The following is a 1,153,433-nucleotide window of genomic DNA, read 5'->3' on the forward strand; positions in this document are numbered from 1 at the left end:
ACGTAAGACTCAAGAGAATCCAGAACACTGCAAAGAGCTCTCGGGGAGCAGGAGGCAGCTCTGTGATCCTCTATGTGCTGCTCTGAAGGGTTTTCTCTTGGCCACAGGTGATGCTGCTCTTTCAGAGAATCTCACTGGATCATTTGTGCAAATGTCCACGTTTGGGAAACTGTGGTTTACCAAAACTACCATGATCAGTGGACCATGGGGGTGAGCTTCTCCTGAGAAGTAGACACAGTCTCCTCTCTCTGAAACATACATGTTTTTCCTACCATGTTTCACAGAGGAAATCACTGAAGAAACCATCTTAGCCTGGATGAGTGTGAACAGACACTCATATGGGCAAAAACAGAACAACCAAAAAAAAAAAAAAGAGAGACAGAGAAAGAGGAAAAAAATCAACAAAAACAAGGCAACCATAGCTAAAGAAGAGCAGCCATGTCCTTCTCTGTTGGTTGGATTTTTAAATACTAGTCTGCAGGACATCTTGAGTTCTTTGTGCTTCTTTCACAAATATGTGCTAAAGAGCTCCTACTGGGATGGCAGTACTAATACCTTGACAGAATTGTGGTGCCTGAGAAGACTCTTGAGAGTCTCCTGGACTGCAAGGAGATCAAACCAGTCAATCCTAAAGGAAATCAACTCTGAATATTCATTGGAATGACTGATGCTGAAGCTGAAGCTCCAATCCTTTGGCCACCTGATGCGAAGAGCCAACTCATTGGAAAAGACTCTGATGCTGGGAAAGGTTGAGGGCAGGAGGAGAAGAAGGTGACAGAGGATGAGATGGGTGGATGGCATCACTGACTCAATGAACATGAGTTTGAGTAAAATCCAAGGGAAGCCTGGTGTGCTACAATCCATGGGATGGCAGAGTTGGATACAACTTGGCAACAAAACCACAACAACAGCAAGCACCATAATGTGTCTCCTGCCCTGCACTTACAGCCTTATCTACCACCTGCCCCTTGGTCAGCCTTCTGACTGCATTTGCTGCTCATCCTTTAATGCCTACATTCTGATGACCCACATAAATATTAAAAAGTCCTACCTACCAATCTTCATTCTGATTGCTGGATAGGGTGCTCAGAAAATTCCCTGGAACACACCATGCCATCACCAGGGACGCAGAAACTGCAAACCAGGAAATTCATCAAATTGCCACTGCCTGTCCTTGCTCTACCATCAAGGATGCTTCAAGTCCAGTATCTGGAAATCTTTTTGACCCAACTGCCCTCTGGACTCAAAAATTGGGTTTAGAGTTTGTTCTAACCATTAATCTTTGTTTTCTCGTTTCCAATGAAATGCCCCTTATTAAGTGGAGCATTTATCACACCGTATAGAGGCCTAATTCAGGGGGTCACCTTACTCCCACCTACTCTACCACCTCCTGAAATAAGACACAACTGTTTAACTGAACTGACCTGTTTCAGGACTGAGAGAATGACTCAGTGAACCAGGGAAATGCTTTAAATCTGTCCTTTTCTTCTTTCTCATAGATTGTTCCAATCTGTGTTGTTATTTTTGTTTTCTCTCTCCCTTTGTGCATCTCTAATCTCACAAACCCTAAGCAAAATCTCCTACAGCTACCAGCTCAATTTTTATATATAAAACCTCTTCAGAAAAAAGAAAGGAAGTGTTAAAGGGCAGAATGAGGGGTACCAGAATATGCTACTGCAAAATATACCTCTTTGGCATATGGATTATTTTGAGTTAAATACTACTGAATAAAAATAAATAAATAAATACCACTGAGCACCAGCAGATGCAGGAAAACTCTGAAACCAATGCACATGTTTTCCTTTTATAAGGAAATTTACATTTATAAAAGAAATTTCTATTTGAAAAAGGTGTTTCCTTCTCTCACACACTAGAGAGGACTCAAAAAAATTTTTTTTCAATATTCATTTGATTAGTTGTAACAAATGTACCATAGTGATGTAAGTAATCTAAGATGTTACTAATATGGGAAACTGAGTGGGGCCTATGGGAACTCTCTGTATTACCTTTATAATTTTTCTGTAAATCTCAAATTGTTTCCAAATAAAAAGTTTATTTTTAAAACAATGCTCCAGTTAAATCATCCCTAAGGCCATTACTGTCTGCAGTTGTTATTTAGTCGTGCCTGACTCTCTGCAACCCTATGGACTGTAACCTGCCAGACTCCACTGTCCATGGAACTTCCCAGGCAAGAATACTGGAATGGGTTGCCATTTCCTTCTCCAGAGAACTCAACTATTATCAATGGAGAAATAATAGACTGAAATCTGCATAACCTAATTAAACAACCCTTGTTTACCATAACTTTTCCAGGTTACTTTCTCATAACTTGCCTCACTCACCCAGAAGCCCCAAATTCCTTTTCCTTTCACTTAAAATGATCATAAGCCCAGGTTCTAACTGCCCCTTGGGGTAACTCATGTCTGAGTCTTCCCACATGTAAGCTCCACACACATCCTAATAAACCTTCTGTTTGTTTTTCTCTTGTCAAAAAAAAAAAAAAAAAAAATCTATCTCCCTCCAAAACATTACCCCCAATAATCTGTGACTCAGAAGACCAAGGTAAAATGCATTTAATTGGAAAGATGTTGGTCCTCAACAATGATTTGACAGTTTAGAAAGGAGAAACAGATACAGCCCTAATAAGACGGAACACAATACAGGTCAGTTTCAATTAAGGTAAGGATACAGATGAATTGGTTTAAAAAAACAAAAACAAAAAACCTCGCCAATAGCCTGCTTTCTGCAGAGGTGAATTACAGAGGACATTTCAGGAAAGCAGAGTTGAAGTGGCCTAAAGGAAGACCAACTCTCTGGCCTACCCTAGCCTCATACAAAACTATGGTATTAGGTGTTCAAAATCTAAAAAATATAAAATAAAGTTTGTTCAGGGACTCATTATACAGCTAGCCAGAGAACTTGAGACACCTAAGTGGGAGGGAATAGTCCATTTCCCAGAGGCTTGCTTTCATATGTTGACAAGGTAAGGAAGTTCTCAGCCTCCTTTCCATCTTTCCACTCTAGTAGTTATATTACAGGGCATACAGACGACTGCTTCGTTAGCACTTCTACACAGACACTAAACACAGGGGTGTTTCAATTCCCTGCCATGGCCAGCCTGTTGGTGCAAGCTCATATTTGCTCTGTAAGGATACAATTCCCATGGTTTAGCATCTTTACAAGATCAAGCAAATCAGATTAATGGCTATAACTTCAACAACCCACAGGCTGGGACCTGCTGAGAACAAAGGTGATTTTTAACACAGTGCGTCTAAAAATAATGCTCCTGTTAAACAAAGTCCCAGCAAGAAATTATGAGTAATCCCCAAACATGATCTATCAACAGTAGAATCACTGTATAGTATTAAATATCTCTGATAAATTTTCACAATTATACACATCAGGTTTTAATAAGAAAACCATTAAGGGCAAGATCATCTAAAATGCCACTGCCTGGGATGACAGGCATGAGTCCAAAGCTTTAACATAAAATGATTTTGAATCGGCACACGGGAGGCAGGAGAGGAGTGTTTCTGAATCCTCTATCAAGGATGTTTACCTTCATCACATCAAGCTCTAGTCTGTTCCCATCCTGTCCAACCCTCCTATTTTGGGGACAGCTCTACAAATTTCTACAAATGTCTAGAGAGTAAAGAAGCCGATACACCCCCAGCCAATCATAGGTAGGACCCAAAGGACCCCATCCTCTTAGCCAAGACCTTCATTCTAAACAGTTAAGTCCGTTACCAAGGACTGATGAATAACAGTTCTTCCGTGTGGATTCACTATGGAAATAAGGAGAAGGGATTATCCTCAGGTTACACAGCGAGATGGATGTGAATGTAGACATTATGAAGGCACTGAGAAGACAAGGCCTCTGATAGGAAGGAATAAAGCCAAGACAGAAATAAGGGCAGAAATAAAAGAATTCAAAGGTATAAAGAAACAGAAAGCAAACTAGCAACCAGAAAAGCATTCGAATCTCAGAAGCTGGGGGTAGACCAACTTCCTCACCACAACATTAGAATCTGGTCATGGCTCAGTTATATTAGCCACAGTGTTCATTTTTGCTTACAATTCTTTCTAGCTGGGTTTCCATCCTATACAACAGAAAATACCCTAATGAATATTGATAATATACTCTAAATTTCAAAGTATCCCCAAGAGCAGTTAAAACTGTTAACTTCTCCTTCTACATAAGAAAACTAAACCACAAAGATGTTCATGTTTCCTACATGAACAAAGAAAAACACATTAGAGAATAAAAGTACTGTAAAATACAAATTCTTCCATGCTGGCAAGTTAGAATTTCTTCTATTCCCAGGGGCATTTTTGAAGTAGTTTTGCTTCTTCTGGGCAGAAGCCAATATACTCACTAGTGATTCTGTGAAAACACAATTTACCAAGTCAGTGCACTGAACACCCTGGGGAGAATGAGCAACCTAGGATAGGCCCAGAGGTCCAAAAACCTTCTCTAAAGTTACATCTCTAATGTGTCTTAACAGAGCTTGCCAAGCATCTGCTCAGGTGGTGAGAGAAATATCTGTCCAAACACATGCCACTTCTCTAAGAGTCTTATGAGGAGCCTGAAGAGTGCCATCCCCCACTGGGATCATCTCTGAGACCAAAAAAGGATGGAGAAAGACAATGGGGTAAAAATGTACTTTTTAGGGACAGAACACTGGCCTTTATTATCCTTGTTGGTAAGTATTATTGATAAAAGTTACATTCATTCTTCACTCAAAATGTTTCAGGAACTACTGAGCATTTTAACAACAGCCCCTATGAGGCAGGTAATATTATCCTCATTTTATAGACAAGAAGCTAAAATTCAAAAGGATAGTGACTTGCCAAAACCCACTCAACTAGCAAGTGGTTGAATCAGGACATGAACCCATGTGACAGGTCTCTAAGTTTAACCATTGTGATGTACTGCCTTCCGACTTTTATCCATTGTTTTCCTCCAGTGATGACCCTCCGCTCCTTTGTTCCTGCAGATATCTAAAGGAGCTTAATTCATGGGTCCTACTGCACTATAAACACAGGTGAGAAAAACAAGACTAATGATTATATATGGCTGACCAAGACGATCTAGGGCTTTCATAATACTTTTAAGGCGCTGTCTTCCATAATGAGTTAATCTGATATGCAACCCTTAGCTTTGCTGTCTTTCCTCCTAATGGTTAAGAAGCATGAGAGCCAAGTGATCTTGGGGTTAGCCCTAAGAACAGCTGAGCAATGATTGTTGAAAACCAAAGGTGTGCCCATAACATAAATCTCTCCCCAGGAGTTTCAATGCCCAAGAAGACACAGCACATGATGGCACATACCCATACAGAGCCACTGCAGAAGAAAGTCAGATGCTAAGCTACTTGACCTGGTCCTCCTAAGGGATCTGAGCATTCACCTCTCCATGACCGAAGCCCCCATACTGCACAGGCCTGTATCACTGGCCTACAGTGATTCAGCCCATCAAGAATGTATGAATGCCAGTGCCAATGTCAAATTCTCCAGGAGCCAGCAAGCAGTAGTGTGAATGATTAAAACAAAGGGTTTTCAACAACCCAAAGTGGGGATAAAGAAACTCCTCCCATTCAACCCCGTTCCCAGCTACTTGTCCTTGAGTTAAAGGAGTACTTGGCTCTGGCCTCAGGTGGGGCAAGCTCATTGCTTATTATTTGGGGGTCAACACTTACATGCCTGAACAGAGTCTGCTTTTGCAGAACTTGAAGAGCTCTGATGGAGGAAGAGAAATGTTGATGGCGGTGGTCGTGGTGCTGTTGATGATGATGATGATGATAATGAAAGAAGAAAATACTGATAGTGAATGCCACCTATAAATATAAGCACAAAGCAGCAACAGATAGCCTTCTAGTCACTCCCAGTCAAAACCAGGAAGCAACTTCCATCCCCAAACCAGCCCCATTTAAGTACTCCCCCTCAGAACTAAACACACCCAGCTTCAAAATACAGCGCTGCATCGCTCCCTCCCCCACCCGCCCTTCCACCCTTCCTGTGCCAAGGTGAGAATGAGACTGCGCTGGCAGGTCGAGAGGGCTTGGAGTTAACAGTTCTGTAATGAGGAGCGTTAGGAAGACCCGGGTGGAGGACCCAACAACGCACTTTGGAACCTCTTAGTTGCGGAGCTGGAAGAATGGACGCAGTAGGGAAGAAAGATAAGGTAACCAGGCAAAACAGATTTGACGCCTCTTTCCTAGAGCCCTACGGAACAGGCAACCTTTGGTCGGGAAGGAGAAGAGGCGAGGCAGACCGCCAGCAGGACGGACAAGGCTCTCTTTACCTGACCAGGTGCAGCAGCCGTAGCCGCAGCGAGGATGCTGCGCTTGAGTCCGAGAGCTAGAGCCTGAAGCTGCCGCTGCGCTGGCCTCCGTCGAGGCCCCGCCCCAGCCCCACCCCAAACGTGAGGCCCCGCCTCCCTAGCACGCGCTCGCCCGACGGGCTGTTTGGGGGAGGTAAGCTACGGACTGATCGGCAGGGCTGATGACCAATGGAAACGCTTAGCGGCTCCTGGGAGGGCGGATAGGAAGGCGGGGTGGAAGGCGACGGCGCCCAATCAGGAGCAGAGCGGCAAGATTATTGGGCAACGCATATCCAAGCTGCTGGGTAGGAGGTGATGGTCTCAAGGCGAGATCTAAGGTAGACCGCAAGGGCAACAGCCAATCCCTGACCCCGTGCCCCCAGCTTGCCTGCTCTGGGTTGCCTCTCAGATGCACGCCCTAGACTGATTCGAAGCAATGGGGGAAGGGAGCGGGTCCATGGCAACCACGGTTTCTGAGATTCCCACGCCTCGGAGACCCCACAAGGCTCTGCTGCTCAGGTCAATGGCCACTGCCCTTGCAACCCTAGCAACCCCAGATCATTAGTAGTGCTGCTGCTGCTGCTGCTGGTAAGCCGCTTCAGTCGTGTCCGACTCTGTGCGACACCAGAGACGGAAGCCCACCAGGCTCCACCGTCCCTGGGATTCTCCAGGCAAGAACACTGGAGTGCGTTGCCATTTCCTTCTCCAATACATGAAAGTAAAAGTGAAAGTGAAGTTGCTCAGTCGTGTCCGACTCTTAGCGACCCCATGGACTGCAGCCTACCAGGCTCCTCCGTCCATGGATTTTCCAGGCAAGAGTACCTGGAGTGGGGTGCCATTGCCTTCTCTGAAGAGCTAACCAGGTTTGGGCAAAAATCTGAACAAGGGGACTCGGCAATTCGGGAAAGGAATGCTGAGTCCGGATGTCAAGAGGCCTCACAATGGGGGGTACCTGCTTGCTGGCATTGTGTGCTGGAGAATCAGTGTACTTGATGCCAAGATAAATTATTTTTCCCCTAAATAAATGTAATTATTACTGGAATGAATTACTCTAAAACGTTTCATAAGAGGATTTGAAGCCTGAATGATACAGTGATTCTGTCTGTGATTTGGATGGCCTATCTGTTCCAAGTGGGTGGGCAAGAAGGGGCATTGCCTTTAATCTGCTTCCTGATAAATGCAAAATGTATCATCCTTCTGGGACTTAAGAGCATTCAATCCCGAACAAATTCTGTGCAGATAATATTCTGTTCAAATCATAAATAAATGTGAAAAAAATTGGAAAGATATTTTAAAGTGATTTTTATTCCTCAAATTTTTTTTCTAGATAATAGTTTATGGATGTTCTGATGTATTCTTACTTATATTAGTCAAATACTGATAGGCACTTTTTAGTTATCTCCTTCAATCCGTACATCTATCTTGTGTAAATTCCACCTTTTAGATAAGAACACCAAGGCCAAGATCAAGTAACCGTCCCAGGATCTTATAACGAATTAGGAATTGAGTCAATACTTCTTTTTAAAGCCCATGATTATCATTTAGAAGAACAGAAAACGTTAACACCACTCATTACTTTAAAACTTTTTTTAAAAACCTGAAAAACTATCTTAGAGGGACCCAATTCTCACACTTTTTGAAACTGCGTTCAGAAGCACTTCCAAGAGTGAAGCATCACCTCTGAAATGTGTTAGGAGCAATTGCAAATTAGCTTTGCTCATAGAACACACATGGATTTGATATTGATGCTGCTAAGTTGCTTCAGTCGTGTCCGACTCTGTGCGACCCCGTAGACGGCAGCCCGCCAGGCTCTCCCATCCCTGGGATTCTCCAGGCAAGAACACTGGAGTGGGTTGCCATTTCCTTCTCCAATGCATGAAAGTGGAAAGTGAAAGTGAAGTCACTCAGTCGTGTCCGACTCTTAGCGACCCCATGGACTGCAGCCTACCAGGCTCCCCCATCCATGGGATTTTCCAGGCAAGAGTTCTGGAGTGGGGTGCCATTGCCTTCTCTGTGATATTGATGGGGAGGGAGTAAATTTTTCCAGGGCTTGAACCTAACTAGATTTTAACTGAAGTAGGAAGTAAGGATGGTGACTGCAGCCATGAAATTAAAAGATGCTTACTCCTTGGAAGGAAGGTTATGACCAACCTAGATAGCATATTGAAAAGCAGAGACATTACTTTGCCAACAAAGGTCCGTCTAGCCAAGGCTATGGTTTTTCCTGTGGTCATGTATGGATGTGAGAGTTGGACTGTGAAAAAGCTGAGCACCAAAGAACTGATGCCTTTGAACTGTGGTGTTGGAGAAGACTCTTGAGAGTCCCTTGGATTGCAAGGAGATCCAACCAGTCCATTCTGAAGGAGATCAACCCTGGGATTTCTTTGGAAGGAATGATGCTAAAGCTGAAACTCCAATACTTAGGCCACTTTATGCGAAGAGTTGACTCATTGGAAAAGACTCTGATGCTGGGAGGGATTGGGGGCAGGAGGAGAAGGGGACGACAGAGGATGAGATTGCTGGATGGCATCACTGACTCGATGGATGTGAGTCTGAGTGAACTCTGGGAGTTGGTGATGGACAGGGAGGCCTGGCGTGCTGCGATTCACAGGGTCGCAAAGAGTCAGACACGACTGAGCAACTGAACTGAACTGAACTGAACACGGCATTGTAAATCAACTATTAAAGTGAAAGTGTTAATCGCTCAGTCATGTGATCCCAAGGACTGTAGCCTGTCAGGTTCCACTGTCCATGGAATTCTCCAGGGAAGAATATTGGAGTGGATTGTCTTTCCCTTCTCCAGGTGATCTTCTCAACCCAGGGATTGAACCTGGGTCTCCTGCATTGCAGGCAGATTCTTTACTGTCTGAGCCACCAAATCAACTAGACTTCAATTAAAAAAAAAATGAGTTGATAACACACAAAGAATTGTATTTTTGTTAATGGCCACATTTAGCAAAACAGCTGGCATACCAGTATCACAGTAACAAACACATTTTTCTTTTGCTGTCAGTTCAGTCACTCAGTCATGTCCGACTTTTTATGACCCCATGGACTGCAGCACGCAAGACCTCCCTGTCCATCACCAACTCCCAGAGGCTACTCAAACTCACATCCGTTGAGTCAGTGATGCCATCCAACCATCTCATCCTCTGTCATCCCCTTCTCCTCCTGCCTTCAGTCTTTCCCAGCATCAGGGTCTTTTCAAATGAGTCAGTTCTTCATATCAGGTGGCCAAAGTATTGGAGTTTCAGCTTCATCATTAGTCCTTCCAATGAATATTCAGGACTGATTTCCTTTAGGATGGACTGGTTGGATCTTCTTGCTGTCCAAGGGACTCTCAAGACTCTTTTCCAACACAACAGTTCAAAAGCATCAATTCTTCAGCACTCAGCTTTCTTCATAGTCCCACTCTCACATCCATACATGACTACTGGAAAAACCATAGCTTTAACTAGACAGACCTTTGTTGGCAAAGTAATGTCTCTGCTTTTGAATATGCTATCTAGGTTGGTCATAACTTTTCTTCCAAGGAGCAAGTGTCTTTTAATTTGATGGTTACAGTCACCATCTGCAGTGATTTTGGAGTAAAAAAATAAAGTCTCTAACTGTTTCCACTGTTTCCCCATATATTTGCCATGAAGTGATAGGACCAGATGCCATGATCTTAGTTTTCTGAATGTTGAGTTTTAAGCCAGCTTTTTCACTCTCCTCTTTCACTTTCATCAAGAGGCTCTTTAGTTCTTCTTCACTTTCTGCCATAAGGGTGGTGTCATCTGCATATCTGAGGTTATTGATATTTCTCCTGGCAATCTTAATTCCAGTTTGTGCTTTATCCAGTTCAGCATTTCTCATGATGTACTCTGTATATAAGTTAAATAAGCAGGGTGACAATATACAGCCTTGAAGTACTCCTTTCCTGATTTGGAACCTGTCTGTTGTTCCATGATCAGTTCTAACTGTTGCTTCTTGACCTGCATAGTTTTTGCTGTAGTAGAAAGCTGAACCACCTGCTGGTTTAGAGGTGGCAGGCCTTTGTAGGAAGTGTGGATAGAAGAAAACATCAGATCCTCATTAGGTGGTCCTTGCTCTTATTTGTCTTTTCCCTTTTCCACAGGGAATCTAAGTTCCAGCTCAATCACTAGCTTTATCTTCTTCCTGGCTGGGAGCATCCTCACATCTCATGTGACTCCAGTGTCCAGGCATTAGATGCTCCTGTGTTAAATGAGAAAAAATTTATCTGAACAGCTTATCTGAAAGAAGGTCCATTGTGAAATCCAGCCAAAAATCCCAAATAAGTAGGAATGATATCTGTCAGTGAACGAATTATGTTATCCGAGATGAGGCAAATCCAGAAGAGAGGGATCTGGAAGGTTGTGAATGTGCATTCTGGTTCCTAAAAAGCTACATTACTGTGGGTAGAACCAAAGCTGGGTGGTGTTACACAAGAATTGTCATGTAACACAGGTGTAACACAGGGATTGGGGTGAGGTGGATGATGCTGGGGAGTAACTTGGGGGCTCAAAATCCATTTTTTGCCTAGATTCAAATCTGGGAGTTAGACTTTCAGCCTAAAGCAGAGAATAAAAACAACCCTGTCACGGGCACAAAAAGAATGCAAAATGCCAAATGCGGAAAAAACCCAGCAACAACTTGCTTAGGTAACAAGGTGGGCAGAGCACTGAGGCAGATGGGGATGGAGAGAGGAAATACACACCATCAGATAAGCTGTTGCTTTGGCAATTAGGGGCAAATACTTTGCTAACCATATTGGAAGGAAGCAAAGTCTTCTTATAATAGCAAAATAGATACACAAAGTTAAAGTTAATTGTGATAATTCTGATATTCACACATTGTGCTGAGCAGAGTACTAAATGCTTTGTCACATTTTAATTAAAAAAAAACAACAACAGAAAAGTCATATTATGAGGAAAGCACAGATAAGAAAACTGAGGTTTACCAAGGTCTTGTATCTCCAAAATTACCGTTCAGATCAGATCAGATCAGTCGCTCAGTTGTGTCTGACTCTTTGCGACCCCATGAATTGCAGCACGCCAGGCCTCCCTGTCCATCACCAGCTCCCGGAGTTCACCCAGACTCACGTCCATCGAGTCAGTGATGCCATCCAGCCATCTCATCCTCTGTCGTCCCCTTCTCCTCCTGCCCCCAATCCCTCCCAGCATCAGAGTCTTTTCCAATGAGTCAACTCTTCGCATGAGGTGGCCAAAGTACTGGAGTTTCAGCTTTAGCATCCTTCCTTCCAAAGAAATCCCAGGGCTGATTTCCTTCAGAATGGACTGGTTGGGTCTCCTTGCAGTCCAAGGGACTCTCAAGAGTCTTCTCCAACACCACAGTTCAAAAGCATCAATTCTTCGGCGCTCAGCCTTTTTCACAGTCCAGCTCTCACATCCGTACATGACCACAGGAAAAACCATAGCCAAAACTAAGACATAAACCCTGGTCTCTCATTGCAAACACGTCCTCTAACCACACAATTAAACTGAATCCACTGAAGTGTGTTCGCTTTGGTCACTGCTGTGCACCTGAAACTATCACCACATTGTTAGTCCACTGTGAAAGCCAAAGCGTTAGTCTGTCAGTCCTGTCCGACTATCTGTGACCTCTATGGCCTGTAGCCCACCAGGCTTCTCTGTCCACGGAATTCTCCAGGCAAGAATACTGGAGTGTGTTGCCATGCCCTCCTTCAGGGGATCTTCCCTACCCAGGGATCCAAACCGGCCTCCTGCATTGCAGGCAGATTCTTTCCCATCTGAGCCACCAGTGAGGCCCAAATCAACCATACTCCGATATAAAATAAAAAGTTAAAGAATAAATAAAATGTGTCAGTTTTGGAAACAAGAGCCTTGGGAACAGGATATGACTAGGATCAGCTACAACATTTATGGGACTCTGTGCAAAGTGAAAATGCAAGGTCCCTTTTCTAAAAATTACCAGAAATAGTGAGAGAGGCAGCAGAGCGCTATACAAAGTGTGAGCCTTCCTCGCTGGGGCCCTGTATGACTATGCAGGTCACACGCCCATGAAGCTGTACTTGGATTTGCCATTAGAAAATGGAACTGAGACCCAAGAACACGAACTAGACAAGAGAAGAGGAATCCAGTGCATCCATAAGAGAGAACAGTAGCCTGCCCTTTCCCAGCCTCTTTCATCAGCTGAAAGTGGAAACGTATATAGGAAGTACTTTTCATTGTATTTGTAGTTTGTGACATATAGATTACACAGTAAAATAAATGTAGAATTCAATTTCTCTCCTTGTTTCATAAAGTTCTCAGGTTATACAACTATTCCAGTGTTGTTCTCTGGACTAAGTCCTTCCTGACCATGGCTGTCAAGATTTTGGTGACCCAGGTGTGTGACTCTAGGTAAGCCGTCCTGCCCCACCCCCACACCTCGCTAGTCCTCTCCCACAGGTGTGGCTTTTGTCAGCCATGTGGTGTGATTTCAGTCCCAGAAGATGCCACATATACTACATACAATTCATGGGTAAGCCCCTGCAGCCCTCACACACCCTCAGTTTGTGCAGAAGGGACTGAAGGACAGAAGGGAGGCAGTCTCGTACCTAATGCACTTTCATGAACGCAGTGCTCCCTGGGCAGAACCATGACACTGTCGAACTTGGGTACAAATCGCTTCTCTCTGCAGCTCCTCTCACCTACCAGCCATCCATTTCTCCTTAGTGTGCAGCCTCCTCAGGGGGCCCTTTGTTCCCACTATTCCTTTACCTCCTTCAGATTCGCTCATTTCCCCATCAAGCCCAGACCTGCCTCTTTCCTTCTCTCAACAGGTCGCAGCTGACTTCCCTTTTACTCTCAGGGCTGTCCTATGTGATTGGCCAGGAGGAAATTAATCTCCTGCCCTCATTTGTGCTAAGACTAATGGTTAACACTAATTTGATGGATTGCTTTCACCTTTCAATTCCTTAGCTCAAGGATGAGTGATGAGGGCCCGTTAGGTACCCAGGCTGAAGCTTTGCAAGCAATATCTTCAACAGAGGGGCTATTCCTGCTGCCTTTGACTGACATTGACAATAGCGTACTTATTTCACGGACAGGAAAGTCTTGCTCTATGAGTGGCAAATGAAAAATACAACAGGCAATAAACATTTGTTCACTGTTAAAGGAAAACCTCAATGATACATGGTTTGCTTGCCAAATGTTGAAGGTAAAAAGAAAGATAATTAATGTTGAAGAAGAAGTGAAACTTACACATATACACTGCAAGAGAATAAACTGGTACACATGTTCTGGAAAGAAGTTTGGCAGTTTGGTGGTCATGATTAAACTATACAAATACATATATGTACACACATTATATAAACAAATGTTGTATATATGTATGCGTGTGAGCATGCTCAGGCACTTCAGTTGGATCCAACTCTTTGTGACCCTTTGGACTGTAGCCTGCTAAGTTCCTCTGTTCATGGGATTCTCCAGGCAAGAATACTGGAGTGGGTTGCCATACCCTCCTTCAAGGGAACTTCCGGACCCAGGGATCGAATTTGTGTCTCTTGAGTCTCCTGCATTGCAGGCAGATTCTTTACCCACTGGCCACCTAGGAAGTCCATGTGTATATATATGTATATATGTATGTATGTATGTATATATATATAATGTCTACACACATACATGTGTATATATATGTATACACACATGTATATATACATACGTAAAAATACTTGAAGGACTTAGATGCCAGCCAACAATGCCCTGTGGAGTCTGACCCTGTCTGCCTCTCCAGGCTCATGTCCCCTCTCTCCTTCCAGCTCTGAGTCTATCCACACTGGCTTCTCTCAGCTCCACAACACACCTCATGTTTCCTGCTGCATGTTATTCTTTCTGCCTAGGTGGTTCTTCATCCATGTTTTCACCAATCATTTCTTGCTCATCCTACAGACCTCAGTTTAATAAGAGTCACCTCCCCAGGAAGCCTTCTCAGACCACCACTCCTCTCCCTAGACCCTCTAAGACTGGGCAGACTCCCTTATACTCTACTTTTAGGGACTAGATTCCTTTCCTTGTGCTACTTAGCCTAGTAAGTCTTGATCCTCTCCTTTTCGTGGTTATATTGTTCATGTCTCCCCTGGTCAACTGTAAGCTCAAAGAGAGCAGGTTTGCGTTCACCTTTCCATTCTTGGTGCTTAGAAAAGGACCTGGTATTTAGGAGGGGCTCAAGAAATACTTGTGGAGTAAATAAATGAGATTAAAATCCACTTTAATATTCTCCTTTGTGCTTTCTTGAATTTTTCAAATTTCAACAATCATGGGATACTTTTATAATAAAAAGACAATCATTTTTAAAAAGCTTTTCCTTTCCTTTGAGGCTGCAGCTGTTCTCTGCAGAGCCTGCTGCCTTTGGCACTGATTCCTCTGACTACTACTGTTCTAGGCTAGCCTGAGCCATGGAACAGGATTATGCTGCATTGTCTGAAATTCTTCCCTAGCTGGAGACAGTCTTCCCTGCCCATCGCCTCTGAGTTATTGGCCACAAAGCAGAGGCTTGCTCCCATGACTCAGCAGATGACTCTTGGATAAAACTGTGTGCGAAGCGTGTCTTGCCAGCTAACAATGAGGCAGCGGGGTTTGACTGAGTGCAAGCTCTACTCTAGTGTCTGAGGATATATCTCTTGGCATGAAACCATCACACATCACTCCACTCCATTCCCCTTCATTAAAACAAAACAAAACAAAACTACAGTTATTATGACTTTTCCTGTTGAGTCAAACCTTATCTTTTCCAGGGAATTAATATGAGAGAGTTAATGGTTTCAGTTTGAGACTCAAGTTCCTACTTTCTTCCTACAAGCTGACAGCATAAATGCAATAATTGTTGTAGCTTAGTGAGAGTAATTTCTCCATATGGCACTTCAGGTGGCATTTGAGATATTTTTAATACTTCTGGCAGGCAAGTTAAAAAAAAAATCTTTCCAGCCTGTTAATATTTTACCAGCCTCCACACATGCTCACCTATACATGGCAACATTCCAAGGATTATTTGTCATTTCAAATCCTTTTTGGAACGAGTTGGAGAATAAATAAATACGGATGATGCATCAGAAGGGATGGAGCCCCCTCAGTCTAAACAGCCATGATTCTAGTGGTCTGAATGGGAGTATAAATATAATATCACTGTTATTTAAGTTCTGGCTTTTCCATGGCTGACTGATGTTTGCTCAGACTGTGAATCCACATCAAGAGACAAAGTTGCAGCACAAAGCCTTGTTTTTCTGTGTCTGAGATCCCTGGGTGTGCTACAGAGATTGGCATCTTAGCACCATGGAGTATTTTCAGGAAATTTGGGGGTGATGAGCAGTTATCAATTGACAGAATAGCATCTATATTAGGATGAATGTGGCAGCAGGCACGATGCATTTATCCGGTGTTGAGATGAAAAGCTGATTACACAGCCGAGGGCAAATGAGGTGGAAACATCTTGGAGATTAGGTTTGCTCCCTGTGTCCTACATTTCAGAGGGATGCGATCATTGGTTTAATGTTTCCCATGGACAGCTTTTCTCGGGGTTGAAATAAACAGAAAATCTATCCTGGAGAATGTGGCATGTAGAAATTCAGCTCAGTCAGGACAAAGAGCGACATTAAAATCAATGGTCCTATGGTTGGCATTCTCGGATAATTGTGTCACCCCCTGTCTGGGACGGGGGAGAACACTGAGATTCAGACTGATTAGGGTGGTTTGGGCCACATTGTGTACTGAAAGTGTAAACCCTTTCTAGAATGATGTGATGCTGCTGTATCCTGTCAGAGCACAGTCCTTCTGTTGAAGGGCAAATACATTCCCCTGGGAATGCTCACTGGGGGGCTCTTCCTGTCTGTGTTCCCGTGACATTTTCCAGAATGCACTTGCAGTGTCTAGTCCCCAAGTTCACTCCAGCTGGTTTCCCCTTGGCATCCACACAGGAGATCTACAGATGCCTGTTCGCTGACATCAGTTCTTCAGTACAAGACACTCCTTGCTTCTGCCTGGACACATAATGGGAAGGTGGGATGTGGGACTCGAGCCACAGATGATGCCACCTGCCACATCTTATCTCTTTGTTCCCTGTCTGGAGTGGCATCCCTCCAAAGGGAGCAACCAAAATGTCCGTGTCCTTTCCTCTGCACCTGGCTTCTCTGCTTCTTTTTCAAATACTTCTGATTTTTCTTTGACACTGAAGTCACCTACCTCAGGGAAAGAGAGAGATGCAATTAAACATAGCAAATCACTTATTTTATGCAAGGCATTATGGTGATAAAGGATTTCCCTGGTGGCTCAGGCAGTAGAGAGCCTGCCTGCAATGCAGGAGGCTTGGGTTTGATCCCTGGGTCAGGAAGATCTCCTGGAGAAGGAATGGCTACCCACTCCAGTATTCTTGCCTGGAAAATTCCATGGACAGAGAAGTCTGGCAGGCTACAGTTCATGGGGTCACAAAGAGTTGGAAATGACTGAGTGACTAACACATGGGGATAAAGAGGTAAACCACTGCCAATCCTCTCCCTCAAGTTGCTTTGAACCCAAAGGAGGGAACAAATATGTCTGAAGCCCTTTATGAGGGACAAGGAGATAAGAGAAGGGCAAACAACGTGCTACAAAAGCATAGAGCTGGACATGAACTCTGACAGGGAAGGAAGGAAGGCTTCAGGGAGGAAGTGGCTTGTAAGCTGAAGCATAATGGAGGAAGGAATTGCTTATTTCATTCTCTGAATGGAAGCACTTAGTGGTTGACCTGACATTCATGGTTTTCATTGACATAGCAGGTCACAGTTAGACTGAGAAGCATCAGGTATATGGAGGATCCATCTGAAGATCCATTCATCTTTCTTGTAAGAAAGGGATGGTTTAATCTTTTGAGAGAAGTTAATGATCAGTGAGCACTAGTAATGTTTCTTGCTGTTACAGGTTATAGTGGAAGCATAACTGAACAGGTACATTGCAGATGTTCCCTTCCCCAGTCCAAGGTCAGGAGTAGTCATCTTTGGGCATTAAGCTGCTTGAGTTGTTAAATACATTTTACACAAACAGTACTTGAGTGCATAGGAATCACCTGGGATATTTTATGACACTGCAGCTTCCAATTCAGTAGGTCTGGGGTGGCTCTGAGATTCTGCATTTCCAATAAACTTCGAGGTGAGGCTGACCTGATTTCACTAGAAGTGAACTAGGAGGTAATAAAGAGAGTTTTGGAACAGATGGGGAGTTAGATGAAAACCTTCTACCTACTACTAAGGGCTTAAAAAAAAGACATGTAAACATTACATGAAGCCCAAATAGACAGGAACCATCTTTCGTATTTTCTTGCTTCCCTTTAGAAAGTGGAGTACTTTGATAAATTGACCAAATTCAGTATTTTAAAATACATACCACATATTTCAGAGAGGGGTGCATTTCTATGGGGCTTATTAGAGATAGCTTCTTCCCTTAGGGAGGCAGAATGGTGTATTGTAAAAATGTGGACCCCTGGGTCTGAAGGATTTGGAATGAAGACTTTCTGAACTGTGTAACCTCAAGTGAGTTATCATTCTCTCTGATCTCACTTTCTTATCTTTGGAATGAGGATAATACTCACCTTGCTAGGTGGCTGTGAAGACTGGCAATGATGTTTACAAAGTGATCTCTTCAAGCCTGATCCAGACTGTGTCCTCAACTCAGTTGTGCTTCATCGAGGTCATGAAATTGGTTTTACTGAAATGGACATTTTCAGAGTCTAGTACAGCCACTAACATTTATTCAGTTCAGTTCAGTCACTCAGTCGTGTCCGACTCTTTGGGACCCCATGAACTGCAGCACACCAGGCCTCCCTGTCCATCACCAACACCCGCAGTCCACCCAAACCCATGTCCATTGAGTCGGTGATGCCATCCAACCATCTCAACCTCTGTTGTCCCCTTCTCCTCTTGCCCTCAACCCTTCCCAGCATCAAGGTCTTTTCAAATGAGTCAGCTCTTCGCATCAGGTGGCCAAAGTATTGGAGTTTCAGCTTCAATATCAGTTCTTCCAATGAACACCCAGGACTGATCTCCTTAGGATGGACTGGTTGGATCTGCTAGTAATTGCTTATTAAATGAGGAGCACATTTCAGTTCAGTTCAGTCGCTCAGTCGTGTCTGACTCTTTGCGACCCTGTGAATCGCAGCACGCCAGGCCTCCCTGTCCATCACCTGCTCCCAGAGTTCACCCAGACTCACGTCCATCGAGTCAGTGATGCCATCCAACAATCTCATCCTCTGTCGTCCCCTTCTCCTCCTGCCCCCAATCCCTCCCAGCATCAGAGTCTTTTCCAATGAGTCAACTCTTCGCGTGAGATGGCCAAAGTACTGGAGTTTCAGCTTTAGCATCATTTCTTCCAAAGAAATCCCAGGGCTGATCTCCTTCAGAATGGACTGGTTGGATCTCCTTGCAATCCAAGGGACTCTCAAGAGTCTTCTCCAACACCACAGTTCAAAGGCATCAGTTCTTTGGCGCTCAGCTTTTTCACAGTCCAACTCTCACATCCATACATGACCACAGGAAAAACCATAGCCTTGGCTAGACGGACCTTTGTTGGCAAAGTAATGTCTCTGCTTTTCAATATGCTATCTAGGTTGGTCATAACTTTCCTTCCAAGGAGTAAGCGTCTTTTAATTTCATGGCTGCAGTCACCATCTGCAGTGATTTTGGAGCCCCCAAAAATAACATCTTTCACTGTTTCCACTGTTTCCCCATCTATTTCCCATGAAGTGATGGGACCAGATGCCATGATCTTCGTTTTCTGAATGTTGCATTTTAAGCCAACTTTTTCACTCTCCTCTTTTACCTTAATCAAGAGGCTTTTTAGTTCCTCTTCATTTTCTGCCATAAGAGTGGTGTTATCTGCATATCTGAGGTTATTGATATTTCTCCCTGCAATCTTGATTCCAGCTTGTGCTTCTTCCAGCCCAGCGTTTCTCATGATGTACTCTGCATATAAGTTAAATAAGCAGGGTGACAATATACAGCCTTGACGAACTCCGTTTCCTATTTGGAACCAGTCTGTTGTTCCATGTCCAGTTCTAACTGTTGCTTCCTGACCTGCATACAGATTTCTCAAGAGGCAGGTAAGGTGGTCTGGTATTCCCATCTCTCAGAATTTTCCACAGTTTATTGTGATCCACACAGTCAAAGGCTTTGGCATAGTCAATAAAGCAGAAATAGATGTTTTTCTGGAACTCTCTTGCTTTTTCCATGATCCAGTGGATTTTGACAATTTGGTCTCTGGTTCCTCTGCCTTTTCTAAAACCAGCTTGAACATCTGGAATTTCACAGTGCATGTATTGCTGAAGCCTGGCTTGGAGAATTTTGAGCATTACTTTACTAGCGTGTGAGATGAGTGCAATTGTGTGGTAGTTTGAGCATTATTTGGCATTGCCTTTCTTTGGGATTGGAATGAAAACTAACCTTTTCCAGTCCTGTGGTCACTGCTGAGTTTTCCAAATTTGCTGGCGTATTGAGTGCAGCACTTTCACAGCATAATCTTTCAGGATTTGAAATAGCTCAACTGGAATTCCATCACCTCCACTAGCTTTGTTCGTAGTGATGCTTTCTAAGGCCCACTTGACTTCACGTTCCAGGATGTCTGGCTCTAGGTCAGTGATCACACCATCGTGATTATCTGGGTCGTGAAGATCTTTTTTTCAGGTATACAGCAAGTGATTCAGTTATATATATTTCAGATTATTTTCCATTATAGGTTACTGTAAGACGTTGAATATAGATCCCTGTTATACAATAAATCCTTGTGAAATGAAAGTTGCTTAGTTGTGTCCGAGTCTTTGTGACCCCGGGGACTGTATACAGTCCATGGAATTCTCCAGGCCAGAATACTGGAGTGGGTAGCCTTTCTCTTCTCCAGGGGATCTTCCCAACCCAGGGATTGAACTCAGGTCTCCTGCATTGCAGGTGGATTCTTTACCAACTGAGCTATCAGCCTATATATTTTATGTATAATAATCTGTTAATACTATCCTCTGAATTTATCCTCCTCTCGTTCTTTATCCTCCCCACCTTCCCCCTTTGGTACCCATAAGTTTGTTTCAAACTGTTTTCAACAATCTGTGAGTCTGTTTCTTTTTTGTAGGTTAATTTATTTGTATAATTTTTTTGATTCCATATATATGTGATATTATGTAATGTTTGTCTCTCTGTCTGCCTTACTTCACTTAGCATGATATTCTCTAACTCCATCAATGTTGCTACAAATGACAATATTATATTGTTTTATGGCTAATATTTTATTGTATGTATATATTATATATACAATTTTTTTTTTACTTTAAGGATACTAAATTCATAAATCTATTCCACGTTTGAAGTGATAGCCAAAAATCCACCTGATCGATGGCACATGCTTCACAATTCTGGCCACTAAGCTACACCGAGTTAGGATGAAAATAATGCAGCTTTCAGGCTTTAAAATGCCTACATTTAAATTGCCAAAAGCGTCATGAGGTTGTCCGTGCAGGACAGCATTCTCCATCACTTACAGAGTTATATTTGGCATGTCAAGAAGAGAGAACATAATCCCACAGCAGCAGCCATTTAAAATAGAAGAAGACAGTCACCAGGATTCATGCAGAATACTTTAAATATTCCCATTGAGCAAAATGATTTAACTGATTTTTGTGCAAGGGCAATGCTCCTATATGCATCCTCTGAAAAATGAAAGATCCTAGAGTAATGTCTTCCATGTGGGACATCTTGAAAGATAATATTTTGGTTTCAGTGAGTTACACACCAGTTATTGATAATTTAGCAGGTCTGTTTAGTGACAGATTTTATTTTCTTGGGCTCCAAAATCACTGTGAATGGGGACTGCCGCCATGAAATTAAGACACTTGCTCCTTAGAAAGCTATGAAAAGTCTGGATAGCTAGCATATTACAAAGCAGAAACATCACTTTGACAACAAAGGTCTGTACAGTGAAAGCTATAGTTTTTCCAGTAGTCACGTACAAATGTGAGAGTTGGACCATAAAGAGGGCTGAGCACTGAAGAACTGATGCTTTTGAATTTTTATATATATCACATTTGCTTGAACCAATCAACTCTGGAGTTCATGTCTCAAAGGATTTTTAAAAAAGCAAGTTCACACCTGGAATGGTGGGGTGGGTGTAGGACTAAGGTGACCAGGTGTCTCTGCTAATCATCAGATTTATTATCTTCCCTAGTACACTTATCTGGCTCCATGCTGGAGCAGAGATTCATTCGCTCCTTGCAGAGCTCAGCATGACTTGAAATATCCATGTCTTACACAATTTTAGAATATGAAAGAGAGAGATGAGATTAATTGATTGGAAGATAGTCTTCACTCTTAGAATTTCCTTTCTCATCAACTTTTATTTTAGAGATCTGTGTATCATTGATTTAGGGCTGCAATCCAGAATTAGTTCATCCTGATCTGTTAAGCTCTAAGACAAGACTCTTTGTGACCCTGTGCACTGTAGCCTACCAGGCTCTTCTGTCCATGGGATTTTCCAGGCAAGAGTACTGCAGTGGGTTGCCATTTCCTCCTCCAGGGCGTCTTCCCAACCTAGGCGTCAAATCCAGGCCTCCCGTGTTGTAGGCAGATGCTTTACCATCTGAGCCACCAGGGGAGCCCAAGACAAGACATAGACTGAAGATACTTTATCTTCACTATATGAAGTATACATTAAAAAAAAAAAACCAGGAGGGCTGGGAGGAACCTCCTCCTTTTGTTTCATTTTCAGTAATTTTCCTAAATGAGCTAATGGGTTTATTTTAACTTAATGTTAAAAGTGTTCTTGCAATCTGGGTCCTTGGAGGAAATGACTGGGGAGGTTTACAGATTTTAAAAAGCCTCACATAAACAAATGACATTTACATAAAGTTAGTAGTAGGCAGAAACTTCCTAAAAATAAACCTCTTTTATAGTATGTATGTGAAAGATTAGAAAGTCATACCATTGCACCAGGTGGAAGCTTTTATGTTCATATAGTTGGGATCACTCACTCTTCTTTACCCTTCAGCTTCATGATAATGTATAAGGGGAGATGCTGCAATTGATCTTTGAACTCCTGGGAACCTGGAATCTGCCTAAAGATGAACCTGGTAAAACTGTACATGTAGCCCTAAGGCTTACGATATTCAATCACACCAACAATCAGTGCTCCAGCTGAGCTAGCAAATCCATTTGAAGTTTAAATCAGCTATCCCAAATCCTTCACAAACCAGATTCAGAAGGTGGCTTCAACTGGCTAATTTGAAATAGAGACACTTGGGCAAAGACCCGTGAACCAGAACGATGCACCTTGGAGAACCGTTGTGCACAATTTGCCTTGTTTGGGGGAAGCGAGGCTCGATTCTGTGTCGTCTTTGTGCTTAGTTTTGTTTTATATAAAGATTTTACAGTTGTAGTTGGAAATAAAAACCTGAGTAACTCTAGATTAGGGACTATGGATTGTACAAGGATGTAGAGAGTGAATATTTGCTTGGGATGAGAGAGGCTTGGGGAGGGGCAATCTTATGGTGTTAACAAAAGCAGTTCCCAGGATCCTCCAGAACCTATGTTCTCATCCAGAGAGCCTAAGAAAATAGCCCCTCAATTAAGATTAATATCAGAGCACATGAAGGATAATGGTTTCATTGAACATTCAGTTATAAGGACACTCCTTCTTTCTGAGTGGGAACGCCTTGTCAATCTCATTAAGAATTTGACATCAGAGAATAAGGGAACAAGTGCAGGCTAGAATAATTCCTAAGAACAGAGTGGAGAGGATCCCTATTCTAGTTTAGCTGGAGAGGGAATCCAAGGAAAATGAGCTGATGGTTGGGTTTAGAAGTGTGTGTTTTTTATATAACGTTCAAATTAGGTCATAGATCATTTAAAAAAAAAATCTTAGCTGTCTAGGGAGGTCATTGAGTCCATTCCCTTGACTTTGGAACAATTCTGGGAAATTATTTTCATGTTTTGTAATCTAGTTGTCTCCTTTTGAATTTTTAAGTAAATGGTATATGAAGATTAACTTAGCCATATTTTGTGCAGAGTTCTTTCTCTGCACCTCACACTTATCCACTGTGTTTTCAAAAATGTGATTACATTATGATTTACTTTAGCCATTTCATCATGATGTTCTTTCATATTTCATACTCACATAATATTAAGGATTTTCTATAACAGATTTATTCACAAACTTGTAGTTCTTATTTTCTTTGCATTTCACCTGCAAATAAGTCAAACACACCAGAGTTTTCATTCTGCTGGAGTTTAATATCAAGTCCCTGTGAGTGAACTACATATACCCAAGACTGTGGCTCTTTGGCTCCTCCATTTATCTCCCTGGAATTTTAAATAGGATTCAACTTAATCATGAATAACAACATGGTCATCCATTATGGCTAATATTGTTAAACACCTGCTATCATCCAGTGAAAGGGTCAGTTGCTCAGCTGTGTCCAACTTTTTGCAACCTCATGGCCTGTAGCCCACCAGTATCCCCTGTCCTTGGCATTCTCAGGGTAAGAATAGTGGAGTAAGTAGTCATTCCCTTTCCAGGGGACCTTCCTGACCCAGGGTTTGAACCTAGGTCTCCTGCATTGCAGGCAGATTCTTTACCATCTGAGCCACCGGCCAGACACTATACTTAATGGAAGAAGCAATCTGCCATGTATTCTGAGCATCCCTGCATGTTTGCTGAGTGTGCGGAGAATACAAAGCTCTGACCAGTCATTGGCCAAGCCATTTCTCAGAGTTGTGTTTGTAGCACATAACCTTGAGTTCTGAGGTAGTTACTCCCCCTGGACCAAGAGCAAGTTTGCTTCTGCTTATAAGAAAGTGGTAAATCCCCAAACTTAACTTAGTGGTAAATCCTGCAACTTAAGCTGTTGTGTGTGCAAGTGTCTCTCACAGGCCTCCTGTTGCCCCCATGGGACTTGGAGAACACAGAGAACCAATCCAAATGAACGGGAAGTTCTGGCTACAGGGAGTAATAAAGGTCTCTGCTTTTGACTTAAGTCTTGTCCCTCACTTCTGCCAGCACCCTATAGCAGGCTAACTGGGCAGCTTTTAAGTAGGGTAAAATTACAGACCCAGCCTGCACAGTGTCCACCAAAGTTTTGTATGTTATCACATGTAAGGCTCATGAAGCCCCTATGAGACTTTTCCCCCATGACTTTTCTGAAGTTATTCTTGACAAAAAGTTAATCAATGGTCATTCTAAGAAAGAATGGAAAATTTTATTTGTACCAACCTGACGATTATAACCTGGGAGACAGTCTCGGAAAGCTGCGAGGACTGTTCTAAAGAAGGTGAGGGGATAGCACAGACATGATTTTGGCAAAGGGGTACGTGCAATCAAGCACACACCTTGGCAGAATGGTACTTCTATTTTCAAGAAACAAATATCTTAGTTAATGGTTTTAGTGCTTTTCTACTTAGGGGAAGATGCAAGAAACCGGGCTCATAAAATTTTCTCCTGAAAATAGCTAACCATCTGAGGGCCTGTCCTGCCAGTTTTCCCAGATCACAAAGTGTCTGCGTCATCCTGATCTTCGCCTTGAATTCCTTTCAGAGAGTATTTATTGTAGGTCAATGACGTCAAGCCCTGGAGAGAACTGGACGGTGGGCAACATTCTTTATTTCACAATCCCTTCCCTTTCGGTCTTGACTTCAACCTGGGTGTGGGAGACATTTCGTGACCAGTTTGTCCCATGATGCCAGAGTATTTAAGCTAAGAACTTTCACTAGATTCAGCCCAGCACCTCCCCAGGTGGTCTGACCCAGTCAGTTCCACACCATTTTCTATCTTTAAAGGAAATTATTTATCAGCATTGTACTTATGGTTCACCAAAGACATTTGCACATACAGAGCTAGTGGTTTATCATCATGACCTCAAACAGGATTGAGAAAGGAATGGTATCTTCTAAGCCATTACATTGCGGGAGCCAGAAAAGCAGGCCTGTCTGCTCTTGGAGAGGTCTGGTTAATGCATAATGCAGATGCCCAGTGCATGCCAGAAGAAAGGGAAAAAGTCCAAAGGACAGAAAAAAAAAAAAAAAAAGAAAGAAAGAAAAAAAAAACCTCTGCTATTTCTTGTCTGGCCTTAAAATATGAATTTTATTTCACACTGTGAACATTCTACTGATCACATTTTCCTTCATCACTAAGTCAAGAATCCACTGTCATTCATTTGTCAGCACCCTCAACTTCATATGCTTCCCCTCCAGACACCAGGTACAACCCACGAAGCTGGACAATCCCAGGTAAACTTCTCCACACCTGTGCTGTTAAGAGCAGTGCTTTCATCTGCAGACAGGGAGAGTCACCTCACATAGCCTCGCTGAGACATCTCTGACTGCTCTTTGCTTGTCTAAGGAGTGTCTCCACCTCTGATCCACCTCAGGTCCTAAACTTCACTCTTTCCAGCAATCTCTTCCTCTAATTCCTGGACTTCAGTGTCCTAATTCACAGAAAGCATAGATATTCTTGGGAAATGATTTTATCAATTCCCATACACACAGACCATTAAAGGTGTGTTTGTGAACATGGTCCCCACAGCTTCCATTCTTAAAACCCCAAGCTTTTCAAGTCAAATGTTTCCCCCCAACTCATGCCTTTGATCTAGTCTCTCTGCCCACCTATTGAAACAGCACATAAAACATTGACAAGCTTAAACTGGTTTTGCCTCCTTAAATAGGTTGTTGATTAATCAAACTTTGAGTTATTTTACAGAGACAATACTGTGCATGTGTAAGATGACCTCAGAACCAAGAATTTCCATCTATGGAACTCAAAGAAAAGAAATATTAAGACCACAGACCTTTATAAATCAAGAAGCCCTCCATTAAGGAAAATCTAGCTTCCAGCAGTGTGGTATCTTAAATGGACTGATTCAAGACTAGCCAATCAGCTTCTCAGTTTGACATTTCCCTAACCCTTTAAATTGTCATCCAGATCCCGAACCCAAGAGACAGATCTGAGAGACTTCCTTCTTTTCTCCTTGGTGGTAGACTTCACAATAAAGCTTTTTCTTTTCTTAAAAGCCAGTGCCATAGTATTGGCTTCTGTTGCCCTTGGGCAATTCTCTCTGGCCCACCAGTCCAATTATGCTTGAACAGCCACAGTCTATAAACATTCTCCAATCCCTAGCCTTTACACAAAAACCTTTTCTCTAGACTTCTCCTCTAGGATCTCTTCCTCCTTTTCTTTTCTATTCCAGCAAAGATTACTCTTCCCTGTCTTTGCTCCTCTTCCAGGCTTCCATCCATTGCACCTCATAAGTACTCTGGAAAATTTTAACTAAGATCTTCTGACTGCCCAGTCTGGTGGATCTCTCTCTTCTCTATACATCTAAGCAACAAAACAAAGGTTACCAGAACCAGGGAGATACAGGGTTCGGTTGTTCTGCCCTGGTTAAGGGACATAGCCAGAGGGAGGTAACCTCTCAGGGAGTCGCCGTGAGAATTAATACCCTTGTCTCACTTTCCTCTCTCCCTCTTATCTGTCTTGGGTACTAGACCCAATGGAAAGTAGGGAGCCCTCATGGATGCAGGCTGAACAAGCCAGCCTCTAGGACCAGAGAGCAAGTGGAAAAGGATGAGAGTTGACCAGAAGGGCAGATGGAGGGCATGTAGTACAACCCAGCACAGCACACTATGTGAGAGGGCTTAGAAATATTTTTTCAAATTTTTAATAACCTAAATTCTTGTCTTGGAGACAAAAGGGCAGAAGGCATATATATAGCAATCAAAACAGGGCACAGAACCTAAAATTACAGATGAAATAAATGACTTTAGATTTTCTCCGTTTACACAGGCAAAAGCACCACTTAAATTTCTATGATGGGCTCAAACCATGAGACTGAAATGTTATTCTTAAATGATTGTAAGATGCCAAGTATTAACTATAGTAGGAGTTGACGTTTGAAGAGGCTGGGGGAAACTGATAGGTAATTTAGAATAAATGACCTTCAAATAGGTTTTGTTGGATCATTTGTTACATAGGGAAGGCAAGAGCTAAATTTTTTTTTTTCCAGTTTCAGGTTATTTGCATCATTTTTGGATAATATTTTTATTGTGTGCTCATATGTGCTGGGGGAGTATGTGGCATAGCCACCATTGCTGTTTAATTTCTTTAGAAACTTAAATGTTTAGCTTAAAGTGCAAAAATTAGATATTTCATGGCCCCATGACATCCTTTGGCTGAGCTCTCTATTTAATCAGTTGGCAACACCGTCTCCTGTGATGTCTGCCAAGGACAGACATCAAATGTAAGAGCAGTAAGGACCTTGAAGATTACTGCATCTGACACCAAAATTTTACTGCTGAAACTAAGATTCAAGGATGCTGCAGGAATTATCCAAGGCCAAGCAGCAGTTTTTGTGAGAGATTAAACCAGAATTCAGTTACTCATAATACTTAATAGTAAGTCTGCTCTTATTTCTACTTTCCTGGTGTTGCATGGGGCCACTCAAAATGTGGAGCAAATGTTCTCTTAATGCTGTTCTGTTGCCTAGAGTCTCCTTTACCTGGAAGCAGTGGGGAGAGATACTCAGTGCCCAGTCCTGCGCATTTGGGCACCCATGTCAGAACCCAAATTTGACCTAGAAGCATACATGCCCTTTTTCTCCTACTGGGCCTAAATTTCTCCTTCTGAAAAAAGGCAAGGGAGGGGAGTTAGGACAATATTCCTACGGTTTCATTCAGATCTATTTCTGCACAAATGCAAAAAGGAAAGCTTGAGTTACTGCTGTGAAATTTTGTTTTATGGAAATAAAGATGTGGGTGTACTATATCTGCAGGGCACTTTAAATCTCTCTACAGATATTCAAGGAGATTTCTAAGAATTATGATTTATCTTTTAAGTGGATTATTTTCTTATTTCTAAAATAAGGACACTTACTGAACTTTAATAACATCAGATTAGAATCACAAAAATTGCTATATATCCACTTTTGAAACTGGCACACTTTCACCCAAACATTTTAGCGAGCATGATGGGAAAGGATGTATCGTCATATTCACCCTTCTATCTATCCCTCCTGAAGGTTGGAGCCTCTTACTTAGATCTGTACTCATGCCATAGCCTTCCTGCTCTGGGATAGATCTGCCTTGTACTGGAGACCTTATTGCTAATTGCAGGAAATGTGTATGCTCGCAGGCTAGTAGTCATAGTTCAAATCATAGGTTCAAAAGTCATAGGTTTTAGTCAAAGTATATAGGTATAGTTCAAAGTCATAGGTTTTAAATCTAGATTCTCATCTGTAGTTAGAGTAAAGTGCTTTCCTCCAATTTCCATCCTTTAAATGCCCACTGCCAGATTTTTGTCACTTGGGAATGGGTTGCAAATAGATACAGGCAAAATTGGTCAAACAATCTCTCTTAGGTCCTTTTTAACAAAACAACAACCAAAAAGGTAGTCTCTAAATAGTTAGAGATGACCAAGGATTAGCAATCCTCAGGCTGTAAACAACCAATTTGGAATCAAGCCTTGAGTCCACACACAAGGTATAGACTATATGCCTCCCTGGATGCTTACACTCTCTGTTCATGCATGGATCAGTTCAGTTCAGTTCAGTCGCTCAGTCATGTCTGACTCTTTGCGACCCCATGAATCGCAGCTCGCCAGGCCTCCCTGTCCATCACCAACTCCCGGAGTTCACTCAGACTCATGTCCATCGAGTCAGTGATACCATCCAGCCATCTCATCCTCTGTCATCCCCTTCTCCCCGTCCCCAATCCCTCCCAGCATCAGGGTCTTTTCCAATGAGTCAACTCTTTACATGAGGTGGCCAAAGTATGGGAGTTTCAGCCTCAGCATCAGTCCTTCCAATGAGGTGGATCAAAAATGTCTTGGCCAGATTTACTTTCATAAAAAAAGAGGGGATAATGAAGGGATAGAATAGAGAAAATGCTTTTTCATTTAATAATTTTTAATATTTCCAGATCATGTTTCATCTTGCTTTGCATGTCCCACTTTTATAAATGCATTGTACATAATAGGTATGCTTTTAATCTCCTTTATAAAATATAATTAAGACATATTGCCCTTTGGCCTGTAGAAATCATTTGGAAATCTTAAAAAATGTGGCCAGTCACAAAACAAAATACACTTCATTAACAGTAAAAGCCAAATTTCTAATATTCAAACCATTTGACTAACCATTAATTTTATAGATAAGCTCATTTTTGAAATTTATTTCATTACCCAAGTTTCTGGTGTTGGTTGGTGATGGATAATAGAAGTGCATGGAGTTATTGCCTTCAGAACATGGGCTCCCTTTTTTAAAAATTTTATTGGAGTATAGCTGATTTACAGTGTTATGTTAGTTTCAGGTGTACAGCAAATTGAATTAGTTATATATATATATACATATATCCACTCCTTCTTAGATTCTTTTACTATACAGGCCACTGCAGAGTAGTGAGTAGAAGAACATTGACTTTCTGATTAGATGCTAGCTGACCCTCAAGGCCAGCTGCATTCATGAGTGCAGCACCAGCTGAAGCTGGGCTGCAGCTTAACCCGATCTGATACAGACACATAATAATATCATGCCATCCATGCTGAAGTAATGAGGTAATTTCTTCCTCTCTGAGGAACCCTGGGGCTCTTCTTTCTATCATGCCTCTGTCTGCTACAGTGATGTGAGCTGGCCTTAATGAATTTCCACTGTTGACAAGAAATGCCTCCCTCCCTTCCCACACTTCCTCCTATCTCCCCACATCTCTTCCTCCCTCCCAGCTTCACTCTGAGTAAAGCCAGCTGTTTCCTGCCTCAAGGCTTTGTCCTTGGTCTTCTCTCTTCTTGGAGTACTTTCCCCTTGGCCCTTAGTTGCCTGGCTCTTGCTCGTGCCTTCATTCTCAAGGTGAATGTCACGTCCATAGAGGACCTCTCCAGTGTACCCACCAAATTCATCTGACCTTTTTCCCCAGCTACACTGTATAACATCAGAGTTGTTCCTGCATATATCACTTTCCACACGTTTTAATTTTCTTGTTATTTGTTGTCTTGTTAATAGTCCGTTGCTTTAACTGTTTCTTATTCATTGTCTTGTTTTCAGAGCCACGAGGTCAGGTACCATGCCTACTTTGTTTACTCCTGTCTCCTTCATTACTAGAGTAGCACTTGCACCTAGTAGGTCTTCAATATTTGCTGAAAGAACCTACATGGTCTCCCCCACTGAGCAGGAGAGGGGGACCTCTAAACACTTTAGCTTACAGCAGTCAGGGTTTTCCTGTTTATTCATGTCAGGTTACCAAGGACATTTTGAGGGTCTTGAAAAAATAAATATTCTTTTACTTATCACTAGAGCTTTTATCCTTCATGCTCAACAAACTCCCTTCACTCCCTGTCTATGGAAATAGGATTGCTCAGTTTATCACACATGGCTTGTATAGGTCTTGTATTTGCCTTCTCTGTGAAAATGGATCTTAGCCCAAGCACTGTTTCTTTGCCAACTGGCCAACTGTAAACTTTGCCAGTAAAGGACACAGGAGAGCCACTGCAGGAGGAAAAGATTTTGGTTCCTGGCTCCTGGTTTACTGTGCACAGATTCAGCAGAGCCTATTAACCTTGTAGAATGTCTATTTATCCATGGCTGGAGACACAAGGCCCTGAATAAACATTATAGTGGAATAACACTGGGTTGCTAGTCTTAAATTCTAGCATGAGAATTCAACATCTCAAGAGAACTGTCTGGTCTCTATGGACTGTTGCCAAATCATTTGTTAACAAAGTTTCTTCTGACTTACCAAAATCTACTGACAATGTGGCAGGGAATGTGAACTCCTGGTTCCTCCAAAAATTGCCCAATTTTTTAATAGCTCTGAAAAGCCTAATTCATCAAAAGAATTTATTAAGAGGCCCTATGCCATAGATGTCCAATAGACACTACAAAAGAATATGAGATGAATCAAAGCTAAAACCGTTCATTAAACTAGAACAACTATAAGGAGCACAGCAAGTACAAAGGGACATATTGGATCCATGAAGAGATGAATGGATAAACAAAGTGTGGCATATATGTAAGTGGGATATTATTCATCTCTTAGAAAGGAGTGAATGAGCCTTAAGGACATTATACTAAGTGAGATAAGCCAGACACAAAGTACGTAATTGAATAATTCCAATTAGTGGGGTATAAAATCAAATTCATAAAGACAAAAAGTAGAATGATGATTTCCAGAGGCTGAGAGGAAGAGAGAAAGGAGAGTTATTGCTTAATGGGTGCAGAGTTTCAGTTCAGGAAGATGAAAAAGTGCTCAAGATGGAGCATGCTGATAGTAGCAGAATATTGTGAATAGACTCAGTGCCACCAAATTTTACACTTACAAATGGTTAAAACAGTAAATCTTATGTTGTGTACATCTTACTGCAATAAAAATAAAGTGACATTCCAAAATGAAAGCCTAAAAGTGTATCTTGCCCTGATCCCTTCTACTTCCACACTCACTTCATCCTGATTTTGTGAATATCATACTTTTTCCTCAGGAAAACGGCAAGAAATAGCTCCATAACTACAAAATTGTGCTATTTTACTCAATAGGCAAATCACTCACATGTTTTAAGTCAGTGGTATCCAACAGCAATAGCAGGTGAGGTATGTGTGAAATTTTTAATTTTTCAGAGGCCACATTAAAAGGTAAAGACAGGGCTTCTTTGGTGGTCTAATGGTTACAAATCTGCCTGCCAAGGCAGGGGACTTGAGTTCAATCCTTGGTCCCATGCACCACAACCACTGAGCTTGTGCTCTACAGCCTGTGAGCCGAAACTTCTGAAGCCTGCATGCCCTAAACCCCATGCTCCAGAACAAGAGGAACCACCACAATGAGAAACCCATGCACTGCAATGAATAGCCCCGTCTCTGCAAGCAGAGAAAGCCCATGTACAGCAATGAAGACCTAGCAACAAAGACAGTCAGATAAATAAATCTTAAAAAAAAAAAAAGTAAAAGCAAACAGGTAAAATTAATTTTAGTGTTATAGTTATCTAATCCAAAAAAATCCAAAGCATTAAATCATTTAGTTACAAACCAGATTTCAAAGGCTTCAGTTCAGTTCAGTCTGTCATATCCGACTCTTTGCGACCCCATGAATCACAGCACGCCAGGCCTCCCTGTCCATCACCATCTCCCGGAGTTCACTCAAACTCACGTCCATCGAGTCAGTGATGCCATCTGGCCATCTCATCCTCTGTCGTCCCCTTCTCCTCCCGCCCCCAATCCCTCCCAGCATCAGAGTCTTTTCCAATGAGTCAACTCTTCGCATGAGGTGGCCAAAGTACTGGAGTTTCAGCTTGAGCATCATTCCTTCCAAAGAACACCCAGGGCTGATCTCCTTGCAGTCCAAGGGACTCTCAAGAGTCTTCTCCAACACCACAGTTCAAAAGCATCAATTCTTTGGCTTAGAATGATTAATATCTCTAGTAGTAATTTTCTGTATTGCTTATACACTGAAGTGATATCCATATAGATATGTGGATATTTAGTCTGCCTCCCACATTTGGAAAGACAGAAGTTTCTGCTTTACCCTGATCTCTATGGAATAGAAAAAAAATAAACAGGCTGAAGAAACTATTAAAGAAGGTTGAGTGCCAAAGAACTGATGCTTCTGAACTGTGGTGTTGGAGAAGACTCTTGAGAGTCTCTTGGACTGCAAGGAGATCAAACCAGTCAATCCTAAAGGAAATCAGTCCTGAATATTCATTGGAAGGACTGAAGCTGAAGCTCCAATACTTTGGCCTCCTGATACGAAGAGCCAACTCATTAGAAAAGACCCTGATGCTGGGAAAGATTGAAGGCAGGAGGAGAAGGGGATGACAGAGGATGAGATGGTTGGATGGCATCACAGACTTAATGGACATGAGTTTGAGCAAGCTCCAGGAGATGGTAAAGGACAGGGAAGCCTGGCATGCTGCAGTCCATGGGGTCACAAATTGTCGGACGTGACTAAGTGACTGAACAACAACAACAAAAAAGTATTCTTATCAGTTCAAGGTAGAAGGCAGCAAACGTAGACCCAGGTGGAATACACCAAAGCAGTTATAAATAGGAAAGGAGAATGATCAGATAGGTGGCTTCATATTGAGGTGAAGCCTCTGTTTTCCCACATAGAGATGTCCCTGCTGCTTCTTACTTTCCCAATTTGGAAATAGATGCCCACACCTTTCACTTTGCATAAAGAATCTGGTGGTTACTCTAAATGCTTTTAGAACAGTGGTTCTCAGCCTTGGCTATATATTGGAATCATTTGGAATGAGGGTGGGGGCTTTTCAAAACTATCAGTGACTTTAAATAAAATCAAGATAGCTAAGGACCCTCTTCAGAGCTTCTAACATCTGCAGGGCTAACATCTTGATTTTAGACTTCTGGCCTCCAGAACAGCCCATGTCTTATGTTGCTGCTGAGGAATTTTTTTCTTATTAAATATATGTATATATCTCCAGGTGATTCTAATGTATTATTCTCTAGTGGGAGTCTCTGGTGTAAAGAAGTAACTGAATTTCTCTTCTGCAGACTCACAAAATGTCCTTTTCCTTTTCTTTACTAAATAATGTTTTGTTTTGTTCTGAGTATCTCTGAAAATCACTGGTTTTAAAGATTTAAGAATTTTTAAAGTTCGACCAAGGAGGGTGTTGGAGAAGGTCATCAAGAGGACATGACTACTAATTGACCGACTAGCTGGACTTGGACAATCAGGGCTCCTTACCCCTCCCCTGTCCTTGAAATGTGTGTTTCACCTGTTCCCCCACCCACTCCACCCCACCCCCACACTAGAAGATGCCTCAAGAATGCTGCCTTAAGAGAGTAATGTTTTGTTGAAACCATCTGGGTGGTACACGTGACTAAGGCCCATTTAAGGCCTCTACAGAAACTTTGAGATCTGTTGGTTGGTGTGGAGGTCTCCTCATTTTTTTTTTGCCTAAGGCAAACCTCCTCAGCTTCTTGCTTATTAAACTGCTGCCCACCAACCAGGAGTGGTTTGCTTCTTCTGTCTTTCCTAGCCCCTGGTGTATGGGGGCTAGTTTGTGAACCAACAGGGGATGCTCAGGGTTACCTGCAAAATTTGCCCTCCAATCGTGTCAATATTTAATCCATTGAAGACAGACGTTGCCTGAATCCGCTTTGGAACTCTTTCTTGAGTACCAAATATAAGTGAATAATTAATAACGTCTCTTGAACAATTAGTAATCAAGTGAACTGCTGTTAAGATTTTCTCTCTTGAGAGAATTTTCTTTCTAAGTTGAAAGGATTAGTGGAGCTCAACTCTTTCCCTGGGCCTTTTAGATTAGTTTATTTACAAGACCAGGGAGTATCTGAATCACCATTTCTCATCTTCCTTTAGTTGGAAAGCCCTTCCTTTGTCTCTGAGAGTTGAAATCTGTCTCTCTGTCAAAGCCTATTTCAAATGATACCTCCTCATCCGCTCCTTCCTGCTCTAGATATAATCTATTTCCTTTGAGCCTCCTTGACACTCTGTATCCTTTTTTTTTTTTTAATTTATTTTGAATTGGAAGATAATTGCTTTACAATATTGTGTTGGCTTCTGCCATACAACATCAATCAGCCATAAGTATACATAGATCCCCTCCCTCTTGAACCTCTCCCCCAAACCCTACCCATCCCACCCCTCTAGGTTGTCAGAGAGCACTGGGTTGAGCTCCCTATATTATACAGCAACTTCCCACTAACTATTTTACAAATGGTAATGTGTATGTTTTAAGGCGACTCTTTCAATTTGTCCCACCCTCTCCTTTTCACCCCACCCTTCTCCATGTCCCAAAGTCTGTTCTCTATGTCTGAGTCTGTATTTCTACCCTGCAGATAGGCCCTTAATGGCGCTCACCTCACTTTGCTTTACCTTACAGTTACTTAGTACTTTCTTCCCCTTGCTAGTAGATTATAAACTCTTTCAAGGTAGAAGTTAGGTAATCAATACACAATTCTGCTATGTGCTAGGTAGGTACGAGAGACATGAAAAATTGTTGAACTGACTCTTTTTCATGCAAGGTTGGTCAGTGGTGATCTTCCCAGTTGGACAATACCTCAGGGAGAGGATATGTTTCTCATGACATAGGAAGTCACTGGTACGCTTGGCTCCCTGCTTTTGTTGACTCTGATCTAGTTTCCTAGACCAGAGATGCTCAGACTGTGCCTCGAGAGGCAGATGGATCTTTCAACACCTTGTCTCAACTTTACCTCTGATTTCCAGACTGCAGCACTGACTGTGAATTGTACAGGGTTTACACGCTCATGTGGTTTTGTTTAAACTTGACTGAAAATGTAGTTCTAGGCCCAAGAGTCCTGGAAGGTATAGAATCTCCTAACCACCTACATTTGGAGCAGGAGAATTCTAGCAAAAGGAGGGATCCAAAGGCAGGAAATCTATTCCCCTTTTCATTAAACCTTCTTGACATTCCCCTCTGCCAAGCTGCCCTAGCCTTCACCTCCATCCCGTCTTACTGCCCCCTGAATTGTGACTCTTTTAATGCCTGCTTAAAATCACTTCCCTCGTTCCCTTCACTCTTCTGTGAAATAGCTCTGTGGAGCTGAGAAAAGCCTCAGGCTAGATCCAGGCTTAGCTAATCTTCCAACAAACCTCCCAGAAGAAAACTAAATGCTGAGCTCCAAACAGGGATCAGTCTCCTACAGACTGTCGGCAAAGGGTGGACAGTCACACGCTAGGGCAACTTTGCCAGCTGAGCAGGAAAACCTTCTTCCTGCCGGAGCAAGTGGAGGGAGCAAAACCCGCTCATTCGTCGTCCCTACCACAGGGCTGGCAGCTCTTGAACTCAGGGACCATAGAGTCCACTGAACTCCCAGAGGGAGCCACTAATGTTGTTCTTTCAAGCCGGCACCCACACGCAGGGGGTGAATGACATAAAGGCATAAAGACAAGGATTTAAAAAGATCTGATGAAGTTCTAACTGGTGTGTATATATGGTGTGTGGGAGAATGATCCACCAGGAACGATTCAACTGGGCTTTGCAAGAGAGCGATCTGCAGGGGACACTGGCACCCCTGGACAGGGTCTGGTTCCTTCCAGGTCCAATTATTTTGTACTAAAAGATGTAACATGAGAGTGGCATGGTTATATGTAAGAACTAAAGCTTGCAAGTGGACTCCCCAAGGGCTGTCTCAGGCAAAGTTGCTCTAGACAAGTTACTATTCTAATGCTTACTTCAGTGTCCCTGTTACTACCTTGATTCAATACCCTCACCCACCTTCAGGTGACAACGGCCTTAATATTTCTTTCAGCTCCTCCCTTCCCCCTGTAAAATCCAGTTCTTCCACTTTGTATTTGTACTAAGATACAAATGGCCCTCAATGCCTTGATAAAACATTTATCCAAGTTATCTTTTATTTTAATGGGAATCTTTAAACTAGAGGAATAATTCAGCTCCAAAGGAAAATTTAAGACAGTGAAAGGAATTATACTGGATCTCAAGAATATAAGTAATGGAAAAGTAACTAATTTATGAGTACTGATTCAATAGTTCTAATACTCAGCAGATTAATTTTATATTAGAAGATGACTTCAGGGGTCTAGATTATGTCTTTCTAACTTGCCCTGCATGTGTCCTAGAGGAGCCCAGAGGTGGCCTGTGAGCTCTGGCTCTGCCATTTACCATCTGGATAATATCAGGCATTTCAGCAAACTAGGAGATAGAGATCATAGGCCCAGAGAGGGTATGTGACTATTTGGCTTGTAGAAAATCAGCTACATAACAGAAAGACTGGGACTAGTGTCCAAGGCTTACTTCCTTATTTGATGCTTTTTCCTAGACAACACTGGTGTTTACGAAAAGATATTATAAAGTGCATTTTTTAAAGGTACTTTTAGTGCTATGTTTGGAATAGGAAAGATGAAGGGTGGGCCACGTCTTAGGGTATGCTATATAATGTTAAAAGATAAGAGTCTATTCCACTTCAGCCTTCTTTATCAAAGAAATTGATCTTTAGCATGGATAAGAAATTTATCTTTCGCATGGATAAGAAAAATAGCCAAAATAGTTAACTGGTTCAAGTTTTATGATAGGTTAAAAGATACAAGGAAAGTGCTTAATCCATTTAACTGAAGTCTTCAGCCCAAAAGACTTTCCATTTCAGAATACTGGAGAAAAAAACTTGGCAACTGCTGCAACAATTTCCTGAGGGAGAGTATAATTAGCTACTTTAAAGCCAGGGTTAACTAGCTGCCTGGGGTCAACAGTTATTACAAAACTGAAGACCTCTCTCCATCCAAAGTTCAGCAATGTCTACTCTACCAGGTGTCTCAGGTCATTCAATGGGCCAGTAACTCCTTCATATAGTCTGGGTTTTGATTGCAACAAACTGAAACAAAGCATCCAAACCAACAAATGAAATTTAATAGAGCAAGCAGTAAGTTCTCCATGGTTTTTAGTATCGTTTTGTTTGTATGATTTTTTTTTTTTAAATCTGTACAAATAAAAAAGAAGGGATGTAGGATAAAAATAATTCATGTCTAAAAAGGTTAAGAATCTCGGTTGACTCCAAGCTCATATTTTTGAGAGATATAGCAGGCAAAATGACTAATGAAATTTTAGGCAGTATTAATAAAGTCATAGTTGTTTAAACTAAAGGGATAATAGGGCTACAGTATTCTTGCCTGGAGAGCTCCATGGACAGAGGAGCCTGGTAAGATACAGTCCATGAGGTTTAAAGAGCTGACCATGCCTGAGTGACTTTCACACACACACACACACACACACACACTCGGTGCCAAACAGACCTCATCTGTAGGATATTCTGTTCATCTCGGTAGATGCCAGGGAAGGGTAAATCAGATAATACAAGATCTAGAAGCCATGTCATGTGACAGCTCAGAGGACTTGCAAATGTTCATTTGGAGAACAGAAGGCTGTTCATTTTAGTGACTAAAATATACAAGAGGCAGTCACTTTGCTGTGTTGCTATATGCGGTTAACTGCTAGATGAAGGCAAACTCTCATATAAAAGAAAGGAAACTCTTGTAGTTGAATGCCCACCATGTGCCCTTTGCTGTGTTAGGCGTGTTATATCATTTTGTTACAATCTTTCAGAAACCGATGGGTATGTGAGGGTTGGATATGAAAAGCTCCCATTTGCTGGAAGTCCAATGTCCAGCTCAGCACTGTTCATTTAAAGAAGCAGTAACCACTCTTGTTCTTCCCAGAACTTTGAATGTTTTCCAGGCCCTTCAGGACTCAGCATCCTTCTTGGAGCCAGGCTCTCCTGGCGGCAGAAAAGGTCACTGTGCTTCTGCAATGTGAATTTCCAATACAACTTGAGGGTTTCAGTCCCCAGTGGATTGCTGACTACAAATAAGGAGGTACCTAGCCACAGTTTTCCTAACCCGGTATTTCCTAGCCAGTCTTGATTGGGACGGGCCCACATCTATCTAGGATGTGATATGGGAAGGGCTGGGTATTGGAGGGGCACCTAGGCATTTCATGCACTTATGAGGGACTGTGTGACCAGAGATGGGAATGACTCAGGAAGTAATGTTCTGTGGATACATCTCTTGGCCAGTTGCAGGTGTTTTCCTCACATACACCTGTAGTTTAGAATCAGCCCAGTCCTGAAATCCTCCAGCCTACGGCATGTGTCTGGCCAGTGAACAGAGGATCAGCCAGGATCTTGGTACTAACCAGTAGGCTATCCTACTCCTACTCAGCTCAGAGGATTCCAATGAAGAGAGTTTAACGAAGGGATTATTAGAGAGGTGTGAGCAGGAAATCAGCAAAGGAAACTCAAAAGCAACAAGAGGCACACTCCACTTTCTAGGCCAGGTACTTTCCGTCTCCTAATTGGCTCAGCCACCCACCTTGGTACCCGCATGCCTTCATTTCCTTCAGGTCTTGGTTATAATGCTACCTTCTCAAGGGAACATTGTAACTGCTGCTCATCATCCTTTCTTTCCTCCTCCCCCATATCTTAATGCATCTGATATTTTTATATTTCAATAATTTATTATCTGACTCTACTCACTACAGCTTCCCAGGTGGCTCAGTGGTAAAGAATCTGTTGTAACACAGGAGATGGAGGTTTGATCCCTCAGTCAGGAAGATCCCCTGGAGGAGGAAATGGCAATCCACTCCAGTATTCTTGCCTGGGAAATCCCATGGACAGAGGAACCTGGTGGGCTACAGTCCATGGGTTTGCAAAGAGTTGGACATGATTTAGTGACTGAGCATGTACACACCCACCACAATGAGAGCAGAGATTCTTTTGCTGTTTCATTCATTGCTTTAATCCCAGAGCCTGGACCAAGAAAAAGGTTCAATGAATATTTGTTGAATGAATGAATGAACGAATACTAATTGGACTTCTTAGAGCTCAGACAATTGTCCAAGACCCACCTTTCTGCTTCAACTTGTTAATCACACGCCTGCCTTTTGGACGGAAGCCCGCTGAAATGCAATAGAGCTTGTATTTGACCACAAGAGGGTGGTGTTGATCAGTTTTTCTTTTTTTTTTAGGAGTCTTGAGACCACTCATTCACCCTCTCCTCCTTAGACCCCCAAAAGAAAATGTGAGATAGGGTCATGTCTGCAGCCAAAGCGAACACACAATGTGTCTCTTCAACCTCGACATTGCTATGCAAGTGAAATTCAGTTAAAACCTTTGCAAGAGAATGGTCTTGGAAGGAGAAAAGTCACCAGAAAGCAAGGGCCTCAGAAATGCATAGGAGGAAGGAGCTGCCAAAGGAAGATGCCTCCACTACTCAGCTTCAGTATCCAGGAGACGCTGCTCTCCAAGGAGTCTTTGTAAAAACGTTATGCTTGGGGCCATGTGTGCTAATACAGAATCTAGGTATCAGAAGCCCCACCCTCAAGACAGTAATGATACTGCAAGGCAGAAGTGGGCAGGCCAGTAAGGGAAGCCTGGAGAAGGTGGCAGCAGCATTTGGATGATCAGAGGAGGCATTATGGGAGGGAAGGCATTTGAATTATGATTTGATTTTATTATAGCACTTGAATTTTAGGGTAATTTTCTTCTCAATTGAGAATGAGTAACCATCTGTGTACATGTAAAAGGTCAGCTTTTCAGGCAATCCCACTCCTATAAGACATAGAACAATATAAAATAAGAGAACTTTAGGGAAGATAATGTATGGTTATCTTCCCTAAAGGACCCATGGACCAAATTCTCAGACTAACACAGTGAACTCTGATCAAACATATGTTTTATTTGAAAGAGAGACACTCTGGAGAAAAAGCATGGGAAGAGAATGAAATGAAGAGGTCAGATGTCAAAGCAGCAGCTCTGAGTCAGAGCTCCTACTTCTTTCCTGGCCCATTCCCCACTTGGGGGCTAGAGCCATGCCCTCCTCTCCACTTGGGTGCAGTGTGAAGCCTCCGGATCACTCCAGACTAATGTGGTAGAACTTCTTCCACCTCTAGAGTGAGGAAGGGAAATAAGGCATCCCTCAGCCTCGTCAAAGTTTCTCTGCTCATGACCATGGGCAGGGCGTCCACAAGGAGGTCTGGGTTTATGTACTGCAGGTAGAAAAGCACGTAACCCAGCAGCCTAAAGAAGATCATGACCACGAAGATAAAGTACCTGAAATGCCTGCAGAGAGACATTCATCGTTAGCGTAGGGGAAAGAGACAGCCTGGGAAGCAGCAGCGGGAGGTGAACCTCACCTTCGTAAATGACCGTGAATCACTTTGGTTGGGCTGGCCTGATAAGGACGTGGGGCATGCAGACATAAAGGGTGAGGGCAGGGGGTAGGTGATAATAGAAAAAGACTGATGTGGTCGTGAGGACTGGGATACAGCCCTCCTGACTTCTAAGCCCTCCAACAGAATAGATGTCCACACAGAAGAGCTGGAGATGCAGAAGGATAAGACCTTCCAGGTACTATATATGCAGGCCTTTGTGGGGGTTGTCACAAGAGATCCAGAACTGCACTCTTGAGAGTCTCTCATCAGTGGTCCTCCCCACTCTACTAGAGCAAGAACTTTTAGACTGTGAAATATGTCTGGGCCATCTCTGACATTAACATCCACAGAAAATGATTGGGTTGTGGGTTTCTTTTTTTTTTTTTTTTTTGCTAAACATCAAGTGCCAAAAGAAACCAACTTGGGAATTCCCTGGCAGTCCAGTGGATAGAACTCCATGTGGGCTTTCACGGTTGAGCGTGCAGTTTCAATCCCTGGTCGGGGAACTAAGATCCTACAGGTCACATGGTGTGGCCAAAAAAGAAAGGAAGGAAGAAAAAAAGAAAATAAGGAAGAAAAATAAACTGAAACAATAATAGGTTGTGTGCATGTGTTTTCTTGTGTGCACCCAAGAAAATTCCACCCTAAAAACTGGCCCAAGGCTTTCCATCTTTAACTATACTAAAATGTCACAAATTGGAGCTTTTCATTAAAGTGCCACATGGAGCATCTTAGTCTCCTTGTTTCAAAAATTAAAAAAGAAAAGGCACGGAGTTCAAGTGATTTTTTTTTTCTCTAAAATTTTACAGCCTGCAGTAAAAGAACTAAGAAAATTAATGCATCTTAAACTCTCTTTCCAGTAAAGAGGAGAGCAGATTATCAGGTTCAGGATCTGAAAAATAGAAAGGAGCCCTACTATGAATCTTAAGAGTGGAAATTGAAATTAAAATGCAAGCTTCACCTTAAAGGTCTCCAAAACAGCCATTTTCTCCAGCCACCAAGTCCTACATAACTCTGGTTTTCAGAAAAGAAGAAAGGGAGAGATGGCAGAAATCTGGGGCTGCCTGATATTTTCTGGTTGGTGGATGTGTTTATCCTTATTCTACATGCTCTTATCAAATCCTTATTGCTACAGACTGAACGTGACCTAGACTAGGAAAACAGGAGATTCCACCACTTACCTGTACCAAAAGATTCTCTTCTGTTTCTTGACGATGGTCTTCTCCTGTGGGAAGCAATAAAAGCCACAGGTGTGCCTGTCCATGTGCTCATAAAAAGGCAGTGTAGTAGGGTGGCTAAGAGCTTGACCCAGGAGTCACTGCTCTGCCACTTCCTAGCTGCTGTGGTGTGAAGCAAGGTACTGAGCCTTGTTAATTTCCTACCTCTAAGGTTATTGAAAAGAAGGGATGGGACCAGGGGGCAGGAAGGGGGAAGCCAGGGTATGAAAGGACAGAGGAAAACTCCAATTTGGGACAAGGAAAACTTACCATATTGCTTTGGATGGTCTCCACCAGAGTTGACCCCGGTTTCACTATTTGGGTGGCGTTGTTCTGGGCTTTGCATCTGGGTGACAAAGATCAGATCCAAGAATTAAGTAACATAATCTGTGAGACTGATGAAAGATGCTTTTCTAAGTCATGCAATGTATGTGATTTATTTCCTAGATTCTTGATAACATTCACAAGGCTCAATATTCAAAATGCATAATTGGTCAATATTCAAAGAAACAGGAAAAGGTGGTCCAGTCTCAAGAGAAAAGACAACCAATGAAGAGTAACCATGACACAACCCTGATACTGGATTCACACTGCAAAAATGTGAATTCTGTCTCCTGCTGGCAGTTCAAACTTCAGTTCAGGTCTGATGTCCTCAGCTGGCCACAGAATGCCTTGGGAGTGCATGGTTTTGGAGGTCAGCTTGTGATTTGGTCAGAGTTTAGATAAAACTCGAGACTCTCCATCTCTAGCTCTCTGTTTTTTAATCCAGCAGTTTGACTATACTGAGCTCTGTCCTCTAGTTTCTATCTCAGAAAGACTGTACAGTTCCCTCAAGACTTTTAAATTGACCTTCACATCAAGTTTAGCTTACCCTCAGACTCAGTTCAGTTCAATTCAGCCACTCAGTCATGTCGGACTCTTTGCAACCCCATGGACTGCAGCATACCAGGCTTCCCACTCCATCACCAACTCCCAGAGCCTACTCAAACTCATGCCCATCAGGTCAGTGATGCCATCCAACCATCACATCCTCTGTCATACCCTTCTCCTGCCTTCAATCTTTCCCAGCATCAGGGTCTCTTCAAATGACTCAGTTCTTCGCATCAGGTGGCCAAAGTATTGGAGTCTCACCTTCAGCATCAGTCCTTCCAATTAATATTCAGGACTGATTTCCTTTAGGATTGAGTGATTAGATCTCCTTGCAGTCCAAGGAACTATCAAGAATCTTCTCCAACACAACAGTTCAAAAGCATCAATACTTCAGCACTCACCTTTCTTTATAGTCCAACTCTCACATCCATACATGACTACTGGAAAAACCATAGCTTTGACTAGATGCACCTTTGTTGGTAAAGTAATGTCTCTGCTTTTTAATATGCTGTCTAGGTTGGTCATAACTTTTCTTCCAAGGAGCAACCATCTTTTAATTTCATGACTGCAGTCACCATCTGCAGTGATTTTAGAGCCCAAAAAAAGTCTCTGACTGTTTCCATTGTTTCCCCATCTATTTGCCGTGATGGGACCAGATGCCATGATCTTAGTTTTCTGAATGTTGTTTTAAGCCAACTTTTTAACTCTCCTCTTTCACTTTCATCAAGAGGCTCTTTAGTTCCTCTTCACTTTCCACCATAAGGGTGGTGTCATCTGCATATCTGAGGTTAGTTATTGATATTTCTCCCGGCAACCTTGATTCCAGCTTGTGCTTCATCTAGCCCGGCATTTTGCATGATGTGCTCTGCATATAAGCTAAATAAGTAGGGTGGCAGTATACAGCCTTGACGTACTCCTTTCCCAATTTGGAACCAGTCTGTTGTTCCATATCCAGTTCTAACTATTGCTTCTTGATCTGTATACAGATTTCTCAGAAGGCAGGTCCAAGGTGGTCTGGTATTCCCATTTCCTTAAGAATTTTCCACAGTTTGTTGTGATCCACAAAGTCAAAGGCTTTGGCATAGTCAATCAAGCAAAAGTAGATGTTTTTCTGGAATTCTCTTGCTTTCTTGATGATCCAGTGGATGTTGGCAATATGATCTCTGGTTCCTCTGCCTTTCTAAGTTCAGCTTGAACATCTGAAAGTTCACGGTTCACATACTGTTGAAGCCTGGCTTGGGGAATTTTGAGCATTACTTTACTAGCATGTGAGATGAATGCAATTGTGTGGTAGTTTGAGCATTCTTTGGCATTGCCTTTCTTTGATATTGGAATGAAAACTGACCTTCCAGTCCTGTGACCACTGCTGAGTTTTCCAAATTTGCCAGCATATTGAGTGCAGCACTTTCACAGCATCATCTTTCAGGATTTGAAATAGCTCAACTGGAATTCCATCACCTCCACTAGCTTTGTTCATAGTGATGCTTCCTAAGGCCCAGGACTTCACATTCCAGGATGTCTGGCTCTAGGTGAGTGATCACACCATCGTGATTATCTGGGTCATGAAGATCTTTTTTGTATAGTTCTGTGTATTCTTGCCACCTCTTAATGTCTTCTGCTTCTTTTAGGTCCATACCATTTCTGTCTTTTATTGAGCTCATCTTTGCATGAAATGTTCCCTTGGTATCTCTAATTTTCTTGAAGATATCTCTAGTCTTTCCCATTCTATTGTTTTCCTCTGTTTCTTTGCATTGATCACTGAGGAAGGCTTTCTTATCTCTCCTTGCTATTCTTTGGAACTCTTCATTCAGATGGGTATATCTTTCCTTTTCTCTTTTGCCTTTAACTTCTCTTGTTTTCTCAGCTAATTGTAAGGCCTCCTCAGACAACCATTTTTCCTTTTTTAATTTCCTTTCCTTGGGGATGGTCTTGATCCCTGCCTCCTGTACAATGTCACGGACCTCCATCCATTGTTCTTCAGGCACTCTGTCTATCAGATCTAATTCCTTGAATCTATGTGTCACTTCCTCTGTATAATTGTAAGGGATTTGATTTAGGTCATACCTGAATGGTCTAGTGGTTTTCCCTACTTTCTTCAAATTAAGTCTGAATTTGGCAATAAGGAGTTCATGATCTGAGCCACAGTCAGCTCCCAGTCTTGTTTTTGCTGACTGTATAGAGCTTCTCCATCTTTGGCTGCAAAGAATATAATCAATCTGATTTTGGTATTGACCATCTGGTGATGACCTTCAGACTAAAAGTGATCAGATGAGAAAATCGCCTCTTGCCTTTCCCTTCTTCCAATTGTCAGCCCCCCCTCCAGAATTTGCTTGGTTTTATTCACTCTCCAGGGCCTTCTGATTGTTCAGTCATTTGTTTTATTCTGTTGCTCAGAGTTTAGAACTGTGTCCTGCCAGAGGGTCAGATCCAGTAAAAACTTTTAGACTTTTCATGGGAATCTTTTTGTAATCATCAAATATAGAAGAAAGGAGAGAAGCAGCCCAGATTTCAGGATCTGGCCTTGATGGAATAGTTTGCATCAGGCTAGTCCATCTCTACAACCAACTATAAAAACTGGACAAAGTACATAAACAGCCATTTGAATGAATTAAAGAATGCAGTCAGAAGATGAGGGGATACATATCCTGAGCAAAGTAAAGCATACTGAGATAATACCTTCATTCATCCCAGGCCTTTCCCCAAGGGCACTTGTCAATTTGCGGTACAGTGAATAGAGTCCAAGCAGCAAGTGGAAGCATCAGTTGGCTGAGACAGAGATTGGAGTTTAATTCCCTAGGGGGGAAAGTCCAAGGAAAGAAGGAACCATAGAGAAATGAGTTCAAATATCTGCATGAATTTCCCTTAAAGTGATAGCTGGCTCTTAAGCTGTATATGAGTAGCTCAGGATTCCAAGAAAGCCCAGAAAGCAGAAGATGCCTCAAGAGCTGAGAAAAGATTATAGTAGTCATGCTGTTCTGGGAAGTAGAATTTGGAGTTTGAGACCTGTTACACTCAGACCCTAATGCTGGGAAAGATTACAGGCAAAAGGAGAAGGGGTGATAGAGGATGAGATGATAGGAGAGGATCACTGACTCAGTGGATGTGAATTTGAGCAAACTCTGGGGGATAGTGGAGGACAGAGGAGCCTGGCATGCTGTAGTCCATGGGGTCACAAAGAGTCGGGCATGACTTAACAAATGAACAACAACAAACATGGAGACAGAGACTGGAGTTTAAGATTGTGAGAGGGAAAACCCAAGGAAGGGTTTCAGTCCTGAATCTATCTGAACTATTCCAGCTTCCTGCCCTTCACTGCTGCTGTTCACCCTCTCAGTCATGTCCGACTCTTTGCAACCTCATGAACTGCTGTGTGCTAGTTTTCCCTTTCCTTCAATATCTCCTGCTGCTGCTGCTGCTGCTAAGTTGCTTCAGTCGTGTCCGACTCTATGTGACCCCATAGACGGCAACCCACCAGGCTCCCCCGTCCCTGGGATTCTCCAGGCAAGAACACTGGAGTGGGTTGCCGTTTCCTTCTCCAATGCATGAAAGTGAAAAGTGAAAGTGAAGTCGCTCAGTCATGCCCAACTCTTAGCAACCCCATGGACTGCAGCCTACCAAGCTCCTCCATCCATGGGATTTTCCAGGCAAAAGTACTAGAGTGGGGTGCCATTGCCTTCTCTGAATATCTCCTGAAGTTTGCTCAAATTCATGTCCATTGAATCGATGATGCCATCCAACCAGTTCATCCTCTGCCTCCTCCTTCTCATCCTGCCCACAAGCTTTCCCAGCATCAGAGTCTCTTCCAGTGAGTTGGCTCTTCACATCAGGCGGCCAAAGTAATAGAGCTTCAGCTTCAGCATCAGTTCTTTCAGTGAATATTAAGGGTTGGTTTTCATTAGGATTGTCTGGTTTGATCTTCTTGTAGTCCAATTAACTCTCAAGTGTCCTCTACAGCACTACACAGATCGAAAGCATCAATTCTTCGGTGCTCAGACTTCTTTATGGTCCAATTCTCACATACATACATGACTACTGGAAAAACCATAGCTTTGACTATACAAACTTTCATTGGCAAAGTGATGTCTCTGTTTTTTAATTTGCTATCTAGGTTTGTCATAGCTTTTCATTTAAGGAGCACGTATCTTAATTTCATGGCTGAAGTCACCATCTGTAGTGATTTTGGAGCCCAAGAAAACAGAATCTGTTTATACTTTTCTCCCACCTATTTGCCCACTACTATGAGGTGATGGGATTGGATGCCATGATCTTCGTTTTTTGAATGCTGAGTTTTAAGCCAGCTTTTTTACTCTCTTCTTTCACCCTCATCAGGAGGCTCTTTAGTTCCTCTTCACTTTCTGCCATTAGAGTGGTATCTGCATATCTGAGGTTGTTGATATTTCTCCCAGCAATCTGTCCTTGGGTGAGTCATTTATTAATTCCTTTGCTTTGGAGGGATAGCAGTACATGAATTTTCAACTGTGCAGACGACTTGTGCCCCTAACCCCCACATTGTTCAATCTATAAATGAATTTTATTTTTATATACCATTAGTAATGAATTAGAAAATCAAATTAACAATTTTTTTATTTACAATAGCATCAAAAATATCAAACCTAGGAATAAATCTGATGAAAGATGCACAAAACACTATAGAAAACTACAAAACATGTTTAAGAAAAATTAAATAAGATCTAAATACATGTAGGGATAAAAATGTTCATGACTTGGAAAACTCAATGTTGTTTAGATATTGTTAATCTCCATATTTATCTATGAAGTGAAGTGAAGTGAAGTCGCTCAGTTGTGTCCGACTCTTAGCGACCCCATGAACTGTAGCCTACAGTCTCCTCCGTCCATGGGATTTTCCAGGCAAGAATATTGGAGTGGGGTGCCATTTCCTTCTCCAAAATAGATTCCATATAATTATAATCAAAATCTCAGCAATTTTTTTGGTAGAAATTTAGAAGCCAATTTTAAAATTTATATGGAAATTCGAAGAGCCAAAAATAGCTCAGATAGTCTTGAATAGTCTTGAAGAAAAGCAAAAAGTTGCAGAACTTAAGACATGCTAAATCAAAACTAATTAGAAAACTAAATTGTAATTGTAATCCCTGTCAGTCAGTCAGTTCGGTTGCTCAATCATGTCCTACTCTTTGCGACCCCATGGACTGCAGCACACCAGGCTTCCCTGTCCTTCACCAACTCCCGGAGCTTGCTCAGACTCTCATCCATCGAGTCCGTGATGCTATCCAACCATCTCATCCTCTGTCGTCCCCTTCTCCTCCTGCCTTCAATCTTTCCCAGCATCAGGGTCTTTTCCATTGAACCAGTTCTTCACATCAGGTGGCCAAAGTATTGGAGTCTCAGCTTCATCATCAGTCCTTCCAATGAATATTCAGGGCTGATCTCCTTTAGGATTGACTGGTTTGACCTCTTTGCAGTCCAAGGGACTCTCAAGTGTCTTCTCCAACACCACAGTTCAAAAGCATCAATTTTTGGTCCAATTTTTTATGATCCAACTCTCACATCCATACATGACTACTGAAAAACCATAGCTTTTATTATACAGACCTTTGTCGGCAAAGTAATGTCTCTGCTTTTTAATATGTTGTCTAGGTTGGTCATAACTTTTCTTCCAAGGAGCAAGCATCTTTGAATTTCATGGCTGTAGTCACCATCTGCAGTGATTTTGGAGCCCAAGAAAAGAAAGTCTGTGACTGTTTCCATTGTCTCCCCGTCTATTTGCCATGAAGTGATGGAACTGGATGCCATAACCTTTGTTTTTTGAATGTTGCATTTTAAACCAGATTTTTCACTCTTGTGTTTCATTTTCATCAAGAGGCTTTTTAGTTATTCTTTGCTTTCTGCCATAAGGGTGGTGTCATCTGCATATCTGAGATTATTGATATTTCTCCCAGCAATCTTGATTCCAGCTTGTGCTTCATCCAGCCTGGCATCTCGCATGATGTACTCTGCATATAAGCTAAATAAACAGGGTGACAATATACAACTTTGACGTACTCCTCTTCCAATTTGGAACCAGTATATTGTTCCATGTCCAGTTCTAACTGTTGCTTCTTGACCTGCATACAGATTTGTCAGGAGGCCGGTAAGGTGGTCTGGTATTCCCATCTCTTTCAGAATTCCGGTAGTCTATGCTTGTAGTCTACACCTCTATCCTTGTGTAGTACTGGTGCAGGATAGAGGCACAAACCAATGGCACAGAATAAAATATCCAGAGACAGACTCACACATATATTAATATGTCACCTTACTTATAAAACAAGGCACCACTGAAAATGCATGCTCTTTTAAATAAATGATGCTGGGCCAACTGGCTACCCACACATGGAAAAAACACATCTTGATCTCTACCTCACACCACACACACAAAAACAAATTTTACATGAATGTTTACATTCATTTGAATGTAAGAGGCAAAACAAACAGAAAATTCTTTGGCAAAGCATTAAAGAATAGTTTTATTACCAAGAAAAAGTACTGAGCAAAAAAAGGAAAGAAAAAACTTTCATGGATTGGATTTCCTTAAAATTAAGAAATTTTTTTATCAAAAGATTCCATTAAAAGAGTAAAACAGAAAAGCCATAGAAATGACTGTAACGTGTGTTTGTGTGTCCATCCATAACTGATGATGGACCTCATTAAAAAATATAAGGAAATCCTATAAACCAATAAGAAAAAGATGGATAATCTCCCAAATAAAGGCAAAAGACTTATTATAAAAGGAGATAACCAAATTTCAAGTAAGCATTTTAAGGTATATATATATATTAATAATCAATAGTGAAATGCATTATTAAAATAAAAATTAGATATCACTATACTCCTGCCAGAGTGGTTAAAATTAAAAAGACTGTAAATATGAAGTGGAAATGAGGAACAGAATAACTGGAACTAGTATAGATTCTCATTGGAGGAGATTCTGGTAATCCGCTTTGGAAAATCATTTGACTTTGTTTAGTAAAGCCACAGATATGTATACTCAATGACTTGGGAATTCTACTCCTTGGTATATAACTTACAGAAATGAAATATGTATGTCAACCAAAATACATGCACAAAAATGTTTATAACAACTTTAGTTGAATAACCCCAAACTGGAAATGACCAAAATGTTCATCAATGGTAAAATAGATAAATTGTGCCATATTCCTACAATAGAATACTATATACACAGCTAGGAAAAGGATGAACCACAGAGCCATGCAGCAATGTGGATAAATATCAGTGAAAGCCAGAGACAAGAGAGAACATACTGAGTTCACATGAAGTTCAAGATCAGACAAAACCAAGAAGAAATGATGGAAGTTAGAATCACGGTTACTTTTGCAAGAAATGAGGACTGAGAAGAGAGCACAGGGAGCCTTTTGGTGTACTCAGAATGTTCTGTATCTTGATCTGAGTCATGTTAACACACCACTTGAGATTTGTGCACTCTATGTATATTGCGTAATACAATATAATACATAACATAGTTAAAGAGTATAAGCAAACAATGGAAAGTGTGGCAAGTCCTAAACCACACAAGTCTACAAATACAGAACGTATGTAAATGGCTCTCACTGGGGCCCCCAGTGGGGGTTCACCATGTCCTGGGAAAGGGGTCAGCACAATCAGTTTTTTCAAGAACAACATTCAACTGAGGATGCATGAAAAGAACGTAAAAAAAAAGAGACCTTTTAGGGAACCCTCTTACACTGTTGGTGGGAATGCAAACTAGTACAGCCACTATGGAGAACAGTGTGGAGATTCCTTAAAAAACTGGAAATAGAACTGCCTTATGATCCAGCAATCCCACTGCTGGGCATACACACTGAGGAAACCAGAAGGGAAAGAGACACATGTACCCCAATGTTCATCGCAGCACTGTTTATAATAGCCAGGACATGGAAGCAACCTAGATGTCCATCAGCAGATGAATGGATAAGAAAGCTGTGGTACATATACACAATGGAGTATTACTCAGCCATTAAAAAGAATACATTTGAATCAGTTCTAATGAGGTGGGTGAAACTGGAGCCTATTATACAGAGTGCAGTAAGCCAGAAGGAAAAACACCAATACAGTATACTAACGCATATATATGGAATTTAGAAAGATGGTAACAATAACCCGGTGTACGAGACAGCAAAAGTGACGCTGATGTATGGAACAGTCTTATGGAATCTGTGGGAGAGGGAGAGGGTGGGAAGATTTGGGACAATGGCATTGAAACATGTAAAATATCATGTATGAAACGAGTTGCCAGTCCAGGTTCAATGCACGATACTGGATGCTTGGGGCTAGTGCACTGGGACGACCCAGAGGGATGGTATGGGGAGGGAGGAGGGTTCAGGATGGGGAGCACATGTATACCTGTGATGGATTCATTTTGATATTTGGCAAAACTAATACAATTATGTAAATTTTAAAAATAAAAAAAAATTAAAAAAAAGAGACCTTTTAAACACCAACTGCTGAGAACGGCAAGAGAGAAGCCTGAATGCTGATGATTTTTCAGTACAGAACATGGAGCAGAAGTTGACAGGGATAACTTGTTGGGGGCTATTTATAGTGACACAAACTGGTCTGAGAAGTACTCTGCCCTTCAAGGACCACTGGGGACTATAGCTTCATCCCACCAATGAGGTCATTTTCCCAAACTTACACTTCTTTTTCAAGAAGAAGCATCTCCTTTTCCTTTTCCATCTGTCTCAGAATTTCCTGGTATTTCTTCCCATGGAAATAAAAAAAATATTTATCATAATCAAGAATTTCTGTATTCTGAATTTCTGTATCAATGACATTGATAAAAGATTCTCTTAAGACTAACTCCTAATTTTCCAAATGGTGCATGCAAGAATGTACACACACAAGTATGAAGACATTCTAATAAAAATTAGGACATTAGTGACTGGATGGATGAATATGGAAAAAAAAAGGAAAAGCATTCTCTCTTCGGATCCTGCTTGTAGGAAAATCCCAGCTCTCACACTTACTAGCTATGTTTTCAGAGCGCATTACCAAACTTCTTTGAACCTGTGTCCTCTTGATCATAACAACATGATCCTCAAAGGGTTACTGGACAAACTAATTGAGGAAAATACTGTATGTAGATTGCTTAAAAATACTATATGGGCCAGTATAAATAAATCCTTAACATACATCTGGTTCTTGTTGCTGCTGTTGTATAAACGGTATTTCCCCTAGTGGCAGATTTTAGCCTAAATGAGAAACCAAGGGATCCATGGCATTGGAACAATTCTGCCTCTACTATGACTTGTCCCCAGAGGCAGTGTACCTTTATGTAGTGGGCCTGATCCTCACAGAGCTGATACACAGATTGATAGTCACTCTCTATCTAGAAAGAAAAGAGAATTAACAAATTTCATGGATTAAATCACAATGAAGCCTGGGCTGCTCCCAACTGGTGCATTGGCTATTTGGCTGGTTACCTAGCAACTTCTTACCAGGGAAAGCAACCACATCATGAAACCTTTGATCTCATCATTCATGAGCAGGGTCTAATTTTGAGCAAAGAAAGTTGTTTTCCCAGGTTCTCATATGCTTTTACATGAGACATCAGGAGATGTTTCAGGGCACTTAGATATGGGCTTCAACAACAGTGTTTGAGTATTTGAGGTAGAGGGGTATTTAAGGAATGACAAGACCAGTACTTTTAACATAAGTTTTCTTTTCCTTTACCTGCAGGTGAGTCAGAAATTCACTTGCCAGATATTCTTGCTCCTCCCCCTCCCCTGCCTCCAACTGTTCTTTCTAAAACCTTTGGGGTTCTCTCTCGTTTGTATCCTGAACAGACCCTCAGTGGAGACTCCACCTCTACCTTGACCAATTCCTTCTCTTGACTGGCACAGGATTCTGTTGACTTCTGTAGTTTCACCTGTTAAAGACAGCGTGTGACAGCAGAAGGTTGAGAGCATTCTTCTGTGAAAGCAAATGGGTAATATTCATCTTCCCCAGACAGACAATGAGCATGACGATGGTGGTGGTGGTGGTGGTTTAGTCTCTAAGTTGAGTCCTTCTCCAGGGGATCTTCCTGATCGAGGGATCTAACCCATGTCTCCTGCATTGCAAGCCGTGTCCTGCATTGCAGGTGAACCTTTACTGCTGAACCACCAGAGAAGCCCAGGGCATGATGATAATGTATCATATAGTGAGGACTGCTGCTGCTGCTGCCACCAAGTCATTCAGTCGTGTCCGACTGTTTGCGACCCCATAGACGGCAGCCCACCAGGCTCCCCTGTCCCTGGGATTCTCCAGGCAAGAATACTGGAGTGGGTTGCCATTTCCCTCTCCAAATAGTGAGGACAGACCATAACAATCTGGAGTGGGCAATATTATTGGCCCATTTACAGGTGCTGCTGCTGCTGCTAAGTCGCTTCAGTCATGTCCGACTCTGTGCGACCCCATAGATGGCAGCCCCCTAGGCTCTTCTGTCCCTGGGATTCTCCAGGCAAGAATACTGGAGTGGGTTGCCATTTCCTTCTCCAATGCAGGAAAATGAAAAGTGAAAGTGAAGTCGCTCAGTCGTGTCCGGCTCCTAGCGACCCCATGGACTGCAGCCTACCAGGCTCCTCTGTCCATGGGATTTTCCAGGCAAGAGTACTGGAGTGGGTTGCCATTGCCTTCTCCGATTTACAGGTGAGGAGGAGACAAAAGCAAGGAGAGGTTTAGTGCATGACTTATTTAAAATCACACAGCGGCAGAGTCAACGTTTAAGCCTTGGTTTTTTGACTGCCCAGTCTTTGGACCTAATCACCCTTCTTCCTCCAGTCCTACTGACTAAAGTGCCAACCTGTTCCTCCATCTTATACTCCACTGGGTGCACTCACATGCAGTCTGAATCATGGAGCACAAGAGAAACCTTCTGCCTCTTTTTCAGAGAAAAACAGAACAGCAGTGCTCTGGCATGCTGGACTCAGCCAAATGGTCATATTTGCCACACAAAGCTGCAGAGAGCACCTCAATAGGATTTCTGCCCTCTACTGGGCATCCAGTTCATCTTTTCATTCAACAAATATTTAGCGAGCTACTACCATGTGCCAGACATTATTCTAGAATCACACAGACAAAACTTCATGCCCTCATTGGGTTTGCCACCTAGTAAAACATTCAATTCAATTAAAAAACAAACAAACAAAAAACTCCCTTAAGTTACAAACAATGGGTTAGAAAATCAAATACAATTGTTGACCTATCCTTCTGCAATTGTGGAAGTTAGTATTTTCTTCTTCCTTGACTACCTGCATTTGTGTGTCATTTAGATAATAAATTTTTAGAGGGCAGGTCCCGATGGGCATTCAGAATGTATGTCCTATTGACTGATGGATGAAGAGGTTTCTGGAGCAATTCCCTTCTCTTTGGGGCATTGTAGTCATCTCTGCCACCAGTGTGACTAAAACTAAAGTTACGAATGCTGCAAAATAATTTATGAATGCCGCCCAGGTCAGGGGATAAAGCAGAGGGAGCAAAGGACACTGGCTCACCTCTGTGAGCACACAGACAGACTTAGCCTGGTGGGTTCTTGGAAGCTGTTCCTCCCCAAAGTTAGAATGACACCACATCTCCCAGAAAATCGGTAGATTTGCTTTTCTACTCACCTTCAATTCTGCCAACATCTGCTTTAGGGCTTCTTTATCCAGGCCAACATTCTTAAATTTCCTTGAAATCTGAAATACCATCCCCCAAATTGTAAACTGAGTAAGGCATCCGGACATGAAAACGTGGCATAGAGTCAGACTTGAAGGTCTCAAAGTAGCAGAACAGTGGTTAATTGATTCAGATCCCAGATGGACGCTTAATAGAAAAGTGTCTCTTCCTTCCTCTGGAATCTGCCTGACTCCATGCCAGCTGAACAGACCCTTTTGTTCCCAGAGCCCATGAAAAGTACGCACAAGGGAGGCAAGGCAGGTGGGGAGACAGGGAAGAGAAACTGGTGCAGAGCAGCTGTGGGAGGGAGGGGCAATTCTCTCCTCTCACATTCCTGTAACCTTCCCATCCCAGAGCTGTAATTCCCAGAGGACAAAGGATGGTATCAATTAGCCAGTTTGTTCTAAGAGATTTGGAAGGCAGATTGGGAGGGAGCACACACATTTTGCCAGTTCCTCTTCCTCCTGTCTTTCTGACTGGGGAGTTCAGGAAGATGATGGATCCTATTGGGATTCCTAAGAAATGAGCCTCCTTTCAAGGGTGGGCTTATTATCCTGGGACCACCCTCCCTCCCCCCAAAAAAGCTGGTCCCACTTTACCTCCTTCTGCACCTCCACCACACTCCTGCTAAGAATTTCCTTATTTTTTTCCTGGGGAAAGAAAGAGGTAAAGGATACAAACCACACGCTGCTCTCAAACCCTCTTCCTTGCTGGGCCACTGAAATCCCATCCAGGGACGAGGGCCCCACACAGAGGATCTGGGAACAGAGCCCCGGTCTCGCCCCCATGCCAAGCACATCATGCCCAAAACACTTTGTTAGACAGCTGTGATTTCCACAGACACAGCAGTGACCAGCAATGATGGTCCCCTGGGAAAGAGAGACTGGTGGATTGCAGCAAAATGCATCACACTGTCCTTTTCTAGACACCTCCTTACCAGCTTGGCCGTCTCTAATTCCAGGTCCCGCAGGGCTGCCTCCTTCTCAGCTGTGCAGTGGTCCAGCTCCTCCCTCTCTCTGGCTTGTCTGACAGACAGCGTGATATCTCTTTCCAGACTGAAACACAGTCACCCAGGGGTGGCTCAGTCCAAAGGAAGCTGCCAGGGCCCCAGCTTGAGAAGCTACGCCAAGGTCTCAGGGAGCCAAAGTGATCACCCATTGCAGTGGCAATAAAATAATGGCTTAATGTGGAAGCGTAGTGAAAAATCTGTACATAAAACCTTTTGAGGACGCCACTGTTTATAGTTTAGAATTTAAACAACTTGCCTCAATTCATGGACAAAGAGGTAAACTTTCCTCCCACCCACCTCTTGATCCCAAGGGACCTTCAGATGAGGAGACCTTTCCCATCCAACTACAAAGCCTGACCTTTGAATAGTTTCTTCTTTCTCTTGAATTTTTTTGAGAAGAACCTGATTTGCCTCATCCATTCTCTGCAGGTCCTTTTCAAGGTCTGAGTTCAGGGAGTCCAGGTTCTGCTTTGTGATCTCTAGTTTCGGTATTTCCATCACATCCCTCCTGCAGGAAAATCATCCCATTACCAAACTCAGGACAGGAAAACAGATGAGCTGTCGTCTCATTTATCGCCCTGTCTTATGTTGTCACTATGCCTCACCAGCCTTGCATTATCATTGTCCACGATAAATTGATGTCTATGATGTTTTGCATAAACCAAATTCTTGGAGTCAAATCACATTTTAATTTAAAATATTATAGATGGAACCCATTACAACACAAATCTTTTATGAAGCAAAAGAAATATTTTTTTCATTTGAATAATTATATTCTAACTTACTTGTTTTCAAAAAATTTATACAGAGTATGTGGACTCCACACCACACATATAAAGAATTCAAGGAAGAGGCACGTTTTCAGTTTTCCTTTGTTACAGTCTACTAAGGAGTTTATTATATTGAAAACCTTCTGCACTAGTCATGTAGGAACATGGACTGGGTAGGGGGCAGGGACGAGGGTCTTTTCCCTAAATAAGACTGATTTGCTTTTGGAGACATTGGCTGTCTCTACAAACCCCACTTCTAGTCTGATGAAGTCCAAAGAACTGAAACCGCCTTTCCTCCCTAGGAAGGCTTCCGGGCTTGAGGACACTGTCTTGCACAGTCAAGGTTTCCTTCCTTACTGAATTGCAGTAGATGCGTCCCATACCAGTTCCTCCTCCTTGTTACTTACACATCATCCAACGGGTCCTGTCCAGCTTCTCCCATTGTAGGTCTCCTATGTTGTGAACATAAACATGTGTTATGGAAACAAAGCTTCTACTGTTCAACATAGTCATTAGCCCAGGAAGGAGCAGAGAAAAGGTTTGACCAGGCAAGACAGAACCAAGACAAAACTTATGCCTCCTAGACCCTTTCGTATTTCAGGATCAGTTGCAATATTTTGCTAGATTTCAGTAAGCCAGATCATATCTCTTAAATGAATCTCATAAACGAATCCCATTGGAGTACAGAAATCTTTTTGTTTTCACAAAAGTGTTTTTACACTTTGGCTACCTTGCCCCTTTCTTGCCTGCACATTAGCAGGTAAAATGCTAGGAGAACTCAAGTTTGTGTCTATTGGCAAACACACTGAGAGTTTATTTCTAACCCTGACCTTCAGGGAGACTTAGGAAAAAAGAATGATAGAAAAATTGGAGGATATAAAAGAATTGGTTGGCTGATTTCTTTCGGTCTATAGCCATCCTACTTTTTTACAAACTCTAGATATTATGGCTGGGTTGACGCTGAAATGGGAACAGATAAAGCAGTGTGGGCAATAGGATATAATGACTGAAAGGAGTCATATGAAAATGTCAGGTTCTCAGGGATGGTATCTGCTCCACTGCATCAAAATTAAAGTTCACGACTGAACCCAATCTAACAAAAGGAGAACACCAAATTTCCTTTCACATTCCATCTTCTCTTCCTTCTCTCTTTCTTTGAAGCTTTTTTGGTTTTAATTCCCCTTTTAATTCCTTTCTGTACCTTCTTCTCTTTTCATAGCCCTCCCTGAATTTCCCTTTTCTTTCTACTCTCTTTACACATTAGGAAGCCCAGCTTGTGATGATGCCCTTGAGCTCACCCTTCTCATCCCAATAGAGATTTCTTCTGCTCCCACTGAGATTTCCAACTGAATGTCACAAGTTTCAGAAAAGGTATCTCCTTGATGATGGCATGCTCCACATACAGCTGGACCTGTCGTCTCTAGCCGGGTGGGGCAGCATGTCATAGTGGATAGGGGTGGGTGGGGTGAAAGCAACTCCTTGTCATCTCTGTAGGCAGAATGAGAGCAGAGTTCAGAACTTTAGGACAGTTTAATTCTCTCCCTAAAGAGCGATAAGACCCATGGAACAAATTTCTGGACACAGTTTAAACTGCTCTGAAACAGCACTCATCTCTATGGGACACATTCCTTCATTTCCCCAAACCCATTGACCCAGCAGTAGTTGATATCATGCTCATTTCCTTCACAACCTCTGTGTGGTATGTGAGCAAATTACTGTACCCAAATCCAAACCAAGCACCTCTAGTCAATGCAGTTAAGAGGTGAGAGGCAGGAACATCTGAGAGCAGGGTAGGAAGAATATGAAAGATGTCTTATCTATGAGCCAAGCAAATCCTCATTCTTTATCAAGTTGGATTTTTGGAGCAGCAAAACAAATTTCTTTATTTTTCCTAAGGAGGCACAGCCAAGTCATTGGGAAGGAAAGCCTGGTGTTTCAAAGGTAGTTCAGTATGTGGAGGTCAAGCTGGAAGGAGGAAAGAGGAGGGTTAGGTCCAGAGACCCTACTCAACTGCTCACTTATAAATAATTCTATCCTCATTTTTTTGAGATCTTAAATTACTGGAATAGTAGATGGGATTTTACATTATCAATGTCACTCTACTAACCAGTTCTAGATTCCTCTCTGTATTGATGGAGGAAATGAGGCGAGATACAGAATTGGCGAGATATCTATAAAGGGGTGTGCTTGGACTTCATATCTTTCATTTCTATCCTTCTTACTTGGTTCACTTCTCCAAGATTTAAGTCTAACCTTTTCCAGCTAAATTATACTAACCTTAAGTCCTTGGAAAGGCCTTACAGAACATACCACTCTCTCTCCAGGAAAATCTCTCTCCCACACAATTATCTGTCGTGAGCTTACCCCTCTTTCCCAGCTCAGCTCAAATGGTGCTTCTACACTCTTTCAGATACCACACCCTCAAATCCTAACAGAATTAATCCCTCCAACCTCTATTATCTTTTCTTATTTTATGTTGTTTTTAGAAATGTGCTCACAATGGTCTTCACAGTTAATCTATAAACTTCTGGAAATAGCGTATTTTAATCAAAGCCATTTTGATTTCCCCCCTGATTTGTGCTCCAGGGGTACCATTTGCAGAATTCAATAGGAATGGTGCCCCCTGGAGTTGTTCAAGAAAAGGATGACCCTGAAAACAGAGAGTGGGTTAGATACAGAAAGCACACAAATCAAAACCGAATTTCATTGGATTTCACTCTATCCTGGCACTTGGAAGCTGTGGTACCCGGGACATTACTTAATCTCACTGAGGTCAGGTTTCCTGATCTGTAAGATGTGCATTACTCCTGCTTCACAAAGTTATGTGTGCTCAGTTGATTAGTTGTGTGCAACTCTGTTCCCCATGGACTGTAGCCCACCACGCTCCTCTGTCCATGGAATTTTCCAGGCAAGACTACTGGTGTGGTTGCCACTTTCTACACCAGAGGGTCTTCCCAACCCAGGGATCGAACCTACATGTCTTGCATCTCCTGCACTGGAAGGTGCATTTTTTACTGCTAGTGTTACCTGGGAGATTAAATGAACTAACATATGTAAAACTCCTAACCTTATGTGTGCCATGCGTAAGTACTTAATTCTCATCATTAGCCAACACAAAATATGTTTCATTCTTTAATCTTATATTACTTTTGCACATGGCATACGCTGAATGTTTTTAGAATGAAAGAATGAACAATTCATTCCACTCCCTTTATCTAGAACAGTAGATACATCCTCCCTGTCCTCTCCACCCTCCTGGGAGATGCTTACCTGTACACTCCCATTAGTACACTCTCGTTGGCAGTACAGCACCCCATAGCGGAATTCTCAACAAAGGGCCACATCCCCCAGGAGGCCAATCTGTAATCACTGGGGATGCAGTTTGAAAGCCTCTGTTAAACTCCTTAGAGCAGTAGGCACCTCTGATTGAGAATCAGTGATGAAGAACATATTCTCTCCACTAACGGCACCCTCCTTTCCTTAAAGACACTACACAAGGACTTCCCTGGTGGTTTAGTGGTTTAGACTCCACACTTCAACTGCAGGGCACATGGGTTGTCCCCTGTATTGGGTTGTAATTATCTTTATTTTAGCTATTCTAACTGATTTGCAGTAATAGCTCATCATGTTCTTGATCTGCGTTTACCTAATGATTAACGATGGTGAACACTGCTTAATTTACCATTTGTATATTCTCCTTGGTGAGATGTCTCTTCATGTTTTTTGACTATTTTCTTCTTGGATTATTTTTTCTTGATGAGTTTGGGAAATTATTTATATATTTTAAATACAATCCTTTGTCAAGTATGTGATTTGCAAACATTTTCTTCCATCCTATCAACAGTTTTCACACAGCAAAATTTTAAAATTTTAATGTCAGTTTATGGATATTTTTTATTTTATGGATCATGCCTTTGTTTGATCCAAGCCCTAAGTCCTTAAGTTATTTTATTATGTTTTCTTCTAATTTTATTTTTAGTTTTCTGTTTTACATTTAAGTCTATGATCCATTTTCAGTTAACTTTTTGTATGAGGGTTTATATTGAGGTTCATTTCCTTGTCTATGAATGTTCAATTCCTCCAGCACTGTTTGTTGAAAAGACTAACATTCTTCCAATGAATTGTTTTTGCACCTTTGTCAAAAATCTATTGGCCAAATCATGGTCTTTCAACAGGTTCAGCTAGTTAAATCCAGTTGTGGTAATACAACATTTAGCTCCTAGGTAAATGCTGTTGTAAGTGAAAATTTTTTTCCTTTTCATTGGAAAAGTAGAACTGTAGAGGTAAGTCTATTTTTATTCTGGGCTTCTCAAGTAACTCTATTAGTATTTGGGCTTCCCTTTTGGCTCAGATGGTAAAGAAACTGCCTGCAATGCGGGAGACATGGGTTTGATCCCTGGGTCGGGAAAGATCCCCTGTGGAGAAGGAAATGGCAACCCACTCCACTTAGTATTCTTGTTGGATATGACTGAGCAACTAACACTAACAAACAAGTAACTCTTAGCATTTAGCAAGGGTATTTGGATCTTTCTATGGAATAAAACATAGTTTGAAGTCCTGGGCCCCTATATATATAAATTTTTAAGAGTATGGCCCATATGTTCCTTCTCCTGGTACAGTGTGTAATCCATGAATGTGAACCACTTGCTGTGAATACAAACCCAAATATATGCCTTCTTGATGTAGTTCTGTTCATGTGACCCTGCCAAATAGAAAGAATGATATATGTATCAAGAATATGAAGACCTATTTAACACATCAGTTTTTTTTTTTAATGAATCTAAAAACAATTAACTCTTTAGATTCCCTATGGCACTCCCTACACCTAGCTGTCCTCTTGTAATGAGGCACCAGAGAACTCTAAGCTTCAGCAGCTTAGGGAAACAAAGAATTGATGGTTTCCATTTACTGTTTTGGACTTCCCTGGTGGCTCAGACGGTAAAGCGTCTGTCTATCAATGTGGGAGACCTGGGTTTGATCCCTGGGTCGGGAAGATTTCTGGACAAGGAAATGGCAACCCACTCCAGTACTCTTGCCTAGAAAATTCCATGGATGGAGGAGCCTGGTGCAGGGAGTTGCAGAGTCGGACACGACTGAGCAATTTCACTTGTTTACTATTTTGAGTTCTGACTCTTTATCTCAACAGCTTAGTTTTACTGAGAACTGCTCCTGTTTTGTTCCAGTACCTAAGGCTATAGAGGAGGTCTAGACTAATTAGCATGACTGCAGAATGCAATTTTAACCATTTTCTTAGAAATCCCACAAGTCAGAAGGATTTGTGCTGTCATGCTATTTTAGCTCCCTACAAATATCACAACGTAGCAAGACAAATTGTTGCAGCGTCAAGAATTAACTTTGTTTTCTGATTAAGGAGAATTTGTTTTCAGTCATTGGGTTGCATAATGGAGGAAGATCAGAAATGTAGCCTTAATACAGTTTAAAAATCTTGCATTACTCTCTTAACATGCAGATATGTGAAAAACGAAATCTTTTGAGATTTAAAAGAATTCACTTATTTTTCATTTTTATAACTTTTCATAACATTAAGACTAACTTGTCAATCAAAACTAATAGAATAAAATAAAATTTCCTGTATCATTATTAGAGCTGTTCACAAGGTAACAGTGAATTTGCACACTTTGTGATCAAAGTTTATGACATCAGGATGGTAGAGGCCTTGGGAATGCCACTGGAGGCTGGAGGCTGTGTGATGTGGTCTCTGACATAGAACAATGAATGTCCCTGCATAGGTCTGGCATCAGGGGATGAGGTTGAGTGGATGGCTGCCCCTTAGTCCTCACAGCAGTTGGATGAGGAGAATGTCAGTAGGGTCAGTAGGGACCATGATGTATGGCTAACTCTTCTCTCCCATTTTCCTGAAAGAACAAAAGCTGAAGATCCTGGTTATAATACAAGGAAGGGTGGGTGGCAAGGGGAGGAAGCAATACAAACACATTGATATCAGGCATCCCATTGATCTTGAAAAGGTGGGCTGAGGAACAGATTTGACTTGATGAAAAAAAAAAAGATCTTTTTTTGTACCGTGATTTCTATGGGAACATTCATTCATTCCATTTATGCAGTGTTTTACAATGACCTATTTTGTTGGGAGTTTTGGGCTTCCCTGTGGCTCAGGCAATAAAGAATCTGCCTGCAATGCAGAAGACCCAGGTTCAATTCCTGGGTCGGGAAGATCCCCTGGAGAAGGGAATGGCAACCCACTCAAGTATTCTTGCCTGGAGAATTCCATGGACAGAGGAGCCTGGCGGACTACAGTCCTTGGGATCAAAAAGAGTTGGACACAACTGAGCAACTGACACTTTCACACTTAAAATAACATCTAAATGTTTCCAGTCCCTGTCTTTCCTCCCATTCAGAAAAAAGAATCTTGTGTTTGCTAGCATCTTCTTACTCTCTTGATCTCTGCTGATTGATCCCAGAGCAGTTGCTATACTTGAACTGCCAGAGTAGAATCAGAAATGGGTGAGAAAAAGTGAGGAGAGGGGGGAAGTGAAGGAAGGTAGCTAAATTGAGCTTCATCACATCAATAAATAGTGGGAGAGAGAGGAAGGGGAGAAAATGGATTGGGTAGAAAGGGGTGGGGAGCGTCTTGACAGGTGAATCAGCCTGAGGGCCAAGTGGTGGGAAAGAAATTGGTAGAGGACAGAAAGGTAAAGACCAGGGTGCTTCAGTCATGAAATAAGACCTCCCCTTAATATTTAAAATTTATTTAGTAGTTTGACAGACACCATATAAAGAATTGGAATTGCTCTTTGGCAGTAGGTGGGAGAATGAAGTCTCATTTGGACCTGATGCTGATACTTACAGAAGCAAGGCGATGAGAATCCAGGACTCATAAGCGTTACCCCACAGCATGGAATCCAACAGATCCAGACTCTGTAGAGGGGACTTTCACTTAAGAGGAGGGATGTGTCCAACTTTAGAACTGGGCAGGCAGAGGAGCAGATTCCAGTAAATCAGACAAGACATTGGTAAAGTCCCGAATCCAAAGGGAGTTGGTAAGGATGGTGCAAATGCAAATGTGATCAACCAGAGCTACAGCAGAAGTTGAGCACTGTCTCCATTTCTCTACTACCTACAGGGGTGGGAGGCTCTCATGTTTTGGAAGGAGGTCAGATGAAGTCAAGGAAACCCTGAGCTGAATTACTGCTGGAGTCACTAAAAGATCCTAAAAGGGAAAATATTCAGTAAATGTTTTTATACTTATTTTCCTCACCTGACCATGCCAAACTGTTGGTTGGTGGGTGTTTATTTAGAATATAAACAAACGATTTTTATGATTGCTGTCACATACCATTCTAAGTATTGGAATTCAAATTAAACTCATTGAAATTCAATGCATATTTGCATAATGCCTATTGTTTATATAGTATTGAATTTTGCTGATTGTGCCAATAGTAGTGCCAATAGTGCCAATTCTGACAGCAATTTTTCTATATCAAGGATGCACATTGCATTTAGTTGTCCATGTCTTTTTCTTATTATTATTGAAGTACAGTTGATTTGCAAATTTGCGTTAGTTTCCAGTATGCAGCAAAGTGAATCAGTCATACATATATCCACTGTTTTTTTAGATTCTTTCCCCATATAGGTCATTACAGAGTATTGAGTAGACTGCCCTGTGCTATACAATAGGTCCTTATTGATTTTGTGTATAGCAGTGCATACGTCAATCCCAAGCTCCCAATTTATCCACTTCCTCTCTGGTAACCCTAAGTTTGTTTTTTATATCTGTGACTCTATTTCAGTTTTGTAAATAAGTTCATTTGTACTGTTTTTTAAAATTCCACATATAAGGAATATCCTATGGTATTTGTCTTTCTCTGACTTCACTCAGTATGATAATCTCTAGGTCCTTCCATGTTGCTGCAAATGGCAGTATTTCGTTCTTTTTTATGGCTGAGCAATATTCCACTGTATATAGGTACTACATTTTCTTTATCCATTCCTCTGCTGAGGGACACTTAAGTTGTTTCCATGTCTTGGCTATTGTAAATAGTGCTGCAATGAATATCATGGTGCATGTATATTTTCAAATTATTATTTTCTCTGAATATATGCCCAGGAGTAGGATTGCTGGATCATATGGTTGTTCTATATTTAGGGATTTTTTTAAAATTTATGTTTGTTTTTTGCCAGGCCACCTAGCTTGTGGTATCTTACATACCCACCAGGGATGAACCTGAGCCCCCGGCAGCAAAAGTGCAGACTTCTAACCACTGGACTGCCAGGGAATTCTCTATATTTAGTTTTTTAAGGAACCTCCATACTGTTCTTCATAGTGGTAGCACCATTTACATTCTCACCAACAGTGTTGGAGAGTTCACTTTTCTCCACACTCCGTCCAGCATTTATTGTTGGCAGATTTTTTGATGATGGCCATTCTGACCAGTGTGAGGTGATATCTCACTATAGTTTTGATTTGCATTTCTCTAATAATTAGTGATGTTGAGAATTTTTTCATATGCTTTTTGACTATCTGTATGTCTTCTTTGGAGAAAAGTCTATTTAGATATTCTGCCCATTTTTTGATTGGGTTGTTTGATTTTTTGATATTGAGCTGCGTGAGCTGTTTGTATATTTTGGAGACTAATCCCTTGTTGGTTGCTTGGCTTGCAAATATTTTCTGCCATTCTGGGGGTTGTCTTTTGGTTTTGTTTATGGTTTCCTTTGCTGTGCAAAAACTTTTAATTAGGCCTCATTTGTTTATTTTTACTTTTATTTTTATTACTCTAGGAGGTGGGTCAAAAACTATCTCTGTTTGCAGTTGTCGTGTTTTTCTAGCCTTCTTTTATATGAAACAGTTCTGCCTTCTTTTGTTTTCATGACCCTGATACTTTGAAGACTGTAACCCAGTTGTTGCATGAAGTATTCCTCATAGTACATAATCTTCTTAATATTAAAAAAGATACAGATAGAGAATATTCTTGTTCAAGGGACCTGAGAAATTATCCCACATTGCTTAATTTTACAGATGCGAAATCTAGTCTGTAAGCTAATTTAAAGTTAATTTTATATGAGTACTCCAAACATTACAATTTCATTAGGCAGCTGATGCATATAAAGGGTTTAGTGGGGTTGCAGTACATTCAGACGGTCCCATGGAGGCATCAGGAGGCTGAAGACTCATGAGACCTGGAGAGACAGAACACAGAGCATCAGGCCCCCCGTGAACAGGACCCCTCAGCGGAAGGGACCACTTTGTCACATTTTCTGAAGATGGCCATATGTCTTTCTAGGACTTGGCCACTCCCTTATCAAGTGAGGAGTCCAAGTCCCTTCCTCCTCTAATCTGGCCAAACTTGTGACTGTTTTCATAAATAGAATGCAGTGGTGGCGACACTGAGTGGCTTCCAAGTGTAGGTTAGAAAAGCCCCTGCAACCTTTGCCTGGTTCCCCTGGAATTTAGCCACCATACTTTGAAGAAGCCTGAGCAGCCCATGAAAAGGCTCAAAGTACTAGGCTCACAGGTCTGGTTGAGGTACTTGGAAACAGCCGGTACCAGTTTTCCAGCCACATGAGTGAGAAATCTTGAAGGCAGGTCCTCCATCCTCCAATCAAACAGCCCCAGCTAACACCTTGGAAAAGAGACTAGCTGTTCCCATGAGAACCTGCCCAAGTTGTAGATTTGTATAAAAAAAAAGGAAATATCTTAACTGTCTTCAGCATCTAAGTTGTATGTGTGGTTTTTTTTCCAGAGATGTAGATAACCAGAACACTAACTTTCAGATCCTGTGAGCAGGAGGCAAGAAAGCAAGAGCAAGGTGCTTAGAGTCCTTCAGACACAAAACCAAGAACAGGGTCCCAGTTTAAGCATACTGCAACTGCAGGTACCCAACCAGAAGAAGTTAAACAGAGGGCTCTTTCCATCTACTGGACCTCATGAGCAAGACTCACTAGTCACTCCTGAAAGACTGCAGCCGAGAAATCCTGAGGGTCATCCCCGGTTCCCTGCGTGGCTCCAAGAAGCTTTGCTGGATTAACCTTCACCTTCCTGCACTCCATCCTTGGCCTTCACACTAAATACCACATCTCATCTTTGTCCTGCTTCTCCAGTTTGTAGTGAGTCTCTTCCATACCTCAGTGAGTCTCTGCCTCACCCTCAGTGCTTAACTCCAGGTTTTTGAAACTGGGACACTTGAAGTTGAATTGTAAGCAGTTGCCTCTATAGTATTGACCCAAAGTGTGCAAAGGCAATCAGAGCCATTGTGCCTAAGACCAACCCACTTCCATAAGAGCCACTGCACCAATTACCCAAGTCCTGAGACTGTCTCAGGAAGATAAAAGCTAATCTATGGCGATCACTTCCCAAATGCGGGGTGAGGTTTTCTCCCACAGGTTGATAGCGGGCCCTTTACAGTCATCGAAAGAGCTTTCAATCTTTCCTCAAATTTATTAGCCACTCATTTTCCTTTTCTCAAGTACATCTAGGGAGTAGTTGAAAGGCTTAATTGCAATTGATAAACTCTAATTAGGGACTCACGGTTTCTCTAGAGTTTAGGACCAATAGCTACAGACTCTTATTAGAAAATGTAATTAATGTATTCCCATTACATTTTCACTTACTAGTGGAGAAACCAGAACTGTGGTGGAAAGCTTTTCACAAAAATGAAAAAAGTTAGGTAAATTACCATTTTTAAATCTCATTACAGAAGGAAAACCCTCTTTTAACACAAGCTCGTTCAGCTAAATGAATAAAAATGTTTCTCCACACTTTTTTTTTTAATTCCCATTTTTCTTCCTTGTTTTAAAATAAATTAAGGCTTAAAAAGATATTCCAGTTTCCAGTGAAATCAGTTCCTCATGGATTGGGAAAAATGTAATCATGGTCATAAAGAGCAAATGAAACAAAGATTCCCATGGCTAAGACACAAAGTTAACATCTGATGATTCAAGGGAAGGATGGTATTTCACAGTTCTGTCCATGCTGTGAGAGAAGACATTAAAGCTACTGTACTAAGACATATCCCCACCAATCTACCAAAATGACAAAAATTCCACAAATAAAGATTCACTGCTACTGCTGCTGCTGCTAAGTCGCTTCAGTCACGTCCAACTCTGTGCGGCTCCACAGACAGAGGCCCACCAGGCTCCCCTGTCTCTGGGATTCTCCAGGCAAGAACACTGGAGTGAGTTGCCATTTCCTTCTCCAATGCATGAAAGTGAAAAGTGAAAGTGAAGTCGCTCAGTTATGTCCAACTCGCTTAGTGACCCCATGGACTGCAGCCTACCAGGCTCCTCCATCCATGGGATTTTCCAGGCAAGAGTACTGGAATGGGTTGCCATTGCCTTCTCCGAAAGATTCACTACTTTTTACTAAATCTTTTTGCATTTGGAATCAACCTGTTAAAATACTATTATTCCTGGAAAGAGTACTATATCAATTATGACCAGTTATTGAGGTTTTATCTCGAACATTTTGCAATAAAGAATTGCTGCCTTAAAATGAGAAAACAAATGTCCTGAGTGAATGAGGGTACAGGACAGATGCTTTGGATATGAAAAGGAATTTCACAGCGTTTCAGGAAAGCTGGTCTTCGTGGGATACAGAAAGTTGAAGTTGAAGAACTAGTCTTCTCATCTTCCAGGGTTGGCCTTCATCTTTGTTAGCAGACCCAGAGTAAACTATATTCTAATTGTGTCTTGTGTGTGTTAGTTGCTAGTCATGTCCAACTCCATGGACTATAGCCAGCCAGGCTCCTCTGTCCATGGAATTCTCCAGGCAAGAATACTGGAGTGGGTTATCATGCCCTTCTCTAGGGAATCTTCCCAATCCAGGGATTGAACCCTGGTCTCCCACATTGCAGGCAGATTCTTTGTCATCTGAGCCACCAGGGAAATCCAAGATTCTAATTACATAAAAATAATGACAGAATTAAGCATAATGAAAATTGATTCATGCTATGTTTTTCCTCTTTAGCTGAAAGTCTTCTGCACTTTTTTCCCTTGGAAATGCCTAGTCTCTTCTCAAGATGTAGCTCCTTTGTGAAACTTTCCAGGAATCTCAAACTCCTAGAGCAATTAATTACTCTGTCTTATTTATTCTTACAGAATTTGGTATATACCTCCATTATAAATGTATAGCCCCTGTTAGAACATGAGCTCCTAATTTTTTTTTTTTTTTTTTTGACCACACCCTGCAGCATTAAGGATCTTAGTTCCTCTGCCAGGAACGTAGCCACTAAACAACTAAGGATCAAACTCCCATCGCACACAGTGGAACAGTGTGGAAGGTCAGAGCTTTAACCACTGGATGGCCAGGGAAGTCCCAACTCCTAATACTTTGATGGTGCCTATAGGTGAAAAATACGCCTGCCAATACAGGAGAGATGTGGGTTCAATCCCTGGATTGGGAAGATACCCTGGAGGATGGCATGGTAACCCACTCAAGTATTCTTGCTTGGAGAATCCCATGGACAGAGAAGCCTGGCAGACTACAGTCCATAGAGTTGCAAAAAGTCAGACACAACTGAAGCAGCTTAACATGCACACAGGCGAACAGAAGAGTGTCTAAAGGTTAAGAGATGTGAGAAGCATTGTGACACCTGCAATTTCTGTGCTATAGAATTCTTTTCCAATTCAAATGCAACTCATATGTTATTTTTCCTTCAGGAACATTCAGAATAGAGACAAATAGAAATCATCAGCAATATGCAAATCAAGAAACTATTCCCAGTTAATGAGTATATATTGGCAGGCATTTTACCAAGCTTACTTAACAAAGCAAATCTCCTAAGAAATAAACTCGATGAGACCCTATTATATAACATCTGAACGTGTACATTTGCAAATCAGAAAAACAGAACTCTGAAATTAGCAACAAGTGCCTTGATACAAGGGAAACAGCCATTTAAGGCCAGGCCAATAACAGCACTCAGTAGAATCCGAACAAGCAGGAAAGGGTGCAGAGTCAGAAAGAAATAATTCACTAATTTTCTATAAGGATAGATTGGAAGTTAATCCTTAAATACCATGATATAGCATTTTTATTTATTCTCTATTGATCTATCATTTAGACACTGAGTTAACTGAATAGTAAACTATTGTTCTTGTTCATCAATGTGAGTTCAGGCATTCTCAATCCTTTGATGAAATTTTCAAAAATTAGAAATAATTTCTCAAGTATTATCGTAGAGAGTTATCTCAGTCGATTCTACTGATTCAAAAATTGCAAAGGTAATTTGTAAAGGTAACCTTGGTATTCAGAATGAATCCAACAGATAAGCTTTTTTCCTTATAGAATTTTCCCCTAAGAGGCACATTTCTGTCTGATGTGCTATACAGCCTCCAAGCATACATTCTCTCTAATTTTATATTCCTAAGTACTAGTACAGTGACTAACATATGTGGGCACTCAATAAGCATCTGTTTATGAGTGAATCAAAAGGCTGCCATAGTTCCTTTCAGCTAAACACCAAAGGTGAGGCAGTTGAGTGTTTTACTGATGGGTACATAGTCTATCTTGCTGTTGATGATAAATATCATACAATAAACCTATTGGTACAACAGTGACTTTCATTAAATCAAACTGTGTGTGTGTGTGTGTGTGTCTTGATTCTTTACCAGCTGAGCCACAAGGGAAGCCCAAGAATACTGGAGTGGGTAGCCTATCCCTTCTCCAGTGGATCTTCCAGACCCAGGAATTCAACCAGAGTTTCCTGAATTGCACGCAGATTCTTTACCAACTGAGCTATCAGGGAAGCCCTTATATTAAACAGCTCATGTAAATAATGTCCTTTTTTTTTTTTTAAATAGTGAGGTCTCTATAATTTTTTAAAAAGCGTGTTCTTGCAGAGAAGATGGATCTAAATGGGGTCAATGAGAACTTTGAGATAATACTTTCTCACTTCTGGTTTAGTTTGTAATCCAGAAAATAGTGGTAATGAAGATCAAAGATATGGGGTTTCATGCAAAAGAGCATTTTTATCCAAAGGTACATCAGCTCAAGTTTGTACACACTATTTATGAAACTTTCGATTCTTCATCTCTAAACCAAAGTGAGCCCCAAAAAGCTTTGCTGAATCAAATTTAGATTGATTTGGGTCAGTATCTCAAAACTAGAATCTGAATGAGGATTCTTCATGTCAAATTTTAGTTAGGCTTTCTTAAAGCCATAAAGAATCCTCTTTACTCATGTGTTCCTCCAAAACTAGAAAAGTAGATATTTCTTTTTCTGATAAAGACATATGCCAAAGTCATAACTGCTACTTAAAATGGGGAAGATGGTAGGAAAAAATTAGTCTAATTAACACTTGGCAGAAATGCATCACTACACATATTTTTAATTAAAGTTTCTGAAACTAGACTCAACGTCAACACAATCAGTAGTAGTCACCATTTGTATTGACACATCAAGGTAAAACTGTAACTCTGGGATCAAAGAAGAGTAATGAGTTGTGACAGTAAAGAAGTCTTTTATTAGTTTGTAGGTTGAGTTATGCACAGAAAACTCTTCTCAGATTAGAGTCAAGAGATGGTGCACACAAACACGATCAACTTGAAGGACTGAAATGCTAAATAGTTCAACTCTCATTAGTTTGATTAAAACAGCATCTTTTATTCCTTAGAAAATATCCAGTCTTTGAGAGACCACATTTATTGTTCTCAGGCAACGCTTTTGTACAGTGGCTCTAAGTAATAAAATAGTTCTTAAGTTGGAACCAGAAGTATGCTAGCTTGTGGGAAGTCTAACCCAGTTCAAACCGAGAGGCAGGAGGGCTCAGAAATGACCTGATAGCTGTAAATAGAACCCCTATCTATTATCATACAGTCTGACCAGCAGAGAGAAAGGGTTGGCCAACTTTCCTATTTTATATCACTATGCTAATTCAACCCTTTTATTACATGGAATGGAGACACAGTCATTGAGGTAAAAAATAAATAAATAAATAAGACAGATCATATGGATACACAAGAACCAACCCTTGCAGGTCTCGGGTTCTGAGGTAATTCCATTAACCACGTTGTTGTTCAGTGATTAAGTCATGTCTGGCTCTTTGCAACCCCATGAACTACAGCACACTAGGCTTCCCTGCCCTTCACTATCTCCTGGAGTTTGTTCAAACTCACATCCATTGAGTCAGTGATGCCATCCAACCATCTCATCTTCTGCCACCCCCTTCTCTTCCTGTCTTCAGTCTTTCCCAGAATCAGGGTCTGTTCCAATGAGTTGGCCCTTCACAACAGGTGGCCAAAGTATTGGAGCTTCAGCCCTTCCAATGAATATTCAGGGTTGATTTCCTTTCAGAATGACTTGTTTGATCTCCTTACTGTCCAAGGGACTCTCAAGAGTCTTCTCCAGCACCTCTGTTCAAAAGCATCAATTCTTTGGCACTCAGCCTTCTTTATGGTCCAAATCTCATATCCTTACATGACTACTGGAAAAACCATAGCTTTAACTAGACAGACTTTCATTGGAAAAGTGATGTCTCTGCTTTTTAGTACACTGTATAGGTTTGTCACAGTGATTCTTCTAAGGAGCAAGCGTCTTTTAATTTCATGCCTGTAGTCACCATCCACATTGATTTTGGAGCCCAAGAAAATGAAATCTGACACTGTTTCCATATTTCTCCCATCTATTTACCATGAAGTGATAGGACCAGATGTCATAATCTTTGTTTTATGAATGTTGAGTTTTAAATCAGCTTTGGCATTCTCCTGTTTCATCTTCATCAAGAGGCTCTTTAGTTTCTCTTCACTTTCTGCCATTAAAATGGTATCATCTGCATATCTGAGGTTGTTGATATTTCTCCTGGCAATCTTGATTCCAGCTTGTGCTTCATCCAGCCTGGCATTTCACATGCTGTACTCTGCATATAAGTTAAATAAGCAGGGTGACAATATACAGCCTTGACACACTCCTTTCCCAATTTTGAACCAGAGAATTTTTCCATGTTCAGTTCTAACTGATGCTTCTTGTCCTGCATACAGGTTTCTCAGGAGGCAGATAATGTGGTCTGGTATTCTCATCTCATTAAGAATATTTTATAGTTTGTTGTGGTCCACACAGTCAAAGGCTTTCAGTTCAGTTTAGTTCAGTTCAGTTCTGTTGCTCAGTCATGTCCAACTCTTTGCAACCCCATGAATAGCAGCACGCCAGGCCTCCCTGTCCATCACCAACTCCTGGAGTTCACTCAGACTCACATCCATGGAGTAAGTGATGCCATCCAGCCATCTCATCTTCTGTCGTCCCCTTATCCTCCTGCCCCCAATCCCTCCCAGCATCAGAGTCTTTTCCAATGAGTCAACTCTTTGCATGAGGTGCCCAAAGTACTGGAGTTTCAGCTTTAGCATCATTCCTTCCAAAGAAATCCCAGGGCTGATCTCCTTTAGAATGGACTGCTTGGATCTCCTTGCAATCCAGGGGACTCTCAAGAGTCTTCTCCAACACCACAGTTCAAAAGCATTAATTCTTTGGCGCTCAGCTTTCTTCACAGTCCAACTCTCACATCCATATATGACCACTGGAAAAACCATAGCCTTGACTAGACGAACCTTTGTGGCCAAGTAATGTCTCTGCTTTTCAATATGCTATCTAGGTTGGTCATAAATTTTCTTCCAAGGAGTAAGCGTCTTTTAATTTCATGGCTGCAGTCACCATCTGCAGTGATTTTGGAGCCCCCAAAAATAAAGTCTGACACTGTTTCCACTGTTTCTCTGTCTATTTGCCATGAAGTGATGAGACCAGATGCCATGATCTTCGTTTTCTGAAAGTTGAGCTTTAAGCCAACTTTTTCACTCTCCTCTTTCTCTTTCCTCAAGAGGCTTTTTAGTTCCTCTTCACTTTCTGCCATAAGGGTGGTGTCATCTGCATATCTGAGGTTATTGATATTTCTCCCTGCAATCTTGATTCCAGCTTGTGCTTCTTCCAGCCCAGGGTTTCTCATGATGTACTCTGCATAGTAGTTAAATAAGCAGGGTGACAATATACAGCCTTGACGTACTCCTTTTCCTATTTGGAACCAGTCTGTTGTTCCATGTCCAGTTCTAACTGTTGCTTCCTGACCTGCATGCAAATTTCTCAAGAGGCAGGTCAGGTGGTCTGGTATTCCCATCTCTTTCAGAATTTTCCACAGTTTATTGTGATCCACACAGTCAAAGGCTTTGGCTAGTCAATAAAGCAGAAATAGATGTTTTTCTGGAACTCTCTTGCAGAAGTCAATTTTTTAAAATTCCCTTGCTTTTTCTATGATCCAACATATGTTGGCAATTTGACCTCTGATTCCTCTGCCTGGTCTAAATCCAGCTTGTACATCTGGAAGCTCTTGGTTCACGTACTGCTGAAGCCTAGCTTGAAGGATTTCAAGTTAACCTTGTACTCCTTGTTCTCACTCTTGGCTGGTGAAACCAGCCTCTCACAAGGTCTTGCTTTACTGGGGCTATCTGTTTTATCATTCTATGTCCTTATTTTTAGATGAGGAGACTACTTCCTACTACATGGGACTATTGCAAAGATTAATGCGCAAATTACTAAAAAGTACTTAGAGCAAGTGTACATTTTTAAAATCCATTCAGAGACTTCTCTTTCTTTCAATCTTCCAAACTTCCTGCCCCAATCTCATTCTCAGCTGATGACCTGCTTTATATTTCTGCAAATCCAAAACAATGAGAAGAGAATATCCATAAACTCCCACTACCACCTCACCTTGCTAACAAGCATCTGTACCAAGCTATTCTGCCTCCCATCCTAGAATCACAGAGCAGGTCTGTCTGTGCACCCCTCTGCTCATGCATCAAGCCCTTACCCTCTTTTCTACACAAGGTCACCACACCTGCAGTGTTCCTCTCTCTTCCCTGTATTATCATTTTCTCCTCTCTAGTGCATCATGCCCACCAGCATACAAACAAACTGTAATTTACCCTACCTTGAAAAAATAAAAATCAAAGACCTTCTCTTGACTCTCACATCTGACTCTGGCTACCACCCCCTCTACCTTTTTCCCTTTAGGGCAGAACTTGCAGAAAGAATTGTTTATTCTTTTCCCAATTCCTCATGTCATATATTGTTTTGAAACCACTCCCACTGAGCTTTCATTCCCCCATGGCTCCACCAAAACCATTGCTCCTGAAGACATTAATAATTCCCACACCTCCAAATCCAGCTGTCTCCGTTGGCCATCTGCAGCATCTGCCTCTTCTCCTCCTTCATTCTTCCTTCCTACTCCTTGTTTCCCCCATCTCCCTGGGTCTCAAGCTCAATTTCATATCCTTGTGTTTCTTCACCTCCCAGATCTCTAAATAGTGATGAGATCTAGGGGCAGTTATTAAACCTTTTTTCTTCTCTACCTACTTTTCCCTAGTTAGTCTTCTTCTGTGTCATATGCTGGCATTCTCAAATATATGCCTGAAGGACAGTTCTCTCCACATTTATGCCTGCATTGCAGGAGACCTGGGTTCGATCTTTGGGTTAGGAAAATCTCCTGGAGAAGGGAATGGCTACACACTCCAGTATTCTTGCGTGGAGAATCCCATGGACAGAGGAGCCTGGTGGGCTACAGTCTGTGGGTCGCAAAGAGCTGGACAAAATTGAGCAACTTTCACGTTCACTGTCACTTTATGCCTAGTAAGCACCACAAACCTATACCCGAATGAACATCTGATCATCACCCACCCCCATGGTTTTCCTTGTCACAGGAAAAGGCAATTTTATCCTTCCAGTTGTTCTGTCAGTCTTGATTCCCCTCTTCCTTTGAACTCCACATATAAATGGTCAGCAAATCCTGTCAGATCCATCTTTAAAATATGTCCAAAGCTTAACACCATGACTCCGACCTCCATCCCAGCCTCCATTGTCTGCCCCCTGGGGTGTTACAGTAGCTTCCCAGCCACCTGAGCCCCAGTAGTCTGCTCTTGGCATGTCAGCCAGAAGGAGCTTTTAATAAAAAAATCAGAATATGTCACTCTTCTACCTCCCACATCCAGGGACTCTCATTTGACTTGATGGTAGAGGCTGAAGTCACTACAGTGGCCTCTAAATAATGCCCAACACAAACCAGCCCTTCCCTCCACTCATCAGCCTCTGTCCTTATCTCCTCTATTCTCCTTATTCTGCAACCCAGCCTTTCTGGTTGCTCAGGGCCTTGGCACTGGCTGTTCCTTGGGCCTAGAACGCTTTTCCATGTGACTTATTACCTGACCTCTCCTTGGATGCTAATTCAAATATCACGTTCTCCTGATAGATGTCAGGGGTTCTCCTGACCACTGCTTTCAAAATCCAACTCTCAGACTTCCCTGGTGATCCAGTGGTTAAGAATCCATCTTTCAATTCAGGGGACACAGTTTTGGATTCCTGGTAGGGGAGGATCCCACATGCCACAGGGCAACTACGCCCATACACCAGAGTCTGTGCTCCACAGCAGGAGAAGCCGCCACAAGGAGAAGCTCACACCGCAACAGAGAAAGCCCGCGTACAGCAGTGAAGACCCAGTGTGGTCAAAAATAAATTAATCATTTAAAAAAATCATGCTATCATCCTGTCCACCCCCCTTTCCTGATTTATTATCCTTCATAGCATTCATCACCATTTAGTATACTTCTTATCTCACTTGTTAAAAAAAATTGCCTCATGTGAGAATGGAAGTTTCATGAGAGCAGGGTTTCATTATGTTTTGTTTCTGCATTTTCAGCATGTGGAAAAATGCTTGGAACAAAGTAGGCCCTCCAGAAATATTCAAATAGTGACTGGTTCATGGTAAATGTGTCATAAACATCAGCAATAATTGTCATCTGCTCTCAACTGACCAATTTTACTTCTCTGAGCAGAGGACAGTTCATGGGGAAATTTCAGTTTCAAGAGAATGTGCTATAAAGAAGAATGAAACTGAGTCATTTGTAGAGGTGTGGATGGACATAGAGGCTGTCATATGGAGTGAAGCCAGTCAGAAAGAGAAAAATAAGGGTTGTATATTAATGTACATATGTGGAGTCAGGAAAAATGCTACAGACGAACCTATTTGCAGGGTGGGAATAGAGACACAGCTGTAGAGAGCGGACATGTGGACACAGGAAGGAAAGGGGAGGGTGAGACAAACTGAGAGAGTATCATTGACAATATAAACTGCTGCTGCTAAGTCACTTCAGTCGTTTCTGACTCTGTGCGACCCCAGAGATGGCAGCCCACCAGGTTCCCCCGTCCCTGGGATTCTCCAGGCAAGAACACTGGAGTGGGTTGCCATTTCCTTCTCCGATGCGTGAAAGTGAAAAGTGAAAGTGAAGCCACTCAGTCGTGTCTGACCCTCAGTGATCCCATGGACTGCAGCCTTCCAGGTTCCTCCGTCCATGGTATTTTCCAGGCAAGAGTACTGGAGTGGGGTGCCATTAAGTGTGTAAAATAGCTAGCCAGTGGGGAGCTGCAGCATGGCACTAGGAGCTCAGCTCAGTGATCTGTGATGACCTAGAGGGGTGGAATGTGGGGGGTGGAGGGGAGGCTCAAGGAGGGGACATATATATACTTATAGCTGATTCACTTTGTTGTACAGCAGAAACTAATACAATATTGCAAAACGATTATACTCCAGTTAGAGAGAGAGAGAACAAGGGCTAAGCAAACTCCCAGAGTGTCTGTTTCTATGTTTTTGCAGAGCAAACAGCAGTCTGCTCATACTGCAGCCAGGGCATTCCACCCTGGCCTTCCACCTGAATTCCACCCTAAGAAGCTGGTGAACTGTGCACGCTGCTGGCCCCCTCTGCCCTGTCCCCCATTTGTCACCCCTGGGGACAGAAGGGAGGGATCAAGGGCAACTGCGACAGAAAAGATCAGAACAACAATGGATGGAACCCAAAGCATCTAGAAGAATCAGTAGGCTGTTAATGGCAGTTCTCTCTGGGAGGGTTTTGTTTTTTTTAATATTCTGTGATAAACAAATAGAAGGAAAAGGGTTGAAAACTTCGTTTTATAAAAATGAGAAAGAAAAGTTACATTCAGAGATTCTTCTGCCAGCAGCGTATCTCCAGAAAGTCCAAAATAGCAAGTGCCGTGAGACTGGAACCTGCTGCCCTGGGGGCGCCTGTGTCCTGAGAGAGGGCTGGAAATGCATCCATTCCAACATCCGTGGGCCAGAGTTTCACCCTACTTGTTTCGCTTGCTGTGATGTTGTGAGCACCAAGCAATATTCTGATAATTTAGTATCCCAGGAAAATTGCCTACAGGGAGAGGCACGCAAGCATTCATCTTGCTGAGAGTTACATTTTCTTCATTAAAAATTAATATATTAGCTTTCTGGATTTGGCTTTTAAGATGATGAAATTTTTTTTTTGCAGATCCTAGCTGAGAACAAACTCAAAGCCATTTTATTCAGAAATCCTATTTCCTTCTGGCTAACATGTTTGCCCTGGTATGTCCCTGGCTGAATGTGAGCCCTGCATCTTACCTGGTAGTAAAAAGTGGCCCTGAATTTCAAGTAACAGCTGCAACCAATGACCGAGCCCCTGGCAAAAGATCAAGTATTTTGTTGATACTATGATGAGCAAGAGAAGGGAGACTCCACTGAAAGAAGCAAATGTGTTTATGATGACAGAGAAGTAACTAAACCTCACTTTGGTGCATGGCTGCACGTTAAAAATTTATATCATGCCTGTAGCTAAAAATTGTAATCTCCTTCTTGGCGAGTGAATGATACAATTTATGCCTAGCAATATCTCTATAATTTTATTTGCATAAAAATCTCCAGGGGAGCTCATTTTAATTGGAATCCTAGAACCCACTCTCAAACTCTGCTTTTGGTCAGCACAAGAGAGTGGACCTTGTTTGGCAACTTGGTTCTGCGCCTTGAAATCCAGCAAGGCTCGGCCCCTCTTCTTGTTCTGTCTCCTCAGTCTGTGTCTGCTCCTCTTGTCTCCTGCGTGCACGCCTGCTCAGTCACTCAGTTGTGTCCGACTCATTGCGACCCTATGAACTATAGTCCACCAGGCTCCTCTGTCCATGGGATTCTCCAGGCAAGAATACTGGAGTGTGTTCCCCTGCCCTTCTCCAGGGGATCTTTCTGACCCAGGGATCAAACCCAGCTCTCATGGGTCTCCTGCAATGCAAGTGGGTTCTTTACCCCCTACCACCTGAGAAGCCCCTTGCCTCTCTGATCTATTTGTCCTGTAGCTCCTCCCCTACCCCTCAGGTCTGATGTCTGTTAAGCCTCCTTCAGACCTCAGCTCAGCTTCTATCTTTGGTCCATTCTTTCTCCTCAAATCTGTGGTTTGCGATCATCCCAACCCTGATTTTAGGCCCATGATGGAATGAGAATAGAGGCTGGGAGCCATTGCCATAGGAAAAGTATGTATTCAAGTTTAGAGTCCACGAAAGATATAAAGGACTCTGCATTTAAAAATAACTCCAAGAGATTCTGATATACTGTGTGTATTGTGGGAGGTCTTTGGATCACATTTTGAGAAACACTTTAAAAGGCAATATACATTTTTCAAATTACAGATCTTAATCCACTAGGGGTCATGACATCAATTTAATGGGTCACTACCAGTATTAAAAAATAATGACTAGACTAGGACAAAACAGGATAGACCAGAGTGTTACTGAGTCCAAGTTCATACTGCTCAGTGCACAACAGGCCAGTAAATCAAGAGATGAGTTGTCAGGGCAGGAATAGCGACTTTATCCAGAAAGCCGGCAGACAAAGTATATGGTGGACACATTTCCCAAAGAATCATCTTCCCTGAGCTAGAAATTTAAGCTTCATTTCTACTAAAGAGGGAGGAGTGGAGATAAAGTCCTGGTTCCCCAGAATCTGGAGGGTATATGTTAATTTCTTTCTTCCTGCATTTATTCACAGGTGGGAAATAGCAACCCACTCCAGTGTTCTTGCCTGGAGAATCCCAAGGACGGGGGAGCCTGGTGGGCTGCCATCTCTGGGGTCGCACAGAGTCAGAAACGACTGAAGCGACTTAGCAGCAGTAGCAGCAGCATGGTTCAGGGTGTTTCCTGTGAGCTAAACAAAGGTAGCTCATTCCCTGGGAGGCAGGGTTCCCAGAGATGAGCCATTACAAATAATTTAAGCTTATAGGCAACATCCCTTTAGTGATTAACTTATAATGAAATAGAAAGGCTCTTCCCTATTATAAAAGTACATCATGGAAAATAAAATGTATTTCTTATTATGTGTGTGTGCTAAGTCACTTCAGTTGTGTCCGACTCTTTTTGACCCTATGGACTGTAGCCAGCCCTTCAGGACCCTCCAAGTGCCTCCAGACTTCTCTGTCCATGGGATTCTCCAGGCAAGAATACTGGAGTGGGTTGCCATGCCCTCCTCCAGGAGATCCTCCCAACCCAGGGATTGAATGCGTGTCTCTTACATCTCCTGCATTGGCAGGCAGGTTCTCTACCACTAGCACCACCCTGGAAGCCCATTTCTTATTATAGGTTACAGTTAAACAAACCAAAAAGGAAAAGCTCTGGCTTAAAGGATAGACTTAGGAATCACAAACATGAAAAAAGTTCTTCATAAAATGCTGATTTTGCTTTCCATACTGGAAAAGTAGGTGATTTGTCCCTATCTTGTTTTTTTCATTTATTTATTTTATTTTTGGCTGTGCTGGGTCTTCATTGCTGCATGCACTTTCTCTAGTTGCGGAGAAGGGGGCTGCTCTCTAGTGATCAGCAGGCTTCTGCTTGCAGTGGCTTCTCTTGTTGCTGAGCACGGCTGCAGTCATGCAGGCTTCAGAAGCTGTGGTGCGTGGGCACAGTGGTTTTGGCTCCTGGGCTCTCGAGTGCAGGTTAGTGGTTGTGGTGCTTAGGCTTAGTTGCTCTGCAGCATGTGGGACCTTCCCAGACCAGGGATCGATCCAACTGGTGTCCTTTTCATTGTAAGGTGGATCGCCTTAACCACTGGACCGCCAGGGATGCCCTGTCCCAGTCTTTTTTATGCTCATACACTCTTCTGGGCCAGTGGTATCTCAAGTTCTGATAGTGTGTGGTTCACCGTTGCTATGGCAATTTTGATTTTAGTTCTATCCAATGGCAATTCCTTAACAAACATGGCCCTCCTCAGTCTCTAAGCTTAATTTGAGATTTAATTAGACAGAGTTACAAACCCCTCTTAATTTAGACAGCACTTATTCAAAGGTTATTTTATAGCATTTTCTATTTAATTCCTTAAAGTAACAGTGGAGAGGAATAGCAACCTGTAAGACTGATTTTAACTGTTTATCAAATCATTCAGAAAGTATTCATAGGTGATCAAAAAGCTTCACATCCCAGGTGATGATAGAGTGATGGAAAGGAGTGAGATGACTGGGCTGGCAAGCCTGGAGCCCTGTTCCTGGCTCCCTGCTGGCCTCATCTTGCCTGGGAATATGCCCATGTATCCTGCAGAAAGGATGGGAAGTGCTGGGGGAGCCAGGGCAACAGCAGGATAAAGAGATTAATATGAGGGGGATCTTCATGTAGGAGCAGATGGCTGGGATTGAAGATTTCAAGAATGGGTACCATGACATGATCTAAGAGGTCTGTTTGGGACCAGCCACCCTGTAGTGATCACCAGTTAAAGATGCAGATCAGATAAGCCATACTATTGTAAAGACCAGCAAGCCCCGGGGGATACCTACCGTAGGAACCCAATAAGATGCATCATAGATCTCTTAGGAGGAAGAGACAGCACTCTGGAACCTGAGAATTTACCCAGAGAGACCAAGTCATCCGAAATATATGCTTTATACTAGCCCCCCTGGGAAACTGGACTGTGAATAATCTGATTCAGGAGATTGTTTAAACCCTAAGAGACAGAAACTTTAATTAGCAAGTTAATTAGTAAGTTTTTCTAGTACCTAGGGAGGGCTGAGGCTTATGGAAAATTAACTACATTTTTTTTTTTTTGTCCATTTGAATATAGAGTCTGAGTTATTTGTAACCTTGCTATGTTGACTGAGAAAAACACACATGAAACTCCAAGGAAAGTTCTTTCCTTCACTTTTGCTTTATTGCAAACTAAGCTTAGTCGGGGAGGCAAAGGGCTGGGTGGACCCAATCTACCTAAATCACCCAATTCCCCGTCTATGAGCTCAAGTGTCACTGTCCATCCTTTAAAGTTATGCTCTGTGGGTATTTATCTCACCCACAGTGAATCACTCCTCAAACCTCTTCCTCTTCCTCTTCCCTAACTCCTAGTGACTGAATGGTAAGGCACGTATGACCTTCTATAACTAGAAGTCCAGAGAGTTCAGGCCTGTTTGATTCAGTGGCCCAGCCATGCTACTAAGTCTCTGGTATGTTTTCATTAATGTTGTCTTAACTCTCAGGCAAAAGTGGAAACAGTGAAAGATTTTATTTTCTTGGGCTCCAAAGTCACTGCAGACAGTGACTGCAGCCATGAAATTAAAAGACATTTGCTCTTTGGAAGAAAAGCAATAATAAACCTAGACAGAATATTAAAAAACAGATACATTACTTTGTGACAAAGGTCCATATAGTCAAAGCTTTGGTTTTCCAGTAGTCATGTACAGATGTGAGAGTTGGATCAGAAAGAAGGCTGAGAGCTAAAGAATTGATGCTTTCAAATTGTAGTGCTGGGGACTTCTGGAGAGTCCCTTGGACAGCAAGGAGATCAAACCAGTCAATCCTAAAAGAAATCAACTCTGACTATTCACTGGAAGGACTGATGCTGAAGCTCCAAAACTTTGGACACCTAATGCAAAGAGCTGGCTTATTGGAAAAGACCCTGATGCTGGGAAAGATTGAGGGTAAGAGGAAGAGGGGATGCCAGATGGTGAGATGGTAGGATGGCATCACCAAATCAATGGACGTGAATTTGAGTCAGCTCTGGAAGATAGTGAAGGACAGGAAAGCCTGACATGCTGCAGTTTGTGGGGCTGCAAACAGTCAGACATGACTTAGCTACTGAACAACAACTCTCAGGCTAGGAGAAGATGACTGAGGAGGCAGACATAATGGTGTCCTTAGGAAGCAAGACCATTTCTTCCTGTACTTCCCAGCAGCTCTCAGCAGATTACTGTAGAATCTCATTGGCAGAATTTTGTCACCAGCCTATTCCTAGCCAAATGCTGGCAAGGGTGATGGAATTACAAGATGACTTAATCTATCTTCAATAAAACTAGTATTGTGGGATCAATAGCTACCCATTCCCCTTTCCCATTTTTCCTGCTCCAGTAAAGTATGATTCATTTCTCCCCAGCCCTTGAAATCTTGAGTACTTTCTTGGAGGGAGTGTCCTCTAATCTCTTCTGAAAACTTCAGGCTGGTAGCATCATACCGTTCACTGTGTGGAAGCTTCTGATACAGAGAGGAAGAGACTTCAGGTCCTGAGGGTGGAGCAGGCTGGGAACTCCACTGAGGAGTTCTGACTCCAGCCAAGAGCTCACTCTATTTATTTCTCTTTTCCTCCCAATATTATAATCATTTAAAAAGAAAGAAAAAGGAATCTCTCAGTGTGGGAGCTAATCTTCCACCTCATGTTCGAAGCCTGTTGTGTCAAGAGAGTGAGCCTCTGCCTCCCGGTCTGGGTTCGTCCCCTACAGCTTTCTCCTCTTAACTTCCAACTGATTTGCCACAATTAGCCACACGTGATGTGTGCTTACTAGCTTGACCTAAGCTAGCCGGCCGTGGGATCAAACCATCACACTAATTGTTAACTATTTATTGGAGTAGAAAATGGGAAGACTCAAACAATAGTCAGGGAAGAAGCTGGATCCGTACACAGCCAAGGCCTGCAGAGATGAGCTCAGAAGGAGGAAGAGAGGAACTTGGTGCTATGTCTGAAGTCTGTGAAACTCTAAGTTCCAGGCCATGAGACTTGCCTCAGTTCTCATTGCTACTTGAACTCTAATAATGTGAAGCTGAAAAGGAAATGACTTGCACATTATCTGTACAGAGTATAGCTTACTTTATAGCTACAGAGCTCTACTATAGTCATTAATGGTCAACTATTATTGTAATTCCAATTACATAGTTACAAAATATTACCTCCATTAGAAAGTACACATATTAACTTAATGAACAGAAGAAAACATTCATAAAAACTTATTTTTTTCCAGCTGATAATGTAAAACTTGTACCTTACTGAAAAATTATAAAATGCAAAAACATGGCAAGAATAAAATAGCTGTAATTCCAGTGCTGTCACCGGTTATAATCTTCTTTGTCTCACTCAAATAATTTTCCTATGCATATACCCACACATACACACACACATGCATGCTTATACTCATTGAGAATACAATACATTTTATAAATACATTTATTTATCGCTCAATCGTGTCCAATTCTTTGTGACCCCATGGACTACAGCACGCCAGGCTTCCCTGTCCATCACCACGTCCCAGAGTTTGCTCAAATTCATGTCCATTGAGTCAGTGATGCCATCCAACCACTTCATCCTCTGTCCTCCCCTTCTCCTCCTACCTTCAATCTTTCCCAGCATCAAGGTCTTTTCCAATGAGTCAGTTCTTTGAATCAGCTGGCCAAAGTATTGGAGCTTCAGCTTCAGTCCTTCCAATGAATATTCAGGGTTGATTTCCTATAGGAATGACTGGTTCAATCTCCTTGCTATCTAAGTGTCTTCTCCAGCACCATAGTTTAAAAGCATCAGTTCTTTGGTGCTCAGCCTTTTTTATTGTCCAGCTCTCACATCCATACATGACTACTGGAAAAACCATCAGTCAGTTCAGTTCAGTCGCTCAGTCATGTCCAACTCTTTGAGACCCCATGAATCGCAGCACGCCAGGCCTCCCTGTCCATCACCAGCTCCCAGAGTTCACTCAGACTCACATCCATCGAGTCAGCGATGACATCCAGCCATCTCATCCTCTGTCGTCCCCTTCTCCGCCTGCCCCCAATCCCTCCCAGCATCAGAGTATTTTCCAATGAGTCAACTCTTCGCATGAGGTGCCCAAAGTACTGGAGTTTCAGCTTTAGCATCATTCCTTCCAAAGAAATCCCAGGGCTGATCTCCTTCAGAATGGACTGGTTGCATCTCCTTGTAGTCCAAGGGATTCTCAAGAGTCTTCTCCAACTCCAACACAGTTCAAAAGCATCAATTCTTCGGCGCTCAGCTTTCTTCACAGTCCAACTCTCACATCAATACATGACCACTGGAAAAACCATAGCCTTAACTAGACGAACCTTTGTTGGCAAAGTAATGTCTCTGCTTTTCAATATGCTATCTAGGTTGGGCATAACTTTCCTTCCAAGGAGTAAGCGTCTTTTAATTTCATGGCTGCAGTCACCATCTGCAGTGATTTTGGAGCCCAAAAATTAAGTCTGACACTGTTTTCACTGTTTCCCCATCTATTTCCCATGAGGTGATGGGACCAAATGCCATGATCTTCGTTTTCTGAATGTTGAGCTTTAAGCCAACTTTTTCACTCTCTACTTTGACTTTCATCAAGAGGCTTTTGAGTTCCTCTTCACTTTCTGCCATAAGGGTGGTGTCATCTGCATATCTGAGGTTATTGATATTTCTCCCGGCAATCTTGATTCCAGCTTGTGTCTATGTTTATCATTGCTTTTCTTTCAAGGAGCAAATGTCTTTTAATTTCATGGCTGCAGTCACCATCCATAGTGATTTTGGAGCCCAAGAAAAGAAAGTCTGTCACTGTTTCCATTGTTTCCCCATCTATTTGCAATGAAATGATGGGACTGGATGCCATGATCTTCATTTTTTGAATGTTGAGTTTTTTCATTCTCCTCATTCACCCTCATCAAGAGGCTCTTTAATTCCTCTTTGCTTTCTGCCATAAGGGTGGTATCATCTGCATATCTGAAGTTATTGACATTTCTCTTGGCAATCTTGATTCCAGCTTGTGTTTCATCCAGTCCAGCATTTCACATGATGTACTCTGCCGATAAATTAAATAAGCAGAGTGACAATATACAGCCTTGATGTACTTACTCCCTTTCCCAATTTTGAACATACTATCTTATAAGTTGCTTTTTTTTTCACTTTAAAGTATATCATGAACACTTTCCCATTTCATTAATTCTCTTGAAATGTATTTTGGTTTTTCCTTAATAATTATTAATCATCATGATGAACCTGCTATGTTTGGGGGAACTTGAAAAAAAAATGGACTAGAGCCATTTTTTAGCTTACATTTTAGATTTTTAGCTTACATTCTAACAAACCATTCTACCTGATGCCTTTCATTTTATCAAGTTTTCTGACCTTTTACATAATAATAGGACCACTCACTTGCCATCAGCAGTGGTTGTAAACCCTGTTTTTTAAATTGCCATCAGCACGTTAGTCTCATAATCTGAAGTTATTTTGATTGTCCAGATAAATGTCCTTTGATTGTGGTCTGAGAGAGGATTCCTTTTCACAAGGCTTTCTTTGGGGAAACATCTTGCCTCAGTATGTTTTCCTAGTCCCTGAGGGCACATTGTTAATTCTGAGTACACACTGGCCCCTTTCTGCCAAACGGGAACACTTTCATCCCTCTTCCTGCCTAGCTGGGTCCTGCTGCCCCCAGCACTGGCTGGGAAGTACCACCGTATATGCAAATAATGCCACAGGGACCAGGGATATGAATGGGAAAGATGTGTTTAGAGAGTCCAAGGTGGAGTTAATATATGCATAGTTCTATATACTGGAATTTGGTGTAAAATCTTGACTTCAGCATTGAGAACTGCCAACCATTTGACATAATGTTGCTCAGTGTCCTTCCTGTCAAAATGATCCATGATGAGTGTCTTCATTTCGTTATTATGGTCGTAGTGCAGATTCCCTGATGTTGGGTAGCCACCTGTGTGGGAGCGTTACTCATTTAATGAATATATACTAGGAGTCTGCTGGTGGCCACTCATGAAGGAAGATGCATCAGGGAGACACAGAGCCTACCTGCAAGGAGTTAGAGTCTGGTGAGGATGCCCACGTCTAAACGGGTGAGTCCAGCATGGTGTCATAAAGGCCAGGCATGCATGAAGGGAGGGGCTGAGGGGGCTGTGACAGCACCAAGGGGACACTTAACCCAACACTTAACCGCCTCCTGGGGAGGGGGTGGCAGACAGGGAAAGCATCCCAGAGGATGCCGTCTAGGCTGAGAATGGAAGGACAGCAGGGGTGGCCAGAGAAGACAGCAAGGGTGGGAGGAGTTGGGGGAGATACGACAGTAGGAGGGTGACACCTGAAAACTCACAAAAGTCGCAAGCCATACAGATTCTTAAGGAGGCTGTGGAGGGCTGCTCTTGTGCTTCAGACATTCAACACACCCTACTCCAGGCCCCAGCTGTTCAAACCCTGAAAGAAAACATATAGTGCTTGTCACTTAAAGGCATTCGGCAGGACAGAATTTCATTTATGGTATGTTTTATGAAGAGCATTCCTAGCAAGCTTAGTGGTACGCTGATACTTGTTGTCCAGTTCTTTGCGACCCCATGGACTGCAGCATGCCAGGCTTCCCTGTTCTTCACTATCTCCCTGAGTTTGCTCAAACTCATGTCCATTGAGTCGATGATGCCATCCAACCATCTCATCCCCGGTCATCCCCTTCTCCTCTTGCCCTCAATCTTCCCAGCATCAGGGTCTTTTCCAATGAGTCGGTTCTTCACATTAACATTTAGACACCACTAACTTGAGAGCTTTTTATTGCCCCCATGAAACAATTATATTCAGATAGCTAAATGCTGGGATAAAAGAAAATCCCAATTGTACATCAACTAAACTTCAACAAAAATAAATAATAATAAAAGAAGAAAATCCCAGCAAATACTTTGATCCACTATACAACAGAAATGTCCTGTGGTGCATAGGGATACTTATCACTGGGCTTTTTGCTTTTATTAATGTCCCATTTTAACAGGTTTTTATCTTCCCTCTGTCCATGAGAATATCAGATGTTTCTCCTCCCGAATGTCAGTATCCCTTCATACAGGCTTTCTCTCCTCCTCCAGTCAGATGTGGCCTTGAAACATAGGACCATATTTGCTATAAGTACATGCAATATAAAAACATATAGTCTGTAAGTGAGGAATTCTCCTCTGAAAAATAAATTTCTGCCATTGGGCCTGAATATTGGGAGAATTTATGGTTTTCACTATTTCTAATCATTTTTCATTCCTTTTCAGCTGTGTTCTAAAGAGGAAAGCTTTCTAAGTAACTGAATTTATTTAGAAAGGTGAGGACCTCTTTGTTCTGAATACTGCCCATCTCATGTCTATTTCCTGATCTGTGGGCCTGTAAACATTCAGTGGGGTTGCAAGGACAGGGAATTGCCATGATGGGTCAGAGTTGTAAGGTGGGGACCAGAAACCTTATAATCCATGGATTAAGGGTGGTTTGTAGAGGGAAGCCAGAGAGGCCAGAAAAAAGCAGGAGTTCAGTTCCAAAGAAAACATCTAAAGTATCAAATCCAAGAGGTGAGTTAAAAGCTGCAAACCAAATAGACAAGAGACTGGTAGTTACTCATCACTTTTTATTGTGATTATGCTGTGTGATAAACAACCCCAAACTCAACAGTTGCAACAATAAACTTTCATTTCTTCGTCTGTCTGTTAGGTGATTTGTGGCTCTGCTTGGCTTGGTTGGACTTGGTTGGGCTTGTCTAAGACTTGGGTATAAGGATTTGGGTCCACATGGAGCAAGCAAATTGAGCAGTCATTAGCCAGAGTTTGTGGTCCTGGCCGAGCAGAGGAGGACAAAAGAGGAAACAGAAACAGATGATGCTTCTGTTCAGAATTTGCATCTGTCAAGAGAGGAAACAGAAACATATAATGCTACTCAGAATTTGTACCTGTCATTTCCTCCAGATGGCCCAATCCAGAGTCAATGGGTGGGGAAGACCACAGGGTGAACAGGAAGGGAAGGAAGAATTGTGAGCAAGAGTTCCAGAAAACATCTATTTCTGCTTTATTGACTATGCCAAAGCCTTTGATTGTGTGGATCACAATAAACTGTGGAAAATTCTGAAACAGATGGGAATACCAGACCACCTGATCTGCCTCTTGAGAAATCTGTATGCAGGTCAGGAAGCAACAGTTAGAACTGGACATGGAACAACAGACTGGTTCCAAATAGGAAAAGGAGTTCATCAAGGCTGTATATTGTCACCCTGTTTATTTAACTTATATGCAGAGTACATCATGAGAAACGCTGGACTGGAAGAAACACAAACTGGAATCAAGATTGCCAAGAGAAATGTCAATAACCTCAGATATGCAGATGACACCATCCTTATGGCAGAAAGTGAAGAGGAACTCAAAAGCCTCTTGATGAAAGTGAAAGTGGAGAGTGAAAAAGTTGGCTTAAAGCTCAACATTCAGAAAACGAAGATCATGGCATCCGGTCCCACCGCTTCATGGGAAATAGATGGGGAAACAGTGAAAACAGTGTCAGACATTATTTTTCTGGGCTCCAAAATCACTGCAGATGGTGACTGCAGCCATGAAATTAAAAGATGCTTCCTCCTTGGAAGGAAAGTTATGACCAACCTAGATAGCATATTGAAAAGCAGAGACATTACTTTGCCAACAAAGGTTCGTCTAGTCAAGGCTATGGTTTTTCCAGTGGTCGTGTATGGATGTGAGAGTTGGACTGTGAAGAAGGCTGAGCGCCGAAGAATTGATGCTTTTGAACTGTGGTATTGGAGAAGACTCTTGAGAGTCCCTTGGACTGCGAGGAGATCCAACCAGTCCATTCTGAAGGAAATCAGCCCTGGGATTTCTTTGGAAGGAATGATGCTAAAGCTGAAACTCCAGTACTTTGGGCACCTCATGCGAAGAGTTGACTCATTGGAAAAGACTCTGATGCTGGGAGGGATTGGGGGCAGGCGGAGAAGGGGACGACAGAGGATGAGATGGCTGGATGTCATCGCTGACTCGATGGACGTGAGTCTCAGTGAACTCCGGGAGTTGGTGATGGACAGGGAGGCCTGGCGTGCTGCGATTCATGGGGTCGCAAAGAGTTGGACACGACCGAGTGATTGATCTGATCTGATCTGATCTGAACACGTTCCACCACGATAGTTGGTAAGAAGAAATTTATTGGGAAATGCAAAGAGAGTGGAGGCTTAACATTTCAGGATATTGAAATGCAGATGAGAGAGCACCAGCAAGCTCTGGTTGACAGAGGCCTTTCTTATTGGGCCCAGTCACCTGAGAGGCCTGTTAAGGCCACAGAGTTGAGTGGGACAGCAGGTTCTATGAAAAGGCTGTGAGTTCAATAGGGATGACCAGCCCAGCTAAGCAAGGCACCTGTGCTCTTCTGAAAGTTTATCTCACAAGTAGGGGCTTGCTCTTGTTACCTTTCAGCATTCAGGACTCTTCGTCTTCATTGGGGATAAAAGCAGTCCTTTTCTGGCTGGGTGCACAAATACAAATTTACCAACTGGACCACAGTTAAATTTAATTGGATACTTTAACAACAACAAAAACTGATCGACTCACCTAATAAGTATTCAGGGATTCTAGTCGCAGTCCATATTATTCCCCTTCATGTCTCTTTCCTAGAATTACAGTTTTTATTTTGCAATATCATCAGTAACTCTCTACCATGATGATCATCATGTAAACTGTGAAGGTGATACCATTCTCTCTGGCACCTTGACTTGAACATGTACCCCAGTGTTCCTCGCAGCACTGTTTATAATAGCCAGGACATGGAAGCAACCTAGATGTCCATCAGCAGACGAATGAATAAGAAAGCTGTGGTACATATACACAATGGAGTATTACTCAGCCATTAAAAAGAATACATTTGAATTAGTTCTAATGAGGTGGATGAAACTGGAGCCTATTATACAGAGTGAAGTAAGCCAGAAAGAAAAACACCAATACAGTATACTAATGCATATATATGGAATTTAGAAAGATAGTAACGATAACCCTGTATACGAGACAGCAAAAGAGACACAGATGTATAGAACAGTCTTTTGGACTCTGCGGAGAGGGAGAGGGCAGGATGTTATGGGAGAATGGCATTGAAACATGTAAATTATCACATGTGAAACAAATCGCCAGTCCAGGTTCGATGCATGATACAGGGTGCTTGGGGCTGGTGCACTGGGATGACCCAGAGGGATGGGATGGGGAGATAGGTGGGAGGGGGGTTCAGGATGGGGAACACGTGTACACCTGTGGCAGATTCATGTCAATGTATGGCAAAACCAATACAATATTGTAAAGTAAAAAAAAAGAAAGAAAGAGAATCCCAAGTCATCTGAGTTATCTATTGTGTTGTCAATACGGGCACCTTCACCTGTATAATGTTTCTTGCTTCCTTCTCCCGTCTATTCCCCGCCTACACCTGGCACTTATCACCTCTCACCTGAACCGTTGCAAGCCCCCTAATCAGTCACTGCACTCCACTCTGGCATTACATTATGGAATTTTTTTTCCCTTAAACTTTAATTTTGACATATTTTTGGTTCTACAGAAAAGTTTTAAGAAAAGTGCCAAGAATTCAGGACTATCTTTCAGCCAGATCCTTCAAATATTAATATTTTATCACATTTTATATTTTTTTCTCTCTGGGTAGATAGATAGATACACATACACCCCACATATGTGTAGTTGATACATATATTACATACACATACATATGCATGCATCTATATTTCTGAACTATTTGTCAGCTGCAGAAATATGTCCTTTTACCCCTAAATACTGAAGAGGACATTTCCAAATATCCTCCCTAACACTCTGCCTCGCTTGCCTTTTAGATAAACCCATTATATTATGTAATCCTTATTCTCTGCCTGCCTTCCCACTTGACTACTTGCTTATTGTCTGTTACCATGATTTCCAGAAACTGCCTGTTGGACTGAGTTCCCTCCAACACTAACATGCGGATCTGTCTTCTGATGTCCTAACTCCCCTTCAACAGGTGAACTTTTACAGCTGGATTCTTTCCAAGTTATCCTAACTTGCCTTTCCTGGCCCTAGATAGCCATACTATCTCTCATCCCTGCAGAGTGTTAGCTAATTAAACAACCATATGTGTAGTCTGTTGATTGCTGGCTCAATGCCAGTTTGACAGGAGCTCTCTAGAGAATACTGAAGGGCTCTAGACTTAGTGCTGTACTGCTCAACTTTTTTATTTTTATATTTTAATCAAGGACTAAAGGAAACTAGAAAAAGAATACTCATCAAATTTTCAGATGATCTGCAGCCTTGGGAAATAGTAACTATGAATGACTGAAAGTCGCTCAGGTGTGTCTGGCTCTTTGCAACCCCACAGATTATACAGTTCATGGAATTCTCCAGGCCAGAATGCTGGAGTGGGTAGCCGTTCCCTTCTCCAGGGGATCTTCCCAACCCAGGGATTCGGACCCAGGTCTCCCGCATTGCAGGTGGACTCTTAACCAGCTGAGCCACCAAGAGGAGTCAGACTTTTGATATTTTGAGAATATTTTAAGACTACTATGAAAGGGCAAAACAAATAATATGAGTATTAAAGTTAACAAGTATAATGACCTTTATTTAGGTTCTAAAATGTAACTTCTCAAGTACAGGAAAGGAAAAATCTGGTTGTCGGTGATTTACACTTGACAATCCAGCAATATAGAACCACCTTTTTACACCATATATATATATATGGTGTAAAATATAGCTCCTTTTTACACCACACTCTCTCTCATTCTGTGGGCCTTCCCTTGATATTTTTCTTCCACCTAGAAAGTCTTTCCCAGTTCTTTCATCTACTCAAGTCTTTCTCATATTGTAAAACTCAGACAGCCACCTCCTTCAGAGGTCTTGTTGCTCTTCTATGGCTCCATCATTGTACTGATCACATTATGCAACAGGTAGATGGCCTTTGACCATTGCCCAAAAGGAGGCTGTGAGAACTCCGAGATCTGAATTAGTTCTTCTTCATATTTTCTACCTAATGCTTAGCCCAGGCCATAGCAAATAGGAAATATTAAGCGAAAATGCTGGAACAGTCTTGGTCTTCTTTTTTTTTTTTTCCAGTCTTGGTCTTCTTAATAGCTTTCTCTTGTTCTCTGGGCTCATTCCTGGAAGACTTAAAATTGCTCCAAGTTTTCATTCTGGATACCACCTCTTTAACCTGTGTTGCAACCTTGCCTGTTTCTGCTTGAAACCATTTCACTATGGATCTTGGTTTTTATCTTGACTTGCTCCTTAGCTGTTAAATTTCTATTTTTCCCTTGCTTTATGGCCTGCCCTCATTCAGGACTCCTTTTTCCATTTCTCCTTAGCCTGGGCCCCCAAACTTAGGACAAGGGCCAGCCTGATTGACTCCTCTGTCCACATGCCCAGATTCTGTTCCAGAGACCCAGCAAATGTAAGAGACATTTCCTTAACTAGCCCTCCCTTCCCACTGCACAGTATAGTTCCCTTGGCCAGGATGGTGGCTGGAACAGCAATTTCTAGGGCTTTAGTTGATCCTGGATACCAAATATTCTTGGCTTCCCAGGTGGCACTAGTGGTAAAGAACCTTCCTGCCAGTGCAGGAGACATAAACAATGTGAGTTTGATCCCTGGGTCAGGAAAGATCCCCTGGAGGAGGGCATGGCAACCCACTCTAGTATTCTTGCTTGGACAGTCCCATGGACAGAGGAGCTTGGTGGGCTACCATCCACATGATTGCAAAGAGTTGGACACAACTGAAGCGACTTAGCATGCACACACACCAAATATTCTATAGAGTGTATACCCTATGAGAGAAGTCAGGCTACATAATTTCTAAGGTCTCTTTAGCTTCTGCAATTCTGATTCCACGAACTTATAAAGCACCCATTTCAGCCTATTTTCTAGTTGCCTGATTAGTCCTACTATATTCCAGACTCCTTGCATATATGGATATTTTATCTTATTCACATTTTCTACACTTAGGATACACATATTACAAACAGATTTATTCAATAGGTATCTGTTGGGAAATGAATGGATGAATTGATGAAAGGATCAAACAAGAACCCGTGAACTTCTCTAGGAGTTTTTCTGTGATCTTGAGGAGGCCCTCATTTTTTTTCTCTAATTAATGAAGTGGACATTAACTAATAATCCTTCTGCCTGCAGTGTTAGAGGAAATAGCTAGTGTATGAATCTAAAAACACTGGAAACATAAAAATGTTAGACAAAAATCATACTAAAAGAGTACTTCACCAATGGTCTTTGCTCCTGTCTCAAATCCTTCTATTAAAATTTGACTTTTTTTTTTTCAAATTATGGAATTTTATAGCAGACATTTAGGGCTTCCGTGGTGGCTTAACTGGTAAAGAATCTGCCTGCAATGCAGGAGACCTGGGTTTGATTCCTGGGTTGGGAAGATCCCCTGGAGAAGGGAATGGCTACCCACTCCAGTATTCTTGCCTGGAGAATTCCATGGACTGTATAGTGCATGGGGTTGCAAAGAGTCGAACACGACTGAATGACTTCCACTTTTCACAGCAGACATTAAGGCTCAGATGCATTTTTATCTAAGAGATTAGTTTTTTTTTTTTTTTTACTATTATATTCCTTGTAAGAAATCTTAACAGAGACATAAAACTTTTTTGTAGCATGAGGTAGAATATATTGTGAATAATATAACTTTAGTTCTACTACCTAAAGTCAATGAGATAAAAAAAAATCCACTTCCTTGTTAATTATCAACAACAGTAGCAGCAGCGTAAACATGTACTTATTGGGGTCAAATCTAGAGATCATTCACTTATTTTAGACGATATGAATTTTGTCCTTGCAGTGGACATCTGCTGAGTTACCTGCCCCAACCCCCAACCCTATCCTACTCACCCTGCTTGCAGTCATGGTTATGTGGACCTGGATGAACCCTTGCCCAAAGCTCATTTATAGACTCTTCCTTTAAAATTTGAATTTGAAATTAAATATCAGGCCCTCTCCCTGCAGTTGTGTCCATAAAATGTCCACTTTGATGTTCATTTCTGCCATATTTTCCACTGCCTTTTAAATAATCAGAGGAAACCTTCTTAATGTATTCATTGTTTTTAATTATCTCCCTAATGTGTGTGCATATATTATTGGTCAATGCTGATTGCAGCTTTCTGGAGAATATTGAGTTAATGTTACTTTGGTTAATATTTAGGTTGCAAGTAATACTGGAAACACTTAAAGAAAAAAGAAGAAATTAAAAAAAAATTATTTCTTTATTTATGGCTGTGCTGGGTCTTCATTGCTACACAGGCTCTTCTCTAGTTGCAGGCCATGGGCTTCTCACTGCAGTGGCTTTTCCTATTTATTGCAGAGCATGGGCTGTAGGTTGCAGGGCTTCAGTAGTTGCGGCTCATGGGCTTAATAGGTATTGTTCCCAGGCTCTAGAGCACAGGTGCAATGGTTGTGGTGCACTGGCTTAGGTACTTTATGGCAAGTGGAATCTTCCTGGATCAGGGATGGAACCTGAGTCTCCTGTATTGGAAAGTGGATTCTCTACCACTGAGCCACCAAGGAAGCCCGAGAAAATTTATTTGAATATCATCAGAGTATCTAGTGAAATCCAAGAACACAGAACCAGACAGTGACAGTATCAGGGCAAGAATCCTGTCTGTTTATTAATTATTAATCCTATCTGCTTAGACGATGGTTGAAATTCAATTATTACCTTTTTTCCCCCTTATCACCTAGTTATTTTCAGTAATTGTTGGCCTTCAGGTTCATTTCAAGTAGGTTTGTGAAGGCTGTTTTGGCTGAAAACATCTACTTATAAATCAGAGTGTTTTATTTGCCATCAACAGTGAAAGCTTATTTTCCAGGCTTCCTATCAATCTCAGTAACAAAGAATCCCTATTAATGATACCCCTCCCCTTTTTATAAAATAGTCGAATAATTATTACTCAGGTTCTTCAATATCCCAAATTGCTTCCTGAATTATTTACAAGAAATTTAAAAGAAACTATAAGTAGTTTATATTTTATGGTTTCTTTATTCTGTAAAAATTGTGAGTTTGTATTTTCTTCATATGAAAACGCTGTTTACCAAAATGTTGAACTCATCAGAGGGAAGGCAGAGGATAAGATTAGCTCCTTGCCACCAGAGGGCGATCTAACCTAATTATGGGGATGCTCAGATCTCAGGAAGGGTGATGGATGGATCAGAATTGGTTGTTGCTGTTTATTCGCTGTCAGTGTCCAACTCTTTGCGACCCCGTAAACTGCAGCATGCCAGGCTTCTCTGTCTTTTACTATTTCTCAGAACTTGCTCAAATTCATATCCAGTGATTCAATGATGCGATCTATCTCATCCTCCTACTTCCCCTCCTCCTCCTGCCCTCAATTTTCCCCAGCATCAGGGTCTTTTCCAGTGAATTGGCTCTTTGCATCAAGCGGCCAAAGTATTGGAGCTTCAGCTTCAGTGGATAGATATTGGAGATGAATGAGCTGGATCTGGAGGGAGCCTCCAATCGTTGAGGGAGAATATCCTCAACAAGAACACACGTTTGGAAAATTAAGCATACACATGCTTGCAGTCTTCCATCTCCTCCTCTTCATACTTCCTTGTTTCTAAAAACCTGTTCATTTATTAAGGACACACTTACTATTTGCTACTTGATATTTTAATGTCTTGTCTTGGTTATTTTTAAACCCTGCCACTGCCTCATTGTTATTGCAATAACAAAAGTTTCTTTAGGTCAAAGTTCATGTGGAGGTCTTCCCTGGTGGTCCAGTGCAGGGTGTGTGGGTTCAATCCCTGAGTGGGGAGCTAAGATCCCCCATGCCATGTGACCAAAAAAAAAAAGAAGAAGAAAAGATTAGATAGAAAATAACGCACTATAGTATTTGCAACTCACTGCCTAAAATTGATGGAGAAGGCAATGGCAACCCACTCCAGTACTCTTGCCTGGAAAATCCCATGGACGGAGGAGCCTGGTGGGCTGCAGTCCATGGGGTCGTGAAGAGTCTGGCACAACTGAGCGACTTCACTTTCACTTTTCACTTTCCTACATTGGAGAAGGAAATGGCAACCCACTCCAGTGTTCTTGCCTTGAGAATCCCAGGGACAGGGGAGCCTGGTGGGCTGCTGTCTATGGGGTCTCACAGAGTCGGACACGACTGAAGCGACTTGACAGCAGCAGCAGCCTAAAATTGAAAGATGGTTTCGAGCCACTCCTAACATGTAGGGACCCCTCCTGCTTTAATGATGCACTGAAGCATTTGTTCTATTTTCTCCCCTGTTACTACAGCAACAAAGTTCTGGTGACTTAACACTAATTCTAATCCACATTTTCCTCCTTTGTCCAGTAGTGATGGAAACAGCTTGTTAAACACAGAAAGTTTTATTTTATCTTTCCTCAGTTTTTCGCTCTTCCTATTAAACAATATGCATTCTTTTTAGCTTCTTTTCAGACATTACTTGGCGTTACAACTCTCTAGCTTCGTTGTTATTTAAGTGCCCTTTTCTGAAACAAGCGAGTCAGTTGATTTCACGTTCAGCACTCTTTCATTCCAACCCTCTGCATTAACTTGCCTCTTTGGGTGCCTTGGTGAAGTGGTGGGTGTTCGTTGTTTTCTTCAGTTTTACTTTAAACTCACACCAGAACCAGCCGTTCGGTGTGAAATCATTCTGCTTGCCATTCCTTCAGCAGAACAGGAGAGCAGTCCCCAAACCTGTCTCCAGACAAACAGCAGATCATTACCTGAAATTGGCCCTTTGATTCTCAAATGCAGATACCAGGCGAGTCACAGTCCCCTTGCTGCTGAAAGATCTTTTTTGGGGCAGGCTGATGACAGGGCTCAGCCTAGAGGGGCCTGGGGAGGAGAGAAGACTTTGAAGTTAGGTGGCTGCCGCCCTGTCCTTGGTGCACATCGCTCATAGCGTTCATCTCTAATAATATCTCATGAAGACAGTCTTTCCTAGGAAACAAATCAGGTGACTGCTGCAATCTGTGTGATGGGCTTCCAAGACGTGTGTCACACTGCAAATATGTGGGCATTAAGGAATATGTTTTCCTGGCTCCAGACATGAAAACCAACTCTGTGCTGACAGTTAACCAGCAGCCCAAAGATCCTTGGCAAACAAACATGCTGCCCGGTCAGCACTGTGCCCTTTCCCTCCAGCAAGAGAAGCTCCTGTTCCAACTCAAACAGGATCTTGTTGGATTGAAGGGGATTGTCCCAAACTCACACACAGCAGAAGGTCAAAGTGGAAGCACTGTGTCCTTAATGCCCCAGTGGTTGTCCTGCATTTCCGGGCTTTTGATGAGAATGAAGAAAGAAGCAAGACAAATCTGTGTTTTCCTTCCTCATCCATAGCAAGCACTGTGGGAAACAATGGGTCTCTCTAGTGCTTCGAATATTAAACGTTAACGATCAAGTAGGAGCAGAAACTTTATTTTCTGGCCCCTCTATTCTGCCTAACACAAAAAAGTGTCAGGCGTATAAGAGCAATAGTATTTCACATTTTTTTCCAGGTGTTTCGTGGCGCCAGGCCCCTTTGCTGAACATTTGGCATACATTATATCATTTAATATTCACCACAACCTTTTCAACTTGTATTACTAGTATTCCTATTTTACAGATAGGGACACTGAGGTTGGTAGAGTGTAAGAAATTTGCTTAAGACCTCACAGCGAGTAGGATGAGCTTTGATTCAGCACTTGTAACTGTACTTTAGTCTGGACTTAAAAACTGTACAAGATAGACATGTACACAGTCAGTATACCCTGGGTTATATATCACCAGTCTCTAATCTGTAGTTGATCTAAGATCCAGGCTGTAAATATTGGTGTCCTGGCCTGCTAGTTTCTTGAAACAAAGGAAAACTTCAAAATCTCCTGGACCTAGTGACTCCATCCATGTACTGAGAAAAGGCTTCAGGCTCTAGGCTGTATGTGTGTGTGTGTGTGTGTGTGTGGTGGGGTGAGGGGCAGAGATTCCCACAAGGTCATTCAAGGTTCCACCGGAGAAATAGAATCAATGAGTTCTGCATTTATCTATACATCTATACACATATATGGATGCTGATGGCCCCCAACTTATGATGACTTGGCTTATGATTTTTCGACTTTACAATGGTACAAAACTGTTCATGTTGTAGCTTTTGAGACTGATATTAAGTTTCTTGAGCTGCATGACAGAGACCTCCTTACTTCAGACTAATACATTCTGCACAATTGAAGATCAACAGACATCAGTCAATGCATTTTATACAGTGTATATTGTGTACTCATGGTCCTTCTAGGCTCTGTAGAAGACAAAGAAGGAATATAAAACACAGCCTCTGATGTGGATTTGACCATTAAGGAGAGGAACAGGCTTGAGGCTCCTTGTCACTCTAAATTGCTTCCAATTCCTGAGGCTGGCCAGTCAACCCCCACACCCACACCCCCACCCCCGGGGTACACTGTGCTTCTCAGTCCAACAGAAACATAATCAGTGATGTATAACCACAGTTTCTCAAGCATTTGGTTTTAGAATTCTTTACTCTCTTCAAAATTACTGAGAACACAAAGAGCTTTTGTTTATATGGGTTATAGCTAATGATATTTCTCATATTAGAAATTAAAACAGATCAAATTTCTAAAAATAGGCATGTATTAACTCATTTAAAATAATAATAAACTCATTGTGTGTAACATTTTATGTAAAATATTTTTTCCTGAAAAAACTAGTGAGAAAAAGACCACAATGATACATTTTTTCAAATCTCTTTCATGGATGACAGTAAAAGAGAACATGACTCTTAAATCTGCCTTTTCATTTCTAATATGTTCTAATATGCTGGTTTGGTTGAAGTGGATGAAGAATATATAGTATCGCACAGAAATACAGGTGGACATGGACGACCTAGCAGACCCCTTGAGAGTATGTTGGGGACCTGTTGGGATCTTGAGACCACACTTTGAGATGACTGGTCTTTATGTGGATCTTTAACCATTTTGCATGGTTTAATATCAGTCTGTGACCATGTATGGGAAAGGGCACAGGAATGTGTATGAATACGGGTAGTTGATTAGGTGGCTGAGTAATAGGATTTGAGGAGCGTGAGGAGGAGCTCCTGCCCCAAGGTATTCTCTTTCACTGCCCCTCATGGTACATGAACCTGACCATTTGTCTTATCACTGGGTTAAGACACTGGATGCTCTTATTTAAATCTAAACTTACCAATCGGTCTTCAGGTAAACCTGTACAAAATGGCATAAATTGCAATGCTCAGAGCTAGGAATGTAAATGTGAATAAAACAGAATAATAGAACGATGTATTGGCAATGAGGTCCCTGAGAGAATAGAAAACATGACAAGTAAAGCTTTCATGGGATAGGGAAGAGTGACTGAAAAAAGTCTGAAGATGATGTTACCAGGGACTAATTCAGACCAGAGGGGAGATGGCCAGCATGCATAACTTGAGGGACATCCAGAATTTTCATTGCAAAATAAAAGTATCACTAACAATTCATTTCTTTACATTAATCAACTCCTGTTTTAAGATGAATGTGAGCCTGCCTCTCCCAACCACTATAGAGACTGCTTTCAGAACTCTTGGACATTCCCACCTGTGTCATTCTGGGTGCTACCACAGAAGTAGAATCAGCAAGCTGTGTGTTTATCTATATATCTATAATTCCATGGACAGAGGAGCCTGGTGGGCTACAGTCATGGGGTCATAAACATGCATGCCTGCATATTCATATATGGATACAGACAGTCCCCAACTTATGAGTTTGACTATGATTTTTGACTTTACAGTGGTGCAGTAGAAATCATACTTCATATTTTGATCTTTTCCCAGGCTAGTACGATACTCTCTTGTGATGCTGGGCAAGGGCAGCTCTCGGTCAGCCACACGATCAGTAGGATAAGCAGCTGATGCACTTACAACCGTTCTGTACCCTTCAGCCACTCTGTTTTCCACTTTCAGTACAATATTCAATAAATCACATGAGATATTCAACATTTTATTATGAGAGAGGCTTTTTGTTCGATGATTTTGCCCAACTGGAAGCTAATGTAAGTATTTTGAGCATGTTTAAAGCAGGCTTAGGCTAAGCTATGATGTTTGGTAGGTTGGGTGTAGTAAATGCATTTTTGACTTAAGATATTTTCAATTTACATTGTATTTATTGTTTTGCTGTTGTTTAGTCACTAAGTCCTGTCTGACTCCTTTGTGACCCCATGGGCTATAGCCTGCCAGGCTCCTCTGTCCATGGGATTTCCCAGGCAACAATACTGGAGTGGGTTGCCACTTCCTCCTCCAGGGGATATGTATATGAAAAGAAATTGACTTAGGTGATTGTGGGAACTAGGCAAGTTCTAAATCTGCAGGGCAAGCTATCAGGACAAGAAATCTGGAAACTCTCAGGCAGGAGCTGACGTTGCAATCTACAGGCAAAATTTCTTCTTCCAGGAAACTTCAGTTTCAACAGTTTAGATCAGTTCCACTCATATTATTCAAGATAATTTCCTTTACATAAAATCAATGGACTATAGATCTTAATCACACCACAAAGTATCTTCACAGCACCAACACATGGGTGTTTGAATGAACAACTGGGTCCCATGGTCTAGCCACACTGACATAAAAATGACCACCCTACCACCTTCTGGTGAATTTGTTTGATCTTGACTTCTTCCTTCCTAAAACCTTTTTATAAAATAAAACTTAAAAACAACCTAGGGAGAAAAAAGGATAAAAGATTAATATGTACATAAATAGACGGGGAAACAGTGGAAACAGTGTCAAACTTTATTTTTGGGGGCTCCAAAATCACTGCAGATGGTGACTGCAGCTATGAAATTAAAAGATGCTTACTCCTTGGAAGGAAAGTCGTGACCAACCTAGATAGCATATTCAAAAGCAGAGACATTACTTTGCCAACAAAGGTCCGTCTAGTCAAGGGTATGGTTTTTCCTGTGGTCATGTATGGATATGAGAGTTGGACTGTGAAGAAGGCTGAGCACCGAAGAATTGATGCTTTTGAACTGTGGTGTTGGAGAAGACTCTTGAGAGTCCCTTGGACTGCAAGGAGATCCAACCTGTCCATTCTGAAAGAGATCAGCCCTGAGATTTCTTTGGAAGGAATGATGCTAAAGCTGAAACTCCAGTACTTTGGGCACCTCATGCGAAGATTTGACTCATTGGAAAAGACTCTGATGCTGGGAGGGATTGGGGGCAGGTGGAAAAGGGGACGACAGAGGATGAGATGGCTGGATGGCATCACTGACTTGATGGATGTGAGTGTGAGTGAACTCTGGGAGTTGGTGATGGACAGGGAGGCCTGGCGTGCTGCGATTCATGGGGTCACAAAGAGTCGGACACGACTGAGTGACTGAACTGAACTGAACTGATACCTCAGGAGAGACTAGGAAGAGAAAGCTGGTCAGGTGGGAGGGGAATGGATGAGAGACAGAGAAATTGCCAGAGAGACCCAAAATCAGAGCGGGAAAGACAAAGGACAGGAAGACAAAAAGAGGGAAGAGGGATTGTTCCTCAGGTTAATTTCTCTTATCACTAACTTTACAGTTGGAATTAGAGAAATAATTATCCCCAGCTTTTCCTTTTCCTTGTCCTTGGAGCTAAATGGCAAAGTTTGCAAGGTAGGGAAACATAATTCCCAAAGCGTAAGTGATCTGAAAATTATTAACTTTAGCTGGTCTCAGGCTAAGACATTCCATCTCTATGCCCTTTGTTGACACAGGTTTGGTTCTTCTGAATTTGACCATAAAGAAAACTTGTTCTTTTCCTCTCTTGATCAGTGCCTTAGGCTCTCAACTCAGACCGTGTGGAATGCATCATGCCCTCAATGATCCTGCTCCCTGGTATTGACAACTTTTGTATTAAAATTATACACTCTGAGAGTGGGTAGGACTATGTAAAGTATGAGATAATACATACTGTTTTAAGTCACTAAGTTTTGGAGTCATTTGTAATACAGCAATAGATAACGATACAAGCTGCCTGTATTTAAATCTCACCACTGATTTACTATGTGACCTTGGGCAAGTAACTTTAATTCTGTGCCTTAGCTAACTCAGTTGTAAAATGTGGACAATAATAATAATACTGACTATATAAGACTATTGTAGGACTAAATGATTTAATACATATAGAAACCAAATAGTGCCTGGCACACAGTCAAAAGTAACACAGAGCTTACTACCTCTACAGTGGCTATTACGATTATTATCAGCAGCACCGTTAAAAGTTTAGGGAAGGATCATTGTGTATATCCTTCCAGAGAAACACACAGTCACCTCCAGATAATTAAGACTAACCGCTGCTCCTTAGGGAGTTAGACTTACATTTTCAACATTAACTTCCCAAGCTCGTGCTAGCTTCATGTGATTCTAAATTTGGAATGGCATGTCCACATACACAGGTGGTCCCAGAGAGCCTAGTGCCTCAAGGAGCCCAGAATATCCTAAAACCATTCTGAAGTATTTGGAAAATGACCTCTAAAGTGATCCTTTTGTATCTGTTCCCTTTCATCCTGGTATGATTTTACCCAAGGATTTCCAGCACCCAGTTATGGATTTATCTGATTAAAAAAATTGGAGAAGACCTCTGGCCTCAGGGATTGGCAAGCCATCACTTAACCGGAACTCTGTGAAGAGCCTGCATCTGCCTTTCCTGTGATCTACTCCAGACGCTTGCAGAGTATTTTCTCTGGGGATGCTAAAATGGGAGGAGGCGGGTGGGGGTGTGGGGGGGTGGGCAGGGGAGTGTCTGCAAGGGGGAAAGGCCAAATTAAAGGATCGTTATTGGCCATCTCTCCTTACCTGTAAATAAAGAATAATATTTTACTCTCTTTACTTTCCTAAGCTGTCATCAGAAATGAATGAATGAATGAATATCTGAATGATGATATCTTTAACACATCTGTTACAGTGAAAGGAGGCTTCAGGTAATGAATACCTTTGATAAAAAAAAAAAAAAAAAAAAAAACTGCCAAAAGGTAACAGATGGAATGTTAAGTACTAGCTGAATGAGCCCTGCAATTTTTGCAGAAATGGGGCTGAACTCAGATCTCAAGGAATTCTTCTTCTCCTAGAGATCCAAGAATGCCATAAATGCACCATCTGTTGACCAAGGCAAGGAAGCTGTCACTCAAATGGATCTCAATCTATTCTCTTTTGTCCCTTTCCAATTTGTTTTCTCTAAGCTTGCAGCAGCTGCTGGGATAGAAGGAGCCTTAGAAGCAGTCCCCATAACAGTGCTGATACTCAGAAGAAAAAAACTATCAATATAAGTGCTTTAAATCAGTCTGCAGGATCTAATGTGACTATTCCAAATTTCAAGTAATTAAAAGAGTTCTTTGTCTCCTCTTTGCTTGAAATGAAGGCATCAAGTATAGTGATTGGTATGGGTTTGAAATGAGATAGACTATGGTGCAAATTCAAATTTAACTTTAGAGATATTCCTTAACCTCCACTCTTAATCTCCTCATCTGTAAAGTGGTAATAAAAATGCCTACCTCAAAGAGTTGTTGATAGTTATTATGATATGAAAGGTAATGTTTAAGATGGAAAATCTGTGCAGGGGTGGAGAGAGAGACTGAAAGCTGGATCTGCCTTTAGGAGTGCTGGTTTAGGGAGAATGGCAACACAGCTAGCATAAATCACATTGCATATTCCAGGGTAACTGACAGACCTTCCAAAGCAGCAAGTCCCAGCCCCTAGGCTTTCGGCATTGATACCTAGCATCTAGGACACTCTTGGGCGATAACTAGCATCTAGAAAACACTTGGGCCCAATCAGTGTATTGCTACCTCTTGTAAACTCTACTCTGCCTTTGTTCTTGTAACTGACAACTAATCGTCATGTTGTTGTTCAGTCACTAAGTCATGTCTGACTCTTTGCGACCCCATGGGCTGTAGCCTGCCAGCCTTCTCAGCCTATGGAATTTTCCAGGCAAGAATACTGAAGTGGGTTGCCATTTCCTCCTCCAGGGGATCTCCTCGACCCAGGGATCGAAAATGTGTCTCCTGCACTGGCAGGTGGATTCTTTACCACTGCACCACCTTGGGAAGACAGTCGGCATAGAGGGCTGAGTTTCATCCTATTTACTCCCTAGCGTCCATTCTGATAGCCCCAGTTCATGACAATCTCAGCCTTTCAAACAACTTCTACTCCACTTGCTGGACACTGAGCAAGTCCTAATTTCCATTGCTGCTTACCTTACAATACTATGTTTATAGTTTGTCTCAGGAACTAAGCTGCATTTCCTTAAGGATGGAAAGGATCCCAGGAGCAGCCACCATGAACTGTGCTTCTCATGTAGATCATGTAGATCTCTAAGATTCTGTGCAGAGAACTGGGTTCCCCATGCAAACCTTGGGCTCATCACCCCCATTCTCTCCTCTCAGCCAGGAGAGCCTGGCTTTCATCTGTTTGCCTTTGGACTTCCACAGTGATGATGAAGATGTGTGTTTATTGAGCATACTGGTAGACAATGTCCCCATGAATCTCCTTGGGCCCTACTATTGTAGGGGACTTGCCAGCCCAGTTTCCAACTGCCTGAGGGCTTTCTCTGGCAGCCAGAGCTGGTGAAAGTGCCAGAGAATTCACTTCCCTGGGAGCAGGCTTCAGCACTGACTGACCGGAGTTAGTATATAAATACCTCAGCCTCCTTGTCCTTCTGGGGGTGACTCTGAGGTGGGTGTTCCTTACTGACCCCTAGAGTTCCCCAGTGAGATTAAGTGTCCACTTTCTCACAGGGAAACTGACTTGATAACTTACCCCTTACTGGCTTTCTTCCCTTGCCTGCTTCTTCCCTTCCCTTCCCTTCATCACTTACAGGTATTTCCTGGGATCAACTCCTAAATCCATGTCTCAGGTCCACTTCTGGGAAACCAGACTTGAACACAGTGTCTGTTCATTACCAGTCACTGTTCTAAAAGCTTTACAGATAGTGACCACTTTTAATTTTTCAACCATCCTATTAACAATTTTTAATTTTGAAATTGTAGCAAGGAAGAGCCGGGTGTCTTACCCAAATTCACAAAGTTAATATATGTTGATACCAGGATTCAAAGCATAGGGTTCCAGAGTGAAGAGACCTTGAAATTTGCTGATCCAGGTAGATACCACACCTATTCAAGAAGAATCACAGTTTTCTCCAGAAGTCTTTTGGCCAAGCTCATTTTCTCTCATTAACTTCTGAATCTTTGTCTTTGCTTTTAAATATTTTAAGTCTAGATGACCTTGGTCTCTAGTTTGATGATGATTCTTTGGGGGGCATTATATTTTTAAAAATTGAAGTTTTTTTTTTAAAAAAATACTTAAAAATCCTTTCTTAAATTTTTTTAAAAAATGAAGACTTCAAAAATTGCAGATTTACAATGTTGTGTTAGTTTCAGGTGTACATCAAAGTGATTCCGATATACATATATCTATTTGTTTTCAGATTCTTTTCTTTTATAGGTTATTACAGAATATTGAGTATAGTTCCCTGTGTATATACTAGGTCCTTGTTGGTTATCTATTTTTTATATATTAGTGTGTATCTGTTAGTCCTAAATTCCTAATTTATCCCTCCCCGTACTTTTTATTTCTTACAGACAGTAAGGGCAGGGCAGTACAACAGGGAGAAGCAGAGTGTATTGATATCTTGACTGAGTGGTATTTATTATTTCTGCTGGTTCCCTTGTCCATGTCACTGGAGGAATAAGGGCTTGATTCTAGAAATTGTTCTTTCAAGGATGGTGGTACCAATAACAGAGATGTAGACACTGGGAGGAAAAAGAAGACAGCTGGTGTGGAAAAGGAGAGTTCATGGGGAGGGCTCTTACTTATGAGATGAATTCTGCTTTAGTCACGTTGTGTTTGAAGAAACGGTGATACACACAGTTGGAAACGTTCAGCATGAGGTTAAACAAAATGAGTTTGGGACTTGGAAGAACTGGTAATAAAGATTTGGGCCTAGAAGTGGTGGTAGCTAAAGTTATAAGAAAGGATAGGCTTGGATTTTATAGAGGATGAAGGAGGGTCAAAGATGGAATATTGGGGAATGCCCATTCCTGATGAGGAAGAGAAGTCATCAAAGAAGGTGGAGACATAGGAGTGCCAGGGTAGTGCTCCTCAAGGATGGACCCTAAGGGTAAGGAAGGAATAGCGTTAGTTCCAAGAAATAGTAACTCATTGACAGGGCTAAATAATTCAATGGTCAAAGAGGAGAACAAGAACTAAAATTAAAATGCCATGCTTGGGATGTCGCTCTCAACCTTGGACGTCAGAGACTAAAATATTGAGGTAGACACTAACAGGAGGAAGGTCATGGAAAATGACTTTCACACAATCAATTTGGTCATGTAATTTAGTAAATCAATCCTCCACTTTTATGAAGGCTGTTCTGGAACCACCCTATCCCCAAGCCACTTCAACATACTGTTTTAATGTATAAGTGTTAATAATCTTTAAGACTGACCTCAATCTTAACTTTCTGGGTTTGTTTTGTTGTTACTGGTTTTAAAGACTAGGAAATCATTCCTTTGGGAACAAGGACTCCAGTTAGCCACTAGAGAATTCCCAAACAGGTATTTTTTATTTCTAAAGAACTAGACCATAGTCAATTCACTTAATATTACAACTTAAGAGAAGGCAAAATAATTGTATTTGATGATTAGGAAGACACTCCAGGATCAGGCTGTACCTCTGGGACATTACCCTGAATTTCATTACAAAGAAAACTGGAAAATAAATACCAGACAAGGAGCCAGAAGGTCTGGGTGCAGCTCCAGCTTTCATCAGTTCAATTAAACCTCAGAGAGGCTCCGTTTTCCCAATCAGAGAATAAGGAGGTTGATTCTCAGACCAGAATTTGTCTCTAATGATGTTTGCATCTCCTTTGCAGCAAAGGAGGGTAGATGGGGGAGGGGAGAGAGAGGGAGGAAGATAGAAAGATAGGAAGAAAGAAATTATGTAGTGAGTTGTTTATAAAGTAAAATTTATTTTTAATTCTAAGATTTGTCATTTCTACTGTTATGCTAAAATGTTCTTTATTTTATAAAACAATGGTCTAGGCATTCAGTTCAGTTCAATTCAGTCACTCAGTCATGTCTGACTCTGCAACCCCATGGACTGCAGCACGCCAGGCTTCCCTGTCCATCATCAACTCCTGGAGATTACTCAAACTCATGTCCATTGAGTCAGTGATGCCATCCAGCCATCTCATCCTCTGTGGCCCCCTTCTCCTCCCACCTTCAATCTTTCCCAGCATCAGGGTCTTTTCAAATGAGTCAGCTCTTCGCATCAGGTGGCCAAAGTATTGCAGCTTCAGCTCTAGCATCAGTCCTTCCAGTGAATATTCAGGACTGATTTTCTTTAGGATGGACTAGTTGGATCTCTTTGCTGTCCAAGGGACTCTCAAGAGTCTTCAACACCACAATTCAAAAGCATCAATTCTTCGGTGTTCAGCTTTCTTTATAGTCCAATTCTTATATCCATACGTGACTACTGGAAAAACCCTAGCTTTGACTAGATGGACCTTTGTTGGCAAATTAATGTCTCTGCTTTTTAATAAGCTGGCATTAGCAACTGGATTTTTTAATGTGTTTACAAAGCAACAGGAAAAGCTGGCAACTTCATGGTACTGCTGACAATTTCCTCTAGATTTTTATTGGTCTATGGACTCAATGGGCTAGAACGCTTATCTCCTCTTCAACTCTAGGTTGAATGAGGCAGGTAGAGTTTAAAACCTCTGACTTTTATTTTGATCTCAGATGAGAGCAACAGGAGGCAACCAGGAGCCCTGCCAGTCTCCGAACTCTTATCAGAGTCTTGGAGCGATCTGCCACACTTGTCAGCAGCAGTGACATATTGAGAAGAAATTTCAAAAGCCGAGCTCGTGTCCCAGGACACCGCAGCTCTGAATGCCAATGGAAAATTGTGCATCCTTGTAAAGAGCAAGAAGATTTGCTTTGATAAATTCCTTAATCATTGTAAAGGAAATTTCACCAGCTCAAAGACACTGGAAATGAGATCTGCTCAGCACAGGCTGAAAAGACAAATTAACCCAGAAGTTGGTTATGGAAACATTACTTTAGAACCAGAATAAAAGTTGTTTACTTCCATTATTACCTCCTGAAATGTGGGTCTTACCCTGGCACCTGAAATAAATGACACGAAACTCCATTTATCTCCTTCTCACTGTGTACCTGCCTATTTCAGCAGCAACTCTTAAAACCGTAGCGGGTCAGAGCAAATTGTTGCTGGCAACAGTTTCAATAAATCTGTGCCACTGAACTGCAGGCAGGAAAAATTAAAATGCAGAAATTAGAAATCAAAGGCATTGAGTTGAGTGTAACTGAGACTTATCTGATTAAGTGTAGTTTCAGAGATCTCAGTCTCATAAAGCCCTAGGCAAAACCTGACGATGGAGGTGGGCAGGGAAGATTCCACCTACCAGAGGAAGCCATGAATTTCAATAAGCCATGGCAACAGAATACATTTCTCATTAAAGATGTGGACATAATACAGCTAGGAACAAAACTCTGTGGGAAACAAGCACCGAAAAGCAGTGTCGGCCTTCACCATGAACTCACAACACATGAGATCGGCCCAGAACGTTTTGCTTATTGGGGCATGAAATTGGGTCCTGAAATTAGAGGCATTGTGTCTTTCTTGGTGGGGAGAGGCCTCATGACAAATCAGAAGAGAAAGGAACTTTGACAGAGGCAGACCTATATACATTGTTTTTAAGATATCCTTTTCCATTATGGTTTATTACAGGATGTAGAATACAGTTCCCTATATTGGCACAGTATTGTAAATCAACTATACTTCAATTTTTAAAGAGGCACACAAATAGATATGAAGGGCAGGCATTGGAAACCAATACAAAGGAAGAGGAAGGGGATGGATCTGCAAGAGAGATCTCAGGATTTCCTACTGAGCACTTTTACTCTGCTAAGCATTTTCTAATCACTAGGTCATTTAATCCTTAAAGGAACCTTGAGAAGTAGGTCTTTTCATTCCCATTTTCCAGATGAAATAGGTTCTGAGAGCTTAAATCACCTGCTCAGGGTCATAGAACTCAAACTCTCATCTGTTTAGTGTAAACTTTGTCCCGTGTACTAGCCAGAGTACAAGTTTAAGGTTAAATCGTGGTTTTCCTGGAGGCAAATGTAAATGAGCAATGGTCCCATTGTTAATCTATTGCTTTAACAACTGTTCCAGCTGGAGATGCCCTGAAGCTCAGCTGCAAGGAGACAGGGGGTGCGAGGATCCACCCTTCAGGCTTCTGCTGGTGTGCTCAGCTCGCCTCCAAATCTGTATTTGTTTTGCTGATGTTTAGTTGCTAACTAGTAGCCTCCAGTGTTCTTGCCTGGAGAATCCCAGGGACAGGGGAGCCTCGTGGGCTGCCATCTATGGGGTCGCACAGAGTCAGACATGACTGAAGCGACTTAGAAGCAGCAGCAGCAGCAGCCCACCAGGCTCTTCTGCCCATGGGATTTTCCAGGCTCTTCTGCCCATGGAGCAGGTTGCCGTTTCCTTTTCCAGGGGATCTTCCCAACTGAGGGATCGAACCCGTGTCTCTTTTATTGGCAGGCTTTTTTTTTTTTTTTAAAGGCTACCTGGGAAGCCTTTTCATATCTGCTGAAATTCAGTTAACCCCCTCTCCTTTGTCCCCTCTTTGAGTGGTTCACTAAAGTGGCGATTTAACCTTATTATATAATCTTCCAATCTTAAGGTGTCAGAAAAAGAATAAAGACATTTTTCATGTGTTAACTGCAGGAAGGTCTCTTAACTATGACATCTTGTTTATGTTAGGCATTTGTGATGTCTGTGACTTTTATAAAGGAGATAAAACAGATATCAGTAGAAGAAGATAAATATTTCTCTGCATCTGTCCCCTTGCTAATGAAAAAAAGGAATTCAAGTCAAGGCTTTTTGGTATGACTTCCAATTCTTTGGCGGAGACGGCAATGGCACTCCACTCCAGTACTCTTGCCTGGAAAATCCCATGGACGGAGGAGTCTGGTGGGCTACAGTCCATGGGGTCTCGAAGAGTCAGACACGACTGAGCAACTTCACTTTCACTTTTCACTTTCATGCATTGGAGAAGGAAATGGCAACCCACTCCAGTGTTCTTGCCTGGAGAATCCCAGGGACGGGGGAGTCTGGTGGGCTGCCGTCTATGGGGTCGCACACAGTCGGACAGGATTGATGTGACTTAGCAGCAGCAGCAGCCAATTCTTTGGACCAAAGGAAGCTATCAACTGAGTAACTTATTGCAAAACATTTTGGAAACTAATGATAATCACTGCTTAACATTAAATTAAAAAAAAAGACATCTGTAAGTTTATACGCCATCATTCCAATCAGGGCCAAATCAAAAGCAGGTGTCCTTTTTAGGAATTATTTCTGTTCATGGGCTTAAATGGGGACAATCCTTTCTTGCCCTCCCATCAGTAAAAGAGCTTCACAATTTAAATACTTAGAGAAAAAGCACAGAAATGTGTTTTTTTCTATTTGTTAATGAAAAATTAAATAAATCTTCAGTCAATTTATAAATAGTACTTACATGTGTAGTGTTGGATCAAAAAAGGTGGCAGCTAGCAGAGGTCAGCCCCTCCTCTACAGTTTTTCCATCATTGCCTTTGATACTTTCCCCAGGTGGAATCTGAGTCAACTCAGGCCAAAGTCATGAGCACAATTAACTGGAGAAATGTATTTTCAGTAGATGGATGACTCCTGTAGTTGGGAAGTGAGGTTGAAATGGATATTGAAGACGGATTCAATGTTGTGTTGAGTTTAATATATCTCTAGTACGATGGGGACGGCTATCTCTATCAAGTGTGGCCTCTTAGCTTCTGTCTCTCCAAGCATGGTAGGTCTTAGTTAGTCACAAGGCTTGGACCTGCCTTTCCTATGGATAAACCAGCAAAGATTTATGAGGCTCTTGGCCAGAGTAAAGGGACCAAGGTCTTTGACCAGCAAATAGAGTGAGACTAACTGGCCCTCCTGGAATTGAATCCACAGCCCTGGCCTTATTAATACCACTTAAGCAATTGACCACCATGAGTAATAAAGCATAGCAAATAAGATACTGAATTATATGACTACAGCAATTTTTCATTAATATTTTAAAGCTATATCAATCTTTCTGGTAAAACACATATAAAAGGCCCTGTAATGTGAGAAAATCCTCAGGACCAATACTTCATTTGAGAATTTGCCAGAGGAAAAATAAATACATGAATTTTATTTCAATAATCAGGCTTTAGATTTTTTTCAGGGCTTTAAAATATGTATGTAAAAGGAACATATATAAATGTACATATATAAATGCAAGGATAAAAATGTCCAGTTTGGCCCCATAGGCCTCAGAGTTGTTACAGTGTGCTTTCCAGCTGTTGGTGATATTGGCTGCTCAGCGCCCTACCTCCAAAGTTGCTAGCTTCCAGGGCTGTCTTTGAACAACTTGAGCATCCCAATGGTATTTTATTGCTCTGTGGACACCTTCCTGAAAATTTAATAATGACAGACAACTTTCAAGGATTTAGAAACCTGAGAGGCTTGGCTTTTTCCAATGAGACTATAGTAGATGCTAAGTCCTCTAAGAACTGAGGTCCAAGTCCTCTAGCTTTCTATGAAGAGTAACTAATTTTCCGAGAGACAGTTTGAAATACAGGGTGTAGGAGAACAAGCCTGATATGTGATGGTGTTGGGTGGTGGGGAAGGGGTATATCACTTTAACCATCACAGTAAAGATGGTTTCCACTTTACTGCCCTAGAAGCAAGGTGGCACAGGACAAAAAGTACCAAAAAGTATTAGGCTTGGAGTCAGACAATCCATGTCTGAATGACAGCTCTGCCACTTACCAGATGTATAACTTAAGACAAGTAACAATCTTAGTTTATTCTATCCCAGGCTTCATGGAAGGACTAACAAAGCCCAATATCTGAAATCTGTCATCTATCTATCTTATCCATCCCAGTTTCCTTTCTTTCAAGTGTCTCTGAGAACAAGGGATTCAGCTGTCGTATTCAGTGTTATATCTGCAGACCTGGATTAAATAAATCCTAAAGTAATGAGATAATGTTTTCACCTGTTTAGAGCATCACTATTGGTGAATTTGGGGGACATTTTAAAGATTGGAAGAGGATTTCACATAGGGACAAATGTTCTACGTTCTCCCAAATGTATGCTGAGCCCCAGAATCAATCCTAGACTGGATACTTAAACAGCTCACTTTTAAACACACTAGAGGAATGTAAGGATCACCCAAAATCCAATTGGATACATTCACAGTGTTAGATCACTCATTACCACTTCCTTTTTCTCAGAGGTTATTTGACCAATAAAGCAAGTAGTGTTCTATCTCACATATCTTGATTTCAGTAAAGTGTGTGAAAATGTACTTGTAGTCTCATGAACAAGAAAAAATTAGGGATGCAAAATACTATATTTATGTAGGTTCTTTATCTGTCAAATAGTCTTAGATGAAAGTATGCAACATCACCCAAGAAGGTATGGCAAAGGTAGGCCATACTATAGATTAGTGATAATCAGCACTTTGAAATGGTATAATCTAGATTTTAAAAATGTCTTAAGGGACCATAGATAGAAATAAAATAAATTATAAATATTTTTTAAAGCTGGTACTTATCAATATTTGGACATGAACAAAATGTTAAAGTTTTGATGTTAGTGGCTCATGTGGGAAAGAAAAAAAAAAACACTACAGAAATTCTAGTTAAATGTACACATAAAGTGTCATTGGTGCTGCTCCAAAGCCAATCCAATTAGGCTTTGTGTACAGACTGTCCAAAGGAGGAGAGCACTCTGATTCAGGAGGAAGAAGACAAACTGGAATGCTTATAACAAGGCCATCAGAGATGATGGAGGCTTTGGAAACTATGCTAGAGGACGGCGAGGGAAAGAGGAATCTTTAGTCAGGAGGTGGGAAAAGTGGATGAGGGTGAGCATGACAGGTGCCCTCCAATATGTAAAGGGCCGAGATGTGCAGATGGCTTGGTTTATTCTAGGCAGGCTTCAGAAGAGGAACAAGGGTCAAGGTGCAACCTCTGGAAGGAAGCAGCTTTGGTAAAATATAAAACAACAACACCACATTCTTCTTAGCATCTCTGATGTCCAGTAGACAAAGCAGAACTGGAGCCCAGGAAAGAGGTCTTAAGGCAGAATCAAGAGAGAGGCTGTCCACAAGGAAGCTGCGGAATTGGTTGAGGTTTCCAGTGTTCTGTGCCACCAGTAGCCCAGAATTGTCACCCATACCTCTTTCCGGTTTCTTTTCAACCTAGGTGTGCAGCTCTTCCTAGCGTGCCTTCTCTTGAAAGCTTCTCTGGCCCTGGAATTTCTTGGCCAGCAGACAGAAGGGGACATCCTGAAACCTCAGCTTTAGCAATGAACAATCTGACAGCCTCCCAGCTCCAGAAAGTGACCTAAGGCTGAGTGAGATGTCAGCAGTCCGAAGACAGAAGAGGTCTCACTGTTTCTCTTTTACAGAGTTCCCAGGGCTGGTACGCTAAAATGCAGAAGAAATTTAGGAGAGGAGGGTAGGCAGAGAGAACCAGTTCATGCCACCTAACCTCTGAACTGTGGATGGAATGGGGGAATCCCTGGAAGGTTTCTGAGGTGCAGAGAGATGGTACTCTGTCCACCAACAATGGATAATTAAGCAGTTTGGTAAAACATACTGACTGGGTTTTGCAGAGGAGAAGGGGTTCTCAGAAAGGGCCATGCAAGCAAAGACAAAGGCAAACTTTGTTATGAATGGACAGACATCCTCATTGCACCGTTTGCTCTCTGCTGATCAGAAGATCACAGGCACGCCTCTCTCAGCCTTCCGCGGCTGGGGGTCCGAACGAGGCACTCAGGTTGGAGCAAAGCATTGGAGCCCAATACACACACATACACACACACACATGCACGAGGGCAGAGTGGGCAAAGAGAGAGGGTAGATGCCTAGTCTGGGCACGCTGGAGCTAAGCAACTGGCCTTTGTTTGCGAATCCGAGCAGGGTAGGGGCACTCTCTCGTCGCCGCGGGGCGCACGTCTCCGCTGAGCTGGCAGAGCGGCGCGGTGCGTTGCGGGGGAGGCCCCACTGCCCCCGCCCGGGTCGCAGCGCCGCCCCCGCCCGCTCTGTGCGCCAGGCGCTGCGCTGTCCGCGGGCTCGGTGGCCGCCGCGCACTTGGCTGGGGCGAGAGGCGAGAGGGTAGGCGGGCTGCTTGGTTGGCGTTGGCGCTCTGCAGTGCAGTGGAGTGTTGCCCAGCTCCCTATATGGTCGGGGATTAGCTCGGTGCTGCTGAGGCAGAGCCAGGAGCCGGAGGAGGAGGAGGAGAAGGAGGAGAAGGAGGAGGAGAAAGAGCGCAGCAGCTGCGGGCGCACGCCGAGCGGCTGCCGGTGGAAGCAGAGGCGCCGGAGGTTGGGGCACCGCCGACGCCTCGGGAGCCATGGCCGAAGGGGGGAGAAGGAGGCGAGGACGAGATCCAGTTTCTGCGGACTGTGAGTCTTCGCGGCGGGGGCGAGGCGGCGGGCAGGTGGGGAGGAGCGCGGAACCGGGCGAGGAGGGGCTGCGCTGCGCCCAGGTGCCCGATGCGCGGTGCCCGATGCGCGGTGCCCGATGCCCGGCGCGTTCTCCGCACCCGCGGGCTGCAGAGACGGACCGGCCACCCACCCGCGGGGCCGCAGGGGGGCTGCGTGGGAAGGGGCATCTCTTCCTGCCTGTCCCTTTTTCCCCTATCGCCACCCCCACCCCAGACCCCCATCTTCCCCCGCCTCTACTGCTCTCCCGGCAACTTGCTAGTTGATCTGAAACCTTTGATGCCCAAACTTCCAGGCAGGGTTTGCTCATGGTTCTGACCCGGAGGATCAGAAGTGGAAACTGTTGCCCCAGAGTCGACCCGCTCTTTCACCCCAATATTCCACCCCAGGCTCCTGTCGCCTCCTCAACGCACTGGAGAACCGCCAGAAGGAACCAGTGGGGCAGGGGCGAGCTTGGGATACGGAGAAGCCGGCGCCCGGGCTGGGTCCCGGACCTAAGATCGCTTGGAAGGGAATTCGCCCAGCACTGCCCCTCGCACTTTAAGCCCCGAACCAGCAGCTGCTGCTGGAGCGTTACTTGACTGCTCCGAGTGTAAGAACCGTGGTTTCTGCTGTTCGCTCTTCAGAGCCCGGCAGGACAGGGAAACCCCGGGCTGTGGCTCCGCGTCACTCGGGTCCCCTCCCTGGCACCGGGGGGCGCTGCTCCGCCCCAGATTTTAGGGCAAGTGGCGGGGATAGTGGTGGGGGTGGAGTTCCTTGTAATCACATCAACCTTGCCCCTTAGGAGTTAACATAAAGGTTTTCCAAGTGGATAACAATCAGGAGGGGTGGGAGCATTGGGATGCAGTCCCAGCTCTGACTTTCACCAAGTGACCTTGAGCAAGTCGCATAATCCACCCTTCCTAGCCTCAGTTTCCTCATGGGTCAAATAAAGAAAATTACACCAGCTTTTCAGGGTGATAAGGATTAAATGAGATAGTGAATGTCCTAATGTTTTGTAAGCTGTAAGTTGCTCTGTAAGTGTTAGAGCATTTTATTTGTTGCCTGGATCTCAGGAATTGGAATCCTTTCCAATTCTCTCCCTCTTTTTCTAAGTGCCACCTTCAAACCTGGTTTCTGAAGATCCCAACTGAGCTCTTGTCCTTCTTTTGCACCATTCCCCTCTCCTTGGAGTGTTCCCTACAAATCCCTTTAGTTTTACTTCCAAATATGGTTTCTCTTTTGGGGCTGGGACTTGGGTCTTGTTTGGGACCTACTACCCTTTGGTACTACCCTTTGGTCCTGGAGAAGGAAATGGCAACCCACTCCAGTACCCTTGCCTGGAAAATCCCACAGACCAAGGAGCCTGGTAAGCTACAGTCCATGGGGTCGCAAAGAGTCGGACATGACTGAGTGACTTCACTTTTTTTCTTTCTTACCCTTTGATACTGCCTTTTGATACTATAGAATTATCCATCTCTTCATCCTGACTCTGATCCACAGACCCAGACCTCAGTCTCAGCTCTCACACTTTGAACAAGACAGCCTCATGTTTACCACTCTTTACAGCCTTTTTGCTGTGAATCTGCCTGTTCCTTCACACCAACAAAGCCCTGTGAAATCCTTAGGCTTTCCTTCCAACAGGTGTTCTTGGTATTGAATGGTTGGCAGCTCCTCCAGGTGCTTCCTGCCTTTTGCCTTCCTCAGTCAGTCATTTCTTCTGCTTATTATTAATGATCCTGTAGCTATTGCTGCGGAGAAGGCAATGGCACCCCAGTCCAGTACTCTAGCCATGGACGGAGGAGCCTGGTGGGCTGCAGTCCATGGGGTCGCTAAGAGTCGGGCACGACTGAGCGACTTCACTTTCACTTTTCACTTTCATGCATTGGAGAAGGAAATGGCAACCCACTCGTGTTCTTGCCTGGAGAATCCCAGGGACAGAGGAGCCTGGTGGGCTGCCATCTATGGGGCTGCACAGAGTCGGACACGACTGAAGCAACTTAGCAGCAGCAGCAGCAGCAGGTATTGCTGATTGGAGAAATTCCATTCTGACAGATAGGCTCAGTTCGAATGGATAGATGACCCAGAAGGTCAAGGTGAAGTCCTGATGGTTTTCTCGAGATCTGATGCTGTGTATTTCCTTTGGCTTCTGTGACCATCCTCCTAGACTGTTCCTCTCCATCAGGCAGTGTCGCTGGATTTTTTTTTTTTTTTTTGGTACACCTGTAACCAAGGCTTACTGTAGGACAATGCTTCTTAAACTGTTTGTGTCAGTGGGTGTCCTGCCCCTAGATCAGAGCAGGTGGGTTCATTTTAAAGCCCATTTATGGCCTCCCATGGGGTTCAAGGTCCCAAGGTAAGAACCTCGGAAGAAGTACTGCGTATCAGTTATGGCTTTGATCCAGACCTGCAAGTGACCATGAGGCTAGTGACTCCAAATGTGGTATTGATCCCTTTACTTCAAATAATGACCTTTAGATGTGTTCCTCAGTAAACCTGAGAAACAGCTTAACTTCCTCATCTTTAGCTTATTGGGGGCAGAATAGGTGATGAAATGGAAGCATAGGAAATTCAGTGCGTTGGCCATGGTTGCCCAGCAAGTTACTAATAATTGTCATTCCATAATGTTAAATTCCCACTAGAGCCTGGCCTTGAGCAGTACTCCAGAGGTTATTTATAATCTTAAGAATATACTGAGATGAGAACTGCCATTTTCTGAACCCTGACACTGTCTCCATATCCATGGATTAGGCAAAGTTATTTCTTCAAATCTAATCAACATGAGTTTTTGATACAAGATTTTGACTTTAACTTGCTGCTTTTAGGGCTATCAGGAATCATGGGGCTGTGCTGTCTGTGGAAATTTTTCACCTTTGACCAAGACTGGGCTAAAGAACATATTTCAAAGTTCCCCACCTATCTTTACCTTAGAGTTTCTTTCTTTTCCCAAAACAATATCTTTGAAAGCATTTGGACTGTGTGTTAGTCATGTTATGTCTTTTCACCTTAACATTGTTTTTAACCAGAAAGTCCTGAACCAGAAGTTGATGAAATAGAATTCTATCTTTGCAACCATGAACTTCAGGGGTTGCTGCTCCAAGAACAGATGCCTTTAAACCTACTTAAAAAAACATAGATCATAGAATAGCGCTGTGTCAAGGACCCTTGGTGATCACTGTGCCCTGTTTATCATAACGACAAAAATGAAAGCAGCTAGAACTATGGGTGACCTGAAATGGGCCAGAATTACTGCAGTAATCACTGGAGGCGTGTGGACGGGGGCTTCAGGCACTTGCTGGGTGGTGGTGTTCACTTTGACTCCATCCTCTGATTGAAGCCCACCCTCTCCTAAGTTGGAGGCAGGTCCTACACAAGGGGTTTGAAACTGTAAGCCTTTACTAACTAAAACCTCCTGCACCCCCAACTCGAAAATGGCCGTGTAAAGCTACCTATTTCCTTCTGGCTTTCTGAAATCAGTGGCAGTCATCTAAGTCAATGTGAGCGAGTCAGCCACACGAACAGACCTAAGAATTTTCTTGAAGGCTACAATCTTCCCTCCCACCTCTGCTGGCAGTGGCATCATGCTCCCTTCCGATTGCTGTTGCTGACGTAGCCAGTGTCACTGACGCGGCTCCGAAGCTGCTCAGAAGCAGATAAACCTGCCAGCCACTGATCTGAAAGCAAGAAGTTACGGTGAGAAGAGTGACAGTTACCTTTTCTCCAGACAGTTGGTGGAGCGGCTGGCACCGCGTCAGGCTTTGAGAGTGCCAGGGAGAAGACGGTTTCTCCGCCTCCCCGCTCCCATTGTTTTTCCCCTTGGACTGCAGCATCCTTGGAAAAAGAGAGAAAGAAAAACCTCCAGGCCTCAGCTAGTTGTTTTTAAAATGTCATAGCCTTCTCTTTGCCAGCCCCCTCTCCACAATAAAGTTAACTGAAACAGAACTCAGCATGAGAGAGACACTCATTTCTATTAGTTTCCATTAAAAATTGGTCAAGTAGATGTCTCATTTAGCCCTCCTCGTAGAAAGTTGTCCTCCTTCATCTAAATTTGCAGCTCTCAAGTGACAGAAGGCACTTGGGCTGAGAATTGAGACTGCTCCTGTGGTCTTGGGTTCCAGCCTCGAGGAAGGCTAGGACAAATCCCTGAATTTGAGCTGCAGCAACAATGTGAGCTCATGTCGGTCCAGAAAACGGAGTAGTCCCGGGTTGGGATGACAGTGAACTTTGCCTCCACGGTATATAGATTCCTGCTTGGTTCTGCCCTCAGCTGAGTCTGATTACATAACAGCGGCATGTTGCCAATGCCGTGCCTTTGATCACTTTTCTCACGGAGGCAGGGGGGAGGAGGAGGACACCAGTGACTTCTTCAAGCACAGCGGCTTGGAACAACAGTGTGTGGTGATGGAGGCAGTGCCAGAATGCAGACCCAGTACCAGGCATATGTGGCTGGAAAGCAGGGCTGGGCTGTCCTGTAGAATCAGGTTTGACGGTTAAAATGGCAAAATGCAGAATGTCCCCCTACTCTGGATCTCCCAACATCACTTCCCACCTTCTTGGTCTCTCTTCCTTTGACTTTGGGAAGCTGATCTTATTAAGGAGCTGTAGCAGAATAGCTGGACATCCAATATCCCCTCCTTTCCAGGGAAATGGCCCAGGTGGACATAAAAGAAAGCCAGGTCCTTCTCACAGAAATTGACTTGTGTTAGAAAGGTCACATCTGCACTGGGGGTGGCGGGGTGGTGGTAGCTTCTACCTTGAGGCACTGATTGTCCTGACCAGGGTTGTCCTGAGGGATTGTGAGCCATCGAGTTCCAGAGAATGAGGTGGTGATAACTGTGAAATTGGAAATATTGGAATGCATTTTAGCCCAGTGTAGGAAGAGTGAGACCAGAGCAGGTGGGCAGTTGACTGAGGTGTGTCTGATGTTGGCATAATTTTTTTTATGTGAATATGATTGTCAAGCAGGACGAGGACACATCAGTGAAATGCATTTTTTAAAACAGTTCTTTGTTTCCTTTCCAATACTGAATTAGAGGAAATACAAATATATTGCTGAGTTCCTTTGGGTCGATCTGAGGGGGAAAATGTTGAAAAAGAAAGGGTGAGAGGAATTTATCTGGAGAGTGAAATACCCTAGTAATTATTTTTTAAGGATTTGTATTATTAAATAGATTTTATTATGAGTATCTGTTTATTTGCCTCTGTTGCTTTTTTTGTGATCACCTGTTTTCACTGCTTCCTGGGAAGGATTATTCATTTCATCATTTGACTCTACCTTACAGATTAAAGAATGTTGAGTTTAGAAACAACTGGCTCCATCATTTTCTAATTGACCTGCATCCTCCTGCTTGATTCTCCCTCATCTCTTGTGTGGGCCCAGGAATGTCTTCAGAAACCAGCATTCTGGTTCATTTCCTACAATCCCACATCCATATAAACCCTTCTTTATTAGCTCTGTCTTTAAGCTACCCTTCTTACGAAATTTATCCAGTAGAGGTGGAATGATGTAATAAAAAGAATTAAACTGGAGGCAGGAATTCTTGTTTCTGTCCCTAGCTCAGTGTGACCTTGAATGAGTCCCTTAAGAAAATGAAGGTTTTCCTCTCTGTCTGGAGGTAGAACCTGCTTTAATTGCTTCACAGAAGAGTCACGAGTGGCAGTGGTCTTTCAACAGTACTTCAAAGGAGCGAAGAGGGTGTATTTCGTCGGGTGTTATTGCTGTGTTTCTCTTGCACGAGAAAAATCAACCCTACGTGTGACTGGGTCTTGTTGAAAAGCACATTTCCCTTCATCTGACGTGCTCTCTGCCACAGGGCTTCCCCTTCATCCCAGAGTTGTTAAGTGGGCTCCAGTGTTGGTTCACCTGCAGCATATCTGGGAAATTACTTGACTAAAACCAACACCAGCTTCTCTCAAGCTATTTGACCGAAAGACTTGATTGAGAAGGCAGGTTACTTGGTGCTAGAACCTTCAAAAGGTACCCCCCCACCCCCCACCCAGGATTCCAGCCACCAAACAGAACATTCAGAGTTATTTTTTGTCTTCCCAGAAAATTACCAAAGCTATGATTTCTTGTTGGACCACCTTTCCTTATTGAATCCCTTTCTCACTGAATATCTTCCTTTCAAAGCTGTCCCTCTCATTGCTTTTATGAGCCCCTTCCCCAGAGCACTGGGACCAGCTTTTCTCTAAAGCCAACCCTGCTTTTCCTCCTAGAGATTTTGCTGCTTCAGTCACGTCTGTTTGGAGAGTCAGGACCTTTGAAGAGTTCCTTTTTGGCCGCACCTGGAGGAAGCAGATGCTTTTATGGCAGGATCCCAGCCAATGCTGAGGCTGCAGGGCACCAAATCTCCCCAGGGAGCCACGTCGGGTCCTTGGGCTGGCATCCTCTCAGTCCTCTCCCTGTTTAAAAGCCAGTGGGGTATTTTAGGGACAAAGACATTTCCAGTCACTGCATCTTCCTTTGCTTCAGTGAGTTTTGCCATTATAGCACCTCTTCAACTCAGGGAATGAAAAGTGCTGGCGCCTTGGTCCTGATCCTGCCATGGGGATAGGCCTTGGGAGGTGCCAAGCTTGTTTTTTTCCTCCTCTGTCATTTATGATTCCTGATTATTAGAAAACAAAGTTCAGATCAGCTCTGAGACCAATGATGCAGTGTTCAAAAATACAAGAGCTGTGCTTCCTCTCCTCACATGCACTGCTCCCCTTGGCTAGCTCAGAGCACTTGCTGACTCCACAGGAATGCTCAGGGCTACTGCCCTTTTAGGCTGGACACGGTCATACAAGTAGGAGACACTGAGGCATGAGGCCCTGATTTTCTCTTTGTTGGCTCTTTCTTCATTTTCACCTTCCATCTCCTTAGGCAGCGAACTCCTCTCATTGGTTACAGGTCTTGCAGCCCCATTCACAATTTTATTTATTTATGGTTATGCTCGATCTTAGTTGCTGCGGGGGCTAATCTCTAGTTGCAGTGGGCAGCTTCTCATTGCGGTAGCTTCTCTTGTTGCAGAGAACAGGCTCTAGGGCATGTGGGCTTCAGTAGTTGTGGCTCATGGGCTCTCAAGTGCGGGCTCAATAATTGTGGCGCACAGGCCTAGTTTCTCCATGGCACATGGGATCTTCCCGGAACAGGGATCCAACCTGTGTCTCCTGCATTGGCAGGCAGTTTCTGTACCACTGAGCCACCAGGAAAGCTCCCAGCCCCCGTTCAGGCTTGACTATTTGAAGAGGTCTTACTTTACTGGGCCCAGTGCCCAAGAAGGACAACAAACATTATATCCTAAAATCAGATCCCAAAGAGATTCAGAAATTTCACTCAACAGGAGCCATCCCCTCAAGGGTGGCAGCTGCTTGCTGCTGCTTACTGTTCAGAGAGCAGAGGAGGCAGGAGAGAACTCCGGAGACGGAGCGGCTGCCCCTGTGCAGAACCTTAAACACCATCAACAGTTTTCTACTGAGTTTATGTGTGATTTTATGCCATAGGAACAAACCCATGTGATGAGCAAGGCAGCATAGCTTTCAGGGAAGTGTAGGAATGGAAATCTGAGTTGGTGTCAGTGTTACCCAGAGGGCTGTAGTTCTCCTTGGTCTGCCTTTGGGATAAGGCAATGACTCAAGAAATTCCCTCTATCAAAAGATAGAAATGCGAAATTGTTAGCTCAGTGGGTACCATCAGTGATTAGCATCATTAACAGCTGAGCAGAGCCAGTTTCTGAAGCACTAGGAATTGGATTGCTGTCACCTGAGAACACCCGGGAGAACTCCTAAGTGGGGCAAGCCTAGGTGAAGCACTTCACTGGTTCTTGGGGAACCCTGAGTAGGCAGAAGAAGCATCAGGGCATAGAAGTCTGGCCTGTGGGAGTGGTGGCACAGAGACCCCCATCTTTATTTGCATGTGACTTTTGATCAGAGGTGAGGAATCCTTGAGCTACATAGAAGAAAGTAACCAACCTCATTTCAGGCATTAGTAGGATCACTGTTTACAGCCAGGATTGGTGCTACTTAATACTTTGTTTTAGATAATTCCGAATGAGAGACAACAGTTAGAAAAAGACGGACTCTGATTGTTATACTATAAGGTGACTCTACGGCAAATTGAGCACTAAGGCAGTGCTTTCTTGAAGAAGGAAAGAGTTCAAGCCACAAAACTCCATTGTCATTTATCATGTTTGGTGATGTGTTGCTCATCGTTATCCCAAACAAATGCTCCAGAGTCCCTGAGACCAATCCAGAGACAATTAGAACAATCCTGCAGCAAAAAAGAATGCCAAGGAAAGCCACCTATCCTCCAGTGGAGCAAATAGGGAAGGCTCTTACTGGAAGGTACACACCAGTGATAAGGCCTGGCATTTACTCCCTGATAATTTCACAGCTGAGTTCTCTAATGGGCCTGAGCAGAGAGAGCTAGTCAGTGGGACTACAGGAAGAAATGGAAAGTTCTCCATCAATGGCACGTAAATGTCTACAGTGTAAGAAGTATTGATTGACACTGCTGTACTCCACACCATGGACCAGATCCAGACTGTAAATAACACTGAGGCGGTAAGAGAGATCTGGTTGGCCGCAGCTTCACATTGACTCAAAAGCTGAATCCAAGAGGTCATATCGAAAGAGAGCAAGCAGTCCTGGAGGACTGTGAGCCCCTCCTAAGCCCCATCATCTCTCTCATACAGGACATGTGGCTGTTATTCTCTACTACTGCAGTGGTCCACCTCCAAGTCAGCCTCTCTTCTCTCCAGGGTGTCTGGCAAAGAGGAGTCCAAGAATAAACCATGGTGATGTCTTGAATAAATCTCATTTCTTCACAAGAGGGGTTTTAAGATGAAAAATGTAACAGAGAACATTCCAGTCTAGTGGGTAAACTCGGAGTGAAAGCATTTGCTTTATTCTGGGACATTCCATCACTGGATACCTGTAGGATTGTCTGTCCTTCCCTGGGTTGTAGTTTATCCATTTCTGAAGATGTGGCCATAACGAGTGTATCTCAGGGATGCCTTGAAAATAGGAGTGAGGTGATCCTGAGTCTCTTCTAGGAGAATTAGATATGTGTATATGGAAGGAGTCATTTGAAATAAAGGATATTTAGTGGCCTCATTGCATGAAAAGTTTTCTATCCACCTGAAGTGCTGACTATAGATTATAAATTTTAGGAGCACAGAGGTCTCTATTCAGTCTACTCCAAATCCCTGGGTACCAGTAGATTGGAGGACTCACTTTTAAACACTTTTGGGTCCAGGCAGGTAATGAAAATGGTAACCCACTCCAGTATTCTTGCCTGGAGGATTCAATGGCCAGAGGAGCCTGGCAGGCTGCAGTACATGGGATTACAAAGAGTCGGGCACGACTGAGCTACTAACCCTTTCACTTTCAGGTAACAAAATGTGTGAACCTAGCTTTATTTGCAAAGAGAGGCAGGCCTGATCTACACATTCAAATAAAAATTTTAAACACTGCCAGCCAAGCAAAACACATCTGCAGCAGGATCCTGAGCTGTCTGCCAGTTAGTTTGCAGCCGTGGACGCACCTTTAGATTCTGAGCGAATGTGCTCCCTGGAATGCATGAATATTTTTATGAGTAGGATCAGGTTCACAATGCACGTCAAGGTCCTTGGATGAAAATGTCAACATAAAAGACAATGTATCATCTGTCACAGTGTATAGGAGAGATTGGCAGGCAGACAGATTAGTAGGCTTAATAAATGATAGACTTGATCCTCAAAATGAATGCAGATTGTTCTAGCCTTTAAATACCCTTTAAAGTTGTCATATAGATATAGATATTGTGAAATATAAGGTAAGCAGGGTATTCATTCAACATTTATTGACCAGCCTGGCCCTGACAAGTGACCGGGAGTTGCATAGATGAGTAAGACATCTTAATGTACCACACCTCTAACAGCTGAAGGTCAAGAGGGGGCTCAGTTTGCTTTTGAGGTAACAAAGATATCAGTCACTTCAGATGTATTTATAACAATTTAACTTTCCCCTACTTCAGTGGTCCAGAAATTTTCTTATTAAAATCTATGACCTTAAGGGCGTTGCTTAACATCTGTACCTATTTCCACATGGGTTAAATGAGAGTAGTAATAGTGTGTGTCTCCAAGGGTTGATGTGAGGATTAAATGAGTTAATCCATGTAAGGTACTTGGAAGAGTGCCCGGCATATACTAAGTCCCCAATAAATATTAGCTATTAATATTGTCTCAACAATCAGTGTAAAACATTGACCTTAGTCACATTAGCTACTCCAAATGTCATTGCACATCCATTTTAGAGTTGGAAAGTACAAAGGGACCGTACCTTGGGATTATTCCATGGTCTGGATTGCTGACATTCTGCTTAAGTATAATATGACCAGGCCTTGTGAATGGAAATGAGCTGGGGATGTACATGGCCCCAAGTGCACAGACTGAAAGGTCAGTTCTCAGAGTATCTGCTTCACACAACCTCTTGATGCAAATGCTAACTGATTCATCCTCCGGCAATTTTTGATTATCTGTAAGAGTGGATGGACAAAGTGGTTTGCAAAATCCTAAACACAAGCAACTCATTGTCCTTGGTTTGGGGAGACTTTTCTCAACCTATGTCTTAAATATAGGAATTTGCTTTTCAGGGAATTTTCTGTATTTTCAGCAATGCAGTCATCCTACTATAAAGATCAGCTATGCACCTTACGTGATCCCCTCTCATGTCTGCGGCTGCAAAGTCTGAACCTAACGTAAACCTTGATACTTGCTTTAGAGCTCTCTATCCTGAGGGGTCCTGATGCAGGCAGTGGCCCAAGCTTCTGATTTTTACCTCCCTCCTTCCCTACCAAACATTATTGCCATTATTTCTTCTTTGCTTTCTGTGGAATTAAGTTGGATAATGTTGGTTATTTAATCTTTATTAGAAATTTTCCCTTCCCTGGATGAGGGTAGATGTTTACCTAGTTAAATCTCTATGGTCCTTGAGGTGTGGCAGGTATAATGGGAGTCTAATCCCAGGGACGGGGGAGCCTGGTGGGCTGCCATCTATGGGGGGTGTCGCACAGAGTCGGACACGACTGAAGTGACCAAGCAGCAGCAGCAGGCACGTGGGCTAGCTGATGGTTTCTTGTTTTTGATTAGGTTTTAACCCCCAGTGGGCTCTTTATTTTCATTCATAAAGCTGGTTCCAACAACCAAAATGATTGGGCTCAGTAGATGAGAAATTATGCTTTAAACAATTAAAGTGAGATTTCCTCCAACTAATAGAGAATGGGTGGGCTTTTGATTTCTTTGAAGAAAAGAGATTTTTTGGGGGTGGGGTTACTGAATCTGGGTGTTTCACTAGCAATAAATTTCACTTTTTTAGTTGTGAATAGAAAACTAAAGTCTATGGATGAGCTATTTCAATGAATCTAGCCTCAGTTTCCTAATCTATAGAATTATGACTATCATAATTCATGGCAGAGGTCAGGATGAAATGAGCACACCCTGAGATTCTCCAGAGCCATACTCTATTTTGTTATTATTAGTTGCCTGTTTCCTCCCAATACTTGATAATGTCTGGTGCTTGAGAATGTCCTCAGACAGCATCTTTTGCAGAATATAAAATATAAAGATGTCACACGTGCATGTTAGAACCTGGGCAACAGTGAAGTCTGATTACATATATAGAGAGGTGACTATTATAATCAAATACATTTTAGATCAAAGTTATTCTGACATATTTATTTTTGTACATAAATATTATTGTGGTGACTTATAATTAGGCATAATTGTACACAATTCACATAAATGACTATAATTAGTATAAATGTTGCCTAGCAAGACCATTTTTAAAAATTGCATGTCTTAGCTCTCCTGTTATTAACAGTTCTTCTGTTGATGGTTTTTCTAGCACTACTACCGTTTTCAGATCACCATTACCTTCATTAACATCAGTGTCAACACCATTGTCATATATCGTCCTTGATAAGAGAGTTTAAGAGCTGCAGGTAAAACAAACCTGAGTGTGAATTTTGGATTGATCGTTTGCACAATATAAGATCCTGATAGTTTCCTCATCTCTCAAATGCGCATATTGATAACTTTTCATGTAATTGTTGAGATCATTGAGGGTGGTAACGTTTGTATAGCTGTAATGAGCACAGAAGATCATGGCATGTGGTCCCATCACTTCATGGGAAATAGATGGGGAAACAGTGGAAACAGTGTCAGACTTTATTTTTGGGGGCTCCAAAATCACTGCAGATGGTGACTGCAGCTATGAAATTAAAAGATGCTTACTCCTTGGAAGGAAAGTTATGACCAACCTAGATAGCATATTGAAAAGCAGAGACATTACTTTGCCAACAAAGGTTCATCTAGTCAAGGCTATGGTTTTTCCAGTGGTCATGTATGGATGTGAGAGTTGGACTGTGAAGAAGGCTGAGCACCAAAGAATTGATGCTTTTGAACTGTGGTGTTAGAGAAGACTCTTGAGTCCCTTGGACTACAAGGAGATCCAACCAGTCTATTCTAAAGGAGATCAGCCCTGGGATTTCTTTGGAAGGAATGATGCCAAAACTGAAACTCCAGCACTTTGGCCACCTCATGCGAAGAGTTGCCTCATTGGAAAAGACTCTGATGCTGGGAAGGATTGGGGGCAGGTGGAAAAGGGGACGACAGAGGATGAGATGGCTGGATGGCATCACTGACTCGATGGATGTGAGTTTGAGTGAACTCCGGGAGTTGGTGATGGACAGGGAGGCCTGGCGTGCTGCAATTCATGGGGTCACAAGAGTTGGACACGACTGAGGGACTGAACTGAACTGAACTGAGTGAGCACAGTATCTCATGCTGTGCCTATGTCCTCCTCTGCTACAATATATATGATGTGATAGGATACAGATTCTCATGGTAGGTCCTCCCCCACAGTGGCTGGGGATTCCCTTTGCCAGGTCCCCAGCTCCCATGCCCAGCCTGTGCTTCTATGAGCCACCTGGGATCCTGAAGCAGCTGCTCTTCAATGATATGGGAACTGTTTAGAGGGTAGAAAATGTACTTAAAATTGTTTATTTACTACAATTTCTAACTCAATTAATTGGAAAAAAATCTAAATAGCTCTCCCACCTGCTCCCTAGAAGCCTCCGCCAACTGAAATCCTGTGGGCGTGCACATGTTCCTCCTTGGTTTTCTGCACTCATGAAGGTTGCAGTCCCAAATCGTGCTTTTAACGAAGAACAGGAACCTGGGCCTGACTCCTGGATGCTTATTGCTGCTGCTAAGTCGCTTCAGTTGTGTCCGACTCTGTATGACCCCATAGACGGCAGCCCACCAGACTCTCCCATCCCTGGGATTCTCCAGGCAAGAACACTGGAGTGGATTGCCATTTCCTTCTCCAGTGCATGAAAGTGAAAAGTGAAAGTGAAGTCGTGTCTGACTTTTCATGACCCCATAGACTGCAGCCTACCAGGCTCCTCTGTCCGTGGGATCTTCCAGGCAAGAGTACTGGAGTGGGGTGCCATTACCTTCTCCGGATGCTTATTAGGTGATGACAGATGCAGGTACTGATCCCCAGGCTCTGCTCTGGTCCCTGGTTGTGCTCAGTGCATGTCACTCATGTTCACGTCCTGGCAGGGCCCCCAGAATACAAATTGGAAGGCAAATGTCTCACAGAGTACATTTAAACTCTTGAAATCAAATAAAAATTAAAAGTAGGTTTATTGGGGTTTTAGGGTTAAAAAGATTTAGGGTTAACCTCTCTTTAGCCCATAGGTTAAGTATGTCATTGGGGAAGAGAGGCCCCTTTGCCCGAGACTTCTCTCTCACTGTGTGACAAGGTGCATGAAATTCCTGATGTTCAAGAAACTCCTTTAGCTTAAGGCATTGTGTCTATAGTTTGGGCTTACCTGGTGGCTTAGTGGTAAAGAATCTCCATACCGATGCAGATGATGTGGGTTCTATCCCTGGGTCAGGAAGATCCCCTGGGGAAGGAAATGGCAATCTGCTCCAGTATTCTTGAATGGGAAATCCCATGGACAGAGGAGCCTAGTAGGCTACTTTCCATAGGGTCACAAAAGAGTTGGACACAACTTAGCAACTAAACAACAACAAACATATTGTCTGAGGATAGGGGAGTGGCTTTAGATGTTGCTATGCTTCCTCTTGGATTATCAGATTATCTAGAAATAAAATACTGATCTTGTAATATAGCATGTGGGGCTGAAAGAAAAAGAATGGTCACCAGGACACTGGCAGTTTCAATTCCACAGTTGGTTACCCTGAATCTCCTAGGGGAATAAAGAGAAGGTATGTTTAAAAAAAGTAAATAGCACCTAAAGGATAAGGATAAGGAGCAGAGAGGCCAAGCATCATTAACTTCATAATTTTCATCCCAATTTATTTTGTAAATGTCAGTATCTTAGATGGAACTCAGTGTTTGCAATTGAGTGACTTTTATGTTAACTGTCTTTTCTTACTGCTGATTTTTTTTCACCTTTCACACTTACCAGCATCTAGCATACTACTTATTTTATTTATTTAATCTCCTACTACTCGAGGGTCAGAATTTTATCTTTTTTTCTTTGTTATATTTTCAGTACTAAGGATGGTGCTTGGCACATAGTAGGTCTCCAAGAACAGTTGTTAAGCTAGTGAACACATTCTCACATGCTGGTCTTCCAGCCCATGTCCCTACCTTACTGTGTTCTCACGGCCTGATTTCCCTGTTCTCTTCCCCTCTATGTGCCCTTATAGTTGGTGACATTGAAGCAAGTGAAATGTGGTTTACCATGAAGATAAAAATCCCAATCATATAATGGAATAATCCAGGCTTGGGGATATGAGGACTAATGTCTCACTTTCTGACCTTAATACTTACACGAATCAGCTTATAAAAAATTGGGAAATGAGAATGGCTCTGGATCACATATATGTTTGCCTGCCTCTCAGAATTAAACATGCATGGGACATTTCTAGGTCCTTATGGGAAGAGAAAATGAATATGGGGCAATTCCATATGTATGGAACATATGTCTGTGCTACATATCATTGATATCAGTTTGATGACTACTGACATTTTTATACTATTTGTGTTTCTAGATGTTTGCAAACTGATGCTTATTTGAGTAGCTGAAGGCTGTTCTGATGTCAGTCTACTTTGGGAAAGATTTTTATGTGCTTTCACAGTCTTTAATCTGTACAAGATAGAAACCATTAACCCTTCTGTATGGGCCCTTTATTTCCATGAGATTCTCGAGCACTAGCAACAACATATAGCAGCATCCTCCACTGGAAGAGGCATGTTCACTGCACATGCAGATTTGAAGTAAAACTTAGCCACCATTCATATCTACAGATGAAAGGAAGTGTTTTACTAGTAGTTTAAGGTGTTGCTAATTCAAGATTTATTTTTGTTTGGCTTTGAAATGTCCTTTCCTACATTGCTTTTTGCTCAGCTTGTTTCTACTTTTATGCTACCACTATTTCTATTTCCTCCAAGTACTAGCCCTCCTTTAGAACCTAGAGGTTCTTCTAGACCCTTTTCTGAGATTTCTTCCTGTAGGATCCTGAGTAAGACTCTGGTGAGGCTCCTGTTTCTTTCTTGTGTGAGTCTAATGAGATGTTTTTTACCCCCGCTCAGTGTCTACTGAGCTAAATGAGAACTAATAGCTTTCTAAAAGAATCCTAAGACATTTATAGCTAGTTAATGTCCCTTGGAAATCATCTATTAATTTTTATGTTAGGAAACTGAGATGCTATGTGTTATTCATTCATCATCCATCTATCCATCTGTCCAAAAAGCATTTTTTGAGTACTTACTGTGTGAAAGAGACATGCTAGGAACTAAAGAAGACTTCAGTTCAGTTTCTCAGTTGTGTCTGACTCTTTGTGACCCCATGGACTGCAGTGCGCCAGGCTTCCCTGTCCATCACCAACTCCTGGAGCCTGCTCAAACTCATGTCCATTGAGTCAGTGATGCCATCCAACCATCTTATCCTTTGTCATCCCCTTCTCCTCCTGCCTTCAATCTTTCCCAGCATCAGGGTCTTTTCCAGTGAGTCAGTTCTTTGCATCAGGTGGCCAAACTATTGGAGCTTCAGCATCAGTCCTTTCAATAAATATTCAGGACTGATTTCTTTTAGGATTGACTGGTTTGATCTCCTTGCAGTCCAAGGGGCTCTCAAGAGTCTTCTCCAACACCACAGTTCAAAAGCATCAATTCTTCTGCGCTCAGTTTTCTTTATAGTCCAACTCTCACATCCATACATGACCACTGGAAAAACCATAGCTTTGACTAGATAGACTTTTGTTGGTAATGTCTCTGCTTTTTAATATGCTATCTAGGTTTGTCATAGCTTTTCTTCCAAGGAGCAAGTGTCTTTTAATTTCATGGCTGCAGTCACCATCTGCAGTGATTTTGGAGCCCAAGAAAATAAAGTCTGTCACTGTTTCTATTGTTACGCCATCTGTTTGCCATGAAGTGATGGGACTGGATGCCACAATCTCAGTCTTTTTGAATGTTGAGTTTTAAGCCAGCTTTTTCACTCTGTCAAAGCATGGTCCACTGGAGAAGGAAATTGCAAACCACTTCAGTATTCTTGCCTTGAGAACCCTATGAACAGTTTGAAGAAGACGTAAAGGGGAACAAAATACATAATCCTATCCTCAGGCAACTTAAAGTTTTTAACAGTAGATTAAGACAAGGATAAAAGTTATACAGCTTAAATGGTTAATTTTGACTAGAGAGTCAGGAAAAATTTGAAGAGAGGGAGTATTTGAACCAGGTGGATTCTATAAAGTGTTGATAAACGGAAAATGGGGTTAAAAGTGCATTTCAGACAGAAGTATCACCATCAAGTAACACCCAGAGGTGTGAAAATACACATTCACGGAACACTAAAGAGTAGAGTTGGAGAAGGCAATGGCACCCCACTCCAGTACTCTTGCCTGGAAAATCCCATGGATGGAGGAGCCTGGTAGGCTGCAGTCCATGGGGTTGCTAAGAGTCGGGCACGACTGAGCGTCTTCACTTTCACTTTTCACTTTCATGCACTGGAGAAGGAAATGGCAACCCACTCCAGTGTTCTTGCCTGGAAAATCCCAGGGACAGGGGAGCCTGGTGGGCTGCCGTCTATGGGGTCGCACAGAGTCAGACACGACTGAAGCGACTTACCAGCAAAGAGTAGAGTAGAGGGGGTACATGAAAGATTACCGACATACTGAATGTATGTCGGAGTTGGACCAAAAAGAAGGCTGAGTGCTGAAGAATTGATGTCTTTGAATTGTGGTGCTGGAGAAGACTTTTGAGAGTCCCTTGGACTGCAAGGAGATCAAACCAGTCAATCCTAAAGGAAATCAACCCTGACTATTCATTGGAAGGACTGATGCTGAAGCTGAAGCTCCAATACTTTGGCCATCTGATGTGAAAAGCTGGCTCATTGGAAAAGACCCTGATGTTAGGAAAGATTGAAGGCAAAAGGAGAAGAGGGCGGCAAAGGATGGGATGGTTAGATAGCATCACTGACTCAAAGAACATGAATCTGAGCAAACTCCTGCAGATAGTGGAGGACAGGGAAACCTGACGTTCATGGGGTCACAAAGAGTTGGACACAACATAGTGACCAAAAACAACAATGATAGTGGAAAACTATTTTGAGAGCAAATCAAGATGATCTGACCTTAATTCTTTGGGTAATGGAGAACAACCTATTATAAATACAATTGGTTCTGAAGATCTGAAGATATATGCTTATGGTAATTCACTATTACATAGCTTTGGTAGAGTAGAACATACAGATCCAGCTTATGTAAGGGTACTCTTTTCTACTGGTTTCTTCAGTTCACAGTTGTATATCTGATACTTTGAGAATCCAGTTGTCCCTTTCTGGACTGCTGCTGCTTCTAAGTCGCTTCAGTTGTGTCCGACTCTGTGCGACCCCGTAGACGGCAGCCCAGCAGGCTCCCTTGTCCCTGGGATTCTCCAGGCAAGAACACTGGAGTGGGTTGCCATTTCCTTCTCCAGTGCATGAAAGTGAAAAGTCAAAGTGAAGTCGCTCAGTCGTGTCCGACTCTTCGTGACCCCATGGACTGCAGCCCACCAGGCTCCTCCGTCCATGGGATTTTCCAGGCAAGAGTACTGGAGTGGGGTGCCATCGCCTTCTCCCCTTTATGGACAGATACAGATAACTCAAGCCTCATCATCTGTAAAGACAGGACTTGACAGGACTTAGGCTATTACCAGCGAGAACCTTCACTAACAGGGTCCTGGCCTTGGCCATGGAATGGAAATGAAAGAAGAGTCTCATGTTGTACCTAAACTTTCCCTCATGGAATGAGATCTACTCTATAGCTATAGAAGATGTTTCATCTTGGCTCAGGACAAGGCTTTAAGGTAACAGAAAAAGCAGTGGGCACTTCAGGAACATCTAGAAAATAGAAACTGGCTAGCGCTGAAGGGCTGTAGCTCTATTATAGGTGTTACTGAGGGAAGACTCTGGCTGTTAACAGTTTAGTATCATCAGTGTCCCTCATACCTCAGACAGTTTAACTTTGGCTCCTGTGCTTCTTCCAGAGGCCATTTCTTGACCACGGGGCACCTGAGCCCTAAAGCCACTGTAGTAGTGGAATGTGACCCTTTCTTGAATAGACTTTATAGGCTTTTCTACCCTGGTTCTTGCCTTTGCTGCCCTATCATATGGTTATATATAATAGTGAGGAAAAATAGGAGATCAGAATTCAAATCAGCACATTCAGATGGTTTGTTTAAAATTTTGCTAAAAGATTAGTGTGGACTATTACTGGAAAGTGCTCGCTGATTATTGTTGTCTGAACTAAGTAATCTGGCACTTGATCATATTGTGCAAACTTGGTTTCATGAGTCATAAATCTCCTTTTCTCTGCAAAACTGAATTGCTCTCTAGGGGCAAGGTCTTCTTTAGTTAGTTTAATTTCTAACAATTCCTATCAGTACTCATATTCATGTACACAGTGGCTCAGTGATTTCTTGCATGATTTTTCATTGTGTTTCTGCAAGACCTCGTTGCTTAGATTAGGTATTCAGCACACCCAAATGGTGTGTTTTTACCTGCTGCTACTGCTAAGTCACTTCAGTCGTGTCTGACTCTGTGCGACCACAGAGACAGCAGCCCACCAGGCTCCCCCGTCCCTGGGATTCTCCAGGCAAGAACACTGGAGTGGGTTGCCATTTCCTTCTCCAATGCATGAAAGTGAAAAGTGAAAGTGAAGTCGTTCAGTTGTGTCTGACTCCTAGCGACCCCATGGACTGCAGTCTACCAGGCTCCTCCGTCCATGGGATTCTCCAGGTAAGAGTACTGGAGTGGGTTGCCATTGCCTTCTCTGGTGTTTTTACCTAGTTACTTACAAATTGCAGATTCCATTCTGAATTAGACAGTTTGCACTTCTAATAGGACTGACTCGTTTCCCATAAAGGTTAAAAAGTATGTGTGCGTGTGTGTGTGTGTGTGTGTGTGTGTGTGTGTGTGTGTATGTCTGTGTGTGTGTCTGTGTCTGTTGGTGGTTGTATGTCCATGATTAAGGCATTTTAGATTTTTGCTGTTGTTTCTAATGTACCTCCAATGGCAAACAGAGCACTATAGCCTACGGCATGTACTGAGTAAATACTTACAGAACAACCTAATAAAACAAAGTGGAGAAAATAGGAGGAAACTTAAATTTATTTGAAATCTGATACGTCATGTTCTAACTAAACTCAGTCCAGGAAATGGAGCTGAAAGTTGGGAGTTAAACATAGCGGTGTAAATGGGCAAAAAAGAAATGATCCTGGATCTAAATACAAAGACCTCAAGGGTCTTTTAGGGCAGCCTGGTTACACAGGCTTGAGACATTGTGGGCCTAAGTCAGGCTGGTCAGTTCTTACTTGTGCTAGATTCTATGGAGGCACCATTCTGACCAATCCATCTCAAGAGTAACTAATCTCAAGGTGCTGGTTCTTTAATTTTGGGTAACATTTTCTTCATCCCCAAATTATTGGGGTACACCCTTTCATGGGCTCCCTTGTCTTCCATTCATCAGCCAAACCTACTTGTACTCCCTCCCCATGCCCCCTGTTTACTTCCAGAATGTACACTAAATAAAGCTCAAGGAAGAATGTCCTTGCCTTTGTTTTTATTTTCTTTGCCCTGGTATCGCCCTTTCTGAAGAAGTCTCACGGGAACAGTTGCCCGCATGGCTTTTTTGCTCCCCAGCTTTCCTCCCACAACTGGTGGTGCCTTCCTGCACACACGTACTTGGGAGTGCTGCTTGTAAGCTAGCTCATCCAGGAGGCTATGCTGTGCTCAAATTGTCTTCTTTTTCCTCCCCTCCAAAGTCTGCCTTCCCAGGGTTCCTTTACATCATGATTCTATTCAATATCTTGTTCCTATTGCTATGAATTAGTTTGAGCTAAGATATTAAAGAATTACCAATACTGTACCTAGATAGTTTTATTTTAAAATCAGTCTTCAATGCTTTGATTCATATAAGTGAATAATAACTGGGATTTTAGGTATACTACCAGCAGGATGGCATAGACTGTGGCTACAATAAGAATAGTCACTCACAGGCACTCTAGTCCTATGGCCATCACGTCCCTTCATCAGTCTTATGGATATTGTTGCACAGAATTAAAATGAACTAAAGAGCAGTGAAATATTTGTTTTCACAGGATTATCTCTTGAAAGTACACACTCATTTAGCAACTGGGTTGTAGTCTTAACTATGTCACTAATTCTGCAAATTTGAACTACTGCGCATTCATTTCTAAAATGAACGTGGCTAGATAATTTGGTCTAACATTCCCTAATAATAACAGTAACTGACATTTTATTTATGAACTATCTGTCTGAGTAAGCATTTCATTATTCTAGTATTCAGCAAATGTTTTTTGAGTGCCTACCGTGTACCAGGCACTGCAGTAGGTACTAAGGATGTGATAGTAAACCTGACATAGGAAACTCCTGCCCTCACGAAGCTTACGTTCCAGTGAGGGAGACAAAGAGCATACAATAGGGAGTAAATGTAACTTCATAGAAGACTGAAAGCTATGAGGAAAAGTAACATATGATCTGAGTATAGAGAGCGAGGGTCTGCGAAGGTCTAGGTGGTTATTTAAGGTGAAATGATTGTAATGTTGGGCTCCGCCAGTGATGCAAGTGGTAAAGAACTTGCCTGCCAATGCAGGAGACTCAGGTTCGATCTCTGGGTCGGGAAGATCCCCCAGAGGAGGACATGGCAACCCACTTCACTGTTCTTGCCTGAAGAATCCCATGGACAGGGGAGCCTGATGGGCTACAGCCCATAGGGTCACAAAGAGTCAGACACGACTGAAGCGATTTAGCATGATTGTAAGGTTATATTTGAGTTGAGCTCTGAATGGTATGAGAGAGAAGCCACAGCGAACATAAGAGAAAAAAGAAAGAAGACAAGTCAGAGCCCTAAGCCTGGTGAGGCTGATGTGGAACGGACAGGAGGAAGATTGCAGGATGTGAAGTTGGAGGGAGTCAGCAGTGGGATCTCATAAGCCTTGTTAATCGCATCATGTGGGAATCATGTCAACCCTATGTTATAGGTAGGCGTTGTTATTATCTCCATTGTACTTATAATAAAACTGAGGCTCAGAGAGGATAAGCAATTTCTTCAGGTTCACACACAGTCTGCCCAAGCCTGAGCCAGGTGGTCTGTCTCCAGAGAATCCACCTCTGACCTTTGTGCTCTGTTTTTAAATAGGAAGTTGAGATTGAGTTGAGATGGTGTTTTGATAAGAAGTGGTTGGGGGGTTTTAAGAAGAGAATGACATGGTTGAAAGCTCTCGTAGAGGAGGAGTAGGACCAGGGAAACGTGTTGGAAGGTGACTGAAGTGGTCCTGGTGAGGAGGTAGTGGCTTAGATAGAATACGGTTTGCTTGGTCTTAGACCAAGATAGATTAAGGAACACTGAGCCGTGTCAAAGACTGATGTATGTGATTATGCACTTGTGCATCTTCGTGCTTATTTTTATTTTCAAAATTATTTAGGCTTAAAAGTCCAAAAAACAAAAAAACAACCCACCCATTTCTTCTACCCACCACCCCATGCCTCTGGTAACCATCAGTTTGTTCTTGGTATCTATGAGCACACACACACACATATGTATATACATATACATATATACACACTAAATATTTAAAATTCCACATATAAGAAAGATCATCTGTGTTTTTCTTTCTCTAATTTATTTCACTTTAGTATAATGCTCTTGAGTTTGTCACAAAAGGCAATATTTCATTATTTTTATAGCTGAATAATATATATATATAATTGTGATAATATAATAGTATTTCTTTATCCATCCATTGATGGACGTTAAGTTATTTCCATGTCTTGAGTATTGTGAATAATACTGCAGTGAACACAGGAATGCATATGTCTTTTTGAATTACTGTTTTGTCTTCTTCGGATTAAAAACCCCAGAAATAGAATTGCTGGATGATATATGATAGTTCTACTCTTAATTTTTTGAGGAACCTCCATACTGTTTTCCATACTGGCTCCACCAATTAACATTTCTACCAGTACCACATAAAATTTCCCTTTTCTCTACATCCTCACCAGCCCTTTTTTTTTTTTTTTTTCCAATTTGTTTTTAATAGTCATTCTAACAGGGGTGATATCTCACTGTGGTTTTGGTTTGCATTTCCCTGATGACTAATCATGTAGAGCATTGTTTCATGTAATACCTCTCTTTGGGAAAATGTCTACTCATGTCTTCTGCCCATTTTTAAATTGAAATATTTCCTTTTTTTGCTATTGAGATATATGAGTTCTTTACATGTTTTGGATGTTAGCTCCTTATCAAATATGTGATTTGTAAATATTTTATCGTATTCAGTAGGTTGCCCTTTTCATTTGATTGTGGTTTCTTTTGCTGTACAGAGGTTTTCTAGTTTGCTGTAGTCCCACTTGTTAATTTTTGCTTTTGTTGCTCTTGCTTTTGGTGTCAGATTCAGAGAATCATTTCCAGACCTATCTCAAGGAGTCTACTGCCTATGTTTTCTTCTAGGAGGTCATGGTTTCAGATCTATGTCCAAGTCTTTAATCTATTTTATAGTGTCAGAAAGTGGTCCACTTTCATTTTCCTGCATGTAACTGTCCACTTTTCCTAACACCATTTATTGAAGAAGCTGCCCTTTCCTCATTGTATATTCTTAATGCTTTTGTTGTAAATTATCTCACCATAGATGTATGGGTTTATTTCTGGGCTCTCTATTCTCTTCCATTGATCTATGTATTTGTTTTTATGCTGGTACCATACGATTTGAATTACTATAGCTTGGTAATAGAGCTTGAAATCAGAGAGCGTGATACCCTCAGCATAATTCTTTCTCAAGATTGCTTTGACTTTCCAGAATTATTTATCTCTGTGCTCTTATCTTTCCCTCCTGTATCTTTGTGCTCAGTATGTCTGTTTTAGTTTGGGCTTCATTTGGGATGGAAGAGGGTACATTTGATGATTTAATGTATTCAGATTTATCAACCTCCTATAAATACAGAGGACTTCACCTCTCCCAAGAGCAGAGCACTCAAGTGGCAGTGCCTTTTTTGCAGTTTTATGAGCTGAGTTGAGAGAATCTATTTGAAAGGTTGGTGTTTGAGGTTTTCAGCCTCTTCACTCTGTTGTATATATTTTTTAATACATTAGAGTTAACATCATTTTTATGGACAAATATTTTTTGTGTCTTTTGAAAAAATAATCTTTTAAAATTGATTCATTCTCTTTTAAATATATATTAATTTAGTATTCTTGATGTCAAGCACCTTGGGGTACATTCACATAGTTAAGGCAAAATAAACTATCCTTAAGTTCATTCTCTCTATTATGTTATAGCTGTTTAATTTGTTGATGTTCTTATAAAGTAGATCACTAGCTAATTCCACATTTAGGAAGATGTACTGAAGCATAGTCTGGTTTAATTAACTAATTTTTGGTAGCAAATTGGAAATAGTCTCTTCACTAGCAAATAAAATAAACTCTTAATAGTTTAACTAGAAATAGCCTTTTAGTTTACTTGATTCACCTAGAGCTAATGCTTCTAACTATTCAGTGACAAAAATATATACATACAACACATTTATATAGTACATATAGTAATTTTATAATTACTTTAATAAATATGTAATTAATTCCAGGGTGACAAAAACATATACATAAATATATTTTGCATATTAAGGGAGGAGATATCCAGTGAAATTATCTTTCAAGTATAAAAACTAAATATGAATATTTATAGACAAAACAAAGCCAAGGAGGCTTGCCACCAACAGGACTTAACTAAAAAATATATTTTATGTGAAATAAAAATGATCTCAGGAAGAGGGTCTGGGAAGAAAGAGGAAATGGTAAAAACAAAGCAAAACAAAAATAGTGAACAAGTTGATGTGAAACAGTAACAGTGAGTTTGGGGGTTAAAAGAATCTATATATATCTACAATTCTGGAAAATAATAGCATATAAATTGGGAAGGAGGTGATTGCTTCTTTTATTGTTGTAGGAAGGTAAAGACATTAATTTGAGACTTTAGGATAAATATATGTTAAAATTTCTAAGTTAACCTTTAAAACAAGAAAGAAAAATTATGTAACTTTAAAGCAAGTAAAGAAGAAAATACAGTGAAGGAAATGTCTAAAGGCAGACAAAATGAGAAATAAATCAGATGATCAAAGTAATCCAGATATATCAAATAATTATGATCAACTAAATGGACTTAACATCTAATTAAAGTTAAAGATTCTGAGTGGATACATAAAAAAATTCAACTATATTCTATTTATAAGAGACACACTTATGACATATGATTAGAAATGAATATCATTAGAAATGAATAGATACAATGCTTATCTTCATAAGAGAATCAGTTCACCTGGAAATTATAGAAGGTTTAATTGTTATATATCTGAAAAAGTGTGTATGGTCAGTGCTATAAGTGAAACTGATAAATCCACCCTTTAGTGGGGAATTTTAATACTTTTTTTCAGTAATTAATTGTTTGAGCAGACAATCAGTAAGGATACAAAAGATTTTAAAGATATGATTAATAAGACACTACACATACATATGTATAGAGAATACATATTATTTTCAAACATACATTCATTTCAGTTCAGTTCAGTCGCTCAGTTGTGTCTCTTTGCGACCCCATGAATCGCAAAAAATTACAAAAGTGATCATATACTAGGCCAGGAATAAAATTTCTAAAATTTTTAGAAAATTAATGTCACACAAATCTACCTTCTCATCATAGAACAAGTTAGTGTTCAGTTACTAAAAGCCTTGGGAGAAAAAAAAACATGTTTGGAGAAAGATGGTAACGATAACCCTGTATACGAGACAGCAAAAGAGACACTGATGTATAGAACAGGCTTATGGACTCTGTGGGAGAGGGAGAGGGTGGGAAGATTTGGGAGAATGGCATTGAAACATGTGAAATGTCATGTATGAAACGAGATGCCAGTCCAGGTTCAATGCACGATGCTGGATGCTTGGGGCTGGTGCACTGGGACGACCCAGAGGGATGGTATGGGGAGGGAGGAGGGAGGAGGGTTCAGGATGGGGAACACATGAGAAATAAAATTAAAAAAAAAAATACTTGCTAAATGACATATGAATCAAAGAAATCATACTAGATATGAGAAAACACAGAGTTCAGAAGAGTTATGCAAATATTATGTAGCAGAATTTGTGATGTCACTCAAGGAATACTTAGAGAAAAATCTATATCCTTAGAGCAAACTTTTTCTGTAAAGAAATAGCTACTAAAATATTACTAGTTACAGACACAGTGTTGTCATAACTACTCTACTTTGCTGTTGTAACACAGAAGTAGCCACAGACAATATGAAAACAAATGGGTGTGGTTGTGTCCCAGTAGAAGTTTATTTACAAAAACAAGTCTGTGGGCTATTGGTTTGCTGACCTCTGCCTTAAAGATGGATGTTAGAAAAAGTGAGTGGTTGAATTAATGACTAATCATTGAACTTAAAAACTTTTGAAACAAAACAGAAAATAGACCCAGAGAAAAGAAGAGGAAGGAAATGGTAGACTCTCTAAACCAAAGCCAAAATCTGATTATTTAAAAAGATTACTTTGGACTTCATTGGTGGAACAGTGGATAAGAATCCACCTGTCAATGCAGGGGATGTGGGTTTGACCCCTGGTCCGGGAAGATCCCCCATGGCATGGAACAGCTATCCGGTGTGCCACACTGGAGCCCATGTGTTCTAGGGCCTGTGAGCCACACAACTCATGAGTCCACGCACTGCGAATACTGAAGCCTGTGTGCCTAGAGCCTGTCTCTGCCGTAAGAGAAGCATCTACATTAAGAAGCCTGCACACCACAATGAAGCGTGACTCCCACTCACTGCAGCCCCCATTCATTGCAGACCCCGCTCACCGCAACTGGAGAAAGCCTATGCACAGCAATGAAGACGCAACCGAAAATAAATAAATAATTTTTGAAAAAAAGACTGCTTTAGCCTCACTGCTCCAGAAGGCAGATCCTTACTTAGGTCAAGACTGAAGTTATGAACACTTTTTCACTTGAGAGATACAAGCCCAGGGCTGTGGGAGTAAGGTTAAAAAAAAGAAAAAGAAAAAAGAGAAAGCCCAAAGAACTATCAAAGGGCATAGTCCATCAGCACATTCATTCAGCAGTGTGACCTAGCATCCAGGTGACAGTGGAGGGGTGAGCCAGTGTGAGAGGGCCCCGTGCAAGTGAGAGAAAGTAGAATGTGGTCAAGAAAATCCAAGAATGCACATTATGTTACAATACAAAGACTAATAATATCTTTCAAAGTCTGATAAGATTGATATAAAAAGGAAGAGAAGGCATGAGTAAACAGTATTAGGAACAATATTGTTAAATCTCTAATGTAGCAGACACTGAAATGATAAGAGAATATCATGAACCACTTTTATGCCAATGATTTTGAACACTTGGGTGTTAGGTCAAATTCCTAAAAGAGTATAAATTAGTAAAACTGATTTGAAATGAAAAAGAAAATTGGAATGCTCCTAAACACTATTAAATGAATCACTGTATTTATAAGTTTCCTTCAAAAACTGGGGCCTAGGTAATTTATTAGACAAATTCTACAACGGCAAAAAAAAAAAGAAAAAATCAAGCAACTGGTATTTCCAATCTTGCAAAACTTTTTGAAGGAGTGTAAAGAGAAGGAATACTTCCAAATTAATGTGTGAGGTCAGTATAACCTTTATATTAAAATCAGTTAAATATTATTTAAGAAAGGAAAGTTACCAAATTTACTTTTAAACACAGATGCAAAATCTTAAACAGAATATCACTGACTGATTTTTATCAACAGATGAAAAAGTTATGAGTGTCAATTGGTATAGCCGCTTTGGAATACAATCTAGTATTGCCAGATCACATGCGATACCCAGGGCCCAGCAGTCCTAGAAGCAGTCTCTAAACTTACACACATGTACATGTGTTCAAACATGTTCATAATATTGTACAAACACCCACATACCAGTCAGCAACAGAATGGAAAAGGGTATGCATACTGTACATATATATTTATGTAGATTTGTAGAGAACAGTGAAATGAATTAGCTACGTGCAACAACGTGGGCAAATCTTATGAATCCAGTGGTAAGAAACAAGTCCTTGAAAGCTACAAACAGGTGGTCTCTCTTAAAAACAAGCAAAAGTAATAACATTATTCATGGGTACATAAAAATCACTGCAGATGGTGACTGCAGCCATGAAATTAAAAGACGCTCACTCCTTGGAAAGAAAGTTTTGACCAACCTAGATAGCATATTCAAAAGCAGAGACATTACTTTGCCAACAAAGGTCCGTCTAGTCAAGGCTATGGTTTTTCCAGTGGTCATGTATGGATGTGAGAGTTGGACTGTGAAGAGCTGCTGAGCGCCAAGAACTGATGCTTTTGAACTGTGGTGTTGGAGAAGACTCTTGAGAATCCCTTGGACTGCAAGGAGATCCAACCAGTCCATTCTAAAGGAGATCAGCCCTGGGTGTTCTTTGGAAGGAATGATGCTAAAGCTGAAACTCCAGTACTTTGTCCACCTCATGTGAAGAGTTGACTCATTGGAAAAGACTTTGATGCTGGGAGGGATTAGGGGCAGGAGGAGAAGGGGACGACAGAGGATGAGATGGCTGGATGGCATCACTGACTCGATGGACGTGAGTCTGAGTGAACTCCGGGAGTTGGTGATGGACAGGGAGGCCTGGCGTGCTGTGATTCATGGGGTCGCAAAGAGTTGGACACAACTGAATGACTGAACTGAACTGACACAAGTGGTAAAGCTACTAAGGAAATCAGGAGACTGAAAAGCCTGCATATCAAGGAGACCTCTGGCAGATGGAAAGAAGGAGAAGAGGGCTGTGTAAGATGGGTAATAGGTGACATTCTGTTTCTTATATTGGTGGTGGGGATATGAGGGTTGTTGTTGTTATAGATGACATTTCACACACACACATGCTCAGAGGAAAAAAATAATAAGCATTTCCCCAAAAGAGTTAAGACTACCAGATAATTCAATCCCGTAGAGGGAAGGGTCATGCTGGGTTTGGGGACTGGAGAAGTGTGGGGCTGCTGTGCCTGTGGAGGGATGGGCATGTGGCCGAAGGGTGGACTGGAAGGGCCGATAGGATTATGAAGAGCCTTGTCTGAGATCTGTCTTTCGGAAGGCAGACTTCTGACCATCTTTTGGAGAGAATATGAGAGGGTAAGTCAGTGATCAGGAGACAACTTATAAAACTTTAAAAGTTTAGCTCTGGCAAGAGGTGACGAAAGGATTATCAAAAACAGTGGCAGCCAGGACAGAGAAGAGAGGAAAGATTTGAAAGGTATTTCAGAGACAGAATGGACAGGACTGGGTGCTGCCTGGTGGATATGGAAGAGGAAAATCAAAAACATTAAGATGATTCTAGCTGGCATCATCAGAGGGATGAAAATGCTGTTACCTAGGCTATGGAAGCAAGAGGAGGCATTTGTGTGTGTGTAGTCCAACAGGGAAGGAGAGAGGAAGATGACAGAGCTTGAGGGATATCCAGGGTTGGCCTGTCCAAAGGACATTTGGTCACTGCCCTCCTAGAACCTGTCCGTCTACTACTGCCTGCTTCTGCGGGAAGACAGGAACCTCATACCTTATGTTATTCGTTCTTTCTTAACTCTTCCTGATTTAGTGGCCCCGTTAAGCCCTCTTATAGGGCTTCCCTGGTGGTGCTAGTGGTAAAAAACCTGCCTGCCAATGCAGGAGACATAAGAGATGCTGGTTTGATTCCTGGGTCAGGAAGATCCCCTGGAGGAGGGTATGGCAACCCACTCCAATCTTCTTGCCTGGAAAATCCCATGGACAAAGGAGCCTGGCAGGCTACAGTCCATTGGGTTGCAAAGAGTTAGACACGATGGAAGCGACTTAGCACACACGCACACACACATAACCCCTCTTATGAGGACCACTACTCTCATATGACTGTGTCAAAATCTTTGCATAAGATGCAGGTTTGGAGAACTTACCCTCTGAGCAGTGCCTGGGATGTGTGCATGGTCAGGGCTCTAGGAAGCCCTCTTCTTACCATCTGTCCAGCTGAAGAACAGCCATTCTTGGGATTCATTTGTTTCTTTACATCTCAGAAAAACTTGTTAGAATTCTAAAGTCATTTTAATTGACATAATAGATTCATGTCCAGAGAATCAGAGGACCTGGAGTATTCATTTGCTAGAACTGTCATAATAAAATGCCACAGCCTGAGTGACTTAACAGAAATTTATTTCTCACAGTTCTAGAAGCTAGAACTCCAAGTTCAAGGTGTTGGTCAGTTTGATTTCTCTTGAGGTCTGTCTCCTTGGCTTGCAGATGGCTACCTTCTCTCTGAGTCCCCACATGGCTTTTTCATTGTGTGTACACATTCTGGCCACTTCTCCCTGTTGATATAAGGATGACATTTCATTTTAGAGGCCCACTCTCTGACCTCATTAACCTTAATTACCTCTTTAAGGCCCTGTCTTCAAATTCAGCCACACTGGGGAATTAAGGCTTCAACATATGAGTTTGTATGGAGGACGTAATTCTGTCCGTAACATTTGATTCTAATCAAGGCCTAACCATACGTTAGAGGTGCCAGCTTGGGCAAGTGACTTTTCTTGCACTCCTGCCCTCTTCATCTGTAAAGGAAGGTCCAAGGACTAGAACAGTGGATCCCAAACGTTGGCATGCATTAGAATCACCTGTATGGCTTGTTGAAACCCAGATTACTGGGTCCCATCCCCACAGTTTTTGATTCAGTGGACTAAGGTGAGCGAGACTTTGCATTTGAAAAAGTTTTCAGGTGCTGCTGGCTGCTGCTGGCTCAGGGACCACACTTTGAGAACCAGTAGGATAGAATGGTTTAGCTTTGGCATTCTATGATGATCCTATGGGAAAGTCATAACTTGCAGCCTTTCTCAGTTGGAGTTGCTCATCTGAATCACATAACCTGAAAGTTGATCTGAGAGGCTGTTTCTCAGTTCTCCAAAGGATGGTGCATAACGTGTACCAATCTAGATGCATAAAAGGGAGGTTCTTTCATCACAGAGAGGGGATATCTTAGAATATGAAATCTTCACCCCTCATGGAAACTCTGTTGAAAAGGACTGATAATTAGCGGTCCAAGCATACTCAGAGAACTCCAGTAATGAACTTTTACTTTTCTCAAGGTGGTGTCCACAGCCTGTAAGAGAGCAGAAACTCTATCTCACCTGTCATTCCTTTCTGTCCAAAAAGAATTTTTAAAAAAATCAAAAGACAGTGGAGTTCAAAGAGATTGTAAGTTATTTCTAGACCAGAAAGCTATTTTTTTTAGAAGAGGAAACCGAGATTCAAGGATGACCTACTCAAAGCCACACGACAAATTGGTGGCAGGGCCAGAACTAGAATTGAGGTCTGATGATTTATCTGGCCAGTCCAGGTGCTCCATACCTACTTAGCATGATAAACAAATGATTCAGCAGGACAAGTAAGAGGGACAATAAGGGAGTGGATGGGCAGGGCTTCTGCTTTCCAGTGGAGCAGCAGGTCCTGGCCCTGCAGCTGCGGTGGGGTGGATTACATCAGCATTTAGGAAGGGCTGCATATGTTCCATAAACGCTCCTGCGGGGAGCCTTCACTGACTTCTGGCCCCTGCCATCTGCAAATTTCCATAGTGTGGGGTTTAGAAAACTGACAATTAGTTGTGTTGCCTCAATCTCAGTTTTCACAAATCAGGAATAAAATACAAGATAATGAAAGTTATGCTCCTAAAAAGAACTTTGTACCCGATCAAAGTTGAGAGATGGTCTTTCTTCTCAGCTGAGCTGGGATGTAGTGTTCATTTCTTATACTGACATCAAGCTCTGATGCCCATTTTCTGCTTGATGCATTGATATCTGTTGACTAAGGATTGGAATGTTTTAATAAGGGAAATTTCCATGACCTGCAATAGTTTAAAAAATCATTTCAAGGTACATCTCTCATTGATGTACCTGATTTTATCCAGTGGTCTTGATGAGGGTAGTTAGAGCCAGTTCGTGTCAGTCAGTTTCCTTTTTATATTCCTTTTTCCATCCCCCAAGTCCAGAATTAGAAACAAGATGCTTCCCTTCAGAACTGCAGGGTTTTTATTAAAGAAATTTTTTTTTCCAGCTACCAGAATTTTTGCCTCAGATTTTAGCTCTTATTACAATTTTAATCAAACTATGAATTTCCCAGCCGCACTCTGAGACTAAACCTCAAAACCATTTCCAAAAGACAAAGACATTTCTTATTGATGTTAACTCACAGCTCAGAGGTTCTGTTCAAATTCTAGCCCCTAGGTCCCTTGTCCTAGGTAATGTTGGAGAACAAATAGTGATCTGTTAAGAGATATTTAGATATAATATCTCAAGGGATTCTAAAGGTGCAGAAGTATAAAACAGAGTTGGTTGTTGTAAATGTTCTGTCTTGCTCCAGCTAATTAAGACAGAAAAAACATCATAGCAAAGCTCTTTCTGATAATGGAAATGAGAAATTGGAGTCAGGGAACATCATGATATATATGTGTGTGTGTGTGTGTATATATATATATATACACACATATATATAAGAGCAGTCGTTAAGGTAATGCATGTTGCTGCTACTGCTGCTAAGTCGCTTCAGTCGTGTCCGACTCTGCGACTCCATAGACGGCAGCCCACCAGACTCCCCCGTCCCTGGGATTCTCCAGGCAAGAACACTGGAGTGGGTTGCCATTTCCTTCTCCAATGCATGAAAGTGAAAAGTGAAAGTGAAGTCGCTCAGTCGTGTCTGACTCTTAGCAACCCCATGGACTGCAGCCTACCAGGCTCCTCCGTCCATGGGATTTTCCAGGCAAGAGTACTGGAGTGGGGTGCCCTTGCCTTCTCCCAAGGTAATGCATGGAGCTGTCTTTACTGGGAGTGCAGTATTTTATAGCATCATCATGGTATAAGTAAAGTCTACTTCCACAGGTCCTCTGAAAGTTCTGAGTTCTTTAAAAACAAGGGGATAGCTCTTTGCTTCCCCACAAGCTCCCAGTTTCCCTCACCTGCCCTTTGTTGTCAAATGAAAAATAAAAAATGGCCTTCATCTTTTATTCCCTTTCTCCTTTGAAGCCTAACAAACACCTCCTTTTGTGTTTTTCTCTGTACTGCCTTCTCTGTGGTACCTCCTGCTGAATCACACAAGAGAATTTATTTTGGGCTATTTTGTCACTATTTTTTGCTCTCCCTCACTCCCCTAGTTTGACTTCCCAGAAACTCACACTTTACTGTCTTTTGAATTTTTCTGCCCTTTGCATCTTCAGGATGATTTGTGATCATCCTTGCCTTTTTTTTTTTTTTTTTTACTGTTTGAGGAAAAGAGATTGCTCCTTTAAGTGAAAAAACATTTTTTTTTCCTTTTAGTGTTTTATTTCCTGTCCACACATTTTGAGATTTTCAAAATAGTTGGATGTTTATTATTATCTTCTATCCCCATTGTTTTGATTTCATTTTTCAGATGAAGTAGCCAGGAGTCATGCCATCCCAAGAATAGAAGCAAGCTTTTGCTTCAGTTTCTGATTATCTGGCCCAGTTGTAAACAGCTTGACTACTTAATCAAAAAGATGTCTTGGGTGTTTGCATTTTTCCTGTACAGTAGTAATTTGTGGTAAGCTCTGGCTTTGGAGCATGATTAGTGAAATGGAGAAAGGCTAAGGAGATTGCCAAAGGTGGCAGCTTCTAGCAATCTTACTTTAGGATTCAGAAAGCTCTCTGAGGAAAAAGTCCTGAATTGTTATTGCACGCTTATATTCAAAAATACTTATTCACCTGCAAGAATTTTTATTGCTGCTTTTTACAAAGCAGTATTACTGCCCAGTAATGAGAAGTACCAAAGACAGAAAACTCTTTGCCTTTATTGAAGGTGAAGTTTCCATCCATCCTTGTAAACACCTACAACTCCACTGACTTAGTTTAACGTTGTATCTAGTACCAAAATCTGCCAAATGGCTGAACAGATGTTATGGAAGTACTGAGTTGAGTAATGAAAAGTTATTGCTTCCTAGAATGTATTTCCCAGTACTGACCATGTTCCAAATGAAGGCTGGAATTAGGACAGTTAGCCCCCACGGTGGCTGTATCCACACTGGTAAGTGTTTCCTAACAAAGCTCTCAGTTCTCCATTTGCTTATTTTTAAGATATTCATTCTTAGCGGACACAACTTTTTTCCAAAAGAAGTTTTAGAATCAGCCAGTTCATATAGAAAAAAAAAATGTTTATTTTCCCAGGCAAAATATTTTTTCTGGGTGGCACTTAAAACCACTGGTTTCAAAACATTTCTCAAATGTTTCCACTCAACTCTGAAGACTGGTTCTGCATTAAAGACTTTTGCTGAGTACATTTAATACAAGCATTTTGAAGATGGTTTCTTTAGACAACGTGATCTGTTTTCTATTCATTCTACTTTCAGTTGAGTTATTAAATCTATGGCCACTAGAAAGCTGGAGTGGGCAAGGAGGGTTACGAGATGTGACTTAATATACAGAATAAAAGAGCAAGACATAAAGGTTATATTTAATAAGTGTAAAAGCCCTGGGCTTAGACATAACTACTCTCACATAGGATGACAAAAGTCTGGATGCTGTAGCTTATTTTCAGAGTTTTTGTTGAAATCCACCTTCCCAATCCTCCCCACATTTTATAGATATGAAAGAAGAGTTCAGAGATGTGAAATGACTTCCCTAAATTTGCACAGTTGATAAATAGCACAACCAGAAACAGAACTCCTGTTTCTTGGTTTCTAATTCATTTCTTTTTTTTTTTTTTTCAGTTGTTGCTTTTTTCAGTATGAAGTAACTGTGTGATATAGTGTCTAAAATATATGATGCAGTCAGGTAAGAGAAGAATAGAGCAGAGTGTAAACCTATCTATTCTCAACAGTCAGCTTATGTATTCAATAAATATTTATTGAGTAACCACTGTAAGTCATGAATTATGCTAGACGTAGCATTAAAAATGGCTATTCAGGATGTCATTGAATAACTATTCTGTAATTTTGAATCATGTTTACAATTCTGGGGGTGCTGTGCTTAGTCACTCAGTTGTGTCCGACTCTTTGTGACCCCATGGACTGCAGCCTGCCAGGCTCCTCTATCCATGGGATTCTCCGGGCAGGAATACTGGAGTGTGTTGTCATTCCCTTCTCCAGGGGATCTTCCCAACCCTGGGATCAAACCAGGTCTCTTGCATTTCAGGTGGATTCTTTACCATCTGAGCCACCAAAATTCCAGCAGAATTTTTTGGGGAAATACCTCTGAACTCCTAGGAATGAAATAGCTGTCTCATGAGGTGGTGTGGTCCCCATGTCCAGCCAGGAGCTGAGTAACCACCAGGTGGAGATTCAATAGAGCATTTCTGCCATGAATGACATCATAGCTTAAAGTCCTGCTTGAGCAGAGGAGAAGGTAATAGGACAGAAGAGTGCCTCAGACTTCATTCTCTGTCAAGTGTGGGCTCAACCTGGGTCCTGGTAGAACAATCTGTGTCCTGGTGCACAGATATCTCCTGAATTGCCAGCACCTCCTTTCATCAAGCCACATGATATTCAAGAGAAAATACACTTTTTAGCATTGAAAAAGTTTCAAATTATAAAATTAATATTCTCTGCTTATAGAAGTTCAAACAGGACATAAATCCATACATACAAGTTTTTATCACATCATCCTCCTATAGAGGAGTTTGGAGTGCATTTCTCCAAAAGTTTCTTCTGAATATACTAACATATATTATTATATATAACTAATATATTAGTTAGTATATTAATTACTATATTATTAGTAATATAATAACACATATATAATTAATGTATATTATACCATATTAATGTATTCCTTTCTGAATAAAAATCAAATTACATTATGCTGAGTTTGCAACTTTTTAAATTTAATCATCCTAGATGTTTTTCCATGTTAGTATATTTATTTTAAGAGGCTATTTAGCATTCTATTGAATGGGAGTATCATAATATAAAACTATCTTTTATATTTTTTTCTATTTCTAAAATAATAATACTATAACAACTTCTAAAGGATGTTGAGTTTTCTTTGTTAAAAGATAAAGATGACAGGTGACTTTTGGAATATGGAAGAGAGAACAAAACTTTCTTGTTCTGTGTGTGTGTTGGGGTGAGAGACACATAACTGATGGAGAATTGATCATAAAAATTTACTGAAAAAAAGAGATTGTAATTTCTAGACGGACAGTGACATTCTGTTGTTCTTACTGACCTAAAGTGGTTTCAGTGCGGTGCTAGTGAAATGAATGGAGTAGACCTTCTTCTCATTATTTACCTTCATTCTTAAATAAAATATGCACCAAAGTATGGCAGTGCCCTAGGGAGCCACAAGACCAGGAACCCCAGAATCATCTGGGAGAGGCATACAGTGACTTTCAAGGATTTACTTCCTAATTGGAATAATTGTATCCAGGGAAATGTTTCAACTGTTGATATCCAAGTGTAAGAATTGACATGGGTTTTACTGTATAAGGTCAGAATCCTTCAAAATATGCTATTTTGGGGGTATATCCTGTCATAATTAGAAATCCTATTAACATCAGAAAAAATGGTATGCAAGGTTCTCCTGTAACTCCCTCTTTATAAAATACCAGAAAAAGTGAGAGGCAACCAGCATACTCATATTGCTTTGCTGGTAAATGCCCTAAGAAAATAGTGTGCCAGAAGACAAATTAATGTTGTGGGTTTTTTTTCCATAAGCTTTATTTTTCAGAACAGTTTTATATTTACAGATAAAAATGAGTAGATAGTACAGAGTTCCCATATTACTCCCCTTCGCCCTCATGCAGCTGCTGCTGCTGTTAAGTTGCTTCAGTCGTGTCCGACTCTGTGAGACTCCTTGGAGGGCAGCCCACCAGGCTCCCGCATCCCTGGGATTCTCCAGGCAGGAACACTGGAGTGGGTTGCCATTTCCTTCTCCAATGCACGAAAGTGAAAAGTGAAAGTGAAGTCGCTCAGTTGTGTCCAACTCTTTGCGACCCCATGGACTGCAGCTTAGGGCTCCTCCGCCCATGGGACTTTCCAGGCAAGAGTACTGGAGTGGGGTGCCATTGCCTTCTCCTCCCCCTCATAGTCTCTTCTATTATTAGCATCTTACATTAGGATGGTCCATTTGTTACTATTAATCAACTGATATTGATACCTTATTATTAACTAACATCCATAGTTATTCAGACATCCTTAGTTTTTACCTAATGTTCTTTTTCTGTTCCAGGATCTCATCCAGGATTCTACATTACATTTAGGTGTCATGCCTCCTTTAGATTTCTCATGACAGTTTCTCAGACTTGGTTGTTGATGACCTTGGCGATTTTGAGGCGTACTCATCAGAGAAGGCGATGGCACCCCACTACAGTATCAGGGATACTGTAGAAGGCACCTCTGTTGGAATTTGTCTGGTTATGTTTTTCTTATGTTTAGGCTGTGGTTCTGAGTTTTTGAGAGGAAGATCACAGGGGTGGAGTGTCGAGTTCATCACATCATATCAAGCGTACATGTTATCAAGATGGTTTATGATTCGTGGTGCTGACCTTGATCAGCCGGCTGACTCAATGTTTGCAGGTTTCTCCGCAGACAAGGTGCTTTTTACCTGCCTATCCACATTGTCATCTTTGGAGGGAGGTCACTATGCATGGCCCACATTCAAAGAGTGGGGAGTTACGCCCCACTTCCTTGAGGGTGGAGCATACATACATTATTTGGAAGTCTCCTGCATAGATTTGTCTCATCTCCCCCTTTATTAATGCATTCACTCATTTACTTTAGTGTGAAACAATGCAATGGTCCCCAGTCTTTTTGGCACCAGGGGCTGGTTTTGTGGGAGACAGTTTTTCCACGGACTGGGATTGGGGGGATGGTTTTGGGATGAGTCAAACTAATTAAATTTATTGTGCTAAGGATAATCTGTATTTGCAGACACTCCCCAGTGCTAGCATCACTTTCTCAGCTCTACCTTGAATCATCAGACAGTCCATTTTCACAAGGAGCATGAAACCTAGATCCCTCACGTACACAGTTCACAATAGGGATTGTGTGCGTATGAGAATTTAATGCCACCAGTGATCTGACAGGCGGTGTAACTCAGGTGGTAATGTAAATGATGGGGAAAGGACCCCTGAAATAATGGATATTTGTTTTATACTTTGAGTTATAATCCGGTATCACTTTGTTTTGTGACTCCTATTATTTGAGCTCTTGGGAGCTCTTTCAGTTGGCTTCTGTGCTCTTTTGACATACCCTTGTCATTTTATTTTTCCAGTAGTCATGTATGGACATGAGAATTGGACTAAAAAGAAAGCTGAACCCCAAAGAATTGATGCTTTTGATCTTTAGTGTTGGAGAAGACTCTTGAGAGTTCCCTGGACTCAGAGGGGATTAAACCAGTCAATCCTAAAGGAAATCAGTCCTGAATATTCATTGGAAGGACTCATGCTGAAGCTGAAACTCCAGTACTTTGGCCACCTGATGCAAAGGGCTAACTCATTGGAAAAGACCCTGATGCTGGGAAAGATTGAGGGCAGGAGGAGAAGCGGACGACAGAGAATGAGATGGCTGGATGGCATCGCCAGCTCAATGGACATGAGTTTGAGCAAACTGCGGGAGTTAGTGATGGACAGGGAGGCCTGGTGTGCTGCAGTGCATGGGGTCACAAACAGTCAGACACTACTGAGCAATTGAATTGAACTGAGTGAAAAATTTGTTTCCATCCATCCACCATCCCTTTACTTAATGGCTCACTTCTGGTCTACACGTGTAACAATATCAGAACTGTTGACCCTTTGTTTCCCTGTGGGAGACAACTATGTCTACTAGAGTACAGGGCCATGTGCAGTTCATTTTGCCTGTAGTCTTATAGACTTCATTCATTTCCAAAGTTACATGGAGTAGCGTCTTCTCTGCACTCCTCAATACGTTTATTTCATACATTTGCAATTAAAATTAGATTCTCGTTGTCATCATAGTCATTCTTTTTCGATGTTTTCTCATCTTCTAAATGATTTTTCTAAATGTGCATGCGTTAAGATTCACTTTTTACGCTATACAGTTCAGTAAGTGTTGACAGATGTTTAGTATCATATCTACATTATAGTATCGTATGGAATAGTTTCATCGCCTAAAAATCCCCTGTGCCTAATTTCACCCTTCCTCCCCTGGACCCCTGGCAATCACTGATCTTTTCACTGTATCTATAGTTTTGGCTTTTCCAGAAGATCATATATGTAGTTAGAATTATATAGTAGGTGATCTTTTCATACTGGTTTCTCTCAGTTAGCAATGTGCACTTAAGATTCTGCCATGTCTTTTTGTGGCTTGATAGCTCTTTTCATTTTTTTAGTGAATAATATTCCATTGGACGGAGAAGGCAATGGCACCCCACTCCAGTACTCTTGCCTGGAAAATCCCACGGGCAGAGGAGCCTGGTAGGCTGCGGTCCATGGGGTCGCTAAGAGTCGGACACGACTGAGCGACTTCACTTTCACTCTTCACTTTCATGCATTGGAGAAGGAAATGGCAACCCACTCCAGTGTTCTTGCCTGGAGAATCCCAGGGACGGGGGAGCCTGGTGGACTGCTGTCTATGGGGTCGCACAGAGTTGGACACGACTGAAGTGACTTAGCATTCCATTGGATGGATATATTCTAGTTTGTTTATCCATTCACCTATTGAAGGACATCTTGATTGCTTCCAGTTTTGGCAACTGTGACTAAAGCTGCTATTAATAATATTCATGTGCAGGGTTTTGTGTGGACATAAAGTTTCAAATCAATTCAGTAAATACATAAGAGCATGAATGCCGGACTGGATAGTAAGACTATGTTTACTTTGTAAGAGGCTGCCAAACTGTCTTATAGAGTGGCTGTACCATTTTGCGTTCCCAGCAGCAACGGGCGAGACTTCCTGTTGCTTGGCAACCTTGCCAGCATTTGTTATGTCAGTTTTCTGGGTTTAGCTGTTCTAATAGGTGTGTGGTGGCATCTCATTATTATTTTAATTTCCAGTTCCTAATGACAAATGATGATAAGCAATTATTCATAGTGCTTTTGACCATCTGCTTATCTTCTTTAGGTGTCTATTCAGATATTTTATCTGTATTTAATTGGATTGTTTGTTTCTTATTGTTGAGGGCTTTTTTTTTTAGCCATGCAGAATCTTAGTTCCCTGGCCAGGAATCAAACCTGTGCCCCCTGCATTGTGAGCACAGTCTTCACCACTGGACTGCCAGGAAAGTACCTATTGTTGAGTTTTAAAAGTTCTTATTATACATCTTTAGATACAGATCCTTTTATCAGATATGTGTTTTGCAAATATTTTCTCCCATTCTATGCTTGTCTTTTCATCCTCTTAACAATATCTCTCATGTGTTGTTAAATTTTTTAGTCTCAAAGAACAGCTTTAGGTTTGAAGCCTTCTGGTGGTAAACAAGATCAGTTGTTCTGATACAGCCAATACTTTCTCCCTCCCCTTCCTGTCTTGATATCCACTGTTCCAGATTCTTCCTGCCAGACGAAGCCCACCACACTTTGGAGTCTCTTGCATTGACTTAACTGGGCTAAAGCAGTAGGGAAATAGGTACAAAAAACTCAAGGGATTTGATGCTTAGTTCTGGCTCTGCTTATTGCTAGCTATGTGGCTTTAAAAAGATAGTGGTATTTCTTTGCATCTCAGTTACTTTGGCTCTGGTACTCTGTGTGTGTGTGTGTGTGTGTGTATGCTTCCTCTGATACTCTTTTAGCTAATAGTGTATAAGATATTATTCACAGGCAAAAGCTTTAGTGTCAAAGCTTTTGATTAGTCTCACTGAGGCTTAAGGTTGGCTACTACAATTAGTCTTTTTTAAAAATTGAAGCATAGTTGGACTTCCCTGGTGGTCAAGTGATTAAGACTCCAAGTTTCCACTGCACGTGTGTGATCCCTGGTTGGAGAACTAAGAACATGCATGCCATGCGATGTGGCCAAAAAAAAAAAAAAAAAAAAAAAAGAAAGAATTGAAGTAGAACTGATTTATATTTCAGGTGTACACCAAAGTGATTAAGTTATGTATACACACACACGCACACATATATATGTATATATTATTTTTCAGATTCTTTTTCATTATAGGTTATTACAAGATACTGGATATAGTTCTCTGTGCTATACAGTAGGTTCTTGTTGTTTAGTATATATATATATAGTAGTATGTTTCTGTTAATCCCAGATACACAATTCCTAATTTCTCCCTCCCCCTTTTCTGCTCTGGTAACCATAAGTTTGTTTTCTAAGTCTGTGAGTCTGTTTTGTGAATAAGTTCACTTGTATCATTTTAGATTCTACTTATAAGTGATATTATATGAGAGTTGTCTTTATCTGAGTTACTTCACTTAGTAATCTCTACATCCAGCCACGTTTCTGCAAATGTCAGTATTTCATTATTTTTTAAGGCTGAGTAGTATTCCATTGTACTTATGTACCAAATCTTCTTTATCCAGTCGTCTGTTGATGGGCATTTAGATGACTTCATGTCTTGGTTATACAATTAGCTTTTAAATCGGAACCCTGTCCTACTTCTATTCATGCAGGGTGGTGATTTAAAGAGTCAGTGTCAAAACTATCACTGGATCATTTCTAAAAAATATATAAAAGCAACTCTAAATGTCTCACTTAACACATCAGGACTTTGTGGACCCATTTGCTTTTCTCTTAGAGTATTATGTTTACCATGGGCTGTAAACATCCCCTAGACCTAAATGAGCTTTGCTTTGGAAAATGCTTCTCAAAATGTAGAACCTACGCTGCAGGGTCTTCTTCTAACATTGTTATACCAAATAGAAAGGTTTAGAACTGCAAACCCAGTATTATTTCATCATCTTCACTCTTCTGAGATATATAAATGTATTTTTTATTTAATTTGAATTTCAGTAAGAACAACCTTATTTGGAAGGTAGCAATGTACAGGCAAGTCTGTTTTTTTGCCTTGATAAGATATTTCTGTTATTCCATTTGCCAAAGGAAGCAGCTGAAAGAGTTTAAGGAGGATATTGATGGTTTGATCTCTTTTTAAAAGAGCTTACTCTTAATGGTTCAAAAGATGTATTATGGGGACAAGAGTGGAAACAGGGAAACACATTAGAGAGTGATTATGATGGGCAAGACTAGAAATGGCTTGGATCAGTGGGGGTAGAGAGGCAGCATCAGAGTTGGTGCCTATTTGGGAGATTGGGCTAAGTAGACTTGCTGAGAGATTGAATGTGATTGGTGGTTGGTGGGGTAAGACAACCAACCACACTGATTCACCCAATACTGTCCCAGTTTTATCACAGGTCATGTTAGTAGGGAATTATCCATTCTTTAAAATCAGACATTGGATTAACATATCACGAAGGTTCTTCTTGGCTCTAAATTGTGTGTTACTGTGATTCTGTGAAATACTCCTTTTAAAGCAGTTTTCCCCCCAATTAATAGAAGGTCTAACAGCAATCTTGGTTTGTTTTTACCCCAGGGCAGACACTTCAGGAGAAGTCTCCTCTATAAGAATAACATATCCCCCCTCATCCCATAACATCTATGTGAGAGTTCTCTCCCAGTAAGGGAGCTTTAGCTTCTATAAAAGAGATAGCTTTCTAACTGTATAGCCCTGGGAAATGGAAAGCTGTGACTCCCCGCTTTTGAGAGATCTTTGAAGAGCTGTTTGGACATCCATTCATCTGAAGGCTGCTCAGAATCAAAGAAAAGGTTGACATGACCTTCTGAGATCAGTTTGTGATTCTGGCAAATGATTTGAGATCTATAGCAAAAGAAGATGGCAAATGCAATTTAATGAGTGTTTATTGTCATTACCCAAGATAAATGTTTAACATTCCACTTTCTCAGATACAGGTGACGTCCATAAGAATCCTTAGAGATGCATTTGACCTTGAAGCTATTCAATTCAACCTCTCTGCAGCACCTGCCAAGAAATCATTTGTGAAAGAACCATGTAGTAAGATGCCCATTTGTTAATGTTTTGTCCACTCAGTTTTAATCCTCTCTTTGGAATCTGGTCTGCCCCCACCTTTTCTGATATAGCATTGCTTTCTATTTGCTTTTCTTTCTGCAAACTGTACACATTAAATGCAAACATTTTGACTAATGCCATGTGTGAAGCCCTGAAACTACCCATGGGGAAATATCTGGAGTCTTTTCAAATTCTGTAAATGAGAGCATCTTTACAAAAAAGAAGAACTGCTAGGTGTCAAGTAGCACTTCATAATGCAGCTCTTGACTCATTATTTGAAAATGCGAGGCCTTTCATCTGCTTTGCAAACCTGCTCTGGTTGATTTAATCAGCTTTCTGAGCATGGCAGGAAATTGTGGTACAGGAATGGGGGTAGGGAGTAGTTTCTCACTAACTCTTACATATGAAGCTTCAATACTTTGGGCACCTTATGTGAAGAGCTGACACATTTGAAAAGACCCCGATGCTGGGCAAGATTGAGGGCAAAAGGATAAGGGGACAAAAGAAGAAGAGAAGGTTGGATGGCATCATTGACTCAATGGACATGAATTTGTGCAACCTTGGGGAGATAGTGAAGGATCGGGAAACCTGGCGTTCTACAGTCCATGGGATTGGCGAAGAGTCGAACCTGACTGAGTGACTGAACAGCGAAGGACAATAACTCTTACATATGCTCTCTATAAAATAAGGAGATCTTCCTTTCTGGGAAGAGTTTCTCCAGGCTGAGCTGGAAGTGTACCCTGTCCTGTGACCTTTGATTTCCCTAGAAATTCACAGGTAAAGGAGCTGGACTTCATTGGCTAGTCTGTGACAGAACCACCTATGAGCACATTCACCACGTACCCTGACAGCCAAGAGCATGGCATCAGCAGGCAGGCTTATTATCCTTATATCTTCTAAAAGAAGCATGGGATTTGGAAAATTGTGTTTTCAATATTTAATCATGAAGGTTTCTAACTTGTGGTCATTTAATGGCAAGGAGAATAAAACATGCTTTCCTGATGTTCAAGCTGTTTTTAGAAAAGGGAGAGGAACCAGAGATCAAATTGCCAACATCCGCTGGATCATAGAAAAAGCAAGAGAGTTCCAGAAAAACATCTATTTCTGCTTTATTGACTATGCCAAAGCCTTTGACTGTGTGGATCACAATAAACTGTGGAAAATTCTTCAAGAGATGGGAATACCAGACCACCTGATCTGCCTCTTGAGAAATTTGTATGCAGGTCAGGAAGCAACAGTTAGAACTGGACATGGAACAACAGACTGGTTCCAAATAGGAAAAGGAGTTCGTCAAGGCTGTATACTGTCACCCTGTTTATTTAACTTATATGCAGAGTATATCATGAGAAACGCTGGACTGGAAGAAACACAAGCTGGAATCAAGATTGCCGGGAGAAATATCAATAACCTCAGATATGCAGATGACACCACCCTTATGGCAGAAAGTGAAGAGGAACTCAAAAGCCTCATGATGAAAGTGAAAGTGGAGAGTGAAAAAGTTGGCTTAAAGCTCAACATTCAGAAAAGGAAGATCATGGCATCTGGTCCCATCACTTCATGGGAAATAGATGGGGAAACAGTGGAAACAGTGTCAGACTTTATTTTTCTGGGCTCCAAAATCACTGCAGATGGTGACTGCAGCCATGAAATTAAAAGACGCTTACTCCTTGGAAGGAAAGTTACTACCAACCTAGACAGCAAATTCAAAAGCAGAGACGTTACTTTGCCAACAAAGGTTCGTCTAGTCAAGGCTATGGTTTTTCCTGTGGTCATGTATGGATGTGAGAGCTGGACTGTGAAGAAGGCTAAGCACCGAAGAATTGATGCTTTTGAACTGTGGTGTTGGAGAAGACTCTTGAGAGTCCCTTGGACTGCAAGGAGATCCAACCAGTCCATTCTGAAGGAGATCAGCCCTGGGATTTCTTTGGAAGGAATGATGCTAAAGCTGAAACTCCAGTACTTTGGCCACCTCATGTGAAGAGTTGACTCATTGGAAAAGACTCTGATGCTGGGAGGGATTGAGGGCAGGAGGAGAAGGGGACGACAGAGGATGAGATGGCTGGATGGCATCACTGACTCGATGGACGTGAGTCTTAGTGAACTCCGGGAGTTGGTTAGGGACAGGGAGGCCTGGCGTGCTGCGATTCATGGGGTCACAAAGAGTCGGACACTACTGAGCGACTGATCTGATCTGATCTGATAATAATAGCTAATATTTATTTTGCATCATGCAATACCTCATTTATTACCCTCCTATTATCACTGAGAACTATGTTATTAGCTTCATCAAATAGATGAGGAAATTGAGGTTTGCAAACTTTAGGAAGTTTGTCCAGGCTCTTTCTGCTAATGAACATTAGAGATGGGTTTGCTGCTACTCTGGCTACCCCATAAGACAATCAAAGCCATGATTATCTTTTCTTCTGCCATATTTGCTCCTGGGATATTACAGAACCAATCTTAATCCAGTCATGAGACATCTAAAGGGTCTGGACCTCTCAGGCTGGTGTTTCTCCTACTGCAGCTACATTTGTGGAGACCCTTTGTCAATTGAACTGCCAGAAGGAAATGGCTGCCTCTCACCCTGTTCTGGTCTGGGCAGCACTGATGCCAGTGGTACTCAATGGTGCTGAGATGCAGAGGATGAGAGCTTGGTATCTCCTGGTTCCTATGCTGACCAGGTTCCCACCACCTCACCTAGCTCAGTTATGGGACTTTCTCTCCTTTTTCCTTTGAAATTATTTATTTATTTATTTATTCAGTAGTTACTATTAAGTACCCACTTTTTTTAAATTTTATTTTTTAACTTTACAATATTGTATTGGTTTTGCCATATATCAAAATGAATCCACCAAAGGTATACATGTGTTCCCCATCCTGAACCCTCCTCCCTCCTCCCTCCCCATACCATCCCTCTGGGTCGTCCCAGTGCACCAGCTCCAAGCATCCAGTATCGTGCATCAAACCTGGACTGGTGACTCGTTTCATATATGATATTATACATGTTTCAATGCCATTCTCCCAAATCATCTCACCCTCTCCCTCTTCCACAGAGTCCAAAAGACTGTTCTACACATCAGTGTCTCTTTTGCTGTCTCGTACACAGGGTTATTGTTACCATCTTTCTAAATTCCATATATATGCGTTAGTATACTGTATTGGTGTTTTTCTTTCTGGCTTACTTCACTCTGTATAATAGGCTCCAGTTTCATCCACCTCATTAAAACTGATTCAAATTATTCTTTTTAATGGCTGAGTAATACTCCATTGTGTATATGTACCACAGCTTTCTTATCCATTCATCTGCTAATGAACATCTAGGTTGCTTCCATGTCCTGGCTATTATAAACAGCGCTGTGATGAACATTGGGGTACACGTGTCTCTTTCAATTCTGGTTTCCTCAGTGTATACACCCAGCAGTGGGATTGCTGGATCATAAGGCAGTTCTATTTCCAGTTTTTTAAGGAATCTCCACACTGTTCTCCATAGTGGCTGTACTAGTTTGCATTCCCACCAACAGTGTAAGAGGGTTCCCTTTTCTCCACACCCTCTCCAGCATTTATTGCTTGTAGACTTTTGGATCGCAGCCATTCTGACTGGCGTGAGATGGTACCTCATTGTGGTTTTGGTTTGCATTTCTCTAATAATGAGTGATGTTGAGCATCGTTTCATGTGTTTGTTAGCCATCTGTATGTCTTCTTTGCAGAATTGTCTATTTAGTTCTTTGGCCCATGTTTTGATTGGGTCATTTATTTTTCTGGAATTGAGCTGTAGGAGTTGCTTGTATATTTTTGAGATTAGTTGTTGTCAGTTGCTTCATTTGCTATTATTTCCTCCCATTCTGAAGGCTGTATTTTCACCTTGCTTATAGTTTCTTTTGTTGTGCAGAAGCTTTTAAGTTTTATATGTCCCATTTGTTTATTTTTGCTTTTATTTCTAATGTTTTGGGAGGTGGGTCATAGAGGATCCTGCTGTGATGTATGTCGGAGAGTGTTTTGCCTATGTTATCCTCTAGGAGTTTTATAGTTTCTGGTCTTATGTTTAGATCTTTAATCCATTTTGATTTTATTTTTGTGTATGGTGTTAAAAAGTGTTCTAGTTTCATTCTTTTACAAGTGGTTGACCAGTTTTCCCAGCACCACTTGTTAAAGAGATTGTCTTTAATCCATTGTATATTCTTGCCTCCTTTGTCAAAGATAAGGTGTCCATATGTGTGTGGACTTATCTCTGGGCTTTCTATTTTGTTCCATTGATCTATATTTCTGTCTTTGTGCCAGTACCATACTGTCTTGATGACTGTGGCTTTGTAGTAGAGCCTGAAGTCAGGCAGGTTGATTCCTCCAGTTCCATTTTTCTTTCTCAAGATTGCTTTGGCCATTCGAGGTTTTTTGTATTTCCATACAAATTGTGAAATTATTTGTTCTAGCTCTGTGAAGAATACCGTTCTTCATTGAATCTTCAATGAATACCGACTGCATTGAATCTATAAATTGCTTTGGGTAGTATACTCATTTTCACTATATTGATTCTTCCAATCCATGAACATGGTGTATTTCTCCATCTATTAGTGTCCTCTTTGATTTCTTTCACCAGTGTTTTATAGTTTTCTATATATAGGTCTTTAGTTTCTTTAGGTAGATATATTCCTGAGTATTTTATTCTTTTCGTTGCAATGGTGAATGGAATTGTTTCCTTAATTTCTCTTTCTATTTTCTTATTATTAGTGTATAGGAATGCAAGGGGTTTCTGTATGTTGATTTTATATCCTGCAACTTTACTATATTCATTGATTAGTTCTAGTAATTTTCTGGTGGAGTCTTTAGGATTTTCTATGTAGAGGATCATGTCAATATGTAAGACAAATGCTAACATGTATGAAAGGAGAAATTAACAATAACACAATAATAGTGGGAGACTTTAATACCCCACTCACACCTATGGATAGATCAACTAAACAGAAAATTAACAAGGAAACACAAACTTTAAATGATACAATAGACCAGTTAGACCTAATTGATATCTATAGGTCATTTCATCCCAAAACAATGAATTTCACCTTTTTCTCAAGTGCACACGGAACCTTCTCCAGGATAGATCACATCCTGGGCCATAAGTCTAGCCTTGTAAATTCAGAAAAATTGAAATCATTCCAAGCATCTTTTCTGACCACAATGCAGTAAGATTAGATCTGAATTACAGGAGAAATACTGTTAAAAATTCCAACATATGGAGGCTGAATAACACGCTGCTGAATAACCAACAAATCATAGAAGAAATCAAAAAAGAAATCAAAATTTGCATAGAAACAAATGAAAATGAAAACACAACAACCCAAAACCTGTGGGACACTGTAAAAGCAGTCCTAAGGGGAAAGTTCATAGCAATACAGTCATACCTTAAGCAACAAGAAAAAGGTCAAATAAATAACCTAACTCTACACCTAAAGTAATTAGAAAAGGAATAAATGAAGAACCCCAGGGTTAGTAGAAGGAAGGAAATCTTAAAAATTAGGGCAGAAATAAATGCAAAAGAAACAAAAGAGACCATAGCAAAAATCAACAAAGCCAAAAGCTGGTTCTTTGAAAGGATAAATAAAATTGACAAACCATTAGCCAGACTCATCAAGAAACAAAGGGAGAAAAATCAAATCAGTAAAATTAGAAATGAAAATGGAGAGATCACAACAGACAACAGAGAAATACAAAGGATCATAAGAGACTGCTATCAGCAATTATATGCCAATAAAAGGAACAACAGAGAAGAAATGGACGAATTCTTAGAAAAGTACAACTTTCCAAAACTGGACCAGGAAGAAATAGAAAATCTTAACAGACCCATCACAAGCACTGAAATTGAAACTGTAATCAGAAATTGTCCAGCAAACAAAAGCCCAGGTCCAGACGGCTTCACGGCTGAATTCTACCAAAAATTTAGAGAAGAGCAAACACCTATCCTACTCAAACTCTTCCAGCAAATTGCAGAGGAAGGTAAACTTCCAAACTCATTCTATGAGGCCACCATCACCCTAATACCAAAACCTGACAAAGATGCCACAAAAAAAGAAAACTACAGGCCAATATCACTGATGAACATAGATGCAAAAATCCCTAACAAAATTCTAGCAAACAGAATCCAACAACACATTAAAAAGATCATACACCATGACCAAGTGGGCTTTATCCCAGGGATGCAAGGATTCTTCAATATCTGCAAATCAATCAGTGTAATAACCACATTAACAAATTGAAGAATAAAAACCATATGATTATCTCAATAGATGCAGAGAAAGCGTTTGACAAAATTCAACATCCATTTATGATAAAACTCTCCAGAAAGCAGGAATAGAAGGAACATACCTCAACATAATAAAAGCTATATATGACAAACCCACAGCAAACATTATCCTCAATGGTGAAAAATTGAAAGCATTTCCTCTAAAGTCAGGAATAAGACAAGGGTGCCCACTTTCACCATTACTATTCAACATAGTTTTGGAAGTTTTGGCCACAGCAATCAGAGCAGAAAAAGTACCCACTTTATTCAGGAGCCTGTTGTAGATACTGTGAGGGGAACAAGCATAAGACCTACAGCTAGGACATTTGGATGGAGATGCCTAGCAGATGGATATTAGAGCTGTACTTGAATTTGGGAGACAGATGAGGACTGTAGCAAAGATTTGTAAGTCATATATATGATGAGGTTCAATGAATCTAAGTGAAGCAACGTGACTTACTGGAAACAGCTCAGAATTTGAAGTAAGAAGTTCTATGTTAGAGTCTCATTTCTCTCTATTCCTGAATGGTTGACCTCTGGCAATCTATATAATCTCAACTAAACTCAAGATTCCTTATCTCTTAAAACAGAATAATTATCATTTCTACTTCACAGCTTTGTCACAAGGAAAGCAATAAAGTATTCTGACATGCTGTTAATGTTCTATCATGATTTATGTCATTGTTACTATTATTACTATAGTTACTGTCATTAACAAGTGAGAAAGACAAAAGTAGGTGAGGGTGGATCTTCATGGAATCAACTCCCTGGCTACTGGCTGTCATTTTTGAGGTGGGCTTAGAAGTCTGAATTTGAATTGCTAGACCTTCCTCTATGGACAGATGCAATGGTACAGTCAGAAGAAACAATGATAGTTAAGAATACATCAAAATAAAATGTATAGAAAATATTGTCACATAGTCTCTCTGAATTTTGGTCTCTTCCTTAGTAAAATGGAAATGATTCTATATTCAACACATATATGTTTGTTTTGAGAATAAATGAAATTAAAAATGTGTATACAAAGCCTCTTAACATAATCATTGCCCATAATAACAATGCAAGGCATTGGCCTAATGACTACTTAGAACAGTCTGGTGTTATGATGGTTGGTTAGTGCTGCCACCTGCTTTGACCACTTACTCAAGTGTTAGTCCCTCAGCTCTCCCATCTGTATATAGATGGTTTATTGTGACAGTGCTTGCCACATACTAAGCATCCAATCAGGGTATATATTATTAACATAAGTTTGTATATTGAGTTAGTATGAGAGTTGAGATCCATGGAAGCTAAATACTTAGACAGATGGGAACAAATGGGAATTTCCCACCTGTTTTTTCCATTAGTCAGCATCAGTTGTCTAGACTGGTAGGAAGTTAGGACCTGCTTCCGACTATTCCTATATTCAACAGAGCCTGAGACAAAGGACCTAGAAAAGACAGGTGGACCTGGAATTGCCGCAGGTGAGCTATTTATAGGTAAAGATGAGAAACAGAAGTAAAAGTAGAATTTATTGCCCAAAATTGTGTAGGGAAAAGGAAAGATTGGCTCATTTCACTCACTTGCAAGACTATAACCAAATAAAATATTAAATTTATGGGCTTATGGATTCATTAACTTCAGTCAGCATCATAGTCAGGCTGTCAAACAACCAAAGATTTGAACTGCAAAACAATAATTAGAGTGATGGATTGTTATGGTAAGTCACAGTTTGTCAAAAGTAATTTATAAAAGCTATTGTTATAAGTTTATGTAAGAAGTCTTTAGTTGTATTCATTATATCAGAAGCACTAGAATCTTTCTGGAGGGGCTTACTCTTAGCAAATTTGAGAATGTTTTTGTTAAAGTCTGGTGATTTGGTGATTTCTCAAATCGAAGTATGTACAATAGACCACTAGAATTGAAGTGAATGAATGATAAAAATATCATCAATCTGTAAAGCTAGTCTGTTTTTAAAAGGTGTTATCTTGGATTAGATTATCAGCTTTTAGCCTTGACTGAAGGAAGATTTACTTTAGAAATGAATTTAATAATAGCAGCTTATACTTCCTTAGTAATGCTACTGACTTCTGTGATTCGGTTTCTTAAGCCTGGCAAAGCTTCCTCCCTGGACAAGCAGGGTGGGGGGCTCTGGGCCCAGCCTTGGCTCCTGAGGTTCTGAACTGAGGGTGGGGTCAGGCAGAGCTGATCACAATACATCAATCAAGGTAATCTGAGAGGATCTTGCGGGTGTGTTGGAAATCAAAATCTAGGGAGCCCCTCTGAAGAGGCTCCTGAGAGGGGACCAAGACACAGAGTGGAGGCAGGGACACAAGTTCAGATCAGGTGGTCCAGTGGTTAAGAATCCATCTGCCAATGTGGGTCCAGTCCCTAATCTGGGAAGACCCCACATGCCACAGAGCAACTAAGCCCATGTGCTACAACTACTGAGCCCATGAGCCACAACTGCTGAAGCTCATGATCTTTAGAGCCTGTGCTCTGCAACAGGCAAAACCTCTGCAGTGAGAAGCCTGCACATTGCAACTAGGGAGTAGCCCCTGCTCGCTGTACCTAGAGATAGCCTGTACACAGCATGAAGACCCAGTGCAGCCAAACAAAAGGCACTATTGTTGCAAGGTGGGGTATACTATTGTTGCATTTGGAGAAAACAAACAACAAAAAAAGAGCATGTGAAGCTGGGTAAGGAATGAAGGGGAGAGAGTCTGCTGAGTCACTGGGATGGAGTCTCAGACTCATAGGACACTTGCAAGCCTTCACGAACTCTGACATCTGGAAAGAAAACCTTTATTCCAAGTCTTAAGAAATTGTTCAGTAGATAAGATTGAGGTTTACTCTCCAGGCACCAAGGCAACATTTAACTTCCCTCTTACTTGGCATAAGATAAGCATCCAATCCAATCCAACCAGTCCATTCTGAAGGAGATCAGCCCTGGGATTTCTTTGGAAGGAATGATGCTAAAGCTGAGACTCCAGTACTTTGGCCACCTCATGCGAAGAGTTGACTCATTGGAAAAGACTCTGATGCTGGGAGGGATTTGAGGGCAGGAGGAGAAGGGGACAACAGAGGATGAGATGGCTGGATGGCATCACTGACTCGATGGACGTGAGTCTGGGTGAACTCCGGGAGTTGGTGATGGACAGGGAGGCCTGGCGTGCTGCGATTCATGGGGTCGCAAAGAGTTGGACATGACTGAGCGACTGAACTGAACTGAACTGAACTGAAGCATCCAATAAATGGTAGATAGTAACAGTTATAATATGGAAATACAGGATTTCAGGGGCCAGAGTTTAGCAGAGTCATTGATTATCAGGTGGTCTAGTCCAGATGCTTCTTTAGAAAGGACTGAGTGCCATGCCTCATGACTTTGTCTGATTCTCTTGGATGGGTCTTTAGGAAGTGGAGGATACGTTCCGGCCTTCTTTCTGTCCTGCCTGCCTTTGCTTGTCTGTTTGCTGCCACTGTCTTTGTTTTCTCACCATGTGGTCTGGTATGTGACACGCGTGGTGTTTGCAGCAATGCTATGCTATGCTAAGTCAGCATAAGTCACTTCAGTAGTGTCCGACTCTGTGCAACCCCATAGACGGCAACCCACCAGGCTCCCCCGTCCCTAGGATTCTCCAGGCAAGAACACTGGAGTGGGCTGCCATTTCCTTCTCCAATGCATGGAAGTGAAAAATCAAAGTGAAGTCACTCAGTCGTGTCAGACTCTTCACGACCCCATAGACTGCAGCCCACCAGGCTCCTCCGTCCATGGGATTTTCCAGGCCAGAGTACTGGAAGAGGGCCTAGCCCTCCTTTTCTGATACTTAATCAGGTCTGTATTATTTAGGTACTACCTACTGTACTTCTTTAAGATGACATCGGCTCTGTTCTTGAAAGATCTGAGAAAGAGCAAACAAACAAGACCCCCTGCTCTTGTAGGGACTTACTTATTTGGGGAAACTTATTTGCCACATTGCTCTTGCTTACTTGACAAGAGAAATGTAAGGCTGTGTAGATCAGAGAGTGATCTGGGACATCACTGTCATCCCCGAGGGACCTGCATGGCACCCCATATTACCCTAATCTATCATGGATTCTCCTAGGCTTTAGAATTTTTCTAATGTGCAAACACCTTCAAGTTTTAAAATTTGAATCTAATTCTACAGACTAAGCCATCCAGATTTCCCAACTTGCTGTGTTTTTGTATTTAAAGTTATTTTATAATGCCTATGTAAAATGAGCAAGGGTCAAGCTTTCCTGGTGTCTGTGGTAGAGAGTCTGCCTGCCAATGCAGGAGACATGGGTTTGATCCCTGATCTGGGAGGTTCCCATATGGCAAGGAGCAACTGAGCCCTTGTACCACAACTATTGACCCTCTGGTCTATAGCCAGTGAGCCACGACTACTGAAGCCTATGAACCCTGGAGCCTTTGCTGTGCAACAAGAGAAGCCATTGCAGTGAGAAGGCCATGCACCGCAACTAGAAAATAGCCCCTGCTCGCTACAACTTAGAGAAAAGCCTACTCAGCAGCCAAGACCCAGCACAGACAAAAATAATAAATAAATAAATAATGAGCAATGATCTTTATACATAAGCTAGAAATTTTAGAATTTATAAATATTTTAATACATAGCTTCTCCTTTCACTAACTTTTAATTACCATTTAAACACAAACATACAGAGTACTTTCTCCCTTCTGCCATCACTGTTGAACCTGATCATGTTTGGGGTCTTTTAGAAGAGAAGTATTTTACATAAATGGCAAACTTATATTGGATCAGATTGGAAACTTCACTGGAAGAAGGGCTGCATCGAAGACCTCTTTTACAAAGCAGTATAGCATCACTGCCTTTCACCTTAACAAACTGTGAAGGGACTTGCTTCACCTCTGATTACTTTCTTTTGTGCTGGCAGAGGAGAATGGAGTCAAGTTGGTTCAAATCCTGGCTGAGTGACCATTAACAACTCACGTATTTGCACTGTGCTTTGCTTTTTACTGTGATAAAATGAAGATAATTATGCTCACTTCATGGACTTGGTCAGGGAAACCACACCGGATCAAGCGGGCAGGGGCACAGGTGTGGCTGTGTCCTGCGCACTCCTGCCTATCTGTGAGCTCAGACTCGAGCAGCCATCCGGGAAAAGTGTCAGGGTTTCTCCTCTGGAAAACTCTCTCAGCCTCTGTATTACTCAGAGTTTGTTTGACAGTGTCTCTTGCCGACTCATACAGAAAGGGGTTCAGGCAAGACTGAAATGCATCAGATTCAGTTCTGTATCCAGGAGTAAAATTGTCTGTTGTGCTAATATGAAAAAGAGGCTGCAGAAACATAGCAACCTGACATGATTCAGCCTGGGACCCGGATGGAGCTCAGGTCCTTAATTCCTGCCCTAGAGTCTAATGTTCAGAAGAGTTTTGACTTCGTATCCTTGTAATGGCTGTTATTGAAACAGGGGTAACAGTAGTGTGGGAAAAGTAGGAATAATTTTGCCTTAATTTTAACACTATTAAAGTTTGCTTCAGTCACAGTCCCCAGCACCTCAGCAGCAGTTAAACTTGTGAAGATGAGGCCCCCTCACAACCCTTTGACCAAGAACACAAAGGGCTGCCTTCCCCATAGGGATGATGGCTTTCTTTTACCAAGAAGAGTGATAATCGTAGCTCACAGTGAGTCCTTAACTATATGCCAGGTGCTCTTATAAGCACTTTTCAGGGGTTTAGCATATTCTAAGCACATTTCTATTCCATTTTTCTTACAATATTCTAAGTACTATTCTAAAGAGTATTTCAAGTGCTTAGAGTATTCTGAGCATGTTTTAAGTACTTAGGTACTTAGAGTACATGGACTTCTTTTGTTTTTCTTCAGAGCCTCTTGATGAGGTAGGTACTCTTTACTAGTTTAACTTGACCCACCTTCTGCCTCCTCCATTCTTACAGACGAGCCCTGGTCACTGCCACTTCTTGCCTGGGTCCTGCAATAGTCTCCTAACTACTGCTTCCATCTTTCCTTCCTTCCACCTCTGTTATGCAAAGCAACCAGCATGAGACTTTAAAAGTATAAATCAGATCATATAAAATCATTTGTTTCTTATACTAAAAAGAAGATACAGCAGTAACAATAATAATAACAAACAAAAGTTTACACTCATTTTCCAACATCAGTTCAGTTCATCGCTCAGTCATGTACAACTCTTTGGGACCCCATGCACAGCAGCACGCCAGGCTTCCCTGTCCATCACCAACTCCCGGAGCTTACTCAGACTCTTGTTCATTGAGTTGGTGATGTCATCCAACCATGTCATCCTCTGTCATCCCCTTCCCCTCCTGCCTTCAATCTTTCCCAGCATCAGGGTCTTTTCCAATGAATCAGTTCTTCGCATCAGGTGGCCAAAGTATTGAAGCTTCAGCATCAGTCCTTCCAATGAATATTCAGGACTGATTTCCTTTAGCATGGACTGGTTGGATGTCCTTGCAGTCCAAGGGTCTCTCAAGAGTCTTCTCCAACACTACAGTTCAAAAGTATCAATTCTTTGATGCTCAGCTTTCTTTATAGTCCAACTCTCACATCCATACATGACTACTGGAAAAACCATAACTTTGATTAGACGGACCTTTGTTGACAAAGTATTGTCTCTGCTTTTTATTATGCTTTCTAGATTGGTCAGTTTTTCTTTCAAGAAGCAAGTGTCTTTTAATTTCATGGCTGCAGTCACCATCTGCAGTGATTTTGGAGCCCAAGAAAATGAAGTCTCTTACTGTTTCCATTGTTTCCCCATCTATCTGCCATGAAATGGTGGGACTGGATGCCATGATCTTAGTTTTCTGAATGTTGAGTTTTAAGCCAGCTTTTTCACTCTCCTCTTTCATTTTTCATCAAGAGGCTCTTTAGTTCTTTGCTTTCTGCCATAAGGGTTGTGTCATCTGCATATCTGAGGTTATTGATATTTCTCCCAGCAATCTTGATTCCAGCTTGTGCTTCACCCAGCCTGGCATTTTGCATAATATACTCTGTGTAAGTATTAAATAAGTGGGGTGACAATATACAGCTTTGATGTACTCCTTTCCCAATTTGGAACCAGTCTGTTGTTCCATGTCTGGTTCTAACTGTTGCTTCTTGACCTGCATACAGTCTGGTGGTGTTGGAGAAGACTCTTGAGAGTCCCTTGGACTGCAAGCAGATCCAACCAGTCTATTCTAAAGGAGATCAGTCCTGGGTGTTCTTTGGAAGGAATGATGCTAAAGCTGAAACTCCAGTACTTTGGCCACCTCATGCGAAGAGTTGACTCATTGGAAGAGACTCTGATGCTGGGAGGGATTCGGGGCAGGAGAAGGGGATGACAGAGGATGAGATGGCTAGATAGAATCACAAACTTGAGGGACGTGAGATTGAAATTCTTCAGTCTCTTGAAGAATTTTCCAGTTTGTTGTGATCCACACAGTCAAAGGCTTTGGCATATCAATAAAGCAGAAGTAGATGTTTTTCTGGAACTCTCTTGCTTTTTTGATGATCCAGTGGATGTTGGCAATTTGATCTCTGGTTCCTCTGCCTTTTCTAAATCCAGCTTGAACATCTGGAGTTTCATTGTTCACATACTGTTGAAGCATGGCTTGGAGAATTTTGAGCATTACTTTGCTTGTGTGTGAGATGGGTGCAATTGTGCAGTAGTTTGAACATGCTTTGGCATTATCTTTCTTTGGGATTGGAATGAAAACTGACCTTTTCCAGTCCTGTGGCCACTGCTGAGTTTTCCAAATTTGCTGGCATATTGAGTGCAGCACTTTCACAGCATCATCATTCAGGATTTGAAATAGCTCAACTGGAATTCCATCACCTCCACTAGCTTTGTTTGTAGTGATGCTTTCTAAGGCCTGCTTGACTTCACATTCCAGGATGTCTGGCTCTAGGTCAGTGATCACACCTTCGTGATTATCTTGGTCATGAAGATCTCTTTTGTACAGTTCTTCTGTGTATTTTTGCCACCTCTTCTTAATATCTTCTGCTTCTGTTAGGTCCCTACCATTTCTGTCCTTTATTGAGCCCATCTTTGCATGAAATGTTCCCTTGGTATCTCTAATTTTCTTGAAGAGATCTCTAGTCTTTCCCATTTTGTTGTTTTCCTCTATTTCTTTGCATTGATTGCTGAGGAAGGCTTTCTTATCTCTTCTTGCTATTCTTTGGAACTCTGCATTCAGATGCTTATATCTTTCCTTTTCTCCTTTGCTTTTCACTTCTTTTCTTTTCACAGCTATTTGTAAGGCCTCCCCAGACAGCCATTTCACTTTTTTGCATTTCTTTTCCATGGGGATGGTCTTGATCCCTGTCTCCTGTATAATGCATGAACCTCCATCCATAGTTCATCAGGCACTCTATCTATCAGATCTAGTCCTTTAAATCTATTTCTCACTTACACTGTATCATCATAAGGGATTTGATTTAGGTCATACCTGAATGGTCTAGTGGTTTTCCCTACTGTCTTCAATTTCAGTCTGAATTTGGCAATAAGGAATTCATGATCTGAGCCATAGTCAGCTCCTGGTCTTGTTTTTGCTGACTGTATAGAGCTTCTCCATCTTTGGCTGCAAATAATATAATCAGTCTGATTTTGGTGTTGACCATCTGGTGATGTCCATGTATAGAGTCTTCTCTTGTGTTCTTGGAAGAGGGTGTTTGCTATGACCAGTGCGTTCTCTTGGAAAAACTCTATTAGTTTTTGCCCTGCTTCATTCATTCCGTATTCCAAGACCAAATTTGCCTGTTACTCCAGGTATTTCTTGACTTCCTACTTTTGCATTCCAGTCTCCTATGATGAAAAGGACATCTATTTTGGGTGTTAGTTCTAAAAGGTCTTGTAGGTCTTCACACCATTCAACTTCAGCTTCTTCAGTGTTACTGGTTGGGGCATAGACTTGGATTACTGTGATATTGAATGGTTTGCCTTAGAAACGAACAGAGATCATTCTGTCGTTTTTGAGATTGCCTCCAAGTACTGCATTTCAAACTCTTTTATTGATCATAATGGCTACTCCATTTCTTCTAAGGGATTCCTGCCCACAGTAGTAGATATAATGGTCATCTGAGTTAAATTCACCCATTCCAGTCCATTTTAGTTCGCTGATTCCTAGAATGTTGACATTCACTCTTGCCATCTCCTGTTTGACCACTTCCAATTTGCCTTGATTCATGGACCTGACATTCCAGGTTCCTATGCAATATTGCTCTTTATAGCATTGGCCCTTGCTTCTATCACCAGTCACATCCACAACTGGGTATTGGTTTTTCTTTGGCTCCATCCCTTCATTCTTTCTGGAGTTATTTCTCCACTGATCTCCAGTAGCATATTGGGCACCTACCGACCTGGGGAGTTCCTTTTTCAGTATCCTATCATTTTGCCTTTTCATACTGTTCATGGGGTTCTCAAGGCAAGAATACTGAAGTGGTTTGCCATTCCTTTCTCCAGTGGACCACATTGAGTCAGACCTCTCCACCATGACCCGCCCATCTTGAGTGGCCCCACAGGGCATGGCTTAGTTTCATTGAGTTAGATAAGGCTGTGGTCCGTGTGATTAGATTGACTAGTTTTCTGTGATTATGGTTTCAGTGTGTCTGCCCTCTGATGCCCTCTCACAACAACTACCGTCTTACTTGGGTTTCTCTAACCTTGGACGAAGGGTATCTCCTCACCGCCACCCCTCCTGACCTTGAAAGTGGAGTAGCTCCTCTTGGCCCTCCTGCGCCCATGCATCCACTGCTCCTTGGACATGTATTCCCTTCAGTTCAGTTCAGTTCAGTCGCTCAGTCGTGTCCGACTCTTTGCGACCCCATGAATCGCAGCACACCAGGCCTCCCTGTCCATCACCAACTCCCAGAGTTCACTCAGACTCACGTCCATCAAGTCAGTGATGCCATCCAGCCATCTCCTCCTCTGTTGTCCCCTTCTCCTCCTGCCCCCAATCCCTCCCAGCATCAGAGTCTTTTCCAGTGAATCAACTCTTCACATGAAGTGGCCAAAGTACTGGAGTTTCAGCTTTAGCATCATTCCTTCCAAAGAAATCCCAGGGCTGTTAAGTACAATAAAATATACCCACTTAAATAAACTTAAATATGATGAGTTTTGACAAATATATAAACCTGCATAACCACTACTACAATCATTGATGGAGCAGTGTCCCAAAAGATTTTCTCCTGTCCCTTTATAGTCAGTCCCTGCCCAATGCCCAGCTCCTAGGCTCAGGCAAACACTGTTCTGCCCTCAATCCCTATAGGTTAGGTTTGTCTTTTCTAGAATTTCATGTGAATGGAGTCTTGTAGTGTGTACTCTTTTGTGTCTGGCTTCTTTTGTTCAACTTATTGTTATAGATAGGATGTATATCTATCTATTCTAGGTTGATCTATCTGTCTGTGTATCTCTCCACTGATGTTATTTCATGTACCAGTGGTTTGCTTTTTTTTTAATTTGCTGAGTAGTGTTGCATTAACCCACTCCGGTACTCTTGCCTGGAAAATCCCATGGGCGGAGGAGCCTGGCAGGCTGCAGTCCATGGGGTTGCACAGAGTCAGATATGAATGAGCGACTTTCACTCATTTTTGCTGAGGTGACAATATTTTGGATGTATTGGGTTAAAAAAAAAGTTCTGAATAGTTATTTCACCTTTTTCTACATGTTTACAGTGAGGCTCCTAGAATGTTTGTATTACATGTGTGTCTCACATGATACATCTGTTGGACAGTGCAGCACAAAACCGTGCATCTCAGTGATTAGCTCATTGTTCACAGCACAGATCTATTCTTTCTCCATATTCTCAGTGTTTTATGTGGGCCAAAGAGGTTCTATGATTACCTTAAAACAAGTGATTAAGCAAAATTGCTGCCTTCTATGCATACTCATGAACACTCCTTTGTAGGATCCCCATCTTTACCTTTCCTCTAGATTCTCATTTTAGCCAGATCATGATTTTTGTTAGCAGCTTGTAAAACCATGGGCACAATACTGGGAGAAATGCAAGATACAGTTACAGTGAGAGACTTCAAATATTTGGACCTGTGCAGACAAACACATTCAGCTGAAAAGCAGAGGGTGAGACAATGCACTGACATGCTTTACAATAAAGGTCCTCTTCTATGATGGGGAAGAAGTGACAAGATAGACAGAATTTTGCCCAACAAAGAAGCCCCAGATTGATGACCTGGAGAAGAATGCACTCCAAAAGAAAGCAATTCTCTCCTTAGAGTTTATTAGAAAAAAAAATTTAAAGAAGACTAGACAGAGAAATTCTAGACTTGAACAAGGCAGACTGTAGGAATGTCAGAAAAAGCAGGAGATATGATTCCATGGTATCTAATTCTAACAGAAAAGAGACATCAATAGTGTTGGGGTTTTCTCAAAAAGTAACTCAACAACTCACAAATGATCTCCACAAGGAAGAAAAGAAGATATTTAAGAACATATATTTAAGAACTTACCTTCTTTCCTTCATTGCTGAGATTACTTTGCAGTTCCCTTAGGAATGCTTAGGGAGCTTCTTCAAGAGCTCAGAGGAAGAGAGCACGTATTCTAAAGATGGAGAGAAGGACAAAAAGGAGTATGACAAAGCAGCAACATGTAAAGACAGTACTCAGAAGGCTGAAGCTTCAGGTCTGCTGATGCTGGTGAAAACTAATGGCAATGTTAGGAGCCATTTTAGTTCAGTTGGTGAAGAAAGGATAACAAGAAAGGACAGTCTGGATAGACTTCCTCCTTGGGGCCATGATGCTTATCCTTGTCTTAAGATGGGGAGAACAAACATTAATTAGTTGTGGGAATTGAGAGCTCGTGGCTTGTAGCCTGGATGAATTACATCTGAGGGGACCAAGGAACAGTAAGATCACTGAATTTTCTACAGAATTTCTAAGAGATTGAAAGGAGAAGAAAAGTGCTCAGAGCTAGGAGAAAGAGGGATATAAAGTTTCTAGATTTAACAAAAAAGGAAGGAAATTATAAAGACCAGTAGATTGTAAAGAATGAATTTGACATCAGTTCCATCCAATACTCAAGAATAGGTTATGAAAAGGGTAGTTTGTGAAAATTAGAAAAAGCTATCAGTGGTCAATAGAAGCAAATTTAGGTTCACCAAGTATAAGTAATCTTAGAGAAGTTGATTTTCCTTAATTTGTTAAGATTGAGATAATTTTTAACATATACACCCACACTTTATACAGTACTAATAGGGTCTCTTGTGAAAGTGTAAAGAAAAAAGAGGAATGTAAACTGAATGATACCAGAATTGTATTTGGTTACTAATGCTCATACTTAAAGGACACATCATATATTACTAGAATGCAAACAATTTTATCAATGAATTAGGTAAAGTTTAAAAAGACATGCTTTTCAATTTGTAGATGTCATGAAGTTTTCAAGAGTAGTTAATATACTGGATGGCAGAATTTTTAAAAATTGTAATAGGAATGACAGGCCTCATTCAAGGTAAATTTTTTAAAATTAATTTTTATTGGAGCATGGAGACTCTTGAGAGTCCCTTGGACTGCAAGGAGATCAAACCAGTCCATCCTAAAGGAAATCAGTCCTGAATATTCATTGGAAGGACTGATGCTGAAGCTGAAACTCCAACACTTTGGCCATCTGATGTGAAGAGCCGACTCATTGGAAAAAACCCTGATGCTGGGAAAGATTGAGGGCAGGAGGGGAAGGGAATGACAGAGGATGAGATGGTTGGATGGCATCACCAACTCAGTGGACATGAGTTTAAGCAAGCTCTGGGAATTGGTGATGGTCAAGGAAGCTTGGCGTGCTGCAGTCCATGGGGTCGCAAAGGGTTGGACACTACTGAGCTGAACTGAATGGATATTTTACAATGTTATGTTAGTTTCTACTGCACAGCAAAATAGATCAGCCATACATATATCCCTCCCTTTTGAAGTTCCATCCCATTCAGGTCACCACAGTGCATTAAGTAGAGTTCCCTATACTATGTATACAGTATGTTCTCATTAGTTACCAATTAACATATAAATGTGGAATCTAGAAAAATGATATAGGTGATCCTATTAAATATTTGCAAAGCAGAAATAGAGACACAGATGTAGAGAACAAATATATAGATACCAAGGGGCTAAGGTGGAGGAGGAGGGGTGGGAGGAATTGGGAGATTGGAATTAACACATATACACTAGGATGAAATTTTGTAGGAATTAATGTTGGGCTTTGTGTTAATACTTAGTTTCAAAAAACTAAGAGAACCAGCCGCAGTGGTACATGTGAACAAGACTTAGGAGTTTTGAATTGATAGTAAACTCAATATGAATTTACTGTGTGGTGTGCTTGTTAAAGAACTAATGTGAATTTGGGTAACACTGAGATAGACAAAGATAAATTGGAGCATGGGTTTGCTAGGAAAATGACTAGATGTTGACTAGTTTAAGCATTGTGAGCTAGAAGGAACTATTGGACCCATGGAATCATAGAGCTTGGAGACACACAATCGATGGCTTTACTCAAAAAATAAGAGAATTTTGCTATATTCGAGAGATTTGCTATACATAGGCCAAATGCAGAACAATAGGACCAGTTGGTAGAAAATGGGGGAGATGGATTTTAGCCCAACAACAAGGAGCATTTTCTAATAGTGAAGATGGAATAGAATATCATAGGAGGAAACAAGCCACCCCATCTCTAGACGGGGGCAAGGATACCTGGATGACACTGGGTATGTCTCATATCAGAGAGGTCATTCTGTTTAGTACTGGGAGTAAACATTTTATTTATTCATTTAAGTGCTACTGAAGACATGCAGATGATTTACAAGCTATGAAAAATAAATAACAAAACATTATTTTTATTTTTTTAAGTGCATTATTTTCAGCAGCCAGAGGCTGTGATCCCACCAGTGGTTAATGTCATCAAATCAGAAAACATGCAGTTTACTACCAGATGTTAAATTCTGTCACATTGCATTTCTGAAAAGAACTTCAGAAACTATAAAGAAAAGAAATAGAAAAGAAGTAACTACAGAGACCTTATCTTTATTTCCTCTGAATTCTTAGTCTCCTCATTTTTTTCATCTCTACCTCCTTATTTCTGCCCTTTTCCTTGACTGTCTTGTTATTTTCAGATAATTGATTTATTTTAAAAATATTTATTTTGACCTCAAAGTTTTAAAAACCTTTTTTTGTGTTGTTTAACATGTACAACATGACTATATAATCCACATGTGTATTGCAAATTGATGGCCATAAGTGGGTTAGTTAACACCTCCACTTCCTCACATAATTATCATTTGTATATGTCTGGTGATACCATTTAAGATCTACTCTCTTCACAATTTTCAAGTATACAAGGCAGTATTACCAACTATAGTCATCATGCTATATACACATTATACCTCCAGAACTTGTTCATCTTATACCTGGAAGCTTGTCCCTTTAACCAACAAGTCCCCATTATTCCCACTCCCTAGTTCTCCCTTGGTAACCAGCATTCTACTTTCTATTTGTGAGAATATATAGTGTTTGCCTTTCTCTAGCTGACTTCTTTCACTTAGTACAGTGTCCTCAGGGACCATCCATGTTGTTACAAAAGGTAGAGTTTTCTTCTTTCCTGTGGCTGACTAATATTATTCTTTTATGAATCCATCCATCTGCTGATGGACACTTAGGTTGTCTCTGTGTCTTTGCTGGAGTGAATAGGGCAACAGTGAACAAGGGGGGCACAGTTATCTCTTTGAGATAGTGATTTTGTTTCTTCTGGATATATACTCAGATATGGGATTCCTGGGTCACACAGTAGCCCTGGTTTTAAGTTTTTGATGAATGTCCATACTGTTTCTTATAGTGGCTGCACCAATTTATACTCCCACCAATAGTACACAAAGGTTCTCTTTTCTCCACATCCTTACCAATACTTATTTCTAGTCTTTTTGATAATAGCCATTCTAACAAGGGTGAGGTGATATCTCATTGTGGTTTTGACTTACATTTTCTTAGTGATTAGTGATATTGAGCACCTTTTAATATATCTGTTGGTCATTTCTGTGTCTTCTTTGGAAAAATGACTATCCAGATCCTCTGTCCATTTTAAAAGCAGATTTTTGTTGTTGTTGTTATTGAATTGTATGAATTTCTCATAGACTTTGGGTATTAACCCCCTTTATCAGATGGGTGGTTTGTAAGTATTTTCTTCTATCCCATAGGTTGCCTTTTCATTTTGTGATTGCTTCTTTTGCTCTGCAGAAGCTTTTCAGTTTGATGTAGTACCACTTCTTGATTTTTGCTCTTCTTGCTTGTGCTTTGGGTGTCATAGCCACAAAATTGTCTCTAAGATCCATGTCAAAGAGCTTTTTCCTACCTTTTCTTCTAGTAATTGTATAGTTTCAGGTCCTACATCTTCAATCCATTTCAAGTAAATTTCTGTGAGTGGTGTAATCCAAGGGTCAAATTTAATTCTTTTCCATGTGAATATCCAGTTTTCTTAACTATTTATTGAAGAGACTGTCCTTTCCACACTGGATGACCTTGGCTACCTTGCCAAATACTGCTACTGCTGCTAAGTCACTTCAGTCATGTCCGACTCTGTGCGACCCCATAGGTGGCAGCCCACCAGGCTCCCCCATCCCTGGGATTCTCCAGGCAAGAACACTGGAGTGGGTTGCCATTTCCTTCTCCAATGCATGAAAGTGAAAAGTGAAAGTGAAGTCGCTCAGTCGTGTCCAACCCTCAGTGACCCCATGGACTGCAGCCCACCAGGCTCCTCCATCCATGGGATTTTCCAGGCATGAGTACTGGAGTGGGGTGCCATTGCCTTCTCCATGCCAAATACTAGCTGGTCATGTATACATGGGATTTTTTTTGGCTCCTGATTCCATTTCATTGGCCTATGTATTTGTTCTGTGCCAGTACCATACTGTTTTGATACCTGTAGCTTTATAGTCATTTGAAATCAGGACTTGTGATCCTTCTATTTTGTTCTTCTTTCTCAGAATTCCTTTGTCTAATTTGGTCTTTTGTGGTTCCATATGAATTTTAAGATTGTTTTTCTTCCTCTGTGAAAAATACCATTGGAATTTTGATTAGGATTGCATTGACTCTATGTATGGTTTTTGTCTATCAACATTTTAACAATATTAAATCTTCTGATCCTTGAAAACAGATACCTTTTCACTTATTTGTGTCTTCTTCAATTTATTTCATCAGTGTCTCTCAATTTTCAGCGTGCTGCTAAGTCGCTTCAGTCATGTCCGACTCTGTGCGACCCCACAGACGGAAGCCCAGCAGGCTCCCCATCCTGGGATTCTCCAGGCAAGAACCCTGGAGTGGGTTGCCATTTCCTTCTCCAATGCATGAAAGTGAAGAGTGAAAGTGAAGTCACTCAGTCGTGTCTGACTCTTAGCGACCCCATGGACTGCAGCCCACCAGGCCCCTCCATCCATGGGATTTTCCAGGCAAGAGTACTGGAGTGGGGTGCCATTGCCTTCTCCAAATTTCAGTGTACGGATTTTTTACCTTCTTGGTTAAATTTATTCCTAAGTATTTTATGACTTTTGATGCTATTGTAAATGGGATTGTTTCTTTATTTCTTTTTCAAATAGTTTATTGTTAGTATGTAGTAATGCAATTTAGCTTTGTGTACTGTGTTTATATCCTGCAGATTTACTGAATTTGTTGATTAATTCTAAGAGTTATTTTCGTGGAGTTTTTAGGATTTTCTCTGTATAAGATCATGTCATCTGCAAATAGTTTTACTTCTTCCTTTCTGATTTGGATGCCTTGCATTTCTTTTCTTTGTCTAGTTGCTTTGGCTCAGACCTCCAGTACTATGTTGAATAGGAATGGTTAGTGTGGGCACCCTTGTCTTTTTCCTGATCTTAGTAGGAAAGCTTTCAAACTTTCACTGTTGAGGATTATGTTGGCTATGGGTTTATGATATATGGCCTTTATTATGTTGAGGTACTTTCTTTTTATACCATTTTGTTCAGGTTTTTTTAATTATGAAAGGTTGTTGAATTTTGTCAAATGCTTTTTCTGAATCTATTGAGATGATCATATCATTTTTATCTTTCATTCCATGAATGTGATATATCATATTTATTGATTTTTATGAAAACCATCCTTGCATCTCAGGGATAAATTCATGCTCACGATGTATGACCTTTTTAATATACTATTGAATTTGGTTTGATAGTATTTTTTGAGATTTTTTGCATCTATATTTATCAGAGATATTGGCCCATAGTTTCCTTTTCTTGTGTTCTTATCTGGCTTTTGTATCAGGGTAATGCTAGCCTTGTAAAATGAGTTTGGGGGTATTGTGTTCGAGTACCTGGGTAGGCAGGTCTTGCATCTGGACTAGAGAGTGGGGAGGCTTGATGTTTCGGTATATGGGGACAAGTCTGGAGCCTGCTGTCACTAGTGTGGGCCTGGTGTTTGCGTCCATGGCGGGGGACCTGGCACCTGGGTCTGCATGGGCAGGCTTGCATGGTGGATCAACAGGTATCAGAGACCATAAGTGTGGGCTCAGCACCTGGGACCCTGGGAAGTAGTCTGATCCTGGGACAGGCTAGGAGCTTGGTTTCCTGGGAGCTGGCCTGGTGGTTGAGTCTGTGGGGCCCTCTGGTGGTGGGGCAGATCAGGAGTCTGGGTCCATGGGGGTTGGCTTGGCTGGGCCTGTGGCTTTAGTGGTGAGCCTGGCAGTGGGTCCATCTGGAAGGTTGGGTTTGTGGGTACCCACCTGGAGTCTGGGTTTGCAGGAGCTCATTGGAAACCTGGGGCCATAGGAACTGCCTGGGCCATGAGTGCTGGCCAGTGCTGGGATGTGCTGGGGGCCTGGGTTTGATGGAGAACCCCGGGAGCCTTTTTGGATCACAGGAATTGGCTTGGTGCTGGGTTGGGCTATGCTGAGGTCTTGAGTGAAATGAGTACCCACTTCACTCTCCTCTCCTAAAGGAAGGCTATTTCTCTCTGAGCTGGGGTGCCTGACTTGGGGGAAAGAGAGATGGGGGTGATTTGAATCTATTTTTTTACCCTCCTCAATTCATCTTCTCTTATTTCTTCACTTCATCTAAGTGCTATAATTCCTCACCTGAAATCCTTAGATCCTGTGAAGGTATTTTTGTGTGAAGATAATGGTTCCAGTTGATATTTCTGGGAGGGGACAGGTATTAGAAATTCCTGTACCAACATTTTGTTGATGTTCCCTCAGTTGATTTAATTTAAATGGTGGGGAAATCCAATTGCATTAATGAGAAAATCTGAACAAGAAAAGAAAACTACAGACCAGTATCCCTGATAAATATATAGCTGTTCCAGTCATGAGAACATGTACACAGAAACTTTGAAACAAGAAGAAAGAGAAAACGAAGCCCTCGAATGCTTCTGAGACTTAGGCTGGATGAAGACCATTTCAAATGAGCACGATTATTGGTTTGATACTAAGGCTGCCAGTAAAGGGATTTGTTCTTAACAAGTTAAACAATGCCTGTGCATGTTGTTGTTTAGTTGCTAAGTCGTGTCCAACTCTTTGCAACTCCATGAACTGCAGCATGTCAGGCTTCTGTATCCTTCACTATCTCCAGGAGTTTGCTCAGACTCACATCAGTTGACTTGATGATGCCATCCAACCATTTCATCCTCTGCTGTCCCCTTCTCTTCCTGCCTGAAGTCTTTCCCAGCATCAGGGTCTTTTCCAATGAGTCAGCTCTTCACATCAGGTGGCCAAAGTATTGGAGCTTCAACTTCAGCATCAGTCCTTCCAATAAATATTCAGAGTTGATTTCCTTTAGGATTGACTGGTTTGATCTCCTTGCAGTCCAAGGGACTCTGAAGAGTCTTCTCCAGCACCACAGTTTGAAAGCATCAGTTCTTCAACACTCAGCCTTCTTTATGGTCCAAGTCTCACATCCATTCATGGCTACTGGAGAGACCATTGTTTTGACTATATGGACCTTTGTCAGCAAAGTGATATCTCTGCTTTTTAATGCCTGTGTATCCATGATGGGGAACACATATATACCTGTGGCGGATTCATTTCGATATTTGGCAAAACCAATACACTATTGTAAAGTTTAAAAATAAAATAAAATTTTTTAAAAAAGGGAAAAAAAATAAAAACAAAGCAAAATTCACCCCCCTCTTGATGCAGAAGTACAATATTATAAATTTCTGAGCTGCCCCCATATTCCTGAAGCTGACCCAGTAGCCCTTCTGGCTGATCTGATGACAACATATTCCTTTAAGTGCCCAGATTTTGTATGTTGCAAAGAGCTCAGGAGATCTCCCCATTCAGCCTCAACATTTTGCAGATGTGAAAATTGAAGCCCGCAGAGATAATTGACTCATGTAAAGTTGTGTGGCTTCTCTGCAACCAGTGATCTCTTAGATTGGCTGTAAAGTTTTCCTTTGCTGTGCTTATGGGACGCATAGTCTAATGAATGTATGTATATAGATATTATTACTAATGTAGACAGGAAGGGGGAATACAGGCTTGAACTGAACTCTAGTTTTATTGCAATTTTGTTATTCTGCCAGTAAATTGCAAAAACCCATTCACTTTGCTCAGGCTGCCTAGTCAATCCCCTTTGGAAAATCCAGCCCAGCTACCAGCTCTTCAAGGTAAATCACAAAAAGACATTAGGACTCAGCCTAAGGAACAAACAGACCCCTACAGAGTTTGAATTGCCTCAGCTCTTCTGAATATATCCTTTAGACTAGATTCTGGGTCATAGCCTGGTTTTGCAGCTTGAGGAGGGGAATCTCTCTCCCTGTAGTAACAGTTTCTCCCTCTTTCCCATGCTGGCTTCTTATCCTGAGCCCTGGTGAACCACTTTGCTTCTCTCCTTTCAGCATCAGCCAGGCTTATAAGTAAGCTTGGGTGGGGGATGCAGGGTTCGGCTTCAGCAGCCCCCATGTTGGTCTGTGCAGCCCGTTATCTGTTGCAGGCTTTGCCTTTGAGACCCTTCTGAGGTCGGACACGACTGAGCAACTGAACTGAACTGAGGCTGTTTAAGCTGAGATTATAGGTTGTGGTGAGATTTACAGATGTGCCTCCTGGCCCCATTTTAGTGGTGGTCAGTTCAGTATAAAAAGGGCGCAAAATGCAGTGAGGCGCCCCCTGTTGGTCTACCCCGTCAGAACAGGGTCTCTTCGCTCACGGGGTCCACAGCATGGCGCCCTCAGCAGGGAGAGCAGTGAGAGGGGTCTCTATCTGACGGTGGATCCTAGCGCCTCGAGATCCAAGAAACAAGCCTGAAGGGCCAATCTCACAGCAAAGTCCAGAAGAGAAGATATCAGTCAGAGGGAAGGCAGTGTCCCCAAAGCTTTACCTTCCTCAGTGCACCTCAAAACGATGGGTCATTATCAGGGACATTTAGACATCACCAGGAACATCTCCCAGGTTGGGGGAGGGCCTGAGTGATCCCTGGCTTTGTGCCAGCACGCTTACATGGCAGCAACCACTGTCTCCTTCGTTGTAACTCATGTTACCATGTGCCTGATTCTACTTTATGCATTTGAATGATATAAAAATCATTTAATCCCTAAAACAACACAATAATCCCTGGTTTGCAAAGAATGAGACTGAATCACCAAAAGGTAAAGTTCACTCACCTAGGAAGTGGCCACACCAGGCAAGCTGGCTCCGAAGCTAAGTCCTAGCTGCTCTGCTCTGCTGTCCCACGATGGACCTTGTTAGCTTCCTCCTTCCACCTTCTAGCATTCTCCTTACATTCTAGCCATTCCACTGTCACAAGAACGGCTGGCACTCTTCTACCTCTGTGCCTTTGTTCAGCTTCTTGACCTTGGATACTCCTGGCCTTCTCCCTGTTTGTTAAAACCTACAAATCACCCATGGCCAGGCCCCTATGCTGTCTCTTCCATGAAGCCTACCCTTCTCCGTCTAGCTGTAACAATTTCTTCACCTCTGTGCTTAAGGAACACTTTTATTATACAGTCTTGTCCTGTTACCTTCATGGCAACCATCACTTTGTAACCCCTCATCTGTCTATCTTTCTATCTATCATCCATGTATCCACCCATCGTCTATCTATTCATTGATCATCTATCAATCTTCTCTCTATTATCCATCTATCTATCTTTTGCTGTTTAGTTGCGCAGTTGTGTCCAACTCTTTGTGACCCCATGGACTGCAGCACACCAGGCTTCCCTGTCCTCCACTTCCCTGTCCTTCACTTCTATCTATCTTTATCATTCAGCACTAATTTATCATCTGTTGCTCAGGTGTCTCCCTGCCCTAGTTGGAAAAGGAAAGACATCCTGCTTATTTTTCTTCTCTTTTTTTCTAAAAAATTCTTTTCCACTATGGCTTATTACAGAATATTGAATATATCTCCTTGTGCTATACAGTAGGATCTTGTTGTTTATCTGTTCTATATATATTTTGCTTATTTTTTCTAATCACTGGATACCCAACATCTATAAGAGATCTTGGACTCAAATATTCATTTAATGAATGAGTTAGTAAGTAAACAGACATTTGTACCATTCCTTTAGCTGCTATCACATTCTGCCTTATGTTTTAGTTCTCTTTATGAAGTATTTCTCTGCCAAACTTGGTCATAAACCTCTAAGGCTTAGAGCATGGACAGCATCTGATTCATCCCAGCCTCTATCCCACACCTAATCCAGTGTGCCTAGCACATAGGAAGCACTCCTCCATGGATATTTGTTACTTGAATTGCAGGGGCCTCCTGACACTTTCAGCCATCATACTGCCATTTATTTGAATATTTCAAACAAGTGTTTGAAAATGCATCTTTTTTCTCCCTTGTAGGAGCCTTGGTACCATGGCAACGAAATTGGTTTGACTTGGAAGTATGTCTTAAGAGCTGAAGGCTTTTTCTTCTACCTGCTGCTATAAAAACCATGCAGTGAGACACTTTCCAAAAAGAGCTTTTGTTTCCATCTGAACAGATTTGAGTAGGTAGAGCCCTTCGCACTGCACCCTCTGACATGGTTTCCACCTGGTCTTCCCCATCTCCACTTCTCACCCCATTACTGATGAGTTATTTTGAGGCCTGTAATCATGATGTCAGAAAATCAACAGTGATCATTCCCTTGGTGCTCTCATTGGCTTGGAACACTGAAGTCCAGACCTCCCATGCCAGATGTGCTGAGAAAGGCAGCTGGCAAGCAGTGCTGCTTGCAGAATGGACACAGCTGTCCGTAAAGAGTGCTGACTCTCAGTTCTTGGCCAGGTTTCTCATCTTTCATGTAGGTAATCACTGTTGTGGCCCCAATGTAAAATAAACTTTTTGAAGTGGTGATATGTACCCAGTTTTCCATTTTCCAGCTGGGCATTTTATGGGAATTGTTGTGCCAGGATGCTGGCATCTTTGGTGCAAGACAAGCAAGGCTGGGAGCCAGGATGGAGCAAGTCAAGTAAAGTGAGTCAGGTAAAGCATCAAGAGGAACCAGAGGCAAAACAGGAACCAAGGCAAAGTCAAGTTTAAGGCCACTTTAGACAGGCAGGGAAGACAGAAGAATGCATCTGAAATGAAGATAACTGAAGAAGCAGCTGTTAAGAGATAGGTGCTACTTCACACTGTCTACCACCTGCATTCCAGGGAGATTCAGGCCCTAGAATATAAACACCAGGAGACAAGAGTTTGGGTCTAGTTTATATCCTATTTGATCCTCACCTCCAAGTATAGTTCCTGGCAAGAAAGGGTGCTCGGTATATATTTGGTTAATGAATAAATGAACCGAAGACAGATTTTTAAAATTTAATATTTATAGCATATTTAGCAAAAGCATTCACCCACCACATCCCATGTGATCCTGTAGCAACTCTTTGAGGGAATATATTATCCTGTTTTATGAATGAGGGAGTAGGCAGTGGATAAAGGGACTAAGCAATGGGGTCACTCAGCTGGAAAGTGGCATCTCAGGGCCTCAACCCCGAGCTCCTTCTGCATTTGGAGTCAATCACCCCTCAGCAGACAAGCCCACAGGGATGGGGAGCTGGGAGCCAGGAACAGACTGACATCTGACAAGAGACCTCATGTCCGTTTTCTGAGAGTCAGGGGCTGGTTCTTCAAGTGGGCAGTGCAACACTGGAGATGCAGCAGCTCTTGATGCTTTGTGGGCTGTGGTGAGCGTGGCCAGGTTCTAAAAACAGTGCGTTCAGGGCCGGCTGTGAGGTGGGGGTTGGCAGAGGGCCAGTGGCCTGAGCCAGCAGTGCTGCTGCTCTGCTGAGCCCTCCTGAGCATCAGCCAGTTTATTTATGGGGTGTTTCTGCCAAGATGCTGAGGCCTGGAGGGCTTTGATACTCACCCTGGCTAACGAGCCTTTTGCCTTCCTGATGCCGCTGCGTGGATGAGAGCTGATACCTGTTGATGCTTGGTTTGCCAGGCCCTGTGCTAACTGCTCCACATGGGGCCCTTACGGCAATGCCATGGAGGAGGCACACGTGCTATTCTCAGTCTGTAGACTAGGAGACTCGGGCTTTGATGGTATCCTTGCCTGGCTCATGAAGCTTTGCCATCTCTTTACTGTATGAATCTGCCTGCAGTGCAGGAGACCTGGGTTCAATCCCTGGGTTGGAAAGATCCCCTGGAAAAGGGAATGGCAACCTGCTCCAGTATTCTTGCCTGAAGAATCCCATGGACAGAGGAGCCTGGCAGGCTATAGTCCATAGGGTTGCAGAGTCAGACATGACTGAGTGACCACGCTTTTATATTTTGATCACTATACAGTGTCTAAACAGCTTGCAGGTCCTCTCCTCTTGTGAAGAACCTGGCCTTTCACCGTGTGTCTCCTGCTTCACCTGGACCACTGGCTGACCCTTGTTCTGTCCTCTTCCTTCATCTGCCTTTGCTGGCCTCCCACCTGCAAGACCCTCTGGTTTTTGTCTCTCCTTGTGATTTAAAACTCCACTCAAGTTTCGGCTCCTCATTGGCCTTCCTGACTATTCCAATCTAGGTTAAACTATGCCATCTTCAAAATCATGAGTCCTTTAACTTAGTACACGGCAATAGATATCCTTGTATTGCTCATGTTTCCATGTCTATGTTATACCTGATCTGGGTTACATTCCCTTTGTAGGCAAGGGCACTGTCCTAGCCTGCTCTGGCTGCCATAACAAAATACCATAGACTGGTGGTTTAAAAAAAAAGACTTTTTGTTTTTTCTCACAGTTCTGGAGGCCAGAAGATCAGGGTGCCAGCCTGGTTGGGGTCTGGTGAGAGCTTTTTTCTTGATTTGCCATCCAATGGCATTTATGGAGTGTTCTCATGTGATGGGCAGGGGACAAAGTGAAAGGGGAGGGACAGAGACAGGAAGAAAGAAAGGAGAGAGGATGAAGGATAACTTACTCTCTCCTGTCTTTCCCTATAAGGGCACTAATCTCATCGTGAGAGCCCCACCCTCATTATCTCATCTAAATCTAATTACTTCCCCCAAAGCCCTACATCCTAAAACCTTCTCTTTGGGAGTCAGGGCTTCAACAAGAATTTGATGTCATTTCCAATAGAAAACACTGTCTCATACTTCTCAGGTGTGTCTCTGCCTTTGCTCCAATCAATGAGTTTACTGACCTGCTCTATTTTCAGCTAGTTTTCTAGGAATGGTGGATTTTTGGTGTTTGAGTCCTCTCTTTCCTAGTCTCTTTTGGATCCACATCTGCAAATGGCTGATGAGAAGAGTCCTAGTTCATCACCTTCTGTCTTAAGAGTGCATCTCTGTTTTAGACTCCCTACTTGTTTCTGCCTTCTTTATCATCTCTATATAAACACCAGGGAAGATCTAGATCATCTGAGGTATTTATTCCTAGTTCATCTACCAGATGAGAGATTTTCAATAAATTAAACTTCTTTGAACTTTGTTTCTGTGTCCATAAAATGGACCGAGTAGTATCTATTTTCTAAGTTTGCCACAGGATCTAACCAAATTAATGAGGCAAAGGGTCTGGTATAGTAAATGATCCACCTATTTTTAGGGGAAATAGTGTTGGGGATACACCACTGAGTGGAATGAATATATATTTCTGGACATGTGTCAGATATTGACTTAACAACAGCTCTGTGTTTTGCTTTTTATTGTCCAGGATAAGTTTTCAGGAGATGACTTGCTTTTTGTATTCTGATGTGTTTTAAATTGCATATAATCCTAGAAAAAGGCATCATAATGCTTAGTTCTGCTGCAGATCCTCAACAATGAAATTGGATTCTCTTGAATAGGTTCGAGACGATTAAACTGAGGGCTGTTGGAAGTAGTAAATGTGGAAGAGGAAAGGCAGTACATGATCTAATTTGTGTCTCAGTCATCGTGGCTACATGAAGATGCAGTCAGTCCTTGGGGTTTGCGTGAAGAGGGTGAGAGGGAACTGTGCTCTTCAGAGTAGTACAACCCCCTACTTTTCCCCCACCCACCTCCCGTGAGCTTTGGGGGCTACATCATCTCAGAGCACAGTCCTTCCTCAAGTACCCTAATGGCTTAATTTATAAGCAGCTTACATGGTATGTGGAACTGAAAACATAACGTTTCCTTTTAAAATAGCTAAGAGTTCTGACCTTACAACCTTTAAAATACAATATACATCTCAGGGAGATTGAGCAAACAGCCATTTCATGGCACAGGATTTGGTCCCTACACAGTATCTATTTCTGACTCCCGATACAAGTGTCTAAGGCTTTTCCTCCCAAGAGCTGCCAATATTTCTGGTATTTTATAAAAGTGCAAGACAGATGAAATGGAAGTTGAAATCATTTTAAAATATGTTTCAGTAGGAATAGAGAATAAGAGGACAGAAACTATCAAAGATAATTAAAATTCACAGATGATTAAAGAAAATAAATCTAATTTTACATGATGGTATAAACCACCTTCCTCATAAGACCTTAAATCAGGGATTCTGGTAGAAAACAGAGTTTCAGTTGGTATCTTTTTATTTTCTCTGTCAAATCTCCAATGGAGCAACTAATCAGTAGTGAAATGTTGAAAAGATAGGTAACTAGAGGGAAGAAGATGAGTAACAACAACAGCAACAAAGAAATTAGAAAAGAAAAGCAAAAAGCTCATTTCAGACCCTGGATCCTCAGCATTAGAATAATTGAGTGTTGACTGTGGCTGCCTTCCTAACTGACTGATGTGGGACTAATTCTAGACTCATCCCTCATTTAGTCAGTGGCTAAACATCACTCACACATATACACCCCACCCCCCACCCCCCACACACCCCCAACCCCCCAATCCCATTCTTTCTCTGTCTTGCTCAGTGCCATCTCTGCCTTTTTTGCTTCGAGCAGCCCAAGCAGAGGGAAGTGAAAAATATCCACGCTCAGTGGCATTGAGAAATATGCCAGTTTCTCAACATATCAGATAAAATGTATTTCTTTGGGACAGTTTGAAGTCATAAATGGTGGCCTGAAATGAATCTCACTGGAGTTTAAAAAAACCAACAGCAAATCTGTGTTTTGAATGGTAATGAAGTAATGTTATAATTGAAAGCAGGTGTGAAGTATATTGCACTGAACATTCAACAAGCAGAAATGTAATTGTGGTAGCATGTGTTTGGGGCATTTTGGATGCCCCCCAAAGCCCCCCAGGACATTCAGCAGCTGCAGTCTGCTGCTGGACAGCCTTGGCCTTCCGTGGGTTATCAGATCAGTCGCTCAGTCATGTCCGACTCTTTGTGACCCCATGAATCGCAGCACGCCAGGCTTCCCTGTCCATCACCAACTCCTGGAGTTCACTCAGACTCACGTCCATCGAGTCAGTGATGGCATCCAGCCATCTCATCCTCTGTCGTCCCCTTCTCCTCTTGCCCTCAATCCCTCCCAGCATCTGTGGGTTATAGCCAGCCTAAATCAGAGCTTCAAGTTCATGCCTCTTGACTCTAAACCAAAGAAGTGCTATTATTTATTTTTAAAAGCTTTCTTGAGTACTTGTTATAATCATCACATTATTAAAAGCATAGCTATCATTTTTTATTCAAGTAAGATATTTTATTAAATCTGTCAAAAGAAAATATTGTCTAGTGGAGAGGATCCAGCCTTTGGAGTCAGTCAGTTCAGTTCAGTTCAGTCGCTCAGTCGTGTCCGACTCTTTGCAACCCCATGAATTGCAGCATGCCAGGCCTCCCTGTCCATCACCATCTCCCGGAGTTCACTCAAACTCACATCCATCGAGTTGGTGATGCCATCCAGCCATCTCATCCTCTTCCCCTCGTCCCCTCTTCCTCCTGCCCCCAATCCCTCCCAGCATCAGAGTCTTTTCCAATGAGTCAACTCTTCGCATGAGGTGGCCAAAGTACTGGAGTTTCGGCTTTAGTATCATTCCTTCCAAAGAACATCCAGGGCTGATCTCTTTAGAATGGACTGGTTGGATCTCCTTGCAGTCCAAGGGACTCTCAAGAGTCTTCTCCAACACCACAGTTCAAAAGCATCAATTCTTCAGTGCTCAGCCTTCTTCACAGTCCAACTCTCACATCCATACATGACCACTGGAAAAACCATAGCCTTGACTAGATGAACCTCTGTTGGCAAAGTAATGTCTCTGCTTTTGAATATGCTATCTAGGTTGGTCATAACTTTCCTTCCAAGGAGTAAGTGTCTTTTAATTTCATGGCTGCAGTCACCATCTGCAGTGATTTTGGAGCCCCCCAAAATAAAGTCTGACACTGTTTCCACTGTTTCCCCATCTATTTCCCATGAAGTGGTGGGACCAAATGCCATGATCTTCATTTTCTGAATGTTGAGCTTTAAGCCAACTTTTTCACTCTCTTCTTTCACTTTCATCAAGAGGCTTTTGAGTTCCTCTTCACTTTCTGCCATAAGGGTGGTGTCATCTGTATATCTGAGGTTGTTGATATTTCTCCTCGTATTCTTGATTCCAACTTGTGCCTCTTCCAGCCCAGCGTTTCTCATAATGTACTCTGCATATAAGTTAAATAAGCAGGGTGACAATATACAGCCTTGATGTACTCCTTTTCCTATTTGGAACCAGAGTTGGGTTTTAATCCTGGGCTCTATGAATATGGGTAAGTTGAAAATTTTCTTTGAGTCTTTGTTTTCTTAACTATAAAATGGGGATAATAATACCTACTTTAAGGGGTTGACCTATTTTTAAGTGAGATAAGGTATAGATTGAATGTTTGTCTTCCTCAAGAATTCATATATTGAAAACTCACCCCATGGTGATAGCATTAGAAGGTGGGGGTCTTTGGGAGGTAATTAGATCATGCAGGTGGGGCCATCACAAATGGAGTTAGTGCCCTTATAAAGGTGGTCCTAGAACACTTCCTTGCTCCTTCCACCATGTGAGGTTCTGTGTATGAATCAGGAAGTAAGCTCTCACCAGATACCAAATCTGCCAGTGCCTTGATCTTGAGCTTTCCAACCTCCAGAACTGTGAGAAGTAAATTTTCTTTGTTTATAAGCCACCCAGTCCATGGTATTCTATTACAGCAGTCCAAGTGGACCAAGACAGTAAACAAAGCATTTAGAACACCACTCGACCCACGGTAAATACTCAAGAAAGGGCAGTGACTGTTACTGGTGTTGCTATTGCTATTGTCCTCCCTGGTCTGGGGATGGAAGAGAGATTGATTCTTTAGCTGGTAATATAGTCTAGCCACCTGGACTAAGAGATGGAGAGTAGAGATAAGGAAAGAAGTCGTCATAGTCCTCAAAGAACCTTAAAACTCCTAAAAGGAGGGAAATCCAGCTCCATTAAATTCAGGAGAGATTGAAGGGAGAAAGGCGGAGTTCTGAATGAGGCTAGCTAGGGAAGTTTCAAGGCTCCAAACTTGAACATGGGAGTCGTGTTGTGAACCACTCTTTAAATCCAACACAGTGGGATCAACAGTGGTAGAAAACTTCCACACATGGGGGTAAGAGAGGGAGCCCAGATTTGAGGCAAACATTTTTTATTGAAATAAAATCTTCATGCCACAGTAAAATGGAAGGAGCTTGCATGTAAAGTTTGAATTTTGGAAATTCTATAACCCCCGTTCTGATTAGGACATAGAACTTTTCTGTCAACACAGAAAGATCGTTTTTTCTACTTTTCAAGGAACTTCCTCCTCATTTCAGAGACAACCACTTTCTAATTTCTAGTACTGTAGTTTTACCTGATTTGGCATTTTATCCGAGTGGAATCACACTATATGTACTTTTTCCTTTTTGGCTGCACCGCACAGCATGTGGAATCTTAGTTCCCCAGGTTGAATCTGAGCGTCCAGCTTTAGAAGCCCAGAGTCTTAACCACTGGACCACCAGGGAAGTCCCCCATATGTACTTTTTGTGTAGCACAACCTAATGGTTTTAAGATCTTCCATGACACTGGATATATCAGCAGTTGGTTGTGTTTAATTGCCAGTGGTATTCATTTGTATGACTATCTCACAACTTGTTCATTCTCTTCTGATGGATATTTGGGTTTCCGTTTGGGGGCCATCATGAATAAGGCTATGGCAGACTAAATCTTTTGTGAGTATGTTTCATTTCTCACAGGAGAGCCCTTCAAAGTTGTCCCAAATTACAACAAAGGGACAGGTCTGTTTTGTTCCCAGTCATTGGATAAGAGCTGTCTCTGGGGACAGAATCTAACTCTAGCGAGGTAGATCCCTTTTGCAGAAGGAGGCATCTGGGAAGAAACTCAGCTGTGAACCACAAAAGCCAAACACTTGCAGCTAGGGGAATGAGGGTTTTGGTCTAAGAGGGGGCGCCTAGGTAGCTCACCACAGCATCCACTACACCGATCTAAGAAATTCTCTCCTACTGCAACGTCATGCTTTCTTTTATGTTTTCCTCTGAAAGTTTCATAGTTCTTTTACATTGTCTATGACTCATCTCAAATTTATTTTTGTGCATGGCGTGAGTTAGGAATTGAAGTTTTTTTTCTTTTCTTTTTTTTTAAATACAGATATCCAGTTGTTCCAGCACCATTTGTTGAAAAGACTTCCCTTTCCCTATTGAATTTCATGACGCCTTTGTTGAAAATCAATTGACCACATATGTGTGGGTCTATTTTTGGACTCTCTATTCTGTTTCATTGATCTATTTATCCTTATATGAGGCAGTGTTTGAAAGAAATCTGGCAGAAACAGCATAACCCTTTTTGATCAGGAAGGTAATTTAGTAGCTTAGGGAAGCAAGGAAAACAGTATGGTTTATGCAGACTTACTAAGGCAGATTATACAATAATGGGCCCCCATAATTAAAACCTGAAGTAAATTGCATGGTATGTGCTCAGAATTGATGAGGCCATGCCATAGTTATAAACCAATCTTGAAATCTTAGTGGCTGGCTCTTACAGAAGTTTCTTTCCTGCTCACATCACACCTGGTGTGAGCTGAGTGACTCTCCTGGGTACCTCTTCTCCAAGCGATGACTGGGGACACTGCAGCTGCCTCCATCTTAGAACTATGCCATTTGAAACTTAAGCTTTCCACAGTGCCATGGACAGGGACGAGAGAGCTGAAGGTCCACATGGGACACTTTTAATTGTGCGCCCGAGGTGTGCTCACACCACTTCTGTTGGTATTTAACTGCTCCATACCCAGTCACATGACATTTAACTGCTCCTTACCCAGTCACATGACACAAGGAAGACTGGGAAACGTAGTCTTCAGTAAACACAAGAATTGTCTCTGCCACAGCTGCCACGGGCCTTTCCTCGTGGGAAGCTTTTTAGTAGAGCTGTTAAATTCCTGAGATCTACGGCTAGATTTTTCCAGGTTCAATCCTGTTTCTTCCCTCTTACTACGTGGGTGACCTTGAGCATGTCACATATATTTTCTGATACCCCAGATTCTTTGTCTGTAGAATGCAATGGATAATAATACTAAAGTAGTTGTGGTGAGAATTTAAAGAATTAGTGTACATATAACCCTTCAGAGAAGGCAATGGCACCCCACTCCAGTACTCTTGCCTGGAAAATCCCATGGACAGAGGAGCCTGGTAGGCTGCGGTCCATGTGGTCACTAAGAGTCGGACACGACTGAGCGTCTTCACTTTCACTTTTCACTTTCATGCATTGGAGAAGGAAATGGCAACCCACTCCAGTGTTCTTGCCTGGAGAATCCCAGGGATGGGGAAGCCTGGTGGGCTGCCGTCTATGGGGTCTCACAGAGTCAGACACGACTGAAGCGACTTAGCCACAGCGGTACGTACAACCCTTAGCATAAGCTTGGCATACAGTAAGTATTAATATTTAATAACATTGTGGTTATTATTATGTGCATTCATAGAGACCTGCAGGCATTACTTGAAAGGGTTCAGATCCCTAGGAGCCAGTCAGCCTAGCTTCCACCCGTCTTTTCAGTGTTTTGTTCCACAAATCCTAGGAACTCTTGAAGGGACCGCAAGAACTGAAACAGCTCTGTGCTCCACTGCCTGTTTTCTGAGCCTCACGCTGCTTTCTGTTTTCAATTAAAGACATTTTTTTAAAATTAAAGTACAGCTGGCTTACAATATTGTGTTTCAAGTGTATAGCAAAGTGATTCAGATATATGTGTGTATAGTATATATATATAATTATAATTTTTTTGATTATTTTTCATTACATGTTATTATAAGATATTGAATACAGTTCCCTGTGTTATGCAGTAAATCCTTGTCTTTTATCTGTTTTATGTATATCAAGCTTTACACTGCTTTAAACTTACAGGTGTTGTTTCCTGGGATAATGTTAAGGGCTCAAAGGCCATACGTAGCAGAATTTTAAAAGAATTTTTAGTTCCAAGCATCTTGGATTGTAAAAATTTTGAAGCTTTCTCGTCATCTTTGATAGAGGCTAATGTGGTCAGTGATAAGCTGATTTGTGATGACAGCCAGTGAAACCCAAGTTGTTTAAATGAAAAGCAGATTAGGAGAGAGGACCTAGAGTCTTTTTATGGAGCAAGCTAGAAATGTGTACTCAGTATTTGTTTGGCTTGTCACAAGTTAGTTTTAGGACAGAGGGTAGATTGAAAATATGTTTTATTATTTTGATTAATCAGAGTTAAAGTCTTGTCTGTGTTACTGCAAAGGTTCCCTTTTCTTCCTTCTAAATAACAGTGGATAAACTACTTTACCCTTCTGAGTGTCAATCTCTCCACATCTAAATGGGAAAAAATTGTAGACAGTGTTGATAAAAGACAACAGATTCTGATAATCTTCTGATCAGGAAAAAAAATGATAATCTTCTGATCAGTAGCAGTCTGGCTACTGCTTGATAATCACATACAACTGGAGAAATGTTGGTGACATTGTGAAACACTATGGTTTTCAAGAATTTGAAATGCTGTTGATGTAATATTCTGAAATAAAGATAAAAATGACCCTTGGTTATTGATGACTAGTCATGCAGCTGTTCCTTATTATAGTCTGCTGCTAAGTCACTTCAGTCATGTCCGACTTTGTGCGACCTCATAGATGGCAGCCCACCACGCTCCCCGGTCCCTGGGATTCTCCAGGCAAGAACACTGGAGTGGGTTGCCATTTCCTTATCCAATGCATGAAAGCAAAAAGTGAAAGTGAAGTTGCTCAGTCGTGTCTGACTCTTAGCGACTCCATGGACTGCAGCCTACTAGGCTCCTCCATCCATGGGATTTTCCAGGCAAGAGTACTGGAGTGGGGTGCCATTGCCTTCTCCTATTATAGTCTAGAAGGACTAAAATTGAAGTGTCACGCTATGGGGGAAGCAGTTGGGGAAGATTGGACACTAAGGTCTGGTTTGACTTTTTTGTTTATTTGCTTTCAAAGAAGTCTTTTGTTATTATTCTGTTAACAAAGTGCACTTGACTTTGACTTGGACTATCCTGCCACCTAGATTTTATCATTGTTTGCTTATTTGTTTTTCACTTAATTGGAAGCAAACAATGGAATTAAGTCAACAAGAATAGAACTGAGACTGAGCCATCAAGTTCTGCTTCAGTTTCTAAATTGGTGACTTCTCTCTCTGCCGATCTTATCTAAAGAGGCTTCTGGTGCCCCAGCCTCAGCAAAGGGACTGACTGGAGTCTGCTCTTGGAGGCAGGAGATAGAACTCTGTATGGGAGGTTCTTAAGCAAGTGCCTATTGCTTGCTCCAGGGAAATCTTTCCAACATTTTATTTTAAGGTATTTTCTGGCAGGGAACATTTGTCTTTGAGTGACTTCTAAAGTTCCGTTAGCCATGGGAAGGCTGAACTAGAAATGGCTTTGTGATTAACTACCAGGGTGATAAGTACTCTAGTATTCTCTAGCGAAAGGGCTAAAGATAGCAAATTCCACATGCTGTACTTATTATCAGAATGCCAGGAAGACAACTCACATTACTTGGGCTTCATTCATCTTACATGGTGTAGCCAGGTGTGTATTTACACGTTGTCAAGCCGAACCCCTTGGAGTGTTCTGCATCTGGTACAGGCTGTATGGTATTCCTCTGGCATGCAGGACATTCCTTTGTAGCCTGTGAAGCAACACATGTACCCTTAAGCCTAGTCTTATGGAGATCCAAAATTGTTTTTAGCCTGCAGATCTATCTCTAGTTCTGTTGTTCTCAGCTAACATCATGGCAGTGAAGCCTTGATAGCCAGCTATTTAATAGAGATGGTATTTTTAGGAAGCAATGGCTTATTCATGGTTTATCAAATCTATGCTATTCACCCATGAATTTAAATCTTAGGATGTAGGTCTGGGTCTTCATCACCTTATAAAGATCAGTTATCTCTTAAATTGTTTCCAACTTCCTTTTTTTTTTCCTGCCTTCAGTTGATCAGACCAAACTCCTTAAGCCTCTTAAACCTTGAAAGTGTCCCCCATACACAGAAAACACAAAGGCTTTCTGCTGCCCAAATGAAGAAGTCCCACTTCCGTAGCTCTGTCATCTGGCTCCACCAAATTTCTAACCTTTTCCTATTAATCTTAGAATGTTGGAGAGAAAAAAGATTCCAATCTTAGAAATGCCCAGCACCCATACAGTGGGGAAGCTTTGCTCAAGGTTACACTGGGAATTAGCAGCAGAACCCCTGGAATAGATGCTCTGTGAGGTCACAGCAGTATTTTGCTTCTTGCTGACACTGGTGTCCAGAACAGCCAAAGATTCAATAAATGTTTATTGAATTAATTCATGAAGGAGCCAGCCCTACACTGCCAGTCATCAAAATCTGAGCTCAGCTCTCTTCCTGTCTCCCTCTCTTCTCTGCAAACCCTACCCCATTACTCCTCCGGGTGTTTGCTCAGGGCATACTCCCTACTGTGATGGCTCCTAGTCATCACAGAATTAGACTCTCAGTCTAATTCTTCCTTCAAGACTCAGTTCAGTCCTGAAATAAAAGTGAAAGTGAAAGTCGCTCAGTCAAGTCCAACTCCTTGGAACCCCATGGACTGCAACCCAGTAGGCTTCTCTGTCCATGGAATTCTCTAGGCGGAAATACAGGAGTGGATAGCTGTTCCCTTCTCCAGGGGATCTTCCCAACCCAGGGATCAAACTCAGGTCTTCTGCATTGCAGGCAGATTCTTTACTCTCTGAGCCACCAGGGCAATTCAGTCCTACCACCCCTCAAAATCATTCTTGATGGCTCCAGATCTCGCCTTCTCTCACTCAGTTGGCCTTCTATGGTATAATGCATGGAGCAGAGTATAGCACAGGAATCCATGGAGTTCAGATAAAGAAGGAAGGACACCAAAATTAAAATTTGAGTACTTTAGAAGAGGAGTGAAAGTTGGCCAGGCAGAGAAGGGCAGAGAGGACATTACAGGCAGATGTAACCCAGAAGCACAGAGTCTGGGGAACTGCACGTAGTGTGGTGTGGCCAGGGAAAGACTGTGCATGGGGAAGTGGGGGAGATGAAACAAAGGGTGTCGGCAGCAGCCAGATGCCAAAGAACTTGTCCGCAGAAGAGTTTCAACTTGACTCCGCACATGTTGTCATTTTGTTTCTGAGAGTACAAGACTGGAAAAATGACATAAATCCTCACAGAGAGGTGCTAATTAAATATTATGGTTTATACTTGGAAATGAATACCATTCAGGAGAATAAAGTACATCTGTATGTGTTCATATGAGAGAATCTACAACTTAAAATGGGTAAAAAACATTTATGTAAAATTACAAATATTCATGCATATATCACAGAAAAAATTGTGATACCTGAGAAACTACTAATAGTAGACTTTCTCAGGGTCTGAGATGAGTGAAACGTTGACATTTCATTGTCTATCCTTTAGTAATATCCAATACTTTGTCCACCTGATGCAAAGAGCCGACTCATTGGAAAAGACTCTAATGCTGGGAAAGATTGAGGGCAGGAGGAGAAGGGCATGACAGAGGATGAGATGGTTGGATGGCAACTCTGACTCAATGGACACGAGTTTGGGCAGACTCTGGGAGATAGTGGAGGCTAGGGAAGCCTGGTGTGCTGCAGTCCATGGGGATTGCAAAGAGTCAGATATGTCTGAGTGGCTGAACAACATTAAAAAACTCAAAACTGTATCTGTATCACTTTGACTAAAAGAAAATCCTTACTTAAAACATGAGCAGTTACCTAGGGTCACTTGGCATCCTGAGAGATTTTAAATAAGGAAGTGATGTGATAAGACTTCCGAAAGATGGTAGGCCAGCACTGGAGAAGGCAATGGAGAATGCTGCTGAAGGCTGGAGACCAAGTGGTGGGCTGAGACTCCTGCAGGAATCCCAAGCAGTGATGAGAGGCAGCAGCGGAAGTCAAGATCAAGTGTGATGGAAGAGCAAAAGATGAGCATGTGAGAGCTCCAGGACAGGCATATGAGGAGCAGGGAGGAAGGTGGCGTGACTACCAGGTTTGTATTGTTGAGCAACTGGCTACCTAGTGTTGCTGCCACTGGAGAGGGAACATGGGAAAAAGATTTTTTATTTTAATGCATACAGTTTTTAGATATGTCACATTTGAGGTGCTTCTGTTAGGCAGTTAGTATTCTTTAACTAAGAGGACTGGTTGTCCTTGTTGGTGTCTTCCAAGAATTGCCTTATAGATTTCACACTCAACATGAATAGACACCCACCATTTTCATGGCATCCACAGCACCTGAGTCTTGCCTTTCAAACCACAAGGGTCCAATTAGTCTTTAGTTAGTAGGACCAAGAAAGCAGAAAAACCAAAGCAGCTTCGGCCCTGTGTCCTGTGCCCCTGTTTGATAGGAAGGGAAGTTCTGTCTCCTTGATCTTGAATATAAGACCCATCCTCCCCACCTCCCAAGAATCTTGCTATTTGTGATACAGTGTGATACCAGTGTTTGAACCCACACTAAAGAAAGATGGTTTGACTGCTTACGCTCTTTTTTAAATTTTCAGAGCCCAGCAGTCTAGTTTGTCTGCTTCTCTAGGTACTTGAAAAGGTAAAATGAAGGAACGCAAGTTTAGTTTACCAACCTATTTATTAAGTTAATTTCATTTACTAAATAATACATCCCAAGGGCAGCAGGGTGGGGGCGTGTTTCTCCAGAATTATCTGGATACTTCCTTTGAGCCTCTGATTGTAATTCAGTTTCCTGGACATAAATTAAGTACTTTGCACTTGTTGTTTTGACTAATGATTTTCCAAAGGTTGATTGGGGTGGTATGGGATTTCTAGGGCTATCTCATAAGCATTTAAAGCTAAAGGGTAACTATGGAAGGAAAAGGAAAATCAGACTGTAATACAGTAGCCTTGATATTTTCCCCTCCAAACCTAGGTGGTCCTCAGAATAGAAAGAAGGCTAAACCCCTTCCTAGGAAATTTGACATAAACCAGTTCCTCAGCCTTTTCTTTATTCTCCTACTTTTTTTGTCTATATTAAGGATTGTTTAATTTCAGCATGTGTACAGCACTTGCCATTTCACTCATGGAAGCGAGATGCTGTGTGATTAGTTAATAAGTGTTTATTGATTACTTCTGGGCCTCTTGGCAGAATTGAATTACAGCCAGGTGCTACCTCTTTGTACTCATTGGTAATTTTTTTTTTTTTAGTTTCCTTGTAGAAGATGAAGAAATATATTCTCTTTGCTAACAACAGTGACAATGGAAATTTTCTTTCTTACCTCTGTAAATGCCAAGATACTTAAGTGTGGCTTCCTATTTTTAGCTGCATGATGAGCAGTATGATTCAAGTCATTTTTTTCTGTAGCTACCTCCAGTACAGTTTTTATATATAAAGGGAGGAGACCTGAAGTTAAAAAGTGGCTGCTTCTTCCTACAATAAAAAAACAAAAGCAAAACCTGAGAGTTTAAAATCTGAATGACAAAGCCAAATATTTATCCTCTGTCACTGATTTAGGGCAGGAATGCCTTGTCTCGTTAAAAATTTTCATGAAATGTATTGATGCCACTACCCTCCTTTCTTTTCTCCAAAAGTGCCTACTTTTGTAAAACAGAAACAACACTTTTTCAAGAAGAATGTATGGATTTAAAAGTCTGAAATGTTTATAATTTTTTTTAATTTCTAGCCGATTTATACAAGTTGGTGGCAATTCATTTTATTCATAGGCCCTGAAATTCTTTCCCTTCCAGCATCACTCCCTTGTTTGCTTTATATATTCTTAGAAGAAGGTATAATTAAGGATAGAATGCCTAAGTTCTTCTACTCACTGGCCTTTCATTCCTTGATACCTTCATCTTAGTATAGCCATGACTTATTTCCAAATAATGCAACAACTTTTAAGGTATCAGAGAGTCCATTCTCTTGGAGAAAAAAATGTTTATATGAATGTGTAATATTAATATTGATCATTGTTGTTCAGTCACTAAGTCGTGTCTGACTCTTTGCAACCCCATGGACTGCAGCACACCAGGCTTACCTGTCCTCCACTATCTCCCAGAGTTTGCTCAAGTTCATGTCTATTGAGTTGGTGATGCTAGCTAACCATCTCATCCTTTACCACCCTCTTCTCCTTTTGCCTTCAGTCTTTCCCAGCATCAGGGTCAGAGTCTTTTCTAAAAAGCAGGGTCTTTGCATCAGATGGCCAAAGTATTGGAGCTTCAGCATCAGTTCTTCCAATGAATATTCAAGGTTGATTTCCTTTAGGATTGACTGGTTGGTGATCATTGCCATATCCAAAATTCATAAAATTGACATGAACTGGTACACTCAAATCTATTTGAAACCATGCCAGCATGGGCTGAAATGATAATTACCGAGAAATAATGGGCAGGATCACAGTGCTTCTGCTATAGCTTCCTGTAAGTTGTTGCGTTTAAATGCACAGAACAGTATTAAGTATATTCACACATTCACATGATTGTGCAACCGTGTCCATAACTTTTTCATCTAGCAGAACTGAAATTCTATACCTTTTAAACAACAATTTCCATTTCCCCCTCCCGTAGCCTCTAGTAACCATGATTCTTTATAATTTGGTTGCTCTAGAAACCTTACATAAGTGGAATCATACACTATTTGTGTTTTTGTGACTGGCTTATTTCACTCAAGATTCATGCATGTTGTAGTGTGTGTCAGGCCTTCTTTCCTATTTTAAGGTTGAATAATAGTCCATTTTATGTATATACCACATTTTGTTTATCCACTGATGAACAACAGTGTTGCTTTTACTTTCTGGCTATTCAGACAGTTGTTCTAGACTCTGCTCTTGATTCTTTTGCATGTAATCACAGGAGTGGGATTGCTGGATCATATGGCAGTACTGTGTAAAATTTTTTTTGAGGAACCAAATACTATTTTCCATTGCAGATGTATCATTATATAGTCCCACTAACAGTGCACAAGGGTTCCAATTTCTCTACCTCTTCACCCACACTTGTTTTCTGTTTTGTTAGTAGTCATTCTGATGGGTATGAAGTACCTGTTTGCTTTTTGTTACTTGATTCTTAATTATGAATAATTAAGGACCACCAGATAGTTGAAGAGAGTTTGATAAATGAAAAAGAAAGAAAAATGAACAGAAAAAAATGACCTCACAGAAAATAGAAATAAGTCAAATGGTAAGAGAGCTTTTTTAATGATTTTTCAAGAAATTGTAAGTAGATATTGTACCCATAAAACAAGATGCTCTAAAATGAACAAATGCTCCAACAGTTAAAACATGACTTGATAAATAACAAGGTTCTACTGTATAGCACAAGGGACTAAATTCAATATCTTATAATAATGTATAATGGAAAAGAATATATATATGAATCAATTTGCTATATACCAGAAACTGACAAGTTACAGACCAACTATACTTGAAATTTTTATTTTATTTTTTTATAAATCCATAAAATGTTGAGTTTTATTTTTTTATTTTATTTTATTTTTAAACTTTACATAATTACATAATTGTATTAGTTTTTTGCCAAATATCAAAATGAATCCGCCACAGGTATACATGTGTTCCCCAATGTGACTTTTGAAATTTTAAAAATACTGAAAGCATAAAAGGTAACTTTGATACAGTCTCTTACAAAGTAAAATAAAGAGATAGAGTAATGGAAAAAAGTAAGTCATGGAGAATAAATATGGAAGGATGAGACAGAGAGAACAAACAAAAGAGAAAGAAGAAACTTACCAAGCATATGTTTAAGATAATTTCTTTAAACTGAAAGACAAGAATGAAAAATTTGCTCAATGTCCAAAACAAATGAATAAAGCATGGTCTACAGAGAAAACACAGTTTCAGAAAGTTCTGAATGCTTGGAATAAATGGAAGTTTTTATGAACTTCTTGAGAAAGAAAATAACAAAATAAACATAAAAACAGGCAAACCACAAGGGAACAAGAATCACAACAAAAAGGGATATAATTTGTTCATGAGGTAAAACTTCAGGTTTTTGAGTGAAAATTTTCAATTTAGACTTGCCTATCCAGCAAAATTATCAGGCAAATGTGAGAGTAGAGTACAGATATTTTCAGACACTCCTTGAGAGGGAGAAAGAACAAAAGAGGAAGGTGAAGTTCTGAAAATAATTTCAGCCCAGGAGTATGAAGAAGGAGAGTACCAGGATAACAGCTAGGTTGTACTGACTGGTAGCAATTAGTCTTGATTAGAACAGGAGAAAAGATTGATTTAGGAAGAAGTTATCAGAGTAGGTGTAGGTGACAGAAAGACATTCCCATATAATATATCACTCCCTTTAATTCTCTAGATAATATAAGAAGGTGATACAGATAAACATTATAAGAAGGAAAACAAAAGCAACTAGAAACTCAAGGAAAAGTAAAGAACCATCAGTTCAGTTCAGTTGCTCAGTAGTATCCAACTCTTTGTGACCCCATGGACTGCAGCATGCCAGGTTTCCCTGTCCATCACCAACTCCTGGAGCTTGCTTAAACTCATGTCCATCGAGTCAGTGATGCCATCCAAACATCTCATCCTCTGTTGTTCCCTTCTCCTCCTGCCTTCATTCTTGCCCAGCATTAGAGTCTTTTCCAGTGAGTCAGTTCTTTGCATCAGGTAGCCAAAGTATTGGAGCTTCAGCTTCAGCATCAGTCCTCCCAATGAATATTCAGGACTGATTTCCTTTAGGATTGACTGGTTTGATCTCCTTGCTGTCCAAGGGACTCTCAAGAGTCTTCTCTAACACCACAGTTCAAAAGCATCAATTCTTTGAAACTCAGCTTTTTTTATGGTCCAACTCTCACAGCCATACATGACTACTGGAAAAACCATAGCTTTGACTAGACAGACCTTTGTCTGTAAATGTCTCTGCAAAGTAATGTCTCTGCTTTTTAATATGCTATCTAGGTTGGTCATAGCTTTTCTTCCAAGGAGCAAGCATCTTTTAATTTCATGGCTGCAGTCACCATCTGCAGTGATTTTGGAACCCAAGAAAGTAAAGTCTCTCACTGTTTCCATTGTTTCCCCATCTATTTGCCATTAAGTAATGGGACTGGATGCCATGATCTTCATTTTTTGAATGCTGAGTTTACACCAGCTTAATATAACCATACTGTACCATTTAGCTGTCAGAGTGAACAATATTTATGGAGTCATCATCATATAGATACTGTTTAGCCTAATTCTAAAAGTTGAAATCAATATGGACAAAGTGTGGAAGTGACTACAAAACAGCATGTAAACGATATCAATCTTACACTATAAAAATGTAAATATGAGGAACAGAAGTTCAAAATTGAAATTGGATGGAGAAATGAAGGGTATTCATAACCCTTCATTCCCAGAGTGGGAAATCAAGAAAATCATTACTTATAGCAGATGGAAGAAGAAATGAAGAGATAATTTGTTGTTGCTTATTCACTAAGTTGTATCCGACTCTTTCATGACCTCATGGACTGTAGCCCATCAGGCAAGAATACTGGAGTGGGTTACCATTTTCTTTTCTAGGGGACCTTCCCAATCCAGGGGTCAAACCTGCATCTGCTGCATTGCAGGCGGATTCTTTACCACTGAGCCATGAGGGAAGCCAAAGAGATAAGTATAGTATCTGGGTTTCCCAGGTGGTGCTAGTGGTAAAGAATTCGCCTGCCAATGCAGGAGACACAAGTGATGTGGGTTTGATCCCTGGGTTAGGAATATCCCCTAGAGGAGGAAATGGCAATGCACACCAAGAGAATCTCAAGGACAGAGGGGAATGACAGCAGATGAGATGTAGTAAGGCTGTTGTGATATTTTATTTTAACTCATTTTTTGACCACTTGATTTTAAACAATATGTATAGGTTACATTGATTAAATGAGAATTTTTAATAACATATTAAAAGTAAACCTATAGCAAATAATGGAATGTAATAATAGCACATGACATTTATAGAGAAACACAGAAAATATTTGTTGTACCTTGAACAATCTGAAAGTAGAAATGCAATGTGATCATAACTTCATCAAATATATATGCATGTGAGCAGAAATTAAAATGTAATATTCTGATAAAATAGGTATTTATGAAATTGTGAATGATTCTTTCTTTGCAAGATTTAATGTTTTTATATTACTTTTTCAAGGATGCAGTTTAGTATTTATTATTATTATTATATGCAGCTGTTTTACCTTTCAGAAATATTTACGAAAATGTAATGTGACAGTGAATTACATGAGAAAATAGCATCCTATAAATATGCTGCTTTGGCACTAAGAAAGGTCACTTTGGCTATAAAAGAGTTACAATGAAGAGGACCATTTATAAGGCTATGCTGATCAGTTTCCAATTTCTCTCATTTCAAACATAAATTATTGCTGAAAACATGGTTTATGTTTGTCATAAATGGATTTTATGTCACTAGATGAGTTGGCTTCATTGCTGGAAATCTATGCTTTTATTCCAAGCAGTGTCTTATTGTTGGGAGACAGGAGAAGAGATGGGCTTAGTTTCTAATGTGCTTTGCAAATGAAAGCAATCATCAAGCATAGCCCATTTGTGTTGTCAATTGGAGATTTACAAAATCTGGGGTTGGTATATTCTTTGGGCTGGGCCAAGACTGGCTTCAATACCTGTATACTTGGAGGCATCAGGCACTATGCCTGAGCCACTTAATACTGATGTTTTCCAAACTACTCAGGACTATAGAACTTCCTACTAATTTACTTTTCTTTCTCTATTGATCTTAGGATGTTGAAAACAGGGGGAAATGTGTTCTATTGGTTTTCACAAATTCTTATTTACAGGAATGGTAGATGTGCAGAAAAGAGTTAATATAACAGGCTTGAGGCCTTTTTTTTAAGGCTCTGCTTACAAGGCTGGCCCTTGGCTAGCATTTGGGAAAATTTGGCACTTGACTCCTTCCCTTTAGAGATAAGGGCAGTCCACTGTGCCTAGACTGTTCACACAATGTGATCATGCCAAACACCTGTTCGCTTCTGGGAAGCTAGCGTGGTGGTATGCGGTAGGCAGAGGGTGCCTGTGTGACCATACCCCAGTACCAACTTTGCATGCTGACCCTCTGATGGGATCCCTAGACATAAACATTGCACATCATTGCATTTTTAGTTGCTAGAGAAAGGAGAATACACAAATGTACACTTCCACGGAAGGAGAGGGCAAAAGGAAGCCTGACGTTGATTTTTCTGCCTGTCTTTTTCTATTATGATCCAGTTGTATATTTTTACTATGTGGCTGTGACATATCTTAGCTAAGAATACAGTTATATGCTGAGTTCCATGAAACCTAGTAAATTTCTGAATAAGGAGGTGACTTTTTTGGGACCCATAAAATAGTAAGAAATAGATTAATCATGACCCCTTTCTCTCATTTCTCCAAACCACCCCTTATCATCACCAAGTCAAAGATTTAAGAGTGATTTTCAAACACTTTTTCTAACAAAGGACTTGAAGTCCAACCAGTCTGAACCAGTATGTCTCCACTGGGGTTATGCTTTCCACTTTACTTTTGAATAACTTCAAGATTTCATGTTTTTAAATGGAATTGTTGTTGAGCTGCTAAGTGGTATTTGACTCTGACTCTGCGATTCCATGGACTGTAGCCTGCCAGGCTCCTCTGTCCATGGAAATTCAAACAATTGACTGGTTTGATCTCCTTGCAGTCCAAGGGATTCTCAAGAGTCTTTTGCAACTCCATAGTTCAAAAGTATCAAGTCTTCGGCGCTCAGCTTTCTTTATGGTCCAACTCTCATATCCATACATGACTACTGGAAAAATCATAGCTTTGACTAGACAGACCTTTTTCAGCAAAGTAATGTCTCTGCTTTTTAATATCCTGTCTAGGTTGGTCATAACTTTTCTTCCAAGGAGTAAGCGTCTTTGAATTTCATGGCTGCAGTCACCATCTGCTGTGATTTTGGAGCCCAAGAAAGTAAAGTCTGTTACTGTTTCCATTGTTTCCCCATCTATTGTGCCATGAAGTGATGGGACCAGAAGCCATGATCTTTGTATTTTGAATGTTGAGTTTTAAGCCAGCTTTTTCACTCTCCTCTTTCACTTTCATTAAGAGGCTCTTTTGTTCCTCTTCACTTTCTGCCATAAGGGTGGTGTCATCTGCATATCTGAGGTTGTTGATATTTCTCCCCATATTCTTGATTCCAGCTTGTGCTTCATCTGGCCAGACATTTCACATGATGTACTCTGCACATAAGTTAAATAAGCAGGGTGACAATATATAGCCTTGACATACTCCTTTCACAATTTGGAGCCAATCCATTGTTCCATGTCTGGTTCTAACTGCATACAGATTTCTCAGGAGGCAGGTCAGGTGGTCTGCTATTTGATCTCTTTAAGAATTTTAAGGGATTAAAAGAGGGTATAGGTTTTTCTAGGTGCTCCAGCCACATTTGCCTTCACTCTGAAACACTGTCTCCTTAAGCCTCAAGGCTTTTATAAGTGTTGTTTCTCTGCCTGGGGCACTATTCCACCTACTGTTTACAATGCTCACTCCATACCCTTAGATTAGTCTTTGGCTAAAAGCTGCTTCTTAAGGGAACTCTTATCCCCACATGTAGATAGGTGTTTTTTGTTTTTTAATACTCTGGTTGTGTTCTGTACTTTGTCTTCATAGCATCCGTCAATTAAACCTTTTTTTAATGTCTTTCTCTTCTGCTAGGGGCTGCCTTGGTGGCTCAGATGGTAAAGAATCTGCCTGCAATGTGGGAGACCTGGGTTTGATCCCTGGGTTGGGAAGATCCCCTTGAGAAGGGAATGGCTACCTGCTCCAGTGTTCTTGCCTGCAGAATTCCATGGACAGATGAGCCTGGTAGGCTACAGTCCTATAAATTTAATAAGAAAAAGATGGTGTCTGTCTTGTTAACTGTTGCAGCCCTAAAACCCAGGACAGTGCCTAGCAAACCCTCAAAAAAATTTATGTTGAATAAAGGCATGAAGAAACTCTGTTTGGTTGCAGTACTAAAGGTTTTGGTCTCATTGCACGTGTCTGTTTCTTAGGTTGGACTGAGCCACAAGCATATCTTAAGATAAGGTTGGAGTACCAGTAGTTTATTTAGAAAGTGATTTCAAGAAGCATTGTTAGGGGAGCTGGGAAGCAAGGCAGGGAAGGGAAGCCAACCCAGGGTGAGTAGCAGGTTATCTCTGTGGGCGCAGTGACTCAGTCCTGCTCAGAGCCTCCAAGACTGTGCAGAACATGCCTCAGAGTTATTCTGAGGGGTGAGAAATTGGGTATCTAGTCACTAATTCCCTTTTCTATCTTGTCTGAAGGCTGCTTCCAGCCTATTCCATTTGAGGGCCTAGCAGGCTCCTGCAGTGAGGGATGCCTCCTAGGCAAAGAGGAGAAAATGCTTATAATAGCAGAACCTCAGCCTTTAGTGGAATGCTGTTGGGGGGATACCATGGTGGGTCACCAACAGCTTCTGGGACAGGCAGAAATGCAACTGGATGAAACTGAAGCAAAGAGTATCTATAATTGTGTCCCATGGCAAAAATTAAAGGAAAAATAAAAACTTTGCATGTGCTCAGTTACTCAGTTGTGTCTGATTCTTTGCGACCCTTTGGACTATAGCCCACCAGGCTCTTCTGTCCATGGAATTCCCCAGGTGGGAATACTGGAATGGGTTGCCATTTCCTTCTCCAAGGGATCTTCCCAACCCAGGGATCAAACCAACATCTTCTGCACTGGGAGTTGGATTCTTTACCGCTAGTGCCATCCGCAAAGTCCCCAAAGTTTGTATATGCAGTTGTTATTGTTGCTCAAGTATATTTGGGAAGTGTGTGGGCCAATGAATTTGCACAAGAAGCTGCACATGATGTATGTATAGCTGTAATCACAGGAAAGCTCATATTGGCTTAAAGTTGGAGATGTTGAAAAAGGTTCTTTCAAAGTCCCTGAATGAGGGGCTGAGACCGTCTCACCTCTGTCCCATGGAGTCATCTCTGCCAAGAGGGATGTGGTCAACAGTGTTTAAGTGTGTTTTGCAATTGCTCAAACATTTTTAGGAAACAGTCCTCCTAGCTAGAATCTAATAACTGACCTGACTTTAACAAGGAACTGAAAGATCCCAGGACTGAGTATTGGACCATAATCATTGCTTGCTTTCAAAACATCAGCAAAAATGTCAACTTTCTATGTACCTACTGACTTTCCTCTCTGTGGAGTGGTTTTGTTGCTAGAGCCCAGCTATTGTAAAGACCACAAGAATCATGCTGAGAACCTATGTAGCATGTGTGAAAATGCAACATTTTCTATGTCATTTCTGGGACTCAGGGGAGAAAGAACCACATATTACAAAATAAGGGGTGGAAAAGGAATCAAAATAGTAAAAGTTGATTATTTGTTGGGAAGGAAGCAATTACTTGTTTTAGATTGAAATTGATCATGAGCCCACTCTAACCCATTATACTTGAGAAGCAAGATGGGAAAAATTCAACAACATGAGGTGATTATTGGGTTGGACTGCAAATTAGGAACTCTCTGTTCTGTTTTAGGCCTGGCATATTGCCAGTTTGGTGGCTCTCGGAACCTTTGATGGATGCTGGTGGTGCCTAATGATAAACTTGAATTCCAATCTTGAATCCTTGCATCACCACATGGCATCTTCTGTTGGCTTTCCTGATTGATCCCAGGGAAAGAGAACAAGCACCACTGAGCAAAGAACATGTGCCTGACCCAGCAGTAGGTGTTCTATCGTATAGTACCTCATTTAACGCTTCTAGCAGCCACATAAGCTAGATGTTGCAATCTCCTTTTCAGATGAGGAACCTGAAACACAAAGAAATTAAGCATTTTTTCCCAAGGCCAGACATCTAGTAAGTGGTAGGGCCAGACTCACATGTGTCTGGCTCCAAAGTTTGTGCCACCTTGTGGCACAGGTGACCTCTCCATTTTCCCATGACCTTGGGAAATCAGTTGAAGTGTTATTACCCTTGTTTCCCCATGTTGGGGAATGTAAGGCCATACATTTAACACTGCTCAGCAGTGTCTCCTTCCCAGAGCAAAATAGCCCTTTATATTAGTGTGGTGGCCACCCTATAATGGGCTGAGATGGTGGGCAAGGAAGCAAGGCATTACAGGATAACAAAGCTCTCACTAGGGTTCAACAGTGTTTCAAATATTTTCTGCAGAACCAAAAAGTGAGTTGGGAGAATCAGAATATCAGACCATGTGGTAATCTGAATCCGGTGGTCAGAAAGAAAGAATTTATGTTTCATGATCTAACTTTCCGTGTGGTTTTAATTGGCCCAGATTTCAGATCTTTTGTTTTTTAGACCTCAGGGCACAAAGGTGGGTGGGTGTGAGACACCTTAGTTTTTTCCATCACTTTGAGTCACAAGTTGTCACTTTGTCTGCTGAACTGATTTTATCTCTTTGGGGTGTTATCCTGTGAAGAGAACTGTAATATCAGTGAAAGACTTCTTTCCTTCATTGCATAAGATTCTTGGCTGAGGCCACAAACTAATTTGATTCTGAAATGATGCTATATAGAAAACCTCATCTTTGAATCTCTGGGGCTTCCTCCAACTGAAATGTGCCAACTCTGTTTTTCACAAGTCATGCTAATTTCCACATAATGTAGCGATGGCTCAGGCAATAACAAGGGGGAGGGAAATTGATTTTGAAAGCCAATTCTGAGAAATGAATGGAGGAAAAATTGGAATTTGAAAGGTAGGGAGAACTGGTATATGGTACACCATGAGTCATGACGAGTTTTAAAAATGCTGATGCCTGGGTCCCAGAGGTTCCGGTTTCATTTGAATGATATGGAGTGAAACTTTGGCACTGGGATTTTACAAAGCCAAAATTTGAGAACCACCAGGTTAGAAAGTAATGTGTGTTCTTCCCCGAGTTGTGATGTCAAGGTAAGTTTTAGAAAAAAAACAAAATTTACTGAGATGAACCAGAAGGCTTCCCTGGTGGCTTAGTCGGTAAAGAATCTGCCTGCCATGCAGGAGACCTGGGTCAGGAAGATCCCCTGGAGAAGTGAAGGGCTACCCACTCCAGTATTCTTGCCTGGAGAATTCCATGGACAGAGGAGCCTGGCAGCCTACAGTCTACAGGGTCACAAAGAGTCAGACACAACTGAGCAGCTGACACTAGACGAAGAAGGTGGTTGTAAGGTCTGATTGAGAGAAACTAGTCCCTGCCCTCTTAGTGTGCACACATCGAAGTGTCACTTTCCATATTAGTCACAAACCCAGGGGGCTAGCTGGAGCTGGTACCTCAAGCAATGGACTAATGGGAAAGCATTTCTTTGGAGATGATGTTTTTAGGTTTCATATTTCTTTACCCAGAGCTCCGGGAGCACTGTTGTGCTTGTAATAGTTTGAAATTTAAAAGTGGAAGCCATCCAGGGCCCTTTTATCTCTACCATGGGCTACATAATGCACTGCGCAGAAGTAGTTTGGCACCAGGCATTTCTAAATGTCAGACTAGGCTCTCGGATGACTGACAGGCAAACCAGAGAGACAGGCAGAACATAAAATTTGAGCTGGTGATAGAATCCGTGCCGGACCCACTGACTGACAGGCTGCCAGGGAACCAGGCAGGAGCTCTACTGAGTCTTTCCTCTGGAGCTGGAGCCCCACATTTGTCAGACATCCTAGAAATCATATCTGGCTGCTCTCTGCAGTGACGAACGTGGACTTGCTTCAGTCTGGGGCTCCTGCCTGTTAAGTCTCCTCTGGTTAGCGGAGTGATTTATTTTGGGGACCGCTGGCCTCAGAATTGAGTGTTTTGGTCTGCTCTGCCTGTCCCTGGGGACATCTGGCTCGCGTGAGTGGGTGTCAGACTCCATCCACCTGTGTTGTCATTCAGGGACACAGATGTTTTGAAGTCATGACTTTTCCTTGGATTCTGAAGAAATGTGGGTGTTTTCTGAAGTGATCTTGTATTCAGTTGTTGGCCCACTTGGGTAATTCTGAAAAGTTGGGTGTATTCTAACCCAAAGTGGCTCACTGAAAGAGCCCAGCACAGGCTTTGTTGGGACTGCCCTCATTTAGATTAGAAATTGGAAAATATACTCAGCCTGTGTGGATGGGAGTGGAGCACCCCCCATCATACCCTTGTGGTTAATGCCGTGGGTGGCACAGCTGACCCCTGCCCCATGGGGACAGTCATGGCTTTCACCTCAGTGGTCTTCTCCTGGCCTCTGCCCACTGAGAGCTGTATCGCCTGCTCTTTGAAATAATGGGACTTTATCACAAGCTCTCCAACTCCTGTCTCCTTGACTCTACTCTCTAGATCAGAGATCTCATGCCCTTATGAGCACATGGCCAGACAGATGACGCAGGGGTGTGGCAGGTCAGGGTAAAGGACACTGGGGGTTCTAGGGACTGTGGCGAACTGGAGAACAGGGGAGCCATCTGCTGAGAACACCTGCTACTGAACTTCAGCCAGTTGTTGCCGAGAAGGGACTCGAGCCCCCAGAGTCTCAAGACAAACGGTAAATACAGAATAATGTGAAATCTCTTGATTGTATATGTTGACAGCAAGTTAATATTTTAAAGAGAACGAGACAGACAAAAACTTCTATGTGTCAGATATGGTCTGTGGCTGCCACTTTGGTCACTCTCAGAAGCAACCTCTTTCAGCAGTAAAAAGAATGAATTGTTCTGTGGTATGATTTACAAACAGTTCATCTGTTCCCTTGTTGATGAAAATTTGGATTGTTCTCAGCTTGGAGCTATTATGAATAAAGATGTTATAAAGACTCTTGGTTAAAAAAAAAAAGGAAAAGAAGCAAGCTCTTTCTACGCCTCTGGATCTCTCTATCCCTCTACTGCCGCCCCTGCCTCTTGCTGCCTCTCAAAACTATACATGAGCATGTAGGAGGGGCCAGTCCAATATCAGGGCTCACTGTTACCAGTGAGAGAACAGATGACGTGGTTGTGGAGCCCTTTCACCCACAGAAACCTCATCCCACAGGATGGAAGACTTGGGCACCTTCCTCCTTCAACACCCTTTATAATCTTTGAAACCCAACCAACTTCTTTATTTCCTTGGTCAAGAAACTAAGCCAGATGTATTTTGTTAATACTGCTAACATAAAGCAAAGAATAATGTTTGCAGAAGAATTGGAGCTTGTATATTCCCTGAGAAGGAAACAATACATTTGATTTTTGTGATCTGTCAAAAACCTAGTATTGCCATGCCCTTCTCCAGGGATCTTCCCAATACAGGGATCAAACCCAGATCTCCTGCATTGCATGTGGATTCTTTACTGTCTGAGCCACCAGAGAAGCTATCTGATTTAATATTTATAATAGTAATATAATTTATTTAAACTCTTTCTCTAGTTTCCCATTCAACTCAGGATTCCTTAAAGAATGATCCTTTATAAATTTAAGGTACCCTTAAATAAAATGTGTGACAAACACACAATGTTTCCAGAAACTATTCAGGAGCTTTCTTTGTTTCTAAGTTTTGTTTTATTTTTTCAGAGTGTATGGATCATGAAATGTCAGTGGTCAAAGCAAAGCTGATAGGTTTTGTTATTAGAAACTGTCAAGGTGGCTGTTCATCCATAGCCTTTGTGGATATCAGGTGTGCTAGACTTTGGTGTAGCAGCAGTAAGAGGAATTTGTGGCTTTGTAATATCTTTACTGTCAAGAACATAAGTAGCAGACTCAGGGAATAGAGTCTGGCAACCTCAGAGTCAGAAAACTGGGGATCTGAGTCAAAATTAGGTCACTGAAGAATTGTGTTGTACTGAAATGTACTGTGGGGTCTTCCCTGGTGGCTCAGATGGTAAAGAATCTGCCTGCAGTGTGGGAGACCCGGGTTCAATTCCTGGGTCAGAAAGATCCCTTGGAGGAGGGCATGGCAGTCTACTCCAGTATTCTTGCCTGGAGTATTCTGTAGACAGAGGAGCCTGGCAGGCTACATACAGTCCATGGGGTCACAAAGAGTTGGACACGACTGAACAACTTTAACTCACTCAAAATGTACTATGCTTGATAAAATGCTGTCCAATGGCAAATAAATCTGTACTGGTTTCACTATGTGTAAACCAAGTGTATGGGGTTTCAGGGGGAGAGACTGTCCCATGCTTTCCTTGCCCAGGCAGGGCAGGCTTTGGTTTCCTCCTGAGGGAATGAGATTGTGTGGGGGGCACCGTGAAGTGCAAAGGTGGGCAGGGACCTTATGTGAGGGGTGATATGTGGTGCAGGCCCCTGGGGTAGAGCTGAGCCATGCATCTGGCTCAGAGGATAGTGAGGCCCCAACCTGGAGGGGTTCCCTCACCCTGGAGGATGTGGGCATCTCCAGTGGTCAAGGTACCTGGGTGCCGATGGGCACTATAAGCTGTTACCTGCCCACAGCATGCTAAGAATGGACCCTTCAGATTGTGCTGATATTTCTTGATTTTCTGCCTTGACTGTTAGGTTTCTCCAAATTGTAGCATTAGACATAAATCCAGAATCCTGCACTGGGGTTGGGATTTAGTTGAGTAGTAACTGAGTCCTGAAATCAGAGACCTCATGGTAAAGAACACAGGCTTAGCATCTATGACACCTGGAGCCAGATCCTGGTATCACGTTTGACAGGGGACCTCCTCTAAGTCTCTGTTTCTTTACCTGTGAAATAGAGTTGTGTTGTGGCGAGACTTTGATGACGTAATTTGTATTTGCCTGTTACCAGTTTAAGGACAACATTTATAGTACTTGTTAAGGTCTGCATTGTTACAATATAATAAATCAATTGACCCAGAACTGAGCTCTCTTTCCCTATATTTAAAAAATATAACCTTGAATTGTTCATGGGTCACAGCTCTTTCAGAGAAGGCAATGGCACCCCACTCCAGTACTCTTGCCTGGAAAATCCCATGGACGGAGGAGCCTGGTGGGCTCCAGTCCATGGGGTCGCGAAGAGTCAGACACGACTGAGCTACTTCACTTTCACTTTTCACTTTCTTTCCTGCATTGGAGAAGGAACTGTCAACCCACTCCAGTGTTCTTGCCTGGAGAATCCCAGGGACGGGGGAGCCTGGTGGGCTGCCGTCTATGGGGTCCCACAGACACGACTGAAGCAACTTAGCAGCAGAAGCAGCAGCAGCACAACTCTTTACCTGTACCCTCCCACCCACAGGCAGACAAAAAGTGATATGGCAGCTGATACTAACGTAAACCCAAAAGAAAGGTACATTTTTAGTTACAGCTGTAGCTATAAAGATATCCATATAAATATATATGCATACATATAAAGATATATGTGTACATATGTGTGTACATATGTGCAAACAATCAAATCCTAAAGCTATATTTTTAGTAAACTTCTAAAATTGAAGTATTTTTACCTGGGAAATTCTATGGGGTCACAAGGAGTTGGGCATGACTTAGCGACTAAACCACCACCAAACTTGAAGTAGAACAAATAGAGAAGTCCCTATATCATTACAATGCAGCTCAATGAATTATTACAAAATCTATATAACCCTAGATCAGGAAATAGAATGGATTATTAGAAGAATCCCCAAAGCCCCTCCCATGCCCCACCCCTCTCCTTCCCCCTTCCCCCAAGGAGCACTCTGACCTGACCGGCTTTGTAACCCTGTGGCTACCTTTTGCTTGTTTTTGAACTTCAGATGGAATTGTGAATGTATTCTTCTGTGTCTGAATAATTCCACTTAAGAGTTACACTTGTGAAACTCAAACATATTAATGTAAAAGACAAAAAAAAGTATGTCCTAACACTAGGTAAATATAAGTTAACTGGGACCATCCTGGTTTATATTGTCTTATAATTATCGATGGCATATTTTTTCACTCTTGAAAGTGTCCTGATCTGGATAACAAATTGGATGACCAACCCTGCCTACCACCAAGGTAAAGCGTTGAAATCCTTCCTCACACACACCCTACAGGCTCCCCCTTTGTCACTCCTCTTTCTTTAAAAGCCAGTCGCTCAATGATGAAGATAATTGATTGAACCTATTGCTCGTTGCGTTCACGGGGTGGGAACGCGCACGTGACACCCTGGGCCGTTTCCCGGCTTAGAACTTGGTGAAGCTGCAGAGGGCTGAGCTCCATCGTTAACCTGAACTTCCTTTACCAAGACCGTCTTCCTTCATGGGAGCTGTGAGAACAAGGTAAGAAAAAGGGGTGCTTTCCTGAGGTGTGGAAGGAAGGGGTAAGGTGTCTTGATTCTTTTGGAGTTGGAAAGAAAAAAAGTAGCTCCCATGGTGAGGTGCCTCAGTTGGTGTCCATCGGGGAGCAGTATTGCTAAAATTATCACTGATTTCTTTCTTGCCCCAAATTCAAAGTTTAACACTCTGAAGCTATAACCTGAATGAAAAACAGCAGCCCATGAATCCACTTTTACAAGGGTTTTGTGTGTGTGTGTGTGTGTGTGTGTATTTTTCTTGCCTTTTACCTCTGAGTGACTGTTTGGGTCAGTTATACTCACTTAGAAGCCAGGCAACATGGCCGGGTTCATCTTAGAGAAACAACTTGCCAGGCCAGCTGCCTGCCTTTACCACCCACAGTGACCTGGTCACCCTGAAATAGCTTTAGTTACCATAAGAAATATGTCCTAGTAACCAGGACACATTAAAGGCATTACCAACCCTGGGCCAGATGTGAAGCAGTACTCTCTTTTAAAAAATTATTTACTTGGCTGGGTCACATAGGTCTTGGTTGTGGCATGATACGTCATGCAGGTTTGTAGCACAGACTTCCTAGTTGTGGCTCACGGGCTCAATAGTTGTGCTGCCCGGGCTTAGTTAGTTTCCCAAAAAGGGATCGAATCCCTGTGTCTTGCATTGCAAGGCAGATTATTCACCACTGGTCCATCAGGGAAGTCCCAGAACTAGGGCTGTTATTCGCACCAGGTGAAGTGTGTCCCTTGAGCATCTCATTTAGTGTTATCTTCTGCTCAGCTATTATGAGATCTTAAACATACCACGGCCTTGTTGGGACAACCATCCTGAAGGAGAATAGAGTCAAGAAACCCCTGGATGCTTTCCTTTAGATGATGGAAGTTCTGCCTTACGTTTCTAGAGCACTTTTAACTTTTCAAAGCTCATTCAAAAAGTTAATATTTTTATTCTTAAAGTAATAGCCTTGGTCAGCATAGATGTAACTTTCTTGTTGATTTCACAAGCACTCTGTATTGTATGAATTTAAGCCACCTGGTAAAACCCTGTAAACACCATCCAATGATTACATTCAGCTGTCCCCCTCCCCAGCTGAATACTATGTAGCCATTAAAATGATGCTGTAAAGACAGAAATATAGATCAATGGAACAAAATAGAAAGCCCAGAGATAAATCCACACACCTATGGACACCTTATCTTTGACAAAGGAGGCAAGAATGTACAATGGAGAAAAGATAATCTCTTTAACAAGTGGTGCTGGGAAAACTGGTCAACCACTTGTAAAAGAATGAAACTAGAACACTTTAACACCATATGCAAAAATAAACTGAAAATGGATTAAAGATCTAAACGTAAGACCAGAAACTATAAAACTCCTAGAGGAAAACATAGGCAAAACATTCTCCAACATAAATCATAGCAGGATCCTCTATGACCCACCTCTCAGAGTAATGGAAATAAAAGCAAAAATAAACATATGGGACCTAATTAAAATGAAAAGCTTTTGCACAATGAAGGAAACTATAAGCAAAGTGAAAAGGCAGCCTTCAGAATGGGAGAAAATAATAGCAAACGAAACAACTGACAGAATTAATCTCAAAAATACACAAGCAGCTCCTGCAGCTCAATTCCAGAAAAATAAGTGACCCAATCAAAAAATGGGCCAAAGAACTAAACAGACAATTCTCCAAAGAAGACATACAGATGGCTAACAAACACATGAAAAGATGCTCAACATCACTCATTATCAGAGAAATGCAAATCAAAACCACAATGAGGTACCATCTCACACCGGTCAGAATGGCTGCTATCAAAAAGTCTACAAACAATAAATGCTGGAGAGGGTGCAGAGAAAAAGGAACCCTCTTACACTATTGGTGGGAATGCAAACTAGTACAGCCACTATGGAGAACAGTATGGAGATTCCTTAAAAAACTGGAAATAGAACTGCCTTATGATCCAGCAATCCCACTGCTGGGCATACACACCAAGGAAACCAGAAGGGAAAGAGACACATGTACCCCACTGTTCACTGCAGCACTGTTTACAATAGCCAGGACATGGAAGCAACCTAGATGTCCATCAGCAGATGAATGGATAAGAAAGCTGTGGTACATATACACAATGGAGTATTACTCAGCCATTAAAAAGAATGCATTTGAATCAGTTTTAATGAGGTGGATGAAACTGGAACCTATTATACAGAGTGAAGTAAGCCAGAAAGAAAAACACCCATACAGTATACTAATGCGTATATATGGAATTTAGAAAGATGGTAATGATGACCCTAAATGTGAGACAGCAAAAGAGAGACAGATGTAAAGAACAGTCTTTTGGACTCTGTGGGAGAAGGTGAGGTGGGATGATTTGAGAGAATAGCATTGAAACATGTGTATTATCATATCTGAAAGAGATCACCAGTCCAGGTTCAATGCATGAGACAGGATGCTCAGGGTTGGTGCACTGGGATGACCCAGAGGGATGGGATGGGGAGGGACGTGGGAGGGGGTTCAGGATGGGGGACACATGTACATCCGTGGCAGATTCATGTCAATGTATGGCAAAACCACTACAATATTGTAATTAGCCTCCAATTAAAATAAATTAATTTTTTTAAATGGTGCTGTAGAAATTCTAGAATTTCTGATATGTAGAATACTTTTTATAGGGACAAATGTTCACGATATTTTGTTGGAAAAATTAGGTGATGAACAGTATGTTCCATGTGAGGCCATGTGGAAAAATATATTTAAGACTAGGACAAATCGTTTTCTGTTTAACATTTTTGAATTAAGGATACATTTTACAATGTATGTGTCCCACTCTTATAGGGTTCTTATTAAAAGAAGGGTAAGTCTTCTATTTGATAGCATTTGGAATCAATTATGATCTCTCCCCCTCTGTCTAATCCATATCCATATAAATAATTGAGCAAGGATATCTACCAAGATGTTAACAGTGATTTTCTCTGGGAAAAGACTGTGGGTGACTTAATTTTCCTTTTTCTTTCTTTTGTGTTTTACAAATCTTCTGAGTGAATATTTATTCATTTCAACAATGACTTTTGTTGAACTATTGACAATGTGTTAGTTTCATGTATATAGCACATTCAGTTACACATATTTAATATATATTCTTTTAAAGATTATTTTCCCTTATAGTTGATTACAAAATATTGTGTATAGTTCCCTGTGCTATATAGTAGGTAATTGTTGGTTATCTATTTTGTATATAGCAGCTATACTCCTAGTTTATCTGTCCCCCAGCCCTTTCCACTTTGCTAACCAGAAGTTTGTTTTTAAAGAGTCTGCAGATGCTTAAGGCGCCAAGATCCTTTAATCCATGGTAGTAGTCCCTAACAGAGAAAGATGAGATTCTTTCCCCATTATTATTATGAAGTAGCAGATAGAGAAGCAAAACATCTACAAATATGTCCTGCAGAAGTTATGAAAAGTATTTAGAGAGAGGTTGCTTTGGGGGAAAGGGGATAGAAATCAGTCTAAATGTTGTGTTTTAAGAGTGCTTTCTTGGTCATAGATATTTCTGTACAATGTAAGAATATCATATGGGAATGACATTATAAGACACTAATACCTTCAGAGTTACTTTTGTGGTTGATTCATTTGCAAATGCCTTCCTCATAGACCAGAGAGAATTTCCAAGAATGGTAAATCTTATATTTGATAGCATTTTGGAATCAATTATGATCTCTCCCCCTCTCTCAAATCTGCATCCATATGAATAATTGAGCAAGGATATCAACCAAGATGTTAACAGTGATTATCTCTGGGGTAGGACTGTGGGTCGGAGAAGGCAATGGCACCCCACTCCAGTACTCTTGCCTGGAAAATCCCATGGACGGAGGAGCCTGGTAGGCTGCAGTCCATGGGGTCGCTAAGAGTCGGACACGACTGAGCGACTTCACTTTCACTTTTCACTTTCATGCATTGGAGAAGGAAATGGCAACCCACTCCAGAGTTCTTGCCTGGAGAATCCCAGGACGGGGGAGCCTGGTGAGCTGCCGTCTATGGGGTTGCACAGAGTCGGACACGACTGAAGCGACTTAGCAGCAGCAGGACTGTAAGTGACTTAATTTTCCATTTTAGTGGTCAGTGAGTTTTCCACACCTGTTTCCATTTTATAGATGAAGAGGGGCAATGAATAGCACTGCTGAAGTGGTATGATCAGTAAATACCAGTGGAATTTAGATTTTCTGATTTGATTTTCACTCCCCAAATACTGAAGGTGCAGAGGAGGCTTGCATACACCTGTTGCATCTGATATGTGAAAAGGTATTCACCAGGTGCTGGGTGTTAACTGTCATACTTGTGCCAATTCCCTATCTACCTTGGATAAATATCTTTTATTCATTGTCTTAACCCAGACCTCTACTTGAGAACCTGATATATGAAATACAGACAGTTAGGCTAGTGTTGTTTTTGTTAATACTAGGCTGAACTTCACATATTAAACAGCTTTGCTAGACTTAGGCCACCAGCTCTGGAGATGATCCATTCGGCATAAATCCTGCACAGACTAAGAGCATGTCTCTCAGGACTTGTCCAAAGCTTGAGAACTACTACTCAAGGACTCAGAAGATTTGCTGCTGTGGGATATCAAGTTTGTGTTTTTAGACTTGGTGCTATTTGTTGTTATGAAATCCTATGCCCAGTAGGGCCGAGACTAATGAGGCTGACCATGGTGTCAGCTGCAGAGATGTTAGTGGCCAGTGAGTTTCCCACAGATGGACAGCGGGCAGTGCCAGCCCCTTGGGCTCAGCCACGACCCTATTGTGTGTGACTACATCTACCATCACATGAATAGAGACAGGGTTATTTAAATGAGCAATTATTGGCATTTCACTCTGGTACTTTGTGTCTTGTTTATGGGATGGCAAAGACATGAATGAATGGCTGGGACAGCTGATTGGGACATCGAGAATTGTAAAGACTTCGCTTCTGAACCAGGACTCTATAAAGAGGTTTGAAATCCAGTAACTGATGAAAGATCCCATTAGCCAGCTAACTATATTGGTATTTGCTTTTTAACCGTGTATGGCAGCAAATTAAACCTGTGAGAATGCTTTTTCTTTTTTAAAAATTCTGAACCAATATCTTTATAAGATACTTGAGTTTGTGAAGATAAGCAAATATAAACTCTAAGATATACACTTATAGCCATAAATCTAATACTGAAGACTATGCTGAGAAATGCTGAGATTCGTCTTGATTTTTACTGTTAGTGGGTATTAGATGCTTTTAGTAATCAGAGATGAAATACTTTATATGTCAATGGTGAGTGACTGAACTGGACAATATATGCCTGATATATTTTAAATATAAACATTCTTAGTACATAAATATATATATATACATACACAAGAAATGAAGATGTCTTTCAATATTGATAGGTTTGATGAAGTCTCTGAATATTCTTCCAGGTCAAATTTCACTATAGAATAATAATTCTGTAAGAAAACTTTTAGTAAACATGTATGATACATTGATATAAATATAATTTTAGAAAACATAAATGAATCATTTTTCTTTTTTCATTGAAGTAAATAACCATTATATTGTCTCCCATCAGCTTCTTGGCCAATAATTATATTCAAGTATTTCTGTGTATGCTTGATATCCAGTGCTGAACTTAAACAGTTAAAAGGAATCTGTTCATAATCAAGTCCATTGTTTTCTCCAGTTTCTTCAAAACATCATCACTCTTAGTTAGATTTGGCTGAGTTCTTTAAATAAATCCTGGATGGTTTCCAAATTAAAGCCAGAAGAGAGATTCTTAGCCAGCCATAATTTTAGATGAGTTGTAAAAAAATAAATGGCATTGCCAAAAAGCATATGGAATATCTTGTCAACCTAGAGATAAACAGTTGTTTTGCATGGGTATTTCTCACTTGTAATAGCAGGCCACATGTTCCTGTTCTGTCAGAAGTGTTTTGCCTCTCCCTTTCAAGGGTGATGTGGTAGTAAAAAAACAGTTAGCTTGCATCTGGGATGGTGCCTTTTATTAGAAGAAATGATGACAGTATATAAAATCAAAATATTGCTTGTGCTGTTGTTTTTTAGCTTATACTGGTGACTATAAATGACAGACATATTGGTGATCTTTAAAGGGAAGAAATTCTTTTACTGAACTTTTATGTGTCTGTTTCAAGGCATCTGGTCCAATCACTTCATGGGAAATAGATGGGGAAACAGTGGAAACAGTGTCAGACTTTATTTTTTGGGGCTCCAAAATCACTGCAGATGGTGATTGCAGCCATAAAATTAGAAGACACTTACTCGTTGGAAGGAAAGTTATGACCAACCTAGATAGCATATTGAAAAGCAGAGACATTACTTTGCCAACAAAGGTTCGTCTAGTCAAGGCTATGGTTTTTCCAGTGGTCATGTATGGATGTGAGAGTTGGACTGTGAAGAAAGCTGAGTGCCAAAGAATTGATGCTTTTGAACTGTGGTGTTGGAGAAGACTCTTGAGAGTCCCTTGGACTGCAAGGAGATCCAATCAGTCCATTCTAAAGGATATCAGTCCTGGGTGTTCTTTGGAAGGACTGATGCTAAAGCTGAAACTCCACTACTTTGGCCACCTCATGCGAGGTGTTGACTCATTGGAAAAGACTCTGCTGCTGGGAGGGATTGGGGGCAGGAGGAGAAGGGGACGACAGAGGATGAGATGGCTGGATGGCATCACCGACTTGATGGACATGAGTTTGGGTGAACTCCAGGAGTTGGTGATGGACAGGGAGGCCTGGCATGCTGCAATTCATGGGGTCGCAAAGAGTCGGACACGACTGAGCAACTGAACTGAACTGACTATGTGTCTGTTTGCTCATTTAATCCTCAAAATGATTCTAAATGGTAAACAATCATCCCTTCTTAACCAATTTGAAAATTGGGCTTCAGAGCTGCTGACTAATTTGGCCAGAGTCACGTAGATAGGGGTGGCTGTGATCTGAATCAAAGTTTATGTGATACCAAAGATCAAATTTGTTGGGCTAGACCATCCTCATTAGCCTGCTGGTTTGTCCACACACAGTGACTCTCATTGAAATGGATAATTCAATTAGCACAATGACTTAGCACAATAAACATAATACAAAATAGGGACCACTTTTAAATGAAGAATATCTGCTTACTACTGCTGTTACTTTCAACTGTCAAATTTGGAAAATACTAAGCTTGAGTCATTGTGAAAAGCATATAAACCAAGCAAATTATTTAAAAACCAAAAAATGTTACTCGTATAACAAAGTCTTAACGCAAATGGAAAATAGTTGAGTTCATAATACATTCATAATAAAAGTACAAATAGGACTGACGCTAACCAGATTTTTGAAAGCTACAGACTAGTTTTTGTTTTTTTCTTTCTAGACAGTTATAGATTAGTTGCCAAGTCATATCTGACTCTCTTGTGACCCCATGGATCCTACGTAGCCTGCCAGGCTCCTCTGTCTATGGGATTTCCCAGGCAAGAATACTGGAGTGAGTTGCCATTTCCTTCTATTCTTTCTAGACAGAATATGTGCTTTTAACCTATACATATAATCTTTGCTTAAAGTCCTCCCCCACCCTCCACACCCATTATCAGATATCAAGTGTCCTAGAGGCCATCTCTTGGGGAAACTTGGAAGCAGAATTAAAATAGCATGAGTCAAATGGTCCAAATTTAAGTCCTAGTTGTGGCACTGACTAGTTTGGTGACCTTGGACACGTGGAAAACCTTGGTTGTCACATTTGGAAAGTAGAACCATAGTACTTCCTAGGTTGCTGTGAAAGCTCCAGCGAGATAATGTTTATGGAAATACTGTAAAGACATAGAGTTCTCTGAGTCAAGAATGATGATATTTTCTATCAAACATAAAAAGAAAGCTTCAGTCTTCTTGGGTGGGTATTTTTAGTGTGAGCTGTGGCTTAGCGATCTGAGCGAGCAGCCATGGCTGGTTTTCATTTTCTACAGCCATAGTCCTGGTGCCAGGGACAGGCTGTAAACCACATTCTTGATACACTAGGTTAAGTATGTGAGTTGGAGTTTAACTGGGTAAGATGTGCTCTTTAAACTGTCTTCTGTCCACTCTCTAAGGATATTCCCAGGGACTTTTCACTGAGTTATTTGGCCAAGATTCTAGGCCAAAAGACAAGATTCTGGGACCATGGGAGGTTTATCTTGCCTTCCATAGTGAAAAGAAATATGGTTGAACAAATCTGGAGAACCATGAAACCTCTCTCTGGTGTGCTGATATAGTCTTTTAGCCCATACATATTATGTGTTCAATAAATAGTTTCTCCAGTAGAAAACAGCAGTCAACTCTGGATAGATCCTTCTCTGATACAAACAGGTAGTGCCTGTAGGTAGTAACGAAGTGTATTAAAGATATTTCAAGTACAAAAATCCAACTCAAATGAGCTTGCAAAAATGTGAAAGTTATTTGCTAATGTAATTGGATAGTGATGGTGTTGGCTTCAGACTCAGCTGAACTGAGGATTTAGGTGATGTCATCAGGATTCTACTCTGTGTCTTCTGGGCTCTGCTTTATTTTCAGGCAAGTTCTCTCTATGGGGACAAAGAGGCCCACAGTGACTTCAGGTTCTTAGCATCCTCACAACTGTAGATCCTGGAGAAGAGAGTACGTTCCTTTCTTCTCTGCCATCTCTATTCTAAAAAGGACTTTCAGTGGCCATGCTTAGGTCATGTGCCTACCCTTGAACTAAGCAGTGTACCTCGGAGGATGTGTTGCTCTGGTCATCAGCCTGAGTTACCTGCTCATCCCAGTGGCTAGGAAGGGTATTCAGTTGTAGTCCGGGGTTAGGATGGGAAGAGCATCGTGGTGGTTCATTAACACTGTGTGTGCTTTGAGGGGCATACGTGGACACAGCAGTGTGCCTGTCTGTGCCTTTGTGTGCTCAGTCCTGTCCGACTCTTTGCGACCCCATGGACTGCAGCCTGCCAGGCTTCTCTGTCCATGGAATTTTTCAGGCAGGAATACTGGAATGGGTTGCCATTTCCTTCTCCAGGGGATCTTCCTGACCTAGAGATTGAACCCACATCTCTTGTGTCTCCTGTACTGGCAGGCTGATTCTTACCACTCGCCACATGGGAAGCCCAGCAATGTGAATGGATGCCAAAGAAATGCTTTCTTCCCTTACGATCTTCTCTGATTAGAGAGGTGATTATGGAGGAGGGAGTCTCAAGCAGTAGATAACTGATGACAGATAACTAACGCCCTTTGGCCAGATGGCTGGACCTCTGAGTATTTTAGCGCCCCTCGCAGGAATCCTCCAACGGTTTTCCCCTCACCCACGGCCTCACCCCACCTCCATAAAACATCTATCTGTGATCTATTCCCATCAATCTCTGACAGTAAAAGGGTTGACCAAATGAGATTTAATTACCTCTCAAGAACACTTACACTGGAGCTTTTCATTTTAAGGATAAGCTTTTAAGAGTCAAGGAATCAAATAGTGGACAGAAGGTCTCTAAATGGGGGTCAGACAGCCCTGCCCTTCAAATGGTCAAGTACATGCTATGCAGGCAGGCTCTCAGTCTGCTGTGGGCTGCAGTTTCTGGCCCTGTGTTCTGAAGAATCAGTTTGGACGTGGCTGAAATTTAGCCAGACGATGAGGACCCTCCTGCTGAAGAGAGGAGAAAGGTATCAGGCCAGACTATGAATTCCTTCCATGGATGTTTATTGAATTCCTGATACCTGCCAGGTTTGAGTCTGGGTTTTAAGGATATATCAAGGAACAAAAGCAAAGCTCCTGTCCTCATGGAGTGTTCATTCTGGAACAGAGAGAACAACAATAAATAAATAAAGCAAATAAATATGTATGTCAGCAGAGAAGTAAAACGGAGCAGTGGGAGTAGGCTGTGTATGGTGGAGGGGAGGAGCCTCACTGGACAAAGGCCTGATGGCCGAGTGAGAGCGAGACTTAGGGGGACCTGTGGAGAGAGTTCCAGGAAGAAGGGACAGCAGGTACCTGTGCCTGAAATAGGCCTTGCTTGACATGACAGAGGAGCAGCAGGTGAGGTAGCTGGAGCCAGAGGGCTGGGGGCTTCGGAGGCCACTGTGAGGACATTGACTTGTGCTGTGAGAGAGATGGGAAGGTCCTGGAGAGGTGACATGCCCCTGTAACCCAGCAAAGACCTGAGAGCTGGGTTACTCATTTTGTGTCATTGGATGGAGTAGGATGGTGTTCATGTAACTTCATACCAGCCAAGCGGAACCCTTGCTCCTTGGCAGTGGGAGAGAGTGAGTAAAGAGAAAATGGCGGTGTCTGCAGAAAACCAGAGTGTATAAAGAAAGGCATTTACTCCTAATATGGCTTTTGGCTTCCAGATTAACCGTGAGTTGTATAGTTACCATCTGAGTGGTTCCTGCAGCACGTGTATTCTTTCCTTCCCTTTTTCCCTCACTCGAGAGTCAAATCTAGTAGGGTTCTCCTATACACCGTTGCTTGGGAGTAAAGTTCCCAGATTTAGAAAAGAAAAAGAGCACCCTACTAAACATGAATTTCAGATGAACAAGTAACTTTTCTATATGTCCTAAATGCTATATGCCATCTAGTATTTTTATCTGGCAGCCCTCCTGAGCAGAACAACAGTATTTTTAGTCTGAACCTCAACTGCTGCCCTCGTTGAATAGAAAAATGAATCTTCAAGATTTATAGCCATTAACTTAAAGTGATTGATACGTGGAAAATATTCTTCACAAATTTGACAGAAATATACGCTCATGCTTATGTATCTAGAGGGGAGTTTAAAAAACCCGTACTTGTTTTCCATAATGCAGCAGGGGTTCCACTTTTAAAGTGCTAACCTGTGGCCTTTCTGTCTGCAAGTACAGACAGGAGAATTTCCAGTTATCCAGTTGGTTTGGCCAAAATCCTAGGTGACTCCATTCTCCTTAGAAATACAGGACATGGTCTGGGGCCTTCCTCTCTGTGTCAGCTCTCACCTCTCTGGTCCTCTGTTCTGTGCACACTGGCTATTGCAGTCTCTCCAGATTCTCAGCTTCATCTCTTTCACTCAGGCTCCCCCTGGGGGGCCCCTCCCCATGCCATAGCTTGAAACCCTCAGAGGCAGAAAGCAGGGCCAGCTGTAGGGCTTACCACCCTGCTTTGCCTGCTGGCCACTGTCTTCAAAACTGTTGTTTCATATGGATTATCTTGTCCTAGATTTTTTTCTTCTTTTTTTGTTGGCATTTCAAGTGGGAGGGTAAATCTGGTCCTTTTGTCTCATCTTGGCTAGAAGTGGGTATACAAGAGACAGTATCTTAGGAGTTTCTCACTCCTGGAGTTCTAGCTATGCTTGCAAAATAGCTAAGTTAAAACCCACCTCTTAGAGGGAATCAATTTATTTTACAGTCTAAAAAGTTACAAGGGAATCAGGCAGTGCTTGTTCCCATTGCCTTTTTCCTTTGGACCTGGAATGGAGGAGCATTTCAACCCAAGAGACTCCGAAAAGTACCAGGGTCTGGTGGTCCTAGGATTCAAATCATGTTTATAGCTTGAAGCAGTCCAAAGCTGGGATAAATCCCAGAGATGTAGAAGTCAAGTTCAAATAGATTCTGTTTCCTTTCTTTCATTGTTTGGTTTTGAACTTGGGAAAATTGTGCATCTTCACTGCATAAACGGATCTGGGGCTCTGCGTATAGTGGTAAATGAGAGTGAGAGGAACTATGTAACTGGCCCATAAAATGCAGCTGCTTGGGGGAGACATGTCACAGCACCGATAAAGCAGATATTTGGGCCCAAGCTGTTAGCCCATCAGACTCAGGGGCGCTGTTGCTCCTTATGTATTTTTAAATAGCCGAGCATGACACTTTACTTCTTCAGAGCACTTGACAAGCCCAAGGCTCCCTATATTGGAATCATCTGAGAAGAACTGAACAGGCAGGTAGCCGCTACAGTGGAAATTAATTATTCACCACATGTCAAGATGTTGGGAATGATTTGTTACAAGTTTAGACAAACTTTTTGTCACTCAAGTTCATCCTCATTATTCAAACACAGGACCAGCCATCCATAATGGATTCAAGAAGAAAAGCTTGTCAGGCAAAGAAAGTCGACTGCTCAGAGGCACTGAGCAGTCTGTGTGTGCTTCATTGCCTTATTTTCATCTAATTGTCAGAGAGACTTGGAATTGAGTTGTAAACATCTCTTGGAGATGTTGCTCTCCACTGTAAATTGTTTCATCTCCAGAGTGATGGGAGGGGTAGGGGCCTTCAGACAGCACAGCAGTGGGTGGAGAGTCCATCTGGGTATGCTTGCCACATCCATCCCTGGCTTAGAAGCTCACTGCTGGTACCCTGCTTCTTAGGCCCCTCTGCCTGGATTTCTCTTGCTCTTACTATTTAAAAGTTGCTTCCCCACTGCTGAAATTGTCTTGCTGAACCCCTGGGAAAAGTTATGAGATATCTAGACTCAGTGTAAACAATAGATCGTTGTCTCTACACAACGCTCAGCCATCATCTTGACATCTTTGAGGTATTAAGTGACACAGGTAAATGTGCTTCCTGCCTTAAGAAGTATGGGGCAGACATTTGTCATCAACGCGAACAAATCTGGCACATGCTATTCAAATGCACATCATAAGAGGAGTCTGTGTGGCCACATATAGACATGAGAAGGAATAAGGTATAAGACTGGGTAGGTAGGATACTTGTGGGGTGATTAGGCAGCATCACCTGTGCCTTGGTCATGTTCTTTTTAAAAAAAAAACTATTTTTTTAAAATTTACAGATTGAATGAAGCTGCCAAAATCTGAATCACAGAACTTACCACAGCATCAAATTTACCTTAAGTTAATTTCCCTGACTGCTCATATACGATAGATCATGAGGGCTACAGAAGTTTCTCACTTTCTGAGAGGTTTCTGTGCGGGTCTCTGTCCTTTAACTCTATCATTGATGGCTTCTCATGGACCTCGCTGGTGGCCATCACCTCGGCAGTAAGCCCCAAGACATAGGGAGAAAACTATCAGACCTCTTGCAAACGTCTGGTCTGTCTCTCCTGTCTTGTGGAGGTTTTCAGTAGTCATCAGCTCCATGAAGATGTTTTCGGGCCAAATTAACCTCCAAGAAAGAATTTGTCACAGTTGTCCGCCAAGGGATCTCCTGTTACCGTGAGTGTAGTATCAAATGTATGTTTCTTGTGTGTCAGTTACACCTGTTGATGCCACTCACTAGGCTCCTTAGTGAAGAGTTTCTAAGTTATTGAGGATATTTACTTAGGCAAATAGATATAAATACAGCCACTGAAATGAACTAGACATCCCCCTCTTGGACACAGTTTTGGGCTCACAGAGGGAGTAGTTTCTGGCAAAAGAATGCATCTAATGACCCCTTTGGCCCCCAGTTGGGAAGGGCAGCTGGCACTGGTCCCTGACTTGCCGCTGACCTCTTCCATGTGCCAGAGGTATGTTCCCAAGCTGGATCTGGGTTTGGATGCCACTCCACCCGGGGGGCAAGCTGACAGTGGAAACTCCAACGCTTTTAAGCCCTTAGGAGAATCAGCAGCTGGTAGTGTGTGGGTTTCCATCAAGTAAGTCAACTGTCACCATAAGGATCACTTTGCAGCCATCCCCACCAACAGACCATGTGTGTTGGCAGAGGTCTCCTGCCCTCTCGGGAAAGAAGAGGAAAGCCCCACAGCTTCCCCTCAGGGCCTAGCCTTTGTCACCAAGGCTCCAGAGGATGGGACTCAGGCCTTTTCCTGCCCCACTGGGGATGGACAGGGTCTGGTTGTAACTCCGAAGCTGAGCAGAGTGGCTAAATTGAGCTCCTGCTCTGCTGGTGCATTTTCAGAACTGTCCTCCGGTTTGTCTGTTTCACACCCTCCCACTTCGGCAGCTTCCTGTTTGCAAACAGACTGGCTTGTTAAATGGAGAAAACCAAGTTTGTATGCATTTGTGTCAGGGGAAGGAGGAGGAAAGCCAGTCTTCCTGGAGGAAGGCGGCTGGGGTTGAGTCTTGATAGGAAAAAATATTCTGTTCAAGAAAATAAGGTTCCATAGGATGGTTTCTTATCTTTTCTGTTGTTTTCTTTTTGAGGATGGGAATGGAGTGCCCATCTCTGAGCCTGAAAGCAAATATACCATCTTGATAGTCATGATTTTTTAATACCAAGGTTTTTTCATGTATAAAATGACGACTTCTGGAGAAGAAAAATGAGGTGTTCTTGCAACCTCTTGAATTCTGGCATTTGTGCTTCTAGAAGGGGCCTGGCTCTGCTTTTTAATAGAGGAAAGTAACTAGTATTTTCAAGGAAACATGGTAAAAGCACACTTGTATTGTCAAAACACTTTTTTTTTTTTGCTGATTTAGAGGATTCTCAAAAGATTTATGTCTTGGATAAGAATTCATCCTACTTTAGCAAACTTCTGAAAACATGAACATTAGAGATTGTATAACAAGCGTGATTTCCAGAAGGCTTAAAAGAACTCTGAATCTTCTTTTAAAAGCAGTCATTACAGTGCAGTATGTTAAGTGCTATGACAGAAAAATGTCCCAGTGCCATAGGGGCCCTGAGGACAGCGAGACAAGGGAGTGATCACTGCCAGCTAGGGAGTGGGGAGCTTCGGAGAAGAGTTGACACTTGAACTAGACTTTAAAGGAAAATTAGAAATAGATGGAGAAAAAAGAACAGACGCTAGCCAGAAAGAAAAGCATAAATGAAGACAGCAGGATATGAAAGGGCTGGACAAAGTGGGTTGTAACAAGAGTTCAATTTGGCCAGAAAAGGAATCATGCAGAGGAAAGTGATGCAGAGAAGGCAATGGCAACCCACTCCAGTGTTCTTGCCTGGAGAATCCCAGGGACAGAGGAGCTGGTGGGCTGCTGTCTATGGGGTCGCACAGAGTCGGACATGACTAGAGCGACTTAGCAGCAGAAGAAAGTGATGCAGGGCTGATAGCTGGGGAAACTGGACTTTAGCCTATAGAAAACATCCTATAGAATAAGCTACCCTGTAAGAGATGTGTAACTCAAAGTTTTTGAATAGGAAATGACTTCAGGTTTGTATTTAAGACAACTAGCTCTGGAGGTAGTGTGATTGAATAACTAGGAAAGGCAAAGATAGAAGCCCCGCCAAGACTAAGCATAAACTTGTTGTCCAGAGATATGAGGGCCTTGACTTCAGACACTGGGAACAAGAATGAGACAAGGTGACGCATTCATAAGATATTTAGATGGTGTAGAGAACAGGATCTGTAAAGTTGAGTTGCTTTAGGGAGTCAAGGCAGTCTGCTGACTGGAGGGCAGAAGCCAAAATATAGTTCTGAGTTTTAATGGAATGAATGGAGATAAAGAACAGGCAGCTGTGAGGACAGATGACTATTTCCAGAAGCTTGGAAGTGTAGGAAAAGCAGAAAGTTGATCAGACTTTGGTGGGAGGGCATGGAGGCGGTACACAGCCATCCTGCTCTGTGTTTCAAGATGAGGGAAGTTTAAGCTCTTGGTGGCAGTGAGTCCGGGATAGGACCAAGTAGAAAGAGAACAAGCAGAATTATAAGAGCAAGGGGATAGTCAGTGGGCAAAAGTTTCTGAGGAGACGTGGGCAGGGGCTGGGAATCAAGAACTAAGTAAAGGAGAGAAGTCAAATTTGAAAAAGCCACCATGACAAATTGAGGTTCCTGAAACCCTCAATTCTCTCAGTAACAGTGGCATCGTAGACTTGAAATTCTTCAACTTGCAACAAGAATCTTAGAGGTATCCATCCTGTTTATGCCTGCTGTTGACCTCTCTAGAAGGGGTGGGGAGTCCTTTTCAAGTCAGGAGGTTGGGACAGGCTATTGGAGGTGGCCTGTGCCAGGAAGCAATCAGTCTGATGTTGGACTCTAATCACAAACATTGAGTTCCTGCTCTCTTCACCTTTTTGTTCCCTTTTTAAAAATCTATATGCTTTTCTTTGGACTTTAGTTTGAAAAGACATAAGAAAATAGTGTCTTGTAAAGTGTTCTTTGACACTTAATGGTGATAGTACCTTTGCCTGATAATGTGACCAAATAAAGTACATTTTTTGTGCTTCATTTTCTTTATCTCAGTAACGGGCATTAGGTTTGATTACTGCTAAGAATCCTGTTTGTAGCTCTAAAATTCTGTGGTGGTGGCTCTAAGTTGAATTGGTGCCCATTTATAAGACGTGAAACAGAAGGAAAAAGTGATACAGTGTGTGCTCATCAGTGAGGGAGCCAGTGTCGATGGGCCACATATGTCTAAAGTCCCCGTGTCGCCTTTCCAGGCATCTGCAGTGCAAGGACATTCTGCCTGAGTAAGCAGCATATGCTTCAGCTCAGAATATATGCCAAGCACACTTGAGAACTTTCATATTTTGCAGCTGAAGTACAACACAGCTGGCCTCCTAAATGATGTAAAGTCTTCCTCTCCACCAGCAGAATTAAAACTAAGAGACTGTTATGGTGCCTCTAAGAGAGCAGAGATGCAACCTATAATTATGAATTTATCAGACAATAGGTGACTTCCCACAAGCAATCCTTAACGTGTTACCCTAATCACACTTTTTCCTTTGGAGAATCCAGCCTTGTTTTCACAAAATTGAGTTGCGTGGAAGGAAAAGACGATGGAATAGGGGAAATGGATGTGTTGCTCATCCATCAAGGGTACAAAAGAAAATTGATGGGTTTTCTCCTTAAGGAGAAGGTGGCGACAGAGGATGACTTGGTTAGACGGCATCATCGACTCAATGGACATGAATTTGAGCAAACTCCAGGAAACAGTGGAGGACAGAGGAGCCTGACGCGCTACAGTCCATGGGGGTCACAAAGAGTCAGACTTGACTTAGCAGCAAACAACGTCCTTACCTGCCTCTGAGCAAACCGAAAGATAGAGGAATCAGTGTCAGGGAGATGGGTGTTCAGTAGGTGGCCTGGGTGTCTCAAGCCTAGGGTTCTCTCTATGTCTCTCCACAGAGCTTAATCCAGGCCTGTGTGTCATGTTACTTGTGTTGGTATTTAAGTTTAGCCACTGTTTGGTGAAATTCGTTGCCTTTCTTGCTATGAGAGAACCAGAAGGCTTGCACCATGTAAGGGAAGGAGAAAGAGAGAAGTGTGCACAGAGGAGACTGCAGAGGAGCATCAGGAGCGGTCACAAAAGGACAAATAGTGTATGATGCCTGCCACTTACATGAAATGGCCAGGATAGGAAAATCCATAGAGACAGAAGACAGACAAGTGATTGCCGGGGCTGGGGAGAAGGTTAAATGAGGAGTGACTACCAGTGGGTACAGCATTTCTTTTTGAGGTAATGAAAATGTTTGAACAGTAGGTGCTAGGGAAAGCTGTGAATTATATCTTAATAAAACTGTCCTGTATAAAGGCATCTTCAGTAAACCAAGCACCTTAATTGCGGAAGAGGTAGGGCTAGTGCAGGGTTGGGGGGCAGAGGAATGTTGTAAATTGGTGCCAACTTTCACCTACTTTTCTCCAAATCCTTCAGTAATTAGGCTGAGCCCAGCCAAGTCAGGGAATTGCAGGTGCCTAGAAGTTTATGCTTACAATTCAATACATTAAAAGCAAGAGACCAACGTGAGAGGGACAGCTCATTTCAAAATCACAAGACTGTGAAAAACGTTTTCCTTGGTGTGATAAGCACAAAGCAGCCACAGTGTAAAAGGACTTGGAGGCATCCAAGGCTTTGAATTACCATCATTTTTCACATCACTCCTGACAGTGTTTTCTTTTTTCTTTTTATTTAACCCCAGAATAAACAGAACCTATTCTTGCAAAAATGGCAATTTAAAATCTTTTGACTTGAGTATGTTTTCCATTATTCTGTGGGCTTACCCTCAGCCTTCCATCTGCTTGGGATCCTGCTGAGTTGCTGTTGCTTTAATTCTCCAGAGATACCCAGGGAGTTAAAATGGACAAGTTAAAATGAAAGGGATGTGAGGAGATCCAACCCAGCCACTAGTCAGAGCAGGCACATGGGCAGCAGATCTGGGAGGGCCAGGTTCACGAATCAGTCTTAGGAATTAGTCAAATTCCAGTTTCTAGCTCTTAGGTTTGTAATGATCAGTTCTTAGTAGAACAGTTTGGGGGGACCAACTTCTTAAATATAAAGGATGTATACACATGCATTAAAACTGGAAATTCAGAGGCTCAGAGGAGTGACTGATAATCCCAGCTTCACATGTGGGATGAAGTCAGGAAGCCAGAGTTGAAACCTAGGGCTTCCACCCTCTTCTGCTCATCATCTTTTCTTCCTGCAGCATCAGCTGCCACATGGGTCCATCTGAGTGAGGACTTCTGAACTGGACGTGCTAAAGGGCATATGTGAACCTTCTCTGGGCTTGGACACTCATGACTAAGCCAAGCCACATCCTTTTGAATTGAGCCTGTTGAAAGCCTCTATGAGGTTCTGATGAAATGTGGCATGACCTTCAGGTAAATTTCTCAGCTAGGCCCTTTAGGACTCAATCACACAGCATCCAGCTTGTTTCTTTTGGAATTCCCCCTAAGACCAGCATGATGCCTGACATGGTGTCAGATGAGGGCTCCAGGAGAGAAGACTCAGACACACAGGTCATTTATTTCCAAGTGGTGGTCGGGGGCCCAGGCTGCCCTAGGGGAGCACTGGCTCTGGCTTACTGATGATAAAACAACTCTGGAGAAGCAAGATTTTGATATTCCATTCTAATTCTGTTCTTTAGTGGATGCAACATTCTGGTAAAAATAGGATCTTATTAGCATGACCAGAGTGGCACAGGGGAGGTGGAAATTTAGTGGTGATTCCTATCGAGTCAGGCCAGGGGTGCTAAATAGACTCCAGCTGAAAAGTAGTAAAAAGTTTACTTTAAAGTTAAATGTGAAGGATATGGAATAAGTTTTCCTAATGAAATAGTGGTGTAAATGTGGGTTGTAGGTAATAAAAATTGAGCAGAACTGGAATTAGCTAACTGAGAAAAGGGGGGAAATCTAGGGAGTGTAATAACCAGGTAACCTCTTGAAAGAGAGGAAGAAAGGAGGTGATCAGGGAAAGATCTTTCTTAATATAACCCAGCGCCATTTCAGTCATAAAGAAGTTCTGTAAACCCCAGATGACATCATTCCTACCTAATGTTGGAATTCTCAGTCCTAAAGAACTAAATTTTCATTTTAAATTATGCTCGTGTAGGGCTGATTAGACCTTAATCATGCTGACCAAACTCATGGGAATTTATCAATTAGAACATCAGTTTGTTAATTCTTATCTAGAAACCTATCTTTCTGATGACTGGAAAACCACCTGTTTATATCAACTGCATCTGCTAGGTAGTGCTTTGGAACAATAGCCCAATTATCATATGTATTTAGAAGCAGAACAACAACAAAAATGGTTGGATTTTAAAGGAGGTTTATTTAGTCAAATAAAATGTGGAGGGTCTTCTACTGAGGGACAGACATATTTAGTGGCAAAAATAATAAAGTTACCAGTTTGGTAGTATTGGATGATGATTAACATTTTTATTTTTCACCTTCAGATTTGATTTCTTTGCAGTGCAACTCAGTGCATCTTTATAGTTGACCAATTATACTTCACTGGGAGCACACTTTCAATAAACTGCTTCCCATTTGCCTTCTTAGGGAACTTCTAAGTTTCAAAGTGTGTGGATTTCTTAGTAGTCCCATGAAAGTGAAAGTGAACTCGCTCAGTCGTGTCCAACTCTTTGCGACCCTGTGGACTGTAGCCCACCAGGCTCCTCCGTCCATGGGATTCTCCAAGCAGGAATACTGGAGTGGGTTGCCATTCCCTTCTCCAGGGGATCTTCCCAACCCAGGGATCGAACCCAGGGCTCCCCCATTGCAGGCAGAGGCTTTAACCTCTGAGCCACGAGGGAAGCCGTAGGTACGGGTGATTCTTTGCAGCTTTTCTAACTTGGAGGTGTTTTACTTCTTACCTTGTATTCATGCTGAAATTTAGTATCCATTGAGGAAGGGCATTGAGGTGCATTGAGGAAGTACCAATGTATTGGTAGAAGTACCAAGTCTGGTAGACTACAGACATACAAATAATCAATTGCTATATTACAATTGCTATTATAAAGGGATCAGTAAATAAAGGCAATGGGCCATGGGTAAGGAGGCTCAGAAGTCCAGGCAAGGCTTCATGAAACTGAAATTGGATGATAGATAAGGCGTTTGCTAGATCATAAAGGGATGGGTACATAGAGAGCCCTTCCTAAGCACATGGAACAGAATGGGCAAACCATGATATGAGGGAGCCCCATGTTTCATGGGGCATGTCAGTATCCCTGAAGCATAGAATTAGCAGAAATGATGTGGCAGATGAGCCTAGACTTGGACAGGTAAGTAGGAACCAGATCAGGAAAGGCCTTGCATCTCCTGTAAAATAGTTTCCATTGTAGCCTGTAGGTTGTAGGAAGCCACTGAATTCTTTTGAATAGCATATTTTGAAGGTTCCAGGCTTGTTTGCATATATTGTAATTCTTATCCAGCATGGGGGCCAAGTTCGACACAGTTCTATAAAGAAAGGTTGCATTTATTTTCTCTGGCAATGGTTGAGGCAACTGCACATTAGCTTTTTGTTTTCTTTGAGGAAATTTTTTTATTGTGTTTATATATATATATACACACACATATATATGTATACACACACACATTCATACATACATACATACATACATATTTAGAGCTTCCCTGGTGGCTCAGTGGTAGAGAATTGACCTGCCAACTCAGGAGATGTTGATTCAACCCCTTGGTTGGGAAGATCCCCTGGAGAAGGAAATGGCAACTTACTACAGTTTTATTGCCTGGGAAATCCCATAGACGGAGGAGCCTGGCAGGCGGTCACAAAGAGTTGGACATGACTTAGCAACTAAGTAAAAACAACAACATACATTTAAGTACAATCTAGTGGCATTTAGTATTTTCAAAATATTTGTAATCATCTCTACTGTCTATTTCTAAAACTTTTCCATCACCCAAAATAGAGACTCTAACCAAGAAGCAAAAGCTCCCTGTACCCCTCCCTCAGTCCCCTGGTAACCTCTAGTCTTTGAGTATCTGTGAATTTGCCTATTCTAGACAATTGAATTGTTTCTGCCTTTCGGCCATTGTGAATAACGGTGCAATGAACATTGGCCTACATATATCTATTTCAGTCTCTGTTTTTAGTTCTTTTGGGTATAAACCTTGAATTGGAATTGCTAGGTCATATGATAATCCTATGTTTAACTTTTTAAGAACTGCCGAAATGTTTTCCACAACAGCTGCACCATTTCACATTCCCACTGGCCATGTAGGAGGGCTCTAATTTCCTTACATCCTTGCCAACACTTATTTTTCCTTTTTGATGTTGTTTTATTTTATTATTATGGCCATCCTAGTGGGTGTGAAGCGCAACCTCATTGTGGGTTCATGCCCACTATGTGGGTTCTGAGGTATGCAAAGACATTTTCTAGTAAGTAATATCAAGCTCTGAAGTCATTTTTGTCCCTGAGGCTTCGTGTTTCTGTTTTTTGCCATGAAAAATGTTTGACTGTAGATTTTTATTTCCAAATGAATGGTTGTAGTTGGAGCATTCTTTCAAAAAAAAAAAAAAATTGTTTTATAAAGTAAGACAACTCTATGCTCTGAAATGCCCTCTATTGTATTTGGGATCAATTTGCTAAAACAGCAGCTACTGGCTATAGCAATGTGCTAGCGGTACAAGTCCTACTTTCTTTGCCCTGGTTCGGATGCTCCACAGCTCTGGGATGGACTAGGGCACTGGCCGGCTTTCTGCCCTTCTTGCCTGTGATCTCCCTCTCTTCTAGTTCTAAGAGCATAAGCATTGGAATCAGCCCCTCATCAGAGATCCTCAGAGCTGTCACTAGCTGTGACACCTTGGGCAAATCACTTAATCTCACTAAGCCCTGTGTCCTCACCTATAGAACGGGGAAGCAGCAGTGTCTATTTGACTTGTCTGCTGGGAGGACAGTACCTGCGGAGCCCTTGGTATCTGGCTTAGTATGTTGGGCACACTCAATAATTGTTAATTTGGGGCCCATTTTGCAGCCAGCAGACTTACCTTTCTCATAATCTGATTATAGACCTCTTCTATTTGAACTACGTTGGATTTCTACTTTCTCAAAACAAACTTCAAACCATTTGGCAGTGCACACAGGGCCCTTCACGCCCTGGGTGGCTAGCCTTGTGGACTGTCTCACCCCCTTTCCTCAGCCTCGTAAGCCCCCGTCTAGTATAGCCCAGACACATTCGTGTCACCAGAGCTTAGTGTTTGCTCTTCCCTCTGCCTGACTGAGCCTCGCATAAGGAATTTATCCTTGACTCTGGAAGTCCGTAAGACGCCCTTCTGTGTGAAGCCCCGTCTGGCGTGCTGAGCTGGGTCTTGGCTCACTTCTCTATATTATAGTGATTGTCTGTTATCACATTAGTGTTTTTGCGTTGAACTCCTCTTACTCATCTCATTTATTTTACACATCCAGTAGGGGTTTCATCAAGATGTGAATATGGTAATTAATTACCTCCGTAAGTCCTTTACAGAAAGCAGCTCTACACCCTTATTCTCTAGCTTGACATGGTTTGGGCAGGATTATGGGTAGAATTTCCTTATCTTAAAGCTCACCTGTCTTTCCTGGTAGCCGTATAATCATCAAAACAGACTCCTTAACAGTGAATCTTATTTGCTTCTGTTGATCTTGACCACAGTTTTTTGTGTAGTTTTTTTTTCTTTTTTGTATGTGGGTTTTTTTTTCTGTACATTATTTTCCTCTTTTTTTAAACTTTTAATTTTATATTGAATAACAACATTGTGATAGTTTCAGGTGGACAGCAAATGTACTCAGCTCTATGTGTGCAGGTATCCATTCTCCCCCAAACTTCCCTCCCATCCAGACTGCCATATAACACTGAGCAGAGTTCCCAGTGATACACAGTAGGTCCTTGCTGGTTATCCATTTTAAATACAGCAGTATGTACATGTTGATCCCAAACTCCGTAATTATCTCTCCCCCAGTCCTTCTTCCCCACAGCCATAAGTTCATTCTGTAAGTCTCGTGAACAACCATGTTTTATTTATTCAGCAACTTTATTGAACACGCAGTTTGTATAAGTCACTAAGGTAGACAAAGAATTGCATAAGAAGTTTCTGTTAATGAGGCTTCTCAAAATAAATGGTCTTGCTTACCTGTGGCTTTGAAAAATGTAAAATCTAGCAGGAGAACTTGTAGTCTTTATCATTTCCTTCAGAGGCCTTGGGAATTCTGAGTCCTCGTGGCATCACTGTATTTCCAAAACAGCTAATCCTTCTTGGTCGGCAGATGGGGCCACTTGTAGTCCTGACTCAGCTCCTGAATTTCTGGTGAAATCTGAAACTAGAGAGATGAGAGGAATCCTGCTGTTTGCAAAGAAGTCAAGAGGAAGCTCACAATAGGTAGCAAGCAATTCAGCAGTAAACACTCAACAAAATAATCCTGTGTCATCTAGAGTCTACAGTGAGTTTTCTTATGCCGGCTGTTTAGTCTGAAACTATACTAGGTTGAGACTCACAATTTTGTCAATTTTTGTCCTTTAAAAAATGTTCCTTCATTGTTTATAACCTGACTCCCTCATCTTAACAAAAACTACAAATTTAGTAGCATTCTTTTGAAAAGACATTAATGAAAGTGGGAGGAGGTGAGTCAGGAGAAAAGTGCTAGCAAAAAGCACAGTTTTGAAAACTAGACATAAAACTGAGTTCTAAGCTTCTTGACAGTTAAGGCAAAAGAGAATAAAAGAAAGAAAGAATAAAATAAATAAATAAAGACCAAGCACTGAATTAACACTTTGAAATATTATGATTTCAAAAACTTTGAAATTGCTTAGCTGAAAGTTTTTCTTAGTTTTTAAGAAAATATGATTATAGGTTTCCTCTCTGGTACTTCACATCTTGAGATGATGTTGGATCCGCACTTGGAGTGAGAATGGGCTTTTGTTCCTAAGTTTGAAAGACAGCCAGCTACGGGCACTCACTATTATTCCATGTTTTTCAGCTGGTCATTAAAAATGTCACCCCTAGAAGTGGTACCTTGCCATCCTTTTAGTGGTCAAAGTGTAGTATTTTTGTACTAAAGGCAGTTTAGTAGGTACAAAATAACACAAGAGTTACATAGTTTATTAACTGCATCTAATTGGATTCAGCCATCCAATAACTCTCTCATTGTTCATCATCATCCACATTTAACATGGGTAAACTGAAACTCATAACGGTTGAGTAAATTAACTGCTGATCTGTGGCAGAACCAGGATGGAAATCAGGTCTGGGGATTCTCTGGCCTCCTTTTCTCCGTTCCACCACACTCAACAAGTATTTGCTGGGTCCCAGAGTTACTAGCTAATTAGTGCTTCTGATAGATGCAAGGGTTCACGGGAGAAGGTGCAGCGAAGCACTGACTGTGTATGGATAGGTGAGTCAGTGGGTGTTCATTAAAAAGATACAGTGGTATCAAAATTTAATGTTCTACTCTTGAATTTAGCCCCAATCTCATTAAGAGAGCTGGTGTCAGAACATATTTCAGACTAAGGATCAAAAAAAAGATTCAAACTGTGATGATTGGTAATTAGTAATAGAGAAGTCTACTCATAGCTATAATTTTGTGTGTTTATGAGTGTTCTCTTCAATAAATGTTTATAACTAGTATTCTTTCTTCCTTGAAAAATACATTTTGGGATGATGACTTAAAAAAGAAATAAACTTTCATTTTCTGAAACTGGCTATTGTATGGTAGCCCATCCGTGGAAGTTTATTCATGACTGTCTTGGAAATGAATTTTTATGCATCTGTGCAAAGCTTGCCTCACGTTTCCAAGTGGGACCAGTCACCAATCAGTGGCATCACAGTGAAAGCCAGAGATGGAAAGGGAGCAAGTCCAGATCCACTAATGTAACATATGATACTGGAGTCAGACATTAAAGAAGTGTTATGGCTGCATATCCTTTCCCCTATTCCTGTTTGGAAGTCTTTCTCTAGATAGGAGCTCTGATTCAAAGAAAATAGCAAAGGTCAGGTCTTGAGTAACCTAGAAATGTTGGTTCAGGAAATATTGTCTTGATGAATTCTCTTTTCTCTCCTTCCCTCCTAAGGCATCTCCTTGACCTCACCTCTTCCCCTTCATCTATCTCAACCATTGTGTATAATAATCTACCGTGTATGTCCAATATGTGTGTATAGTAAGCTCCCTGAAGAAAAGGTTGACATCTTTGTCTTGTTGTAGAAGGCCTCCTCTTGCCTGGAGAATCCCAGGGATGGCAGAGCCTGGTGGGCTGCCATCTATGGGGTCGCACAGAATTGGACACAACTGAAGCGACTTAGCAGCAGCAGCAACAGCAGCAGAAGGCCTCCTGATATTCTTCAACAACAAGGAATTCCTAGATAAGCCTCATGTTTGTCATACAGGGAGAACGATGGTACATTTCTTTCTTTCTCCACATCTCTCTCCATCTCTTGTATTACAATGTGCTACTTCTGTGTCAATGACACAGTGATGCTTGACAAATGAGCACTTAGTCATTAATAGCAATGGGCACTATCTCAGGTTTAACAAACTCTGCTCCATGAAGGATATCACGTTCTCTCCCTTTATTTCCTTTATGAAAATTATCTGTATGGGTACAGATATTAAGATCTATACTTTGAAGATTTTAATAATTCTTACCCAAATATTTTGATAAAATCCTCTATATTGTTGAACAAACAACAAAAACAGAATACCTCAGTCCCTTGTTTCTGGGTCTTCCCATATCTACTTAAGGGAAAATAAATCGCCCATGTGGAAGTATAACCAACTTTAATCTAATTTTATTCAGGATTTTTTTTTTCCTCCTGTCTTTGAAAAGGAAGATGTGTGACAAAAATTCTCAGATTCATTCCAATTCTAAGATTACTTGATTCCTTAGTCTTTTCCAGCATTCATATAGTCAGGGCCAATTCAAATGTTTTTTTTTTTCTGCAACTTTTAAGAGTGAATAATACAATGAAATTTTATTTTAGAGGAAATATTTTAATGAAAAAAAAAGAGTTGTTAACATGACTCTTTAGGGTACTATATTCAGCTTTTCATTGAAGTGGTTTTTGAGAGATAATAGACATATTAGTTTCAGGCATACAACATGATGATTATATGTATGCATATGTTGTGAAATGATTCCACGATAAGTTAACATCTATCACCACACAAAGTTACAAATTTTTCCTCTTGTGATGAGAACTTTTAATATCTACTCCCTTTCAGTTCAGTTCAGTTGCTCAGTTGTGTCCGACTCTTTGTGACCCCATGGACTGCAGTGCACCAGGCTTCCCTGTCCATCACCAACTCCTGGAGCTTGCTCAAACTCATGACCATTGAGTCGATGATGCCATCCAACCATCTCATCCTCTGTTGTCCCCTTCTCCTCCTGCCTTCAATCTCTTCCAGTATCAGGGTCTTTTCAAATGAGTCATCAGGTGGCCAAAGTATTGGAATTTCCGTTTCAGCATCAGTTCTTCCAATGAATATTCAGGACTGATTTCCTTTAGGATGGACTGGTTTGATCTCCATGCAGTCCAAGGGACTCTCAAGAGTCTTCGGCAACACCACAGTTCAAAAGCATCAATTCTTTGGCACTCAGCTTTCTTTATAGTCCAACTCTCACAGTCATACATGACTACTGGAAAAACCATATCTTTGACTAGACAGACCTTTGTTGGCAAAGTGATGTCTCTGCTGATGTCATTAAAAATATGCTGTCAAGGTTGGTCATAGTTTTTCTTCCAAGGAGCAAGCGTCTTTGAATTTCATGGCCTCAGTCACCATCTGCAGTGATTTTGGAGCCCAAGAAAAGAAAGTCTGTCTCTGTTTCCATTGTTTCCCCATCTATTTGCCATGAAGTTATGGGACCAGATGCCATAATCTTTATTTTTCGAATGTTTAGTTTTAAGCCAACTTTTTCATTCTCCTCTTTTACTTTCATCAAGAGGCTCTTCAGTTCTTCTTTGCTTTCTGCCATAAGGTTGATGTCATCCGGGTATCTGAGGTTATTGATATTTCTCCCAGCAATCTTGATTCCAGCTTATGCTTCATCCAGCCTGGCATTTGCATGATGTACTTTGCATATAAGTTAAATAAGCAGGGTGGCAATATACAGCCTTGATGTACTCCTTTCCCAATTTGGAACCAGTCTGTTGTTCCATGTCCAGTTCTAACTATTGCTTCCTGACCTGCATATAGATTTCTCAGGAGGCAGATAAGGTGGTCTGGTATTCCCATCTCTTTAAGAATTTTTCACAGTTTGTTGTGAGCTACACGGTCAAAGTCTTTGGTATAATCAATAAAGCAGAAATAGATGTTTTTTCTGGAATTCTCTTGTTTTCTCTGTGGCCCAACGGATGTTAGCAATTTAATCTCTGGTTCCTTTGCCTTTTCTAAATCCTGCGTGAACATCTGGAAGTTCATGGTTCACGTACTGTTGAATCCTGGTTTAGAGAATTTTGAGCATTACTTTGCTAGCATGTGAGATGAATGCAATTGTGTAGTAGTTTGAACATTCTTTGCAATTGCCCTTCTTTGAGACTAGAATGAAAACTGACCTTTTCCAGTCCTGTGGCCACTGCTGAGTTGTCCAAATTTGCTGGCATATTGAGTGCAGCACTTCCACAGCATCATCTTTTAGGATTTGAAATAGCTCAACTGGAATTCCATCACCTCCACTAGCTTTGTTCATAGTGGCCCACTTGACTTCACATTCCAGGATGTCTGGCTCTAGGTAAGTGATCACACCATTGTGGTTATCTTGGTCATGAAGATCTTTTTTGTATAGTTCTTCTGTGTATTCTTGCTACCTCTTAATATCTTCTGCTTCTGATACGTCCATATCATTTCTGTCCTTTATTGTGCCCATCTTTGCATTAAATGTTCCCTTGGTATCTCTAATTTTCTTGAAGAGATCTCTAGACTTTCCCATTCTATTGTTTTCTTCTATTTCTTTGCATTGATCACTGAGGAAGGCTTTCTTATCTCTCCTTGCTATTCTTTGGAACTCTGCATTCAAACGATTATATCTTTACTTTTCTCCTTTGCCTTTAGCTTCTCTTCTCTTCTCAACTATTTGTAAGGCTCCTCAGCCATTTTGCCTTTTTGCATTCCTTTTTCTTGGGGATGGTGTTGCTCCCTGTCTCCTGTACAGTGTCACCAACCTCCGTCCACAGTTCTTCAGGCACTCTATCACTTCTAATCCTTTGAATCTATTTGTCATTTCCTCTGTGTAATCATAAGGGATTCCAATTAGTCATACCTGAATGGTCTAGTGATTTTCCCTACTTTCTTCAATTTCAGTCTGAATTTGGCAATAAGGAGTTCATGATCTGAGCCACAGTCAGCTCCTGGTCTTGTTTTTGCTGAATGTATAGAGCTCCTTAATCTTTGGCTACAAAGAATATAATCAATCTGATTTCAGTGTTGACCATCTGGTGATGTCCAGTGTAGAGTCTTCTGTTGTGTTGTTGGATGAGAGTTTGCTATGACCAGTGTGTTCTCTTGGCAAAACTCTGTTAGTCTTTGCCCTGCTTCATTTTGCATTCCAAGGCCAAATTTTCCTGTTACTCCAGGTATCTCTTGACTCCCTACTTTTGCATTCCAGTCTCCTATGATGAAAAGAACGTCTTTTTTAGGTGTTGGTTCTAGAAGGTCTTGTAGGTCTTCATAGAACTATTCAGCTTCAGCTTCTTCACCATTACTGGTTGGGGTATAGACTTGGTTTACTCTGATATTGAATGGTTTGCCTTGGAAACAAACAGAGATTAGTCATTTTTGAGATTGCACCCAAGTACTGCATTTTGGACTCTTCTGTTGACTATGATGGCTACTCCATTTCTTCTAAGGAATTCTTGCCCACAGTGGTAGAAATAATGGTCATCTGAATTAAATTCACCCCTTCCAGCCCATTTTAGTTCAGTGATTCCTAAAATGTCAATGTTCACTCTTGCCGTCTCTTGTTTGACCACTTCTAATTTACCTTGATTCATGGACCTAACATTCCAGGCTCCTATGCAGTATTGCTCTTTACAGCATTGGACTTTACTTCTATCACCAGTCACATCCACAATGGGGCATTGATTTTTCTTTGGCTCTGTCTCTTCATTCTTTCTGGGGTTATTTCTCTACTCTTTTCCAGTAGCGTATTGGGCACATACTGACTTGGAGAGTTTATATTTCAATGTCATATCTTTTTGCCTTTTCATACTGTTTATGTGGTTCTCAAGGCAAGAATACTGAATCTACTTCCTTAGCAACTTCCAAATATAGAATACAATATTATTAATTGTAGTCACCATGCTTTCATTATATCCCCTTGACTTACTCATTTTATAATTGGAAATTTATACCCATGACCATCTTTACACATTCCACCTACCAGCTACTTCTCACCTCTGGCAACCACCGGTCTGTTCTCTCTATCTGAATTTGGCTTATTTTTAGACTCCGTATATAAGTGAAATCATACAGTTTTTGTCTTTCTCTGACTCATTTCACTTAACATAATGCCCTCAAAGTCCATCCATGTTGTCACAAATGGCAAGTTTATTCTTTTTTATGGATGAATAATAGTCCATTGTGTCAACATTCAGAAAACGAAGATCATGGCATCCGGTCCCATCACTTCATGGGAAATAGATGGGGAAACAGTGGAAACAGTGTCAGACTTTATTTTGGGGGGCTCCAAAATCACTACAGATGGTGACTGCAGCCATGAAATTAAAAGACGCTTACTCCTTGGAAGGAAAGTTATGACCAACCTAGATAGCATATTGAAAAGCAGAGACATTACTTTGCCAACAAAGGTCTGTCTAGTCAAGGCTATGGTTTTCCCTGTGGTCATGTATGGATGTGAGAGTTGGACTGTGAAGAAGGCTGAGCACCGAAGAATTGATGCTTTTGAACTGTGGTGTTGGAGAAGACTCTTGAGATCCCTTGGACTGCAAGGAGATCCAACCAGTCCATTCTGAAGGAGATCAGCCCTGGGATTTCTTTGGAAGGAATGATGCTAAAGCTGAAACTCCAGTACTTTGGGCACCTCATGCGAAGAGTTGACTCATTGGAAAAGACTCTGATGCTGGGAGGGATTGGGGGCAAGAGGAGAAGGGGACGACAGAGGATGAAATGGCTGGATGGCATCACTGACTCAATGGACGTTAGTCTGAGTGAACTCCAGGAGTTGGTGATGGACAGGGAGGCCTGGCGTGCTGCAATTCATGGGGTCGCAAAGAGTCGGACACGACTGAGCAACTGATCTGATCTGATCTGTGTGTGTATGTGTGTGTATCTCACAATTTCTTTATCCATTCATCCACTGATCAACACTTAGATTGTTTCTTTGTCTTGGCTATTATAATACTGCAGTGAATATAGGGGTGCAGATATTGTTTCAAATTAATGTTTTCATTTCTTTTGGGTAAATATGCAAAACTGTAATTGATGGATCATATTTTTATTTATAGTTCTAATTTAATTTTTTTGAGGAACCTCCATACTGTTTTCCATGATGGCAGAACCAATTTACATTCCTACCAACAGTACACAAGAGTTCCCTTTTTCCCTCCATCCTTGCACTTCTTACCCTCCATCCTTGCACTTCTTATCCTCTTCTTTTTTTTTTTTTTTTTAAATAATAACCATTCTGACAAGTGTGAGGTGATATCTCATTGTGAGTTTGATTTGCTTTTCCCTCTGATTACTGAGGTTGGGCATCTTGTCATGTAGTTGTTGGTCATCTATCTGTGTTCACTGGCAAAATGTCTGTACAGATCCTCTGCCCATTTTTAAATCAAACTGGTTTTTGTGTTTTTGCTATTATATGAGTTCTTTACGTATTTTGGATATTTACACTTTATTAGATATATGATTTGCAAATGCTTTCTCACATTATGTAGGCTGCCATTTCATTTTGTTGATGGTTTCTTTTGCTGTTTAGAAACTTGAATTTGACGTAGTTCTCACCTGATTATTTTGGTTTAGTTGCCTTTGCTTTTAGTGTCAAGTCTAAAAACTTGTCAAGACCCAAGTCAGAGTTTACTTCCTATGATTTCTTCTAGGAATTTTATAGTTTCTGTTTGTTATTTTAATCCAGTTAGACTATGTTTTTTATGATGTAGCATAGTGATCCAGTTTCCTCCTTTTTTATGAGGTTGTCCATTTTTATTGATTTCCTAGGTGGCTCAGTGGTAAAGAATCCACCTACCAATGCAGGAAACACAGATCAATCCCTGGGCTAGGAAAATCCACTGGAGAAGGAAATGGCAACCCACTCCAGTATTCTTGTCTGGAAAATCCCATGGACAGAGGAGCCTTGTGGTCTACAGTCCATGGGGTTCCAAAGAGTCCAACAGGACTTAGTAACTAAAGAACAACTGCTTTTCTCAGTACCATTTACTGAAGAGACTGCCCTTTATCATTGTATATTCTTGACTTGTCATAAATTAATTGACAATATATGCTTAGGTTTTTTCTGGGCCCTCTATTCTGTTCCACTGATGTGTCTGTTTTTATGACAGTATCATTCTGATTTTGATTATATTTTGATTCTATATTTATGATAGAGTTTGAAATCAGATAATGTGATTCATCTAGCTTTATTCTTTCTCAAGTTTGCTTTGGTTATTCAGAATCCTTGTGGTTCCATACAAATTTCAGGATTGTCTTTAAGCTCTGTGAAAAATACCATTGGAATTTTGGTATTGCACTAAATCTTTAGATAACTTTGAGTAGTATGGACATTTTAACAATATTAATTTTTTCTAATCCATGACCACAGAATACCTCTCTATTTGTGTCACCCACAATTTCTTTCATCAATATCTAGTCATCAATGTCCAGGTATTTTATCTCCTTGGTGAAATTTATGTCTGCGTATTTTTATTATTCTTTGTAATTTGCAAATGGGATTGTTTTATAATTTCTCTTTCTGATATTTCATTATTAGTATATAGATATACTAAAGATTTTGGTATATTGATTTTGTATCCTATAGCTTTCTGAATTTATTAGTTGTAGTTTTTTGGTCATGTCTTTGGATTTTCTATATGGGTCATAGTATCTACAAACAAAGCAATTTTACTTCTTACTTTCTGATTTTATGTCTTTTCTTTTTCTTGCCTCATTCCTCTAAGACTTCTAATACTATGTTGAATAAAAGTGGTGAGAGTGAGAATTCTTGTCTTGATCCTGAAGTTAGCAGAAAAGTTTTTCAGTTTTTTCACCATCGAGTGTGATGTTAGCTGTGGGCTTTTCATATATGGCCTTCATTATGTTGACGTGCGTTCTCTTGGTGCTCACTTTATTGAGAGGTTTTTTGTTTTTTTTGTTTTTTTCTGATTACCTCCTATTGTTTCTGATATTACTTCTTTTTTAAAAAATTTATTTATTTTAATTGGAGGCTAATTACTTTACAATATTGTATTGGTTTTGCCATACATCAACATGAATCCGCCATGGGTGTACACATGTTCCCATAAATGGATGTTGAATTTTGTCAAATGCTCTTTCTGAATCTATTGAGATAGCCATGATTTTCATCCTTCATTTTGGTTAATGTTGTATATTACATTGATTGAAATGCAGATATTGAACCATTCTTGCACCCTTGGAATAAATCCCACTTGATCATGGTGTACAATCCTTTTTAATGTATTTTTGAATTCAGTTTGTTGTTACTTTGCTGAAAATTTTTGCATTGATGCTCATCAGGGATATCGGCCTGTAATTTTATTTTCTTGTAGTATCCTTGTTTAGTTTTGATATCAGAGTGATGCTGGCCTCACAAAATGAGTTTGAAGTGTTCCCTTCTCTTCTATTTTTTGGAAGAGTTTGAGAAGGATTAGTATTAATTCTCTCTGAATGTTTGGTAGACTCCATTAGTGAAGCCATCTAGTACTGGGCTAAAGGTTGTTGTTGTTGTTATTGTTTTATTTTGGCTACACGAGTCTTCACTGTGGGCACAGGCTTTCTCTAGCTTCAGCACACATGGACTTCTCTTGTGGTGCGCAGGCTCTGGAGTATGCGTGCTCTATGGCTGCGTCTCTTGCTGTGGTGCGCAGGCTCTGGAGCATGCGTGCTCCATAGCTGTGGCACGCAGCCTCAGTAGCTGCAGCCTGTGGGCTCAGTCATTGCGATGTGCAGACTCTCTAATTTGCGACATGAGAGCTTAGTTGCCCCGTGACATGTGAGATCTGATCTCCCCAACTAGAGATTGAACCCACATCCTCTGCACTGCAAGGTGGATTCTTAACCACCGGACCACCAGGGAAGTCCCTCGATTAACGTTTTACAAATACCTGTCATTTGAGACAAAGTATGATTTGAGTGTCTGGTGACTTCTGTTCCTTTATGCTATTGAAATTCTCTGCCATTGAAACTTGAGAATTTTAAGAATAGCATCTACACAGGAACCTTGTTTCCCAGCCGTCAAAATGGCCAGTCAGTCCAGAATCTGGGGAAAGAAACAGTACTTTATGTTTAAGGATGGGACACTGCAGGAATTTATTTCTCTTTTTTTTCTACCCTGATCCTTTGTATTTTCAAATATTCCTTTAGAATAGTTGTTGAAATAGATGATGCAGGAGGCCAATGAAGCTAGTTTTTCAATGTATCTAAGTGTTTTTAAGAGTCAAACCACCAGGGACCCCAGAGAATTTATCATTTTATTTCCTATCAGTTATTATGGGTTGATGTGGAGATTTGTGAGAAAGCAAGGAAACATTTTTTAGCCCAATTAGTACCCTACAGTAGTGAAGTATAGGAGTCACTAAGGGTTGTCATGTAGCTCAAAGAGGTTTAATGTTTTTCTTATAAACTACCTTCCTTGCAACAATAAAAGCAGCTCCTTCTGAGAAAGGTTAAAAAAAATCTGAGATGATAAATTATAAGTATGTAGTACTGTAGGAGTCCTCTCTTTTTCTTCCACTTAGCTTCTGGGAGGCTAAGCTTTTAATGGTGATTATCAGATTTGAGCTAATAATGGTGTTCTAATTTACTGGTTAAAAAGTGCCATTGATGACACTCATGTTTTTATTGTGCTTTTAATAAAGCTATTTGAAGAGAAGAAATGCTCCTCAGAATTCTGAATACTTCCCTAACACTCCTCTACATCCCCCTTTGAAACACTATTTTGAGGAACTTCTTCCTTTGTACATTTTGCTTAAATAGATTTATTGAGAACCTTTTGAACATGTATAGGAAAATCACAAAAATCCAATGAATAAGAATCTTTTTAAAGTGACTGGGTACCTCTGACAGTTGGTTTTTGGAAAGGCCAAAATATCATTTTAATATTATGTTTATATTATATGACACAAATAAAAGTTATTTGCATAAGATAGGTTATTATTAGTGTTTCTTTAGGAAATGGAAATAGCAATGGGATATGGGCTTCCCTGGTGGCTCAGTGGTAAAGCATCTGCCTGTAGTGCAGGAGACACGGGAGATGCGAGTTTGATCCCTGGGTCAAGAAGATCTGCCGGAGAAGGAAATGGCAACCCACTCCAGTATTCTTGCCTGGAGAATCAATCCCATGGACAGCACAGCCTGGCAGGCCACAATCCACAGGGTCGCAAAGAGTAGGACACGACCGAAGCAACTTAGTACTAGCACACAGACAGCGATGGGATTAAGACATTTCTTTGGTTTTCTACAATTCCTTTAGCCAGAAGTTCTCCAGAATACATAGGGCCCTCTGGCTGGGTATGCCTGGGATTGATCTAATACAAAAGGGGCGTTCATTTGACTAAAAGAATGCATGAGATTTCCGGCCAACATCAGAAAAAACTAGGAAAGAGGAAGTGTGTATTGTTTGAGAGAGGTGATTCCTAGGAAGCTCATCAAATATCAGCAGCCTCAGAAAAGTTTAAATTTCTTTCTTACTGCTCTATTTTATTTTTACCCACCTTCTCTATCCCTGGTCAGAAAATGAACTCAGGGGTCCAAAAAAGAGTGGATCAAAGTGAACTGCCCCAGATAAAAATGGTGACAGTATCAAAACTAGCTGAGAATGCAGGGTACCTGGAACTCTCCCTCATTACTAATGGCACTATAGATTGGTACCACTACCTTAGAAGGTGAATTGCAAGTTTCTAACTCAGTGTCGCTGCTTCAGTGTATCTAGCAGGAGATAAGCATAAGAGTATCCTTTACTGAATAACAGCGTATTTACATACCACGGTAAACTATGACGCAGTGAAAGGGAATAAGCTAGATCTGTTCTAGCTCAGCACAGAGGAATTTCCAATATGCACTGAGTGGTGGGAATAAAAGTTAAGAGATTACACACACACACACACACACACACACACACACACACACATATACCTGGAGGAAGAAGAGCATTGTCTTTTTTTTGTGAGGGCTAGGGGTGAATTGGGGAAATTTATGGGGGTAGAGGAAGTTTTTGCATCATCAGTGATCTGCTGACATATTTTAGAGAGCAAACAACTGGACTGATTGGAGATAAGAATTGTTTCTACTGCTGAGTCAATGGGTTACCCCCATGCCTAGTGCTTTCCCTTGTCTTACTTCTGATTTGACTACTGGTGGCTCAGACAGTAAAGAATCTGCCCGCAATGCAGGAGACCTAGGTTCAATCCCCAGGTCAGGAAGATACCCTGGAGCAGGGAATGGCTATTTTTTGCCTCCAGTATTTTTTGCCTAGAGAATTCTAGGAACAGAGGAGCCTGGTGGGCTACAGTCCATGGGGTTGAAAAGAGTTGGACACGACTGAGTGACTAACACTTTCACTTTCAAAATGTGAATGTAAGAGCTGGCTCTCATTTATCCTGAAATTGCCTCACAGATATTAATTATTCAGTTTCACATGAGAGTAAGTTGATGTTCTCTTCATGGCTGAATGAGTTTTTTAGAGAAAGCCAAGATGAATGTTACGGTAGGCGCTTGTGAGGATTATAAAAATCGTTGGTACCAACGCACAAAGTTGACTAGGACAGCAAGAAAAGAGCCACATCTGCTTTAAGCTAAAAGGAAGAACAGCTTGGTCTCTAGGGAGAAGAGGGGATGTTATTGAACTGCATAGATGTTGTCTTGAAAACAACACACCTACATTTAACCTGCCAGCACTCGTCCCATAGCTGTATCATCTGTTTGAGAAAAATCACTGTTTCAAGATTTTTCCTCCCCTCTGGACTGTGAAACATCCTATCACTTGAAGAGTCCTGCTCCAAAGATTTGGGACAAGACTTCACTTAAGTAAGGTTTTCAAACAACTGTGGAACTAGTCCTGAGATAGAGTCAAATGTTTTACCCATCAACTTTTGACCGTGGGAAGCACTTACATTCCACTAGACGCAAAGCTATTATTTCTAGTTCCACTAATTCCACACTGAATTAGTTTGTGTGGAACTATGAAGTCAGGATAGAAAAATCAATAGACTCCAACTCTTTGGCCTAATTTAATCTTACAACCTAGGAAATAATGCCCATCGTATTGGCTGCATTAAATTAGTTTATTGATTAACCCTTTCACTTGATTTGTCCATTGTCCTAAACTGTATTTGGAGAAGGAAAGGGCAACCCACTCCAGTGTTCTTGCTTGGAGAATTCCACGGACAGAGGAGCCTGTTGGGCTATAGTCCATGATGTCGCAAAGAATCGGCCACGACTGAGTGGCTGAACACACTAAACTGTGTTAACCTTTACTTTTATCAGGTTTTGACTCAGGCTAACATTCTGGAGGAAGATGAAATGGGATCTTCCAGTTCATTGCTCTCTCCTGTATAGAGATGCATTTTAAGTTGTATATAGTCAGATATGTGTTTTCTGTTAGTGTGTATGAAGCATAAAACTGCCACCTGGGCTTGGACCCAGGCGTCCCCACACTGCTCAGCTTACTGTCTCCCAAGGAAATCCATTGTTACAGAAGAGCATCCTGGTGTGATTTTTTTTTACAGCATTAGTATCAGAGGTTAGGCCCTCAAGCCCTTTATTCCATTATTAGACCCTGAGTGTACCTTTGAATTCATCTAAAGCTATTTTGGTCATTCATCATTTCATTTAGTAAGTATGTACTAAGTGTTCAAAACTTGTTGTGTATGCTAGACATCAAAGATGAAAAACAAGTAAGGATGTATTCTCAAAGAATTTAAAGGATATTTGGAAAAATTAATGTGTAAATAAATGCAGTGTTCAGTTAAGTTCAGTCGCTCAGTCGTGTCCAACTCTTTGCGACCCCATGAATTGCAGCATTCCAGGCCTCCCTGTCCATCACCAACTCCCAGAGTTCACCCAGACTCACGTCCATCGAGTCAGTGATGCCATCCAGCCATCTCATCTTCTGTCATCCCCTTCTCCTCCTGCCCCCAATCCCTCCCAGCAGCAGAGTGTTTTCCAATGAGTCAACTCTTCGCATGAAGTGGCCAAAGTACTGGAGTTTCAGCTTTAGCATCATTCCTTCCAAAGAAATCCCAGGGCTGATCTCCTTCAGAATGGACTGGTTGGATCTCCTTGCAGTCCAAGGGACTCTCAAGAGTCTTCTCCAACACCACAGTTTAAAAGCATCAATTCTTCAGCGCTCAGCCTTCTTCACAGTCCAACTCTCACATCCATACATGACCACAGGAAAAACCATAGCCTTGACTAGACGGACCTTTGTTGGCAAAGTAATGTCTCTGCTTTTCAGTATGCTATCTAGGTTGGTCATAACTTTCCTTCCAAGGAGTAAGCGTCTTTTAATTTCATGGCTGCAGTCACCATCTGCAGTGATTTTGGAGCCCAGAAAAATAAAGTCTGACACTGTTTTCACTGTTTCCCCATCTATTTCCCATGAAGTGATGGGACCGGATGCCATGATCTTCGTTTTCTGAATGTTGAGCTTTAAGCCAATTTTTTCACTCTCCACTTTCACTTTCATCAGGAGGCTTTTGAGTTCCTCTTCACTTTCTGCCATAAGGGTGGTGTCATCTGCATATCTGAGGTGATTGATATTTCTCCCGGCAATCTTGATTCCACCTTGTGTTTCTTCCAGTCCAGCGTTTCTCATGATGTACTCTGCATACAAGTTAAATAAGCAGGGTGTCAATATACAGCCTTGACGTACTCCTTTTCCTATTTGGTACCAGTCTGTTGTTCCATGTCCAGTTCTAACTGTTGCTTCCTGACCTGCATACAAATTTCTCAAGAGGAGTATGAATAAGAGTAAGAAAACGTAAAACATGAGAAGTAGCCCATTTATTTCTTGATTATGTAGCATCTTTTGGAGTAATGAATTTCACATAATTCTATATAAAAATTACTTTTAGTGTTTTTAAAATAAAGCGAATATGTGTGAGAAAGCACCTAACTTAGTAGCTAGTACATTTCAGATTTTCAGTATATGTTGATTTCTCCTTCCTTTTCTCAAGCTTTGAGACACCTAGTCTATAAATTGATACATTCCAGTTACATCCCTTTTCAAATCTCATCTTCTAGATTGGCAAACTCTTGTATTTTAGTGTGACTTCATTGGGTATAACTTCATCCCCTTGATCATTATACTTAATTTTTTTGAATCTTCTCCAGATCCATTACATTTTTCTTTAAGAATAACAATTTGAACGGCACACAATGTACCAAATACATAAGCACCCTTGTTCTCCAGAATTATAGGATAATATTTTGTACCTTTTCTAATGATAGTTGACATTTTGTTGGCCATTTTTCTGGGCAATAACACACTGGATCAGTGTCATTAAAAATAGTCTGTGATGTCATCAAGGCTTCTTTTTTAAGTTGTGCCAGGGAGAAAGCTCTTTAGGCAGCTGGGAAAATATGAGTTAATTTTTTTTTAGTAAAAATACTGTCTTCTGGTCACCTGGGATGAATTTTTTTAATTAATTATCTTTTAATTTATTCTTTTATTGAAGGAAAATTGCTTTACAGAATTTTATTGTTTTATGTCAAACTTCACCCATGGTGAAATTTACTAGTTGTTTGTTGGCTGTTTGCCAGTCACAGCTTCACAAACTTGCTCTGCACATCACCTCCAGTGCCATGGTGGCTGTGGTACTTACTGTTTGTATTGCTGCAGAAGCTCTGTGTCATCTGCACATTTAAAGATTTCAAAGTATATTAGCTCCAGGAGGTGTTAGAACTCAGTTGAATCTATTCATTCCTTCCCATATTTCCAGTGTGTCTAAAACTATCTCCTCTCCATTATACAGAACAGCACTGACCAATTTCATGGCGATGTTTTTGAAAATAGAGTTTGGTATGGAACCTTGTCAGTTTTATGACATGTTTCATACATATAAAAATACATAGTACCTCTATGTAAGGTACAAAGAATAAAATGAACATACGTACTTATTATTCAGCTTAGCCAACATTATCAATAACCGTATGTGTCTCTAACTGTATTCCTTTCCCTCCTCCCCAGAGGTAACTCCTGGCCAAAATTTTGTATTTGTTATTCTCTTGCTTTTCTTTAAGATTGGCTACATTTCTCTAAGCACTAATAAACAATGTTTGTATTTTTTTTTAATTTTTATATACATGGTGTCATATTCTTCTGGAACTTGTTACTTAATAATGTGAGCTTCGTTTATGTTGACATATATAGTTCTCATCAGTTAATCTTCAATTGTCCTATGGTATTCCAATGCATACATTTATCACAGCGTATTTATCCTGTTAGTGGAGAGTTTAGGATTTTTTATGTGTGTGTTTGTGTGTTCTATGCCATGAACATTCTTGTACTTGTGTGAGAACTTCTGCAGGATATAGACCTATAAGGGAAATTGATGAGCTATGTGCATCTTCATTCATATTGTATCATGTCAAACTGTATTCCAGAGTGGTGCTAGTTTACATTCCCACCATCATTGTCTGAATCTGCTTTGTTCTGTGTTCTTGCTGTACTGGTTTTTGTTGAACTTGTATATTTTTTGCAGATCTGACAGAGTGAAATGGTGTTATGTGGTGTTTAATTCTTATTACTGTTGCAATTGGGTGTCTTTTTCATGTACTTACCAGATTTCTGTGTTTTTTTCCTTAATCCCTGCTTGTGACTTTTTCCCATTTTTTATACTGAGTTACTTTTTTTTCTAAATAATTTGTAAGAGTTCTTAGATCTTATAATGTACATTATACAGTAAATTTTAGCTGTTAAGCTGTGGGCTATAGGTTACAGATATCTCCCAATTTTTGGCCTATACTTTTATATTGTTTTTTAATAAAGCTGTATTTTTAGTTTTAATGCAGTCAGGTGTATTAGATTTGCAAGATATGTAATATTGTTTGTTTCATGTTAAGTGATCTTTATTTATCACAATGCCCAAAGTATTCTTATCTTCTAAAATTTTAAAAGTTTTTCGTTTTACACTGAAATACTTAATCCACTGGAATTGATGTTATATGTGTGGTGAAGTGAGGATCTACTTTTATTTTTCAGGTAGCTAACCAGTTGTCTAGATGTCACTTACTGTAATGATTTATACTTTTACCTCTATCAATATCAAGATTGTGTACATGTCTACATGCAAGTTAATACTCTCTTTGATTATCAGCAATAGAAAATATCACTAAAGTGGCCTGTTAAGCTAATATGAAACTTATGTATCTCATGCAATAACTACCTGGGGAAAGGCAGTTCAGGCAGACAAAGCAGTTCAAAAGCATCATCAAGAGCTTGAACTTATTTTACATTACATCTCTGCCATCCTTCTCATCAACATTTTCTTCATGGTTACAAGGTAGCTGCTGTACCTCCAGGGATCATATCTATGTTCATGTCTGGAAGAAGAGGGAGAATTGTAAAGGGCAAAGATCCAGTCTTTGTGATGCTTTTCCTTGTATTTTTTAGGAAGAGAAATTTTTCCTTAGGAAATCTTATTGTATACAACTGTTTAAAAAAAAATGCTAGCCTTAGCTTAACAGAGATTAGGAATTTCAATAGACTGTTTAATTGGACAGCCTCTGATGCAGAAGAAAGCAAGATGGAATGAGGTAGAAATAAGTGTTGAGTGAGCCAGCTTAACAGTATCTGCTACAGTGGCCTGTTTCTGAGTTTTCCATTGGTTATACTTACACTTTTCCATTGGTATATGCTTATGTTGAACGCAACACCACATTATCTTACTATAACTTTAAAAGAGTGTTGTGGTAGGGCACGTTCTCCTTTCTTATTCCCTATTGTTCTTCTTTCAAGCATCTTAGCTATTCTTTTTTTTTAAAGAACTTTTTATTTTGGACTGGGGTATAGCTGATTAACGATGTGGTGATAGCTTCAGGTGAACAGCCAAGGGACTCAGCCATACATATACATGCATCCATTCTCCTCCAAACCCCTCTTCCATCCAGGCTGGCACATAACATTGAGCAGAGTTCCATGTGCTATAGCATAGGTCCTTGTTGGTTATAAATATAGCACTGTGTACATGACCTTCCCAAAGTCCCTAACTATCCCATCTTAGCTAGTCTTACTTCTTTTATACTCCATGTAATTTTTAGAATTATCAAGTTAAGCACATGTGCGCACACACACACTGGTTATTTTGTGTGTGTGTGTGTTATACTGAATTGATATATTAATTTAAAGATAATTGACATCTTTATATCTTTGTTCTCTTTGATCATGGTCCATTTATTCAGGTCTTCTTTAATCTCTTTCAGTAATGGTTATGAGTTTCTGCTGAAGTTGATAGATTTGAAAACATAATGATAACTGAAAGAAAAGTGTGGAATCAATGGCACATTACCTTGTATGTCAGGTAAATATACAGGCACATAAAACAGTAATCAGCACTTTACAAGGACTTGTACAAACAAGGATACAAATCAAACACATTAGGATGTTTTTCTATGGGTGCTCTGGAACTGAAGTAGAAATCAAAGTGAATGGGCCAGTGTTGATTTTCCGGGCCAAGAGGTAAAGAGTGTTATCAGCTCAATGTTAAAAAAGTTAAAAAATTCTAAGTCCTATAATCCTTTGTTAATACATTTTTTCCTGGTTTATTTGTTGTTATTTAAATCTTGTTATTTTTTTAAATTTTGTTTTGTTGGTTTTCATGCTTTTGGTTTTTTGGATGTTGATCTTAGAACCAGCCATTTTTAAAATTTCTTAATATTTCTGTTTGGATTCTTTGGGCTTTCTGTACATGAAAGTATATACATTGCACACAGTGACGGGGTTTTTCTTTTGTGATATTGCATAGTACAATGTTAAATAGGACTAGTAATAGTGGATATACTTGTTTTAATTTTTAAAGGGACTGTTGCCAGTGTTTTAATCACTGAAGATGACTTAGCAAGCTCCCTCCACTTCTTGGTTTGCTGGAGCAGGGAAAAGAGGGTGGGGGTATTGGCTGTTTTTTAAAATTCTTTGTGAATTAATATTCCAGTGCTTTTTCTTTAGTAAGATCATCATGCCATTTTTCTACCTTATTCCATTAATGTGACTGGTGCAACATCAGAAAGTATATTTATGTACTCAATCTTAGTATCCCTGGATTGTGCTCAATTAGATTATGACATATCTTCTTACTCTGTTGGATTCAGTTTGCCATTATTTTGTTTTTGTTGTTGTTTTAATTTATACTCATGAATGAAGCAGTCTTTGTCTTTTCTGCTATTCTCCTTAAGTGGTTTTAATTTCATAAAGTAGGGAATATTTCCTATGTCTTACCTCTAATGAAGTGTTTTAAGACTAAATTAACTACGGCCATAAAATGGTTGTATGACTGTGGACCAGTTACTCAAATCTCATTAAGTTTCACTCTCCACATGAATAAATGGGGATGATAATAGTACCAGTGCAATGAGATTATTGAGAGGATTCATTGAAATAACCTTATGAAGCTTTTAGCTCATCGACTGACATTTCAGGAAGCAAGTTTACAAAAAAATGATACATAGAGTTGTATTATCCTTCATTAGTCCCTTTTCAACCGTAAACATATGGACGTGCTCTTTTCTTATGGAAAACAGGTTGCCTTTTATGTGCTGTAATTACACAAGCATGGATATTTGAAACCACTGAACGCACCAGGATTGATTCCCCTGGAGCACAGTTAGAATAACCAAACATCAGAGGGCAGGTCAGTGGGGGCAGAAGTTTGTTCCTTGGCTTAAAACTCACTCCTAATTTGACATCTGCAACTAGCAATGGCTAGTGCAAAACAAATTCCCTTCAATTTCTTGAATTATAACTTGTCTTTTAACAAATTAAGTTCAACCTTGTGCAAGCTGTTATGGGAAATATGAACAGAATTGAGACTGGGATGCAGAGTACTGACTTGAACCGAAGTAAACAAGGAAGACCCTAGGTGAACGCTTGAGCCCCACAGCTTCACTGAGGCAGTCTGCTGATCCTTGATCCCATATGACTTTAAAGACAAAATAGCTCAGTTTTTCAACCAGGGGTGATTTTGTCTAGTAGTGGGTGTTTAGTGGTGTCCAGAGATGTTTTTGATTGTTATCCACTGGAGTGTTGGTAGCACTCCTGGCATCAGGTGGGTAGAAGTAGGAGATGCAACTGAACATCATACCATGCACAGGGTAGCCCTGATAACAGAGATCCAAAATAGCAATAATGCTAACTCTAAAACCTATTATGTATTTAAGGGACTGTGAGTCATAGCATCTCTAGGTATCTTTTGGGTTTCTTGTTCAAAATTGTAAAAATTGTAGGCTCCATCCCTAGAGATTCCTTTTTTCCCCTTGTTTTATTTGTTGTGTGTTTTTTTAACTTTTTATTTTGTATTGGAGCATAGCCAATTAACAATGTTGTGATAGTTTCAAATGGACAGCAAAGGGAGTCTGCAGTACATATAGGTGTATCCATTCTCTCCTCAAACTCTCCTTCCATTCAGGCTGCCACATAACATTGAGCAGAGTTCCTGGTGCTGTACAGTAGGTCTTTTTGATACAGTAATGTGTCCACGTCCCTCCCAACTCCCTAGCAATCCTTTTCCCTGGCAATCATAAGTTCATTTTCTAGGTCTGTGAGTCTGTTTCTGTTCTGTCCATAAGTTCGTTTGGATCACTTCTAGTTAGATTCTGCATAGAGGGGACTATCCCTAGAGATTCTGTTTCAACTTCTCAGAACCTTAAAACATGGATCTTTAAACATGCAGATGAATCTGATGTAGGTGATGCAGGAAGTTCACCTTAGGAAGTACTGAAACAGATCCAGTGTGAGCATTTTAATCAATGCATTGACCAAGTACCCAGTACAAGAAGTACACAAGTACAAGAAGAGTAGAACAGAAGCAAGAATAATAGTGATTCATCGTCAGGAGCCAGGAGCAGCCAGGCTCTCATTGGCTTGTTCTCAAGGCACTTGCCTTTGTGAGGTGGTGGCTTCTTAGCCCAGTGACAGGCAGAGCATAGCTGAACGATTTCTGTCATTATCGAGCACTTTGTGCTCAGCCAGCCACATCTTCAGGGTCACTTCAGTGGTGAGGATCTGCCATCATTCTAGGCAGGCTACAAACAAGGCTGAGTGCTATGGATTAAATTTATAGTACTCTTCACAGAAATGTATTTATTGCAATCCTGGTTGCCATTAGGGACAAGAATATCTAGAGGAAATTGCACATCAGGCTTTATTCTCTGTTTGCCAGATTGTTCATTCTGGCTTTTGAATCATCTGTTTCTGCAGCAGTGTTAACTAATGTCACTTTGACCAAAAGTCCCTTTGTAGGATTCATCTTTGTATAATAGGTGCTTCTTTAGCTAATACTTAAATAGCACTTAAATTTTCCAGGAGTTTTTCTAAGTAGTTGACACTGATGTTTTAATTTTTGAAACAGCCTTGATGAGTAGGTGCTATTATTATTCTCATTTTTAAGATAAGAAAATTGAGGAAGATAAGTGATTTCCCCCATAGTCACACAGAGAGTGCAAAAGGAGACTGAAGTCATTGCTTTGTTCCAGAGCCCATGCTCTCAGCCACTTGACCAAACCAACTCTCTCATTTTCTGTGATTATCGAATTAAATTTACAAAATGCTCATGCCCTAAAAGTTCATTGTTTAAAGATCTCTGCTTTTAAGTGGATGCTCTGCTTTATACATTTGGCTCTTTAATCCATGTTATTTCTCCAGATGTCCTAAATACCTTACTGCTGTTGACTGTGAAATACCTGTTGCAGGTCCTTAAACATGGTCACCATGACGGATTCCATGGGGAACCTCTTGCCGGAGACTGAATCACTTCCTTGAGAATAGGAGAGAGAAGAGAAAAGGTATTACTTGTACAGAAAGGAAGTGGTTTTCAGGCATATCACTGGAATGAAGTGAAATGAAAGTTGCTCGGTCATGCACCACTCTTTGTGACCCCATGGACTGTAACCTGCCAGGCTCCTCTGTCCATGGAATTCTCCGGCCAAGAATACTAGAGTGGATTGACATTCCCTTCTCCAGGGGATCTTCCCCTACCCAGGAATCGAACCCAGGTCTCCTGCATTGCAGGCAGATTCTTCACCATCTGAGCCACTAGGGAAGCCCCATCACTGGAATATCAATTAGCAAATTAATTCTCAGTTACCACTTGGGGATTATTCATAGGTATTTCCAAATTTCATTTTCTCTACCACTCAGGTGAGCCATAGCAATTGACTAGAATGAAACCAGAGAGAAGGCAAAGCTAGAAACTGACGTTAGTGTTAGGAAGTCATTTTTGAGTGAAACAAAAAATATTTTTTAACTTCTCAACTTGGTATTTGTCCCCAGTATTTAAAAGTTGACTATAATGATAAAGTAATATAATAAATTACCCTTTTTTCCATCCAAGAGTGGAAATGTAGCCAGAGCATGGTTGTGAAAACAGTATTCAGCCAGGCGGTTGGCATTTACGTCATGAATTAGTTATATAATTTCATTCCATTTCATTTTTATATTCTCCCAGAACCAAGTTAGCTGTTGAATACAACTTACCTTTGAACATTTGTGTTCAATTTTTTTATTTTCTTAATATTAGGTAGTTAAAAAACTTAAATATATTTAATGCCCTCATATTTTGCTCCTAAAATTCTTTTCACAGTTTCAAAGAAGAATTCGATTTAAGGATTTCAGTGTGAAATGGTTTTCTGTGATGCTTCTGGCCAAACTAAATGGAAAAGGAGTTTGCAAAGAAGTGACATTCAAAACTGGCAATGCTGATAACAAAGACAATTAGCACTACAGGTTATAACTACCTGACTGTATCAGCAGATTGCACATGGCTTGGAAATGTCACCTTTTATTTCCTTTCCTCAAGCCAATAAGTTTTAGACAGAAATTTCCATAAAGACAGTACTTCCTTTATCTGGAGGTCACTTATCCAGTATTTGAACATGTAAAATATAACTGGCGATCTAATAAGCAGAGGCCTCCAAACAACCAAAATGAATGTCACAAAGCCAAGACACTAAGTGCATGTATTCACTCACCCCAAAGGGCCATAACCAAAGGGCATTTCTTCTTAAGTTAGGTAGTTCTAATTGTTTTGCTCATTAGGATTTCCAGACCACTGCACAGTAGAAGATGGGAGAAAGGAAGGAATGACAAAAACTGCATAGGCAACAGCACAACATTTCTAGTTGATACTAGAAAAGGAACGAAACCCTGGAAGTCAAAAACAAGCAAAGAGAAGTGCCCTGGGGCTGTTCAGATGGGCCGCCTAGCACAGTAAGGCCACAGAATCATTGTCTAACTTGATTAAATGAGTGTATTACGTTCAGTAGAGGCAGTTTAATAAAGCAAAAGTTTATAATCATTTTAAAAGAGATTAATCCATTAGTTTGCCCTGAGAAATTAGTAAACAGTCCCTAATAACAGGACAATATCATATCAGAAGTGCCACTACAGGGAGCCCAGTCTGGCCTCTGCAATGGCCTGGAGGGGTAGAATGGGGAGAGGGGTGGCTTGGGAGGGAGAGGATGTATGTGTCATTGTGGCTGATTCACGTTCTTGTGCCGCGGAAACCAACACAGCGTTGTAAAAATTTTTAAAAACACTAGGGAAAAAAAAAAAGTGCTGCTAACTTCAGATGGTAGAAACAAGTTGTGATGTTGTCCAGAGTAGTAATTGTCAGGTTGTGGAGCCCCTTTTTGTTTTACATGACACGGGGACCCCAGAGTCTGGAAGTGATGGAGCGGACACACAGTTAACGTGCCCATCTTGCGAGTGCATTTGGGAATTCATGGGCTGTGTCGCAGCCACCTGCACACAGTGGCGGGCGCTCTTTGTCACATTCTCCCTTGTAATTCCCTCTTGTGTTCTGCCTTCATCGAGCTCCTGCTATCTTTGGTGACTTCAGCCTACGTGTTGACAGTTCATCTGGGGTTTCATGTAAGACAGCCTGAAAATCTGTTCCATCCCCACACAGCACAGTTCCTGGGGGAGGCAGCCTAAGTCTGAAGTCGACTTCTCTCACACCATGCAGGTTACGTTGGGGTGATCGTTGCAGGGTGCCTCATGTGCCTGAAATGAATTTGAGGGCTTTGTGGCTAGCCGTTTTTGTTTTTTTCTTTTTGTATTAAAAAGTTTTTTTTTAGTCTGGAAAACCAAGTTGGGACCCATAGTAATACAAGTTGGGTGGTGGTGGGTAGGGGCAGATTTTTTTCTATGTCATGGCCTATGAAGAGTCCATACTCAAAGCTATGACCAGGAGACTATCACAGACTTGGTCAAGATAGGTAAGTGACACTAATTATTTAGCTCCATGAACGGAAGCTTGTTAGAGCCTGGTTTTCCTAGCAGCAGCTTCTCTAATTAAGCCGATTTGCATTTTAATTTCCTTTCTGAAGAAGAGAAGGTTTAAAAGTATTTCATATTTTGCTAATTTCAACCACAGAGCAATAAGGAAAAAGTGCCTCCTGATGCTGGGTTCAGCGTTAGATAGCCAGAATCCTACTTAGAAATCACCTTTGTTTGGTGGCTGTTTATTAGGACTTTCTGCTGCTGCTGCTGCTGCTGCTGCTAAGTCGCTTCAGTTGTGTCCAACTCTGTGTGACCCCATAGACGGCAGCCCGCCAGGCTTCTCCATCCCTGGGACTCTCCAGGCAAGAACACTGGAGTGGGTTGCCATTTCCTTCTCCAATGCATGAAAGTGAAAGGTGAAAGTGAAGTCGCTCAGTCATGTCTGACTCTTAGCGACCTTCTAATAAGTCCTAGTTAGGTGTCTCAGACGGTAAAGTAATGTGGGAGACCTGGGTTCGATCCCTAGTTCGGGAAGATCGCCTGGATTAAGGAAATGACAACCCACTCCACTACTCTTGCTTGGTGAATCCCATGGATGGAGGAGCCTGATGGGCTATAGTCCATGGGGTTGCAAAGAGTTGGACACGACTGAGTGACTTCACTTTCACTTTTCAGCCAGTCATGGGACACAATGTTAGAGGCCCTCCCTGCCCTCAAGGTGCTTACATTCTGGTGGGCAAGAGACAAAGAGAAAGCATATGAATAAATACAGATTGTGACAGGACCCTGATATATTAACAGTGGTGTGTGAGAGAGGGTAGGGGTTGGGGAGCTCAGCATCGGGTTCCAGACTTAGACCTGAGTGGAGTGGTGAAAGGGAAAGTCACTCAGTCATGTCTGACTCTTTGCAACCCCATGGACTATACAGTCCATTGAATTCTCCAGACCAGAATACTGGAGTGGGTAGCCTTTCCCTTCTCCAGGAGATCTTCCCAACCCAGGGATCAAACCCAGGTCTGCTTCATTGCAGGCGGATTCTTTACCAGCTGAGCCGCAGGGAAGCTCAAGAATACCGGAGTGGGTAGCCTATCCCTCCTCCAGGGGATCTCCCGACCCAGGGATTGAACCAGGGTCTCCTGCATTGCAGGCGGATTCTTTACCAACTGAGCTATCAGGGAAGTGAGTGAGCCACCATACACGGAAACTAGCAGAACAGCATGGCAGGCAGAGAGAACGGCAAGGTCAGAAGCCCTGAAAGGGAAAGGGCTTTACACATTCAGGGACTGAAATGAGACTGGAGTGGGTGGGTCCCAGTGACCCGGAGGGACACTGATGACAGTCAAGGTAGAGTTGGAGGGCACAGTAAGGCATTTGGATTTGTCCTGAGAAAAATTAGATACCACCGAAGGTTTGTAGCCAAGGAGTGCTTTGATCGCTTAAGTTCTATAAAGATTGCGTTTGACTGCTAAGATGGCCAAGGAAAATGAAGCAGGAAGTTTGAGTTCAGCACTGGCCAGAGCAGAGGTGGTTTGAGCTTGGGCTGAAGAGTCAGCCGTGAGGATGCTGTGAAGTGGCAAGATCGAATGTGGTTTGGAAGTGGTGCTGGTGGGAGCTGCCAAGGAACTTGGAGGAAGATAAGGGGGAGGATGGGATTGAAAGTGAAGATTTGAGCTTTGGACAACTGGATGAATGGTGGCATATTTGCAGTATTGAGGATGACACAAGAGGAGATTAAAAGATCGATCTGGGGCATAGTCACACTGAAATGCCTATTAGCCATCTAAGTGAAGAAGTACATCTTACTTTTCTTGATTTGAGGTCCCCCTCTGGGGAATGTGGCAGACACATGGTAGGCCTTACATCTGGTAAATATCGTTAAATTGCAGAGAAGCTGCCTCTCAGATTTTCAGTCTCAGATGTGAATGTCAGTTCCCATCTCTCCTTATTTCATTTTGCCACAAGAATAAGTACATACACACGAAACAAACATGAAAACCCTTTTGAGACTAAAAGAAGAGATTCAAGGGAAGAATTGATTTTGATTGAAAAGTTTAAAAATCATATTGACAAAGTGATATATTTTTTTTTTTTGGAGGTTAAAAAGTCAACATCAGATCAGATCTGATCAGTTGCTCAGTTGTGTCCGACTCTTTGCAACCCCATGAATCGCAGCACGCCAGGCCTCCCTGTCCATCACCAACTCCCGGAGTTCACCCAGACTCACGTCCATCGAGTCAGTGATATCCAGCCATCTCATCTCTGTCGTCCCCTTCTCCTCCTGCCCCCAATCCCTCCCAGCATCAGAGTCTTTTCCAATGAGTCAACACTTCGCATGAGGTGGCCAAAGTACTGGAGTTTCAGCTTTAGCATCATTCCTTCCAAAGAAATCCCAGGGCTGATCTCCTTCAGAATGGACTGGTTGGATCTCCTTGCAGTCCAAGGGACTCTCAAGAGTCTTCTCCAACACCATAGTTCAAAAGCATCAATTCTTCGGTGCTCAGCCTTCTTCACAGTCCAACTCTCACATCCATACATGACCACAGGAAAAACCATAGCCTTGACTAGACGAACCTTTGTTGGCCAAGTAATGTCTCTGCTTTTGAATATGCTATCTAGGTTGGTCATAACTTTCCTTCCAAGGAGTAAGCGTCTTTTAATTTCATGGCTGCAGTCACCATCTGCAGTGATTTGGGAGCCTCCCAAAATAAAGTCTGACACTGTTTCCACTGTTTCCCCATCTATTTCCCATGAAGTGATGGGACCGGATGCCATGATCTTCATTTTCTGAATGTTGAGCTTTAAGCCAACTTTTTCACTCTCCTTTTCACTTTCATCAAGAGGCTTTTTATTTCCTCTTCACTTTCTGCCATTAAGGGTGGTGTCATCTGCATATCTGAGGTGATTGATATTTCTCCCGGCAATCTTGATTCCAGCTTGTGTTTCTTCCAGTCCAGCGTTTCTCATGATGTACTCTCCATATAAGTTAAATAAACAGGGTGACAATATACAGCCTTGACATAATTGATCCTTATTTTGTACTGGGATACTGGATTATACATTTTATAACCAAAGAGGAAGATTGGTGTAAGTTTTCGTACCATCATAAATAACAGTAGAAGTGCTTTAAGTCAGACAATTAAGACTCTGAAGGTTCTGAGACGCTGAAGCACTTTAGTAGGAGACTTGCTTCCCTTAAGCCTGTACATAAACTCTCAGGAGTGACTTCAGTGTCTATAGTCCTGAGGACAGTGGAGGCAATTTCTTAAGAATATTCCCACCCCCACCCCTGTATTTATTTTTTGCATGAAAAAGTTTTAGAACGGGAACTAAAAACATATCTTTTTCCCGTATCTGGAGAAAATGCCTTTTATTACTGTTGGTCTAATTTCCCTTTTCCTCTTCTCTTGCTCAAATTAGTGTTCTCATGAGAACCAGGCAAAAGAGATTAAGGTAAAAGGTATAAATTGAAGACATAGGAAAACTGAGCTTTTCCCTCCCAGGTATAGAAACTTTAGAATAAACACCAACATCTGTTTATGTGGGTGGAAATTGTTATAGAAAGAGACTGAATATACTTGTATTAGTTTTCTAGGTCAGCTTTAACAAAATGCCATATACAAAGCTATGGTTTAAAGAAATAAATATATTTGCTCACAATTCTGGAGTTGAAGTTGGAGATCAAGGTGTCAGCAGGGCTAGGTTCTTCTGAGGCCTCTCCCTTTGGCTCATGGATGGCTCTCTCCCTATCCAGTATCTTCATGGCCTTCCCTCTGTGCCTGTGTCTGAATCTCCTCTCCTGTTCAGGAGACCATTCATATTGGATTGGGGACCAGCCTAATGACTGAGTTTAACCTTAATCACTCCTTAAAAGTTAAGGATTTATTAAGATGGTTATTAAGCTTATTAGTTGACTTCTGAGGTGCTGGGGTTAGGAGGTCAACATGTGAATTTGGAGGAACACAATTATGCCTGTAACAGTATTTCCATCTTGTAAAGCTCCTCCTCTCCACCCCCCACCCCCATAAAACTCACTCTGGTGTGGAAGCTTCCAGCCTTCTCTTTTATAAAAAGACCAATTGTTAACTGTCATGGATTCCCACGTCTACTCTGTCTCCTTGCACACCCTCCCCTTTGTCCTGCTCAAGTCCAGTTTTTTTCTGTTGTTCAGTTGCCCAGTCGTGTATGAGTCTTTGTGGCCCCATGGACTGTAGCACGCAGGCTTCCCTGTCCTTCACTGTCTCTTAGAGCTTGCTCAAACTCATGTCCATTGAGTCAGTGGTGCCATCCAAACCATCTCATCCTCTGTCACCCCCTTCTCCTCCTTTTCTCAGTCTTTCCCAGCATCAGGGTCTTTTCCAGTGAGTCAGCTCTTCCCATCAGGTGGCCAGAGCTTTGGAGCTTTATCATCAGTCCTTCCAATGAATTTTCAGGGTTAATTTCCTTTAGGATTGACTGGTTTGATCTCCTTACTGTGGAAGGGACTCTTAAGGGTCTTCTCCAGCACCACAGTTTGAAAGCGTCAGTTCTTCAATACTCAGTCTTCTTTATGATCCAACATTCACATCTGTACAAGTGCAGTTAGAATCTAACTGATCCCCATGCCCTCCCTCCAGTTTGTTTCCCACACAATGTTCAGAGTGATCTGATACACAAATCCTGTTACTACCCTGTTTGATATCCTTCAGTGGTTTCCCATTTTCTAACAGAAAATCTAAATTCCTTAGTATAGCTTCTCATAGCCTATCCCCACTTACTTTCCTATATTCCTCCAAGAGTTGCCCCTTCAGTGTTGATCATGAGCTGCTGATGCTTGTCAAAGGTGCTGGGCTTTGCCCATGCTTCTTCTCTGCCAGGAGCATCCTCCCTTCCCTTACACATTTTGATGAAGGCAAGTTCTGTGATGCCTTCACAGCCTCGATCAGCTGCCTCCTGCTCTTTTCCCAACATCTGCAGTTGATTACAGACTCTTTATGATGCCATATTGTACTTCTCATCCTACACCACAGTTCTTTACTTGCTTCTCTAATTTTGTAGAGAGAAATGAAGTCAAGATCTGTGTTCAATGTTGTATTCTAGTGTTTTGCCTGACATTTAAGTGCTTAATCAATAAGAAGGTAAAATATGTACAAATGTTAGATTAGCTTGAAGGTGGCGTGTCAACCCCCTCCATTATTCTTGCATGGAGAATCCCACGGACAGAGGAGCCTGGCAGCCTGCAGCCCATAGGGTTGCACAGAGTCAGACATGACTGAAGCAACTTAGCATGTACAGGCATAGCTTATATTTCACGTAGTGTGAATGAAGGTGACTTATTGTTCATTGCTTAAGACCTGGTATAAATTATTTTAAATTCTCATACTCTCATTAACCTCACACAGAGAACCCCCTGACTTCAGCCAGCCAGTAGTCATTAAGGTGACTAGATAATAATGATGATAATTCAGTGCAAAGTGACAAGTATCCTTCAGAACAAGTAGAACTGAATATCCCGTTAGAAGTAGGTCAGATGCACTCTCTTTGCCTGAAAGGGCTTCCTCTCCATCCCATACCCATTCACAAAGTGCTTCCCTCTGAACAGTACTGCACCCTTGGACTCCTTAGGAGATCAAGGTGATATTGTGCAGTGGTCTTTGGCCAGTGCAGGCAATCTACTTGTGCTCCCTGTGGGAAGGATGTGAGAATGGCAGCCTGCTTTGGAAATGTGATAAGATATACATCTAAAGCTGCAATGTCCAATATGGTAGCCACTAGCCATATGGCCATTTATTCATATTTAAATTTTAAAAAACTAAAATAAAATAAAAAATGTAACTCCTCAATTATGCTAACCATATTTCAAGTATTCAATAGCCACCTGTGGCTAGTGGTTACCATATTGAATAGCACAGATTGTAGAACATTTCCATCATCACAGAAAGTTCTGTTGTTCAACGTGGCTCTGAACCTTAGATCATAACTTTTTGCTGGCCATCTACTTCAGTATGTGACAATGGTGGTCCCATTTAGTGTGCCCTCATCATGTGTTAGACTCCATAAAATCTCAAGCTGAGCATGTGGAAGTGGAGGCTCAGTGAATCAAATAAACTGCCCAAGATCCCTAAATTAGAAAGTAAAGATTGAAGGCAGGAGGAGAAGAGGACAACCAGAGGACGGATGGTCGGATGGCATCACCAACTCAATGAACACAAGTTTGAGCAAGCTCTGAGAGATGGTGAAGGACAGGGAATCCTGGTGTGCTGCAGTCCATGGGGTTGCAATGAGTTGGACACGACTGAGAGACTGAACAAGTGCTAGAATAATAATAATAAATTAGTCTTAAGAATTACTTATTTAATAAGTATAAAATGGTCTTTCGCAATAACTTCAACTTGCATTCAGCCACAGTGAAATTAAATAGTTCAAAGATGATCCTGGAGAGACAGTCTTATGCTCAGCTGGTCTCAGGTTGCCACTACTCACCTTATCTGGGTCCCCAGTGCCTTGAGGCAGCTGAGTCTTCCACTGAGGGGCTCCCAACCATGAGCAGCTCTTCTTAGAGAAGCAGAAGTCTGTCCAGCTGCCAGACTCAAGAGAATGTGAAGGCAATCCCCATCCCCATTTAGAAGGAAAGTTTTGAGCTTTTTGTTTCTCCTCCTTTTCTAGATCCAAATCACGTTTAGTTGGGGCTAAGAGTAGGTAGGACTCTGAGAGAGCATAGTCTACCAAAGAAAAGATGCTCTGGTTGAACAAGAAAAAAACCTTGAATGTCTTAATGATGTCAATTCTTCATTCATTTTTCTATGTGACTTACAGAACTCCCGGATCCGGGAGATTATTGTAGCCCTCTTAGAGAAATGGACAAATATTTCTAAAGAAGAGAACAAAGAAAATGCCTTGACATTGAGATTTGAAGGTGACTGAACACTAATGAAATAAGGAAATGTACATAAAATACCAATCATAAAACAGCAGTTTTCACAGAGGGTGTCAAAATAATGAGGGGCCTTTAGCTGATAAAGCAAAGGTGAGATTTATCTGAAAATCAATTCTGTTTCCACATAGTTGGGCTCCTAAAGAAAATCAAAGACAGACTGAGGAAACGGAGGCTGTGGGAAGTGGATTCTGGGCCTCATAGGTGACAGAGGGTGACAGGTGATGGCATTCTTCTCACACTGTCAGATCCTGAGGAAAAATGGCTTTGTCTAGGTGGTCCATTCCGATTGATTGAAAGGGACTGCCCAGAGAGTGGGGAGAGAATGTGGTGTCCACAGATTCCAAAAGGGAAGCAGAGTACACATGTCAGATACAGAGTAGTTAGTTATCTGCTGCTGTGTAACAAGTTACCCCCAAACTTAGCAGCTTCAAGCAACAAATATTTATGATCTCTGTTACTGTGGATCAAGAATCTGGATGTGGCTTAGCTGGGTCCTCTGTCTCAAGGTGTCTCACAGGTCACAGTCATCTCAAAGTTCTAATAGGGGGGAGATACTTCCAAGGTGACTCACCTTGCTGTCAGTAGCTTCTGATCCTTGCTGGCTTTTGGCCAGCGAGGACCACCCTACCCTCACCGTGGGGCTGCGGGCATCCACCAAAGAGAGCAAGAGAGAACATGAAACAGGAAAGCCTCGGTCTCTTTCTAACCTAGTCTTGGAAGTGACATCACACCATTTTGCCATATTCTTTTCATCAGAAGTATGTCCCCTGGTCTAGCCACACTCCAGGGCCATGGAATCCACAGGAGTGGGGGATCCCTGGAGCCCATCTGAGAGCCTGTCTGAGGCATATTGTGGTGTGGGAGGGCAGGATATTGAGCACGTTACAGAAATACATTTGTGTTCCTGGTAATAAATTTTAAAATGTAACAGTGCCATGTGTAGTCCCATACTGCCTATAAAAATAACACAAATGCCATAATGAAACTCGGAAAAACCCCGACAGTTCCCTAAGGTTTAATCAGATTGCTTTTTGTGATGACATCATGAGCCTAGAAGTTTTGACAAAGTGTGTAGGAGGTCAGTAACTTTGATGCATGGATCTCTTTGCTCCAAAGAACGAGAGCCCGTGCTGGCATGAAAGGAAGGTATTCAGCCAGAGGGAAGCATTGAATACACTGACATTTTGGAAGGGAGGAGACAAAGAGCAGTCAGGGAAAGGGGATAAAGTCTAAATGAGGTGGGAGAGTACACCAAAGACAATGGAACCTGTTTTGAATTTTCACTTAGGGTCGGTCCTATCCTTCCCTATTAGAAAAGATGCAGGTGTTCTTTCTCCTCTCTCGGCCCCTTTTCCCTGCCTCCTTGTTGCTGAAGCACTGAAACCTAGAGAGGAGATAGGGCAGCAGCACGGGGCTAGTTCTGTTGACACCTTCACAGGAACACCCCTTTAATGGAAGAATGATCGAGTATCACTCACCTGTGTGGCCTCACCCAACAAGCATGAACAAGAATCTGAGATTCTCCAGTGCCCTTCTATACACACACATACACACACACACACACACACCCATCCACCCACCCTGCCAACTAATTAGCTGTTGAGTCTGTTGGCTACACTTGATTTGGAAAAGCAAGAGCCTGATGGAGAGTTTCTAACACAATAATTGATTCCTCAGGCTGGGAGGAGGGGGGGAGGGACTGGGTGCTGCCAAGCCCCAAGTCACGTGCCATAGCTTAGTGCGCTGCAAAGCCACATCTCCTGCCTTCGTCTCAGGCCTCCCCAAGTCAGATGTTTCTGCACCACCATTTACAGAGCCCTGAGTGCTGAGGTAAAACCCTTTGGATCAGAGTGACATTGTCTGTTACCAGAGAGAGCTCTAGCACTCCCTGGTCATTTTTGTTCACTTGTTTAAACACAGTGTCAGCCTATGGACAATATACACAGCCTTTGTTTAGACTACAGAGTCTGCAGGATCCTTATCTTTGCAAAAGTGTCAGCCCTAGCTCCCTGATCTTCACTTCCAGTCAACAGATTTTGGTCATGTCCCATCTGCATGCACCTGTAGGGGGCCAGGACAGAAAAGCCTTCCAGAACACGTGCTCTGGACCACAGGAAATAGAGCAATGTGTCTCCTACCCCGGGTGCTCCTCACCACCCTGCTCTGAGGTGGGAGGTATACTCAGTGGCTTTCAGCTCACATGTTCCAGTACGTATTTCCAGCTTTGCCATGATCTCTGAAAGAAGCAGAGATGAGATGTGCTTTGGCCCTTAGAGGCTTGTTGAGGGGGCTGGAGAAACCCATTGCTGGCAGAGGCAATGTAAAGATGAGGTGACTTTTCCCCTGATCCCCCTCCAGCAGACCTGGATTCTTTTTTTCTTAATTCTCCATACTGTACATTTCATATACATGACTTACTTTGCAACTGGAAGTTTGTATCTCCTAATCTCCTTCACCTATTTCTCTCCTTCCCCTAACCCCCTGGATTCTCATTTCATCTCTTACACTGTGTGGCTTTGGGTAAATGACATGCACTCGGAACCTTATTATTTTTCTGTGAAATGTGTACGAGGTTATCGTCAGTGTTGATGAAGGACTGTTTACAAAGTGCCCTGCACAGAACCGGAGCTTCTCAGTTAACAGTTGCCTTCTTCCTCTCTTCCCCAGCAGATAGCAAGACTCTCAATTATTTGTGGATTCAATCCTGTATCCTAATCTTTTTTCTCTCTCTTTTCCACCATTATGCACCTTTCAGGATAGTAACAGTTCCCATTTGCCTGGAAGAGATCATGTATATTGTCGTTGTTGTTTAGTTACTAAGTACTGTCCAAGTCTTTGTGACCCCGTGAACTGTAACATGCCAGGCTTTTCTGCCCTTCACTATCTTCCAGAGCTGGCTCAAACTCATGTCCATTGAGTCAGTGATGCCATCCAACCATCCCATCCTCTGTCACTCCCTTCTCCTCCTGCCCTCAATTTTTCCCAGCATCAGGGTCTTTTCCAATAAGTTGGCTTTTCGCCTCAGGTGGTCAAAGTATTGGATCTTCAGCATCACTCCTTTCAGTGAATATTCAGGGTTGATTCAGGATTGAATATTTAGGATTGATATAAACTGGATGAAGAAAAGTGCCCACTGGCTGTGTAACTCTGTTAGAAGTTGTCAGGACTGTCAAGAAAGAGGAGCTCAAGTTTAAAAAACCAAACATCAGAAAGGATTGTACCATCATATTAGGGAGGCAAACAAGGAGGTTCCATTAACTCCTGGGTTATTGATGGCAGTGGCCTCCCAGAATTTAACTGAATGGAAGAGAACCCAGAAGATCAAGAGGCCAGAGATCAAGTCCAGAGAGGAGCTTGGGGATTCCCTAGCAAGGATGGTAGAGCCCCAGGCAAAATGGGAGACTAAAAATAAAGCTGAAGACTAAAAGAATCTTGGTCACTAAACTTTGTTATGATCAGATTGTTGCCCTGCCTGCATGGTTATGTTACTTCTTACAGTTGTCTTTGACTTGGGCATTGTTAATTTCATTTTGTAAATAAGGCTCATAGAAGTGAGGACTTATCCAGAGCCATGCAGCCAGTGACTCAACCTGGGAACTTGGAAATTTTGTTTTGGTGCTTCTGCTGTTAAATCCACTGTCATAAACTTAATCAGACTGTCTAGGACACTGTAAATCTGGTTGAAAGACTGAGAAATGCCTCCATACTCTAGCAACCAACTAGAACTAGAGAGTGGGGTAATACTTTGTGGTCCAGGGTATGTTTATTTGTCTCTTTCCCAGAATTATAACTGGTTGCAAAGAATGGGAAGGATCCAAGCTATATTGGGAATGAAGAGGCAACCTTGGTCTTGGGGTCTAGAGCAGGTGGTTACTTGCTGTCTGGTCAGTGCTGGTGATACCAAGAGTGTCCATTGCAGAACAGAAGCAGGATGTTTATCGTTTAACTGACAACATCCCAAAGCAGGACTGATACTGTAGGTGAGGGATTTTAAGTTGTTTAGGTTTAAAGTAGCATCTCAGTTGTTATAAAATCAACCAGAAAATCAAAATCAGCCAAATTTCTCTTTCTAAAACATGTTTGTAACTCTGAAGATCAGTCTTTTCTATTGTTATAGGGAGACATAGGCCATTAAATGTTGCTTATTCTTAGAGGCTTCTTAAATTAAGTATGGTTGTAATAGTAACAAAGTACCATTATCTATTGAATGCTTTTTATGTGGAAGAACAGTTCCAGGGTTTTATATTCACTAATTTATTCTCAAATGATGCCTGAAGAAATTATTTCACCACCGAAAAATATTGAGAACAAAAAGTGATACACTTTGCCAAAGGCCACATGGCTAGATTCAGAGATAAGATCCCAACCTAGCCAGTCTGATTTCAGAGCCTGGTGCTCTTCACCACTCTGCTGTAATGGATTTTATATGAAAATTGAAGCAGCAAAATCAATCAATGTGCAAGACAGACTTGAAAAACATCTTAATGCTTTAACCATAATTACATGAAAACCTACAGCAATATGTTACTGCCAGTGAGGGTTTTCTCTCTCTGAATGTGTAACTTGTCAGATAAAATTTCCAGAGCAGCAAGGCCCCCAGCATTCTGGCTCTATCTGTTTCTGTCTCTTCAAAAACTCCAGGGAGGTTTGCTGCTATTGAAACTAGGATTTTCTTCTTAGGGGCTGCAACTGGAATTGTAGCTTGGAGCTTCAGAAAGGAGTCTAGTGAAGCAACAAGTTGTATCTCTAAGCTCTAAATAAACTAAGACCTTTATTAAAACATCCATTTGTCCAGTGAAATAGAATAAAGTTGAGAAGGCTAAGTACCATCTTAAAGCAAGATTCATGGACAAATAAACCTTAACCACTACTATTTAGAAGGCTTTTCAGCACTTTGTATCCATTTTGCTCTCATCCTGGCTCAGATGCAATGAATTCCACCAGCTTTTTCCAACTCTGTTAGTGGTTACATTTAACTGTTTGGGAATTTTGAATATATTCCTCCTCTAGAGCCATCTCCCCATAAAAGTCTGGCATTACATGTGTAGAAAGCAAGAACATCTGTTTCCATGATTGCCTGGGTGAGAAAATCCTGTATATCGATTATTTGTCCATGAAAAAGCAGAAATCTAAAGACGGACATATGACAATTCTGTAGGTTTAATGCAAAAGTTTGTAGCTTTAATGGTACTGTATTGAGTGACAATTTAGCTTCCCTAAGAGTGTACATCTGTATGCAAATGTTGATGATGCCATTATACTGCAAATTTGTTATATCCATACTTGGAAAATGAGCAGGTGACATTGCATTATCTTTGTGTTTCTGCAATAGTCAACACACAGATTTCAGTTTGGCTTTTTTTTTTTTAATCAAAAGACAAAGCAACAAGGATTTTAAAAAATATAATATTTCTGTACTTGGCTGCACCAGGTCTTATTTGTGGCACGTGAACTCTTAGCTGTGGCACGTGGGATCTATTTCCCTGACCAGGGATTGAACACAGGCCCCCTGCTTTGGGAGTGCGGAGTCTTAGCCACTGGATCACCAGGAAAATCCCAAGGATGTTGTTTTTAAGGGAAGTATTGGCTTCAGAGGGGCAAACATGAAATTAATGCTCACACACACAAAGCAGCTGAGATGCACAGCACTGAGCAACCCTTGGACTCAGCTGAAGAGGCACAACACGTTAGGCGTGGGCTTTCTTTTGCCATGGGTTCTTTCTGAGGCTCCATAGGCAGACATGGACTCGTGTTGAACTAGGAGTTGCTGAGTTCCTGTCAGGCTTGGGGGATGAAACTGCCCTTGAAAATTGGCAGCTGCTCAAAACCTGAACAGGCATAGTGGGAGTTCAAGTAAGGCTGGAGGACATCCCGCTGGTCTGTCCCTTTAGTTCTTTCTAAGGTGGGGGCTCACTTGGCAAAGTCCTGTGATGAGAATGGAGGAGAGAAAACCATGGCTCCTGACATCAATGAGATACCAGTGAAGAGAAGACTTGAAGGCTAAGAAACAAGGAGCAACACAGTTGTTGAGCACTTTTAAACCAGAGTAACCAGACATCTTTCCTGTCTCATTCTGACCTCAGTGGATAACAGATGGTCACCATCTTCCATATATCAATCCTTCCCATACTTGCAGATGGATAATAAATTTCCTTTCTGTTTGGAATTCCCAAGGCTAAATAACTCTAATAAAAACCTGAAGAATAGAATGCCAAGAGAATTAACTAGTTAACAGGCCCTGGCGGTGGGTAGACAGAGCAGGCTAGCACATAACGGAGGAGGTTTTTAATTTGTAAAGAGATGGCAGTTGAGGCGCCCGCTCCTAAGAATGTTGAAACCAGCCTGCTGCTCCATTGCATGTCACACTGGCCTTTTCTTTCCACTGACTTTCCCATCCAGTGGCCTGGCTGAACAAATAAAAAACTAGAAATTAGACAATGAACTCTATTGTATAACAGGCTAAGTTGAAGACCCTGGGCCAACAAGCTCATCATTCATTCATGAGGCATTTCCAGGGTACCTTCTCTGTGCACAGTCTTGTTCTCAGCATACAGATGAATCAGAGAATCAGACATAGTCCACATCTTTAGGGATCTTATAGCCAGCAGAGGGAGGCAGACAAAGCTGCAGTTAGGGTACAAGGTAATAAATATGCAACGAGTACTATGGAAACAGAATGGTGGTCCTTTCCAGATTGGAAGATGTGTCTCCCAAGTCTTAGAAAATGGGCAGTGTCTTGGGGATAGGTGTTCTAGACTGAAAGAACAGTGCGTGCAGAGACTCAGAGGTAAGAGGAGAGCATGGCACTTCAGTAGTACCTCCAGAGGACTGAAGTTTAGCATTGAGGGAGGAACAGAGGGGGCAAGGATAGGAACTGAAGCTGTAGAGAAGAGGGAGGAGCCAGATGAGGAGGAGTGAAGCTGTAGAGAAGAGGGAGGAGCCAGAGGAGGAGTCTGAAAGTTACAGGGAAACCACTGGAGAGATGTAACTAATGGAGTGAACTCCTCAGATAGGCTTTCTGGGGATGTTGCTCTGTCAGGAGCACGGAGGGTTGGGGGAGGGCAGTGAAACAGAAGGCCAGGCTTGGTAAGGAAGCTATTGTGATCCTCAGGACCTAAAACAAGGTAGGAACAGTGGGAATGGAGAAGAGAGGAGGAAGAAAGGGTATGTGAGAAGGAGAAGCTATGGATGACTTCCAGTTTCCTGCCATGGGCATGTGGATGCATGCATGGTCCCTGCACGCCCATACAGGGAGTGCAGAAGAAGCAAAGTTGGGGAAGGAAGGGTAATGAGAGGCTTTGGATGAATTGACTTGTTCATCAGGGACATCCAAATGGAGATGATCATTTTACTGATTCTAACATAGGGGCCTGGGCACAGATAGGAGAGATTGAGGAGTTGTAAGTGAAGGAGTTGTGAGTTGAAACCAGTGACTTGAATGGAATCACTTGGTAAATAGCATGAGCAGACAGAAGCCTGAGGAGCCCCCACCTCTCTAGGCACGAGTGAGGCTGAATGAGAGGTGAGATGAAGGGAATGCACTGGGAGGTCATGTGCTGCCTTAGAAGCCAAAAGAGAAAACATTTCAAGAAAAATGTAGAGATTTGCAGTGCCCATGGCCTCATCAGTCAGTCAGTTCAGTCGCTCAGTTGTGCCGACTCTTTGCGATCCTATGAATCGCAGCATGCCAGGCCTTCCTGTCCATCACCAACTCCTTGAGTTCACCCAAACTCATGTCCATCGAGTCGGTGATGCCATCCAGCTATCTCATCCTCTGTCGTCCCCTTCTCCTCCTGCCCCCAATCCCTCCCAGCATCAGGGTCTTTTCCAATGAGACAACTCTTCGCATGAGGTGGCCAAAGGATTGGAGTTTCAGCCTCAGCATCAGTCCTTCAATGAACACCCAGGACTGATCTCCTTTAGGATGGACTTGTTGGATCTCCTTGCAGTCCAATAGCCTCATAGGTAAAAAAAAAAAAAAAAAAAAAGTCAGAAAAGATCCCGCATATATGACAAACTGGAGCTTACTGGAGACCTACAGTGAAAGCAGCTGGCCATAGGAGCAGAGAGAATATCACACATCATGAAGTAAATGGATGAAGCTTTGTCACATTGTCACATTTGTCACAAGGGACAGACCCCCGGAATCCTGGTCTTTTGATGCTGGCTCTAGACAAAAGTATTAGGCACAACTGTCTACCTTGTTAAAGAGCAGCAAAAATACTTTATTGCCTATTTATTTGCACATAATGCCATGTTAAACAGAGGAAAGGGAGAATTAAACACAGTTTATGCTTTCATGGAGCTCACATCCTCTAATGCATGAGTATCAAGATGCTAAAATTGGGTAAATCGACCAAAAATAATCTTCTTTTAATGGCTATTTCTGCAATTGTGTTTCTACTGAATTTCCAATCACAAGATACTTTAAACACTGCCAGAGGAGACAGTTCTGTATTCTATTTGTAAATAACTGTAATCCAATCTTGATAATTTATGGTCGTGTTTAACCCTCACTTTCAGTAAGACCTTCCTCATATCTCATTTTAGTCTTTTCTTCCATATCTTCAGAGCTTTCCTGTCTCATTCTGACCTCAGTGGATAACAGATGGTCACCATCTTCCATATATCAGTCCTTCCCATACTTGCAGATGGATAATAAATTTCCTTTCTGTTCGGAATTCCCAAGGCTAAATAACTCTAATAAAACCTGAAGAAATGATCTCACAGAATGCCAAGAGAATTAACTAGTTAACAGGCCCTGGCTGTGGGTAGACAGAGCAGGCTAGCACATAACAGAGGAGGTTTTTAATTTGGAAAGAGAAGTGTGAAAATTAGTATTACATCTTTCAGTGGGTTTTTATCTTCTCTTTTGATGCTGCGCCTGTGATTTTTCTCCCTCATTTGTGTGAATGAGCTCCCGAGAAATTTAGATTCAATGACTGATGAGATGCTACTCCTTCAAACATGCTATGGTTCCACGTAGATGGTTTTTACTCCCTGTATCTTGGTTTGGAGGGATATTTGCACAGAGAACCTGACCTTCCTTGTGGGGAAGAGGGAGGTCATGAGCACTCTCTTAGTATTTTGCTGGTAGAGATGGATACTGCTTTGGGCTGTTGCTGGGATGGTCTGCTCTGTACCATTTGAGTCAGTCAAATCATCAGAGCTACAGTTAATTGTAACCATGGCGTAGTAGGTAAATCCTGCAGTACAAGAGATGCAAGAGACACGAGTTCAGTCTCTGGGTGGGGAAGATCCCCTGGAGAAGGAAATGATGGCCCACTCCAGTATTCTTGCTGGGATAATCTCATGGACAGAGGAGCCTGGCAGGCTATAGTCCATGAGGTTGCAGAGTTGGACACAACTGAGCATGAGATTGTCTTGACTTGTAGGATAAAATAGGGGCCTTTCTGTATCATTGATCTGCTTAATAAAAAAAGAAAGCTAAACAATAATTATATATATAACACTGTAAATCACCTATATTTCTATTTTTCTTCAGAAGTATACTTAATCCCTTCTAATATCTTTTACTCATTCATTCATTTGTTTTTAATTGACATATAGTTGATTTATAATGTCATGTTAATTTCAGATGGACAGCACAGTTACGTATATGCACATTCCTCTTCTGATTCTTTTCCCATATAGTTCATTGCAAAATATTGAGTAGCGCTCTCTTTGCTATACAGGAAGTCCTTATTGGTTAACTGTTCAATGTGTGGCAGTGTGTATATATTGATTCCAATTTCCTAATTTCCCAACCATCTTATTTCCCAACCACCTATACTTCAATTTTTAAAAAGTTAAAAACAAATAAATGAATAAAAGCAATGAATAGTACTACTTAACTCTAAGTCAACTCAGGGATATACAATCTAAAATTATTAAAGGAAAGGTTCTTATCCCTAGGACCATAGATATTACAGTGACTAGAATTCTGCTTATGTTCAACACATGCATGGCCACCTATAGATGAGCTGTGATTTCAGAAGTTTGTTTGAAATATATTTACTTCTAAGTCACTCAAATTATGCAACATTGTGTGATCCCAAACATAAACATACCCCACCTCTAGGAAAGAAGAGTAACATTGCTTTCTCTATTTCCAGGTAGAAAATACAAGGCAAAGAAGCAGATGGATACCTGTTAGCTTTGGGACATCATTTAGCTATTCTGCCTCTCTTCCCAAATCAGCCACTGGGCAACTCTGAATAGTTCCCTTATCCATTTTGAGGCTTGTTTGTCCCTAGCTACAAAACTCTTCAGTTTCTTTAGGGAATGTAAAGAGCGTTATTAATTCAGAGTGGTTTTACTTACTCTTCTCTGAAGTTATCAGAAATTCATTCCTACTTGTCCAGGATGGGTTTGGGAGTGCATTGGGGAAAAAAGAGGAAGGATCCACAGGTTTCATGCATAGATAATTTCAGGTTCACTGAAAATAGTCAATAAATAGTCGCTGGCTGGTTGGCTAGCTTTCTGTTTTAAACTTCTCAGCCCATTGTTACTTTATGATTCACTGGTTTTGGATGTGTCTGCAAGATGTTAGTTTCTCCTGGTGACTCACTTATAGCTGACAGATCATCTTCCTATCCCCTGTACTTAGGAAAAGGAGTCTCATGAGGCAGTATTATAAATACCTAGCAAAAAAAGAGAAAAAGGGCATCAGGCTGTGTTCTAGAGAAACATACCTGATGAGGTATGCTCTTGAGAGTCCCTTTGACTGCAAGGAGATCAAACCAGTCAATCCTAAAGGAAATCAGTCCTGAATATTCATTGGAAGGACTGATGCTGAAACGGAAACTCCAGTGCTTTGGCCACTCAATGTGAAGAACTGACTCATTGGAAAAGACCCTGATGCTGGGAAATATTGAAGGCAGGAGGAAAAGGGAACGACAGAGGATGAGATGGTTGGATGGCATCATGGACTCAATGGACATGGATTTGAGCAAGCTCCGGGTGTTGGTGATGGACAGAGAGGCCTGGGGTGCTGCAGTCCATGGGGTCACAAAGAGTCGGACATGACTGAGCAACTGAACTGAACCTGATGAGGGGCCTGCATCATGACAAATGACTGGAGGGCCTCAGAATAACTGTGGCCTAGCTTTTGTATCCTTGATTAAAAGGAAATGAGGATACTTGCTTTCCCCCAGAATTTTCCTTTTATTGCATCCAGAGGTCACTCGTTTTCCCCTGAGATTCTGTATCTGTATCAGGGTATCTGCCAGTCTTCTCTGACTTCCCCAGTTGTCACCTCTGACCTGAGCCTGGAAAGGAGTTCTCCACTCTGACTGTGGTGGGTCACCTGGTGAGACCGCACCCAGCATCGCTCCCCAGAGATTGCCATTATTTGGCTCAGGATGGGGCCCTGGTGTCAGCATAGTTTAAAAGTGCTCCAGGTGATTCTCATGTCTCCATGGTTGAGCACCCCTGCTTTGCAGCAGAGACAGGTTTGGTCATTTCCTGTTGACTCATCGAAATGACAGAAATTGGAGAAAAAATAATATAGAATAAAAATGAGTTACTTCTTTTCATTCTCATCCAGACAGGCTAGGCTTTGAGTCCTGGATACCTGGGACTTCCTTTTGTCCTGAGGACTTTTATTTTCCAGAGTCTCTTCGAGGTGAAAATTGGAGTGGTCCTGATAGGGGATGGGTCCTGAGGCTTGGACGGGGGAGGCAAAGTTGCCAGACCTGGCAAAGCCTTGCTTTTGGAGGCGGGGGGAAAGAGCATGGCAGGGGCTTCATAGGAGCACCTCCAGCCCCGCCCATGTACTAGCCAGGAGATGGTAAGATGATGGGACTCAAGATGCTGATCCTGAAGCACCAAGACTTGGGGACCACAGTCTCTAAGAAGGGCGAAGAACTACTGGATTCCTGCCAGCAAATGGACCACACAGGCTTGGAAAATGGGTATCTTGACAGCAATTTGATGGACCAAGGACCAGCTGCTTTGCTCCAAATTTTATGGACTGTATAAATCTCCTGAGATTGTTATATAGCTCTGGGGAAGGGAAAGTTTCCCTGTACATGACTGAGATTGAAATCATTGCAAGTTAAAATCTGGAGCCAGATGTTACTATATTTAGAAAAAAAGGCAATATGGCATTATTTTTCACCTGAGATATGGAGTAAATTCTAATCTGTATAACAAAAAGAATCAAGCAATCAAATAACCCTATTTCATATGCTTTTAATTTTATTGGGTTTTCATTAGATTTTGGCTTGGCTAAGATTTCTGAGGACTTTTGCTAATTCTGATGTCACTTGCATTTTCTAAGCCTGTTCATAGAATGTAGTACACTCTGAAACTTAAAAAAAAAAATTCTTAGGTTCAGGCAGGATTTACGGACAAGCAGTGTGATCGTGATCTAGTAAACAGAGTGCCTGAAGAACCATGGACAGAGGTTCATAACGTCGTACAGGAGGCAGCAAACAGAACCATCCCAGGGAAAAGTAAATGCAAAAAGGCAAAGTAGTTGTCTGAGTAGGCTTTACAAATAGCTGAGGAAAGAAGAGGAGCAAAAAGCAAGGGTGAAAGGGAAAGGTACACTCAACTAAATGCAAAGTTTCAGAGAATAGCGAGGAGGAGCAAGAAGGCCTTCTTCAATGAACAATGTAAAGAAACAGAGGAAAACAGCAGAAGGGGAAAGACTAGAGATCTCAAGAAAATTGGAAATATCAAAGGAACATTTCATCCAAAGATGGGTACAAAAAAGGACAGAAATGGTAAAGACCCAATAGAAACAGAAGAGATCAAGAAGAGATGGCAAGCATACACAGAAGAACTGTGCAAAAAACGTCTTAATGACCCAGATAATCACAGTGATGTGGTCACTCACCCAGAGCCAAACATTCTGAAGTGTGAAATCAAGTGGGTCTTAGGAAACACTGCTGCCAATAAAGCTAGTGGAGGTGATGGAATTCCAGCAGAGCTATTTAAAATCCTAAAAGGTGATGCTATTAAAGTGCTGCACTCCATAGATCAGTGAATTTGGAAAACCGAGCAGTGGCCACAAGACTGGAAAAGGTCAATCTTCATCCCAGTTCCCAAGAAGGACAGTACTAAAGAATGCTCAACCTACCAACAGTTGAATTCATCTCCCATACTAGTAAGGTTATGCTCAAAATTATGCATGCCAGGCTTCAGCAGTACATGAACTGCCAGATATGTAAGCTGGGTTTAGAAAAGACAAAGGAACCAGAGATCAAATTGCCAACATTTGCTGGATCATAGAGAAAGCAAGGGAATTTCAGAAAATCGTCTACCTCTGTTTCATTGACTACACTAAAACCTTTGACTATGTGGATCATAACAAACTGTGGAAAACTCTTAGAGATGGGAATAGCAGACCACCTTACCTGTCTCCTGAGAAACCTGTATGCAAGAAGCAACAGTTAGAACCTTGTGTGGAAAAACTGACTGGCTCAAAATTGAGAAAGGAGTATGACAACACCTTTTATTGTCACCCTATTTAACTTATAAGCAGAGCACATCATGCAAAATGCTGGGCTGGATGAGTTACAAGCTAGAATCAAGATTGCTGGGAGAAATATCAACAACTTCAGATATGCAGATGATATCACTTTAATGGCAGAAAGTTAAGAGGAGGTAAAGAGCCTCTTGATGAGGGTCAATGAGGAGAGTGAAAAAGCCAGCTTAAATCTCAACATTCAAAAAACTAAGAACCTGGCTTCTGGTCTTATCTGTGGTAGATAGAAGGGGAATAGAAGGAAGAGGTGCCAGATTTCCTCTTCTTGGGCTCTAAAGTCACTGAGGATGATGGCTGCAGCCATGAAATTAGAAGACAGCTGCTTCTTGGCAGGAAAGCTAGGACAAAACTAGACAGTGAATTAAAAAGTGTATTAAAAAGCAAAGACATCACTTTGCCGACAAAGATCCATATAGTCAAGGCTATGGTTTTTCCAGTAGTCATGTACAGATGTGAGAGCTGGACCATAAAGAAGGTGGACCACCAAAGAATTGATGCTTTCAAACTGTGGTGCTGGAGAAGACTTGAAAGTCCCTTGGACTGCACGGAGATCAAACCAGTCAATTTTAAAAGAAATCAACCTGAATATTCACTGGAAGGACTGGTGCTTAAGCTCCAGAACTTTTGGCCATCTGATGCAAAGAACCAACTCATTGGAAAAGACCCTGATTCTTAGAAAGCTTGAGGGCAGGAGGAGAAGCGGGTGACAGAGGAGCAGATGGTTGGATGGCATAGCCAACTCAATGGACATGAATTTGAGCAAACTCTGGGAGTGAAAGGCAGGGAAGCCTGGCGTGCTGCAGTCCATGGGGTCGCAAAGAGTCTGACACAACTTGGCTATTGATCAACAGTATGGTAGTGAATGGCAGGGATGGGTTGTAGCCAAAAAGAATGACCCTGGGGCTTGAAGTTCTATTTGCATTTGACTAAGATAAAGAAACAATTGGGTGTTTATATCTTATTTAGGAAAGAGGAAACTACCCCTTGAATTAAAGTCTTCCAGCTATACCTCCACCTGCCCTAGTAAGGTGAGAAATTGAACAACAGCATGACAAGGTGGGAGTGGTGTCAGTTATTAAATTACTGAACTGCTTTCTTCACCAAAAGGCCTTGGTACAGTAGGAACGATGTGGGTTTGGAATCACACTGAACAAGATTTAAATCCCTACTCACTCACTCAGATGCATTTTTGTCTTCTCAGGACCTAGTAGTGCATGGCGTATAATAGGCATTAATGAATACTTCATAAATTAATGAATAATGGATGAACAAAAGCAATGACGTCTGACTCTAGGCTGTTACTTACCACTTCTGAGCCTATGCCCAAGTGGCTCTGCCTGTACGATGTGCATACTGATGACTAACGCGATGAGGTTCTTGAAATGTTACAAAATATGAAGTTTTTAAACCTGCACCTGGTGGGTTCTCCTCGTATTTAATTTGCCTACTAGCACATACCTTTCCTCAGTGCTGTGTATTCACTGATTGGTGATAGCAAGTTCCTCACTGAATTGAAAGCATCAAGTATGAGAAATTTTTGCACACAGTAGTCACCTTTTAACCCCAGATTAGACTCTGAGAATGAAACGCTGAGTTCTGCTCCAGGAGGATGTGTCCAGGTGAATCCCTGTTAATAGAAACAGGCTTGTCTTGGCTCCCATGAGTCCTCTGCTTTTTCGTGAGGTGTGTCTTATGATCCCGGACAGTGTCTGGTTTTGGCGCTCTAGGTCCACAGCTGTTTACTCAGCTCTGACCCACCATTCTGACCCACCCTTTCTCCCCACCTTCATGATTTTCATTTAACAAGCATATATGGCATGTTGGCCATATGGTTATTAATGTGGAATGTGAAAGTGTTAGCTGCTCAGTCATGTCTGACTCTACGACCCCATGAACTGTAGCTCACCAGGCTCCTCTGTCTATGAAATTCTCCGGGCAAGAATACTGGAGTGGTTAGCCATGCCCTTCTCCGAGGGATCTTCCCAACCCAAGGATCGAACCCAGGTTCCCCACTTTGCAGGCAGATTCTTTACCATCTGAGCCACCAGGGAATACCATACAAACAAGATGGAGATGAGCAGGATATTATCCTTGCCTGCCAAGCAGAAAAAGATCTGGTAAGGGAGATTTTAATAAGAAATCCAAGAGTTACAATATGGAGGAGTCAGTTCTCCCATAGAAACACATACAGGAGTTCAGTCAGGAGAGAGAAAATGTCAGAAAGGAGAGAGAAGTATCTCAACCATTCCTGTGTTCTTCTGTCTTACTCAGATTCATCTGATTCTGAATTATATCATCTTATATCATCGTCTCTGCAAACCACTGCCACCTAAAGCCTATTTGAGCTGATCTGTATGACCACATTGTCATCTACTTGGATTAGGGGCTCCAGGAGGGCAGACGCCTCACCTTTGTATATACCACTTCACCCCAGGCCATGAAACAGAATCTGGTGCAGCAGTAGGCACACAAGTATTTCTTGCATGACTGAATGTAAGCTGGATGAAATGGATATATTTTTTTTAAAGAAACTACCCCTGGACAGTTGATAGGGTTTTATGCACCATTAAATGATGAGAACACTTCTTTTGCCTTTAAGTGACCTATTTTCAAAGACTTTCCTTCTCAATGTCAGTCCATAAATTTCATTATAGTCTACTAACTTCATCAAGCATCTTTTTTGAGAGAGGAACAGTGTTCCCTAGCTATTAGATTGTGTATGGAAATTGCTAGATGCTTTGTTCTTGCTTTCAGATGCAACCTCTGTCAGTAAGTTGGTATGCACACAGAGTATAAGCTACATGTAGGGTATTTTAGTTCAGTTTGCTTTTTCTACAAATCTTAAAGGGGAAAATTCCAGAAAGTTCACCATCTGAGGCACTACCTTATGCCAGTAGAGAGAAACTCGATGCTTAGTTTATGTCTAAGAAACAGAAGCAGATGGTACTGTGGCCTACTCCCCCAAGCACAGGGATTGTTAGAAGATCTGATTTAAAATGGGTGAACTGCCACAGGTGAATTACATAGCCCAGGGAGGTGTTATACCTCAAGTCAGAGAGGTATAACAAAGATCCCAGAATCAATGGCAAAATTAAAGGAAACTGACTTAAAGACTAGATCTAATGTAAAAATGTAGGTATCACTGCACAGTTCATCAGGGTCTCCCAGTAGTGTCGTTGGTAAAGTCAGAATTGGATACTCTTTGTCTCTTTCTAGGGTTTCAAGGCTCATGGTTTCTCAAGATGAAGGTGGCTTGCAAATGCATCAGCAGTTATGATACAAACATGGGAAATTAAAAAGTGTGCTGTTCACACTCCCTATTTATTTTTTTAAAGCTTAACAATTTTTTTTAATTTTATATTGTAGTATAATTGATTTACAATATTGTGATGGTTTCAGGTGTACAAGAAAGTGATTTAGCTACACCTGTACATATATTTATTCTTTTTCAGATTCTTTTTCATTATAGGTTATTACAGGATATTGAGTGCTACACAGTAGGTCCTTATTGATTATCTATTTTGCCTAGAAAATCCCATCGACGGAGGAGCCTGGTAGGTTGCAGTCCATGGGGTCGCGAAGAGTCGGACATGACTGAGCGAATTCACTTTCACTTTTCACTTTCATGCATTGGAGAAGGAAATGGCAACCCACTCCAGTGTTCTTGCCTTGAGAATCCCAGGGACGGGGGAGCCTGGTGGGCTGCCGTCTATGGGGTCGCACAGAGTCAGACACGACTGAAGTGACTTAGCAGCAGCAGCAACTCTAATCTTAGTTCTTTGTAGGTTTTTTTTTTAGCTTTATTATGGAAAATTTTAAACATACAGAAGTAGAGAAAATAGTATAAGAAATCTCATGAACCCATTGCCTATCTTCCAGCTATTTTTAACTCATGGCCAATATTGTTTGTGCTTCCTTTCCATGTCTCCTTGCCACTTATTATTAGGATATACTCAGGCATTATATCAGAGAAGGAAATGGCAACCAACTCCAGTACTCTTGCCTAGAGAATTCCGTGGACAGAGCAGCCTGGTGGGCTGCTGTACATGGGATCGCCCAGAGTCAGACACGATTGAAGCGACTTAGCATGCATGCATGCATGCATCGGAGAAGGAAATGGCAACCCACTCCAGTATTCTTGCCTGGAGAATCCTAGGGACAGGGGAGCCTGGTGGGCTGCCGTCTATGGGGTCGCACAGAGTCGGACACAACTGAAGCAACTTGGCGGCAGCAGCAGGAGCAGTGGGTGTATGTTAATCCCAATCTCCTAATTTTCCCTTCCCCTCTTTCCTCTTTGGTAACTGTAAGTTTGTTTTCTAAGTTTGTGAGTCTGTTTCTGCTTTGTAAATAAGTTCATTTGTATCATTTAGGGAGGGATTCCACATATAAGTGGTAGCATGTGATGTTTATTTTTTTCTGTCTGACTTCACCTAATAAGATAATTTCTAGGTCCATCCATATTGCTGCAAATGGCAAGATTTCATTCTTTTATGGCTAATATTCCATTCTGTGTGTATATATACACACACACAGACACCCACAAATATCTATATCTATGTATGTATACACATGCCATATCTTCTATATCCATTCCTCTGTCGGTGGACATTTAAGTTGCTTCCATGTCTTGGCTATTGTAACAGTGCCGTAGTGAACTAGGGGTGCATGTATAGTTTCAAATATAGTTTTCTCTGGACACCTCATGTGAACAGCTGCCTCATTGGAAAAGACTCTGATGCTGGGAGGGATTGGGGGCAGGAGGAGAAGGGGACTACAGAGGATGAGATGGCTGGATGGCATCACTGACTCGATGGATGTGAGTCTCAGTGAACTCTGGGAGTTGGTGATGGACAGGGAGGCCTGGCATGCTGTGATGCATGGGGTCGCAAAGAGTTGGACACGACTGAGCGACTGAACTGAACTAAACTGGATATATGCTCAGGAGTGGGATTGCAGAGTCATATGATAATTCTATTTTTAGTTTTTTAAGGACCCTTCCTACTGTTCTGTATGGTGGCTGCACCAATTTACATCCCCACCTTTTCCAAATTAGGTTCAGAGCAATGTTAGATCCACAGACTTACCTTTCCCTGTCGTGACTATTATCAACCCTTGCTCCCTCTTATACATCAAACATCATGATTGCTATAGTAGTCTAGCTTTTTGTGCTCACTCTTTACCCCGGCTGATGTGTCTGAAGAAGAAAGAAACCAAAGGGGTATGTGTATGCTCCTGGGTATGGTCACTCACTTGCTTTGGGGGAGAATATTCAAAATATCAAGTTATGTACAATTTTATTGGGAAAAAAAAAGCAAACCTTCCTGTGGGGCCTGAAATTGCCTGGTACCAACTCGATCATTATTTTTCTACCCTGTGAGGATCGGAAATTTAAATAAATTGACCATTATTTCTTGGAGACGATGTTACAGGTCACTGCATTCTTCCATGTTGGCTAGCTGCCTAGTCTACCTGACGGAGTGAACTGCACCTGGGAACCCTAGGGCCTGCAGATCTCCCTAATCAGCTCAGGGAAGGCTTTCCCCGTTTGCCTTCTTCTCTGCAAGTTCCAAAAGGACCAAGCCATGGGGGAGGCTGTGGCAACTGTATCACCAGACTTCAAATTCAGTCTTCTTGGCAGTGGGAAAAGTTATCAAGAGAAAACAGGACACTTTTTCCAGGTCCCTGCCTGCAGGCTGTGGGTTGCTTCTTTTGTTTGTCAGCCTTTAACATAAGCCCTTAATCCCAGACGAGTCTGAGGAATGATTGCACAATTCCTGCAAAGGAACAAACCTCTAGTCTTTTTCTCGGGGCTGAGTACCTACCTTGTGGGGCTTCCCAGATGGCTGAGTGGTAAAAAGAACCCACCTGCCAACACAGAAGACTCAGGAGATGCAGGTTTAATCCCTGGGTCAGAAAGATCCCCTGGAGAAGGAAATGGCAACCCACTCCAGTATTCCTGCCTGGATAATCCCATGGACAGAGGAGCCTGACAGGCTACAGTCTGTGGGGTCGCAGAGAGTCAGACAAGACAGAGCGGCTGAGCACATACTCATGTACTTTGTATCAGGCTCTGTTGTACACACTGGAGATTTAGTGGTGCCAAAACAGTATCCATGGAGGTTACGTTCTAATGAGGAGGGAATAGATAAGAAACAAACAAGTACATGTTCTTAGGTGGTAAGTGCTAGTGGGGAAGGAAGGCAGATGAAGCAAGATGGAAAGTGCGGAGTGGGAATGGGGGTGTAATTTCATAGAGGGAGGGCCTCTCTGATAAACTGACACTGAGCAGACACCTAAGGGAAGTGAGGAAGGAGCCCTGTGGAGAACTGGAGAGGAGCATCCTTGGCAAAGAAAGAGCCAGGGCAAAGGGTGGGAGGGCGGAGTGTGCTTCAAAAATCTAAGCTCCTAGAACCAGGCCAGTACAGCTGAGACTAAGCAAGCAAAAGAAGAGAGATCAAAGGCAAGTGGGGCTGGTTTTAGGACCACAGTAAGAATCCTGCCATTTTCCTGAGTAAGACAGAAGGCCACTGAAGAGTTTTGAGTAGTGGGGAGATAGGATCTCAGTAAAAACCTTCCTCTAGCTAGTGTGTAGGGAAGAGAGATGAGGGGGAAATAAGTTCAGAGGTGCTTGCAGTAATCATGTCAAGAGGTGATGGTGTGACCAGGTGGTGTGGTGAGGAGGATGCAAGCTGGTCCAGTCACATAGATTTTGAAGATAGATTTGGTAGGATTTGTTGCTGGTGTGGAAGTGAGTTGAGAAAAAAATGAATTAATTCAAGATTTTTCTTTTGCCTGAGTACCTGAAGAATGGAGTTGCCATGTCCTGAGATAGACCATCAGGAGGAACACACAAGGGACATGATTATGAGTTGAACCTGTTAAGCAATTGGAGATAAAAGAAGTTTAAGCACGTTATACAAATTTGAGAGTCATTAGTATTAATGACTGGAGCTTCCTTGGCAGCTTCAGTGATAAAGAACCTGCCTGCCAATGCAATAGACCAGGGTTTGATCCCTGGGTCAGGAGGATCCCCTGGAGAAGGAAATGGCAACCCACTCTAGTATTTCTTGCCTGGAAAATCCCATGGACAGAGGAGCCTGGCAGGCTACATACAGTCTATAGGCTTGCATAGTGTTTAGACACAACTTAGTGACTAAACAAGAACAATATTAATGACTACACATGATTTTTAAAGCCATGAAACCAAATGATATCACCAGGGAGGAGAGTTCAGGTAAGGAAAAGAACTCTGAAGAATAATGTGGGGGCACAGCTCCCGCATTACAGAGGAGAAGATGAGGCGTGGCCAGCCAAGGAACCTGAGAAGGAGATGCTCTCGAATAGGAGCAACATGCAAGAGAAAGTCTACCCTATGAGCCGAATGATGACTGTATTTTACAAAGGAAGGAATTATCAACTCTATCAATTTTGTCTCTTGGATCCTGGCATTTCCATTTTATTGCATTGTGCAACAAGCAATGAGTAGTAAGGAATCAGAGATAGTAGCTTAATAATTTTTAAAATGGGATTAAGAATATCTGTAGGTCTCATTGAGCCATTGTAGAAGTGAACAGGATATTGCAGAGCCTTATATAACATTCCAACTGTTTCCATGTTGACATTCTAGACTCTACAAGGAAGGAAATGCAGAAATATCTTCATGATGCAATTTTTATATGTCAGTATTTTGTTAATATTACTAATTTTCAATATATATGGTTCTTTCATTAAATTCACAAGTATGTGCTTTTCTACTCAGTGCCAGCCACTATGCCAGACACTGAGGATTCACAGGGAAATGAGAGGTTCCTGCCCCTGAGGAGCTTAGAATCTGAGGAAGCAAATAGTTAAAATGATTGATACCTAGGGCACAGTAGACTGCCAGTACTGTTAATCCTTCTGAAACAGTCTGTAGATGGTCCTGTCATCCCAATAACCCACTTATTTTTCATTTAAGAGATGCTTTTGGGTAAAGCCTTGGAATAAGCTCTCTCACCCATGTCTGTATATATATTTAGCAGATAGCTCTAACTGTATCAGTTCCCAAAATAGTGCCTGCTGTTCAAGAAGAGTGGCGAGGCCACATATTCCTTTTTAAAGCAATAAATGGTTATGGATTGTCCTCTGCAGTCCTGTCTGCACTTAAAGGTAGGCCATGAAATCTGATGGACTGCGCTCTGTCCCACATGCCCCTGCTCACGAGCTGCTCAGCACCGGTGATGTGCACAGCTAACTATAGGGCTGTCGTCAACTGCCTAATGCCCGACCTTAAATAGGGCTCTCAGCCATTTTGTTTTGTCCCAAAGAGTCCTCTACAAATGACCCAGAGAGAAGAGAGGGAGCCAGGGTGCCCCCATCCATCAACTCCAAGATGGCAAACACAGACCTTCTCTGGCCCTGGTGCTGGGAGTCGGGGTATAAGAAAGAAGCAGCAGGAATAGAACAGGCAAGCTCCATTCATTTTCAAGTTCAAAGTTCTCTAGCGGGGTATGGGAAGAACGTTGTCAGAGGCAACCTGTGATAATAGGACATCTCAGCCAAGAGAGCCAAAGGCTGTATATTCTTGTTCGGGGACAATCACTCAGCACCACCCAGGCTGGAGCTATGACAGGAATAGCCAGCGCTTGTGAACCACATGGCTTGGGGGGATGCTGATATACGATATACCTTGGATTTTAATCATCCCCCCACCCACCCTGCACTGCTACAAGTTTAGGGATGATGTTCACTCCTTCCATCGTTATAGTCATGGGACACTGAGAAATTTGATTTTATTTGATTTTAAGGTCTCTGGCTGTTTTCTCTGGCATCATGCTCTCTGATTTGGTTACTTTTTGAAGTTGGATCACCATGTGAGAGGGCCAGGATATATTTATTTTTATCAACACCATCACCATGGGCCTTAGAATCAGGAAGACGTATTTCAAATCTATTGCTAAGGTCACTCTCTTGGAGTCAAGAGCTGTTTTGGCATCATGATCAGGAGGACAGGCTCCTGATTCATGTAATCCCAGGTTCAAGGTTGGAAACTGTTACTTACATGTGGTGTGATGCTAGGCAAGTTAATTATGCTCTCTATGCTTCAGCCTCTTTATCTATGAATAGAGAGAATATTAGGGAAGTTGTAAGGACTAAACTGAGGTGCTGGAACATGGTGTCACATGGTGACTGTTCATTAAATGTTTATTCATTAAAATTAGCTAAATCCTCAGAGCTTTGGTTTCCTCATTCTTAGAATGGTTGTGTTGTTATGAGTGTTATATCATCTAGGAGGGGAGGCTAGATTTCAGCAGAGTGTCTGGTATAGAATGAATGGTTATTATTATCAGCAATAATAATTAAGCAACAGAAACTAAGAAATTTTGAAATGGGCTCCAAAGCCTCATTATGGCTTCTTCCCCATTCCTTCTTTATGTCAATATCTATTCTCTTTTTATAACTTTACTCAGTTCTGACTCATCAGTGAAGCAGTGACCCCTTCTACAAAAACTATTGTTCCATGAGAGTAATCTCTTCTTTTAATCAGATTTTGTATTCCAATCAGCCAACATGATTTTACCAAACACATTACATTCCCAGCTTGGATGGGGAAGCTGTTTTCTGCTCTAACAGAGTTTGTAATTAACTGGGGTTGCAAGGTGGAAACACGCCCACTTAATAAGTTATAATTGGGTGAATGATGTGTTTAAGGCACCATGCTTGTGAGTATCCCAATAGGTGTAAAGGTGAACCAGATGGGGACCCTGCCTTCAAGGGGTAAATGGCCAACTGAGAGAAGTTGGGAAAGAGAATGTGGATACAGTCTGTCCAGACTGGATACCAGGCTCCACCCCTTGCCACCCGGAGACCTTAGGCAAGTTACTTAACTGCTCTGCACAGGGGCTTCTCATCTGTCACATGGAGATTACAATAGTACCTACATCACAGCATTGACATGAAGTTTAAATGGGTTATTGTCCATAAAACACAGTGCCTGTTACACAGTCAGAGATCAGCAAATGTGAGCCATTTCCAAATACATAACTGGGGATACGGCATATTGTGAATAATCATTATGCAAGAGGACAGTAATAATTGCTATGGAAGTTTGGCAGGAGAGGCATAGTGACCTGGACTTCATAAAGAATATGATATTTAAGCTGAGCTTGGGAGGCCAGCGAATCTGTGATCACAGAAAAATGGCAAATCAAGGCACAGAGGTAGAGATGGCAAAGACGTCTGTAGGGAAGAAGTTGGAACGTGGAGGTCCTTATATACTGGTTTAAGAAATTTATATTTGTTTTGTGGACAGTGTAGAGTCATTGTGGATTTTCAGCAGGAAAATGATGAAGTCAGGGCTGTGCCTCCAGTAAAAGACCAAAGGAAGACTGCTTTGGGTATTGTTATAGCCTTGTTCTGAGCTCTAGAGCTCCAGTGTTTGCTTCCTCTGGTCCATATGTTGCAGAAGAGGGGAGAGAGAAGACTCAGATAGAAGGTGATGGTGTTTGAGCCTGGGCTGAAGAGGGGTTGGATATGTCATTGACAAATACAGGAATCATAATAAAAAGATGAATATTCATGTATCATGAATACATGATACAATGGAACACATTGGTTTGAGGTGTTGAGAAGTCCATGGATCAATAGGTGGAGATTTGGAACTATAGAATGCCATCAGGTTGGAGGTGTGTGTGAGTGTGTGTGTGCTAAGTTGCTTCAATCGTGTCTGACTCTTTACAACCCTATGGACTGTAGCCCACCAGGCTCCACTGTCCACGGGATTCTTCAGGCAAAGATACTGGAGTGGGTTGCTATGCCCTTGTCCAGGGGATCTTCCCAACCCAGGGATCATCTCTTATGTCTCCTGCATTGGCAAGCAGGTTCTTTACCACTAGCCCTACTGGAAGTACAGATGGCATAATGACTCTCAGAATAAACCTGGAAGCCTGAAGAATGAGTGAGATTTCTAAGGGAAAATGACAAAGACCCATCCTTGAGTGATCCCTATATTTAGGGGTGGCAGGAGAAAGAGAACATGGGAAGGATCCATCGGAAAGGGAGGAGAACTAGGAGAATATGGAGTTGAATGAAGGAAGGAAGGATTTCAAGAGTTGAACAAAGGAAGGAGGGATTTCAAGGAGGAGCATTCCATGAACTCTGAGCAAGACTTATTTGGGAGATGGTAGGCAATAGGAATGAAGGAAGATAAGACGAGAGGTGGAGGGGAGAACTCAGTGGTGGAGACATTTTCAAAGCCAGGCCGAGACCTTTTGACTTATTTGGTAAAAGAAGGAAAACCTTCTGCGGTCTTATGCAGATAATTTCTTGGGGCCCCAGGAGATTCATAACGCCCACCCAAGGACAGAGGCTGGGTCTGAAAGGTCTTACTGTTTCTGATTATTATGCCCTCCAGACTAGTGCTTTCTTCCCTTTAGTTTGCCTCTCTTTCTATTATAGATGGAAGCTATTATTATTTGATATTGACTGAGTTAAGTCTGCTATAAGTCCTATGAAAAAGGAAAAAATTTATGATTGTGTTTCAGTGAAGCAAGGTTCAAACAAGTTGAGAATGTTACCAAAAATAACCCTCATAAATTTATTTATTGTTTGTTTTGATTTTTATTGGAGTATGGTTGCTTTATACTGCTGTGTCAGTTTCTGCAATACAGCAACATGAATCAGCTGTACTGATTCATACATATTCATGTACACATATATCCCCTCTGAACGGAATTTCCTTCCCATTTAGGTCACTGCAGAGCATCGAGTAGAGTTCTCTATGCCATATAGTTAGGTTCTCATTAGGTGTCTATTTTGTACATAGTATCAACAGTATGTATATATGTCAATCCTGATCTCCTAATTCATCCCACTCCCCTTTTCCCCCTTGGTATCCACATGTTTGTTCCCTGTGTCTTGATTTCTACTTTGTAAATCATCTATACCATTTTTCTAGATTCTACTTATATGATTTAGTACACAATATTTTTAAAACTCCCCAAACTTCAAAGTTGTGATGTTTTATCTTTCCAAAAAATCAATCATTTTCCTTGCTCAGGTGGAGAAAATAATGACGATGGCAGTGTGCTCTCTTGGAACCGGCCAATTTGCTGAAGGGGAAAGCAAGAATAGTGCAATGAGAAAGCAAGCAAGAGAGAAGAGTGCATCTGTATAGTAAAAGTCCAGTTTTGGATTTTAGAACTGGATTCATTCTAGGTCATGACAAGGAAGTTTCATTAGAGTGTGTTACCAAAGCAGAGGGGCAATCATTAGGTCAAGGTATTCATTTCGAATTTGGAAAACTCAGCAGTGGCCACAGGACTGGAAAAGGTCAGTTTTCATTCCAATCCCTAAGAAAGGCAATGCCAAAGAATGCTCAAACTACTGCACAATTGCACTCATCTCACACGCTAGTAAAGTAATGCTCAAAATTCTCCAAGCCAGGCTTCAGCAATATGTGAACCATGAACTTCCAGATGTTCAAGCTGGTTTTAGAAAAGGCAGAGGAACCAGAGATCAAATTGCCAACATCCACTGGATCATCAAAAAATGCAAGAGAGTTCCAGAAAAACATCTATTTCTGCTTTATTGACTATGCCAAAGCCTTTGACTGTGTGGATCACAATCAACTGGAAAATTCTGAAAGAGATGGGAATATCAGACCACCTGACCTGCCTCTTGAGAAACCTATATGCAGGTCAGGAAGCAACAGTTAGAACTGGACATGGAACAACAGACTGGTACCAAATAGGAAAAGGAGTTCGTCAAGGCTGTATATTGCCACCCTGCTTATTTAACTTCCATGCAGAGTACATCCTGAGAAACGCTGGGCTGGAAGAAGCACGAGCTGGAATTAATATTGCTGGGAAAATATCAATAACCTCAGATATGCAGATGACACCACCCTTATGGCAGAAAGTGAAGAGGAACTAAAAAGCCTCTTGATGAAAGTAAAAGAGGAGAGTGAAAAAGTTGGCTTAAAGCTCAACTTTCAGAAAACAAAGATCATGGCATCTGGTCCCATCACTTCACGGCAAATAGAAGGGGAAACAGTGGAAACAGTGGCAGGCTTTATTTTTTGGGACTCCAAAATCACTGCAGATGGTGACTGCAGCCATGAAATTAAAAGACTCTTACTCCTTGGAAGAAGTTATGACCATCCTAGACAGCATATTCGGAGAAGGCAATGGCACGCCACTCCAGTACTCTTGCCTGGAAAATCCCGTGGACGGAGGACCCTGGAAGGCTGCAGTCCATGGGGTCACTGAGGGTCGGACACCACTGAGTGACTTCACTTTCACTTTTCACTTTCATGCATTGGAGAAGGAAATGGCAAACCACTCCAGTGTTCTTGCCTGGAGAATCCCAGGGACGGGGGAGCCTGGTGGGCTGCCGTCTATGGGGTTGCACAGAGTCGGACATGACTGAAGCGACTTAGTAGTAGTAGTAGTAGACAGCATATTAAAAGGCAGAGATATTACTTTGCCAACAAAGGTCTGTCTAGTCAAGGCTATGGTTTTCCCAGTAGTCATGCATGGATGTGAGAGTTGGACTATAAAGAAAGCTGAGCATCAAAGAATTGATGCTCTTGAGCTATGGTGTTGGAGAAGACTCTTAAAAGTCCCTTGGACTGCAAGGAGATCCAACCATTCCATGTTAAAGGAGATCAGTCCTGAATGTTCACTGGAAGGACCAATGTTGAAGCTGAAACTCCAATCCTTTGGCCACCTGATGCGACCTGACTCATTTGAAAAGACCCTATGCTGGGAAAGATTGAAGGCAGGAGGAGAAGGGGACGACAGAGGGTGAGATGGTTCGATGGCATCACCAACTCAATGGACATGAGTTTGAGTAAACTCCGGGAGTTGGTGATGGATATGGAGGCCTGGGATGCTGCAGTCCATGGGGTTGCAAGGAGTTGGACACGACTGAGCAACTGAACTGAACTGATTCATTTTGAATAGATTGTCCACAAGAACCTTGAAATTACTTGAGATGATGATTAAAGCAGAGTGGAGAAAGGCTGTGGGCTGGCCTGTCAGATGTCAGCTCCGTTATTACAATATTAACATATCACCTCTTACAAAACCTGGTGTACTTCATGATACCCTGGAAGAATTCTTTGCCCTTGGAAGGCACTCAATAAATGTGAGTTGAATTCACACAAAAATGTTTATCAAATTCCCCAATTGTCATTAAGAGTCAGATAAAGGATGGGAGAAGTAACTAGTCTGTTGATAGATTGCCAAAGAAGATGTGGAGATTGGCTATCATGTGTCTCAAAATAGAAGATTTTGGGCACCTGAGTTGAAGAGTAATCATCTGAGTTGGCAGTGAGGATTGTGAGGGGAGCTAGAGTTTCTGGAAGAAAAGATAGCAAAAGTGGGAGAATTTGCAGCCTTCAGTTAACGGGGCTTCCTCGGAAATAGCATTATCTGGAAATTCCCAGATTTGCTTTAAAGCAAAGGGATAAAGGAAGAGAGATAACAAGAGGGGAGAAAGCATACATCAGTATAGGGATGAGTAAACTAAATAGAGTTGGTAATGGCCTAGAAGGGGTTGTGTTCTGTGTTCCACTAGGGAGTGAGAGAATTAATGAAATGAGTTAAATTAACTCATCTCATGATTCCAAATGGTGCAAAGATTTCCGCGTCAAGCACTCTTTGGCTCCAGATGTCTGTCTGTTGAAGGTTTGTGGTGCTAATAGCTGCTGTCTGGAGGGAAGGCAGGTACAGGCTGCTATGCCAGGTGGTGTCTACAGCCAGGTCAGTCCAAGCTGTACAGTTCCAGACAGCAGGTGGAAAAAAGTGAACATGTTTGGAGAAGGGTAAGTTGGTCCAGAGCCTCACAGTCACGTGTATCCCCCAGAGTGCTGACTTGGACAGTGCCTGCATGTGAATGCTCTTCAGGAAGTGGTTACTGAGCCAGGGCAATTCCTTTATTTCGTGAGTTGATTGGTAGCCTAGGTTATGAGGATGTGAATTACAGCACAGGTCAATTTCAGAAGACAAATAGATCCCTGAGGCAGCTAGTGCAAGATGGTTTGGGCACTTTAGGGTGGAAAGAACATGGGAAAGGTGATTCTCTAAGACACATATTATAAAGAAAACTTTGTTGACTTTCCCTTTGTGAGAAATCTGGTCCATAGATCCAGTTCTGTGATTTCCAAATGCGTGTTTCCATTGGTGAATGGTACGTGGGTAGGAGATACTTAAAGTATTTCTCAACAGGTCTTCTTGACATTTTGGATGGAAAAATTATGTGTTTTGAGGACTGCCTCTTGCAGTACAGACCATTGAACTGCCACGCCCATTTCGTGGCACCTTTCTGAAGTTTTGACAACTCAGAATCCTCCCCCATTCCCTGTGCCCCCCAGGGGGATGGTATTGGGTCTGGGATCTGGAGCATACTCTGCCTGGGGAAAAACTTCATTTTTTTCAGAGATCCCCCTGAGCCCACATTTCGAGAGAAGTGATATTCTGGAGTTTTCTTCTGTCTCAACTCAAATGAAGACTGAATTCTGAAGCAGAGGCCTGAATTTATTACTGACTCAATTTAGTGATGAACAGTGACATTTCAGGGCTAGTGAAAGGATGGAGCCCTTTTTATCCCCTCAATGTTCACCTCATATGTCTGTGATTTGTGACGTCTCAAATTTCCCTGTCGCCGCTGGCCAATCCCTGGGCATTGCAGACCTCTTTGTGGGGGTTGGTCCTACTGAATCTCTTCATGCTCCCACCACATAGAGGATTTCATTTTTCCATGTGACTAGATGTGTTGTAGGCACCGTGGAGGAAAAAGCATGTCTATTTAGTGTGCCTTTCCAGTACTGTAGGATAGGATTAACACTAAGACAAGGGGATCTGGAACTGAGACGAGAAACAGGAGAGCAAGTGCTGAGAAGAAGCACTTACACCTGGGGTGCCTCTGGTTCCCCCTTTAATTCAACTATGCCTGGAAGTCTTCTTTGATGTTTGAAACCCGAGGTCAGGTGGCGGTGGAGAGAGAGCATGTGGACTGACAGGTTGGAGGAGCAAGGATGGAGGGATGGGTAAGGAAGAGGTTTGCCGCTCCTGGTCAGGCAGGGTTGTGCAGGGGGTGATCATGTTCCTGTAAATGGAGGTCAGCCTCATTTCTGGACCATCAAGCAGAGGAATGCCACTCAAACAAGGTGTCTGCAATTGGAGGAGGGCTGCTTTTGAGGCTGCCGCCTAGGAGGAAAGTCCTCTCCTTGGCTTTTCTTTTTGACCACTCGTCCTTCCAGCCTGGATCCTCAAGGCTTCTCTCAGTCTTCCTTTCCTTTTAATCTTCCTTAGATGCATATCTAAAATGCATCTCCTTTCCCATGTAGATTATTACAGAGTATTGAGTAGAGTTCCCTGTGTTATATATGCTTGTGTTTATCTGAGTCACTTTGCTGTACACCTGAAACTAACACCACATTCTCAGTCAGCTATAACTCAATATAAAAGAGAATTTAAAATTAAAGGCATCTGCTGGTATCCTCCACAGCCTCCTCTGTCATCTCCGAATGCGTTTCACTGCATACACCCCTCTCCTCCAACAAAGTATGTCTCTCCAGCCTGTCATAGAATGGACCTTCCCTCCACAGATCCTGCCTCCCTCTGATCTCTGCTGCCATCTCAGTTTCCCTCATTGTTTAATTGTTTATTTGGAGAAATTGCTTAGGTTTAGTTTAAGGTTCCCTCAAGGGTTGAAATCCTCTGCTTACCTGGATGGTGTGCAGTTTGTACGTTTCAGAAGGGAGGCTCACGCTGTGAACTTAAGTAGTACCTCTCTTCCAAGTCCTTGCTACCCCACTCCCCAGAGATGAGTAGAATCCTGACTCAGGGGAGGAGCTCAGGTATGCCATGAGAAGAACAAACTCTCCTTTATCTAATATTCAAAGGCATGTGCCCTCAGCAGACCTGATGAAGATGCAGCAGGGTGCCTTAGGGGCTTGGCTCTGTGTTGGGAGGTAGTCCCTTGCTCCTCACATGGGTCTCTGTTCCCCTGGCAGGAAGATGAAGTGGTCCTCCAGTGCATCGCCAACGTTCACAAGGAGCAGAGGAAGTTCTGCCTGGCAGCCGAGGGACTCGGGAATCGCCTGTGCTTCTTGGAACCCACTTCAGAAGCCAAGGTGAGATTAACCGTCTGCTCTGCACCTTCCCTCTTGGCCTCCCAAGCAGTCGTCTGGGAATGGGACTGCTGGGAAGTGATGATGAGGGTGAGGAGGGTGGTGAGGAAGAAATTCGAAAGACATACTTATTTTTGAAATGGGAAGCAGATCCCATAACTCTCCCCAGCCTAGAAAGTTATACAGTGGAAGCCCAGAGGAATGCGAAGAATTAATAGTACCTATCTTTAAGTGTTCAGCAGCACATGGGGGAGACGCCTTGAGGTCACTGTCAGTCTTCAGGGAGAAGATGCTTTTATTATGCCCCAAACACCTTCCTTGTTGTTAATTCCTAGAAATCTAAGTGTGTTTTCTTTACTCCCAGCTATCATTTTATTGCCTCAGCGATTCGTGGGTCCTTGGGCCTGTGTCTCACAACAAGCTCATCACTTTCAGTTGCGACTGTGCTGAGGTGGTTGTAACTGCCTGCTGTGACCCAGGGGCAGAAAGGAATGTTTGCCCTGGTCCCCGCCTGTGTGGGGGCATGTAGTGTTCTCTCTCCTCAGTGAAACTTTGCTTCCTCCATTTTCATTTGCTTTCTACTTTTCACAAACTGTATGTCAGGTGGATCTGTGTGCCCGTATTCTCACAGTACTTTGCAGTCCTGGAAAAACCTTTGTATCAGTCAGGGTTTTCTAGAGAAACAGAAGCAATAGGATCTCTTCCTTTTTCTGGACAGGTGGATGGATGGATACAGATTTATTTTAAGGAATTGACTTATGCAGTTTTGAGGGCTGGGAAATCTGAAATCCATAGGTCAGATCAACTAGAAACTCAAGAGTTGAATCTGTCTTAAGGCAGACATTTTTTTCCTCCAAGAAACCTCAGGTTTTATTCATAAGGCCTTTGAATGATTGGAGAAAGCCCACCCACATTATCAAGGGTAATAATCCCTTTTAAAGCCAACTGATTGTAGATGTTAATTATATGTACAAAGTATCTTCACATCAAAATCTTGATTGGTGTTTGATTAAATAACTGAATGCTATAGTCTAACCAAGTTGGCATACAATTATCCATCACCACACCCCCATACTCAGTTTTTCCTATAGAATGTTTTAAATCAGAAAATGGTTATACTTTCCAGCAAAGCCGCCTGATTAGTATGTCATTTCTCCATGTTAACATATACAGCACAGACACATGCAGTTTGGCCAAATCCTAGAACATCAAGCGTGCCCCATGGTGGCCACGCCTCCCTGAAGCCCCTCTGCTCTTCATCACTTGCCTCTCTCCCATGTAGGGAGGTCCCTGGTCCACGAGCACAGGCATCTGTCAGTAGCACCAAGGACAGAGTCACATTCAAATAAATGGCAGAGCAAAGAGACAAAGAAGATTTTTATCTTTTAGAGGTCTTAGGTTTTATTTCCCTAAGGTCTTTCCTCATTTACTTTTGCTCTTAGTTAGGTATTTTTCTCTTCATTCCCAGCAGTCTGGGATAATAGGAAAATCATTAGATTATAAGTAAAGAAGTTGATTCTCAGCCATTAGCTCATCATGTGACCATGAGCAAGGCACTCAGTCTTGTTTCCAGCTTCTTCATCTTCCAGATAAGATTCAGTCTGGTGTAATGAAAAGAATATTGGTCTGAATTAGAAACCCATGGTACCATTTGCTAGTCATCCATTGAGTAAGGTATAGGACATTGGTTTAGGGCATTGCTCTGGAGCCAGACTCTGAGTCTGAATCCTGTGTTCACCACTCACCAGCTAAGCTAGGGCCTTGAGCAAGATACCTCACCATTCTGAACTTAGTTTTCTTCATCTGCTTAATGGAAATTTAGTAGTAACAACTTAAGAATGTTGTTATTAAGATTTAAATTAGTTAATATTTGTTTAGCAGTCCATGGGGTCGCACAGAGTCGGACATGATGGAAGCGACTTAGCAGCAGCAGCAGCAGCAGCAAACTCTATTTCAGTTCAATTCAGTCTCTCAGTCGTGTCCGACTCTTTGCGACCCCATGAATCACAGCATGCCAGGCCACCCTGTCCATCACCAGCTCCCAGAGTTCACTCAAAATCATGTCCATCGTGTCAGTGATGCCATCCAGCCATCTCATCCTCTGTCATCCCCTTTTCCTCCTGCCCCCAATCCCTCCCAGCATCAGAGTCTTTTCCAATGAGCCAACCCTTTGCATGAGGTGGCCAAAGTACTGGAGTTTCAGCTTTAGCATCAGTCCTTCCAATGAACACCCAGGACTGATTTCTTTTAGAATGGACTGGTTGGATCTCCTTGCAGTCCAAGGGATTCTCAAAAGTTTTCTCCAGCCCCACAGTTCAAAAGCATCAATTCTTTGGCACTCAGCTTTCTTCACAGTCCAACTCTCACATCCATACATGACCACTGGAAAAACCATAGCCTTGACTAGAAGGACCTTTGTTGGCAAAGTAATGTCTCTGCTTTTCAACATGCTATCTAGGTTGGTCATAACTTTCCTTCCAAGGAGTAAGCAGTCTTTCAATTTCATGGCTGCAATCACCATCTGCAGTGATTTGGGAACCCCCCAAAATAAAGTCTGACACTGTTTCCACTGTTTCCCCATCTATTTCCCATGAAGTGATGGGGCCAGATGCCATGATCTTAGTTTTCTGATTGTTGAGCTTTATGCCAACTTTTTCACTCTCCTTTTTCACTTTCATCAAGAGGCTTTTTAGTTGCTCTTCACTTTCTGCCATAAGGGTGGTGTCATCTGCATATCTGAGGTTATTGATATTTCTCCCGGCAGTCTTGATTCCAGCTTGTGCTTCTTCCAGCCTAGCGTTTCTCATGATGTACTCTGCATATAAGTTAAATAAGCAGGGTGACAATATACAGCCTTGACGTACTCCTTTTCCTATTTGGAACCAGTCTGTTGTTCCATGTCCAGTTCTAACTGTTGTTTCCTGACCTGCATACAAATTTCTCAAGAGGCAGGTCAGGTGGTCTGGTATTCCCATCTCTTTCAGAATTTTCCAGAGTTTATTGTGATCCACACAGTCAAAGGCTTTGGCATAGTCAACAAAGCAGAAATAGATGTTTTTCTGGAACTCTCTTGCTTTTCCATGATCCAGCGGATGTTTAACCATTGGCTATTGTGATTTACTAGTACCTAGGCCAGATTACCTAAAACAAATTAAAGAGAACTATGTATCATAACCTAAGAATTCTTTGCATCCCTCAGGTGTAAAATAATAACCCATACCACTCAGAAGTGCATCAGGGATGAGAAAAACCCTTGCTAACACCCACTTGACTGATCGTTCTTATTTTGGTTTTTCATTTTAAATTTAAAACAAGATAACACAACTGAAGAAGTTTTGTAAGACATGTGTCATCTATGACTGTATTCCCTGTCCCAACTATTTTCATTTTTGTTTTTCACTCTGGCCTTTGTCCACATGTACCCATATATTTTCAAAGTCACACTCATCATGGATATTCAGACCTTCTGCCTTTTTTCTTTCACATTTCATCCAGTTCCATATTGCTATGTAATCTTCATGGTTATTAAAGAAAAATTCATGTACGTGGTTTTTGTTGGTTTACTCTTGCTTCCTGAATTATTTTCCAGGAGAAGAATTAATGGCAACAGAGTATAAACAACATTAAATTGGTTTTCCAAAAGGATAAACCAGTTGTTAGAGTTGGCACCCATGCTATCATTGCATGAGTGTGTGTCTCTTCTGTATGTAGTATGAAGAAAGTGCACCATGAGGGCTTCTCACAGAAAAACAGGATAAGTTCGTGGAAAGGATAGATAGGTCTTCAGAATTTCCTGTCACCACTCCTGGGAGCAGCCTGCTAGATTAACCCATTTTATGTGGCTCCAGGCTTTCCTATAGTCGGCTCCAGCTGTGCACACCCCTCTTCTGTCCTGTTCCCTCCCTTTTCACTAGCTATTTCTCCTAACTCTCTACCATCAGATTTCACAACCAATGGTGCCATTCTTACGCTCTTGGAAACTAATGTTAACCATGCAATAAAATGAGAAGGTGTGTTTTTTTCCTGAGCCTGGCAAACTGGGTATAAGGCGCAGACCTCAAACGTCACTCTTATCAACTGGCTACAGAGCCAGCTGGTGACCTTGGGCCATCCCAGTCAAGGGTATTTCAACTTAGTCGAGACTCAGAGAGGTAAAATTGAGATGAACTCTAGGGAGAAGACAGACCTCAGAGAAAGAAGACATGAGATAAGGTACTTAAAAGATATTCTCTGTGTACAAGTCCTGAGAAAAAAGAGGTCATATTGAAGCGGGGAGCAAGAGGGTAGAAATACAGGAAGCAAAAGTTTTAGAATATCAACACCTGCTGTAGACCAGGAACTGCTGAGCACGTGGGAGAGTTCTTGTGACTTTGAGTCTTGTTTGTCATGGCCTTTTCTGAAGGCCCCTGAAATTGCAGATATTAATTCACAGAAGCACCCTTATTCAGCTTTTCATTCAAATGAGCACAGTGTGAGGAGTTAAAAGGTATTTTGTTTTGTAGGGAAGATTCAGTGTTGAAACCAGGGAGCAGGCAACATTGAAGGGAAATGTTGCTTCTCTGTTTTTATTAATAGCAGCAAATGCTTATGGATGGTCATTTTGTAAAATTATTTATTTTTAATTGGAGGGTAATTGCCTTAGAAAATTATGTTGGTTTCTGCCAAGCATCAACATGAGTGAACCATAGGTATATGTCCCCTCCATCTTGAACATCTCTCACACCTCCCTCCCCATTCCACCCCTCTAGGTTGTTACAGAGTCCTGGTTTGAGATCCCTGAGTCATACAGCAGATTCCCAGTGGCAATTTATTTTATATATTGACAGTCATTTTTAAGTGGAAAATGTATTTCCAGGAATCAGAAATCGTCTGTTTTTCCTCTAGTTCTTAATATTGTGTCTCATCTATGTTGTATCTGCAGTGTCCACCAAGAGGTTGCCTTTGGTTCAAATTAACATCCAGACTCATAAGATGCTGGTAGACCCCAATCTGCTTAGTAGGACAAGAGCCACAGCTTGCCTGCGGGGAAGTGTCAGGCACTTCTGCAGAAATCCTTGCAGCCTCCAGGGTCTGCCTTCTGAATCCCCACCTCAAATGACAGCTCAGGCTCAAAGAGACAAGGTCCATATCAGGCAAGTGTAGAGTCACCATGGCTTAAAAGGCTCTGTACCACAGGAGCTGATGTATCTTGTAGCAACTCCACATGCATAGCTTTTGAAGGACCACCCCTGATACAAGGGTCATCACACTTGGGGAATCACAAATAGAGGGCTTTCTATGAAGTACTGGTGATCTTTCCAATCCAGATGCAGGCTACAAATTAGGGATCATTTTCACCCTAAGCAATGTTCTCTCGTAACATAATTAGCATATCAGTTTTATCAGGTTGTCCCAAGAACAAAACTGGACAATTAACTGAAGGTCAAATTCTCAGGCAAAAAGAGGAGAGTTTCATACGCCTTACCCCACAGGAATCTTCACTGATGGTAGTTATTTACGATGATAAGCCAACACCTTTCCAAATCCTGACTTCTACCTTCCTTAATTGTAGAGCACCAAAAAAGAAGAAAAATATGGGAACTTTTTGTTGAAAATCAGTTGCAACAGACCAAGGTTTGTTTGTTTCACCAATTTTAGTAATGAAACTGATGTTGATGAAGTGAAACAGTTTACCCTGGTGCCCTTTAAGTCAGTGTCACATCTGAACTCTTTGGGCTCTCACAGAAAAATGTTCTGCCTTTCTGTCAGGGAGCACTGTGTCTTGCTGACCATGGTTTACTCAAAATGGAAAATCCAGTTTCAAATCTAATTTTCAAATTGAACATTTTCCAGGAAAATTTTATTCCTATTGTTTTCACCTCCTCTTTTGAAAACTGAAAAAAAAAAAAATAGTCTCCTGTGGTTTCTGAAAACTTGTATAGGTGCTGAACACCCAGAATTAAACATCTGTGTTTGTGCAAACATCATTATGTCAATGACATAAATTAGAACAGAATTCTTGGCTAAAAAAAAAAACAACCCTTATTTTCTGTTGCTTTTATTATCTTCAGCTCAGAAAGATTTACTGTTTACTCCTAAAGAACTAAGTCTGTGCAAATTTATGGAAACAGAGGCTCAGCCTGAAATTGTATACCTTTTTTTGAACTTCTCAATATAATTTTAGTGTGTAGTCTTCTCTATGGCCTTGAGATCTTATAAAATCCAAACTATGATAAAACTGTAAAAATCCCATGTCTTTTAATATAGAGATTTAAGCATTGAAATTCTGATCTTTTTTTTTTAACATTTATCAAGCATTATAGTCTGTGTGTTGTGTACTGTTGTGGGTGCTTACACACTCTCATTTAGTCTTTACAACCTATGAAGCAAAAATTGTTCTCATTGATTAAAAAAAAAAAAAAAAAGATAAAACAATTTAGACAAAGTTAAGTGACTTCCTGAAGATGGTTCATTCCAAACTCAAATCACTGTCTAATTTCTATAATACTCAGGAATAGAGAGCATTATGATTCTTATTTAATGATAAAGAAGCCATATTTCTTCAAGTGGCTAGATTTTTAAGAATACCCAGGGAGATCTCCATACGCCCTCCCACAACCTTGTCGCATCTGTCCTCTGAACGCCTGACACTCCAAAGTTAGAAATATGTATTTGCTTAAATCAAACAGAATCCATTAAAATGCAAATGCTCTCAGTACATGAAGCAATATTGAAATTTTTATAGCTAACTTTTTTTTATAGATATAAAGATTATCATATTTTTTTCTAGAAAGTACGTTTTTAAAAGAGTGATAAGGCAGATGTATTGTGCCTCTGTATTGGGATATAAGACACAGAAGCACTGTAAATGGGAGGGGTGTGTCAAAACATCCATTGCATTGATATGATGGTTTACCTGTCTTTTCTCCTGCACTCCACCACTCTATGTTAAAGTTGAGGATATGGGTATCATCAACTTTAAAGTTAAAGATTATATGGGTATACCTTAGAGATATTGCACGCTTGGATGCAGACCACCACAATAAAGCAAATATCCCAATAACGTGAGTCACACAATTTTTTTTTGGTTTTCCAGTGCATATAAAAGTTACATTTACATTGTAATATTGTCTATTAAGTGTACAATAGCATTATGTCCAAAAATGTACATACCTTAATTTAAAAGTACTTTATTGCTAAAAAATGTTAACCATCATTTGAGCCATCACTCAGCTGTAGTAGTAACATCAATGATCACAGCTCACTGTTACAAATATAATAATTTTAAAGAAGTTTGAAATATTGTGGGAAGTATCAAAACATGACACAGAAACACAAAGTGAGCGAATGTGGTTGATAAATGATGCCAAGAGACTTGCTTGACATAGGGTGGCCACAAGCCTTCAATTTGCAAAAAAAGGAGGTGTAATATCTGCCCAATTTGGAACATACTGAATTCAAATGCCTGGAAAACATTCAAGAGGAAATTTTGATAGGCATCTGGATATACGAAGCAGAGAGGTTGAAATGGAGATAATATTTAAGAGATTGGCTTAAGGTTAGAGAATTATGCTTGGAGAGAGTGAGTGGAAAAATTATGGATTAAGAAGGGAAGAGAAGAGGGCTTGAAAGTATAGATATTTAAAGATGAGTAGAAGAAGAGAAACAGAGAATGAGGAGGAGAATCCTAAGAAATCAGAGGTAAAGTAGGCATTTGCAATGTCATAGAAGCCACAGAAACCAAGGGAAGACTATCAAGGAGTATGGTCCACGTGGTAGAATATCACTTGGAGGCAAAGTAATGTGAGGTTGGGATGTCCATTAGATGTAGTAACACGGAGGCCAATGGCAGTCTTGGTGAGACCTTAACCTCAACAGGCTGACAAGCACAGAGCCAATTTGCCAATTTAGCAGAGGTGGAGTCCAAGTGGAAAATGAGAAAGACAGCCAGTGCAGAAGTCTCTGAAAGAGAGAGTGATAGCTGGAGAGGGTCAGAGGATAGAAGGATTTTTATAATAGAAGAGACTTAAATGTGCTTAAGACTTAAGCATATTCCCATGCTGATGGAAAGGTACAAGTCGAGAAAGAGAAAAAAAAGTGATGCAAAAGAGGGAATGGATGATTTAGTGTGCAAATTGCTGATATAGTGGGGAAAGCTGGTGTTAAGAACATAGGTGAGGAACTAGCCTTCAAACAAAAGAAGAGCTCTTATATCATTGAAGAGGAAGAAGGCAAGGATAGGACTAACCCTGTAGGTTTTGTGCAGAAAGTTTTGGAGAGTGAGATAAAACACTTGGCAGGGGTCTCTAACCCCATGCCATGGACTGGAACCAGGCCACACTGTAGGAGGTGAGCAGCTGGCAAGCAAGGGGAGGTTCATCTGTGTTTACAACTGCTCCCCATTGCTCACATTACCATATAATCACAATGTACAATGTAATAATAATAGAAATAAAGTACACAATAAATGTAATACACTTGAATCATCCTGAAACCATTCCCCCATCCCTGTCCTTGGAATAATTGTCTTCCACGAAACCAGTCCCTGGTACCAAAAAGGTTGGGGACCACTGGCCTAGAGGAGACTGGTGCAATTGCTGAGCAGTGTGAGGGCCCAGCTGGAAGAGCCACTTGAGGTTGGTAACCATAACTTTTCAGTGCTACCAGTTTTCCAAATTGTGTCATCTTGTGCAGCAGCCCACCAGAAGCATGAAGAAAATGGATAGTTTAATTCTGCCAGGGTCAAAGTGTTGCTGGGTAAGTGTGATAAATGTCAAAAGGACAAGAGAGTTTAGGAGACTAGACCATGGTATCTTGGAATTTAAGCTGAATTGGGAAAGAACTGGGAGTGAAAAAAATTAAGGGATATCAGTAGTGATAAGAGTAATTGCGTGAGCAAGCCAACTGGAAGGTGGCTGCATGGTTAGACAGTGGGGTGTGTCCCTGAGAGGCTTCAGAGGAGACCAGTTTGGCTGAAACTAGGGCCCAGGTGTATGACCATGATAGACGGTGGCTGAACTGCAATGTAGAATATCATTGATGAAGAGGAAGAAAAATAGCTGAGAAACTGTAATATATAATAGATTATTCATATAGTCCATTAGTTGCCTAGGGCTACTGTGACAAATTAGCATAAATTTAAGTGACTTCAAATAGAAATTTATTCCCTTACAGTTATGGAGGCTAGAAGTCTGAAATCAAGGTGTTAACAGAGCTACTGTCCCTCCGAAGCCTCTGTGGGAGGATCCTTCTTGCCTACTCTGGTTTCTGGTAGTCCCGAGTATTTCTTGGCTTGTGACAGCATAACCCCAGTCTCGGTCTCCGTCTTCATATGGCCCTTCTCTCTGTGTGTCTATGACTTCACATGGTGTTTTCTCCTCCTTATGAGGACATCAGTCTTGTTGGATAAGGCCTCACCCTAATGACTTCCTCTTTTTTTTAATTTAAATTTATTTATTTTGATTGGAGGCTAATTACTTTACAATATTGTATTGGTTTTGCCATACATCAACATGAATCTGGCACGGGTGTACACGTGTTCCCCATCCTGAACCCCCCCTCCCACCTCCCTCCTAGTACCACCCTCTGGGTCATCCCAGTGCACCAGCTCCAAGCATCCTGTATCCTGCATCGAACCTGGACTGGCGATTTGTTTCTTATATGATATTATACATGTTTCAATGCCATTCTCCCAAATCATCCCACCCTCTCCCTCTCCCAGAGTCCAAAAGACTGTTCTATATACATTTGTGTCTCTTTTGCTCTCTCACATACAGGGTTATTGTTACCATCTTTCTAAATTCCATATATATGCGTTAGTATACTGTATTGGTGTTTTTCTTTCTGGCTTACTTCACTCTGTATAATAGGCTCCAGTTTCATCTACCTCATTAGAACTGATTCAAATGTATTCTTTTTAATGGCTGAGTAATACTCTATTGTGTATATATACCACAGCTTTCTTATCCATTCATCTGCTGATGGATGCTTCTATGTCCTGGCTATTATAAACAGTGCTGTGATGAACATTGGGGTACGTGTGTCTCTATCAGTTCTGGTTTCCTCGGTGTGTATGCCCAGCAGTGGGATTGCTGGGTCGTATGGCAGTTCTATTTCCAGTTTTTTAAGGAATCTCCACAGTGTTCTCCATAGTGGCTGTACTAGATTTCATTCCCACCAACAGTGTAGGAGGTTCCTTTTCTCCACACCCTTTCCAGCATTTATTGCTTGTAGACTTTTGGATAGCAGCCATTCTGACTGGCATGAAATGGTACCTCATTGTGGTTTTGATTTGAATTTCTTTGATAATGAGTGATGTTGAGCATCTTTTCATGTGTTTGTTAGCCATCTGTATGTCTTCTTTGGAGAAATGTCTGTTTAGTTCTTTGCCCCATTTTTTGACTGGGTCATTTATTTTTCTGGAATTGAGCTGCAGGAGTTGCTTGTATATTTTTGAGATTAGTTGTTTGTCAGTTGCTTCATTTGCTATTATTTTCTCCCATTCTGAAGGCTGTCTTTTCACCTTGCTTATAGTTTCCTTTGTTGTGCAGAAGCTTTTAATTTTAATTAGGTCCCGTTTGTTTATTTTTGCTGTTATTTCCAGCATTCTGGGAGGTGGGTCATAGAGGATTCTGCTGTGGTTTATGTTGGAGAATGTTTTGCCTATGTTCTCCTCTAGGAGTTTTCTGGTCTTACATTTAGATCTTTAATCCATTTTATTTTTGTGTATGGTGTTAGAAAGTGTTCTAGTTTCATTCTTTTACAAGTGGTTGACCAGTTTTCCAAGCACCACTTGTTAAAGAGATTGTCTTTTCTCCATTGTATATTCTTGCCTCCTTTGTCAAAGATAAGGTGTCCATAGGTGCATGGATTTATCTCTGGGCTTTCTACTTTGTTCCATTGATCTATATTTTTCTACTTTGTTCCATTGATCTATATTTCTGTCTTTGTGCCAGTACCATACTGTCTTGATGACTGTGGCTTTGTAGTAGAGCCTGAAGTCAGGCAGGTTGATTCCTTCAGTTCCATTCTTCTTCCTCAAGATTGCTTTAGCTATTCGAGGTTTTTTGTATTTCCATACAAATTGTGAAATTATTTGGTCTAGTTCTGTGAAAAATACTGTTGGTAGCTTGATAGGGATTGCATTGAATCTATAGATTGCTTTGTGTAGTATACTCATTTTCACTATATTGATTCTTCCAATCCATGAACATGGTATATTTCTCCATCTATTAGTCCCTTCTTTGATTTATTTCACCAGTTTTTTATAGTTTTCTATATATAGGTCTTTCGGAGAAGGCAATGGCACCCCACTCCAGTACTCTTGCCTGGAAAATCCCATGGATGGAGGAGCCTGGAAGGCTGCAGTCCATGGGGTCGCTGAGGGTCGGACACGACAGGACGACTTCACTTTCACTTTTCACTTTCCTGCATTGGAGAAGGAAATGGCAACCCACTCCAGTGTTCTTGCCTGGAGAACCCCAGGGATGGGGGAGCCTGGTGGGCTGCCATCTATGGGGTCGCACAGAGTCGGGCAAAACTGAAGTGACTTAGCAGCATATATAGGTCTTTAGTTCCTTTAGGTAGACATATTCCTAAGTATTTTATTTTTTTCGTTGCAATGGTGAATGGAATTTTTCCTTAATTTCTATTTCTATTTTCTCATTATTAGTGTATAGGAATGCAAGGGATTTCTGTGTGTGGATTTTATATCCTGCAACTTTACTATATTCATTGATTAGCTCTAGTAATTTTCTGGTGGAGTCTTTAGGGTTTTCTATGTAGAGGATCGTGTCATCTGCAAACAGTGAGAGTTTTATTTCTTCTTTTCCAATTTGGATTCCTTTTATTTCTTTTTCTTCTCTGATTGATGTGGCCAAAACTTCCAAAACTATGTTGAATAGTAATGGTGAAAGTGGGCACCCTTGTCTTGTTCCTGACTTTAGGGGAAATGCTTTCAGTTTTTCACCATTAAGGATAATGTTTGCTGTGGATTTGTCATATATAGCTTTTATTATGTTGAGGTATGTTCCTTCTGTTCCTGCTTTCTGGAGAGTTTTTATCATAAATGGATGTTGAATCTTTCCAAAGGCTTTCTCTGCATTTATTGAGATAATCATATGGTTTTTATTTTTCAATTTGTTAATGTGGTTATTACACTGATTGATTTGCAGATATTGAAGAATCCTTGCATCCCTGGGATAAAGCCCACTTGGTCATGGTGTATGATCTTTTTAATCTTTAATGTGTTGTTGGATTCTGATTGCTAGAATTTTGTTGGGGATTTTTGCATCTATGTTCATCAGTGATATTGGCCTGTAGTTTTCTTTTTTTGTGGCATCTCTGTCAAGTTTTGGTATTAGGGTGATGGTGGCCTCATAGAATGAGTTTGGAAGTTTACCTTCCTCTGCAATTTTCTTAGAAAAGTACAACTTTCCAAAACTGAACCACGAAGAAATAGAAAATCTTAACAGACCCATCACAAGCATGGAAATTGAAACTGTAATCAGAAATCTTCCAGCAAACTAAAGCGCAGGTCTAGACGGCTTCACAGCTGAATTCTACCAAAAATTTAGAGAAGAGCTAACACCTATCCTACTCAAACTCTTCCAGAAAATGACTTCCTCTTAACTTAGTTACATCTATAAAGACCCTGTGTCCAAATTAGGTCATATTACTAGTTGCCAGGGGTCAATTGCAGGGGGTCATACATTTGAAGGGAGCACACAGTCCAACAAATACTGATGTGAGTGTTCTAATCACCAGGAATGGGAACGAAAAGGGGCCTGAGATTTCAGTGGAGATGGGGAAGGTGAAAGAAATACACAAATTGCAAAAAGGGAGGGAGCAAGGGGTGATGTCACCAGGCATAGGAAGATAGGAAGCTTAAAGGAGGAGTTAACTTGTGGAAGAGCAACAGTCTAGAAACACTCCTGGGAAGGAGGAGGATGCAGACCCTACTTCCTAACCCTGAGTTATCTGAAGAATAAGAGAAAGAACATCTGGAATTGAGAGAACCCCAAGGGAAGATTGTTCACATTGGGCCAGGGACTTTTGTTGTTTTGCGTAGGCGGGACAAAGGACTCATTTCCTATTGGTCTATATGTAATTCATCAAGTTGAAGGACTGGAGTCCAATCCTAGGGATGCTCAGATTCTGCAAATCATGGCCGCATGGGGCAATTCTTCCCATTCAGCAGCTAACTGGTTTCCTGTCCAGAAATTTTCTTTCCATTTCTACATCCATGTTGAGTCTCATGCCCTGCTGTTTCTAACAGTTAAGAGATAAGGGAAACAGACATTCAAACGAATAGCATAAAAGTTAAGAGCAATGCATATCAAGTTTATTAATGCATTTGTCGTTTGCCGGATATCTTCTCTAGTGAAAAAAAAGGAGGAGGGGGATGTTAACCCTGAGAATTTGTCTCATCTATATTGTTCTCCTTCCTATTTGAGTTAATAATACTGTCTTGATAACATACCTGCTTGAGGCATTACCGTCCCTTCTTTTTATTTAAAGACAGTCTGTACCTTTAGAGGTGGGAATCTTCACAGAGAATTTATTCAGTGTAAAGTGGCACCATAGCTCGGCTGCTCATTTGTCATTCACTTGTTCACAGCAGGCAAATGGCCCCAGGTGAATTATGAGTAGGTATTATTCATACCCGGGCTCCTCTGCAGCTCTTAGTGCTTTGCTCTTCAGACCTAATAGCTGCTATTTTGGTCTCGATTAACAGTATTTTTTCTTCTTCCACCAACTCCTCAACTTATTAATTGGATTACAAAGACTTGCCTTTTTTCCCCCTGTGATTAGAAGAACATCTCTTTTCCAGTTGTTACTTTTACATGGAATTAAAATGATGCATTGCATTTATGTTAGAATTTGTCAAGAACCCCAGGCATGTGACACCCACCATTTTTATTCCTCATGGGTGTTTTAAAACCTGGGGATAAAACCTAAATCATGCTGATGACCTTTTATGTGAGCTTTTGAAATGATGTGCATATTCAGAGTTCACAGTTGAAATAATTGTTTACAAAGAACATTGGATAGTGATTCAAGAGATTTAGTTTTGCTCTCATTCCAACATGCTTTAAAATGTTACACAAAATAACCTCTCAAATCTGATTTGCCTGGCCATCACAGGAGAAGAGTCTTGTAAAGGAAATGTTTAAATTGTTTTAGAAGTTAAGATTTTCAGTTTAGTTGACAACTTTATTTCTCCTTTTCAGTAGTTTTCAGTGGTTTCATTGGTTTGTAAATAGTGACCTGAAACAACTACATGAACTGAAATATTTTTGAGTCATTTGGAAACAGTATCTTGTTGGTTCTTAAATTCCTGTTGTTGTTTAGTCACTAACTCATGTTCAACTCTTTGCAACCTCATGAACTGAAGCATGCCAGGCTCCTCTGCCCTCCACTATCTTCCAGAGTTTGCTCAAACTCATGTCCATTGAGTCTATGATGCCATCCAATCATCTCATCCTCTGCCACCCCCTTCTCCTCCTCTGCCACCCGCTTCTCCTCCTGCCCCCAATCTTTCCCAGTGTCAGGGTCTTTTCCAACGAGTCGGCTTTGCATCAAGTGGCCAAAGTATTGGAGCTTCAGCATCAATCCTTCCAATGAATATTCAGGGTTGATTTCATTTAGGATCAACTGGTTTGATTTCCTTGCAGTCCAAGGAACTCTCAAGAGTATTCTCCAGCACCACAATTTGAAAGCATCTCAAATTCCCGATGTATAGCAAGCAGTTGATTTTAAATAATTAAAAATGCTATGGAGAATGAGTTTTTCTTCATCCAAATTATTTCAGGCGATGATTACAAATTGTTCTTAAGACAGTCATTTAAGAATTTAGCTGCTTTCTCTGTTAGGATGTTTTCCAATCATTTTTCTTTTTTAAAAAAATTTTATTTTATTTTATTTTTTAACTTTACAATATTGTATTGGTTTTGCCATATATCAACATGAATCCGCCACAGGTATACACGTGTTCCCCATCCTGAACCCTCCTCCCTCCCCATACCATCCCTCTGGGTCGTCCCAGTGCACCAGCCCCAAGCATCCAGTATCGTGCATCGAACCTGGACTGGCTAACAAACACATGAAAAGATGCTCAACATCACTCATTATCAGAAAAATGCAAATCAAAAGCACTATGAGGTACCATTTCACGCCAGTCAGAATGGCTGCGATCCAAAAGTCTACAAGCAATAAATGCTGGAGAGGGTGTGGAGAAAAGGGAACCCTTTTACACTGTTGGTAGGAATGCAAACTAGTACAGCCACTATGGAGAACAATGTGGAGATTCCTTAAAAAAACTGGAAATAGAACTGCCTTATGATCCAGCAATCCCACTGCTGGGCATACACACTGAGGAAACCAGAATTGAAAGAGACACGTGTACCCCAATGTTCATCGCAGCACTGATTATAATAGCCAATCATTTTTCTTCCATTCCACATAAACTCAGTTGAGCTTTATGCAAAGCCTTTAGATGAGAGCAACTGGTACAAGAAAGCTTTTTGTAAGCCTCTGTCAGATAGCTGTTTTTGAGCTATTGAGTGGTTGACAGAATTTAAAAACCCTTTACCCTAATGATCTATTTCTTATTAGAGCACTTTCATCAAAGACTTTAGCCATAAGCCCCACTTGAGCAGTTCACTATACATCCCAACATATTTCTGCTTCAAAACAGATGAAATTATCTTCTCTTTGGGCTGATTCAGGTACAGTACTGCCTCAGAATACCAAGGGTGGAATAATTGATTGCCACCCCACCTCTCCCATACCAAGAGCAGTCACCTGAGACTTGAAATTTGAATTATTATCCTGATAATAATCAAACAGTTCCTTTGCCTAAAGACGAGAGGTTTTAGAATGTAATGCCAGCTCCGAGACTGAATGAACACAAGAAGGCTTACTGTTATCATTCAGCAAAGCATAGTGGATCACGGCTAAAGAGAATTACTTTTTTTGGTGAAGAATTTAACCAAGAAAAACGAGGACTTTATGATGTCCATGAAGAAGTTTCCACAACCTACTCTGATCACTTTTCAAGTTGAAAAATGAGCACTGTGGTTTTGCTCACTCCCTGGTTTCCCAGATAAATTATGTCATGAATGCTTTGTCTTTAAAGATGGTGATCTTAGCCAGCATCTGCAGGGTTTGGCACCAAGCTCACCCAGAAGGGCTGTGGTTCTCAAACTTGAATGAGCACATCCTTATCTTGGGCGGGGCCAAAAATCTGCTTTTATTTTTTTAAACAAACTTCTGCCTGGCTCTTAGGCAGTTGGTCTGCAGACCTCACTTTTGGAAATTGTGGCAGGTCTGAATTTGCAGTCATCAGCCTTATACATCTGTTTCCCTGTTTGATTAAGTAATGACAAAGTAGCTAGATGGCATCACAAAATGAGGCAAACTACCACCAACCTTGACTTCATTAGCATCATGTTCACACTTAACTGCAGCCTGCCATGGAAAGTTTCCAATTGCTTTAGTGATGAATGAACTTGCTTCTTTCCCAAATGTGCAAGTTTACTAGAAAGCCAGACATGGCACTCAGCTTCATCTTGTTCACAGAGAACTTTAGGACAGATGGTGCTGGAGGGCAGCTGATTTGAGACATTTATCTTCATGCGGTCTGACAAACATCTTGGGTCACCATGAGCAAAGACTTTACATTTTGAGGTGTGGCATTGGTCTGTTGGTTTCTATCAATGTGTTGATTCTCATGGTACCGAGCTGATACAACCATTGTGTACTGGAGGTATGAGTCCTGATGATGGCTTTTCCTTTCTCCTTCCCTCCCTGATAATCTTCTCTCTCCTCATTGTTGATGGGAAACCTCAGTCACCTGGGTTAGCTACCTAGCAGAGCTAAGGAAGGAAACTCAAGTTAAGGCTCTGTCATATGAACTTGGATGGGTGGACAGGAGCAGTATTCGACATGGTTATTTCCTGGGCACCTTCATCAGGTGCTGAGTGATGGGTTGGGTTCAAGTTAGAAGAGACTGAGTCTCCTAATGATTTTCCTGTGATTATCAAATCTGGCACATGAGCTGAGTGAAAGGTATCGGTGACTTCAGCAAAAGGAGGTTTGGAGAGAATGGCATCCAACAGATCTCCATAGTTCAATGATCTTGTTGATGTTTGTTTGTCCTTCATACTTGGAATGCTTCTGGTTAAGGAAGGCACTAGTGAAATAGACACAGACCACTCCACTGTGAGAGTGCTTATTATTAAGTGAGCATTTTTATTTTATTTTATTTTTTTCTTTATTTTTTGTATACATGTGCTCCCCATCCTGAACCCTCCTCCCTCCTCCCTCCCCATACCATCCCTCTGGGTCGTCCCAGTGCACCAGCCCCAAGCATCCAGTATCATGCATTGAACCTGGACTGGCATCTCGTTTCATACATGATATTTTACATGTTTCAATGCCATTCTCCCAAATCTTCCCACCCTCTCCCTCTCCCACAGAGTCCATAAGACTGGAGAGGGTGTGGAGAAAAGGGAACCCTCTTACACTGTTGGTGGGAATGCAAACTAGTACAGCCACTATGGAGAACAGTGTGGAGATTCCTTAAAAAACTGGAAATAGAACTGCCTTATGATCCAGCAATCCCACTGCTGGGCATACACACTGAGGAAACCAGAAGGGAAAGAGACACGTGTACCCCAATGTTCATCGCAGCACTGTTTATAATAGCCAGGACATGGAAGCAACCTAGATGTCCATCAGCAGATGAATGGATAAGAAAGCTGTGGTACATATACACAATGGAGTATTACTCAGCCATTAAAAAGAATACATTTGAATCAGTTCTAATGAGGTGGATGAAACTGGAGCCTATTATACAGAGTGAAGTAAGCCAGAAGGAAAAACACCAATACAGTATACTAATGCATATATATGGAATTTAGAAAGATGGTAACGATAACCCTGTATACGAGACAGCAAAAGAGACACTGATGTATAAGTGAGCATTTTTAACTCATGCCGCTACTTCCCGAGGAGCAGTGCTAAATCTCTCTCCAGTGTACATGTTTTAAAATATCTGTGTTGAGTACTATATTCTCCCTTGCAAATGGGGCCTGTGGTGCTAATCCTTGCAAATATGAACATCTCCTGGTAGTAGTTTAGATCAGATACTATGAGGCAGTTGAAGGGGATGGAATACTGGAGGATTTGTACGTATTGGAGAAAAGTTTTATAAAACTTTAAACTATTAACATTTATAACTATTATTTATTTCCACAAAGGTTTTTAAAATTGCAACTTTTATGAACACATACCCATATACCCCTACCGAAAAAAATATTTTCGAATCCGGAAATGACATTTTAGGGATATTTACCAAAATGAAAATTCCACAGAGGGGACAAAAAATAAAAACTGTGTTTCCATTAGGAATTTGGACTCAGTTTGAGAGTAGGAAGGAGGTGTTGGAAGAAAAATTCAAACCATTTGGAAACCAGGCTGTTGTCCTTGGCCTTTGGTGCCCTGAGCTTTGTGTTCACTTCAGACCCTGAGTCCAAGAGCCTCGTGAAGCTGATGCTGCAGTCAAGCAGGACTCCGTACACAGAAGGTTCTCCCTGTTAATAATTGTGGTGATCATTGCCCCTAAGGGGGACAGCACTGCTGTTGGGTACCCAGTGTCTCGTTCCATCAGCCTTTAGTTGAGCTTGGCATTTTCTCTGCTCTGTGGGCGCCTCAGAATGCTTCCCCCAATCTTCTCCTTCCTGTTATGCAATGAGAGGCCAAGAGAAACACATTGTCCTCTCCTGCAGCTGCTGGATACCACTTCTGGGTAATGGAGAAAAGCTTCACCATGGTTTCTAAATTCTCTAACAACCATGTCATTTCACAAAAGGGATGCAAGAGCAAGTGAAATTGCCAAGGAATATGGGGGCGGTGCCCTGCTGGTCAGTGTTCCTCCTACCAAAGCTAAAGGAAACCAAGCTCGAGACTAAAACACAAACATTAGGTTGAGACTAGGCTTTCCTGCCAGCCTGCCCCCCTCAGCTTTGATCTCATCACTTGACATTTCTGTCAGTCGTGCTTCATTCTTGCTCTTCCATCCTATGCCCTCTGCTGCTTTGCTTGCTGATGCTGACACCCCTAATTTATTCACAGCACATGGAAAACACATGCTGGTTTCATCTCCTTGCTGACACGCTGCCTTTCCTCTTTCCTGAGCTCTGCTGTTTTTCTAGCATGTAAGCTCTTTGGAATAATAACTTCAGTTTCTCGTAGTAGATCCCACTGAAAACTAGGAATTTAGGGTCCCATTTCTTACTATAGAGCTTGTTGTATTGCCTGTGCTACTCATTAAGTTAGAGTTTTACTTATGGCCATATTTTTTAGGACCATATAAAGAGTCATTGTTTCCACTCTGTCTATAAACAGTAGGTATTGTTTGCTGCTCCTCCGCACAGCTTGTTTTTGCCAGGTGCAAGTGTTCCGCATTTCCACCTTTAGGCACCTTTGTTATTTAACACGTCAGCCATGCCAGGCAGGAAAAACTTGGCTCAATCAAGAACCAAATCAACCATCCAGCCTGTCAGTTATGCATTTTCCCAGCAGGCAGCTTTACAAGCCAGCTGCCCAGCATTTTGACTCTCATTCTTTGGCTGCCCCTTCTTCCTCATTTTAAAGAACACAAGCTTCACAGCACTGATTTTTGCCAGGCTCTTGGTGGACATTCTTCCTAACTGTGCCAGAAGCCACTGATGCTTGGCAGAATATTGGTGTCCAGGGTACCTCAGTGTTACTTTTGGTTGGGGCCATAAGGCAAGATCATAAAAACAACAATTATGTGTATTTCAAATTAGTGGGTTATTCGTTTGAAAGAAATTCTTACATTTTGATGAATTGAGCTCTTTAACAAAAGATCTAGAGTAAAAAATCAGTTACTGTCCAGGGACCTGAATTTACTTGTTTGGTTCAGTTTCTCTGTGGTGTCTTTCAAATTAAGGTTAGAGGCATCCTGCTTCAGAGTCATCTGGGATATTCTTTTAAAGTACCACCTGAAGAGTCTCAGGAATCGTAAGTGTCAGCAGTCTTGCCCTGAAGATTCTTGGGCCAACTGTGTTTCTACATTCACAATTCCAGAACAAGCTTATTTGTGCTGCCTCTTGTGAGAAATTTCTGGGCATCATCAAAAGGATAGGTGATGTTGCCAGTGTGGCTTATATTTGAATTAATAAATATTCTCCCTGTGAGAGGCTAGACTGTAAAAGATCTGTTGATCAGTGTCAATTAAACAGCCAATATCTGGGCATTTGAGGGATGAAGGAAGGAAACAGTGACTGAATGTTTTTAGTTCTTTATCTTTTTAGTATCTTTATCTATATTCGGCTGGTATTTCTGGGCAGGACTTCTCTCGAAGGATATTTGGCCTGCAATTTGGATTTCCTGCTTCTAAGTGACAGTGGCTCCTTGCTCGCATAGGAAGTGTTTCAGCGAATGTTTTACTCAAGTAAATTTTTAACTCCCTAGTAGAAGCTTTCTATTTGATTTTTTAAATATGAACACCTTTCTGTAACCTGATAATATTCTTCCTTTCTCTTGTGAGTGATCAACCTACTCCATCCCTTTCCTTCTGAATAATCTTTCTTTCTTGAAGTAAACCTCAGGCCAGCATGGCATCAGACGCTGAAGTCACTCTGCTCCGGACCATGATTTTGCCTAGTAAGTCTCCTTGCGCTGCGGTAGTGATTTTCCACAGCTGTCAGTCCTCCCACGGATGCTCACTGTTCCTTAGAATAAACAGCCACCAGGAGACTGGTGGACGCTGAGAGCATTGCCTTCCTGTGGTTGATTCCTTGGGCATCAAAAGGCACTTTCTTTACTCCATTCCTTTAAAACATAGTAACATCTTTGTCTTCTCCTCCCCAAGAGAATGTTTTCCATCTCTGAGTTTAAATTGTGTGCCTTGCTATTCACATACATGATTTTTGTTAGCAAAGTCCAGGCAAAAGTTGAACTCAAATGTTGTGAACAGTTTCTGAGTATAATATTTTCAGAAAGACCATCTATCCTTTTCCATAGCAAAATAAATTTTTTTAAAACGTATACAAGGTTTTATACATTTTAAACTTGTTTCACACTGACTCTTAACACAGGCAAAGTCTCTTCCCTCAACATGTGTAAAATCTGGATGTATACATGTTTAAAATCTACATATGTATTGTGTCCTTAGTGGAAACTTGTCTCTTCATGCCCAGAGTTGAATTGCTTTTTGGAAGAGAGCACTTACCTGGTAATAAGTCAGTGTCAGATTTCAGAACTGTGTAATGATGGAAATAAGCTTGCCTGCCAGGAGTCTCAACTTGAGAAAGTTCTTGAGCCCAGATAGTCCCACCAACTGCAGTCATAATCTTTGCATTCCCAGTGGCCATTCCAGACCCACCCTTCCTGAGATAGTCAAGAACCTAATATGAAGTCCTTAAATTATTAAAGTATAAGAATTGGGAGGGGACTTCCAGCCCAGTGGTTAAAATTCTGTGCTTCTACTGTATAGGGCTGATACCTGCTGGGGGAACTAGGATCCCCACGTGCCACATGGTGTGGCCAAAAAATAAAAATTGGGAGGGGGTAGCCTTGTAGAGTTAGAGTCCCACAACATTGGTGTAGAGATGAGAACCTTCTCTTCAGGAATATTGACACAGTATCAGAAAGAGTTGAGTTTGGAATTCCCGACTTGAATGCTATTCTCAGATGTGGTAATGGGAAAGCCTTTCAGCCTTTCTGACTTACAAACGATCTATAATTTTTTTGTTAAAGAGTTGATGTTAGAGTTAAATGAGATAAAATTTAGTACAATACCTGCTATGATTATATATATAGGTAAATAGATACATTGTAAATGTATATATGAATTCTGTTCTTATTTCTCCACTTGCCCATATTAAGTTTTACCTAATTCTTGTGTATCTCAGTTGAGCCAACTCTAAAATAGTTGTAACTGTTGGTCTTAGTTGCTCAGTCGTGTCTGACTCTTTGTGACCCCATGGAGTGTAGCCTTCCAGGCTCCTCTCTCCATGGGATTCTCCAGGCAAGAATACAGGAGTGGGTTACTGTTTCCTCCTCCAGGGGGTCTGCCTAACCCAGGGATTGAACCCAAAGCCACCAACTATTTTTGTAGAAACACAGTGACTGAGCAACAACCTTAGATTTAAATATTCACTGTTAAAAATAAATAAATAAATATTCACTGTTATAACTTTCCTCATTATATTCTATCAAATATTTTGCAGAAGTAACAAAGGTAAATGTAAAAGGCACTTAACTGCATAAATACTTAAACCTGGCTGGGACAAGATATAGGTGCTAGTCTGGTTAATGATTGGCTCTGCCTTTAAAGTATAAATACAATGCAAATAATTATGTATTATCAATGATAGAGAAGCAGTCCACAAATGAGCTCATGTCTGCTGTAGATGGATGAGATCATGTCTATGAAGTGTTTAAAACTCCTGAAATACAAGCTGTATGTCCCGTCTCTAGCCATCCTGATGTTCTCCCATGGAAAGTTGGTCTTATCCAAAGATTTCTGTACCCAGTGGGGCCAGATTGACCTGGAACATTTTCTGGAGGAGAGAATAATTTTCTGCCCTCAAGGGCTTGGGAAATCTTCTCATCCACAGTCTTTGAGTAGGACTCCATTGAGCCTCATGGAATGAACCCAGGTTGCCTGCATTGCAAGCAGATTCTTTACTGTCTGAGCCGCCAGGGAAGATTCCTTGGAGCAGGGAATGGCTACTTACTCTGGTATTCTTGCCTGGAAAATTCCATGGACAGAGGAGCCTGGCAGGCTACAGTCCATGGAGTCACAATGAGTCGGACATGACTGAACAACTAATACTTTCATTCTTTTCACACTGAGCCTCATAGGGAGATTTTATCAATCCCGTTTGAGGCACTGTGGTGAAATGGAACAAACGAGTCATGTAGAAGCCAGACCACTGGGGACAGAGTCCAGCTCTGTCCGTCACTAGCAGACATGGTGCCCACAGAGATGAGTTGGAGGTGTGGCTGAATTAGGTGAAAAAGCAAAGGGAAGTAAGGACAGAGGTCCTGCAAAGCCTATAACTTAAATATTCAGCTTCAACTAGTGGAATTTTAAACAGAAAGAAAGAATCCACACAAGAAAATGGAAAAAGAACTCTCCCATCTTGTTCATTCACTAAATACAAATTCAGGTTCTGGCTCCGTGCCAGGAACTGCTTGCTCTTGTAACCCCTCTTCAGGCTGCACTCCAGCCTGGGCTGACCTTTTCCATCACAACATCATTTCTGGGTCCAGCAAACATAAAACTCAAACTGCTCAATTTAGCATTGAATATCAACTTTTATATCGTTTCATAAAGTCTCATGTATGGTAGATCTGTCTCTTCAAATAGCTTAAAAATTCTTTAAGGTTAGAAACCATGTCTTTCTCTTTTTATTCCCCACAGCAGGTGACACAGTTGTTGTTCAGTCACTAAGTCATGTCCAACTCTTTGCGACCCCATGGACTACAGCACGCCAGGCTTCCCTGTCCTTCACTATCTCCCGGAGTTTGCTCAAACTCATGTCCATTGAGTTGGAGCTGTCATCCAACCATTTCATCCTCTGTTGCCCTCTTCTCCTCTTGCCCTCAATCTTTCCCAGCATCAGGGTCTTTTCCTGTGAGTTGGCTCTTCACATCAGGTGGCCAAAGCATTGGTGCTTCAGTATCAGTCCTTCCAATGAATATTCTGGGTTGATTTCCTTTGGGATTGACAGGTTTGATCTCCTTGCCATCCAAAGGACTCTCAAGAGTTTCTCCAGCACCACAATTTGAAAGCATCACTTCTTTGGTGCTCAGCCTTCTTTATGGTCCAACTCTCACATCCATACATGACTATTGGAAAAACCATAGCTTTGACTAAATGGATCTTTGTCAGCAAAGTGATGTCTCTTGTTTTTAATATGCTGTCTAGGTTGGTCATAGCTTTTCTTCCAAGGAGCAAGCGTCTTTGAATTTCATGGCTGCAGTCATCATCTGCAGTGGTTTTGAGATATTTTTTTATTAAGAAAATAAAGTCTGTAACTGTTTCCATTTTTTCCCCATCTATTTGTCATGAACTGATGGGACCAGGTGCCATGATCTTAGATTTTTGAATGTTGAGTTTTAAGCCAGTTACTCACTCTCCTCTTTCACCTTCATTAAGAGGCTCTTTATTCCTCTTTACTTTTTGCCATTAGCATGGTGTCATCTGCATATCTGAGGTCGTTATTTCTCCTGGCAATCTTGATTCCAACTTGTGAGTCTTCCAGCCCAGCATTTTGCCTGATGTACTCTGCATATAAGTTAAATAAGCAGCCTGATAGTATACAGCCTTAAGGTACTCCTTTCCCAATTTTGAACCAGTCTGTTATTCCATGTCTGGTTCTAACTGTTGCTTCTTGACCTGCATACAGGTTTCTCAGGAGACAGGTAAGGTGGTCTGATATTCACATCTCTGTAAGAATTTCCCACAATTTGTTGTCATCCACACAAAGTCTTTAGCTTAGTCAATGTAACCAAAGTAGTTGTTTATTTTTTAATTCCCTTGCTTTTTTCTGATCCAATGGGCTTTTTCAATTTGATCTTTGGTTCCCTCTGCCTTTTATAAATCCAGCTTGTACATCTGGTAGGTTCACATACTGTTGAAGCCTAGCTTGAAGGATTTTGAGCATTACCTTGCTAGCTTGGCACAGTACTTCATGCACATTGTTCAGTTCAGTTCAGTTGCTCAGTTGTGTCCGACTATTTGTGACCCCATGAACTACAGCATGCCAGGCCTCCCTGTCCATCACCAACTCCCAGAGTTTACCCAAACTCATGTCCATTGAATCTGTGATGCCATCCAATCATCTCATCCTCTGTCGTCCCCTTCTCCTCCAGCCCTCAATCTTCCCCAGTATCAGGGTCTTTTCAAATGAGTCAGCTCTTCGCATCAGGTGGCCAAAGGATTGGAGTTTCAGCTTTAACATCAGTCCTTCCAATGAACACCCAGGACTGATCTCCTTTAGATGGATCCTTTAGGATGGACTGGTTGGATCTCCTTGCAGTCCAAGGGACTCTCAAGAGTCTTCTCCAACACCACAGTTCAGAAGCATCAATTCTTCGGTGCTCACCTTTCTTTATAGTCCAACTTTCACATCTATACATGACTACTGGGAAAACCATAGCCTTGACTAGACAGACCTTTGTTGGCAAAGTAATGTCTCTGCCTTTTAATATGCTGTCTAGGTTGGTCATAACTTTCCTTCCAATGAGTAAGCGTCTTTTAATTTCATTGCTACGATTACCATATGCAGTGATTTTGGAGCCCAGAAAAATAAAATCAGCCACTGTTTCCACTGTTTCCCCATCTATTTCCCATGAATTGATGGGACCAGATGCCATGATCTTAGTTTTCTGAATGTTGAGCTTTACGCCAATTTTTTCACTCTCCTCTTTCACTTTCATCAAGAGGCTCTTTTGTTCCTCTTCACTTTCTGCCATAAGGGTGGTGTCATCTGCATATCTGAGGTTATTGATATTTCTCCCGGCAATCTTGATTCCAGCTTGTGCTTCCTCCAGCCCAGTGTTTCTCATGATGTACTTTAAATATAAGTTAAATAAGCAGGGTGACAGTATATAGCCTTGACGTACTCCTTGTCCTATTTGGAACCAGTCTTGTTCCATGTCCAGTTCTAACTGTTGCTGCCGACCTGAATATAGGTTTCTCAAAAGGCAGGTCAGGTGGTCTGGTATTCCCATCTCTTTCAGAATTTTCCACAGTTTATTGTGATCCACACAGTCAAAGCATATTGTTAGGTTCTCTAAATACTGGCTGACCACCTGATGGGGATGGAAAAGGAAACGGAGGATACTTGGGCTGATTTTGGCTGCTGGGCCTCCAGGAATTCTCCTTTTGTGGAGAACAGGTGTCATTCTGTCCAATTCCTTATGTTTTCCCAGATGAGCCTCCCTCTGCTGACACCCTCAGGGCTACCGCTATATCACCTTAGAGTCTTTATTCTCCCATCATCATTCTGTTGCCCAAATGGAGATCCAGGGAAAATTTGCTAAATGTAATTGCTATGTGTGTGGTTCTTCTAACCCTTGGGGTGGCTTGTTCTTCCTGAATTTTTTTTTTTTTTGCCCTCTTTTGCCATCCGATAGAAACACTGACCATCTTCCCCTCCTCTCCTACATCCAATTCGTCACCAGATCTTCTCTCTCAACTTCTGCAGATTTTTCTAATTCACTACTTTATCTTCATGTCTACCACCATTACTTTACTTCATGTCATTGTTATCTTGTAAGCAGTTTATTGCAACAACCTCCTAACTTGTTTCTCTGCCTTGGTTCTAGCCCCTTCACACTGGAACTGCAGTGACTTTTCAGAGATGCACATTTGATCCTATCACTTCCTTTGATGTCACCTATTGCCCTGAAGATGAAGTTCAAAATCCTTGGCAAGGGACTCATGACCCTCAGTCTAATGCCTGCTTCTTCCCCAACCTCACTTCTCACCTTCTTTCCTTGTTCCTCTCCCCTACTTCAGCCCCACTCAGCTCCGTGTGCTTCCTCACACACTTCCTTCTCCCTCTGTGGGCCTTTTGAATCATACTTTAAAAACTGTCCATTTGTTTTCCCCATACACCACGAGACCACACAGCCTTAAAGGGCAGGGATTATCCTTACACAAAATAAGAACTTGAAAAATTATATACATGAACATTTAAGAGAGTTATGGATGTTTGGACTTCACTGCCCTCTGTGGATAACATTTGACATTTATTTAGTACTTACTATGTGCCAGACTCTACATATAAGACTCTGTTTAAGTTCTTTAAACAAAAAAACTGAGTTTATTCTGAGGAGTAGGTACCATTAGATCTCTACTTTACAGACAAGGAAACTAAGGCACAAAGACACAAAGCTACCCACCTAATATCATTCAGCTAATAAGTGGTTGAACATAGATGGGACCTCAGGAAGTCCTGTATTACAACGTTCGCTCTTAACCAATAACCCATTAATGTGTTCACAGAGTGTATCATTGAGTCTTGGCTGTGTGAGGGCCAGATGGATCAACAGTAAATGGGAGCAGACCCATGACAATGAGAGAAGAAAAGTCCCTTGAATCTTAAGCTGGAGACTTGGGGAAGGGGCTCAGCCGGGCAGGTGTGTGCTCAGTGCAATATGTCTGCAACCACAGGCACCATCAGTCACGTGCTCTCAGATAGTCTAGGACACAGAGTCCATTTAAGAAGGTTTGAGTTGAGTTCTTGATGTTCTGTGTACTTTAAGAAACCAAAAGTAGAATCAGACACATATTTTACAAGATACCCACAATTTAGTGAAACAGATTGCACCATGTGAAGAACTATGTAAGCCACAGAAGACTGTAGTTAACAGTGTAATGGAGAGAGGACAGCCCCACTTCTGTTAACTAATTCTTCTCTTCATTTCCCTGAAGGTTTGCCTCATACCAACTAGTACCCTTGTGAGTGTACAATGTGGGGTTGCTAGGTAGAAAAATGCTATGTGAAGCCAATAATAGAAATGTTAAATTCCCACCATCTTGGACTTAGTAAGCCCCAGAAAAATACTTGGAGTACCTAGATTAAGGGAACATGGAGGGTCCATAGGCCTTTTCTTTTGTTCTTTTCTATGTATTAGGGCTAAATGAATACCTAGTTCCTGGCTTAAACAGAGCCCTGGCATCTCAAGGTTTTCTGTAGGACATTTGGAAATGGTGCTTCTCTAGGCTGAGGACTGGGCTGCGGAGAGTGATGAGGAGCTATTTCAGAACAGATGTCAACAGAGCCCTTCTCTCCATGCTGAGAATCATCAAACACATGCCCCACGCCTGCCAGGCAGTGACTGAGGCTCAGCCTCCAGAGCACAGAGACAATGAGCCGGCCTCCTGGGGGCTCTTCTGCTGCAAACAAATTAGCTCTGATGGACCAGTAGCCTCTGCTCATTCTTGGGAAATGTGGAGGTGGGATCTCTGGCCGGTGTGGAGTTTAATTAAGGATGGCAGCTGGCGGAGCAGGTCAGATGGCTCTGTGCTCTGCACTTCATGTCACGAGTTGTTAGCTGCTTTTTGTTTTTCTCCACATATTCCCGTTGCCCTCTTCCTTCCCTTGCTACTGCCCACATGTCATTCTCTGTGCTCTTGGAGTGGTGTGTGACCTTATCCCTGAGTATGGAGAGTCCAGGCAGGACCACACTCTAGAGGTGGAAAAAATAAACTTTGAGGAAATGATGTAAACCTATGGGAGACACAGTGCTCCCACAGGAGATGCTTCCTCTCCATGCTCACTGTCTCTCTGTAAATGTACCCATTGGTACCAGTAATTAAATCACAACCATCTTGGGACTTTTACCTATTTTTAAACTTTAAACTTTTTATTTTGTATTGGGGTATATATAGCCAATCCACCTTGGGACTTTTAATATCTGGGGGGAAAAGAAAAGTTTAACTGGAGCCTGCCTAGTGTCTGGTATCAGGTTGTAGGATGGTGGTGCCCGAGGAGAATTCCTATCTTTGTCCAAGTAAGCCAGACCAGGAGGGAAGAGAGCTGAGTCAGAATCACACAATCTTGTATAAGGACAGAATCTCTAGCACTTGGAGCTGTGAAAGTTTGTGTCTTAAAGAGACTGGACTACACGGGGTTCTTGTCAAAGTGAGCATGAATATCGGGGTTATTCATTGATTAGCCCAAAATGCACCCCTTAAAGTACATTACACCCCTTTAAGTACAACTACACCTGCTGATGTTCCTGAATAGAAAAAAATTCCAAATCACATGTTCTAGTGAAGTGAAGGAGAAAGGAAAAACCCTCAAACCCTGGCTTTTTTGGCCTCCTATTCTGGGGACTTGAGATCCAGATAGACCAAGAAGTGGTAGGAGGAAAAACCTCTGTAAAATCTTGTGAGATGGCATCCTCTTTGGGAAGACTGAGTCAGACAATATACGTTTATGGCATATGATCTTTATGGAAATGCTTTATCATATTATTGTCTGCCACTTATAATGATGTGATATGTGCTCTAAAAACACTCTCTGAATATGAAGCCTTGCCCTGCATCACCAGCTGTCTGCTTCCTCAAGTCCCATACAAATGAGTTAATTACCTGCAGCAGGAACAAACCTTGAAAACAAAGCAAGAAGTGTGTAAAATAAAGGCTGTTGTCTCCTGGTGGTACAATTTCTCCTTGGTTATATCATGTTCATAAAGAGAACTGGGTAGTTTCCTGTAATACCAGAATTCTAGGAAGTCTGGGTTTTTAGGATTTCTGACTGCAGAAACCCTGAATAGAAAAGCATTGAAGCGGCAAGTACTCAAAAGGTGAAGTTGCCCATGGGCCAGTAGCCTTTGGGATAGGATCGCAGATACTTGGATCAACCTATACTTGGTTGTTGTTTAGTTGCTCAGTTGTTTCTGACTCTTCATGACTCATGGCCAGTACCTCTCCAGGCTCCTCTGTCCGTGGGATGTTCCGGGCAAGATTACTGGAGGGAGTTGCCATTTCCTTCTCCAGGGGATCTTCCCGATCCAGAGATTGAACCCAATTCTCCACATGCTCTGCAGCACAAGCAGATTCTTTACTGCTGAGCCACTGGGGAAGCCCACTCTTGGCTTCTGTTCAGTTCAGTTCAGTCGCTCAGTCATGTCCGACTCTTTGCAACCCCGTGAATCGCAGCACGCCAGGCCTCCCTGTCCATTACCAACTCCTGGAGTTCACTCAGACTCACGTCCATCGAGTCAGTGATGCCATCCAGCTGTCTCATCCTCTGCCGTCCCCTTCTCCTCCTGCCTTAAATCCCTCCCAGCATCAGAGTCTTTTCCAATGAGTCAACTCTTCGCATGAGGTGCCCAAAGTACTAGAGTTTCAGCTTTAGCATCATTCCTTCCAAAGAAATCCCAGGGCTGATCTCCTTCAGAATGGACTGGTTGGATCTCCTTGCAGTCCAAGGGACTCTCAAGAGTCTTCTCCAACACCACAGTTCAAAAGCATCAATTCTTTGGCGCTCAGCCTTCTTTACAGTCCAACTCTCACATCCATACATGACCACTGGAAAAACCATAGCCTTGACTAGATGGACCTTTGTTGGCAAAATAATATCTCTGCTTTTGAATATGCTATCTAGGTTGGTCATAACTTTCCTTCCAAGGAGTAAGCGTCTTTTAATTTCATGGCTGCAGTCACCATCTGCAGTGATTTTGGAGCCCCAAAAAATAAAGTCTGACACTGTTTCCACTGTTTCCCCATCAGTTTCCCATGAAGTGATGGGACGGGATGCCATGATCTTCGTTTTCTGAATGTTGAGCTTTAAGCCAACTTTTTCACTCTCCACTTTCACTTTCATCAAGAGGCTTTTTAGTTGCTCTTCACTTTCTGCCATAAGGGTGGTGTCATCTGCATATCTGAGGTTATTGATATTTCTCCGGCAATCTTGATTCCAGCTTGTGTTTCTTCCAGCCCAGCGTTTCTGCACAGAAGTTAGATAAGCAGAGTGACAATATACAGCCTTAATGTATTCCTTTTCCTATTTGGAACCAGTCTGTTCTTCCATGTCCAGTTCTAACTGTTGCTTCCTGACCTGCATACAGGTTTCTCAAGAGGCAGGTCATGTGGTCTGGTATTCCCATCTCTTTCAGAATTTTCCACAGTTGATTGTGATCCACACAGTCAAAGGCTTTGGCATAGTCAATAAAGCAGAAATAGATGTTTTTCTGGAACTCTCTTGCTTTTTCCATGATCCAGCAGATGTTAGCAATTTGATCTCTGGTTCCTCTACCTTTTCTAAAACCAGCTTGAACATCTGGAAGTTCACGGTTCACATATTGCTGAAGCCTGGCTTGGAGAATTTTGAGCATTACTTTACTAGCATGTGAGATGAGTGCAATTGTGCGGTAGTTTGAGCATTCTTTGGCATTGCCTTTCCTTGGGATTGGAATAAAAACTCACCTTTTCCAGTCCTGTGGCCACTGCTGAGTTTTCCAAATTTGCTGGCATATTGAGTGCAGCACTTTCACAGCATCATCTTTCAGGATTTGAAATAGCTCAACTGGAATTCCATCAGCTCCACTAGCTTTGTTCGTAGTGATGCTTTCTAAGGCCCACTTGACTTCACATTCAAGGATGTCTGGCTCTAGGTCAGTGATCACACCATCGTGATTATCTGGGTCATGAAGATCTTTTTTGTACAGTTCTTCTGTGTATTCTTGCCACCTCTTCTTAATATCTTCTGCTTCTGTTAGGTCCATACCATTTCTGTCCTTTATCGAGCCCATCTTTGCATGAAATGTTCCCTTGGTATCTCTCATTTTCTTGAAGAGATCTCTACTCTTTCCCATTCTGTTGTTTTCCTCTATTTCTTGGCTTGCTGCTGCTGCTGCTGCTAAGTTGCTTCAGTCATGTCCAATTCTGTGTGACCCCAGAGACAGCAGCCCACCAGGCTCTCCTGTCCCTGGGATTCTCCAGGCAAGAATACTGGAGTGAGTTGCCATTTCCTTCTCCAATGCATGAAAGTGAAAAGTGAAAGTAAAGTTGCTCAGTTGTGTCTGACTCTTAGCAACCTCATGGACTGCAGCCTACCAGGCTCCTCTGCCCATGGAATTCTCCAGGCAAGAGTACTGGAGTGGGATGCCATTGCCTTCTCTGATTTCTTGGCTTAGGGGATGTTAAAACTTTACTAAAGGGAAAGAGTGAGCGAGTCCAACAAGAGGGACGTCATTTTTTTTTTTTTTTTTTTTTTTTTTTGAAGGCATTGAGGCTGAGGAGGAGGAAGAAGGTACAAACACTTGGAAAGTGAGGAGAACTTAAAGATTGCTGATTTCATAATATTTATTTAATAAATGAAAATGTTGTGAAGCAGAGGGCTTGTCTCTGCTTTAGCAACAGGTTTGCTTTAGCTTTTTAGTTGAAGGTTCATGAAAGCAATGTTATCTGTCTCTGAGTGTTAGACATAGTTGTGGGTGACTTCTGGCCCTCATTCCTGGTATTCTCATGGTGCCAATATTACAGGGGCGACAAAGGCTTGATGTGAAAGGTGAATGTAAGCGGTATTCCCAAGGGAAATGGTGCGTCGTGGAACCCGGTTGTAAACTCCTAAAGAGTAGTTATTTTTGTTTGCATGTCTTTGTGTCTTTCTGAATACCAAGCGCTGTGTCTTACAGAAATATAATACTTAAATATTTGCTGATTGAAAATATTCTAATTGTGGAAAAAATCTGCAGTGTTGTCAGCAGCAGGAATAGAGTTAGATGTATGGATTTGAATCCAACTCATCCAAGTGTAAGCCATCACCTTGGACAGATGACCTACCTTCTCTGTGTCTTACTTTCCTTTGCTGTAAGCTGAAATACTAATAATATCTATACATGAAATAGTTGTGTGGGTTAAAGGAAATCGCTTAAAGCAAAGCACTTAAAACAATATCTGGCCTAGAAAAGTACTCAATGAGCATTAACTGTTACTACAGTCTACAGAGAAGGCTATCTTTGTTTTTGAAAAATGTTTGAGAATATCATGGTATTACCTGAGTAATGATGTAGAATGATTGCTGTAGGGATCATCAATTCTTATAGTTCTGGACATTTCTTTGTTCAGAAGTAAATGTATGTAGCTCCTTTTACACTGTGGTATCCAGATCTTCTGAACAAGTAAATGGATTCCCTATTTTGGTCACTGTTGTTGAAAGCCAGTTTGCTCTTGTCTGCTTACAAATTATTATGGATAAGTGATTTTCTCCCTTTGCTCCCACCCAGACATCAGTGTCAATCAGCCTTCCCTGCTTCAATAAGGCTGTATGTGTAGTGTTCTCCCATGGGTGCCCCCAGCCCTCACTCAAGTTGATCCTGACATCTTGGTCACTGTTCCCTTGAGACTTTGCGATTTTCTTCTCTTCCTACTTTAGAATCCAGCTTGAAACTCATCTTAGCGTGAACAAGAAAAAATCTGCCTTTTGTACTCATCCATCCATCCATCCATCAAATGTTACTTTGATTCATAGGCTCTTTGCCCTTGAGATGTTACTGCGTGACTGATCCCCAACCGACATGAGTAGGCATCCTCATTCTGGTTTTATTTCCACAGTATGTTCCTCCAGATCTCTGCGTCTGCAACTTTGTGCTGGAACAGTCCCTCTCTGTCAGAGCCCTGCAGGAAATGCTTGCCAACACAGGTGAAAATGGCGGCGAAGGGGTGAGTACCTGAATTATGTCCTGGGAAGGGAGGGATTGGGACACACCATAGCCCAAGAGTACACACTTCATTTCATTCCTCCAGTTTTGAACTAGAAAACCTTGATTTTCCAGTTTCCTTGAATCCATCCTCATATTCCTCTTATTCAGCAGCCCTACTTCCTTTGGGTTAACCAGCTTCCACCAGAAAATAGACTAGACCAACTTAATGCTGCCTGAGCGGGGCATAGGTCATTGAACCCACAATCCACCAGGATATATGGAGAGGCTGAAAGAGCCTTGGGAAGGGGAGAGGGAGTTGTCTGTTAGGCTGATTCTTTTTTCTTGGAAAAGTCTCATCAGAGATTTATGACTATGCCAATGAAGCACAGCCAGGTTACAGCCATTTGGAGAGGATTTCCTATAGAATTCAGAGTCATTGACATGTACCCAGATCTTCATGGTTTCACTAAAGATGAGCAAATACAGAGCTGTATTAAGTTTCTATTGTCAGTAAAATTGTTTCCAAGTCTTTAACTAAGGGATAATGGCCTCCCAAAGGTCTCCCAGGCAAGACATTGACTAGAGACTTCAGAATAATTTTTGACCCTTTCCCTAATGACTCACCTAGTTATATTCATTTATCATTTCAAATATTCTAACTCTATGGACTGAATATCTCACATGCAGACACCACTCTCCTACGCCCCTTAGATACTGTGTTAGAGGACTATCCTTTATCTTCTGGGTTATTACATCAGACTCACCACTCTGATTCCTTCTGTGCTTACCTCACCTACTATTTTATTTTCCCTAAGCTGACATAATGCTCTTCACAAAATATAGACCTAATCATCACACTTTACCATTTAAAAATTGTCTTTCTGCCCATTACCATGAATGAAATCCCATATTCCTTAACTGGGCATAAAGAACTTCAGGATTTGAATCCTGCTCACCTTGCCTGTCCTGTTTCTCACCACATCTTCCCAAACACCCAGTGATCCAACCACATGGATATTTTCAGTTCCTCAAACATAACCATTCTCTTTGCCTCAGATCATATGTGTCAGTTCTTTCCTCCATTTAGAACAGCTTTCTCCTTCTCTCTCTCTCCCCTTATATGATCTTTACTTCTCTTTCAAGGAACAAGTCTAAATATTAGGTCAACGGAGAAGCCTATAAGTTGACCCTGAAATTCTAGGATGGGTACCCTTTCTTGAGCAACGGCCAGTGAAAAGTTCTTACTACTGTGTGCTATAATTACAAGTCTATAGTCTATAATTACAAGACTCTGTAGTGTGTGTAGGTAGGAATATTTATAGGACCTGGCACAGTTTATTATTTGACTTGAATGAACTCATATATAATGAAGTGTCTCATTGGTGGTAGAAGAGACAATATCTGTAGCCCCAAGGGAACCAATATTTACATTTAGGTCATCTTTCAGCTCTTAATGTGATCTTACATAAATCTTTTAATCTCTTGGGACCATAGTGTTCTTATCTATAAAATTAGGAAGTATAATTAATTTGCTAGGGTCCTTAACACCAACATTTGTGATTCTTCACTCTTTTGGCTTAGAATAATATGCTTTCATCAACCACCTGAAAATAGCTTTGCTTTGTTCCTTAGAGCATAAACACAGGTGAGATTTTGTTCTTTTCAAGTTTATCTCTCCCTGACATTGACCTCAGTACCCCCAACCTTTCGTCCTTGGGCACACACCCTCAAACATTTCCAACTCAGTGAAATAAATTAGTTTTTAATTGCTCACTTTTCCTCCAAGATAATTAACTCATGATTTATAGACATCTTTGGTGAGGAAGACCTGGCTGATTTGGAATATCACCACTTTCAGTGTCAACCAAGATCAGTTAGACCCTGCCAACATATGGCCCCAGGATAGAAATTGGGAAGATAGAAGCTATGCTCACTGGATAATTATCTCATGGGCATTCTCTTGTCTTCTTTGTTCACAAATTGCATTTCTAAGGACTTCTTTTTCTTTACCATCTAATTTGTGTAGTTCAGGGAATCCTGCAGGTGTCAAAGTCAACTAAAAAGTTCTGGTTATAATCCATGCTCTTCTTTGTTGCCAGGAACTTAAATAATAGTCTTATCCTGGTTTGTCTTTTGAAAAAGAATAACTAATTCATTTTCCATATAGAATAGAACGCCAGTCTAATAAGATTGAATGCATAGTTTTGGAATGTATGTCTAATACATACCTATAATTACCATCCATATTCTAGCAGAAGTTTACTCCATGTAGTTATATATTTCAAGGGCCATCTTTAATTTACAATATTTAAAGACCAATAGGTTAAGTCTTATTGGAGGATCCAGTCTCTTTGAAAACTCCAGTCTAAAATAAACAATCCATGACATTTTTATGGTTAAATAGTCATTGGATAACAATCACCATATCGAGTCAGACTCTCAAATTTCCCATGTACTGTATTGCCATTTTGTGCTATTTTACCAAAGAAAAGACTGAGCTAATAGTGATTTCCCATCCTGATATATTACTTCTATTGTAATTAATAACTGGAGATCTTAGAGCTAGAAAGAAGAGACTTGAAAAGAGAGCTGGGGCACAGATAGGAGAGGGTGCTGTCTTTAAATGATTTAGATTTTATTATTTGTTGGTGGCTCCACTAGTTACCCAAACAGCAGCTTCAGTTGCTAGAACCCTCTTGGAACTCTCTCACAATTCCATCTGGGCTCTCAATCTTTATTATGAGGAATAATATTTTTCATACAACCTCTTGAGTCTGAATGTTTTGCTTTTCTGAAGTGATTGCTGTATGCACTTACTATTAGTACTTAATTTGATTTGAAATGATAATATTCAGCAGGGGAGAAAAAGAAAAAAAGAAGAAAAATCAAGAAGGAAGTAAGTTAACACAACAGACCATAATGATTCTCTGGGGAGCCAAGGGATGTTTGAGTGGGTTGACACCTCCTCTGCACGCCAGTCCATTCTGTTTGGGAAGAGACATTTACTGCTTTTAAATGGATATTACTTACACTAATGATCATCACTACCACCAGACGGGATGCTTTGAAGAGTATCATTTTTCCTCCTGGGAATAAATTGGTCTTTGTGTGTCTGTTCACTGCTGCACAGCAGTTGGACTTTTTAAAAATGATATTTGTTTATTCATATGATGAGCATACAGAAGTCTTTCTGCAGGGATTGGTGGTTCTGCAGCAATTCCTTTCAGTAACAAAGAAAACAGAGGTGTCCACCTTGGTTTAACAACAGAGGGTTTATTATTGAAACATCCTTAGCTATAGCCAGTAGCAACTGAGAGTCAGCTTTATGTTGAAAAGGAAACTGAATGATGAGAAGGCCCCAGGGGGGCAGAGGATGTCAGTGCCCCTCAGAGCCCACCCTCACTAAGCTCATCCTTGGGTCACTTTACCTCTGGTTAAGTCCTATCTGATGTTATTTTGGGGAATATTACCAAGAGATGGATGCTTGGCACTGTAGCCAATTAAATAGCTGGACTTTGATGTAAAATCCCTGCATACAAATATAATATATTTTTACATTAATGGAGCCTACAGTGTATGAGGTCCCCAGCCACCTTCAGCAGGACAGGGAACTAGAAAGGATGTCACATCTCCCTCTGAGTCCTCAGTCTTCATCATCCTATAACAATGACTGAACACAAAACTAGCAACATGTGCAGTGAGAGAAGCTCCGTTTTTGGAGTCAGGTTAATATGTTTTCAGTCCAGGCTATACAGGAGCAAGTGACTTCTAGGACAAATTGCTTCCCCTTTCCGTACCTGACTTTCCACACCTTCAAAATGCAACCTCCCTCCTAAGATCAGGTGAGAATTACATAAGTGTTGACAAGTGCCTATGGGTGTGGAAATGAATATTGGTTCCTCTTTTCATCTCTGGTCTGCTTTCTCCTGTCACAGATCCTTCAGACATACTCAAATGCCTCAAAGGAAGGAGATTCCCATGCTATATGACCATACCGTATAACTACAAATGAATTTTGACATGAATGAATATAATGCTTCTAAAAATGAAAGACCTTGGTTAACACAGTTACCAGCTGCACTCCTGATAAGGGCTCAGGTTTTCTCTAAAAGTTGACTTAATCACTGTCAGACTTTTACTACTTAAAAAAGGGAGATGCAATATATGTAAAAAGAATGAATGTTACGGTTGTGTAAGATCATGCTTGACTTCAGATTCTAAAATCTCTAGAATGCAAATACACAATCAGCCTTTTAAACTTGATTGGGAGATGTGACCTGGAGAGATACTGTTTCTGTAAGAACCTCTCTCACAGATAAACTCACTGTGAAGGGGTCTTTTAATTCCCCGTATTACTTATGAGGGAAATCAACACTGAATATTCATTGGAAGGACTGAGGCTGAAGCTGAAGCTCCAATTCTTTGGCCACGTGATGCAAAGAGCTGACTCATTGGAAAAGACCCTGATGCTGGGAAAGACTGAGGGATGGAGGAGAGGGGCTAACAAGGGTGAGATGATTGGATGGCATCCTTGACTGAATGGATGCAAGTCTGAGCAAACTCCAGGAGTTAGTGAAGGACAAGGAAGCTGGTGTGCTGCAGTTCATGGGATCACAAAGAGTAGGATACGACTTAGCAACTGAACAACACTTAATTATGAGATGGTCCCTCTAACACGAAGAGGAGCTTCAGACTCCTTTCACTTGCCCCTGTCTTTGAGCAGGGAGTACTATACACAGCACAGTTGCTCAAGAAATGCACACATGTGGTGGCACGTTTGTCATGCTCAAGAATGACATGTTCATGCTTTCTGAGAAGCTAGAGGTTGCCTCCTGGCATTGTGTGACCTTCTAAACAGCCAAGGAGGCATAATCTTACATATTGCTGTATTCACGTAGATTTTATTTAAAGTATGTGTCGTGAGATACATTGTAGCCAAGTTCAAAGCATTCATCCTTCTTATAAAGTCACAGAAAATCTAGTCACAGAAAGGTGACAGCATCATTAAAAAAAGAATCTGCCAAAGATGCACCTCCCCTGATGTGGTTAGGTAATGAACAAATCAAAACAGATGCTGAGGAGGGCAATTAGAAGCCTGTTGTCTAAAGTTTGAATTTTGGCTGTGCCCAGATTTAAGACATCTTGTGGGAACTTCCAGAATGAAGAAGGCCAATCAGAGCCTTACCTCTTTATTCCTGGGGCCCTGAGATCCCCCCATCATCTGTATATTACAGAAGAGAAGGGACAACCCCCATCAACCAGAGGTCACTTCTCAGTTTTCTGAGGTTTTAGTCTTCCCTCCATAATTGTCAGAAAACAGCTGGAGTGAGAACTTACTTTGGTATGTGTGTGGGGAAGGGAACAAGACTGAGGGAGGAACTATATACACAATTCTAAATAAACTTCATCCCCATTGCCGTTGTTTAAAAGAAAGAAATCATTTGATGAGTCAAATCTAACAGGGGGTGTTAGTTGCACCTTTAAAATAGGACACATCAGATTTTCTTTGGAGAAAAAATACAAAGACACCTCTGCCTGTTTTGGGATGTCAGTCCCAGGACTTGCCCATATATGCCTTACAGAAGGGGTAGTCAGAATATGCCAGAATCACCACATTAGGTTTCCAAGTCTGGACTTCCTTTGTACTGGGTGGTGAGAAGCCACTGCGCCAAGCTCTGCAAGTGCCTCCTCGATGCTCCCACTCAGGACCTCCCCTCGCCAGTGCCAGCACCTGTCAGGTTGTTCATCCTGGGGATGTTACCCAAGCCTGCCTGCTGCCTAACTGGGAAGATCCAGATACCACAGTGTTAAATTCTTGTTTAATTTCATCCTGCTTTTTGTTTTGAAAGGAGAAAAATAACATGCTGATTTCAGATGCTTCCACTTCTTTTTTTAACCTATGGCTGGTCATCCACACCCACTATTAAAAAAAAAAAAAGTACTACTTTTGTATTAACAGAATCACCAAACCTGTTTGGTGAAATCCCTCTTATATGCAAAAGCTTGAGTTTATATATCAAAACCTCCTCTTGACAGTCTGCTCCACGTTAGAGTCTGCTCACATTTGCGAATGGCAGCCTGTTTTGGTGACAAAGCTGTGTCAGGTGGTTTAGCCCTAGAACTGCCACCTACTGGAGTTTTGCATGTTAAGTTGCTTCAGTCTTGTCCGACTCTGCGACCTATGGACTGTAACCTGCCAGGCCACTCTGTCCATGCGATTCTCCAGGCAAGAATACTGAAGTGGGTTGTCATGGCCTCCTTCAGGGATCTCCCCTACCCAGGGATCAAACCTGTGTCTCTTATGCCTCTTGCATTGGCAGGCAGATGCTTTACCACTAGCGCCACCAGGGAAGCCTTCCAGTGACAATAGCCCATCACTAATTGTGGAAACATTAACTTGTTTGTATTAGTCGTTATTCTAGAGACCCTGGCTCCCGTAATATTCGGTAGATGGATACATGGTTTTATTCTCTTTCTTTCCTGGTGTGAACAGAGAGAATTTTTCAAATTCCATCCATAACAGCAACCCTAAAGCTCTAAGTGATGACAACATGGTTTTAATTTTTTTGGAGACATGAATAGCCTATAAATCTTCTTATGGAAGAATATGAGAGGTATTTTATAGTTTTGACAGAATTTCTTTCTTCAAGAGCCAGATATCATTTTCAGAAATTATACAATAATGAAACATCTCCAAACTAAGGTTTTTAATGTATTTTTTTCACAGACCAAATTGTCATCAAACTATGCCCGTTCTCTTCTTTCTTTCCCCTTTTTACTGTTCTCTCATTATGCTATTTTATAATTTCACGCTGATATAATGGATTTAAATGTTTCTCTGATAAGCTAATACTAATGAAAATGTGTACAAGTAACTCATATTGTTGAGCTGGCCTTTCAATAACATGATATCATTAAAATTTGCCACCTGGGAGACTTTACTTCATGGTAAGAAAACTCCTCTTTGGTAAAAGAAAAAGTCTAATTGGTTGCTTGCAATATTTCTAAGAAAAAGAAATTCCAAATCTTCTGATGTAGGTACTGACCATTGTCCTTGGGTGGATTTTCTTGCATAAATATAATTACCAAAAAAAAAAAAAAGTGCTACAGACAAATTTAGGCTACAGTGTGTGGCTTGTTTGCCAGTTTCTTGATGACATCAGCATGGTACTGGAAAAGTAAAAACAAACTTTTACATCTAGTGCTGCTGCTTAGTCCTAGCTAAAATCACAAAATATTCACTAGGTAGGAATTTTATTCCCACTGGGGTTTTTGCTCTTCTAAGTATCAGCAGATTCCTCAGATGACTTGAACGCTTTCAGCAGGACTGATCCACACTCAAATATACATTGACTGTTTTGTGTTTGATTTGCTAGCTCAGTGGCCTCTTGGAATGGGTATGTTATTCACTCCTTTACTGTATGTGTCTTTGCATGGACAGCTGACTCTAGCTGCATTCGTAATGAGCTAGGCTTTTCACTTGTGAGTGTTCAAGGCCGTTTCCATCCTCTGTGCCTCTACAATTTAAAAAAGCACCACCGCACCACACACCTCAATCTGGTGGAATTAGAGGTGCCTGCACACTTAGAAATTTGTTGCTAAGAAACTTGTTAAACTGCTGCTCTGAAATTACAAGGATGGCTTGCCTGTGGACTCATTTTTTCCTTTTCCTTCAACATATTGAAGTTCAGTTCAGTCGCTCAGTCGTGTCCGACTCTTTGCGACCCCATGAATTGTAGCACGCCAGGCCCTCCCTGTCCATCACCAACTCCCGAAAATTGTTTCTAAAGTCTTTTTCCCTCTGACTATGGTCTAGACGGCCTGTGGCCATACGGTTCAAGTTTGTAAGGTGACAGAAGTGTGCAGCCTTGCCTTACTCCAAGCTTCTCGGTGCTTCAGACTCACCTAGTCTATTATGCAAGTCCAACTCTGCTCCTCTGGAAAGCTGAAATTCATAATAAAAATGGAAAAAGCTAGTTGGATACTTCCCATTTTTCATGCAGCATCCCCAAAGTGAACCAGCAGAAGAATCAAATGTTAATTTCAACATTTAAGAATAACCATTAAAGTTAACTAGCTTTTTACATTTATTCATATCCTGAGTAGAAGCATTTTAAAGTGAAGAGGCCACAGAATTAATTTTTAAAGCTCCAGACTCTATCAAATCTACTTCTTTCTGAATATAATGTTTCAGCTTTATTGGAATAGCCTTTTCTTCAGTGGATTTTTTTTTTTTTCATTCTGAAGTCAGTACCTCCTGCTTAGAGTAAATATGCCTGTGTCATCCTGGGGTTATTTTGCTAATGTTACATCAGCTTGGCTGATGTTACATAAACCCTGAAATTCCTCTTATTGTTGCTGTGGACATTCAAATGCTCTGGGAGTATAGTCATGTCATAATGACCTAAGTTATCTTAGAAAGCTTGAGCTTCTTTCCCAGGGCTAGAATAGATGTAGTTTTCAGTGATTATGTATGTTTGTGTGTGTGTGTGCTCTTAACATATTAATTGCAAAAAATTAAACATCTTCATTAAAATTTCTTAGAGGAGTGAGGAAGGATTGGCATACTTAAACTTTCTCTGGAACATACTGAGAGGTAAATAGTTGTATTCTTACATGCGATATTTTGAAGATAAATTTGCTGAACTTAAAAAAAAAAAAACTAGTTGAAGAGTCAGAGATGAATTTCAGCTACATTTTTAGGAATTTGATTTAATCCTAAATTGTGGAATAGTTGAATTAGGGGAAATCTTTCAAGAGACTTGCTTACCTTTTAAAAATGAAGCACATTTGGAAATTCAAGAAATCCTGGGAGAATCGGAACCTTTCAGGTGATTTATTAGACTTCCCTTTGATTGTGAAATTTACTTTAATAACTAGCAGGGTTTAAATTATATTTTTGTAGGGAAAATTGAATGAACTAGAAGAAAAGACCTCTTATTTATTTTCATTTCATGAAAGCTTAATGTAAGCACCTATTTGGAAATTCTAGTAAAGAAAAATTTACTTGATCTTAACTGGTGCTTTAATCCTCACTGGAGTAAAAACCATGTAGCCAGTGTCCCAATGCTATGATTACTAATATTTGGTTTTCAAATGGAAGGATCTGGAATGACTAAATGGAATCAATGGAAAGAAAGCAAGAATAAGAACAAGGTTTCGGGAGTTTGTGTGATAAAAGTATTCCCGCTCTGTAGAAGAACAGGAGGAAAGCTAAAGGAAGGATGTATCTTTTTATCTGGCATCTCTGGTAGCTGAGACTTAGGCTGGTACTGAGAGGGAGAAGGGAGTGGCTGAGCCTTGTTCCTCAGTCTGGAGATACTGCTCTGGTGGGAGGGAGTAAATGCAGGACTAGAAGGGGCTGGGCATTCTGGCCCGGGCATTGCTCCTCTCTGGGCCTTGTTCTGCCCCTTTGCAAAATGGGGCTTCTGAACTACACTATTGACTCCTGAGCATCTTTAGACTCTCTTCCAAGACAAATGTCTATCCATGAGGAAGAATTTGCAAGTCATCAGGGAAATTTGGAAATAAAGACAATGTATGAATTGTTTCCTTAATCAAAGTTTATAAATGGAAAGGTCTGCCTTTCTTATTTTCTGTGATTGTGGCATTTTTAAAAAATGTTTTACTTTTTATACCATTTTAACTGTTATACTGCATTTACAGCTACAATAGAAAACATTGGCTATATTCCCCATACTGTACCACACATCCTACACCCAGCGGTTTGTACCTCCCACCCAACTGGTGACCACTAGTTTGTTCTCTGTTTTTGTGAGTCTGCCTCTTTTTTGTTATATTCACCAGTTAGTTGTGTGCTTTAGATTCTAGGTATAAGCAATATCATACAGTATTTGTCTTTATCTGACATATTTCATTTAGCATAATGATTATGTCCTTCTTAGTATTTTATAACATAATTGTAATAAAGCTAGTGTATTTTCTTTTTGAAAATTGTAGTGATAATAGGGGACAGCTTTCTTTTTTAAAATGCAAAATGTATTGGGCCAAATATAAGATGGGCAACCACGGATGATCCGTTTTGGTCCTATTATTGAAATTGCACCAGTTCTTGAACTTGTGAACCTCTCAGGACTGTCTTCATGTACAGCTTGTGGACTTTATATTCTAAGTAATTCCAGCCAAACACCAGACATGTGTTTTGACTTCCAAAAACTGTTTTGATGAAACCCAGAGGGTCAATGCCCTTGTTGGTAGTAGGCACTCACATCTTCCTTGGTGGATTACTCTGGACCTTAGCTCCATGATGGAAGGAAGGGGGCTCTGAGTTCCTGGGCACCAGTTGCCTGTGTTTTTGGTATGGAGAGACAAGTGAAGACAGCACATTATTAAGAATCACCTGCTGCCATTAGTGATATGGAGCTAGAGGCTGGGTTCCCTGCCTGCATTTCTCTGCTGTTCATCAGCTTTTATAATGTGGAGGGCAGTGGGCAGGAGAACCAGGATGCTGCTCCTGAGAATGAGTTCAAAACTGTGTCTGGGTCAATGTGGCCAGCCCTATGCAGGCTTCTGTGAAGAAGAGCCTTTGGGAATTTGCTTGAGGAAGTGTTTCCTCTTCCTGAGCCCCCTGAGTCCTGCTCTCTGGGTGGGCCTGGGCAGTGATGAAAACTTATGGCTTGATCACTACCGAAAAATGCCTGTTTTCATGTCTCTGGTGAAATATTAGAAAGGTAAGATGAATGCATGGCTTTTTTTTCTTTAAACTATGTGTTTATCTTTAAATAGTTGTCCCTTTTCTGAAGCTTATGACTTGGTATCAGAAGTTTTCAAAATTACAGCTGGAGTACAAAAATCTCTAGATTTTATCTTATTAGTGGATACAGGTGACTGAATTATCATTCTTGAGGCACCTTTAGTCAGTCAAGCAGGTGGAGCTATCCGTGGTGCTGATTCTGTAGGTTAACGCAGCTCACCTCGTGTTCATTCAGTTCAGGACACAGCTCCAGGGGCGAGAGGACCAGGCCTTTTGCTCCAATAATTTGTAGGACTGTTTCTCCATGTTACAACCCCAGCAACTTTACCTTATACCCTACCCTTGTGGGGATATTTCCATGTCAGCTTGCTAAAGGGACTCTTGGGAAACCCTGATCCAATTTAGGATTTACACAAATTTTGGAAAAAAATAACCTCATGTATTACAGTATCTCAAATTCACCATTCTTTCTCTCAGCCTTTAACAGGGTCCAGTAACATGTTTCTATACCAATTTCATCCATTTTCAATAATGGGAAAAATGGAGGGTGTGTATTTAACAAGATGCTAGCATTTTCAAACCTCTTCCTCCCCTCAGGGTTGTAAATTTTGTGGTGAATTCAACTCCTTATTCTACTCCTGCATTGTACCCAAGCAGGCCTCAGCCCTAGGTGATGCTAAGGGCCAGGGGGTGGTCTGAGCAGCAGGAGTCACAATTCTCTGACCCAAAGTGATTGGCCTGCATCACCAGAAGAATGAGCAACTGCTGTTTCCAGTTCATTGTTCCCTCTGGGCAGCCGCTTCAGTGTGTAGGGAACAGGGATACACAAATCCATGATTTATTGGCTACACTCATTTCAGTCAGTGTTGGTGGAAGAAACAATAGGACTGTGGTACTCCCAGGCTCTCTCAAGGATGCAGTCTCTTACAGACATAGAAAACAAACTTATGGTTACTGGAAAGGGGAGGGGGAGGAAAGAGAAGTTAGGAGTTTTGGATTAACAGATACACACTACTATATATGAAATAGACAAAGAACAAGGATCTACTATACAGCACTAGGGAACACTACTCAATATTTTGTGTTAATAATAACTTAAGGGGAAAGAATCTGAAAAAGAATGGATACACACATACACACACACACACACACACAAAACCAAATCACTTTGCAATACACCTGAAACCAACCACAACATTGTAAATCAACTATATTTCATTTTTTAAAACATCAATGTTCTAATCATAAGGAAAGAAAACTGAAAAATAGAATGGACTGTCAAGTTAACCTGTTTATATAAAACTCCAATTCCTTGTCTCAAAACCTCAGTCTTTTCCTAGAGCACAAATCCCTCTTAAAATTTTAACTGTATCTCCTACAAATGGAGCTACCCAGGCCATAGTTGCTTCACCTCTAATGCTATTGACTTAGCTGGTAATTTTTTATTAGATTTTATTAGATTGAGCTGTTCCCAGGGCAACCAGGAATAAGCTCACTTGCTGAATCCCAGAGCTAACAGGTCAATTGGCAACTGATTTCTTGTTTCACTTAGTTTTGTGTGTGTGTGTGTGTGTGCTTGCAGGAATATAAAATGCTCCTGGGTTCTGCCAGTCCTTTTCCCCCATTTTTCTGCCTGTCCATAAGGACTCACTGACTTGTATACTTTTTTCAAAAATGCATTCACTTCATTTTAATCCTGTTAATGAATCTTGAGATTTTTCTTTCTTGTGAATAATAAAATATCAATCAACATTCACAACATTCCTTCAAATTTACATTTGTCTTTCCAAACGTATCCTCCTATATAAAAGGAATCTATTTGTGTCTGTCCTTTTTATTTCATTTATTTATCCACTGTAATACTCTGCTACTAAACTATAGTTTAATAGAAGAAAAAAGGCTCCATTTAGTTTCTTGCATTAAATTATGGTGAAAACTTGCTTAAATCTCTCCTCTAAAAGGTCATATCCTGATTGTCGTTTATTGTGAAACATCCCAAATGAATTAAGAGATTTCCACACTAGACATTCACTCTTGTTTCATCCAGTAAGGGCTACTTTAACTGATACTCAGGTCTAGCACAAAACATAGGTACAGCCATCCCCAGATGATCTTGTTTTTAGCGTATATACCTATGTGTATTCCTCCAAAACAAAAGACATCCAAATCTGTAAGATCTATTTTAAATATACTCACTTGATCTAGGACAGGAGTCTCAGGTTGAAGCCAGTTTTTTCCTTCAAGTCCCAGGGTCCTCAAGACCAGGGAAGGCTCAGACTCTACCTCCTACACATGGTCCCCAACCTCCTTGAAGCTGGGACCTCCTGACTCCAGAAGGTCCTGTTTGTGGTTCATGAGGCCTTGTGCACCATTCTGTCCCAGATAGAGTACCTAAAATTCTTCATAACAGATTTTTTTTTTTTGAAAAGTGATCCCTGTGGTAGTTCACCAATAAGGGACAACTTGGGTCACCATGTTATTATAATCAGTGCAAGAACCAAACACACAACTCCAGTGTTCTCCCACTTTCTAAACAGACTTTCTACTTTCTACTTTTGTTTAATAATCTAGTGAATGAAAAATAACATCGATATAGGGCTATCATAATTTGAGCTTAGAATCCCTGCTGTAAGGCTGGTAGGAGCTCATGTGTATGTTATGGTGACACTTTCATATACTGTGTCATCGCATTCCTGCTTTAGTATCATCTTAGACTCACATCTCTCTTCAGGTACCTGGCATGTCCCAAGATGCAGCCTTCATGTTCTCTGTGATGCCCAGACCCCATCTGTGTGGCCCAAGGCGGTGCTCGTGAGCCCTTTTAGCTCCCGCTGAGGTCTTTGACAGCAGCCTTGTTTCCTTGCAGGTGTACGGTAGCCCAGGCCCATGTTAAATTTTTTTCTTTTTGATCACAGACATGAAATTGCATGACTCTTTAAATTCATAGTGAATAATATTAGAGATTAGATTCTGTGGTGAGAGCTGTGTGTTAGATTGACCGCATCATGACTGGTAGGAAGGAAGCGTTCATATGATACCGAAAGGAAATATTACTTATAGCACATGGTGATCAAGACTTCATTTTTATGAAGAACATGAATTTAAAGTTCACAATGATAACTCTAGTGTAATTTCAGCCTTACTTAATTTTTCTGCCTTATTAAAACATGAGCACTTGTGAAATTATTTTTGCTCTTTGAGGTGACAGGTTTCCTGTGACACTGTATTGGGCTGTCCTTTCTCCGTTTATTTAAAAAGCACTTAGGGGATCCTTTTGGTATATCCTTTCCCTCCTCTGGTTTCATGGCACGATTTTCTAGTGTATTAAGGAAGATCTTGAAAGTGCATAAACAGGTATATATAGAAGCATATTGATTATTAGACAGTGATAAATTACCACGAATTTCTTAACTGCTTTCAATCGAGACTCTCTGTTCCTCTGCGTTTCCCTCTCACTGCAGACTCTGTAGATAACAGAGTTACTTCTTCAGGTTTCTGAGGATCTTTCATAGACAAGCAGTGATCCCTCCCAGTGTAAAGAGGAGAAATCCACTGCAGTATTCTTTTTGTTGCTGTTGTTGCTTAATTGGGATAGAATTGATATACAACACTGGTATTCACTGAGACAACTCGGCATACTCGTATTGGAAAACAATTACCATAGTAAGTTTTGTTGATATCCATCACCTCTTATCCACATTATTATAATTTTTTTCCTTGTGACAAGAACTTTTAGGATTTACTCTCTCAGCAACTGTCAAACATACCATACAGTAGCGTTACCTATAGTCATCATGTTATACACTGTATCCCCAATGCTTATTTATCCTAAAACCAGAAGTTTATACCTTTTAACCAACTTCACCCAATTCCACCACTCCCAATCCCTTGTCTTGGTAACCACAAATCTGATATCATTTGCTATGAGTTTGAGTTTTAGATTCCAAATGTAAGTGAGATTATACAGTATTTGTCTTATTTCATTTAGCATAATGCCCTCAAGGTCCATCCAGGTTGTTGCAAATGGCAGGATTTCCTTCGTTTATGGCTGAGCGGTAGTCCATTCCACCACGTTTTCTTTATCCATTCACTTCTGTTGATGGACTTAGGTTGTCTCCATGTCTTGGAAACTGTAAATTGCTGCACTGGACATGGAGAGTGTGGATATCTCTTTGACATAGTCTTTTCATTTCCTTCAGATAAATACTCAGAAGTGGACTGCTGAATCATATGTTAGTTCTATTTTAATTTTTTTTTTATTTAAAATACTGTTTTCCACAGGAGCTGCACTTCTTTACATTTCCATCAACTGTACACAAGGGTTCTCTTTTCTCTGTGTCTTTGCTAGCATTTATTATCTCTTGTCTTTTTGATAATAGCCATTCTAACAGCATAAAGTGATATCATAACATTTCCCTAATGAAGAAGTGCTTGTACCTCTTCATGTACTTGGCCATTGGTATGTCTTTTTGGGGGGAAAAAATGTCACTTCAAGTCCTTTGCCCATTTCTTAATGAAGTATTTGGAGTTTTGGAGGTTGTTTTTTTTTTTTTTCTCTTGCTATTGAGTTGTCTGAGTGTTTTATATGTTTTGGAGAGTAACCTCTTATCTGATTCTTAATTTCAAATTTTCCTCCATTTCCATTTTGTTGATTATTTGCTTTGCTGTGAAGACATTTTTATGTTTGATATAGTCCCACTTGTTTATTTTTTAATTTTGTTGCATTTGCTTTGGGTGTCATATCCAAAAACAAATCAAAACATTGCCAAGACTTGTGGCAGGAGGCTTTTCTCTAGGTTTCCGTCCAGGGCTTTTGTGGTTTCAGGTCATACATTCAAGTTTTTAATCCATTTTGAGTTAATTTTTGAATGGTGTAAGATCATTCTTTTGCATGTGAATATCCAGTTTTCCCAGCACTGTACTGAAGAGGCTGTATTTTCTCCACTGAGTATTCTTGGCTCTCTTGTCATGTATTGGTTGGTCATATATGCATGAGTTTACTTCTGGGCTCTTAATTCTGTTCCATTCGTCTATCTGTCTGTTTTTTTGTCAATACTATACTGTTTTGATAAAAGTTGTAATATAGTTTGGTTTCATACAAATTTCAATATTATTTTTTTCTATTTCTATGAAAAATGCTATTGCAGTCTTGGTTAGGAATGCACTGAGTCCATGGATGACCTTGAGTAGTATACATATTTTATCATCTAATCCATGAACACAGGACATCTTTCTATTTATCTGTGTCTTTTTCACTTTCTTGCATTATTGGTCTTGTATTTTTTCAGTGTTAAATTTTTTTACTGCCTTGGCTACATTTTTTCCTAAGGATGTTGTTGTTTGATGTTATCATAAATGGGATCATTTTATTTCTTTTTCAGCTAAATCATTGTTTGCAGTGTTCTTTTCTGTACCAAATCATCACATCACACTCCCATTGGGAAATGATTGATTGATGTTTCTCCAACCATTAAAGGAGTCAAATATTAGCACAAGTGTGATTTAGTTTTGCCTATTTTGGTATAAGTTGTTTCAAATTGTAAACCATGCTTGACATTTCTGAGCCATTCACTGTCTTCCTCCTCCTCTTCTCACAGGTTCAGTTCAGTTCAGTTCAGTTCAGTCGCTCAGTCGTGTCTTGACTCTGCAACCCCACAAACTGCAGCACGCCAGACCTCCCTGTCCATCACCAGTTCCCAGAGCCTACCAAAACTCATGTCCATTGAGTCCATTGAGTGATGCCATCCAACCATCTCATCCTCTGTCATCCCCTTCTCCTCCTGCCTTCAGTCTTTGGTTGGTCATAACTATCCTTCCAAGGAGTAAGCGTCTTTTAATTTCATGGCTGCAATCACCATCTGCAGTGATTTTGGAGCCCAGACAAATAAAGTCAGCCACTGTTTCCACTGTTTCCTCATCTGTTTGCCATGAAGTGATGGGATCGGATGCCATGATCTTCGTTTTCTGAATGTTGAGCTTTAAGCCAACTTTTTCACTCTCTTCTTTCACTTTCATCATGAGGCTCTTTAGTTCTTCTTCACTTTCTGCCATAAGGGTGGTGTCATCTGCATATCTGAGGTTATTGGTATTTCTCCTGGCAATCTTGATTCCAGCCTGTGGTTCCTCCAGCCCAGTGTTTCTCATGATGTACTCTGCGTATAAGTTAAATAAGCAGGGTGACAATATACAGCCTTGATGTACTCCTTTTCCTATTTGGAACCAGTCTGTTGTTCAATGTCCAGTTGCTTCCTGACCTGCATACAGGTTTCTCAAGAGGCAGGTCATGTGGTTTGGTATTCCCATCTCTTTCAGAATTTTCCACAGTTGATTGCGATCCACACAGTCAAAGGCTTTGGCATAGTCAATAAAGCAGAAATAGATTTTTTCCTGAAACTCTCTTGCTTTTTGATGATCCAGTGGATGTTGGCAATTTGATCTCTGGTTCCTCTGCCTTTCCTAAAACCAGCTTGAACATCTGGAAGTTCACGGTTCACATATTGCTGAAGCCTGGCTTGGGGAATTTTGAGCATTACTTTACTAGCGTGTGAGATGAGTGCAATTGTGTGGTAGTTTGAGCATTCTTTGGCATTGCCTTTCTTTGGGATTGGAGTGAAAACTGACCTTTTCCAGTCTTGTGGCCACTGCTGAGTTTCCCAAATTTGCTGGCATATTGAGTGCAGCACTTTCACAGCATCGTCTTTCAGGATTTGAAATAGCTCAACTGGGATTCCTTCACCTCCACTAGCTTTGTTCGAAGTAATGCTTTCTAAGGCCCACTTGACTTCACATTCCAGGACTTCTGGCTCTAGGTAGGTGATCACACCATCGTGATTATCTGGGTCATGAAGATTTTTTTCATACACTTTTCTGTGTATTCTTGCCACCTCTAATCTCTTCTGCTTCTGTCAGGTCCATACCATTTCTGTCCTTTATAGAGCCCATCTTTGCATGAAATGTTCCCTTGGTATCTCTTATTTTCTTGGCAACATCTCTAGTCTTTTCCACTTCTCACAGGTAGAAGGTACTAATTTTAATGTGCCTTTATCCTCTTGCCTGGAAAGCTTTGCTGTGGTTTCTTGCAGCTCTAGTTGGTTTTACTGTCAGTCCCAATCGGTTATCCTATCAATGTCCATGTGATGAATTTACTCTCTGTACAAAGGGGAGAAAATAGTTCAGGTAGTGCTTCCTCTATCCAGGGCCTGGCTTCTATTCACAGGCCAGAAGAAGAGACTTTTTCCCTCAAAAAATTTTTTTATTTTTCTTTTTGACAGAAGAATTAGTTGGTAGCAAGAACACTTAGAATTAAGCTAGGCTTTTGAAAGCAGCCATGTGAATCACACTGCCCAAGTGTTAGATGATTCAGAACAACTCTAAGAGACATTATAGATGTATGGAGGAAAGTGGAGTGTTATCAGTGAGAATGCAGAAGGGCCAGGAACACAGAAACCAGAGTGAGAATAGAAGATTGGAAGTGACTGAGTAGGGATGGGGTGACCAAGTAGTGAGAGAAGAAAAGTAAAAGTCGCTCCCCCTCATCTGTTCTGTTTTTTTGCCCTTAACTTCATCTCTTCCCAGGCCTTATAAAATCCAGACTGGTGGGAGAGGGAAGGCCAGATTGCAGGTAACACAGCTCAGGAAGGGTGTAGCTGGTCTTAGATCCATGACGATGGGTGTAGAGACCTAGAAGTCATGGGCCTGGACTCTTTTTAAACCAAGTCTAAATTGTCTAGAGCCCTCTCCACACAGGTTTTGCAGCAGTTATCTGTGTCTTTCTACCTGTCACAAACATGGCAGCAGAGCTAAGAGACTGAGAGTTTTAGCTGAACATGAGTCCTCGAGCTTTCAGGGACCACGGGCAGCAGCCATGTTTGTTCTTTGCTTTGGTAGGATTCTGGAGAAATGCTAAAAGAAAAATCAGCTGCTGGTCCAGAATGAGGCTTCTGAGAACAGGGAGGTACTTGCTGACTGTAAGCATCATATAGAGTACTTATATGAAGGGCCCACTGTGGCTGGGAAGGTCTCAGAAGGTGGTGGCTCTTAACTGGCTATGTCTTAGAATTATCTAGGATTCCTAGGACTCATCAAAGATCTATCAAATAAGAGTCTTAGGAAAATAGCCCTGCCTTTGGGGTGTTTTTTTTTTTCTTTATTTTCATTTTGAAAGCCCTACTAATGATTCTGATGGATATCTGGGATAGAGGTGCAATTCTGTATGATCAACCCATGAGAGGTTCTGAAGACCCATTGCCTCTGAACAGTGTGTGGTCCACAGACACATAGGAAGTACTAGGAGCACCTGTTCTATCCATCCACTGGCTTGAACATACACACAGAACTCTGAGAATCAGCTCCTCTACCTAAGGCCACTTCATATCCTTCAAGGAAAGATCAGGCTTTTGTGTGTTGTTTTTCTTGGAAGTGTAAAGTTGGCCCTAGGCTTATTTTGTGGATGTAGAAAGAACAGGATGGAGAAGGCAATGGCACCCCATTCCAGTACTCTTGCCTGGAAAATCCCATGAATGGAGGAGCCTGGTGGGCTGCCGTCCATGGGGTCACTAAGAGTTGGATACCACTGAGCAACTTCACTTTCACTTTTCACTTTCATGCATTGGAGAAGGAAATGGCAACCCACTCCAGTGTTCTTGCCTGGAGAATCCCAGGGACAGGGGAGCCTGGTGGACTGCCGTCTGTGGGGTCGCAGCGACTTAGCAGCAGCAGCAGCAGCAGAGAGAGCAGGATACATTTATCTCTATGCAGCAGGAACGTAATTGGGAATAGTGCAAGGGAGTTGGAGGGATAAAGGAAAAAGAAGTGGTGTTGATAAAGAGAGAGAGAGAGAAATAGGTTAAAGAGTGCAGGGGAGAAGGAGGACCAAATAACAGAATATACTAAAGTTCATTTTCTTCCTCATAGCCCATATGAATAGAGGTATTTGCACACAGTAGGACTCAATAGTGGTTTTGTAATAAAAACTGACCCCTATTATGTTAATTCCCAGGGTGAATGGTGATTTTTCTTTCCCCTAGAGACATAGTAGATTAAAGATAGTATTTGATTTTTCATGTCAAGGTAATCTGACCTTTTAGATTTTTGTTGGAAATATTTGTTATTCATTAGCTTGGGTGAAAGGAAATGGTTGAGCACAGTTTTTGGTGCCACTGGTCTATCATTTCATCAGAGGCCTGATGGATGATGAGGATGTGTGGTTCATATAAAAACTAGAGCAGTGACTGGAAAACAGATCTGGCTGACAGGGGCCTTTCATGTAAAGAATGGACTTGGCAATGTCAGGTTCTTACAAATCTGTTAGTGAGCTATAGGAGAAAGGGGGAAAATTAATTCAGAGAAGAAAATAATTGCTTCACCTCTTTCAAGGTATCCTTGTCATCAGCCTAAATGTCATTAATACCCTGACAAATATCTCCTGTCAATTTGCTTCTTTATAAGATACCATAATAGAAAATAAGTTCAAGCTGCCACCCTGGCTGTCACGTGTCTGCCTTCTAAGAAAAGCACAGATGCATCTAGAATGACCCCATGCTCAGTTTGGAGGCAATCCCATGGCCACCTTTGTTCCCCCTCAATGAAGAATGCTTATCCTCCTGTTTCACAATCAGCATTTGTAAAATCGCAGCCCAAGTGGGAATCTCCAGAAGTCATTTAATTATTTCCTCACATGTCATGGGTCGGGAAAGAGAGGAGAGAACACGATTGCATGTGTCCACCAGTCTCAAAGAGCCAGGACCCTTATTTTTAAAGACTTGAAAGGCAGAAGATTCCTCAGTTGCCTTTAGTCATGAGTACAGGGCCCACATCTGCACCATCCACAGGTTCTTCCTTCTCATGACTTGAAGTACTCACAGGAAATTGTGAACTCGGGGTCATCACAGCAGCTCCTCTGCGATCCCTAAGTTATCTGAGCCATGCCTCAGATTTTCCTTACCCCTTCAGCCAGATCTGTGCAAAAGAGAAGCCCTGTAAGCACTTGCCTGAAAGAAAACATCTTCTTGCTGTGCAGCTTCTTGTTACTGATGATGCTTAAGACCCAGAACTTACACTTCCGCACATCAGGTTCTGGCCTTTCATCCTTTTGTCCTGAACTGTTCCCATGTGGCAATGAAATTAATGACTTGAACAAAAATGAGTGTCAAAATCCTCCTCACTGAGGAAGAATAATTCCAGGTGCATCCATGAGGGAAGGTTGGCTGAATTCAGTGAATTGTAAAATATCATTTGGCATTTTTGGTACAAACTATGGTATATTTGGCATTCAGTGCTCAGTCGGGGGATGGATTATTGAGGTTTTGCTTGTGTTTTCTCTATTTAAGAAGTGAAAGAAATTAATGATGCTGACCTGTCTTTGTGCACAGCTTTTGGAGCATCCTTTCCTTGGGCTCTGGGATATGCAGTGGTGGAGAGGAGGCAGCCCTGAGCGGGTGGGAGGTGGGGCTCCTTGGAGCCACAGTCCCCCTGCTGACCTTGCAGGGAGAACACGGCCACAGACAGAGCAAAGGCTGCCATAGGCCCTCTGCAAACCAGTTTCAGCCTTTTCTCTTTGGAATCTTGTTGTGCCTGCAGCCTGTGAACCGTGGGCCTGTCTTGTCATTAAGGCAACTGGGGAGATGATCATGATCACTGAACTTGGGAAAGAGGGAGATGCTTCACGTCCTCCTCTTTTCTGAACTTAATCAAAATTCTGTTTCATGATTTCAGTTTTTAACAATATCCCTAGAGGCCCACAAAGGATGCCAAGAATGTGGCCTCCTTTCATGTGTTTTTATCTTAGGGGCCTGCACTTTCCTGGTTGAGTTGGCCCAGACTCGCTTAGAAGGTTTCTTACAGGGGAAACCTCATTAGGGGACTCTGTCCTGATGCTGTTGCTTTCTCAATGGCCAATGTCTCAGAAATCTTTGACTAAGAGTTTTAGATCCAGGTTAATTATCTTTTTACAAGTGGAAAATCAAGGTGTCAAATTAAGAGAATGATACCTTAGACTTTTTAGAATGTCTTTGTATCGTGAAATAGGGACCCAAAAGCTGGACTTGGCAATTACCTAGCTGAAGAATAGAGTATCGGATCCAGAAAAAGTGGTGAAGAAAAGGATTTAGTGTCCTGCATTGGGTTTTTCAGGATTTCACATATAGTGAGGGAATGAGGATGACTAGGATGTGCTTATAGAATTGCTCTTGGCATATTCCCTGGCTCTGACTCCAAATCACAAGTCAAACTAATCTGACCTTCTGACCTCGGCTCTTTCTAAAGTCCAGTATACTACTTTGCTGCTGCTGCTGCTGCTAAGTCACTTCAGTCATGTCCGACTCTGTGCGACCCCATAGACAGCAGCCCACCAGGCTCCCTAACTGTCATTAAAAATGGAAAACTGTCTCTGTTACCAGCAGTTTCCAGTCTAAGACCTGTTTGGAAAATGCCCCATTAGTTCCTTTGGTGCCATTTGAGCTGGCAGTTCCCATCCGTCCCTGATTATGCAGTTCTGTCAACCTCTCCTAGAAAAGTAGGGTGCTTAAGTGGAGTCTTGGGAATTTAGCCAGAGGGGCATGATGGCTTGTAGCAGTTGGGGAAGGTGGTCCTAGAATCTGATGGCTGGTTGAGGCAGCGTTGGAAGCATAGAATAGTGTAGAAACCAAAGTCTCTGGGAGCAAGGATGGAGAAAGAAATGGCAACCCGCTCCAGCATTCTTGCCTGGGAAATCCAGTGGACAGAGGCACCTACAGTCCGTGGTGAGCTATAGTTCATGGGGTCGAAGAGTTGAACACAACTTAGCAACTAAAGAGCAAAAGGAACAAGGATGGAATCCAAGGTGAAGGGTCCACTAAGGGCTATCAGAAGAGCCAGTGTGTTTGAGATCCAAGCAAGAGTGACTCCCTGGGCAAGAAATGTCCCCTGTGGAGTCTGGGCTAAGCCTGAGGGAACTCAGAGGAGAACAGAGGTGTCTGGGATAAAGCCTGCCTTTCTGATCTTTCCATCCAACATCAGGGTAGGGCTAGACCATGGAATCAGTGCCTAATTGCTAGCATGCTAAGTATGCTTTGCCAGCCACCATTCAGGCAGGTAATTTACAGAGAATTTACAGAGAATTTACATTTACAGAGAATCCTGGCAAATTAATCAGACCTCAAGGAACTGAAGTTTTAAGAAAGACAGAACACTTTCGTAGCCCTCTTTTCCTTAAAAACACATGCAATACAGTGCTGCCCCCCATGCACACACACTCATTACTGAAATGACCTTTTAGTAGTGGTGCTAAAGAAGAATTTGGAAAAGCAAAGTCCAGTGGTTCTGCACCCAGTCAGATGGCTGTTTCATTTTTATAGGTTTCCTTATCATTCTTGCATATATACTAATAGTGGAAAGCATTTTGCGCTCTGCCTTTTCCACAGTGGTCTATCAGAACCATCTTCTGTGTTTCTAGGCACCTCTGTAAATTGTCTTCTTTAATGGTTGCAGGATAGAACAGCCTGAAGAAGCCCCGTGTTTTACTCGACAGTATTTTTCTCCTGGATATTCAGGTCCTTTCCAGGTTTTTTGCTTGTCCCACGATGACGCTTTTTTCACAACAGTACCCATACTGTGTGGCTTTTTTAAAAAATTACTCCCAGAAGTAGGATTACTACAGCAAAGGTTTTTCATTTCTTTATACCTCTTTTTTTATATCACCAGATTGCTTTTCAAAAGAGTTGTACGCGGTGCCACCTTGTACGGAGTAGCACCAGCTAAATTATAGCTCTGATGGCATTCACACTTTTGCTCCATTTTTGACAATATAGTTGATAAAACATGATACATCAAAGTTGCTTTAATTGTCTTTCGTTTCATTACTAGGAGGAAGAAAATCTCTGCCATATGTTTTAATTTTATGCCTGATATGAATCATTTATTCATATCCTTTGCCCGCTTCTTTATTTGATGCTTTTCCCCCTACATTTCAATGAGATGTTCATCCTTTTGTCAACGTGATAACAAAGAGTTTCTCTACTGTATTAAATGTCGATACTTCCATTGTTCTGAAGTTTAGTAATCTTGGTAAAATCCTGTCTTTTATTTCCTGTGAGTTTATCTGTTGCTTCAGAGCATGGAGAAGTATTAGGTCTATAAAAGAATGTGGACTGTCTATTACATGCTAGTTGTCATAGAATTTAATTTTAAAATGAATTATTTAACTGTTACCCACCCAGAATCTATCTTTTACATTTCCTGTGGATCTTACTGAACACTTTTCTGTTTTGCTATCCATATATCAAAGGGACATTTACTTAATAATCGTGTCTTCCCCTCATTGTACTAAAAAATCTGCTTTATCATGTGCAGCAGTTCAGATTTGTTTATGGACTATCTGTATTGTATTACATTCTCCTTTTGAACCATTACCAGAATCAATGAATTAATTTTGCTTCTTGACATTTCCTAAAACGTGGTTCCTTTTTAGAATAAAACTTTCTTACTGTTTATGTTTGCAGATTAATTTTATAGTGATTTTGTTGAATTCCAAAATACCCTACCTGAATTTTCATTAAAACTACATTGAATCTGTAAGTTCAGTTTAGGAGACTGAGCATTAGCAAACACTAGTATTCTCATTCTATGGGCACCCCACTGCAGTACTCTTGCCTGGAAAATCCCATGGATGGAGGAGCCTGGCTGCAGTCCATGGGGTCGCTAAGAGTCAGGCACAACTGAGCGACTTCACTTTCCCTTTTCACTTTCATGCATTGGAGAAGGAAATGGCAACCCACTCCAGTGTTCTTGCCTGGAGAATCCCAGGGACAGGGGAGCCTGGTGGGCTGCTGTCTATGGGGTTGCACAGAGTCAGACACGACTGAAGCAACTTGGCAGCAGCAACAGCAATGAAGTACACCTTTGCATTTCACCAAATCAATTTTTATTTTATAGAGCAAAAGTTTGTGGTTTCATTTTGAGTGTTTAACTCAACATTTAGGTAAATTCCTTAAAATTTTAATGTCTTGTACCAATGGTGAATATAAACTTTCGCTGTGTTTTCTAACTGAACATATTAGGTTCCTTTTGCTTCTGCTGCTAGGTGGTTACTAGTTTTTTGGGTTTTGGTTTTTTTGTTTTTTTGTTTTTTTCACTTGTATGGCATCATGGTTACTTAGCTGTCACCTGTGTCAAAGGAAACCTCCTGGGTGATGTAAAAGGCCCCCATGTGTTCAGGAAATGTTGCTCTGTGACCTTCTAGCAAGGCCTCTTTCTTTCTTTGATGGCCTAAAAGAATGGGGGTGGGTAGGGAGAGGAAGGAAGATGGAAGTACATACATCCCTACCCAGGAAGTAATGTCATGCCTTACCAGCCCTCCAGGAAGTATGCCCCAAAGCTTTCACAGCTTATGTTGGATCAAGGAGTCTCTCCAAATCCTGGGACCCCCTAAAGTGGAGTCTGGGGTTCCAGATTATAAAAGAAGGTGGTTTAGAGATCTTATAGTCTTGAAACATGTATGGCTGGAGAGAAACAGAGTTACCCTCCCCTTTATTGCCATATCAGATTTATCTTACTGGGTGACAGGGTCCTCTGGGAACCACCAAAAGAAATGTCAGTGACAGATTCACTTTTGCAATTACAGATGAGATGACTGAATTAATGATCTAATGGAACATTTTACCGTAGGACATGGCATCAGGGCACTTTTGCTGGCTTCTCCCCTTGCTCCACTCCAGTCAAATGAGATGGTACCACTTATTCTCATTCTCCCAATGATGACAGCCAAGGTCACTCCGAACCTAGACAGAACTGCCATCCCAATAAAGTCTCACTAACTTGAGGTCTGGATCCCCCTTATGAATAGACCTAAGAAGTATTCTGTGTGACACATCATTGCTTTCCTGGGATGTTATCCAGAATTAGTGTCAAATAATGAAAAGAGTTGGTAGAATTTGTAGTTAGACTCAAGTTCAAATCCAAATTCATTGCTCACAAGCTGACCATAAGAGAGTTTCTCTTTTCCCATCTGTGTAAAGGAGGCAAAAGGACCACTTCATCCAGTTATTATTCATTCATTCAGGAAATATGAATATGAAAATGACATTAAGTGCTTGTTTGCTAGGCACTTATAAGTCATATAGATGTGACAGAGAACATACCAAAGACTCATGGAGCTTATGTCCTCGGGGGAGAGAGGGAAGAGAGATACATATCAAAAATAATATATAAGCTAATAAATGCCATGAGAAATAATAAAAAAAAAATGTTATCCAGTAAGGGGGATTGTCTTTTAGGAAGGATGAACAGAGAAGGCTTCACTAATGAGATATCTGAGCACAGAGATGGATCAGAATGGGAATGAGCCCTGAGAATGTTGAAGGAAGAGCACAGAGGGAAGCGCATGTGCAAAGGCCCTGCAGGAGGCATTTGCCAGTCTGAAGAATAGAGTAAGGGCCACGTGGCTGGAGCAGAGTGGGTGGTGGAGACCCTCCTCCTGGCAGGTGATGAGGTCAGATAGGTGGAGGGGACCACATCAAGTAGGGCAGGGATCACAACAGCAGGTCAGGTCTAGCCTATGCTTGTTTATATACAGCCCTCTAGGTAAGAAGAGCTTTTAATTCATGAAAAAGTTGTTTCAAAAAGAAGACTATATTACATGTGTCCTGCAACGCTCCAGTTACTTACTGTCTCATCTTTTATAGAGAATATTTTGACAGTTCCTGATGCGCAGCCTTAGAAGCCACAGTGTGAAAGGAAATCATGAGGGGAGGGTTGAGTAAGAAAGTAATGTGAGGTGATTGACAGTCTTAAAAAGACAGCTGTGACTGCTGTGTTAGCTCAGACTGTAACCAGAGAGGGTGCAGCGGGGAACGCAGTTAAGAGGCCATCGTTATAGCCGGGGTGAGATAGAGCAGTAGGAGGGACCAGACTGAAAGCACAGGGGCGCTGGGTAGTAGGTGGATGGAGAATATATTTTGAACGCGGCACCAAATGTGCTTTGGATGGACTGTGGCATGTGAGAGAAAGGGAGAAGTAAGGGATGATTCTAAGATTTTTCAGCCTATATCCTCTCTTTAGGTTGTCTTGGAAACTGAACGAGAGAGTCATCTTTTCTGTCCTTAGGGTTTGATGCCTCCAGTTCTTTTACCATTTTGCAGTCAGGGTTACCTTCCTAAGGTACAGTTTTTATTGTTCTCCATTCCAAAGTCTCCCCCAGTGTCCCATGAGCTGTTGAACCATCAGATGTGGCTCTCCATAGTCTAACAGCCCCAAGTCATTGCCAGCTATTCCCTTTCTTCCAACCCTAACCAGTGAATTGTCTACCAGTCCCCCCATGAACTTCATAGTCTCAACCTCCAACCCTTTGCCTGTATGGGGTCCTTATTTTTTTTGTTTGTTTGTTACATTGTTAGATGTCATGGATCCTACCAGAATATTATGGCCTACGTTTTTGATAAAGCAGCTCCTTAACACCCTCATCACCTTCCTGGTCTATTCCTATCCCAATGATGTTTGGCTTCCCCTCTTTTAACAGGGATGTCTCTCTGTAACATGGGTTTTTATGCACAAGCCTTGTCTCCTGCCAGAATACAGACAAGAAAATATTGTCATAGAGCACATGGTTAAATCCTCCCCTTTATTAAATCCCAGCTCTGCCCTTGGAACCTATATGACTGAGCAAGTTACTTTACTTCTCAAAGCCTCGGTTTGTGCCTCTGTAAAATGGAGGTAATTCCATTGTCACTTTGCAACACTAAGTAAGAAGTAAAATGAGGTGACTCGCTTACTATAGTTCTGTGCCTGCCATATGATCAGAGCTCATTTAATTGACACAGTTGTGTCCGTTCTCCTTCATGAAGCTGAGGAGCTGAGACAGTATCTTTCTATTCTTCCTGGTGCTGTGTTCCCTGATTTTGTACACTGTAGGCAAATGAATATATTATTTAAAAAATTGGGTGAAATGAGTCAGGTTTTAGACTTAACTCTGAGTTCAGTTCCCCCCACCACCACATCAAGCTGTGTGACATCTAGGTAAGGCAAGAGCCTTACCTCTGAGTTTCAAATTCTTCACATTCCGAGAGTATGAAATCACCCCTACCTTGAAAAGTTAGGAGAATAAGCTATGATGATTGTAAAGCACCCAATGTTTCTAAAGTGTGGTTTGTGCCAAGGATAGTGTTCTCTGGAATGATGATTACCAGAGCTTCTGCAGAAAAAGCTCCTTTGCTGTACTGCCACTGAAACTTGATCATTCCTTAAAGCAGTGGTCCTCAAAATGTGGCTTCTGGACCAGCAGCATCAGTCAATGCCATTTTCCCCAGAACCCTTTAGAAACGCATGTTCTCAGGCTCACCCCAGGCCTAATAAAGCAGATGCTGTGGAGTGGAGTCCAGCAGTCTGTGTATTAACAAGCTGATATTCTCAGGCACCTAAGACCCACTGCCTTAGCAGAGGGAGGAGGTGGCTTGTGATGTCCCATACAAGCCCAGAGGGGTAGTTAAGTCACTCTGCTTTTTGTTTGCATCAAAATAGAGGACATGAGGGCCAAGAATGTTGCCAGCATTGGCAGAGAAGGGGAGCACAAGCCCCTTAGTGCCACTCTGGGGGGCCAGCAACTCCTGATTCTTTACTTAACGAGTCCTCGAATTGGAGGAAAGTGTAACCCATGATAAACAATAGGAAGTATAGTTCAGTTTGAGACACAAGACTAATCTGAGAGCATAAACCCACACCATAAACCATCACAGGCTATCAATTCACTTGCAGTAGTACAACTATACAGGAAGAATACCAGTGAGACTGACGAGGTATGAAAACTCTTTTAGTACGACTAATTCTAAAGTGAGCTGTTGACACATTTGTAAATACAGCAACTAAAGTTAGTTCAGATAGTTTCAAGAAATCCTAAAACATTGCAAAGAACATTTAATCTTTTCATAGTATTAAAGTCTAGAGAGCATTTAAATATCTCTACAGCTATGGAAAAAGCACAGCCACATTTATATATAGTTGCTGGCTTTTTAACAAGATACCACATTTATTTTTTTCCTTTTCTTTAGGCTCATGATATGACATGAAAAATCATGTCTTTGACAGGGTGATTCTGTTAATCCAAATTTAATCTGAATAGAGTTGAAATAAAAGTACTCTGCCTTCTTTCCCCCTTATTGTCTGTGGCCCTGAAGGAGGGTCAACACAGGAGAGGAGCAGACCCTGAAACCAGCCCTTGGGCTGCTGCTCTGAAGCACTGGCTAAAATACCATGCGTAAGGGGTGCCCTTGGCTTATGGAAAGAAAACATTAGAATTTCTCTGTATGATTACTTTTTTTATTCTACCTTGGCTGGCCAACATTTTTTTTTCTTTTTTTGCCACTTTAGTTTTTTAATTGAAGGATAATTGCTTTACAGAATTTTGTGATTTTCTTTCAATCATCAACAAGAATCAGCCATAGGTACACCCATGTCCCCTCCCTCCCAAACCTCCCTTCCATCTCCCTTTCCATGCCACCCTTCTAGATTATCACAGAGCCTCTGTTTAAGTTCCCTGAATCATACAGCAAATTCCCATTGGCTATCTATTTTATATATGGTATTGTAGGTTTCCATGTTACTCTCTGCATATTAATTTTTAATCTCAGGCTTTGAACTTTCTTTTTATGTATATTTGGGGATGGGAGCCTACATTCACATATTTTTTCCTAAAAGGAGTGTGTGATCAAAAAAGTGTGACTGCCTCTGAGGGTAAGTTCACATGACAGGGAGAGACTTGGGTAAAAGGTTGAAAATGATGGGGAAACAAATCTAGAATCTTCTATAGATTTCAGTTTTCCATGTTACCTGGTCACCTGTCACTGGAATACATAATGGTTTTGTCTCCTATCATGTCAATACTTTTCAGATCATGGTTGTGCAAATCAAATAAAAGGAAAAGCAAGAGGCAGACACCACGGCTTTATGTGGGGCTGTCTCTTCTTCTTGAGCCTGTCCCATTGCTCAGACTGCCACTGAGTGGACAGCCAGAGTGGTGCTGCCTGGTGGGGCAGAGAGAGGGCACCTAAACGGCCCCTTAAGTAGAGGAGATATCTATTCCCCATCACTGGTTACCCTTTTAAAGACCCAGATATCGGAGCCATCACTCACTGGTGAAATGAGGGTAAATTAGACCTGTTTAAGTGAGCGAGTAGGAGGCACAGGTGCCTTAAAAAGTCCACAAGGCACAGACTGAGTATATGATATGCCTTGTCCCTCCCACCCCGTACGCTGCCTTTCTGTCACTAGGCTGTAGTTACATCACATTTGTTTCTCTCTCTCACTGAACGCTTCTGAGAAGTTTCAAAGGAAGGTAAGCAGTACCTATCTCATCCACGTGCTTTTCTGATAGAACAGCTCTGGGTTTCTGCTGATCCCGGGCAGGGGCCATTCTGGAGAAGAGGTTTGGCCCCACTCGCCCTCTCCCAAGGATGTTGCATGGCTGCGGTCAACCAGTCGCACCCCCCCGCCTGTAGGCTGGCCACTTGCTTCTAGAATGAATTCCTTGGGAGCTTCGCCATGGGTCTTTCCTCTGTAGTGTGTCCTCCAAGAATGCTTTGCCCTCAGAGTAGCCACGCCTGGCCTGTGCTGACACTTCTTGCCCTCTTTCCCCACAGGCAGCACAAGGGGGTGGCCACAGGACCCTGCTGTATGGCCACGCAATTCTCCTGCGGCACTCCTTCAGTGGCATGGTAAGCTCACCTGGATCGCTGTCACCACTCAAGGAGGCTGAGGAGGAGGGAAAGGGTGGGAAGCCAGCGAGTGTCTCAGTCAGGTTAAGAAATCAGCAGGAGCCACTCAGAATGGAAATTATAGTACATTACTGTCTTAGTAACTTACCTCACTTAGCAGTTGTACATCTGTGTTTGCTTAACGTCTGACCACCTTCCTTCCCACTCCATAAGGAAAAGGATTATGTCTTTTTTTTTAAATTTATGTAACTAAACCTAACTTGACCAAGTGTGGTGCTCTGATATACTAAATGCTTAGAAAATATTTGTTGAATGGATAATCAGATAAACCTGGAATAACTGATGACTCGCATGTATAAGGATAACCAGCATAGGTGGAAAATCAATCAAACGGGATTTTTGTGAAATTTCTCTTTTACTAGCTAAAGGAAATAGGATGCTATCTGGTCCTTCATTCCTGAATTTGAAGGTATTATGTTAATCCAGAGGCAGGAGGCAGATAAAGAGAAGAGCAGTCACAGAAAGCAGATCAAGCTATAACTATTCAGGGATCTAGAACTAGAATTAACCGAAATGAGATAACTCAGTATAACTTGAATTTTTTTTCAAGTTTTAATAAATGTAATTTTTAAAATTCAAATATTCCAGTTCTTTTGCAGGGAGTGTTAAGAGGAATATCATGACCTCAGTCAAGTATAATATGAGGCAATTCTAAGGATATTTACCCCCAGTTCCTACATGTATCATTCTCCCTTACTATCAGTGTAAGGAACATTTCTTTCTCTAATCCCAGTGGAAAACTGTTACGTTAACTCAGGACTTTATTTTCATACGTTTTACACCTGCAGCGGACACTGCAAAATTCATCTCAAAGCTTGAACTGTCAAATTGGCAGGGAGAACAGCAGCTGCTTCTTAAATAATTTATTTATTGCAGCATTCTTTTTTTCCTGAACACTGGTAAGAAGTTGACCTTTTCAGCCTGAACATTCATCTGTGATAGTCCCTTGTGGCAAAGGACAAACAAAAATGACCAAATGGAAGGTTATCTGAGCAGGAGATGGGGACCATTTGAGAGTAGGGAAATTTTGCACCCTGGCAATCTCTAGAACTGAGAGGTGATCATTTATCTTTAGGAATCTGGTGCTTATCCATAGGGTAAATAAAACCCTAGCACCTCTCTTTTTCTCCCTAAATAGAATAAATAAAAGCTCAAACAGTATACTTCTCTTGGCTTTAAAAACTCAGGCTAGCATTGTGCTACAAAGAGGAAGGTTTACATTATTCATCATTAGGTTGGTTGCCCTCTACTCCCAAGAAATCCCACTCACAGTTAACATGAACTCTATACTAGCCAGTTCCTTTTAGGAGTAGCTCTGAGAATAAAGCCAGTGAGAGATGTCTATACCATACAATGATTCTGTGTTTTCCTGTTGCAGAGAATTAGAATTATAACTCAGAAAGTTTGTGCCAAATGCGTATCTGCCTCTCAGTCCAATTCTAAGACCACTTGCTGTGGCTGTCAATAAAGGAGGCAGGGAATAGGCTGTGGACTTTTTTCCTTTATTAAGTTACCTTTGAAAATAATTTTTAAATTTTACATGCACGTGTATTTTTATAATTAGAAAAAATCAGATATTACTTGAGAAGTTTTAAAGCTAATAAAAAAACTGAAAAACAGAAAATAAAAGAAATGAGGATATTATCATGGATGTTCCCACTGTCCAAAGACAACCTGCTATCAGTTTGGTGTAATTCCCTTTAGCCTGGTTGCTGGCATTTGAACTTTGCATACGTAGCAACCATACAAGTACACTGTTTTGTTTATATTCCATACTGTTCTACACTCTTGATAAATATTCTCCATGGTAACATAATATTCCATAAAATGAAGTACCAGAGTTTATCAACCTTTCCATTATTGTTGGTCATTTATGTTCTATTCATATTCTCAGTTTAAAAGTTTCAGAGTATCTTTGAACTAAAACATATTTCATATTTCAAACTTTTTCTATTTAAACTTATTTCTCATAGTCCTTTGAGTCAAATCACTGGGTCATCAGATAAGAACATCTTTGAGGTTTTAAATACATTATGAAAATATATCCCAGAAGCACTGTAGCCATGAACAATAAAGAAGCCCTTTTCATAGTAGCTCAGTGTTGAAACTGAGAAGCCAGCTAATGGTGAGATGCCAAGATCCGAGAGAAGAGTATGACTTCACTAGCATCTGCTCTTATTCCACAGTATCTAACATGTTTGACCACATCAAGATCCCAGACGGATAAACTTGCCTTTGATGTAGGTCTACGGGAACATGCCACAGGTAAGTCAACACACCCTAGATCTGTTGATCAGTGGGATCTTGGGCTAGGGGGTCTTGAGAAGGAGGCTGGATGCAAATCATTTGGGATTCCACACCAACCTGGTCAAGAAATAGGTCTGATAGAACTCTGCAGAAGAATAATAATAAAGAATATTATTGGAATGCAGAATGAAAACATAGGAATGCAAAATGAAGGTGAGCACGAGGCTTTAACCACAGTCTGCCAGAGTCTCAAAGAAAAACAATTTTTAGGGTTAGATACTGAAAATAGTAGAGAAGTTATTCCACATAAAAACCAATGGTAATGAATAACCGCTTTAAAAAACAAAGCATAATGAAGGTTTACATAATAAAGTATAGTCTAGATTTTAAAAAAGTAGTCCCATTTTGTTCTGCAGCGAATCAGCTATTTTTAAAGCAGTGTTTCCCAGATGTTAGTCAATGATATCCACCTTCATAGATTTGCCATTCCTGTGCATCAACTTTATTATTAATTTATATTTTTCCTTAAATTTACTTTTGTGTTTAAAATTTTATAGACAAAACTAACATCATTGCTGTAAGTAGAAAACTGGTATTGTTTGCTGTAAAAAGAGAATATAATGTAAAGAAAACCGTGTCACTCAATAATTGAAGAATGTTGGCAAATATTAGAAAAGTGTTCATGGTATACAAGCTCCAAACTGAAAACTTTCTGTTAGAACCAAAAGGTTTGAAAGTAGTAAAGGAAATTTCTCACTATATGACTCAGTGTTGTTTAATCGCCCTCCACTACTAGCACTATACATCATATACTACGGGAAACACTGGCTATTTTTTTTATTTTAGTTCGATCAAAAATGACAGTCAAGTGGTGGATCCTAAAAAAGATGGTAACCAGGACGATGCAGGTTTAAATGAACAACAGAAGACTAAGATAACTATCAACAAATGTTTCTAGTTAATCAAACAAGGGGCTGGTTTGCTGTAGGTTATTCCAAAGACCAGTGGAACAATGGATAGAAGTAGAAAACAGGCCCGTTTCATCTCAGTGAAGGAAATCACTTTGTAATATCTGCAGTATCCAGCAAAGGAACAGCTGGCCTCGAGATGGAAGGTGTTTCCTGTGGCTGGAAATATTCATGAGCAATCTGTCTGCCAAGGGCATTACGTATGTAATTTCTGCTCCGTTTAGAGGTTGGGCTTAAGGACCAATCAGGATTCTTGGTTGCAGACAGCAGAAACTGACTCCGTTAACTCAAGCAGAAAGAGAGTTTACTGGAAGGATGTTACATAGACTTCCTCTGAAGCTGAGCCCCAGGCTTAGAAATTGGGCAGGAAGAAAGGCCAGGGAAGAGCAAACAGCCTAGGTCACACGGCAGGAAGAGTCTCACTGGAGACAGTCTTTAATATGACATTTTCCCCCAAATAGGAGGGGAGTTCCATTGTTGGGGTCAAAGAAGGACAGTTCAGTTCAGTTCAGTCGTGTCCGTGTAATTATTCTAAAACTACAGCAGTTCATAAGGAGATGGTCCAAGATTATCTGATTTTACATATGATTTAGAAAAAAAAAAACTTATAGTTTAACCTGTTTTAAAATTAGCCTCCAATTAAATAAATAAATTTATAATAAAATAAATTAAAAAATCTAGAGATTAACCTAGATTTAATCTGGCGGGAAGGAATCTAGAGTTTACCTGGATCTGTTATTTCTGGATCATACATAGTCATGTCCAAGAACACCTGATGTAAGCCCCCTACCTCTCCTCCTCTTCCCCTTTTTATACAGAGCAGAAGAGTGGGCCTGCCTCAGCCCACTAGGTTTGGTTTTTTGTTTGTTTGTTTGTTTTACTAAAGTCAGATTATAGTTGAATATGATCTGAGGTTGCTTTGTTTCCAGCTAAAGCGTGTTATTCTTAAAATATAATCTCCTCTAAGGTGTTGTCAACCTTTGCTGAAAATTACAAAATGAGTGACGTGACACATTCTGAGTGTAAGCTGACTGACCTCTAAATATAAACTGTCTGTCTGTCTTGGAGCACATAATCAGAAAAGTCATATATGGTCACACTATTTATACCAGTAAAATGACTTTAGACTTTTTGAGACTTGGGAAGAAATTTGAGAAATAACCACTTTCTAGTCATGTGTTCAGGAAACCTGTTTTTTGTTTTTAGTTACTAGAGGCTTCAATAAAAATATAGGGAAATAGCAGAGAATATTACTCATTCTACCACTTTTTTTACCCCAAATTCCTAAAATCAAACTGGGTATGAATTCTGCTAACAGATGAGGGAAACACATGCATCAGCCCAGGTTCAAGCTGGCTTTTCAGAAGCTGACGTTGGCAGAAAGACGGGGGGACAGGGTTGACCAGGTGTTCGTGAAAACCTAGAGCCTAAAATAATTTATTTTACCTCCCTCATCCCCAACCCATTTCATATTCTCCTTGAAGAGAGTCAGCTTGGTATATGTGGGAGAGGGGAAGAACTTCCCGGCCGGTCAGATACAGTTCAGTAAGGCCTGGGGTGAGTCTCCTCTCTTTAAGAGGAGGGTTGCTCAGGAACCGACAGAATAGCATTGCTTCATTTACCCAGGTCATCCTGGGAATGCACTTTTCACTCAGAAGCCGCTTTTGAATTGAAAACAAATAGTTGAGTTGAATCTCTAGGAGAATGTGAGGAGAAGTTTGGAAGCAGTTTCTTGAATATTTCTGGAAGTGTTTCCCCTACACAGTGAAATGATTTGACTGACTTAACAGAACTGATGACCATTTTGCCCTTGGTTTTGCTTAAGGAGTTCTTTCTTTATTCCCTTTGAAAAGTTTTTGTTGTTTTCTAGACATAGATTTAGGATTTGTTTAGAATTGGGGGAAAAAAACACCGAAAGGTATTTTGGTAGGAAAAAAACACCAAAAGGTGTTAGGTATTTTAGGACCCTCAACTGGCCCTCACATACCCTGCTGACGTGGGGACTGGCCCATTCCTGGGCTCCAGACCACTGCCCTGTCCCCAGGAGAGGGAGAGAGAGCAACGGTGCTCTTCTCCTATGCATCTCTTTAGGACCCCTTCATCCTGACCCCCCTCAGTGGTCCAGTGCACATGATGGATACACGCCTGTCATTTTCCTCTTCGAATGTAGAGACCAGCCTCCTCTGTTACAAAATTTTAAGTCTAATTAAAGTGTAATCAGTGTCATCATATGTATTTATCCAAAGTGAATCAAAGTAATACCTGTACATAAAGAGAGACATAGTGCTCTTTTGCGTACCGAAAGCATCTACCTCTTGCCCCGCGCCTCCCTGCTCTGGACCCCACCTCTCTCAGGCATCCACGTCCAGCTCCTTTAGTACACTTCCCACTGTGCATAGTCATATGGCTTACTGATCTTTAGTTATTCTTTCCAGATTGGGCATGATATATTGATGTCCTAAATGAATAATAAAAACGCACCTCTTGTGGTCCTCTCTTCTCTATTTTCTCCTTCCACCTGCCTAGTATATTTGCACCTAACTTTTATATAACTATCAAGTCAATATTAACTACTTACATTGGCATAACTGTAACTTTTATTTGCAAATGAGACTCATGATATACTATGGTCAGTTCACTTTGTGGTATTACTTTTGTGCTTTCCACTACTTAATAATTGTCTTGTTTGTTGCTTTACTTTCCGTGACCTAGTCATTTATTTCCAAACTGCCCCACAGAACAGTAACTGTCCCTGATTAGATCCAGTCACAATAGCTGTTCTGTTGGTTACATCTTCTTAGAAACATACACCGTCATGAGGGAAATTCCTGTTTCCTCTCTCCAAGATTCTGTATTTTCCAGATCTCATGTTTTCCTGCCTTATTGGTTGATCACACCATTTTGGGGGAGCCCGTTTCCCGTAACTTTTACAGAAAATATCCATGGGAGACAAACTGTTGTCTGAAAGTTTCTTAATTTCAGCTTCACAAGTAATTCATAGAAGCATTCTACATGGGAAATATTCTTTTCTCAGCATCCTGAAGGTTTTTTGTTTTCTTCTAGCTTTTGGTCTGGCTGTTGAGATGTCTGTCCACATTATGCTTCCTGATCCTTGGTGTGTGACCTGTTTATATTTTCTGAGATATCTGGATCTTCTCTTTGGCCCTGATGTGTACAGTTCCACAGTGCTGTCTTGTCCTGGATCTTTATTGTTCTTTTTTCTTTCTTTCTTGTTCTTAGTCTCACAGGAGTGGACCCTGGTGTGTGTGTGTGTGTGTGTGTGTGTGTTTGTGTGTGTCCATTCTCCACTGTGCTAGGGACTCTGCGGGCCCCTTCACTATAAAAATGTTTGTCTTTCAGCCTTGGGAAAAGTCAAATATCTTTTAGTTAATGTTCTCCCTTTATGTTCTCTTACTGCTTTCTGAAACTCCTCTAGGTCGGTTTTCTAATTTTCTTTGCAGTCTTGTTTCTAATCTGCTTTTCTTCATTCTTCATTGTGGGAAAAATTTTCAACTTTATCCTATAACCTTCCTGTTTCTTTCTCTCTTTTTCAGGATCAAAGAGATTTCTTTTTCTTTGAAGGGACCCTTCATGGATACTCTCCTAGCTGCTTCATGAATGTTACTTTTTCTTATGCCTCTGAGATGATTAATTCTAAGAATTGTTTGAAGTTATCTTTAGCTCTCTGTAATCTTCATTTTTCCCCTTTCCTCACTTTTTGGTTTGTTCCTGTTGTTCATGTTAGAGACTTTCCTTACATGTCAGCTTATCCCTGGTCCCAGTTGATGTTTAGATCGAGGCAGTAAAAACCGACAGGAAGCCCCAACTGTGTGAGTGGCTTGCCGTGTCTTAAGTTTCACTTTGGGATAATCTAGCAGGGACCTGGACATTGCACTGGATATGCCCAAACAGCAGTATGGTTTTTGTTGGGTAGTTTTGCTTCCAGACTAAACAGTAATCTTCATTTGGATCGGGGATGGTTCAGCATCACGGCTGGCATTCTGGAAGCTGAGGAACGGAGGTAGAGGAAAGGGAGCTGAGATTTTACTAACCAGAGCATCGAATTTTAATTACTCTCCTTTTTCAGCGATACTCTTTAGTTCCACGTCTGACAGTGCCTGATACCTGGAGTGGTTTGTCATTCCACGGATATCACTTCTATTCTTCTGTAGACTGGAGGAGGAAGAGTTGCCTGGCATGCAGGATAGAGAAAAAGATCAAATGTTCCCTTAAAGCTTTCAGCCACTCCTCCTGTTTTCAACCCCATCTTCTATGGTTGCCTTCATAAGGAACTGTTATCTCCAATTCCACAGAATTTCTGGAGAATATGTAGCAGGAATGGCCTTACTTCTTAAGATCAACTTCTCAATCCATTTTCTTACCCAGAGACTGCAGTTGTAGCTTTGTCTTGGCTAAAAGCATCTTTCAACATTCCTTTTCCCAAAATATCAATTTTTCTCCTTTGCTATGTATTTCTCACCTGCTGTCTTAGACCTTATAGATTTAGACCTTTTGAAAACTTCTGATTTTTTTTCTAGTGAAATTACTGATGATTTAGTAGAATTTCATGGGGAAGGGGTGAGGCAAAGATAACGGTCTATAAGTGGTCAGTAGACCAATGAAGTTATTTCTGAAATATTTGTAGGTGCATATGAAAAAAATATCGTTTTTCTGTATGTATTAAAAATACTCAAAGGCTTCTATAGCTTTTGGGCTCCAGTGTTCTTCTCCAAACACTGTCTTTCTGTTTGTAAAGAAAATGAAAATGATAAACATACTCAAGAGCAGACGTGGGGGTAACTGGAATGCTTATAGATAAATAGAAATTGAGGTCTGGAGGGTGTGTGCATGTGTGTGTGTGTGTGTGTGTGTTTCAGGGATTCTGAACAGGAGGAAGGAGGATGAGGGGCAGAGTTAGGGACACTGACTTCTGTGATGCAGTCACTAACTCAAGGAGCCTTTGTGCAGGAGAAGCCTGTTGGTGGACCATTCATCCCGCTTCCAAGCAGAGGTCTGAGGGAGAAAAGGTTCGAATTGGTGATGACCTCATCCTCGTCAGTGTGTCCTCTGAGAGATACCTTGTAAGTACCTCCTAACACAAGCCTCTTTCATTTCCAGAATTGCTTCTTTTAGGAATGGATGGCCAGGGAAAACAGAACCACATCCGATTGGGTAGGATAAGATTACCTTTACCCAGTATACTTGAGACATGGTTAAATTGTCTCTCCTGCCATATTGTCATGGGGCCTGGAATGTTTTTTTTTTTTTTTTTTTTAGATTAAAGCACTGTTCCCAGCTTAAATGCCCCCAGGCACTTCCTAAAAAGCCAACAATTGACACATTAGTTTCCTTTAATAGTAGTGTTAGTTGTTCAGTCTTCCAACTCTTTGTGACCCCATGGAATGTAAGCCTGCCAGGCTCCTCTGTGCATGGAATTTTCCAGGCAAGCATACTGGCATGGATAGCCACTCCCTTCTCCAGGGGATCTTCCTGACCCAGGGATCAAACCTGGATCTCCTGCATTGCAGGCAGATTCTTTACCATCTGAGCCACCAGGGACTCAGTTTATCACTTTGGTTAGCTCTTGTCTAATTAGGAACAAGCCAGAAAGTGTTGGATATAAAAACATAATTGGAGGGAGAAAGAGAATTGGACATGTTTCAGAGTGTGGGATGTCACAGTGGTTGGAAAAGGCAGGTGAAATTTTGCCCCTGGTAGTGGTATTTGCATACCATATAAGATGTCAAGCAGCATTGACATCAGGCCCTTAAGGGATGGGGGCAATTCCTTACAGATCAGAGAAATGTCAGAGGTAAGTTTTTAAGTTTCTCAGCACCAGTTCTGCCAGCAGATTTTACTTTGTCTAGACCAAAGGCTGGATTAATTTTTCCCAATTGTAAGTCCCCTTCTCCTGCCAACGATAGATGTTTTGTAACTTCCTGTTGAATTTGAGATCCAGCTGAGGGGATGAAGTCAGCATGTCTGCCACCTCTGTAGCTGCATACTTCCTCTTCCCTGAATAAAGTGTCCCACTTGGAAGCTGCTTCGAGATGGGGTGGAGCACTCTCCCACAGTCTAGGTAGAAAAAGCCCGATGAGAGTAATCCTTGAAGTTCTAGGTGAGCTGCTTCTGTCAGGACTGGCCTGGCGATTTAAAGGGTGTCTCATTTCTGTTTCTGCTGCAGCATCTCTCAATATCAAACGGTAACATACAAGTGGACGCCTCCTTTATGCAGACACTCTGGAATGTACATCCTACGTGCTCAGGAAGTAGCATCGAAGAAGGTGTGCTTCTTTCTGTGCGTCCAGCTCTCAGCCCGCCTGTTTGTCTTGTGCTACGTATATTGACGTATTTTGCGACTTTCCAGTTCTGGCACGGGTGTCTCGGTACCCACTTAGTGTGATTTTTGGTTCACCTGAATTCCTTTCTCTCATGTTAATATGGATTATTTCCTGTCCTGATTTCTGATTTCATGAGCACTTCTGACATGATTTTTCAATTCTTTCAATGTACCATTGTTTTGGCACTGTGTGCGTTCAGGACCTTGGAGACAAACCTTTCTTCTCCCACTGACTTTTCAGTTTTATTTATGGTTATAAGTATACAGACCTTAGCAGGTTCAATTTTAGAAGACATTATTTGCCAAGAAGGTGATATTTTTTATATTTCTCCCCAATGCATCTCTCTCTACAGGTGGGAGGAGGACTTTCTGTATAATAAAAGGATGTTTGGCCATTTGTTTTTACTTATATTTATGGAAGTCCATTTAAAAATAACAAATGGCATTTTCTCCATATTTTATTTCTCCCTTAGAAGTAAGATCATCAAAGTTTGTTCAGCATATTCTATTTTTTGGAGCTAGGCAAAGTCAATAACACCTTTCAAGTTATATAATAAATACACTGGCCTTATTTTACTCATGGGTAATATCACTGCTGAGCAGGATAATCAGATGCCAGTGACCTAAGGGTTATCACATCACATTCTAGGACTTTATAGCAAGATCAGAATTTTTAAAAAATACTCATATCACAGGTTCTAACCCTATTTTAAATCTTGAGTCTGTGAAACCTCTTTCTATTAGATGATGTTGGAAAATGGAAAATTGAGAGTTGTCAAGGTGATACCCCAGTTTCAGGAGGCATCACAGCTAACTTGAAAAATGAGTAAGCAGCAAATTTTTAACTCCTTTGGCAACTGAAGGAAGGCTTTTCAAAGGCAGGATGTGTTCAGCTCTCTTCTTTCACACCAGAATTCACCCACTGCTCTAAATGTTTTGTCAGTCATTCCCTTTCTCTCAGGAACCAAGGAATCCCAGGTTAAAATATTCCCTGAGGAAGTTTTGACCGAATCTTCTCTGCGTTAATTTTGTTCATTTCCACTATAGGGATAATATTAATGCCCAGTCCCACAAGAGGGTTTGTGGAGATTAATTGCAAATCATTTCACAACAATGCTTTTAAAAGTTTTGAGTGCCCTTGTGGTAGAGCTTGGGCAGCTGATCACTTGCGTTATCTGACTCTGCAAAATGTTCTCTCAGCATCTGCTGGTGAGAAACCCACTTCAGCCCTTGAGAAAAGGAGTGCTCCTCCTCGTGACCCTTCTCTCCTGATTATTGCCCTGGTATATTTCAATTAAGAAATGTTGTAATGCGCCAGCATTTGGCAGCTTCCTCCGTGCCATAGAATATTGATTGGAGAAGCCTAGGGACTGTAAATGATGGGCTGCAAATGGAGCATGGCTGTGCCGTCGTAAGATGATAGATCATTTAATCAAGAACGTGATCATGGAAGGGGTTAACTTTCTAAATAAGTTGGCTGTTAACAGTGCCCCTACAGTATATCATGAATTATTTTAATGCAAAAAAATATACAATTGTAAATATTTGTACAGTAAAAGAGAGGAAGATGAGAAAATGACTTGTAAACATTTGAGGAAAGCTTAAGAGGAACTTGCCTTACCTGGACAGATGGAGAAAATGAACTAGGGAATATCAAGACTATCCCTGTATAAGATGTATTGATAACACCCTTTTCTCCCCTGGCATGACTTTTCCTTCTTACTATTATAATCCAACACTCAAAATAGTTTCACAGGCCCTGAAGTGATCTAATTATGTGATTTTCTCAAAATCCTGATACAGACATTGAACATATTAAGTCCATATGTCTCCTGAGAACAGACTAGTTGGGAGAAATTTTTATTTCAAAGGGATGACAAATTCCACTTCTTCATGTAAAGTAAAGTTCATACTGGGACCCTTCCCCTGCTACCATGTTTTTTAAATGGAGACTTGCCGTTTATTTGAAGACTATTTGGTCATCATGTCCTTGAAGTTCATTATTTCCTATCCATCTCTGAACTCCATGGCTATTGAGATTCCTTTCCTTATTGTGAAAGCTAAGGGCTAGGTGACAGCTGCCTCTCTGCTTGGCCACTCAGGGATTCTGGAATGTCATTCTGCCTTCTCTTGGTGTTGGAATAGCATTCAGGTTTGATCTGTGTTTATTTAACATGTTCGAAAACTAGCTACTCCTAAGAAAGCTCAGAATAAGTTTGCTTCTCCTTTCCCAGTATCATCTTACTTTCTCATGACTGCAATTTTATTTGAAACTTACCACAAAATGTACACATCCACATTGTAAGAGCTTATCCAGGAACTTGGTGTTGGGTCTATTTATGTCCTCAACAATTGGAAAATCCTTATCTTCCTAAGAGCAGCAAGTCAAATTTCCTTTTGGTTGTGTGTGTATGTGTATTTTTTTTAATGTATTATTTTATTGAGGCATAGTTGATATACATTGTATTAGTTACAGGTAACCTTTTGGCTTTTAATGACATGAATTGACATTGTTTTCACCTTCCCTTTTGATACTGGGCTTGTTCATCTCTGAAACCCTATTTAACTTTCAGTGTTAGAATTGGCTTTTTTCTACCTGAGGCCTGAACTCGTGGAATCTGTCATTTCCCAAATGCTTCTCTCTTTGTGTTTTCTAAAATAACTGACTCAAATATGTTCTCATTATTCAGCTTCCTGTCAGCTCATAGTAGGACATAATTCTGTTACAGGATACCTACTTGGTGGGCATGTAGTACGTCTTTTCCATGGTCACGATGAGTGTTTGACGATACCATCTACAGACCAGAATGATTCCCAGCACAGGTAAGCCAATAGCTTCCTCCTCCTTCTCTTGTCTCCTGTCTCCAGTGACTCAGACTAAAAATTTTGCATTTGGATATGTCCGCCAATGAATTCTGTAAGTGTTGGTTAACTGACAGACTTCTGTCCAGTCGTGAGTTGCAGTTGTGAAACAGGAAAGGCAGTATGCTCAAGTTTGCTCACAGGAATAGCATGCACATGCTGCTTCTTAGGCAAGAAATTCCATCATGCTTTTCAATCCCATTGTTTTCTTTGGTTACTCTGGAATCTAAGGAGTTTCTGGTAGCTTTAATTGCAGACTGAAGCCCCCATTTTGGTGATGGAAATCAGGGTAATCATTCTAGTGAGTCTGTGCACTTATATACATTATTCACCAGGTTCTTCAAAGGCAGATCATCTCTGTTACTCCCCCTTTTATGTGCTATGAAGGTGGAGTTCAGTGGTTTCATTCTGCTTATCACCAAATAGGATTGGAGAAACCAAATGTCAGTATCCAGACAGAGCTGGATTTAGCAGAGGACAGTGCCGAAGGGACTGTGTAGAGGGAGCTGCTGAGGATGGCGCTTTCTCTGGTCCTCTAGTTATCCTCTCGGTGGATGCGTTTCCAGAATTCAAAGTCAGGAGATGGAAGATGTTAATCTAGATCTTAACTTCATGCTGAAGCATCCTTTTGTATTCTGTTTATATACAGAGGAACAGAGTATACAAACTTGGCCCCTGTAATTGTGAAACCCTGATATATTTTAAAAACTCAAGTCTTAGATCCAAATTAAACTGAACTTGATATAGCAAAGAATCCGCCTGCAATGCTGGAGACCCCAGTTCAATTCCTGGGTTGAGAAAATGCGCTAAAGAAGCGATAGGCCACCCACTCCAATATTCTTGGCCTTCCCTTGTAACTCAGCTGGTAAAGAATCCACCTGCAATGTGGGAGACCTGGGTTCGATCCCTGGGTTGGGAAGGTCCCCTGGAGAATGGAGAGGCTACCCACTCCAGTGTTCTGGCTTGGAGAATTCCATGGACTGTATAGTCAATGGGGTCACAAAGAGTCAGACACAACTGAGCAACTTTCACTTTCACTTTTTCACTTGAGACAACAGTGAGTCTGATCTCCCTGTTGTCTAATACGTCCTTTGTTTTTGCATGACACCTGTGGGAACCTCATTAACTGCATTTCTTTACTTTGTTAGAAACACAGGTTCACATCTACACATGTTAGAAACCGTCTAACTCAGGCTCCTGCCAAAGGTCACACACTGGATGATTTCAGTTGGGACCCTGAAAACCAGAGATGCTAACTCTCTAGCCAGGGCTCCTTCCTTATTTCATGTCCTAAATGACACTCAGGAGCACTGTGCTTGAGTGTGTTATTGTACTCTTAGAAACTATCCCTTGGCAATGCTGTGCTGTGCTTAGTTGCTTAGTCATGTCTGACTATTTGCCAACCCCAGGCTCCTCTGTCCGTATGGATTCTCCAGGCAAGAATACTGGAATGGGTTGCCAGGCCCTCCTCAGGATCGAACCCTGGTCTCCTGCATTGCAGGCGAATACTTTACCGTCTGAGCTACCAGGGAAGCCCATCCATCAGCAATGTCTGTTGTTCTGAGCCTCTCCCTACTCACTCTGTCCTCTGTGTGTCCCTTTGTGGGAACCAGATGTGACCCAGATGGTGTCTAGGACACATAAAGCACAGACCTCTGGCAAGTGTCTGATTAATTCTCGTCCCGTGGCTCACGGTTATCTCTGAGTAGAAAAGAGGCTGAGTTGATGTCCATTGGAATTAAAGATTCCCTATGCTAAATGACGTTATATGATCCTATTCAGGTGCGATTTTCTTTTCCTTATTTTTAAACTGTAAGGTTGTGCAGTAGCCCAAGTGCTGTCTCTACAATATCTTATTCTGCTGCATTAAGGGGAAGGCTTGCAGAACTGAAATTTTGTGAGTAGTTGTGCAGAGTTGTCTACATCTAAGATGGAACACGTTGGAACTCACTAGTTCTTTCCATTCCTATTCTTTTTTTTCATTCTTATTCTTTTTTAAGGAAAGAAATTTGGAAAAAATTAAAATAACCTGTACATGGCCCTTTATCCCACTCCTTCACCTCCACATGCACACATGCGTGCGTGCGTGCACGTGTGCGCGCACACACACACACACACACACTCTCACATGTCATTACATTTAGAATGAAATTAGAAGCAGCCTAGGCAGAAACTGTGCTGCTTGGAGAAGCTTATCATTTTCTGGGCATTCCTGTTGAGTGGTTCAACAAGATCCTGACCCAAAAGAAAGTTTGGACAAGAATTTGAAAGAAGATGCTGGGGAGAGGAATTCCCAGAATGGGCCCCCGAGCCAGGCTTGCATGCCATCATTGAGTTAAGAGTAAAGGTAGCTTTCCTTTGACTGAGGATTTCATGTGAGCTAATTTGTATTTTGTAATAAAAGAAATAGATTAAAAATATAGATAAAAAAAGAAATAGATAAAAAAAATAAAAAATTTGTAAGGAAGCATGAAAGGGTTGAGACTGGGTTGTCAGCAGTGGCTCCTTGTACTGGAACTTGGATCTTTGTAGTCACTGGTCTCTCATTCAACACAAGATGCTTTAGCATTATTTGATGTCTTCGTGAGGTGAGTGATAAGCCTCATCATTGTCATGAGTCATCAGATAAACCCCCAGAATGGGCCAGAATGGCCAGGAGTACCAAAATGTGGGAGAGCGCAAAGAAATAGGAAGTTGAGAATATTCTAGGAGGTCCCCACAGCCAAGAAATCATGCAAGTGATTCCACTGTAATGGGGCTGGCTTTCCAGAGGAAATCGTTTGTATTCCTTGTAAAACCTGAGAGCAGCCAGGCCCATGAGAGGCTGACCCTCCCAGGGTGCAAAGCCAAAAGGATAATCTAGCGTTCTGAGCTCTGATCCTTGGCTCTGCCTCGGGCTTGTCAAGCACCCTGGGGTAAGTCACTTACTGAAGCCAAGGCTGAGCTGTCAGCCACGCTTTCAGAACGCCTCAGTTCCCCACCCACTCACCTCCTCTCCTGGGGTTATTGTTTTAGAGAATGGGAACAGGTTGTTTCAACCCCTGTAACCTTGCAAGATTCACTGGAGCAAGCCGCCTCCTTTTCCTAGATGGGAAGAACTAACCTTCTAGAATTCTTTACATGTCAGAGGAAGAGTCCTCAAATCATGTGACCTAAGGTGACCTGCTCCACCTTCGCTACCTGAGAGACACTTTTGCTCTCACTGAGGATGGAGACGCATCCGTGAAAATCTCAACTAATTTTCCTGTGGAGCTAGGTCAGAGCAGCCTCATTACTACTCTGGGCCTGGCACAGAGACACCTGGGATGCTAGACCTCTCTTTTAAATACTTACTACATATTTCCTGATAGTATGTACATTTGCAAAAAGTTTAGAATGTCTTCTATAATCCTACGAACCAAAGTTAACTATGGTTGATGTAGTGTTTTATTATATTTTTGTGCCATGTAATGTAGCTTTCCATGCATGTTCATAAGTGTCTATAAACAAAATTTGGATAAATCAACAGTACACAATATTTTGTACATCCATGAACATCTTTGTACATGTTCCTTACTTTAAAGAAACCACATTAAATGCTCACAACCATGCCTTGACGTAAATACCCTATTAGGTTCATTTTACAGACAAGGAAGCTGATGCACAGAGATTTGAAAGAACTTGGCAAAGTCATGAAGCTAATAGCTTCAAATTCAGGTCTACCTGACACCCAAAATTAATATTTGTAAGCAACTCATAATTATATTACTTCCTGGGAGAAACAAATAATTACTGCACTTTTCCTCTTTCCCCTCTGTTAATTAACTGTTGTCTCAAGACATAGGTCAAGATTCTCCTGGGGTTTGAGTAATTCAGTAGTGATACATCCAAACCTTCTACAGTAGAGATATCTTTTTAAATTAGTGAAATTAAATGAAGTTAAATGATCAGTCTTGAGCTAAAATCACAGTATTCTCAGAAAGTATCTGGATTCAGTATGCCCGGTAATCAGGGACCACTATTCATGAGACATACCTTTAAACGAGGATAGTTCATTTAATTTATCATAATATGATAGAGATAAGTTGTTCCCTATTGTGCAGATTTTAAAAAATAGACTTTGCTAATCATCAGATAGACATTAGACAAACCCATTTTTACAAAAAGCCTGACCTGTACTCTTCAAACCTGGCAAAGGCATGAAAAATAAGAAAATACTAAGAAACTCCAACAGACCAAAATAAACAGGGAAAACATAACAACTAAATGAAATGTGACATCCAGGATAGGACTCTGGAACAGGAAACAAAATTTATAGAAAAACTGGAAAAATCGAAATAAAGTCTTGAGTTTAATTAGCAGTGATGAGCCAATGTTGGTTTCTTAGTTCTGACAACTCTACTTCATATTGTAAGATGATAACTATAAAGGAACCTAAGTGAGACTTTACAGAAGCTCTCTGGACTATCTTTGCAACATTTTTATAAATCTACAGTTAGTCCAAAATAAAACTTTTAGTTAAAAACACTTTAAAAGATGATTATTAATGCAGGAAAGGGGAGAAAGTGTAGTAATAAAACCCTGAACACCACAGTAGCTAAGCATAGAGCTTTGTCCCCAGCTTCCTAGAACAATGGAAATGAGTTCACCCTGTACTGCATATGTTTTACAAGTACAAATACATTTTCTAAAGATGTGAAAGTGCATCAGGGAGCTGAATGTGAAAGAAACGGAGCATTCAGTACTTAATCTGATGATATGTGTCTGGACTGTTTTGACTCCTGATGTAGAGATGGAGACAGTCCTTTCACTGTACGCCTGACAGTCCATGAGTGTCCACGACGTGTATGTGGTGAGCATTGCCCTCGCCTTTAGCACCTTTTTTCCCTTTTAAGAGAGAATAGGAAATTGTGTCTTTCTTTGAGGTTTGTTTCTCATTTTGCTTACTATGAGTCCTGAGAAATACAGCGTGTTCTGAGCAGCCTCTGCAGGGAACTGTCCCCTGCCCAGTGCTGATCAACATCACGTGCAGAAGATCTAATCTCCACCTGTGTTCACAGGAGGATATACTATGAAGCTGGGGGAGCTGGCACGAGAGCCAGATCGCTATGGAGAGTGGAACCCCTTCGGATAAGGTAATGGAGCTTCAGGGTTGCATTCTTTTCAAGATTGGTTTTTTGTTTGTTTGTTTGTTTTCCCGGACAACCTATTGTCTTAAATGTTACATTTGTTCTACATTAGCTGGCAAACTCTCAGAAGTTACTTGGCAGAGGTAAATTCTGAAATGTCTGTGACTTTTGCTTTTGTTTTTAAAGCACAACGCACACACATGTGTGTGTGTGCGCGCACACACACACACACGATTTCCAAGACTTCTGCTTTGACTCTGAAGTTAGCAGGCTCTATTGCTTGATCCAAGCCCCCAGCTCCTGCCACCCTTGCAGTGGCTATGTTATAAAAGGCAAGCATAGACATGTCCACTGAAAGCCATCAAAGCTCTTCTCCCATTTATTTTCTTAAATAGATTCTCTGGTACCCAGGTGAGTCTTCCTCCTCCCGGTAGCCTTGTTGGCTCCAAAGCAAAGTTAGCTTTAATTGACAGAGTGGCGGCTGTGATGGCATGAGGTAGGGAAGACTAAAATATCCCTGGACGTGTAGCTCTGAAGGAAACCACATTTACCGGAACTTGTCAGAAACAATTGGCTGGACGGAACAGGACACCAAGACTTTGGAGACAGGGACTTGAGTAAAGGCATGGCATCTCTACTGCAGAGGAGTTCAGTTAAGCTCTGGACTTTTCTTTTGCTGAGCGGGATCACAAGTTAGGCTCAAGCTAAACTGCTCAGGGTAAGAGCAGAGGGTCAGTGTGGCCATTTTTTGTTTTCTTTCTCTGCCTTCCCCTCTAGCTCTCTGTTCCATCTCTGCCTGAACACATGTTCAAAATAAAATCTCTAGTGGGTGGGGGTGTATGTGCCTCCAGGGAGTTCTCAAGATAATCCATTGGTGATCAGGAGAAAATATTAGAATTTCTCTTACACACACATACAGGTACATTCAATTTTTTTTTTATTGAGGAACTCTAGAAGAGGCTGACTGAAAGGGTATGGTGTCCTAAGGAGTACCCACTTGTTAGCTGGCTTGTGGCATTTATATTCTCTTTCAAGCCTGTTGAAGTTTTTATAGCAACATACTCTGTTTTTTTCAGGATATTAGGGCTTGGTTCTTGTTTAATGAACTTTTTAAAAAATAAAAATAAGTATGTATATATAGTTCCAGTTATGGTTCTTTATTTCCCCAGAGTCTTAAACATGAAGAATTTAAGGCTTCTATTAATGTAATTAGATTCTTTGGTACTCCAAAGAATTAGATCAAGGGGAGAGTCATTTTAAAAATTGATACATGTATTTCTGAAACATTTTGTTCTAACTGAAAAGATAATTAGATACAGATTATTCAATGAATAATTTCTGCCCTAGCACTTACCATGACTTTTATTGAATGCCAGCCTTTTGATGTAGGACCATATGGTTCTACAACCCATTCAGCATGGACTCTCACTTATCGCAATCATCTTATTCTGCTTTACTTTTTCCCATGGAATTTAATATCTTGTAACATTCCACAATATTTACTTATTTATGTTTGTTTATTATTTGTCTCTCCCTGGTGAGTGTAAACTGCATAAATATTTCTCTTAAAGAGAGGATTCTTTTCATTATTAAAGTAGGATTGACATACAGTATTATATTAGTTTTATGCGTACAGTATAATGATTTGACATTTGTTTACATTGCAAAATGATTACTGAAGTAAGTTTAGTTATTATATGTCACCATTATGGAATTGCAATTTTTCTAGCAATAAGAGCTCTTAAGACTTACTTTCTTAGCAACTTTCAAATTGTGATGATAGTCAATAATATATATATATTACTATTACTGTATATAATATATATATTACTACCATGCTGCACTTTACATACATCCCCATGACTTATTTGTTTTATAACTAGAAGTTTGTATCTCTTGATCCCCTTTAACCATTTCTCCCACCTCCCCAACCTCCCTTCTCTCTGACAACCACCAATCTATTCTGTCTCTGTGAATTTTGTGTTGTTTTGTTTGCTCATTTGTTTTGTTTTTCAGATGCCACATATGAGTGAAATTATATGGCATTTGCCTTACTCTGTCTGATTTATTTTACTTAGATAGTACCCTCAATATCCATCCATGTTATCACAAATGGAACAATTTCATTCTTTTTTATGACTGAATACTATTCCATTGTGTATGCATATATGCCACATTTTTTTATTGATGAACACTTAGGTTGCTCCCGTATCTTGGCTATTATAATTAATACTGCAATGAACGTAGGGGTGCGTATGTCTTTTCAAATTAGTGGTGGTAGTAAAATACTTGAGTGGAGACCGTGCATTTGGAAATGCCTCACTTTCCCAGAAACAAGTTTCTCTTCAAAAGCGGGCTTCTCATTTTTGTGTGTAATTTTGGCATCAAGACATTTCAGTGAAATGAAGGAAAACTTGGAAGCTTGGAACTTCCAGTTACATTAAACCATGGACCTGCCCAGAGGGCGATGTTCCTTGTTGGTGATCTTAAATGTTAGAAGAGAGCTCACAAGAGAATGCCATGCTGAGTTGTAGACAGACACTTGATCTTAGCCAGAAGACTGAGAAGTGATGAGTTGGAGGCAGAAACACAGTCCTAGAGCAAGCCAGGAGTCAGGGGATGTACCGTAGAAGGGTACTGAGTCAGAACATATGTAAAAATGCACAGGGTAAATATTGAAAAAGACCTATTTTTTTGTGTAAATGCAATTTCTTCTCTCTTCCATCTTCCAGCTGGAGTGGCAGTAACATCAGATGGGGACAGGCTTTCCGACTCCGGCATCTCACCACAGGCCACTACCTGGCCTTGACAGAAGACCAAGGCCTTATACTGCAAGACCGGGGAAAGTCAGACACCAAGTCCACGGCCTTCTCTTTTCGAGCATCCAAGGTGAGGTGGATTTTGACTTTATTCTCAAAGTGAAAGCTCTGAAACTTCCAGGTAGAACTATGACTGCAAAGAAAATAGGCTGGAACAAAACGGAGTTGGAAATTAGACCAATGATAAATACTTAGTTCTTTTATCTTTTAAACTGAATTCATAGAGGAATGTGTACCCTGGATGAAGACTGAAGTCTTAAGAGAGAAAGGCTTGAATGGAAAGTGGAAAGCCCTAAAAAACAAAAAGGATCACAAGAATGGACAGTGTTGCTCTGAGGCTACTGGAAAATGTTATTGTTGCTTAATACGTTCTGAATTGTTTTTACTACTTTTAAGTCTTATTAGGGCTTCCCTGGTGGCTCAGATGGTAAAGCGTCTGCCTGCAATGCAAGAGACCCAGGTTCAATCCCTGGGTCAGGAAGATCCCCTGGAGAAGGAAATGGCAACCCATTCCAGTACTCTTTCCTGGAAAATCCCATGGACAGAGGAGCCTGGTAGGCTACAGTCCATGGAGTTGCAAAGAGTCAGACATGACTGAGCCAACTAACACTTTCACTTAAGTCTTATTGCTTCACTCCCATTCAGCAAAGATAACGTGGAGGCATGAGTTTCAGTGTTATGTTTATTTAAATCAAAGAAGTAATTTCTCTCAGGTGCAGAGAAGGCTTAATTCTGGACATGGCATCGTCTTGCAGTTATTCGTATTATACAGAATTACTAGTTCCTTTTCCTTGTCATGTGTTTTCTGCAGATCTCTTAGCTCCACTGTGCCTCACCTGCCTCCACGAAGAGCACATTCTGTGGTAGCTAGGTTCACCTCAAACATGTAGATTTGCCATTTGATGTGTAGAGAGAAAAATATTTTTTTAAACTTCTGTCTTTAACGGTCAGCCAAGTTTTGACTCTGTGTCACTCAGAGTCTGATCTAGCTGGATGGTCAGAATCACACGCTGAGCTAGCTCCTGATGTACAGTTTGGTGCTCTGCCACTTTATGATTGTTCTGGAAAGAGCACCCAAGCATGAGACAGGCTCGCACAGTGTATCCATAGTTATAGCAGCCCACACTTTCTAAGAGGCTCAGCATCTCCGTCGGGAGCTTCATCTCTAGCTTCACTCTTCTTTGCTCCTTTCCAGACACAGATCTTGATTTGTGTTCTCAACACGATTTCCATAAAGGGTTATTGATGATTCTGTTCGTGTAGGACTTGGTGTCAGGCTTACAGCTGAATTTCCATGGGGACATCTCTGTTTCATAATGAATCAGAAGAAGCCAGTTTTTCAGCACCACCTTCATTGAAGCAGGGGGTCAGACTCCTTTTCCCCTCTCTTACAGTCCTAAAGTTTTTGAAGCAGTGAATCTCTTTGGCTTAGAGGTTTTTCTCCCCTAGTTACCCTGTATCAGATTTAGGCTTTCCTGCACCCATCGTTCAAAGATTAAGAAATGAGAGCTTCCTGGGACTTCCCTGATAGTGCAGTGGTTAAGACTCCAAGCTTCCAGCACAAAGGCAAGGGGTTGATGCCTGATCAGGGGAAAAGATCCCATATGCTGTGTAGTGTGGCCAAAAAAAAAAGAAGAAAAGAGAGCTTTCTGCCCTAAATTTCCTTCAAGCATCTCCTTCTCTTTGCTTCTCTCTAATGGCGCGTTAGCTCCTTGACTCCATTCAGGTTCTCAGAACACATCTCCATATGTTACTGTCACTTTTATTTTTTTAAGATTCCCCACACAAGGATTTTAAATTCAATTTTATGACCATGGAGTAAAAGATTTTTACCTCCAGGAAATGAGTTAGGGCATTGCAATTGGCTAAAAGGAGCAGCGAAAGAAAACAACAGGAAAGTTCTAAGAGCAGAGAGGAGTCTTCCCATTCTTCCCTGAGAGACACCTCGGATGTGGGATGTGGAGGCAGGACAGGCAGGGGAAGCCAGGGAGGGGCGGAAGATAAGAGGTGACTCATCATGGCCTATGACCAAGGAAATGCCTTTCTAAGAATGCCAACTTGGCTTGTCCCCTCTTCGAGCATTCCCTCCTGGTCTTCTCAGCCCTGGACAAACCCCGACTTGGAGACCTTTACCACTGCAGAAAGAGGCTTCTCTTGTGACAGCAGAAAAGTCAGATGGCCTTCCAGGCAGCTGGCAGGATCCTGTTCCAAGGGGACTCTTCCCTTCCATTCCTTTCTTGGCTCAACCTCACAGAGCATGGCTCGGCGCTGTGCTGCGGCCTCTGTGGGAAGCCAGAAAGGCTCAGAGCACCACAGAGAGTCTCCATAACACTCCTTTCACTTGGCACCACTTCCGGCCTATAAGCACAGTTTACCCTCAAAAGGCTCGTTGCATATCTCCCCCCGATTCCCACGCACAGGGAGGCCAGCAGCGGATGGCTGAAAGCCGTCGTGGTACCAGGGGCCTGCCCACATGGCAGGGCTGGACAGAAAGCCGCCCGTGAGTCACAATGTCCTGCACACTTGGCGATGCACTTGCATTTCATTGGCGTCACGATGTTAGAGGTTTAGATAACTCTCAGTGCAGTGGTATTCAGCCCAGTTACCTTTATTTTAATTTGAAAGAAACTGAAATTAAAATGTCCTAGTCTCCATGCCTGATCAAGATAAGGCTGCTTCCCCCAGGAGATCTGGGATTCCTTGGGATATTGTGTGGGCAGGGCATGGGGCATCTTAGCCACGAAGCTGCACAGGAAGGAAGAACATGCAGGAGCCCATAGCTCTGACACCAGTAATCTGAAGAGCTCCTGGGGAAGAACTCTAGAGATGCCTTGATTTCTCTGGGCCTGCAGACTCCTCCTCAGTAAATGTCTTTTTTTAACTTCTTTTATTTTTGGCTGCAGTGGGTCATCACAGCTATGTGCTGGCTTTCTCTAGTTGCCATGAGCAGAGGGCTACTCTCTAGTTGCCTTGCGGGAGCTTCTCTTGTTGAGGAGCGTGGGCTCGAGGGCTTCGGTAGTTGCAGTGCACTGCTTAGTTGGCCCATGACATGTGAAATCTTCCCGGACCAGGAATCGAACCATGTCCCCTACGTTGGCAGGTGGATTCTTATCTACCGGACCACCAGGGAAGTCCTAGCAAATGTCTTTTTACCATTCTTGGCACAGGGCCTCTGCCTTAAATACACTCTCCACTGTGCTTCCGCTCACTTGGGAATAGTGATGTTCCCCAACAGAGGGATTAGTTGGCTCTGGCTTTCAACAGCAGGAAGGTGTTGCACTGTCTTTCTCGCTCTCAGCTGTACCAGGTGTTAGGTGATGGAGCAGACAGCAGAACGTTGTCTGAAATAGTGGCCCAGGTTCTGACAGGTGGCACAGGGGTTGGGGAGACTCACTGGGAAGGCTGAAAGGAAGAGATAGTGTGTTCTTTGTGCCTCTGTGAACGAGATTGAGTGGGGGATTATCTGATTATCTGATCTTCTCTGTATGCTGGAGAATCTGAAAAACAAGAGAAGAGACTCCTGGAAGGAGCGCCGTTTAGGCTCCTACATTTCTAGGAGGACATTGGGGAAGCTGGGCTGTGAGTCATTGGCAGTGACGGGCTTCTTACCCCACGTTTCCTGTCAAGTTGCATTAACCCATGACAGCTATGACTACATGATCAGGGGCCTGGGGACAGCTGCAGGTGCATGTTCACATCCTCAGCAAGATGCCCTTACAAGGAGGATGGCAGGTATCCATGTGAATCTTGTACCCACAGAACAGGACAGGGATATGACTGAGCCTTACTGGGAGGGGTCGAGGTCAAGCATCGGCTGCAGTGTTGCTTGGTTCAAATGGAATCAAACTGTGGGCTCTGAGAAAACTGTGTGACTGAGCAGAAAGGGATCTTGGTCAGAGCTCGCATTCCTCTCCTTCACCAGGAGATCCAAATCAAAGTGGAGGTCTGGGAGCTGTTGAGGGCTCTGAATTACAGCCTTACACCTGTCCCCTCAGTCTGGAAGGAGTAGGGTGTCAGATAGAGCATGGCTTCCAAGTCACCTAGATCTGGCTTTGACTCCCATCTACCCTCTGTGGGACCTTGAATACAATTCTTATTCTAGCTGCACCTCATCTGAAGTCTGTCGTGAAAGATGCTCTGAGAGCCGACCCCTGGGGACTTCCCTGGCAGTCCCGTGGTCAAGACTTCACTTTCCAGTGCGGAGGGTACGGGGTCGATCTCTAGGCAGGGAGCTAAGATCTCACATGCCTCCAAGCCAAAAACCCAAAAACATTAAACAGAAACAATATTGTAACAAATTCAATGAAGACTTTGAAGAGCCAACCCCTGCCTACCCTTCCATAATATCTCTGGCCACCAGCTCATGTTTGCCTTGAGCTCTAACATACTAAGTACATACTGTGTTTGAACATGGTATCTTTTCTCACAGCTAAACGTGTAGCTAGAATACCTTTTAACCCTCCATGTACCATAATCAGCAAACTCCTCCTCATTCTTCAGACAAGTGTCAAGTGCCCCTCATGGGAAGAGGGCCTTTCCCCGTAGGGCCTTTTTCGTGACTCCATTCTAGCCATCACTCACTTGACCAGGAGCCCCTAAATGACAAAGAGCACACATCCCTCCGCCCGCCTTTTCTGCACCTCTGCACCCCACGCAGTGAGGAGCATGTAGTAACTTTGAATATTACTCACCAAAAGGTTATGTAAGTGTGGTCGTACAGCAAAATCCTTTCCATTTTAACCTCCATCCTCTTCACAGAATTTTATAGTCATTGTGTAATCATTTTCAATCACAACACAACCCCGCAAACATTCAAGGAGAGAGATTCATTAATTTGAACATCAAAGTCAAATTTCTGTGAACTTGATTTCGCATCATTTTCCCATGGTCTTGACATTGCAAGGCCATTCCCCAAGGATCGTCCGGTAATGTGATTTAATATTTACTCTGGCGCAGCAATGCTGTCTATTTAGATGTCACGTCTCCGAGTCAGTTTATAATACTCACTTCCTTTCAGGGAAGGATGAATTAATAATGTTAAAGCAAGCCTTATTATATGAAGCCATTCACTTTTTAGCTATTTTTTTAATGACTCTACCATAAGTCCAGAATGATTGAGATAGAATCTCAGATTTTGCCTCCTTTATTACAGAAAGCCAGAGAGCTATCACTGTTCTCAATTAGAGGAAATTTTTTTTCAGTGTGTAAAAACAATTCAAATCAGTCAACATTTGTCAAATGTTGCCTGCTATATCCTGAGATCTGTGTTCTTGGCCAAAAATGATGTTTCCTTTAAAAACTGCCCACCGCTCTCTCTACTGTGTGCAGAAAGCATGCTTGTAGACCGGATCCTCTTATACTCTTTAACCTCAGCGGTCCTGCCGGAAACAAGAGGGCAGCTGGGTTCACAGCATATCCCTCTGTGAAATCATGGGCACTGATGTAGTGCTGTTTGCGCATGTCCCCTTGCTTGCTCTGCAAGTTCTCAGTTGGGGAAAGAGAGGGTATGGAGGGAAGGGGAAAGAGCAAAACATGGACCTTGAGATTCAGTCGTCGCCAGACCACACCACTTCCTGCAGTTTCAGTTTTTTTTTTTTTAAGTATTTATTTTTGGTTGTGCTGGGTCTTCATTGCCGCGCATGGGCTTCCCATTGTGGTGGCTTCTCTTCTTGCAGAGTACAGGCTCTAGGCACACGGGCTTGAGTAGTTGCAGCACTTGGGCTCAGTGGTTGCGGTGCCCGGGCTCTAGAGCACAGACTCAGTAGTTGTGGCACATGGGCTTAGTTGGTCCATGGCATGTGGGATCTTCCCAGATCAGGGATCAAACTCATGTTCCCTGCATTGGCAGGCGGATTCTTAACCACTGGACTGCCAGGGAAGTCCCTGCAGTTCAATTTTAAATAAAATCTACAAAGCATTTAAAAAATTTAAACTGACAATTTCCCAAGTCTTAATTGTTTCAAGTGGGCCAGACAGAGAGGTAGTCAAGAAGAACCTTGAGCTTTGGAGTAGAAGAAACCTGGGTTTGAATCCTGGCTCTGCCTTTGCTGTTTGGCCTTCCTGTCCCTGATTGTAAAAGCAAAACAAACAAACAAAAAACAGGAGTGAAGAAGTGTGTCTTGAAGGACTCTTGTGAGACCAGGAAGATCACTAAGAGACTGTTTCCTTATCCATGAAATGGCAGGAGTGCTGCTTACCTGAAGGTGATTGTGTAGAGAGGGACTGACGAGAAAGATGGAGGAAAGAGCCCAGCACAGTGACCTGCTCAGGACATGCACCTTCCCTGATGAGACAGACAAGCCCGCTCCCCTAGCATGCTGGAAACAGCGGAGGGCTGCCCTTGGCCTCCCACCAGCAGAGGCTCTGCAGCCAGCCTTGGGGCCAGTCAGGCTCCTAGCAGTGTCCTGCAGTGTGCGATTTTTTTAAGGCCATTCTAAGACATCCCACTCGAAATCATAAGTTCAAAGGGGGACTGTATTCATGGCAAAGTGACTCTAAAGGTAATTTCTGAAAGTTAGTCCTGGGAGTTTTAGGAAGCAGTGATCTAACCAGCACTGTATTGGTAGCTGACCCCAGCATCCATGAATGAGGTCCATCTTCTCATGTTTCCTTTTTCTCTGAATCTTTTTTGGTTGCTTCCTGTCTGTGGAAAGCTACTTTCTTGTCCTCTGTGGACATAGGTGGCTTAAATATGTCAAGTTCAACAAATTCCTGTCTAAGTAATAAGCATGAATTAGAACCTGCTGCTGCTAAGTCACTTCAGTCGTGTCCAACTCTGTGCGACTCCATAGACGGCAGCCCACCAGACTCCCCCGTCCCTGGGATTCTCCAGGCAAGAACACTGGAGTGAGTTGCCATTTCCTTCTCCAATGCATGAAAGTGAAAAGTGAAAGTGAAGTCGCTCAGTCGTGTCCAACTCTCTGCGACCCCATGGACTGCAGCCTACCAGGCTCCTCCGTCCATGGGATTTTCCAGGCAAGAGTACTGGAGTGGGGTGCCATCACCTTCTCCGGAATTAGGACCTACTCTGTTCCAAATATCATGCTCGATTTCTATTACCATGGCAAAAACTGGTCTGTCTCTGTGTCTTCATTTCTTTTCAACCCATCATTCACCTTGTGGCTGGAACAATTGTTCTAAGATACAACCCTTGTGTTTTCTCCGCTTAAAATTCTCGGTGGATTCCCATTACCTGCAATAGCTTTTCCCTAGAGGTGTTCCAAACAATGATTTATGAAAAAGATTTAAAATGCTTATGTTAAACAGTTGAATAGGTTGTTTTGGTTCCTTTTGTTCTTCTTTGTTTTTTACTGTAAGACTCATAACAATCTAGTTTATACTATCCTAACATTCCCTTTACCTCCTGAAAGAAAATACGGTACTGTCGAAGTCCTCTTTTCCCACAGAAAGTCTGCAAACAGCGTGAGTTTGGGAAACATGCACCTGTAGGAGAAAGTCAGTCCTTGTTGTTCAGGTCTTTTCTGGACTTCGTCACTCTTCCTGCCACACTACTCCTACCTTCCTACAGTGTTGTCCCCTTCCATATTCCTCACCTCTCCTCTTTCCCCTAGCCATGCTCACATCAAGCAGAAATTGGTATAGAAGCATCCTGAAGTCCCCAGGCATGGTGAATTTTCCTCTCTTCCAAATTCCAGTTGCACCTTCAGTATGAACTCCATCACTTTGTTGTCATTAGTGGTTGGTGTGTGGGATTCCTAAAGCTTATACGTTAGAACCCAGAGTTATTTTTCATAAAATAATAACATATTTTCAACTTCTTTGTAACAGCATCCTAATACCTAAAACATTAATATAACCAATGCTTAACTGTGCTGATGGTTACCATTCCAAAAATTATGTTCACATGACCAACAGGCTTTGGATTTACACTTGGTTTTGCATTCCCTTTCATTACTTACAAGCTACAGGGCTTTGAACAAATTGCTCCAACTCTACAAGCCTCAGTTTTGTCATCTATAAAGTAGGAGAAATAAAAACAGCAGGTCCAGTGAAAGGTTTAGAGAAAATGTTTTTCAAATGTCATGTATAACACATATCACTATGTAGGCCCTTGGTAAATTCATGATGGTGTTGTCATTATAAAGTACTTGGCAAAAATGCTTTGCTCAAAGTAGGCATTAAATAAATACTCATTCCAGTTACCTTTCTTGTCTCAGAAATTTTAAATCAATCTGGAGAGCAGCAACTTACCATCTAAACTAAATACATGTTTATGTGACAATTATGTGGTCACAACCATTTCCTTATAAACTCTCAGTGGAGACAAGGGATAATGATGATTATTCCTCTTCAAAACTTTGTTAGGGCCAAGTAACTTGTTCCTACTCAGAATCCACTCATCATCTAAGATATGAAAGGTTGGTGCAGATACACAGATAAATTGATGCCCACTGACCAATAAAACAAAAACAAATTATTTGCAGCCTAGCAGAGCTTAGTGTGAAATGTAAAGACCAACAAACCTCAGTCTTGCCCTTGGAGAATTTCCAACCAGGCAAAGGACAGGAAGTCTACCAGCAAAAGATTCCTATCACAGAAGATGGTAAAGAGCCTTGAGAGAGAGTAAGGGAGGTGCCGTGAAATCAGAGGACATGCACAGTTGGATCTGGGAAAGGCTGATGGATAAGATGTAAAAATTCAGAGATAAAGTAGAGGCCTTCCAAGCAAGGAGTGTAATGTCAGTAGAAGCCCTGAGGGAGGGAATACTTGGTATAGCACACAAACATAATCCAGTTTGGTTAAAGCATGTGGCATATAAGAACTTTAGAGGTGAGAATTATATTCTGTAGGAATCAGGGAGTTACTGAAGGGAGTGATCAAAAGACCCCTATCATATGGGAAGGTTCCCATAGGAAGATTCAGTAGAGGAAGGTTCCAGCCATAGAGTAAATACATCTGGGCCACATTCAAATGAAGACAGAGGGTAGAGCATTAGTTCATGACTTGAGTCGGAAGCTCACCCACCTGTGACCAGCCAAGTCCAGCTTCTCTGCCTCAGGACACTCTCATTTCTTTAAGCTGTGTCATTGTTGTGTAGTTTTGGGTAGAGTTGGCTTTAGTGTTGGGTTGTTTCTATGTTTTGGTTTTCATTTTTGTTGCTCTTGTTTTTCTTTAAATTAGAAGCAGTCCCAACAATGCTGGCCATAGAACTTTGGGAGTTGATGCTGTTTTGCAAAAGCAAAGACACAGAGAGACAGTCCATTCTATTATCAATAATGATCCATTTATTTTAGAGACTCTAAAAAAACAAATCTTAGTATTTATTTTATTTTGGCAAAGTCATATTTAAATTAATGACAAGTGATAAAACAAGTGAAATTATAGTCATTCGTCATTGGGGAATATGTGCTATTTTAACTATGACCTCTTGGTAATCACCATAATTATTCATATTTAACAGTTGTAGTGTATAATATGTTTACTTTGCTGCATTGTCTTTGGTTAGGAAATAAGCTAGAGATGAAACCTTTGGCATATTTTAATTACATCTATTGGTTTGAGTGTCTGTACCGCTATGGACATTTTTGAAATGAAAATGAAGTATCCAGTATTTTATAGAATAAATGCATTCTTGACCACTTGCCTGTGGATAAATCCTTAAATATCAAATTCTGTTTTCCCATTGACTATGTTATAAAATCAGAAATATTTTCCTTTGGAAATGTTCATTTTGAGAAATGTCATTTTGAACAATCCAACCAGTGCTTCAACATATGCTTAAAATAAGAATGTTCTTGTAGTGTATTAATATTGCTCAAAATGACCCTATAAATGTGTGCAGAATAACTAATTTTGCTTTCTTGAGGGTTTGAAGGAAAGAAATAAGAGCCGAAATGAAAAAAATATACATTTGAAAGAAAAATGACTCAGTTGTATACATTTGTTCCTTCAACATATGTTTGTTAAATAATTGATAGGTGCTGGATTCTCTGCATTGTTGTTCCATCGCTAAGTCGTGTCTGACTCTTTGTGACCCCATGGACTGCAGCTCTGCATTGGGAATCCAAAACTAACAATCATCTGGCCCAAACCCTTCATTCTCATAGCCTGGCAAAAGGAAACATCATATAAACAAGCATATTTACATTATAGTCTGTTAAGTCCTCAATAGAGGGATGAGACTCTGCTGGAGAAATACAGCAGGAGAAACTAACTCTGCCTTCACAAAGAAGGTGACACCTGAGCAGGGTATTGAGGATGAGTAGGAGCTGGGGCCATGGGACGGGCATGGTCTCTGGAATCAGACTTCCTGGTTTAACTCTTCCTCTTTCACTGCTTCTTGAGTGACTGTGGACAAGCTGTTTCTTTGTTCCTTCATTTGCTCCTCTGTAAAACTGGAATATTTGTAGCTACATCTGAGGCCATTATGAAGAGCTGGCATACGTAACAGACTTAGAACACTGCCTTGCACATGCAAAGAGCTCAATGCCTATGTTCCTGTTGTTCCATCATTAAGAATGAGAGTAAGGTTGGCACAAGCAGAGGAAACAGCATGCTGCATTTTTATTCCATGAAAAATTTAAAATATGCCCAGCAATTTAACACAAGATATAGAGAAGAAATGGAAATAGGATAGGGCCATTCAGAGGCCCTGATTAATGAGGAGGGGGACAGAGTTACCAGACTACTTCTTGACTCACTTTGACAGGCACCTTAGGTGTGCCTAGATTTCTCCATAGGGAAATGGTCAACGAGCATTTATTCTATGAAACAATGGATACTTGATGCACAAAGGGAGGATGCATACCTGGTACACAGAAATTCCCTCTTCTGTACTAGCAATGAGTTTTGTGAAACAGTGGCAATTGAAGAATGAAATCCACTGACTGCAACATACAACTGAGGCCATAGGAACTAATATTGGGCTTCCCTGGTGGGTCAGTGGCTAAGACTCCATGCTCCCAATGCAGGAGGCCCCGGGTTCAATCCCTAGTCAGGAAACTAGATCCCATATGCCCCAATGAAGATCAAAGGTCCCACATGTGGAACTAAGACCCAGCACAGCCAAATAAATATTAAAAAAAAAAACTAAAAAATATAAAATAAACTAATACAACAATTACTGCATTAGACGTAAGGCACAGTAGCCCCCTACCTTCTGCAAGAGTCTGTTTCCTCTGCTGATTTCTATAAAAGATATTTATATGATTTTAACAGATATATTTAAAGCCCCAAATGAAGGCTTTTATATAACTATTAAAATTATCGAAGGTACAACTTGCTGAAAATAAGTTATTTGGCTATTAAGGGTGAGTTATTATCTAAGTCAGGATGAGGAAAAGTAAAAAAAACATAATGGGGAATTATATAAAACCAGAACCAAAGAGAGACACTATAGGCTGCCTCCATTTCCCATGGATATAAATAATCACTAAAGTAGCCAAAACATGAAATCCATTGATTTTACAATTAGCAGCAGATAAGGGAAGCAAGCCTTTCTAAAATCCTGGCATGGACAGGCGTATCATGATTTTTGTGGTAATCGGTTCCTTGGCTTACAAATTCTGCACCAGTGACCTGTTTTATACATTGCATTTCTATTTAATCAGACATGCCTACGTTTGTTTCATTTTCTGTGAAATAGGAAATCAAGGAGAAATTGGATTCCAGTCACAAGCGAGATATAGAAGGCATGGGAGTCCCAGAAATCAAGTATGGAGACTCTGTCTGCTTTGTCCAACATATAGCCAGTGGTCTGTGGGTGACCTACAAAGCACAAGATGCCAAGACATCCCGCCTGGGACCTCTGAAAAGAAAGGTGAGGGATCAGAAAGGCTGGAAGCAACTAGGCATGAGAAGTGATTGTGGAAATAAGGTGGGCATGATGGATTTTTACTACTCAGCTTCCCAGATGGCTCAGTGGCAAAGAATCAGCCTGCCAGTGCAGGTGTGGGTTGGATCCCTAAGTCAGGAAGATCCCCTGGAGAAGGAAATGACAACCCACTCCAGTATTTTTGCCTCTAGAATTCCATGGACAGAAGAGACTGGCAGGCTACAAGTCCAAGGGGTCACAAAAGAGTTGGACACAGCAACTAAGCAAAAATTCTTACTATTCTGAAGAATTATTTCTGTAACAGAGTGTGTAGCCTAGTGTGGTTACTTTGACTTCATATTCAGTGTGAAAAAGAAAAAGTTAAATAGATGACAAATCTGTGAAGAGGGGATACAATACGATCCTTGTGCTCTAGAACCTGTACTAAATGACTTTTGGTAGAATGCTATTTGGGGATTATCCACATCATTTCTCCTTTCATTTAAGTGGATAATTGAGTTACTATGCAGTTTTCATAATATACAGACTAAACAGAATCCCTACAGAGAGATGCAGATTGCATGATAACAAGCACACAGGAACCAACACGCAGAAAGATGAGATACTGTTGAATGATACCGTATCCACAGAGAATGGATCCAGGTCTCAGAGATCTGTTACAGCCTGTGACAGTGGGAAATCCAGCTTGAATACACAGAACATCTTTTTTTTTTTCCAGAAAGTCAACTGCCATAGTAGGGTTTCTTTTGATAGGAATCAGGAAACAGATGCTCAAGTCATGCTTTAAAAAAAAAGCCCTTACAAAGCACAGGTTTGGATAGGCAAGGAGGCCCATGATAAGGTTCTAGGAAACATTGTACAATGTAGTTTGTGTAGGTCAGCCTAATATGGAGATGATGAAAATTTTCCCAGAATGCTGGTTATTGTAAGAAAGGAGGTTGGGGGGAACCCATAAGGTAATAGCTTATTTTTGTGCAAAGTAAAATTTACGAGGAAAGGGGAAAATTATGAAAAGGAGATAGAAAATAGAACACGAGGCCACAGAGACTCGCTTGTAGAAAACAGAATACGAGGCCACAAAGACTGCTTGTAGGAGCCCAGAGCTTCCTCTGCCAACAATTGTAAAGGCTGGACTAAACATGGAAACATTGGAAGACTTCAACAGCAAGACACCCAGGATGTGAGTGCTGAAGATCCCACTAGAATGGAAGTGCACTAAAGTGAGTTCCTCCTGTATCACCACTTTGCCCTCAGTGTCTTGCTGAGATACCGCACAAGAAATGGGATCGCCTGTTAGTTCTGTGGGTTGGAGAGCCATAATTGTGGTAAGGTCAGCCGAGGTTTCTGAGACTTAAGGGACCATATTCCAGAGTGGAGGAAGCCACAGAAGCATGAACTTGAAATTCCAAATGCGGTTTCTCCTAGTATCTTAAGCAGACCAGGAATAGGGTATAAAGCTAAGATGGCAAACAGAAAATGATATTTCTCTATGGTGGAGAAGAGCAAAGCAGAGATGTGAACAGTGTGACGGTGCTAGGGAGACAGAGGCTGGAGTACAAAGTCCCTCGGGCTGGAATGGCCTTGAAAATACAGTGGACTTTCAATTGAATTCCAAATAAGGGCTATACCCCAGGAGTAAGGGCAAATGGAAAATAGATGCCAAAACCTGATCATCTACCCTAACAGCCTATCAGAAGAAAATGCAATCCTCTGAAGAGTATGATAATATCATCCAGAGTTTCCACAATTTTTCACACCTACTAAGATAAAGATGATATTGAAAGAGAGTAGAATTTGTGGATCTGGGCTCTAACTCTGGGTAGGTGGGGACGCACTTGAAGGACCCTGTCAACTAGGGGAGACCCCAGTTTATGATGTTGGTTTATTGTGCCTCTCCCTGCCTTTTTCTCCTGGGACCATAGTCCGTAGGTCCATCTAACTGCTGGAATGTGGATTTGGGAGATGCTTTCAGAAACTCTCTCTAATGATGCCCTAATGCTAAGCCTTTGTCAGGGCTTCCCAGCTCCATTTCCTGAAGAACAAGTTAAGTTCTCCTCTAAAAATACAAAGGATGTCCAATCTTGTTAATTGGTTTATGAAACAAAATAGGAATTTAGAAAACCCAGTGGGAAATAGACATAGTGAGAAACCTGATGAATGGTAGCTCACCTTTAAGGAAGCACCCTCTTTCCATTGCCATCTTGGGCTTCTGCTTTCTGCTGTCAGTTATGGAATTCCTCCAGGAAAGAAAAAAGGACCTTAGGACGTGAGCTGCAGCAATCAATAGGACACATCATAACAACGTTCTAACAGCTGCATTTCCCCCATTTCTCATTACATTCTTGTTTGACTGGCCGGTTTGAATGTGTTATCTGAACAAGCAAAACATAAGGAGGTGGGTCTTTAGGGACCCAAAAGCTGGGACTAAGGCCAGAGTAAACCTAGTGAGATGTATTGCCAAATCTAAATGCAACACTGATAAGCAGTTGCTGGGAATCTCAAAGTAATGTTTTGAAAGAGTTGGTGAATCCAATAGTAAGGGCATCCTTTGCTAATGCTTAAGCTACGGTATATAGATGAGATGCAGGTCTCTTCAAAAATGAACATAAATTTATGCAAGCCAGCGTGCTTCTTCCTGGGTGAATTCATTCAATGAGGGTGCATTTTCAGAAGAATACAAATGAGAGGTTTGCACCTGGAAATGAGGAAATAGGTTGTTTATTTGTGCTAAAAATGAGAGATACCAAAAACCCTTATTCTAAAGATATTTTTTGGAGCCACATGTTTTGTTTAATTGACATATAAACTGACTGATTCCTACCCCACTTCCCTAGGACCTACAGATGGTCTCACTTCACTTACTCACATCAAGAGGAAACCATGCCAGGAAGTTGAATCAGAATTTGACCCTGACCTGAATCAGGGTCAAACCATCCCGGTTAATAACCACACATATTTGGTTGGCCCTTTCAAGAGAAAAATAAAAGCACTGACCTCCACACCAAAAGCTGCTAGCCCCACCTTAAAAAAAAAAAAAAATGTATCATGATGTCATTTGTGAGCAATAAGTATACTTAACTTCCTAACAATTGATTTGAGATCAGTAATATGCTGTCCCTTAAAACAAATATTCATTGAATACCTTTTATATTGTAGGTAACACGCTAAATGACTGACATGTAAATCGTCTAGTCTTCCAAACAAACCACTAAAATAAGTCCTCCTGCAGATGGTGAAGTCAGAGCAGAGAGAGGTTAAATAATTTGCTGAAAGTCACACTGCTGAGAAGTGACCTAGAGGGATTAGAAGTCAGATTGGCTGGTACCTAAGCCCATGCTTTCAAACCCCCTCTCTAGCTCCATGAGAAGCAAACCACTGTCTCAAGCTGCTTCCCTGGTTCCAGTCAACTAACCCAGTGTGGCCATCATCCTTTAGGAGAGAAAGCCACACCTCATCCCAGTAGAAAGTTTTAGAGGATTTTACTTTAATTTGTCTTTCCACTTCCTTGGTTTATCTCTGGAGAAAAAGGCTCTGAATATAGTGATTTTTCTCATTTCCAGAGATAAGTTTTTGTGTTCATTTAAAGAGAAAAATCTATCATAAAACTTGTTTTCACCCATTCAAATTGGCCATACCAGCCCAAGGAATTTATTGTAACTCAAACCATAGTGGCACATAAAATTTCATTTTCATCAAAGCACTGTGTCTCAGGAATGAATCATATATCAGTAATAGGGTATATGGACAAAATAACTTTGTTAATGTCCCACTTTCAAAATGAACACAGGGGAACTTGGTCCATTGAAGGAATACAAGGGATGAGGAAAATACTGCAAAAAACATTGACTGTCCAATGTAACCTGGCCCTGGTGTCCTTGACCCCGGGATAGGTCATACTCCATCAGGAAGGCCACATGGATGATGGATTAACCCTGCAGAGATGCCAGCGTGAGGAGTCCCAGGCTGCTCGGATCATCCGGAACACGACCGCCTTATTCAGCCAGTTTGTAAGGTACGTGAGCTCCTTCCTTTTCTCTACTTGTTGGTTTCTATTTTGCAGCCATCCGATCCCAGAGACCACCCCCTTTTAATACTATGGATTTTCAGGAAATAATTATGTACCAGCGAAGAGTTCTACCAGAAAGAGCTTGGGATTGAAACTTATTTCCCACTAGGCGAGCTCCTACCAGCTTCACTCTTGGCCCAACAAATGCCCAAGACTCTTCAGTTGGTGTCATTAGTTGGCATTCAGGTTGGCGCCATAAACAGCCAAGGTCTTCTTATGAAAATTAAATGGAAAGAGATGGAGTGCTGTAAGTCCCCTTTGTATTAGCGCATGAACAGGAGAGGAGAGAGAAAAAAAATGGATCTACAACCTCTGTGCTATTTAGAAAGGTTTTCTACATCTTTCAAAATTGTTGCTATGGTTTGGACACGAGAAGATTTGCATGGAATGCTTGGGTCACCCACCTACGACTGGGACTTAAATGGGGAAAGTAACTTAACTACCTACTTGGATCATAATCCTTCCAGCCTCAACAGTGCTGCTAAAATAGAATTCTGGATTGTATTCACCAATTACCACACACACACACACACACACACAAAAACAGATTCTGTTGTAAACAGTGCAGTGTTACAAGCCATCCTTCTCTCATAGGAAAATCTCTCTAAAGCCTAAAGGATTTCAATTGCATTTGTGGATCTGCATGAAATGAGAAAAACCTTTGTTAAGGTCCCACTATACCTTTATTTTCCTTCCTGTTGAGTCACTGTGATCCAAGGGATATGTATTAGTTAGGATACAGGCTAAGCTGCTATTGTGGTTCAGAATAAACTTATTTCTTTTTCAAGTAATAGTATAGGGGAGGCAAGTGGTTTAGGGAAAACAGACCATCCTGCTACTGGGACAGTTTCCTTCTGTCTTGCTGCTTTGAAATCTCTGTAGGTTCTTAAAGTATGTCCAGTCCAGCAGCATCACCTGGGAACTTGTCAAAAATACATATTCTTGGGATTTATCCCAGATAGACCTAATCAGACACCTAAGAGTGGTGCCTCAGAAAAGTTGAGTTTTGATGGGTCCTCCAGTTGATGCCGATGCATGCTAAAGTTTACAAACTACTGCCCTGGAATAAAGGTACCTGCCCTTGGCCAGGTATTAGATTCATCTGGGAAGCTTTTAACATCCTGATGCCAAAGTAGCATCTTCAATCAATTACATCAGAATCTCTGGAAAGTGAAAGTGAAGTCACTCAGTTGTATCCGACTCTTTGCGACCCCTGGACTGTAGCCTTCCAGGCTCCTCCGTCCATGGAATTTTCCAGGCAAGAATACTGGAGTGGGTTGCCATTTCCTTCTCCAGGAGATCTTCCTGACCCAGGGGTTGAACCCAGGTCTCCTGCCTTGTAGGCAAACGCTTTATTGTCTGAGCCTCAGAATCTCTGAGGTGGGGTCCAAACACAAGAGCCCCCTGGATAATTCTAATACTCAGTCACAGTTGAGAACCAACTGTCCTGGTATGTATTCTTCAACCGTGTGATTAAAAATAGTGTACTAGCACCATGTCTGAGGTCTGATCTGAAAAGATGAGAGAGGAAATAGAGGGCAAGCCATTTATTTTTTTAAAAAATATAACCCAGAAGTAGATCGCCTTATCTTATACTCTGTTAGCTAACACTAGTCACATGGCCACACCTAGCTAAAGAAGGCTGAGAAATCTCTCTGGTGGGTTACAACCAGAGGGTCTTGATACTAATTGAAGGAAGAAAAGCAGATGGTAGGGGTATTCTTGCCACAAGGTGGGACTGAGGCCTGAAAATCAATTATCTTTGCCTGATTTTGACTCTGCCACTGGTTTCCCATGATTCTTGAGCAAAATATATCCTCCTTTCCATTCTGCATTACATCCGAATTGCTCCCCTTCTTCACAGAAAGAGTGTAAGATTGAATGGCTTGGTATAGGTAGAAAAAATTAGCTACATGCATACATGAATTTTGCATGTAGTCTCTACTAGACCACAACCATTACTATAGGGAGTGGATAGTTTTATCTAATTCTCAATTCTCTCAACTTCTGCCCTTATATCTTTCTTAAGTCAAGGCCCCTAATTCACACATTTACAAAAATTAATTCAAAATGGATTAAAGACATTATTGTAAAACTTAAAATTATAAAACCTGTATGAGAAAACATAGGCTCAAATCATCATGACCTTGAGTTCAGCAATCTTTTATTCAATATCATACCAAAAACAAAACCTACAGAAGAAAAATTAGGTAAATTGGACTTCATCAAAATCAAAATCTTTTTTACTGTGAAGGGCACCATGGAGAAAGTGAAAAAACAATTCATGAATATTTGCAAATCATAGATCTGATAAGGGAATTGTATCTAGAATAAAGAAATCTCACATCCCAACATTAAAAAGACAAATAGACCAACTTAAAAATGGATGAAGGATCTAAACAGACATTTCTCCAAAGATGATATACAAATGGCCATAAGCATATGAAAAGATGTTCAATACTATCAGCCATCAGAAAAAATTAAATCAGAACCACAATGAGATAATGCTTCGTTCTCACTAGGATGGCTATAATAAAAAAGGCTATCAATTAGAAATGTGGGGCAGGATGTGGAGAAACTGAACCTACACTGCTGGGGGAATGTAAAATGTTGTAGTCACTATGGAATACAGTCTGGGAATTCCTCAAAATTTTAAGCATAGAGTTACCAGATGACTCAGCAATTTCATTCCTCAGTATGTGCCCAAGAGATGTTAAATATTGATCAGTTGCTCAATCATGTCCAGCGTCATGCCAGGTTTCCCTGTCCTTCACCATCTCCCAGAGCTTGCTCAAACCCATGTCCATCGAGTTGGTGGTGCCATCCAATGACTTCATCCACTGTCATTCCCTTCTCCTCCTGCCTTCGATCCTTCCCAGGATCAGGGTCTTTTCCTGCCGGGGACCAGCCCCGGCTGATCCAGGGTACTCGAAGGAGAGACGGCGTCGGCGAGGGTCAGGATACGATAGTTTCAATTAGATATTAATTAGAGATATAAAGAGTAATAGAATAAGGATAGCTCAGTAGGAAAATTCAGTGGAGAAAAGAGGCTGAGTAGCTTGGTTTATGCGGGGGACCAATAAAACTTCAAGACAAGAAGCTTGCACCACTTACGTAGGCCGCAGGCGTCCTTCCGTTCTCCCGAAGGAGAGGAGACACTGAGGCCTCCCCGGTCGGATCTTAGAAGCCCAGGCAAAATTAGTAAGCTTGGTGGGTTCCGCGCTCCAGATGGAGACTCAGCCAGAGGGAGAGAGAGACATGGGGAGACCAGTATTTTGAGAAACTTATCCCAATTCTTTATTTTCCAGAGTCTGTTTTTATACACTAAGATGTTATACAAAAGTCACGTGGGGACAGCAGTCCTGACTTTTATTAAAGTCAGGTGCTTCACACAAATGTATACAGAGGTCTTAGGGGTGTTACATCATCTTCTGGCCAGGGGGGCCTGCTGACAATTTACGACCCTCTCCTTGTGACAGCGGTCAGTCCATCAGGACACTTATTTCTCCAGGGCTGATTATTCTCAAAACAGACGCCACCCAAGTAAAGTTACACTCCTACAGGGTGAGGGTGTAGTGGGTTTTAGTTAAGGAAAGAATTTACTTAGCCTAAGGTCTAACGTGATTAATATCAAAGGTCAATTCTATATATTCATTAATGTGTGTAAGGGCAGGGGATATGGAGACTTAGCAACAAACATTGGCTCAACAAATGAAAAACCCTTCGCCAATACAATTTCTAATCAGCCCATTATACTTATACTAATAGTTTTCTAACTTTTCTAAGGAACCTGTTTTTAGAAGGTTTAAAGCATCTTGTGCCTCTCACGGTTGGGAGGCTGTGAGCGATCACATGTGGCCGGACAAGCCTGTCAGGCAGGCCAGAGAACCTTCAGAGGAGTTTGTAGGTTAAAACACTCTTATCACGCCCAGGAATTATTATAAACTGGAGCTCTAAGTTAACTCCTTCTCCAAAAGAGGTGGTGGGGGACAGCCCCCCGTAAAGTCAGAGGTGTAGGTAAGAGCACAAAGTAGTAAAGTAGGCAGGCTCTGGTTATGGGGGTAGACGCTCGAGGATTTCCAGGGGGACTCCTGAGGCTCGATCCCGCCTTTGCGTATGTCGAGCCTCCTTCCTCATGACTTTGCCATGGGCGGAGTACCTCACTCTGGCCCCCAACACCAGTGAGTCTGTTCTTCACATCAAGTGGCCAAAGTATTGGAACTTCAGTTTTAGCATTAGTCCTTCCAATGAATATTTAGAACTGATTTCCTTTAGGATTGACTGGTTTGAACTCCTTGCAGTCCAAGGGACTCAAGAATCTTCTCCAGCACCACAGTTCAAAAGCATCAGTTCTCTAGTGCTCAGCCTTCTTTATGGTCCAACTCTCACATCTATACATGACTACTGGAAAACCATAGCTTTGACTAGACGGACCTTTGTCAGCAAAGTAATATCTGTGCATTTTAATATACTGACTAGGTTTGTCATAGCTTTTCTTCCAAGGAGCACGTGTCTTTTAATTTTATGGCTGCAGTCACCATCTGCAGTGGTTTTGGAGCCCAAGGAAATAAAGTCTCTTACTGTTTCCATTGTTTGCCCATCTATTTGCCATGAAGTGATCAGACCAGATGCCATGATCTTTGTTTTCTGAATGTTGAGTTTTAAGCCAGCTTTTTCACCTTCCTGTTTCAGCTTCATCAAGAGGCTATTTAGTTCTCTTCATTTTCTGCCATAAGGGTGGTGTCATCTGCATATCCGAGGTTATTGATATTTCTCCCCATAATCTTCATTCCAGCTTGTGCTTCATCCAGCCTGGCATTTCTCATGATGGACTGTGCATATAAGTTAAATAAGCAGGGGGACAATATACAGCCTCGATATACTCATTTCCCAATTTTGAACCAGTGCATTGTTCCATGTCCAGTTCTAACTGTTGCTTCTTGACCTGCATACAGGTTTCTCAGAAGGCAGGTAAGGTAGTCTGGTATTCCCATCTCCTTAAGAATTTTCCATGGTTTATTGTGATCCACACAGTCAAAGGCTTTAACATAGTCAATGAAGCAGAAGTAGATGATTTTCTGAAATTCTCTTGCTTTTTTGATTATCCAATGGATGTTGGCAATTTGATCTCTGGTTCCTCTGCCTTTTCTAAATCCAGCTTGAACATCTGGAACCTCTTGGTTCATGTACTGTTGAAGCCTGACTTGGAGAATTTTAAGCATTACTTTGCATGTGCGATGAGTGCAGTTGTGCAGTAGTTTGAACATTCTTTGACATTGCCTTTCTTTGGGATTGGAGTGAAAACCGACCTTTTCCCGTCCTGTGGCCACTGCTGAGTTTTCCAAATTTGCTGGCATATTGAGTGCAAGAGTTTAACAGCATCGTCTTTTAGGACTTGAAATAGCTCAGCTGGAATTCTATCACTTCCACTAGCTTTGTTCATAGTGATGCTTCGGAAGGCCCACTTGACTTCAAACTCCAGGATGTCTGGCTCTAGGTGAGTGATCACACCATCATGGTTATCTTTAAGATCTTTTTTGTTTAGTCCTTCTGTGTATTCTTGCCACCTCTTCTTAATATCTTCTGCTTCTGTTAGGTCCGTACCATTTCTGCCCTTTATTATGCCCATCTTTGTATGAAATATTCCCTTGGTATCTCTATCTTTCTTGAAGAGCTCTCTAGTCTTTCTCATTCTATTGTTTTCCTCTATTTCCTAGTATTGATCACTTAGAAAGGCTTTCTTATCTCTCCTTGCTGTCCTTTGGAATTCTGCATTCAGATGTGTATATTTTTCCTTTTCTCCTTTGCCTTTCGCTTCTCTTCTTTTCTCAGCTATTTGTAAGGCCTCCTCAGATAACCAAACAAAAACTTGTACACAAATGTTCGAAGCAGCATTACTCATAATAGACAAAAAGCGATAGCAATGTAAATGTCTATCAACTGACGAATGAATAAATAAAAGGTGCTGTATCCATATACCAGAATATTATATGTCTGTAAAAAGGTATGAAGTTCTAACATACACTACAACATAAATGAACCTTGTAAACATGCTCAGTGAAAAAAAGCCAGTCGCAAAAGACTACATATTGTATTACTGCATTTATATGAAATATCTGAAATAGACAAATCTGTAGAAACAAAGTACATCTGGGAATGGTATGATAGCAGGTGATAAGGGGGATGGGATTTGAGGAAAAGCTGATGAAAAATTCTAAAATTGACTTAGGTCATGGTTGCACAACTCTGTAAATATACTAAAAACAATTGTACCGTTTGAATAGATTATGGTATAATACATGAACTATATTTCAATAAAGCTGTTATTTTTAAAAATTCAGTGGGAGTTACATGCCTAACAATGGGAAAATTATTTTTAAACAGCTTTATTGAGTTATAATTTGCATATCATAAAATCCATCCCTTTAAGTGTACAACTCAGTGAATTTTAATAAATGTATACAGCTGTACAGCCATTGTTACTATTCAGTTTTAGAACACTTTCATCACCCCAAAAGGATTCCTTATGCCTATTGCAGTTTATACTAGTTACCACTCCCGGCCCCAGGCAACCAATCATCTGCTTCTCTCACATTTTAATGCATTAAATTGATAAACCATACAATATGTGGTCTGTTGAATCTGGCCTTTACATTTAGCATTACATTTTTGAGGTTCATCCCTATTGCAATATGTAATGGTGTCCTGTCCCTTCTTATTGCTAAAAAGTATCTCTGTGAGTATGTTTTAAATACATATTACATATATAAATTGTACACACATACATACACAAAAAGGTGTGCTGCTGCTGCTGCTAAGTCGCTTCAGTCGTGTCCGACTCTGTGCGACCCCATAGACGACAGCCCACCAGGCTCCCCTGTCCCTGGGATTCTCCAGGCAAGAACACTGGAGCGGATTGCCATTTCCTTCTCCAATGCATGAAAGTGAGAAGTGAAAGTGAAGTCGCTCAGTCATGTCTGACCCTCAGTGACCCCATGGACTGCAGCCTTCCAGGCTCCTCCATCCATGGGACTTTCCAGGCAAGCGTACTGGAGTTGGTGCCATCGCCTTCTCTGACAAAAACATATACATGTATGTATATATATATATGATTGTGTGTGTGTGTGTATATATATATATATGGAGAGAGAGAGATACACAAGTATACTCATCTCACATACTAAAACATGTTTATAGTAAAATAGCACTATCTTGATTAATATACCTTTATAATAAGTATTAAAATCAGATAGAGTCCTCCTACAATGTTGTACTTTTTTTGATATTATTTTAATCCTTTGCATTCCCATATAAATTTAAGGGTGAATTTATCAATTTTTGTAAGAAAGCCTGCAGGGATTTTGATAGATATTGCAAAGGATCTACACATCAATTTTGGGAAACTTTTATCTTAATAAATCTTTCAGTCCATAAACACAGAATGTCTGTCCATTCATTTATTCTTCTTGGATTCCTTTCAACACGATATTAGAATTTCCAGTATGTAAATCTTATACTTTTTTTTATGAAATGTATACAGTATTTATTTTTGATGCAACTACAAATGGAGGTGTTTTCTTAATTTCATTTCAGATTGTTCACTGCTGGTGTCTATAAATACTGACATGGAGAAACTGAGTTTTTAACATGTCAGCCATGTATCCTATGACCTAGATGAAATTTTTTATTATAGCGAGGGTATTTTTTGGTGTGGATTCTTTAGAATTTTCTACATACAGGATCGTGTCATCTGTGAATAAAAGGAGTGGTTTTTTCCTTTCCAATAAGAATGAATGTCCTTCATTTCTATTTTATTTTGCATGATTGCCCTGGATAGAACATCTACTACAATATGAAATAAAGTAGAGAGAACAGACATCCTTGTCTTGTTCTTGATCTTAGTGGGAAAACATTTGGTCTTTGACTATTAAGTTTGGTACTTACTTGCAGAATTTTCGTAGATGTCTTTTGTCAAGTTGAGGAAGTTCTCTTCTACTTCTAGCTTGATGAGAGCTTTTTATATTGAATGAATGTTAGTTAGATTTTGTCAAATTCTTTCTGTCTATTGAGTTGATGGTGTGGTTTTGTCCTTTATTTATATAGTTTATTACATTATCTGCTTGAGAATGTGATTGAAATCAGTATTATTGTTGAATTGTCTATTTCTCCCTCAATTCTGTCAATTTTTACTGCACATATTTTGGTCTCTGTTACTGGGTGCTTTGAAAGTGAAAGTATTAGTCACTCAGTCACATCCGACTCTGCAGTCCCATGGAGTGTAGCCCATCAGGCTCCTCTGTCCATGGAATTTTCCAGGCAAGAATACTGGCGTGGGTAGCCTTTCCCTTCTCCAGGGGATCTTCTCAATGCAGGGATCAAACCTAGATTTCCTACACTGCATGCAGATTCTTTACCATCTGAGCCACCAAGGAGTTTATAATAAATATATCTTCCTCCCAAACTCATTCTTATAAAATATCGCCCTCTTTTCTTTTTTTTTAAATTATCCCCAAGTGTTTCTTTTCTTTGAAATTGAAATAGTTGATTTACAATATTATATTGGTTTCAGATGTACACTGTGATGACTCAATTTTGAAGATTACATTTCATTATAAGTTATCACAGGATAATGGCTATAACTTCCTGTGCTATGCAATATATCTTTGTTGCTTATGTATTTTATACATAATAGTTTGTATCTGATAATCCCATACCCCTATTTTGCCCCTCCCCACATCCTTTTCCCCTTTGTTAACTACAAATTTGTTTTCTGTGTCTGTGAGTCTGTGTTATATATACATTGATTTGTATTATTTTTTTAGGTTCCACATATAAGCGATATTATATAGTATTTGTGTTTTCCTGTGTGACTTGTTTCACCCTGAATAATATTCTCTAGGCCCATCTGTTTTGCTGTAAATGGCAGAAGGTTATTCTTTTTTATGGCTGAGTCCCTCTTTATGTGAATATTTTTTGTCTCAATTTATTTTGTAGAGCCACTCCAGCTGTCTCACACGCTAGTTACAGTTACTGTTTGCATGGTGTATCTCAGTCCTTTCACTCTCAACTTATTTGCGTCTTTGAATTGGAAATGTGTCTTGTAGATAGCATACCGTGAACCTTTTTTTTCCCCCAAAATGCCGTCTGACTGTCTCTTCCTTTTACTGGTGTGTGTAATCAATTTATAGATAGTGTAATTATTCAGATGATTGGTTTCATGTGTGCCATTTTGCTATTTGATTTTTATGTCTTTTTGTTCCTCTATTCTTCCTTAACTGCTTTCTTTTGTGTTAAATTGACATTTTCTAGTACTATTTTAATTCCTTTGAGTGTTTTTAACTACTTTTTTAAGTTATATTCTTAGTTGCTCTAGGGAACTTAGTATGTCTTTGATACGAAATAATCTACTTCACATTAATATGAATTTAACAAGTAAATCAACTTTGCTCCAATATTGTTCTCTTCTCTCAACTCCTTTGTGACAATACTGATATATATATATATATTATAGCTTCATGTGGTATAAGCCCAGCAATACAGTTTTATAATTATTGTTTTATGCATTTTTAATTAGGTATAAGAACAAAAAAGAGAAACATTGGTACATATTCATATTGTTTTACATTGAACTGCATAGTAACCTTTACCACTGCTCTTTATTTCTCAGGATGGATTCTAGTAAGTGTCTCATGTCATTGACTTTCAGCTTGGAGTACTTATTTCTTGTGGGGCAAGCTCCTACCCTTTGCTGATAGACCTGTGTGTGGGTTGGATAATATGTCCAAAGGTCAGGCAGTTTTAAGTTCATCCTGAATTTTACTTTCTGCTTGCACAAGGCTTCATCATATTCAGCCAGAGATGAATAATACCTGGGGCCCCCTCTGTTTCTTCCTGAGTGTGTCTGTCTGGGACCTTGGGCATGGCCTGCCTCACCCTGTTAGACCTTCTTTTCTTTGGAGCTAGGGGAGAGGACCGGAGAAGGCAATGGCACCCCACTCCAGTACTCTTGCCTGGAAAATCCCATGGATGGAGGAGCCTTGTAGGCTACAGTCCATGGGGTTGCTAAAAGTCAAACACGACTGAGCGACTTCACTTTCACTTTTCACTTTCATGCATTGGAGAAGGAAATGGCAACCCGCTCCAGTGTTCTTGCCTGGAGAATCCCAGGGACGGGGGAGCCTAGTGGGCTGCCGTCTATGGGGTTGAACAGAGTCGGACACGACTGAAGCGACTTAGCAGCAGCAGGGGAGAGGATGGGAACTATCTCAGGTTGAAATATCATAGATTCCCACTGTTCTTACCAAGGTTCATTATTTAAAAAAAAAAAAAAAAAAACTTCTCAATTTCCTGTATACCTTTGGTCAATTTCCAGAATCCTAAAACAGTTTTTTGGATGATTTTGTCCAATTTTGTCACTTCTATTGGGAGAAAGAACTCACTGAGCTCCTCATTTCTGGAAGCCCCACCTTCAGTGGAAGAGATTCTTGATTCTCCCTGACACAGGATGTTTTACAAGAAAGGAGGGCTAATGAACAGCAAACCAGTACAGCAGAGGTGAGGGCTACAAAAGCCACGGTGCTTACATTTTGCAAGAGTTGGAAAGTGAAGGATGACAGCATAATTTAAATAGATTCTCCTCTCCCACCCCTTTTGAGAAACCAACAGTGCATGTGATGTACAAATGGAAACCAGAGAGATTGACCTTCTACAAGAACAAGTTAAAGGAATAAAGAATGAAGAATAACAATGAAGAAGATAATGTTTAAGTTTCCTGTACTGTCTCATCATCCCCTGTGTGCTTGTTGGGAAATGTCCCATAGGACAAATGAACAGTGTGATGGACCGAGGAGTCTCAGATGTCCTGCTGGAGACAGAAGATGCTATCCAGCTGTCCTCTGAGTTTCGCTTTTGGAGGGGAATGATATATAAATAATTATGGTAACTGTATGGTAAATGGGAGAAGGCAATGGCACCCCACTCCAGTACTGTTGCCCAGAAAATCCCATGGATGGAGGAGCCTGGTAGGCTGCAGTCCACGGGGTCACACAGAGTCAGATACGACTGAGGTGACTTCACTTTCACTTTCCACTTTCATGCATTAGAGAAGGAAATGGCAACCCACTCCAGTGTTCTTGCCTGGAGAATCCCATGGATGGAGAAGCCTGGTAGGCTGCAGTCCATGGGGTCGCACAGAGTCAGACACGACTGAAGCGACTTAGCAGCAGCAGCAGCAGTGTGGTAAATACTCAGAATCACCTGAGCTTTTACTTAGGAAAAGAAGTCCTTGTCAAAGATCTGAGAACATAATGGGACAGTGGCTGTAGGGGCCGGAGGAAGGCTGAACTGAGATGGGGGCCAGTTGTAATTAGTTCTGAACTGCGGCATCCTCTTGTCCCTGTCCATCTAGATCCATCTGGGTCTCCTCCCCCAAGGTTCTAGAGTAGACTGCGAGCATCTTGAAGCCATTCAGAGGATGCGTCCTCAATGCCAAGCACGTATTATGTGTTCTCCTTTGAAGGAAGGAGGCATTCTCCCTGGAGGACTGTCAGATTGATGTTTCTTCAAGAGGCAAGATGAAGTGATCCAGCACTTAGAACCCACAGGAAAAAAAAAATTAGCCCCAGAAGGATCCTGGCAAACATAGTGTCTACCTTCCTATGTTTCAGTTAAATTGAAGCACAGGAGTCTTAGCGGCACTCCAAGGACCTCACAGTTAAATGGCAGTGACTGTAACCTGGGCTTTCCCACCCTCTGTATACTGATGTGCTGCCCCATCAAGCTACAGAAATGCCTACAGACCTCTTCTCTCATCCTCATTTCTCATCACACGAGGACATACTCTTCACTTGACTGGCCTGAGTGTCTCTGATATATGGAAAGTATTAAATTTTTAAAAAGAGAGAGAGGGAGAGAAAAAAAACTTTGCAACTAGCTCAGAAATATTGAGGAAAACGTATTCATTCTTACTGAATGTGAAACTGGGGAGTCATTCCTGATTGAGTTCTCTTTCCCAAACCTTCACCTCATATCCATGTGGGATTCTCTTCCTCACTGTCTCTGAATCCAATAATATCCCAGAGAATGTTTAATAATCACTTCCTGAGCACCTGCCATGGGCAGAGGACACACTGCTGAGAAGTGCCTCCTGCCTGTAATTCACTCTTTCTCTCATTGTGTGCACTTGGCATTTTTATACAGAAGTGGAATTACTGTCATCTCATAACCTGAATATTTTCAGGACTTGTTTATAAGCTTTGTCTGAGGCCTAGCTCACAATCTTTTCTTTTTTTTTTTTTCCCACAATATTTTCTTTAGCTTGTGTCCAGACAGATATGTAAGCACATCTTCAGTAAATATAAAGGACGGCTCATTAGAAATTGACCACAGAGGAAAACCCCTGATGTTATTTACTCACGGAATAAGTTCCCATTCCACTAGGGTCTCGACAGTGGGGTCTCAGATTCAGTTTCATGGACTGCATCCACTCCCCCTTCTCTTCTTAGCCTTGGCCTCTGAAAAGCTCACCAGTGTACTTCTCAAGGAGACGGGAAAACAAAGGGTCATTTTGTCATCTGTAGAGGTTTGTGGCCTCTCTGTGTTGGAAAGACTCAGTTATAAGATTTGTTTGGAAAATTATGACATAGGGAGTCAGACCCACATACATATAGGATAGGAGGAACACAACAGGGGGAGATGGTGGGGGTGTTGAAGCAGAGAAGAAGAATGTTGAGAGATGGGACACTGGTGGGGGGTGGAAAAACAGAGGCCACACAGAGGAAGTTGAAAGGAGAGACAGAGCAGGGAAGACATCAACACATCAACAAATAGGGCGCCTGCAAACATACAAACATTAAGAGGAAAACACCCACAGAGATATCACAAAGACACATGGGGAGACAAAAGACAAAGATGTAGATGGAGGAAGAGACCAGTGATGAAACCCCTTCCAGCTGATGCTTAACCTGTCTCAGGAACATGTGGTAGTCTAAAAGAACTATGGGTTAATAATTATCTATAAAAGTACTTCTACCTAAAAAGGAAGACCTGGCAGACAGCCAGGGATCCTTTCCATTGATTTATAAAATGGTTTGAAAATTGAATCAGCAATTCCTTCCCATTATGCTGTTTGTCAGCAAACTTCAATTGGAGGTTATCTGTACAGCGACTATCCCAGGTGCCCAACAACCATACCAGTCGCTGTGCCCAGTTCAGGGCAGGGAGGAGCTAGGACCTAGTGGACGCTCGTCAGGGTCCTGCTAGAGACCCGCTGCCTAAGCCATGTCCATCTGTGGTTTCAGTGGAAACAGTCGCACAGCTGCCCCGGTCACCCTGCCAATAGAAGAGGTCCTGCAGACCTTACATGACCTGATTGCCTACTTCCAGCCCCCGGAGGAGGGGATGCAGCATGAAGGCAAGCAGAACAAGCTCCGCTCACTCAAAAACAGACAGAATCTTTTCAAGGAAGAGGTAAGTCCAAAACATTAAAAAGTGAGATGCTTTTTGTGTCCAGAGCTAAAAGTACCCTGATGACTGCAATTTAGAGTCTCCATGCAGTCTCTGTCTCCATGCATGCATGTGTTCTAGAAAGAGAGAAGAGCAAAAAGAGAAAGTTGGAAAGAAAAAGATCCATTGGGAGTTACCCTTTCCTGTCAGCACCCGGATCACATTAGCAGCAAACATTGTCATGCTTGTACTTTGGTACATTCAAACCAGATTAATTTAAAGCTTCAGTGTCGCCTATGTATCCAAAATTGGTCTTCCATAAAATCTCAGCTATGACAGTATGGCACTAGCTGTGATTCCCAAATTTTGGAAGGTATGAGAATTATCTTAGAACTTTGTTGGAAAAATATGAATTCCCAGGTTCCACCACATCAGAAATGCCTGGAGAGCTGGTTTAAGAGATACGGATGCTACTATGTCTCAAGGTGAACTTGAGCATCTGAGTCACGAGGGATGGGCATAGATATGGGGAAAATACTAACTTGGGGCTCAAGGAGTCCTGGCCCTAGTTCTGGCTTCATCCCTGGCTGTGTGTGATCTTAGATCACATGGCTTTTCTGAGCTTGGACATGATGATTTGGCATTAATTTTAAGGCCATAGTCATATTCCTGCGGCCTTGCATTCCTGTGGACAGGGCTTGTCCTTTGGGCATTTCTAAAGTGTGGGAAGTAGACCTGTCCTTACTGAGCCTTCTGATGTGAGCAGACTTTGGCTGGGGGAACTTTCTGTGTGCCTTTATAGGCTGCTGAAACTACACTTAACATTTCCCTCCTGCTCTTTAAGAACAGCTGGGCACAGATGTTTTTAGTGGGTGGCATAGTACTGTAAATTAGATGGAAAGGTCGTTTTAGAAAATCCTCTTTTAGTCTTATTGTCTCTAAATTCCCTTTTTGGAGCAGATGGGGAGATGCACAAGTTTGCATCTTAAAGAAAAATAGATCCTATATCCAAGGGCTGTTTCTAGGTGAGTCAGAATCATTTCACACCAGACAGAGCAGGCTTCTGTGAGACTCATTCGTGTTCCCTCTTCCTCACTACGTCCTTGGTTTAAGTTAAACACGTGGGGGCAAGCCTGTCAGAGGAGACTGCTGACTCACTTCCAGAATGGATGCTATTTAGGTCTCTGAGGCATAGACATGCATATTTTGTTTTGGGGAGGAAAAAACAAAACCCAAATTGGCACCGTGAAGGTCTGTTTGTACATTAGTATCACCAGCTTTGAAAGGTGAATGATATGGGAGAGGAAAGAACAAAAGGGATCCTGAGATCTTACGTATTTTCACTTTTTTCCCAACTTGCCTTCACAGGGAATGTTAGCCCTTGTGTTAAACTGCATTGATCGCTTAAATATCTACAATAGCATAGCACACTTTGCAGGGATCGCCAGGGAGGAGAGTGGGATGGCCTGGAAAGAAATTCTGAACCTTCTCTACAAATTGCTCGGTAAGTACATGCCCAGAGCTCTCTCCCTGGGCAGGTGGCTGTGGAGGTCTATAGGCATTTTTGTTCCGGGAAGGGGGAGCCCAAAAGGGGGACTCTTATCTAACATTCAGAAATGAGTGGTCTAGATATATGTGCTAACAAAACAAGAGAATTTGTTGGGAAGGGGCACCTGGACGGAGAGGAGAGTTAGGGAACCCGGGAGGACTGCTCTGTCATGTGGCTCACAGTCTAGGGTCCTATGGTAATGGGATTAGTTTCCAGGTTGTCTCTGGCCAATCACTCTTACTCGCGTTCTCCCTGGTCGTGCATGCATTCCTCAGCCAAGATGGATTCCAGCAAGGAGGATTCTGGGAGGTCAGTAGGATATGTGATGTCTCCTTTTGACCTTTCCAAAATTCTTCCTGTTGGTGGTGCTTTGTTAGTTCTATGTTCCTTACCAGGATCTCCTATTGTAAAATAACTCATGCAACTGATTACTGTGGTGCCTGGCCAGGGTGGGTGGTTTCAGCCAATGTTTCCCTTAACATTTTCATGGAACAAACTGCTATTGTCATCCAGCCTCATTCCTTGGAAGATTGTGTTAACCACTTGATTCTAACCCAGTGGATTATCAAATCAACCCTGAATATTCATTGGAAGGACATGCTGAAGCTGATGCTCCAATACTTTGGCCACCTGATGCGAAGAGCCAATTCACTGGAAAGACCCTGATGCTGGAAAAGATTGAGCACAAGAAGAGAAGGGGGAGACAGAGGATGAGATGGTTGGATGGCATCACTGACTCAATGGACATGAGTTTGAGCAAGCTCTGGGAGATAGTGAAGGACAGGGAAGCCTGGTGTGCTGCAGTTGATGGGGTTACAGAGAGTCAGACATGAGTTGGCGACTGAACAACAACTAACCCAGCCATTCATTATGTTAACTGGTAACTTATTTTACTTTCCAAAATGACAGCAACTGGAAGCAAATGGTGATTGGTTTTATCAAACTACCTGTGAAGCACTTGGCAGTTTCTTACACTCCCTGAACCTCATCATTAAAATGAGAGAACAAGGCAAAAATATGTTTAACATACCCTCCAGTTCCAGACTTCTGACACCTGCAGTCAGAGGATGTCTACTCTCTTCAAAAGTGTACCCTTTCACTGTCCACTTGTTGGGCAGTCATGATTCCTGCTGTTTTGGCCTGTTTTTATTTCATTTTGGTGGAAAGAAAAAGGAAATTGAGTAGAGATGTTCCAGCATCCAATCTTTCTTCTCACAACTCTGAATGCATGGTGACCTTCCAGTGCCTGCTGTAACCAATGCCACATGGGCCCAGGCTGCCAGCCTGTGGGAAGAAGACAGTGCAAGATAGTATTGGCCTCTGCAAGAAGGTGGCCACCGATAATGATTTGGCCATGGTAACAGGGCAGCATTTTAGGGCTTTTCTCTGATGTAAATGTTCCATTGAGAGGAAATCCATGGAAAGTTGAGCAGGTCAGAGGGAAGCCTGGAGAAATCAGGTCAGATTCATTCAAGTTGTCAAGGGTCAAGCTGATTAGATTGTGACTGTACTGAGTGACCTCATAAAGTCTCTTCCAACTCTTAACGTTTTATGATATGGCTTAAACTCAGTAGTAATTATTACAACAATAGTAGCTAACATTTGTTGATGCCAGGCAGTAGGATATCTCTTTTTGATCCTCAGAGCAACACTGTGAGGTGTAGGTACTCTGACCATTTTATTGAAGAATCTGATGCTCAGAAATGTTCATAACTCATCCAGGGTCATACATGTTAGAAGAGTGATGGAACTATGGCTTGAGTCCAGACAGCCTGGCTGCAGAGCCTCAAGCTCAACCCCCTAGTTGTTCATTCACTAAGTCACGTCTGACTCTTTGCAACCCCATAGGTTACCACATGCCAGGCTTCCCTGTCTCTCACTATCTCCCAGAGTTTGCTCAAACTCATACCCATTGAATCAATGATGCCATCCAACCATCGCATCCTCTGTCACCCCCTTCTCCTCCTGCTCTCTTTCTTTCCCAGCATCAGGGTCTTTTTCAGTGAGTCTGTTCTTCACATCAGGTGGCCAAAGTATAGGAGCTTCAGCTTCAGCATCAGTCTTTCCAATGAATATTCAGGGTTGATTTCCTTTGGGATTGACTGGTTTGATCTTGTTATGGCTGATCTGAGAAGCAGGATAGGAGATCAGACTGAATTCTGCCCTTTGATGGCTGTGGAGGTACGAAGCAGAGGTCCTGAGGAAGAATTTCCTTATCCAAATACCTTACAAATGTCTGTGAATACCACAGTCTTTGAAAACCAGCAGCATGACGAGAAAGCCTCAGGGCCAATCAGTTTACATGGACTTATTCCAGAGTCCCGTCCATAGTACTGGCCTATGGAGGGAAGGCTACTTGGTCTTATAGTGAAAATCTAGTGACAGCATATTCTCTGTCTACCTTTTCAGTATCATCTACCAGTGGTCCTCAAAGATGAACAGGCCTCAGAATTAGCTGGAGGGCTTGTTAGAACACAGATACTGGGCCCATTCCTGGAGTTTCTGGTTCAGTAGACATAGGACAGGGCCACGAATTTGTGTTTTTTAACACGTTCTCAGGTGATACTGACATTCCTATCCGGGGATCACACTTTGAGAACCACTGTCGTGTCCTGATGCATTTTAGATATTTTAGAGTTTCATGTTTTGTTATTACTTGCCTAGTTTAGCCAACCCTTTCAGTTGTACTCATTTGGATGCCTTCTTTTAGCAGTAAAGAATAGCAAGTATTTAGCTAGATTTATGGAGAAGGCAATGGCAACCCACTCCAGTACTCTTGCCTGGAAAATCCCATGGGCGGAGGAGCCTGGAAGGCTGCAGTCCATGGGGTTGCGAAGAGTTGGTCACGACTGAGCGACTTCACTTTCACTTTTCATTTTCATGCATTGGAGAAGGAAATGGCAACCCACTCCAGTGTTCTTGCCAGGAGAATCCCAGGGACGGGGGAGCCTGGTGGGCTACCATCTTTGGGGTCGCACAGAGTCAGACACAACTGAAGTGACAGCAGCAGCAGCAGCAGCTAGATTTAAGAAAACGTTAGAGGAAATTGAGTTCTGAAGCCAGCAACCAAGCAGATATTGTTTTCTTGCTTATCACTACCTAAAATAATTTTTTTTAAATCTGTGTATATTTTGTCTCTCTCTCCCATTTCACAAAGGCAGGGAATCTGTTGTTGTGTTCCCACTGACTTTTCCCAGCAAGTAGACAGATGCCTCATACACAGTGGAATCTCTGGAAATATTTGAATGAATGGTAGATTTTTTTTGCTCTTCGAAATGTAGAGACAGGAATGTATCAAAAGGCTTGGGAGGGGAAGGGGACTATTTCATTCTTTCTAATTGCTAAGCAGATGGGAGTATTCAACAGCATCCCGTTCCCATCACTGTGCCCTTTAACCTACATGATCAAACATGTTCTCATTCACAGCTGCTCTTATTCGTGGAAACAGAAACAACTGTGCTCAATTCTCCAATAACCTTGATTGGCTGATCAGCAAATTGGACAGACTAGAATCTTCCTCAGGTAGGATTTAACAGGAAACACAATGGGAGAAGGTGGGGTTTTTTGTTTGTTTGTTTCTGTTTAAAAGAGAGAGAAAGTTTAATCTCTGAACAATTCTGCCCCACCCCCCACCCCCCAACACACACACACTGGATTGCAAGCAATCCTCAGTAATTACTTCAACAAAAGAAACACAACCCTAAATCTTCCTGGCACTCTTAAAACTTTGTCGATCAACTTCAAGCCAGCGTCCAAACTCTTTCTTTTCCTGCTTCATTTTTCACTTTGTGCCCTCATCTCCTCTCCCTGGGTCCTTGAATCATTCCCCACCCAGTCTGAACGTGGTCCTCTCAACTATTTAGAAGCAGGACTGAAAAATGACCAAGAACTTAGAGGAAATGATACGCCTCGTACCCCCGAGTCACCCTCAACATCATATCTAGAGCCCTTCTTGATGACTCACAGAGAACTTGAGCCAAGAAAAGTGGTCATCGTTACTAAGTGACCATTCCAAGAGGCTCTGCAGTTTGCTTCCTCAGAGATAAGAGAACGTGACAGGTGTGGGTCCCCCTCTGGGAAGCTGAAAGGTTTCAGTGCTCTTTTCATCATTTAGAGATGACAGGAGCTTGAACAGACAAGCCAAGCGAAAGCTCCTCTAAGGATCATCCGCCTCCACATATATCTTCTTCCTAAGCCTCTGTTTCCTTCAGTACCTCCTTTCAGGGCCAGACCACATTTTAGGGTAATTTATGAAAACCTTGGGGAAAAAAGAGAATCAAGAGGACTCTTCTCAATGAAACCTATAAAGATATTAGCCAACCACTTTCTGTGCATTTCCACCCCAGTGTTACATGCAGGTGCCAGGCTGCAAGGCCACCTGATCATTTTTATTACACCTTCACTTAATACAGAAAACCATCCACTGTGCCCAGAAGAGGGGACAAAGCCCAGTAATCTTTATTTGGTGAGCTTACAGATTACTCATATACCATACCAGTGCATCTAAAAATATTCTGGAGTAATTCCTAGAAAAATTCTTTTTCAAGGAACATTCAAAGCATTTTCTAAATTATTTGAATGACCTTTAGAATTTTTAGTAAACTAGGTATCCCTTTTTCTGTTTTTAAATTAAGTATTGCTTGGTTTTATTGGGTTAAAAATTCTGTTCTAAAGCTGCTTCTCTATATTTTGACCCAGAAGGATCATGTCTTCGTCCAGGAAGAGGGAGGAGGGGTTAGTAATAAATAAACTCACCTCTAAATTACAGAGTGTTGCCCCAGGGGCTCCTGAAGTCTATCCGAGATGGCCGCATCTTTCTTCTGGCTGGAAATATTTAATAGATCCAAAGAATGATGGTATTCTGTCCCCTTAGGAGGATCATTTCTCTCTCAGGTTTCTAGTTATAATTAGCTCTGCTGGTTATTTAATGTCCAAATGATTTTTGTGGCATACATGCAGGTATCTTGGAAGTTTTGCACTGCATCCTCATTGAAAGCCCAGAAGCCTTAAACCTGATAGCAGAGGGCCACATCAAGTCCATCATCTCCCTGTTGGATAAGCATGGACGGAATCACAAGGTAGGTGTGGAAGGAATTCGGAACAGGGATTGACTTTACCTGACTTTTCCTTCCCTGCTGCTTAGTAACCCTTGTGTGTTATGGAGAGAGTATTGACTACTCTCTTTCTTGGCTTTGATTTTTTTTTTAAACAAATTTAAAAACAAAACAAACAAAAAAGAACCCTATGGAAACTGAAGTCCTGAAAGAGAGAGAGTGATGACTACTCTCTTTCTTGGCTTTGATTTAAAAATAAATTAAAAAAAAAAATCTCTGGAAACTGAAGTCCTGAAAGACCTTTCCTTCTTAGGAGCACACTCTGAGCCAGTCACACAGGCCCTTGGGTGGTCCCCTCAGTTTCCACCAGCTTCCCAAGCCTGGCTCATCATTACCCCCTTAACACCCAGCTGGTTTCCGAGGCGTTCAGCTCTATACAGGGTCGGCTGCAGGAACTGATCCCACCCTCGAGTCTAGGAGCTTAGAAATGAAACAGCTAGTGCCAACTTTATAAAGAAGCTACACAGAAATCAGATTTAGGATAATGTAGAAAGTTTTGGCAACATGGCATGTTCTTAAATGAAATCAGAGTTGCCATGAGTCAAAGCAGGTGGAAAAAAAAAATGGGGTTTTCATGAACAAGCCAGAGGGGATGAGCGGTAGGGCTGTCCCCTGAGAGAAAACAGTTGCATGACCTTGAGCCCCCATCATTTCAGCTGTAAAATGAAGACAACGCCACCTCACTTACAAAGGCAGAATTCTGGGTCAAGTTTTTTGTTTTTTTTTTTAAGTTCTCTTAAAGTTCTAATTTCTCTATTTGTATGGAATTACATTTCTAAGACACCATGATCTCTGGGGATTAGTGTTAGCTGCTCAGTCGTGTCCGACTCTTTCTGACCCTATGGACCGTACCCCTCCAGCCTCCTCTGTCCATGGAATTTTCCAGGTGAGAATACTGGAGTGGGTTGCCATTCCCATCTCCAGGGGATCTTCCCAACCCAGGGATCAAACCTGGGTCTCCCACATTACAGGCAGATTCTTAACTATCTGAGCTATGAGGGAAGCATGATCTCAGGAAAGTCTATTAAAATATGTCTTATCCTGACCCACTGGGCGATATCTTACTGACTCATTAGTGAGCAGGCAGGTACTATAAGGCTGAAGAGGAGCATTTCAAGATCAAGTGGCATATTTGGATGTGAGGGACAGCAGCTGGGCTCAGGCAGAGTGGAGAGAACACAGCTTGGTCACTGGCCCTCTCTGCTCAACCTCAGCTGGGGGGCACTGCACATCGGAGACATGTCTTGGAGTTGGGGGTCCAGGAGAACAAGCCTCTGCAGCACTGCTCAGATGATATGTATCATCCTTAGGAAACAAACAAGCCATGGGCCTTTGCATCTATGAAATTGCTTGGAGAAAAACAGAAAGAAATATGGGGGGTTGGTAATTGCTTTCCCAAATGTGGTAAATCAAAAGCAGGCATGAGGCTCCTGCTTCAGCCCAGCTTCGCTATGTCTGAACATGCCCCTTCCCATCTGCGAAGTGTAATAAGAGTAATTGATAAGCACCCGAGTAACCCATGGCCTGAGTCGGGAGCCATGGGCACACGTCAAGAGGAGCTCTTAGAAAGCAAAGCCGCTCTCCTTTCATTGCTCCTGGGGCTGCTTTGTGATCATACTGCAGAACACACTTAGTAGATGACAAACTTTGTGATGGCTTCTTTCAGCCAAAAGCCACAAGCCCTTACTGGATTGTCGCTCAGTAATGGCAGCTGAATACTGTTCTGACCACAGTATGAGTATTCCACGGTTGAGAATACTGAAACCTGTTGTTGTTGTTGTTGTTCAGTCGCTTAGTTGTATCTGACTCTTTGTGACCCCATGGGCTGCAGCACGCCAGGCTTTCCTGTCCTTCACTATCTCCTGGCGTATGCTCAAACTCACGTCCATTGAGTCGATGATGCTATCCAACCATCATATCCTCTGTCACCTCTTCTTCTCCTGCCTTCAATCTTTCCCAGCATCAGGGTCTTTTCCAATGAATTGACTCTTCGCATCAGGTGGCCAAAGTGTTGGAGCTTCAGCTTCAACACCAGACCTTCCAATGAATATTCAGAGTTGATTTCCTTTAGGACTGACTAGTTTGATCTCCTTGCTGTCCAAGGAACTCTCAATGCCTAGGGACTGAGGGCTAGGGAGCTTTATTATTGTGCTAGGAATCCATGCCTGGCCTGATATGTTACCTGAGTATAGTAGCATAGTACTCTTACATCTTCCAGACTGAGAAGTTCTGGGCAATGATGTCAAAGCTGAGGCAATGTGATTGTGGTACAAAAAGAATCTCTTCTAGAATGTCCCATTTTTTTGTTTTCTGATGGATTTTTTGGATGGGGACTGGCTTGTCATGAATTCAGTTCCATTAGAGTTATTCATGTACATGACTTTTATTTTCAAGGGAAACCTAGTCTCAGATCATTACCAGGGATATTTGTGGTAGCTTGGCAAAGAATGCTGGGTGCAGACTAGACTTCCATTGCAGCATTGTATCTTAACTTGGAAAATGCCAAAGCAATGTTTTCCTATCCAGGCTGCTCTGTTTTCCATAGTCCCAGGTGTCCAGACACCTCTGACCTATTCACTTAGGTTTCTGTGAAGAGAGTGATTCAAAATACATAGAATTTTAGAGCCCAGGGCACCTCACAATGCCTCCCAGGGCACCTCACAACGCCTCCAAAAACAGTGATGGTGATGATAATGATAGTGTACATTTATTTTGCGTCTGACAAATACCAGGCGCTGTGCTCAGTGTTCGCATGCATTTTCTTTCTTCCTTGTTATTATTCCATGAAGTATTATTTCCACTTGAGGCGAAAACAAGGCCAGTGTATATGACACCTTAAAATATTAACTAAGGTTGCCAGACAAACCAGGACCATAATTTAGGTCTCCAACAGTAAGTTCAGTATTCTTTCCAGTGTTTCTCAAGCTGTAGTCTGGCATGTTCTATGAGACTATGTTTAATTTTGTGTTCCAGTTTTTTTTGTTATTATTATATAAATATAAAACTCTTCACAGTAAAAAAATTCACAATCAGAAACCATTTCGTATAGTAAGTTAGTATTTCTCAGACTGGAATTTGAGAGTTCCTGTGGGTCCATGAAGGTGGTCTTCAGGACCATGACATTTTTTGTTAAAGGTTTATAGATATAGTGGGTTTGAGAAACATCCTTACTGTACCGCGTCTCCTCCATTCATATGTTTAGAAAGGAAAGGCATTCTTTGCTTCCGTTCTGAGCTCCCTCAGGGCTCACCATTCCAGTAGCTATACTGTGATGGCTGTGACATCCTTTGTTTACTGATATGGCAAGTAATATTTTAGTTCTCAGCTCTATACTGGCTGTGAAAAGTGTTGCCAGTCATCTAAAGCATGATCAAATTTAGGTCAAAAAGTTAGAGAGAAAGCACAATCTTTGGAGTAAAAAGGACAGAAGTGGGGTGTGCTGCCCCAGTTTCTGAATGGACTCCACCCCCATGACCTCACAAGTGATGAGGCTTACTCATCCTCAGCATCTCCTCACCTTCTACTTTTCCAGATCCCATCAAAATTCTCTTTGCCTTCAGAACAGTTCAGATGCCACCCTCTCCATGAATCTTTCTCTGAATCCCAGCTGGATGTGATCTCCTCTCCTCCCCTGTACACCATGCACTTTGTTCCATGGTGTTTCCAATCTGCCTTTCCAGATATATTATGTGTATATTTCTCTCAGAGACTAAGGACCTTGTGATCCCTGTAATGCCCAGCTCACATGTTACACACAGCAGGCATCTAATACATGTTTTTGAGGGTGTGATTAAAAAAAAAGAGGAATGGATGAGTAGACCCACCATCTCCTCCTGTCTCATCTTGAATGGATGGAAGCTCACAAATGCACCCAAGTCTCATCTCATCCAACAGATGGCTGTTGGTAGTAAGAGACACACTTACTATGTTGGTGGCACCAATTTTATAGAGTAAAAAGGACAACTGTTGAATATTCTGACAGCAACCCTCTAATTTTTCCATGAAGTAAGATTCTAATAATACAAATAAAGTATGCCCTTTTCCCTCGTCCCTGCAACCTAACGTACTTCACACCTGCTCCATGTTATCACAGATGAATATTTTTTTTATTCTTTGTTTCACAAGGATTTGGAGCCACCTGTGATAAAATATATATATATATATATATATATATATAGTAAAATAGTCATATCATTGGTCCTGAGAAAGTGTAAATCAGAACTGAGATGTTAGCCCTAACAGGTAGGTGGGGTAGGCATGGCACAGAAGAGTACCAAGGTAAGGAAACCATTAACTCCCACAGACTTGCTGTAATAGCTCCACAAAATCACCTCTGAGATCCCAGGCAGTCAAGGCAAGATAGAAATGCTCCAAACCACTCAGTTCACACCACAGGGAGAACAGAATCTGTTCTGCAGAGAGAAAGCACTCATTTATCAAATAAAAATTCACCACATTAAGTACTTTTTGTATTTTAAAAAATAAAGCTATTTTAATAGAAAGCTGAGGACAAAATGCAAGAGCCAAATGCTATTTCCATGGATATGCAATGCCTCTTTCTTACCTTTAAATCAGAATTCCCACGTGAGCCTGTGTTTGGGGTAGTTGACTAATGGAGATTAAATGTGCAAGGAAAGAGCTTGGATGAAATGTGGTGTCAGTGGTGAAAATGGCTTTACAATTAAGCAGCAAATGAATTTCACAGAGTGGGCCAGGGAAATTCTCAAGTTGGACCAATGTATAGATTCATTTCAGTTCAGTTCAGTTGCTTAGTCATGTCTGGCTCTGCAACCCCATGAATCACAGCACTCCAGGCCTCCCTGTCCATCACCAACTCCCGGAGTTCACTCAAACTCACATCCATCGAGTCAGTGATGCCATCCAGCCATCTCATCCTCTGTCGTCCCCTTCTCCTCCTGCCCCCAAACCCTCCCAGCATCAGGGTCTTTTCCAATGGGTCAAATCTTCACATGAGGTAGCCAAAGTATTGGAGTTTCAGCTTTAGCATCAGTCCTTCCAGTGAACACCCAGGACTGGTCTCCTTTAAGATTGACTGGTTGGATCTCCTTGCAGTCCAAGGGACTCTCAAGAGTCTTCTCCAACACCACAATTCAAAAGCATCGATTCTTTGGTGCTCAGTCTTTTTCACAGTCCAACTCTCACATCCATACATAACCACTGGAAAAACCATAGCCTTGACTAGATGGACCTTTGTTGGCAAAGTAATATCTCTGCTTTTTAACACGCTGTCTAAGTTGGTCATAATTTTCCTTCCAAGGAGTAAGCAACTTTTAATTTCATGGCTGCAGTCACCATCTGCAGTGATTTTGGAGCCCAAAAAAATAAAGTCTGACACTGTTTCCACTGTTTCCCCATCTGTTTGCCATGAAGTGATAGGACCAGATGCCATGATCTTAGTTTTCTGAATGTTGAGCTTTAAGCCAACTTTTTCACTCTCCTTTTTCACTTTTATCAAGAGGCTTTTTAGTTCCTCTTCACTTTTTGCCATAAGCATGGTGTCATCTGCATATCTGAGGTTATTGGTATTTCTCCCAGCAATCTTGATTTAAGCTTGTGCTTCTTCCAGCCCGGGATTGCTCATGATGTACTCTGCATGTAAGTTAAATAAGCAGGGTGACAATACACAGCCTTGACGTACTCCTTTTCCAATTTGGAACCAGTCTGTTGTTCCATGTCCAGTTCTAACTGTTGCTTCCTGATCTGCATACAGGTTTCTCAAGAGGCAGGTCAGGTGGTCTGGTATTCCCATCTCTTTCAGAATTTTCCACAGTTTATTGTGATCCACACAGTCAAAGGCTTTGGCATAGTCAATAAAGCAGAAATAGATGTTTTTCTGGAACTGTCTTCCTTTTTTGATGATCCAATGGATGTTGGCAATTTGATCTCTGGTTCCTCTGCCTTTTCTAAAACCAGCTTAAACACCTGGAAGTTCACGGTTCACGTATTGCTGAAGCCTGGCTTGGAGAATTTTGAGCATTACTTTACTAGCGTGTGACATGAGTGCAATTGTGCAGTACTTTGAGCATTCTTTGGCATTGCCTTTCTTTGGGATTGGAATGAAAACTGACCTTTTCCAGTCCTGTGGCCACTGCTGAGTTTTCCAAATTTGCTGGCATATTGAGTGCAGCACTTTCATAGCATCATCTGTCAGGATTTGGAATAGCTCAACTGGAATTCCATCACCTCCACTAACTTTGTTCGTAGTGATGCTTTCTAAGGCCCACTTGACTTCACATTCTAGGATGTCTGGCTCTAGGTGAGTGATCACACCATCATGATTATCTGGGTCATGGAGCTCATTTTTTGTATAGTTCTTCTGTGTATTCTTGCCGCCTCTTCTTAATATCTTCTGCTTCTGTTAGATTAGAGAAGCCTAATTCCAAGACAGATAACCCCAGATTCTCACAGTGAAGTTACTGTCTGAGGCTGGCCAGTGGGAGGGCTCCATGCTGTGTGGTCATTCAGAGACACACTTTTCTTCCATCTAGCAGCCTCACTGTCCCCTAGGACAGGACTTCACAGATTTTATGTGCTTGTGAATCTCTTGAGAATTGTGTCAAACTGAAGGCTCTGATCTGATAGGTTTCTGGGGGTAAGTCTGAGCATCTGTATTTCTGGCAAGTTCCTACATGATTCCAGTGCTGCAGGATCTCACTTGGAGTAAGGAAACCCTTGGGATTGGTAATCCTTCCTTGGATCTCCACATCCCACTGGAAAGGGAGAGTATAGGGGCCAGCCCTGAAAGCAGTGGACATCACATCCACCCACTTTCCACTGGCCAGAACTCAGTCACATGACTCCACAACACTGCAGATGTGCCTGGGAAGTGTAGGCTCTGTGCATAGGACGAGAAGGAGGCAGAGTCTGGTGACCACTGGGAAGTACCCGCCACAGCCAACAAGCACCCCAGAGGTCACTGAGATGCTTCATCTCCATCAGGAAGTACAGATGACCCCTAAGGACTGTGTTTGCATTTCCCCAGGGTGGACTGACCCATCTACATGCCCTTCACTTTTCAAGAAAAATTTATTGAGATATAGTTGATTTACAATGTTGTGTTAGTTTCAGGTGTACAGCAAAAGTGATTCAGTTATACATGTATTAGTTCTTTTTCAAATTCTTTTCACACATAGCTTGTTACAGAATATTGAGTAGAGTTCCCTGTGCTATACAGTAGGTCCTTGTTGGTTGTCTGTTTTATATACAATACTGTACATGTGTTAATCCCCAGCTTCAAATTTATCCCCCCATACAACGTTTCTCCTTTGGTAACGATAAGTTTGTTTTTGAAATCTGAGTCTATTTCTCTTTTGTAAATAAGTTCACTTATATCATTTTTAAAATTAGATTCCACATATGAGTGATATCATATGATATTTGTCTTTCTCTATCTGACTTAACTTCACTCAGTATGACAATCTCTAAGTCCATTGCAAATGGCAATGTTTCATTCTTTTTATGGCTCAATAGTATTCCATGTGTGTGTGTGTGTGTGTGTGTGTATGCATGCCACATCTTCTTTATCCATTCATCTGTGGATGGACACCTAGGTTGCTTCCACATCCTGGCTGTTGTAAACAGCGCTGCAGTGAATGTTAGGGTGCATGACCCCAAGAAACGCCTGGTAAAATAAAGCCTGAACACTGTCAGCACATTCTTGATGGCATCGTTTATTTGTAGGTGATGTACTATCCCATTAGGCTCTGTGCTTTTCAGAGCCTTTTTTCTCCTCCCTGGTCCTATTGTATGTGGATTAAGCTCTACTTTCCTTCCGGCTTGACAGCAAGGCTCCTACAGCCGTCACTTCAAGGCAAAACAGATGAAAATGTGCGCTAGGCTGGATGATAAGTATTTAATTTCCTGGCCATCTATGGGCTCTTTTCTTAGAGGGACAAATTATCCTCTGGATTTCCAGTGCCACGGTCAAATGTTTCATGGAGTTTCATGGAGTGGTAATGGTGAGAGTCCTCCATAAAACCGCCTTTGCAGTTCTTTTCGGCCTGTCCCATTAATGTGCTCTGTATTTATTTGGAATGAAGTTGACATTCAGCGAGCCAGGTAGAAAACTGATTTGTGAGAATTATGGATACAAATCCCATCAACAACGTGAAGCTATCCAACCCCACTAAGCATGGAGTCTCCGGTGGCCACTTTGTAAGACTGAACTGGGGCTACCCCCTCCTTATCAGCGCAGCCTGCCATGGTCCTGGCTGTTATTCATCCACTGCCGTTTGCACACTCCTCCCCATGGGGGAGACAGGGAGGAGCAGTGCCTGGCCCAGCATGTTTGCTCTGCCACGTTAGGAACATGAAATACGGATGAATGAGGATTCAGCACAAGGAGACTGGGTGGGCAGGCCAGTGCATGGGAGAGGTGGCCAGAGGCTGTTCCCACTTCCCTGGCAGCTGGCATATGAGGTGGTTTAGGCACAGCTCGTGGTGGATCTGGTAGATTCAGGGTCTGCCTGGTTTGCTTGCTCTTATGGTTTACTCTCACTCTACGGGGGGAAAAAAGCAGGTGAAATGTTTCTGAATAGGTATTTCTAGGAAGATAGGGATATCTTAGTGAGCTTTCATGGTATCATAGCAGAAGACCAGCACTCGGAATCTTCCCTGTCGTCCCCTCTACCCGACCCATGCAAGGATCCCAAGCCTGCCACAAGCAAGGGACTTTAGCCAGATGGGAATCTGAGTGTCCTTCAGGAAGCCCTGTGTGAGTGCCTGCTGACCTTGTGCAGAGGGCCCCCAAGCCCAGGCAGGAGCACGTGCTTCAGCCTAAGGTCCATGGGGGCCCTCCCAGCACCTACCCTGAGAGGAAGTTGTTGCCTCACCTCACCCTAGTCCTGGACCTCGCTGGAAAAGAAACCTAGACAGGCTATCTTCAGAGCTCAGACTCTTACCCTCTTTAACAGAACAGTGACCACAGGTGGCGTGCCTAGTTTGGAGGGATGGGTCACAAGACTAGAGCAGAGTAGCTAGAAAGGAACCCAAATTCATTTCCCCAAGGGCCAGCAGGCACCTGGGCATCACTCATTCATGTCTGGTGAGGCAGGTGTGGCTTCCTTGACTCTGAACAGGTGCTCACACCTGTCACCTTGGCCCTCACCTTCGTGAGGCAGGCTTCCTTCCTGTGCTGTGGCCATCAGGTCCTGCCCACTATGCACCCCCCTCGGGTCCTAAGGTTGGCTGGGGTGTGTCCTGCTGCAGGTTCTGGATGTGCTGTGTTCCCTCTGTCTCTGTGATGGGGTCGCAGTGAGAGCCAACCAGAATCTCATCTGTGACAACTTGCTGCCCCGGAGAAACCTGCTCCTGCAGACGCGGCTGATTAATGACGTAACAAGGTAAGGCCACCACCATCATTGCAAATGCCCATCTTGTCCCCAGAAAGGAAAGAAAGAGTGCTGATCTCAACTCCAAAGCTACCTACCCATCATCTCCATTCTGATGTGACCACATAAGATAAGACCAGCAAATATGCACATCTTTTAGGGCCTTGTACTCCAACCCCTTCAGCTGAATTTCTCAAACTTCTCCCCATGGAGTAAATACACCACCTGAGGACTAAAGAATTTGGCCTAAGGGAGTGATCTACCATGTTTTATTTTAAACATGAATGTATATCTTATACCTTCTTCATAACATATTTTATTTTGATATACCAACATTTTTTTTTAAATCTTTTGATAGCGTGGATGTCCCATGTTGAGACCATGGTTTCTTTTATCCTCTGGAACTTGGCCATTTACCCCCAGGGCCATCTGTGAAGTCCAGAATGGGCTCATGAAGAACCCTGGGAGTCATGAACTCACTGGACCTGGACTAGGGAGCAACTTCAGCAGCTCTCCACTTGGGCTCCCTCCCTACTCTGCAACGTGAGAAAATGACGTCCCCTCCAAAGTGCAGAGCAGGTTCGGGTCTGTGGACATCACACAGGCTTTCTTCTGGGTATCAGTCTGGTTCTTCCCTTGCCCACCCAAAATGGACACAGTCTTATCCCAGGACAGTGGACCTCTAAGAGTAGGATTCCAAGAAGAAAAACTCCAAGTGAGCATGCACGGGTTAAAACTCCCAAGCTTTTAACCATTTTTTTCTGGATACATTAGAATCTCTATTTCTTAACAGGGTTGCCTAATACTGATGTATCTGCCCCCCACCTTTTTTGTCATAGAGGTTGAATTTTTTTCAGCTTTATTGAGGTATAATTGACAAACAAAAGTGTAAGTTATGTAAAGTATACAATGTGATGATTCAACACATATAAATATTATGAAAGGATTCTCTCTCCCCATGAAGTTAATTAACACTTCCATCACTTCACACATTTACCATTTTTAAATGAGAACATGTGAGTCCTACTCTCTTAGTGAATTTCAGTTTTATAATACAGTGTTATCAACTGTGCGTGCCTGCATGCTCAGTCACTTCAGTCGTGTCCCCATGTGACCCCATGGACGTTAGCCCACCAGTCTCCTCTGTCCATGAGGATTTTCCAGGCAAGAATATTGGAGTAGGTTGCTGTGCCCTCTTCCAGGGGATCTTCCCAACCCAGGGGTTGAACAGGCATCTCCTGCATTGCAGGAGGATTCTTTACTCACTAAGCCATGATGGGAAGCCCATTATCAACAAAGTCACCATGTTATATCCTCAGACTTTACTCATCTGATAAGTGAAAGTTTGTGCCCTTTTATCAACTTCTCGCTATCCCCCTGCCCCTACTCTCCAGAACTGCTTTTCATTTCTCCCTTTCTAGGAGTTGGACTATTTTTTTTAGATTCCATGTGTAAGCGATACTATGCAGTATTTGTCTGGATTATTTCTAATAGTGACTTCTTAATGCTTTTAAGAGGCCATTATTATTAATTATGCCTATGGGGAAAAGCTTAAATCAATTTACCAGAAGATGGAACCTGAGTAAGTCATTTCTTACACTTACAGAAAGAAAGAGGAGTTTGCAATCATACAACTCTACATGATGTTTTCAGCATCTTTACCTATGGTTGGCACTCAGTAAATGTGTGCTGCCTTGAATATTGGAACATATATCTTTTATATTTTATAACGGAATTAATGTTGTCCTGACATCTCCCACTAAGAACTTGATCAAGTGTTGGAGGCTTGAAGATTATTCTGCTTTAGAACAAGACAAAAATCATGAAATTGCCCTTGCTCTCAGTTTAATTGGGCTTTCCTGGTGGCTCAGACCATAAAGAATCCACCTGCAATGCAGGAGACCCTGGATTGTGAAGATGCCCTGGAGAATAGAATGGCAGCCCACTCCAATATTCTTGCCTGAAGAATCCCATGGACAGAGGATCCTGGTGGGCTTTGCGAATCCCATAGGGTCGCAAAGAGTCAGACATGACTGAGCGACTGTCACGTTCACTTTTTGGTTTAATTGGGCCCGTGCCTCCTATGGTCTGGTTCAGTTTGCTTTCCTATTTCTTAAGAGTCTGTAGGTGCCACCTGTATCATGTTTAATTTCAGTATTCGGCCAAACATCTTCCTGGGAGTTGCTGAAGGCTCAGCACAGTACAAGAAGTGGTACTTCGAGCTTATCATCGACCAGGTGGACCCCTTCCTCACAGCAGAGCCCACGCATCTGCGGGTGGGCTGGGCCTCTTCCTCTGGCTACGCTCCTTACCCTGGAGGCGGAGAAGGATGGGGGGGCAATGGTGTTGGTGATGACCTATACTCCTATGGCTTTGATGGACTTCACCTTTGGTCAGGTGAGCACCTTGCCAGGGCTTCGGCCCCTGATTGTTCAAATGGAAATGGTTACTTCTTGTTGAAATGATACAGACTCAAGTCCCAACTAAGTAGATGGTTAAGTAGGAAGAGCATCACATCTGAAATGAGACTGCCCTGCTTTTTTGTATGTATGATTTTATGTGTTTGTTGGCTGTGCTGGGTCTTTTGTATATATGATTTTATGTGTTTGTTAGCTGTGCTGGGTCTGCGTTGCTGCATGGGGTTTTCTCCAGTTGTGCAACAGGTGGGGGCTGCTCTCTGGCTGTGGTGCACAGGCTTCTCATTGTGGTGGCTTGTCTTCTGCAGATCACAGGCTCTAGGGTGCATGGGCTTCAGTAGCTTAGTTGTGGCACTAAGGCTCAGTAGCTGCAGTTCCCAGGCTCTAGAGCACAGCTTCAGTAGTTGTGGCAGCTACTGAGTTGAGTAGTGGCAACTACTCAGTAGTTGAGGCTAAGTTGCTCCAAGGCCTATGGGATCTTCCCGGACCAGTGATCGTACCCACGTCTCCTGCACTGACAGGTGGATTCTTTACCACTGAGCCACCAGAGAAGCCTGAGACTGTCCTCTTTTAAACCACGAGTCTGTACTTCAGTTACATCATCTAGTACAGATCCCTTAACTTTTCTCAAGCTCAGTGTCTGCTGCTTTACAATCCTAATTGCATGGATTTGTCAAGGTTACATGGGCCAACAGGAAAGGAGAAAAAGACTGAGCATTTATTGACTTTGCAGTAAGCTGCATATCTTTTGTACCTTTTTCCTCTCATTTTATCCTTACAATGACCCCCTACAGTGGATAATATTGATCTCATACTACAGACATGGAAACTGAACACAAAGATGTTTAGTTAACTTACTCGCAGTCATGCAGAGAAGCCTCCATATCTGACTACAAGTCTGTCATCTGGTGGCTGTAACATGCCGCCTTGTCATACACCTTATAAGGTGTCTGGATCTGTACCTGACACATGGTAGTTGCTAATCTCTTAAAAGATTTCAAAACTTCCTTTTTAAATATACAGTTACACTTTCCCCAGAAATGTCCGTGGTGGTTGCCTGTGGAGAAGTGAGTTGGCTTCTGAATGGGTGGAAATGTAAGACTAACCCTCATACTTTTACCCACAGCAGAGGCTCTACCCCTCCCCTCTCCTATCTACAGCTTGTCTTATCTGTATCTTTTGCAAAACTGGAACTGGAGGTATACTGTTCCTTATAGAAATTTCTTAGGTAAGCATTGTGCTGTGTGCCTCTTGCATAAGGAACCAGGACATACAATCCTCTGTAAATCCAGTACAAGGGGAAAGTTTGTATGTACAAGGCAGACCTATGTATTTTCATTTGTAACCGAGAACTACAAAATCCATCACATTTTCCTCCTCCTTTTAGCTTCCAGCTAAAACCAATAGCTCAGGTCCTAGTGACATGTTTCTTACAGTTGATCTTTACTTTCAACTGATCAATATTTTTTAATATTTGTGCTATTTTATATTCAGTATAAACATTTTTTTACCTCTTAGGAATGATGCAAATATGTTTGTTTATATATGTATCTGGGATCATTTATAAGAAGAAATTGCCTGATTCTGTGTTTTGTGTATCCCAGGGGACAGTGTGTTGCAGACAAAAGTGGGTACAAAATGGCAGGATGATAGAGTGAAGTGAATGTCTTGTTCTCTTATCCTCACAGTTTAACTTTCCATTTCATGAGGGGTGAAGGTGGGTCTTCTCTGGATTCACAGAGCCCCACTGTAGAGGCATGGTTTCTGTGGTCATACAGTTGTAGTAACATTTAGCTTAGGTTATCATCAGTTGGCATAAGGATCTCAGAAAGTTATCTCTGGGGAAGTGATTTGAAAACAAAAAATCACTATTCTCATATACTTACAGCTCCTGAGTTTAGTAAAATTGAACCTGTAGGGGGATGAGTGGGGTTGATGAGAGAAAAGTGTTGCCCACTGCCTGCTGGTTGCTGCTCACTTCCTGCCCTCTCTTCACCACAACCCGAGCATATTCTCTGGATCCCAGGTGCATGCGCTCAGTTGTGTCCAACTCTCTGCAGTCACATGGACTGTAGCCCATCAGGCTCCTCTGTCCATGGAATTCTTCAGGCAAGAATACTGGAGTGGGTTGCCATTTCCTACTCCAGGGGATCTTCCCAACCCAGGGGTCAAATTTGCATCTCTTGCACCTCCTGCATTGGCAGATGGATTCATTACCCCTCACTACCTGGGAAGCCCTCCCTGGACCCCAGGCTTCACTCATGGAGAACTCTGGATTGACTGAGGCAATATGAAGTCTACCAAGACCCTTAGATGGAGCAGATTGGCCCCTAGTTTCAAAGAAAAACCAACCATTCTCAAAAAAAAAACACATTTATTCCATCTTTTCCAGATTTCACAGCCCTCCATGGGGCACTTGACATATCCCTTTATAAAAATTTGCAAAATAAATGCAACAGTGAGTCAGGAGGCAGAGAACCCACAAATTGCACATCCAGAAAGCACTGCTGTCAGTGCATTTTAGGACCTGGACGTCCATCCTGTTGTAGGATCAATCCATCCTATTGTGTGTCATTCCAGGAATGTACAATGCTCCCTTTTTCCTTCTTATCCAGTCAAGACCAGAAAGCCAGGTGAATATTACCCACATAGTAATATAACTTCACCTAGGAGCATTTTGGGGGTCTTCATCACTCAATCTTCAGCATCTGGTGAGATGTCAAGAAACCAGCATCCATAAAATTGGCATCTTTTATGCTCACTAAAATGCAAAGCTTCCTTGGGTCTGGGCATCATTCTGAATTCTCCAACTTGCGCCCAGGTAACATTTATCTTGCAGAAGGCAAAACAGGTAAATATGTCAGCGTGTGCACCAGTGGAAGGAATAAGGTTTCTGTTAATGACTCCCACCAGGACAGCAGTGAATTTTGGACTGTCTGATGAAAAGGTCTAATAGTTGATGGAGAAATGAAATGGAAGTGATGCTCCGACTTACTACAGGAGAGAATAGAGGGTGGCTAGGGAGAAATGGTGGATACTGGTCTGACCATTTTTCTTCCTTTCTTGAGATGTAAATGCCTGGGTCCACTGCCTGTGTTTCTTATTGGAGTATAGTTGATTTACAGTGTTAAGTTAGTTTCAAGGGCACAGTGAAGTGAATCAGCTATACATATATTCACTTGGGTTTTTTTTAGAGTGTTTTTCCATATAAACTGTTACAGAGTACTGAGTAGAGTTCTCTGTGCTACACAGCGTATTCTTATTAGTTATCTATTTTGTATATAGTAATGTATACATTATCAATCCCAATCTCCCAATTTATCTCTCCGCCCCCCAATCCCCTGGTAACCATAAGTTTGTTTTCTACATCTGCGCCTCTACTTCTGGTTTGTAAACAAGTTCATTGGTACCCTTTTTTTTTCAGATTCCACTTATAAGTGACATCATGTATTTGTCTTTCTCTGTCTGACTTACTTCACTCAGTGTGACAATCTCTAGGAATGGGAAAATGTTTGTAAGTGAAGCAACCAAGAAGGGATTAATCTCCAAAATATACAAACAGCTTATTCAGCTCAATATCAGAAGAATGAATAATCCAATCAAAAGATGAGTGGAATATCTAAATTGACATTTCTCCAAAGAAGACAAACAAATGGCCAAAGGCAAATGAAAAGATGTTCAACATCACAGTTATTAGGGAAAAGCAAGTCAAAACTGCAATGAGGTATCAACTCACACCAGTCAGAGTAGCCATCCTCAAAAAATCCACAAACAAATACTGAAAAGGGTGTGAAGAAAAGGGAACCCTCTTATACTATTGATGGGAATGTAAATTGGTACTGTCACTAGGGAGAACAATATGGAGGTTCCTTTAAAAAACTAAAATTAGAACTACCATATGACCCAGTGATCCCACTACTGGGCATATTCCCAGAGAAAACCATAATTCAAAAAGATACATGCACCCCACTGTTCATACTAACGTATTTTACAATATCTAGGGCATGGAAGCAACTTAAATATCCATTGCCAGATAAATGAATAAAGAAGATGTAGTACATATGTACAATGGAATATTACTCGGCCATAAAAAGAACAAAATAATGCTATTTGCCACAGTGTGGATGGTCTATTACCTTTAAACTTATCTATATGCATAAATTAAGCCACAGCCTTGAGCTGGACTTTACTACTTATTAAAGCACAAAGGATGTTGCTGAAGTTGGAAAGGATGGCAGAGCCCTTAATACTTTTGTCAATAGAGAAATTTAAGAAGCAGCAGTGTGACTTTGGAGTTATCCCTGGGTTTGAATCCCAGCTCTTCACTTACTTGGTTTTTTTGACATCAGGCAAATTACTTAACCTCCCAGATACTTGGTTTCCTCAGATGAAATGAAGATGATACAAGACTTTTAGGAAATTTAAATGAGATGAAGGATGTGAAGTTCTTGACACACACTAAATACAAAATAAATATCTCTTACCTACTTGCATTGTCTATGAAGTCAACTATCATAGAGATCAAGTGCAGAGTTCCGGGTACCTCCCTCGAGACCATGAGATTAGCTCCATCCTGAGAGGAAACAGAGCCCAGGTTCCATGCTGAATGGGGAAGAAGGTCTCAAAGTGACATCCTGGGAAATATGAATGAGTTTTTCCTCTGTATAGGAGGAGGGCAGCCTCCATAGGTCTTCACCAAGCCTATGAAGTTTCTTTCAATCATCAGCTGTACAAATATCCCCCATTTGAACCCTGCCCAACCCTCCCTACAGGCTCCTGAGTCAGCCCAGCCACTGTGAATATCCTTTCAGAGGAACGGCTCTTTTCTTGTCCTCGCATCACTTTCCCTCTCCTGATACAGCCTTTACATATGTAGCCTTTCAGAACTGCAGTTGGGGGTGAATTTGGCTCTCTCCAACCAGTCCATTCTAATGGAGATCAGTCCTAGGTGTTCTTTGGAAGGAATGATGCTAAAGCTGAAACTCCAGTACTTTGGCCACCTCATGCGAAGAGTTGACTCATTGGAAAAGACTCTGATGTTGGGAGGGATTAGGGGCAGGAGGAAAAGGGGATGACAGAGGATGAGATGGCTGGATGGCATCACCAACTCGATGGACGTGAGTTTGAGTGAACTCCGGGAGTTGGTGATGGACAGGGAGGCCTGGCTTGCTGCGATTCATGGGGTCACAAAGAGTCGGACATGACTGAGCAACTGAACTGAACTGAGCCTATATAGTAGGGCTTCCTAGGTGGTTCAGCGGTAAAGAATTTGTCTGCCAATGCAGGAGATGCAAGATATGGGGATTCAACCCCTGGGTTGGGAAGATCCCTTGGAGTAGGAAATGGCAACCCAATACAGTATTCTTGCCTGGGAAATTCCATGGACAGAGGGGCCTGGCGGGCTACAGTCCATGGGAGTCACAAAAAGTTGGACATGACTGAGCATGCACACACATGTACACATACACATACACAGCCATACAGTACATCACTGATTAGGGAGCAATTTCATAGGAGGAAATCACACCCCCTCTTCCCTTGCTGTAAATTTTCCCCTTGAAAATTTTGAATAAGCAAAGGAATTCACCTTCTCAAGAGATAAAGTGATACAGAAAGTAAATGAATGGGATAAAATTCTTTGCTGATTCCTTAGCACTTCTGACTCATCGGGACAATTTGATGAGAGGGCTCCTGCATCCCTACTAGGACGAGCTCCAGGGTATTGGTTCATCTATCAAAACACAGCCCACTGTGACTTGGACTTTTCCAACCACAGTGCTATATGTAGAGGATTCAAGAAGTTAGCTGTAGGACACCACAGTTTTGATGTATCTGGATCTTCTCTGTTTCCAAATGCCTGAGTATTTGTGTTTACGTTATAACACCAAACTCTGCGGTGCCTGGGGCGATGGAAATGCTGAGCGTCAGTGTTTCCAATTGTCTACATGACTCATCAGAAGAAATAAAAGCCTGCAGTAACACATCCTTAGGTTCATTTGAAGATGTGTGGCATGTGATTAAGTGGCTTTTTCCTTCATCTTAAAAATGCTAGGCTTGGAATGGCCTTTCCAAGCCCTCTGGGACCTTCTAACAGTCCTGAGCCTGTAAGTCAGGGGTTTTCTTCAGACTTACAGAAGCCGCAAGTCTTCCCAGACTGTCCCAATAGGTGGTCTCTAGGATTACTCAGAGTTCCTAATATCTGGCAAAGCAGTTAAAGCAATTTAGAAAAACTCTCCATGTCATATTTGCTTCTCCTTTCTACAGCATCACATGCCTGTTGGTTGTGCCAAAAGCATCCAGTACATTTTAAATGTATTTGAAAGTGCCTGTTTAGAGCATGGTCTTTCAGTAAGATTTACTGATTTTTCAGTAACTCAATTTTCAAGTCACTTTCCTGGACTCGGTCCTCAATGCTATGATTCTCTGTACTGTTGTTTTTACCTAATATTATAAAGGACATACTATCCCAACAATATGCTAGTCAGCTTATCTCCTGTTAACCTAGTAATGGAAGTGTCTGGAGTTACACGAGCAATAGAAATAGCATTTATTGTAGGTTGCACTGTGTCAGGCCCTTCCAGTTACTCTTATGGAATAATTCATTCAAAACTCACAGTCACCCCTGGACATTATTATTTTCATTAGATAGATGAGGAACCTGAGTTCACAAAGGTAAGTGACTTGCCCAAGCTCACGCAGTAAGTGGCAGCACCAGGACTCAAGCCCAGGGAGCCTGGTTCTAGAAACACCCTTTCCTGCTACGTGCAACTGCCTCTCGAGAGGTACACAGGACGTAAGTCATTGTCTTGTCAAAATCATGGGAATAATAATTTGCTGTGCTCAGTCGCTCAGTCATGTCTGATTCTTTGTAACCCCATGGACTGTAACCCATCAAGCTCCACTGTCCGTGGGACTATCCCGGCAAGGTTACTGGAGTGAGTTGCCATTTCCTTCTCTAGGGAATAATAACCATACCTTAAAAAACCTCTTGACAGCATCACTGGGAGCATTACTGTCCCCATTTTGTGGACATAGAAGCTGACTTTTTAATGAAATCACAGCAGGTAAAGACTGGGTATTTGAACTCAGCCCTTTCTGTGGCTCTGAGACCGCTCTCACCCCTACCCAACCCCCATGCCACCTCATTACAGGCAGTTGGAAAAACAAGCATATTGTTTAAATGTGGATGTAGAACCCTTCAGAATCATCTGGAGTCATGAATACCCTCCTCAGGTAGAGATTGCTTCTTGCAGATGGGAACGGTTTTATGAAACAGAATGTACAAAAGCAGTCTCACAATTCCAATTTTCTAGTTTCAAATCTTTACTCGTGTTTTAGAGCTGATGTACTTTATCAAATGACCTTTTACAACATGAATGTTACATGAAATGGACTCTCTTATTCAAATAGACTTCTCATTACATTGCCCTAAGCACTTGCTAAGCACATGCTTTATATCCAGTGATTAACCACAGACTCCCTTCAGTTTCTGGATAATACTGATCCCAACTCTATAGTCTCTATATGTTTTAAATATAGGCTCAGACTACGATTTCAGCTTGCCTACAGATGCTCTTAACAAATGTTCCAATGGCAACTTCTAGGCTCGCAGCCTCTTAAAATAAGGAAGATAAAAGACAATGTCCTTCACCACAAGGACACAGTTGCTCATCCTGGTGGTGGTTTTCAACTGAGGGAGCACACTGGACAGAAACTCTCCCAGCCATCCTTCCTCAGGAAGGCCCCTGGTGCTGTGGTGTAAATAAAGCTTGGAAGCTTGGTTTCTGAGGGCATCAAAGCACTGCTGTGTGAAGAACATCCACCATGAAGGCTACTCTTCATCTTTTTACTGGCTGAGTCTCAGACTGGCACAGAAGCCAGGAGTAAACTCTGAGAGGGTGGGATGAGGGTGCCAGAGTCACAATTCAATACGGTCAGTTTTGTCCCAGTTAATGTGGATCTCAGAAAGGTGAGATCTGTTAGTATCTTTGTTTTCTCAGCTGTGTCAGGCCTTAGTTGCGGCACGTGGGCTCTCTCTAGTGTGGCATGCGGGCTTAGTTGCTTCTCAGCAAGTGGGATCTTAGTTCACTGACCAAGGATTGAACCCATGTCCCCTGCACTGAAAGGCAGATTCTTAACCCCTTGGCCACCAGGGAAGTCCCTTCATTTGTATCTTTATCCAGTAAGGATATGGATACTTTTGAAGTTAGTTGTCTAACTCAGCATTTCAATTAATTCCTGGTTTTCACAAATCCATAGAAATCTCTTGGGATTTATTCAAATGACTGCAGTGATATTTTCCAGAAGTTAAACTAATTGAAAAAGAAACAGTTGACACAGGAAAGATTGGTTTTTAATGGAAAAACAAGAGCTCTTAAGAATGAGATAATTATGGCAAGGTTTGCTGAGGCCTCTTGAGAAACCTGTATGCAGGTCAGAAAGCAACAGTTAGAACTGGACATGGAATAACAGACTGGTTCCAAATAGGAAAGGGAGTATGTCATGGCTGTATATTGTCACCCTGCTTATTTAACTTCTATGCAGAGTACATCATGAGAAACGCTGGGCTGGAAGAAGCACAAGCTTAAATCAAGATTGCCGGGAGAAATATCAATAACCTCAGATATGCAGACGACACCACCCTTATGGCAGAAAGTGAAGAGGAACTAAAAAGCCTCTTGATGAAAGTGAAAGAGGAGAGTGAAAAAGTTGGCTTAAAGCTCAACATTCAGAAAACAAAGATCATGGCATCTGGTCCTATCACTTCATGGGAAATAGATGGGGAAACAGTGGAAACAGTGTCAGACTTTATTTTGGGGGGCTCCAAAATCACTGCAGATGGTGACTGCAGCCATGAAATTAAAAGACGTTTACTCCTTGGAAGGAAAGTTATGACCAACCTAGATAGCATATTCAAAAGCAGAGACATTACTTTGCCAACAAAGGTCCATTTAGTCAAGGCTATGGTTTTACCACTAGTCATGTATGGATGCGAGAGCTGGACTGTGAAGAAAGCTGAGCACTGAAGAATTGATGCTTTTGAATTGTGGTGTTGGAGAAGACTCTCGCAAGTCCCTTGGACTGCATGGAGATCCAACCAGTCCATTCTGAAGGAGATCAGCCCTGGGATTTCTTTGGAAGGAATGATGCTAAAGCTGAAACTCTAGTACTTTGGTCACCTCATGTGAAGAGTTGACTCATTGGAAAAGACTCTGATGCTGGGAGGGATTGGGGGCAGGAGGAAAAGGGGATGACAGAGGATGAGATGGCTGGATGGCATCACCGACTCAATGGACCTGAGTGTGAGTGAACTCTGGGAGATGGTGATGGACAGGGAGGCCTGGCGTGCTGTGATTCATGGGGTCGCAAAGGGTCAGACACGACTGAGTGACTGAACTGAACTGAATACCATAGGTTCCTTTCATAACAGAGTTAATATGATAAGGAAGGAAAGATTCTGGGACCCTGGAGTATCTTCACTCCATAAAAGGAGCTGAGAGATCTCAGTCTTGTCAAATGGAGACAGGAAAAGTATCAAACCTACATACTCATCAACTTTGCTAAGATTTTTTGTTTTAAATAGTGTTGATTGTAGGTCCTACAGGCTTCCCAGGTGGCCCGAGTGGTAAAAAACCTGCCTGCCAATGAGGGAGACATAAGAGATGCAATTTGATCCCTGGGTCAGGAAGATCCCTGGGAGGATGGCACAGATCCCACCCCAGTATTCTTGCCCAGAGAATTCCATGGACAGAGGAGACTTGGTGGGCTACAGTCTGTAGGGTCACAAATAGTCAGACACAACTCAAGTAACTTAGCATACATGTAAGTCCTACAGTGAGGAAATTATTCTTCATTCTCAGTGATGCAACAAGGTGTAAAGTTACAAAAACAGAGAAAGTGAAAGTGGAGAGTGAAAAAGTTGGCTTCAAGCTCAACATTCAGAAAATGAAGATCATGGCATCTGGTCCCATCACTTCATGGGAAATAGATGGGAAAACAGTGGAAACAGTGTCAGACTTTATTTTGGGGGGCTCCAAAATCACTGCAGATGGTGACTGCAGCCATGAAATTAAAAGATGCTTACTCCTTGGAAGGAAAGTTATGACCAACCTAGATAGCATATTGAAAAGCAGAGACGTTACTTTGCCAACAAAGGTCCATCTAGTCAAGGCTATGGTTTTTCCTGTGGTCATGTATGGATGTGAGAGTTGGACTGTGAAGAAGGCTGAGTGCCAAAGAATTGATGCTTTTGAACTGTGGTGTTGGAGAAGACTCTTGAGAGTCCCTTGGACTGCAAGGAGATCCAACCAGTCCATTCTAAAGGAGATCAGCCCTGGGTGTTCTTTGGAAGGACTGATGCTAAAGCTGAAACTCCAGTACTTTGGCCACCTCATGCGAAGAGTTGACTCATTGGAAAAGACTCTGATGTTGGGAGGGGTTGGGGGCAGGAGGAGAAGGGGATGACAGAGGATGAGATGGCTGGATGGCATCACTGACTCGATGGACGTGAGTCTGAGTGAACTCTGCGAGTTGGTGATGGACAGGGAGGCCTGGTGTGCTGCAATTCATGGGGTTGCAAAGAGTCGGACATGACTGAGCGACTGAATTTGCCAGTGTGCATTGAATGTTTCAGATGCTGTTGTGCTGTTACTGTGCTGATGGTCCAGGTTCTTTATTCCCCGACCACCCGTCATCAAGCCCAGCCTCTCCAAACTCTAGCCATTCTGCAGATATGTCATACACTCATATACTCCTTTTGCACAAGCTGTTCCTTCTGTCTGGAATGCTCATTTCTTTCTCATTTATCTAGTGAACCTTTCTTTCTTCATTTTAAACTTCTTGCACACTCCCAGGCTGACTTAGCATCTTCTGCCTCTAAAGACATCTCATCATGTACACCTTCACTCACACTGTTACACTGAACTGTAGTTCTTTATTTGAACTATGAATTTCTTCAGGACTGGAACTGGGTCCTCTGTCTTTGATCCCCAGCCCCAAGTACAATATCTGCCTCATTACTGTTTGTGGAAGGGTGGGAGGGAATATAGTATGGTTTTGTCAATTACCCAAAATAACCAGAAGTGGGTACCTAATTTTTCATTAAGGAGAATGTAGTTTCACTATTTTAAAATCCACCACTTGGTTTGGAATCTATTACTAGAATAGCAATCACCACTGAAAACATTAAAGAGTTCTAAACAGAGATTAGAAATATTACATAGCATAGATGTATGTACAAGATTTATGAACAGCTCATATACTCATCATAAAGGGATTTTTAAATTACCTTTTAACGGTGTGTTATTGTCATTAAACTCTATTTTCTGATGAATATTCCATTATAAAATCAAATATTTGCAATGTGATAAATGGAAAAAACAAGTTACAAAACCTACAATATCCCAGTTTGAATATTAATATATATATATCAAAAAGTTAAAATTTTTATTTTACATTTTTCCCTTATTTATAATTTTCTATATATACAGTTAACATTTATAAAAACGTGTACTGCTTCCATGATCAAGAAACACGATATACACTTCTAAGAGCTTTGCTTGAAACCCTGTTCAAGGGTTTTTGACGAAACCTTTTGCCCCTTCATTGCCCCCAACTGAACTGAAAAGTTGGTAGGGGGATGGGCAGAGTGGTTCCGATAATTTACTTCTAAACCTTTCAGAATTAGATGGTATAACATAGAAAACTTAAGAGATGATTTTCCTACTACTTCAAGTTAGGTCAGGAAATGATAAATCATCTTACAAAAGATAAGCAACAATAAAAGAAATCAGCAGTACAGCAAATAACTGACAGTGGGTTTCCCTGCCTCAGTAAAGTAATAAAATTCTTTAGCAAGTAAACTGTTCGTGACTAGATAGTCTTGCCCTACTCACTTGGACAGCTCCTTCATCCAGTGCTGAAGCAGCCATGTCTTTTAGAGGACAGGGAAGAGGGGAAGGTCTTTGAGTATCTGTGAATACACACACGCACGCACGCACGCTCGCTCACGCTCTCTCTCTTTCTCTCTCTCTCTCAGCCATCCCTAGCAATGCAGTTTGCCCATTACCTTAGACACCAGGCCAGAATCTGAGCACACATTGAATGGGTTGAATTCTCCTTTGTTCTCATTCCTGGCAGCCTGAGCGTTTGCTCTGGGACTCATCTCATCATGGCTGTCCATTCGCAGAGCTTAGGAAACCACTGCTCATTGCTCACCTCACACAGGAAAGGCAAAGTCGCATTTAAATGCAGTGTATCCAGACCTCTGTCCCTCCTCCCCGCCAGGGTGGCCTGTGAATGTTTCCCCAGAGTCCCACATGCCTTCCTCCTGTTCTTTGCTCACCAGGTCGCATACCCAGAGCCGTGGCCTCCATCAACCAGCACCTCCTGAAGTCAGACGACGTGGTAAGCTGTTGCCTGGACCTGGGGGCACCCAGCATCTCTTTCCGCATCAACGGGCAGCCTGTGCAGGGGATGTTTGAGAACTTCAACACAGATGGGCTCTTCTTCCCTGTGGTGAGCTTTTCAGCAGGTGTCAAGTAAGTTATGGCTGTGATTTTATGGAGAGTAGTTGTTCCCCCACCTCCCCATCATTCCTATGAGCTGGCAAGCATGGCAATCTCCTTCAGGGTTTCAGCACCATGAACCAAACTCCCCCAAGAAAGCAATGGAGAAAGGGGAGGAGCAATTTAGAGTCACGTGTATATACTTTTTGGACACATACCTCCTGCCTGGGTTTATATATAATGTCCTCTGATAAATAGTAAGATGAATAAGATAAATCTTACATAGAAAATGACCTTCATAATTATAGCAAGTATTTTATGCTCTTTATAAAAAAATTTCAAAGATACCATTATAAATAAGACAATAAATACCACCCATAATCCCAGTGTTTACTTATAATCTCTATTACTATTTTGGTGTATTTTCAACAAGATTTTTATATTATAGATACATGTATTTTTAAATTAACATCATACTAAGTATGAAGTTTTATGTCTTGATTATTTTTTATTCAACAATAAGTAGTAAGTATTTTCCTGAGTTATTATCTTCCTCAAAATGATTTTTATGGCCAATAATACCCTTTTATTTGGCCATCCATAATATAACCATTACTTTGTGTTAGACTTTCATGCTGATTTCATTTTTATTGTCACAAATGAAATTATTATCAACATCCTTGAGGATAACTCATTGTCTGCATTTCTGTTTAGTTCCTCCCAGAAGCAGATTAAAAGGTATAATATTTTTAAAGTCTAACCTTATAGTTGCTTGGCTGAAAAGACTTTCAGAAAGATTGTATAAACATTCAGAATTCATGATCAACAATTCTAAAATCTAAAAAGCTCTGAAAAGCATCCATTTGTTCTTTAACTGATTTCACTGCAAAATCTGACCTGAACTCATTTTATGGCAAAAACCGTCATCAACAGAAATCAGACTGTTTTCAATTTTTCGTGTATTCTATTTCTTGTGAATATTTACGTGTAACTGCAAAAATGTCAGTGTGTTTAATTATGGAGTACAGCCTCTCACCTAGCTGGAAGTTCTGCTTAATATATACTACATCTTATCTTTGTTCTTTTTTATTTATTATTATCATTTGAATTGGCAGCTCCAGGTCTTATTTGTGGCACATGGGATCTTCGATCTTCCCTGCAGTATGCAGGATCTTCTTAGCTGCAGCATGCGGGATCTTTAGCTTTGGCAGAACTTTTAGCTGTGGCATGTGAGATCTAGTTTTCTGACCAAGGGTGGAACCTGGCCCCTGCACTGGTATCAGAGAGTATAAGCCACTGGACCATCTAGGAAGCCCCTGTCTTTTTTAAAATCTAAAGTCCCAAGTCTGAAGAACAGCTGCAAAAGTTTCAGAAAAAGGATTTGTGCCTGTGGTATCATTTAAAGTAACCCAACTGATTGGCTCCTCGTTAACTTTTACTGTTACTGGTTATTTTTAATCTTTGCCAATTTGAAGAAATTGTATCTTAAAGTTTTAGGTTCCTAGTTCTTTGGTTACTGATGTGGTTAAACATCTTTTATGCTTACTACTCTTACATACTATTTCAGCCCAGTATTTTTTAAAATTTTTGTCTTCCTTGCCTTTCTGGTATTCATTTCATGAGCAATTTTTATATATTAAGGTTATTAAACTATTATTGCTTTCATGTATTTTCCTAGTTTGTGATTTACCTTTTTAACACTGTTGTTTTTTCCCTATTTTTTACCTTTTACAAAAGTAATGCAAGTCCAAAGAAAAGAAATACCAAGAACCCATAATTGTACCATCCAGAGATAATCATATTACTTTTTACTTATACATCTCAATAATTTTACATTACATTGGGCTTGTACTGTGCCTACTGTTGTCCTTCATACTTTAACAATGCCAACAATCATGTTCATTGTTCTGTCCCTTTCCTTGTACCAGTTGGATGCTGTATTATTTTAGTCTGAGAATACACTTTAACATTTTTAAGGCAAGACTTCATTATAACGCTCTTGTTGCAAAATTTTCTTATCCATTCTTGATCCCTGCTTGCTAAAGAGCTCATAATTGAGTGGGAAACTAGAGTAAATACATTTAAAATCATGTTGATTTCCATTTTAAAAGGGTCATGAAAAGAGGAGAGTTGTGGAGAAGGCAATGGCACCCCACTCCAGTACTCTTGCCTGGAAAATCCCATGGATGGAAGAGCCTGGAAGGCTGCAGTCCATGGGGTCGCGAAGAGTCAGACATGACTGAGCGACTTCACTTTCACTTCTCACTTTCATGCATTGGAGGAGGAAATGGCAACCCACTCCAGTGTTCTTGCCTGGAGAATCCCCAGGGATGGGGGAGCCTGGTGAGCTGCCATCTATGGGGTTGCACAGAGTTGGACACGACTGAAGCGACTTAGCAGCAGCAGCAGCAGTGGAGAGCATACACTTAGATCTGGGACCACAAAAAAAATCCATCTGAGAACTTCTAGTACCCTAGTGATGGGACTTCCAGAGTGATACCACTGTGACAGATCTTAGTACCTCCCGAAGGTTGATAAACCAAGGCATATGCAAGTATTCCCCCCCAAAAAATGGACATAACTTTCTGTTTCAGTTAAATAAACTATTTAGGAGTAAAGAGTTATCCTTTGGGTATAATATTTAGCCTTTGGAATTTGCCACGGATATGCAAACATATATCGTATATAGGGCTTCCCAGGTGGCACTACTGGTAAAGAACCTGCCTGCCAATGCAGGAGATCTAAGAGATGCAAGTTCAATCCTTGGGTCATGAAGATTCCCTGAAAGAGGGCATGGCAACCCACTCCAGTATTCTTGCCCGGGGAATCCCATGGACAGAGGAGCCAGGCGGGCTGCAGTCCATAGGGTTGCAAAAAGTTGGAAATGATCGAAGCAACTTAGCACACATGCATGCATGCATAGTAGGCAGTACAGTTGTACCTTGTTTTATTGCCCTTCACTTTATTGCAGTTTTTACAATTTGTAGGTTTGTGGCAACCCTGCATCAAGCAAGCCTATTTTTCCAACAGCATTATTTATTCATTAATGTATGTACATTGTTTTTCAAGACAGAATGCTGTAGTGCATAACAGACTGCTGCTGCTGCTGCTAAGTCACTTCAGTCGTGTCCGACTCTGTGTGACCCCATAGACGGCAGGCCACCAGGCTCCCCCGTCCCTGGGATTCTCCAGGCAAGAACACTGGAGTGGGTTGCCATTACTTTCTCCAATGCATGAAAGTGAAAAGTGAAAGTGAAGTCGCTTAGTCATGTCCGACCCTCAGTGACCCCATGGACTGCAGCCTACCAGGCTCCTCTGTCCATGGGATTTTCCAGGCAGGAGTACTGGAGTGGGGTGCCATTGCCTTCTCTGATAACAGACTGCAGTATAGTGTAAATGTAACTTTTACATGTACTTGGAAGCCAAAGTATTTGTGTGACTCACTTTATTGTGATATTTGCTTTTGTGATGTCTAGAACCAAACTCATAATATCTCCAAGGTACACCTGTAATGTATGTTTGCAACACATGTACCAGCACACGTATGCATACACATGTACAGGCATATTTATAAATATAGCCATGTAGATGTATATAATATATTGAAATTAAGCATTTTCATTGTTTGAGGTTCTGGTAACAAAAGAAGAACAAGTATAGTAAAACCTTGCTCTAGTTGCTAAATCATGTCCTACTCTTTTGCTACCCCATGGACTGTAGCCCATCAAACTACTCTGTCCATAGAATTTTCCAAGTAAGAATACTGGAGTGGGTAGTCATTTCATTCTCCAGGGGATCTTCCTGATCCAGGGATCAAACCCATATCTCCTGCTTGGCAGGTGGTTCTTTGGTCCTGAGCCACCTGGTCAGTGACTAGGGTTGTAAATCTGCCCATCACAGGTTCAAGCCAGAGATGCTAACATCAGCATTAAAAACTATATTCTAAAGAGTTAAGAGTCACAATATTGTAAAGTAATTAGCCTCCAATTAAAATAAATAAATTTAAATTAAAAAAAAAACAAAAACAAAAAGAGTTCTTTACCTGTGTTTCTCTGTGCTGAGAATATTTCCTTGAGAATGCCACCCCAGTTCTTCCTTTTGAAGTGTGACAGAATGTATCGTTTCTATTGCAATCCATAAGGAGCATGTAGAAAACATTATTGAAAGACACAGCCACTATAAACACAAAGATTGATTGGGCAAGATTCTCTGGCAATCAGGGAAAACCAGTACAAGCCACACTGTACATCTTTCCCACTCCATTCCCTGGGAATAGAGAGAAATGTGCTGAAATCTAAATCCAACATAACAGCATTTGGATCATCCACCTGTTGGCTCGGTGTCCTCTCTGGAGAAGCAAGGTCACTGATCAGTTAGTTCTCAGGACCATGTTTGCCTGAGTAGTTAATGACCTTGGTGACCCAGCATCAGTGCCATCCCTGTTTTGTTTGACCGCATCCAACTCTCTGGGTTTTGCAAATTTTCAAAGAAAGCTCACCTACTTCCCAAGAATCTCATGTGAGAAAAGTGCTTAGCTTGTAGTCAAATCTCTGGAGAAGATGTCTTTTCCAATCTGCTGGCTAATGGATTTTTCTGTGCATTCTGTATTTAGCTAACAATACATCTGATCCCACATGTTGCATGATTTTTAGTTATTAACCCATCCATCCAGTCTCCCTCAGAGCAATGAGGCAGGATTTTTAGAGTATGTACATTTTTGTTGTTTGCGATCTTTTTTTTTTTTTTTTAATCTTCTCTTGGTAAAGTTCCTGGTGGCTCAGATGGTAAAGCATATGCCTGCAATGCGGGAGACCTGGGTTCAATCACTGCATCGGGAACATCTCCTGGAGAAGGAAATGGCAGCCCACTCCAGTATTCTTGCCTGGAAAACCCCATGGACAGAGAAACCTGGTAGGTTACAGTCCATGGGGTGGTAAAGAGTTGGACACAACTTCACTTTCACTTTCTCTTGGTAAAGATCATGGCTAGCAGGGAAAGACATAGGGGGCTGAAAGGTACGCATATGGAGAAGATGTTTCTAGTATCTTGTGACTAGGTCAGTGGGTCATGCATCCTTCTCAGTACACAGGAGGAAGAGAAGCAAAGTTCCAAGATAAGAATGATGAGACATCTAACCCATTTAGAAGGCATAATTGCTGAGAGAATTTGAGAGAGGGGAGTCCAGATACATGGACTTTAAAAGTTAACACCTTCAACATAAGAACTTCTTGCTTACAGAAATTGAAGGAGCGTAAACTGAAGAGTGGTGCTCAGGAACTTGATGTCTCTTTAGTCTCCTTGCTATCAGGAAAAATATTGCCTGTGACATATTCCTATCTTTGGTTCTCAGAACACAATATGGTCTGAGCAGAGGTGGAATCACAGTGGGTTGCATACATGGGAAATACATTTTACTGAAATACATACAGTCCATCACATGATGTCTTTACTCACGGTCAATGCCAGTCCTCTGTTGAAGTAACCAATTTGTTTATTTTCACTTTTGAGCAAAAGGGATCAACGTACCAGTACTTACTCTTTCACCTCAACTGGTAAAATATCATTTGGTACTGAAACTCAGCCATTCCCCTCTGTATTATTTTGGTTCACTTCTGCAAAAAGCTAGAAAAAGAAAGCAAGATATTAATTCCAACTTGAAGTATCTTATTGAAAATAAATGTATTTAGTAACAAAATTGAAAAGAAATTAGTGTTTTCACCCAATATAGTAGAATACTTGCATAGTTTTATAATGTCATTCTCAGCAAGATGCAAGGTTATTCCTATCAAGACAGAGATTTTTCTCCCATCATACAAGAACTCAGAATTGTTTCTCATATTTAACTTCTCCCATTTCCTCCTCTTTATTCATCTTTACTGAGGTCATAGTCTTGAATTTGTGATCCCACAATTATTTTTATAATTACAAACTATGTTGTTAACAGTACCTGATCAGGATGTCCCTGCCAGGGGCATCAGAGAGCAAAAATCTTTTTCAATTAGATTTACCCACAGTGAAGTCAAAAGCAGTATGAGTAATTACTAACAAAATCCACAAATCAATATGTGCTCTCTTTTCTAACCATTATCAATGTGCCTCCTTAGTGTCCTTCCCACACTTGTTTGTTTGTGGAGGGTATTATGAGTGTAATAAACCCTCAATGTAACAACCCTATTTGTTCTAGGACAGAATTTGGGATGAAGCATGTGTACCTTGGAGCCCACCCAAAAGGTTGAATTACTTAGATATCAGAAAGCTTTTATTAAAAGGTAATCTCACCCTGCCAAATGGCATGATGGTGTGTGCCACACAGAGAACATTGCACTAAAGCCACAGGATATAGTGAAATTTGGGTGCTTAGTTTTGCAAAAAATTGATGAGTTATCTTGCTGTAGTAGAGTATATTTTATAGCTATGGTTAAATTCCCCTTGCGTGTGTGCTGAGTCACTTCAGTCATGTCCAGCTCTTCGTGACCCTATGGACCATAGCCCGCTAGGCTCCTCTGTCCATGGGGTTCTCCAGGCAAGAATACTAGAGTGGGTTGTCATGCCATTCTCCAGGGGATCTTCCTGACCCAGGGATCAAACCCGAGTCTCTTAGTCTCCTGCATTGGCAGGTGAGTTCTTTACCACTGGCGCCACCTGAGAATCCCAAATTCCCCATCGATTAATCTTCATATGTAAGTCTTTTACCAGCCTTTCTAATTTATTAAAACAACACTCTCCAAAGATGGTTGGTATTTGTGGTTGCTATTTGTTTTCTGCACCAGGCTTGGCTAAAATTCAGGTAACCAATAGCTTAGCTATTTCCAGCTTGCTGTGGTCAATGCTGTGGAAATTATTGCTGAGATAAATATACTTCTGCAGAGAACATGATGAGCACTGGCTGAATTGCCCTGGGCTTTCATCAAACACTGGCCAGAAAGAAATATGAATGTGGGAATGTACATAACTCAAATTGTTCTCCTGTCTTAGCAATGTGGACTAAAGATGCAATTATGAATCATGACTTATGAGTTGAATTCAGGTCAACAAAAGTTTACCATTTCTTTCTGCTGCTAACTACAGCCTGTATCTTTTTCTTCTTTGGAACACTGTCCCAACTCCTGGGAGGGATTCAATAAGAATAATGAGACATCTAGTAAGACTAAAATGATTTCACACTTTGCTAGTACAGGATAAATAAGGAAACTTAGTCATCTTTTTTGAGTATGGCAAAGGTGTGTCTTGATTTTTACTCTATTTTTTATTCATGGGTCAGTCTTTCAAACTTGGGGATTTACGATAGGTTTTCTCATCTCTTCTGCAAATTGGTAAGTAAAAATGCAGAAATCTTAAAAGATGAAATTGTAAATGCTAGTGGGGATTTTTTCAATGCCGTTTTCTCTGTTTATAAAATTAGCCTAGTAAATAAAAAATTCCTCTATGCATCCTCAAACTTCACTACTCCCAGGTGACTATTACTGAATCTATTGCTCATCTTTAAAGTAGAGAAATCTAAGGAACCTTCCCTTATCATAATCACTTTAGGAAGAAAAAAAAGCCTTGGAGAGCTGATGGTGCGTCTGAGTTATAGGAAGAACCTTAGAAGCTGATACAAGTGCTTTAGTGGAAGAGATTAAATTGATTAATGAAATTGATTTTCAAAATCTATTAATGTAGAGAAAAATCAGAGGATGAACTAATTTTAATGACCTCTTAAATTATCTTTTTATTTTCAATTTAATATTTTTTTGTGATACTAAGAGATTCAGTGGAACCCAAGGAGCAGGGAAGAATACACCAAGGGAAGAGAGGTTTATATTCTAATTGAAAATTTCTCATTGATGAATGAGGCCAAAGGATTTAAAAGATTAACAGTAAGTGCCAGATAACAGATTTATTAGAAAAAGTAGATAGGTGTAACTGTTGTCTCTCTCTCCACGCCTTTAAATCCTTTCTCTGGACTCCTGGATAAGTTCTTGGACAGGTTCTGTAGCCCTTATTACTCCTTTTAAGACCAGGAACCATCTTGCCAACACTTAAAAATTCCATCTTTTGAAAAGTATAAAAACTCTAGATTTGTATCCAGTTACCATTTGAGCCCTCCCCTACTCCCCCTGCAGTTTGAAGTCAGGCTCCTGCTCAGCCACCAGCTCCTGTCTCAGGCCCCTCCAGTGCCTAGGGTCCAGCCCAGACTCAAGATGATTTAAGGGTGAGCACATTCCATGGAGTTGGTTCAGCTGCCTTGTGACATCAAGCCTTTTTGTAGCTGCTACATAATTGCTGCATCTTTCTCTTCTGAGGCTCTTTGGTAGGTTTCTTGGAGAGCCCCAGGCTGGGAGCATCCAACTTCAAATCTCTTGACTTGGCTTCCCCACCTGTGCTGGCCGCTCCCTTCTGGCTGACCCCAAGCCTCCTCCGTTCCCCTTCCCCCTCCAGTTATGTGGGCCTCCTGCCTCCCCCAAGCCCTGAGTTTCTGATCTCTGCTTAGTCATTTGCCTTTCCAGGCAGGATTCCTTTCTGATGGCTAGCAGCTGGCTCATCTGTCCCTCTGCTCTGCGCCATCACTAGGCAAACATGTCCCTTGCTACATTCCAGGGACACTCACAAGCTTCTGAGTAGTTCCTTTAAGCCCTCATTTGACTCTACATGAGAAAGGACTCCCATCCTCTTCTTCCTGACAACTTTCTCCAAATGAATTCTTTACCTTTCTTATCAGTGTGGAGGTAAGGGGTGGGCTAAAGCTGCACTGATTTCACAGTTTTTTCATGGATCCTCATAGTTGGTCCAGCACCTCATTTCAGGATGAGAAAACATTGACATCCTCTGAATTATTTACATCTGGGACCTCTGCTAAACCAGAGACAAAGGGGGATCCCATTTTAATATCCTTACATCATTAAACTGGTCTTCAAGTATTTTCTTTCTTGCTTTTGGTTGTTCCCTTTACACCTGTATTTTATCCCTAATTATTCCCTTTGACCTGGTTGCTGTGGGTCTCCGGGAGAGGGTTTATGAGGACCACCGGCCTTCGTGGTGGTTTGTTGGAGCCCTTCCCGCAGACTCTGGGCAGCGAGGGGAGGAGCCACAGATGGTGGTGTGCCCGCACCGGCTCCTGTCCAGTCCCGCCTGCTGGGGAGCAGGGCTCCCGTCTGACAGGGCTTGGGAAACCACCCAGAACCCTTCTTTGCTCCCACCGAAGCACAGCATAATGGCACTGGAAGATGAATGCTTCAGTAAGCAGTAAACATGTTAATTTTTATTTTACTATCTGTGTGGCCATTCAAGGCGATAAGATTAAAATTTACAACCAAATTATCATTCTCCTTTTAATAACTGAATATAAAAGCAGCATTGTTCTCCCTAAGTGCTACATGGATTTCTACCTTTATTGATTTGTTCTCTATCCAGAGGACAATAGCAGATTTTAAAGCATAAGAGAAATGTTAAAACTATATGTAACTGGCAATAGGGCTTATGAATAATTAAGTCCATCTAGACGTCCTGGTAAGAGATCATTTAGTTGGTCTTAGAATCCATACCGGAGAAGGCAATGGCACCCAACTCCAGTACTCTTGCCTGGAAAATCCCATGGACGGAGGAGCCCGGTAGGCTGCAGTCCATGGGGTCGCTAAGAGTCAGACGTGACTGAGCGACTTCACTTTCACTTTTCACTTTTATGCATTGGAGAAGGAAATGGCAACCCACTCCAGTGTTCTTGCCTGGAGAATCCCAGGGACGGCAGAGCCTGGTGGGCTGCCGTCTCTGGGGTCGCACAGAGTCGGACACGACTGAAGCGACTTAGCAGCAGCAGCAGCAGCAGAATCCATACACTAGTGAGTAACAAGAAATACACCATTTGTACAAGCTCCTCTTGGGCGTTCAGCTCTTCACCAAAAGAATGCTCAGAAGGGAAAAGCAGAAAACTTCCCACACAAATTCTTTGCTCAAAATGATTTAGTTTTGGAAAAAAAAAAAAGATTTAGTTTTGTCCCATAGTTCCAGCATGTTCCAGCATGTCTGTAACCCAGTCTGTTCTGTTGCAACTGAATTTTGGAAAGTTCACAAATATTAAGGCCTAATTATTATTTCCTTAAGGTTTACTAAATTAGTAACATTGCAAGCTAATGACTCAATTTTGTTCTAATATCATTGTTCATATTCTTAATACCCATAGATTGTGTCCTGTTATATAACGGTTAATGTAGGAACACTCACAGGGACTAATTGTGGTTCTAATTCTCTATTATTGTTGTTTAGTACTTTAAAATGGGAAAGTGGGAGGCTTCATATGATTTCTGTAATTAATTTTAAAACAACATTTTAAAGAATTTGTTTATGTTGGGAAGAGGGGAAGAAACTTAATGTCTGTTACTTGGAGAGCCTTTTCTTTTCCAGTTTTACCATTAGCTGCTCATAATCACAGTTATTCAGCCAACACTGAGACTCTGCTGCAAGGCTTCCCCCCACTAGAATATTCCAGTTAAAGGAAGTGAGACCTAGTGGAGAGTATTGCTGTGAGAGCTTTGCTAGGTCATAACGTTCCCACATATCCCTCCACACACAAAGGCCCTAACAAGCCAAATTCCAAAACAAAATTGGACTCTAACCACTGCTTTCCAGCTTGGTCTTCATCATCTTGTTCCAACCCACCCTCATCTCTCACTGGGACTAGATTAATGTCAGGTGCCTCCTAATTGGCCCCAGACCTGTCTACATGAAACGGTGAAAAGAAGCCTGTGTTTCTTCTCCTTAAATCCCTCAGAAGCTCTTCACCTGAAAGAAACAGACCCTGCCTGATTTACCCCTGCCACCTCGTCTCTTACCCCTCGGGCTCCCCATGTTCTCGCTCACACCGCCCTCCACCCACATCTTCCCTACCTCAGGGCCTTTGCACATGTTGTTCCTTTCACCCAGAATGCCCTTCCTCAGATTCTGAACTCATGGGCTTCTCCTTTTCCTTTAGGGTTAACAGAAATATCTCCCCTCAGAGAAGTCTTTCTAGGCCCCAGTCTAGCACCCCCTCCTTCCCTGAGTTGTTTCAGTCTCCCTCTTTATTCCCTCATCAAATGTCTCCCCATCAGTTGTTATGACTGCTTGCCTCGTTGGATGTCTGCTCTGGGACACGGGGGACGGGGTATTCTCTATTTATTGCTGGATCCACAGTGTGGAGAACAGTGCAGTTCATGTGGGCTCAGTAAATATCATAGTTGGTTATGCTGAGGGGAAGTGGGAGGGAGCGAATACCTGTAGCTGCTATGTATGTGGATGGGTTTTTCCTGTGTAAGATTATTGGTGACCCTGCAGGACTGTGTGTCTTGTCATGTCCTAAATACTTAATGTTACCGTCATATTTTCTCATCAATTTAATATGGTTTACAGATGATTTGCAAAAGCTGTATTTCTAGTCTCAAACCTGAAAGCCTATAAAGTGTCACGTTGAAATACTTCATTTTCACTCTCTTCTTGCAGAGGAACTTTGTGCTCTAACCCTAACTTAACAATATATATGAGGCTGATATTCAGCCAGAATGCAAAATTAAAATATTTTTAAAATTTCAGCTTATTGGTAATCAGTGCCGGCCGTGACTGTGGCCCCATAAGGATTCTTCTTCCTTCCTTGGGAGGTCCCTGTAGGCACTGCTGGAGTGGGCCAGGGCACTAGGCCTGGGTGCCAACAAGGCAGTGGTGCCCCCTAGAAGGCTCTTGGAACCCTAGGGAGCAAACACTGGAGGCCCGTTTGGCCCCCCATGGCTGTAACCAGCTGCTGATACTTTCTCACAGTCTCCCTCATATGGCTACTTTGGGAACTGCAGCCTCTTCAGTGTATCTTTTCTATTAACATCTCCCGCCATATATACCATTTCTGTTTAATATTCTCTTGTTACTTGATCTTTTTGCACCTTAAACTAGGAATTTCCTATTTTCCCCAAATATTTATAGCATGTTTTCTTTCGTTGTTGTGTGAGTACTCTCTCTCAAGTAAAAAGACTTGAAGTTCTCATGCTGTTGTTTCAATGTGATCTTTCCAGAATCTGGCATTATCACTGTTACTCTTTTCAAACTATAGTAATAATATCTATAGTAATGATATCTATAGTAAAGATTCTCCAACTAGGGTAAGGATGAACTTGATTTTTTAAAATCTAGTGATTTTAATATATGATTTTTTTTTTCTTTCCGACTCACTTCACTCTGTATGACAGATTCTAGGTCTATCCACATCTCTACAAATGACACAGTTTCATTCCTTTTTATGGCTGAGTAATATTCCATTGTATATAAGTCATATCTTCTTTATCCATTTATCTGTCAATAGGCGTTTAGGTTGCTTCTATGTCTTGGCTATTGTAAATAGTGCTGCAATGAACATTGAGTGTATGTCTTTTTGAATTATGGTTTTCTCAAGGTATATATGCCCAGGAGTGGGATTTCTGGATCATATGATACTTCTATTTTTACTTTTTTAAGTGCCTCCATACTCTTCACCATAGTGACTGTATCAATTTACGTTCCCACCAACAGTGTGGGTCCCTTTTCTCCACAATCTCTCCAGCCTTTATTGTTTGTAGACTTTTTTGATGATGGCTATTTTAATGAGTGTGAGGTGGTACCTCATGGCAGTTTTCATTTGTATTTCTCCAATAACTGGCGATGTTGAGCATCTTTTCCTGTGCCTCTTGGCCATCTACATGTCTTCTTTGGAGAACTGTCCATTTAGATCTTCTGCCCATGTTTTGATTGGGTTGTTTTCAGTGCTCTTTGATGACCTGGGGTGGTGGGATAGGAGGCACCCACTCTCTTGGGAGGGAGGCCCAAGAGAAAGGGGATATATGTATACATGTAGTGGATTCACTTCACTGTGCAGCAGAAACTAGCACACCGTTGTAAAGCAATTATACTCTAATTAAGCAAAAGGAAAAAATCTAGTAGTTTTAATGTATCTTCATTTTTAAGAACTTAGCTGACATGGTCAATTGAGAATTGTGGGCAGTATGAACTGATACTTGCCTTTATCTCCAATTTAGGGTGTTCACTATGATGTGTACTTTAGGGTGTTCACTGTGATGAATCTGACATCATTCACTTCCCAAAAAAATAATTTGGATGGGGGGAGCTGATCTTTAACTTTCACTTATTTAGGCTGGCATATTATTTTTTTAACCTCTCTCTTCCTGGTCTTTCCATATAACACAGAGTACGTTTCCTGCTGGGTGGACGTCATGGAGAATTTAAGTTCCTGCCTCCCTCTGGCTATGCCCCTTGCTATGAAGCCTTACTTCCAAAAGAAAAGATGAGATTGGAGCCTGTCAAAGAGTATAAACGTGATGCTGAAGGAATTCGAGATCTGTTGGGTACCACCCAGTTCCTCTCCCAAGCATCTTTCATCCCATGCCCCATAGATACCAGTCAGGTAGGTTCAGGCTGCCAACAGGAGGCATCCCATGGAGATAATGTAATAGGGTTAAATCCTCATTGCTTCTTCACCATTGAACTGTTCTTATCATACATTTTGTAGCATTGTCATGATATGTGAACAACCGTTATTCTTTACATTTCCACCATATGAGACAATTGAAGTCTAAGGATTTTGCAATCCATAAACAAGTTGAGCACTTACTGCACACTAGGCATTGTACCAGGCTCTGTGAGACAAAGACAGAAATGTCTCAAGATTCTCTGGGAATTCTCACCCAAGTTGAAGAGATAAGGAAAAAAAAAGCACAAGTGTAATTTGTTTTTAAGTCTGACTTTCAGGCTGTGATTGACTAAGGAGCACTTAATTTAAACAGATTATCTTATTTAACCAGTAAAACCCAAATACAATAGTCATGTTTGCTAATAGTTTTCCCAATTTTGCTCCTTATCGAAACATCATGGCACTTAAGTTTGACTTTTCAATAATAAGTTGGTTTTTTTAAAAGACTGTCTTTAGTCGAAAGTCAAATAGTGCCTTTCATACATAGCTTAAATATTTTATTGCTACTTTTCTCTGTAGTCTCCTTGTATATCACTGACTTGGTATACTTTTTCTAAAAAAACAAACAAAAAATTCTCTATGAGCTCCCCTCCTCAAACATAATTGGGAATTCTGTAAATAATGGAAACACTAATAGTCATACCAGAGCCAGGGAGGTGACACAAAAGGGAAGCAGGTCAAGGGTGCAGGCCCTCCTGAAGCAGGTGGCGATTTTTTAGCCCTGGCTTACAATCGCCAAGTAAAAGTGTCAAGACAAAGTTAGAGTCTTCCAACTGGTCAGGAGATATTAGAAATCTGAATTTTTATATGAACATTCGCACTTCTTATGAACTGTCAACTAATAAATGAAAATGGTAATAATTGTTTATTGTTGATACTGTAGTAGTAGTCAATTAGAGAAAATAAGGGGGAGAAAAGAGAAATTGAGTCCCCAGTTTGTGACCTCTGTGGGAGAGGAGCAAAGTGCCGGGAAAACATAGAGAAACTTTCCCTGAAGGTCCTGGGGAAGACACTGAGACACTGAGCTAACAACAGAAGGATAAATATTGGGGGAGTTTGTATTAAAACCTTTAGCTTCTCTTCTTTTCACAGCTATTTGTAAGGTCTCTTCAGACAACCATTTTGCCTTTCTGTATTTCTTTTTTCTGGAGATGGTCTTGATCGCTGCCTCTTGTACAGTGTCACGAACCTCCATCCATAGTTCTTGGGGCACTCTGTCTATCAGATCTAATCTCTTGAATCTATTCTCACTTCCAGTGTATAATCATAAGGGATTTGATTTAGGTCATACCTGAATGGTCTAGTGGTTTTCCCTACTTTCTTCAAATTAAGTCTGAATTTTCCAATAAGGCATTCATGATCTGAGCCACAGTCAGCTTCTGGTCTTGTTTTTGATGACTGTATAGAGTTTCTCCATTTTGGGCTGCAAAGAATATAATCACTCTAATTTCGGTATTGACCATCTGGTGATATCCATGTGTAGAATCTTCTGTTGTGTTGTTGGAAGAGGGTGTTTGCTATGATCGGTGAGTTCTCTTGGCAAAACTCTATTAACCTTACAAATAGCTGTGAAAAGAAGAGAAGTGAAAGGCAAAGGAGAAAAGGAAAGATATACTCATTTGAATGCAGAGTTCCAAAGAATAGCAAGGAAAGATAAGAAAGCCTTCCTCAGTAATCAGTGCAGAGAAATAGAGGAAAACAATAGAATGGGAAAGACTAGAGATCTCTTCAAGACAATTATAGATACCAAGGGAATATTTCATGCAAAGATGGGCACAATAAAGGACAGAAATGGTATGGACCTAACAGAAGCAGAAGAGATTAAGAGGTGGCAAGAATACACAGAAGAACTATACAAAAAGATCTTCATGACCCAGATAATCACAATGGTATGATCACTCACCTAGAGCCAGACATCCTGGAATGTGAAGTCAAGTGGGCCTTAGGAAGCATCACTCTGAACAAAGCTAGTGGAGATGATGGAATTCCAATTGAGCTATTTCAAATCTTAAAAGATGATGCTGTGAAAGTGCTGCAATCAATATGCCAACAAATGTGGAAAACTCAGGAGTGGCCACAGGACTGGAAAAGGTCGGTTTTCATTCCAATCCCAAAGAAAGGCAATGCCAAAGAATGCTGAAATTACTGCACAATTGCACTCATCTCACATTCTAGTTAAGTAATGCTCAAAATTCTCCAAGCCAGGCTTCAAAAATACGTGAACCATGAACTTCCAAATGTTCTGGCTGGATTTAGAAAAGGCAGAGGAACCAGAGATCAAATTGCCAACATCTGCTGGATCACCAAAAAAGCAAGAGAGTTCCAGAAAAACATCTACTTCTGCTTTATTGATACACCAAAGCCTTTGACTGTGTGGATCACAACAAACTGTGGGAAATTCTGAAAGAGATGGGAATACCAGACCACCTTACCTGCCTCTTGAGAAATCTGTATGCAGGTCAAGAAGCAACAGTTAGAACTGGACATAGAACAACAGACTGGTTCGAAATCAGGAAAGGAGTACGTCAAGACTGTATTTGTCCCTCTGATTATTTAACTTACATGCAGAGTACATCATGAGAAATGCTGGACTAGATGAAGAACAAGCTGGAATCAAGATTGCCAGATTATCAATAACCTCAGATATGCAAATGACACTACCCTTATGGCAGAAAGTGAAGAATAACTAAAGAGCTTCTTGATGAAAGTGAAAGAGGAGAGTGGAAAAGTTGGCTTAAAGCTCAATATTCAGAAAACGAAGATCATGGCATCTGGTCCCATCACTTCATGGCAAATAGATGGGGAAACAGTGACAGACTTTATTTTTGGGGCTCCAAAATCACTGCAGATGGTGACGCAGCCATGAAATTAAAAGACGCTTGCTCCTTGGAAGAAAAGTTATGACCAACCTAGACAGCATATTAAAAAGAAGAGAAATTACTTTGCCAACCAATGTCCATCTAGTCAAAGCTATGGTTTTTCCAGCAGTCATGTATGGATGTGAGAGTTGGTCTATTAAGAAAGCTGAGTGCTGAAGAATTGATTCTTTTGAACTGTGGTGTTGGAGAAGACTCTTGAGAGTCCCTTGGACTGCAAGAAGATCCAACCAGTCCATCCTAAAGGAGACCAGTCCTGAGTATTCATTGGAAGGACTGATGTTGCAGCTGAAACTCCAATCCTTTAGCCACCTGATGTGAAGAGCTGACTTATTTGAAAAGACCCTGATGCTGGCAAAGATTGAAGGCAGGAGGAGAAGGGGACAACAGAGGATGAGACAGTTGGATGGCATCACCAACTCAATGGACATGCGTTTGGGTAAACTCCGGGAGTCGGTGATGGACAGGGAAGCCTGGCATGCTGCAGTCCATGGGATTACAAAGAGTCAGACACGACTGAGCGACTAAACTGAACTGAACTTGTATTAAAACCAGATCTGGGTAGCAGTTAAAGAGGTATAAACAGATCTTACTTAGCTGCTGCTGCTGCTGCTAAGTCGCGTCAGTCATGTCTGACTCTGTGCGACCCTATAGACGGCAGCCCACCAGGCTCCCCATCCCTGGGATTCTCCAGTTTTAGCAAGAATCTTGCTAAAATCCAGCCACTGGAGTGGGTTGCTATTTCCTTCTCCAATGCATAAAAGTGAAAAGTGAAAGTGAAGTCACTCAGTCGTGTCCGACTCCTAGTGACCCCATGGACTGCAGCCCACCAGGCTCCTCCGTCCATGGGATTTTCCAGGCAGGAGTACTGGAGTAGGGTGCCGTTGCCTTCTCCCGATCTTACTTAGAAGCTCTTGCAATAGAGGAAAGAGAACTCCATTATAGAGCTGGGGTCAGTTCTGAATACAACACAGACAAGTGGAGATTTACAGCCAAGGAGCAAGGTGGGGGTGGGGGTGGGGGGCGGGCATGTCAGTGATGCAAAAGTAGTTAGTAGAACATTGGGGTTGGGATGGATTCTTACTAAACTGACCTAACAATTCTCTCACTAAAGGCAGGTCTGAGTGATCTGATATCACCTGGGGAAGGATTGGGGATGAATAAATTTGTTCAGACATGGTGGGTGATCAGATATCAAGGGTGTGGGTCAGTGAACTGAATTAGCAAGATTCTTGCTAAAACTGGAATCCTGAAGACAAGGCCCAGGATTGAGCCTAGAGAAAAATAGCTCAGAAGCACCTATCTAGAGATTGGGCCAAGGAGAGAGTCTTTGTCATTTGTCATATGGCGTGGAGGCAGGGAGAGTATACATATTATGTGTATTACAGGGAGTACTAATAAGAGTAAAGGTTGCATATTTAAGGGCACAGAACTGTGAGACAGTGTGACCTTTTGGGAAGAATTTCAGGAGATTTGGAAAGGATGTGTTTTGGGAGGACTGTGATGAGAGGGCTGAAGAATAGCACTATATTCTTGATTAATACATCTAGTCTGTGTCTTAGGAGAGTCAAGGCATACTTGGGGATGCTCAAGAGGAGAGTGTTTTGATATAGTTGTATTATTGGCAGCTCATCACTCTGGTCACAGTGTGAAAAATAGATTGGTGGGAGTTGGCGAGACCAATTGTGCATGGTCTTGTAATGGTCCAGGTAGTAATGGTCCAGGTAGAAAATATCAAGGTTGAGTGATGTGAAGGAGGGGAACCTTCAAAAATATGTTTAGGAAATAAGCATGTTGGATTTTGTGACTGATTAGTTGTGGTTGGTGGGGGGATGAAAGTGGGAGTATAATGCCAAGACAAAAGACACTAAGATGACTTTCAGGTTTAAGGCAATTGTGGACACATTCATTCAACAAAAAAGAGAAGCTAAAAATAAGAAAAAAATTTTAAAGGGAAAATAATGAATTCCGCCTTGAGCAACATACTGAGTTCACTTTGGGGGGAAAATCCTGCAGGCAGTTGGAATAGTGTATCTGAACTGCAAGAGAGACCATGAATGGAGGCTGGATGGTCAGGCGTGACCTGCGGATGGATAAGATCTCTCAAGAAGAGAGCATAGGGAGAGATGGAAAGGGAGAGATGGTCCAGAGGAAGCCAAGAGAGGAAGGAGTCTATAGAAACAGCCCCTCTTGACTGACATGTTGTTCAGTTGCTAAGTTGTGTCCAACTCTGTGACCCCATGAACTGCAGCACACCAGGCTTCCCTGACCTTCACCATCTCCCAGTCTCTGCTCGAACTCATGTCCACTGAGTCGGGAATGCCATCCAACCATCTCATCCTCTGTCACCACCTTCCTCTCTTTCCCTCAATCTTTCCCAGGTCTTTTCCAATGAGTTGGCTCTTCACATCAAGTGGCCAAAGTACTGGAACTTCAGCTTCAGCATCGGTCCTTGCAATGAATATTCAGGGTTGATTTCCTTTAGTGACATGTAGTGAATTCAACTGGGGTGTCTGATCTGCCTAGACTTAATGATGAGATCTTAATAAAATTGATTCTCGTAGTTCTGACTTCTCATTTGTTGTTTCCTTTTAGGTTGTTTTACCACCTCATCTAGAGAAAATACGAGACAGGCTGGCTGAAAACATCCATGAGCTTTGGGGAATGAATAAAATAGAGCTTGGCTGGACTTTTGGCAAGGTATGTGTTTGAGTGACCTGGCTAGAGTGGAGGGTTGGGTAGCCTTTTACCTGGAAGAGTTCTTCAAAGACTCAAATGATAAAAAACAAAAACCTCACGAGCCCAAACCTACTTCTTACTGAGTCCCATCCAGCTCTCACTGTGTCCAGCAGCCTTGCTCACAAGTTTGTTGAACTGTGGTTAGGTGTGCCAGGGAGACAGGCTCTGCACAGGCTGACCATGCAGTTGGCCTCCTCCTTACTCCCAAATGCTGGGTGTTTTCTTCAGGGAATATCGAGTGTGGTCATCCCTCATCTCCTCCTCGAGCGCCCTCACATCTTATTTCTCTTCGGAAAAAGCTGTCCTCTCTGCATGGCTGGTGAAAAGAGGCTGATTCATTGTTGTGAATCAGAATTTGTTTATTGTGGTTTTCAGATGTATCACTAAGATTCATGGATACTCGGAGGAGGTTAAGAAATCTCTTTCACTAGAGAACCTTGTTCAAAGAGGATGTAAATGGACTTTCTTCTGTGAATTGTGTAAGGTCATGTCCAAAGGCAGAAGGATCCATGATTCTAAAGCTTCCTATGAGCCTGACACTCTCAAATTATGTACCATCCAGCTTAGTTACTTAAAGGGTCCCTGCACCCCAGCAGTTATATATTGATACAGCTCATAAATATTCTCTTTATATGTGACCCCCTCTCTGCTAAATGCTCTTGTAATCACAGTTGCAATTCAGCACTTAATTCTTTGATGATTGTATTACTGCCCATAAGACTGTATCCTGTCCCAGCTCACCATGGAACTCCTAAGGTCTAGCCCACAGCCCACCACCTGGTGGACATTCAGCAAGTGTTTGTGAAATAAACGAACGAATGAATGAGTGAGTTACTGTCTGGATCTGCACTGTTTAATACAATAGCTGTGGGCCACATGTGGCTCCTAAGCACTTAAAATGTGACTAGCCTGAATTGACATGTGCTGTAAATAGAAAGTACACGGTGGCTTTTTAAGACTTTCTATGAAAAGCCGATATAAAATGGCTCAGAAATAATTTCTTAATTATTTGTTAAAATGCTAATGTTTTGAGTGTATTAAGTTAAGTAAAATACATTATTAGAATTCATTTCACCTGGTTTTGGCTTTTGCTTTTTGGGGTTTTTTGTTTTGTTTTCTTTGGGGTTTTTTTGTTTTGGTTTGGGGCGGGGGGTGGAGTTTCTGTTGTTGTTGTTTTGCTTTTCTCATGTGGTTCCTAGGAAATTTGAAATTGCAAATGTAGTTCCCATCGGTGGCTGATTCTGTGTTACCATCAGACAGTGCTGGTCCAGAGTCTGTAGTCCTTTATGTTCTGAAGAATGCTACCCTTCAGTGGCACCAGGGTTCTACAAATCTGGGACAGGCAGGAGCATGGTTGCCATGAATAAAAGTGCTTCTCTGGGAAAGTATGTTCTGAATGCAAACACTTGACTAGAAGCAGTGCACAGAACGCAAGCCACCAGCAGCTCGGGGACTGCATGTGTCACTTACTAGAGAGAAGACTGTCTATTTGTCTATCAGCAAATAGCTGTCGTTGTTCTGCCCGACACGAATTGCCTGGGCCATGTCTTAAAGTGTGTCCTTTTCTGTTTCCCCAGGCAGTGCTGGTTGTGAAAACTTAAAATTATATTCTTTCTTATGTTGTCACCTAGATACGGGATGACAATAAAAGACAACACCCCTGCCTTGTTGAGTTTTCAAAGCTGCCCGAAACTGAGAAGAATTATAACCTACAAATGTCAACTGAAACCTTAAAGTGAGTGTTTAATTGAATCTGGATTAAACAGTGAGCAGATGATTTAATGCCTTATAACTAAACTACAAACCTGTTGTCTCTTGCCTCGAAAACATGATGCAGTCTGACAAATTAGCAGGAATGGGGATTATTCATGCCACAAAAGGGTTTAGCATAGTCAGTAATATATCTGCTGTTGTTATTTAGCATATATAGTTCTTTAGAGACCATTTTGGACAAGGAAAATGTAGGCAGAAAAAAGGAAGAGAAACTTGCAAAAGACTGATTGCCTCTTTTGTTGTTTAGTTGCTAAGTCATGTCCAGCTCTGGGATCCCATGGACCATAGCCCGCCATGCTCCTCTGTCCATGGGATTTCCCAGGCAAGAATACTGGAGTGGGCTGCCTTTGCTTCTCCAGGGGAGTTGCCTCTTTTAGTTCATGTATCACTAAGAAAAGAAGATAAGATATACAGTAGATTCTAGGTCATATTGAAATTGGACAACTTAACCTAAGTCTCTGTTCTCTCATCTACAAAGTGAAGATAGTAATAGTTCTTATCTTTTCATAATTGTTGTAATGGTTAAATGAGATGCTGAACATTAAAAAATAAGGATACAGCATTTCTAAAAAATCAATGGGAAAACATAGTTTAATTAACTAACATTCAACTTAAAAATAACTTTTAGCTTCTCTATGATCCCACCCACAGTTTCAACATTGATTCAGATCTTCATTATTTTTTTAGCCCAAGTCTATGTCTCCCTTCTTCAATCCCTTTGTACTTGTTACCTGTGAGCTCTGCCTAGTATTTCTCTGTTCACTCCTTGTCAGTACAGAACTTTTTAACTTCAGGTTTGCTGGCATAGTGATGCCTTGTCTCACAGGAACCCACGTGAAATGTCTTCCATCATAGCGACCCTCCTCAAGGGTGGGGCTTTGGTACCTCGTGGTGTCCAGCACAGCTCAAGACACTGTGTGCAGGGAGCACCCAGGAAATGCTTGCTGACTTCTGGGTTTGCTATTAGGGTCCCATCTGTCCTCTGGAATCAGAGAATCAGGATACAATCCTAATGCAGAGTCATAAACTAGAAAAGGTCTCCCAGAATGAACAAACTTTTTGTTGCATTTTTATGCTATGCATTCAGGAGTTGGCAAACTAAGATCCACAAGCTTATCTAACCAGCCACCTATTTTGGTTAAAAAAAAATGTTTATTGTAACAAAGGTAGGCTCTTCATATTGTCTTGCATATCGTCTATGACTGTTTCCCCTCTGCAGTGGCAGAGGTGAGTAACTGTAACAGAGACCTAAGGACCACAAAGCCTACACCATTTCCTATCTCACCTCTAAGAAAAGTTTGGCAACCTCTGGTCTAATGAGTGAATATAGTCTGTTTTTATCACTTCTGATGGAGGTGGGGGCTCTCACTGAACTCTACCTTGCCGTTGACCTGTGTTTTCTCTGTCTACTACATCACAGAACTCTCCTGGCCCTGGGGTGCCACATTGCTCATGTTAACCCAGCTGCTGAGGACGATCTCAAGAAGGTCAAATTGCCCAAAAAGTAGGTGATCTTTTAATGGTTGGCAACTTTAATGCTTCGGTCTTAATGTTTAAACTGGGAGGACAGGAGGTCCACGCACAGAGGCAGGGAACTGCCCCAGATACTTCCAGCACCAGGTCAGGCAGTTCCTCCAGGTGCCTAGACTGCATTCAAACCCCAAGCAGAAACCAGCTGAAGTACAGGGTTTCCAGGCCTCCTCTCTTTTTACTCCTTCTGCCTGGACCCACACTACTATCTACTATTGTTAGTTTTGAGCCAGAAGATGCGGCACTCAGAAGGATAAGCTGTCATGGTCTATAAGAATAGCAATTGGCAAGAGAACTTAAATATGTGGTCGGTAGCCACAGCAAAGATTCACTCCTCTGGCATTGGGCCAGCCTTGTAAATCTTGTAGAAATCGGCCTCTCTGCCAAGATTTAATTTGGCCCCTAAATCTGCACGTATCCTTCTCTCCCTCTCATCCATACATTCACTCGTCATGTGTTCTCACAGTCTCAGATATGGGCTTGCTGGCACATCCCCTGGCTCGCTTGCTCACTCACACATATGCCAGCCTTGGGGGCACACGCATTCACACGCAGGTGTCATGATGATTTGAGAGCCAAGACAGTGCCAGCTCTAATCGAATGCTTATCTTCCCCTTCCTCCCTGTGAAACCCCAGGCTGCCAAGCTCCACTCTCAGAGGCAGCTCCTGGGGCCAGGAGCCACACGTGTGAGAGGCAGCAGCTGGAGGGGTGGCTGGGCTCAGTGCTCAGTGCTCAGCACATGGTGGCCCTGCCCAAGGTCAGGCATCCCTAGAGGGTGAGTGAGGGACGGCATGGTGCTACAGTAGACCTCGCATCCCCTGCTGCTCTGAGGTTCTTGGGTGGAGTAGCTCCGGTCTGCAAGTTGTCAGATTTAGGTTGGCCCTGATCTGAGCAGTCAGTGGCCTTGGGGTCGTTGAGTGCCTCTGGACTCACGTTCCCACATGACTATGGTCAGTTGCTCTCCTGTGAGTCACTCCACATGGACCCCTGCTTCTTTCCGTTCACACGATGCATCTCCCTGGGCTCCTGCTGAGCTTTTCCCATCCTCAAGTTATCTAGCAAATTACAGACAACTGTGGCTGTGATTCCTGGACTGGACAGCAAACCATGAAGGTCATTTCACAAACTCTCTAATGCTATGATTTTTTTTTTTAATTCTCAAAGTGAAAGTTTAGTTTTCTAAAACTGAGCAATCATATTCTGCTGCTTTATAAGAAATCATTTGGCTCAAGGTCGCGTCCTTGCCCTGTGTATCATAACCTTTGTGTTTGTGAAGTGAGGCAAAGGAGCTTTGGTGATGCTGAATTATACTGAGTGTGCCCATGGTTTGCACACTGAGAAATAAGGATGGGTTTAGGTTGATGAATTAAGGGCCACATCCGAAAACTTGAAATCAAACTGAGCTATCCATTCTGCCAAGGGGAGAACCTGTGCTTGCATGCTCAGTTGCTCAGTCATGTCCAATTCTTTGTGATCCCATGGATTGTAGCCCACCAAGTTCCTCTGTCCACAGGATTCTCCAGGTAAGAATACTGGAGTGGGTTGCCATTTCCTCCTCCAGGGATCTTCCTGACCCAGGGACTGAACCCTTGTCTCCTGCATTGCAGGCGGATTCTTTGCCACTGAGCCATCTGGAAAACACATAGAACCTGTGACTGTAGCCTTATCTTTCTAGTATTCTGACCCTGTGCTATTGGTCAAAAATCCGAAATGGGAAAGATTTACAGTTCTGTTCAAAATATATATTTTGTATTTACTTGTAGCTACATGATGTCCAATGGCTATAAGCCAGCCCCTTTGGATTTGTCTGATGTGAAGCTGTTACCTCCTCAAGAAGTTTTAGTGGATAAGCTTGCAGAAAATGCACACAATGTCTGGGCAAAAGACAGAATAAAACAAGGATGGACCTATGGCATTCAACAGGTGAGAGATGCTGGGTCAGGCCTGATGGAGAAGCCAGGAGATGTGATCATCTATCAAAAAGGCATTTTGCTTTGGTGGGTATTAGATTGGAAGATTGAGGTTGCCTTTGCAGTCTGTTGCTCATCCCTCAGCACATTCATTGTTAATAGAATCATGGGGCTGAATGGAATTCACGATGGTCATGTTGACATTAACTCCAGCAGTGCATAGGCTTACGTTTCATTTGTTAGTCCGATACACTTGTGATCAGGTTGCCTTGTGTATATGGCCTCTGGCTGCATCTTCTCTTATTCCCTGTCTTGCTGCTTGTCCCATGGAAAGCTGAGCTTTCACTCACTCTCCAAGGCCAAGTTAAGGTTCACATGAATCAACATAACAGCTCAGCAATATTTTTGGAGTGGTCCCAAGTATGTACCACTGAAGGGGAAACCAGCCCAGGAGAGGGGCAGACCAGCCCAACGATAAGCCTGTGTCCCCTTACTTCAGTCCACGGGGCCAGAATTCCCAGGCAGAGTTCTTGGCTCATCCAAAGGCAGCATGAGAGCCCAGCAAGAAGTTAGGTGGCGTTCAGAACCATGATTTAGCGCTAACCCACCTGCTGCACCTCTCACTCTGAAATAACCGCCTCATCTCAGGAAGGCTCAGGATCAGGGAAGTTCACAGATAGCTGTGTGCACACGTGCTCATTCATTCTTGAGCCTCTCAACCTGCAGATGTCTGGAACCAAGAAGATGACAACTAGGAAACCGTGGCAGTGAAGGGAGTGGCGAATTCAAAACAGCATGTCAGATTATAACAACTTATCACTGCCATTGTCATTGTCGTCTTCTTAGTCCCCACTAAGGACCGGAAAAGGACTCATCCAAATACATGCTATTATTACAGGGCAACAGCCCCACCGTGGCTCTGCCATCTTTTCAAATGTTTCTCTGTAAGCAGAGATGCCTCTCTGTGAAGGATCTGTTGTGAGGAGGCCATAGCAGTTTAAATCACGCATGGTCTTTCATCGGGGAATAGTTACGCAAACCCCCATCTGCCTCGCCTTGGGAATGGAGAAGTCTAACTAATTTCATGACACTTCATTTTATTCAAGGGCTGGCATTATTAAAATGTGATTTTTACTGCTGGCTTTGAATGTTAGTACAAATTTTCCATTTGTACTCATTTAATCCTGAAGTGGCAAATATATTCACTGGTAAATATCAAGGCACTGGGAGAAGAGCTGGCAGACTCACATGAGGAAACCAGGACTGTTGCTGGGGATATGTGAGTGGGAGGAGCTCTTTGTAAAGATGAAATGCATTTTCTCAGATTCTCTTTTCTCTGGCTTCACATAGGATTTAAAGAACAAAAGAAATCCACGTTTGGTGCCATATTCATTGCTGGATGAGCGTACCAAGAAGTCAAACAGGGACAGCCTTCGTGAAGCTGTCCGGACGTTTGTTGGTTATGGCTATAACATTGAGCCATCAGACCAAGAGCTAGGTAATGAGTGCAGATTGTTCATTCTGGCTCCAGTTTGCTAAACACATCTTCTTCTGGAGGAATACTGATGTTCAATAGGTCTAACTTGCACTGTTAGAAATACCGTTGGTGCTAAAAAACATTAAAAACAATGGTGAATTTTAGGAAGTAGGGGGGTGGAGGGGGAACCATGTTGATCATAGAGCTGTGTTCCATTGACCAGATATTTCTGTAATGAGCACATCTATGACCCAGCCCCACAGGGAATAAGTTATCCTCCAGCATAGCTGAGCTTTTCAGGATAGTTGGTCCCAAAACAAAGTTAACCATTATTTCTCTTATTTTCCGAACATGAATATCATCTCACTTTGGGGCAGGTAATGTCATCTCTCAACTGAATTCTGTCACTGATTAAAATCACCACCTTATGAGTATTTAACATGTCACTGCCACCTCATACCTCAGGGGATACCATAGGCACGTGGGGCAGTAAAAAGTGGTTTAAGGGGATGGATTTGGAGTAAGACAGACCTCGGTTCAGATCTTGGCTCTCCTCGGTTTATTGGCTGTATGACCTTGAACAAGTGAACCTCAGAAGCCTGTTTCTTCATTGGTAAAATGAAAACAATAACACTGATTTCATAGGATTATTGGGAGGAAACACTGAGATTTCATTTCTACTGCAGAGCACTCACACAGTGAATGGTAGTTTGTGTTTTTATGAAATGATGATGATGGAGATGATTCTTTTATGAACATTATGTTATATTGACTAGCAGGAGATCTGCCATCAGCCTTTGTTGTTGAACATCCTTCGAGGAGTCCTCCCTAAATATTAAAAGCCTGTGTTCTCTCTCCTTCTCCGGCAATCTCTCCTCCCTTTCCTTCTTGATAGCTGACCCAGCTGTGGAGAAAGTCAGCATAGACAAGATCCGCTTTTTCCGGGTAGAGCGCTCTTATGCCGTGAGATCTGGAAAGTGGTATTTCGAGTTCGAGGTGGTGACCGGAGGTGACATGCGTGTTGGCTGGGCCCGGCCAGGCTGCCGACCCGACATTGAGCTGGGGGCAGATGACCAAGCCTTCGTGTTTGAAGGCAGCAGGGTGAGTCTGGCTGGTGCTCGCCACTCCTCAGTCCAGGTTTTTCTGCTCCAAACATTTCTCCAGAAGTGAGAAGTGCTGAGTATCTGGACCTCTGGCTTCAAAAGGGAGGAGCCACCACACGCACTGATTTAGACCACAGCACACTCATCCCCTAGTGTTTGTCCCTTTGCTCTAGGGCAAAGGGGAGGGCTTGTACACTCTAGTCCTTTCTGTGATCACCTCCATATCTGCCTTGCCCCTGAACCCACAGGACACTGTGCAGCCAAGCATGTGGGGCAATCTTACCACTTTGTCTTCGGAGGAATCCAGCTCATTTACATAGCTGACTATGTATTGGGAGACTTGGCCACCTTTTCTGATGAGCCTTGTATACCTTGGTTTCCCACACCTGTAGATAGACCACTTCTCCCTGAGCACTGTCCTTGGTAGAAAGGGAAGTATCGTTTGGAAACCAGGCACCACTGCCCATTAGGAGAAATTGTTCATGGGGTCACTTCTCCAGCAGCACAGGGGCCTCTAGGACCTCCATTTCTCTAATCCCTGGGCTCTTGTCTTCTAGGGCCAGCGTTGGCATCAAGGGAGTGGGTATTTTGGACGGACCTGGCAGCCAGGAGATGTGGTTGGATGTATGATTAACCTGGATGATGCTTCAATGATCTTCACGCTGAATGGGGAGCTGCTGATCACCAACAAAGGCTCTGAACTTGCCTTCGCTGATTATGAGATTGACAATGGTAAATCCACCAACCTCCCCACCCCTTTCCATGTCCACAAGATGAAGGGAACTCCAGGGAGTGGGGTGAGATCTTATGCCTCCTCACTCATGGAACACTGACCTTTGCAGATCTAAAGCCCTGGGGTGAAGACAGCTCTTATACTATCATTTTTGAAGAATCAAAACAAATAATAGAGATAGTTGATATATGCAGCATAAATGTAAGTCTGAACTTCCAGAGAGATTGACCAAGGAAAGTGTTGGTTGCTCAGTCATGTCCATCTCTTTGCAACCCCATGGACTGTAGCCCACCAGGCTCCTCTGTCCATGGGGTTCTCCGGGCAGGAATATTGGAGTGGGTTGCCATTTCCTTCTCCAGGGGATATTCCTGACCCAGGGATCGAACCCTGGTTTCCTGCATTGCAGAAACTCTTTACCATCTGAGCCAGATATAGGCATAGAATGACCAAGGCGCTCCCCTCTAATTCCCTGCTTTGTGCCTTGGCATGGTAATGTTCCCCAGGTTTCTCAGGATCACAAAGGAAGTGCTAATTGCCTGTGCACTGATGTCCCTGGCAGGAGAGAAAAATCAATGAATTAGAATTATCCTCTTATTCTGATTTGAATTGTCATTGTGAATGTTGGTATAATTGAACTTAATGTTTTGATGAGAATCACTGAAACATGGAAGTTGACTTAGCTGTTCCTTGAATGAAATAGAATTTATTCTGAAACTCAAACATGCTGTGAAACCCAAGCACAGTTGCACTTGTTAATGGCCAGGAATAGACTACAGTCAGGTTGGTGCTTCCAGCTACACAAAGGGGCAATAGGTGCTTCTTATTTCTTGTCTACAGAACTCCCTTATGTGCACAAGGCTGCTGGCACCAGGACTAGGAACACTGGACTGTGAGTCAGCTGCCTTGCTCCTAACAAGCTGTGGGCTCCCAGCAAGGCTTGGTTTGACTCCTCTGGGCTTTGCCTCCTTCATCTGTACCAGAAAACAGGATGATAGACCATATAAATGCCAACATCCTCCTCAGATGTAATATTCTGTGGCAGTGACTTAATACCCGCTGTGATCACACCTCTGGTCTTGGTGCTGTGCCACTCTCTGCTCCTGCAGTACAAAGGAGGAGAAGGCAGGGAGGCTGAGAGGGGAAGAGGCTGCTCCAGGGCAGGAGACCTGGGTTCCCGTCTTGCCTCTGTCCTTCTCCTCCTGTGACATCTCAGGTTGACTTTATTTAACCTCTTTGTGCCTCTTTTCCCCATCTGTAAATGATTAGGGTTCCAGGTAGCTCTAAATTTCTGGCACTTTACAAAAAGAGACAGTCTCCTCTCCCTGCATCAAACGTTAAAAAAGATAAAATTGCGGAGGCAAGAGCAGCAGAAATAAATGAGCATATAATTCAGGCTTCCCAGGTGGTGTTAGTGGTAAAGAACCCACTTGTGAGTGCAGGAGACATAAGAGACACAGGTTCAGTTCCTGGGTTGGGAAGACCCCCTGGAGTAGGACATGGCAACCCATTCCAGTATTCTTGCCTGGAGAGCTCCATGGACAGAAGAGCCTGGCTGGCTATGGGCCATAGGGTTGCAAAGAGTCGGACACAATGGAAGCGACTTAGCGTGCATGCACATTTTTAATACATATAAAATATTCTTTATTTACAATGTGTTTTAGCTTTATAAATCATTTTCATACTTTGTACAGACACCTATTATCTGCAACATGCATATCAACTGGACCTTAAAAGAGCTTTAAAGATTTTTCTAAGAGCCATATATTTGGGATAATAGAAAAGCTGCAAGTCAGTGTATTTTCTTAGAAAGACAGGATGACTGAAGCAATATGGGTTCGTGTTTTAATGCCTTCTGAAAAGGTTTAAAATATGAATTTTAAAGAATATATTTTTGGAAACAACTGGGAAAGAAGTTGCTAGCAGAAAGAATGACCCACGTACTGGTTCTGAGGCAAAGAGGGAGGAAATGTTGATGACATTAGGGGGTTGGGGACGAGCCATCCTCTGTCACTGCTCTTTGGAAACAGATATTCACTAAGTACCCAGCACAGGCAATGCTCTCTTCATGTTGTTGTTGAGTCACTAAGTCGTGTCCGACTCTTTGGGACCTCATGGACAACAGCATGCCAGACTCCTCTCTCCTCCACTATCTCCCAGAGTTTGCTTAAACTCACGTCCATTGAATCGGTGATACTATCCAACCATCTCATCCTCTGTTGTCCCCTCTCCTGCCTCAATCTTCCCCAGCATCAGGGTCTTTTCCACTGAGTCAGCTCTTTACATCAGGTGGCCAAAGTATTGGAGCTCCAGCTTCAGCATCAGTCCTTCCAGTGAATAGCCAGGGTTGATTTCTTTCAGGATCGACTGCTTTGATCTCCTTGCAGTCCAAGGGACTCTCAAGAGTCTTCTCCAGCCCTACAATTTGAAAACATCAATTCTTTAGCACTCACTCTTCTTTATGGTCCAACTCACACATCTGTACATGACTACTAGAAAAACCATAGCTTTGACTATTTGGATCTTTTTAGAGTCATCAAAGTGATGTCTCTGCTTTTTAATATACTGTCTAGGTTTGTCATAGCTTCCTTTCAAGAAGCAAGTGTCTTTTAATTTCATGATTGCAATCACCATTTGCAGTGATTTTGGAGTCCAAGAAAATAAAATCTTTCACTGCTTCCACTTTTCCCTCTTCTATTTGCCATGAAGCGATGGGACCAGATGCCATGATTTTAATTTTTTTAATGTTGAGCCAGTTTTTTTCACTTTCTTCTTTTGCCGTCATTAAGAGGCTCTTTAGTTCCTCTTCAATTTTTGCCTGGTATCATCTTCTTGTATGAGGCTATCTTCAAGGAGGCTGGAGGAAAACAAAGAACTAGGTAATTTAGGCTCATCCCCAAGGAAAGGAGCTTCCTGGAGTAGGCAGAGTCCAAAGTCCAGTGACCCTGTGGACTCGGGGAGCTTAGTTATCTATAAGACTTTGGCTCAACATAAGGAAGAGAAAAAGATCTTGTCAGTTTTCAGAGTTGTAAGAACTCCATGAGGTCTAAATCCTTGATAATCAAAAGTGTGAGCTGCTTGTTATAAATGCAGGGTCTCAGACCCCACGCTAGTCCTACTGATTCAGAAGCTGCATTCAAATAAGATACTCTGACAGCTCCCATGCATTTTGCAGTATGAGAAGCAATGGTCTAAAGTATACACAAATGTAAATAGTAGCAAAATGAAGGAGTTAATTTTCTAGTTCAAAAAATAAATTAAATGAAAATACAGAAAGGTAACTACCAATACAAAGCGATAGGTCAGAAATGGCAGTTGACCAATACAGGATGAAAATTCTAGAAGACTGGAATTGGAACTGAAAGTTAAATGAAAACTATGAGCTGTCTCAGCAACTACAGATGAGCTTTTTACCTCTAAGAAGGGTCTTCTTCTCGGGGGAGGGGGTTGCAGGTAGAGTAATAGGAATCAGGAAACTGCAGAAAAGAGTGATAATAGCATTTGGATGATTGTGTATGGAATTTATAGAAGACAAAGCTGGAAAGAATGAGAAGTTACAGATTATAGCCTTGAATACCAAGACTTGGTCTTTTTATTCAGGAAACTGTATTGTCTAATCTGGGCCCACTCTTCTTGGACTCCACTCTCTGTGACATGGGGGCTGTCCTAGGGTTTGAGCAGAATACTATAAAGAAAGGGGATGCTGTAGGAGAACTCTGCTTTTAGAGATCGTCTGTGCTGTAATGAAAGAGATGCCTCATTGACCCTTTGTACAGAGAGACATGATTTGACCTTCAGAATAACAAAGTATTATTAGGACTCTGTTTTATAATAGAATTGTACTGTATTATGTTAACACATTGTACTGTAGCATTGCACTGCACTTTAATAACATGGAGACAAGATAATTGGGAGGCCTTTTCAGTTCTGTGATGGCTCAGGAGTCAGAGGAAGGGCAATTGAAAGGGAGTCTGCATGCAATTCTTTGACGACAATAACCCAGAGGCTTAGAATAACCATAGAGCAGCTCTTTAACCATAGAGCAGCTCTGCATAAAATGGAAAGAGCCAGCAATTCTTGCCTTGAGCTGTTAGGAAAACCATCTGTTGAATATAAAACATTGTGTGCATTACAGCCCCTCAGAAAGCAAAATCCCATTTGTGTGTGTGTTCTGGTCGCCAACACCCCAGCCTTGATTCAGGCCGTTTACCCTGCTGGGGTAAGTATTTTTAGTCCTTTGAGGGGAGGAATGGGAGCAGGCACTACGATTCGTGGCTGATTTTTTTTTCTTTGGGTGATTTATAAGCTGTCATCCCCATCCTCGTCTGCGTCATAGGTGACATACTCTTATCAGCTTCGTTTTCCTAATCATTGTTCTCTACTGTGTTCCCTGGCTTGCACCCTCACAGCTCTCAATGTTGTCACCGAAAGGCATCTGGAAGCTGAGAAGCTCTCACAGAGAAACCTTTGCTGTTAGTCTTCCCTTTGATCCCATTTAAAGGAAAGGAAGATAAAATTCTGAACATCATTCTGGACCTCAAAACATGAGGTCTGAAAGAGTTTAATTTAGGGCTGGTCTCCCTTGCTGCTGCTGCCAGACACCCCTGGGCACACCCTGCTTTGCTACAGCTTCAGTGTCTGCAGGGACAGCCTCCCAAGCTCTTCCTCTATCGGCGTGTCAGGGCTTAACAGACGCCCCAGCTCTGGCTGTACCAGCAGCCCTTCCACAGGCAGCAGATGAAACTTTCTTGCAGGCAGTCGCTGTCGTCTGTGCACAAGCACGCTGCCACCTAGAGCCCCCTGTCATTCTCTCCCCAAGTGGGTGCTGTGCTTCAGGGAGCGGCTGTGGCAGGGGAGCGCGGCCTCCTGTTCCCTGCGTTTTCTACAGAGCTTGTGACGATCTCGGTGCTGTCCCTGAACTCCCTCTTTGTGAGGCTTAGGAAATTAAAATTAATGGATAAAACATGAACTGCTGGATGGAGACTCTGAGAAACACCCCAGGAATGGTCTGGGCAGCGGTCTCACCACTTCTCCCAATGATCTCAGTTTTTCCGCTACTGGGGAGTGATTGGCTCTCAGTAAATTTCTTCAGTTTGACATGGATTTTAAAAAGGATCCATGGTTGGTGTGGTCTAGAGAACTGGTTTCTTTCCAAGCTCCTGAATTATAAAAAGATGACCTCCTGGGGGTCCCTCTTCCTAATCACACAACCCTATGAGGCCTTGTGATACAAAGTTCATCAGAATCTGGGGCCCTCTGCAGCATTTAAATGAATATGTTCTTGACATTCCTTTCCTCAAATAGGGATTTTATGTACATCTAGGTTCCAAATAATGCCATTTGCAAATTTCCTCCTCAGACCTCTTCAATGACGTCAGCATAATTGCATCTTCTAGTCTGCATGCATGTCGGGATGGAGTGTTGTTTTTCACCTTTATTTTTCCATCTTGTTACATCTCCTGTCTCATTTGAGCTGGGGGTTATAGTTGAGTTGTGTACAAAGTGTGGATCCTTGTGTGTAGGTGACATTGTTCACGGTGATGCCACATGGCCTTACCAAGTGGCTCTGTCCATCCAGGTAAGACCACACCAACTCCAGGGAGCCATGCGGCCACTTGTGACAGGCAGCCCTTCTCCTCCTGGGGGCCTGGAGTGCTTCGTGGTCGAAGGTCTCCCGCTGCCTGACCTAGAGGCAAACTAGCCAACTATATGACACTTAGGAAAATCATCTGAACACTGAAGGAAGAGTTCATCACAAAGCCAGTCACCGGAAGTGAGAGTTAGAAAGCAGGCATCTGGGCCTCAGTCCTCACTGCTCACTCTGGACCGCTCCTCTGGCAGTCTTGTTCACATGCTGGCCCTGCATGCACTCCAGGAGACAGTCCTTTGAGCAAGTTACTCAACTTGTTAGGCCTCAGTTTCCTCAGTCACAGTAATATATCCATAGAGTGCTAAGCCCAGGGCCTGACACCTAGAGGTACTTGATAAATATTAGCTGGTGTGGTTTATCATCATTGTCCCTCCCTCCTCTGTCTGTCAAGAGTTCCTGAGTTACATGAAGTTGTAATGTCTCAGGTCAGGAAGTTGTGGAGGAGTGATCCTTAGCTGGAGCCTCTCTACCAGGTGGAGGGAGCTGATCCAGTTTTAAAGTATTCCTCCCCAGGAGAAAGTGCTGGTGCTTGTGAGGATGTCTCTTTGTCTCAGTCCTTTCTGGGGTTTCGCTTTTTTGATGCAAGCCTGGGATTTAGGCTCTCGTCTGCCACTGTACAGAGTTGCCCTGCTGTGCCCACTTAGCTCCCAGGAGGTCCCTGACACTCCCTCCCGTTGCTTTGACATACCTGACTTTTGCTGCTGCTGAGGAGCCTGTTTGCAGGCAATGTTCAGCTGGCCCCTGTAGAGATGGCTTCTGTCCCAGAGGGCCAGTGCTCTGCTCTGTAATGAGGGCAGCCCTCCGCCCCCGGGACATGACAGCTGTTTAGATCTGGGGTATTCATCCCCTGTAACCTTCCCCCCTTGTCTTGCCCACTGACTGGCAGCTGGTCTGTGACTCAGAGGGACAGCAAAGTACTGTCCCCTCTGCTGATGTCTTAGGAACAATGAGGAGCCCAAGTTCCTTAGAAAAAGGGCTTTGTGCAAATATGACCTTTTTTCCTTTCTGTGTGCATCTTGCATTGTCAGAGTGTCTATAATTAGGAAGTCACTGATGTGACCTGAAGTTATTCAGAAGTCCTCATGTTTTGAATCTGCTGCTTACTTATCCTATCATTCATGTTGGAGAAGAAAGGGAAAGAGTGGCTTTCTTTTTTTATTGATTTTATTGAGGTACACTTGATTTACAATATTGTGTTATTTCTCTTGCACAGCAAAGTGGTTCAGTTTTATATCTATACACACACACATGTATATACATACTATATGTGTATATATATATATATGTATTTTTAAATTCTTTTCCATTATCATTCATAACAAGATATCAAATATAGTTCCCTATGCTATACAATAGGACCTTGTTGTCTATCTATTCTGTATATAATAGTCTGCATTTGCTAACCTCAAACTTCAAACATCCCTCCTCACCCCACGTCTCCCTTGGCAACCACGTCTGTTCTGTATGTCTGTGAATCTGTTTCTGTTTCATAGATAAGTTCATTTATGTCATATTTTAGATTCCATTTATAAGTGATATCCTATGGTATTTGTCTTTCTCTTACTTCACTCAGTATGATAATCTCTAGGTCCATCCATGTTGCTGTAAATGGCAGTATTTCGTCCTTTTTATGGCTGAGTAGTATTCCATTGTATATATGTACTGCATCTTCTTTATCCATTCATTTGGCAATGGACATTTAGGTTGCTTCCAAGTCTTGGCTATTGTCAAGAGTGCTGCTTTGAGTATAGGGGCACAGAAATCTTTCAAAATTATACTTTTGTCCAGATATATGCCTGGGATTGGGATTGCTGGATCATATGGAACTCTACTTTTAGTTTTTTGAGAAACTTCCATCAGATCAGATCAGTCGCTCAGTCGTGTCCGACTCTTTGCGACCCCATGAATCGCAGCACGCCAGGCCTCCCTGTCCATCACCAACTCCCGGAGTTCACCCAGACTCACGTCCATCGAGTCAGTGATGCCATCCAGCCATCTCATCCTCTGTTGTCCACTTTTCCTCCTGCCCCCAATCCCTCCCAGCATCAGAGTCTTTTCCAATGTTCTCCATAATAGCTGCACCAACTTACATTCCCCACCAACAGTGTCAGAGAGTTCCTTTTTCTCCACTTCCAAGAGACTTTCTTAAGATGTCAAGTCTCTGCTCACATCAGGGATGGAATGCTTCAAAATCAGGTCTTCCAGATAAAGCTAACTCCAGTGGTACTTGTCCAGGTTGGAAACAAAAGTACTGTCTTGCAAGTGGGAATGTCTTACCACACACCATTCACTCTCCCACTTTCCACTTGTCATCCTCATTTCTCTAAGCCCCTGGCAACCAGGATGATTTCTTTTCCTTCCTTCACATCTCACAGCATAAAGCAGAGCCCTCTGTCCCAGTAGGCTCCCCAAAATTGTGCCAACAAGTAGTCCTTATTCCATACTAGAGTCATATCTTCAAAGCTTCCTTACTTATAAAAATCTCTGTCTATAGAAGGGGGTAGTTTCATCTATTATAGTCTCAGAGGCTATGAAACATAGTCTGAGGAGCAAAACAATACTCAGGAAGGCCCATGAATCTGATCAACCAGACCTTCCACCTTCCCGAGGGATGGGGCCACCCCCAGTGGTCCTGGGTGGAGGCTCTTTGTACAGACATCACCTGCATTGCTAGGATTTCATTGTAGCTCTCTTACTTAGAAATAGTATTAAACAGTATCACATAGTATCTTAAATAAATTCAGTTTCTGAAAACAACCAACTCAGCTTGGTTTTATCTTTCACTTATATGACTTATTTACATAGAAACTTTGTGATTTAGGTAACAGTATATACACACTGACTTTAGGAAGAGTGAATTTTGGCCTTGATCTCTATGAGTGACTTACTGTTGAACATAAATTCTCCCAAAATTGACCTTTAAATGTCCCTCACATAAACACTCCTTCCTTAGGAGTGACACGATTTTCTTTATGGGGGTGCTCCAAGCCCTGGTTTAGCGTCCAGCCTTGGAGCCCTTCGTCCTTTTCCGAGCAGTCTGCAGCCTCAGCTGCCCTCCAGCTGCCTGCCTCATGTCTTCCCAGGTCTGGGATAATTAGTGCTTTCCCAACTCTGCTGATTTGTTGGTCCACAATTATGATTCATAAATAGCCCACAGACAAGAACACCAAGCGATCTGAACTTCTGCTTTGGGTCTGTTCTGCATGGCAATGCTTTATTATGATGAGGACACAGAAAAGAGCTTGGAGAGACAGTAACTGTAGGAGCGAACAGTTTTCTACAGCTCCTGCTTGAAAATCTCACTTTCCTACTTAGCAGGGGACTGTAACAGTAGACTGGGAGGATGGGGTTTATAAGATGTATTTTGTAAACAAGCAGTCATAGTGTAGCATCCAAAACTTCTTAGCATATTCTCAAATGACAAGAGCCACTGTACCTCTCATTTCACTGGAGAAGATGCTGGGACCTAGAGAAATTTGGCAATTTACATCAAGTCATTCTTTGGGCTTCTTGCATTGTTTTATTTGGGGCAAAATTTAAAATTACACAGGGTTTAAGATATGGAAGCACTCTAAGTGCCTGTAAACAGATGAATGATTAAAAGATGATGTATCTGTATATGTATATATATATGTGTGTATATATCTATACCCACACACGTACACACACACAGACACACGCACACATGAATATTAGTTAGCCATAAAAAAAGAATGAAATTCTGCTATTTGCAGCACCATGGGTGGATCCAGAGAGTATTATGTTTAATGAAATAAGTCTGACAAAGGCAAATGCTGTATGTTATCACTTATATGTGAAATTAAAAAATAAAACAACTGAATATATATGACAAAGCAGAAAGAGACTCAGTGATACAGAGAACAAACTCATGATAAACAGTGGGGAGAAGGTAGAAGGAAGGAGCAAGATAGGGGTATGAGATTAAGAGACACAAACTACTGTGTATCAAAGAGATAAACAACAAGAATATATTGTACAGCACAGGGAAATACAGCCATTGTTTTGTAATAACTTCAAATGGAATACAATCTATTTAAATATTGATTCACTATGTTGTATACCTGAAACTAATATAATATTGTAAATCAACTATAACTCAATTTAAAAGAAAGTATATCTCCAGAGATAGATAACTAAAATTACCCAGGGCCTAATTGGTGCTAGTGATAAAGAACTTGCCTGCCAATGCAGGAGACGTAAGAGATGCAGATTCAATCCCTGGGTTGGGAAGATCCCCTGCAGGAGGGCATGGCAACCCACTCCAGTATTCTTGCTTGGAGAATCCCATGGGCAGAGGAGTCTGGTGGGCTACAGTCCATGGGGTCACAAAGAGTCGGGCATGACTGAAGTGACTTAGCGCACAAGTAATATCAGTTTTAACTAAGACATAAATAAAGAATTTCACTTTCTCTCTTATTGGTTTTACTTTTCCAGATGACATTTATTTACATCTTGGCTGGATGGTTATTTTTTCTGCCAGTCATTTTGAACCAGACTCGCTTGTCTTTCCCATATATCAAGGGCAGCTGTCAGCTCCACATGGCCTCCTGTTGTTGAGTATATGGGCCAGGAAGAAAGAAAAGGATGCTGTCCTATCTTTTCTACTGGGACTCAAAGCTGTGAGGGAAGCAAGGGTTCTGCTTCCTCCCAGCCTCCCGGGACAGTCCTGCAGGCTGACCGAGCTCTCTCACCACTCTGCAGGCTTTGTGCCCATCTGCTCTCTGGGGCTGTCTCAGATCGGCCGTATGAATCTCGGGATGGATGCCAGCACCTTCAAGTTTTATACCATGTGCGGCCTCCAAGAGGGCTTTGAGCCTTTTGCTGTCAACATGAATCGTGACGTGGCCATGTGGTTCAGCAAACGCCTCCCAACATTTGTCAACGTGCCCAAGGATCATCCGCAGATAGAGGTATGCTACATGTACACATCGTGGGGGACGCTGGCAGCGCAGGGGGACCCAGGCACTGAGCTCCCACTGATGTTCCTGTCACATCTGGTGCTTGCCCAAGTCCACGCCTTGTCTGTCCCCAGTCACCTCCTTGCCGGACTCCAGAGCTGTCATTACAGGCACCTTAGTTGTGGCAGCTGAGTGGCATCTTACAAGGGATAACCAACCACCTTGCAGATCCATATCCCCAAATCTTTGGGCCACTACATATTCTCCAGATGTTGCTATAGTAGTATTAGAGCAAAACAGTATCTAGAGTCCTTAAATGTCATTTTCCTAAAATAGTTCAATACCTGCACTTAAGATGATATGTCCCGGACATTGTTCTCCTCTGCTCAGGACTTAATGTCTTTTAGGCTGTGTTTAATTCCTGCAGAACCATCTCCAGCTTTTTAGGTGGAGGTGCAATAGTTGATTATGATGCTTGTACCTTGTGTGGGGAGCAGAGAAGCAGAGAAGCCAAAGATTGTAAGGATCCTGATTTGGGTTCTGGTTCTACATCTCCTTGCCCTGCGTCGCCCACACACACTACGATTTTTTCATGGTGTCAGGGTGAGATGGGAGCTGATGGGATGTCAGACAGATCAACTCCACTGAAGCATTAGATTCAAGGGCTCGCTTCCACCAGAGTGTGTCTCCTTCACTCACCTCCCAATCTGAATTCAGCAAGCATCAGCTCTTCATCTCCCCTTTCCCCCAAACCCTTAAATAGTAGACTTGAATTTCTTCAATTTCTACCTGATAGTTACTTTAGAAAGCTGGCTCATAAACTTTTTGGAAGTCATGAGCCCCTTTGACAAACTGAAAATATGCAGACCCCACAAACCTAGGTAAGCATGCTCATGGACCGCAGGATAGAAACTGGCTCTAGAATGCAGGGAGAAGTGCTCAGATCATAACAAAATCATCATTGTAAGTCTGCTCACTTTCTCTGCTCCCCATCCCATCCCCACACATACACTTCAAACACCCAGTTGTGATCTTTCCTCCTCCACTGCACTCCTCCAAGTGCTCACGCCCTGGAGCTGGGAATTTCCTCCTTTGTCAGGATCCTCTGTTTGACTCAGGCTACAGGTAAAGGCGGGAAGTCCACCAGGTGGGAGACAGGGTCCTCTGAGGAAACTCTAATGTCACTTCTGGAGTCTTGGGCTTTCTGGCGCCTTCCCCCCTTAGATATTCTTATGCCTACTGACATGGGAAACCTATGAAAAGTTTCTTCTTTAGCCACTCGCCACCTTCCTAAAAGGTCAGCATCAGCAAACGCACTGCAACACCCCTGCTGCCTGGCACCCTTGACCTTGCAGAAAACCCAGCAGCCATGTTTTCAAATCCCTAATCTCCCCAGCCAGAAGTGGGTCTATGATATTTTACTGGGCAGGGTCCACATTACGATAAGTGTAACGGTTGGGCTACCACTCATGACAACCTTTGCCGTTCGCAGAAAGCCTTACGTAGGTAGTCAGTGAGGGAAGAGAGGGTGGGCGGGAGTCAGGCTGTCAGGTGAGGATGGTGGCATTTCCAGGTTGTGAGGATCGACGGCACCATGGATACCCCTCCGTGCCTCAAGGTGACCCACAAGACATTCGGCACCCAGAACAGCAGTGCCACCATGATCTACTGCCGCCTGAGCGTGCCCGTCGAGTGCCACTCCTCCTTCAGTCACAGCCCCTGTATGGACAGTGATGCTTTCCAGAAAAGGTGAGGGAGAGGGGGCTCCAGCTCTCAGAGGTGCTCAGCATGTCTGCTGCAAAACTGACTTTGTCTGCTTCTCACTGCACCATGGCACAGCTGGAGCCCGGTCTGTAGGGTTCCCTCTGCTTTCAGTCAGGAAAGAAATAAGGATGTGTGCTCATACGTGTGTGTGCCCATGTGTGTGCGTGTGTGCCCACAGTGTATAATTAGGGGGCCAATCAAGCTTGATTACGTCACATCCAGTGGACACGTTTCTGCTCTTCTCAAGCTCTGAGTCCCTAGCCTCCTTGCAACTTGTAATTCCTATGTTTTGGAGTAGAAAAGAATGTAAGTGCAATTGTTGTTGCCATTGTGTGAAATTAGAAGCTTCTGTAGGCAAATTCTACCTTCTTTGCATAACTATGGCCAATGTCCAACCCAGTAGCTGTGTGACTCATGAGTAATGTGAATTCCTTCTGCCTGGTAAGAAATATATTCCTTGCTATCTTTCTTCCCTTTCATGTCTATTTTTAATCACTGATATAAGGCTGGTGCAGGTTTCCTCAAGAGTTTTACTATCTACCAAGCTTTAAAGAAGCAAAGCTGTTTGAGAGAACAGGATAATGTATCCCAGGGTATCCCTGCCTATATTATTAACATCTCCCCAGCCTCCCCCTTGCCCTACCTTACATCTGGGCTGAGAGACAAGAGTTAGAAGGCATAGTCCTGCCTGCTGGTAGCAGGTTGCTGATGAAAAGTTCCAAGATCAGTTGGGATCACTCATATATGGGAAACATGCAGCTTCCTAAACTTGTCTTCGTCATTAAAGGTAGATCAATTGCCTGTCAGACTTGTTGGCTTCTTTATAGAGCTGAAGAACTAAAACATGGATTATCTTCCCCCCAGGAAACAGATGCAAGAAATACTCTCTCACACAACAACAGTAAGTAAATGTGCTCAATTATGGTTTTAATTATTTGATTCTTTGCCATGCCTGGTAATATGCCCCTTACAGCAAAGATCTGTCTAGAGATCCTCTTTAATTGCCAATTACTCTGCCTTTTAATATCCATCTTAATGCTTCCAGAACATATCTATGGCATCTCTCAAGTGGGGGAAAGAAAAACAGTTATTCAGTGCAAAACAGAACTCTACCTAGAGCATCTAATTGGGCATCATTGTGTACTTGGTGCCTATTTGCCACCAGGGACCCAGCACTGCCATTCTGATTGAAAGGAACACCAGTTGAGGGGGAAAGGGGGGCTGTTAATTTAATCCTTTTGTTTGCTCTTTTATGTAAACTGTGAATCAACTCTCCCATCTCTCTGAGCAGTGCCAGGAATGATGTTGAAAGCAGTCAAATGAAAAAAAAAGAGCAGGGAGCCAGCCCAGAAGATGCAGGCTGCTTTTGATTCTTTTCTATAAACAGTGGTCAGAAAGCAATGCTTCCTAATTTCTTTCTTCCTTTTGAGCTTTCCTGGTAGTTCAGTGGTAAAGAATCTGCCTCCCAATGCAGGAAATGCAGATCTGATCCCTGGGTCAGGAAGATCCCCTGGAGAAGGAAAAGGCTACTCACTCTGGTATTCTTGCCTAGGAAATCCCATGGACAGAGGAGCCTGGTGGGCTACAGGACATGGGGTTGCAAAGAACCAGACACGACTTAGCAACTAGAAAACAACTCATTTTTATTTAGCACCTGACCAAAAAAAAAAAAACTGTTTGTAAGAAATGCATGTCACCCCTTCAATAAAGTTACCCTGCAACCCGGTAATCATAGGTTAACTGTCTGGCATAAGATTCTTGCCTTGGCGTGTCACACACCTGCTGTGTGCAGAGCACTGCACGGAGCACACTGTGTCACCTTCCCCCTTAATTTCCACTGCAGCCCTGGGAGATGAACAATCTCTTGCACTCCAAGGCACAGAAGACAAATGACTTGTCTAAGGTCACACGATTAATAGCTGCCAGCCCCAGGATTCCAGCACAGGTTGTGTCTGGCTGACTCTTTTCTCTTCCAATCAAAAAATTGGAGATAACAACAAATATGAGGACTTCATTTAGAATAAATGTGTTCAGTTTCATAAAGAAAATGATGAAGCAGTCACTTAACTCAGTGCTTCAGTTGCTATTACAACACAGTGATAAACTTCACAAATTGTTACAGTGCCTACCTAAGAATGGCTATGGTTTTCAGCCCTGCCTGTCACTGAGCCTAATGGCCATATGAAGCACCTTTGGCCAAAATGTGGGCTTTTTCTTTTATGAAGCACCTTTGGCCACAATGTGGGCTTTTTCCTTCTTAAGACTTAAAAAAATATATCCCTGGACTTCCCTGCAGAAGTGGCAAGTGGCCTTGTTCTCTGAACCTTGACTGTTCTCTCTGAAGGCAGACAGTGCCCAGCTCCCCCCAGCAGCCCGAGGAGCCAGAAGAGAGTGAGGGTTCTATGTTGACCGTTGAGTGGCTGCCCCTGATCTCTGCAGCAGCAGCATCTTCTGGGCAGAGGGTGACAGAATAGGTGCCTGATTGTCTAGGTGCTAAGGCACAACAGAAAGCGGGAAAACAAGGAAGCCAAGTTCTCGCATCAGCCCTGCCCCTAGTCCAGAGAGCAGGGCACACTCCAGTACAGAGTGTGCTTTCTACGAAAAGGGGACAAGTGGGCTGCTGTGTAATGTCTACCTCTTGAGCCCATTCCCCCCAGCTGGGGTCACTCACTCCATCTGTGGTCTCTCCCCAGCAGTGCTACTATGCGATCCGCATCTTTGCCGGACAGGACCCCTCCTGCGTGTGGGTCGGATGGGTGACTCCGGATTATCACTTGTACAGTGAAAAGTTTGACCTGAATAAAAACTGTACTGTGACTGTTACTCTGGGGGATGAAAGAGGCCGAGTCCACGAAAGGTAAGAGGACTTCCAAGGGGCAGGTTTGGCCATCAGGTCCCTCCCTCTCTCATCCAGCAGTCTTTTTCCTCTCTCTGCTCACAACTCAAAGAAGGAAACATCCCAACTTCTATTATAAAGAGGGGAAAAAAGCACAGGCTTAAAATCCTTGAGTGAATGAGCTTGGGGTGGGGCTGTGGAGAGGGTACTATGGTGGGCGAAGTTATTATCAGCCAGAATAAAGGGCAGTTTCATTACGTATATAAAACATGACCCAGGAATGGGAAATACAGATGTACAATTGAGAGGTCTAAGCTCCCTCTAAGTCTTTTCTCTGTGATTTCTGGACAAGTCCCAATTTCTGCAACATTAGAAAAAGGCAGAGAAAAATCCTCAGGTGCTTGAGGGAAATCAGTTCCAAAGAAATAAAAAGATGTACCACATCATACACAGCAGCTGATCAACTCAGAACTCCCCATCAAAAGTTGGTAATGGCTGAAAGAATAAAGACCATCAAAGAGACATGACGAATTCAGGAATAATTACCGCTGAGTAGAAATTAGGGATCTTAAAGAAAAACATGCCTTAGGTACACCCATATCCTCCCACCAGTCCACTAGAACTGCCATCAGAAAAAAGATCTTTGGCCACCATTGCCCCAGAGATGAACCAGCAGACTTTATTTCCACCTCAGTGAGATTTCCTAGAGTCCTTGCCCATACAGACTTATATAGAAATGTAAGAAGTTGGTCCTCATGCTGACCTTTATCCCTAAAAAGTCAGGATGTTTTGCAATCAATGCTCTTTAGATGCTACTTGCTCATCAAAGACTAGAGGCTGAGGTCAGGCAGGATTGCTGTGTCCTGGGAGACCATTGTGGTGGGTAGTTAAGAGGACAGAGGAAGCAAAGAGGACAATGGAAGCAAATTGCCCCCATTTTAAACTCAGTTCCAGTGCTTTCTAGAGGTGTGACTTTGGGCCTGTTACTTAACCACCCTGGGTCTGAACCTCCTCATCTATAAAATGAGAATAATAGTTCTAATCTAACAGAGTGTTTTGAGGATTGAGATAAAACATAGGTAAGTGCCTACAGCAGTGCCTTGCCCCAAGTACTCAATAAACATTGCTCTTATTACCATTACTGACTGTCCAGCATGTTATGAGACCCAGAGGAGATGCTGTAACCAAATGCAACATCTGGTTTGGTTACAAAGAAAGGTATGTGAAAGCCCTTGTCCAGTCCAGACTTCATTCTTCAGCCAAAAGAACAAAAAGCCAGACGGTCTCCTCCCAGCTGGGTCTCTTGCTCCAGTTTTCTGGCTGTGCCACACCAGACTGATAATTTTATTTATCTGAGCCTCAGACCACACTCACTGAGAAAAGTATGTGGCACATTGGCACCTAGAATAAGACGCAGGAAATAGTAGGTGCTCAATAACTTCACTTCAATAACTCTTGGTTCTTTGTCTTGTATAATAAGAAATAAACACGGGATCGATTTTCAGATGCTTTCGGGCATTTCAAACTTGAGCCCTTTAAAATAGGACCAAAGTGTAGCACTTCACACTCCCATGACTTTCATACATTATTAACTGGATTCTGTAGTCATCCATGTACTTAGTACTCTAATCACTGAAAAGTAGTAGTAACACAGCTGCAGTTTAACCTTAATGAAAATCTAGCAATGGCTATAACTCACTTGAAGGGAGCAATTTGCACTGGCTCTGCCTGAGGGCATTTTCACTGCGAAACCAGCCCCACTGGTGCCCTAGAGAAGAGGCAGGCAGAGGAGGTGAAGGCATGCTTACAAAGGGGATTTCTAGTTGTTGGGGAAAGGGATAGACTTTGAGAATCAGAAAGAACCTGGAAGAATTCTAATCAAACTCTTGGCTTTCCAAGGCAAAATCAGATCGACCTTAGGAAGTTTAAAGGGCTGATGTAGTGTCCCATATAGAGTCACTTTCTCCTTTGTGTGTGCTTAGTCACTCAGTTGTGTCCCACTCTTTACAACCCCATGGACCATAGCCTGCCAGACTCCTCTGTCCAAGGAGAGAATACCAGAATGGGTTGCTATGCCCTCCTCCAGGGGATCTTCCCAATCCAGGGATTGAACCCAGGTCTCCTGCATTGCAGGCAGATTCTTTACCATCTGAGCCACCAGGGAAGTCCTTTAGCCTGAGACAAGTCATTTGATGCAACTTTAAGTTCTCAGGTCCCTCAGATGGACACACGAGGGCTGGGCTTGCCCTCAGCCATCATAAGCGGCTCTGGGAACTCATCTACTGCTTCTTGAGAGCCCATCCAGTGGTTGAAATCTTACCATTAAGAAATTGGGCTTTGGGGGTTCAAAATCTTTTGGTTATTATAGTTGGCATTTTCATCAAAATGCCTGTGATGGAGTTTTCTTTGTGGGAGTGGTAGCCAGCTAGCTGAGAAAGGTACCCAAGTGCATAGGTCTGGAAGGGTGAGGGTACGGAAGGCAGGACTCCAGACAGCTGGGAGGGCAGGTAGTACAGGTCAAGAGGAGAGAGGACATCAGATATTAACTTTATCTACTTTGCAAGTCTTCCATGGCCCAGGCCTGCCATCCTAGGGAACGTGGGCCTGCATCTCAAGTGTCCAGTGGCCTTTTGCCCTGGCACTGGGCTGGGACTCAGGACACAGACCTTTTTGTTCCCACCTCTTATACCAAACCTCTCTCTAAGTCCACAGGCACCTTTAGTTCTCCCCTCTAATATTGTGGTCCCTGATATCTGTTTCAGAAATGCGAATTGACATTGAGCCAGGAAAAGATTACCTGAATACTCTGTTCTTTGAAGCAGATAGATTGCCACATTCCTAAACTCAGCGAATTCACTTAAGAAAAACAATTATTGGGGGCTGATTGGAAAGCTTCCGTGGAGGCTTTGGGGGCATTTCAGTCCTGAGTCTTGACTGCAAACTGCCCCAGTCCAGGTTATTCTTTGTCTTTTGCTCTCTTTGGCTCCTAGCGTGAAACGCAGCAATTGCTACATGGTCTGGGGTGGGGACATCGTGGCTACATCCCAAAGAGCGAGTCGCAGCAACGTGGACCTGGAGATTGGCTGCCTCGTGGATCTGGCGATGGGCATGTTGTCCTTTTCAGCCAACGGGAGGGAACTTGGCACCTGCTACCAGGTAGGAGTGGCATCAGGGACCATGACAGTGGCATCCCAGGCCTGGGTGCTCAGGGCTCTGCTCCTCAGTCTTCTGTGTGGTTGGCGTCTTCACCACAGCACATGGAGTTGATGTACCTACATGGTCCAAAGCTATCTAGGAAAACAAACAAGAACAAAATGACTTCATTTTGTTCAAAGAGGGAAAGATCTTATTTACTGGTTGATTAGAAAGGCTGGTCATCTTTCTAGCAGATAAAAAGGTTTTTCTGTGGCATTGGGCTCTGAAAGGCTATTCATTAATTCCATCAGTATTTCCTGTGCAACTTTCACATTACCTACTCTAGAAGGCAATGGCACCCCACTCCAGTGCTCTTGCCTGGAAAATCCCATGGATGGAGAAGTCTGGTGGGCTGCAGTCCATGGGGTCGCTAAGAGTCGGACACAACTGAGCGACTTCCCTTTCACTTTTCACTTTCATGCATTGGAGAAGGAAATGGCAACCCACTCCAGTGTTCTTGCCTGGAGAATCCCAGGGACGGGGGAGCCTGGTGGGCTGCCGTCTCTGGGGTCGCACAGAGTCAGACACGACTGAAGCGACTTAGCAGCAGCAACACTATATAAGATACAAAGTCTAAAAGGTCAACAGAGATACTCCTCACTTTAAGAAACTTCTGTGCTCAAAATATAGACCTATAAAAACTGATTAATTTGCCAGGGAGTATTCCCTTTGCAAAAAAGGTTATTCTCATTCACTATGGCTTCTTTGCAGGGTCCTTAAAAAACTGCATTTATGTAAATAATGTATCTCCCTCTTTCACTGATTATAAACTGACAGAACTCCTTGGGGAAACTATCAACTATATACATGTAGGTTTACCTGTCATTAACCACAAGAAAGCTAATCTGCTTTAAGTCGGATTTTTCACCTTTGATGGCCAAATAAGCTTGGGAAAAGCCACAAATTATATCTTCCTTTGGAAGTTTCGCAGTAAGTGTTAGTACAGGAAAACTTTAAGAAATGGTTCAGAAAGAAACCTAGCCAACCATTTCTCATTTAATCAAGAAAAGCTTTTTTTTTTTAATTTAACAATTAGTAATATTCTATCAGCCCAGAGTTCTACAGAGCATACTATGAGAAAGGCTAAGTTAAGGAATTAAATATCTGTATTAAACCTTCTTGACACTTCAAAGGTAGAATGGAAAGCTTCCTGTATGTACGGATAGAGTGTTATCCAAGTTCAGAAAAGGAGTCTACTTCCATGGAAAGTAGCCAAGAAAAATTTATTACAGAGAAATCTTGATTATGAAACAGAATACTTCCAGGTAGAGAGAGAGAGGCATGTACTTGGTTGAAAGAAGGGCACAAAAGCATAATGGAGATGAAGGCATAAGCGATGTTTATGTTTGAGGAATGATGGACAGATTAGAATGGGTAATGGTTGGTGGTAACAAATTTGGAAAGGTAGGGAGGAATTAGGAAGCAACGAGGAGCTCCAAAAGTGTTCTCAGGACAGTGGCAAACAGTGTTGAGGGGAGCTCAGCCAACTGCTGCTGCTGATGCTGCTAAGTCACTTCAGTCGTGTCCGACTCTGCGACCCCATAGACAGCAGCCCACCAGGCTCCTCCTTCCCTTGGATTCTCCAGGCAAGAATACTGGAGTGGGTTGCCATTTCCTTCTCCAATGCATGCATGCATGCTAAGTCGCTTCAGTCCTGTCCGACTCTGTGCCACCCTATGGACAACAGCCCACCAGGCTCCTCTGTCCACAGGATTCTCTAAGCAAGAATACTGGAATGGGCTGCCATGTCCTCCAGCTCAGCCAAATACAGGAGATAAAAAGCTCTGCTGTAAATGGCTCCTGTGTCAATGGCTAAAGCCCCAGATTCCAGAATCAGCCCCAGGTTACAGCCTGGAGGCTGAAAAGCCCCTTGGCAGCCCTTTGTCTGGCTTGTGGTTGGAGAGCAGGGGTCCGTAGCTGCCCCAAATCTGAAATGTTAAGTGACTGAAAGCACAGGCAGAGCCCTTTCTGAGGGCCAGGGACAGCCTGCCAGTGTGGCGGTCTTCCCCAGGACCTCCTGCAGTGGGTAGCCCCCTGCACACTACGCCGGAGCTCTTCCTCCTCCTGGAAAGAAGTGGAATCATCACCACTACCCAGCAGCTGGGACCCCACCAGCTGCTCCCAGAAAGCGGCCTTTGCAAATTCAGAAAGTAACATAATGTTCTTCTAGTACTTTCTCATGATTCCACCTTCCCCTCCCCTCTTAAGTCCCCTGAGAGGAGGCTTATATACATTACTATCGTCCTTCAGAATCCATTAGCTTTTTTCCATTAACTTTTGAAATGAGTTTGACTAAAGGGTCCTCCCTGAGCTGCTGAGAGTTCCAAGGCATCTAATCACATTTAAGGTCCCTAAATAAATAAATAAAACCCAACCCAGGGCATTTGCAGCAGCAATGACTTGCCTGCTTCAGGAAAGAGCCTATGATGATAAGAAGATGTTACAGCAAAGAGCAGATTCTGTGCCATTTGTGTCCTGTCTTCCACTGCAGTTCCTGGATGATGTGAAGTTGGTCAGTTTTCTGAGCTGCCTATTGGTATCTGCATCCCAGGGTGGATGGTGTGACTCCATGTGCGTAAATCCTCATGACTCTGCTCAGGGCTTCCAACCAGCTCCCGCCCTGGGGTGGGAATGGGGAGGAGGTCAGGGCTCTGAGCAGGAACCCTCCGGAAACTCCCACCCACTCAGCCCCCTTCTCATTCCCGGCGAGACAGTTAACATGTCCAGCCGTGTGTCTGGTCTCCCAGCCCTGGGATAATTGTTATTCTGCAGTTGTAGCCATTTTCATTTTTCAATTATCTTGAGCAGAGCAGGGTAGTAATATTTATACACTGGCTTTCCATTCAGAAAGGACCAGTAACCAAAATAATAAGAGAAGGATTCTCTCCAAGGTTTCCAGACCTCCCCATTAAATACTGCTACGCAATCTGAAAAGCTTTTTCTGTCTCACTTAATGTAATCATGGGAGAAATGAGAAATAAAATGTATGTTCAAGAGATTGTCCTCAGTTACTGCCATCCCAGCCGCACAGTTCTGCGAGCAGAGGCCAGCTGTAAGATTCAGATTTATGAGAGGGGTTACCTTTCAATTCAGGCTGTTTCCTACGCCCTGACCTTCACACATGATTAGAGATAGAATGTCCATCATTGCAAAGACAAAGTAGATCAGCCAGCGATAAAAAGTACCTTAAACACAAAGGGAAGAAAGTCCATGGCACTTCGTGGCAGCCTCAAATCTGGACTCGCTGCTTATTCCGTCAGGCTGCAGTACCCCCTTCCAGAATATAAGCTCCTTGAGAGCGGGGCTGCCTCCCCTCGCGGGTTCACTCCCGTATCCCAGAACATGAGACCGTGGTACCTGGCGCCCAGGAAGTGCTTGCTAAGTATTTGTTGCAAACTGACCAACTTGGCTGGGAAGCCACTAGATTTTAGTTGCTGCCTAACACATTACCACAGAATTAGCAGCTTCAAGCAGCATCTGTTTATCATTTCATGGTTTTGTAGATTTGACTGGGTTCTCTGCCCAGGTCCACACAAGGCCAAAATCAAGGTGTCAGCTGGACTGAGCTGGCTCTGTCCTGAGGCTCTGGGCAGCCTCCCTTGCAAGCTCCTTCATGTTGTCAGCAGGATCCAGTTGTGGTTGTAGGCAGAGGTTCTGAGGTCCCCACTTCCTTGGTGGCTGACCCCTCTCTGCTCCCAGAGGTGCCCACATTCCCTCTCACGTGGTCCCTTCCATCCTTAAAGCCAACAAGGGCACAGCTGGTTCTTCTCATCCTTTGACTCTCTGATTTTCCATTCTGCCCCCAGCAAGAGAAAACACTTGTTTTTAAGAATTTGTGCAATTGGATTAGGCCCACAAGGATACTGTCTCTATCTTAAGGTCAGCTTGTTAGTAGCCTTGCTGACAGAATCAGTTTTGCCCCATGACATCCAGGATCACAGGACTAACTGAGGGGTCAGGAGGGCCGTCTAGGATATTCCACTTACCGCACCATCAGTTGCAGTTTCTTTCCTTATGGACACCCATCAGGTGCTCACACTTGTGTGTTCTTGTTATTTTAGTGATTGAAGAAAAGTTTCCATTGTTCATTGTGGTGGGAATGTACTCTGAGGGTAGAAATAAACCAATCCCAGAGCATCCATCCTACATGCTTTCAAGGACCTCCTCTCTGCGGGGAAGTTTGAGGAGGACCCTGCCGTTTGACTGGGTAGCTTATGACGTTTGCAGGGATCATTCCTGAGGGACCTAAAAACGTGTCACCTCCTTTAGCCTGTCACTCCCCATGATGGTACAATTGAGTTCAGCATCAGAAATCTCTGAGTGAGTGCATTTCTCTCTCTCCCACCTGGCTGATTCAGGCAAAATTTTCTCACCCACCAGACCTCTGTTTGCTTCAAGTTGCAATGACTTGAGAGGCACACATTGTTCTAGAATGTTACCTGTTAGAGTATTTGAGAAATCTGGGGCCAGCCTAAAGATGACTCTTGCTTTGTGACCAAAGTCACACAGCAGCAAATCAGAATTTCCCATTTGTGTCTCTCACCCATAAACCCAGATCCTGGCACAAAGCAGGTATGTGATAGGCACTAAATAACTGTTGAATGTCCTCAGCAAAGCTTATTTTAGACATAGCCTAGGCAGTTCTCGGAGAAGGCAATGGCACCCCACTCCAGTACTCTTGCCTGCAAAATCCCATGGACGGAGGAGCCTGCAGTCCATGGGGTCGCTGAGGGTCAGACATGACTGAGTGACCTCACTTTCACTTTTCACTTTCATGCATTGGAGAAGGAAATGGCAACTCACTCCAGTGTTCTTGCCTGGAGAATCCCAGGGACCGGGGAGCCTGGTGGGTCGCCATCTATGGGGTCACACAGAGTCGGACATGACTAAAGCGACTTAGCAGCAGCAGCAGGCAGTTCTAGCAGCTCCATCCCTACCTATTAGTTTTACTAGCATCATCCTTTCATAATCATCCAGAGGTACCTGAGGCATCAGGTATAAAGCAACTGTCTTATCTGAAATGTGAGCCCACTGCAGTGTGCTTGAATGCCATATGCTGGGAACAAGCCTGGTGTTTAACCCGTCTGGCCTCTTCATCATAAGCCAACAGCTCTGAACCAGACAATCCTTTAAGTCACTTCCAGTCTTAAAAATGTGTTTATAAATATTATGTCTAAATGCATTGAGGAAGTTTATTATTTACAGGAAGCCTGTAACAAATATCCTGGAAGAAAGGAAAATCGCTATATTCATTTTCTATTGTCTCATAACAAATTACCACAAACTCGGTGACTTAAGGGCCTCCCAGGTGACTCAGATGGTAAAGAATCTGCCTGCAATGCGGGAGACCCAGGTTCAATCCCTGGGTCAGGAACATCCCTCTGGAGAAAGGAATGGCAACCCTCGCTAATATTCTTGTCTGAAGAATTCCATGGACAGAGGAGCTTAGTATGCTACAGTCCATGGGGTCACAAAGAGTCAGACACAACTGAGCAACTAACCCTTTCACTTTACTTTCAGTGACTCAGAAGCATTCATTCATTGTCCCATGGTGTCCATGGGTCAGGAGTCAGGACAGAATTTATCTGGGTCCCAAGCTCAGCATCTCCCAAGGCTGCAGTCAAGTTGTCAGCCAGGCTGCATTCTTTTCTGGAGCTTGGGGTCCTTTTCTAAATTCATGTGGTTGTTGGCAGAAATTCAGTTGCTTGCATTTGTAAAACTCAGGCTCCATTTCTTGCTGGCTGAAGCCAGGAGCTTACCACTTTCAGCCCCATGAAACCCCCTAGAACTCCTTGCCACATGGCCCTCTCAAAACATGGCAGTGTACTTCTCTGAGGCTATCTGGAGCAACTTCTTCTCCAGTCTGCTGAAATGGAATCTTCTCTATAATACAACCAATCAAGGGAACGACAGGCCTTTAGCTTTTGCAATAACCTGTTTGCTGGAAACAAGACACAGATTCTAGAAGAGGCGATTATTCAAGGGAGTAACTCACTGGGGGACGCTTTTCAGGTATGTCCACAACACCCAGAAGCCCCTAATTTGATGGGTCAGGAGAGTTGTAAGCATGTCCTAATGTCTGAATTTGCTTGGGCTCCCGTCTGTGGGGTTGCACAGAGTCAGACATGACTGAAGCGACTTAGCAGCAGCAGCAGCAAAGGACTTTCACTGGTGAGATTAAAGTCGCATTTCTTCTTCCGTGGTCCTCCAAGTCTGATCAAAAGCTCCACATTGAAGTAAATAAGTGATAAATGAAGGCCCTGATGTCATAAACATATCACATGCCTCATTTAAGCAGCAGCTAAAAGGCAGTTGGTGAATCTCACACTATTTAATGTAAGAAGTAAAATCATAGAGTGAGGAAGGGGTGGAGAGAAGTCTAGAGGAACCAAGTGAGGAGGAGAGGTTTTGAGGGAGGAGACAGGCTCTGGGGGCAGCTTCTTCATGGAAGTACCATGTGGTCCTTGCCTGCAAAGTTAGCTCTCGAGTGGGGGGACTTCTCCCTTCAGGGACATCGGGCCATCTCTGGAGACATTTTGGGTTATCATGACCATGGTGGGGTGGAGAGTACTACTGACATGTTAGTACATAGAGGCCAGGGATGCTGGTAACTACTCTACAATGCCAAGGACAGCCCTCACACAGAGACTTACCCAGCCCAAACCATCAGTAGGACCGAGGTTGGGACATTCTGCTATAATTTCACCAGGCTTGCCTGACCAGCACCACGTGCCTTCAGAAAGAATACTGAAGTCACCTCACTGCCCTCACTCATCACCTCCCATGAGCAGGAGTAATGCATGATGGTGCTCCCTGAGGGTCTCCTTGTGAAGAGCCAGTACCCTACCTTGTTCTGTGACCAGAGCACGCACTGCCTCTGGTGGGCAGATGGTAGCTCCCACCTGTGACTGCCCTCCTGCACGCTGGAGAAAGCTGCTGGCTTCTCAATTACCTGAGAGGGAAAATGAAAGGATGTGAGACCACTCAGCCCTGAGTGGAGAGAGGAGTATTGAAGTTAGGAACAGTGACAGTAGCTACCAGTAAGCCCTGGGTCTCTGGGAATTTCTGAACAGTGCCCAGTGAGCAGCCAGTTAGCTGTCCTCTTTCCCCTCAAGTTAGAATGAGGGCATTGATTGAAACACTCATGACTTAGCCCCCTAGGATTTTATAATTCTGGGCAAACCTCTGGATTTGTTTTGGTTTCCAGGTGGAGCCCAATACCAAAGTGTTTCCAGCCGTCTTCCTGCAGCCCACAAGCACCTCTCTGTTTCAATTTGAACTTGGGAAGCTGAAGGTATTTATCTGTCCCTTGTCTAATGGCTATACATAAGATGCACAGGCCATTATGGGGAGAAGCTCAGGCATGAGGAAACCAGGAAATCTCTGACCTCCTGCTTCTCAAATGCCGCCCCCCCACCTCTACACATCCATGTGAAATTCATGCCGCAGAACATAGGTTCCCATTTTCCCCTTCCCCTACTTCTTTTGGGTTCCAAAAGGATTAATGGATGCTCATATAACCCATTATGTCAGGTCTTTATTAGTGCTGGAAAAGCCATCATTGGTCCCTGGATGCACTTGTCTCTCTTAATGTACAGCTCACTTTAAGGTATGGCTCACTGTTGCTTATTGTGGGCTGACTGGACTGTGCAGTCACTGAGCATCTCTGAATTGCATGTGTCTGACGCCTTTCTGCCTTGTCCCAGAATGCCATGCCCCTGTCAGCAGCCATATTTAAGAGTGAAGAGAAGAACCCCGTCCCTCAATGCCCACCACGGCTGGATGTCCAAACCATCCAGCCTGTGCTCTGGAGCCGCATGCCCAGCAGCTTCCTGAAGGTGGAGACGGAGAGGGTGAGCGAGCGCCATGGCTGGGTGGTGCAGTGCCTGGAGCCCCTGCAGATGATGGCACTCCACATCCCGGAAGAGAACAGGTAGTAGAGGGGCCCATGGAGAAAGGGGAGGGGCCAGGAGATGGGGAGGCGGAGGCAGGACCCAGCAAGCCCGGGAGGGAAGGGGGAACATCCTCACCGGCCAAGGTCCAGGGTGGTTGCTGATTGCCCCAAAGCATGGGTTTTTCTTTTCTTTCCCTTCCCCACTTTAACTATCACTCAGAAATAGGAGCAGGATATTCACGATGATGTGCCAGCCATGGGGCTTTCACTGTAGCTCTGAGTTCTGCACTCAGGGACATTTCTGTGCCTTAAATTAAAAAAGGCATGGTCCAGAAATCTATTATGATGGCAATACTGGAAAGAATGAGGCAAGCCTAGATTGCTTGGAGAACCAAGAATCAGGCTCCTGGCCCCCCTTCTCATTAAGAGATTCTCCTGTTTTATGGCCTGGGTTCAGTTCCAGGGCTGCCACTTGCTGTTTGCGGCTCTTGAGTGATCTACTGATACACCCCAGGCTTCAGTCTCCTCATCAATACAGTGAGATCAATGCTCACTCAATGGATTGCTGGGAGGGAAGAAAGGAAGTTGTGTAGGTAAAATCGAGTTCAGTTTCAGTTCAGTTCAGTCACTCAGTTGTGTCCAACTCTGCGACCCCATGGACTGCAGCACACCAGGCCTCCCTGTCCATTACCAACCCCCAGGGCTTACTCAAACTCATGTCCATTGAGTCCATGATGCCATCCAACCATCTCCTCCTCTGTCATCCCCTTCTCCTCCCCTCTTCAATCTTTCCCAGCATCAAGGTCTTTTCAAATGAGTTAGCTCTTCGCATCAGGTGGCTAAAGTATTGGAGTTTCAGCTTCAGCATCAGTCCTTCCAATGAATATTCAGGACTTTCCTTTAGGATGGACTGGTTGGATCTCCTTGCAGTCCAAGGGACTCTCACAAGTATTCCCCAACACCACAGTTCAAAAGCATCAATTTTTCAGTGCTCAGCTTTCTTTAGAGTCCAACTCTCACATCCATACATGACCACTGGAAGAATAGCCTTGACTAGACGGACCTTTGTTGGCAAAGTAATGTCTCTGCTTTTTAATGCTGTCTAGGTTGGTCATAACTTTCCTTCCAAGGAGTAAGCATCTTTTAATTTCATGGCTGCAGTCACCATCTGCAGTGATTTTGGAGCCCAAAAAAATAAAGTCTGCCACTGTTTCCACTGTTTTCCCATCTATTTGCCATGAAGTGGTGGGACCAGATGCCATGATCTTAATATTCTGAATGTGGAGCTTTAAGCCAACTTTTTCACTCTCCTCTTTCACTTTCATCAAGAGACTCTTTAGTTCTTCTTCACTTTCTGCCGTAAGGGTGGTGTCATCTGCATATCTGAGGTTATTGATATTTCTCCTGGCACTCTTGATTCCAGCCTGTGCTTCATCTAAGCCCAGCGTTTCCATTATGTACTCTGCATATAAGTTAAATAAGCAGAGTGACAATATACAGCCTTGACATACTCCTTTCCCTATTTCGAACCAGTCTGTTGTTCCATGTCCAGTTCTGTTGCTTCCTGACCTGCATACAGATTTCTTAAGAGGCAGGTCAGGTGGTCTGGTATTCCCATTTCTTTCAGAATTTTCCACAGTTTATTGTGATCCATGCAGTCAAAGGCTTTGGCATAGTCAATAAAGCAGAAATAGATGTTTTTCTGGAACTCTCTTGCTTTTTCCATAATCCAGTGGATGTTGGCAATTTGATCTCTGGTTCCTCTGCCTTTTCTAAAACCAGCTTGAACATCTGAAAGTTCACGGTTCACATATTGTTGAAGCCTGGCTTGAAGAATTTTGAGCATTACTTTACTAGTGTGTTAGATGAGTGAGTTCAGTTTATGGACATAGAATTAAGTAAGTTTTATTTTGTAAATGTTATTACCCCTTGATGACTTGGACAGGAAAAAAAAATGGAGGGCAGAGCTACATTGACATCCATGTAGCTCCCACTTAGGTATTCCACTGGGTCATGGACAGCAGCAGCAGCACAGGCACTTGTAGGGAAGGAGCAGAAAGGGGTCCTGCCAAGTAAGCTAATTGCAAAGGGTCCTCAGATCCTCAGTGAGAAGACAAAATGGAAAAATCTAAGCAGAGATCAGAGCCTGTGCCCTGGACCCCCACACCCATACACAGCTAAAGATTGCTACAGTCAGGATGGAGAAAGTGAATTGACACCAACTTACCTCAGGTTGGAAAGTGTTTCCTCTCTGGACAAGAGTGCAGGCATGTGTTTGTTTTCAGGAAAGGGAAAGCTGATGGTAAATTAGAGATCATGTAGATGAAGCAGATGGTAGATTGATGGAGAGCTTTAACTACATCTTCTTCAAGGGCAGAGGATGTCCTTGAGCCTACAAATAAGAAGACAGAGTCACCTGGCATGGACCTGATGAATGTTTTCAGTATTGAGGTTTGGACATTTCCCTAATGATGAGGACTTGGATATTTGGTAAGCTAGTGTCTTCTTTAAGTCTTTCAGACTTTTGAGACCCTTATAGTTAGAAATAGTGGATTATCAGGAGCTGGGATATAGACCAGAGCTGCAAGAGGAGTAATAACCTGTAAGCCCTCTATCTGCTCTGCCTTCCTTGGGCTGCATGAAATCTGGGGATTCCCAGAGTGAGCACTCTGCTGAATCCTGGCACATGGATTCATGTGGAGGAAATTCACATTTCCTCCACATGGAGCAGTTGATTGCTTGTCTCTTCCTCAGGTGTGTGGATATCCTGGAGCTCTGTGAGCAGGAGGACCTCATGCGGTTCCATTACCATACACTGAGACTCTACAGCGCCTTGTGCGCCCTGGGAAACAACCGCGTGGCCTACGCCCTCTGCAGCCATGTGGACCTCTCCCAACTCTTCTATGCCATTGACAACAAGTACCTCCCTGGCCTCCTGCGCTCAGGCTTCTATGACCTGCTCATCAGCATCCACCTGGCCAGCGCTAAGGAGAGGAAGCTGATGATGAAGAATGAGTACATCATCCCCATCACCAGCACCACCAGGAAAATCCGCCTGTACCCGGATGAGTCCAAGAGGCACGGGCTCCCTGGAGTGGGCCCGAGAACGTGCCTCAAGCCAGGGTTCAGGTTCTCCACCCCCTGCTTCATCACCACCAACGAGGAGCACCAGAAGCAGAGCCCCGAGATTCCCTTGGAGCTTCTCAAGACGAAGGCACTGGGCATGCTGACGGAGGCAGTGCAGTGCAGCGGCGCTCACATCCGGGACCCTGTCGGGGGGTCCGTGGAGTTCCAGTTTGTGCCTGTGCTGAAGCTTATCGGAACCCTGCTGATCATGGGGGTGTTTGATGATGATGACGTTCGGCAGATCCTCCTCCTCATCGACCCCTCTGTGTTTGGGGAGCACAGTGGGGAGACGGAGGAGGGAGCAGAGAAGGAGGAGGTGACGCAGGTGGAGGAGAAGGCTGTGGAGGCTGGGGAAAAGGCCAGCAGGGAGGCTCCCATCAAAGGCTTGTTGCAGACCCGATTACCGGAGTCCGTCAAGCTGCAGGTAACCCGGGGCAGCCAGCATCCTGCCCTTGGAAAGAACTAGGGAGGGAGACAGGGCAGCCTGGTGATGCGTCTGGACTGTGGACATGGGCCTGAATGTGGAGTGGAGCAGAGATGTTGAGGGAGAGCACCCCCTGGTCCTGCTTGTTTCTGAGCTGGAACGTACTCTCTAGTGAAAGTTAAAGTGTTAGTTGCTCAGTCGTGTCCAACTCTGTGCTACCCTATGAACTATAGCCCACCAGGCTCCTTTCTCCATGGGATTTCCCAGGCAAGAATAGTGGAGTGGGTTGCCATTCCCTTCTCCAGGGGTTCTTTCTGACCCAGGGATTAAACCCTGGGTTTAATTTCTGCATTGCAGGCAGATTCCTTACTGTCTGAGCTACCAAGTCTCCCTAAACCAAAATGAGAATACCAGCCCTCATCAATAAGGTACCTGTTTTAGAATTGTTTTTCTGGTACCAGTGATAGATTTTCCCTGATCTTATCTCCTATTCCTTGGGACTAAAGGGCTTATTGGTGAGATCTTGTCTAGAGACAGAGAAGAGCCTTTGACTGTGCAATTGACCAAAGGAATTGGCTTATAAGATGACCACACTCATCACCTACTCTCATACATTGCCATACCCTGATCACCAGGCTGATGTGGGCCTGTTATACTGGCATTCAAAGAAAATGCCATCTGAGCTAAGAGTCCTACTCACTAGAGTTGCCCCCTTGGCATCACCTGAGGAACCTCAGTATTTCTTAAGACATAGTCTTACTAGATATGAGGTAGCATCAGTGATGTACTGGGGATGATGGTGACTTTGTCTTTTCAGCATTGAGAAAAGAGAAATGAAAAGAAATAGAGGAGAAATTAACATAGTGCTGCAAATCAATTGTACTTCAATAACATTTTTTAATGAGCAAAAAATAAAATAAAAAAAGAATAATGGAGGAGAGGAGTTTGTCTTAGTGGAGTGAGCCTAGTCCAGGAATCCCTGGATTTTAATTCCTGCTCCTTGGCCACTTACCAGCTGAATAAATTTGCCAAGTTAGTAGCCCATCAGTCTTAGCTTTATGATTTGTAAAATGTGGATGATGATATAATAAAACAATTTTAAAATGTGTTTTTATAAAATATAATTTGAAATATATTTAGTATAAAATATATTATAAAAGGTAATCTGCAATTAAGTTCTCTTATACAGCGTGATGGTGTTCATTTCATCAAAGCCTTAAATATAGAGCAGAAGCATAACAAATCTCACATATGTACCTTAAACATTTTATTAAAACATATAAATGTGCTATTCTGATGGAGGGCCAAGACCTTTTCTTTAATGTGAGTCCCTGACTGGCCCATAGAGTTCTCTCCTCCATGGATGTTACCTGTCATCTACCATCTATGATTGCCAGTCTGGGGTCTTTAAGGTACCCTGAGATCTAGAGGTAATCAAAAGCAAGCTGAGTGCAAAATGCTTCTGGATTTTTATGATTTTCCTAATTTTTTATACTTGTCTAACACTCAGTTTTAGCATTTTGTTTTTTAAAAAAACTTGACTTTCTCAGATGCTCCCTAGTCACTCAGCTTCGTTTTCCTATTGTATTGACCTATGTGACTTTAAATGGTAATTATAATCACAAGTAGAATGGGTATAAGAGATGGGTCCCACTTTACCTGGTGGGAGCAGAGGCTGTTCTGCTGGGCAACAGCACCCCACCACCAGGGGCCTTGTCTGTGCCCAGACACGCTGGAGGGTACTCCTTAGTTATGTGTGTGGTGTTAAGTGGAGATGGGTGAATAGAACTTCTGCTTTAGTAAAAATACGCAAAAAACACATAAAGTATGGCAAGTGCCTGGCACAGTGTCTGGCAAATAGCTGGTGCTCAATAAGCTACAGCTGTTGTTTTTTTTATTAGTATAAATTCTAATATAAGACTAGCTATAACAATTCTGATAAATTGATCAAACAGTGCCGATAAGCAAAAGCAATGAAAGATTCAGAGAGAAACCAGACTCACTTGCCCATCACCTAGAACCAGAAGACGTCAGAGAAGAGACTCAGTCCTCAGATGTACGATTTGGTGATGGTCTCTGTACTGAGCTTTGAGCCCTGGGAGAACACCCTCCTACATGCTGTTCTCTGTCTCCACAGGCAGACGTGCTCTATGTCTAATGAGCTCATTTCCCTGTTGTAGTTCTGGTCTCAGCAGTGAAGAACTGGGCTCTAGGTTCAAATACTATTCCAGAGTCATCCAGTAATAGCCAATTTGGATTCCAGTAATAGCTCTGTGTTTACTGTATAACACTGGGAAATTCCTCAAATTGTCTAAGCCTCAGTGTTACCGTCTGTAGATTGGGAATGATAATTGCATCACCAGGGGACATGAAGTGTTATTATATTCTCATGTGTGTACACTTTTACAGATGTGTGAGCTGCTCAGCTATCTCTGTGACTGTGAGCTGCAGCACCGGGTGGAGGCCATTGTAGCCTTCGGTGACATCTATGTCTCCAAGCTCCAGGAAAATCAGAAGTTCCGTTACAACGAGCTCATGCAGGCCCTGAACATGTCTGCGGCTCTGACCGCCCGGAAGACCAGGGAGTTCCGCTCGCCCCCACAGGAACAGGTGAGAACCTTCCAGCCTGTTCCTAGGGAAGAACGGCACCCTCTAGAGCAGGGTACACACAGCCTTTATGTGAAAGGGCAGCCATGAGAGCTAAGGGAGATGGAAAGACCCCAGCTAGCACCAGCAGACAGGCTAGTCCTGGGCTGAGCTGATAAGCATCTGCCAGGCATCTTGGGTGGGAAGATAACCTTCTGAAACCGCATGGGGAGGGGGCCAGGCTTTCTCCCATCCTGCCATCCCACATGCCAGGGCCTCTGTCAGTAAGGCAAAGGCCAGATCACATCACATCACTAGACCAGCGTCCTGCTTCACCCTTTAGAAGAATTTTTGTCTAGTCCATCCAAAAGCCACTCCTCTCCATCAGAGAGCAACAGAATATGGTCAGCATTTCCTGATTCATGAGGGCAGGTGCACATTCTTTCTCATCTGAGGGCCCAAACCTCTCACCCAGTTATGGAGACCCCCCTGGAATCCGCCCCCCAACTCCAGCTCCAGGAGGCCTGGAGAGCAGAAGTTGTGTGAGGAAGTCCCTCCTGTGATGTTCTGTCTCCATTCTCTGTGGTCCCCGCCTTGGCCTCACTCAGATGGAAAGACTGGAAAAGAATGAAAATCCTGAGAAACTTGCAGATAACAGAGGGACATCTTGTAAAATAATAGTTTCCAGTCGTCTCTGCTGCCCAGCTGTTTATATATATCCTGTAAGCCATTCAGCAAGGCTCCCTTAACGTTCAAGGGAAAAGATAGATCTTTCAGGGAAGAAATTCATTTTCTGTCTCCAAAACCAAATCTTTGGATCTTATACATATTTGATAAGCAGCCTATCCATAAATTGTTGTCAGTATGATTACCACCACTTTATATTAATGACTCCACCACAACTTGGTCCAATTACTTTCCTAAAACCTGTTTTATAGGCTACAGATATTTATACTGGCTTAAAAAGGAACCGCCTCTCTGGGTTTTTTAAGATTCCTTTGAATGATACTGGCCTTGATAAAGAGCAGATCCATCTGCTTCGCCACTCTTTGCTAGAGGCAAAATGCGAGGCCCTGTGGACGGATGGGAGCAGATAGTTTGTGCTGTGCTAAGGAAAACGGAGTGAGTGTGCAGTGAGCAACGTGCAGTGAATTATTCTTGAAGGCTTTACAAATGTTGTCAGGCTGCTTTTAGACCGGCAACAGGTGTGAACATTCCCTATTTCGGCTGGGCAGATGCTGACTCACATTTGTGAAAAATGGGATGGCAGATGATGTGGTGATTAAAACACCGGTGTTGGCTTCAGAGCCTGGCTGCCATTCCGGCTCTGCCATCACTCATGGTATAGTCTTGAGCATATTACTTCTCTCTGTCTCAATGTCTTCAGGCTGCAAAATGCAGATAATGTTTGTGAAAATCCCACGAGATAATTCACTTAGTTTGCTTGGCAGGAACTCAGCCACGTAGTAAACATTCTGTAAGTAGGAAGGGCTGTCATCAGTTTTCGTGTCAGAGGTATTTGCCTTTGCCTTGTGCCATGTTAGCTCAGTTGGTAAAGAATCTGCCTGCAATGCAGGAGTCCCAGGTTCAATCCCTGGGTGGGGAAGATCCCCTGGAGAAGGAAATGACAACCCACTCCAGTATTCTTGCCTGAAAAATCCCATAGATAGAGGAGCCTGGCAGGCTACAGTCCATGGGGTTGCAAAGACTCAGACACGACTTAGCAACTAAACCATGTTCTATGACCTTCTGTCAGTGAGTCGGTGACTAGAGTTTACTCATGTTTTCTGGCATGTCCTCAGCTCAACCAGGACTGCATTGTCCATCTGACATTATCTTTATCAACCCAGCTCATGATCCTGGCTCCTGGAAGAACCCTTTCACTCTTGCTGCATTCTGCCTCCTTACCTTCTCTTCTGCCATCCTCGGGGCTCACCATCACTTCCTCCTTTAACCTTGCAGGCAGTCCTCTGACCAATCATTTCAGACCCCTTTCAGAAGTCTCAAGAACTTCTTTCCTTATGTGTTAGACCAGTGATTCTTGAGCAGACATCAGAATCCCTGAAAGACTTAATAAAACACAGATTGCTGGTCCCACCTCTAGGGTTTCTAATTCAGTAGGTCTTGGGTAAGTCCTGAGAATTTGCATGTTTAGTAAATTTTCAGGTGATGCTGAGGTGTCGAGAAATGAAATAAAAGAAGGAACACTCTTACCAAACTCAGTAGTCTCTTTTGCCGCCCCTCCCATAGTATTCATTTTGAGAAGAATCTGCCAATAGAACTTTCTAAATAATTAAGAATTTAATAAAGGATTTGGAGGATTTCAGTCAATTTCAGGGCATAGGAATGCAAGATCACTTGGAAAATAGGATACATAGGACTTAGAATTTTAAAACAGTGATATGCTTACCTCTCTCTTCTGTAACTTTTGAGAATAAAATAGAGGTTTTCAGCCCTATATTCATTCACTGTTTAAAAAGGTGAAATAGAAACATACTTGGGGGATATAACTAAGTATAAAGGTAGTAAAGCTAGGATTAGTCCAGTGATTGTTGGCAAGTTATTCAAGCATAGTCAGTAAGCCTTTCACTTTGAAAAGGACTTCATTTAGAGGGTATGACCTGCAGCAGAAAATTCAGCTCACTCCCATTTTTAGTTATGCCCTGAGGGCTCCCACTTGCTTCCTAAATATTCTACCAAAAGGAAAATCTTTCAGTAAAGAAATTAACTTTTTGATTCTTGGAACCAGATCTTCAGATCTTATTTTAATGAACAACTCATTGATATATGTTGCTGATACAGTTACCATAATTCAACCAATCTTACCATCATGAAACAACTACAAAAGTAACATTTCCAACCTGTGTTATGCATATTATACAAACAATAGTTTCAAAAAATTATTTGCGGTAGAAGCTTTGAATAAGGATCTTCCTAACAATATTAAATAAGGTTCATAGTTTAATGAAAGACATTATAAATGTTTTCACCTAGAAATCCCAAACAAAAGGAGAAAATACCCCTTTGCCTGGTGTTTGGGTTACCCTATATGATAGAGTAAAATGGACAAGATTGCCTCTGGTGATTTTTATTTACTTATTTATGGCTACGGTGGTTCTTTGTTGCTGTGCGTGGGCTTTCTCTCTAGCTGTGGCGAGCAGGGGCTGCTCTCTCGTTGTGGTACGCAGACTTCTCATTGCAGTGGCTTCTCGTGTGTGGAATACAGACTCTCAGCACGTGGGCATCCGTATGCGGGTTCGGTAGTTGCATCTCACGGACTTAGTTGCTTCACAGCATGTGGAATCTTCCCAACCAGGAATTGAATCTGTGTCCTCTGTATTGGCAGGTGGATTCTTAACCTCTGAACCACCAGGGAAGTCCTACCTCTAGTTATTACTTCAGTGCCTCCACATATTTACTAACCAGGCTCATAGGTCTGTGGAAGAATTTAGACATCAAGGAATCTGAGTGTTAGCTTTTTTTTTTTTTTTTTTTTTTACCAAATTTTCATTAATTTCTAATAGCAGTTCTTTCAATTATTGATGTAGGCAGCAAAGCAAATACTTTGTCACCCACAGAGATTGTATATTTTTTCATATGGTATCACAGTGGTTCTAATACTTGGTAATATCATTTACATTCATCACTGCTTCAAGATCGCAATGGGTATGAGGGCTGCCCCTAGATCTTTTGTCTAATGAATTAATAAATAAGTATATATGTTGCTGCTGCTGTTGCTGCTGCAAAGTCGCTTCAGTCGTGTCCGACTCTGTGCGACCCCATAGACAGCAGCCCACCAGGCTCCCCCGTTCCTGGGATTCTCCAGGCAAGAACACTGGAGTGGGTTGCCATTTCCTTCTCCAATGCATGAAAGTGAAAAGTGAAAGTGAAGTCATTCAGTCGTGTCCGACTCTTTGCAACCCCATGGACTGCAGCCTACCAGGCTCCTCCGTCCATGGGATTTTCCAGGCAAGAGTACTGGAGTGGGGTGCCACTGCCTTCTCCAAGTATATATGTTACTATATCACAAATATGTTTTTTATGATCTTGATAATTAGATTTCATTATAACTGTTTCTCTTTGTAATCCCTTATATTTTATTTTAGGTATTTAAAATATTAATTTGAGAAAAACATCCATGAGTTTCACCAGACTGTCCAAGTAGGACATGCATGATCAGTAACCCAATTGTGTCTGACTTTTTGCAACCCCACAAACTATAGCCTGCCAGGCTCCTCTGTCCATGAAATTTTCCAGGCAAGAATACTGGAGTGGGTTGCCATTTTCTATTCCAAGGGATCTTCCCAACACAGGAATAGAACCTGCATCTCTTGCATCTCTTGAATTGGCAGGCAGATTCTTTTCCAATGAATCACTGGGGAAGTCAGGGTAATCCATGGCACAGAAACAGTGAAGTATCTCTGACATAAAATTGTAAAGGAAAGGATGATAGGCTGGCTTCAAAACATAAAACTGACATGTCAAAAAAAAATTCTATAAATAGAATTAAAAGCTCACTAAAAACTAGGAAATGTATTTGGAATTGCAACCCGATGGACTGTAGCCTACCAGACTCCTCCATCCATGGGATTTTCCAGGCAAGAGTACTGGAGTGGATTGCCATTTCCTTCTCCAGGAATATATATTACCAAGAGATAATAGTCTATAGAGATGTGCAAAACACTTGCCAATTAATTTTTAAAAGATAATCACACAACAGAAAAATGGAGGAAGAACATGGATGGGAAATTTATAAATGATGAGATAAAAACAGTCCTTCTGTGAGAAAAAACAGATCAACCTCACCAATTAAATGCAAATTAAAGCAACAGGGATATGACATTTTTTACTCATTAGATTGGAAAATATTTGAAAATATGTTAATTCCCATTACTGTAATGGCGTTGGCAAAGTAATACATACTCTTGTATAAATTTGGTAATAATGCAAACTGTTGTGAGCTTTCTGGAGAGCAATCTGGCAATTCATATCAAAAGCCATTAAAATGTACAAACCTTTTGATCCAGGCATTTTGCTTCTATGAGTTTATCCTAAGAAAATAAACAGAGATGTGAACAAAAATTCCGTAAAAGGAAATTCAAACTGACTTTATTTACAGGGATAAAAAAATGAAAGCAACTGAGATATTTCAGAGCAGATCATTAATTTTACATACATTTTATATAAATCGCTGTTCATCCTTGTGATGAAATGCCGTGCACCTGTAAGAGATCGGGTTGAGAACATTTTAAAATGCTTGTGATAAATTAAGTTGAAAAATTGAGTTTCAAAAAAGTCAAGTTAGATTGTAATCTCAATCTGCCTATATAAAGATATTAACTAAAATATTAATGGCAGCTATCTCAGTGGGGAGATCTCAGTAAATTTTCTTCTTTAGCTAATCAAGTTCTGTATTACCTTTATAATCAGAAAAAAGGAAAAGCTACTTTTATTTTTTTAGCAACTCACAGTTTATGGCTTTATCTCATTAGTGTATTATTTACATCTTTGTATTCTCATGACCCATCTCTCCAAAGATCATTTAAAATGCATGCCCTGAATGCATGACTTTTTTCTCAGGATCATGTATTCCTTCTTAAAGGCAGGGATTAGAGCCATAGTCACCAAAATAGTTATTCCAAAGGAGGAGGGTAGAGACAGTATTTTGGTGATGTAAAGCAATATTGCTAGAATATTTTCTTTTCCTTTTTTTGCATTTGTAGTGGGGTCCCCCCCACCCGTTGTTGAGGTTTGGTTAACACAGAACACTGTATAGCTTAAGGTGTACAACCATAATCACTTGATATCTGTCTATATTGTGGAAGGATCATCACAGGAATTTTAGTTAACTTCTATCACCTCACATAGTTATGAATTACTTTTCTTATGATAAAAACTTTTAAGATCTAGTCTCCCAGAGGGGGAAGGAGAGAGCAGGACAAATTGAGAAAGTTGCCCTGAAAGTCACACTACTACATGTAAACTAGGTAAGGATGAGGCGGTCAGATGGCATCACCCACGCAATGGACATGAGTGTGAGCAAACTCCAAGAGATAGTAAAGGACAGGGAAGCCTGGCGTGCTGCAGTCCATGGGGTCACAAAGAGTCAGACACGCCCTAGCAACTGAACAACAAGGAAGCAGAGTGAGAGAAAAACTTTGTGCTGAATATATTTTGTACTTATTTTTTATCTATATGTATGTTGCCTAATATGGCAAAACCAATACAATATTGTAAAGTAATTAACCTCCAATTAAAATAAATAAATTTATATTTTAAAAAATTAAATAGATTTAAAAAATCAAAAATTAATAAGAATTAATAGAAAAAAATAAAATAAATAGCTAGTGGGAAGCTGCTGTGTAACACAGGGAGCTCAGCTCAGTGCCCTGTGATGACCAAGAGGGGTGGGATGCTAAGTGAGGGTAAGGTGGGAAAAAGACTCAGGAGAGGGGGGACATATGTGTACTTATGGCTGATTCTTCTTGTTGTACAGCAGAAACCAACACAACATTGTAAAGTAATTATACTCCAATTATAAATTTAGAAAAGATCTACTATCTTAGCAGTTTTCATGCACAGTGTTGTTATATTACTACCCCAGACTTACTCATCTCATAACTGGAAGTTTGTGCACTTTTAAAAAATATTTTTAGTTTTTTTATTGAAGTATGGTTGATTTATAATGTTTCAGGTGTACAGCAAAGTGATTCAGTTATAAAAAGCTATTTTTAAATGTTGGCTGTCTTTACACACACACAAAATCGAGTTAAAAGTTTGCAAAGAATGTTAGGTGTCTAAGGTTGGATCTGAGTTCTTTAGACAGACATTGAGAACCAACTAGCCAATCTTTTTTGCCCCTCCAAGATCAACATGCTTCTTAACTTTCAACTGGGGGAGAACTGCCCATGCCCAGAAGAGATCCGGGAAGAGCTGTACGACTTCCATGAGGACCTTCTCCTTCACTGCGGTGAGCTTCCAGATAAAAGCTTTATCCAAGACAAGGCTGTTCATGGTTCCTTGGTTAGAAGTTCATGGGGGGTTGTAAAGTTAGTTTCTGTTTAAAATTATAGTGCTAATTGTCCAAGAAATAATTCTTTCCAAACTATTTGGGTCAGAGAAGATACAGGACATAATCCTGGGATAATACATGACTGAAACTCCTTCTGTCTACAAGAAATGTTGCTGAGATCTAAGAGAGGGGACTGGGTCTCTCAAGAAGGAAAGAAAAGAAAAGATCTTTATATAAACCTCACCCAGTTTATCTCAAGTTAGATATCTGGGACACTCTTCCCAAATGAACCAAGATTCTGATCACCTTTGCTTTTTAGCTTCTGCAATGATATGTCTGCCCTTAAGGATTCTAAACCAGCCATTTCTACTTTGATATGTATCTGCTGGTTTTAAGTGCCCATCAACAAGTGTACTGCTTTTGAAAGCTATGTGGATAACAGATGACTTTTTCATTTGAAGTAACAGATTGGTAACTGTTTCTTTCTAGATACTCTGGAGCCCATTTGGAGTATGGGTTAGAAAAACTTAAGTCTTGGGGTTGAAATTACTTTATGTTTTTGTATACAAGAAATTATCATTTAAAAAGCTTGCCAAAAGACATGTAGATAAATATTTATAGGAGGCTGCCTGTAGTATATTTAGAAAGTTCCAAAGGATGGAAAGCAGTGTTTCTATGTTCTTTCAATTATCTGGTGGCTTTGTGTACTGTTTGAGGTTGTCCCTCTTTCTGTGGCTTGCTTAGGGGTTCCCCTGGAAGAAGAGGAAGAGGAGGAAGAGGATTCCTCCTGGACTGGAAAATTCTGTGCCTTGGTGCAGAGAATCAAAGGCCCTCCCAAGCCAGAGAAGGAACAACCAACGGAGGAAGAAGAGAGATGCCCTAGTAAGTTCCCGTGCCTTTCCATTATGGTGCTCCCAACCCAAGGCTCTTCTAAGGCATAATTAAAGTAAAGTGAAAGTGTTAGTTGCTCAGTCATGTCCACCTCTTTGTGGCCCCATGGACTGTAGCCTGCCATGGGATTCTCCAGGCAAGAATACTGGAGTGGTTTGCCATTCCCTTCTTCAGGGGATCTTCCTGACCCAGGGATCAAACTCAGGTCTCCTGAATTGCAGGGAGATTCTCTACCATCTGAGCCACCAGGGAAGCCCCTAATTAAGGTAATGAACTTCCTAAACATATATTGTGGGGTGGAGAAGGGCTGCTTAGCTTCCAGGAAGCATCTGGGCATTCTGTTATAATTGATGCTCTTAATGCTCTATATCTGGGGCTCTGCTTTCCTTCTGACTTAAGGAGCTTGCTTTCAGAGTCTTCTGAAAGGGATAGATTGCTTGGTAGGTCTGCTCTTGTCTGTCTACTTTTAAATGCCTGATACCTGTACACAGATTTCTGTTTTTCTTTCTTTTATGTTTTCATAGTCTTCCTCTTGTAACCCTCATTGTTCTTGTCATTTTTGTTTGTGGTTCCTTTGCATTGAAAATCGCCCCATACTGTCTGAGCTACCAGGGAAGCCCCTTAGCAATCAAAGGGAATAGGTTGTGGAGTTTGGAGCAGGGAAGTTTGTTTTCATTTGGGGGCTATGATTTTCCTAATACAACACCCTAGACGACTTGGACCTTCTATCTTTCAATTTTCCTGAACCTTGTTCAAATCATTTCTCTAATCTTTATATTACAGATAATTCCTACCATTGAAACTATTCCCATTTTGAAATAAGATCATTGTTTGTAGTGCAAGACAGTTTACTGTCCATAAACTATCTATACTTCAAGAGGAAGATTGCATATTATAATCAGTCTGCTCTGTACTATGAAATTATGCAAAGATTTTACTTGTCTAAAGAAGAAAGAATTTTCCAAGTTTAATGTAGTTGTCTTATTCCCTGTTCCTATCCATCTTAGAACATGCTTTCAAATTATAGACTAGAGCAATAAACTGTCAAGATATGATCAGTTTTTCTGAAAACACTGCTTTGGGGTTCATACATCTTATTGCCCTTTCTATTGACCTTCCATCTTTGTCAGACTATCTCTGAAGGGAAAGAATCATCCCCATTTATCAGCAGAAGTGTTGAAGCCTCAAAAGAGTGCCTGGGGTACTTGGCAGCAGTTGTACTGGCAACCCTTGATCGGTCCTATTTCTCAACATGGAGGGGGGAGGTCTTTGGTGAGAACATGCCAGCATGATTCAAAGGTTCATAAAAGTGAGTTTAGAGTTCCTTTGTGCTTACTGCCAAAGCAGAACTAAAAATAGACTGAACTGACCCACATTACCTGCGGAGAGTCTGTTTTTAAAACGGATGCTTCTTTCTAAGACAATATGTCACGACCAGGGGTCCTCCAAGGCGACCACTTCATGTTAGGTAAATAGAGTCAGTTAGATGAGCCCACCTGATTCTGAAGTCTCCCTGACTCTAAGAATGGTTTTCAAGCTCCAAGGACTACAGTGGTTAGCATTTGCTCCCCCGGGGTTCAGGCAGAAAGATTATGTTGTATCTGTTCTGGCAGGACATGTAGAGCAACCGGAAAGGCCACTCCAGCACGAGACTCCATGGTTCATCCCACACCTCTTCCCTTCCACAAGCAGAATTATGAGGGGTTCAAACTTTGTGTCATAAGCCTCCTATCCTGCAGTCCCAGAAATAGAATAGAAGGTGGCCAAGCATGTCTGGTTGGCAGCATATGGTTCCCTGCCAGGTGTTCCAGGGACACAAAGCTCCTCAATCAGGGCTGACTTTTTAAAAGAAAATCTTGGAGATGGTTTTACTTCCATACTCCCCGCCAAGATTGTTTTTCACTTGATTGAATGGAAATGATGGTTCTGAATACATACCCAGTTGCCATAAAGGATTCTAATCCTTTAAAATATTGGTAACGTCACCCATGTTATTGCTTATGATTTCTCTTACCCTTGTATTTGATAAAATATTAAAAGTTTAGATGATGAAAATAGCATGCTACGGTGAACTGACAATTTCCAAAATGCTTCATATGTATTAGTTTACTGCTGTTAGTTTTTGTTACTCTTCCATTGCGTAGTTGATGAACATAAGACTCAGAAGAGTTAAAGGATACTTATTCTTTCCAGCGTTACCTGGTTCTAGAAGAATTTCCAGGTGCTTGATGTCAACAGCCCAAGGTAACCAAGATGAGTAAAGCCGTGACTTGATTGAGGTCTTCCGACTCTGATTCCACACTCTTTCTGTCATCCAATGAAGCTTGCCATAGAAGTTACCAGCATATATATTAATATGATGAGCCCCCAACCTACATATTACATATAGAATGCCTTCTTGAAACCATCATCTTTTTATCTTGCTTATTGTATCTGTGAGGTAACTCACTTCTGTGACTTACTGTTATGTGTAGAAATCTGAACCCAACAGAGGTCAGAATTTTAACATCAAAAAATTGACCCAGCCAAAGACCTGGACTCAGGCTTTTCAGGGTAGGGGGTGCAATTTCTCCTCTATGAGCAATTGGTGTTGGCCAGATAACCTGCAGGGGAACCTCAACATCTAGGAAAGAGGAAGAACAGTGTCCTGAAACCCATAAGAATCCTGCTAGCTGGTTCAGTGTTAAAGGGATTTGCCCAAAGTAATTCCTACCCATATTGTGATAGAAGTTGCTACAATCTTATCAAAAAATTATATGATAATGAAGAGGTTAAGAAAAATAGTAGCAGCCCACCATACAAAGTAGCATTTTTTTTTTTAATATCCCAACCCAGCAAGTTGTCCAGAAAATCTTTTGCCTGTTAGTTGGAGGCCAGTGCTTCTCAGAAACACACTACAATTTAAGTAGAGTTTCCTTGAATTTAAATTTGTAACCACTGAGTTTTTCCTCCAGAAAAGGCCAACCAGCTCTTTCTGCTAACTTCTAAAATTAAAAAAAATAAAAGTCACTTGTCACTTCACAACTCAAAGTCAGTGCCTCCCTGACCTCTATCATTCACTGAGTGTTTCCCCATGGCAGGTTTTTACACTATCTTCTCTCTGCAAAGAAAGCTGCTGCCTGTATCAGCTCTCACCCAGTCACTGAATAACCTGAGGGTCCAAGCCCCAGATTCTCCCCTGCCTACATGCTGCAGCCTCTTCTCATGCTGAGGAGGGAAAACAGTCTACTGTTCACTCCCAAAATAAATCCTGGACCCCAACACAGATATACACAAAGTAAGATAATTTAGCAGTAGGTGTATCTGAGGTGCTCAGGCAGTGTTTCTAAGCCTCCTTAGATTCTCTCCAATCAGCTTCTCTCTGAGATGTACACACACAGATACGTCCTCCAGGAAGTCTTTTTTTTCCACCTCATCCTCCATCTCCCTGCCCCTGCCACGTTGTCACTAAATTTCTAACAGGGCATGTCATCCAGGGCATGACATAAATTTCTAACATTGCCATGTGTCTTACAAGGCAATGTCAGGAAAGTCATGCCACCTTAGGCAAAGTATTTTTTACTGGGACTTTGTACAGAGACCACATCTTACTTGTTTCTACATTCACCTCATCAGCACACATCTTTTCGACCTCTAATACATGTTAATCATTTGAGACTCACAAAGATGAAGAAAATGTGGCCCTTACAGACAAAGGAGGAAATGGGTGTGGACAGTCAAACTCCATATAGCATGCGGTCTGGTGTGCTACAGTACAGATAAAAGTACAGATAAGGGACAGCAGGTGGCCAAAGGAGGGGAGTGAAAACTCCATAAAGATTATAAATTGGTAGATGTAAGAGGGAAAAGTATTTTTAATGAAAGGAGCTACTTCAATAAAGCCCAGAGGGGGAAAAAAAAATCATATTCCAAGAGTGGCAGTGAATTGAGATTGGCTGAATTGTCAAAGGAATAGAATGAGGAAGTGTAGGAAAGGCAGGGTGTGTTAGAGCAGCGTGTCCTGAAAACTCCAGTGGTTCACAGTCTCAGAGGGTGACACGTGGTTGTTACCGTGTATTTTATACTACTTGGCCTTACAGCTGCCAGGAAGGAGGGGCTGGCACTTACGTGGTATACCCACTGTGTCCTGAGTGTTGTCCTGGCGCTTGTTTGAGTATCACTTCATTTAATTCTCCCAACAAAAATATGCAGTCAACAATGTTATTCCTATTTTACAATCGAAGAAACTGATGTAAAGACAAGTTAAATAACTTGCCAGAGTCACACGGAGGGTAGCATAAAAATTCAAATCTTTGTCTATCCCACAGCAAACAACCAGATATAGTGGCAGCCAGGTCCCCATTTTGTACGCCAGGCAGCTTAGCCTGAGAGAAGCGAAGTAATGTGGACAAGGTTCTGGCAACAAGTGAAAAAGAGGCCAAGATGAGAATCACGCTCCATATCCAGGGCCCCTGATCTTTGAGAACTGTGCAGGGATGCTGTGGGGGTCGGGGGGAGAGGGCAGGGGAGGATGGAGAAGCTCAGAGATCAAGGATGCATGGCCAGGAGCTTGCCTCAGCATCAGTTTATTCTCCAGACCGAATAGACATAGACACTAAAATAAAAGCAATTTGATTACCTTCCCAACAGGGTAAAGACAAAGACCTCAGGTCCCTGAGTCTTTTGCTGTCCCATCTGTGTCCCATCTTCGTTCCAGGGCTTTCAGGGGCTTCCCTCCCTAGCACGTCAGCAAACATCATCTGTTCTCTCTGTGCTCTCTTCCCTGTTGTCATCATCGGTCATTTAATCGCCTGAATGTTTTCTAGAAAGTGATTATGAGGCTGGTTGACTGATTTCAAAAACAACAGGCTAATTATCTCCATATGATGGATGAGACCCCAAGAGGCTGCAGAGATGGGCTGGCAGAAGTGCAGTCTCACGGATGCTTTGTGAGGCTGCCTCTGATGGGAAAGGGTGTCCGGCCAGCTGGGGAAATGGTCCTGGGGGTGACGCAGTTGCTTCACAAGTGGGGAAGCTCTAGCCAAGGTAGAAAACCACTGAGAGAGGGAAACAGATTTAGCAGAAATAGTCAGCCACCAGGAGACTGTCCACGCACAACCAGCCCTGAGAGCCAAGGTCAAGGGCAGCCAGACCAGGGGGACTGGGAGTTTTGTGGGGTCCAGTTGTGCAGAGACGGGAAAGGCTCATCTCTTGTACAGCCCTAACTCCCATGCTGCCTCAGCCTGTAGATCATCTATAGACTGGAACCGTGATTTGTTTATTAAATTGTAGTGCTTCTTGGCTTAAATAAAAAGTAAAGCAAGGATTAGTCTAACAACAGCCATCAGTGTTGGGGAAACAATTCCTACCACATCTGTCTTTTCTGTTCTTACCTGATGATCTGGAGAGTTAAGTGATGATTCAGGTACCACATTTAGCACAGAGTCAGACTCACAAGAAGTTCTTAGCAAATATTGGCTACTACTGTTGTGATGAGAAATAGAGTGTTCTAGCAAGCTGCCTAAACTTTTACCCTTATTTCCCAGACAGGGAAGCCAAAAGAGAAGGAAACAAGTGTGCATGTCTACAAATTAAATATAGAGCTGAGATGAAGGAGAGCGGGGTGCTTTCTTAGATGTTCAGCTGCTTGCCATGGAGCCCGGGGCGGTGGGGCAGTGGGGGAGTTGGCACATGACGTGCCTCTGGGGGTCTGACAGCCAGTGCCTGTTCACTGGGCCCTGATGACACAACATAGACAGAGCAGTTCTTTCTTGTCAGTGGGGAACAATGTCCAGTTGTCTGTAGGCTTTGCCTTTCAGGTTTTCAGAGCCTTGCAGCCTTGCTCTCAGGGATCTCTATAGAATCCTTGTTCTACTGAAATGAGGCAAAAGTGGTACCAAGTGCACAGCCCAGGCCAGAGAGGCACCAGGAAAGCTCAGAGAAGTTGTTTCGTCACTAAGTTGCGTCTGACTCTTTTGCAACCCCATGGACTGTAGCCTGCCATGGACTGTAGGTTCCACTGTCCATGGGATTTCCCAGGCAGGAATACTGGAGTGGGTTGCCATTTCCTTCTCCAGGGGATCTTCCTGACCCAGGGATCAAACCTGCATCTCCTACAATGGCAGGCAGATTCTTTACTGATGAGCCACCTGGGAAGCTCCAGAGATATTAGCATGATGAATTTTCCAGATATCCTTGAAATGTACGGATTTAACTTTCTCCCTAACCTTTTCTGCTAAGAAGTCGTAGGTATTTGGCCACTTTGTAACACAGAGCAGACTTTCAGCCCAGAGGAAGCTCTGGAGCATGGAGCACAGAGGGCATGACACTCTCCCTAGTAAATCTTCCCAACTAAATCTAGCCGGTGTTATTATACCATCTGACCCCTGACACAGGAAGGGCTCTTTCTCCACCAGCAATCAGGACAGTCATCAGAAAGGCCATCAAGTTGCCACAGCTCATCTTCTCGATGTAAGTGATTAGCGATGTGCAGTGATGCTTTGATAATGGCCACTTCTTCGCCAGGGTCAGTAACCACTGGCATTTAAAGATTTTATTTCCTCAGTCTCAGATTTTACTATTAGCAAGTACAAGCTGGGTAACATGGTGATAAGGCTGGTTGGCATTAAAATTCAGTGGTAAAATTCTTAGTGCTTATCAGTTTAACCCAGTGAAGACATAAGTGTTCATTTCACCATTTTAATAAACTAGGACAACCCTTTCAAGAACTCAGTGGGTCGGATAGACACAGAATTGTAGAATATTAAGCCACAAGTGACTTGACTTCATACAAGTGAACGGAGCCACAGAGAGGTAAAGCATCTTGACCAAGGTCACACAGGCGGAGCAGGAACCAAGTACCCAGCACTCTTGTCCCTAGATGACACACTCATTCATTTTCTTCAACATGAATTTTATATTGTTCACTTCATTTTATTGGTGAAGAATCTGAGCCTCTTGGGAAAGTGACTAATCTGCCCAGCTCAGAGTCAGTTAGAAAAAGAGCTAAAGCTTTATAATCTTCAGGATTTATTTCTGAATCCATTTTGGAGTTTATGAAGAGCGCTTCTAAGCAGTATAATTTAAATTTAAAGCGTTAATAAAGATAACTATTTTTCTGAATTTTACAAAGCTATTGAGAGTAAGCAGCGCTAAGATGGTAACATAGATGGGTTTAGACTCCAGCAGGCAAGGTTTGATTCCCAGCTCTGTCACTTACTGCTTATGATATTAAGCCAATTTCTGAAACTTTTCTGTTTTAGTTTTCTTGTCTGTAAAAAGAGAATAATAATAGTTCCAGTCTCACAGGGTAGGAGAAGGGAATATAAGAACTCAGTAAAGCAGTGCTCAGTTTAATGTTCTGGTACTTAGAAGTTGGTGTAACTTTCAGCTCCTGAAGTGAATTTAAAAGGTGTAGTTCATACATAAGAACCTCACTTCCATGTTTATCATTTCCGGTGCTTTCAGTAAAAAAAGAACAGAAAACGCAATTCAGATGGAGTAGCTGATACAGGAATTTTATGACTGGTGTATCTGGAGGTGATGGCCGCAGTCCCTTTGTTGAATTAATTCCTTGGCTCTCCTCACCTCCACAGCCAACATGGTGGCTGCATTTCTGGGCCTCATCCATGAACAACGGTGTTCAAGGGAATGGTGAGAAGGTTTCTTCTACTCTGGTATTCAAGGCAAGAATCCTGCGATCACTTTTGACTGGAGAACTTGATCAGGGGTCAACTGTTGAACCAATGGGTGTGACCTAGAAAATAACGTGCTGGTGACTTAGTCGCCAGAGCCACCTTTGGAGGAGGGTTGGGTCCTTTCACAGAGGAACATGGCCATGAGGTAGAGAGGCAGGTATCTGTACAAAAGCAGGGTTCTGTTGAGAAGGAAGAAGGGTCAAATAGATGCTGACTCGGTGGTCAGAAATATTCAATATGCCATGATGGTCATCACCTCCAGCATCTTTCATTTATTCGGTGGGTAGTGTTGAGATGTATGCAGTTCTGCACTTGATGTTCAGAAAGGGAGTAGAGGCCAAAACGCTGTGTTACAGGAACTAGAGAATGTGCTGTCTGAAACGTGTATGTGTTATCTAATGGGCCACCGCGGTTCTGTGGTGAGTACTTTCTGCATTTACTGTCATTCGCGTTTGACACAAGCCCTGGGCCAGATCCAGACAGTCTTCGCTTGTGTCACCAACGCTGTCATTTATCTACTCCAGTTGCCTCAGCAAAAACTTGGAAAACTAGCTCGCTCTCAGGTCTGATGTCTGTAGTTCTTGCTCACTGAAATGCTCCTGTCTGATTTGGATCTTCAGAAAAGGACTCAAATATCCTCAACCCAGGACTTTCTATCCATGAGACTATGTCAGTTTCCTGCCCTGCTGTAACAAATCACCACAAATTTGGTGGCTTAAGGGCTTTCCTTGTGGCTCAGCCGGTAAAGAATTCGCCTGCACTGCAGGAGACCTGGGTTCGATCCCTGGGTTGGGAAGATCCCCTGGAGAAGAGAAAGGCTACCCACTACAGTATTCTGGCCTGGAGAATTCCATGGACTGTATAGTCCATGGGGTTGCAAAGAGTCGGACACGACTGAGCGACTTTCAGTTTCACTTTTGGTGGCTTAAAAACAGCACAAATTCATTACCACCCAGCTCTAGAGGTCGTAAGTTTAAAATGAATTAGTAGCATTACAGTTCTGGGGAGAATCCATTTCTTGCCTTTCCCAACTTTGAAAGGCTGCCTGTATTTTTAACTAGTGGCCCCCCAGCAGAGGTGCCAGTCCAACCTCTGCTTCTGTCATCACAGGTCCTTCTCTGACTCTCAACCCTCCTGCCTCCCTCTTATAAGGACCTTTGTGATTACATTGAGCCCACCCAGATAACCCAGGATAGTCTTCCCATCTCAAGATCCTTAATGTAATCACATCTACAAAGCATCTTTGACATATCAGGCAACATGGTCACAGGTTCTAAGAATTCAGAGCTGAGCATCTTGGCGGTGGGGTGGAGGGGCCTTATTCGGCCTACCTCAGGGAGGAAGAAAGCAGAGGTTGAAATACACTTGTTCTTCCTACTTGAAATTGATCTACCACCTGTTATGCCTCCAGAGCATTTACGGCATACCACAAGCTGACTTTTAATCACCTAGAATTTAAAAATAAGTCTACGTAATTAAGAGGTACATAATTATTTTTCTTTTCCCATTGTAAGTGTGAGCATTATAAATTGCTTTCTAAGTTTAAGTACAGTGCAGTTTTGTTCGCTCCTTCTCCACAATGTAATCAGAATACTTTTTCTTCCAAACTGACCCAGATTTAGGAGCACACTCAAAGAAATGTCACAGCAGCCTAGGCTTGGGAATCTGTAAGATGTTGGGATTTGCTTTGCCAGTGACCAACATCTGCTCTTTGATATTAAGCATGCACCTCATTGCTTGATGGCCAGTTGGACTGTGGTCTAAATTTAGGGATGAAAAGATTCTTTCCAGACCTCTGAAGCCTAAAAATTTAAACCTGTACCTTGAGAATAAATGACCTTTCTCTTATTATAGTTGGCACTGCAAAGCTGGTAATTTGACCATTTAGGAAAGAGTTATATCAAGGATGATGGGTGACTCCCTAGAGAAATTTCTTGCAAGTTTCACAGAATAATGGACTTGAGATTCTGAGGTTCCATAGCTAGTTATAAAGTGACAAGTGGAAGGAAATAAGAAACCTACAAATAAATACTGGGCTCCAACACTAATATATTAAACCTAGGTCTAATTTGAAGACACTCTAATACTTTCTCTTATATGGAGTATCTATCTGACTAGTCGAGAAATCGAGTAGTGAAGTAGCTGTTTTTCTTTTAGACTATCTTTCAGTCATCAAGTCTCCCTAAATAATACAGTGCCTTAGAAATATTTCCACTCTGAGTTAACCTGAGCAATCATTTAAAATGTGGCTTCTAGATCATATACTTGATATAATTGCCTGAATGTGACTATCCCTAATTACACTAATTACAACGGTGGAGTGTGAGTCAGAAAGTTAATAATTTCATAAACGAAGCCATTTATAATCATCAAGGAAACCACGCGTATACATCTAGCTTCCCAAAGGCATTCTGTTTCGTAGGAGCTGGTTTTATTTCCCATCAGAAAAACAAGAGCTTGGTTCCATATCTTTCTTTCTTTTTCCTTTTTGAAAAAAAGCACTATAGCTTTTTTAAAATCCCATGAGCCGAACCATTCAGTGCACTTAACAAGGCCTTCTTGGAAAAGGTAAATCGGTGGATAAAAATCCTACGATTGCAACCAAGACTGTGGAAGCAACTTCATCACATGGTGGGGGGGTTCTAAGTGGAGCAGCTGGACGTCTGTGCACATGTGGGAGACAGTAAGAGGGGCCAATCATGAAGGCAAATGGCAGATTGACCTCGTCGCCTCACTTTTATGTTTTGCCTAGAGCCTCATCCCCTTCAGGAGGTGTGTTTCTTTTCTCTCTCTCTCTCTCTCTTTTTTTTTTTTTTTTTGTAGTTTTAACAATTTTATCTTCAATTGATTAACCATGTTATGTTAGTTTCAACTGTACAGAAAAATAATTCAGTCATACATACACAAGTATCTATTCTTTTCAGACTCTTATCCCATGTAAGTTTTTACAGAATATTGAGCAGAGTTCCCTGAGCTATACAGTAGGTGTTTGTTTATCTATTTTAAATATAGCAGTGTATATACTTGTCAATCCCAAACAGGCTATCCCTTCCCCAACCCTTCCCCTGCGGTAACCCTAAGCTCATTCTCTAAGTACAGAAACAGACTCCCAGACTTAGAGATGTTTTTCTTGTGAACACCAAAGTGTTCTCAGTCATGAAAGGGCAGCGTTTCCAAAGATGAACTTAGAAAAACAGCAGAAATGAAATCAGTATTTAGTTGTATCTGTCTCTGCTTAAGAAAGAGATTTAAGTATTCTTGAGAATCATCTCCATTGGCTTTTCTGAAAATCCTTCCAAAATTGTCAGCACTTTCCCATTGATACCAGAACAACAACAACAACAACAAAATAAGTATTTACTACATGAACTACTTGTGTAAATTATCTTTTGAAAGGAAATGGCATTGCAAACCATCGGAATGTGTTTTCTCTCAGATCATTTCATATCTTCCTTGGGAGATAAATTCATGATAGAATTTTTTCCTCCTTGCTTCTTTACTCTCCATGCAGTGTGGACCTACAGCTTCCCCTGTGGCTCAGTGGTAAAGAATCCACCTGCCAAGCAGGAAAGGCAGGTTCAATCCCTGGGTCAGGAAGATCCCCTGGAGAAAGGAATGGCTCCCCATTCCAGTATTCTCGCCTGGGAAATACCATGGAGAGAAGAGCCTGGCGGGCTACAGACCCTGGGGTCACAAGAGTCAGACAGGACTTAGTGACTAAACAGCAGCAGCAATATGGACTTATTCTAGAATATAAAGAACTTCAGAAAAAGGACTCATCATTAAGGGGAAAAGTAAGAGAGGAAGATCTGATCATTTCTCTTCTCTGATTTCTTTTGGGCATGTGTATTATAATGGAAGTTGTACCTTCTTATAAATGGTCTCATTTCTAAATGTCCTGGGCAAATACAGTTTTACCCATTATTTTACACTTTATTTACATATTTAGTTTTCCCGGCTAGGCTGCTGTGGGTAGTAACTGTGTCTTGAAATAGTTTCATATAGAGTACTTTATTCAGTATTGGGCATGTAACAGAAAATGTCATTCAATTGATAAGCTAACTTAGGGGGGACATAACTGGAGGTAATTCACCTACTAAGATGAGGACAGGCAGAAATGGATGAGTGAGGTGTGTCCTGAGGCGTGGTTACACATGACCTCCAGAGCAATCCCTTCTAGAGCAGACCACCCTGGTTTCAGGTGTTACTGAAAATAAAGTCTTTGCTGAAGGGTCACCAAATGTCAGGGGCAGAAAATTAGTGCTTCCCTGTACAGCCTGCAGCCCTCCTTTGCTCTGTGCCTCACTGTACTGGCTGCAAAGCAGGCTGCAGAGCAGGCTGCAGAAGGCCTGGCTGCCTCCTTGCTCCCAAGGTGACTCATCTTCAACCCAAATGAAAGAGGGAAGCTTAGGGCCCTTCAGGCTGGTGGGGAGCCCTTTGGTAATGAATGAATAATGGGCCAGGATTCAATTTTCAAAATAATGATTCTTTAATCTTCACTTTATTTCTCACGTGAGCTGTCTTACTCTCTTTATGCTCATTTAATTTACCTCTCATCCAGAAACAGAGAAAGCTTCCTAAGGCACAGTTTTCAAGGTTCTGGTCTCAACCACTTGATTAGAATCACAGTCCAACGGAACAGGGTTTATCTTAGCCAAAGGGAATGATTTGCCTTCCAGTAACAGCCATCCCCTAAGGTAGACCCTATTATAGAGACAGTGATCCTCTAAATTTCAGCCTTGAGGCCCCTTTACGCTCTTAAAACTTAGCAAGGATCCCAATATGCCTTAGTTTATGAGGATTGTATCTATTATATTACACAAGTGAAACTAAAATAGATTTTAAAACTGAGATTTTTTAAATATTTGTTAATTCATTGAAAAATAAGAAACCCACTTATGCTTAATGAAATAAGTCAGAGAAAGACAAGCCCAGTGTATTTATCACCTATGTGTGGAATCTAAAAAATAAACACATGAATATAGCAAAACTGAAACAAACTCACAGATTTAGAGAACAAAGTAGTGATTAGCATTGGGCACAGTGGGGAGAGAAAAGAGGGGAGGGGCAAGATTGGACAGGGGAGGAAGAGATGCAAACTATTATGAATGAAATAAACTGGCAGATTCATGTTGATGTATGGCAAATCCAGCAATATTGTAAAGTAATTAGCCTCCAATTAAAATAAATAAATTTATATTTTTAAAAAAAGAAGTAAACTATGGTGATATCGTGTACAGCACAGAGAATATAGCCACTATAACTTTAAATCAAATATAATCTATAAAAATATCAAATAAGTCTATTGATACCTGAAACTACTATAATATTATAAATTAACTGTACTTAAATACATAATAATAGAGTAAACCCATTACATGTTACATAAATAACTTCTATGAAAAACAACTAAATGTTTAATAATTCAAAAAAATGATTCGGGATATTTTGCATTTTTATAAATCTCTTATGTCTGACTTAGAAGATAGCTGGATTTTTTTTTTTATTCTTATGTCTGGTTAAAGAATTGGCCTCACACAGATATATAGTTAGAAAGAGAAGGACTACTATTGGTAGCCTTTTCAGATAATTGTGGATATTCTTTTGATACTATGTTAAGTCTCAGCAAGTAATAGTTCCTCAAAAGTTATTTGCTATGTGGAATTTGAAATAATAGTAAAGACTTTTTTTTATTGGGTTATATAACAATCCATTGGTCTATCTCGTTTGTTAATGGATTCTTTTATCCATGATGTTTTTTGTAACATTATACATTGATCATTGGGAAATGACTGGTTCACTGAGTTATACAGAGCTTTCAAATGTCGACACAGTTTATTATAAACTGTTTCTTAAGTTACATTCATTAATATCAACAACTTAATCAAAAAAGTCTTTAAATATTGGGAAGCTATCAAACTCACAGTGGCAGAAAAACATTTTTCCAAAATTCTAGTTTTCTCTTGAAAGCTTGAATTTTAAACTTGGCAACAAGTCCTAAGAGTTATTTTCCTTGAAGTGACAGGCTTGTTTCATTTTTAAGAAAATATCTGTCAGTTACTCAAGTGTGATTAACCATAGTTTGTCTGTTGTTCTCTTAATTAAGGTGGCATTCCAAGAAAGAAGCAGCTAGTTTAGCTAGCAACAATCATGACAATCACACAGGTGTTTTTCCTCAGCAAAACCACTGGCCTTTGTACAACAGAAGTGCTTTAGAAATATGTATACTCAGGAATTTGTTGTTCAGTTCAGTCACTCAGTCATGTCCAACTCTTTGCCACCCCATGGACTGCAGCACGCCAGGTCTCCCTGTCCATCACCAACTCCCGGAGTTTACTTAAACTCATGTCCATTGAGTCGATGATGCCATCCAACCATCTCATCCTCTGTAATCCCCTTCTCCTCCTGCCTTCAGTCTTTCCCAGCATCAGGGTCTTTTCCAGTGAGTCAGTTCTTCACGTCAGGTGGCCAAAGTATTAGAGTTTCAGCTTCAGCATCAGTTGTTTGTTGTTAATAAAATTAATAATCTTTCTATGCCACTCAGAGCATTCTAATGCAAGCAGTACCGGTCATTGGTCTGGTAATGCAGCAGGAAAGCATAGAGTTTGGTGTTGCTGTCTTGATTTTGTGCTAAGGACCCAGCTTTTGTTTTTGTTTGTTTGTTTTTGCCCCACTAGTTTTACCCACTATTGCTTTTGCACCATTAGTGCAGCTAATCACACAATGAAAAGGGCAAATAGCATCTTAGAAGTATTATGAAAGTACAACAGGCCTTGCAAACTGCCTGAAGGGTCTTGGAGATCCCAGGGGGCTGTGAACCAAACTTTTATAGTTACTGGCACAGATAGCATAAGAGCTACCTTTTATTAAGCCCATGGTTTATGCCAGAGATGGTTATGTGCATTAATTATTTTAATCCCCAGATATGCAGTTACATGAAGAACCTATCACATTCTAGAAAATGTGTTCTCTTTAACCTCTCTACCCTGGTTCATTTATGCTGCTCTGTTGCTGGTTTGTGGGAGCTAATTAAAGTCTTAGCAATTTTCAACAGCATTGCTGCCAGGGGTATAAAGCTCCATTTTCTCAGTCCCAGAGGTGTTTAGACCTTTAAAAATTCATTATTCAGCCTAGGTTTGCTTGGTGGGTGCTAGGTCTCCAGCGTATGTCAGGCCGCAAAGTACACCGTGCTTCTCAGGGCTCTTAAGAATGTTTCTCCCCCGTCCCCAGTTTGTTTTCTTCTCATAGTTATACTTTCTCTCACTTTCTGAACCTCGGTCTCACAATCTGAAACCTTGTCCAACAAGAATGGTCTTAAATGCTGTGCCTTCTACTGAATTACATCTGCCTATCGATACACGATGATGAGGTGCTTTTTCTGTTGGGAGCTTGGGGGTCACAATTTTTTAACTGAGCATTAACTTGGTCACACATAGATAATTGTTTATCCCATTGCCTCACATATATGTTAAAGGCTGACCTGGACAAAGAACCCATGGGGCATTTCCTGTTCTTCCCTTTCAGGCTAAAGAGCTGTTTCCCAGAAATGGACTCACAGACATAGGGAGCAGACTTGTGGTTGTCTAGGGGGAGGGGTTGGGGGAGAAGGATTGGGAGTTTGGGATTAGCAGATCCAAACCTATTACATACACATTAGACAACAAGGTCCCCTGTATAGCACAGGAAACTGTATTCAATATTCTGTGATAAACTACAATGGAAATGAAAATTTTTTAAAAGACTGTGTGTATATATGTAATATATATACACACACATACACATAACTGAATCACTTTGCTATACAGCAGAAATTAACACAATATTGTAAATCAACTATACAAAAATAAAATCTTGCCCTTTCCAAAAAAAAGTAGCTATTTCCTTTCCCATTTGCCCTCTCATGAGGTGTTGTGCTGAAATGAACCATTCTCTAGGCTATAAATGTTGATTTGGATTGGTAAGTCAGTGTGTGGCTAAGAGCTCACCAGAATCTTGAACTAATCCGAAAGACAGGTTAGGGGAATATTTACATGGTTTCAGTGTGACTCTGTAGAATTCCCTGTTGAAAAGAGGATGGTCCTTGAGCTGGTTAATACTTATGGTTGCTTTTCATGTGTGGCAGGGACTGTGGTCACGTGTATTATCTCTGCAATGAATTTGGTTGTAAGTATTGAGAACTGTAATTCTTTCAGTCCTAAATCAGGCTTAAGAGGAAACTGTACATACAGGACCGGGTAAGCTTATGTTGCATACAAGAACATCTATGGTTTTGTCCTGCTTTTATTCATTAGTGTGACTATTAAGTAGGAGAAACAGAAACTTTTACATTTGACTGCTGAGGAAACAAGTTCCTGAGAGGAGACCAGGCTTAGATGGTAAATAACTTTTCTCCCCCAGAAAGTTCAGGTATTATCTAACCTAACAAATGTTAGTCAGCAATCCCTGCCTAGTGAGTTCTCTTAGGAACATCTTTTAACTGTGCTTTTCTCTGCCTTGGGTATCCTTTTTTTTTTTTTTTTTAAGTTTTTTAGCTTATGTCTCCTGTCTAAACCTAAAATATCCCCAGGGTTGATAGACACAGAAGTAAGTTGAATTCATCCTTTACATCTAGATCTCTTCTGGAGCTTTGGTAACAAAGTTCCGTTTTCATATCCTTATGATGAGCCGTTATCGTATGTAGAGAAGACACCGGCCATATTTAGTGTCACAGAGGTAGAAAACTATAAGACGGGGCACAGGCTACTGAAAGCATCTGAGTTTATCCCCAGTGCTTTCAGTGAAGGACTGCTCAACCCTCATCAGCCCCTGAGCTCTGCCTTTATCACTGGTCTGAATTAAGGGCCTTGGTGCCATCCATACCTTGCAAGAATGTGCCAGGCAGAGCTGGACTTGGAAGCAGTTATAAGAGCAGCGTGTCTCACCTGTGTTACAGCATCTTCTGGAAATGTGCATGACATAGAGGGGGGTGAGCAGTGCCTCCCAGACATTCTGGCAGGATCCCCTATCACACTGTCCTCCTGCTCAGATTTGCATCTCCCTTTTGGTCATCTTCCCACACCAGTGACCATCAGCACTTTGTGGGGGCCATTCAGCTCAACCTGTGAAGGTCCCAGTGCTGGTTTGCTTCCCACTTGAGCCATCTTTCCTTTACTTGTGCAGCCAGTGGTGTTTCTGTGCAACCAGCACGAGCCCCAATACGTTCTGAATTCACTCATACTGGATCCTCCCTTGATGCTTGTGAAGCATCTGACACAGTGTCAGCTGACTCCTGCCAAAGATCCAGGACAACACAATCAGTTCAGCGGGTGATGGTCAGATGTCTGGTTGCAAAGTCTTTTGACCTAATAGAAGGTTCTCAGTCTACTTCTCTCCATCCCCTAGTGTATTTTTATGTTTGTGTCATCTCAAATATAGTTTAGAGTTCTTGAATCAGTGGTATGGCTTACTCAATTCATGGTGGATAGTATCTTTAGAATACTTGGAGGATAGTATTTATGGTAGCAGAGAAGGCAATGGCACCCCACTCCAGTACTCTTGCCTGGAAAATCCCATGGATGGAGGAGCCTGGTGGGCTGCCGTCCATGGGGTCACTGAGAGTCGGACACGACTGAGCGACTTCACTTTCACTTTTCACTTTCATGCATTGGAGAAGGAAATGGCAACCCACTCCAGTGTTCTTGCCTGGAGAATCCCAGGGATGGGGGAGCCTGGTGGGCTGCCGTTTATGGTAGAGAAATCCTAGCACTTAATAGTGCTTTACTCCTAAGAGGCAGTGCCCAATGTCTTCTTATGATTTTGTCCATCCAGAATCACTCCCCACTGTATCCTGTGGCACTTATACACAATCCCATCTTAGTATGTATTTCATTGTATTATAAAATAAGGATAAAATGTAGCTTTTAAGTCAAAATGAAAATGTGAAGAACCAAGTTGTGAGCACCCTGATGGCAAGAAGGCATCTTATTTTGTCTTCTATGTCCAGCATCATTCAAGCATCACTGAATGCCATTTAATCCAAATAGAACATTTAGCCTTCTCAGTTCAAATTGAAGATATTCTTTTATTATAATATGGCTCATGCACCTGCCTTTTGGTATGCGTTCTACTTCTCTGTGTGCCATAATCCACCTTTAAGAATTTTTTTAACCCTACCCAGCTGATGTTGTACGTTATCACTGAGTGAAGTGACAGAGTGGGCAGTGCTCCTGAGCCTCGACAGCCACAGTACTGGTGCTTCCCCTTGTCCTTCCAGCGACCCTGAAGGAGCTCATCTCACAGACCATGATCCGATGGGCCCAGGAGGACCAGATCCAGGATGCAGAGCTGGTCCGGATGATGTTCAACCTTCTGCGGCGGCAGTACGACAGCATCGGGGAGCTGCTGCAGGCGCTGCGCAAGACCTATACCATCAGCCAGGCCTCCGTGAGCGACACCATCAGCCTGCTAGCTGCCCTGGGCCAAATTCGCTGCCTGCTCAGCGTCAGGATGGGCAAGGAGGAGGAGCTACTCATGATCAACGGGCTGGGGTGGGTCATTCCCATCAAGGGCAAGCTTGCAGAGGAGGCAGTTCTGAAATCAAGTCACATAAAAACCTCTGGGTTCCCCATCCTGATTTCACTCATTTTCAGATTATATGCTCATTAAATCAGTCGCCTTCAATAACCTCAGAGACCAGACAGTGGGCTACTTGGGGTGAAGGGCCGTGGCCAGAAGGAGGAGGAAGGAATCTTGGAAAAAAGCAGATATTTAGTTTGAATCTGATAAAAATAGTCCCAGGGAAGCAATGAAAAGATTCAAAGGAGGGGACAGTGTGTTCAACCCAACAAGAGAGAGACTTTTTGAGCACCTAAGGTTTTGACTGGAAATCTTCTGAAACTTCCCTTTGAATAACTATAGCCCTTTTCCTCCCTTTTCTTGGGAGTAGAGTCATTGTCATCATTTCTTCAAAATGTGTTTCCTCATGACAGTAGCTTGTAGATCTTCCTTAGAAGCCACATCACTAGAAAGATTGAATTTTATTTGCTTGTTTTTGTTTTCATAATTTAAATTTTTAATTTTTAAACAATTTTAAAGGTTACTTCCCTTTTACAGTTATTACAGAATATTGGTTAAATTCCCTGTGTTGTACAATATATGCTTGAGCCTATCTTACACCCAACAGTCTGTACCTCCCATTCCCCTACCCCTGTATTGCCCCAGCCTCTCCTCCCCACTGATAACCACTAGTTTGCTGTCTGTATCTGTGAGTCTACTTCTGTTTTGTTATATTCACTAGTTTCTTGTATTTTTTAGATTTCACTTATAAGTGATATCATACAGTGTTTGTCTTTATCTGTCTTATTTCACTTAGCAAAATGCCCTCCAAGTCCATTCATGTTGCCGCAAATGGCAAAATTTCATCTTTTTATGGCTGAGTAGTATTCCATTGTATATGTATACCACAAGAAAGATCGCATTTTAGATATCAAAAAGATTTCCTTTAATTAGGTAATATATATTGCAGATGAGAAACCTAAAGCCCCCCCAAAACATTCACTGACTAACCCACAGTTTTACCTGAATAAAATCGGGCACTAGAACCATAGTCTCCCTGCTGCTGGAACTGTCATCCTACCACCCTCAAACCAGCAAAGTAAAGGAGCATCACTGAGACCCAGAACAGGGATGCTGGCAGTTGAGGCAGGACGAGGGGATGCATGCATTCCTTAAATTCATTTTCAAAGAGGACTCTTACAACAGAGGTGAAGAGACTTTTATGGGAAGAGGAAACAGCTGCAGAACTAGCCTTTCTCCAGCCCTTGTGGTAGACATAGCTCCACTAAAACCTACTGCTGTCTCCTTTTAACAGCTGCAGCCCTCTGGAGAGAGGGATATGGGCTGAGAGGAACCACGTGCAAGGAATTACACAGCCAGGCTGCAGGCTGCCTCTGTATTTTGATTTGCCTGCAGCTTTATTATGTGAATTTATGTCGAATGACTTAAAAACGTAATTCTTTTTATGTTTCATTTTGATCATTTTATTGAGTGCTACTGTCCCAGAATATCATTGGCACCTAATACACAACTGCCTTAAGAAGAGGGTACAACCCTGCCCTACCATTTGGATAACTAAAGTACATAGAGATATAGATATAAGGACAGGAGAACAAAAAATAGAAGACCCTTAATACACAGAGGAAGAGAATTCAGTGGTTTGGGCTATCTCAAAACTATCACAAGCAAAAAAAAAAAAAAAAAACAACTGAGGGGCAGCTACTTGATGTCATCAGAAGGAAATATTTAAAAGAAAAAAAGTAGAAATAAATGAGCATAAGATATTCCTTCAGCTAAAAATGGCCTTCCACATATATTCCACCAACCTAGTACCTTCTGACCATCTTTCCAGCAGATGGCATGTACATTAGAAGTGAAAATTTTAGTCCCTCGATCATGTCCAACTCTTTGTGACCCTATGGACTGTAGCCTTCCAGACTCCTCAGCTCCTCTGTCCGTGGAATTTTCCAGCCAAAAATACTGGAGGGGGTAGCCATTCCCTTCTCTAGAGGATCTTCCCAACTCAGGGATCAAACTCATACATTAGTTCACCCCAAATATGTGTTCATGTGCATTTGTGTATTCTCAACCCTGCATTGTTGTAGCATTGAAATAAGCAAGTGCTGACTTCTCTCTGTGATTACCCTAGAGACATAATGAACAACAAGGTATTTTACCAGCACCCCAACCTCATGAGAGTCCTCGGCATGCACGAGACCGTCATGGAGGTGATGGTGAACGTGCTGGGTGCAGAAAAGTTGCAGGTAATTCTCCAAGGAGAATTTATCTTGAATTTGACCCCTGCATGTGGCTGGTGCCCACTGCCTAGTGATTCTTCCCAGGGAGGGTACGGGGAGGAGCAAGGAGATGGGACCCAGCCAGTGTTAACAGTTCTCACTCATTTCACTGGGCTGCTCAGTCTCCTTCCCATCCTCTTCTGCAGTCCTGCTCCTTCCAAGATGGAATTCCTCTGGGTTCCACTTAGGAGCCTGGTGTGTTTGGTGCTGTGTCAGAAGGCAGTTCTAAAGGAAAATAGGATTTTAATAACGATCCTGGCACTGTTCCCACCGGAGGGTACGTGTTTCCTGTCTGAGCCAAGCTCCTGACGATGTCTATTTCCTAGCCAGCCCCGCCATAAGGGGCCCGGGAGCTCCTGCTGCCAAGGGACAGGGAGTGCCAGTAGGGCCCACCTGAGCAGGTAGTGCACCTTGTCCAGGTCCTTCTCAGAGTCAGAGAGGTTCTAAGGCAACAGATAGGGGATGTTTTTAAATATTGGAAATTCGAGAGTACCTGGTCCTAGGAAAGCAGTGCCACCAATATTGACAGGTGAGCATTGTGAAGGAAGAACACAGGAGCCCCATTCACCTTGCTCCTCATTTGCTTCCTTCTGATCTCTCAGGAAAGTGGACCCTCCCCAGAAGACCTCTGAACAAACGTCTGTGTGCCTCAGCAAGCAGACAGACTAACTTTTAGAATCTTAACTTCCTAGAACACGTTCCATGATTCTAAAAGTGGAAATCAAGGGCTTTCTTGGATCCTGAGCCAAGGTTAACACTGACACCATTTATTGAGCATGATTGATCAAACAGAAGATGCGGCCAGCCCCTGGAGATGCTAATTACTTTGTTAAGCAGAGAAGCCAACCACTTTTGATGGTAATGGAAGTTGGCACTTTGGTGCTAAATTGTAAGAATCATGTTATGAATGCTCTAGGAGCACATAGGAGAGTGGCCATCAAGGACAGAGGTAATTGGGGGAGGCTCACAGTCTGAAAGGGTGATGCTATTGAGGCTTCTACAGCAGTAGAGGCCGATCTTTACCCAGAAGACTCAGGTTTGATACAGTGCTAGGTCTTATTTTCTGTGATCACCCATCTCCCTTTCTGTCCCCTCCCTTCCTACTCAGAAACAGTGGTCTGATGTAGGGTTGAACAATTTCACATGACATCTGAGGATGACTAGAATTCTGTCATGACATCTGTTTTTTTTTTTTTTTTTTTGAAAGATACTTCAGGAGCTATAATTAGCCCTCAATATTTTTAGAAGCCTCTTCTTAGGTGTCTATTCTCTGTCCCTCCTATGAAAACATCTTGGAAACAACCGGAAGCAAGGAGAAAATTCTTTTTCCCAACTGTTCACAGCTTGGAAGGCTCCAACCTAAGACTCTTTGAAGTCAGCCTTTTCAGAAAGGCTTCACGATAGATTCTTCCCCGTGACACTTTCTACTTCTCCCTACAGATTGCCTTTCCAAAGATGGTTGCTAGCTGTTGCCGCTTCCTGTGCTATTTCTGTCGAATCAGCCGACAAAATCAGAAGGCCATGTTTGAGCATCTAAGTTACCTGTTGGAGAACAGCAGTGTTGGCCTAGGTAGGTCATGTTATAACTTCTGCAGTTGGCTCAGGGGTTACCCTTCCCCTGCTGGCCACTTAGGCAGTAAAAGGAAAGAAGTCACATGTGTGCTATGGTATTTTTAAATAGAAGAAGGCATCCTGCCTGGTCTCAAAACATGTGAAATAATAGTAATATGTCTCTGCTCTCCAACCTAAGGAGAGAAGTCGCTGCCAACCAGCCATGGTGACGGTAATGATGACAGATTCATTTTGGCTTAGGCACAGTTTATAGTCACACAGTTTTGCCTCCTCTCTCTGGGGACCCGGAGTTCATGAAATGCTACCTGAGATTATGGATGTAGTCTGGAGATCCAGCACCTCCCAGCCCATTCAGCGGACCAGGGAGCAGTGCTAATAAGACCAAGGTCATGGATCCAATCCCTTCTTGGCAGGCTGGCCGCAGGTTACATGCCTGTCCCATCGGCTAACCAGCCAGTGCTTTCATAGCTGCAAGGCAGACAGGCCAGGAGCAACTATGGACAAACAGCGTAAATCCAACACCACCGCTAGAAAACCAATGCATGCACTTGCCTTACTCTTCTGTATGTAAACTAAATGAATTTGTGGAAGACGCAAATACATTATATGCACGTGAAATCTGTAATCTCAGGTTTCCTGTTTCTCAAATGCAACCTCATGGGATTGCAAAAAGAGTTGGACACGACTTAGGGACTAAGCAACAAGCTTAGACTACCCAACCTTTTTATAAAATGCCACCTAAAGTTTTTCTCAGTTTTAGCCTAAGAACCAAAGGGAAATGAAAGGCAATGTTGGTGAGCTGATATAATTCTAAGAGTTGAGGTTATTTTTAAATTCTAGGTGGTGACCCCAGAAATGACCAAGTTATGTGAGCTTGGTTATCAAGTGCCATCTGAGACTTGAATGATCACCAAACAAGGGCCCAAGAACTTCCATGTTAGAAAAGCACTTGAAAATACACGGTCCCAGGTGCTCCTATGAACTGATTTTCTAACTTAAGCTATATTCACCGTCAGTAATGAGTGTAGGGAGGAAGGACAGAAAACAAAGCTGCTCTTGAATTGGGCAGGCAGCCCCCCCTTGAGGACAGCGATGTGTCCAGATTTTGTGTTTGCTGACCTCTCCTGGCCATTACTGGGCACTGCAGCCTCAGCTCAGCGCCGGGTGGCCTCTTTCTCCCTCTCTCCCCTTCTCTCCTTCTTCCTCAGCTTCCCCCTCCATGAGAGGATCCACCCCACTGGATGTGGCCGCTTCCTCTGTGATGGACAACAATGAGTTAGCGCTGGGCTTAGAGGAGCCAGACCTCGAGAAGGTAACTGGCCTTGGGGAGGTGCTATGCTTGCTCTCCCCTGCTTATAGCGCAGCCAAGCCAAGGAAAAGCAGACCAAAGGCTGAGCCTCATCAGAACCTCTTCAGCGTGTAAGGAAAGTGTGGCGGGATGTGAGTCCTGGGAGCCGTATGATAATTAGGACCACAGCATCTCCTGTGGACAGGACTTGCCAGCTCCACAGACACCTTCACCTTCTTCCTATCCCGTCTTCACTGTTTCCTTGACTGGACAGCTGACGAGACTGACAATGCACTTTCTCAGCTTGGAGGGGAGCCGTCTAGTCAGGAGGAGGGGGACAAGGAAAGGGCTGTCCACTGTGTGGTGGGTTTGGGAGCAGCTAGGAATGGGCATCTGCCCCCAACAAGGGGATCGGGAAGGGCTCTCAGCAAAGAGGTGACCCTGAGGGTGGGCAGAAGCTACTCAGTCATGTTGAAGACAAACATGTGCCAGGAATGTTTGAATTTCGGAGAAGAGAGCATGGTGTGCTTGAACTTCAGAAAGCTGGCTGTGACCAGAGCCCTGAAGCTTGTGGGAAGTGCTGAGAAGGGAGGAGAAACAGAAATGAACGGGCCTTATGCTGCCATTGCTGCAAACCGCAGAGGTCCATACATCTGTGGAATCACTGTGTGCCAGGCCCCACTCAGAATTAAGTCACGTGATCCTTAGGACAAGCCTTTTTATCATTGCCCTAGTTATAGGAGAGGAAACTGAGGCATAGAGAGATGAGGCAACATCCTCGGAGTCATCGGGTTCAAATGTCAGAGCCAGGGTCGAAAGCTCTGGGCTCTAGAGGCCATTCTGTTACCTGTGATGTTGTGGGACCTCACTCTAGAGCCTCAAGCCACAGAAACTGCTGGAGGGCTTCAAGCAGCGGAGAAACATGACACAGTTTTTTATGTTCTGGAACACGTCCTGGTTTTAGTAAGAAGTGATTGGAACAGAAACAAGACAAACCCCGCCCCACCCCATACACACATGAACTCAGGAGCTGTGCACCCATCAGCAAGTTACGTGATTGCTGTTATGTGAATGTCCTGGGCATTCCTGGCCTCTGTCTCTGAGGGGACAGAGTTTAGTCAGACTTGGCTATTCATCCATTTAAACGGCAATAAATATCTCAGCTTTCATTTAGGTGATATGATGCTAACTGACACCTGTATTTAAAGTTAGGTAGTGATTCTCACACGATAAGATAGTGCCCCAGGATGCCATGCTCAGCAGCCCACCCTCAGCCACATTCACCTGTTCACATGATAACTGCTTATCCGGGACCCTGAGTCTCCCTCGGAAGGGAGACCAGGAGGGAGGGAGAGGAGAGAGAGGGTACCCGGGGAAGTCTGTAGAGAAGAAGGAGGGCCTACCCAGTCAACCAGTGACTGAACATTTTGGTTTTGAAAGCCCATGGTCAAATGAACAGGCCCAGCCTGCATCCACCGTCGTCTCCCCCGGGGCACCTTAGTTAGGCCTGCATTTAAATGCCATGTCCCTCTTGCCAGAACCGGGAAATCATAGCATATGGCTTATATCTACATAGCAGTGATCATCAGTCTTGTCAATTGCTTGGAAACAAAAATGAGTAGAAGGTTCCAATTTCAAATCTGCTAAATTATTTACTTGGAAAGTAGTGGGCTGTCTCCAGCTTCTAGAGAAATGAAAGCCCTTCAGTTCCCAGAATTGTGCATGCCTTACCAACTATATAAAAAACTTACATTAAAAAAAAAAAAAACTCACTTAACTCTTGTTTTGTTCTTGGCAGGTGGTGACCTACTTGGCAGGCTGTGGCCTACAGAGCTGCCCCATGCTTCTAGCCAAAGGATACCCTGATGTCGGCTGGAACCCCATTGAAGGGGAGCGCTACCTGTCCTTCCTGAGGTTTGCCGTCTTCGTGAACAGTGAGTCTCAGTTTCCCATGCCTTTCAGACCTAGGATGGCACAATCACAGTGCGTACTAGGAAAAGGAAATTCTTTGCACTGCTTCCTATCCATAAACACGGTAGATTGTATAGGTAGGTGGCAGCTGATAGAAAAACCTCTAGGACAATCAGGCTAGACAAGGATCAAGAGTGGAATCCAGTGGAGAGAGTCCTGAATGCTAGGACCAGAGCCTACAAGGAGCTCACTACATCGGCCTGGGCTTGTCACCTCTTCGTACCTCTTCTTCTAAAAGAGGGCGCTTGTTAATATCTTTGTTTCCCAGAATTAAATGCAAGTGTGTATCTAGATTCTTAGAGTTTTGAATGGATGAATGAATGGTTGGATGGATGAACGGATGATTGGATGGATGGATGAATGAATACAAACATGGAAGAGCTGATAGCTGTTAAAGGTAACTAAACTCCCAGTAGGGAAAAAAATAAAGAATTGCAAAAGAAACCCTAAATATTCTTCTTCTTAATGCAAACCACCTCTCATTTATACTGAATTCCAAGTTGACACAAACTTTGCATTTCCACTAGTTTAATATGCTGAATTGATCACTGAGGAAGGCTTTCTTAATATCTCCTTGCTATTCTTTGGAACTCTGCATTCAGATGCTTATATCTTTCCTTTTCTCCTTTGCTTTTCGCTTCTCTTCTTTTCACAGCTATTTGTAAGGCCTCCCCAGACAGCCATCTTGCTTTTTTGCATTTCTTTTCCGTGGGGATGGTCTTGATCCCTGTCTCTTGTACAATGTCATGAACCTCATTCCATAGTTCATCAGGCATTCAGAGTGAAAAAGTTGGCTTAAAGCTCAACATTCAGAAAACAAAGATCATGGCATCTGGTCCCATCACTTCATGGCAAATAGATGGGGAAACAGTGGAAACAGTGTCAGACTTTATTTTGGGGGGCTCCAAAATCACTGCAGATGGTGATTGCGGCCATGAAATTGAAAGACGCTTACTCCTTGGAAGTTATGACCAACCTCAATAGCATATTCAAAAACAGAGACATTACTTTGCCAACAAAGGTCCATCTAGTCAAGGCTATGGTTTTTCCAGTGGTCATGTATGGATGTGAGAGTTGAACTGTGAAGAAAGCTGAGCACCAAAGAATTGATGCTTTTGAACTGGTATTGGAGAAGACTCTTGAGAGTCCCTTGGACTGCAAGGAGATCCAACCAGTCCATTCTAAAGGAAATCAGTCCTGGGTGTTCTTTGGAAGGAATGATGCTAAAGCTGAAACTCCAGTACTTTGGCCACCTCATGCGAAGAGTTGACTCATTGGAAAAGACTCTGATGCTAGGAGGGATTGGGGGCAGGAGAAGAAAGGGACAACAGAGGATGAGATGGCTGGATGGCATCACCGACTCAATGGACATGAGTTTGGGTGAACTCCAGGAGTTGGTGATCGACAGGGAGGCCTGGTATGCTGTAATTCATGGGGTCACAAAGAGTCAGACACGACTGAGCGACTGAACTGAACTGAATATGCTGAATATTGCATAAAATGAGTAGTTTCTTAAAACTGTACCTTGTCTCCAAACTTGTGTTATGATAGTAATACTAGCTTACTTGTATTTACATTATAGTTACAGTCTTTCTCCCTTTTCCCATTTTGGAGTTTCTGGCTAACAAACCTAGCTGCGCTAGTTAAATGATTGCAGAGAGGGATTTCAGCTAATAAGCAGTCATGCCGATTGTTCTATGAGAATTCACCTAAAAATGTATTGGTATCACGCGGTCATTGTCTTGCCATGTGCTCTTCTTGTCTCCTTCTCCCCAACCCCCTGCTTATTTTCCTACATCATGATGCGTTCTGTTCTTAATATTTGAATGGTTTCCAGTATCCCGGTTTTTTCCCTTTCTTGACTTGGTCACAGACCTTGAGATGTTTGTCTTTTGTCCCCCTAGGGCTTGTCCAGACAAGTTTTCAGGGATTTGGGTTTTCTGCTTCCCTCTGCATGTTCCATACCTACTATGTCTTCATCATCAGCATTGCTAAACTACCATTTTCTTCCTCTGCGGCCAGTTTCAGAATATCCTCTGATAGCCTGTCTTACTTCTAGTCCAGATGATTGAATATCCCAAATTAATGCAGAGTTATCGTGGTAATAAAGGGGATTTTGAGTTGATTTTAAAGATTCATCAGTTCAGTTCAGTTTAGTTCAGTCACTCAGTCATGTCCGACTCTTTGCGACCCCATGCATCGCAGCACACCAGGCCTCCCTGTCCATTACCAACTCCCAGAGTTCACTCAGACTCATGTCCATCAAGTCAGTGATGCCATCCAGCCATCTCATCCTCTGTCGTCCCCTTCTCCTCCTGCCCCCAATCCCTCCTAGCATCAGAGTCTTTTCCAATGAGTCAACTCTTCGCATGAGGTGGCCAAAGGACTGGAGTTTCAGCTTCAACATCAGTCCTTCCAATGAATACTCAGGACTGGTCTCCTTTAGGATGGACTGGTTGGATCTCCTTGCAGTCCAAGGGACTCTCAAGAGTCTTCTCCAACACCACAGTTCAAAAGCATCAATTCTTTGGTGCTCAGTTTTATTCACAGTCCAACTCTCACATCCATACATGACTACTGGAAAAACCATAGCCTTGACTAGACGAACCTTTGTTGGCAAAGTAATGTCTCTGCTTTTCAATATGCTATCTAGGTTGGTCATAACTTTCCTTCCAAGGAGTAAGCGTCTTTTAATTCCATGGCTGCAGTCACTGTCTGCAGTGATTTTGGAGCCCCCCAAAAATAAAGTCTGACACTGTTTCCACTGTTTCCCCATCTATTTCCCATGAAGTGATGGGACCAGATGCCATGATCTTCGTTTTCTGAATATTGAGCTTTTAGCCAACTTTTTCACTCTCCACTTTCACTTTCATCAAGAGGCTTTTTCATTCCTCTTCACTTTCTGCCATAAGGGTGGTGTCATCTGCATATCTGAGGTTATTGATATTTCTCCCAGCAATCTTGATTCCAGCCTGTGTTTCTTCCAGTCCAATGTTTCTCATGATGTACTCTGCATATAAGTTAAATAAGCAGGGTGACAATATACAGCCTTGACTTACTCCTTTTCCTATTTGGAACCAGTCTGTTGTTCCATGTCCAGTTCTAACAGTTGCTTCCTGACCTGCATACAGATTTCTCAAGAGGCAGGTCAGGTGGTCTGGTATTCCCATCTCTTTCAGAATTTCCCACAGTTTATTGTGATCCACACAGTCAAAGGCTTTGGCATAGTCAATAAAACAGAAATAGATGTTTTTCTGGAACTTTCTTGCTTTTTCCATGATCCATTGGATGTTGGCAAATTAATCTCTGGTTCTTCTGCCTTTTCTAAAACCAGCTTGAACATCAGGAAGTTCACGGTTCATGTATTGCTGAAGCCTGGCTTGGAGAATTTTGAGGATTACTTTACTAGCGTGTGCAATTGTGTGGGGCCACCAAATTCTATAAATAGACTGTATGATACATACCAGATCCAGGAAAGACCCATTTATTCGTCTCGGCCAACTTCACAGGAAGATCAAGGGTTTTATGAGTCAATTAGTGGGACTGTCTACTTGGGTTATGAAGGTTGAGGAATCCACTGGCTGTTTTCTTACCTGGATGGCCGAATTCCAACACTTGCTTTTGCTTATGTGGTATAACCATATTCAACTAAACTCTGAATATGTTCGGTCCACCCTCTTTGCTTTCAGATTGTTTTATGCCTTTTTAATATACTCTACAGTACAATTTCATAACGCAGTAAACTCCTGAAAATCTATTAGACCATCAGTAGGAAGCTATGTGCACTTTAACCTTTCTTATGTCTCTTATCATGTGAAGGTCACATTTGGTTTTGGCAAAGATTATTGGCTTCTGCTTTGAAAGAATTGACAGTCTACTAAGGGGAACAGACATGGACAGAGGTCACTATGATAAGGAGTAGAGTAAGGTAGGGACAGAGTACTAGTGGGTTTCATGAGGGGACACTTACATCCTGTTGAGATCAGAAAAGGCCTCTTGGGGAGGTAGTATTTGTGATGAGCTTTGAAGGGTCCGATTTCCAGATGCTAAGATACAGGAAAGGAGCCAGTTGAGCAGTGGCGTGAGGGCTAAAGCACGTGTGCTGAGGAAACACAGTGATCAGCTGGTCTTGGAGGATAGATGCATAGATGACAGTGCTAAGAGACAAGGTGTAAAAGGTAGGCAGGCAGCTCTGATGGGGAGAATTGAAGTGCCAAGCTGAAGAGTTTAGTCTTGATTCAGTGTGCAGAGAACTGGGAAACCTTTTCATCAGAAGAAAGACTGGCAACCACTGGGAACTTCTGTGCCCAGGTTAGGATAATGAGTTTCTGAATTGTAATGGCGGTGATGGGAATGGGATAGAGGAGATCCATGTGAAATAAATAATAGAGACAGAATTTATAGGACTCGCTGGTGGTGAGGATTATAATGGCTGGGTCCTGGGTATGTTGACATAAGGAAAAAAACAGGTCACTTTAGAGCTTAGTGATCTAAGGCAGAAAAGAAGTAAGGGTGGTCGGAAGGACAAAGTGGTTGGAGATGGAGGGTCATGGGCTTGTGTGTTTTGGGGAAAAATTTTGCAGTGTGTGACCCCCCTAGATGGAGATGCCCCAAATTGAGGCTATAGGATAGAGATCAATCAGACAACAGATTGGGACCAATTGGGCTTGCAGGTCACCCGCAGTTGAAATGGTAAGAACAGACTGTCCAGGGGAGAACATAGAAGAGAGCGGGATTCATATGTACAAACTGGTTCATTTATATAACAACCCAGTGAGTTAGATATAGTTATTGTCATCATTTTATGGATAAACACCTTGATGCTTAGAGCCATTAATAAGTACCTTTGCCAGAATCACACAGCTAGTAGACATTTGTGAGGATTTGAACCAGAACAGTTTGGCTCCAGAGGCCAAACTCCACTCAAACCATTATATAGCATTGTCTTGCAAACAGTGTCTCCCTAATGAACAAGGAGAAACAGCATTTTCTCCTTTGAGTTGATCAAAAATTGGAATTGTTTAATTTCTGTTTGGTGCTAGTGTTTGTTTAAAAACAATTTTTTTTAAGCCAAATCAAAAGCTCTTGCTATATCAAAATAATAGAATTAGAAAATTCTTTTCTAACATTATTTTAGTAGTTTCTCTTAATGTTGGTGTTAAATCTTCTTAAACAAGATTTGTTTTTAAGAGAACTTCTTAAAGCATATAATTTTCTCCACTTTATTTTTATTAGCTTGCTGGGAAACCTTGGGTTGTGTTTAACTCTGGGAGGACTAAAGTTGAGAGGTTTCTATTAACCCAGCAATTACAAACTTTATAGCCTGTCTAGACACAGATGTGTCTGGGTGTGTGATTAATCCCTTCCTAAGGTAGATACCAAGTAGGAAAAGATTCCTTACAGATCCGCAAGAGGAAGGGGAATTCCCTGGCAGCCCAGTGGTTGGGACTTGGTGCCTTCATTGCTGAGGGTCCAGGCGCAGTCCTTGGTCAGGAAACTAAGATCCCACAGACCATGTGGCACAGTCCAAAAACAAAGAAGAAAAAGAAGGGGGAAAGTAAATCTGTGCCTCCATAGAGTCCTTGGAGCATTTTAGTGTGTCTTCCTCAGGCTGCAAACTTATCTGAAAACACGATGTGTCCAGCTTTACTGAATCTGTTTCCCTAGGCAGCTTGATCATAACTCGGACGTCCGTCGTGTGACATGTGAAGAGTGCATGAGGGGCTGTGAGAAGTGACAGGAGACATGCATGAGAAGCTCTACCCTGAAGTCACTGAAAGTCAAAGCAGCAAACAGAGCAAACTGAAGCAAAATGATCAAAATCATTATATACATACTAAAAAACTCAACTGCACCCACCTCCATAGTGACACATGTGGCTGTGGGCAGGCCAAAAATGATGGTGCTTGTTGGAATCTTGGAATAAAGGAATGCCTGGGGAAGAAGGCAGATGTTGAACAACATCCTGAGGAAAGAAATGGACCTAGTTTAACAGAGTAGTCAGGGGAGAGCATACTGAGAGGCGCTGAGCTGGGAGCCAGAAACCTTTTAGGGTATGACATTTATATCTCAATAATGCTGAAAAAAAGGTCTTTTAGGATCAAGAATACAAATTTAGCATGTTAGCTTTGAAGGGCATAGTAGGTACAGATGCTTAAAAGAATCAGCTGGTTCTGTATTCATGTCTTTAGAGTCATAAAAAATGTAATAACCACTCTTCATTGTGATTGGTATTGATGACTGGGGATGGTTAAGATTAAAATGTCTAAGATTTTGTTCTTGTTGTCAAATTTATAATCCTAGGAAATGGACAGCCTCAGTTCTTGCAAACAACAGCTGATAATTGCGTTGGTAATGCAGTGATGGATAATCACCCTCAGCATTCCATTTGATCCTTTCAAGCCTGTAAATGACATTAACAAGAGGCTTGAGCGTACAAGGTTAGATAATTCAGACATGGACTGTGTTCTCATTAAATATACAGTCTAGTATGAAAAATACAGATACCAAAACATTCATTAATTACACTTGTGTACAATGCTTTAAGAAATAAGATGGGGCGTTTTGGAGGATTACATCCTCTGGAACTTTCAAGTTTAAGCTGATCCTCAAGGGCAAAATGGAATTGCATAGGTCAAGGTTTTATGTCAAAGGAATGGAAAGGAAGAGAGCATTCCAAGCAAAAGAACTTAAAATAGGAATTGTGGTTAGAATACAGACAGTAAGAAAAGCAATGGGCAATCATGATATTCTTGTTAATCATTCCTGTGATGAGAATGACTGCTTAAGATTAAAACGGAGAGAATCATTCCATTTCCATCTAACTTCTCAGGAACATTGAAAACAAGGTGGTAATACGAAGGCAGTGTTGAGAGACTTTGAAGAGAAGCTCTGTGAATGTGCACCGTTATTAAGCTTATTATTCATTTGGAACTCCAGCAAAAACACTGTTGTAAGCCCTTGGGCAAAACTAGTTTACCTCAGATCTCTCTTTCCCTTGAAAAATGCCTTCAAGATCAGTATTCCCCTTCTCCCTTGGGATTTGGTTGGCAGCCCAGCGTACTGAGCTACAGGTAATTAGAAGAGACTGTTCTCTTCTCTTCTAATCAGACCAACCTTTCTACCTTGCAAAACCTTCAGAAATCCTTTTCCTTGGTCCCCTCTCCAATTAGCATCAATGGTTGCACTTCAGTTCCTTCCTCTTGCAGAGTGCTCTCTGCATCCCCCACAGATGACCAATATACAGTGATCAAGCTATAGCTTCCTGGATCCATTGTACCAGCCAACCTAATTAGCTTAGATGTGGCATCTGGTCCCATCACTTCATGGCAAATTGATGAGGAAATAATGGAAACAGTGAGAGACTTTATTTTGGGGGGCTCCAAAATCAGTGCAGATGATGACTGAAACCATGAAATTAAAAGATGCTTGCTCCTTGGAAGAAAAGCTATTACCAACCTAGACAGCATATTAAGAAGCAGAGATATTACTTTGCCAACGAAAGTCCATCTAGTCAAAGCTACGGTTTTTCCAATAGTCATTTATAGATACGAGAGTTGGTCTATAAAGAAAGCTGAGTGTTGAAGAATTGATGCTTTTTAAGTGTGGTGTTGGAGAAGACTCTTGAGAGTCCCTTGAACTGCAAGGAGATCCAACCAGTCCATCCTAAAGGAAATCAGTCCTGAATATTCATTGGAAGGACTGATGCTAAAGCTGAAACTCCAATACTTTGGCCATCTGATGCGAAGAACTGACTTATTGGAAAAGACCCTGATGCTGGGAAAGATTGAAGGTGGGAGGAGAAATGGACGACAGAGGATGCGATGGTTGGATGGCATCACTGACTTGATGGGCATGAGTTTGAGCAAGCTCCAGGAGTTGGTGATGGACAGGGAAGCCTGGCATGCTGCAGTCCATAGGGTCTCTCAGACAAAGAGTCAGACACGACTGAGCAACTGAACTGAAGACATAAGATTCAGATAAAATAAGGCTACCTTGGCAAATGAATTTCAATAGCAAACTCAATACAGAACTCACAGTCTTAATTCTTCAAATCCTTTTGGACACTGTGGTCCATGTTCCATCAAGCTTCATGACACTGATCACTTTGGAAAGAACAAAGTTAATTTCAGCATACTGGTTAAGACAAGGGTTGACCCATAAGTGTTTCCATTCTGAGAACTGAGAGAATCTGAGCACAGTGTTTAAATAAGCTTGACTAATAGGGTTGAATTTTTTCCTCCATTTTTGACACTTAAAATGTCAAAGTTTTAGCTTCATTATTCTTGTAATAGGAAATGACAACTGGGAGTGTAGAAATATGTGCTACCTGATAGGTGTTGAAGGCCAACAATATTTTAAAGTCGTCAACTGTGGGTTACATCTATAACTAAAAATACTTGCTTTCAAATATACTGATTCTCCTGGTGCTTTTCTTTAAGTATCCCTCTGTGAATAATCTCTATCGTGTATAAATGCTAGGTTGACCTCATGGAAAACATGTCCTTAGAACTAGCATCACTTCTTTATCTGAACTCCTCTGTAAACAGTACAATGTCAACCTCCCCTTGGGTTCCTTTCCTTCCTGATTCTTTCCACCATATCATTATTGTGACTATTTTACCCTTTCAGCATCTCCTGAGAATTTTCTTCACGTGGATTCTGGTTTAGTTAAAAACAAATGCTGTTTTGATACTATATTAGATGAAACTTGAAGAAAAACTTCTTTACAAAAAAATGTAGTCTCTTCTTGAAGGCTTGAGCTATAAAATAGTGAATGCATGCTGATGGGCTGTATAAATTCAGTTTAATGAAACTCTATTCTGAATCTAATTACACGGTTCTAAAACTTATGTTGGTGTAAACTTAACAATCTTGGATTTTACCTGTGGTATAGAAGGTCAAGTGATAAGAAAGGATGTCAGCAGGCCATGCTTAGACCAGGAATACTGGTAGACTGTCCAGGGCTGTGAGACACAGCAGTGTGTTCACATGTGAGTGGGCCCAAGTTAATTTCAAGTGTTTGGAAGCAAGCTCAGCCCTTCTAATGCTGTGGACATGATGGAAGAAATCTCTGCACATGAGTAAGACTAATGGACTCACCCTAAAACTAGAAGAGGCACAAGTATCTCAACAGGACAAATGAGACTTGGTGAGCTGGTGCAGTATGCCTGCTCACACAGGGATTTGCTAAAAATCTAGAGGAGAAGCCAGGCTTTATAGGTTTCCATTCTAATGTGCCATTATAAGTTGATTCATAAAAATGTTCATTACACAGAACTTAAACTCTTGTGATAGTTTTAAAATACATCTATAAATTCTTCCTTGTACCTCCCTCCAAAAGACGGAGCCTACTTCTTCTGCCTTTGAGTGCGAGCTGGATTCAGTGAACCACTTCTCATGGATAGGATATAGTAGAAGTGACAGTATGTGACAAGGTTGTAAGAGGTGTCGCAGCTTCTCCCTGACGCGCTCTCTTGGATCCTTTGTTCTGTGGGAAGCCAGCTGGCATGTCATGAGAACACTCAAACAGCCCTATCAAGAGGTCTTACGGTGAGGAGCTGAAGCCTCCTGCTCACAGCCATGTGAGTAAGCACGGAAGCTGATACTCCATGTCCAGTCAGGCCTTCAGAAGACGGCAGCCCTGGCTGACAGTTTTATTGCAGCCTCATGGGAGATCCCGAGCCAGGGCTGCCTCGCTTAGTCACTCCCAAATTCCTGAACTACAAAAACTATGAGATAATAGTTAGTCTTAGCCTGTTAAGATTGAAGATAATTTTTAATGCAAGGATACATAATTAATACAACAGCGTATCAAGATGCAACCTCTATTATGGAATTGAATCCTCCAATAATATCTAGTAATTTTATAAAAATATTTTTCTTCAGGTTTCATCCAGTACACAGTGTCAAAAAGCCTTGTCTTTGAGGTTTGGCCCAGGGGTGAATTCTCAGACGCAAGTTAAGATTTTGTATGAGACACTGAGACAGAAAGTATGTCTCATGAAATTGTTTGAACAAGCTGTAAAACTACTTTGGATTTTAAAACTGACTCTGAGAAGCATTGGCGATCCCTGTCCACATGTGGCGGTTCACTGCTTAATCACTTCTTTGGGAAGTGATACCCTGTCTTGGTTATCTACGGTTTCTTCCAAACAGAAATACCAGCAAACACAGTCATCCAGTCTTTAGCTCCCCACAGAGCAATTCTAAGAATAACTAAGACAACTTTACCAAGTAGATTCTTACCCAGATAAATGATTTCAGAAATGCCCTGAGGTCCATCCCCGAGAGTTTCCCTGGTGGCCCAGACAGTTAAGAATCTGTCTGCAATGCGGGAGACTCGGGTTGGATCCCTGGGTTGGGGAGATCCCCTGGAGAAGGAAATGGCGACCCACTCCAGTATTCTTGCCTGGAAAATCCCATGATACAGAGGAACCTGGAAAGCTACAGGCCATGGGGTCGCAAAGAGTCAGACAGAACTGAGCGACTAACATTGTCATCCCCAAGAGAGACATACCCCAGAGAGAACAGCTGAGGCACGTCACCTCTCCAGATGCTAACTGAAACACACCAGCTTGAGTTACCCTATTACCTCATCTCAAGGAAGCAAGGAAATACCTAATAAGCACCCCAAGGGAGTTAATAAAGACATAAAGGTCCTCTTTCTCTAAGTCACTTATGAATTAATCAGTAATCCATGGTAGATGCAGTAGTCTATTTCTTGCCCTCTGAGGACCTAAATATACTGAAATAATGTGAATGGCATAAAATCCTGAACTGAGAAGCAAGACTCTGTTCTAATACTGGTTAATTGTACTACTTCAGATAAATAGATTCTGACCTAATTTATCAAAGCTTCCTCTGCATCAGTATTAGCTACTAATCTTAAGAGTATGTGACAAGCTAAACCAAAACTGTTCTTCCAGCCTTATCAATTAGAAATCAATTCTGGGCAACTTTGTCAGCAGTCCAGTAATTAGGACTCCACGCTTTCACTGCAGGGAACATAGGTTCAATTCTTGGTCGGGAAGCTAAGGTCCTGTAAGTCACATGGCATGGCCAAAAAAATGAAATCAGTTCTGAGGTTGTCCCCTCCAGCGAGATGGTAAAAATGCCTCTTTCCCTTAGGTGAAAGTGTGGAAGAAAATGCTAGTGTCGTGGTCAAGCTGCTCATCAGACGCCCCGAGTGCTTCGGCCCCGCCCTGCGGGGTGAAGGAGGAAACGGTCTGTTGGCGGCCATGCAAGGCGCCATTAAGATCTCTGAGAACCCAGCCCTCGACCTCCCCTCACAGGGCTACAAGAGGGAAGTGTAAGTGAATAGAATTGCCTTCCCGCCTCCGTATGGTTGGTGAGCTCCCCAATATTCTCAGTACATGCATGATAAAGCAAGTGTCAATAACCTCTCTCTGGTAGAAGAAGCACAGGCTCCTTACAGCTGTTGCTCAAACAGCTTAGATCACTTTGTGAGCTTGTTATCTTGACTCTCCCAGTAAGCTTCATGATCAGTCTTATCTTCCCTGCCTTCCGTTTCGCCTTCTCCAGTCAGGTCCGTTGGCAAATCCAGAAGTCGCAAGCTCAACCCCCACCACACCCCACCCCCATGCCTCCCTGTGGCATCCCCACCAGAGGAAACTGTGTCTAGGCTAAGAGGCCTGGACCAACGGGCTCCAGTCACTGTCTAACTCCAGCCTGTCCCCTTCAGTATTTTGAATCCCACTGTTTCACCTCATACCTCTCATACTTTTGAAAAGAAGGAGCAACCTCCACTTCCTCTTCTGAAAGTGTCTGATTTGATTCCTGGGGTAAAAAGAAAGCTGCAGAATGTGAAAAAATCACAGCTCTACTAATCTTGGAATTTAACAGTTAAAGCTATAGTTAGTACATTATCGGCCTTGTGACCTTCCTTTCACTATGTCTTGTGACCATTTCCCTTTTATCACGGCCTCTAAATTAGACCCCAGAATCTAGAGAAGGGATATAACTCAGCCTAGCTTGGGATATAACTCCAGCCAGGGGCTCTTTTTTTTTTTTTTTTTTTTTTCTGGTCATCATTTCTGGTAGGTGATCTGGTAGAATTAGAACCCAAAACATAAGCTGTCCCAACTTCCTCATGTAACCTGAGAAAAACTGAGGCCCAGAGTCATATAGCTTCTTAGCATCAGAGCCAGGGCCTGAACTTGGCCTTCCTGACTCCCGTCCAATGTGCTTTCCATGTCTGCCTAGCAGAAAAATGATGGAATGGTTGGTAGATGTTTTGGACTTCCCTGATGGCTCAGACAGTAAAGCGTCTGCCTACAATGTGGGAGACGCGGTTTCAATCCCTGGGTGGGGAAGATCCCCTGGAGAAGGAAATAGCAACCCACTCCAATATTCTTGCCTGGAAAATCCCATGGATGGAGGAGCCTGGTAGGCTACAGCCCATGGGGTCACAAAGAGTCGGACACGACTGAGAGATTTCACTTTCACTTTCTTTCACTTTGGGGGTCACAGTGCTGCTCCATGAGTGAGTGTAGTCTGCATGATCCACTCATGTCAGTTAAGTTCATGGGAGTATATTTGGGTCATTTGAGCTTGCTGAGTTAAACCACCTCATTGACATCTGGGGGGAGAGAAAGAGTCCAGTGGAAAGGATGCATGATGCCCAGGGTGAGCAGAGAAAGTATTTCCATATCATGTCTCGAGCATGGTGCCACCTGCATGACTTCCTTACAGCTCCTTGTGTCGCTTCTGTCTCAGCAGCACAGAGGACGATGAAGATGAAGAAGAGATCGTGCACATGGGCAATGCAATCATGTCATTTTATTCGGCTCTTATAGACCTGCTGGGCCGCTGTGCTCCTGAGATGCACGTAAGTGATAAGTGCCCAGAGAGCAGCTTTGAGGGACTTGAATCAGGAACATGGTAGATGTCGTGAAGGTCATTTCTTCTTCTGTCCCTGGCATGTGTGAACGTGCCTTTCTCTCTATTCCTTCTAGCCAAAATCAAAAGTAGTTTCTGCCTCTGGAACCTGATTCTACAGTTTTCTGAGGAATGACTCCTGGGAAAATTTCTGTGTTGTATGATTTCTCTGTGACCCTACATATTCTTGTTTCAGAAGCCTCCAAAAATTACATTTTCTTGTACCTCAGCCTGGTCACAATGTGACCAACTTGATTTCATGGTTGTCTCTGTCAGGACACTCCACATGGAAAATCTTTTTTTGATGACCATGGTGTTAGGCATCAGGAAGATAGTCACAATTCATGTTTGATTATTTCCCAGCGGTAAGCTTTGCAGATATACTGGAAAAGATGATTCTATTTTTATGAGATGTCTTCTCAAACATTCAGTTTCAAACTGAATTTGTGTATTCAAAGTTGTGTTTTCACCTTCCCTTTTTCATCTCTGCTGAGGGTGGAGACACATACTGGCCTTATTTCTTATAAAGTCTCACATTATTAAGTGAGAGAGGAAATAATTGCTGCTTGTAGGAAAACAGAAAAGATAGTTCCTTCTATTTTAAAAGTACTTGGTAACTGTGTAATAGAACTTTGTTCATTCAGGGCTCAGGTGCTCTCTCCACAGTGTTCACTGCATTTGGATTATGCCAGTGTCTCCTAAAAGTACTTGCAATGCAGACTAGGATGATATAAATAGTGGTTTCTGGTATTGATGAGGTTATATATTTGGTCACAGCCAAGATAACAGTGGGTATGTTGTAAATAGTGCTAATGAAAAGATAGCATTGATTTAAGTAGTGGCTTTCAAATTCTTTTGACCAAAAAAATTATTTTAACCATAGTAAGAAATTTGGGGTGGGCTAACAAGATCACTTGGGTTTTTCTGTAACAATTTGTTCCAAACAAACTTGTTGAGCAAATTAATATCATTTACATTGTAACCTAGTATACATATGTCCAGAAACAAAACTTATCCTTGCTATGGATAAGTTGCCAGTCAGGTTCGATGCATGATGCTGGATGCTTGGGGCTGGTGCACTGGGACGGCCCAGAGGATGGTATGGGGAGGGAGGGAGGAGGAGGAGGGTTGGGATGGGAACACATGTATACCTGTGGCGGATTCATTTTGATATTTGGCAAAACTAATACAATTATGTAAGTTTAAAAATAACAGCTGTGCTCACAGCTAGGGTCACACATAGGTGTCCTCCTGTCTCTGATTCTGCAAGCATTGTGTCCCAGCATGTCACCCAGCTACCTCCTAGGTAGGCTCAGTCCTGAGCTCATGACACTTCCATTGCCAGCTAAGAGCCTGTGCCCAGAAGCGTGCCTGCTGCCCCCACATCCAGGAGGATGTGGCTGTGTACATGCCCACCGTGGCCATAAGAATCAGGCTATCCATTCCCAAATAACTCCCTTGAGATTCTGAAGTTCTCTCTGACATCTTCTATATCCCTCTTGTTGCCCTGTTCTCAGCATTAATCAAACTTTTTTGGGAAAGCAAAACACCTAAGTCATGTCTACATTGAGCAGAATTCCAGGGTCTGGAATCATGGCCACATTGTCACCACACTTGTCATGGCTACCTAGAGCTCCCAGGGCTGCAGTCACACTGAGACTCAACAACAGGCTGCCGTCACTGCTGAGACTACACGACTGTTGCTATCACAGCAAAGGAATCCACTTGCCTTCCTTGGCCAGAGTTATTCCCTCAGTAGCACCTCTTCTAGAAAATCAAGAGAAAGTGCTTCTTTTTTTCTGTGGCCACCCATGTCTAGAACAATTAGGGAGACACAAAAGTGTACCCAACCCATCCCCCTACAAGGAGAATAATTTTACTGCCCAAACTTTTAAGGTGGGGTGGAGTGGGCATATGGGAACTTCATTTATCTTACTCTCCAACCCTACCTTGCAGCTTATCCAGACAGGGAAGGGAGAAGCCATCCGGATCAGGTCCATCCTGCGCTCCCTGGTTCCCACCGAGGACTTGGTTGGAATCATCAGCATCCCCTTGAAACTGCCTTCCCTGAACAAAGGTAAGGGAATGGCTGAAGACTGAGTCCTGCCAGCCTCCCCAGGGCCACCCACTCGCAGCAGGACCCTGTGTGCAGTGCAGGGGTCCTCCCTGCCTCCTACTGCAGGGCAGGCTTCACAGGGACAGGATCTTGCTCTTTTTCTGGCAGTGGGGAGTTCTCTCCTCCCAGCTCCAGCTGGCTGCTTGTCTCCTCTGCTCCTTTGGGTTGAGACTTCCCTACACCATGTCCTATAAATATGGCTTGCCGAGACCTCACTGTCTTCTGAACTCCAGTTGTCTGGAGGGAGGCTGATGGACTGGCACCAACAAGAGCTCTCTCCAAACCTCCCATCTCCTTTGCCTCTGTGCCCCCAAACTGTGCAGCCAGCTGGGGCAATGGAAGGATAGGGTCTGACTCAGGCTCCCTTGGCCATAGTGCTATGCGCCTCACGGCCATGGACCATAAAGGGCCTTTTTCCACTGCTTCTTCTGACATTGGGCATCAGTCTGTGTTAACCTTACAAAACTTACACTCTCCCCAAACACAGAGGCTCTCCATGTCACTCCATCTGCTATCCAGTTAGTTTCCTCCTGGCTGGTGGAAAAGGTGGAAAGACAGCATGCTGCTGCTGCAGTGTTTCGCAAACTGGTGTTCCGCGAGACATTTTGGTAAAGCACGCTAATTGCTGTACATGTTAACAAGGGGTTTGGAGTCAAATAAGTTTGGGAAACCTTGGGATATACCACATTGTTCTGTCTTTACTGAGATATAATTGACCCATAATGTTGTATAAGTTTAAGGTATACAGTGTGATGATTTGATATGTTTATCAAAATAAAGTAAGTAAATGCATGCTTCACCTTGCATAGTTATCATTTGTTGCTGTTATGGTAAGAACATTTAAGTTCTACTCTCAAAGTAACTCTCAAGTATACAATACAGCGTTGTTAACTATGGTCACCACGCTGTACATTAGATTCCCCCAAACTTACTCATCTTATAACTGAAAGTTTGTACCCTTTGGCCAACACCTTCCATTTCCCTCCCTTCCCCAACATGTAGTAACCATCAGTCTACTCTCACTTTCTATGAGTTCAATTATTATGAGTTCAATGTATAAGTGAGCTCATACAATACTTGTCTTTCTCTAACTTATTTCACTTAGCATTATATCCTCAAGGTGCATCCATGTTGCTACACACGGCAGGATTTCCTTCTTTGATAGCTAAATAGTGTTATTCTCTGTGTGTCTGTGTGTGTCCTTATGTATGTATAGACCACATTTTCTCTATCCATCTATCTGTGGACACTTAGACTATTTTTTTCTATGTGTTGGCTATTGTGAGTAATGCCACAATCAACCTAAGGATGCAGATACCTCTTGAAGATACTGATTTTGTTTCCTTTGGCTATATATCCAGAAGTGGGATTGCTGGATCATTTGGTTGTTCTGTTTGTGATTTTGGGGAAACTCGACACTTTTTCCATAGTGGCTGCACAATGTATATTCCCACCAACAACAAGGGTTCCCTTTTCTCCTTATCCTCGCCAACATTTTTTATCCCTTGTTTTTTTTTTTTTAATAATCTTTCTGCTGGGTGTGAGATGATATGTCCTTGTGGTTTTGATTTGCATTTCCCTGATGGTGAGTGATGTTAAGCATCTCTTCATGTATTTCTTGGCCATTTGTATGTCTTCGGAAAATATCTGTTTGTATCCCTTGACCATTTTAAGTCAGATCATTTGTTTTTTGTTGTTGAGTTTTTGAGTTCCTTATATATTTTGGGTATTAACTCCTTATTAGATATATGTTTTGCAAGTATTTTATTGCATTCTGTAAGTTGCCTTCTCAAATTGTTGATTGTTTCTTTTGCTATGCAAAAACTCATTAGCTTAATTTGTCCACTTGCTGATTTTTACTTTTGGTGTCATATATCCAGAAAAATCATTGCCAAGACCCTATCAAGGATCTTACCCACTGTGTTTCTTTCTAGGAATTTTAAGTCTTTAATCTATTTCTAGTCAACTTTTGTGATAAACTTTTGTGTAAGATAGGAATCCAAATTCTCTTCATCTCTGATTTTAGACAATTTTATTATAATGTGTCTTCGAGAAGATGGTTTGGGATTGAAATTTGAGGGTGACTTATTAGCTTTATAAACTTAGATGTCCAAATACCTCCTCAGGTTTGGGAAATTCTGTCATTATGTCTTTAAGCTTTCTGCTTCTTTCTTCCTCTTTTCTCCTGGACTCCAGTGATAGGTAAATTGTTTCTCTTAATGCTATCCCTTAAACCCTGTAGACCTTCTTCATTCTTTTTTTCTGTTTGCTGAATAATTTCAAATGATTTATCTCTGAATTCACTGATTCTTCTGCTTGGTCCAGAAGACACTCTCTATTGAATTTTTCCATTTAGTCATTATATTCTTCAGCCCCAATATTTCTTTTCTGTTCTTTTTAATTTTTTTAATGTTTTGTTCTATCACTTTGTTGAACTCATGTTTTTGTTCTTGCTTTCTCTATATCATTAATTTGTTTATCTGGATTCTCTTGCAGCTCTCTAAGCATCTTTAGAATAACTATTTAAAAATCTTTGTCAGGCAATTCATGCATCGCTGTTTGTTTGGTTTCAGTTACTAGGCACTTACTGTATTCTTTTTGTGGAGCGTGTTTCTCTTGTTCTTCATGAGCCCTGTAGCCTTGCATAGGTATTGTGCATTTGAGGAAACAGTCACCTCTTCCAGACTCTATGGACTGACTTTGGTAAAGAAAGACCTTCGCCTTCAGGTGGGGCTCTTCTGGTATAGGAATGTAAGGCAACTTCAGGTCCAGACAGCACATGATGTCTTGTTGCCTCGGGCCCCTGGGGTCAGCAATATTGACAACTGCATGGTCCTTGGCCGGTGCTGCCTGGGGTCCTCCGTGACCGACAGGGCTGTCAGCTCCCTAAGCAGTGCTTCAGGTCTAGCTGCTAGGGCCCAGGGCAGGCAGTGGTGGTGGTGGCCAGGGCCAGTGGCACACACACTTGCAGGGACCAGCTGCAGACTCACATGTAGTGGCAAGGGCGGGGCCGGCAGCAAAGACCAGAGCCAGCTGTGGGTACACTGGCACGTGGGGAGACCCTGCTGGGTCTCACCTGGTGCATGTACAGCAGTGAAGGCCCAGAATTGGAGCTGGGCTGGCAGTGTGCGGGTGCACAGCTGGGGCGGTAACCCTGCAGCTGAAGGAGTCTAGATGGTGTCTCATACTTGCACAATCACAGAGGCCGGGGCTGGCTGCTGGTGCAGATTTGGGGTTCTGGCTGTTCCTGGGGAGCAATGGGGAGAGAGTCAGGTGACTGGGCATCTGTGAACACACACAAACCCATGGGACAGAATCCTGTGAAATCTGGATTTTGTGGTGGCTGTGCTGGCTTTTAGTTTCTTCAGTGGCAAAAGCTGCTGGGTCCTCAGCAGGCAGGTCACTGGAAAACCAGGATCTCCTACTGTGTGGCTGATACTGGTCACCCCTGCCCTTCTTTCTTATTCCTAGGTGTCTCTAGGCATCTCAGCTTTGCCAGTCTCTGGGTGGGGTGAAACCAAAGCTGGCCCTTCATGCAGTGCCCCAGAAGGCTCTGGAAACCAATCACACACCCTACTCTCACTAACTGGCAAAAGAAACTCTTTCTAGTTGAGTTTCCTTCTTGGCACTGAGCAGGGCCAGCCTGAAGAATGCGGGCAACATGAAGCCACCCTTCCCTCCCTTTTTGTGCACTTACTCTCAGATGTTTTATTCCTCTATATTCATTGCAAGGATTGATGCTGAAGCTGAAACTCCAATATGTTGGCCACCTGATGCAAAGAGCCAGTTCACTAGAAAAGACCCTGATGATGTGAAAGATTGAGGGCAGGAGGAGACGTGGGCAACAGAGGACGAGATGGTTGGATGGCATCACCAACTCAATGGCATGAGTTTGAGGAAACTCCTGGGGATAGTGAAGGACAGGGAAGCCCAGTGTGCCTCAGTCCATGGAGTCACAAAGAGTCGGACACGGCTGAGTGACTGAACAGCAAGTGTTGCCGCAGTTTATTTGGTGGGGCCCTCCCTAAGCCCTCCAAAGCCCTCCCAAAGCTGGTGTTGCCCATGGGTAGCTGATCTTTGGGGGAGATCAAGCTTGTGGTCTCCTACTCCCCCCATCTTGGTGACGTCATTCTTGAACGTATCACATTTTATAACTTCATGAAGCCTCTGAGAAACCATGTGGTAAAGAAGATAAATGTTGAACTCAGTGTTTCCCAAACTTTTTGAACACAGAACGCTCATTAGTATCCCGTAAAAGTACTGTCTTTTAGACAGTATACCGGATATTTGAGATACTAACTCAGCCTCCCCTGTTCATAAGCAGCTCCCACTAGTGCTCAGGGGAGGAGACGCAGGCAGCGTCCTGTCTGGAAGGAGTCCTCTCCTTGCTCTCCCAGAGTCCTGCATAGATGCCTGGGCTGAATTAGGTTTGGGACTGGATAGCACTAAATGTTTGCAACTCTCAGGGTGCCTTATGATGTACAGAATTTATATAAGGTGTGACTTTAGCTTGATCATTCTGGAGCTCTCTTTTCTAGTTTTTGGTCTTAACTAAACTGTAGGAGGAAGACTTTTTCTTTTTTATCCCCTTTAGAGATCCTTTTTGTTCTCCACGTCAAGAAATTTTTTTTTTTTTTTTTTTTGCTTCATGGCATTTTCCTCACTTTATCTTTGACCCTTTTTATTAAAATAAGGTTACAATTCTTGGATGATTTCCTGATCTAAATTTCACCTAAACCAGATAATACTCACTAAATACTGAAAGAGCATGTCCTCAGTGTTGTGCTATTTAGGTTGCAATGCTTATAAGCATGACATACTTTTCAATTTAATCTGCCTTACATTTTTCTCCCTCCCTTTTTTATGCCATCATTGAACAAAGCAGTAAATCAACCCCTGACTCCTGGCATTTGCTCACCAACCTCAAGCTCCCAATGCGATATCGCTGAGCATAGAGTTGGACAGAGAATTCACATAGCACCCTGCTGTACTGAATTTCCAACATACAAATACAATACATGTAAATAAAATCAAATATAGATTATAGTACAATAATTGGGAAGTGATAAGCTTTGAATATTTGTCATGTTTTAAAATATATACTTAATTACAAAGTATAATTTTAATAATGGACATATCTAATATCGGGCTCACTAAATTCCTGAAATTTTAGCAATCAACTCTTCCAAGCCAATATAAACTGACTCTAGCACCTTGTATTATTTCAAAAATTCCTATTTCTTGTCAGGAGAACAAGCCATAGACAGACAAGCTCCGTGTTCCACTTGAGACTGTGGAGACAGAAAAGAGAATATGACATTCTCTGTGTTTCTTTCAGATGGGTCGGTCAGTGAGCCAGATATGGCAGCCAACTTCTGCCCTGACCACAAGGCGCCCATGGTACTGTTCTTGGACCGTGTGTATGGCATCAAGGATCAAACTTTTCTGCTCCACTTGCTGGAAGTTGGATTTTTACCTGACTTAAGAGCCTCTGCCTCTCTAGATACAGTAAGTGGTTAAAATGAGAAAAGTATTATTGGAATTAGAAGTGAAGTTTCTATCTACTCCCTGATCACATATTAGTAGCTTGCTTTAAAGGGTGAGAAAATAGAGAAACAAGAAACGGAGGATCTGAATTTCCTGGTCCAGAGACTTCAATGTAGGTGAACTGGACCTGAGATATTCAATCGAGCTCCATCCAGTGCAGTGTCCTTTCCTCAGCACTGTGGTGGTGGCAGGGAGTGGTGCTATCCCGTGCATTGCAGGGTGCTTAGAATCATTCCTGCCCTCTGCTGGTACTACACACCAGTAGCACACCCCCCAAAGCAATTCACCAGATGTACCCTGGGAGACACTCACCCTCACATGAGAACCATGGCTCTATCACTTATGAAGAAGGATGGCTGGCAAGCATGATAGGCTGGAAATACTCTTCCTACTCTGACTTCTTACGTTATATGCACTGACCATCAGGAAGGATAGTCTGAAGCTCAGGGCATGACAAGGTCAAGGTAACAGGCCAAGTACAAATCCAAATTTGGCAGTCAAGTGTGAGGTAGGGTAATCCATCATCGACAGACATCAAGACAGGAGGCCCAGGAGTTCGAAAACAAGAATGCCAGGTGCTCCAGATCAGGACGAAGCAGAGAGAGAGAACACTAGAAGTTCTGGGTTTAAGGGGGAAAGACCAATGAGATCAGCTTAAGTTTTAAAACAAATATTGACCAGCTTAGGGTTGTTTTTAAATTGTATTATTATTTATTTATTTATCTAGCTGCGTTGGGTCTTTGTTGCCACATGTGGGCGACTCTCTGGTTGTGGCACCCGGGCTTCTTGTTGCCGTGACTTCTCTTGTTGTCGAGCACAGGCTTCTAGGTGCACGTGGGCTCAGCAGCTGTGGCTTGAGGGCATTAGAGCACAGGCTCAGCAGCTGTGGCTTGAGGGCGTTAGAGCACAGGCTCAGCAGCTGTGGCTTGAGGGCGTTAGAGCACAGGCTCAGCAGCTGTGGCATATGGTCTTAGCTGCTCCACTGCATGTGCGACCTTCTGTACCAGGGATCGAGCCAGTGTTCTCTGCATTGCAAGGTGGATTCTTAACCACTGGACCCTCAGGGTTGTTTTTAAAGAGCCAGTGGCATATCTTCTTGATCAGTTGTAAAGTGTCTCAAAGGCACCACCTGGTGTCCAACAGCAGTAGAAGTCTGAGCTCCGGTGAGGGGTGGTCAGCTAGCCAGTACCTTAACTGGGGTGAATTCTACTTGAACGAGTTACTCAGAAATGGATGGAGTCACCCAGAAGTGGAAAGCAGTATGAGCCCCAATCTGAATGGGCATTCCATCCCTATCTGCGGCATGGAGGTAAGAAATGGTATATCTGTGAAGGCATTAGGGGCATATGGCTGTTTTGTAAAATTAAAACAGTTAAAAGCTTCCACTGCCTTTTTTTTTTATCTTTCTTATAAGTTCTTTGATTTAAAAAATAAAAAAAGATTAACTTGTAGGACATTTCCAGGTTTCCTGATCAAAGCGTTCACCTTGTTTATAAATCAGATAAGCAGCAAATAATCTTCTAGAATTTGGTGTTCAAATCATAGGCTTATCTACACACTAACTTCCACAAAAGAAGCTTTGTATTTAGTTTCTCAGCACAGGCATTTTCATGCATTCTCTTTTGAAAACTTTTAAGCCACTGGCATCAAAGCTCTTCCTCATTTTAATAACTCTGTCTTTTAAAGAGATAAATGTGGAAGATTAGCTATTTCTTTCCATATGATTACTGCAGCTCCTAGAAGGCAAACTTTTGATAATTAATAGAAACACCCAGAAATATGGACCATTCAAAGAAAACAGTTTATCAAATTGTGTTATAGGAAATGTGTTATAGATATAATGGCTGTGATCATCACAGGAAACAAGGATATTTCATCTCTGTGGGCCACAAGGTTTCTTTAGAAGTTCTTCCCTTTAAAAAAAAAATGACAGTTAACCATGCTTTGGCTATATTTAGTGTCACTAAGTGGGCCTTCCTTAAATCCAGCCTGTCTAAATGAGCAAGAGAGAACGCTGTGAGTGATGATTACAGCTGAGTTTTAGAGAAGGCCGTAGGTTTCTATTCCATGTACACATTTTCCCATGAAGAAGTGGGTTCCCTTTAGTGATGTCTTACCTTCGTGCCAATGATCAGATTTCAGATTGCTCACAGTGCTCGTAAACTAGGTGATGGGGTCAGAGCTCCACTTTCTTCCTGTGAAACTGTCACAAAATCAGTGTTTGAGTGCTTGCTGAGCCTCAACACCTTGTGGTATTGGTAGTTTAGTTGCTAAGTCGTGTCCAACTCTTGCAACTCCATGGACTGTGTAGCCTGCCAGGTTCCTCTGTCCATGGGATTCTCCAGGCAAGAAAACTGGAGTGGATTGCCATTCCTTTCTCCAGGGGATATTCCCTACCCAGGAATCGAACCCACGTCTGCATTGCACGCAGATTCGTTACCACTGAGTCACCAAGGAGCCTGTAACCATTTGGTAATCTCAAAATCACAAGAGGACAGCTTGTGAGTCTCCATAATGTGAGAAAAGAGATGGAGAACCAGAAAAATATTATAAATAATAATACAGCAACTTGGAAATTGGACTTTGCAGACAACAAGGGTGTTGGGTTAGACTGGTCATCAGCTCATTTTAACAAGGGTTTGGGATTCTTCTTGAAGGAAACAGGTGTTTGTGGGCCATTCGGAATGAGTAGCACAAGTCAGCCTTTGCTTTTCTTTTGTTTATTATTTCTTTTAACCTGATTCTTTTTTTCCTTTAAGATGCAAAAGAGAAACAGGTCTCTTTAGACAGAGTAGGCAGTTGTTCAGTCTGTCACTGTGAAACACACATATGAGTACACCTCCCTGCCCTGCTGGTTGTGAGCTCAGCACAGGGGAAGCCTGGCCCTGTCCTTCCCAGGAGACTGACCAGCATCTCAATCCCCTTTTCGTAGGTTTCCCTAAGCACCACCGAGGCTGCACTGGCACTGAACAGGTACATATGTTCTGCTGTGCTCCCACTCCTCACAAGATGCGCCCCTCTCTTTGCCGGGACAGAGCACTACACTTCTTTGATTGACTCTACACTGCAGACAATATACAGGCTTTCCAAGGGGCGATCCCTCACCAAAGCTCAGAGGGACACCATAGAGGAGTGTTTGCTGGCCATTTGCAAGTAAGTGCACACTCCCATGTGTTTCACTTCTGTGTATGTATCTGTGTCAGCTGCATTTAACTGTGTAAACCTAGACCTGGCGAATCTAGTCTGAGTATACGCTCAGACTCTAAGATTGTGCTGGGTCCCCTACTTGCAACAGGCTCTTTCTTTGTTTTTAATGTTCTGTTGAAAAATAGTTGATTTACATTGTTGTGTTAAGTTTCAGCTGTAGAAAAAGTGATTCATATATATATATATATATATATATATATATATATATTCTTCTTTAGATTTTTCCACTGTAGATTATTAAAAGATATCATTCCCTGTGTCATACAGTAGGTCCTTGTTTTATATATATATATATATATATATATATATTACACAAACACACACACACATATGGGCATCCCAGGAGGCGCAGTTGTAAAGAATCTACCTACCATCTCCTATGTAGGAGATATGGATTTGATTCATGGGTGGAGAAGATCCCCTGGAGGAGGAAATGACAACCCACTCCAGTATTCTTGCCTGGAAAACTCCATGGACAGAGGAGCCTGGAGGGCCACAGTCCACAGGGTCACAAAGAGTCGGACATGACTGATTGAGTATGCACATGTGCATGCATGGGTGTACACACACACACACACACACACACACACACACACGTAATAAACTCCTAATTTATCCGCAGGCTCCACAGGCTCTTTCTGATGAAGCTCGTCTCTTGCTCTGGGGCAGTGATGGGACTGACAGCTCAGGCTCTAGCCCTGAGGATCGGTAGGCCAGGAGATGAGACCGTCTCTCAGGCCTGAAGTATTCAGATTAAGAAGTGGTAAATTAGGCGGTTAGGATTACATAGTACTATATGTAAAATAACTAACAAAGACCTACTGTATAGCATACAGAACTCTACTCAATATTCTGTAATAATAGATGTAATACATGGGAAAAGCTGAAAAAGAATATGTGTGTGTGTATACATAACTGATTCACTTTGCTGTAGACCTGAAACTAACACAACATCGTAAATCAACTATAGCAGTAGCGGTAATGTTAGTCACTTAGTAGTGTCCAATTCTTTGCAACCCCATGGACTGTAGCCTGCCAGGCTCCTCTGTTAATGGAATTCTCCAGGCAAGAATACTGGAGTGGATAGCCATTCCCTTCTCCAGGGGATCTTCCCAACCCAGGGATCAAACCCAGGCCTCCTTCATTGCAAGCAGATTCTTTACCTTCTGAGCCACCAGGGAAGCCTAAAATCAACTATACTCCAATACAAATTAAAAAAAAAAAAAAGAACTAATGCTTTAGTTCCTAAACTAGAGCCAGAAGCAGGTTTTCCCTTCTGGGTAAGTAGACCTTCACACAGAGGCCAGACTATAAAAGCATGAGTCAAAGCAGCCCTCCTCTATGCCACATTAGACCTGAAATAAAGAAAAGGCATCTCCAGTCCCCGTGGGGAATCAAGGCAGGAGTGCTCACTGCCGCAGATGGGCAACCAGGGACAGAGTGTCAAGCCACCCAGAGACCCAGAATTGTCAGAAAACTACATCAGATCTCGTGGGGTCAAAGGAAAAAGGGCTCTTCCAATGGCGAGCCTCAACCACACAGTCCAGGACCAGGCTCTGCTGTTTAAGCCAGTGGTTTTCCACCTCAGCTATGTATTAGAATCACCTGGATGTCCAGGCCACATCTCAGTCCCTAAAATTCAAACCTTTAGGGATGGGAGCCAGGCCCCTAGCTTGTGAAGCTCGTCAGACAACTCCATGATGCAGCCAAGACTGAGAGTCACTGCTGTAGGTTGTCCTGGAGTCAAGCCCAGCAGTTTTCCCTTTAGTGGCCAACTAGGTCTGACCCTGATTCTTGTTGAATGGGTTGTTTCCTAGTCACACTAGAGATGACTGTGCAGTGGTGGGACTGGGGCTGCCTAGAAAAAAGCAATTGGTCAGTCCGTTTAGGACATCAAATTAAAAGGCCATCTCACATTTATGTTTCAAATGTAACGTGGTCCTTCTATTTTAAATGCTTTATTGAAATTAACCTTTAAATGCCATCTCATACTGGAAGGGAGGAGGGAGGAGGGAGGAGGGTTCAGGATGGGGAACACGTGTATACCTATGATGGATTCATGTTGATATATGGCAAAACCAATACAATATTGTAAAGTTAAAAAATAAAATAAATTTTTTTAAGAAGTTAAAATGATATAAAGAATCAAAATAAATAAATAAATAAATGCCGTCTATCATCTAAGGCCTATAGACCTCAACTATTGAGTTGCCTGAAAAGTTTGTTCAGGTTTTCCTGTTAGACATAGAAAAACTCAAACATTTTGGCCAACCCAATACTTTTATGGGTTAAGCTATGTCATGCATAGTGCTATTTGCCTAGGATGTGGAGTGGAGGATGTGGGCCATCCACCCATGCCCCATAAAAGGGGTTTCTCTCTGAGATCCTCTACCAAAATCAGGCTCTTATACTCTGACAGCACTTCATTCATTCCAGTATCATTAGAACTGGCAGAGAAGTAAGCTTATTTGAATGCTCTTGGTCCTGGAAGGGAAACAAAGCTTGGTAAACACACTGCAGGCCTCTAGGAATGAATAGGGTGACTAAGATTTCCACGCCACCACTTCACAAGGAGGAGCAGGAGCCCCTTGACTAGTGGATATGGTTGGGCATCTACTTTTCTCCTGAGTAATGGCCAAGGGAATAAACAGTGAGTCTGCACAGAAATCCTTCCTGTCAGCATTGGTTCTATAATTGGCTGGTGGCTATGTCCATCACAGCTGTAGGTCTTGTTCGACCTTTTCCTAGGTCTGAACTCACCAGGTATCTTGGGAACCAAATCAAAAGTCCTGTCTCCCAGCATAAGCTGCTTCCTAGTTTTTTTTTTTTTTTTTTTTAAACTGATGTTAGCATATATGTTTTTAAAGAATCAGACTAGATGTTGGGAAAATTAGAATTTTGTATCAAACGAAAATTAGAGCTCACAGCCCTATTCCTATGTTCCTAGGAGCTTCTCCACTCCTCTTCTTGGCCATCTGAGCTCTAGAAACAGCAGACAAACTGATACTTAACTAGCTTTATTATTTATTAAGTCAGTAGTTAATTGAGTTTGAGATTTATTTTACTCCTTGATTTTATTTGTTAGTCTAAGGTGATACTGCTAATTAGGTAAACAGTGTAAAAAAAACAATTTTATATGTTTATGATTATTACATTTAGAGACAAGATTTTACTTGCTATACATCATGATTGACATTTTCACTCCAGGGAATTTTATCGCAAGGCCAGTTCTAGCAAAATTTGTGAAACAGACGAGCTTTGTTGTCCATCTCCATTCACATCTAGCCTCCTTGTTCTAGATGCCTCTGAGGCTCTTTGTGGCATTTTAACATTCAAGATCAGAGTTATTAACTTTGCCTCCTTGTCTCTTAGGCATCTCTGGAAAGGGGCCTGTGAGCTGAACTTATGTGCCAAATTGTGTCTAAGTGTGTATTTTATCTGGGAAGAATCCAGAGCTTCCACAGGGTTTTAAAAGGTTTGGCAATCTAAAAATAATGGCTAAGTCAACCTGGTTTATCTCTTTTCTCTCAGAATTTACTTGTACCAATACCAAGGCCATGAATGCTTTGATAATTTGATATACTGTTCTCTAATTATTCAATTTGCTTTTTAAAGAAGTTTTTTTTTTTTTTTTTTTTTTGAGGACAAACCCTTAATCCCAAAACATGATTTCGATAATAAGAATTTCAGGTTCAGCAACTCAGAGCACCTTTCAAATCACCAGTAGGTGTCCTCAGATTCCACCTGTGCAGCTGGTCACCTCTTGCTTCTTCCTTGGCAGAGTTCAGGAGCATGGTCAGTCTGTAGAGAATTCTAAAACCACCTGGACTTTCTTTCTGTTGTATTTCTGTCATATATATTTCTTTGCCCATAGTCAGTGGCTGTATTTTGACTGAGTGTCATAGACCCTAGAACATCCTGTCACATGGTGATTAGAATTTAACCTTAAGGATCTCAAGCCGTGAGCCCCACTCTCTCTTTCTGCATTTTAACTACACTTGATTTTTAAAGTGTTTTACCATCGACTGTGGTTTTATCCATGATCTTGTGATTTAGGAGCTAAGTTTTTTGAAGCTTAGCTCTAATATATGGTTATCGCTGCTGAGTATTTCTTTCATTCTCTCTCCTTATTTTTTTTTTCATTATATCCTTTTGTTTTTCTTATTCTGTATTGCAGTCACTTGAGACCTTCCATGTTACAGCAACTCCTGCGACGTCTAGTTTTTGATGTGCCCCAACTCAATGAATACTGCAAAATGCCTCTTAAGGTAAACCTCTCTGTTACAGAAATAGTCTATGGCGCAGGAAACGTGCCTTGTAAAACATGATCTTCACAACGGGGGGAGCAAAATACATCTGAAATGGGTTTTACCCCTTTGACTTGATAGCAAACTGAATACAACCTCCAAAATCAAGCCCTTTCTTTTTTATGATTTATTTATTTTTAATTGGAGGATAATTGCTTTACAAGATTGTGTTGGTTTCTGCCCTACATCAATTACATGAATTAGTCACAGGTATACATATGTCCCCTCACTCTTAAACCTCCCACCCCACCCCCCCTCCTCCAAGTTGCCCTAGAACCCTGTGGAGGGCTGTGGAATCTCTGACAACATACAAGCTCTTGTCAACATACAACATACAAGCTTCTTGAGTGTAGAGGTTGGAAAGAATAATTCTGCTGGATTCATTAACAGCTCCAATTTGCCATAGTCGATTTCCACCAATTACTTGTTATTTAGCAGAGGTTAGTGAGGGGACTTGGATCTTTGTACTTTCCTGCCCTAATTAGGTTTTCAGAAGGTTTTTAATCTCAAAAAGCTTTGAAGTCCTGTGATTCTTCATTTAGGTACAGAAAGTAAAATGTCCCTTTTCTTTTCCATACTATGTTACGCTTTTTTTCCCTTTTATAACAGATCTTTAAATTTTTTTCACTTCTTTTCTCTTATTAGTAAAAAGTAAGGCCACAGAGCCCTGTTTTCATCATCTGGTTTCTGATTTTCTCACAAATTACCAACATTTTATTGCTGGTATGGCAAGCATTCCGGCCTGGGTGAGAAGACACCAGAATCAGTCACCCACAAGGGCAGTGTTTTTCATCTCTTACCTCTGAGGCACCTGCGCTAGTTGTATATTCAAAAGGGTCAGCAGTTTCCAGCCACACCTGAAAATTCTGCCTAGTGATTTCAACAGAACTTTCCTTCTTTTCAGAAATAATCTAAGCAAAGATTTCAGGAAGTGTTTTACTGGGATAAACAGAATTCCAAGAGGCCCTTAGTCCATCCTCTTGTTCCATGCCAGGTAGAAGACAGCTTGTATGTTGTCAGAGATTCCACAGCCCTCCACGGGCTTATTCTTCTGTCTAACCCTAAGACTCTTGGTTTTCTTCTCAAAAAGTCCTTTAGATAAAAAACACAAGTTTTTACAGTTAGCTTGGCATTGCTTCCTTGGAATGCCTGTGCCATCAGCTGAATTCTGGCTCCCAAAGAGACATCATCACTAGCACTCAGCAAGCTCACTTTTACCCCTTAGATCAGCAGGATTTTTCCTGGAGGATGTGGATTCCCGCCTGCTGGGATGGGACCTTTGGCAGTGTACGTGTCCCCTCTACTGGCCACGTGGGGAACTGCTGTGACATGGCTAGACCATCAAAAGGCTCCAGGGAACGGCAGGGAAGCCAGGGGCAGGAGTCAATGTGGAGAAATCTGTGGACCCACAGCCTGCTCCCTGCCCACCCCTCCTCATATCAGCATTACCAGATTTACAAGCAAAGATCTCAGAAGAAATTTTCCTCAGGCCTTACTGGCTGGAACACAAACACTTCCAGAGGGTAGCATCTTCCCAGTTGGAGTAGTAACAGTCCCTCTCCCATTTTATAGCAGCCTCTGGGGGTGATTGAGGAGGTATGAGAGTTAATGGGGCAGATTCCGTTTGGGCTGAAGCTTGTGAGGCACAAGAGCAGACCATTCCCAGTGCATCCGGGGGCCTCTTTGTAGACAGCCTAACTATTTGCATTGTTGGTTTCACTCTCCTGGTGGGTCTGTGCTGCTTTCTTCTTCCCTGTGTGCTGTCGATGCCTGTGGATCTTCTCTGCCCCACCCCACTGGTGCACACTTGTTCTCAACCTGCCAGCTTCTGACGAATCACTACGAACAGTGCTGGAAGTACTATTGTCTGCCTTCGGGCTGGGGGAGCTACGGTCTGGCCGTGGAGGAAGAGCTACATCTGACAGAGAAGCTCTTCTGGGGGATTTTTGACTCCCTCTCTCATAAGGTAATGGCAGTGCTCCTGGAACAAAGAGGGGGGTAAGGGTGGCTGGACCTCAGTGATACAAGCTGATTCCCAGTCACCCTCTGCCATGTGCCCGAAACTCTGCCAAGCACTTTGCAAGCGGATCACATGCATTATCCCAGCTACCCTGACCCTCATTTGACAGGTGGGAGATCTGTTGGTAACTTGCCAAACTCACAAAGTTAACATATAGAGAGCTACTTTCAGAGTAAATCAGAAGAATACCTCTTGGTTCCAGGATTAATGACTTCATCCCCTTCCTTCCCTCCCCACCCACCCCCACCCCCGACCCCCGACCCCCATCGATGTTATATGGCCCCTGTTAGCCTGCTTTCACCAAGTTCAAGCCTAGAGAAGTCCTAGCATCTACCCTGAGATGGGGATGTGGGATTCCCAGGAGACCCTTCAGGGGAGGAGCTGTCCGGCCCCTGGGGAGGAGAAGCTTGGGGGAGGACTAAGGGCCTCTGCATCCCCAGCCTTCCTGTGCTGTCTGATTGGAACACAGCCCCGATCTCACACGTGCTCCCCTTCCCTTAACATATATTTAGATTTGTGATGTGACCAGCTTTAGATGAAGTCAGTAACATTCAGGATGGTATGGCCGTAGATAGGTCACCAGCTTTAAAGTTTTTCAGGTTTTCATACAGAAGTCGAGAGCAGGTATACAGCTGCAGTCTGGTGTTGGTTGTGTGTATGTGCTCAGTCATGCCCGACTCTTTGAAACCCCATGAACTATACCCACCAGGTTCCCCAGTCCATGAAATTTTCTCCAGGCAAGAATACTGGAGTGACTTGCCATTCACTTCTCCAGGGGATCTTCCCAACCCAGGGACCAAACCCCCATTTCTTGCATCTGCTGCATTGGCAGGTGGATTCTTTACCACTGCGCCACCCGCACTTAAATGATCTTCACACCTGTCTTCTTTGGTCTAGTACAAGTAGATCAAAGGTTGTCCCTCACCCGACGTGTTTCAGCTGAGATTCCTTCCTGGCGAAGTTTAGGAGAGAATGGTGATACCGAGCAATCTGCTGACACTATCAGCCTGTGACCTGCATTGGCTACTGGGGGGCCCAGCCAAGCTGCTCTGCCCTTTCCAGGCACAGGCTGGATCAGTGTCTATAACCGTCTATGGCCGACAAGTCTGTAGACTTTTCTGGCCTAGTGAGAACCACTTTAACCTTTAGATATTCCTGCAAGTAGCTAATGATGAGACTGATTTAAACAGCAAATGGTGACTTGAAGGCTTTACAGATTGTTGCTTTTCTGTGACAAGGATACCTCAGTTTCCACCAGAATGCATTATAGGTCTTACATGTTCCCCATTTTGGTTAACCTGGGAAAATGCATGTGTGTGTGTGTGTGTGTGTGTGTGTGTGTGTGTGTGTGTGTGTTTTCCCCAGCCAATCGGTGAGTGGTTCTGCCGGTGGCTGTGGTTCTGGTGTCTGTGCTCACGTGGTTTTTGTCTTTTCTCACAGAGGTATGACCCAGATCTCTTCCGGATGGCCCTGCCCTGTCTCAGTGCAATAGCAGGGGCCCTGCCACCAGATTATTTAGATACCAGAATCTCAGCCACATTGGAGAAACAGGTCTCAGTGGACGCAGATGGCAACTTTGACCCCAAACCCATCAACACTGTGAAGTGAGTCTAGAGTCATCTCTAAGCTGGTCCTTGATTTTACCCCGTGGCTAGTGTTTCTCTTTCAGAAGAAACCCAGAAATTTAAACTTCCTTCCCTTGTCTCCCTTCCCTTCCAACGCTGTTCGTCATGTCCCTTGACACTACAAGTCACATCAGGTGCTGGATTTTGACCTCAACTCCTGAAGGTTTAATCCATCCATATCTGATTATATGTTATATTATTCTATTCTGCACTTCTTTTTGGAGGGTGGAGTTGGTTTATTTATTATAAAAAATGGATGCTCTCCACATATGTCTCCCGAGGCATTTGTAAGTATTCTGACAAATGATGCAATTAATTTATTAATGAGTTTTTTGACAAAATCTTTGTTCTTTGTGAATTAGGCCTGTACAGTACTAATAGCATCGTACATCAAAGCCCCTCCTTAAATAACACTCAGCTGAGCTCCCACAAGACTTCAGGATGTGAGGGCAGAACAGCACGGGGGCGGGGGGGAGGGGTGGTCCTTATTTGAGAGACTGGACCTGCTCTTTACCAATGGATGCTGGATCTTTGGAATGACTCTACAATAACTCCTTTTAATTCCTCCCACTGATTCTCCAGCATGCCTCACTGGTGGTGATTAGGCCATGGACAAAGTATTAGACAAGATCTACTCGATTTTGCCTTTGGCAATTCTGCCCCAATTATGATTATGGGTCATGGGGCATACAGGCTTCATCTCCAGCTGCATTTTCAGTGAAAAGCTCCAGACCTGCTGTGATATGAGCAGGGAGAAACAGGCATCCTGTGATGGACCCCTTGGACTTCTGTTTTACGGCAGTAGTTCTCAGATGAGAGCCATAGTCTGAGCCCTTCTCTGGAGCTGTCAGCTTTGATAACATATAAAGTTCATCTTTGGGGAAATTAAATACACATTCCATCAGCAGAACCTTGAGCTGAATGAATGGTGGGAAATAGAATTGAACCAGCTGTAAGAGAGAGGTAAGGGATGTGGTATACCTTCAGGCTGGCCAAAGGGAAGGCAGGTATTGATTTTGGAGAACTCGGCCCCGTGAAAACATCATGGGCCAAAGAATGCCGAAAGGTGTGACAACATGGACGCTTTTATAAACATTACAAGACAGTGTGAAACTCTAGCAATTGTATGCCAATGTGACTTGTTCCACGCTAATTTGAGAACTCTGATTTCTTCAGATAGATTTCTGACATCACAGGTTCTTTGAGTAATATGAATAATGAAGACTAACTCTGACCAAAACTTAAACAGAAAAGGACCTTATCGTAAAAAGATACAGGGTCATTATTAAAATCTAGGCAAAAGCTGACTAAGGAGGCCTCAGCAAGGACAGGAACTAAAGCAGAGTGACCACATGGACATTCTCCAGGTGTCCCCACTGGATGCGTCACCATGAAGAGTTGCTGTCCTGGTCTCACTCAACTCAAGGTTCAAATTACAAGTTCTCTGGTGGTCTAATGGTTAGGATTTTATGCACTTTTACTGCTGTGACCTGGGTTTAGCACCTGGTCAGGGAACTGAGATCCTACAAGCTGCACAGCACAGCCCTCCCCCCAAAAAAGATTCAAATTCCAGAGAGAATGAGTCCAGTTGGCCTCATCAGAGCCAATCCTCAATGACAGTTCACATAAGACTACACACAAGGCAGGGAGACTTGCTCCTTAAAGGGAAGCAAAGGTGTATTAGCAACAGATGGGGTAAAAGCTGTGGGGCTAACGGAAATGACAGATGTCCACTGGCCTGTTGTGATTCTAGCATTTAAGCATGAATCACCAGACCTCAAAAGGTAGACAGGCACTACTTTGGATCACTAGGTACTCTAGCTACCCACTCCTGCCATCCCCCGCTTGGAGTTGTGAGATGGCAGGGCAGTGTCTTTGATGAATGCATTCTCACAATCTGGCCAGGACAGGTCTGCCCCAGGCGCTGAAGTGGTTCTTAGGAGCCGAGGGAACCCGGGGCAGCTGGAGGGAGGCCGCCTGAGAAGCAGAGGCTGCTGCAGAGCCGCCCTCTGATTAGCCGTGGGTGTGTCTGTGACCTGGTCCTGAATGTGCCACACCTGGAGCTCAGGAAGGTCACCGAGTCTGCTGTTCAGCTTCAAATCTGGAGTCAGCTGGTTGATCACATCCAGCTTCTGTCGGTTGATTGTTGGTTCTATCTTTTTGGCACATCTGGCCGAAGTGCTTGCGGAGGTAGTAATTTTATTTTTCCCCTCCTTTCACAGTTTCTCCTTGCCTGAAAAATTGGAATACATTGTCACCAAGTATGCTGAGCACTCCCATGATAGATGGGCCTGTGACAAGGTAGGGATTATCATCCAGCTGACAGTTGTCACGGGGGGTAAAAATAAGCAGCCCAAGAACATTAAAGTGTTCAGTCCAGGAAATCTGCCTGACGCGTCTAAGTGACAGACTTGCCATGCCAAGAGCATTCATTATTTTTGAGTGGCCATTTCCCAGGGATGGTGGAGGTCGGAGAAATACGTGGTGGCAGCTGCTGGTGCACCTTTTCTTGTCTCTCAAGAAAATGATTGATTCTGGGAGGGCTGCTGTCTCTCTTCCCATTGCATTTCCTGGAATTGGTGCTCAAGCACATGCTTATGTATGTTTGACATAAATGCTTAATGTGGGGCCAGAAGCTTTTATTCAATTTTATTTTTTTAATGTACCATTAGGAAAGGGACAATTGAATGGAAAGCTTTACTCTCACGTTTTGCCAGCAAGCTGAATTTTGGTCTAGGGAAGACACCCGTCTTCCTGTGACAGGCAGTGCTGGAACTTCCAGACTCTCCCTTATTAATAAGCCCGTCCATCTGGTGTTTAAAATTCTTCACCACATGAGGTCAGGCTGCTTAATAAGTTTAATTGCTCTGTCAGCCCTTTAATGCTGGCAGGCAAAAGGAGAGGAATATGCCAAAGCCATCCCGGAGTCCTGTAGGCAGCCCGTTAAGCACTGGGGCCATTGCTCAGCTGGAGTTTACAGCCCGAAACGGTGGACCCACCTCCGCAGCACGGCCGCAGAAACCACCTCCCTGGTTGCACGCTGGATGAGATACAGCTTGAAGCCCTGGCTCAGCCTCTGTCATGAGCTGGGCTCAGCTCTGATTCTTTCCTGAGCTACTGTTTGGGGCTCATGACAACAACAATCATTGTATCTGTAGAATGGGCTCATGATTCTAGAACAGAGGTTGGCATGCTTTTTCTGTGAAGGGCCAGATAATAACCATTTTAGGATTTGTGGGCCAGACAGTCTCCATTGCAACTACTCATCTCTGTCATGGTGGTGCAAAAGCAGCCATAGACAACATGTAAATGAAGGAGTGTGCCTATGTAATACAGTAAAAACTGTATTTCTAAAACAGGGACTCAGCTGGATTTGGCCCAAGGGCTGTCTGAGGCTTGCTGACTGTTGCACTAGAGCATCTGTGTTTTCTCAGCACTCCTTCATATGCCCATCTGGGCAGCTTGGACTTAGGGACAGGGACACGTCCATGAATCATCCAGTGCATCCCTAAGTCACATGCATTCTACCTTTTTAGTCACTCCTGAATTTGTATAGTTCTGTCTGTCCAAGCCACGCTTTTAGACCAGGCTGCACTCATCTTTTGACCTTTGAACTAGTCTGCCCATGTGTATTTTCTCCAGTCTGCTCTTCATGCTACTGACAAGCAGTGGTTGCAGGGGAGCAAGCATGTGAACAGGTACAGAGTGAAGGCTGTGGAAGCAATGGACACAGACCCTGAAAGGCAAGAGTGTGTGGTGGCTTTCAAGGAAGTTTGTTTCAACATGATGGGGTCACAGAGTAGGGCAGGGGCAGAAAGCAGGACACGAGCCTAAAGGAGCCAACAAGCCCTTTGCTGCAGCCATAGAGGCCAGAAAGAGCTTGGATTTTTACCGTGATGGCAGTTGTGAATCAGAAAATTTTACAGCAGCAGAGTGCCCTGATCAGAGTATTTTATAAAAATCACCTGACAGTGGTATTGAAACTGGAATCCGTTAGAGATGGCAAGACTGGAGGCAGGGAGACCACATAGGAAGCAGCTGCAGTAATCCAGGTGACAGCTGATGGTTGTTTAGCTGCTAAGTCATGTCTGACTTTTCGAGATTCCGTGGACTCTAGCCCACCAGGCTCCTCTGTCCATGGGATTTCCCAGGCAAGAATATTAGAGTGGGTTGCCATTTCCTTCTCCAGGGGATCTTCTCAGTCCAGTGATCACAGCCACAACTCCTGCATGGCAGGTAGATTCTTTACCACTGAGCCACCTGAGAATGCCCAAAGATGGCTTCTTATTGTTGAGTTGCTAAGTCATGTCTGACTCTTTGTGACCCCATGGACTGTAGCCCACCAGGCTCCTCTGTTCATGGGGTTTACCAGGCAAGAATACTGGAGTGGGTTGCCATTTCCTCCTCCAGGGGAGAGCGATGGCAGCCTGGGCCAACGCACTGGCAGGAAAGTGAGGGCAAGGCAGACGATAGGTCTGAGAGGTTGAACACATGTGAACAGGTACAGAGTGAAGGGGATGTTGAAGAAGGCTCCCACGTTTCTGGCTTGGAAAGTGAGTATAAGCTGATGCTGTTCATGGAGATACATGAAACCCTAGAACAAGAGCCATTTAGAGAAGTGCAATGCTGGGTTCTCTTTCTGACCTGTTGAGAGGTACCTGCAGACATCCAAGCAGAGCTCAGATAGGTGTGGAAGTTATGGATCTGGACTACAGATACTGATTTGGTATTCATTTACTTACGGACTGGGGCCTAGATTACATACCCCTGGGAATAGTGTGCCCTGAGAAGGGACACAAGCTTGAAAAACTCCACATTAACAAGTGGGAAGAAGCAGAGACTGAGAAAGAGCAGCCAGAAGTCCCTGGGGGATGAGGTTATGAAAAACAGACTCTGACTTATCTCTGTACCCACAGTGCCTGGGACAGAGTCTACAACCTACTGTCGTAGACACTCAACCAATGTTTGTTGAATGATTTTTGAAATTCGTCAACTTCTATGATTCTAGGAAACATGTTTTGCTACAGTTTTGCTCTGGGTTTTGCGGGCAAAGGGAGCAAACCAAATCAGTTCCCTCCATGCCATGGCCAGTAGGTCCATTTATCACAAGCATTCAGCCTTGACACCTGTCCTTGCCTGTGATTGTGACACACTGACCTGAAAAGCATTGTTCTCAGGTCTTTTGAAGCATCCTTCCTGTCTGTAGAGGGCCTGAAACACAAGCAAGTAAGTGGAGGGGACAGCCACTAAAACAGGAAGAAATAAAGGAGCAGGGTTCACAACTCAGGGCAGAGAGCCTGACAGCCTTAAAAGATCAATTAGATATTTTGGGGGAAATTTCCAAGCTCTGTCACATTCCATTATTCTATTTGTTCAGTGAAAATAGAAGCTGGGCTGTGGGTCACATAGCAGGGCTTTCAGGATGCCAAGGATATTTGAACTGAGAACATTTCTACAGAGTCAGAATGGATGGAAATACGGAATTTCGCTGGATGAAAATGTGAAGACCCATCCATTGATCCGGCCTTTCAAGACATTAACCGAGAAGGTAAGGACCACTGAGTGGCCATGCTGGTTTCCCTTCCCGGGGAATTATATCCCAGCAGAGGAGCTGAGGGCACATTCACGGTCCAGCTCCTTAGAGACTTCAGGACTGGAGAAGCTCCTCAGGAGCTGGCCTATGACCCACGGCCCCAGGACCAGCTTCAAAGAGCCCGTTGGAGAAAGAAACACTGGTCAGCACTCAGAAGCTGGACCAAAATACATTTTGTGGTTCACTTGGCAACTGAAATAGGAAGGGCTTTTGTTAGATTATTGGGGGGATTATTTTGTTAAATTTTTTTTGGGGGAGACATGAATTCAGATGGAAAGGACTTCCAATCACGAAGGATGAAAGGAACAGAGAAGAGAATCCCCAGGGAAATATGAACAGGTCTCATAGTTTCGTTTGCTTTGTTAATAATGAGATTTGGTTCAGCTTAACTCTGAATTCCTATCTTGCCATCAGTAAGAGTTCTCTGTAGGCTTTAGATTTACCATCACAGGTAAAGGATGATATGTATATCTTTATATGCATATTCACTGGCTATAAAATTGTGTATGACTCAAAAGAGAACTGAAAATCTAAGGAAATCTATTTCCCAAGCTCAGAGGAGAGCTTTGTGCAGACGCATTTTGACGTGCGCCATCCTGAACACCTACCAAACAAGTCACTCTTGAGAGAAAGGGGCGGGGCCCAGGTGGGTGACGCTTGCGCAGTAAGCGCTGCCTGGAGGAGGCCGAGGTGGCAGTGCTGGAGGGAGTGGGGTGGCAAGAGGGGAAGGGAGGAGTTCATTGTCCTCTTCTTGCTTCTCTTTAACCACAAACTGTGGGTAATGTCTGGCACATTCCCCTTAAAAGCCGGAGACTGTAGCGTCTTTTACTTAAAAACCTCCAAAAGGCTGAGGACGTGTTTCAGATGGGATGCTGCAGAGGGTATTTTGACCCGGTGAGAGGAAGTTTGAGCCAGTTAGCCCCCTCCGCTGTGGGCTCCAACGTCTTTTCCAGGAGACAGGCCAGCCGGAGTGCTGGAGCCTGCCCTACACAGCTCTTCTGCTCCAATGTTCTTCCAGGAGAAGGAAATTTATCGCTGGCCTGCCAGAGAGTCCCTGAAAACCATGCTGGCTGTGGGCTGGACTGTAGAGAGGACCAAAGAGGGAGAAGCTCTGGTTCAACAGCGGGAAAATGAGAAGCTTCGAAGCGTGTCCCAGGCCAGCCAGGTACGACCATCACGCCCAAAGGCCAGTGCTCGGCCAGTAGAACCCATGGAGAACCTGGGAATGCTCTCCCCAGGTAGCAGAGATGAGGCTCATCATCCATGAGCCCTGGGAATCTTTGGGACATACCTTTGGCCACTGACGTTGGGGATGCTGATAAGAATGATTCTGCCTTTACTTCCCTAGGGCAACAGCTACAGCCCTGCCCCTCTGGATCTCTCCAATGTCGTGCTCTCCAGAGAGCTCCAGGTCAGTCTTGATGCCTTCAGAGCCAGCGTAACTTACTTTCTAAAACCCCTCAAGTACAGGGAATGTCAAACTCCAAAGAGTTAAAAAAACAGAAAGGAGAGAATGCCTGAAATATCACCACTGAAATATCAAAATTAGGAAGGGCTACACGGAGCAGAGGCCACTCATTCGAGATAGTCTCAGCAGAATTGACCAATGGTCAGAGGAGGTGAGGCTTTGCACTTCTTCTTGGGACATCGAAACAGGTCATAACTCACTAAGAGGAAGAACAAACAGCAAATTCCTATATCAAAACCCAAAACAGAACTGATAAGAGCCAGGAGAAATAACTAGTAACAAAACTAATAACAACTAGGAGAAAACCTATGAGCCGCCCCTGGGTGGGGGTGCTGGCCTGGTCACAGTAGGTTTGTTTCCCCAACCTTGAGGACAACCATGTATTCCATGGTGGATTCACGAAAGTTGCCTGTGGTGGTGCAGATGAGTCATCATTGCAGGGTTTCAGGACATGAAGCCAAGAGGATGAGATCAAAAGCCCTAAGTGGCTTCCTCCCACTCCCACCTTGTGCACACATCGGTGACTGTGATGGAAGCAGCTACTCCTCGGAGCATCCATCAGACCAATGCTTTATACCTTAAAGAAAGTTCCTTTCCAAAGTACACCCTTCATTCCAGGTCACTAACTTATAAGCCTTATAAAGATGAGTTCTATTTGAGAAATCTCATTTTTGCCCCAGTTTTCTGCAACATGGGGCCATTTTTTAGTTTGCTAAGCTAAAAGCTTTTGGGGATTCTAGATTTTTGCTTGACCTCCCACTTACAGCTCGCTTTCTCAGGTCAGGAGTAAGACACTCAACTCCTGTGACAAATGAAGTGCCACCAGCATGCAGTTTGCAATGGAAATGTGTGTTCTCTCAGAAAGGCATCAAACTGCCAAGATAATAAGTTACCAGGGAAGGCCCGAATTAGAAATTGTTTTCTGTGTGTATGGGAAGATAGAAAACTAATGAGGTGCATAAGCACAGACTAATTAATGACAGGAGACACTCAGTAATGTGCAGTTAGCATTTGGTGGTGCTTTGTTTCCAAGGCTGCCTGAAATAGCCTGGCAGATATGAACCCATTTTTCTTGCTTGCTTTCTCTCTGACCGTCGTCTCCCTGGTGGGACCCAGGGGATGGTGGAGGTGGTAGCTGAGAACTATCACAATATCTGGGCCAAGAAGAAGAAGCTGGAGCTGGAGAGCAAAGGTGAGCTAGGTCCACAGTGTCCTCCACAGAAGGTGAGCTGGGGGGCAGGTGTGTTTTCCCAAAAGTGCAAAGAGCCAAATATTTTGTCATCTCTCACTTTACGGACCCCAGGTGGTGGCAGTCACCCTCTTTTGGTACCCTATGATACCTTGACTGCCAAGGAAAAGTTCAGAGACCGAGAGAAGGCCCAGGACCTGTTTAAATTCCTCCAAGTGAATGGCATTGTGGTTTCCAGGTAAGCCGTCTTCCAGGTGATGTTAGTGGGACAGGGACAGGCTGGTGTGGTCTCTCCTGCTCTAGATCTTTAATCACCTGCCTAGGACAGCAGTTGGGTCTTTTGAATTAGGTAAGTGTTTTGGAGCATGAAGTCCTCTCTTCTGTCATAAATAAGACTGATTGATGTCAATTTCTAAAAAAATCAAAGATGCATGCAAAGAATCTACCAAAGAATCATGACAAATTATACGTACATACCTTAAACATTTAATTTAAACTTAAAACATACAAATATGCATTCATTCACAAATCTTGTACTGTAGACCCCAGACCTTATTTTACTTTGTTGTTTTATTGATTGGAATTATAAAGCACATCCATAATGCATCCTCAAACATCTGAAACTTGGGCTTCCCTAAAGAGCGGTGAGGATTAAGGCACATACAAAACACTGTAAGCGCAGCATTCTAGGGTTTTTTTTTTTTTTTTTTTTTTTACAATTTCCTCTCTATGTTTTACAGTTTTCTTACATCTAGTTCAAAAACTCTGTATGTGGAAACTTACAATTGCAGGTCTTTGTAAAACATGCAGCCTAGTTCTCACAGAATCACCAGTTCTCTTCACACTTGTATTTTAATGTTTTATATGGTATTTAATAAAATGCCGTAATAACAATAGAGACCATGACTGACATCAACAACCCTGGAAAAAAGACTCAGTTCCTGGAGAGACTGAATGAACCGTGATTTCTGAAGACTTTATCTCCAGCTTATGTTGATCAGAATCATCTAGATGAAGGTTTTAGATGAGGATGGTCTGGGCTGCTTAAGTCTTAAAGTTAGAATCTGTTTTCCTGCTGGTCAGGTATCAGCAGTGGGCTTTGCTTGCCAAGTCCTTTGTAGAATGAAAAACAAGCAAGTGTCCCATCCTGATAAGCCATTTCTTCTGAAAGAAATGTCTGCCGAGCCAGCTGCTGTTTCTTCTTTTGGTTTCCTACAGAATTTTTGCCACTGAATGGCAGAAACCCCAATAAAATTCTATACAAATATTTCTATTGTAGCTCATATTAAAGAATAACAAAACTTATTTGCCATATTGTTGAGTGGGAAAGGTCAGGCAATGGGGGATAGCCCCTGGGGAAGCCTTTGAGAAAAACTCCCATCATCATTTTAATCCTGTTCTTAATGCTGCGATGCATGCAGACTGTGGTTTGCCAATAAATAACTCGCTCACAGAAATGAAAAATTCCTCTTTATGATAAGAAGGAAATCTAGGAAACAGGGAGGAAAAGGAAAAAGATCACTGAGTTCAGCAAACATATCCCTTAGCGGCTTACCCTGTGCCAGAACCTATCATGGGCACTTGACTATACCAATGAGGAGGCGACATCCTATCACTAAGGAAAACCCCTTGGTTCCTGCTGCCCACACCTCAAATCTGCCCCATCCCCAGCTTCCCCATCACTTGATGACACCCCTTTCTTCCGAGTGCTCAAACCAGAAACCTTGTCTCTTCTCTTTTTCCTTCAACTCGCCTCCACTTCTTTAGGAAATCCTGGTGGTTCTCCCTATAAGATACCCAGAATCTAGCCACTTCTCACCTTCATGCTGTCACTATCATTGCTGAAAGGGCTTCCTTCCCATGCTCCCTATTTCAACCTTTGGCCTCAACAGAGTACTCCTGTTAGAATATAGATCATATCGTGTCATTCCTCTATTCAAAACTTTCAATAGCTTCCCATCTCAAAGCAAAAGCAAACTGCTAAGGACAACCCATGGCATCCTAATGATTGAGCCCATTGTCCACCCCATGCCCCTCTGAACTACTCACTTTCATTCCATCCACACTGGCTTCACTCAGCATGCTTGCTCCCACCTCAGGACCTTTGCACCCTCGCTCCCAATGCCTTGAAAGCTCTCTCCCCTGATGTCTCTATGTCTTCACCTTCCCATGTCATCCTTCCAATAAGCCCAGCACTGATTTAACACAACAGTCTGCTCACCCACCCCTTCAGGCACTCTTGGACCCTTTCATCCTTTAACTTTAGTTTTTCTTTTATTCACAAAGCTTATTAACCTCTAACACTCCATACACTTTATGTTTTGTTTTATGTAGTGTTCATGCCTGTTCATAGCTGACATGTAAGTTCCGTGAACACAGGGGATTCTTGTTTGCATCTCTGCTTTAGTTCCATCTCAGCATTTATTGAATGCATGATGCAGATCTTTCTGAAAAGTCTTTTCAGAAATTATTGTAGCTCAGATGTTGTATGCTCATGGAGGCAAGTTCCAAATTCAAGGGGAAATGAGTCAGATGGTGAGTCAGATCACTAAGGCAGAAAAACCATTAACATTTGGAAAACAGAGTTGACACAGGGAAAATTGCTGGTGCACTGAAGTCACAGAGCTGTCTCTGTTCCCCCCTGGGGTTTACCTGTTTCCACCCTAGAGGTATGAAGGATATGGAGCTGGATGCCTCCTCCATGGAAAAGAGGTTTGCCTATAAGTTTTTGAAGAAGGTTCTGAAATATGTTGATTCGGCTCAAGAGTTTATTGCCCATTTGGGTAAGTATCATTGTGAAATATCACAAAAATGTGTGCTTCTCCTAATATCAAAAAGAATTCGATATTCATTTTTCAAGGAATGATGTTTTCATGCCATAATTGTTCATGATGCTTTTAGGCATATGGTTTGGGGAAGGACACAATGACTGAGATATTCCCCCCCACACACCCCATTTAAAAAAAAAATCAGCTTTGTCTTTGGTTTTCCTTCTGGATTTGATTGAATCATTTGTCATTTTTAATATAACTCATCCTATTCTAAGTGTTCCATCTTTTTGCTTCGTGGCTCTGAGATTATGACTCAAGCTCTCTGAAGCTGCCTTCTCATCACTAAGATGGTGAAATGGGTGGTGATACTCTAGAGAATTGACACAAAAAATAACCAGCTCTCACAATTGCCAAGTACTTTATAAAATATTAGATATTTTGTAAAAATCAAATGGCCTTTTCATGATGAAAAGCTTCTCTGTCTCTACAATGCTGTGACTGTTTTTGTTTTCTTTACTCTGGCCAACTGCGTGTCACTTTTGTCTTCGTAGAAGCCATTGTCAGCAGTGGGAAAAATGAAAAGTCTCCCCATGACCAGGAGATCAAATTCTTTGCCAAAGTAAGTGACCCTGTGCGTTTAACTAGATTACTTTTTCCTTGGCAGCCGCACAAATTAGGGTACAAGTTAACGCAGATTCAACAAAGATACTCAAAACCCCAGTAATGGCTTTGATCATACAGAACTGTTTGTTGTGGAACAGTCCTGAGGCAGGTTGGGCAGCCTGCTTTGCTCCATGCCATCACCCAGGGACTCAGGTTCTTCCTCTCATGATGTTCTTCCATCTCCTAAAATGTAATCCCTGACAGTTTGGTCCAAACAGACACAACTGTACCACATCTGTGAGAAAGAGGGAAAGGAGAGGGGAAGGAAAGCGTCTGTTTTATTAAAGTTCTATCCCAATAGCTAGAACAGAATCATTTTAGCCTCAGCTAGCTGCAAGGGAGGCAGGTAATGCATTTTCTAGCTGGGTGACCCCATTCCCAGCTAAATTACAGGGGTTTGTACAGCTAAGAGAAAGAAGGGGAGAGTGAACATGGAGGCCAGTGAGCTGTCTCAGCCACATAACCCTAGGCAAAGGACTAAATACAAGTGAGGACTTGAGGTAGCCATGCTCTGAGAAGCAGAGCCAGGATGCTCCAGGCTAGTGGTGTTAGCCCATTCCTCAAGTATACTGTTGAATGCCATGCCCAAGAAACCACATCTGAGCGCAGGCTAAGTACAGGACACCCCTGAAAGTGTTGACTCAGGGCCCCATGTGCACTTCTTTGGGTGCTTAGTATCTTCCTCTGTCCCTTCACATGTACCCAAGGCCTCTGGTTACAGGACTAGGAAAAGAAAATGTGTTGGAAACTGAGATCCGCAGGATAGTGTTTCCTGGAAATTCCAGGACCAGTGTTCAGAGGCTTTTTGCTCACTGAGAAGGAACTTTTTCAAAGGAACCAGAGGAAGGACTTTTGCCAGCTTCCTAGAAGTTTATCTCTAGCGGATCTTTCAGTTCATTTCTGGTGGATCTTTCAGGTTCTCCTCCCACTGGTTGACCAGTACTTCATCAATCATCGCCTGTACTTCCTGTCCTCCCCTCTGAAGCCCCTTAGCAGCAGCGGGTATGCCTCCCATAAGGAGAAAGAAATGGTGGCCAGGTGAGTCTACAGAAGAGAAGGTCATGGTGCTGATGTGATTTCCATGAAACCCCAGATTCCTGGAACTTAAATTGTGAATCTTTTGGAGAAATGAGCTGTGGCCTGACAATTGGCAGCTCAGAGGTTTCTGTTATCATCTGTTTTCTGAAAATGACTTTATTCATACTTACCTGTGTATTATTTTGGCAACCAAGAGAAGTGTACTGTTTGTGGGTATCAGTAGGATTAGGGGGTAGATTTATATACTCAGATCAACTTCCATCCTGAAATATATTTAGAAAAAGGTGAAGGTAATTCTGAAGCTTGGGGAAAGCAAACACACAACATTGAGAAGAAACAGATTAACACTGCTTTCAACCCCATTCTTATCAGGTTTTTAAAGATTAAATTGCTTTTAAAGAATCAGATTTTACAAGTCTTGGTATGGATGACCTGAGATTTGAAATCTAGGCTGGCATAGTTCAATTTAAATTTCTAACAGGAAACAAATTTTAATCAAAAGTGTCAGCTTGCCTTCTCGTTCCACTAGATGAGACATGGGGATGTCTCAGCAGAACTGAGAACAAAGCGGGGTGCTTCATGATCAGGCTATGAGGTGGATCCCACCATGCCTCAGGTTCTCTCTGTATTTGACTTATGAGTGACAAAAGCATGGGTTAGATTTCTAAAGAGCAGAGAGTTAAGGACTGCAATCAGAGTAGTCTGTTCACCCTTTCCCTAGCATCCATTGGTGGTGAAGAGTGTACTTTATATTTTATAAGGACCTAGCCATTGACAATCTTGGGAGGATTGTCTCAGCAGTGAGCTTAATTTTTCATATGCACAAATAATTGCCCACCTGTGGAAGTATCATTGTGAAACACCACAGTGCTTTAATTTCTAAGAACCACCCGGATATTATGATCTCCATTTTGCAGATGAGGAAACTGAGGTTTGAGCAGGTTCCTTCCAGTGCCTAAAGTGACCCTAGATAATGAGAGCAAGAATGAAAGCCCACCCCTCTTTATCCAGACCGAGGGGCATTTTCTCTATACTGAAGTTACTTCATTTACTGATATTTGTTAAACAAGGAGAAGCCCATGCTGTCAAAATGAGATGCACTTACAACCAGTTACTGACCTAACATTTCCTAGATATTTCCACGATGCACTAGTGTATTTTGTAAGAAGGAAAATGAGGTGCCAAGTGAGATATTCAGATAAGCCAACAGAGGGCAGGTGTGTCTGTTCTCTTCATCTATTTTTCTTAGATTATTAATTCATGGAAATGTAACATTTGTTCAGCCAGGAACCATTTGTCATGGCTGGAATACAACCTGGAGCTGATCAGCCTTGCAAATAGCTTTCAGATCCGTCAGCATGCGTGCCGCCCTCCCACAGCCGTGGTCGTCTCGGCCCTGAACACGCTCCCACTTACAGGCCCCTCTGGTCTGCAGCCTTCATCCATGCCCCGCCTCTCCTGCATCTGCTGCCATGTGTCACTGCTTTCCAGAGTCTTTCCCTGAGGACCTCTTTATCACCTTCTAACTCTGAGAGGAGACTGAGGTGCCGGGGGATGCTGGACCTCATAACTCTGGGCAAAGAACAGTGCTTCTACTTAAATGGTGGGCCCCAAAGGTGACCCAAAAAAAAAGGGCCTTTGAAAACTTCAGGCCCTGGCCTTGGCGTGCCTGAGAGCACTTCTGACAGCAAGGGGAGCCACATTTTTATCAGAATCAAACAACCCAAGGATCTGCTTTAGCTCTAAAAAATGTTGTTTGTACAGAGTGGGTCCACTTGGAAGCATTTTGCCAGAAATAACTGAGTTTATTAGCCCCTAATTCTGCAGACTAAGAGAGTCATGTTATGAGTCTCTGCCTACAGATGAGAAAGCTAAAGCACAGAGGAGTGAGCTGGCTTCATCATGACAGCCAGCTAGTTCTGGCAGATGCACAGGACTCATATTCCTCCAGGATCCCTGCCAACTCCATGAGTTTTCATCACATACATAACTCAAAAAAAAAAAAAACAAAAAACACCCTGGGAAGAGAGAAAAGGCCCCATTTCACACTTGCTGGCTGCCAAGTTTCTGTTAACTTATTCTGAGCTCTCCTAAGCTCGAGGCCAGGGTTTCCAACTTATTTCCACTGCAAAAACAAATGACTAACCAGGAGAGACTTTGGCTCCTGTTTCCAGTAGACAGCCCAGAAAGGCTCAGGGCATTCACTGAAAACCGTTTAGAAGTGAATAAGTTTTCATCCCCACCAACACTTAGATGGATTTCTTCTTCATTTGGCCTTCCCACAAAGACTTCTGCCCTGTGTTAGAGCATGAGTTCTAAGACCAGGGGAAGGACTTCACCTGGATCTCATCTAAGAATCCCACAGCCTGTACTGAGTGATTTTATTCTACATTCCCTCTTCCTGTTCCTCCAGGAAGGACTGCTCCCTGAAAGGGTTGCCACGTTCTTGTCTAGCTGTGCCAATGTCAAATAATGTCAGCATTCTCAGCAATCTCCTCCAGGAACACAGGTCAAATGAAGGCCATGGTGCCCTAGACGGGGGGCCATCAGGAGAGTGTTCAGAAGCACCTATGGGCTCTTTGCTGACTGCACAAGGCACTCTATTAGGCACTGTGAAAAGTAAAAGAGTAAGACACAACTGGACTCCAGCAGGTTCCATAGTAGAAAATATGGGTAAAGGCACGGAATAGGGTCAGAAAAAACACAAAAGCATGGCAGGTGGGATTTCCTAGCTTCAAAGACATGGATCAGACAGCAGTTAAGCCTGTAGGCTAATGGAGATGACAGAGAGAAGCCGTTCCTTGAAATGTTTCTGGTGCAAAACAGTATTGCCCATACCTGAATCTTTATTCCAATCCCGCCATCTTGCCCACCTCCCAACTAAGGCCTCACAGCCCTCACCCAGTGAAGACAATAAAAATGGCTTGCAATCCATTGCAACAATGGAAAAATCCTTCCAGAACCCTTTTTTACCCAAATGTGGGTGTTATCTAAATGAATGTTTTTAGTACTCTATAACAAGAGATGGTTTACAACAGCTGGCTCATTGCCAAATATTGTAGCTGTTGCAGAAGGATTGTTTTCTGTAACATTGTAGATGCCTGCAAGGTATCTTTCATGATTGTCCAATGAGACAGGGGGAACCGCATGTTTTCCTAGTGTGGTCCAGAGGACCCTTTGAGGGGAACACAGTCTGTCTTCCTGGGCGTGGGGGGGGCATTCTGTGCACTTTGTTTTGCCGTATGGGCGGCTGAGGGATAAGGTTTACGTGGGTCTGCCTTGAATCTCTGTCCCTTTCCCACTTGCATTTTTTTCTGCTTTAGCCTGTTCTGCAAACTCGCTGCTCTGGTTCGACACAGGATTTCCCTCTTCGGTAAGAGAAGTATTGCTAAAGGCTGCACGTCCTGTGATTACCCTCAACTCATGTCCCACAGACAACCTGAGCCTTAGGACTAAGGTGTCACCTAAATTTGCCATAGAAAATTGGGCTGAAGCATGATAAATGACCTCTGTACCCCTCAAACAGCTTAGATTTTCCATGCCAATGAATGTTTTAAGCTTTGCCTCTAACATCCATCACAAAGCCATGTGTCAGGCTGGAGATAAATGCCTTGGCCCCAAACAGAGCCCTGGCACTTTGCATGTTGGTGGTTAATTATGCTGGGCTGTGGTTTGTGCTTATTGAGAAGATTGGGTTTAAATGACAGGCTGAATGGCTTGGGGAGTCACGGGTGATATTTTTTATTTTAGGGAGCGATTCTACGACAATGGTGAGCTGTCTTCACATCTTAGCTCAGACACTTGACACAAGGTAAGTGTGCCCGGCATTCTCCAGTATCTTCTCAGGACTCCCCCCTCTGACTCTCTCTTCACTTATTATTGTATGGAAGAAGAAACGTGCCACCACTCTGCAGGAGCCAGGGAGAGAAGGGAAGACAGGGAAAAGATGGAAATCACCCTGATGTCAGCACACTTTTTCTCAGCTCATGATGGAGAGCCACTGTCGTGACAGATACTGAATGCTGAAAGCTGAGCATTTGATCAATTCTTGTCTTCTCTGACTGAGAAGTTCATCTTTCAGAAGATAAAACAGACAACGTGGCAAAGTACCACTTTGTACCTAATTCTCCACAAAAAAAGTAAAAGCTATCTGATGGGTGGTGAGGCTGTAAGGATGCTGGGAGAGGGACTCACAGCACTCTGAGTTCAAAATGGCCAAGGAAGGGACGTGATTACCAAAAGATCAAAGACAAAGATAGATTCCAGCCTGAAGGTGTCCTGAGGGTCTGTAGGAAAGGTGGCTGAACAAAAAAGGAAGTCTTCCTTCCTTTCACGCATTGGATTGACCAAAAAGTTTGAGTTTTTTTAATAAGATGTTATGGATAACATCTATGTATATAACATCAGATATATGTGTGTGTGTGTGTGTGTACATATATTATGGTAGTATCAAGTATTTGATGAGATAAAAAGAGGCAAAGAACTGAAGGGAGCTTTTATAAGCAGACTTGTTAAGCAGGGCTGTTCACAAAGTCGGGAGAACATGCTTCCCAAAACCCAAGGCAGAAGAGAGGCAACAGCCTAAAAGAATGGCCAGATGATAAAAACCTCTATAAATTAAAAATGGTTTAAAAAAAAGTTAAGGGCAATTAAAGGGGATTTTCAGGTTTCTGAGAGAAATATGTTGTGGAGGTACTAAACCCCTTAAAACTCTTGTACACATTCAGTTGTGTCCAACTCTTTGTGACCCCATGGACTGTAGCCTGCCAGGCTTCTCTGTCCTTGGGATTTCTCAGGCAAGAATAATAGAGCGGGTTGCCAATTCCTACTTCAGGGGATCTTCCCAACTGAATCTACGTCTCTTGCATCTCTGGCACTGGCAGATGGGTTCTCTATCAGCGTACCACCTCGGAGGCCCAGAAGTACTAACAGCACAAAATTTGCAGAATCAGACCAAAGCATTCCAGGGGTGCAGTTGGGATGAGGAATCTTTATTCCCAAAATTTGCAAAATGCCTTAAGAGCGGGTTTTCTTCCTGCAAAACTAAACAGAACACAAGTCAGTGTGTTTCATAGTCATTCCTGAGAAAATCTGAGGAAGATGGTTTATAAATACTTACAGGATAGGAACAAGCCTCACTGACTTTATTTCCTTGTTTTTATGTTTCTGATTGGCTGGATGATAATCGTGAAAATGCTGTAGATAAAAAGCATCTGGCCTTGTGGCAAGCCTGTCATAATCTTGTGAATAAGATGTAGAAATATGGAAAATAAAAGATAACTGATAGGCTTTGTTCCAGTGCTGAGTTTTATAAGATAGTTTTGAGGGAAAGCCCCAGATACCCATAGCTAATCTCTATTCCCATATGGTTTCTTCAGTGGTCTGAGTAAGCTGTTTTAAAAGGGGGTGACCCTTCTTCCCTCCCCTTCTCCAAGCCGGAACATCCCTGCGAAGTGATAGAAACATAAGCTTCAGTTGATTTAATTCTTTGTCCTCTTTTTCTAAGAGGTCCTGCATCACAGGAGAGCTAGTATTTCTAACTAGCCCTTATAAAAGTTGCTGAGCCCATGGGGAGCTGAAGAAAAGTTCTCTCTGTGTCCTTTTAATTAGATATTTCCAGAAGAATGTAGCCAGCTGCAATATTATATAGATAGCAGGTGACCAATATCAGTTTCTCTCTAGATCGTCCTGTCCATTCTCTAAGAATTGAGCAGTGTGTCAATGTAAAGTGTAGACAGCAACCCAGAGCAGTATTACCAGTATATGTGTGCATACTCAGTCATTTCCAACTCTTTCTGACCCTGTGGACTGTAGCCCGCCAGGCTCCTATGTCGGTAGGATTTTCAAGGCAAGAATACTAGAGTGGGTTGCCATTTCCTCCTCCCAAGGATCTTCCCAACGCAGGGATTGACCTTGCATCTCTTGTATGTCCTGCATTGGCAGGTGGATTCTTTACCACCATGCCACGTGGGAGTCCCAAGAGTTGAGCAGTCATGCCCTCAAATCAAGCCTGCCTTCCAGTTGCTGGCCCATGCTTCAGGATTCTGTGATCCCAGTTTCTTTTTGGGTGTTAATAATTACTGCAGTGACAGGGGTGTCAAATGTCTGCCCGGGTTGCACTGAAAGTCCCCAGACTCTAGAAGGGAATTGGCCAAAGGTTTGGGTTATGCTTCTGGTTTTGAACATTGTTTGCTTACAGGACGGTCATGAAGTCAGGCTCAGAGCTGGTGAAAGCCGGGTTACGGGCATTCTTTGAAAATGCAGCGGAAGACTTAGAGAAAACTTTGGAAAACCTGAAGCTCGGCAAGTTTACCCATTCCAGAACACAGATCAAAGGCGTCTCTCAAAATATTAACTACACCACGGTGGCTCTGCTCCCCATCTTGACATCCATCTTTGAGCACGTGGCTCAGCATCAGTTCGGGGTGGACTTACTCTGTGAGTTGACCTGCCGTCTGTCATGGATTCATGTGTACCCAGCTGCAGATCCTTAGGAAGTGTGGGGTTCATTCCCTTAGGCTGACCTTCAGGGCAGAGTAGAGACAACCATTCCACACTTTTTCCCTCTTAATTAAAAAAAAAAAGGAGTAGACTCTTGGAGGGGAAGAGATCCCCAAATATCAGTTTATAAATATTTCACCTTTTCCCACTGTACCCAGGACCAGTCTTCCACCCACTGGTTTCACTCTCAGCCATTGTGTTCTCTCTTAATTTGAAAAGGTTATCTGTGAAATCTGTCAAGAGATACAGGTTTGCTCCCAGACACCAATTTTCCTATTAAGAAGCTTTAATTTATTCACTGTATATCAGGAGCAAAGGAAAGCTGCTAACATCTGAGCCGCCAGAAGAAAGACCATAGTTGGTTGGTTTTACTTTGCGTTTAGTACTATGTTCAGCCTTCTTATCCTGCCACCAAGCTTCAATTTCACACTGTAAATGGTGGCACATGATTGAATTAGTTTAACCAATGGCCAATGGCTAAGGCTGTGTCTTCCATAGCCCTCAGTAGTGAAAATCAGTTGTTTCCATGGGCTTTGGGGGAGAAGGAGGGGAACATCCAAACTCATTATTCTGTGTCATGGAAACAGCACACTTTCTTGTTGAAAAATAAGAAATTAAACTAGTTCTTTGTGTTAAATTAGTTCCAGCCTTATTGTGAGTTCCATACATTAATAGAGGCATGTAGCCTGCCCATTAAATTCTGAGTACCTAAGTGAATGATGCCCTTCCCTTGAGAAACATGGCAAAATCATAATACAATTGAATTACCTTTTGTAAAACATCTATCAGAGAAGCTGGGACAGGTGGACATGAGGTATTTTGCTCTGTCTCATAAGAAGTAGGGACATTGTACACGTCTCCCTGGAAAAGGAACAAAAAGCTCACTCAAGCTTCAGATTCCTTTCATTCTTCCTTTCAAAAAAAGGAAATAGTGCTCTGGATAAAATTTGACTGCAGTGTCTCCCTCTATTGGAGGGGAAAAAAAAATACCGCATGGAAGGACTCACTGGTCAAATGATTCCTTTCCCTGAGAAGCTATGTGATCTGTATCTGGGGTTCCACAAAGGACCTGGGATGGCACAGTGGTGGGTGTTTTCCTTATGGTGTTTTCTCTTCCAGCTCAGCAACTGGCATTTGAAAAGAGAGGGGCTCTATTTGTTAAAAAGAAAAAAAGTGAGATCTTTGGCTCTTGGGTGAAGCCAGTGTGTTTTCTGTTTGCAGACCCTTGCTGTGTGCAGGAGGTGGACCTCTGGGGTTGATGCACGAGAATGACAGTTCTTGTTTGTTCTTTCCAGTGGGTGATGTGCAGCTTTCATGCTACCATATACTGTGCAGCCTCTACTCCCTCGGGACAGGAAAGAACATCTATGTTGAAAGGTAATGAGTGAACAAAAGAGGCTAACACGTTCGGGCTGAATGTGTTACTGAAGTCTTTAAACACTTAACAGTAGCATCTTTCCAATCCAGCAGAAGCAAAATGCTCACTGAAATGGCTTAGTGATTTTGAGCCTCGCTTATGAAATGTTTATGGCAGTATTTAGAAGTGTTAATGAGGCTTCTAAGATGTATGACTTCCGTGGAGATAGCTGGAGAATGTACGTGGCTGGAGGAGCAATATAGCCAAACTAAATCATGTGCTGTTGGCCAAAAAATGTTGAAGAAACATCTCTTTCTTTATAATCACAGCTTTCAGAGAGCTTCCAGAGTTCCTGTGGTTAAAGCTTGCTGAGAAGCTCAAGGGAAGTGAGGCGGTTGCTTTAGTGTTTAATGAGTTTCTATGTGATACGGCCCTGGACCTTTACCATTCTTGGCTGTCAGATTAACTATAATTTTTAAAAAGTTCACACTTCGGGAACAGAAATGCTACTCAGTGGTCTTGAATCTGAACAGGCTGACTTTCCAAGGTGTTTGAGTTCCCACTCTGCTCTCTAATCTGCCTGGAGCAATGGAGGCCTTTGGCCACCCCTTGCTTTTCAGAATCAAATGTCATGTGTTATGTGATTCTGTTTAAATCCATGGAGAAGATCAGAAAGATAAACACAGTGTTAGCCAAACTCTAGATGTAGACTTATCCTTGGAAGATTTTTTTTTCCTTTTTTGCCTTTTCAAATAAGGAAACTGGAAAGAATTTGATCTGTGCTTAAAATTGCTTAATCTAAACATCCTGTTGATATCCACGATCTGTAGACCTCCTCAATTTATGATCCTTTATCAAACAAACCAACAGTATATCCCTGTTTCATATCTAAACTTACATAAATTCTAATTGCAGTTTCTCAATAAAGCAAAAAAAAGACTTTGACTCCTTCAAGAACTCAGGATCTGATGACTTGAAATCATGTGCTAATAACCAAAGCATGTTGAAGAAATGTCTATGTCTTCATAATTACAACTGTTAAGTAGCTTCTAGAGTTCAAGAAATTAATTGAAGAACTAACAGCTAATTTATTTTGATTATGAGTTTAATTCCTTAGAGTTACATAGCTTTCCTTATTGTTTTACATGAAATATAGATAAATAGTCTTGTCCTTTAATAGGAACTGGGCAGACAAAAGTTATAAACATATTTTATACCAAATCAAGAGAATTAAAATTTTTAATATTTAATACAGAATTTCACCTAGGGAAAGTGTCTTTACTTTCATTAAGCATTTGTGAATATTTTCTCAACATCTTTTCTTATTCTCTTGGTTTATATGTATGTTCATGCATGCTAACTTACTTCAGTAGTGTCCAACTCTTTGCTACCCCGTGGACTGTAACCTACCAGGCTCCTCTGTCCCTAGGATTCTCCAGGCAAGAGTGCTGGAGTGGACTGCCATGCCCTCCTCCAGGGGATCTTCCCAACGCAGGGACTGAACTTGTGTCTCTTATGTCTCCTGCATTGGCAGGCAGGTTCTTTGCCACTAGCGCCACCTGGGAAGATCCTTGTATGTATGTACATGCGTCTATACGTATACGTGTTTTTTTGGTACAATTTTTTGAAAAGCTTATGCATTACTCTCTCTTGTTTAAAAAAAAAAAAAAAGTCAAAGAAAGGTCAACTCTGAAATGTCAGACCAGAAAAGAGACCATTCTTCATATGACTTTTTATACTTTATTCATGTACTCATAGTGCTGGGAATATCGGTGCCTGTGTTTCATATTCCACGCAGGTAGAAAGCCAGGCTTGAAGAAGCACCTCAGTCAAGTCTGCCCCGATTGTCTGTCTGTTAGTTAAGCAACCAGGATATAAAGATTTAAAATCCTCAAGTTGTGACGCTGCCATTAGTGACTTTTATGTATTTTCTATTGTATTGTGAAAGTAAGACATACTTATTTTTTTAAAAAATCAAACAGTACAGACCTATGTAAAATTAAAAGTCTGCTTCCTTCTTCACCACAGATCACCCCACCTAGTAACAGTTTGTGTATTACCATTCTAGACGTTTTCTACATGTGTACATTTTTACACATGTTAGGATCATAATATTGCTTTATAACTTTGTCTTGTTGGATGAAGTTAAAAACTGAATTTCCTTAACATGTAACTCATATATTTTTCATTTATCATTAATTAAAATAATTATTAATGCTCTACTTTTAAAAAGATTACCAAGTTTAATACATTTGCATTTCTGGCACTTCCTATCCTTTCTACCTTTCGTTTTTTGCTGTGTAATTCCTAACAACACATACATTTTACCCTGGAATATTTTAGGACTAATATTCCTTGAGTTGTTTACCTTGGTTTATATTTAAATGACTCAGTGTGTAGCCAATCCTTCTAAATTGTGATTTGCCCATCCTAAAACTTTTATTTTGATTTACCTCTTGGGTGGCCAGATTCATCTTATGTTGTTTTTTCTGTAAGAGTGCTTACTCTTGAGTGTTGGCATATTTTGTAATATCATCTGCCGACTTTATATGTGAACAGTTTCCATGGTATAAAATCCTTGGGTCATAATTTTCCTCCTTCAGAAGTGTACAGACTTCGCTTCTCTGTGGTCTGACAGTGTGTATTCCCGGAACCCGGTGATTTGTTCCCTGCACACTTGACTTTGCTGCTGCTCACTGGGTTCCTTCTTTGGTCTTGAAGCTCTTTCATTTCCCTGTACCATGTCCCTGGGTTGTCCTTTCCATATCAACCCCTGCACTTCTTCTCAGAACTTAATACACCCCCTCAGGTTCCAGAATTGGATCTTACTTTATTTAATGAATCTTCAATTTTATTATATTGTTGCTGAGGTTTTTGATCCTAGCTGTTGTTCAAGGAGGGAAATTATTTGTATCTATTGACTGCGATTCATGGGGTCGCAAAGAGTCGGACACAACTGAGCGACTGATCTGATCTGATCTGATTGACTATTTCCTTAACTTTCCTCTCTCATTTTCTCTGTAGTAACTTTTAGCTAATTGTTCTTTTCTGAAACTTTTTTGATTTGGTATGTATTTTTCAATGTGAAGTTAACACACATTTTCTAATTTCAGCATAGGTCTAAATTTCTCCTCAATTTTCCCCCAGCTCTTGTGGGTTTTAGAGGGGAGAAAATATAGTGAAGCCTACCATTACCATTTCTCTGCCATGTTTTACTGAAGTTTCTTGGCTAGCATATGTCTTATAGGGTTGCAAAGGAACCACTCAATATTTGGTTTCCAACTATAGCATGAATGCATTGTAAATAGAAAAGATTCCAGACACCTCCATGATAGGGTTGACTGTGAGGAGGAAAAAAGTCATTGAAACAGATTAGAGACCTTTTGGGGGGAATATTTTCTAATTGAGGCTAGACTGAGACAGTCACTGACAGGTAAATTTTCAGGTACAAAATTTCAGAGTAGGATAAAGGCTCTTACCTGTGTATTTAAACATGGAGAATGCTTAACATTCTTTAACCTGAATATACTTTGATTGATTTTATTACTATTTATTCATTTGGTTGCATTGGGTCTTCATTGCTGCATTCAGGCTTTCTCTAGGTACAGTGAGTGGGGGCTACTCTCTAGTTGCTGTATGTGGGCTTCTCATTGAAGTGGCTTCTCTTATTGACAAGGGCTCTAGAGCGCAGGCTCAATAGTTGTGGCACATGGGCTTAGTTGCCCAAGGCATGTGGTATCTTAGTTCCTGGACCAGGGATCGAACCTGTGTCTCCTGCTTTGGCAGCTGGATTCTTAACCACTGGACCACCAGGCAAGTCCCTACTTTGATTAATTGATAGAGCATTTGATGGAGATAGATCAAGAGACTAAGTTTGGTAATTGACTACATTAAGCATTGAATCTCCATTTTATTTCAGATTAAAACTTTGTTTTTGCCTTCACACTTTAGAGATATTTATATTTGCCTTCCTGCTCTGCCCGCTTTGACCAGTTCTTTCCTGATCAAACGTTGCTCTCCCCAAACTGCTGAGATCACTGGTATTGCTGTCTAGAACCTTGCTGTGCCTCCACTTTCTGCCCCCCTGCTCCCTGTTACTTACTCTCTTTTGCATCCTCTGGAATTTACACAAAGGAACTTTCAAAATTGCAAAGCACCAGATACGTGCAGGCATAATTATTATTAGAATGACTTTGTCTCGGCCGATATCCCTGATGATAGACTGTTGAGAAGCAGGTCCCAATTCATGGGACAAAAGTTGAGAGACTGACTTAGGAATTAACAAAACCTGAAATACAAATTGAACTGAAAGAGAATGAGGAGAGGGAGGGATAAATTAGGAATTTGGAATTAAAAGATACACAGTACTATGTATAACATAGGTAAACAAGGACCTACTGTATAGCACAGGGAACTATTAATATATTCAGCATCTTGTAAAAACTTATAATGGAAAAGAATCTGGAAAAGAATACACACACACACACACACACACACACAAGATTACTTTGCATTGTAAATCAACTGTGAAAGTGAAAGTCGCTCAGCCGTGTCCAGCTGTTTGTGACCCCATGGACTGTAGCCTGCCAGGCTCCTCTGTCCATGGAATTCTCCAGGCCAGAATGCTGGAGTGGGTAGTCATTCCCTTCTACAGGGAATCTTCCCAGCCCAGGGATCGAACCCAGGTCTCCCGCATTGCAGCCGGATTCTTTATCATCTAAGCCATACTTCAATTTAATGGGGAAAAAAAAAATTGAAGTCTCTTCAGCCTGTCAGCATTGACCAAGTACTGTTATATGAAAAATACTGTTCTTAACAGTAATAACTGAGGGGGCTTGCAGGGAGAGTGCATTTCTCTTTCCAGTGGTAAACTCTTACAGTATGCCCTTTGGTTGCTATGGAGCTATTTCTGTAGCCCTTGCTTTGCTTGGTCCACACCCACAATGCCCCCTGGCAGGTGCTAAAAACCACCAGTATTTTAGCAGCAAGTTTTGTCTAGCTCAGTTGGTCTTGGACCTGGAGGCGAAGGTCATCCCTCTGGTATTTCACAGCCAGGAGCATTAACTGGCAGACTTCTGGGCTTTTACAGAAAGAACTTTCTCAGTGAGGCAAAACTGTTGTTTCTCCCTCCAGCTTATTAGCATCGTTGTGTGCTCCAGACTAGAAAATGCCTGTGGTGAGCTGGCAGAGACTCAGTTTGTCAGTAACTAAATATCATGCTTGTCCCTCTCCCTCAAGTCAGGGAGTCAGCATAACACCAGAGAACTGTCCATTGCCCCCAAGGATTGCCTTTCATCAGACTAACTGTAGAAATTCACTTTTGGGAGATCATAACTTTAATTTTGGTGAGTGAAAGAGAAGAGAAGTAGTATGGATCAATTAAAGAGTCCCTTGGACTGCAAGGAGAGCAAACCAGTTAATCCTAAAGGAAATCACTCCTGAATGTTCACTGGAAAGACTGATGCTGAAGCCGAAGTTCCAATACTTTGGCCACCTGATGTAAAGAACTGACTCATTGGAAAAGACCTTGATGCTGGGAAAGATTGAAGGCAGGAGAAGGGATGACAGAGGATGAGATGGTTGGATGGCATCACTGACTCAATGGACATGACTTTGAGCAAGCTCCAGGAGTTGGTGATGGACAGGGAAGCCTGGCATGCTGCAGTGCATGGGATTGCAAAGAGTCGGACATGACTGAGTGACTGAACTGAACTGAATGGGTCAATTTAGTACCAAGACAGCCCAGGACCAGCTGTATCCTAGATTCCTCTCCCTGCCCCAACTAAAAATTTGCTCTCAGATTTGATATCACCCCTTGTCACATGAAGACATGTGGCTCTTCATGTTCAATGTGCAGAGGCCCTCACTCCAATCATCTGTCCTGAGGGTTGGCCTTTCCACCACCACCATGAGCTTAGAAAGAAGCAAAGGAGTGGGAGAATGCCAGGGTCCAGCCCCAGCAGGATCCAGGGGTACCCTCAGGATGACGGCTTAGGCAATAAGGATAGAAAAGAGAAAACAGGGCTTGATCTTCCTTGATTTAGACAGAAAGCCAATAAAGCTCCTGGGTTCCAAGGAGTCATCCTGAAAGAATAACAGAGAGAGAAAAGGAGGGAAAAGGAAAAAAAGAATGACATGGGGAGACCAAGCTTCGGTGAGCGAGGCCCATAACTTTATTTTCAAAAGGAACTTTTATACCTTGACTTGTACACAGAGGGAAATGAAAGATGCAAAGTCATACAGAGTCAGCCCAAACATTACATCTGTTTTGTCTTTATCAAAACCAGGATTTTTTCTGCACACCTTTCCCATAAACAATGTTGTGTACAATATCTTCTGGCCTTGGAGGCACGTGGACATTTTATGACCCTTTTTTGATAAAGGCTGCTCAGCCAGAAAACTTATTTTCCCTTGAAGTGTTTTTTCTTTATATTTCTCCCAGCCTCAGAAAATACTAAACAGAGTTACGTTCTCACGGAGCAAAGGTGCAGTGGGTCGCAACAAAGAAAGAACCAATTAGCTCAAAGGTCTGATGTGGGTAATTCCAAGGCTGCTGCTTGTTTTTCTTACATTCCAACTACGTTAACCAATCACTCCCAGGTGCACAGTGGATAAGGGATATGGGCACTCGGCAGCAAGCACTGGCCCGATAATGAAGCCCTTTACCAGTACTATCTATTCTAATAATTGTTCACCCCTTAAAGGACTCTATGCTCATTAGGACTTTTAGAATGTTTTGGCTTCCCGTGCCTTTCAAGGTTGGGGAGTTGTGAACAATCATGTGTGTTAATTGCAAGAGTATGGATAAACCTGTCAGGCAAGCTAGAATGCCGACAGAGGGGTTTGAATTGAAACACTCCTATCATGCCCATTAACTAAAGCCCTAAGTTGATTTTTTCCAGAGAAAGGTGGTTGGGGATAGCCCCATGTTAATGTCAGAAGAGTTGGTGAAAGGCACAAAGTAGTAAGACAGACAGATTTTGGTTTTGGGGTAGATGCTCAAGCAGATTCAGGGTGGTCCCTTGAGTTCTGATCAGCCTTGCTCTTCAGATCTCTTCCACATGACCTTGTCATGGGTGGGATCTCCCGTGGTGGCTCCCAGCAGGAGAAGAAAAGGTGTTGAGGAGGAGAGATGGGGAACAGGACTGGCCAGGGCCTGTTCAGAAGTGAAGCAGCTTTGCAGAGCTCTCTGGAGAGACCCTTGGGCTCTGCAGTCTCCCCAGCCCCGCCCCCTCCCTTCCTCCACCACTGATGTGCCATGGGCTCAGTCGTGTCTGACTGTAATGCTGCCAGGCTTCCCTGTCCATGGGATTTCCCAGGCAAGAATATAGGAATGGGTTGCCATTTCCTACTCCAGATAATCCCAACTCAGGGATCGAACCCATGTCTCCTGCCTTGCAGGTGGATTACCTGCTGGGCCAGCAGGGAAGCCTCTTCTACCACTGATGCAGCTCCCAAATAGACCTTCCAGAGCAGACCTGGATGCGATGATTTAACAGTCAGATCTTTCACAGAAGGACAAGGCTGTGCTGTTAGCTAACAAGTGCTTATCTGGCTGAGGGCATTCTTGCTTCCTGGAGGCTGATTTGAAAATGATGTGGAAGCTCAAATACTTCAGGCCAAGTAAGTTGTCAGCTAATCCCCTAAAAGCTGAGCTCAAGAAGAAGATAGAAAAGAAGGGATAAAATCATATGTATTAGTTGTCTTTTAAAGTAGTTAAAAGATCACATTTGTCTTAGGTTTGATAACTTGGCTAAGGAGTGTATGGAAGTTCCAAGGGGTACACAGCTTTATATCGAGATTCACCCACCCTCACCCTCCTCCCTCTCTCTGGTCCAGCAGACTCCTCTGGCATCTCAAGCAGAACAGTTCTATGGACCCCCAGGCTAGCGCCCAACACATTCTGACTCTACCCTAGATAGTCTTGTCAAGGCATTTTTTTTCAGGACCAGTTAAGACCACATTTCTAACCCAACTCAAATGTGTATCCTTTGTCTCTGCATAATGAAGTTGCAAGTTGATTCTAATCTTTATAATGAGACCATAAAGACATGCTATTTTGTCACACTGCAGCCTGCCAGGCTCCTCTGTCCATGGAATTCTCCAGGGAAGAATACTGGAGTGGGTAGCCATTCTCTTCTTCAGGGGATCTTCCCAACCCAGGGATCGAACCCAGGTCTCCTACATTGCAGGTGGATTCTTTACTACCTGGCTTACTTCTCAGACAACAATGGCTCCCCTAGCTACCTCCCTGCCCTGTCCCCTAGTAAATGTTTGTTATCCTATTCAGAGACTCTATAGCTTTGACAGTCTGGTGTCTTGGTACTACTGGAATTATTGGCTGTTGTCATAGTGAAGGACAATTAATGGGATGCTGGGTATGGGTTTCTTTTTCCTTTTCATAGCACTTTTATTTAACTTTTTATTTTATATTGGAGTATAGCAGATTAACAATGTTGTGATGGTTTCAGGTAGATAGCAAAGGGACTCAGATACTCTGATATGTATATATCAGAGAAGGCAATGGCACCTCACTCCAGTACTCTTGCCTGGAAAATCCCATGGATGGAGGAGCCTGGAAGGCTGCAGTCCATGGGGTCGCTGAGGGTCGGACATGACTGAGCGACTTCACTTTCACTTTTCACTTTCATGCACTGGAGAAGGAAATGGCAACCCACTCCAGTGTTCTTGCCTGGAGAATCCCAGGGACGGGGGAGCTTGGTGGGCTGCCGTCTATGGAATCACACAGAGTCGGACACAACTGAAGTGACTTAGCAGCAGCAGCAGCAGCATATATATAGTATTGCTTCCCCCCAAACTCCCCTCCCATCCAGGCTGCCACATAACAGCCTGTTATGCCTCAGTGAGCAGAGTTCCCTGTGCTGTACAGTAGGTCCTTGTTGATTATCCATTTTAAATATGGCAGAGTGTACATGTTGTTGGGCATGGGTTTTGGTGGGAACTGAAGGTAACTGTGAGAACTGAATGCCTTCCTGTCTCTGCAGAACTGCAATAGTGGGGTACACGTTTGCTCTTGGCTCCAAGCATGCCCCCTCTAGCTGACAGTTTTCTCCACAATGGCTCTGTAATATCCCCCAATGTGCAGCCTGACATCCTCTGCCCCCAGGGCTTCTCCTGATGGGCTTCATGCACAGTATCCACATTCATACTGATGAGTTTAAGCTCCTCAGTCACAGAGGAAGGCAAACATGATGGACTTGAATCCTGTAATCCCTTTCATCTCTTAATTATTTACCTAATGTGTGCCTTTTCTACTAGTTACCTTTGTATCACGGTCTAACAAAGGACTCACATTATTGTTTATTTGAAGAAATTTTTCCTTGTATTTGGAAACTGGCATCACGTATGTAACTCACAAGGCAGGTGTGTGTAGTCTGTCTGTGATCAAATGCCAGAGGGTGGCAGGTAAAAGATATTGATGGGTGGAAAACAGATGGCTCTGGTCTCCCATTCATCAGGAAGCAACAGATGTCAGCCCCCTAATGGGGCCCTTTGAGCCAGCGCTACGACTGTATATCATCTCAGTAGCAGAAAGAACCTGCTGGATTAGATAATAAAAATCCAGAGCTAAGCCCAGGTCTGAGAGGGGAAGCACTCTTTCAGTACTAGCTCTGCTTTGACCAGCTGGTGGCTTGTAGTCCATCACTTACTCTTGCAGCCTTGGTTATCCTGCAGGTAAGCATAAGTCCTCTTAGCCAGAGAACTAAAAATCTGAACTAGGAATCCCAAGCATTTTGATTTTGATTGATTGCATCTTTCTCAGAAAGACTTAAAAACGAAAGTTTAGTGCATGGTGGACACTCAAGTGTTTGTGGAAGAAAGAGAAGTAATAGGTGTTAGAGCTCTTTTGTCTACATCAAGCGATTTGTTTTGGACGTGTCAGTTATCTTGCAAGGCAGAACTTTAATTTGGTGTCTTATTGGTGTTTTTGGCCCATTGTCTGCGGTTCCAATTGGTCAACACAAGCTCTACTCATAACAGGGACTAGACAAAGAAATTCCATGAAAGATTTTAAAACATTTTAAGAACTGGGAGGATCTGATTCAATTTGGATGCCAGCCAAACTTGCTCTCAGAGATGCTGGGAGAAAACAAAGCTACATTATCACCTTAGTTATTTAAGAACTAGGTAGCAGGGAATGAGACCATTGTAAACCATTGGTTAGTGTCCAGAAACAGGGGAGGGAGGGGAAGAACATGCAATCCAGCTGAGCTCAAGGCCCAGGATGTCCAGTGGAGCCATCTGTGGGGAAGTGGACTGAGACGTCCTGGAAAGAGGCCTGGTCCACCAATGCATGGGGCCAGCACGGAGGTGGCACCACTTCTAAATGGACTTCTTTGTTTCCAGGCAGCGTCCTGCCCTTGGAGAATGCCTGGCCTCACTGGCAGCCGCCATACCAGTGGCATTCCTGGAGCCCACCCTTAACCGCTACAACCCGCTCTCCGTCTTCAACACCAAAACCCCCAGGGAGAGGTCTAGTAAGTACCATCCATCAGAGGTCATCACTGATGTGCTTAGAGGAAAGCAGTGGGAGAGAAAGCCAGAAAGGCAAGGCCAGCAGCCCCCAGCCTTGTCAGTCACGTGGTCTGCAAGGGGCCAGGAGGTCAGAACTGGTGCCCTGTGACAGGTCTCCATCTTGCTGGAAAAGTGGACACAAGCAAGTTCTTTGTTATCTTTAGACTTTGGTCTCCTCTTCTGTGAAAAGAGGAGACAGTGCAGTTGGTTTCAACATCCCTTGCATCCTAAGAGCTCAGGTTCTCCTGTCTGCCCGGATCTCCATTCTCTTCCTGCACCTGGGGATGTGACTGTTCTTCTCTGTTCCTCTCCAGAGAGTGGGAGCAAGGGGGTAGCACAGAGCTGCACTGATAACCTTGGTATACTCTTCAAGTCCATAGCACGGCTGTGCTTCCAAGGATGATGACCATGTATTCTCCATCTTCGTGAAGGATGGATAGAAAAACACAAGAAGGAATTGAAATTCTACACAACAGAGAATTTGACAGGAGTGTTGACATACTGAGTTCTAGAACAGTGCTAGGCTGTGGTCCAGATCTGGCCTACTGCTGATTTTTATAAATGGTGTTTTATTGGAACATAGTCTATCCATTCATTTACATGTTGTCTGTGGCTGCTTTAGCACTGTGTTGTTGTTGTATACTTTAATCACTAAGTCATGTCCAACTCGTTTGTGACCCCATGGACTGTAGCCCACCAGGCTCCTCTGTCCATGGGATTTCCCAGGCAAGAATACTGGAGTGGGTTGCCATTTCCTTCTGCAGGGGGATCTTCCCAACCTAGGGATTCAACCCACTTCTCCTGCATTGGCAAAGCACTCTTTACCACTGAGCCACCAGGGAAGCCCTTAGCACTGTGTAGGGAAGGAAAAATAATTTTCCCTTTACCCTTCATTGTTCTTGCCTGAGACCTCCCCTCTGAAAAAGATAGATTGATGGGAGGAAAAAAACTTAATTATGGACATATGTGTACATAAGGGAGCCCCCAAAAGATGTGAGACTCAAAAGCCAGCCCAACATTTGAGACTTATATACCATCCTGAGGAAAAGGTTAGGAGTCTAGGGCTTCAGATGGGGTAGGAATCCATGGGAAAGTGAGAAGAGGAAGGGCTTGGTAAGCAGTGTGCCCCAGCAGGCTCATGAATCTCTCAGATGAAAAAGTGATCTTTGGTAAGAGCTCTCTTCTGGTACAGGCTCCCGTAACTAAGGTAAACTTTGTTTGCAAAGGTAGATTTCCCTTACAAACGGGTAACTCTGTTTTCAGACATTCTCCTGGATCTTCAGTTTCTTAAAAATAATCAGCTCAAAGTAATCCCTCTGCCAAAGGGGCATATTTGGGGGTGGCCCATTCTGTTCCCCTTCAACTGCAGTGACAGAGTTGCGTAGTGGCAGCAAAGACTGTTGGCCCTGCAATGGCTAAAACATTTACTGTCTGGCCCCTTTATAGGAAAAGTTTTCCCACCCCCCTCTTCTAGAATAACCTGGAACTGGAATCCAAGGCAGGTGGTAAACCTGCTTCTGGGGGATGGAAGAGTCCCCATGTATGGATAAGTGTGATCCTGCTGAAGGACCATGGAGTAGATCAGAGGCCCTTCCAACAGGAACCTTGAATGAAACTCAGCCTCCAGCTGGAAAGAACTACCTTGACTTGATGTGACATGAAGCAAAAGCTACCACACGATGGGTTAGATTGATGTTAAGAAAAGCAGACCCCCCCCAAAAAAAAAATTATAGCAAACCATTTCAAACCAGAATATATCCTGTTCAGAACCAGTATTTTCGTAAAATATTGGCACACAGTACCAGCAGATGACTAGACTGTTCCTCAGTTCCATTTGGTTCAAGCCCCCTTTTCAAACTGTCGTGGGTCCTAAGAGTCCTAAGAGAAGAAGGGTTCTTGCTACATTTTTCTCTGTCACTCTTCTTTCCATCTAAGAATCCAGAGTGCTAAGCTTTAGCAGCTTTGTTCCCACTTCAGATAAAAGCAGCACCTGGTCCCCAGTAAACATGACCAGGACATTTGAGACAAAATTGCTTTTAAAACTTCTCTTCTTGAGCTAAAATACTGCGGAGACCAGTGTTCTCAGAGCTCATCGAGAGAGATATATTGCCAAGATGCCTCCATATTCCAAAGTCTCACATGGCATCTCTCAGTTATTTCCCCAATCCCCTCAGCCTCATCTCACCCTTTCTCCCCTTTCATGGACTAGGAAAATTATAGTCCCAACCTTGTTTTTCTCTGCTGTCTTATGATTCCACATGAGTTATGTCTTGCAGCTAAAGTAAGAGTTAAACGACAGAGCAGGCTTTGGTAATGATGAGGAAGGGCTGTGGCATCTGTAGACAGAAGCCAGCTAAAATATTGCTCCCCAGCCTCATGACAGTGCTGGATACTGATGTATTTATTTAGCTCCAGCTGTGGTTCAAGAAAAAGTGTCTCTCTATGTCACCAGTGCGTAGAGCTTGCACCTTGGGAAAGAGAGAGATCTACTTTGCTCTTGAACTCATAGAGGTAGTTGTTCAGTCGCTCAGTCATGTCCGACTCTTTGTGACCCATGGACTGCAGCATGCCAGCCTTCCCTGTCCTTCACCATTTCCCGGAGCTTGCTCAAACTCATGTCCATCTAGTCAATGATGCCATCCAACCATCTCATCCTCTGTCGTCCCCTTCTTCTCCCGCCTTCAATCTTTCCCAGCATCAGGGTCTTTTCTAATGAGTCAGCTCTTTGCATCAGGTGGCCAAAGTATTGGAGCTTCAGCTTCAACATCAGTCCTTTTAATGAATGTTCAGGGTTGATTTCCTTTAGGATTGACTGGTTGGATCTCCTTGCAGTCTAAGGGACTCTCAAGAGTCTTCTCCAACACCACAGTTCAAAAGCATCAATTCTTTGGCACTCAGCTTTCTTTATGGTCCAGCTCTCACATCCATACATGACTACTGGAAAAACCACAGCTTTGACTAGACAGACCTTTGTTGGCAAAGTAATATCTCTGCTTTTTAATATGCTGCCTAGGTTGGTCATAGCTTTTCTTCCAAGGAGCAAGAGTCTTTTAATATCATGTCTGTGGTCACCCTCTGTGATTTTGGAGTCCAAGAAAATAAAGTCTGTCTCTGTTTCCATTGTTTCCCTATCTAGTTGCCATGAACCAATGGGACATAGAGGTAGAGTAGCAGGCAAATTTGAAATTGACCCAGATGGAGGAAACCCTAGACTGGCTTTGGAGGGAAGGAAATGACTGTGTCCCATTGTTCTCAAGGGCTATTAGAAATATGTTTCTTCTTATCTTATATACCTTTACATTGATTTAGTAAGATATATTCATAAATTAAAAATAAGTATCCATCGTTGCATACTCCATAGGAAGAAGGGACAAAGTTGTAATTAATGATGACACTGTTGTTCATCCATCAGTCACACACTGTGGACTCAGGGCCCAAGTCCTCTGAGCCCGTATTTTTCATCTTTCAGTTAACAAAGAGTGAATTCTGACGATGTGTACGGCTCTCGAAAAGCAGAATGTACATAAATATGTATTCTGGGATAGCCATGTTTGCCTGGAGCCAGACAATGACTGATAGCTTGATGGACTCTGAAAGGGTAGATTTCATTCACTACACACAGTAGGTGGCCTGAGGGACTGAAGGAGGAGGGAAAGGAATGTGACAGAAGGTGTGAGTCTTTGGTTGAGAAATACAATATGAACTGATTTATCAAGCCTTCAGTCAATTGGGCATCTCAATTAATGAAGTTTCCCTGGTAGCTCAGATGGTAAAGAATCTACCCACAATGCAGGATACCCAGGTTCAATCCCTAGAGAAGGGAATGGCTGCTTACTCCAGTATTCTTTCCTGGAAAATCCCATGGACATAGGAGCCTGGCGGGCTGTAGTCCATTTTGCCAGCAGAGTTACTCATATTGGGGTGTCTTCTATCTTGTAACATCCTGGAGAATTTTTTAACTCATCCAAAATTGTTAAGATATGTCTAGAAAAGGTTTATCTAGCTGTGTGCTAGATAAAATCTTTGGTTACGTGTGGCAGTGGTTTATTAATCAGAATCTTGTTGTTGACTCCATTCATGAGTAGAATTAGATCTGTGTGCATGTATACTCAGTCGCTAAGGTGTCCAACTCTTTGTGACCCCATGGACTATAACCCACCAGGCTCCTCTGTCTATGGGATTTCCAGGCAAGAATACTGGAGTGGGTTGCCATTTCCTTCTCCAGGAGATCTTCCCAACCCAGGGATCAAATCTGCGTCTTCTGCAGTGGCAGGTGGATTCTTTACCACTAAGCCACTAGGAAAGCCCAGTCAGGATAATAGATTAACCAAAACATCCTACTCACCAGCCAAGTTTACTTTTCAAATCCTTATTGGAAAAAATCAACCAGAGAGGAAGGAGGTCCAATTTCCATGTAGGTTTCCATGTAATACTATAGAAGTGGTGCTCTCTGTTGCTGTCATCTTGAGGGAAGAGCTGCCTGGTGAAAAAAATACAGCTGTGGACTCGAACGCAGTCTTTCCCAACGGTTCTCTCTTAATAGCATGTATGAGGATCACTCACAAGGCTTGTTGAAGAATGCCAAGTCCTACCCTTAGAGTTTCTAATTCAGTAAGTCGAGATTCCAAAGGTCCTAACAAGTTTCCAGGTGATGCTGCCATTGCTGGCAGGACAGTCTCACTTTGAGAGCCATTGATGTGGAAGATGAAAGGACAGTGTGTTCTAATGGTTCCCCCTTACAGTCTTGAGTCTGATTCTAACAGGACCCAACTGAGCTTTCAGGTAGATAACTCAGCAGCATTCATTCTGCCGGTTTATTATGTGGCATTTGAAGTACAAAACACCACCGGAATCGCAAATGTTTCTTCCCCTCGAGGACCAATTACATATAAATAACTTTTAAAGGTCATTATAATGACTCCAATGAAGCAACCTCAAGCAACTCTGTGTTAGGTAGGAGGAAAAAAAAGTGTCTGTGACGATGGATTGTCTGTGTGACATTTAAACACACACATGCTCCTAGCCTTCTCATGTATAATTTTATAGCCAACAGTTGTAAACTTCAATTGCATCTGTGGCCGTTGGCACTGCTCTGTGTGTAGAGCCTGAAGGTAGAATGTTTGACTTCACCATTTGTACCTATTTATCTGACACCGTACGTGTCAAATGATTTTGTTTGTGAGAGTCTCCCCAGACCCCCACATTGATGTCACCCCTGATTCTTATTGCTCTGCAGCAAGGTACAGGCTAGACTTGTTCCTGCAAATGACCAGCATTGGCAATGCATTGTGTCTGACCTGTTTAATTCCCTTCGCTGTAAATCACAGAAGTTCGATGTTCTTTGGCTTTCATGCTGCTAGTCCTTTTGAATTGTCTGGATTTAAAGGACATTGCTTTACTCCTAACTTCCAAGGAAGAGTAATCAGCCTTCTACTTACCAAAGGCCATACCAATAGCAAGAGAAAAACATAATTAGGGCAAGTGTTAGGACACCCCCGGCAGGGCCTCCTCCATAGCAGGGAGGCTCTTCTGAGTCCATTGATTTGCAGCTGCACACCATCCTGTAGAACCGATTGTATCAGCTACAGATTCATTGTCTCCTGGATGAAGGTACCACAAATGCCTTTCCTCCCCACCCCAGCCCAGGAACCAAGATGCCTGTATTCTCTTTTCATCTCTTAGTCTATCTTCACAGGATTTTTCTGTATCTTTGCTCTAGGCAGTACAGTCATGAAGGAAACCAAGACAGACTCTTCAATTGACTAATACTCCTAAAAGCCAAAGCCTTTGCTGTGGCCTTTTCTTCATTAACCCTTCCATTCCTATGGACTTAAAATCTAGAAAAGAGAGATTTCACACCAGCAGTAACCCCATGGCACAGGGCCTAAAGGTAGAACCCAACTCACTAAATGTCACATTTTATTTGAAGTTTCCTGCTTTTTCCTTTGAAAGAGGACTTTGTGCTTTACTTTTAATATCAAAAATAATTTCCTCAGATCTTCTAGTGGATCTAATGTGCTCCATTAGTGGGTCTAAAAGGCACCACACTTTCCCGTTGCTTCTCTGACTCCCTAGGTTCCGTGGTGCCTGATGCTTTGGCCCCACTCTAAGAAGTGTAGCTTGTGGGTGGAGTCTGCACATGAGCTGCCGACCAGGATGCTCTGCAGAACTTCCAATTCTTGTTTCTTCCTCAACTAGGCCATGGCTTGCCACACAGAGCCCTTATTTGCATCTCACCCATCAGCAACTTCAGGTTGCATCTGGTCTCTCCTCCTATCTTGGAGGAAAAGAGTGTCCTTTGCCTTAAGAAGAACAGGACAGATATCCTCTTGGCTTTTTCCATTTACCATTCTTGTACCTGACAGCATTTCATGTTGAACTCTGTAATCATCTCATCCTGTCTGTCCTTGTTCAGCAAAGTGACCTCAGTTATTCACTGTGAGGAAAAGACAGGGCTAACTCACTATTCCTTGCCTATAAGCCTTCAAAAACAAAAAGGTCTAAGTGATGGACAAGAGCTCTTAGCAAAGGTTACTTCAGATCATCAATCTTCTTTTGTAAATGCAGAAATCAGTGGATGTGCAATGTTTCCCGCCCCCCGCCCCTGACAGGTTTCAACTGGATGGAAAGCGTTGTCTCTGGTCCAGCTAAAAGAATCTTTGATGCAAGAGGTTTCTTTTTCCTTTTCAAAACAGTACAGACATGATCTAGGTGACTGAACCACAAATTGGCAGCTCAGTATCTATGGGTTGCTTTTCTGTTTTGAGTCCTGCCTTTCCTGCAGTGCATGCACTGAGGCCAGGAGAGAGAAGCCAAGAGACTGACTTTTTCACAGAGAAGTCTTGTGAAATGTCCCTCAGCCGTGTCTCTGTTGTGTTCCTTTAAGATTCAGTTTAAGTGTTTTGACCTGAATAGAACATCTAGAAGATAACCCAGTCTCTGGAAGCTGCAGCCTTTACAATAGCTCCTACGTATCCAGTGCTTGCTTGTTTAAGGTTCTGGGGTGGAAAATTATGTCTCAAGATCAAAGGAGGGGTGGACAGAGAGAGAAGGTTGCACTCTGTTTGTTTTGAATCACTGTCCCTTTATTATTCCTGTACCCTCTTGGTCAGTTCTGGGGATGCCAGACACAGTGGAGGAGATGTGCCCCGACATCCCCCAGCTGGAAGGCCTGATGAAGGAAATCAACGACCTGGCCGAGTCAGGGGCCCGGTACACAGAGATGCCCCACGTCATTGAGGTCATCTTGCCCATGCTCTGCAACTACCTGTCCTACTGGTGGGAGCGGGGGCCCGAGCACCTGCCCCCCAGTGCAGGGCCTTGGTGCACCAAGGTCACGTCTGAACACCTCAGTGTCATCCTGGGCAACATTCTGAAAATCATCAACAACAACCTGGGCATCGACGAGGCCTCTTGGATGAAGCGCATTGCAGGTACCACGCATGTCTTTCAGCCCTGGCATCGAGATGCCTAGACTCTTTTTCTTCTCTTAGTCTATCATTAAGCTATCCCCGCTCCCCACCTTAGATATTTAGCAGTAAAAAGAACTGACTTATTCCCCTATAGGGCTTCCTGGAGCAAATGCTCCTGCCTGACTCCCCAACTAATCCAGCCCCTCAAATCTCCAGGAAGCCCTTCTTAATAAACTGTGCAAGATTCTGATGATCATTGCTCATTTGCTTTTGGTACTTAAGAATCGCATTTGCTCTTACAGTAATAACTGTTCATATTTTCTGGGTAAGTGACCTTGTGTGTTTTCCACATGTACGAAACTCACTCCCACCTGGGCTGTACTGTAAGTTTCTAGCATTTGTGTTTCACTTTATGCTTTGTAAGACACTCTCTGATTTAGGCTCATAGTAGCGTCACTTTGATTTTGGGTTTGTTTTGTATTCCTCTAGAACTCCTTGCATGCAGTAGGCTCCTAGTGAGTGTTACTTGCTGATTTTCTGTTCTCAAAAGAGGAGAGGATTGGAAAATTAATAACCACACTTTCCAAGTCAGGAAACCATGAAGATTTTAGGGTCCTCTGTCACGGTAAAGTCAGAGGAGACAGAAGCTAAAGTCATTGCCTTTGATAGACCTGCAGTTTAGATACACAGTTCCACCATAGCTGTTTCAGCCCTACACTTTCCTGGACCATGAAACACAGCCATTGGGTCAATAGGAGCTATTAGCTTCCTGGACAAATAAGTAGATACCCCTCCGCAAGACCAAGGAAGAAAACTTCCTACCCTCTTCCTGTCTCTGAAATGAACTGAGATTCAAATTATATTAATAAATACTTTGGTTACTGACGGCTCCTGGATAGTATAAGACCCCTGGGAACATATGAATAGGTAAATTGGTGTTCCTTTCTTATCTTTTAGCCCAAGAATATTGTTAACCCTTAAGTAATTTGTTGAGGGCTCTACATTTGTAAATCTGGATTAAGGGAAGGAAGGAAATCAAAGAATTAACTCCCTTAGATTCCCCAGGGGTACAAAGGAAAGAAGTCACAGCACACTGATGAGAACTGAACTTGGCCTGTTATTTCACAAGGGTGTCCAGATCTCATTCAGTCAGGTCACTTCGCTCCTGGTGTGTAAACAAAGTCAGTTTTCAAGAGCAACCTCAAATCACCCATATCTGGAAGAACCTCTCTGATTCCAGGTCCAGAGCAGAGGTGCACCCAGGTGAGGACCGGGTATGAAATGGGAGCCATCATAGTGCGAAGTTTCGACTTCTGATTAACACATTGCAACAGAGAACTGCCTTCACCTTCTCTTTCTAAAAAAGTCTTTTTTATGAAAGCAAAAAATAAGGCACAGTGAGATGAAAAAGTGCTGGAATATAGGCTGTTTCCAACTGAAAAGCCCTACATTAAAGAACTTTGAAATACACAAAATACATATTGTACTTTGCGAATGGTTCATGACTCTTGAGAATTTTTTTTCACATATCTAAATAATTACTCTGATTCTGACCTTTATTATGCATTCGACCATTAGGATATTGCATTTTAAAAAGTCAATGAGACATGTAGGTTTTATCTTTCTCTTTAAGAGGGCCAGAATCGTAGTCCCAAGTCCTACTGATGGTTTGTTTCTGCTCATTGACTTTTAGTGGCCACCCTAGCCTGCCTCTTCATTATAGATGATAGTAGTTTGTCTGCTTTTCTCAGGGCCTGGAGGAGCCCCAAGATAATAGGCTGGCAGTTCTCAAGTCTTGGGGGCTGAGAACTATGGTTGGGTTTGTGTATTTTTAAGAGATTTCTCTATAAAATAACCAGAAAGCATAGTGTTAAGTGTGTACTCTTGACTCAGCACAGTGCTGTTTATATAAATAAAAGACTTCCTTCAAGGAGTTTATAACGTAGCTAGTGAGCCAAAGTCACTCTTCTAAAATGAAACAAGATGGTCTGTTATGAAGAGCTCAGAGATATAGCAAGGGCCATGCCTGAAGAGTTCAGGGGTGGCTCTTCTCATAACTTGAAGAAGCAAAACAGGAAGAGGGACCTTCTCCTGTAGCTCCATCCGTGCCTACCCCCACCCCAGCAACTGTGACTTCATGAGACAGACATGCCAAAAGGAAGATGAAGGAAGGGTACCAGTGTGAGTCAAGGGCTTTCCATAGCCTCACCATTGAGTGTCCCTTCTTTCCTTTTCTCAACTGTCATAACTTGTGGAATGAGGGGGAGGCCCTTTGTTTGCAAACACAGTGTACGCCCAACCGATCATCAGCAAAGCCAGGCCAGACCTGCTGAGAAGCCACTTCATCCCGACCCTGGAGAAGCTGAAGAAGAAGGCCATCAAAACTGTGCAGGAGGAGGAGCAGCTGAGAGCTGACAGCAAGGGCGACACGCAGGAGGCTGAGCTGCTCATCCTGGACGAGTTTGCTGTCCTCTGCAGAGACCTCTATGCCTTCTACCCTATGCTCATCCGCTACGTGGACAACAACAGGTACAGAGGCGCCTGGGCAGGGCCGGCCCCCGATGGAGGGGTGGTACTGGGTTTTGTTACAGGCGAGAGAGGGAGGTCACGGCTGCCACCACCAGCGCCCCCCACCCCCGCCCCTCTGCCTCCATCCCTGCTGTGGGACCTCTGCGCAGCACTTTCCTTGCCCAGTGGTTCTGTATGATCAGTGGCATGGCCACCCAGTCCATCCTCACAGGCCACTGAAGAAGGGTGGCAACAACCCCTTCCGCCCCTCTGCTCTTCTGTCACACACTCATTCAAGAGATATTACTGACTGTGTGCCAGGCACTGTTCGAGAGGACAGGCAAGAACACTACAGAAAAAAAGATGTTGGCTCAGGGAGCTTTCACTCTGGCAAGAGAGTGGGGTGAGCAAATGATAAACAAAGTACTTAGACAATCACAATATACTTCCCTATGTACTTACGTATTTACCTATAGCAATGGCACCCCACTCCAGTACTCTTGCCTGGAAAATCCCATGGACGGAGGAGCCTGGAAGGCTGCAGTCCATGGGGTTGCTAAGAGTCGGGCACGACAGAGCAACTTCACTTTCACTTTTCACTTTCATGCATTGGAGAAGGAAATGGCAACCCACTCCAGTGTTCTTGCCTGGAGAATCCCAGGGACGGGGGAGCCCAGTGGGCTGCCGTCTCTGGGGTCACACAGAGTCGGTCACGACTGAAGCGACTTAGCAGCAGCAGCAGTGTACTTACCTAAGTAAACTATACAAGCAAAGTAAATGGAATCAGGAGTGCCAGGTGGCAGTTTTAAAAGAATGTTACTGAGAAGGTGACATCTGAACACAGACCTGCAGGAGGTGAGGTCGGAAACCATGTGGATCTGGGGAAGAGGTCTGTTCCTGGGAAGAAGGAATATCCGGTGCAAAAGCCCTGAGGGAGGGACGAGTGGGGATGTTCAGGGAGTCACAGGGAGGCCAGAGAGAGAGGAGTCGACGGGTGGGGAGAGCAGCAGGAGACGTCAGAGTGGCCAGTTTCTCTCCACGGGGCCGAGAGTACAGGGCTTTTCCTCTGAGTGAGATGAGAGGTTGGCGCAGCGTTGAAGCTAAGCTGTGATGTGATCTGACTCCGTCTTCAAGCACAGTGGTGATGGACCAGGGCAAATAAAGGAGGTGAGGAGGCTGGCTGGGAGGCTTACAGTGGCCCAGTCAAGGGCTGAGGGTGATTTGGAGTTGACAGAGCAAACCAACCCTAACCTTAACCCTAATCCTGGTGCCCTAATCCTAGTCCTGGTGCCAGGCCTGGGGCAGAGAGGGATGGGGCCACTGCTTAGTGGGACTGGGGTCTCCTTTCAGAGTCCTGAAAATGTTCTGCAATTAGATAGTCATAGTGGTGGTCCAGCATTGTGAATGTACTGAATGTTGCTAATGAGTAATTTGACATGTATGTTACTACAACTTAAAAGGAAAAAAAAAAAGAGTTGGTGTTGGCTGGGGCCCAGTTGGTAGCAATGAAAGTTGACAGAATATGTCAGATTCTGGACCCAGCATCTTAAAGGTAGAGTCTTTGGGACATGCAGACTGGAAATAAGAGAAAAGAGATGAGTCAAAGATGATTCTGAGCAAATGGAAGGAGGGAGTTCCCAACAATTAAGTTGGAGGGGATTGTGGGTACGGAAGGTTTTTAGGGGAAGATGAAGAGATCCCTTTCAGACATGTTAATTTGAGTTGCTGCTTCCATATAAAAATGAAAATGTCAAGTGGGCAGTTATATGAGTCCAGAGTTCATAAGAGAGGTCTGGTGTGGACCTAAGAATTTGAGAGTCGCCTACATATTGGTATGTGGTCTTTGAGAGCCATGAGACTGAATGAGATAAATAAAGGCTTGAGAGGGAAAGAGAAGCGTTCCAAGGACTGAGCCCTTGTACACAGGTCAGGCGGAAGAGAAGGAACCACGAGTGAGACTGAGAGGAAGCCACCAGTGAGACAGGAGGAAACCAACAGCGTGTTGTGTCCTAGGTACCAATTTCACAAAGGATTTCCAGGAGGAAAGAATAACGAATAAATGATTGGTGACCTTGATAAGAGCAGTATCAATAAAGTGATGGAGTTGAAGGCCTCTTTGGAGTAGGTTGGAAGAGAATAGGAGAAAAGGACTTGGAGATAGCACTACAGACAACTTGTTCAGGGAGGTTTTTGTTTTTGTTTTTTTTATTTTGGCTGCTCTGGGTCTTCTTTGCAGCATGCTGGCTTTCTCTAGTTGCACTGCGTGGGCTTTATTTGTTGGGACACAAGGCCATCTTATTGCAGTGCGTGGGCTTCTCTAGTTGTGGTGTGTGGGCTTAGTTGCCCCACAGCATGTGGGATCTTAGTTCCCCGACCAGGAATTGAACCCACGTAGCCTGCATTGGAAGGCAGATTCTTAACCACTGGAACGTTATGGAAGTCCCACAGGGAGTTTCACTATAAAGAGGAAGAAAGAAATGGGCTGCTAGCTAGATGCAGAATAGGTTCAAAAGGAGAGTTTTTAAGATGGGAGACTTTTCAACTTGTTCCTTTATGAATGGGAATGAGCCACTGGAGAGAAGAGAAATTGCTGATGTAAGAGGGAGAGAGAATTTCTAAAGCAATGCATTCAAACAGGCAGAGGATCAGCCTGAGATCAGTCATCTACAGTGATGGGCAGGAGGGCAGGGTGCATGGGTGCTGCTGCTGGCAGACGCACAGACAGACAGATGCACATGCGCACACACGCCCATATGTGTTATGGCTGGCAGTCTGTAGGAGTCCTTTTCTGGTTGCTTCCATTCTCAGTGAAGTAGGAAGCAAGAACATCAACTGAGAGGGAGGGTGGGGAGAATGTACTTGGAGGGTTGAGGAGGAAGCAGACGATCTGGGGCAATGGCTTTGACAAGTAGGGGGAATGGATGGACCAGGGGAGTGCAGTGGTTGCAAGGCAGCATCAGTGGCCCCACTTGAGATCTGTGGTCGTGGACTTAAAGTGGGATCATCAGCAAGTTGTGATTTTCTCCAGCCGACTTGGCTGCCACGTACAGGCTGAGACTAGGTAGAGAGTTGGATTTAACCAGGGTTGGGGTTTTGCAAAATGAGTATGATGAAGGCTAATTATAAGCATTGATCATGGAATTTAAGCTGAATAAGAATAGTTAGATCATCACTGACTCAAGGAACATGATTTTGAGCAAACTCTGGGAAATAGTAGAGAACAGAGGAGCCTGGTGTGCTGCAGTCCATAGGGTCGCAAAGACTTCTCCACTGAACAACAACAACAAGGAGGAAATGAAAGCATAGGAACCTTATGTTCACGAGCAGGCCAAGGAACAAAGAACAGCTGGTCCCAGTGGAAGGCAAAGACCAAATAGATATTTTATTAAACCACACCTTCCCAGAGCTTCGAGCCCTCAAATGGAAGTTTGGAGTGGTTTAATTTTAAAATACCCCATTGTAGATACAGAAAAGACTTAGAGACATTTGGGGGAACACTGCTAATTTTTGAGTGGTATGCCATTCTGTCATGGGCAGGGAATAGGTCTGGATATGCCTATTTTAGCATTTATTTCATAAGGTAAATTACACTTCCTATTTAAAATATCTACTTAAGATTACTTATGTTTAGCTTTGCAGAATAAACATATGCACACTATATATAGGTGTATGTGTGTATATAATTCCTTAACTATCTATGGGCAATTTTACTCACTTTTTCAAAAGAAATCCTGCTCTCAGGGTCATCATTTTAGTCATTTATGATAACATAATTATGTTAGCAGGTTAGCAAAGAAATTTGTCAGTCTGAGGTGAAAGCAAGAATGAGAGTAGGGTAAGATTGCTCCTGAAATAGCTCTCTCGTTGCATCTGCCACTATTGACAATCAAGACTCAAGATGGAGTGTGTTCCACTTATGTAGTATTTGAAAGTTGCTAAAAATGACAATGTCAGAGAGTCTTTGAGATCATCATTAATTCATTCATCCCCACTTTTCAACCCGTTCTTCCCTGAGCACCAGGGAGCATTAAGACTATCTGAGCCTCACTTATAAATGCTTCCTTCCTATGCGTGTGCCTTTGCCTTCCTTGAGTCCTTTCTTCACCCTAAAGAATTAGCTGGCTTGGACGTACAGGACTGTGGAGTTGGCAGGAATATGAGAGGTCGGCTCATCTAACTGGACAGATAAACACCCCCTTCCTTTTTCCTGGCGGTGCCTTTCCCTCCTCTCGTTATCCACCACGGTTATGGACAACAGACAAAGCTGGACCCATGCGTGCCTTCCCCTTCTAGTGTCAGACATTTCAAGTCATTTTTTTCAACTCCTTCTCATTCATTTTTTTCTTCTGGTTTTATTGAGACATGATTGACACAAAGCCCTCTGTAAGGTATACAACAGAATGGTTTAACTTACATACATCAAGAAAGGCTTACTACAGTAAGCGGAGGGAACGTCCATCATCTCACACAGGTACAAAATAAAAGACAAAAAAGTCTTTATTCCTTGTAATGAGAAAACTTAGGATTTACTCTCAACAACTTTCATGTAACATACAGTGTTAATCAGATGAGTCATGTTTAACATACATCCCTAGGACTTATTTATAACTGGATGTTTATACCTTGATCTGCCTTCATCCAATTCCCCCAACTTTGAACCATTTTGAGTTCAGATCTGTAACTCCTATCAGCTCTGCTTTTGCTCTTTAGAGCCACAAAACTCCTCCAGTCTCTCCCTAAGCAGCTCTTTAAATATTGAAGAGAGCCATCTTGTCCTGTCTTCCCCTGTTTTCTCTTGTTGTATTAAATCTTTGTACTTCCTTCAGCCCTGTCACAGCAGTGTGTCAGGTCTCCTTGACATCTGAATAGAAGCTTTGGCGGGTCAGTGATCAGCCTGAAAATGACCCAGAAGGAGTGAGAGTTCCAGGCATGCTGTGGTCATAGCCTGGTAACTCAGGGCTCCATCTCCTCAGGCTGGGAGGTTATAAATCAACATAGGTTCAACAAACCTCTGTACACAAATCAGCTTCTCAGCTTCGTTTCTGGAAATCAGAGACCCTGAACAGAGACGAACAGCTTTTGTGCGATTTGGAGTGAAAACTCATCTCTCAAACTGTTGACGGGAATCCAAGTAAATTCTGTGCGGTGACTGCCTCAGGCTGAATCCTCTATAAAAGGCTCAGGAACAAGGCAGAGATAAGCTCTTACCGCTTAGTCAGACAACCTGACCGTGAATACAGGAGCAAGGCTTTACTTTCTTTCAAAAGCCTGATAACTGGCTTTACTTTCTTCAAAAACCTGACGACTTGTCATTTTGAAAATAGCAGTCTAACTCTTCTCACTCTTGCCTTTCTCCAAGATTTTGTTCTCCTGCTTTTTGTTTCTGTTTTACCTCTAAGTCCAACCTTCTTCCGCACCTACAGCCTTGCATTTCCCAGCTGCCTTTTGGCAGCACAGAGAGCAGATGATGAAAGAAACCCACATTCAGTTAACTACCTCCAAAAGGATCAATTGTCTGAATGTTGAGAGAGATCTTGAATTCTGTGAAACGCTGGGAGCAGCGGGGACAGAGCCTGGTTACTTCGTTTGGGGGTAGGAAAAGATTCGGACAAAATGGAGAGGCAAGGTTGGAATCTTCTGCCCTCCTGCAAATATTGTCTTAGTCTGGTTTGAGAGGAGCAGAGAATTTATGTGCCTGGGAGAAAGCATTTAATGGGGGGTTCATGTGACCCACCATTCTGAACCCAAAGAAGGACCCTCACTAAAAACAAAGAGTAAAAAATCTGTCTCTTGCAAGAAGGATGTTCAAAACAAAATTCACTGAGCTGAAAGCCAAGATATTCAAAACTGCTGCTTTCTCCTGTGAGCAGATGTTCACCTGATATTTTGTTTTCAGCGTTCCTGCAGGTCACATTCCCTGTGGCTGGACTTTTCTTCGGCAGGGTAGGATGTGTGCCCTTGTCTCTTCCCACTAGAGGCATAGGGCAAGCCTATAAAGCTCATTTAAGCTAGAACTCGGCAGAAGGAACGGCTGGTACTTCTGATAAAACTTGACACTTGACTCTGAAAAGGCGCTCCTGAAAAATCAATATGAAAGAAATCAAAAAGCATTACCAATCTCAAGCCTCAAGTTTGGATGCATTTGGCCCCTAGTGATGGATACCTTATAGAGTAGCTTAAAGTAGAAGTTAAATCTCACACATAAAAGAAGTGCAGAGATATCCAATCCATGGCCAGTGTTGTTGCTCCTCACCCCTCTCTCTTCCTGTCCTTAACACTGACTTCCATCTTCAAAGTTACTTTATGGTGCAACATGCCAATTAGAGTTTAAGCTGTCATATTTTCATCCCAGAGAGGAAGTAGAAAGGCAGGAGGGCACCTTCAGCTATCTGATGCTTTTTAGACAGCTCTTCCAGGAGGCTTATCCAACAACTTCCTCTTCCAGCTCATCAGAGTGTAGTTCCACAGGTGTCCCTCAGAGGAGGCTGGGTAATGTGATCTTAGCAGCACGCAGTGCCACCCAGGGTACAATGGGGTTTTCTTCCTAAGGAAGAGGAGGAGAATAAACGTGGCAGATCACCTGTAGTGTCTACCTATAAAACAGAGTCTAGTTGAAGGAGAAAACAAGAAAGATTAAACAGAAACATCCATGAAGCTAGAACTCAAGCAGTGAGGAACTAAGGAGATGAGAGAGGTGTCCACAGGTGGTCTTGGCCTTACGAGTCTTTACTTTCTTCCTTAGCCTAGTAATGGGCAGAATGGGCAGAAGGTACAGGCAGCTCAGGACAACTCAGGCTGATATCCCAGGTATAGGGAACTGGCTTTTGATAGCTATTCCCCTGCAGGCACCAAGGGACATGGAGTTTTTTAAACCATTCATGAGAGCCACAGTTTTCTTTAAGAAAGATGATACACAATTTAACTCCTAGTGCATTACTTTACACAGATATTTGAAAGTGGCAAATCATCCACCCCTTTCAAAATATAATATAATTCAAATGGGCAAGATGATTAGAGGCAAGACAACTTTTCAGTTCAGTTCAGTCGCTCAGTCATGTCCGACTCTTTGCGACCCCATGAACTGCAGTATGCCAGGCCTCCCTGTCCATCACCAACTCCCAGAGTTCAATCTAACTCATGTCCATCGAGTTGGTGATGCCATCCAGCCATCTCATCCTCTGTCGTCCCCTTCTCCTCTTGCCCCCAATCCCTCCCAGCATCAGAGTCTTTTCCAATGAGTCAACTCTTCACATGAGGTGGCCAAAGTATTGGAGTTTCAGCCTCAGCATCATTTCTTCCAAAGAACACCCAGGACTGATCTCCTGCAGAATGGACTGGTTGGATCTCCTTGCAGTCCAAGGGACTCTCAAGAGTCTTCTCCAACACCACAGTTCAAAAGCATCAATTCTTTGGTGCTCAGCTTTCTTCACAGTCCAACTCTCACATCCATACATAACCACTGGAAAAACCATAGCCTTGACTAGACGGACCTTTGTTGGCAAAGTAATGTCTCTGCTTTTCAATATGCTATCTAGGTTGGTCATAACTTTCCTTCCAAGGAGTAAGCGTCTTTTAATTTCATGGCTGCAATCACCATCTGCAGTGATTTTGGAGCCCAAAAAAACAAAGTCTGCCACTGTTTCCACTGTTTCCCCATCTATTTGCCATGAAGTGATGGGACCAGATGCCATGATCTTTGTTTTCTGAATGTTGAGCTTTAAGCCAACTTTTTGACTCTCCTCTTTCACTTTCATCAAGAGGCTTTTGAGTTCCTCTTCACTTTCTTCCATAAGGGTGGTGTCATGTGAATATCTGAGGTTATTGATGTTTACCCCGACAACCTTGATTCCAGCTTGTGCTTCTTCCAGCCCAGTGTTTCTTATGATGTACTCTGCATATAAGTTAAATAAGCAGGGTGACAGTATACAGCCTTGGCATACTCCTTTTCTATTTGGAACCAGTCTGTTGTTCCATGTCCAGTTCTAACTGTTGCTTCCTGACCTGCATATAGGTTTCTCAAGAGGCAGGTCAGGTGGTCTGGTATTCCCATCTCTTTCAGAATTTTCAACAGTTTATTGTGATCCACACAGTCAAAGAAAGTGACTAAATTCTGTTGTAGCTTAGCCTTCTTGCCACCACTGCAAAATTTCTTAACTTAGGCTAGTATTTTAGATAGGGAATTTCCAAACCATTTCAGAGAGCAAAGGAGTATTGGTCTCTGCATGTACACTTCAAATATCAGTGAAAAACATTCTTACAGATTTCATTCATAAAAGTGGCTCTGAAAGGAAAATAGGTGAGGCCTGAACTGTTTATAGAGTACTCACAATTTCAGACACTTGACAGTAACAGATGTCCACAATAAGATTATATGTCACAGTGACCAAGACTTTCCTGATCTTGCTAACCTTATGGATTAAAGGAGGCTAGTCACAAAACTTAGAGTGTAACTCTAATCATCTCTTCAGTTCAAAGGACAAAAAAAACCCTACTTTTGACTATTTTGAAATGTTGATTTCTAATGTCTGTTTGCTAAGATAATCCTGGCATCTTTTAGTAAAATGGAAATGAGTATTGTAGGTCCTTCAAACAACCTACAACAATTGCATGTCTGTATCTAAGCATGTGAGGAGTATACTGATATTTAGCCTGTCTGAAGAATGCTTTTGGTGGGGATGCAGTTTTATCTGGATAAATGTGTGCATCTGGTGTTGGTATAATTTTTAGAGTGTGACTGTTTCAATCACTGATGAATTCCACATGCATACTCATTTGTCTTTCGCCTCAGATCTAACTGGCTCAAAAGCCCGATGCAGATTCTGACCAGCTCTTCCGCATGGTGGCAGAGATCTTCATCCTGTGGTGTAAATCTCACGTAAGCACACACGGAGACCCTGGACTTGGACTCAGTGGTGAAAGGTACACACCTCGGAAGACTTTCTTGTAATGTTTGTTTTTCTGTTCCCCCCACTCAGAACTTCAAGAGGGAAGAGCAAAATTTTGTGATTCAGAACGAAATTAATAATTTGGCATTTTTAACTGGAGACAGCAAAAGCAAGATGTCAAAAGTAAGTCCATAGAAATCAATTCCGAAGGCTCTCCAGCCTTGAACCAAGCTACATGTCCTGGGTGTGTGAAAGGATAAGCTCCTACTGCGTTCAGGTCAAACCACACAAAACCAACAGTCTCCACTGTTGTTTCTTTGAGAATGAGCGAGAAGAAACTGCTCTCAAATAAGCATGGGCATCACATTTGATGAATAAGTAGCTGCTTTGTGTGTCAAAAAGTTTGTTTCGAGACTTGCCTAAGGCATTTGAGAGGTCTGCAAAACCAAAGCTGCACTTACCTGTTTTAAAGTAGACGTACTTCCTGTGTGGAAAGGCTACAAAAATACACGTGCCTAGAGCCACCTTTTAACTAGCTGTAAGGACATTACTTTGAAGATGTTGTTGGCACATATTCTTACAATGCACTAATTTTCCTCCTATCTGGAACATCTAGTAACTGCTTTATTTCAGCTGTGCTGACCTCTTAATGCCTTCTATTTATTTTCCATACAAGTTGCACTCAGAAACCCAAACATTTATCCATCCCATTATAGGAAATGTTTGAAAGAGGGCATTCCAAACATCTGTCTGAAAACAAAGTCACCTACAGGGCAGGGTACAGCAAAAATAGAGCAGGGGGAGCTGGCCCCCCTGCTCCTCCTGAGTCAGTTCTGTACAATGAGGCTTCGCCATTTTATGGGAGAGAATTCTCAGACACACTCCTTCAGGGGTGTACACAAAAGCAAGGCTTACTTAAATGTGCTGTTTCATTCCCAGCTGTTCTGGCTTACCTGAACTCTCTTCCCCTGAGAAGTGTCCCTTGACGAGGGTTGACTGTATTGTCAACTGGATGTGAGATGTCCATCTCTCATGGCTGGGACAGTGCTGCCTTTGAGAACCAGGAAGGTGGAGGTTGCATGGGGACCTCTCAGAAGTGAGAGTCAGTTCTGGAAAGATGACAGTCATGGGTTGATAGTGAAGCCCTTGGTACATCTTTCCAAATAACCATTTGCGATCTTTGTATGCACAGTTGCGGACCAGGGACTGGTATGACACCAAAAGTGAAAACTTCAGCACCCAAAACTTCACGAAGCATGTCTAGCTCTGGTCAGCTGCAGTCTGAACTTTCTGTCCCTTCCATCTTTAAGCTATATTGACATTAACACTTCTTCCAGCATCCAAAAATTTATTCTCAGAGTTTCAAATCTGATGTATGCTGGTTAGTAAGTTTAATAAATAAAATTGTGCACTTACAATGCAGAGAGATTAGGTATATATATATTCACAGTCAAGAGGAATCTTTGCTGCAAAGGGATCTTACTTAAGATGTATCCTTTTGTGCTTTAGATAATTTTTATTTGATTTTCCAGAGTTTATTTTGCATTCAACTTCTGGCAAACAGCTACTTGTGTGAGGTACAGGAGAAAGGATATTTTCAAACTCCTGATCTCTGGACATCTGTCCTTCAGTTCCTCTGAAGACTTTTCTTACAGTCATTGCAAGCTCTCCTTTGACCCTGCTCACCTACAGAAAGTCACTGATGCTCAGATTCCTTGCTTCCTTCAACTTGGGGGTAGATCTTTTGGCCTTTGGTGGATCCAGGTAGCATCCACTGTTATTGTCAGCGGATGACAACAAAGCAAAGGAAATGACTCTGATACAGGGATTTCGATCCCAGATGAGCTGAAATGGCAAAGATACCTTAACCCTCTGGTGATGCGTAGATACTTAAGGTCCTTGGGTTTACGCTTGGAAAGAGATGAGGTGACAAAGAATGATGTTCTAAAACTAACCTACTAACAAACTAACCTGAAAGTGTTCATTCACATCATTGAATGAGGAAAAGAGTACATTAGCCTTGTCAGAAGATAGTCAGAATCAGAACTCAGGTGGAAAGAAGAAAGAAAAGCAGGGTCTTTGGGTGCATCCTCCCTGCTGGTAAGGTTAGTCCACAGGAGCAAAGGCTTTCGTTTGGTTTCCATTGACATTGTATGCCAGTTTTTTTTCTGAGTGATGTTGGAAAGGGTAAAAGTTACAGTGTAATGGATGGAAGGACACTCCCTAGATGTTAAATAACATTTTCTGTACTCCTCAGGGTAATAAATATTCGTATTGTTCCAGTTGCCTCAGTTGAGACACAAAGTGTAGTAGTAGTTGAGACACAAAGTGTAGTAGTAAACGGAACTAGATACCAAAGGAAACAAAAGTCCCACGCTTGGCTTTATGATGAGTATAAGGATGGCCTTGCAACATTCACTTAACTTCTCTGGATCCCAGTTTACTAGTTTGTAGAATGGGCTTGAGCTTACTGCCTGACTTCTCCCAACTCTACTAGTATGCCCTGTTAAAAAGTAAATTTTAAATGCATCTCTTGAATAATATGACATAAATGCAGCACAATATTTCAGATAGGGAGATACCATGCCTCCAAAAAACAGTAACCCATAGCTATTTCTGGTACTTTTTGGATGTAAAAGTACTGATTGAGAGGGAGTGTTCTCTTTAGCATCAGCTGAATCCCCACTGCCACCCTGCTTTAAATGTTCTCTCTTCTACCTGATCTGAATAGTCACCTGTGCTTGCTTTTATCTCCTCTCTTAATTGAATTCTGGTGTTGTATAAATGATCTTGGCCTCAGTGCATATGAGAGAGGTGTGTGCCAGAAAGCTGCATGCCCACACACACCACACATGCATGCTATTGCAGACAAAAAGGAAGTGGAAAAAATATACAGTGGGCCACACTGTTCACGCTTAATGGAAGGTCAGTTCAAAGATATGTCCTTTTTCCAGCAGCGAAAGCACATTTTGAGGAGAGCTCATTGTATATTTTGTTAAACACCGGTTTGCAGATATGTCAAGCTGCACATAACTGAGCTGAGCATGTGTTTTTTTGTTTTGTTTTTAAACTTGTTTTGTTTTCTGGAAAAATGGCAACAGCTTCCTCGGAGGGGAGTGGTAAGTTAGAACACGTTTAGCCCAAGAAATGTCAGTTCCTTGACCAAGATTGTAAACAAAAGAGTTGTGATGCAGGAGATGTTAGGGTGCCTCATTGTTTAAAGCCACTCCACCCTGTGAGTGTGATTTCAGTGTATTGAGAAAGGACAGGGACATGCTGAAAAGACACCTTTATGCTCCTCAAAGGTATGCAGAATGACATGTGAGCGTGCTTCTTCCTCCTCAGTGACTCCTCAGTTGGCCACTCACCTGTCTCTCTCATTCCCCCCTCCACCTTTTCTCATTTGTATTCCCTTTGTTCTTGCACTTGTACAGTTCAAGTGCTGTTTGTCCCTCTGCCCGCCTTCTCTCTCCCACTTCCTGTTCTCCCTTTCTTTTTCTCCAGCCTTTCCCCCTGCTACCCACCCCTTACCCTCCACCCCCAACCCCCACCCTGCCTCCCTCCTCACTTCTTCTCTCTATCCTCCCTGCCCCCGCCATTCACTCTTCTATCCTTCTCTCTTCTCTTACTACCCTCCCTCCTTTGTTCTCTCTCTATCTCTCTCTCTCACACACACACACACACTTTCTCATTCTCAGACTGGCTTCTGGAAATTCATCTTTCTCTCTACTATCCATTGTAGACTTGACTGGTCTCTACCTCCCTTACCCTCTCCCTGGGAATGAGCGCTTCAGATCGCACACCTCTGCCCTAGTTCTACAGCCTCCCTCCACTCCTCCAACTCCTTTTCCTTAAGAGTCTCTGTTTTTCCCTTAATTTCACACATAAATTGGCTATTTGATCATAAACTATTAGTGGTTAAGTGTGCCAAAATGAAGTGATTTTTAATGTATAGGAATTTCTAGATTTGTTTGTAAAATGAAAAGTTTCAGCTAACATTTAAAAATAGATTAAAATATATTGAGAGAGCATGCACGAGAGAGAGAGCATTCAACCATTAGGGAAATGCACTGAGTTAACTAATCTTAGCAATATGTGAGGAAAAGAATAAAACTAGAACTTATAGCATGTAGGAGGAGCCTTTGACCTAAGGTATATTTGAAGGTCACAGCACAAGAAGGGAGATGCCCCATCTTTTGGGTCATGAGATGATCCTGAACCACCTTGGATATTCCTAGAGTATGGTTTTTAGCAAACCTTTATTTAGGGGAAGCACATACATAGCCCCTTAGCTCAGTTCTCCTCACTCTTTTTGTAACCACAGATCTTCTGGTGGTGATAATGTAGTGGGTGGAAGAAAGAAAGAAAATCAGGGTCTTTGGTTATGTGACAGATTGTTTGCAGCCCACCCAGGTGACAGGATGGAGAGGGGAGGAGAGAAGGCGTGAAATCTAAAGTCACTTGGGTGGCCAGATCTGAAGACCATCTGGGTCTGCACGCTCTGGAATGTGTGCAGAGTGTCACACACTCTGGAATGCTGGTCTCTGAGATGATGTACTGCATGGTCTGGGTGTAAGTCCTTTCAATCCAATTAACCTCCATCCTAACTTCCCACCCCCTCTTCATGCCATGGTCAACTGGCTTCCAGAGTGGTTGGTTTTCTGTCGTGTTGGCTAAGGAATGGGGGTGGAAGAGCTGTGACTAACATGCTTATGCTTTGGACCCCTGCTTTCACTGACTGACTTCTCCTTGTTTCTTTTCTCTTATCTTTCCACACAGGCCATGCAAGTAAAGGTACAGGTCAAATGCATGACGTGTCTTTTCTGTCCTAGTATTAGAGGGGCCAGACTCTGGCCACCTTCTGCACTGTGATCACCATGGGGGTGGTCCAGAATGGATTTTCCCACTTGGAGGTCCCCCAGGCCTGCTCCAGGGAAGACAACTGCCTGTCAAAGAGTGAATGTAGGCCTACCCACCTTTGGAAGGGGGAAGCCGGGGAAGCCAGCCAAGCCTCGCCCTATCCGAGGTCTCCTTGCCATCTCTGCTCCCTTCCCAGCTGCCTACTCTGCAGCCAGCACACTAACAGAGATAGGGACGCTGACCAGGGCCCTGAGAGCCCAGGAGACTCCCTCCAATTACCTACCGTTAGTGGTCCCAGCCCTACCCCACTATACATGTCTGGCTCTTGTGCAGGACTCCAATGAGTCAGAGAGTTTTCCAAAGACTAAAGTCAAGGATTTGAAACCAGCAAGGATTTCAAATAGCCGTGTTTGCATAAAATGTGCACCCAGTGGAATAAACTCTGGGACAGTTTTCTAGTATCCTATACCGGTTATTGCTTGGAAGTATTTCTCTTTCTCTCCATTAACATATGTCTGCTGCCACTGTCCCAAGACCTTTGCACCAGGTCTGTAGCAGAGACACGGAGATGTGCAGGAACCAGGTCACATGCAGCTCTTAGTAAAGAAAAATGGAGCCATGGCCAGGCAGATGTCGGTCTGGATGTTGGCCCGGACTCATAACTGCTGTGTGTCCTTAGAAAAACATCACTTAACTTCCCCGAGCATCATGTTCCCCTTTATATAACTGACTTCTTGTTATCTTAGCATTGTTGGGAAGATTACAAATGCTTTATCTAAGTATCAGGCACATTGGAGCCACATCATATATGCAGCATTTATAGTTAGAACAACATGAGATTGGCCAAAGAAAATAGCAAACAAGAAATTAAACTGTATATCACATCCACAATTTTGCATATTTATTGTATATGCATGTTACTATTTACCTCTTATATAATGTCCATGTAATTATACCTCATTTTATATATGTATATATATATTAAAAACTGGGTTCTATCCTTTATGGATAATTTGAGGTATTTTCAAGGGTAATTTAGACTTACGAGTTTTGCCTTAGGCACAACCTGTAGAATTTTATACCTGATACTAGAACATCTAAGGAAACCAGCAAGCTCTCAGTAAAGGTGGGAATTTCTGTAGGAATCAGCTTTCCAGCTGTGTGTCTAGAATACAAGACACTTTGTATCCTGCCTCAACCCCACCCTCCTCCACTGCCCCCTCCCACTGCTGTCTGGGTCTGACCTGTTGTTCTGGAATACCAGACACAAGTAGAGTTGTCTGGCAGCATTTGGTCAGACTGGATTTTGCCTGCCAGGGATTTCACTGTGGTTTCTGCGGTGTAACCACTTGAAAGCTTTGCCACCACAAGCTGGGTAAAAGAAGTCACCTCCGTTTTGAGAATATCCATTCATAATACTCCTCCATCGCACTTTGAATGTAAACAGATCGGCGCTAAGGTGGTATGATTCTGACCCGACTTGGTCTTCTCTCAGAAAACCAATCCTCCATAAAGCAAATTCTACTCCAGCTGGGGGTCTCAAGTCTTACATGCCGTTTTCAGAGGAGGGGTTTAGCCTCTCCGCAGCTCCTGGAGCACGGAGTGTGTGTGTCATTGGAAGCCACTGTGCAATCACAAGGAGGCCACAAACACTCACGGCCACTCACGGGCACCTCATAAAGCAAAAGCTTTAATAAGCCCCAGTTCTCCCCCATCATGGACCCTGACTTCAATCTCTGCCTCTGGCCTCCCAGCCCTTCCTTCCTTCCAGCAGGAGCCCACTCAGCTGGGGCAGAGTCCAGCAAGCGAGGTACAACGTGGGCCGGGCAGAGCCTTGTTTTCTTGGGCCCACCCATATCCACCTTCTGTTGTGGGTGCAGAGGGTCCACAGTTTGTTGCCTGGGGCTGCCACAAACCAGCGCCACAACCCACTGCAGCTCTTCTTGCAAACCTCCCACTTCGCTGGATAAACGCACCGAGAAAGGGTCCAGAAAGTGTAACCAAAGGAGGGTGGACTCTCCCAGACTTGGGACGGTTCCTCTTCACCTGTCTGCACTGTTTCTCCTAACTTTGCCCCAGCCAGATCCCAAAGCAGCCCTACCAACCTGGGCAGTCCCGTTTTCCTGTGGACCTTAGGATGCCTGTGCCCCAAAATGCTTGCTCCAGCCCTGGCCAGGAGCTAGTATTCTAGGGCAGATGCTCTCTCACCTGTTTACTGCTGCCCACCATCAGGATTCTTAGTTCTTTTCTGCAGTCATTTTGTCAGTTAGCAAATCACTCTTTTTGTAAGAACACCACTTGTTCATTACATCCAGATTCAAGCGAGCAGAGACCGTGGGTGTTGGTGCTATGTGTCTGGTCATGTGGTTCAGTGAGCATGTGCACAAGGAGAAGGCTTAGCATCAGGGCTGGCCTTGAATGGCCCCTTGGTTGGCTTTGTGTATCACAATCCTTTACTGGCATCTGAAATGTAGAAAGGCCCAACCTATACGAGGAAGGACCTATACAGGAGGCAGGCTGCCTCTGAGGTGAGGCAATGCCTTTCGGAGTCATTGAGCCCCTCTGTTTGTTTGAACTTCATCTCCTAGTCTGGAGGACAGGACCAGGAGCGGAAGAAGACAAAGCGAAGGGGAGACTTTTATTCCATCCAGACCTCCCTCATTGTGGCTGCGCTCAAGAAAATGCTGCCCATTGGTCTGAATATGTGCACCCCAGGCGATCAGGAGCTGATCTCCCTCGCAAAATCACGGTACAGCTATGTAAGTCACCCATCTGCTTTGGTGGAGCATTTAATACAGGTGGTGGTGATCTGTGCTCAGCCCTCCGTCCCTGGGGATCAATGAACAGACGCCAAGGTGCACAGAAGCAACACGCCATCATCTTTACAGCTGACTTGGGAGTCAGCACATGCTCTTTCGGATAAGTCCCTGTCTGTCCTCTCCTTTTGTCTTGTAGTAAAGATCCCAGCAAAACTCTTAGTACATCCCTGCACCCCACTTTATATTTCCATAGTAACCTATAGGAATAAAATTTCACATCTCTTTCCACAGAAGGACACAGATGAAGAGGTGAAGGAACATCTGCGGAATAACTTGCACTTGCAGGAAAAGGTGATGTAGCAGGAACACAATGAGAACTCACACAGGCTTCTTTCTGGCTGCAGGGTGCCCCACACCCACTTAGTTTACTCATATTTTTCTTAATGTGTTCTAAAAACAGTCTCAGAGTACTTGTGCTTAATTGGTAGAACTCTCTGCCTTTAATTTTTCATTTTTTGGTCCTTGATTTTTGTTTTTTTCTTTGCCAGTTGCAAGGAGGTCCAGTAAATCATGTCTCCCCACCTCCCACTGTGTGACATCAAACCATGGCAGGGGAGTTAGATGAGGTCTCAGAATTTCCTGACTGTGAGGTGTGTTAGAGTGTAATAGAAACCTGGGGGAAGTTTTAGCACTTTCAGCTTTAGAGATTTGTGAACAAAGTAACTTTATGTCTGAGTTTGTAGAACCCCCACCCCAAAATCAAAATGAAGACCAATTTTTATTTTAAGGCTATTTAAAATTTTTCCAGGTCTGCAAATCTGAACAGCTTTCCCCCAAAATATGTTATGCCCTAAAATAGAAGACTAAAATGATACAAATAGCTTCTCCTTTATACCCCAACTATATAGGAATGGTGGGTAAAGTATACTATAAAAAAGGCAGTAAAAAGAAATTCTAAGTGCCAGAAAAAAGAAGGCATTCTAAATCTTAGTAATGAAGAGAAGATGATGAAGTGAGGAAAACTCATAGAGCTTTCCTGACCAGATACATATCATAGGGGATGAGGGTTTTAGTAATCTGGAAGAGGAGTGTGGACCAAATTTCCCATGCTTAGCATAAATTTAGAGCAAATCTGGATGACACCAAACTATGGAAAATTCGTAAAGAGATGGGAATACCAGACCACCTTACCTGTCTCCTGAGAAACCTGTATGCACGTCAAGAAGCAACACTTACAACCTTACATAGAACAACTGATTGGTTCAGAGTTGGGAAAGAGTACGTAAAGGCTCTGTGTTTTCACCCTGCTTGTTTAACTTATATGCAGACTACATCATGTGCAGTGCCAGGCTGGAGAAGTGACAAGCTGGAATCAAGACTTCCAGGAGAAATACCAACAATCTCAGGTATGCAAATGATACCTCTCTAGTGGCAGAAAGTGAAGAGGAATAAAAGAGCCTCTTGATGAAGGTGAAAGAAGAGAGTGGAAAAGGTGGTTTAAAACTCACCATTCAAAAAACTGAGGTCATGACATCCAGTCCCATCACTTCATGGCAAATAGAAGGGGAAGAAGTGAAAGTGGTGACAGATTTTAATTTCTTGGGCTCCAAAATTACTGCGGATGGTGACTGCAGCGACAAAATTAAAAGGAAGAAAGGCACGCTATGACAAATCTAGACAGCATATTAAAAAACAAAGACATCACTTTGCCAATGAAGATCTGTATAGTCAAAGCTACAATTTTTCCACTAGTCATTTTTAGATGTGAGAGTTGGACCATAAGGAAGCCTGAGCACCAAAGAATTGATGCTTTCAAATTGTGGTGCTGAAGAAGACTCTTGAGAGTCCCTTGGACTACAAGGAGATCAAACCAGTCAATCCTAAAGGAGATCAACCGTGAATATTTAATGGAAGGATTGATGCTGAAGCTGAAGCTCCAATACCTTGGCCAAATGATGCCAAGAGCTGATTCATTGGAAAAGACCCTGATAGTCAGAAAGATTGAGGCCAAGAGAAGGGAGCGACAGAGGCTAAGATGTTTGGAAAACATCCTAGACTCAATGGAGATGAGTTCAAGCAAACTCCCAGAGATAGTGAAGGACAAGGAAGCCTGGAGTGCTGCAGCCCATGGGGTCCCATAGAGTCTGACATGACTTAGCGACTGAACAACAACAGAGCAAGGAACTTATGTAAAATGAGCCTTGATGCAGTGACACCCATGAATTGCCGTAAAAACAGCCATGAAACCATTTAGAGAGACTCTACCTGCTAGAATATGGGCCAGTCAACAAAACTCCTGAGTACAAGTTCATATTTTTAAAAAACACACAGTGTGGAAAGAAATCCATGACCATTAGACAGAAAATCAACAAAAGGAAGAATTCAAGCCTAAGGAACTACAGAAAGGAATTTTTTAAGTATTATAGAAATAGTTAAAGAGATAAAGGCAGCCATATAAGCTATAAATCAAGCTTTGGACATTATTTTGCAAAGAAAGGAGAGGGGATGTAGAATTGAAAAAGACCTCACAGTGATTTACAAAGTTAAAAATAATCATTGAAATTAAAAATCCCATCTGTATACGGTATGGAGATTCCTTAAAAAACTAGGAATAAAAATTCCGTATATAGGTTAAAAAATGTAGTAGATACAGCTGAAAAGAGAACTTATGAATTGGGCGGTTGATTTAAGGAAATCATAATGCAGCACAGAAAGAAAGGGATGGAAAATATGATAGAAGGGTTGAGACATATAGGCTATAATGAGAAGTTCCTATGAAGCATCTACCCAGTTCCAGAAAAATATGATAGAGAAAATGAGAGAGGAATTCGTAGAAAAGACTCTTGAATGCTATGGAACCCTTCTAGGAGACAAAGGCCTTTTCTATAGAAGAGGTATAAGAGATTGCTCATCTCATGTATGTGCTTCAATCTGCAGTCTGATGATCCAGCTGTAAAGTGGCAACTGAACCTATACAAAGATGTTTTAAAGAGTGAAGAACCTTCCAACCCAGAAAAGACAGTGGAGCGTGTGCAGAGAATTTCAGCAGCTGTCTTCCACCTAGAGCAGGTAAGTAGCATCTACCCTAAGGCTTGAGGAAGCAAGACCGCCTTGCAGAATACAAAATTTATCTTGACACTCAGCTTTTAGTTTCGGACACCCTGTAAGCACCCTTGTAAGAAACCAAGAAGTAAGGATCATCCTGGGTCATCCCAAAGTGTCATCTTGGTGCCTCGTGGTAGCAAGACTCCTTAATGCTTAACCCTTCCAGTGTTTTACAAATTTTTGCCATTAGTTCAAATAACCTATCTAAGTTCCTTGCTCATTTGTAAAGCTACTATTAAGCAGTAAGCAACCAAAAGCCTTTGGGAGAAGAAAGAAAACCTAAGACTTTTATAAAGTGAATCATTTAGTGCTGAGTACCTTTGACCACAGCTGAGAAATCCTATTTCTTCCAGGGTTGAGAAGTGTGGGCTGTAGGTGACTATTGGTATTTTCTGCCCCCCAGATCAGCTTAGTGTATACCTAGCCATGTGATTTCTTCTTAGGTGGAACAGCCTTTGAGGTCCAAGAAGGCGGTCTGGCACAAACTGCTATCAAAGCAGCGGAAACGGGCAGTGGTGGCCTGTTTCAGGATGGCCCCTCTCTACAACTTGCCCAGGCAAGTATTCTGTCTTTTTCTCCTGGCATGTGAGTCAGAGATGAGAATTAAGGTATCTTCCTATAGCTATGCTCTCTTCTGGCTCTGACACTCATGATCCCAGGGGTAGAGATTGGAGTCCTTCACCTGCGGAGCCATCGCAATCTGCAGTATAGTATACTGGCCTACGAAGGTAAGTATAAGAACTGAAAACAGATGAGATTTCCTAGTGCCCCCAAGCCTGCCTCACTTCACCTTTTTGCACTGTAAAGTCAGCCGTGTAAGCATATGGAAGCTCTCTAGTTTTACCTAGGTAAGATTCTTTGTGCAGCTGTAAAGGCATACTAGAAAAAGGAAACTTTTCTAAAAGTCTTTACCCCAAATTCCATCCATAGATCAAGCAATATTTCCATGTTCAAGCACTTGATTGATACCAAAATTATGTTTCCTCAGCAAGTACAGAAATGTAACCCGAGAATCCTTCAGCCTAATGTACTTGGCTTTCAAGATGAAACTAGGGAACTGTTTAGAGATGCCCCAAGAGGCCAGTCATGAACATAAGGCATTACCTGGATGTTTAGTCTGTACTCTGAAGTCAAAAATATGTGAAGGCTTTTCTGGAATGTGTGTGAACATGTGCTGTGCCAGTAAAGGGCAGAGTATCGGTATAGACTGGGCCATTGTTGACCACTGAGGCCAACTCAGTGTCGCTGGTGGTGTGGCGGCATTCCCATCCTCAGACTAATTGCAAAGTCAGTAAGTCTGGGCCTGTGATCAATAAACAAAGCTGGTAGTTGAAGAGCCACTGCTTGATCAACTTCCAGTCAATCGGAATATCCTTACCTGGTCAGGAAGAAGAAACTGATGTGGCCAAGTAAATTCTGCATCGCATGTAAATACATGTGTTTCTTTGGAATCTCAGATGAAAGACTATTCTATGTTTGACATTTTGCTTTCATCAAATTGTGTATGTTGGCTGTCATTTGCCCAGAGTGTCCCATATCCCTGTCCTGAGCCAGCTGGCCAACTGAGCTCTCTGAATTAGGGTCTTTGAAGATGGTGCAGAATCATGGCTTCTGAGACACACACCTGCTCCTATAGGTCTCTTGAGAAAATAGACTAGTGTCTCTGGAAAGGTTGAGGCATCACAAATCAAATAGAATTCATTAATTTAAGAAAACTGAAAAATTAAGTCAGGCAGTCATGGGCATGAAGGTTGCTGAAGTCTTGGCAGACAAATGAAATTTATAGCCCAGTAAAAGAAGCAAAACTGCCTAGGATTTTTGTCTGTTTTCTAAAAGTTGTAAAACATCAGAAGGCATTCGCTTCCCCTTCTGGTAGAGAGCCACACCTGATGTGCTTTAACATGACCTCCAGAGGGCTCAGCTTTAAGCTCGTATCTCCCAGGCCAGCTCGACAGCGATTACATCTCTCAAAAACAAGCATTTTTTTCTAAACCCACTGAAAATGATAGTACCATCTTTTAGTATTTTGGTTGCTCCCTCAAGAACTCTGCCACTGAATGGATAATAGTAAGTCCAAGAATCCACTGTCTCCTTAATGAAACATGGCCACCCCCACTCCTAACCCAGCTGTTTTTAAAAAAAAAAACACTTTATTTTGCATTGGAGTATTGCTGATTAACAGTATTGTAGTTTCAGGTGGACAGCAAAGGGATTCAGCCATTCATATACATATGTCCATTCTCCTCCAAACTCCCCTCCCGTCCAGGATGCCACAAAACAATGAGCAGAGTTCCCTGTACTTTGCAGTGGTTCTTGTTAGTTATCCATTTTTAATGTCGCCGTGTCTAACACAGCTGTTTTAGAGAGGCTGCCCTGGAGTTCTGCCTAGAAGTTATACATAGGAGGATTGTATCCCTAGGAGGATTATACATAGATTTCATAATAACAACAATAAAAATGAACAAGAGGCTAGTGGTCAGTACCATGCCTTTTCTCCTTCTTATGAGAATCTAAACTGCATGGAGTCTTCCAAACTAAAGGGCTAAAGGGATTTATTTTTATCATGTGGAAACTTTCTCTGCTGTGAGTTTTTAAAAGAAAACCTGTATGCTTTTCCCCAGACACAAAATTAACAATTTCTTCCTGAGCACCTTTCAACGGGTTTGGCTGGAAAAGGTTAATGAAAAAACTCAGTATGACAGGCTTATACTCATTTTAATGGTAATGTAACCTGTGGAGAGACCCACTCATTCTCTGCACACTTCTCCTGTCTTGACCATGATTTAACATGACCATGAAAACACAAATTTGTACAATTTTTTTTAAAAAACACCTCTGATTGGTCAGATTTTGAAGAAAGATGGTAAGGGCTATATTCTACTAGAAATAATGACCAAGGCTTGATAAGTCTGGTCTTGAGCTTCCTTTTCTCTTTGGTCCTCCTCACATTTTGGTAACCACTCACTTGCTCTTCAGTGGTTAATATTCCCAGAAGTCCGTCATGTCCTGTAGAGAGGGAGTGGCTTGTGCCAGTTTATTCAGTGTTCCCAGATACCAGGGCCAGCACTGGAACCTGTGAAGCATGCAGAAGTTTTGCTGATGAGTACAACACACCCAAGCTTCATTTCCTGAGTACAGACTGGAGCCCTTGCAGCTGTGGTACCTCACAGGCCCTGTAAAGAAGGACACTCTGCTGCTTTGAGTATATCTGAGACTACACAGCTCACCATCAGCATAATTTAGATTGGATTACCTGGACAGTTGATCAGTCAAAAGGAATCACCAAATTGCCATATTCACAGATAACTCAAGGCTGTTCTTCGAACTAGTGAATTCTCATTAGAGGGGAGACGTGATAAAGACCCAGTGAGACCAGAGCAGGGTAAATGTGACCTCCAGGTCTTGAACTAACCATTGTTAGTTCATTCAGAAGGCTGTCTAAATATTCAGGATCTGCCATGTTAGCAGGTTCTGGTTTCTTTGAAATAAATGCTTATAGTGTGCTCCTGGCTACCCTGACCAATCAGAAGATAAGAATTGTACAAAACTGCTTACTAACCGTTAACCGCCCAGACTAAAACAAGGTGTCCCGTGGACCCCTCTTGACCTCATTCTCACCCCTTCCGCTCAGGCACCGCTCTATTAACCTCTTCCTCCATGGCTATCAGAGATTTTGGATAGAAACAGAGGAGTATTCCTTTGAAGAGAAACTAGTACAGGATTTGGCTGTAAGTACTGACTCAACTGGGAGCAGATATGGGTACGAATGAGTTTGATTTTTGTATTCATGTGTGTGCATTATAACTTTGAAAGATTCACAAAGAATCGGGTGTATAGATTCTCAGAGGAAGCCCCGCTAATAATAGTCCTAAGAGCCAGAGGATGAATTTCACTTGGAGGTGCTGGTCCTGTGATCATCCTCCTCCTCATTATTAACAACTAATATTTCTTGGGATGCACAGCCGTGCCTTGGAAAGCTCATGCCAAGTTAAGTTTTGAGCACTCTTGGTTGCAGGAGGCCAGCCCACCCTAGCCAAGGCCCTGCATTTCTGGTGGGTAGCTCCCCTTTGGGGAACGCACCTCTAAACGCCCTTCCTGCATCTCACATTTCTGTGTTTGGCCTTTCTGAAGATTTGCCACGTCCCGTCTCTCACAGGCTTCATGTGCTTAAACTACTTGAAACAACACGCAAGGGGTAAAGCTTACTGCAGCAGTATCACTGAGCTTCATCCTGGTTCAGAAAGAAAATACACCCTCCTCACCTTGGCCAAGCCCTAGTTCTATTCCTCTTTCTCCTTATTTCTCCCATTCACCTTTTTCTCTAATCTCTACTCTCTCCATTAGTCTTACCCTGTGTATCTCACGTTTATACTTGCCATGTGACTTTTTCTGTATTTCCTTATCTCCCTGGTGGCTCAGAAGGTAAAGCATTTGTCTGCAATGCAGGAGACCAGGGTTCGATCCCTGGGTTAGGAAGATCCCCTGGAGAAGGAAATGACAACCCACTCCAGTACTCTTGCCTGGAAAATTCCATGGATGGAGGAGCCTGGTGGGCTACAGTCCATGCGGTCAGAGTCGGACACGACTAAGCGACTTCACTTTCACTTTTCTTTACATCTCCCTCAGTTTCTTTTCCTCTTCTTGTCTTTTGTCCTTTAATCCTTTCTTGCTCATTCTCTTTCCATTTCTCTTTATGCACATCTATCTTTTCATACATTCCTGTCAGCGAGAAAGACATTTGCTTGATTTCCTGTTTCTTGATTAGTGTGAAGTTGACAATGAGCATCATTTCAACCTTCCCCTTCTTCTGAACCATTCACACAACCTATGTAGTTCTCACCAATTTACTGAGTATGGTCCACCCTGCTGGTTCTACCACTGCTGGGAAGTCAACTTATTCGTCTGGCATCAGCTGCTATTTCTGTAAAAGGAGACAGAGAAAAGACTTTCTCAGAGGAGAAACTGCAAGGCTCACAGCTCCAGGATAGCATCTCTCAGGGACAGCAAGATTTTCAGGATAAAGGTTGAGTTCAGGAAAGAGAAGCATTTCACTGGGTTCAGTCTAGGATAGTAGTAGACGCCCAGATGGCCCCAGTGCTTTGTAACTCTTGCCCTACCCCCATTCCCAGCCCAGCTCTCCAAGAGAAATGTCAGGTGTTGGTGGAGAGATACAGCCTCTTCGGTACTCTCCAGGGCTTCCCTCCTGAATGCGGGTGCCCAGAGCTTGCATGAGAGTTCTGCTGACTGGAGTCTGGAGCGCCTCCCCTGCAGTCAAGCTTTTGCTTTTCCTTCCATTTTGTTTTAACCCAAAATTGCAATGTTTATTTAATTGGCTGAAAAATATATTTTATATTTATATATATATATATATACACACATTTCATTCCCAGACCTTGCATCCTTAGGGCTTCTGTCCTGAAATAAACGTGTGACGTTGTGGTTCTCTTTGTGCTTTGAGTTGATGCGCTCTGTTCCTGGTGCTTCGCCTTTGTTCGCATGCAGTGGTATGCCACGTGCTGAAATTCATGCCTGAAACCTATCTGCCTTGGTTTGTGTAGAAATCTCCCAAGGTGGAAGAGGAGGAGGAGGAAGAGGTGGAAAAGCAGCCAGACCCGCTTCATCAGATCATCCTCCACTTTAGCCGCAACGCTCTCACGGAGAGGAGGTCAGCACCCTGGAGCATCCTGCTCACATCCCAGGCATGGCTGGGTCCTCCCCACGCTGTCCTCCCCAAGTGGCAGTGTGCACAGAGCGGGTGCCAGATTTGAACAGCCCTCCTTGCTGTCTTGTTCTTGGCCATCAAGAAACCTCTAGGGGAAAATACAGAAACCATAGCCCTAGCTTGACACTGAGTCTGAAGATGAAGCAGCCTGAAACTGGAACTTCATCCCTGAATTCCGTGTCAAGCCAATAATGATTCAGATTTTCAGAGTGGTTTCTAAGAACTGGGGTGAGGGAGGAGGGCTTCTAATTAATTCACTGGTATATTAGGATTTATATGCCTCCCAGTCTTTTCTACTGTGTCCAAAGTCGGTCTGCTAAATATTTCCTCCATTCTTTCCAGCAAACTGGAAGACGACCCTTTGTACACCTCCTATGCCAGCATGATGGCCAAGGTACACTTGGTTTACTTCCTGTCATTGCAGTCTTCCTGCTTCCCTTTGACCTCTTCAGGCACATGGAAACTGTCACATTGAGCAACTAGCCTGGGACTTGAGTCATGGTGTGGGCTCCAGGCTTTGCACAATTCACGTGCTCTGCAGGCAACATTAGTAAACTACTCTACCATCATCCTATGAAAACAATGCTTTGCAGAAACAGTGGGGTCTGGTGCCTGTGTTCACATGACGTTTTGCAGCCAGCTTCACAGGGTTCAGACATCTAGATCATCCTCGAATTTTCACTTGATGCTCAGAACACGTCCAACAGTTCAACCACGTCCCTAGGTGATGGAAATCCAGTACATTTGAAAACGGGCTTAGAAACTAGAGGAAGTAACTAGTGTTCTAGAAGAGATGAAGTGACCAGAAATGATGTTTCTAGGTCACATGGAGTCAGTGGCCTCTGGAATGCCGAGTGATTGAGCGAAACTATTGCTCCTCTGGTGGGAGCACTTCCTGTCGGGCAGAGATGGGGTTGTGTGGGGAGATACGGGAGCACCCATTTTTCTGGCAGGTGCTCCGTGGGGTCACTTTGGGATTCACATCCTGGCTTTCCCTAATCTTATGGCCAAGCCTCTGACTCATGTTGAGAATGGGCAGGTTCTTTGCACTCCTATCCCTTGATTTACACCAGAATTTTACAGAACTCTCTTAAGTAGGAGAGTTCGGGTCTGTGGTTAAACCAGGGATGTCCCCTTTGACTCGGTGTTCCCATTTCTCTTTTCTGAACTCCTTGGTAACCACAAAGGTGGTATTTAGAGTAGAATGTTGCCTGCTGGGATCCGAATGTTCTCAGTTTCACAGAGTGCTGAGGTCCAGAGGCGCCTGTGAGTTACAGCCCGTCCCCTGCCCTCACACAGTAGAGCAGAGTCCTGTTTACTAGGCCCACCTTTAACCTGACTGTTTGCCTCCTCCTCTCCCGGCTGCGTGGAATCCAGAGTTGTCAGAGTGGGGAAGACGAAGACGAGGACGAAGACAAGGAGAAAACATTTGAAGTGAGTTCTCACTAAGCTTGAAGCCAGCCAGGAGGGCCTTCAGGGGTGGATGCTGGCATCAGCCACGCAACTGGCCCACCGTGTGTGTCAGGCGGCAAGGACGCCAGTCAGCCTGGATGAGCGCACTGGTGTGGTCGCGTCTGTTGGCCTCATGAAAGGTAGCAGGCAGCCAGTCAGCAGACGGTCCTTCAAGTTTGTTCTTGTAGGAAATCTCCTACATCAACCCAAGTATGGTAGCAACAGGAGCCATGGAAGGGCACATGCAAACATTCAAAAGTGAAAATTCACAGCAGTGGAGACACTGGATGGTTTTTGCACTATTATTCTGTAAATGTACTTAATGACGATCTTGATTTGGGGCAGTGTGGGACCCTGAGTCTCTCAAAATAAAACTCCATTAGTTTACTTGTACTGTTTTATAGACGAAATATTCAAGAGCAGAAGTAAATGAATACAGGGGTTTCTCCGGTGGTCCAGTGGCTAAGACTCTGCACTCCCAATGCAGGAGGTCTGGGTTCAATCCCTGGTCAGAGAGCTAGATCCTATATGATGCAACTAAGACCCAGGGCAGCCAAATAAATACATATATTTTTTAAAGTAAATGGATACAGTTCTGGAAAATTTTGGCTTCTAGCATCTCATTTGTTAAGTGTGGTCTGAGCTTTCTGGATAAGTAGGCATATGCTGTGCTCAGATGAATTCCAGCTGAGCCCTCAGCAAGTTTTCCTTTATAACATTGAAAACAAACCATTGTAGTCTGAGGTCACTTCCAAGATCTGTTTTGTTTGAAATTACGTGTGTTGCCTTCCTAGCAGAGTAAAGAGTCTCTCTCTCAACTCATCTGACTACAGTGAATTCTCTGGGGGTAAACACATCCCCTCCGCCCTGCTATTTTTTCCAGGAGAAAGAAATGGAAAAGCAGAAAACCCTCTATCAGCAAGCCCGGCTGCATGAGCGTGGAGCCGCCGAGATGGTCCTTCAGATGATCAGCGCCAGCAAAGGTGAATACAGAGACTTGTGCGTGGGTCCCTTAACTAACACTGACATGTCACCCTGTGACATGAAGTCATTATTAAGGAATCTGGATAAAGCCCAGTAGATGTGATTTACCCTGTTTCCTCGGTGATTCCACCAAATCTTTACTTCGACAGGTGAGATGAGCCCCATGGTGGTGGAGACTCTGAAGTTGGGGATCGCCATTCTGAATGGGGGCAATGCCGGTGTGCAGCAGGTAATGGGGGCTCACAGGAGGTGGTGCAGACTTCCTGGGGTATTTCCAGTTAACAGCTGTCACACTTTGGGGAAGAGAGGTTGACTCTGCTGCATGGATGGCCACCAAGAATCACCTTTGCTGGAGTTCTGTCCTCAGTGGCCAATTACATTGAGTAGCTGAAATCAGATAAGACCAGGACTGGGAGTCTGCAGACAAACATGTGCTTACTAAAGAGGGGTCATCTAGGGTTCAGAAAGAAAAACATTACATTTGTTTTATCATTAGGTGATTTTCTGCAAGTTATACTCTAGAGGAAATTTTCTCAGCCTTTGGTTTTTATTTCAACACTTTCATTTATTAGTTGCCTTACTGTGAGCAAGAAGCTTGATCAGTTAAGTGACATTCATAACCCCACACACTTGTTTATTCAGTCATTCATATTCAGTCATTCATATTAACAGCTGCTTAGTGATCACTGACTATGTACTAGGGCCAGGCTCTCTTCAATGGGTAGAGGATGTAGCAGTGGATCATGAAAATAAAACTCCCTGCCATCATGCATTAAAAGAGAGAACACACAGAGATATATAGCGGAGTACCTGGCACATGGAATTCATTCAACCATCTGACCTGGAACTGGCTACAGATGATAGACATGCAGTAGTGTCTCCTGAGCACTCCAGGCTCTAGCTAAAAATAAAAGCATCTGTGTGCACAGGAAAATGAAATTTCAAAGACTGTTGGCATTCCCAGGGCCTTTGAGAATCTCCAAATCCATAACTACCACTATTGCATATAATTTTTCCCAGGCTTTAATTCATCACAAACCAAATTTCTCATTAAGAACTACCATTTCAGAGGCACCCCTCACTTTCTGTTCTCTTCCATCACCACTCCATCAGTTGACTTTCTTACAGAGCCCTTTAAAAAAGCTAAGAAGATTCTTACTATGCCAGACCAAGTTCCTAGCTTGCCAGTAACAGAGAACAGAGGAAACAGTCTCTTTGTGAGAGATACTGTGCTCTCAACTAGCCTCCTTACTAGCTAAGCTCCTTCCTCCAATGCATTAAACATTGCATGAGCTGTTCAGATTTTACCTCAGTAACCATAAACATTACTACAGCCTAGTCCTAGAACCTGTTCCAAAGAGAAGAGGCTTCAAACAGTAAATCTTTGAAGTCAAAGATCTACCGTACCAACGGTGTAGATCTATCAACACCAGTGAACCTTTGTAAAATAAAACATCTGCCCTGAGAGATTCTGGTTCTTTAAGTAGAGAGTGGGGCTCAGGCACATGAAAGGCTTAAGTCCACAGGTGGAATATTTTCATGCTTACCCAGGGTTACAAAACCACCTCCTGAATCTCACTTGGTGTGCCTGAATGATTGGGAACTGCCATCTGTCCATCGCAATGAGGAGGGTCGATATTTGTGCCAGAGTTTTCATTGTTTTTCCTTTTCAAATGTGTCTCCCTTACAGAAAATGCTAGATTACCTAAAGGAGAAAAAGGATGCTGGGTTCTTTCAAAGTCTTTCTGGTCTTATGCAGTCTTGCAGGTAAATATGGGAAAACCACCCATAGCAGTTTTTAAAAATTATTTACTGTTCAGGGAAAGGGGCATGGGATGGGAGAGTGCCACATAAATAAACTGGCTTATCGTGGAATTATTGAGAAAAGAATACCTACTTCAGAAGAGGATGAGTATTATTCCTCTAGCCTTCAGGATTACCTTCAAATAGCATTCAGAAGGGAAAATGTAACACACAGAGGGGAACATGTAACAGACACACACACACACACACACACACACAGAGCTTACCTCTCTACATCTGTTTAGTGTTTGAATTGCCCTTACCTCCTTTTTTGTTATATTGCTTTCTTTGGAGCTGAGTGTGAGTTTCTCTTATTAAACATGTGTACTCGTAAGTCAAATTAGAAAAGAATGGAAAAGAAGTATACTCAGTGTGACTCAAGGCTCTGTGTTCATGAGATCCATTAGGTACTTTGTTCATCTCTATCCTTAACAATTCTTTGAAGAGATATTTAGTGGGTACATATTTTGACAGCGGTACATCCTGATGTGGGAACATTTTGACATTGTCTGAAAAACGAAGCATTAAACTTTCCATTTATATTACCCAGTTGTGTAAGCCTCCCCTCTGACAGATGAACAATAGGTAACCAAAAGTCATAAGGTTACCATACTTGCTCGTTTCAGAAACAAGCCAGCAGTCTTTCTAAGAAAAGTGTTCTTATTCTTCAAGATTCATATATATATTGAATCATCTGCAACTCATTCCAAAAGAAGTCAAAGTTATGATTACCTAGCTCATTTGCTTCCAAATAATAATTCTTAAAATTGGAACATTGGTCCAGTTGAAAATTTGGGGGATGGACTTTTTACTTGGTGAACTTCATAATATTGCTAGTCATATTGGATTGGGTAAATATTGTACCCCGGGGTTGTAGGGAACATATCTGAGCTTCAGTACAATCCCTTGTGTTCAGCTCCATTTTCCCCTCACCAACAGCCAATTCGTTTATTTCAGGAAAAGAAAATGTAATATTGCCAGACCTGACTCACTGAGGATAAAATAGTACATGTGGACTCAAAGATGGCAAAAATCAAGGCAGTTCAGTTCCATATTGCTCATGAAATTCTCAGTTAAATTTCTGAGTTCCCTTAGTAGTCTGTAGCACTTAATATTGCTAAGCTAATTTATAATGATGTCTTAGAGGGATAAGTGACATACTCTTAAGAGGCCAACTGAGTCCTACCAGAACTTTTAAGATATTTTAATGGCTTTTTGCTGATTATAAAAATAATACATATTTGTAAAATAGTGAGCCATTCAAGAAATTAAATTTTGAAATGGGTGTTTTGGGATGGAATAAAGGTCAGAAATGTCGGCTACACAGATTGTCTCCTGAATCAGCAGTGATGCTTCAAAGCAGCTATGTCCAAATGTCCTGAGTCCATATTCTCCTCCCAAAATTGAAGGATGGTGTTGTATTATTTTTTTAAAGACCTGTTTTACAGCAGGATCTGGGAAAAACCAACATGAGGGCAATAGGAATTTTCACTTCCTCTGTAAAATTTATCTAAATTCCAGAACATATGTGACTCCCTAAAAGGGGGAGAGGGGTGCTGGATTTTTCCCTCGAGTCTTTTCAAGGCAACAGTCATTTTCTTTGCCCAGTCGTTAAAGAAAGAGGGGAGTTTACAGAATCTTACTGGACTCTGCCATAGGCTTCCCTAAGGTCTATATTCTTGTGAAACTTTGTGGTCTTAAGTTCTATGAAATCATTCATACTGTGGAAAGAGATAGACTCTATTAGAGAAACAGAGTGAGCCTCAGTTGGAAATCATATGGTCCTCATCCTCGTGACCACAGCTTTGTGGTTGACCTAGGGGTTCCTGGCTAAGCAGGGTTTGGTGGTGGTTGTGACTGGGAAGGTTATGGAAGGTGAGGACCAAATGAAAGCAAACTTGTCACAGGTTCAGGAACACATAGGGACACCATGGCCTCTCAAAAGCATTATCTTGGCTATTATTGGCTCCTGAAGCATAGAGTAAAGGAGGTGGCCTTTCAGAATCTGAAACTGTTGCTCTCTCCATGGATATTTATCCTAAGCACTAAAAGCCACAACTCCTTGTGTTTCTCAGGAAAAAAAAAAAAAAAGTAGATGAATGTGGGAAGAACATGAATTAAAGGAGGTTAAAGTAATCTTTCCCTTAAGAAATCTTAGATACAGGTTATTCCTTCTTTATTTGGAAAGCCTTTCTAAATCTTCAACCATAAGGAAGGACTCCAACTGGACAAACAACGACAGTCACTGTAAGTGTGTCTGAGCCCTGTCCTTGCGTGTGTCAAGAGCTGTGAGCTCCAGGCACTGCTTGTCACAAACCCAGAGAACCGTTAGACTCAACTGCACTGTAACGTGTAATGTAATTTATGGTAATACAAGGACAGGATATTCTTAGTTGATGGCTACATTGACATTAAAAACCCATTTTCCCAGTGTGCATAGCCCTGAACCTTGTTTTCTTTCGTCTGTTACAAGTGTCCTTGATTTGAATGCATTTGAGAGGCAGAATAAAGCTGAAGGCCTGGGGATGGTTACTGAGGAAGGAACACGTAAGTAACTGACGAAGGTGAAGGCTGCTCTCTTTCCGATTAAAATCCTGGTTAACTATTTATGGTTAGAGTTCCTGCTCACTGCTACGTAACCTCCAAGGACTTGCTCCATTTTAGCAAGATGTTTCCATCCGTAGTTTTGATAAAACACATCCAGGCTGATGTGTTCACAGAACCAGTCTTAGCTAAAGACACTCTATCTTGACATTTGTGGTTTTCTTACTCTGTGTTCTTCTGTTTTTCTCTTTTCACCAGTCATTGTTCGTGAGCGTGGTAAGTTTGAATCTCTGGCCTGAGTTCCTGCCCTGTGTGTGAGTCCTAAGGGATCTTATTTAATTGGCCCAGCACAGACACATTTTCGGCTTGGTGGTTGCATGTTGAGTTTAAGTCAGCAGTCTGTTGTTTAATTAAAGAAGTGTCTTCCATCTTCTAAAGCATGGGTTATGGACTGTGAACCGTTACTGCCAGCAGCCTAGTTGTTTTCCTTCCAAATGCATCCCGGGGCTGACAATCCTAGCTTTGTTGGGCATTGCCTCAGTTCCAATTTAAATTGGCTTTGTCACCATTTATCCAAAGTTCCCTTTCCACACAGCTCTGACACAGTTCCTTTAGCATTTTTGCAGTCATGTGTATCCGAAGGTATTCTGTGTTGAAAAAGCAAACAAATGCTTGCCCGTATTCTGTGTTTTCAAGGTGAAAAAGTACTCCAGAATGACGAGTTTACACGAGATCTCTTTAGATTCCTGCAGTTACTTTGTGAAGGACACAACAGTGGTAAGTGGAACACATTGATTCGTCAAGGGAAAACAACATTCAGGTGCAAAATTATGATTCATTCCGTGTTGCCACCCTCAACATAACGAATTGCTAGTTCAAGGACAACAGTTAATCCATTCCTCGATTAAAAAATGCTATGTAACATGAGCTTTAAACTTCATGGCTAGTGTTATTTAGTGCCATCCAGGCTAAGTTGCTTCCAGAACCTTCAGATGTTGAAGTTAAATTCCTACCCCTTGCTGTCAAGTTCCTCAGAGCTCACGATGTCCAGTTTCTGGTGTCACTGGGATGGGTGGGCTCAGGGTGGTGCTCTGACCACCTGCCAGGACCCAGACAGGGTGCCCTTGTCAGCCTTTCCACATAGTGTGTCTCTTCGGAGCTTAGCCGAGAGGGTAAGACTTGCTCCTCAGGCATGACAGGGATGAGCTCTGACCCAGCCCTGGTGTGCTCAGATTTCCAGAACTTCCTGAGGACTCAGATGGGCAACACCACCACGGTGAACGTCATCATCAGTACCGTGGACTACCTTCTGCGTCTGCAGGTGAGTGGGTGCTGGATGGCGGCTCTCCTCGTGTACACTTCTAGAAGCTAAAGACAGTTACAGAGGCCAGGGACGACTGAGGGTACGGTCCAGCCTGAGTGCAGCAGATACTGGAATCCATGTCCACACACTCATGGGAAATCAGATACCTAAATGTGAGTTTGAAGACTGACGTGTTAAGAGGGAGCAGTTAAAAACGAAATCTATTATAACCTGCTGGTTTACTTTAGTTTAGCTGGTGTAAACTTAGCCACAGTGCTCCAGAGCTATAAAACAGCCTGTGAGTGAAAACAGACTTTCACTAGGAAAAAGAGATACAAAAAGGATGGGAAATGAGTTTACAAGTTCTTAGTGTTCAGACATCACTTGGTTTAATTGTTTGAAGGAAAATCCAAATAATTTCAAGAAGATCTACACAAACATAAAAAAGGATTCTTTTTTCTCTTTGCTAATTTCTCAGCCTGGTTCTGCCACTTGCCAGTTCATGACCTGGAGCAATCTATCAAGCCTTCTTGTGTTCCATTCTCCTCATCTATAAAACGAGGAGTGTACTGTCTTATTGGGTGGTAGTAAAGATGAAGAGGTTTAATACATGTAATGTGCTCAGAGCAGTGCCTAGTACTGACAGTGCCAGCTAGTATGTTGCTGAGTATTTGGGTGATCATATTTATCTTTAATGTAACATTTTGCATTGTGAATAAATGTCCTATAACATGGTCACCCAGCTCCGGCTGAACACTGTCCTCTCTTTCACCTGTTCTTTCCTGCAGAGGGGAAGTATCTGTACTTGGGATCAGATGTCTCTGTGTTTTTTCATAGAGTTCCAGGCTCCTCTCATAACAAAGTGGTCACGGAAATGTAGGATTCTCTTGTACTCTTCCCGAACACGAGATTTAGCTTCACTTACTGATATGTGAGACATACTAAACTCTCCTCGTTTGTTCTTAGGAATCAATCAGTGATTTCTACTGGTATTACTCAGGGAAGGACATCATTGATGAATCTGGACAGCACAATTTTTCCAAAGCCCTGGCGGTCACCAAGCAGATCTTCAATTCTCTTACAGAATACATCCAGGTATGTGCTACGAAATGTTTGCTTGCAAATGAAGGGAACATTTTTAACATTCCCATATTCTGTATTCCCTGCACATGTGGACTGTGGATCCAGCTCTAGCACTGACAGTATTTATCTATAAACAGGAACCAATAGTACCTACACTCTTGTCACACTTGATTTGCATTGATCTAGTTAACATTTCGGAGAAGGCAATGGCACCCCACTCCAGTACTCTTGCCTGGAAAATCCCATGGATGGAGGAGCCTGGTAGGCTGCAGTCCATGGGGTCGCAAAGAGTCGGACACGACTGAAGCAACTTAGCAGCAGTAGCAGTTAACATTTTGCTTTCCCTCCTAGACTGAAATTTTTTTGCAGACAGAACATTTCTTAGGTGTTTTAAAATTCTTCATTTCTGGCATGTGTGGCACATCATAGGTGTTCAGTTAAGCATGGAAAGTGAAGCAGAGAAATAATTGATAGTATGGAGGAATAAAGGGACAAATGATCTTATCTTGAGCCTTGATGTTAAAAACAGAATTCATGAGAGCCTACTCATTTGTCAGAAATCAGCTCTATGGAAAAGGAACTTCAGAAGCACATAAACTAAGTACAATGAAAGGCAAATCAACAGGTGTATTTCAGGGTGAATGTCTACACCTTACAGCATTTTCTATTACATCTTACAGCATTATGTATTCATTGCCTGCAGTGGTCTCATGAAAGGAGTAGAGGACGTCCTCAGGCAGAATTTGCTGTAAAATCAGTAATTATATCATGGTCCTCTGTGATGGAATCTAAGATTTTTTTTTTAAGATCTATATGATGAGCCAACTGGCACCCTCAGATCATATCTGCTCACTGAAATAAACACAAGACTAAGACTTGAAAAGAAGAAGGAGTTCCAGAAGAGATTGATCTGTCTTTACTCAAGGATTGTAAAAAGATAGGGAGATACAGCTAGGAACATGTGACCAATCTGAAGTTTCACAGCATGTGAACTACTTGTGAAGATCATTGAGCAGATTGACAAGCATCTGATTTGCTCTCTGCAGAACCTATCCTAAGCTCCAGAAAATTCCATGGAGCACTTAGCCCAAAAGTAAAAGAAGATTCACCCTTATTTGGGGTGAATCTGAGATTCTTTAGCAATCAGTTTTATTTCAAAAAAGAATCTAGAGGCGTCTTGGGATCGCATAACACATGTACATGAACAGTGAATTTTAAACATGCTTACTTGATTTTCAGGCAAAATTTCTCCTGCTCACCTCTTCCCTGGGAATTCAGCCAAGCCTTTTCTAGAACTTGATACTAGAACACTAGTATCAGTGTTCCTTTTGAATATTGATTGTGTGATTTGGAGAGTGATTAAAGGGTAGAAAAATACAGGAAGAAGCATAAGGAACATAGGCAGAATGTGGCCGAAGACTCAGTGTATAAAAAATACATAAAATAGTCTCGTTGAAGAGCTGGAGAGTAAGATGCTGGCCTAAGAAACTTTGGAAATGAGAACAGTCTGAAAGACCAAAGGCAAGAAGAACTTTACATAAGCAGTTTAGGTGATGAAGTTTTTCCCATGTGGGTATGTGTTACTAATTCTGAAACCGTACATACAGTGGGTTGGCCAAAAAGTCCGTTCGGATCTTTCCATATAATTGTATAGAAAGCCCTGAATGAACTTTTTGGCCAACCCAATATAATGGAAATGAGCCAGGTTTCTCACTGATGAGCAAGCAGAGGAGACTAGAAGATCCCTCTGGGAATGAAGGAGAGTTAGAGATACCCATATGCTAAACTCATGTTCATCTTAACATAGATATAAATGGTTACATATGGAAATATTTATGGATATGTGTACATGTCTATTTCTGCTGCTCTGTCAGCCAGGAGGACCTAAAAAAATGATACCCCAGTAGCAGCAAATACAACTAGAGCCCAGTTCTTGGTTCCTAATACCACTGTCCATTGAAAGGAAATAAGGCTCCTTAGAGAAATGGCTGATTCTAGAACTAGAGCAAGAAACATACAAGATGAGCCTGGAGAATCCTGTAATGCAAGAAAATGCTAAAAAATAATGGTGGAGGTATGTCAAAGGGATACAGGAGCCAACTGAAAGAGATCCCAATGGCCAAAATTAGAAAACGTAGAGCTACAAAATAATGTAAATAAAGTAATATTGAATCATAACCCATAGCATAAAATGAATATGTGAAGCCCATACTGATGTAAATAAATGCTAAATAAATAAGAACAGACAACTCTCCATTCGGAAGAATTCTAAATGATTTATTTTTAAAAAGAAAAGAAACAGTGGTTCAATAATGATCTTCAAAAGTAGGGAAGGTTATTAACAGAAAATGCAGAGTGGTCATCAAGTCATCCCTGTTTGGCTTTCAGAAAAGATAGAAATGATATACCTGACATATAGGTTAATGATAAGAAAATACTAAAAGTAGTTTAACATTCATAATTCAGATTTTTTTTTTACTTGAGTAGATAGCCATGTGGCCATCATATTTAATGAGTAGCTTTGCCTGCAGACAATGGAAACACATGGGCCTCGTTTTCAAATTGTGCTCCTTGGAACCCTGGAGCTCCTCAGAACCCCTCCTAGGCCAAGGTGGGGGGCTGGAGTTGGCAGGAGTACCCTTCAGCCCTGTTTCAACCAGAACATTTACTTTTAAAATAATGTTCTTTAACATAAGAACAAACACTAAATAAAGTCTCTGAAAATCACCACACTGTGAAATTCCTAGTGACTTTTCCTAGAAATAGGATCTTAGGATGGGTTGGGGGGTGGGGTGCACACAATGGAGTTGGGGGAGAAGTAATAAGTAACCTGGGAAAATATTGAGCTACAAGATATGTGACATTTGGAAAGAGCTGATGTCAGATGCCCTTACTAAGGCAAATTTCAGAGCAGCTTGTGATGCTTCAGTGAGACAAGAATGTCCTCTCCCCAGGGCCCCTGCATTGGGAACCAGCAGAGCCTGGCTCACAGCAGGCTGTGGGACGCGGTGGTCGGCTTCCTCCATGTGTTTGCTAACATGCAGATGAAACTCTCCCAGGTACTGTGGCCTGTTCCCCGTTCCCCATGTGTCATTGATGTGAAATGCTTAGTCGGTCCCCACCCCCTGGTCTTCCCACTGTGGATGTGGCTGCTTGACCACCTGCCTGGAAAAGCCAAGCAGATCAGATCTCATTTGTAAAACGAGGGCCTCAATGGGAGATGGGAATGAACACCTCCTGGGGGGTCCCAGACAGGCTTTTGCATGAACACAGCTTCCTCCTTTGTGTTCTTCCCACCTACCCTTTCCATCATTGCCTCAACAGTTGCTTTTTATGGCGCTGATCCCCTTTGCTTCCTTGTCACTGTTTCACAGGTTATGAACATGATCCACCACCTTGTCTGATCTGTCCAGTGTCTGCATGTCTCTAATTCACATCTCCCTTCTCTCTCAACCTTTGCTGCCCCTCCTCCCCATCTCTGCCTTTCCTTCTCACTCCCCATCTCTCTGGCAAGATGAATTGGAATCACTCAGAGCATTTATTACGAACAAATACATGTAGTGTCTGTAGTAGTTGGTCACCTCTCTCCATGGCAACACGTGTGGGAGAGCTTTAGGATATGTTTCAGGCTGATTAGAGTCACATCGGCAGCATTCATGTAAATAATGTGTATCTAAAATTGTCAAGGCTGTCACATCCGCCTCTCCTTTTGGAATGTGCTATTTACCCCTTTCGTTTTTCCCCTTTTGACTCTGGCCTTATGGGAAGATAGAGTTCTTGGGAGGGCTGCCAGTTTGGCAGTCATACATCCACTGCTGTGTCAACCCCACAGGGCAGTGTGGTGCAGAGTCCCTAGAGACAAAATCCTGACCCTGCCACCTCCTCTTCGGTGTCTTCCGGGAAGTCACTTCCCCTTTCCGGTTTTTACTTTCATCATCTAGAAAATATTGGGAGTTAGAATAGATGATGACCTCAGAGGGCTCTTCTAGCTCTAACAGTCTATACTTCTGTGATGTTTTGTGGATATCTGTGACACCCTCCAAAGGTGGGAGGAAAGCCTTCTGAAATCTGAAGGGCTAGCTAAAGAACTGTGTCCTGGTGAGAGAGCATCTGTAAAAGAAGTGTGGCCCAGAATCCATATTTTTAATCTCACCCTCAGATTCCCCACCTCAGACCTTCCAAGGGTTGTTTCCCTTCTGTGACACAGGTATCAAACCCAGAGCCCACTTGGCAATGCCCTTCTCTCCCATGCTGAAATGAAAACCAAACAGACTGGTATCAAAACCATCCAGAGGAATAGCCTCAATGATACAACATTTTAAGGGACGAGTGGTACCCAGATCACCACCGATTAGAATTAGGAGAACCTAAATTAAGAAAAAAAAAAAAAAGGAGAACCCATTTGGTGATTGGAACCTTGATAATTTAATTGGATTGCAATAGTATTCCCCAAAAGCTCACCGGTAATTCTTCGGCATGAAAAATGGCAACCTAAGCTACTAGAGATACCTAACGGGTCTTTGGTGGATTGGGTTGTTCAGTAGTTTTGGACAATTGGTGTATCTGACATGTTGTGCTAATAAAAGGAAAACTGTAAAGGAACTCTTCTGGATGAGCCCTGTTACAGCGAGCCTCCTGATGCTACAAAGAGAGGATGCTAAGATGTCTGCTTCCACCATGAGAAGGGAGCTCATTCTGGAGATGGACACAGCCTTCACCTGACCTTCCCAGAGCAGGCTCTCCTTGCTCGCTGCCCTGTATTTTGCTGAGGGATCAGATAGCTCAGGGGTATCTCCTGTTTCTGTTCTAGGATTCCAGTCAGATCGAGCTGCTGAAGGAACTCTTGGATCTCCTTCAGGACATGGTGGTGATGCTTCTGTCCCTCCTGGAAGGTTGGGCTGTTTGGTATAACTAGGCATTCACACGACTGTCATTGGTCCGAGCACTAACTGTACTAATCACGCAGAGTATCCTTCTGGCAGGTCATTGATGCCAGATGACATTGGTTAGAAAACCAAATTTTCAGAAACAAACAAAAGAAAATGAGTGAGGGGCACATGGCCTGATGGACAAAGCCTGAAACCAACTCATTTTGTATCAATAGGAAGCCAGAATGAACTGGGGAAAACCTCCAAGCTTTGCTCTTCCCTATCCTCTCCCCTCCCCATTGCTTTTCAATACATCTGGCTGCCAGTGTGTATGCCAGCCATCTAGTTGGGCACCCTCCTAGGTCTAAGGGGATTAGAGGGGCACCACTTATCCCTATGTGTCCCTGATAATCTGATAACAAAGCCACTGTCCAGGCCCCAGGCCAGGTAAAAGGCACTGGCGTGGCCATCTCCTCCTTCCCTGTGTTTCTTTCCCCCTTGGCTCCTAGTGGTGTAGTCTTTATGGCTTGCTGCTCCCTCCTACCCATTTCCAGATCATCATGGTCAGAAAAAGAGCTGACCGATTTGGGATAGAAGTCTTCTAAAAATATCTGCCTGACCAGTTCCATGATGACTTGGGTTTATTTATGTATCTGTGTGTCTTTTTGAACCTGCCTCACAGGGAATGTGGTTAATGGAACCATTGGCAAGCAGATGGTTGACACACTGGTAGAGTCATCTACCAATGTAGAAATGATCTTGAAATTCTTTGACATGTTCTTGAAACTTAAAGACTTAACCAGCTCAGACACCTTCAAAGAATATGACCCCGATGGGAAAGGAATCATTTCCAAAAAGGAATTCCAGAAGGCCATGGAAGGGCAAAAGCAGTACACACAGTCGGAGATAGACTTTCTCCTTTCATGCGCAGAAGCTGATGAAAATGACATGTTTAATTACATCGATTTTGTTGACCGGTTCCATGAGCCAGCCAAGGACATAGGGTTTAATGTGGCAGTGTTATTGACAAACCTCTCTGAGCACATGCCAAACGATTCTCGCCTTAAGTGTCTGTTGGACCCAGCAGAAAGTGTACTCAATTACTTCGAACCCTACCTGGGACGCATTGAGATCATGGGTGGGGCCAAGAAAATTGAGCGTGTTTATTTTGAGATCAGCGAGTCCAGTCGAACTCAGTGGGAGAAGCCCCAGGTGAAGGAGTCTAAGCGACAGTTCATCTTTGACGTTGTCAATGAAGGTGGGGAGCAAGAGAAGATGGAGCTGTTCGTGAACTTCTGTGAGGACACCATCTTTGAGATGCAGTTAGCATCGCAGATCTCGGAATCTGACTCAGCCGACAGGCCAGATGAGGAGGAGGAAGAAGGTGGAGATTCTTCTTATGTGTTAGAAGTGGAGGGTGAGGAGGAGGAGGAGAAGCCCTTTGAGTGTGCCTCTGCATTTGCCATGGCTTGTGGCTCGGTGAAGAGAAACGTGGCCAACTTTCTGAAGAGGGCCACCCTGAAGAACCTCAGGAAGCAGTACAGGAAGGTGAAGAAGATGACCTTCAAGGAGCTGGTGAAGGTGTTCTTCTCTTTCTTCTGGACGTTGTTCGTGGGGCTCTTCCACTTGCTCTTCACTATAGTGGGAGGAATCATTCAGGTCCTCTGGAGCACAGTGTTCGGAGGGGGACTCATAGAAGGGGCAAAGAACATAAGAGTCACCAAGATCCTGGGTGACATGCCTGACCCAACCCAGTTTGGTATCCACGATGATGCTATGGAAGCTGAGAGGGCAGAAGTGCCTGAGCCAGGCATCGCCACAGAACTCATGCACTTCGTAAAGGGGCAGAAGGGAGATGCAGACATCATGTCAGATCTCTTTGGACTCCACCCAAAGAAAGAAGGTGGCTTAAAGCATGGGCCTGAAGTGGGTTTGGGTGACCTCTCTGAGATTATTGGCAAGGACGAACCCCCTACCTTAGAGAGTACTGTCCGGAAGAAAAGGAAAGCACAGGTAAGCACGTGACTTGTTTCTATCACCTTTCTTTATCCCCAGAAAAAGACTAGCCAGTCTACCTTTCAGTCAATACTGATACCAGTTCTCTAGGAGCAGACACTGTATTAGACACCAGCTGTTCCACGATGACCCTAATCTGATAATTTCAGCTTTGTCATGTCTGCAGAGATGAGACTTAGATGGTTGTCTCAATGTCTAGTTGCTGAATGGTCTTCCAGTTTACACTGTAAGAGTTCAAACAGGGGGATCCATGACCTGCCACTTGCTTCCACACCTTTTCTTAGGTTAGTTTGCAAGGCACACAGGTTCATTCAGTAACTGAAAGAGTAGAAAACCAGGCATACCATAAAAGGAGACCTTTCTGATAAGGTCATATGTCTGCCATGTCCTGGAAGATCCAGGTGTTAACATACAGTTTAGCACAGTGCCCAATAGTTTTGTCACACTGGGGACATTTTCATCCTTGTGCTGCCCCCACTATCCAATTTGGTCTTTGAGTCAGTGGACTAGATTGAGTGAATAAGATAGCAAGAATTCAGAGCCCTTTGGCCATCAAAAGTTCTGGATGTTGCAGCATTCAACTCACAGCATCATTCTAGCAGTAGAGTATGGAGCTAAGTGTGAAGAGATCAGAGCCCAAAGACAACCTTTATTCATGAATTACATTACTGTTTACCAAATAGTTGGTGTGCACTTATCACTGTTTTAGGCTCTGGGAATACAATGGTGAATGAGAAATGCATTGTTCCTGTAATTTAGTGAAAAAGGTTGACATTGGACAAGTCAGTACAAGCATGGAGAATATTAGGAAGGAGGACCATCAGTGCTATGGAAATGTGTAGGAGAGGTGTGGAGAATCAAGAAAGGAAGCTTCAGAATCATAAACCTTCTGACAGTATTACTTGATGTACTCTCTTTTGCTCCCTGGTGTAACCCAGGGACTAGAGCAGAGTTGGAAACATAACAGGGACTCATTTGAGGCCTGCTATATGCCAGGCTGTATTCCTGGGATATGGGAACACACTGGTTAATAAGAGAGACAACATTTTTGCTTTCATGGAGCTTAACATCTGGTGGAAGAAGACATCAAATAAATAATTATCATTTGGAGCACATGATGAAATGAATGAACAAGATTGTGTGTTACAGAGTGATTATGGGCCCTACTATAAATAGGATGCTCAAGGTGCATCTGAAAATGTGTCCTCTGAACCAAGTCCTGAAGAATGGCAGGCACATCAAAAATGAGGACAGTCATATTCCAGGCAGAGGATATGGCTTGTGCTACGGTTCTGGTACAGGGAAGCATGTCTCAGGAAAGAAAAGGAGGTCTAGGTGTTTGTGTTGGAAATGAGTCAGATGGTACAGATGAAGATGGAGAGAAAGGCCATAGTCATAATGGCTTTAAAGGCCTTAGTGTGGAACTTGAGAGCTTCCCTGATGGCTCAGCAGTAAAGAATCTGCCTGCAATGCAGGAGCCATGGGTTCGATCCCTGGGTCGGGAAGATCCCCCGGAGGAAGACATGGCAACCCGCTCCAGTATTCTTGCCTGGAGAATCCTATGGACACAGGAGCCTGGTGGGCTCCAGTCCATAGGGTCACAGAGTCGAACATGACTGAAACAGCTTAGCACATGAAAGAGCTTGAATTTTATTTGCAGTGCCATGGTCATCCATCAGAGAGGGTAGGGTAGTGGAAGAGGATTGAAGACGGGGCAGGGATGCTGTCTGATGGAAGCGGGTTCTGGATTAGACCTACCATGACTTGTGTTCCATCTCTCCCTGACCCCATGGAGCAGTGGGACCACTGCCACAGGCCTCAGGCAATGTCCTAGCACAAGTTTTCTCTTTAGATTGAATAATAGCAGGGAGATTTTCAAGCCTGTAATCTTTGATCTCTCCAGAGCCATGTAATGTACAGCAGGACACTTACATTCTGTGATCCTGAGAACTGCCAAAGCATAAAGAGAGAGCCGTTGGGATTTCTGACCATGCACATTGGCTAGTGATATGGTTCATCGTCATGAACATATTTATTTGAGGAAAGTTTAACTGATTGTTATTTTTGTCTAGGCAGCAGAAATGAAAGCAGCTCATGAAGCAGAAAGAAAAATAGAGTCTGAGAAGGCAGAGTAAGTTCCTGGTAGCTATTCTAATTGCTATGATTGATAGTTCTCAATATTATCTACTATTCTGTGGCTATGGTAAATAGAAAGCTTGAGTTCTATTAACAAAGGGAACAGATACTGTGCAAGCTTTGGATACATTTCTTTTTTCCTTTTTTATGACTGAGTAATATTCCATTTGTGTGTGTGTGTGTGTGTGTGTGTGTGTGTGTGTGTGTGTTTATCCATTCCTCTACTTATAACTTCAGTTGCTTCCATATCTTGGCTATTGTAAATAGTGCTGCAGTGAACACTGGGATGCATGTATCATTTAAAATCATTGTTTTTGTTTTCTTTGGATATATACCCAGGAGTGGGATCGCTGGATCATCTGGTAGCTCTCTTTTTAGTGTTTTGAGGAAGCTCCATACTGTTTTCCATAGCGGCTACACCAATTTACATTCTCACCAACAGTGCACAGGGGTTCCCTTTTCTCCACATCCTCAGCAGCATTTATTTCTGTTCTTTTTGATGATGGCCTTTCTGACAGGTGTGAGATGATAGCTCATTGTGGTTTTGATTTGTATTTCCCTGATGATTAATGATGTTGATCATCTTTTCATGGGTGGATACATTTCTTTTTACCCCAGACAATAAACACATTCTAATAATTGTGTTCACTTCACAGTCCAACTAGTAGATCAGGATTTCACCATCTGACCAAGCAATCGATCAAACTCTCACACTTAGCAACTTCATATAATGTTGATGATGGTGCTATCTATTGATAGTAATTACTGAATAACTGCTACACACCAGGCCTTTTGCTAAGTTCTTTTATGCGATACTTCATTTAATTCCTAACACAGACTTGAAATAGGTACTATTGGCAATTCTCATGAAAGCTTAAAATAAAGGACAACATTTCTGAAGGGGAAAAATTTGATAAGGCAAATTTCAGAAAGCTACTAAATTGTATATGTACACCTGTGACCATGACTCATCAAAGCAGGAAATCAAGACCTGAGATTCCCGGGCTCAGGGAATAATATGTCTCCCTCCCCTCTCAGCCCAGATTTCTCTTTAGTCTCCCTGTCAGGGTCAGGCCTCCCTCTGCCCTCTGTGCTGAGGGGCTTTGTCATTCCTGCAGCATGGAAGATGGGGAGAAAGAGGACACAGCCAAAGAAGAAGAGCAGGCCGAGGCCCTGTGGGCAGACGTGACCAAAAGGAAGAAGCGACGGTGTGGCCAGAAGGTTGAGAAGCCTGAAGCCTTCATGGCCAATTTCTTTAAAGGGCTGGAAATCTATCAGACCAAGTTGCTGGTAAGCACTCTGGCCCTGGTCCCACTCGGGTGCGGGCGTTGACACGGACAGACCTCAGAGAGGTGGCCGCCGACTTTGTTTCACCATTCGCTTACTTGTGCTTCCTCATCTTTCTCATCCCTCTTCCTTGCTCTTCTTGATTACCTGCTTGTCCCTTCTGTGTTGGAGGGAAGAGAAAGCGAAAGTGTTAGCCACTCAGTCATGTCTGACTCTTTGCGACCCCATGGACTGTAGCCTGCCAGGCTCCTCTGTCTATGGAATTCAGCAAGAATACTAGATTGGGTAGCCCTTCCCTCCTCCAGGGGATCTTCCCAACCCAGGGATCAAACCCAGGTCTCCTGCATTGCAGGCAGATTCCTTACCGTCTGAACCACCAGTTACAGGGAAAGGAAAAGGGGAAATGCAAGCGCTCCAGCTCCTCTGCCCTGCGCTCTCTCCAGGAGGGAGAGCATTATGTGTGCCCTTGGGGACTGGGCCCATGCCAGTCAGAAACTTCAGAAGTAGTGAGATCATTCGGATGCAGAAAGAGCATTCCTGTGGTGTGGTAGGTTGTCATTACTAGTTCTCAAAAGCTCTGTTACTCCACAGGTCCTCAGCCCAGCTTGTAGTATCCTTTCTCTGGCGAATTGCTCACTGAGGCCAGTTGCTAAAGGCTGGGACCACAGCCTCCCAGCACCACTGGTGGGAGCCTTTTCCACGGAGACTGACCACTCCGCAAGCAGCTACCATTCCTGTCCTCAAGTGCTGCTATTTCCACTGGGCATGGGAATGGGGAGAGGCAGGGGAGCTCGGGCTGTGACTTTCAAAGGACAAGGACTCTCGGCCATAGTCTGGCTCCAGTTGGGGTGGGAGTTGCAGGGTTCTTTTGTGGGCCTAGATCACTCATAATTTCCAAATTGACTACTTCCTTTGCAGAATACACACACACACACACACACACACACACACACACAGACACCCTTCATAGCACCATTTGAGACCTGTGCTAAGGGTATGTTTAGGCATTTGGTTTTCTGAGCTTTAAACTAAGTAGGGTTCCCTTGAGCGTCATTTTAAGCAGTTTTTAAAAAATCATCACTTTTGATCCCCCACCAAGTAAGTCGTAAGAAGGCCAGGATTGTCCTGGATGAGTGGTTACAGAAGAGCAGGACTAGCCCTGTGTAGACTTCCTCTGAGACCCTCTGTGTGAGAGAGGGAAGCTCCCTCCCCTGCCAGCACTCTCCTACTTCTGCTTGTCCTTTTCTTTTCAGCACTACCTGGCCAGGAATTTCTACAACCTGAGGTTCCTTGCTCTGTTTGTAGCCTTCGCTATCAACTTCATCCTGCTCTTTTACAAGGTGATACTTCATTTGGGGGCTATTTGCTGAATAGATTATATGCTTTTTTTTTTTTAAGTAAAAGGAGTTATGTTCTTAATTTAAGCAAAAATTCTAGTATCTAAGGAAATTTCTGAGACACTAGCTTCTAAAAAAGGATACTGTCTTCAGCAATGGGGGGGAATGGAGAGACAGGTTGCAAGGGAAGCCAGTTAGGGCACCATTTCAGTCGTTCAGGATTGTTCTAGTTGTTACTTAATTCTTCAGATATTTGTTGGATGTCTGCAATGTGCTACACCCTATACTAGGAGCTATAAGGTATTTCAAACTGAATAATAAATACAGTTATTTCTGTGAGGGATAAAACTAACAGTCAGCCATGATAGCTGACCCGTATGTTAGAACTATTACAAAGAAAGAATGAACAGAAGTTGGTTTCTGGATGTGGAGGAGAGGGACTCATCGAGATAAATGGAGATTTTGAACATTGGTAAGTGAATCTTGTCACTGTAGGTGCATAATACATGTTAGTAGAATGAATTAATGAATGTCATAGGTCCTGGATTCTTGACATAGTCTTTAACTGGTTGTTGTCACTTGCCTCTCCCCCTTCCTATTTAAAACCACAGATCTAATTTGTATAAAACATGCTCTTACCCACATCAGTCTTGCATTTGACAAATGAATGGCTTGCTCTTGCCCATGGTAGAAAAATGGAACTGTGTCGAAGGGCATGGTGAAGCCTGGCTTTAAACACATTGAGACTGAAGTGATTCAGACAGGTAGGCAGGTGCAGAGAGCCAGCAGGCAGCGGGATCTGCAGGGTGGCAGCTTCAAAGGCGCTGATCTGGGAGTCCCTGTGTGAGGATGGCTGTGACGTTAACAGCCCCTGAGAAAGAACAGAAATGTTTTGTGTGTGTTATGTGTGCACTTGTGCACACCTGTTTGGCTTAAGTCTCCTCCCAGGCCATAGCATTTCAAAGATTACCTCCTGCAGCAAAGGGATTGTAGAATATGTAGTAAGACATTCCTAACTTTTAAATTTGGGGCTTATTTTCAAGAGCGAGGATTTGTCTCTTAAAAATATTGTTGGAATAAAGTACTTAAAAACCTTATTCACTCATCAGGTAATATGGAGTCACTACTATTTGTACAGCAAATGCCAGCAATATAAAATATATGGGGAGAGCCTAGTGGCAGAGGTCTTTCTGGTGTTTCTAAGAAGGTGTGTATCTTGGACCAGGTCACCGAAGAACCTTTAGAAGAAGAGACAGAGGATGTTGCAAACCTGTGGAATTCCTTTAATGACGAGGAAGAGGAAGAGGCGGTGGTGTTCTTTGTCCTGCAGGAGAGCACTGGGTACATGGCGCCAACCCTGCGGGCCCTGGCCATCATCCACACCATCATCTCTTTAGTCTGCGTGGTGGGCTACTACTGCCTAAAGGTAGGTTGCCAGGCACTCGGAGGCTAATCAGAGCCCTTGGAGAACAAGTGTGTTAGTTTCTGGTATACAACAAAGTCATGCATTCGTGTGTGTGTGTGTGTGTGTGTGTGTGATTCATTCATATGTTCAATCATATATATGAATGTATTCATATTCATTCATATATATGTATATGTATACACATACACATGCACACATACATACACACATTTTTTCATATTCTTTTCCATTATGGTTTATCACAGGGTACTGAATGTAGTTCTTGCCTTTCTCTGCTTCTCCTCCCACTTCATCCGTGAACCAACAGCAGTCACTGATGCTGCACTGTGCAGTGCTCATGATCAGCCTTTGCCACCTTCCTATCCTGAGTCCTTTATTTCCTCAGTGCTGTTTCCTTGTTTTTAAGCAGCAACTGTATTTAATATCCTGTGATAAAGCATAATAAAAAGAATATGAAAAAGAATGTATGTGTATGTATATTTATGTATATGTATATATACATATATATATATCTGAATCACTTTGCTATATATCAGAAATTAACATTGTAAATCAACTATACTTCAATAAAATAAATTTTAAAAATAAAGGAGAGGAAAAGAGTAGGCAGTAACTCTTTACAAATCATTATCAAAAATTTGCCTTTTTGTCTTGGAAATACAGGAGCAGTGTGAGGGGTAGAGATATCACGAGATTTGAGAAAGCATTATTGGGAGAAACAGTCCAAGGTCTCAGGGACGTTGCCAAGTAACTAGTAGCTTCCCAGCTGATGAGAAGCCCTGGCTCTATCTGAATTAAGCTTTTGTGGCTTGTGGAGCTCTGACTATCCTGCCTTCTTATATCCTGAGATTCCAGTGGTATCCTCTGACCTTACTAACTAAGTTTGTGTGTCTGGTGATGGTTGGGACAAGTGGGTTGTTTTCCCAGTATTTCCTGTGTACGTACCTCCTTTGTGGTAGGTCTTTATAAATGTGTCACCATTTCTAGGCTAGAAGCAAAGTCATAATTATAAGAGAATGGGAAGCAATGGTAGAGAACAAGTAAGTGTGCCAGGCAGGAGCTCTTCTCAGAAGGTACGTCAGGAAGAAAACTTCAGTAGCAAAAGACTGTATACAGAGCCCAGTGGATCCTCTCATTCTAACTATTAAACCATATTTCATTAACCAAGTTTCAAAGACATGAGAATATGACCCTAGCCATTGAAGGAAGTTGGAATTTTTACCGTGTTATTCCAGCTGTTCAATATAGTTGATTGAACTAGAATAGTTTATTGTCCTTTCTAAATCTTGGTCAACCTCCAGCCTGACAGTTTTAGGATACCTAACTCATTCAGCCCTGTGATTCATCTACGTGTGGCCTTCTCACCAGCACAAGCCAGAAAGTCCAGTTTGTAGTACTGTCAGCTGTTTGAAGGCTGGGCCAAATCAGATCAGCTCTGGAGAGGGAGGTATATGAGCCAAAGGAGTGAGAGGTGATTTATTTAGCCTTGGACCCACAACTAGGCACCCTAAGAATCCCACTGCAGAGATTGCTGCCCTGACATTGGAAGGCCCATTTGTGAGATATGCATGGGAGAGGATGCTGTCATTAGAAAGCCTGCTCGAGTACAGTGTCTTCCTGCTCCTAGGTCCCTTTGGTCGTATTCAAAAGAGAAAAAGAAATCGCCAGGAAGCTGGAGTTTGATGGCCTGTATATCACTGAACAGCCTTCTGAAGATGACATCAAGGGGCAGTGGGATCGCTTGGTAATCAACACGCCGTAAGTTTTGCCCCCACCCCAAAAAGGAAAAAGGAGTTTCTACCATAAATAAAATAATACCTTTTCAGCAGCCCTGGAGACTGGTTAATATAAGCCTTCCTTTGATTTCTGGGACTTGTTTTCTCCCCTGCCTTTTCACAAAGTAGCGTCTTGTTCCTCCAACAGTTGTATGTATGCTATGCATTTAATGGCAGACAGAGGATATTATCAGAAAGTGCTTAGCATATTTAATTAATGGATCAGATGGTTCAGCAAAATACTCCCTAATCTAGTTTCCCATGTTTGAGTCATAGTGTTTCCTTGGCCCAGGAGTTTGGAGATGAAGCTGATCAGCTTCTTCAGAGTCCCTAAATGGCACAGCTGTCCTGTGACAGCAGTCTCAGAAGTCTTCTCCTAAAACAGATAGCCTAGTGGATACCAGAACTCCTCCCAATAGAATTTAATAAGCATCTCCACGGGCAGCTAAAATAGGATCGTCTGGGTGATGATGTTAAGACCTGTGGCATTAAGCCTGCCTTCTTGGTAGGCATGTGTATAATTGCTAATGTGGTAGGAAAAGGCATTGATTCTGGAGGCAGAGAGGTAGAGTACTGAGTCAGCTCTGTCACTTAGGTTCTGTGACCTAGGGCAAGGGAATCAAGTTCCATAAACCTCAGTTTCCTCTTTGTTAATAGACTGATGAGAATACTATCTCCTACAGTCCTGGGATGTCACGTGGCTGTGAGTTCCTTTCACTGTTAAACAAAAAAAATGGCCGTCATCAATAAGTCAGACAGAGAAAGATAAATACTGTATGATATCACTTATATGTGGGAATCTAAAAAATACAACAAACTAGTGAATATAACAAAAAAGAAGCAGACTCACTGATACAAGGACCAAGTAGTGATTTCCAATGGGGAGAGGCGAAGGGGAGGGGTAATTTAGGGGTAAGAGAGTAAGAAGTAAAAACGTTTAGGTGTGAAATAAGCTATAAGAACATATTGTACAACGCAGGAAATATAGTCAAATGATTAAGATTGTAAAGTTATACATATTTTAACCACAGTAAAAATTTAGAAAAGAAACGACCATCACCATTAGCAAAGGTGATGCTCTAATGCCAGTGTATTCACAATAGGGAAAATGAGAGCTGTAAGACAATGCGCTGAAAGAAAAGCAAAGCAGCAGGGCTGACTGTATAAACAAAGGTAACTTTTGAAACACGGCTGCACCAATAAAATATATACATCTAGAAGCAGCAGCCCTGACTCTTGGGGGAAGAAAATGCTGCTTATCCAAAGTTAAGCAAATTGAGAGACGCAGCTTTGCAAAGGCACCGCTGAGCTTTGTAAAATAGTCCCTAGTAAGGGAAGGCTCGACTATTACGGGAAAAAAGGTGAGAGCCTGCCAATCAAAAGCATGTTTCTGCCTGCAGGTCACTGCCAATCTCCCCACTTAAAACTAAGGGAAACTACTAAGACTAATTTCTGAGCCCTCGTTATTATAGTACAAAAATTTTGAGTATTAATTACAGAAAGCTTACCAAAGACAGATCATGTATCAGTTAACGCTTGTGTCTGTGGCGCAGGATGATATGGCCTTAGAGTCCCAGTAAAAAGACAGTGCAGTTTCTAGAAATTTATCCTCAAGAGATAATGAGACACGCACACTAAACTGTTTTGACAAGGATGGTTACTAACATTTATTTGAAGTGGCTGAAATACCCGTGAATAGGGAAATGCATGTATAAGGAGAATAGCTGTTTTAAAGCATTTCAATCAATGAACCTTTTTCTTCACAATAATGGTATCATTGTACATGTAGTACTTTGTAACCTGCTTTTTTAAAGTTAACTGTTATGTCATAGAGAGTTTTCATATTTTTATGTTGTTAAATACATATAGAAGAAGATATAGAATGCATGTCTATTTTAAAGTATAGTAATAAAATGAACTACAAATCTTTAAAATTGGAACATCAGTGAAAACTTTGAAGTCTTAGGTATTCTCCTCCCTGTCCTCCCCAGGCCCCAGCTAACCACTCTCCTGATTTTCCTGATACTTTGTTTTGCTTTAGCGTATAGTGTTACCACTTAGGTATGTGTCCCTAAACATGTGGTTTCACGTTAACTACTTTTGAACTTTATATAAATGGAATCAGACTATACGCATTGTACTGTCACTTGAATCGTTTGTTCAGCACCCCATTCAAGAACTCAACTAGGTTGATGTGTGTGGCTGTAACTGATCGTTTTCAAAACTGTGGCACTTTCCATTCGGTGAGTATATTATTGTATATTTAGCTGTTTTCCTGACAGTGGATACTTCAGCTGTTTTCAACTAGTGGCTGTTACAAACAGTGCTCTGAAGAATATTTTTATACCTGGTGCACAAGTGAGTTTCTCTAGACTAGAGGCCAGGAGACGAATTTGCTGAATAGTAGGATCTGCAGATATTTATCCTGATTTCCATTGAGCCCGCGCCCTGCGAGAGTTCCTGCTTCTCTGTCTCCTTGTCAGCACTTGTTATCCTCACATAACTTAGCTAATCTGGTAGGTGTGTAATAGCATCTTCTTGTGCATTTTGCTAATTTCTAAGAGATTGAGCCTCTTATGTTACTTTTCTTGACCATTCGTATATAGATGTATCACTTATTTATGCATTTCCCTTCTGAAGGTTCTTTGCCTACCCCTCACTTAAAGGAATATTACCAAGTGGAATTGTGCTTTCTACCTTGTAGGAGTTTACATGCCTAGTCAGGGGACAAGAATATTCAGATCAAAGTAAGATCACCTCTGTGAAAGGGGCTTGACCAAAGCCTTCTGTCACTGGCCCTTCAACATCACTTGTGGAATCCTCCACTTATGCCAAAATGTGGCCAAGCTCAGTTGTGTGTTACAGACAATTTGTATAAGATTTAAGAGAAAGGCGATATTAGTGTGGATAGAGGAAGGGTGGCTTATTTTTGTTTTATTTATTTTAGGTTCTAAATATAGGACATGAAAAATACCAAGTAGCAGAAAAATGGACAAAGAAGAAAATCAAAATAACTATTTCCATCTTCCGTAGATAAAATCTATTAGCAGTTTACTTTGTAAGCCCAGCATTTGTTTTTTGCTTTTAAGAATCATTTGGACATTTGAGAGAGAGACTGTTTCAAATATACAAAAAAAATTTTTTTTAAGATTGCTACCCTGTTGTGGGAGAGGTGGCATTTGCTCAGGTTTATTCTTCTGAGGGGTCCATGGACAGAGGGTGGCCCCCCTTCCTCATCACCAACTTGGGTGGCCTCTATAGAATAGCTCTGTGTTCCAGAGCTAACAAGAATGACTTAAATGAAGGAAGACATAAGTAGGAATGTTTGCATCAAGGGCAGAGGTTCCTTGGCTGCAAACTAGACTCAAATGGAACCTCTCTGGTAGGATTAATCTTTCTAGATAGGAGCAAAATATTTTAAATGGTTTCTGCCAACACACCTGAATGTAACAGTTCTTTCTTGACTCTAACAATAAGAAGCTATTTGCAGTGGAGCTGGTACAAGCTGCCTAGCAGAAGAAAGAAGTTCCCTCGTGGGCTTAAGGTTTGGATGGTGTAGGGACCATCTCCGAAGGAGAGAGGGATCTGATGCCTGGAGAAGGGGGAAGCTGTACCCCACAGGAATTATGCTGGAATGGAGAAGAGAGGAGAACACGCCATTAGGAAAACCCCTATGTAATTAGCTAGTGGGGATTTCCAGACTGGAAATTTCACAGTTAGGGACTTTGTCCACACTTCCCACCACTGTGACTGCAGTACCTACCCCAATTACTGCTGTAAAGTAGGCACTTGAAGTGAAAGTGAAAGTCACTCAGTCGTGTCTGACCCTTTGTGACCCCATGGTCTATACAGTTCATGGAATTCTCCGGGCTAGAATACTGGAGTGGGTAGCCCTTCCCTTCTCCAGGGGGTCTTCCCAACCCAGGAATTGAATCCAGTTGTCCCGCATTGCAGGTGGATTCTTTACCAGCTGAGCCACAAGGGAAGCCCAAAGAGGGCACTTGATGAAGCTTTATTGCATGTGTTTCCTGGCTCTTAACCATAATTTTGAAGTAGAAAATGCAAAGTAGCTTTTCAGGTGTTTCAGATGAGAACTCACCACAAAGTGAGATCAGAAATCTGGTAGACCTGTGGTGACTCTGAACTTCAATCAAATCTTGAATTCTTCAATGAACAGGACAAAACCCAAAAAGATCATAGGTCCAGACACTCGAAAACTGCCAAGTTTCTTGATGTGCTTGCCTTGATGTTAAGAAAATCTCCTTTTTCATTTTCATTTTCAGATCTTTCCCTAATAACTACTGGGACAAGTTTGTAAAGAGAAAGGTATGTCTTGTCAGGGTGGCAGGGGAATTCCATGACCTCCAAAGAAATGTAAATTTCTTCAAGATCTCCATTAACAAACATGGATAAATTTAATGCTGCTTTTATGATGGTATCACAGGAGAGTAAGTCAACAGAAAGGGTTTTATATGAACTTATGTCATTTGGGGGCTTAGTTAAACAGCTTAACACAATCACTTTTCTATGTACTAGGTTTTTTCCTCCCTTCCAAAATGATAGCCAGAAAAGCAGCTTTCACTTAATTGTCTTTATTGCTTCTGTTTTATGTGGGGGTTACTCATTCTCCTTTTGCATTTTGATTCATATCAACCCCTTGGAAGAGCCCAGAGTGCGACGTAGCTCTGGAGACATCGGGGCTGGAGAAAACACTGATGGTGGTGCATGACCTGAGCGCACCCTGTTCTCTTCTCTGCTTTAGGTGATCAACAAATATGGAGATCTCTATGGAGCAGAACGCATTGCTGAACTCCTGGGTTTGGACAAAAATGCCCTTGACTTTAGCCCAGTGGAAGAGACCAAAGCAGAGGCGGCCTCCCTGGTGTCATGGTACAGAGCTTAGGAGTTAAATCTGAGTCTGGCTGCCTAGACCCTTTGTCTTTCCAGTTGTCCTCCCTGTGCTGGAGGCAAAACTCATAATCCTGTCTTTGTTGTCTCGGGCTCTAGTTTAGCCTGTTTCTTCTAGGTTCTAATATATTGGGGCAGCAGGGAGATACTGGTTTAAAAAAATGTAAAGACAGCCTTCATGCCTGATAGAGCTGAAGGAGAAAGACATTAAAATTTCAAGATGTGTGATTCAGCCACTCTCATTCTCATGGTAACACATACAACTTCATAAAGCTCAGAGCTATATTTATAGATTTATTAAACCCCAAGAGAGAAAAAAAAAAAACAACTTTTTTCCCTTATTAAACACTTAAATCTTGACATTTATAAGCTTTGAAATGACTTGTTCCCCTTTAGGCTAAGTTCCATCGACATGAAGTACCATGTCTGGAAGCTGGGAGTTGTTTTTACTGACAATGTAAGTATGGCATCTGGGAAAGTGAAATCCTGTGCCCCCAAGTCTAGGGATGTCATTAGATGCCACAAAGAAACAAGCTATGGAGGCAGCCCAGGAAGGTGCAGGGAGTTCTCGTGGAAGACAGACAGCCTTAGGGTGTGGGGGGACACTTCTATCTCATGCAATAGTATAAGGCAGAGGGGGATCACTTGGCAATTCTTGGGTCAGTTCACAGCCCAAGATGAGAAAAAGTGGGTTTCATGAATGCCTGAAAAGCTGCTCAATTTCTTCCACTCCCCAGTCCTTTCTCTACCTCGCCTGGTACACGACCATGTCAGTCCTGGGCCACTACAACAACTTTTTCTTCGCGGCTCATCTTCTGGATATCGCAATGGGCTTCAAGACTCTGAGGACTATTCTGTCCTCTGTCACTCACAATGGCAAACAGGTACGGGGTTTATACTGGTGCAGAATGGGAGGGACCAAGACACGGATAGGAAAAATCATAACCAATAACAGGTAGTACACTAGTGTATGACAGGAAGATATGTGTTGTAGTGTATAACGTGCCTTTCATGGTCAAACGCTTGAATGAATAGGGATTGGTTTTGCAAAATTGCAGCCAATTAAAAGGAAGAAGACCTTGATTCAGAGACCTTTAACATTTAGATCAATGTATGTACTTAGAAAAGTCACTAGGTACTTCTGATGGAAGTATGGAAGTGAAGTCGCTCAGTCATGTCCGACTCTTTGTGACCACATGACTATAGCCTACACGCTTCCAATTAAGAACCAATGACAGATATCTGTGAAAGTGAAAGTGTTAGTTGCTCAGTTATGTCCGACTCTGCAACTCCATGGACTGTAGCCTGACAGGCTCCTCTGTCCATGGAATTCTCCAGGCAAGAATACTGAGTGAGCTGCCATTGCTTTGATCTTCCTGACCCAGGGATTGAACCCAGGTCTCTGGCATTGCAGGCAGATTCTTTACTATCTGAGCACCAGGGAAGCCCCATAGATATTTATCTACACACATATATACAGCTATATGCAGACATACACAGCTATATATACATGTATGTGTGTATGTCTATATATATCTGTATAGTCATTGCTCTATATCCAGTCTCATCAGTATCCAGTCTGTCTACTACAGAACTGTCAGGGTCAATCCCTTCATTAAAATTCGCAAATGGCTCCTCCTGTCAACAAACTCCGTAGCATTTTACTCCTCATTAAGTGCAAATCCACGAATGAGACATGTTCCCTCACATCTCTAAATCTTTCTAGGAGAAAGGAGAAAAGAAGGTGAAGTTAATTACAGCCATTATAGGAAACAGTACGGCAAGTCCTCAAAAAATTAAGTATAGAACTGCCATATTAATCCAGCAGTTCCACTTCTGGGTATATATTTCTCTCTCAAGGAAATGAAATCAGTATCTTGAAGAGATACCTATATTTCCATGCTCATAGCAGCATTATTCCCAACAGCCAAGATATGAAAACAACCTATATCCATCCTGGATAAACAAAATTTGCTCTGGACATAGAGCAGAATATCAGTCAGCTATAAAAAAGAAGCTTTGTCATTTGCAGCAACATAGATGAACCTATAGGGCATTGTACTTAGTGAAATAAGCCAGACACAGGAAGACAAATACCATATGGTGTCATTTTATGTGAAATAATAAACAAGGCAAACTTCTAGAACCAGAGAGTAGGGCAGTAGTTACCAGGGGGTGTTGGGGGAAATGGCAGTATTGGTCAAAAAGTACAAACTTTCAGTTATTAAATAAATTAGCTATTTAGTTATTAAATAAATAAATAAATTGGGGATCTAAAGTAAAGTATGGTGATTACAGTTAAAGCTACTGAATTGTATACTTGAAATTTGCTTAGAAAGTAGCTCTTCAGTGTTTTCAACACACACGTACAGGAAATGTGTGAGATGATGGACGTGTTCATTAACTTGAGCATGGTGATCATTTTATAATGTATGCATATATTGTCATCACATTGCACACCTTAAAAAACGAAAATTCCAACCAGAAAAAAAAGTTAAATTAACTTTTAAGTGTTCTAAAATGAAAGGGTGCTAGATCATCAGATATTATGATGGTTTATTTCTTCTAGGCTTCTGGTAGCAGCAACAGTTTCTTGGTTGTTTCTTGGTTGACACTAAAAAGAATGGAGGGAAGGTAGAGACAGACATTTGCGGCCACAAAAGCTAAAAGTCTGGGGAGGTGATAACAGAACCGGTCATACAGATGTTTGCTTAGAGCGGTACATTCTTCCTTACAGGATCTGGAGAGAAATAGCATTGTGTATCATTTTTCCATGTGTGTCTTGGGAAGTTTTATCCTATAAAAGTGGCCTCTCCCAAAATGTGATTTATGGAATGCCAGTTCTCCAATATGTTTTTTTTTTTTTTTTATCAAGAGAATTATTTTCTTCCCCTTTACTCAGATATTGAAAGCTCACATTTTGTTGATTTGGCTTAATGGCATTATACAGCAAAAGTACACCTTAAATGAAAAGTATAAACAATCATTTTTTTTATATGGGCTTGCTGACTAAACTCTGACAAGATGGTTTTTAAAAAATGTGCCTAGCTTGTACCATGTGCCAAGTGTTGCAACAGGCTCACAACCAAAGTAGATGTTATACTCACTTAAGAGAATTGAGACTCAAGAGAGGCTATTTCACCCAAGAGCATTTTAGCGCTTCTGTCTGTGAAGTCTGCTATTTAAGATATAAAGTTACTAAATTCATTGTTCAAGAAGTCACTGAATACGTCAGTTCTGGTACTTATCTTGCCCGCTTCCTTCTGTGTAGCAACTTGAGGGCAAAGATTTTATCTTGTTGATCTTCACCAAATGCAGCCCGACACCTGTTCCCTGGCGTAGGCCAGATGAGCAGGTCTTCTGTAGTCTTCATTTATGGTGCTTCCTACAAGCCAGGAAACAAACAGGCCCTATGACGCCAGCAAAGGTCCAAGGTAGGTTTCTTCATTATGAAAGATGTCACTCTGAAGTTACTGTAAGAATTTTTATGGTTGAGCAAAGCTGTGACAGTTACCCAGTTCATGGTTCGTTATGAAATACTGTGATGTGGGGATAGATACCCACCAGCCCAAGGAATCTGTAGTTTGCATTTTTTACAAATGTTATTGAAGTATAGCTGATTTATAGTGTCATGTTAATTTCTTCTGTACAGCAGTGTGACTCAGTTTTTCTTTTTATTGAAGTATAGTTGATTTACAAATGTGTTAATTTCATGCAGTTTCTTTAGAAGCAGCATTAGAACTTAGTTACCAATGGGGGTAGGGAAGGATAAATTAGAAGTTTGGAATTAACAGATACAACTACATATAAAATATAAACAAGGACTCACTTTATAGCACAGGGAACTATACTCACTATTTTGTAATAACCTATGGGGAGAATATGAAAAAGGATATGTATGGGGGTATGTGTATAACTGAATCATTGTGCTGTACACCTGAAACTAACCAACATTGTGAGTCAACTACAAATAAATAAGCAGCAGCTACATCATGAAGCTTCAGGTCATTGCTCTCTCTGTAAAAAACCAAAGTAACCACCCTTAGAGTGCCGTGGCTCTGCTCATCCTTCAGTCCCACATGGCTTACACGTGCCCCTGTGCAGCACCCCAGGCGTTAGTCTGCCCAGGCGGTTGTAGCAATGTACAGTAAGTCCCTACATACGGTGTGCCCTGTGTGCCAGCTGCTGTCCACTGTACTTTTCAAGGTGCTGTAAAATTTAAAATGTCTTATTTTTTGTGTTTGTTACGTATTATTTATGTGAAAAGTATTCTAAACCTGTTACAATACCGTACTATATAGCCAGTTGTGTTAGTTGGGTATCTAGGCTAACTTCGTTGGACTTATAAATACCCTCGTGGAATAGAACTCATTCGTACCTAGGGGGCTTACTGTACTCAAGACTGGAGGCTTAGACAAGACATTGATTTCCTCTCGGTTCTGGAGGCTGGAAGTCCAAGATCAGGATGTGGGTAGCTTGGTTTCCCTGAGGCCCCTCTCCATGGCCTGCAGCTTTTTCACTTTATTATGCTTCAGTGCATACCTGGTATCTCTCTTGAGTCCTAACCTTCTCTTCTTGTTAAAAAAACCGAGTCAGATTAGAGCAGTGCTCACCCTAAGAGCCTCATTTTAATTTAATCACCCCTTTAAAGGCCCTAAATCGTCTCTTTAAAGGCCCTGTCTCCAAAGGCAGTCACATTCAGAGGTGCTGAGGATTAGGGCTTCAACATATGAATCTCAGGGACCCCATTCAGTGCGTGAGAGCTCATCATTACTCTTCTCCCGACAAGCCTGTTTTTCTTCTCTGGTCTCATCTCTCGGCATCTGGAGTGTTACAGCCACTGTTCGCGTCCCCTCATCACTCCACTTTCCTGTTTTCTGGGAGTCTCCCACCAGCCTTTTAAGGTGAAGACCCACTTCTCTTCCCCCTCTCTCTTTGCTCCCAGTTGGTCCTGACCGTTGGTCTCCTGGCCGTGGTGGTTTATCTCTATACCGTGGTGGCATTCAACTTCTTCCGCAAGTTCTACAACAAAAGTGAAGACGACGACGAGCCCGACATGAAGTGTGATGACATGATGACGGTGAGTTCCCTGTGGGGCCGCCCAGCCTGGCAGGGGCAGAAGGGCTGTGGGCAGAGTGGCAGCGTGGAGACAGAGCATGACAGAGATGAGAACAGAAAACTGATGTCTGGTCCAAAAGCGAGGCGGGCCCTGGGAAGACAGAAGTGCTGGAATATGCCACTTGTCTGGGTCCAGGTGGAAGGAGAAGCACACAGGTAGGCGGGTCATCTACCCACATTTGTGTGTGGTGAAGATGTGAGTTAACCTACGTCTGTATCTCATGGAAGTGAAGTTTGGATTCTTTGCCTTTGAGAGCTGGGAGCAAAGAATCCCATGAACCTGGCGCTCAGTGTATTTCAGCAAGCCAGTGGGCCTTCTTTCAGAACACATGTCATCTGAAAAATGTCACAGCAGTGGGATCAGGTCGGGGCAGCAGGGTCCTTTCAGGGCAGCCTCTGCGGGGCTAGAAGGGCCTAGCTGCAGCAGCATCTCTAGACATTTATAGGGACCAGATTTCAGGAAAAGAATGTGTGTATTAGAGACCAGTGACAGTACACTGCTTCCCTGCCCACACTGTGATCATTTCTCCGGAAAATGAGGGCACTTTTTGGCTAAAAACCCTCCATATACCTTCTCAGGGCAAGCACTCCTGACACATCAATACTGCAGTTGCTGAAGCCCCAGCGTGGCCACCCAGGCTCTGTGCTGCCCCTGGGTTTTGATTTACGAGCCCTTAGATTGCTTCCCACACTTGCATCCCAAACCCATCACAGCCAGTCAGGAGACGGGGCAGCCTGATCTGTGAACCCTACCTGGTGCATGCGTGCAGCTTGGGAGGAGATGCTCTGGGGAGCCCCACGCTCCCAGGTGTGCGGAGAATGCAGGAGGAGGGCAGCCTTTTCCTGGAGGCTGAGACTTTAAGATTAAATGAGATAAAATTCATATCTGGCCTATGCCATCCTCCTCAGAGCCTAAAGTCCTTTTATCTTATACACGCCTAGAGTGAATTCTCACGTGTGTGTCCAGTAGTTCAAAACTGTTTTTTAGAAAAGGAGCAAAAAATATCATTTAAAGGCTACATGGAACAGCAATCTTTGCATCTTTATAGACACCTGGGGGTGCAAGCCCAGAGTTAGCGGTATGAATATTATTGTGAAGCGTACCCTTCTCCTGCCTCAGGGCTATCATATTTTTAATTACATGAATGATCAGACCATCTCCATAACAACAAACGAAACTCTGCAGCTTTTACTCAAATTGCCATGATTTTTCTTCTAGTGTTACCTGTTCCACATGTACGTGGGAGTGAGAGCTGGAGGTGGCATTGGTGATGAAATTGAAGACCCTGCTGGGGACCCGTATGAAATGTATCGCATCGTTTTTGACATTACCTTCTTCTTCTTCGTCATTGTCATCCTGCTAGCCATCATCCAAGGTATGCTTACCAGTTATGTTGTATTTACGGGGCTCAGTCTAGTTCTCTTTACCTTTCTGCATCTATCACTTAATTGTTTTATGTAAAGAGGTTTGTGCATTCACTTGTTAATTCAAACAAGACATTTCTAGACATCTACTATATAGAAGGCCAAAGATATACCCAGGCAGTGATACCAGAAACTTGAACATCCTTGCAGAGGACCACCCTCCTTCACTGCCAAATCTGAACTGATCATTTCCATCTTATTCTGCTTCCTAAATATCTCCTGTGGTTAGTATGGGCCCTCATGATTTCTGCCCTGATCATTTACCTCCCAGGCAATCGGGTGGGGAAGGAGCAGAAAGAGGAGCTGTGAGTGTGTGACATGGTTTTTCCTTCTTGGCAGGGAGAGGTACTGGTATGTTAGTAGCTTGTCAGGAATTAGAGAACGATGGTGACAGATTTAGTTTAAGTCATGACAAGTCGAGAGACCTATGAGCCATAGAGGTATTGAGGACCAACAAGCAGTTAACTCTAATAGGTCTTTTAGGAGACAAATCAGGAATGGTATAAGGTAAAAATATTACATAAGGACGTATAAAATAAGTATTAATGAATGCAAAAATAAAAAAAATGGGATCCATTAGTGGTGGTGGTTGAAGATGTGGGTGTAGAGATTTCCCAAAAACAAAAGCAAAAAAGCTGAGGAGGAACCCCAATTGATACACATCAGTGCCTAAGGGGCTAGAAGAGGAAGAGCCAATAAGGAAGACAGAAAAGGAACAGCCCAGCAAACAGCAGGACAAGGAAGGAAGGATGAGAAGAAAGAGTCAAGGAGGAGTGAGTAGTTAGCATCAAATATTGCAGAGAGGTAGAGTAAGAGGAACCATGAAAAACGATTAACCAGGATGCAGCATCTGAAAACACAAGTGGGTTTTTTTTTTTCTGATTTTGGTTTAATTGTATCATTCAGCTTCATAATTCCCCTTTTTATTTTTTAAACAAAGTGGCCTCTGCTCTGAACTACTAGACAGGTTATGCAAAGCATTGTTTTCATATTTAAAATTCCAGGTCTTATTATTGATGCTTTTGGGGAGCTGAGAGACCAGCAGGAACAAGTGCGAGAGGATATGGAGGTACCTACAGTCCTACTAATCCCAACTCCATTTTGGTATCTCACAGCAAATGGATTTTTTAAACAATAGGTTCTGCTATTCCTCAGCCCTAGGCAAAACTACTACCCAAGTTTGTTTTCCATGCCTGTCCTTTTATCTGTGCCCATCCACCAGCTCTGGGCATTTCTTCTGCTCCACCCTCTGTGCCCTACCCTCCTCCCACCTGCCGCCTCTGTCATGCCCCAGGCTTGGGCGAGAGCAGGTACCCTCCACTAGCCAGAAGCTAGGTACGTGACGCTGTGGAGTAGGTGACTAATAGCCTGAAGCACAAAAGGGAAATATTTTTCAGTATCTCTCAATTCAGAGATCATCACCCTTTTTCCAACTGCCTGTAATGTCACGCCTACTCACGCCTTTTCTGTTATTTTTCTCAGACTAAATGTTTCATCTGTGGGATTGGCAATGACTACTTTGACACAACGCCTCATGGTTTTGAAACACACACCCTGCAAGAGCACAACTTAGCCAACTACCTGTGAGTATCCTTGGTCAGCGGAGGCGACAGGGTTGGGGGGAAGGGCAGTGGGTTAAGTGCAGTTTACGTCTTACAGTTCGCGCTCTGCTAATGTCTCTTCCTCCTTGGTCTCTGGAAAGTAGGCGCAATCAGGAAAGAACTTGCAGGAGTCCCCATGAGCCATATCTTTGCCATATACCCTGCCTCTCCTGTTTTCCTAGATGTGTGCAGACTGTTTCTCCACCTGGAATTAGATCCCATCCCTTCCCAAGGTCTTGTTAGCTCCAGCAGGTTGTCTCTTGGGGATTTTTCCTAGCACCTTATAATATTTTTTAATCCTAAACAAAGAAAAAAGGCTATGGCCCCACTTTTCCTTCTCTTCCAGAAAAAAATGGAAAAGTGTGCCTGTTCACAGTCTCCAATTTCTCTCTCTCTCCCACTCTCCTTAGAACTCACTCACTCTCCCCTGCAGTTGGCCTTCCTCTCGACCAATTCCTATTTGCTCTTGTCAAGGCAGCCCCTGACCTGCACGATGCTGGATTCCAGGGTTAATTTCCAGGCTGGGTTTCTTTAAGATGTGTGTGTTTTCATATTGCTGTATCCCAGCACCTGAGGCCTGGCACCCAGAAGGTAAATAATAAATATCTCATTCGGGCAGAAGGTATTCAGAGTCTACTATGTGCCACAAACTGCCTAGGAAACTTAGAGAATTTGTAGGGAATATACATCCCCTGACAATTCAGATTCTGTAAGTGATCATCATTTTCAAGAAAAGAAACTGCTGGGCTCTGCTAACTGGCCTGGCCCCTCCCCTCTGAGTCTACCCTTTATTGTTTAGGAAACCCTAATCTTTCTTTAGGATAGAATGGGCCTTGCCACTGAGGGAGGTTATTGTCAAAGAGAAGTAATGATGTCTTTTTGCTAAAATGAGTTTAAGACAGAAACACAGGTTTAAAAAAAAAAAAATCACTTGGGCATACCTTTCCTCAAACCATGAATGTTCACTGTTGTTTGCATCTTCATGGAGGTGATCAGGATGGATGTACTTCTAGAAAAGGTGAGCCTGTGGCTCATCGCAGGCCCGTGGAGAGAGAACAGTTGGGACTCTTGAAGGTACTTCCCATGGCACTCTGTACATAATAGTGTATTTTCTCTGTGCCCCTCCACTAGCAAGCTTGAGGGGAGAGAACCAGTCTTACTCATGTTTAAAACTTCGCCCCGCCCCTGAAAATTGTGCTTTGTGAATTAAATGTGCTAGGAAAGCAATAATGTCCTATATGACAAGATACTGGTCACGTTTCCTTTCTTAGTCTGATAAAAGGATGGAAAGTAGTTATTGCTTCACCGTGGGCCACAATCTGAGTCTATAAACCTAAGAATATCCTGGGAGAACTCAAAATCTGGGGCTCACGCTCTCCTCACCCTCCCAAGGATGCTATTTATGCTTTCTCTTCCTTTCACCAGCCTCACAGTCATTTTCCTGAAGGGCACAGGCCGAATCCCTCGGATGCCGTCTCTGAGATTGCATAATGTGAGCTGAGAGGCCAGCCCCAGCCTCCCATGATTCTGTGTTCCAGACATACTCAAACCTTAGACACAAGCCTCCTGGTTAGAGCAAGTGAAACTACACTGGCCTACCTCCGTTGTTTGTTAAAAACAACAACAACAACAAAACTACACTTCTGGAAAAATCAGGGCAACTTCTGAATGAGAGTCACTACTTTTATCAATACTTTTCTGTGACATATCTTTGAGATACATATGATTTCAATTCTGCATTCCTATAAGAGAATAAACTAGCCAACTAAAAATTATATGGTTAGAGTTTTGGCTACCATTTTATTGTTCATATTAGGATTTAAAAAAAAAAAAAACAGTAAAATGGTAGCTACAAATGCTTCCTCAGAAGTGATCTTAGCTCAAGGTTTGGTGATAGTAAAAAGGACCTCTCTTCAGAGAAAGGCTCATTTTGAGATTTATGTATATTATTATTAGAAAATAATGGTGTATGTTGTCACGCCATGTTTCCCCAATTCTGAAAGGTACAGTGGTCAGCATGATGCTAACCAAGATGCTTGATCCTCTCTCCAGTTCACTTGAGTAAGTGAACTTTAGTTTTCTAACCAAAGTATCTAATACTGTCTTTCCTTCGGTCGTTAAAGCTTTTTTCCTCGTTCCAGGTTCTTCCTCATGTATTTGATTAACAAAGATGAGACAGAGCACACGGGACAGGTGAGAAATATCCAACAGAATCACACCCCTGTGTTAGGGCTTCCCCTTCCTAAGTCAAAACTCGGTAGAGAAATGACCCCATCCGTCTCTTCTGTGCATTTCCCCACTGCTTCCTGCATGATTATACCATCTCTTTGTAAATTTCAAAGTCAAATTTTAAGGCAACTCCCATCTGTTTCAAAAGGCCCCCTGGTTATCCTTCCCAGCACACACTGGCGTTTGCTAAGCCCTTAGGGTTGCTGCTTCTGAGTCGAATAACTGGAGGTGGGGAGAACGTTAACAGAGAAAAAGACAATGTGAAGCGGAGTGGGCGGTGCAGCAAAGAGCAGGCGCCTCAGAGTAAAACAGTGGGAGAGACAGCACAAGGAAGACAACGACCTCCTATGTGGGTGACTCAGGGACGCAAAGGGGTGGGTGTGACAGAGTGTGCGTCAGAGGGATTCTGTGACTAAGTATGAACAAGAAACAAAGGCAGAGAACAGGAGGAAAAGGTAGGTTACCAAATATTCAAACGTTACTGGCTTTGTAGGAAAACGTCATGGCTCAGACACTTAAAGGCAACTGGCATCCGTATCTAGCCTCAGCTCTCCTGGCCCTGGCCTCAGTGGGCACTCGGCGCGCTCTCATCATACATTCTGCCTCCTCCCAATTACAAATGATGTGGAATCAACTCACTGCTAAATCTTTAAGTATTTTTAGTGGCAATCATTGAGTTGGTTTCACTGGGGGTTTTTTGTTGGGGATGGTGGAGGGGAGGTGGTGGTCAGGAGAAGGGAGAAATGACTTCTTGCTCCCAAAATAGCCTGGGGGTGGGGTGGTGGCTGGGAATAGAGCAAGAAAGAATGTGCCAGTTGGGGCCTCATACTTATCCACATCAGTATTCCCAAAGGGAGACACAGAGATGGAAAATAAATTGCGTTTCAGCTTACTGTGGTTGGTTCTCACTATTTCAGGAATCTTATGTCTGGAAGATGTACCAAGAAAGGTGCTGGGATTTCTTCCCAGCTGGTGACTGCTTCCGGAAACAATACGAAGATCAGCTTGGATAAATGGGAATGAAAGAAGCCTCCACCATATTCTGGATGGTCAATAAAATCCTTCTCTTACAATTCTGCAACACACTGGAAAAGTGACATTTCCTAAAGGCCTCCCGTACAAGGAAGAGTTCATTACACATTTGTGATATTTTGGAATTGACTTGGCTTTTTGTACCTAATGGACTTACACTGTGGGAGATGACCTGTCAAAATGTTAAAAGGATGGCACAGCATCAAGGAAGCTCTAGTGGACAGTCTTCACGTTTTTCAGTTCTAACTAGTATGTTGGGATGACACCACGGAGGGAAGGGCTGGAGATGTAGGGTTTTAGATGCATAATACCTGGAATTTTAAACATGTGAATGCCATGTGACAGTAGCCCACTAGTGATTCATGGTCTGAGCTACAAAAAAAAAAAAAAAAAACCATTTTAACTGCAGTCTAATTTTTCCCATGGTACTTGCTAGTGAATGTATCCAGAATCAGCTTGAAAAGCTTTAAGCAGTTAAATAGAAAAAAAAAAAAAAAAAACAAGAAACCACCACTTTGTCGACACTGAAATATCGATTAAGTGCCTTAAAAACCTCTTTAGATATAGCTATGCAAGTTTTTTATGTTTATGTTCAAGATGGACAGTTCCATTAATCAGTTGTGTTGATCTTTTACTTTATGAAACTGCACTTGAAAAGTTATTCATTTTTTTTTTCAGTAACAGCTTACCAATTGCTGTTATTAGAAGTACTGTACTGAAAATTCAAAAAAAAAATCTCAACCTTAAGCCAAATTGAGCAATGCTTTATGGTCCCTTGTAAGTAGTGGAGCTGCTCTATTTAGGTGAATCTCCTTAAGTAACATGAAGTGCCCACTGCAATAAAGTCATACACACCACTCCACGGCTTGGCCTCTTGTAATGAACCACCTTCTGGCTGATTCCCAACCACCCTGTGACTGCAGGGAAAGGGACATGGGAGTAACAAATAGCACACAGCTCCCCACACAAGAAAGAAAGAAAGAAAATCTACAGACCAGTGTTTATTTTGGCCAAATGCATGCCTGGTTGCTTAGCTCTCTTCTCTTCATCAGCAGCACCTGCTATGCTGTAAACACAGAGAGGAAGAAACTGGAAACAAGGGCCGAAACATCTCTTGCCCTTAAGACATCTATTCAGTTACTAAAGCCAGAGAACAAATGTAGCGAGCCTCTTAAACGTCTACTTCAGATGTTGTTGAACATGGAGGAAGGCGTCTACTGTGCTAAGCGTGATGGCCACATGGGCTTGGGGTCATGCTTGTAAACCAGCTGTTCTAGGACAGCCTTGGGCCTGCGCACCCTTACAAGGCAACCAAAATTGGCTTCAGGCAGTTTTCATTTTCTTTTCCCTCTCTCTCTTTCCCTTTCTTTCCTTGTCATTAGGAAATCATGCTGTCCAACCAGTCTTCAAGCTCTTCCTCGGTAACATTTCTGGATATACTTGGTTGCCCCGAGGTCACGTTCTTTTCTTCCAACACAAATGGGTTTGCAGGTTCTAAGAAAATAAACGCAATGTTAACAACTTAATGTTAGTCTCAGAATTGAGGGTTAATGCTTCCCTGGGGTTTGATCCATGCTAGAAATCAGCCAAGTTGTTACTTTGCTCCTGATAAGAGGAAACATTGTCATTGTGCCTACTCCCTAAGAAGATCCAATAATACCTAAACACGTTCATAAATGGGGTAGATTTGCTCTTCTATTTATTTGGTGAATCTCACAGTTCATGAGGTTTTTTTTTTTTTTTTTCTTTTTAAAGACCAATAGCTCTGTTTCCTTTTTACTAAGCAGTGATCCTGGAAAGCCATCAGAGGGTCCTAAGGGCAGTGTATGGACGGGGCAGTCACTAGGCCTCTCCCTGTCAGATGGGCCACCATCTCACAGAACGGGCATGTGAGGAACTCTCCTCCTTTTTAAACAAAAGCAGAACAGCAAGCGAGAAGCACACAGACTTGGTCCACAGGCCTGTTCAGACAGTCGATTAAAAGGTCTGCTGCTGCACAGCTGAGGCCACAAGGCTCTAAATGCCTTTTATAGCATGAGTTCCATTTGTAGCCCCAGGTTTAAGATTGCAATCAGGCAGGTAGCAGCTTTGGAAGGCCAGTATTATCGAGTGAGAACGATGTCAGAAAGGTCAGCTCAGGGGGAAGCGGAGATGTGAGCACAGAAATAGATGTCAGTGAACGAGGCCAGATCGATGGCAGACACCGATGAGGATGTGTGGGGATGTGAAGCTATTCTCAGAAAAACACCAGAATCAAGAAGATGGGTGGGAAATAAAATAAAAACCGTACCTGCTGCTGCTTGGACCAGGTCCCCCCTTTTCTCAGATTCCAGGTCCTGAGCTGTCTGGTCTGATAAGATGTCACCTCCCTCTTTCACAGGCGCGTCTAAATTAAGCAGCAGATCTAGCTCTTCTTCCAAATGATCTGCTGCCAACTGCAGCAGGGAAGTGGGGTTCTGAGAACCCTTGGAAGGACCCGATCCTGGGCCGTCTTTACCCGGGTACACGGGGAAGCCAGTGGTGGTGGATTTCATCTCAGAGAGGGACCCCTTTCCTCCAGGCCCCGAGGGCCCCTTTAGCTGCATCCCTAGTCCCTTGCCATCGTTATTTCTCTTTGGTTTCACCTGAGGGAGCTCTAAAGGAAGGGCAGTCTGAAAGAGAAACACAATATCTGAGTTAAAACTGTGAGTCCTGCCCTATTTGCTTAAGCAGGAACTAAAGCAGAGGAAGCCATCAGACTTTGTGGAGTAGGAAATTCAGTTCAGACAGGAAGGTCACGAAGTTTCTCCATCCAGGTTTGTCCCAGCACCCCTTCTAATTAATACGGGTAAATGTGGGACACCTCCCCGCTATGTCCACCTCAGCCTTGTGCTAACCAGATTAGAGCTGAAATCAAAAGGCCCATGCGTTCCCATCACTGGCCTGAGATCAGACAGAGCCACAGGTCTATGTGAATACACACTTACGCCTGTGACGAGGCAGACATCTGTAAAAGGCATGGAGGAGTAATAAGTAAATCAGATCTGCTCATCGTACTAAAATGCACAAATACAGAGGTGAAGGGACACATTCACTAAAAAAAAATAACGTTACTAGTGGTCATTCAGAGAAGGCGATGGTACCCCACTCCAGTACTCTTGCCTGGAGAATCCCATGGACGGAGGAGCCTGGTAGGCTGCAGTCCATGGGGTCGCTAGGAGTAGGACACGACTGAGCGACTTCACTTTCACTTTTCACTTTGATGCACTGGAGAAGGAAATGGCAACCCACTCCAGTGTTCTTGCCTGGAGAATCCCAGGGACGGGGGAGCCTGGTAGGCTACCATCTATGGGATCACACAGAGTTGGACACGACTGAAGTGACTTAGGATAGCATAGCATAGCAGTCATTCATGACTAAAAATTGCCAGACACTAAAGAAAACATTCTATCTGATTACATTTGTAAAAACTCCCCATACAGACAAAACTAACTCTTGTCAAAATAGTGGTTTTAGGAAAGTACTGCCTTGGGTCAGGGCTGGGTGCGGTGGGGGTGGTTCTGGGCAGGGGCAATATTCTGTTTCTTGATCTAGATGGTGATTCCATGGTTATAAAGATTTACATGTGCACTTTTCTACATGTTGGAATTTAAGAGAGTTAGACCCTCCCCTCAGGTGACTGTAATGTAGAAGACGACTGAGAACCATAGTTCCGGAGGGAAGACTGGGGTGACCAGCCTGGCAGCAGTCAGGTAGGTTCAAAAGGAGGTTCAGCTGCTCTTGGAGCCACTGTTCCCTTACTCGTACATTTAAGCATCCTGAGCAGATCCAGTCTGCTAATAACTCCTCAGGGCTTTTGAGACAGTACAGCCTCACACATGAACTTGAACACTCACCCAGCACTGTCAGTAGGCAGGGTGAAGCTGGGATGTGGGCCCCGGTTCTAATCTTGTGATCACTTAGATGGTCTGGACTGGCTGTCCAGCATGGTTTTTGTCTGTTCACTCCCCAGGTAAGTAAGATACAGACACAGTTGAGAATAACTGCTCTGCATAACGGGGGAGGGATGGTATTTTAATTTCAAAGTTCCTGTAATTACTTTATATCTTTCCTCTTCAGGCGTGCCATCCTTCACTTTGGATTTCTCATAACACTTCACCCCGTTTCTCTCCTCAGTCCTGGGGTCCCCATCACCTTCACCCCAATGAGGTCCTGTTAACCATCCCTCATTGTGTGGGACCAAACCAAGCATGTCCAAACTCTAACCATCACTGGACACCCAGAGGAAAAGTGACACTTACCCTGTCATTAAGACAAGCCCACACATTCTGAAAGAAGCCCCAGGTGATTCCAAATGCCAGCCTTTCTACTTCTCAGCCCCGAACTGTCCCCCAGCCCTGAATCCTACTTGCCCTAAATCTGAGGCAAGTTAAGTGCCACAGAAACAGCAACTGGATGCGAGCCAGTTCATGGTGATGTTTAAGCTTGGCATCATATTCATCTGTAGAACAAAACTGATCATTTTAGTTGCTTGCATTCTATTTAGTACTGCCCAGGGTTTCACTTAAAAAAAAAAAAAAAATCCAGTCAAGTCTCAAAGAAATTTCAAAGTTCCTTCTGGTTTAACTGTTGGACGCTTCCTCTCTTATCCCATTCAGTGGCTCCTCTTACCTACCTTACACTGGTTGTAACCCCCAGATTTATATTTCTAGTCCTTAATTCTGAACTATAAATTTCTACATTCAAATTACTATTATTTTCACTTTGAAATCTCAGAACAAACTCATACTCTGTCCAAGCCTCACTGATACTAGCCACCACTGGGTCGCACAAGCTGGAACACCCAGAAGAATTCTCTGCCTGCTCCTGCTCCATCACCAGCATTTCACCAAGTCCTATTAATTTTACTTTTATAGTTCAGTTCTTGGTAAAGTGCAGTTCCCCACCATTGCTGGTACAGGCTACAGTATTACTCACCTGAACCATGCAAGAGCCACTTAATTTGCCTCTCCTCATCTATTCTACTCTTGCATGGGTGTGCATATGCAGACTTCCCCATACACACACTCACCCCAATCCCACATCTTCTCTCCATTCTGCCGCCAGAATGTTCTTTGTTATTGTTGTCATTATTACTAGCACTGCTATTACAGATCTGATTGGGTTACCCTTCTTTAAATCTCAACTCAAATGTTCCTATACTTTGGCTCTCAGTTTATCTGTAACTTCTTCAGAAAAGTCATTCCTACATCATACAGGTTCATTATTACAAACTCTCATAGCACATAGTGCTTATCCTTCACAAACTTAGTGCAATTTGATAACTGGATTAATGCCCATCTTTCCTGACAGATTAAGCTCCATGAGGGCAAGAACCATGTCTGTCTATTCACCACTGTAATCTGAGTGCCTAACACAGAGCCTGACACATAAACATTTTGGGTACAACACAAGCCAGACTCTGTACTTTGACATTTCATTCGATTCCATTACATTTTATCCTTTAAAATGTTCCAAATATATCAATAAAACAGGATAAAAACTTTGAAAAGTATTTCATTCTCCCTCAAAACTACAAAATTCTATCTGATACAAAACCCTCAGCCTGTTGAAAGGAAAAGCTGATTCTGAGACATCCTACAGGGAGATACTTTTCAGTTTTCTTCTTCTGCCCTAATTTACACCAGCCTCAAGATGTCATCAGGGTTCTTACCTGAACCAATTCAGCAGCAACATTGAGTCGGAGTGAGAGAGGCAATTCTTGAAGGGCTCGAACCAATGACTCACAGTCCACATAAAATGCTGAATTCTACAGAAAAGAGAAATTGATCAATCAAGATGATTACATATGACCTTTCAGAAATAAAAGGGCACAAGACGCTAGTAGTAACTGTAAATAAATCATCCATTACTTTTAGCTGGGAGTGACCCAATCATAAATCATATGGTTCTAATTTCTATCATCTCTGCATGAAGATAAGCAAAACCAAAACCACCTTCTTGAGCCACAGCTCAGGTGGTCAGAGTAGCAGCAGGGTAGCAATCACTCGAATCAAAGACTCTATGGTATGGGAATTCCTCAGTGGCCCAATAGTTAGGACTCTGTGCTTCCACTGGATGGGGGACGGTATGGGTTCGATCCCTGGTCAGGAAACTAAGATCCTACAGGCTGCGCTGCATGGCCAAAGGGAAAAAAAAGACTGCATGGTAATCTGGAAACTGTGGACATTCTTGGAATTACAGAGAAAATTCAAAGCATTTAATGAAACATAACTGGACACCTCCTCCATATTCAGATGGCTGGCCTTTGGGAGAGCAGTGGAGAGCTGTCTCGACAGTGACTTGGGGCTGACGGCACAGCCAGAGGAGTCCATGTGCGTACACTTCTCTTCCAACCAGAAATCAGGGGATGGAAACTTACCCTCCAGCTGGCAGCTCTACGTGTGAGGCCAACACTAAAACTCCCTGGGACTCCATTCCCATTCACAGGCGCAAAGTCCCTTCCAGGCAATGCCTTCACAGATTGACTGTATTTGAGAAGGCATTCCAGATTATCTCATGACCCCTAACAGCTGCTTCTAGGTACCCTGGCCATCCAAGAGAAGGGAAAAACTAAAAGGTGGGTGAAATCACCACATTAAGAGTCAGATACCACCAACCATCTCATCCACCAAGGACTGTCACAGGTCTAGGTAGAACTGTGCCTTCTGCTGTGATCACGGACTTCAAGTCAGAGAAAACCCAGGGGTCATGGAGTCTCAAATCCACTATAAGGATGTCTTGGGTAGATGCATTTATGATGACTGGAGGTAGGGAGTCATTCCTGGTATTCTCAAGTAGAGCCCCAGCACTAAATCCAGACCCACTCAAACTCCTGAGCCTCACAACAGAAGTACACAGCGATCGAAAAATGCAATATGGCTTTTCAGCTGCCCTTTTGAAACTTTCTGAAGATGGCTAGCTCTTAGGGGAGCAATGCCGGCAGCAGCAGATGTGGCCCCTTGCCCTAGGGGAAAAAAAAAAAAAAACTTACATCTAAAAATAGAGTATTTAGGGAACAGGATGGAGGAAAACAAAGCTCTGGCAGGAGAGCAGGAAATTCAGTACACACACGCCCTGCCTTGGTCCTGCACTCAGCACACCCAAGGCTTCATGAGGGCCAGCACGGCCAGCCTTTGTTTTGAAGTTTGAAGAAAATCTCTCAGACCACTAGAAAAATGTGATCCTGAATGTGTAACACACGAGTAAATCGCCTCATTACAAAATGGAAATCTCACCCTTCCCACTGTATAGACCCCCTGCTCCCTCCACCATGCCTGCCAACTACTCAGAGCTGCCAACCACTCTCAGGTCTCAAGAGGAGGGCCTCTGAGACGTGCTGCGGTCCAGCCACAAGTGCTCAAACTTCCTCCCCACTTTCACATCAGGTGCAACACACTACGAGGTATGCTGTTAACAAGGAAGTCTGTGAGATGTGAGGAACGGCCAGGCTGTGCCTGTGTGCTGAGTCCTGAATGACGGACCTTTGGCTGCTCCCACCCCCATGTCTCTAATTCCTACCCCCCATCCAAGGCCCAGGTGACAAGGTGCTGTCACCATAAGGCCCTCACGACACTTCAGCCCAGCACAGTGGTTTCTGCTGGTCTCCCTGTAGAAGTCCCAGAGCCTAGAACCTGCCCTCATCATACACCACTGTGTAAGACTTTCCCTCTTTTGGTCACCACTTTGTCTTCTAAAGAGCTAAAGCTGAATGCCTTCGACATAAAGGGAGCTGTAGTGAATTCCTTGTAACAGTAAAGTGTGAATTTGAAGACAGGTTTGACTGGAATAACCACCATGAGTTAGCTTTTTTTTTGCTCCATGTTGTAAAGTAGTTGGTGGGTTAACTGTGCCTGGAGTGCCTGGCTTCCACACCTACCTGGCCAACTCTATACCCATTCTCAGTTGGAGCGTGTGTGATGCCTGGCTGCCTGGTGCCTCCTCTTCTGCAGACCTGGATGCTGGGAGGGCACAGCGAGCTAAAACTCCACTTACAGCCTCTAGTCAGACCATTATACCTTCCTCGGTAGCTACAGAACTCATCGTCCACATGTGGGGACTCAAGGCCCCTTTACAGCGGAAGTGCCCAAATCAAGCAATACTTAGGAGTAAGCTGGGGTGCCTTCCATGTACAGAGTCCCATCCAGAACTGCACTCTTGCGGGGAACTGAGGGAGGGCATATACGCCATTAGGAGCCACGTGTTCAGGAACCACCACATGTCACCCAGTGCTTGCTGGTGCTTGAGGAAGCTCTATGGAATAAACAAGTCACTAGTCAACAGAACTGAAAAGTAAAATGAAAAGAAAAAAAAAAAGCCTCAGATGATTTTTAAAAAATAATGGGCCTATTTTTTCACCCTACAAAGTTCTCCTCCCACCTCACATTCCCTCCTCCCATGTTCCCCCACTGTCCAAAGAACAGGTCTGAAAACGTCACTCAGGGATCCAAGGGACCAACTCCCCTGAAGAAATGGGGCCAGCGTGGCTGAAGCAGGGACCCTGACTGCCAGGCCGCATCCCCTTCACCCTGCACGTGAGCCACAGACTTGTGAAGGCCGGTCACAGCCACGGTGCTGGGCGCTCTCCTGTTAGGGGCTTCACCAGGACCCGCTGTCAGCTCTACTTCCTCATGTCCCCAGCAGCACTGGGGACAGGGAAGCACATGAGGGACAGACAGACAGATATTGGATAGACAGACAGGTAAGGAGGTAGACAGATATCGGGTAGACAGACAGACAGGTAGGTAGGTAGACGGACAGATAGGTAGAAGATAGATATATAGACAGATTCTCCTCTTCTTTTTCTCTCTCAAGTAAGCAAAAATAAAGAGAACCAAATGAGGAGTGAAGTGGGACATATAGCAGTTCTGATGGCGAAGTGATGAATTCGGTTTGGGACGTGTCAACTCAACACACTCATGGTCAAGACTGCCTTCTTCTGCTCCATCAGCTGTCACTGCTCACCTCGTCGTCGTGCTCAGAGCCTCAGAGCCCCTGTGAATCTTTCTTGTCCTTATGTCTCCTGTCTGGCCCATGACATATTCTCCCTCGTCCTCCACGCAGTCTCATCCATCAGGGAACTGTCTTCCCTGCCACGGCCCCATGCTGTCAGCCCACATCCCCTCCCGTTAGCCAGCACAATATCCTCCCACTGCTTTTCCTCCTCCAACCTCTGACCTCTTCAGTCCCTCCTTCCCAAAACTGTGGAGGTCCAATCTAGCCATTTCCATTTTCTTGCTAAACAATACTCTTGTGAACAAGTAACAGTAGGAATAAAGGCTAATTTTGAGTGTTTCCCATGTGTCAGGAACTGCACAGAAGAACTTTTATTTATAACCCAATCTAATCCTCATGACAACTCTGAGTTATACTTAATGATTAGTTCCATTTTACAGATGAGAACTAGGATTTACACTCAGGATTGTGTCTCTAAAGGCTATGCTCTTACCCACACGCTAAACTGCCCCCAGATGAAAATGAAAACCCAACTGCTGGTACTAAGTGGCCTAGACCTACCCTGGAAGCCTCCTCTTCTGAGAATACCACAGTGGGAGCTGTGCTCCCAACTCTGACCACAGCCTGGTCTTTCAGATCTCATCATTCTCCTGTTGTTCCCCAGAGAGGACCCACCAGAACCATACTTATCCACCAAGGCCCATTCAAATGGTCTTCATCCCATGCTCCTACTCTCAATCACTACCAGTCCAAAGCAGATTTCTCCCACCAAGGCAATGGCACCCCACTCCAGTACTCTTGCCTGGAAAATCCCATGGATGGAGGAGCCTAGAAGGCTGCAGTCCATGGGGTCGCTAAGAGTCGGACATGACTGAGCGACTTCACTTGCACTTTTCACTCTCATGCATTGGAGAAGGAAATGGCAACCCACTCCAGTGTTCTTGCCTGGAGAATCCCAGGGATGGGGGGGCCTGGTGGACTGCTGTCTATAGGGTCACACAGAGTCGGACACGACTGAAGTGACTTAGCAGTAGCAACAGTAGCATTATACCAATTATCTTATGTTGCATTCTTTTTCATTTATCATCTAAATATTTACTGATCATCTACCACATGTCATCTACCACTATGTTATAAGGCAAGGGGCCTAGGGTGGTGAACAAGCATGAGCTTTGTCTCATTCATCTTTGAATAAGGGGCAACTAATAAAACATAATAAATAACAAGTGCTCAGTGTTTTGATGAATGAAGAACCTTAGAATCATCTGAAAATCTTAAGATAACTCAAATGTTCTCTTTTAGCCAACATGGTTCAAAGGAGTTGAAATGAGAACCATTTGGCTTTCACTCAATTCTTCCGTTAATCTGTTTTTAACTTGTCCTACAACTCTAAACCATACTCAGTTCAGTTCAGTTCAGTCACTCAGTCGTGTCCGACTCTTTGCAATCCCATGAATCACAGCACGCCAGGCCTCCCTGTCCATCACCAACTCCTGGAGTTCACCCAAACTCATGTCCATCAAGTCCGTGATGCCATCCAACCATCTCATCCTCTGTCGTCCCCTTCTCCTCCTGCCCTCAATCTTTCCCAGCATCAGGGTCTTTTCAAATGAGTCAGCTCTTCGCATCAGGTGGCCAAAGTATTGGAGTTTCAGCTTCAACATCAGTCCTTCCAATGAACACCCAGGACTGATCTCCTTTAGGATGGACTGGTTGGATCTCCTTGCAGTCCAAGGGACTCTCAAGGGTCTTCTCCAACACCACAGTTCAAAAGCATCAATTCTTCAGCGCTCAGCTTTCTTTATAGCCCAACTCTTGCATCCATACATGATCACTGGAAAAACCATAGCCTTGACTAGACGGACCTTTGTTGACAAAGTAACGTCTCTGCTCAGGTACATCCCAAACAGACTCAAGAAAAACAAATATTTCTAATTTCCAACTTTTTTCTATGTTGTAATACATACTCTTTGTAAAGTGACAGGCAGTTATTTTACAAGTCACTTCCCTCGCCTCTGTCTTTCTGAAAAGTCAATGTCCATCCCAAACAACTGAACATAACACCAGTCCACCTGGGAGTGCAAGCCGCCTACTGTGTGTGTACTGAGCTGACAGCAGAATGGGGAGGAAGGGACCACCCCTCCCCAGCAGGTCTGTGGCTCGGTCTCCTGTCTGAAGCTGTGGGCGGACGGTCTGATCACTGTGTCAGACAGTATGCTCTAGCCCTGGGGTTGGGGAGCATATGCCAAACCACCACTCATTCATTCTCTGTGCATTTTTACAGGGTGAGAATACCTGTCATCTCTCATATGAAAAGAATCAGTGAAATCCTGCTTGGAGAATCATCAAAACTCCTTTGGGAAGAAAATATGGCAGGAATACAAAGAAAGTGTGTGGGTTTTATGGATTCATTGAAAGACTATGATACTTGTTCTTATTTTATAGTTTTCTGCTCCTAATTATAGATAAAAGAGTTATTTAAAACTACGAAGTTAAGGATTCTCTTCAGTTCAGTTCAGCTCAGTCGCTCAGTTGTGTCTGACTCTTTTGACCCCATGAATCGCAGCACGCCAGGCCTCCCTGTCCATAATACCAAAAACAGTGTGGGAGAAAAAAACTGAATTCTCAACTGATTCTAAGAGGAATTTTCACACAAAGGGAAAAGTGGAAGGCCAAACAGTAAGGTAATCCACTCAAAATCATAACCATAATCTTTGGCCCTGCAACCCAATCTGTATGAACTATAGTCACAGATGAACTGTATGAGGAGTTCACACAGTGGCCTGGTATGAAGGTCAACTCCAGCTCCAAGAACTTGTAACATTTAAGCTCCCTGAAAACTTTCTGAGCAATTTAGGTAACTGAGACTGAACTGTACACGAAGTACTAGACTCTCCTCTATGTGAAGACTCCGTCTAAACAACAGTGCGAAAGGTGCTGGTCTTTATCCTTGAGAAGAGCCAACCCCCATTCAACACAAAGCTTCGCCTTACCTGCTTGGGGCATGAAGCTTCACCATCCCACTCTTTCTCCTCGGCAAACCGGAACTGTGAGAAGGAGTCCCCTGGGAACAGAAAAAAGCACACAACTTTATATCAAAGCCAAAGGAGAACACTCAGTTCTCTAAATTTCCCTTTGGAAGGAAAAGTGCTGTTTCTAAAGAGCTGACCATCCCAAACATGGTGATATCATTCGATAGAAGGTCCCGGTCCACATCTTTCCACAGCAACCTGTGTGTAGGGGGACTTGAAAATATTGTTGACAGCTGTATTCATTGTTTTATTCAACTCTCAATAAGCCACCAGCCTACACACTTGAGAAACAGCTAAACAGTCCAGGCCTGCAGACATGGCCATCTACCCATTTTAAGCATATTTTTATCTCTCTATAATGTATGCAAGGAAACTGATATGTGTAATTTTGGGGGTAGGCAAGTAGAAAAGGAAGGAGAAAACCAGAACTGAAGGAAAGCAATTCTCCACTGACCCATAATATGACGACTTAAAATATCTCTTTGAAGTGAGGTTACCAACCTCAACCATCACTCCAAAAATCACCTGGTAAGAATGTCAGATGCAAAATAAAACCCAAAGGATGTGCCTTAGATTAGTCAATGTGAATCATGACGCATGGCTGGAATGAGCATGAGCTCCCAGAATGAAGGAAAATGAATCAAAATAAACAAGCTTGACAGATGATTCTGCACAAGGAGCCTGACACAAGGCTTATTTTGTAAACGTGTACTTACCTGATTATTTGCATTAGGGATAGCCAATTTATAAGCAAAGAATTATTTCTCTACCTAGCTTTCAGGATCCTCCAAAATGTGGTCCTACCTCATTAATGAACATTTACTTCCTATTTCTTCAGACTTTCTGCTCCAGAGTCAGCCTCTTTTCACATTTTGAACATACTTCATTTTCTATCCTATCCTCATTTTTCTTTTAATCCTTCTTCCTTGTCTGAAGACCCACACACTTCTACCCATTCATATCCTATTTATATTTCAAGATTCAGGTACAGGCCCACTTCCTCCTCCTATGATATCTCTCAGGTTATTTAGCCATAGAATCCATTCTTTACTTCTAACTTAAAATAGGGGAAAAAGAAGGGAAGAATTCCAAATTAAAGAGACAAAGATAAAACTTCCAGCATCTAAAACTTGACAAGATCAAGTTCAAGGTAAAACAGACCAAGAACATCAGTCTTTATAATGAGGAAGGATAAAATCACAATCATTAGTCACCAGCAAATCAATGTGATCTCCCAAAAGTATGATATAAAGGATCTGAATTAATAAGGTCTTGTCTGTGCATGTGGATATTTAAGTGCGTGTGTACATATATGTATTGTGATTATATGTGGATACTTTATAAATATTTGTGCAATATCAGTATTTTAAAAGGACTATAGAAAGGTTACCAAAAAAAACCTTTAAAAATATCCTAAAATGTAGCAGTCATACAAACCATATTTGCCAATGATAAATTTGTAGCACATATAGGCAAAGAGCCTATCTCTCACATACAAAGAACTTCTGCAAATTAACCAGAACAAAACCACCTAGTAGGAAAACAGGAAAGGGGGTGAGAATGAGAAATGCAAGTGGCTAATATGTATACATGAAATGAATCATGAATAAATAAAAAATTAATCTGCTAGATTTTTTTAAACTTGGTCAAACAGCTGACTATTTTATGAAGTAGTGTTACTTTTGATATTTGTGAACTTCTATATTAAAAATGATCCTATGACTGCATGGATCCTATACTATGTAATCAGTACTAGATATCATCAGTCATCAGTTCAGTCACTCAGTCCTGTCTGACTCTTTGCAACCCCATGGACTGCAGCACGCCAGGCTTCCCTGTCCATCACCAAGTCCTGGAGCTTGCTCAAACTCATGTCCATCAAGTCGGTGATGCCACCCAACCATCTCATCCACTGTCATCCTAGATAACAGTAATGCAAACGAGGCATGCTCTATGTATTTTTAATATCTAAATATTCAACTTCAAATACAGGTAAGTTTCCAACAGTGGCAAATAGCTTGTTTGAAATCAATGCTCCTACAGAAAACAACTAGGAACATTCCCCCACCACCATCCCAAAAAATCTACCTGAAGACATTAGACAGTTACCAAGGCAGTGAGGATGTGAGGGACAAAGTTCCCAGATTGAAGAAAAGCACAAAAAGGTGAGTCTAACATTTAGAACTGCTTTTCCCTTTGAGTTTAGTTTCCAAAGTGATACAGAGAGACTGAAAAATTAAGCATCAAGTAATAACCAGGAGATGGTAAAACTACCGAGAACTTCCACTAGTTTTATGGCACTGGGTGGACAAAAATGGGAGTTCAGGGCCCATGGGTGAAGAAGAGTCCTGGAAAATCAAAACTTTTAGATGAAACCCTTGAGGACTACATCTTAGAAGTAGGGATGAAGGAGAAGAGGCCAGCCTCACAAAGTCTGAGGCAAAGGAGTGAATCAACTCAATCTCTGATTCTGACTAAAAGAAGCAAAAGTAAATCGTTTTTGGAGAAAAATGACATTATCAATAGCCTAGAATTACCTCTACTATATATTATATACAGTATTCAAAATTCATTAAAAACCATCAGGTATATCAGGAGATGAGACCAAGATAACAGAAAGCTAGAGAGAGGATTAAACCAACCAACCAACAAAATCCAATCAAAAAATGGGCAGAAGACCTAAATAGACATTTCTCCAAAGAAGACATATAAAGACAGACAAAAAACACATGAAAAGATGCTCAACCATGCTAATTATTTAGTTCGGTTCAGTTGCTCAGTGGTGTCCGACTCTGAGACCCCATGGACTACAGCATGCCAGGCTTCCCTGTCTATCACCAACTCCTGGAGCTTGCTCAAAATAATGTCCATTTCATCGATGATGCCATCCAACCATCTCATCCTCTGTTGTCCCCTTCTCCTCCTGCCTTCAATCTTTCCCATGAGTCAGTTCTTCACATCACATGGCCAAAGTATTAGAGGTTCAGCTTCAGCATCAGTCTTTCCAATGAGTATTCTGGACTGATTTCCTTTAAGACTGACTGGTTTGATCTCCCTGCAGTCCAAGGGACTCTCAAGAGTCTTCTCCAACACCACAGTTCAAAAGTTTCAATTCTTCGGGGTACAACTTTCTTTATAGTCCAACTCTCATATCCATACATGACTACTGGAAAAACCGTAGCTTTGACTAGATGGACAAAGCAATGCCTCTGCTTTTTAACACGCTGTCTACGTTTGTCATAGCTTTTCTTCCAAGGAGCAAGTGTCATTTAATTTCATGGCTGCAGTCACTATCTGCAGTGATTTTGGAGCCCAAGAAAATAAAGTCTGTGACGGTTTCCATTGTGTCCCAATCTATTTGCCATGAAGTGATGGGACCAGAGGCCATGATCTTCATTTTTTGAATGTTGAGTTTTAAGTCAGCTTTTTTCACTCTCTTTCACTTTCATCAAGAGTATCTTTAGTTCTTCACTTTCTGCCATAAGGGTGGTATCATCTGCATATCTGAGGTCACTGATATTTCTCCTGGCAATCTTGATTCCAGCTTGGACTTCATCCAACCTGGCATTTCGCATGATGTACGCTGCATAGAAGTTAAATAAGCGGGGTGACAATATACAGCCTTGACATACTCCTTTCCCAATTTGGAACCAGTCTGTTGTTCCATGTCTGGTTCTAACTGTTGCTTCTTGACCTACATACAGATTTCTCAGGATGCAGGTAAGGTGGTCTGGTATTCCCACCTCTTGAAGAATTTTCCAGAGTCTGTTGTGACCCACACAGTCAAAGGCTTTGGCGTAGTCAATAAAACAGAAGTAGATGTTTTTCTGGAACTCTCTTGCTTTTTCTATAATCCAAAGAATGTTGGCAATTTGACCTCTGGTTCCTCTGCTTTTTCTAAATCCAGCTTGAACAGTTCTCGGTTCATGTACTGTTGAAGCCTGGCTTGGAGAATTTTGAGCTTAAAATTTTTAAGAGCCATTAAAAAAAAATCCAGTTATCAGACACTAATCTTGTGATTTTTGCAATGTAAAAATTTCAAAAATAGGAAAAACTATAAAAAAATCACAATGACCTTCATAAAGTCATTTTTTTTCTGTTCCATTATGGTTTATTACAGGATAGTGAATATATTAATAGTTCTCTGTGCTATAGAGTAGGATCTTGTTGTTGTCTATTTTGTATATAATAGTTTGCAACTGCTAATCCCAAACAATTAATTTATCCCTTCCCAAACCTCTTTCCCCTCTTGTAACTTTAAGTTTGATTTCTGTCTGTGATTCTGCTTCTGTTTTGTAACAGAATTTCATTTGTATCGTGTTTTAGATTCCACATACAAGTGATATAGTATTGTAACTGTCTTTCTGACCAAGAAGTCATTCTTGATTGATACCAAATACTCACATAAAAAATATAAAGAAAAGAAAGTGAGAAAAATAAGATATTTAAGCCCTTTTTGTTTACAGTAATCAAACTTCAAAACAACACAATTTTAAAATCCTCATGAAGCACATAGAGGCTAATCTTAAAAAAATAAGCTGGTTAAATGACTACTAAAGAATGTCTTACATAGAACCTAAAAGACCTCAAATTACTAAAGCAATCCTGAAGGAAGTAAAGCAGGAGGCACAGTGCTCTTAGACTTCAGACAATACGGTAATACAAAGTTACAGTAATCAAAACAGTATGGTATTGGTATTATACAAAAACAGACATATGGATCAATGGAACGAAACAGAGTGCCAAGAAATAAACCCACATACCTACAGTCAATTAATCTTCAACAAAGAATGCCAACCTCTCTAATTCTCTCACTAAAGATGAAAGTGTGTCCATATTTGTCAAAATTACAACTCCTAGAATCAATAGTACTTCTAGAAAACATGTTACCAAAACTCTTATGTCGAGATGTACAAAACAATGGTGGTATTAGTAAATGTGTTACTCCTATATCTTGTACATCAGACATTTGGATTCCTTTCAATAAAAAAGCATGATGTATTCACAATGCATTCAATTCTGCTCCTGCTTTACTCTCTGGTTGAGAGAGTTCCTGTCTCTCACACTAACAGTATGAATCAGAATGAAGAAGTACAGAATGGAACCCAGTGAAGAACAGGGAAAGCCAACTGTTGTTGACATGGAATAAACATGGTGAAATGTGTCTTAGGAGTCATAAGCATTCAAAGTTTTAGACACTCACCAGCTGAGTGTTCAGAAAGTAATTAAAGCAGAGCATAATGAACAGAACCAGAAGCATAAAACAAGTATAGCACTTTCTTCCTTCTCTTTCTTCAAAGACTAACTTCATGATGTATAAAAGGTTGTGGAACTGCCTTGCTGTTTACTTACACCATATTCTCAAACAAGATGGAGACAAGCTAGTGTTTATTACATAAGGTGCTTGAATAACAGCAACAAAATTCCATAATACTCTACTTTGCAGCTAGTGTTTATTATATAGGCTGCTTGAACAACAGTAACAAAATCCCATAATATTCTACTTTGCAGATAACAATAACAAAATAGAAGGCCTGCTAAATCCAGTGATTATTTATTATGAAGTAATTTATTCACTAGAATCTGCTGAAAATGGGGCAAGGGGGAAAAGAGGGATTTAAACAAAACTGATGCACCCTGAGAGTTCACATTTTTCCTGTGTTATAAAAGTCCCATTCTATTGCAACAAAGCTGAGGTTGGTGTAATGCAACAAAAGCTGAGATACAGGTGATACGGAAACAATTCTGTGTCTCTTGAGGTTCAACAACATCGCTCTACTGCCACATTTCTGGAGCCAAAATTAATGACGGATTTTTTTTCTAATCAATCAGTTGCAAAAAGCAGCAAAAAAAAAAATGTTAGAAAGTTAGGTATATGTGATCTTAGGTATCAGAAAGAATATTTCAAGCAGTGCACAATGCACATGAAAAGATATTCAACATCACTAATTATTACAGAAATGCAAATCAAAACTACAATGAGATATCACCTCATACCAATCAGAAGGGCCATCATGAAAAAGTCCACAGCCTTTCAGCCTGTGGACACTGTCAAATAAGCATCACTGAAGTCTCTCCCTGCTCACTGTCATCATTTCTAGGTCAGTCTCTCAAAGAGCCTGAACAGCTATGGAAGCTTTTCCTTCATGGACTGGGCTTTGAAACAACTGATGAGAGTCTGAGAAGCCATTTTGAGCAATGGGGAACGCTCACAGACTGTATGGTATTGAGGGATCCAAACACCACGTGTTCCAGAGGCTTCGAGTTTGTCACATTTGCCAATATGGAGGAGGTGGATGTGGCCAAGAAGGCAAGGCCACACAAGGTGGACAGAAGAGTTCTGGAACCGAAGAGGGCTGTCTCAAGAGAAGATGCTCAGAGACCTGCTCCTCACTTAACTGTGAAAAAGACTTTTGTTGGTGGCATTAAAGAAGACACTAAAGAACATAATGCAAGAGATTGTTTTGAATAATATGGGAAAATTGAAGTGATTGAAATCATGACTAAGTGGCAAAAAGAGAGGCTTTACTTTTGTGACCTTTGATGCCCATGATTCCGTAGACAAGACTGTCATTCAGAAATATCACACTGTGAATGGCTACAACTGTGAAGCAAGGAAAACCCTATCTAGGTAAGAGATGGCTAGTGCTTCATCCAGCCAAAGAGGTCTAAGTGGTTTGGAGACTTTGGTGGTGCTTGTGAAGGTGGTCTTGGTGGGAATGACAACTTTGGTCGTGGAGGAAACTTCAGTGGTCGAGGTGGCTTTGGTGGCAGCTGTGGCAGCGGTGGATATGGTGGCAGTGGGGATGGCTACAATTGATCTGGTACTGATGGAAGCAATTTTGGAGGTGGCAGAAGCTACAGTGACTTTGGCAATTACAATCAATCTTCAAATTTTGGACATAAAAGGAGAAAACTGTAAGCAGAAGTTCTGGCCCTTATAGTGGTGGAGGCCAATACTTTGCCAAACCAACGAAACCAAGGTGGCTATGGTGGTTCCAGCAACAGTAGCTATGGCAGCAGCAGAAGGCTTTAGTTACTGCCAGGAAACAAAGCTTAGCAGGAGAGGAGAGGGAGAGAAGTGACAGGGAAGCTACAGATTTGTGAACTCAGCCAAGCACAGTGGTGGCAGGGCCTCGCTGCTAAAGAAGACATTGTTTAGACAATATTCATGTGTATGGGCAAAAAACTTGAGGACTGTACTTGAGATTAATTGCATAACAGGTTATTTTAGTTTCTGTTCTATGGAAAGTGTAAAGCATTCCAATGAAGAGTTTTAATGTAGATTTTCTTTTTGTGCCAATGCTGTTGATTGTTATATATAACAGTCTGATCACAATGCTGAATTAATATGTCTTAAAAACAATTATAAATATTAAATCCTGGAAAAGGGGTGGAGAAAAGGGAACCTTCCTACACTGTTGGTGGGAATGTAAGTTGGTATACCCACTTTGGAAAACAGTATGGAGGTTCCTTAAAAAACTAAAATTACCTCCTAGAGTAATCCATGGACTGCAGCCCACCAGGCTCCTCCATCCATGGGATTTTCCAGGCAAGAGTACTGGAGTAGGGTGCCATTGCCTTCTCCAATGGAAATAAAAACAAAAGTAAACAAGTGGGACCTGATTAAACTTAAAAGCTTTTGCACAGCAAAGGATACTATAAGCAAGGTGAAAAGACAACCCTCAGAATGGGAGAAAATAATAACAACTGAAAGAAGTGACAAAGGATTAATTTCCAAAATATATAAGCAGCTCATACAATTCAATACCAGAAAAACAAACAACACAATCAGAAAAAAGACCTAAATAGACATTTCTCCAAAGAACATACAGAGGGCTAACAAACAGTTGAACAGATGCTCAACATTGCTCATTATTAGAGAAATGTGAATCAAAACTACAACAAGATATCACCTCAAATGACCATCATCAAAATGTCTACAAAAAGTGCTGGAGAGGGTGTGGAGAAAAGGGAACACTCTTGCACTGTTGATGGGAATGTAAATTGATACAGCCACTATGGAAGACGGTATGGAGATTCCTTAAAAAACTAGGAACAAAACCACCATATGACACAGCAATCCCACTCCTAGGCATATAACATGAGGAAACCAAAATTGAAAAAGACACATTGTTCATTGCAGCACTATTAACAATAGCTAGAACATGGAAGTCACCTAGATGTCCATCAACAGATGAATGGATAAAGAAGTTCTGGTACATATACACAATGGAATATTACTCAGCCATAAAAAGGAATGCCTTTGAGTCAGTTCCAATGAGGTGGATAAACCTAGAACCTATTATACAGAGTGAAGTCAGTCAGAAAGAGAAAGATAAATGTCATATATTCTAATGCACATATATGGAATCTAGAAAAATGTACTTGAGAATTTACTTACAGGGAGAAACAGATATAGAGAATAGACTTGTGGCCATGGGGAGATGGGGGAGAGGGTGAGATATATGGAAAGAGTAACATGGAAACTTACATTGTTATATGTAAAATAGACAGCCAACAGGAATTTGCTGTATGGCTTAGAGACTCAAACAGGGGCTTTGTATCAACCTGAAGGGATGGGATGGGGCGGGAGATGAGAGGGAGGTTCAAAAGGGAGGGGATATATGTATACCTATGGCTGATTCAGAGGTTTGACAGAAAACAACAAAATTCTGTAAAGCAATTATCCTTCAATAAAAAAAAAAAAAAAAACTAAAGTAGATCTACCATATGATCCAGCAATCCCACTCCAGAAAATATATCTAGAGAAAACTCTAATTCAAAAAGATACATAAACCTCAATGTTCACAGCAGCACTGTTTTCAACAGCCAAGACATGGAAGCAACCTAAATGTCCATTGACAGATGAATGGATTGAGAAGATATGGTGTATGCATGTATTATATATTACTGAGCCACAAAAAGAATGAAATAATGCCATTTGCAGCAACATGGATGGACCTAGAGATTATCATACTAAGTGAAGAGAAAGACAAATACCATATCATGTCACTTACATGTGGGCTCTTTAAAAAGATAATACAAATAAACTTATTTACAGAAACAGACTCAGACGGAGAACAGACTTGTGGTTATCAAAGAGGAAAGGGCTGGGGGAGCATAAATTAGGAGCTTGGGGTCAGCAGATACAAACTACTATATGCAAAATAAACAACAAATTCCTACTCTATAGCACCGAGAACCATATTCAACATTGTGTAATAAGTCATAAGGGAAAAGAATATGGGGGAAAGGGCAGTGCACAGTGCTTCAATTTGGAGGATTCCATCAATGAAACTCATGATCAAACAAATCTCCACATCTAGCAGTTAATGAGGAGATAAATCTTCATCTAGTCTATTACCTAGTTTTTATCCAGTTACTCTTAGAAAGTACAATTGTGCGGAGTACCATTACCCTCAATGGTATTCTATTCTGGCAGAACTAACCAAATAATACTGTGCCCCTCCACCTACCTCAGCCAAGCTAACATCTGTTGAGTATCACAAATGTGTAGGATGTGGTACAGTGACTATAGGACAATCTAACAGCAGACAGTGGTGAGAAATGAGAATGCCTCTATATGGTCAAAAGTAAACCTGGCCACTAAAAACCTTCATAATCAAGTTTTAGTTTTATTTGAAATTTCAGATTTTTTTCAGGTATTTCCATACATCCATTCTATTAACAGTGATATTTAGCTTTAGCTGCAGCTGAATATGATTCAACACTTGACATTTTGGCCAGAATACATATTTAATGTGTATACAATAGTCAATTAGTGACATTTTATAAGGTCATTTTAAAAAAATACAGTAGTTTATATAATGTATGTACATCATGGTGACTACAGGTAATACTGTACTGCATAACTGAAACTTGCTACGAGAGTAGATCTAAAAGTTCTCATCACAAGATAAATAAAACTGTAACTATGTACGGTGATGCATGTCAACTAGACTTATTGTGGTGATCACTTTGCAGTATATACAAATACTGAGTCATGATACTGTACAGTTGAAACTGTTATATATCAATTATACTTCAATTACAAAAATAATATAGCTTTGTATGTACTGCCATGGAAAGATGTCCATCATCTCAATTGTTTCATGAAAAAAATCAAGTTTTAGTACAGTGTGAATAATACACACACATGTATACACACACATATATGTACATGCTATATATGCACATACATATGTGTACATATCACAAAAATACTAATACATGCGTAGAAATAAGTCAAGATGATTCTATTTTAAGAATGATTCTCTCAGAGGGCAGGGTTGAAGGAGACTTATCCTTTCTGTATAATACATATTCCAGTTGAATTTTCCTTTGTAAATAATAAGCACTTGTTACTTTTGGAACTGAGCCACAAAAGAAGGAAAGCTAGAAAAAAAGCTGAAACTTAAGGGCAAATACCTTCTCAGAATGCATTTAAGACAAAACATCCATAGACTTCAAGAGCTGCAACACTAGGTGTCATTCATTCTAACGCTCACTTTCTAGAACAATAAAGAAACTTAGGCTCAATGGCCTGACTAGCCAGTTAATGACTGGACACTAAGACCTTGACTCTTAACATTCATTATTATACCTATAACTATTAATAACAAAGCTCTTTCCATTATTTCTACTAGTCTTCTCAGCCATCTGAGTTCCCTAGGAAAAAAACATACTCAATAAATATTTCATTTACTGAGTAGTGACATTTGATACACTACTGTTAACAATATTTGAAGATATGAAAATCCAAACTCAAAAACAGAATTCCTCACTTTAGGAATCATTTCAGGGGTTCCTGTAAATAAGTACTTTAAAAAATAAGAGTATGTTTGTAGACCTGTAAGTATTCTAACAGCAGTAGCATCAGAGAAATAAAGGTGATACACCACCCATCACTGTACGGTTGTACCTAGGATACGCCCTCTGCCTGACTTCTCAAACTAGTCTAACACAAATTTTAGGATCAGTGACAAAGTGGACACCAAACTTGCTAGACTTACACAATACCAACATGCTATCAAAAAATGTACCCTTTAGTCATAGATAAGACAGCTTTGAATGTTAGGTTTACCCTTTCAGCTATATCAGCATAAAAGAGCTTTCACTCAAGTAAAAGAACTTAACATAACCAGTAAAAGTTCAGGCACAATCTTTATCTGGGCAAAGAAACCTACAAGACTTTCAATTTCAAAAATACAGGTCAGATGTATATAAAGAGCAAATGTGGAAAATGGACAATACACCCAATGGAGTGGCAATTCCCATAACAGACATCTATCCTAGGTATTTGGATCTTTTCCTTATCGAACTGGCCCAGACCCTTGTTGTATGTCCATTTGGAAACCAACTGTAGAAAGCAAGAGGAATGTAGCACTACTTCTGGATGAGTATTTCATTTTAGGACTTTCCTATTGGCTCAGACAGTAAAGAATCTGCCTGCAATGCAAGAGACCTGGGTTCAATCCCCAGGTTGGGAAGATCCCCTGGAGGAGGGTATGGCAATCCACTCCAGTATTCTTGCCTGGAGAATCCCCGTGAGCAGAGGAGCCTGGAGGGCTGCAGTCCAAGGTATTGCAAAGAATTGGACACGACTGAGCACCTAGGCATGCACACACTTCATGTTAAGCTCCATTTTCCTAGCTCTTCTTTATTGTGATCACCTTCCTTACATCCTCCACAGCCCTCAGAATATGCCCTCAATCAGGACACCATGTCTATGGGAAATCACAAACAACTTTATAGGCTGACATCTTCATAGAAAGACACTATGTCCCAATGGTCAACATCATGGCTGCTATAGAAAATGGAACATACCCTTCTTCTCTCTGAATTTCTCTAGCTCATCTATGAGACATAACATATTTGGAAAGGCAAGGTAGATCCCAAATCCACACACTGACACAGATCAATCCAGAGATGATCCACAGTTCAGTCTATAAGGATGTAAAAAAGTCCTTGCCACCCCCAATTTCTAGCTCCCACTGATGAGTCTTTCTATTAATAGATTCACAGGTCAAGCACTTCGGTATTTATCCTGAAACAAAGCAACAGCTAACACTTTGGTCGTTGTGAGAAAGACTATAAAAACCACAACAGTGATGAATTTTAGAAGTTAGGTTGTTGCAAAAGAACGAGAAAGTTAGAAAACTCTCTCCTCTAGCTCAACAGTGACCTATAATTAGCTTTCTCACCAGGTATGGGGCCCCAAAGGCCCTTGAGCATCAAATATCCACATTGAGCACTACATAATAGGATGTGCCTATCTTCCCAATGCCCCTAAAAAGGTGCTTCCCCATCTGCATGGATACATTGAAGGAAACGTCAAATATACTCAGGTACCACAGAAGGGTTCTAGGCTTTATGAGCAAAGGATGATGCTGACATTCTGGAACTTAGAATCTAGCTTGTTTTCCCCAAAACAGTTGGCAAATATTCCATATTAACCCTGTTCCACAGTAGACAATTTAGTAAAATTTCTCAGATCAACTGTTTTCAGAAACCAGGCCAACACCAAACTCTGGTAGATGAGAGTAGAACTCAAAGATGAGAGTAAATGTTCAGACAAGGCTGAATACATCAAAGAATATGAAGACTATTCCTCAGATGGACAATGAAGTCGTAAGATCCTAGAACTGATCTGTAGTAAAAAGCGTGTCAGTGAGGATGATGTCTGGCTGCATGTAATGAAACCCAAAAAATTGTGGCTTTCATAAGATAAAGCCCCACTGTTGCTACAAAGACAGGGGCTTGGAAAGACCATGAAGATCAGAAGCAATTGCTCCTAATCCCTTGAGTCCCTTGAGGTCTCGCCCTGCCAGTGCCTTCCTGGAGGCCAGACCAGTATCCTACTGCCTTCTATACTGGGACTTTTGTGTCACAGCTGAGCTATTATGGGATGAACTTCCTAACATCTTCAGTTGACCAACCTAAAAGTGCTGGAGACTTGACGTCCCATAGGGTCATCCCTGACCATCCACCGGCTCCCAGCTCCCACCAAATACTTTCTTCCAAACAGAGTGTAGGGAGACAGCAGCTTCAGACAGCCTTTCTGAAGATACCAAGAAGAGAGGGAGCTGGCTTGTTATCAAGCTATGGTAATTCAGAATGCACAGCTGCATTTATTTTCCTCCTCCCCTGCCTCTGCAGATGGCATTAGTGGTAAAGAGACTGCTTGCCAATGCAGGAGATGCCTAAGACAAGGGTTCAACCATTTCTGGATGAGTACTTCATTTTAGGGCTTCCCTGGTGGCTCAGATGGTAAAGAAACCGCCCGCAATGCGAGAGACCTGGGTTCAATCCCCAGGTTGGGAAGATTCCCCTGGAGGAGGGCATGGCAACCCACTGCAGTATTCTTGCCTGGAGAATCCCACGGACAGAGAAGCCTGGTGGGCTACTAGCCCACCTGGTGGGCTGCAGAGTTGGGCACAACTAAAGCAACTTAGCAAGAAGAGTAACATGCAGCAAATAAGATAAAAGGTTCTATTTCTGTCAACTAAATGAAGTTGAAATTTAGGTGGTCAAAGGCTGGGATGATGGCCCAGGCTCCCTCCAGCTCATTGCTCTGCTATTCCTACAGAAGCACTTCTTGCCACGATCCCAGATGATGACCAGGATGCCTGCTGCTGCTGCCAGAGCTGACACCAGATCCTCACTCAAAACCTGTCAGTTTGGTTCAGTCGCTCAGTTGTGTCCGACTCTTTGTAACTCCATGGACTGAAGCATGCCAGGCTTCCCTGTCCATCACCAACTTCCAGAGCTTGCTCAAACTCATGTCCATTGAGTTGGTGATGCCATCCAACCATCTCATCCTCTGTAGTCCCCTTCTCCTCCCACCTTCAGTCTTTCCCAGCATCAGAGTCTTTTCAGGCGGCCAAAGTATTGGAGTTTCAGCTTCAGCATCAGTCCTTCCAATAAGTATTCAGGACTGATTTCCTTTAAGATGGACTGTTTGGATCTCCTTGCAGTCCAAGGGACTCTCAAGAGTCTTCTCCAACACCACAGTTCAAAAGCATCAATTATTCAGCGCTCAGCTTTCTTTATAGTCCAACTCTCACATTCATACATGACTACTGGAAAAACCACAGCTTTGACTAGATGGACCTTTGTTGGCAAAGTAATGTCTCTGATTTTTCATACACTATCTAGGTTGGTCATAGCTTTTCTTCCAAGGAGCAAGTGTCTTTGAATTTCGTGGCTGCAGTCACCATCTGCAGTGATTTTGAAGCCCCCCAAAATAAAGTCTGTCACTCTTTCCATTATTTCCCCATCTATTTGCCATGAAGTGATGGGACCGGATGCCAGAACTTATACAAGACTGGGGAAACAGACTCTTGGAGGGCACAAACAAAACCTTGTGCACACAGTTTCATTGAGTTAGACAAGGCTGTGGTCCATGTGATCAGTTTGATGAGTTTTCTGTGGTTGTGGTTTTCATTCTGTCTGCCCTCTGATGGATATGGATAAGAGGCTTATGGAAGCTTCCTCATGGGAAGAGACTGACTGAGGGGGAATGTGAAAAGAAAAGTGAAGGTGAAGTCACTCAGTTGTGTCTGACTCTCTGTGACCCCATGGACTGGAGTCTACTAGGCTCCTCCGTCCATGGGAATTTCCAGGCAAGAATACTGGAGTGGGTTGCCATTTCCTTCTTCAGGAGATCTTCCCACCCCAGGGATTGAACTCGGGTCTCCTACATTGTAGGCAGACGCTTTACCATCTGAGCCATCAGAGAAGTCAACTAAGGGGAAACTGGGTCTTATTCTGATGGGCAGGGCCATGCTCAGTAAATCTTTAATCCAATTTTCTGTTCCCTCCCTGTTGTTTGACCTGAAGCCAAACTATGGTGGAGGTAATGAAGATAATGGCAACCTTCTTCAAAAGGTCCTGTGCACGTACTGCCCCACTCAATGCCCCGACCCTGCAGCAGGCCACTGCCGTCCCACACCCCCGCTGGAGACTCTTGGACACTCATGGGCAAGTCTGGGTCTATCTCTTGTGGAGTCACTGCTCCTTTCACCGTGTAGGGCCACCCAAGATGGACAGGTCATGGTGGTGAGTTCTGACAAAACATGGTCCACTGAAGAAGAGAATGGCAAACCACTTAAGTATTCTTGCCTTGAGAACCCCAAGAACAGTATGAAAGGCAAAACCTGTCAACCCCTACCTTTAACAGGCATTAACATAAATGTTTAAGTCACAGGGTCCAGAGATGAGAGAGAAAGCTACAAGGAAAACAAAAACCAGACAGAACCAGCTGGAACCATGATGGCAATGAATCTGACCTCCAAAAGACTCCGAGTCTCATTATATGTGGATTTTACTACATTAGCATATTAAATAACATACCTACCACAGCCAGGACTGGAAATCAAGGACCAAAAATGGATAAAAAGGGAGAGGCATCCCACTTCCCCTAAAGCCCTGCCCCTTCCCTTTGAAAGTGAAAGTGAAGTCACTCAGTCGTGCCCGACTCTTTGCGACCCCATGGACAGTAGCCTGCACCAAGCTCCTCCGTCCATGGGATTTTCCAGGCAAGAGTACTGGAGTGAGTTGCCATTTCCTTCTCCAGGGAATCTTCCCGACCCAGGGGTTGAACCCAGGTCTCCCGCATTGTACACAGACGCTTTACTTCCCCATCATTAGCCACCCGCCTCCCCTCTTTGTCTTTAACTCTTTAAATCAAGTGCCTCTTATCACCTGGCCAAGAATTTCATCTGTGAATGAAGGTGCTGCTTCTCTGTTCTTTGGCCACTGAACAAAGCTTGTGCTGCAACAATCTCAAGCTTTGGTTTTGTTATTTGGCTACAGAAACCCAAACAGAAAAAGAACCTTTTACCACCAAGGCAGAGGAACGGCCTCGGCCAGGCTGGGGTCTGAGCAGAGTCCTCACACTTAGTTCAGTAACACTATCCCAGCAAAATTCTACACAACAAGATAGAAGAGGAGTTGGAGAAAAAGAGGCAAAAGACATGCAGCAGCTATCTGTAAGGTTTTCCCAGAAGCTACCACAGAACATTTCCACTCTCTCTTTGGGCTAGAACTGTATCTATCCCTTTATCAAGCCACAAGGAAGGCTGGATAATTAATTTCTTCCCCACTGGCTATGTGTTCAGATAACAACCAGGGGTTTGAGTCAAAAAGGAAGAATGCATATGAGGTAGGGAAGCAACTGCAATCTGTGACAAACTATGAGAGGGTCCTACTCAAGAGGTCATTAATAAGAGTCAGTTGCCAGTTAGTGATGGTGTGCACCAAAGTATGAGTTGCCTCCAATGATTTCAGAGAAATTCATGTAATTTTCAAACTTCTCAAACTATAGTTAACATTAATTTTAGACAAAATGTGCCGTTCAACTTTTTTTCCCAATTCTGTTATGAAGAAAATGAAAAGTAAAAGTATCAGTCGCTCAGTCATGTCTGACTCTTTGCGATCCCGTGGACTATAGCCTGTCAGGCTCCTCTGTCCATGGAATTCTCCAGGCAAGAATACTGGAGTGGGTAGCCATTGCCTTCTCCAGGTTATGTTAAACAACAATGACTTTAAGAGGAAAAATTCATTCATTAAATTTATTGATTTTTTTCATTCTTTCATACATTTTTCAGCACAACTGTGTCAAACACAACTGGATGCAAACAATATAGAGAAGACTTACTCCCTGGTTTACTTGCTCTCAAATCCTGAGCTGAACAAGACAAGAGGAAACTACAGAAAAATCAACAAACAAAAGAAAAGGAAATTTAAATTGCAATTCCAATTCCAATTGCACTCTCTCCCTTTGTTTTAAACATACATTCACATAAAATGACTCACTCGTGATGCTAATTTCCTCAAAAAAGATTTGGTCCACCTAAATCTTTGCTTAGGCTTTTTTATTTATCTGACACCCAAAATGTTGACTCTGTTGGTTATCACAGCTAATGAAACCATCATACATACAATCTAAGGTTCCAGGTCTAATCACTCAAGGAGTAGACTGCCCCCTAATCTCATTAGCAATCTTCCAACGACATACAATTCACTTCCAGAGGAAGCAGAGGAGAAAGAAAAGCCAGATCAATGCCAAATCATCATTATCTAGAAAGCAGCCTGAATTGGTAGGATGCCACTCAGATTCAAGCACATGCCCGCACCCACTTCAGTGCAGGGCAGAAAAAAAAGCACAGTCCCACAAGGACAATGACACTCTCCTTTCCAAAGGTCACTGTAAAACTCCCAGCAACCTGGTCCCACAGTGGAGTCAAACCTTCCCTGAATTTCCTGGCCAATCATCCATTCCTCTCTACTATTTAATTTTCTTTTACTATATTGTGTACTTTTTTTTGAAAGTCAATCTATCCCTATTACCGCTTACACCTCTCAAACATAGTATTTTCTACCTTAATCTGCCCAAGTTTTCCTCTTGCAATTAAAAGCAATGTTAAATAATTCAAATCCCCAAACACTGTAATCCCGTGATGAAGCAGACACTGGATGATGCCCTCAGAGAAAACTGAGCATTTGTGAAAGAAAATGTCTGAACCGCTTTCTATCAGGAATATGAGATGACTTTCAATTTGTGGTTTACTAGCTAAATGTAGGCCAGACTCTTATATATTAAAGGATAAAGAAGTCTTATCTATTAGCTTTGATTGGTTTCACCATTTTCTTCCTACATATCAGCTCAATTCATCTTTCTGAAACTAATTCATATCTTCATAGTATAAAATCCAAATTCACATCCATATCTTTAGCTACTGACTGGTCTTTTCTCTCCTTCTAGCTTCTACTTTCATTTAAGATTCTGTAAAGTCTTAAATCATGTAAGAATTCACTGCTCACCAGCACAATATTCTTCATAAAATCTCCAACTGGCCAGCTCTAGTAAGCACAAACAATGCCAAGCTGAAGACAGAGGACCATTAGTCAATATACTGTTTTCTTTTTTTTAATTGGTTTTCTTTTTTTTTAATTGGAGGATAACTGCTTTATGGGCTTCCCTTGTGGCTCAGCTGGTAAAGAATCCGCCTGCAATGCGGGAGACCTGGGTTCGATCCCTGGGTTGGGAAGATCCCCTGGAGAAAGGAAAGGCTTCCCACTCCAGTATTCTGGCCTGGAGAATTCCACGAACTATATAGTCCGTGGGGTGGCAAAGAGTCGGACACAACTGAGCAACTTTCACTAACCTACTCACTCACTGCTTTATAATGTTGTGTTAGTTTCTGCTGTACAACATGAATCAGTTTTTATATATATATATATATATATATATATATTCACATATATCCCCTCCCCATGCACACACATACATAGACACAAGCACATGCACACCTGCCCCCTATCCAACCCCCCACACTCTAGGTCAGCGAGCACTGGGCTGAGCTCCCTGTGCCACACAGCAGTTTCCCACTATCTATCTCACACATGGCAGTGTAGACATGTCAATGCTACTCTCTTAATTCATACCAACTTCTCCTGCCCCTCCTCCCCAGTGCCCACAGTCCATTCTCTACTTCTGTGCCTCTATTCCTGCCTTACAAATAGGTCAATCTATACCATTTTTCTATATTCCATATATATGGGCTAATATATTTGTTTTTCTCTTTATGACAGACCCTAGGTTCATCCACATCACTACAAATGACCCAATTTCACTCCTTTTATAGCTGAGTAATATTTCATTGTATATATGTACCTCCCCATTCCTCTGTCAATGGACATTTAGGTTGCTTCCTCAATATACTTTTTTTTGAGGTCAACTCAGACAGGCAATGTAGAACCTGTGCAAGTTAGTTCTGATTAACTTCATGTCTCAGATCCTTGCTTTTCTTTTTAAAATTCTCTTATTTCTAGCTCTTGGGTACACCAGGAATGAGTTCAGTAAGGCAACATCTCCCTAGAGGAAACCCATGAGCAGAGGCCTCAAGACAGAATTTTGGCCACCGGAGCAGCAGAAGGCAGGCCAGTGTGGCTCAAGCATGGTGAGGGGTAAAGAGGCGAGGCAAGGCTGAAGACAGGCTGGGTCATGTTCTTTATGTGACTCAACAATGTCCAACCAGGTATTAGGTTCCAGTGTTTAACACTATATTCCACAATAATAACCAGGCTTAGTGAAATCCAGCTCATCCTAGTTCTTACCTGTTAAACACATTTTACATGAGTATCCACCCTAATTCTCATACTAATTCTCAAGGACAATTACCCTTACCATTTACAGATTAATAAGACAACACAAAAGAGTAAAAACAATTTTTTAAATAAAATAGCAGGGTCTGTCAAATTGTCACCTTCAAAACAAAGAAGGTAGAAGATAGAAAAGTTCTCTTTGCATAGAATAATAATTGTCCTCATTAACGTTACCATGGCTACACGTCATCTCCCCCAGCCATGTCTGAGAAGCAGAAATGTAACTATGACGCTAAGGAATTTGGCAAGCTATCCTAACTAGTAATTAGCTCGGGGAAAAATCTGGTGGGACCTCTACGAAGTTTGGGCACAGAAAAATCTCCATGCTTAAGAACATGGCAGTTTCCTATTTAATATCCAGAGTGACTAATCTGGAAGGCAGACCTTCACGTTGTCAGTGACAGGAGGGAGACGAAATATGAGAGAATGAAACTGGGGAGTACACACCTCATAACCTGATACATCCCTATTGCCTGTTCCAGACTGGCAGAGAGGCAGCGGTTAGCCTTCTGGTTCTCTCTTCCTCTTATTCACAGATTCCAGCCCCGGTGTTGCCTGGCGCGGGCTTCTGAACCCTGTCTCTCAGACTTCAGCTATTTAAGACCAGTTGTTCTGCTCACCACCTTTCCGGATGCAACTCTTAAATATGAATCTCAGCCTATGTTTTGATGACATTTAGCTTCTAGCCTCTCCCAGTCCATCATTTTACTGTGGAATCCATTTCATGGCTGTTTTGTTCTTCACATACATGGCCACTACATATTTTGACGATAGCTGGCAAGTGTTCAACTTTTAAGTGCAGAACTATGAAGCCAGAAAAGCAAACGGCATACTTGGAAGCCTTAGTATTTGTTTTCACTGAACAAATTTTAATGGGTACTTTTGGGGTCCTGGCATTATTTATGTGTTGCTTGTCGTCTAGTCAAGGCTATGGTTTTTCCTGTGGTCATGTATGGATGTGAGAGTTGGACTGTGAAGAAGGCTGAGCACCAAAGAATTGATGCTTTTGAACTGTGGTGTTGGAGAAGACTCTTGAGAGTCCCTTGGACTGCAAGGAGATCCAACCAGTCCATTCTGAAGGAGATCAGCCCTGGGATTTCTTTGGAAGGAATGATGCTAAAGCTGAAACTCCAGTACTTTAGCCACCTCATGTGAAGAGTCGACTCATTGGAAAAGACTCTGGTGCTGGGAGGGATTGGGGGCAGGAGGAGAAGGGGCGACAGAGGATGAGATGGCTGGATGGCATCACTGACTCGACGGATATGAGTCTGAGTGAACTCCAGGAGTTGGTGATGGACAGGGAGGCCTGGCGTGCTATGATTCACGGGGTCGCAAAGAGTCGGACACAACTGAGCAACTGAACTGAACTGTACTGGAAAGTCACAAATTACCTGGTATTGCGTGGATCTGTTTAAGAAGGTCAGTAGTGTCGATGTTGATTCTCATTATTTATGGCTGCCTTAGAGTATACTTGGCTTGCTTTTATCTAAAGTTTCCATTCCACGCCTAAAAGACAGAGTGCTAAGTTTTAAGAAAATCTGATATACAAAAAGCCAAAGTTATAAGAAAGTAACTTGATAAGCTGGACTATTATTTATTGACTTTTACCAAAGGATTTACCAAATATATTTACCAAAGGATTCATGAACGGATTCAGAGATACTAAGATTCCTTGACATATTTAAAATGTGACTGAATTTCCAAAAGCTTTACTTAACACTTTTCAGAGTATGTTTATTGTTCAATGGTAGGAACATCGGTGGATTATCTATAAAGAAACATCTGTTGTTTGGATGCTAACTCTAAAGTGTTCCTGATTCGATGATCATGTTTGTGTTTTATTATATACTCAGAATACATACTTTGATTTTCATGGGTACTGTCAAAAGTAGCAACGTCTTTTCAAGGCTTCAAAGCTCAAAATGAAACCTGCATAAATGAACTATTAGTCTCTCTAAATCATTAATATGTCTCTCAGGTTTTAAAAGTAGGGCAAGCGTAGTAAATGTTGGGTTTGTGTTTTTGCTTTTTTAAAGCAAGAACTATCTTATAAATCTTTTTAACACAAAACTATATAAGAAACTTTAGACAAGGTGCCAGTGGAATAAATCTGTTTATTAAATTCCATTTGACAAGTTTTAGGAATTACTTTTGACATAATTAATCAACTTTGCCCCATTTCATGTTTGCTGTGTTTCCAGGAGATGCCACTGGGCAGAATTCAGCAAGTTAAAGGCCTATATGCTTTCAGCACTTGTATCTACAAATACAGTCCCACCTGGGGCTTTCCGGGGGTATTAACCAAACAGCATGCTTTTTTTAAAAACTTTTGTATATGCCTGTAAAGTATAAGGTCTCTTTTTTAATAACATAGGAATAATATCATATGTAAAACAGCAGTAGTTAAAGAATAATATTATCAAACACATAGATAGTATTTAAGTACACCCATAAAATGTTTTGGGTTTCTCTTAGGAGGAGGAGAGATGGAAGAATTTTTTTATAGTTAATGCATTCAAACCATAATCCAAATAAATTCCCCACAAGGCATTCAGTTGATTTGTCTCTTAAATCTTTTTAGTATTCATAGCTTTTTTGTTGAGGAAAACTGAGCATCTGACCTCTTGGTCTTTTCACTTCCTATATTTTGCCGATTGGTATTCTCATATTATTGTCTAATCTATTCTTTTATTCCTTGTATCTCCTATAAACTGGTAGCTAGAACTAGAAGCTTGATCAGACTGAAATTCAATTTTTTGGAAGGATGCTTTTAATCAGAGAAAATTAATTGAAATGTATAAGGACAGAATCCAATTTCAGATAAAGGCATAATGTTGGGCTTTTGGAGTTATCTGGACTGAAGGTAAGTATCCCTATGTTTGCCAGAAATTTTTAGGAAAGGAGCATATCCTAAAATTGCTCATCAGTAATATCATTTAGTAGTGAAATTAAGATAAGCTTCCATTAGGAGGGGAAAGTTTTATAAAAACTGAAGTGACTGATAATAATGCATAACTATATGGCCATCAATAATAACATCACATAAAATCTAGGTGTCATTGACAATGAACTTTTATTCAGATGAGAGCAGATTAGATCATGAGCAGCCAGGGAAATGACTGTAGACAGTCCCCAACTTATGATGGTTCAACTTAGATGACTTTTTTACTTTCTGATGATGCTAAAGCAATATAAATTAAGTAAGGACTATACTTTGAATTTTTATCTTTTCCACCAGGCTAGCAATATGCTGCTAGGAGAAGGCAATGGCAACCCACTCCAGTACTCTTGACTGGAAAATCCCATGGACGGAGGAGCCTGGTGGGCTGCAGTCCATGGGGTCACTAAGAGTTGGACATGACTGAGAGACTTCACTTTCACTTTTCAGTTTCATGCATTGGAGAAGGAAATGGCAACCCACTCCAGTGTTCTTGCCTGGAGGATCCCAGGGATGGGGGAGCCTGGTGGGCTGCCGTCTATGGGGTCGCACAGAGTCAGACACAACTGAAGTGACTTAGCAGCAGCAGTGATATGCTGATACTCTTTGGTGATGCTGGGCAGTGGCAATGAGCCACAGCTCCCAATCTACCACATAATCACGTGAGTAAATGACAACAACACTTACATCCATTATGTACCCACACAATCACTCTGCTTTCCACTTTCAGTATAGTATTCAATAAATTACATCAGACATTCAACACTTTATTTACAAAACAGGCTTTGTGTTAGATGACTTTGCCCAACTGTGGGCTAATGTTAAGTGTTCTGAGCATGTTTAAGGTAGATGAGGCTAAGCTATGATGATCAATAGGTTAGTATATTCAGTGCATTTTCCACTTAATAATACTTTCAGCTTACGTAACCTCATTGTAAGTCAAGGAAGGCCTGTATTTGTAGCCAGTTTTGAACTCCTCTTGTTTTCCAAAGAGAAGAGGTAGCAAAAGGAGAAGAGACAAGTGCCAGCTTCCGTGCCACTCTCCCACCCTGGTTATTTAGACACGGAATACAAAGAGAAACAGATGCACGCCCAGGGCAAATTCAGAATACTGTCCAAGGAAATTTCAAAAACTGGTGCAAAATTAAACTGAGATTTCTAAAGGGGGAATTATAAGCTGTTTGAGGTTCTTTGGTCCATGATCCAGGCTGGCTGCTTTGTGGGCTCACAGAATGGCATGACTTGCTCCTGCAGAAAGGGTGTGTGCACCCACCACATATGGGCCCCCTATTCCAATACCCACACCACCTTAGGGTTCACAAGTCTGATCCTTTCATCTCCTTGCCTAAACATGATGTGTGGACTGCCTTCTTTTCTCACACTAATCCAGGGATTCTGACACTGAAGGGAACCTAAACCTCTCCCTACTCCACGTAGCTGTTTCCAATAAACTGTACTAAGCATCCTTTATGTGCTCTCAAATTTTAGTGAATGATACCTATTAAGTGCATGTATTTACAACTGTCATTGTGAAGCTATAATCCCACTAAAAGTCTTTATGTCAGAATTGAAATTTAATTGCAAGGTGGTATTTCGCTACAAATAAAATTTCAATTTCTATCACCTCCCCCCCTTCAGGAGAAGATGTTAAGGTTTTCTCTTTTATGGTGGAGAATAAGGGAAAAACTGATTTGAAACATCAATGTTTCTAAATCCAATATATATTTTACACTATTTAAATGTAATAAATTCTGGCATTGCTTTCCTTTGGCTGCTTTTTTAGAGAGGTCCATCTTCCTGCCAGATAAGAAGTAGATTTTTTTTAATACTGTGACATTTAAAAGCCAATAATTCCATTTATAGATGTAAAGCCCTTCAAGTAAATTCCTGTCTCTAGAGAAAGATTGGATTATGTATTTTACCTATGTTTTGTTATTTTAACTGAAATTTCTCTGAGAACTTGGTTAATTAACATGGTTAATTTTTGCTTTTCTTGGGTTGGTTGCTGGGCCTGTGATCCCCAAATGGCATGAAGACCACAGGAGGCTGGCTTCACAGTGGTGCACTTAAGTAATGAATACTCATAAACTACATCAAAATATACACTAGCCATCAACGTGAAGGAAAAAATAGCCATGCCACAGATCCCAAAATAAAATGGCAGAGAGCAGCATTATACAGATGGCCATCAACATAAAAGGAGGATTCTCCTATGAAGACTTTCCAAAGTCCTCAAAGCAGGTCTGCTCATCAAGGACTATGAAGCACATGTGTGGCATACAAGGCCACATGTTCTTGTACAAGCAAGATCCAAGATGATGTGCTTGCTCTGACACTAAGAACCAGCGCTGAGAACACATCCTCAACTGCTCCTGCTACCCAGAACCTGGGCAAGAATCCACAGAGGAACCGTCAGCCTGAGAGAGGTCTTTCAACAACGCTGCCAGCACCAGGTAACTGATAACATGGAAGAGTCTTTATCTGACTCCAGAGTGTCAGATCCAAAGATCATGTAACACTGCTGACAAGGGATATGGTAACTGGATGTTGTGAATACAACAGGAAATTCACAAAGCATACATTTGAAAGTTTAAGATCAATTTTTTTTTAAATTTCATAATGTTTTAAAGAAATAAAGGTTTGCCTGACAGATTCAATGACACCATACTATATCATGAAGAAGTCAATGATACTTTTAAAGGTAAAGGACTGGGTGCTAAGGGGAAAATGAAATCAACCTTAAGGATACCAAGTCAAATTCTTGTAATTTTCAAGGAAGAGGAAAAAGACAGAAGGATATCAAAGAATTAAAGTGAGCAAAATTGAGGGTGTTAATTTAGAGAAAATTATTTTGGTAAATCAAAGTATAAGTAACACATATATGCCTTTCTGGTTGTTAAGTAATTAGTCTCTGCAGTCAGACTGTCTTGAGTTTGAACCCTGGCCCCACTATTTAGTGGCTGCATGTCTTTAAGGGAGTTGCTGATACTTTCTGTGCCTCTGCTACTGCTGCTGCTAAGTCGCTTCAGTCGTGTCCGACTCTGTGCGACCCCATAGACGGCAGCCCACCAGGATCCCCCGTCCCTGGGATTCTCCAGGCAAGAACACTGGAGTGGGTTGCCATTTCCTTCTCCAATGCATGAAAGTGAAAAGTGAAAGTGAAGTCGCTCAGTCATGTCTGATTCTTAGCGACCCCATGGACTGCAGCCCACCAGGCTCCTCCATCCATGGGATTTTCCAGGCAAGAGTACTGGAGTGGGGTGCTATTGCCTTCGCCTCTACTTCCTGTAAAATGAGGATAATCATAGTTCCCAGTTTAGCAGGATTATGAGAATTAAATGACCTATGCACAGTCACCACTGGCAGACAACAAATGCTTCATAATTTTAGTTCATGTCAACATAATCACTGAGCAGTAAGCAGATACTATGATGCTGCTCCATCCTGAGTATTTGTGCCCCCTAAAGGCAAGCACTACCAGGGCTCTCCCAAAAATGTCACTCAGGCTAAATTTCCTGTACCAATTTTGGAAAGATAAACAACAAAGAGAGAAATCTTTTGCCATGGGACCATAGGAGTTAAATAAAATTGAAAGAGTAATAGCCAGTATGGGGATTGTTTGAAAGCTCACATTTGCTTTCTACTGTAATGAATTTCTTGAATGAGAGTGAATAAAAAAGTAAAGGTAAGAAATTCCACCTGAATAAGTAATTGCCTTCAAAGACCAACCATCTACTTCCAGATAGCAAATGTTGAGCCTAAATTATGAGACCTGTAGAAAGAACTGGCATTGTTCCAAGGCATTCAAAGTACTTTTCAGTACACCGATGTCAAAAAAAAAAAAAAAAAGGTAAATTATTCATGTATCACAATAAAAAGAAAAATATAAATACAAAATATTAAAATTCTTTATTTCTTTACCTAGAAATAGCTCTACATCAAATTTCAGTATATAATTTATCATCATGCCAGGAAATTATTCTGGAATAAGAGGGAAAGATAATCTCAAAATTCACCCACCAATTATGATTCCAATGACCAAATCAGCCTCATATTCACCTTGCTCATCTGCATAACTCATTTACAGTAATATAACCAAATTTGCTCACAATTATACACACACATATATTTTAATGGTGCTTAATCATTTAACTCAGATGACCATTATATCTACTACTGTGGGCAGGAATCACTTAGAAGAAATGGAGTAGCCATCATAATCAACAGAAGAGTCTGAAATGCAGTACTTGGATGCAATCTCAGAAACAGAATGATCTCTGCTCGTTTCCGAGGCAAACCATTCAATATCACAGTAATCCAAGACTATGCCCTGACCAGTGACTCTGAAGAAACTGAAGTTGAACATTTCTATGAAGACCTACAAGACCTTTTAGAACTAAAATCCAAAAACGATGTGCATTTCATTATAGGGGACTGGAATGCAAAAGTAGGAAGTCAAGAAACACCTGGAGTAACAGGCAAATTTGGCCTTGGAGTACAGAATGAAGCAGGGCAAAGGCTAATAGAGTTTGGCCAAGACAACACATTGGTCATAGCAAACACCCTCTTCCAACAACACAAGAGAAGATTCTCCACATGGACATCACCAGATGGCCAACACTGAAAACAGACTGATTATATTCTTTGCAGCCAAAGACAGAGAAGCTCTATACAGTCAGCAAAAACAAGATCAGGAGCTGACTGTGGCTCAGATCATGAACTCCTTATTGCCAAATTCAGACTTAAATTGAAGAAAGTAGGGAAAACCACTAGACCATTCAGGTATGACCTAAATCAAATTCCTTATGATTATATAGTGGAAGTGAGAAATAGATTTAAGGGACTAGATCTGATAGACAAGAGTGCCTGATGAACTATGGATGGAGGTTCATGATGTTGTACAGGAGACAGGGATCAAGACCATCCCCAAGAAAAAGAAATGCAAAAAAGTAAAATGGCTATATGAGGAGGGCTTACAAATAGCTGTGAAAAGAACAGAAGCAAAAGGCAAAGGAGAAAAGGAAAGATATACCCATTTGCATGCAGAGTTCCAAAGAATAGCAAGGAGAGATAAGAAAGCCTTCCTCAGTGATCAGTGCAAAGAAACAGAGGAAAACAATACAATGGGAAAGACTAGAGATCTCTTCAAGAAAATTAGAGCTACCAAGGGAACATTTCATGCAAAGATGGGCTCGATAAAGGACAGAAATGGTATGGACCTAACAGAAGCAGAAGATATTAAGAAGAGGTGGCAAGAATACACAGAAGAACTGTACAAAAAAGATCTTCACGACCAAGATAATCATGATGGTGAGATCACTCACCTGGAGCCAGATATCCTGGAATGTGAAGTCAAGTGGGCCTCAGGCAGCATCACTACAAACAAAGCTAGTGGAGGTGATGGAATTCCAGTTGAGCTATTTCAAATCCTGGAAGAAGATGCTGTGAAAGTGCCACACTCAATATGCCAGCAAATTGGGAAAACTCACCAGTGGCCATGGGACTGGAAAAGGTCAGTTTTCATTCCAGTCCCAAAGAAAGGCAATGACAAAGAATGCTCAAACTACCGCACAATTGCATTCATCTCACACGCTAATAAAGTAATGCTCAAAATTCTTCAAGCCAGGCTTCAGCAATACGTGAACTGTGAACTTCAAGATGTTCAAGCTGGTTTCAGAAAAGGCAGAGGAAACAGAGATCAAATTGCCGACATGTGCTGGATCATGGGAAAAGGAAGAGAGTTCCAGAAAAACATTTCTGCTTTATTGACTATGCCAAAGCCTTTGACTGTGTGGATCACAATAAACTGTGGAAAATTCTGAAAGAGATGGGAATACCAGACTACCTGACTTGCCTCTTGAGAAACCTATATGCAGGTCAGGAAGCAACAGTTAGAACTGGACATGGAACAACAGACTGGTTCCAAATAGGAAAAGGAGTACATCAAAGCTGTATCCTGTCACGGTGCTTATTTAACTTATATGCAGAGTACATCATGAGAAACGCTGGGCTGGAGGAGGCACAAGCTGGAATCAAGATTGCCGGGAGAAATATGATTAACCTCAGATATGCAGATGACACCACCCTTATGGCAGAAAGTGAAGAAGAACTAAAGAGCCTCTTGATGAAAGTGAAAGAGGAGAGTGAAAAAGTTGGCTTAAAGCTCAAAATTCAGAAAACTAAAATCATGGCATCTGGTCCCATCACTTCATGGAAAATAGATGGGAAACAGTGGAAACAGTGGCTGACTTTATTTTTTTTAGCCCCCAAATCACTGCAGATGGCGATTGCAGCCATGAAACTAAAAGATGCTTACTCCTTGGAAGGAAAGTTATGACCAACCTAGATAGCATATTCAAAAGCAGAGACATTACTTTGCCAACAAAGGTCCGTCTAGTCAAGGCTATGGTTTTTCCAGTAGTCATGTATGGATATGAGAGTTGGACTATAAAGAAAGCTGAGTGCTGAATAATTGATGCTTTTGAACTGTGGTGTTGGAGAAGACTCTTGAGAGTCCCTTAGACTGCAAGGAGATCCAACCAGTCCATTCTGAAGGAGGTCAGTCCTGGGTGTTTTGGAAGGACTGATGCTAAAGCTGAAACTCCAATACTTTGGCCACCTCATGCGAAGAGTTGACTCATTGGAAAAGACTCTGATGCTGGGAGGGATTGGGGGCAGGAGGAGAAGGGGACGACAGAGGATGAGATGGCTGGATGGCATCACTGACTCGATGGACATGAGCTCCGGGAATTGGTGATGGACAGGGAGGCCTGGCGTGCCGCAATTCATGGGGTTGCAAAGAGTCAGACACGACTGAGAGACTGAACTGAACTGAGGCTGTATTAAGAGTCGAAAGTATAATACTACATAGTACATTGCCCCCTTGAGTTCATGGTTATTTAAATAAGCAATCACCATATTTCATGAAAGACACAATATCCTATAGTAGTACTGGGAGGTGGGGAAATGGGGGATAATTAATTCACGTTGGGGCAGTGTTAGGACTCCTAGAATAGATGATGCCTGATCTGAAAGATGGCAAAGTTTTGTCAAAATCAGAGAATGAAAAAATTAAGATATTGTGGGTTTCCACAGGCAGTTTGGTGTTATTGGAGCATACAATTTGAGGAAGGAGTAATGAAAGATAAAAAGGTATAAATGGAAAAATAACATTACTAAATAAAATCTTACAATTGTAAAAATGTCAGTTACTCTCCAGTATTTATACTCAATGCAATTCCAAAAAAAAATCCCAACTTTGAGTAGAGGGAGAATTTGTCAACTCTTCTGTTTCATTTGCGACAGTAAAATGTGTAAGGACAGTCAAGACTTCTCTGAAATTTTTTAAATAAAAAAGAAGAATAAGCCCTACTTATCAAATCTAAATAGCAGACTGTAAAGTTATAGTCATTAGACAGTACAGTCCTGGCAGAGGAATAGGAAAATAAAATGCACACTTCAGAAAGAAACACAGACATACAACTTTGTATGTGATCAAGATGGCATTTCATATCAGTGGGGAAAGAACATAATAGCCAATGAGTGGTACAATTTCCTTATCCACATATAAAAGGCCAATATCATTAATATACTGACAGCACTAACACACCAATTCAGAAAACACACTGAAAAAATACAACACTCAGAATAGAACTGAAGACAAAAGAATAGACAAATGAATTAAACACAGGAAAAGATGCTCAAGCTTACTAGTTGCCAAAAATTTCAAATTTAAAAATCATAAGAGAACACTCCAGTTTTTGAGCATGAGACACAAAAATTTTAAGAACTGATAAATCCAGGATTAGTTAAGAATGTGGAGAGATGGGGCATTGTATATTGCTAGTAGAAATATATCTTGGAACAAGTTTTTTGAAAGGTAACTCGGCAGTACCTTAAAACTAACCAAAGAAAATCTACTTTTAGAATTCAGTGTATATGTGCAAGCATTGCTTATAAAAATGAGAAACTTGAAGCATCCTCAATATTCATTAATAGGAGAATAGTTAAATAACTAATGGCATATTCCTAACATAGAATACCAATCAAGTCATTAAAGAGAATGAGATAGGTCTGTATAATTAACACAGAACTGGACGTTTGCAGGGCACAGATGCATCAAAAGAGCAAGCTAAGGAACACCATTATATAAGGGGTCCCTGAGACCACCGTCAGGTTCAATGAAGGATTCATAGGACTCAACATACAGTTGTACCCATAGCTTTATTATACCGAAAGAACACACAGCAAAATCAGGCAAGGGAAAAGGGGCGTGGATGAAGTCCAGAGGCAGAAGCTCCGACCGTGTTCTCCCAGTGGAATCACCTGGATCTAATTTCTCCAGCTACAAAATATGACAATACATGTGAAATATTGTCCACCAGGGAAATTCATTAGGGACTTGGTGCCCAGGGAACCTACTGGCAGCTGATCACAAAGGCACTCACTGCCTAGGCCTGTTCCAATATTCCAGATATCCAGAGGATAGCGGGTGTCTATCATGAACTATACTGTTTGTACAAAAAACTTAGCTATGGTGAGCCACTCTGATCAGTTCTGGAAAAGGTGAGAATCCTCCCAAATTCCAAGTTCCCATAAATCAGCCAATGGTCAACCTGGCAGGCAGGCCCTCCTAAAGGTAAGCGATCCCGGGCCTACTTTGTTAACACTGTACAACCATGAAGCGTAAAAGCAAACCACATGTTGGGAAAAAGATGCATTTAGAGTTGGGACAACCTGGTTCTAGTTCCATCTTCACTAACTCCATTGTCTCATCTGTAAACTTCATTCTTTCTTTTATATATTGGTTCAATGTTTATTGAGCACCTATTTTACACTGCCCTAGAGTTGGGGGTGATACAGAGGTGAATCAAACAAAGGCCTTGCTGTCTTGGAGCTGACATTCTATCTACACATGTAGTCTGTCCAGCAGCTGTCAGTGCTGTGCAGAAAAACAAGCAGGGTACGAACAGCTGGGACCAGGGAGGGAAGGTGGACTGCCAAGTCATTAGGGAGAGGTCAGGAAAGGCCTCTCTGATGGTTAGCACTGTGCTGCCTCCTCAAGGAAGCAAGGATGGGAGTGTGCAGATTTCTGGAGGAAGAGCATTCCAAGAGGAAGGGAAACCGGCACAGCCTCAGGAGGATGCTTCACACATGTGAGGAGCAGCTGAGCCCAGAGCAACTAAAGCTATGGGTCATTACCTTTCTTCACAGGATTGTGAGAGGACCCGAAACAATGTGTAAATGTACTTTATAAGCCAAATTGGCATTTTTATTCAATAGCTTTAGACTTGGGGAATTTATCATCTATAGGAAATACACTGGGAATTCTGCTTTTTGCCTATTTTGGTACTCAGGTAAGATGTACTCTTACAGATATTTATAAGAGATTATCCTTTTAATTTACAAGTACAAGAAAATTTACCATTCAGAAAATATTTAATTATTATATTTTATATTTTGAACATTTGCCATTTAGAAAAAGTAAAAACATTAAGAATCTATTCTATTAATAAAGCTATTAAAATGAGCCTCTTTACCTATTGCACTACAAAGACTTCAAATGACAGATATATTACATTCAACAATGTCAATACCCCACTATCCTATAGTGAGAGGCTTCTCTGGTGATTTAGACAGTAAAGTATCCACCTGCAATGTGGGACAGCCAAGTTCAATCCCTGGGTCGGAAAGAGCCCCTGGAGAAGGGAATGGTTACCTACTCCAGTATTTGGCCCAGAGAATTCCATGGACAGAAGAGCCTAGCAGGCTATACAGTGTATGGGGTAGCAAAAAGTCAGACGTGACTGAGCAACTTTTTTTTTTTTAATCCTGTAATGATGACCTTTTAATCTAAATGAGTATAATGAACCATTTCCAACCAATACTAAAATAACTTCTTTTAGTATCCAGCAGACTTGTGGCTTTTCTGCCCTCTCCACTGTTGGCTTATGAAGTCTGCTTTGTTGCTTATTTTTGGACACACTATGAGGTCAGCTGAAAACTCAAGAAAAATATTAGGCTCATTAAGAAGTTCACGTTGTGGGGCTCCCTTGCTGGCTCAGTTCTAAAGAATCCTTCTGCCAGAGTAGGAGACGTGGGTTCGATCCCTGGTTCAGGAAGATCCCACATGCTCTGGAACAAATAAGCCCATGCCACAGCTACTGAGCCTATACTCTAGAGCCTGGAGCCACAACTGCTGAGCGCACATGCCGCCACTATTGAAGCTCAAGTGCCCTACAGCCCATGCTCCACAAGAGAAGCCACCGCCATGAGAAGCTAGCACACTGCAACTGGAGAGCAGCCTCCACTCTCGGCAACCAGAGAAAAGCCCACGCAGCAACAAAGACCCAGTGAAGCCAAACATAAATAAATACGATTAAAAAAAAAAAAAGAAGTTCACATTGACCCCTGGATTCGCCCTCTCACATGCCAATACAAGTCATTTGTTGCTGTTGCTGCGTCGCTTAAGTCGTGTCCGACTGTGCGACCCCAGGGACTGCAGCCTACCAGACTTCTCCGTCCATGGGATTCTCCAGGCAAGAACACTGGAGTGGGTTGCCATTTCCTTCTCCAATGCATGAAAGTGAAAAGTGAAAGTGAAGTCACTCAGTCATGTCCGACTCTTAGCGACCCCATAGACTGCAGCCTACCAGGCTCTCCATCCATGGGATTTTCCACGCAACAGTACTGGAGTGGGGTGCCATTGCCTTCTCCCAATACAAGTCATAACTGTCTGTTTTTCTGCCTCATCCTATTCGAACCAATGCATATGAAATACATTTCTGTGTGGAAAGAACCATCAGTATCCAACTTGTATTCTCATCGCATTACATTTTCTTTACTTCTATTTTTATTTTTGAAAACACTAAGTGAACTGTTAGTCACTTAGTCGTGTCTGTTTGTGACCCTGTGGACTGCAGCCCACCAAGCTCTTCTGTCCATGGAATTCTTCAAGCAATAATACTGAAGTGGGCTGCTATTCCCTTCTCCTGGGGATCTTCCTGACTCAGGGATTAAATCTGGGTCCCCTACATTGCAGGTAGATTCTTTACCATCTGAGCCTCCAGAGAAGCCCTGAAGTATTATTCTATCAAGCTATGATATAAAATAATATGCAGAGTAATTTGAATCTTTAAAGTTTTTGTTTTGCCTCCCTGTCAAAAAAATAAATAATGTAAGAACTGTGATTTTCTGTGGGTTGAGTCTTTCCAGACTTATAAAGCAGCTATGGTTCCTTTCCCTCACCTACACGGAGAGAAAGTCTGGTGTACAATTTGACCATAGGAGTGGGTTGAGAAGTGGTAATCACAAAGCCTGGTTGTGAAAATTACGTGCAAACAAATGCACTTCCCAACATTGGGATAGGGGCACAGCAAGGTAGCTGCAAGCTCGGTGTTCTGCTACACTAAACTTCACCCCCAAACCAATCTACCATAAGGTATTAACCCACGTTCCCTTCCTCATGAATCACACTGACCTCACTGGTAGTGTCAACGCATCACTGATAGGGTCTCAGTTTTTATTCCTTGATAATGAGATTTTTTTTTCCTGTTCCTTGAGAGGAAAGGGGTGAGGCAAATGATCTGATCTTTGTGGGGGATCCACCTCATCTTGCTCCATGCAAAGCCAAGGTCATTTCTGCATCTTATACACATTCTCTAAAGCAATCATCTCAAGTACAGTAACCGTCAAGGCTTATTGTTTTCATTATCACGTCCTCCTGTGACTAGTGCAGTTTCTGGCACAACAGTAGGCAGTTAGTAAATGCGTATTTACTATATGAATAATGCATAAATCTGTGCATGCAAGAGTGAATAAGCAAATGAGTAACGTACAAATCAAAGAACAAGTCAGCAAATGATACAAGTAATCTATGTGACATAAAGAAGGTAAAGGATAGAGAAATGAGAAAAATAGTAAACATTTTATTTTCATAAAACTTGCCAGAATTTAAGTCACAAACATAAAATGCAGAATTATATTGGCAGTCAGAACCTTCTGTTAAATCAAGGACCTCAACTGAGAACAAGTGGGAAGGAGGAAAAGCTACAGAGATTTTCAATTGGAAATTCTCTTATACTGCCCTCTCAAAATGAAAGATATCGTAACACCACCATCCAAGGCAAGTGAATGGTACAAATTGATGAATATGATCATTGCAGGAAAAAGCCCTACAGCCCAACTAATTTTTGACAAGGACAGTAAGAAAACACAAGGGAAAAGGACAGTCTCACCAATAAATGGTGCTGGGAAAACTGGACAGCCACATGCAAAAAAGTGAAACTGGATCCCCGTCTTACACCAGTCAAAAAATTACCTCGAAAATACATTAAAGGCTGTAATTTAAGACCAGCAGCCAGAAAATTCCTTGAAGAAAACTTAGGAGAAAAGGTCCTTGACTTTGGTCTTGGCAAAGATTTCTTGGGTAAGACATCAAATGCACGGGCAATGAAAGCCAGTGGGACTACATCAAACTAAAGAGCTTCTTCATACAAAGGAAGTCATCCACAAAATGAAAAGGCAGCCTTCGGAATGGGAGAAGATATTTGCAAACAGTGTATCTGTTAAGGGATATATATATATGAAAAAAGCAAATAACCCATTTGAAAATGGGCGAAAGACCTGAACTGACATTTTCCTAAAGACAACATACAAATGGCCAAGGGTACATGAAAAAGTGTTCAGATCACTAATTATCAGGGAAATGCAAATCAAAATCACAATGAGATCACCTTGCACCTAGTAGGATGGCTATTATCAAAAAGACAAGAGGTAATCAATGTTGGTGAGGATTTGGAGAAAAGGAAACTCTTGTACTCTGTTGGTGGGAATGTAAATTAGTGCAGCCCACTACAGAAAATACGGTGGTTCCTCAAAAAGTTTAACATAGAACTATGATATGATCCTGCAAACCCATTCTGGGGTGTCGGTACAGCCAAAGGAAATGAAATCAGAATCTCAAAGAGATGCACACCCATATTCACTGCAGCTTTATTCACAATAGCCAAGATACGGAAACAACCTAAACATCTTCAAACAGATGAATGAATAAAGAAAATGTGGTGTTTGGAATACTGAAATATTAATCCATTTTAAAAAAAAAGGAAATCCTGCCATTGACAACAACATAGATGAACCTAGAGAGCATTATGCCAAGTGAAATAAACCAGACAGACAAATACAAATACTACATGTGGAGTCTAAAATGGAAAACTTACAGAAGCAGAGCAGAATGGTGGTTGCCAGGTGCTGGGGGAAATGGAAATGGGGAGCTATAAGTCAAAGGATACAAATTCTCAAATTAAAGAATAAGTTCTAAGGATCTAATGTGCAGCATGGTAACCATAGTCAACAATACTGTACTGCATACTTGATAGCTGTTGAGAGTAGTCTTAAGTGACCTCACCATTGGCGGGGGGGGCGGAGAAAACAGCAAACTATGCGAGGTGATAGATATGTTAATCATCTTGATGTCATTTCACAATGCGTATGCACAGCAAAATCAATACATTTCACACTTTAAATATATACAGTTATATTCACAAGAAAGCTGTGGAGGAAAATCATTAAAATAAAACGGAAAAACACTAAAATATTAGAAAACACAGCTTTAAAATATTCCACTTGCAAACTAATCCCGTATGCCACAACTATTGAGCCTGTGCCCTAGAGCCCAAGAGCCACAAGGACCGAAACCTGTGCCTGCCTAGAGTCCTTGCTCAACAAGAGAAGCCACCACACCGGGAAGCCCACACAGCACAACTAGAGAGGGGCCCCCATTCGCAGCAAACTAGAAAAAGCTCGCGTGCCGCAGTGAAGACCCAGCGCAGCCAAAAATAAGCAAACACAATTTTTTAAAAATAAAATATTCCACTTGTACAAGGACCTACTGTGCAGCACAGGGAAGTATATTCAATATCTTGTTATAACCTATAATGGAAAATAATCTGAAAAATAATATATATGTATGTATGTAGGAATGTATAACTGAATCACTTTGCTTACACAGGAAACATATAGTTCCTGTGAATCAACTATAGTTCAATAAATAAAATATTCTACTTGTTATTAATAAGCAAGTTTTAGAAACCTTAATATACAGGAGAAGATTCATGCAAATACCAGTCCTACTTGTATGATTAAGCACTATTTTCCGGAAGATTTTCTACTTCTAAACTATTTTTGCAATACATAATGAGCTAATATAAATTCTTTGGAAACTTCCTTTTGTCCTTTTTGCACTTTATTTTTCCTGAATAAAAACTGTGGTCACCACTACTAGGAAAATGAAAATGGTCTGAGATGTCTCCGAGCTGACGGGAGGAACTGCAGCAGTGGGCAGGCACCCCTTAGGTTCTATGCTCAGCAGCACCTCTGGGCAGCTACTTCTGATTTCCATCCAATGTAAAATAAATGGTAGCAGAAGTTGGGAGAGAGCATGGTGACAGGGTTTCATCAATGATACCAAGTTCCTTCTCAAGGTTTCTCCCACAGAAAAGAGTGGAAAGGAGGAACAATCATAATGCCAAGAATTTTAAATAGCTCTTCACCAGCTCCTAAGAATAGAGAACTGGGAAGAAGCTGTTGGATCCTATCACATTTCCAGAAGGACCCTGCTCGGTTAGAGAACCTTTCTCGGAATCTCAGTTTCCAGGGCAGGAGCACAAAATGGGTGGCTTAACAGAAATGTATTCTTTCAGAGAGGCTATATGGCCACACTCTCTCTGAAGGCTCTAGAGGAAGATGCTTGCCTGCCTCTTCCTAGCTTCTGAAGTTACTGGCAGTCCTTGGCATTCCTTGACTTGTAGCTGCACCACTCCAACATCTGCATCTATGGTCACTGGCCTCCTTCCTTGGGTCTCCCTTCTCTGTGTCCAAATTCCCCTCTTCTTTTAAGCTCATTAGATTAGGGCTGAACCTAAAGCGGTATGACCTTATCTTAACTCAACTATATTTGCAAAGACCTTATTCCCAAATAAAGTCCTATTCACCAGTACTGGGTGTGTGTGTGGGGGCGGGGGGAAGCTGTCATGACTTGAACATATCTTCCGAGGGGACACAATTCAATTCCTAACACTCACAAGTAGTTATGAAACAAGGCAAAATACGACAAATAATACAATAAGAAGTATAAAGTACTTTCATTCAGAAGCTCTAGTGGAGTTAAGAGAGGGCTTTACAGTATATGAAATATAGTATTTGAGACAGGCTTGGAAGAGAAGAGTATGATTTGTGTCAGCAGATATGCAGCAGAAAGGTGGGACATTGTAAGTTAAGGGAAGAAATGCTATGTTTTAAACCAAAGGCAAGAAAGGGTGGATAAGCAGAGAGGAAGCCAGTTTGGTGAAGCATTAGCTCTAAGTGTGACACACATTGAAAAGGTAGGTGGAAACCAGGTAGCAAGTGGTCAAATATCTAAAAGAGGAGCCTGGGGACTCCCCTGGTGCTCCAGTGTTTAAGAATCTGCCTTCCAATACAGGGGATACAGGTTCGATCCCTGGTTGGGGAACCAAGATCCCACACACCACGGAGCAACTGAGCCTGTGCTCCACAACAAGCGAAGCCTGACAGCCTCAACGAAAAGTCAATGAAGCCTAAATAAATACACAAATAAAACGGGGAGTCTTACTACATTCAGGAGATGCCTGGGGGCCACCAAGGGACTAAAAAATGGTAGAAAGAGCCCTCTTTTATCATCTCTGCCTGGTTATCACACGGAAGAAGTTCAAGTAACATGACAGGAGACTTTCCAAAGTAATTCACTGGACTGTTCATATCATGCTCAGGTAGTATGTGTTAGTCACTCAGTCGTGTCCAGCTCTTTGCAACCCCATGGCCTCTAGCCCACCAGGCTCCTCTAGCCCACTAGGCTCCCTCTGTCCATGGAATTTTCCAGGTAGTAGTACTCCCATCCCGGAGATGGGTTGCCATCTCCTCCTCCAGGGGATCTTCCAACCCAAGAATCAAACCCACGTCTCCTGCATTGGTAGGCACATTCTTTACCACCAAGTAGTTATTGGACTGTTCATATCACTCAGGTACCACTTACTGATCCCAGGCTAAGAATTTTCCCTACTTATTCGGCTAGCATCTAATAGAATTAGAAACAGCTGTAGGGCCCCAAACATTGTGACTACATGTAGTCTATTTCACTCATCTGCTGAAATGTTTCAAGTTTCCTCTTGAAAATACAACATTCATTCAAAAGTGTTTACACTATTTGCTTCAGTAAAAGCCTTCTATAGTATTAACTTGCAAGCTAGCAAACAAAATTTAGTAAAGTTTCTAACTCACAGGAGAACAATTTTTGTAGGTAATTCCTCTCTCCAAAGGAGTATTTCTGGAGTGTAAACCAACTCATTCTTTTGAGTTACAAAGCTGAGGATCCTCAAACCATAACTATGTTATTTTTCACAAACAAGGAGAAAGTCATGTGCAAACAAGTACACAGAGTAGAGGATCTGGTTGACAATAATTCTGCTGAAATTCACAGGGGGAATGCCAAGGCCACAACTATTGCATGTACTCTTGTCTAGCATCTTATATCTGTATTTAAGAACCTTCTCCCCGCCAACCCCCATTTCTTCTAAGCCCTCTTCCAGGATTATGTAATTGCAATTGTTCTATAGAAAAGAGTCCTTGAAACCCTCTGGATTTAGAAGGTCACCTCTCCCACAAAGCTACATTGTGTAGCTTTCAAATGTTTTCAATTCTCTGAGATCAGAGCAACTCTAGTACAGCAAAGTAGATGGAGAAACATTTTTATTTATTTTAAATACAAAATATCTGATTATATTAGCTGAATAAGTTACTGAAAGTATCATTTCATTTTGGTGTCCTATTTCCTTCCACCACAACATAATTTTCTTAAGGACTAAAATGACATTCAGCTACAAGTGATAGAGATCTTTTATAAAGTAAAAGAATGATAAAAATATAAACTTTTAAATAAAAAAGTTTAAATCAAAATTCTTTTTCTAACTTCTAATCGATCAACTTCATAAATGGCAGCATCAGTCAACTGCATTACCAGTGACTAGCTTACTGTCTCTCCCTCAGTAGGAACTGTAAGAAGTCTTTCTCCCTTTCTCACACAGATGGCCCAGGCTGGGGCTAGGGAGAAGGAAGTGGTGAGCCAAAGGAGGCCGAGTATGTCCCTCTCACTGGATTTCAAAAGCAAATACAAATCATGTAAGGATAAGCCACTGATTCATATTTTTTGTGCCTTTCCTATAATGGAAATCATGTAGAGATAAGCCATTGATTCATATGTTTCGTGAATTATTTATATCTCAATTATATCTCAATTATATATATCTCAGTTATATCTCAATTAACTGAGAGCCTTGTTTTCTAAATTTTCCCACTTGACTTCATTTTCAACAACAGCTTTGAGATACAATTCATATACAATTCACCTACTTAATAAGCACATTTCAATTTTTTTAAGAATATTCACGCAGTTGTGCAAGCATCATGATAATCAATTTTGGAACATTTCATCATTGCAAAAGGAAACCTGTACCCATAAGTGGTCACATCCATTTCTTCCCTACACCCCAAACCCTCGACAACAACTACATTTTCTCTCAACGCATTTGTCTAATCTGGAGATTTCATATAAAAGGAATCAATATGTGGTCTCTTGTGACTGGCTGCTGTCACTTAGCACAATGTTTCCAAGGTTCATCCAAATTATAATACATACCAGTGCTTCACTTCTTTTTAATGCCAAATATTCCCCTGCATGAACATAACATTTTATTTATTCACTGAACAGTTAATACTGCTTTGTTTTCTCTGGACCCAGATTGTGCTTGCTTTTACATTTCAAGTAAAATAATTTCTGCCTTAATCCTATGTCCTTATCTTTAGCTGTCTCTCCTATCGTTTGATGATATTTGCCAACAACCTCCCAGAATTGCTAAAGCACTGCCACCTATTTGAAGTCACCAGATCTGAATCCCCTTCCTTATAAACTGTCTTCTTCCTACAATCAAAGCAGAAAATGCCAGCTATTCCATTTTTACTTCTCCAAGACATAGGCACGTAAACAAGGCCACATTGATCACAAATATTCATCCCAATGGTTGAATCAAAAGCTGATGACAAGGATAAGGGACCATTATTCAGAATCCATTATTAGTGTTGGGTGGTCACAACTATAACCAGGCTCCAGGAGCACAGAGCAGCGCCTGGTGTGGGCAACACGGTGTTGGTGGTGCAAGTCGCAGAGTCCCGCGGCGCGGTGGCAGCAGCTCCATCAGTTCTGCAGGGTAATTTGAGGCCCTGATCCCAGCCCTCTAGCCCTGGGCCTGGTTATCAGCCCCTTCCAGAGAGTCTGGGAGCTGCCAGTACATTTCTAATAAACTCCTTTTCTGCTTTAAATTAGCCTAAGTCAGTTACTATTACTTACAACTAAGACCCTGATTGATATAGTATCTTGATCTACTTAATTTTGCATATTTTGGGCATTATATAATCTAACTATAAACTTCCTATCAGTTCAGTCGCTCAGTTGTGTCCGACTCTTTGCGACCCCATGAATCACAGCACGCCAGGCCTCCCTGTCCATCACCAACTCCCGGAGTTCACTCAGACTCACATCCATAGAGTCAGTGATGCCATCCAGCCATCTCATCCTCTGTCGTCCCCTTCTCCTCCTGCCCCCAATCCCTCCCAGCATCAGAGTCTTTTCCAATGAGTCAACCCTTCGCATGAGGTGGCCAAAGTACTGGAGTTTCAGCTTTAGCATTATTCCTTCCAAAGAAATCCCAGGGCTGATCTCCTTCAGAATGGACTGGTTGGATCTCCTTGCAGTCCAATAAACTTCCTATAGATAACTATAAACTATAACAACACATATCGTTTATAAATATAAACCACAGATAGGATCCTATGTAAGGAGACAGATTCAGGGGGAAAATATATATATATATATAATATTAACTCTTTGCAGTGAATAGATGCTCATTTGTTCCAAAAGAATGACTGTCAAGGAAAAACTCAGCTGTTTTCCTTTCTATGTAGGGAAAAACCCCATTCTCTTTTGCATCTCGCTTTATCTTTAGAAAAAACACTTCACTGCTAGTCACCAAATATGTGGAGGTTTTTCCCCACAACAAGTAATTCTCTGCATCACCAGCTGGGTGTCCTACCATTCAACATAATTCTGACACTGTGCACCCAGAGACAGCATCAGATCCCACAGGTAAGGGCTCAGCCCAGCAGACTGTCCCCTCAGCCGCACACATACACACACACATACACAGACACCAGTCCAGCTGCAAGCCCAGGTTGTCACCTGTGCTTCCAAGCAACCCACTATAGACTGGAAATTCTGATGACCTCCCCCCGCCCTACTCCACTGGATTCAATTAATTTGCTAGTACAGTTCCCAGAATTCAGGGAAACATAACTTTCATTTACTAGCTTATTATAAAAGGATATGATACAGGATACAGATCAAAGCAGATGGAAGAGATGGTATGGAGAAAGGGCTTGGAGTTTCCAGGCTCTCTCTGGGAGCACCATCCTCCCAGCACCTCCAAGTGTTCACCAACCTGGAAGCTCCCTGAATCCCATTTTGGTGGAGCTTAGGGAGGCTTTATTACATAGGCACAGTTGATTAAATCACTGGGCACTGGCAATAGACCCGACCATCCCTACCTCTTCCCTCCCCAAAGGTCAGGAGGGGTGGACTGAAAGTTCCAACCCCCTAACCACAGGGTTGGTACTCCTAGCAACCAGCCACCATCCTTAGGTGGGGTCCGAAAGTCATCTCATTGATATAAACAAAAGAAAACCTTTGGCTCTCAGTTGCTTAGGAAATTCCAGGAGTTTTAGGAGCTCTGTGCCAGGAACAGGGAGGAAAATCAAATGTATGTATTTTTTAACTACAAATCACATAGTATATAAAAAATAATGTGAACTTTAATATCAGAAAGAACTACTTTTCATTGCTTATTTGCTGTGACATCTTGAAGTTATTTACATCTCTGGGTCTTAGTTTTTCTCACTGGAAAAAAATGAGGATGATCACACTCATCCTGTAGGGCTATTTCCAGGAGAGGTCTTGAGCGTCCCTTGGACTGCAAGGAGATCCAACCAGTCCACTCTGAAGAAGATCAGCCCTGGGATTTCTTTGGAAGGAATGATGCTAAAGCTGAAACTCCAGTACTTTGGCCACCTCATGCGAAGAGTTGACTCGTTGGAAAAGACTCTGATGCTGGGAGGGATTGGGGGCAAGAGGAGAAGGGGACGACAGAGGAGGAGATGGCTGGATGGCATCACTGACTCTATGGACGTGAGTCTGAGTGAACTCCGGGAGTTGGTGATGGACAGGGAGGCCTGGCGTGCTGCGATTCATGGGGTCGCAAAGAGTCGGACACGACTGAGCAACTGAACTGAACTGAATATAGCTAACACACCTACTCTAGGATCTGACATGTATCCATGCTAAATAAATTTTCACAGTTCTACCGTCATGATCTGACCATCCTGCCAATGTCAAATCCAAACTCATCTCCAGGAGTTCTTTCTTTCCAGCTAGAGGAAAGTAAAACTCACCCCTGGACCCAATCTAACCAAAGCACCGACCCCAGTGAAACAACATCCTTTTTGTTTAGTACACTAGTAAGCACACGGTCTGCCCTACATTTCTAATTTCTAGATTTTCTGAGTATCTCCTATACATGAATTACTGTCCTTATATCCACAAAGGCATGTTTATATTAAGTTGTTAAATTTGACTTTTGTAATGTAGCTGTCCTAACAAAAAGAAAATGATTAAGGCCGAGTTCAAAGCCACTCAATTATCTAAGAGCAGGTGCTTGCTTCCTTTGAGTTCTCGATTGGACCTGGAGTCAAGTGCACACGTGTCTGTCCTCCTGCTTTGTCAGATGGGTGGGGTGGGCAAAGGTCAGGGAAGACAAACACTGAGGAGGAAATGGAACATTCAGCCACAGAAAGGAGAAGCCCTCCACGCAGATGCATTCCAGAGAGTATCAGAGACACCCGAGGTTTTCACAATCCTCTGATTCAACTGCTTCACTTTACAGACATAAAATATGAGGTCCACACTGGTTAACTGACTTTCCAAACTCAAGCAACCGTTAATGACAGAGCTAAGGACCAAGTTTTTGCAGATAGTTCACAGCTTTCCCCACCAAACCATGCATGATGAGAAAAATGATGAGGGACTTGGAGTGTCTTCCCCATAAGCATCTGGACCACAGAGCCTTGTATTACAGCATTCCAGGAATCAGTAGGATATACCCCTGCTCGCCCAACGCCAATTCCCTGCTGACACCTACGAGGCACCAGGTTAACTGGTCTCTCCTTACAATTGAGCCTTCAGATGATGGAACTGGAGGCCATCTGCCTCTCTCTCCATTCAGACACTGCAAGTCTCAAGGGCAGACACCTAAGGTCATGATCATGACAGGCTCTAGGGATGTTAAGGGGTATCTCATAGGAAAGCTTGGGGTACCAAGGTTACCTTGCTTCCAAACTGGATTATGCTTTTTAAATGATACATTGGTTCTTAAGGGACAAGGCCAATCCTCTGCCCCTTTTTATGCTAAGTTGGTCCATCCGGAACGAAGGAAATGCAGCTGTGCTTTAGGCCAGCATGCTGTGAGCGTCCTCATCATTTATCCTACCCTGTAAGCACAGGTTTTGTATTGCCCTGTGGTTTCCATTGCCCTCACCGCGCCATACTGACAAGGGTATACAAGTCTAAATTTAGCTGTTTGTAAGAATCGGAGAGCAGAGGTTGTTCCCCTCAGGTCCTGATAATCCTTGAAAGTAATGAGGCACTTGCTCTACTCCCCTAAACCTCTCAATTCCCAACATTAAAAGATTTTTTAAAAGGTGAAAGTGCTAGAAGAAAACATGGGTAAAACTTATTTTTATAACCTCGGGGGTGAAGATGACCTTTGTAAACATGATACAAAATGCCTATGACTCCACAGCATGCAAAGCATCTGTACAGCCAAAAGCCATGAAGTCAAAAGACAAATGACAACGCAAGAGCAACATCTGCAACTCAACAGATAAGAAGACTGCTCACCTTCTACAATGTAAACCTTATAAATCAACGTTTTAGAAATGTTTGTGGTAAAATAGATACAACACAAAATGCACCATTTTGATCATCTTTAAGTGCACAGTGGTATTAAGTACATTCACACTGTTATACAACCATCACATCATCCATCTCCAGAACTTTTTTCTCCTCCCACACTGAAATTCTGTACCCATTAAACAATAAGCCCCACTCCCACCTTCCCCAGCCCCTGGCAACCCCCATTCTACTTTCTGTCTCTATGAATTTGACTACTCACGCAAGCATGAGGTCCTTTTTAGTGACTTATTTCATTCAATATGTTTTCGGGGTTCATTTATGTTGTAGTATGTGTCAGAATTTCCTTCCTCTTAAAGGCTGAATAACATTTCATTCTATGTATAAACCACAAGGTTTTTGGTTTTTTTAAGAATTTTATTATTTTTATTCATTTGGCTATGGTGGGTCTTCATTGAGGCAAGCCATATCTTTGGTGCCATGTGTGGGCTCTTAGCCATGGCATGTGGGATCTAGTTTCCTGAACAGAGATTGAACCTGAGCCCCCTAAAGTAGGAGAGCGGAATCTCAGTCACTGGACCACCAGCGAAGTCCCTACACCATGTTTTATCCATTCATTCAAGGGTCATTTACTCGGTTTCCATATACCAGCTATTGTATACAAGTCAATGTTTTCAAAAGACAAAGAATCCAGTTAATGGACAAAACTCAGGAGGTTAAGGGCCCGGCTCCTGCAGAGGGCTGTTGCTGGGGAAGAAAAACCAGCTGAGACAGGAGCAGTCCTGTACTTTTGGAGTGACAAAGCTGGAGATCTGAAACGTGACTCGTGTCCCTCGCACAATGCTTGCTGAGTTCTGAAGACGCCGCAGAGACTAATGTGCTTTCATATATTTTTACTATCCTCTCCAACAGCCTGCCACCACTCTGAGTTGCCTCCTGGGCTGTCCCTCAAATGACCTCCCCAAGCAGTACTTATTTTTTTGGTGCTTGAGGTAGTTAGTTATCTGGTCACAAACCTGCCTAAGTTCTGAGTGGCCAGGTCCTACACCTGTTTTTCCCTTAAGCCTTATTATTTTAGTGTGTGATTTTGCAAAATTCCAGGTTCCTCAAGAAGGCATACAGTAGAAACAGCTTCACTTCCCTACCCAGGAACAAAGAAGACATTTCACACCTTCTACTTTAGAGAGAGGGAGAAAGCTAGGCAACAGGCAGGCAATTCAGAGAAAAATACAAAAGTAAAATACTCGGGGCACAGGAGAGGAAGTAAGAGCTCTTGCGTAAATAAACTATTTGCCCATTTGTTATTATAAGATGATTTTACACTAAATTAATACACTAACAGTAATATGAATGAATAATGATATGTTACTAGTTCAGGGTTTGAACCAGAAAGCAGGAATCTTTTCTTCCCATTAACAATAACACTTGCTGGAAGACACAAAATCGTCATCTACAAAGGTGAGAGCTTCTTAATTGCAGGCGCTGTCAGCACACTGTTCCTTGGAATTAGCAATTTAGCTTTAGAAGTGAAAGAATTTTGGCTAGATACTAAAAAGTGTCAGTTATAGTCTTACCCCTGTCAAGTTACCAGTTAAAAATTATCTAACTATTTTTTTAATGTTTAAAATCAATACACTTTTAGAATGACTAAATTACTATAATCTAAAAGGTATATAAAATTATAAACACAACTTTACATTTAGGACTCCTTTTTTTAAGCATTAAAAGCCTATGCTTAGTAAGCAAGGTGTGCATGTATGCTCAGTTACTTCAGTCGTGTCCAACTGTTTATGACCCTATGGATTACAGCCCACCAGGTTCCTCTGTCCATGGATTATCCCTGCAAGAATACTGGAGTGGGTGGCCACTTCCTACTCTGGGGATCTTCCTGACCCAGGGATCAAAGCTGCATCTTCTGTGGCTCTTGCACTGGCAGGTAGATTCTTTACCACTTGAGCCACTTGGGAAGCCCTAGTAAGCAAGGTACTGCCTGTTAAAATGAGTCTCTTTCAGGGGTCCCCTTGCCTCTGTGGGAGGCACACCTTCCTTCTTTTTCTCTGAGATCTGTTAATGGGGAGCTCCAGTGTTAAGAACAGAGAAAGTGGGAAGTTGTGAGTTGGCTGGGAACTTTGTCAGAAGACTACTGAGTTGTCTATTTAGAAACCAGCCTCAAGAAAGATCAGAAGAGAAACAAAAAAATAATACAAAGCAAACCCATTTACCACATATCCAATATCTGCAAAGTTTGGGCCTGGTGCTCTAAGAATCAGGAGAAGAGTGGATGGACGTTAGTTATCGGGGTCTGAAGATCATGCTCCCAGTACCGGTGCCTACTTACCTGGCCCGTGGCTAAAGTGACGCCAGCAGAGGCTTCCTTTCTCACAGACACTTGTGGCATTTCTGCTCCAGGATTTTAGAAAGTGACTGATTACACCTCACCTCATAAATGCCCAACTCACCAAAAGCAGCCTTACTCATTCTGCCAGAAGGAGATCTGTATCAGGGACACAGTGGTGAGGCTGGAATAAAAGGAACATTCTACAGAGTGCGCTGAGACATTTACTCCTACAGGGACAGACCTGAAAAGAAATCAGAGCTGTCCAAAGTCCAGCCAAGAGGAGGCAGCTCTGACGAAGATGGAGGGGACACACGAGTTCCCCCACCACTGCCAACTACTCACCGTTTCAACTCTCTATTTGCCTGCTTCTGGGCAGATATCAAGATCATGAACATACACTATTAAAGTGCCTTGAGCTCTTTGGAAGGAAAGCAACCTTACACGAATGAATCATGACTCAGCACTGAATTAGGGGAGAGAAGCTAAAGCAGTAAGAACAATTTCACAAACTAAACTGCACTACTGAATCCAATTCATTAAAACCCTTCCCACAATACTTACAGATATTAAATCAATGTTCCCTATTCCTCTGGGGACCAGCTCCAGCACTCCCACTTTTCTTTAGCATTCTCAGCATCAAAACCCGGTCTGTGCCCACACTATGTTAGGGGTCAAGCAAAACACATGGTTAAAGCTTGTTCCACAGAGCAGATGTCACCATGAAGGCAGCAGATAAAAACCAGCACTGGACACCCTGTGAGAAACAAGAGAGGACCATAGGCACGACACGCTCAGCAAAATCAACAGTGTCATTAGCTGTCACTCTCATCTGTGACACTTTAATTTGTGTTTCCTTTATTTTGATGAGATACATTTAAATGACCAAATATTTTACATAGCCTTTCACAGGGCACTGCACATCTTTCATTCTAAATGACTCAGAAATAATGCAATGCCTGGAAAAAGAGGCATTTTATCCAGTATGCCAAGACCAAATGGGAATAACTCTGTTAAAAGCACATGTGACACTTGAAATCTAAGGCACTCCTGGGGCCAGGGTCTTAAAATAAGAAACTCTGCATCATAAACTGAGACAGTTAAAGAGCTAAACACAATGGTTAATATCACAGAGCTTGCAAAGTTAAAGCATATATTATTTAAACATTGAGAAGCCATTGTGTATTTGTCTAATAGGCAATATGAGAAGATTAAACTCTAACTTTTTCTAAATTACACAGAAAAGTGGGATGGCAATTAAGAATCATCTTAGCAAACTTCCCAATCCTTAGAGGCTGACAACTAGCTGGTGACTTACATAGTTTCCTTGATTATTATCAGTTATATATTGAGAGAGAGAGAGAGATGAAACCCAAGTCGGTTTACTCTTTTTAGAGTGGATCTTCCAATAACTAGAGTTGAAGGAAGTAAAGGGAAGGAACTCTAGGCTTCAAGAAGGATCTGTGATGCCTGTACGTTCCCTGCATGGTGTAAGTTACCCGTGGGTCTTTGGAAGCTGAAACTGTACAAGGGAAAGGAAATGAGAGAGACGTATGCCTGAAATGCAGTTCCACAACTCATCAGCTCTGTGACCTCAGTAAGGTTAACTAATCTCTTAACTTTCTCATCTGTAAAATAAGAGTTAAGCCTATCTACTTCATAGAATGAGTCCAGTAGAAGCAAAAGAACACAGAATGTCTTTCAGAAGAACACAATCGTTAGTGCTCCCTACATTCTCTCCCTGTTCACCACTCACCAAGGGAACAGACCACAGCTGGAAGGCATCCTATGCAATTTGGTAGTTTTTACTTACTATTTTAAAATGATCAGTTATGGGACAGTAATTATTAAAATTTGGTTTATGAAAAAAAATTTTAAATACAAGAAATGGAAAACATTCGTAGCAAAGGTTATTTAAATATAGGCATCTGAATGAGAGGCCTCACAAAATGATTATTTATAATTATATATAATAATTATATATATATTATTTATAAAATATAAAATGTTATTATTCATAATTAAACGTTAGGGACGATTCTTGGTAAAAGGACAAAACTACAATATGACACATTACAAGTATGGATTTCCCCCAACACGTAACCTAATTCCTCTCAAAGAGGACACCTTAGTTGCTATTCTGCCCATGTGGAATGCTTAGCTGTTCTAATCTTAGCTCTTTCATGTTCTCTTTGAAGGAAGAAGCTTGTCTTTCCCTGCTAATTGGCCAAATCCATCATCACACTCAGACTGATGACACACGACACTCACATGTACTATGCTGATGGACTGCTGTCCTGACAGCACAGGGAAAACCTGAGTGCTAGAGGTCAGTGACTAGACTCCATATTTGGCAAGATTCTTCTAAAATTCATTAGTAAAAATAAAATACTCATTTATAGTCTGAACATATTATTTAGATATTGTTGCATAAAAGCTATAAAAGGGAAAAAATAATATAAAGGGGCTTTAACTTAAACATAGCAGCCATGTCTACTTTAAAACAGGTCAAAGTGAAGTCGCTCAGTTGTGTCTAACTCTTTGCGACCCCATGGACTGTAGCCTACCAGGCTTCTCTGTCCATGGGATTTTCCAGGCAAGAGTACTGGAGTGGGTTGCCGTTTCCTTCTCCAGGGCATGTTCCCGACCCAGGGATCAAACCCAGGTCTCCCACACTGCAGGCAGATGCTTTAACTCTGAGCCTTTTAAACAAAGGATGAAACCAAATGTTCAACTTTTGAACTGACTGATTTTAAAGACAGTAGAAATATACATATAGATGCCAAATAACACTGATTACCAGTCAGCATTACAATTGTTCAATTAAGGAAGAAGGTAATAGAGAAAATCAAAACATCATTAATTTGGGACTGTACAGCACATTATAGAACATAAGGGGCTTTGAGCAGATTTACATTCCTAATTATGTTTTGCTTAATCTAATATTAAAATTGCCTTGCAGTATTTCCTCAGCCTCGTGGTGGGATGACTAGCAATACTTTAAGTGGCAAGTGCAGTGAGCCTGGGAGGAGATCTAACACAGTAAGTCTCTCATACACAAATCACCCGAAGTCATTAAAGTTTACATGTTTACACTCAGCCCACTGAGTCATAATAAGATGACCAATAATATAATTAGTCTTGGCATCTTGAGTGCTTTTCCCATAAAATCAGAAACAGGGCAAGAATGCCCTCTCCCATCACTTTGAAAACACAAAAGGAGACTCGAGTGCGTGAAAAGCTGCCCCCTGCTCTTGCTAAGGACATCTCAGCATCATCAAAGGGTACCAGAATGGAAAACGGGACCCACAGACAATGTAAATATGTGAGGAGACATAAAAGACCATTCTTTTTCTCTCAATTTTTAAAAGACAACTGATGCTTAAGGCAAAAGTAACAACATTTTAAGGAGGAATTCATTACTGTATGTGGAAGTAAACAATAGTACCAACAGTGAGGAGGAAGTGAATGGGGTTAAATTTACACTTGAGGACTCTGAAGAGTAAAATGTCAGTTCTTCTTACGTTAATGTATCAATGTCAGGAAACTCCCTAAGATGGCAATGAGCTCTTTTACAGTAGTTTTTTGTTTGTTTGTTTGTTTGTTTACAGTAGTTTTATAGTTGTTCTTTTAAAAAAAAAAAAAAGTTCAAATGTGAAAATAAAGATTCAAGAACAGCTAGGAGGACATCAAAAAGAAAGTCATGAAAAAATATTAAAACACATTAAAAAGCCTCTTTGGGGGCTTCCCTTCCACTTCTTATCCAGAAGTGGATAAGAATCCACCTGCCAACGCAGAGAACATGGGTTCGATCCCTAGTCCAGGAGGATTCCACAAGCCATGGGGCAACTAAGTCAGTTTGCCACAATTACTGAGCTTGCGCCCTACAGCCCAAAACTGCAACTACTGAAGCCCGTGTGCCGAGGGCCCAGGCTCCACAATAATGAGAAGCCCAAGCACTGCGACAAAAAGACCCTGCTTGCTGCAAGTAGAGAAAACCCGAGCAAAGCAACAAAGACCCAGCACAGCCAAAAATAAATAAAAATTTAAAAGAAAAAGCCTCTTTCATTAAAAGGGTATGTAGTACACAAATACACAGAGATGCGCCTGGGAAGTCCAAAATAAACCCATCTCTGCCATAGGAGGGAGATGTATCTCAAAGCACTGAGGCAAAGACAGCTGTTTGAACAAACAGGACTGGTACAAATAGATAGTTATTGGAAAAAAGATAAAATGAGACCCATTCCTCAAACCATACAGGAGAATAAACTCCAAATGCACCAGAAACCTAAATGCAAAATAGGAACCTCAACAACTACTAGAAGAGACTATAGGTGGATTCCTCTTTAACGGGAGATAGAGAAAGGCTCTTTAGAGAGGATTTAAAGTCCAGATGCAAGGAAAGAAAGACTGATAATTTGTCTACATAAAAACTTTTACATAAGCAAAATTGAAAGACAAAGTGGGGGGGAAATATTTGCAACATACAACAGAGATAAAGGGTTAATACTGAGCCCAGCACAGCACAGCTGTGACAAACCTAGACAGTGTATTAAAAAGCACAGACATTATTTTGCCAACAAAGGTCCATATAGTCAAAGCTACAGTTCTCCCAGTAGTCAAGCATGGATGTGAGAGTTGGACCATAAGGAAGGCTGAGCACCGAAGAATTGATGCTTTTGAATTGTGGTACTGGAGAAGACTTGAGAGTTCTTTGGACTCCAAGGAAATCAACCCTGAATATTCATTGGTAGGACTGATGCTGAAGCTCCAATACTTTGGCCACCTGATGCGAAGAGCCAACTCACTGGAAAAGACCTTGATGCTGGGAAAGATAGAAGGCAGGAGGAGAAGGGGATGACAGAGTATGAGATGGTTGGGTGGCATCACTGACTTAATGGACATGAGTTTGAGTAAGCTCCAGGAGATGGTGAAGGACAGGGAAGCCTGGCATGCAAATCCACCTACAGTCCATGGGATTGCAGAGAGTCGGACAAGACTGATCAACTGAACATCATCATCCTCCTCTAATATAAAAGGGTTAGTATCTTTTAATTTTTCAAATTTTATTGAAATGTAGTTGACTTACAACAGAGAGGTTTTTAAAATGGAGGAAGAACATGAATACAAATCCTACAGAAAAACAGGAAAAGACAATTCACAAGAAGATAAAAAGTGTCCCTCAAAATATGAAAAGATATTCAACTTGACCCATGATGAGAGAAGTGCAAATCTGAACAATCCTAAGATTCTATTTTTCAGCCACCATATTTACAAAGTTTAAAAAGCTTGATAACGTACTTCATTGGTAAAATTATGGGGAGACAGACACTTGCTCATTGCTGGTGAGAATGCAAAATAGAGGAGAACTGCATTATAATACAGCTGTATATGCATTTTCCCTTTGATCCTGCAGTCCCACTTCAAGGAGGGTACCCTGAAGATAATCCTCAACAGTGTGAGGGTATATGTGCACATGGTTATTCACTGCAGGACCATTTATAACTGAAACAGATTTAAAACCAGCTACATGTTCAAGAACAGGAGAACAGCTGAGTGAACTCTTTTCAATACACACAACAGAGTACTAAGTAGCTAATTAAAAAAGCAAAGATCTCTATGAACTGACATGAAGTAATTTCCAGGAAATGCAGTTGAATGCAAAACAAGTCAAGTGCAAAAAGAGTACATATAACTTGCTACTTAAAAAAATCTTTATTGAGATATAACTCACACCGCCATACAACTCACTCATTTAAAATGCATAATTCAATGGCTTTTAATATCTTTCGAGTTGCGCAGCCACTATTACGATTTTAGAACACTTTCATCATCCCAGGAAGAAATTCTGTACGCATTAGCTGTCACTTCTCATTCACCCCCAGAGTCTACTCTAGCCCTAGGCAAACACGTATTTACTACTTTCAGCCTCTTAGATGTGCCTATTCTGAACATAGTGTGTGAGAAGGAAGGGGAAATGAAGAAGGCATAATATTCCCATCCTTATGAAATGAAACATGAGAAAGAAAAGCAAGAAAACAGTGAGGGAAATTATCCACAAGGGGTGGTGGAAGCAGGGTAGGAGAGACACTGAAGGCAGTGAGGCTTCTTTGGATGTACCTCATACACCACAGTCTTAACCTTTGGAAGCTTTAGCCATGTTATAGATACAACTGAATTAGTATGGGTGGGCAGAAGAGGAAACATCTAAAACAGAGGGAAAAAAAAACTTTTTTGTATTATATTTCAAATAAATATCATAACCACACTGAAGGAGCAGGTAAGACTGACACAAGATATTCATTTTAAAATAAAAAAGAAATTTATAAACACCATATTTGACTGTACACTCTTAATTGTGGGGGGGAAACAGCAAGTAAATTCCCATCTCCTTCTGGTGGCTTTGATTTTTGTAGTGGAAAAGGAGAGAAGAGGTTTGGAAATTAGACTAGTATACCAGATGAATTATAGGACTAAGAAAATAAATAAATGGGTTAATACTGCTGAGTGCCAGAGTTCTCACTGTGAAAGAAGGAACATACAAATATGAAGGAAAAGGCAAGAAGGAGCTTTGGGGATAGGCTGGAATTGGAAGTTCTAGTATGAATTTATGACCATGAAAGATAAAAGGTATCTGTAGAGATATATACGTGCGTGTGTGTGTACTGCTGTATGTTTATATACACACATTCATGTGTGCCCTACCTCTGACCACCTAGGCAGGCACCCCAGGAGCAAGGCACACACCTAGCACCATATCTTGGTCTTTGAAACCATCAGCACTGAAAGGAACTAGAGCCCCTGAGACAAACAGCCACTTCCAGGATGGGGACAGTGCAGGTTCAAGATGAGTTTGGAATATCCTGAATGACTGAAAGGAAGTACTTCCCAAAATTAGGAGGCATATCATAAGCATACAGCAGCTAGCTAAAAGGGGCTTCCAAATGACCAAATTCAAGATAATTTGAAGTGTGCTGCAGCCAAGAAATTAAAAGACGCTTACTCCTTGGAAGGAAAGTTATGACCAACCTAGATAGCATATTCAAAAGCAGAGACATTACTTGGCCAACAAAGGTTCGTCTAGTCAAGGCTATGGTTTTTCCTGTGGTCATGTATGGATGTGAGAGTTGGACTGTGAAGAAGGCTGAGCGTGCAAGAGTTGATGCTTTTGAACTGTGGTGTTGGAGAAGACTCTTGAGAGTCCCTTAGACTGCAAGGAGATCCAACCAGTCCATTCTGAAGGAGATCAGCCCTGGGATTTCTTTGGAAGGAATGATGCTAAAGCTGAAACTCCAGTACTTTGGCCACCTCATGCGAAGAGTTGACTCATTGGAAAAGACTCTGATGCTGGGAGGGATTGGGGGCAGGAGGAGAAGGGGACGACAGAGGATGAGATGGCTGGATGGCATCACTGACTCGATGGACGTGAGTCTCAGAGAACCCTGGGAGTTGGTGATGGACAGGGAGGCCTGGCGTGCTGTGATTCATGGGGTCGCAAAGAGTCGGACACAACTGAGCGATGGATCTCTGATCTCTCTCTGATGTATAAAAAAACAGATTTCAAATGTTTAGTACTCTCCTACCAAAATATATATGTGTATAATACCTCAGTTATTTTTACATTGGTTAAATGTTGAAATGATAACATTTTGGATATAGCTAATTAAAATATATTAACATTAATTGCAGTTTTCTATTTTTTATAATTTGGCTACTAAAAACCTTAAAATTGCAAATGGCTCCTATTATTGAACAGTATTGTTATTCATTAAGAGATTAAAACAGAGAAGGCATTGGCAACCCACTCTAGTACTCTTGCCTGGAAAATCCCATGGACGGAGGAACCTGGCAGGCTGCAGTCCATGGGGTCGCGAAGAGTCAGACACGACTGAGTGACTTCACTTTCACTTTTCAGTTTCATGCATTGGAGAAGGAAATGGCAACCCACTCCAGTGTTCTTGCCTGGAGAATCCCAGGGACGGCGGAGCCTGGTGGGCTGCCGTCTATGGGGTCGCACAGAGTCGGACACGACTGAAGTGACTTAGCAGCAGCAAGAGATTAAAAAAGATTAATTTTTTTTAAATGAGCTAAACTATAATGTCTAGTTTATAGACACTATATGTCTGGGGCTTCCCAAGTGGCACTAGTGGTAAAGAATCTGCCTACCAATGTCAGAGGCTTAAGAGACGCAGGTTCGATCCCTGGGTAAGGAAAATCCACGACAGGAGGACATGCAACCCACTCCAGCATTCTTGCTTGGAGAATCCCATGGACAGAGGAGCCTGGTGGGCTACTGTCCATAGGGTCCCAAAGAGTTGGACACAACTGAAGTGACTTCACACACATAATGTCTAGAGCTACATTTGGGTAAAAAAAAGAAAAAACTTTTTGAAAACACAGGAAGTCATTACTACAAATCAGTACAGTGGTTACAAACAGAAAGAAGGACTAGGCTATGATGAGGCTGGTGGGCAAGGAGGAACTGTGGGGTATGAAGTTTTATTTCTTGACCTAGGTGGTGATCACAAGGGTATCTGCCTTGTGCTTAAGCTATAAATTTATTCTGTGCAGTTTTCTGTACCTGTTTTATTCTAGAATTAAATTATGCAACAAAAAAGTGAAATAAGATATTTCACTTTAAACTTTCTTATGTAAGAGCAGATTCATATACGTCTCTAAAAAAAGCAACGCAGAAACAATTGGCAGACCTGGAAAAGAGTAATCACCTTTTAAAATTTTCTTGAGGCTTCTTTAAAATGACCATAAAAAAGAAAATGACCATAAAGTTTAAGCTCATTTAGCCCCTCCTCAGCACTTTCAAAATCAAACCGATGTTTTAAATCTAGCAACCTTCTTCTAAATCTTGTTTGTTAGACAACACATGTTGAACACTGCCATAATCTGTGTTGAAGAAAGAGCATTTTATGAAATTTAATGAAGCATGTTATGGCTTCCCAGTTTTTTAAATTAAAGCATTTTTTAAATAATTAAGTTTCTTATAAATTATATCATTTCAAATGACTAAACAATTCTTCAACAGGGAGAAAATTAATCTTTTTTTAAACAGAGGTTAATGCTGTTGACTTCTCAAATATGAATAGCATATGCCTCTGCTTTTGTCTGTATTTTTAAGAAAAAGATCCATATTAGTATCCTGCTGACAAATTTTCTAAGAAGGAAGAAAATAAATTCTAGACACTACTTCAAACTTCAATAATGTCTGAAAACATTGGATAATGGTCATACTATACAGCTAAGGCAAATACAGTAAGGTAATTCTAACCTTAGAAAGATTAAGTATTTCTCAAAAAGTAGGTGTGTAACTTTCATCTATTTCAGATTTACAGGGTAGAATCAACATATATAAAATTATCCCCAAATCTCAGTGGAATATTAATTCCCCTTAGACAGAAAACAAGAAGGGTATGGGAATGGACCATATGAAGGCTGAGCCCTACTCGGTAACACCTCAGCAATCTGCGGCTCAGAATAAGACCACATAAGGAAAAGATGGGCAAGCAAAAGGCATTTTCTATGTGTGGGATGCTCCTTCCAGATACGTGAGACTCAATATACACATATTCTTCAACTGATCATTTTATGGAGCACATTTAATCTCATTCCCTCAAGCATTACAAAGTACCACTAAGAACAATTTCAAGCTACCTATAAGCAGCTTTCCATCTAACAGCAGGATTGAATTTATAAGGAATGTAGGTTAAGTATCACTTCCGCAGAATACATATAAACTTCCGTCACCTATTCTTGCATTACAGACTACTGTCTCTTTGGCATCTTCTCAGTATATGCGCTCTTTAGGAGCTCTTACTAATCTCTTATTTATTCCTCATCCATCCCCTTCCCCGGAGCTAAGTGACTACGTGTGTTTACTCTCATCAGTTCAGTTCAGTCGCTCAGTAGTGTCCAACTCTTTGCAACCCCATGAACTGCAGCACGCCAGGCCTCCCTGTCCATCACCAAATCCTGGAGTTTACTCAAACTCATGTCCACCGAGTCAGTGTTACTCTCATCAGCACCCCTTATTCCCTTCTATGCTGATCCAGCAAAACCCTAACCTTGGATTCAAGACACATCTGCTTCTCTAGGCAACAGGGCACTAGTGATTAACTAAGGCATGAGGATTTGTCCTACTTATTGTGATAAAATATACATAAAATTTACCACATTAATCATTTTTAAGTGTACAGCTCAGCAGTGTTAATTATGTTAATACTGTTGCACAACCAATCTTCAGAACTTTCTCATCTTGTGAAACTGAAACTCTATACCCATTAAACAACTCCCATTTCTCCTCTCATCCAACCCCCGCAACCATTTCTACTTACCACCTCTATGGGTTTGAATACTCATCTAAGTGGGATCACACAATATGTGTCTCTTTGTGACTGGTTTACTTCACTTGGTACTATTATTTTCTTGTCAATACTCTATAGTATTCCTTTTTATAGCAGTCTCATTCCTAATTTTGACTGCTCTCTTAGTCCCAGTATTCTCTTTCATCTTTCTCCTACTACTTTTAAAAGGACAGGCCTTTATTTATGATTATAAAAGTAATCCATGTTCAAAGCAAAATACTTGCAAAAAAACAAAAAAGACTTTGTTTCCTGAATTCCTAGTACCTAAAAAGAATCACTATTAACATTAATGATATTATAGTATTAATAAGGTCCTTAGAGTCATTATTTTCTGTGTCTTGTTTCTGTACACATATGGATGCAGAAAAAATTTTTTAACAAACTGGTATTATAACATACACACTGGATTTTTCTTTCCTGTTGCCCTGTTGTGTTCTTCTCATGTTCTAGGTCCACTCCTGCAAAGACCATTAACCGGGTGATCTTTCTGCCTTTAGTCTTGTACTTTTAAACCACATGCCATATATTTCACCAGAGAATCTTCTTAATTTGAAAATTTCATTGTTACTCTTCTCTTAAACCCCTGAGGAACCAGTATGTAGAAGACAAAGTCTAAGACCTTTAGGACTCCCAAGAGGGCACTGTTACCTGCTCCCTGCCTGCCTCATCAGTCTGACCTCTAACCACTCCCTACTGCCTCAATACCATTCAGTAACCAGCACACACATGCTTCCACTCTGCAATATACTGAGATGGATCTCTCCATGCCCTGGCTTTTGTTTTTCTTTCTCTCTGGAATGCCTGTCCCTCTTTCTCCTTTATCCAGCTCACTCCTATGTATTTTAAAAGCAATCATCGTCAACCTTCATTGTCCCCTTCCAGAAGGGTTCCCTTTGCCCACTTCTGCCTGTATTAGCGCCCTCTCCTGCTCACTGTAACAGCCAGGACTTCCCTCTTCTACTAGACATACTACATTGTGCCCTATTGATTCTGTGTATGTCTGTCTCACCACCGGACTGTGAGCCTGAGGGCTAGGGCCACATCATCTTTGGATTTCTAGCACAGTGGCAAGTACATAAAAGACTCAAAAAAATGCTTGATGATTAATTTTCTCAATACACTTCCTCATTTCTTCAATAGCTAAATTTTTACCTGCCCTTGATAATTTTCAATGCTTTTCTACAAAGTCTAGCTTCAACCACTTATTGTGACCAAATTCCTTCCACTGAATTTCAGCTTTAAAAAATGTGACACTTTCTACAATTAAGATTCTCATTCCTTTAGGCTGCCAAGAGAGAGAGGCAAAGTAATGAGGTTCAACCTCCCTAGAGATTAATTTCAAATCAAGAAATATTTACAGGACACCTGTTTTGTACCAGGCTATACTTACTGCTGGGGAAACAGTGTGTTTATAAGCGGACATTGACACAGGCCATTAGAGAGCTCAGACCGCAGGAGAGTACAGCCATTTGTTTTTTAATAACATTTTACTAATTATAAAAGTAAAAACAAGGTCTTTACAACTTCAATAAAGTATACTGAAATTATACATAAAACTAAAATTACCTGTTATTCCACCATAGTTAGACAACCCATCATTGCACTTTCATCTGGTCATGCTCTGCGTTTATAATTTTATATAAATTGTACATATTCTAAGTATACCATTTAAAATCAATATGAAATCACAAATGTGTCCAAAGTTACATATATCCTTCTGTAGCCCAAACTTAATGGCTGTATGATGCTCCCTTTTATAGTTATCACACAATTTAACCATTCCAACATTTGGAAATTTAGATGGGTTTTCACTTTTCATCATAAATGATGATTCAATTAACTTTATTATGCATAAATCTTTATCTGATGCTTTATTTCTTATGATAGAATCAGAATAGTAAAGTTTTTAAAAGGAAGAACTTTTTATATCTAGAAATGTATTAATACTTTAACTAAAAGATTAATTACATTGCCAATAATATAATGAGAGCGCCTCTCACACTATACCTTCATCAACAGTGAACACTATCATCTCATTTATACTGATTTGATATGAAATATTTTACTTTTAACCATTTTAATCTGTATTACATTGATAAGTATATCAAAATAACATCTAATCTCACTCGTTAATAACCCACCTTGTCCTTAACAGTCATAGTTTTAAAATCTACCTCTTAATCTCACTGAGTTGATTGATCTGATAGACCCAACCTTCTCTCACCCTCCCTACCATGTTCTGTACTTACACAGTCATTACTACTGAATACCTAAAAGCTTAGAGAATAATACCTACATTTTATAAGCTTTGAGACAGCGCCCCCTCCTTACCAATTCTTGTCTTAGTGAACATGGCTTCCATTTCCACATGTCTATTTCTTTCTTCGATTTATCACTTTCTATACCAAGTCTTTTTCCAAATTAAAAAAAGGGGGGGGGGCATCTTACTTTGTACATATACTTCTTTTCAAGTTGCTAGTTATTATAGCAAGAAATAGGCTAATGTCAGCACTCTCCTTGTGGCCACCTCATTAAGCCTTTGGGGATCTCACAGTTTATTGAAGGGAAAATTTGGCCAGTCAGGCAAGATCTCCATTACAGAAAACCTGACTTAGGAAATCAGTGTGCTCGGAGAATGCTTCTTGTGTTTAGGTAGCATGAATTCCACAGGCATCAGAATTCATCTCAACTACAGTCAAAATCTCTTGAAGGCATAACCAGCTTCCCTGAGTAACTTAACCTCTTAATCACCAATGAATTCCTGACTTATTTTAGCACATTTAAAAGAAAAAATGTTCGCTCTGACATATCTCAACAACAATGACAGAAACTAACAAAAAGAAGTGGCAGCAGTTCTCCTGCGTGCCAGACCCTGTTCTACACTCTTCACACATCACTCACTTAACTTTCACAGCTACCACATGCAATAAGTACTATTACTGCCCCATTTTACAGATGGGGAAACTCAGGAATACATAACTCACAAAAAGGTTAGACATGAGCAATCCTGGTGGCCCAGGGATTTGTACTGTCTAGTCAGTTTTCATTCCAATCCCAAAGAAAGGCAAGGCCAAAGAATGCTCAAACTACTGCACAATTGCACTCATCTCACACGCTAGTAAAGTAATGCTCAAAATTCTCTAAGCCAGGCTTCAGCAATACGTGAACCATGAACTTCCAGATGTTCAAGCTGGTTTTAGAAAAGGCAGAGGAACCAGAGATCAAATTGTCAACATCTGCTGGAACACGGGAAAAGGAAGAGAGTTCCAGAAAAACATCTATTTCTGCTTTATTGACTATGCCAAAGCCTTTGACTGTGTGGATCACAACAAACTGTGGAAGATTCTGAAGGAGATGGGAATACCAGACCACCTGACCTGCCTCTTGAGAAACCTGTATGCAGGTCAGGAAGCAACAGTTAGAACTGGACATGGGACAACAGACTGGTTTCAAACAAGAAAAGGAGTACATCAAGGCTGTATATTGTCACCTGCTTATTAACTTATATGCAGAGTACATCACGAGAAACACTGGGCTGGAAGACGCACAAGCTAGAATCAAGATTGCTGGGACAAATATCAATAAACTCAGATATGCAGATGACACCACCCTTATGGCAGAAAGTGAAGAGGAACTCAAAAGCCTCTTGATAAAAGTGAAAGTGGAGAGTGAAAAAGTTGGCTTAAAGCTCAACATTCAGAAAACGAAGATCATGGCATCTGGTCCCATCACTTCATGGCAAATAGATGGGGAAACAGTGGAAACTGTGTCAGACTTCTTTGGTGGGGGCTCCAAAATCACTGCAGATGGTGACTGCAGCCATGAGATTAAAAGACGCTTACTCCTTAGAAGGAAAGTTATGACCAACCTAGATAGCATATTCAAAAGCAGAGACATTACTTTGCCAACAAAGGTCCATCTAGTCAAGGCTATGGTTTTTCCAGTGGTCATGTATGGCTGTGGGAGTTGGACTGTGAAGAAGGCTGAGTGCCAAAGAATTGATGCTTTTGAATTGTGGTGTTGGAGAAGACTCCTGAGAGTCCCTTGGACTGCAAGGAGATCCAACCAGTCCATTCTGAAGGAGATCAGTCCTGGGTGTTCTTTGGAAGGAATGATGCTAAAGCTGAAACTCCAATACTTTGGCCACCTCATGTGAAGATTTGACTCATTGGAAAAGACTCTGATGCTGGGAGGGATTGGGGGCAGGAGGAGAAGGGGACAACAGAGGATGAGATGGCTGGATGGCATCACCGACATGATGGACATGAGTTTGATTGAACTCCGGGAGTTGGTGATGGACAGGGAGGCCTGGCGTGCTGCGATTCATGGGGTCACAGAGTCGACACGATGGAGCGACTGAACTGAACTGAGAGTCCTCTACCCTTACCCACCCTGAGCCTCTGCAGTGTTAGCCTCTTGCACAATTGACATGTCTGGTTTTTAAAGATAAACACAAAACATAGGAATACAAAGAAAACAAGTATCTCATCAACCTGAAAACTATGGCCCTGACCATATTTTATTACATTATTATTATTCAAGTACTCTCAACACTGGGACCCACTCCTAATAAAGAATAACCTCTGCCATACTGTACTCATGTACCTAATGCACACACAACTGTGTCCATCCTTCAGGAGCCCGCAAAAGAATTAGGGAGAAAAACAGTCATGTTCCAGGTGACTTACGCAAACAATGACTTACCATTATACTTCAGGAAAGAGCCTCCTGTAAACTGGTTGGCAGAACAGGTGAGATTTCATCCAGAATTGAGAGAGGACTGGAGCTCAGGCTTGAGTGAGAAGAGAGAGTGAGAGGGGGCACCCACGGCAGAAGGAACTTTCCAAAAGTCACAGGCATGATGGAGCCACATGGGAGGGACACGTGGTTCTCTCTTGTTGGCAAGGAGGATTTTTTAGGAAAATGGAAACCAAGAGAGTTGGAAAGGTAAGCTGGCACCAGACTGCATTGCCTTGATATGGTGGAAGAAGATACTTCAAACCACACCCCACAGAGTGGCGGCAGAAATGGTGAGAAAGCAACAACCCAGTAAGAACTGAGAGTCAGAAAGATTCATCTGGATACTTGACTTCCTATTCGGAAAATATATGTATAAGAATCATACTCAAAATTTAAGCATATCCACAAATTTCCATAAACGTTAAGAAAAAAAAACAAAAGAAAAACTCAGGGCACATGCTATAATTGACATGGCTTTACTGTCCTGCCTCCATCTCCCACAGCACAAATGTTTGTATGTGAGCAGGGGTGGCAAGGAGGGAGGGCAACATGACTAGGGAGAGAGACGAGGAAGTGGTTAGCAGCAAGCCTCCGATTCACTTTCTCCCTTTTTGGGGTTAGATAGACTGGGGTATGGAAATGCTCTAGAAGAGAAAGAGGTCAATTAACCTGGTCAAGTCTTCTTGTGAACAACTAGTGTTAGAGCTCTTGATCAAAAAAAAAAAAAAAAATCAACTTATGTTTATTAGCTGGAGAGTCTTTACCTATGGAATCCTTTTGGCAAGATGTACCTGATTCATCTGGGCTTCCTTGGGGGCTCAGAAGGTAAAGAATCTGCTGCAATGCAGGAGACCTGGGTTCAATCTCTGCATCAGGAAGATCCCCTGGAGAAGGAAATGGCTACCCACTCCAATATTCTTGCCTGGAAAATCCCATGGACAGAGGAGCCTGGCAGGTGCAGTCCGTAGGGTCACAAAGAGTCAGACACAGCTGAGCAACTAACTTTCACTTTTTTTTTTCCCCCCACCTAATCTGTCTAGCATGGATTACTTATCATTAACAAATCTGGAATCTTTGGATTTATGAAGGATAATACCTTGGAAAATATGTCATATACGTTTTGTCACCATCAGAGCACAAAATGGAAATGCTTCCCAATGGAAATGCTGTCCTAACACATCACAGGCATTGCTTAGGGATGTGGTAACTGTAAGGCCAACCAGGGGATCCTTTTGCAGCCAGAGAGGACCTGGGGAGTGGACAGGGCAGTCCTGGTCCTCATAATGCTTTGTGGAGCCTCAGGACCATCTGTGTCCTTAAAACATTGTTAGTAAAGACTAATGGGAGGTATGATCTGATTCTTGTGAGTCTGATTTGACAATCAAATCTTCAGTGTTATCTTAGAGACCGTCTCTTCTAAACAGATATTTCATGAAATACTGTTTTATGCTTTACTTTTGATACACAAATGTTCCTCCCCACCCTCTTTTTTTTTTTTTTTTTTTGGGGGGGGGGGGGTCCTGTGACCATATCCTAAAGACATTCACAATTCCTTGTACAAAGCTCAAAGTTTTGTTAGGAATAAACAAGTGAATGAATGAATATTAAATTTATATCTGCTTTACAAGTATTGTAATTAGTATCATGTGTACATTTAATAAATATTAATTTAAAAGAAATCTTATGCTTTGTGAGTTAAGAACACATATTTTACAGATAAAAGTTTTATATAATAATTAGCAAGCTTTCACAAGATTAAAGCAAACTACATTAAAAAGGGATACACTGAAAAGACGGGTATATAATCTTGGTAATTACCATGCTTTTGTTCCATTTCAATGAAATATCTTCATTAGGCAGAAAAAAGAATTAGTAATGTAAGATTTAGTCAAACATTGTTTTACCAACTAAAGGAATGAGTATTAATACTTGGGATCTCATGTTCTCTCTGAAATATGTATTCACTTCCAAAATGTTGATGGTAATTATATGTAACCTTACAATAATAGTCAAGCAGATGCATTAATGAGGAGTAATCAGTTACTTCACTTAGGCATACTAATTGATTTATTCTGTGATTACTAAATTTTAAGAGCCTGCGATATCATAAATGTGGAGTGAAGATTAGAAAACTTTTTTTGGCAAAGGGATAAACACTATTCTAGGCTTTATGGGTTACACAGTCTCTGCCACAACTACTACCTCACTATTATAGTGCAAAATCACTCATAAGCAATAAGCAAATAAATGAGTGACTGTGTTCCAATAAAACTTTATTTACAAAAGTCAGCAATGGTCCAGATTTGGCCCTCCGATTGTAATTTGTGCACCTGTGATGCAGAGCATCTTCATCTCCACCAACCACATACTGAATGCAGAGGACAGGGATATAGCCTGGCCCCTGTCCTCCAAAAAGTAACGAAACTGGCCAATAACAAAAGCAGCACATACTGAGCATAAAAAAGTTGAAATTTTAGGATTTCACAAGCAAATAAGAAAACAGCTGAGTGAATTCTATGTGGAAAAGTGATCATGAAAGTGTGACACAAATTCTGAGAGGAATGCAGGGCAGGCAGGTGAGATGGGCAGCTCTACGTAGAGGAGGAGGCAAGGTCACTTTCAAACCCCAAGAGACCTGTATGTGACTCCTAGGTCAACAATGAGAGGCTGTTAGATTTAACACAACTCTCAAGAGTAGCACTGTCTAGAAGACCTTTCTGAAATGATGGAAGCATTTTATATCTGCTCTGCCCAGTAACCAGTCAGCAGAATCTGGTGGATTTCCTGAGAATCTTTCATTACATTAAATCATACCTCATATTATGCTTTTTATAGTACATCATTTTAAGGTTTACTGTGACTGCTGGAATTCCAGTTGAGCTATTTCAAATCCTAAAAGATAATGCTGTGAAAATTCTGCACTCAATATGCCAGCAAATTTAGAAAATCAGCAGTGGCCATAGGACTGGAAAAGGGGTTTTTATTCCAATCCCAAAGAAAGGCAATGCCAAAGAATGTTCAAACTACCACACAGTTGTACTCATCTCACATGCTAGCAAAGTAATGCTCAAAATTCTCCACGCCAGGCTTCAATGGTACATGAACCGAGACTATCCAGATATTCAAGCTGGATTTAGAAAAGGCAGAGGAACCAGAGATTAAATTGCCAACATCTGCTGGATCATAAAAAAAAACAAGAGAGTTCCAGAAAAGCATCTATTTCTGCTTTATTGACCATGCCAAAGCCTTTGACTGTGTGGATCACAACAAACTGTGGAAAATTCTGAAAGAGATGGGAATACCTGACCACCTGACCTGCCTCCTCAGAAATCTGTATGCAGGTCAAGAAGCAACAGTTAGAACCAGACATGGAACAACAAGACTGGCTCCAAATTGGGAAAGGAGTACGTCAAGGCTGTATATTGTCACCCTGATTATTTAACTTCTATGCAGAGTACATCATGCGAAATGCCGGGCTGGATGAAGCACAAGCTGGAATCAAGATTGCTGGGAGAAATACCAATAACCTCAGATATGTAGGTGACACCACCCTTACGGTAGAAAGCAAAGAACTAAAGAGCCTCTTGATGAAAGTGAAAGAAGAGAGTGAAAAAGTTGGCTTAAAGCTCAACATTCAGAAAACGAAGATCATGGCACCGGGTACCATCACTTCACGGCAAATAGATGGGGAAACATTGGAGACTGTGGATGACTTTATTTTGGGGGGCTCCAAAATCACTGCAGATGGTGACTGCAGCCACGAAATTAAAAGACACTTGCTCTTTGGAAGAAAAGCTATGACCAACCTGGACAGCACGTTAAAAAGCAGAGACATTACTTTGCCAACAAAGGTCTGTCTAGTTAAAGCTATGGTGTTTCCAATAGTCATGTATAGATATGAGAGTTGGACTATAAAGAAAGCTGAGCACCAAAAAATTGATGCTTTTGAACTGTGGTGTTGGAGAAGACTCTTGAGAGTCCCTTGGGCTGCAAGGAGATCAAACCAGTCAATCCTCAAAGAAATCAACCCTGAATACTCATCAGAAGGACTAATTCTGAAGCTGAAACTCCAATACTTTGGCCACCTGATGCGAAGAACTGACCCACTGGAAAGAACCTGATGCTGGCAAAGACTGAAGGCAGAAGAAGAGGACGACAGAGGATGAGATGGTTGGATGGCATCACCGACTCAATGGACATGAATTTAAATGAGCAAGCTCTGGGAGTTGGTGATGGACAAGGAATCCTGGTGTGCTGCAGTCCACAGGGTCACAAAGAGTCAGACACGACTGAGCGACTGAACTGAACTGAACTGATGACTGTGTTCTACTACTTTAATGGATATGCTCTAGGAATTTCTTCAAAGCATTCTGAAGCAGTGTAAGGATTCAGAACACACTCCTGCTTCTCTTTGTAGAGTATCCCACTGTTTTCATGGATCCAGAATTACTGGCATTATTTGAAGAAGGAGAATGGATCCATCTATATGTATGGTTGAGTCCCTTTGCTGTGCACTGGAAACCATCACAACATTGTTAATCAGCTATACTCCAATAAAAATTAAGTTTTTTTAAAAAAAGAATGAAGCTATTTTATATGTACTAATATTGGACAATTTCTGATATATAATGTTAGAAGAGTAAAGAATATGGTATATATTTTTAAGAAAGGAAGTCCTCTCTGTTTGGTAACACACTGGTACTACTATTAAAACACATTCCATGAAACCCCATGATCAACCATGCAACAAAGACCAGAGCAAACTGTTCACTGAGTGCTGTCAATTCAAAGATGAGTCTGCATGAGAAAACTTGAAAGCTCTGTAATCTTAACGCTCATGTCATTTAAGAAACCTAAGAGAGGTGTTCCCAAATGTGACTGAAGCAGGGCCAGCAGGGTGAATGAAGGAGATCAACCAAGGCAAGCAAGGCTGTAGGGCTAGCGGCAAAGGTGGCCATGAAAGAATTTGAAAAAGTGGTGGGGAATGCCTTGGCCAGCAAGCACTGAAGAATGCATTTTGAGGACTAACAGTACAGGAGTTTGAAGCTGAGTACGGGGAACAGTAAGACAGGCAGAGCGCTCTCCAAGAAGTAGCTGATTGGTGGGGAGAGAAAACTTGCTCTCGGTGGACCTTCAGAATCCTGGACACGGAGAATGGGATGCTTGACCCAGAATAAGCAATTATGCCCAGCACATAAAGTATATTGTTCTATCAGTCTTAGTATCTGAGTCTTACTTGCTCTCTGCTGCATCCTGCCTCCCACACTTCTCTTTATTCCCTCCCAGGTCTATAGGTTGACTGTCAGTAATGCTGACAGTCTACCCAGGAAATGTAAAGTTACACGTCCAACGTCCTGATTTCCTATTTTGAGTGATGATTTCAAGCAAGCTGCTCACACCACATAGCTGTAAGTACTCTTTCAACAGTAAGGATTGGGATCAACCTCGGGTCAAGGGAAAAAGGAAAAACACTCGCACGGGTGCTGGTCCTAGCCTTGTGGGCAACCAAAGAGAAGGAGGCTAGTTTTCAAGGCTGCTGAATTGACAAATGCTTCAGGGATCATTGGATTTTTAATTGTTTAAACCAACCATGAAGCTAAAGCAAGAATTCTCTACCACCATTGCAAAATATGAATTTGTTCCAGCAAGCAATCTAAATTTGCACACAAAATGGGGAAGGGGAGCCATTACCGTGACTAATTACTCTTTACTACCCTTTTCAAAGATAGATCAAAACAGCCTTTAACAAATGTCAATTTAATTTTACTGCTGAAGATTAGCAGCAGGCGATAAATGGGAAACACAGTGTCCCTAAATACACACTGAAGCAGATCAGTCTAGTCTTCACATATCTCAGAAGGGAAATTTATTCAGAACAAATAGGAACATAAGGCATTAAACTACTAACAAACCAAATAAAAAAGTATATGATAACAGACTGATGAATAAAGTATGCTAGGTTAAAACTGGCACAACTACTGCTAAAAAAGAAAAAAAAAAGAATCCATCCAGTCCGTTCTTCATAAGTGCTGCTGCAAATCAAGCATCTGCTTGAGACATACCAAAGGAGTCCTATAAAGGCACCAGCCTTTTGATGAGCAGATTTAAGTAACTGCCCCAATATGACACGGTCAGTCCCCAGGACAACAGGAAAAAATTTAAAACGTCTTTCATCATATTACAAATAACCTTCTGCTATCTTTCTTTGTCCCTCTGTCTGTGGTTTCCTAACCATTTAGGAGTAAACAGAACCGTGGTCCAAAGTTGAGAAGATTTTATTAGGGGGATAAAATCTGATTCAGGAGAGCATCTTGACATCTAGTAACTTGAGACAAGGAAGTAAACCATGATACAAGAACTATTTTGAGGCTATCTGCGACAAAGAACCACTTGAGTAATCCTTAGTGACAGTTTATTAGCCAAATACTAATTTCAAGTCCAGTTTAAGCCAAGAAAAAGTATGGTCCTAGACATATAGAGACTTTCCACAAAAGAATGCTAGCAAGAATAAAACACATAAATTATAGTCCACAACTCTTTAAGCAAAATATTCCCTCTTTCTTTCACATGAAACGGCCTATACTTTTTTTGCTAAATATAAAATGCTGTGGAAATAGTCACTTAGGCCCCAAATTGAAATTATCACAATGAATATACAATTCTGAATAAAAAGCAATCTGTAATAATTCAAGAAATACTAAAAGCAGATTGCATGGTAATCATAATAACCATGATGTCATGAATTTTAAACTTCCCCTTTTCTTCCCTGGACAGATCATATATTTTACTTGCATATACCACCCATTCCTTAGAAAAATTAGAAGTTACAAATAGGTGCTTTTCTTTCAGAATGACTACAATGAAAAGTATGGTGTAAGCAATGAGTAAGTTATCTATAGTCTGAATCACAAACCATTATCCGTCTTCACTTAAAGAAGGAGGCTAAATTTCAGCTTTCAAAAACTGAAATTTAGGAGCCTATTATACAGACTGAAGTAAGCCAGAAAGAAAAACACCAATACAGTATACTAACGCATATATATGGAATTTAGAAAGATGGTAACAATAACCCTGTATACGAGACAGCAAAAGAGACACTGATGCATAGAACAGTCTTATGGACTCTGTGGGAGAGGGAGAGGGTGGGATGATATGGGAGAATAGCATTGAAACATGTATAATATCATGTATGAAACGAGTCGCCAGTCCAGGTTTGATGCACGATACTGGATGCTTGGGGCTGGTGCACTGGGACGACCCAGAGGGATGGTATGGGGAGGGAGGAGGGTTCAGGATGGGGAACACATGTATATCTGTGGTGGATTCATTTCAATATTTGCCAAAACCAATACAATTTTGTAAAGTTTAAAAAAATAATAAAATTTAAAAATAAAATAAAACTTAAAAAAAAACTGAAATTTAAATATTTCATTCGATTTATAGGATCTTTGTATGGATTTATTTTGAAATTATTTCAGTCAGCATATGACCATCAAATTAAGAGACATTTTTAAACCTATTTATTTGCCAAAAAGAAACTATGCTGAATATTTTCATTAAAATTAGAATAAACAGTACGACAGCAAAATCAAGTATTTAAATTTAAATATTTCGTCTCTTTTTCTTAAGAGACTAGTCATTAGAATCAAGGAGTAAGCAGAACACACTATCTAACTGCTTAGAGCGATTCCTTTCTCATATCTAGAAGTATAGCTAATTTGCAACAGACGAAATAGCTCATCATCGTCAAAATAATCCCTTTAACAGAAGTGAAGGCTCAGAGAAAGAATAAAATATGAAGTTCACACTCGAATAAGCCTAATTCTGAGATGACATTGATCTCCAGGGAAATAAATTACAATGAGAAGTAGTATCTAGCATCCTATGAAGTCAGTTTGAACAGACTCCTAGTCTGTAAGCATATCTTTCCAGGTCAGCATGCAGGCCAGTAAGGCCATTAATGGTACAATCAAGTTACATCTGACTGACAAGAATGAGCTAAAATCTGAAGAACAAAAACAGATTCTAAAAACCTTTGGTCTTCTTTGTAATATATACTACACTAATATATACTCAATTTGGCAAGTTCATAACCATTATTTCTAAACCAACAAAACAGTTTGGAGTCTCAATTTCCAACCAGTGGACACACATGTTTAAAAGTCACATGGTAATCTTCTCAGTTACATTCGCACATACAGAAGAGAGTTTCAAAACAACAGTGTGTTATGTATACTACAAAGTACATTGGTAAACTGTCTCCTTAAGTCAATACTGTTTTTAAACTCCAAGTCTTGGCATATTAGTGTTTTGTTAAACCAACACAGTAGGCATCTTCCAATTAAATAAATAGAACATATCAAAGACATTGCATGTGGTACATACAAGATTTCATGAGTCTTATTTCTGATGGCAATACAAGCTGTATGTCTTACTTGGATCCTGTTCAAAACAGTTTGAAAGCCAATGCCTCAAGCACTGCCTCTACAATCCAGAACACGAATAACCAGTGCCTGACATGAAGGGAACCCTGAGAGAATCCTGCTCCTTCTCAGAGCCTGCAGCCCTAGAACCACAAAGGTTATTCTAAGCAGGTCACAATCACTGTGCTGTTGGAGGAGTGGGAAGTATTCCCAAGACGACTCTTGTCCACACACTGCTGGAGTAGAATGGTCTTTCAAAAACAGAAACAAGGCTGTGAAGCTCTGAGAGAACATGGTCAGACCTAAGTGATCTGTCCAGCTCTATGCAGAGATGCAGAGAAACCCTAGGCCAGGACATATGGCAACTATATAACAGCCAGTAACAGAAGCTTTCAGTATTTCAGTAATCATTACAGGATGAGAAGCTACAAGAGAGGAAGCTCGGTTATTACCATGATACAAAAAAACATCCTGTCCATATCTTGATGGCTGTGAACCTGACAAGTCTAAAATACAGACTAAAAAATGTTTTCACCTGTAAGGTTCAATCTGTTAAAATGACCATTGTTTTCCCATAGACTCACCCTAGTCCCCATTTACCTTTACAATACTTACGAGATGGACTTTCCTGATGTTTCCAGTGGCTAGGACTTAGTGCTTCCAACGCAGGGGACCTAGGTTCAAACCCTGCTCAGGGAACTAGATCCCACGTGCCATAAGTAAGTCCTCCCCCTGCCACCCATCCACCAGAGCCAAAATAAATAATTGAAAAAAAAAAATACTGATGATATGTGGCCTATGTTTCAATCACTTTCTAACATCACTAGTCACATTATTAACACTAGCTGGGATGAAGGTCTCAGTGAGAAGCTATTTTTTCTTTTTTTTAAAGCTAAAATTGAGAAATCAAAAGGAAGTTCAGGACAACTAAATTGCAGAGTCAAGACATTACATCTTTCAGAATTAAGGCATCTAAGAAAGGGAAAATCTTTGTTCTAAAGGAATCAAATGACTCTGCCTTCAAAATAAGCTCAAAGACCCAAAGATACTATGAGAGATTATTTCTCTCGAAAAAAACTAATCATAAAGTAAACTAAATAAAATATTAATAAATGTGCAAATCTGTTAAATGTGTGCTGCCAACATGCTTTTCATGGCTACACAAAACTTTAAATAGGTACTGTCTCAGTGTCAGAAAAAGTTCTAAAAGCATTTGAAGGAGAACGTAGTGAAGTCTCATTCAAAATGTTATTTGAATTAAAAAAAAGAAAATCACCAAGTCAGTAGTGAGTTCTGCTTGCAATGAAGATTTGGATCACAAGATATGAAAACAGTTTACCCAGCCTAGATTCTACTTATCAAACAAGTCTAAAATTAAAAATTAGCATCAGCAAAAAGAGGGACCCATAATGGTAAAAAAAACTGGTTTAAGAAAGGAATTTTCACTGTTAAAGAAATCCCTCTATGTCCATTTCTGAGGCTCAATTATTTAGCAAAAGTACCTAATAAAATTAAGATAACATGATCAAACAGATCTTCGGGAGCTAGATTACAAGCAATTTTTCTAGGAACCCAAAGAAAAGAATTTGTAGGTGGTGGGGCAGTGGGGGGGGCGGTGGGGACAAAATCAAACAGTGTCACCTATACCCAGTTTGGGTTTATTTTGTTTTTTATATTGATCTATCTCAAAATAATCTCGGAAGGCTATTCTTAGCAATACGAATGCCAGCTGGCTGTCTTCACAGCAACCTCTCTGTTAACTCTCTCTGCAGAATATTAGCATCCTCACTAAAGAAGATAACCAACTGGTGAACAATGAATGTATTCAACTCTTTGCATCTTGAAATCAATATGCTACAGACACAACCTGAATATAATGTATTTACCTAGTGTTCTGGTTACACGGCCTCTCAAAAAGGAAGTAACTTAATGAAAACAACACGGGTTCTATTATCAGAAAGATGTGGTTTCCAACACCATTTCTACCACCTTCTGATTGTGTAACTCAGGAAGTTACCCACCCGAATCCTAAACCTCAGCTTTCTCAACTGTAAAGGGTAAATAAGAATATGTACTTCACACGGTTGAGTGAAAATCAAATGAAATCATGTATGTAAAGCAAATAGTGTACTGCCTGGCAAAGTATAGGTCTCAAATACTATTTACTTTGAAAATAATCATGTCCATCTCAAATCCCAGAAATAATTTGATTTTCAGGTTGTTCATCTATAAAATAGGAAACTGAAACAGATGTCTCTAAGGCTCTCTTCAGAAGTGGTGTGATTCAAAGTGCTATGGTTCCATGGTAATAACGGGCAGATATGGTGCATGTATTCTGATGGCGGTATTTTTTTTGTTTTAAATCACAAATGCACAAACTGAAAACTTAGAGACATTTCATATAAAATTGCTTTGTCATAGTTGCCATGAAAACAATGTTTCAAGGCATGGGAAGTCAGGCATAGCAGTCCTTTTTCTAGGAATCTATCACATAAGCATAATCTTCTGTGATAAATCTATCACTAGAGTCAGTGAAGATGTGTGTACATGAGTGTCCATAGTCTCTTAGTCAAAAACCGGGAAGAACTTTAATAGAGAAATGTTTGAATTACAATGTATTCGTAGAAGGAAGTTCTAAGTAGCATTTTTTAAAGTCTTGTATTGTTGCATTAGAAAAGTTGCCAGATATATATAGCATGATATTAAAAATGTATAACAAGGAACTACAGTTTAGTACATGGAACTCTGCTCAATGTTATGTGGCAGCCTGGATGGGAGGGAGGTTTGGGGGAGAAGGGATACAGGTATATGTGTGGCTGAGTCCCTTCCCTGTTCACCTGAAACTATCACAACATTGTTAATTGGCTTTACCCTAGTACAAAATAAAAAGTTCAAAAAAAGATATATATAGCATGTTCCCTATTGGGAATTTTTTTACAGTTGTGTATGTGTATATATGCAAATGATCATAAATATTTATAATATATATATAAATAATCAGTCTACTTCATTTCTGCATGCGGAGAAAAAAGGAACAATATATACGAATCTGTGGTCACCAAGCAGGAAGCAGAGATGGATGGAAGCAGGATACCTTGACTTCATAAAATATGAACAGAACGGAAGTGTTTAGAGAGGTTATGACTAATGTTTACTTCCTTTAATGTGTTTGAGTATTTTTCAAATTTTCTATAATGTACCATGAATGTTTGATTGTTTAGAGATTCTTTATTATTTTACTTTTTTTAAAAAGTTATTGAGTCAAGATATGGTCACACATTAAGTTCTGTAGGACTTCCCTGGTGGCTTAGACGATAAAGCGTCTGTCTACAATATGGGAGACCTGGGTTCAATCTCTGGGTCGGGAAGATCCCCTGGAGAAGGAAATGGCAATCCACTCCAGTACTATTGCCTGGAAAATCCCATGGACAGAGGAGCCTGGTAGGCTACTGTCCATGGGGTCGCAAAGAGTCCAACACGACTGAGCGACTGAGCGACTTCGCTAAGTTCTGTAATACCACTGGCAAGAAATGAGTCTAAGAGTAACCATTTAATTTCCTGAAGACACAATCATAAAATGAACCACTTTCAAAAATCTTAAAAATCAAAAACAATATTTGGAATAGGAGGGAACTTCCTTAAACTGATAAAAGTTATATAAAATCCTCAACATACATAATGCTGAAACTTTAGAATCATTTCTAATCAAGTAAAAAACAAAACAAGGATGCCCTACATCACTGCATCCATTCAACCTGTGCAAAAACTAGTGTGATAAGAAAAAGAAATCAGTGATATAAGAAGTGGAAAGGAAGAAACAAAACTGGTTTTGTACTCAGACAACCTGGCCAGCTACATGAAAAATGCAAAAGTATCTGCAGACAACCTGCAAGAATTAATGAGAGTTTACTAAGGTTACTGAATCAAATGTGTTCCACTGATAACTAGAAAATATAATTGATAAAAAGTCCTATGCATCATTACAACCAAATTATCAGAATAAATGCATTAAAATATATCAGACTCCTGTGGGGAAAAAGTTACAATATCTTATTCAAAAATAGAACAGAGCTAAATAAATGCAGTCTGTGCCATGATCATGAATGAGGAATCTCAATATCAGTTCAGCCCAAATCTTCTATAAATTCAATGCAAATCCAGACATAATTCTTAAGTTTGGGGTTTTAAAAAATGTTTTTGTTTTATATTGGAGTACAGTGGATTAATAATATTGTGATCGTTTCAGGTGGACAGCAAAGGAACTCAGTCATACATAAATGAGGCTCCATTCTCCAAGTTTGGGGCTATTTTTCAGTTTGTGTGTGAAAACTAACTAAATTTCACGTAGAAGGGCCAAGAATGGCCTAGAAAAGTTAAAAGCATAACAAAGTGGCACCTTGCCTTCTCAGATATTGAGACTTACTATATAACTATAATAATTATGACAGTGTGGGAATGTTACAGGGAAGAGCCAGTTTTGACTCCATGGTGGATCTGGTTTCTTTCTCTTTAACCTTTGCTTTGCATTGTTTTTGTTCACTAAAAGGATACTGTCTATACAAAATGGCCTACCTAGGGGAACCCTGCCCCTCTGCCTGAATTTTAAACCAAAATATCTTTGTTCAGGACCCTGTCCACCTGTGGATAAGCTACAGGAAGGAAAAAATTAACACCCTCTCTCCCTGAGACTGGCTATTCCAGGAGACATAAATAAGACTAATAGGCTTTTTACTGGAGAAGGAAATGGCAACCCATTCCAGTGTTCTTGCCTGGAGAATCCCAGGGACAGAGGAGCCTGATGGGCTGCCATCTCTGGGGTCATACAGAGTCGGACACGACTAAAGTGATGCAGCAGCAGCAGCAGCAGGCTTTTTACTTTACTTCCTCACTTCCCCACTTCTCTGTTCTATAAAACAACCTGGCATCCAGACCCCATAAGTGGTTATTTTGAAACATCAGTCTGCCATTTCTCGGTTTGCCTCCTTTCTGAATACAGTTGTATTCCTTGTCTCAGCACCTCATCTGCAGACTTATTGCCACACAATGGCAACCCACTCCAGTACTCTTGCCTGGAAAATCCCATGGACAGAGGAGCCTGGTAGGCTGCAGTCCATGGGGTTGCAAAGAGTCGGACACAACTGAGTGACTTCACTTTTACTTTTCACTTTCACGCACTGCAGAAGGAAATGGCAACCCACTCCAGTGTTCTTGCCTGGAGAATCCCAGGGACGGCGGAGCCTGGTGGGCTGCTGTCTATGGGGTCGCACAGAGTCAGACACGACTGAAGCGACTTAGCAGCAGCAGCAAAGCAAAGTGAGCTTGGACTGATAGGAGTGATACAATTGAACAGGAGTGATACAATTAAAGATAAAACAGTGATTAAAAATTAAGACTCCAAAAATGGACCTCTATGTCATTATAAATCAGTGGGGAAAGAAAGGCTGATGCAATGAATGATGCCAGGACAACTAATGAGCTGTACAGGAAAAAAATAAAACAAAATTCTGCTAAGGATTGAACAGTGTCTCTCTAAAATTCTCCCGATGTGATGATATTAGATACAGCCTTTGGATGGCAATCAGATTTACAAGATCATGGGAATGAGGTCCCCTTGATAGGATTAGTGCATTCCCTTTTAAGAAAAAAAAAACGAGAGCTTGTATACTTTCTACCCATCCCCACCACTACTGTGTGACGACACATAAAAGATGACTATCTGCAACCCAAGGAAAGAGCAACTGTGCCGGGACCTTGACCTTGTACTTCAAGTCTGCAGAATTGTGAGAAAATTAATTTCTGTTGTTTAAGCCACCCAGTCCATGGTATTTTAAGGCAGCCCAAGATGATTAATACAAGTGCTTACTTCACACAAAAAAGCTATGACAAACCTAGACAGCATATTAAAAAGCAGAGATATCTCTTTGCCAACAGAGATCCATATAGTCAAAGCTATGGTCTTTCCAGTAGTCATGTATGGAGCTGAGAGTTGGACCATAAAGAAGGCTGAGTGCAGAAGAATTGATGCTTTTGAACTGTGGTGCTGGCAAAGACTCTTGAGAGCCCCCTGGACTGCAAGGAGATAAAACCAGTCAATCCTCAAGGAAATCAACCCTGAATATTCATTGGAAGGACTGATGCTGAAGCTCTAATACTCTGACCACCTGGTGCGAAGAACTGACTCATTGGAAAAGACTCTGAGGCTGGGAAAGACTGAAGGCAGGAGGAGAAGGGGACGACAGAGAATGAGATAGTTGGATGCCATCACTGACTCAATGAACATGAGTTTGAGCAAACTCTGGGAGATAGTGAAGAGCAGGGAAGCCTGGTGTGCTGTAGTCCATGGGGTCACAAAGAGTCGGACACGACTTAAATGACTAAACAACAACTTCACACACACACACAATCACGTAAGAAATAAAGTACTAACTGTGAAAATTAAGGAATTAAAAAGAAAGAAAAGAAAGCAAATATATACATATAAGATAGATTAGGGGAGAAAAGAAAGATTTCTTGAAGTAATAGACCTGAAACAATAAAGGGAAATGCTAATAATTTAGTTACTATAAAATATAAATGTTACATTCAGCAAAGGATGCCATAAACCAAAGTGAAAACCAGGCCACTCTCTTTGCATCATGTGAGAACACAATGAGAAGTCAACAGCCTAGAAGAAGGCTCTCACCAGAACCAACCACACCAGCACCTTGACCTTGGACTCCCTAGCATCCACAACTGTGAGAAACTTCTGTTGTTAAAAGCCACCAAGTTCATGGTGGTGCTTTGTTATAGCAACCCAATCAGACTAAGACAGGTGAAGACAAACTCATTAATTTTTCTCTTTTATAATCTGTTCAATATGAGTCCCATTTGAAAAATACTCGCCTAACTCACAATCTCAAAGTTTTTCTGATTGTGTCCAGAATTTTTTAAATTGTAGTTCTTATTTTTCTAGTTTATGATAGATTTTGCTTTATTAAATTGTACAAGGTTTAAAAAAAAAAAAGGTTTTAGCAGGCCATTCCTTGGGAGAAAATATTTAACTCATACAGCTAATCAAAAATTACCATCTAGTTCTAGAGCATACAAAGAACTCCTACAAATCTAAACTACTTGCTGGACGTGTACATGGAACCTCTTAGCAGCACCGTATTAATCAAACTGAGAATGCACTGACTATATAATCAGAGTAAATGATACAGTTACTTTTTCAATGAACTCTAAATGTCTTACTGAACGCATCAAGTGTCCTGCCAAACCCCCAGTTGTCAGACACGCCTATTTCCTTTAATGGCACCATCACTGCCCAGGCCATGAAAGCCTTGAAACCTCCCAGCAGTCTTTTACTCTTCCCTCTGAAGTTATCACTAAATCTCCAATGCAGTCACCAGAATTTAGTTAAATTTTAATACTCAGTTATAATTCATGAATTGCCAATGTGTAAAATGGCACCATTTTAGGAGATATGATCAGAGGCTAGAAATCAGTATCAATCTTTTTTTTTTTATGGAGTAATATGTACAACTGAATAAAAGATGCAAAAGATAAAGCCCTCTACAGAGGTAAGCTCTAAAGGAACAGGGAGGGAGAGGGGGGAGAGCTCACAGCCACACTAAGAACTTGAGAATGCACTGGAAAGAATTTTAAACTAGGAAATCAGGAGACCCAAATTCTAGTCTAAAGCCTACCATAAATTAGCTGTGAATAAAGCAAGTGACATAAAAACCCTTAGTCCTCAGCTTTCTCATTCTTAAAAACAGGGTGAAATAACTGTTAAAAATTCTAAAAGCTCTAAAATTCTATGATTCTAAACTCTTCTCCATGGATGGGGAAAACGTGGCACAGTGAGCTAAAAATACAATTTGGACTGATGGGTAATGTAAATTAATATACCATCTCAGTTTCCTTAAACAAATTTGGAAAACTATTAATAAAAGAGATGGTAAATATCTTATGCAAAATTCAAAAGAGTGTAAAATCAAATAAAATAACACCAAACATTTCAAGAAAACAAGACTCCTTTTCTTTTTCCTCTCAAACACTTTCACTTCATGCCTGTGTTCTGAAGTGCAAATAAAAACAATGTTCAGATCAGATCAGATCAGTCGCTCAGTCGTGTCCAACTCTTTGCGACCCCATGAATCACAGCACGCCAGGCCTCCCTGTCCATCACCAACTCCCGGAGTTCACTGAGACTCACCTCCACCGAGTCAGTGATGCCATCCAGCCATCTCATCCTCTGTCGTCCCCTTCTCCTCTTGCCCCCAATCCCTCCCAGCAACAGAGTCTTTTCCAATGAATCAACTCTTCGCATGAGGTGGCCAAAGTACTGGAGTTTCAGCTTCAGCATTATTCCCTCCAAAAAAATCCCAGGGCTGATCTCCTTCACAATGGACTGGTTGGATCTCCTTGCAGTCCAAGGGACTCCCAAGAGTCTTCTCCAACACCACAGTTCAAAAGCATCAATTCTTTGGCGCTCAGCCTTCTTCACAGTCCAACTCTTACATCCATACATGACCACAGGAAAAATCATAGCCTTGACTAGACGAACCTTTTTTGGCAAAGTAATGTCTCTGCTTTTGAATATGCTATCTAGGTTGGTCATAACTTTCCTTCCTCATCCAAGGTAAGGAGCAGTGGCTGTGCTTTGCTGGAGCAGCCCTGAAGAGATACCCCACGACCAAGCTAAGAGAAACCCAAGTAAGATGGTAGGTGTTGCAAGAGGGCATCAGAAGGCAGACACACTGAAACCATACTCACAGAAAACTAGTCAATCTAATCACACTAGGACCACATCCTATCTAACTCAATGAAACTAAGCCATGCACGTGGGGCAACCCAAGATAGGCAGGTCATGGTGGAGAGATCTGACAGAATGTGGTCCACTGGAGAAGGGAATGGCAAACCACTTCAGTATTCTTGCCTTGAGAACCCCATGAACAGTATGAAAAGGCAAAATGATAGGATACCGAAAGAGGAACTCCCCAGGTCAGTAGGTGCCCAATATGCTACTGGAGATCAGTGGAGAAATAACTCCAGAAAGAATGAAGGGATGGAGCTAAAGCAAAAAGAATACCCAGCTGTGGATGTAACTGGTGATAGAAGCAAGGTCCGATGCTGTAAAGAGCAAAGTTAGGGGCTACTGATTGGCAGGATCTCTCCTCTCCATTGCTTTCTGTCCCCAAAGCAGATTTCAGTCATACCTATGAGACTGGACAGCAGAATGCCAATGTAGAATCTAGCTGAAGTGTCTATGTGATCTGTGAAATTCTTATCTGTTAAGCTGACCATCAGGGATGCAATTTTATTTGGACCACACTCCCATCTTGTAACCTACAACAAAACTCTGGCTCTAGTCATGGCTAGTCCATCTTTCTACTGTTTGTCCTACTGCGTATTAGTCCGGCACGATGCCATAAGATAAAAAAAAGCCCTGTTTCAGAAACGCTGCACACTATACCTCATTCTTGAGCAATTAAAAATGAACATGCAAATATTAAAGGCTCTAAGAAGTCCCAAAGATGTATATTGATCTAATTTATACTTTTTAACATTTTAGGGATCACTGAACTAAAATGGACTGGAATGGGTGAATTTAACTCAGATGATCATTATATCTACTACTGTGGGCAAGAATCCCTTAGAAGAAATGGAGTAGCCATCATAGTCAAAAAAAAAAGAGTCCAATATGCAGTACCTGGGTGCAATCTCAAAAATGACAGAATGATCTCTGCTCGCTTCCAAGGCAAACCATTCAATATCACAGTAATCCAAGTCAAGGCCCTGACCAGTAATGCTGAAGAAGCTGAAGTTGAACAGTCTATGAAGACGTACAAGACCTTCTAGAACTAACCCCCCAAAAGATGTCTTTTTCATCATAGGTGACTGAAATGCAAAAGTAGGAAGTCAAGAGACACCTAGAGTAACAGGCAAATTTGGCCTTGGAGTACAAAATGAAGGAGGGCAAAAGGTAACAGAGTTTTGCCAAGAAAACAAACTGGTCATAGCAAACACCCTTTTCCAACAAAACAAGAGACAACTCTATACATGGACATCACCAGATGGTCAATACAGAAATGAGATTGATTATATTCTTTGCAGCCAAAGATGGAGAAGCTCTATATAGTAAGCAAAAACAAGAGCGGGAGTGGACTGTGGCTCAGATCATGAACTCCTTATTGCCAAATTCAGACCTAAATTGAAGAAAGTAGGGAAAACCACTAGACCATTCAGGTATGACCTAAATCAAATCCCTTATGATTATACAGTGCAAGTGATAGATTCAAGGGATTAGATCTGATAGACAAGTGTGCCATGGACAGAGGTTCGTAACATTGTGCAGGAGGCGGTGATCAAAACCTTCTGCAAGACAAAGAAATGCAAAAAGGAAAACGGTTGTCTGAGGAGGCCTTACAAATAGCTGAGAAAAAAACCAATTCATCCATCTGAATGCAGAGTTCCAAAAAATAGCAAGGAGAGATAAGAAGGTCGTCCTAAGTGAACAATGCAAAGAAATATAGGGAAAATACAGAATGGGAAAGACCAGAGATCTCTTAAAGAAAATTAGAGATACCAAAGGAACATTTCATGCAAAGATGGGCACAATAAAGGACAGAAACAGTTATGGACCTAACAGAAGCAGAAGATATTAAGAAAAGGTGGCAAGGATACAAAGAAGAACTATACAAAAAAAATCTTAATGACCCAGATAACCATGACTGTGTGATCACTCACTTACAGCCAGACATTCCGGAGTCCGAAGTCAAGTTCTCCTTAGGAAGCATCACTATGAACAAAGCTAGTGGAGGTGACAGAATTCCAGTTGAGCCATTCAAATTCTAAAAGATGATGCCATTAAAGTACTGCACTCAATATGCCAGCAAATTTGGAAAACTCAGCAGTGGTCACAGGACTGGAAAAGGTCAGTATTCATTACAGTCCCAAAAAAGGGCAATGACAAAGATGTTCAAACTACCGCACAATTGCACTCATTTTACATGCTAGCAAAATAATGCTCAAAATTCTCCAAGCTAGGCTTAAACAGTATATGAACCGTGAACTTCCAAATGTTCAAGCTGGATTTTAAAAAGGCTGAGGAACCAGAGATCAAACTGCCAACATCTACTGGATCATCAAAAAAGCAACAGAGTTGCAGAAAAACATCAGCTTCTGCTTCACTGACCATGCTAAACTAAAGCCTTTGACTGTGTGGATCACAACACACTGTGGAAAATTCTTTAACTGATGGGAATATCAGACCACATTACCTGCCTCCTGAGAAACCTGTATGCAACTCAAGAAGCAACAGTTAGAACCAGACATGGAACAATGGACTGGTTCCAAATTGGGAAAGGAGTATGTCAAGGCTGTATATTGTCACCCTGCTTATTTAGTTATATGCAGAGTACATCATGCGAAATGCCGGGCTGGATGAAGCACAAGCTGGAATCAAGATTGCCGGGAGAAATATCAATAACCTTAGATATGCAGATGACACCACCCTTATGGCAAAAGGGAAGAGGAACTAAAGAGCCTTTTGATGAAAATGAAAGAGGAAAAACTGGCTTAAAACTCAACATTCAAAAAATGAAGATCATGGCATCTGGTCCCATCACTTCATGGCAAATAGATGGGAAACAACGAAAATAGTCACAGACTTTATTTTCTTGGGTCCAAAATCACTCCAGATGGTGACTGCAAGTCATGAAATTAAAAGACGCTTGCTCCTTGGAAGAAAAGCTATGAGAAACCTAGACAGCGTATGAAAAAGCAGAGCCATTACTTTGCCAGCAAGGGTCCATCTAATTAAAGCTATGGTTTTTCCAGAAGTCAGGTATGAATGTGAAAGTTGGACCATAAGGAAGGTTGAGCGCTGAAGAATTGATACTTTTGCACTGTGGTATTGGAGAAGACTCTTGAGAGAACCTTGGACTGCAAGGAGATCCAACCAGTCCATCCTAAAGGAAATCAGACCTGAATATTCATTGGAAGACTGATGCTAAACTTGAAGCTCCAATACTTTGGCCACCTGATGCAAAGAAATGACTCACTGGAAAAGACCCTGATGTTGGAAAAGATTGAAGGCAAGAGAAGAAGGGAACGACAGAGGACAAGATGGTTGGATGGCATCACCGACTTGATGGACATGAGTTTGAGCAAGCTCCGAGAGATGGTGAAGGATCAGGAAGCCTGTGTGTTAAAGTCCATGGAGTCGCAAAGAGTCACATCAACTGAGCAACTGAACAACAACATACTATTTAATCTAAGGTTCCTCAGCCCCAGGAACCACAAAAGCCTTTCTGCACAGAATATCTATTAACACCTTATAAAATCAGTGCTCCAGGGAAGCCACTTTAGAAGCTGCTTGCTTAAACATAATTTGCTCAAAATGTGATGATATTTAATTCACACATTGCTAAACAGAAACTGATTCATTTTCTGCAGCTAGCATTTTACATCAAAGAGTCATTTACTCATTTCTTGATATGAAATTAGTTCTTCAACATCTAGTTGTTTGAGGTTGAGTAAACAGTAAGGCTGTCCCCTGACACAGGCACCTGAAACCTACCAACCAAAGAATATAGCCAAGTGTGACAGGAATCATCACCAGCTGGTCCAAGTACTCAAATTACTATTACCCCACCAGAATGTAACACATCCACTCTAGTCTGGTAGCTTTAGTATTAGTTTTGGTAACCGCACAGTTCAGTTCAGTCGCTCAGTCGTGTCCAACTCTTTGCGACCCCATGAATTGCAGCACACCAGGCCTCCCTGTCCATCACCAACTCCCGGAGTTCACCCAGACTCACATCCATCGAGTTAGTGATGCCATCCAGCCATCTCATCCTCTGTCGTCCCCTTCTCCTCCTGCCCCAGTCCCTCCCAGCATCAGAGTCTTTTCCAATGAGTCAACTCTTTGCATGAGGTGGTCAAAGTACTGGAGTTTCAGCTTCAGCATTATTCCCTCCAAAGAAATCCCAGGGCTGATCTCCTTCAGAATGGACTGGTTGGATCTCCTTGCAGTCCAAGGGACTCTCAAGAGTCTTCTCCAATACCACAGTTCAAAAGCATCAATTCTTCGGCGCTCAGCCTTCTTCACAGTCCAACTCTCATATCCGTACATGACCACTGGAAAAAACCACAGCCTTGACTAGACGGACCTTTGTTGGCAAAGTAATGTCTCTGCTTTTGAATATGCTATCTAGGTTGGTCATAACTTTTCCTTCCAAGGAGAAAGTGTCTTTTAATTTCATGGCTGCAGTCACCATCTGCAGTGATTTTGGAGCCCAGAAAAATAAAGTCAGCCACTGTTCCCACTGTTTCCCCATCTATTTGCCATGAAGTGATGGGACCGGATGCCATGATCTTCGTTTTCTGAATGTTGAGCTTTAAGCCAACTTTTTCACTCTCCACTTTCACTGCACAGTTGACACTTAAAAAATGAAATAGAGCTTTGAAGCAAAAGGTAATTAAAATACAGCCAAAGAAAGTCACCAGCAGAGGAAGGGTGACTTAAAACCTGAAAATGGACAGATCTTAGGATACATTGATATACCACACCAAAGAAGAAAAATTTATATGTGAATAAAAAAACATAAGACTTATGGAATAACAATCTTACAGTCACACATTGAAAACATAAGTCATCACTTGAATTAAGATTGACTTAGATCCACACAAGATGGGACCATACTTGCAAAAAGTAGAACACTTTGTTAGCTGCCTATACACTTCAGTTTTTCACCATTTTCTCTCTTGACAGTAACTGCTCTTTCTCCCTTCAAGCCATGGCAAAGAAAAAGAAAACAAAGGCAAAGCCTACCCTAAATCACAATCATCAGAAACACTTGGTCCTAGGGGATTGGCTAACAAAATGCTGCTCATCAAGTAGTTGTTTAAATCCACTCTATACAAATTTAGTAACACAAATCATCATGGCATTTGAAGACTGTGTCAGATCCCGAAAAAAATAAAAATGTTCAACCTGTCCTCATTAAATAAATTCACAGTTACTAAATCCAATTACAACTATGACTAAATACAGAGAAGAAAAAGCACTGAGTATTAGCTGCCAATGTCAACTTCTATGATTGTGTCCTTGTGTCACCATTTCCTTTAGAGGAATGCATATTCTTCTTGCTGTCAATTCACATTTACCATCCTCCTTCCAGCTCCTTTTCAAAAATAATCACTTTCAGGGAATCTTGTGTTGCTGACATAATTAGACTTCACTTCCCTACTAAATGCCTGTGGTCCTAAGTGTTAAAAGATGAAGTTGTTCTTTGTGACATGCTGCTTTGAGAAGATGTTTTTCTATCTTCATGTACACGCATGGATTCTTCTCAACTAGATTTATCCTGAGGATTTCTTTTGCAGTTCAGGGCTTCTGAAATTTTTTTTTTTTTTTTTACCGAAGTACTCCTTTTGTTAAAGGATCTACTACAGAATCAAAATTTATTTCAAGGCTTCTGTTTTACTTTCAAAATTATTCAAAATGTAAGAGTCAATACCATAGTACATTTGTTTTAACATAAAAATAAAAATGTGTTAATGTTGGTGAGGATGCAAAGAGAGTGGAACACTTTTACACTACTGGGAGTTTGTAAAATGTGACTGCTATGGAAAACAGCTATAGAGGTTCCTTCAAAAAATTTACAATGGATGATCTACCACATGATCCAGAAATTCCACCTCTGGAATATATGTATATATACACACACATACACATATTGGAATGTATACACCAAAGGATTGACACGAGTCTAAAGGACGTAATTGCACACCTATGTTCACAGCAGCACTATTCATAGTAGCCAAGCAGACGGAACCCACGTGCCCACTGACAGGTAAGGTAATACATGAAATATGATATATACGTACATTTTACATGTATATTATATGTACAGTAATATACATATTATTACTTATAATATATTAAGGTGGAACATTATTCAGCCTTAAGAAAGCTGCCTTACTGAGTGACTTAGCACACACACACAGTTTGCTTCTACTAATCCCCAATTCTTCCCTCCCCAGACCCCTCCCCTCTTGGCAACCACAAGTTTGTTCCCTGTGAGTCTGTTTCAAGGGTAAGCTCATCTGTGTCGTATTTTAGATTCTACAAGGATAAATTTTTTACTATTCTTACAGTATTTCTACTGTATCAACTATGCAGCCCTGAATGTGGCTCATAGAACAAAATCTGCTTCTCTCACATTTCCTGCTCAATTCACCAGATATCAAGCAAGCAATAAGTATGTGGTAAGTGAAAGAGAATATAAAGATTAATTAGGCCATGATCCCTGCCCCGGGGCAGACTGGAGAAACCAATTGTACCCAGCTCAATACTGGGAACCTATTATCTGTGCAATGAATTGACCAGGTCTACAGTTCTCAATTATCTCCTAAATTGTAGGAGGAAAGTGGGATTTCTCTGGACTGATGTTTCTCTGGGCAAAGTTCCCCTATAATAAGCACAAAGAACAATACCCACATGTGAGACAGAAGTCAATACAAATTTTAAAACATTCAAAGAACCAAAAGCTCTTTTGTTAACAGAAAAACTTGAAGTAAAAATGACAGAAAAGACCTTCCACTAAAGCGGATATATAAAGAATCCTTAAGGCACTTAATAGCCTACCGCAGCAGGAATGGGCTCTCCATAGCAACAAGAGACAGCAAACACTGTACAACAGAATAGAAATACACAACTGGATAAAATACAGAATTTATGGCAGCAACAGCAATAAAGAAATGTATTAGCACAAATTCCCACATTTTATCCATCAGACCAGTTGAATTCAGTTCTGGGCAGCCTCTCATAATGACAGCACCTGGAGCTGTCCCCTAACAGTAATAACCCATGTTATTCTCTTGTGGGTCTTTTTGTGTATGGCAGTATCAACTTTGTCATAAATCCTAGTATTTCCATTCTGGGTACAACCACAAGAGACAGTCTCTAAAACCAAGCTTACCTTCCTTAATAATGGTATATGGCAGACTGTATTACCACAGAAACAGCACTTTACCTCCAAGGGAATCTGATAACATGGGCATTATGGGAAAAGCGGCTTTGCTCCATCCTTAGGGTCTCATCTTAGGCCTTCATCATTTCTGGATTATTTTAAAAGCCTCCTACCTGCTCTCCCTTCCTCCAGTCTTGCATGTCTCAAACCCATCCCAGTTTATACTCGAGTCAATCTTTCTAAATCCAAAACTTATCACAGCACTCCCCTGCTTAAGATCCTCCATGGTTCACAAAGCCTTTAGGGCCTCTGACATGGCACAGGAGACTCTTAATGATTTAGTCCCTGTGTGACACATTAAAAAAAAACAACAGTTTATTTTCAAATAATTTCAAACTTCTTGAAATACTGTAAGAATAGTAAAAAGAATTTATCCTTGTAGAATCTAAAATATGACACAGATGAGCTTATCCTTGAAACAAACAGACTCACAGAGAACAAAGTTTTGGTTGCCAAGAGGGCAGGGGTCTGGGGAGGGAAGAATTGGGAGTTTGGGATTAGTAGATGCAAACTATGTGTGTATACTAAGTCGCTCAGTCGTGTCCGACCCTGTGAGACCCTATGGACTGTAGCCCACCAGGCTCCTCTGTCCATAGGATTCTCAAGGCAAGAATACTGGAGTCGGTACTGCAGTGGTTATGCCATGGCCTCCTCCAGGGGATTTTCCCGATCCAGGGATCGAACCTTCATTTCTTATGTCTCCTGCATTAGCAGGCAGGTTCTTTACCACTAGTGCCACCTGGGAAGCCCAGATGCAAACTACTACATATAAAACAGATCAACAACAAGATCCTACTGTACTGCATAGGAAACTATATTCAATATCCTGTGATAAACTATCATGGAAAAGAACATCAAAAAGAATGTATAGGTAACTGAATCACTTCGCTATAGAATAGAAATCAGCACATTTCTACTGTATCACCTATACTGATTCTTTCATCCAAATTCACCACTCACGAACCCCAGGAAACAACCTCAGTGAGAGCAGGAACTGTGCATTTTATTCACAGCGTCTGGCACAGAGTTGATATTCAATAAACTCATGGAAGAAATTAATCTGCAAGTGGATTGACGGAGGAGCTGATGAAGGGCAACTTCTGGTTAAAGAGAGTGGACTGAACACAAAGTTATCTCCACTGTTCCCTGAATATTCACTTAAATAACTGTTAATCCTAATGACAAAGAGATGGCAGCAGCCAAATGTAGGAAGGCGACTGACCTGGCAGCCCAGTCATGTGATCCTCAGAAGAGCACCTCAGAAGAACGGCTTAGGAATGGAGACACAAGTGTCTGTGACACTTGGGTAGAAGAAGGGCTGCAAAGGGAAAGGCGGGCTGAAAAAATACGGGAGTGACTAGTCTCCCCAGAGGTCCTGCCCAACATGACACAAACATGTAACCAACTCTCCCTTCAAGGTCAGTAGGAAAATTTCTCTAGAGAAATGTGTTCAATTGATGGACAGTGAGCAACTACTCGGTGCCAGGCTCGGTCCTGGATGCCCAGAAATCTCCATGGCAACACAGCCAAGGCCTGTCCCCATGGAGCTTCTGCCTTGTGGGGGAGGCATAAGCCAGTGGACTGTGATAACTGCTCTGGAGCAAGTGGCAGTGGGGCAGGGAGGGTGCTGTGCTTGTCGCTGGAGAGCAGGAAGCTGAAAGGAGAAGTGAGCCATGCAGACACCCAAGGGAAGAGCACCTCAGACAGACACAGTGGGCTGGACGCACAGACCTCGACAGGGAAGCGTGCTCAGTGAGCGAACAACGTGGAACCTGACGTGATGGGGGTGGTGATGGGGGAAGTGAAGGTGAAGGGGACAAAGGGGCCTTAGATGGCGTGAGGGGTCAGATCACAGAAGGATCCACTGATTTCCCCAGCTGGCTGCATTCTGGAATCACCTGGAGAACTTAAAAAAGTGTGAGTCCCACCCTAGAGTTTCTGATTTGAATTTTTGATAGGTATGGGGTGTGGCTAGTTATCAGTAGTTTCAAAATCTCCAAGGGGGATTTCAATGTGCAGATGAGGTTAGGACCATGGAGTCAGAGGAGTTCTGGGCTCAAGGACACCAGGCATAGCTGTGGGAAGAAGTGGGGGGCTCCACTGAAAACAGGGAGATTAAGAAAAAGGTGACAAACCCCTAGCCATCCCACCCCCTTTCCCACCTAACTCCAAGAAACCACTGACGGAAAGTCCTGGCAGCCAGACTCTCATGCATCCACTGGAGACTGATTCGGCAGCAGTGAATGCCCAGCACGAGGCAGGGAAAGCCAAACAGGGCACACCTAGGGCTTTAATTTCTTGAAAGCCAAGAGGCATACATAGCCCAACTAACAGAACAGGAGAAACGAAAAACTGCCATAACCGCTGAGAAAAATGATGAGGAAAACAGAAATATCTGTAATATAGATGTACTGGGGGACTATGTAATTAAGTAAGTAATTTAACCATGAAGTATGACTGCTTAGACACCCTTGAACACAATCATTCGGAACAAAACTGAGAGCCAGGCTCTGTAATAGATGGAAACACTGCAATAGCTTTTACTAGGTAGAAAATACATGAACAATTCCAACAGTTTTAAAGCCTTATCTTTTTCCAGAATGATATAAAATCTCTTAAAACTATATGTATAACATACTCAAGTATATATACAATTAGATATAAACATGAGACCAGATGCTATTTCTAAAAATATCTAATACACTTATGAGAATATCAAATATCTCTTAATTGCCTGTATCAGCTGTCTCACTGTACAGAAACAATCATTAAACAAATTTATCTTGTATACTTTAAAAGTAAAATTTAAATACCTAAATGTCTAAAGATCAATATTTTAAAGATGCCAATGAGGCAGAAGGCAGAAAGTAACAGTATTTTAAAGTAATACTTCTAGTATCTTTTAATAAATATGTAAAAATGTAAAAAAAAAAAAAAACTCTCTGTACTCACGGATATTATTGCAGGAGTTTGAGATCTTAAGAATGCATCTAAAATAAAGTATAATTTTGGAGGGTTGTTTAAGCATGACGATTCAACTCATTTCCACAAACACTGACGTCCTACTATAAGCCAAGTATTCCATCAGGTGCCGACACCTCAAAGATGAAAAGTATTGCCTCTGTCTTCAAGGAATTTAAAAGTCATGAGGAAGACAGACACCCGAACACTTCAAGTTATCATTACAGGTCATTACCAGGGTTGTGAGATTGCGGGTCCAAGAGACACAGCCAACACAGAAAAAGGAAGGAAGAAGGCCTGACCGCGCTGGGCCATCAGGGAAAATCCCAAGAAGGAAACAAGGATGAGTGAGTCTTTGAAGAAAAGGGAAAAGCTGGTTAAGGGAATAATCAGACGAAACACCTGGTTAAAAGGTAGAGAGTTTGGTATGTTCCGGAAACTGTAAGCAGTTGCTACTGTTAAAAGAAGCATGAACTGGAGAGAGGAGGTAGGGCCTCGGCCGAGGCCAGATCTAGGAAGTTTCGTGTGGTGCTCCTATCTGCATTCCCAGCACCAAAACCTGCATGAAGGCCTCCTTGAGAAAGAGGCAAACTGTTCAAGGAGTAGCTTGCTTCACAGTATTCCTGAAACAATTTCTCAACAGTTAATATTTCGACCATGCCGATGTAATACAATACTTACGTTGTCAATGTAATACTTACATTATTCCCTGAACAAAAATTAAAGACTAAACAAGCCTTCAAATCCCTTCATTCATTTCCCTTTCCTTCCTTGTAGAATTTCATCTCATTATTCTGGAGCCCACGCTCTTCCATTCTCATCAAACCTGTCTCCTTGAAGGCAAGAGACATTTTACCCAAATGATTCCAAATACATAAGAAGCAAATTTCCTTCCCAATCTATGTCAACAGACACAAATTCTCAAATTGAAGTTCTGCAATCACACCCTTCAGCACATTTTCTCTACAACCTCAGTAATTCTATAACCTCTATGTCCATGTTCTAATTCACATTCTTTCTGAATTCACTTAGTTTACACTAAACATAACACTAGATGCTTGTCAGGAATTATGCTACTGATTTTATGTCTACTGTATTTCCAGTTTATGTGAGTGTAGCATTGCTCTTTAGGGTTCCAGGAGAATAAAGAGTGGAGATAACAAACAAAAAATGACCTATGGCATTGTTGATACGATATATCCTCTCCTGCTGCTGCTACTGCTGCTAAGTCGCTTCAGTTGTGCCCGACTCTGTGCGACCCCATAGATGGCAGCCCACCAGGCTCTCCTGTCCCTGGGATTCTCCAGGCAAGAACACTGGAGTGGGTTGCCATTTCCTTCTCCAATGCATGAAAGTGAGAAGTGAAGTCGCTCAGTCATGTCCAACTCTTAGCGACCCCATGGACTGAAGCCTACCAGGCTCCTCCATACATGGGATTTTCCAAGCAAGAGTACTGGAGTGGGGTGGCATTGCCTTCTCTAATATCCTCTCCTACATCCTCGCAAACTTGGATCTACTGATTATTACTCCCTTTTCTTTCATTTCAATGTCATCCTTTATGGGCTTCTTTGCAACCCACTTACAAGCTTAAGTTTCCTATACTTGAAAATGTTTGAAATATTCTGCAATCCACGCACATCCTTTCCTTGGATTGTCCATCCCTCGACCTCTGCCTCTTCTCCAACAAACTTCTTAACGTGAGCTAAACCTACTCTCCATTTTCTTCTCATTCATCCTTTTCAGATCCCAACACGCTGGCTTCTGTACTCACTGCCCCACTGAACTGCCCTCACCACGGTGACTCTCAAGCCACAACTATTTATTATAAATCCTCATCCTGCTTTGCTGTTATATGGCATTTAACATCATTTCTCCTTGAAACCTTTGCCTTTTTCATTTCCATCAGAAACTCTTTCCTATCTTTACCCCTCTCTCAAGTCCAAATTCCTCTTCTGTACATTCCTCAAATATTCATGCTCCAGAAGGCAATGGCACCCCACTCCAGTACTCTTGCCTGGAAAATCCCATGGACGGAGGAGCCTGGTAGGCTGAAGTCCATGGGGTCGTTGAGAGTCGGACACGACTGAGCGGCTTCACTTTCACTTTTCACTTTCATGCATTGGAGAAGGAAATGGCAACCCACTCCAGTGTTCTTGCCTGGAGAATCCCAGGGATGGGGGAGCCTGGTGGGCTGCCATCTCTGGGGTCGCACAGGGTCGGACACGACTGAAGCGACGCAGCAGCAGCAGCAGCAGGAGTACCCCTCAGTAAAGCTTTCCAAGGAGAATAATCACTTCCTCTTTTGTGCTCATACCCTTTCTGTGTACCTCTACCAGATGCTGGTCACATATTTGCATACTTATCCACTCTGCCAGTCTGAAAGCTCCTCCAGGGCAGGAACCAAGTCTTGTTCCTCTTTGTGCCCCTACCAACCTCCCCAGGGCCCTAGCACAGTACCCAAACACATGGTGTTGTTCAACAGATGTTTCTGGAATGAACAACAAATCAGTAATCAAGTTAACAAGACTATTTGTATTTTTAAAATATATGTGCATGTAATACTGAGATAATTCAGCTTACAGTTCCTACAAATAATCCTTCTTACAGTTCCCACAAATGAAATTTATTTTAAATATTTAACCAAATAATATAGTTAGAGTGTCTATAGTTTATCATTTTAATTACCTCTACAGCATCCAGTTCATCTGGTCTCAAAGGCCATAAAAAGTTACAAGGTACCTTCAGCCAAATGAGCCAGCATGGCCTCAAAAGCCAAATTCACTTTATGCCAAATGGCAAGTATCTCTAGCATCCATAATAAGGGATGAAGAGGGAGGAGGAGGAGCAGGGACCGTGTTGGGCCATGAAGGTGGCAAGAAAAAGCCCCTAAAGCAACCAAGAAGCATACTGAGACGGATGAGGAGGATAAGGTATTCAGGCAGAAAAAGAACTAGAAGCAAAAGAAACTGAAGGAGCTAAAAGCGAAGGCAAGGAATTCCCTGGTGGTCCAGCATTTAGGACTTGGTGCTTTCACTGCCGAGGGCCCAAGTTCAATCCTGGTTGGGAAAATAAGATCCCACAAGCCAGAAGGAGAGGCCAAAACCAAAATAATATAAAATAAAAGCAAAAGCCATGGAAAAAGGCCCCCTGGCCACAGGTGGAATTAAGAAATCTGGCAAAAAGTACACTGCTCCTTGTGCCTGAGGCAATGATGATTCCTAACTCCATTCCTATTTAATTCCATTTAAACATCTGGATTCCCTGCCATAACATCTGTTGCCACACATAGTTAGAATGAAGTACTGTCTTGAAACCTACTGTACACTTAAGAATAAATTTTTGTTAAAAAAAAGAAACTAGGGAAAATTTTATTATTTAGCTACTCCCAACTATGAGGGAAAAGGTATTTACCAACCCAATTAGGGTCACCCTAGAACAAGCCAAGCAAACCAATAAGCAGAAGAAGATGGAGGTGGGGGCTACTTCCAAAGTTCAAGGACCACATCCACTATTGAAGTATCACACATACAGTGAACATAAAATAAAGAAGAAGTTATTTAGGAAAGACCACAGCAGCAGAGGAGGAAAGTCTGATAGCTAGACTTCAAAGTTAAACTGTATCTTAACTAAGAAGGATGTTTCTATTCTTTAGGGAAATCACTCTTTCCTCCATCGATAAGGCCAGATAAGACCAATGCCAAACACTAATTTCCTAAATACCTACCACACACAATTCACTCTTCTCCATTCATGTAAGCACAGCTCTAGAGCTCAAAAATCCATTCCATTTCAATAGCAAGGTCTCCAGATCACCAAGGGTTTATGTGACTATAATAACAGAAGACATGCTTTAGGACCAAATTCTCTTTATCTGGCTTAGTTTTTAGCAATGAGTCTATGCCGAGGTGGGTACATATTCAACAGATAACATTGAGTAATATTATCTTCAATTAGAAAAATCCCAGTTCTGTTTTCCACATCAAAGAGGAAAGAAAAATTCGCTCTAATTTTCAAGGGTGCAGATGGAGGGACTTGGAAGAGGCAAAGCACTGAGCAGACAGCAAAACACCTTGCAACCTATTTCCTGAACTATTAGGAGACGACTCCTAAATTTACCCTACTTTGTCTGTGTAGATGTTTGCCCGTAAGTGGTAGCACCTGTAGTACTTGTTGGTTAGAGGCAAATATGAAACTAAATCTCATTTACTGCAATTTCAGTATTTCTCCTTTCTGAGTCAGATATCAGCATACTCAATGGCAAAAATTACAATGAATCTCCGAAAAGAGATGAAATGGCATAAATAATGAAATAGAGTTACTTTTTTTTAATGGCTCCCAAACAGCATAAATAGAAAAATAGAGTAAATATGCATTTGATTTTTGTATAACAACTCAAATTTACCTAATTTTCTGAGACAGCTGAACTGGGTATGGGATGAAACTGTTTGAGGAAAATATAGACAAAATGTCAATCGATAACTACATTTGAGTGTCTAACATAGTACTATAAGAAGACAGCCACATACACACAAGAATGCCAAGTCTGACCTGACCTTTGTCCACAGAATCTAAAAAGGGAAACAAACAAAACATTTCAAGGAGTACCCCAGTATTAGTAAATAAGATTTTTTCATTTACTTTTAGTCTCACAAACTCAATTCTTCTTAATTCAGATGAATAGCACCTGAGTTATCAATGTCACCATTTCTCAATCATTAGCTTCTACCTAGATAAGTCTCTGAAAGGACCACTGACAAGTAGCAGATGCTTATCTTCCTACAACTTTGCACTGAAAAGGTTACAAAACATCTTGCTTAGTGACTACCTATTCAAGAATTCAATACAAAATGATATGCTTTCCTTTCAGATACCATAGAGGATACATGGCTGCCTTTTTGTTTCCTAACAGCACCTACAGCCTTGCCCATCAGAAAATCCTATAGGATCTGTGTTCATCAGCATTCAAAGTACCCTCTTAATGTTTATCTTTTTGCTAAAGCTTTTGCCTTAGTGACTCAAAGAAACTATTGAAATATACTTGGGAAAAGGATTAAGTTTTTTAAAAAATCTAGACAGCGACCAGAATGTGAGTAAGAAGGAAAATGTAAATTAAACTAATGTTCTGGGTTGAGCAGATAATTACAGTCTTTGATAGGAATGCAAGCAGACAAAAATCTCATTAAATATTTGGTGCCCTATTTGCCCCTAATACTTATAAAATCTGAAGGCATAATCCACAATGTATAATATTTAAACCATGGAGACTGCAGAGAATGATAACATCCTAGACCAAAAGGCATCTCAAGTAGCCATCTGATCTCACCTGCTGCCTTCAACACTAAACTAGTCATGACAAGTGACAACAACCTCATTTTAAAGAGGATCATGAATTTTGGAATTCTGAGAATAAAATGAGCAATGAAGCAGAAGTAATAAAAGGAGGATAAGAAAAATGAGGGGAGGGGAGGGAATGGAAATTAAAAATAAAAGTGTGTGTGCGCGTGCTCAGTTGCGTCTAACTCTGCAACCCTATGAATTGCAGCCCCCCATGCTTCTCTGTCCATGAGATTCTCTAGGTCGGAATACAAGACTGGGTTGCCATTTCTACTCCAGGGGATATTCCTGACCCAGGAATCAAACCTGAGTCTCCTGCATTGGCAGTCAGATTCTTTACCACTGAACCACCAAGGAAGCCTAGATTATTATATACCTAATAGTTTGTATCTCTTACTCTCCCCTACCACTATATTGCCTCTCACCGCTTCCCTCTTCCCTTGGTAGTTCAGTTCAGTTCAGTTGCTCAGTTGTGTCCGACTCTTTGTGATCCTATGAATCGCAGCACACCAGGCCTCCCTGTCCATTACCAACTCCTGGAGTCCACCCAAACCCATGTCCATTGAGTCGGTGATGCCATCCAATCATCTCATCCTCTGTCATCTCCTCCTCCTCCTGCCTTCAATCTTTCCCAGAATTAGGATCTTTTCAAATGAGTCAGCTCTTTGCATCAGGTGGCCAAAGTATTGGAGCTGCAGCTTCAACATCAGTCCTTCCAATGAACATTCAGGACTGATTTCCTTTAGGATGGACTGGTTGGATCTCCTTACAGTCCAAGGGACTCTCAAGAGTCTTCTCCAACACCGCAGTTCAAAAACATCAATTCTTCAGTGCTCAGCTTTATAGCACCGTGTAGGTCCCAAAACTTTTTTTTTTTTTTTGGTCTGTGCTGGGTCTTAACTGCTGCATGTGGCATCTTCCTCTGTGGCATGTGTGATCTAGTTCCCCAACCAGGGATCAAAATCAGGCCCCATGCATTGGGAGTGTGGAGTCTTAACCACTGGACTACCAGTGAAGTCCCTCAGAACTCTATCTTAATGCTTTCCTTAAATAAAAACATGTTGGGTATAACGCAACCTTCTGCGGTTACCCTGATCAGTCATTATAAAGTGACCCTTTTAAGACTACGATACCTCAGGGCTGTTTGCCTCCACCATAACGAACACTGAGTTTTGGCTTCTGATGTCTGCTGCTGCTGCTGCTGCTGCTGCTAAGTCGCTTCAGTCGTGTCCGACTCTGTGCAACCCCACAGATGGCAGCCCACCAGGCTCCCCTGTCCCTGGGATTCTCCAGGCAAGAACACTGGAGTGGGTTGCCATTTCCTTCTCCAATGCATGAAAGTGAAAAGTGAAAGTGAAGTCGCTCAGTCGTGTCCAACTCTTAGGGACCCCATGGACTGCAGCCTACCAGGCTCATCTGTCCATGGGATTTGCCAGGCAAGAGTACTGGAGTAGGGTGCCATTGCCTTCTCCTAGTTTCCCCATCTTCTCCCCAACATGAGTCTGTTGCTGTCACTCTTTGCTATTGTCTATGTGCTTGGCCCCATTTATCCCGTTCTCTTTCAATTTATTGACCCTACTCTTTACAGCCTCTGTGTGTCTGCTCCTGCTGTTTCCTCAACCCCAATGCCCTTCTCCAGCTGCACCCTTGCCAACATGGTGTCTCAAACTTTCTGACATCTGTCAGTCTGAAAGCTGAAAAATATGGATTTCAGTTCAATTTTAATTTGCATTTCTCTTGTCATGAGTGGGTTGAAAATCTTTTCACATATTTAAGAGCCATTTGCATTTCATTTGTTGTGAATAGTCTGCTCATAGCCTTTGCCGATTTTTAATAAGGTTGTTAAAACTCATCACATACATGTTGGAAATCAGTTCTCTGCAATGAGTTATAATCCTCTCCACCAACCCCCACCACCGTGCATATAATCATATGTCTTTTGGCTTTGGTTATGGTTTTTGGCATGCAGAAATTCTAAATTTTTATATGAGTAGATTTAACAGTCTTTTATGTTTTCTGGATTTTATGTGTCATTTAGAAAGACTTTCCCCATTCTTGGGCTTCCCTTGTGGCTCAGCTGGTAAAGAATCCACCTGTGGTACAGGAGACCTGGGTTCGACCCCTGGGTTGGGAAGATCCCCTGGAGAAGGGAAAGGCTACCTACTCCAGTATTCTGGCCTGGAGAATTCCATGGACTGTATAGTCCATGGGGTTGCAAAGAGGTGGACACAACTGAGCCACTTTTACTTTCCCCACTCTGACATTAGAAAAGAATTTGTCCGTGATTTGTTCTAATACTTTCATGTGATTTTTGCTTTACATTTAAAATTTTGACACACATTGACTTCTCCCCATTATACAGTCTGAGGTTTGAATCCCACTTTTTCCCCAGATGGTAACTCCACTTGGACCATCATCACTGACTGACAAAGCCATCTTTTTCCCAGTAATAAGAAATGTTTGAAGTTTGGGGTGTTTGATTACGTCATGATTCTTTGGTGTTTAGAATATCCAGAATAATGACATTGAGGTAAACTATAATTAAGAGCAACTTAGGGAGGAGCCAAGATGGTGGAGGAGTAGGACAGGGAGAACACTTTCTCCCCGACAAATTCATCAAAAGAGCATTTAAACGTCGAGTAAATTCCACAAAACAACTTCTGAATGCCGGCAGAGGACATCAGGCACCCAGAAAAGCAATCCAACTCTTGAAAGGAGGTAGGGAAAAAATATAAAAAGACAAAAAAGAGACAAAGAGGGAGGGACGGAGTTCCGTCCCGGGAAGGGAGTCTTAAAAAGAGAGAAGTTTCCAAACACCAGGAAGCCTTCTCACTGCGAGATCTGTGCTGAGCTTTGGAAGCACAGAGGGTAATATAACAGGAAGAAAAATAAATAAACAATTAAAACTCAAGATTTTTAGTCCTACGGTAACTCCCCAGCGGAGAAGCAGCACAGGCGCCTGCACGCGCCATTAACAAGCGGGGCTGGGCAGGGGAGGCAGAGCGGGCTGCATCGCTTAGAGTAAGAATCTGGCCTGAATACCCTGAGCACTATCTGAGCGAAATAATTTGGGCTAGCAAACCAGACTGTGGGATATCTACCACGAAAAACCAGCCCCAACCTAAGACACCTCCAGGCCCGCAAGACGGAACAAAGAATTGAACAGAGATAGCGGCTGCAGACCTTCCCCCCTCCGGTGACAGGCAGCCAGAGCCGGAAGGGGGCAATCGCAGCCCCAGAGAGACATTATCTATAAAACTGTAAGCAGGCTTCTTTGCTAACTAAAACTTCTTGGGGGTCTGGACGGTTAACATCTGCCTAAGAAGGTGCGCCGGTTTTACGCCCAGATAACTGAGTGGCGGGGAGGCGATAAGTCACAGCATTGGCGCTCGCCAAACACCTCATCACTTGAGCTGCTCGAACCTGGGAAGAGCACAATACTCAGGCCCAACTGAGTCTGCGCCTCTAAGGACTACCCGAGTGCCTGAACCTGAGCGGCTTGGACCTGGGAGGTACATGCAACCCAAGGCCAGCCTCGGATTGTTCCCGGCGGAACAACCTAGAGCCCGAGCAGTGTGGGCAGGGAGGCTACGGCGCGCCGTGAGCGGGCAGACCCAGTGTGGCTGAGGCACTGCGAGCGCACGCCAGTGTTATTTGTTTGCAGCATCCCTCCCTCCCTCCCCACAGCGCGACTGAACAAAGAGAAGAAATACAGTTCCACCCATCAGAACACTGACACAAGCTTCCCTAACCAGGAAACCTTGACAAGCCACCTGTACAAACCCACACACAGCGAGGAAAAGCCACAATAAAGAGAACTCCACAAACTGCCAGAATACAGAAAGGACACCCCAAACTCAGCAATTTAAACAAGATGAAGAGACAGAGGAATAGCCAGCAGATAAAGGAACAGGATAAATGCCCACCAAACCAAACAAAAGAGGAAGAGATAGGGAATCTACCTGATAAAGAATTCTGAATAATGATAGTGAAATTGATCCAAAATCTTGAAATTAAAATGGAATCACAGATAAATAGCTTGGAGACAAGGATTGAGAAGATGCAAGAAAGGTTTAACAAGGACCTAGAAGAAATAAAAAAGAGTCAATATATAATGAATAATGCAATAAATGAAATTAAAAACACTCTGGAGGCAACAAATAGTAGAATAACAGAGGCAGAAGATAGGATTAGTGAATTAGAAGATAGAATGGTAGAAATAAATGAATCAGAGAGAATAAAAGAAAAATGAATTAAAAGAAATGAGGACAATCTCAGAGACCTCCAGGACAATATTAAACGCTACAACATTGAATCATAGGGTTCCAGAAGAAGAAGACAAAAAGAAAGACCATGAGAAAATACTTGAGGAGATAATAGTTGAAAACTTCCTAAACTGGGGAAGGAAATAATCAACCAAGTCCAAGAAACCCAGAGAATCCCAAACAGGATAAACCCAAAGTGAAACACCCCAAGACACATATTAATCAAATTAACAAAGATCAAACACAAAGAACAAATATTAAAAGCAGCAAGGGAAAAACAACAAATAACACACAAGGAATTCCCATAAGGATAACAGCTGATCTTTCAATAGAAACTCTTCAAGCCAGGAGGAATGGCAAGACATACTTAAAATGATGAAAGAAAATAACCTACAGCCCAGATTATTGTACCCAGCAAGGATTTCATTCAAGTATGAAGGAGAAATCAAAAGCTTCTCAGACAAGCAAAAGCTGAGAGAATTCTGCACCACCAAACCAGCTCTCCAACAAATACTAAAGGATATTCTCTAGACAGGAAACACAAAAATGGTGTATAAATTCGAACCCCAAACAATAAAGTAAATGGCAACGGGATCATACTTATCAGTAATTACCTTAAACGTAAATGGGTTGAATGCCCCAACCAAAAGACAAAGACTGGCTGAATGGATACAAAAACAAGACCCCTACATATGTTGTCTACAGGAGACCCACCTCAAAACAGGGGACACATACAGACTGAAAGTGAAGGGCTGGAAAAAGATTTTCCATGCAAATAGGGGCCAAAAGAAAGCAGGAGTAGCAATACTCATATCAGATAAAATAGACTTTAAAACAAAGGCTGTGAAAAGAGACAAAGAAGGTCACTACATAATGATCAAAGGATCAATCCAAGAAGAAGATATAACAATTATAAATATATATGCACCCAACACGGGAGCACCGCAGTATGTAAGACAAATGCTAACAAGTATGAAAGGAGAAATTAACAATAACACAATAATAGTGGGAGACTTTAATACCCCACTCACACCTATGGATAGATCAACTAAACAGAAAATTAACAAGGAAACACAAACTTTAAACGATACAATAGACCAGTTAGACCTAATTGATATCTATAGGACATTTCATCCCAAAACAATGAATTTCACCTTTTTCTCAAGCGCACATGGAACCTTCTCCAGGATAGATCACATCCTGGGCCATAAAGCTAGCCTTGGTAAATTCAAAAAAATAGAAGTCATTCCAAGCATCTTTTCTGACCACAATGCAGTAAGATTAGATCTCAATTACAGGAGAAAAACTATTAAAAATTCCAACATATGGAGGCTGAACAACACGCTGCTGAATAACCAACAAATCACAGAAGAAATCAAAAAGAAATCAAAATTTGCATAGAAACGAATGAAAATGAAAACACAACAACCCAAAACCTGTGGGACACGGTAAAAGCAGTCCTAAGGGGAAAGTTCATAGCAATACAGGCACACCTCAAGAAACAAGAAAAAGTCAAATAAATAACCTAACTCTACACCTAAAGCAACTAGAAAAGGAAGAAATGAAGAACCCCAGGGTTAGTAGAAGGAAAGAAATCTTAAAAATTAGAGCAGAAATAAATGCAAAAGAAACAAAAGAGACCATAGCAAAAATCAACAAAGCCAAACGCTGGTTCTTTGAAAGGATAAATAAAATTGACAAACCATTAGCCAGACTCATCAAGAAACAAAGGGAGAAAAATCAAATCAATAAAATTAGAAATGACAGTGGAGAGATCACAACAGACAACATAGAAATACAAAGGATCATAAGAGACTATTATCAACAATTATATGCCAATAAAATGGACAACGAGGAAGAAATGGACAAATTCTTAGAAAAGTACAACTTTCCAAAACTCGACCAGGAAGAAATAGAAAACCTTAACAGACCCATCACAAGCACGGAAATTGAAACTGTAATCAAAAATCTTCCAGCAAACAAAAGCCCAGGTCCAGACGGCTTCACAGCTGAATTCTACCAAAAATTTAGAGAAGAGCTAACACCTATCCTGCTTAAACTCTTCCAGAAAATTGCAGAGGAAGGTAAACTTCCAAACTCATTCTATGAGGCCACCATCACCCTAATACCAAAACCTGACAAAGATGCCACAAAAAAAAGAAAACTACAGGCCAATATCACTGATGAACATAGATGCAAAAATCCTAAACAAAATTCTAGCAATCAGAATCCAACAACACATTAAAAGATCATACACCATGACCAAGTGGGCTTTATCCCAGGGATGCAAGGATTCTTCAATATCCATAAATCAATCAATGTAATACACCACATTAACAAATTGAAAAACAAAACCATATGATTATCTCAATAGATGCAGAAAAAGCCTTTGACAAAATTCAACACCCATTTATGATAAAACTCTCCAGAAAGCAGGAATAGAAGGAACATACCTCAACATAATAAAAGCTATATATGACAAACCCACAGCAAACATTATCCTCAATGGTGAAAAATTGAAAGCATTTCCTCTAAAGTCAGGAACAAGACAAGGGTGCCCACTTTCACCATTACTATTCAACATAGTTTTGGAAGTTTTGGCTACAGCAATCAGAGCAGAAAAAGAAATAAAAGGAATCCAAATTGGAAAAGAAGAAGTAAAACTCTCACTATTTGCAGATGACATGATCCTCTACATAGAAAACCCTAAGGACTCCACCAGAAAATTACTAGAACTAATCAATGATTATAGTAAAGTTGCAGGATATAAAATCAACACACAGAAATCCCTTGCATTCCTATACACTAATAATGAGAAAACAGAAAGAGAAATTAAGGAAACAATTCCATTCACCATTGCAACGAAAAGAATAAAATACTTAGGAATATATCTACCTAAAGAAACTAAAGACCTATATATAAAAAAAACTATAAATCACTGGTGAAAGAAATCAAAGAGGACACTAATAGATGGAGAAATATACCATGTTCATGGATTGGAAGAATCAATATAGTGAAAATGAGTATACTACCCAAAGCAATTTATAGATTCAATGCAATCCCTATCAAGCTACCAACAGTATTCTTCACAGAGCTAGAACAAATAATTTCACAATTTGTATGGAAATACAAAAAACCTCGAATAGCCAAAGCGATCTTGAGAAAGAAGAATGGAACTGGAGGAATCAACCTACCTGACTTCAGGCTCTACTACAAAGCCACAGTTATCAAGACAGTATGGTACTGGCACAAAGACAGAAATATAGATCAATGGAACAACATAGAAAGCCCAGAGATAAATCCCACACATATGGACACCTTATCTTTGACAAAGGAGGCAAGAATATACAGTGGATTAAAGACAATCTCTTTAACAAGTGGTGCTGGGAAATCTGGTCAACCACTTGTAAAAGAATGAAACTAGAACACTTTCTAACACCATATACAAAAATAAACTCAAAATGGATTAAAGATCTCAACGTAAGACCAGAAACTATAAAACTCCTAGAGGAGAACATAGGCAAAACACTCTCTGACATACATCACAGCAGGATCCTCTATGACCCACCTCCCAGAATATTGGAAATAAAAGCAAAAATAAACAAATGGGACCTAATTAAACTTAAAAGCTTCTGCACATCAAAGGAAACTATTAGCAAGGTGAAAAGACAGCCTTCAGAATGGGAGAAAATAATAGCAAATGAAGCAAACCGACAAACAACTAATCTCAAAAAAATATACAAGCAACTCCTACAGCTCAACTCCAGAAAAATAAATGACCCAATCAAAAAATGGGCCAAAGATCTAAATAGACATTTCTCCAAAGAAGACATACAGATGGCTAACAAACACATGAAAAGATGCTCAACATCACTCATTATCAGAGAAATGCAAATCAAAACCACTATGAGGTACCATCTCACACCAGTCAGAATGGCTGCGATCCAAAAGTCTACAAATAATAAATGCTGGAGAGGGTGTGGAGAAAAGGGAACCCTCTTACACTGTTGGTGGAATGCAAACTAGTACAGCCACTATGGAGAACAGTGTGGAGATTCCTTAAAAAACTGGAAATAGAACTGCCTTACGATCCAGCAATCCCACTGCTGGGCATACACACTGAGGAAACCAGAAGAGAAAGAGACACGTGTACCCCAATGTTCATCGCAGCACTGTTTATAATAGCCAGGACATGGAAGCAACCTAGATGTCCATCAGCAGATGAATGGATGAGAAAGCTGTGGTACATATACACAATGGAGTATTACTCAGCCATTAAAAAGAATACATTTGAATCAGTTCTAATGAGGTGGATGAAACTGGAGCCTATTATACAGAGTGAAGTAAGCCAGAAGGAAAAACAGAAATACAGTATACTAACGCATATATATGGAATTTAGAAAGATGGTAACGATAACCCTGTACACGAGACAGCAAAAGAGACACTGATGTATAGAACAGTCTTATGGACTCTGTGGGAGAGGGAGAGGGTGGGAAGATTTGGGAGAATGGCATTGAAACATGTGAAATGTCATGTATGAAACGAGATGCCAGTCCAGGTTCAGTGCACGATGCTGGATGCTTGGGGCTGGTGCGCTGGGACGGCCCAGGGGATGGTAGGGGGAGGGGGAGGGAGGAGGGTTCAGGATGGGGAGCACGTGTATACCCGAAATTAAAAAAATAAATAAAAAAAAAAAATAAATAAAAAAAAAAAGAGCAACTTAGACTTTAAAGCATGGCCTTATATCTTTTTAAAGTACAAGAATTTATTTTACCTGTGAGATCCTTGGGGCAGGTATGTAGGACCCACGCACCTTTCTGTGACTAGCATACAGTAACTGTTTAATAAAGGTCCTTTGAATGAATAGTGATCTACATTTTCTACGACCAAGTACAGATTTAAATTCTCTCAGGATCTGGAGAGAGTTGCATCATTGTTGATTAACTATGTATATGCCCCAAAGGATGATTTTGCCAAATTTCCCCTATCCACTCTAGCCTTTTCTTTGACAAAAGCCCTTCAATCTAGTCAAAATCTAGTAACCTCACTAGAGTTCATCAACAGTCAATCACAGTTCAACTAGTTATACTACAACCACTATGGAAAATGATTTGACAGTTTGTTAGAAAATTGAGCATATATCTACCCTATGACCCACCATTTCGACTCTTAGGTATTTACCCAAGAATGATGAAAACGTGTGACCACAAAGAGACTTGTACATAAATGTTCATGGAAATTTTATCCATGATAGCCCAATACTGGGACTAAAACAAATGTGTCTAAACAGAATCAATAAACCAACTGTGCTATATTCAGATGATAGGACACCACTCAGCAGTAAATAGGAATAAACCACATGCAACAACACAGGTGATTCTCTCAAATCTTCACATGTATGAAAAACAGCCAGACACAAGAGAGTACATTCTGTGTACCTCCATTTGCATGCCATCCAAAAAAAGGTAAACTAATCATGATGACAGAAAACAAGCCATGATTCCCTGAGGAAAGAGGAGGAAAGATCGCTCTGGATGGATGGTAACACTTTCTATCAGTGATTTTCAAAGTGCTGGCCTTGGACCAATAGCACGGGGAGCTTGTCAGGGATGTAAGGTCTTACGTCCCTGCCCCAGACACACTGAATCTGAAACTGAGGGTGGGTCGAGTGGGAGCGATCTATGCTTTAACAAGCCAGCCAGGTCTTTATGATGTCCCCTGAAGTGGAGAGCCACTCTTCTGTATCTTGTGTGTAGGGTGAGTAAGGGTTGTATGCACACAGGTGCATACAACTATCAAAACGCAAGTAAATGTTCACTTAATCCAAGCATTTTACAAGCAAACGATACCTCAATTTTTAGAATTTGGATACAATTCCTTAAAAACTATCTTTAACCCAAATCTAACTCCACCTCCTGTTTTCTACAGTTTGACATCTGGCAAAATAATCCACCTGGAAGTTTGAATGAGAAATCGTCCTCTTCTACTGCTTCGCTCCTTTGCTCCATGCAGTCAATCACCGCATCTGGTACGTGTACCTCTGAAATGCCTCCCCACCTCCATTTCTAGTCTCCCTCATCCAACATCCCAACTCAGCAGACCTCCTCATTGTTTCACCTGGCTTAACCAAACAGCCTATCTCTCTCATTGTCTGATTCAGTCTCTAAATCACCAGGACTATTTCTCTGTGTCAGCTCAGCACTTTCTTACTTTCTTAAAGACTTTTTCTTATTTTTTTAAAGACCATGGCTCCAATCTATCTCAAGCACAAAGTCTACACCAAAAACTTTTAGTAACCTTTAGCAAACTATGCAGTACTTTAGTAAAAATGCAGTACTTAGATGTAGTGTCAAAAAGACAGAATGATCTCTGCTCATTTCCAAGGCAAACCATTCAGTATCACGGTAATCCAAGTCTATGCCCCAACCAGTTAATGCTGAAGAAGCTGAAGTTGAACATTTCTATGAAGACCTACAAGACCTTCTAGAACTAACACCCCAAAAGATGCCCTTTCATTATAGGGGACTGGAATGCAAAAGTAGCAAGTCAAGAAACACCTGGAGTAACAGGCAAATTTGGCCTTGAAGTACAGAATGAAGCAGGGCAAAGCTAGCTAATAGAGTTCTTCCAAGAGAATTCACTGGTCATAGCAAACATCCTCTTCCAACAACACAAGAGAAGACTCTACACATGGACATCACCAGATGGCCAACACTGAAATCAGACTGATTATATCCTTTGCAGCCAAAGATGGAGAAGCTCTATACAGTCAGCAAAAACAAGACCAGGAGCTGACTGTGGCTCAGATCATGAACTCCTTACTGCCAAATTCAGACTGAAATTGAAGAAAGTGGAGAAAACCACTAGACTATTCAGGTATGACCTAAATCAAATCCCTTGTGACTATACAGTGGAAGTGAGAAATAGATTTAAGGGACTAGATCTGACAGACAGAGTGTCTGATGAACTATGGATGAAGGTTCGTGATACTGTACAGGAGACAGAAATCAAGATCATCCCCAAGAAAAAGAAATTCCAAAAAGCAAAATGGCTGTCTGAGGAAGCCTTACAAATAGCTGTGAAAAGAAGAGAAGCGAAAAGCAAAGGAGAAAAGGAAATATATAAGCATTGGAATGCAGAGTTCCAAAGAATAGCAAGGAGAGATAAGAAAGCCTTCCTCAGTGATCAATGCAAAGAAATAGAGGAAAACAATAGAATGGAAAAGACAAGAGATCTCTTCAAGAAAATTAGAGATACCAAGGGAACATTTCATGCAAAGATGGGCTCGATAAAGGACAAAAATGGTATGGACCTAACAGAAGCAGAAGATATTAAGAAGAGGTGGCAAGAATACACAGAAGAACTGCACAAAAAAGATCTTCACGACCCAGATAATCACGATGGTGTGATCACTCACCTAAAGCCAGACATCCTGGAATGTGAAGTCAAGTGGGCCTTAGGAAGCATCACTACAAACAAAGCTAGTGGAGGTGATGGAATTCCATCATCCTGGAAGGTGAAAAGCTGTGAAAGTGCTGCACTCAATATGCCAGCAAATGTGGAAAACTCAGCAGTAGCCACAGGACTGGAAAAGGTCAGTTTTCATTCCAATCCCAAAGAAAGGCAATGCCAAAAAATGCTCAAACTACCACACAATTTCACTCATCTCACACACTAGTAAAGTAATGCTCAAAATTCTCCAAGCCAGGCTTCAGCAATATGTGAACTGTGAACTTCCTGATGTTCAAGCTGGTTTTAGAAAAGGCAGAGGAAACAGAGATCAAATTGCCAACATCCGCTGGATCATGGAAAAAACAAGAGTTCCAGAAAAATATCTATTTCCGCTTTATTGACTATGCCAAAGCCTTTGACTGTGCGGATCACAATAAACTGTGGAAAATTCTGAAAGAGATGGGAATACCAGACCACCTGACCTGCTTCTTGAGAAACCTGTATGCAGGTCAGAAAGCAACAGTCAGGACTGGACATGGAACAACAGACTGGTTCCAAATAGGAAAAGGAGTAAGTCAAGGCTGTATATTGTCACCCTGTTTATTTAACTTATATGCAGAGTACATCATGAGAAACACTGGACTGGAAGAAACACAAGCTGGAATCAAGATTGCAGGGAGAAATATCAATTACCCCAGATATGCAGATGACACTACCCGTATGGCAGAAAGTGAAGAAGAACTAAAGAGCCTCTTGATGAAAGTGAAAGAAGAGAGTGAAAAAGTTGGTTTAAAGCTCAACATTCAGAAAACGAAGATCATGGCATCCGGTCCCATCACTTCATGGGAAATAGATGGGGAAACAGTTGAAACAGTGGCTCACTTTATTTTTCTGGGCTCCAAAATCACTGCAGATGGTGATTGCAGCCATGAAATTGAAAGACACTTACTCCTTGGAAGGAAAGTTATGATCAACCTAGATAGCATATTGAAAAGCAGAGACATTACTTTGTCAACAAAGGTTCATCTAGTCAAGGCTATGGTTTTTCCTGTGGTATGTATGGATGTGACAATTTGACTGTGAAGAAGGCTGAGGGCCGAAGAATTGATGCTTTTGAACTGTGGTGTTGGAGAAGACTCTTGAGAGTCCCTTGAACTGCAAGGAGATCCAACCAGTCCATTCTGAAGGAGATCAGCCCTGGGATTTCTTTGGAAGGAATGATGCTAAAGCTGAAACTCCAGTACTTTGGCCACCTCATGCGAAGAGTTGACTCATTGGAAAAGACTCTGATGCTGGGAGGGATTAAGGGCAAGAGGAGAAGGGGACAACAGAGGATGAGATGGCTGGATGGCATCACTGACTCAATGGACGTGAGTCTGAGTGAACTCTGGGAGTTGGTGATGAACAGGGAGGCCTGGCGTGCTGCGATTCATGGGGTCGCAAAGAGTTGGACACAACTGAGCGACTGATCTGATCTGATCTGAAAGGCACATCAATGTGAGATTTAATCAAAGATCAAGGAGATCCCTCTGTGCCAAGGGAGCCAGTGTGAGAAGCTCCGCCGTGGCAAAGGTCATGTGGAAGGAGGCTCGGCATACGCAAAGGCGGGATCGAGCCTCAGGAGTCCCCCTGGAAATTCTCGAGCATCTACCCCTAAAACCAGAGTCTGCCTACTTTCTGCTTTGTGCTCTCACCTACACCTCTGACTTTACGGGGGGCTGTCCCCCACTACCTCTCTCTGAAAAAAGAGTTAACTTACAGCTCCAGTTAATAATTCCTGGGTGTGACAGTGTTTCAACCTACAAACTCCTTTGGAAGTCCTCTAGCCTGCCTGAATAGGTTTTTCCGGCCACATGTGATTGCTCAGAGCCTCCCAACTGTGACAGTCATGCGATGTTCTAAACTGTCTAAATACAGATTCCTTTGAGCTGTTAAAAGATTGATTAGAAATTGTACTGGTGAAGGGTTTTTCACTTGTTGGGCCAATGTTTGCTGCTAAGTCTCCATATCCCTTACCTACTGTGTCCCTGGCAGTGTATTGATTGATATAATTGGTGTATAGAAATGTAAGTAGTAGCTTTAATGTTTGTAACCTTGGACCCTTGAGTTAATTCTTTTTCTTGTTATAGCCCACCACACCTTTGCCCTGTAGGAATGCAACTTTATCTAATGCTTTTGGAGGGTGGCGCCTGACTAATCAATCTTTAGAGAAAAATAAGTTTTCTGAAGAAAGGGTCTTGAAATGTTAACAGGCCTCCGGGCCAGAAGATGATGCAAATCACCTAAACTTTTGCATATGATAAGTTTGCAGGAAGAAAGCCTGGCTTACTGCATGACTCTACCCCTTCCCCCATTATCCTCTATGCATAACTTAAGGTATAAAAACTACTTTGAAAAATAAAGTGCGGGCCTTGTTCACGGAAGCTTGGTCTCCCCGTGTCGTTCTTTCTCTCACCTTCTGGCTGAATAACTCAGCCTCTTTTCTCCACTGAATTTTCTCACTGGGCTATCCTTATCTATTACTCTTTATATCCTTAATTAGCGTTTAATTAAGCTATTGTTTCCTGATCCTCGCCTACGCCGTCCGGCTTCGAATTCCCTGGATCCACAGGGGCTGGACCCTGGCACCTCTGCAACTCCAATACCATCAGCTCTGGTGTATTAACTACTAAGTCTTTGTTGAATTATTTGCCCTCAGGCATGTCATTTAACCCTTCAGAGCTTCAATTCCCTTATTATGAAATAAGAGAACTTGATCAGATAAGGAGGATTTTTTGAGCAATACAACGTTCACAAACAAAAGCAGAATCCTAGAGACACTGAATATGTGGACTTTGTCAGCATGAGGGGAAGAGAATGACTTCTGGGTACTCAAGTAGATGGGAACATAAAACTGATGGATGGGATTTTATGTCACATCAGTGAATATGACATTGAATTTTAAACTCCTGAAAACTGCAGCTTATATGGATCTGCTGACACAACCTCAACCACACCAGCAAATGCACTCCCATAATCAGGTTGTTATGGCAACAAGAATACTTGGGTTAAAAAGAGGAAGAGAATATGTGTGCGTGTGTCTCAGATTGTTGCCACTCTTATTATTTGAAATGTTTTTGCACATAATCTCAATCTAATTCTCTACTTAGTACACAACAAGCCTCTTGTTCATGTTTCAGGATAAACAAGGAAAATAAAATGAGCTTCATAAAACTGATTCTTCTGGAGGGGTTCAAAGAACACTGAGCCAATACCTATCCCCAGCACACCTCCTCTCCAAAACCTCCCTGATCTCTCCAGCTAAAACTGTCTCCTCTTGCGTGTAAGCCCCATTTTACTGACTATTCCACAGCCACTTTAGTAACCATCACACTAAGGACAGCACTGTTTGTTTCGATGCTTGTCCTCCCCCGCCCCCACTCTGTGTCAGCTGCCTGGAAACAGTTTATCCTCAGTGACCTTTACCTATCCAGCCTAGATTGCTTCAGATATTTCAGGTGCTAAACTGTTCAAAGACTAAAATATCAATCCTATCAAATGATAAACATGAAATCTCTACAGAAGACGTTTGTACTTTATCCAACATAATTCTCATAAAACATATTTCACTTCTGTTATTACTCATGAGAATTTGTTTTACGAGAGAAAACTGACAAGCAAAAGGTATGTCTCATGGAAAGAAGTATAGGCTGGGAGTCCGATTCTTGAGGTTCTACTCTCTACCACATCTACTTTCAACCAGCTGCAAGATCTGCATCTTTGGGTAAATGCCAACCTCTCAGATGCTCAGCATTTTTATCTAGAAAATGAGGTGTCTGGATCATCTGAGGACAGCCCTTTCTGCCAATGAGCCAGGGTGACCAAGAAACCAAAAAAACAGAGAAATCTGGACATGTCAAAACTCATTCATAGAAGATTTTTTTTAAATTATTCTCAACCAAGTAAGGGTGGGGATGGAAATATGCAGGGGCATATTCTCTCCTACAGTGGCTCTTTTCAAACCACACCCTGTACAGAAAGACTGATATATCAATTTCTTTCCTACCTCCCTGGAATACCTGCAAGGAGAGAAGTTATGATGAGTGTGTATTACACATAAATAGTGCAGACAAGAAAAATCAAAAGTGAGGTTAGAAGTCATCATTTAAGACAGAGAAAAAGGCCTATTTACAAAGATTACATGTAAGAGTATGTTGACTCACACATAAAAAGCATTCAAGTATTTAAGAAGGTAAAACACCGATCCACAGCCCAGACTGTTGAACATTTCTCTTCTGATCTTCCTCTTCCCAAACCTGCTCCCCAGGCAGCTTCCCTGGTTTCAGCAAATGGCATCCCCATCCAGCTACTCAAACCAGACTATTGAGCATTCACAACTCCATCACTCCTCAATTCACCAGCAAGTTCTATCTTTCATATTCCAAAATATTTCTTTAATCTGTCCACTTCTTTTCTTTTCCACTGTTATTACCTGAATCTGAGGAACTGTGATGGACTGAATGTGTGTCCCCAGATTCATATGTTGAATTCCTAATCCTCAAAATGATGACACTAGGGTGTGGGGCCTTTGGGGAGTAATAAGGTTCAGATGCGGTCACAAGAGTAGCACTCCCAGGAAGGGATTAGTGCTCTTATAAGAATAAGAGACAACAGAGCTTCCTCTCTTGGCTATATGAGGATACAGCAAGAAGCAACCCATTTGCAAGGAGGAAAGAGGCCCCTCACCAGAACCTGACCATGCTTGGCATCCTAAATTTGGACTTTCCTGTCTCTGAAACAGTGAGAAACAAATGTCTGTTGATTAAGACACTAGTCCATGCATAGAGAAAATCTAAATGTCCACTGAATGGATCTGAATGGATAAGAACATGTGGTAACTATATACAAAAGGGTATTATACTCAGCCATAAAAAAAAAAAAAAAATGAAATCATGCCATTTGCAGCAACACGGGTGGACTTAGAGATCATCATACTAAGTGAAGTAAGTCAGAAAGAGAAAGACAAATATCATACGGTATCACTTATATATGATGCAAATGAGCCTACCTATGGAACAGAAACAGACTCACAGACACAGAAAACAAACCTGTGGTTGCCAAGCAGGAGAGAGGGTGAGGAAGGGATGGGTTGGGAATTTGGGATTAGCTGATGCAAACTATCACATAGAGAATAGACAGACAACACTATATTCAATACCCTGTGTTAAACCACAATGAAAAAGAATCCTTAAAAAGAATGTGTGTGTATAAACATATACAAAACTGAATCACTTTGTTATATAGCAGGAATCAACACATTGTACATCAACTATATTTCAGTAACACATACTTGTGAACTACAGAAGATGTATTAAACTTCGATTAAGTATTTCTAATAAATTTTTACTTAATTAAAAAAAGACACCAATCTATGGTATTTTGTTACAGCAGCCCACGCTAAGACAGCAAGCAACATATTTTGCCTAGATCATCACAATCATCTCCTTACTAGTCTACCGATCTCTTCATTTCTTACCATGCCACATGGGACTCAGAGAGCTTTAAAAACACAGCAAATCATGGAATGCCCCTGCTTAAAACCTTTCTGTAACTCTCCCCTTATCTTCAGGCATATCATCACATAGTTGTTATCAATATTATTTTCACCTATTCATGCCCACACTAAAATGGATCTACCATTTCTCACTCATAGAGCTCCACTCTAGAATTTCTCTCTAATGGCTTTATATACTACTACCTAATCTCGGGGCTTTTCTCTTATTCTCTGTGTTTCCAATAATCTATTAAAATGTTAAATGAAACCTATCTCAGCTCCTAGAAAATTCCCAAAGCTCCTCCATTCCAAGAACTGGTGTCTATCTCTATACAGTTCTCTCACCAGCTCAGACAATTGGGCTATCCACTTAAACATCTCCAAAATTATATATTTAGCTATTTACTAAGGTTTTAAAAATAGATTTTAGGGTATACACTTTGTCAAAAATCTTTTAAAATCTAAAATATAACCCCGTTTCTACTCATCCATTTAGTTATTTATTTCTAAAATCAAGCTACCTTTTTCTTCAATTGCTCATCTAAGTATTCAAGGATTCCACACTTTTAAAAATAGATCTACCATCCAGAAAGTTACTAATCTATTATTTTCAGAATTCCCTCTGGAACCTCCAATACAGATAAAAAACTAACAAATTGCCAGGTTTTTTATACCACCACTGTTTATGTAGAAATTTTTAGTGCTTTCCAAATTTCACCCTTAATTTCTTTTAAAATTCACAATTGCCATTTACTTCAAAATATTTATCCACATAAAAACTCCTATGAAATAGAGTAATCATTAAGCTGATAATGACTGCATCAAAATTTTGGCCTTCCTACTCTGGAATGGATAGCACTGAAAATAAAAACTCCAGTTAAATAGATCATTTGAAAGAACACTATAACTTACTGTGTAAAATAGGTGATTAAACTATCTCTGAAGTTCTTCCAATACAAAAATTAAATTCAGCCTCATAATCACAATAAGTGCTGGTGTTTATTGAGCATTTCCAATCTATGTGGCAGGTGCTATGCTGGGTACTCTTCATGGATCACTCAGAATAAGACTGTAAGCATGAACCTAGGAAATCACCCCTAACATAAGAAATGCAAATGGGACACAGATCCTTCCTTAAAAAAATGTCTGTAGTATAAAGCAAAACGGAAATGGAAGACCCTGAACTGTGGGGATTACCTTGTTCCCCGAAACTGGGGAGGCTGACTCCTATCTGAAGTGATTCCCTAAAGACTAGATGCCTAGAGCCACTGAGACAAACAAAAATAAAATAACAGAGCTTATCCAAATAATCTTGTTTGCCCCAGAGAATGGGTTCCCTGTCAGACTGATAAAGCTGCACTATCTGGGCTTTCACTATCAGAGAAAGCAAAAGTGATTTCACAACAGATGAAGAGCTACAGAGTTTAAGAATATTCATAGAGCTTTGATAAACCTGGAAATCTGAAGGGTCCTAGTAACTGGGATCTAAAACATATGGATTTCCCTGGTGACTCAGTGATAAAGAATCTGCCTGCCAATACAGGAGACGTGGGTTCAATCCCTGGTTTGGGAAGATCCCCTGGAGAAGAAAATGGCAACCCACTCCAGTATTCTTACCTGGGAAATCCCATGGACAGAAGAGTGTGGCGGGCTGCAGTCCATGGGGTGGCAAGAGTCAGACCAACTTAGCAACTAAACAACAATAAAAAGGATATCGTGTGGCCATGCCTAACATTAGTTTTGTGACCATGTGCTCACTTTAGTGTCCCACTAGGCTGCAGGCCTTACCTTTTTTTGTTTGTTTGTTTTAATCTAGCCCTGGAAATAGCCTAGTCTGGGACCTGGAACATTAGAAGCACTTAATATTTAATGAGAAATACTAGTAAATGACATCCCCAGGAACATATCTAACCCCATTCACTGGGGTGGGCCTGGTAAAACCAGCCTTCTGCAGTGTGGTCTGGAGACCTCTAGTGGTCATCTGCAGCTCCCCTGCAGAACCTCTAGTTCTGCAGACCTCTAGTGGTCGTCTGCAGAACTCAAAATCTGAAGGACAGATGGGATGGAAAAGGTCAAATGCCAGCACACAGGTTAAGCCCAAGATAAGAGAAACAAGTGAGTGCTATTGTAATAAACTAAAGAAGTTTAAAAGTGAAACAAAAAACTAATCCAAAGAAGATAAAATTTCAATTAGTTTTATCTGAATGTGATACATATGAAGGACTGTTTTCTATCAATTTCATATCCCCTCATAGCACCACACTGTTTAAAAATTTTTAATTAAAATGTAACTGGTATTCTGAAACATACTACTATTTGAGAGCCTATAAAAGAATAAAATGAGTAATTTTAGAAAGAAAAAAAAAACACCCCTTTTAAAATGCTAAGCATGGAAGCTAGAAAGGAAACATTCCTTCTATATTAAATCCACTGTGCTTCTCTCAACGACAGTCCAACTCTTAGGGTCATCTGCCAGATCATGTGGGATCTCAGAGAAACTGCAGACCTCATTTTGATAGTGTTGATCATGCCACTCTCAGAATTATACTGGGAGTCTCACACATAAAGAAAAAGGCTCCACTATCTTTTTCCTAATGTTAGGTAGTTAGAACAGGAAAAAGGAGTCCAAAATGGTGATGGCTAAAAGACAAAGAAAGGAAAAGCCCACGTAAACGGAACAAAAGCAAATCTGAGGACCAGAGAGAGAACCCCAGGTGAAACAAACAGCCCTTCTGGCTAGCCCAATTGACATAGGGCAGGCTCAGGGGGAGGAGAAAAAACACATAAAAAGGGGAGACAAAATGGGACACTGCTCTTCCTTTGGATCAGCCCTCCCTCATACCTTGAGGATGTATTTTCCTCTGCTTGCCAAATAAAATGGAGCTGTAACACTGGTCCACGGTTCCAAATCTTTGCTTCAGCGAGACAGAACCAAGGAAATTACACACTCCCCCAACACTGAGTAGGGCATCTTACTGGGTTCATACTGCAGTTCAACATATTACTAAGCTAAGTCTCTTCAGTTGTGTCCGACTTTGTGCGACCCCATAGATGGCAGCCCACCAGGCTCCCCCGTCCCTGGGATTCTCCAGGCAAAAAACCCCACTAGAGTGGGTTGCCATTTCCCTCTCCAATGCATGGAAGTGAAAAGTGAAAGTGAAGTCTCTCAGTCGTGTCCGACCCTCAGCGACCCCATGGACTGCAGCCTACCAGGCTCCTCCGTCCATGGGATTTTCCAGGCAAGAGTACTAGAATGGGGTGCCATTGCCTTCTCCCAACATATTACTAGCTGTGTCAAATTGAGCAAATTACTTAACTTCTCTGTATCTCAGTTTCATCCTTTGTACAACAGGATTGATAACAGCCTGCTCCAAAGCTATAAAAAGTAGATGTATTATACACACAGAGAATATAGAGTTGTATCGTGTAACTAGGAAGGAATCAAACATTTGTTAATTTTTACAATTAATGGGTGAAAGTGATACAGAATGACCCAAGTAGGCCAACAAAGATTTGATGTCTTTAATAAGAGCAACTGGAAAAAAAAAAAAAAAAAAAAAGGATATTTATTTTAGAAAGAACTTGTGGGATTCTAGAACACTCTTAAAATGCAACTTTTTTCTTAATTAACTGAAAATAATCACATTCAACTGAGATTAAAGATATTTTAAATGCCCTAAAAATAAGTAGTTGCCACAGAAGTAGTTCTGAAACACAAATCTGAAACACGTCTAAGGACTGGAGAACATAAAGAAGGGATTATCTTTTACTTTTTCTTTATAAAAGCAGTTATAATTTTGCAAAGACTCAAAAACAGCTATTGAGCATACTTCTTGGTATGGACCAAACATTCCTGCAAGAAAGAACTTTGTGGGGAAAAACCATTTATTGTATTATACATGAAACTCTTTTATAAATCCATGAAGACCAGGAAACATCTGAAGTTCTTTACTCAGTTTTATAGTAGAAATGGGTGAGTTTAGATTAACTTAAATTTAGAGAATAAAGGGAGTTGCAAAATGGGAGATGGGAGTTGAAATGTCTGAACAAAGGAAAACTGAGCTTTATCGTGTGCATCAAAGAGAACATAAAAGTCCCTGAGACTTTCCCTCCACTTCCTGTGAGGGTGGGGAGAATAAGCCATACACCCAACCAACTGCTCAACCCATCAGATCTTTGAACAATAGTATTCACAGAGACAAAGCCTTACTTCGAAGCAGGAAGTCCATCCTACAAAAAAGCAGGTTTGGGCTCATCTTTTTCTATTCAGTTTATGTACATAAAATGGTCATAGTCGTTAACTACTTACCAAGCTTTCACATATGTAGATAATAAACACATATACTCCTTGTCCAGCAAGATTTAAGGGACAAGGCATAATTTCAGAGTATGAAGAAATGCTACACAAAGTGACCAGTCATGTGACAGGAGATACAGCCAGGGTGCACCACTGTGGACATCTTGGGAGAGCAGAACTCTACAGCCCTCCAGAGATACGGGAGCATGGTCCTTACACTGGCTCTGAATCCGGGTATAATTTCCATCCATGCCCTTTTAATGGCTCCCCATATTTCACCTTCCCATTCTCATTTATCAAGCCAACCAGGAAGATGGAGAGGGAGAGAAAGAATCTGGATGAAAATGAAGAAAAAAATCTCAACAGCAAAGAACACAGCACACAAGTTATTTGACAACCTCATATTATTGCACTCCTAGAAAAGTTAAATAGGCAGCCAAATGCTCTGGTTTTTCAGAAAGGAACTGGGAGTTAAATCTAATTGGAAAATACAAATTCATAGGAAAAAAATGTATTACTGGGAAATAATTATACAATTGGCAAAATTATATTATCTTATGGATATTATATAATTATACAGTATTACAGTCATTTGTCCACATGCACACAATGACGTCTCTCTTTTTAGATCATCACAGAACTTTAAGACACATTTAATTGCTCAAAGTGGCTCAATAATCAATGGCTTTAAATTGGAGTGTTTATTAGAGCAATGTTCTATTGTGTTTGACAAAGTAAACCAGCAAGATGGTCTTTCTCAGCAATAAAGCAAAAGTAACTGGAATGCGCTTGACTGAATATGCCCAGCCCCGAAGGTAGGCTCCATAGCTTGGGCAGAATCCTAAACTACATACTCCAGAACAAGTCAAAACCAAAATTTACAGAAAGCAATGAACCTAACCAATGGCCAATCATTACCATACAAAGTTATATTCCTTTTTTAGTATCATACATAATGTTGGATGGAAAAATATTCAAGAAACATGTTCTCTTCTATGGATATTCATATTATGAATGTGTCTAGAACACAATAAAACTAAATTTTATCTCCTTCTCATATGTGATCATCTAAGACAGTGTTTAAAATTCGAATGCTTAACAACTAAATATAATGTGTGGGCTATATCTAGATCCTAATTTAAAAAAGAATCTATGGAAAGAAACAGTTTCTGAGACATGAGAAGTTTTTTGTTTTTTGTTTTTTTTTTTATTCTTCCAATTTTATTTTATTTTTAAACTTTACATAATTGTATTAGTTTTGCCAAATATCAAAATGAATCCGCCACAGGCATACATGTGTTCCCCATCCCGAACCCTCCTCCCTCCTCCCTCCCCATACCATCCCTCTGGGCCGTCCCAGTGCACAAGCCCCAAGCATCCAGCATCATGCATCGAACCTGGACTGGCAACTCGTTTCCTACATGATATTTTACATGTTTCATTGCCATTCTCCCAAATCTTCCCACCCTCTCCCTCTCCCACAGAGTCCATAAGACTGTTCTATACATCAGTGTCTCTTTTGCTGTCTGAGACATGAGAAGTTTTAAACAGGCTGCATATTGTTGTTCAGTTGGTAAGTCATGTCTGACTCTTTGCAACCCCATGGACTACAGCACACCAGGCTTCCCTGTCCTTCACTATCTTCCTGAGTTTGCTCAAACTCATGTCCATTGAGTCAGTGATGGCATCCAACCATGTCATCCTCTGTCATCCCCTTCTCCTCCCTCCTTCAATCTTTCCCAGCATCAGGGTCTTTCCCAGTGAGTCGGCTCTTTGCATCAGGTGGCCAAAGTATTGGAGCTTCAGCTTCAGTCCTTCCAGTGAATATTCAGGGTTGATTTCATTTAGGATTGACAGGTTTGATCTCCTTGCAGTCCAAAGGACTCTTAAGAGTCTTCCCCAGCACCACAGTTGGAAAGTATCAATTCTTTGGCACTGGATATTATATGACCCCAAACAATTATTAACAAGTACTCCTTTGTTAATTATTATTAAGCATGATAATGGCACAGTGGTCATGTGAGAAAGCGTTCACGCTTTAAAAATATACCTACTGTTTACGGAAAGTCCCAAAGTGGAAAATTTCCATAAACTGTATCTTTTGCCTTTTCTGAAGACAAAACTGGGGTATACAACCTTACATTACCAGCATGGACTTGGGTTAGATATAAGAAAGAATTTCCTGACAAATGAATGAGAGATATTAGATCATAAAACGAGTGACCAAGAAAGAACAGACTTGAAATAAACTAGTTGGCAGGGGTCATGCATATATAACTTATATAGACTAAAGTACACAGGGGTGAAATGAGATTTACTTTAAAATACCTCAGCTAAGGAAAAGAAAAAAGCTAAATAAAGCTAAAGTGGCAAAAATCTTATAAAAAAATTTTTTTTACCTGAACTATAATTGCTTTGAATATTGTGTTATTTTCTGCCCTATGACAATGTGAATTGGCTACAATGTATACATATCTCCCCTCTCTCTCTTAGCCTCCCACTCCCGCACTCCCCATCCCACCCTCTAGGTCATCACAGAGCACCGAGCTGAGCTCCCTGTGCTTTACAGCAGCTTCCCACTAGCTATTTATTTTACACATGAGTGTATATATGCCAATGCTACTCTCTCAGTTTATCCTACCATCTCCTCCCCCGCACTGTGCTAATGTGGCAAAAAAAAAATCTTCATAATTATTGAATCTGAGTAGTAGGTTTATGGACATTCATAGATATTTTTCATCATTTTGTATAAGTTTGAAATTTTCATAATACTTTTTAAAAATATTTGAAAACATCCTATTGCCCAGAAAGTCTCCTAAAGGGACTCTATGAACAAGAAAGAAAAAAAAAAAAAAATCTTGTGATATGTTAAAAATGAAGTAAAAATTATGAAACTGACATTTTAGATCTATTAATTTATACAACTACTCAAAATTCCATCTAAAGAACATTGTAAAAGGAAAACTCTGCTAAATTTTTATGTCAAGTGATGCTTTATTCCAAAGCAACAAAATGCATGTGCCTAAAACATATGTAAAAACGTAAAAATATATATTTCAAAAAGCAGCGTTTTCTCTGCTTTCCCGGATTTATGTCTGAATACAGCTGACAATTTTTTTTTTACACATCTTTCACAAAAAGCAGCCTTTTTACTGCTATAATTTTTTTAAACTCACAATATACTTTTCAATCTCAAAGACTCTAAAAATTATTTTCCTTCTTTAGGGAAAGCTATATCATGTGTAAATAGCTCAGCAAAATCCCAGCAAATAATGCAGAGGTAAAACACGAATTACTTTCTTCCAGCCAAAAGGACTAACAGAGAAAAATGAACATTTTCAAAAGCATTTTGGAGACTTATTCCAGCTACCTCTGTGCTCAGCTCTCTTTTCCCTCCCCAAATACGTCACTTAACTGTCTGTCAAAACAACTCTTGCCCACTCTACCTGATCACATTCCAAAGCTGCAGCTTTCCCTGGATGCACTTCTCAATGACAAGCTGCTCAAACAGAGAGCACCTATTTAACCGAATGTGATCCTCTGCTCCTTCCTTCTTTCCTTTCAGGGCACACTGCTGTCCATCAGGAGAAGTAATTAATGGGTTTATTATGTATGAAAGCGTCAGCCCATCAGTTTGCTGTCTGGTTTGAATAGCTCATATCAGCTCTTCATTCATGCCAAGCGTGCTCACTGTCCGGAGATTATGACAAAGCTGTACCTCCTTTTGGATTTTTTCCTCACTACTCACAGAACAGTGGACCAGAACTGCGTGTTACAGAAACATGAGAGGAACAGAAGAAATCCCTCCATCCTCTGCAGAAAGGAAGCTCATGGACTGAAAAGTTGATAAAGGGAAAAATATGGAAAGCAAGAGAATGCAAGACAACAACATCCATGTTTCTGATCCAGACAATTTTTTTTAAGGCAACTTGATTCGGAAGCATGTGTAATTCTGAAATATGAACAGAACTTTTGCAGAAGGTAAAATGTGTATAGAAAGACTCAGGATTTTCCAATTGATGAAACAGTCAATGAATTTTTAATAAGTTCTGGACACTCACGTTGTCTGTGGTCAGACCAAAGGCTGTTATCCGAGAAAGGCAAAATTTACCCTTCTGGTTCTAGCATCCTATCCAGAAGGAACCTTCATCTACTGCATGCCATCCTAACTAATGCTAGAGGATTACCAGGAACACAGATACAGAGACTCGGCAGGAAAGAAAACACGGTGGTAAAAGGAAACACAAAAGGAGGTAGAGAAGGCATTTCAGGTATGGAAGCTTACCATTTTCAGCCAGAGTTCAAATGACTGAGCTTCAAGCACACCACTGCCAGGTAAGATTTAATTTTATAACATTACTCTGTGTCTCAGCCACTGAAAGCAAACCTGCTGCTGAGTGAGCCAGTAGCTTTGAATCCCATGCAATCCTCTCTTAAGCTCTGTGCACATTTAAGCCTTGTAAGGTAAACGTTTGTTTTTACTTATGCTGCGTAAACTAATCATCCATAACTAGCTAAGAAAATACTCCAAAATTCCATTCATTTTTTTCCAATAAATCTGTCCCATCTTTGTCTTCATTTTTAAAAGCCCAATTTTGGTATATTTAATAGCTTGAAAAAAAATGCCTGAAGAAAGCCCTACACAGGGCATAAGAGACATTCCAAATTGCTATTTACCAAACATACTTAAATGTAACTTATATCCCAGGGCACTTGGTAGAACAAAGAAAACATAGTGTGTTCTAAGTCATTTCTAGTGAAGCAAAAGAACAAAGCTCAATGACTGATTTTTATCATTAGCCAAAAAAAAAAAAAAACCACACACACACACACATTTGTGATGTCATTCTCATTCACACTCAAGAAAAACAATCTCTAGTAAAGTAAGATATAGCACTTTAGTAGAATACCCTAAGGTTCTGGACATATTTTCATTTATAAATGAAGACTTTTTTTGATTTAACAGAGCAAAAAAAATGTCTGATGTCTTAATACCTCAAAAGCTTTAACTCAGATCAAATGGTCCAAACTGTACAATGCCAAGAACTACCAAAACCGAAGAATTTTAAAGGGCACAGTGCCTTTTAGGAATGTCCTAGAAATCACTCCAAGTGAGACTTTAAGACTGTCTTATGTTTTAAAAAAGAAAAGGGTTTGTCAGAATCTGAATTCCTTAGATTTAGCAGAAGTTCAACCATATTAGTTAACTTCAATAGGAAAAGTTCAAAGTTTAATCCTTTCATAAAGAAGCCCTATAAGGGACTTCCCTGGGGATCCAGTGGCTGAGACTCTGAGCTCCCAGTGCAGGGGGCCCAGGTTCGATCCCTGGTCAGAGCTAGATCCCACATGCTATAACTAAGACCCAGAGCAGCCAAATAAATAAAAATAAAAAAAAAAGAAGCCCTATAAATAATATGCTTCTATTATCTTAGAAGACAGAAGAGAAACAACAAAAGCCACTAAAGAGATCTTCTGATATACAAGGAAATTTATCTAAAGTAATTATTCAGTACTTGCCTAGTATAGTCAAATGTGAAATTATTCCACGTCACTGAATTCTTTCCTTATCTCAAATTTTAGTTGATAGAGTAAATTACATGACCCCATCACTCTTTTCAAGACAGTCTGTAAATAACCTTAAATATCCTAAGTCTTTCGCATTGGTATTCATTACAGAAATCCACCCATCATTTTCCAATAATGGAAAGCAGCAATTCAGATACAAGCATAATAGTGTGGTGTACCAATTCACTGCTGAGAAGAATGTTTACTTAAAAATTTCAAAATGCTTACTTTGTATATCAACCCTAACTGACACGGAATTAAAGTACTGTTTTCTAACTCCACTGAGATGCACCTGAACCCTTAAGAATTCTTTTCTTTTTCCTCATTATATTTTGTAAACTGACATGCTTTGAAAATACGCATATATTTTTAAGTTAAAAAAATATTGTAATCCAATTAAAGAATTGCTTAAGTAACTTAGAGAAAAACAGGAGAGTAACAATATTAGGCTCAAACAATTTGCTTTCAATAAATAGAACTGAAGAGAGTATAAAATTCCATTCCTCAAGTCTTCTGGATTTTATGTACTCACTAAGGTACAAAGAAACCCCTGTCTCACCAGTCTGGGGACTCTGTTTCTGTGGTTTATCTTCTAAAGAAGATGGATAGACAAACCCACCTTCCCTTTACCCTGGTTAGCATCAGTCCCAGTGAATCCTCATTTTTCTTTCCCATCTAAATTGATGTTTCTCTAAAACTCATTCTGAATAATGATTATTGAGATTTAAATAACAGCTTTCAAAAACCTCATTTCAAAAAACAATTTATTTCAAATTATTTCAATATATAGTTTCTTCATTTTATGTGAAAAGGTAAAGAATAAAAACATTAGCTAATTTTTAATACATCATTTATCAAATGATTCAAGTGAAAATTGCTTCAACTTTAGCATCCCATGGTACAAATAGATAAGAGATTTTATGCTAGAAGATTTGGTTTGACACCTAAAGATTTCATTTGTTTATGGGACTTTTTGTGTTGTGTGTTGATAGATTTAATAATTGAGATTTTTGAACGTGCTTGGGAAGTATTCAATGACTGTTTCTGTAATTTAGGATGCTTTTATGCACATACGCTATAAAAGTATTATATTATACAAGTAATATTATTGTGTACTAATGGATTCTTTCATAGAAATAGAGCAAATATTTTGGCTACCATATCCTTGCACTGATATTTATCACCGCTTTTTTAGCTTCTGCTCTTTTTAAATCACCCAAAAGCTACACTTTTTATTTAAACCATGAAAGTATATAAGTAAGTGTATAAGTCAAAATAAAGTACATCCATTTAGTGTCTTTGCTGACTTTTTTAAGATATGTTATCTTTGTCTGAAATACAAGCCGCATGATTTTACACAGAAAATCAGAAATATTCCTGTAAGTCATTTTGGAGTGTTAATATTTAATGCAAAGGGACTGGTACTACATAATATTTTTAATTCAATAAATATTTACTGATATCTATATTATTATAACTCCCCAATTTTTCCTTAGAATTTGTGAAAGAATTTCCCTCATTCCAGTATCATGGAAAAGTTTTTCAAGCTTAATTCAACAGGGTATTCCAACTAGCTGGTATCTTTCTTCCTTGTCATGGTTAATTTTTCTTCATGAAATGACCAAATTTGAATAAGGCTGATGGTTCATCATGGAGATTCATCTCCTTTCCGGCTTTTTCCTGCTGAGAGAGAATCACCTTTGGTTTGTGGCATCACAATCTGAGCTGGGGAAGTGGCTTTGATAGCAAACCAATGGTTATATCCTTTCAGTGTAAACGAGCTGTAAGAGATGTGAGCACTATCATTTCAAGCCCTGTCACAGAGACTCAACAGAGACGCGGGACAGGAGCCAAGCTAGGGAAAGAGGCCTGCCCTGCATTTGTCACTTTTACAGTATCAACCATTAAAGACAAAAGTACCATTTCACAGTTTATTTAATAATTCAAAGAAGGAGCAAACATCATGTTAATAAAAATTCACAGATGATGATAAAAGGGGAGGAGGAAGTACCAGCGAGCAACCAGGCAATAAAGAGGGACCGGGAGAGTGAGGGATGGACACCCAACCCCACCCGGGTTCAAATATATATGGACACTGCTCAGGAAATGGCGAAAATTATCAATACGCTCGAAATGGGAAAGAATCTCTCTCAATGAGAAATAGCCCCTAAATATAGGTTATAAAATGATCTGGTGACATAATTAATTAGTGTTAGGCACATACACAGTACTGGGACATGGAGGTGAGAGAAGGAAGCTGGCGAAATCCTTTTAAGAAAACATGAATTCATAAAACAGGGAAACAAAGCTACTGTGTTCTACAAAAGTCTTCAACAAAAATTTGCAAAAAACTTATAAAAGTAATTTGGGAGTTAGAGTTCAATAAAGGAGACAAAATGAGTGCCCCTCTTACATACATGTAAACATTACACAGACCATCTCACCTCTTTGTATATTTTATGCAGTTTTAGCTGCAAAGGAGAGAGCAGAACCACCAGTCCTTCCAGTGAACACATGTGCAGTTTATCCTTTGATTAGTTGCAGTAGCCGTAATTCAAAACATCACTTATGTCTTAGCCTCCTAAACTCAGAGTCGACGTGAAGATTATGTGCAAAAAAACAACTACATGAATTCCTAGAGGCCAACCTGAAGACACATCTATAGTTACTTGCTTTGCTTAAAATGATGCTGTGTTAGAGAATTCCTAAAGCAATCTTCCAGTCCCATGCACTGGTTAATTACCACCACTGTTATTCAACAGTTGTTTGAAGATCCTGTCATTCTTCACTTTTCATATGGTATTGAAGGTATTAGTGAAATAGCTTGATAATCCAGTTTAAATATTACCACTTTTATAGACTCACAGTATGATGCCACACTGTTGTCATCGTCAGAACACATGGGCTTCCTATTTGCTGAGTATCATTATAGGAATGTAGCACTGAATAACATGCTCTTTGAGTAGCAAAAGTCAAAGCCAGCTTCCAATTCAGTTATCTTTATATATATACAGATATATGTAGCAGTTCAGTTCAGTCGCTCAGTCGTGTCCAACTCTTTGCAACCCCATGGGACTGCACACGCCAGGCTTCCCTGTCCATCACCAACTCCCGGAGTTAACTCAAACTCATGTCCATCGAGTCAGTGATGCCATCCAACCATGTCATCCTCTGTCGTCCCCTTCTCCTCCCGCCTTCAATCTTTCCCAGCATCAGGGTCTTTTCCAATGAGTGAGTTCTTCGCATCAAGTGGCCAAAGTATTGGAGTTTCAGCTTCAGCATCAGTCCTTTCAATGAATATTCAGGACTGATTTCCTTTATGATTGACTGGTTTGATTTCCTTGCAGTGTCTAGCCAACAATCACACCTGTCATACCATATTATGGTTCAGGACTTCATCAACAGTCCAAAGGGACCAAGAACTGACCTTACTATTAAAAGGTGATTACAGAAGAACTGGGATAAGCATTTTGCAAAAGAAATTAAAGCAGTACTACAATCAGCTTGCTACTCAAAGATCAGAATGGGGAAGTGGCATACCTACAAATCTTACATTTATTCTGTGCTCTGTGTGAGGAATGCATCTATATAGGTATCAGGTCTTCTGAGTTTGAGAGCCACTGTCATCTATCTGTTAAATCTATGCCAATAATGGTGATCTCATTCAAAGTAGGGACAAAGGCTGAAATCTATGTTGCACCTGATCCTCTCTGATAGAAATTAAGAAGAGTGTGGAAGCAGGCCAGCATCACTCAGAATTCACCAGCATATGTGTTGGGATGGAGTCAGCCACAGTCTCTAGAAATGGGCAGGATAACCAGGCAGGTGCATCCATTCATCCTCAAGGAAATCTGTGGTTTGATGTTAGTGTGCACAGCTTGAGGTTTTTAACTTTACCCCATCATTTTTTAGCAGGGTTGCATTCTTTCAAGCAAGATCTCAGATATGAAAGCGGATTTTCCCTTGCTGGGTTGAGATAGAAAGCCTGGAGCTCTGTTAGCTAGAAAGTCCCCTCTGTCCCCCATTTCTCCTTGCTCTCCCCTCCCCACACTTCTCGGAAAGGTTCCTGAGGCATATTTGCTGTATTTGTTCTGCCATCTAGAGGATCCACAAAAGCATTCCTCCTTATTTTAATACACATAGCTGAACCCATATAGAGACTGCCGAATGCCGAACACTTTTATCTAAAATTCCTGGAATGAGTTACGTCAAGTCCTAGCCTTCGCTAGCCCAAAAAGGCACGTGTTACAAAACAGTGCTGGCTAGACATGCAGACTGCTGCTCAATTATTCTGTTGTCTCAACAGTGATCAAGCAACCAAGAACAAGGAGTCAAATTACAAGTTGATAAACAAGGATTAAACATCTGTAATTGGGGCTAGGATATCCCAGAAGTAACTAAAATGCACAAAATCTCAGAAAATTGTATCATTTGCAATCAAGAAGGCATGGAAATCAAAGAGTGATAATTTGTCACAAAAGGAGTAAAAAGCAACGAATTGTTGGAAATCCAAGAAGCTTTCTTTATAATATTCTTTCATTTATAAGGTTGTGCCAGACATTTTCGTTGCCTTCAGTTGACTCCAGGTTTGTGGGTTCTGTAATTTACTTTGAGAGTGAGATAGGGCTTAAGTATTTAAACTGCAAACAATACATAAGTAAATGTTTTATCTAGCAGGACAGAGTGGATAAGAGCAAGCTCTTTTTTTCCAAGAGGAAATATCATTTTCCATCCCTCCATCCCTCCATGTTTCAACTATGGTGACACACTGGTTATGTAATAATTTATTCATTTCCATTTACTGACGATCTCCAGCACGATTTCCTGTTTACTAAGGAATTCTCACAACTATTATTCCAAAATCTCAAGTGATTCCTATTTGAAGCTAATCTTCTACACGAGCAATGTCGTCTTCTTCCCTAAAATGTTTTAAAATACTTTGAAATATTTTCTTGATATTCCGTTTTTAATATTTTACTTTGAATTACTTCAAACAAATGGCCAGCACCCATGTGCTTACCACCCAGCTTTAACAAGTATGAAGTTTTGACATCTTTGCATCATATTTTATGTTCCCTTCATAAATAGGTCTGTGAACAAAAACTCCAGCTGGCAATACAACTGCTTTCTCTAAGATAAGCATATTAGGAGCTAGTTATAATTCTACATCTTTATTTAGGTTTTTAAGTATCAGATGGATACTTAACTAGTTATTACAGAACTATCCTCATTACAACATTTTGAATAACTGTAAACATCAAGACAAAGATTTTTTCTTCATTTATTGTACCCTTCCTATCTCAGACGACCAGCTGAACTTCTGAAATAAATGTCCTAGACAACAGAATCATAGGCAGTTTCTTTTACCTCCCGGCTGTGTCAGCTTCCTGTGGTGCAGTAATATCCTGGGTAGAAGTAAAATAATCAATATTACAGGGTCCCTGGGAAGGAAACCGACTCTCAACAGTGATTTCTTATGTAGAAAAGAGATGACCTCAACTTGTGGTCACAAAGGCATGAACTAGATATGGTAAGGTTAATACTGTGTTTTTTTAAAAATGCATGTTTGACTCAAGTTGGTACCAAAGAGGTAGGAAGACTGAAAATATACATCTCCTCACTTGAATAAAAATCAAGATACTCCCCTTTTTAGAAAGAAAATAAAACAAAAACCACAATAACCACATTTAAAGAGAATATAAAGGCTAGACTTCTTACAGGGAGACAAGGAAGCCTGCCTTCAGGATAACAATTGGGAGCGAGCTCCAATACTCTCACCTCTTAAAAAATACTGTTTCTCAAGAGGAAAGGTGGAGGGTGGGATAAATTAGGAGTTTGAGATTAACATACACACACTACTATATATTAAATGTTAGAAGCAACAGGACCTACTGTAGAGCTCAGGGAACTCTACTCAGTATTTTGTAACAATCTCTATGTGAAAAGAATCTGAAAAAGAACAGATATATGTCTAACAGAATCACTTTGCTGTACACACGGAACTAACACAACACTGGGAATCACTATGCTCAAATATAAAATAAAGATCAAATATTAAAAAATACTGCTTCTCATACACTATTATCATAGAAAGATCCAATGTAACGTATCAACAAATGCTGGAGATGAGACAGTTTCAGACAAACCCTCCTTTCCTCATCACCTCCTGCTCCTACTCTCTCCTGCCTTTATCCACTAGCACGTCAAATACTGTACATCACAGCAAGTTCCAACTTTATACATTCACTTCATCTCTCATTAGGAGGCTCTAACAGCATACTTAAGAGTCAGGCTGTTGTATCCCAGCCGAGTGCCTTCACCCAGCACAACGCATGTGTTCTCTCTCCTCAAGGACACTTTGAAAGAAAGGATGGTCCACGCACATTTTCCTTTATGCCCCTATAGCTCTGTGAGATTTTGAACCTTGAAACTCTCTATGAATGGAGAATCACAGGTGCTCTATTAAACTCTAAGTTTCCAATAATAAAATCTTCAGATAAGTGAGTCCTCTCTGTTAAAGCAGCTAGGCTTCAATCAGAAAGACTTTGAAAATTCACTGCTCCTGTTTAAAACTACAAATGAACTGGTCCAAAAAATGGGGGATCAGAGTAGATGATGAGAGAAGAAAATCTCTCTGGGCAGAGATTTGATATAGATAGATTGGTCATTCTGATCAAAGTGGCTCTTATGTATTATTACCATTTCCTGAAAAACCTCAGAACACACTGTAGTACTAGAATATGGTAGATTTTTTGCAGACAGAGGAGAGCTCTCATGAATTTTTTTTTAAGGAAAAGAAATACATTTTTAAAAATGGGGAAAAAGTGAAAATTAAACTGTACAAATCGGTCCTTAAAGGATCTGAGAAAAACAGAAATCAGTCTGTTTTTTTCCTTTCATACAGTTCCTCCACCCAAAAAACATGAAAAGGATATAAACCACAAATATGGAAACCAGGTAGTAGTAATATTTGCCTTCACACTGAAGTCTCAGGTCTAATGAAAGCAGACATGGAAAACTGACACAGAAGAAAGATGTGCACTCGTATCAGGCAGGAGTAGAGAGAAGGGGTAGCAGAACAGTTCAGTTCAGTTCAGTCGCTCAGTCGTGTCCGACTCTTTGCGACCCCATGAATCGCAGCACGCCAGGCCTCCCTGTCCATCACCAACTCCCGGAGTTCACTCAGACTCACGTCCATCGAGTCAGTGATGCCACCCAGCCATCTCATCCTCTGTCGTCCCCTTCTCCTCTTGCCCCCAATCCCCTCTAGCATCAGAGTCTTTTCCAATGAGTCAACTCTTTGCATGAGGTGGCCAAAGAACTGGAGTTTCAGCTTTAGCATCATTCCCTCCAAATAAATCCCAGGGCTGATCTCCTTCAGAATGGACTGGTTGGATCTCCTTGCAGTCCAAGGGACTCTCAAGAGTCTTCTCCAACACCACAGTTCAAAGGCATCAATTCTTCGGCTCTCAGCCTTCTTCACAGTCCAACTTCACACAGCCCCAAATCAGACAACAGATGGGATTTTTTTGGCTTATGTGGTATCCCGGGTTTCTTTTTCATCCTATATGAATGTTTGGGAAAGTTTATATACTTGAAAATATTGTGTAATGGTAGTTCTTAAATCTCTATTCTCTGGGTTTCAAAACAACTCACTTTTTCACTATGATTTTGAGTGTTAAAAAAAAAAAAGAGCATAAGAATAATAGGGGCAAAGGTTCATGATATTCTGGTTGAATTCGTACTATTTTTTTTAATGATCCCCTAGTAAACTAGTATGGCTCATAGCAACCAGACATAGTAGAGATGAGGCACAAGAAAATCAAACAGGTAGAGATGAAGATACATTGCTTTAAAGTCACATCAGGAACAGCAAATTCTCTAGGAATTATACTGTATAGCTGACAGACATGCATACTCCTACACAACCGGATTTAATAATATCTTTTTGTTAGCAGCTTACCTTTCAAGTACCAGTGCACAGAGAATGTCTTAACTTGACAAGACCTCACCCAGCAGCCTGCTCTAAAATGATTTCACTTTACCTGTTGTTTTTCTTACGTTAGAGTGTCCTGGCATGGTCCCTCACATGAACGCTCCAAATGGACTGCCTCTCAAGCAACGCTCCCTCTCATTTCTCCAACTGTGGCCCAGTGGTCATATATGATATGAGCACAAAATATGAATACAAAATATGCAAGGATGGGCTTCCTGGGAGAGGTACCTCAAGAGCAGGCAAAGCATAAACGAGTACCTAAAAGCCTTGGGCAAGTACTTAAATGGGAAAGAAAAGAAAGAGCCACAGAGAAAAAAAGAGGCAGAGGTGTAAAGGTAAAACGTGTCCCTCAGAGTGTCCTATTTCTCATTAGCTATATAGGCAAAAAGCCCCAGAATCACTTCCTGCTCTCAGCAGAGGTATAGACAAGTCCATGAGCTGTTCTCAAATTCCATTTACATCATATGCAAATTAAAACATTAAGAATATGATGAGAACTACTAATGTGCCATATCATTCTGACTTCAAAATGTAAGGGAAAAGACTGCTGTTTAGTCACTAAGTCATAACTAACTTTTTTGTGACCCCCTGTACTGTAGCCCGCCAGGCTCCTCTGTCCATGAAATTTCCTAGGCAAGAATACTGGAGTGTGTTGTCATTTCCTTCTCCAGGGGATTTTCCCAACCCAGGGATAGAACCCTCATCTCCTACATTGTAGGCGGATTCTTTACCACTGAGTCACCAGGGAAGACCAAGGGAAAAGATACAGATCTCATTAAGATAACTCGTCTACCCTAAAAATGACATCATGACAGCTTCCAATCAAAACTCAAAGACAAACCTGGGATTCAGAAATGCTTTGCAAATAAGTATGCTCACACTTAAAAACAGGGATCACCAAGTTGCAAAAATGTTCAATGGTCTACTGAGGTTACAGTAGACCAGTTTATGTATGAATATTACAATCAACTTTTTCTACGACTCCTCTAAGCCCTGGCAACAATCCCTTTGGATTTTCTCTCAAAATTATGGTAAGATGTCTAAATAAGAAATCCAAAAGGATAATGTGAAAAATATTAACAATAATGATGCCTTGTCAATTTTCCTAATGAATCAAATGAATTTCACTTACACATACACAGCACATGGGTTAACATAATTATCTTCTTGCTTGAGTTGATAATTATCAGCAGTCAAGAAACTCATTTCCATATCAAAGCTCTAGACTACTTCTGTCATAATAAGTCAGATAGTTGAAATAAATCCCTATTTAGTTTTCCATATTTTTCAGTATAAATGAAACAAATAGCAGGTAATAAGAGCCATGTTTCCATTCTCATGACCAGATAAAAAAGCACCAAGCTATCCAACAAAGCTAACTTTTTAAAAGTAGCTAAAAGTTTTGTTTTGCCTTTTCTTTTTTTTATTACGGTGCGGGTAGGGGGCGCAGAATATAACCATTCCCAGATCGTGAAATGACTTGATTTCTATCAGATCAGATCAGATCAGATCAGCCGCTCAGTCATGTCCAACTCTTTGCGACCCCATGAACTGCAGCACGCCAGGCCTCCCTGTCCATCACCAACTCCCAGAGTTCACTCAGACTCACGTCCATAGAGTCAGTTATGCCATCCAGCCATCTCATCCTCTGTCGTCCCCTTCTCCTCCTGCCCCCAATCCCTCCCAGCATCAGAGTCTTTTCCAATGAGTCAACTCTTCGCATGAGGTGGCCAAAGTACTGGAGTTTCAGCTTTAGCATCATTCCTTCCAAAGAAATCCCAGGGCTGATCTCCTTCAGAACGGACTGGTTAGATCTCCTTGCAGTTCAAGGGACTCTCAAGAGTCTTCTCCAACACCACAGTTCAAAAGCATCAATTCTTCGGCTCTCAGCCTTCTTCACAGTCCAACTCTCACATCCATACATGACCACAGGAAAAACCATAGCCTTGACTAGACGAACCTTTGTTGGCAAAGTAATGTCTCTGCTTTTGAATATGCTATCTAGGTTGGTCATAACTTTCCTTCTAAGGAGTAAGCGTCTTTTAATTTTATGGCTGCAGTCACCATCTGCAGTGATTTTGGAGCCCAGAAAAGAAAGTCTGACACTGTTTCCACTGTTTCCCCATCTATTTCCCATGAAGTGATGGGACCGGATGCCATGATCTTCGTTTTCTGAATATTGAGCTTTAAGCCAACTTTTTCAGTCTCCACTTTCACTTTCATCAAGAGGCTTTTGAGTTCCTCTTCATTTTCTGCCATAAGGGCAGTGTCATCTGCATATCTGAGGTTATTGATATTTCTCCCGGCAATCTTGATTCCAGTTTGTGTTTCTTCCAGTCCAGCGTTTCTCATGATGTACTCTGCATATAAGTTAAATAAGCAGGGTGACGATATACAGCCTTGACGTACTCCTTTTCCTATTTGGAACCAGTCTGTTGTTCCATGTCCAGTTCTAACTGTTGATTTCTATACAATATACTAAAAAGGGCCTGAACGCAGAGTCAGAAGGTAGGAGTTCAATAAAGAACAGTGATGGGTTTTGGAATCAAGCTGACAGGTAATTACATTACAGTTCCATCATGTAACAGTTATGTGACATTAGGCAAATTAACTTCTTGAGTTTAATTTGTCACATCTGTAAAATGGTCTAATACTAACCCTGCAGGGTTATCTTGAAGTTAAATAGAATATTGTATACAAAGTACCAAATACCTAGCCAGGTGCTCTACAAATAATTATTTTAACACATTTGTTTATGTGTATACCTTATCTAGAGCTTCCAGGATTATGCCAGTGGCAAAGAACCTGCCTGCCAATGCAGCAGACATAAGAAACACAGGTTTGATCCCTGGGTGGGAAGATTCCCTGGAGGAAGGCATGGCAACTCACTCCAATATTCTTGCCTGGAGAATCCCATGGACAGAGGAGCCTAGCAGGCTACAGTCCATGAGGTCACAAAGAGTCAGACACGACTGAAGCAACTTAGCGCACACACATGTACTGCATCTACCTCCTTGACCTCAAATTAAGGCAGTTATTGTTACTCAACATAAGTTAGTATGAAATAGCCCCAATACATTTCACAGCAATGTTGCCCTCTCCATTGCAAATTCCTGGTACCCCCTCTTATCCAATCCCTACTCTGATGACACCAAGAATGAGAAATGCTGTGCTCTGCAAAGAAGAAAATAAATCAAAGTATTTCTGACAATAGCTCATCACTAAAATTATTCTGGAGCAAAGCAGTAACCTGCTTAAAAGACCAAATTTCAGTCTAATGGTCAGATTCAATATGATGGACTGCTGTTAAATCATCACTGCCAAATCGTATTCATATTTTTCTTAAGATCTTACAAATTTTTTTAAATGCTGTAAGTCCTTTCCCATATCTAGCACTGTATCAAATACTACTATTCCAATTTTCTCTTACTCAAATATCTAAGCAAGAATGCATTCAGATTATGGGACTGCTGAGAATAGCAGTAACAAATAAATGGTTATATCATACATCAGAATGTCATGATTTTTTCCCCTTATCAAAATCTACCTTATCAACCTTAACCACAGTATCTCTCTGGATCAGCCCCTGTCTGGACAGCACCCCAGGGGCAACAAGTCTTCCCTAGAATTACTCCCACTTCCATGGAAGATCAGCCATATAGGTGGTATATACTGGCTCAATGAAACATGCCTCTTTCTCATTTGTCAACTTCTGCTAGGGTAGCTTTCGAAACATGACACCTCCAAATTGCATGGGATACCATGCCTGTCTCTTGCATAAGAAGTTCAACATTAAACGAAGTTTTCTTTAAACTGTAGTTGATTTACAATGTTGTGTTATTTTCAGGCGTACATCACAGTGATTCAGTTATACTTATATATCTATCCTTTAAATGAAGTTTTCTGACCAATGGATTTTAGACATGTATACATGTCCTTTGGAATGAAGCTGTTCATACACACACACATATACACATACACATATATAAACACATATATTACATATACACACATATGGCTTTCCCAGGTGGCTCAGTGGTAAATAATCTGCCTGCCTTACATCTATATATATTTATATATATATATATTATATATATTTATACATACACATACATATACATACACATACATATGTACCTTACTTGGGAGCCAACACATTCTTAGAGATAAATAAACATTTTGTAACTGATTAATGAAGAAATTAAAATCAATTGTTGATGTTTTAACCTTGTTTAACAGATGTACCCTCATTCACCCCACTCAGTGAATATAAATACTTCCATTCTTCAAAGAAATTGACAGAAAGATCAATGACACCAGAATAGCACCATTTACATAACAGATAGCTCTGCAATAAAGCATAAATAAATTGAAAAAGTCAACTATTCAGTATTATAGCATTCCTGCTTATCCCAGGCAACTCTCAGCCTCATTCTGATAAAACTGGTTCCCCTGAGGCTTTAAAGAGAAAAAGAACATTTGCACAGCCTCAAAATATTTCCCCCAAGATGTTATTTACTTCATTTTTTAACATATGCCCACAAGCTGATACTCCTCCTGAGTAGGTAAAGCTTAATTCCCATTCCCTAGGGAGTGAGTAGGACTCAATGATCAGAGTAGGAAGTAATTTGACAGTGGAGAAACCTGACAAATACCATCTTCATCAAGGGATCAGAGTCAACACTATCAGTAGTACTACAATGAATCATGTATGCCAACAAGAAAGGCACATCGCCTCTGTGGTATCCCCTCCAAAATCCATAACCTCAGTCTAATCATGAGTCAACATCAGAAAAACCCAAATTAAACATGCTACAAAATCCCTAACCATTATTCTTCAAAAGTATCAAGTCCAGAAAAGACTGAAAGACTGTCACAAACTCCAGGAGACTAAGGAGATAAATAAATGCAATGTGGTATCCTGCTTTAGAACAAAGAAAAAACATCAGTGGGGAGAAAACAGGGGAATTCAAATGAAGTCTGTTGTATGCCAATGTGATTTTCTTAATTTTGATAAAGGTACTATGTTTAAGATGTTATTTAACATTAGAGAAAGCTAGGTGAAGGATATTATTGCAACTCTTCTGAAAAATCTAAGTAGTATTAGAAAATTAAAATATCAAAAATTAATAATTGGGCCTTAAGTGAAGATGGCAGGCTTCCCTATAGCTCAAATGGTAAAGAATCTGCCTGCAATGCAGGAGACCTGGGTTCAATTCCTGGGTTGAGAAGATCCCCTGGAAAAGGGAATAGCAACTCACTCCAGTATTCTTGCCTGGAGAATCCCATGATCAGTGGAGCCCAGCGGGCTACAGTCCAAGGGATTGCAGAGAGTAGGACACAACTACGGAGAAGGCAATGGCACCCCACTCCAGTACTCTTGCCTGGAAAATCCCATGGGCGGAGGAGCCTGGTAGGCTGCAGTCCATGGGGTCGCTAAGAGTCGGACATGACTGAGCGACTTCCCTTTCACTTTTCACTTTCACGCATTGGAGAAGGAAATGGCAACCCACTCCAGTGTTCTTGCCTGGAGAATCCCAGGGATGGGGTCACACAGAGTCGGACATGACTGAAGTGACTTAGCAGCAGTAGTAGGGGCAGGACACAACTGAGCAACTAAGGGAGGACAGGATCTGAGGTTGGAGTGATGTTCCCACAAGCCAAGGAACATCTGGAACCATCAGAAACTGGAAGAGACATGGAACTATTTTTTCCTAGAGCGTTCAGAGGGAATACAGTCCTGCTGATAAGCTGATTTTAGACTTCTAGCCTCCATAATTATCAAAGAATAAATTTCTATTGTTTAAGACAAATAAATAAATGGGTCTTCATATCATTTAGTATTAAATAAATCCACATGTAAGATATTCTGCAACTTTACCACCTTCCTCACTTGTTGGAATAGATTTATGCTAGGCTACAAAGTAAGTCGCTTTTCATTGAAGACTATCTTCCCAGGGCTACAGTTCTTAAAGAAGACAAAATGTAGTACCAAATGTATGGACCACTGACGCAGTAAATCACACCCTGGGATTCTCAAGGGAAACACTGAAACCACAAAAACTATCTACTTCACTAGTAAGTAACAGATGAATAGATGAAGGAAAAAAGTTCTCTAACTTCGTGATTTTAAGAGACTAGCAGTATCATTATTAAAAATGAAATATTTCCCTCCATGTACAAATACACAGGATGCAGTATTTAAGGGATGATAAACAATGACCAAGAGACTATAAGTCCCTTTCGCAAGTGCCAATGAAATATGTAAGACACAGGTTTTATTTCCAAAAGTAATTCTCACCACAGATTATGAAAAGCAGTAAGTAGACATCCTCACTATTCGTGGAATGCACATCACACTCAGCAAGTGAATGAAGCAGGACATATTGATATTTCATCAGCATCAGTTCCATTCTTCGGTAACTGAAAATGCTAAGACCAATGTAACAAATCACGTGGAAGCATTCCTCCCATTCTCTTTAAGTATGACAATACACTAAGAATATACAATGTGGTATCCTGTATGTGTTCTAATCTTTTGATTTATGTCACCACCTTTCAACTGGAAAAGGTACATTTGAAGTTTTTTCCCAGCAAATTCATTTATGATATTGACTTTAAAAAACAACAAAAGAATCGATAGCACTAGGCAGTCCTTGGATCTGTCTCTTGCCTCAGCAGTGATGGGTGGGACAGACCCAAGATTCGTCCCCATTCTCCAGCCTCTGATCTTCCTCCAATCCCCTCTTCAGCTGCAGCCCCCAAGACCATCTCCACGCCACCCCTTGCTTCCAACAACAATTAATACCAGTTTTGTGGTTGGCTCCTTGTCCCCAGTCAACCATGAGCTCCCAGATTCACCAGAATTATTCCGAAAAGGTCAAAGCTGCAATCACCCACCTGGTCAACCTGCATCTGTGGGCTTCCTGTACATCTCTCTCTCTGGGCTTCCATTCCAACTGCAAAAGTGTGGCAGCCAGAGGTACTGGGAAAATGCAATGGTGCCATACATCTCTAGAAGATTAGAAATTAGGGCTGTGGCTGAGTCTTCTTCTGGGACATGCCGAAGCTGCCTCAAGATGAGTGGGGTCACAGCCTTGGTGCCAAGGAAGAGATCTTGAGCCCAGAGGAAACCCTGAATCAGGTCCTGCTGTGAATCTGCAAGTCCTGGGTTCTGCCCACAGAGATGCCCACCTGACTTCCTGAAGAAATGTTTCCTGGATCACAAGGTGAAGTTCATCAAGAAGGACAACCACCTGACAAACTCCTCAGGCCAGCCTGAGGCAGGGCTGGGTGAGACCTCTTTGAAATGCTCACCCTTAAGCATGACTAGAAGCATCCAGGAGCAGCACCTTCTGAAGACTTGCTGCGGCTCCCTGGCCTCCGGACTTCAGCCGGAGTCTCTGCCTTTAACTTCTTAACCAGCCACAAACCCTCTCCCAAGCTGCAGACCAGGTGTAAACAATAAAGCTTCCTTTTGCAGAAACAAACATACAAGAGAATGTGTATCTTAATGATATATATGTAGATTTTAATGGACAGTATCAAATGGGAAAGATACCAACTCTGAAGCCAGGCATAAGATTAATCCTTATTCGGTTACATGTGAATGTTGTACATATTTAACACTGTTTTTTAAGACTTCATTTTAACACATCTAGAGATAATGAAATCTATCCTATAGTAACAGTTTCAAATCAATGATACTGAAAAAAGCCTTTGTATCACGGCTTATACAGAGCCTTCACCTGGTAGGTACCCAGGAAATGGTAGTACTTATTGCCATCAGCTTGTTAGCTTAAGGTCTTTTGCTGTCACAGGGTCACTAACGGCCACAGGGATCCATTTACACATACATCTCTTGCTTATTTATTTTAAGCCTAACTCTTCCGAGAATGCTGGATGTGTTAACTTAATGCACTTGGGTAAAATGCTATAGAAACTTTGCAAAATTTAAAGAAGCCAGGAGAACAAAATTATAGGGTTAAAAAAAATTTCTTGGGAGTTCCCTGATGGTCTAGTGGTTAGGATTCAGCACTTTCACTGCCATGGCCCAGATTCAATCTGTGGTTGGAGAACTGATATCCTGGCAAGCCCTGTGGTCAGCCAAAAAAATTTTTTTAAATAAAAAGTACAATAATATTCCTTGATAAATCACCTTGCCTGTCCCTGTGCAACAGGAAAGACCATTGTTGAATCCATCCCAGTCAAATGAAACCATACCCATATTGAAACGTTTCCCATTAAAACAATTCTACAACTCTCCCTTACATGCCTAGTTAACATTTCATATACAAAATACACATAAGTTTCCATCTCCCTGACATTTTAGTTGAGCACATTTGGCTTTTTTCCACTGTCTTTAGGGGCTGGAACACATATGACATAATTTTTAAATCACTTCTCAGACTTCTTAGCATCACAAACCTTTAATCAGAAATCCAGTTTTTCCCATTTTTAATCATCTTTCAAGTTCCCTGTGTCCTCTCTGTAGTTTTAGAGACTGAAAGAGGTCGACAAATCCCTTAAGAGAGAAAACAAACTAATGGTCACTGTGTTTTACATTCTAATTATGTGTGTCATATCGTGCTGTTATTTTAATGATGCTCCTATGTTAATGGCCCGACTTCAAACACGAAACTAGCTTTTCTCAACCATCACACTTATACGATATATTCTACTCCAACAGTTTGCTTGTCTTTGTCTATAAAATAATTCTTAGCTTTTTATACCACTTTATAGTCTAAAATTCTACATGATCCCTGCAACCAATTTGGATTAAAGCAAGGCAGGTATTATTTCTAATTCACAGTTTAATAAAAATAAAAAAGGAAGTTCCCAGAGTTTCACTCCCTCCAGAGTATGTAGTTAATAAGTAACAACCAGAACCAAGACAGTTCAGCTGACATCCATCAATTCAATGGACTTCTATTCTACAACCAAAATACACATGACACTTCAGGTATACTTATTGAAACAGAGAACTTTGTTATCACAATCCTGTGGTTATATCTGCCCTTCTCTTAGCTTTAAATTCATGTTCCATGCTTTTTATATTAGAAGAGGTTCTACTCTGACTTTCACTAAAGGCTTATACCAAAATAATTCTTTTCAAATCTTTCTAGAGCAAGTAAAGAAATTTATCAACTTCCACTTAATTATGACATTGATCATGGGCATTTATTTGCTATTTTCCAAAAGCCTCCTTTATACGATGGTAATTTTTTAAAGGGAAGTATCAGTCCCCAAGAATAAAGAGACTGACAGGGTAGACAGGAGAGTCAAAAGGAACGTGCCAGATGCTGTTAGAATATAACACGCAGACTTGATGATGCAGACAGTTAGACATTTATCAACCAGAACAGTATCTGGAATACAAGTAAAGTCCAAAAAGATTCAATAATGTGCTCTCATTAAGATTTCTAGTAAGAATAATTTATCTAACAGTGTAGGTAAAAAATGAACTTGAGACACTGTGGTCTCTGCCAGTGGACCCTACAGCTAAGCTCTGAAGGACTAGGCTCAGAAAGACAGCCAATAGAGCCGAAAACAGTGCTGGTAAAGAAAGGGCTGCTCTGGGACCAAAACCCGCCAGCAAACCAAGTGTTATTTGAATGACTTTAATTTGCCATGAGATAGATTTTTTAAGGAACAGATCAAACTGGATGAAAGCTGGGTACCTCTGGAGATAATAAAATTCAACAGGTTAAAATGCCTACAAACTTATAATAGAAATACTAAGAAATTCTTAGTCAAAGTCAGAACTCATGAAAATAAAGATAAACCTAAAATCAGAAGCTCTCCATGTAAAACTCCTTCTGATGAGTATAAAATGTCTGATGACTGTTAACTATAAAAAATAATGTAAAAACAGATCCATTTATAAAAGGATTCTCAACTGGCACAACCTATGGTGACAAAAGAAATATTAGTAGATAAAGGGCAAGCACAAAGTATTCAAATGAGAAACACATTTACAAAGCATTTAAGAATTTATATTGTAGTGTCTGATTTTGCTAAAAAGTTTAGAGACCTTTGATCAAAAGTATAAAGACAGATCATCTAATGCTTTTCAAGGAAGATTAATTTGCAAAAAAAAAATAAAGGAGAGAAAGAAGGCAAAATAAATCATAAGCTAAATTAAGGCCTAAACAAGAGGGAAAAAGATGGTGCTGTAAACGCTGAAATGAAATCTCCACAATAAAAGATTGGGTGTTTTCTGAAATTTTATGGATGACTTAGATGATCTGACCCAGAGAAGATCAAGACTTCCTCTTCTCAAATTGTAAAGAAATAACGTGGATAGACTTTATCAAAGGTGAAAAAGAGAGATATAATTCTATTTCATGAGAAAGCAATAGAAATAATAGATATGGCTGAAGAAGCCAATAATGGTAACTCCAATTAGAGAACAAAAGAGAGAGATGAGGAGTACGAGCAGAGGTACAAAACACAGCCCTGAAAAAATCATGGTGCACCAACCAGAATCCCTCAACAAATGGAATCAAAAGGTCACAGACTTAAAGGAAAAGGAATTAAAGCAGCATAGGCTGCATCTGTCGAAAGAAAAGTAGTCTCAAAGCAAGGAAATGAAAACTGATAGCGATGGTGTACATGATAAAAATGAGGCAGCTGGACCAGTAAAAACAAAGAGCCTCAATCAAAACAACAGAAAATACAATGGTGCAGGAGACCAGTAGGGTAGCAAACACATTTCTAGGTATTCAGCTGCTTCTATCTTTGGAGGTTTGGAAAAAAAAAAGAAAATCAAATTAGACCCAATTCAGTGTCCAGCTAAGAGAAAGGAAAAGACCTTTTTGCTTCCATGGTTTAACGTTTTTGTTTCTGTTGTTCAAATAAAGACTGTTTTAATGTATAGTTCTGCTTGTGTTACTTCAAATGATTCAAACAGCAAAGAAGAGTTTTTCCACTAAGTTGCCTTTGTAATATGAGAATGTATTAGCAGAAACTAATAAAATACATACCAAATAAAAAGAGAAAAACAAGAGAACTGAATCAAGGAGGTCAAATACAACTCAACTATCTTGCTGCTTCACGGAAAAAAAAGTTCCAAGTTTAATTAAAAAATACAGGTGCCAGAATGACAGCCTTTTCCTTTTTGGTCTAACTGCTGGCAAGAGGATATAGAGGCAAAGAAATCAAATATCATTATAATTAAAACCTCCCCCCCAAAATGAACTTTCATAAAATTATGAGGAAGATAAGATAGTAGTAGCTTTTTATGAAGGTCTAAATTGGTTTTATTCAATGACCCATGAATCAGGCAGCATCCCATCCATAGGATAGACAGGCTTTTCCTGTAATAGCTTCAAATAAAAACATGCCTAGACAGCTGTGCTGACTAAACTGTAGTCTAATCATTTCGTTTTTATTTGTTCCACTTAAACAGCTTATAGACTTGCACATAAAAGATTGGTTTTCTCATGTTTATCTTCAATATTGCCCCAGTGCATCCTGTTCACACTGTAAACAGTTTTCTAACTCTGTTATCAGAGGCATCTTAAATGAGAAAAAAAAAAAAAAGCATATGGCATGATTTTAATAACTCACCATTTGGGGGGAAAAAAAAGAGAAGGCAGAAAAATTGCTTAAAGATCTCAGTTTTCATGCGTCAATGTGAGAGCATGGTACCCTTTTTAAAACTTTTAAAATATAACTTAGAATTGCAAGGATATTGTTCAAAAAGAAGAGCTAAAAGCATGATTAGCTATAAGCTGAAGGCTTACAGAAAGAGTACTAAAAAGGTATCTGAAGGCTCCCAATCCTATCAGAAAGAGTAGGACTTCAAGCAAGCTAGTCCCCTTCCCATATCGTCCCTTTGTAAAAATGGGACGCCAGAGCCCCTGGCCAGAAACTCAAAGCAGAAAGCACCTGCACGTCGAACACACAAGTTGAAGGTGCAAAAACAGCCTGCCTCTCTCAAAAGGCTTCTTTTGGTCTGTGGTAGTATCTGAAATTCTACCATAAGAAATCCACTTTTAGACTTTTTTCCTTATATGTTGCTGCTGCTAAGTTGCTTCAGTCGTGTCCGACTCTGTGCGACCCCACAGACAGCAGCCCATCAGGCTCCCCCGTCCCTGGGGTTCTCCAGTCAAGAACACTGGAGTGGGTTGCCATTTCCTTATATAGAGAGATACATAAGCAATACATATACACAATTTAAAGAATTATTAAACAAACATAAGTAACTACTATCCAGATCAAGAAACAGAATTCAGCCATCAGCAGAGCCATTTCCCTCATCCCCACTCCCCACACCCACTACACACCCCTCCCCAGTTATTACCCCTTATCTCTCCACTGGAGGTGACCACAGTCCTGATTTTTATAATAATCATTTCCTTGATTTTCATTTTACCGTTTAAACATGCATCCCTAAACAACACTATTTACTTCTTTTTCCTCCTGTTTGAACTTTATATGAATAGAATCCCACTGAGGTATTGTATACTTCAGTTATATATACTTGCACCCATACAACAGAAGGTAAATGGGAGGAAACATACCCTTTCTCACCTTAAACTCATGACCATCAACCTCCAGTGGGCCTCCATTAGCTCTCAGCAACCATACCACATTTTCCTATTTCATTCAAGTTCCTACACCCTGGTCTACTATGTGCTGCTTTTTTTAGTATTTTTTATTATTGAAATGTAGTTGATTTACAGTACTGTGTTATTTCAGATATACAACAAAGTGATTCAGTTTTACTTTTCAGATTATTTTTCATTACTGAATAAGATATTGAATCTAGTTCCCTGTGCTATACAGTGGGATCCTATTGTTTTTCTATTTTATATAAAGTAGTGTGTATCTGTTAATCCCATGCTCCTAATTTACCCTCCCCTCCTTTCTCTTTTTGGCAACCATGATGTTTCTTTTCCTATAGATAACTCTCTCTTAACTTCTACCCTCTCCTCACATTTCCAGTATCTCCTCTCTGACTCTCACTTACAGCTTTCTTATTTCACTAAGAAAACAAAGAACCAGAAGAGAGTTTCCTCAAACCCCCGTCACATCTATCCAACTACCTAAATATTATGTGTGTGTGCACGCATGTGTGTGTGTGTGCTGAGTCGCTTCAGTCATGTCTGAAGTTTTGTGACCCTATGGACTGTAGCCAAGCAGGCTCCTCTCTCCATGGGATTCTCCAGACGAGAATACTGAAATGGGTTGCCATGCCCTTCTTCAGGGGATCTTCCCAACCCCGGGATGGAACATCTCTTCTGTCTCCTGCACTGGCAGGTGGGTTCTTTACCACTAGCGCCACCTGGGAAGTCTGAGTATCCTCCAATCACAGTTGAAAAACTGCCCAAGCCCCTAGCAGTGGGCAATCAACTCCATCTCTACAAATGATTCCATCATCTCATGGAGACCAAAGAACACAGATCCTCAATTCTCATCTCTTCTCAGATTATTTTTTACCTCTTTTCTGGATGTTTTTATCAACCAGTAAACATTGAATTACTTCTCCCATGTTTAGAAAAATATGTTTTGATCCACTTCCCCCATCAGCCCATAACTCTCCTTCCCTTTAGAACAAAACTCAATATTAATAGTTGTTTATACTTTCTCTGATATGTCTCTCCTTCCATATTCTTATTAAATGCAAGAAGAGTTTATCCCACCACTCCAGTAAAACTGCTTTAGCTAAGATCACTAGTAAATTCAGCTGTCAATTCTTGCTTGTCGTCAGCTGCATTTGACACTGACCCCTCTTTTTTCTTGGAAATATGTTCATTCCCCTTTGCTGGTTTTTTCTCATCCGTAACCACTAGACACTGTGGTACCCAGTGCTCAGTACCTTTCTAGCCAGTAATTCCCTTGGACATCTCACACGTTCTTGTGACTTTCAACACCATCTACAGGCTGGCTTCACCCACATGTGAATCTCCTATCCAAACCTGGGTCCTGAACTCCAGACACCTTCATCCAACACCCCACTTGACATTTCCAGCATTTCCTGTCGGGCGCTGTGCTTCAGTCCAGATTCAGTCTCCACTGGTCTTCCTGTTCTGCCCAGAGGTTGGTCTATACAGATCACAGCTACAGGTTTTCCTCGTCTTCTGACTTTCAGTAGGTTAGGCTTATGGGAAGCCGTGGCAGGACAATGGAGGAAAAAAGGAGTCTAAGACCGGAGTACTTATCGCCCTGTCCTTCTCCTGGTGGAGCCACCTTTGCTGGCTACATCTTTTGACCAAGGTGATTCATCCTCTCAAGGTAAACATCTCACATGACGCTCTCCTTCAGCGTTCTAGTAACAGGGATGTTAACATCTCTGTCTTTACCCGCCCTCCCAACATCGTACTGTCTTTGTGTTTCCTCTACATCCTACCCACATCTTTGTAAGTGATTCCTTTGTTAAAACTGCCTTATAATTATACTGAGTGTACCATCTATTTCCTACAGGATTCTGACTAATACAGATGTCTAACTGGCATCTCACTTTTAACACATGTAAACTGAGAACCTCCTACAGTTTTATCCATCTCAGTTAATGTTAACCCCCTTCTTCTAGCTGTTCAGGCCAGAATCTTGGCATCATCTTTATGCATCTTTTCATCTCATACCCACATTTGCAAGTCCAATCTCATACCCTACATTTGTGCTTGCTCTGCACGTGAAGTCACTTCAGTCATGCCTGGCTCTTTGCAATCCTATGGACTGTAGCCTGCCAGGCTCCTCTGTCCATGGGATTCTCCAGGCAAGAATCCTGGCGAGGGCTGCCATGCTCTCCTCCAGGGGATCTTCCTGACCCAGGAATTGAATCCATGTCTCTTACATCTCCTGCACTGGCAGGCGAGTTCTTTATCACTAGCGCCACCTGGGAAGCATTCCTTCCAAAATAGATCCAAAACTCCACCATGTTTCACCACCTCCACAGCTCCCACCCCTTGCCCCCGCCACCATCAAAGCCTGTCTGCATGACAGTCGGCCTTCCATATCCGCAGGTTCCTCATCCACAGATGGAAATCTGCAGATGCTGAGTCCACGGAAACAGAGACTTGACTGGGCTGCATACCACCTACTACACCACAGAAACAGACAGCTGACTGTTACGTAAGGAGCTTGAGCATCTGCAGATGTTGGTATCTGCTAAAGGTGCTGGAACCAATCTCCCATGGGTACTGAGGAACAGCTTTATTGCAGTACCCTCTCTGGTCTACCTGCTCCTTCCCTCACCTGTCTTCAGGCTTTTCCAACTCAGCAGATAGACTGACCTGTTAAAACAAGAGTGAGCTGTATCACTCTTCTCTTCAAAACCCTCCACTGGTTACACATTTCACTCAGAATAAAAGCCAACATTTTTATAACGGTCTATAAGCTTCTATGGGATCTGGTCAAGTGACACCTCTCTGACTTCGATGCCTACCTGCTTACTTTGCTCCAGCCATGCTGCCTCTGTGTTATTTCCTTTATTCCTATCTCAGAGCCTTTGAACTTGCTCCTCTCTCTGCCTGGAACACTCTTCCCACACACATCCTCAATGCCTGCCCTTCTTCAGGTTTTTATTCAAACGTCATCTTATCCATATGACTTTCTCTGGCCACCTTTATAAAATGGTAACAGCCCCTCCTCACTTCATTTCTATCCTAATTGTAGCCATTTAATATCTTATACAGTTTCCTTTTCTTTATTGTGCGTCTCCACCCTCTAGAATGTTAACTCCACGAGGCAGGTGTTTGTGTCTGTTCTGTTTCACTTCTGTATGCTCATCCTCTGAAATGGTACCTGGAAATGGTGGGTGCTCCAATAATTGTTGAAGAAATCTCAACTAGATACCACTCAATCAATTGGCCAAAAGAAAAAGAAAAAAGGTTTAACAGCTCTACATATTGGCAAAAACTAGGAAGTTCAGCTTGTCTCCTCTTTGGAGAGCAATGTGTCAGTATCTAGGAAAGTTCATGATGTGAACGTCTATGATATTTTTTCTGAGTTATAAATGTATTTATACAAACTAGGACAGTATATTAAAAGTCACAATCATTCTAAGGAATATGGTCAGCCTGTCTATAGGACATTCTTAATGTTTTATGATTACAGAATGAACTCCACTTCTCAAAAGTAAACCAACATAGCCCTATCCCCACCAGAGAGGAAGAAAGCATGGCAGCTCTTCTCAGGCTTATGCTGCAGTGAAAAGAAAATGATAGAATCGGCAGCAGAGTGGGGAAGAAATGTAAGCACATATCAAGATGGGATGGCTGTGATTTCCCAAGAAACTAATTACAGATAAACAAGCCACTCAGGAAATCAGTAAGCAGAGACAGGCTATAAGAAAAATACATATGAGACCCAAACCATGCCAAGCTTTAAGTTATAAATAAAACACTAAAATAAGTCACCAAAATCATAAGCCAATGCACATAAGAGTTGGGTTAGACTAGAATTCTGAATTGCCTTCAAACATTTATACAGTATAATTTATTGCCAGATAGTGTCCTAGTAACTGACTACACAAGTGATTCAGTCAAATCCACTGGTAGGGAGTCCACATGTTAACTTTATTGCAGTACTTCAATTTTCCCCCTAAATCTTTTAGCAAAGCAGCTGATTAAGAACTGAAACTGACCAGCTCACATTTCACCTTTCTCCTATTTGAAGAAAAGAGCTTATAAATCCATAACTGGCCAAAATGCAGACAAGAAGAAGGAAACACCCATCTGAGTGGCGAAAAACCCATCACTGAACAGTCAGCAAGTTGGATGCCACTAACCACACAAAAGGGTGATGCTATTGGCATAAACATAATGACCCCAGGCTGAATCTGTTCTCCTGCTGCTGCTAAGTTGCTTCAGTCATGTCCAACTCTGTGCGACCCCATAGACGGCAGCCCACCAGGCTCCCCCGTCCCTGGGATTCTCTAGGCAAGAACACTGGAGTGGGTTGCCATTTCCTTCTCCAATGCATGAAAGTGAAAAGTGACAGTGAAGTCGCTCGGTCGTGTCCGACTCTTAGCAACCCCATGGACTGCAGCCTACCAGGCTCTTCCGTCCATGGGATTTTCCAGGCAAGAGTACTGGAGTGGGGTGCCATCGCCTTCTCCGTCTGTTCTATTCATATCTAATTCTCTCTCCCCTTACCTCTTCCTTTCCTACTCAAAGGGTTTCTTCTATTAAGTTAGAAGAGAATTCACTTTATGATTCTTAGTTTGGTACAGGCATTTAAAAATACAGGTAGATGAGAAAAAAAAGTGTACAACTTAACTGCAACATAAAAGCTGGGAAGAAGAGGGAATTCAAAACCAACTATCTGAAAACACTACTGTCATTTTATTTCTCTGCTTCTCACGGCTTCATCCTTTACTTTTTTTAATCTGGAAATTTTTTGAGGCAATTATAAATTCACATAGTTATAAGAAATAATACAGCAAGATCTCCTATACAGTTGGCCCCAATGATAACATTTTTCAAAACTATATAGTGGAATATGCCACTCAGGAATTGACATTTGACATAGAATCCAATCTTATTCAGACTTCCCCTGTCTTATTTGTGCTCACTTGTATGTATTATGAGTGTGTGTGTAAGTTTGTGTGTTCACCACCACAATCAAGATATTGATCAATATGAGCACTAACTCCTGAAAACCACAAGTCTATCCGTCATTCGTCACTTCAGTTCTTAGGCCATAGCCTGGTAGCAAATGGCCCTCTATACAACCAGCTTTGCTCCATTTCCTGTCACCACTCTCCAGCTTCACACTGCTGTGCATCACTCCAGGGAGTCAATCTTAAACAGATGGTCATAGAAGTAATTAGTTTTTCACCTTACTGATAAAGAAGACTATTCAAAAACAAAAAGTGTGGTGTTCAGGTACACATGGCTTCAGTGGGCCTACCCACTAGTATGTATATTCCTGGCTATAAAAGAAGGAAGAATGAACATATATTCTAGAAACATAATAAAGCTTTGTATAAAATTAAGTACCTATTCCTCTGAAATCAGCCTATCCAGTTTAGCGGGGCACAGTTTAGTATTTCATTCCCATAAAGCCTTTTACCCATTTCAACCAGAACTTCAGTCATCCTACACCAGTATGTGGAAACCCAAGGCTTCCACTGAAAGAAATATCCCTTTTTCCTTGCAAACCATTAGATACTGTCCTTTACCTGGATTTAAAATCCAAACAATGAATGCTAGTTATTAAAATGCTATTTAAAAAGGAATATAAATGTCCATGCAACTTTCATAGCACTAAGTAGTATGAACTGGGATTCATACCTGCAGAGCTGAGAAGAACACTGAAATCTGTCCCCCTCTGTGATTCTCCACTTTCATTATCAACTTCTTTTTCAGTATCTTGATATCGATCCCAGTTAGAGACTATCTTCCTTTTAGAATAATTTCCCTGTTCTTCATTCTCTTCTCCATAGGTTTCTGCATCACTGTCATCTTCAATCTGCAATCATTAGAGACAAATCGATAAGCTGGCAGTAGAAATTTTGACCTTAGTCGCCTTAGCAATAAAGTGTTTAAAAACAAAACAAAAACACAGTACATAGGTATCACGATAAAGAGTACATTATATAAGCCAAGCTCTCTGAAAACGTTAAATAGTATTTCAAGAGAACCCCATTATATCATACATTGTGCTTTCTGGGCAAACTTTTCATTTTGCTGTCAAAAGGAAATCTGATGAGTTCCTACCTAAAATTTGTGTGACTGAATCTCTAAAGTCTACCTGAATGTATCCTATTTCAAGAGTTATTTCTCACTGAAATAATCAAGGCTGTAAGAGTCACAGGCAAAAGACTTAAAGGCAAAAATCACTTCTTCCAACTTACAGATTTTACAAACACACCCCATAAGTATATTTTATAAGCTTTAAATGGGAGCCCTGCTCAGATGCATTTCAGACGATAGTTTCCAGTCTTGGGCATTAAAATATTGAGAGAGCATGCAGAAAAATGCAGAATGTGACAAATTACAAAAGATACAGGTCTAGTTTCTTCAACAAATAAATTACAAGGGGAAAACGGTGGGAGAAGGGGGAAAAAAACCTATAGATTAAAAGAGCTCAATGGACACATAACCACTGTACTGTGGGAACTTATTTGTACTCTGATCCAAATAATATAACTAGTGGGAATTCTCTGGCAGACCAGTGGTTAAGAATTGATGCTTTCACTGCCATGGCCTGAGTTCAATCCCTGGTCAGGGAACCAAGATTTCACAGGCTGCATGACATGACCAAATATACATATCAAACAATTTAACTAGAAAAAAAAAAAGTCATTTCTAATACCACTGAAGAAATGTGAACAATAACAAGGTATTTTCTTATATTAAGGAAATATTTTATCTGCTTATTGTTTGGTATGATACATTTGTTAAATATTTTTATCTTTTAGAAATAAATATTGAACTATTTATTGATGTAAAGATATGATGTAGGATTTGCTTCAAAATCATAGGTGGAGAGGACTGGTGGGTAGAGATGAAATAAACTGAGCATAATTGATGATTCCTGAAGCTGGATGATAAGTATTTGGAAATTCATTATATAATTCTATCTACTTTAGTATATGTTTGAAATTTTCCATAATAAGAATTAAACTAAAAAATCATGCATATAGAATCTAAAGATACAATTCAAATGAGTAGGCCAAAGATTATAAAATCTTTATGAAATACTATAAAACTTGTAAAACACATTAAAATAATCCATTTGTACAAGATGAGTTAGACTTTACACTTTTATTGACATGGGAACAGGACATGTATATTGCAGAAAATTAGGAGGGAGAAACAAGCCAAAAAATAAAAACCCCAGGTTTCCATCACCTAGGCACACCACTATGAACACTTTGCTATACATTCTTTCAGATCTTTTACAATGTTTATATTTATATATACTTTTGGTAACCAGACTTTTTCATCAATATTCTCCACCTCTGCTCTTCAGTAAATTTCATTTTCTACAGCATCCAGACTATTTCCAAATTTCCCTAACTGATCCCCAAAATTTCCTTTAGAGTTGGTTTTTCCAAGACAGTATTCAAGACCATGCATTATATCTCACTGCTTGTCCATTAAGTCTCTTTGAATCTACCACAACCTCTATTTTTATGACATTTATTTACTGAAGAAGGCAAAAGGACCCACGTTCTGTCTGGTTATTTCCTTGTGGCATTAGTATATTAATTTATAGGAAATAGTGGATAAAAAACATTTTTAATCTAAATGCTCAATAGACTTGAGTTAAATATTTTTGGCTAAAATACATCACAGATGGTGAATAACATATGATAAATGGCTGAGCCATGAGTAAAGTGGGAAAGCAGAAAATGTTAGTTGCTCAGTCATGTCCAATGCTTTGTGACCCTAGGGACTGTAGCCCGCCCGACTTCCCTGTCCATGGAATTCTCCAAGCAAGAATACTGGAATGGGTAGCCATTCCCTTCCCCAGGGGATCTTCCTGACCCAGAGAAGACCTGGCCCAGGTCTGCATTACAGGCAGATTCTTTAGCATCTGAGCCACCAGGGAAGCCCCAACATAAGTAAAGCTAAGACTAACCAATGAGTTTGTATCATGAAGCCTGATCTACCCACCATAGTGAGGTTTTTCCCTGTTGCATCAAGCAAATTATCTGTGTGGTGTTATTTTGGTCCACTACAAATTTCAGGTTGCCCATCAACCATTCACATATCAAGTTTAAAACTAGTCAATAATCCTTGCCTGAATCAAATTTCATAAGCTTTCATGAAGCAATGGAGTAAGCGACCTTTCAAGATCACTTTCAGCCCTCATATGTCATCATAAACCTCCTGGACAGCACAAAAAGATGGCAATCCACGTTATAATCTAGAGATCTTGAAGGCTGCCTGAAACCTAATGTGAAACCTAACGTGAAACCTGTCTGAAACATTCCTGAAAGCTTCTCAGAACCAAAAGATGATGGCAAATTAAAGATAAATGACTGAATGAGATCTGCTATATAAATAACAAATGCCAGGAACATGTCAAAGAAAATACCTTGCAACTGATGAGAATCTGATAGGTAGACTACAGCTGAAAGTATCTGCAGGGTTTAATTTGGGAAAATTCAATATTCTTTTGTTGACCCACTGGGTAAGGAGAGTTCAGAGAGGCTTCTCCAGTTAGTAGAAAACTTTGAACACAGATATAGCCCTTTGCAAAAATGTAAACCTGAGCAAAATAATTAGCTGGAGGTGAAAGGATTATGATCTGAAACACCCAAGGAACTATTAACCAGAAATAAGCACTGAAATGGGAGACTGGAGATCTAGATAGAATTAATGATCCTGCCATCACCATCATTTAATATTTACAAAGTGTTTATAATAGCTTGGGCCTTGCTGCTGAATGACTCACTAATCCCCAACTCAGAAGAATCACTGAACAAGAATCTCATTATCTCCACCTAAATGTGGAGACAAGAGTCATCATTAGCCTCCATCACAAGAGGGTAGTAAGAGGTAATAAAGTTTGGAAGACATCTGACGTAACTTAGAGAAAGGTATATCTTAAAACTCCTAGAGATTTTATGTTTACTTCATTTTGCAAAAATCTGGGACAGGATAAAATTTGCAAAATCCCATGATGGGAGAAAGAGCAGAATAAATAAGAAAATACTGATGAAAGCAATGTGAAAACTAAATAGGAAGGCATCATTATATAAACATTATTATGAAATGCCTGGTGTATACTGTGTACTATAAGACATTGATGAAAGAAATCAACAATACAAAATGAATGGAAAAGTAGTTCATGCTTATAGATCTGAAGAATAGTTAAATGTCCATACTATCCAAAGCAATCTACAGCTTCAATGCAATTTCTATTAAAATTCCAATGGCATTTTTCACAGAAATAAAACAAACAATCCTAAAATTCGCTTTACCGTCTGAGCCACCAGGGAAGTCCTGAGGAAACACAAAGACCCCAAAGAGCCAAAGCAAACTTGAAAAAAAGAGCAAAGAAGGAGGCATCACAATTCCTGGTGTCAAACTATATTTCAAAGCTATACCAATCAAAACAGTATAGTATTGGCATAAAAACAGACACAGTTCAATGGAAGAGAATGAAGAGCCCCGAAATAACCCCACACACATATGGTCAATTAATATATGGCAAAGAAGCTAAGAATATACAATGGAGAGGGAAAAAAACAGTCTCTTCTTTAAATGGTGATGGGAACACTGGCGAGCTACATTCAAAAGAATGAAACTGGGCCCCTATCTTACACCATATACAAAAATTAACTCAAAATGGATAAAAAACTTGAATGTAAGCTCTGAAACCATAAAACTCCTAGGAGAAATAATAGGTGGTAAATTGCTTGACATCAGTCTTGTAAGTAAGTTTTTGGACTTGACAACAAAAACAAAAATAAACAAGTAGGATTACATCAACCTACAAAGCTTCTGCACAGCAAGGGAAACCACCAACAAAGTGAAAGGCAACCTACAGAGCGGGAGAAATATTTGCAAATCATATATCTAAATCAGCTTCTCCTTTAATAACCGACTTTAAAAGCAGTTATAAAATAATAAGTGCATAATTATATTTCTATATGTTATAAACCCAACAATAAGGCTCTTGCAATAAAAGCTATAAATATATGCTTACTCCTCTTTCTTCTCTCATAGTCTTTAAAAGACATAAAATTATATAAGGTAATAATTATAACAAAATATGATTAGCTTTGTGACATATAGAGGTAATATACATAAAACAATAGAACAACAAAAAGCGGAAAAGAGGAATAGAGCTCTATTAATGTCTCTATATCTCACTGGAATTAACTTAGTTGATGAAAATTCTAAGTTAAAATATAAATGGTAAGCCCTAGAGCAACCACTAAGGAAACGACTTCTTTAAAAAGTGGGGGGAAAATTAAAAGAATTAAACTGTTGCACTAAAAATATTCACTTGGTGCAAAAGAAAGCAGTAAAAGTGAAATATAGGAAAGATATACATGAGACCTGTGGAAGAAAAAAAAGTAAAATGGCAGATATAAATACCCAACTGTGTCAATTAAAATATTAAATATAAATAGATTAAAGAAGGAAAAATGGAAAAACAGGCAGAATAGATTCTTTTAAAATCCAACTATATGCTGTCTGCAGGAAATATGTTAGATTCAAAGATTAAAATATCATTAAAATGAAGTAAAAGAATGGGAAAAGATACTCTATGCAAATAGTATGCAAAAGAAAACTGGGGTGGCTATTCAAATTTCAGACAAAATAGACTTCAAGGAAAAACTGTTACAAGAGACAAAGAATATTGTTCAATGATAAAAGGGTCAATCCATCAGAAAGATAACAACATTTAAACATATGCTGCTAACAAGAGAACCTCACAGTATAGGAAGCAAAAACTGACAGAATTATGGGGGAAAATATCAATAGTTCAACAATAATATCTGGAGACTTCAACACCCCATTTTCAGTAATGGCTAGAGCTAAACAAAAGGTACTAATATCCACAGCAGAACCAATAAAAAGCTTTACTCCCTGAAGATGAGGTCCTATTTTTCTTATAACAATAATTTACATTAACTTACAACAACTTAAATTTAATTGGCCAGCCTATGAACACTATGTTTAATCGACATTATTTTTAAAACATCCTCTTACTTTCTTTTTTCCAAAAAAGCAACAGTTGATATTTAATGCTTATCTTTATCATGAAGAGCTTGCAGATAAGCCAGTATAATTTGGGACGCTACTAATACATACCTAGACAACATATCCTCTTTAAAGCCTTTTATACTCGGGAACCTAGGTTCTGAAGGTCCCTGTTCTACTTTCTTCTGGAGTAAATGAGTACAGAAAAGGCTTTCCTGATTTGAACCTAATAAGGAAGTTGAAAATAATCAATCACACATTTTTCAACAACCTTGTTTGTTCCTCACAAAATGTAATTATACCACAGGAGGGACGGAGTGAGATAAAATATATATATATAAAAGAAAGCATATTTAAGGAAACTCCCCTACAGAAAGTCACTGAAAACTAATTTCAGTAATTAAGTTAAAAAGTCAAATACAGCCAACCAAAAATGCTACAGTGTAACTGGAAAATTATATTAATTCATCCTACCATAAAATTTTTAAATGTTATAAAACTCTAAAACATATCATTAGTTAATAGTCTAGTTGACAACTTTTATATCTATAACTCTATTAAGGTCATTTTTATCTTACATAATCATTGGGTCATAAGCAGAAACTGATCATAGTTCAGAGTTCAAGAACAGCTTTTAGTATTAGAAAAGTGTGCTTCAAACTTAGAGAATGAACTTACTGCTACCTGAGGGGAAGAGAGATGGGAGGGATAGTTAAGGAGTTTGGGATTGACATGTACACACTACCATATTTAAAGTGGACAGCCAACAAGGCGGAGAAGGCAATGGCACCCCACTCCAGTACTCTTGCCTGGAAAATCCCATGGACAGAGGAGCCTGGTGGGCTGCAGTCCATGGGATCGCGAAGAGTCAGACACGACTGAGCGACTTCACTTTCACTTTCCACTTTCATGCATTGGAAAAGGAAATGGCAACCCACTCCAGTGTTCTTGCCTGGAGAATCCCAGGGACGGGGGAGCCTGGTGGGCTGCCGTCTATGGGGTCGCACAGCGCTGGACAAGACTGAAGCGACTTAGCAGCAGCAGTAGCAGCAACCAACAAGGACCAAGTGTATAGCACAGGGAACTCTGCTCAATATTAGATAACAACCTAAATGGAAAAAGACTTTGAAAAAGAATAAATAATGCTGTACACCTGAAGTAACACAACATTGTTAGTCAATTATACTCCAGTATAAAATAAAAAGTTTTAAAAAGTGCTAGCAAAAATAATTTTTATATCATTTCAAGAAGCTAAATTTTAATAAATGACTGAATAAAAAATATACCATGTACATAGTATACAGGTATACCAAGAAGGATATTTCCATTTGTCATTGTGTATTAAATAAAATACATATTGGAGCACGATCATATTTGAAAAAGTTAGTAAGTGTAATATATGGCATACATACATAAATTATTTACTGAGCCCAGAACAATGTACATAGCATTAGAGCTCCAAATTACTGTGGCCATTAAGAACTAGGAAAAAAAGTGATCCAGACTGTATTGAAATTCGACGGTTTTTCCAGCATAAAAACTGTATACAACCTCTTTTCTTGTCCCTCCTTGTGATCCATGTATGCGAAAGAAGAGAAGGAAGAGGCCCCTGAGAACAGAGAAAATGGTAACCCCACGTTCAAAGCAGCTGTTCAATGACACTTCTCCACAGGGCTCCTCTTTCACCCTGCTGCTGCTGCTGCTAAGTCGCTTCAGTCATGTCCGACTCTGTGCGACCCCATAGACAGCAGCCTACCAGGCTCCCCGGTCCCTGGGATTCTCCAGGCAAGAACACTGGAGAAGGTTGCCATTGCCTTCTCCGCCTCTTTCACCATAGTCCTTACATTTTTCTCAAGTCCTTCTATCTGTCTCACCTGTGTAATTGTTTCCAAAATTGCCTAAAAATAGGAGGCAGAGAAAGCTAATTACCATTTGCTGGCAGCCCACCTAAGAGCTTGAGAGTTTATTGCTTTCATGACTGAAGGGCAGTCTGGGAAATTAGGCTGCAGTAACTTTCACTGGGCCAACTGGTGATTTTAAACTATCTTTTGTGTAAGTCCTTTAATGGAAGTCCTTATGGAAAGGAGGATGTGGGTGGCAATAGAATGAATCAGTTTCATTTTATCTGCTTTACAACTTGAGCTCCATTTAAGAATTCAGGCTAAAAAAAGGTTTCAAAGTTACCAAATTAATCCACCTTGTAAGTCCCAACTCTCAGGTAAAATTCCACAAGTTCGATTAACATCAATGGTTTTTTCCAGTAAAGGCACTAAACGTAATTATAACCAAGACAATTTGCTTCTTGCTATGGTTACGATCTCAATCAAACAATAACTAGAAATCCAACTAAAAGGCCTTCAAATAAAAACTTTGCTTTATTAAAACATTTGACTAAAAGGTTTTCTGAACACAAAAATAATCAACCTTCATATGTGGAGTGCATGTAGACTGAGCATCTTTGGGTAAGTTCAGTGTACAAAACATACCCTCCTCCACCACAGCCACTGACAGCTTACTCTTCCTAAGAAAGCAAACGGCACTTCAGGCACACCAGCCTCTGTTCAGTCTTCCCAGGGATTACACTGCATGGGTTTAACTGCAAATAGCCAGGTTTTCCTTTTTTTAATTAATCTGTCTTTACTGAAGTATAGTTGATGTACAAGATTACAGAAGTTTAAAGTACACTACATAGTGATTCACAATGTTGAAAGGTTAATATTTATGGGGCTTCCCTCGTAGCTCAGTTGGTAAATAATCTGTTTGCAACGCAGGAGACCTGGGTTCATTTCCTGGGTCAGGAAGATCCCCTGGAGAAGGAACTGGCAACCCACTCCAGTATTCTTTCCTAGAGAATCCTCATGGACAGAGGAGCCTGGCAGGCTACAGTCCATGGGGTCGCAAGAATTGGACACGACTTAGCAACTAAAATCACCACCACCATTTCATTTATAGTTATTGTAAAATATTGGCTATATTCCCTTTGCTGTGTAAGATATCCTTGTTCGTAGCTCATTTTATACCTTTAAACCCCTGCCCCTATCTTGCCCCTACCCGCTTCTTCTCTCTCTCTACTAGTAACCTCTAGTTTGTTCTCTACAGGCCAGATTCTTTTTGACTGTCTCAGTTAAATTTTCACCTCACTTCTCTATCAACACAAGGTTGGTTTCCTTAGTTACTGAGGTCTTAAGGTCATCACCTTCCACTTTCCAGAAAAATCACAGGCCACTAAATAGCTGTTGTTTATCTGGCCAATTTTAAGACACTCTCGAAACTTTCAAATCACCAGAGAGAACTTAATTAGTAAAGAATTATCAATCTAGAAAGAGCCTGGGTAGCTCTGGCCCACCTTCTGCCCTCAGGCAAGATCATGTAGATATCACACTGGGCCCGTCTCCCGGGTCTGCATTTTCTCTTACCTAAATTAACCATATTTCCTCCTTCATAACAACAAAGTTCTAATTCCTTAATCATTATCATTGATTAGTCTACATTTCTAAAATTCTCCATGACTGTACAGAAGAGATGTAGTCAGCCAGAAACTGATGATTCAAGAAGCATCTGATGTATGAAACCACCTTTCCTACAATGACACCACCTTGTATCTATCAAAACTCATTCATGAAATTATCTTTAATTTCAAAGAAGCCCTGAAAGACAGAAAAGACCTTACTTACACATAATCAATTACATGTATACAGATGAAATACAGTTGAAACAGGTCATACCCACTCCCAAAACTTACCAACCACACAAAGTTCACAAAAATGTATCCATGGTAACCTGTTCATGTTAATCATTGGAAATAGCAAGATTCACGAATGGGGAAATGACTTGATAGTAATAAATCACTTATAGTTAAAAGCAATAAAAATGACCAGAGACTGGGGGGAGAAGACACATATAATCAATGACATGAAGAAAAACATGCAATTTAACAGGGAAGTTGATTAACATTTGCAAAAATTGTTGGAACTGAAATAAATGATGATGTCAACGAATGACAGACTGATAAAATGTGGAAAAAAACTACAAACAGGTGTGATTTAAATCTTATGCTGTCTGTCCTTGTTAATTAAAGAATGAATGCCACCATCTGGTAGAGTACACTTCTCACACTGCCTCACAACTCAAATAGACTACAATTTTCACTGCACTTTCCATAGTGACTTTCAAAGTTACAGCTGTGAGGCTAGAAATCTGTGTGCCTTCATACAAGTTCTATATGTCACCTCATTCAGATCCCTTGACTGAATTACAATCTTACTTTCCTTGTGGCAAAAACCTATAAGCTTAACTAGGTCAAATTTCCTGAGATAAAAGAACACTTTTTAGCTGTTCTTTAGCTGTTCTTAAAGACAAGGGCTTAACTCAGGCCCTACTCAGCAAGAGCTGTTTAATTTGCCATTTCACATGAAAGAACAAATGGACCTAAGAGACTTCTCTTAAGTCCCTACCATGTATAATGCGGGGCAGCCCGTACACACCCTGACCGAGTGACGAGGAAGGAATCACCTGAAAAGCCGTCCTTGGTACATGTCTTATCTGACACCTAGATGAGCGGATGTATGCTTCCATCGCTTGCTTCCCACCATCTGAAGCTCCTCTTTTGAATTTGTCCTCCTACTCAGTTCTTCCCTGATGAACAGAATTTGGACACAATGCATAATATTTCTCTTTTGTGGGCATGCTGATTTTTCTTTTAACATTACAATCTTTTATCTTCAAGAGCACTTACACATGACAACGTTAACCTGAAAAGGACGCAGGCCCGGTCAGTCGGCTCCCTGAGCGTCCACAGAATTCAGATGACAACTTCTACATCATATTTAGAGATTTCAAAGGCAAATATTCTGTGGACGGCATTGAAGACAAGTGCCTGCGTTAACCACGAGCCCTGCATTCGCCACACAATGCATAACATTTGCAGGACGCTCGAGCTCCCATGCTCTTCTTTTCAGGCTGAACTGCCTTTTCTGTTCCTCTGCCATCAACATAACGACATCATGAGTCAGATCAGATCAGATCAGTTGCTCAGTTGTGTCCGACTCTTTGCGACCCCATGAATCGCAGCACGCCAGGCCTCCCTGTCCATCACCAACTCCCAGAGTTCACTGAGACTCATGTCCATCGAGTCAGTGAGTACATATCAGTAAAAATCCTTTCCTTCCCACCCACAGTGCTTTAACCAAAATTGAGAAATGAGACAAAGAAAATGCACTTTCCGGAGGCAAAGAAATTCGCTAGATGATTTCCCCTGTGAAAGGACAGCATGCTACAATCTGCATTTCTCTTCTGTTCTCTTCAAGTGTGACCTTTAGGAAGCTCTCCCAACATTAGGGAGGAAAAAACTTTAATTAAAAGAAAGGGCAGCAAAGACATGTAAGGAAGGGAGAGAGCTTTTTACCTGGCATTAGAGAAAGGTGGATTTTCTCAAAGCTCTCAATCCACAAGGACAAGACGCAAACCCCAGGACCAGGATTATGGAGTGCACACAAGCCGAGCGCCTTGAAGCTGGGCCGCGGCACAGTGAGCCTGAATAACCGTGTCTGGTAAAGTTCTCTTGGAGCTAGCAGTACTGACATTACCTGTGCCTCCTCTTTGTAAGTGTGAGACTCTCTCCGCCTCATAGAAATGCAAAGCTGCGCTGAACTCCACCTTGTCTTGATCCCCACCAGCAGTGTGGGTCTTCCTTTTGTGGAGGAAGCACAAATTAAACTCACAGTATTGCTCTCCTCTAACAGGGCGGCCTGTGAGTGGAAAATCTTCATTGAAACTCTCAAGAGGCATAAATATGAAAAGCCTCTTAGAACATGAGCTGTAACGTTAGCAGAAGGAAACTGCTGTCTCTTCCCGTAATATGCTCGGCAGAAAAAGGCGCATCTGCCCCCAAAGAGTAGCCCCACTGGTATGTCTAAAGAGGCAACACACTGATGAAAGCAACTTGAAAGTCAAAGCCCTCCCCTGAGAGTAACACACTGTCGTCATCACAGTTTAGACAAGAAGAGAAGAGAATGTCGGGAGCATGATGTATCATTAAGACAGTTCTGAATGGGCACTCAGGGAAAGCCCTAGAGAACAGAAGGGACAGGAAGAAGGCCCTGGGTCTGTCCCAAAGAAAATGTCAATTACCGGCAAGATAAAGCTTGCTTCTTTCTGCACACCACCCTCAAGACCAGCCTTCAGGCTGGTTATTCACAGCAATTCAGTACACTAAAGGTTAAAAAGGAAAAGGGAAATGCCTCATTATTTCTAATGGTCCTGAAGTCACTCAAAAAGCAGTAAGATCCAGAGTGGTAGATTTTGTTAGCTGAGGCACACAATTCACTTGGAAAGACATCTCAGGGTTACCAGTGTGCAGGACAAGCTCTTCTCTCACCACTGAAGAGAGCTGATGATCTCCTCAATGCCGAAGTATGTCATGCGAAAAATAATAACCCTCTTGGTCTGGAATACTTATCTTTTTAGGATCTGATAAAAACTCTAATTAGATGGTCTCCAATAATTACTCCCTTTTATCAATTTTCATATAGTAAAATACAAAGTTTCGATAAATGGAGTCCAGATAACTACCAGCACCAAGATACAGGGCAGTCCCACTGCCCCAAAGCTTTCCATCACACCACCCTCCAAGCTCTCTCTCAACCGAGTGCATTCGCAGTGGATTCACATGCTGTTCTGAGTAAAAGTGGTTCATCACTTTTTACCACTAACTTCTAGTCCTTCGTATAGTTCGTGTATTCATTCACCAGGTAAAGAAATCTTTGGTTGTTTCTGGCTTTTGGCAATTACGAATAAACAATCACCATACACATTCAAGCATAAGAGTCTCCATTTCTTCGGGGTAAATACAGACCTAAGAATGGGATTGCTAGGTCATATGAAAAATTTAACCTGATAAGGAACTGCTGGGATTTGGTATTGTCAGGTTTTTTGAAGCCATTCTAACAGACATAGGGTTTCCCTGCCAATGCAGGAGATGCGGTTTCAATCCCTGGGTCAGGAAGATGCCCTGGAGAAAAAAGTGGCAACCCACTCTGATCTTCTTATCTGGGAAATCCCATGGACAGAGAAGCCTAGAGGGCTACAGTCCATGGGGTCACAGAAGACTCGGACACCACTTAGTGACTAAACAACAGATATAAGGTGGTTTCTCTTTGTGGTTTTACTTTGGATTTCCCTAATAACAAATGCCGTTGACCACCTTGTGCTATTTGCCATCAATCTATTTTCCTGGGTATACCATCTGTTAAGTCTTTTCCCCATTTTTAATGAATTATTTACTTTCACATGGAGTGTTGAGAGCTCTGTTTTCTGGATACAATCCCTTGGTTGGATATGTGATTTGAAAATATTTTCTACCAAGTCTGTGGCTTGTTTTTTTAATAGAATTTATTCTTTATTAATAAAGCTTTATTAATAGCAATTTTAGGGCCACAGAAAAACCACATGAAAGGGAACAGCAATTTCCCATATAGCCCTGTGTAGCTTATCTTTCTATTTTCTCAACAGCATCCTTCCCAAAGCAGAGGTTTTTAATTTTCAGGAAGTCCAACTTAGCTATTTCTTTTCTTTTGCACGTCATCCTTTTGGTGCTATATCTAAGAAATGTTTGCCTAACCCAAGGCCACAAACATTTCCTCCTATGGCTTCTTCTAAAAGAAGAATGGCTGTCTTTGCATTCGTGTCAAGATACTTTAATTTATGGAGGGAGCAGGGTTATAATGATTGCTTTAAAGTCTGGCTCAGAATGCCATGATCTGAGTCATCTATGGGGCTGGCATCTGTGAATTGTCTTTTGCCTCAAGAATTAGTCACATTTTCCTGGTATACTGTAAAACTTTGGCTGTAGAATAACATTCTGAATACGAAGTTCTTGAGACTCTGGGTCCCGTTTAAAATCCTCTGGAGAACGTTATGGTTTTGTTTGTTCCATTTTATTAGGCAACCAATCTGGTTAGCTTCAGACAATAAGTTCTGTCTCATCCTCTGTGGGCGATAGTTCAGTGTCTTCTCAGTTCTCAAGGTTTTTGCTCCTCTGCTGCCTCCGTCTGTCTGCCCCACATGCACTTCTGAGTGAGCCTGTCTTTGGCCGTTTCATGCTCCAAGAGGATCCCCTTCCAGCTCTCTCCTCCCTAGGACTGTCCCAACCCTCTGGCCCAAAGGTCTGGTTTCTCTTAAGAGTTCTAGCTGCCCACACTGCCCCTCAAAGAGCAAAACAAAGAAGGATAAAAAAGAAAACGGACATTTTCTCATGCTCTTTGGACTGCAGGAACCCTGTTTCCTGGTTCCTCTGGCCAGAAAGACAGACTTATATTTCAGCTGCCAGCACCACCAGCCAGCCTGGCTCTCCAAAGGATCTGCTGCCCACTCACCCATGATTCAAAGGAAGGAGGGGACCTCCCCCCATCCTCTCCAGCTTGCATTTTCCTGGTCTTCTGGTTAAAAAGATGTAACTCCCCTTGGTTTTTAGCTACCAGGGACACAGCTCTCTTGACAGCCTGCCTTAGATTCAAGACTGGAGAGAAAGCAAACACTGAGAAACTCTCACCCCTGGTCCCGTATACAGGTTGCTTACCCAGGTTTTCACCCCCAGGACCACCTGTTAGCTCTTCTTTGCTTTTCCAAGTCTTCAAGTAACCTGTCCACAGCGTTGAGCTGCACACATCGTCACCAGCTCTCCCTTGGTGCGTCTTCCCGGTAGTTCTGCTGCTGCTCGTGGAGGCAGCAGCTCTCTCGACCTCTTCAACTATGAGATATGCCACACACCTGAGCTGAGGGCCAGCCTGTTTCTCACCTTCCACTTGATAGTATCACTAGGGGAAAGAGAACCCCATCACTGAGTCTCATAAAACCATGGCATCCGTGCACATTTCTCACTCTCCTCTTGGGTGTCATGGTTTATCTTATACCCTCAAAAACACAGGGAAGAAAACCAAAACTTCCTGACCTCTGGACCACTGTCCTATCCTACTCCTCACTCTGGAGGCCTTGCCTCTTACGCTCCCCGCCAATCACATGGGGTGTAAGAGGCCGGTGGGTGGGGAACTGTTCATTGTAAACAGCTGCTCATCAGGTATGCCGCTAGAGACTAAGAAAGACTAATCCACACATGTTCCGGCTGTTAAGGGCCCCAAAAGAAAGAAAGCCGATGTTGGAAATTCTGATAGATGCTTCTTTCTTGGGTGCAGGCATTTAAAGTCCTTCTGGCTCTTTTCACCGATGGCAAAATAGAGGACTGTATGCAGAGAGGAGCCCAGAGAGCGGATGAGGTTTCAGCTACACTCAGCCTCCCTTTAGTGCTTTTAGTTTTAGCAGGAAAGCCAGAAAAATACTAACAGAAAATAAACATGAATGTTTCCAGAATATTCTAATGCCATGCTTAAAGACAAACTCCATTATTCGGTCATATAAGTATCCACTGAGAGTCTACACTACGCCAGGTACTGTTTGATGTGCATGAAACATTCCCTGCCCTCTTGAAGCTGACGTTCTACTGTAGGAGTCAAACAACCAACACATAAACAGATACATAATGTTTGTACAACTACATGCATAAAACACAGTGCTTTCAGGTAGTGACAAATAAGACCCTACAAAGATAAAGCAGGGTAATGCTTCAGAGAATGATGAAAGCACTATTTTATATAGAATCATCAGCGAACCATCTTTAGAGACATTCAAGCAGAGAACCAGATAAGTGAGGGAGTAGGTCATGCAGGGACCTGGGGGTGAAGAGGCAGAAGGGTCAGGCCCTTAGGAGAGAACAATCTTGCCACATTCGAAAACCAGAAGTGAAGCCAGTATCCTGGCTACAGAGTGAAGGAGCAAGCTCTGAGAGGTTCACAGGAGTCAGAGCATGAAGAGCCTTACAAAGCAGGGTGAGGAATCCAGATTTTATTCTAAATGTAATGGGAAGGGAGACCCAGAGACATGAAAAACGCAAGGTTTAATCTGATCATCTCTCATTCTCAAAAAATTTTACTAACCAAAAAAATTACTTTCAAACTCAGAGCTAAACCTAATATTCAAATCCACTTTACAGTCAGCCTTCACAGATTAAGAAGCCAATACAAAGTCAAATCACAGAGTTTAAGAATAAAGCATAATTAATCAACCCCCCAAACACAAGTTATTTTTCATAAATAATGTTCTCAAATGCCAAATTATTCCTTTTCTACTAGAAAACAGAATTGACAGCATGACTTTTTGTTAATTATAATAAATCAATATTGGTTCACTAATTATAACAAATGTTCCTTACTAATGTGAGATGTTAATAATGGGAAAAAAACAGCATGGGATATTTAGGGACTGTCTATACTAGTCTCTTAATTTCTCTAAATTTAAAACTGTTCTAAAAAGTCTATAAAGTCTATTTTGAGAAATATATTTATATAAAATCTCCCTGCAGGATACATGCTCTGAGACCACATACCAACAAAAGCAACCACCTTATCCTACTGCTATGAGTTATTCAGTTGGTACAACGAGACTGAAAATCAGCCTCTAATCAACTAGGTAATTCAAGTTGTAGATCTTCCACTTTTTCCTCAACAAGCACTATCCATACTCTACCTACCTCTTAAGTATATGAACATGTTTAGAAAATGTGAGGCATGCTTACTTCTTTAAATAAGTTCACAATAACAACAGCAAATAATTACTATTATGGAGAAATGGAGCTGGTAATAAGAATAAAGCAAACTCGAGACATTTTTAAGTTTAGCAAAAGTGAGAACATTACATCCCAGAGCCTAAAATACTCCAGAAATCTGAAACAGTGGCCCAGTTGTAGGCTAAGTACAGGTGTGACAAACCTTATTTAGCTCAAACACTTGGGTGGGGGAGGGTACGTGAACATTTTAGAAGGAAAAAAGCTAACGTGTTTATTATTGACCACAGAATAGACAAGATTTTTGTTTTTCAAAAGAGGACACAGGTTTAGGCAATTGAGAAATACATACCGCGATCCTTCCAAGAAAACACAGGCTGAAAGGTAAGAACAATTCTCCAAGCAAAATTTTCTTATGCTTTGTTAAATATATCACTTTCTGCCTGTGATAGGCAGAATAATGGCTCCCCAAAGATGTTCAAGCCCTAAGCCCCTGAATATAGGAATATGTTTGGGTACACTGCAAAAGGGCCATAGGATTGCAGATAGTAATTAAGGTTGCTAATTAGCTGACCCTGAAATAGGGAGATTGCTCTGGAATATACAGATGGGCCCAATGTAATCACAAGAATTCATTAAGAGTAAAAGAGGGAGGCAGAAAAAAAAGAAAGGGAAAGAGATGTGACCACAGAAGTCAGAAAGATGCTATGTTGCTGACTTTGAAGACAGAGGAAGAAGCCAAGAGCCAAGGAACGTAAGCAGCCTCTAGAAGCAGGAAACATTCTCCCTGGAGCCTCCAAAAAGGAACACAGCCCTGTAGACACCTGATTTTAGCTCAGTGAAACCCATAGTGGGACTCCAGAGCCATAAGATAGTCATCTATATTGTCTTAGACCACTAAGTTTTTGGTAATTTGTTACAGCAACAATGAGAACGAATATGCTACCTCTAAAAAGAACTCTCCTGAGTTAAACAGTAAAGACTTTTTTAACCCAGTATCAGATGGCATCTTTACCATAGGCCAATTAAAGGCGGGGAAAGGTGTCATTTGCATATGAAGTAAACAATCACAAATAAGAGAATCTAAAGATCAGTAACTAAAAGAACTGATATATGTAAGCTACAACAAAAACTAGACTGGACTATTCATTTCAGAAACAGTCAAGTGGTCTTAGTTTGCATTAAAATTCCCATCAGTTTCTTAATCTGTTTCATCTGAAGTCTTCACACTAACCAATATAAAACTATTTATGGTTAGAAAACCATCTGTATTAGTCATACAGACTGCCAAAACAAAATACCACAGACTGTGTGGCTTAAACAGCAGAAAATTATTCCTCATGGTTCTGGAGGCTGGGAACTGCAAGATCAAAGCGACAGACCTTGTGAGGTCCTCAGGGCGGTAAGGACCTACCTGGCTGGTTAGATGCCTGCCTTCTCGCTATATCCTCACAAGTCAAGGAGAAAGGGCTCTGGTCTCTCTTCCTTTCCTGACAAGAGCACCAGCTCAATCAGACTAGGGCCCTGCCCTTACAACTTATCACCTCCTCGACTTATCACCTCCTCGTAAGCCCTGTCTCCAAATGCCATCGCCTGGGGGTTAAGGCCTCAAAGTGTCAGTTTTGGGGGAACAGAAACATTCAGTTCTTTACATCATCAGTAGTCATTATTTAGGTCAAGAAGCAAAAAAGGAACATATTTTGCCCAGAAAATATTCATTAGGGAAAACTATTAAGTCACATAAATTAAGAAACTAAAAACTGGGAATATAAAGAGCTTCCAAATAGTATATTAACAATCAACTTATATATTTATTAACATGCTAATATATGTGTAGATATAGAGAGGGGCACAGGCCAACTATATGTGTTTATACAACATATACAGTCAGTTCCTACACTAAAAAAAGAAAGATGCCTCTTTAATTTGTTCTTTTAAAATAAATCTGTTTTTAAGGATATACTAGCTTTGGAAGTGGGAAATACAGATGGCTAAGGCACCAAAAGCCACTGTATACATAAACTGCAAATATAAACTCAATTTCTACAATCCAGAAAATGAAGGAGGTAAACACAAGTCCATGTATCAGAAGAGGCACATAACTCAAAAGAAACATACTTCCAAAGTTTGCTGTTTATTCTAAAAAATTTATTCTGTAAGCTCTACCTTGACTCTAAGCCACTAATGCCAACAATCAGTGAAACTATACTGAAATTTCACAAATATGATAATACATACCAGATCTGGAGTTCATACTGCAAGTCAGTTTCAAATTTTTCATCTAGAAAACCTACATTAAGGATAAATGAAGCACCATATTAAACTCACACATTTGCTCATCATCCTTGCCTGAATTACCCTTAGCCATGACATATGCACCAAAGCTCACACATACAAAAGATAAGAAACTCCAACATCAAAAGAAGATTTTCTCCTACAACTTGTTTCTCTGATTCTCACTCTTTTTTTCCTTTATGGTTACGACTGTACTAGTCTAACAAAACATGGAGAGAAGAAACACGAAATGATGAGTGTGTATCATTTCTCAGATTCTCAATCTGGTTTGAAATAATATCAACAATCTAAGTAACAGTCAAAACTGAGGAGTGAAGAATTATAATTACAATGAAGATTTTGTTGCTGCTGTTCTGATCCACTCAGTTAAGGTTTGAACACACTCAGGTTGGCACGCATTCCAAGGTTGTTCAATCCATCACTAAAGTATGAAAATGAATGTTACTCCCATTTGGAAAAAAGTTGGACTGCCTACCCCACCTGCTGTTCAAGGCTAAAATTGCTTTGGCTTCTGGTTTCATGTCAGCTTTGAGCAGACACACATTCGGTGCAGCAGATGATGCCTGGGGGTGGCCTGAAATTTTATTTTCATTGCTGTTTTGGAGCCGGACAAGGGCCTTGGAGTTCATACATCTAGTTCAACCTGCATTTGACAGACGGCTCAACTGTACTTTATTTGATTAGGCCAAAAAGCACTTACACATTCACTTTTATCTCTATTATTCACTTCTTATTTGAAAAAAAAAAATCCTTTAACTTTTGTAAAGAGAAATGAAGCATCACCATTTCAGTCATTTTTAAGCAGTCTGCTCTACAGAGCACATCTCAATCTAACATGATTTTTAAGCTACAGGATGATTTCATTGATTATAAACTATACTGATGATATTCTAAAATTGAGTGGTTTCATATGATTTTCACACTTAAATGTTTTATAAGTGAGAGAGAATGAGAATAGATTAATATTTGTTTGCTATCAGATCAGATCAGATCAGTCGCTCAGTCGTGTCCGACTCTTTGCGACCCCATGAATCGCAGCACGCCAGGCCTCCCTGTCCATCACCTCCCAGAGTTCACTCAGACTCATGTCCATCGAGTCAGTGATGCCATCCAGCCATCTCATCCTCTGTCGTCCCCTTCTCCTTCTGCCCTCAATCCCTCCCAGCATCAGAGTCTTTTCCAATGAGTCAACTCTTCGCATGAGGTGGCCAAAGTACTGGAGTTTCAGCTTTAGCATCATTCCTTCCAAAGAAATCCCAGGGCTGATCTCCTTCAGAATGGACTGGGTGGATCTCCTTGCAGTCCAAGGGACTCTCAAGAGTCTTCTCCAACACCACAGTTCAAAAGCATCAATTCTTCGGCGCTCAGCCTTCTTCACAGTCCAACTCTCACATCCATACATGACCACAGGAAAAACCATAGCCTTGACTAGACGAACCTTTGTTGGCAACGTAATGTCTCTGCTTTTGAATATGCTATCTAGGTTGGTCATAACTTTCCTTCCAAGGAGTAAGCGTCTTTTAATTTCATGGCTGCAGTCACCATCTGCAGTGATTTTGGAGCCCCCCAAAATAAAGTCTGCCACTGTTTCCACTGTTTCCCCATCTATTTCCCATGAAGTGATGGGACCGGATGCCATGATCTTCGTTTTCTGAATGTTGAGCTTTAAGCCAACTTTTTCACTCTCCACTTTCACTTTCATCAAGAGGCTTTTTAGTTCCTCTATAGACGTCCCAATTTTAGAAAGAAAAGAAATTGAGAAGGGAAGGGAAGTGGGATGCAAAAGTTTCACAGTTTTTTTAATATCTTTTGATATCTTTTTAATATCACATAGCACAGTAGGCCACTAAAGGAACTGGAATCTGGGGGATGGAAGCAAGGCTTTTATCAGTCTGGGAAGTACAGTGTGGTAAAACCACACCCCAAGACCAAGGATACTGGGCAGAAACCTCCATTTCTGTTTCATCTGGTGAAAATCTTAAATTCCCAACCTCATAGTTTACTACCCTCTCTTCTGCTATCTCTAAGAGCAATAAGATACATACAGAATAACTACAAAAGCTTAAGTTAATAAAGTTCTAAGGGATAAACTAAAATTCAATGTAGCCTATTTGCTATAATAGAAAAGAAAGATAGGAATGCTTGATAGGAAAGCGTGAAAAATACATAACTCTTCTAAGAGGGAAAAAACAATTCACAATTCATTATTTTAACCATTCATAAGCAACAGCAAAAAAAAAAAAAAATTCTTATCCTAGAAGTTACAAACCTCAAGTTCAAGTATTCATCCCACCACCAACTACGTGGCTGTATTACTTAAATGGCCTAAAGTACACCCAGCTACTAATTTCTTCATCTATAAAATCACATTTAATACTGCCTGCCTCCAAAATATGGAGGTTCTGATCATAATTTAAATGTAAGAATGACTTTGAAAACCTACTTTGAAAAAGCAGTTCTAGTTAACTTGATGTTTCATTTGTTTCTTTACTCATATGAGTGATGTCTGTTCATGGCAACAAAATAAAAATTCAAATACTACAGAAAGATATGCCTCTTGAGAAACTGTATGCAGGTCAGGAAGCAACAGTTAAAACTGGACATGGAACAACAGACTGCTTCCAAATAGGAAAAGGAGTACATCAAGGCTGTATATTGTCACCCTGTTTACTTAACTTATATGCAGAGTACATCATGAGAAACGCTGGACTGGAAAAAGCACAAGCTGGAATCAAGATTGCCGGGACAAATATCAATAACCTCAGATATGCAGATGACACCACCCTTATGGCAGAAAGTGAAGAAGAACTAAAGAGCCTTTTCATGAAAGTGAAAGAGGAGAGTCAAAAAGTTGGCTTAAAGCTCAATATTCAGAAAACTAAGATCATGGCATCTGGTCCCATCACTCCATGGCAAATAGATGGGGAAACAGTGGCTGACTTGATTTTGAGGGGCTCCCAAATCACTACAGATGGTAATTGCAGCCATGAAATTAAAAGACGCTTACTCCTTGGAAGGAAAGTTATGACCAACCTAGACAGCATATTAAAAAGCAGAGACATTACTTTGTCAACAAAGGTCCGTCTAGTCAAGGCTATGGTTTTTCCAGTAGTCATGTATGGATGTGAGAGTTTGATGGTGAAGAAAGCCGAGCGCAAAAGAACTGCTGCTTTTGAACTGTGGTGTTGGAGAAGACTCTTGAGAGTCTCTTGGACTGCAAGGAGATCCAACCAGTCTATCCTAAAAGAGATCAGTCCTGCGTGTTCATTGAAATGACTGATGTTGAAGCTGAAACTCCAATACTTTGGCCCCCTGATGTCAAGATTTGACTCATTGGAAAATATCCTGATGCTGGGAAAGATTGAGGGCAGAAGGAGAAGGGGACGACAGAGGATGAGATGGTTGGATGGCGTCACCGACTCAGTGGACATGGGTTTGGGTAGACTCCAGCAGTTGGTGATGGACAGGGAGGCCTGGCATGCTGTGGTTCATGGGGTTGCAAAGAGTTAGACATGACTGAGCCACTGAACTGAACAGAAAAAATAAAGGAAAATCCTCCTTTTCTACTAGTCTTATTCCCAAAAGGTAACCACTACATGTTTCCTGTATAGCCTCCTATTCTATGCCTATGTATGAATATTCTCTTTTTACACAAATGTAGTAATACTATACTTACTTTTCTGAAGTAACCTTTTCCCTTAATATTAGACTTTTCCTGTATCTATCCTATTATTTAACAGCTGCGGATAATCTCTGCATGGACATAACATAACCAGTCCTTCTGCAGAAAGATTTAGGAACTTGTTTCTAGATTGTCCTTATTTTAAACAATGTTGCAAACAACAGTCATCTATTTACATAAGCTAACTATTCAGATATATACATAAGAGAAATTGCTAAATATGGAATTGCTGGACCAAGGCTATATAATCAGGTAGCTTTAAAAAATAACTTCTCTAATATTTAATAACTGACCAAAAAAATGGCAAAGGTAAAAGTGGCAGGACTTCAAAGTGTAAACAAAATTAAGATCCAAGTTTAAATAATACATACAACAAATGAGTTTAAAACATAAATAAATTAATTAAAAAAAAAATTTTTAAACATGAATAGAGAACAAAATAGTGAAAACGGGTGCTATATAAGACTCCTGGATACTATAATTCCTATTTTATTCTCATAGTTTAAAAACTCTGTTGTTTGCTCAAACTGGAAAGTTTAAATATTTAGAACGAAGAAAATATAAAATCCAATGCGATTTAAAGCTGTTGTATAGATCTGGCCCTTGGGAGAGCAGTAATTTTTTAGTTACTAAGCTTTCAACCATCAAAAGAAGGGTACTTCAAATAGAGTAACAAAGGCAAATGAAACATAATTCTGCTGACCTGAACTCCCCAAATGGCACTGTCTAAAAACACAGTACCTCTCTCAGTTCAGTCGCTCAGTCATGTCCAACTCTTTGCGACCCCATGGACTGCAGCACACCAGGCCTCCTTGTCCATCACCAACTCCTGGAGTTTACTGAAAGTCATGTCCATCGAGTCGGTGATGCCATCCAACCACCTCAACCTCTGTCGTCCCCTTCTCCTCCCGCTTTCCATCTTTCCCAGCATCAGGGTCTTTTCCAATGAGTCAAATCTTGACATCAGGGGTCCAAAGTATTGGAGTTTCAGCTTCAGCATCAGTCCTTCCAATGAATATTCAGGACTGATCTCCTTTAGGATGGACTGGTTGGATCTCCTTGCAGTCCAATCTCAAGAGTCTTCTCCAACACCACAGTTCAAAAGTATCAATTCTTTGGTGCTCAACTTTCTTTATAGTCCAAGTCTCACATCCATACCTAACTACTGGAAAAACCATCACTTTAACTAGATGGACTTTGTTGGCAAAGTAATGTCTCTGTTTTTTAATATGCTGTCTAGGCTGGTCATAACTTTTCTTCCAAGGAGCAAGCATCTTTTAATTTCATGGCTACAGTCACCATCTGCAGTGATTTTGGAGCTCAAAAAACAAATAAAGTCTGTTACTGTTTCCACTGTTTCCCCATCTATCTGTAAGGAAGTGATGGGACCAGATGCCATAATCTTAGTTTTCTGAATGTTGAGTTTTAAGCCAACTTTTCACTCTCCTCTTTCACTTTCATGAAGAGGCTCTTTAGTTCTTCTTCACTTTCTGCCATATGGCTGGTGTCATCTGCGTATCTGAGGTTATTGATATTTCTCCCGGCAATCTTGATTCCAGCTTGTGCTTCATCCAGCCCAGCGTTTCTCATGATGTACTCTGCATATAACTTAAATATGCAGGGTGACAATATACAGCCTTGACGTACTCCTTTCCTAATTTGGAACCAGTCTGTTATTCCATGTCCAGTTCTAACTGTTGCTTCCTAATCTGCATACAGATTTCTCAGGAGGCAGGTCAGGTGGCCTGGTATTCCCATCTCTTGAAGAATTTTCCACAGTTTGTTGTGATCCACACAGTCAAAGGCTTTGGTGTAGTCAATAAAGCAGAAGTAGATGTTTTTATGGAACTCTCTTGCTTTTTCGATGATCCTTTGATCTTTGGTTCCTCTGCATTTTTTAAATCCAGCATGAAAATCTGGAAGTTCATAGTTCACGTACTGTTGAAGCCTGGATTGGAGAATTTTGAGCATTACTTTACTAGCGTGTGAAATGAGTACAATTGTGCAGTAGTTTGAGAATTCTTTGCATTGCCTTTCTTTGGGATTGGAATGAAAACTGACCTTTTCCAGTCCTGTGGCCACTGCTGAGTTTTCCAAATTTGCTAGCATACTAAGTGCAACACTTTCATGGCATCATCTTTTAGGATTTGAAATAGCTCAACTGGAATTCCATCACCTCCACTAGCTTGATTCATAGTGAAGCTTCCTAAGTGATGCTTGACTTCACATTCCAGGATATCTGGCTCTAGGTGAGTGATAACACCATCGTGATTATCTGGGTCATGAAGATCTTTTTTATATAGTTCTTCTGTGTATTCTTGCCACCTCTTCTTAATATGTTCTGCTTCTGTTAGGTCCATACAATTTCTGTCCTTTATTGTGCCCATCTTTGGATGAAATGTTCCCTAGGTATCTCTCATTTTCTTGAAGAGATGTCTAGTCTTTCCCATTCTATTGTTTTCCTCTATTTCTTTGCACTGATCACTGAAGAAGGCTTTCTTATCTCTCCTTGCTATTCTTTGAAACTCTGCATTCAAATGGGTGTATCTCTCCTTTTCATCTTTGCCTTTCACTTCTCTTCTTTTCTCAGCTATTTGTAAGGCCTCCTCAGACAACCATTTTGGCTTTTTGCATTTCTTTTTCTTGGGGATGGTCTTGATCCCTGCCTCCTGCACAATGTCACGAACCTCCATCCATAGTTCTTCAGGCACTCTATCAGATCTAGTCCCTTAAAACTATTTGTCACTTCCACTGTATAATTGTAAGGAATTTTATTTAGGTCATACCTGAATTGTCTAGTGTCTTTCCCTACTTTCTTCAATTTAAGTCTGAATTTGGCAATAAGGAGTTCATGATCTGAGCCACAGTCAGTTCCCGGTCTTGTTTTTGCTGACTGTATAGAGCTTCTCCATCTTTGGCTGCATAGAATATAGTCAGTCTGACTTCAGTATTGACCATCTGGTGATGTCCATGTGTAGAGTATTCTCTTGTGTTGTTGGAAAGGGTGTTTGCTATGACCAGTGTGTTCTCTTGGCAAAACTGTTATCTTTTGACCTGCTTTGTTTTGTACTCCAAGACCAAATTTGCCTGTTACTCCAGGTATCTCTTGACTTCCTACTTTTGCATTCCAGTCCCCTATAATAAAAAGGACATCTTTTTTGGGTGTTAGTTCTAGAAGATCTTGTAAGTCTTCATAGAACCGTTCATCCTCAGCTTCTTCAGCATTACTGGTTGGGGTATAGACGTGGGTTACTGTGATGTTGAATGGTTTGCCTTGGAAATGAACAGAGATCATTCTGTCATTTTTGAGATTGTATCCAAATACTGCATTTCGGACTCTTTTGTTGACTATGATGGCTACTCCATTTCTTCTAAGGGATTCCTGCCCGCAGTAGTAGATATAACAGTCATCTGAGTTAAATTCACCTATTCCCATCCATTTTAGTTCGCTGATTCCTAAAATGTCGACGTTCACTCTTGCCATCTCCTGTTTGACTACTTCCAATTTGCCTTGATTCATGGACCTAACATTCCACGTTCCTATGCAATATTGCTCTTCACAGCATCAGACTTTACTTCCATCACCAGTCACACCCACAACTGGGTGTTGTTTTTACTACCTCTCTAGCTTGCCCCTTTTACCTTATAAATCCTCTACTTGCCCAAACATCACAATGCTATAACATGTACCAGCCTTCAAGTAGCTTACAATTAATGACAGTAATACACAATAACTGACTATAATAAAATGAAGATGAACACTAAGTGCTCTACTTACAAAGTAAAACTGCTGATGAAAACTAGAAGCTTCGTGAAAAAAAAGGGTGACTTTCAATGAACTGAGCGTGTGAAGATGAATAAGATTTTGAAAAAGTGCGAAAAAGATAATCTATTAGTCAAAGTTTGGGTTGCAAACTGTAGAAATCAATTATGGCTAACTCAGGCAGACAAGAGGAGAAGGCGATGGCACCCCACTGCAGTACTGTTGCCTGGAAAATCCCATGGGTGGAGGAGCCTGGTGGGCTGCAGTCCATGGGGTCGCTAAGAGTCGGACACGACTGAGCAACTTCACTTTCACTTTTCACTTTCATGCACTGGAGAAGGAAATGGCAACCCACTCCAGCATTCTTGCCTGGAGAATCCCATGGACAGAGAAGCCTGGTGGGCTGCAGTCCATGGGGTCGCACAGAGTCGGACACGACTGAAGAGACTTAGCAGTAGCAGCAGGCAGAAAAGAAGTTTACTAAAAGAATTTCCAGTAACTTGTAAAATAAGAAGTGTAGAGGTTGAAAAAAAATAAAAATAAAAAACAGCAGGAAACAGGCAACTGAGAACCCAGCCACTTAACAGAAATCGACTAGTGAGGATGCCACGGTAAGTGCCACAGTGAATTGTCCTACATCTGTATGTTATTCCCTTGAGATTCAAAGCCTAACGAAGTACATTATTGCGTCAGCTGGAAAAATCTCAATAAGATTAGATTACAGCATTGTACAATACTGTTTAATTCTTGATTTTGATGATTGTGCTAATGTTGTATATGGGATTGCCTTGCTTTTAGAAAATACAACTGCAGTGTTTAGGGGTAAAGGGACATCATGTCTACCATTTACTCCTAAAGATTCAAGAAATATTTAAGAAAAAAAAAACACAGTGTGTGTATATGTAGAGAGAGAGAAATAGGAAAAAAGACAGGAACATAACCAGTCCAAGCTAAAGTGATCCTCTTTCCACAGGAAGCCCTCTGTATGATGCATGACACTATTCAGTCCTTCCACCCAAAGATAATCCCTATGATTTGTAAATGCATATCCTCCTGCCCACCTGACTCATCTTATTTTCTAATCAAAGTTCATTTGTAGAATCCTCTTTCCAAAATGGCATATATTTATATTTCTAATAACACACAACTATAAAAAAAAAACTGAATGAAGGGAACGATAAAATTCCACAAACTCTATCTTCCCCACTCCACATAGATAGCTTGATATGCATTCATACCCTTTTAGGATATTTTAAATGCGTGTCTATATCTTATAATTGTCCAGTAAACACATATTATCTTTTTTTCCTTAAAAGTCTTATCATGACATCTTTCCAGTTTCATTTAACATCAAAATGTTAAACAGTGGTTATATCTGGGTGGTGATATTATCGTGCTTAGTCCTGTCCTACTCTTTGCAACCCCATGGACTATAGCCTGCCAGGCTCCTCTGTCAACGGGGATTTTCCAGGCAAGAATACTGGAGTGGGTTGCCATTTCCTTCTCCAGGGGATCTTACTGAACCAGAAATTGAACCAGGGTCTCCTGCACTGCAGGAGGATTCTTTACCAGTTGAGCTACCAGGGAAGCCCCATGGTACTTTTTTTTTTTTTCTTGGTATTTTTCTGTAATTTAAAAGAATCGGTAGAACTTTTGGTCTTAGAAGATACATTTTTCTCTGATACAAAAGAGAAGGAAAGGTAACAGATTGATTTTGATAACATGGGGAGGCGTGTTGAAAGAGGTCAAATTTGAGATGAGTTTAGAATTGAAAAAATCACATAATGGAAACCATGATGTAGTGTGCATCAGTCACACATAAGTGAGTGTCATCCAGGATGTACTAAAAAATACAAACTAAATTAGGAGCCAAAATCTTCAGAAGAATCATGAAAATAGCCTCATAAAATGATAAAATATATTTGGCTAAATAATTACAAATCATTAGCTGTTGCCTACTTAACATATTCTAAAATATGTGATCAATCCCAAACTGACAGCTTCAAAAAAAAAAAAAAGTCTCTCATATTAAACACTAAAAAGTCTTCCGAGACATTTTTAGTCTTAAAAAGATCATGGCATCTGGTCCCAATACTTCATGGCAAATAGATGGGGGAAAAGTGGACGCAGTGGCAGATTTTATTTTCTTGGGCTCCAAAATCACTGCAGATGGTGACTGCAGCCATGAAATTAAAAGACGCTTACTCTCTGGGAGGAAAGCTATGACAAACCTAGACAATGTTTTAAAAAGCAGAAACATCACTTTGTTGACAAAGGAACTGTGGTGTTGGAGAAGACTCTTCAGAGTCTTGGACACCAAAGAGATCCAAACAGTCAATCCTAAAGGAAATCAATCCTGAATATTCACTGGAACATCTGATGCTGAAGCTGAAGCTCCAGTACCCCTGGCCACTTGATGTGAAGAGCCAATTCATTGGAAAAGACCCTGATGCTGGGAAAGATTGAGGGCAGAAAGAGAAGGGGGTGACAGAGGATGAGATGGTTGGATGGCATCACTGACTCGATGGACGTGAGTTTGAGCAAGCTTCAGGAGATGGTGAAGGACAGGGAAGCCTGGCGTGCTGCAGTTCATGGAGTTGCAAAGAGTCAGACACAACTGAGCGACTGAACAACAACAATGTAAGTTCATGTACATGACTAAGTGTGTAGCTTTGCATTTCCCCGGTATACTCTGAGAAGACTGCACGGATGAGGACAGCGGAGTGAATGTAGATAAAAGAGCCACCTTTGATTGTGTTCATCTATTTTCAGTCTTTACAATTTCGTAAGGTAGACACTCTTACTCACCCTATATAGTAAGAGAACTGAGCTTTAGAAAGCTTATGCAACTTTCCTGAGGTTTTACAACTAATAAGTGGGGGTTGGAAGGTAGGATTCTAAGCATCTGCTAAACTGCAAAACACATTGATCACCATGAGATATAACCCCTGAAAGAAAAGTGAAAAAACAAAAACACAGGTGGGAGAAAAAGGAAAGAAAGGAAGAGAGACAGGGAAAAATAAGATACTTAGGTTTTGAGAAGTTATACCTTAGCTATTCATTTGTCTATAAAGTCCTGCTATCTACCACCTAAAAACAGTAATTCCTATTTGTCCATAATTCAACTCTAATACTTAAGCTTTCAGGGACTCCATCCTACATGGGATCACTGTGGTGCCCCCGCCAGCATGGACAGCCTGACATCAACAGACATTTCCCATCTCCTCCCTGACCCCTAGGAAGCCACGCCAAAAACAGATGAGAAACAAACCTGAAGCCCCTCTACCTGCCAACTCCATCTAGAAACCTTCCATTTTAAGTCTACTTCCAAATTGTAAAAATGAAAAACCGCCTTATCTCCTTAATTTCCCCCTCCAATGTACATAAAATAACCGCTCTTAAAATAACATTTTCTAGTCATGTCTTAATTCAGTGATTCTCCTGGCTGTGAAGAAAAGAAAGATACCTTTTAAAACTTATCAGGGAAACAGCAAGGACTTATTGTACAGCACTGGAATTCTACTCAATATTCTGTAACAATCTATATGGGAAAAGAATCTGGAAAAGAGTAGATTTATGTGTATGTATAACTGAATCACTTTGCTGTATACCCGAAACTAACACAACATTGTAAATCAAATATACTTCAATAAAAATTAAAAATAAACTTAATAAAAACCAGTCCATAAAATCATAGACTGCCAACATAAAAAAGCAGCAGGAAACCAAAACACAGCCTGGGAGTGGGGTGAAGGGCAGTAAGGAAAAAAAGGAAGCCAAACTCTGTCTCTCTAAAAATACTCATTTTTTAATCGAGCTTTGCTCCCAGAGAACTCATTTAAGTTTTTCAGAAGGACTTGAAGTTTGTGTATCTATAACAAGGATTAAGCCTTTTTCAGTAGCATAAAATAAGATTAGGCTTTTATTAGCCCAAATATTAAACAAAGACATATTTTATAAACCTTGTAGTAAAAAAAAAAAAAGAGAGAGAGAGAGAGACTGAAATATTCTAGTCCTCGGAGAAGGCAATGGCACCCCACTCCAGTACCCTTGTTTGGAAAATCCCATGAACGGAGGAGCCTGTTAGGCTGCAATCCATGGGGTCGCTAAGAGTTGGACGTGACTGAGCGACTTCACTTTCACTTTTCACTTTCATGCACTGGAGAAGGAAATAGCAGCCCACTCCAGTGTTCTTGCCTGGAGAATCCCTGGGACGGGGAAGCCTGGTGGGCTGCCATCTCTGGGGTCGCACAGAGTCGGACACGACTGAAGTGACTTAGCATAGCATAGCAACATCGCAAATCCAGCTACTGGGATGTAAACTTTAGATTCACTAAATCCACGTTTTAAATGAAATTCACACTTTCTTAGACTTTGAGAGTGAAGGCTAGTTAAGTATTTTACATTTTTCCAAATTGCTGATGTTAATGGTCCTTTCAAGCCAGAGACTACAGACAGCTAGATTTGGTGACTATCTCAGAACACACATCCACTGACAATCTCCCAGTGTAACTTTCCACAGCTAAATAGAGAGATGGAAGAATCGCAGCACTGATATATCCAAGAGTATACATAAATTTTAGATGAAAGTTCTGCCATCCCAAAGCTTTGCCTATATTAATATTAAAATGTGGTTCCTATCCCTCAGTATGGAGAAGGCAATGGCACCCCACTCCGTACTCTTGCCTGGAGAATCCCATGAATGGAGGAGCCTGGTGGGCTGCAGTCCATGGGGTCGCAAAGAGTCGGACACAACTGAGCAACTTCTGTTTCACTTTTCACTTGCATGCATTGGTGAAGGAAATGGCAACCCACTCCAGTGTTCTTGCCTGGAGAATCCCAGGCATGGGGGAGCCTGGTGGGCTGCCGTCTATGGGGTCACACAGAGTCAGGCACGACTGAAGTGACTTAGCAGCATCCCTCAATATAAGTTTGACTTGGTACTAAGGATCAGACATATTTGTATCTGTCCTTAATAGCAAGAAGATGAAGGCAAGATTAAATAGGTATAATAGGGAATTCATTCTATCAATCTCCTATGTTCTAATTTTAATTCTATTTGCACATACCAGTGATGTGACATGGATGGTACAAACAGCATCCTTGGGAATACTGTTCTTTACAGAAATTGTCTTAATTAATTTAAGGTTGACAAACATTAGGTCAGTCCAATTCTAAAAACAGCATTCTTGCAACACCAGGATAAAACTTCACATATCAATTTGTATTTCTCAACATCCTTTGACACAATCCACTCAAAAGTGAGGGACTGATTTCCCTTGCAGCTCAGCTGGTAAAGAATCCACCTGCAATGCAGGAGACCTGGGTTCAATCCCTGGGTTGGGAAGATCCCCTGGAGAAGGGAAAGGCTACCCACCCCAGTATTCTGGCCTGGAGAATTCCATGGACTGTATAGTCCATAGGGTCGCAAAGAGTCAGACACAACTGAGTGACTTTAAAAAAATAAATAAATAATTTTTTTTTAAATTTGTTAAACTCAGAGACTGTCTATAACAATTCCCAAAGCAATGCTCCGTGACACCTGTTTGGAATATATTCAGACCGAAGTTGTTGATTATTTCCATCCAAAAGGAAAAAAGGAAAAGTATTAAAGAACTTATTCTTGGTACCTCAATGTACACACACAAATGGCTCTAACAAAAGAGAAAGATATTTTAAAGAGAATGAATGTAGTGCCCTAATAAGTTAATCAGTGCATGCGTGCTCAGTCACTCAGTCGTGTCCGACTCTGCAACCCCATGGACTGTAGCCCATCAGGCCTCTGTCCATGGGATTTTTCAGGCAAGAATACTGGAATAAGTTGCCATTTTGTCCTCCAGGGGATGTTCCCGACCCAGGGATCCAACCTGTGTCTCCTTTATTGCTTCTATAAAATAGAAATAATTGTGTCAATATGGTCTTTATTTCTCCCATTGGTAATCCAAAGTGCAGCAGAAAATAGTGACATCTGAATAGAAAACACCTTCACAGCCATTTAAGTTAATTTCTTAAAAACAGTAAGTCAGGCATGCTGTGGTGTGGTTATGACCCAACAACTTACACAGCCTCTCTAGAGGCTACTTACCCAGGATTGTGAAAAGTAATCACTACTTTTTCTAAAGAAAACAGGAAGAAGCAGAAATGGTTTACTACCTAATTCCCCAGGAAACAGCCTGGTAGTCTGGAATTACGAGCTTGCCGTTTTCCATCCCAGCAGTAGTTTAAAATAAAGACAGTAACATTACTAAGATTGACAAAAGTTGGAAAATTGAAAACATTATTCTGCACATGTCAAGAAACCAAAAAAAAAAAAAAAAAAAACCCACCAAAGAAAAACAAAAACACACCCCAACCCTCTTGGTGAATAACTGCATTAAACTATATTGTGTTCAGTTGTGTCCAACTCTTTATGGACCCATGGACTACAGACTGACAGGCTCCTCTGCCTATGGGATTTTCCAGTCAAGAAAACTGGAGTGGATTGCCATGCCCTCCTCCAGGAGACCTTCCTGATCTCCTGCATTGGCAGGCGGGTTCTTTACCACTAGCGCCACCGGGAAGCCCCACTGAGCAGGTTGTGGGGAGGGAGGGTTAGTACTATGATTTTTTTTTTTTTTCCAACTTTGAACAGTGAACAAGGCAAGCCCCGGTTGTCTAATACAAATCAGAATGTCAAGAACTGAGGCAAGATGACAAGGCAGCTCAAACAAGGAGCACTGAGCCAAGCGGGAGCTGTGGTTCAGGATATTCAGGAAGAGCATGCCTAAGGAGGAGACCCTGAACAGGGCCTCGACAGTCCTGCAATTAGCAGTCTTCACATATTGATTTTCTCTGTTCCCAGGCATTACCTTTTTCACAAGGCTCCACACAGGCTCCAGATAGAAAGAAGAGCTCGTTAAGTAATGTGATCTTAGTCCCCAGGCCTCAGATGGAGCAAGCAGAGGTCTGGGGGTTCATAAAGAGTTTTTCAATGGGTTTTTGAGCACGCATGTTTTTAAAAGAATCAAGTTCCAGATATTCAAGGTCCATACTCTTTCCTAAGAGCAGTCTATCTTGGAAATACAGGACATGGGGACTTCCCTCACAGTCCAGTGGTTCAGACTTCACCTTCTAATGCAGGGGGTGCAAGTTCCATCTCTGGCTCGGAAGCTAAGAGCCCACATGCCTCATGGCCCAAAAAACCAAAACAGAAAACAGAAACAATAGTATAACAAATTCAGTAAGGACTTTTAAAATGGTCCACATCAAAAACATTTTTTAAAAGAGAGAAAGAAAGAAATACAGGACACTTAGCCCTTGAGGGCAAGGAAACTTCTCGGCCATTCTCAGTCTGTGCTGTGTTCCCTGAACCCCAAGAAAAGGTAATTTGAAATATAGGTGTAGATGTTGAAAAAGTGTAACTCTAAAGACCATTCCCAAATAAGTAGTTTCCAATTCCTTGTTTTCAACAAAATTGAAGTGGGACCTAATCTAGTTGTCAGCTGACAGAGTATTCAAATGTTTTACAATAATGATTCTGGCATATAACCAGAAAGGCATTCAAAGAACTGAGTGAGACATATGATGAAACCCCAACCATTCCCATCTACCAATGTATGAGAACTATGTTCCTCAGTACCTATATCTTTAAAAACAAAACTTGGGAAGAGAATTGATGGTGAATCTTGTCTCATTCAGGCAATAAGTAATATTCATTCACGGACACCCGACTAAACTCACTAAGGAAAATGTGATGCATTCACAAAATCTTACATTTAACAATTGCTAATTAAAATATACTGCTATAAATCAATGTGATTTTAATTTAGTCTAAAAGAAAAAACTTATACCCAAACCTTAAGGTTACAAAACAGTTTTAAAATTTATTTTTAATTGCAGGATAATTGCTTTACAATATTGTGTTGGTTTCTGCCATACATCAACATGCATCAGTCAAAGGTATACATATGTCCCCTCCCCTTGAACCCCCCTCCCTCCTCCCTCCCCATCCCACCCCTCTAGGTTGTCTCTCTGGCGTGAGCTCCCTGAGTCACATAGCAAATTCCCGCTGGCTATCTATTTTACACATGCTGATGTATGCTTTTCCATGCCCCTCTCTCCATTCATCCCACGCTCTCCTTCCCACCCTGTGTCCACAGGTCAGTTCTCTATGTCTCGAATTTACATTGTTTTAAATCACAGTTTTTTATAAGGAAGCAGAAAGGATCATCACTAAAAAATTTTCAAGTTCAAAAATATATTACACTGGGCCCAATTCTATGGGAGATGTGAAATTAAAACAAAAGTTAGAAAGAATAAGGAATAATATCAATCTTCTTACTGCTAAAGAGTTTATTAATGTGGTTCTTAAATAGATGGTGGTATACAAACTTCCAGTTATAAGATAAATAAGTACTAGGGACTTAAGGTACAACACAATAAAAACAATTAACACTGATATATGTTATACGTAAAAGTTAAGACAGTAAATCATCATAAGGAAATTTTTTCTTATTTTTGAATTTTGCATCTATATAAGATGACAGACATTCACTAAACTTATCATGATAATCATTTCATGATATATGTACCCAAATTATGCTGCACATCTTAACTTGTAAACAGTTATATATCAATTATACCTCAGACTGCAAGAAAAAATACCAAAAAAAGAAAAGAAAAAGGTGGAAGAACAGATACATAATGACAGTGAGTATTAAATGACTAGTTTTCAGTATATATTTATTTTATGTTGGAAATTTTATATTCTGAAACAATCAGAACCATTGATTTAAAAGTTCATAACAAAGTACAACCTCTTACATAATTTATCAAAATATTTTTAAGCAGGCTATAAGCAGGAAGTTTCGAGGATCAGTTGCCTTTGTTGATAATGAAAACATGTAAAAGAAGCAATGGCCAGCGAGAAAAGCAGACCTCCATCAGGTACATTAGCAAGGAAGGATAAGGATGCCAAAATAGTTACAGGGTTGGAGCGGCAGCAGCAGGGGAGAGGGCCAATTCTGTGATTACCAAAAGCTAATCTCAAAGCAATTTTCTTTTGGGACACTTAAGCACGTTCAGTTTCTAACCTAATTTATTTCAAGCTTTCTGAAAATAGGAGCAATGCAGTCTAGAGGCTGTCATTTGAGTTTGAGCTTTAATAGGCTCTCAGTCTCTGAGAGCTGGCTGACATGATGCAAGTGACTCCCTTCAGCCACAACGAAAGAGCAGGTGCCTTTGACTGCCAGTAACTTTGATTTGCCATTGTTTCTTCTTACCGGTTCACACTAAGCTTGAACACCAAAGTCAGAGAATTCTATTTTACTAAGTAAAATAGTAGCAGTAAAAACGTCAGAAGCATCTAGTATTAATGACTGACTACTCATGCAAAGGATTTACATCTCTGTTTGCAAAGCAAAAATGTTTCATCCAAAAAAACAGCCTCCAAGTCTACTCTCCTTAATGCAATCATAAACAACTGTCTTATCTTTTACTGGACAGAAATTTGTATGCAGGTCAGGAAGCAACAGTTAGAACTGGACATGGAACAACAGACTGGTTCCAAATAGGAAAAGGAGTACGTCAAGGCTGTATATTGTCACCCTGCTTATTTAACTTATATGCAGAGTACATCATGAGAAACGCTGGGCTGGAAGAAGCACAAGCTGGAATCAAGATTGCCAGGAGAAATATCAATAACCTCAGATATGCAGATGATACTACCCTTACGGCAGAAAGTGAAGAGGAACTCAAAAGCCTCTTGATGAAAGTGAAAGTGGAGAGTGAAAAAGTTGGCTTAAAGCTCAATATTCAGAAAACGGTGATGGGAAATAGATGGGGAAACAGTGGAAACAGTGTCAGACTTTATTTTTCTGGGCTCCAAAATCACTGCAGATGGTGACTGCAGCCATGAAATTAAAAGATGCTTACTCCTTGGAAGGAAAGTTATGACCAACCTAGATAGCATTTTCAAATCATAGACATTACTTTGCCAACAAAGGTTCGCCGAGTCAAGGCTATGGTTTTTCCTGTGGTCATGTATGGATCTGAGAGTTGGACTGTGAAGAAGGCTGAGTGCCGAAGAATTGATGCTTTTGAACTGTGGTGTTGGAGAAGACTCTTGGGAGTCCCTTGGACTGCAAGGAGATCCAACCAGTCCATTCTGAAGGAGATCAGCCCTGGGATTTCTTTGGAAGGAATGATGCTAAAGCTGAAACTCCAGTACTTTGGCCACCTCATGCGAAGAGTTGACTCATTGGAAAAGACTCTGATGCTGGGAGGGATTGGGGGCAAGAGGAGAAGGGGACGACAGAGGATGAGATGGCTGGATGACATCACTGACTCGATGGACGTGAGTCTGGGTGAACTCCAGGAGTTGGTGATGGACAGGGAGGCCTGGCGTACTGCAATTCATGGGGTCGCAGAGAGTCGGACACGACTGAGCGACTGAACTGAACTGAATGAATCTAAAAATGGGTAAAAGCGACTGACATAAACATGGAGCAAGAAAGCAAAGATCCGACACCCACAATAATTGAAAATGGTATGTGTCACCTTAAAACCTTATATCAAATATCAGGAAAACAGGTACGTGAAAAGGATCCACACATCCCCTCTTCGAATCTCAAAGTCGCTCCAGAGCTAAAATGCCTGGGCAGAGTTCAGGCTCTGCAATCTGGTAGTTGAGTTATACTGGGTAAATTACCTAACGTCTCGTAACTGTGCCTCAGTTTTCTGATCTCATACTTAGTGCTCAATAAATGTGAGTTACCATTAATATTACAGGGAAGAAAAAAATTTCCAATGACTGCCAACAGGCCTTGACTTACTCTGTTAATAGTTCATCAAAAAGATTAAACTAAGAAAACGCTAGTACTTGGGAATTTTTAAGTTAATGATTGCATTAAGTACAATATTACACTTCTAGCAGATACTCAATGAAAATAAGTAGCCTTACGACATGCTTACTCAAACTCCATAGATTTGGGGTTCACATCTATAGAGGGAATGATTTAAGAGCAAATGCCTAGTAGGTTCAACATAACCAAGTTACTGTGGGATATTACATATCAAGAAGTTGTTTTGTTCTCTTTTCCATTTATAAGTCATGTATCCGTAGTAGTCGAAAGCAGAAAGCAAAGGGAACAGACAGTATTATACTCTGGAGTTAGGTACCTGGTCCTTACAAAACTAAAACTCTGTTGTAAATTTTTTCTTTCTAATCATTTCATTGAGTCTCCATTTGGGGTACAAACACACCGTAGGATATGAGAACAAGAAGTCAAAGGCAGCTTAACCAACTTTGTCCCATTTAGTCTTTAGGCATCAAGAATGGTATTCTTAGCAAGCCTAAATAGGAACAGCACTTCAGAACCTGAGAAGCAGGAGTGATTTAGAGGCCACCAACCTAAACCAAAATGAAGGAATTATCTTTCCAACCTCTCTTCATCCAGCTCTACCTGAAAACATGATGGTGATAGCAAGAGTGTCTGCAGCTACTCCCCAGGTACCGTGCCAAGCATCTACGCTCACTGACACACTGAATCCTTAAACTGTAGAGTGAGAAAATACTACAAGAAAATAAGAGATGGAATTTTCCAGACCATTCTAAAAATTGATAAAAACCTGAAGTCTTAATACAATAGTTACTACATTAGTGCAAATTTTAAATTATTCATCTCTAGATGATCTATCATTTTACTCAGTTTAGTTCAATGAAGATCAAATACCAAAGAGACCACAACTACAATTACTGTTAAAACATGATCCCTGCAACCAAGGAGTGTCTGCTTTGTTCTCAATAAAGCAGTAATTGATTCACAAACATATGAGAAATAAAACACAGTCAAGGGCTGTGTGTGCTTAGTCGCTCAGTCGTGTCCGACTCTGCAACCCCATGGACTGTAGCCCACCAGGCTCCTCTGTCCGTGGGGATTCTTCAGGCAAGAATACTGGAGAGGGTTGCCATACCCTCCTCCAGGGGATCTTCCTAACCCAGGGATCAAACCCACACCTCCAGCATTGTAGGTGGATTCTCAAATGAGCCATCAGGGAAGCCCTGGGCAAGGGCAGCTGGGTGTAAATCCCAGCTCTGCCACTACTGGCTACAAGAGCTTAAGCCAGACAGTTAATCTATAAAAACAAGATTTTATACATAGAAAAGTTACATTGTTTTGTTGTTCTAGTTGCTAAGTTGTGTCCAACTCTTTGCCACCCCATGGACAGTAGGCTGCCAGGCTCCTCTGTTCATGGGATTTTCCAGGCAAGGATACTAGAGTGGGTTGCCATAAAGTGTGTGTATGCATATAATAAATTTGTTATAAAGTTGAGATGGTTGGATGGCATCACCCACTCGATGGACATGAGTTTGAGCCAGCTCTGGGAGTTGGTGATGGACAGGGAAGCCTGGCATGTTGCAGTACTTGGGGTCGCAAACAGTTCGACAGGACTGAGGGACTGAAGTGAATTCAAAGTTGTTTAAACTTCAAGTTGCTATAAAAAAGTTGTAATAAAGTTTAATATACATTATGTTATAGAGACAAAATGTGATATATACAGTGTGCACTGGACTGCTCAGGTTCATTTCCTGGTGAGTTAAGAATTTCTTCATACCTCTCAAATTTTACTCATCATCTACCTTAATCAAGGTTGAATATGCCAAACCTAATTTTAAGCTTTTTCATTTTCTTCCAATTCTCTTTCTGTACACAACTCCTTTCTTTAGGGACATTCTATTATGCCCTTAAGATATTATAACTACTTCAGCAATAGGAAATTCTAACCAAAAATAAATTTTCACTCTATGCACATGGGAATTCAAAATATAAAGACGGTTTTGTACTACAAATGTTAAAATAACAGCAGAATAGTTCATAAAGACAGTGATGTAACTCCTTTAGCTAAGATAGCAATATAGTAAAAGTCTGTCCCCAAATCATTCCCTGCTTCAAGCTGTAAGACATTTTCAAGTATGAATGTGTGAATACGCCCGATTATACTATTAAAATTGAGACCTGACTGCTGAAACATTTACAGATTGCAAGTTCAGACAGATGAAGACCATGACCTCTGATTCCTATACATATATAATAACAGAGAACTACGTTATTAAAAAAAAAACAACGAACTATGCATCTGATCCTGGCCCCAAATAGTATAGAGTCCAGCCCGTCGGGGTCATTCTTTCATTCAATAAACATTTATTTTGAGACTACTGTGTGACACGCATTGCACAGGCTGTGAACAAACTGAGCCCCAAATCTCTTCTTTCTTACTAACATAAACATTTCTCTGCAAGGTCAGGCACCAGAAACCACGCCCTGGCTGCCCTGCCCATCACACTGACACCGTACCCGAACCCATCGCGCCCCCTAGACTTGCGGACCCACAGGCTCGACCGCCGGGTTCTTTAATAACTGGGCCAAGAGCCCTTAGGTAAACTGAAGAAGCCCTCCGCCCCGAACCTCCGGGTGCGCAGCGGAGAGGCCGGCAACAAGGAGCTCACCCCAGCCGCGCCACGTGCACAGCCCGGCGCGCGCCCCCGCCGCCCTCCGCTCGCCGCCCGCCCGGCGCAGGCGCCGTCACCGCCCAACTGGCGCGCGCCCCGGACGCCGCTCCCGGTTCTTAAGTCGCGGGGGGTCCCTCACCAGCCCCGGTCCCACGCAGCTGCGACCCCCACTAGACCCCTCCCGCCGTTGCCTCTTACCGGTTCGCTGGTCCTGGCGCCCCAGCCTCCCGGCTCCCGACGGCCGCCTCGCGGGGCGCCTCCTCCTCGGCCACCGCGGCCGCCCCGGAACCCCCGGCCGCGGCCTCGGCGGCCGCCTCCATCTCCACCGCCACCTCTCGCTACGGCGGTCCCGGCGCCCGCCCGCTCGCGGTCGCGATCGCCGCCCGGCCGGCCGCGGCCGGGTCGGCGTCCCCGGCCGCCCCGAGCTCCTCGCTCCGCCTGCATCTGGCTGCCGCCGGCGATGCTGAGCGCGCGGGAGCTGGCCGCCCGCAGAGACGCCCTTGCCCCACCGGAAACGGGCCCCACGGAGGAGCCGCGAGCGCCGGGCCTAGGTGTCAGCGAGCGCGGGGTGCGGGGCCGGGGATGGAAGCCGGCCGCGGCGGGGGCGGGGCTGCCCTGAGGCTTGGCAGGTGGGGCCGGAGCCGGGGCTCCGGGAGGGCCGAGGGTTTGTAGGAAAGGCCTGACCAGTGGGAGCTGCAGGTCAGGAGCAGGGGTGTTTCTGGGGGAGTGGCCGTGGTAAGTAAAAGGATGGGTTATAAAATAAACAGCTAATGTAATATGAATTCATTTTTTTATTAAAAGAATAAAATATTGATATGGTGTATTTGCATAGGGTCTTTAAAAGTATATATCAAAATATTAGTGTTACACCCCCCTCCCAAAGTCCAAGCTTCTACTTCTCACCTTAGGACACGCTAATAAATTGAGAGATGAGTTGTTGGGGCAAGGAATAGCCACTTGGTGGGAAAGCAGCAAACCGAGAAGATGATGGACTCCCACCGTCCAAAGACCTGTCTCGCCTGAGCTAGCGTTTTAGGCACCCCACTCCAGTACTCTTGCCTGGAAAATCCCATGGGCGGCGGAGCCTGGAAGGCTGCAGTCCATGGGGTTGCTAAGAGTCGGACACGGCTGAGCGACTTCACTTTCACTTTTCACTTTCATGCATTGGAGAAGGAAATGGCAACCCACTCCAGTACTCTTGCCTGGAGAATCCCAGGGATGGGGGAGCCTAGTTGGCTTCCATCTACGGGATCGCACAGAGTCGGTCACGACTGAAGCGACTTAGCAGCAGCAGCAGCATACTAAAAGGGGAGGGAGTAAACTCAAACATTTACTGATTCCAGTCGGCCTTAGGAGAGGACTGCTCAGGCGGGCCTGGTCAGGATGTTTCTTGTAAGCTACACAAAGGCGTTTAATGCTCTTTACCTGGGAGGCAGGTAATGAGATGGGGTACTATATACAATTGAAGCTTATAGGCAACAGCCCTTTAGTGATTAACTTGTAATAGAATAAAAATGTTCTTCCGTATTACACTAGTGGTTAGCTGTGCTGAGCCTTTCAGTGAGTTAATTTTTTTTTCCTTTTTTTTTTCTGTTTAGTCTCCTGACTTTCACGAATGAATATGTGTAATTATTAAAGTTATACTGAACTCTGAGTTCAGAAAGAGGTATGAAGAAGGTAAGGGAAGACCTTCAGGTGAGAGGCGGAGGCTGCAACAAGCCACTGGGAGTAGAGAGACAGGACCTCAAAAGAATTTTTGTAGAAGTGACTCCTTTAGCTCACACTTACTGAGTGCATGAGCGTTAAATTCTCTTATCAGCCCTATGTGGTAGGTACTACTGTCATCCTATTTTACAGATAAGGAAATATCCCTAGAGAAAGTAAACCACTTGTCTGATATGACACGACTATGGTAGTGGTGGAACGAACAACCTAACTCAGGCAAGCTCAGTCTGTTCATGTGTGTGTGTCAATGTCACTTATTTAGTAGAAAGTTTTGGGGACTCACCCATGTTTTGTGATTTAATATTTTGTTCCTTCTTCTTGCTAAGCGGTAGTCCATTTTATGGATCCACTCTTAACTAAGGAGGAAAAGGGCAATTGGTTATATGGATACATGGGAGCCATTTTTAACTTTCTATTACAGAAACCACATAAAAATAATACAGAGAAGGGTTTACAGCATCCCTCAAACAATCGGTGTGGCAAAACATGTTTTCTTCCCAATCCTTTCTTACCCTTTTTCACATTCATATACAGTTAACACTACTCATTGCTTCTAATTATCTACTCTGTGTTAGGCACAATGCTTGAAGATTTTTTTTTTTTTTTTTGAAGAAAAAAGCCACAGTCCTTGTTCTCCAGTGGCTCACTTCCCATAAGGAAGATAATAACTCTGTAGAGGGAGGACTGCACCATTGCACTGAGTACAGTGAGAGGTTCAAGGTGAAGGCCGGAAGGAAGAAAAGTTACACTGCCTAAATAAATGAGTTTTCCAGGGCTACCTGAGAAACAGACCCAGGAGCCAAGGCCTGATGGTTGAGCAGGAGTTTGCCTTGTTGATAAATGGAAATAGGGAACTACTGAAGGATTGTAAACTGGAGAGAAACACAATCTTAAAGTAATACAGAGCATAGTTCTAAGTATTGATACTTCCCATATAGCACTTCCTATAAACCTCACAGCAGCCTTATGAGGTACTACAGCATGCGTGCTATGTCGCTTTAGCTGGGTCTGACTCTTTGCGACCCTATGGACTGTAGCCCATCAGGCTCCTCTGTCCATGGGATTCTCCAGGCAAGAATACTGGAGTGGGTTGTCATGCCCTCTTCCAGGGATCTTCCCAACCCAGGGATTGAACCCACATCTCTTATGTCTCCTGCATAGGCAGGTGGGTTCTTTACCACCACCTGGCAAGCCCCATTAGGTACTACTTGTGTTATCCATGTTTAACAGATGAGGAATCTAACACAGAGATGTGAATTAACTTCCAAGATCACAGAGCTAATGGATTGATTCCACAGCTAGTAATGGAATGATTGGAACCCAGAGCTGTCTGACTTCAGACTATGCTGTTAACTAACCACTATGGCTCAAACGGTAAAAAATCCGTCTGCAATGCTGGAGACCCAGAGTTCAATCCCTGGGTTGGAAAGATCCCCTGAAGAAGGAAATGGCAACCCACTCCAGTATTCTTGCCTGGACAGTTCCATGGACAGAGGAGCCTGGTGGGCTACTGTCCATGGGATCACAAAGAGTCAGACACAACTGAGCTACTAACTTTCACTTTCATACTCAGAAAACCATTCTATACAGGACAATCAGAATTCTAGGCAGCCCTTAGGAAACAACTGGAAGAGTCCAAGTGACAGATAATTAGGGCCTAAATTAAGTTGAGAGCTAAGAAAGAAAATAACCAGACAGATAGATGGGAGAACTGATAGGCTTCTTGTCCATTTCTAAGTGGGAGGTCAGGGTAAGAAGTTAGGGGTGATACCTAGGTTTCCTGTTTGAGTGACCAGGGAGTTCATGATGCCATTAGTCAACAGAGGAAATATAGGGTTATGAGAGGAGATGTGTCAGGATAATATTATTTTTTAAACATTATACTCTGCATTTTTCTTTGTTACTTCTTTGTCTTAATAATATTTTTGTCAATAGACACTATTACTTCTCACCCAATACATCAATTTTTCTTTCTTTTCCCTCTCTACTCTTCTCTGGTCTTTCCCCTTTATCCCCACCCTATCCTATTTTTCTCTCTCTTTTTAACCTTGTCTTTATTTGTGAAATTAAGACTGTCAGCGGCACTCAGAATTAAGTTATTCATTCTTATGCTAAACTCTCAAATTCACACTCCCATCCCTAGAGAAACACCAAACAGGCAGATGGGAATAGTAGCAAGAATTTTATGCTTTTCTTTTCACCCCATAAAGGAACTAACAGAAGAATCCACTGGACAACCTGGGCTCTCATCCTCTGTGTGGCCAGGAGCTATAATGGTTTGGTACATTATCTTTTCCTAATTGTACAGAAAGTTGGCTGCTTGAAACCAGTTACAGTGGGAATTTTTTTTTAATTATTTATTTTTGGCTGTGCTGGGTTTTCGTCTGCTGTGTAGGCTTTTCTGTAGTTGCTACGAGCGGGGGCTCCTCTCTAGCTATGATACGCGGGCTTCTCACTATGGTGGATTCTCTTGTGGAGCTCAGGCTCTAGAGTTCAAGCTCAAGTAGTTGTGGCTCATGGGCTTACTTACTCCAGGGCATGTGGGATCTTCCAGGACAGGGATTGAACCCATGTCTCCTGCATTGGCAGGCAGGTTCTTTACCAGTGAGTCACTAGGGAAGCCCTACAGTGGGAATTTTTATACCACAGAAACTGGCAAAATTAGGACTTTTGAAAGTGGGAGTGGAAACAGATAGTTAAATATTTATCAGCATGCCACAGGCTCAGGCTCTCCCTAAGATGAAGAGCCACATAATTAATCTCACACCAGACAGCACAAATCGGGGCTTCTCAACTTTGGCACATTTAGGGCTGGATAATTTTGTGTGTGGTGGTGGCTTGTCCTGTGCATTGTAGAATTTCTAACAGCATCCCCAGCCTCTACCCACTAGGTGCTACCCACTGGCAACCCTCCCTCCCCCAACTTATGGCAACCAAAACTGTCTCCAGACATTTGTCCCATGGGACAAAATCACCCTGGTTGAGAATCGCTAGCACAAATTGATTTAACTATATGACTGTCATTCTAGACACCTCCAAAATTATGAGGTTGAAAAGATCAGTGGGTTTTACATTAAGCCAACCTCATTAGGACATGGAGAGACTTTATTTGTGGATAGTTAAGAGCTAACATTTATTTTGTCCCTGGCAAAACTCCAAACACTTTACACAGGCTAAATTTAATCTTCATTAATATTTCTATGAATAATAGAAATACTACTTTTCCTACTTTACAGATAAGAAAACTGAGTCACAAAGGAGTTCAATCATTTGCTCAAGCTAATGAGTGACAAAATTGAGATTCATACCTGATCAGTCTGGTTTCAGAATCTGTGTTCTTCAGTCTATACTTCAGATGCCATCAGAAGTGCAGAAACTACATTACTTTGCCCTCCCCATCTATCAGTTCAAGGGTCTTTTCAATTAAACCAAGAGTGTTTAGGATATGGAGAATTCAGGGGTCTCCTGCTAATACCTAATTAGAGGACACCACTAGTAGAAATTCTTTTAACCAGGATGTTGAGTGTATTCTCATCTGATTATGATCCCATCGAAAAAGTGTCTGTCACTTACTACATTGCATTAAAAAAAAAAATAGAGATCTTTTAGTTTTATAAATAACAAAGGGAAGAAGGGAAGGAGGATTTTCTGCTATTGCTTTGACTTGATAGTCCTGATTTTAAATATATGCCACTGCATGAATAAAAAATTCAGTTTTCCCTTAGGTAGTATTCATGAGATACAAAAGCAAAATCCTAAATCACACAGGTGAATCCTTAAGAAAATAAACCACTCTTTGGTATATTTTTACATATATATGACCTATGATGTCAATTCCTTAAGGCAAGAGTTCTCAAAATGAGGGCAAGCAGCATAGAGTCACCTGGGAACTTAGAAATGCAAATTTTGGACTTGCCTGGTGATCCAATGGTTAAGAATCTACCTGCCAATGCAGGGAACATGGGATCGATCCCTGCTCCAGGAAGATTCCACATGCCAAGGGGCAACTAAGCCCACACACCACAACTACTGAGCCTGTGCTCTAAAGCCCGAGAGCTGCAACCACTGAAGCCCGCACGCCCACAGTCTGTGCTCCACGACAAAGGAAGCCACTGCAATGAGAAGCCAGTGCTCCACAACTAGAAAGTAGCCCCGCTCACCACGGCCAGAGAAAGCCCACGCTGAGCAGTGAAGATCTAGCACAGCCAAAAAATGAAAAAGAAAAGAGAAATGCAAATTCTCAGGCTTTAGCCCAGAATCAGAAATGTGGGGATGCGGCCTAGCCGTCAAGGCTTTAACAAACCCCTCATCAGGTGACTGTGATGAATGCCCAAGTTTGAGAACCACTGTCTCAAGGTAGAATTGGGCATTTAAATATCACAAGAAAGCCTCCTAATTCCTAGTCCAAGACCATGGATTTCATAAGTGCTCATTGTCTAATGAAAGCACATATTATGATAGGATTTTTTAACATCCCTGTCCCCTTGCAAATATTGATATAACTTTTCTGGGGGAAAAAAAGCAGTTCCTGATTCTTCTCTCTGCAGGCAGGCAGATTTTCTACAGTTTAGTTGACTTCTGATGCATAGTCCATGAACAATGCAAACTGGAAAACACTGATAAGATCTCTCAAAAAGAAGGCCTTTTATTTACTTTGTGTTTTGAACAGCAGCATCCACTATTGAGGGTTGCCCTCAGGCTGCAGGGGAAGGGAGTCTGGCAGGAGCCAGCCTTTCAGGCCAGGATCCAGCGTATAACCCAGTGAAGATGAAGGCAAGCGAACTCTCTGTCAGCTCACAATGTTGCTTTGGCTTTGAATGGAATTGGGGGTAAAGAACTCCCCAAAATCAACAGAACAAACTCTCAACACACAGAATTCATAACCGGATCCCTTCTCCTCTCTCCCTCCATCCTCATTCCCAGCTGCTGTTCTTGCTTTCTATATCACAGAGAAATAGAAGCAATCAGAAAAGACTTTCCACCACTGCCATCTCCACAAATCCCTACCTCCTCTCCTGTTCTCTAAATGGGCCTCAGCTCCAGTGCAAGGCCAATTCCTCTACTATTGTACTGGCTGCTCTCCCTGCTCACCTACTGGAGGACATCTCTCCAGCAACATCGGATAGTTGCTAACTGATAAAACAGTTACTCACAGTAGGCTGCAAAAATGCTATATTTCCACCATTCTTAAAAAAATAAAAAAACAACTCTTGTCCCTGCATTCTAGTCCAGCTTCTGCCCCAGTTCTCTACTCCTTTCTAAAGCAAAGCTCCTCAGAAGAGTCATCTACAGCTCTCTTATTTCTTCTCCCATTCAGCCTCTAATTCACTACACAAGGCTCTCATGCCCACCACTTGACCAACGTGATTTGATCTCCATGTAACTAGATCCAGTAGGTTTCAGCCTTAATCTTTCTTTTTTTTTAATTTATTTTTTTTATTGAAGGATAATTGCTTTACAGAATTTTCTTGTTTTCTGTCAAACCTCAACATGAATCAGCCATAGATATACATATATCCCTTCCCTTTTGAAAATCTTTCTTGATTTATCAGTTTCATTTGATGCAGTTGATCACTCTGACTCCTTGAAACATTCTCTTGCTGCTTCCAGAACACACCAGGATGGGGAATTCAAAGATGCATATATAAGGCACATCTCGAAGCCTGTTAAGAAGACTTGGACAGTACAGTCAGAGCGTCTGAACTTCCAGTTCAGTTCAGTTCAGTCGCTCAGTCGTGTCAGACTATTTGTGACACCATGAATCGCAGCACGCCAGGCCTCCCTGTCCATCACCAACTCCCGGAGTTCACCCAGACACATCCATCGAGTTAGTGATGCCATCCAGCCATCTCATCCTCTGTCGTCCCCTTCTCCTCCCGCCCCCAATCCCTCCCAGCATCAGAGTCTTTTCCAATGAGTCAACTCCTCGCATGAGGTGGCCAAAGAATTGGAGTTTCAGCTTTAGCATCATTCCTTCCAAAGAAATCCCAGGGCTGATCTCCTTCAGAATGGACTGGGTGGATCTCCTTGCAGTCCAAGGGACTCTCAAGAGTCTTCTCCAACACCACAGTTCAAAAGCATCAATTCTTTGGTGCTCAGCCTTCTTCACAGTCCAACTCTCACATCCATACATGACCACTGGAGAAATCATAGCCTTGACTAGACGGACCTTTGTTGGCAAAGTAATGTCTCTGCTTTTGAATATGCTATCTAAGTTGGTCATAACTTTCCTTCCAAGGATAAGCGTCTTTTAATTTCATGGCTGCAATCACCATCTGCAGTGATTTTGGAGCCCAAAAAAAGAAAGTCTGACACTGTTTCCCCATCTATTTCCCATGAGGTGGTGGGACCAGATGCCATGATCTTCGTTTTCTGAATGTTGAGCTTTAAGCCAACTTTTTCACTCTCCACTCTCACTTTCATCAAGAGGCTTTTGAGTTCCTCTTCACTTTCTGCCATACGGGTAGTGTCATCTGCATATCTGAGGTTATTGATATTTCTCCTGGCAATCTTGATTCCAGCTTGTGCTTCTTCCAGCCCAGTGTTTCTCATGATGAACTCTGCATATAAGTTAAATAAGCAGGGTGACAATATACAGCCTTGACATACTCCTTTTCCTATTTGGAACCAGTCTGTTGTTCCATGTCCAGTTCTAACTGTTGCTTCCTGACCTGCATACAGATTTCTCAAGAGGCAGGTCAGGTGGTCTGGTATTCCCATCTCTTCAGAATTTTCCACAGTTTATTGTGATCCACACAGTCAAAGGCTTTGGCATAGTCAATAAAGCAGAAATAGATGTTTTTCTGGAACTCTCTTGCTTTGTACATGATCCAGCGGATGTTGGCAATTTGATCTCTGTTTCCTCTGCCTTTTCTAAAACCAGCTTGAACATCATGAAGTTCACGGTTCACATTTTGCTGAAGCCTGGCTTGGAGAATTTTGAGCATTACTGTACTAGCCTGTGAGATGAGTGCAATTGTGCGGTAGTTTGAGCATTCTTTGACATTGCCTTTCTTTGGGATTGGAAAGAAAACTGACCTTTTCCAGTCTTGTGGCCACTGCTGAGTTTTCCACATTTGCTGGCATATTGAGTGCAGCACTTTCACAGCATCATCTTTCAGGATTTGAAATAGCTCAACTGGAATTCCATCACCTCCACTAGCTTTGTTCGTAGTGATGCTTTCTAAGGCCTACTTGACTTCACATTACAGGATGTCTGGCTCTAGGTCAGTGATCATACCATCGTGATTATCTGGGTCGTGAAGATCTTTTTTGTACAGTTCTTCTGTGTATTCTTGCCACCTCTTCTTGGTATCTTCTACTTCTGTTAGGTCCATACCATTTCTGTCCTTTATCGAGCCCATCTTTGCATGAAATGTTCCCTTGGTATCTCTAATTTTCTTGAAGAGATCCCTAATCTTTCCCATTCTGTTGTTTTTCTCTCTTTCTTTGCATTGATTGCTGAGGAAGGCTTTCCTATCTCTTCTTGTTACTCTTTGGAACTCTGCATTCAGATATTTATATCTTTCCTTTTCTCCTTTGCTTTTCGCTTCTCTTCTTTTCACAGCTATTTGTAAGGCCTCCCCAGACAGCCATTTTGCTTTTTTGCATTTCTTTTCCATGGGGATGGTCTTGATCCCTGTCTCCTGAACAATGTCACAAACCTCATTCCATAATTCATCAGGCACTCTATCTATCAGATCTAGGCCCTTAAATCTATTTCTCACTTCCACTGTATAATCATAAGGGATTTGATTTAGGTCATACCTAAATGGTCTAGTGGTATTCCCTCCTTTCTTCAATTTAAGTCTGAATTTGGCAATAAGGAGTTCATGATCTGAGCCACAGTCAGCTCCTGGTCTTGTTTTTGTTGACTGTATAGAGCTTCTCTATCTTTGGCTGCAAAGAATATAATCAATCTGATATCAGTGTTGACCATCTGGTGATGTCCATGTGTAGGGTCTTCTCTTGTGTTGTTGGAAGAGGGTGTTTGCTATGACCAGTGCATTTTCTTGGCAAAACTCTATTAGTCTTTGCCCTGCTTCATTCCATATTCCAAGGCCAAATTTGCCTGTTACTCCAGGTGTTTCTTGACTTCCTACTTTTGCATTCCAGTCCCTTATAATGAAAAGGACATCTTTTTTGGGTGTTAGTTCTAAAAGGTCTCATAGGTCTTCATAGAACTGTTCAACTTCAGCTTCTTCAGCGTTACTGGTTGGGACATAGACTTGGGTTACTGTGATATTGAAGGGTTTGCCTTGGAAATGAACAGAGGTCATTCTATCATTTTTGAGATTGCATCCAAGTACTGCATTTCGGACTCTTTTGTTGACCAAGATGGCTACTCCATTTCTTCTGAGGGATTCCTGCCCGCAGTAGTAGATATAATGGTCATCTGAGTTAAATTCACCCATTCCAGTCCATTTTAGTTCACTGATTCCTAGAATGTCGACATTCACTCTTGCCATCTTTTGTTTGACCACTTCCAATTTGCCTTGATTCAGGGACCTGACATTCCAGGTTCCTATGCAATATTGCTCTTTACAGCATCGGACCTTGTTTCTATCACCAGTCACATCCACAGCTGGGTATAGTGGCAGTACTGCCCAGACTTGCCCATGTCCTGGCACACATAAAAAGATAACACCTGCCCAGTACTGTGGGATGAGACAAGACTGATCTCAACAGAAGGCAACCCACCTAGGCAACTCCAAGCCCTGAGGGTCACAGCACATGCATTGAAGGACTCCAGTTTATGTCTTCATGTAAAGCAATCCCACCTCTGTTTTCCAGATACAATGAAAATACAATCATTTGAAGACCTCGGTAATAGACTTTTCTGTTGCATAACTATAAAGGCTCGACAATTCTTATGTCCTCTTTTTCTTAGAATTGTAAAAGTTTAACTCCTTCAGTTCAAGAACTATTGTAGAGCTCTTATATACCCCATGGCTTGTAGCCCAGTGGTAAACACAGAACATGTTTTTTAAAACATATCAGATTAAAATTCTGCTTCAGATATTATTGCTTCAGCAACACTAAGAGTTTTTTTTTTTTTTAATGAAAACAGATTTATTTAGAGAGATACACATTCCATAGGCAGAATGCGGTCTGTCTCAGAAGGCAAGAGTGGCCAACAAACCCTTTCTTAATCACTGTACACTTTTGGACAGCATTCTATTCTATCAAGAGTTGGATAGAACTTACCTGACAGAAGAAACCAAAACGACAAGGCCAGAACCTCCCTTAGTCACGCATGTCGTCATTGGAAATTGGAAGCTCTTTCTGATATCTAACTTGATGGCAGGTATCATGTATTTACACTTACTTTCTATGATTTATCTTTGAAAAGGAGGGAGGGGGAAGCAGCATCTGAATACTCTATACAACAGCATGAACTGGTGATGGTGTGTCCTGACATCACTGGACTGTAGATGCTACTGAAGTTTTCCACTGTGGTTGTTATAGAAATAGTGAGGAGTGGTTCAGGCGTAAAGCTTCTCAGAGAAGAGGTACTTCAGAAAAGCAAAGCCCCAGAAGTCATCAAGGCTACTCCACAAGGAGAGAAATTCATTCGGTACAGTGTTACCTTTTTTGTTTTTATGCTGTCCTACTTCATTTGTTGACAACAAAGAAGCAAGAAGCAATCTACCAAGGTCAGGAACAAGAACACTTTTATTTCTCCGAGATTCTTGTTTTCTGTTCAGTAGTGGTAAATAAACCAGGGATGATTATCTGCTCTCTGTTGATTCAGGCACCCTAGAAATAAACATACTCTCAACACTATGGTGAAAAATGGTAACTTTTAAACTTTGAATAAATAAGAAGGCTTCCACAGTGGCTCAGAGGTAAAGAATTCATGTGCAATGCAAGAGACTCAGGTTCAATCCCTGGGTCAGGAAGGTCCCCAGGAGGAGGAAATGGCAATCCACTCCAGAACTCTTAACAGAAAAATCCCACAGACAGAGGAGCCTGGTGGGCTACAGTCCACGGGGTCACAAAGAGTAGGACATGACCCAGAGACTGAGCACACACGCAACTCAACCAAATAACTCAGAAGAAATCTCAACCCCACTATAACACACACACACACACACACACACACAAATTTAAGATTCACCCCTCCATAAATATAATTTTTCAGTCAAAAACCTTTCAATGATTCAAAAAGCTTATTGTAGAATACTATGATGCCTTAAAGTCGGTTTTCACCCTCAACTATCATCCAGCTATTGTAACAAAAAGAAATCAATCTTTCAGTCATGGAACGTACTTCATGTCCCAAATGACCTTGTTTGTGGAAAGATCTGTACATTCCCAGCAGCTTAGGAATTGGGGTGGGCATGGGGGGAATCATTCTCCCAAAAGTGAAGCAGTGGGAAAAAATGAAAGAATAGAGAGAACTAAAGGTGGAGAGGAAATATGTGTTAATTTCAAACAGGAGCAGTAAAAATAACTCGGAAGGCAGAGGGGGGATCTGAATTGTTACTGGACATTTCAGTTGGAAAATTCCAATTTCAGCAGCACATTGTAAGCTATGGTTCCCCTTTTCTAGGAAGTTCAGAAATTAACCTCAGCCTTGCTATGTACAGTTCCTAGATCAGCAGCATTAAGAGGTTTCTAGAAATGTGGAATTGCAAGCTCCACCCTTCTTCAATTTAACAAGACCCCTCTCCCCAGGTAATTCATGAGCATTTTGAGAAGCACTGATTCTGTTCTGGTCCTGGGGATCTTTCAGATCGAATGTGCTCACCTTGAATGGCACGGATCTAGAGAGGGCACTGGCTTTCCACCCTGGCTCCACATGAGACTCACCCGAGTAATTTCACAGCAACATGGACCCATGTCTCTTCACATATTTAGATTTTGAGTTAACAGGTCTGGGGGGGAACCCCAGACATTAGTATTTTTAAAAAGCTCCTAGATTATCCTAGTACATGGCTTAGGGTAAGATCCACTTACCTAGACTAACTCTTCATTTTGTAATAATTAAAACCCCAAACTGCCACTAGAAAAGGACCTGGTGGTAGCCCTACATAATCTGATTTGGGAGTCCTCAAAACAACCTGTAAGGTGGATACAGCAGATATTGTTGTACTCTTTTACAAATATTATTATGTCTGTTTAATAGAAAAGAGCTGCTTTCACTATATTATAGAGCAGTTAAATAACTATTTCCCTGACTGAAAATAGAGGAAAGTTAAGGTCGAAAATTAATACAACATCCAGTGTTTTCCATTGTGAGTCTATAAGAAAAGCCTGAACTCACTTAAAAGAATAAACCACCAGTGCCAACCTCTTAATTTTATATGTAAGGAAACGGGCCCAGAGATTTGTCTCAAATCACAAGATTTTAGCTGAAATGAGAACTCAGATCTCCACCCTCCTAGTTCAGTATGTTTCCCACTACACTGCATTTCCCAAGTGTGATCCATCTTGTGGGATTACACAAGATACTAACTGCTGTTCCACTGAAAAATGTTAGATATGCTAAGTCACCTCTGGGTTAAAACAAATTCAGGAGTGTCTTGACCTCAGGACCTCTCAGCCTTCACTGGGCTCCTGTGTCTTCTGAGTCTCTGAGAGCTTTTAGATGGCATTTCCACAACTTACCAGACTATGGAAATACTTTTTTCAATCAAGAATCTTAAGGTAGTCTTATTCCAATGAGCAGACTTTGAGGAGGACTGTAGGCTACTTCGGAGAAGGCAACGGCAACCCACTCCAGTACTCTTGCTTGGGAAATCCCATGGATGGAGGAGCCTGGTAGGCTACAGTCCATGGGGTCGTGATGAGTTGGACATGACTGAGAGACTTCACCTTCACTTTTCACTTTCATGCACTGGAGAAGGAAATGGCAACCCATTCCAGTATTCTTGCCTGGAGAATCCCAGGGACGGGAGCCTGGTGGGCTGCCGTCTATGGGGTCACACAGAGTTGGACACGACTGACATGACTTAGCAGCAGCAGCAGCAGCAGCAGTAGGCTACTTGGCTGGAGTGGTTGGAAACAATTTGTTCTGCCCCCAGAGGTAGGGCACCAACTCTAGTAACCGAAGGGGAGAATATCATCAATACCATGAAGCATCTGAAATGGCTGGCTCAAGGTTGCAGAAATATGGCCTCATCATTTTATTCCACCTTATCCCTTAATGGACCATGCCTCAGACCCATACTCACAGTAGGAAGAGTCATTTTTGACGTCCTTCTTGCCGGATTGCTACCTTGTAATGAGCATTTTCCTATGTCAGTCTCTATGCAAAGCACCTAACCTGGATTATTTTGTTTAATCTTTAAAACAATCCTATGAGGTAAGGACTCTTAGTGTTGCTGTTTAATTGCTAAGCTGTGTATGACTCTCTTGCGACCTCATGGACTACAGCCCCACCAGATTCCCATGTCCATGGGATTTCCCAGGCAAGAATAATGAAATTGGTTGCCATTTCCTTCTTCAGAGGATCTTCCCCACCCAGGGATCAAACCCACGTTTCCTGCATTGGTAAGAAGACTTTTTACCATTAAGCCACCTGGGAAGCCCTAAGGGTCACTATTTTTTTCCATTTATCAAAGTGCTTACTCCATTTATCTGTGGGGGGGGGGGGACGGGTGAGGGCGCGGGGAACTTTTTGAGGAATTTTTAAGAACCAAGGGAGCTAACAAGTCTGAAATGTGCAGTGCAGGCCAGTAGGCTGGAAATCCAGCAGGAGTTAATGCTGTAGAATTGACTCTGAAGGCAATCTGGAAGCAGAATTCTTTCTTCTCAGCCTTTTCCCTTAAAGATTTCAACTGACTGGAATCATCCAGTCATCAGTTATGGAGGACAATCTGCTTTACTTGAAATCTACTGATTCAGCATGAAAACACAAAAGACCCTGAATAGTCAAAGCAATCCTGAGAAAGAAAAATGAAGCTTGAGGAATCAGGCTCCCTGACTTCACACTCTACTACAAAGCTACAGAAATCAAGACAGTATGGTACTGGCACAAAAATGGAAATACAGATCAATGGAACAGCATAGAAAGCTCAGAGATAAACCCATGCAGCTATGGTCACCTAATCTATGACGAAGGAAGCAAATAACACATATAATAAAGAAAAGACTGTCTCTTTAATAACTGGTACTGGGAAAACTGGACAGCTACATGTAAAAGAATTAAATTAGAACACTCTCTAAGACCATACACAAAAATAAACACAAAATGGATAAATGGATTAAAAACCTAAATATAAGATCAGACACTATAAAACTCTTAGAGGAATACATAGAACACTCTTCGACATAAATCACAGCAAGATCTTTTATGATCCACCTCCTAGAGTAATGAAAATAAAAACAAAAAATAAATGGGACCTAATTAAACTTAAAAGCTTTTGCACAGCAAAGGAAACCTTAAATAAAACAAAGAAGACAACCTTTAGAATGGGAGAAAAGCTGTCAAAATACATGCTGTTAGCATTGATTACCCTGGCAAGATAACATTAGAAGAAACTTTTGCTTTCCAAGTTATACATTTTTACATTGCTTGAACTTTTACAAGGAACGTATTACTTTATAATCAGAAAAAAAAAGATAATTTAAAACAATTTGTGACATTGCAAACAGCTCCAAAATGGAAGAGGGGGGATCATCATCTTTAGCCACTGAGGCAACTTTTGAACCTTTTAGATGAAAACTGGGTATACATGGGGAGTTTGTGCATTAAATCAGGGAGAAGTGGTGTAATACAGCCTTGGTTAACAACAGTGAATAATGTTTAATAACTGAATTTATAATTAAACTCAATGTTTAATAATTGGACTTATAAAGTAGATACAACCTGTCTTTTTCCCAAGTGCATGAAAAAATAGGTACCTTACCACCAGAGCTTAGAAAAACAGAGGGTCTTCCCTCAAAAAAGTAAGGCCATAGTCTAAGGTAACTTAACATCACCCGTTTTCCCCTCTTTACTGCCTTCTAACAATTCAATTCCTTTTTGTTCCCATTCTGATTGCCCTTGTCATCTTACTGTTTTTTTAAATTGCCAGTTGGAACCACAAGAGGGCCTCATGTACAAGAAAGGCTCTCAGGCATTGGTAATTATAAAAAGCAAAGGGAGGAGACACCTATAAAAAGTGTCATTAAAATTTTAGAGATTTCAGCATCTTGCTGTCAATAGGTGTGGGACCACATTTAATGTCCTGTTGGAAATTATAAACAATGAGTGGAAAAGAAATTCATGCTGGTGAGTGGAACTAATGAATTTCCCTCTCTTCTAGATGCTGACCAGAAGAGGTGAGATAGAAAAGAGAACTGTCTAGAACCTAAGACTTCTGATGTAGACTCTTGTACCAGGATGGAAGGGGAACCTTACCACAATGCATCTACCGTCAACAGCACCCCAGTGAGCCACCAGCCTTTGGAACGCCATGGGCTGTGGGAGGTCATCACCATTGCAGCTGTCACGGCCGTGGTGAGTCTGATCACCATCGTGGGCAATGTCTTCGTCATGATCTCCTTCAAGGTCAACAGCCAGCTGAAGACAGTTAACAACTATTACCTGCTCAGCTTAGCCTGTGCAGATCTCATCATTGGGATCTTCTCCATGAACCTGTACACTACGTACATCCTCATGGGACGGTGGGCTCTCGGGAGTCTGGCTTGTGACCTTTGGCTTGCACTGGACTATGTGGCCAGCAATGCTTCTGTCATGAACCTTCTGGTGATTAGTTTTGACCGTTATTTTTCGATCACAAGGCCCCTCACGTACCGGGCCAAGCGTACCCCAAAGAGGGCTGGCATCATGATTGGCTTGGCCTGGCTGATCTCTTTCATCCTCTGGGCACCCGCGATCCTCTGCTGGCAGTACTTGGTTGGGGAGCGGACGGTACCTCCAGATGAGTGCCAGATCCAGTTCCTCTCTGAGCCCACCATCACTTTCGGCACTGCCATTGCCGCCTTCTACATCCCTGTTTCTGTCATGACGATCCTCTACTGCCGCATCTACCGGGAAACGGAGAAGCGAACCAAGGACCTGGCTGACCTCCAGGGCTCAGACTCCGTGGCTGAAGCTGAGAAGAGAAAGTCAGCCCACCAGGCTCTGCTCAGGTCCTGCTTCAGCTGCCCCTGGCCCACCCTGGCCCAGAGGGAAAGGAACCAGGCCTCCTGGTCATCCTCCCGCAGGAGCACCTCCATCACTGGGAAGCCATCCCAAGCCACCGGCCCAAGCACCGAGTGGGCCAAAGCCGAACAGCTAACCACCTGCAGCAGCTACCCCTCCTCAGAAGACGAGGACAAGCCCACCACTGATCCTGTCTTTCAAGTGGTTTACAAGAGTCAGGCCAAGGAAAGCCCAAGGGAAGAGTTAAGTGCTGAAGAGACCAAGCAGACTTTTGTGAATGCTCAAAGTGAAAAAAATGACTATGACACCCCAAAATACTTCCTGTCTCCAGCTTCTGCTCATGGGCCCAAGAGTCAGAAGTGGGTGGCCTACAAGTTCCGACTGGTGGTAAAAGCTGAGGGGACCCATGACACCAACAACGGATGCCGCAAGGTAAAAATCATGCCGTGTTCCTTCCCAGTGTCCAAGGACCCCTCAACAAAAGGCCTCGATCCCAACCTCAGCCATCAGATGACCAAACGAAAGAGGATGGTTCTCGTCAAAGAGAGGAAAGCCGCCCAGACCCTGAGTGCAATTCTCCTGGCTTTCATCATCACTTGGACTCCTTACAACATCATGGTCCTGGTTTCTACCTTCTGCGACAAGTGTGTCCCAGTCACCCTGTGGCACCTGGGCTACTGGTTATGCTATGTCAATAGCACTGTCAACCCCATTTGCTATGCCCTCTGCAACAGAACCTTCAGGAAGACCTTTAAGATGCTGCTGTTCTGCCGATGGAAAAAGAAAAAAGTGGAAGAGAAGTTGTACTGGCAGGGGAACAGTAAGCTCCCCTGAAAAGTAACAACTCCCCTCAAAGAATAACCACGATCGAGGATGGGCAAGCTGATTCTGGTTTACTTTCCAAAAAGACATCTGTCCTTTTGAGTCCCTGAGAACTTTGTAAAGGATCAAGGTCTACTGTCAGAAGGAAGGAGTCACAGCTGCCACAATCGCTGCCATACTGAATGATCCTTGTATGACCAGGACAAGAGTGTCTGATGCCACTGGAGCTTGCCACTGAAGTAGACAGACAAACTCATGCCCCTTCCAGGAGGAGGCACCCTGGGTCCCAGTGACCCATGGCCGAGGGAGCTCCTGTCTAACCTTCTGCAGGGACAGCGAGAATGGAAACCTAGTCACAGAGTTCGTGCAGGACGTTTGTGTCTATGCAGTTGTCTCATCTCAGCGGAAACTGGGAGGATGAAGTCAGTGTCACCTGTTGACAAGAGCGCTATTCAGCTGGTTTCTAGGACTCTATTCCTTTTTAAACTGTTCCGTATTTATTATGCTGCTATTATGTGTTCTGTACCGTGGTGTGTCTTCCTGTTCCTACATCTGAGCGAAGCTCTTGCTCCTCCCTTTCACAACTGATGCCACTTCCTGGTACCCACGGAGGCCAGGCTGGTCCCCACAGAACCACCCTTCCCCTCAGAGTCTCGGGTCTGGAAGGACACTGGAACCCCATCACACCCAGTCCTACAGAGCGGCCTCTATTCTGCTAATAAAGATCACCAGGTCTATACAGTCAATTATTTTGCTTTTACCAATTGGAAGTTTTTCCTTTTACACAAACAAATACTATCTATTCTACTTTGTGCCCTTTTGAACCCATTTACTGAGGCTCCTCCTTAGGAAGATTCATTGTGTGAAAGCCCTTTACTGGGTAAAGACCTTCTCCAGTCTATTTAATCACGGTTCTCAAAATGGTTTTCAGAAACCTTACATTCTCATTTCTTCACAAGGCAAACCTGAGGCAAAATGCGCAAAACAAATTTGGTTTTGCTCCATGCTTTTGAACTTCTTCCAGTCCTTTTGGGCAGGCCCTCAACCAGACCCCCCAATTCACACCCAGGCACAAGCAGGTCATTGTGATGCTTCCAGTCAGAAGTGCTATCTAGAGAGACAGTAGGGGAAAGGCTGTTTAAAAAAAAAAATAGATCTTTCAAATCATGGCTCAAAAATGACTGACTTATTCATTCATCTCTAGATTTCCCCAAACAAGAAGCCCATAAAAATACAGTTGGGCTCCAGTAAAGCTGGCTATACCCACTCCAGTGTTCTTGCCTGGAGAATCCCAGCGATGGGGGAGCCTGGTGGCTGCCATCTACGGGGTCACACAGAGTTGGACACGACTGAAGTGACTTAGCATAGCATAGCAAAGCTGGCTATGGTCATTAAAAATGAGCATGTTTTCTTTATAAGCAATAATGTAGGCCACAATAATATATAAAAATAAAGTTATCAACTTAGGGAATTCCCTGACGGTCTAATGGTTAGGGCTCCACACTTGCACTGCAGGGTGCACAGGTTCGACCCCTGGTCAGGGAACTAACATTCCGCATGCCATGCAATGTGGCCCAAAAGGAAAAAAATTGATCAACACACATATAAGTATCAGGATTATCAAAAGAAAATTTTTAATTGAAATCTGTATATAAATAAACCAAATATAAGAGTTTCCTTTGATAATTCTGAAAATTAACTAACATGCAAAAAATTAAAACAATACAATAGGGCATAAAATTAACGGTCCACAAAGAAAGCAGCAATATAGCACCCAGCAAGGACTTTAAAGTTGAAGCACTTCTGTCAGACGGAAGCTCATACTTAACCTGTCGACTATAGCCGCAGTCATATGTAAAAATCACTGGACTTCTTTTCACCTAATGTGGGCCAGTTCTTTTTCAGCCTCCTTTGCTAAGGGGATGTAAAAATAGCAGGCTTCGTCGTCCTGGGAATTTGGTAAGTGGATATAGGAGAGCTTCGAGGGAGTCCCAAGAAGGCTTCACGGAAGTGGAAACCCAGGCCTCTCCAGCCCTGTAGGAACTTAAGGCTGAGATGGAACATCTTAGAAGCAGTGTAGCTGCTGAGTCTTTATGAAGGGCAGGTTGATGCCTGCCAAGAATTTGATAGAGAATATTAATGAACTGGCTCAGTTCTCCAAGACAGAGGCTCCCAGGTCTACAGGATGCCAACAGGGTGTGCAAACCTGTTCCACCAGCTCTAGATAAAAGTTGATTATTTTAGTTTAAGGCTTTGACTCCGGACAAAAGTGAAAATTCCTCCAAGAGGTTAGTGCTCTGAGCTCATTCACTGTTCACGGTAGAGAGAGAGATTAAGCTAATTCCAACAAAAGGACGCAGAACAGAGGGGGAGGGTTGCTGGGGGCACATCTTTCTCACTCCACAATTGCCTAGAACTTAGGACTTTTGGGAAATTAATTGAGAGGCCTAGGTCTCCTTCATCATAGCTTTGGGAGGCAGCCAGTTATGCAGACTACCTATGTCCCTTAACAAAAACAAAAAGGATGCCTTAAACTACTAGGGGAAGCAAGACTTCTTTAGAATAGGGCCTCTGGTGGGGTCCTCAGAATGAACAGCTCCAACTGTAAACTACAGGGACCTGACTGGTGGATGGGTGGGGTGTGGGCCAGCTTTGAATTTTAGGCCTTCTTATGTCCCATCTCCAAAGCTCTGTCTGTGGTAACTTATGTGCAGCCTTGATTAGTTGCCTATTGGATGCTGCCATGTTGCTAATATTGTGGTTTGCTTCTCCTTGGTGTGAATTTGATGGCTTATCAAGGAATCTGTTTTCAGTACAGTTTTTGGTTAAAGCATTTTGTCCATAATCCTGGCTTCTGCTTTGTTGCTTTGGTGAATGTCCTTTGAGGGTGAGGCTGATGTTTGGCTCTGTCATTGTGAAATCTGTACCTAATCTCCAGCTAGGAAAATACCATTGTCTCCTGTAAATACTGGAATTACAGCAAAGGATGTGGGAACTGGGCTGCTTTCCTGTATTGTACTAGCATTATTCTGGATATTAAAGAAATGTAACCACACAGTAGTCCAAGGCTAAGTGTTAAATAAGAAAATGGTCTCAGTGAGCTTGCTAGATCCACCTACGTTAAAAATTACACATACACTCACGTGGCCTGGCCTTTTAAAAGCAGAGGGATTGATACATAATGTAGACACATGTCCCCCTTGTCACGTTTGTGATTTCCCCCTTTCCTCTCATTTACCAATAACCACATTAAGATGAAATAATGCTGACAAAATTCCTATGACTAAAATGCTTCCATTTCCCTCCAGGACAAGGGAGATGAGGCAGGCCAGAATACTGGAGTAGCCTTTCCCTTCTCCAGGGGATCTTCCCAACCTAGGGATAGAACCCAGGTCTCCTGCATTGCAGATGAATTCTTTACCAGCTGAGCCACAAGGGAAGCCCTTATGGCAATCTATTTGTTCAAAAGGTCCTCTTCCTACTTTATATGTCCCTTGAACAAGCCTCACATCACCAGATGCCCTTCGGCTCCTGCTAAGAGCAATTCTCCAAAGAGTTCAATTCCAAGACTTCGGCAATGCTTTTCTAGAGTCATCCTGCATGAATGCATCTCAGTGGTATTCCAGTAAAGGAATGGGTACTCATCTCTAACAAGGAGCTGCTCATACTCAACCCATTTATCCCCAGTATCACTCACTGGGGAGCTGGTGGTATTTTTTAGCAATCCCATATATATCCAGACAGGTTTGTAGTCCAGCTATTTTCAGTGAAAATTCATGATGCTACTGACCATGGTGTACCAACTACAGGCCAGTCCCCCTATTGTAGTTTACAGTAGGCTATAGTGGGAAACACTATGGCTGGAAGACAGGTTTGAACTGGGATTTGGAGGACTACTCTTCTCCCTGAAAAACTAGATAGCCATGACTGGAAAACCTTTTTGTTGGAGCCTTTGTGCCCAAAAGTAGAGCCTATCCTCAAGAGTCAGGAAAAAAAAAAAATTATACTAGGTTTTATAGTCATTTTTATGATATAGTGATTAATAAAATAGCATATAGTTGCTTAGAAAATTTGGGAAATAAATAAGCAAATAACAAAAAATTACCAGTAATTCTACTACCCAGAGATAACCTCTGCTAAATATCTAAGGGTCTCTCCTTGTAAACTTTCTGTGTACAGAAACAGATATATTAAAACACACAGAGCTGCTAAGTACTGTTTGGCGTGGATTATATCCAACATTTTACTTAGACGCTCTCAAGTTATTCTTTGGTCTTTTTTTTTCCCCTCAGTTTGGTTTCCAGGCCTTTCAGAAAGGAGTCTTGCCCTGTCTGGATATAGCCTAACTTTCCTATTCCATAATCCAATCCCTTCTTAAGGTAGAGGTCAGGTAGGAATGCAGAAGTTAGAGAAGGTACCAGTAGGACTCTGCAAGAATAGTTTCAAAATCAAATACACACAATCACACACACATTTACATACATAAAATGAGTATGTGTGAGGAGAGAAGAGCCTGGGGTTCAAAGTGGCAGCCGTTGGTTTGGAGTGAGGGCTGAGAGCATACTGGGAACTCAGAGTCCTCTGAGATGCCCTGAAGAAGAGCAGAAACTTCACTCCCAGCCAGTCCCCAAAGAAGATGAAGAGGAGAAACTGTTTCATGCCAGAGATCTCTGCTAGATCACATCATTTAAAGACATGAGGTTGGGCCAGATGTGGGCAGAAAGCAAGTGAGGAGGGAAGGCAAGACTTGTCTTTCTTCCATTATTATCTCAAAAGTGTTGGGGTCCTTGAGGCTTTTGGGCAGTGATTTTCATAGCCCGCAGTTTGTGTGCTCAGTCGTTTCAGTTGCGCCTGACTCTGCAACCCCATGGACTTTAGCCCACCAGGCTCCTCTGTCCATGGGATTCTCCAGGCAAGGATCCTGGAATGGGTTGCCATGCCCTCCTTCAAGGGATCTGCCCAACCCGGGGATCAAATCCATGTCTTCTGCGTCTCCTGCATTGAAGGCATATTCTTTACCCACTGGTTATCACTAGTCAGCCACACTAGGTGACCATGGAACACCATACATAGGGTTTTCCCTTACTTTTTGTCTTGAGAGGAGTGAGCTATCTTTGAGAAGGTAAATTTAAGCCTGCAAGGCCTCCAGGTCCTCCCACCTCTTCAGGTCCTCCCCTCTCTCCTCCTCCTCAAGTGCTCCAGTTACACAGCTCTTTCAGTTCCTTCACGGGCCGACCTCCCTCCCACCTCAGTTCACACTGAGAAGCTCCTCTCTCTCATCCTTTCTTCTCAGGCTCAGCCTTGTTAATTCCTATATAGTCTTTCATACAGGTCACTTTCTCAAAGAAGTGGTCCTGCATTGGCCCTCTACCCTCTCATCTCGTGTTATGAGCTTTTATAGCACCCAGGACTTTTCCATGGAGCACCTATCAAGGTCTTCATTACACACATGTATGTGCTTGGTTATTCATGTCCATTTCTCCTGCTAAACTCTAGCTCTAAAGCCAGAGTTCATGCTATTTTGCTCAATGATGAGTCCCCTTACTTAGCAGACTTTGGCACATCGAGGGAGCAGATAGCTGCAAGGTTAGGCTCCAGGGTTTTGTGGGTTTTTTCCAGCATAGCTAGTACCTGTGTGGCTCCCTGAGAAGTAGCAGCTTAATTCACGAGTCTCTGATCTCTTTGATGATTTGAGTTGGAAATCCCTAAAAATGATGATGCTTTATGTTGCAGCCACCACAGAACTGTTTTAGTGGATTTAGAGTCTTCCCAACCCTCCTTGAGGATAGGCTGGTTGTATCGCTAGTACTTTACCATCCAGGGAAGTCGGAGAAGTAAAAAGGTGGTCCAAGAAAATGAAATTCTATACTGGTGTAAGCACAGGCGTGATAAGGAACCAAGGCTCTAATCCAAGCCCTAGGGGCATTTGGAAGACTTTTGTCAAGGGTGATTTCCACACTAAGTCCTAAAGAAAATGTAAGAAGTAGACAAGAGAAAGGAGTAGGGGTGAAAGAGTAGAGAGTTGAGAGAAAGAAATAAAAAGGCCCAGAGGTGAGCACACATGTAGAACTTAAAGTGGGGAAATGAGGAAAATTCAAGATTCATGCAGAAAGAAAGTGATAAGAAATGAGTCTGTATGGACCATGGTCAGAGGGTTTATCTTGAAGTCTATGGAGCGTCCACAAAGGATTTTTTATTAGGGACTGACGCCATCACATTTACCTTTAGGTTTACAGTGTCTGAAGCTCTAGGCACCAGAAATTAGGACTAGAACTGCTTTCTCCTGGAAGTCAGTTTCTCTTGACTACACCACCCTCTTCTCTCGGTGTCTGGAAGGAGAGAAGCAAGAGCCCAGATCATACCAGCAGAGGGAGGCAGAGGGCATGCAAGTGAATAGATGTAAGGCTGTGTATTGATGGTGTGCATGTGAATCTTTAGTCTTTTCAGTTTAGCTTGTAAGAGAAGCACTGTGGGAAATGGTTCATAGGATTCGCTCTAGGTTACCAGCTGGTGAGTCTGGGAAAATTTTAACCTTTGTTTCCTCATCTGAAAATTAAAGTGAACATGAAGACGCTAAGTCGTGTCCCACTCTTTGCAAGCCCATGGACTATAGCCCACCAGGCTCCTCCGTCCATGGAATTTCCCAGGCAAGAGTACTGGAGTGGATTGCCATTAAGAATATTAATAATTACAGGCTTTCACTGAACACATAAGAATAGGGTTACTATAAATATTAAGTGGGATAATACACGTAAAGTGTTCTAAACAGTTTTACTTATGAAGTAGATACTTCCTTCATTTTATAGATGAAATCTGTAGTCCATTTTACATTTGATGAAACTGAGGCTTGGAAAGGTTTCTTTTCTAAGATCATATAACTAGTAACTGATGAAACAAGGACATGTGTTCATCCAATTTCTCCCTTAACTCAGAAAGTTCCTTGTGACCCATTCATTCAAGATGATATAGAGGCAACAAAGCCCGATTTTTCACTGACTGAGGGAAAAGGAGAAGGCTTTCAGTAGATTAGAGATAATTTTAGTCAGCTCTGGAAAAGTATGTAAGTTAGGACACGTGGGTTCAAATAATAGATACCTATTGGAACTAGCTTAAGTAAAACACATAAACACTATACTAGACAGGAGACCTGGTTCTATTCCTGGGTCGGGAAGATCTGCTGGAGAAAGGGATAGGCTACCCACTCCAGTATTCTGGCCTAGAGAATTCCACGGACAGAGGAGTCTGGCAGGCTACAATACATAGGGTCGCAAAAGTCAGACACAACTGAGCGACTTTCACTTTCACACAACGTAGCAGAGTTCCAGGGAATGTAAGAGAAAGAACACAGTGGCCCCAGGAAAGGATTTGAACAAAGGCACAGTTCTCAGAATTCATCTTCCACTTCAACTTGGAACCTGTTTTCTGTAGTGTGTATGATAAAGAGCCATGAACATCTTGCAAATTTATATGTTGCAAACTACTTTGATCCCTCAGTTTTCATTTCAAATTCCCAAGAGACAGCCTTTGGCCTATGGCCTAACCTGGATGGCAGGCCCACAAAAGCAGAGCCACACAGCACAAACAGAGCTTCTGGGATGACACTTCTTTGGATTGCACTCTTTCCCAGGGGACGACCAGTTAGGCATAAGCTGGATGACAAGTCAACAGATGTACATTAAAGGAAGGAAAGCTCGTAGAGTCAGAGTTTAGATTTTCCTCTGCCCTTCCCCACTGTCCAATTTTGTTGATATTCCTCACATTCTGAGAATAAAATAATTTACTTTGGGGGATAGGAAGAAGTTTAAGAGACCAGTGCTGTGCTATGCTGAGTCATGTCCGACTCGTTGCAACCCCATGGACTGAAGCCCACCATGCTCCTCTGTCCATGGGAATTCTCCAGGTAAGAATAGTGGAGTGTGTTGCCATGCCCTTGTCCAGGGATCTTCCCAACCCAGGGATTGAACCCAGGTCTTCCACATTGCTGGCGGATTCTTTACCATCTGAGCCACCAGGGAAACCCAAGAATACTGGAGTGGGTAATCTATCCCTTACTCCAGGGGAACAATTCCCCAGGAATTGAACCAGGGTCTTTCGCATTGCAGGCAGATTCTTTAATAGCTGAGCTACCAGGGAAGCCCAAGAGACCAGTAGGTGTATATATAAACCCTCCTAAGAGGTGACTTTTGCCCAGTTTTTTAAGACTGCCAAGAAAAGTAAATCTGGTCACTGGCACATCACCATTTTGTTTACCATGCCAAGAAACTCTTCTTCACAAGAAACTAATTCCTTTTGCTGTATTTAAGTCCATTTTGTTTTTCAGACCTTACTGAGGAATACACAATTCATCAGAATTTGCTTTAGAAAGATGTTTAAGCATTTGAAAAGTCCCCTTAGCATTCTTTACCAAACTAAAAAATTATAGCCACTTTAATTCTTCTTAAAGTACACCTAGTTATTATAGTCAGGGGTCAGTAGAATCATTTGTATAGAAAAGTATGAATATTAATCCCTGGCAGCTTTTCTCTAGACCTGCTCGATGTATCTTACTATAGAGGCTAACACTGGACACAGTACTCTTCAAATCAGATAAATGATAAGTAAGGGGTTAGGGTGCAGATAGTCGGGGAAGGGATTCAAGAGGCTTTCACTGAATCCCTGCAAGACCAACAGAATCTCCACAGACTTGAAACGCTGTCCAGCAGCTATTTGCTCCCCCAATCTCTGGAGTTACCATGGTCTTTCTCCCAGTTGGGCATCTGTCATGCTCTTTGTGAGCCAGATTCCTTAGACCATTGTATTCTGCTTACCTGTAGCTCAGGATCAACATACCACCTTCTCTGATCCAGTACCACCCAACTGACTGGCTCAAGTCCCACCCTCAGTCCAACCAGCTATGGGTGAGAAGACAGGTCCATCCAGGCCTATAGAGAGACAAATGCAAAATGAACTTTTTCTCTTTCCTATGTATGATGCACACGATTTCATAACAGTGATTGCAAGGAAGCTTTCCTTATACATCTTCTCATGGTCCCTTATGAATCACCTCATAACACTTTAAGAATGAGTCCATTTCTTAATCTTAATGCCAAATTTTCATGATCATTTAATTTTAAAGATTTTATAACTTTACTAGTTACTTCAAATATATTTTAAAATATCCAAATATATATAGTAGGAGCTCACTGAGTGGAATTACTTTATATATATATATACACATACATACAGGCATATATACATACATGGAAAATTTTTATTTCAGCATTACCTAAGGAGATAAAGATGTGAATCTTCAATCATTACTAGTTTATAAATTTTAGTGCAAGTAAATGCTTGTCAAAGTTTTCTGTTGGAAGTGCTGTGCACAGCCAGTTTTTTGGCTCTGCCCATTCCTCTTGTTTACCACCTAACATTATTAATTTACTCCTCCATCTTAACAGGGTTGCCCAGGCTAGCCCAATCCTACCTGACTGAAGGCATTATGAAAGGTTTCAGTTCCCTATGCTCCCATGATAAAGCTGTTACTGTGGGAAAGGAGACAAGCTAATACTGGGTGCTACTTGGGGGAGGGAGAATTTTCCCCTAAAATAGCTATTTTAGTATTTCATCTTTCTTTTTCAGGAATATTAAAACAATGTTCATAATTTATAGGCAACATTTGAATTTTACAAAATCTACCCTTCTCAAGTTCTCTAAATAATTATAAGTACTTATTTCAATTGGATATTCTCATAAACCTCACAAATTAAAACAATAATTGACTTGGATAACAATAATCACACCTAAAATGCTGAAAGGAGAGCACAACTAGGTCCTGCCTCGACGTGCTCTTTGAATAGCACTAAAAGACTGGGTCACCAGTTTCTATTGTGTTCTCTGAAGTTAGTGCTTAACAGAATTTTATTGGGTTAAAATACAAAATGCATATACAAGCCATCCTAAAAGATGACTTTTTGCCCAATTTTTAAACAGTTGATCATAACCATGCAAAAATGTGACTATGTGACCTGGAAGGCAATTTTTAAAAATGAAAACAGTTGTTTTAGTTTTTTCTTTAGGCTATTTAATAAAAATACTTTCAATAGATTTTTTTTAGTTGAAGACACACACACAAAAAAACCCCAAACTTTCTCAAAGTTTGAGTAACTACTTAAATGAAAAAGGTCTCCTTTATTATTATTGACCTCTTCGGGACCTTGAAATCATTCCAGTTACTGAAAAGTACACTGAATGGTTGCTTCTTCTCTCCTGTCAGAGGTAACATAAGAACAAAATGATTACATACTTTACTACTTTGGGCACGTTAGGTAAAATACCTAATTTTTTCAAAATGTTAACCAGACTCGAGATGAGTCCTGAGGTTTTGACTCCCTAAAAAACTGAAAATCTGGGAGCTATTGATACATCCCAGGTACTCAGAACTTCCTGACAAGAATGGGCAACTAAGATCTGTTTTGCACAAAGCTGCTACTCAGGTTTAATTTAGCAGAAGTGAAAAATTTTTAACCACACAGGTTATATTTAAAAGGAGATAAATGTAAACTGAATCTAAGAAATACTTTTAAAAAAGAGAAACATACTGTGTCTCCATGTGGGAAATAGCAAAAAGAACCCAGGGAAGTAAAAAGAGAAAAAGTTGGCACAAATCATACAGTTCTTCAGGGTAAGAAATAATAAGAACTGGGTTAAAATTATATTGGAATTTTGGGTCTGAAAAGGAATTTACAGGTCTAATCCAAATCTCTCAGTTTTACAGATGAGGAAACTTGAGGCCCATTTATTCATTCAACAAACATTTATTATGTGTCTGCATGCTCAATGTTGGAAACACAACAATGAACAGGACAAGAGATGGTTCAAAGTGGGAATCTGACTTGCCCAAAGCCACAAAGCAAGTGAGCAACTCAACAGAGGCTCTTTGCACTCAACTCCATATTGTCTAATATACCATCATTTCTGCACCTGTAAGCACACTAAGTATTTGATGAAGGGTCTGTGCAAACATAAAAGTTTCATATACAACCAATGCAGTAACATTCTGTAATATGATAAGGGGTATATATATTATGTTCAGACTGTGTTAAAATCTATGTAAAATAATCACATATACTTTTAAAATTAGCATGGAAGTGCTTTCTAATTTCTAGCTTATCACATAGTCCATGTGCAAATTCTGACAACCCAAATTTTCAAACTTTTGAACATAATTTCTGGCCAAACAACTATGACTCTTACTATATTCTGACTCTTTTGAACTGCAACTTTAACTCAATTCATGCTCTGATATTTTAGCTATTTCAATAAATAATTATTTTAAAAGACCTAGTTCTACCATTAACCAGTTTATTCACCTTATTTATTCATAGCTTAACTAGTGTGGTAACTTTAGTGTACGTAATGTAATCAGAGATACAGTTTTTAAAATGTCCTGAATCAGAACTTCTTTTTTTTTTTTTGGCCAAGTCACATGGCATGCAGGATTTAGAGCCCCAACCAGGGATCGAACCTCTGCCCCCTGCAGTGGAAGTAGAGTCTTAACACCGGGACAGCCAGGAGATTCTTTTTTTTTTAATTGTTTTTAACTTATTTTTTTAAAAGAAAACTCAAATACCTCATTTCAAAGTGAACAATGGCCAACAAAGACTCAGCACAGCCAAAATAAATAAATGAATAAATTAAAAAAATTTTTTAATGAACAATGGTACCTATTATAAGAAGGAAAATAAGAATTTAGAACCAATCCTTTTTTTTTTTTTTAAACTTAATAATCCTAAGAAAGCAACAGGGGGGTTCTTTAACAGGAGAAGACAGGAGCCCTACTAGAAGCAATACTGTGGCATCAGAGTTCTTTAAATTAAAACGATCCAAAAGAAAAGTTGCCATAACTTATCGAAATAAAAAGGTTTTGAGATACTCCTAACTGCAAAGTAGTAATTTATATTCCAATACCGCTGAGAATCAATAATGGGGAAGATGAGAGGATTTGTAAGGACCTCTGCTCTACTATCAACATGACAACATGGAGCTGTGAGATTGATTTTCCATCCTCAGACTCTATAAGGCTCTCCTACTCCTCTGCTTCTTTCCCCTGGCCACTCACTCTCTGTCATTATTTGTGTTTCCTCCATACATAATAAGCTCTATTGAAGACAGGCACTGGGTATTATCCATCTCTGTATCTTACTTTGAATCACAGTATAAAGCTGATGTTCAATAATTATAAAATGAAACCACAGATGGTAACCAGAATTTAAAGATTGATAACATCCACTCTAATTCATACATCCACACTCTGAAACCAGCTGTAATAATAAAGATTAAAACTACATCAGGAACATGTGGTTCTACTTCAAATATCAGGGAATGTTAAAACTACAGGGCAGGACTAAGAATTTTAAACAGTCTAGTTACACAGAAACCCATGGTGCATGCTGTTCTAAAAACACTAAGCACTCTTTTTAAACAGGAAAGGTTAAGTTCAAGCCTCATATAATGAAAGACAGAAGAAAACCGTAAGGACTAAAGGAAACATTAAAGTGAAAAAAAAATGACAAAATAACTTTATCTCTGGATTAAGACTTATTTTAATATACATAATGTATCGTACTTCATATAATTTATTAATGTCATTTTCTATAGGACACTGTAATTAATTCAGTGACATCAATGTTGACCTCATACAGACAAAGGATGAAAGCTGGGTTTCCTTGTGTACCAAATACAAAACCTGTGCTGAAGAGTTATCACACATGACAGTTGTAAGAGATCAACTTTCAGGATGACTCAGTTTACAGTAGTTGCTTCACACGGCTTTCCCTCGGGACATGGATGTCACCCAGTGTTACTGCGTTTGTGCAAATGCCATCTCTGGCCTGCCTGACTACCTCCTTTTGCCAGCCCCACTTTTGCCTGTTTTACTGCTGCCACTGCTAGATTTGCCAGATGATTTTGAAGAGAAGAGTCTTGTCATGAACTCAGAAACATCAGGCAGTTCGTGGTTGGAATTCAGCATATTCATTGACTGCTCCATCTCCTGTGGGAAGGCAAAGCACATTGGTATGAAAGTCACAGGGATCCTTCAAGTCATCCAGCAACTAACACTTCCATTAAGGAAGGAGGAGAGAAACGAAAAAGGTACTGGTTCTGAGCAATGACGTAATGTCACACCCAACAGCATTTCGAAACCATGTTTCATGCTCCCTTGTATCACTCAGCATTCTGACCTCAGTAAATGCTCAAAAGTGTTGCCTGGAGTTTGATTCCATTTATGTTTTTGTAAAGGGGATTTTCTCTGATAATGGACATAATGTGATTATATTCCTGCCACCTATTTTGTTTTCTGATTAAAATACTTTATTTTAACAAGTATTTTTAAACTCATGCTTCTTCTAGATGCATTTATCTAGAATATCAATCTTTATATATCAAGCTATCAGAAAAGTTTGAAGATAACTATAGTATTTCCAAGACTTTATTCCTAAGGGCCTTAGTAAATCTATGAACACTGTATGACTTGAGTCACCTCAGTTACAGCATCTAAAGCAAGCAACACAAATGTTAAAATGTTAACCGTCACTCGCAGGACCTAAGGAAATAGTGCTTTTATTCTGAGGTTTCTGTCCTACCCCTTACTGGGCCAACAATCTCCAAAGTACTGTTCCACTTTTGACAATATTAATGTCTGCTTCATTTGAATTTCATGTGACATTACAAAAGTGAACTCATAATTGTATTGGTTCAGACATGAAAAAAATAGGAAATACCCTATTATCTATCATTTAAAATTGAGTTTTTAATTCAATTATTAGTTAGGGCTTTCTCTCCAAAGGTAGAATTTATATATGAGTTTTCAAGGAGAAAATGCTTTAAATAAGCCCAGGAAAAGAAACATTATAAATATAAATCACCTATATTAACATCCCCTAGTAATCAAGAATTAAATGTATATAGTAACAGGTTTTGAATCTCTGCAAAAATACATCAACTCTGTTTTTGAATCTGTTCAATTCTGAAGCTCTTAAATGAACAACTTTTTACACTGCATACTATGTGAAAAGCATTTTGCAAGAAATGAATTTTTAACCCAGTATGACTTCTAATGCTTCCTTCTGTTGATACCACAGAGAGTTAACTGCCTTAAAAGATACAAGGATACAGGAGGTACACTTTCCAACCAACACTGAGGCAAAGATGCCAAAACTTAGCAATAAAACATTTTGAAACATCATAAAGTGTTCTTCTTTTATGAAGTTTTTTTTTTTGCCATTCCAGCATGGGATATATGCCTTTACAGAACTTAATCACCTAGTACCTCAGCAGACATTTTTATTTATGGATAGCTTATTTTTCCATTTAAAACACACACATGGAAAGAAGAGTGCTTTATAAATCCATTCTATTTCCTATATTTAACTGGGCTTGTTGACAACAGAGATGACATATAACCCATCTTTGTATCCCCTGTATCTAGAACCTAAAAATTGATAATAAATATTTATTCAGTAATCAATAGGTGTAAATACATCAGTATATTAAATACAACAGAAAAACTTGGAATTTGGGAGATGTATGTTGATGGTTTGGGGTGAAGAATAGATAACTTTTTCTTTTTCAATTCTGAAGATTTTATACAGAAGCCAATATTTAAAAGAGATGAGATGGTGGGACTAAATTTGAAGCATCTTATTGGCAACTCCTATCCCCCTCACCAAACAGTACGATCTTGTGGTAGAGTTTGAAAACCACTATTCTATTTTTCTCCTGTGGTTTATCCAAATGTCTTTTGTGTGTCTGAACATAAACTAAAGGCATATACTCTGAAGAACTTTATAAAATAAAGGTAGATTATAAGAAGCTACCATTTAGTGAAATATTTAGATTAGGTTTACCAGAATCATTACGCATTTCAACTATTTAACAAGTGAGTCACAAAGAGGCAAGTACTAAATAGAATGTCTTAACTACATGAAGAGATCCAGGCTTTTATCAGACAGATCCAACTGAATTTATCTGGTCCAATGGAAACAGTTAAATACAAGAAACATATAATACTGTATCAACACAACCTATAGATGAATTTGGCTTGGGAATTAGGATAAAGCTGGACAAATGCAAGCCATTCAGCCACAATGGATGACCAGGCATCAGAACATGGTTCAGTCATCTTACCCGCCTCATGTCAGGATCACTTGTGTTGACCACTTTGGGCAGAAGCACAAATATCAATAATGGAAGAACCATCATCATAACCTATGAAAGAAAAAACATTCAGAAAATGTTTTCCCCACTTAACTGTAGTACAAAATCTGAACTTAACAAACAATGATGGAATTAAATACTGCAAAATAGAATAAAACTAGCAGTCACCACTTCAATTCTATTGAATGAGGCCTGCTGACATCAAGGTGCACTGTTATAACATTAGAGCTTTATCTATAAGTTTGTGTGGACTTTATACAGACACCTTGCTTCATATCTGTGCTACCTATCATTTTGCAGAGTTCAGAGTTTTATTTAACACAAACAGTTTGCAAACAGAACTATTCGTTCACTTTCTTCAATCTGCAGTCTGCCACTGAGATTGGTGATCGTGATGACCAGCTGAGCTTTTTCCAGATGACTTGCGGTTTTTGGAGAAAACAAAATATCCCCCTTCTAACGTACAATATACTACTGCTGCTGCCAAGTCACTTCAGTCTTGTCCGACTCTGTGCGATCCCATAGACAGCAGCCCACCAGGTTCGCCGTCCCTGGGATTCTCCAGGCAAGAACACTGGAGTGGGCTGCCATTGCCTTCTCCGACAATATACTACTAGGCAACAACTATAGCAGACAAGTTTTAAAAAATGACCTAGGATCTTCTCACACTGCATACGTTCCCATGGAAATTTCAGAAATGAGAACATGGAAGATATTTCTCAATTAGCTTTGGAGTCTCACTACTGATTTCATCCATCCACTCTACCCTCCTGCTTCCTCAGGCCTAACTGCAGATTCCAGGTACTAATTTATTCCTCTCAAAGGATGTACAGCCTGAAACATCCCTATTTGTGATCTAAATAGCTATCATCAAGAAATATGATTAACACTTAGATAATTCTAAGGTAATAATTTAAGTTTCAAAAAACAGCAAAGAAAAAAAAAGTTAACTTTTTTCTGAAGAATCATGCTATTAGAATTTTATATTAGTGGATACCGTAATATCATTTCATGAAAATACCAAGTACTTAGATGACCACAGAATAATTTTTCTGATCATTCCATATTCAAAAGAGAGAGAGAGAAAAAAAAGTACATGTCCCATCAAGAGGGCAATTTATTAAGTGATGGCACATTCATCAATGGTCTAATATGCATGTAGTATGAAGGAGAGCTAACTCCATACATGTGTGACTTACCATACATGTGACTTATCACATGACTTATTACATGTGTGACTTATCACATGACTGTGTGTGTGTTTAGTTGCTCAGTCGGATCTGACTCTCTGCAACCCTGTGGAGATTTACCACATACTCATTCTGTGTGAATTTTAAACATAACTATTTATCTAATTTCTGCTGCACATTTCTATGTCAAATCTACCATGCCATTCTTGATACTATTTTTTTCATTATGTAGTTCCAAAGCTATTATTTTCTTGAAATTCATAAACTAGTCACAATAATCCTTTCATCCAACAATCTGACCCCAGCTTTCCTATCACAGGGTTAGGATTTTTCAATTGCCTATAAGCAAATTAGAGATTAGTAAAGGTACTTTAGTATAGCCTGATACATACCATTGGGTTCATCAGAAAGTCTGTCCAGCCCCAAGACTCCCTTTTAATAAAGTAAGAAGGTGGGCCTGAAGATTTCATTTGGAGAGGATAGGGCAGTCTGACCACTTCTGATGTTTTGATGTAATTCACGTATCTCGCTCTGATAAAGCAACATGAAAAAAGCATCAGTAATCCTATTACAAGCATTACTAGTTAAAAGAACTGCTTATAATATATTGGCAATGCCTTAATTACCTTTAGCTTTTTCCAGAATGCTTTGGCATTTTAATTTTTGATCTTGAAAATCTGATCAAAGTAGCTTCATCTATATGTCTAAAATACTTAGCAAATGTAGAGAAGAAACTAGATTTGGAATCAAGAGACCTAGTTTCTAGTTACAGATCTGTTAATACCTAGGCTTGCAAGTCTTAAGTTCTTAATGTTTCTGGTTATACCAGAAGTTCTTCTGGAATTCTTCCAGCTCTAAAGCTCTTTGATTTTATTTAATAATAAACTTATTTTGCTATAAATATATAAAAATGTTAGAATTTTTTGGTTGTCTGAGATATGCATTATGGGGTATACCTAATTGCAAAGGGTATTTTGCAAGAAAAACATGATTCAAGAAAGTCCTGCAACAGTGTCATAGGTGTTAACATTACATTTTTACCAGACATGCTATGCATTTTAATCACCCATGTCCACACATATTTCAGTGTACTTTTTAAAAATTGTTTCCCCCCTTCCTCTTATCGTTTCCTTTTGGAGCTTCTATTAGACAAGTGTTAGATCATTTCATTCTTTTATGGGGGGGCGGACAGAGAGGGCAGGGGAGCCTGTGCTGGGTCTTCATTGCTGAGCAGGCTTCTCATTACAGTGGCTTCTCTTGTTGCGGAGCACCGGCTCTAGGGCTGGAGGGCTTCATTAACTGCGGGTCCTGGGCTCTAGAGCACAGGCTCAATAATTGTGGAGCAAGAGCTTAGTCGCTCCATGGCATGTGGGATTTTCTTGGATGAGGGATCAAACCCATGTCTCCTGCATTGGCAGGTAGATTCTTTACCACGGAGCCATCAGGGTAGCCCTTTTTCATTCTTTACTCCACATCTTGTTAAACTCTCACATTCAGAGTCCTTTCCTTCATCTGTATTGATTTCTGGCTAATTTTTCTGATCTGTCCTCCAACTTATCAAACTTCTGTTCAGTTGCTCAGCACATCCATTGAGTTTTATATTCCAAAGCAAAATTTCAATTTTTTTTTTCATATGGTCTATTTGGTATTATCTATGGTCTATTTTGGTATTATGGCAATAAGTATTTTTGTTTAAAGCATTTTAAATATACTTTAAACCATTTTATATAGTCTATATCCAATAGTTATACTATCTAGAGTTCTCAGGGCTTCCCTGGTGGCTCAGTGTGAAGATTCTACCTGCCAATACAGGAGACATGAGTACCATCCCTGATATGGGAAGATCCCACATGCCATATAGCAACTAAGCCCGAGTGCCACAACCACTGAACTTGTGCTCTAGAGCCCAGGAGGCGCAATTAACGAAGCCCTGGAGCCCTAGAGGTGGCGCTCCACAACAGGAGAATCCACGCAGTGAGAAGCCCTCATGCCACAACTAGAGAGTAGCCCGTCTGCTGCAACTGGAGAAAAGCCCGCAGAACAACAAAGCCACAGCGCAGCCAAAAATAAACAAATAAAATTAGAGTTATCAGAGGTCTGATTCATCTGCTGACTCCATGGACATTGTTTTCTTGGGTATTTTTTATAAGTAGACTTTACTTATGTGTGGGTGTGGACAGAGAGTATCTGCCTCCAGAGAGGTTATGCACTTGTCTCTGCCAGGAGTCCAGGATCATGACCAGGGACCATCTTATTAATTTTTCAGAATGGAATTTTTTGGATCATGCAGGAAGTAATAAGTACATATCCCAAATTTAAATGAGGGTATGACTATCAATTTTCAGGATAGATTTTTCCCTCCAAAAGCCAGGGCCAAGTTGGGAATCTGATCTCTTGGATCTCAGGCCAAGGGTCGAGGAGGGAACAAGTCTCTAGTCTGACTGACTCCTAGCATGCCCAAAGCCTGCCTTCCATCTACAAACTGCTAATAAAATCTAAGCCTTTTGGTGAGAGAATAAATCCCCCAGGTGGGAAAGCAGTTTATTCTCTGGGGAGTTCCCTTACTTTTGGGGCAGTTATACATTTAAAAGGAAATTTTTATCATGTTTTATCCAGCATTTCTAAAATTTTTCATTTGGCCAAAATGTCAGAAATGGAAGTCCCATTTATTTGAAACTAATTTATCATGCATACTTACAAAACACTGGTCAAGACTATTAGTATCTTATATAAGTCCTTCTTTGTTCTCTACTGTTGCCCACCCCACAATGATTAAACTGATAAGGGCCTTTTTTTTTTAAGTTATGCTTCAAGTATCCAATCAACAGGAATAAATCTGCAAATATGAATCCCACTGCTGCAACCAGTCCTTAAAAGTTAAAGCAGGCAGTACTCTTTATCCAAGGTGAAAAGGCGAATAAAAGTTTGTATTTTAGGAAAATATTTCTAACTGCTTAGACTACTTTATTCAAAAGAGGAAAAGATACACCCAACTGAATGCAGAGTTTCAGAGAATCGCAAGGCGAGATAATAAAGTCTTCTTAAGAGAACGATGCAAGGAAATAGAGAAAAACAATACAATGGGAAAGACTCTCCAAGAAAACTGGAGATAACTAAGGGAACATTTCACGCAAAGATGGGCACAATAAAGGACAGAAATGGCAAGGACCTAACAGAAGCAGAAGATATTAAGAAGAGGTGGCAAAAATACACAAAACTATACAAAAAAGGTCTTATATGACCCAGATAACCATCATGCACCTAGAGCCAGACATCCTGGAATGCAAAGTCAAGTGGGCCTTAGGAAGCATCCCTCCAAACAAAGCTAGTGGAGGTGATAGAATTCCAGTTGAGCTATTTCAAATCCTTAAAAATGATGCTGTGAAAGTGCTGCACTCAATATGCCAGCAAATTTGGAAAACTCAGTGGTGGCCACAGGACGGGAAAAGGTCAGTTTTCATTCCAATCCCAAAGAAAGGCAATGCCAAATAATGTTCAAACTACCATAAAACTGCACTCATTTCACACGCTGCTGCTGCTGCTGCTGCTGCTGAGTCGCTTCAGTTGTGTCCGACTCTGTGCGACCCCATAGACGGCAGCCCACCAGGCTCCCCTGTCCCTGGGATTCTCCAGGCAAGAACACTGGAGTGGGTTGCCATATCCTTCTCCAATGCATGAAAGTGAAAAGTGAAAAGTGACGTCGCTCAGCCGTGTCCGACTCTTTGAGACCCCAAAGACTGCAGCCCACCAGGCTCGTCCATCCATGGGATTTTCCAGGCAAGAGTACTGGAGTGGGGTGCCATCACCTCCGTTTCACACGCTAGTAAGGCTCAAAACCTTCAAGCTAGGCTTTAATAGCACCTGAACTGAGAACTTCCAGGTGTACAAGCTGGATTTAGAAAAGGCAGAGGAACCACAGATCAAATTGCCAACATCCATTCGATCATAGAAAAAGCAAGAGAGTTCCAGAAAAAATCTACTTCTGTATCACTGACTATGCAAAAGCCTGTGTGGATCACAACAAACTGTGGAAACTTATCAAACAGATGGGAATACCACATCACCTGACCTGCCTCCTGAGAAAACTGTATGCAGGCCAAGAAGCAACAGTTAGAACTGGACATGGAACAACGGACTGGTTCAAAATTGGGAAAAGAACACATCAAGGCTGCATGTCACCCTACTTATTGAATTTATATGCAGAGAATATCATGCAAAATGATGGGCTGGATGAAGCACAAGCAGGAATCAAGATTGCCCAGAGAAATATCAACAACCTCAGATATGCAGATGATACCACTCTAATGGAGCCTCTTGATAAAGGTGAAAGAGGAGAGTGAAAAAGCTGGCTTAAAACTCAACATTCAAAAAACTAAGATCATGGCATCCAGTTCCATCACTTAATGGCAAACAGATGGAGAAAAAATGGAAACAGTGGCAGATTTTATTTTCTTGGGCTCCAAAATCACTGAGGATGGTGACTGTAGCCACAAAATGGAAAGATGCTTGCTCCTTGGGAAAAAAGCTATGACAAATCTACACAGCGTACTAAAAAGCAGAGATATCATTTTGTGGACAAAGGTCTATATAGTCAAAGCTATGGTTTTTGCAGTAGTCATAAATGGATGTGTGAGCTGGACCATAAGGAAGGCTGAGCTCCTAAGAACTGATGCTTTCGAACTGTGGTGCTAGAGAAGACTCCTTGGACAGCAAGGAGATCAAATCAGTCAACCCTAAAGGAAATCAACCCTGAATATTCATTGGAAGGACTGGTGCTGAAGCTGAAGCTCCAATACTTAGGCCATCTGACGTGAAAAGCTGACTCATTAGGAAAGACCCTGATGCTGCGAAAAACTGAAGGCAAGAGTTGGGAGCAACAGAGGATGAGATGGTTGGATGGCATCACTGACTCAATGGACAACAATTTGAGCAAACTCCAGGAGATAGTGAAGGACAGGGAAATGTGGCATGCCACATTCCATGGGGTCGCAGAGAGTCAGACATGACTTAGCAACTGAACAACAGCTTTAATCAAAATTCAAAGTAAAAAGAATAAATAAAAATAAATTACAGTTTTTAATCAACAAATATCCTGTTTTAACAACTCTCATTCCCTCCAGTATTCAGTTTTTTGTTTGTTTGGTCTGGCCACTTGGCTTATAGTTTAATTCCCCAATGAGGGTTGAACCCAGGCTCACTGCAATTAAAGTGCAGAGTCCCCACTACTGAACCCCAGGGAATTCGCAGTATTTTCAGTATTTTTTAAAGACTCTCAAACTTATATAAAGTGCATATGGTAAATCTACTAACCCCCCTCCATGTCCACACTTGCAATCCTAAAGTATATAAAAAGTCATGATATGTTCTTTACAATTTAGATATTAACATACTAGTTTTATATATAAATATATATTTTTAAAATTTTATGCCTCTAAAAAGACATGAGAAAGTCAATAGCTAATAAGGTTCAATTACTTTGAAACAATCCATTTATTACCCCCAAAATATTTATAAATATATTTGCAGGATATTAGTCAAGTTTTACCCTTAGTCTGAGTAGCCAATAGCAAGTGATATTAGAATCTGGACAAAGTATTCTAAGACAACAATTTAACTTCAAAAATATATGAGAAAGTAATTTGTTTCTAAAGAATTATTTTTCATAGCATTGCGTTTCATAGCATAGCATACCAATAGCATAGCATTATTGGTTTCATAATAAAACTAAGAATTTAAATTACACAGAATAACTGTGTTCAACACATGCTAAAAGAGGAAAAAGAAAACTCTACCTATCCATTATCGGAGCTGACATCAATGAACTAATATACAGCTGATATAAAGGATGTATGATACAAAGCTCAACATATGACTATTTTAATTACAGCATATTTACATATTATACTTTAAAAATGTTCAATAATCAAAAAAAAGTAAAGGAAGAAGGAAAGTATTTTAGGAGTAAACGTTAACTCAAATATAAATATTATGGTACAAACTAAACACCTCTCTTATATCAACTCAATCTAAGGTCTCCACAAATCAACCTAAATATGCTAGGCATGTGAAGAAAAGGTCAGTAATAAAATACAGTTCCTCTACTTCTACTGCTACTACTACTACTAAGTCGCTTCAGTTGTGTCCAACTCTGTGCGACCCTACAGATGGAAGCCCACCAGGCTCCCCCGTCCCTGGGATTCTCCAGGCAAGAACACTGGAGTGGGTTGCCATTTCCTTCTCTAACGCATGAAAGTGAAAAGTGAAAGTGAAGTCACTCAGTCATGTCCGACTCTTAGCGACCCCATGGACTGCAGCCTACCAGGCTGCTCTGTCCATGGGATTTTCCAGACAAGAGTACTGGAGGGGGTGCCATTGCCTTCTCCGACAGTTCCTCTAACCCCCAAATTATTTTTGCCTTTGCGTGACCTCTTCTTAATTACTGCATGCATGCTTAATTGCTCAGTTTGTCAGACTCTTTGCAATCCTGTGGACTGCAAACCGTTAGGCTCCTCTGTCCATGGGATTTTCCAGGGTAAGAATACTGGATTGAGTCACCATTTCCTCTCCAGGGGATCTTCCCAACCCGGGATTGAACCCGAGACTCCTGAGTCTCCTGCATCGGCAGGCAGATTCTTTACCACTGAGCTACCTGGAAAGATTTATTATGGCAACACGAAGTAATTTTGTGATAGCTCAAACAAAGAAGAGATATTACCATTTTAAATTGTTTGGTACTTGTCAATTACAGCTCAATAAAGCAAACAAGCAAGCAAGAAAATGGCTTCCTATACCTCCTGGTCAGATTACACCAAAGAGAGCACTATTGGCACGAGACTAATAACAAATAATCAACTGGGCTTATAATAGCAGAAGGCTAAATCTGAACACTGTGGACATCTACACAACTGATTCCGAGTTGAAAGGGGTCTGTGGTATTCCAGAATTAGAGCCTGAATTAGTCCAAAATTTTCACTCAACTTCAAAGCATGTGTTCATCTACTTGGAAATTCTAAAACTTTTTCCTGTCTTCCAGCCTCGAATACTATACTTTTTCTCATTATGATCCTCATTTTGAAATAAACTCCATGAAATTATCAAAATATCCCAATGAAAAACAAATGATAAATATTTTCAACTTAGAAAAGTTAAATTATTTCCAACTTTAATAATCGCATTTCAATTAAAACTTTCACAGTGCTTTTGCTCCTATAGTAAGTAATCTTACCTCTTCTCTATATATATCAGGAGTTTTAAAATAAATATTAAGGCAGAGCAGGAGAAAGTTCAACTGTACAATATTATCAATGCTCAAATTAGAACAATATAAGGATGCTTTAAATGTTTTAAGGAATACATGCAGTTTAAATAAGAATCCTTTCAACCTTAACTATAAACTCTGAAAGGAATATATAATGAGGTATTCAGGAGCCTAGCCTTTGGTAAAAATTAAATCAGCTGTCCTTACCTCATTTTGCCTTTTGAAGTGATATCCACTCGGACAGGATCAAACCTGTAAGCTGGAGAAATAACTTCCACTACATAAGATCCAGAAGGTATATCATGAACCACAAAACTCCCATCCGTCCTGGAAAAATGAAATTATCATTATTTAGTCATTTATGATCAACAGTTTATTTCCTTGTTTTAAATCATCAGTTAACTCCCAAACCAATACCCCCCAAAATGACACAGTATTTAGCAAAACAAAACAAACCCAAACTGGTGAGAGTTGTTCCACATTTCAGCTTCCATGATTACACTGCATGGGTAATGAAAATGCCCCAGACCATTCCACAGAGAGCCCTGACACAGAAAGCACTTCTATTCCTTCTGCAGGATAGAGATGAGAGGTGACAGCGGTACAGGTCCAACTCTAAAGTCATGTCTTTATTCAAGGGAATGAATATGTTATTCCTACAATACTGGGGTTCCAATTTTGCCAAACCCCTCCAATAATTTAATTAAAAATGGCTTTTTCCCCTAGTTTTAATTTGTATTTTGTTTTCATTTTTACTTTTTTACCAAAAAAAAAAAAGGTAATTAAATACTGCTTGTTCCACTTGTTTCAAATAGTTCCCATCTATTTTAGTTACTTCTTTTTGGCTATGTATAAGTTTAAAATGTTTATGTGAGTTAAAACCATCCACTTTTGCCTTACTGATTTCTTCTAAACCTTCTAGACTAAGAAAACTACCCCATCCAGAACTAGTCATTTCAGGTTCACAGACCAAAATTAATTTGTTTTGCTAATGAGAAACTGCCATTCTGATGGGAAAAAAGTTTATGATTCAGGAGAACAAAGATTCTAAAAGGACTGACTTTATCAAAGAATTGCCAGTCTCATAATAATGTTAAAATAATGTTCCTTAAATCATTAGGCTCTTTCACAGTTAAAGGAATGATTCTGTTACATCCACATGTTTACTAAAAAGTAAGGGGAAAAAGTTCCATACTATTTCAAAGAACACGCTAAACTGAAATAGAGTTGAAATATAAACATCAAGTTAACTTATTTCTGGGCTGGATGTCTTCTATTTTCCCTCAGATCATTCTCCACCCTTCTCTCCCAACAGCAGGAAAGGAAGAAAACGAGCTTAGTATACCTTCCTCCCAGCTCTTTCCATGCAAGGACCCCTAACTGGCTTTGGCAAGGGATCCAGCTCCTCTCTAGGCTGTTCTTTGCTCTTTTCTAGATTCCAATAACCTTTATTTCCTAGCCTCCATTCAGGCTTAGAGATGACAATAGCCTTGAAGTTGTAAACTTTGGAGTACTGCTTAATCTGATTGTTTCCTTACACCATGACTACCCTGGTTAATCCTTTCATTAAACTTTCCTTGAATTATTCTAATTATTCAGTTTCTTGATGGGACCCTAAATGAATGAATTTCAAAATTTTTTTCTAGGTCCAGAAAAAAAGAGAATTCAATTAATTCCTGTGCAACATAAATAATAGCAGAACTAATGGCATAAATAAAAAGCAAATATATTTTTCATCCTAGGGTAAACAGTTTACTTTAAAAGATAACATACACATTTTACAATGAAAACTTAAAACCTGGTTTTTAAAATGTACTCTGCAATACACAGACCTTGCTGGACTCTGATTTGAAAGAACAAGCACATTAAAAGTATTTCTGAAGTAAGTGTGGAAACATAAAAATGGACTGGGTACTAAATGACACTATTATTATTTAGTGAAACAAATAACGGTACTGTGGGTTTTTTAAAGCCCTTATCTTTCAGAGATACATAACAGTGTTTTTACAAGTGAAATTATATTATGTTTAAGATCACATTAAAATATTCCAGAAAGAAAGTAAAGAGGGGCAGATAGCAGATATGAAATCAAACAGTAAATTGTGATGTGTTCCTAAGTTATTGTTTATTTTAGCATATGTCTGAAGTTTTCCATAATAAACAGTTCAAAAAAGTTACAGTATATAATCTTACATAAAACATAGCACATAATTTCAAAAAGCTGAAAACTATCTGCTGCTGCTGCTGCTAAGTCGCTTCAGTAATGTCTGACTCTGTGCGACCCCATAGATGGCAGCCCACCAGGCTCCCCCGTCCCTGGGATTCTCCAGGCAAGAACACTGGAGTGGGTTGCCATTTCCTTCTCCAGTGCATGAAAGTGAAAAGTCAAAGTGAAGTCGCTCAGTCGTGTCCGACCCTCAGCGACCCCATGAACTGCAGCCTTCCAGGCTCCTCTGTCCATGGGATTTTCCAGGCAAGAGTACTGGAGTGGGGTGCCATTGCCTTCTCCGGAAAACTATCTAAATGCCCCCAAACAGAGGACAAGATAAATTAAGTTCACGTACACAGTGATGAGAGCAAGAAGTGGCATGGGTAGTCTTCAATTGAAACTCCCCCAATCTTCATTTAGTAAAGTCTCAAGTCACCTCCAACAAGCATAAACACAGTCAAAATTGCATGCTAGTTATGTGTAACAGGTACAGGACAAATTACCTATACCTCTTCCAAAATGGTTATCACAATAAGCCCCTCATATTAATTCTCAACCTTTCTACATATAAACGAAAGAACATGAAATGGCACCAGAAGCTGCTCACAAAATATTAAATGAAGAAAAGCAAGTTACAAAGCACTGTATATTGTATATTAGTATTAAAAATGTCATATAATTCCCAAAAGATACAATAAAATGTTAAGGCTTGCTATCTCTATTCTATTTATATTTTCTTCAATAAACAAAGCAGAAATTATTTTCAATAAAAATAATGCTTATTTTAAAAACTGTATATGGCAGAAGAGAGATCAAATGGTTAATCATGGCTAATTTTCTAAAGCTTAATGAGATTTTTATTATTAAAAGATCATTTATTAGGGTAAAACTTCAAGAATGGCCTAATGCCAGATTTTTAATGATAAACAGCACTTTAAAAATGATAGTAAGCTTCTCTTCATTGTTTATTAATTTGAGTTTGAAATTCTCATTCAAAGGCACCCGGAGACTCTGAATATTTACAAAACAGATTTAGAATTAAATTGTCTTGTTTTCAGATACCACTTGTTAGTAAACAAACCCATCAGAGGAACACTTCACCAAATACTTTCAGTTCAAAGTTTCACTTTCCAAGCAGCAATTGAAAGATTTAAAACATCATATTACACTTATGCCTAGACATCTGAAAAGCAAGCTGAGAGAACTGCAGTGCTAATAAATTCACCACGTCTTTTAAATATAGGCTCAAATCCTATTTCTACTCACTGCCAGACAGGACAGATGAGCATAAACACCGTAGAGTCTTACATAAATGACAACAGTGATGTTGCAAATCCCTCGATAACTTCAAGTGTAAAAAAGAACAACAATCCCACTTCCAGGCAAAAAAAGGTGTTTTGATTAGGGACTTCAGGGCCCATTAATTTTAGAAGTAGCAACATTAGCCTCCAGTCTGTGTCATCACTAGAAATCCTGTGGGCTTTGAGAATTCCCACTTGCTTAGCATCATTCTACATAACATGAAGCTACCAAAAGACTGAAATGAAGTGCAAAAAGAGGCCAAATTCCAGGGAAACCAGATGAGATGCAAAGGAAAGAATTCATCAAAAGACAAAAAAAGGGTCCACCTGTCCCCAGGGCCCAGAAGTGGCCGTTCCCATCCAGGGCTAAAAGGGAGTTGAAGATAACTGTTGCCACTGCTCTGGCCCTGGGACGAGCACCTGCCATCCTCATTTCTGTGGTACAGGATCGGGAAGGGGAAAACGTCAGACTGCCTGACAAGGTACCCCCGGCACAGACCGCTAACAGTGCTCGCCCTTTCACCCTCGGACAGCGACGTCGTCAGATTTTGACACCTAGCGCCCTCAGGGGGAATTCCCTTCCAGCTTCCATCCCAATTGCTTTCGCGCTGCCCTCAGGATGCTCACTTCAGAAAGCCGACATGCTCTTCTCCGTCTACCAGCACTCGGGCCGCCGAGATCCAGTCCTGGGGTTTCACTCCAGGAACAACCGCACGCCCCTCAATCTTGAAGCGATCTCCAGTGCCGACCCCACTCCCTCCTGACCCGTCGGAGGTAGACCCAGACACCTCCGAGCTCTGGGCATCCCTTGATAGTAGCAGCAGGAGGACGGAAAAGAAGGCCCATAGAGTGGCCGCCATGACAGCAGCTTTCGGCGGTCAGGCCGGTAGCCCCGGAAACCCTCCCCGTCTCTCGCAGTCGCTGCAGCGGCGCGCTGATGTCGTCATCTCCGCGCGCCGGGTTCGGGCGCCCACTGTGGGCTCAAACCGCAGCGCAGGAGTCTCGGCCAATCCACTAGCGAGATGCGAGTGTTGCGGCACTTCCGCGCGCTAGAGAATGGAGGGCTCTGTGAGGTGCGCCACTTAAGGCAGCTGCCCACGAAGCGAAAGTGAAGTGTGAGTTGCTGTGGTCCCCACTGAGAGGAACGAGGTTCTTAAGTGTGTGTTGCCTCTTAAGTCGCTTCAGTCGTGTCCGACTCTGCGACCCTTTGGACTGTAGCCCGCCAAGCTCCTCTATCCATGGAATTTTCCAGGAGAGTGGGAGTGGGTTGCCATGCCCTCCTTCAGGGGATCTTCCCAACCCAGGGATCGACCCCTCATCTCTTATGACCCCTACATTGGCAGGCGGGTTCTTTTTTTTCTTTTTTTTTTAATCACTAGCGCCACCTGAAAAGTGGGGAAAAAAAAAAAAAAAATTAAGACTGAGAGGGATGAGGATCTTAAATAGTGTCTGCAAATGAGGCTCTGATTTAGATAGAAATAAGTCCAGAACAGAGCGTTTAAAAAGCCTTTAGAGATTCCGCAAGACGTGCAAAGATGAAAAGGCTCTCGTTTCTATGTTTCAGTTCAGTTCAGTCGCTCAGTGGTGTCCGACTCTTCGCGACACCATGAATCGCAGCACGCCAGGCCTCCCTGTCCATCACCAACTCCCGGAGTTCACTCAGACTCACGTCCATCGAGTCAGTGATGCCATCCAGCCATCTCATCCTCTGTCATCCCCTTCTCCTCTTGCCCCCAATCCCTCCCAGCATCAGAGTCTTTTCCAATGGGTCAACTCTTCGCATGAGGTGCCCAAAGTACTGGAGTTTCAGCTTTAGCATCATTCCTTCCAAAGAAATCCCAGGGCTGATCTCCTTCAGAATGGACTGGTTGGATTTCCTTGCAGTCCAAGGGACTCTCAAGAGTCTTCTCCAACACCACAGTTCAAAAGCATCAATTCTTCGGCGCTCAGCCTTCTTCACAGTCCAACTCTCACATCCATACATGACAACAGGAAAAACCATAGCCTTGATTCGGCGAAACTTTGTTGGCAAAGTAATGTCTGTTTTTGAATATGCTGTCTAGGTTGGTCATAACTTTCCTTCCAAGGAGTAAGCGTCTTTTAATTTCATGGCTGCAGTCACCATCTGCAGTGATTTTGGAGCCCACAAAAATAAAGTCTGACACTGTTTCCACTGTTTCCCCATCTATTTCCCATGAAGTGGTGGGACCAGATGCCATGATCTTTGTTTTCTGAATGTTGAGCTTTAAGCCAACTTTTTCACTCTCTACTTTCACTTTCATCAAAAGGCTTTCGAGTTCCTCTTCACTTTCTGCCATAAGGGTGGTGTCATCTGCATACCTGAGTTTATTGATATTTCTCCCGGCAATCTTGATTCCAGTTTGTGTTTCTTCCAGCCCAGCGTTTCTCATGATGTACTTTGCATATAAGTTAAATAAGCAGGGTGACAATATACAGCCTTGACGAACTCCTTTTCCTATTTGGAACCAGTCTGTTGTTCCATGTCCAGTTCTAACTGTTGCTTCCTGACCTGCATACAAATTTCTCAAGAGGCTGTCCTTTATTGTGCCCATCTTTGCATATAATGTTCCCTAGGTATCTCTCATTTTCTTGAATAGATCTCTAATCCTTCCCTTTCCATTGTTTTCCTCTATTTCTTTGCATTGACCACTGAGAAAGGCTTTCTTATGTCTCCTTGCTATTCTTTAGAATTCTGCATTCAGATGCTTATATCTTTCCTTTTCTCCTTTGCCTTTCACTGCTCTTCTTTTCTCAGCTGTTTGTAAGGCCTCCTCAGACAGCCATTTTGCTTTTTTGCATTTCTTTTTCTTGGAGATGGTCTTGATCACTGCCTCCTGTACAATGTCATGAACCTTCATCCATGGTTCTTCAGGCACTCTGTGTATCAGATCTGATTCCTTAAATCTATTTCTCACTTCCACTGTATAATCATAAGGGATTTGATTTAGGTCATACATGAATGGTCTAGTGGCTTTCCCTACTTTCTTCAATTTAGGTCTGAATTTGGCAATAAGGAGTTCATGATCTGAGCTACAGTCAGCTCCTGGTCTTGTTTTTACTGACTGTATAGAGCTTCTCCATCTTTGGCTATAAAGAATATAATCAATCTGATTTTGGTATTGACTATCTGGTGATGTCCACGTGTAGAGTCTTCTCTTGTGTTGTTGGAAAAGGGTGTTTGCTATGACCAGTGCATTCTATTGGCAAAACTCTGTTAGCTTTTGACCTGCTTCATTTTGTACTCCAAGACCAAATTTGCCTGTTACTCCAGGTATCTCTTGACTTTCTACTTTTGCATTCCATTCCCCTATAATGAAAAGAACATCTTTTTGGATGTTAGTTCTAGAAGGTTTTGTAGGTCTTCATAGAACTGTTCAACTTCAGCTTCTTAGCATTACTGGTCGGGATATACACTCAGATTACTGTGATATTGAATGGTTTGCCTTGGAAACGAACAGAGATCATTCTGTCATTTTTGAAATTGCATCCAAGTACTGCATTTTGGACTCTTTTTGTTGACTATGATGGCTACTCCATTTCTTCTAAGGGATTCCTGCCCACAGTAGTAGATATAATGGTCATCTGAGTTAAATTCACCCATTCCAGTCCATTTTAGTTCGCTGATTCATAAAATGTCTATGTTTACTCTTGCTATCTCCTGTTTGACCACTTCCAATTTGCCTTGATTCATGGACCTAACATTCCAGGCTTCTATGTAACATCACCCTTTACTGATTGGACTTTACTTCTATCACCAGTCACATCCACAACTGGGTGTTGTTTTTGCTTTGGCTCTGTCTCTTCATTCTTTCTGAAGTTAGTTGTCCACTGATCTCCAGTAGCATATTGGGGACCTACCGACCTGGGGAGTTCATCTTTCAGTGTCCTATCTTTTTGCCTTTTCATACTGTTCATGGGGTTCTCAAGGCAAGAATACTCAAGTGGTTGCCATTCCCTTCTCAGACATTCCCTTTGTCAGACCTCTCCACCATGACCTGTCCGTCTTGGGTGGCCCTACGCGGCATGGCTCATAGTTTCATTGAGTTAGACAAGGCTGTGGTCCATGTGATCAGATTGGTTAGTTTCTGTGATTATGGTTTTCATTTTGTTTGCCTTCTAGTGGATAAGAGGCTTTTGGAAGCTTCCTGATGGGAGAGACTGACTGAGGGGAAACTGGGTCTTGTTCTAATGGGCAGGGCCATGTTCAGTAAATCTTTAATCCAATTTTCTGTTGATGGGCAGGGTTGTGTTCCCTCCCTGTTGTTTAACCTGAGACCAAACTATGGTGGAGGTAATGATGATATTGGCGACCTCCTTCAAGAGGCCCCATGCATGCACTGCTGCACTCTGCCCCCAACCCTGCAGCAGGCCACTGCTGACCCACACCTCTGCCAGAGACTCGACACTCACGGGCAAGTTTGTGTCAGTCTCTTGTGGGGTCTCTACTCCTTTCTCCTGGGTCCTCGTGTGCACAAGCTTTTGTTTGTGCCCTCAAGAGTCTGTTTCCCCAGTCCTGTGTAAGTTCTGGTGGCTGTATAGTGGGGTTTAATGGCAATGCCATTTAACCTCCAAGAGGGCTTATGCCATACCCAGGTCTACTGCACCCAGAGCCCCTGCCCCTGCAGCAGGCCACTGCTGACCCATACTTCCACAGGAGATACTCAAACACAGTTCTTGCTCAGTCTCTGTGGGGTCTCTGGGTCCGGGTGCACACAAGGTTTGTTTGAGCCCTCCGAGCATCTCTGGTGGGCGCAAGGGTTTCTGTTGGCCTTAGACGTAGCCACTCTTAGAGTTGGCCTCCCAGAGAAGAGCAGCAAGAACTGAAAAAAACAAAAAACAAAAACAAGAGATACAAGAGCCAAGGGCTCTGAACCCCTTGGCAGGGAGTAGTGATGCAACCTCCGGGAGCCACCCCATACTCTATTCTGAGTGTCAGCAACTGCAGCTTAGGAGTACTTTCCCTGAGTCTTCTGAAGACAGCCATTTCTAAACATTTAAAGTTTTGAAAGAGCAGAGATGTTTTAAAAAGATCATGTGATCCAACCCTCCCCACAAACACCAACCAGCAAAACTATGCTAAATTATAAATTTCACTTTTCTCACATGGTACAAAAAATTTACAAATATGCAGAAATAAAAATAGCTTCATCCCAAATTTTTCCCATTTTCTTTCACACATTTTTGGTGACCCTGCCTTGCTGATGCCTTAGGCACATGTTCAGTTTGATTACTTTGTAATCAGTATTCATCTTAATACTCCAGGTAGAAGCTGGAAAGTTTATTTTTTATGTAGGGCAAAGGGTGGCAGAGGACCAGTGGCACAGTGTAACTGCTCTCTCTGTATCCTCATTTCTGCCTTTCTCTTTCTGTCCCTACCTTATTGTCACTCTAATACCAAACTATCCAGTGATTTGACCCTTCAACTGCCTGGTTTATACCCCTCTCCAGAGGCATTAGAAGAATTGATTTCCAACTGTCCTGCTGGAGAAGACTCTTGAGGGTCCCTTGAACTGCAAGGAGATCAAACTAGTCAATCCTAAAGGAAATCAACCCTGAATATTCATTGGAAGGACTAATACTGAAGCTCCAATACTTGCCCTGATGCGAAGAGCCTACTCATTGGAAAAGACCCTGATGCTGGGAAAGATTGAGAGCAGGAGTAGAGGGTGACAGAAGATGAGATGGTTTAATGACATGACTGCCTCGGTGGACATGAGTTTGAGCAAACTCTGGGAGATAGGAAAGGACAGGGAAGCATGGCCTGCTGAAGTCCACAGGGTTGCAGAAAGTCGGACAGCCTTAAGAGACTGAAGAACATACAAGAGGCAGTAGATGGAGAAGAAAAGCCTAAGTAATGCTTTCTGATGGTGTGAAATTCTGTTATCTCTGATGTTTTTCAGGTAAACCACAGGAATTGCATAGATATTCAACTCCAAATTATACAAGGCATTCCATAATATAACATAGAAAATAAACTATAATTATAATGATATATTTTAGAAAGATTTTGTACTAGACTTGCTCTGTTTGCCCAGTCAGATCCACTTTCTACCCTTCACTCCACTTTGTGCCTGGAAGGATTGCAAAAACTTGATTCCTTTTCCCTCTGAGTGCTTCTAGTTGGATTCAGCCAATAGGAAGTATGAGTAGCACATCCTTTTTAGTTTTCTTCAATGTCCATACTTCCAAGAGAGTTTAACAAAGTGATAATTTACAATCACCACTTCACATCTTCCATCTGTTTTCTCAAAGATCCTGACCCATGTGAATTTCAAGCAGACCTACTTTATTATGGAAAATGATGTAAAAGTGAGAGGTGATCAGTTTATCCTTCAGGATTTTTGGTTTCTCTCATTTTGCTGCCTGGTTCTTGGTTTCTTCAAATCATGGCCACAAGGGGGTGAGAAAGGATAGGGACAGAGGCAGAACTCTAAAACCAAACAAGGGATATTTATAAATATTGGATTATACCACAGAGGTCGACTCTGGGTTTTATAGGTAATATTTATTTTCTTTTTCAAAGAGTTATGTTTCTGGTTTTTTAAAATATTTTATAATTACAAGTATAAATCATTAAAATATAAGGCTATCTTTGAAAAGAAACTAAAATTGCTAAATAATATATAAATAATAGGATTTGTTTTGAACTCTTAAGATTTGCATCAGCCAAAAGGCAGTTGCCACGCTTATCCAGAGTTTTCATGATCACTTAATGTGGACTCTTTGGTGATAATTCTAATCTCTTTTCCCACTGTCTCAGTATTCTGTGTGTCAGCATCTCACAGTGTCATGGTGCTTTTCCAACCATTCTTCACACTTTTGCTGTCATAGTAGGTTATAAGGTGTGACTACAAAGTAATGAGGATCATACTTTTAGCTTCTCTGCTTATATTTAAGTCAACGGGTTTATTTTTAAAAATAGGAGTATACTAGCTGAATGCTTGGGAAACTTGAGCTGTGCTAATCCCCAAATACCCTGCTACTTACTTTAAGTGATTTCTGCCCTCTGAGTTTTCAAACCTCATTTACTTCAAGTAGGTTAGCTAATCTTTTTCACTCAAGTAACCTGGAGCCAATTCCCTTAATATTTAAAAATGCCTATCATCCACTAGGACCCGAGGTTTGACTTTCTAAAGTTCCCTCTGGAAGTCTTCTGAAATGAACTCAGAGTTCAAGAGGCATCAAATTTGTCTTAATTCCTACAGAAATAAATCACAATGGAGATTTCACTTTTTTGTTTTACCCTAAATTCTCATCTCTTCCACCACATTCTGTGAAAATGTAAGTATAAGAAAGTAAGAACTTGTGAAGATATGCTAAACAGCTTATAAATATGAGGAGAAAGCAATCATCTTTGACATTAAGAGGCAAAAATTTAAACATCCCTTGTTCTAGCAAAAGTGCTCTAAATTTGCTAAAATATACATATTGTTAATGTATTTGAACAGTAATGAAAAAGCCGATGTGTTAGAATAAAGAAGTTATGTAACACTTAATTGCCTTCTGTGCTTTTGGGCTCTTCAGGCCTGGTGGACCCACTTCGCACTAACTTGTGTTGCAGGGTAGGAATGTTCGACGCACCACAGGAACCAAAGCTAAAGGACTGACTCCAAGACCAGTCACAGGACCTGAGAAGTAACTGTAGTTGAACTCTAGGCTCACACAAGGCCTTTGTAAGCCCCTCTTGTGCTTTCTTTCTATTGTCTGTCTCACACGCCAACCCTTAGAAAACATTTGCCCTCTATTTACATCTGCGCATAAGAAGTCTGAAAGCTGGATATTCTTCATGCCTTGATTTGAGTATTACTGCTTTTCAATAATTGTGATAAAATACAAATGGCATAAAAGTTACCATCTTAATCATTAAGTATACAGTTAAGTATATTATTTACATTGTTGTACAACCAATCTCCAGAACTTCTGGAACCTGCAAAACTGAAACTCTGTACCATTAAACAACTCTCCATTAACCCTGCGGGCTTCCCTGGTGACTCAGACAGTAAAGAATCTGCCCGCAAGGCAAGAGACCTGGGTTTGATCCCTGGATTGGGAAGATCGTCTGGAGGACACAGCAACCCACTCCAGTATTCTTGCCTAGAGAATCCCCATGGACAGAGGAGCCTGGAAGGTTGCAGTCCATGGGGTCGCAGAGTCAGACATGACTAAGCGACTAAGCATGCATTAACCCTGCTCCAAGTCCCTGGGAACCACCATTCTATCTGCAGTTTCTGTAACTTGAATACTCTAGATAACACATGTAAGTGAAATAATACAGTATGTGTCTTTTGCAACTGGCTTATTTTACTTAGTATAATATCGTCAACATTCATCCTTTTTGTTGTTGTTTAGTCACTGAGTCGTGTCCATCTGTGCAACACCACAGACTACAGTACACCAAGCTTCCCTGTCCTTCACCATCTCCCAGAGTTTGCTCAAACTCATGTCCATTGAGTTGGTGATGCCATCCAACCATCTCATCCTCTATTGCTTTCTCTTCCTGCCCTCAGTCTTTCCCAGCATTGGGGTCTTTTCCAATGAGTTGGCTCAATATGTCATAATTTTCTACCTTTATAAGGCTGAATAATATTCCACTGTATTTTTACTACATTTCTTTTTAATCCATCTGTCAATGGACTTTTGGGTTGCTTCCACCTTTTAACTATTGTGAATAATAGCAGTATGAATGTAGATGTACAAATATCTATTCAAGTCCCTGCTTTCACTTTTTCTGAGTATATACCCAGAAGTGGGATTGTTTAATTATATGGTAATTCTATGTTTAATTTTTTGAGCAAGCACCATATTCTTTTCCCCAGCAGCTGCATCATTTTACATTCCCACTGCTGCTGCTAAGTCACTTCAGTCGTGTCCGACTCTGTGCGACCCCAGAGATGGCAGCCCACCAGGCTCCGCCGTCCCTGGGATTCTCCAGGCAAGAACACTGGAGTGGGTTGCCATTTCCTTCTCCAATGCATGAAAGTGAAGAGTGAAAGTGAAGTCACTCAGTCGTGTCCGACTCTTCACAACCCCATGGACTGCAGCCCACCAGGCTCCTCTGTCCATGGGATTTTCCAGGCAAGAGTGTTGGAGTGGGTTGCCACTAGCAATGCACAAAAGTTCCAGTTTCTCTGTATCCTTCACAACACTTATTTTCTGTTTTGTTGTTGTTGTTTTAAAAGGCCATCCTAATGGATGAAAAGTGGTTCTCACTGTTGTTTTGATTTGACCAGTGCTATGATCTAAATATATCACCTCAAAATTCGTATGTTGAAATACTAACTTCCAAAGATGATGGTATTAGGAGGTGGGGCCTTTGGGAGGTGACTAGGCCATGAGGATAGAGCCACCATGAATGAGGTTAGTGTACTTAAAACAGACACCTCACAGAGATCTCAGGCCTTCCCACCATGTAGGCACTCAATGAAAAGATGACCATCTATCAACCAGGAAGTGGGACTGCACCAGAGTAAGACTGTGTTGGTGCCTTGACTTTGGACTAACCAGTCTCCAAAACAGTTAGAAATAAATTTCTGTTGTTTATAAGCTACCCAGTCTGTGCAAGTTTGTTATAGCAGCCCAAAGAGACTAAGACAGCTAGTGATGTTGAGTATCTTTTCAAGTGCTTATTAACTATGGGCATATCTTCTTTGGAGAAATGTCTCTTCAAATCCCTTGCCTATTTTTCAAGAGACTTGTTTTTCTGTCGCTGAGTTTTAGGAGTTATATATCTGGATATTAACTCTACCAGATATAGGATTTATAAATACTTTCTCCCATTCCATGAGTTCCCTTTTCATTCTGTTGATAGTATCCTTTGATGTATAAAAGTTTTTAATTTTGATATAGTCCAATTTATTTTTACTTTTGTTTGGTATTATATCCAAGAAACTGCTGCCTAATCCAATGTCATGAAGCTTTTCCCCTGTGTTTTCTTCTAAGAGCTTTATAGTTTTCTTATTGTCTTTTTGACCATCTTTCCACATTTGTTGGAAGATTTCTCTGCTTCCTGTAAGATCTGAACTACTCATTTCTTGATGAGTACAGTTGTTGGTTAAAGATTTTTTTAGAAAAGCAAACAGTATTACTTTTGGAGAAGTCTCTCCTACTAGAATGAAGAACATTTCCTAGGTAGAGATTCTTCTAAACCTGGCAGTGCTCTTGATTTTCCCATGCATACATATCACCTGAGGATTTGTTAAAATGCACATTCTGATTAGCAAGGCTGACTAGGGCCTCGGGTTCAGAATCTCTACCACATTCCTTTCTGTTGCTAGCCCTATGTCAGAGAGAGCTGCGGTCACTGAAATATGGCCCTCTGTTTATGGGTGGACTATGAGGATCCTCCAACTCAGATGCTGAAACACACATTCTTTCTTTAGTTCTTACCACATGACAAACAGCTCCATAGAATTTCATATAGCATTAATTGCTATTATGAGTTATTAAGAGCCATTAAAATGTGGTATTCATGAGCAACATTAGCAGAGTATTAGAGCTTAAAATAAAAGCTTTACCATGATTTCATAGAGAGCCCTAGGCACTCCTGCCTTTGTAGACCTCTTCCTCCATTAAAAAAATTTAAAAAAATTTTGTAATTCTATTCTATGACTGCATTGATATAAAGACAAATATAATCCAGGCAGATTCATTATTGTATATCCATTACTGTTTTATTTTCTCCTTATTTTAAAAGAAATCAAGACATTTGTGGGCTCCTGAAAGCATCCTGCACCCTAGGCACTGTGTCTACTGTGCCTAATACATGAATTGGCCTTGGTATATGAAGATTCCCAATTAGAATTCCACAGGAAGACTGGCAGCTGCACAGGGCTTGGCAGGTTGTTGAGCTCCCACAATTAATGAGCAGAGGCGGATAGTTAGAATTCCTACGATTTTCAGATGGACTGCTGTCTGAAACAATATGTCAGCAGTGCTGTGAGTTGGTCATAATTTTCCACTGCTGCTCTTCCTACTTTTTTCTTGTAAAATTAGTATGCTTTATCTGTTAGTTTGTGTGGGGTTTACCCAAGAAAGTTTGATATAAATCAATATATTTTTGCCTATTGACTTTCCAAAAATCAGACTGTAAGCTATATATTATTATAGTTCAAATGTCAATTAGTCTCTTTTTGCTAAACAGGTAGTTTGCCATGGTGTACTTTTCAGTTATCAGAGCATCCTCATAAGTTCATATTCTTCTCTTAGAAAATACATACAAGTGAAAAAATGATTTTTCTTGTACTTTATTTTATATCTGAAGAATCAACTTGAATGTTGAAAATGCCATCAGTGATGGTAGGAATCTAGATAGAATCACAGGCTAAAAAAGTGGTGGCAAAATATCTTGAATAGGTTGGTTAAAAGTGACAAAAAGAGATAACAATAATTTCAGGAAAGATGATCCATGATAGAAGGACAAAAGTCTGGATGCTGCAGAGGAGACAGAGGAGAATGCTGGCCCCAGAGAAAGGATACTGGGGAAGGGACTGTCTCTTGGACATAGTTACCTTTTACCATAAACTGTAACTGAACTGCAGATTTTCTATGCTAGTAAATGCTAATATAGAGTATTGTTTCCACGTGTGATTAAAGCTTCTTTCATCCTGGCCAGTCTATCTGAATGGTCACAGTACTAACTAACACTTGTCTTGCTTATCTTCTAAAATTTGAACCTCAAATCCCAGAGTACCTACAGCAAGAAAGTCCTAGGAAAATGTCTCTTCCCAACACTGGTTTAACTTACTAGCTTCCACCTGTATCTGACTCTCATTGAATCCAGGCCACAAAAAGTTAACATTGGTGGCAACTGCACCACTGGTTATCACACATTTGCTATTTTTCTCTTGGGCTCCAGAACAAGTTCTAGTCTGTGGGAAAGGATGGTGAGAAGGAAATGTGTATCTAAAAGAAGAAATGTTAGAACTAGAAATTCTTGGGCAGTGAGGACATGAATGTCCTTTTTTCTTTTGAGCTGCAAAGGAATAAATGAATCACAGGAACTTGATGTACAGTATATTTCTCATTTAGAAGAGACCGATCAACAACCACCAGGGTTTTAGAGGATCTGAACAAAGCACAGAGAAAGTAAACATGTTAAACTTTAAATCCGGCTACTACGTCTAATATATCATACTAGTGACCTTAAAAGGAATAAAAGGAATTTAGAATGCTTTAACAACATGCAAGATCACATTCCTTTTCCTGTAATACAGGCTCTATATTTAAATATAGAGTATTTAAGAGTACAAACCTATAGTACAAACTACTATATATAAAACAGATAACCAACACGGACCTACTGTTTAGCACAGGGAACTATACTCAATATTTTGTAATAACCTATAAGGGAAAAGAATCTGAAAATTATATATATATATATATATATGTATATATATCTGAACTACTTTGCTGTACACCTAAAAGTAACACATTGTAAATCAACTATGCAGTAATACATACATACATAAATGAAAACACGCTCACATAAAGAATTACTAAAATTTATTTTTAAAATATGAATCAATGAATTTAGTCCTATAATTCTAAGAAAATAGTCTGACAAGATGATGACATGGCCATGGCACAAACAGTCTCAGAGAGGCATTCTGTGAACTTTCAGAAACTAACAATCAGGGAGTTACTTTCTTGACCAAAGGTTTTGGCTGATTTGATTTGAGTAAGAAGTTCTGATAAGGGGGTCAGAACTAGGACCCATGTACAGAAGCTCTTGAGAAACGGATTTCACCTCATTATAGGGAAGAACTTTCTAAGTCAGACAGAAGAGACTACTCCAGGAAAAGCCAGCTTTCTAGCAGAAATAGGCCACTTGGTGGAGATGCTGTAACAAAGAATTCAAGCAACATATGGTTTGTCCATGATGACTTTAATCTTGGGATTTTGTGATTCTTTATTTGGAGTCTGAACAGTTGTTGTTTTAAACTGCTTGAGATTTTATTAATAGCGGTTATAGGAAATATCTTTCACATGCCAAGTGAAAAAGATACAACATACAAAAGAGTACTAGTTATTATCACAAATAAACAATCAGGAAAAAGAAGAATGAGATGACAATCAATTTCACTGTGATAGGTCATAATGCAGACATTGCCCATTAACAATTATTAACTTAGACAGGATAATAGTTTTGGAATTCATGAATTATCATTTACTCATTCCCAAACTACTGTGAAGCCCTAAGTAAGTCTATAAACTTGAGAATTATCATTCCTAAAGAATCTTCCCATTGTTCACAGACCCCAGTAATTTTCAAACTTCTATGTATGTCAGAATCACTTGAGCAGCTTATTAAAGATCAGATGGCTAGTCCCCACCCACGGAGATTCTGACTCAGTAGGTCTGGGGTGGGGCCCTGGGTATTTTCATGTTTACAAGCTCCCTGGGTGATTCTTATGGCACCCCAAATTTGGGAACTGCTTACCTATCTCAGGAGAAAGCATTTGCATTAAATAAGTAGTCTAGTAAAGCTCTTAGAAAACAAAGTATAATATAAATGCTAAGCTTTGTTGTTTTAAGCAGAAGACATCCTGTGCAGCTATTGTTAGCAAATTTCCAAAAGCAGAAATTAGTATGTTCATATATCAGGATGCGTCCCTTGTGGTTCAGAATCCCTTGTGGGATTCCCTTGTGATAAAGAATCTGCCTGCAAAGCGGGAGACCTGGGTTCGATCCCTGGGTTGGCAAGATCCCCTGGAGAAGGGAAAGGCTACCCACTTCAGTATTCTTGCCTGGAAAATTCCATGGACTGTATAGTCCATGGGATCGCAAAGAATCAGACACGACTGAGTGACTTTCACTCATTCACTCATCAAGATACTGATTTCTCTCCAGTTCCAACCCAACACTTGAAGCATTGTAAGGGTTAAAAATACACACACAGGCTTTGAAGTCAAATCAGGGACTGAATATTGGCTGTCAGTTATGAACAGTGAAATTTTGGCTAGGTACTTCACTTTGCTGAGTCTCAATTTCTTCATGTGGAAAAAACAGGAATTAGAGTATTTGTCTCACAGGGTTGTTATGAGGATTAAATGAGATAATGGAAATAAGGTTTTTATCACAGCTACAGGCATGTGGAGAGTACTGAATAAACAGAAGTACTGTTATTATGGTGACCAATCCTAGATGATTTCAGTGTGATCTTCATGCTGTGATTAATGCAGGGTAAGAAACAGAATCAATTTAACGAGCTTCCTGTGACCATGTATTTGTTTCAGGGGAGGGTGAAACATACATGTGTTTTCATTATACACACAACAATCAAATGTTTTATCTATTTTAAAGTAATTTTATCTTGTCTCTTCCATTTTGCATTTGTTTATATCACTTAGAAATAAACTCCCCTATAGTCACATGAGGAGATCATTTTACAAAAGAAATTAATAGCCTAAAATGGCCACCTGTGTGATAGGCCACACAGCAGACACAAGCTATGGAAATCCAAGATCTTAAAGACTAATTTTTATATCCCAAACAAAATTCTCCTCAAAACCAGAATGTTTTTTAAAAATTGATGTATAGTTGACTTATAATGTTTCAAGTGTACAACATAGTGATTCAATTTTTATAGATTCAGAATGCTTTTCTAAACAAAAAATAAATTAATCTTACAGCAATGAGCTTACTTCCTAATTCCAGATAAAAAAGTGATAACAGAAATCAGCAAACAGTATTAAAAGTTGTTCTTTCAGCTGGAGTACTCTGACCCATTACATTAAAATGAGTATGAACGATTTTCAGATAAACCCAGACTTACCCAACTCTGGTTTTCAAAGGCCCCTAATCTTTTTCATTCCCACTTTATGATTTTTGGATGGGTAAGAGTGGTCAAAAAAGGCCCCAGAGCTAACAGAGGTTGATAGTGCTGACATCAGAATTACTGAGCTCCCTGATACCATCTCTGTGTGGGAACTGGTCAGAGGAGCAACTGATAGGGTGTTGACCAACATTCGTGCCTGATCTACTAGGAGAAATATGTATGAGCTGTTGGAGGTTCCCCTGTTTTATTGTCATTATCAGCACACGTCAATAAAACTGTAAAAGGTACTCTGCTGGCTACCTTATCAAGCAAGCACCTTCCGTTAATTCTGCAACAAAATATAGTGTCTTACGATCCATGTGTTAGGCAGCAAATCCCAATGGCAGTAACAGGAGGGTTTGCAGATGTGCTTGCTGACAGCATGGCAAGGTCCTGTTACAGGAATTCTATTACTGACTGAATTGTCCCCACAGAAAAACAGGTGCGAGTTGGCGGTACAGCCAAGAATGGATGACTGATAAGTACAGACACCTGGGACTTACCCCAATGTTCTGGTTTAGTAAAAACACCCAAGAGCCGTTTGTTTACTCATTTATTCAACAGATTTGTGTTGAAAGCTTATTTAGGCTGCATGGAGCTGGTTGCTGGAGGTACAACGGTGTGATAAACAGACTGATCCTACCTAAGAGCTACTGACAAAAAATAAAATAAAATAAAATGGAGTATTGTCGATTTATGTACCATGGTAGCAGCAGTGCAGAGTACCCTCAGAGCAGACAGAGTAACACCTCACATGAACAAAAACTGGGGGAATTCCCTGGTGGTCCAGTGGTTAGGACTCCATGCTTTCACTGCAGAGGACCCAGGTTCAATCGCTGGTGGGGGAACTAAGATCCCCTAAGCCATGAGGTGTGACAAGAAAAACAACAGAAAAGTGGAAGTGAAGAGAAAACTAAGAATCAAAGGTTTAAGGAAGGGTTATTTTTGGAGGAGGTGAAGAAGGTAGTTGGAGGCAAAAGGCAGAGAATGGGGAAGGAATGTTCTTGGCTGAGGGAATAGCAAGTTTGAAAGCTTGGAACTGAAATTTCAGTGTCAGATGAACTGGGTAAAGAAAGCACAGCCCCTCAGTGCAGGTATGATGTCAAGATGAGATGAGGCTGGAGAAGAAAGCAAAGCCAAGAAAACGACGGGTCTAGCAAGCCAAGGTATTTTATCCTGAGGCAATGCACAACTGCTGACGTGTTTCAAGTCTTGATCTCTTTCCATGCTGGAAAGATCTCTGTAGCTATTTGCTACAAAAGACAAGGGAGAAGATTTAGTAATTTCCTTCATCTCCTCCCTCAAAGACAACCTGTCAAATAGGTTCATAAAGTTTTATCTTTCAAATTTATTAAAACCATATGAAGGTGCCAGGAAGGCCCAATGAGGTCACTGGCAGCACTGGGTGGAAGAGCTTCCATTTGAGCAGATTCTGAGCCAGACTGAAGAGGGTTAGGCATCTTTGCACTGTAGGTGTTGCTCCTGTCACCCCTTAACTTTATCAAGCCTGTCTAAGCCTAACTAACTGTAAAATATGGAGAACACAGACAGCAGTTTGGTTGACATCAGTAGTAAATAAAAACTATTTCAATTAGAAAATAAAGAATTTCTGTCCACAGTAAGTGTATAAAGGTTTTGTCGAAACAAATTTGGCATTTGATATATACTGCTTGAAATCTGAGTGCAGAGACCATGTTTTCTAGATTCCTTCAAACTAATCAGCCTATGTCCAAATATACCTACCAAAAAGAAAAATAAACAAAAGCAACACACACAACCACACCCCTCCCTCCACAGGCTTTCTGCAACTTACATTTTAGCTTCTTTTTCCATGAACCTCCTTAGAGAGCAGACAGAGCCTTGCATATAGCAGGTACGTAGAACAGGGTCTTTTAAAAATAAAGGTACGGTTTTAAAACGCTACTTTTAAGTGTATAACAATCTGTTGGCCAGAAAACACTTGGTGATTCAATTCAGATTTCCCACCCTCCCAAACAGAGAGGTAAAGTAGTAGGAACTTCTGAAGAGATCGACCCAAAGGATCTTCAACATGGACCAGAGGCTCACCAAAGGGATCCTAACTGTGCTGACTTCACTTTCCACTGCAAAAACTTGACATTTGAAATATACTATTTGAAACTGTAATCAAGCACAAACCTATGAGGCCTTCCCAGGAAAAATGCGTCCATCTCCTCTGCCTGCCTCTTGTTTCTAAGAAAATTTTAGCCTCCTAGGCCTTCCCCGTTTCAAAGAGCACATTTAATCAGACAAGTGAGAAAATCTAGAAACAAAGGAAAACAGTCAAACATGGCAAAATAAAAATATTTTAACCACTAAACAAAGTCAAGGATCTTTGGTTCCTCCTCAAGGGCTAAAGATAACATTCTGAGTCACGTTGTTGTTGTTCAGCCACTAAGTTGTGTCTGACTCTTTGAAACCCCATAGACTGCAGCAGGGCAGGCTTCCCTGTCCTTCACCATCTCCCAAAGTTTGCTCAAATTCATATTCATTGAGTCAGTAATGCTATCTAACCATCTCATCTCTGCTGCCCTCTTCTCCTTTTGCCTTCAAACTTTCCCAGCATTGGGATCTTTTCTAATGAGCTGGCTCTTCCAATCAGGTGGCCAAAGTATTGGAGCTTCAGCATCGGTCCTTCCAATGAATATTCAGGATTGACTTCCTTTAGGATTAACTCGTCTGATCTCCTTGCTGTTCAAGGGGCTCTCAACAGTCTTCTCCAGCACCATAATTTGAAAGCATCAGTACTTCATTGCTCAGCCTTCTTTATGGTCCTTCTCACATCCACACATGACTACTGGAAAAACCAGAGCTTTGACTACATGGACCTTTGTTGGTAAAGTAATGTCTCTGCTTTTTAATATGCTATCTAGATTTGTCATGGCTTTCCTGCCAGAGAGCAAGCATCTTTTAATTTCAAGGCTGCAGTCACCATCCGCAATGATTTTGGAACCTAAGGAAATAAAATCTATCACTGCTTCCATTTTCTCCCTACCTGTTTGCCATAAAGTGATGGGACTAGATGCCATGATCTTTGTTTTTTGAATGCTGAGTTTTAAGCCACCCTTTTCACTCTCCTCTTTCACCCTCATCAAGAGGCTCTTTTGTTCCTCTTCACTTTCTGCCATTAGGGTGGTATTATCTGCATATCTGAGGTTATTTATATTTCTCCCAGAAATCTTGATTCTGCCTGTGATTCATCCAGCCTGACATTTCACATAATAAGCAGAGTGATGATATACAGCCTTGACGTACTCCTTTCCCAATTTTGAAAGCCATCTGTTCCACATAAGATTCTAATTGTTGCTTCTTGACCTGCATATGAAACTTGTTAGACAGGTAAGGTGGCCTGGTATTCTTATCTCTTTAAGATAATTTTCCAGTTTGTTGTGATCCACATAGTCAAAGACTTTAACATGGTCAATGAAGCAGATGTTTCTTCATCTGCTTCATGCTTTAATTCCCTTGCTTTCTCTATGATCCAATGAATTTTGGCAATTTGATCCCTGGTTACTCCTGCCTTTTCTAAATCCAGCTTGTCCATCTGGACATTCTCGGTTCATGTACTGCTGAAGCCTAGCTTGAAGGATTTTGAGCATAACCTTACTAGCATCCAAAATGAGCACAACTGTACAAGTAGTTTGAGTATTCTTTGGCATTGCCCTTCTTTGGGATTGAAATGAAAACTGACCTTTTCCAGTCCTGTGGCTACTGCTGAGTTTTCCAAATTCGCTGACATATTGGATGCAGCACTTTCACAGCATCATATTTTAGGATTTGAAATAGCTCAGCTGGGATTCTATCACCTCCACTAGCTTTATTTGTAGTAATGCTTCCTATGGCTCACTTGACTTCACACTCCAAGATGTCTGGCTCTAGGTGAGGGACCAGACCATCTTGGTTATCCAGGTGATTAAGACTTTTTTTTGTATAGTTCTTGTGTGTATTCTTGCCACTTATTAATCTTTTTTGCTTCTGTAGGTCCTTACCTTTTCAGTCCTTTATTGTATCATATCCCTTAGCTATTGTGCATATACTAAAACCTCCACCAGGTGGAAAAAGTTAACTGCATGCTGACCACAAACACAAAGATCCCAGACCTGTTGAAACAGAAGGTTGACACTGTTTGCCTCACCACCAACCAATCAGAAGAATGTTCACAAGTTGGTCACACATCATATAACCCTCTCCCTCACCTTGTCTTTAAAAACCTTTCCCTTAAAGCCATCAGAAGTTTGAGGCTTTTGAGCACAAGCTGCCCACACGCCTTGCTTGGCTTAGCTTGCAATAAAATGCTGCACTTCCCTTCACCACAATCTAGTGTCATTAGACTGGCTTTACTGCCGGTAGGTGAGCAGATCCAAGTTTAATTCAGTAACAAAATGATTAACTGCTAACCTTGAAGAGTAAATGACAGATTCCTGGGCTTTTCAGGGTGCTCTGTGATACGCCCAACATAAGCCACCATCCTTTACTTTTGTGAAAGAACAGGTCACTTGGAAGGCCTAAGACACAGGTTGGCACAGGGCTGCCTTACTGCCCATGTTCTAGTCTTAATTTTCATTCTGTCATCTTAGGGAGAGCCAATATATTTCTTATGTTAAAATCTTAAAGGGGGAAAAAAAGCACAAAATGATTGCAAGTTTCTTTTATCGGGGCTTCTGATGTCACTCTATCTCATTTTTTCTTTGTACTGGCTCTTACAATCAAATTAAGAAATTGTAATTTGTGGTATTTTCTAATTTTCATGGTATAAATACTCCCACCACGACCAAGGCAAAATATAATGTCATGCCACTGAAGGGAGAGTTGGGATATGCACAGCTGACTTCTCCAGAAGTTAGTGCAAGCTGGTTGCAGCATACCAAAGGATATGATCATAGTTGAGTCACACCAACATGTCAGTTGAGTCATCCCCACTTAGGATCCAGTCATGGCAGAATAGATATGATCTATTCCTGTGTTCCCCGCCCAAATTCCTGACTCCCAAAATTGTGAAGATAATAAGATAATTGTTTATTTTTAAGCCACTAAATTAGAAAACAGCTTTATTTGAAACCTAATTCACATACCATATAATTCACCCATTTTAAGTGTACATTCGAGTGGCTTTTCGTATATTCATAGAGCTGGGTGTCCATCACCATAATCAATTTTAGAAAATTTTCATTACCACCCCCTCAACCCTACCCTCATTAGCTGTCACTTCCCAATCCTTCCTTAAACGCTTTCCCTAGGCAACCAATAGTCTATTTTCTCCCTCTACATATTTGCCTATTCTGGACATTTCATATGTCCAGATCATACAATGTGACTTTTTGTGACTGGACTAATTTACTTAGCATACTGTTTTTAAGGTTCATCAGTGTTGCAGCAGATATGAATATATCATTCTTTTTATTATCAAATAATATTTCATTGTATGAATATATCACATTTTATTTATTATTAGTTGGTAGGCATTTGGATTGTTAATCCTTTATATTAGTCCATCCAGGCTGTAACTCACAAATTAGGAATCTTGTTTTCATTTTGTGACCTTACTATATGGTGTCCTAGTTACAAACAGAATGAATGACTAAAGGACTTTCCATACTACTCCTTAAAGATTTCCTGCTTTGTGGCTGTATCTGAATAATGAATACATTTACATACACAAGGACAATGAGACAAATTATCTAAATTAAATTGTGGCAAAAACGAAGTAGATATAACAGCTACACAACTGTTCCTTTTCTCTGCCTTAAGGCACAGGTTTAGTAGAGTTATTTTAGCATCAATTTTCTTACATAGTTTTGCTTATATTTATTAGGGTATTGGTAGATTAGACCTGATCTTGCCAATTTTGATGCAAAGGAGGTTTTGCTATCTACTACAACCTCCATAGTTATGGAAAAATATAAGCAGGAACACCTTTGATTTCTTGCTATACTTAGCAAAATAAATTTTAAGTGAAAATTTTCTTGTACCACCTATAACTGAAAAGGCATGACACCATGTGAATGATTTTGTGTGCTGCTGCAGTAGCACAGACACATAGTTAAAAGTATACATAACAGGTATGGACACAGAGATATATTTTAGATCTTATAGAAAAATGACTGCTATTAAGAACTGAAACTTAGCAGAAACTGATCAAAACATCTATACTTAATATGTATCATAAAAATATTAGATACATGTACATGCTGGGAGAATAAAACATTATTTGAAGAATCAAAAAATTCACATGTATCAGGGATGATAGTAATACCTAATTAAATGCCATATTCAAATGTCAAATTTTGTTTAGACTGCCCCACCTCCACTCTTCTTTCCCACCTCCTTTCTCTTACTATTTTAGGAGAGAATAGTTCAGTGGTTCAAAGTCTAGTTGTCTGCTTTGCCAGTTTGGGGCAAGTTGGTTAAATTCTCTGTACTTCTATTTCCTGATATGGACAATTATAGAACCTACTATGTGGTGGCTTGAGGACAAAATGAGTTAATACACATAAAGTGCTCAGATCACTGCTTGGCACACAGTATTCAGTAAGTGTTAGATATTATCATCATCTCCAGAAACTTTTTCTTCTGAGGGCCTTCAATGGTAACAAAGACTTCCAGAAACAGTGAAATATTTGTGTCCTTTAGTACTGTCACTTTTTGATCTGCAATAAGACATAGATAAGCACAATATCAAGAAGCAAAATGATTAGAAAAATGCTTACTAAAGTAAAGCTGCAAGCACCAATAACTCTTGGGAGAGAAATGACAGGGGAAGAGTATTACTTGATTCTCATAACCCTCTGACTTGGGCAAACTGTCTTGGGTAAATAGACATAAAATGTTGGAAGAGCTCATGAGTAGAAATCAAGAGTTGCGAGTAGGAGTCAAAAATGTGCTTATGGGACACAATTAAGCTTTGCTGTTGCTTCACAGAAACAATGTTTAAGTTCCCTAAAAGTGCTGAAGGGATCACAAATTGAATCAAGTGACTCAGCAAATCCTGTTAGAAGGCAATGTATTCAATGAGTACTCTTCCAACTAAAGTGTAATATTTATAAATATAGAAATTTAAAACTTATAATCAACCAGCTGTTGTGTATTTATTGAGATCTTTAATATCTTAAATACACAAACAAAAAAGAGGTGGGGGGTGGGGTGGGGGGGAAGACCAGGCTACAGTAAAGGAGCTAAGCTTATTAAGGATTAAGGATTTAGTTCTACTTCTGGCACAGCCTTCAGAAACATAAAAAGGTCTCAGCTGATGTAAAACATTGTCTAAATCTGCCTTCCCAAGCCAAATTTGACATCACTTTATCAAGATACTCTTTCTCTGTGAAAGCAGAATTTATTATCATGAACCAGAGTTAATTATTATTTTAGGTACTGAGCTAAAGTCAAACCCATTTCTCCTAATTCACTATGTAAAATCTACTTCACTTCATAATCTGAGTCTGTTTTTAAATGTTTAAATCTCAGGGTCCCCTGGTCCTAATCCAACGCTCTTTCCCCTCTGTCACACTACTTGTGACTCTGCACATGCTAAGCAACAGCTATCTTTTGAATCTTTAAAAGGAAAAACTCAAACTCCCTCTAAGAATGAAACGTTCAGCAATTTCATCTGAAATAGTTCAGGGAATGTATTTATTTCAGGCAAACCACACCCATACAGAGGGAGTGCTTTTGGCATATGGCTTTATCTTGTACATTAGGAATGCAGTCTGCAGTCACTGAATAACCACTGTACAATGCCAATTTCACAAGGCAATGGTACTTTAGCTAAAATAGTTGTATTAGTGAGGTGAGTGATAGGTATACTTAAAGGCTATGATTTTACCTACTTTATATATCATTTTTAATAAAAGACAATGGCATCACAGACCCAAAGGAGAGCTGCAGTTTTGCTTTTACATACATTCATAATCAAAATATAACTTTCCCCTGAAAAGTCAAAAGTACCCATTTAGAAAGAATGTTGCTGCAACAATTCGGGAAAGAACAAGTGACAAACAGATACTTAGAATTTGACAAGCAAGCCATTACTCAGATGATACAGGACACAAGCACTGAGGGCACGTGCAGCCTAGCAGATCTTCAGTCTAAGTATGAACAAGGGTGCACGTGCCCTGCAGAAACATCAACGTAACATAAAGGTAAAGAGAAGCTTTATTTTTAACAAAAATTTGAAGTATATCAGCTTAAGGGATCATTTCCATCAGTATCCAAAGGTATTAATGGCTAAATGAGACAATTATTAACTATAGGCACTATGTTTAGAGTAGACTTCTAGAACTTATAGATCTTATATAACTGAAACTTTATACTCATTGAACAGTTATTCTCCATTTCCCTCTCCCCTCATCCCCTGGCAACCATCATTATTTTCTGCTTCTCTAAGTTTGTTTTTTATAAATGTCTCATATAAATGGCAACATGTAGTATCTGTCTGGAAATGAGTTATCTCACTTATCATGTCTTCATGTCCAACCATGTTGTTGCAAAAGGTAAAATTTTATTCTTTTTTAAGGCTGAGGAATATTCCATTGTATGTATATAACAAATTCATTTGTCTGTCAGTGCACATTTGAGTTGTTTCCTTATCTTGGCTATTGTGAATAATGCTGTACTGTGCACTTAATATTTTGATGAGGATATTTCTTGCCACACATTCACACACAAAAAATATCCTTTCACATAAGGAAAGTTTTGGAGGTGATGGATGTTTATTACTTTGTGACATAATAAACATCAAATTGTGTGTATTGAATGTGTAATTTTTGTACACCCCAATAAAGCTGTAAAAATTTTAAAATAAGCTTAAAGATGATCTGGAAACGATGCAATCAAGAGTTACAGGGAGGGGAATTCCTTGGTGGCCCAGTGGTTAGGACTCCATGCTTCCACTGCTTTTATAGTCTCTGCTTTAGAAGACAGTTCCTTAAAAACGTTGCTGAGATTTATGTCAGAGTGCTCTGCCTGTTTTCCCACAGAAATTTTATACTATCTGGTTTTACATTGCTGTGATTTATGTGAAAGGGTGTTCTGCCAATCTTTCTTCAAGGAGTTTTATAGTATCCACTTTGATTTTATTTTTGTATATGGTGTTAGAGAATGTTCTAATATCAGCTTTCTACCTGTACCTGTCCAGTTCTCTCAGCACCAATTATTAAGAGACTGTCTTCTCTCCGTTGCACATCCTTACCTCTTTTTTCATAGATTAGGTGGCCACAGGTATGTTGGTTTATCTCTGGACTCTCTGTCCTGTTCTACTGATACGTATTTCTGGTTTTGTGTCAGTATCATACTGTTTTGATTACTGTAGCTATGTAGTGCAGTCTAAGGACAGAGAGCCTGATTCCTCCACTCCTTTTTTCCTTCTCAAGATTGTTCTGGCTATTTGGGGTCTTTTGTGTTTCCATAAAAATTTTTAAATTATTTTTTCTAGTTCTGTAAAAAAAAAATGCCATTGGTATTTTGATAGAGATCCACTGAATCTATAGGTTGCCTTGGAAATTATGGTCATTTTAATAATTTAAGAACATGGTACATCTTTTCATTTATTTGCATTGCCTTCAATTCTTTCACCAGTATTTTATAGTTTCCTGAGTACAGGTCTTTTGCCTCCTTGGTAGATTTATTCCTAGATATTTTATCCTTTTCAGAGATGGTAAATGGGTTTCCTTAATTTCTCTGATATTTCATTGTTAGTGTATAGAAATGAAACAGATTTCTATATATACCCTGCAAGTTTACTGAATTCACTGATGAGCTCTAATAGTTTTCTGGGTGGCATATTCAGGATTTTTCTTCTGATTGCTGTGGCTAGGACTTCCAAAACTAAGCTGAATAAAAGTGATGAGGGTCCATATCCTTGGCTTGTTCCTATCTTAGAGGAAATGCTTTCAGTTTTTTCATCACTGAGTATGATGTTAGCTGTGGGTTTGTCAGATATGGCCTTTACCATTTTGAGTATCGGAGAAGGCGATGGCACCCCACTCCAGTACTTTTGCCTGGAAAATCCCATGGATGGAGGAGCCTGGTAGGCTGCAGTCCATGGGGTGGCTAAGAGTCGGACATGACTGAGCGACGTTGCTTTCACTTTTCACTTTCATGCGCTGGAGAAGGAAATGGCAACCCACTCCAGTGTTCTTGCCTGGAGAATCCCAGGGACGGGGGAGCCTGGTGGCTGCCGTCTATGGGGTCGCACAGAGTTGGACACGACTGAAGTGACTTAGCATTAGCATAGCATGTTGAGTATGTTACCACCATGCCTACTTTCTGGACAGTTTTTATCATAAAAGAACATTAAATTTTATCAAAAGCCTTTTCTGCATCTATTGAGATGACCATCAGTTCAGTTCATCAGTACCCACTCAGTCGTGTCTGACTCTCTGCGACCCCATGAATTGCAGCACGCCAGAACTCCCTGTCCATCACCAACTCCTGGAGTTCACTCAGACTCACGTCCATCGAGTTAGTGATGCCATCCAGCCATCTCATCCTCTGTCGTCCCCTTCTCCTCCTGCTCCCAATCCCTCCCAGCATCAGAGTCTTTTCCAATGAGTCAACTCTTCGCATGAGGTAGCCAAAGTACTGGAGTTTCAGCTTTAGCATCATTCCTTCCAAAGAAATCCCAGGGCTGATCTCCTTCAGAATGGACTGGTTGGATCTCCTTGCAGTCCAAGGGACTCTCAAGAGTCTTCTCCAACACCACAGTTCAAAAGCATCAATTCTTTGGCACTCAGCTTTCTTCACAGTCCAACCCTCACATCCATACATGACCACAGGAAAAACCATAGCCTTGACTAGACGGACCTTTGTTGGCAAAGTAATGTCTCTGCTTTTCAACATGCTATCTAGGTTGGTCATAATTTTTCTTCCAAGGAGTAAGCGTCTTTTAATTTCATGGCTGCAGTCACCATCTGCAGTGATTTTGGAGCCCCCAAAAATAAAGTCTGACACTGTTTCCACTGTTTCCCCATCTATTTCCCATGAAGTAATGGGACCAGATGCCATGATCTTCGTTTTCTGAATGTTGAGCTTTAAGCCAACTTTTCCACTCTCCACTTTCACTTTCATCCATATGGTTTTTATTTTTTGTTACTGCATGTGATACAATCAATGTATCATACTGATTGATTTAAGGATACTGACAAGCCCTTGCATCCCTGGAATAAATTCTTTTCCCACTTGATCATGGTGTATGATCCTTTCAATGTGTTGTTGCAGTTTGACAGTATTTTGTTGAGGATTTTTGCATCTATGTTCATCGGTGGTATTGCTTGTAATTTTCTTTTTTGTGATATCTTTGTCAGTTGGTATCAGGGTGAAGCTGGCCTCACAGAATGAGTTCAAAAGTATTTCTTCCTCTGCAATTTTTCGGGATAGTTTCAAAAGGATAGGTGCTACCTCTCCTTTCTAAATGTTTGGTAGAATTCACTTGTGATGCCATCTGATCCTGGAATTTTGTTTGGTAGAAGTTTTAAAATTACTGATTCAATTTCATTTATTGTGATTATCTTCTGTTTCTTCTTGGTTCAGTATTGGGATATTGTGCCTTTCTAAAAATTTGTCCATTTCTTGGAGATGGCCTATTTGTATATAGTTGCTTATAGTAGTTTCTTATGATACTTTGTATTTCTGCGGTGTTGGTTGTAACTTCTCCTTTCTCACTTAAGATTTTGTTCATTTGGGCCCTCTCCTTTTTATTTCTTGATGAATCTGGCAAAGAACTAGTTTTTAATTAAAAATTAAAATTTTTAATTTTAATTTAATTTAAAATTTAAATTTTAATTTAATTGATCTTTTCTATTTTCAGTTTCATTTATTTCAGTTCTGATCTTTATGATTTCTCTGCTTCTACTAACTTTGGGTTTTGTTTGTTCTTCTTTATCTAGCTGGTTTAGATGTTAAGGTGAGGTGGTTTATTTGAGATTTTTCTTATTTCCTGAGGTAAGCTCGTGCTGCTATAAATTTCCATCTTAGAAATGTTTTTGCTGCATCCCATAGCTTTCAAACTATCATGTTTTCATTTTCATTTGTCTGTAGGTATTTTTTGACTTCCTATTCAATTTCTTCAGTGATCCATTGGGTTCTTTAGTAGCATATTTAGCTACCACATATTTGTGTGCGTGTTTTGCAGTTTTCCCCTTGTAGTCGATTTCTGGTTTCACAGCGTTGTGGTCAGAAAAGATGCATGATATGATTTCATGTCATATTTTGTTAAATTTACTGAGGCTTGTTTTGTGGCCTAGCATGTAATCTATCCTAGAGAATGTTCCATGTGAACTTGAAAAGAATGTGTATCCTGCTGCATTTGGATAGAATGCTTTCTATATGTCAATTATAACACTAAAGATAGCCATCAAATCACAAGCTGCTGCTGCTGCTAAGTCGTTTCAGTTGTGTCCTAGTCTGTCAACCCCATAGATGGCAACCCACCAGGCTCCTCCAACCCTGGGATTCTCCAGGCAAGAATACTGGAGTGGGTTGCCATTTCCTTCTCCAATGCATGCATGCATGCTAAGTTGGCTTCAGTCGTGTCTGACTCTGTGCAACCCCATGGACAGCAGCCTACCAGGCTCCTCTGTCCACAAGATTCTCCAGTCAAGAATACTGGAGTGGGTTGCATTTCCTTCTCCATCAAATCATAAGAGAAGAGAACAAAAGAAGGGGAAAAAATACCTACAAAAATAAATCCAAAACAAAAATTAACAAAATGGCAATAAGAACATATATATTGATAACTGCCTTAAATGTAAATGGACTAAATACTCCAACTAAAAGACACACAGAGGCTGAATGTATACAAAAACAAGACTCATACATATGTTGTCTACAAGAGACTCATTTCAGAACTAAAGACACACAGAGTGAAAGTGAGGGGCTGAAAAAAGGTATTCTATGAAAATAGAAATTAAAAGAAAGCCAGAGTAACAATACTTAGACAAAACTGACTTTAAAATAATGACTGTTAGAACTCCCCTGGTGGTCTAGTGGTAAAGAATCTGCCTGCCAATGCAGGAGACATGGGTTCAATACCTGGTCTGGGAAGATTCCACAGGCCGTGGGGCAACTAAGCCTATGAGCCACAACTACTGAGCCCATGTATCCTAGAGCCTCTGCTCTGCAACAACAGAAACCGCTGCAAGGAGAAGCCCACAAACTGCAACTAAAGCCCATGCACAGCAACAAAGACCCGGCACAACCAAAAATACATAAATAAAATAAAAACTTCTTAAAAGGAAAGTTACAAGAGACAAAGGGCACTATGTAATCATCAAGGGATCAATCCAAGAAGACGTAACAATTGCAAAGTCTTACCCAATAGTATGGTTTTAGACCATGGTACATGTATTATTTTATTTTAACACAACTCTTTGAAGACAGGTACTATACCTAACCTTTCTGTTTTAACATCAACATGCATATAACAAGTAACCTGTTGATCACGGACTGCCTAACTACCTCAACCAGCCAGTATCATATTACTACTGGGTATCTGACAGCTTAATGCCTCTGATTTAGCATCTGGAAACAATGACAGATAGTATACAGAGAATTTTAGACACAGCCTCAATCACACCTGTTAGTATTCACTGGGACATGAATCCACCTTTTTAATTTTCCAATAAAGTTTCAGGAAACTGGGGACTCCCCTGGCAGTACAGTGGTTGACACACTGTGTTTTCACTGCAGGGGGCATAGGTTTGATCTTCAGCTGGTGAACTAGGATATTGCACGCTGTGCATTGTGGTCAAAAAAGAAAAGTAAGTTTTAGGAAACTTATGTGAAATATGATTTATAGGGAGCTATATAATCAGCATGACTAACAGGAAAAAAGAAATTTCTATTAGTTTTACTTGCGGAGAAAAAAAATTCCACAGATTGAAGTTTAATTTTGAAGCTCTGTTCTTTATAAAAATTTAAATACTTGTTAACTTTTAATTGCTCAATGTTTCAAATAGGTTTCTTTGGTATTTGTAAATGTTTAGCTTATAGTGCTTGTACATATATTTCTAAACTATCAGTGTTACAATTTACTTACATCAGCACTAGTAAATATTACTAGTATGTATTTGAGGAAGCTTTTCTTTCCATATATTCAGCTGTTGCTTTTTACTTAAAATAAGCAATGGAAAAGATTGATCAAGAGATAAAAGTAGCAGACATGAAACTCATACCACATGTGATTTGACAAATGGGGGTGAGCCAGCTGCTACAAGCAGCTCATGGAAGCGGTGTATATTTTATAAATATCTTAATTAAAGTATATGATTTCAAAGATACAATGCAGTTCCTCATATATCATACTAGTCAACAGCTGAATTAACATTTTAAGAAGTACTAAGCTGTGTCATTTAAACACAAATCTTATAACTGAGTCCTCCCATATCAATTTATATTTGCAAAGAATTATTAGGTCCCAGTATCCTAACAAAAACGGAAAAACAAAGTCACACTATTTTCATTTAGTTCAAATTACAAAAGTGTATCATTTGTTCAAGAAAATCTTACAATGGTTTAGTACGTCTCTAAAACATTAGCTACTCTCTTGACGACTACATCAAACACATGTCAATTATTTTAATAACCGTAGTTTTCACTATTTAATTCCAAATTTACATCAATATTTAGGTAATAAAATTTACAAAAAATTACTTTAAATAATTTGACCAATATAATTTCTAGTTCTGAAAAAGTTTAAAGCAAACTTTTGCTATATCATATTTTGAAGATTTATAGAATGAAGTCATTACACATATTAATCTAACTACATTCTGATTGAGCAGAAATTATTAAATTATTAGACTAAGGCAACAATAACATGGCCCTGAATCAATACTATCCGACATTCTTAAAAACCTAACAGGTTAAGATGTTTCAATTGCTATCCAGTCACCTTTAAAAACTAATTTTTTAAAACGCTCATAAATAACAAAGTCATGTAGTATTTGAATGTGTAAAACTTAATTAGAAGGGTACTAAATAATTTTCTATTGATCTGTTTTGCTGTTAATTGGCTTTGAAAGTGCAAATCAAAGAAAGCAAAACTATACTAGGTTAAATCACCAAAAACTTTAAAACATGGAGAAAAAATTTTGCTTTTCTTTAAAACACTTAAATGGTTATGAAAGCAAGCCAATATAAATTATGATCTCAGAATTGATGAAGACTAAGGAATTTTACCTAGTTAGTAGTATTCAGTTCAGTTCAGTCGCTCAGTCGTGTCCGACTCTTTGCGACCCCATGAATTGCAGCATGCCAGGCCTCCCTGTCCATCACCAGCTCCCGGAATTCATCCAAACCCATGTCCCTCGAGTAGGTGATGCCATTCAGCCATCTCACCCTCTGTCATCCCCTTTTCCTCCTGCCCCTAATCCCTCCCAGGATCAGAGTCTTTTCCAATGAGTCAACTCTTCACATGAGGTGGCCAAAGTATTGGAGTTTCAGCTTTAGCATCAGTCCTTCCAATGAACACCCAGGACTGATCTCTTTCAGAATGGACTGGTTGGATCTCCTTGCAGTCCAAGGGACTCTCTAGAGTATTCTCCAACACCACAGTTCAAAAGCATCAATTCTTCGGCGCTCAGCCTTCTTCACAGTCCAACTCTCACATCCATACATGACCACAGGAAAAACCATAGCCTTGACTAGACGGACCTTTGTTGGCAAAGTACAGAAGAATGTTCATTCAATAAAATCATTTGTGTGTCTATTTGTAAGAAAATCCCACTCCCTTTATTCTCCATATAGTAATTTTATGACTGACTATAGCATAATAGGTTGATCTTAGGCACAGGATAATATACACATTATGTATGTATTTGAGCATGTGTTCATCAGTATGTATAATTACTAGCTTTACTTACCTTTGTTTCTATTCACCATTAAGTAATGTTTTTCTCTACTTCCAGCATTAAGTGACTTTCCTCCACGATAATGTAATGATTACTTTTTAAATAAGAATATAGAATCTGGGGTTTCCCTAGTGGCTCAGTGGTAAAGAAACCGCCTGTCAATGCAGGAGACACAGGTTCGATCTCTGATTCAGGAAAATCCCACATGCTGCAGAGCAACTAAGCCCATGAGCCACAATTACTGAGCCTGTGCTCCAGAGTCCAGGAGCTGCAACTATTGAGCCCACATGCCGCAACTACTGAGAGCCCAGGCTCTGCAACAAGACAGGCCACTGCAACGAGGAGCCTGTGCACTGCAACTAGAGAGCAGCCCCTGCTAGCCCCAACTAGGAGAAAACCTATGCAGCACCAAAAAGCCAGCACAGCCAAAAACTAAAATAAAATAAATCATATATATATATAAATACAGAATCTGAAGAGCAATTATTTAGGTAGAAGAGAAATTATTCAGTTAGAAGCAACTTATTAGATGGACTATGTAGAAGATGTTTTAAGAGTTAGGTTATTCGGAATTGATTTGGATGGGGTTGAATCTTTAAAATCTTGGTTCTATACAGACTTAACATTATAGTATTGATCAATGTTATGCCAATTTCATAAATAATGGCTGAACTATTATTTATTCTGAAAATTAAGAATTGATGGTTAAAGGAAATATGCTATAGCAGACGTTGAAATTTTGTTTTGGAAAACAATCATTTAAATTAACTTATGTTTCTTTTCAAAGTACAGAAGTTATACTCTTTTTCCTTATAAGTCTTCTTCCTAAAATAAAAATTTTTATCAAGTATGTAATGATTAGGAATGGTCAAAGAAAACAGAATCCTATATTAAGAATGCTTCAAAAGTAAGTCTCAAACATTCCTTTTTTTCCAATTTCCTCAAAGAAATTAATAGTAACTATTTTTAATGTATAGCTTTAATACACATGAAAGTTCTTCAGTTATCTTCAAGCTTTCCCAGCATATAGAAAGTAGGAAACAATATACCAAGTATCAGTATGTAGATTATGAACCCATTTGCATTAAAAATATGCATACATATAGAAGAAAATACAGTGTCCTCATCCTCCCTAGGTGGATGAGACTATGGGTGTTTAATTTTCTTATTTTTCTTATTCCATTTTCAAAAATAAGGATGCTGCTGCTGCTGCTAAGTCGCTTTAGTCGTGTCCGACTCTGTGCAACCCCACAGACGGCAGCCCACTAGGCTGCCCCGTCCCTGGGATTCTCCAGGCAAGAACACTGGAGTGGGTTGCCATTTCCTTCTCCAATGCATGAAAGTGAAAAGTGAAAGTGAAGTCGCTCAGTCATGTCTAACTCTCAGTGACCACAAAGACAGCAGCCCACCAGGCTCCCCCGTCCCTGGGATTCTCCAGGCAAGAACACTGGGGTGGGTTGCCATTTCCTTCTCCAATGCATGAAAGTGAAAAGTGAAAGTGAAGTCGCTCAGTCATGTCTGACTCTCAGTGACCCCATGGACTTCAGCCTACCAGGCTCCTCCATCCATGGGACTCTCCAGGTAAGAGTACTGGAGTGGGGTGCCATTGCCTTCTCCGAAATAAGGATGAACGACTCTTAATTTAAAAAAGGAATTCATTAAAAAAAAAGGCAAAACAAAACACTATCTCGCATGACTCTCAATTGTTTTAAGATAAAAGCAGAGGAGAAACACAAACTTCAATATCAAGAAAATTTATGTATTTTACACATTACATGAAAATACCTTAATTTTGAACTTCATAGATGGTCCTCACTTGCACAGATCTTGTGTGGAATGTAGAAACCATACAATAGAAAAACAAATGTACATCTTATGAGAATCAGACATTTTAGCTAAGGTTTTTATTTCCTTGCAGCATGAACATTTACAAACCAATTTCATAAAACAAAAAAGTGATAGAAGAAAACTGGATACTTTTATTGCAGAACTACTCATTTTTAGTTGCAATGCTATCTCAAAATAGCTCTGGATTACTAAATTACTTTCTCACCCAGCTTATGCCCCAATATGCTACACTCTTGCATTTTTATTCCTAAGAATTAAATGTCTATTACTGGTAAGGCTGGGTAAATGCTAAGTCCTGAGAATGTGACAGAGAGCACAGACCCTGGTCTCATACAGCTATTAATCTATCTGGGATGACAGATAATAAGCAATTGCAAAGCACTACATGCTCTTAAAAACAGAGTGGAGATGAAAATGTGGACAGAGCCTCTAACAGCAGAAGAGGCTTCAGAGAATGCTTCCCAGATGTATTGTGTTTACACTGAGGCCTGAAGGCTAAGGAAGTGATAAATGGGTGAACTTCAGGAGAAGAGTGTTCTGATAAACATTTGCACAGAAAGACTAATGTTTTCCAGAAACTGAAACAAGTTCTTTCTAGCTGGAGCATTGGGAGGGGCAGAGAGGAGGTGGTACTATTGAGAGAATCCAGTCCGGAGGCTGCTGGAATAATGTAGAGTAAAAGTGAAAGTCGCTCAGTCATGTCTGACTCTTTGTGACCCCGTGGACTATACAATCCATGGAATCCTCCAGGCTAGAATACTGTAGTGGGTAGCCTTTCCCTTCTCCTGGGGATCTTTTCAACCCAGGGATCAAACCCAGGTCTCCCGCATTGCAGGCGGTAATGGCAGAAGTGAAGAAATGTAGCAAGATTAGAGAAATTTAAGGGGTTGCACCAACATGATTTGATGAGTGATTTGGAGATGACTCATGAGTTTGTGGCTTGATAACTACTGATATGAAGAATATTCAATGAGAATGGAAATCCAGGACCCTTGGTGGTAGTGGTGGGGCGGGGACTGGATGACAGTTTGGTGGAAAGGAGTGGAGGGAGGTGGGAGAGTGAGGTCAATTATGGATAATATTTTATTTAGGATGTCTAAATGATATCCGGATGAATGTTTCCGGTAGGCAATTGGATATACATAATGGATGAGCTAAGATTTGGGTTTAGAGCAAGATATTGATTTGAGAATGATAAACATACAGTTCAATGTTTTCTCAACCTTTTAAAAAATCCATGCCTATTTGATCAGTCAGAAAATAACCTCCCTCCCACCCCCAAATGAGAACAGTTAATGTTGACAGTAAGGATGCCATGTAGAGTGAGAAAAGAGTTTAACACAGAACCCTGAAAATACTAATGTCTAAGAGAGAGGCAGGGAGGTCTCTAAAAGAAGAAACTGAGAAGTGAACTGATTTCTTCCTTCACTATTTCTTGTCCTCTAAGGGAAAAAGAATCTGAATGGCTAAGGGGAAAAAATAAGCATCTTCAAAATCCTCTTGTAAGCTTTAGAATCTGCCTAAAAAGAAGTGTTAACTTGCATTTCTCTTGCTGTTGTTGAGGCTAGGCTACTGTGGTACAGAGAGGAAACAGTGAATGCACTGCAGGGCAAGTGGGAGCTGAGGTGGGTCCTCTTTCACCTCTTCAAATAACTTACACAAAGGTCTAATGAAGTTTTTTGCAATTTTTCTTTTTTCTCTTCCCCCTTTACTTTCTTTCTCAAATGAAAGTAGAAAAGTAAATGGACACAAACTCTGCTTCTGATTTTTGGAAAGTGAAGACTAATTCCCATCCAGGCCCCAAACTGCAAGTTTGCTTGATAAGTGCAATACAGTAATTCTAGAAGCAAGTAACTCTAGAAATTTGGTGTATTTCATGACTCCCACAACTTTCTTACCCTAGAAAATATCTGGATCAACTCTTCTTAGCTTCGTGTAAATTCATAGTGTCACAATGGTCTTGACCAGGTCTAGGATATTGAAAAAATGAAATCCTGGTTTAAATCTGAATGAAAATACAGAATACTGTAAAGCACAGAACTTGAAGAGTAGTTCAAGCATGTTTGGGGGCTGACTGCTTATCTAGACTCAGAGTATCTCCCAACATAAAACTTATAGTTCAGAGAATAGTAACTCTTCATATCAAAGAATATATAATAAGCATTGCTATAAAAAATACTGGCAGCTGTGGGGCTGCCCTTTCACAGAACTACTGATACTTAGTAACAATGTCTTTTCATGTTTTATGAGTAGAGTCTATAGAACAAAATACTGTGCTATACACAGTTTCATCTGTACTTGTACTTAATTTTTAGTAAACTTTGATTTTAGCATTTATTGTCAAGTCAGTGATCTGACTCAGAGAAAATTATGATGACTACCATAATTTTAAATATTATATTAAGTAGAGTTTTGGAAAATGCACTCAGTATACTGAATATATGATATGCAGTATTTATTCTTATTGTTATCCTTGGTGCTATTACTGAATCAATCAAGCCATATTACACATTAGAACCATAGAGTGTTTAAGGATGAACTTTTTATTCTATATGCCTGTTACAGAATTTAAAAAGGAGGGGGAATAGTGTGTCACAAAGTTCTATGACAATTTCCATAGCTAGAAGAATTAAGAATTAAGGGTTAAAGAATAACACAGAAGTCAATACCTACCAAAATGTCCAGCAATACTATTTTCATCTGAAATAATTTAGAAAATAAAAGTCTGTGTTGAAAGATAAGTAGTGCATCCAAATAGATCACTCCAGTTAAGTCAACTGTTTGTGATTCTATTTTTTTTCTTTAAATCAAAAAAGCCAACTGACGTTACCATTTTGTTCTTAAATAGGAAGAAAAAAATAACTGGGAATGACTACCAAAATGTTAACTAAAATTTTGTTTTATCAAACTCCTTAAGTAACTAAATAAACATTTAAATATAATTTCTATTATCAGCATTTAACAGCTAATAATCATTACTCAAATTAGATTCCATTGATATTAATTATATCAACAACTTGTCAAATATAGAAATGGTCTAAGTTTGAGAAAATTATTTCAAAGTCCAAATATACAGCTTTGAAGCCACACAACCATTTTTAAGGTTAGGACAAGACACATACCAAGTATGTTTAGGGGCATTAGGATTTAATTCCTCAGGGGCCCTTAAAATTCAGTGCTGATATTAATGATTCAAAGTGGGTACAGATATTTATTTCTAAATTCTTGTACCTCAAGATTCATGTAAATAATGTATGCCAATTACCTTTGAAATTATTGCCAAAGGATGTTTTTAAAACCATTGCATAATGCTTGCTTCCTAACTTCTTTTCTCTGAACACTCATTATAACATCATTTACTTTATCTCTATAATTTGCTTTATAATCAAGCAAATTACTTGATTATAACCCTCTACCATCTTAAAAAAACTGAGTAAGGTACAAGAGATAGAAAGGCATAGAGACCTTGGGTAGTCCTTCAGTTATATTGCTTAGCAGCACAGCAACAAGAGAGTGATGACAGACAGCAATTGTTTTAATCTAGGTCAATACAACAGCCAAAATACTTTGTAAACACTTTCTTTGGCTCTTTCTGGAGATCAACACTGTTCTGATTAAACAGCATGAGAAGGACTCGATAGCAAAGTAAGGGTTCAACAATATGTACTTATCTTTTATCCAAGAGTCTTAAAATCACCTAACACTAATCATAACCCAGTAACTGAGAGAGGTAGGTACTAAGGTAAACTGCAAAGGCCAAGAACAGAAATTGGGAGTGTGGGCCACTGAATGATATTTATAAGCTAAAGACTGCTGCCTTATATAGCTCTGAATGTAAAAATGAAGTATTATCTACTATCTTTTAAGAAACTCAAACTCAGCAAAACATGGAAATACTTTTTCTTACTATGTTTCATTTATATTTGTACCAACATGTTAACAAGATAATACCTTTTCTTACTGTTTCATTTGTTATTTGTACCTAATTTTTACTGAAAGTTTGATTAATTCAAGTTTGGTTTTCAGAAGACACTGTTTAGCCATTGATCGTAAACAGAGAAAACTAGTGACACAGAATTTTAGACATTACATTATTTTAAATATTAGATTAAAAGTCTATAGTTTTCCATGTGCCAATTATTTGAATTATCTTTCCATTGAAGGGTTTGTGTTATGCTGTACACACCATCTTCCTTGTGACCTCGAGTTGAATTTGTGAGATGTATGCTTAAGGTGCAATCTGTAGCCATGAATAGTTCTGTGTATGTGTGTAAAATTAACAAACACTTAAAAGGACTGAAATCCGTCTTTAGCCTCATTAGCACCATGTACCAACTGTATTAACTGGTTGAAACTGTTAGATAAGAGAGTGAAAACTAAAGGAACGGGAACAAAGAAAGGTTATATTTCATCATCTTAAGGTTTCACAGAGATGATGCAGGTTTACAATTCAAATTTCCACCCCCTGAAAAATGACTTCTTAAATAACTCAACTCTCAAAACTCAGAAATGCAGTAACCTGAAATTATTCTAATCTAAAACGTTTAGAGAATAATCAGTTACTACAACTGATGTTCACTGTGAAGAATACATAGCTATATAAAATATAGCTACACAAAAAAGAACTCACAGAAGAAACATTTAAAGCAAGAAGATGTGTGTTTCAGATTCACATTAGTAGTGGCTAATTGGGTAAATGCTAAAGATTTACATTCAAGTGCTTAAAAGGATTACTGCACAGAAATTCAATTACTAAAAGGCTTTGTTCAGATGCCTCTCAGGCTGATTAAAGATGAGACGATATGCGAACCGAACCACCAACAGTGGTATTTAAACCCCAATTACTTTCAAGGTAATGTATGCAGTTCTTAAGACATTCCAGAAGTGGGTTCTTTGATACTAAAAATGGTATTAAAATAAAAGAGAGACCTCATACAGTCTGCTGGTATTTCATACCAACCTTTGGAGGAGGTAGTAAAGTGTTGGAATTTAAAATACAAGGTCAGCACTAAGTGTAAACATTTCTAAAGCATTGTATGTAATTCTTTAAACATATGTAGTGAAAAAAAGTATAATTCATATAAAATCAGAACTTAAAAAAGCAAAAAATAGAAATATTTAGTCAATTTACTCAAATGAAGAAAACTTAAATGATACAGAACTGAATATATCAGAAATCTATATACAATAAAAAGTGAATATAAATTAGTCAATTCCATAGACATTTCCAGTTAAGCATTCATACAAATACAGATTTGCCTTTTTCTTATATATAGGAGTAACACATACATACATACATGACATGATTCTGGCAAAAAAAAAAAAAGAAAAATCAGAGATACTAAAAATATTCTCAAGTTTTAAGAATGGTGTAGAATAAGTTTTAACAACATTCTACATGAATGGAAACCCCTGATTTAATTCCATGATTTTATCATGCCAGAAGCATGTTTGCTTTTAATTTTCTTAAACAGATATTGGTATCATACACATTGGCTTATTAATAATTAAGGCATTTTGCATATACAGTATCTCAGTGCGAACAAAAAACTTTTAGTACTGATTATTTGCTATAATGGTTTAAACTTTCAAAGTCTTTTCAACATAAGAAAATAGTAGCTGCACACATTTAAGTGTTTTCTTATAAAACACAATCTTAAAAAAAAGTAATGATGATTGGTCTCTGTGATTCCTAGTAATAAGTCCTGTCTTATTTTTCACATAGTATAAATTATATTCTTATGCAGGATTGCATTAAGACCCAGTAGTTCTTAAACAATGTTACCAAATAACCATATAAATCCCAAACGCAGCAAAGGTGAACAATCTTCGTAGTGCACTTTCACCTCATTGGAGCTGAAGCTGCTCCTTTTGGATCTTTTTCCACTTCAATGTGAAGTAGATCGGTAGCATTTCATTAGTGGTTTCAACATACGTTTCTCTTTAAAGGAAAAAATGGTTTTGATTTCTTCCATAGTTCACAGTTCTCAGATGAGATATTTCTGGGGAAATCATATCGTCCAAGGATGTTTTGAATAGCCAAATGCTATAGATGAAGTCTTTCAATGCAACTGTAATAAATAAGCATCTACATCCTTAGAGAACAAAACAGAAGCATTTCATTAGCCAGTACTGTAAATACACATATACACACCCCGTTTTCTTCTCCCTTTCTGTCACTTGTTTTGCCTTCGTGACCCTTTGAGTGCAAAAGATCTGCCCTACTCAACATTTTATCTGCATTTTGGTAGCACACAGCATGTGCTCAGGAAGTCTTTGCAAAGTGCTTAGGGAATGTTCTAGTTTCTGTTATCAAACAACTCTGCCTTTATAGCTCAGCAAGATCATTACATCATTCACAGCAGTTCCTTCAGTGCTATATAAATGCCAGGCCAGCTTCATGATGGCCATTCTGATTTCTACCCTCAAAAAATTACAGTGAGGGTTTAATGTTGTTAAGGAGGCTTTATCATAGCTTAAGGAACTTCACAGAACTTTTAATCACTCAATATTGTTTGTAATAACAGAAATAGTACCTTGCAAATTTCTAAAGAAATAATCTTTCAGTTCTACTACTAAGAATACAAGGTACTTTCAGAATAACGTGATATATCATGTATTCTATTTTCTATCAACTTTTACTTCATTTTTCCTCCTTTTAACCAAAGAACAACAAATAATAATTTAAAAACTTTAGGAAATTGATTCTGTTCATTAAATTTTCATCATTAAGAATTCTACAGAGTAAAATTATACACATTGGTATAACATATTTGCTTGATACAAGATTATCCTTCCTTTCATGAAGGTATTTCAAGGAAAATTTTATAAGTCAGTCCAAGACATAAATCCTTTTTTTAAGAATACGATATTTTTTAAACCAGAGGAAGTTTTTATATTTCTGGCTTAATGCCCATTTATATGATAGCAGTATGCCCAGTAAAAGGGTGGAAATATTTTTTAACAATGATTTACTTTGCAATTATATTTTAACTACCAATGTTTTCTGGAGTTTAAATATTAAAATCCAAAATAGTAATGTACTTTTTCCTTTAAGATCAAGTAAATCAATAAAGAATGATGTCAAATTCATACTGTGATTTGAACAACTTAACTTTCCCCTAAAGTATGGCGTTAGCAAAAGCCAAGTTAAAAATACTCCCAAACTATTTGACTACGTTCCTCACCTTGCTTCCTGAATATCACTGCCATTTCAGACGCCTTCCTAACCTGGGTTCTTAACTTTTTTCCAAATATTTTTCTGTAATTGGAGCAAGGTCATTAAATACCTACTAGCACATATTTATGGCTGTATATGAAACACATTCAATGACTAATTCTTATGTTCCTTGCCAAAGTCATATTCATATCCAGAGCACCTTAAGTGTTCATAAATATGAAACTGACTTTAGATCGTGTTAGAGTAGTATTTTGGAGAAGGCAATGGCACCCCACTCCAGTACTCTTGCCTGGAAAATCCCATGGATGGAGGAGCCTGGTGGGCTGCAGTCCATGGGGTCGCCAAGAGTCGGACATGACTGAGCGACTTCACTTTCACTTTTCACTTTTATGCATTGGAGAAGGAAATGGCAACCCACTCCAGTGTTCTTGCCTGGAGAATCCCAGGGGCAGGAGAGGCTGGTGGGCTGAGAGACTCTGTGGGGTCACACAGAGTCGGAGACGACTGAAGTGACTTAGCAGCAGCAGCAGCAGAGTAGTATTTAACTGGACATTCGAATGAGTTCATTTATGATTGCATAATACTATTACATTATTCCAAATTTTTAGTTAAGCTTAAATATAGATTACCTTGGCTATATTACCAGTATATCCTGGAACCAAAGTAAGATGGTTTTCCTGTTCCCACAACCCACTTAATTGCTGTTTTAAAATCTGAATATTTCTAGGAGAAAAAAAGAAAAAAAAATACAAATATAATAAGTTATAGACTTTGGTAGCTAATACACTTAATGAAAACAGCTTTAAAATTTTCAAGTCTTCTTCAGGATAAAATTATACCATTTGAAGTCAAGCAACTCTTTAAACTAGTACATGTCAATCATGGAAATTAAAGGTTACTCAGGTGTTAAAGCAAGTAAGAAAACAATGAGGTATTTGGGACATTTGGACATCCAGTTCTTGGGTATGAAGTGGGGAAGTCCTGAGAGCCTAGAAAGCAAATTATGGACTGAAAGGAAACTGTTGGGATATATATATATTTTGTAGTTTCATGATAATCTGGCTCCTTTGGTAGAACACCCACACACTTTCACATCAAGACAATACTCAAACTATGATTATAATTCAGTTTTTAGAACTGTAATCATCCACACTGGATTCTTATGTTAATGTCCTTTGGCTATCTGGTCCAGAGAGCCATAGGACGCCCCCAGGATGACTCCATTGCTAGGTCTCAATTTTACTCCACCAAAGGTCATCTCTTTTTCTCTCACTCCTTTATAATGGATATAAAGGTTTTGTCTCTCTCACTCCTTTATAATGGATTTAAGTCTGTGCTTTTGCCTCCCAAAATATATATAACGGATGTAAGTCTGTGCTTTTGCCTTCCAAAGGGTATGGTTCTGCCAGAACAATAGACACAGGGGGTTACTGGGCTCTGGAATTCAACTTTCACATGTAACATTCCAAAGATGAATAGTATCCCAATTTATTATTTCTCTGAAAATGAAGAGAATAAGTATTATATACTGACAATCTGCTTCACTGACTATGCTAAAGCCTTTGACTATGGATTACAACAAACTGCGGACAATTCTTTAAGAGATGAGAATAACAGACCACCTTACTTCCCTTCTTAGAAAGCTGTATGCAGGTCAAGAAGCAGCATTTTGAACCAGACATGGAAAAACAGACTGGTTCAAAACTGGAAAAGGAGTATGTCAAGGCTGTATACTGTCACCCTGCTTATTTAACTTCTATGCAGAGCACATCTTGCAAAATGCCAGGCTGCATGAATCACAGGCTTCTGGAATTAAGATTGCCAGAAGATACATAGATGATACCATTCTAATGGCAGAAAGCAAAGAGAAACTAAAAAGCCTCTTGATGAAAGTGAAAGAGGAGAGTGAAAAAGCTGGCTTAAAATTCAACATTCAAAAAACTAAGATCATGGCATCTGGTCCCAATACTTCATGGCAAATAGATGGAGAAAAAGTGGAAACAGTGGTAGAGTTTATTTTCTTGGGCTCCAGAATCATTGAGGATTGTGACCACAGCCCAAGAAATTAAAAGATACTCACTCCTTGGAAGACAAGTAATGACAAACCTAGACAGTATATTAAAAAACAGAGACATCACTTTGCTAACAAAGGTCCACATGGTCAAAGCTATGGTTTTTCCAATAGTTGTGTACGGGGTGAGAGGTGTACCATAAAGAAGGCTGAGCGCCAAAGAATTGATGCTTTCGAACTGTGGTGCTGGAAAAGACTCTTGAGAGTCCCTTGGACAGCAAGGAGATCAAACCAGTCAATCCCAAAGGAAATCAACCCTGAATATTCACTGGAAGGACTGATGCTAAAGCTGAAGCTCTAATACTCTGGCCACCTGATGTGAAGGACCAACTCACTGGAAAAGACCCTGATGCTGGGAAAGACTGAAGGCAGGAGAAGGGGGTGACAGAGGATGAGATGGTTGGATGGCATCATTGACATGCATTTGAGCAAACTCTGGGATACAGTGAAGACCAGGGAAGCCTGGAGTGCTGCAGTCCATGGGGTTGCAAAGAGTTGGACACAACTTAGCAAACGAAAAACTGATAATCATAAAATAAAATTTCCTGAAAAAAAAGTCTTTAGTAACATGAGTTTATCTTTAAAGGTATACTCACCCATCGTTCATAATTTCTGTTTTGGATGATAGTTCTGACCACCACCTTTTAATGACTGCTTGAAGCCAGTTTAAACCAACTATTATATATCTGAAATGACATTTTGTAACAAAATTCAAGTGTTTTCATCCAAGAAGCCTTTAGAAAAGATACTCTACTGATCTCAAAAAAATACATACACACTGATTAAAAAACACACAGATACACCTTTAAAAATTAAATTTTCACTACTTTCACCAAATTGTATTTTATGTAACATGTTTATAGATAGTTTTCTAATTGTTCTTTAGTCAGTCTATATTCTTAAAACAGAAACCATGTATGTCTCAGGGAGCTCAATCTACCATTATGTACTTGAAGGCACAAAATCAAGGATGTTGAAACAGAAAAATGAATTGAGATTCAGATTAGCACTTACTCTTCAAATCTGCTTTTAAGTAGTGACTTTACTAGAGGCAACAAATCTACACAGCAGCCAAGTGAGATATACTGTTTTTCCTCCTGTAAACTAAAATAAATAAATACTAAGTTATAAAATATGAACAGGTTGTACTCTGTTCTTCTTTAAACTTCCTTTTTTTTCTGAAAAATAGTCTTCTTACCTATTGGTGAGCACGGGAAGGCAATCCACCACAACTCCAAGGTCCTCTATCCTGTGGGAACAAAACTGCTTAGACAGCTGATTTCTTTATTTCCTTTCATATTATAACCATCACACTGCTTTTAAGAAATTTAATCCTCAACAAATGATCTGAGTGTCTATGATGAGTCAAGTGTTAGGGATACAGCAGTTATCAGAGAGACAGGGCTTGTATTTCAATGCATGTGTGAGTATGGGAGGAGGGGTGGAGAAGGCAGCAACAGACAATAAACAAATGAAGTACATAAAGCATGCTGACTGTGAGAAGTACTGTGGGGAAAAACAAAATGGAAAAGAGGGACAGAAAGTGAAAAAATATACATATTTAAATAAGGTGGTCAAGGAAGGCCTCACCAAGGTAACATTTGCGAAGACTAATACAGTGAGAAGGTAATAGTTAAAATTTTTACTGAAAGGAAATTTTTTAAAAGGTTGGTTTTTGCATAATGGTATCTCTTAGTTTTATAGATAAGAATCTTAGAGAAGGTAAAATGTATGTTCAATATGATAAAACAAATGGTTTTCTGTATTTCGGTTACTTAGACTATAGATAAATATAATTTAAAACATATTGTCACTATGAAGCTAAACATAGGAAGTTTAATTTTAACCAGTATAACATAAAAAAGAGGAGATAATACACTGGAAATTACTTTTACTGAACAAAACCATTAAGGGTCACACTTACCTTACTAAATATGCTACAAGTTCACTAATACTTCTCTTTCTCCAGAAAGTTAAAGCTACATTCAATCTCAAGTTCCTGCTGAACAAAACCTGTGCCATTGTTTCATGGTCCTGAGAAACCTGAAAGGCAGTAATCTAATTTGTTAAAAAGCACATCGAGGTATGACATAAAATCATCTTTTTCAATTAAATCATTCTGGTAAATGTATTTTAAAATTAAGCAAAGGTGATTCCTTTTACTAGCCCACAAAAATAAATATTGCAGCGAACATAGTAAACATATGATTTGAAACAATTTAGGACCTGTATCAATACTCTTTCTTATTTGTTACTATTTCCTTTTAAATCTCAATAATTCAAAGAATAAATTATTTTTACTCACCTACAAACCTAGGATTTAATTTATAATGTGAATTAAAGGAAAAGGTAACCATACAGGCTAGTCATTATCAACTAAATAGGATGAATAGGGAATCACAAAAATTCAGTTTTATGACAAGATTTAAATTCATTCATTTTTTCTATATAATTAAGGTAACATATTCCTGGATCATCGAAAAAGCAAGAGAGTTCTAGAAAAACATCTATTTCTGCTTTATTGACTATGCCAAAGCCTTTGACTGTGTGGATCACAATAAACTGTGGAAAATTCTGAAAGAGATGGGAATACCAGACTACCTGACCTGCCTCTTCAGAAACATATGCAGGTCAAGAAGCAACAGTTAGAACTGGACATGGAACAACAGACTGGTTCCAAATAGGAAAAGGAGTTCGTCAAGGCTGTATATTGTCACTCTGGTTATTTAACTTATGTGTGGAGTAGTACATCATGAGAAACGCTGGGCTGGAAGAAGCACAAGCTGGAATCAAGATTCCCGGGAGAAATATCAATAACCTCAGATATGCAGATGACACCACCCTTATGGCAGAAAGTGAAGAGGAACTAAAATGCCTCTTGATGAAAGTGGAAGAGGAGAGTGAAAAAGTTGGCTTAAAGCTCAACATTCAGAAAATTAAGATCATGGCATCTGGTCCCATCACTTCATGGGAAATAGATGGGGAAACAGTGTCAGACTTTATTTTTTGGGCTCCAAAATCACTGCAGATGGTGATTGCAGCCATGAAATTAAAACTCCTACTCCTTGGAAGGAAAGTTATGACCAACCTAGATAGCATATTCAAAAGCAGAGACATTACTTTGCCAACAAAGGTCTGTCTAGTCAAGGCTACGGTTTTTCCAGTGGTTATGTATGGATGTGAGAGTTGGACTGTGAAGAAAGCTGAGTGCTGAAGAATTGATGGTTTTGAACTGTGGTGTTGAAGAAGACTCTTGAGAGTCCCTTGGACTGCAAGGAGATCCAACCAGTCCATCCTAAAGGAGACCAGTCCTGGGTGTTCACTGGAAGGACTGATGCTGAGGCTGAAACTCCAATACTTTGGCCACCTCATGCGAAGAGTTGACTCACTGGAAAAGACCCTGATGATGGAAGGGGCTGGGGGCAGGAGGAGAAGGGGACGACAGAGGATGAGATGGCTGGATGGCATCACTGACTTGATGGACATGAGTTTGCGTGAACTCCGGGAGTTGGTGATGGACAGGGAGGCCTGGTGTGCTGCGATTCATGGGGTCGCAAAGAGTCGGACATGACTGAGCAACTGAACTGAACTGAACTGAACACGTTCCTATTGCAAAAAGTTCAAGTAGCACAAAACTTTATAAAATAAGTATTTTCTACTTATCCACAAAAATATTTATTTAACTCCTGAGAAGTAATCACTGTTAACATACTGGTAAGTATCTTTCAAACCACTTTCTAGACAAAGACAAATTAGGCAGGTAAAAAATTAAATTATTCTAATATCTATATTTTTGAAAACTTTGTTTTTTCACTTAAATAATATGTAAGATTTTTCAAAATCAAAACAGAGATCACTAGAGAAGGAAATGGCAACCCACTTTACTATTTTTGCCTGGAAAATTGCATGGACAGAGGAGCCTAGTGGGCTACAGTCCACGGGGTTGCAAATGAATCAGACGTGACTTAGTTACTAAACAACATCATCAAAATATATTACAAAACCATAGCAATTAAAACAATGTGACACTGACAAGAAGACAGACAAATAATAGCATGTTAAAGAAACTTCAGATACAGACAAATGTATATACAACTAACAATTTATGACAAATATCACATAAATATAATTTATAAAAATTTTTAATAGATCAGATAAATTGAATATCCATTTGGAAAACAATGAATGTTGACACTACTTCCTAACATAAAAAAACTTAAACTCCAGACGTAGTATGTATCAAAATGTGAAATAAAAACACTTTTTGAAGGAAAAAAACAACATATAAATCAGTCTCATTTTTAGGAAACAATTACATATTGGCCAGTCTTTATGAACCACAATTTTCGACTGATTCTGGTATTTCCTTACTAAAACTGTGCATCAATGAACACCTTATGTGTGTAAATATGTACACTTGTATAAAAGCTTCCATAGGATTAATTTTAGAGCTGGAATAGCTAGATCCAATTTTTTTCAATAACAGATTAAGATACAATTCATATAACATAAATTTACCCATTTAAAATGCACAATTCAGTAATTTTTAGTACATTCAGAGTTGTGCAAGCAGCACCATAATGAATTTTAGAACCTTCTCATCACTTGCAAAAGAAACCCTGAACTCCATTCTCCCCTCTCCAGCTATTCACAGCTATTAAGTCTATTTTCTGTCTCTATGAAAGTCACTCAGTCGTGTCTGACTCCTTGCAACCCAATGGACTATACAGTCCATGGAATTCTCTAGGCCAGAATACTGGAATGGGCAGCCTTTCCCTTCTCCAGGGGATCTTCCTCACCCAGGGATCGAACCCAGGTCTCCCACATTCCAGGTGGATTCTTTACCAGCTGAGCCAGCAGGGAAGCCCAAGAATAGTGGAGTGGGTAGCCTAACCTTTCTCCAGCAGATCTTCCCAACCTAGGAATCAACCCAGGGTCTCCTGCATTGCAGGCAGATTCTTTACCAACTAAGCTGTACCTAATGTGGATGATTCACATAAACTGAATCATATAATATATGACCTTCTTTAATGTGTGGCTTCTTTCATACACATGTTTTCAAGATTTATATAGAGTGTAGCATATGTTGGGATTTTACTCCTTTTTAATGATCAAATAATATTCTATTGTATGGCCTGTGAGATTATATTTATCCACAGTCAGGTGATGAATAATTGGATGGTTTCCACTTGGAGCTATTAAAAAGTGTTATGAGTATCTGATAAATATCTGTGTGGACTTTTCAATTCTCTTGGGTATATACCTAGGAGTGCAACTGTTGGATGAAAAGGTTGTGTATATTTGAACTTTGACAAAATAATATAGCATCACTTTTAAATTTAGGTTTTCAGAGAAAGCACTAGCCAATCAGGAAAAAAAGTCTGAAACAACAAAAGAACAATTAATAAACCTATTAGTTAAGCACAGGCTTAATGAAGGTTTGTGGACAGTAGTCAAAATGGGAGCTAAGTAAAAGGGGGGCCTTTAAATATGCCACACCAAAAAAAAATGTGGCACTAATACAAATGTACAACTGAAGCTTTTATTTTTTAAAGGCATTTTCACTGAGAATGTTTACTGCCTCAGTTCAATTGAGGATCCAATGCAGGTCCCAATCTAGGCCATATTTCTGGATCATATAGTTATACACGTTTTTTTTCTTCAGGGTATATAGTTTCTTTGATTTTCTAATCTGTGTTGGTTTCATCACTTCTATAACTACATGAAAGAAGGGGCAGTGTCTGTTTTTCACCCACCAATCTGTTTCTCAGAGCCTCAAAATACACTGCACAGCAGGGAGCCATCAAATAAATATTCGTGAATGAATTAGTATGACGGTGATCCTCAATTTTAACACTAAGGTTTAGGTACCACCTATTTCTCCAGGGCTCATGAAAATTCACTGCTAAGTCAAATTCTCCTTGCTCGCTCTTTTCTCACAGATACTATAGACACTAACTTCACCTCCCCTATCATTACTAACTTTCTATTACTCCGGGATCTTATTTTTACAAGAACATTTTCACTGACAAATGGAATCCTTTTTTGTTATCATTTTATTATGGTTTAGTAACGTTTTTTTTACTGTTCTTTCACATTATTTACTTGTAATTACTATCCTACATATGATGCTCATTTTTATTCATCTACATACTTAACGATGATTTTAATATAAAGTTTTTTTTTTTGCTTGTATGCCACAAAAAATGTTTTTTGAGAGAAACAATACTAAGTTTACCAAATCATAGTTTAAGGAATTAAGGTACATTCATGCATTATAATGTTATGTATCCATTAATTGGGCTTCCTTGGTGGCTCAGTCAGTAATATCTTTGTATGGTGACAGATGATAACTAGACTTACTGTGGTAATCATTTCAACATATACAGCAATATCAAACCACTACATTATATATCAGGAATTAACAGAGTGTTGTATGTCTATTATATATAAAAACAAATGCATAAACTCATAAATTCCCATTTCTGAAAGAGATGGGAATACCAGACTACCTGACCTGTCTCTTGAGAAATCTGTACGCAGGCCAGGAAGCAACAGTTAGAACTGGACATGGAACAACAGACTGGTTCCAAATAGGAAAAAGGAGTACGTCAAGGCTGTATATTGTCACCCTGCTTATTTAACTTATATGCAGAGTACATCATGAGAAACGCTGGGCTGGATGAAGCACAAGCTGGAATCAAGGTTGCCAGGAGAAATATCAATAACCTCAGATATGCAGATACCACCACCCTTATGGCAAAAAGTGAAGAACTAAAAAGCCTCTTGATGAAAGTGAAAGTGGAGAGTGAAAAAGCTGGCTTAAAGCTCAACATTCAGAAAACGAAGATCATGTCATCCGGTTCCATTACTTCAAGACAAATAGATGGGGAAAGAGTGGAAACAGTGTCAGACTTTATTTTTTGGGGCTCCAAAATCACTGCAGATGGTGACTGCGGCCATGAAATTAAAAGACGCTTACTCCTTGGAAGGAAAGTTATGACCAACCTAGACAGCATATTAAAAGGCAGAGACATTACTTTGTCAACAAAGGTCCATCTAGTCAAGGTTATGGTTTTTCCAGTAGTCATGTGCCGAAGAATTGATGCTTTTGAACTGTGGTGTTGGAGAAGACTCTTGAGAGTCCCTTGGACTGCAAGGAGATCCAACCAGTCCATCCTAAAGGAGACCAGTCCTGGGTGTTCACTGGAAGGACTGATGCTGAGGCTGAAACTCCAATACTTTGGCCACCTCATGCGAAGAGCTGACTCACTGGAAAAGACCCTGATGCTGGAAGGGACTGGGGGCAGGAAGAGAAGGGGACGACAGAAGATGAGATGGCTGGATAGCATCACTGACTCAATGGACATGAGTTTGCGTGAACTCCGGGAGTTGGTGATAGACAGAGAGGCCTGGGGTCTCCCTGGGGTCCTTTTCTCTGCTTTGCGGTCCATAGGGTCACAAAGAGTCAGACATGACTGAGAAACTGAACTGAACTCATAAACAAATAAACTCACAGAAAAAGATCAGATTTCTGATTACCAGAGGCATGCATGAGTGGTTGAGGGGGAACTGCATGAAGACAGTCAAAGGTACAAACTTCTAGCTGCAAGTACTAGGCAATGTAATGTATAATTTGGTAACTACAATGAACACTGCTGAGTGTTATATATAAAAGCTGTTAAGAGAGCAAATCCTAAGAGATCTCATCACAAGGAAAAAAATTCTTTTTCCATTTCTAAAATTTTGTATCTATACATGATGTTTGCTAAACTTAATGTGGTGATCATTTCATGACATATTTATCTCAAATAATTAAGTGCATACCAAATGCTGTATGTCAATTATATCTCAGCAAAACTGGAATGGAAAACTGTACAAATGTTATCTAATTACATGGAAAAACATTAAAATTTATTAAATTTTATATAATAAAAACCAAGTTATATATAACATAAAAACCAAGTTATCGAACAATATGTATAATATGAAAAGATACATCAAAAATTTAACACTGCTATCTATAGATGTTGAGTTTATGGATAATTGTTTCCTTTAGGTTTATTTTCTACAACATATACAATAAATGTAATAATTATTTTAAACTTATGTGTTTATAAATTTTTCATCAAATCATTCTTTCAAATGATCATTTTTTAAAATTTGTTTTCCTGAGTTATAATTTACATACCATAAAACTCACATATTGAAAGTAAGTAATTCAAAGATTTTAAATAAATTTATGTATGGAGTTGTGCAACTATCACCACAGTCCAGTTTTAGAATGTTTCTATTACCCAAAACAATTCCCATAAGCCTGTTCAAACAACTAACTTTGCCTGAGCCAGAAGAGCAGCAAAACTAAGCAGGTTTGCCTAAACAAAGTTTCCAATGGCAATTTTGACAGCCCAGCAAAATATGTCTGGATAACTGGCTCCGTGGTCCACTTTTTATGCAAGATTTATGATCTCTTCCCTTTCTTTAAATCTCTACTGGCTAACTTGCCATTCTGGAAATTTATAGCAGCTTGTCAATCATTTCATTCCATCTCAGATATCCTTAACTTAGAAAAACAGAATAAACAACAGATTCAAATTTGGTTAATCTAGAGAACTGTTGCAGGGAGTTAAAATCTCTCAAATAGTCTGAATTCAATAAACAGTGAATTATTTTACTAGTAGACTATAGGAAGGAAAAAGTCAATAATTGAAAAAAACAGTTAAGTTTATATAAATGACTTACCTCAGAAAAAAAGCCACTATATTTTGATGATGGGCTTTCTGTCTGTGAAGAACCAGAATCACTGGTGTTAATCAAATATGTTCGGCTATCATGCCGTAATTTTTCAGGGAGGTGGCCTGCACAAGCCAGTTCATTTTCTTTATTTGCCATGACACAGCCCCCACTTTTAGGGACTGCTTTTTTCTGTAACAAGGATTTTGAATAGGATGATGAACTTTCTTTCTTCTATAGATCACCTTACGTAGTTTATCTGGGCTTTTCACAGCTTGTCCAACTGTTCTGTAAAAAGAATTGATTTTCTTAAATGATAGAGAATCATATGAAAAGCTTTAAAAGTTTTTAAGAGACAGACTTAGTAGGCCACATTCTGTGATCACTATCTACTAAAATTAGAAGCAGAATAATTTTTAAAAATCTTAAGTCTTAGATTGAAGAGAAAAATAAAAGGGAAATTACAAACTATCTGAAAAGCAATGAAAAGGATGATACTTTGTACCAAAAGAAAAGGAAGCATCATAATAACTAGATGCTTTTAAAATGTAACGTTACAAGGCATTCACAAAGTATGAAAATTAAAACAATTTCTTTTCACCTAATCTTTTTCTAACAAGGTGACACAGTAATTATGCAAGTTTGAATCATGCAGGTCTGAACATACACTTTAATATAAAAGAGAACACTTATTTTGATTAAGCCGAAATATATTTAATTTGAATAAGATAAAACAATAGAGAGCACATCGCATGGTTTAGTAGAGTGGCTCTCAAATGTTTTGGCCTCAGGATGCTTTGCACTCAAATTACTGAGGTCTCAAAAAAATTTTTTGTGAGCAATATCTACTGATATTTGATGAATCAGAAATTAAAACACAAAATTTGTTAATTAAAAAAGATAAACTCATTACATATTATATAGAATATTTTAAAAAATCCTTTATTTTCTAAAACAAAAAATACAGTGAGAAGAATGGCACTGTTTTGGATTTGTGTAAAATCTCTAATATCTGGTTTAACAGAAAACAGCTGGATCCTCATATCTGTTTCTGGATTCAATATCTTACATCATGTAGCCTCTGGAAAACTCTACTGTACACCTGGAACAGACTGAAAATGAAGGTTAATAACGTCTTAGTATTTTTCCCTGGAGGAGGAAATGGCAACCCACTCCAGAACTCTTGCCTGGAGAATCCCATGGACAGAGGAGCCTGGCAAGCAATACTCCATAGGGTCACAAAGAGTCATAGGGACATGACTGAAGCGACTTAACACATGCATTGTTATGAAGATAGTTTTGATGTCATAAACTCCTTGAAAGGGCTTTAGGGACCTCCAGGGTCCCAGATCATACTTTGAGAACCAGTAGTTTAATGGAAAGTGCCTTTGGAGTTCAGTATACCTGAAAGTAAATGCTGTTTTTACCACCTTCTGGGTGTATAACCCTAAAGAGAGCCAAAATCTTTTTTTTTTTTTTTAACTCATCACTTGTTTAGGGTAATGGTACCCATCTATTTTATACTGATATGTTTAGCACAGTGTTTGGCACAAAGGAGTTGCTTGACAATAAATTATCATACTAAAACACAGTATTTTTTTCTCCTATTTTCACTCTTATCCAGCTTTCAATATTTGCTGTTTCCCACAAATTTCAAAGAAGTTCTTACCTAGTTATGTAAGTAGCCAACTGTTTTGGAGATTTCTTAACCTGAAAAACACACGTAGAGTTGCAGCATATTTAAGTTATTTAACCAAGCTATGTAAACTTTGTGATTGATGTCAACAAGTGTGAAATTCAAGTTAAACTTTTCAGATAAAGCTATTTACTGTACTGATGCTGTACTTTCAATTATTAGTTACAACAACACTGTATGTATTTTTGACAATGCAACATATCTGTTTGACTAGTTTCCATGCTACTAGTCATATATTAGATATGCAGGGTGCTAAATAAATGGGTTGAGTTTTAATATGGTTTTAAGAAATTATATCATTGCTAACGAGCCTTGCAATGGTGAACAAAAAGCACTTCTGTGATTCCTATAAAATTAAAATATTTAAATTGTATCATATCGAAACAATATAGTGGCCAAAAAGTTTTTAGATTTTGGAATATAAACAGATTTCAATTTTTTATTAATTCTACCTAATTTTGGCAGATTAAGCAAAACTATCACCCTCCCATTTACTCAGAACTACCCATAGACTTAACTGTTTAAACTGTATCAAACTGAATGACTGTGTTTCCCTGAAATTCCTATGTTCAAACCCTAAATCACCCCCTCCCCAGAGTGATGGTATTAAGAGGGAGGGCTTTCAGGAGGTGATTAGCTCATGAGGGTAAAACCCCATGAACAGGATTTGTGTCCTTATAAAAGAGAGTAGAGAATTTGCTCTCCCTCCTTCCACCATGTGAGGAGGTAGATGACAGCTATCTATGAATCAGGAAGTAGACACTAATTGGATACCAACTCTGCTATGGCCATGATCTTGGACTTCTCAGCCCCTAAAACAGTGAGAAATAAATTTCTGTTGTTTATGAGCCATCCAGTCTCTGGTATAATGCTGTGGCTATCTAAACAGACTGAGATACTGTCTTAATTCTAGAAACCATGGACTTACCTCCTTCATGTTCTTATTAGTGAAATTAGAGATCCTTTTTCTAGGAAGATCAATGGAATGATCCTCAGTATGATTACAAAAGTTGCGTTTTTTAACATTGTGGGTTTCAGATGCCATAATCTCTTAAATACCTAGACAAAAAATAAAAATAATAAACAGAAAATACAAAAAGCAAAAGAGCCTAATCTTTTCCTTAGCACACATAAAAATAGAACAGCTCTATGCTGCATAAAAGAGGCTTACAAGTACAGCAGAGGACATAAAGGCATACCTCAATTTATTGCACTTCACAGATTTTTTTTTTAAACAAATTCAAAGTCTGTGGGAACCTTCCATCAAGGAAGTCCATTGGCACCATTTGTCCAGCATTTTGTTAACTTCGTGTCTGTGTCATATTTTGGTAATTCTCACAATATTTCATACCTCTCCATATTTGTTACAACGTTCTGTGATTAGGGCTCTTTGATGCTACTACTATAATTGTTTTTGAGCAACAAGATGTGTCCATATAAGGTAATAAACTTAATTGATAAACGTGTGTGCTCTGACTGCTCCACTGACCAGCAAGTCCCATCTCTCTCCCTATTCCCTAAGGCACAACAATATTGAAATTGGTTAATGAACAACCCTACCATGGCCTCTAAGTGTTCAAGTGAAAGGAAGAGTCACAAGTCTCTCCCCTTAAATCAAAAGCTAGAAATGATAAACCATAGTAAGGAGGGCATGTCAAAAAGTAAGAAGACTAAAAGCCAGGCCATGTGCACCAGTCAATTAAGCTGTGAATAGAAAAGAAAAGTTCTTGAAGGAAATAAAAAGTATCATTCCAGTGAACACATGAATGGTAAAGTGAAACAGCTTCATTGCTGATATGAAAAAGTTTTAGTGACCTGAATAGAAGTTCAAACTAGCCACAATATTCCTTTAGGCCAAAACGTATTCCAGAGCAGGGTCCTAACTCTTTTTAATTCTTTAAATGCTGAGAGGTAAAAAATCCAGAAGAAAAGTTTGAAGCTAGCAGAGGTTAATTCATGATCGCAAAGAGTTGGACACGGCTGAGCGACTGAACTGAACTGAACTGAAGGGAAAAAGTCATCTCTCTGACACAGAAGTGCAAGGCGAAGCAGTAAGTGCTGTTGCAGAACTACAGCAAGTTATCCAGAAGATCTAGCTAATTGGCTATACTAAATGACAGATTTTTCTATGGAGATGAAACAGCCTTCTGTTGGAAGAAGATGCCATCTAGGACTTTTATAGCTAGGAGAGAAGTCAAACCTTATCTTCAAAATTTCAAAGGACAGTTTGGCTGTCTTGTTAGGGGCTAACGTGTTTGATGACTTTAAGCTGAAGACAATGCTCATTTACCATTCCCCAAATCCTAGGGCCCTTAAGAACTATGCTAAATCAACTCTACCTGTGCTCTCTAAGTGGAACAAAAAAGCCTGGATGAAAGCACATCTGTTTACAACATGGTTTACTGAAGTTTATAAGCCCACTGTTGAGACTGACTGCTCAGGTAAAAAAAAAAAAAAAAAAGACTTCTTTCAAAATATTACTGCTCATCCACAATGCACCTGGTCACCCAAGAGCTCTGATGGAGATATACGATGAGATTCATGTTGTCTTCATGCCTAACACAATAACCATTCTGCAATCGTCTACGGACCATGAAGCAATTTTGACTTTCAAGTATAATTACTTAAAAAAATATATTTTGGAAGGCTACACAGCAGAGTAAACTGAAAACCTTCTGGAAGAGATTCACCATTCTAGACACCATTGCAAAACATTCTTGATTCATGGGAAGTCAAAATATCAACAATAACAGGATTTTGGAGGAGTTGATTCCAACCCTAATGGACAACTTTGAGGGGTTCAAGACTTCAGAAGAGGAAGTAACTACAGATGCGGCAGAAATAGCAAAAGGACTGGAATTAGAAGTGGAGCTGGAAGATGTGACTGGATTGCTGCAATTTCACAATAAAACTAACAGATGAGGGGCTGCTTTTTCTGGATGAGCAAAGAAAGCAGGTCCTTGAGATGGAATCAACTCTTGGTGAAGATGCTGTGGAAACTGTTGAAATGACACAAAATAATTTAGAATATTGCACAAACTTAGTTGATAAAGCAGTGGCAGGATTTGAGAGGACTGACACCAATTTTGAAAGAAGTTCAGCTGTGGGTAAAGTGCTACGAAACAGCACTGCATGCCAGAGAAACTGTGAAGGGAAGAGTGAATCAGTGTGGCAAATTTCACTGCTGTCTTATTTAGGAAATCGTCACAGCCACTCCAACCTTCAGGATCCACCTCACTGATCAGTTAGTAGCCATCAACGTTGAGACAAGAACTTCCACCAGCTAAGAGATTATGACTTGTCGAAGGCTCCAATGATGGTTAGCATTTTTTTAGCACTAAAGTATTTTTATTTTATTTTTTTGACCAAATTGCACAACTTGCAAAATCTTATGTTCCCCATCTGGGTATGGAACCCACGCCCGATGCAGTGGAAGCACAAAGTCCTAATCACTAGACCACCAGGGAATTACCAGCAATAAAGAATTTTCAAGTTAAGGCATGTACATTTTGACATAATGTTATGGTACACTTAATGGACTACATGTAGTACAGTGTAAACTTTCACATACATTAGAAAACCAAAAAATTTGTGTGACTTGCTATATTAAGGTGGTCTGAAACCAAATCTGCAGTATCTCTGAGATATGAATGTAGTTCTAAGTTAAACATTTTTTAAAGCCTTAAACACAGAGGGAAGCACGAGGCAGGGCATTCCAGAAAATTACAATTCTGTTCTCTTTCTTAAATTGCAAACAGTTACAATAATATGGCATGTACTTTTGACAACACATGTCAATCTTCCCATTTTCCTTATCACAATCCATGTATTAAATTTAAAGTTTATGAAATCAGGTCTAATAGTAGTGGTATCTTGACATTCAAACACATTCAAGCCTAAATTTCTGGAATCAAATCACTGGGTCATATACAACCTAAGCAGTCAGGGGACCCAAAATTGGATTATATATATCTGAGTTGTTTTATATCTAATTTTTAAATTTTTCTTTCATTCATGTAACTAGCTCTCCAGAGTTTTCTTCCACTTTTGAAAAAAATAACCCACACCTTGTTACTCCTCCAATTATATTCAAAGGGCGGAAAAAAGACGCTATGACTTCATTTATGTAGGGGCTTTCCAGTTGGTGCTAGTGGTGAAGAATCCATCTGCCAATGCAGGAAACACAAGAGATGCAGGTTTGATCCCTGGGTTGGGAAGATCCCCTGACATCCAAAATGGCAACCCACTCCAGAATTCATGGATGGAAAATCCCATGGATGGAGGAGCCTGGTGGGCTAGGACATGAGGCTGCAAAGAGTTGGACACAACTGAGTTGTTTTTATTTCCATTTATGTAATAGAGGAAATTAGTAATTTTCCCATTTGCACTCAAGTTTCACACAGCAAATTTATTTCAGGTCATGGCCTGAAACCCAAGTTTCTCCCTCATCTTTTCTTTATACATTTACTGAGTATTCACTATATGCCAGGCCAGATGGAGGTCTTGTTCTACCGAATCATTTAGGAAGCTTTTTGAAAATACATCTTTCTGGGCCTAATTTCATGAAAACTACTATTTATTTAATGGCCATACTGCATAGCTGGTGGGATCTTAGATCCCCAACCAGGAATAGAACTTGGGCCTTCAGCAGTAAGTCTGGAGTCATTAACCACTGGGCCACCACGGAGTTCCCCTGGACCCTAATTTCAGCCTATAACTCAGCAGGTATCAGGGAAAAAGCCCAAAGCAAGTACACATTTAGGAAGCCCCACAGGTATTTCCAATGCACATTCTTAGTTAAAAAAAAAATTGACTTAGTTGAACTGAATTTTCCAAAAATATGTACAAACACATGAAATTCTGCCATCAATTTCAAGGTATTCTAAAATTTATTGCTGCTAATTCATGGACAGCCCATCCACTTGTGCCCTCAAGTTCAGGAACCTCTAGTATAAGACTTTTATTAAAGCAAATAAATGACTGCAGTAATACAATAAGCACATTGACAGAGGGGCACCCACGCAAGTCAGCAAAGCTCCAGTGAGGAGAGTCTTCTAGGGCAAACAGCACACTGAGAAAACAGCACGTGCAGAACTGAAAGGCATGAGCAACATGAACTGTTTGGCAATCTCTTAAGTAGATGCATGTGACTAGAGCTTAGGCTGGGGGTGAGCTGCAGTGGAGTCATAAGTGAGTCTGGAGAGACAGGCAGAAACAAGACGGTAAAGGATCTTGGCCACAGGGTTGTTTTCTTTTTTTGTAAGGGGACTTTTAAAGATGATGGACTGAACACATGCAATTACATTTACCTTTCCCTGAAATCCTATTACAATGACAGTAAGGAAGATTTTAAAGGCATAACTGCCAAAAGGACAAAGAACAGAAGATGAGGTGATGACAACAACATTTTGGAAATGCAAAGCTTTAGGGATAAGAAACAGCAGATCTGAGAAAGCCAAACCCTAAAGCATCAGTGAGGAAAGATGAAAAGCAGAATCCTCCAAAGGTTTAGAAACTGGTAATACTGAGGGCCTTAAGAAGAGGGATAAAGGTGCACTTGGAAACAAGTACAATGAATGAACATCCATTTAAGACACAGAGTCCTAGATCTCCTTCCCCATTCCAGTAAAAGTCTGGAGCTTTACCATGTGGAAAATCTAAAACAGTCTTTGCGATAGGAAACATTAGGCACAAATGAGGGTGAGAGGAACATTTTCTAAACAGGGGGATCAAGTGAAAGTTTACATATTAAATGTTAAGACCGCTAACTTTCTACCACTTGCCTCACAGAGGCTTGCAGCCAGGCTTAAATACTCCAGAGAAGAGTATAGAAGATGTTTCTTTGGGAACTCTAGTTAGTCCCAGAGAAAAACACACACAAACACCCCTAAAAATACTGACATCAGTGATGGTCAAAGTCCCCAAAGAACTGTTTTATGTTTTGATTATGGTGGTAATTAGGATAAATTTCTCCTGTATGTAAAATACCTCAATAAACCCAACTTTCAAAAAAATCCTCACGAGATAAGAATAAACTGCATCCACGAAACAAAAATGAGACAAAAACAAACTGACAAAGACTCTTGGAAATTAAAAATAGGATGTAGTAATTAAGCTGGCAGAAAAACTCAACTGAAGGTGGAAACAAAGTTGAGGGTATCTCCTAAAACTTAGGGTAAAAAGACTAAAATATACACATATGTACAAAAAACCCAGATTAGCTTATAGGCAGCAACATCCAAATAAATAGAATTTCAGAAAGAATACAGAAAAAACCCAAAGAGGAAATCAAAGAAATAACTGAAAACTGTTCATGGTTGAAGAACATGAATTCTCAAATCGCAGGCACACACTAACGGTCAGCACTGCAGATGGAAACAGACCCGCAAGGCACATCACTGTCACATTTCAGAGCACCAGGAAAGCCAGACAACAACGAACAAATTAGCACCCCCCACCAAACCCAAAGCAAGTCACGCACAAATGGTAAAGACAGAACAATACCTTCAAAATTCTTAGGAAGCTTAAATTTTTATATCTTGACTAAACATCACCTGAGTGCAAATGCAGAAAATAAAAATCTTCAGAAACTCCAAGTTCCAAAAACGAATTCTTCCTGTACCAATCTGAGAAGTCATAGGAAAAAATTAGAAATACAAGAAATGGAGAGCCAGCAGGGGAAAATGACAAGAACCATTCTCATGATGGTTATGAAGAAAGATCCCATGATGAAGGCTGTGCACCAGAGGCACACAGCAACTGGATCAGGTTAGCAGACTGAAGGGAGAAGTCCTCACATAAGTGAAACTGATTTATTATATACCTGGGCCTATTAGAGAAGAGAGGGAGAGAACTGAGGGAGAGTCCCAAGGCAGCGGCGCATGTATCGAGTACTAAAACAAAAGAACTGTCAACCCAGAATTTCCTGTGTGGAAGAAATATCCTTCAGGGGTGAAGGAGAAACCAAGACATTATCAGATAAAAGGAAATTAAAGAAGGAATCTTAGAACAACAGGGAGATAAAACAAAAATGATAACGTTAAATTATGTTTGAGGGTTGAAACAAAAATTATAACACTATTTGATGTGGTTCAAAATACATGTAGTGGAAAGTTTTAAGACAATTATCTTGTAGGGAAAGACAAAGAGACGTAAAGGGAGGTAAAGTTTCTGCATTTCACTCAAGCAGACTATGATAAAATACAGATGTGTAATGTAATACCTAGAACTATTTGCTAGAAGCTACTGCTACTGCTATATCAAGAAATACACTAAAAAGAATATAGATAAATCAAGATGTAATGTTTAAAATGTGTTCAAATAATTCATAGAAAGGCAAGAAAAAGAGAAACAGAAGATATTTGAAATGGGAAATATAATTAGTACTTTTCAATTCAAGATCTCAAAATTGTTTACCAGTCTTCCTTAATCAGGTAGAATATTCTGGTCACCAACGTTAGACAAACTGTCTTCCCTCTGCACTCAGAAATAAGTTTCTTTCAGCTAAACTACAGATAAAAACATGGAGCCAGAGGATGGGATCAGGTTTAAAGTCAGTCAGGTTTAAATATTAAAGTGATAAGCTGGAGTAATAAATATACGGATAACTAAGGGGAAAGGGGAAGAGTGGGATGAACTGGGAGACTGGGATTGGCATACATACACTACTGACACTCTGTATAAATTAGATTAACTAATGAGAACCTACTGTGTAGCACAGGGAACTCAATTCAATGTTCAGTGGTGACCTGAATGGGAAGGAAACCCAAAAGACAGGGAATTTATGTATGTGTGTACATATATATATAGTTGATCCACTTTGTTGTACAGAGAAAACCAACACAACACTGTAAAGCAACGATACTCCAATAAAAATTAAATTAAAAAAACAAACACACAAAAAGCCACAATGAGATATTGCATCACAACCACCTGTATGGCTGTAACAAAAATGACAACCAATAGCAAATGTTGAGAGGGATATGGAGAAACCGGCATTTCCACACATTGCTGTGGGAGTGTAAAATGGTAGTTTGGCAGTTTCCTAAAATGTTAAATATAGATTTACCGTGTTGTTGTTGTAGTTTAGTCGTTAAGTTGTGTCTGACTCTTTGTGACCCATGGACTGTAGCCCTCCAGGCTCCTCTATCCATGGAATTTCCTAGGCAAGAATACTGGAATGGGTTGCCATTTCCTCCTCCAATGCATCTCCCTAACCCAGGATCAAACCTATGTCTCCTGCGTCTTCTGCACTACAAGTGGATTCTTTACCACTCAGCCACCAGGGAAGCGCTAGATTTACTGTATGACCCAGCAATTTCACATCTACATATTTACTTGTGAGAAATCAAAGTTCTTCATTGTTTGTTCTTCAGTCACCCAGTCGTGTCTGATTCTTTGCGATCTCATGGACCCCTTCAACATGCCAGGCCTCCCTGCCCCTCATCATCTCCTGAAGTTTGCCCAAGTTCATGTCCATTACATTGATGATACCATCCAGCCATCTCATCCTCTGATGCCCTCTTCTCCTTCTGCCCTCAATCTTTCCCAGCATCAAGGACTTTTCCATGAGTCAGCTGTTCGCATCAGATGACCAAAATACTGGAGTTTCAGCTTCAGCATCAGTCCTTCCAACGAGTATTCAGGGTTGATTTCTCTTAAGATTGACTGGTTTGACCCCCTTGCTGTCTAAGGGACTCTCAAGTCTTCTCCAGCACCATAGTTCAGAAGCATCAATTCTTCAGCCCTCCAGCTTCTTTACAGTGCATCTCTCACAACCATACGTGGCCACTGGGAACACCACAGCCTTGACTATACAAAACTTTGTCAGCCGGGTAATGTTTCTGCTTTTCAACACTCTAAGTGTGTCTTAGCTTCCCTGCCAATAAGCAATTGTCTTCCAATTTCATGGCAGCAGTCACCATCTGCAGTGATCTTAGAGCCCAAGAAGAGGAAAGCTGTCACTACTTCCACCTTTTCCCCTCTATTTGCCATGAAGTAATGGGGCCGGATGCCATGATCTTAGTTTTTTTAACACTTAGTTTTAAGCCGTCTCTTTCACTCTCCTTCACCCTTATCAAGAGGCTCTTTAGTTCCTCTTTGCTTTCTGTCCTCTGGCCATGGGAATTTCTAGGCAAGACAACTGGAGTGCGTTGCCATTTCCTCCTCCAAGGGATCTTCCTGACCCAGGATCAAACCTGTATCTCCTACATCTCCTGCATTGTAGGCTGATTCTTTACCACTGAGCCACCAGCAAAGCCCTGGATTTACTGTATAACCCAGAAATTTCACTCCTACATACATACATACTCATGAGAAATGAAAGTTTATGTCCACACAAAAATGTGTGTGCAAATGTTCATAACAACATTATTCAGAACATCCAAAAAGTGGAAATGACCCAAATGTCTATCAACTGGTGGATAGAGAAACAAAAATTACTATGTCTGGAACATTACTCAGTAACAAAAAAGAAATGAAATACTAATACATGTCACAATATGTATGAACCCTGGGCTAAGTGAAAGAAGGCAAACACAAAAGACTATATATTACATAATTCCATTTATATGAAATGTCCATAAAAGTAAAATCTGTAGAGACAGAAAGTACATTAGTGGTTGCCTAGGGCTGGATTGGGAGTGGGAATAAACACAAATGGGCACAGGGCTCTTTGGTGGGCAATGGAGATATTCTAAAATTAGATTTGGGTTGGTAACTACATAATTCTATGTGTACTTATAAATAGTGAACTGTACATTTAAAATAGGTAAATTTTACAGTATATAAATTATACAAAAGTTTTAAAAAAAGAAAACAAATTATCAACATTGTAATAATAAAATCTCATTACAAAGAATCTTTACACTATACATTCCATTTTGCTTTGTGTCATATGCATTTATTTGGTAGTAAATGATCAAGACCATCTCCAAGAAAGAGAAATGCAAAAGGCAAAATGGTTGTCTGAGGAGGCCCTTACAAATAGCTGAGAAAAGAAGAGAAGCAAAAGGCAAAGGAGAAAAGGAAAGATATAATCATTTGAATGCAGAGTTCCAAAGAATAGCAAGGAGAGATAAAGCCTTCCTCAGTGATCAATGCCAAGAAATAGAGGAAAAAGAATGGGAATGCCTAGAGAACTCTGCAAGAAAATCAGAGATACCAAAGGAACATTTCATGCAAAGATAGGCACAATGAAGGACAGAAATGGTATGGACCTAACAGAAGCAGAAGATATTAAGAAGAGGTGGCAAGAATACACCTATACAAAAAAGATCTTCATGACCCAGATAACCACAATGGTGGAATCACTCACCTACAGCCAGAAATCCTGGAGTCTGAACTCGAGTGGGGCTTCAGTTCAGTTCAGTTCAGTCGTTCAGTCGTGTCTGACTCTTTGCGACCCCATGAATCGCAGCACGCCAGGCCTCCCTGTCCATCACCAACTCCCAGAGTTCACTCAGACTCACGTCCATCGAGTCAGTGATGCCATCCAGCCATCTCATCCCCTGTCGTCCCCTTCTCCTCCTGCTCCCGATCCCTCCCAGCATCAGAGTCTTTTCCAATGAGTCAACTCTTCGCATGAGGTGCCCAAAGTACTGGAGTTTCAGCTTTAGCATCATTCCTTCCAAAGAAATCCCAGGGCTGATCTCCTTCAGAATGGACTGTTTGGATCTCCTTGCAGTCCAAGGGACTCTCAAGAGTCTTCTCCAACACCACAGTTCAAAAGCATCAATTCTTCGGCTCTCAGCCTTCTTCACAGTCCAACTCTCACATCCATACATGACCACAGGAAAAACCATAGCCTTGACTAGACGGACCTTTGTTGGCAAAGTAATGTCTCTGCTTTTGAATATGCTATCTGGGTTGGTCATAAAGCATCAATACAAACAAAGCTAGTGTAGGTAATGGAATTCCAGTTGAGCTATTTCAAATCCTAAAGGATGATGCTGTGAAAGTGCTGCACTGAATATGCCAGCAAATGTGGAAAACTCAGCAGTGGCCACAGGACTGGAAAAGGTCAGTTTTCATTCCAATCCCAAAGAAAGGCAATGCCAAAAAACATTCAAACTACTGCACAATCGCACTCATCTCACGTTAGCAAAGTAAAGTTCAAAATTCTCCAAGCCAGGCTTCAACAGTATGTGAACCGTGAACGTCCAGATTTTCAAGCTGGATTTAGAAAACGCAGAGGAACCAGAGATCAAATTGACAACATCTCTTGGATCATCAAAAAAGCAAGAGAGTTCCAGAAAAACATCTACTTCTGCTTTATTGACTATGCCAAAGCTTTTGACTATGTGGATCACAACACACTGTGGAAAATTCTTAAAGAGATAGGAATACCAGAACACCTGATCTGCCTCCTGAGAAAACTGTATGCAGATCAAGAAGCAACAGTTAGAACTGGACATGGAACAACAGACTGGTTCAAATTGGAAAAGGAGTATGTCAACGTTGTATATTGTCACCCTATTTATTTAACTTCTATGCAGAGTACATTACGTGAAATGCCAGGCTGGATGAAGTGCAAGCTGGAATCAAGATTGCCAGGAGAAGTATCAATAACTTCATATACGCAAATGACACCACCCTTATGGCAGAAAGCGAAGAACTAAAGAGCCTCTTAATGAAAGTGAATAAGGACAGTAAAAAAGTTGACTTAAAACTCAACATTCAGAAAGCTAAATCATGGCATCTGGTCCCATCACTTTATGGCAAATAGGTGGGGACACAATGGAAACAGTGAGAGACTTTATTTTGAGAGGCTCCAAAATCACTGCAGACAGTGACTGCAGCCATGAAATTTGACGCTTGCTCCTTGAAAGAAAAGCTATAACGAACCTAGACAGCATATTAAAAAAGAGAGACATTACTTTGCCAAAAGAGGTCCGTCTAGTCAAAGGTATAATTTTTCCAGTAGTCATGTATGGATGTGAGAGTTGGACTATAAAGAAAGTTGAGCCCTGAAGATTTGATGCTTTTGAACTGTGGTGTTGGAGAAGACTCTTGAGAGTCCCTTGGACTGCAAGGAGATCCAACCAGTCCATCCTAAAGGATATCAGTCCTGAACATTCATTGGAAGGACTGATGCTGAAGCTGAAACTCCAATACTTTGGCCACCTGATGCGAAGAACTGACTCATTAGAAAATACCCTGATGCTGGGAAAGATTGAAGGCAGGAGGAGAAGGGGATGGCAGAGGATGAGATGGTTGGATGGCATCACCGACTTGATGGATGTGAGTTTGAGCAAGCTTCAGGAGTTGGTGATGGACAGGGAAGCCTGGCATGCAGCAGTCCATGGGGTTGCAAAGAGTTAAGACAGGACTGAGCAACTGAACTGAACTTTCCTGGGCTATCATACAGGATTATACTTTTCCCCAAGAGCATTTAATAGTGTTATTCAAATAGCTAAAAGCACTTACTGAGGTTTCTAGGTGTTTCCTAAACTCCATTTGATACTACAAGCAAAGAGAATAATCTGAAGTAGGACTAAGAGTAGTCGAAAGCAGTGGTAAGAAACTGGAAAGGACACTCTTTTAATGAAAAAAAGAATAAAAGGAAACAGGCCTTAAGAGAATAAAAGCCAAGAGATAACTATTCTCAATTTGGATATAGGGAGCATGTTTTCTTAAATCAAGACAATAAAGTGATTGCTTATGGGTATTTTCTTGAGAAGGTAGAAAAATGAGTGGCATTGTAGAAGAAGCTGAAGGGATGAATTCCTTTTCTGTTACATAATACTTATCTCCTACCATAAAAATGAAAAGGGGTCTATTAGGATAATCTTACAAAGGTTATCAAATCAAAAGACTAAATAATTTTAAATATTACTTAGATACTTCTCATCTACTCACAACAATGAGAAAAGCTCATCATACATAAATGAAACATGTCTGGACTTCTGTCTCCAATAAGTTACAGCTCAAGATCAAATGAACTTAAGCTTTCTTTTTACATCAGTATGCTACAGCATATCAATTATTTGCACTGTGTTTAACTCTGCAACTTAACTAGGCAATTTCATTCCTCATCTTGAAAACTTTGCATAGGTGTACATAGAATTATAATAATAATTATTCCTGGTATCAGTGATTCTCCTCCAATCACCACCATAGAATCACTCTCATCACAAAGAGCGTGAACTGTATTCCCTCAGAGTCTTGAGGCTTAAAACTCACCACTATTGTATACTGCTGCTGCTGCTGCTAAGTCGCTTCAGTCGTGTCCGACTCTGTGCGACCCCAGAGACATCACCAGGCTCCCCGTCCCTGGGATTCTCCAGGCAAGAACACTGGAGTGGGCTGCCATTTCCGTCTCCAATGCATGAAAGTGAAAAGTGAAAGTGAAGTCGCTCAGTCGTGTCCGACTCTTCGCGACCTCCTGGACTGCAGCCTACCAGGCTCCTCCGTCCATAGGATTTTCCAGGCAAGAGTACTGGAGTGGGGTGCCATTGCCTATTGTATAGTAGTTAGATATAAAGAGGCTTTCAAATTTAAAGCTTCAGCCTAATATTTTTTTTCCACCTAGAGAGATCAAGTAACTTGCCCAAAGGCACTTAGCTAGCTAGTGGCAGAATGTAGGGCACAGAATCTATGCTATTCTACCACATCTTTGATTTCACTAACTGAATCCAATTCATTCCCAACTACAAGAGAGTCACCATTTTCAATTCTAAATAGTCAAATAAGATGAGAGTGCCAATTTTTCTGAGGAGATGACAAGAGAGGGACAAATGAACATAAACTATAATGGAGCCTTCCCTTCCCTTATCCTATAAGGGCAACCTTTTTTCTCTCTTCCAGGGCCCATTAGGGAGTTTAAAGGGCTAAAAGACAAATCAGAGGTTTCCCCAAGAGACAGATGCCACACACAAAATGAAAAGGAAAATGAACATGGACTTTTTCCCTCAAGAATTTCAGTGCAGGAGAGAGGGACAGAAGGTAAATTGAGATTTTATGGGGCAGTCTTTAGGGCCTGGAGATGCTGATTCTTTCCCCCTAAATTCAGTTATCAGACTCTAAATAAATGCTTTGGTATCTTAAGTCAAATAATGGAATTTGGATCAGGTTAAAAAACAAGGTGATAAAAAAGGAATTGAGAATGCCAAAACTGACTGAAATGGGATCAGTTACTTACTACTGAATATTAAAAACACTATTTTCAAATAATGTCTTGTGAAGTGGAAGAATAATAAAAAAATAACAGTATTATAAAAGGCAGGATAGAAAATTAAAAGTACAGTATAATTCTGGCTTTTCAAAAGGTATATGTATATAATCAATACATTCAAAAGAGCTCTATCAAACATTAATAGAAGTTATTTATGCTGGTAGAATTACAGGTAAGTTTTTTTCCCTTCATTTACACACTTCTCTATTTTCTACTATGACTATGAAATATTTTCAGTTTGAATAATATTCTAACTTAAGGAGGTTATAAAAAGAAGTCTTATGAAAAAGCAGCTAAATTATTTAAGTACCTTATAGTAAAAAAGTGAGAAAGGTCTAAGTGTCAACACAAAGAGGTAACATTTCATAGGAATTTAACTTTTCCAAAATTAGGGCAAGGCCATCCAACTTTCTGAGTTCTGGCCTTCTCACTTCACTTAGGACTTAGCTCCCACACACACTTTTTTATCTTCAGTGTCTCCCTTTGAACTGATTCTTCTCTTCTGCTTTCAAACTTGCTCAGGTTTCCCCTATCAACTTCTATACTCTTTCTCTACCTCTCTTTCCTGCCAAATTTCTACAACGAGTGCTTTTTAGTTTCCATTTTCTCTTTAACCCTTTAGAGCCTTGCTTTTATTCTGCCCTCTTATCAGAAAAAAACAAAAACAACTGTATCTTCAAGGTTACTTGAAGCTATAAGGGAGCCTTTTGGACCACCGATGATGCCCACTGAGGTCAGCCAAGCCAACTCCACAGACTTTGCTCGTTCTTCATCACCACCATCAGCTTTTTCATCACTTCATCCTCAGGCCCTCAATCTTCCTGTTCACAGGACACAGCACTACCTTGATTCTCCTTGTTCCCTTACTCCTTTCTGACAACTTTTCCTTTATCAACTCTCTTCTCTCTACACTAAAATTGGAAAAATAGGCTTTCATAGCTTCAGTTTTTTCCATAGGTCCAGGCTCTCCTCTAACTTCTATGTATTTGACTTCCTGATCTACCACTGCTAGGTCCAAGTCAACACACCTAGAACAAACCTCTTTGATCTCTTCCAATGGTGGGCCAAATGGCTCCCCTCCTAGCTACCAAATATTAAATTACTAGCATCAAATTTCTCTCAGACTGGAAACCTAGGAGTTATTTTGACTCCTCGCTCCTTCCTTTGAATCAATCACTAAGTCGTTTTTTTTTTTTTTTTCTTTTTTTTGGTCACTCCTTAGTATGCAGGACCTCAGTTTCCAGAGCAGGGACTGACGCCAAGCCCCTTACAGTAGAAGCATGCAGTCCTAACCCTGGACTGTCAGGGAGGTCCCAATCGTGATGTCTTCTTGAATCTTTCTTCAAAGTATTTCATGGATCCATTTGGACCTTTCATTTTCCACTGTCAGAACACTAGCCCAATCACTTCAAACCTACTTACTGTATGGATTATTTGATTTTCTTGCCTTCAGTCTCTCCAGTCCCCACAAATCAGTCTTTGCAAGCTATGATGTTGATAGTAAAATCCCTAAATCTCTAAAAATTTCCTACTGTTTACTACAGAATTTCCCAAATTATGTTTAGAGTATCCACATAGATTTTACGGAATATTTTACTCTGTTTACATAAGTTTAGATTTGTTAGATGTTAAATTACTGCTTGGAAATTAGTTAAATACATTAAAAAGGCTCTGAGGGACCCTGAAAATTTTATTTAACTGATTCCCAAACTCAACCACCATCCTACTTCTTAAAAAAATTTAAAATTTTGACCAATACATGTAAAATTTGAAAGATGCTGATGTTCCAAGGAAGAGTATGCAGAATTGATTTACTACATCAAGACTAAACTATTTATCTAAATATTGATATTGAAGGCCTCCATAATCATAATAATAGTATTATATATAACCATCCTAATGATACTATTAGAGATTAATAATTTTTTTAATTTAAGGAAAGCTGAGCAAAATATTCCTTACTATATTTTTTTACATGGAGGAAAGGGAGGTTTTCTGTTGAGGGAGGGAGGTTTCATCGCAACAGTGTTAATGAAATAATGGTAATATAATTAAAAATAATAGCACCCTTTATCAAAAGCTTACCACATGCTAGCCATAGGCACTGTAGTTACATCATATTACACCCTTTCTATAGTCTAGAAAACTGAGGGACAGAAAGATTATACAATTTGTCAAACAGCAAAAAAGCAGTAAGAGTTAGGACTAGAACTCAGGCATTCTGTTACCACTGCTTCCACTCTTAACCAATACACTAAACTGTGTCTCAACTAGTAGGAGTTATTAAGAGTAAATGTAGAGAGAGACAATGCACATTTTAATCACTTTCAATCTCGTGATCAACAGATCAGAATTTATTCTGTTCTCAATCAGTTTTCTCAAACACAAAATAAGACTGTTGCAAAGTTCAAAATGAGATTACATGCAAGTTACTACTGCTATTATCACTCATATTTATGTTAAGTGTAAATATATATGACCGGTATTTTGGAAGGCAAATCTGACAAAACTGTAGAGCAATGAACTATGACCGTATCTTGTCACTCAGTTTACAACAACCATACAATTTATCATGCAAACCAGGACACATTTGAGAATAAAAGAAAATACGACTAAAAATTATTATGGGTCAAGAAGCATAAACCATCCCAAGCAAATTAGGATGTATGGTCACCCTCATCTTGGCCCAGTTAAAACGTTTACTTTTCTAGATTTATTTTCTGTATCAACTACTCAGTAATAAAAAAGGAAAAAAATTATTGAAAAACATGATGTATGAGTAAGTTTCAAATGCATTATGCTAAGTGAGAGAGACATTCAAAAGGCTATATACTATACTTCATTTTTGACCTTCTAGAAAAAGCAAAATTACAGGGAAACAAAAATATCAATTTTTTGCCAAGGTCTGGAAGAAGGGAGATGTTACTACAAAGGGATAAGAGGGTACTTTTCGTGGTGAGGGACATGCTCTATACCTGACTGTGGTAGTATTTATACATCTGTGCATATGTCGAAGACCACATAAATAATCTCAATAACCTGACTTGAAAAAACTGGGGTGCAAAGCACATGTCATTATGAGCTTTTCACTAGGCTCCTTGGATACTCAGAACTCACTTGATGGAACTGAGAAATAAGGCTCACTGGGCTCACATCCATTCTTTTTTCGCCAAGAAACTGAGGTCCACACTTCAGGCCTAGAGGTTCCAGAAACATTCTTCAAAGTATCTGGAATATGTATCTTTTTGACAGGTGATTACTGAGGCCTGCCCTTCTGGCTTTCTTTATATTCTACTCATCCATGTGGGCTGTATCCAGCCCTGAGGACACAAGATGCCCTCGATGCCTTCCCAGTGCAATGATGCAAGGTGACTGCCCTCACTTGAAGGCCAAAGGAAGTTAAAATCTTAACCTGCAAAGACCTCCAGGCACCTTCTGCCGCACTCAGCTGTCTAGAAATCTTTCTGCTCACTATGCAGTAGGAATTACAACTCACCATCTGGGTGAAAATTTAAAGACTTATTCAACCTTAAAGGTAAGTGTAGCAGTAGGAATTACAACTCACCATCTGGGTGAAAATTTAAAGACTCATTCAACCTTAAAGGTAAATGTAGCTAAAAGATTAGGTCAAACAGACCCATGTTCATCTTCCCAGCTTTCCCACTTACCCAGCTACTTGGGAATGTCTGAGCCTCATTTTACCCTTCTATCAAAGTGAAAATGTATGTGTATTTACCTGCTTGACTCCAAAATTAGAAAACCTGCACACAGGAAGATCTAAATATATAAAGCAAATATTAATAGACATAAAGGGAGAAACTGAGAATGTGGTATCGGGACTTCAACACCCTCATTTACATCAATGTACAAGATCATCCAGACAAACTCAACAGAGCAACAGGGAGCATATTAGTATCATCATGATCAAAGTATACTAGTTTTTAAGGTTAACTTTTTAAATAATTAAAGACAAGTAAGCTATGTATTCAATTCAACATGCATTTACTGAGAACCCACTATGTGTCAAGATTGATGTGTTGCCTGGACTTCCCTGGCAGTCCAGTGGTTAAGACTCCATGCTTCCACTGCAGGGGGAGAGGGTCTGATCCTGAGTTGGAGAACTAAGATCCCACATACTGTGTGGCCAAAAAAAAAAAGTATACACCTTATTTCTCAAGAAGTTCATAGCCTGGTGGGAAAGAAAGTCAATAAATATAAAACAATTAAGAGCTATAAAATGAAAATAGCACAGGCTGCTTAAAAAAAAAAAAAAAAAAAAAAGCAGTAGCAGCACATCTAAGGTGAGGAGCAGTGAAATACACAGAAATATGTCTCAGGTTACACTAGATCTAAGTCCTAAAGAAAAACAAGAAATTGTGAAAATGAAATGAAGGAAAGCTCCTAATTAATGAACCATTGTAAAAACAAAATAAACTTATGAACTCAAAAATCAGTATCGAGAGCTTTCCTTATTTCTGTATTGTCAGTTCTCCTTCAAAAATGGTTATTCAATTTGAACATGAATAGAAAGCAAAAAATAGATTCAGAAGCTGATGGAAAACTTCACAATGGATAAATCAGGTTGACAATATCCAAATCACTAATCAACTTTAACATTACAAAGGAGGCAACCAAACATTATATGCCTCCTGATGTCCCAATGACATGATACGTACAACAAGAAATACTACAAAACACTACTATTAAGTTATCTTGTCAAAAAACCTAACCATATTTAACCTGAGTGCAAGCCTCAATTATCTGTTACCAACTACCAGTTTAGAGGAAATACAGAGAGGAACCCACTAAGCACTATAAGGATGGAATTATAAAATATCCAGAATATAGAAATGTTTTAGGGCATAAAACTAGTTTCCTCAACAAATACTTTGCAAGGAAAAAAAGAGGAGGAATCTGCATTTTAAGAGAGGCTGTATCAACCAAATATATCTGTCCTACTTTTACAAAACTGTTAAGATGTATAAGAATCAGGGAAATATGAATATCAACTGGATATGTGATGTTAAGAATAATTATTTATAACTCTAAAGTATAAGTAACATGGCTCAGATGGCAAAGAATCCGCCTGCAATGCAGGAGACCCAGGTTCAATCCCTTAGAGAAGGGCATGGCAACCCACTCCAGTATTCTTGCCTGGAGAATTCCACGGACAGACGAGCCTGGCCGGCTACAGTCCATGGGGTCGGAAAGAGTCGGACACGACTGAGCAACTACACTTTCACTTTCAAACTTCACACATTTAAAGTGTATGTATGGGACTTCCCTGGTGGTTCAGTAGTAAATAATTTATCTGCCAATATTGGGGACACGGGCTTGTGTCCAAGAAGATCCCACATGCCATGAGGCAACTAAGCCCGTGTGCCACAACTACTGAGCCCACACACTCTAGAGCCCATGCTCTGCAAGAGAGAAGCCACAGCAACAAGATGCCTGGGCACCACAACCAGAGAGAGAACCCACACACGGCTAAGACCCAGTGAGGTCAAAAAACTTTAAATAAAAAGTTATAAAAAAATAAAAGTGTACGTACATATACCACCATTAAACCATTATCAATAGTGACTCTTTCACCTTCAAAAATTTCCTCTGTTCCTTTTTAATCTCTCCCCAACCACTTGATCTGCTTTCTGTCACTATAAGCTATTTTACATTTTCTAGAATTTATGTAAACAGACTCATAGAGTATATACTCTCTTTTTTGGAAGGGGATAGTTTCTTTCATTCAACATAATTATTTTGAGAATAATCCATGCTATATATACATAGTCTATTCTTTTTTATTGCAGAGAAGTATGGATATCCACAATTTGTTTATCCATTTATCTGCTAATAGCTATTTGGATTGTTTCCAGTTTTGGCTATTACTAATAAAATTGCTATGAATAGTCATGTACAAGTCTTAGGATGAACAGATACTTTCATTTCTCTTGGGAAAAGACCTAAGGAATGGAAAAGCTATTATGGAAGGTGTTGTTTAACTTTATAACAAAATCACCAATGTTTTTTACACTATTTTACATTCCCAACAGTATATCAGAATAAGACATTATTAATTATTTCTAGTTGAATCATACTGTGGTTACATCTTTTTTTAAATGAGTCTTTCAGAGATATATACATCATACCTTGAAAAGAGATGATGTATAGGATTTGCAAAGAGAAAGAAAATCAGCAAAACAAGAAATGTTAGTAACTGCTGAACCTGGGTAACTGAGATGTTCATACCACCATCCTCTCTATTTTTCTGTGTGATTAAACTTTTATGTTATAAGAACTAGTGACTCAATAAGCAAAGCTTCTATGTGGGCTATATATATTGCAATGTTCTCAAAGACAGTTAAAATGGTATGTCCTTGTTCTTTGGGCTAGAGGTGGTATTCCTTTAGCGACTATAGATGCAGTCAGCTTTGTCTCAGCAGTAATACCGTCCTTCAATTAAAAATAAATAAATAAATGAAAATAACACTGTGAAAGTCGGGTGGGGTGGGAGGAGACAGAAACAAAAACAACTGTCCCTCCCTCCCTCCCTCCCTCCACAATCCTGGATTTGGCAGCAAATGAAGTCTGCTGCATAAAAAGAAAAAAAAAATCAGAAATAAACACTGATAAAAATTATCTCTCACTTTACAATATTCCATGAAACACTGAATGCTTCTACAGAGGTGAACTGCACAGGTGGGGGCAGCTGAGAAAGTTTTATTTTATATTCCCTTTATACTAAATTTTGCATTTCATGCAAATGTTACTTAGTTTAAAACAAATTAAAATTAAAAATTTTATTTTAATACTAATAATTCAACCACCAAATAATACTCTGGTGTTTTTTTTTCTTATGCAGTTAGTTTTGTATGTTGCATTTTGTCATTAATATATATACTTTACTATAAATTAAAAATTCTTCTTGGAAATGATTTAAATTAATATATATTTTATCACATGGATACTGTTTGTTTTTATTTCTGCTATTACAGAAAACACTTGATGAACATCTGTATACGTAAGTATTTGTACACATCTGATTATTTCCTTTGGATAAGCACATTACTGGGCTGAAAAATATGGTTTTAGAGCTCTTGAAATATATAGTAAGAATCCTTTCATATAATGTGACAGGGAGTGGTGGCTGATCATTTAAAATCATTTAAAAAACCATTTTGAGAATTCACACACAAAAAAAGTGACAGATGTATACACATACCTTAGACATTTAAATTTAAAATCTAAAAATAATGCATACTCATCATCTATGACTTCTACTTTGGATTTCTTTAAAGTGGCTCAAGAACTCATTGATACAAAGCCTCACCAGTGCAAAATCCTAAACTGTTACAGTTTTACTTTACTTATCTTTAGTTTTCTAACCCATACTGAATTTGACAGAAAGTTGTTGAATCACTTGCCTTCATCCAGTCTATCCAAAATACCCTCATTAGTTTTCACAGAAACAATGTTTTTAAACTCCTATTTTAAATTTTCACATTTTCTAAGTTGGGTGACTAGGTAAGTGCAGCAAATGTGGCCGAGATGGACAGCTGCCCCCCAGATCCAGACTCTGGCCAACAGAGGTAGAGAAAGAACCTTCTCAGCACTCCCAGTAAGAGAAGACTCTGTATTATCAATTTTTCCCTTTCAAAATTTGACAGATAATAAACAATGTTTTAGTTTGCGTTTGAAATATTTAATAGGTTGTATTTTTCTTATGTGATAAAACTGAAAGGACCTGGCAGTATGTGGTGATCGAGAAACAAGTCCTGGAGTCAGACGTCCTGGGTTGGAGTCCTGCTTTAACCATTTACTAGTTATGTGATATTAGGCAAGTTACTTCACCTCCTATTTTCAAAGTAGAGTTATGAGGATTAAAGAAAATAATCCACTTAACCACAATGCCTAGCACATGGTTAATCACTCAGTAAATGTTAGCTCTCACTGAGTTATACATGAATATCACTAAGAAAGCTGCCTCTGTTGTGAGAAACAAGACTCATGGTGTCAGCAAATATTAATACCAGCTCCTAAATTTGTTAAATGTTTCTGTCTACGTGGACATGAGCATAGGAAAACAAAAGACACTGAAAGGCTAACAAATTCTTCCTGAAGAGTGGTATTACAGTGAATTCTTTTTTTCTTGTTTATGTCTCTACAATATTAAGACTGAATCATTTTCTTTGGTTTATTCTTCTGTATCAGTTTTTCGCAGTTAAAAAAAAATTACATTTTAAATAAAAGAATTGTTTCTTTTTAAACATAGAAGGACAATACATTAAATAGGAAATATGTTTCTTAAGCTTTGAAACACACAAATTCTAAAGTTATGTAAAACAATACAAAATAACTGTAAAATTTATGACTTAAATCACTTTAGGTAGAAGAAAAATCTCAGTATTACCTACAACTACATCATAGTAACTAGCAATTTCCTGCTTCATTCCTGCTTATAACCTTAAACTTCCTAAACTTTCCTACTGTAAAATTCTCACCATCATCATCATATTTACAGAGGGAGAAACACAAGCAAGCAATTATAATAGATTATGTTAAGCACAGTGGTATCATGTATCTAAGAGGGGGGTGGGGTGGGGTTGCTCTTTGAGTTAAAAATATGAAATAGAATAGAATGGCTTAGAGCAAAGGTACTTAAAGAATCATTCTACGGAGATTAACAATAGATTCAAGGCCAATAGGACTCATCCAGCTCAACACTCCACTCAATGAGTGTTTTACTAAATTTTAATCAACGTGTAAGACACATTTTCATAACTATTTCAACAAGAGTGTTCAACATAAAGGGTGTGCTAAACAGACCATGTGACCCAGTGTAGAGCAGGCACAACTTATCACAAGTAGGAACTAAAAGCACATGCATTTTAATGTCAAGCCAGATTAAAAAAAAGATTACATGATTCCCTAAAGGTGACCTTCATTTCTCAGTATATCTGGGTGGGGGTGGTTTAGAAAAGGCAGCGAGCATTTATACTACTCAAAGTGACAAAGTGGTATGTCAAGTGTGCTTTTTATAAACTACATGAGACACTATTACACTGGCAGGGAAATGATACATTCTGTTGATTTGTTTCATTTCTTTTGAAGCCTTGTAATCCCTTCAGGAGGAGAAGGGGACGACAGAGGATGAGATGGCTGGATGGCATCACTGACTTGATGGACGTGAGTCTGAGTGAACTCCGGGAGTTGGTGATGGACAGGGAGGCCTGGCGTGCTGCAGTTCATGGGGTCGCAAAGAGTCGGACACGACTGAGTGACTGATCTGATCTGATCTGAATCTGACTGAAGGTTAACATTTTGAAATATGTGTCAATGAGACGGGGTATAAACTGGAGCGGGGGAGACAGGAGGTGAACAATGATGGGGGAAGAAAAGAGAAGCACAGAAACAAGCAGAGCTGGTGCTTATTCATGCACTGTCCAGGGAAAGGGTGCCCCATCAAGTGGTCCAGATTTTCCTGTATATTTTTAGGTTTATTCCTATTGAGGAAATGGATTTATCAAGTTACCAGAGCCTGATATTATTAAATGTTCAAATCATAAGACTTAGGTACTCTCATTCTGACGCCATGTCCTTAACAACTCAGAACCCCTAGTATCTGGAGTAAACCCCAGAGGCTTTTTTATTTGCTGAGTGATTCATCATTCTTCTCTTAATTCAGTTTCCCAGGGAAAGCTGGTGTGAGAGATGTCAAATTCAGGAAAGTGGGGCAAGCATGAAAATATAGATTTCTGGCAATTCAGTGGGTTCAACATGATTTCAATCAATTAGACCAAACAGAATTCCAACTCTCTTTTGACTAACTTACCCTGAAATAAAAATTACAAAATTGATACTCAGTGGGAATTACCAATGCTACCACCAACTCCTCAGTTTTAATAATTAACCCCCCTCAGCATACATTAAGGAACTAAGATTAACAATGGGAAAAAACAAAGTTAGCTAAATTCTGATAAGTAGGTGTTTTGTTTATCATCATCTTTATTAACAGTTTTGGACTCACAGTTTTTTCAGTGACTTTATGCCTTTTACTGGGAAGTTGGCAGGGGCTGGTGGAGGTGGGAGAAATAAGGTACAGAACAGTATTTTGTTACCTAGGTAAAAGATGAAGTGTACATGAGTGATTGCTTACATATTCACGGAGTATCTCTGGAAGGATACACAAGAAACTGGGGACAAAAGTCATTTCAAGAGAGAGGACATGTGTGGTGGGGGGGTGAGGTGAAAGGGAGACTTCCGCAGACTTTTTAAATTTTGTTATCAAAAGCAAATATGGTGTTTTATTTTCAGTCATTAAAAAATTGAAATATAGTTAATTTACAATGTTGTGTCACTTTCGGGTGTGTAGCAAAGTGATTCAGTTTTATATATATATGATTTATGTGTATATTATATATTCTTTTTCAGATTCTTTTCCATTAAGTTATTACAAGATATTGAATACAGCTGCCTGTGCCAGACAGTAGGTCCTTGTTGTTTATCTGTTTTATATATAGCAGTGTGTATATGTTAATCCCAAGCTCCAATTATGTCCTAACTAAATTAAAATGTATTATATATTACTCTTCTTATGGCTATATAAATATCCAAATCTTTGGGAAGACTTAAAGAGTTTCTTAAACCACGCAGATAATTATCTTAGCGTGTTTTGATGAATATCCCTTTCTCTGTTAAAATATTCCATTATTTTTCTGGAAAAATTCAGAGAGAAGAAAAACACTCTAATCCTTCCCAGTTGTCTTCTTAAACTCTGAAATGTAACTATATATACACATGTATAAAATGTCATCCTTAAGGTTAAGGTCCTTTTTGACCCCTTGTTTAGCTACTAAAGATATTTCTGATGTTTTCAAGATAGACTCTATGTATGTGAAAGAATATGCCAATAAGACACACAACTCTCAAAAAAGACAAACTAATACAAATTAATTTTAACACCTTATCTTCGTGATTTGGACTAGGGTCACCAGTCTATGAAGTCTGGTGGACTTCCCTGGTGGCTCAGATGGTAAAGCATCTGCCTACGATGTGGGAGACCCAGGTTTGATCCCTGGGTTGGGAAGATCCTCTGGAGAAGGAAACGGCAACCCACTCCAGTACTCTTGCCTGGAAAATCCCATGGACAGAGGAGCATTGTAGGCTACAGTCCACGGGGTCGGAAAGAGTCGGACACAGGGTCACAAAGAGTCGGACACAGGGTCACAAAAAGTCAGACACAACTGAGTGACTTCACTTTCACTTTTCACTTTACCAATCTATAACACTTTTCTAATTTTGAAATCAATAGCAAGAAGTATATGCTAACATCCTATATATTAGGGTAGACTGCCCTTTGAAAATTAAATGAAATCAACAGAAGATGATGTTAGCATCCTTTTATAGCAATGGTTTTTAATGCTTCATACACTGGAATGCTTATATGCAGAGTACATCATGAGAAACGCTGGGCTGGAAGAAGCACAAGCTGGAATCAAGATTTCAGGGAGAAATATCAATAACCTCAGATATGCAGATGACACCACCCTTATGGCAGAAAGTGAAGAGGAACTAAAATGCCTCTTGATGGAAGTGAAAGAGGAGAGTAAAAAAGTTGGCTTAAAGCTCAACATTCAAAAAACGAAGATCATGGCATCTGGTTCCATCACTTCATGGGAAATAGATGGGGAAACAGTGGAAACAGTGTCAGACTTTATTTTTTGGGGCTCCAAAATCACTGCAGATGGTGACTGCAGCCATGAAATTAAAAGACGCTTACTCCTTAGAAGAAAGTTATGACCAACCTAGATAGCATATTGAAAAGCAGAGACATTACTTTGCCAACAAAGGTTCGTCTAGTCAAGGCTATGGTTTTTCCAGTGGTCATGTATGGAGGTGAGAGTTGGACTGTGAAGAAAGCTGAGTGCCAAAGAATTGATGCTTCTCAACTGTGGTGTTGAAGACTCCTGAGAGTCCCTTGGATTGCAAGGAGATCCACCCAGTCCATTCTGAAGGAGATCAGCCCTGGGATTTCTTTGGAAGGAATGATGCTGAAGCTGAAACTCCAATACTTTGGCCACCTCATGCGAAGAGTTGACTCATTGGAAAAGGCTCTGATGCTGGGAGGGATTGGGGCAGGAGGAGAAGGGGACGAGGAGGATGAGATGGCTGGATGGCATCACCGACTCGATGGACGTGAGTTTGAGTGAACTCTGGGAGTTGGTGATGGACAGGGAGGCCTGGCGTGCTGCGATTCATGGGCTCGCAAAGAGTCAGACACGACTGAGCAACTGAACTGAACTGAATACTGGAATGCTTGAGAGGATTACAGTATCCAACTGTCAGTTACAAAGGTTTGTTACCACCATTATCTCCTGTGCTGAAAGCAGAAGAACATATACTGAAGGTTGAACACTCCCTTAGGCAACACTCCCTTCTCTTAGGGTACACTCCCTTCTCCAGCAGAGGAATCACATACTGCTTTCAGTTCAGTCCAGTTCAGTCACTCAGTCGTGTCTGACTCTTTGCGACCCCATGAATCACAGCACGCCAGGCCTCCCTGTTCATCACCAACTCCCGGAGTTCACTCAGACTCACATCCATCGAGTCAGTGATGCCATCCAGCCATCTCATCCTCTGTCATCCCCTTCTCCTCCTGCTCCCAATCCCTCCCAGCATCAGAGTCTTTTCCAATGAGTCAGCTCTTCGCATGAGGTGGCCAAAGTACTGGAGTTTCAGCTTTAGCATCAGTCCTTCCAAAGAAATCCCAGGGCCGATCTCCTTCAGAATGGACTGGTTGGATCTCCTTGCAGTCCAAGGGACTCAACAGTCTTCTCCAACATCACAGTTCAAAAGCATCAATTCTTCGGCACTCAGCCTTCTTCACAGTCCAACTCTCACATCCATACATGACCAATGGAAAAACCATACACTTGACTAACTGGACCTTTGTTGGCAAACTAATGTCTCTTCTTTAAGGAGATATAATGACTTGCAGGTCTCAGACTTAAGTGTAACTTAATTTAACACATAAGCCTCATTTCAAAAAAATAAGTAAAAAATCACTTGTCTCAATGTTTCCCCTAAACTCTGGACTCATATCTTTAATGCTTTAAAAGTCAGTTCCACGTGGATGTCTAACAGTCATCATTCTTGAACTTAACATACTGAAAATAGAACCCTTAATGTCCACCGTCTCAAACCTGCTGCTCCTAACTACCTATAACTCAGTAAATGTAACAATCATCTTCTCAGTTGCTCAAGCCCAAAACAAAGGATCCGTCCTTGATTGCTCTTTTCCTAAGTGCCCTGCTTCCAGTCTACTGCCTCTGCCTTTATAACACACTCCAAAACTGTCCATGTGTCTCCATTTTCATCATCCTACATCTAACTACCATTGTCTCTCTCTTGGACTATGGTATCAGCTTGCTCCTAAATGCTCTAGTCACACTGGTCTGTCCTTAAACATGAAAAGCTCATTTTCATTTTGTGGCACTCCTTCTGGTTAAACTATCCACCGCTGCCACTAATACACTCTCAGGGCTGCTGCTTCCCAGCTCAAACATCACCCACTCCAGAAGATTCCCCTGACCACCCAATCAAGGAAAACCCCACTCTCACCTCCGGTCAGTCTCTATAGCAGTACCACATTTCCCCTCTCCATAGCACTTATTACTATCTGAAATTAACTTGGTTATTAGGTTATTGTCCATGTCCTCCCACTAGACTGTGAGCTCCATGAGACCAGAAACCATGTTCACTGTATCAGGAATAGTGCCTGATATATAGTGGGTACCTAATAAACAGCTGATAGATGTAGGAACATATCTAAAGAAAGTTCCCCAACTGTGGTAAACACTAAAACTGTGTTATGATATTCCAGTTCTTCTTTCAGATACATGATAGGTTTATACCTGCCCATCACCCTGAAGTTAGGCATGGTAAGATAACCTGCTCAGTACTCCTGAGCAAGGAAAACACAGAGTCGAGATCCCAGACAACCGTTCGCATGTAACACGAATTGAGAAGAAAGAATTCTTTGTTATTTTAAACCACTGAGAGTTGGTGGTTATTTGTTACCGCAAAATAACAAAGCCCAGGCTTTCCTCGTGGCTCAATGGTAAAGAATCTGCCGATGAAGGAGACTTAAGTTCAAGCCTTGATCTAGGAAGATCCCACATGCCATGGGGCAACTAAGTCGATGAGCCACAACTATTGAGCCTGTGTTCTAGAGTCTAGGAGCCACAACTACTGAGCCCATGTGCCCTCAAGCCCGTGCTCCACAACAAGAAAAAGCACCACAATGAGAAGTCCGTGCATCACAACTACAGAGCAGTCCTGCTTGCTGCAACTAAAGAAAGCCCTGCTCAGCAACGAAGACCCAGCATAGCCAATAAATAAATAAAATTATATCTATATATATATAAAAGCTGGCCCATCCATACTGATAAACCAACCAAGCAATGTTGTAGGCACAGAAGAAGACTCTTGAGAGTCCCTTGGACTGCAAGGAGATCCAACCAGTCCATCCTACAGGAGATCAGTCCTGGGTGTTCGCTGAAGGACTGATGCTGAAGCTGAAACTCCGGTACTTTGGCCACCTGATGCAAAGAGCTGACTCAACTGAAAAGACCCTGATGCTGGGAAAGATTGGGGGCAGGAGGAGAAGGGGACAAGAGAGGATGAGATGGTTGGACAGCATCACTGACTCAATGGACATGAATCTGGGTAAATTCTGGAAGTTGGTGATGGACAGGGAGGCCTGGTGTGCTGTGGTTCACGGGGTCACAAGGAGTCGGAGACGACTGAGCGACTGAACTGAACTCACTAACTACTCAACTAATACTACTAACTATATATACTGCACAGGTACTTAATTTTTTTCTGATTAGGCCTTAGTTTTCAAATATGTCTGCCAACAAGGAGAGAAAAAACTGTTTATGTAGAGTTTAAAGGATTCTTGTTTCTTGATGTTATTTTTCAGTAAATTAATAAGTCAGCCAAACAATGAATGCCACCTAATAAAGGCTTCTTGAGAAAGTCTGTCAGCCTCTCCTTATCTGAAAACATACTTTCTAGGTAAGAATAATTTTTTTGTTTCATTATTATCTACATCAACTAGTCAATAATGAAATAATTAAGAGTCCAGGAAATTCTCTGGCAGTCCAGTGGTTAGGACTCTGGGCTTTCACTACTGACAGCCTGTGTTCCATCCATGGGTAGGGGACAAAGATCTGGCAAGCGGTGGGGTGGAGGTGGGGGAACAGTTAAGAGTCCAGGTCACTACAGAGAAAAGACTTGGACAGATTAAAAAGCTATGTTGGCTAAAATGCAGAATCACGGAATGCTGGGTCCAGGATTCTGGAGTTTGTAGACAAAAAAGACTTACTGCAAAGTTTTACATAGGAACCATATGATTAGAAATATTCCTGAAGATTATTTTATATGGTAGTTGTAGAATTAGAACGACCAGAATGGAAAAGCCAAGAGTGCTGGTCTCATCCACGCTAATGCCATGAGTCCTCCACAGATGAAAGGCCAAATTTTAATCAACATATATGATTTAGTTTTGCAATAACGCTAACCATACTGTTAATAATGTTATTAAGTGGTACACGGAATAGGCAAAGCACAGATTTTTGCAAGTAAAAGGAACACTGAAAAGTCAAGCTGGCACCAACGTAAGGCCTGGTGATGGACACAACTGCACTTTGTGAGCACGAGGAGCAGTCAGGACAGTGATTAGTAATAGTTCTGAAAGGCAGTCAAGTGAACAGTGGACGCTTTACAACAACTAGGAGGTATGTTTATATTGTAGGAATGACTGGGTTGTAATCAGGTAAATTTGCATTCTGAGTTCTTTCAAAGCTTGTCTTTCCTCAAAAACAACTCATTCCTTCACTCATTCAACAAATATTAGGTACATGAAAAAGGGAAGTGACAGTGTCGGTGGCTCAGTCATGTCTTACTCTTTGCAACCCCATGGACTATAGCTCACTAGGCTCTCCGGTCCGTGGAATTCTGCAGGCAAGAATACTGGAGTGAGCAGCCATTCCCTTCTCCAGGGGATCTTCCCAACCCAGGGATCAAACGTGGGTCTCCTGCATTGCAGGCAGATTCTATACCGGCTGAGTCATCTACTAATTACCATTCTAGCCACTGGAAACAAAAGTGAACAAAACAAAGATCCCTGCCTTCCTGGAGCTTGCATTCGAGCAGCACTTAAAATTCCATTCTAAAATTCCACTCCCAATTTTATTATATGGGAGTCAGCTTTTACAAATGCCTTTGGAAGAAATCACTTATGATCTATGAGTAACTCACGCTAAGATGTGAAAGACGAATAGTCTTCTGGTGGTAACTTCAAAAGCAAATGCTTCACAGATTCACAGGCTCTTAAGAGCTGGAAAGGACCTTGGAGATAATTTCGATTTACAGATAAGATTAAGGGATTTGCCCAAGAACGCTCAGCCACTAACAGAAGAGCCAGGCTTAGAACTGTGACTTTGTGTTACAGCATTTCCTATGTAACACCAAGCTGCCTGCTTTAAGATTATACTAAAGAGAAGAAATGCCAGAATGGGCATTTGTGATTCATACATAGGTGGGAGGTTCCTGAGTGACTTGTCCAAAGGCAAAAAGAATTTTAGGCAGTGTGTAACACTGAAGGGGAGAGAGGTGATTATAGCGAAGACAAACTGGGGGAACTTTCAGAAGTTTCTTCCCATCTCTACCCTCATCATGTCCCAAGAACAAAGAAAATACAAAACTTCTCCAAAGTCAATGGATTTGAACTCTAAAGAGTCAATAGTAAAAAAAGCCAAATTACATCCTATCCAATTTGAAAAGCATATATTCCCAGTAAAAGTACCATTTGTATTAGCTTTAAGGGTTTTTTTTTAAATTTACTTTTCTATGTTTTCCACAAACTACCAGATTAACTGGTATAGATCAACAAATACAATGATTGATAAAACAGCAATGTAATATTGACCGATATGATGTACTGAGGCATCTCACCAGTGGACAAGACTTTCTAAAGATAATTCCTCCTCCTCTGGGAGAATTACATTTCGCCTCTTGCTTATAAATTTTGGCAATCTATACATTTAAAAAAACCCAAACTAGTCATTTAATCTTTCAAAGTAAAGATTCATGATCAACAAACTTAAGCCTTACTTAGTATTCTAAAAAGAAAACGTATTTTTGAAATGGCAAAGGAAATGGTAACCCACTCCAGTAGTCTTGCCTGGAAAATTCCAGGGACAGAGGAGCCTGGTGGGCTCTATGGGGTCACACAGAATCAGACATGACTGAAGCAACTTAGCAGCAGCAGCAGAAAGGGAAAAACTTGCTAAGAAAGAACTGAAAAATAAGCTTAGTACAAAAAAAAAAAGTTACAAAAAAAAGAGGAAGATTACTAATTATAGGAGTTATAGGAAAAATGAAAGCTGATAAGCATCAAGGATCCTCATTAAAATCTCATTATGTGTCTCTGTAAATAGCAGTTTATATACCTAAGATGCAAAGTATTATGAGAAGCCCAGTTTTTAGATTTTTTTTAATGTGAACAATTTTTTGAAGTCTTTATTTGATTTCTTACAACACTGCCTCTGCTTCAAGGGATTTTTTGTTTTTGTTGTTGTTTAGCTGCAAGGCATGTGGGATCTTAACTCCCCAACCAAGGATCAAACCTGCATCCCCTGCATTAGAAAGTGAAGTCTTAACCACTGGACTGCCACGTAGTCCCAAGAAGCTTGGTTTATTTTAGTAGCTGCACCATTATTTTAGCTTCCCAAACTTAAAATCTTGGAGCTATCATAAACTTTTACCTCTACTGTTTCCTATAGTTAATCAGTCATCATGATCTAATATGTTGTCCTTCAAAATGTCCACAAGGGCTTCTCTTGTGGCTCAGCTGGTAAAGAATCCTCCTGCAATGCAGGAGACCTAAATTCAATCCCCAGGTTGGGAAGATCCCCTGGAGAAGGAAAAGGCTATCCACTCCAGTATTCTGGACTGGAGAGTTCCATGGACTGTACTCCATGGGGTTGCGAAGAGTTGGACACGACTGAGCGACTTTCACTCAAAATGCTCTTTTGCATACAAAGCAAATATTTCCAACTTCAAAACAACACACACACACAAAAGCCTGACCATTAAAAAAGAACATTTTTCAAAGAATGAGAAATATTCATGATCTGCTGAGTCAAAAAAAAAAAAAATCCCCACAAGAAGAAAAGTGCATAATCCTAGATTTATAAAGGAAAACAGCAATCATCATTTAAAAAAATTTGAAAAGAACCACCACAAGAAAATGTTAACAGTTGGTCTTTCTGCTTGGGGGATTTTCTAAGTGGCTTTCCCTCTTTTCACACTTTATTTGCATTTCCTAAATTTCCTACCATGAACATACATTACTTTCAAACTTAGGAAAAATATTATTTAAATCATAGTCTCATTTCACCACCTGTGCTTTCTTAAGGCATGCTCAGTCATTTTCTGACTCTTTGCAACCCCATGAATGTAGCCCACCAGGCTCCTCCATCCATGGGATTTGCCAGGCAAGAATACTGGAGTGGGCTGCTATTTCTCCATCCTCACTGCTCCTATCCTAACTCCTTACAGCCTCTCCTTCCCCCAAGACTCTAACAACAGTTGTCTTCTTGAGGTACCTGAAGCAGCTTCTCCCTAACTTTAATATTGCTTGTACTCCTGCTCTGAAAATTCATCATTCATACTTATCTAAAGCACATGGAAGCAGAGGCTAGCCATGTAAACAAAGCTTTAAAGAGGGTTTCTCAACCTCATCAGCACTGACATTCGGGGTAACTAGTTTTCATGTCCTGCTGCAGGATGTTCAGCAGCATTCCTGGCCTCTATCCACTAGATGCCAGTAGCTCCCCACCCCCCAAGTTGCGACACTGCCAAATGCCCCCGACGGGCAAAACTGCCAGCAGCTGAGAATCACCATTTAAAAGCTTGTAAACTCCTAGTATCATCTCTCTCTCCTTTATATTTACGTCAGACCTAAACTTCTGTGGCGTATGGGTCTTATATAACACTCCTGGCACTCTTCTGCCATAATCTTCTTCTCCTCAGTAGGAACTTTCCAAAGAGACCAGACTTACTGTTCCCTAGAAAAATAATTTTCACTCCCAATTCCAAATCTTTGAACACACTGCTTCCCCACTAAAATTCCCCATTCATATTATTCAAGGTCCTACATCCAATCTTCAGTTTGGGTTCTCTGCAGAAGCCTTACTGATCTGAGTCCAGTTCACCACATACCCACAGCATTCATGAAGAAAATCTCATGTATCTTTTTTTTTTTGGTGGTGGTTGTTAATTTTATATTCCAAACTAGACTAACTTCCCTCAGGTTTTGCTGCCCTGGCACATTTCTTTTGTATAACTAATTGGGCCTAACAGTGCTTGGTAACTGATGAATGAAATTTAAATTCTCAGCTGTAAATAAGCGTAAACGGTTATTTCTTCTGAAATGATTTTGCTTTTGAATCCTATTTCTTGTCATGGGGGCTTCCCTGGTGGCTCAGAAGGTAAAGCATCTGCCTGCAATGTGGGAGACCTGGGTTCGATCCCTGGGTGGGCAAGATCCCCTGGGGAAGGAAATGGCAACCCACTCCAGTACTCTTGTCTAGAAAATTCCGTGGATGGAGGAGCATGGTAGGCTACAGTCCATGGGGTCGGACATGAGTGAGCGACTTCACTTTCTTGTCATGGAGTTATTATTTAAGCTAATTCAGTAAGTTTTCAGAAACAAACATTAATGTACAATGGTATATTTTAAGGAATACATAGGTTTCAAACTCTACACTTATAGGAAATGATAAACGAATTAAAACTATAAACTACAACACAAACTTAAACTTTATACATTCTATTTATCTTAAAATAGCCAATGGATTTTTTGCTTAATGCACAAAAATTAAGCATGTCCACGGGAGAACTTGATTTAACAGCATGTGCATGTACACCAGCGCACCTCACAGGTCTATTAGCTCGCCAGTTGAGAGAAGTAAATGAAATGAAACTGCTTTGTAAACTAGGAAGAACCACATGTAAAGGAGGCAGCAGAGGAATATAGCTAAAAGAGCAGAGCCGATGTGCTTGGGTCCCAATCATATTAGCTGTGTAATCCTGTACAAGTCACTTTTAACTTCTCTGTGCCTCAGTCCCCTCCTTGTCAAAATGATAATAAGTCTGCCCAAAGCAAAGTTCTCAAAACAGTGCTTGGCACACAGAAAGCACAAAATAACTATTAACCAGTGTTATTATTATAACGCTAATTATTGGCCAAGTTAAAGCCTCAATGTATAAACTGATTCTAGTCTGAAGTTGTTTTAAAAAAAAATACACAACGAAATAAACTATAGAAACTGAAGCTATTAGGTAGACTAGTTTCTCATAATTTTTGCCAAGTGCTAAACTGGTGATTGTTACAGACCTAATTTGTTACAATTTTTTTTTTTTTTTAAGATCTCAAAGAAACTGACATAGACACCTCTGTTTTCAAGGAATTTTACGAGCCACAAGAAAACAAATCAGCTCTTTGTTTTCTCCATACTTAAGCCAATTTAAGAGCGTGGTAAAAGCCTAGGTACAGTTACAGAACAACTTTTCAGAAAATACAATGAGGTTTTTAAAGTTACAATCAGCAATTCTTATGCAGTTATGTCAAGTTTTTGTCCTGCTGAACAAAAGGTTATGTGTCAGGGAAGCAAGGACCCGGCAGAAAATAAGGAAATGCCACTGCCCGGCCTAGGCGGCTCTTGGGAAAACCTGTCCTCAAACACAGTGCCTCAGACGCCGGCGTCCTTCCCCCTTCGCGGGATGCACACGTCGGCTCCACCCGAAGATAAATAAGTGACAGCAGGTTCCGTCCACGCCTCTCCCGGCCCAGACCTCTCGCGCCCACCCGAGTGGTCTCCATACCTGCCGCCCCGACCCTCCTCGCCCTAGTAGCGTAGGGGGCTCCACCGGACACCGCCGCCTCCCCGCCCCGACTCCCGACCCCGGCAGCGTCACGCGGGCCAGGCCGAGGAGAGGCCGCCGCGGGGCCTGCAGGTGGGCCCAGGGCGCGGTCAGGCCCGGCCCCGGCAGGGCAGCCGCTGGCGCGAGGCAGACGCAGGCCCGCTCGTCACTTACCGGCGCCTCATGGTACCGCGGCGCCTCCGCCCAGTCCAGGCGCTGACCGACTGCGCCCGGCAGCCCAGACTATCCCTCGGCTCCCCGGCCGAGATCCAGGAACGGCCATTCAAACGCCGCCGCGCGCGCGGCCCGCCGGGATAGCTCCCCCTAGGACTTCTTGGAGGCTCCGCCCAATGCTGGCTCCGCCTCTTTCAGGTGGCTCAGGGTTGGAGGGAGGGGGAAGACAACGTGTGGCCACAGTGCCCCCTGGCGGCCACAGGTACGCAGTATGTAGTCGTGCTATGTATGATGTGGCAAGTAATACCGCTCTAGGAACTGAGTTGTAGAAGTCAAAGAATGACCCCGCGCTAGTGACAGTCTAGTGGATGAAACCGTGCTTTAAGTGTTGGACCAGAAGGAGCAAACAATCTGCTATAAAACTGTGGTGCAGGGAGAGATTTATTCACTCACGCTCATTTAAGTGCTCCAAGGCAAAATTTTTGAAAGGGCAGACTGGAACTCTGCGACCTTTGGGAAATCATATAAACGCCCTTAAGCTTTGGTTTCCCCATCTATGAAATGGGGTTATTAATGGTATGTGCCTCATAGTTCTGAGGATTACATGAGTTAACACATATAAAATTCTTAGAGGACTGTATCTGGCACATAGTAGTATCAGTCACTCAGTTGTGTTTGACTCTTTGTGACCCCATGGTCTGTAGCCTGCCAGGCTCCTTTGTTGACGTTTGGCAGCCATGTGGCTGCCAAACAAATACAAATGGCAGCTCCTGCTCCATTCTCCAGGCAAGAATGCTGGAGTGGGTAGCCATTCACTTCTCCAGGAGATCTTCCTGACCCAGGGATAGAACCCAGGTCACCTGCGTTGGAGGAGGATTCTTTACTGTCTGAGCCACCAGGAAAGTCCAGCACATAGTAAGCACTATATAATTGTTAGCTCTTATTTTTTACTTCCTAATACTTGCTAGACTCTTTTCTGGACTCTTAAGAACACCACAAATATGCATGATGTAGACCCTGTCCCCAGGAAGCAGGCTCAGTTTCTTTACCCAGTTTAGGGTGAGGAACACTGAGATGAGGTTAGGGTTGGGTCTGTCCCTGAGGTGATTTTTAATTATCGAGGGTAATTCTCTTCATTGTAGTGGAGACAGAGTCAGTCTTCAAAAGTAAGCTACTGATCAAAGTTAACCAAATTGTGATGGGAGCAAGTTTATCTTTGGTGGGCCTCTCATCCCTTGCAGAAGCCACCCAAGTAGTGCATTTCACGAAACAGTTGTTCACTGTAAGATCCCACCCCAAAAAGACTTCACATCACTGCTTTTTGCACTCCATTAAGAGCTCCCCAAGGCTGCCTAAGGAACAGGTTGCCTAATTTGGGTTCAACAATATTTCTGAAGGCCCACCATTGTGCCAGGATGCAATCTACCGGCAGATAGCTTGGAGGAGCTCACAGTGGCTTGGATAAATAGGGAAGGAGATCATTCCAATACTCTGTGGTGAATGCAATGATAAAAGCTTTATCCTAGATGCTCTGGAAGTTCAGAGCAATGTGAGGCCTGGCCGAAAAATTAATCAGAGCTAAAATATAATTTTATGATAATAACAATGTATTTTTTCTATCTAGTAATAAGGTCTTTACTAAATACAAAAAAAAAAGTAATGGTAAAAATTTCAGGCACTACTTTAGGTTGATGGGAGAAATATTGTTAGGGTATGTTTTGCATAAGCAGTCTTGGAGAGCTTCTCAAATCGAACCAAGCACAGGCAGGCACATGCCTCTGCATGGGGCACCACTTGTTAACAGGTGGGAGGACTGAGAGAGTCCAGCAGGTTGAGTGAGGGAGGGAGCAGAAGCTCTGGGTTCTAGGGCTGTGTAGCACAGAACATTCCCAGAGTAGGACTTACACTAAGTGGGTGTGCCATTTGAAAGAAAATAAACTCATACACGGGTGAAGTCACTTTCTCTCAAGCTATTTCTTCATCGCCATTATCACAAACAGGAATTTCTTGACCCACTACACAAAGGCAGTGTGCTGGGCCCTCCCCAGGAGAGGGTGAAAAGAGTGTAAGGCATAGTTCTTACCCTCAAGGAAGGCTGGGTGATGAGGTAAGACAACTAACGGAGTCCCGGGACTCAGGGAATCTGCGGTGTTGACACAGAAGGATTTCATCTCAAACAAGGCCTCAGGTTGTCCAAAGGCCAGAAGAGAACCTTGATATTCTCATTTCTAAAACGTCTTAGGACAAGAGTTTCAGGTAGGTTTGTCTCCAGACTTGGGTTCCAGGGTTTAGAGACATCTGGCCCACATGGCTGCCAAACCTCAACATAGCTTAAGGTGAAAAGAAATAAATTTGCCTTCCTATTGCTTTTTTGGAAATATATACCATTTTAGTGACGAAAATGCAGGTCAGTTTTCTTCACTGATACTTTTCAGTCAATAAAGTTGCATTTTCCCCCCCTTGGAACTCAATCAAGACTTTTTAATGGATTAAAAAAAAGTGCATTCCACACATATTTTTATTATCCCTGCACCACCAGACCTTATGCATAGAAATGTAGTTCTCAGAGAGCCCTCAGCAGTCTCAGAGAGTTCACCCCTCTAGCCATTCCCCCAGGCCTTCCTTCTAACTGCCTTAAATATTCCTTCCATTTGAGTGATCAGGCAGCCGAGTTAGCCTCTCTGCCCTACATCTCCCTCTTACAGGGATATGGACATCTTTCAGGAATGGTGTGTAGAACTCTGGCTCTAAACACCCATGTAAGAAAAGAACTCTCATGCCATGCTGTAAGAGTGCTTCTGAGTGGAGAGTCAGGGGAGAGATCATGTAGGAAGGTTGGAGTTGAGAGGATTTTAATAGTGGGAGAAATACAAAACAAATTCCAGGACTGCTCTCTGTCCCGATTTGAGTCCGGTGGAAAGAGCTCTAGCTAGTGGCAGGAGCAGAGACTGTCACCTGACGGGTTGTGGAGGTCTGGAATGATCAAGCGAAGGTGTTTGGGATGGAAAAACATTATTAGAAACCAGTAAAAGTCTATTACTTATGGACAAGCACTGTTTCTATTTGAACATATGTTTTTTTCAGATGTTTTACTATGCACTTATAACTATATTTAAGAACAGAAATGAGATCATATCCTACTTACCACTTTGAAAGCTGCTTTTTTATGATATCATATTTTGTAGATCAATCCATACAAAATCAATTGAAGTGCCAATTTGTATAAATGCACATAATAATAAAAATGGCAGTTGAACCTTAAAAAGGCATAGGCATTGAGCAGGGAAGTGACAGAGTTACATCAATACTTTGGAAGGATTAATCTATCATCAGGATGCAAGGTGGCTAGTGAGAGGAGGAAGGGAGGACGGAACTTTAGGTATGAAGAGCGATCGTTCAGGTCAGAGGTTCAGGGAACCTGAGCATTTACTATGGTGATGCCATTCTTACCCCTCCAGAATGATGCTGGGCCTGGTAGAAGACCGAGCGTGAAGAGATGTAAAACACAGCAATAGCTCATCCTTTCCATGGCTAGCTACATCCACTGCTCAGCCTCAGAGCCCCTGGAAAATTCCAGGCAGCTGGCTTTGGCAAAGTGAGAAGTCCGTCCCTTTTATTCTGCTCCTCCCTTCCCCACCTTCCTGTGCAGACTGTGAAAGGAAAGAATGGCAGTAGGGAAAGTTTCAGATAAGGCAGTGCCACTGGAAATGAGCAAGTGCACTCCTAGTTTGCAAGGTTCACAGTCCTTTCAAATACCACCACAGTACACATGCCCTTCTCGGTGGCAGAAGCAGCAATTTCCTGGATTTTGTTTGAGAGGGTGGAGGGTGGGGACAGCTGAATGGGAGCAGATCCTCCTGTTAAAGCAGTTTGTTTTGGATGCAGCTGTTCCCCTTTGACAGCTGGAAAGCAGATGATGATATTTGTTATAGATTTTTCAAATCCGAAGCCCAAGAGACCATTTCCCTCCTCCCCCATAGATTTCCTGCAGTTAGGTACACTGTCACCAAGTGAAAGAAGGTAGGGCAGCCTGTTAGAGTGGAAGGAATGCTAGCTTTGGAGCAAGGTTCATCTCTCGCAGAAGCCTAGATCACCACCTTTGGGCCCTTCCACGCCACTTTTACCTCAATTGCACAATCTCAGGGGATGCTGGGGAATAGGGCAACCTATGTAAAACACTCCAATAGTACATACCACAGTGACTCTCTCTGATGTTACCTTTTCAGTGATTTTTCTAAGAGAAGAATACAATTTGGTTGACTGCTCCCTTGGAAAGCCAGACTTGTAATTAGACCAGCTCCAGGCGGGGGACTAGTGCTGGGGAGACAGACTCACTGTGGTGCTGACGGCCTGGTAATCAGTACAGAGTATCTCAAAGCGGTGACCATTCGCAAAACAAGTCCAGTCATGCAGTTGCTTAGAGGGTTCTTCACAAACGCATAGTGGAGAGGGGTTCAAAGGCAAGGTACAGGCAAAAAGGAAAGGAAATGGCAGGACAAGGAGCATCAGAAGCAGCATAATAACTTTGGGAAGGGTACTTGAAAGAGCAAACAGCCTCAAGAGGTCCACAAATGTCTGCAGCCTCAAGAGACTGGAGCTGCAGAAAGACCATGAAAACTGAAGTCTGCTTCCTAGAGCTGGACACAAGGCCAAACCACTTTGGCAGTAACAAAATTGAGTCTGAACAGAAACTGGCTATGCAATATTAAATACGTTCTTTGGAACACCTGTTCTGCAAGATGTTGCTAGATTGAAAATAAAGAGAGGGAAGAAGAAAAAAAGGTTTCCTTGGCCACAGAAGTTTGGTAACTGTTGGATAAAACAAATATTTCTTTACTGTAGTATACCACTTCTCAAAGTCTTTAAAATGCTAACATTAACTGTGACTCTTAAAGAAAGACAGGGAATTCTCTGGTGGTCCAATGGTTAGGACTCTACACTTTCACTGCCAATGGCCCAGGTTCAACTCCTGGTAGGGGAACTAACATCCTGCAAGCCTTGAGGAGTGATAGATAGATAGACAGATAGACAGACAGATAGATAGATACAGGTGTGCAAGCATGCTCAGTCACTTCAGTCATGTCTGACTCTCTGTGACCCTGTGGACTGTAGCCCACCAGGCTCATCTGTCCATGGGATTCTCCAGGCAAGAATCCTGGAGTGGGTTGCCATGCCCTCCTCCAGGGGATCTTCCTGTCCCAGGGATCAAACCCATGTCTCCCATGTCTCCTGCATTGCAGGCAGATTCTTTACCTACTGAGCTACCTGTGCAGCCCAAAGTTACCTCAACTCTGAATCCTTCAAAGGGGAGAACACAAATATTCTACAGCGTTATTCTCATCTACAAAGGGTAGCAGGACTAGTCCCAGTCCTGGGAAATGGAGCGTGGCTCCCGTTGCAGGCTGGGTGGACAGGATTGTGGAAATGGGGCAGGGAGAAAGTGCAGTGTGGTAGTGTCGCATGATCTCAGCCAAGGCTGGATAAAAGCAACAGAACCTGAACATCTGTCAGAGGTATCAGAGAATTAAACACAAAAACCTGAAAGATTTAGCCATATTTTTTCCTTTGCCTGTCCTTTGCCTTTTATAAAAATAAAAATATGGCCCTTCATGGAATAGCGTGTTATAAAATATATGTTAAATAAGTCAAAATATAAATTTAAAAAGTCTGAGAGAGTCTAAATCAAACTGTCCATGAAAATTGTTATCACTTTTTTGCATGGTAGGATTTATTACCTTTTTTACTTATTTTTATTTTCCATTTTGTACAATAAATGTCTTTTTTAAAAAAATAATTGTTTAAAAGTAACTTTACTGGGACTTCCCTGATGGTCCAGTGGTTAAGAATCTGTCTTGCAACGTAGGGAATGTAGGTTCGATCCCGGGTCAGGGCACTACGATCCCACATGCCACAAAGCAACTAAGGCTACATGCTGCGCCTACTGAGCCTGCGCCACAACGAGTCCATGTGATGCAATGAGAGATCCTGCCCGACGCAATGAAGATCCTCTGTGCTGAGACTAAGACCCAACACAGCCAGATACACAATAAATACATATTTTTTAAAATACAGAAATTAAAAAAAAACACTTTGCTAATTTATAGCAATCAGGAAATTAAAACTGTGCAAGATTTTTAAAGTTTAGGATTTGATTTGGAGCTTTGGGAAATATTATTTTAGTATTTGTGATTATTTCTCACTTGAGCTAACCCTGGTTAGCTTAATTCATTTGAATGGAACCCCTTTCTGAAGGAAACTTGTATTAGTTTCTAGGACCACGGTAACAAAGTACCAGAAACCTGAGTGGCTCAAAACAGAAATACAATCTCTCATAATTCCGGAGGCTGGAAAACCAAAATCAAGGTGTTGGCAGGGCCATGATCTTTCTGCAGGCTCTACACAACAATCTTTCTTCCTTGCTTCTTCCTAGCTTCTGGTGGCTGGGGCAATCATTGACTTGTAGCTTCATTACTCCAGTCTCCCTCCATTGTCACATGGACTTCCACCCTGTGCATATATCTGTGTGCCCTCTCTTCTTATAAGGACATCAGTTATTGGATTTAGAACCCACCCTGATCCAGTATGACCTCATCTTAACTAATTACATCTGCCAAGTTCCTATTTCCAATTAAGGTCACATTCTGAGGTTCCAGGTGGATGTGAATTTGGAGGGGACACTATATGCTGCTGCTGCTGCTAAGTTGCTTCAGTAGTGTCCGACTCTGTGCGACCCCATAGATGGCAGCCCATCAGGCTTCCCCATCCCTGGGATTCTCCAGGCAAGAACACTGGAGTGGGTTGCCATTTCCTTCTCCAATGCATGAAAGTGAAAAGTGAAAGTGAAGTCACTCAGTCGTGTCCGACTCTTAGCAACCCCATGGACTGCAGCCCACCAGGCCCATCTGTCCATGGGATTTTCCAAGCAAGAGTACTGGAGTGGGGTGCTATTGCCTTCTCCGGGACACTATATAACTCACTACAAAACTACAGATAATTTAGTCCACAAACTCTTGAAAATACAAATTAGCACATCTTGGAGGGCCTATTTGAATCTATTAATATTGTAACTGTAACCTCTGTGGCAGGTGACCTTAATTGTATGAATCTCCTACAGAACTATGTTGACAAAGTACCCAGGGATATTTTCATAGCAACCTTTTTTTTTCCCCCATAACAGTGACAAATGGGAATAACCTAAATGCTCATTAATTAGGGGCTGGTTAAATTATCATACATTTATGCCATGTATACTCTCTAGCCTTTAAAAAAAACAAGGTAGACTTGAGTGACAGACATGAAAGATACTCAATATGTATTAGAAGGAAATGGCAACCCACTCCAGTGTTCTTGCCTGGAGAACCCCATGGACAGAGGAGCCTGATGGGCTGCTGTCCATGGGGTTGCACAGAGTCAGACATGACTGAAGCGACTTAGCATGCATGCATGCATTGGAGAAGGAAATGGCAACCCACTCCAGTATCCTTGCCTGGAGAATCCCAGGGACGGAGGAGCCTAGTGGGCTGCAGTCTATGGGGTCACACAGAGTCGGACACGACTGAAGCGACTTAGCAGCAGCAGCAGCAATATGGATTAAGTGGAAAAAAAAGTCAGTAGACAGTGTATGTTTTCATTTATGTAATAAACTCCTACAAATTAAACAATCCTACATTTATTTTATGTTTTAAGGGATGACTTTATCTTTCAAAAGCACTCAATAAGCACTAAAAGGTACTTATTATTCTCCTTCAATTCTTCTGAATCCCACTTCACCCTTTTATTAGTCTGCCTGGGCTACTATAACAAAATACCACAGAATGTATGGCTTTGACAACAGAAATTTATTTTCTCACAGTTCTGGAGGCTGGGAAGTCCAAGATCAAGATGCCGGCTGATTCAGTTCCTGGTGAGCACTCCCATCCTGGCTTGTAGAAAGGCACCTTCTCACTGCGTCCTCACATGGCAGACTGAGAGAGCAAGCTCTGTGGTGTGTCTTCTTCAGTTCAGTTCAGTTCAGTCGCTCAGTCGTGTCCGACTCTCTTGCGATCCCATGAATTGCAGCACGCCAGGCCTCCCTGTCCATCACCAACTCCCGGAGTTCACCCAAACTCACGTCTATCGAGTCAGTGATGCCATCCAGCCATCTCATCCTCTGTCATCCCCTTCTCCTCCTGCCCCCAATCCCTCCCAGCATCAGAGTCTTTTCCAATGAGTCAACTCTTCGCATGAGGTGGCCAAAGTACTGGAGTTTCAGCTTTAGCATCAGTCCTTCCAATGAACACCCAGGACTGATCTCCTTTAGGATGGACTGGTTGGATCTCCTTGCAGTCCAAGGGACTCTCAAGAGTCTTCTCCAACACCACAGTTCAAAAGCATCAATTTGTTGACACTCAGCTTTCTTCATAGTCCAACTCTCACATTCATACATGACTACTGGAAAAACCATAGCCTTGACTAGATGGACCTTTGTTAGCAAAGTAATGTCTCTGCTTTTGAATATGCTATCTAGGTTGGTCATAACTTTCCTTCCCAGACACTAATCCCAGTGTGACAGCCTTACCTTCATGACCTCATCTAACCCTGATTGCCTGTCCCCGCAAAAGCCCCAGGTGGTGCTAGAGGTAAAGAACCTGCCTGCCAACACACAGAGAGACATAAGGGTTCGATCCCTGGGTCCGGAAGATCCCCTGGAAGAGGGCACAGCAACCCACTCCAGTATTCTTGCCTGGAGAATCCCATGGACAGAGGACAGTGGTGGCCTACAGTCTGTAGGGTAGCAAAGAGTCAGACATAACTGAAGCGACTTAGCACACACACACACACAGAAGCCCCACTTCAAATAAATACATTGGGAGTTAGGGATTTGACATATGAATTTTGGGAGGACACAATCACTCAGTCCATAACAATTCTCCTTATAAAAAACTCAGGCTATAAAACAATGCTTTACAATGGAACCAATTGAAGCTTTCTAAAAATTAGCACATAAGAAAAAATGCCCCAAAGGACCTGGATTGGTCATTCAGATCCTGGATGTAGACTTCAGTATTCTTAGATTCCAGTATTCTGTGTAGTGGGATGTAGCTTACCCCACTCCCAAGATACCTGAAATTGATCACCAGATGAATCCAGAGTAACCAAGCTTGAAGAAACATGTTACACCATCAGAGATGTATCATTATGACTCACACAATGGTTGTCATTCTTATTCTTTAATGGATCTGTGGGAATGGCAATTCTCCCAGCTTCCTAAGCAAGTGCTGGAGGGAAGTGCTATAATGGGAACCTGTTAAAATGTGAATTTCACAACCGTCCTCTTGAAATGAGAAAGGTAGTTGATAATGAAGAATGGTATTACTAGCCAGCCTCTTCTCCCAGCACCATATTATTTCATGTCACTGCTGCCAGGGGCATTTCATGACACTAAATGGCCATGAATCAGAAACAGAAAAAATTGTAATCTGCATAGAAACGATGCATAAACCGAATCTGAACTAACAACGTAGGATCTTAACCCCCAAAATATATATATATATATATTTTCTGATAAAGGGGTTTGAAAATGCAAACAGACAAAATGGATCAAAAAATTTTCATCCTGTTAAAACCCTATTACTGCCATGGAAACAACTGTACCATGAATGGTATAATAGTAAAGTGTTCCTTTTCAGAAGACAGTAATGATAGTAGAGTTAAATAACAAATAACTAGAGATTGCAATAGAAGCCCATTTTACTGAAGCTGCTAAAAGGCTTAGGAGCTTTTTTTAAAACACTGGGGGAACTGGTTGAACCAGTGAGGCTAGCCGAATAGAATTATAATAGAGACGCTATAAAATGGCATAGACCAAAAACTTCAGAGGTAGCTGTAAAACTTTTTCCTTTAGAGGGATGCATTCTCACAAATCTGGTTGTATGAACAGAAAATTTCTTTGTTCGTTTCAATCCAAATGCAGATGCTCTGAAGAAAATGGCATGAAGTATTAGAAACAGTCAGCTGCTTAGACCCTTAAAGGGCTTCCCTTGTGGCTCAGCTGGTAAAGAATCCACCTGCAATGTGGGAGACCTGGGTTCGATCCCTGAGTTGGGAAGATCCCCTGGAGAAGGGAAAGGTTACCCACTCCTATATACTGGCCTGGAGATGGACTGTATGGTCCATGGGGTCGAAAAGAATCAGACACGACTCAGTGACTTTCACTTCACTAGACCCTTCAGGAAGTGTTTGGGGATGAGAGGGGAAGACACAAACACAAATGCCAAAACTGGACAGTGGCACAAACTGTAAAAGCAAATGAGGCAACTCATGTGACCTGTGGAATCATGGTTTGCCTTCTCATAGTTTCTTTAATTAAAATAACATTTACTCAAAGCCACAAAGTAAGGGAAGTTTAATATTTATTTTTACAATTTCAGTATTCCTATTATTTTCTAACTCAAGTTTCTCCCAGTGGGGAGGAATACAAGGAGGCTCTCAAAAACTAATGATTGCTTAAACTACTCTGTGTAAATTCAAACCTTGTCATTTTAGAGCAATGAAACACTCTTAGGTCAGTGGTTCTGAATCCTTGCTGCAAAGTACAATCACCAGGAGAGCCACACAAAAAACACTGATGCATTTGATCCCCGCTAAGCAGATGAAGTAAAATCTCTAGGTGTGGCCAAGGCATCAGTATTTTTTAAGGGCTCTCAAGGTGAATCTCCGAATCATTCTGCTTTTAGGTTTAAAATCATGTCATGTTATCAGTTCAGTCGCTCAGTCGTGTCCAACTCTTTGCAACCCCATGAATTGCAGCACGCCAGGCCTCCCAGTCCATCACCAACTCCCGGAGTTCACTCAGACTCACGTCCATCGAGTCAGTGATCCTATCCAGCCATCTCATCCTCTGTTGTCCCCTTCTTCTCCTGCCCCCAATCCCTCCCAGCATCAGAGTCTTTTCCAATGAGTCAACTCTTCGCATGAGGTGGCCAAAGTACTGGAGTTTCAGCTTCAGCATCATTCCTTCCAAAGAGCACCCAGGACTGATCTCCTTCAGAATGGACTGGGTGGATCTCCTTGCAGTCCAAGGGACTCTCAAGAGTCTTCTCCAACACCACAGTTCCAAAGCATCAATTCTTTGGCTCTCAGCCTTCTTCACAGTCCAACTCTCACATCTATACATGACCACAGGAAAAACCATAGCCTTGACTAGACGAACCTTTGTTGGCAAAGTAATGTCTCTGCTTTTCAATATGCTATCTAGGTTGGTCATAACTTTCCTTCCAAGGAGTAAGCCATCTTTTAATTTCATGGCTGCAGTCACCATCTGCAGGGATTTTGGAACCCCCAAAAATAAAGTCTGACACTGTTTCCACTGTTTCCCCATCTATTTCTCATGAAGTGATGGGACCAGATGCCATGATCTTCGTTTTCTGAATGTTGAGCTTTAAGCCAACTTTTTCACTCTCCACTTTCACTTTCATCAAGAGGCTTTTTAGTTCTTCACTTTCTGCCATAAGGGTGGTGTCATCTGCATATCTGAGGTTATTGATATTTCTCCTGGCAATCTTGATTCCAGCTTGTGTTTCTTCCAGCCCAGCGTTTCTCATGATGTACTCTGCATATAAGTTAAATAAGCAGGGTGACATAATTAATAACATTTATTTTTTTCTAAATCCAAAAGTGGTAGCTGCATAATGCAGAGTATTAGGAAAAGTATGGAAAGTACAATTTTAAAAAATGATATGAAATCCCACTATTCCTTTATATGTTTACAATGTCTATTTTCTTTGAATATGCCATATATGAAATAATAATATGCAAAAAACTAAAAGTTACCATTAGAAGTAATCTAGTATAAGTCAATCACTTACTTTATACATGAAGAAATGAAGGCCAACGGACTTCCTTCCTCTCAGGAGTTCATTTGGAGTCAGGATTAGAATATAGGTTTCCCTTTACTTTTCTTGCAAAACACATTTTTGTGCAAAAACTTCGATCCACACAAGTTTCATTCCAATCTGAAACTCTATTTACATAAAGAATCTATTATTTTTCATGATATTCTAACAATTTAAGAATATCAGTCAGATTGTTAAAAGAGTGACTTCGCCTTTCTCTTGAATTCGAGCACATAGGTAGCCCCCTGTGTTCTACAGAACACTGATTCCATTGGAAACTAACACATGTAATGAAAAAAAAGACAGATTTCTCGTTCAGGCAGATTGGAAAACAAAATGAAAAGGAGTTTCTTTACTGCATCACTTCTTGTGGTTTTAGTGTTATACTAATAGCACTGAGAATCTGTGGGATGTATGTGCAGAATACAATATCGAATTTATTTGACCTTGGAACCTTTTCTGAGTTCAATCTCAATAGCTTCATGTTCTTTGGAACACATTTCAGCAAATAACACTGTGAGATTCCTAGAATAAAGGAATAAATAAATCTGTAGTACCTTATTAGGGGCTTCCCAAGTGGTTCAGTGGTAAATAATCCACCTTCCAGGGCAGCAGATGCAGGTTTGATTCCTGGATCAAGAAAATCCCCTGGAGGAAGAAATGGCAACCCACTCCAGTATTCTTGACTGGAAAAATCCCATGGACAGAGGAGCCTGGTGGGCTACAGTCCATGAGGTCACAAAGAGTTGAATAAGACTTAGCCACTAAGCATGAACATGAGCACTCTAAAAAATTTTATACCAAGCAGAGGAGTACTTTAAAAGGGAAGGAGTATATGACTTGAAGGACAATGGCAGCAATATTGGTTATAAAAGGGGAAAAAAAACAGTAAACAAATACCTGGTAATAGGTTTAATTATGATATGCTGCTGCTAAGTCACTTCAGTCGTGTCCGACTCTGTGCGACCCTATAGACTGCAGCCCACCAGGCTCCCCAGTCCCTGGGATTCTCCAGGCAAGAACACTGGAGTGGGTTGCCATTCCCTTCTCCAATGCATGAAAGTGAAAAAGTGAAAGTGAAGTCGCTCAGTTGTGTCCCACTCTTCGAGACCCCATGGACTGCAGCCTACCAGGCTCCTCCATCCATGGGATTTTCCAGGCAAGAGTACTGGAGTGGGGTGCCATTGCCTTCTCCCTAATTATGATATAGGCATATAATTAAATATAAAACCCAATCACTAGGAAGAATGTTGGAGATTAGTGATGTTAAAAAAACAGGACTTCCCTGCTGGTCCAGTGGTTAGGAGTCAAACTGCTAGTTGGGGTAGGGGGGACACAGATTCCATCCCTGATTAGGGAAGATCTCACATGCCAAGGAGCAACGAGGCCCCTGCACAACTACTGAGCATATTCCCAGCAGCTACTGAAGACAGCTGGGCCCTAGAGTTCCTCCTGCACAAGAGAAGCCACTGCAGTGAGAAGCCAGAGCACTATCCCTGTTCCTCATAACAGAAAGCCCACATGCAGCAACAAAGACCCAGCACAGGCAAAAATAAAATTTAAAATAAAATAAAAAACATGGAATGCATTTGTGGCAAGCACTCCGTTTAAACTCAGAACAAGCCTTGAAAGCAGGTACGCATGAAAAGGTTTGAAAACAAAGAATCTGACTTGCCCCAAAGTCACACAGTTAAGTAGGGAAGCCATGACTCAAAGGGAAACTGAATCCCGAGCCCAAGAGTCTTAAAACACCCACAGGCCTCCCAGGTTTTGTGCAGGGCAGGGATAGAACTATCTACGACGCATTGTTACTGTGAGAATTAAAGAATATAATAAACACAAAGCTCCTGGAATACGGTGGACATTCAACACTCAGAAGCCACTAAATAACTCGCTCAAAGTCACACAATGTGTGGCTTCACCACGCATATAAACAGTTTATATGGATACAAACAGAGATTTGAACTTGTGTTCCCAAGAAGGCGTAAAAGTTGCAGAAGCCCTTGCCTTCAATGCTTCCCTGGTAGCTCAGCTAGTAAAGTATCTGCCTGCGATGCAAGAGACCCCGGTTCGATTCCTGGGTCGGGAAGATCCGCTGGAGAACGGCTAGGCTACCCACCCCACTATTCTTGGGCTTCCCTGGTTACTCAGCTGGTAAAGAATCCGCCCACAATGCGGGAGACCTGAGTTCCATCCCTGGGTTGGGAAGATTCCCTGGAGAAAGTAAAGGCTACCAAGTCCAGTATTCTGGCCTGGAGAATTCAATAGGTCGCAAAGGGTTGGACACGACTGAGCGACTTTCACTTCACTTTCTTAGCTTCAACCTCTAATGCAGAGTCAGTATAGACTTTCCTCTGTCCCATAAACTGCACCTCAGAGGTCAAGGAACACCCAACACCTAAAAGTTCTCTTCGGAGAGAAAAGAAAGCGCAACAGTCCCTTTCGCACCAAGCTCAAGCACAAATTGGCCACGGGACAATTTCCGGGGCGGAAGTGACGTCTATAGTTGCGCGCCGGAAATGGACTTACAGAGCGAGCCCAAGAAGTCGCCGAGGTCTTTGGGCTTGGGATCCGGCTACGCTTTGGTCCAGAGCTTTGCCGCATTGGTAGGCGGCTGTCGCCATGACTGCCCAAGGGAGCCTGGTGGCTAACCGAGGCCGGCGCTTCAAGTGGGCGATTGAGCTGAGCGGACCTGGAGGAGGCAGCAGGTGAAGTGCTGGGCAAAGCTCGATATCAGAGCTTTCACTGTAGAACTACCCCAAAGGAATAGGACCTGAGCCCTCAGGTACAACTCTCTTAAAAAGACGACTTCTGGGGAGCTGATGGCTTCTCTGCCGTGGAGATTTCTGTGTCCAAAGGATGCTTATTTCATCCTTCCCCGTAGGCCAGGATCTGACGAAACCACGGGAGGGCTTGGTCTAATATAGGTAGATGCATCTGAGGATCTTTATTCCTATGATGAGAACAGGAAATGCGGGATATGAAGTGTGGGAGGCTACAGCCTTAGTTTTTTTTGGTTTGGTCTGTAGGGGCCGAAGTGACCGGGGCGGTGGCCAGGGAGACTCGCTGTACCCAGTTGGTTACTTGGACAAGCAAGTGCCTGATACCAGCGTTCAAGAGACAGATCGGATCCTAGTGGAGAAGGTACAGAGGTATAGATGTAACCATAGTCCTTGAGCCAGTTCTGAGCTACACACCTACCTCTTCTTCCAGGCAGCACATGGATATCTTACTGAAGATGGCCCTTATCCCGAATATTTGGTAGCTAAACTGCTTAAGTGTTACATTAGTTGACCGTATCAGCTCCAAAAGTGCTAATTGGGAAAATAAAAGATGGTTGAACATAAGGTATAATAAAAGTAGGTTGAAAATTATCTATAGGGGCAGCGCATTCCAGTTGAAGTCCCTTTTCTACTCTGGTACCCTTATACCACTCATCCAATCTGTCAGAGTAGTCTGTTGGTTCAAATAGATTGAAAATCTTATTTCTTATTGCTTTAATCGATCAACCTGGTCTAAGTCATTCCATCTCCTACCACTTTGCCTTTTGTTCACTCCTGTCCCCAGAATGACCTCCTTGGTGCTTCTTAAATATGCCAGGCAACCTATTTCAGGCTTTTTGTACTTGTTCTTCCCTTTTCCCCCAGATTCCTTTATGATTTGCTGTCTCATCTCCTTTATGTTTCTCAGATGTTACTTTTGTGGTGAAGTCTACCCTCATGCCACTCCCTGTCTTATTTTCTTATATTTCTCCATATCATTCATATATTTTATTATCTCTTTTTTTCCATTGTTGTAAGCTCTATGAGAGCAAGATGTTTGTCTCCCAAGTGCCTGCAACAGTGCCTGGCACTTTTTTCCCTCTCAGCCTTAATACTGCTTTTCAAAAAACCCCTTTGGCTTTCTTGATGTTGAGCAAATTAGTTTCTGCTCTCATTTTGATTTCCTTCCTTTCCATTTCCTTGGGTCTCTAATTTTTTATTCTTCGATTTCTTGAAACGCTTAGATACTACTTTTAGTCTTCTAATATGTATTTAAAGGTGTAAATTTCTCAAAGCTCTGGGTCTTACAGTTTTGATATATGGTATTTTTGTTATCAGTTAATACTTCTTTTTCCATTGACATTTCTGCTTTGATTAGTGGATCATTTAGAGCACATTTGTTCATTCTAAGACATAGGAAAAAATTTCTAGTTATCTTTTTGTTACTGATTTCTAGCTCAATTACATTATAACCAAATAATATGCTTTGTATGATTTGAGAGTTATTGACATGTTCTCCATGGCTCAGTTGTCAGTTTTTGTAGATGTCCCATCTGTGTTTGAAAAGAATGTAAATTCTGTATGTTAGGTGGTGTTGTATGTCAGTTGGGTTAATAATGTCATTCACATCTTACATATCTTGATTTGTCTGTTCTATTAGTAAATGTGGTGTGCTGATATACCATTATGTGGATTTTATCTAGTTCTTCAGTTGTAGATGGGACAATGATAGGTGAAGTATAAGAACAAAAGTAGGGAAGTCTCTTCTTTACCTAAAGTCATGGGGGAAAAATGGTATCTGGAAAACCCATAGGGAAACACATAAAATAGTGAAGAAGCCTTATTTTAGTAGATGAGCAAGGTTCCTGTGGCAAAGTTGAGAGAATGGCAGAGGTGGTGGAACTGAGGAGTTAGCTGAGAAGCACAGAACTGGGAATTGTGTTCATTTGACTTTAACGTCAGTGATATGATAAATGTGGAACTAAGGATAGTAATCAGTGGTTAAAACTGTGTTTGTTTTAGCGCTGCTGGGACATTGCCTTGGGTCCCCTGAAACAGATTCCTATGAACCTCTTCATCATGTACATGGCAGGCAATACTATCTCCATCTTCCCTACTATGATGGTGTGTATGATGGCTTGGCGACCCATTCAGGCACTTATGGCCATTTCAGCCAGTAAGTATTTTTTTTTGCCAGTAAATATTCTTGAAATAATAATCCACCCTAACTAAGCTTTAAGAATCACAGGCAAACTCTTTGGCAAAACCCACTGTAAATCTTTGGCACAGCTTGCTCTTGGCTAGTTGCAGTGCAGGGTGGTGATGGCAGTGGTGGTGGCATGAGGGGAAAATGGTGCTTGTGGGTTTTTGTTCACCTTTAATGGTTCTATTGCTATCTTAGTATGGGGCTGTTTGTATTATTTATATTAATATATGGCCTGATTCATACTGAAGAAAAAGTTGTTTTGGTTTTTGACACTTTCTGTTACCCCAACAGCTTTCAAGATGCTAGAAAGTTCAAGCCAGAAGTTTCTTCAGGGTTTGGTGTATCTCATTGGGAACCTTATGGGTTTGGCATTGGCTGTTTATAAGTGCCAGTCAATGGGACTGTTGCCTACACATGCATCAGACTGGTTAGCCTTCATTGAACCCCCTGAGGTAAGGCAAAAGGAAAGTTAAATTTGGAGCAGCTCTAATGTACAGTAAATAGCTGACCCATTTGATGGTGGGGGATCACAGTTGGTATTAGAGCTCATTTCTTAAATAAGATCCATTAGGAATTTGAGAGTTGTTATTCTTAAAAGATAAAGTAAAATAGAGCTTGTGATTAAAGTAGTAAGTACTCAATTTAGGAAGTTATTTCAACACTCACCATTAACCTATTTTTCGTTTCTCAGAGGATGGAGTTCAGTGGAGGAGGACTGCTTTTGTGAACTTAAGAAAGAAGCACCTGGTACCTATATATCTGGATTGTTTATGCCCAGTGGCTCCTTCTCAGCTTATTAACCCTTAACATTATCTCCTGCTGAAAAAAACCAAAAGCTCTTTTTTTCCATGGTGAAAGACAATGTATGTATCACTACAAACACACAAAAACTATACCACAACTCTTGACTGAAAATAAGGTAGAAAACTTTATTTATGTTTCCAGTATAGAGCAAAACAACAAATAAAACCATGACTATGTAAACAAAAGAATGGTTGTTGTTAAATCAAGAACCACAGCAGCATCTCCTTTTAATAAATTAAATGGTTGAGAACAATACTAAAAAAAAAGTTGCACAAGTTTTTCTTAAATCTATTCTTCTTAATATTTCACTTCTATTTAACACAAGCTGGGACATAAAAATTCCGTTGGAGATACTTGTGGAAGATGTGAATTCAGATCATACATGATGAAAAGAAAAATAAATCAGACCAAAAAAGCGCATAAAATGCTTACAGTGTAATAACTACTTTAATATCCACAAAAATGGATTTTTAACACATTTGGGGGAGTAAGGATTGGCAGGATTGCTGGGGCAACAGGAATCGGAGGCAATGGAAGATATAAAGTGGTGATCTTCCCTCCGGAGAGGAACTGGGAACCTGTCAAACAGATGCTGCGATTCAAACTTCAGTTTTAAGATAGCTATGCAACACAGAGGGCCAGCAATTAGAAAATGAATATTGTCATAACCTGCCCTGGTAAAGTCACAGCTAAGACTTAAAAGCTGGATCTCATTCAAAAAGCAGGAAGATGTCTTTCCTTTTTCTTTCTGCTTAAAACACATAGCCCCCTCCCCTAAGATGCATTCTCTTGTCAAGTTTTCAGTATTGCTTTATTTGCAGTGATTAAGAGACAAGACGCTTTGCAGACAACATAAGTGACATGTAGACATGAAATGCTCTAGACAGAGATGAGTTTAAATCTGGCCCAAGAACCGCTTCCCCATGTAACAGTGATTGTTTTAGGGGCGCAGTAGGGGCTATATTAGCAGCCACTAATTCCATTATCCCTTTAAAGGATTCTTACAGAGCTCCAGCCACAAAAGGCTCTTCTAAAAACTAACCTTATTTTCTGCCCACGTTTTTTCTATATGGAAAAGAATACATATACATGTATCACTTTGGCCAGAGGGTGTAAATATAAAGGAATTCCTGGGCAAGCTGACTTTAGAGCATGGGTCATTAATAGCTTGGGTCCTCGGGGGCTTGTTCTGCTACTGCCGGACTCAACTTAGCAATGGAGTGTTGCAATGGAAGTTGTAAACAATGCTTCTACCCTCTGCAGGAAGCAGCAGGAAAAAAAAAAACAAAACTTACAACATGCTACCTGACTAAGCTTGGAGATTTAAAGAAGAGGAAAGGAAATAAATTAAAATAACTCAAATTTCTTAAGTCATATTGAAGGGTTTTTCTCCTCTGTCCATAAGGGTAAGAATAGTCTGCAGACTATGGAGCAAAGCAGCTTGCTCCATATCCTACTGGTAATCAAAGACTGGCACTATTTATCATTCATAAAATGAATTTCAAAAGCAGCCATGAATACAGGCAAGATAGTTTCTTGAAATACCCTATCTATCCTGTAAAATAAATGAAGACTTCACATAAAATTACCACTCAGCCACACAGGGTAGCTTACCTATGCTTCAAAGTCAGATGTTTTGTGATCATTAAGTTAGCAAATTAGTGAAGTTTGCACAAGTATTTTCTTGACACATTTTGAGTTTTCTGAAAACAAAACAAATAGCAAAATTGGATAATTTTTTAGTTCAGATCCAAGTTTCTGCAGTCAGAATAAGGAATTGAAAAAAAAAAAAAAAAAAGCTCATACTTTGAGCACTGAGGCACATGCCTCAGGTCTTCACTATGGCTTTGGGAGTAAGTCCACAGGTTTCTTAAAGAAGTTTCTTGAATCAGGCCATTGCCAGTTACACCACTTCAGTGAAGCAGGTAAGAAGAATAGCAGCAGCTCAGTAACTTTGGCACTATGGACGGAGTATGGCTCTAAACTTCAAATTCCACTGCTGGATTCCCCCTTTGAAGGACAGTCCAAAGGTTTAGGGAAGGATTTTTGCCAGTCTTCCTAGCGTTTGTTACTATGATTTTTGATCTGTGCCTATAATCCAGAGGACATAAAAGGGAGAAGGAAAGGAGAATCTGTTGGTCAATATGCATTATCATCTATATTTCCTGGATAACAGCTTATGTATTTTGCCCATATCACATAGGTAACTACAGACTGTATTTATCCAGATCTTGATAGATACCTTTTGGAGTTCCCTTTGTTTGTCCATTTGAAAAGAACCTGAAAGAATTTTTACTCAGCCTTCTAAAGAACAATTTCCATGGTAACAGTGCCTGTATTACAATCCTAACCACAGAATGGGTTTTGAAAAACAGCCGAAATATATAATATAGTATGTGTACCTAAACATATTTTGGGGGAATCTTGTTTCGGAGGAAGTAGAGGCTGCAGTTTCATGTTTCAGTTTTTACATATTAGTACCCTAATATAAAATTAAGAGTCCCAGAGAGCAGTGGATGCACTGATGAAAATTTTCATCTTGGCCTGCCACAGTTACCTACACAAAGATGTAAGACCCCCATGTACTTGGCCATGAATTCCTTAGTATGATGAGGCTGTCTCTGGCTGTTACCCCTATGGTGTCATCTTGAATCATGACTTCTAAGACTCATCTTTAATTTTAGATGTGTACTTGTGTATTTGCCTTTTGACTTCAGTTGACTTTCTAGCATCTCTTTTACCAATTTATTTTATTGGTTTAGTTTGTTCATCCTAAATTGCCTTCATCTGGAACAGGCATGGCTTGCAGGCCTTGAGCAGTGTTCTGATGTTGAGGGAAGATCTACTTCTTTAAGGACAGCAGGTCATATGGTAGCGAAGAACAGATCGGTTTGTAGTTTCTTGCACAAGGACTTGAGGCTCAGCTCATTAAGAGTTCAGTGTGATGTATACAGAATGCAGGTCTCTAGTTGATGGGAGTGGTAATGAAGAGCTGGCACTTCCATGGAGGATAGAATCCTTTTCAGAAGGTGAGGCCAAGCAGAGCCATTCAGGAGTAGATTATGAATAAATGGTGATCACTTCACTGCCACCACCTCGGACAAGAAGGACTCGCTCTAGTCCTTCAGTGAGTACTTCCAGGAACTCCATGTCTTCAGAAATTGTCAAGGAGACAACTAAGTAGGAAAAGAGCATTCTTACAACCTGGCATCATGATAATCTGAGTTTATCTGACTACAAAGCTGAAAAATCAACAGGCTTAATTATTATATAGTCAGAACTGGAGAAGTCTGAACTCTGGATTCAATTCAGTTCTGTGAAGTAATCTGGGGATCTAGTCTCTTGGCATAAATAATATTAATGCAAAACTATTTCCCACTGGTTAGATTTTTCTAACTTATTTTAAAATGGGGGAAACCCACAAGTAATGTGTTACCAGTACACAGTAAATAAGCCAAAAAGTAGAAAAAGCCACAACAGGGTAGACTGTAAGATTCCAAGAGAGAATCCAAGTAATTTCCAAGTGCAGCTCCTAGAGTTACATTTTTTCCCTGCCACTTCTTTTTTCTGTTTCACTGAAATACAGATGATTTACTCTTTGTTTGCTTTTAACCTCTTTTCCTTAATGGTACTTGTAGAAATGGACCAGTCTTTGCTATTTCAGTGCTGAAGGGGCCCATAAAAACAGTCCTGGAATTAGAGTATGAGGACGAACCCTTGTCTTTTCCCCTCAGTTAGAGGAAGTTCCCCTTTAACTTCCTCCAAGAGAGACTTTGTGAAGTGGGAAGAGCCTGGAAAGGGGAAAGGATATGGTGTTCCATCTCTAGGATGATCAGAAATGGTTCTATATACTGAACATTAAAAGTCATTGTGCAGATATACCACCTAAAAAATTTGTTTAGGGTTTTGAGAGAATATTACATCCAACTCCCCCAAAGAAGCATAGTATCACTACTTAGTAAGGATCCTTGCCTGAGACTTTTAACAGTCTTCCCTTCTCAAGAGGGGAAGTCATAGACAGTGACCTTTATAGTTACTCAGTGTCTCATCTAAAACACATTTTAGATTTTCCCTACCAGCAATTCTGTCAGAAAGGATACAGTTTTCGTCACCCTCAGGGTTTCGGGGTGGCCCTGGCATATTCAACAAAACCAGCTTTGCTTCATGGGACTTGTTAACTATAACCTCATTGAGCTTCACTGCTGTATGCATCCGCCTCACATTGGACTGGTCCCTGGAAGGGGAGGGCGAGGGGTTAGAAACAGAAGTGGGTTATGGCAAAGAGAAAACTAAGGCATATGGTCAACTCTAAAAAACTTGAGATATTAGAGGTTTTTTGCTGAGAGTATGAGTAATATAATGAACAAATGATTGCCTTAAAATATTGATATCATGGGTTTTCTCATTCTGTGTGTGCTTGTTTTATACCAGGAACACAGTATGGGCAGGAAGAAAGATGGTTTGTGTACAGTATTAATTGGTGGCTGGTATGCATAGGCCAACAACAGAAAGATGGCTGGATCTGGGTGAAATGAAGACTAGATTCCATCCTGTGTACCCAGGCAAAGTCGCATCTGTGGCACTAACGGGGATACTACGTTAGGTTTGAGTTGGAAACTTACGGACGCATGTTAAGCAGGTCCTGGAACCCTTCCATTGACTTGGCCTTTTGTCCCCGAGACGCCATATACTTGTCTTTCGTCCACGTCATGTGCACCTTCTCCTGATAAGTCTCTGTCTCGTCATCCTCGTCAGAGCCAATGCTGGTCAGTCGTAGCATTGAGTTCCGATCTTTCACCAGCTGTGCCTGGGGGAGGCCCAACACAACTATGATACTATACCTGTTTTCTCTCATGCATCATCTTTAATTATTTTAAAATGTGGCTACTGTAGAGTAACTAATAAAGCAAGTAAGGAAGAATCTGTCATGCTGTGAGAATACCATCATCCCTCTCAGTGAAAGACCTCCCAGGCCAGGATGAGGCCGACGTGGCAGCCTCACCTCTCGGTCTCGCTCCGTCTTGGACAGGCGCATGTGCCGCAGCATCTGTGACCTCTGCTCCATCATCAGGGTGCGCTCGTAAGTGTATGCGGATATGTCACTGTCATGCTGCCATACAGACCACACAGATAAGCACAATAAGCTTCAAGGAATGAGCAATAAGCACAAAGGAACAAGAAACACATACTTTCACTTCCACTCACTAAACAAGAGCAACTAGCACAGTATCAACCTAGGTTTCAGTTTTTGTTCAGTCATTGAGCTACATAAAACAATGCTGTGGCCTGTAGATCAAATCCAGAGCTCTGAATCTTTCCCACAATCTAACCATTACATATGTATTTCCTTGAAACACAAAACACAAAATCCTGTTATTTTAATACTGCCAAGTTATTAAAAAAAAAAAACCTATGTGTGACTTTAGCTTGAATATATGAATAGAAACTTAATGAAACTGTATTAAGACAAGAATCTGGCAGAAATAGAAGGACTATAATAAACAAGAAAGCAAAACTAAAAATCGCCACCAAATACACACCACATATGCACTATACTTATCTAAATCAATATACTAGAGTCTTGTTGGAACTAAGGGATTAATCCACATTTGCAGCTGAAGAAATTCCCAGACTAGAAGAGATTCTAGAATGACAGGGTGGGACATGGGGGAAGGGTAGCTTCTCTGATCTCAAACTCAGCTTTCTCACCATCTCTACCACTTCCACCTCTGCCTCAATGCGAAGGTGATACAAGAAGGTGGCCAGGTCCTTCTTCATCTGAATACTGTTGTCTTCTAGCTGGGCTACTGTGAAGATCCGTATGCTGCATTTTCGCCACACCTGAGAAAGTACCATATATACATGGGAAATTAAATGCAAGGAAGCAGAAAAAGAGTTACTCAGATGGCATTTTTGCCTAGAACAACCTTGAATAGTATCAAGGTATTTGTTCCTAGCTTCTTACTTGCTATATTATTGTACTTGGGCAAAAGTTTGACTATGAACACATGAAATACAGTTTAAGAGAGTTCTTATTTAATAACAAGAAAAAAACTGGCAAAATGGAAAAGACAGCATGTGATACATTAATAGGGTGCTTTAGTCAGACAGCATACTAATGACACCCTGCAGACTCTACTATTTTTTTTTTCTCTGTGGCAAAAAAAGTTCATTGAGGAAGGAACAGAAAGAACAGAAAAAAACACCTCAAGGGAGAGGTGGGCCAAGTCAATAGACACTGGCTATATTTACTATTTTAAATCTCAGTCTTACCAAAGAATGAGCAAGACAACATACCCCTTAGGTTTCCAGCACTTTGCTCTTTTTTTTTTTAACAGGACATGTTCACTTGTTAATGTTTTTTTCACAAGGGCTGATATGTAGCTTAATAAACTTGCTGAATTTCCCTTGGAGATGGTTAGATATCAACTACAAAGAAAACTATTTCTCATAAGGTTGAATCTGGGATCATGGAAGGCCAAGAACAATCTCCAACATTTCTAAGCCCCAACATTATAGAATTAAAGAAAAAAAACTGTCTAGTGAACCAACCAGGACAGAAGTTGAGGGAGAGAGACTTTTTTTTTAAAAAGGTGTCAAAATACCTTATGCTGTTTCAGTAGGAATGGTAATAGCATGAGCATCCCCCCATCATGTACAATCCACCACACATCAATGTTGCCCTCAGAAAACTGCTCCACATTGCTGGGAAAGAAGGAGATGTTTTTGGCCACCAGCAGGGCCAGATGGGCAGCAGTTGTCACTCGAACTGTGCCTAGAGAAAAAATAGAGACTTGGGATAAGCAGAGATGAATCCTCAGGCTTGCTTTGCTTCCTACCATGTCCGCAAAGAAAGGGTAATGCCCTTTTACAGTCTTTTGTTTACACAGTAGGTTATACCAAATCAAGTAACAAAATTTATTAATAAAAATCTGAATAGCCAACAGAATTAGACTGAGACCTATGATTTACATCACTAGGTGTATTCTGATTACTGTGTTTCTACAGTGGGGTATGTGAATTTGGGAGATTTTGATGCTGAAGAACACTTCCTCCAACTCCTGTTAGAATGTCAATGTGGGAGATCACACCTGGAAATATGACAATTTCAGAGATAATTCCTAACATAAGACTTGGCAAGATAAACAAGTGATGAACATTATGTGAGGCTGGAGGAGGTGAGTAGAATCAGTTATTACTACTAACAGTTATTTGCGCTCTGTCTGCTCAGTCACTCAGTCATGTCTGACTCTTTTTGACCCCACAGACAGTAGCCCACCAGGACCCTCTGTTCATGGAATTTTCCAGGCAAGAATACTGGAGTAAGTTGCCATTTTTTCCCTCCAGGGGATCTTCCCAACCCAACGATCGAACCTGAGTCTCTTGCATCTCCTGCACTGGCAGGTGGATTCTTTACCACTGTGCCTCCAGGGAAGCCCCTAGGTGCCCTTATAAGGCTATGTTTCAGCAATGACAGAATTTCTACTGTACAAGGCTGGAGAATGGGGTCAGAGTATATCCTCTATTTGGGCCCTCAAGATAGTACAAGAAGTGGTTTGTACCAATAAAAGTCTTCCAAGCTCGAGCATCTTCACTCTGGCGCCAGCCATTTGGCCATCCCATCACCACTGTGTTGTGCTTCATGCCCCCAAGGCCACACGACTGGATGAGGTGGGAAATGCCCTCCCTCAGTTTGGCGGCCACCACCAGCTGTGAGAACCCTTTCACCTTCTCTGCCTCCATTAAATGCTTTATGGTCTGAAAGAGAGAACCAGAACCTCAAAATTAGATTACTTTATCCCGGGTCTTTTAACTTCTTACTTCTTCTCCATATTATATTCCCCTCCTCTTTCCAAACTCTGTATAAGGTCGTATCTTGTACAGAACAATTAAAAAAGTTTAATTTATCCCAATGAAATTTTATTATCCTTTGCCTTTTCACTTTCTGGGTGCTTACTACATACATAGATAGTTGTCTACATGTAGATACTCTACATTTCCCTCCCTTCTGCTTTTCTTTCTAACATACCAAACAAATTGAGAACAGAGATCTTCACAAAGTGAATATTCGGTATTCCTTAATGGCCCAGGGTTAGTGTGAACATAATCTTCCTTCCTCAGTGTCAGTCTTACTCTGACTCCTTTACTAGAAATTCAATATGATGATTCAGTTTCATCATATTGATTCAAATTCAATCAATATGATGATTCAGATTCAGTTTCACTTCAGAATTCTCTCAGGTATGTTTTATTTCCTTGTTTCTCCTATTTCCACATTCTTTTTGATATTTTAATGGTGATTATTAATGACACTTGTATTTCTTTCACTTCACTCTCTTGGTGGAATGGTGAAGGGAATAACGATATGGAAAATGGATATGATTTTCCCAAAGGCACAGATTAAGTCAGGGTGTATCTAGATTAATCAGTGTCTCTTGATTTCCAATACTGTGCTTTTCATTTATTTTTATGATCATTCTGGACTAATGTTTCTTCAGCACTTCTAGTTTTAGTGTTTCAAAGCTAAACATTTCATTTCATTCCAAAATGAAACCCAGTAAATTAAAAAAAAATTTTATTACATTTACTTGTTTGTTTACGCTGCGCTGGTAAATTTTCACTGCGGCACTCAGACTTCTCTAGTTGTGGCATGTGGGTCTAGTTCAATGACCAGGGATTGAAACCTGCCCCTCTGCACTGGAAGCATGGGATATAAGCTACCTGACCACCAGGGAAGTCCTTCAGTAAAAATTTTAAAATGCAATTGAAACTTCCCCAGGGTAGTTCTATCTATTGCTTATAATAAATATTAGAATGGAAACTACTTTCTTCTTCAGAAAGAACTTTAATTCCCATAAGCTAATCAGACTTAGCAAAAGAATCCTGGTTCTGCTACCATGTATTAAGATTAGTAAAGAGGAAGAAAATGTGCTCATTGCTCCTTGGTGTCACAACTAAATTGACAGGAATTATCACCATGGTTCAAGGGATGATTTATTTATGTGATTTTTCTCAGGGCCGAGTCAATGTCTGGAGTCTATTTGGAAATAGTGCTTAGCCTTGATAATCTTATAGTTTAGAAAGTTTTTGAATGGGAAGAATAAATTATTATCTTCTGGTTCACCTTATTATTTGGAGAATATGACCATACAAGTCAGCACAAGAAGGACACCTCCTAGGTTGCTCAGCAAAGGGATCAACTTAGAAATCTGAGGTCTTATGATTCAGCTGAATGAAACCATAAGCTAAATTAAATTCTACTAGGTCATTAAGCCTTGACTGTTACCTGCTCAGCAGCTAACGCTTCACCATAGTTCTCCAGGAAGTTCCCGACGATGACAGAGCCCACAATTGTGAGACCCTTTCCTGCCTTAAGCTGTGAAGCAAAGGTGAGGAGACGAGGATGCTTGACGTGTAGGTCTTCATCTAGTTTCAGCAATACAAGCAACTGAGGCCTGCAAAGAGGTTGGCAGGGGGATGGTAAGATGAGAAAACACTTTGGATCTGAGGAAAGAATGACAATCCTACCCTTTAATTTAGGAGATCTGAATAAAACATATAATTTGACAGAAGTAAGAGATTAGAGAAAATGATGAGGCTATATAGTCATTCTGAATTTTCCCAGTATTATTTCAAGTTGATCAGTCGTGAAGGAAGAATTAAAAGGGTAGAAGTCTAGATCATATATAACTAAAAGGTCACAGAGATCAAGGATTTAGAATCAGTCAAAACAGGTTCATTACACGAATTCCTTGGGTCACACAATTTCCTTATGCTGTAATCAATGAAGTACACAATTCTGTGTGCCAATTCTGTTGATTTTTTTTTACCTCCAGTTTTTAGTGTGTGGTGGTCCTTCCTCCAGCCTAAGCAAAGCAAATCGGGCTGCACTGAGGGACAGCCCGCGGATACCATCACCCCATTCTTTCTCAGCTCTGAGAGAAAGGGGCGAAAACAGCAGAGACAGATTTACTTTATTTAAAAGTAACATACACACAAAGTAGATTAAAACTTGTATTAGCTATTTATATGATGCTCACTACTAACACAATGAACCCACTGTATGCAGATCAACACTATGCTCCATCAACACACTGAACTGTACAACAGTTCAGAATAAAGGCTGAGAGGGTCACTCACTTGTCCTGCGATGTAACTGCTGAAAAGCAAGAATGCTAAATAGCAATTTGGATTAGGAAATTACTACAGATCCAAAGTTCAAATTATTTCAAAAATAATGCACAGGAAGCAAAACTCAACATAATCTAAATCAGAGTGTTATTTATTCCTAATTTGGGCAAGCTGTTAATGAAGTTGTTACAAAGTTATTCAGGACTGATTTATTTTTCATCTCAGACACAATTCCTTGCCTGAAGAGATAAGCAAGAATATTTATATTTATTTAATACTAATCATTATTGGAAAAGACTCTGATGCTGGGAGGGACTGGGGGCAGGAGAAGGGGATGATAGAGGATGAGATGGCTGGATGGCATCATCAACTCGATGGACATGAATTTGGGTAAACTCCAGGAGTTGGTGATGGACACGGAGGCCTGGCATGCTGCGATTCATGGGGTCGCAAAGAGTCGGACACGACTGAGTGACTGAACTGAACTGAATCATTATTATTTCAGTACCTCCTTTTATTTTTTCATTGATCCATATTTTCTCAATAGTTTCTCCTTATGATCAAAATTTAGGTACAGATGAATGAAGTTATCTGGATCCCTAATGTAATTTCACTGGTATGGCTCTAACCAAACTAGCCAGTTTCCATAGTTTTAGCATCAATGAAGACTGTATCGAGACTCACCCTTGGTACTCGATGTATTTGTAGATCATACCAGCTATTACCATAGCTACGATGGCATAATACCAGGAAGAAATGAACATCAGAGCCAGACAGATACTCATTCCCATGAAAGAGAGTGCCCTAGAAAATTAAAGACAAAAACAAATAAAAAATGTTTTTTCTAAGCAGCTATAAGAGAAGCCTGTGATAAAGGTGCTTCTTAAACTGGTGAAAAATTATTTTTTAAAACTCCAATATGTTGTAGACAGAAACTCTGTAAAACGCAGTAAAATTGAATTACTAGAAAAAAAATGTTATGTTTGGAGGCCGTGCCAATGTCAAATTGGTATAAAAGTTTCTAAACATCTTTTCCCATGTGTGTGGTGGGGGGCGAGGGGAGCACCGTGCCATGAGGCATGCAGGACCTTAGTTTCCCCAACCAGGGACTGACCCCATCCCCCTGCAGTGGAAACACATAGTCTTAACCACTGGACCACCAAGGAAGCCCTTTTTTCTTAGTTTTTATAGTTATCTTATCATGGATTGGCAACAATCAATAGATCTGCACTGAGCCCCAAAGCATCCTTGAAAAGAAAGTGGAAGTGTTAGTTGCTCAGTCGTGTCTAACTCTGCAACCCCATGGTCTGGAGCCCACCAGACTCCTCCTTCAGGGAAGAATACTGGAGTGGGTTGCCATTCCCTTCTCCAGGAGATCTTCCCGGCCTAGGGATTGAAACCACGTCTCCCACATTGCAGGCAGATTCTTTACTGTTCGAGCCATAGGGAAGCTCCTTAGTGCTGATGTTTCCCATTGCTGGAATAATACATAAATGAACCAGGATGCTACAAAAGCCATCTGCAGTTACGAGGACAATTAATACCTACATGGCAAAGCAGGGATGGGACATGCAGTCAGAATTATTAACAACTCTATGATCTTTAGAAAAAAAGCATTTCATGTGAATATTTCTAAAAACTTTATGAAAATTTATTAGCATACCTGCAGAACCCACTGAAAAAAAATCTGCCATTAGTTTCCTTACTTTACATAGGGAACTTGGAAGAAAATAATGGAATTCTTGTTTTGATTAAATAAATTAGACAACTACATTTACTGAAGTTGTACTGTGTAAAGAATGAACTAAGTTGTATGATAAATTTCAAAGAACAAACAGAGCAGTTGTTAATCTGGTGAAGATTAGATCCAATGAATGAAAATATAGGGTGTAAAGAGAAAGAGGAAAAAAACCAAAAGCAACTGGTAACACAAAAAAACGTTCATAATGAACTTTTAACTAACATTAAATCTAGAAAGAGGATTAATGGTATTAAGATCAGCTGATGATCTAAAATTGTGCCAGATAAAGGTCACATCACTACCCACCCCTGGTAAGTGAAGCTAGAAAGGGATCAAGGAAAAAGTCAGCAAAGAGGAATGTACAAACAAGTATATAATAGGACATATTAAAGAACTTCTAGCTATGAAAGAAAAGAAATGGGATGGTAGCTAAAAATGTGATAGTTCCTTTAAGGACTGAGATGTGAACACAACAGCAACAGCAGTAGCAACATTTCATTAAGAGCTTTACTACGTACCAGGCACTGTGCTAAGCACTTTAGATTATCTCAAAACAATCCTATGAGATAGATAATACGATTAGTCCCATTTTATTAATGAATAAAATGAAACTTTATGTGGTTATGATGCTACAAAGCTATGTAGCTTTGATGAAAGCTACAAAGCTAGGAAATAGTAGAGCTAAACTTGAACTTAGGCCATCTGATGCCATAGGCTCATACTCCTTTTTTAAAAAAAAAATACTTACTTGAATGTGTTCTTCTCTTTTTAAAAAAAATAATTTTATTTATTTATCTATTTATTTTTGGTTGTGCTGGGTCTTCATTGATGCACAGGGCTTTTTCTCTGTTGTGCAGAGGCTTCTCATTGTGGTAGTTTCTCTTGTTGCGGATCACAGGCTCTGGGGCACTCAGGCTTTACTAGTTGCTGGACGTGGGCTCTAGAGCACAGGCTCAAAAGTTGTGGTGCACGGGCCTTGTGGCTCCGCGGCATATGGGATCTTCCCACACCAGGGATCGAACCCATGCTCCTCTGCACTGGCAGATGGATTCTTTACCACCGAGCCACCAGAGACACAGCTCATACTCTTTAACTAAATAAAATTGTCATAAGGAAGAGAGTCTGAGAATGAACACTGAGGAAAACTGATGAAGACAAGAGGATAAATGGAAAGGAATGAAGCTCAGGGCTCAGCTAAGATGTAAACAGGCAATCCGATAAGCAAAAGGTAGGTTGTTTTAAACTGAGGAACACAGCAGCCTGGAAATATTTATTTCATAGTTTTGACCTTTATTCTCAATTGAGTATTATAAGCTATTATAAAACCATGTATTAAACTTATTTAACTAATCCAACAAAGAAGAAATGAGAGCCTGAACTATGTACTAAAAAACCACAGTAGGATGCTGGAAATTCATGTGAACACAGGAAGCTAAAAGAGACAGTATGAAACAAATGGCCAAGAAGAAAACTGGATTGAGAGTTCAGAATCTCCTAGTTTTCAAGTTCAATGAGTTCTCTCCAAATATGGGGAAGAAGAAAAAAAGCAGACTTACCAGTGGTAGTAGCGGAACCGGGGTCTCCAGTTGGGTGTTCGAAGCAATGTTTGCAAGGCACATGCCAAATTCACAAAGAGGTAACACATGAGAAAAAACCTGGCAGAATAAAAATGTATGAGGAATGACTATTATTGTAAAATAATTCTTCAAGGATTATTTTAAATAACTAGAGAGCTTCGCTGTATTTAAGCCTTTGTTCTAGCCCACTAGCCTTTGATTAAGAATAGAGTGTAGAAAAACTTCACCTCCCCACAGACTTGCTCAACCTTCTAAGTTCTCACGCAGTGAAAGACACTACCACTTTTTATCCAGTTACTCTTGGGATAATACTCAGTTTCCTCTTCACTACTCAACCTTAGTTCTAAATTCACTTATCAAGTCCCATGGATTCCCTCTATTTACAAAACTCTAAACTTTTTCCCTCTCCTTTCCACCTCTACTTCTATCAGCATAGTTCAGGCTCTCATTTGTTCTTTGTTGGATTAGTTAAATATGCTTCCAACTGGCACTGGAAACTTCCAACTTCCGGCTCAATTTTGGACTTCCCTGGTGGCTCAGACGGTAAAGCGTCTGCCTACAATGCCAGAGACCCGGGTTCGATCCCTGGGTCGGGAAGATCCCCTGGAGAAGGAAATGGCAACCCACTCCAGTTCTCGTGCCTGGAAAATCCCATGGACGGAGAAGCCTGGTAGGCTACAGTCCATGGGGTCGCAAAGAGTCAGACACGACTGAGCGACTTCACTTCACTTAACCTATCTTTTATACAGAATTAATCATTATGAAATAGAAATATGACCATTTTGTCCTCTAAGGATTATCCACTACTTTCAGGAAAAGTTCCAGGTCCTCTGTGATCCACTTCTGCTTACTTCCCTGCTCTGCACTTACCCTACCCACACCTTCCACTCTCAAAGTCAGACTTTCACTTCTCTGAATGCACTGCACTATTTCATCTCTTGATTCCTTCACACACATTCCCTGCCTGGAATTTCTCTTTCACCCCTTCACTCACCCCTTCACTTCATGATATAAGCATCACTTCCTCCAGAAAACCTTTCCTGATTCTCAGTACAGAGGTGGACCACTGTAGAGCTCATAGAGCATGCAGTGTTCACCCTGACCACAGTATTCATCATACTAGACAAGCATCACTGGTTTCTTTATCTACCATCAGTTCTCTAAGGTTGTGTCTTAGTCATCTTATGCTTATCCTCAGCACACTGAAAATAACCTAGAGGGCCAGAAAATAAGCTAAGCTTTAATGAAAGTTTTCCCCCTCAAATTATCATAGTATCTGTTTTTTGTAGAAAAGTATAGAAACAAAAAAAAATAGGGAGAAAATTCACAATCATAACTGCTAACATTTAGCACTCCTTGCATATTTTACTCTGTTTATTATGTTTTTAAAAACATAGATGAGACCACACTGCGTTTTTTTTTTTTTCCTAGTCACACTGCGTAGCTTGTAGGATTTCAGTTCCCTGACCAGGGACTGGACCCGTGCCCTTGGCAGTGAAAGCATGGAGTCCTAACCACTGGACCACCAGGGAATTCCCATGAACCTAGACATCACATATGCAACAACAAATGAAGAGAATAACTGGCTCTTACATGGAAAGAATTGGAGCCACGAGATCCAGGGAGGCAATAAGGATTCCCAGTTCTGCAATGGCAGCAGTCAGAAGTAAAGCCCAGGTAGGTTCCCCATTGGCTTTGCTGTGACCAAAAACCTGTGCATAGAAGTGAAGTATCAGACAGATGAGTGTAGGAAATGTTTGAGTCAATGCTCCCTTATTCCTCTATGCTATAGTTTCAGAGATCTTTAAGATAACAGCATTACAACTGTGGTAGCTTTTAAATACCTTTATTCCACTAACATATAAACTCATACCAGAGATTTAGAGGGCTATACAGAGTCTTGTGCTAAAACCCATCTTCATATTATATGGTCCAATAATTTCTAAGCCTATGAAGATCAGTTTCTCCTAAAACTGGGAGAAAAAAGGAAGAGGGCATAGAATAGGGTCACTCACCCTCAGAAAGGGTATAATGTTATCCTTGGCTATAGCCTGTAGCAGCCTCGGTGCTCCTGTGAGACTCTGAAGTCCAGCCCCACATGTGGAGAAGAAGGAGCCAATAACAATCACCCACGGGGATGGCCAAGATAAGGTTCCTACCACCAGATTACCTTTCACAGCATCTCCAAACCTGGGAGGGAAATCAGAGTGGGGACGTTTAACCTGGAAATAACTTTAGATGAAAATGCTAGATAGACATTCACTCAATTTCTTCTATTTATAATTTTTTATGCTCACAGATGAGAAAGGAAAAATACTAGTAGCCTGTATGAAGGAAATGAAGAAAGTACGTTTCCAGCTTTTATTCAGAATGCCAATCGGACACCCTTATGTCTCATAGAGAAAACAGAAACTTAAAAAATTTTTTTAATTTTTGTTATTTGCCCTCTTTTACTTTTAGTCAGTTTTCCAACAGCTCTTATTGTACAGGAAAATCCTCAATATTCAGACAAATTCACTGCTTTATTGAGGAATACTTGCTGCATCATATACAACAACATACTGGCCTCTCTTTTGGGGACCTATATATATGTACTTTCTATTGTTACTTTTGATACACATCTCAGGTGGGTTTTGAGTTTATAACTGTCTTGGTGCTGTATGGGATGATCAGACATAATGGAAGATAGATAGGTGGCTGTAAAAGAAATCAATTACTCACTTGTCTCTGAGGACAACACCTTCAATACATGCACCAAAAAGGACAACGTTGCTTAAATCTAAGACACTGAGAGTCAAGGAAATTGCCATTCACCCTCTAAGATGAACATAAACACTCAGGATATTTCTACCAGTAAAATGAGTGGCTAATTCACTAATCTCATAAATTCTTTCTTGAGTTTTAGAGATGAGGTAGGTAGATTACCTGGGTTTCCCTTGTGGCTTAGCTGGTAAAGAATCCGCCTGCAATGCGGGAGACCTGGGTTTGACCCCTGGATTGGGAAGATCCCCTGGAGAAGGGAAAGACTACCCACTCCAGTATTCTGGCCTGGAGAGTTCCATGGACTAAGTCCATGAGGTCACAAAGAGTCAGACACGATGGAGCAACTTTCACAGGTAGATTATCTGGTGTGAAGTGAGGGGGTAGAAAGCAGATATCTTTATTACCAGGATAAAAATACTGATCACCCTTGTTCTATGGCTGTTCCTATAACTAAAACTCAAACTGGATCCAGCAAAAGGATACAGACAAAGGAGGTGGTCAGGATGGCGAGGATAGTGCCAATGGGAATGGACTTTTGAGCATCTTTCAGATCCCCAGATCTGTTTGATCCTGCCATGATGCCTTTAAAAAAGGAAAAAAAGAACAAGTTAACTTCTTTAGTTCCTAGACATTGATATTTGAACTGCTATCAAAGGCTAGAGGAAAATCTAGGAATCCCGAGAATATAGCTTTGTCTCCTAAGAAAAACCCCTTCCCTGGTCTCATCACCCATAATACAGACAACAGCCCATGTGCTTACCTGTGACAGAGGGAAAGAAGATGCCCACCAGAAGAGTGAAAGAGGTGGTGATGTCCACAAGGACATACTCATGGTTTAAGCTGCCTAAGACTTCGGAAGATTTGGCTGAGGGCTTCTCAATGATCTCTCCCTTTGGTAGATAATTACTCCAAAGATTCTCTGCAGGGGGATCAAGGGGTATATAAGCAGTAGCAGCACGGAAAGGACACAACTGGATAATTTTCTAGCCAACAGTATTCTAAATCAGATCTGTCATTTATATGGTTTTTAAGGGTATGTTTGCTTCTACAGAGCACAGATATATGCACATACATATCATAAAGTACACAAAAATAAAAACCTAATGCCCTTTCCCATCTGGTTCAGATGTAGTTTGACAAATACTTTGGTATGTACAAATACAGTTGCGTTTACCAATGCAAATTAGCAAAAGTTAAGCAGACTAAGCTGAACGCCCTTACAAAGTTTATTTTTTTTTTTAAATTAGGTATCAATGCTAACACCTTAGTGTAAACTTGCTTACATGCAAAGATATTTGTGGACCAGACAGTTAAGACAGAAATCACTTAAGGAAAGAATTTCAAAAATTTAGATGAGTCAGGAAAACACATGTGGGTTTGATGACATTAAAGTAATTCTAGCTGTGGCTGTTGGAAAAACTGACAACTTTACAATGTGTTAACACACAGAATACTTTATTATCTTAAGTTTAAAAGTAATTTCAGCTCTGCTTTCAAGAGCAGTAAATTTTAGCAGACAACGCTACAAAGATGTCCTGAAAAAGGATAAATTCATTAACAGAAAAGCAGAAAGATGTTGAATTGAGTTGTATGCTGAATTTAAGAAGGGAAGTGGTACTGTGGCAGTGAGTGTTGATGGATAATAGAAGAGTAAGAAACGTGTCCCCAAACCTCCTAACTCACCTGTAATGACACCGCTAGCCAATCCAGGGATGCCCTGGATCGAAGTGACATTATTGTGAACAAAGTACTCATCGCAAGTGGCGTTGAAAAACTGACTTGAGTTACAGAAGAAGCCCCACAGCTTTGACGGCACTGTCATGTTGTTAACTTCCTTGGTCTTTGAGCAAACGTCAATATGTCTTGATGAAAGGGTGCGGTTGCCCAGCATGCAGACCCTAAGTGAAAAAGAACAGGAAGAAAACTGAAGCCGAGGAAAAACTATTTTAAAAAAGAAAATGGTTTAGAAATAGGCTAGTATATATATGCTTGCAAAGGAAAAAAAAATCTCAGCTCGAAGAGTTTTTACTGTCATGGGTGGGAAAAGAACTAGCTCTGCAAATGGTATCTTACATTTTCTGCCAACCTAACCCTTACAGCGATCTCACAAAATATGTACCACAGTATTTCTCTGTTGTGGAGGAACTGAAATTTAGGGAGAAAAAGTAGTCTGCCTGACCTCACACAGGTGGTGGGTAGTAGTAACAGAATCCAAATACAGGAACTGTCTGAAGATGCTGTGCTGAATCATCTTATAGAATTTCTACGTTATTAGCCAATTGTTGGGTCTAAAATCGGAGAAGGCAATGGCAACCCACTCCAGTGTTCTTGCCTGGAGAATCCCAGGGATGGGGGAGCCTGGTGGGCTGCTGTCTAAGGAGTCGCACAGAGTCGGACATGACTGAAGTGACTTGGCAGCAGCAGGGTCTAAAATAAATCTTAAGAGTCTTTTTGTTCTTCTTACACACACACACACACAAATCCACCTCTTTCATTTTGGTCTAAGAAAAAGCCTTATGCTAATAAAAACCCCTTTGAAAATATATAGAAAAAGGTCAAATCTTCTGGATACTGTTTCAGTGAAGACAGCTTGGCTATAATTAGGCCGTCCCTCTACGGCCTAATAGAAAACTGTTTTTGAACTTAAGCCTAGACCTAGTGGAGTGAGGATATTTAAGGATAATACAAATATAGACTGTTCATTTTTTTCTTTAAACCAAAGATATAAATACAAATAAAAGAATAATACACCCACAGTTAAAATAACTCTCGGAAGAAAAAAGCAACTTTTGAAATCTGCAAAATGATAGCATACATATGTGATAAATCATGTGCCTGTCACTCAGCTTCAACAACTCCCAACATTTCCCAGTCTTGTTTTATGCATTCCTCTAGGTTTTTAGACTTGTTTTGCTGAAATATTTTAAAGAAAATACCACACATGAATTTGGCCCACCAAAAAAGAGGAGACACATCAAAGGAAAACTTGAGGAAAATGGAATTTCCCAAGTTAAGATATAGCCAGAATGTAGCCTTTAGTACTTCTATGACTCAAGTGGATCTCCAGTTACTTTACAGTTCCTGGATAAGCAGACTGAAAATTTATCATGGACTCTTATTACTGACAGCACTTTGCACAGGAGAAGAAATACTGGACTGGGATTCAGCAAATCACAAGGTTTGTGTTCTTGCTCTGCCAATCATTAACTTTGGGGCAAGTCATTTAATTTCTCTGGACCTGATTTTTCATCTTGAAAAATCTATTTTTCAGTAATCAGGTTAAATCAACCTAAGACTGATGAGTGTGATCCCTGGGTTACTTGGATGATTTTTCAAAGACAGTCACTATAACAAGGTTACAAGCAATACTCAGTGCTGGCTAGTTCCTATGCCTCTAGTCAAACGGAAAACAGGTGAGCCTTTGAGTCACATATTTGTACAAACCCATTTCTACTTCAAAGGGTATACATTAAGGCACCTGTACTACTTATGTATGTCATATAATTTATATAGAAACAGATACATATGCAAATGATGTGACATTTATTTGCCTTATTTTGTGACTAGAGAGTTCATTATTGTACTAAATTGTACTATTGTACTAAAATCAAAATAAAAAATTCAATTGTAAATACTTAGGTAGGAATTAAGGTTTTCTTGACTCTCTTGATTTTTCATTAATAAAAGGAATCTAACATTTAAATACTTTATCAAGGTTGCTGGCAGTAACTATGCTGTTTGAAAGCCTTTCATGAATAGTTCAAATATACATAATCATTATCAGAAGGTTTTGAAAAACCTACTGTCTATATCCAAATGATGGCACAGCTGCCAATTCTATGCTTGGGACATAAGGAAGACGACACACACAGTTTCCTCAGAGGCTTCCTGAACAGATCTAACTGGGCTTATCCAAGGGGGAAATCTCAGTGAAACTGTGAAATTCTGCCTTGAAATGATCACATCACCAGATGCTGTTAACGGCTACCTAATAATGATGCCTAGTCAAAGACACGTACGGGAAGTGTGGAGGTGCGAAAGAAGACTTGATGGCTCCAGCGTAGATGGCCAAGATGGACACAATGACACAGGCCAGAAAGAGTGAGGCAAACTTGTTCACATAGCGTACGCCGATGAATACCACCAATACCATGAGGACCAAGAAGGCTGTCCCATAGACACGCATGTTATTTAGCATGGCTGCTGACTCCTTGAGTGCATCGTCACTCTGAAAGATGGCAGCTCGAGGGACGATATATACCTGTTAAGCAAAAAAAAGGAGAAAATAAGGTCATTCAAAGTAATCAAAGGGTTGTTGTTGTTTGCATTTGCTTTCACAAACGAAAGCAAAACTGAGACACAAAGTGACTGGAGACATAGCCTCATTCATGTTTCGATCTAAAATGCCCACAAAAATAGGGTGTCATTGATTAGCCTACATGCTATTCTGAATACTTACACTTCCAAGTGGAAAAACAAGGGATATGTTAATAGCTTATCCAAAGTGTTATACAAAGTAACTGTAAAGATTATCTTGAGTCCTACTTCTGCTATTGTTACTTTAAATAGTAAAAAATATATCCTAGTGAATAAATAAATAAATAAACATTTTATGTCATTGGGATAAAAACATCAAAAGAGATAAACTTTATTTTACTTTTTCCCCATTAGCACGTCTTGCTTCTGAGACTTTACCTTTTTGGGTGAGGTGGCAGGGTGCTGGTGATGGGGTGGAGGGGAGGGAGTAGGCAGCCAAAGGATACCTTCAGCCTCTCTGACTCATACTCCCAGTAGGCAGTCAATAACAGGTCAGCAGTCAATCACTTGATTGATTCCTATAGATGATTTCTCAAAAGCTTTGCTATCAAACAGCAAAATAAGTCCAAGTCTGTATCTTTTCCATACTACAGACCACAATTAAGCCATTACTCACCAGAAATATTTCAATGGCACCAAGGATATACATAGCTGCTGCAAATGTGGTACCAAGATAGAAGCAGAGGCCAACAGCTCCACCAAACTCTGGGCCCAGTGCTCGGGAAATCATGAAGTATGAGCCTCCAGCTAAAAGGTAAAACAGAAGGTGAACAAGATAAAGAAAGCATGCTAGTAACAGGAATGTAAACAAGTTGTAAAAAAGGATAAATGCTTCAGGCTTTTAAAAACCCTGAATGTGATAAAAAGTAGATTTCCCAGTAGGAAGTAAAAGATGAAACCTTCATACCACACATCTAATATCCCACATAAAGCAGCACAATTTTGTCAGTATTACTAAGAAAAATATCAGATGATATTTATCAGAGGCATCAGATAGCTGGATAAAATATAAATTCCAACTAAAAGAAGCTAAAAATGCAGTAGAAATGAGATATTCTAGCTTAAAGAATAAAGATTTTTTTAAAAGACGTTTTCTCAAGTCAAACAGTAGTGCCTGTGGCCAACAGACTAAATAAATAACATTCCTTGGAAGTCTGCACCTCTATCTTTATAGCATAAACATACAGTAATCAGTGACAATCCATGAAATCCAATCTCAGCTACTGACCTGGCACCACTCCATTAGTGGCAATGGCACTCATGGAGATAGCAGTCAACATCGTCTATAAAGAGAAAAGAGAAGGCTGTTACTATTCAAAGACAACATTTCCACACTACTTTCCCATCTGCAGGTCTCAGAGCACCTGTCGGATATTCAACTCTACATACTTACATGGAAGGAGTTCCCTCATACTCAGTGGTATGGAAATGAGATGACGAGCTTCATCACTGCACTAGTCACACTACTGGTATCCGGAGTATTCCGTTAAAATGCTCCTTCATGGTAATCAGTGGGTTAGGTGCTATTAAGAACCACTGATCCTACCCTGATCTTCTAGCTAAAAACTTGGAAAACAGATTGGAAACTGACTAAACACTGGCTACAATAACAAGAATATTCAGTAACGAGAACCACTGGAGACTTCTGAGTTCACAAGAACTGTATTTAAAAAAAAATTACCTGATAGTGGCAGAGTACAGAGTGGACTGCAGATGGGGAGCAGATGGAGGCAGAATGACTTGTTAGCAGGCTAATACAGTGGTTCAGTGAGAGGAAAGGACTGCAGTGGGAGAAGTAGGAATATAAGGAAGGGGTTGGACAAGAGATTTCAGAGGCACACCTCATTGGCCTTGATACCTGATGAGATATGACCAGCAATCAAGGAGTCAAATACGGCCCTCAAGTTTCAAGACTAAGAAACTGAAAAAAAAAATTGAGTTATGAATGATATGGACTATGTCCGCTTACCCTGCTTTGCATGGTACTCAGTTGAGCAAAATGTACAGGGAGTGTGTGATGGTGACAGCAATAAGTCAGCAGACAGCTTAATAATAAAAAAATGTTTATAATAATCTATCAATTTACAACAAAACTGACAGATGTAGCTGGGATACACAGATAAGAGGAATTTAAATTAAAAGAAGACCAGAATGTTCTCAGTATAATGGAAAGAAGACGTGGAAATAACACCCCAATTTCTGGAGAAGGGGTAAGGGATGCCAGTTCAAAATAAATACTTCTTACCCCCAAACAACAATCAGCTGTTTACTGGTCCTGCAGTGGAGTAACACATCACATTTTCTAACACATTTTCTGTCACAACACTAGCATTATCAAATTCAAATGGTTTGTCTTCTGAAGTGTTTGAAGTCAGGGGCTGTATCTTCTACTTCCAAGGGAAGCCTTTCCTCGTAATTTTGAGTACAATATATTACAGATATAAGCAGTGAGTAACTGACTAAACTGAAAATCCTTTAGATTTTAATACCAAAATAATCTCTCCTGTTGAGATCATGAGTATTTTCCCAGTATGTATTCTTTATTTTATTCCTTAAGAGGTTAAAGCATGATACTCTTGAGCTTTTGCATGTTCCAGGTGATTTCCAGCGGTCAACTTGGGACTTACACAGCAGCAGCAGATAAGGACAATTGCAAAGGCCTGCAGAACTCCAGCTGTGCCCACCACCCATGTGAGGCGCAGAAACAGGATCACTCCAAAAATATTTTGTAGACATGGGAGGTAGACACCCATGAAGGTACCCATTTGGGGAGTCTGGAAAGAAAGATGTTGACAAAAGAAAAAATCATGTAGTCATCTAGAAGAGCTGATTCATCCCTTTACTTTTATATAAAAACTTGTGCCCTAACTATAATTTTAATTGCAAAACAGAGATAAGTTTAAGCAGTATCTTTAAATAGGCACATACAAAATCTCCATCTAACAAATGTCTATCACCATACTTAATATTCCTAGAGATACATATTTTAACTTTACAGAGATCTCCACATGTTTTTACATAGGAATCCCATCACAAACTTTTAGGTTCATCTTCAACAATTTAAAAGTTTCTATTCTTCAAGGGCATTAGTTTTTTCTAAAAAAAAAAAAAAAAAATGGGATAATGACTTGATGGAATTTCTTCAGAACTTGGTATAAATTTTTCATAGTAGTTGGTAAATGGAGTTGATAAAAAGATCTGAGTGTTGCTTTACTCCTGAACAGCCAGAAAGCTAACTTGTAATTTTGTTCCATATTTTCATGGGTGTGGACACTCTTCTTTTGAAGTGCTAGTCCCTTTCCCTGGAATGCTCATCTCCCAGCTACACATTACAGAACTCACCCCTCACATGGCTGGCACATACAAAGTGCTCAATATCTGTTGAGCAAAGAGTGATACCCAGGACATTTTTTCCTGTCTTCTACATGGGGCTCTTTTAACTTGCCTTACTATTCTAAGGCCTCACCTTGGTGGGCTTCTTTTTCCCTTCAGTGATGTTCTCTGCCTCTTCATGTTCCTTTGCTCCTTGTGTCAGATTAGTATAATTGGCCAAGCGGCTAAGGAGAGAAGACACCTTTGGTCTGGTGTCCATTTCTTCCTATAAAGCCAGAAATAAGGAAGAAATACATGATGAAGAACACTGGGAATAAACATCAAAACGATCCATCTACCAGAAAACTGCAAGGTAATCACAGGCAAATATTTTTTAAAAATCTATCAGAGATTTTATTCTCCCCTCATATTATAAGATGTAATCAGAGCTACATGAATTCTTAGGAAATTCTTAAATGAAAGGCTTTATGATTGTAATAGCTGACAGAAAACAAAAAACCACACTGGCTCCTTATAGACAGTTGTAACCTCATAAAAGGTTCCCAGATGGCGCTAGTGGTAAAGAATCCACCTGCCAATGCAGGAGATGCAAGAGATGCTCATTCAATCCCTGGGGTCGGGAAGATCCCCTGAAGGAGAAAATGGCAACCCACTCCAGTATCCTTGCTTTGAAAATCCCATGGACAGAGGAGCCTGGCAGGCTACAGTCCATGAGGTCGCAAAGAGTCGGACATGACTGAGCACACATGCGACTGCAAACCTCATAAAGAACATCGATGACATAATTTTTAATCACAGTACTGCTAGCAATCTGCTAACAGTATTACTAATAGTCAACTCATATTTATAGTTATTATTTACAGCACCAAGCGTGGACATGTCAATGAAAAACTTCTGTGACTGAACCAAATATTCACCTCAGACCTTTTCTTGAAGGAAACTAAGAGAAAATATTATTTAAAAAAACAGGAACACTGAGAAAAGTGGCATTCGAATCACTGTCCAAAGTAAGACAAAGCAGTGCTGGACTAAACCAGGCTCCTTTCAACAATCAGGCCACAGATTCCATCAAAGTCCATGCCGTCTTAGTCAGATGAGACATTCAGGTCCTTTTAATCCAACAGCCTGCTTCCTACCCTGCTTTTTGGTTAGTGCTGTGCTAAGTCGCTTTAGTCATGTACAACTCTTTGTGACCCCATGGACTGTAGCCTGCCAGTCTCTTCTGTCCGTGGGATTCTTCAGGCAAGAATACTGGAGTGGGTTGCCATGACCTCCTCCAGGGGATCTTCCCAACCCAGGGACAGAACTTACATCTCCGGCAGCTCCTGCACTGCAGGCAGATTCTTTACTGCTGAGCCACTAGAGAAACTCTTTTGGTTACTAGTTCTAAGGTAAATTCATCCCAAACACAGACTTGAAAAATTTTATAGATTATTACAACATAAACATTTATATCCTAGTTAAATTAGACAGCAAGATTCTCCATATGCCTGTGATGTCAACATTCCTCTTTCTTTCACAGAAATTTGATTCAATGGTTATTTGTTAACTAGCAATAATTATATAGATTAAATCAACTGCAATGACAAACTATAATAATGAGTACTATATTTTAACAGTTATTAAGTTATCCAACCTGTACAATTTTAAAACTAGATGAGGTGGAAGACAACAATCTTGAAATTTCTGTTCCTGAAGTCTCTGCCCTAGTTTTCTCCCAAATATTACCTCAAAGAGTGCCAAATTCTTATCAAAATATTCATCTCCTTCTTCATAATTGGAATTGTTAAGATAAGCATTTCGCGCTTTCTTATGTCCATCATCTGGAAAAAAAAGTATACCATGTTAGTTTCTCATTGATACTGAAGAGGCATCAGCACCAAAGAACTGCATGTTGCCTCTGTAATAATGAAACTCACTTTCATATTCAGATTTTCATCTCAAGAGTGGTAGCACTGCCTGGAGAATGTGACTTCCTCTTGAAAAGGAGCAAAAGCAAATCTCTTAAGAAGTAAACATGGGTCATTCCTTTTCTTAACAATATGAAGACTGGAAACACTATTCTTTTAAGACTCTAGCCTAGAGAGAGCCTACTCTTAATGTCATCCAAAGCCAGAATGAAAAATAAAAAGTCACTGAGTACCTGCTTGGTGTACAACACTGTGCTGGACAAGGCTACTTTACACACGGTTCCTGTTGATAATGGCAATAAAAGCCTTTGGCCTTCAGGGCTGTCTGACCTTTTCTAAGTGACACCATTTTTGTACAAACATTTGCCACATATCTTTTTATGTGAATACAGGCATCCCACAATAATTTGGTGAATCCATTCCGAGGAAAAACAAAGGAGAGATTGGGTTCCCTAAAACAGTAGAGATTCTGTTGTTTGAGTGCTTTCTTAACTCTGGTTCTTTATCATGTAAAAGTTACACAGCTATACAGGTCTGGCAGAAGAGAGAATTTTAATAACTGTGTAAATGTCATTAAGAACTAAGATTTTAAAGACTTCACTGGCAACAGAGTAGTTAATAAGACTCCATCCTTTCATTGCAGGGGGCACAGGGTTCAGCTCCTAGTTGGGGAACTAAGATCCTACATATAGCATGGTTTGAGGCCAAAAATAAATAAATAAAGCCCCCCCCAAACTCTAAGATTTTAAATATTGAGGAACTAGATATCAATATAAAAATTAAAGATTTTAATCTAAAGTCCTAAAACCTCATATATGTAAGATGAGCTTGGGAAACAGAAAGCTATCAAAATAACTGAGTCATGTCAAAGGACAGAAGAGTCATGTCAAAGGACAGAAGAGTCAATCTGAAGGTGTTCCCACTGGCTGAAAATGGGATAATGTGAACACTAAAAATACATAATACAATGAATTCAAATGCAACTACTTGAAATATCCAAATGGTACATTAAAAAAAAAAAAAAAACTAGTCCCCTTCACAGAGTTGCTATGAAAAAATATCAGTCTGAAAAATAATAAATGTAAAGAATTAAGCAATTAGCCCTAATCCCACCTTTCCTGTACCAACTATATTTCAAGGTAACCAAAGAGAGAAAATTTCTTCATCATAGCAACATTCTAGCTAATTAATGCAGATGGAATGCTATAATTAAAAAAACACCACCAATTTCCAACCCCTAATGAAATAATGGTTATGAGCAGTCATCATCAATGGTTGCTAAAAGCATTAGGTGAAAGTCTGAGACATAACCCACTGATCAAACTTAGCATCACTAAAAGTGGGACAACACAATCTTCTAATGTAATGCAATAAAAGAAACACTGTACAATTTAACCAAAGAATGAATTCATTCTTAACCAAAGAATGAATGGAAGCTGAATATAAGCAAACCTCTAAATCTAACTATCAGTTCACAGAAAACAAAGGAAGAACATGTTAAACATCACCACAAAGATGCAGTCATCAAACTCAGAATGTGGGGCTTCCCTAGTGAATCAAGTGGTAAAGAATCCACCTGCCAATGACCCCTGCTCCAGGAGGGTCCCACGTGCCACAGAACATGTGGACCACTGAACCCCTGTGCTACAACTACTGAAGTCCGTGTGCCCTCGAGTCCACGTTCTATAGCAAGAGAAGCCGCCACAGTGAGAAGCCCATGCGCCACAATGAACAGTAGCCCCACGACTAGAGAAAAAGCCCGCACAGCAAGAAGACCCACACAGGCAAAAGAAAGTAAGTAAAATTAATTTTTTTAAATTCAGCATGTGGACAATTCCATATAACAAATAATCTGCTTTTGTTAACAAATAAATGGCATAAACTAAAACAGGTGAACTCATAAATTAAGAGACTTAAGATGACATACCAAATCAGTCGCAAGGTGCAAAACTTGTTAGAATCCTGACTCAAACCAAATGTCAGGAAACAATCAGAGGGATATGAATACGGATTGGTTATTTTCTTTAGAAAGGGCAAAAATATTCTGGGGAAAAAATTTGGTGGGGGCTGAAAAATTGCAACCAGAAGCTGGGCGATGGGTTCATGTTGTTTCATTATGCTATTCTACTTAACTCTTCTGTACCTCTGGAAATTCCCATAATAAAAAGTCATAAAAAGAAATACAATTATTATCTTCTCTCCAACGCTTCCAGAAAATTTTAGAGAATGACACAGCTAAAAATTATTACCACTTTAGAGTAATTCATTTATTCAATTAATTCAATAAGTAAATACTTACTAAGTTCTTATATGTTGGGCACTACAACAGTAGACAAGGCAGTTACAGACTATTTTCACTGTGCATATACTAAAGTCACAAAAGACAGAAAATAGCTTTTAAAAAAGTGATAAGTTCAATGAAGAAAATGAAACATGTACTGGGATAGATTATGACAGGATGGGAAGACAGACAAGTTTTGATAAGATCATTAGAGTGATGATAAGCAGGTCTTCCAGAATTATATACTAATTTATAGTATTTGCCAAATATTCACATAGGCTAATTTTAAAATACTAATGTGACTTCACTGAACTTGGTTTCAGGAAGAGAAGATACACTTGGCTTTCATGAGCTGGTATGTGCTAACTGGCTGTCCTCTTGGCACAGGATGGACGGGAAAAACCTGCATTTCAGGTAGAGGGAACAGCAGTTCTAAAAGACCCTAAAGCAAAAATAAATAAATAAAAGATCCTAAAGCAGATATAATCTTAATGGACTCATAAACAGAATATATAACACGGCCAAAATAGAGTTAGGATAGAGTGGCTAGAAAGACAGGAAGAAATCAGATCATGTAGTTCTTTAGCAAATGGATAGCTCTTCTAAGTCCACTTATTGAGAAGTCCCATCCTTTTTGCCACTGACCTATTCTAGATAAAAACAGTACAACAGGGGTTGGGGCTGGGAAAGAGTGATGTGAGAGTGTGTTAACGTTATTTTCTTCATTTGGGGGATGGGAGTAGACAGAATATTTTTAAGTAAGGGATTGAAATTTACAAGTTAAAATATAAAGATTGACACATTGGATTAAACAACAAAATCCAGGCATATATATCATGTCTCTTGTTTACAAGAGTCATAATAAGGACACACAAAGGATAAAAGTAAAGGAAAGAGATATATCAGGAAAAACCTAACCAAAATAAAGCTGGTACAGATTTATTGTTAGCAGATATATTTTTCTTTAAGAGAAAAACTTTATTAGGAATGAGAGGGTAACCACACAAGGCCTAATTCACCAAGGAAGTATATAAATTTTAAACATACATCTATTGTTTATAGTTATTTCTCTCTGTGTAACAAATGACTCTCAAATTTAGAGGCTTAAACAACACATACTTACCATCTCCGTTAGTGGGCGCTAGATATATGGACATGGCTTAGCTGGGCACTCTATTCCATGGTCTCCTGTCAGAACCGTGGTCTCATTGGAAGGCCTGGGGAAGATTCTCTTCCAGCCTTACTTACATAGTTGGCAGGATTCAGTTTTGTTTTTCAGGCTGTTGGCCAAGGGGCTTTCTCAACTGCCTTGCCATGTGGGACTTTTCACAGGGCAGCTTACAGCATGGCAACTGGATTCCCTCAAAGCACGCCATCAAAGAGCCAGAGATGGGGTGCAAGGCAGATGTCACAGTCTTTTTGTAACCTCATTTTGCAAGTGACATCACTTTTGTCATATTCTAATAATTAGAAGTTTTGGAGTCATAAAGTCCAGCCCTCACTCAAAGGAGAGAGGATTACACAAGGGCATGAATACCAGCAAGAAAGGATCAACAGAGCCGATCTAAAAGGTTGCCTAGGGAGTTCCCTAGTGGTCAGGATTTGGTGCTTTCACTGGTGTGGACTGGGTTCAATCCCCGGTCAGGGAACTGAGATCCTGCAAGCCAAAGTGCAGCTTAAGAAAAAAAAGGCCATATCCACCCATCCATCCATCCATGCCTCAAAATATTTGAGGCAAAAATGAACAGAACTATATCAAGAAATTAATAAATCTACCATCACACAAGGAGATTTTTTAACATACTTTTCCTCAATAATTGATAAGTGAAGCAGACAGAATAGCAAAGGTAAAGAAATCCAAATAATAGAATGAATAACCCTGACCTTAATGGAGATAGAGTTCTGCATGCAAAATAAGAGATTATACATTTTAATCAAACATACATGGAAAATTTATATATGGAAACTTATCATGTACTAGATCTTAAAGATTGTACAAATATCAAACATATCAAATATAAGCCACGATCTTGGTGTATAACAAGAAGTTAGAATTTAATTATAAACAGACAAATTTAAAAACCATGCAAATTTAAGAATTAAAAACCACACATTTTCCAACAATTCAAGGATCAAAGATTAATCTACTTAAAAACTGAGTAACAACAAAAACACCACCTATTGAAACTTGTTTGATGCAGCAAAAGCATCACCTCAAAGTAAAGCTATTGCTTTAAAGTTTTATATAAGGAAAGTAAAAAGAATAAAAATTATATGAGCTAAATACCTATTTTAAGAAGCCAGAAAAGAAAGAGAATAAATCTTAAGACAACAGAAGGAAAAGATAATGATAACTATACCAGTTGTCTTTTGGTTAAATGTCCTTTTCTGTTTTTCAACTTTTCGTTTTTCCTGGGTTCTTATGCTGTAGGTAGATACCCTGTAAAGAGCGTGTAGCTGTGTTTTTAAAAATCTGACAATCTGTCTTTTTAATTGTCAAGTTAGGTCCACCAACTTTAGCAACTGATATATTCAGACTGAACTGTACTATCTTTTTATTTCTCTTTCGTTTTCTTTCTCTATGATTCATTCTCATTTTCTCTCTGGATTTTTTGGTTTACTTTCCCTTATTCCATTTTTCCTCTCTCCTCGCTTGGAGTTTTCACACTCTATTTCTATTCTTGTAGTCAGTTCCAACTCTCACTTCCTGACTTACATATTACTGTCCAACATTTCTAGGAGTTTTTTTTTCACTACATAAATAAGACACTAAAATTATTTCATATTGACAACACTGACTTGGGTGAAGGTCTACATTTACCATTTCATTTGTTCAATATTCTTTGTTGCATTTCAGAATACCAGTCTTCGGGGATCATTTTCCTTTTACTTGCGGTATATTCTTTAGAATTCCTTTAGAGAAGGGTTTCTCAAACTCGGCACTGTGAAATTTCAGACAGTATAATTATTTGTTGTAGGATATTGTCCAGCACATTTTATGATGTTTAAGAGCATCCTTGGCCTCTAGTCACTAGATTCCAGTAGCATCTCCAATAGTGACAATCAAAAATACCTCCAAACATTTCCAAATATCCTTTGGGGACAGAATTGTCCCTCGTTGAAAACAAATAGTTTAGAGCAAGTTTTGTGGTAAAAAATGTTGTTGGCTTTTACTTATCTACAATTATATTTTGCCCTTAACCCCAAGTGTCTTGCTAAGCACAATTCTAGGATAATAAATTTTTTCCAAACACTTTAAGACATTATTTGTTATCTGAGAAGTTTATCATCCTGTTGTTATTCTGATGATCTGTTTCTTCTCTCTGCTGCTTTCAAGATCTTTTCTTAGATGTCCTGCAGCTTTATTAAGATATGTCTACATGTGGTTTTCTTTTTGTTCACAACTATCTTTTGCCTGTTTTTAATCTGTTTAACCCTTTCATTTTTAAAAATATCAACAACTGTTTGTTTACCTTCTCTTTAAACAGTTTCATGTTCCTAGCTGCATCCTCTATTAAATAATTTAGACATTTAATAGTGTTATATTCCAGACTCAACACCATTTCATTCCTTTTGAAAGTTACAGCAGGAGGAAAGGAGTCCCAGCCTTAGCATACTACTTCCCTGTTATTCAGTAGCCCTATAATATTGTTGCTATAAAAATCTGACTTCAGAACTCCCCTGCCCCCACCCTGCTGCTCGCTGGTCTAAGCCATCTCCTAACAGCTCTGGCTTCCTGGGATGCAGCCCTGGTACCTCTGTTTGAGGCCTCTCTGGTTTCAAGTTTCAGGTGCAACTACCCTAACTTTCAGACACTCTGGTTCTTGAAGTTTCTGACTCAACTTCTACTTGCTTGCTTAATTTTGTTTTGGGTGGTTGGAGGGAAGACTGTCTCCAGAGACTTTGCCTGCATTTATGAGATCAATGATGCCTTCCAAATTGTCTTACCCAGGGTCTACTTGTGGTGGTGGGAGGGTGCAGTAGAGCTCCTGGTCAATTATGAAATGTCAGGGCTTTCTGGGCAAGGAGCAAAGCTCTCATCAGAAGTGGTTAACTGAAAGGCATGGCTCAACCCGGTATGAAATCAAAAGTGGTTATACTGAAGGGTGTGGATCAATTCTTGGTCTGAATATCTTGGAAATCATGCTGCTTTCTGATGTACAAACTTCAGAAATCTGGGTCACTACTATGACTCCAGGAAATCCCAAGTGGAATGGAAATTCTAGTTTCTGAATAGCAAATAACCTTTATTCTGCAAGAACTAAAAAAACAAACTCATATCCATCCTAGAACTTCTTTAGAATTATGCAGAATCCTAAGATGCCTTTGGAGGATACCTAGTGAGACTGGCCTCAGTAATGCTTTGAAGTAAACAGCCCATCAGATCACTATTATGTTTCTTTATTCTCATTTTACCAACTATATAATGCTGATATTACTGAAAAACTTACTGGTGTTTCATTGAACATTCAAATGAAAACTGACAGGAGTGCCACTGGCTCTACTGAAAATATCAGATTTCCATTTGTCATGGCATACTTTTTTGTAGGCAGAAAGAGTATGCCAAATTCTTGCTCTTTATAAGCATTTTATTGTTGTGGTGCTATTATTTCTATAATATTGCTATTTTTTGTTCAATTACCACTTACATTTCAACTTAGATGTAAGATAAACCTCAGATTTCTCCCTTAGACTCCTGAGCTTGTCTAATGGCCTTTGTTGGTCTGAGCAAGGCAGAACAAGAGCAGTAAGTATACTTAATATCCCTTGGCACAGTTTTGGGTCTGAACTATGTGACCAAGTGAACACAAAAGGTTGTCTCAAATGTTATGTTTTTTATTTTTAGTTTGATGTATGTGTGTCCGCTCATTTGTGTCCAACTCTTTGTAACTCCATGGACTGTACCCCACCAGGCTCCTCTGCCCACGGAATTTTCCAGGCACGAATACTGGAGTGGGTGGCCTTTTCCTACTCCAAGAAGAAAGTCTGAATCAACAGTCAAATCAGAGGCACACGTTATAACTGGTTGCTTATCTCTTAAGTCTACTGGCTTTCTCTCTTTTCCTTTGCAGTTCACTTATTGAAGAACCTATGTCATGTGTTCAGTAAAGTTTCTGATGATCTGGATTTTGATAAGCATCCATGTGATGTTTAACATGTTGCTCTGTTTTCTTCTATTTCCTATATATTGATAATTGGGTCTAAAGGCTTAACCACATTCAGTATTTTTATGGGGGAGGGAGGAAAATACTCTCCTAGGGATATTTTGATCATCCATCTGGAGGTATGAGTCATCTATAGTTGCTTTCTTTTTCAGATACTAACAAATGTTGATGACCAATGCCTAGATTCATTAATTCATGAGAGGCTACAAAAATGGTGATATCCTGTTATTTTTCCTTAATTTATTAGCTGAAATACTTTTATAAACAGACATTCCCTGTAATTTACTATTTGGTTACCCATTGGTATAGTTAAAAGCAAGATAAATACTTCACTTTTTTCTTTTAGACCAATTCTCAGAATAATGAATTGTTTCACTAGACTACTCCAGTAGTGACGAGTTTTTTATGAGCTCATGAATTTAAATACTGAATGTTTCCAATCAAATCTTTTTCCTGCAATCTATTAAGATGATTTTATGTTTTTCCTTCAATATGTCTAATATATTAAATTATATAAATTGATTTTTAATGATAAACCAACCATGTATCTTTACCAGAAAGTACTTTTTTGTAATTTTTTTTTTTAGTAATTTAAAAAAATACAGGTAAAAAAATTAAAAATACAGGTGACCCCTGAATAATGCTGGGGGTTACTCAAAGTATAACTATAGTTGACTCTCTGTATCTGAGGTTCCTCCTCCACATTTGCAGATGCAACCAGCCACAACCTATGCAGTGCTGTAGTATTTACTATTGAAAAATATCCAAGTTTAAGAGGACCAGTGCAGTTCAAACCCAGATTGTAAGTGTCAAGTGTATACTGCCTGATTCAGACTGCTAATATTTCATTTAGGATATTTGTATCTGTGCTCATAAGTAAAATTGGTCTATACTGTTCTCACATTGTCATTGTTAAGTTTTGGTATCAAGGTTATGCTAGTCTCAAACTGAGCAGAGAAGTGTCTACTTGCTTTTCTGTTCCCTGAGAGAAACTGTAGAAGAGAAATTATTTTGCCTTGAATGTTTGATAAAAACTGTAAAAACGCCAGGGCCCACTGTTCATTTGCTTGCTTGCTTTCTAAAGTGTTTTAAATGGAAAATGACGCACACATAAAAATTCATGAATTGTAAGCACACAGCTTAATTCTGTATCACAACTGCAGTTTCACCCTTCTGTGCATCTCCTCAGCCTGATCCTGTGTTTCGCAAGAGATCTGATGAGTCAGTGGAAACAGTAGATACATTAAAATAACTTTACCCTGTTGAAAGGAAAGCATTTAGAAGATTTGAAAGATCCTATTATAAACTCCATTCAGCAGGCAAGGCAACTGAAGCAGTTTTTCACCTACTGGGCCAAATTATCCTAAGTGAGATTTTTTATAGAATCTGGCAAGATTTTAAGTCAAGCTACCAATGCCTTTTCTGAGGAATCATAAGATGGTTAGAAGATATAACAATAAATTGTCTTTAACTCTTTTGCAACTCCAAAACTAAAAAAATAAACCAGTAAGAGGAATACCCTGAAGGTCCAGTGGTTAGCACTCTGCTCTTTCACTGCTGAAGGTGCGGGTTCAACTCCTCAGGATTTCACAAGCCGCCGGCATGGCCAATAAATAAATAAAAATAAACCAGTGCAGATTTTGAGGTTGTAGCTAAACATACTTAGAACAGGAGACAGAGGATGACTGTTATCAATAGCATGAGAAAAAAGGAGAATATAATCTAACCTAACGAACCTAGGAGAGAGAACCCAGGGTAGAAGGATGAACTTAACCTAAAATGGATAAATTCCCAGGTTTATTTAAAAGTGAATGCAACTGTAGGTTGCCAAATGAGATTAATGTCTGCAGCAGCCTCTTTGCAAATCCTAGGAGTTTTAAATAATACTGAGGGAACTCTTTATGATCACATACTATTTCTTTTCACCTATAATTAATTTATCTACTTTCTTTTACTACAAAGTGCTTACTTGGAAACAAAACCCAGCTCAGTAGCACTGGAATGGCACCAACTCCCCTGATTGTTCATTTCATTAGCCAAGCCCTCCTCTACCTCCATTATACACGTGTGTTCATGCTCAGATGATGAACCACTCTTCAAATGTCTCTACCTGTCAGGCAGGTATCGAGACAGAGCAATTTAACAGTTTAGGGGGAACTGTACTCTTCGTGATCTACCAAAATCTTCTATGAAATCTTAATCATTCCTGGTTCAAATGTGAAATTTCTACACTAAGAAGACTAATTTTGAACAGTTTAAATAAAAGTATTAAAAAGAGAATAGTGACAGCCCTAATACCACAAGGCTACATATTTAAAAGTACTTTTTATACTTTATTTATTTAAAGTATATATTTAAAAGTACTTAATTCACTCATAATTAAAGAGGTACAAATAAAAACTAGAGGTGCCATTTCACCTACTAAAGAAAAAAATGTTAATATTGATAACACCTATGTTTGATGATAGGGAGCTTAGTATGTGTCCATACTCTTTATTGGTGGGTTTAAGTTGATGTATCTTCTTGAAAATATATATACCTTTTGACCCACTGTTATCCCACCAGGGATCAAACCCATGTTCCCTGCATTAGAAGCAGAGAGTCCTAACTATTGGACTGCCAGGGAAGTATCAACTGCACATTTTTATATTAAATAGTATGACTATCTTTTTTCTTTTTTCTATCATGGAGTTACACTGTACGGGCCGGTCTGTGATTTCCTGTTTTTCACTTAATATTTTATCTTGGACATCTTAGTACATAAAGATCTGCCTCTTCTCTCTGTTTGTAGTAGAAAAGTATTTTATTTATGTGTATACTATAATTTTATTTATGAGTACTTATTTCCAGGTGTTTACTGCTGTGTTGCAACGAACATCTTGTACATATATACTTGCACTCTCACTGCCAGTATATTTAAGTATACAAAGAGATGAGTATACATCTGTATAGATACATCTACACAGATCTATACAGTATATCTGTACAGTGTAACTCCACTGAAAGAAAAAGGAAAAGATACGGTCATAGGAAAAGAAGGGGACGACAGAGGACAAGATGGTTGGATGGCATCACGGGCTCCATGGACATGAGTTTGAGCAGGTTCTGGGAGATGGCGAAGGATAGGGAAGCCTGGCGTGCTGCAGTCCCTGCGGTCGCAAAGAGTCAGACACAACTGAACAACAACAACAAAAGTATTTAATATATTGTTTAACTGAGACTTCCCTGGCAGTCCAGAGGTTAGGACTCCCTGCTTCTAATGCAAGGGGCCCAGGTTTGATCCCTGGTCAGGGAACTAAGACTCCGTATTCTAAGAGGCCAAAATAAATAAGTGATAAATTAAAAAGCAAAAGAAAATATGTAATTAAAAACTTCTGTAAGAATTCACAATAAAGTATCTATAGCAAGTTTACCTCAGGGGAGCAGAGGTGAGGTAGGATACTTTACAGGACCTCTGCATTTTATTTTTATATATATATATATATTTACTTTTTATATTATTTGAATTCCTTTCATTCCAGAGTATATTTTTATATTTGAAAAATTCATCAGTTTTGAGATGTAATTTCTTATCAAATTACAAGTTTACTGCAATTTAAGTAAGTGATATCTAAAAGAAATCAATTCATTTCCATAACTTATTTCACAGACAAGGAATTTGAACATCAATTTCTTTGGCTTGCTGAATGAAGGCTGTATTGTTCATGAAGTACTTTTGAGAATTAAAATGAAGGTGATCACAAGATATTACAGAATATTGTATCTTCTTTTCAAAATTATCTTGGAAAAAAGAAGCTCTAACTCTTACAGACCTTTTTTAAAACCACAGACCATGTAAAATTACTTTTTAATGGAACTAAATTGAGTCTTAACAATCAACTACAGAATAGATTCCTAAAACTTACCAAGTTGGGAATAGAAACAGCAGGAAAAGAAGCTGAGGAGTGAAAAGTGGAAAAGGGGTACAGAAAATAGAATTAGAGAAGGGAATAATCTCTCTTAGTATAAGCAGGAAAAGGATGACTTTAGAGAGAGTGAGTCCCCACAGAAATACTGTACCTAACAGCTGGCTGTGTTCCCCTGTGATGGAGTTCTGACTCGGGTCTGAAAAACAAACAATTGAAAAGAAAAGAAAAATGAATGAACAAAACAAATAGTTTCTTAAAAATCAGCAACAAAAGTCAACCAAGGAAATAAGCAAAAAAAAAAAAAGCTCAAGAAACATTAATGAAAGGATAATAAAAATGACTATTATAAAAAATAATCCCACAGCTTCCTCAAAAAGTTAAACAGATTTGCCATGTGACTCATGGTACATACACAAATGAACTGCAAACAGGGACTCAGATACTTGTAGACAATGTTTACAGCAGCATTATCCACAACAGCCAAGGGTGGAAATAATGCAAGTTACCTCCAAACATGAATGGGTAAACAAAATGTGGTACAGATGGTCCTTGACTTATAATGGCTTGACTTAAAGATATTTTTATTTCATGATGGTGCAAAAAGCAATATGCATTCAGTAGAAACCATATTTCAAATTTTGATCTTTTCCCAGGCTAGTGATATGCAGTACAATATTCTCTTGTGATGCTGGGCAGGGGAGCATGCAGCAACTCCCAGTCAGACATGTAATCAACAGGATAAACAACCATAACAACAATTCTGTACCCAGACAATCTGTTCTCTACTTTTAGTATTCAGTAAATTACATGAGATATTCAACACACTGTTATAAAATAAGCTTTGTGTTAGATGATTTTGCCCAAACTGTAGGCAGAAGTGTTCTGAACTTAAGATAGGCTAGGCTAAATTATAATGTTTGGTAGGTAGGTATAGCAAATGCACTCCGAGTTACAATATTTTTAATTTAGGAAGGGTTTATTGGGATATAACCCTGCTAAGTCACTTCAGTCGTGTCCGACTCTGTGTGACCCCATAGACGGCAGCCCATCAGGCTCCCCCGTCCCTGGGATTCTCCAGGCAGGAACACTGGAGTGGGTTGCCATTTCCTTCTCCAATGCATGAAAGTGAAAAGTGAAAGTGAAGTCGCTCAGTTGTGTCCGACTCTTAGCGACCCCATGGACTGCAGCCTACCCGGCTCCTCCGTCCATGGGATTTTCCAGGCAAGAGTACTGGAGTGGGGTGCCATCGCCTTCTCTGGGATGTAACCCTACTGTATGTCAAATAAGATATATATTATTCAGTCATAAAAAGGAATCAAGTTCTGATACACGTGCATATACCCTGAAAACATTACACTAAGGGGGAAAAGCCAGAAGCAGAAGAACAAATATTGCATGATTCCATTTATATGAAATATCTAGAAAGGGCAAATTGGCAAATTTACAAAGATAGAAAATAGGTTAGAGGTTAGCGGGGCTGGGGACTGGAGGTGGAGTTGGGAGTAGGATGTTATTATTTAATAAGTCATTAAAGAATTTCAATCTAAAATAGAACTGGAGCATATAAAATGGCAAGACTCATCCATGTGCCCTCAGGAAGACAAAACTTAAAGACTAAGAGGCTGATTTCCCCAAAATGCCTGACTTACAGAAACAAAATTTTCTCAGATGAGATGATGGGGGGTTGATCAGAGGCCTCATTTCAACCCTGGTAAGTTTTGCCAGAGGCATGAACAAGAGATGACCCAAACTGGGTTACTCTCACAAAGTAGGCTGAACAGAGCGTTGTTTGTGTGACTAGACTAATTCTGTCTGCTCAGGAAGTTTTCAAGGCTGGTCTCTGTTTGTTTTTGATTTTAACTGACTCAAACTGAACTCTCCCCTCTTTACATTCCCTGCTCATAAACATAACCTTTCCTAAACTTTGACCAGACTCATCTATAGCTTACTACAGTTTGCTTGTCCCAAATTGCAACCCCTCTGCTGTTACTGAAAAAACTCATCTTTTCTAGCTTGCCTCAGTTTACCTCTTCATTAGGTCAGAGTACAGAGTTTCTTTTCTTTTTGACAACACAGCACAGCATGTGGAACTTCCCTGACTGGGTGACCAGGGATCAAACCTGTGTCCCCTGCAGTGGAAGCGTGGAGTCTTAACCACTGGACCACCAGGGAAGTCCCAGAGTTTCTTTTTAAAACAAATTTTTTGTCCATGCAGTGCAGCTTGTGGGATCTTATTAGTTCCCCGACCAGGGATCAAACCCAGGCCCACCCACAGCAGTTGAAAGCATGGAGTTCTAAACACTGGACCGTCAGAGAATTCCGAGAAGACACGGTTTCTGTCTGGGGTGGTGAGAAATTTTGGAAACACTGGTAATGGTTGCTCAACATTGTGAATGTATTTAATGTCATTGCACTAAAAAATGGTTAAAATGGTACAATGGCAAATTTCGTGTTGTATATATTTTTCTATAATAAAAAGTAAATTAAAAAATAATCACACAAATTTAGCCAATCAATATTAGTTCCATAAAGTAGAAGAATGATTCAGGACCTATGACATGAATTACACTGTCTCTTTAATGATCAAAGAATATGTAGCCATAGCAGCTGCAAGTTAAGACATAAGTAAAGCATTCATTACTACCAGCAGATATGTTCTGATTTGACTTTAAGATAAAATGACTAAACTGGCTTTTATAAATATCTCTTTCTTCAGTATTTTGTGATAGAATTAGTGACAATAAACCAAGTTCTTAATCCAAGAGATACTGACAATTGCCAATTAACAACTTGCTTATTTCAAAGGTTTGTAAAACGTTAAAAGCTCAATAAGGAAAAGACTTTGAGCTCTACTTTCCTTAAAGAGTAAATGTCTTAAGATATAGAGAATTACATCTAGATTTCTTGAATGTGTTTGGAGAATGCATAATTATGGCTGATTTGTGTTGTTGTATGGCAGAAACCAACAATACATTGTAAAAATTAAAAAACAAAAAATAATATTAAAAAAAATAATTTTAGACCAGGGTCTATGAACAATGGGGAAAAAATTACATATTCATTTTCACTAACCTCTAATTGAAGTCGAGTATTTTTCCCAAATATGATGTAGGCAACAAACTACATTAAAAAAAAATTACCTGTGATTTTTGTCAACAATAACTGATATTTTTATATCACATTATAGTTGTATATACCTCATTATATCTTTTAGGTTCCACACTACTTTGAAATTATGGTAGTTATTAGAGTGCCTGCTAGGTTTAAACAGGTTTAAGACTGCCAAAGAGGTCCAAGATACAAAAAATATTAAGATTTACTATTTCAAACAAAATTCAAATAACATTTTCCATGGTGTTTCTAAATATAAATGTATACATAATTAAATCTAACACTAAGCAGCCCGGACAGAAACTATACAATCAGCAGAACCAATCAGAAACTATACAAATTCTGATTTCTGATGTATACAGTATATATTAGAATATATTCTACATAATATAATCAACAAACACATAAGATAGAAATCTGATTCCTAGAACTAAAGTTTTAAATGCTATGTGAGCATTTAATGATATATTTTGAGAAGATTTTCTTCCACAATTTTGTTTTAAGAGAAATTTCAAATTTTTGAAAGATATTTTCCCCAACATGCTAGAAAATGATTTCTCAGTTTTTATTTGTTTTTAATTTAAACCAGTTTTGTTTCCTATGTAAATAAAGAATATGGGTTGTTTCTGTACATAAGACAAAAGTAGGACTAACAGTTCTGTAGCATATTAACATATCACACAAGCTCACACACACACACACACACACACACACACACAGGATGAGAGGGTAACAGGTAGGCAGGCCAGAGGTGTGTACACACACACACACACACACACATTGGATAACAGGGTAACAGGTAGGCAGGCCAGAGGTGTGTACACACACACACACACACACACACACACACTGGATAACAGGGTAACAGGTAGGCAGGCCAGAGGTGTGTACACACACACACACACACACACACTGGATAACAGGGTAACAGGTAGGCAGGCCAGAGGTCCCCAGGTGGCAGGAGGAAATAAACTGCAAGTGGCAGACTTATTTTTTTCTTCTCTATACAAATTTAAAAGTTTCTTTTAATTCTGTGTTGTAGACACCTGGTTCTGCATGAACTTTTCTCAAACCTTGAGCTAACCAATGCATTTTTCTTATGGAAATGTTTTTCTTAAGCTATGTTAATGAAACTATGTATTTGCTTTGGGATCTGCCTTTCTTCAAAATGGTTCTGCCTCAGTTCAGTTCAGTTCAGTTGCTCAGTCGTGTCCGACTCTTTGCGACCCCATGGACTGCAGCATGCCAGGCCTCCCTGTCCATCACCAACTCCCAGAGCTTGCTCAAACTCATGTCCATTGAGTTGGTGATGCCATCCAACTATCTCATCCTCTATCACCCCTTCTCCTCCTGCCTTCAATCTTTCCCAGCATCAGGGTCTTTTCCAATGAGTCAGCTCTTCACATCAGGTGGCTAAAGTATTGGGAGTTTCAGCTTCAACATCAGTCCTTCCAATGAACACCCAGGACTGATCTCCTTTAGGATGGACTGGTTTGATCTCCCTGCAGTCCAACGGACTCTCAAGAGTCTTCTCCAATACCACAGTTCAATAGCATCAATTCTTAGGTGCTCAGCTTCCTTTATAGTCCAACTCTCACATCCATACATGACTAGTGGAAAAACTATAGCTTTGACTAGATGGACCTTTGCTGGCAAAGTTGTATCTTTGCTTTTTAATATGCTGTCTCTAGGTTGGTCATAACTTTTCTTCCAAGGAGCAAGCGTCTTTTAATTTCATGGCTGCAGTCACCATCTGCAGTGATTTTGGAGCTCCCCAAAATAAAGTCTCTCATTGTTTCCACTGTTTCCCCATCTATTTGCCATGAAGGGATGGGACCGGATACCATGATCTTAGTTTTCTGAATGTCCGCCTAAGACTAACTTTTTTCTTTTCTCTAACCTTGGGCTGATAACAGCTCAACAAACAAGTATTCATGCCAATTGTTTTATGGCCGGGGATGACACACCTTGTGCCATTCTATCTCAAAAATGCATGCTGTGGGTGAGAAAGTAAAAGTTAGTCACACAGTCGTGTCCAACCCTTTGGGACCCCATGGACTGTGGCCCACCAGGCTCCTCTGTTCAAGGAATTCTCCAGGCAAGAACACTGAAGTGGGTTGCCATTTCCTTCTCCAGGGGATTTTCCCAACCCAGGAATCAACCCGGATCTCCTGCATTGCAGGCAGATTCTTTACCAACTGAGCCACTAGGGAAGCCCATTGTGGGAGAGGGGCCTGGTGAAACTCCCTTAGCTGTGAGGTATCTCTCTTATCTGATTAGCAGCTTTCTAACAGAAATAAAACGCCTTGCTAAAAATTAGCAAGGGGCATTCTTCCTGCCTTCTTCTGATGTCTATGTCAGAAGCTTTCCCTATGTCTTTTATACTTGAATAAAATTCTGTTACATAAAAAGCTCCAAGTGGTCAAGCCTGGTCTCTGGCCCCAGATCAAAAGCCTCTCCTCTGGAGGTCACAAATCCCATTGTAGTACACAGCTCATGGCAACCACCTTTCACTATCATTACAGAAAAACAGGTATATATGTAACATGAAAGGAAGAGTAGAGAAAGAATCATATGATTTCAGAACCAGAAGAGCCTTGGTCATCATCTAGATATACTCCAGTGATTCTAAAGGAAAAGTTGTAGAAAAGTTATTAGCATCATCTATTTTCTTCCTAAAACTATACCAACAATCCTTCTGAAGATTCTGATTCCCACATTTTGTCACTAATAGGAATGCCTTTATCCATCAGGTGTGCTGGGACAGAACAAAGCTGAGAACCTTGGATTTTAACATATATAACTGACAAGATGAATGCTTGGGTTAATGAATGACCAAAGACACACCACACTATGACAAAAAAGAAAGGTTGGAGATACAGTCATGACGTTTTGAGAACCTATACTCATGTTTCTTAATACTCTGTAATTCTAATTTCCTTGTTCTAAAATAAAGTACAATAGCCTAAAACAAGTTATCTGGAATTGCCAGGGCATGTATCTGTGGGAAAAAAAAAAATCTCAGATAACTCAGACAGAATAGGTATATAAATGACTTTTTCTTTAACAGAACTACCACTTTCTTTACTGTATATTTTCTTGGCTTCTGAGATGTGCACACATGATTACATGCATTTTCTAGTTAAGCCAAGACTTTTCCCTTGGACATTCCCCTATACAGTCAGTCCTCTATTTCTGAGGGATGGGAGTGGGAGCAGGGTGGAACCTACAGATTTGGAGGGCCAACTACACTACACCATTTTATATAAGGGATCTGAGCATCTGCGCATTCTGGTATTCCAAGGGTAGTGGGGAGGGTCCTGGAACCAATCCCACCTGGATTCTAATGGACGACTATATTTAAGATAAGTAAAAATAAGTCTACTGTGTAGTTCTTTACAATATTTTTCATTTATTATAATTAAAGGAACATAGGGCAATCTTTACTCAATACTTATTTGGTAATATGAAAACTCCCAAGGACCTGCAAAGACATGCTTCATTAATATATGTAAAAGCTGAAACAAGGGCAAATCTAGGAGTAAACAAGTTCATGAACCCACTAGAATGAAACTAGCTATGCCTGTAAAAAAAAAAAAATCACAATTGGTAAATGGGTTTATTAAGTTGAAGGGTGTTTCTGGGCCTGCAATCCAAATTGTGTTCAACAGCGCTCTGAGATATGTCTGGGCACCTGTGTATTGTTCTGTATCTGAACTCTCCCATTCAACATTTTTTCTGCCTGTGTCACTAATGAGGGCACACCCAACCCAGGTTTGCCTAATACTGGGAGTTGTCCTATATATTACTCCAAATGCTATCTGTTTTAACCAAATTACTTCCTGTAATGAGAACAATCTGCCAATAATGTAACTATTTTAACCTTTGATAGCCTTCCTAAATTAAGCTATTTCTAAGTCATAACACAACCAGATTATATACAAAAGCCTGTGAAACTCTACAGATAAAAGGGCAGTTCAAACACAAAATAGAAACATGTACCTTTTCACAATGGGTAAATGGCATCAGAAAAGTGAACTGAAACTATTTCCTTGGAACTATAATGATATAGTAGTTTTATAAAATGGATACTTGCTCAATATACTTGGTTTATCCTGGGCACATGGTAAAGAACAGAGATTTTATTTCTTGCCACGTGCCTCAGAGAATAGAGAGAAAAAAAATGACTGTGGGTGGTATTCACTTGCAAAACTGCCTCTCTATAAACAGTTTTTCTGAAAAGCCTTACTATCTCCCTTAGTTTGCCCATAGCAATAGTCTCTTTCTGAATTTCCTTTGATAATCATTTCATCTACCATTCTTGGCAGAGAATTTGAAGCAAATGAAAGCTAATCTACATTGTGCATCTAAGTATCACCGTACGTTTTAGTCATTAAAGATAGAATCAGTAATTTCATTGAAATAACACAATCAATAATAGAAACTATTGCCTAAACATGTAGAAAAAGAAGTAGGCATGACCAAGGGCAGCAGAAATTATTTAAAGATACCAAATACCTGAAATCACCAGTCTTTACACATTTCTAATTTTTTCAATTCCAATTAAAAAAAAAACAAAGCAGCAACATCATCATAAGCCATTTGGACTCAAAATTAGGTAAAGATGATTAAAGATGAAATAAAAAACAATTACTCTAACATTCACATTTATTAGATTCTGCCTCTATTTTGAGTAAGTTCTAATTTTGGTGGGAAACTTAGGAAAGAAAACAAGTTGATATAAAGTAAAATCTGAAAAAGCTATCCTCTTTACACAGATCTTGAACTGACTTCAGTGAAACTAGACAGACCTAAAAAAATTCACATGTGATTAATTGGGTACAAATAAATAGATGGGTGAAAAAAATCAAGCAATTTTAGGCAAAGTAATTAAGTAAGTAATAAGATGGAAATGTAAAGCAGTGCCTACAAAAAGTTACTAAATCATTAGTTATTTACACTTGGTGTGTACCCCATAAAGGAAAATCAAGAGATCCTTTTTGATTTTTTTTAATGTAATAGAAATATAACTTTTAAAAGATGTTTAGAAGTATCTACCAAAAAGACAGTATCTCCTGGGATACTGTTGAAACAGAGTAGAACCCTGTAGGGGCTCCTGGGCACGGGGGTCTTTCAGTTCAGCCTCCATGACCTTCCCTGAGTTCCAAAGAGCAGGTTCAAACAGTTACCAGTCTGGAAGGCAAGGGATGCAGAGTCAAGAAGGAACGGCCAGGACAACAAAGCAGCCTTGGGGCAGGGCGTAAGAGGAGCCACACAAAGGCCTTAGAAGGGTGTAACCTTGGCACGTTTGCGAAACAATGAGGCTAAAATACAGAGAGGAGGAAAGTGGTTTTTAAAGAAAGGTCAGAAAATTAGGTAGCAGATACATCTTGTAGTACTGCAGACTATGGTAAAGAGTATGATAAGAAAATGATATGAAATAGCTGGAAAGGTTTTAAATAGCAGCATGACAGGTTTAACTTTTTAGAAGATGGAGGCTGCTGGTTGAAGAGAGGATTGTAGCAGGAGCAAGAGTAGAGGGAGAACCAACTAGGAGTCTACTGTAGAAATCTTAGAAAGGTATGATTAGGACTGCAATGAAGATGGTATAAGTTGAGAGCCTGATGCTATCTTCTGGAATGAGGGCTCATGAGTCAGTCTTCAAAGGTAATGTTCCTGTGACTTTAAGTTTTGTAGCCCTTTTCATTTTTCTATTCAATAAATATTTCTTGGGTACCTTCTACATGTAAGCCGTCCCTGATAGCTCAGTTGGTAAAGAATCCGCATGCAATGCAGGAGACCCTGGTTCGATTCCTGGGTTGGGATACGCTACCCACTCCAGTATTCTTGGGCTTCCCTTGTGGCTCAGCTGGTAAAGAATCTGCCTGCAATGCGGGAGACCCGAGTTCAATCCCTGGGTTGGGAAGACTCCCTGGAGAAGGAAAAGGCTATTCTGGCCTGGAGAATTCCATGGACTTACAGTCCATGGGGTTGCAAAGAGTCAGACACGACTAAATGACTCACTACATGTGAAACACTGCTAACTACTAGAAATGTAACAATAAAATCCCTGCCATCAAAGAGCTTACATGTTAGCGGAGAAGAGAAAAACAAACAAGCTAAGTGTCAAGAGTAATAAGAAAACAAAAAAGAAAAGCAGAGTAAGAACAGACAGGATTAGTGGGTGGATGATTTGTGTGCTAATTTATAATTTAGACACTGAATCTAAAGAATGTCTGTCAGATAATGTGACATTTGACCAGAAACTTATCTGCAAGAACACCGCAGGCAAAGGGAACAGTTAGTGCAAAGACCCTGAAGCAGGTACCTGTTGGCTTGTTCAATAAACAGCAAGGAAGCTAAGTTACACAACAGAACAGCAAGATAAAAGTGGTAAGATGTGGGATAAGAGATGGATGTGTGTCAGGGGCAGGGGCACAGATTATGTGGAGCCTTGTTGGGACACAGTAGGGACTTTTACTTTGAGTGAGCAAGAAATCCATTGGAAGGTTTTGATTTGTATTTTAATATGACCACTCTAGCTGGAGAAGAGATTGCAGGAGGCAAGTTGAGGAAGGAGAAAATTGTTAGAAGGCTTTTACAATAGTCCCAGAAAAGATAAACGGTGGTGTGGATCAACTCAGTGGTAGTGGAGGTGCTGAGAAGTAATCAGATGCTGGGTGTGTATCTATGGAAGGATTCACAAGATTAGCATGCTGATGACTGCACATGGGACAGGGGGAAAGAAAGGAGTCAAAGTTTTTTCCATCAATTATGTGAACAGAGATGCCATTTACTGAGTTGTGGAAGACTGAGAGAAGAGCAATGATGGTGAAGTTTTAAAGACACCTAAAACTGTTATATACTGTGAGGAATAAAAGAATGAGTATATTTCTAACATTAGGAAGCTCATAATTTTGTTGAAGAGTCAAATTCAACATAAAAAACTAAAAAAAGAATCCCTCTGCCATTCTGGGCATGAGACGATATAGTGAAAGCCATGTGGTTACGGAATCTAACACAGAGTCAGGGATGAAAGGGTAGAGGTATTAGGAAGAGATAAAGATTGCCTATGGAAGACAGGAAATATGGTTTAATTTTTACTACCTGAAAACGTTTAGGAACTATACTATTTCACTTTTGTTATTTTTATATTTTGATTACTTCTGTAAGAACACAAGCATTCAGGGACTTGCCTGGGGGTCCAGTGGTTAAGAATCGCCCTTGTGATGCAAGAGATGCAGGCTCAGTGCCTGGTTGGGGAACTAAGATCCCACATGCCGTGGAGCAACTAGGTACCCCAACAAAGATCCCACGGCTGCAGCTAAGACCCGATACAGCCAAATAAATATTAAAAAAAAAAGAATGAGCACTCGTAAATATTTATCATAATTTTATACTAAAGGTTTATTAAATTCATTTGTTCTAAACATCTTGGCAGGTTTCATATCTGTGGTTTCAGGTTATCAGGATGTCACTCCATCTTCTCTCTATACCCTTACCATTAATCCTGTTACCCAGGAGTTGAAGCATTTTATCAAACAGAATTTTCTTACGCCTGTGCTAGAATGTCTGTAACATCTCTTCAGAACTCTATGGTCTCTTTTTTAACAGGCTCAGAGCCTCTGCTTGGCAACGGTATCTAGCAAAATTAAAATCATTTATATTACATCTATTTTTAGTTTATATTTTATTTATACAGTGGCAAGCATGCTGAGATTTCATTTAGTGACAAAGTTTTCCATATAAAGGAAACAGAAAACCAGTGGCTCAATGTAAGAAAAAATATTAAATAATCCAAAAATGATATATAAAAATGGAAAGGTTATAAAGGTAGTCTCCAAGCGATTCAATTTAGGGAAATTTTTCCTACTATCATCATAGCAAGCCTACACAGAAACCCTGCAAGAAAGACTTATTTCTGTGTTTCAAAAGAAACTCAGAAAACTAAAATGAATTGCCTAAGGGGCTATAGCTGATAATCTGTGGTACTGCCTTTAGTGCTGCAAGGCTCCAAAGGAGAAGAGCAACATGGATTGAGTGCAGTAGGAATTTTAAGTAAAACTTTTAAAAACCTTAAAAATCATGTTGAACTCAAAATCACAGAAGAGGAATAAACATGTCTGGAAGGGTTGATCCCTTAGGAAAAGTCATAAGACATCTAAAGGAGATGAAAAACAATTGAAATTGTCTGTGTGGAAATCTAAAAATAAAAGCAGTATTTTAGGTAAGAAAACAAGAGTGCAATATGCAAATGAAATGAATATCAGATTTATCAGAGGCCAAGAAGATATAATTATTACCAGGCCACATGGTCTCTAGATGGTTGTTATTAGTTCAACCTATACTCTGAATGCCTACTCTGTGTTAGGTGCTGTGCTTGGCACCAAGACACCAGTAGTAACCCTTTCTTCTCAATAATCTGGAGAGAAAACATGCGAACGATTATGAAAACAATAAAAATAATTCTTATAGTATAGGTACAAATACTGTGGGAATCAAAAAGGAAGGAAAACAAAATAAAATGGTGATCAGGGATGGTCAATGGGATAACTGAGCTAAATTTTGAAGGATGGGTAGTTCATTAAAAAGCAGAATGGGTGAGAGAAAATGGACAAGGGGAGACATTCTAGTCAAAGAGGTTGATGAGGACACGACTAATGGAGAAGTTCTGAAGATAACGTGGGAAATATACACCTAATAACATACCTGTATACAACATTAGGTATATGCTATATCTAATCTATGGGCTTCCCAGGTGGCTCAGAGGTTAAAGCGTCTGCCTGCAATGCGGGAGACCTGGGTTCAATTCCTGGGTCTGGAAGATTCCCTGCAGAAGGAAACGACAACCCACTCCAGTATTCTTGCCTGGAGAATCCCATGGACGGAGGAGCCTGGTGGGCTACAGTCCATGTGGTCGCAAAGAGTCGAACACGACTGAGCGACTTCACTTTCACATCTAATCTATAATGGTATATAATGTTATTTTAGTCTATAATTGCTGTTGTTCAGTCGTTAAGTCATATACAACTCTCTGTGACCACACAGACTGTACCAGGCTCCTCCGTCTTCCACTATCTCCTGGAGTTTGCTCAAATTCATGTCCGCTGAGTTAGTGATGCTATTCAACCATCTCATCCTCTGCTGTCCCCTTCTCCTTTTACCTTCTATCTTTCCCGGCATGAAGGCCTTTTCCACTGAGTCTGCTCTTTACATCAGGTGGCCGAAGTATTAGAGCTTCAGCTTCAGCATCAATCCTTCCAATGAATATTCACGGTTGATTTCCTTTAGGATTGACTGGTTTGAGCTCCTTGTTGTCCAAGGGACTGTCAAGCATCTTCTCTAGCACTACAGTTTGAAAGCATCAATTCTTTGGCACTCAGCCTTCTTTATGGTTCAACTCTCACAACTGTACATGACTACTGGAAAAATCACAGCTTTGACTAGATGGACCTTTGTCAGCAAAGTGACGTCTTTGCTTTTTAATATACTCTCTAGGTTTGTCATAGGTTTCCTTCCAAGGAGCAAGGATCCTTTAATTTCATGGCTGCAGTCACTGTCCATAGGGATTTTGGAGCCTAAGAAAATAAAATCTGTCACTGTCATACATACATGCATTGTACCTAATATAAAATATATACTCATTTGACAGGAAAGGAGATTTTAAAAATTGATTTAAAAAGTGGGTAAGATACAAAGCAGAACCAGTCAGAAGATGTGTTTCCAACTTTTGATTCTTCCCCTTTCTCATTCATCAAATCCAGTAATTTGTGGCTTCCATACCAATCTCTTCTTTCTATCACACTGCCATCTATTAGAGTCTCATTATTCATAGACTAATTAAAATAGTTTAATTAGTCTCCCTGCCATCAATTTTCCCATCTTCAAACAATCCTTCATTTTCCTTCTTATTAATTTTGCCTTTATCAGCTTCTTTATTGCTTAAAAAAGACTTTCAAAGACCTCCAAGTGAAAATGCTAGGAGTGTCCAATCATTTTGTGAAGAGAAGATGGATTGTTTTCACTTCTTATTTATATTTTGACATCATGTGGGCTGCTGATTCAAGTCTCTCCAAGAAAAGGAAAGGGCTGCCTTTCGCAGGCTGTGTCTCTACTCCTACTGTGAATTTTCTGGTTGGGCATGATAGTGGTAATGATGGTGGTAGCAGAGGTTAATGGCTTAAGATTCCAGTTTACATGTCTGAATCCCTTGGCTTATAGGGTGAACTCCAAAAACCTAATCCTGGCTTTCAAGTTCCTTTATAATCTAGCACTAGTCTGCTGCTGCTGCTACTGCTGCTAAATCGCTTCAGTCGTGTCCGACTCTGTGCGACCCCAGAGACGACAGCCCACCAGGCTCCCCCGTCCCTGGGATTCTCCAGGCACAACATCCATTGGATCATCAAAAAAACAAGAGAGTTCCAGAAAAACATCTACTTTTGCTTTATTGACTACGCCAAAGCCTTTGACTGTGTGGATCACAACAAATTGTGGAAAATTCTTAAAGAGACTGGAATACCAGACCACCTGATCTGCCTCCTGACAAATCTGTATGCAGGTTAAAAGAAGCAAGAGTTAGAACTGGACATGGAACAACAGACTGGTTCCAAATCAGGAAAGGAATACATCAAGGCTGTATATTGTCACCCTGCTTATATAACTTATATGCAGAGTACATCATGCAAAATGCTGGGCTGGATAAAACACAAACTGGAATCAAGATTGCTGGGAGAAATATCAATAACCTCAGATACGCAGATGACATCACTCTTATGGCAGAAAGCAAAGAAGAACTAAAGAGCCTCTTGATGAAAGTGAAAGAGGAGAGTGAAAAAGTTCACATTCAGAAAACGAAGATCATGGCATCTGGTCCCACCACTTCATGGCAAATAGATGGGGAAACAATGGAAACAGTGACAGACTTTATTTTTGGGGGCTCCAAAATCACTGTAGATGGTGACTGCAGCCATGAAATTCAAAGATGCTTGCTCCTTGGAAGAAAAGCTATGACAAACATAGCATATTAAAAAGCAGAGACATTACTTTACCAACAAAGGCCCATCTACTCAAGGTTATGGTTTTTCCAGTAGTCATATATGGATGTGAGAGTTGGACTATGAAGAAAGCTGAGCACCAAAGATTTGATGCTTTTGAACTGCAGTGTTGGAGAAGACTCTTGAGAGTCCCTTGGACTGCAAGGAGATCCAACCAGTCCATCCTAAAGGAAATCCATCCTGAATATTCATTGGAAGGACTGATGATGAAGCTGAAACTCCAATACTTTGACCACCTGATGCGAAGAACCAAGTCACTGGAAAAGACCCTGATGGTGGGAAAGATTGAAGGCGGGAGGAGAAGGGGACGACAGAGGATGAGATGGTTGCATGGCATCTCCAACGTGATAGACATCAGTTTGAGTAGGCTCCAGGAGTTGGTGATGGATAGGGAAGCCTGGCATGCTGCAGTCCATGGGGTCGCAAAGAGTCGGATACAACTGAGCAACTGAACTGAACTGAACTGATCTGTATTTCATTTGTTGTCAGTGCCAGATAATACTTCATTATACGAATATACCACATTTATCTATTCATCAGTCGACATCTGGGTTGTTTCTATAATTGGGGCTATCATGCATAGTGCTGCAATGAACATTCCTCTACAATTTTTCGTGTGGACATATATTCTTATTTTAAGTATATACCTAGAAGTGGAATTGCTGGATCATATGGTAACTCTATATTTAACTTCTTGAAGAACTGCCAAACTGTTTTACAAAGTGTCTGCACCATTTTATGTTCCCACCGAAAATATACGGGGGTTTCAGTCTTTTCACATTCTTGTCAACGCTTGTTATGGTCCATCGTTTTTATCAGAACCAGCCCAGCGGATGTGAAGTGGCCCCTTGTTGTGGTTCTGATGTGCATTTCCCTGATGATTAAAGTGCTTAAATGTGCTTATTTAGCACTTTCTCCTTTCCTCATCTCCATCTGGAAACCTCTTAGCTCTTGCCTCCCATAATTTTGAGGTTTTGCTTAGACTTATTTAGTACTTTTACATCATAAATATTATTGAATTGTTCCCTGAAGTATGTTCCTGTTGATTAGAGTCCTTATTCAGCATAACATTCCCAGACAGTCTACCATCATTTTCCACTTTTTCTATCCCTTTCATTTTGTGATCTGTGCTCTGGCTCATTTATTTGGTTAAAAACCTTTCTTAAATATTCTCTAGTTATGTGGGTAATACACTCTCTAAAGTTACATTTATGCCGTAGCTCCTCCTTGTAGATGAGGATGCTATTTTCACCGGAAATGGGGATTTGGGATTACAGTCTTTTTCTGTTGGTAATCTGTGGATACTCTTTCACTGTCTCCTAATTCCCACTAGTGTGAATTAGAATTCTGATGTGAATCTCAGACTATTCTGAATATCATACTGTAATCTGGAAGCCTCCAAAATGAATTCCTGGAGTTCAAAACTTTACCTGGATAAGCCTAGGTATGTTTTTTACAACACTGATCTTCCCTGGAATGTACCACCAATCTGCACAATGAACTTTAGCTCAGGAATTAAAAAAAAACATCTTTAATTACTACTTCTCTTCCATTTATTCCTTTTTCTGTAACTTGTATTAGCCACATTAGATGTCCTCTTCCCAGTCTCTTTCCTATCCTATCTATCCTCAGTCTATCCTCCAAGTTTCTTATGGTTTTTTCAATCTGTATTTTTAACTCTGGGCTTTGAATCTTCCAGGCCAATAATGATCATACTCATTCAATTCTTTATTCAGTAATTAGGTACTGAGTGTTTACTATGTACAAGACTGTTCTAGACACGGACACTGACAGCAGTCAGTGTACACAAGAGAAAAAAGTCCTGCTTTTATGTGTTTATCTAGTGGACTTTTTTTTTAAGTGTATGTACATGGATTGCAGGTCAGGTGGTACCAAGCATTTAGCAGGGAAATCGTATCTTTTGCTCCCTGTGTCTCTTTTGTACTTCATTTGAACTTCCTTCAGTGCGCCTACTGTTCATTATTTGCATATTCAAGTTCCTATCTTCTCTGCATTTCTACTTAGTTGGTCTGTTGCACTGTTTACTCTAGGTGCTTTTTTCTCTTTCTGGTTTCCTGCCTTCCCCAGATGGGATCTTTGTCTATGTTGCTTCAGAGGGGCTTAGGTTTCATTGTTGGAGCATCATAAGTGGTAGCAGTCTCAAGAGAACAGAAAGGCAAAGCAGCCTCTACACCAGTAGACGGGCAGGGCAGCAGGCCAGCCACCAGCCCTGTTGAGGCCTGGGAGAAAGGCTGCCAACTCTCAGGTCTCCTTACATCTCCCAGACTCAGACAGGGAGGTAACAGTCCCCTGGCTCTTTGCCATTCTTCCCATTAGGGAAGTCCATGGATCTCTACCAAGCCAAGCTCTTTTTCTGGATCTGCCATTTGTATCTTCACTCTGAGGATCTTGTCCAGCCCTTGAGGAGCAAGTCCTGGGTCAGCTCTCCCTGAAAGAGCTCCCACAGAACTGAGGCCTCACTTGCCTCTAAGTGTTCATCAGATCCAGGGGTCATTTGGCTCAAGAGTGGCAGACACAAGTTGAAATTAGTAACAGAGGGATAGGGAGATTTCACCTTCCCAAAACCCTCTGTGAAAAGTAAGTCCTAGTTATAGACTAATCCTAAAAACATTCAAATCTTGGCAAAGAAGTCAACGCTTTAAAAAGCCTCTGTGAGGTCCAAACATCTGTGGGTTGTATCATGTTCAACTGCTGCCCTAAATGTTAAGTTCTGTGAAATAAGGTAGATCATAATGTTAGTTGGATTTTAAAGGATATTGACTAGATGGATGAATCTCAAATTATGTTTTATAAAAGCAGTCAGAGAAAAGACAGTACATACTATATGATTCTATTCGTATAAAATTATAGGAAATACAAACTAATGTACTGTAGTGACAGAAAGCAGATTGCCTAGGGACCAGGGAATTAGGTAAGTGGGTTATATAATATTGTACATCAACTATACTTCAACCAAAAAACCCTCAATATACAAAAAAATGGTCATAACAGTAGTAAAATGGGGAATCAAAGTGTTGGTCACTTTCACTGAGTATAACATGAATATGACGAAGAAGGGTTAATGATTTAAACAAAGTTTTAAGATGTACAGAGCTAAAAGCAGTCAGTCTCAAATTTGTTTTTTTGTATTAAGGTCTTAAGAGTATGTAAAAAAACATGGTGAAAAGAACGGTATTTCAGGGAGGTGTTAGTCTTTCTGACAATGAATATTGGTGGGGGGCAGGGAGGCAGAAAAACATGCCTCATGAAGCTGAGTTTAAAAATAAACTTTTGACACTGAGATTTTTAAAACATGCAGGTCTGAATGTGTTAGTTGGGTTGATATAAAATCCCATGTGAATAGTTAAAAAGCTTTTAAATATTTACTACAGAAAAGATTTTATCAGTACAAAGAAGCTCTTTAGTTGTCTATTTTAATGTTAGTCAGTAAAAAGACAGTCGTATAACTTATATGCAGAGTACATCATGAGAAACGCTGGGCTGGAAGAAACACAAGCTGGAATCAAGATTGCCAGGAGAAATATCAATAACCTCAGATATGCAGATGATACCACCCTTATGGCAGAAAGTGAAGAGGAACTAAAAAGCCTCTTGATGAAAGTGAAAGTGGAGAGTGAAAAAGTTGGCTTAAAGCTCAACATTCAGAAAACGAAGATCATGGCATCTGGTCCCATCACTTCATGGGAAATAGATGGGGAAACAGTGGAAACAATGTTAGACTTTATTTTTCTGGGCTCCAAAATCACTACAGATGGTGACTGCAGCCATGAAATTAAAAGACGCTTACTCCTTGGAAGGAAAGTTATGACCAACCTAGATAGCATATTGAAAAGCAGAGACATTACTTTGCCAACAAAGGTTCGTCTAGTCAAGGCTATGGTTTTTCCTGTGGTCATGTATGGATGTGAGAGTTGGACTGTGAAGAAGGCTGAGCACCGAAGAATTGATGCTTTTGAACTGTGGTGTTGGAGAAGACTCTTGAGAGTTCCTTGGACTGCAAGGAGATCTAACCAGTCCATTCTGAAGGAGATCAGCCCTGGGATTTCTTTGGAAGGAATGATGCTAAAGCTGAAACTCCAGTACTTTGGCCACCTCATGTGAAGAGTTGACTCATTGGAAAAGACTCTGATGCTGGGAGGGATTGGGGGCAGGAGGAGAAGGGGCGACAGAGGATGGAGATGGCTGGATGGCATCACTGACTCGATGGACCTGAGTCTGAGTGAACTCCGGGAGTTGGTGATGGACAGGGAGGCCTGGCGTGCTGCGATTCATGGGGTCGCAAAGAGTCGGAGACGACTGAGCGACTGATCTGATCTGATCTGATTTGATCACCTACCTTTGAACATAAGCAGAACTAATGTTTAGGTTACAATCTAACATTTTGAGGGTTCTTAATAAAATTTAAACTCCACTTAACTCATGCAATTTGGGTTACTAAGAGTTAATGTTTGAACATGCTCTCCAATACCAATATAAGATTTTCTTCCTTGGAGAAGGAAATGGCAGCAACCCACTTCAATATTCTTGCCTGGAGAATCTCATGGACAGAGGAGCCTGGAGGCCTACAGTCCACAGGGTTGCACAGAATCAGACACGACTGAAGCAACTTAGCTTGCACGCACATCCTTAATACTTATCTCTTCCGGGACCAATCCATCTTACAGTTCCTTTCCTTCCTCTTTTCCTCTCTGCCTTCTTCCCCTCTTTCCTTTTGTTTCTTCCTCTCTCCTTTCTTAAAAAAAAAAAAAAAGATTTCCTTCTTTCCTGTTATGGGTTCATTTCTGAAAATCTCCTTAGAAATCTTCCAATCTGCTATCTGTATCAACTGAACACAACTTCAGACGTTGAAATCTTCCCAATCCATAGACACTGTAAGATCTGATGAGGGTCTAGTGGTTAAATTTGCACTTTCACTGTGGAGGCCCAGGTTTAATCCCTGGTCTGGGAACCAAGAACCCACAAGCCTCACGATGTGGCAGAATAAAAAAAAAAAAAGAAAGAAAGAAATCTGATGAGCGAGGAAGAAGATCTGAAACAAATATTTCATGGAAATACTTTAACTTGCAAAGCAATTATCCTTCAATAAATGAATAAATGCAACATTTATACCTGATTCAGTAAGTGCAATAAATAGTAAAATTGTTTTACTGTTCCTATAAAAAAATTACAGATTTCATAATGTTTACATCAAACTCTGTGATCCAAACACATTTCAGATATTAAACAACTTTCTCTTGTTTTTCAAAAGCTAGGACTTGGCACCATGGTGAGATGGGAAGTACGTAAAATTTATCAGTTTTGAACACAGGCTCTGTTACTACTTAGCAGGTAACTTTAGGCAAGGTGCTCACGGACAACAAGCTCAGTTTCGCTACCTTTAACAAGGCAGTAGCACCCACCGTCCCAGAGCGGGGACAGGCTGAAGCTGGGCAACGCTCCACCACGCAGCCCCAGCCCTTTCCCACACGTCCAACGTGCGAGCTACTGCACAGGTCTGTTTCCCACCTGCTTGCTCTACATCTTCCTCATTCCTTCTAACTGTTTCTATTGCTTGTAATCTCATCAAGACCTCCCTTCAAAATCACTGTGCCAACTGCTATATTCAAAATGGATAACCAACACAGACCTCCTATAGGGAATTCTGCTAAATAGTTATGTGGCAGCCTGGATGGGAGGGAAGTTTCAGGGAAAATGGATACATATATATGTATAACTGAGTCCCTTTGCTGCTCACCTGAAATTATCAATATTGTTAATCAGCTATACTCCAATACAAAGTAAAAAGTTTAGGAAAAAAAAGGATTGTTAAAATAGGATCAGTATGTCCTGTCTTCTGAGATACCTGTCCAAGGGTCCCCTCCAGGCAATATTATAGTCTTCTCCAGAATTTGCTATCCAAAGTGGTTTATTTTTGCTCTTATTAAACCACTAATCACAATATAATAAGTAATCAGTAGCTCTTATTTTTGAGTGCTGTGTCACACATGTTAAGTGCTTTATGTTCATTTTCCCATTAATTCACAACCACCCTGTGAAGTAAATAGCACTGTTATTCCCCTTATCAATGAGTAAAGTAAGACTAAGAAAAGTTAAGTCACTTTCCCAAAGTCACTCAAGCAATAATTAATAGAAATTATCATTACTCCTAATTAGTAATAATTAGTAGGACTGGGATTCAAAGCCAGGTAACTGGGTCCAGAGTGGAGAACTTATACTTCCTTCACCTTTGTAGCCTTAGGAAAAAAGCACATCTGGCATGAACATGTGCTTAAGTGAATTAAAAAAAAAAAAAGGCAAAAAACAAGTCTGTACACTGAATTGTCTATTGTGTGCAATTCACCTGGATGTGGAGGTACAATATTATTCAAGATCTTTACCCTCAAGGAACTTATACGCAGGGTATTTGGGAGACAGACAAATGAACAGGTGATTACAATCCAGAGTGTGATACATGCTATTTCTGTGGACAAGCCTCAGAGAAAACATAAAGAGGGCACCTAAGGTGGACCAGAGAGAAGGAATCAAGAAAGATGTTAGATAAGTCTGAGTTTCTGCCTTTCCCTTCGAAACCAAATTAAGTAGGGTTTTACTAGACTGGCATTCTAGTAGTTGGCATGGCAGAGATGAATGTACTACTGTTTTTTAATTAAAGTACCATTGACTTACAAATTGTACGTTCAGTTTGTAACACTGTACAGGAGGTGGTGATCAAAACCATCCCCAAGAAATGCAAAAGGACAAGACAGTTGTCTGAGGAGGCCTTACAGATAGCTGAGAAAAGAGAAGCAAAAGGCAAAGGAGGAAAGGAAAGATATATCCATCTGAATGCAGAGTTCTAAAGAAGAGCAAGGAGAGATAAGAAAGCCTTCCTCAGCAATCAATGCAAAGAAATAGAGGAAAAAAACAGAATGGCAAAGACTAGAGATCTCTTCAAGAAAAATTAGAGATGCCAAGGGAACATTTCATGCAAAGATGGGCTCAATAAAGGACAGAAATGGTATAGACCTAACAAAAGCAGAAGATATTAAGAAAAGGTGGCAAGAATACATAGAAGTACCATACAAAAAAGATCTTCATGACCCAGATAACCACGATGGTGTGATTATTCACCTAGAGCCAAAAAGATCTTCATGACCCAGATAACCATGATGGTGTGATTATTCACCTAGAGCCACACATTAGGGACTGTGAAGTCAAGTGGGCCTTAGGAAGCATTACTACAAACAAAGCTAGAGGAAGTCATGGAATTCCAGCTGAGCTGTTTCAAATTCTAAAAGATGATGCTGTGAAAGTGCTGTACCCAATATGCCAGCAAATTTGGAAAATTCCTCAATGGCAACAGGACTGGAAAAGGTCAGTTTTCATTCCAATCCCAAAGAAAGGCAAGGCCAAAGAATGTTCAAACTACCGCACAATTGTACTCATCTCACACACTAGCAAAATAATGCTCAAAATTCTCCAAGCCAGGCTTCAACAGTACATGAACTGTGAACTTCCAGACATTCAAGCTGGATTTAGAAAAGGCAGAGGAACCAGAGATCAAATTGCCAACATTTGTTGGATCATAGAAAAAGCAAGAGAGTTCCAGAAAAACACCTACCTTTGCTTTACTGACTACGCCAAAGGCTTTGTCTGTGTGGACCACAACAAACTGTGGAAAATTCTTTAAGAGATGGGAATACCAGACCACCTGATCTGCCTCCTGACAAATCAGTATGCAGGTCACGAAGCAACAGTTAGAACTGGACATGGAACAACAGACTGGTTCCAAATTGGGAAAGGACTATGTCAAGGCTGTATATTGTCACCCTGCTTATTTAACTTATATGCAGAGCACGTCATGTGCAATGCTGGGCTGGATGAAACACAAGCTGGAATTGCCAGGAGAAACATCGATAACCTCAGATAGGCAGATGACACCACACTAATGGTAGAAAGTGAAGAACTAAAGAGCCTCTTGATCAAAGTGAGAGAGGAGAGTGAAAAAGCTGGCTCAAAATTCAACATTCAAAAAACAAAGATCATGGCATCTGGTCCCACCACTTAATGGCAAATAGATGGGGAAACAATGTAAACAGTGACAGACTTTATTTTCTTGGGCTCCTAAATCACTGCAGATGGTGACTGCAGCCATGAAATTAAAAGATGCTTGGTCCTTGGAAGAAAAGCTATGACCAACCTAGACAGAATATTAGAAAGCAGAGACATTACTTTGCCAACAAAGGTCTGTAGAGTCAAAGCTATGGTTTTTCCAGTGGTCATGTATGGATGTGACAGCTGGACTATAAAGAAAGCTGAGTGCTGAAGAATTGATGCTTTTGAACTGTAGTGTTGGAGAAGACTCTTGAGAATCCCTTGGACTGCAAGGAGATCAAACCAGTCAATCCTGAAGGAAATCAATCCTGAATATTTATTGGAAGGACTGATGCTGAAGCTGAAACTCCAATACTTTGGCCACCTGATGTGAAGAACTGACTCATTGGAAAAGACCCTGATTCTGGGAAAGACTGAGGGCAAGAGAAGAAGGGGACAGAGGATAAGATGGTTGGTGGCATCATCGACTCAATGCACATGAGCTTGGGCAAACTCTGGGAGATAGTGAAGGACAGGGAAGCCTGGCATTTTGCAGTCCATGGGGTCGCAAAGAGTCAGACACAACTGAGTGACTGAACTGAACAGACTTACAATATTACATTAGTTTCAGGTATACTGTACAATAGTTATCTGATATTTTTATACATTACAAAAGGATCACCACAGTGTACTTTTTTAAAATTAGTTTAGCGTTCCCTGGTGATCCAATGGTTAAGAACTTGCCTTGCAATGCAGGGGACACCAGTTCAATCTCTGGTCGTGAGGATCCCCCATGTTGCAAAACAACTAGCACCATGTGCCACAACTACTGAGCTTGCACGCCTGCAGCCTGTGATTCACAACAAGAGAAGCCACCGCAGTGAGAAGCCCGTGCAATGCAACAGAGAGTAGCCTCAGCTCAGCACAGCTGGAGAACCCAAGTGCAGCAACAGAGACCCACCACAGTTCAAAAATAAAATAAACATTTTTCGAAAATTAGGTTATGTTTACAATTACCTATTCTATCTCAAATTATCTGTCTAGTTCAAATACATCTCATGTTCTAAAAAACACATTTTAAAGAATGATCTGCTTTCCAAATATTTTCAGTTTATATGATGGTACATCCTATTTTTCTCTCCTCACAGACAAATAAGGAAAAAAAACTCCATAAAAAAAGTGACTAGTTACCTAACTGGCTAGTATGAGAAGTGCTTGCAATAAAATCACAATCAATTTAGGATTTTAACTCAGAAGAACAAGGGGCTATAACTTATCATATGTCAAGCAACTGCTCTGCAACCACTATCTTCCTCAACGCTTTTCAAATAAGCAAAAAAAAAAACTTTGAGGTTTTCCCCATATGTTTCCTTCCTTTTTTCCCTCTAATTTAATCCTAAAATAAAAATAAATACAATTTAGAAAATGTATTTCCATCAGTTGTTCACTTACCAAACAACAGTTCATTCAAGTGGATACCTCCTGGACTGTCATGGAAAATGCCTAAATAAAAAGCCTTATTAAATTCAATTTAGATTATATTTGTCACTTCTTCCTTGTCCAAAGCAATTACTACAGAAGAAAATAAATTAAGCCTAGCAATATTATTTATTACAAATATTGGTTGCTATAAAAATGTTTCACCAGTTTTCTAGGTGGTTACTAATAGATTAAATCATTTCTACCCTGTTCTAATCTGAATAAAGTGGATTTCCTCCAACATTATGGAACCAGTAAAGACGAAATAATAGAGTAAAATAAGTAAATATAATAAAATAGTAAAACCAAATATAATAAAATTGAGCAGGAGTGAAGAATGCACAGCTTTGCATTTTGTGGGATTATGAGACAGCAAAAACAAAAGCTTAAAAAGGATTAAAATCTAAGGGCAGCAAGCACAGACAACAAAGGAAGCGCAGCTTCAAATACACACTGTCCCAAAAGAGAGCCTAAATTCTTTGACCGAGAGTTTCGGAGAATCAGGTTTAAGTACAATGTAGGTTGACCTTACTCTCTTTTTTTTTAAATTGAAGTATAGTTGATTTATAATGTGTTATATTTTCAGCTATACAACACGACTCAGTTTATATATTTTTATATGTACTCTTTTCCCATACAGGCTATTACAAAATACTGAGTAAGTTCTCTTTGCTACACAGTAACTCCCTGTTGAGTTTAAATACCTTAATTTCAACTTATCACCCTATTTGTTTAGCAAAATGAAAAATACCCTGGTGGAAAAAAAAAATAACCTGGAGGAAAAAGAGTTTCCATAAAACCTTCTTTCTTATCTTCCCCTAGTAAATTCTCTCACTAAAATGAAAAGATAAACAAACGGAGCTTTATTTTGATAAGCCTTATCTTTAAGTTAGAGATTCTTAAAAATTCATGAATGCTTGGTAGGACAGGAGAGAGTCAATAGCAGTTACAGCAATGAATTATGATGTGTTACTTGCTAAAAGAAAATTAGAATCACGGAATCAAATGGAATTTTAAGAGACTTTTATTCCCTTTGCCTTTATTCACAGACTAGAGAAATTTTTGAAAATTTATGAAAGTTACAGACTTAAAATATAAATGGCTTCAAACTATGGCTGTATTTAATACCATAATATTAACTCAGATTTTAACGGCATGTTAAAAATTCAAAGCCACAATTCCCCCAGCAAGTGTAATTAATTGTTACCATTTAGAGAAAATAATAGGAATAATCACATTCATCAAATTTATTAAACCTGAAGCTATGCTAGTCACAATTGACCTACTGTACTTTTGTTCTTTCATTCAAGAATGCTTAGATGATTTACTACTGAATTACTCTTTAACTGGTAAAAAACTGAGGCAAAATACTGAAGAACTGGAGAAGTACAAGTGCAAAGTCCACTGTACAAAACTGCTGAACCATGCTCCCTGTTGATGTACTTTTTAAACTGAGCGAAAGATGAATTCTAAATTCCACATAAACTGCCTCTAACTGTGCCTTTCTTTTTGCTTGAAAACGCTTTTCATACACGGATACCGGTTCAGTTTCACCTGTAGGTAATGAACACAGAATTCATTGTGGGGAAAAACAAACCAGAATGTGAAAAAAGTTATCAGGTATACAAAGGAGTGAAACAGCTGACTGAAAAGCACTTGAACCACAATACTTTTTCTCCATTCTTAACGAGGCATTTTGAATATTTTAGGTACTATTTTCTTTCACGAGACCTCCAGTTCTCCAAAGCTCCCCAGCTGAGTACTCACCTGGTTCATCTGAATGCTGAATCGGGGCTTTTATTTCTGCTAAGCTGGGTTCCCCCTCCTGGGAGACGGGAGCTGCTGCCCCCTCCTCCGTATCCTCTACTTTAGTCACTGTGAAGTGTGGCATCGCTCTAGTTAGGAACGTGTGCTCTCCCTGTGTTTGCTTCCTTCCAGTCTACGTTCGCTGCCTATCACTTCCTTGCTGTGCCCCTTTCTGACTCTGATCACTGCCCACGGGAGACCCAGGCAGGGAATCGGGAAGTACTTTCAGTTCACGTGACCTACGGCCCTAAGGGAGGGGAACCTGGAAAACACGCCTTCCAAGGTGGTGTAAACACCTTGGTAAACCATTCACTTAAAAGGATTAAGCATTCCACCTCTTGCTTATTTGTTATTAAACTGTGAGAATCACAAGAATGGTTTAGGCTGCTTTCCCAGAGAAGCAAGGGCTGGAGAGCGGGAAGAATGCTTGAAACTCTGTCCATTGTGTATGCACCCGCTTGTTTCTTTAAGTTATTTGCACATCAAGATCTCAACCTGTGCCCTCACATCTCACAGGACAAAGACTAGGGAAAAATTCATTAAAGACTGGTACTACATCAATTTAGAAAATCAACTATTTGTAAGTTTCTGTTGTTGCTTTATTTCAAAGCATATTGAAAACAGTTATGCAGGTCAATGTTTTTTCTTATCTTTCAGATGAGAACATTTATTCAACAAATATTTAATGAATACCTATGTATTTTATATAAAGCATAGTTCAAGATGTTGTAGGGTATACAAGGACACCCGAGAAGAGACATTAACTTCCTGAAAGTCCAAATTTGTTTAAAAGAGCTAAATATTTTTAACGAGAAGAGTTAAGCATTTTTCGTTTTGTACAGAGTGTAAACATTGTGTTTTAAAGAAAAAACAATCCAAGAAAATCTCTGACCTCCGTCAGAGGTGTATAGCTCCTTTAGCACACACTTAAAATAACATACTTCTGATATATTTTATCAGATAATTGTGTTCTCAGTTGATGACTTTAACAGAGTATGAGGCCCTATCTGAGCACTCTGACACAGGAGTTCAGTAACTTGAGCGAAAGTGAAGTCGCTCAGTCGTGTCCGACTCTTTGTGACCCCGTGGACTGTAGCCCACCAGGCTCCTCCGTCCATGGGATTCTCCAGGCAAGAATACTGGAGTGGGTTGCCATTTCCTTCTCCAGAGGATCTTCCCGACCCAGGGATTAAACCCAGGTCTCCCGCATTGCAGGCAGACGCTTTAACCTCTGAGCCTTGAGCTCTGTGCTAATTTCCATATTAATGATGTAATAGGAGGATTTCGTTGTTAGTAACACCTGACAAGCAAGACTGCACTAAATTTAAAAGAGAATAATGATGGTTTATAATCCTCATTTATTCCAACATACACCACTTCCAAAAGAGAACAAAGCCGATAGCTGTTAAAGACCTACTTGTACACTGCACTGCACTAGAAACTTTTCATTAGGATCTCATTTAATCCATCACAAAAACAGAAACATTAGGCTAAGAACTTGCCCAAAGTCACACAGCTTGTAAATGGTGAAGCCCAAATTAAAGATCTCCAGTACCTTTGATGGTAGTCAGCGCAGAGGTTTCACAGAAAAGAAATTCATATACACTTACTTAAATTTTATTTCATGGGTTCCTGCATAACACTGGTTTGTAATCTCAGGCTACAAATTGGAATCAGCTGGAGAGATGTTAAAACTACTGATGCCTGAGTCCCATCCCAGATATTCTGATATAACTGCTCTGGAGTAGAACTTGGGCAACAGGACTTTGAAAAGTTCCCCCCAAATGGTTCTAACAGGCAGCCAAGGCTGAGAATTACTATAAGGAAAAAAAAAGAAGGCTTTGTAGCTACTGAGATTTTTTTCTCTGAGAGACATGAAGTAAGTCAGGTGTGGTAGTGCCCTTGGTGATTTTTCCATATTAAAGACTTGGGTAGCTACTCAACTAATTTACTCAAAGGAACTTAAAACAACTGCCACACTGTCAAAGATTTCCATATTATATTCTAGGTTTCAAATTTATTAATACTTTAGTGTCACTAGATATTTCCAATGGGATCTTACTTTTTCATATTTATTTTATAAAAAGAGTTGAATTGTACCTAATTTTTTATAGTCAATGGAAAGAAACAATTACTTGTGTTTATAAATCTATATGTAGCTTGTACATATAACCCTATGTACAAATGTTATCCTGTCACCTCTCCCCTCTAAAAAATCCCCCAAACTAAACAAGTAGGAAGGTAACAAATATCTGTCAATCTACAATAGGTGTAAATTATTTACCAATTTAATGCTTTGGTAGTCATAATGGTCAGCAAGTTTAAAACAGTTCTCTCCTAGATTGCACTGTAGGTAGTGTGGGATTATAAAAAATTTCAAGGCAAAGTTAAAGTAATACAGAAAAGGGGGGGGAGTGGCAAAGAAGAGATGTGTAAGTTCTGTATAGGAACGGTGGTTAGATAGAGAAGGTAGGATATAAGAAACAGCTATTTAAAGACCAACAAACTAAAACAATGAGGTATATATACCATTCCATAGCCAGCGTGACAGATAAAACAGGGAAGATGGATAACACCAAATTTGGTGGGGCTGTGGAACGGAATGAACTTTCATACATTGTTAATGAAGCACAAGCTGGTTCACCACTCTGGAAAAGGGTCTGGTACTTATCCCTATAATCCAACAATTGCACTCCTTAGTATTTACCACCCTGAATTTACCCTGTGAATGAAAATATATTCCCACAGAAGGACTTGTATAGGAATGTTCATAACAGTTATTAACAATAGCCCGAAACTGGAAACCCAGCCCCAAACAGGAAGCCCACGAAAGAATGAGTAAAAAAACTCTGATACATTCATACAAGGGATTACTACTCAGCTATAAAAAGGAATGAACCAGTGATACCTACAACAATATGGATGAATCTCAGAAACCTGATGCTAAGTTACAGAAGCCTTAAACAAAAGAATACGTAATATATGAAACAACCAACAGCAAAGTGCTGGCAGAAGTAATATGGTGGATAAAAAACAGGACAGTGGCTGCCTCTGGAGGAATGGAAGTGGGGATTAAATGGGATGGAGCAAGAGAGAACTTCCCAGAGTGTTGGTAAGATTCTATATCTTGACATGGAGTTTAAGAGTTCCACACGTATATGCATTTGTCAAAATTCAGTCAATCTTCACTTAAAAGTTGTGTATTTTACTGTATGAAAAGTTTAACTTGAAAGAAAAAAAAGCTGCTAACAGATAATGAATTCTATTTAATAGTATGTATCCTGAGGTATTGGGGGAAAATGAACTGATATCCACAATTTAGCTTAAAATGCATATAAATGGATAGACAAGTTGTGACAGGAAAAGTATAATAAAATGTTAATGATAGATTCTGGGTGGTACGCATATGAGTGTTTACTATAAGTCTTTCAATTTTCTGTATGTTTGAAATTTTTTATAACAAAATGTTGAAAAAATACAATAAACTGACACCATTATGCAAATGAATAGGCAAGTCAAAGACTGGGAGAAAACATTCATAAAACATATGCCTGACAAAGGACTTGTGGTCTGAATATATAAAAATGCCCAAGAAAAGTGGAAGTGTTAGTCACTCAGTCATGACTGACTCTGCGACCCCATGGACTGTAGCCCACCAGGCTCTTCTGTACACGGAATTCTTCAGGCAAGAATATTGGAGTGGGTTGCCATGCCCTTCTCCAGGGGATCTTCCCAACCCACTCAACAGTAACAAGACAACTCAACAGAAAATGAGCAGAAGATTCAGACAGACAATTCCCAAAGAAGCTATATACAAGGATAATAATAACCAATTGAAAAAAACACTCAACATCAGTGGTCATCAGGGAAATGCAAATTAAAATCACAACTAAAACTATTGGCAAGGATGTAGAGCAAATGTTAATGGAAATGTTGACCACTTTGGAAGAAAGTCTGGCACTTTTAAAATAAATTTAAACACACACCTACTTTATGACCCAGCAATTCCTCTTCTAGGTATTTACCAAAGAGAAATAAAAGCTAAAATCACAAAAAAATTTGAACAAGTATGTACTAGCAGCTTTATTCATAACTGTTCAAACAGGAAACAGCCTAGTAGGTATCCATCACAGGATACACAACCTATAGTATATTCATACAATAGACTACTGCTGCTGCTGCTGCTGCTGCTGCTAAGTCGCTTCAGTCGTGTCCTACTCTGTGAGATCCCATAGATGGCAGGCCACCAGGCTTCCCCATCCCTGGGATTCTCTAGGCAAGAACACTGGAGTGGGTTGCCATTTCCTTCTCCAATGCATGAAAGTGAAAAGTGAAAGTGAAGTCGCTCAGTCGTGTCCAACTCCTAGCGACCCCATGGACTGCAGCCCACCAGGCTCCTCCGTCCATGGGATTTTCTAGGCAAAAGTACTAGAGTGGGGTGCCACTGCCTTCTCCGTACAATAGACTATTACCCAACAATAACCAGGAATGAATTACTGATACATTCAACAACAACATGAATGAATCTCAAAAACATTATAAATTATACATTACACATTAATTATACACATACTGAAGTGTTTAAGTGTGAAGCACACTGATGTCTGCACTTTAACTTTGAAATGCTTCAAAAATAGATGGATCATTGGAAGGGATGAACATATGATAAAACAAATACAGCAAAATGCTAAGTGTAGCCTCCAGAGGACACGGTTATGCGTATTTATAATATAATCTTTCAACTTTTGTGTATGTGTGAAATTTCTCATAAAAAACTGTTGGAAAAAAAATAAAATGAACTAAACGAAGTTCACTGAAATCTAAAAAACTTTGGAACAAATCACTTATGGGTCAAATTTCATTTCACATAAAATTTAGGGAGTTGCATAAATGCTTTTCCTGAACTTTGATTCTAGAGTGCTGAACACTGTTTGAAATGAGAGTCACCTTGCAGGTCTGAAATATTTACATTTTTACATTTAAAAAAAATCCAGGGGAGAACAGATCTGTGGTTGCCAGGGAGAAGAGTGGGTGAGGGAGGCATGGATTGGGAGTCTGGAATTAGCAGATGCAAACTACTCTATAGAGAATGGATAAACAACAAGGTCCTACTGTGTAGCACAGGGAACTATATTCAATATTCTGTAATGAACCATAATGGAAAAGAATATGCTACATAGCAGAAATTAACACAACACTGTAAATCAGCTATACATCAATAAATTTTTTTAAAAATCTATGGTATTTTCAAGCAATAAGATATAGGGCCAAGCTAGGGCAAAATGGGCATTTTATTCTTTAGGCTAAATATTATACATGTTATATTTATTAGTTACTTTCACTGAAACGCTTGTGACTATGTCTTTTTTTTTTTAATTGAATTTTTTATTAGAAAAAATGCCATATTTTATAGACCACCATTTATGAGAATCCTACCAAAACACTACAACAAACTGGCCTTGAAGAGAAACAGCACAATGACAGAAAGCTCAAAACACTACACCTCTGAGGAGCCTGCAGCCAGACTAATTGAAAATCGACACACAACGCCCACCACACCACACACAAACATGATTGAAAGTAATTTCCTGTTGACTTCCACTTGTTTCAGTGTCTTCACTGAAGCTAACTTGTCTTTTTTTTTTTTTTAATAAATGGGTTGAATAAAATAAAATGCTGGTTATCATGAATTGTTAACCATGATTAAAAATTAATAACAGAATAGTGTAGAGTGGTAAATTGTACTTTCAAAATATTACCCAAAATATACCCATTCTTTTAAAGAATGGTCATGATTCTTTAAAAAAAAAAAAAATTTAAAGAGACACACAGAGCACCTTAAATTTTTTTTTTTAAAGAATCATGACCATTCTTTAAAAGAATGGGTATATTTTGGGTACTATTTTGAAAGTACAATTTACCACTCTACACTATTCTGTTATTAATTTTTAATCATGGTTAACAATTCATGATAACCAGCATTTTATTTTATTCAACCCATTTATTAAAAAAAAAAAAAAGACAAGTTAGCTTCAGTGAAGACACTGAAACAAGTGGAAGTCAACAGGAAATTACTTTCAACATAAGGATTATTTCAGTTTGTAATATTTTGTTAAACCCCATCATTAAACACTCAATTTTAGGGGCTTCCCTGGTGGTCTAGGGGTTACGAATCTACATGCCAGTGCAGGGTACATGGCTTCAGTCCCTGGTCCAGGATGATCCCACACGCCAGCGGAGCAACTAAGCCTGTGCGCCACAACTACCGAGCCAGTGCTGCAAAGGCCATGCTCCCCAACGAGAGAAGCCACGGAAATGAGAAGCACGTGCACTGCAATGAAGAGCAGTCACCTCTCACTGCAACTGGAGAAAGCCCACGTGCAGCAACAAATATCCAGCACAGCCAAAAACAAATAAATCTAAAAAAAAAAAAAAAAACTCAACTTTAGAGCAAATCATGTATGTATTTCCACTTAGTTTGAAGAAATTGAGAACTGTACTGTACAAAACCTATGCAAATTATCTAGAACCACACTCTCATTGCAAATTATCTTTGGTAAAGGACTATTTTTCTTTAAATTGCCATTCATTATGGACAAAAAAAAAAAGACCTATAAAAACATAAAATAAAAATTACTAGAAAATGAAATATACAAAACACGAATTCCAATTTTTATTGTTAGACTCAATAGACATAAACTTACTCTAACAAATTGCTAAGCAAGTTCTAAAAACTTAATTTCTGACATTATCTCCTCATAGAGGTAAGCAGGTTAATAAATAGCTCATGATCCAGCACCATCTGCATACCTCACTCTGAATGGCTCTGTTAGAGAATGTTCTAAACATTTTATTAGAAGTCAATGGGCAGTTCACTACTTAAATTTGAAAAGTATACAGAATCTCATTATACATAAATTTCCTATTTAACATACTCAGCAAAACCTTTTTCTCCTTCAAATACTGGGGCAATAAATATTAATTTAAAGTATAAAAATGATCACAAATTCTAAATTTTGCCTTGCTATGTAGACAACTATAAAAAGAATTAAATGAGTCAGTTACTTTGGTGAGGACCAACTATCATGGATAGTAAGGCATTAAGACTTCTAAATCTCAAAATTACATAAAATTGTCTATGAATGGATATTTATAAAATAATATTTATAATGTATTTTGGGACTGATGACTGAAAGATAGTAAATACAAAAAAGACATTATTTTCTGATGGATTCGTAATACTATAAGGTAAGGATAACAAAGAGTTCTCCAAATCAAAACATCAGGAAAATCTCATGCTTTACTGAGGCTGAAGGACTCATGCATTTATTCAATATGCCATATGCCAGGAAAGAGGAATGCAATGGAGAAGAAGACACTGTTCCTGCCCTCAAGGAGCTCGCAGACTTATTATCCTATTAACTACATAATAACAAGCAATATAAAACCAGGAGTGTAACTTATAGAATCAATCTTGACAGCACAACAGTACCACCTTGCCCAGTTTCTTCTGTAGGAACCTTAAGCTGTGAGTCTTCACTAGAGGAAAGAATAACAGTTGATTGCTAGTGCTAGTTGGAGAGCTATGCCATTCATTTTGGCTACTGATCCAAATACTAAAGAAGGCATTATCAAAAGCCTTTGAGTACTTAGAGCCCTCAGCTTCTACTGTTATCTTTTTCAGAGTATTGCAATTCCCAATATAAGGTTGCTCATCCCAATGTCAATTGTAACCTACAAATGAGAGGCCCCCCAAAAAAATCAACCTAAGTATGAAAACATGAACTACTCAGTAACTCAGATTTTCATTTCTGAGGTATGATACTTCATTCTTTCATTTTGAAATATGATCTATGGGCTTCTAGTCAATACTACCAGTAGTACATAGACAATAAAACGGATATTAAACATTATCAAAACTTAGGACATATTTCTAAAATATAAAGGAAAATGAAAACATAATTTGAAACAAAATTTCCTTGTTAATTTTTATGTCAGAGAACAAGTATTTTTTTATAAATTATTGCTTTCTTTTTCCCCAGCAACAAAACTCCATTTTAAAATAGATTTACTGAGGATGACAGGCACAGACTTATTGTTAAGATTCAGTGATCCAGTGGGAACCCATGAGTGTTGGAGGTTAATGCATAATGACAGATGATGCTTTGAGTGGACTTTTTTCCTCTTGTACAAACAAGTCTCTAATATAAACACTTTGTTTAAAAATAAATTAAAATAGATCTATTGAGACAAGGGTCGAAACATGAATATTAACTAACTTTAGATGGCTTCCCTGGTGGCTCAGACAGTAAAGAATCTGCCTGCAATGCCGGAGATCTGGATTTGATCCCTGGGTTGTGAAGATCACCTGGAGAAGTGAATGACAACCCAGTCCAGTTTTCTTGCCTAGAGAATTCCAGGGACAAGAGGAGCCTGGTGGCCTACAGTCCATGGGGTTGCAAAGAGTTGGACATAACTGAGCGACTAACACTTTCTTCACTTCCTTTTTTTAGATGGACTAATGTAACTAACTCAGTGCATCTTCATGTTAATTAAGCATTATTATAACGCCCTGGGGCCTCCCTTGTGGCTCAGCTGGTAAAGAATCTGCCTGCAATGCCCGAGACGCAGGTTCGATCCCTGGGTTGGGAAGATCCCCTGGAGAAGGGAAAGGCTACCCACTCCAGTCTTCTGGCCTGGAGAATTCCGTGGACTGTATAGTCCATGGGGTCGCAAAGAGTTGGATACAACTGAGCAACTTTCACTTTCATAATGTCCTAGGTACTTGAGATCATTTGTGTAAAACAGAGTGAAAAATGCATTTTTAGGCCAGATTTCTTGTTAGGAACATAGAACCTTACGTTGTTCTGGAAACATACCATTTTACGACATTTTTTAAAAAACATTTCCTTTCACGCCCACAATGTGAGGCAAAATATTGCAAAAATATACACAGAACATAAAACTTGCATTTCCTCATACCTCTTCTACTCTTATTACACATTTGCAGCTTAATAAATATTGCAGCAGAGCCAACCACTGTTGTTGGCCAGGCTTCCCTGTACTTCACCACCTCCCAGAGTTTGCCCAAACTCATGTACATTGAGTCGATGATGCCATCCAACCATCTTATCCTCTATTCTCCTCTTCTCCTCCTGCCCTCAATCCTTCCCAGCATCAGGGCCTTTTCCAGTGAGTCAGTTCTTCACATCAGGTGGCCAAAGTTTTGGAGCTTCAGCTTCAGCATCAGTCCTTCCAATGAATATTCAGGACTGATTTCCTTTAGGATGGACTGGTTTGATCTCCTTGCAGTCCAAGGGGCTCTCAGGAGTCTTCTCCAACACCACAGTTCAAAAGCATCAATTCTTGGGTGCTCAGCCTTCTTTATGATCCAACTCTCACATCCATACGTGACTACTGGAAAAACCATAGCTTTGACTAGATGGACCTTTGTTGGCAAAGTAATGTCTCCGCTTTTTAATGTGTTGTCTATGTTTGTCATAGCTTTTCTTCCAAGGAGCAAGTGCCTTCTAATTTCATGGCTGCAGTCACCATCTGCAGTGATTTTGGAGCCCAAGAAAATAAAGTCTGTCACTGTTTCCCATTGTGTCCTATCTATCTGCCATGAAGTGATGGGATCAGGTGCCATGATCTTAAGTTTTTTGAATGCTGAATTTTAAGCCAGCTTTTTTACTCTCCTCTTTCATCTTCATCAAGAGGCTCTTTATTTGCTCTAAAGAGGAAGTTTCTGCCGTTAGGGTGGTGTCATCTGCCTATCTGAGGTTATTGATATTTCTCTCGGCAATCTTGATTCCAGCTTGAGGTTCATCCAGCCCAGCATTTTCCATGATGTACTCTGCCTATAAGTTAAACAAACAGGGTGACAATATACAGCCTTGATACACTCCTTTCCCAATTTGGAACCAGTCCATTGTTCCACGTCTAGTTCTAACTATTGCTTCTTGACCTGCATACAGATTTCCCAGGAGGCAGGTAAGGTGGTCTGGTATTTCCATCTCTCTTAAGAATTTTCCAGTTTGTCGTGATCACACAGTCAAAGGCTTTACTGTAGTCAGTGAAGCAGAAGTAGATGTTTTTCTGGAATTTCCTTGCTTTTCCTATGATCCAACAGGTGTTGGGAATTTGATCTCTTTAGAAAGCCTTTTCTAAATCTAGCTTCAACATCTGAAAGTTCTAGGTCCATATATTGTTAAAATCTAGCTTGAAGGATTTTGAGCACAGCCTTGCTAGCATGTGAAATGAGTGTAGTTGTGTGGCAGTTTGAACATTCTTTAGCATTGCCTTTCTTTGGGACTGGAATGAAAACTAATCTTTTCCAGTCCTGTGGCCACTGCTGACTGTTCCAAATTTGCTGGCATATTGAGTGCAGCACTTTAACAGCATCACCTTTTAGAATTTGAAATAGCTCAGCTGGAATTCCATCATCTCCACTAGGTTTGTTCGTAGTGATGCTTCCTCAGGCCAATTGACTTCACACTCCAGGATATCTGGCTCTAGGTGAGTGATCACACCATCATGGTGTGACCTTGGGTCATGAAGATCTTTTTTGTATAGTTCTTCTGTGTATTCTTGCCACCTCTTCTTTTAGGTCCATACCATTTCTGTCCTTTATTGTGTCCATCTTTGCCTAAGATGTTCCCTTGGTATCTCTAATTTTCTTGAAGAGATCTCTAGTCTTTCCCACTCTGTTGTTTCCTCTATTTCTTTGCATTGTCCACTTAAGAAGGCTTTCTTCTCTCTCTTTGCTATTCTTTGGAACTCTGCATTCAGGTGGGTATATCTTTCCTTTTCTCCTTTGCCTTTCACTTCTCTTCTTTTCTCAGCTATTTGTAAGGCCTCCTCAGAAAATCAGTTTGCCTTGTTGCATTAGCAGAGTATAATGACCAGAATACTGGTGTTAGGATTTCTCTGATGGTCCAGTGGTTAGGATTCCACCTGCCAATGCAGGGGACAGGAGTTCAATTCCTGTTCCAGGAAGATGCCATGTGCCACAGGGCAACTAGGCCTACAAACCCCAACTACTTAGCCTGAGTGCCCAAGGGCCTGTGCTCTGCAATAGAAGAAGCCACCACCTTGAGAAAAACCCAAGCACTGCAACTAGAGAGTACCCCTTGCTCAGCCACAACTAGAGAAAGTCGGTGCACAGCAAGACCCAGCACAGCCAAGAAAAGATAATAATAGTGGTGTCAGAATCACACACACTGGGTTCAAATCACTATTCTTCAATTTATTTCTTGTAAGACCTTGGACAGGTATTAACACTGTCAGCTTCAGCTTTTTCCTGGAGAAGAAATCTATCTTAACTCAGAAGTAAATGACATAATTTTTTAAATGAAATAATATCAAAACTGATGATTTTTCAACAGAGAATTAACCTCATTTAAGAAGAAACCTGTTTTCCATTTTCTATTAATTCCTAAAGCTTTGTTTGGAAATTAGCACACTGCTAAACTAGAAAAAAATAAAATAAAAAGCAGAATTTTTTACAACCATCTTGATGTAAATTAGCCACTGTGAATTATTTCTGAATATAAAAAGATGCTTAAATATTAAAAGCAAATGCTCTCAAAATAAATTTCAGATGGATTTAATTATCACAGCTCCTCGAAGTGAAACTGTACATGTGTATACAAGAGTTTTAAACTTAATACTGTTTGCTTTTTAAAAATTAACAATATGAAAAATGAATACTCTTATCCACAAAGTAAAAAGCTTTTGATAAAATAGAGGAAATTTAGGTGCCACTTTGCCAAATATTAAAGCTATCTACAAAAAGGTTCCACCTGTGAACAGATGAATGCTATCAACTGAATATCTTGCATGGATTTCTCAAGGCCATATAAAATATAATAAGGCTTAGCTATGGAGCAACAAAAATACAAAGCAGAAGACTGAAACCAGCTCTCAGTTAAAATAACAGGAAATTTTAAAAAGGAAAAAACCATGGGATTTCCGTGGTGGTCCAGTGGTTAAGGCTTCTTGCTCCCAATGCAAGGGGCCTGAGGTCAATCCCTGGTCAAGGAACTAAGATCCCACATGCACCCAGCATGGCCAAACTACTCTCCCTGCCAGGAAAAAAAAAAAAACCACCCAAAACAAAAACTGAAGTTAGGGTTAAGACCTAAGTATACCTACCATTTCTTAACAACTTAATACTGCTTTTGTCTACATTTTTCTATCCTGTCTAAATACAAAAACATAAATTTTAAGAAGAAGAAAAAAGCTTTAGCCCTTGCATTTTTTCAATTAAGATACCCAGAGGTAACTTCAAATTTTCTAGTTTCGCATAGCCTTTCAGATTGACTTATTTACAATATTCGTTTGATTCTGATATCTTGGTAACTGTTACGTTCTACCTGTGATTTAAGTAGATTAAAACTTTTCAAAAGTAAGATGCACTTGAGAATCAGAAATGTTAAAAATTTGACAAATGAACACTTTAGAACTGAGTAAATACAGTAATAACATTTCCTATTAATCAATTATTGAACTTCTGCAGTTAAAGCAAGGTGCTGTGTGTGTGTTTGTGTGTGTGTGTTGTATGCTCTGCAGTTTTGTGCTCATAACTTTATACATCATTGCAGGGATTCTACAAAGTACACCAAAGCACTAATAACAAGGTTTTAATGGGGAATATCTTCCTGGTTTTCCACTTACTTCTAAAATTTCATTAAAATAATATACTGTTTTAGACAATCACAAAATAAAGTGCTTTCATAATTCCTATAATACAGCTCTCCAAATTTTCATATCTACTGCTAAGAAACACATCACTAAGAACTTAAATACATATAATGTGCATTACTCTGAGTCAACAGGCCCACCAGCTGAAGCTATGTAGCTTACATCAGGCCAAAAGGGCAAGGAGGGGGAGACTGAAATCCAGTTTTCCCTTTTCCAGTGAAGCTTGCAAAGGTGGCCATTTTAGGTCTGGCTAGTCCAAAAGCATTTATTACACAGAGGAAGAAAAAAAAAAGGCAGCTTTGATCCAAGTTTACAGCAAAATATCATCCTTCTAGGTCAGCACAAATTGCCTTAAAACATTCCTCTTATTTTAACAGCTTTAACACAGAAAAGCATGATTATATAAGACTCTTAGGTTCCCAGGCCCTCTTCCTTCTCTTCCATTCCCAGTACAGGTAATAGCAAAGCAAAGTTTATGAGAATCCCTCAGAATTGCATATCAAAACTGCAATGAGGTATCACCTCACAAGGGTCAGAATGGGCCTCATCAAAAAGTCTACAAACAATAAATGCTGGAGAGGGTGTGGAGTAAAGGGAACGCTCTTGCACTGTTGGTGGGAATGTAAATTGATACAGCCACTGTGGAAGACAGTATGGAGATTCTTTAAAAAACTACGAATAAAACCACCATATGACCCAGCAATCCCACTCCTAGGCATATACCCTGAAGAAACCAAAATTGAAAGAGACACATGTGTCCCATTGTTCATTGCAGCACTATTTACAATAGCTAGAACATGGAAGCAACCTAGATGTCCACTGACAGATGAATGGATAAAGAAGTTGTGGGACATACACAATGGAATATTACTCAGCCATAAAAAGGAACACATTTGAGTCAGTTCTGATGAGGTGGATGAACCTAGAACCTATTATACAGAGTGAAGTGAGTCAGAAAGAGAAAGATAAATATCGTATTCTAACACATATATACAGAATCTAGAAAAATGGTACTGAAGAATTTATTTACAGGGCAACAGTGGAGAAACAGGCATAGAGAATAGACTTATGAACATGGAGCGAGGGGAGGAGAGGGTGAGATGTATGGAAAAAATAATATGGAAACTTAATATTACTATATGTAAAATAGATAGCCAACAGGAATTTGCTGTATGGCCCAGGAAACTCAAACAGGGGTTCGGTATCAATTTAGAGGGGTGGAATGGGGCAGGAGATGGGAGGGAGGTTCAAAAGAGGATATATGTATATCTATGGCTGATTCATGTTGAGGTTTGACAGAAAGCAACAAAATTCTGTAAAGCAATTATCCTTCATAAAAAAATAAATTAAAAAGAAAAAATAAAAATAAACAGGCCTCTGACAGGAAAAGAAAAAGGCCTCTGATGCAAAGAATTAGTGAGGAGATAGGAGAGACTACCCAGGATAAAAGACAAGAAGTTGAAGTAATCACTCTTCCAGTCACTAATATTTAATCAAATATCTAGAGTATTCTGGACAGACTCTATAAAAGAAAGTCCTTTCTATTAAGTCTATTTCTGGATTTCAGTCCAACTTTGTAAAAGTTTGTATTACAGATATTTTCAAATATACACAAAATCAGAGAAAACAGTAAGATGAATCCTCATGTACCTTTTACTCCAATTCAACAAATCATAAGTGTTTGCCAGTCTTGTCTATCTCTCAAATTTTATTTTTTTGGTATGAGGGGAGGGTGGAGTATACTTCATTTCACCTGTTAATATGTCAATATGTATCTCTATAGATACGGGCTTTACATTACCACAGTGTCATAAATATAACTAAGGAAATTCACAATAATTCCTTAATGTTGCTTAATATTAAGTGCATGGTCATGTTTCCCTGATTTTCTCAAGTCTTTTTACAGTTGTTTGTTAACATCAAAATCCAAAAAAAGTCCACACATGTATTTGGTTGATATTCCTTTTATCTGAAACAGCCTTTCCCCCTTTCCATCAACTCCTCTTTCACCCCATTCACTTATTTGTTGAAAATTCTAATTATTCAATAAAATTTGCCACACTGGATTTAGCTGATTGCTACTTGCGGTATAAAATATTGATAATACATTATACAATTTAATCACTAACAGTGCAGTATTGAGGAGACTTGCTCTGTAACCAAAATGTTTCACACAATAATTTGTCTTTTAAAAAAATGGGGGATGCAAATTGAGCTTGGGGAAAAAAAAAACCTACCAGAGGATGCTATTAGGAAAACTAAGAACGTACCAAATCCACATGTTTTTACAAAACTATCCTTTTACTACCTTATACACGTTAGTTACAGCTCTTTATTAGCGTGTCAAAGTAAAATGGACAGTATTCAATAATCATATAATATGAAAGGTATATTTAAAAGAAAGTTAACAGTCACCTATAATTGTCAATACAGTGTAATTCACTTAGTTTTGTTTGGTGCAAAAAACTAGACTTTTTTTCAAAAGTATAAAAAAAGTGCTTGGTGCTCTGAAACGTGTTTTTATGAGGAAAAAAAAAGATAGCTTTCCAATTTTATTCTGATTCTTAGTCAAACATTATTTAACCCCAGCTCAAGAGACTGATATGACTACTAATAACACAGAATTGGTGGATCAGCAGAGTGGGCTTAATGTCCCTGTGTAATATAATGGTGCCAAGCGCAGATAAATATTTGTTAAGGCCTATCAGCATTTAAGGAAAAGACTGCCAGGCCTCATCCACTTGGTGAATGTCTACTTACCCTTCGAAGCCCACCTATAGTAGGAAAATTCTTCACATGTATATTACATTAATCCCTCTTTCCTTTTGAGCTATGGTCCCCAACTCTGGCTGAAGAGCTTTTAAATACGATGGACAAAGAATGTTGCCTGCTCTATCAGTGAACAATGGCTGTTGAGGCCATCAAGACATCAGTCATTGCAGTCACCCTCAATGGTGCACCTTGAGGGGATTCAAAGTGGAGAAAAACAGGATACTGGCCCTAGACAGCTAAGGTGCATCTCAAAGGAATGATTTCAGTAAGCCCAGAGTTTTGCATCTTCTCATACATAGAAAAGCACTAAATTTGTTAACTTGAGATGTCTAGTTTTCCTTAACAAGCAGTAATCTTTCGATGTTTCAACTATTTGTTTTTTTTGCAAAAACTCCTATATATCCTGGCTCCTCCATATACTCCTCCTTTACAACAGTCCCTCAGGGCTTATTGAGAGGCCATCTTCAGGTTGAAGTCCTCAGTAAGTCTGCCAAATAAAATATAATTCTCAACTTTAGTTTGTGCATTTTTTGCCAAATAAAATATAATTCTCCACTTTTAGGTTGTGCATTTTTTTTTTAATTGACAACATTATGCTCTGAAGATACAAAGACAATTTGATGTCCCTGTCCTTAAGAACTTTACAGCCTAACTGAAATAGGTACTATAGAAGTAGTCTGTGTAAGAAATATAGGGACTTAAAGATCTGATCTATCTGGATTTGAAATTGAATGAGACAAGGTGGCAGAAAGAGGTGACCCCATGGAGGAGGGGCTTATCTAAATTACTTTTGCCTCTCTAGCAGCTGCTGCTGCTAAGTCGCTTCAGTCGTGTCTGACTCTCTGCGACCCCATAGACGGCAGCCCACCAGGCTCCCCCATCCCTGGGATTCTCCAGGCAAGAACACTGGAGTGGGTTGCCATTTCCTTCTCCAATGCATGAAAGTGAAAAGTGAAAGTGAAGTCGCTCACCCGTGTCCGACTCTTAGCGACCCCATGGACTGCAGCCCACCAGGCTCCTCCGTCCATGGGATTCTCCAGGCAAGAGTACTGGAGTGGGGTGCCATTGCCTTCTCCCTCTAGCAGCTAACAACCATCAATAAAAATTTGGGGACAGCCAGCCTCAAAGTACACTTAGAGCTTCTTGACTCAACTGGCTTTTATTTTTACTCCACCTCAGAAACCTACTCCCAAGGCTGTACACTAGGATCACGTTAACACTGGAACTGCTCCACCTCTGAATACATTAAGCCCAACTTTCAAACATCTGATCGGTCTTTAACCCTTCTGCATCTTTCACTACCATTTTACCTGTCAAGTCCTCCAGTCTCTCAGGGTCTCAGTTCATCATTTTCCTTTACTGTATTTTTCTACTGTATTATTCTAAAATTTACTTTATTTTTCTTTTTTGATGTACACTTCTCTTCCTACATTTATCATACAGCATTTTAATTTATACAAAATTTTGTTTGTTTTCTCTATTACATCATAACTTTCCTTAGAACAGTAATGGGATTCTTTTTCTCAGTCCGGCATCCTTCACACCCAGAATAGGTCTAGCCCATAATAATTGCTCAGTAAACATTGGTGCAAGCATTCTTGTCATTTTCACCACTATTTATTTCTATGAGCTCTCCAAAGGCGGAACCTATATTTTACCTGAGTATTTAGTAAAATGGAGTTTGACCTATAATTTCTACTGGAGTGCCTCATACATATCAGAGCCCCCAGGAGCATTTGTTGAATTGGAAAAGGTTGAAATGTTATTAGAGCCTGTACAAGACATAGAAAGATATGCTCTCTGCTCTATCTTGGCATTATTATTTTAGCAATCATTTAAGTTAACCAAATAGTTATGAGACTAACGTAAAAAATGTTCATTGTGGCAGAGGCAAACGGAAAGCCACGGACAGAGAGGTGAGGACACCTGTACTTCACTCTCGGCTCTGCTACTCAGAATCTATAAATAACCATCTCTGTAACCCTTGGTTTCCTCATTTATTAAAACGGGGTTTGATGAGAATTTGATTCTTGAGCATCTGAAAGTTCCCTAACTAATATGCTATGGCTACTAAATTTTTTTTAAATTAAAAGTGATACACTTGCAGATTTCCCTAGTGCTACAGCGGATAAGAATCTGCCTGCTAATGCAGGGGACATAGGTTTGATCCTTGGTCCAAGAAGATTCCACATGCCGTAGGCAACTTGTGCTCTGCAACAAGAGAACCCACCACAGCGAGAAGTCCATAAACCACAATGAAGAGGAGTCCCCACTCACGGCACAGAAAGCCCTCAGAGCAGAATGAAGAACCAGCACAACCCAAAAGAAAAAATGATTTTTTTAAAGGTAGAATTTCTTATATAAAGAATAAAAGTGATACACTTTCAATATAAAACATTGTATATGCTTTACTGAATTGTTTAAAGGGAAATTCCTTCTCTCCACTCTGTTTTCATAACTCTCTGGAGACGTCCACTCTCAAAAGTTCCTTCTGTACATTTAAAGCATTCTTCATGCACAAGCAAGTATAGTGCTAAGATTGTTGATTTTATTTACCAGCTTGACAGTCCAGAAATTCTAATGGGACAGTGACAAAATGAAAGAGAACTATAAATACTTGGATAGCAGAAAGATAATTACTATTCAAGAGGTCAATAGTAGAAAACAATTAAAATACAGATAGAAATATTTAAAACTGTGTGTGTCACCCCTCCTTGGTTGTGTAATGTAATGTTAATAAAGGTATAGGACAAGATAATAAACTGAAGGTGGGAAGAAATGTGGGAGGCAAGGGAATTGTGGACAAAAGAGAGAATCACACCAATGTTGCAATCACTAAATTGTGATTACAATTCTAAGTGGTAAAACAAGAAACAATTCTGAAATATCTTATAAGCATATGGATAGAGTCAAGGAAGTAGTTGTTTTCCTTTATTAAATCTAGCCCAGAGACAAATGTAGATTAACACACGTCCTTGATTTTCTTGACAACAGCATTCTTTGAAGTTTGAAAGTGAAAGTGAAAGTCACTCAGTCGACTCTTTGCAACCCATGGACTACACAGTCCATGGAAATCTCCAAGCCAGAATACTAGAGTGGGTAGCTCCAGGGATCTTCCCAATCCAGGGATCAAACCCAGGTCTCCCGAATTGCAGGCGGATTCCTTACCAGCTGAGCCACCTCTAAGTCTAATAATGGCATCTGCATATTACAAGACCAAAGGTAGAGGAAGTATATTTTTAACCAGTTCCCTCCGTGGGAAATATATCACAGGATGATTGCCATCATAAGAATTTTTTTAAAAGATAGTAAGAAAAAAAATAGGTCACTGGGAAAGTAGGAAACTCATTTCCCAAGAGTACTCTAGAAAAAAGTGTGATCTAATGGCTGGACTGTTAATTTCCCTTTGATCTAGTACCAGAAACTAAACATTAAGGAATATGTTAGATAGAGGACCAAGCTTTAACTTCAATACCCACCTAAACAAGATAGATTTCACCTAGACAAGATAGATTTCACTAGACAAGTCCGCAGTTTCACCCTTATGGTTTTATCCTTACGGTGTGAAGTGATACCACTGTAGACCTTAAAGAATGGCTTATAGATAAGAAGAGCAGCCCAGACAAGGATCCTGTCTCTGCAAGGTTAATACATTACTGATATGTCTACTTTTAGAAACAACAAAAATACAATTCTATAATACATAACTTGCAAATCAACACTTAACTATAAATTGTGTATGTGTGCTCAGTCATGTCCAACTCTTTTGCAACCCCATGACCTGAAGCCTGTCAGGCTCCTCTGTCCAAAGGATTTCCCAGGCAAGAATACTGGAGTAGGTTGCCATTTCCTACTCCAGAGGATCTTCTGGACCCAGGAATAGAACCTGTGTTACCTAATAACAATTACAGGCTTTCCAAGTGGCTCAGTGATAAAGAAGCCGCCTGCCAAATAGTAGACTTGAGTTTGATCCCTGGGTCGGGCAGATCCCCTGGAGAAGGAAAAGAGAAGCCACTCCAGTATTCTTGCCTGGGAAATCCCACGGACAGAGGAGCCTAGTGGGCTACAGGCCGTGGGCTCACAAAAAGAGTCAGACAGGACTCGCGACTAAAGAACAACAAATGACAATTACAACATTAAAAAAATTAACACTGTTATAGTCTTTACCTGGCATTTTTACAACCTAAACACAGTATAAAGGGTAAAAACTAAAACTATAATTTAGAATGTGGAAGAAGAGAAAATGATCAATTATTTTAATTCCATAATGTAATTTTAATACCATGGTACATAACATAAACTCAGTCATGAAGGTGAAAATTGTTAAGTCCAGGAATTGACCTGTAAGGTCTTCATTAAAAAAAAATTAGTCAAGGACCATAAACTAGCAAATCTACCTTGTCTCCTTACATTAAAACACACTAAACAGAAATAAGGAACTAAAATCATTTTGGTTTCCTGCACCCTGTAGGTTAGAAGGAACAATATTTCCTGACACCGGAAAATAGCAAGTCAGTGGCTGAAGATGGTTTTCAAATGTGGGTAGAATATCATTTTAAGAGCTTTTAAAATTCTTAAGAGAATTTTCATTACCAGGCAGAGCTATGTTAGAACACAGCATAAAATTAAATATATAAAGCAGTACAGTATTTCTCAAATTTTCTACTTTAGTCCAAAAAATGTTATGACCTGTTTTATCTCATCACCTCTTTCTCACTAAACGCAATGGAAACCTCCAAGCCTGTTGACACAAATTGCTTTAGGAAGCTAAAGGTCTGCAGTGGTCAATACAAGTCAAAAGTGGCTCATGTGCTATTTCTGACTACAAAGGCTTAATACTCAGTACATGCCATCTAAAGTTCAAAATGAAAAAAAAAAAAAAAAAATGTATGTGGAATCAGGCCCTAAAAGCGTCTTTAGAATTCTCCACTGGACAGGGCAGCCCACTCAGATCTACCCACCCTCACCCTGACTGAGCTTAGCTACTGGAACAACTGCCTCTGTAAAACTATAAATTCTCAAAAAGAATTTTGTGATACAATATTTGAAGTCTCTTTAGGAAAGCCAATAACTAAGATATGATCAATAACTACTCCACATAACTGACCTTAAAAGCAAACTGTCATAGTTAAGACCCCCCCAAAGCCAACTCTACATTAAATTTTACCATTTAGGATTCTCCTTCCTGAAAAATGATTAAATTATTTGATACTCAACCAAAAGATCTATTTCAAGTCTGAGACAAAAAACGAGGAAGTCAAAGCACAACCACTTTCCTTCTTGCCATATACCTTCAAACACACCAAGTTACTTACTGCAGAGATTCGCTATGCAACCATTATCCCAGAGGGTTCCTGAACATCTCAAAAAGAGGTTCCTTGGTTCCTAATGATTATTTTATAATGGAAACGTGATCTCGGTATATTTTCATCCTGGACAAACAGGTCAGTAATGGAAGTATTTTGTTATCTATGCTTCTACTCACCCTCAGTAACATCCTGGGGGTTAGATGTCCGGTCACTGGCTGGATCCAGTGCAACCGTTGCCAGGGAAGTGGTGGCTCCAGACATCTCACTCATAGGCTCACTACGGCTGGTTTCCGGCACACTTTCCCGGGAGCTAAATCTTACTCGGGAACTGGATCGAGAGCTGAGGTCCGGACTGGTGTCGGACAAACCTGGAATGTCATCGATCTTTGTTGGTGTCACCATGAACCGAACTGAAGCCATCTTGGTGGTGGTTTCTGGAGGATGCATTTTTATTTTTCTCTTCCTTTATAAGGACAAGGAAAAAAGAAAACCCCTGCAAAACCCTTCTTCCTTTGCAGGCTACTTCTGATTGCAAAAATAGAAAAGATAACTAAAAACACGAAAAACAACCTTCAGTTACCTTGATTTACACCACACGAAAAGCCACTACATATAAGAATCCTTCTACTCAAGAATTCAAGCTGTCCTAAAAAGTGCAGTACCAACAGTTGAAAAATATTAAAAAAAAAAAAAAAAAAGACAAAACGATGCCAATCTCGTGTAACTTCGTTTCTTCAGAATGACGAGATATCTAGTTATCTCCTCTGGTCCAGGGATGTGGGCTCAGGGCCATGGTCAGAAAAGCAGGTGACGAAGCCTTTCTCGCCTCGACCCTAAGGTTTCGGCCGAGGTAGTTAGTCCTTTTTTTATCTGTAAATGTCCCACGGTTAGTTGAGCAAAGTGCGCACAAGCCCACCGTTATCAGACGAATACAGCATAAATCAGACTGCGAAACGGTGAATACCCGGCCACCTGTTGTGTATCAGGTGAATACCCCACAGGTCTGGCTGGGAGGAGGTGTGTGTAGAGCCACCCGATGTTTCTGAGGCCGATAATCCACTTGGGTCTGGTGGGAGAGGTGCGCACGCATAACGGGAAAAATAATCGCACACTCCGGCTGGAGGAGAATGAGGAGAGAAGGGTGAGCAGAGGCTGTAGGGGCAGAGCGGATTTCTGCCTTCAAGAGGCCTGCGGGGGTGGCTCGCCCGCTCTTCTGGCAGAAAGGTCCCTAGGATCTGGGAGGAGGCGGCTAGCTGATCGAGACTCCGCGGACTGCAGCTTAGGGTCGAGGCAGGTCGCTGCTAGTCAGTCCATTGAGCCCCCGACTGGCTCACTCGGTTTCTCTTACGCGTGACAGGACGAGCCACCCCTTTGCCGAAGAAGCTCTCTCCCCTACCAGAGCCCCGGCGCAAGGTCAGCTCTCGCTGTTCTTCCTTCGGGTTCTAAATGAAGAGGAGGTGGCCTCAGGCTGGCCCTGGCTGAGCTGGAGAGAGCAGCGAGGATGTGAGTAGGAGGAGGTCGCAGGTGCGGGATCTCGGCGCCAGCTGATGCGGGTGCGCGCGCAGCTGTTGTTTATGAGCCGGTAACTGTTTCAGAGCCACGGCGCGCGCAGGACGGCTGGAGCTGCCAGGGAGGGCGCCCCCTCCCTGGCCAGACGCCAGAGATGCAGTTACGTGACCTCGCCGCCCCCGGCCCCCGGCCCGGCGGGCTGGGCCCGCGCCGCCGCAGCCCCGCCCTTTCCTCCCCGCTCGTTCCTCATTCGAGGTTAACGGTCCGAAGAGAAGCCTAGGGGAGCGGTCGGAGGGCGGCACCGTCCCCACGAGCGCCTGAAAGCCCCGCCCAGTCTCTGCAGCCCGCGAGGTGGACGAGAGGGCTACGCGCATGCGCTCGCTCAGGTCGCGGCAGGGGTTGGGCCCCAGAGTCGGAGGCCCGGAGCAAGACGGGAATTGTAGTTGGGTGTGGGGGCCTCAGCTGCGTGCATTTGGAAAAACAAATGCTTTTCCTTCTAGGTCCTGCTGTCTTGCACCAACTCTAGAGGTGGAAGGATTTCAGGGAGCAGTGGAATACCCCATACTCTCAGAACCGCAAAAACCATCTCTACTGAATAACAGCATCCTGAAAATACCATTCATAATTTCTTTAAAAATCACAAACCCGACACCACCATATACCTCCAAAATGTATGGTATATATTGCATATGACCCTCATTGGAGTTTTTATGTAGTGGTATATCCCAAAGCATTGTATATTCAAATTTATACATACTTTGTGCTACATTTTCTATTTGCTGTCTTTTGGAAAAAATGCTGGTTTTTACAGGTATACACCTATCAAATATTCACATTGTACACCTTACATATATACAATTTTGTGTTTTACCTCAGTTAGACTGAAAGCTCCGTTAAAAAAACCATCTTTTAGACATGAAGATGACATTGAGATACTTTCTCTTGACTCCAGTGTTTTCTCTATTATTGCCACCATATTTTCCCTAGCATGTTTATTTAATGCATGAATAGAGGTGTTCAATAAATTTGACTCATCAATGTTTTGTTTGCAAGTTATTTCCTAGAGCTGTGATCAAGACATTTTTAATTTTTCCTAACTTTATTTATTGACATATAGTTGATTTACAATGTGCAATCTTTGCTGTACAGCAAAGTGACTCAGTCATACACATAGATATTTTTAAAAATATTTCTTTCCATTATGGTTTATCACAGGATACTGAATATAGTTCCCTGTACTATATGTAGGGCCTTGTTTATCAAAAGTCATTTAAAGTCAACAACCTGAGGCCTGACTTTGCCTGGTCCTTGCTCAGCACAAGTAAAAATGTTTATCATCCTTAATAATAGATGAGAACAGTATTGAAGACCTGAGCCAGGAAATCTCCTTTTATCACATGACACAAAGTCCACAGTCTGGTTGAAAAGATACAGGTAACAAAATGTAAACTAGATTCCTATTTAAAATGTAAATCTTCTCAAAGCTTGATTCTTTATAAAGCCTGCGATACTGATTCAGGCTCACAGTTTTCTTGCAGAAGCCAAGAAATTTAGCTCCCTGATCAGTTTTCTTTTCAGGCAGGCCTGCTGTTCAGTCTTACAGACATTCCCCTTATTAAAAAAAAATCCTAGATTTCTACAACATTGAATTTTGTCTCATACCACAGTGTATTTGCATTCACTTTATACTAAAAAGTCTCCCATTTCTGAGAACATCTCAGATACCTAGGAGATCTCCTAAGAAAAAAATCTTCGGTATACACACACCAATTTGAATTTTCCTTAGTCTACACCGTAGGTAGTATCGAAAATGCTAATCCTTCTTTGGCAGGTCAGGGACGCTTTTAAAGACAGAATCATAGTCTGCATTAAAAAAAAAAAGATAGGATTTGCTTGTTTTTTTAGCCACCCCACGCAGGAGCTTGCCACCCGAGGGGCAGCGGAAGCTGGGAGTCCTAACCACCAAGAATTCCCCTGAAGTTAAACACTTCCTTAGCAGAACCTTTTCCCTAGTCATTTGCAGAATTTCTAGCCTTTCTTCAAACATTAACCTCTAATAGGATAGGACAACTTTTTACAATCTCTTTAATGCTAAGAGCCTTAAGTGATGAGGCTAAGAAACCAAAAATTGCTTGACAGAAAATAAGTATCCCATTTCACCATTCTCATAAGTAATAGAACCGGAAATCATGTCTTTTACTAACTACGTATGACCCAAGTCTTTAGATTCTTTTTTTTTTTCTCTCAACAGTCAACTATTCTGAACTTTTCTGCTAGGACAGTCAGACAGCAGCATCAGTGAGAAATACATTTACCCCTTTCCAGGGCCAATCTTGATAAGTCAAATTTGGGCTGATATATGTTACAGTGGCACTAGGCAAACATTCAATTCATCGTCAAAAGTTCAGGAAGTACCGAATTGATAAGGAGAGGAAGAAGCAATCATTTCTTGAATCTTGTATTTTGCCTCATCATCCCTATGCTATGAAGAAATTGGATTACAAATTTATGGTTGCCCCATGATAGAAGCTCATGGCCTAAGAAATCTTCCAGGATTAAAAGAAAACCCTCCAAGATATTTCCAGAGGGGCAGTAAAAATGCATAAAGGCATTCCTATTCACAACGGTTGGATGAATTAAGATCCATCACTGAACTCTATCAACTTTAGAGGTGGAAGAGTACTTAGAAATGATGAGAAAAACGGAACTAAACAGGTTGACTTTCTCACAGTTATAGACGGGTGAATACTCATTTTCTGGCTTCCAATTCAACATCTTCCTCCTCCCATATAGCTGCTATTATTTTTCAAGCAACTCTTCCATTTTGAGTGAAATTTCATTTCAAGGGACAAAAAATTACTTAACTGACAACACGGGTATTTCTTACTGAGTGCTGACAGTTGCACAAGTCTTTTTCAAGCTTTCTTCCCCTACCCCAGCACCCTGCTATGACTCACAGCACAGCACGACTGCTACAGCAGTCACCCAGGTTTCTCTTCCAAGTGGTCTTGTTGTATCCCTGGGGTACTCTTCCCTCTCGTCTCCCTCGTTTTTTTTTTTTTTTAAACCACTTCTTTCTTCCCACAACATACAAAATAACAGCTCTTTGAAATCATTTTAATAACCTGGCAGTGATTCAAGGTACGAAAAGATTCAAATATCTCCCCTTGGACGGGGATGCTACCATGACTGCTTCACAACAAGCATAATCAAAGGCAAAGATGAGACCGGATTCGAGGAGTAAGGGTCGGAGCAAGCTTCCAGGCTCACAGACTGAAGAGCCTGGCTGCACAAAGTCTCTTGGGGGCTGGCAGGCAGCAGAAGACACACGAAATGTTAAGACATCCTCAGAGGACGGGGCGCGGCTGCTGGGTCATGAGCACCTTGAAGCGTTTCTTGATGGTGATTCGGTGTCGAGAGTATTTGTCGTCTGGGGAGAATCGAGCAGGGTGGGCCGAGCACGTCTGTTGTCCCAAAGGATCAAGCTTCTGCTCGAGGAGGAAAGAAAGAACATAATCTCAGCACTGGAATGGTGGGAAAACCCAATCCCTGGCCTCAAAAGGGAGATGGAGGCTGGGATGGGAAGTTCAGTTCAGTCGCTCAGTCGTGTCCGACTTTTTGCGACCCCATGAACCGCAGCACGCCAGGCCTCCCTGTCCATCACCAACTGCCGGAGTCTACCCAAACCCATGTCCATGGAGTCGGTGATGCCATCCAACTATCTCATCCTGTCTTCCCTTCTCCTCCTGCCCTCAATCTTTCCCAGCATCAGGGTCTTTTCAAATGAGTCAGCTCTTCGCATCAGGTGGCCAACGCATTAGAGTTTCAGCTTCAACATCAGGGGCCACGCAAAAACGGTAAACATGAAAACAGGAGACGCGACGGTAAGGTCTAGAAGCCACGCATTTCTGCTTCCATTAATGAATACCACGCGCGGCTTCTGGAGTTTTTAGTCCCGCCCCCGCCCAAGCAGCTAAGCAACTCACAGGCTCCTCTCGACCGCTCCTTCCAATGACATGCATCGCTAAGCTCACATCCAGCCCGTTTACCCTTCTCACCTTCAGCGTGTAGACCCGCTCTCCTTGCTCGTTGAGGTAATACTGGAGAAACATGATCACACCAAAGCAGAACGTTCCAATTCTGTCCGCAGCTGCCTCTAACTGAAAGCCTCACGTGTTGGTCAATTTCCTTCCTGTACAGCCGGAAGTCTCGCTCTGAAAGCACGCCGGGAAATGTAGTCCAGTTTATCTAGACTTTTCTCCAGCCGGACAGAAGGAGGCGCACTAGCGCAGAACTTGACCAGTTGCAACCCAGTTGCAATCTTGCAGGAGTTGTAAGACACGTGCAGTGTGCCCACTGTGGGCCTGGTACTGCTAGGGAGAGAGGGGGGTAGGGATGGATATAGATTAAACATAACTGAATACTATCCTGTTTTTATCTCAAGATGCACACCCATTTCAGAGGCAATGAGTTTCTAGTACCTGCAGAACTAAAGGCTCCAGGATCCAGAGCCTCCTTTACCTTAGGAAAGAAAGAAGATTTTCTTCCTTCCCCTATTTTACATCCGGTTCTCTCGCCCAGTTTCAAACATTGGCGGTAAAAATGCACGATGAGTATTCCATATTCTGGACGGCGAAAAGAGCGTGAAGTTATTTTACGAAACCGGTGAAGCATATTTTAGTGGTCGACCCAAGATTCGAACTCAGGTCTCTACCACAAATTCAACTCTCTGTAGTGGTGAGTAGTTAATAATAGCGTAATAAGATGCGCCTCTTAGAGGTATGGCGAATTTTTAAAAGAACGTACAAATAAATTCTCTTTATAGGATTTTGGTTTAAAGAAATGAAAATTGGAACCCAGATATCATTAACCGAGGTGATCATTGCGGTATGATTTATAATGGCGAAAAACGTTGGAAGATATATTAGCTTTATTACCAGAAAAACCTTAAAGTTTTTTTTTTTTTTTTTAAGTATAGTTTGTGTTTGCTTGTAGTTGTATAAAATATCTCAGTGAGGATCCGAATAAATCTGGTTTCCTCTGGCATAAAGAGCTCAACTTGGTTCCGGAAGGAGTGGAGGGGGACTTGCTGTGTAGTCCATTTTAAATAGTTTGACTTTTGAACGGTTCTGATGTACTACCCATTTTAAAAATTTAAATTATTTAACAAAATTTAAAACCGCAAAAATAATTTAACAAACCAACAAAAAAGACTTTTGGGTCTTGGAATTTTACTCTGAGTGGCAGTTTTTGATTAAGTGGGAAGCTTTTCAGCCCGGGGTAAGGCTGAGCCGTCTGTGGACTGCAGAGGCGATGGGAATAGTCTATTTGGGAACTGCAAAACAGCTTTCTAAGGAAATGATATGCATACAGCGAATCAGCACCCTTGGTACTGTGAGACAACCCTAATTTGAAACGTTCTCTTCGCTTGATCCTTAAATTTATTCAGACTATGTGCTCTGATTTTGGTTTAGAAAATACAGCAAACATTGAATTGTCAAGAGTTTGCCACAGTCTGCTGTTAATAGGAAGTCAGGTACAAAACTGGGTAGAATTGAAAGGCACAAAACTAGATATATTGGTGAAGAAGTGTATAGGGAACCAAGATGTAAAATTATGTGGCTGGGAACCTGAGAAATAATTTGCAGGTTGTCCTGAAGAGATACACAATTGTGTCGCCACACTCTGGTTTGGAGGGAGTTCCTGGTTATTGCCTACATACCAGAGTCCTTTGTGGAATATCCCTAACCTCACCCCATTTCCCCCTCCCCTCCCCCAACTGTAGAATGCCTTGAGTTCTAGATTCTAGTTCTGTTTTGATCTGATCTTTACCCTCCCTTCCTTGGATCCGTGTGTTTCTACTGGAGGTTACTCTCTGGGTCCTGGACCTGCCCGTCTCATTCTGGAGGCTTCCAGACAGCCACAGTTAGTGCCCAAACCTGAGACGATGTCTTCAGACGGAGGTGAGTCTGCCGGTAGGGGAGGGTCCCCTGCCACCAGCTTCCTCTTTAGCAATTCAAAACTTGACACTTTACTTGGGGACGAGCTCTCAGGGCTGACCTAGAGGGATGTGAGAACACCAGACACTACGAGAGGCATCACACTGGGGGAGGAGATGGTGCTGTTAATACTAGGGGTTGGGGAAGGAAGGGGGCCTCCTGGGTGGCAGATCAGAGCACCTCTGAGGAAAGTGCTGAGTAGAGAGAAGGGATGGTAGTTAGCAACTTGCTTCTCTGGAAGAGGGATACCTTCAATGTGTTTGTGTGGCAGGGGCAGGGATGTGTGCGGTACAGGGGACACAGGGGGGTTCCAGGGTAAGGCCCAAGTTCTGGTGTCTTCTTTAGGCAATTGGAGGCTGCTCTAGAATTTTGCCCTGAGAGAACTGATCTGGGGCCGCTCTCAATCTTACTGGGTGTAGGGAGTGGAAGCCTTGTCTGGAAAACTGTTCAGTGGGGCCATCTGTTGCCAAGTCCGTCGAGAACTGTCCTCCCAGAAGCTAGATGAGGAGGTGCAGTAAGTGCCTCTGCTCAGAGCCTCCTGGCTCCTTCCAGCCCCAGCGAGGGCTTCTCTTTTAGTGCGGGGAACAGTTTTCCTTGCTTTCCCAGGGTCAGGGGAGGTGGGTCACTCCAGCAGAGATGAGGATTGGGGCTTCCCTGAGACGCTCTGACTTTCTGCCTTTTGCAGAACTTAGGCCTCAGACCCATTTCACGGTGTTCCGTTCTTCAGGGAGTATTCCTGGTCCTCTGCTCTGTGCCTGAGGTGAAGAGTCTGCTCGTATTCCCTGTCTCCTTCAATGGTCAGGAAGCAGCAGAAGCTGAACGTTGTTAATTTGCCACCAGAATAATCTAAGAGGGGGAGGAGAGCAACCTGAAATAGGCAGATGATCTATTATTATTGAAAGTCCTAGGAGACACATGTCCTGATTAAGTACACGTTTTAACATATTTATCCTTGGTCTCTTTGACTAGAGTCCACATAGCCCCTGAGCTGTGTCTCAGACTTCATGGTCAGTGCCTTTCAAAAGTGGACCCTAAATTTCTGACATTAGGAGTTTCAAGCAGAAGGATCACAGATAACATTTGAGTATGTCCAGCATCTACTTAAAGCTCTGGAAACCTCCCTTCCCACACTGCCCTCCCTTTACCCATTTCCTGGCTCTTATCTGGTCATTCCTGGCTGTTAAGTAACAAAATTTCTGGGAACAAAACCTCTAACCCACACATCCCCTCCTGGGAAGAGTGCTTCTGTGAGTGGTGGCAGGGATCACAGAGAAGCTGGGAGCAGGGTCCAGGTGGCTTGAACATGTTTGGAATGTACCTGTATGCTGGGTGGCATTGTTATGGAGTATGAGCTCGTAGGTCCAAGGTCACTGCAGCTTCCCTAGTGCAGTCATTCTCAACAGGGAGTAAGGGACATCAGAAACACTTGGGGGACATTTGCAAATATATGCATTCCTACTCACTCACTTGCTGAGAGTCGGTGCTCTGCTTCTTCGGGGACTAGAGTTGAACTCAGATGACCTAGCTCTCGCTCTCTTTTTCTGCTACTCTATCCCCTCTTTTTGTCTCTACAGCATCTCCATTGCCAGGATCGGACAGGACCGTGAATCCTGGCACCGCCCTGTCTCCTTTCACTGCACTTACCTTCCCCCAACCTGCTCCTGGCCCACCAGACCCACCACCATGGGAGCCGCCCTCGCAGCCCCCTGTGCCTTCAGCATTCTCTCCAGGCAACCCTCTGGTGCTCTCTGCTTTCCCCAGCCCGTTGTTGGTGACCGGGGATGGGGGCCCTGGCCCCAGTGGAGCCGGAGCTGGCAAAGTCATTGTCAAAGTCAAGACAGAAGCCGGGTCAGCTGAGCCCTCTCAGACTCAGAACTTTATCCTAACTCAGACAGCCCTCAGTTGGATTGCCTCTGGCGCTCCCTGCGGGGGTCCTGAGAGTCCTGCCCCCGGGCTCCTGACAGCCTCTAATGTGAAGACCCTTCTGCCCACTAAGGCTGTTGGGCTGAACCAGGAGGGTGTCCCATGCCTTCCTGCTCAGGCTCCACCACCAGCTGCCCAACTGGCCCCCATCGTACCCCCAGAAAAGGCTTGGCCAGGGTCACAAGGGACAACCGGGGAAGGAGGTCCTATGGCCACCCGATCCAAGCCCTCAGTGGGTGACCTCTTCTATACCTCCAAGGGTGTTTATGAGAACTTCCGGCGCTGGCAGCGCTACAAACCCTTGGCACGAAGGCACTTATCCCAGAGTCCTGATGCAGAGGCCCTTTCCTGCTTTCTTATGTAAGTGGGGAGACCGAAGATTCATTATCCTAGAGGCTTTTAAATGAGGAGGGTTTGGGGATGGACAAAGTGGTTAGGCTATTTAGGGATACTTGAGGGCAGGTCGTGAGGGTGATGAAGATGCTATGAGAATTAAAATAACAATGCAACAAACCTCTTTACCCATGTCCCAGAGGATAATAAGCCTCAGGTGTCTTCTTTCAAGTGATCCTCACAATCCTACACATTCAGGCAGGCATTTTTCTGGTCATCCTCATTTATGGATGAGAAGGCTAATGCTCAGAGTGGTAATAGGAACCCAGGTCTCTAATAAGGAGTGCCAGGGCCCTCTTGTGCTATTTTACTACCTTTTTTTTTAAAAAAATTATTATTTATTTGGGCCCGTGCTGGGTCCTCGTTGCTGTAAGAACTCTTCTCTAGCTGTGGTGAGCGGGGGCCACTCTCCAGTTGTGGTGCTTAGGCCTCTCACTGCTGTGGCTTTTCTTGTTGCAGAGCACGGGCTCTAGAGTGAGCCAGCCTCATTATCTGCGGCTCCTGGACTCTTGAGCACAGCTCAGTAGTTGTGGATTAGTTGACTCGAGGCATGTGGGATCTTCCCAGATCAGGGATTGAACCATGTCTCCTGCATTGGCAGGCAGATTCTTTACCACTGAGCTACCAGGGAAGCCCTTAATTATCTTTTGACATGGAGTTGAACTGTCCAAACCGACTCGGATGAGGAGCGCTGGGAGGGGAGGATGGTGTGGTGCCAGGCCAAGGAGCTCATGTACCACGCTATCTACTATCCTGTTTTATTTTGTTTCAGGGTTTTGGGCCATGCCTAGCAGCTTGTGGGAATCTTAGATCCCCATCTAGGGATTGAACCAGGGTCCACAGCAATGAAAGGGCCAAGTCCTAGCCACTGGACTACCAGGGAATTCCACATACAGCTCCCTGTTTTATTAGGAGAAGTCAAGTTGAAATAGGAGTCAAGTCAAGGGAAGTGGCAGAGCTCACTTGGGTTCCCCGGTGGCTCAGATGGCAAAGAATCCACCTCCAATGCAGGAGACCTGGGTTCGATCCGTGGGTTGGGAAGATCCCTGCAGGAGGAAATGGAAACCCAGTATTCTGGGTTGGATTCTTGCCTGTAGAATTCCATGGACAGAGGAGCCTGGCAGGCTGCAGTCCGTGGGGGTCCGTCTCTCACATACGACTGAGAGACTAATACTTGGTCTAGAGCTCACTTAGTGGCCAAGGGCTGGGCCCCACCACTTACTAGGTGTGTCATCCTGGGTCCTGGCGCCAGTTTCTTTGCTCTCAGCTTTCTCATGTAGCTAAAGGGGATGGTTACTTACGCAGAGAGTTGCTGAGATGAAATGAGTTACTGTATGTGAAATGCTTAGCAGAGCGCCTAGCACAGAGAATGCCTCATCAAATGGCAGCTGCTATTGTTGTTGTTATTGTTATTATAAAAAGGCAATCTAGAAGAGAAAAAGAACTCACAAAAGGCCAGAATGTCTGTGCGGAGTGGATGCTTGGCCTGGGAGCCCAGGGTCACTGGCTATTAATGTTTATAAAGCAAAGTCATTAACCATCTGGGGAATTTTCTCTTCTTCCCACTAAGAACTCTGCCTTCCTCAACTGCACTCTCAACATTTTGTGTAAACCATCATATAACAATATGCCACCTCCCGTACTTAACCTTTGGGCTTCTCAGGTGGCACTAATGGTAAAGAACCTACCTGCTAATGCAGGAGATATAAGAGACGAGGGTTCAATCTCTGGGTTGGGAAGATCCTCTGGAGAAGGGAATGGCAATCCACTCCAGTATTATTGCCTGGAGAATCCCATGGACAGAGGAGCATGGTAGGCTACAGTCTGTGGGATTACAAAGAGTTGGACATGACTGAAATGATTTAATATACACATCTCTTACTGGACTTGAAAAAAAATGAACATCATGTTCCTCCAGTGGCTGAAGCCCTAAGGGAATCTCCCTTTCCTTCCTGACTCTGGAGTGAATTATTCAAAAGGCTCCCTCAAAGTCCTTGGTGTAGATCACTCTCCACTTTCTCCAGACAGCTCTGGGTGTCTTAGAGTCTGGGAATCTGAATTTCTCACTCCTGGCCTATTTCTGTTCCCTACATTCAGGGGCTCTGGGCAGGGTCTCCAGACCAGACCCTCTGCCACAGTCACCCGGGAGGCTGGTAAAATGCTCAGTCCGGTGATTCTGGGGGCACTGGGATCCATGTTTATAACAAGCTTCCCCAGGTGATTCTAGGCACAATAATGTTTGAGGATTCACAGGAAGTCAGAAAGGCAAAAATAAATCACAAAGAGCTCAAAGAGTATTGATATTTGATTGTGATGGGGTATCCTGGAGGCAAAAAACGCTTAAAAAGCAACAAGTAAAAACACCCCACAGCCTTTGAATTAGATTCATTTGGGTTAGTGAGTGCCTTTTTTTTTTGGAAATGTAAGAGCCTTTGGGCAGGGTTCAGCTTACTTTACAATGAATAACCTGAGTGCTTTCTTCCTTGTGTTTGGTTGAAGATAGTACTGTGAGAATTCAAGGTAGTTGATTTTAAAAGATGGGGAGAACTGTCTGATTTTCTGTGAGGATTGTAAATTTCAGTGGGAAGAAAGACCAGTGTGGTAAACGGCTGGCTGGAGGTGGGGGGTCTGGAGTCTAATCCGCAGTGGGATGTGACAGGGACCTGGAGATGCCTGATCTGATGAGGGGGAGGGGGTGTGCACTGAGGTGGGGGTCAGGGCAGGTGGGTGGCGGGTACACTTGTAGACTGTGACTGACCCAATGGGGGTTTTAGCCCAGTGCTTCGTTCCCTGGCCCGGCTGAAGCCCACGATGACCCTGGAGGAGGGACTGCCCAGGGCTGTGCAGGAGTGGGAGCGTACTAGCAACTTCGACCGGATGATCTTTTACGAGATGGCAGAAAAGTGAGTCCCAGCAAACCTCATGCTCCCTGGGGGCGGGGGTGGGGGTGGTGGTGGTGCTACTTTGAGGGCAGGTAAGAGGCTTGGGTCTGGGCTGTGGGTGGTTGCTCTAAGGGATGCTGGAGGAAGGGTATACACTAGCAGAGGGCCTCCTGGATCCTCGCTGCTTCTCCCACCATCTTGGCTCTTGGGACTTTTCTGTCCTGTCTCCTCTTGGAAGCTTTCCCTTCTCCAGGTCTTGAGTTATGTAGGGGCTTTGATATTGAAGCCCTTAGGATGGGATTGGATCCCAATTGGTGTAAAAATCCTATACTGAAGGGAACCTAATGAAGAAGAGGTTTAAGCCGTACTACGCAGGTTCTTTCTACCTCACCGACCAGGTAGCACCTTGGGGTCACCACTCCTGTGGAAACAGTGGCACAGGAATCGTTTAGCCCATTGCCTCAGGGAAGGGCTTTTTCTTAAGGAGGTTTGTCCAGGGAAGGTCCTGGATGTCCAGGGTGGTCTTCTGGCTCATATCCCCCATTCCTCCATGATAATCTCCTTGGTTAAAAAAGTAACTCAGGAAAACGAACCCTATCCTCCAAGCTTGGCTATCACTTTCTCCCTGGAATCTTCTGGACCCAGACTTCCTAGATTGACCCTTCTGGGATCCTAGTCCCAGCCTCAGGCCTCCTGGGTCACAGCACTGCCTCCTAGTGGGAAGTTCCTTGAATTGCAACTCTGTCTCGGCTTCAGGAATGCAGCCATGCTTTATGGTTGTAGGCATAGGCAGATAGGCAGATGAGGATCTTGCCAGGTGTGGCACAGGCCTGACTGAACTCAACAAGCCTTTATTAATCTGTGTACCCTCGATGTTGAGTGGGATAGGGTATGAAAAAGCCATGATTCTGTCCTGTAAAGCTTACAAGCTCTAGATTCTTAAGATTAGTTTCTTAATAAGCTAAGTGACAGCTGCAGGGAGAGGGGCTATGTGGTGATCTTGTGAGGGTTTTCTAGAACTGTTATTCATTCGGCCATCTGTGAGCAGATCCCCTGGGTTTTTAATGAATCATGGTCTTCTCAGCACTGCCTGGGCCTTCTGCACCCCCTGCAGGTTCATGGAGTTTGAGGCTGAGGAGGAGATGCAGATTCAGAACACACAACTGATGAGTGGGCCCCAGAGCCTGCCTCCTGCAGCCCCTCTGAAACTTGATCCTCCGGGACCACCTGTCCCTGAGGTTTGCCCGCAGCCAGGTAAGGCCACCCAGTGCCAACAGGAGCCTGTGGGCCAGGAGCTCAGAGGGAGTCACAGAAACCAGTCACTTCCATCCAGGGAGTGGCATGTGATGTTCCAAACAGGACAGGCATAAGTTCCCTTTGTCCCAGACTAGATGTTGATCGTGGCCAAGTAAACCAACAGCTCTCTCACTGAGACTGTAATTGAGGCACATGATGCCTCATCTGCCTAACAAATGAGGGCTGGACCAGGGGCCTTTGTAGAATTTCAGGGATTCTGAGAATCCTCCTCCAGATTCTCAGTCCTTCTAGCTCCTAAGTATTCTCCCCTAGCTGGTACTGTTGTCAGGTCGGCCAGATCCAGTCTGGAACCATCTCAGTGTACCCAGGTCACTGCCTTACAAGTGGGGAGTGGGGATGGGAGAGGGTGGGAGGCAGGAGTTGAGGTCTCAGCACTGCTTTCCATTTCTGCTTCCCGCCTCGCCCCTCAGTGTACATTCCCAAGAAGGCGGCCTCCAAAGCACGGGCTCCCCGCCGGCGGCAGCGCAAAACCCAGAGGCCTCCAGCCCCTGAGGCCCCCAAGGAGATCCCATCAGAGGCGGTGAAAGAGTACGCCGACATCATGGAAGGGCTGGTGGGGAGCCACTCGGCCACTGAGGAGTCAGATGGGAGACAGGAAGAGCAAGAACAGCAGCCAGAGGAAAGGATATATCCAGATGCTGGTTTTCTGAGCTATATCGATGAGCTGTGTTCTCAGGAGGTCTTTGTCTCCAAGGTGGGCTAGCCCAGGGGGTGTGGTTTCTAGCAGACCCTGGGGTGGGAACTCCAGGGAAGATCTATGGTTTTGCCCGAGGCCTTTGGGAACTAGACTGTCTTCGGTGCTGAGGAAAGTCTGTATGTAGCTGGTGGTTTCCAACCACCCAGGTAGAGGGTGGTGAGTGGGGAGGTGCGTGACTGCTTCTTGGTTCATGTTACCTCCTCTCAATGACTCCCACCACTTTCACTTCTGTTCCCCAGGTGGAAGCTGTCATTCACCCTCAGTTTTTGGCAGATATGCTGTCCCCAGAACAACAGAGGGATCCCTTGGCCTTAATTGAGGAGCTGGAACAAGAAGAAGCACTCAGTCTTGCCCAGGTAAACCTGGGAGGTAGAGAATATCAGAATGAAAAACTTATGTGGCTTCGTCCAACCTTACACTGTCTTGGATGATGCGGCTTCTGGAGAGGGACAGCTTTAGCATCCAGCTTTGGGTGTAGAACAACAGACGAGGGACCATGGAAAAGGGGAGTTTAGGGCTCAAAGCATTGCAGGAATAAGACCCAATAAGGTGGAGAAAAAGAGCGGTGGTACCTGGCTTTGATACCCTCACTTAGGCCACTTGCTTGTATCCCCTGTCCTGCCTAAATACCATCTCCCCCCACCCGGCCTGCTACCCCTTCTCACAACCACGTATAGAACAGCATTTGTCCGTTCTCCTTCCAGCTGGTCCAGAAGCGACTCCTGGCCTTGGAAGAGGAGGAGGATGCCGAGGCACCTCCAAGTTGCAGTGGAGCCCAGTCAGATTCAAGTCCTTCTATTTCTGATGAGGATGAAGATGGGGGTGGGCGGCTTCGGCCCTCACCTGGGCCTCAGGGGGCTGGGGGCTCCCTCCGCCTTGGAAAGGCTGCTTCTCTCGGAGAGCGAGCAAGAGAAGTATCTGGTGGGCAGGAGCCGGCCCTACGTGGCCTGAGGGTGATGGGCAGGGATGGGAACACCCTGCCAACCCCCAGCGGCTGGGGCCTGCAGCTAGAACTTGCAGCTCCACAGGGTACTCAAGGGCCCCCGAGTATAGAGAAAAGAGGGCCTGGGGAAGTTACAAACCAGATATCCCCACCGCAGGATGGCCTCCAGGGAGATGCTGGGTCCCCTGGGCGCTCCCTGGGCACTGACAGGACTTCTGAGACTCTGCCCCTTCGCTGGCAGGAAGGCCCCCAGCTAGAGCTCGTTCCCAGTTTGGATGTTGGACTTGCAGGGCTGGCTCCTCTGCAAGGACAGGGGTTAGAAAAGCAGACCCTGGGGCTGCCCCCAGGACAAGCGGTAGAGGGTCTTGGAGTGGCTCCTCAGAGCATGGAGCCATCGGTATTGTCCCAGAAAAGCTCTTCAGAGGCCACGTGGGGAGATGACAGTGGTCTCCCCACAGTTCAGAGTTATGATCAGAACCCTTCACCTAGACCAGCTGGGAATAGGGACGAGGCCAGGGCTTCTCTCAGCCAGAGACTGTGGCTCAGCAGTGAGGTGGATGCTGCCGACTTGGAGTTGCCCTTACAAATCGAGGAGATCGTAGAGAACCTCCATGAGAGGGAATGTGTAACTGAGCCTCGGGGGGGCGGCCAGGCATTGGGCTCTAGAAGCAGAATTTCCCTGGGCCCTAGAGAAGCCTTGGCACCCCGGGACGTGGGAAGCAGTGCAGTTCCCTGTGGAGACACGGATGGCACAGTTCCCCTAGAAGAGAGAAACTATTGTGGCCTGGCGGAACCTCAGACGGCCAATAGCCCGGCCTCGAGGCCTAGAAAGGACATGGCACAGAGCCCTGGGACTCTGCAGGATCCTCGTGATCTGTGGCCTGAAGATTGCCCCCCTTTGCTAGAAAGCAGAATCGGGGCCTCTACACTGGGGGCTTCTAAAGAAACACTCCTGCCTGCAAGTCAAGGCAGTATCCTTATCCTGGGGACCCAGGACACCTTTCCTGAGGCCAGCCCAGAGGCAGGGAGCAGTGGCAATTCCATTTCTCCTCTGTTGGAAACCACGTATGTCGACATACTAGACGTCAGGGATGCCTGTGGCCTCCAGCTGGAGGTCAGCGAGGATATTTGCCCCCTAAGTTTTAATTCTTATGACCCCCAAGGAGAAGGCAGGGAGAATACTGATTTATCTGAGCCTAAAGACCTTGCTCCCTTACCAGGGGATCAAGAATCTTCTGGCCATGGGAACCCCAAATCAATACCTCCTCACCAGGGCCTTAGAAGCACTTCCCCCAGCTGGGGAACCAAGGATGCCTTAGTTGCGAGAGAAGCCTCTCCTGTTATTGAAGCATACAGTTCAGCAGATGGGGCCAAAGCTGAGGAGGAAGGGGAGGAGGAAGACAAGGAGCTCTCTAACTTTGCCTACCTCTTAGCCTCTAAACTTAGCCTCTCGCCGAGGGGGGTTCCCCTCAGTTCTTGCCCTGCTTCAGGCTTGCTCGCCTCAGGGCATTCTCAGGGGACCCAGAGAGCATCGCACTCCCTTACTCCTAAGCCAGCAGGCCTCAGCCAGCCTCCTGCTGCCGAGTCTGGGAAGCGAGCCTTAGTTGGAGGACCAGTCCCTGTTGAAAAGAGGCCTTTACAGGGAGATGAACCTACAGCGCCTGGGGAGAAACCAGTGGCTCTGGGAGTGATTCGCACCTCACAGCCTCGTAAAAGAAAGCGTGATGGTTTCTCCAAGAGCAGGAGGAAGAAACGCCGTCGCAGCCAGTAGGGGACAGCCGGGCCATCCTGTCCCACCTGCCAATCCCTGTGGGTGGGGGCCCCCGGAGTAGACTCCCTGGCAGCCTGTGAACACTTGCTCTCAGCCGTATGTTGTTTTGTTGTTCTGTGCTTGGGGCAGAAGGGTGTCACGTTGGCTAGGTTGGAGGTGGTCCCCTGGGTGAGAGGTTGGGGGAAGTACCTTTGGAAGTTGTATGAGAAAAAAAAATAAAGATTTTGTTGTTGGACAATGCTCTCCATGTGCCCTCACTTCTTTGCTGCTAGATGGGGTAAGATGCTGCAAAGGAGAAAGGAGGTGGGGGCGGCCTGATTTGATGGATCCAGATGGCATTCCAGCCTCTGAACCTGGTGCCAAGAGTCCTGTGATTACTTTATTCCTCCCTCATCAGAAGCCTGGACGTGGTGTTGGGAGGGCTTCTCTGGACATCCTGCCATGATCTGTCTCCCTTAGAAGTCCCTAGATGGAAAAATGCTTCTTTTTAACCTATCAGATTTTGGGGATAGAGCTCTATTTCCTTAACCTATTTCCAAAATGGTGCCTAGACATACCACCTTCTATAGGAGGGGGCTATTCTTGTTCCTTGAAAAGAAGCTGGACAGAAGGGACTTGTATGTCCCCAATTCATTGTATGGCAGAAACTCTGGAGTGGCAGGTCTGAGCTGCAGCAGAACGGCTGGGTCCTGACACAGCTCTCTGCCCCGACCATGGGGGCATCAACCTTAGTATGATTATTAAATATAAAGTGGTGGTCAGCTATTCTTTAATGAAGACAGAACAAGAGGGAACAGGCTGAAAAGAGGTTCAGGAGGAGGCCTGTTACAGGCTGTGACAACAAGAGGGAAGATACCAGATCCACATGATCCATTCACTTGCAAGTGAGGACTAATCGGCTGTGGCCAAGAGATCTGGCCTTGGGAACCCTTGGGGGTCTTCCCAGGGCAGCCAGCAACCACTCCTTCCTTTCCTCCCCAGCTAATGATACCATCAATGTGACTGAGCTTCGTTTTCTTTTTTTAAATAGATATAGATATATATTTATATATAAAATAGTTTCTTACAAAATAAAACCAAACAAACGAAAAATGAAAACCAACTTAAAAAAAAAAAATCAACAACAATAATGAAAAGTCAAGCAGGACAGAGGTGGGCTTGAGGCCCAGGGGGTGGCCTTGGTGCTGCCCTGAGTCTGTGAGCGGGTGCGAGCTGGCGGGGAGGGGGTTGAGGTGCTCAGTCGCCCTTCTGCTTGGGGGCTTGCACAGTCCCGTTGGCCAGAGCGGTGGTGCTGCCTGGGGAGGAGGCGGGTGGTGTCTGGGAGGGACGCAGGTAGGTGCTGAAGAGCTTCCCATGGAGCGGATGGTGGAGGGAGAAGTCCTGGAACTCACCTGGAGGGGAAAGGAAAGACCTGAGGAGGAGAGAAAGAGGTCCCCGGCTCTCCTTGCTGTCTCAAAGCCAAAGTACTGTCCCCTACCTCCCTGGCTGTATTCTCCCGGCCTCGCCCTGAGGATGTCCTGATTCCCCCCCAAAGCTGGCCACCAGCCCTGTGCTGCTGACACCCCAATTGCCCGCACGGGGCCTGCAGGGGATGACTCACAGAGGGAGAGGCCTTGGCGGGCCCCTGCCTGGCACAGCTCAGCATGCAGAGTTCTGGCAGCGGGGCGCGGCGAGCCAAGCAGCAGGTGCAGGATGGTGCTGAAGCCATCTTTGTACAGCAGTCGGCCGGGCCCCTTGGCCTGCTCCTCGGCCTGCTCCTCTGGCTCCTCAGCAAAGAGCTGGGACGAAAAGGGAGGCAGGTCAAGCTCTTTTCTTGGGACATCACCCTGCATGTCTGTCTGACAGGCTCCTCCTTTTTTTGGAATTATAATGGTCACAGCTGCTTCCTTCTACCTGTTCCCAGTGAAGCCTCAGCAGAGATGCTGGGGCTCTGCGGTTCAGACAGTTTGGCACTGGGGTGGACACCAAGCACCTACTAGCCAGAAGCTCCTGGGAACAGCTCACCGTGGGTGGGGTGAGCACAGGCACTTCGGGGCCGACCCCCACAACTTCCTGATACCTCAAAGGCCAGGCGAGTCAGCTCCTCCAGGGTCCTGCCCCCACTCAGAGCTGCCAATGCAAGGGCCACGTCTCGGAAGTCCACCAAACCATCGGCATCCTGGGGGGTGGGAGAGAAACCAGGCAATGGAGGGACCAACCCCGTACCCGCCCTCCTGCTCCGGATCTCGGCTTCCCGCTCTTCTCAGCAGGCATGGGGGTGACCCCTGTCCTGGGTCTGCTTCCCTCAGAACTGTGGGCCCTAAACTCTCCAGGATCCCTGACAGTTCTCTTGGGGAATGGGTTTGCTCATACTATACCTCTTCAAGTCACCTGGTGACAAAACTCTCCTATAAAGGGATCTCCTGGGAATGATGGGATCCCTCAGGTATGTTTAAGTTACCATCATTTCTGATATACAATCAGGGCATTTTGGACCCCAAGCTGGAAAAACTGGTTCTCTTCTGACTTGGCCTATGTGGGAGAACTGGTCCAGAAAACTAATAAAAGGGGGCCACTGGCAAAATGACTTACCAAGGAAAAAAAAAAAACAAACCTGAGGATGCCTGCTGTGCTATGTCTATGGGGGACCAGGGCACCTGGGTTTTGGCTCTGCTCAGCTACAGGCTATGATGGGAAGCTCCTTTCAGGGACAGTCTGCCCCAGTCTAAGGAATCAGCACATGTGGGTCACTCTCTGTCACTTCAGAGGATGTTGAGAAGTATGGTCTGCATCTTAGATCAAAAAGAACTCCTTAGGACCACTGGGGGTTGTTCATAAACATTACGAATCATCTGAGGTTATTATAATTCAACAGGACAACCTGGCTAAGTCCCAGGAAATATATGGCTCATCAAGATTCTTGAGAAACTTCAGGAATCCTTCAGGGAAGCCCTGAGACATTGAAAAAAATCTGCCCATGAATTACATACACTTCTGGGTCTTAAACCCTCAACTGTCTAACCTGTCCAGTGTGGTCTCCTCCATATGACACCTTCCCCACCCAGAGCTCACAAGGTCATGTGATCCCCATCTCCAGCATGCCTCAGAAATTTATGGATCTCACAGACCATTATTTCTCCATCATTTTTTCCCACAATGACTAAAACACTGCTCCTCAGTGTATAAAAAAACGAATCTCCCAGGGGACCTCAGAAGATGTCTGTCTACCAACAGCTATTAGAGCATCCAGACTACACTCCAGATTGGCCATCCACACAGCCCCTGGGGTACTGTACTTAAAATCTTGAGCATCCCAGTCCCTTTACCTGCTGGAAGTAGCTAAAGGCACCAGCCACCGTCTGGGAGTCAGAGAGCTGTAGCTGCTTGGCAAACTCTTCCTGACTGATCCTTCGACTCTGGCCTGGCTCTGTCCCAGCGTCTACACAGCCAGGGGATAGCCTACAAGGGAATTGTCATCGAAGGATCGAAGGTGCAGCAGTGACTCAGTTTTCTTCTGGAAACACCACCCACCAGCAATTTGGCCCCAGCCCCAAGAATCCTCCCAGCACAGGTACGTCTGGTATTTTTCTAAGAGGTACTCTGACTATAGTCCCTGGAAAGCCATTCCTACCTTTGTCATTGGGGTTATTACGTATCTTTTTTTCCTCCTTCCTTTTACTCCATTATCTTTCAAAAAATTCTTCTCATTGTCCTACTTTTTTTTTTTTTTTTCTTTCTTAGGACTTTTCTTCCTCCTACTCATTCTCCCTTTTCTCTTCTCCTTTTCCTCTTACCCATACCCTCATCTCCAAGGTCACTTACCCAGCCTTCCGAAGCACTCTGCCCAGTTCCCAGAGCTGTGGCTCCAAGGCCACCTTCAGCCGGCCTACCACAATCACAGGCAAGCTCTCTACAAACTCGCACTCAGTGGCTGGAATGCCCAGGGCCCTACAGGATGAAGAGGGATGGAATGCAGGGGGATTGAGTTAGAAGACACATCTGAGGGTTCATTACTGATTCTGGCCTGCTGACCAGGGAGAGGAGATCAGGCCCCTTTCACTCTCCCATCCCTCACACATCAGCTATCAATAGCCCTTCCTCCTGACCGACTGCCTCCCCCGCTACAGTTCTGCCTCAAAGCCTCATTCAGCTCTCCTCCCCTTCCTGTGGTTCCTCTGCCCTGTGTATCTGCTTTTAGGAAATACCCCGTGGGACACTCACTGTGCCATAACCCTCTGGACATTGTTGGCATAGAGGGTGGGGTCCCTGCTCTCCTCCGGGCTGGGGCAGTATACAGGTAGGAACTGAAACACACATACACAGGCTTCTCATCAGGACTTCCAAGTTAGGGGTGACCACTCCCACCCTCTTTCCCTAAAGATCCCCAGCTCAGCCAATGGCTGCTCTCCTACCCCACCCCTGGGAGTCATACCTCCACATCCACGATGCTGCAGGGCTGAGAGGCTGTGAGCCAGAGGACTTTGAGTCTAAGAGAAAACAGACTTCAGATGCTCACCAATGTCTAACTACGGGCACTCCCAGCCCAAGGATGGGAGTGGCAAAGTTCTGCCCACTGATATAAAAAATCAGCTAGTAGCTGTAGAGTCAGCTGGATGAGTATGTAGCTGGGAGATAGAAGGGCCAGAAAGGTGCTAGGTGGGATAAGGGAGTGCTGTAGGGCCCTGCCAGAGAAAGAAGTACAGGTGAGGGGTTTGAGGAACCATGAGAAGGAGCAAGCCTGGTGCTGTGGATAACTGAGGGAGAAAAGGCTGCAAAGTGGGTCCAAAGGCACCAGAAGCACAGCAGGAATGATTAGCAGGGACAGCTGAGGGCTATCCCACTTTCTGATAATATCTCAGGAGATCAGGACAAAACAAAGGGATGTGGGCATCCCCTTCTCTAGAGTTCTCTCAGTTCCAGGGATGAACAAGGGCGCTTCACCTTGTCTGGAGGGTAGAAGACGGGGGCCATGAATTCTGGTGGTCCCTACTCCCCACTCTCACCCCCAGGAATACCACTACTCACACTCCAGGGCCCCTCCAAGCCCAGCTGGTAGTGTCCTGCGGGAGAAGCAGAGGTGAGAGGAGAAAGGCATTACTCTTCTTCCCTGAACTGACTCAGCCTCTCTGAGCAGAGGCCTGCGCCCCGATCAAGCCCCACCTCCACACACGTATTTCGCTGTGGCGCCACTAGCAGTTTTCACTGACTCCCATTCAGGGTGGACTTGTGCCCTCCCTCCCCCAGACGACGACTTACCAGACTGTTGGGGTAGCGGATGAGGACAGGCTGCACGGGCACCCCCGCGATGAAGGCTCCTAAATCCCATTTCCACCCCCACCCCCAAGGCAGAGGTTAGTGCATGGAGGCAGCTGGAGGGCACGGAGTACAGGGGTCTGGATCAGCTCCACAAGGAGATCTGGCTGGGCTCCATTTCATTTATAATTTCCTCTGCCTCCCAGAGACTTTCCAGTGTCAGCTAAGAGGTTCTCTATCTCCGTCCCTCCCCCACCCCACCACTTTTCTTGGGTTATTCCAGAGTCCCGCTCCATATATGGGGCTCCTTTCCTACAGCCCTCCCATCTACTGCTGCTTTATTCACCTGGTTTGAATTTCAGCAAAGCCTTCTTGTTGGAACAGGTGCCCTCAGGAAAGAATAGTACCTGGGCGGCGGGGAGGAATCAAGGGACCAGAATGAGGTGGGTGGAAGGGGAGAAGAGGCGAGAGAAGCCTCTTTGGGAGCACATAAAATAGGAGGAGGTCCTCTGACCTTGGACCCACCTGAGGCCACTTGCCTCCGGAGGTAGCTCGCCTCCGGACCTCTTCCACCACTCTGCGCCGAGAGGCGGGGTCATGCCTGGACACCAGGATGGCTTGGTTGAAGCGAAGAAGGGCTGGGGTAAAGACAGAACACAAGGGGTCACTTGGTTCTTCCCCAGGGGCACTAACACCAGAGCTCCCTGCTCCCTTCTAAGCACAGAGCTCAGAATCTAAAAAGCTGCTTCACAAATAGTATTAATTTGCATTTCATTTGCCAGTATCAGTCGATATGGCTTCTAACTTCTCCCTTCTCCACCTGGGACCAGTTCTCTCCAGAGTCTCTGACTCCTGTCTTTTTTTGCCCAGAGTAGCCATCTCTCCCCTTCACTCCTCTTAATCTCTCACCTCCAATGACGGGAACGGAAAGGTTCTCAGCTCGAGACACAACCTTGGGCAGGTCACAGGGCAGCAGAACAATGGGGTCAAAGAAAGTAGAGTGAGGGGCCGCAACCAGGACAGGCGCTTGAAGGCGAGAGGCCCGCTGGCCCCGAACTCGAATCCGGAGGAAACCCAGCAGGAAAAAGAGCAGGCGGCTGAGGCCTAGCACCCCATGATGGCACACAGTCCTGCAGGGCAAAGCTGGGCATCAGTGGAGGCAGCTATCCTGACCTTCACTCATCCCCGAGCTCAGACACCCAGGAAAGCAGGTGCCCTTCTTTTGCCCTCCGTTACTACCTCTCTGGTTAGTCCAGGACATATCCGGGTGCATCGTTTAGAGTTAAGGTCCTGGGTACCAGGGTTTGAGCTTGGCTGATTCATCTCACCTACCCAGGCTGGGTAGGAGAATTTCAGAACCCTCCCTCATCTTCTTCTCAAAGAGGGAGCAGAATGGATAGCAGGGAAGAGAAAGGAGAAATTGGGTCTCTGGGGGCTGATCCCCCACTTACTTCCTCCATCCGGTAATTGGCTCCTGAAGCTGCTCCTCAGTAAGACCAGCTACTTGCAGCCAGGCGAAGGGCCAGAGGAGAAAGAGGACGATAAAGGCCAGAAGCACTCGGATAGGGGCCAGCAGTGCCCCCAGGAGGCAGAACTGCAGAGGGTGGGAGAGAAGGCCATTTCAGGGCTGTGAGTTGCTCCTTACAGGCTTCCCTCCCCAACAAGGATGGACCCAGGAGCAGAGGGCCATCACCCCACCCCTGTGGATCAGAAGACAAGTACAGTGGGAACAGGAGATGGGATTGGAGCCCAAGGTGGGATGAAGATACCAATAAGGGAAAGAGGATAAAAGATTAATAGGATCAGTGGCCTCACTTTCATGTCTTTCAGTTGGTCCCCACCACACCTACAAAATTAAAAGGCTGTTAAGAGGATTCAAGGATAACCAGTGTGAAAGCACCCAGCACTGTGTCTGGTGTAGAGTAAGCTAGAGATTGTTCCTCCTCCCCCGACCCTCTTCCATAAATAGATCCCACGTCCAGCAGAAACCAGGTGCATAGTCCTTTTCATTGTGGGCCTGGGAGGTAGAGGCCAGAAAACAGAGAGGTCCACTTTTCAGACCCAGGCCAGTCTCTAGTTCTGCCCAGCAGCACGCCCGCAGTTCTAGGAACTGGGGGGAGAAAAAGAGTTCGGCCTTACTCCACACGCAGGGGTTGCCAGGGTGACTTCAGGGGCTGCCCTGGGGAACGTGCAGGTAAACAAACCGAGTTCCAGGAGCCGACCTCAGGGGAGATGAAGGCAAAAGAAACCTTGGACACTCCCTTCTCACACCATTCCGCAGCTCCCCCAAGGCCCTTGCGGCCCTCCACTTCCTGTAGCCAACCCCCTTCTTTACTTCCCTCCCCGCCCCCACCATGAGGTGCTGCAATGCGCGTTGAGGAGAGGGTAGTGCAAAGTGGGGTTGCTGAAAGGGCACAGGGGGTGCAGGCTCCGGGCCCAGCAAGCTCTTCCATGTCAGAGCCTCGGAGAAGCACTCAGCACGCCTCTGCCCCCACCCCCGCTCTTCGTAGCCTCCAACTCCGTTCTAGCCCATCTGCATCCGCAGGATGTAATCCGCAGTCTCCAGGGTTCTCCATCTCCTTGGGTCCCCTGCAGTCCTCCAGGCTCACCTAATCAATTCTCACACATCTTCACCTTGCCTATCGCCCAAGCCCGCGTCTTCCTCAGGACTCCTTGACCACCCCCGCCGCCCCCACCACGTGCGCACCCCGGACTCTCCGCCCGGCTAGCCTCTCACCAACCTCCTTCCTGGATCTCCATCCCCATCTGCGTCAAGGCTCTAAAAGGCCTCCTTTTTCTATCCGCGCGAGTCCTCCGGGCGCCCCCCGCCCACACCTTACCTTAACCCTCTGGAGGCGGGAGAGATGTAACTCGTGCACGAAAGGGTTGGGGGGCGCTGGGGGTCCGGGGGTAGGGTCGAGGGGGGCCCAGTCCCCCGGACTTCCCTGGCTCATAGCGGCGGGAGAAGGTGGGAGGGCGGGCGCCCCGGCCCGGCCCCGGGCCCCTCTTTGCAGAGCAGCGACTGCGCCTGCAGCGGCGGTGGCGCTCTGGCCGCGGCCCCGCCTGGTGCAGGGCGCCGAGGGGCGGGGAGCAGGCGGCGCGGCCAGGCCCGCGTTGTCAGGGAGCCGGCCGAGGGGCGGGGCTTTCAGCGCCCGGGTGCTCCTGCTCCTCTGCGACCGCAGCCGCGCCCGCAACCCCTCGGGCCATTGTTACGAGGCTGCGGGTCACGGTAGCGCGATGTCCGTCTGCTAGTTGTCCCCTGGCCTGGCTCTCCGGGAGTTCCTCTGGGAAGACTCGGCCTCCGCCTCCCCGCAGGCCTCCGGCTCGGAGCGGGTTTAGGGCCGCGGGGAGCGAGCGAAGCGGAGAACGCCCTACGACCCCGCCCGGGCGTGGAGGTCACCCTGCAAGCGCAGATAGGGTGGGGCCCTCCGGCGGATGTGCATGGAAGGGTGGGCGCTCAGTGTGCGGAGGCCGGCAGCTCCCGGGCGACGCGGGCCCGAGCTGTCCTGGCGGGCTCCTGGGCCCCATCCATCTCTCGGAGGCCGACCACCTTTCCTTCCTGGTCGTGTCGACGCCATCGCGCGTGAACTTGAGCGCTCGCGCCCTCTGGCGACCGCCTTATGTCTCACAGCTCGGCGTCCGCGTACTGCCTGCGTTGGGCAGGGCTGCCTATCGGTTGTAAGGACTCCTTGAGCCATGCAGACTCGGGTCACAAACTTATAAGAGCCCAACTAGACCTGGCTAGGGACGGGCAGTGAGAACCTGGAAAGCTGGGACACGTGTCTCTTTTTCCTGTCTTTCTATTTCTCTCTTTTCCTCTTTCCACTGCTTGAGAGAACAAAGGAATACATACCCTTTATTCCCAAACTCAAACTATTCCTGGAAAACTCATAAACCGTTGTCGTCAGGTTGTGGTGAGATCAGGGAATTGGGTAGACTTTGAGATCCACACCCAGTGACACAATCAGAAAGATAATTCTTGTGACAAAAAGGAAATAAAAGCCTCATTGCTTTTGAAAAGAATTTGCCTTCAGTTCACCCTGCTTTAGGGCTCTCCTGCATCTTTGTCAGTCACCATATCTTGAAGGTAATGGAAACAATGGCAGGTCAATGGGCTACTGGGTCATTGAGTAATAATAATCTTTTACTGGAAGGGAGACCAGGCAAAAGTCAGGAGTCACTAATAGCTAGACCCCCTTCCCTCCCTTCTTGCCCCATAATCTACCCACTTACATCCCTGCCTCTGTCCTTATGTCAACTACAAATTGTCAACGGTATTTGCCTCCTGCCTTTGTTGATATTAAATCTTGTGCTGCTGTAGCAGCTGACCTTCAGCACACCCTGAATGGAGTTAAGAGTGGAAAGTGAGGCAGTGTGTGCTCCAGGGAAACTGGTGGAGCAGGTTTTTAGGTAGGTAGATATTTTCAGGAACTTATTTTATGATCCTAATCCTTGCATCTTCTCATATCTAGAAAAGCACTAAATCCTTCATAGTGACATCAGCTCCTAGCAGAAAATCTTTTGTAAGTTAGGTGCTTGATTGTATTGAATTCCCCTTTCACCAGAATCACATATAATGACCTCCTCCCGCTGCCTCTTTGGAGCAGTTTCTCAGAGCTATCTGAGGTGCTGTATCCTGGGCTACGATCCTGATTTTTCCTCAAATAAAACTTAACTCTCAATTCTCATGTTGAGCATGTTTTTGAGTCGCCACTTAGGATTCATGTTGTGCATGTTTTTGAGTTGCCACTTAGGAGGGCAGCCAGCATTCTCAGAGAAATATCCTCAGTTCAGTTCAGTTCAGTCGCTCAGTCGTGTCCAACTCTGACCCCATGAATTGCAGCACGCCAGGCCTCCCTGTCCAATACCAACTCCCGGAGTTCACTTAAACTCATGTCCATCGAGTCAGTGATGCCATCCAGCCATCTCATCCTCTGTCGTCCCCTTCTCCTCCTGCCCCCAATCCCTCCCAGCATCAGAGTCTTTTCCCATGAGTCAACTCTTCGCATGAGGTGGCCAAAGTACTGGAGTTTCAGCTTTAGCATCATTCCTTCCAAAGAAATCCCAGGGCTGATCTCCTTCAGAATGGACTGGTTGGATCTCCTTGCAGTCCAGGGGACTCTCAAGGGTCTTCTCCAACACCACAGTTCAAAAGCATCAGTTCTTCGGCGCTCAGCTTTCTTCATAGTCCAACTCTCACATCCATACATGACCACTGGAAAAACCATAGCTTTGACTAGATGGACCTTTGTTTTAGGCGATATTTATTTCTTATAGATTTTTAGAGACGATTCCATATCTATTTAATTTTAACAATTTACTTTTTCACCTTTTTTGAGATATTAATGCCATGTATGTAAGTTTAAAGTGTACAATGTGATTATTAGATACAGATATACATTTTACCTATTATTTAAGGGAAAACAGGTTCTGTATGTTTTGGCTTTTCCAAAATAGTTTCAATATTTTTATAATTTCATTTTTTTAAATTAAGGCAATTCATTAAAAGCATAATTGCACATAAGTTGCTTTTTACGCTTCTAATATTTTCAATTTAGTTCAGTTGCTCAGTTGTGTCTGACTCTTTGTGACCTCATGGACTGCAGCACACAAGGCTTCCCTGTCCTTCACCATCTTCTGGAGCTTGCACAAACTCAGGTCCATCGAGTCAGTGATGCCATCCAACCATCTCATTCTCTTTCATCCCCTTTTTCTCCTGTGCTGCTGTAGCAGCTGAACTTCAACACACTCTGAATGGAGTTAAGGGTGGAAAGTGAGGCAGTGTGTGCTCCAGGGAAACTGGTGGAACAGGTTTTTAGGTAGGTAGATACTTCAGGTAAGAGGATGGCTTAATCTTTCCCAGCATCAGGGTCTTTTCCAATGAGTCAGTTCTTCGCATCAGGTGGCCAAAGTATTGGAGCTTCAACTTCAACATCAGTCCTTCCAATGAATATTCAGGACTGATTTCCTTTAGGATTGACTGGTTGGATCTCCTTGCAGTCCAAGGGACTTTCAAGAATCTTCTCCAACATCACAGTTCAAAAGCATCAATTCTTCGGCACTTGGCCTTTTTTTTTTTTTTTATAGTGAAAACTTTTATAGTTGGAATTAGCCAGCTGGACTCAGTTTAGATGATCCCAATTTTGTTGGCAACATCCAAAGCATCATAGTCAGGAGCCAGTCAAACATATGCCTTCTCTCCATCAGGCCTGATCAGAGTATTGACTTTAGCCACGTCAATGTCATAGAGCTTCTCCACAGCCTGTTTAATTTGGTGCTTTTTGGCCTTGACATCCACAATGAATACCAGTGTGTTGTCGTCTTCTATTTTCTTCATGGCTGACTCGGTGGTGAGGGGGAATTTGATGATGGCATGGTGGTCAAGTTTGTTTCTCCTAGGGGCACTCTTCTGAGGATATTTGGGCTGCCTCCTGAGCCTCAGTGTTTTGGGTCGCCGGAAGGTGGGTGACGTCTGGATCTTCTTTTTCTTGTGGCCGTGGACACCTTTCAACACTGCTTTCTTGGCCTTCAAAGCCTTTGCTTTGGCTTCAGCTTTAGGAGGGGCAGGGGTTTCCTTCTTTGCCTTCGGCGCCATCTTCATGAAAAGGGTTTCCACTTAGCCTTCTTAATGGTCCAACTCTAACATCCATACATGACTACTGGAAAAATCATAGCTTTGACTATATGGATCTTTGTTGGCAAAGAAATGTCTCTGTTTTTTAATATGCTATCTAGGTTTGTCATAGCTTTTCTTCCAAGGAGTAAGCGTCTTTTAATTTCATGGCTGCAGTCACCATCTGCAGTAATTTTGGAGCCCAAGAAAATAAAGTCTGTCACTGTTTCCCCATCTATTTGCCATGAAGTGATGGGACCGAATGCCATGATCTTCACTTTTTGAATGTTAATTTTTAAGCCAATTTTTTCACTCTCCTCTTTCACCTTCATTAAAAGTTTCTTTAGTTCCTCTTTGCTTTCTGCCATAAGGGTGGTGTCATCTGCATATCTGAGCTTATTGATATTTCTCTTGGCAATATTGATTCCAGCTTGTGCTTCATCCAACCCGGCATTTCACATGATGTACTCTGTGAAACTCTAAAAGTTTTACCCTTCTGTAACTCTAGAAGTTAAGTAAGCAAGGTGACAATATACAAGCTTGATGTGTTCCTTTCCCAATTTGGAACCAGTCCGTTGTTTCATGTCTGGCTTTAACTGTTGCTTCTTGTCCTACATACAGATGTCTTAGGAGGCAGGTAAGGTGGTCTGATATTTCCATCTCTTAAAGAATTTTCCATAGTTTGTTGTGATCCACACAGTCAAAGACTTTAGTGTAGTCAATGAAGCAAAAGTAGATGTTTTTCTGGAATTCTCTTGCTTTTTTATGACCCAGTAGATGTTGGCAATTTCTGGTTCCTTTGCCTTTTCTAAACCCAGCTTGAATATCTGGAAGTTCTTGGCTCATGTACCGTTGAAGCCTAGCTTGGAGAATTTTGAGCATTACTTTGCTAGTGTGTGAGATGAGTACAATTGTGCGGTAGTTTGAGCATTCTCTGGCATTGCCTTTCTTTGGGATTGGAGTGAAAACTGACCATTTCCAATCCTGTGACTGCTGCTGAGTTTTCCAAATTTGCTGGCATATTGAGTGCAGCACTTTAACAGTATCATCTTTTAGGATTTGAAATAACTCCTTTGAATTATTTGAAATAATTCCAGCTGGAATTCCATCAGCTCCACTAGCTTTGTTTGTAATGCTGCTTCCTAAGGACCACTTGACTTTGCACTCCAGGATGCCTGGCTCTAGATGAGTGATCACATTATCGTGGTTATCTGGGTCATTACGATCTCTTTGGTATAGTTCTGTGTATTCTTGCCACCTCTTCTCAGTATCTTGTGCTTCTTTCAGGCCCATGCTGTTTCTGTCCTTTATTGTGCCCATCTTTGCATGAAATGTTCCCTTGGTGAGGATCAAAGTCTAGTTGAAGTTGACTTGTCTGGCATCTCGGACCCATTTGAGTCTAATCAGTTTCTGTTGTGTCCTTGGGCTATGTCATTCTTTCAAAGAGTGTGCCTTGCCTCCTTCCCTCCTGTTTCAGCTTGACTGGGGAAGGATCTGCATCTAACCCCCTTCAGTTGGTGGCAGAATTAATTTTCTTGAGGCTGTACAATTCATGGCATCTTGATTCTTATAGCCAGTGCAAGAGAGAGAGAATCTCTGACCTCCGGGCTCTCTTTTAGGTTAGCCCACCCAGGACAATACTGCCATTGGTTAACTCAAAATCAACTAATTAGGGATTGTGGTCCTTAACTATATCTGCAAAATCCATTCACTTTTTCGTTATGATGTAACACAATCGTGTAAATGATAGCGCATCACTTTTGCCATATTCTGCTGTTAGAATCAAGTTGGGACATGCACAGTGAGGAGGAAGGGATCATAAGGCCACCCTAGAGTGTGTTTACTATAGACACTAAGTGATTTTGGGTTCATTATGAAACATATTGTCCAGTATGTTTCACTGTTGTAGAGAAATATACTTATTTTTCCTGTAAAAGTAAAATTTTTCTCTCATTCAGAATTTATTGTTCAACCATCTCACACTCACTATTATTGTTGTCACTAAGTCATGTAGAGCTCTCTGCGACCCCACAGACTGCAGCATTCCAGGCTTCCCTGTCCTTCACTAGATCACACTCACAATTACATGAGCTGTACTGAAATCCAGATGTAAACAAAAGCTCTTAGAGCATAACAAAAGCAACATTAAGTAGAGTGAGTTCTATAACTATTTCAAGAGCAAATTCCCTAAAGAAGGTCATTTGAGGTAGATCTTGATATATAAGTAGTGGTTTGTAAAGAAGTTGGGAAAGAACAGGTCAGACAGAAAAGGAGCTCTTCCTCTGGGACAGGAGAAAGTTAATGAGGGTTTGAACACACCCATATGGTCAGACTGCTGGGAGATTGGGGACGAAGGTGGAGACTGAAAGATATTGTGCAAAACTGTTAAAGCAGTCTAACTGATTTGTGTTTGTTCCTACTTCTAGTAAAGAGTAGTTCAGTTCAGTCACTCAGTCGTGTCCGACTCTTTGCGACCCCGTGAATCACAGCATGCCAGGCCTCCCTGTCCATCACCATCTCCTGGAGTTCACTCAGAATCATGTCCATCGAGTCAGTGATGCCATCCAGCCATCTCATCCTCTGTTGTCCCCTTCTCCTCCTGCCCCCAATCCCTCCCAGCATCAGAGTCTTTTCCAATGAATCAACTCTTCGCATGAGGTGGCCAAAGTACTGGAGTTTAAGCTGTACTCAAATAAGGACACAGCAACTTTCAGTGGAAGTTCTACCAGTTCAGTTCAGTTGCTCAGTTGTGTCCGACTCTTTGCAACCCCATGAACTGCAGCATGCCAGACTTCGGAAGTTCTATAGACATCTACATAGTAATACCTATAATCACACATTTTGTGTGACTGGAACCTCATTGTAAATGGACCTGATCTCAGACTTCCAGCCTCCAGAGCTGTGAGAAGATACCTTTCTGTTTCTTAAGCCACCCTTGTTATTTTGTTATGGTGCCTGAACTAAGACATTCTTACCATATTGTTTATCACAAATCTACTATTTAAACATGAGACTACTACCACAAGGGCTGGAGATAAAAGGGTGCTTGAAGTAATCTGAGATGATTCTGAACCTTTGCAAACTTACTTTCTAAATTAATGAGAGTTGGTAATTGTGTAACTGGGAGTTTTTATGAGTTAGATTCCATGCAGAGTGTGGTGTTCATCAAAGGATAAACAATAAAAATGTCCAACTTGTAGTTTAAATAAATATTTTTAAAACTCAAAAGTAACCTTAGCAATTGTTTAAAACTTGGACCCATAGGGTATTTTTTTAGAGTATTTTATCTTTGACATTGTTCAGAATTTCTGGTGCATAGTGATAATAAACTACTGAGTAAGTTTTGGCTGGTTTTATTATTGTTTTTAAATTTTCTACAGACAATGCATACTCTTGTTGCCTACATGTGGGACTGACCCTGTCTAGCAACCTGCTCTTGGTTCCCTACTGACTCCATGATCTCTTAGGTGCTTGTTTCACAGGTTAAGAACCACTGGTCTAGCTTGGGAGACTTGCAATATCTGGGGTTGACATGATTTAAACATATTCATTGTGAGGCATCAGCCAAATCCAGGTGGGACTGTGGATCTGGGGCTCAAAGATGGAGATAAAGATTTTGGAGTAGTGTGTGCATCTGGTAGAGAAATCAAGATTAAGAGTGTGCGATCAGATGTATTTCTATTTGCTTCAGTTCAGTTCAGTCACTCAGTCGTGTCCAACTCTTTGCGACTCCATGAATCGCAGCACGCCGGGCCTCCCTGTCCATCACCAACTCCCGGAGTTCACTCAGACTCACGTCCATCGAGTCAGTGATGCCTTAAATCACTTAAATCTATTTGCTTCAGAGGTGCCTTAAATCAAGAAAGAATTCTGATCATTATCTTTTCTGTTTTCAATCTAGTAAAATAAATATTTATTAAGCTACACCTATGGGATGGTGCAGTGGTAAAGAATTCGCTTGCCAATGCAGGAGACTCAAGAGACTGGTTTGATCCATGGGTCAGGAAGATCCCCTGAAGTAGGAAGTGGCAATCCGCTCCAGTATTCTTGCCTGGAAAATTCCATGGACTGAAGAGCCTGGATAGCTACAATCCATAGGGTCGCAAAGAGTCGAACATGACTGAGCCACTGAGCACACACATACATCTATTAGACACCATGTTATCTATCTATCTATCTATACATGGGTGTGTTGAACACAGTCTCTATTGTGATTGTGGAACTTGAATTCCAGCTTCCCAGTTCTGTCTTATTCTTCAGTCAGGCTTTATATTAAACCATTTTACACAATCTCAATAAGCAAGAAGTTCATTTAATACCAAGGCAGATCCTTTTTTTAAGGTAGCTAACAGGTGGGACTTCTCCTTGATAGGAACAGCACAGTTCTTATGTCTTCATTTTAGGTTCACATGAAAAGTCCTTGGAGTGATTAGACACTGGAAAAAAAAAAATCACAGTTAAACTTTAACATATTCAAGAATATTCAAGACAGGTTTAAGATGAGAAAAAAAGTTTCAAAAGGGGAGCTTACTGCTTAAGGGCACATGTGAGCAAGGGGAAAGAGGTGATTCCATCTCTGTGGTCCTGAGTGTACCATAGTGCTGAGTGTACCTATGTTTAATAAATGTTTTCTGGTGTTTGAGAGTCTCAAATTTTTAATAAATCAATAATTGTTGCAAATCTCAGACATCTCCTATTCCTCCATGAGTCACTTAAATCCAGGGACCTGGAATAATGGCCATCAATCACTACACCTGAGTGACTATGTTGAGATCTGCATTCACAGTGAGCTTTAGAGAATACTAGGCCACTACACTGGAGAAGGAAATGGCAACCCACTCCAGTGTTCTTGCCTGGAGAATCCCAGGGATGACGAAGCCTGGTGGGCTGCCGTCAATGGGGTCGCACAGAGTCGGACATGACTGAAGCGACTTGGCAGCAGCAGCAGCAGCAGGCCACTACATGGGGGCTTCCCTGGTGGCTCAGATGGTAAAGTGTCTGCCTGCAATGCAGGAGACCTAGGTTCGATCCCTGGGCCGGGAAGATCCCCTGGAGAAGGAAATGGCAACCCACTCCAGTATTCTTGCCTGGAGAATTCCATGGACAGAGGAGCCTGGTGGGCTACAGTCCCTGGGATCGCAGAGTCAGACATGACTGAGCAACTTCACTTCACGCCACTACATAGAAGAATATCTTTAGCATTTAAGCAGATACCATTGCTATCTGAGCAACCAGCCTTCGTGTTATATTTGCATTAATCCTTCCTGAAAATAATGGTATAAATCTGAGTTGCTGGAGTGAGACTGGGTCAGAATAAAGTAAAGTCTTAAATTTGGCATCACCAATAGTTACTGCTGTCGAGTCACTCCTTTGCTTGAGGCACATACCCCTACTCTTCCTCACGTGCCCCCTGTCTAGTGTTAGCTGCTCCTGCAGCCACTCCCTTCTGTTAATACCATCCTAAGCTTGCCAATTTTCTGGTGATAATCGAAAAGTTCTGTTTCCTGCCTTCATTTTCACTTAGAAATACCGTTTAAATTTTGATGAAATATTTAAGAACTAGCAATGATTAATGGGAGAGAATTAGGTTAGGTACTATGTGAGGCAGTAGTGCAATGTGTGAAGAGGCAAAGCAAAGCATGCATTCAATATTATCATATCCATTAGGCCTAGCACAGTGTCTGATGGAAAGTACTTCGTAATTATTACTGTTGGCTAAATGCATAGTAGTATTTATTGCTTTTTCATGCCAGAGTTTGAAAAATTACCTTGTGGCTTACAATCAGAAGACATAAAATAGAATATAAATGATCAAAGAATTAGAGGCGTAGGAATCAAAACAGCAGAATAGGAGGACATGGAACTCACCTCCCCCCACAAACACATAAAAAATCCATCTGTATGGGGAACAGTTCTCACTGAAAACTAACTGGGGACTAGCAGAAAGCTTGCTTGCTTCCATAGCAGAGTGGGGCAATTCCTTGGTGGTCCAGTGGTTAGGACTGTCTGTTTTCACTGCTGAGGTCTGGGTTCAATCTTTGGTCTGGAAACTAAGACCCACAAGCCACACAATGCAGCCAAAACAAAAATAAACGAAACCAACAAAGCATGGTGGAAAAGGACCGACTAGTTTCAATGACCACCCTGGCACATCCTGCAACCTGAACCAAGTGAATGCTCCAGCACCATTTGCCTTGCATTGCAGCTCCACACTGGAGTGAGGGTTGCCATAACAGAGGAAAAACCCTGGCCATGAGGTGCCATGGTGGCTCAAATCCTAAGCAGAGTCTGAACAGGGAGGGCCAGCCATTGTTGGTAACTGCACGGCAGCCCATCAGAAGCAGACCACGTCTCTGATGGTGCTAGACCACCTCTGCCATGCCCCACTCTCGATGAATACCCACACTGGGTCCTCTTACTCCAACGCTGCTCCCCTCTGAGGCTGAGGGTGCTGTCGTTGGGAGGAAGCAGAACATACACTTAAAGAGAACAGAGCCAGCTGGGACCAGACCCTCAGAGTTTCAGCTCCAGAAACTTGGGACCTGACCCAGCCCGGATAGGGTAGTGACAGCCACTAAACAGAGGGGCAGAACCACTTCCCACCTGGCTCAGACCCTAGCCCTTCCATCGCCAGCCCCACCTTCTACCAAGGTGATAGCTGCCAGCATACCCTGAGGAAGATGTGGCCTCAAATCCAGCTCTCTCACCAAAGCCATTGGGCACAAACAGGCTGTATAGAGAAGCTCCTGTATAAGGACCCCCTTCAAGACTAACAGTTAACTGTTTCACCTTATTTCATAGAGTCAGAGAAAGAAAAAAAAAAAAAAATGAGAATAGGGAGGGCAGGGGAATGAATGATGGAGTTCAGAGGATTTTTCAGGCAATGAAACTACTCTGTGCGATACTAAGATGGTAGATACATGTTATTATAAAAAGATTAAAAAAAGGTACATGCTCAAAAAAAAGAGAGAGAAAACAAGAATTTTTTTTAATTGAAAGAGCAAGAGAAAAGCCCTGAAAAAATAAACTAATGAAACAAATAAATGATTTACTAACTAAAGAATTCAAAGCATTAGTGATAAGAATTCTAACTGAATTGGAGAAAAGAATAAATAAGCACAGCAAGAATTTTAATAAGGATCTAGAAAATGTAAAAAAGAACCAGTGAGAGCTGAACATGAAAACTGAACTGAACTAAAACACACTAGAAGGAATAAATAGGAGACTAGGTGATACAGAAGAACACATAAGTGATTTGGAGGATAGAACAATGGAAACTAGAATAGCAGAAAGAAACACACACCAAAAAAAAAAAAACCAGAAAGAGTTTAAAGGATCCTTCGAAACACAAGCATATCAATATCTGTATGGGACCCAGAAGGAGAAAAGAGAGACAGAATGGGGTCAAAAATTTATTCAATGACATTAGGACTGGAAACTTCCCAAGCCTAAGGAAGGAGACAGATATGCAGGTATAGGAAGCACAGTAGTAGTAGTAGTAGTAGTAGTAGTAGTAGTTAAGCGGCTAAGTTGTGGCTGACTCTTCAGTGACCCCATGGACTACAGCCTACCAGGCTCCTCCTCCCTCCATGGGATTTTCCAGGCGAGAGTACTGGAGTGGGTCACCGTTTCTTTCTCCAGGGGATCTTCCCAACCTAGGAATTGAACCCGGGTCTCCTGAATTGCAGGCAGATTCTTTACCAACTGAGCTATAAGGGAAGCGCTATAGGAAGCCCGGCTGCTGCTGCTGCTGCTGCTGCTAAGTCGCTGCAGTCGTGTCGGACTCTGTGTGACCCCATAGACGGCAGCCCTGGGATCCCGTCCCTGGGATTCTCCAGGCAAGAACACTGGAGTGGGTTGCCATTTCCTTCTCCAATGCATGAAAGTGAGAAGTGAAAGTGAAGTCGCTTAGTCGTGGCCGACTCTTCGTGACCCCATGGACTGCAGCCTACCAGGCTCCTCCTATCGGCTGCCTTCTCCGATAGGAAGCACAGAGGGTCGCAAAGAAAATAAACACAAACAGACGCATACCAAGACACATCATAATCAAAATGGCAAAAGTTAAAGACAGAGAATCCTAAAGGCAGCAAGAGAAAAACCAAAGAGTCATACATAAGGGGATCCCAAAAGAAAACTCAAATTCCAACGCTTAATCACCAAAAAAAAAAAAAAAAAGGGAATCCCATCAGACTAAGCAGAAACTTTGCAGACTCACCTCATATACCTGTCAGAATGGCCATCATCAAAAAATCTACAAATAAATTCTGGAGTGGGTGTAGAGAAAAGGGAACCCTAGTACACTGTTGGTGGGATTGTAAAATGGTACAGCCACATGGAAAACAATCTGGAGCTTCCTCAAAAAACGAACAGTAGAACTACCATGCTGCTGCTGCTGCTAAGTCACTTCAGTCGTGTTGGACTCTGTGCAACCCCATAGACGGCAGCCCACCAGGCTCCCCCATCCCTGGGATTCTCCAGGCAAGAGTACTGGAGTGGGTTGCCATTGCCTTCTCCGAGAACTACCATATGATCGAGCAATTCCACTGCTGGGTATACATCTGAAGACAATGAAAACTCAAATCTTTTTGCTTTCATTTTTAAAACTAATTTATTTTTAATTGAAGCATAGTTGATTTACAATGTTTATTAGTTTCTGACGTACAGCAAAGTGATTCAGTTACATATGTTCTTCATTGTCTACTGAGGGACATTTTAGCTACTTCAGGTTTTGGTTTTATAAATAAAGTTATTACAAACATTCACATACATGTTTTTGTGTTGACATAATTTTTCACTTCTCTGGGATAGATGCCTAGGAGTGTAATTGCTGGTGGGGTTGTATGTTTAGCTTTATAAGAAGCTGCCTAACTGTTGCTGTCCATTTTACATTTGTACAAGCAATGTACAAGAGATCCAGTTGTTCCACATAACCTCATTAGCATTTGGTCTTGTTGCTATATTTTATTTTAGCTCTTCTAGTAGATGTGTGGTCATATCTTATTTTGGTCTAAATTTGCATTTCTCTAATGACCAATGATGGTGAACATCTTTTCTGTTGTTTGTTTTTAATCTTTCATCAAAGACTTCTTTCTTCTGAACCATGATAACTGATTGAGACCACATGTTCATTTTTAAGCTTGGTCCTAATGAAAATCCCTCCTCTCTTTACTCTCCATGGGAGGTGGTTATTTTTCATCAAAGTCTTTGCACTCCCCTTTGCTCCAGCACTGCCTGGGGTGAACACTAATAAGGCTATTAACGACAAATTATTTTCTGAATAGAAGCCCTGTGTTTGGAGACATTGCCTCCAGGTGACAAACATTGTTACAGTGAAGGCATGAGTTGGTACGTGTTTGGAATACATTATCTCTAGATGTTTTTGATTCTAACTAGATTTCATTTTTTGTTGTTTTGTTCAGTCGCCAAGTCATGTCCAACTCTTCGAGACCCCATGGACTGTGGCATGCCAGGTTTCTCTGTCCCCCGTCATCTCCTGGGGTATGCCCAAGGTCATGTCCAGAGGTTATTTTATACAGTAGGGCACAGATCAGCCTCAGTAAGAAGCTCCATGATAATACTTGGGAGTTAATCTTTAGAATGAGACCAGTATGCATTTAATTCTTGGTTTTGCCATTTCTGAACTTGGTGACTTTGGGCAAGTTATTTAAACTCTTTAAGCATTAGTTTTCTCATACAGAAGATGCGGATAATAATGGCAATTACCTCATAGGATTTTTCTGAAGATTATCTGTTTTAGTCATCTATGGTTGTGTTACATATCATCCCAAAGCTTAGTCCAACGAGAATTATTTATTTTTCATGATTCTGTGGGTTGACTGATGCTATAGACTGAATGTTTGTGTTCCTTCAAAAATTCATGTGTTGCAGCCCCAGCCTTCAATGTGCCAGTATTAGGCAGTGGGGAATTTGGGAGTTGATTAGGTTATAAGGGCAGAGCCCTTATGAATGGGATTAGCACCCTTAGAAAAGAGACCCTGGTGAGCTCTCTTGCCCCTTCCACTACGTGAGGACACAATGAGAAGAATGCTGAATATGATCCAGGTTCAGGCTCTTGCTAAACACCAAATCTTGATCTTGGGCTTACTAGTCCCCAAAACTGTTGTGTCTTTTTAGACATTATTTCTATGACACATTTTTCTTTTTTAAAAGGTCTAGGCCAAGCATTTTGTAAAATTCTCAGGTTCTTGATTTGTTTATTTCTTCATGATGCCACATCATTTGTTTTTCTCTCCCCTGTATTTCCTGTACACTTCATCGGGAGGTTTAGAGGCTTGGTTATATTCATTTTAACAGTTTCGACAAGAATATGTCATAGTTAATGTTGTGTATTTGATATTGTGTCACCTAAGGAAACAGTAATGTCAGGTTGTTCCAGTGTTAGTGAGAGTTAAGATGGTGAATACCAGACCACATATTTTCATCTTTATAATCAGTAACTAATTGGTTGTTTTAGACCAGTTAGTTATTGCTGCATAACAAACCATTTCAAAATTTAGTGGCTTAAAACAAGCGATTATTTAGCTCATGACTTCTGGGGATTTGAAATTTGAGTTTGGAAAGTAGTTATCCTGGTTTCAGTTTGATTTCTTCATTTATCTGTGGTCAGCTGTGGTTTGGCTAGGTGGCCCAGCTCCTGGGTGTTGATGCTCTGTTGCCAGTGGCACCTCAAGTCTCTCAGTAGGCTAGCCTGGATTATTCTCATGACACTGGTAGGGATCCAACAAAGCAAGTGGAAATATGTGAGGACTAGGCTAGGAACTGACATACTGTCACTTCCTCCACATTCCATAGATCAAAATAAATCACAAGTCCAGCTGAGAAGCATGAAAGTGAAAATGTTAGTCATTCAGTTGTGAGCGACTCTTTGCAACCCCATGAACTGTATATAGCCCGCCAGGCTCCTCTGTCCGTGGAATTCTCCAGGCAAGGATACTGGAGTGGGTAGCCCTTCCCTTCTCCAGGGGATGTTCCCGACTCAGGGATGGAACCCGCATCTCCAGCATTTCAGGCAGATTCTTTACTGTCTAAGCCATAAGGACTCAGTTGAGATGCATAGGATAGGGAAAATAGATTCCATCTCTTTATAGGAGACCATCAAAGTCACATTGCAAGAGGTTTGGTTAACAGAAGAACTGGGACCATTTTTTAACATCCACTGATGATTCCCACCTGAATCAGTTATCACATTGTGACAAAAGAATGATTTCTTAATAATTTCTTCTATATTTTGTCTCTAGCATTCATCTTTAAAAAGTCTTCCTTTATTTTCCTTTTCTCTCACTTTTGAGCTTTATTATAGATAACATTTAAATCATTACGTAAAAAACATATATTCATAAAAATTCAAGCAATACAGAAACACCTAGAGTAGGAAGTGAAAACCTTCTGTAGTCCTTCTTTCTAGAGGAACACATTGTTACAATTTTGTACACATTTTTTCATATGTATATATAAATTTGTGTATGTATGAGAAACAACAGAGAAGGCAATGGCACCCCACTCCAGTACTTTTGCCTGGAAAATCCCATGGATGGAGGAGCCTGGTAGGCTGCAGTCCATGGGGTCGCTAGGAGTTGGACACAACTGAGTGACTTCACTTTCACTTTTCACTTTCATGCACTGGAAAAGGAAATGGCAACCCACTCCAGTGTTCTTGCCTGGAGAATCCCAGGGACGGGGGAGCCTGGTGGGCTGCCGTCTATGGGGTCGCACAGAGTCAGACACAACTGAAGCGACTTAGCAGCAGCAGCAGCAGCATGAGAAACAAAAATGAGATCTTTACACAAAACTCAAGATTTCAGATATTTTTGAAATATCAAAATAAGCATATTACATTAATTAAACTACTAATTAAAAACAACAAAGTGGCAAAACACTTTCCTCAAAACTTTTTTTCTTCCTACATCCTTTGTTTTTCTTGGAAAGGTGGATTGTAAATACAGTATTGTAAATCCACCAATCACCACTTCTACATCTAATTAGCCATTAAGTCCTATTTAAATCCTGTTACTGTCTTTGGATTACATCTTCAACTTGGCCCCGTAGCTACTCCTCAATTTGCTGACTCCTGTCATCCCCAACTTCACCTCCTGCTGCTTGATCTTTCTGCCTCAGTCATGTCAGATTTCTTTCAGTTCCTGGAACTCACCACACTCTTAATGCCTCCTAGACTTTGAACATGTGGTTCCACCTCCTGAAACACCCCCTGCTTACCTTCCCTCCAGCCCAGCCATGCCTGACTACATCATTTTTAGTTTAGATACTACTTCTTCAGGGAGACCTTCTTTCACTCACAAACTGATTTATATTTTCCTGTTTTGTTTCCTACAGTACTTGAAATTAATGTTTTCATTCATGGTCAGATTATAAGTGTCAAAGGGTACAGTAACTGTGTCTCTACTGTCCACCGTGGTATCCTCAGGGCTGGCATAGCATTTGGCACATCATAGGTGCTGAGTAGGCTTCAGTGGTAAAGAATCCGCTTGCAATGCAGGAGTCGTAGGAAACGCAGGCTCAACCCCTGGGTCCAGAAGATCTCCTGGAGGAGGTCATGGCAACCCACTCCAGTATTCTTGCCTGAAGAGTCCCAAGGACAGAGAAGCCTGGTGGGCTACTGTCCACAGGGTTACAAAGAGTTGGATATGATCAAAGCAACTTCACATGCATGCAGGTACTGAAAATATGTTTATTTAATGAAAGAAAATAGAATGGTATTCTGAAATATTGGGAACTGATACTGAGTAGGGCCCTATGGAGCTCCTGGACACAAAAGCTGTTTTTCTGTGTCCCCATTTCTTTGATTATGGGAAACTGCCTACATTCAGCCTCCATGACCTTTGCTGAGTTCAACTGGCAGATTCAAACAGTTGTTAATTAGAGAAGGGAGAGGATGCAAGATCAGGGATACACAAACAGTTAAGAGGAGTAATAGTGCAGCCTTGGGGCAAGGTCATGGTTCTCTATCAAGGGATGCACACAACGTCTTTGAGCTGTTTTGTAAATACAAAACCTCTACCACTTGGGAGGAGTTAATGGTTAACTACAGTATGTTGTCCACAAGCATGGAGACCTCAGATTGGTTGGAACCAGAAGGTTGATGATGCTGACTCCTACTTAACTTCACCATCAATCAATCAGAGGAATGTCTATGAACTGATCACGCCCTCTTTGAACCATTACTATAAAATTTCTAATTACCCTCTTCAAATGGGGACACAGTTGTGAGAACATTGGGCCACTGTGGTCCCCTTGCCTGGCAAGCAATAAAGCTATTCTTTTGTACTTTTCCCAAAACTCTGTCTTTGAGATTTAATTTGATTTTGGGGTGCAGAGGCTGGATTTTGCTTCATAATCAGTGTCACAATCCTGTTTCCAATCATTTCCCTCCTCCCTAACCTTTCAGTTTCTGCACCTGTCAGTGTTCTGCCTAGATCCTCTTGGATCCTTGATAAAACTGCCTGCTTTTTATTAGCCAACACCTGCAGCTCTCTTAGGAGTACTATCCTTGGGTGATTAGAGTTGCTTTTTTTGAGGTATAACTGACAAAAATCCTACATACTTAGGATATACAACACGGTAATTTTTAATTTTAATTTAAACAACAATTCAGATATACATAGAAATTATTCTTTTTTTGTTGTTGTTCACAATTAAACAACATGATTTTGATAGGGACAGAGTGGGATAATCAAATAGTTAGCTCAGAAATCCCATTAGAGGATTATAGATAAGAGAGGGAATTTTAGGGGGCCTTGGGGAACCACAGTAAGTTAATAATCACTTAAGAAAGCAAGTTTGTTAAACCACAAAACCAAGCAGACTTGCTTAGCAACAAACCATGCAGCATAAGCATGAGACAGGCCGCCAAACAATAAAACAATGGAAACATGAGACCCCCATCCCACCCAATGGGCTTGGTAAGTTAATGACCCCTAGGACATGCTCTCTGCTCATATAAAAAAATAATTTATGGAAAGACGACATTTCAAAGTAAAGACCTTCATTGTACTGAGATTTGAAATAATTTTTCCATAGGCCATGACAGTCCTGGCTTAATAATGTAGGAGTAAAAAAACTCCCCTGCCCTACCTGGAGGAGGAGCTGATGATAGAAGTATGGTATCTACTCAAGAAAGAGGAAGAAGATGGTCTTTCCCCCCTCTCTACTCTTCCTTTGATTATAAAAGTGTAACCCACTATGTACGCAGGACAGTGCAATGCTCACCTCCCCACATGTAAGCCTCATAAGCGTCCTATTCTAATAAATTCCTATTCTAATAAA

The 1,153,433-nt window shown here is 41.4% G+C and overlaps 11 protein-coding genes, 1 long non-coding RNA gene and 1 pseudogene across 19 annotated transcripts; 4 read left to right on the forward strand and 9 right to left on the reverse strand.

Moving 5' to 3' along the window:
* Window positions 1–40,677: 40,677 nt before the first annotated feature.
* Window positions 40,678–56,946, reverse strand: LOC102269148 (transmembrane and coiled-coil domain-containing protein 5B). Its single transcript, XM_005892480.2, has 12 exons — window positions 56,912–56,946; window positions 56,093–56,242; window positions 55,663–55,780; window positions 55,325–55,375; window positions 54,677–54,745; window positions 52,900–52,956; window positions 52,357–52,416; window positions 51,724–51,788; window positions 45,120–45,251; window positions 42,456–42,531; window positions 42,150–42,193; window positions 40,678–40,876 (listed from the first exon to the last, which is right to left on the reverse strand). Exons 1-12 carry the CDS (start codon window positions 56,944–56,946, stop codon window positions 40,678–40,680), a joined length of 1,056 nt encoding a protein of 351 aa, XP_005892542.2.
* A 164,306-nt stretch (window positions 56,947–221,252) lies between these two features.
* RYR3 (ryanodine receptor 3) lies at window positions 221,253–678,283 on the forward strand. Its single transcript, XM_070378270.1, is given in 104 exon segments — window positions 221,253–221,379; window positions 301,442–301,561; window positions 334,656–334,763; window positions 365,060–365,134; window positions 367,381–367,459; window positions 373,378–373,490; window positions 374,594–374,693; window positions 377,479–377,572; window positions 382,651–382,725; window positions 385,452–385,608; window positions 397,144–397,317; window positions 401,223–401,344; window positions 414,697–414,865; window positions 416,210–416,345; window positions 419,817–419,912; window positions 421,350–421,468; window positions 430,733–430,866; window positions 433,010–433,251; window positions 445,618–445,810; window positions 458,957–459,173; window positions 464,711–464,815; window positions 466,486–466,589; window positions 468,048–468,131; window positions 469,922–470,081; window positions 471,419–471,566; window positions 472,441–472,646; window positions 473,206–473,380; window positions 483,751–483,959; window positions 485,521–485,696; window positions 486,576–486,612; window positions 488,405–488,568; window positions 491,538–491,703; window positions 498,950–499,036; window positions 499,449–499,675; window positions 502,391–503,186; window positions 505,596–505,796; window positions 512,640–512,742; window positions 513,529–513,666; window positions 531,604–531,877; window positions 534,034–534,148; window positions 535,622–535,751; window positions 536,962–537,065; window positions 538,840–538,975; window positions 550,143–550,323; window positions 551,754–551,862; window positions 553,869–553,989; window positions 559,367–559,536; window positions 562,508–562,728; window positions 566,960–567,050; window positions 568,915–569,055; window positions 570,550–570,713; window positions 572,957–573,035; window positions 576,193–576,282; window positions 577,346–577,492; window positions 577,676–577,738; window positions 578,912–578,987; window positions 579,099–579,222; window positions 581,652–581,767; window positions 582,307–582,374; window positions 583,335–583,456; window positions 586,780–586,829; window positions 587,207–587,267; window positions 589,656–589,894; window positions 591,253–591,334; window positions 601,683–601,813; window positions 608,963–609,283; window positions 611,551–611,791; window positions 620,559–620,572; window positions 620,575–620,645; window positions 620,746–620,838; window positions 628,104–628,274; window positions 628,566–628,625; window positions 631,212–631,343; window positions 631,823–631,935; window positions 635,011–635,107; window positions 636,938–637,044; window positions 637,444–637,495; window positions 638,479–638,535; window positions 639,437–639,536; window positions 639,687–639,766; window positions 641,228–641,304; window positions 643,814–643,887; window positions 644,143–644,160; window positions 644,581–644,661; window positions 645,117–645,205; window positions 646,154–646,282; window positions 649,225–649,329; window positions 651,081–651,162; window positions 651,821–653,151; window positions 655,227–655,285; window positions 656,409–656,580; window positions 657,831–657,917; window positions 659,140–659,340; window positions 660,968–661,098; window positions 665,399–665,441; window positions 665,878–666,005; window positions 666,420–666,480; window positions 666,761–666,907; window positions 670,969–671,103; window positions 672,361–672,517; window positions 673,571–673,635; window positions 674,049–674,149; window positions 676,309–676,360; window positions 677,314–678,283. Coding segments are annotated over 104 exon segments (14,616 nt in total). The 5' UTR covers window positions 221,253–221,307; the 3' UTR covers window positions 677,410–678,283.
* Window positions 678,284–678,777: 494 nt separating this feature from the next.
* Window positions 678,778–877,021, reverse strand: AVEN (apoptosis and caspase activation inhibitor). Its single transcript, XM_070378269.1, has 6 exons — window positions 876,592–877,021; window positions 837,177–837,354; window positions 689,395–689,465; window positions 683,121–683,216; window positions 679,719–680,079; window positions 678,778–678,922 (listed from the first exon to the last, which is right to left on the reverse strand). Exons 1-6 carry the CDS (start codon window positions 876,835–876,837, stop codon window positions 678,807–678,809), a joined length of 1,068 nt encoding a protein of 355 aa, XP_070234370.1. The 5' UTR covers window positions 876,838–877,021; the 3' UTR covers window positions 678,778–678,806.
* A 15,429-nt stretch (window positions 877,022–892,450) lies between these two features.
* Window positions 892,451–894,902, forward strand: CHRM5 (cholinergic receptor muscarinic 5). The gene has a single exon (XM_005892481.2). It carries the CDS (start codon window positions 892,451–892,453, stop codon window positions 894,047–894,049), a length of 1,599 nt encoding a protein of 532 aa, XP_005892543.1. The 3' UTR covers window positions 894,050–894,902.
* A 10,572-nt stretch (window positions 894,903–905,474) lies between these two features.
* Window positions 905,475–922,101, reverse strand: EMC7 (ER membrane protein complex subunit 7). The gene is made up of 5 exons (XM_005892482.3): window positions 921,818–922,101; window positions 917,888–918,007; window positions 910,815–910,953; window positions 909,203–909,283; window positions 905,475–907,067 (listed from the first exon to the last, which is right to left on the reverse strand). Exons 1-5 carry the CDS (start codon window positions 922,048–922,050, stop codon window positions 906,915–906,917), a joined length of 726 nt encoding a protein of 241 aa, XP_005892544.2. The 5' UTR covers window positions 922,051–922,101; the 3' UTR covers window positions 905,475–906,914.
* Window positions 922,102–953,775: 31,674 nt separating this feature from the next.
* KATNBL1 (katanin regulatory subunit B1 like 1) lies at window positions 953,776–1,008,890 on the reverse strand. Its single transcript, XM_070378271.1, is given in 11 exon segments — window positions 953,776–959,829; window positions 961,544–961,637; window positions 963,582–963,671; window positions 964,000–964,089; window positions 964,184–964,234; window positions 964,910–965,028; window positions 971,728–971,900; window positions 971,903–972,006; window positions 973,388–973,428; window positions 974,343–974,473; window positions 1,008,753–1,008,890. Coding segments are annotated over 10 exon segments (912 nt in total). The 5' UTR covers window positions 974,460–974,473; window positions 1,008,753–1,008,890; the 3' UTR covers window positions 953,776–959,796.
* A 10,085-nt stretch (window positions 1,008,891–1,018,975) lies between these two features.
* LOC138989414 (uncharacterized) lies at window positions 1,018,976–1,023,099 on the reverse strand. 2 transcript variants are annotated; one of them, XR_011465708.1, is made up of 4 exons: window positions 1,021,526–1,023,099; window positions 1,021,183–1,021,273; window positions 1,020,599–1,020,753; window positions 1,018,976–1,020,342 (listed from the first exon to the last, which is right to left on the reverse strand). It is a non-coding gene; the product is annotated as an uncharacterized lncRNA (long non-coding RNA). The 2 variants fall into 2 exon arrangements; XR_011465707.1 differs by having other exon boundaries at window positions 1,021,183–1,023,099.
* A 39-nt stretch (window positions 1,023,100–1,023,138) lies between these two features.
* On the forward strand, window positions 1,023,139–1,026,488 carry EMC4 (ER membrane protein complex subunit 4). Of its 3 annotated transcripts, XM_005908764.3 has the most exons (5): window positions 1,023,140–1,023,333; window positions 1,023,655–1,023,769; window positions 1,025,410–1,025,563; window positions 1,025,885–1,026,045; window positions 1,026,285–1,026,488. In XM_005908764.3, exons 1-5 carry the CDS (start codon window positions 1,023,248–1,023,250, stop codon window positions 1,026,318–1,026,320), a joined length of 552 nt encoding a protein of 183 aa, XP_005908826.1. In that variant the 5' UTR covers window positions 1,023,140–1,023,247; the 3' UTR covers window positions 1,026,321–1,026,488. The 3 variants fall into 3 exon arrangements, with proteins under 3 accessions (XP_014338050.1, XP_005908826.1, XP_070234376.1); XM_014482564.2 differs by lacking the exon at window positions 1,025,885–1,026,045 and having other exon boundaries at window positions 1,023,139–1,023,333; XM_070378275.1 differs by lacking the exon at window positions 1,023,655–1,023,769 and having other exon boundaries at window positions 1,023,289–1,023,410.
* A 170-nt stretch (window positions 1,026,489–1,026,658) lies between these two features.
* Window positions 1,026,659–1,111,630, reverse strand: SLC12A6 (solute carrier family 12 member 6). 4 transcript variants are annotated; one of them, XM_070378272.1, is made up of 25 exons: window positions 1,110,030–1,111,629; window positions 1,063,675–1,063,719; window positions 1,051,988–1,052,082; window positions 1,050,393–1,050,524; window positions 1,049,554–1,049,700; window positions 1,048,155–1,048,209; window positions 1,047,543–1,047,673; window positions 1,046,629–1,046,870; window positions 1,044,293–1,044,507; window positions 1,043,370–1,043,528; window positions 1,043,093–1,043,191; window positions 1,042,568–1,042,625; window positions 1,041,862–1,042,036; window positions 1,041,440–1,041,558; window positions 1,039,826–1,039,924; window positions 1,037,213–1,037,332; window positions 1,036,228–1,036,332; window positions 1,035,684–1,035,852; window positions 1,033,960–1,034,155; window positions 1,033,003–1,033,172; window positions 1,032,107–1,032,238; window positions 1,031,400–1,031,507; window positions 1,031,020–1,031,204; window positions 1,030,498–1,030,631; window positions 1,026,659–1,029,549 (listed from the first exon to the last, which is right to left on the reverse strand). In XM_070378272.1, exons 1-25 carry the CDS (start codon window positions 1,110,298–1,110,300, stop codon window positions 1,029,458–1,029,460), a joined length of 3,453 nt encoding a protein of 1,150 aa, XP_070234373.1. In that variant the 5' UTR covers window positions 1,110,301–1,111,629; the 3' UTR covers window positions 1,026,659–1,029,457. The 4 variants fall into 4 exon arrangements, with proteins under 4 accessions (XP_070234373.1, XP_005908825.1, XP_005908824.1 ...); XM_005908763.3 differs by lacking the exon at window positions 1,110,030–1,111,629 and adding an exon at window positions 1,089,029–1,089,277; XM_005908762.3 differs by lacking the exon at window positions 1,063,675–1,063,719 and having other exon boundaries at window positions 1,110,030–1,111,630.
* A 2,835-nt stretch (window positions 1,111,631–1,114,465) lies between these two features.
* NOP10 (NOP10 ribonucleoprotein) lies at window positions 1,114,466–1,115,558 on the reverse strand. Its single transcript, XM_005908760.3, has 2 exons — window positions 1,115,421–1,115,558; window positions 1,114,466–1,114,850 (listed from the first exon to the last, which is right to left on the reverse strand). Exons 1-2 carry the CDS (start codon window positions 1,115,472–1,115,474, stop codon window positions 1,114,710–1,114,712), a joined length of 195 nt encoding a protein of 64 aa, XP_005908822.1. The 5' UTR covers window positions 1,115,475–1,115,558; the 3' UTR covers window positions 1,114,466–1,114,709.
* A 1,736-nt stretch (window positions 1,115,559–1,117,294) lies between these two features.
* On the forward strand, window positions 1,117,295–1,127,287 carry NUTM1 (NUT midline carcinoma family member 1). The gene is made up of 7 exons (XM_005908759.2): window positions 1,117,295–1,117,325; window positions 1,118,936–1,119,644; window positions 1,122,452–1,122,580; window positions 1,123,674–1,123,813; window positions 1,124,287–1,124,570; window positions 1,124,813–1,124,929; window positions 1,125,278–1,127,287. Exons 1-7 carry the CDS (start codon window positions 1,117,310–1,117,312, stop codon window positions 1,127,285–1,127,287), a joined length of 3,405 nt encoding a protein of 1,134 aa, XP_005908821.2. The 5' UTR covers window positions 1,117,295–1,117,309.
* Window positions 1,127,288–1,128,290: 1,003 nt separating this feature from the next.
* On the reverse strand, window positions 1,128,291–1,136,091 carry LPCAT4 (lysophosphatidylcholine acyltransferase 4). Of its 2 annotated transcripts, XM_070378277.1 has the most exons (15): window positions 1,135,360–1,135,471; window positions 1,134,335–1,134,365; window positions 1,133,971–1,134,113; window positions 1,133,429–1,133,649; window positions 1,133,045–1,133,157; window positions 1,132,866–1,132,926; window positions 1,132,523–1,132,581; window positions 1,132,292–1,132,326; window positions 1,131,699–1,131,753; window positions 1,131,488–1,131,570; window positions 1,131,089–1,131,214; window positions 1,130,593–1,130,725; window positions 1,129,347–1,129,445; window positions 1,128,888–1,129,065; window positions 1,128,291–1,128,678 (listed from the first exon to the last, which is right to left on the reverse strand). In XM_070378277.1, the coding sequence occupies exons 2-15, from the start codon at window positions 1,134,338–1,134,340 to the stop codon at window positions 1,128,524–1,128,526; spliced, it is 1,467 nt and encodes a 488-aa protein (XP_070234378.1). In that variant the 5' UTR covers window positions 1,134,341–1,134,365; window positions 1,135,360–1,135,471; the 3' UTR covers window positions 1,128,291–1,128,523. The 2 variants fall into 2 exon arrangements, with proteins under 2 accessions (XP_070234378.1, XP_070234377.1); XM_070378276.1 differs by lacking the exon at window positions 1,134,335–1,134,365 and having other exon boundaries at window positions 1,135,360–1,136,091.
* Window positions 1,136,092–1,138,700: 2,609 nt separating this feature from the next.
* Window positions 1,138,701–1,139,120, reverse strand: LOC102287587 (large ribosomal subunit protein uL23 pseudogene; annotated as a pseudogene).
* Between the last annotated feature and the right edge of the window lie 14,313 nt (window positions 1,139,121–1,153,433).

The sequence above is a fragment of the Bos mutus genome, chromosome 10 (genome assembly GCF_027580195.1).
Source record: "Bos mutus isolate GX-2022 chromosome 10, NWIPB_WYAK_1.1, whole genome shotgun sequence".
NCBI classification, from domain to species: Eukaryota; Metazoa; Chordata; class Mammalia; order Artiodactyla; family Bovidae; genus Bos; species Bos mutus.

Excerpts from the sequence above, each read along its gene's own strand:
- LOC102269148 (XM_005892480.2), bottom strand. The coding sequence starts at position 56,946 with ATGGGAGAAGCTGGACAGGACCCGTTGGATGATGT. Across the intron at positions 55,376-55,662 it reads AATTAGAGACGGCCAAGCTG|GAAAAAAATAAGGAAATTCT; the intron begins GTAAGGAGGTGT and ends TTCTTTCCCCAG. Across the intron at positions 52,957-54,676 it reads AGATGTTGGCAGAATTGAAG|GTGAAACTACAGAAGTCAAC; the intron begins GTGAGTAGAAAA and ends TGTCTTTAACAG.
- AVEN (XM_070378269.1), bottom strand. The coding sequence starts at position 876,837 with ATGCAGGCGGAGCGAGGAGCTCGGGGCGGCCGGGGACGCCGACCCGGC. Across the intron at positions 837,355-876,591 it reads GCGCCAGGACCAGCGAACCG|ATTGAAGATGACAGTGATGC; the intron begins GTAAGAGGCAAC and ends TAATGATTGCAG. Across the intron at positions 678,923-679,718 it reads CCTGGTCCAAGCAGCAGCAG|AACCTGCAAACCCATTTGTG; the intron begins GTACGGTTTTTA and ends TTATTTTCTTAG.
- CHRM5 (XM_005892481.2), top strand. The coding sequence starts at position 892,451 with ATGGAAGGGGAACCTTACCACAATGCATCTACCGTCAACAGCACCCCA.
- EMC7 (XM_005892482.3), bottom strand. The coding sequence starts at position 922,050 with ATGGCGGCCACTCTATGGGCCTTCTTTTCCGTCCTCCTGCTGCTACTA. Across the intron at positions 909,284-910,814 it reads ACTTTCTGATGAACCCAATG|GTTATGATGATGGTTCTTCC; the intron begins GTATGTATCAGG and ends TTTCTTTCATAG. Across the intron at positions 907,068-909,202 it reads GTGATCCTGACATGAGGCGG|GAGATGGAGCAGTCAATGAA; the intron begins GTAAGATGACTG and ends GCCTTCCCACAG.
- EMC4 (XM_005908764.3), top strand. The coding sequence starts at position 1,023,248 with ATGACTGCCCAAGGGAGCCTGGTGGCTAACCGAGGCCGGCGCTTCAAG. Across the intron at positions 1,025,564-1,025,884 it reads ACTTATGGCCATTTCAGCCA|CTTTCAAGATGCTAGAAAGT; the intron begins GTAAGTATTTTT and ends TTACCCCAACAG. Across the intron at positions 1,026,046-1,026,284 it reads CCTTCATTGAACCCCCTGAG|AGGATGGAGTTCAGTGGAGG; the intron begins GTAAGGCAAAAG and ends TTCGTTTCTCAG.
- SLC12A6 (XM_070378272.1), bottom strand. The coding sequence starts at position 1,110,300 with ATGCATCCTCCAGAAACCACCACCAAGATGGCTTCAGTTCGGTTCATG. Across the intron at positions 1,044,508-1,046,628 it reads TTCGCACCTCCACACTTCCC|GGTCTGCATGCTGGGCAACC; the intron begins GTACGTGTCTTT and ends TTTTTCACTTAG. Across the intron at positions 1,039,925-1,041,439 it reads GTGGCTCCAATTCTTTCCAT|GTTTTTTCTCATGTGTTACC; the intron begins GTAAGAGCCAGT and ends TTATTCTGCCAG.
- NOP10 (XM_005908760.3), bottom strand. The coding sequence starts at position 1,115,474 with ATGTTTCTCCAGTATTACCTCAACGAGCAAGGAGAGCGGGTCTACACG. Across the intron at positions 1,114,851-1,115,420 it reads AGCGGGTCTACACGCTGAAG|AAGCTTGATCCTTTGGGACA; the intron begins GTGAGAAGGGTA and ends CTCCTCGAGCAG.
- NUTM1 (XM_005908759.2), top strand. Across the intron at positions 1,122,581-1,123,673 it reads TTTTACGAGATGGCAGAAAA|GTTCATGGAGTTTGAGGCTG; the intron begins GTGAGTCCCAGC and ends CACCCCCTGCAG. Across the intron at positions 1,123,814-1,124,286 it reads TGAGGTTTGCCCGCAGCCAG|TGTACATTCCCAAGAAGGCG; the intron begins GTAAGGCCACCC and ends CTCGCCCCTCAG.
- LPCAT4 (XM_070378276.1), bottom strand. The coding sequence starts at position 1,135,473 with ATGAGCCAGGGAAGTCCGGGGGACTGGGCCCCCCTCGACCCTACCCCC. Across the intron at positions 1,133,158-1,133,428 it reads TTCCGTTCCCGTCATTGGAG|CCCTTCTTCGCTTCAACCAA; the intron begins GTGAGAGATTAA and ends TCTTTACCCCAG. Across the intron at positions 1,130,726-1,131,088 it reads AGAGTGCTTCGGAAGGCTGG|GCTATCCCCTGGCTGTGTAG; the intron begins GTAAGTGACCTT and ends ATTCCCTTGTAG.